The 979298-nt window shown below is 39.3% G+C and overlaps 8 protein-coding genes, 1 long non-coding RNA gene and 1 other non-coding gene across 23 annotated transcripts; 6 read left to right on the top strand and 4 right to left on the bottom strand.

Moving 5' to 3' along the window:
• Positions 1 to 144322: 144322 nt before the first annotated feature.
• Positions 144323 to 258896, top strand: SLC24A2 (solute carrier family 24 member 2). 4 transcript variants are annotated; one of them, XM_064502844.1, is made up of 11 exons: positions 144323 to 144407; positions 146130 to 147208; positions 201385 to 201423; positions 202477 to 202585; positions 219705 to 219755; positions 225801 to 225896; positions 227958 to 228046; positions 241555 to 241686; positions 248665 to 248754; positions 249219 to 249385; positions 254601 to 258896. In XM_064502844.1, the coding sequence occupies exons 2-11, from the start codon at positions 146273 to 146275 to the stop codon at positions 254782 to 254784; spliced, it is 1893 nt and encodes a 630-aa protein (XP_064358914.1). In that variant the 5' UTR covers positions 144323 to 144407; positions 146130 to 146272; the 3' UTR covers positions 254785 to 258896. The 4 variants fall into 4 exon arrangements, with proteins under 4 accessions (XP_064358914.1, XP_064358911.1, XP_064358912.1 ...); XM_064502841.1 differs by lacking the exon at positions 254601 to 258896 and adding an exon at positions 251738 to 252021; XM_064502842.1 differs by lacking the exons at positions 201385 to 201423; positions 254601 to 258896 and adding an exon at positions 251738 to 252021.
• On the bottom strand, positions 256714 to 271239 carry LOC135325151 (uncharacterized). Its single transcript, XR_010386330.1, has 3 exons — positions 270918 to 271239; positions 269670 to 270515; positions 256714 to 257598 (listed from the first exon to the last, which is right to left on the bottom strand). It is a non-coding gene; the product is annotated as an uncharacterized LOC135325151 (long non-coding RNA).
• A 6902-nt stretch (positions 271240 to 278141) lies between these two features.
• On the bottom strand, positions 278142 to 299164 carry ACER2 (alkaline ceramidase 2). Of its 2 annotated transcripts, XM_064502761.1 has the most exons (7): positions 298881 to 299164; positions 291682 to 291796; positions 290628 to 290769; positions 287277 to 287414; positions 284745 to 284843; positions 282178 to 282315; positions 278142 to 281497 (listed from the first exon to the last, which is right to left on the bottom strand). In XM_064502761.1, the coding sequence occupies exons 1-7, from the start codon at positions 298986 to 298988 to the stop codon at positions 281311 to 281313; spliced, it is 927 nt and encodes a 308-aa protein (XP_064358831.1). In that variant the 5' UTR covers positions 298989 to 299164; the 3' UTR covers positions 278142 to 281310. The 2 variants fall into 2 exon arrangements, with proteins under 2 accessions (XP_064358831.1, XP_025953649.1); XM_026097864.2 differs by lacking the exon at positions 284745 to 284843 and having other exon boundaries at positions 298881 to 299158.
• A 1988-nt stretch (positions 299165 to 301152) lies between these two features.
• RPS6 (ribosomal protein S6) lies at positions 301153 to 306172 on the top strand. The gene is made up of 6 exons (XM_026097795.2): positions 301153 to 301300; positions 301916 to 302047; positions 303033 to 303243; positions 303635 to 303781; positions 305014 to 305171; positions 306030 to 306172. Exons 1-6 carry the CDS (start codon positions 301295 to 301297, stop codon positions 306123 to 306125), a joined length of 750 nt encoding a protein of 249 aa, XP_025953580.1. The 5' UTR covers positions 301153 to 301294; the 3' UTR covers positions 306126 to 306172.
• Positions 306173 to 310469: 4297 nt separating this feature from the next.
• DENND4C (DENN domain containing 4C) lies at positions 310470 to 385827 on the bottom strand. Of its 5 annotated transcripts, XM_064502343.1 has the most exons (34): positions 385600 to 385827; positions 376217 to 376366; positions 363285 to 363612; positions 355880 to 356132; positions 354921 to 354990; positions 353501 to 353670; positions 351658 to 351899; positions 350829 to 350895; positions 350140 to 350198; positions 348717 to 348861; positions 348172 to 348347; positions 344818 to 344918; positions 342887 to 343105; positions 341807 to 341952; positions 341306 to 341341; positions 341025 to 341155; positions 339569 to 339701; positions 338902 to 339108; positions 338044 to 338172; positions 337139 to 337283; positions 336659 to 336805; positions 334309 to 334434; positions 333360 to 333500; positions 330866 to 332011; positions 329283 to 329459; positions 327577 to 327686; positions 326267 to 326442; positions 324979 to 325161; positions 323296 to 323485; positions 322160 to 322405; positions 319256 to 319373; positions 317427 to 317580; positions 316305 to 316369; positions 310470 to 315599 (listed from the first exon to the last, which is right to left on the bottom strand). In XM_064502343.1, exons 3-34 carry the CDS (start codon positions 363593 to 363595, stop codon positions 315463 to 315465), a joined length of 5856 nt encoding a protein of 1951 aa, XP_064358413.1. In that variant the 5' UTR covers positions 363596 to 363612; positions 376217 to 376366; positions 385600 to 385827; the 3' UTR covers positions 310470 to 315462. The 5 variants fall into 5 exon arrangements, with proteins under 5 accessions (XP_064358413.1, XP_064358412.1, XP_064358415.1 ...); XM_064502342.1 differs by lacking the exon at positions 376217 to 376366; XM_064502345.1 differs by lacking the exons at positions 376217 to 376366; positions 385600 to 385827 and adding an exon at positions 385032 to 385153.
• Positions 385828 to 385879: 52 nt separating this feature from the next.
• PLIN2 (perilipin 2) lies at positions 385880 to 431232 on the top strand. 3 transcript variants are annotated; one of them, XM_026097862.2, is made up of 10 exons: positions 385880 to 385986; positions 386426 to 386506; positions 419392 to 419447; positions 419528 to 419723; positions 420389 to 420471; positions 420963 to 421248; positions 421565 to 421749; positions 422534 to 422668; positions 423374 to 423664; positions 429939 to 431232. In XM_026097862.2, the coding sequence occupies exons 3-10, from the start codon at positions 419418 to 419420 to the stop codon at positions 430071 to 430073; spliced, it is 1341 nt and encodes a 446-aa protein (XP_025953647.1). In that variant the 5' UTR covers positions 385880 to 385986; positions 386426 to 386506; positions 419392 to 419417; the 3' UTR covers positions 430074 to 431232. The 3 variants fall into 3 exon arrangements, with proteins under 3 accessions (XP_025953647.1, XP_025953645.1, XP_025953648.1); XM_026097860.2 differs by lacking the exons at positions 385880 to 385986; positions 386426 to 386506 and adding an exon at positions 416903 to 417041; XM_026097863.2 differs by lacking the exons at positions 385880 to 385986; positions 386426 to 386506; positions 429939 to 431232 and adding an exon at positions 416903 to 417041 and having other exon boundaries at positions 423374 to 424547.
• Positions 431233 to 431759: 527 nt separating this feature from the next.
• Positions 431760 to 451436, top strand: HAUS6 (HAUS augmin like complex subunit 6). 3 transcript variants are annotated; one of them, XM_026097843.2, is made up of 17 exons: positions 431760 to 432098; positions 432601 to 432696; positions 433401 to 433479; positions 434483 to 434615; positions 435220 to 435367; positions 439209 to 439274; positions 439402 to 439453; positions 439652 to 439825; positions 440523 to 440707; positions 441314 to 441443; positions 442020 to 442122; positions 443966 to 444059; positions 445874 to 445937; positions 446537 to 446719; positions 447630 to 447765; positions 448154 to 449146; positions 450515 to 451436. In XM_026097843.2, the coding sequence occupies exons 1-17, from the start codon at positions 431980 to 431982 to the stop codon at positions 450523 to 450525; spliced, it is 2766 nt and encodes a 921-aa protein (XP_025953628.2). In that variant the 5' UTR covers positions 431760 to 431979; the 3' UTR covers positions 450526 to 451436. The 3 variants fall into 3 exon arrangements, with proteins under 3 accessions (XP_025953628.2, XP_025953626.2, XP_025953629.2); XM_026097841.2 differs by having other exon boundaries at positions 450511 to 451436; XM_026097844.2 differs by lacking the exon at positions 431760 to 432098 and having other exon boundaries at positions 432629 to 432696; positions 433403 to 433479; positions 450511 to 451436.
• On the top strand, positions 445673 to 445802 carry LOC112981897 (small Cajal body-specific RNA 8). Its single transcript, XR_003258852.1, has one exon. It is a non-coding gene; the product is annotated as a small Cajal body-specific RNA 8 (non-coding RNA).
• Positions 451437 to 478914: 27478 nt separating the features above from the next.
• On the top strand, positions 478915 to 491972 carry SAXO1 (stabilizer of axonemal microtubules 1). Its single transcript, XM_026097865.2, has 4 exons — positions 478915 to 478925; positions 481234 to 481404; positions 484132 to 484334; positions 490818 to 491972. Exons 1-4 carry the CDS (start codon positions 478915 to 478917, stop codon positions 491768 to 491770), a joined length of 1338 nt encoding a protein of 445 aa, XP_025953650.2. The 3' UTR covers positions 491771 to 491972.
• Positions 491973 to 505452: 13480 nt separating this feature from the next.
• Positions 505453 to 967902, bottom strand: ADAMTSL1 (ADAMTS like 1). Of its 2 annotated transcripts, XM_064502670.1 has the most exons (30): positions 967684 to 967902; positions 849350 to 849469; positions 680837 to 680964; positions 667923 to 667968; positions 656973 to 657209; positions 639183 to 639309; positions 632340 to 632414; positions 629200 to 629357; positions 615621 to 615732; positions 613755 to 613893; positions 603324 to 603374; positions 597953 to 598157; positions 596541 to 596688; positions 592454 to 592538; positions 584596 to 584897; positions 579654 to 579783; positions 563339 to 563549; positions 555967 to 556146; positions 553738 to 553891; positions 551271 to 552411; positions 545360 to 545487; positions 541667 to 541795; positions 534213 to 534392; positions 532231 to 532365; positions 518193 to 518393; positions 516436 to 516616; positions 512609 to 512816; positions 509391 to 509500; positions 508207 to 508427; positions 505453 to 506573 (listed from the first exon to the last, which is right to left on the bottom strand). In XM_064502670.1, exons 1-30 carry the CDS (start codon positions 967762 to 967764, stop codon positions 506467 to 506469), a joined length of 5430 nt encoding a protein of 1809 aa, XP_064358740.1. In that variant the 5' UTR covers positions 967765 to 967902; the 3' UTR covers positions 505453 to 506466. The 2 variants fall into 2 exon arrangements, with proteins under 2 accessions (XP_064358740.1, XP_025953600.2); XM_026097815.2 differs by lacking the exons at positions 849350 to 849469; positions 967684 to 967902 and adding an exon at positions 697965 to 698241.
• Between the last annotated feature and the right edge of the window lie 11396 nt (positions 967903 to 979298).

The following is a 979298-nucleotide window of genomic DNA, read 5'->3' as shown; positions in this document are numbered from 1 at the left end:
TTGGTAAATGGTTAATTTGTCATGTTCATTGGTTGGACTTTTTAGGTTAAGTCTGTTCTTTTAATTTCAGAAGCAGAATACGTATAGTGCTGTGCATTTGGAGAGCCCCAGCATGTTTTTATTAATGTTTCTTTTCCTCTGGGGATAAGACTTACAAGTTATTGGGTTTTGTCCTGAACCATTTGTTCTCTTCTGTTCTCACAGAGGTATAAAGTAGGCTCACAATCTGTTTCAGGTCACTGGAACGTTTAAGTATTGTCTTGACTTCTTAGAAACTATATTAGTGTTTTAGATCTCTTGAACAGCCCATCAATTTTGAGCCCGGTTACTTACAGTGTGCAAAATGGATAGGAAAGCTGTAGCGAGGTCTGTAGAGAGACCTGCCTTATTCAGTTGTCATATGCATTATCTCATCATCAGGACAGTGTCTAGGGTAGGATGTGTGATTCCTTCATGCTGTAAATCGTTGCTCTTGCACATCACTTCTCATACACATCACTTCTCATGCACATCTTGTGTTTTAGTGGCAGGCACTATATCTTTTAGCAGGCTCTTTTTTTAGTCTATATGGGAATTCTTATTTATGTGTTTGCTCAGTAGTCCACCATTAGTGCTAAACTGGAGTCTATTCTGAACTTCTTTGGGATCTTGTTATTTACTCAAGGCTGCTCTGTATGTTCTGTAATGAGATAATCTTGAGAATTTTTTTTAAATTGGAAAGACAAAGCTGCTGCTGTCTGTAGTGTAAATACTTGTTTTGGCATTTGTAGTACAATGTATGGAAATGTAGGCTTATGGTGAAAGTGCTGACTGGCCTTTTGCCATAGCAAGAGCTAGCAGGCACATCAAAAATAAAGGGTATAGAACACATTCCAGAGCTTAACAAGTGCAAGGCATGTCATCTTCTGAGCCTCAGTAGTTTCTGTAGTTGTTAAGTAGTATATACTGTACACCAGGAGGCTGTGCTGCACAGTGTACATGGAAGATTTCTTGTTGGGCATGAAAGGCTTAAAAATGGATGATGGGGACTCTGACTCATATTTCTGCAGTGCTTTTGCATGTGCTTGGGGGTCAATCAGTGCAAAAACACAGCAAAACCAATGACAATTAAAAGATCATCGCTTTGCATGAGTAAGCAGATGTATATGTAAAAGCCCAATCATATAAGGGCCTTGCATTTACCTGAGCAGCAAGAAATGCCATTGTGACTAGACAGGAAGGAGAAATACTATCACAAGGAAAACAATGCTCTTTCAGTAAGAAAAAGAAAGAGAAGTGAAAGGGAAAAGAAAGGAAAGGAAATCTCTTGGTAGCTGAGCATAGTCCCCTATATTAAGGGAGAGAATACAGTCTGAGTGGTTAGATCTGCTGTAAGACACCATCACACAGTTTGCAGAATGGCAGCTTCTGAATTTTGCTGCTATAACAACTGTGGTAGTATTGCTGACTTAATGAGAGATAGGTGTATTGCAGCAGGATACAAATATCTAAGATATCTTATGCTTTGAGATGCTGATGTCTGTTTAACATTTGTGTGAATATTACCTCTCATTTATGTTCTGTGTTCTACCTCAGTCAAATTGATTTTGTCACAAAATGACAATCTTGCACTTTTCTTCATTTACTTTTAATTTTTCCAGCCTGGAGATGCGAAGTCAAATGCAGGCCTGTGAGTACAGCAGTAGGTCATCGCTAGCATAATTTAGACTGGAAGTATACCTTCCCTGAATGTTGCATCAAAGTGGTCCTGCATTTTCATATGTTCCTTCAGAGAATGGATGCCATAAAAGTGGTCCTTCCATTAATAAACTTTGCCCTTGTCTTCTCTATGAGTAAGGCATAAATGATTACCTTTAGTTATTGCTCAGGAAGAACAGAATTCAAGGTCTGTGTCCTGTTCAGGAAATAGATTTGTGAAGCTGTCAACGATATGGTTTCAGTAAGGCCTAGAAATAAATGTATATCTGCAGAAGGGAAAGGAAAATGTACTAAAAGTATTTTCGCTCTTACTTCCCCCTCCCCCCACCAGCAATATGCCCTTCCAAATCTGTAAGTGTCTAAAGGCTGTCAAAGAGACTACATACAGACCATTAAGAAATCAAAGATATTGAAAAGATAAAACAAATGAGTTGTATTAAAAGCCTGGCTGTGCAAGTAATAAGGTCGTAATGCTGATGCTGCTTTCCGTGCAGGGCAGACATTCCTAGCACATGTGGTTTGTGTATCCATGTCTGAGTGGGTGGTCTAGAAAATAGTGCTAAATGCAGCAAGATGGCTTAACTTTTGAGAAGTGGAGAGGAGACCTTCAGGACAGGCCCAACCAGCACCACCTAGGCTATCTGAGATAAAGCAGTGTTCTTTCAACTTTGTTGAGCAGCTAAGACTTCACTGTGTTTATTTATCCAAATATTTGAATTCAATTGCAACTGTGTCAGTTCCACTGCAGGGTTTTACTGCTGAGTTTAATGCTTGTTTGAGGCAGCGTAGGTTTGGAGTGGGATTATTTTGCTAGGTTTGTTACTTTCTTTGGGAAGGGCATGAGAGGATGGACATGGAGTGTGGTAGTGATATCTTTTTGTTGTCGTTCTGTCCAGCAGATAATACCCTCTAAAATGTTTTCCCACAAAAACTATCTTAAGTGTGCAAAGAAAGTAACTGCTTTCATTAGCGTGTCACTCTATTAGCACATTGTATAATCAGAAGACAACATGAAGCTTCTGTGAAAAAGTACACAACCAAGATTAGGATGTGGCCTGACATTCTACTACATGACTGCAAGTGGGGGAAACTTGCAATTTATTACTGTAGAAACGTGTAAGACTAAAATTATCCTAGCCTGTAGAATGACAGACTTCACAAGGTAAGGCATCTTTGTGATTAAGGTTCTACATCAGTGTTTTTGAATCTTAGATGGTCTCTTGCCTAATTTTTGAAAATGTATTCTTGCCTGATCACAAGTATTAGGAATAGGTGTCCAGGGCAAGCACTTCCTTCCTACTGTCTTGCAGCTACGAGACAGAACTCTGCAGTGTCCTTTCTCTGAATGAACAAGTTCAGTTTATGTCCAAGATTAGCCGTGAACTTCTTTCCTCAGATTTTCTTTATGCTTTGGTAGGTACAGAATTTCTTTTAATTTCAGAGAGATAATTGTCCTCTGCATCTATGCAATGTCTTCATTCCTTCCTCCTACAGATTCTTAAAATGGTGACAACAGAACATCAGGACTCAAGCTCTGCCCTTTTATCTGACAACGTGACGTATTAGACATCTTACCCACTTTTGACGTTCTGAATGAACACTGAATCTACAGGTTCTTCTTCAAAAGGGATTGAAGCAAAGAGAACAGGATGAAATCTGTTTCTCCTGGAAAAATACATGTAGATCCCATTGGGCTTTTGCAGGCCCTGTGGAAAGCTCTTGCTATTTGTCCTTTCTCACCTGCCAAGTGTCCAAGTGAGCCAAAATGCTGCTTTGAGCATCCTGGCACCCTCTTATAGATCTTATGTTACTGTTACCTTCAGAATAAGATTTTTTTCTTTCTGGATATGAAGTTTTTCTCCAGGTACTCCAAGGCTGGTACTGATTTCCATTTCATTTTAGTAGAGGGAGATCTTCCTAGATGATGATTTCTTACAATTCAGATATACTGACTTACAGTCCAAAAGTACTTGCATGGCTATGGATTTTACACTAACTATATTGCTGCTTCTGATATTAAGGCAAATACTATGTCAACTTCTGACCTAAGAAGTTTGATAAAATACTTTGTGCCATCGCAGTACTGGATCTCTCCCTAGAACCTACGAAAATTTTGCTCATACTATTTTGTGAGCCATCTCCACTGGATACCGTTTTCCAGAATTCTCTCCAGCTTGAAGTACAAGTTTAACAGAGAGTTGTCCAGATCTTAAGCGAACTGCAGTCTTTTTCTGATGGGCATTTCTGACACTTTATCTATTGGCAATATTATAGCAGCAATAAATAGTTCTGTTTCTAGAGAAGACTGCTGTTCTTCATTCCATGAGCTCATCTCATATTTATTTATTCTTTACTCTGGAAAAGACACTATTTATGTCAACATACGCCACGGGCTAGATGATTCTAGTTTGGAGGCCTGCTGCTCTTGCTCTCAAAACAGCGACAATTAGTTGGTTCGTTTTGATGGACTGTAGTATCTCAGAATAATGGCTGTCTTCTGCCTGGAACAAGTGTCCTTGAACCTGACAGCCTGGGCACTGGATGCAATGAGAAAACTAGCACTGGACCTCTGGCACTAAAGCAAAGGCAAGAGTTATGGTGAATATTCAGGGAAGTGTGGAAGAGCTTGTTTTACCTGGATTGGTTAAGTATCCTTTTCATCTCTCTTGCCTTGTTTGGCTTTCCACAAGGAAACTGCACCCTGCAACCTGTGGAATTGTAGCTCAGGTTTACTGTAGTGCACTGGAAAATTTTGGTCATTTCAGCAATTCATGGCCAACATAATCTGCTTATATTGGCCATAAAATTTCTAAAAGGAACTTGCTTGTGTGTCTTATCAGGTACCAAATGCCTCTTTTATATTATTAGTAGTCAAACTGGTGATCTCCCTCAGGAGACTAGTCTTTGCTCTCTTTTAGTAAAAGAAGCCTTTCTGGTAGTCATTACCTAGCAGATTAGAGAGACAAATGTACAGGGGTTCTCCCATAAATGTGACCTTTTGTGAGAATCAGTTGTCCTTAGATTTCACCCAAAATTATATCCTGTGAGAGCCTCCTGTTCTTCCACAGCAGTGCTGTGTTAGTGTTCATCCCAGCTTTCTTCACAGAACTACGTTTTACTGTAGATGAAGTGAAGCTATTGGGTGTGGCTTGCTGGATGCTTTCTCTTTTGGTCTGGGTACGATCCAGCCTCTCAAGTGCATGCCTGTGTTCCTTGTGGTGTTTCCTGGCACAATTAACAGCCCATATTGCTCCAGAAGCTATCTCAGACTTTATTAATACTTGATATGATTTGGCTTAGAAAGGTCCCCATAGGCATTTTCAGGCTTATTCCATTAGGGGGCAAATGGTCTCTGTATCAGACAGCTGTGGAGCATAACTTCCATGTTGTCAGTTTATTTGCCATTCTGTGGTTCATGCAGCCAGATCAGACAGTGTTTTTGCCAGGGCACTCCTGTTATCTCTGTGGCAGTGTGCCCTTTTTCCCTATCTCTTCGTAAGAACGTGAAACTATGTCAGCAACCATGAGTGAAAGCCTTTGTATGAAATTGCTTGAGGAAAAAATGGCTATTTATCTCCTCCTAACAGTGGTGTGATGGCATAGTCACGTATTTCCAAAAATCTGCTTGTGCTTTCATTAGTCTGAAATGCACATCTTGTCCGATTTTTATTGGCAAAAGAGCATGGCTACCATTCACCTTTCTCTGCTCAGCTTACACAACGTAAGAAAGTTGCTAGGAGGCAAGCAAATGTGCTATTGTGAGAAATCTGCTGTTGTGCCTGCATGTGCCCTTGCCCTCTGGCTTCTGCACAGACCACACATCTCAGAGAGCTTCGTTCCTGCGAAGCAATCTGCTGATTAGTTCATTCACGTATGTCCTGTGTGATCATCAACGAGGCATTACACCACTTTACTGCTTCAGCTCTGCTGTAACAAGAGACTAGCACAATTTTCAGCTCACCCAACTCCTCCTCCAGTTGTGAGATGTCTTTATATATCTGCAAGATATCACTTTATAGGTCTACAGGGTCTAGTAAAACAGAGGTCCAATTTCTGCTAGGTCACATAAGTTCTACTGTAAATAACTAACAATGAGATTGTTAGCATTTGAATGATCTATGATCAACACCGTAAGTGCCAAAAAATCTTGTGTGTTGCATGTGAGTTTTTGTCTTCAGAATAGTACTTAGCATTCCTGTTGATTTATGTTTATGTGGTTTATTGCTGCACACTCAGTGAAGCAATAATCGTACCCAGCAATTTTATTGCTGGTTTGAGGTGAGGTTTTTATAGTTCATCATAAATGTACTTATGAGGATTTCATAAAATGAATAAAAAAAAAAATCTTATTCCAGTTGTAAACATGAGAATTAAATGGGCTGCGTAATGCAGAAAATACTCACAATCCAGAATAGATTTCTGAGGATTATATGATATTTGTAACAGATCAAAGATTAGGCTTAACTTATATGAAACAGTCTTTTAAAACACATGCTGCATCATAATCCACAGCTGATGGTAATACCATCTTTGTAGAAGAGTGTATTTTTAACTAATTTTTGTGCCTTCTGCTGTTGGTTGCAGCATGCTTCACTTGGTTCGTTTGTAGAATGTGCCTAACATCAGTTGACATCAGTCGTCATTGTTCTATGACTGATTTTAAAACACCTTTTGAATGGTTTTGTGGGTTTTTTTTGTTTGTTTGTTTGTTTTTTTGTTTTTTTTTTTTAATCTCCCAGGCTCGCAAAGACAGATACAGACAGTTTTGTAGTCTGCTCTGTAAGGGTCCCATAGATGTCAGGGACATTTGTTTGCAGGATTAGGGTGTCAATGAAGGAATTATGGAGCAGCCCTCAGGATTCAATCCAGACTTCTTGGGTGCATAGAGAAGAGACTTAAGATGAAAACCTGTAATGATCTTGCATCACCATGCCTTACTGGGCAGTGAGGCTCTTCAACACTGAGGTCAACTTTCTAGGGGGTACTTTTGAAAGGAGAACAAATACAAAATCTGACTGTCCTATCATAGTAACTGCCATGTAAGCTTGGGCAGGTAATGACTTTGACTTTTATGGTACAGTAGCTTTGGAGATATGTATATATATTTTTAAGATGAATTTAGCAAATAGAAATACAGCACAGCCCCATATTACCTATTCGTGTAGCAGCTATGACTGACTGCTCCTTCTGCAATTTATTAGGAAGACTTTTGCACCAGAGGATTAAAGTAGAGTGATTTAGGAGTTGTTAACCTTCTTCCTGGAAAGCTCATGAATGTGTTTTGTTTCAGGGAGGTCTAACAGTTTTAATTTTTTTCTAAACCAGGACTATAATCTAAGCGCAGCAAAAGGGAGTTAGCATGTGGGCTGGCAGAAAAAAAGATGAGTAGTTCAGATTGGAAGAGATCTTGGGAAGTCTCTAGCCCAACCTTGTGCCCAGAGCTGGCTCAGCCATGGGCTAAGACCAGGTTGCTCAGGGCTTTACCCAGTTGGGGCTTGACAAGCTCTGAAGACAAAGTCGGCAGCACCTCTCTGAGTCTGGTGGCACCTCCTGGCCCTGCCCATGGCACCCCACAGCCACCCCTGCTACTGGCGAGCTGTCCTGGCCCCACAGCCTCTTCTTGCAGCATCGGGCTCCTGCCTCACTGCCCACCGCCTCCCCTGAGCTCCTCCTGCCCCAGCCTGGCTGGCTCCTCCCAACACTGGCCTCAGCTAGTAGCAGTGCCCAACAGCACCTGGGAGCACCGAGTAGAGGGGACAACCCTGCCCTGCTTGGGCTGGCCCTGCTCATGAAGTTCCTGTTGACCCGTTCCTCCAGCCTGTCTATGCCATGTGGCCCTGCCTTGAGCATTTGCTTACAGCCCTCCAGTTTAGTGTCATTTGTGAAGTTGCTGCAGGTGCACTCCACCCCCTTCTCCAGGTCAGTGATGAAGATATTGAACAGAGCAGATCCCAGCAGAGATTGAGGTGCTCCGCTTGTAAATGGCTCCCAGACAGAGTACAAACCATTAACCAACAATGTTTGAGCCTGACCATCCAGCCATTTTTTTGCTCATGTAGCTGTCTACCTATCCAGACTATAATGTCCCAGCCTGGATACATGAGTATTGTGGGAGACTGGGTTCGAAGCCATACTGAAGTCAATGTAAATGACATCCACTACTTTACCTTTTACTCTTGGTAAGCCCAGGCTGACTGTTCCCAGCCACCTCTTTCAGTGGCTGGAAGTGGTTTCCAAGAGGCCTTACTGCATGGTTTTCCCAAGGAGTGAAATGAGGTTGGCTGACGTGTAGTTCACCTGATCACCTTTCTTGCAGTTTCTGAAGATGGGTGCAACATTTGCCTTTCTCCAGTCATGAGGAGATACTCTCCCAACTTCTATGGCTTTTCTGAGATGACAGGGAGCAGCCCTGCTAAGATGTCGAACAGCTCCCTCAGCCTGTCAGGTCCCGTGGACTCACAGGGTCGAGACTTGTCAGGAGATCTCAGACTTGATCCTCATCCACGCCCTGTAGCTTCGTTCCCCCTTGAGCACTGTCCCTAGGCATGGAGGCCGTGGAGAACTTGTCAGTGCAGGCCAAGGGGAAGAAGGCACTGGGCATCCTGTCTCTAAATAGAATATAGATGATTAAGTCTGAGACCGTTATTAGACTTTATTCACCATATTATTAGACGTTATTAGACATTATTCACCATATGTAGTCTGGGTTGGGGCTACGGGCATTTTAGTGTAGGAAAAGCATCCATCAGCCAGTCTGGGGGATCTTTCCTCTTGAATATGGATGCCAGCTAACCAGATATATGGGATTTCCTGCTCTTCCTCTCGGCAGAGCAGCACAAAAGGCCTGGAAGAGAGCCCAAGGCACATCCTGTATTTGAAGGTAAAGAAACAGAAATTCTTTGTAGAGTTTATTTTTCTTTTGAGGCAGATGCCAGAAAAAGTGGGCTGTGCATGCTCTTTCTCTTAAAAAAAAAAAAAAAAAAAAAAAAAAAAAAAAAAAACAGGCAAGGAGCAAAATTATATGTAAACTTGTTCCAATGAATTAAAGGTTTCAATTAACTCTGTAAAAGACAAAGGGAAGGGAACCTGTAGAATTCTTGGAACTTCCCCACAACAGCTACTTGTCCAAATTCACTAGATTTGAGAGAAGATCTCACTGGGCTGGGAAGGGATAACTACCACTGTTTGTAAAATGACTGAGAAACAAATTTAGTGTGAGTGAGACCCTTTTTATTTTTATACAGATTAGAACTGTTGAGAGACTAAGGTGGGGAGAGGGAGCCTTAGGAGACCAAAGACGGCTGTGGCAGGAGGTACTGCAAAACTCCTGGACAGTGTTTTTCTTGTGCTAGGAAATTCTCTGGACAGAGAATATCTATTCTTCAGTGGTTACTACTCAATAGAGATAGAAGGTGAAATAAAAAACTGGAGTCTAGCTAGAGAAAGACCTGAAACAGAAATGTATGATGATGATAATGTAAATAGAAAACATACAAACTGGAGGAAGTATTTGTTTGACTCAAGGATATCTGGTAAATGCATTCTTGTATTCAACACGTCATTTAGTGGTCAGCTGCTTTGACCGTCTCCCATAATGCAGAATTTCCCATCCTCCATACTGCAGAATTTCTCCCACTGATCATTCCCAGCAGTGTGTAGTTGAACAGCATGCTGCCTGAATGACATTTGCTTTTGTCTAAGAATGCTACATGACAGAAAATCATTATAGCACTCAGCCTCCAAAATAGCTAACTTTCCCTCCATTTTAAATGTCTAGTTTGGACTGTGTAAATTATATTCTTTTAGCTACTTTAGCACCTAACTTTTATGCTCTGACTTGGACTCCACTTCTTCACTATCTCCATGGCATAGCTTTTTCTTTCCAGTGACTTTAAGTTCCTAATGTAACTTTCTGTTCCGTGCTTAATCAAGATGCATAAAGTATGAATATGCTCCCCACCCCCCTTTTAGTCTAGTGTGATATTTGTTCAACTCATTAAAGCAATTTTTTAGGAATACTCTGTAAGGTCTGAGAAGATATGTCCAGATTTGACCTCCGAACTTCAACTGAAGCCGGAACAAATATAACCCGTTTAGAGAACATTTGGTAGCAACTGTATTTCAAAAACTAGCCAGTGTAAAATGTCTTGTCTTAGAGCACAAAGAACTCAACTGAACCTATGCTAAATGAAGGAATCCTGAATGTACTAATCAGGAGGAAAAGAAAGAGAAATGAGACCATTAGAAAATTAATGAAACATTTAACTAAAAGTGCACAATTGTAGTATGAGATAGATTGGAGAGTGTAAAATAGATGGGTGAGATGCCCATTTGCAGTGTTGATTCAGTGTAAAGTGTACAGGTGTAGACAAGAAAAAGAAGAGGAAAAGTGCTTTAGTTGAAAGCTTTATCAATCACAACACCAAAGTTGAAAACCGATTAGCAATGCCCACTTGAACTTACCAAGTTTGTCTTCTGGAGAGAAGGAGGGCATGTGGCATAGCTGTAGGTGACGAGAACGGGGAGCATGGTCTTTCCCAACATCCCTCCTCCTGCAGGCAAACAGGCCGAGATGAAAGCTAGTGCCTGCCTGGAAAGAGGAAGGAGGAAATGAGCTTAGGTGCTGCTAATGGTTTTCAAGGGAAACACTGAAAGAAAATCCAAAAATCATTAGAGGTGCAGATTGGGATATATAGAGAGGTGGAATTCAGGGTGTTGGCAGATGTGTGCTTTTAACTGGGGGGGGGGTGGGAAGGGAGGGAGGATAGGACATTAATATTAGTGTTAGCATTTACTTTCATTGGAAGGCAAAATCAAAGGGCTGGTGTGGAGGAAGGACTGTTACTAGTGGGAAGGTCAGACAGGAAGATCTGAACTAAAATAGTGGGGCTTTGTGGGCCTAATCTTGAGAGAGTATTTTTAAACTGAAGAGTATCAAGCTCAGTTTTGTGGATGCTTTCAAAATCCTCATACAGGGCATATGAAAATGAAATTACCACAACTTTTTCCAGTGTTGGTAAAGAGCTGAAATGCAGAAGCAGTCTGTATCTTAGGAAATTGAGTGAAATGTAGAAAACTGCCTTTCTTCACCTGGTGAATGACGGCTGTATAGAATAAATTTCTGAGAAAAGCAACTTAAGCAGTTTATTAATGAGATCAAGATATCTTGATTTGGTTCCAGAGGAGGAGATCTAGGAGGCAAAGATGTTGAGGACACATGGTGAAAAAGTTCAAAGGTGAGCTTTTGATACATTTCAGAAAGCTTAGTATCTTTTCCTGTTCCTAAATTTTGGTGTGCTCTTACCTCTGATTAACCTTCCGCTTCTGTTGTGGGACAGAACAACAGTGCCTTTGTTAAGCTCTCAGCAGAGCTACTGATTCATTGTGCCCTACTTAATGATTGCTTAATCTGTTGGTCATCTTCCAGTCTGGCCGTGGTTTTTTTTTTCCTTTTCCTTATCAAAACAACAGAAACAAAAAATACCGCTTAGACACTTCTGCCTTTTCTTTAAACCCTGAATGCTCAAACACGAGAGAGAAGTTGTTTCTTCTTGGCTATATTTTGTGTTGAGTGTTTGCTTTTAAAGCAGCAAAGTCAGAACTTCCTCTGTGCTCTCTGAAATGAAAGGAAAGCATGAGAGTTTTGCACCTCAGTGTTCTGCCACCTCTAGAAATGCACAGGAATAATAAACACTTGAAGATTTTTGCTGAAACTGTCTGGTACCTTCTCCACAGTGAATGCATCTGGTGAAATGGTAGGTCTCTGTGTATATTAGGTATAAAATCTTCACAGTAGTCCTAAGAGAGAGGTTTGGTAAACTGTAAAACTGAGAAGTAAAGAAGTCAAGTAGAAGCTGTCTGTGCTTATTCTTGACCTGTCACAGTGAGAGCGAATACTGAGCTCATCTGATCTGCTACACTTGCTATGCACCCTTTCTATGCACCCTGCATGGCAAATTTGCAGTGTTACTCTGAAACTAGGCTGAACCTGAAAATATTTTGTCTGCTGTTTCTGCCGAAAGGGTTGTGGTTTTTTTAAATTAACTTTCCTTCTGACAGAAAGCCCAAATACTACCCACTGTTAGTATATACTTGAGATTTTGAAGGTGTTTTTTCTTACTACTGCTGAAAGTATTAAATATTGATTGCATAGAAATAAATCTTGTAATGAAAATTTCAATTATTGGTTAATGGTGTGGCCTCTCTATAGCATCTCAAGCTTTTGAAGAGAATTTGTTTTGTCTCTAGATTTAAGTAACTAAACACATGAGTTTTTATGAATCTGCAGAGAGACACAGTAGCTAAAATAGGTTTTGCAGGCAAGATGTTTACTATATACCCTACAGCTTTAACTGAAGCAGTTAGTAAATCACTTACTGTCACTCACTGTAAATCATTTTTATAATACCTTAGAGATCAAAGTATTGCTTACACAGCACTGTGAGTATGCATGGCACTCTACTGATGTCTGAACATTATAGGCAAGTATACCATATAAATTAGATATAATTCAGCTATTAACAATATCAAAAAATTGAGAAACCCAAGAGTGATGGCACTGAATTTGTTGTAGGCAATGTACGAGCTCTGGAAGCACTCTTATACTGGGGAATACTGCCAAGCTATTCAAACTGTGCACTGTCTTTCGGAAACAAATAGATCAAATGATTGAAAAAGAATCGAATACTCTTCTCTTTCAGTGAGTCTCCATTAGCTCATTGTTCTCTGGCTAGACAGCTCAGGTCTGATCCCAGACAGTGCTGGACTATCATAAACCGTGGCCTGGAAGTGCGATGGTAATAACACATTCATTAAAAGGGTCTGAGAGGTAAACATTTTAACATCTGAGATTGAAACTTGAGGGTAGTTAATGATCTTATCATGAAGAAATTCAGTTCATCTTTCCTGAAGTCTTCTCTTGTCACCCATCCGGGAAGGATTACCTCACATATGTGGTCAAAATCATTTCCTTCCTTTTGTATATGGGCCATAGCCTCTTCTCATCTCCCCTCTCGTGTTCTTACCAAAGTAGGATCAGGCTGGGTTTAGAAGCGTGCAGGGTATGTGATCACTGATCCTGTCATCTAGTTACTACAAACTTTTATTTAAAGTAAACGATAAGTTTCTAACCTGTGTTTTAACCAAAAACAAAAAAAAACCACCAAAACCAAATAGCTGTGGTGGGAAGTTGTTTCCTCCGTACCTGCTGCTTTCCCTCATGGTTCCAAAGGGAATCGAAGTGATGAACCATTTTCTCTTTGCAGTCAGCTTAGGTTGGTGAGGTTTGTTTGTTTGTTGGTTTTTTTTTTTTTAGGATTTTGATATCTTTGGACAAGACTTCTCTATCTTTGCTAAATACCTGCCTCCAAGTTACTGGTCCAGCTGAGCTGATGGTATGATCCCTGCTCACTCCAAGTTAAATGAAGAGGCAGACAGAGCCTAGCAGATTTATGCACAGCACTGGGTGGAAAGATTGTTGGAACAAAACACTGCTTCCAGAAAGTGCTTCTTTCTGTAGTCATCAGACTCAGTTTTCCAGTACTAGTTTTACTAATGATTAAGTGGGAATATTCCTTTACCTCACAGGGGACGTTCTGAAGCTTCTATTATTATTTTACAGTCAGTCAGTTCTTTCTTTCATTGCTTCTCAGTTAAAATGAGCAAGTTCAGAGGTATTAGAAAACTATGCTCAAATGAGCTACACCACTGCTCAAAGACACAGCCAGCTCTGCCGTGGCTGATGGACCATTTCATCCCATCAGGCCCAACCACCTACTGCAGCTGCAGAAGTCTCATGAGCACTGTCAGTTGCCTAGTGCAACGCTTGCCTAAGTGGCTGATGCCACTTGAACTTCTATTTAAAAACATAGGAATATATGAGGCAAGTTGTGCTATAAAATGTTGACTCTTTAAAATTCATAGATATGCTTCCAACCTCTAAAGAAAACTCCGACTGAAATTCCCAGAAGTGTTGCAAAGTGAGAACTAAAGAAAACAGTAGTAAACTTACCTTTGCTCAAAAACTGACGTACGTGTTTAAGGCTGAGCATTTGTTTATGGCCCTGATGAAGCATGAACGTAAAGGAGCAGCTGATTATTTGAGGGACTTTTACCCTCTCTTCTCCAGAAATACAAATGCTGTGCTTTTTTGATTGCTTTTTTGACTGAAAGATGAAGTGATAAGTATTTTTCTCAGTGTCTATTTCTGGATGTGGAAGCTTTTTGGCAGACGCACGTCATAACAAGATGTGTGCATCATATTCCTTTTCTGTGCAAATCAATAGTAGCATGGTATGTGGAGACAAACCTTAAAGAAAACAAAGCTTTACAAATGACTTTAAAGCCACTAAATGTTTTATTTATTTATTTATTCCATCTGTGCGCTATCCAAAAGCACACAGTACCTCCGGTGCTAATTAATCTAATTGGTTCACTCATTTGGGCAATGTTTTCAAGTGCCACTAAGCTCTCAGGCCTTGGCACACAATTAAAGAAGGAGCTGGCTTCAGTAGTTCTTTTTTTTTTTCCTTAAAAAACAACTGAACAATTAAATCATATTTAAATATCTTTGTAATAGCTTATGAGCAAATATGTATATAGTTTATATAGATGCAAGTGCAAACATGTGTCAGTTACCAATTATGAATCTTAAGCAGTTTCAGACTTGTCTTTCATTAAAATTTTTTTGAAACATTAATTTTGTTAATTTTTTTTTAATCCAATACAAGTTCGTTCTTCTAGCATGCTTTTTAAAATTCATGATTCCTTTTTCTTCCCTTTCCCTTTGGTTCTTGTCCTTATTGTTACGTCTTATTCCTGGTTTGAAGGCCAAGAGGGAAGTTCTCAAGAAGGAGAGTAACGGTGAGGTGGAACAGGACATATGGTTTCTTGGTCAGCTTGACATTTGCAATGCTCCTTAAGCAGCAGTGGGCTGCAGACATAAAATGAACTGCAAGATTTTTCTTTTTTGGCTTGCTGCTTTTTTAACCTGGTGTTTAAGGAAAGTGCTCACCTAGAGAGAGACTGAATGTATTGTGTTGTAACATCCCAGATATTGAGTTTATGCAAAAGAAATGCCACTGTCCTCTCCTGTCGCTGCTAATGGCACTCTCGCTGACATGAAGGTTGTTCAGACAACTTCTGTCCCTGGACAGCTGTGGACCTCCTGGACAGGCTGGAGCCTGCTCTCTCCCATGCCAGAGACTTCCAAGCCATGGTCCCCTGCTGTCCCAAGAGCTGTGTGGAGAAGAGGTGTTACCTCCCAGTCCGCTGCCCTGGCATCCTCACGTGTGCAGCCCAAAACAGCAGTTGGCTTGTTTTGCCGTGTCTGGCATAGTAACCTCGTCCATTATTTGAGGTGTCCTCACTCTTACATCTCTGCCCCTGCATTACGGACTGTGTTTTCTCCATGCCATTTCATAGATCTAGTAAAAAATTAAAGCTTGGATAAAGGAAACAAAAAAAGATGTAGGCACCAGATTTTAAATGAGATGACATGCAGCTGTTCATGGCATTGGTTAGGGGAAGAATTCTCTGTCCTAGGCTGCCACCAACTTTGGCAAGGATATAAAAATTACTAGTGGCTAATAGTTATAGCCCCATTCTTTCAGAGTAATAAAATATAATTGTAATTGCCTAGAAACTAAGCGGGTGTTGAGTAGACTGAGATCTGATTTTAAAAACAAATGATGCATAAATATGTAAGGGCGTAAAAGAAAGCTACCTCAGCTGACGAGATCTTTTATTGTCCTCCAGCTTTGTTTTACTGGGTAGTCTTGCTATGGTATGGCTACTATATCAATGCTTCGATATATGGAGAATCAGGATGGTTGAAGTCAATGGCATGAAACACATTGTTCTGCTCATAGGCAGTTTGAATAGTGTTGGTAATTCTACACAAGGAAGTGTCTCAGGATACAGACTTACTCACTTTACTGCAAGTGAGAGTTTGTGGTCTTAGGTTCCCTCAAATGGAGGCCTGCCATTTGTTTATATTGCGTCAAACCAGTGGGGCAATATGATTGCTTTCAATTAAACCTTTTTTTTTCCAGCCTTTGCAATCTTCAGAATATCTTTGAGTTGTTTTTCAAACTACGCGTAGATACATTTATGCTAATTAGTTCAGCCCTTCAGTGAGACTCTGGTGTATACATGACAAAATGAGCAAAGCAACCCCTTCAATGTTGCCAGTTGCTGCTTTCTCCAGGGCAATTTCAAATGCAAGATAGTGCCATGGGTTTTTGTGTATACGTATGTGTAAATATCCATTCTATTTTGCTTGATTACATACTAATTTTCACCACCGCCCTATAATAGTGTGAGATGAAGTTGTCTCTCATTTCTTTCCCAGATGGTACTAAGGAGGTTTGAGCAACAGCTTTAATACATGAGATTATGGATAATATATAATTATTTTACAACTGTTCATTTTAAATGTTAATGATGTTGAAATCCCTGTAAGGCTGAGCTGTTTATAGCTTAATACCTTGCTTCTCACAGGAGCAACTGAAAGATTCTCCAGAGGATGGTAAAAGAAACTGCACAGCAGAAAAATACAGTTTAGCTACTTTTTGGGAGAAGTCTGACTTACGAACACCAGTACTTCAGGATGTAATCTTTCTTTTTTCCCTAGCCAACATCATTGTTCTCCTGAACTATTAACATTAATACAGGAATGGCTTTATGAAGGAGGAGGAATAATAGTAGTAGGGGAGGAAAGAAGAGGGAGTGAGCCTACCTTTATCTTCATACCACAGGTAGTGAAAACAACGCAGTGAGTAAAACGAACAGGAAAACTTTCCACCTACTTGGTCTCTGCTTTCATTTATTGAACAATTTCCATGAAGAGCACTGAAACACACGAAAGCTTTAATGAAAAGCTGCTGTCACAAACCGGCTCTTGTGGCCAGGCATCGCTGTGCTCCGGTCTCTGCTTAAGGAGGGGCTGCAGCCCGGGCGAGCAGCTTGCACGAGTCAGGCCCGCACTCCGGTGAACACGAGCGCCCAAGCTCTCCACGTCTTGGCAGCGTTTTCCACTACATGCACATGCAGGGGACTGTTAGTTGTGCGCTCAGCATACAGCTTCACGTGTGTCCTTTTTTCTGTTTTTAAACATAAAGGGATCTCTTTTGCTGTGCATCATGATGTAATTAACTGGAGAAAAGCCGTCTGTACAGCAAGTTACATTGCTCATGTTTTAAATCTCCCTTTGGCTTATTCTCAACCATTTCATATTTAATGGAAAAGGAGGGGAAGATCACAGACATTTTGACATTTTTTCCCAGCCAAGTACAGCGCTGCTCTGTCTTTTCCAAGCTTCACATTTTTTTGTGTAAAACTCCTTGAAGGACGTGTTTATTTTCTTTGATTAGTGAATATGTTAAGTGCAAAAGGTGCAAGAGGATAGGAGAAGAAGGATATCCTGAAGAGGAAATGTAACTAAAGTCTGGCTTTTCAAGATTTGGGGGTTTTTTTTGGAAGATGGGCTGGGAGCCATTGACAAAAGACGTGGGAACTGCGCGCGTGTGTGTGTGTGCACTTTAATTCTGATGCATTCAGAGGACTCCTTGCTTCACAGTTAGAAGAAACTACTTCTAGTGTGAGATCTGCAGAGGTCTTAACAGGTGGCTTAGGAGTCATGAAAGTTAGCTGAAGTTAAAGGGGTGTGGGAAGTGGGTGCTTCAAGGGGAACTCAATTTTCTGCTGCTGTCAGTGGGAGTTTTGACAGGTTGGGAAGCATTTACAAATCTGGCTGTCCATAGCTGGCAATGGAGACGTACATTGGTCCATCACCCAAACACAGACTTAGCGAGAGGTCTGAGCAGTGGAGCCAAGGGTGGGTTTGTCTTGTGGAAAGTTTCTCCAACGTCTAAGGTGAGTCATGTGCTGCCCTCAAAGCTTTCCCTGGGTCTGTCCTTTGGCAGCTACCTGCCCTCCCAAGAGGGTCCTAGGAGTTGGGTCCTTTCGGAGGTGATTCTCCCTCTCTCAGCAGGCGTTACTTGTCACAGAAGGGGGGCTGAGCATTTATACAGACAGCATGATCCTTTAAGGCAATAAGGCCCAGTCTTAGTTAAAATGCACGGTGTAAGCTTGCCACAAGTCTGTGTGTCTGTGCTCTGCAGGCAGCTGTAATAAGATGGATGCACTTGGTTCATTTTACTATTTCATCAAATAACGTGTTTCATGTCAACTAACTTGTGTACTGCAGGCATACTGATAAAACCTGAGCAAATTGTACAAAATACTTATATATGTAGTTTGTTTTACAGGAACTTTCAGTTTTAATGGTGTAAACAAGAATTCTGGAACGGGCACGGAAAAAAAAACCCCTGCTTCATGATGTTTAACTGGAAATTAAAGTATCCTGTGCTTGCCAAACTGCGGGTATCCTAAATATTGCTGACAGGTATCTGACCTCTTTTGGAGACAGGATACTGGATTTGATAGACAGTGAGCTCTCACCTAGTGTGGCATTTTTATGCTCCTGTGCTACCAGAAAGGCTGTGATATTCAAATAAGGCTTCAAAGAAGTGGCTCATCTTTCAGAGATTAGGAGTGTAAAAATGGAGGGAAAAAATGGTTAAATAGTATATCACTTCTATGATTTGTCAAGTTACGTCACGCCTTGCAGGTGGAAACAGGAGCTAACCAAGTTAAGTGGATGTTTTTGAATTGCTGGGTGTATAACCCAAGACTAACAAATTCATCCATGAAACTGTTTTATAGCCATGTAATGAAATTTAGCTGAGACCATAGTGTATTCTACTATGCCTTGTGAAATCATTGCACAATAAGTATAATGTGATACGATTGGACAATTGTTTGGCAACCATCACTTTTGGATAGAGTACAAAGTACAATTCAGCTCAAGGGAGAGGTTTCATTACCTCAGTTTTAAACAGGTGCAAGCAACTGTGCAGGGTGCAAGACTATGTTAGAACTAGATCTTTCAATATCATTCACTAACTTAGTGAACACTTGACTTTGATTGCTGTAGTAAATTTCCAGCATCTCTGAAAACTTGAAATAGCCAATGTGTCTGAAAACACAGTAGGCCGAAGGTCAAGTAGATATGCAGCAGGGCAACAAGGGGCAACGCCTGAGTCTTATGATCCATGGTGTATCTCCACTGGATCTGTTTGAAGAGGTTCTGCTGTAAACGCTGCTCTAAACTGGCGCATGAACGCACTGTCTTCTGATGAAACCTTTCCCTCACGGACTTTTTACCCCTACAAATAAAGCAAGCTGTAAATATTTCTTGAAAAGTAGGAACAGTCTGCATGTTTTATAATTTTGCGCTAAGAAACAGTGTATACAATAAATCAAGGTTGGTAGGCAGTAGCTTGCTAGTGTTAGTGGTGTAAAGATCACCTCAGAAGAGTATTTGCCCTGTCACTCAGACATCTTTGGAGTTGCTATTCACTGAGCTACTACCTCATAGCAAGCATAGAAAGTGTGGATGCAACAGACCAAATGGATGCTATAATCAATGAATTACCACAATTTAGATCAAAATTTTGAAGTGAAAGAGAGTATTCTTCCAACTTTCTTTTTCAGTTATGACAGAAACTCTTCTTTAAAGTCTGATGGTTTTTCTGAAGGAATAAAAGGAAATTAACTTTGTCTATTTTGTACTTATTCTAAATATCTTGCAGATGTTGTATTGCAAGATTTGGTTTAAAAATATGTCTTAAGTAAGGCACACTTCCTCAGTCTTCCATCTGCAGTGCAAAGATATTAACAATACATTGCCCTTAAAATACCTAAGGTCTGTATAACAAATAACTTTCTATTATTTGAATGTCGTAGTTAAAAAGCTTTGGACAGAGTCTCTTTTGTCATTATTAGAGTTCCATTTTTCATATGTTCTGTAGGTAATAAGCTACTTTCCAGGTGACTTCCAGATCATATTTTGTGACTGTAGTACAGACAGACCATTTTTCACAAGTTTAAAGTGATTCTCATTTCTTCAATATGGTAACACCATATGGTGTCTAAAAATGATACTCAGTACTTGAATTAGTGCCCTTGACTCAGTGGAGGTCTTGGGCATGAGGTGACGGTTCACCAGTCCATTTGTAGAACTAGAATGAATTATTAGATCATCCAGTCTGATTCCCTGATGGACAGGGCATGAAAATCTCATCCAGTTAATCCCGTGCTGAGTCTAATACAGAAGACAATAGAGCATCTACGAGTAAAGCATGCAAATATCTTTCTACTTTCTCACTTGCTTTGGTCTCTTGTGTCGGTTTTAGAAAGTGAAGATGAATAGTAAGAATATGCAACATGTGCTACAAAATGTTGAAAAAACCTAGTGATATAACATGACCTTATGAATGTTTTCTCACTTTATGCTTAAACACCCACTACAAACAAGCTGATTGACCAAAAAAAAAAGAAAAAAAAAAGTGCAAGTGATAAACGGGGGGAGTTTCAGAAAGGCCTGTGATTGTTTTTAAATTCCTCTTAATTTAGCTGCTGGATTTTTTTTCTGAAAGCTCATCTCTTTTAAAGATGGCTTGTGAAGTTATGTCATTACCTTTTTCTTCCTGCTCATGTATGGCCTTCGTTGGCTGAAAGTGTGTCCATAAATGAGTGCACTGGGTGTTAATCTATTTTATTTGAGTGCAGTGTTTTCTTCAGCAGAAAGACTGCTGAAAGACAATAATGACCTTCAAAATAGGTTGCACTAAATTAATTTTGGCCTGTATGTGTTTAATGGGATTGATAGTTATATGGTGCAGCTATCACTGAGAGTGACAGGTGGAAATGGCCAGGTATGCTGAACCAGCAAACCTTTAGGTATGCCTGAAGATCATTTCCTATGGAAATCACCTACTAACCTATACTGTTCAAGATAGCAATTCAGAGCAGCTATCTCAGAGAGGCAGTGAGTGGGAAAGTGCCTGGTAAAACCAGCCTCCTTAGGCTAATTTTAACCTGGTAAGTACATCATGTGGCTGAAATAACAATGTGGAAGCAATTTCCCTCATGCTTCTTGGTTTCTAGGCATTCTGGAAAAGCCCATACTGAAGTCCTACCTGCACCATGTCCATGCAGCCTGCAACCACTCTGCAGTCAGTCGGACATCCTCCTCTGCCTATGGAAAGCACAACCACCACGCAGCAATAACCCACAGAGTGGCCTGTGCCAATTAACTGCAGCTGAACCATGGGCTGACAGCAAGTGTTGCTTTATGTATTGCTCATTTTCTCATCTTCTACTGTTTGCATAAGCATGTTTTTCCACTGAGATGTGGAATGGAAGCTGCTCTTCAACATCTGTCACAGTTGAAGGCTGCTTTTGGAGCTTCCTGTCAAATATCAGCTTAGGGTAATCTATGTTCTGCCTATCCAATTTCCTATCATGCTTTAAATGGAAATGATATGCTATGCTTTCCTGTGGTGCTGTGCACTGTTCAACTGCTGTGGTCCTGTATCCCAGAGGTAGTCATGTTCCAGTGTTGGCTGAAATGACTCAAAACTAAGCCACAGCGTGCTAAGGTGGCTAGTATCTGGATAATGGCAAATGACTGTGATTCTTTTATACATTTACCTAGAAGTCTCCCATGCCTTAGGAAAGGGCAGAAAATTGTTAAAGCATTTTGAAACTACTAGTCAAAAGTGAATAGACTACCTATCAATTCGCAACAGTATGAGGAAAAAAAAGGACAAATGTGGGTGGTGTTAGCATGACTTTGTAAAGAGCTCCATCAAAACTTCTGAGCTGTTTACTGCAGTTTTGTCAGCTGCATGTAGAATTATGGTTTGGGATTTAGACTGCATAGAGCAGTTCTGATTTTTCCTGCAGACTACAGTTTCCACAAGATAATCTGAGGGATTTCACAGGAAATACAATAAAGAGAATATTAGACTAGAAAACTCCTGTATACACTGTAAGAGATGAAATTGTGTTCAAATTGGGACTTAATAAATAGAAATATTTTTATAATGTCTTTTGAATACAATTTCTGTTTTAAAAAAGCTTAGATTTTCTTAATGAAAAATTTTAATCTGGGAAGAATTTGGTAAAAGTAAAGATTTTACAGTTAAAGCACCAAAGTGGGGGAAAAAAAGTACGGCCTTTGTTTCTCAGGCATTTTATGTAGAATTGATGATGATGATCATGATGAATTCTTAAAATAGGACTTGAGATTAAAGAGGCTATCTTTCAAGCTCTGGATCTCTGAACACTCCTCAGGACTCACGCTGAAATTTTGGGCTATTCATTTAAACTTGATGATCTTTTTCCTATAATACAAGCCCTCTCCTCTTTCTTAAAAGATATTCATTTGATTAAATATGTCATCGTTTTTCCAAAATGTAGTTCCTGTAATTCCCTGTGATGTAGACAGGAGATGTAGAAATTGAGAAAATTAGAAAAAGTTGTCACTTTAATTTTAGCTACCCAATTACCAGCATTACACTTAATGACACTCATGAGCTATTGTATAATAGTCATGATGAACTGAATACAGGCATATCTCGTTTTATTGTGCTTTGCTTTATTGCACTTCACAGATATTGTGGTCTTTACAAATTGAAGGTTTGTGGCAACCCTGAGTCGAGCAAGTCTGTCGGTGCCATTTTTCCAACAGCATGTGCTCACTTCGTGTCTCTGTGTCATATTTTGGTAATTCCTGCAATATTTCAAACTTTTTCATTATTGTTACATCTGTTATGGTGATCTGTGATCAGTGATCTTTGATGTTACTACTGTAATTGTTTTGGGGTGTCACGAACTGTACACGTATAAGACGGCGAACTTAATCAATAAATGTTGTGTGTCTTCTGACTGCTCCACTGACCGGCCGCTCTCCCGGCTCTGTCCCTCTCCTCGGGCCTCCCTATTCCCTGAGACACAACAATGTTGAAATTAGGCCAATTATTAACCCTACAACGGCCTCTAAGTGTTCAAGTGAAAGGAAGAGTCGCATGTCTCTCACTTAAATCAAAAGCTAGAAATGATGGATGAGGCATGTCGAAAGCCGACACAGGCTGAAAGCCAGGCGTCCTGCTCCAAACAGCCAAGTTGTGAATGCAAAGAAAAGGTTCTTGAAGGAAATTAAAAGTGCGACTCCAGTGAACACACGAATGATAAGAAAGCGAGACAGCCTTATTACTGGTATGGAGAAAGTTTTAGTGGTCCAGATAGAAGACCAAACCAGCCACAACATTCCTTAACCCAAAGCCAGAGCCTTCTGTGAAGGCTGAGAGAGGTGAGGAAGCTGCAGAAGAAAATTTGAAGCTAGCAGAGGTTGATTCATGAGGGTTAAGGAAAGAAGCCATCTCTATAAAAGTGCACATAAAAGTGCAAGGTGAAGCAGCAAGTGCTGATGTAGAAGCTGCAGCAAGTTATCCAGAAGATCGAGCTAAGGTAATCGATGAAGGTGGCTACACTAAACAACAGATTTTCAACACAGCCAAAACAGCCTTGTACTGGAAGATGCCGCCATCTAAAACTTTTATAGCTAGAGAGGAGAAGTCAATGCCTGGCTTCCAAGGACAGGCTGACTCTCTTGTTAGGGGCTAATGCAGCTGGTGACTTTAACCTGAAAGCCAATGCTGCTTTACCATTCTGAAAATCGTAGGGCCCTTAAGAATTATGCTAAATCTACTCTGCCTGCACTCTGTAAGTGCAACAACAAAGCCTAGATGACAGCACATCTGTTTACAACATGGTTTACTCAATATTTTAAGCCCACTGTTGAGACCTACTGCTCAGAAAAAAAGATTCCTTTCAAAATATTACTGCTCATTGACCATGTACCTGGGCGCCCAACAGCTCTGATGGAGATGTACAATGAGAGCAATGTTGTTTTCATGCCTGCTAACACAACATCCATTCTGCAGCCCAGGGATCAAGGAGAAATTTTGACTTTCCAGTTAAGAAATTTAAGAAATGCATTTTGTAAGGCTATAGCTGCCATTAGATGGTGATTCCTCTGATGTATCTGGGCAAAAGTAAATTGAAAACTTCTCGAGACAATTCACCATTCTAGATGCCACTAAAAACATTCGTGATTCATGGGAGGAGGTCAAAATATCAACATTAACAGGAATTTGGAAGAAGTTGATTCCAGCCCTCATGGATGACTTTGAGGGGTCTGAGACTTCAGTGGAGGAAGTAACTGCAGATGTGGTGGAAATAGCAAAAGAACTAGAATTAGAAGTGGAGCCTGAAGATGTGAATGAATTGCTGCAATCTCAGAATAAAACTTTATAGTTTCTCCTTGTCCTTTAACAGATGAGGAGTTGCTTCTTATGGATGAGCAAAGAAAGTGGTTTCTTGAGACAGAATCCACTTCTCGTGAAGATTCTGTGAATATTGTTGAAATGACAACAAAGGACTTAGAACATTACATAAACTTAGCTGATAAAGCAGTGGCAGGGTTTGAGAGGACTGACTCCACTTTTGAAAGAAGTTCTGTTGTGGGTCAAACGCTATCGAACAGCATCGCATGCCGCAGAGAAATCCTCTGTGAAGGGAAGAGTCAATCAGTGCAGCAAACTTCACTGTTGTCTTATTGTAGAAAATTGCCACAGCCACCCCAGCCTTCAGCAACCACCACCCTGACCAGTCAGCAGCCATCAACATCGAGGCAAGACCCTCCATCAGCAAAAGGATAACAACTAACTGAAGGCTCAGATAATGGTTAGCATATTTTAGCAATAAAGTATTTTTAATTAAAAATATGTACATTGGTTTTTTTTGGACATAATGCTGTTGCACACTTAATAGACTACAGTATAGTGTAAACATAACTTTTATATGCACTGAGAAACCAAAAAATTCGTGTGACTAGCTTTATGGCGATATTCGCTTTATTGTGGTGGTCTGGAACTGAACCCGCAATATCTCTGAGGTGTGCCTGTAGATGCTTTTAAAGAGCAGACTCCAGCCCATTGGAAACAGTCTGGGAGCACTGTTTGCTTTACTGAAATGAACCGATGAAAATCCAATCATTTCTGTCTTAAGCTGTTGTTTTCTTCTCTGTCACTGCTCACTGGCAGTATTTCAACTGGATGAAGCATGCAAGCCAGTCAGGTCTTCAGGTCCGTAAAAGTGATAAGGGCTGTAAAGTCAGCTCAGCTGTACAAACAGATCTGTTGTCTGGCATCACTTCCATTTGGTTGAAGAAGGAAATCTGAAACAACTGCAGCTCTAACAGTAAAGGATTTGCAAAGAGGGAATAGATTTGGATTCCTTACTCAAAACATTTTGACAGTGTTAATCAGTGGTATTTCACTTCTGGAAAGGGACCCTTGCTAACACACTCATCTTCACACTATAATGTGATCATTGTAAAGAATTTAATGCAACACATCTGTTAAATTAGCTGGAGAATTTTCTGTTCCTTTGTTGCCAGTGTTTTGGCAGGCCCAGCCTCCTGGAGCAGGAGGAAATGACTTGACCCTGATATTGTGCTCCATCTCCTTAATTTGTGAAAAAGACTTGGTAAGCCTCAGTTGGTAAGGTTATGACAGCTTTGAAAACATAGATGTTCTTTTTATTCATGGAATAATAAGCTACTCTTGTTTATTCTGTCCTCCTAGTAAAGTATATACAAATTTGTGCAGATCATTTTACAAATGCTGGTGTCTTTGTGGGCTAATGTTCTCTTAAGAGCAGAATAAAATGGAGTTTAAAATGTATTCTAAACCCTCGATTTGAAACAACTGACGAGAACCTGTACATAAGTAGCCGAAACAACTGGGTGCCTCAGCAGCAGATGGGTGCACTTGGGATGTTACATGGCTGAAATCACATTTAACATGCCTTTTTAAAAATTGAGCCTATCAAAACATTAATTCTAGTTTTAAATGTTGCATGCCAGATTTCAGTCTTGTAGTGTATTACCCTCAAAGGCTGCTAGAAAAAAATATGAATCTTTGTCTTATATTTCTGCATGGCACTACCCTGAGCTACAAACATGATGGGGCTGTGCAACCAAAGTGGATTGCTGGAACCCAAGTTTCTTCTGTGTCAGAACATTAAAGAACAAGTATTTTCCTTCACTGCAGAGGGCAGGAACAGATGTTCCTTGAGAATATGGCAATAGCAATGTGGGCTGCTTTATTTTTTTGTTGTTATGCCAGATACCAAATGCCAATGATGATTGTGTAGGAACAATACATAAGAAACCCATGTAGAAGCAGGATACTGTTTCCTCTCTAAGGATGGATTTAGGAGTTCTCTGACAGCACACTGACAGAAATATTTCCATTATTCATAGTCCAGTGCAGGAATAGTGTCTCTAAGTTTTGATATAATGTGAGGGGACGTGAAGGAACACCTGTCTCTACTCAGTTTTTTCACCTCTTTCGTGAGATCCTACCAACCTGTTCTACATTAAACACTGAGCCACAGCTGCTTCAGTGTCTTCATTTCCAGGTGTTTTCCCACTTAGAAAAGGAACACAATTGCTTTTAGTCTGTATATTGCTCCTGTTGACAAAAGGAATGATAACAGGGTGGTTAACAATTTCCTATTTCTCATTTATTTCCAAAGATGTTCTCTTACATTCTCAGCTTTGTATGCATCTGGGATACCAGATCTGCTAATGAAATCCGTACTAGATAACATGGTTTTCCCTCAAGGTATAATTCATTTCCTAGAAGAAAATATGGTGGGTATTCACAGATTTTTCTAGGGATCCTATGTGCATGGCAGTAGTGGATCTACCTCCAGAAGGTGAATCAGAGTGCTTAAATTAGATTTCCGCTCTTTCACCACTTAGAATCCTTCTCTCTTTGTTCCCCTCTCCTAGAGAGAAAGAAGGGAGATCGTGAGGCAATTGTTAGCCTTTCTCATTACTGCTCGATTATCTGCAAATTTACCTCTCCAGAGGGAGAGGTGGTCACGAACACTGTAGAGGAAAATTACGTCTTGGCCTCTGTACGGCTGCCAAATTCTAAGGAAGTTTTTCCAGCCCAAGAGCTTCCTCCAGGTAGAGGCATGAAGCAGAGAGAAAATTCTGTTTCTGTGACTGCTTCTTCCATGGGACAGTAGCGTGAAGGTGAGAAGCATTTTTTTAATGGTACTAACATTTTTCTTTTAGGCCAAGAACAATTTTTGGATTGTGTGCTATAGCTCTGTCTTACAACTGGCACCATAGCAGTCTCATTCCTTTAATTCAAAGTTCCTCTGAGTATAGAAAATGGCAAATTTAGTGATTTGCTCCAGGTCATGTGGAAAGCCTGTGGCAGAAAAGGCACCAGAATTTAGGTCTCCTGACCAAGCCTTTTCCAGAGCAGCTTTTACTGCTTTCTATAACCAACAAATGAATGACAAAGAGTCATAATATTTAAAAACAAAAAGGAAACATCAGGTTTATTGCCTTTAAAATAGGCAGATGGTTGTCTGTCCTCTGTTCTTTTCCACTGCCTCAAAAAGAGAAAGCCATCAGTCCTTCTAAGCACCCGTTTGCCCTAACTCTGCCTGTAGGCCAAAGCTTTTACAGACCAGTCACGAAGCGCTGGCATAAGGTGCCAGTTCGGCATCAGGCTGACGACTACTTGCAAGGCGAGAACTTGGAGCCCTTGGCGATAGGTTTGGTGCTCCCCCTCCTCTCTGGCTGCGCTGGCTCTGCCTGGCAGCAGGCTGCTGCAGCCGCACGTGGCAAAGGCAGCGAGCTGGGCCCGCACCGTGTTGCGGCCTCGCACACCGAGCGCGCGGTGCCGCTGCCGCAGCAGTGACGGCGACAGCCGTGAGTATCTCCTGGGCCTCGTGCAGTCCTAATGCTGCGTTCTCCTTCCCCCAGCAGTCCCAACAAGAGCTCTCAGGTGGCTCTGGTGGGAGGGAAAGGCATGGGTCGTGGAGAAAGGTTACAACAGCTCCACAGGAACGTGCCTACCTTCAAGTGAAAAAGTGTCCCATGTTGCTCGTTGTTAGTTTTTTCTTGGGGAAAGGTGGCAAAATCTGTGTCCATCACACCTGATTGCACACCAGAACCAGCCATTAAAACCTGCGCAACAGCACAAGGGAAACAAGATGTTAGCAAAACCCTCCGGAACAGGCCGAGAGGGCAGGGGAGAGAGAGCTTTGCGGGTGGTCAGTCGAAGAAGAAGGAATGGTTGTGTAACTGACATACTCAGTTTGGAAAGGAGTGGATGACTAAAGGAAATGCGGAAGTAGATAAATGCCTTTGTCCACTGACAAACATAACGGAAACACGTTGTGAGGCATGTAGGAGTCCTGACTTAAAAAGGGCATTTTCCCAGCTTTCGCAAGCAGCAGCATCTGAGATAAAGTCACAGGGAAATCACAGCCATGTGCTTAGGTAGCAGTGTTGACGAAACCCCTTCTAACCGGTGTGGTTAACACCAATCTTTCAATAAATCTACTTATGAATTAAACCAGTCATTCAGACCTGTTGAGCCAGTGGAGTCAGCTGGGGCTAATGGAGCAGAATTTATGATGCACTGTCTTTGCAGCGACACAGCTGAGAAGAGGCTGTTAGCGTGGTGCACCTCTTTACAGAGCTGGGGAGAAGAAGTGAAAGCTCCGCAAATCACCAGTACATTGCGTGTGTACATTTAGAGACAGTGCTGTGGGAAAACAGAGTTCTGGAAAACAATGCCAAAAAACCCACTAAATAAAGAACTTGAGTGTCAGCTTTTAGTTGTGGATGATTAGGATGTTTCCAACTAAGAAGGGCAGCACAAATCTTAACAAAAGAAAAATAATTTAAAAGAAAATGTATATTTTTTCACAAAAGATGGAAGACATTCTTACCATCACCCTGTGCAGGTAAATAAATACTTGAGTGCAAGCATGTTTTTCAGTGTGTTTTGTCTAGGAAATGAAAGGTAGATTATTTGTGACACTTCCTCTCCCTTTTGCAGACTAATACTCTGCATTTGCTCTTCAGCGATATTAACTGTTCAAAGCAGTGTTTGTGCTTCCACAGTTTTTTTCAGCATAGCCTACTGACTGCTGAAGGAAAATATGTTGCAGCTGCCAAGAGAAGAGGCAGTCAGCAGTTCTGCTCCATCACTGGGAAATTATAAGAGCTCTGAGTATGCCTCAATGAATCAAAAAAGCCCCAAACAAACAAAAAAACCCAAGCCAAAAACCCCCAAGTGAAACCAAAAAAAGGTGTATACCTTGTGACTCTAAATGTGCAGTTAGCTTTGATTCTAGGGACCCTGGGGAAAGGGGAAAGCATCAGCAAATGACCTCCCTGAAGAGGGCAAGCAAAGGGGAGCAGGGAGGTTTTGTCCGTGCAGTGGCCTGCACAGCTTCGCCAGCCCAGGTGTGGGGTTACTCAGACGCTGCGCTCCTGGCTCCAGAGGCCACCTTCACGTCTCTGCACAGCTCTGTGCCGTGGTTCATGCGGCGTCTGGCTTGGGGCTGGTTCAGACCTTGTGGAAATGCTGCTCTCCCACAAGGAAGTAGGAGGTGTGTAGCACTGATTTCTCTTGTCACAGGTGAGAATGCAAAAATGGCTTTGCACCCATGGAGAACCACACAGAATAGCACCACCTGACAGTGTCCTTCCTCCCTGCGATACGGGATTAGTTTATTCAACTCAATTCACTGTAGTCATGTCAGTGCAAGCTGGAAGTTCAATGATCTTTCCGATACTGACACCCAGATGCCTCACATTTCCCCCTCAGCCTTTCCCTTGCTCCCACCACATGCAGAGAGTGAATGTTGGCTATAAAACCTACTGCAAAGCCATGAAAAATGCTCAATGGCATGCAGGCTGCGTCAGCTATAATGTGCCACAGCTGCACCTACCTGGCATTTGAAAGAAGTGGGGGCAGACACCTGCAGGGCAGGACAGTGCAGTGGGGTCCTCTCCCCAGGTACCTGCGATGGGGAAGCAAGCCCCACTGACTCTGCTACACGCAGTCTATGCCGTACCTTGAAATCAGCAGCAATGCTAAAACTGAGCTTGGAGCCCTGAACTTTTATAGCGGTTTGCTCCACTTATCAGTGAAGCACAGGCTTCCCCCAAGTCTGTGGTGCCAGCTGGGGATGGAGGTTGCCGGAGGCTTTCTCAAATTCAGGGCAGGAAGAAATCCCAAGAGCTGCAGAGAGCTTTACAGATGACCTGGCTGGCATGGATGGGCTTCAGCAGAGTCGAAATCAGGGACCAACATTAACCTCTACTGCTGGACTCTGTATATTGCCCTAATCAGTTTCCAGTGCAAAAGGTACTTGCATCTCCAGACATATCTACATGCATAGGTACAATTCACAGCAATAAATTCTGACCTGGGGGAATTACAGCAACTTTAAAAAAATCAGGGCAGAAAACAACACGTAATTAAGCAGTAACTACTGCCAACTGCTCCAGAGGCCCAGTAGTCCCATAAAACTCTCCTTGGTAAGCTAAAATGCACAGCAATTTCTGTTCTCTTTTGCAGTAACTGGAATGACCGTTTTGCCTATCCATAGATAATAATGTTTCATCCCAGTGTATATAATCACATTCCTGCAAAAGAAATTCCATTATGCAACAGAAGTCTTATCTCTCTGGTGTCTATCTGGGGCTAAGATTTGAAATCATTTTCTTTTTTTTTTAAATGTGTTGGTCATAAGGAAGGAGATAAGACAGTACTGCTTTCTTTCACTTTGAAGTAGCAACATAGTGTAGAAAGGTGGGATCTTTTCAGTATTTGCATCTTTTATTGGTATATATGTACTGGGCAACTGATTTCTTACCTTTAAACTCTAGTTAAGCCATTTCTCATCCCTAAGTGCCTGAGGAGAACTGAGTGCCTTGTTTGAGTCGTTGCAGGGGAGGAGGCAAACTGTATTAGTGCCTGGAAAGGTCTAGAAAAATAAGAAGTGTGTGTATTTACATGCGTATAAAGACAATAAATACTTAACTATCATATATTTGATAGCTAGAAATAAATAGCAGACGTCCTGCATGGCAGGGAAGGCGAACGATGTTTGCAACATTTGGCCGTGTGTCTCCTGAGCGCTTTTGCTGTCTCTCATTCTTCCTTCCTCAGGAGTGGTTTCATGCTCAGTGAAACTTTCATAGCACAGGCATGTGCCTGTGCACACATGGTATCCCGTACCCAGACTTCCCAAACAGCTGGGTCTTACTCGTGCTAGAGGGAGGTGAATCTGAATTTCCATCCTGAGGCAGCTACCGGCCCAAGCAGTTCATTCCACCCTGACTGCAAAAAGAAAGTGGCAGTTTTCTGTGCTGCCTTAAATCTTCATTAGCTTCCAAGTGGAAAGAAAATATATGTGTGTTTCCAAGCTGTTTAATTAACTGTAGCAGATGCATCAAATGGCAGTAAAACGTTCTTAAAAAAAGCAAAAATGGAGGTCAGAAGAGTGTAGCTAAGCATATGTGGAAATGAGACAGTAAAGAAGCCAGAGGAAAGATAAAAGCTATCTTTTTCTGTTTTTCTTTTTTCTCCTGGTCTGCAGTCCTGACTGTGGGTAGCTCCTCCAGCGCCCCTGCGACAAGGACACCCAGCCTCCTTATTCTCAAACAATACAAGAATCTCAGAGTGACTCAAACATGCAAATATTCATGTTTTCACTACTTGTTTTTTTCTTCTTCGCCAGGCTGTTCGTTATCACATCCTCATTACTGACTGTGACCTTGTCCAAGTGCCTCGAAAGCTGCTGAGGGTGTCAGGGCCGGCACAGCCGGGCTGAGGGCAGTCTACACGTGGAAACAGGGGCTGCCCCTGGGAGCGTTTCTCCCTGCCTTCGCGCTGGTACGGCCGCCCCCCTCTCCCATTCACAACTGCACGACGTCTCCATGGCAACTGCAGTAGTTATGCTTTGGGGAAAATAATAAAGCATTTTTAGCTGTGCAAGTCCCTCCATCGAGCATCCATCCAGCATCGTGTGGACAAGCAGGTGTCTCTGAACCACAGTGAGCCCAGTTCTGTGGAAGGGAGAAGCTCGCCACTAATGAACACTCTCATTTTCTGTGTGTTTGCTCTTCCTGCACAGGGACCTAGTCCTGAGCATGAAAAGCAGCCATTCTCCAGGTGTGCGTATGGGAAAAGTCTAGTCCCACAGTGCCTGTGAGTGCAAAGCCAGGTTCAAGTAGAAGTTCGAGCAGGAGATGAAGATCTGCATGCTCTGTTTTGCAGCACATGTTTCAGAACTGCTCCGGCCATCAAGCCTCTGTGGACTGATGAACCTTTTCTGTTGTTCCTTTTTTTTTTTTTTTTCCACTTTTTTAAGACTCCTCAGGGTTTAAGAGTAGAGAGGTCAAGCCAGAACTTATCTGACTTTTAAAAAATCTTTTTCTATCAACAGTTCTACTACAAAATAATATTTATTTTGATTATTTTAAAATGTCTTCAATCATCTACTATGTGTTTTAGAGAGATATGGATATAAGTTCTGCAGCTGTTTTTCTCTTTGCTGTAGCAGCCAACTGGAAGTCTATTACACAACGCAGGAAACAAGATAGTACGCCTTGATTTTGTGCCATTTTATTTTTGAAGTTTAAATCTTTCTCAGACATAGGACTCACAGTTTCACATAACAATAAGAGACTGATTGCATCCTCATGGTCAGTGCCACAAAACTTCTGATGGACTACTGTGGACTTTAACGGAGGCATGCTGATGCTGTGTTTTATTGTAGAGCGCTTCCTTTGGTGTTTTGCTGCTGGCAGGCTGCTTTTCCAGACTATTTCAGGGCAGGACATTGATTTGGGATCGAGGAAGGCTAGCATTCAACACCAGTTTTGCTATGGACTCGGTGTGACTAATTTTGAGCAAGTGGCTGAACTTCTGTGTAGTGTAGTACTCTGTCAGTAAGGGCTTGGGGAAGGGCAGGGATACCATGGGGTTGAGTGTTTTATAGCCTGTGAGCATTTAGGTCCCATATAAATAATGTAGCTCAGTAAACATAAGTGAAACTGCAAAATATAACACTATGTTCATGTATCCTGCTGATAGCAACAACAAAGAAACTGCTCATAGTGAGGAGGAATGCTCTAATTCATAGAAAACTATTCCCTATATCAGATCCTTCATATCAGGAAGATACACAGAAAAATTATCACTTAGTTATTTCAAAAGGCTTGCCGTAAAGATGTATAAGAGGTGATGTTCTATCTAGAATTTTTTCTAATACAATATTCTGTTATTTGGTCTCCATAATAAAAAATATGGGCAATACAGATATACTTAGTAATTGCTGTTCGTGCATAACAATCGTATCTTTTAGTTTAGAAGTGATATTGTTCAAAACCAAAAGATTCTGAACTAAAGTCTGATAAACTAAGCATTAGTGGGATTTTTAACCTCCTGGTATGTCATCTGGTGTACGAGGTGTTAGAAATATCAAACACACCTGAAATTGAGATCTGTTTGTGTGCTATTTTATATACCAGCACACTTGCTTTTATGTACCGAGCATTTTACATAATTGTCTGTAGGACTGAATCTCAGTTAGTTTGTAAAGCTTTGTGTATGGATAATAAATATTTTCAAATACATGTTTTAACATGATAGTTTCTACTTGGCTTATTATCCTTAGAAACTACCTCCTCCGAGCTGCCTGCTAAGGCGGCATCCCGCTGAGGTTTTTGAGTCTTAAGGGGAAAGAAAAAGCTGAAGAAGAAATCTGCAGCCTGGTCTCACTGGATTAACTTAAGCCATCTTGCGCTGCCTGCACCGCCGGTGAGACGGGGCCTCTCACGGCCTGGGACACCAGCAGGACGTCCCGCTGCAGTGTGGAAGTCGCCCCTCGCCTCCCCGCAAATAAAACAAAGGGACCCCAGAAATAATCTCTGACCGAAGAGACTGCTCAGGCGCTGACCGTCACGCTGGCGCCAGGCCAGCCCAGTGTGCCACAGAAATGGGCCCAGGTGGGGAGCTACTGGAAAGCAGTCAAAGAGCATCGAAAGGGGAAGTCATTGAACTACCACCAACAACAAAACTCTCATTTGTTCGGTTTTCCTTTCTTTTTTGCTTGTTCTTCCCCCCCTTTTCTCTTTTTTTTTCCTTTTTTTAAAGAATAAATTCAATGCAAAACTTTCCTCCAGGCTGTAGTAAAAGCCCAAACCTGCTTGTGTCTTTTACCTCAGTGCTGCTGCTGCTGCTGTTGTTTTGTTTTAGTTCCATTTTTTCTGACCTTTGCGTAACTTGACTTTCTTAGTTAAAAAAAATAAATAATGACGAGGCTGTGAGATCCTCGCAGAAGGAAAGGAAAGGTTTTGAACAGCAGAATGCATCTTGTAAGTGCTTTTGTGATGTTACCTTATGGTAGCAGAATGGTTTGTTTGTTCTCATTTGGTATATAATAGGGAAGGGGGGAAATGACATTTTTTAAAATCTGAGGGCTGGTTCCTTGCTGCTGGAACTGATGTCACTAAATAGAAGAGCGTGGAATTAGGTTGATTTATTCTACCTGAGGGTCTGTACTTAAATTATTTTTTAAATGTAGAGGAATGTAAATATTTTGGGGAAAGTAATTAATGTTAAATTGTAAATACGTAAAATGTGTGTATACTGGAAAATTGGACAGGATGCCATTGTAATAAGGATTTCACCTCATTAGATTAAAAAAGGGTTAAATGATATGTAAACCTACACACAGTGCTGGAGCTCTGTTCTTTTAGGCAATAAAAGGAAATTTGATTTCCAGGAAAGTAGTGGTTTGTGTAGTGTGTCACTGAAAAAACAAAGTAAAATAACACCCACTCATCTTAGCAGAAGATGAGACTTTCATATGTATTTTAACAATAATTGGCCCAAATGATAGTAATTGCTCAACAGTGGGGGCTTAATTAGAAAAATTAATGGAGCAAGTAGTAAATGTTCTGGCAGATGATGGAGAGATATGTTAGATAATGTTTATTTTCCCTTTTCCTAAACTCTGTTTTTAATTAGCACCAGGATGCTTCTTCCCTAGCCATTTGAAGTGCAGCTTTGGGACAACTCCTTTGATACAACACAGCATTTCTGGTGGCTGTTCACTTGTCAGTATTTGGCATTGCAGAGGAAAGATGCAACTTGAGACATCTCCTAACATGGCCCAAAAGGAAAAGCTTTTCAGGGAGGGGAAGAAGCTGGGGGTCCAACCGATCGAAAGTGTTGTAGTGAATCTAAAAATATCCTTTGAGAGTAGGTTTTCTCATAGCTGGCACAGCTGCATTTTTAATAACAATCTGTTTAGTATTCTGAACAGGTGAAGATCATTCATCCAGTGCAGCAAAACCTTGAGCTTTTGGAGAGTGGCCGTATTTCTGTACGTAGAGGCTGAAGGGTGCAGAGAGGGGAGCAGAGCATGGGGCAGGCTGCATGGACCATGGCTGCCCGCTTCAGATGTATGCCTGAGTTTGTGACTCATGTTTCACCATAGATGCGATTTTACACAGACAGTAGAACTTTGCAACCTAAACCTGAATTTGTCTCTGCAGGGAATCCTTGTTTTAAGCCAATTAGATCTAAAAAACTTCAGCTTAAGCTAAGGGGCAATACAGAGTTGACTGAGTATTTGAGGTTTTGGGGGCTTGAACTGTAGCTGCAGCTGCAGCTGCTTGCAAAGTCTGGTCTTCAGCCAGGTTTTAAGGAGGCATCTAAATCTGCCAATAGATGCATGCATATGGCTTGCAACAGGGCATCCAAAATAACACCTCCAGCTTAAGTTTTGGTAGCTGTAGGATCCCTTGACACAAATAACTCTGAATGGCTTCAGCAGCCTGAATTTCAGATCCTAGTTAGTAAACTGGTGGTTATAAAACCAGTACATTTACAGTGATACCTAGGGACACGCCTTCAGCAATGGTTGACATTTTCTCACACTGTTGACATTAAGTCTTGTCTCTAACGTGGGATCCTTTTGTACCTTCATCAGTTTTGTTTTTCACAACCCGTTCTGCAGAATGTTTTTCAATAACGTAATCTCCATGCTGCTGACAGCAATTTTATTTTTTTTTTAAGATTTGCCTTCTTCTTTTTCCTGTTTCTCAACTTTGCTTAAGCTTGTGTTTCAGGAACAGCCTAGGGCTGCAATTCAGCTGTACTTTGTCTAGGCATTGCACAAAGAAAACAGTGCTTTTTGGAAAAAGCTGTTTTGGTGGGTAAGGGTTAATGCATGGGTAGGGGAGGTGGAGGGAACAAAACTCTTGGCTGTAAGTGATGGCTTTTCTGCACACATCATTGTGCTCATATATTATTGTGTATCTGCACAACTTGCCACCGTAAGGTGCGTTCAGTACTCTGTGTTCTCTCAGCGGATGGAGCTGCTTCTCTGAGGACAGACACAGCAACACCAAAAGATGCCATGAGGTACAATAACATAAGGTGTTTCCAAAAGCCAGTCTCTAAGCTACAGTGCTTATGGAAAAGCATAGCACAGACTGCCTCTAAAATACGACGTACAACATGTGTACTTATAACTGCAGAGGAGTTGATGGTATTTAATTATGGTCAAATGCTGTTGGCTCTTCTCCATGTTGCTCAGGTAGCTGATTACAACTCCCTGCAAGACCTCTGTGGTTGCCGTCGACATCTGTTCAGACCAAACACTGGGTGGGAATTCGTGGCCACTTTCGGCTACCTTGATTTCCTGTCATTAGGACTTCAGGACAAGGGCAGATGTCTGCATCAGAAGCCACCACTGATCAGTGAAGTTTCTGGTAAGTCAGCAAGTGAGGCTTCATGGGTCGAGCAAACAGAAGAAGGCAAAGCATGCGTTGGTCTAGAGTGAGCACAACAGCAGTGGTCTCCTTGTAGAGTAAGAGGGGAGAAGTGATGGAAAACAGAGGAATGAGGCATGTTTTGACCCAGTTGTCTTTAGGCTAAGCTAGTGGACTTCTAATGCCTGCTATTTCTTCTGATCAGACCAGTAGTACCTGTGCATGGCCTCCTCCTCCTCCCAAGAGTTAACAAAAACACACATATTTAGTGGGCTACTTGTACATCCAGGTGAGGATTTAGGAGCCTGGTGTCCTGGACACTGAAACAGAGCTAGCACTGGTAAGAAAACTGCAGCCTCCTTTCTTCAAAAATATGAACTGAATTTGAAATGAGACTTCCTGAAAGAAACAAAAGAGAGAGTCCCAAAGGCCTAAGGACACATGTACAATATGTTCAGTGTCCTAACCTATGTTCAGTGTCCTAACCAGACATGGCTTTATCAAGTCAGTCTCTCCTTTCAAGGCTGTTCCACAATTATTCACCAGAAAACCTGGCTTGGCCCAGGAAAGTCTTCAACAGGAAAGCTTTTAAAAACCAAGGCTTGTTTGTAAAATATTTCCATTTCTGAGGCAGAATATTTTTCCATATGAAAAGCCTTGCTTGGTTTGTTCTGCTTTGCCTCACTTTTCCAAAATATTTTGTATTAGTCCTTGGCCATCAGAAGGACATGAAAACATTCAGGCTCTAATCACAGCACAAATTCCTTTCTCAGGAAGTGTAGGCAGGTTGAAGCAGGTGGTTTTATATTATTAGCTGAAGAGATACGAAATGACTGCAGATGGCTGAGGCAGAAACAGGGGCTGAGGGGAGGGTTGCCCAGCCTTTCCATCTGCAGCTGCTTACGATGCATCCTGCTGCGTCGATGGGACGATCCACGTGCATCCTGCTTACGATGGGAAATGCTTGCTGCAGCTACTTTTCCCATTGCTGCCCTGTTTCTGTGCTCCTGATCTGGCTCAGGTGGCCTCACCCTGAGCCAGAGGAGTTTTCTCCCCCACTCCCCTGCTCTCCAGGGCTATCTGTTGACCCTCTTTCAGGTCCTTTCTATTCTGCTCTTCCTGAGGCAGCACTGAAAGGACGGAGGAGAGCAGGGGATCCCAACCAGGAGTGCAGGGACAGGGCGGACGACAGGCTGCCTTCGCTGTGTGTCTCTCTTGGCTCTTTAGAAGAAGGCTTGCTTGTTCCTGATGCAGGACAGCCGTTCTAAGAAAGTCTCCTTTGGGCAAGACTGACTGCTGCCATTCTGCCTGGCCAATGCAATGTGCTAATAACAGCAACTTTAAGCAAAAATTCTCATCATTATTAGTTAGATCTATTTTTTCCTTGTGGTCTGGTTCTAGCCACTCCTGCTAAGAGCCTTGTTGAGGGGAAGAAATGAAAAGATTATGATGGATTGACTTTAGTCTTATTTTTTGAAATAGTTTATTCTCCTTAGTGCACATATATATGCTATTCCTCCTCCTCTTCATCCAACAGCCCTGCCTGTGATTATTGAAGCTGTTACTGCTTCAGAAAAACGCACAGCAGTGCATGCCCTCCTCTAAAATGTTCGGTTCTCTTTCTTCAGCTGACAGTGCTTTTTTGTTCCTGTAGCTATGACCCAGTCTCTTTTCCCTTTATATTGTGTTATACATGCTTTTTTTTAACAAGGAGCTGCATGTAATTCAAGCCCTAATATCTCCCTGCTGCCTGATATCCTAAGTGAGGAGAAAACCCCTGCTTTCTCTACTCTTTCTGCCTGTTTGCTGCAACTTGCCATTTCAGTACTAAATTTTTACTACTTCTGTTTGTTCTTCAAAGTAAAGCAACTTCTGGCATTATTATTTGCTGCAGATGCTTTTAGCTGTCAACTTTTTTCTGTTGAAAAAGTTGGCTTATTCTTCTTAGCTGGCAGAGCAATGCAGCATTGGGAAATGCTGCTCCACAACAAACCACTAGAAATAGTACCTCTCTGGTTTGTACAGTGCTTTTGGCCAACAGCTACTGTTATCTCCACTTGACAATTCGAGAAGCTGAGGCACAGCAAAGTGAAAATGTTCTGCTCCTGGCCACCTGCCAGGCTGGTGACAGAGCAGTGATCAGCACCACAACAGCTTTGTGAGTATCAGACCAGTGCTGTTCCCCTGACCTCATGCTGCTTCTAGGTATTTTATGACTAGTCTCTCATCTAAAGACCTTTGAAGGCTGGACATGAAGTGAACTGAGGCTGGGTTTAACTCTGAGACTCATTCCTTCATGCAGGATGGTGAGCTTCAGAGGGAGACATCTGAGGACACCAATACAGGACTCTAGTGTGTGACATTAGGGACTGTGAGATAGACCAGGGCATCTAAATACATATGGAAGTCTCTATTTCTGCACGTACATGCCTAGTTGTTTCCAGAAGTCCTTAGAAGTTGTGCTTCCGCACTTAAAAATCTGGTCTCCATTAACTAATTATGGTTGAGGTCTCTGACTGCCTTACATAGAGAGAGCTGTTATGCTGTCAAGATGACTTCTGGTAACCAGTCATCCGTATTTGACAAAACCAGAAAGTTATTGATGGACGAATTGCACTTACTGTTCTTGCATTGATTATAGTGCTTTTGTTTGGTTTAGATATATTTTACCCGCACAATGTAATTACTTTGCCTTGTAATTATCTTTCTGCTTGTATGAATTACTTTTTATTAGTTATCAAGAGGAGGAATGCCAGTGTTCACTACGATGAACCATGGTTGACGAGGTGGGAAGACCAAGGGTTGATACCATCTGTAACTTCACTGCTTTATTTACAGGGCCTCCAAACAATACAAACAATAGTGTTTCTCCTAACAATAACAGGCATTGTGTCATAAGAGGGACCGTAGTCAATGTGTCCAGATTATTTTCCTTCCTAAAAGAATGAGTGAGCTATTCAATTTATAGTGCAACTTTTAATCCAGGTATCTTTAGTGAAAAGGCAGAGCGTCTTACTGTGCAGCATTGTGTAAGCAGCGTGTGAAAGTTGAGCACCGGGAGCATCAGGCCGGGTCACCAGAGGGGCAGGTACCTGAGGGGAACATGGCACGCAGGGGCTAAATAAAGCTGTGAAACATGAACATATGAGAAAGGCTGACTGCTCAAGTGAAAGATGTAGGAAACACTGCTTCCCCGTGGCCTCTGTAGGAAAGGGGAGCAGGTGGCATTTCCCAATATCTGGCCTGGGAGCGTCAGGAGAGACGGCATAGTGGGCTGCAGTGATTAAACCCCAAGAGTCAGCAGAAAGCGGTCTGAGGTGACCAAAATGGGTTATGCGGAGTGCCTGGGAACCCCAGAGGTGCTGAAACAGCAGGCTGTCAGCATCTGTCTCAAGAGGTCACGTATAGCATGCGTGGTGCTAACAGCACCCAGAATAACAAGAAAAATGTGTCCTTGGGGAGAAGGCAGGAGTAGTACTGGCAGCTCTGTCTTTGTTCCCATTGAGTCCTTGACCCTTACAGAGAGGCCACAAAGGGAGAAGCCAGTTAGTGCAGGCAGTGATTTCTTGTGTCTCCCCTCACAGTTTTAGGTACCTATTGCCCATGTATGTTGGAACCCAGCAAAAGGATAATATATTTCTTCCCTATGTCCGCTGAAATCTGTAGCAACTCTGACTTCCCTGGCAACTCCCTCCTCCTCACCTGTCTCTCTGAGCCTTGGTAACGAGGTGACAATAAGGAGAATCAGTGTGTTTCTTTTCCTGTTTCTTACTATACTTTGCCTAAAGAAGTGGGCACTGCGGTTGTATATGCCGTCATGTAGCCAACAGACAACTCTGGCCTAAATGTCTCTCCTCCACGTCTGCTGAAATTTTCTTTTATTTTTGTGCAGTTCACTCATTTTCCCTTCTGGCCTCAGATATTCAGCAGTAGAAAGAAGCTTTCTTCTCAGCATTTTCTTACTCAGGAAAGTATTTGGCACTGTTCAGGCTACTTTTCCGCTCACTTCCATGAGAAATTCATTTGCTTATGGAAGGCAAGAAGTCATATGGGAGTGTTTGCTTAGTTCTAGTGTACACTGGCTTTGGCTAACAGACCCCTTCCAAACCTCTTGAGCAATATTTCAGATTATCCCTCAGCTATTGCTGTGAGCTACATCTAGTGTTAGCTTTGCTATGGGGAAATAAAAGCTGAAGCAGACTGGCTAAACTCTCTTCACACAGTCTGTCATGACCTCTTGATCATCAGATGCTTGATAGTAACAGTGGCTTCTCAAAGAGCAGACACAGGAGGTATGCATTTGGCAGATCTTTATGAAGCAGCTGAACTGATTCCAGGAAAGAATCTCTTCCAGCTTTGACTTTTTGCCTTTGGTTTTCTGCCCATGTATCTGTGAGGAGAAAAGCTCTCCAACCATGACAGAGGTGCTCAGGACCTGCGCAGACACTGGTGCTCCCTGCATCACAGGATACCTGCCTGCTCCCTGGTGCAGGACTGCAACTACTTGGAAGCCTGAATGTGCAGTGCAGCATCGCCATCAGGTGCAGTCACTTGAAGCAAAGAGCTGATGTGTGGCTGTGTTTTGCCAGGACACATACAACTAAAAAGATACTAACAAAAGCATGGCCACCATATGGCCAGGGAGCTGTATAAAGCATTGGAAGTGACTGCAGTTTGAGGGGTGAGCAGAGAGGGGTGATATTAACAAAAAGATTTCCTTGCTCCTATTAACGTCTGCCCCCTCAGCTCTACCAGGGCAAATGGGATTTTAAAAGGAGAACTCTTTCGGTTAAGGTTTCGTTTCAATCATCCGCCTCCTGATTTGGGTGGCACACTCAGACTAGCATAAGTTGCAAAGGCATCACAGAAAGGGTGCTGCAGGGGCAGGGATGGCAGCAACCGCGAGGACACTCCTCCTGCACCGCTGCTGAGCACACTGCTGCTGCCGTGGGCCTGCGCTGTGTCCCAGGCTGCACAGTTCAGCATGGGCTTGCAAGCAGCAGCGGCCAACACACAAACCAGCCGAGCAGTGCCACGGCCTGGCTGATGAATGCGGTGGAGAAACTGCAGATCGGTTCAATAAATATTCCTTCATCCTTCCACACGAATGCACTTCAGCAGGGCATGGGCTGCTGTGGGTCACCCTTCCTGTCTTGTATGCACGCAGCAAGTGGTGGGTCTGGCCACTGGCACAGCCCCGTCTGCTGAGTTCAGCCCTGTAAAACACTTTGTGTTTATATGCAGATATTAAGAGCCGTTTTGTTCCTACTGGACCACAGGTATATCTGTCGTACAGCCTGCGTGTCCAGTCCCAGGAAGAAGTCTGAGTACGTAGAAGAAACCCCTTGCAAACATGCTGCAAGCCAAAACTCAGTGTGTGTGGGGGGGTATAGTATTCAAAAAACATCACGTGACAAATGTACTGAGAAACTGTCATCTTTTAGAGAACAATTCGAAAACAAGGAAAGACTGAATGAAGATTACTATGCGTTAGTGACTTTGCTCTGTTGCAGGCATGCATAACTGCTGAAAGAGCAGAGGCTGTGGCGTAGCACAAGTGCACTATATAACTCTTCAGGTAACACTTCAGCTTTGATACTGCCAATTTAAAACTTGCCACTAACTCATTTCAAAAAATATTGGGCAGTGTATGGCCTCGTTTAGGCAAGCCACGCAACATATTTGTAGTAAGTGCTGTGGGCAGCAAAGGTCTCTTCATGATTTACAGATTTACAAACATTTTTCAAGGTTTTTATTGAAGAGAGCAGGGATGACTAATGGCGACTTCCACATGCTCTGTGACAGCCTTGTGTATTAGCACACCAGCAACCCTTCGACGCCTTGGCTTGGGCAGAGACCAGCTGAAGTGCAGTGCAAGCAAACACATCCCTGCATTCCCCTGCTGCATGCAATGAGCGCACAGCAATTTGTTTGCTTGTTCGGGGGAGACCCTGGCCTAAACGAAAGCCCTAATCTTGCCAAGTGTTATGTTCTCACTACAGCCTGAGTCCTGCTGTGAGACCCCTGCAGAGGCTGAATCTAAAACATTGCTTCTTGGCAGCGTCTTTCTTTGGGAACAAATCTGATGAATATTGCCAAAGGTGCGTCTTCCCAGAAATATTCTTTGGTAGAGAGAAGGAGTTCCATGGATCCTGGAGGAGGGACACTAAATTTAGTGGTGCTATTAAAAACACAGAAGGTGTGATGAGAGATGTGTCAGCAAGCAACGTGGTCCACAGTGCCCATTGCCCTGGCAATAACTGTTGTTAAAATAGTTTGTCCTCACTTAGCCCTGCAAAGCTGTGTCAATGACAACAGTTTTGGGAGCTTACTGGTGCTGGCTGTTGTGAGTGTTTTAACAGCATGATAAAGAAAAGAGTTATAGAAGAAGTTTTGGTGTGTGTTATAATTCCTAGAATTGAAATAAATAAAGCGAGTTGCAGAAAACAATCTGTTTTCACTTGGACTCTTAACAGTCTTAATGATGCTGGAATAAGGAAAGTTATTTAAAAAGATTAAATAAATTGCCCAGATAGGATGAAACATGTTTGTTCATGAGCAGAAGCGCTTGTCACTGAATGGCTGAATGAGAAGTACTGAAACTAATAACCTTATGTTATTCAAGGGCTTGAATAACATTAGTAAGAATTTGGGTAGTTTTTTCCCTGCTTAAACAAATGAAAAATTACATGCTATGCTTTCAGTGAACAAGATCTGGCCTGTAAAACAAGCCACTACTCTAAATAAAGTATGAAATGAGAAAATCATGGTCTTTAATGTCAGGAAATGTGGCTTGTATTTGTTTTTGTTTCCTTTTAGTTTAGGTTTGAGTCTTTATCACACATCGGTTCTTGCATTTCATTTTAACCAAAGAGGCTGAAATTTATACACTGGACAAAATAAGACTGACATGTCAGATGGTTTGCAGAGAAGCACATGAAAATTCTGACTGAGCAGATATCTTCTTTCAAGAGTACTGTTGTATTATAAATAATTATTTTCATAGGCATAGCACTATATTTTCTTTGTTGTTTATTTCTTTTTGCATATTTGCATCAATGTTTCATTTTATTAGAAATAGCTCTCCTTTTTCCTTCCTTTTGTAAATAATAGGCTGTTTCATCACATCATAGCATAGACATTCACTGGTATTTATAAGACGGTATGTGGAGCTAGAAGGAAAGCATATATCCAGGAAAGTATACACCTGCAGTGCTTTTTTAAGATTTCTCAATTCAAGGTTTAGTGAAATCACTGAATGAACAAAGTGAAAGGAGGAATGGAAGAATGTTTTGACCTCGAGGTAGCTGAAAAACTGCAGATACTCTTCATTACCCATTTGAAGGTGAGGTATGTTTAACTGTGGCAAAGACTATCTTTGTCCTGTTGTAACTTAAAGCAAACCTGTCTGTCACTGTTGCTCGTCTTTAAAATGCAGACGGCTGAGCCAAAGTCAGGGCTAGAACAAGACCATAAGCATAGACGGCTGTGATAAAATGCAAAGAGGACCATCATCACCTCTAGCTTGGTTTGCAAGCAGAGGCACAGCTAAAGATGTTTTTCAGAGCCAGACTCTGGCGGGCACTGCTGCCCGCTGGATGAGGCCACCCGGGTGCGGGTGCTGGTGGCGTGGGGCTGGCCAGCGCCACGCTCGTGGACAGCTCCTCGAAGGGAGCCGAGAGCGTAATGACATGCCTAAAAGGCTCGTTAAGGCTGGCCAGGAGCTGCGGCTGCACGTGTGGTGTAGACACGGTGAGCGGTGCAGGGCGAGAGGAGCCTGCTGGCAAACTGGGCTGTTTCCATGCAAGTCCCCGAGTCTTGAACCTGAGCTGGGGGGGAAAGGCGAGTGCTGCGGTGAAGGGCTCTGCATAGCCCATATGGCAGAGCAGGAGCCTTACCGTTACCTCAGTCCTTGGCAGAGCTTCCCATACAGCTATGGGGAAAGGCAGTAACCAACTCTGAAATTGCCTAATGCACGTATTGTCTGGGACTAACAGCTAAAATCCAGCAAGGAGGGGTGACGTCCTCAGCAGCAGTCCTGGGAAAGGCTCCTGTTGCTCAGAGAAGCTGCGAGGAGGCAATGAGGACCCTGGGCTTCAGGACCAGCTGGGGGCAGATGCAGCCATGGCAGTGTTATGTGAGAAATGACAAGCTTTCTTTTCTGAGGGAAAAATGAAGTACTTCCTTTTCGCATGAGCATCAGTTCAATCTCTTGATTATTCAGCTTAGTCAGGGCTCTCTCTCAATTTGGGAACGGTGTAATGCCAAAACCAGCGCTGCTGCTAAGCAAAATAACCCTCATAAAACACAGGCGCTGGCTGGATGGATCAGACTTCAGGTCCATCTATTCCAGCCTTCTCTCGCTCACGTTGACGAGACCTATTCAAAGAGAGTGATGGAAAATAACAGCAAGCAGATGTGGACTAAACTGCCCTGTTCCTTCCCTGCCACTGTATTAGGTCTCATTTTGGCCATAATAAATATTAGCTTGAGCCCTGAAACATGACTTTTAATATCCCTTCCAAATTGTTTACCATTGATTATAACTCTGGCTGTTGCTATTTCTTTATAAATGTCAACTCTCCTATTTAAGGCTAAATCAAACTTTTCAAGGTGACTCCAAAACAAAATTCACAGTGATTGTCCTAGAAGTAATGTCTTCTCAATTTTTTATATCTTTTTTGCAAAATCCCACAGGTGGCCTTGTTCCACAGAGTAGGAAAAATAGCAAGTCTTCACGCAACCTTTTCTATTCTCCTCCCCAAAAGTTTTGAATGCAGATTATGGGCTGTAGATAATAGGCAATATGTAACAACACAGCAAAGGGAACAGAAGTCTGGGTAACTGTAATGCAGAGAGACTTCTGGGTCACATTTCATTTCTATTCTGAAGTCATAGCTTACTTTTTCATTGTTTTTGTTTCCCAAGTCCCTGAATGTTTCGGGGTTCTGCAGGGCTTTTGGTTTCCCTGTTTCGTAGGTTGGTTTTCTTCCTTCATAGATTAATTAGGCCCCATTCTACCAGTGTGAAAATTAGAGAATATTTGATGAAAAAGTGATTTTCAGTCGTTCTTTCTCTCCATGGTTTCTCCCCTCCCTTTCCCCTGTCCCCATGCTCGCGGCATGCTGTCTTCAGGCAGCACGTTCTCCCCCCTGTTCAGCTCTCTCGTATTTGTGTCTGCAATAACCTGGCAAAGCTGACAGCTCGGGGCAGGGGAAGTTCTTTCTTTATTGTGTGCTTTTCTGTATTCCCAGCCCCGCACCCCCAGCCACACAAGCTCACAAAATCCGTCTCTATCCCTACAGTAAATTCGTTCTCCCTGCTGGTAAACTCCCATGCAGCACTCTGGGTGGCAGGTCTGACTAGGGTTGCATACAAATTAGCTGGAGGAAAATGGCATCAACTTAGGTAAAGAATAAAAGCAGACTGATTTCAAAGGGAATGCACCAAGTGGAATCTACAGTTACTATACACCAGGGGTTTAGTAGAGCCAGTGTTAACAAAAAAAAGAAAAAAAAAGAAAGAAAGAAAGAAAGAAAGAAAGAAAGAAAGAAAAGAAAAAACAAACCTACAAAACAAGGAGTTATCAGACTCTCCCTTCTTTCTTTCTTTCCAAGGTACATAGGAGTCACTTTTAGAAAAATCGTGATCAAGAAGTAGCTCTTCGATATTTGCTTGGGCTGCAACGACTGCTAGCAGCACTTTGTTCTCCCTGATATTTCTCAGCAACGCACTGCGACTCCCCTGCCCACCGTGTCTGGACCAGCCTCAAGACACAGAAGGGGAGAGACTCTCAGCCGGCAAATCTGAATTGGCTGCCTATAAATGAAGTCTGGCTAGCTTCCCAAAGGTTAGAGGCCTGGCCATGCTTCCTCTTGCTGAATTTGTTTTTTTTTTCCTTTCTAGTCAATCACTGATGTGTGCATCTCCAGCAAAGAAGCAGTGAGCTCGCAAACTATGCAGCATATTTTCATGCTTGTTCTCCTTTTTCTTTTTTCGGGGGGGGGGGGGGGGGATGGGGGAGTGGGGTGTGCAAAAGAGTTTGAAAAGAGAAGGAAGGTTAACGAGATTTTTTTTTAAGTCTATTTTTCCCCTCCTCCCCATCACCTCAGTAGATTACAATAAGAAAGAACTTATTAAAAACGTCTGCTTTGCTCCATGAGAGGTCCCTGTATTAAATGCCATTGCATTCGAATTAGGTCTGTCCACTTGGTTTCTTTATAGTTTACAAGATCCTCCCTTTTGAAGGCAAAGTTACTTTACAGGCCAGGATTCATAGATAACAGTTGCTAGCGCACCAGTCGTGCTTGCTGTCTTTAACTACAGAGACCTTGCATAGGAAGCCTTAAACCTATTTACCTCTCCAAATAACAGGAAAGCTGCTATTCTTTTGTGCTGAATGGTCCAGGAAGCCTATGGGGGGAAGGGAGAGAAGGAAAGGGGAGAGAGTGACAAGTTACGTCCAAACTACAGAAGGGGAACAGGAGTGAGTTCACAGTGGGTGCCTGAGCTCTGAAAAAGGCAAATATCCAAGAAGTATGAACTTGAGCGTCTGAGCTATATCCTAGTCACTTCATCTTATTTTACTTTTAGGCACTCTCCCGTGTGCAGAATATGAAGCCAAACTGCTAATATGTTAGTCACAGCTTTTGTAAGGTCATCTTAGGGGAACTCTTTTCTTTTTTTCTCTGTCTTTCTCTCTGTCTACTTCCTCCACAAAACCCATTAAAACAGTTGGTTTTCCCTGATTTGTCAGGTGCAAATGAAAGGAGTCCGCATTGCTGTCAGAGATGAAAGTAGGTCACTTGTTTCATGTGGGGCTCTGGGAGGGATACCCCACAAAGGTGCAAATGCGGAGCGCTGCTCCCAAGACAGCTCTAACATCCACTTTCTGCCCCGTGTGCAGCAAGTAACAGTTTTTAGACTCCTACTTGTGCAGTGGTGGGGTAAGAGAGCATATGTGCACTGCAAAAATCCTCTCATATACATTTCTAACCGCAAGAGTATCAAATAATTCCCTCTTGGTCCATAGACTGGCTTTCTCAGCTATCCTAGAGGAGTCTGCTAGACCTGGCTTTGGGATACTTGTTAAACTGCATGGAGTAAGTAGCGAGAAAAGATTAAAGGAAGAATAGAATCTGTGTGAAACAGTGGCCCTGACTCTAAAGAAGCAGATGATCTAAGGGAAGGAAGAGCTTCCCTTTAAACTAGAGACTCTGCATGCAATGCAAATAATCCCATATGCAGCTGCCACTGGCAGGCAGCCACCCGCCTACAGAAGAATAAAGTCAAAGCAACAATTCCCCTGAACCCTGAAGCTTAGTGACTTCAAACAAGAAAAAAAGAAAAAGTGACATGATTTTTTTCCAGTGAACTCTTTCCATCTCTAAATTGTGCTGATGACCTCATCAGCTACAGCTGTCTACTTGAAGCTTAGCTTCTCTCTGTCCAATGGACCACATCTGGTACAATCTGTATATTTGTACCTGGGATGGGAAACATCTGGAACCTTATGCCTCCAAAGTGTTTAGTGAGGGCCTTAAAAATGAACCTCAACTTTTGTTCACATCAGCAAGTACATGCAAATCCATTAACTTTATGGGAACTATGTACAGAGGGGAAACATCAACATGGACCATTCAGGAAGTATTGCCTCATTAGGTAAATTATTCTGAGGACCAGCTGTGAGTATCTCTGCTTTAAGTATCTACATGATCTCTACATATAGCCACAAAAGTCTTTTAATTGGCTCTGTGAACTTTCCATCTCTACTAGACTTGCGTCTCCTACAAGGATTGTTCAGAGGACTTGGTGACGCACGTAAACGCTTTCATGCCCCTGCTATCACATGCATCTCAGTTGTGCAACCTGTTGTGACAGAAACAGGATCTCTTTTGGAGATAAACTTAAATCCAACACTGCACTCCAGTCTGTAGTGTCTCTGTACTCCCTAGACAGTAAGACTCTTGGCATGAGTTGCAAATATAACATCTACAGTGCTGGGAATGCAGTGGGCTTCAGGTGGATTTGTCTCTACCTTGTTCAGGTGTATATTCAAATGTGTCATATAAATCTTCCCTGACTCACCAGGGGAATTTCTTAAGTGCAGAAAGAAATAATCGGGTTTCCATTCAGTTTCATGTGGCTGCCAAACTGTACAAGTTAGCAAGCAATGTCCCTTTTATTGCTGTTCACTGAGTAACACCTTGAAGACTTCATGCAGGTCATAGTGCTAAGTGGTTTGCAAATGTAGGGAAAGAGTGGTGCCTCCCCAGAAAACTTACAGTGCAAGTCCCTAATTCAGCAAAACACATGTTTTGTTGCGCACTCACATACACGTGTGTATGTGGTGAGGAGGAATGCCACTTGAGTGGGGATTAGGCATGCAGTTTAAAGTCAACTGTAAGCTTGAGTGCTTTGCTGAATCAGAGCTTACTGGCAGGCAAGAAAAGCCACAGGAGAGGAAAAGTGAGAAGGCATGTTTTGAACTTATAAGCTGGTTGTGTGTTGTTTCTTCTTTTTACATGCAGCTAGATAGCACAATTCATGACAGCTGCCTTCTAAGTGATTATTTTTTATACTATATGCAGATGGATTTAGTGGCAGTATTTGAGGAGAAGAAAGTTGTGACTGTATGGCCTGTTCTGGAGAAATGCTTCTGCTGGGAGCAGCTGACAAGTTCATAGCTGAGACTGCTGTGAAGTGAGGGAGTAAAAGTTGACTCCACAAAATACAGGAGTGGATAAAACAGGCATATGCAGAGCTGTGAGAGAAGCTTAGGAATGAGCAACACTCCTGTGTTTTGTCTCTCCATCTGCTTTGGGAAATGTGCTGTCACCTTCCAGAGAAGTTCAGCCTCTGGAAGAGTCTTTGCAAATGTGCTTCTAAATATTATCACATTAGTTAGTGCATTTAGCTGTGAATGCCTCCCTACTCCCCCGCTGTAGTTTTTCTGAAAGCCTGGATTTTATGCATTTCAGAGGAATGAAAAACAGGATTAGCACTAAAAACAAGTGAGACGAACTTGCAATACAGCAAATTGGAGAGAAGCCAACTGATAACTTTGTGGATTCTTAATCTCAAGACTCTGTAATTTAAGTGGAGAAGGAGCTTTCAGTTTGTGAGGATGGAGTATAACAGCTCTTGATTTACCTGAGTTTCTTTTCCCTTCTGAGCCTACAGTTCTTCAGGATACAGTGAAATTTCAGTGGATGAAAAATGTCAGGTCCTGGTCACTGCAAAAGTTGTTCTGTGTCAGCCATTCTGTATTGTGGGCCATCTGCTAGACCATTCACAAAGACAGAGAATCACTGAATGGTTGAGGTGAGAAGGGACCTCTGAAGATCATTTAATCCAACACCCCTCCTCAAGCAGGGTTGCCTAGAGCACATTGCCCAGGATTGTGTCCAGATGGCTTTTGAATATCTCCAAGGATGGAGACTCCGCAGCCCCTCTCAGAAACCTGGGCCAGTGCTCAGTCACCCTCACAGGAAAAAAGTTTTTCCTCATATTCGGATGGACTTTCCTGTGTTTCAGTTTGTGTGTGTTGCCCCTTGTCCTATCACTACACACCACTGGGAAGAGTCTGGCCCCATCCTCATTACACCCTCTCTACAGATATTTAAATGCTTTGATCAGATCCCCCCATAAATATAACCCCAATATATAGAAAATGATAAATACAAGCCCAGCCCCCAAATCTAATAGTGTTTTGCTCTCCGTACAAACAACAAAAAAAAGAAACTAAAATGTGTGTGGGGATGGATTATCTCTGAGCTTCTGGGTTGCATTTTTGCTGACAGCACTTCCCTTGAACATTTGCAGGTTCCAGTGGGTACATTTGAAGGGTTTTCTATTGTCTATGAGACTATTAAACTAGTCTCCACAAATAGATCTGATGCATTTAAGCTGGGGCTGGGGAGGCGGGTTGCATTTTTATGAACACAACCAAGGGCAGAATTTGGCCCAAAGGCAAAAATTTAAGCCTGGAATCAATTTCTCTTAATCTTGCCCATATTTAGATACTACAACTGCAAAAGGAAAAGTAGATGCCTGGTATAAAGAAAAAAATCAGTGTGAAGAGCACTATCATCTGTTTGGACTATTTATAAATTATGCATCCATCCTTAAATGATGTGAGATGTTAGCCCACATTATTAATAGAGACGATATAATTTTCCTGTTGAATTCAGTAGAAGAGACCTGACCCTAGAAATCTCTAAACTGTAGATCATCCTGTGGAAAACTTTCCCGTTTTGCCTTATATTTCCAGGATTTTTTAGACATACTAGAAGCAGAGGTAAGGTAACAATTGCTTCTCAGGCTAATAAGCAATATGTAAAGCTTACCTTCTGTGCCTTAGCTAAAATGCTCCACTGATCTTTTTTCCAGCAATCTAAGAGAACTGCTTGGCTTTGAAGTATGCATATATTTTCTTGATATTCTATGTAAATCCTGTCGGGCTAAATCTAAAGCAAATCTAAATGAGATGCCTGTGTGTATGCAGTGCAAGAAATTGATACACAAATGCCCATGATCAGTTTGGCCTGTTTTTTATACACAAATGCATGTTCTGTACCTGTGCTATTCTGTATATGGATATACCTTGGGAAAGTGTGCAGTGATACTGTAAAATCTAGACTAATGACACTTACCAACTGCAAAAAACCCTCATAGCTTTATCAAGAAGAATTCTTATTTTTTTTCCATTAAATCTAGAGCAAAGAGCTCAGTTCAAGTCCTTTTCAGAAGAAAATGGCTAACTTCCACCAGAAGCGTGGGCTTATCATAGAAATGTGGGCTTAAAACATACAAACAAACAAGCTGATATATATATCAAGACTGATGGGAATCACTTTTGCCGAAATCTTCATACTTACCTGCAGTGCCTCAGTTGAAACACCATTCTGCCTCTGCGACGTCCCTTTCCCTTCATAGCGTTACCGCCGGGTGCCTGCTGTGTGGTGTGCAGGCTGACCTCCAGCTAGGACTTCAGAAGCAGCATCGGGAACACAGATACCCCAGGACCCATGCGTTCCAGCGGACCAGAATAGATTCAAAGGCCATTTGCAGATGTGTCTCATCACAAATTTAGGCAGCTGTGAGCGAGTTATAAGTTGAGGTGAGAGGGGAAATGGGAAACCCAGATCTTTTTTCCTTAGATGGGAAAGGATGTAGAGTTTGTTTTATCTTCTAAGAAAGAACAGAAAGTTCATATATGAAACACAGTGCTTCCTATTTACTGAATTTTTTACTGGCATTTCTGCGAAATGTGACCGTATGTTATCCTTACCTGACAGAGAAAATACTGTACTAATCAGTTGTATGGAAAATGTCCCTCATTGCCATCTCTGTCAAGAACAAAGCATTCTGCAAAGTAAGGAATATATACATATACACATACACACACATGCACACACACATATAAATATGTATGTTACCAAGGTGTGATATACTGTAGTATAGTTTCAAAAATCAGACTCTGAGATTTCAAGAATGTTTTTAGGAAGAAAGGAAACTATTCTTTGAAATGTTAAAATGATTTTAAGGATGCTGAGCTGGCCAAAAGATGGGAGTACTATTCTCTCCACAAGATGTGTCAGCATTGTCTTGATTAGATAATATCTTGACATAAAAGTCCTACAAGTATTATTTTCTGTCATCTGAATTTACGAGCCAAAACCACAGATATAGGGCTGACTTGTGCACCAGATGATTAAGCCATATTCTTGCCTTGAAATATCGTTCTAGTTCCTATCAAAGCAAAATGAAACTCTAGTAGGCAATGTAATGGAGTGTAATCTCATAGAAGTTCCTAAATCACAGGAGAACAAATTGATCTGTTTCTGAAAAGAGTCTTGGGGTTCTTTCCTGAGGTTTTCCCCCCATATTTATTTATTTTTCTGTTAATTGGGGAATGTCAATTCAATTTTTCTTCATCCTTCCACAGGCTTACCCGTTCTTGATCCGCTTGTGTGCTACCAGTTAATTGCATTTCTTCCTTCAGTGGAGATGCCTGGAAGGCTGGGGACCGGGAGGAAGGCAGCTCACAACACTGGGCACTGTGATCTGCAAGGCCCTGTGGACTAGCAGCATCCAATGCATATACTGCTGGAAGACCATTCTCCTCCTGAAGCAGAAAAAGGATATTTCAGCCCCACTGCCATTAACTATATGACCTGGTCATAGGAATTGCAGAACTTGCAGAACAGACAAAAAGTTTGGTCTGGGTATGTATTAAAGTGTTGTAACCGAGTTATGGATATACGCGCGAGGTAGACTGCTTATCAATGCCATACAGCGAGAACAAAGGCTTCCTTTGGCTTCCCTCTGGGTGACCTGTGGAAGGTACCATCAGGACCACGGAAGGTGCTCACCAGCCTCAGGCACCAGAGGAGAAGACAAAAATAAATTTCACATAAAACTTTTTATTTAGATTAAACCTGTACTCTTGCTCACTGTGGCAGTCACTCTGCATGTGGCTGAATGTGGTTCTAGAGACAACATGATGTTACTCAAGGAGTTCCTCTATGTCCCATTTTAATATGCATATATATGTGTGCTATGATGTTTGTGTGCTAATGAGACTAACTCCCAGCAAGTTTCCCCTGGTGTAAAGAGGAGTTGCTACCATGAAAAAAAGAGGCATTAAGAGCAGTGTAAGATGGTGTGCCCATAGCGATGACTGGTGACACATAAGTTAATTTCATTCCCTGCACGAGATCTCGTGCTGAGTATATTGTGGTTTCACACAGCTGCGAGCCATCAGAAGATCTCATGGGAAATGGTGTGGCTATGAAATGAATTAATCTGTATCACTGCTGCACAGCAGGGCCTGTGATTAAGCTGTAATTCCTCCCAGATAGTTTTATAGTTCTCTCTTTGTAACCATCACCAATTCTAAACTGTAGCTCTTCTGACCTTAACCCTCTCCAGACCCACAGAGACTCCACTGGGGCAGGACTGCATGTTTTAAAGAGCCTGACACTTTCTCCTTTTCCTAACTAATCGATTGTTCTTGGGGCACAAACTTAGGCGAAAGCCAAGTTTAGGAGCACAGGACTTGTCACTTCACCGAAAGCTGAGTTCTGCAGAGGCTTTACTTGGGGAAATGAAAGAGGCTTCAGCCTTGGGAGCTAAGGCAACTATGCAGTATTCAAGCTCTTCAGAACTGTAGTCAAGCTCATTGTTAGCTGTCCAAAGGAAGTATCGTGCTATGGTAAATGTAAAGCCTCTAAAAGCTTTCCTTTTGATGGGATCTTTCAAAATGGGTAGCTCAAACAATCCATAAGAATCATAATGTCAAATGAATTTCATGGTAGAGATAGATCTAACATTGCTTCTTAAGGTTTATCCATAAACCAACACTAATGAAAATTTCTGAAGTTCTTATGGGAGGGCACTGACTTTTATATTTCTATCTTTTCCTATAGCAAGCACTATTTTTTCAGACACTTTTGCACCAGGGTCTTTTCCCTGGATTGCTGTGACTGACTAGCCTTTTTGCCAAGACTATGAAGCCTGAAGCTGTTGATTTACCGCAAAACAATACATGACATCTTCATTGTTGCTATGCAAGTTTCAGCTTTCATAGACTAGTTGGGGTCTGAGAGTATAAAGATTCCATTGAAAAGTAAATTCAAGTCCCAAATAGCAATTTTAAAAAAAAGAAATTAGCTTTAAAGTTCAGAATAAGTGTTCTATGCATTGCAAAATCATCTAATTTAAAAGTCTGAAGGACAAAATACCTAGGGTTTCCTGTTTTATTGTCCCCCTCAAGTATTCTTGAATCTTCAAAGGTTGATCAATACATATAACTTTTGTAATGTATAAATTTTCCTTCCTATCTTCTGTGAGCCCTCCAACTCATTTATTTACAGAACTAAAGGTCAGAAGTTTCAGATAAAGACAGAAGAAATGAATCTGATATGCTAGATGAAGATACTTTTCTTCTAAAACCATCCCAACAATGTAATTATTGATAACTTGAAAAAGGTGACTGAGCAGAACTTACCTCCTTTCTAAGGATTATGCTTCTCAATCCTTGCCCATTAAACCCACTGTACCTCGCAATATCACTACCTCATTGTTAAGCTGCTTAAAAAGTTGTTTGAAAACTTGTGAATGTAGGCGGACACACCCAAATTACTGCAGGTTCCAGCAAGGAGCCTTGTTTCTTCTTACAAAATGTGGTGGCATGCCCCTCTGTTTGCTGCTTTTAACAAAGGAAGAGGTTTCTGAGACTTTTCCTACTTCTCTGTTTTTCCAGTAGAGACTTTTGTGTATGCTTTTTTAGTATTATCATAACTGGTCCAAATCTGAGAGTTTTGACTTAGGGAATGTTCTCACTCAGCCAACAACAAGGCTTCAGGATAACAGTTCTAAAGTTTCCATATTTTCAGACACGCATTTGAGCTGAACTGCACACTCAGAGCTTTGGTTCATGTTCTGAAATACTTGGACGAGAAGGATGAAGCATGTAAGGGAGTTGTGAGGCTTCAGTGCCAACACTGCTAGCAGGCCAAGCCTTCATTTGGCCAAATGCTGGCTGATTTGAAAAACAGCTGAGGACAAGAGAGCTCTGCTCTGTGTAAGCAGAGTTACATGGCTGTCATCACCAGGAAATCCTTTTTCTCGCTAGGAGGTCAAATACTTGTAAGGACTTGATCATTTATTTTGATAATCATTGAGGACATCACTGAGTAGCTCCACATTTTTGAACAGTCAGTAATTTAGGCTCTTTTTCGCTTTGTAGAAAAGCAGTCTTAATGCAAGCGTGGGTGCTGTCCATACCAGGTCTGAAGACAGCAGTGTGTTTTCTGCAGTGGTGTATCATGATTATTTCCATTACGTGGTGCCCTGCAGATGATGCCTAAGTTACGACACCTGATGCTAGTGAGGGGCTGTTTCTCACCGCAGTAATCCTGATTGCAGGATTAAGTCCAGACTCAGTGACAGGCTGCTTGTCACATAATTCCTAACTGAGAAGAATAGTTGTCTTGCAAAGGTAGGCATAAGCCATTTCTCAACGGCATGAGTCCTGAGATCTGTATGTTATTGGAAAGCTTTTTGATTATACTTTCGGGCATCACTCATGAAGTCAGCTGTTTGTTCATGTTCAGTGAAGGGAAACATTCGTTGCTGTAGTAGTAATGAGAGAGCTTCCTTCGCTATCATGAGTCTTTGGACTTTTACTGGACTGTGGCCCATTTAAATCTTACTAGAGGCACGAACCCTCAGAAAGGAAGATAAAGCTGCAAGTGAGCCATGCTGGTATGTCCGTGTGGAACTAGGTTTTAACAAGCTGTGTGAGCTGCATGTGGTTACAGTTTGTAATTATTTGTCTCATTAAAATCCTTCCCAGTTCAGGGAGCAGAACAGTCACAACTGACGTTGGTAGCCTTGTGATAAGCTGATGGGAAGGAGAACAGGAGTAATGCTGATCTCCTCCCACCACCTTGGAAAACAGGCCATGTAAAGGAAAGTGAAGCCTTTTCCAGCTTGACTGATTCCCAGGATCCCAAGGAGATAGAACTGGACAAATAAGCAAAGAAGAGAATTTATTCTTTATAAGCAATAATTAATAGGCTTAACAAAGAAGTTTTACTGCAGCAAATATTGTTCATGTCCCACTTCCATGTCATTCATTACTGAACTCTATACTCAAGAATTTGTAGGGTATTTGCAATAAAAAAGTCTTTTCAACCATATGAACACATACATGGATCATTTTTGAAAGTATGTGACATAGTTTCAAGTTTTCATTGAAGTGGAAAATTTCGGCTGGATAAAAATGTTTTGACTACTTCAGAGTCATAATGAAATTTTCAGGCAGTGGGAAGCAGAGAAAAGACACATTCAGATGCCTTTCTGGCAATGAGAAGTATTAGTCTACAGATGTCTCATTACAACAGAGACACTAGAAGGGAAAGTAGAAAGGGCTTTAGTATTCAGGGATAACAGGAAGCAGGTGAGAAATCAGAAAAGCATAGCAAAATCCAGTCTGTAAAAACACTTGAAGAAGATAGTAGCTGAAAAATACAGTTACTTTTGTAAAAATTACTGAAAGTGAACAGGTGTACCTGTATTTTATTACACCACTTTCCTGAACTTTTAGTTTGTAAAACTTTTACTCTGCCTGTTCTAGATAGCATGCCAGAGAGAAAGGCCATGAAATTCCTCCCTCCATCCAAAAAAATCAGGAAAAAAGTACTTGTCTTTTAATAACATAGGAATGGAATATTCTACAGAGACAAAGCTTCCAAGACAATCAGATAATAACGCTGTATTTTATCCTATAAATGAAATTCCTGTAAACAGAATAGTGTCATCTCACACTTTTTGTCTTATGCAGTGGTGCCCCCAAAAACAAACTCAGCAGGGAGCATGTATTAGAGATATCTTTGTTGAGATTTAATATGTGAATAGACACTGGGCAGGACCTCAATTACAAAGTAGATTTTCTTCAAGGTACCTTGAGTTTATCAAATTCAGTTCCTGAATTTGTTTTCAGAAGACATTTGGGCCCAGTGGAGCTGAATTATCTGGCACCATTTTCTGAATACCTAAAATAAGGGTGGTATATAGACTCAGCTTTATAAAGCAATGTCAGTAATACATACCTACTGCTTTTCTAGCAACAACTTTTTAGTCTGAAATGGAAGAATTGACTTCTCCATAGAAAATTTTGCCTCTTCAGGACAGGATGCTTTTTAGATAACTCTGCTTGCATTTCTGATACCTGCCAGGGTCTTTAGGTGGAAGCAGTAGCAAGACCAGTTTACAACAAGCTTCCTCAAACTTGTCTACAGGCATAACTCGAGTGTGTAACTGAGGGATGAGGGTAGGGACACGGAGGAGGGGACAATGAAAGAGTAAGAGAAAAATCTTTTATGTTAAATTTGCAGGACAAGAAATGAACCTGGAACCGAGAATACAGGCTTTGCTGGATCCCATGCTGTCCCATGTGCCATGCTTTCGACTGAACAGTCCATCTTTTGAGACCTCTTTCCTTTTTAAAGGCAGATTCTTCCTAGTATACATGAGAACAAAACACTATTATATTACAGAAAAAAACCCCAAAACAGCAAGAACTCCAAGTTTGTCTTCTCCGTCAATTTTCTAGAAAGTAGTTACATTGTAATCTTAAATATCTCATACAGAAATTCTGAATAACTGCACAGATTTATGATCTGAACTGTGCTATTTACTTTTCCCAGATGTTCTGCCTTTCATTGTCTTACACGTTTATGTCACTTTTTAACCAGTGTGGGTAATATGAGGACATTGTCTTTTAACATATGAGTAATTTATTAATAATCACTTATTTTCTACATAATATTTATCTTTTGTATTTCTTGTAAATACAGCTTTCTTCCTCTGCTGTTCATGAGATCCTGCATTATCACTGTTCCTTTCAGTACTTTGACTGTCATTAAACTTGCTCAGGTTTCAGTGAGCATCTGTGAGAACAGAAATTTAACTTTTTGGATTATTTTTTGCAGAGAAAAGGAACAAATCAAATTTCCGAAGTTTTACAGTGGCATTAAAATCTGGAGGGGGATGATCTGTGGAAGAAATAAACTCATACATTTATTGATTTACATACCTAATGTGGTCACTCAACAGGTAGAAACAAGATTTTTTTGACCGATGATTATTGTCATATGAATTTGATATCTGAATATCAGGATACTTCTTTGCCAGTGTATTACTCCAGGACCAAATGGTCCTTGTATTGCCCAGATGTAGGTAATCCCATTTGGTGATGGCCCAGAAAAACAACAGAAACAAAAGAAATGTTCAAGTAGACTGTTAAGAAGTGAACATGATAGCCTACTTTGCATTCTGGTTTTTTCAAAGGCATTTTTTTTGAGCACCTGTGCCCTTTTTTGACCATCACAGCAATCTCAGTATCCTTTTTGATTTCATGGCATAAACCATCAACAAGGACTTTAAGGCAATTTCAATGCATTTACTATTAACATATCTACTTTTATAGCAACTAGTGGCAGAGATCGGGGAGGACTGCCTTTTTTACCACAAAGAAAATGGATCATGATAGTGTGTTTTGGTATTTTTAATTTCTTTGCACAAACTTTGTGACATTTTCATCCAGCTATTTACTAACAATAACTATATTACTGAAGGATTGCCTGAAAAATGCAGCAATGTTTTTGGCTCAATCGGAAGTTGGTTTGCAGCATGAGAAGGTTTAATAACATTCAGTAAAAGTGGAAAGTTTTCTGTGTTCCCAAAGTGGAATATTGAAGATGTAAGAGAAGTGTTTTTCCATTCTTTTAATTTCTCATTATTTCTTGTTTTCAGTACCCAGGAGACACATTTTCTGCATTTTCTAACAAATCACTGAACTTGTGTAGCCTAATAAGGGATGGGACATGTTGATGAGGTGTGTTAGGCTGGACAGAGCATCAGCAGCTGTTGCTGGTTTAATCTGAACTCATTTAAACCTGCTGTGTTCTAGTTTTTGTGATAAATACCCTTCCTGTGCAAAGCTGTGAATTAGAGAAGCCTGATTTTTTTGCTGTTTCCCACTTTTTCAGTCTAATTTAGGTGGCTGGTGAGTGAAATTTGTGTTTGTCACCTGGAAGGGCCAGCAGAAATACCTTTCTGTGACCCTTCCTTAATCAGTCCGCGTTTCATTTATGGATGGATTTTAGACGGTGGATTATCATCTCTCTTTCTGTGCTGGAAAACTGCCAAAGCTTTAGGTGCAGGTGCAGTTTAATTATATCAGCTGGCTCCAGCTGTCTATGTACCTGATTTGCAAGTGGAATCAGACAAGTAGATCACTATGTTACCTGAGTTGTATCCACACATACCAGCTTCTGCTGGGTCAGGAGAGGGGAGATCCATTACTGAGCATGGTTCTCAGAATCGATATGAATCAATATTCATAAGCTGAATAAAGTATGCAGGAAGTGAAAAAGCAAAAGAGCTAGTACTGTTACATTTCCAGTAACCTCATTTGACAACCAAAAGTCCTGGTTTGTTCAGTGAAGTTTTTTTCCTGTCTAGATTCTGGATCAAAACTTGACACAGCTGTCTTTTTCCATAATGGCAATTCTCTACTGAGTGTTTCTGTTTTAGCTAGCTGTTTAACAGTCTTAGGATTTAAATGGTCACAGCTAAGCTTTAAGGTTAACACTCCATTAAGATAAATAGGGAAAGTTCACACTAATTTCTTTTCATACATTTATTTTAGTCAGTCTGTTTGGTAACTGAGCAAGAACTGCAAGGATTGTGTGAAGTTGTATTTTAGCTCACAAAACCCCTGTAATTTCATTTAAAATAGGAATGGGGACTGCAGTTAAGGAGAGATAAAATTGGATAAAATTGTGGCAAGATCTACAGAAACATCCTAGTGCATGAAATCCATCATCTGTGGGAAGGTAGGACACACAAAATTTTTCATTCCTCCTTTGATCAACTCCTAAACATGGGGCTTTGCTAAGTCCCTCTGTTTTTTTTAATAGTACTATCTGATTGTAGTAAATAATTGAAAGCATTCTATAAACATAGCCACTCTACATAATTCCATACATTGTCTATGGAAACCCACCAAACTACATTACCAGAATTTGTTGGAGTATTTAGACCTTTGGAAATCTGGTCCTGGATGCACAGAGACACCAGTTGGGGGGCTTTCTTTCACTACCATGTAGAAGTTTGTGAACCACAACTGGCGGGTGCACGCTCATTAAAATAATGTCAATTCTTCAGTAGTAATGTTTGGGTTAGAATGATCCCTCATAATTTTTTCAGAACTCTACGTCTGTGGGCTCGAGTTACTTTGCTTCAGCTTTACAGTTTAAGTTCAGTATGTTGCATATAGTGTGTAAAAAATCATTAATTGCCTTCTAATGCACTGAAACATGGTGTCCATTTTCAGCATTTTTCATTAATAAAAAATGGAATGAAAATATTTCTGAGAAGCCTGATGTGAGGCTGAAGTATTTCTCCCACAACTTAAATACCTTGCTATGAATTCCAGATGGCCAAAAGAGCTGGAAAATAGGTGCTTGGAGAAAACAAACAAACAAGCAAAAAACAAAATGAAAACCCTAATGCACCTTGTCTCTGCTGAAACCGCCTCTGCTTTACCCATGTGCTCAACCCCCAAGAAAAGACAGAATTCAAATTCTGCCCTGGCTCTGAGGAAGAATGGATGAAAGGCATCAAAATGGAATGATTCCTGCTGCAAACATGAGCACAGATTTATTTCCAGTCTGCACCATGCATTCCACTGGGGATTTGTAAGATATATCAGTTGGATATTTCTGAACAACCATTCCCATAAGATGAAACTATAACAAATACACAGTAAGTATTACATGTGAGGAATAAATGGCATTACAATTCTGAAAAACATCCACTAAAGCCATAATAGTTCATCGTTCAGGCACAAAGATTGAATCTTTCTAGAGGTAACTAACTTAGCTCTGCCTGACATTATTAGGAATGGGTGTTTCTGGCTAACATGTGAACTTTCTGTTTTTCTGGGTGTGTGCACATACCTAGGTGTTTGCTAGAGAGGGCCAGTTTGTGGACAGTCTCTGCTATATCATCAAAACCCTTGTAGGGTCTGCCTGAGAGCTTCTGGGTCAGGGTCCTTGCTTGGTAGGGTGCCAGGGGATATAACCCTGGAGAGGAGGAGTTCCAGAAGAGCTGGTTGATTTTCAAGGATAGCCTCCTCCAGGCTCCAGGATGGCCCATCCCAACAAGCAAGAAATCAAGCAAAGACACCAGGAGGCCTGCATAGATGCACAGGTTGCTTCTAACCACACTCAAACACCCAAAAGAAGCATACGAGAGGTGGAGCTGGGGACAGAAGAGTTGGCAGGAATATAGACACACTGTCTGAGGGTCCAGGGATGGGAAAGCCAAAGCCCATCTGGAGCTGCATCTGGCGAGAGACATGAAGTGCAACAAGAAGGGTTTCTGCAGGTATAGCCACTGCAAAAGCAAGACTAAGGAAAATGCGGGCCCACTGCTGAATGGGAAAAGGGCTCTGGTGACAAAGGTCATGGAAAAGGCCAAGGTAATCAGTGATTTCTTTGCCTCACGACCAGCCTTCAGGATTCGCAGGTCCGTGAGCTCTGTGGGAAAGTCCGGAGCAAGGAAGACTTACCTTTGAAGAAGGACAAGAAGGGATATCTGGAGAACTCCAGTCCAGCCAGCCTTACCTTGATCCCTGGAAAGCTGATGGAGATAATAACTCTCAAAACATGCCCAAACACATGCAGGACAAGAAAGTGATCAGGAGTAGTCAGCATGGATTCACAGAGGGGAAATGATGCTTAACCAGCCTGGCTAGTAGGTAACGCCTTGGCCAGCCATGTCATTCTATGGTGACGTGACTGGCAACATGGATGAATGGAGAGCAGTGTGTTGTTTATCTAGACTTTACCAAAGCTTTTGATGCTGTCTCCCATAACATCCTCACAGACAAACTTATGAAGTACTGGCTAGAACAGTTGACAGTGAGGTCAGCTGAAAACTGGCCGAACTGCTTGGCTCAAAGGGTTGTTATCAGTGGCACAAAGCCCATCTGGAGGCCTGTCGCTCGTGGAGTACCCCAGGGGTTAAATCTGTGTCCTGTACTGCTTAATATCTTTATTACTGACCTGGATGATGGTGAGAGTGCACTATCAGCAAGTCTGCAGATGATGCAAAACTGCAGATACAAAACTAGATGGCTGCTACACCAGAGGGCTGTGCTGCCATTCAGAGCGACCTTGACAGGCTGGAGGTCTGGGCAAAGAGGAACCACGTGGAGTTCAACGAGAGGAAGTGACAAGTCCTGCACTTGGGGAGGACGCACCAGCACAGGCTGGGGGCCGACAGCTGGAGAGCAGCTTTGCAGAAAAGGCTTTGGGGGTCCTGATGGGCAACAAGCTGAACAAGAGTCAGCAATGTGCCCCTGTGGCAAAGAATGGTATCCTGGGCAGAGTGTTGCCAGCAGGTTGAAGAAGGTAATCCTTCCCCTCTCCTCAGCCTCGACAAGGTCACACCTGGAGTGCTGCGTCCAGTGCTGGGCCCTCACGAGAAGGGAGATGTGCACAAACTGGAGTGAGTCCAGCAAAGGCCAGTGAAGAGGATGAAGGGACTGGAGCATCTGTCACAGAAGGAGAAGCTGAGAGAGCTGGGGCTGTTCAGCCTGGAGAAGAGAAGGCTCGGCAGGGGGGTTATCAGTGTATATAAATAACTGATAGGAGGAATAAAGAAGATGGAGCCAGAGTCTTCTGAGTGGCACCCAGTGGCAGGATAAGAGGCAATGGACACAAAGTGAAGCACAGAAAATTCCATTTAAACAGAAGAAAAAGCTTCTTTACTGCAAGGGTCATTGAACACTGAAGCAGGTTGACCAGAGAGGTTGTGGAGTCTCCATCCTTGAAAATATTCAAAGCCCTAAAGGTAAGCTTTATGATTCTGGACCTGACTGTCCAGAGTGTGTACCAAGCTGTTTTTCACCTCAGGATGCCTTCTTGCACAGCCTGACACCTCACCTTCTTACTGGGTGCCCTTCCACTTCAATGACACATTTGTTATCTTGCCATCCTGCCTTGCATACTGGATTTTGTTAGGGAGCTCAGTGCTCAAATTTGGGATTTTACTTGAGAGAGCTATGAAGAAAGTGAGTACATTTCTCAGTGTGGTGACTCTAAGTGCCACAACTACAAAATTGCTTCCCTAGAGACATTCTGTTGCAGCCACTTACATGTCCCTCCTGTCACCCAGTTTTACTTAGAGCAGATGGTAGTTTGTTTCATCATCTAGAGGGGCATCAGATGAGATGGGCTTTTTAGGTAGCTGGAGCTCTCTACTGCATGCAGTGAGTTTCCTGCCATGAAGACTTCTGGTGGCATCTCAAGTGTGCCAGGAGTGGGGTGAAAGCTCACTTCTAGAAAGTAGCAGAAAGAAGAAGCAGTGGTGCAGTAAGACGTTGCAATTTCTCTTCATCATGGTTCATTGTGCTCCCTCTTTGGTAACAGAGGTTCAAAGATGCTTTAGTCAAAGGCCTAGAAACATCACTTTTCAGGTCAGATCTCTTCCTCACAACCAGCCTGTGCATGTTTTCCAGTAATCTGTACACTTAAGTTCACCTCTATAATTTGGATGTGGCAGCTGCCACATTTCGATCTCACTGGAAATGAGCCTTCAGTGAAGTTAGTAATAGCTCACATGATCCTCCAGCTGAAGTGTGTGCATGAGAAAGTAAGTTCCTGTCTTACATTGCCAGTGTAACAAAGCTACAACTGATTATTCTCACTTCCTTTTTAATGCTGTGTTGAGTATTATATGGAACAGATATAATACATGCAGAAAAAACATTAATTTTTCTCTACTAAGAATTGTAGATTTCCAGCTGAGCAGTGTACTTACACTCTGTTCTGCTGTTAGCTGCTATCACTTAATTGAATTTAAAGGCTGGGTGTATATCTTGTGTAGTAAACTGAATAACATATCAGGCTGACAAAATAAAGATTCTCCCTTGTGCGTCATCAATATGAGGACAATGCTGGGTAAAATGCTCAGTAAAGAGATGTCCTTGCTTAGTCAATATGCTTTGTCTAACTTGTCAGGCCCTGGGACTAGGAGTGGAAACTGCAGCCTTAAAAGTCTCCCACCTGCCATCCCGTACCGCAGTTCATGATACCGTCCTGCAATATTATCTGTGGTGTCACTGGAGAAAGAATTCTGCCCATTGTGTTTTAAAAGTTGAAGAAAAAAACAAACAAAAACATAAAGATTGACTTAGGAATGTTTTAAAGCGGACCAGACAAACAATGTGAGCGGAAAGATGTGCAGAGGAGTAAGGTTTCAGGCTATGCAATCACAATTGGTTATGTGACATTCGTAACACAAGTCTCTGCTTTTCCTGTCTCCGCTCAAGAAAACTGGTTGCATTATCTATGTTGTTTTGACATTTCATCATTTAGGGTTTCTGTTCTAGATAGTGAAAGACAAGAAAACCTACTGACAGTTTTAATTCCTTGTGATAAATTTTGACATGTGCTAAAAATGTGCATTCTATGAAGCTATTTGGAGAAAGGAGCTTTGACAGCGTATATGTTGTGTTCAGGATTTGATGAAAAGTGCCTCTAAAATGTAAAAATAAATGCCCCTCATCCCCTCTGTTTGGGCCCCAGTTCTCCAGTGGGATGGTCTGACATCAGAGGTGGACCTGGTGCACAGGCTGGGCTTCAGGAAGGTCCACAGAGGCTCTGTGCTGTCCCAGCACGCTTTACGGCAGGAGGGTTGCAGATTGCTTGTGTCATTAGGTCGGTATCTGATTAACTGATTAACTGATCGATATTTCTTAAATTAAGCTTGTGACAGGTCTCTTGGTCAGCGGAAGAGCACCTAGGAGTCCCCGAAGATGCCACTGTCTCAGTCTGCTGAGTGTCAGTGTAGTTTTAGCTCTGTCTTGACTGCAAGGTGAACACCCTCCCGTCTCCTCAGGCCATGGGTCTGCACAGAGCTGTGCCAGTCGTCCCTGAAACTGAGCAGCACAGCCCATGGGAACAGAGTCAGGTCAGGCAGAGCCTGACTCCTCCTCCCGTGCTCCCGGCTGCTGGTGGGTGACAGACCAGAACATCAGACAGCAAAACTGTCTCTTCTGGGGCTAGATTTTTGTTGGCCTCTGTGGGTGGGATTGGTATGTAACTTTCAGTCAAAGGTAACTGCTGATTCCTTCCAGAAGTCTCGAAACAAAATGTTTTCTCTAGAAAGCCTCAGCCTGAAGTAAATCAAGCTGTGTCCAGAAGTCTAAAGGTTTGAACTGAAGTCTGGGAGTCCAGAGTTTGCTGTGGGAAGCCTGTTTTGGGGCAAATCGCTGGAGTGCTGCCTGCTCTTGTTCTCACACATGGACCATGAGGTCGAGGTCAACAGCTCCGTGGCTCCATGGCCTGGCTCTTCCCGGCAGGATGGCGTACGGGGTGCCATTGCCTTCACGCTGTGTATCCTGGCTTCCCGGGATGGATGGAGCAGTGGGAGAGACCATATCCCCAGCAGGCTCCCAGCCTGGTCCTGCGAGGTCCCCTCGCCTGCCGCACAGTTGCAGCGGCTGCAAACATTACTTTTCTTTAGAGGACCTGCTCGACACTCGTACTCATGAATCCAAAGTTACGCTATTCCTGGGGGAGAAGGAGGCTTAAGAAACAGAAAATTTTCCATTTACTGAAATGCTACACTTGTATTATTGCTTGTTTTTGTTTCATTTATTTGCCTTGGAACTTTTTTCAGCTGGGACAGTTAATGAATATGAAAGAGATTGTATCTGTGTTGATTCATCTGGTCTCTTTTATAAAGCACTCAAGTCAGCTTTAGTAGCTGAAAACGCAGCCGTTTCTCTTCAAATACAGATGGTATCATAGATGATAAGTCAAATTAAGGTCTGAACAAGCAACTCTAGACTACATCTCAGCTAGTTTAAGAATCAATTTTAGAGATTTATAATACCACAGTGGGTACTGTTCTGTATTAGCTCAATGTGCAGTGATTTACACATTTACCAACCACTTATCATTAATAACACAGACACAGAAAATCCTAGTGAGTGAAGTAGAAAGTATGCTACTGAGTCAAGTTACCAGCGGTGCCATGGGGCCTCCATATAGAAAGTAAAGAAACAGTGCAGAAGTTTTTTTGAATTTATGTAATGCTGTGTACTGATGTTCATCCAGTGTGATTGTCTTGAAATTTTTTCTTTCTTTTCTGTATTTGTTTTAATACAACAGATTTCTGTATACGGTGGAGGAGAAGCATAGATAAACAGAATTTGCCCATGTTTAGTACGTGCAACTTCTCAATTACTTGCATTCAGCTCTTAGCATAGAACACCACCTGCTTTTCAGCCTTTGACAGAATATTTTTCTGATTATGAACACAAGAAATGTGTGTGTTTGATGTAATGATAAGTTGAAATTTAGGAATTTTTAAGTATTATTCATGATAAATAGATAGCTTTATGAGGAAATACAAGTTTCAACAGGAAGCATAGTAAAGTTGCAAAACTGTATGTTGCCTCAAGAAAATCAAACACTCTCCACAAATCTAAACCTGTTATTCATTTATTTTTCCTGCTACATTTGCTGTGTTCTGTTGTCTGACACATTTTTGGCTCTCACCACTGAAGCATTTGTGAACGTCATACTCCTTAATTGATGGTAGCCTCAACAGGGAAATATTCTTTCCACTTTATCCCGCCTTACAGAGAGAAAACTGAGATCCAGTGTACACCAAGTGATTGACGTGGAGTCTTGCAGAAACTGGTGACAGTACTGGGTACTAAAGCCCGAGTGTGGAGGTCCCGTCTGGCCGTCTGTCTGGGGGGGTGGTAGTCTGCTGTACGGCTCTCTTCCAGCATCTGCCAGGGAGCAATAGGGTCACGTCCTTACGTGGCCTGGAGTCTTCAGCTTCACCGAGTATCTTTCTCCCTCCCAGCTTTGAGTTTTTGGAGAGTGAGGTGAATTTTTTAATTTACATTTTTTATGTTTTTATGCTCATCAGAGGTAATACCTAATTTGGACAAGTCGCACTGCAGCTACCAAAGGTGGTGGGGTTTGGGGTTTGCGTGCTACTAGCTGATATGCGTTTCAGCTTCCAAAAAATTGACAGCACACAGTATCCGCACAGCTTTGGGCTGAGTTTGGGGAGCGCAGCTGTGCAAGGGAGGAGGAGGCTGAGGCTGGGGCTCAGAGATGGGCGTTTGGGGCCTGTGCTCGCTGTCCAGCTCTGCCCCGTGTCTCCGCGTCTCCCCTCACGCCGCCTGAAAAACAACAATAATTACACATTGTCGCTCCTCCTTTGGCCACCTGGGTTGCAAGTCCCTTGGGGACTCATTATGTGCCAGCAGCACCTATTTCAGTCAGAGCCTGATCTCAGTGGAGAGTCCTGCGGGCAGGGTAGGAGTCCCAGCAGTCACAACCATAGAGAGCCGAATGAAGCCTAAAAAGAGCCCAAACTGCGCACAGCCCTGTTCGTTGCACCTGATACTGCTGATACTGCTCCTGTACGCTGCTCTGGGAAGCAATGCCTTATCGGAAAAGAAGCTTAAACTTTGTGAAAGCTCACGAACTCTACATCCCAGGGAAAAGGCATTTGGGAAATTTTGAGCTACTTCTCAGTTCTTTGTATAACAAAAGTTCAACAAAAAGAAAATAACTACTATTCCTATTGTTCTGTCCCTTGTTTCCACAAATGCACCTCAACATTTCTGAAACCATTTAAAGAATTATTATCCTTGAAAGGGGGGGAGAGGGCTTTAATTTTGATTAACCAAAGAAATTGCATGTTTTCATCTGCTCCTTGTGGATAGCTGAAACTGGATAGCTATAACTTTAGAATTAGGTTTTTAGTACAAAGATGTCCTTCTATTCTTGTAACATGCCTTCCAAATATTTTCTGCTAGAGCAAATTGTCTCTACGATGTAAATACGTTCCCTATTATACCGTTGTACAGTTATTTACTGTAATCCCGTATGACACAATCCATCAAATATTTGAAGGGTTCAAAACTCATTTCCACATGGACACAAAAGGAAGAGGCTCCCTCCTGGCAGGTTACAACATGTAGGTGGGACACAGGATATCCATGGAGGGCACACAGAAATACAGAGCGGAGCAGCATGCGGGGAACTCCGGGGATGGTGCGTCTGGTGCTGCAGACGTACCAGCCTGGGCCCTGAAAGGCCAATAACTGAACTTGTGTGATCCTTTGCCTGAGCTAATTAGTCCTGCCACTAATTAATTCAGGTGCAGCAGCACACTGGTGAGCGTATATATGCTTGCTGGAGCTGGAGCTGGGCAGTGTCTGTACAGCACTGTGTATCAGTAGCACAGATAGGAAGTGCTACAGAAGGATACAGGAACAAGTAAAGATAAGTCATTTTTTATCTGAGAAAGTAGCCACATTGAAGTAAGATCTGGCTATATATCAGAGGCAGATGTTATAGGCAGAGCTAGTGAGCCTGAGTCTGATGAGTCTACACTGAACGGAAATCTGGGACCATAACAGGTTCGCCACCCCGGCAAACGGCTCGGAGGCGACCTTTTAACATTCAGCTCCTCAACAGGTCACACAAATGTCTGACAAAACAGGTGAATGTGGAAGGAGTTGCAGGGCTCGGTCTCTAAGCAAAGCCATTAGCTAAGGCACCTTTTTTTCTCTCCAGGAGTTTTTTTGTGCTGTAGTCTTTCCCTTGGAAAATTCATGGTAATGTTACTTAACCACAGACCTAATAGGCTGGGAATCCTTAGCAGGAGAGGTGGGAATTGAACAGAAGTTCTGCAAGTCTTGGGCATGATCAGTTGTTTCTCTTCTAACGAGGACTCTAGAGGAAAGAAACAAAACCTTTATTAATAAGCAAAGCTAAACCAGTTTTATAAGGTGTTCAGCAAAGACTGAACACTATTATAAATGGCCCCACATAAGCCTGGAATTCTTTTTCTGGACTCTTCTGACGCAAAATTGATCCTGATCTACACACTGTCATAAAGAGATGGTTGTTCTTGCCCCCTTCTTCCTTGTATCAGTATTTTAGTTGTGGACAGAACTCCAGAGAATATTTTTGTTATGATAATATATTTCTAATCATAATCACTCTTTCACACTGCGAACTATAGAAACTAATGGCATTCTGCTCACAAACCGAACAACTGCGTAATTTACATAAGGGAAAAAAGACCTGAATGACAGTCCAGGATCATTCAAATATGTCATACGATACAAGACAGCCCAATGATGGCTCTGAACACAGCTTGATGAGGACATGGCAATTTTATGTCGCTTGTTCCTTTGCATATTATTTTTTTCTCTTATTTCTTTATCAGTTGTAATGAAGAAAATGTAGTTAAAGGAATCTGAGGCTTGATCTAGAGACAGAAGTATACCTGTTACAATGAGCTGTAACTAATTTCCTATTAAATACAGGCCATGCCTGGTCAAGGTTATGAAGCTACTGTAGACTTCTTTACAGCAGGTTTTGACATGATGGCTTGTGCTGTCTGCATTAATGGCCTACAAATATCCAGAATTCACTTCTGATACATGTAATGTCAACAGGCCATTCCTAAATGGTTTACTAAATCTATTGAAACTCAGCTTGAATTTCTTTTCATTGCTATTTAATCCAGGCCCAAGGCATAGCCCTTTACATCCAATCCTTTTTAACAAGAGTTTTTAAAATAATTGATTCTTGCTTTCTGCAGTTATTGTATTATATACATGTGATTTCAGCATAGTTTTTTAAGTTGTCCATCAACAAAAATAAGTCTCCAGTGTTTTTTGTCTTATAGCAAGCTTAGGCTGTTCACTACTTCTGAACTTTACAAATCTTATTTACGTATTTTGTTTAAACTGTCAAGTGATAGGGAAATATATGAACTAGGCTTCTCCTGCTCAAGCTATCATTGACCAATGTGTGTAACACTTTTAGGGACCCTATACTGCAAGTTTTAGTGCCTGTGTGCTTTATTCTACTCCCATTTTGGGAACTTGATGCTCAAGTACATTTTTTTGTCAGAGCAATTTCTGTTAAATAGTATTAAGTAATATGTGAGTAGTTACAAAGGCCCCTTTATCATCTCACGTCTACCATCCTGAACTTCCTGTCATGTACGCCTTTCACTTGAAACCTATGCCCTCCTACGGTCCACATACCTCCCTGATTGCCAGGATGCAAGCAATGAAGGGGAAAGCCTCCTGGTATGTGAGATCAAGTAGACATCAAAGCCATGAGGTGAATTTTCATTAATTTCATACAGTAGGGAAGATGGAACAAAACTACTGCTATTTCCAGACCTCCTGCCTGATTTTAAAAACAAATCCTCTTCTTCAGAATTATATTAATTTAGCCTAGCTCTGTCTAAAGTAAAGTGTTTTTGTAGTTTTACCCAGTATTTTCCTTTCTTTTTTTAATGGTTGCTGTTTGTTGTGAATGGCAAAAATATTTTAATACGATTAAACTCCTTTTCTCTAAGTAAATGGAAAGACGCAGAATGCCGATTTTTTTTCTTTACAGTTAACTGCATCTTCCCTAACCACACGAGAGCAAACATATGCACACACACAAAACCCTTTCCGAAGCTTTCTTCACTCAATTAAATTTGTAAAGATTAGTTTCCATTAGTAATGGAATGTCTCAGGCTTCTGTATCAAGCCTCTCAGCAGTGAAGAAGGACGAAAATGCTCCTTTTCATAGCAGTATGGAAGGAAGTTAGGGAGCTGGGTAATAAGACGTGCAAGGGAGGAGGGGGGAATAGGATGAGGAAGCTATAGCAGGAATATGAAATTAGAGACCTGAAAAAAGAAGAAATCAAGTGAAAACCAATCTGTTCTTAATTTATGTCAACCAGCAAGTAACAACCAGAAAGATATTTTGGGGATGGATATCCCCTCTATAGCTCAAGTAACTGGAATCCATCCAGCACGCCTTTCCTTATCCTAAATTCTAAAAATACGACATACCTTGGGGGCAGAGGCACCACTAAGAAAGATTACTTTTCTCCCTTTTCTTTTTTCTCCTCTACTAAGGCCACATATAGTTAGAAGAAGAAGGACAACTCCAAAAGTGAAATCTGCTTCTAGTTGTCCTGAAAACCTACTCATGAATGGGAGAAAAATGTCGCTGGTGGGGCACAAAATAATTCCAAAACATTGAGTGTGTTTCTGCTGGTATAGCATGAATAGATTAAATCAATGCCCTGACAGTAATCTTGAGGATGGATAGACATATTAACACGAGTGCCCTTCTTTGAATAAAACTAAGGTACTTTATAGATAGAGATCAAGTTAAAAAGTCTATTCTCCTTCACTGAATGATCTTGGACAGTTTTACTATGTTAATGTAAGGACAAGTTGTGCATTACTCTCTCAATTTAATGAATCTTTTAAACTGCAGTACCCAAACAAATCCTTACTGTAAAAATGACATTTTCTATTGTCAGGTAAGTCCTAAATGAGGGAATCCAAGCATGAAAAACTAATCCTTAATAAAAATAATTTAAAAGAAGCATATTTATGATTTTGATATGTGTTATAGTTAAGAAATTCCCAGTTTTCCTTGACCTCATTTTACTGAAAAGAAACAGTACATGGAGCACCTTACATGTGTACCTGCAGCAATATGAAAATCTAAATCATGTGAAATTTGAAATATAAAAAAGGGGATAGAAATAACTGGATTACACTACACCATTTTTTGGTTATACAAAAAGAATAAGATTAAAGAGACACGAACACTTTATGGCACCCTTGAGCCACACAGTTTTTATAGAACTTCAGTGGTTTCATGAACACTACTTAGGTAGATAAAGATCACATATTGTCAAAATCTCACCTCTCAACTTATTCCCTTTCAACTCAAAAAAGTGCTAGTGTATTCAGCTGCTTTTCACTGTTTGTTAGCAATAATACATTTTTGTTAATTCAGATTGCTTAGTGAGCATTTGTCACTTCATGTGTTAGTGACTGGCAACATCTGAAAGAACCTTAAAACAGTTACGACACTAGCAAAACACTCATTTTGCATTGTCCTTTGGTAATAACAATGTCAGACAGGCCTCTTTAGTTATAATAAAAGCCTAGTGGTTTGGGATCCCTTCTACAGATGGAGACCTTGATGCAGTGAATAGCCCATGTATCCTTGGTTTTGCAGGTGTAAATAGCTATTACAGGGTGATGCCAGAGGTACTTTACTGAGATACTACTTCTTCAGCTCTGTAGATTTTTTTAAGGCTGCAGCCTTAAAAAAATCCAGCCTTAAAAAGATCTGCAGAGCTGAAGAAGTAGTATTTCAGTAAAGAATAGTCAGCCTCGAACTTGAACTGGTTCCTTTACTGCAGCGTGCCCATTGCATTCAAGTTCATAATTATTGAGATTCTTCTGATTGCGTCAAATGCAAAGTATCTTCGTTCTCATCCCTGTGCATTAGTGCCTCTTCTAGCTCATCTCTTGGCAACGCTTCAGATTCTCTGAATTGACATAACACAGCGCAGAAATAGCAGAGTAGACCAAGATACAGGCATCTCAAAGTCGTAGATGTTTGTGTTAACAATGTGTTTGTGGTTTTGTGCTAGAGCACAGCTCTCACTTGTTAGATGTAATTTGGGTGGAAGAAAAAAAAAACACTTCACAAATGTAACTTTAATTTCAAAGTATGATGCCAAAAAATTTTGTTTCTGTTTGAATACTCACACACACACAAATTATAAAAGGCAGTAGAAATGCTAAAATTCACAGAAATATCCACAATCTTTGTTCTGTCCCTTTGCTTTAATCCACTAGGGTGAAGTACGTACCTCTATGATCTGTATCCTTATGCGCAAGGGCAAAGTTTTTAACAATAACATTATACACTATTTGTGAGACAGTGCAATGAAATTTTTGACAAACAAAAAATCTAATGGTCTTATAAGGTATCTGCATACAAGTTGAAATTTATCTGCAGGAAGCCTTATGTGGACCTGTTTTGTCTGGCACATGAAGAATTACCACATGTGTTACAAGGCATAGACAAACTTGATAATATTTACTTGAGGAAAAAATATAAATTCATTTTCTCAGGAAAATTTACTCAGAATTTTACAGAAGAGCAGGACCCCTGCTCTCCACTGAAAACACCTTTTTATCTTGTATACATATGGTGATTATTTGTCGGACTAGCTTTAGTCTAGCTTGGGCTTTAATCTAGCTTTGACTAACATCAAAGGATCTGAGTCCATTACTTGTCAGCAGACTTGTGTGTCAGAGTTGCTAGGTCAGCTCTTGCCTTACCCCAATCTTCTCAAACAGCAGTATCACTTGTTCTGCATCAAAACGGCTCATCACTGGGTAGAGACGTATTGACAAGCTCCGGGCTTGCATTACTGTCAGTATTCCCCATGCGTTTAGAGATCTGGAGTACTTTTAACACTCTCAGCATCTTGGGGACCTTGAGTGAAGGCAATGCTTTTGCAACAATAGTTTCATCACATGAGGTTCCTGAAACCTCTGAGCAATTGTTTTAATGAGCGTGGGTCCAGAAATAGAGGGTAGTTTCTCCTGGGTAAAGGACAAGGAGGAATAAGTCTGTGTGCAGCTGATAACACAGCGTTATGAACTTCATTACTAGAGTTAGTGAAATCTGCTGTGCGTATATATTCACCTTCACGAGTGCATTTAGTTCTGCAGAAAGCCACTCTTCCCTTTTCTACTGCCTATTACCTAGTATGAGCCCCTGCAAAGGTAAACCACATGTGATGGCACTGAGCCGGGCATCTCCCCCGCACACGCAGAAGTGCATGTTAGATATCCACACACACAACGCCCTTCTCCTGCAGCCATCTCTACAGTGCTTCCTCTGCAAGCTTGGCAAGCTGGCTTGCAAAGCCAGAGTGATTCCTGTCATAAATTTCTGAGGAAAATTCATGTTATTCTGCAGTAAAGAGTGAATATCTTTGGCCCATAGTGTTATGCTGGGCAGCAAGAGGGATTATTAGGACAGCTGTGTGTCCAGCTGTGACTGTTGTTTTATGTCTGAAATTAATAATCGTACTACTAGCAACATGACTTTTGCTACAGCGACTGTAGACTATCTATTTACAAAGCACTTTGAGAGCTGATGACTGCCCAGGATTGTCAAGAGGAAGGGCCCATGCAGAAGGATGGCCTACAGCTGTCTTCAATTGCTTCAACTCAGCCATTTCTTTTTTAACAGAGGCAAGTTTCTGATATACTATTTCACAGGCATAAACATGAGCCCATGTGAATTGGTGATCATCAGCAAGTGCCACTGGGCCATGGAGGACGAACACAGCTGAAGAACTGAGTCTCCAACTGCCCCCGTTCTGCCAATACTGAAATTGTTCTGTAACCAGAGCCTCTGAGGCCTTTGAAGTCTTGAGCCCTGAGCTGAGATGAAGCGAATCCAAACTCAGATATCCCTGTCTGAGCCCCACTTGCTCCATGCCCCCCGGGTTTTCAGATTCCCAAACTAGTAAAGGCCCTCTTTCTTGCCTTAATGTGTCAAAATTATACGGCAGTCATTCTATTATTTCAGTCCAAGATCTAACCTGATCTCATGACACTTCTGTTGCTTTGTGCCACTTTCTCATGAAAGAAATTCATTTAAGCCCAATATAAATCTGGTTCCTCATCTTTGGATATGCTCTGTCCTCATCTCTAACAAAGATCAAATTCTATTGGTTTGACTGTTTTTAAAACCTGACTGTCTGTTGATCTTGCATGAAGAAGCTCAACTTTACCCATTGCCAAGACTTCACAAAATATTTTCCTCTTTTGCTTTGATTTTTGCAGTTCCCTCAACTTTAGAGTCATTTAATTTTTCTGCTTTTTATCAGACTTGTGGGATCAAAATGACATTTTGTCTCCTGGCCTGAAATTCTTTCTTAGGTCTGGTCTTCTGTAGGGCTGACAGGAGATTAAAAAACCTTGAATGATGTTTTTTCATGGAAATTAAAGAAAATACCACCAGGTCTTCCTGCATACAAAAAGCAATCTTCTACTTTTTCTGAATGACTTTTTAAAGGCTATTCCTTTGTTTTCCTTTAATCTAGAATAAGTCACCCCGAAACAGTTTAGTATCTTTTTTGTAACTGACTGCATTAACCCTACTTCACAAAATGGCAGCAATCTCAGCTGCTAAGCAGATTCTTTGGTACACAGAAACATAAAACCATATGTGCTTCAAACAGGTAAACATTTTGGATGTGATGCCAACATAAGGGCAAGTTAAAAAAGAAAAGTCCATACATTCAGATAAAAGCCATTACTGATTTTGTAGACTGAGCCAAACGCCATAATCTTTGTTCAATCAAAACACACTTGATTTCAGTGGGAGCTGTGACTGAGTTTGAACTCAGTGATTTGGGATGGAAAGATACTTTATAAAGTAAAAAAGATAGTTGTGCACTGGTTGCACAGTGTGTTGACAGTGGAGAGCATAATGGATGGTACTACTACAATGAATTATATTTCCTTTTGCAAATCCCTGTTGGTTTGGGCTGGAATTAGACATAGACTAAGTTACAATGTACAGAGAGAGCAGACATCATTTGGACTCTTACATCTGCTAGATAATTAAAATTAATGTGATATAGTAAGTCTAAACCTGTCAAATTTAATCTTACCTCTTAATTAGTTGACAGAACACATTGTTAAGATGGAAAATGGAGCTTCCTTTAGTATTAAGGACTGATATGCTGCTAGCATTTCATCAGTATTGTCTTTAATCAATGCTGAAAGGGTTTTATGTGTTTCCTGTGAATGACTGGGGAATCTCTTAACTTGTTTGCCCTTGGAAACAAAAGTGCTGTCTTAGGAACAAAGCAGGAGATATTGTCAGTTGGCAAACAACGTTATAGGAAGGAAGTTTGATTAAGGATGTTTGTACTTTGCTTTGGAAAACCAGCAGTGGCTAGACCTACATGTCTTGAAATGGGCAGGGGACAGTGACTGTGGCAGAGGAGCAGAGGGTGCAGATGGCAATATGCTGTTGAGAATTTCTGACTTTTTTATTGCAGTTTGGAAAGTTCTGTCACTTGACAAATAATTTTTTTGAATAAAAGTTTCCATGAATCTCAGGGAAAATATATCTGTGATGGACGTAATGCAGAAGCATTCAGCGATTAAGGGAAATTGGGCCAAACTCCATTCAGCAAGCCAACAAAAGGAGGTTCAGGCAGCAGAGTGCATCCCTACACAGGATTAAGGCACAGCCCCTAGCTGAGTGTTTGCATTCTGCCCTCTGCCCTGGTACCTGGTGAAGAAAGTCATGTTCGTATGAGATAAAAGCAAATGATTTGTTATTCTTCATCAGCTGGCTTGAAAAGCTCCTGCTCAGCCTTCTCAGGAACAAACTTTCTGGAACTGGCCTTGAGAGCCAGGTAAATAATGAGTTAAAGATATCTGTATATGGGCCAGAATAACATTTTGTACTTTTCATCCTAAGATGTTAATATACTTGAAAATCATACCATCTCAGGGAGGTACCTGTCATTAGACAGACTGATAAGGAAACATTTGTGTTTCAAGTTTGCCATCTATTACCGCAGCTGAGGTCAAGTTCTACCTTTGTGTCCTTGCAGCTTCAGGAAAATATATATGGTGAAATCTTTCCTCACACTCACAAGGGCAAAGTCCTGACTGTAACCTTCTTGTTAACATTAAGTTCTCTTGTAGAGCATAAATTATACATTTCTTAAAGAAAGATCTGAAACACTTCAACAGCAAGTGATAATTCTTATATTAGTTGGCAGCTTTTGAGAAAAATGATGTGTGCTTCCAGTACCATCAGCTATTTTGGGGACAGAGAGAGGATGTTTGTTCTTGCAGCTCAAGCACTGTATTGTTTGGAGACTTGGGTTCAAAGGACTTTCTTCGTGACCTTGAGTAGTCATTTGCCCTCTCCATTTCTCACTTCCATTCTGTAAATGGATTACAGAATATATTCTTGACAAGAGCATACTACTGCTTTTGAAAAAAGCTCATTTTTAAAGCACAAACACGCACACCACCATTTAAGATCTAATTTTCAACAGAATGATTTTTGAGGTGCTGGTCTAATCAGTCCTTTCTGATGCAAGAACAAGAGGCAGAGAGGTCTGAAACATCACTCAATATTTTCCATCTGAAAATGCAGCTTTCTTTCTGGTTGTATTTCACAATAGCCTTTGAAAGGTTTTACTTTTGTCCCGATTAAGAAAAACAGCTTTTGAAACTGGTCAAGTTACCAAAACACAACTGAGGCAAATCTTCTAGACAGTCCTTAAAATGGTACCTTTTCCAATTTTGTCTTGATAATTCAGTGGGAGCTCTTCTCTGCAAGGCAGTCTCTATCTCTTGCCATAGTCCAGACTCTGGTAGTCAGCCTGACCATTTCCACATCTCTTGCAGTAATCCCATTCCCTCCAACTGCCTCCCTACTCGTGGAGTTAGCCTGATCAACTTGACTGAAATGGTTTGGATATCTAGTTCTTCTATGCATACGTAGCAAGTCAGTAAAGAGTCTGAGGACAGTGCTATAATGAAAACCATGAAATTTTAACAGTGTTTTAACTATATTTGGGGTTAAATCTGACTGCTTTTCTTTGAAGCTGGTAGCTGTATTTTTACACTAGTTTTAAAATTACTTTTATTTGTGTTCAAACCTGCATTGTTGTTTGCCAAGATTTCTTCCTCTATCTATATATATATTTACAAAACACACGGTCAGTATGTTAGGTCATCTTTAATGCTTCCCCTTAAACTCCAGTAAAATGAGATAAAAATTGAAACCATGTTTCTTAAAAAAAATCAAAACAGAATGACTATTTTGAGAGGAGTATTTCTGGAGACACAACATCTGTAAAGAATGCAAAGGGAGAGGAAGCAATAGAAGCAGCATATGGTTTACATTTAGAGTTTGAAGAGGAGATGGTGTCGTGAGATAGGTATTGTCCTTCCCTTCTGATTTTTTATTGGAATGCAACAAGATAAAAACTGCTATGAGTTTTCAGCTAAGATATTCTGCCGGGTAGACCACGTTTGCTACATCTCCCTCTCTTTAGGTGGTATGGTAGAAGTCTGAATGTGCATGCAGAAGCAATTTATGAGAAATAGTTCCTCTCTCTTATAGACTGTTCACTTACTGAAAATACCCCAGGAAATCCTGGAGAAGCTAGAAGGTGCAACACCTGATCCAGATAGTAATGGGGTTTTTTTGTCAGTGAAAGTTTCTGGTGGGAGAAAAAAAATGCAGAATTTGTCCACTTTGGCCTTGTATGTTCAAATGTATTTTCAGAACTGGAAGTTTTATTTTATCTTTAAAAACTGTTTTCCAAAGGCGGCTACTGAAACAATGCCTCTGAAATCTGTCCATGTCTCTGTATTGCAAGTGAGAACACAAATAGGGGACACACAAAGTGTGTTGTTTTGGAAAGAGGTAGCTGTGGTGTTGCTGTTTCTCTGATGACTGGCTATGTAATTTCTCTGAAGGGTCCTCCTCGCCTTTATTTCTGGAATATTCAGTGCGGGTTCTGCAAGTGCTGCAGGACTTTCAGATCATATAAAAATCCCTTCTTTGGCTTCTAAATGGTAACATTTTCAGCTCATTGAAGGACAATACCTACACCATTTGCACGAAAACACTATTATCAGACTATATTCAGGGGTGCTGAAAGCCTAAAGAATTTAGAATGTCAGAAAACAAAAAAACAATGAAGAAAGGACAAGCAGTTCCTCTGGACAAGGGACTGGTTTTGTGTTTGAAAGAAGACATGCAAAAATGCAAGCTGGGCTCAAGATTCTTCTAAAAATACAAATAGCTATAGAAAAATCTTTTGAAATTTCGAGGTATCTTTTGAAATATCGAATTGGTAGAAAGCTTATGTGCTAGCTCACGATCTGGCCAACTACATTTTGTGTTTGTGTGTGGTCAGGATGCACTTTGAAATTATATATGCCATTAAGTGGAGGTGCTCTGCTTAGCACCTTTAAAAGCCAGATCACTTTTTTTGATGCCTAAATATAACAATGGCTGAGGCACCTGGGTTTTCACAAATCTTTCCAAATGTTTAAAAACATAAATACAGCTCAGATTATGTATATATTTCTATAAATGGAGATGGTGCTTGACATGGTATAGCTCCTACTCAGAAACCCTCACAGTCTGATCTGAATGAACACAAAATATAGGTAGCGATATTACTGATGCATTCCTGACTTCTGGAATTGTCCTATTAACACGTAAGTGTTTCCTCTGTGATCAGTTTCAGTGGGAAAATAATTACATTTCCAGTCTCAATTTTTTGACAGAAAGTACAGTATAATGTTACTTGGTTGGTACCGTACTTCAAGTCTAGTTTGTTACACTGTGGATGGGTGTTTGAATTATGGGCCTCTCCATGTGTGAAATTCTTGCACAGCACAGTCTAGACATGTGAAATTCCTATCCTGTGTCATGTAGGCTTAGAAAAGCAGCTTTGGTGATGGAGTGGTGCTTAAGGAAATGTCCGCATTTTTTCTGCTGTGTCCTTTTACTAATAACAGATTATGGTAAGTTTAATTAAATCCACTTGTGTAGGGATGATAAATAATAGGATGATTTTCATTCACCCATGACAGCCTGCACCAGAAACCTCTACTACTGTATTCACAGCTCCATATGGAGGGAGGGACCTTAAAAGCAGCAGTGTGAAGACGAGCTACTGTTTGGAGCAAACTCAGATCTGTTCTCAGGGGTCCTGGGAGAGAGGTTTGTTCCCCATGCACTTCACCCAGCACAGCTGTGGCTGACACACTAGAAGAAACCTTGTTCAAAAAAACCCTGATGAAGGGGGCTGCAGACACACTCAGAGCAGTGAGGCAGGAGCTCCTTAGGGCTCGAGGTTGGCTCTCAAGTCTGGGAGCCACCTGGCAGCTGTAAAATTCTCAGTGGAAAGAAAGAGTAAATAGATTCAAACAAAAAAAAAAAAAAAAGTGACTAAGCAAGATGACAAGTCCATGTTCCTCCTAGCCTATATATTTGTTTCAGGCACTGTGCAGTGACTGACGCTTCTCAAACAGTGTGGGGAGGCCACAAGTGCCCTGCAGAGCCTGCAGCGGGAGGAGGGACGTGAGGACAGTGGCGGTGGACACAAATGCTTACAACACGCAGCTATTAGGTGTGCTTGCAAGCCCAGCCGGCCACTGGGCTGCACGGGCAGCATCTCTGGTGGCCAGATGTGGGGGACCTCCTGGTTGGCCTCAGGAAGGGCAGAGCAGGTGCAGGAGCTGGCTGGAGGGGGGTGGGAGGTGGCTTCGCAAGGGGCGGCCCACCTCGGAGTTGGTCCTCCGACGTCCTCCGATGATGTGGGACTTGGCAGTGCCTGGGAGCCAATACACCGTGGGAGGTGCTGTTATGTGTCCCTGACAGTTTAACAAGGCTGAGCTTTTACTTCCCTTCGTAACATCGTTTCTGCCAGAGTGGTGATTGGATGTATTTGCTCATTATCTAGAAAATCAGGTTGGAGATTTGTAGTGACAGGATTAACAGAGAGAGAGAGGAAATTACTTCTGCATCAAGGCAAATATTTGAATAGTGTCATTCTCTTTAAGGAATATATCCAGCATTACCATGTGTGAACAAAAACCTTCCCTATCAAATGGGAGATAATAACAGTCTGAGCTACTTAATGTTCAGCTCTCAACAGAGAATTAGTGAGCACCAATTTTTTTCATGGCTTAATGCACAGCAAGATGCTCCTAAATGAATAATTGCTAAAGGAACAATCATAAGCATCTTCTTTTGCAAAAGATTCATCTTACTTCTTCTCAGGCTCTGCAAATAAAACTGTAATAATAATTTGAATAGGCACCATGTTATCATAAAGCCATTGCTGTATTCCTAAATTACACTTAAAATGATTCCTAGACATCGGCAGACTTGAATGAATTACAGTTTTGCTGTCAAGGCATCTGTAGTACAACATTAGAGGAGGAATAGTATCAAGCACATCCTAGATCAAAATTCTTCTGGTACGAAACAGTAAGTTTTCATCCTGTTCTTTCTGCTGCTGTTTCCCTGAAGTGTCATTACTCATGCCCCTTTTCCCCTTCCTGAAATTCTTACCTGTAAATAAACTGACAGTACCTATTTTGAGGACACCTTATGGGCTTACTCCATGAATAGAGATTCATCTTTTGCTTGCCCATCATTAACTGCAGTTCATAATGGGGTCATATGGTGTTTTCTGGGCCTGCCTAGGTTGTTGCAGAGGGTACTTTGTGAAGGATTCGGTAGGTAGAGTGTTAACGATACCATGACTGAAAGCTGTGAAATCCTTAAGAAATATTACTCTCTAAGGTACCCTTCCCCTGTACTCAGATCACCTCAAACTTAGCCACAGTTTCACTGGTGCTGGTAAGCCTGATCCAACTTCAGGGTTTCCCGTGGACTCCACACACTAACAATGACGCCCATCCATCATTTGCCTCTGCACTGCCATAACAACAAAAAAGCGCAAGATGACCATGAAGATAAGATGAATGGAGACTGTACCATTGACCCCATCCTCCTCCTGCCATCTCCCCATCCCTTCCTTCCCCATCTCTATATACCAAGGACACTTGAAAAGTTCAAGCCATTGAATATTGGTATTACAGTTGAAGGTTCCTGAGGGTTTTCCAGCGGGAATTGGTGTTATGTCCATAGAGCCACTCTAAATCACCCAGACATCTAACAAATCCTTTGGTGTGCCAGCAGATAGTTCAAAGGAAGGCCATCTTAGCCCTGAATACTTACCCTTTGAAGGGTTTAGTGCTGTGGATGGATGAATATGTGAAAGGAAAACATCTCAAGTATCCGTCCTCTTTCTTTGGGTTATGCTTCCTGATGAAGAGTGAAGGGCAAAGTGACAGAAGGATATGCTCAGGAACCTGAATTGTGCTGTCAGTGGAGTCTCCAGCACTGACAGAAATGAGCCCGCCGCCTCTTACCTGGAATATGCTCTTGGCCCTGCGTTCAGCCACAACTCTTGTGAGCTCCCTGAGGAAATGCGTGCCTGCAAATGCGAGCGAACATCAGCGCAGTTGTGAGCAAGCTCAATACCTCTAAGAGGTCACTTTTGGACCACCTGGCTCTTTTCTCCTCACAACCTGTGCATGAGACTTTCCCTCCTGCTCAGCTATTCCTCCATCGGTGAGTTTCCTGGCTGACTTTCCTCCCAAGCAGTTGTGTCCTTACAACTGCCATGTGCATGTAATACCGCTGCAAGAAACTGCAAAGCAACTGATGTATTCTTAGCCCCTGTGATGGAGAGTAGTTCATTGGGTGGATTTGCCACAGAGTCCATCTGATATTAGGCAATCGCCATTCACAGCTCACCCATACCAGATTAACTAGTTGCTGTGCTGCTGGTTGGGATGAGGCAGGAATGAAGTGCTTGAAAAACTGCAAAGCATAGGCTACTTCACAAATTCATTCTTCTATATGTAAGAGGTAGATGTGAAAGAAGAAGTATTAGTCCTGGTGGAGAGGTCTGCTCAAGCTCTGTTTTTAAGGTGCATAGCAAACACACAGGCGCAGATAGCAGCTACGCAGCATGGTGGTCAGACGGGTGACTTCAGCCCATATAAGCCTATCTCTGCCTGTTTTTCTATAAGCAACATGGATAACGCAGCAGCAGAGATTATCAGTGTGAGCTAGCAATTTGGATAACCACCAGTCTATAGGTGATTTGCACAGCCTTTGCTAAAGTTCATGCTGTTGTGCCTATGCCTCTTACTCAGATTAAAGTAAATCAGTGTGTTTCTATTCCTGTTACAATCAGATCTGTGATTGCAAGGCGCCTTAACATCACGTCTCTGGGGACTTGGACAGCCAGCCAGGGGAACACAGGTTTTGTTTTCAGCTCTGTCACAGGTTTATGTTGTGAGTTGGGGCATATTACTAAATCCCTCTGTCTTTACTTCTGTGATTGGGGGAATACTGAAAATGCTTGCCTGTTTCCTTGGAGCACTGAAAGATAGGTGCTTGTGAGATGCTCAGAAAAAAGGCTGAGAGTGCTTACAAATAAAATGCAAATGATGTGCATGGAAATAAGGATTCCCAAAGTTCCCTTTGGGAAGCAGCAAAGCCATAATGACATGTTGGTGCAGCTAGCCCAAGCACTAATGAGGGAGGTTAGGAGCTGAATAAAAGTGAGACCCATTATGGTTGTGCATTCAGAATCACTTTCCTAAGTGTGAGGATCATGATATATCTGATTTATCAAAACAGGCACCCTGAGCGGCCTCGATGTGCCCAAGATCTTCTCTGTGGTTGTTTTTCTTTTTCCTCAGCTATATCAGTCATTTCAATAAAATATATTGTCTTTTGTCTGTAAACCATGCCACTCCATGAGAGAGCATGTTATTTTGGCAGAAAGTTAAAAGGGACTGAAGTGATCTATGTGGTGTTAGAGTGCTTTGAAGAATTAAGGGAGTTTCATGAGCAAGAAGATTGCGTGCTTTGCCTTTTTGCCAGTTGCACTATCACTTTTTGCAAAACAAAATTTGTGGGCAGGGGGATACGTTTTATTAGAATGAATAACTTCCATGGTTACCAGATAAAAAAATAGGCAGCTTTAGGACCACAAGCTGGAGGAAGATTTTGAGGCTCACAAGCTGAAGAACTTTTTTCAGGAATACTGGTTGACCTAATAAAATAATTGCATAAAAACCTTGTTTTGCCTGTTTCTTTATATCATTAAGGCTACAACACAGCTACCATTAAGGTTTATTGTCACTCCTAACTAAGTCATAAGGCCAGAGTCAGTCAACGTTAACTGCCAAGACTGTATTGATTTCATGTGCTGCAGCGAGCAATTATAGTAAGTGCAGCAGGTAACCGCCAGCTGTAAGTTGTTTCTGAAGGAAAAGGATGTGTTAGTAATGCTATATTACTCTGTATTCAATAGCATTTGGAGGCTTTCTTTAAGCAAATATTGGACTGGAATATCACACCTGCGCTGATTTGAACTGCAGGACATACTATTTAAAGCATGAGTCATTTAAAACGTAATGCAACAGGATTTTAAAGCAGCAGCAATCATTCAGTGAGACGGATTCTTTCAGGACAAAGTATCCAGGGCAGAGCCTAAATGGCTGCATACTCTTGAACACAAACCTGTCCTTCCATGGAGAAAAGTACATCCCTTTGCAGAGGCCAACTTGAACAAGGGAACAGTGGCTTACATGTCTACCCTGTCATCCAAGCTAAGACTTCAATTAAATGCTTAACACCATATTGCTGAATACATTGCAATGCTAGCAAGTCAAAGGTCAAAAAACCCAACCATAGGCAGTTGTAAACTGAATTCAGTGCAGGTGTGATCACCTAAAGAGCTCTCATTTTCTGACAGCACAGGTAAATCTGTTTATGAGAGTAGTAACAATACGTACATATATTTTTTCACAGAAAGAGTAGTGTAAAAATGTATGGTCCCCAGATCAAAGATAGGGCAATATAATAATTACATTTTATATCTCTGCAAGTGCTTTTCTGTGAAGTTTCATGGCACTTCTGTGATTTCTTGTCTGTGTATGTCTTCAATATTTTGCCTAGGTTTTAGAATTCAGACTTGGCCATTAATTTTAACTCACTATTTTTAAGCATCTGACTCCAATTCCCCTCACAAAAAGCAAGATAGGTGTAGGAGTTGGACACTGTGCCAGTCAGATATAAGTCTGACTATGGATTCAGCTATATGAAAATGGTATATTATATTGTTTGACAGGATGATATATGTTCTTTAATTTACATAAAATCAGACTACTCGTAGGGTGATGCAAACCATCTGGGTTTAGAGCCTTCAAAGGAGGCTATTTCTATTAGCAGCTGTGGAGCAGAGAAAGCACCCTTTAAAGGTGAAGTTTGAGTGTTTTACTGGGATATGATCAAGAAGAATGTGAGGTATTAGTACAGCATTGGCATCTAAGTGTACTTGTAAGGTACAGCATGTACATACTGAAATGTTGCTGTCATCTGACCTCCAAAAGAAGTAGTTAAATCTGAGTGATGTCTTTGTCAAGTCTGATTTATCTACACATCTCTAGCATGCTGGATATGTCTACCTTTTCATCTGTGTGCCTATGAAATTATGTAACTCTAGCTGCAGTGAATAAACAGAAAGGTTTGTGTTAGTAGGGATCCACAAAAAATTTTTCTCCTTCCCCAGTAAAAATTCTATCTCCTTTTTCACATTTTTAACTGTTTGAGGCTTGTCTACAATCATATTTTTTTATTTCAGTATATGTGGGATGTTGAGCCAAACTTAATCTAATTAGATCATTTACAAAATACTCAAAATTTATTTTGTAAGATCATTTAGTTAGGCGCTCATTGCCAAAAGAAAAGAACGAAAATCATTCTACTATTTCTAGCATGTAAATATGATCTCTTTAGTCATTGTATACTCAGGTGAACCAAGATATGGCAGCTCAAAGTTGAATCAGTGTAACTTTATATTCCTTAAGAGAAAGAATAAAGATTGCATTGAATTCATCCCTTTGTTCTCAAATACGATGTGTGGATCTCACAATCATTCTTCTTTACTCCTCCAAGAAACTTCCTGAACAAAGAACAAAATCAAACAACCTACTCTACAGGCAGAGAAGTGATTTATAGTTCTTAAATTTACAAAGTGATTTAGAAGGGAAAATCTGTGCAAACCTATTGTAGGGCTACTCCATGAACCGGTTTAACTTAGAAATCCTTCAGATTAGCAGATAAACTAGGATAAAATTAAAAAATGTCAGCGGTCTGAAAGACTACCTGTTGGGGAATGTCATCAGCTGTTGTACCAGCCAGATAACAATCTCCCTACAGGTGTTCTTTCCATGTACCTGCTAGGTACCCTAGTGTACCTTTGCAGTTATATTATATACCAACATTACACAGTCATTAGTCTCCATCCTGATTTTACTCAGAGCAAATGTTCCTTAATAGTTTTTTCATTACATTCTGAAATGCTTTTATAGACATCATGAATTTGTTGTCTGATTATTTTCAATAGCTATTAATTCTGTTGAAGTTATCTGACACTTTATCAGAACCTTGCCTTGCAAATGCTTTTTTACTTGAATATTTGTGGAGAAGGGGTTGTGTATCCAAAACTTTGCATGCCAGATGCATCATGGCCTAAGAAAAAATGGTTTCTCTCCCTACAAACCTTGCCTTGCCTATGTTACGAGACACCATGTGAACACCCCTACCCACTTCAGAAGTGCACCATTAGTGAATGGAAGTTACCCACATGGATGAAGGCTTGTAGACCTAGGTCCTCAGTATGGGGATGGCACATGTAAAACATTTCTGCAAGTCTCTTGCTTCTGTCTTGAATTAATTAGCTTGATGTTTTTGAAGGAAGGTACACTCTTTGCTGAGTGCTGCTCTTCTTTCTTAAATATTGACTCAATGGGGTATCCTTCCCTTGGGGTCAAATCAAGGTCTGAAGTATGTAAAACAATGTTTGTGCCCCTTTAGTTACTAGGCCCCTAAGATTTATGTTTTCTGTTGTATCCTGTATCACTTAGATATAGGCCATTATTCTATATTCTGACATCCTATATTAACCAGAGATGAATCTCCCTGGAACTTAGACTGGATTGTTATACAAAACTGAGCCTGGAATGAATCCAATAGCTTTTCTTTTTCTATAGCTAGGGTTTATTTTTGGATTGAATGCCCACCTCCTTCTTCCTTTTGTTTTGTTTTCCTCTGGTACACATTTCTGTTAGGGGTGTGTATGTATGTGTGTGTTCTTGAAAAGGCACACAGACTTATATGAATTTTGTTTAACCTCCCGGCATGGGATTAGAATCTCTGGCTCTTTTAGGAATATTGTCCGAAAGCCAAGAGCTAACTGTTTTTGAAATATCACTAAAGGCGCCAACAATACCTCTTTTTTGAGAATAAAAAAAAATATACATAGGTTGACAGAATTCCCCCAAACTGTGCTCTCTAACATGGTAGACTAAAGAACAGTGGAAGGTCAAGTGACTCTAGTCTGTCTGCTGTTTAGCAGTTGAATACTTCAGAAGAAATATGCATGTACTTTAAACAAACTTCTTGACTTTCTTTTCGCCTCCTTTTACGTGTTCTTTCCTTTTCATCTTGCAACCCTCCTTACCCACTTTCCTAGAAAAAGTGATCATTATAAAGATGCACTGGAAAGCAGGAAGTCTTTCTTAGAGCTGTCAGCACCTGTAGCTACAAAGACAGAGTTGAGAGAGCCAAGGAAAATTGCAATAGAAACTACTGGGGCTGTAGAAGCAACTTCTTCTTAAATTTTCTTGTTTCTTGAAAACTTGATTGGGCAAATAGTGGGGAGCACATCTTTTTTTTCTTTTTTTTTTTTCTTTTTTCCCTCAGGACAGCACAGTATTTCCAACTGTGATTCATGCTTTGTCTCTTACTGTACACAGGAGAGACCCACAGGTGAGAGACACTGCAGCCCCTCTTACCTGAGCGTTCACTTGTTAGCGCCATCAGCAAGGCTCAGATAGTGCAGTAGTTGTTATCAAGACTATCTATATTGCAGCATTGCTTTTTCCTCCTCCTCTTGGTCCCTTGGAGGTAATGTGTTAATTTTCAGAAGTATTTCTTTTCTCTGACCTGTATATATTTGTCCACTAACTTAGCGCAGAGGTCAAGCTGAGCAGTCACACACAAATGCTGTGTGTTTTGTGACAGAAGGTGGTTTTTTTGGACATCGTAGTGTGCAGACAGGTCCCTGCTCCCTACGTCCTTTGCTCAGTACTGAGCCATTGCTCCAACATGTCATAAAACCACACACGTCAGGTGAGAGCAGAGTGCTGCACAGAGCCAGATTTTTGCACCAAATTAAACATTGATGAATGGAGCCAGGACTTTTATCTGGCTCACATCTAATGTTTGTGTTCAGTTTATTAGCAACATGACCCTCTGCAGAGCCTGATTTATAGTCTGGCTGGTTTGATGCATCTCGATTCTAGCTGGAGCTTTAGGCACTCTTACTTTTGGCTGTTGCCCCGCTGGTGTCCTCAAGACACAGTGCAGAGTGATCTTACAGTGGATGGCAGGTTGCTGTGTTTTCTTGTTAGCGCTGAGCTACAGAGAGCCAGTTGCCTTCATGTGGCCCTTAAAGCAATGAAAAATATCTGATGTCCTCAATGGTTATGCACTATGGGGATATTTTGTGTCTTGCTCTGTCCTCTCTTCAGGAAAAATCTTCTCAGGAAAGAACCCCTGAGGCTTCCTGAAGCTGGATCAACCCAGGGACAAACTGACCCCAAAATATGACATAGGTGAGATAGATGCTGAGACACTCTGACAGAAAAGTAAATCACTGAGGCATATTGTTCAGGGATTTAGTTGCTTTTGCAGTATTTTTTTAATCTTCAGTATGCATTGAAATTGAAACAAACAGAATGAGATAGAAAGCAAAGGTGTCCAAACTGACTGTGTCATTATACCTTGTCACATGGCCTATTTTAATAGGTACAGGAGCTAGAATTTTTTTAACAGTGTTTTTATGTATGAACCTGTGTGTGTCTGAAATGCGTGCAAGCTGCTACATATGAAAGTCTTCTGCATTCATTTCCTTGGAACCATCCCTATCCATTTGGGGGAAACTGTGTTCAAAGCATACACTTCATACAAAGGACAAGAACTATCCTGGCCCAGTCTATGTCAGTGCATGTCCACACACACACGAGCACATACGGTCTCAGGTGCACAAACAATTCTGGGTGTATCCATACGGCACGTGTTAGGCCACTGCCTCTACCCTGAAGCCCTGACAGGAGGGTGTATCCTGCAAGGGCAAGAAGCAGCCTGTAATAGCACATGGGGTGCCAGATGCCCATGTACCATTGCTTACATACTGCCTTGCTAGGCATGGGTTTTCTTCACACTTTCACTACAAGATCGTAGCTGCTTCAGAGGCTGCTCTTTCTAAACCACAGCAACACATTTTCTGTGTCTGAGAAAAGCCTGTAGTTAACGAGTCTTTCAGTGAGTTTAACTTCCTCTCCATTAGTATGCACCAGCTCTGCCGTATGTGGTACTTCATCTCATTTAAAGTAAGCCCAGGGGCATGACTACGCACCTAAAATTATTATTGTGAAGAAATGTATGGCTATGAATATTTGAACTCTAAGCTGAACTTTCCTGTGGCAAGACTAGGGAATCTCATTTATTTCTAAAAGGTTTGCTTTTTTTGCCACTAGACTGAAAAAACATTCTTTCGTCCTCTTGTTATTTTACTAGTAAATCTACCAAAACTCTCTGCATGTGATTCTTCTCATGTTGACTTTGGAGGATGCCAGGAATAACAGTGCTGAAGTCAGAAGAGCTAGCTACTGTCACATAAAATAAAGTCCGCTTTCTCTCGGTTTTCTGCAACACCTGCAACAGTACTGTCTCAGTGTTGGCATAGTGGGATTAGGAATAGCTGTTAGTAGATATATATAGTACCAAAGCTACCTCTTCGCATCTCTCAGGCTCATGCATTTATTCAGATTTGTACAAAAACAAAAATGGAGCATCTGAGGCTCTTGCTAAGTTGCTTGCTTTTCTGTACTCAGCCAGACATAATGTTGAAATAACGAAGATTAATTCTTAAGCTTGAACATTTTGATAGAACCTGGTGTAACTCCATTGCTGTGAAGAGGTTATGTTTGAGCGTGCTTGAAGATGGGCCTTAAGTCAAAAACAAAAACACTAGATGTTGATATGCTTCAAAGCTTCAAGTTAATTCTGAGTTTAGGTCTCTTTTCCTTTCACTTTGGCTGTATGGGTAGACAGATGGGCACACATCATCCTATGTCTCCTATGGGTCTGCTTTATGCCTTCTAGAGTAGCAATTAATGTCTCAAGTTGAAGGAAAGCAGGGGAAAGTTTGTAAGCTACTTTGGGGCTTTACCAGAAATACAATATTCATTGACAACATTCAAAACTATCTCCAAATATGCTCTAGATTCTAGTTACACAGCAGCTAAGTAACAATAGTAGAAGAAAAAGGAGGAAATTAATATTTATTCAGTCTTTGAATTTCTCCTGATGCTTTTTTCCAAATGCAGCATCTCATAATAATGGTGAGCAAGGTGAGGACAGCATACAGAACAATAACTTTTACTTTTTGCCACATATGTACCTAGTGTCTGAAATACATAGAAAAGGGCTCAAAAAAGGTGGAAGAAGGCTATAATGTTTTTGTTTATGTCGTTGTTCAGTTTGCTCAATAAGAAGTCTCTGATAAAGTTTTGAATGAGTTTGGCTACAGTTTTGCTTTTGTTTTCATTTATCCAGAGCTCAGAAAGATCGAATTGTGAGAGTTAACAGTAAAAGTTAACACAAGCCGGGTGTGTTAAACTTAAAAGAAAGTTAAATTGCTGGGTAATCACAACAAATGCACATTGGATAAAATATGCCCCCATCTGCGCATGTCAAATTGATCTCCAAGTGTGATTGCTTCAGTTGAAGCACAACTTGTATTTGAAAGGTCATCCAGGGGATAAATTCATACAAACCAAGTCACGGTGAGACATACGCACTAAGTTTCAGTAGATACTTTATCTGGAGTAGGTCTTTCAGAGCAGGGATGTGAGGATATTCTCTACAGCTGGCTGTCTGGTTCAGATACTGAAGTGTCCCCTATACTGATGTTTCCTGATCCCACAGCTCCAGTGAGGGGACTTCTCAATTCCCTTGCCTGAAAGCTTGGGTTGTCTTCCTAAAGGCTTGAGGTATGCAGGGAGAAGGAATCTTGACATGCAGATGGGACACAGTGAACACCCAACACCCAGGACTGAAGTGCACACTGCAGAGCCAGTGTGTCCTTGGAAATGGCTTAAAACTGAATACTGATTTCAGGTGCATTTATTTCGTAGAGAAGCAACTTCAGCTACTTCAGCAGTTTTGCTTGTTTTACACAGATGTACAGGAAAGCAGAACTGGTGCTATCTTCTCTAACACTTCAGCTCTCTCTCCTGTTTTGGGGTGGGGAGGGAGGAAAAAACACCCTTCCTGATCTCAAAGGATGTTTTAAGGCACATTTCATGTTTGCATCGTGCTTCAGGACATTCCCCAGAGATGTGATCTTGTGCTCATTGAAGTCAGTGCCAATGTCCTTATCATCTGAGAGACAAGAGCAGGAGCGAAGGAGGACTAATTTTCTCGTGTTCAGCCACAGACAAGATCACCACAGAAAGAAAGAACTGAATCTTTTTTGTTTTCAAATATACTAGTTCTCGTTTCCATTTTCTAACCTGCAAAACATAAAAGAACTTGCAGAGGTGCCTGTAAACACATCTCAAGCACCCCAAACTACCATTTTTTGCAGGAAGATCAGTCAATTAGAGGCTTCTGAATGGGAGGATATTAAAAGAGGAAGAAGAAAAAAGACTTAAACAGGAAAAATAATCACCCAAAAAGCAAAGCTGCAGCAACAATTAAAAGCATTTTTTTCTCTCTCTCTTGTATTCACTTGTTGTATCTGTGGATATGCCTCCTGGAAAAAGTAGAGCCTGTGCCTGTGACTCTGAGGTAGACCTTGTGCTTGCATCTGAGCAAGCCTGAAGCTCCCTGGCTAGCTGCAGGAGGGAAAACTCCCACCTCCTGGAACCACAGCAGCAAACCTAGAGGGGAACGGGCTCAGCTTCTTCCTCCTCCAGTCTCACCTAATCAGAAAATTGTTTATCTTGTTGATTCCATTTAAGTAGGCCCTCTTTCTGAAGAACAATCTGGCAAATTCCTCTCTTTGCTTTTCCTTCACTCTCTCTTTTAAGCTAATGCTTGGGCTGAATATCTGGAAAAACATGGGTTGAAAAATTACTAAGGGAAGTATATAAACCTAAACAGCTATTATACACTTTAATTAAACAAATAGTTCTGTCAATATTCAGCAGGTATATATCACTCTCATAGGTGCCAAAATAGAGAATAAAACCCACTGGTTTGCTTAATCTTCTCTCATGTATGATTCTTTTAGCTTTCAGTGTTTTTAAATGTTTATTCATGACATACATTTTCCTCCTTATGAAACTGGATTGTCTCCTACTGATCCTGGAGCAAACACGGAAAGGTTGCTTACATGTTCGTATACTTCCTTAAATAAAGAAATCAGCTTTCACTTCGTCGTAGTCCAAAAGGTTTACGTCTCTTTCTGTTCTTACTGTTTAAAAGCTGGAAAAATAACAGCAAACTTTATCCCACAAAAACAAAAAAATGCACGTCCTTAGTTTTTAAAGCTAAAATGCTCAGCCTCCAGAAGTTAATACAATCCAAAGGCTACAATTGTTCTCACAGTTGTAATTGGAGCATATTGTTCTCATGTCAAGTTTTTCTGTTGCTATTTACCTTCCTCTCTGCAAAGCCAGGTTTTCTATTGTGTTATGTCAGCCACACGGAGCAAAGTGTCTGGAAAGCAGCCAGTCATCATCTGGGGGAGCTTTTATCCACTTCCTGCTACCTTTACTGTGGCCCAGTGCAGAAGTGAGTTATGGTATGAGTTATGGAGCCAGAGTCAGCAATCTCCTCTTACTACACAGGTGTAAGTTATTGGTTGTGTGCCTTGCACTGTGCCAAGTAATGGAAAAGGGCACAGGGGCTAGAATTTCCCAGCTGAAACGAGAGTAAAAAGGGGGTAAGACTGTATTTAATGAAGCTTGTCCTTTGCAGGTAGAGAACTGGCTGTTAACATATGCCAAAAATCAGGCTATGGAAGGAATCTCTCAAGGAATGAGAAAACTTTTGCATTTTCCTGCTTTTTTCCTCTCTTCTTTCAATTAGTGTTTGAACTTGGATGGGCAGTAGTTCAGGTATGTGAATTCTTTCCAAGCAGGGGGTGTTCTTAAAGAAAAACCCTTCCCTTTCAGAAGAACCATACTGCAATTCTTTGCAGAATTCCTGTTCCAGCTTACAGGTAGTCAGAAATCTTGTTCCCCACACCCCAGATTTCTCACTAACAGGATGCCAAGACCTCAGAAGTCCCGTCAGCCCTTCCTCAGACATAGCCTACCAGGTTGGTGGCTGAGGGTCCGGGAGTGCAGAAAACTGTTCTGTTAAAAGAGGGCTGATTGATAGCTTTGTTTCTAGCACCAGACAATGAATAGACAGACACAGTGGAAATAGCCAGAAGTTTTTCATACAGATTCTTGTCTATTTCCACATATCTTTGGTAATGGCATTGCTATCTTTTTGTGAGAGTGAAATATAATACACTGACAGCTTTGTTCAGATTTGAGACCGTAGACTCTTTGTGTCTCCAGACCAGGTGTTTCAAAGTGTTTTAAAGCACTGGGCTGCTGCCAACCCTCAGCATTTCTTTGGTTTCCAATAAACCTTTATCAAATTTTTAACTGAAAAACTGTTCAACATGGTTCTGCAAACAGTTCTCCATGACCTCAGACCAGCTACTCTAGTGGAAACGTTGAACAGGAAGGAATTATACTCAGCAGATCTCTGCATTTAAATGCTTTTGGTAGAGAACAATAGCACTATGGAGAGAAGCGATTTGCACCACTGTCTCATTTATCCTTCGTATGAAAGACAGATGAGATTATGACTTGTTCTGTGTAACTACGATAGCAGCAGCTGCTTTGCTTAGTGAAACAATATGAGTATTTGTTGATTTACATGAATGCAAAAAGATCGTTCACCAATACAATGTGTATTTAGCTGCTCTAAAGTCTGATGTCAGGAGAATGATGGAATTGGAATGTAACGGCAAATTGTAACAAACACCTTTTAATGACTTTGTTCAAGAAAGGTAAGTAAGGTAGCAATTGGGTGACCACTACATTGCTAGAAGGCAAACAGTGTCTTGAGAAACTGTCTGCACTATTTCATGCTTTTTAAGCATATAGTAGAGTTCAGACTGGGTGATTGTTCTCCTCCTGTAGGTAGTTAAAATCAGGAGCTAAATAGGCATTTTTCTTTGTAGATGCCTAGATTCGGGTAACGAGTTAAATATGAGAAGGTGCGGCATTTCAGCTGTTATTGTCAACAGGTACTGTGCTCAAGCTATTGGAACTGAATCCTGTTGGCACATATCCCAAACTGCTGAAAGAGAAGTGTCTAGCTTATGTGCTGCAGCAGCCTGAGATGTATTTTAGATGAGAACGTTTAAAGACTGGCAGTAAAAGTAACCAGCGCTAATTGCACAGTGAGGTTTGCCAAGGTTGCAGGGAAACTCCCAGAGCATGTTACAGCAAATGCCATCAAGATAATTAATCACTGACTGGCTTGCAAGCACAAATAGGGTAACTCTGTGCTATGTTAATAACGCCATTTGCTGGAGGTAAAATGCCTGTCTGTTTGGTCTTTTCTGTTGCTGTGTAGAATATCTACATTAATTGTGGAAAATAGGAGGCAAACTTATAGCATAAAGAAATGGACTCCTAAAGAGTTCAACATTTGTATGTTCATACACTGTCCCTTTGTCTTACTTTGCTTTTAGAGCTTCTGCCAGTCTGCTTTCAGTTCCCTTTCAACAATCTCAGACAAAACCTCCAAATCTTCTAGGTGAGTTAGAGAAATATATAACCAGTCTCCTCCATACTGATCTGCACAAAGTGCACATATCACAAATAACTCCTTTTCTGATATGAAGAACAGAGTGTGAAAACTGTTTAGAAATTAACTCAGAAAAACCCAAACAAACTCTGGCCCTGGCAAATATCTGGAAAGGTTTCAGTTTAGCTTTGCTGTTGTTGCCAAGGAAAGCAGTCTGGTGTTAGGACAACGCTCCTGAATTCTTTGCCAGGTGGAGTGTGGGCAAAACACTTGATTTATCTTTGCCTGAGTTTCTTTATTTGTAAAACTGAAGTAGCAGGTCTGACTCATGCAGTGGATGAGCAACAAAATGAATCCTTTGGCCATTACCACTGAGGGACAGTAGCTTCAAGTAATTAGTCATTCCTCTGAAGTTTAATTTAATCCTGTGATAAATCTATGTGAATAGAAGCAGAGAAGTGATAAAAATACATAAAAAATGAAAAAGAAGCAGATACACCACAGCAAATAATCCGTGGTAATCTTTTCAATTGATTTATGTAACCTTCATCTCTTCTTTGATTCCTCGTATTAGTAGTCTATTGATGTCTTCTTTACACTTCATTTGAATCAGATCATAAATCAGGTCCCTTTTGCTTATTTATTTGTGTACCATCATCTATGGCACTTCATGAAGAATAGTATTATTCAGCATTGGTTGTTGTTTTATTTTTTGCAGTGATCAATGTTTTAGTTTGCTTACAGAATAAGCTAATTGTTTTGTCCTGGTGTTTCTAGCTTTGGAAGTCTGTAATGTGTGTAATCCCTTTAATGATTTCAAATAAAGTAAAGTGAAATAGCCTCATCCTGTCCTTTCCAAATGCCACTGATAAGTGACAAATGCAATGACTGAAGAGTAATCAGGTAATTATCATTTGAAATAACAAAGGCTGATAATTTTTATCTTTTGTAGTTATTATTAACTACACTGCGGTAGCATCTCCTACAGTCCTGTTATCTCTGGTGCTTGCTCTGAAGAACTTCCTAGTTTGCAGCTTATGATAGCTCAGACAAGCAATGGACTCAATCTCATTTTTAATGCAATCAAAACAGGTGAAAACAGAACATCTATTGGCGTCACCAGGGATGGGATCCTGGTGGAGCTGTTTACAATTGACTGCACTGAGAAGATCATGCTGAGGATCTCCAGCAAGATCTTTACTCTGCAAGTGTTTCTTGGGCTGCAAAGAGTTTCTGTTAAGTTGCTCTTCGCAGAAAGGAAGGTGACGGGGGAACCAGCACTTCAAGAAGAAAATTAAAATGAGTGGTTTTAAAACATAAATTCACTAATAGGGGTTATCAGTCCCAAAAGAGATAGTTCATGCTGACCTCTCGGGAGGCTGCCAGGCTAGGTCTGCAGCTGTGTCTGAAGAACGTACTGCATGGCACAGCAACAGACCTTCCAAGGCATGATTTCCCATTGTTAGTCTTGCTCATGCTTCTTGTAAACTGCTTAAGGCAATCACAGTGATTATATATTCACTCACAAGTATTTTCCTCACAATGTACCCCACTCCTTGTCCTTTGTTTCTACCTACTTCTGCCTCTAAGCTGTGATCAAAGCCATCAGGCTGCCATGCAGTTTTGCCCCTGTGATTATCCAGGGGTGGCTCCCATCTTTCCACGGCCCTTTGTGAAGACTTGTACTTACCCAGTCTTCATTATGTGGATTACCCAAATCAGGGTGAGGCAGATGGGGCTGGGAGCACTTACAGCTTCAGAGCTGTTCTGTCCCAAATCCATTCTGGCTAAAGCAGAGACCATATTTGAAAGCCCCATTTAGACCCCTCCAGTTCTTCAGTCGTCTCGTGTGCAACCTGCTCGCGGACGACGTACAAGACCATCAGGCCTCCATTTGTGTTGTACCCTTCAGCACATGCCCTCCCAGATAGTTAATATGAGGCCAGGTCTGTTCCCACCTAGCCCAGCACATGCACTGGCTGTAATGGAGCATGAGCTATCCCTTAACTATGGCAAATTTTCCTTCTGCATGCATTCATCATGCTATCGTCGTTTATAGAGTTTTCTACCTGTGCATGACAAAGCACTTCACTGCAAAAGACAATGAGCCCATTTAACAGACATAGAAAACAGAGGCAAAGAGAGATGGCACAGATCATCCCACTACAGTGTCAGTGAAGGTGACCACATCTCCTCTTTTGTAGGTTAAACTCAGTATTAGCTTACTCTTTTCTGTGGACCGAGATGCCCACTCTAGTGGTGCTCTGATGTAGCATATTGTGCACTGCAGTTCTGATCCCAAGCCAGCTGGATATTGATGGAAAAATTAATTTCAAGGACTGTGAACAAGCTGTAGCAGGCAAGGGGAAAAAGAATTACCATACATGCAGCTGCAGATCTTTTCATGAGGGAGGGCAGGGTTGTACTGGAGGGTGGTATTCCTCTCTGACAGACAGCCTCAATACAGCATCAATGTTTGTTTTTCTGTGTCAATATAAAACTTACTGTTCCATTTAGAGAATGAAGTGGGCACTGCCCGCAGGCTGATTCAAACTCTACAGTTTTCCATTGCTTTTTTATTGCATGGGAGACAAGGGTGACCACATCTTATTATATGTCCTCATTTATATGTCCTGCTTGCAAAAGGCAGTTGATATAAGCTCTGACTTGAAGTCTTTCTATTTTGTGGAATAGTCTGCCTGAAGAAAAAAAGCTCAGTGCTTTTATTCAATGGTGACAAATTGCTACCAAGTTTAATTAAAGACTAGAGCACCGAATGCGTTTTTGCTGTAGTCAGTGAATCGACCTTATCTAGCTAAGCATAAGGGAGCTCCTGGCTGTTATTAGACTGCCACTGTATTCCTATTACACCTGTACGTGTACAACACAGTAGCAGAGACGAACAAGAGCGTAAAATGTCTCCTATTACTTTTCCTGCACTTGTGAAAGAAGCAGGTATCTGTGCTGGTATCACAGTTTAATTCTGAAAAAAGGAGCAGTTTGGGTTCTTTTTTTCTTCTGATGATAAAGTATAATTAGCCTGTGTTACTTACTGCAGCAAGATAGCACTGAGAATAGGCACTTTAGTAGGGTCCCAGAAGGATTAAAGACTTCAGTGGATAATGAGAATGTCTCCAATTTCAGAAGATAGGATATACATGTATGTATATACTTGTTAAGAGAGAGAGAAACTCGCCAGCTTTCATTGATAAGTGTTAGAGAATATGTTACCCATAAACAGATTATGCTCCAAAGTGATTTCTATCCGCTTCCAAGATAGCCACTGTCACTTACAGCAAAAAACGATGAACAGGAGGATGGACATAATGCACGGCCCTGCATATTATTTTTAACATGAGAAATAAGAAAAAAACTGTAGTCCTAATAAGATAAATAAAATATAGCCAGAAAAATGTGTTACGAATGCATTATTATCTAGCACTATAATGGCACTAATTGTGGACTAAACTAAGCAGATTAAACTAGCGGTCAACTCAGACAAGCTCCTTGCAGGAAATCACAACACAGACGTAATGACTGGAAAAGCTAAAGACAGAATCACAGCCTGGTTAACCCAAGTCTCTAAAGAAGAGATACAACTGCAGGAAGCTGCTCTGCATGCAGCAGAGGCATAAATGGCATGTACTTCCCCATACAGGCATAGCTAATGAAGCAACTGAGGCAGAGCAAACAGGAGGAAAGGGAACGGAGAATGGAAAAGAGGGGAGGATGGTGCAGGTGTGACCATAACAAGAAGGGTTCAGAATTAATTTGTGTACGGAGGAAGAGGACAAGAGGATGCGTGATGGTCCAAGCAAGGAGGTCCCACCTGAGAGCTGATTGTTAAACACTGAGTCTTCGGTCAAAGCTAGGGGGAAGATCGTTTTCCAGCAGCACCTCTTTCCTTCATCTCCCCGCTCCCTGTAGTTGTATTGTCAGGCCAGCTTTCTCAGTGTGGTATCCAAGTGCCAAACAGGAGACTGCAAACTCACTCAGACTTCTCACTCAGTAGACATTGTTTGAAACACCAGCTGTTGGCACCCCAGGGTTTTTTTCCTTCCCTTTCTTTCTTTTAAACCATTGTCTTTAGTTAGAGGTGTAGTTCCGCAAGAATGTGCATGTAGCCATATTCTGTGTGCAGGGTCTGTTTTGGCTCTGTTTTATTCACCTGCATTTGTCATTCTGGAGTGGAGAGGCTCTAGCTGAGAATGCAGAATGCCTTATCCATGACTCCTGCAAGCTCTACTCAGTCTGTGGAGCTGTACGCGACTAATATCCTCAGGATTAAGCCTTTGAAGGAGAAACCCCTTTGCATCAGGTGGCGTTAACAAAGCCAAGCATGCCAAAAATAAACACTTAGAGATTTTTTATTTTCTCTTGTCAAATACAGAGCAGGAATACGTCCTGGCACCAGCCCTGGAACATCAGGACTGTCCCACAGAGATGTTACCCAGCAAGCCCGGATCCACAGAGCAGGCTGCTGGGGATAGCTGAGTGCTGATGGAGTCTGTGTTTCTCAAGGTGGGACAAAGCTTTGTTCTTATCTAAAATGTGTCTCAGGAATGCATCTCATAAGTGATCTCGACAAGCCTGGATAAAATTTGTTCAGGAAGCCATGCTCATCCTTTCTTAGTTTAGAAGATTTTATGAAGCAGACACGGATCAGTCAATATTACTGTGGTTTAACGCTGTGCATAGGCTGCAATTGCAGCTAAGAACCTTTCTATGATGAGTAATTGCCCTGACATACAAATCTATTTAAACCACATCCTTCTCTCATACAACTATCAGTTGATTTAAGATTCAAACCTTTTGTAGCTCCTTGCCAGTAAAATGAAATATATAGTTTACCCTGACTTTTCTTCTCTGAAATATTTATTCTCTGAAGTATTTATTATACAGCATTAGTCACTGTGAGTTACTCCACATATATCAAATCATTATTACATGACTCCCAGAACTAACAACATTCTCTGAACTCCTCCAAAAAGATATATCAATTTTCTAAGTACATAATTATTACAGAATTATTTTTCCTGTGTCTTTAATGTAGAAGGAATTCAGCCCTATGAAGACACAGACCACCAGTCAACAGATTAGACATTCACCTCAGCATTGCACTGAAAATCCCAAGCTGATCCAGGCCAATCCTCAGGTTTCAGCTACCCACCATTACGACATTTCATCTCAAGAGCTCTGGGTCTACAGTGACAAACCAGTGACAGGTACCTCATGGTGGCCTGAAAAATAGACATGGTGAGGGCAGCTCCTTCTGCTTTTGGGATTCTGGCAGGTTATTTTGGTTCTTTCTTTTTTTCTCTCCCTCTCATTTTCTCTTCAGTACTCATAAAGGGCTTCCTCTAGCTGCCTAGGACTCCCATGCAGCTAATTGAATCCCACTGTTGGTGGTGGTAGATCACATGGCTCATTATAAGTTAGAAATGTAATCTTTGAGGGGACAGAACAGTGTCATTACTGATAAACAAAAAATGGAGGACAGTCACAATTTAAAGCAAATGTTTCTGTCTTGCTGCCACCAAAGATCAAGAACATGAAGTATGAATTCTGAGTCAGAGGGTGACTGGAAAGGATATTTGAAGGGTTTGGGTGGCTTTTCCTTATGCCTGAAAATTGAAAGTGGAAATGAGTTAATAATTGCAAATTATCATTTAAATAAAGAACAAATATTTTTAATTCTGTGTTTAAAATATAGTCTGTATAATCTGATATATAAAAATAGGATCTTGCATGATATACCTTGCTACATAATTTATAAGGCACCAAGAAAGAAGTTCCATGACTAAGTTGTTTAAAAATAACCTAATTTGTGCCAATTTTGGTGAACCAGGTAAGCAGATCAATGTAATGTTTTCTCCACAAAGCCCAGGTAGGTAGAATATCAGCTGCGTTAAGTTTGATTGAATATTCCAAAAGCTGGATAGTGTATTCCAAACACACGGAAAGTAAAAAGGCCATACACAAGCCTGCTCTCAGGGAGATTTTGGGGATATGGGATTTTTGTCCCACATTCAAGGGGAACGGAAGCTGACACTCAGGATAAGCTTAACATCTATCTTCAGTGCCTTTAGGTGCTAAGGTGAGCATGGAGAATAAGAAGAAACCACTATTTCGCTTTACATTCATGATTATGAATGATTACCTAATGCCTAATGATTATCTGCTGCCTTGGAAAGTAGATGCATATGCTACAGCTGCATGGAAATGTAGGCTTTTGCAGAGCATTATTTCAACAGGAAATTTAGGATACAAAGGTTTAAACTTAGACTAGAGAACTAAGGAAACTGGACTGATCAGAAAACTGTTTCTGCTCCCTGTGGCTTTAACTGACAGTAACCTTTTCCAGATGGCTTTCCCTCAGATGCAAGTCTACCAGTAGCTGTGGCCTGAAGACTGCTAACAAAGACAATGTCCAAGCTAAACATACACCCGGAGCCTGTCTGGGATGGTCGCATGACTAGGGCATCAGCCAGGGATATACACCCACTTTCTGCTCTGCCAAAACTTTATATACAGAAGTCAACAGAGACTGGCTCTGGATTTCATTGGGACTCACATGCCCACTTCTTCAGATCTGAGCTCTGGTCTCTCTACCTCGTTTGCAGATAGATAGAATGAATTATTGTTGGGGTATTGTTGTGACTCTGCTTAAGCATCTAATTCAAGAGACACTTCTCAAAATTAAGATGAGGTAAAAATAGCTGAATTCAGAGAATTGCAGCAAAATTGATTAAGTCCTGGTAGCAGAGAATATGGTTTCCTATCTCCAGAACCACCTGTGATGATTTTATTTCAGTACAGGCATAGCTACAAAGTGCTAATAGGAGAAAATGCCTCTGCTATATTTTATAATTTAGCCCAAACAATGTCTTAGCTCCTTTTCTTTCAAAGAATAGGCATTTTTGGTCGTTGTTACAGCATCAACATTTCATCTTTGAATGGACCAGCAGGTAACTAAATGCTTCATTTGCTCAGGCAAATGCCTGGTTAACTGTCTTCAGATGTCTCAGTAAAATGCTAATATGTTTGTCCAGAGAATCACAGAAAAAGACAGGTTAATTCATTCCCATCACTCCCACATTTTACCACAGAGGCTTTCAATTATCTACATTAAAATGAATATTCCAACTCCTGGAAAAAATTGCTCTCAGGAACGATTATGGTAGCTACTACCACTGTCTTTCTTTGAACAAGCCTTCTCCCAACACCAGCTACCAGTTTTGTGCAAGGAGATATGGCCAATAGCCAGTTCCATGCCTGACAAAATCCAGAGTTTGAAGAGCAGGGGGACTGGGATTTTAATTTTGCCTGCACTGATGATCGGAGCTTTCTGAGAGTGAGGATTAGGAAAGACGGTCAGATTTCTGATTCCTTCACAGAGTTCAGGGAGTGAGGAGTTGCTCCAGGAATTCAGCTTGGGCTCATCTACAGAGAAAACTCCTGTTTTTTTAAGTATCATCAAAGCCTTCTTCACGCCATCCCTTATTCTTCTTGATTCATTGAATGAGCAATTAAAAGATCATTACAGATCGCTGCCGGGGACTGAAATAGAACAAAAGATGAACTTAAAATTCAGAATGCAAACAGCCTGTCATTGGACTGTGGAGAAAGCAGGAAGAGCTGAACATGGCCAAGAGTTATGGAGTGAGAGAGAGGGGCTCCAGATCCACCGTGGAGCCTGCTGAGGGGCAGTATTGTCATTTTTGTGCTGCTGATTGCCTCTCCTCTGCAAATGCTGCAGCTGCAGCTTTATTCAGGTTTGTGTCAGTTGACCCCTCCATCAGGAAACAGACAGACTTTGTTGGCGGTTGCCTTTGCTTCTGCTGTGCACAGGCCTTTTCTCTGGTCCTGTTTAGGCAGAGTTTGTAGAAAGCAATTGCCTTGTTTGAGTTTCTGTTTCTACAGTGCTGCTTAAAGGACTGCAAATATTTTTGGAACTTTTCAGGTGAAATCGCTAAATTTGCAAGAGACATATTTGATATCTGAGTAGAGGAAAGCTGAAATAGGGTTGATTTATATTTATGTACAGTTGACATATATGTATGATACATATGTACCTTCTGCTGTATGCAGAAGTGGAGTGGTTGTGGTACCATTCATATAGGGTGACATATTAATGAAAAAAGGGATGTGCTTCAATTCCAAGGGAGTTTCCCAGGTCGGAAAATGCCAGGGACCGTCTTAAATCATATTGACGCATAATAATATTTTGTGGCATATATTGGAGCGACAGATTTCTCGCTGACTGCCAGAAATTCCTGAGGGCTTTTCCACATATGAAGCTATATTATTTGACTGTCACCCTGCATGTGCTAACATTGTGTTAGCATTATGAAAGCGCCTCAACTGGTACAGTATATCCCATAAAAGAAGGCTTTTTTGTTGCACTGTTAAGTCATCATTTTTCTAGTATAATTAAATTCTCAGTAGAGGTTGTCAGGGCACAGCTATGCTAACCAAAGCAAGTTGTTCTGTAAATGTTGGAACTGATGAACCGAATTTTCAATGGGTTTATGTCCTACCTTCCTACACCACCCATGCTACAATGGCTTCAGCTCCTTGCAGGCTTCCCTCAGCCTTACGGGCTCTGCTTCTCCCAGTGCCACCAGGTCTTTTGTCCACGTCTGCTGTCTTGGATACTGAGCTAAAGTGTACCAAATAGCTGGGCCAGTGAAACCAGACAAAAAGAGCAGCTTACGAGTGCTCACGTTGCCGCCTTTCCCTCAGTGGAAGCATTTAGTAGATTCTTTCTTATTTTACCAGCTGCTGATTTTCACTATGTTTGTAAGTACTTCATATTCCTGAGATTACTACCCCTCTGCCAAAAAACGTTTGAAGTCAGCCAATGGACTCATGAGGAAGAGAAAGCATAACTGCATATGCCTCATCTTCTAAGGAAATCTGGTTGAAAAATAACACTTCACAGCAATGAAATGCTAAAGGATAGATCAGGCTTTAGACAGATTTCCTAATACTATGCCCTAAGTGTGTATCCTCTTATTTGCACAACTACTTTTTTAAAGCATCTAAGAAAAGGTAGTAAGTATGAAAACTTTTTCCACTATTTCATAATTATTATTACCTTTCTCATTAAATATTCATGGTGCATTCTATTTTTTCTTAATAATAGTACCATGTTGCCCATTTTATTTTAGAACTGAGCACTCCGAAAAAGCTCCATTCCTGAAAAAAAAGGAATACATGCTGCTTTTTTTCCACTATTTTTATTTATGAATTTTCTTTTTCTCTCCTTGCATTAGAGCAAATAAATATGGAAGGGTAGCTAGTGAGAACAGGTTAGTATTTGGCACTATTTAAACAGTGAAAATAACTCACTTGTAATTTAAAAGCACTGTAGAAACCTTTTCAGTGTGGTGCTGGTAAAAAACAGTCCTTGTGTCTATGCTGCTTTAGTGCCTTTACATGTTTTTGTAATTGAAGCCCTTGCCTGCAGTTATTTAGTAATTTTCTCCTGCAAACAGTCGGAGAATTTCATAGAGTAATGTCACAATACCTTTCTTTTTTTGCCCAGCAGTGTGAAGAAGTCACTAGAAGTTATGGAAAAACAACTACACTTCCAGACCAAACAGCACTGTGGTTTTTATATTGTCACAAAATATCTGTTTTGAGCTTGCTTCCCCCTTCCCTTCACTTTTCTCAGCTTCAGGGATGTAAGTAAAATGTAGATACCTGTTTGTTTATGCCACACTGCAGTTATCAAGCCAGAATGGGTAACAGAGTAATGCATGTGGGCTTCCAATGGGTGTGCATCTGCTATTTAGAGAAACATCAGTAAAATAGAGTTATGCACAGTCAGGCAAGTTAGTATCTCAAAGCCTGGAGTATCTGCGTTTCCTTACTGTGGCAGGCTTACACCAAACCTTTTCCTTTGTTTCTCTATCTTGAATAAGGACAGAGAGGTTTACTGAATTTTGCTATTATTGGCATGGATTAAAATATCCAGGAAGGCTTTCATCGCTTTTCTCTGTCTTGCATCTTGTCTTCAGCTTGTCAACTTTCTCTTTTAGCCCCCTCTCATATCTCTTCCTATTCACATATGACCCTTCCTCACTTGTCTAGTTCTCAGTCGAGCATAGCAGGGCCAGCTGGTTTCATCTTTGCTGCAAACAAAGGTAGCAGACTCTACTTAATGATATCCTGCCAGTGCCAGCCATGGCTCCCTGTGTCAGCTGAGCTGGTTGTGGCCCATCTTTCTTCCCATATTTAAACATGGCGTTTAGTGGGGATTAACATCTGTGAATTAGTGGGGATGGGGGGAGTGGGAGGAGGAGGTCATTCTGGGTCCAAAGGGAATCAACATTGTCTTTTTGAAAAAGTCAGTGCCTGTTTCCCAGGCTGACCATCTGGGACACTGCATGGCACTGAATCAACTACAAAGACAGAAAGAGAAAGCAGGGAAAAGTAATTAAATTAGAAAACAGAGAACTTTTTCAGGAGCTGGTTTCCAGTGAACCACATCAAGCAGAGAAAGTGGTGTATATAGTTTTGAGGACAGTGAAAAAGGAGAACAATTACAAAACTCCACTCCTATCTGCAAATAAATTCATCTTAATGGTGTATGCACCTCTTCTTTCCTTTCTAATTCCTGCTCTGTTTTGAAACACTTCCCAAAGGCCATGGTGTCAGGAAGAAGAAATACACCTTTAAACAGAAAATATTGGAGATACACTGAGTTCAATAGCTATCCCAGAGCTCCTGGTGAACCTTAACACTTGGAATAGAGGTAGTCATTTAAGAACATCAGAATTTTCTTAGATTTCAGGTCTGGTGTTTATCATGGATATGAGTTTGATGACAGACTTGCAGGATGGGTTGAATGGGACACTCAGGTTTCAGTCCATGTGGAATTCTGGGTTCTGCATTTGGAAAGCAGCTGGACAATGTATTCACTCTTTCAAGTGATATTAAAATCCTTCTATTACCATCACTAATTCAAGAGGATATTCAACAGCACCCTCTGAAGTTAGACATTTTATATCATCAGGAACTAAGTACTTCACTCCCATGGATTTCAAAGAAATATTGCTGAGGAGCTGTCTAATCCACTGAAGTTTCAACATAATACATCTTCGGTATTGGGGGAAGTTTCAGAGAAGTAGAGAGGAAAAGCCGATGTTGTACCAACTCATAAAAGAGGTTTTCAGAATCTTGGGCAAACTAGTGAAACAGCTTGCGCTTGCACAGGACTCTGACAGTAATGATTTTCCACGTTACACTGTTACTGATGCCAATAAAACGATTTTATGAAAAGCAGGTATTATCCAGCAAACCTGAAAATTTTGAGGAGAGTCTACTCTTGGCTGCAAAAACAGCTTTGTGATAATGTATAATCTTACACAAGATCATGTTATCTTACATGAGACTCTTCTTAAAATAGAAGAACTATGCCAAATCAACATAGGTTATTACAGAGTTAAAAAAAATCCCTACTGGTGGATTTCAAAAAGTAACTGCAACTGTTGTTTCATTTCCCATGTGGAATATTTCCAACATTCCTTATGGAAGAAAATGTAAAAGCATTGTTTTTAAAGTCTGCAAGTCATGCCAGTAGTGCTAAGCTATCACTAAGTCCATTCCCTGCAACTGCTGGTGTTTGACCTTACGTTGAGGCCCTTTTCTTTTGCATAAATTTATCAAGCTTCAGAGGAAAACTAGGTAGGCTTTTTTCCCCCACAGGTCTAACTGGAAGGCTATTCCAAGAAGCCTGTTACTCAAATCATTAGGAATATTGTAATTCCCGGATTACATTTATTCTTGACTACTTCATAGCATTCTTTTTCTCCTGGACTAATGTTATTCTTTAGAAATAACTCTTCTGCTCTCCCTGGGAGTATTTATGTGCCAGTTGCGTCCACCTCAGCCTTTCTTTCCTATTCTTGCCTCGCTCTTTTAGAGACCTCTCCTCTGAACCTTTTCCAGTCTGAGTTCCCCTTTCTCGGACATAGCAGACCCAAATTGTACACTAAATTTTATAAGGGTCTATAGACCCTTACTGCTATAAACAACCTTCATGTCAACAACATGTTTTAACACATAGCATATACCAGGGAGCAAGGTGCGTTTGTTATAGAGGTAAGAAGTGAATGTCAGAAGACTTAGGGGTCTTTGTGGGTGAGGAAGCAATGCCACGTGGTGGCTCCATGCGCGGGGTAGAGCCTCTGAATGGAGTACTCGATGGAGGTCTTGATTAAAACAGGTATGGGCTCAGGGACTGCAGATCATTGATTTCTTTATAGACATTTGGCTTTGCTTGGGACAACAATGGTCATCTTAAATATAAGTCTTTAAACTTCACTCTATAATAGAATCCTTTAGACTTCCCTTCTTTGCCTCCCTTCTCCCTCCCACGCTCCTGCACTGATTCTGTATCAACAGAAGTGACGTTTGTCTCATGACAGGGAGGCTTAGTGGTGGTAGTAGCAATAATAGTACTGCTTAGCTCTGGTTTTCATCCACTTAATATTGGTAGAAAATCCCTCCCTGGCCATGCCATCTATGTTAACATTTAAGTCTGCCTCTCCCTCCTCCTCTCTTCCAGCTTTCGCACTACCCTTCTGCATTTTTCATCCCATCGGCTCTGTGTTTCACCCTCATTTTTCTTTTCTTCCCTCTCTGTTCCCACAACCTGTCCCCAGTGAAGCAGGAACTCGGTAAGATTTGACTCTAATTCCATCTCTCAGATGCATGGTTTGTAAGAGGCTTCCCAAATGACACAAAGTAAGCTGATCTATCCTCAAGTACAATTACCAGCCAGAATAATCAGACCAATTTTCATAAAGAAGCGTTGGCATCAGGAATATGCCTGAAGGGTGTAAAAGGGAAGCACTCTCCATACAAGTAGTTAGGTTAACAGTAAAAAGGAACTCATAGGTTTTTTATGTTGAGCTGAGAGGGTGGACTCCAGTTGCACAAGGTTGAGAGGAGAATGTAAAATGGCCTGAGGGGGAAAAAAGGCCATCTTTGAGCAGAGGAGCTGATCTGTTTGGGAAGTTCGGGCAGAGAAGAGACAGGTTGCTTCCTCCCTGCTTGCCTCCCTCCCTGCTTGCACCCCAGCAGCAGTCCCCAGGTGCAGAAGCAGGTCGGATCACGTTGGACAGGCAGGCTGGCTGGACAGCTGCCACTTAGGCACGTGCCTCACCGGTGCACCTGGATATCAGAAAACTGCTGACCTGTAGCAAAATAGAATTTTTATGAGTTTGTGCATTAAGGGAAAAACTAGGCCAATTTTGAGACCCTTTTTCCTCAATTACCAGCTTTTTTTCATGGCATTACTCTCATGTTGATGTATCGACCATTATTCTTCGCTAGATGTCAGAAAGGGAAAATTGGTTAGCAAACGCAAGGAACCTAAGTGTTTTTGCTACTGTAGTTAGCATGCCTAATATAATGCCTAAGTATAATATAACATATTTCTGGAAGAATTCAGAGGAGTTAAATGTCTCATTGAATGGTTGATTTTCCCTACCAACAAACAGTTAATGTATCTGTTTTCACCATCTTAAAACCTTTGTTTTAAATTCGTTAATTTTGGTTTCCTAGGTGACTTTTCTTCATTTGATCATGTTGTCCCTCCTGTCTTTTTCCAATGAAGGACAAGAAATGTCATCCTCCACTCCTTGAATAAACTGAAGATGATTTAAGTCGTCACATACTTTGTTTTCTGATCCAATCGTCTCTGTTTTCTGATAGCTGCCTTGCTCAGAAATCGCAGTTTGAACAGGAATCACTGCTGGCATAGAGAAAATGACTCAACGTACATCAAAAGTAAATAAAACTTTGACCATTGCTTTTCCTTTGAATAACATTATTTAAGAAACATTCCTATAAAGCATTTAAAAATATAGCATGGGGAATGTGAGGATAGTTGTTCTCATCAACATGTAACTTTCCTACATAAAGTATAAATATAAATGATTTGTTGAATCAGGCTAGAGAAGCTCAGTGTTGATTTGTTTTGTACCTATTGGTCTTTCCTCCTGAGAGTCTGCATAAGTAATGGACTTGCCTTGCCAGGAAACTGAAGATGGAAGAAGCTAGTATCAGAGAGCCCTGGGACAGAAAATGTCCAGTTAATCAAAGCTATTGGATTCTTAAGGAAAGCAAAATGAACATGCTGGAAGTCATCTCTGTCTTCCTCTAGATTAGCAGCAGGAAATCCTTCCTACTTACCAGGCTTGGAATTACTTTAGAGGTATAAAACATATAGGTTCATGATATTTGTTTTTCATGAGGTGGTCAAATATTCCCAGTTCATGTCAGCTGATCTATGCTCATTACAACAGAGCTATAACCAAAATGGCATGACTCTAAAGGGATTGCAGACATGCTGGGTATTATTGGATTTGCCTCAGACAATGTTCTTCACTCAGGACAGGACAGTACCAGCGATGTTGTCTGTAGCATGGGACACATAGCCTGTAGCCCTCTCACAGGGCTGGCTCTAGACATACATGCCATTGCAGTTGCCTCAGGCAGTTCAGTGCTGTCACTTCACTGTTGACTCTGTTTCTGCCAGAAAACTGGAAATCCAGGCTCTCTGCTGCTGCTTCTGGCAGGGGTTATACTTGGGGAGGCAGTAGGAGCAGCACTTGTACCCTTGACCTTTCTAACACCCTTTACCACTTCCCCCAAGCATCAGGACAGTTGTGCCATCCTGCAAAACTCTCCTCTCTCCTCTGCTCCTTTCCCATACACATCTCCATGGCAGGATTGCCCCAGCCCCTCATTCTGAGACCAGCAAAATTCAGTTTTCCCTTTACTGCCAGAAAGCCTAGAGTGATCTGATTTCTTAAATAGCAGTCTAAAGGTAGTTCTTCTGTTTGTTTTAAAGATGAGATGGTGTTTTTTTCTATCAACCCTATAAACATCCCCATCACCTCCTCTATTAGTTGAGCTGAGCACAGGTCCAACTGTACCTTGTTGAGTGACGTTAACTTGAGGTCAAGTAGGAAAACCTTGTATTTCGCCAATACAGCACAGCTTTGCAGAGACAGACAGCTCAGTCAGGGCTGGACTTATTCTTTTATCTGCAAAATTATTTAAAAGCTCCCTGCTGAGAGAAATATTGACTCTATCCCAATTTTGAACAGTGATGATTGGCCAGGTGCCATATCTCTTATCATATCCCTATCACTTGTGCTTTTGGGAATGTTGTGACAGAGGCAAGGAAGTGTCTGCATCCACAGTATGCAATTTATGCTGGATCAGTAGGTGGAGAGTAGGTATTGTCACTAATGCACTTGCCGTCTTTTCTTCTATTGCATCCACCACAATTCATCTGAATGTAAAAGTGATACTACTGTTTTTTAAGGAAAACAGACTGACAGTTCCGCTAGCAGTTGCTGCTTGGCAGAAATTAAAAAATGAGATTAGAAAAAAGTATGAATTATGTCCAAGAGGTCAGGAGAGAGATCATATTTTTGGAAACCTTTTTCCTTAAGCAATTGATCTCTCCATAAATGCAGCCAGACACTTCAGCTCAATGGAGTATGTGTGTGATAATTTAGATTTTTACTTCTTTTCTAAATTGTCCGTCAATTTTCCTGAGTTTTTGATACGATTTTTCATCCTTAGAATCTAACTGTGGCTGTTACAACAGTTTCCTTTTTCTTTTTCTTTTTTGTTTTCTTCTTCTTCTTCTCTTTTTTTATAGGGAACAGAGCTATTCTAACACATTATTTTAAGGATTTACTGCAAGGGTGGTAGACATTACATAGATAGGAATCTGCTAATATTAGGTCACCTAACCATCTGTAATGACATGGTGTTTTAGAAAGAAACTGGCCACTATCGAGCTCAAAATTATTTAAAATGTGCTCATCAAAATATTTTCCATGCTTAATTTCCAGACAATTGCAATACCATTTGCCAAATCTCACACATTTTATGGTTCTGTTTTTTACAATTATATTACAAAAATAAAACCCTCAGATCAAACTGTGATGGAGTTTTGCAATGAATTGTGTTTTAGAAGGAGATTGTGTAGCTAAGGAGACTGGCAATAGTGCCATACAGTCTTTTATTTCTAGGATGCTGGTTTGAATCCAGCTCAGAAAATTGCTGTCATTTGATGCCTATAAAATTATCTGTGTGAAAGCAGTTTGATCTCAGTCCCATTCCCAGTGGACCAATATGTTCATCACAAAAAGCACCACAATTGTCGCTAATTGGTGTCTTTGTTGGAAGTTTCAGGAGACCGAACAAAACCTGAATGGGAGTGGGTGATCTCCCCACACCAGCACTGGAGTAAATTAAAACTGTGGAAACAAAGCCATTATTTCTGTTTGTGTTTGATGCACGGATAAACTAGCCTATAAATTCAACAGCTTTTATAAAGACACCCCACCTATATAGAAATGGGAAGAAAACGTGATTTTCTTTTCATGCTATTGCAGAGGCCCTGTCTCCATTATTTATTCAGACTAGGTCTTAGTAACATCTATAGGAGTTTTGTCTGAGTAATGAGGTAAGAGAGAATTCCAAAAAGCTCTAGGTTTGTTTGTAAAACTATTTTAAGTGCACCTCTCTCAGTAGCTTTCCTTGCACATGCTTTGTAAATCATTCCTGCACTTTATCATTTGACCTGATCATCTAAGACAACTTGTATACACTACGTAACTATTAAAGAAATGGGGTTTAGGAAACCTTAGGTTGACTGTTGCATTACAGACTTCCTGAAAAACCCTGAACAAGGCATTATGGTGGGATTCATGCTGCCTACCGTTAGGTGCTTGAAAGTGAAACGTCTGGTCTGAGTGAGCTGCCTAGGCTCTATGTTCAATGGAGAGAGAGTGAGAAACAACTTCAGAGGGGTATTTCTCCTACAGAGTAAATGCTTCCCGTCACTGGGATGAATTGCTGCTGAAAATACATATATGTCCTTCATGTAATAAAGACAACCAGGTTTCACTCCTAAGTTTTGAACAGCTGATGTGAGGTGAATCCTACCCTTAGTTCTGTCTGCCAGTGAGGAGTAGGAGTACTTTGGTCACGTGCGTGTGCTCAGAGAAAGCACACCATACATGTAAATTTGAGCCATGCACCTAAGACAGGCTAACAATTGTCACTTGAGTGCAAAGCTGCAGGACAAAGTGATGTGTACCTGTACAATATAAAACACTGCCTGATAGCTGTTCCTGGAAGGTAATTGTCCTTGCATGCTCTTGGCTTGCCAGCTCCCATGGCAATGCTTGCAAGCTTTCCTACAGAGCGCGACTCAAAGCCACAGACTTTACGGGCCATGTTAGCTCTGTGCTGAGAAGAGAGACCTGCTTTCAGACTGCCTAGTACCCCTTAATGGACTAAATTCACTTAATAAAGCCTCTTCTGGCAAAAAAGCTCTAAAATTCATAAAGTTAATGGGCCAGGTAATTCCCTGTGTAGCCGTGCATGACGCCTTGGTTTTGCCACGTGAGTTTGGGGGCTGTAAGCATTGAGGAGACGGGCAGGCAAGCAGGTGTCAGACAGTCGCGCTGCTTGTCCCCTTAGGCAGCACAGGTGATATGAGATCATCCCTGTTCAGTTCCTTTCCCCTGAACCTCTGGAAAAGCAGAGCAAGTGCACACGGTGAGCTCTAGTGATTGCCCCGGCAGCTGGTCCCATCTAAGCAGATGAATTGCTGTCCTCTGCTGGTAAAACACGGCATTTTGTGTGGACTTTTTACAGGACACAGTGCCCTGGAGAGCCTGGAAACAGCTGGAACCTTGTCTCCCCATTTCTGACTCTATACATACATGATCTCATGCTGTGGTTGCTGAAAAGGGTAGCTTTGCACAGCTAATTTTTGCAAAAAAGGCAAGCCACAATGGCAGGGGGCAAAATGAGTTTCCGGAAGAGAAAACTGTCCAAATGCAAGGATGTAGGAGAATATGTAATTATACAGGAGTAGGCACATCATGAGTTATCTCCGGGCACCATGAAATTGCTAGTGCTTCTTTACGCTTTGTTTGTTTTGCATCTGTGCATGCATTGTTGCAAAGCCAAAGTAATGCACGGGTTTGTGAGATTAGCAGCATCTAATATCTCAGTACAGAAGAGCCTGTATGAGGCATTGCTTTATTATTCCACACCAAGCAGAACCAAATGCAGGAATCAGCTGGCAAATCCAGGTCTGGAATTTAGCCCTGCTAGTGTGCTCTGGTGCGCAGCTGGGCAAGGTACTGCTTTTTGCTAATTTTCTGTCTAAAATCATGAATTGGCCTCTCAAGCCCCCATGCTATGTTTATATTTGCTCAACTGCACAAGTTAGCCTGGCTGGAGTTTCTTGTCTGTTAAAAATCCAGCAGGAGGTAAGTTCTTCCTTGGGCTTGTTTAGACATAAAAAATACTGGGTGTGTTTAGCATTATGCCTTTATCAACAAAGACGCTGTCATGTGTAATTGTATGGCTGCATGGTGTGCCTACAGCCACTATAATAAAATATTGGGAAATTTAGCCTCCAGGTATAGGCACAGATTTTTGTACCAGAAAAATGTATACTACTTCATCAAAAATACAAAGCTATGACATTGCTTAATATCCTGTACTACTTCATTAAAAATACAAAGCTATGACATTGCTTAATAGCATTTATAATAACCATGCTCATAGATTTCAGGGGTGGTGCTATTAAACAAAAACAATTTCCGTCCCCAGCTTCAGGAGCTAATTTATCAAGGACAGATGATGGAGAATTGAAATCTTGTGACACAGCGTAAGATTTTTGAACAAATGTTGTACATATCAGTTCAGGAATATGTCAGGCTGTGTGGTACTTTTATGGTGTTTCTTCCTTATGTTTGTGACCAGGAATGCTGATACCAGTATGTTACATTCAGGCTGAAAACAATTGATTACAGATATAATCTTACCACATATTAATCTTCTCTATTTATGGAAAAATGCCCATGCTTTATAGAGATCTTGTGACACTGCTAAGCTTCCTTTAATCTTGCTTCCAGGTTTGCACTTAGAAATTATATTTATATGTTTCTGTCTTTGAATCCGAAACATTGACTCAAAGCTAATGTTATGCTGAGTTATAATGAAAAAAAACAAAAAAGTAAAAGAAATGTAGGACACTTCAAATACGTGTATGCTGCAGTTACATATCAATAAATTATATTCTGTCTGGTTACATGCCTTACAGTCACATTTCCCAGAGACTGGGTGAACTGTTAACTTGTTGGGTATCTTTCCAGTGTGCAAAAGTTATTTCCTAAAAAGACATCCCTAATACAAATCTTCCAGTCCTGACATAATAGTGCTGTGCTACAGAGACATTCTGACCAGCTGCATTTTTCAGTTTGGTAGGCAGCAACACTGCAGAGATAAATCTTGAAGCGAAGAGCTGTTTTTGCATTGAATTCTTCCATGTTCCGATTATTCTTATTAGGTTAAGAAACAATTTAGAGTTGAAGACGTGTGACAAACCATTAATTTACAGGTAGGCTGGATAGCTGACAAGAGACCGTTGATGGGATTCACATTTTAAACTGACAGACTGATTCTAAATCAGGAATAGCACAAGCTAAACCAAGATTCACCAACACTGGATTCTCCTAATATGAGCTCCTATTCCCTCTGCAGGTGCGTGAAGTATAACTTGCAAAGCACACATGATCTTTTTAAATGAGAATATTAGAGAAGTGATAGGATCCTGGAAAAACTTAACATTTATGCAGCCTGAACACCATAAGTTATCCAGGCACACTGTGCTAGCAAATCTGTTCTAACATTGCCCCGTGATACCTTGGCACTGCACGAGAGCCTGAGACTGGGGGAACAGACCTCATTCCACAGAGCTCAGATCCATGTCATCTAATTTGGGTTGTTTGCACTCTAATTTGTCAGCCCATCCTCACTTTGTAGTCGTGAGAGAGAAACAGATGCCGTTAGGGCATAATTTGTCTCCTATCAGAAGAGGTAATCCAAAATAGATCAGATGCATTGCGCTGTAAGTGCTTCTTTCTCTCTATGAAAAGGTAGCCTGAGTGTTTCATATGTTGATGTCTACCATATAAACATGTGTGTTTAGTCAGATTAATCCCACCCAGAGGGACCAGGTTGCTATTATTTACAGGATAAAGGGAATAGAAGGAAAGCATAAATGGCTTGAAGATGGAGAACTAAGAATCCTCTTTAATTGAAATGCATGTAGGTATTTTAACACTTGGAAGAGCAATATAAACAGGTCATTCTTCTTATTTTTGGACAACTCATTTTCACAGAAGTACTATTGTGCCTCCCTTTCTATATTTTTATTCTTGAGGAAGAAGTGTCCTTCCATCTTCTCTTTCACAGAAGAAAAAGTATACTGTCAACTATTCAGAGAAACTGGAGACAAAATTGTTCTGACCTCACTTTGCAATTTGCTATCTCATGCTTGTTCCCCATAAATGGATACTCCACTGAACACAGCGTTTCTCTAGTAGTGTTCTGATTCTTTAGGTCAAAGGAAAGTAGCTGAACTTTGTCAAATTATTTATCTTATTAAATATATTTCAATCTTCCAAAAAAAAAAAAAAAACTTAAGAAAGAGAAAGGGACATTCTGCTGCATATCTTCCTTTCCAAAATGTATTTTTTTAATCACATCTTAAATATTAGTCTCAAATTCTGAATTTGCTTCTGTAAATGACATTGCAAAAGTTCATGGGAAACTAAAGCAAGGTATTATGGTGTATCATTTTGTCTGCATTTTCTCTACAATACATGCATTCCTGTTCAGGACTTTTATCATTCTAAAATAATTTGTTCATATGACATTACAGGTGTAAGATCTTTGTGTCTGTTGCTGACACTGGTGCTCCCTCTGACCCTGCTTCTCTCCACCTGTTCTTTTTTCCTCTTGTTCCAACACTCTCCTGACTTCTCCTCCAGGACACATAATGGTCTGCCCACTGACAATGATCTTCTGGGTTATTTATTCTGGCTAGGTATATGTATTTATTTGGTAGGTTAATCAATATTCCTTAGGGCAAAAGTAACACCTTCTCTTCGTGTACCTCTCTACTTTTCTCTCTGTTCAAGATGAGAAAAGTACGGTTTGGTAAGAGAGCAACTTCTTTCAGATTTGACATAACTTCCTTCCACTGATGCTTCACAAGTAGGCATGGAGTTGTACTGGGAGGCAACAGTGTGCAAACTGTCTCACCCTGGCACTATGCACTGTGCCAGAGGAAAGGGAAGCAATGACCACCTCCAAATGGACCTCATTTTACCCAGAAACAACCTGTGAGGACTGGCTTCTCAGCCTAAAGCAGATGTGTGCTGTGTGTATATGTTCATCCCTTTCTGCCTGAGATCTCCTCAGGTATGTCATTGAGCAAGGTCCTGAAAACTGCATATTTTTTACAGCATGTCCCAGGTTTTCAACCTGGCATTTTTTGGCTTACCCTTTCCTTCTCACGAGTTCCCTTGCAGCCTGTGCTTTGCCCTGTCACAGAGCAAATTCAGACATTCTCAGACATGCGGCTGCTCAGCAAGCAACAGGGGCTGGTCCTTGTATATGTTGAGAAATAAACAAAGAAAACAAAGACAAAATGATAAGTCAATAGCTTTAGCAAATATAATATAAAATGGCTTGAATTCCTCTTTGTAAGAATATGCTCCTGATATTGCTGAAGATGATGGGAATTTTACACTTGCCAACTTCTTACAAAAGTCATCAAATACAGATTAATAAAGTGTATTTTATTGTTATAGTAAGGCTGGCTCCTAGAAAAGATCCTGGTCAGCTCCCAAGATTTGTTGGATGTTCTTTGGCTGCCCTTGATTACAAAGGGTATTTGCATAACAATGCAGGACTGGCTTATGAGCTGGTACTGGCTTGTATATTTTTATTAAGGAGATCACAGGGATCAGAGGAAAACCATAATTATCAAAATACAGGGCAATAAGACTAGTGGGATTAAAGTGTTTGTGAATGTGAGCTCAATTTCCTGTTCTGTGCTTGACTTGAGGCAGTTTTCAGAGCATCTCTTGAATTCTTTCTAGGACTTGGCTTCATGGTCTGAAAAATGGCCAATAAACCTATTCCAGCAGCCAGTACTTTTGGATATGTGGATGAAAAGTGCGTTAGGCCCATTCCAAAGCACAGTAAAGTCAAAAGGAGGGTCTCTATCCCCATGCATGAGAAAAATTTCTATTTTCATTGCACTACATAAATTTATGTATTTTTATATATACATACATGATTTAATTTTACAAACATGGTACCATTCCATATATAGAAAAAAAAAGAGGGACATTTTACCCTTTGTAAATCCAATTCTCTTACTCAAGACGTTTTGTGGCCTGGCTTATTTTCTTCCTGTAGGCACCAAAATCCTGGAAGAGAGTACCAAAGAGTTTTCTGAGAGGAATAGTCTTTATGAAGTGTAGTGAACAACTTATGCTGGATTCCAGAGCTTGTAAAATAGTGAGCCTAATCATAAGCAGAGTAAGTATATGCACATTTCTTTGGGCCTGTGCCCAGCTATGACTTGGAAGAAGAATGTGAGAAACATCTGGAGAGGATGGTGGGATTTTTCATTACTGTGTCAGTGACAAACTGCCTCTTTTGAAGGTGTTTTATCAAAAATAGGTGGTGAAAAAAGAAGGGTGGGGACGGAAGAAAAGGCTGAAAGAAAGCTTTAGGCTTTGCCTTGGTAGACTAGTTGTGTTCTGAGCATTAATTTTAACTGCCCTTTTATTTGTCTCTTCGGTAAAATAAAATGTGGGTGGGCAAAATTCTTCCCCCACTGAGCAGACTGCATAGCCTCTTTAGGTTTTTATGGGCCTTAATATTCTGTTCCCCTTTACAGAGTGGCATTTTATCTTTCCTTCTGCACAGGCAGAAAACATCCAGTCTCTAAATCTTCCTCCCTCACCTTTGAAAATTTATAGGGGCTTTCAGGCAGGCTTGCATGAATGCCATTGACCTCTGTGGCCTATGTTATTGACCAGCACACAAAATCTTCTGCCCACATTGTATATGCTTCCTTATGCCCCTGAAAGAGAAGGAAATGACTCTTAGAATGACCAGGACCACAATAAAACCTGGAGATAGTTTCCCAGTTCCCCCTGCAATGTTGGGCTTTGCAAGAAGATAACAGGAGGGATCAACATGCTCATTAAGGAGCACTTTGAACTCTTTGATTAGGCAGGCATTACTTTCCTGATGATCTGTTCAAATAGCAACACCGTTTGCAGTGAAGGTTACTCGTGTGTCACAACAGTGAAGAGTGCTCTTGAAGAATAACCCACATCATTAAACCATGGTAGACGGTGGTAACATGCAGATCACCAGAAAAGATAGCCCTTTACGAGGTAAGATTTGCTGTGGATGTTTTCTAAAACAAGTCTGAAATATATGAAGTCCTACGTGTGCTACCACCTCTTCAGGAACACCAGCTAAGACGTTACTTGCTCACTTCCTTCATCCCTTTCCCAAGCGTTCACCTCCAGCTGCTGGTGTAGACTGAGCAGAGCTGTTACTGTCTGGTTCTCCACGGAGGAGCTGATCTCAGCCAGTTTCAGCTTTCACTCATGAAATCATTGCGGCTGAGAATACAAGACACTGTTGACAGATCAGTGAAATACGTGTTAGAAGTTCTAAGCAATTGGCTAGAAATGATGGAGAGAAGCTGGCCATGAGTAGATTATTCGTAAATCATTTTGGGAAGAAATGTCTTTTAAGCATTTATTTGCTGACATCACAGAAAGCTTGCTAGATTAGGGTATCTTGATGTCAAAGCAAAACTACAAAAAAAAAAAAAAAAAAAAAAAAAAAAAAAAGTCCTGAAAAAGTGTATGAGAGCAAAAGAGAGAACAAAGATTTGTACTGCCACAGCAAATTATAAAGGATGCAGACAAGAACCATTCAGAGTGGAGATTCTGAATCACTACTATCATGGCAATGGTTTTCAAACAATGTGAAATGTATTTTAATATCTCATTAACATGAAATATGTATTTTTGCACAGATGGCTATACATGTGCATGTACTTCTATATCTGTGTGTATGTATAAAAAGGCCTGTTTCCATTTTCATTTGAATCATAAATCTCTCTTAAATCTCTAGTTTTACAGCATCTTGCAATTGGTCAGATAGTATCTTTCAGTATTTTTAGGGATCTCTGTGTTTAAGTGTAGATAGAGGAAAATTATTTCTCTCTCTCTGGATATATAAAACATAATCACACACAGCTAATGATAGCTAATACATGATAAAGTTGATTAAAAGGGGGGAAATCACCATTTTTAAGAAATCTACTTTCAGTTATAAAAATACTATCAATTTCAAACTACTTTCAAAATCAAGTTGATAACGAAATGGGAAAAATTGAAGAAAATGTGAATTTTTGTTCTTTCTTAAAATTTCAAAGTTGTAATCAGTATTATTAATGATACCAGCAGTAAAAAATATATATTTTTGGACCCAGTTGCACAAATAGTAAGATGTGCAGGAACTGACCGTCGTAGGCACAATGGGTGCAGTGTGTTAGGTCTCCTTCGCTTGGCATTTCCCTGTAAAAAACAATCTCAGGGTTTCAGGTTCATGTCTGTAATTGCACCAAGGGGTTGTATGGTTGCCTGCAACTTTTCTCCTGCCCCTCTCCCCTTTGCTGCAGCAGCCATTGCTCCTTAGATGTTTTAACAGACCTCTCTTCAGCCTCCCTGGCCGGTCCCCGCCTTGACTTCTAGATCACCCATCTGCTGTGAAAGCCCATTTTATGTATGTTTGTGTTTGCCTTGACACTTTCCCCGCAGACATCTAAAGACAGTTATCTGAAGGTGCTGCAGCAGACGGGTCTGGTGGCCTTACAACACCTGGATGGCTCACAACAGGAAGATATTCACAAGTGCTCATAAAGTCACAGGAGCTTTTTACTCTTCCTCTGGCAGAGATAAGGGGAGAGCCACACACCAGCTAGCATGTGATCCAAGTCAAGCACAGACTTAAGTGAATAGCAAGCACGGTCCTTAACTCGATTACAGCCGCTCTAATCAGCAGAACCATTAACCTTTGCACCTTTAGTCTAGCCGGGTCTGCATACTTGTGGGCAAGGCAGAGCTGCTTTATGAGGCTTCCCAAAGTCGCTGGCTGCAATCAGCGCGCCTGCCCTCCCCAGCAACACGGGGGGAGGCGGCACAGCTGTGTCCATGGCAGCCTGGGGCTCAGCACCCACCATTTCAGCCACAGGCGCGTTTGAGGCAGATACCTCCATCTTGCTCAGTTCTCACAGAGCAACAGAGCCTCTTCGCTGGCATGAAGAGCTCGGCTGCTTATCCTGCCTTTTCTTTTGGCCACGGTCGTGTGTTGACCCTCCTGCAGGGCCAATAATAAAAGCAGAGGACTCTGGTATCGCTTCTTCTGTCTACTACAGTTTAACTTCTGTCTAACTGTAGTGATAAACTATAGATGTGCTTCCTGGTAGAATGTATTGAGAAAAATGACTAACACATGTACAGAGACTTGCTTTTAGTGTGTTTCTTCTGTGCTGTCAAGATCAAGGTCAATACACATCTCTTGCACTAGGAGAGGAATACAGTAAAAATCTACATAATCCCTGAGCAGTCAGTGGTACTGAATTACGAGTGGTCACTCACACTCCGATAATCGCTAGATGTGTGTGCAACATGTCAGCTTCAGTCTCAGTGAAATCAGTGTTAACAAATCCGTAGAGGTGAGTCCTTAGTTTATAGTGGACTTCCTCCCACAACCTCCAGCCGGCCAGTCTGAAAGTACATCCATCCAGAAAGTACTGCCATCCAGAGACCCCTGAACATTTTGTCTGTGTTTTAGACATGCAGAATCACAGTTAAGGAGCTCCTTGAAGATGAAGACCAAGATATTTATTACACAAACAGTTCCAGAGGAAGACTGTATGGAGGAAGGGAGGACAGTTTTGAAGTGCTCATAGCAAACTTTCTTTAAAGTCTTGTTCTGGTTTATCTTTTGACAGGTGTTGAGTGAAATCTCCAAACTAAACTACCTTTTAAATAAGTCAGGATGTACATCTCTTTGGCAATAGACTCTCAGTCAACAGAAGTGGTGCTTCCTCCCTTCCTCCCCCACCCCACAAATGTGCTGAGTCTTCTCTAAACACAGGGATAAGACACAGAGCAGGAAAGTCACACAGCACATTTACACTGATACTTGGACTAGTTTTTACATTCCTTTTATACAGAGCTTGAGAAATAACAGTCTCTTAATGCCGTTCAAGGGGAATCAAAGAAAGCAAAGTATATGCCTTGCCTATACTGACATTACCCTTACACAGAGTGGTTGAGTTAGGTTATGGGATGATAACATGCTTTGGAAATCACTGTTCAACACAGATGGTTATTGAGTTAAGCATGCCGGTGATATCATCTTAAATATATTTAATTACAGTTGTCAGTGGGATTTGCATAAGTAAATGAATGAGGTCCAGAGTTCTCACACCTTGCAGGCTTGACTCCCATGTGTATTTTATTATTATATAAATATTTTTACGTCATTATTACGTTAGTAATGCTCCCCACATTCCGTGTGATTGAGACAAATACATTTTAGCTTTGATGTTCCTATCCTGAACATAACAGATCAACTCATAGTTTCGGAAGAGATCGATTTCAGCTCCCTAATTTTTCTCTGCATCCACAGAGCTGGCAAAATACATCTTTTCATTCCCAGGTCATCAGCTGATCGCAAATATTACTAATACCAGCAGAAGTACCATGTTCTCATAATCCTTACAAAGCATGCCCCTTGTGTTCACTGGTCATGCTCACTTGCAGATTTGACCACATGAGAGCTCACAACCCTTTGGCAGCATGGTCTGTTTAAAAGAAACTTACTTTAGTCAAGGGAATTCAATGAAGAAACAGTGAGTCAAAGATACATGGAAAATGATATCACCTTTCCACTAGTATCTCTGTTCTTTTTAATACAGCATTTGCTTGGAAAAGGAGGACACTCCTTCTCCCACTCCTGTAGCCATAGGTTTCTTTTAATTACATTGACTTTGTTGTGAGATGAGAATGCTGAAAATTTATTATCCTCATTGTGACATTGCTAGTGGTTTAAATTATGACCCTGGATATTGGACCTGAGCTAGTCCTGATCTTGCACATGATATTAAGGCACTTTTATTGTCTAGCTCATCTCTCCAATCTTCTTCTATGCAATAGGTTTTCTGGAAGGTGCCATGCTTTTTGTCTGATGTAGGGTTTTGATCTGGCTAGTTTATAACTTTTTTTCCCTGTGACGTTAGATGTCTGTTTTCTTCCACCCTGCTTGGAATCCCATAGCTGGGAGTATCAGGCCTGCTCCTTGAAGCCTTTAATGCCTTACTTCAAATACAGCTCCTTGTTAACCATCTGAGCTCAAAGTCCCCTTTCTGCAGGGCAGCTCTTGGTGAATGTTTTGCATAATCCGACAGCAAACAGTTTGGTCAGGCTTAAGAGACAAGTCTAATGTTTTCCAGTATCAGATGTTTCTCAAGGGGGAGTGCAGGAGGAGGATCTTGCTATTTGGATATTGTTTTGACAGCCTTTCATGAAGCCCCAGTTTGCACATACGACTATAAAGGTGAGGTGCTCCTTGTGGCTCCTTGTGAGGTCCTCCCCGCGGGGCAGGATGACTCCCTAATGCATCGCTTCTGAAAGGCTTCATTATGCAGTACAGCACTTTTGTAGATTTGTTTACCTATTACACCTGAAATGGTGCTACCATGTGGACTTGGAGTGCAAACATACCATCCCAGGAAACAGTTTTCTTGTGTGTTTTGTCTTCATATTTCTGTACAGAAATCAGTATAAAATGCCCATCAGTATTCTATAGTTCTCTTACACTCACTCATGAAATGGAGGCTTTAAACAAACTTAGCACCTTTCACATTTTAACTTTCTTTAGGTTGTTATTTAACACATGAGACACTGGATTCCCTCCACATGCCTTCTTTTTGTTTTTTAGCCCACCTCCATCCTTCAAAAAAGCCTGCTGAAAAGATATGAATTTTATCCATTTCATCCAGTTTAGTTTTACGGTCTCAGTACTTAAAGGATTTCTGTTCCATTCTGGTTCTCCTATCTCAAAAAGGATACAGTATACCTAAGAAAAGCATAGCAAAAGGCAAAAAGGGTGATGCTAGGTATGCCAGCTTCCACACAACTCTTCACTAGGCTGCTTTGCTCAGTAAAGAGAATTAAAATGAGGTGTGAAAGAAACCTATAACATCATCAGTGGCTGGAGAAGAAGCTTGTTTAATGTCTCCAGCAATAATGCAGCAGAGGGACCGGCAAATGAAAATATGAAATAATAGCTTCAAAGCAAGCAAAGCACCATCAAATTCCTTGTCTCAGAAGATCATGGATGTTAGAAGTTTACTCATGGGGAAAAAGAATAGAAGTGCAGGGGGCTATTAAATGCCAGCATACTCCATCAAGTTCAGAGGTCTATAAACCCTGAATCTGTGGAGTATGAGTGAACAATCTGGAGAAGTATCACTACATGCTTGCTTTGTAATACTATTCCTGAGGCATCTCCTGTTGGTTACACTTGAAAACAGAATTACAAAACCAGATAGACCTCTGGTCTGATGTGATACGGCCATTCTTGTTTCTTTATGGTCCCCATATGTTGCTAGAACATCTGGTCAGTTGAATATGTTAGCTTCATTTTAGGAAGCCAGGGGAAATCTGGTTAACATACAGCTTTTATTGCTGCAGCTACCAGGCTTTACACAGAGACCTGCACAATGCAGTTGGTGCAGTCCACTGCACAGCAGCATGTCTCTCGCTACCAGAGCAGAGGTGCTCCAGGGGTGGTGCAGGGCTCTGTGCAGGCACAGTGCCATGGCAGCTGTGTGCAGGATGCCCCAATTCATCACCGGTTTTCACTGCTCACTGGGGCAAATGGGCAACCACCTAGTTTTTGTGAGTGGGAGCAATGTCCTGATCACAAAAGGATCAAGAAATTATGGCACTATGGTTGCATTCAGTGCACATGGCTTCCCATTAGGACAGATTTCTCCAGCCAGAGGCTAGAGAATGAACTATTGTTAACTGAATTCAGTGCCAAATAACTGAAAATTTCAGAAATCTATCTCCAGGCCAATTTATCTCGTGATGTTCTATATGCCAGTTACATATCCTGTGAATAGATTCATTAAAAAAAAAAAAAAAAAAAAAATTCAAAACTTGCTCCCTTAGCTTCTGCACATGAAAATGATATACGAGAAACTCATCATTAAATATGAGCCCTATTATTCTCTGAGTGCAAATGAGTAAGCCCCGTTAATATTAACAGGAGTTATTCATGCTGCCGGGGGGGAGAATAAATCTCTAAAGCTGGTGGGATGGGAATCTGGAGAGATCAATCTAGCTGTCTGTGAGTCTGGGCTTTCCTGGTCCTCCCCACTGGGTGGTGGTAAAACACTGCAGATATCTGCTGCGTCCTGGTGTCTCTGCAGCACAGGTGTCTCTGGAAAGTATCTCACAAGCAGAAAATCTCTTCAGCCTTTTAAATTCTGATGGGCCAGTACATCTTCCCAGCCTGCAGTAACCCCCTTCAGTTGCTTTTTTCACTGGTGACCAAAGGACTCAGTTGTCTGCAGCAGCTGTTGGCTTCATATCCAGTAAGACTCCAGTGATGGACAGTTTTTGAGCATACCCACACTCTTGCAGCTTCTTTCAATAAAATGAAATTAAAAAAAAAAAGTAGGCAGTGTGCAAGGGCTTTCCACCTGGCACTGCCTTCCTCCCCTTGCTCTGTCCCAAGGCATCGGAGACACAGTTATGATACTGCTCATGTGAAGAAATGGTCATGCTGAGGGCTAAGCACACCACCATCCTGCACTCAAAGGAGATGGAGACACCTGGGCTGTCTTGACACAGGCAGGAGTGCTGCAGCATTTGAAAAAATGTCTGGCAGAGCAGCAGACTGTCACCCATCTTTACATTTAAAGGATTAAATGGAGAAGTATAATATGGGTGGGGACCCTGAATAAATGTATTATGCAGATAAACAGTTTTAGTTTAACTTATTACAGCTATGGAGGCCAAAAAAAAAATTGTACAGAAACAGAAGATTCTCCAAGGTCTGAGATATTTAGATGTAGAATTATCTAGATCCAGCTTGGACTGTACAGCAATGATTTAACCTGTCGCTCATTGACACAACAGAAATTTCTCAGAAACTTTAACCCAAACCTTATGCTTTAAAGATTCGTAAAGCATACTTTTATTTACTCCTTCCCGACCTGGTTCCCAAATTCTCATCCTCCTGCATATTTCAGGTCTATCTGTGAATATCAGCTTTCATACTCTGCCAGGAAATGGGTAGTTCAGTAGGAACTGGAGTATGAACACCATGCTTATAATAATGCACACATCCTTGTGGAAGCCATCCAGTTCAAGAATATACTTTGCCAACAATACTGCCTCTCTGAAAGTTACTTTTCATCCAAAGAAATGATAATGTTAAAAGTCTGCAACAGGTAAATATAGGTTACAGACCCAGAAAGAAAGTACGGCGTGTGAGGTCAATATTTGTGTGTTCTTTTGTATATGACACAAAGTATTTTTACTAAAGGTTCTGGGAAGTGCAATGTGCATGTCATGTCTGAAATTTTACAGCTTTAGTTTAGACTTTCACAAGTCACTAGCTTATTCTCTCTCCCAAGACTAGGGGCAGCTGAATGCTGCTGGCAGTTTTTGTTAGCTCAGTTTGTTTTCAGGTTTGCAGTTGATAAACACTTGACAAGTAAACTCTTTTAAATGGCCACATTTATGTATCAGTTGAGGCCAGATGCCAGATTTGTTCTGCCTCTATCCCAGGTAACTGAGTACCTCAATAAAAATAACTAAGGTGCATGATTTCGAGTGGATATTCAGCTACATCGGTTGGCCACAGCCTGAAGTGATTACAAGATGAGAGCTGAGCCCTACAACAGCTAAGTATCAGAAGATTTCAAGAAGCTCGGAAGGAGCAATATCTAAGTGTTAGGATATGCTGCAGTTCCCTGTGAGCTGGTCCCAAAGTTAAAGATTAAACTTGCACAGAAGAAGCTGGTTCCAGATCAAGAATATGCTCTTCTCCACATGTTCAGGTTGTTATTTATACTCCTTAGGAAAAAACAGCTTGTCCTACTGTGGTAATTGACACTTCCAGATCAATAGTACGGGCTCAATCTTTGCCGTCTGAAAGCAGTATAGGGCCTTTGCTGACTGAGAGGACAAGGCTATGTCCTTGTTATGCCTGAGGAAGTGCAATCCCATCTGGCACTGTTTAGCTGAAGCTTTATAGGAAATAAACTGCCTTCTGGCTTCTGAAGTTCGTCCTTTCTAAACAAGACTGAGAAAGGACAGAGAAAGACTTTGTCCAGATTTTTTAGTTTCGTACCTTGTTGGATGAAGAGATTTCATTCTCCTAGGCTGAATAACTAGGGCATATCCTGCACTTCAGCGTGAAACAGAGATAAGTGGGGACAGTTATGATGAAGTCTATATAACTGTGAGCGATGTGAAGATGCAGGGATCTATTTTTCTCGTATTGAAAGAAGCTGTGAAATAGGAGGCATCAAACTGAGGCATCACTTAGCAGATTCTTCACACTCTCACGAAAGAAACTCATTGCCACAGCATGTTTTTTGATGGCATTAAGGGCAGACTTAACAAGCTCATGGAAGAGAAACCCACTGAGGACCTCAAACAGGAAGAAAAGAAGTAGCTCTGATTAAGTCCTTGAGCAACACATTGTTGGAGCCGGGGAGAGCGTGCTGGGGAAACACAGCTGTGAGCTTGCCCTTCCTCGGGCTGCCGCTTTCAGCTGCTGTCTCAGATGGCTGCTGGGCTGAATGAACCTTTGATCTTCCATGTTGTGGTTGCTCTTTTGTTGCTCTGTTATGAGAGAATTCGCTCTGGAACACCTGCAAGGAGAATTCTCCGTCGGCTTAAATGCTCTGGCAAATTCTATTCTAACATTACTATTTTGAGTGAACAACTTTCATTGTATTTATTGCCGTCAGAGAAAGGCAAGAATACTTTGTAAGCTTTCAGAGGCTCGAAAGAGTAGTGTGAGGATGAGGTAAAATATAATGATGCTTCATCAGACAAACCTAAGATGCTGAAAAAGATACAGGAGATGGAGTCTCTGTAGCATTCATAATAGTTTAAAAGCTTAGATGCCGTGTGTACCACCTGCAATTGTGTCTTTGAAGCATTACTTATTAACCATGATCATAAAAAAGTAATTGGCAAAATTTAAAGCACTGCTTTACCTACTGATGGGAGAGAACTAGGGCTTCTGAGTTCAATTGCTTGGTACTGCAAAACATTTTTCCTCCCAGTACTCTACTGGCAACCTTGGTAGAGGCACAGGCTGCCAAACATCAGTCTTCCACCAGTAAGTATTTTATCCACTTGTATTCCTTCAAGGAGTTCCTGAGTCAATGAAAACTGAAGGAGATTCAGGGGTAGAAAATACATAAAACCTCTATTTCTCTATTTTTTCCCCACCTTAGGATTTTAGAAGCCTTTTGTATATTTTGTTTTATTACCTTAAAGCTGTGCACAGTAGTCACGTTGTCAGAGAGCATCTTCCCAATGATAGACTGCACTGAATCTGTTCCACCTACTCCCCACGCAGCGCACAGCTGCCTGACTTACACAAATGCCTTATATGCGTACTGTTAGTTGTAGATACTTCATGAGAGTTGAGCTGGTCTGATGTTATTCGTTAGACAGCATTGACATATGAGTTCTGCGCTGAATATGCAGATCTTTAAGTAATGTATGGGAGTTAGAAACTCAGCATACACTGCCGTGGCTCTGCTGAAGCCTATGCCCCGCAATCCACACTCTTGCAGAGTGACGGGAAAAGCTTGTCTCAAGGAGATGAAAAATAATGTAGGTGTTTTATTGGTGTGTTCCCCAGACCATACGTGGCAGTGTAGGCGTCTCAGCTGGAGAACTGATCAGCTGGAAGCAGCCTCTTGTGACAATGCCAGTGTTGTCCTCAGCCTGCACAGGCAAGCTACAGAAATGGGGCAAATCACTTAGCAGCCTCCATTCCCTCCAAATAAAAAGGGGCACCGTGGTTTTAGCCTTGATTCATCTCCATGCACACTGGGTAAAAAGAGGCATTATGGACAATGCTATCATTTATCGATTAATTAGTTAACTTTTTAATCAAGACCTGAGAAAACAGATGATGGCATTTGTTACCCTGATGGCATGTGAGTCCTGAGCACTTTCACCAGAAACACTGACCTCAAAAAACTGCCTGGCTCGGAGGAGATGGGCTCCAGACAGCTGTGCTAATCTGCTCCCAGTATTCACTGGTGTATTGAAGCATCCAAACTTTCTCCATTACCTCAGCTGTGAGAGTGCAAAATGCCACTTGAGTAAGAAACCAAGCAGTTAAACATACAGCTGTGGCATAAAATTGTTGCTTCTCCCATTCTCTTCTACTTATTCCCAGAGGAAATTCTAAAAGCTACATCAACCCCATTTTTAGCTCAGTGTTCAATTATTGAGGACACTATGTACCTGGACATTAACAAAAGGCAAAAAATGGTTAAGAAATAAGACTTACGCATATACATACCTAAACAGGATAGTTCTTCAGTTGTTGAAGAAGGAAAGAAGTGTTTTCTGCATTTTTTTAGGTGGAAGACAGATATACTCTTATTTAAAAAAAAAAAAAAAGCTTTCTCATCTCGTAACGATCCAGCTCTGAGTACGGGAAGAATCATTATGGAAGGATGGCATGTGTCATGAAAGTCAATTTCCTTCTCATAAGATTTCTCTCTAAGAGGCTTTTCTAAAATGTAATACTAAATCATGCAGTGCATGGAAATGCTAACTCGGGTGCCTCTCACACTGGAGGCACATCTGCACTGCAGATCCGAGGCGTGACTGCTGCTCACATGGTCTGTCTCCCTTGGAAAACAGTATAGCTGCAGCAGCATAGATCTCAGAGAAAGATGCATTGCATAGGTAACCCAGAACTGAAACCTGCGGTACCGTAACAGTGCTGCTAATGGTCCCAAAACATTTAGTAAGTGCACATTTGCATAAACTTCAAAAATATCTCTGGACGCTATGAACTTAGGGTGATCTTAGGTTATACTGGTGTAAGAGAAGGGGAAAATGGATCAAAACTGTGCCGGGAAGTTTGCTAATAATGCAAACGGCATTGCGGAGTGGCATTTGCTCAGCCCCCCTGCTGCCCACTCTGCCTGCTCTGAGGTGCCCTATAACAGCCCAGCGCACCCGAAGGAGGACTGCAGGAAACGCTGGGCACAAGTGGGAGATGCCTTCTAATAACAGGTAAACCGAGCAAAGAGTAAAACTCCTAGAAGCGGGCTGCCTTAAAAGCCATCCGAACACATGCCTTGGACACCTTTCCAAGTGGAGAAGCTTTAGTGAAAAGCTGGCAAAACCAGCAACAAAATGGTGGAGAAAGTTCTTAAAAATCACACGCATTTCATACCACTGCTTGCGGTGCTGATCTGAAACTGGGTGAGGATTGGTGGCAGCTCAAAATCCAGCTGGGCCATCACACCAATTAGACTACAGTAACTTTCCCACCACTCCCAGAAATGGCGTGTCATGCCAGCGCTGAGCTGTGCATATGAGAGGATGCCTGAATTATACAACGCTTTTTGAATCCAATCTGTGCAATCAGGGAGGAGGAGGAGTTATGTAAGCTTCCTCTTCCTGACAGAGAGAGAAATCGTTCTTAAGCACAGTTCACGCAAGGACAGGTTCCTAACAAGAGTGTGCTGAAGGGATCCCTTGCGGAAAAGCACATAAAATCAGTTGACAATTTTCTCTGTGATTCTTAAAAACTTCCCCAAAGGGCCAAATCCTAGATCCTGTGTTATGCTTGAGTAAAACAGCTTTTAGGCAAAGAGTCTCAACAGGCACAGGAAAGCCTTCACAAGTGTTGCGACTGCAGGTCAACTGTAGGCTCTGCTGTCATTGCGCCCTTACTCAAAGAAGGGAGCATAAAAAAGAGAGACGCGTAGTGACAGACCCCCATTTCCACTCTGGCAGATGTCTTACAACTCCCTCCAGTGTGCAGGAGTGATGGGCCACCATCCCTACGTCAAACACTGTTTAAGAGAATCATTTTTGTTCCTGCTTTCACAAATGAGGCAAAATCTGTCCTATGGTTTGCAGACAGAGGGGGGGTAAGTGCACAGTGGCACCTCCAGTGGAAAAAGCATTTCAGTCACCACTTCAAAGGGCAGGCTGCACAGAGCTGTTGCTGATACCTTGGAGATGGTGGTGGGGACAGGCTTTTTCTAGTTGCTTCAGGAACTATGAACGGATGGAGAATTGGGAGTCCTCTCCTGAGACTTCTGCTGTATACTGAGAAGAGAGGGAACACAAACCATCCTCACGGATGCCAGTGGGAACAGCGTTATCTCCAAGCAAAGAACTGGGAAACTGAAGCAATCCCCACTCACCTGATGAACTGCAGTACCTACATGCTCTACATCAGCAGATAACCAAAGGAAAAGTATGCCCTGTGGAAGACTTTTTTCCTCAGCTCTGCAATGGGTTAAGATTTCCTACATGGACAATTACCACAATTCAGCTGCTTGTGGTAACTTGATTGCATGACTGAGCTCTGACTTGCTTTAGAAAATCAATTTGGGTTTCCAGAACTAATGTGCAGTCAAAAAGTACTTTCTTTTTATATATATTTTTTTATATATGTAAACATTTTAGAAACATATATATAAACATTTTTTAGTGATGCCTGTGTGACAAGAGAAAACAGGATCTGAAAACGTCCTGGGTAGTAATCAGAAGTTTCCTACACAAAACCTCTCTGGCTGCTACTGCCATTTTCTGAATCTGAATCCTTTGTGTTCCCACCCCTTTCTGGAGCTGAATGTCTGGTTAAACTTGCTGTGACTCTTCTGAATATTGTCTCATTCTCTGAATTAAGCTGGCAAGGGACCAAATTTCAGTGTTTATTTCCAGTGCTATTCAAAAATGAGAGATTCACTAGAGATGTCTCTGCTGCCTGTGTCTTGTTGCAGACAGACTCCAGCCATTGATCAGAACCTGATGGTTCAGCAAATGTGGATTGTTAACCAGTAGAGTCATAGTTTATACCAGAAAGAAGCAGCTTTCTTCTTATATGCTCAAAACTTTGAAAGAAAGAGACCATAACAACAACAACAATAATAGAAAAATTCTGGTATGAATCAGAGAGCCCTATTTCAAAAGCACAGTGAAAAATTATATCTGTCCCTGGCACTGGTTTCTGCCATAAACTTCTTGTTTCTCTTTAGTGTTTGGTTTATTAACTTGATAATTATTATTACAATAGTATCAACACCTAGCTGAGTAAGAGTCTTACTTCAGGGAGGGTTTACCAAAGGCAGTAAGAACCTGACCCCTGGTAGGAACTTCACTGTTTATTTTTCATATTTCTAAAGTCCCCTGGAGGGAACAAAAACATTACTCTATATGAGGCTTCTTTCCTGTTCATCCTTCTCTGACATTATTGACCCAGAGCATCCTAACCTGCAAAGCCTGCCTGCCCATTGCGCTGCTGATAGACATACAGTCAATAGGGCTGCTCACAGTATTAACAGCATTAATATTTGCAGGACAAGGGGCTTGTTCTGCATCTCCCAGAGAGAGGGATCTTGTCTTGCCCTGAGTTAGGCACAAGGCTACGTACGCTGCGTACTAGTCATCATGAAAAAAAAAGTGTCTGTCAATGAAGAAATGCCATTCTGAACACAATACCTGGGGTAATAAGGAAAACGTTATATGTTCTGAGCTTCGCAAAGGCTCAGAGCAGAAGCAGCAACTTTGGATCCCAGCCATAAGCTGTAGCTTATACCCTGCCTTTCCACAGCACATATGCTGAGCTGTTGTCAGTTAAAGAGCAGATCACTAGCATAAAATTACAAGTCAGCGTGGCTACAGTCTGCTGAATAAGAGGTCAGACAAGTATGTGAGCAGACAGGTAGATGACACCAAAAAATGACATCTGTCTTGGGTGAGTGTCTTCAGAAATAGGAGCATGAGAAAATGATTCGTTTTTCTCTTTACTAGGTTGATGGGGCAAAAGGGAAACCGTATTCTATTTCATAGATATCAAGGTTAATTTTGCTTCAAGTCAATTTAATCATCCTTATCTGCCTGTCTGTCTTGCTTTTCAGATAGTAACATGGTTCTCAAAGCTCTAATCACCAGCTAATAAATTTGCATGCCCAGGTGCAGAGACACCCTTAGCAAGGTAAGTGAAGGGCATTGGCTAGTGAAATCAGTGACACTGCAGGACATGGACACAAAAGAGCCTTCACATTTCCTTTACCTAAACTTTCAGGAAAGTGCCCAGGACCTTCCTGAACAAATAAACACATTAAAAAGCCTTTCAGAATAACAGAGAAAACTCAAGTAAAGGGAAAGGGATCTGCCAGCCAAGGAAGTTACACCTTAGCAGTCAGGAATAAAATGAGAATTGCCAGAAGTCAAGATAAATTTGAACTTATAAAGGAAATTAAAGTTTGTAGTCATCTTCGAGATATACAGAAAGATAACAAACAACAAAAAGAGGAGGAGCTGCTATGTGGGAGGCTGAGATAAAGATTAAGGTGAATCTGTGTATAACTGAAAGTTAAACAGGAATTTTGATTTGGTTTTCAATAACGATGTCAATGCTGAACACGGAAACAGAGATAAAATGTCTAACCAGACTGATAGTATGAAAATGGAAATCACAGCCCAAGTAGCAAGATGACAAGTAGCAAGACTCTAAATGCAGGGTATTTAATAAATCTGCTTGAGGCTGGTACTGTGCGACTAGAAAATAGTGACCAAAATACCTATATTTAAGAAAAGGAAGACAGAGATCCAGGCGTCAGTGCTGCTGTGAGGGAGTGACATGATCATTAAGGTCACATTTGCTCAGTAGCGCAGCTGCACATCTGGCAGCAGAAAGGTCACCTGTACCAGAGGGGATGAATACATGGTCCCATTTTTGTTGAATTAGACAGCAAAGACAATGCTGTGTTTATGTCAGCTTTACACTGGTGGCAGGAAGACAGATAGTACTTGATTTAGGATAAAGTCAGCTGGGGCAGAGCCCTCTCCAAAAAAATATTTAGAACAGATTTGACTGCCAGAGTTAATACCAATTCAGGGCTATGCATTACATGGTGTTTTTGACCCAGCACTTCATCTTCTGAAACCAGATTTACTATAACATGAACACAGCCTAAGAAACATTAACATCATTTAAGTATTCAGGGCAAATTTTGAAGAAAACAATAATTAAAAAATTGGAGGAAAAGGGGACAAAACACAAATCAGTTGGGCAAATCATGAATGAAACGGAAACATGATATCTTCATTTAACACAGTAGCTGAAATTTCCTGTTTTCCAGACAAAGAAAATCTGATAGAGCTCCTCTGAGCAGAGTTTTTTCAGAAGCCTTTAATACAATGCCACACGGATAATTAGATGATAGAGCAGGGGACTGGACTGCATAACCCTGGAGATTATTTCCAGCAGCAAGTTTTGCAACAATAAAGAAGTAAACGATAACCAGATGGGGGAGGCGGCGGGGGGGGGGGGGGGTCTCTGGTGGTTTCTGCTGAAAGTCATGGTCATTCTGGAGAGGTTTAGAAAACATGTAACCCACTATGCAGTATCCTGGGTGTGTGTGCCTTTTGTTGATTGTATTGTAATTTTCACAAATTTTAAACACTTTGTTCTCTGCATCTCCTGCTCAGCATTTTGTTTCTCATCCTTTCCTAATACTGAAAGTAACCCTCTCTTGCTTGTATTTTCTCTTGCTCTGCAATACAATGAAGTTTTGTTTTGTTCCTGTGTTGCTACCCACAAAGCATTGTTAGAAGAACTGGGTGGCAGCAATTTAAGTACACCTGATTACTTAGTCTGATCCGTATGAGGTCAAGGCTAATCTGTTCCAAAATCCAGACCTTCTGCTTTTGTTTAATATAGCCCACTGAGATTAAATGGGATTAGGGCTCATCTGATGGTGAGAATAGCATCTTTGGATGAAATCTTTCACTGCTCTTTTGCAAATAGTCCTAGGTGGAAACAGTGTCTTGCATGTGCTTGTTCATTAGTATACAAAAGGCATTTGTGGATTCTTTTCGTCCCACGAGAATTTTGAAAACAGATTTTGAATATATTTCTGAAGCCAGATCCCAATTGTTCCTCTATATATGTATATCAGGATATATGGATATGGATATCAGAATGGGTGTTTTCTTCTCATTCATCTCCATATATTTTAAACTCTCTACAACAGTAAAACTATGGGGAATTTAAATAACTGGATATCGTCTAGCTGCACATTTAATAAAGGGGTTAAAATTTACTGTGTTAAGGAGATTACCAAGATTTCTTCATATAAATGTTTTATCTTCTTTAAACACGTGATTGCTGCTGCTGCTGCTGAACTAAGATGTTTTCAGTTTGCCTTGATACAACACCTACATTGTAGACACTACAAATACAAAGAAATATGCCTCAATTTTGGTTTTGCTGAAACCAAATATAAGGACCTTGGAAAAACAAACTAAACTAATGGTAGTCTTCTGTGGGTTTTTTTGCTCGTATTTTCAGTTAAGATATTGTAGTATTTTAACCCCATACACAGCATTTTCATATAAAATGTAAGACTGTAATGTGAGCCTAAAAGTGAAAGTAAAGTGAGCAAAATTATTTGATCAATGTGTTTTCGTTATTGAGATTCTATGAAATGGGAAAATAATGCAGCTGTCAATGATGAGGATGAAGTAAAATATCACCAGTAACATGCACTGAAAAGGTTATACAGAAACAGTTCTTCCAGAAGTGCTATATTTGCACAGAGAGGTTGCTTGGCTACTTTCCTGGATTTCTGCCTGACAGTGAGTCTGTGCTTTGGCTTTTGCTGAAGTAAATAGCAAGGTCAGACTTGCTAGCTCAGTATAAGCCTGCGGTAACTGCACTGAAGTATAAAACTAGAATGACTGAGGAGAAAACCAGGGATTTTATGCTGCCTATTGAGCTGCCTGTGCTAGCAAGGGTATCAGGATCTGCTGAAAGTAGATTTCAGCACTTCACAGCTTTGGAGTGGTCCACAGACATTTTGATCCACTCATGCAGGGGGTTATCATCTGTGTGCCTTCAGCCATCAAGGTTAGCTGCTCACCTTCTCTAGCATTTAGGGTTTGTCTTTGGTCCTGTTTGGATGTTGGAGCAAATGAAACAGCTCTTAAAACAAAGGTATATGCTAAAGAGTTCACTGCATTCTTACAACTTTTTCAGTGGAAGCAACAGAAGGTACCTTTCGTAACATGAGTAATTACATTTACCTAACCATATGGGAGCAGCTCCCATATGCTTTTTACTTGTACATCCATTGAAAGTGTCAGGTATCTCACCAAATAAGAATGTGTGCAGATAGCACTATCAGTCACCAAGATTTGTGATTATTTTTGTCAGCAAGCTCATCATTTATAATCTTAAACACAAAATACAACTGGGCAAATACATGAAGATGAAAAGAGCAGCTTTACTGCCGTCATCAAAACATTATTATAATTTCCCTTTGCTCTCTGAGAAGTTTCCTAGCATCCCCATTTCACCTGACAGCCTGGTCAGTTCCATTTTGTGGCTATATTGCATGTAAGGTCTACCTTGAAGAAAGATTTGCTTGTGTCTCTTTTAACTATTCTGAAATTTGAGCATGGTAATTAATGCAGACATATTTTCCACTGGTTTTGAGAGGCCATAAGAACCCACTGGTTTACTTTATTTACCATTTCATTATAGAAAAGATTTCATACGGCTCAGAAATTTTCACGTACCTATCGGATTGGAATCATATAATTATTATGGCTAGCTTGATAATGGAAAATACAATTAATGAATAACAAACAACATTTGAGTGGCATAGTGCCCAACTATGCTCATTTTGTGAAGCACGATCTATTTAGGTAACGTATTTCAATTTCTTCTTGACTGTAATATAATGTAACATGACATTATTTGGGGTCCTAAATTGCTTAGCAGAATGATTGGTTCCTGATTTAATTTTAATGGCTGAATATGGAATTGAAACTTGTTAAGGTAATTTTGTTGCTCAGCTTTCATGTTATCCAGTTCATGCCACAAGTTCGTGCAGGGTTTTTGGCAAATATTGTGCTTTCTTTCTCCTTTTTCTCTTTAAAAGCATATTACTTCCTGTATGGTAGGAAAGCCCAGACTCACCTTCTTTCTGTTGCCTATGCTTCTGATGTAAACATAAATTTGCTTTCCTGGTCATGAAATCAGAAAACTTTTTTTTAAAAGGCCAATGCCATAATCATCTTTATGATCAGAAGTTATAGGTGTATTCTGTGTTCGATATTGTCTCTGAAATTACTTCCTAAATGTCATTTTGCTTTTCTTGCTTCGTTCCTGTATTCCATGTAGAACAATGCAGGTTTGCTGGGCAGGAGGAGAAAATGAACCCCCTGCTCTTCTGTGCCAGTGAGCGTGACTGCTTGTTCTTTTGATATTCGCAGAAGGAAAAGCTGACACACAGCTGACGTTGCACAACTACTTCTAAAGTGCAAGTTCTCCTCCGGTGCCTCTGTGCTTCTAAGGAGTATGTTAAAACTTGTCCTGTGTGTCACAAGTAGCAGCCAAGTAAACACCGAAAATACTTACATGGCATATCAAGAAAAAATCTGCACCCTCATAGAATTTGGGTTTTGTTGACTGGGATTTGCATTGCTATTTTAACATCTCAGGGATTGTTTTGCTAGAAAATAGACCACAGAGACTGTGATCTACATGATTGCATATCAAAGCCTTTTCTGCCAGACACAGTACAATTTATAGAGTAATGTCTGGCAGAGTGGTGGTGTGCAATAGGCATCAGTTCATATATTTGCAGTGGAGCGTACATCCTGTAATTCCTAGACCCTGCTAAAATCAGTTCAACAGCTTGGTGAAAATGGTATAAAAGTAATAAAGTAACAACCTTAAAAGGCATTTGGGTCAGCCTTTGATAGCAGTTAGCATCGTTAGCTGGTCAGATGACCAGACTGAATCATGGTTTGTCACTGCAGGTGACAGCTACTTGAAAATGGCAAGGTCTTTTCGACTCCTGGAATCTGACAGCTGCTAGAATGAGGGAAAGATGGTCAAGGTATGCCCAAGAAAAGCAGAATATTTGGAGTCCCAGGAGCTGCCATATGTTTATATATTTATGATGGAAATTAACAGCTGAAAATAATACAGGTGTCCCATAGCCGCTGGCACTCGCTGCCTCATGAGTCCACACAGCTTTCCCAAAGGACTTTGTCCAATACAAGCTGTCCCAAGAGAAGCTGGCTGACACTGACTACCAGGCCATGCACAGTTTGAAGGGGAATTTCCTCCTCTGCTCTTCATTTCTTTCTTTGTATGCATCACTGAGTATGTGGTATTGCTGTGAAAGGCACCCTCAACATTTTCTTCCTCCTTGCAGTCCCTTTTGCTGCTTTTATTCATCTCTGAGTGAATTTTTTTGCTGGAAAAAATCATACTGTCATAGACTGACCTGATCTATGTCTCCCCAGTAGATTGCATGACAATTAGCATTACTTTATTAAAGAGTTGTATACCACACTGCTGATTTTTCAGATCTGTTCTTCCTAAGCAAGTGCCCAACCTTTCACTGTATGCATTATTGCTACATAGGAGGTAAAAAAAATCAAGAAGGAGGTGGAGTTTCTGTCTCCATATATTCCTTGGAAGATATGCACAAGTTCTTGAAGATTTTGGATTGCACTTTTGCAGCACAATTCCAGTAACATGACTAGATCCATCTTTAGTCCAGCAGAGGACTGGCAATCATTTGCTCTGCATGCTCACGTGGAAGTAGACAACTTGGCTGGATGCTTGTTACCTCCCTCTGGTTAGATGGAGGGTACCACGAGGCACCACTTCTCATTTTTGCTTCCCTGTTACCCCACAGGCACAATCCACAAAGACAGACTTCTCCGCTTCTGGGACCGAAGAGGTGCTCTTCACTCTGAGCATCCTTTTCATGCCTCCCATGGTAGGAAAAGATTCCGTTTCAAATGTGAAGAGCTTGTGTGCCAAGAGCTGTCAGTTGGTTTTATGAAAAATATTACCTCTACCTCCTTATTTGCTGATAGCCAGTTCTTGCAGTACATCATCTGCAATATCACTACTGTCACAGAGACAGTAAAGGCATCATCTTTTCCCCCACAGTGCTATAAAGTTGGCTTGAAAGCCAGTTCCAACGATAGCATTGATCAGTCCCATTTTCCTCCTTCCGGAATTTTTACAGTTTTATATGAACATGGTAATTAAAATGATGGACTGAAACTTGCTACAGTCCAATATTAGGCTTAAATGCATTCACTCACTTGAAGAAATATTGTGTAGTTAGATCCATGATACGTATTTCTTGCAGATCTGATGACCATTCATAGATGACCATGTAAATGACCACGACTGTTTAATAAAGATTTCATGAGCCACAAGAGAAGTCCTTAATCTTCTTTCTCTTGCTACTGCTGAAAAGTACAAATCTTGTGTACTAAAAGTAAAAGGGAGCTTCCTTGTATTTTATAATATGTTTATAGTCTTTGGTTTAATTTTAATTTGCTGTGTACATGCACAGAAATCTTCTCTGATTTGTAACATGGTGCATGCAGTTTACTTCTAGGTATGCAGAAATCATAAAAGGGCTATTCTTTTCTAGCGATTAAAGAAATCATTGAATATTTTCTCTCATTCTTGGCATTAAAATAAGGCTATACTGAATCTAATTTATTACACTTCCAGTATTTTCAAAAATACTTATACTGATAAGTTTACGTGTCTCTTAAACAAGAAAAAAGATAAAGCAAGCTATCTCTGAGGTCAAAAGTCAAGAACAGTCAATGAAACAATCCAAATCCCACTGAAATCAATGAAAAAATATGTTTGGGTAGGACCTCCACAGCTCTTCTGGCATCAAACAGTGATTGTAGGTGACTGCAACATAAGTGGCATCGGCCAGTTGGTGATCAATGGGAGACTTTTCGCTTCTGAAGGAAGCACTGCTGGTGTTCAGCTGAAGGCACAAAATATTAAATTGACCTGCAAACATGGGAACTGGTCTGCAAAAGTCAACATCTTTCAGATAGGACACAGAGCAGAGGTTCTCGTCATTAAGGATCACATATTTGGCCAAAGCCCAGATCAGGTAATTGCACTCTGCTTTCCAAATCATCCTTAATTTAATGAACATGTTACAGTGACCTTTAGAATATCTAATGGGTAATGCATTTGAGCTTTTTGAATGTTTAAGCCGCCTTCCAAATTATCTCTCATTTGTTTATTCTTATCTTAACCCACACATTAAATTGCAGCATTATAGACTAAAAAATCATATGTGGTTAATTCCAGATTCCATTGTTGTATTTTCACTGCCATTTCAATTGGAGAAGTAACTCTTTGCTGCTTCTCTTGAACTAGTAGGTTGTGCTGTTTCATTTCTCTGTCTGCTCTTTTTAAACAAATACTGCAATTTACCAAAAATATCATTGCACTTCAGTTCTGATCAGAATTATCCTATGGATTACAAGTTTGTAAGCTTCAGAAATCGGGCTAGGTTTTGGGTTGAATTTCCATAAAAAGCTCTTAAGGAATACTGGAAAATTATGTATACTTTATTTAGTTAGTCTCTGATAGAGACTTTAAAAAGGTATATGAGGAACTTGAGGAGCTTGTAATCTGAAAGCTTCTCAAAATATCCATTTATTTCAACTCAAACTTTCCTTTTATGTTCTGATTGCAGATTCTCCTATTAGTTTGAAAAGTCTGTTTCTTTTCAGTTGATGGGACTAATTTTGTGGTGCTGCTTTCTACCACCCCAAAATTCAATATAGCATGAGTCAGTGCTGTAACTACTACCAAATACAAACCTAATATGTCATCTATTCTTTGAAAGATTTTTGTTTCTATCACAACCTTTGAAGATATTGAAACTCTTGTGATGGATGAGGTCTTTATTCTATTTGACCTGGGCATGTTTTCATCTTATTATATCACTTTCAGTGCACATGTGCCGGACATTTTACTGAGCAATGTTAATTGTGAATACACCCGAGGACCTCAGAATTTAAAGGGGAATGGGCTCCATGAATTTCTCTTCCTTTCATCAGAAATGTCAAGGGGTTAGCATTGATTTCAGTGAGAAGATGCTTTTGTCATCCGTTTCTCTTTCATCCTGTCTTTTTTTGCACACTAGCCTTGTTAATCAGCAGATTATAATGCTTATCTCATAAATTCTCACCATTTCATATCTCACTATTTCAGGGCTATTTTTACCTTATATTTATTTCCCTGAAATGTTCCGTGAGGGTGGAGAAGATTACATGAAAGCTTTATTACTGCAGAGATGAAGATAAATAGCTTATAATTCATCAAGTGCAAGGAATATGAGAAGGCTGAACATATGGAGACAGAAAAGGAAGAAAAAGGTAATTACCATGTGGTGGTACAGCAATGAAGATAATTTAATTTTTGAAAGCGTTATGGTCGGTGGGAGTCTTTCATGCCCAGCTCTGCTTGGATAATGGCCTAGTCAGAAATAAATTGTGTAAGAAATCCAAGTTGTGGCTAATATCAAGTTTGACCTCTACTGCTGAGGCATTCCTAAGTATTGCAAATCCCATGGAGCAGAGGGCTACAACAGAGGCTCCAAGCAACATGATGCATGAAACTGCTGAGAAATTGGCAAGGATGCTGGAGCTCATCCACTAAACCAGCAATTGTTCCTTAGGGCGGTTGACTTGCCAGCATGCAGGTGTTCTCATAAATCAGCCTGGTAGGCTACGAATTACTGTGAAATAAGCCCTCACCTTGACGTCAGGGCAGCTCACTGGTTGCGCCAAAGCACTTGGGTAAGTAGAGCTTCATTCGTCAGCAAATTACCACATCAGCCTCAAAAAGGGAAGATCATCTTTCTCCATCCTGCTGATTTTTTGGAAGACGCAGTTACCTTGTAAATAAAAATAACCGCTTGGATACAATATACTCAGATGTTGAAGTGGATTTCAATAACAATATCCCATACAGTGTTCTTCCTGCTGTATCACTAGATGTTAGGCTGTGATGGTTCTGGTCTGATATACACCTCTCAAGCCTAAGAAGAAGAAGATTTGTACAACCATTTAAGGAGACTGTCTCTTAGGGAGATTGGCTTCTGTGATGATGTTATTCATGACTGTTTTGTGCCTAATTAGTTACTGTAAACATTACATTAGGAAAACATGTTATTTTGTGACCTGCAAACACAGCAGAAACAGCCTTCACCTTTTAAAAGGATACCCAATTTATATTTTTCTATCACTGTCTTCACTAGCAGAAACTGGATCAAAAAGCAGTCAGTTTTAGCATCCTTGATAAAGGTGTTTGTAATGCTCGTTACCACTAAGCAGAGCACAGACAAGAATTAAAAAACACTATAGAAAAAAAAGAAAAAAGACACTCCCCTCAAATGTTTTCAAAGCAACCATTTGTTAGAAGACATATATTTGCAACATTATTTTAAAATCATTGTTGCTGGCATTACACTGGATTGTGACTTATATAGTAATTGATACTAAAAATATTTCAAAAAGCATGCATTTACGAGTAGAAGTTGACCCGTTGCAAGTGAAATAGGAATATCAGATGATCGTTTGAGGGTTAGTATTAAAACCGTGCTTACAGTTGAAGGTAAAACCTATCCTCTACTTCTGTCTACTTCCTATCCTTCCTGATATGTGAAGTGGAAACAGAAAGTATTCCCAACTTTAGGCTCTTGTGAGATTTATTCATTGCTGAGAGTTTAAAATAGTTTCCTAATTTTTAACTTTAATATCATCTTCAGTGTGGGTTGCTGGAAACTGCTGTTATGGCAATTACTTTGAAGAAGCCGATTTAATTTTGCTCAATACCTTCTCCAAAAATGTTCTTCTCAGGTAATATAAATAGTTTCTGTTCTTCAGGCACTGTGATTTATATGTAACAGGCTTGCTAGTTATTATGAACACAAAAATGATGTAATGTACTCCAATGATAAAGACTGTATCAATGTTTTAATTTAACTCTGTTATTTATCATCTTTTTCAATCCTTTCTTTTACTCACTATACATTGCAAACTCTTAAAATTTGGGGGGGGAGGGGTATTTCAGATATCTCCTGTTCCCAGCTGCAATTAGCATTTAAAAACTTAACATCAATTTTGATTCAAATATTCTGCCTCTCTAGTCATAGTAACCTCCTCATCAGTTTTATCTTCCAGCTTTAGAGCTTGCTGCTGTGATACGGACGTTGTCATTCAGAGCCTTTCATCTAGTCTGCTCCTTTCCTCTCCCGCACGAAAGACGCTTCTGTGCCTGCTCTTACACAGTCTGAGGTGTGTAACACTGAGAAAAGAGCCAAAATGAAAATATTGTTTAAAAATATATATAAAAAACTCTGGTGTGGACCTTCCTGTAGATAGGAAATGGTGAAGAAGAATGGGTTATGACTTCAGAGAGCACATCACACATGGTGCAGTAAACTAAATGTAGGCTCTCTGTTAAAGTAAAATAACCTGTTTACATGCTCAGATTGCATATGTGTAACTAGACTTTCACTTTTACAAATGTATGTACTCAGAACCCAACTACTCAGCAGATGTCTCTTGTCTTCTCATTTAAGTAGGGAAACATGGTACCAGATATAAGCCAAAGACTGTTTCAGTCAACTGATCTAATTTTTCTGTATTTAAGCAGGATATGCTTTGACACTTAATTTTGCCAGAAGAAAAATATATAATTTATTTTATAGTTAGTTTTCCTCATAATATTAATTTAACTGTGTTTTTTTAATTTCTGTCGTTATTGTGCTGCATGTATGTGAGAACACGCTCAGCTGATTCAAAATACTTAAGTTATTGCAGAGGTACCCATCTTTGAGCCACCTCATTTCACATTATATATTTTTTATTTGGCGTGCAATATGTGTTTTCCTTGGGAGCAAAATCATCACAAGCACATAAAACAGATGAGTGCTGCCACTGAGATACTTGTTTCATGCTGTCCCTGGGCTTTCTGTTTGATGGCCTTTTGGTTAATGCAATTATATCAGATTAGCTACATTTTTCTTCTCCTGGTCATTCTGCAAAACTCACCTGCTTCTACTTTTATGTGAGAAATTGATTGAAGTTGGGGCACTGCATGCATGTCCCAGCCTGCCCCTGGCCATCTCTGAAACTGTCAAAACGTCTCATAGTCATCTTTATCTAGTGGCCACTTTGCATAAACTGCAAGGCAAACAAACATACACCAGCCGTAAGTACTTATAAGAACACATCTTTAGTCCCCATCATCACTGAATAGCAGTTGGATATTTGAGATGTAGCTGTTTCATTTATGTCTTACGTATGTGGTACCACCTATAAATCTACATTTTAATTAATTCTTAAGTATGTGGTGGTTTTAGATGGATGGTCAAAGCAATCTCCACATGTGTCTTAGCATCATCCTGCACCTGAATTACACAAGTCTGGATAATCAGCAGGAATCTCCAATCAGCTGTCAGACACTAATTAGAGTCTCTCAATGTGTAATGTGTAATAAATATAAATCACCTGTGCAAACTCTGGCATCGAAGGGCATCTTCAATGTGTGTGAGTCAGCCCTCACTCTAGCTGGAAATTATGGAAATTTTTGGGATACCTTATAAACTTCTTGTATCTCTTGCATGCCCATGTCATCTCTAAGATGCCAGTCTGTTCAGTTGCACCTGTTTTTGCTGTCTCATAGTTGTTAGGGGCTTCCAGTCACCCCCAAGGTAACCTGAAAGGCCCATAGCTGCTGGCATCTGTTGAAATGCCATAGAATTTGAGGCATTGCATATGGCCAATGTGGAGATACAAATAGGCTATATGCCCCAGGCCAATGCAGACAATCATTATTTTTCATGTGGTCTCCCAATAGCATGAAATACAGTTATTTGTTTGCCATCTGACGATATCAGAGTCAGAAATGAAGGAAGAAGTAGAAGTTATAAAAACCAAAGCCATTTTTTAGCCCAAAGGGACTGAGGGTAATACTTGTTCATCATTTACGACAAACTTCTTCAGAAGCTGTGTTGTTGAAGGACTTGTAAGTCCTCTACAGCCCCCTGGCCCTGGGGAAGGTCTCAGGTCAATGTCAGTTGGCCTCCTTACCATAATATTACCTAAGTAACTTTGCAGGTGACCGTACGGCCTTTGGCAACAGCTCCATAGAGTAGGACTGCAAGTGGTGTTTCAAGGGAGCAGTACTTGCACACTGTGTAAGATCTACAGCATTTAGCACCGGGAGTTAGTTATGATAGAGCTGCGTTATAATATTTTGTTGAATTTGAATCCTGAAGCAATAACTTAACACAGCAAAATTTGTTGGGGAAATATCTGTGTTGAAAGGTGGAGGCCAAATCAGAAAGATCCAGTTCTGGATCTGAACTTCCTCTGTTTCTTAGAGAGTTCGGTCCATCTTTCTTGTTCCTCGTGCCAGTTTTGGAAAGCAGTTTACAGGCGTTTCTGTTAATGAGTAAAGATGCTTAACAACTTCCAGTGGATGTGCTGTCTCGCTTAAAAGCAAAAGCACACTGAAACGCTGTTCCCTCTCACTCCCTAACCTCCCTCCACGACAACCCCTAGGGTGAAGGGCACTCTAACCAAAGACCTCCCCTCTTTGCCGTTACTCCCCATTTCGGGGCTGATTATCCGCGCTAGAAACGCCGTTCCCCACCGCAGAGCCGCTAACCCGCACCGGCTGGGGCAGGGCGGCGGGCAGACCCCGAGCTCCGCGCCGCAGAGCCCCCGGCCGGAGGCGGCAGGGCGGCCGCACCCCCGCCCCGCTTCGCTTCGCTTCGCCCCGACCCCGCCGCGCCGCCGCCCGCAGCCGGGGGCGGGCGCCACCTCCTGCTCCGCCTGCGCGGGGCGGGGCGCGGAGCGGGTCCCGCGGGCAGCGCGCCCGCCCCGCCGCCGCAGCAGACCGCGCCGCGAGGGGCCCCGGCCGCGCAGCGCCCGCGCAGCGCCGCGCGCCTCCGGGTGAGCGCCGCCGCGGTGCGCGGGGGGCGGCTGCCGGGGGCCGCGCCTGGAGGCGGGGGGTGCGGAGCCTCCGCGGCGGCGGTGCGGGAGGGGAGAAAAGTTGGCGCGGGGCGAACTTGGGCTGAGTTGGGGGAGGCTGCCGGCACCTCGGCGGGGCGCGGCCGCTGCGCTGCGCGGGGGGACGGGGATGCGCTGCGCCGCGCCGCGCCGGGGCGGGCGGCGGCGGCGCGGTGGCTGCGCGGCGCTGCGCGGGTGCGGGCGCGGGTGCGGGCGGCCCGAGCCGTGCATGCCGCCGGCGCCGTGGCGATGGTCGTGTGCTGTCGTCCTCGCTGTTTCGTGCTGCTGTGGCGGTCTGTGAGCCGTGAACCCGGGGTGGGAAGTGGAGGGTCTCCGCTGTGGTGCTGTAGCCGTGCGGGTGCGGAGCGTCTCCGCGACATCTTAGCATGGGAGCTGTTGATGAAAGGAGGAAAAACTGGGCACGACTTGGTAGCTTGTGTGCAAGTGACTGTGAGCAATGATTGTAATTCTGTGTTTGAGAATTTAAAGATCAGTATCCTGCTTATAGGTGTGTAATCTTCAGTATTCAACTGTTACTATAAATGCCTCGAATAACTGGTGTGACAAAGTGTTTTGGACTATAAAAGTAGTAAATAGTAATAATGTGATTTAAAAATTGTTTTATGTTTTGCATTGTGTGAGATGCACCATGCTATATATATGCTATGCCCATACACTAATTTCTACGTTAAAAATGTTCTTTAAATTCAGTAATATAAGCACCTACTATTATACAGCAGTTTTTCCTGTTATAAAAGTAGTGTTGGTGCAATACTGTCACCCCTGGCATACAAGAATTGTTCTTCTTCACATTGTTTCTCTTCTCATAGTTTCATTTGTTTCAGGATCAATTCTTGAGTAAATATAGTCTGTTTTCCTAAGGATTTGTAGGACTGGCCCTTTGAAAAGATACATATCACATAAATATTCTTTGTAACTTCCTGCATTGGTAGCTGAATGTGTTAACATAAACCAAAACAGAAGTTGAATTGAATGAAAATTTTGTCTTACCTAGTTCTGCATCTGAGCAGAAGCAAACTTGAATTCTTTCTGCTAACTTGACTGGATTTTGCAGGAGAAATAAAGAAGCCATTGGATGTGTTAGATTTTTATTTTGATCCTGTGCCAATGGTGTAGTATGTTACCTACGCTTCGATAATCGTTGCTGTGTGCAGACATAACACTTCCATTAATATTGTCTCAGTTGCATAAAGGTCTGACGAGATGCTTGTTAGTACTTCGATTGCTTTTTCATATGTTACTGCCCTTGCATTTGGGAATTGGGCATTACGAGATCATGGTGAGAATTACTGCAGGTAAGAATCTTCGGTGTATATATTAAAATAATAGTTTATTCATTTTTGCAAATCATTTGGGGACAGTTTACCTTCCTCTAGGATTGTTTGTCAGCAACTGAGACCTAATGCTGAGCAGTGCCTTCTGAAAGACATAAAATGATCTGAATATTGATAGATTTTTATTCCTAGGATTACTGTTGAAACAAACTTATTGGTATTGTGTCTGATAGGTTGTGGTAGGGTATTATGTTACAGTCAGCAATATTCTGCTTTAAATTCTTAACCCAGTTCAGTTAAGTACTTCTTTATATGCTTCTAATCACATGGTATTGCACTAATATTAATAACACCTGTTTGTCCTTTTAAGCATGAATGAAGAAAACCATTCCTATGAAGAATAAAAGTACTTGATTCTGGAAAACCTCTCAAAGCACCTTTAACTTCAAAGCTGGAGAAAAGCATGAAGGAACAGTCCATCTGACTCTCTCGGCATCTCACACAGAATAAAAAATGGCTCTTTGTAAAAACACTGTTGCGAGTGTCCTTGAGGAGTGGTGTTTGAAGGAACCACTCTTTGGTTGCAGACGGAACCAGAATGTCAGGAAAAAACTGAGACTGATACGAATAATAGGGCTTCTCGTGAGTATAATGGCCATTAGTACTTTCTCTCTTTCAATTAGTGCCTTTTTCAAGACTGAACCACGTAGCACAGAGCTGGCCAGCAGCCTCGATAGCCCCAGGCTAAAGCATGGGCACCAAAGAACTCTCTTGGATTTCACAGAACAGAACGAAAACGGCACCCCAGATTCACCTGTTTCTATGAATAACAAAGCTGAGCACGGCAACGCAACAGAAGATAATGCCAAGGGGGAGTACCCAGAGGACCTTTTCTCTCTGGAGGAAAGAAGAAAGGGAGCAGTAATCCTCCATGTCATTGGGATGATTTACATGTTCATAGCCTTAGCCATAGTCTGCGATGAGTTCTTTGTTCCTTCCTTGACTGTCATCACGGAAAAACTGGCCATATCTGATGATGTGGCTGGGGCAACCTTCATGGCTGCTGGTGGCTCAGCCCCTGAGCTCTTCACTTCTTTAATTGGAGTCTTCATATCCCACAGCAATGTGGGCATTGGGACAATAGTGGGGTCTGCCGTGTTCAATATCCTGTTTGTTATTGGAATGTGTGCTTTATTTTCTAGAGAGATCTTGAACCTCACTTGGTGGCCGCTATTCCGAGATGTGTCCTTTTACATCGTTGACTTGATCTTGCTAATCATCTTTTTTCTGGATAACTTAATCATGTGGTGGGAAAGCTTAGCACTCCTGACAGCGTATTTTTGCTACGTGACTTTCATGAAGTTCAATGTGCAAGTAGAAGAATGGGTGAAAAGATTTTTAAACAGGAACAAGGTTGAGAAGGTAACAGCAGCAGACTCTGAAGGAAAGGTTGGTCAGTTTTTAATGAGATTTGTATAATACCGCTCTTGTTAATGCTGAGTCCTTCATAAGGGCCCTGATATAGTACAATAAGCAATATAGGAAGTTCAGTGTTTTGCTAAAAGGTCTTTTGTTTAATCAGTCAAATAGAACTGAAAAAATAAAACATGAGGCAGCTTTCTAGGAAATCAATAGCTTTTAACTCCAGAACCATCCTAATCACAAGAACAACAAGGAAAAAAATGCACACAGAAAGACCCAAACCTTTATTGTTCAGCGTTTTGCCACATCGATAAGGCCTGAAATAAAATTACTTTCTTTTCCAAGCTTTTACATGAAGCAGTAGCTATAGCTATGGGGCATGTTTTTTGACAGAATTTATCTTTTAATGACTTTTACTGTACTTCCTCAAAAAAGTAAAAGCACCTAGAAAAATATACAACAGTATTTTTATACATGTTTTTCATCTTCTGATTTTGATATACAATATTTACTTCCAGTTGTAATTAATAACAATTACATGAAAAAATATCCCTGGAGAAACAGTGACAACAATGGCGAAAGGCTGGGATCTTCAATTTAAGTATGATTGTTTCTTGCACTATACCTTGCATTTGAGCAAAGTGATTTTTGGCCTCATACCTGGCCATGAGTAGGGTAGGGAATTATGCGCAGAAGTGTTCAGGAGTTACCACCACCACCTCTTAAACAGATCCCTTCTTAGAGCAGTATATATTTAAACTAATTTCGAAGTTGAACCCACAAATACATATGGATGTAGGCAGTGTGTTAACTGAATGTTTAATACTGAAATCGAAGTGTCTAGTTTTATATGACAATCAGCTTATTCATGAGGTAAGGTTATATTATTCAGTGAATAACTATTCACTGTTTCGTTTATTTCTGTAACAGCCACATACCAGAGGATCATGGTATAAATGTATAGACATACAAACAGAGGGAGAGAGAGACTAAGCACCTGTAACTGTATAGAGAGGCTGCGTTCCTGTGACTCACAGAAAACTGATGATTTTGCCCATATGCAGAACTTTTAAGAGAGATACTCACATTTTGGCATTGGAACCACAAAAGGTCCACCAAAATAAAAACAAAAGTCTGCTTTTTTTACTTTTTAACCTAGTTTAAGACTTCTGCAATGTTTCTTGTAATTTCATATTTTCCTTTCTGTTCCATTCTTTTTTCCAGAATTAGAATTCTTATCTTCGTCTTTCTCAACATGCATATGCTAGGTTTTAAAGGCAAATAAAAACAAGAGTAAACACCAACAAAGTATTTGCCTTAACCAGTGAAGACTTTTTAAATTGCATTAATTTGTCTGTTTCTTGATGATGCATTATTTCACAGTGCATTATAAGCACTTTCACAGTTTGTATTATGTGTGTACTGTAGGAAGAGAATATAGCGTCTGAAGCAGCCATAATCAATTAATCCACCTTCACCTATCAATAAACTGGACATGCATGGCATATGAATTTTTTACTGTTCTTAAGCGGTGGTCAGTGTGAAATACAACTGCATTGAGTTGTCTGGGTTGTAAGATGGCAAAGGTAGCTATATACCGTGGTATCTCAATTATTTTCAACTAGATAGATAGAAGAATAAGTAATTTACAAGCCACATTTATCATAGTCAATGTTTAAAATACTCCGGATAGATTTAATTTTAAAAAGATGTATTTTGGAGAGCTCACTCATTTATTGTTTGATATATTAGTTACTATTCTGTAGAGATTGTCATATTACAGGTCTACTTTTCCTAAAAAGAAGCAGATCCCCTCCTCCACCCAAATCCTGCATCACGTCTTTCGTGGATATATTTTCACGAGTTAACACAAAGTTAATTGGAATGAGAAACTCACTGAGGGGTAAAGGGGGATGAAAAAAATCCTCTAATTTAGCAAAATTTAGCAAAGATGTATTTGCTACCTCGTGGTGAAAAATAGCTTCTGAAAGTATGAGAGCATGTATTTCTCTAATGAGCCATGCTGGAAAGACAGAATTTTGAATATTCCACTGGCACTCCAAAATGATAATTCATTTGATATTCACTTCAAGAGCATTTAGCAGGATGAACTCATTTTCTAATAGCAAGGATGTCATAGATTATTTTTTTTGAGAGAATCTCACTGAAGTTCTGTATTCATTTACTTAATATTTGTCTAATACTATATAATTGCTTTTTGTTGCTTTTTAAATAAAAAAGCAATGACGTGTCCTGAGGCTTGACAAAAAAGGATGTTCAGCTTAAAAGTTATATCCTAAAGCAAAGAATACAATATTTTTGTAGTTTACGATTTGCTGCCTGGTAGTGAATAGAGTGCACATGGATGCTTAATTTCTAATCAGTGAGGATTTGAAGTACTGCAGAAGTGATAGTCATTGCTTTCAGTAGCAGAGTCCTTTCTTCAGCACTTCTTGTAAGCCTAGATTGCTTCCAGCCACCAAGAATGTGCTATAATGTCAAAATACAAACGTGTATAAGCAAACTATTATATCAAATGCAAAATTTGCAATTGTTTTTAATGGAAAAATGTATTTTTTCCCATTAGGGCAGAAAATGCCTAGGTAGCTCTCTGGAATCTGCAGTTTTGAATGCTCTTGAAGAACTTTATTTCAAGAGTGCCTAGAAGATTCTGTTTTTTATTTTTGCCAGCACTACTTCTACACATCCATTATTGATTCTGCTGTTGCTAAACTGTCAAGTGGTCTGCTCGAAAACCTGCCTGTGGTATTTATCTTTAAGACTCTCTGTTGTAATCTGAAAGCAGCTCAACAAAGTTGAGACATCTAAATAAGGCATCATAAAGCTGGAGGGTTGAAGGGTTAGGTGGCTTAGCAACCAGACATCAAAGAGTGAAAAACCTAATCTGATGAAAAAGCTTTAAGATATTAAAATGTGTTTTATGTTAATTTCAGTACTTTGATTACCAGTATTCTTCAATAAAGGTTGCAAGAAGAATTACATTTTTCAGAAGGACAGCATCTCCTATGAAAAAAGGTCTTAGATATTAAATGATTTCTCTGCTTGGCTATCATTCTCTCTATATATATTTATCAATTTGCCAAAGTACATGCATATCTCTAGGTGTCTTTTAAATTCCTTTCACAGTCCTCTACTTTACTTCTCAAATTTGGAGGGGTTTTTGGTGCTAGAAATCTATGAATATTCAAACTTAAGCAACTTCTTCTGATTTTATTTTCTTTAGTGTGTGAGTTATCTGTACAAATGTGTGTAAACCCAGACCGAGTGCTCAGTATGAATTTCAGTGTGTTCACACTGTTCTGCTGCACAAGTTTTTCAACAAAAACTGTCTGAGTTCTTAAAGAGTATAGGTTGAGGAAAATCTAGTAATTTGATTTTTGGTAGCAATATGATGAACCTGATGAGAACAAACTCCAAGCTGCTTGCATCTAGAGACTGTGTGGTCTTGCTGCACCAGATGTGTTGGCAAGGTCGTGTTTGAACTGTGGATGGTGTTGATCGGATGGCAGGATGTTACTGAACTCTGGAGACAGCGATGAGCAAGGGTGGAAAAAGGAAGGATGAAAGGATAAAGCCTTGTGAAAAGACAAGAAGAAAATGCAAAAGGAGAAGTACAGCAGTTGGAGGAACCAGAGGGGCAAGTCTGGCTGTGTAGGGCGGCATGAGCAGGCCAAGGTGGGTCCTGAGAAGTGACGCTGAGCCCGGTTGGCTGCCCTGAATTGGCCCTATGATGGCCAGTGGCCAAACTCCATGCCTCCAGAAGTCCTTTCCAACACAAATTATTCTACACGGCAGGATTTTAAGGCTTTATATAGTCATCCTCCACAAGAATGGATGAATTTGTGGAACAAAAAACAAGAAAACCCGCGTTTGATAATAATTCTATGCAGTCCTCAGTTGAGTGAACACATTTAAAAAGAGAAGGTTGAAACTAACTGTAAGGGGAAGGGAGAGGAAGATGGAAATAGCTGAGGTACAAAGTTAAGTTGTTAAAAATAAGACTATTTTGACCTTTGCAAAGATTTCAGTCTTTTCTTGATAGTTTCTACTGGTAAGGCACGTTGAATAATATGATGGGTCATCATAGAGCATCATGAGAAAAAATGCATTTTGTTTAAGTACTGCTTTGTTCTTCAGTGCATCATGGAGATTATTGTAGAAAGACTTGAATCTGATCACTCAGTAAATAACTTGAAACTGTTCTCTTTGGCAACTAAGAGAACAGAATGTGGGTGAGACAGAGATATTGTGCAATGACATCTGTTTCACTGAGAGTACCATTTTAGATAAATAGTTTATGGTATATACAAGCCAGTTACAATTTTTCTACATTTATAGAGAGTTGCTGTTGAAAAATGAGCTATTTTTACCAAGAAAACATAGTTTGACATTATTTTATTGCCAATTTTCTTGTGTCAAGAAACCCTAATAGCTTCAGTGTGATATATTAAGATCTATGCTGGTCTAAAGTGTTGCCACATTGTAGTTAATGGCAGTATTTGCATTTTAAAGGAAAGGCAGTTAGCACTATTTTTAGCTAATTCTCTGCTTTCTGACTCTTTAGCAAAGCACTGAAAGGGGGAAAGGACACTCACACTTACACACACTCACAGTCTTATAGAGTCTGATCTAATATGTATTTGTTTAAGGAGAAAAGACAAGTTCCTTGCATGTTTACAGAAAAAAACTTGAACCTGCAGAAGGTCTGAGTTTGTTGTAGTTGTTTCGGCTGCCTGAACTGTTTTTTCAAGGCGTCTCGATGTTGAGTGCAGTAGCTGTAACCCTACTGATAGAGCCTTTCTTCTCTCTCTGTGGGAGAAAGATTTTCTACAACATTGTTTGTAGTTCACAGCAACATCAGAGTTTTATTCTACAGATGTTACATGATTGGCCAACTTGTGCAAGCACAGGTGTGTGAATGTAGAGGTGTGTGAATATAGAGCTATTAGGACCTGGGGCCTTGCATGCCAACACATGAGAGAGCTGCATTGCTTTGTATACATATCTGGAGAATGTGCATTGCTGTGGTTCTTGTACCAAGTTTTATTTTGATTAAAAACCTGTGTTTTCTGTTACATTTTATTTGCTTTGGTTATCTTCAAACCTTTTAAGTTACTTCTGTAGTAACTCCATAGTTGCTATAACACTATGGTAACTCTATAGTAAGTTACTGCAATAGCAGTAACAGAGCATAATGTATGGTGCTCCTCAATTTATGCTTAGCATATAGCATTACTGATGCAATTTGGGATTATTACTGACATACCTGAAGCTTGATTACTTTATATAAGCAGCCATTAGTAAAGTGGGGCTGATATCCTGAGTTTATTTTAGCACCCACTGATAACTTATTGAGAACAAAGCAGCAATTACAGTGATTTTCAGCACTACAGACTCCTGCTGTATGGGCTTGGGTAAGAAGCAGAAAGTGACAGCATGGAAATGCAGCACAGATTAAATGTTCTTAAATCATGGCCATCCCCTAAGATTGATTAGACACCCTTTGCTAATTATGCTGCGGAAAGGAAGACTGAAGCTCTGCACCTTTAATTAACAGCAAGGGGACAACATATCCATCAATGTGTTTTTGTTTTTCTAAAGCATATGTAACTAAAAGGAAGTCAGATAGTATTTCTTAAATGCCACACAGTAACAGCTGTGTTGGCAAGCGTTGTTTGGCATGGTGTATTACATCATTTCTCATACAGGAAGACAGAAAAACTCCATGATTAAAACACATTGTGCTAGAAGCTGTACAAAATAACACGAATGTGCAGTCCCAACTCTGTAAAGTTTATCAACTCTTTTCTTTCTTTCTTGGTTATCTCAGTCTTGGTTGCTTTGGTCTAGATCTACAACATGATGTGGGAGCTACAGAAGATGGAATTTCAGTCCCAAAGTCAGAACTTCTGAACTCAAAATATCTGCTCACATGCAGATAGCTAAACTCTGAAGGAGCTTTGCTTTTCGGCAGGAAAGTTCAAGTGCTATAGTTTTGCTCCCAGGCATGCTCAGAAATGCTAGACTTGAGGTGGATCAGTATGGTAGCTCTTGTCCACCTAACCCACCAACTAGATGCTACTCTGCTTTAATACCCTTTGGGTGAGCTCTCCAAGCTTATCTCCCAGACTAAGATTTAACAAAATCCGGTGGCTTTTAGCATCTCTTCACATTCGGGTGATGAGAGTGCTCAGCTGTGGTACAAAGAGTAGAATGTGATTTAAGTGAGTAGCAGATGTGGGAGCTCTCCATGCAGTGGAATGAAAGTGTTGGGGCAAGGCATAGGTGACTTCCCTACCTCTTCTAACCATGTTTCGAAAGGCACTATTGACCCCTCCCGGTGCTTTTAAAGGGAAGGTGTAAGTGCCTGTCTTCTCCAAAGTGGGGGATGTGGGTAGGGCGCCCCAGTTTGTTGCAGCACTGAGGGCACTGCAGGAGGTGAGGTTTAGGACACCGCTGACTTTAGAGTGGCCTTGGCCATCCCTGAGCAGCCTGCACTTCACCGCCAGGGCTAGATGCCAAAAAATTAGGTTTTATGAAGTGCTTCTGTCCCTTTAATGACCTGTGTTTTTGCTATTTTTTATCAGCTGTAATTAGCATTCCACTGAGAACTGAAGCATTTTGTTTTTGTAGCTGTAGAATAAAATTATAGCCAGTTTAATTTTTTTAACAATATAGTGTATAGTACATTCATACAGAAGAGAATATTATAACAAAATGATTTAGAAGTGGAGATGTATAATGACCCAAGGTTTGCTTAACAGTAACATGTATTTTTGTACTTGTCTGATGTTCATTAAAAGCCAGATTTTTTTAACCATAGGAATTAGGGACCTTTTGTGCAGAAAGTTTTTTCAAGGACTAAACCTGAAGTGGACAGTATGGGTTCCTATTCTGTCGCTTCAGGTTGGACTTGTGAATTTTTTGTGAAGGTGGTATAAGGCAATCCTTGGGAACAGACAGACAAATGTACAAACCCAGTATGTGCTTTCTGGTTAATACAGATAAATAGAGTACTAGTATTTCAAAATAGCTTCCCATGCGCCTTCCAAAAATTCAGGATCTGGTTTTAGTCAGCAAAAGCAAAGAAATGCAGAGCCAAAGCAACTCTGAAAGTTTATAGTTTAAAAGGATCAATATGAGATGAGTGAATAAGAAAAGTGTTTTATACGTGAGGTATATTATAAATGGGAGGATGTATTACTGGTGGATATAGAGAAATTGTGGTATCTGTAGTATCGAAAACAATTGATTAACAATCGATTAAGGCCTCTCTTATCCATTTAGCAACCCTTGTAGCTATTTCTAAATGGAACTTCAATATAAACAGTAGGACTTCTTAATTTCTCCATAGTCATCTTCCATATTTTGCCTTAGCTGCAAAATGTGCACTAGGGCAGTGTTATGCATTCTGTAGAGCAAGAAATGACGCTTCCTTAACTCAGATAAGTCTTATTTCTATGTATTTGACCCAGGTCTTTCTTAAATACTGCTTTTGATTTTTAACTCACTGGCTGAATCCATTAACCTACGCAGCAGTAAGTGTGCTCTTGGCACGGACCAGAGATCCAAATTCTTTCTTGGAACCAGCAGCCTTTTAGAGCGTACGGTGGAAAGGTATGGCAAAAGCAGATAATTTTAATGGATTTATAATGCACAGATCAGTTGTTATGCATCATAAGGTGAGATGAAGCTGGTCCTGAAAAAAGGGTGCCGGTTTTGTGGTTTCAGTCAAAAACCCTTCACTAAGTACATCCCTTTAAAATTGCCAGCTTCCTTTTTCAGGACAGACTAAATACCCAATTGTACAAGGATGTGCATTTCAAAACTCTGAAAATTTGGTCTGTCAGTGATAAATCCTTGTTACAAAATGCTCTCAGCTCCATATTTTTCTCTTTTAAAAGAGCCACAAATTCCTTGAACTATTATTAATTTTGTTATCAAAGTACTGAGGTCATAATCAGGCTCTCGCCACAGTAGGTGCTTAGACAACAGTATGAAATCAGTTCCCACTCTCCGTGGCACGTGGTGGAAGAAGATAAATGTCACACAAAGTGCCTAGGAAGAAGGATATGATTCAGTAGGTGTAATTTTATGTATATTGATACATGCTTACCCTTCTATATAGTTAGCATACAGTCTGCCTTTTGCCAATCATCCAAGCTGTCACTGAGTTGCTGATTGTTTATTCCACAAATGTATTCAGGAGACAATTTAAGGAAACACTTTATTTTCACTATATGATTTTAGCAAGTCTCAGCCAATACAGCATCTAATACAAGGGAGCATTTTTTGTGCAGCAGGACATAAATCAAAATTTTAGGGATAATGCTCTATTTTGATTTTTGTGAAAATAGATGAATGGGATGGTTTGGATTTAGTTTTGTTTTATTGTGAATTTGCGCATGTTTAATTCTTGTATTGTTATGTGCAGGTCAAAATATCACAGACAAATTGAAAATCCTGAGTCCAAACACCCTTAAGAGGTACTGCTCCAAAACCAATTCCATTTGACAGGAGAAAGATTGTAGTATATTACCACATATTGCATTATTTTGCAGGCAGTCACTGTTACTTTGGGGAAATGCAATCACCATTTGTGTGTCTGAGGCTGTGTGTTGGCTTGCATGTGTTCCTCTCCAAAAACAGAAAATGAAAAAATGAAAATTTCAAAAAATAGCCATTGTCTTACTGGCAGTAGAGTTAAGCTGTATGTCTGGGAGGGCAATGAGAGGTTTCAGCGACTGTGTTTGTTTCTGCAGCAGGTGGAGGGTTCAGAGCTGATATTGCCTCCAAAGCAGTTTTATTTAGCTATATAACCCCTGCGCTGTCAGAATCAGCTGTGGCTCACAGCTATTTTACTGTCCCTGTATGGGACAATATGATCAGAGCTGTTAAAAAATAATTACTGTTCAGTTACCATATTTTGCAATATTCCATTACTATTACACTGTCTTCTGTGTATCTTCTGTGTCTTCTGGGTGTATTTGTTTACAGAATAGCTGTAAATAGCAATGATCTTGAATGACTTTTTTAAGGTGAGGTGTGTGACAATAGGCTTAAAGGCATATATGTAATGGTATTAACAACCCTATGAAGTGCTTAAGGGAAGAATTGTATTGGTACAAAATTATTTTTTGTTGGAAGAAGAATGATAATAACAGGGAGTTTGTACTATAGCCTCCACTGACAAATTAATCAGAATTTTTGCTCAGGAATTAATCCTGCTTTATCACCTCTTAACTGCTTTCTACTGCGAGTCTTGTGTAAAGTAAATGGTATTAGCGGTGACATTCATTGCATAACCAGCTGGTGTTAACTTTTCACCCTCTCGCATTGCTATTAGAACTGCTCTGGCGGATGAGGCGCACTAAGGAAAAGGCACGTCCGCTGCCAGAGCCCGTGTCTGCCGACCTTCAGGGCGTGATTGGAGACCTGTGGGCTTTTGCCTGAGGGAATGCCTGGGAGACAGTTGAAGTCTGTGGGATTTGTAAGGATAGCGGATGTGAGCCTAAACTTTATTTGGGGCCTAATCAAATGTTAATTTTGTTGTTTAATTAATGGTGCAAGCTTTTATCAAATTGTCAAATTACAAATCAAATCCCTTTTAATTTCTGCCAGATTTCTGACAGATTCTGTCACAATCACCAAGTTATCATTTAGTTAAAACTTATGACAAATTTCTATTTGAGTGGGGAAAAAAAACATATATATTGTTTTGGAAGTCCAGAAACTGCTGTGTCCATGGGCAAGGAGAAAAAAGCTAGAAATAATCATATTGTTAAATTACACATTATTAAAGCAATCAGCTAAAATAACTTGAAAGTATAATGTTGTCTAACAGCTAATTTTCATGTGTGTGTAATTTTATTGTTATTTAAATATTCCTTTTTTCCTGCTTTCTTCTTAACATTTATTATATCCATTTGCTGTACTTTGTTTTTATTTTGAATGTTTCTAGGTGATGACATACCTGTTTGAATAGCATTTAATACACTGAAGGCTTCGTCTTGTCTAAATGCTACAGTGTAAATAGTTATAAAAATACTCTGCAAGGTGTTGAATACCTTGAAAAATGGTTGAATTCTCCAGTTTAGAGTGAATTTTTGCAGCCTTGGAAAAGGCACGGCAAAGCTAGTTTCTCTCTAAGTCACAGACACAAAACCTGAGTCTCCTCTCACTCAAACCAATGGCAGGATACCTGTGCAATTTGGTCAGAGAATAATCATGGAGTAAATTTCAGAGGAATTTTGCCTTTGGCTTTAGTGCTCAGTCTCGCAGATAAAATGGCTGTTTGCTGCCACTCAGAATCCTACTTTATGCCTTATAGTGAAGCGATTTTGTAAAATTTTCCTTGTCTCATGTCAGAGTGACCTGGAACCATTAGCCATTTGTGTGTGTGTGTGTGTGTGTGTGTGTGTGTGTAGGCACATCCACCCACCCCACCCCCCCACAAACCTCTACGTGAAAGGTAGTGTGTAGGCGACATAAAAGGCCTGTGTGATACATTGCAGCTCCATAGGATAGTAGTGTTCATGATTCCTTTTTTATTTTACCCATACTCTGCCCAGTAATCCATTTCTGTAAGACTTTCTCAAACATTTACCATTTTGGAGCAGCATTTCTCATTTTTTCCTGAATATTCTTATGCCTAAGTAGAGAAATATTTCTGTGTTTTCTCCTCAAATTTTGGACTCCTTCCAAACAACAAATCATTTCAGCCTGAGGCAGAGAATATGCTATGTTGAGCTATTGACATATTATACTTTAATACATCATATTAGTAATTCCTGCTATCTTATGCCTCTGTAGGGGTAGAAATCTGCATCACTGGAGAAGAATGATTTCTGTTTTCTTTCCAGTGAGGAAATCAAGACTTCTTGATTCTTGCCAGGGAATGGACCAGGTCACTATTCCTTACTATGTGACGTTTTATGCAGAGAAAAGGCCAACAACTGGAATTACTGTAACTAGGATTTGTAGACACATAAGCAAGTAACTGTGCAGTAAGTTGGAATGTGAATTTAAAATATTTCTTTCTTCACTTTGAGTATCTACCCAGGAAGTATAAGTCTTTTTAAGGAATACAGGAGGAATACAAAAGTAGCCCGACACATTCAGTAATCATTTGCAAATATATCTCTAGTTTCTGCAAGCATTTTCATTATTTTAAATAACTTATTGAATTATTTGGAGAACTTTCTTTGTCTGTTGCTTGCTTGCAAGCAATTCCTTAAGGGTATTTGTTACGCAATATATATATATTTAGCCTCCACAAGCCATTCAACCTCTTATTTCATATTAGAGGCCACAGGGAATAAATGTTGACTCATAACCTCACACAGGGGCATATATAAAGAAATACAGACTCCCATCTTAAAATAACGCTAATAAGCTCAGTAACAGGCGTGGACTGAATTGCAGACTCATGCTCTAGTTTTGGATTTAAGGATCTAGATGTGGTTCTCTCTTTCATTTAATCTTCTTAGAAACCCATGGCTCCCAAGCCCCGTCGAACGTTTTACAGTGAGCTGTAGGAAGCTTTATTTCTGCTTGCTTGATTGGATTACTGTCTGCAAGAAAAACAACGGCCGGCATATTGACCGCAAAATGGTGTTGATGCAAGGCAGGAGCTGTGGCATCTGACAGAAATGCGGTAGACAGGGCAGCGATGAGGCTTGGTGGAGACTAGCAAACAAACCTGGTGCTGTATGGGAAGCTCTCATGTGCATGTCTCACGTGCATGCTCTCATGGGCATGTGCATGTCCTGTCAGTAGCATGTCTCATAGTGACATGCTGTTTTTGAAGCATCAGTAAGCTTGGTAGCAGCCATTTTTGCCAAAGTTTTAAATCTGAATGGATTTGCTATTTAAGAATTCTTCCCATCACTAACATCATTTCTTTCTGCAAAAACATGAGGGGGAAATATTGGGGCAAAAAGTAAAATTGCACTTAGATAAACCTGTAGCTACAGACTTTTATAATTACAAGAAAATGAGATTCTTGTGAGGGAAAGGGGGTTAAGCTATTGTTATATGCTGAATACAAAGTAAGTCTGATGGAGGTGAAATTAAGACCAAAAGACCGGACACAAAGAATTACGGTCTTGCTTCTTCCCTGATCCCTCTGTGCTATTTTATAATTCCAAGCAACTGAACTGCTTTCCTCCGATATTAAATCACCCCTAACAAACAAACAAAGCAATTACTTTAGGGCTCAGAGCAAGCAAGACAGGCTTTAGCAGCTTTTTGTGCCCTTGGACTTAAACTGGAAAAGGGCACTCAGTGCCTTACAGCCTATTCAGTTCTGTCACATGCGTAGCTTTTTGGATTATTGATAGATGTCAAAGTAATTATTATATTCTTTGTGGGCCCCTAGCAGACCCATCTCTAACTGGCAACACTTAAGCTCTGAAACAGTTTTCTTCATCTTAATTTTCTGTGTGTTTTGAAGGAAAAAAAAGGAAAAAAGAAAAGCTCCAAAAAACGACACAGCCTAGTTTTAAATCACAGAGTTATTAGCAGTCAAGAATGGCATTTGGGAAGATGAAGATATGCTTTCAGAAATAAAACACTGTTGAGGGGAACCTGTTATTTCCTGGTTTTGTCTTTAAATTGATGCATACTAGCATTCCATAAAGTGAATGTGCAAGGTCTTTTTCTTATGTATATAGTTATTATTTTATTACATCATAAGTTATACGCTTAAGTTGTTTTATGGAATAACAACATGTAAAATAACATTCTGCATTCTACAGCCATTGAACATGGTTTAAATGTGCTTGATCCTTTCCTGGACAAGGGATGGGCTTCTTACAGACTCTTTCTGCCTTATTTTCTAGATTACTATGACAATACTATAGATATAAAATGTGAAACAAAAAAATCAGGTTTGAGTCCTATCTGTGAATATTACTTTGAATCCTATATACTCTGAATAAATTACTGTTCATATTTACTATGAAAATGTATAGATTTGAGACTATTATGTGAAGGTTCTGTGTCTCTACTTATAGGACTGAAAAATAAGATTCAAATCTGATATCTATTCTTACAAATGTATAGATTCTTTGATTCTTTTTATCAGTTTTCAACCCATATTATTAGAGGAATATTAAAGTTTCTTCTATATGTGTATGTGAACAAACAACGGAATACAAGATTTCTAATTATCACTAGTATACAAAAATGAGCATGAGACCTTGCGTGCTAATACTTCCCCGTGTACAGCCTGTCAACGTTGTTCTCCTGTAGCCCTCACAGTAGTAGAAATGTATCTCCTCACTACGTCTTTTGTCAAAGACTTGATCTTTAGAAATCACTGCGCACCTCCATCATTTTGGGGGGTTCTTACTATGTCTGTCTGTCTAATGAGATGACTGCTGTGGGTAGCTTCAGTTAATTACTTTCCGAAATATAGGAATAGCTACTGCTGTACATGATTACAGGTATAATGATGAATTCCTGTGCAGGATTCCATTTTTGTGGATTATACAGTAGAAGAGAACTGTCCTCTATCAATAGCCTGTCTGTCTTTGGAGAAATGATGTGCAAAAGTAAAAAGGCAGGCTAACTATTTTTCAGTCTTAATTGGTTCACATTCAAAATTAGCAATAGGAAGTTCAAGACATCTGACGATTGCAGGATCCAGCTCATGGGCCCAGATTCATCCTGCTTGTCTGTGCTGCCTCTGCGACCAGTGCAGGGATTTGGGCATTTTTAAAGGATGACTTAGATCTTAATTATGAAGATTCCAGATCTGCTGGCCTGAATTTAGGCTAAATTAATCTGGGCTGTCACCTATAGCAATTGGTTAAAGGCTGAAGAGCCAGCTCCTGTGCTTTTATTACAATAACCTGCATAAGTCTTAGGGTGTTGTCTTCTTTAACACCTGATACTGCATCAGTTTGTGATGAGCATGGTAGCCTGATGTCATTTTGCAGAGGGTCACCTTTGAGATAGGGTGATGAAAACTTACTGCTTTTCTTTGCTACTAAATTAGAATGCTTATTTAGTTGTTAAACATGTCTGTGAACATTTATTTGCTCCCTTGGTATTCCGGTCAGTATGTAGATACCACATTTGGTCCCAAAGAGCTGCATGTTGCAAATAAGCTATTAAGTGAGCCTCACGGTTATATATAGAAAAGTCAGACAGAAGGCAGCCACAGAGACTGTTGACATATATGATTCATAGCAGATTTGTCTGGATCATATTTTGGTAAGCTGAGGTATAACTTTTACTTTAGAGAATTACATTATTGGCTGGTTCAAGGGTTCGATGCTTTTCATTAGCCTTTAATGCAGATGACTGAGAGTGTACAATGAATGAATTAAATTGTATACAGCTCCTAAAATAACAAGGAAACCCTTGTTAGAAGGGTTCTGCAACTGCAGCCTATGCAGGAAAAATAAATGGTTAATTATGAAAATTCAGATTACATTGTTCTTGCTCCATCTGCCTTTCATTGCTTTTGGAAGTTTGTTCTCCACAATTAATTGCTAATTGTTGTTTTCAGATACTTTGTAATACAGTGAGGGAGTCGAGCCTGCGATGAAGAAGAATGTGTGCACACAGTCACTTAACAGAAGGAAATCAGGTCGCAGTTGTGGCTCATTCAGACTTGTTACTTGAGTTTCGGGAAGTTGTTTTATTCACTCTGTCTCAGACCCCTTCAGACCTGTAAAATGGTGTGCCTGCCATATTCATACGTCAGGAAAAAAAACAAATGTCTTTAGATGTAGCACTAATTAAGATCATCAGTGTTAATGTCCGCATGTAGCAGCAAGACAGCGTTTCACCCATGAAATGTACAGCATCATCTGTTTGTTCCTATGGCAATATTCTGACCACCACTCTTTTTTTGAAACCATCACTATATTGTCAAGACAGTGATAACAGTGCTGTCTTGTATCAGTACAAGGATATAAGAGTAAGGCATAAGGATAGGAAATAGGTAGTGAGTTTACAGGTATATTAAAAAGGCAAAATTCCTGCTGTTACATCAAGAACTTGATGCCATACCTCATTCTTATGCATGTACTATCTCACATTGACCACTGATTTTGGTACTGTACATAACACTGTTCAGAACACTTCATCTGTAATGAAAACCTAAAACTTAGAGTCTGCCCTTTGCTAGGCACCCATGTGAGACATTAATATGGTCATCCTGAGTGTGGGGAACAGGGACCAGCAAAGGCCAACCTCAGCTGGAGCTACCTGTTCTCTTTTAGGGCCATCACTGATTGCAATCTGCTCACCAGGCCTCTGACCACAAAGGGAGAAAAAGGAAAACCAGCAGTTTGGGGCAAGGAACTGTGACTTGCCCATTTTCCTAATATCTTGACATTTCCATTCTGATGTGTTTGCTTTGCCAGCAGCTGTCAGTGGTCTAGATTGTTGTCACCATTTCCCAAAGCATTGGCCAAGAAACCCTTTCTGGCAGCCCGTGAAAGACTGCATAGCAAATTGTTTCCTGACACCAAGAGCCGGGGAGAACATGTTCTTTCTGCTCCGAACACCAGCCAGATTCATGCATTGCAGAGAGCAGGACAGTTGCATGGGGCTGGCTTTCTGCTTGCAAGAGGGTGGATATCGCCATCATTGGTTTTGATGGGTTTCAGGCAGGGTCAGTACTTTAGAAGAACTACTCTCTTATCCCGACATACTCTGAGGAAAAAGTGATGATGATTTCAGAGTTGTTTGGCACTGAACAATGTGAAAAGAAAAGCAGGACTTTCTAACTCGATGGTGTCCTTCCTGTACCTTGCTGGCTTTTCATATCGGAAGGGACACATATTGCCCTATATGAATGCCCTAATAAGGAGGCCTCTGCTGGAAATGTAGTTTTTCTAGGCTTGAGAAGAACCATGGGCAACACTCCTAGTGTAAGAAGCTTACTTAGGTGCATGGAGCTACACAGGATGAATATGAAACTCAGTGTTCAACAGAACTGCCCATTTCTGTAAGTGTTCCTATTTACACCAGTATTTTAAAATTATTGAAGTGAAAATTAAATAAAATAATGTGGTATTAAGCAGCCTGCAGACAAATTAGTCTTTCTGAATTAAAAGTAACTTGAGAGTGATATATTCTTTCTCAGATAAATCCTTTAAGTTTATAGACATAGTTTTTGAGGAGGCTTGGTTTAGTCCATAATTTGTAGAGCTTTATCCAAACTGTTAGAATTTTTCAGAGTAAAGTTTAAAAAACAGAGAAAAAAGTAGAAACTATTAGTTTCTTTGTGTATTTTTTGCACCTGCTAAAATATTGCCTAGTTGCAACTGACAGATATATCTGTGTTTATGCATTTAGTTTTGCTAAAATACAGGACCATTTTCTGTGACAAACACTGCTGTTCTATTCACTGTACCTCCAAAATATGGACAAAGTCATATGTCCAGGGAGTGAATTTATTCCTTGCTAAGTGTGTAATAGCATAAATGGAATAAATTTCAAATGTGTGTGGCAGTTGCCAGCACTGCTCCTCTGGGCCTGTGGCAGCGTTTCTGTTCATGCCATATTAGTTCCTTTTGGGTATTGTGTATCCATGGCAGCATAGTACCTTTAGAGTGCAATTTAGAAGAAGAAGAAAAAAAAAGATTAGATGCAATAGTGAAAAGTTAGGCTTCCTTATCAGCAGAAGCAGATATGTTTCTGATGTTTTCCAATGATTTTCTTTAATAAGGTTGCCAGCATCTCTGCTGTAGCACATATGGAGATGATACACTTGCCATAATAAGCAAGCTTATTATGAACTTATTTAAACTTGTAAATGCAACTGAAAAGCATTAGCAAGTCTAAATTACTATTTTAAATTACTATTCTAACAATTTATGGGATTAATCATGTGACATCTCTCAGTAGATCCAGAGTTAGTAGCCACAGAAATGAGAAATAGCTTAACATTTTTAAATGTATGTATCCAGAATTGTCTAGGTCATTGGTAGATGCCTTGTGTCCAGTTGGTCACTTGTGATGATGGTGGAACAGACTTTGTTCCTCTTCTTTCACGAAGACTAGGAGACTTGAGATTTATATTTCTGCTTTCATTGTAAAAAGAACAGCTGAGGACAATAAAGAGAGAGGTTCATATATCAACTTTCATTGTCATATTCATATTAATATGCAGTGATTTGATGATGAATGCATTTTAATTGGATCCAAGATTTAACTTTGATATGCTGGATCTCTCTCAGTATTACTGAGAAAAATATATATTTGCAGTATGCCTCAGGCATTTTCTCTCTGTGAAATGACAGCAGAGGCTTTCTGCTTACTGAAGAGAGGAAATCAGCATAACCAAATGTGTGTGTATTCCTGCTGTGATGTGTTCCCATTACAGAAGCATGCTAGTACTTGAGCAGAGAGAGTCATAAATAACAGAACAGTCCCTTCCCTTTTCTTATATGTGCATATTTCAATCTGTAAAGTGCGTCTGCTTCTCAGAGGACAACTCCTCTAGAAGAATTTGTTACAGCTGGGGAGATTAAGACAAAGATGCCCTTAATAAATGCAGTGCTGCGCTGGTAACGGGACTGCCAGTTCTTCCCTGATTATGAAGTTGTCTTGGGTGTTAGAATGAAATCAGAGAGACGATGTGTAATAGTGCCATCTGGTGACCTTCGTTCAGAACACGGAGTAAAAATATGTGATTCAACATAAGCATTTAATTGAGAAACACAAAATGCTTTTAAACCTTGCACTTAATGTCTAAGATCCAAAATTCTTCTAAGTTTAGGGATATTAAGGCAGAATATCATTTCAACCACTTAGCGGTGGGAACTGTGGATGTGCTGTTACAGTGCTGGTATAAAACTCTCGAGGTGCTTCGTTCTCACGAAGAGAGATTCTGACTTGGAAAAATAGATAGGACGATCTTTACATATCCCAATAGATACATGCTACTTCCCACTTCAGATGAGACCTGCAGTGCCCAGACTGCTTTGGGATGAAATTAGAATTCCACTGTTTATCAAAATGCGGTGTCTCCAGCAGGTGGGATGACACCTCTGTAAAGTGCAGTCTTGACAGCTCACCCGTGTTGACCGAAGTTGCTCTCATCACGGGGTGAGAGCCCCAGGAGCAGCAGGTTCCTGGCACTGCCACAGGCCACGCTGCGCCGAGGCCCAGTGCTCACCTGGCGCTCCATCACCTGCCCAGTCCTGAGCTGGCGGGGATTGCACTCCTGCTCAGCTTGTCACCTGTGAAGGACAATAATAAAATATAAATACAGGTTCCTGGCTTTCTAGGAAGAAGGGTTTGAAAGTCTGACTTTGTGGCCAATCTGGGTATTCAAATAAAAGACCAGACACCTGATAATCGTCTCAGCCATTGTTGAGATAATTAAAGATCTTAAGCATGAGGGTACGTTGCTGGCTCCTGTCCAGCTTGTCCACCAGGACCACCAGGTCCCTCTCTGCAGAGCTGCTAGGTGCAGAGCTTGGCACTTGCCTTTGCTGAGCTTCAGAGGCTCCTGTCTGCCCATTTCTCTGAGGAATGCCTGTTTAGATGCACAAACGTTTGGTATCCTCTTTTAGACAGAAACAGAGCTTACTCTGTGTGCGGCAATTCAAATGAATCTCTGTAAGAACCAGAGCCTGTCCTACAGATGGGTGCAGATGGACTGCGTCTTCCGGCACCCGCAAGCATCTTGTCTCTTGCTCTGTTTGAACTGCTCCAACCATTTTCATTTCACGTACTCCAGTGATGCTTTCCTTTAAAATATGGTACTGATTTATTTACAAATCTTGCAGCTCACCTTCCATCTTGCACCAGGGCTATCTTAGATGATGACTATGAACTTACCTATTTTCAAAGGATCAGTTTTGGAAACACAGTATTGATCCACAACTCAAGCCCAGTCTGATACCACCCTAGACATCTGGAATGGTAAAAAGGCAAATTTTTTTTATGGGCCAGTTCGGGAATTCAGCCTCTTTTCTGAGTTTGCAAAATATCAGTATGTTAGATCATTATTGGAGACTTCAGATCTGATCATTGATTTTCTGCAAGCCATCAGAGATCACCATTAATTTTATATAGACTCTGTTGGTAGTGACTGCTTAAAGAACTGTCTTTTTTTTTTTTCATTTGTCAAGTTAAGAGAAGGTAGGAAATGAAATTACACCAAGACACACATACAGTCCCTGAGTCAAGCTAGCTTGCTATGTGTCAGCCAAAATTCTTCTTAGTAATTTCAAAGAATCCAGTTTTTAGATGCTTTTTCCTTAAGAATAAGTAGTGTGCATTTGCTTGTTCTGTATTATGTCTTATAGGTGCACTTGTCCAAGGTGAATGTTTTAGATTTTGCAGATGAAATTCACTCTAATGTATCTCAGCTTGAATAACTGTTGAGAAAGAGATACCTCATTCTGTGCAGCGCTAAGTATGAGGTAATTATATATGGAGTTGCTTTATCATTGGTCTTTAGGAGTCCCAGACACCTATTTAGGATACCTTAGTGAAAGCACAAGAAAATGACCATGTAGAGAGGAGGTGAAAGATCCCGTTTACTGATGTCCTTGAAGAGCCTCCTAAAAGGCAAAGGAGAACAAAGTCTCCTGTTGCAGGCAGAATGAGAGCGAGTGGAGAATAGGGCATTTCTGGTATGACTTCAGAACAAAAGTGCTGGAAACACTTGAGATGCATCACTTCTTCCCAGCACAGTGGAGCAGGTCCTAGAGCCCAGTTTGGCAGCTGTGCCCAGAGCAGCCCCCCAGCTTTTCTGGTGGACTGTGGCTGGAGGGGCTTGCAGCAGTGCAGGGCTGCCTGAAGTGCTTAAGTCCAGGGAAGCAGCAAGCAAGGTGTCTGTATGGAGGAGTCCTCTGGGCGGTGGGTGTACATTACAGAAACCTTGAAGTCTCTCTGGTTTGAGTTTGTGCATAAGCTTGGTGTGAAGTGTCCCTATGTTTACGATGATATGAGGGTAACTGGGGGGAAAAAAGCTTTTACGTGTGATTATTTAAACCATTAGATATAATCCATATTGTTCTATTAGGCACATACATCTACAACCAAGCAATCTAATGTTGACATTTTTGAAATTTTCCATCCAAGTGAACTGTTCAATTACCATTATGAGCCAGCAACACTAATTTTTCACAACGGAAGCCAAATACCTGCTCTGTGAGCAACCTCAGAAGTGTTAGCAAGGAATATCTGAGTGGATCTGTTCATCAGAGGAGTGACGTCTCATTGAGAACTAGGATGTCTGAGCAATTCTCGGTGACTAAACCAAAATAATCAATCAGTTAAACAGCTCTAGCAGCAGTTGTTTTTCTTTCGATTACAAGACTGTGTCTGACTTTAGTCCCTAAACATGGAAAGCTTTCAAAAGGAGAAGAATGCATGAGCAGTTATTTTAGATGCATGTGGTGAGGTGAGGTATGGTGCAATACTGAAAGCCATCTTTTTTAGCTCTTCTTTGTTCGCTAGTCCAGCAAGACTCTTTACATATGGCAGCACAAGAAGTCTTCAGGAAAATGACGAAGGTTGCTGATATGGGACTGAACTCTGACAGGAAGCCTTTAGCTAGCCTATATCTGGCAACCATGAGGACTAGGTAGGACACGGCCTTCTCCCTAATGCATGACAGGTATTATGATGGCATGGCTCTGAAGCCTTAGAGCAGACTGAATTTCAGTTATTTCAAGAAGCTGGTGTATGCCTTCAGTATCCAACTCACAGACTCACAAGCATTTCCATGCCCCAGCAGAAAGCATGTCGGTACATCAGGAGGAGTAGAAATGGATAAAACAACTGAACTGTAAAAATTATAAATGAGAGACTGCCAAATGCATTGTAAATAATCCAAGAAGGAGGGAGAGGGAGTGGAAAAATTAGTTGGCAGACAGTGTAGCAGCACACCTTTCTATCTGCTATGCATTGATGATAGAAAAATGTCCCAAATCTTTATAAAAATAGGAGCTACGAATTAAAGGAGGGAAGAGTTAAACAGGATGAGCTGCTACCATCAAGCAAAAAGGGTAAATTGCAGCTTTTAAGGCATTGCATAGAAATAGGAAGAAAGAGGCAAAAGGTCCTGCGGGCTTAACTGAAATGGATATATAGAACAGTCTACTTATTTCAGGTTTTTCTACTCTTTGCTTTATGCCCAGCTACTAAACACAGAAGCATTTATAATAAATCCTCTTAAGATACACCAACGCTTGCATTTGCTCAGGAATCACAGCACACTCTCTCACCACCAGGACTTGGTGCAGAGGACAGCGGAAGCTCTGGTTTGCTGCATGGCTGTTGCTTCAATTATACAGGGCACTGTAGTGGCTTTAGTTATGTGCAGGAGCTGCTATGGCATTGCAGTAACCTCTGTGTTCAGTAATCAAGGGCCAGTTTCTAAAGCAGTTGTCTTGATCAAGTATGGCTGGATTTTCATTGTTCTTGTGAAGAGATTTATCTGTGTCCCTACTGAATGACAATTAACCAGGCCGCTTTGGTGGCACTAAGCAGAAGCACGTCAGGTTGTTATTCAACGACAGCAGCAGACACTTGCCTGTTTCACCACGTGCTGTCGTAATATGGGCTGCGAAGCAAGGACACTCTGTGACGAGGCCTACTTGCTGTATGATGAGACCAGTCCCTTCTACTTCTGCTGCTTATACAGCCAAAGCAGATTGCTTCATGCTGGCAGAAAAGTGAGAGTCATACAATTAAACTGAATCATTCTTGCCCATAAGCACTGTGCATTTGAGGATGCTTTGGCATTTTGGCTATGTCTCACTGTAAGACACATGTAAAGGAGGATGGCAATGGTGAGCTAAGACTAAATAATACAAAAGTATTTGGGGAAAATGCATTCTTGGAGAAGACAAATATTGCTGTGTTATATGTTTATTTCTTCTTTCATGGAAGCATTCAGAGTGTCTTTGAAGAGCTTTCTTATAAATCCAGCTATTTGATAGTCCTTTGAGTGGAGGATAATCTTTCTTTCCTCGTGTCGTAGGCAGAAAGTGGTCTTTGATCCTGTATACGGAGAGGTGATAAGAAACGAGAGAAATTCAAAGCAACGCTGGAAAACCTTCCATTTGTGACCCTATCAGTCCCTCCTAGACTTTAATCTTCTTAGTTTCTTATAGGAGGATATTAAGACCTGTATATGATAGCTCGGGCACAGAATGAAAAGAAATACAGTAGCAAAGCCGATTTTGTTTTTAGAGGTCTGTATGGAATCCTCCTCTCTTGGTACAAGAAAACAGTTTTCCACAAAGAATGTATTTGAATCCTGAAATCCAGAGTGAATAAACAACCAAGGCATGGAGCCCATGCACTTCCTTACAGTAACATTCTGTAGTACACAAGGTAATAAATGAAGCAGGGCTTCTTCCACATAGTAACAAAATAAGAGATTTCTCAGAATGCCAGTTTATGCTTGGGAGCTTGGAGGGTTAGAGTTTGCAGGAGCTGACCTGAAGAACAGGTCGGTAAGGTTGAGTATTTGGAGAAACAAGACCAGACAAGGGGCTGGAACCTCCAAGCTTAAGCGAGCAATACTACAAATTGCTGTGGAAACAACTCAAACAAATTATATTCTATACCTCCTTTGGAACAAGGAAGAAATGGATGAAAGCTATTTCTGATTCAGAGATACTTTTCTGAGCAACAGCTTTTACCTAGGGGGATGTAGTTCTTTTACGGTGCCTTTGCTCAGAGCTCTGTCTGGGGACTCGAGCGAGCCCCAGATGTTCTTCCACATCCTTACACTTAACATCATCTTATTCTATGCAGAAATGTGTGAAATAACAGTGAAGAATAGATAATTTTAAGTAAGCTACCCACCAGTTTTAATGCTTCCTTCGTCACATTAAAAGCTTAGAAAGCTTAGTAATTACTTTGAGTATCTGCGTGACAGCTAGAATTTTAGATCTGAATTGTTTTATTAACCAGCAGGTATCCAGATACCTCCTGGATTCCTGCTGGTTAGTAAAATGGTTCAGTTCTCTGAAGAAAGAGAAAATCACATTTCACAGACTGTTTGGTTCTGAGCAGGTCAGTGGGTCCTACTGATTCACATTAAAGCTGTCTTTTAACAGACATGGCCATGCCTCTCTGTAGAAACACCATTTCTTCCGACCTTTCAGCAGGAAGACAATAAAGGCAAGGAAAGCAGAAATACCTGATTGGGTATCATTTTATTCTTTTCCTACTTTGGCCAGTGGTTTTGATCTTGCATAGACTTTGCATTCAGCAGTGCTCTTATGTAAACTGTTACACCCCATTAGGTTGAATGGAGCTAGGTTGCACGACTTACAGCCACATTTCCAGGCAGTCTGAACACCCAGAATGGCAGCGTTGTGTCAGTTTAGCTTGGGATGGAATTGTTGCCATCATAAGGAGTAGTTACTAGGCGTTTAAATGAAAGTCTAGTTTTGGCAGAACTGTTTAAAGGCAAGGGTCATTCTTTGACAAAATCCACTAGCTGCTGAAATAGTCCTGAGTCTCTCAATAGAAACAGCAACATTTTTAATTATTGCGTTACTTCATTACATTTGAAATCCTCAGTGTTTCTCATCTCATTTGGGTATTGTGTTGATTTTGGTGATCATATATTCTGAGCTATCAGTCAACAAGAGCACTTGTGATTCCTTTATATTCATGGGTTGATCTTTCTGACAACTCTAATATCATTCAGTCATTCTTAGTAAAGTGACATGAGCCAAGAGTGAGTTGTTGAATGACAGTGAGTGAGCGTTGTTAGGAAAGTTATATAGGTAGAGATAGCTACATCCCATCAGATTGGATTTAGGTGCCTAAGTCTCAAATTTTGGTGATTTTGAAAATGTTTACTCAGTTGCCATCTAATCTTGGAAGGACCTAACACCAGTTCTGTTAAACTGTGGATCTGCATGTGTTTGTTACTGCTTTGTGTTGACATTGTTAAGCAGCTGAGCAACTAGCTCATACATCAGCCTGGACGTGATGCAGAAACTCAGCATTCCTCTGATGTAGTGCCCTAGGCATCTCCATGCGGGAGGTACAGCCAACGCACACCGCAGGACCGGGCTCCTCACAAAATGAAGTGCTGTAGAGGTTTCCGAGATGAAGCTGGGTGCAGTCCTGAGTGTCCTGGTCTGAATTCAGTGTCGATCTTTTTCTGAGCAGGAGTTCAGACTAGAGACCTCCCTAGGTCCCTTCCAGCCTGAACGGCTCTGTGATTTTGTGGTAGCTTCGCAATTCAGCTTCCTCAGCAAGGAATTTGGAGATCTAACTTCAGTTCAACCTATGGGAGATCAAAACAGTCTTCCCTTGTGGGAGAGTATTGTAACCATTAGGCTGTAGGCTCTGCATCTTCTGGGGAAGCTTTGCCAATCCAGGGATGGTGCAAAGGGCAGTGTGACTCTGGGTTAACAGCCGGGATCCCCCTGCCTCCTGAGGGGGCCCTAGAATGACAGATTTTTACAGGCTTTAGAAAAAAATTAAATTCTTCTTCTTCTTGCAGTTGAATTGCTCTGCTTCTGGGCAGGCAGGAGGCAGAGAGGGGCAGAACCAGTGACATGAACAGAAGCCCAAGGGACTACAAGCATGGTTTTCCTGGGAACCTCAAGAGCAGTGGTGGTCATATGGTGGCTCTAAGCTAGACCACATGCCACTTTGAAGTGGCTTGCCAGACCGCTGCTTGGGAACTTCTACACCAAGATGTATAAAAGCTGGGCAGCAGCAGTAGAAGCTGCATTCTAAAAGCAATGAGTGATCCCCACCCAGTTATCTCAGAGGACATGCTGGTTTTCAGGAGCAAGCTGCGAGCTGGTGCCCCCAAGCAACCAGGAGTACCTGCCTGTCACCCGGAGTGAGGTACTGTGTCCCGACCCCTCTATGGCCCGTCTCCAACTTTACCACCTCCTATAGTCTGTTTCAGGCAAGTCCTTGCTCAGTGTCCCAGGCTGAGAGGGACCTCATTTTGAAGCACTTATTTTGTGCACTGATTGGGAAGCCTAAGAGTCTCACTTAGGAATTCAGCTCCAGGTTTAGTTACCTAAAAGTTATTCATTCAGTCCTGAAGACTTTTGCTGGAGTTATCCCCAGATCTTTCTGCTGATCTGTACAATCTCCATTGTATCTCTGCTCAACAGGTTTTGGAATACAACTTCTCTGCTCTGCAAACAAAGTCTTGCTAAACAAGAACAATTGATGTGATGGCAAGGGCAGAGGTAGAAACAGGAGTTACTGAGAGTAGCATTACTTTCTAATGGCTTCCTGAACCTGCAGAAGAGCCAAATTAACACTTTTTTTTTTTTTTGATTCCTTGTTAGTTTCAAATAGCTCACAATGGTATTTTCTTTTAACAGCTGCTGGAAAATTAGTTCAATGCAGGTTATTTGGGGTTAATATTCCTGTTCCAAGATATGAACAAGATGACATTTTTAACTTCAGAAGTTCTTGTCTCACTGCTGGGCTTTTTTTGTAACTGAGGATTTTCCAAGCAACCAGCAGAACAACCTTGCATATCTATGAGTAATTTCTGTATGTCCAAACTATAAGCAGAATTCTTTGTGAGACAGGGAAAAAGCTGTGCTTATTGTTTATTATTATCATTTATCTGTTTATAGTGTGTTTATTTTATTAACTCAGTCTTTAAGTTACTACCTGTAATTCATGAGCTCAAAATTGCAAATGCAAAAGGTTTTCAGTTATTTAATCTTATTGTGTGCTCTTATTTTTTATCTACAGCAAGTTGCAGGTGTAAAGTAAAATGATAGCTCATAAAATCATTTTGCCGTATTAAGTAATAGAGAATGTTTCGTGGGCATTCATTGACTGTAACAGATTTATACAAGTAATGAATTTGGCCCCACTATTGAAACACTTGCCATAAAATATTCTTCTCTTAATAAGATTACAATCTATTATACTAGACAATAGGCTGCAGCAACAAAACTCATTAGAGCTTGACTTCTTTTATAAACAACATTCTTAATGAAGTATTTTAATATCATTAGAGAAAACTGATTCTAATGAGTCAACTACCCACATCGTGCAAGCTATTTAATTTCTGAAAATGAATTTATGATTTTTTAGATTAAGTGTTCTTTTGGTCCTGTTTACCAAGGGGATTAGTTTAAAAAGAATTAAAATTGATAAGATGACTTAAAAATGAGAATACAGCAGACCCATAATAATCCACATATTACTAATCCACACAAAAATTGGCAGTATCTTTCCTCTTCTCCGGAAAGACTTAACAGCGGATTCCTGTAGCCAGGATTCATAAGCCATTATTTTTTACAATGCCTGTTATGTGCAGTTAGTGCTTTCTGAGATGTTGTCATGAATAATTAACATTCTGCTGCAATTGTCAAGTAAGCAAAGAACATTTTGAAATGATTTATTCCTCTAACTGCATACTTTCAACTTACATAGCAGTAATGTCAAGCAAATAATCTCTCTGCAGCTGCTGAAGTCACCTTGGCAAAGGAAATGGTACCATCCCATAAGGACGGGGCTGCCTTTGCAGCAAGTAGCTCCTTGTGCCAGCAGTCTCCCCAGGACCCCAGTGCACCTGCTGGAAGAAGCTGGCTACCGGTCCCTCTGGAGCCCCATCAGCAGCTCTGCTGGTGCATAGATTCACTTTTTCTTCTAGAAATGTGATGTCCTGCTTTTGCCAACAAGCTAGAATAATTTTTGAATATCCGCATGAGAGGATTTCTCTCCTTTCTGCTCACTTTGTATGACTTTTTATCACCCAGACATTCATGCTGAGGATTACTTGAAGCTTTAGGCTTCAAAGCCAAATAGTGGTGCCATTCGTGTAAAAACACAGGACTGGAAATGATTTCCTATGTCACTAAGTTGGGTCTGTGCAGTGGCAGGTTGTGCTTAGATGCGATCATATTTTAACTTAACTCATGCTTTGTTACATTCAGATTCATCAACAGGCAACTGTTTTCATTAATGCATTTTATATCCCTTTTGTGAAATAACACTAATGAAAAATTTGTTCCAGTGATGCAGCCTTCTAATGTTTTTTTGTAGAATAATAGTAATAAGAGGCTGCTACAGATGTTCTGAGTCAGCAAAATAGCTCCTTGCTCTGTCCCATGGAAAGCCCTGGAGGAAGGGAGCAGACATGATCAGAAAGCTGCTAGTGGCTAAATTGGTGCCACACAGCTAAATGTAGTTGTACCTGAAGCCCACTGTAAAATTCAGGAAATATAAACTTGGGATCTCTTTCCCCTGGTTCTTGAAGAAGAAGAGAAGATACCCTAAGTCATTATTTTTATAAAGAAACTTCCATTGGCCTTAATTTCAGCCTTGGGATTTTAATTCTTTCCTTCCCCTTGCTCCAGAGACAGAAATACTCAGTACTGTGAAGAGGGTCTCCTGTCTCTTCCCACCTCTAGTAGCTTTGATTACATGGCTTGTTGGCTTTCTGAAAGGTGAGAGTCAAGGTCACTGTTTTCTCAAGGTCCATGTCTCTGTCTCAGCCGGAATTTTCTTTAAATTAGCAAATCACCACGTCACATTATCGCATAGCAAAGCTAATGCTGTCAGAAGAATCAGGTCAGAAACCATGGAAGAAGTAAATTGACTATGCATCTTTCCCAAGACAATACACGTCAATTATAAAAGATAGAGTTGCTATTCTTGCTTAAAGTAATTTTCAACCAAAGAATAAAAAGAAATAAGTAATACTTTGAAATTGCTCCACAGGAATGTTTCAAATCATCATTTTACTGTGAGCAAATGAGTAGATTCCAGCATCAGAGAAGCTATTGCATTAGCAAGTGGCTTTCTTTACTGAAAAACAAGCCAAATGAATAGGAAGAAAAGGGACAAGCACTGATACACAGTAAAGACTTGCATCACCTAATCTCAGAAATTCAGGGACTGAACTTTTGCTCCTCTGGGGAGGGAGGAGATGGGCAAAGAGAGGGAAAAAAATGGAAAATTTTAGTCATAGGTAAAGGTTTTTCTGATAAAACTTCACCTAATTTCTTTCTGAGAGATAAAACCTAAGAAAACTGTGTCTGAAGACCTGGACTGGGGCAAACAGCAGAGAAAAACATAGTCAATGAAGAAAGGAATTTTCTCTTCTGTAATCTAATATTGTGTGCTCAGTTCTTCCCAAAGCTACATCTGCTTGAACTTTCACTGATGTCATTTCTAAAGGTTTAAAATTCTCCCTTCTCAGAAGTTTGACGGGAAATTGAATGAGTTTTTTGGGGAGATAGGAAGGATTTTAAATCAGTTTCCTGCCCTGTCGACATCTTAAATCTTATATACCCTTGGATTAGAGTACATAAAGGACTGTGGAGGAGTTTAAGATGTCTGAGCCCAAGGCAAAGTGCCAAAGTACAATGGGTTTAAGGTGTTCTTAGCCACCCAGACTCCTTAAGGAACCGCATTATAAGTTTTAAGTGTCATCTGGTTTCCAGAGCCTGATGCTTGCCAGACCACAGTGGTATGTCTCAAAATGGGGCATTGAAAGCAACTTTTGCTTTGAAATGGCAAATCCAGGTTTGGGGGGGTTGTGGGTTTTTCCTTTGTTTAATGAAGAGGGAGTTGGAGAAATTATAACCCTGGGTTTTTTATACTTTTAAGATAAAGTTTTTCAGTGTCACTTTGACTCAAATCTAAGCATCTTACATTCATTTAAACATGGGGACATCCTTAAATGCTTCAGCATTACTGATTTTTTTCAGAAAATTAGAATTAACTAAAATTAACTCATTTGGACTAAATGGGATTTTTTTTTTTTTGGTTTTGTTATCTCTTTTCAAAACCATGGACAGCAGTTGTGTGGGGGGATGGGGTGCGGTTACATCAGACTTCTGGGAAGAGTTTTAGGGGACTTTGGGGGACTTCTGGGACGGGTTACCTAAATATTCTCACGTGCAAATACAGGTATTCAAGCCAGCATCCTTCTTGTTGTTATAATCGAATGTTTTATTTTTGATTTGTATTTGAGGTCATTATTTCATTTCAGTATAGTCATTTTGCATCCAAACCAAGCTGCATAAAGTATTGCAGGCACTAAATCCCTTTGTAAAATCCAAATTAAATAGTGGCAAATTAAATCAATGGATTTAAATGAAAACATTAAAATAATATTTATTCTGACTTTCTGCCGTATCACAACTTTTAGTTCTGCCACGTGGAATTTTTTTACAGAGTGTATAAAATGGATTTATTATGTGAACACAAGAATTCAGTACCATCTTGTCAAACTATAATCTTTAAATCAAGCAGATTTCTCTTCTAATTTCCCATGCGATTGTGTAATATTTCATTAATATAGCTAAGTATTTTAAGGGGTATAGACTCTGATAAATTAAATATACTCTTATATTTGCATATTTTACTCAATCAACCACATGAATTCCAGGGATAGTAATGCTGTCACATCTGGAAACTTGGGAGTGTTTTGCCCTTAGTTCTAACTGTTATTATAGCACAGTACAGTTGGTGTCTTACAAAGGCTAGGAGGGAGGATTCAAAAAGCAGTGATTTAAAAAGAATCCTTTCTTCGGTCCTTGACAGTAATTGCTGTCTCCCTGTCTTAAGCATGAAACATCCCATCTAGGAACTACTAGAAAGAATAAGAATTTTATATAGCAATTAAGAAGGATACAAGCTTGAATTAGTGGGGATTGTCACTTCAGATGCAGTTCTAGTTCACTTCTAATAATTCTGAATGTAGTGAAACCTGCTTCAGGGCAGAGGTGTTTGCTTAAAAAAAATTTATTTAATGTATACAGAGAAGGCAATACAATGAACCTTCTTGCTATTCCATCCTGAAAATAAGCCGCTTTCCCAAAGTAAAGACGTATGCGCCATTGAAGTGCAAAAACTTTGCTCATTTTCATTAGCTAAGATTTGTTTTTGTAGTTTTTGGAGATTATTTTGTGTAACAACTTCCAAAGCATCCTTTCTGCCCAAAGTTCTTTCTGGAGGAGCTCTTCAGCCCAGATATCTGACCATCTCTGCCCAGAATAATCCTACTTTTTAAATGGAGAGCAAAGATGACGAGATCTCGTTCTGCAGTGACTCAGCAGAAATCTATCAACAAACACTGAAGTGGTGGAGCAGCAGAAGTGTTGTCACCTATTGAATCCTACTGGCTAGAAGGCAATTCAGAAAAATTTGCAGATTTTGCTTGCTAAAATAAAATGACTAAATATATTAAAATAAAACAAATTCTACTTCCTTATAAAGTGAAGTATTTTCAGGATACATGCCTCTGTGTGTATGTGTTTGTTGAATTTACTGCCATAAAGGTCATCGATTTCTGTTTTATAATGGAGAATTTGGCTAGGTTTACATAATCATTGAATGGATGTGATGTTCTTTTGAAAATCTTACAAAAATTAGATTGTCCTTTGAGATTTTCATCAGGGTATGCTGCAAATACTCACTAGAAAACCTAACAATATAGCTCTGGGATGGACTGGCCGTGTCCTGTTTCCTGCTGTTTTCATGTTATCCTGTCCTTGAAATAAACTGGTCAAAACAGGATAAAAGGAGGTAGAAGTTCTGGGGTCAAAACTGGTGCTCAGAATTTCCCCATTCCCCTATATGAAGATCCTTCTCATTTCTAGCCTAATTTTTCCATGGCCAGTTTATATCCATCTGTTCTGTCCTCATTCCACTGATGAATTTTAAAAATGCCTTTGCTTCCCCTCTCTGCCATTTTCCTACCCAGATGAGCAAAGCTCTGTAGACTCCTCTCATCTCTGCTACTCACCTGTATGTCCTTTGTGGCACCTGTGCTGGTCAAACACATCCTCCCCCTCACATGTCACCAGAGCTGCCCACCGTCTTGCAGATGAGCCTTTGACAGTGCCTTTTCGAGTAATTCCAGTCTCTACTGGAAATGCTTTTGTTGACACATCCTAGCATTTGGTTTTTCCACAGTGAAATCCTGTAGGCAGCTGATCATCACCTCATGCCAGAAAATGACCTTTCTCCTTTTCCTTGTTTTTTACTGATGAGTTCCATGCTGATGGAAGAAATTACAGAACAATTATGTTGTTACTTAACTGCATTTCTCTGGCTTTGACCAATTCCAGGTAATGGAGGTAATGGGATGTTTTTTATAAAACACTTCTAAATAAGGACATAATTGCAGATATCCATGCCAAATACAGATGCCACTACTTATCGAACAATGTAGTATCAGTGATTCTCACTGTTCTGTTATGGTGTGACCCCTGAAAGTAGATGGATATTCTTGTTTTAACAGCAAGCTGACAAAAGCAATGAAGTTCATCCGTAGACCAGAAACTCATCGGAAATCGTGTTAAAGAGTTCTGAGGCTACATGTATTCCATTATCGTTTTCTTAGATCGGCGCAATTGGAACAATGCTATAATAAAACAAGAATACTGAGATCACAGATATGAACAGCTATCATGTTTGACTTCATTAGTACTGAAGGGAGTAAAAAGGCTTAGAAAGTGAGGTAGGGACAGTATGCATAGAGTTGCAGCTTTCTGTCACAGTGGTTGTCTTAGGAGCAAACAGCATGCACAGGATGATAGAATTTTTTCCAGAATTTTTCTCTCATAGGCTGTTGATGCTGATGTATATTTCTTACCAACATGTACTTTTTATAAGAGTGTACATGATGTCCTACAAAATACTCCAAAAGCTTTAAAAATGAAAAAGGGTTAACTTCTTATCTGTTAGCTCCCTCTCTCCTTTTTTAAAAATCAAAAAAGAATTCAAGAGAAAAATAGTAACACCTAATTATGTCTCTTTTAAGTGATATTCAGTTTCTTTCTTTGACCTTTTTATGTCCAAGGGAGAACATATACACTGTTTTCATCAAACAAGAACCGACTGCAGTCAGGGAGTGCTGATATCCTATCTGCCTTATCTCATAATGTCTACAACCTTCATAAGAAGATAGGTCTGTAAAAGAACTGCCTATGCATGGATTACGATGTTTGTTTTTAATTAGTAGAGGTACCTTAAAGCAATGCATTCTAAGATATGGAGGTCTTTTTTTTCCTTTTTTTTTTATTAAGAAGTTACGTGATGTCACACAATTTCAGTGATCACCACAATGTTAATGCCAGGAAAAACTGTGGTAGCTGAGGTAAACCAAGGTATTTGCTGTGACTTGATTTCATGGATTATCATTAACTGCATAAGCAACAAAGACCAAAAATTCTAATGGAACAGGTATGCTATATTTGAGATTTATAAATCTTAAAAATACTATGTTGTATCCTTAGGCTATTAAATCTCAGAACCCCTTGTAGTGGCTTGTCAGCAAGATTTAATTTGGAATTTATTTTCATTTGATTCCAACACTTCAGATGCAATTCAACCAGCAAGTTCTACAGGCAAAGGACAGGATCTTGCTCTTGCACTTGATTCTGATAAGGGTACTAAGCAATACTGGCTGTAGGAGTGGGTCCTTGTTGCAGTTGTTGGTATTTTACCTTTGTTTCCAGAGAGAGCAAGTTCATGCCTTCATTTTGGGTAGAAGGCCTTGCTCAGTTCTTGATATATGTTCCTATTATCCAGGTAACAATGTTATGGCTGAGGACAGAATAATAAACTGTAAGAGCTACGGGCTCTCATTTAAACACCATAAAGTGTGTGGTCTGGATGACTGCCAGAGCCGCTGAGACAAGCATCCATCTGGATCAGTGGAACCAAGGTCATCAGAAGAGAGTTTTCAGAGAAAAGATCTGGTTTATTAGCATGTTTCCTATTTGCTCTGTTCAGAAAATTTCAGTCTGCTAGAGTATAATCTAAGAAGTTTATCAGATGTTGCAGTAGAACCCTACAAAATATAAAACCAAAGCTTTACACATTTATTTCACACTAATGGAAAATTCTCATGCTATAAACTTTACTCTGATGGAGTAGTTAGGTCGCTGTGGATAACAGCTTAACCTGTTGGTATGCTTATTGCCAGGCAGACTGTCAATACAATATTGAAAGAGGAAGTATTATTTTGTAAATTTCATAGTATCAACAGCAATAATTTCTGTTATGTAAAGGTTTAGGGTTAGACTGAGACATCCTTTGCATCTCATATTTGGATTTGTACATGCATTCTATAACAAAAAGCATCTGCTAAAAAGATTAGCTCTTCAAATATTTGTTTTAATCATACCTACCAAAAGCGTTGTTCAAGATGCATGGGATTTCAGCAGAAGCAGATGGAGATAGAAATATCAGTTGACAAGGGAAGTGAAGGTACTGTATGACTGAACCAAATATTTAGACCATTCATTGAATTTTCCATGTGTGACTGTCAAAGCACTTCACAAAAAAGTCAGTATCATTATCTTAATTTTGCAGATGGGGGAAACAGAAATACAGTACATCAAAGGAGCGGCCAAGAATACATCTTAATCTTTTGACTCTTCGGTCAGAACCATTTCTGCTGGCTGATGTTACCTTCCAGACTTTTTGATCTGAGGAAATACTTCATGTTTATGTAGTTTGTCCTAAATACTGTAGTGCAGCCTTCTCTCAAAGGAGGCTTATCAAGGAAAAGATAAACATCTTGGCAGGTTGCTCTTCCTCTTTTCATATTTCATGTGGCTAATCAAAAAGTTATGGTATTCACTAAGGACCTGCTTCACAAAGGCTCTTAAGCACACATTTTACTGCAATCAAAATATACTTGATCAGATTTTAAATTTTAGAATAAGCTTTGAAGTTTGGAGCTTCAGGACAAATGCAAGCATTCTGCATACCTGCAAGCATGCACAGAGGGAAAGGAATATGAATGTTAAAAGCAGAAAGTGGATTTGTTCTTAGCTTCAACTTACATTGTCAGTATTTCCTCAGTCTTACTGTTTTACTGTTTTTTACTGGGTACAGGAAAAGAAGTGCTGTTAAGTATCTTTTTACTCTTTCCTCCACCACCTCTGCTAGGTCATCTGAGTCTTTTCTGTCTTAATAAACTAAACTCTCAATAAGGCTAAGATCCTTATACTCCAGGTCACCATTATCCTTGCAAGGACTAGAACCAGTGGCTTAAAAACATTTTTAAACCTGTCATTTATTGTCAAATAAGAGTTTAGATCAGCGCCAGTCTTACAGGAATGTAAACATTTCTACCCACAGTAATGATCATCCTTTGATCAGTTACTTTCCTCCTTTTTTAGTCTAAAGAATTCAATTAACTGAGGTACAAATTCTATATAGGTGCTGGTTCAGCCACTTTCAAACTGAAACATGGGAGTTTTAAATAACTTGTAGGACAATTCCCTCGCCTCAGCAATAGGAGCAGTGAGTGCAGTTAGTGCCCAAACCTTCCCTCTTGCTGAAATCAGAACTAATATTGCAACCCCATTTTAAGCTGCCCGGCTTGGTTAGCCTACTGGTTTGTCTTCTGTGCAAATGACTTCTGGCTCTGAAGAGCTGTTCACCACTTCCCTCGTTTGGTCATCGAGGTCAAGGAGTGATAGGACTTGTGCAGCTCAGCAGTACAAGTTGGGGTGGTGTGTTCTGTACCGGCGTTCAAGCCAGGAGTTCAGCAGCAGTATAACGAACGCAATTCCATTTTCTGTCTGGGAACAGGAGCTCTGGACCTAAGTCTCGCTCCAGAAGATGCCGCCTTCCCTGTCAGTACTCAGACTGCCTTCTAGCTCGTCTTTGAAGTGCATGGTTAAGACTGCTCACATGACAAAAAGGGAGCAAATGCCAGAACAGTCAAAGATCGGGTCTGATTGCCTAGAGCTGTTTGTATCCATGCACTGGCATGAAGTGCAACTTGATGTATTCCTTGCAATTTCCTTAAGTCTTTGCCTTGGGACTCCCACCACCTGATAAAAATCCTGGACTCAGCCTTGACTCAGAGACTCTGACCAAAATATATACAGCTGCAAAAAAGTACCCCTTTCTTACAGAAATTTGTTAATAAGTTAGAGTATTGGGAAATCTAGAGCAGCTTTACAGAGGTGAATGGAGTTACTCTGGATATCTGCTGACATCTTAACACCTGAGTAACCTTGGGAATAAACATTGTTTAAACAAAATTGTGGATGTACTGGGAGGAAGAGACCTTCTTTATTATGAAGCAATGATTACGCTCCATCTGCAGACATGCTCTGGGACTGGTATTTTATCTCCCTGCCAGGAGTCGCTGCAGAAAGGCTGGATGCTGTGGGACCTGCTTTAAATATCCTGAGTTGGAGTGTTGGTCAGGTACTTCATCACCTATTATGAAACCTGTAAAATCAAAGGGCAGACTCAAAACCTAACACCCACAGAGTTCTGAGGCTTTGTAAAAGAAAATGCATGGATACCCAGAAAGGTATACGAGTGCAAGCAGAAGTGTGCAGGGAGGAATGAAGTGCTTGTTCTGCACAGAAAATGCTAGCAAGGAGTGGTCTTTGATCTTGTTCTTTCTCTGCTGTCAGGGAAAGTTGTGTCCGAACAGCTCATGGGGAAGAATGAGATGTCTGAAATTAGTCTGATCACATGCCAAATCCTGCTTATCTTTTCCATTTGCATAGGGATAGCACAGCTGGTTTAATCTGACTGTAAAGCACCTCTGGTAAGAGTGATTTGAGTAGTCTAATGATCTTATATTTAAATGCGACTTATGTCCACTGCTAATTTTATTCCATCCAAAACAAAAATATTTATGCAAAATGACTTATAACCCCTGCGGCAGATCTCAGGGTAATGCACAGAGGATGGATTGCTTCTGTTCTCACTTGAGTGGTTTACAGTCAACTGTGGTACATGGGCCCAAGCAAAATTTCTGATATTTTAACTTAATCTGCCCATTTGTATAAGCACGTGGGATATGGGCTGGGGGGCAGCAATGAGAAGCCCCCAGGAGTCCTGGGCCCCCCTGCCTTTGAGTGTGTGTGCCTGTACCGTGGTGCTGGGGGAGCGGGACGCAGCCAGGACAGAAATCTCCCTAATCACGGTTGGGAAGTGTTGGGCCTTCGTGTTGAGCAGGTTTGGCTTAGCCTTCCCTTATTATGAAAAAGCCATCCAGGTTGACAAAGCAAGGGTATGGTGTTGGGATAAGAGTACTCATTTGTAACATATACTGTAAAATTCCTTTTATTAATTTTCTGTTATTGAAAATAGATCTGGAGGATCTATATCTGAATACAATGGAGTAAAAATGTAAAAATTATATAACTGTACCCTTAACAAGTGCTTACAGTATATTCTCTAAGAATCCAGACTCACCATGCCTGCCTATTCTGAGCAGTGCTTAATCATTCAAATAATGAGCACTGCTCTGTGAGAGCAAAAATGATAGATGGGATGAAGGGAATATTTCTGTGTCCTCTCAATTCATCCTCCAAATTAACTTTCTGAACCACTACTTTTTATCACCCAACACTTTCTCAAGCATATCTGCATTTGATGTGGTATGTGGTAATAAAATATCACCTGGCATCTAAAAAAAAAAAAGAGAGAGAAAATAATAAAGCCATCTTTATTTAAAAAGACCAGCTCTAGCCTGTTACTGGCCTCAGGCAGAAGATACCTTCCTTGCAGGTTCTCTTTATTGCTGCAGTACCCATATCTAGCATAGCAGTTGTGTCTTACCATGGAAACAGACTCTCCCTTTTTTCCCTTATCATAACTGGTATTGATTGTCTGGCTTATCTGTAATGCCTTTCTAGACTTTAGTTTTGGATTATATGTGTAGTTTTGAAGTGAAACTTTTCCAGGGTTGGAAAAGGAAGGAAAGTTAAAATTAAAGAAAATGTCAGTAGTTTGCCAAAATACGGACTTTAATTAGGGGAGAAGTAGTAAATTATGTTATGATAGAATGGCTTCAGTTTAGTCACCTTTACCAGAAAGACACAAGAATAACATTTCTGTGAGTCTGAAATAATAAATTTTGGAGGTGAGTCACCAAAAAGACCCAAAGTATTTCTATGACTAAAGCTGGATGAAGTGGTGACCGCTGTCGCAGCATATGATGGAGGCACTACCATCTTTGCTCAGATTTGGTTATGAATATTTCAAGATGTGTATGAAATGACATGTCTGGGAATACAGTATCGCATCTATAAGATCAATACCATAAAGCTCTTCTATACTGCAGGATGAGAGCTTGTTTTACAACATAAATTAAATAGAAGACTCTTGAGGGTAACAAATGTGTCACTTATTTGCTTATTGCAGAAAAGCTAGGATTATCCCTTCTGTGATGTTATCACATGAGATTTAATGAGAAAATTTTATAAATTTACTGTAAGCTAGCTATAGCTGTTTGCTTGGTCCTGTGTGAGATGTAGATGTACCAAAATAATATAAAGTTTAAGGATTTTACTGCCTGAATTAAAAACAAAATAGTTAGAATGCAAATAGCAACCAAAGAATGATAACTAAAATGTTCTGTTTAATTTAGTTTTGTTATGTCATGAACTTGCCTGTCATGGTTATCAGAGAAATTCATCATTAGGCAGATTCTGAATGAAAAGTGAAAAGCATGAAAAAGAAACAAATGTTTGTGGAGCACATCAAAGTAGCCAATGAAAGTGGAAAAAAGCTGGCTATGGGGATAGCGTGGCAATTTAAGTAACAAGCCTGCCCTGAAGGCCACAGACACAGATTTTGCAGGAGGTGAAACAGTGCAGGCATGTAAACATATAAAGAGACTAGAGGAGTAAGTGCATTTTATCCTGTACCTTAAGGGTTGAGAAATCATTTTAGCAGTGAAGACTTTTTCAGTCTTAAAGTATAACACTTAGGTGAGATGTTGTAAAAATGGAAGAAGTTTCTAGGATTTATATCCTTTTTTAACAGAAGCTGAAATATAGGAAACTATCTTACGGAGAATGATGTCTTCATCCTCCTTTATATCTCTAAGAAAGCTTCATGCTGAGCATTTAGTTTGGAGACAGATCAAAATGCAGATGCTTTATTTGGTTACCTTAATAGCTTAATAGGTTTTAAGGATTATTACTCTCACAAGCCTTTTTGAGCTTATAAAATCCTAATGTATTTGCTCATAGAAACTATGAGCTCAGTCCCAAAAACCCTTACTCCAGTCCTCAGCGAGTTGCCTGATTTAGTGCTGTGGAAGTTTAATGGTCTGCACAATCACCATCATATGCTTGCAAAAACACTGCAGAGAGTGGAAAAGTGCAAGAAATACCCAAGGAGATCCAATTAAACTGTAATATTATTATTTTTCTCTCTACTTGGTCCATTCTCAAGGATATTTGGCCTTTTTACATTCATGCTGCAGCTAAGCAAAACTCAAATGGGTTGTGTGTGACCTGGTTCACCATGGCCTTCCCAAGGATGACGTTAAACTGCCTCGAGCCCCTGAACCACCATCTGCCCTCCCTTTGGGTATTGTAGGGTTTTCCAGGCTTGCTTTTTGTTATGCCTCATGATTTGGTTATTAGACCAAGGAGACCATTAAGTCTGTCTTTTATGACTTTTCACCATGGTCCCAAAGTGATGTTGGTGAGAACTGTGCCATTCGACTATATTTCTGGCTGAAGCTACTATAGCAATAGCCATTAAACCTCCTGTGGAGCTACTTGAAAAGGGGTAATAAAAAGTTGGCTATGAAAACTATGCACAAGTTGATGATCCCTCTGGATGCAGAGCTCTCCAATTAAAAGGCTGCCGTGCTTTTTTTGACACTGACAACTGTCTGTCATTTGGCTAATACCATAGGCTTTTTATCCTGATGTTTCCTGCCCTCAGTATTATAGTCCAGGGAAAGGATGATGACCAAATTTTGCTGCCAGCCTTTCCAACTCAAGTAGCGTAAATGAGTATATTGGAAGTGAACAGCCAGGAATCATAATTGCATCTCTCCATGACATTTATTCAAAACTCAGCCTGTTTCATCTGCAGATGAATCCATTGCTATCAAAGTTTTTAAAACAGTTCAGTAGATGTTCTGCAAAGAAGTGAGATTTGCACTGCCTGGCATTTTCAGCTCTGATGCTGAATATCCTGTCAGATATTTCTGACCACAGCAAAGATCATTTATAGCTTTTGGTTCTGAGGTCATAGACAGACCTTGCAGGGAAATTCACAGTTCTAAGGAAAAATGCAATTGAAAGTATGTTTGCAGACAAGACAGTGAATATGCTAGATCTATAGACTCTATTTAAAAAAAGTCTGATTCAGACAAGGGCAAAAAAAATCAAAAAGCCTTTTTTCTGAGAATGCCAGTCTGAAGGCCAGACTGGAAACTGACGAACAATCCTGAATCAAACCTTGTCCTGCAGGAGGTTTCAAAGTCATGGTCATTAAATGGGTTAAATAGGATACTTTGTATTTAAGATCCTAAAATTGTTATTAGTTTAAGAAGACTTTAAAAAGACATGAGAAAAGTTCTTACTTGTTCAGAACTCATTTGCAGGAATGAGTCACCTATTAGTTAAAGTCGAAGTGTCACTTAGGAGAAAGTAAGAAAGGGTATCACTAAAGGAACCAACCCCTTCTATGGCTGATGTTTTTTGTAAGGAATCCTTGAATTTGGTGCAGCCATTCCTGAAAACTTACAATGATACATGGGAAAAGGTAAATTATTAGAGAATGATTTTCTTCCAGGAGAAAATGCAGAATATATGGGAAATATGTGTAAGATGAAGATTCACTTCTCACTCTATGCTAGACTAACTTTCATATGTGACCACACCACTGCTGTCAGCTTTTTAATGCAAAAATGAAACTTGCTGGATTTAATCCTAGTGAGTGGCTTATGTTAGTCCATGTTTCCAACGCTATCTTTGCAAGGATAAAGTTGAAAATAGCATTTTATACAGGGAACGGAGGTCCTTCTTTATGGTTTTAGTTTCCTTCCGAAATCAGAAAGCTTTGTAGGCATTAGATACCCAAGGCATCAATTTGTAGAAGCGATAACTTAGGCTGTTTTAGAGGAAATAAATAGTATAGCAGATAAAATACTTTTTATCATCAACAAAGAGAAACTGGTAGATTTTAGATCACAGAGTCAGATTTCTCTTCTACTAATGAATGAAGGGAACAAATGAATTAAGAAAAATTGAACGTATTTTTCTAAAGAAACTGGACAACACATATCAGAATGAACTCTGAGGTCCTAGATGACAAAAAAACAAAGTGCAGAGCCAGTTCTAATTCTCTTCTCTGTTCAGAAGCTGACATTATGAAAGATAAAATGCCTGAAATAATTAGGCAATATAGTGTTACAACTCCTGGTAGGAGGAAATAAATGAAAACTGATAATGAAAAATTTACTGCAAAGGCTTTAAATTACTTTGTTTAAATTTAATAGTAAACAAGCTATCATTATAGGAAATTCATATGGCAGTGATGAGAGTGTAGAAATGTGTCTTTCTATGTAAGCAGTATCCAAGTTGCCACATCACACTGTTTCACAACTCTGTGTCCAGCCTGGCTTCTTTTGACTGGATAGTAGGTTTCTTCCCTTTAACAAAAGTCAGTGATTTTTGTTTGTTTTGGACATTACTGCTTCCAGGCCTTTGCTGTACTGGTTTTTTGAATTGTCTGTTAGTATGGCAGGTGCAGAGTCTTTCTATTTATTGGCTTTTTTGCTGTACTTTTATTATAGAGGCGTACAAGCAAAAAGTCCATTTCCTGGGAATTCTTTCATTGTCCAGGAAGATGTGGTTAACTTGCTCTAAAAGTGTTTCATGGTCAGTATGGTTTTTACACAAAGAAATGGAGTCCCAGAATTGATCTCAGGATTAATTCTCCCTGTCAAGTTATGGTTGAAAATGTCTAGCCAACGTATCTACATTTCTCCAGAAGATTTCTGTCCCACGTTCCTGAGAGCTATAAAATATAAATTAAAATTCCTTCTGAAAAAAATTAATGGTTAGAATTCAATCTGCAGCTGTGTCCACTGCATTTTCTTGGGCAGAAAATAAAAGCTTTCTAAGATGAAATCTTCAGGCTGTCAGTATATGTCCTTGTTTAATAAGAGGATGGGTTAGAGAATAGCTACCTCTGCCTCTGTGGGGAGAATGCTTTCTTTCTCCGTGCTCACAGAAATTTGTAACTTCTGTGTTTTGGCAGCTTTTTTGTCTTTTTTATTTTTGTATCTTTTGATTTGCTTTCAGCAGAGATTTCTAGTCATTCCCTCTGGTCTAATGTGAAGGATGAGCCTTTTTTGTGTTAGTTGTAAATAATACTTGTATAGTCCTGTTACTAACTTATTTCCATCAGAGGAATGGAAGTCCTCAGCCCTTCTGCAGGACAGATACAGTCTGGAGAGCAGTTTCCCCAGAGGCTGTGCAAAAAGTGCCTCTGCCCTGGCTTCGGGGTCCCAGGTCCCAGCCTGCCCCCACGCAAATCTGTACCTCACTTCTCTGTGGCTGTGCCCAAAAGATGGCCAGACACTGACAATGTTGCAATAGATGTCCTTAATACAAAAAAATCTGCTATAAACTGGATCGATCCTGCAGCCCTTGCTTCACAGATGGCACCATTAATCCAGCAGACAGGAGCAGCTCTTGTTTATCGCCAACCTGGGCAAGCTCTCAGCGAGAAATGAGGCACGGGAGGGTTTGCATCCTGTTATAGTTCCTGCTTTGCCATCCCTTAATGAGCTCAGTGAGTCATTTATAGCCTTGTCCTTGCCTGCCTGTGGCTGCGTGCGGCGGAGGCCGGCAGTGAAAGCGGCGTCGGGCGCGGAGGGCGGCTGAGCCGTGCTTCCATGCTCGCCTGTTGCGTAGAGCACCTGGGGTGCTGCTCGTGGGGGCGGGTGGGAGGATGGACGGACGGACGGACGGACAGACGGAGGGGCCTGCAGCCCCTTCGCTGGGACAAACAGAAACCATGGCCCCACTGACCATAATTTGCCACGGGAAAGCTATTTGATACATGTTTTTTTTCTAAAACATGCCTATTGCTGTTAAAGTTGACTCCTGTAGATGGCACATGAAGTTACTTAAATGCTTTTTTCTAAAAATGTTCCGGCAATTGATCCTGTTAGAGCAACTGACCTCTTCTGATCCCCAGCCGGGTCGGATCTTGTCTGAGTAAGCAGACAGGTCCTCGAGCCCCCGCGCGGTGTTGCGCCGTTGGGATCAGCTACTGCGAATTACAGCAAGAGCTCGGACTGTTTCCTTCTGGCGAGGCACTGGGTCGGTCTCCAGTTTGAGCTGGAAAAGTCCTGGGAAGCAGCATGGTGGAGGAAGATCCTGGCAGGGTGTCTGAAAAAGCCCTTGTAAAACAGGATCTGGGAGAAGGTGTGGCATAGGAGCACCTTCTAAGGACAAACCTGGATGAAACCACAGTTTAGTCAGTGGCCTGTAACTTCTAGAGAAGGAGGCAGTGTTTTATTAAATAGCATGTGATTGTTGCTGCTTTAGTTGTTCTTTTGACTGCATAGGAAGTACAATCTGCCAGTAGAGCCCCAAGGGTAGAAAACATACATATTGCAGAGAGCATCCTTCATTTCACTGTATTTTGCTCTATACATAACAAATTCTGAGACCGACACCTTGTTCCAGTGTGCTGTGGAAGGAATATCACATCTTTCCCGGCTTGCTCCATCAGATCTTGCTCTCGTTTCCCTTAGCTGTGTGCTAATCCCTTGGAACTAGTTCCCAGTGGTGGGAAATCAGAATCTGAGCCATTTTTTTCTGTTGTTTTGGTTTGTTGGAGGTTTTCCATAGCAAAATCCCCTGTACTTGTTATTTCGTCATTTATATTATGATCTTGATTTTACCTGACCTTCTTAATTTTTCTTATGTAGTTACAAAGTCTCTATGAATCAGAGTGACAAGGTTGTGACAATTCAAATTTAACTAGAATGTTGAAAAATGTGAATGGTATGACAGGGATATATGATTATATACGTATAAGGAAGTTCAGTTATGGAAATGGAATACTGTCAACAAGAACTGGTCCATAAGAGTCTTAGTAATTCTTTCCCATTTAGTAAGTAAATCAGATGTAATTCAGATTATTGGAGAAAAACATACGTAAAAAGAGATCTTCAGATATTACCATGGGCATCCACAGCAAGACTGGAGGAATACTGTTTATAAAGTTTATGTTTAAAAAACATATATGCACAGAGATGTCTCCAGTAAGACTGCCAGTAAAACAAATATGAAGCAGAGAAACTAAGGGAGTTTTAAGCTGCTTTTTCTCTCATTCTAGCTGCACACTGTTTTACAGATGGAAACGTGACATATCCTAAGAATCAAATATATTTGTTCTAGGAAATATATTTGTTCTCTCTCACTCCCTTGATCAGCATTCTTAACACAAAAGCTGTTTAACATAAAACACCATGTTTAGAAACACTGTGTAATAAGACGTGACATGAATTCATCAAATCTCACATGAGACAACTATGATTCCTGGAAATTTAGGCTGATAGATATTCCAGTTTCCCAAAGTTCAAGCGAAGATTGTGAAGAAAATCATGGGTGCATTGTTTGTTAAAGTTTTTACATGCAGAGGCAAATGTGTATATTTATAGCAACAGGAATTTTCAATACAACCAAAAACTAGTTTATTAATTACTTCCAGACATCTTAAGACTCCATAAAGCATAATGATTTCTGGCTAGTTATCTTACAATTTTCTCTGAATGATTAACTTTGTACAATGAAAAGTTTCTCTCAACTAAGTGGGGTGTTCCCTTTTGGAACAACCAAATTTTTGTAGGTCCAGGAGTATGTACGTTACCTGAAAACACAGGGATTTACATTAGAACATTAGGATGTTCTTAAAGCCAAAGACACGGCAGCCCAGAACCTAGCCACAGAAATCAGAGTTTGATTATTAAATCACTGGCAAATAATTTGCATGTTTATACTGAGGCTGGAGAGTATTCATTTTGTTTTAAAAGAATTCACTCCCAGTATATGTCACTGTGAGCTCTGGCATTGTTATGCAAATGCCAGTCTTGTTTTCACACCCTGCCCAGTGTGGTGACTTCACCTAACCCAAGAGGTGCATAATTTGTGTTATACAGCTCCCCTGTTAGTTTCATTTCTTGCGCTTCTTAGCTGAAAGCAGCCTGTGTGTGGAATTACACAGTACTGAAACTGGTGCAGCATAGCAGTCCTCATAGTCTCTGTAATCACAGATAATTGTGGTTCTATTTCTTCGTGGAAGCAGAGAGCTGAAACGATAGGAGCTTCCACCTCAGACAGAGGCTTGCGTCAGCCCTGGGAACAAAGGTTCGTGATGGTGGGCAGGGTTTCTACGGGTACTGTGTGATCTGGCTGCAGAAGAGACAGGAAGAGAAAGAGGAACAAGTCTGAGACATGGCCAAAGAAGGACAGGTCCTGAGAGAAAAAAACCAAGGAGAAAAAGGTAGAGGGAGGTCAAGCATTTGGGGAGCAGCTGTTGACTAAAAGAAGGATTACCACAGGGAGTCATATCCCGTCCTTGGGACTACGGCAGCGCTCAGAGAAAGCAGACTTTGTCCATTTTTTGTGATAGAATAGGGTTACACAAAAGATGAATGGGTTTACTATCAGGTTTTTTCCTCTGATAAAAAACCCTACAGACTGTGAGTTTTGGCTTATGTCCAAAATAGTATTGCTCAGCAAACGTTCTCAGAAATCTCATGATTTGTGGCAAAGCACACGTGGCAGCTTAGAAGTAAAGCAATGCTCTTATCCTCATGCTGTAAATAGGAAACGGAGAGAGCACACATTGCTGAATTAGGGTGCCAGCTGCTTAGGCCACCACCCTCAGCACCTCTCCATGGGCCGTTTCATGCTTGCTCTCAACCATGGTCTCTTACTACACCTGGCCACGATTCAGTCCTGCCTAACTCCTGAGCACCTGCTGCCACTTAGGCCTTATTCTCATCTGTCAGAAAGGTAATTCACCCTTGAGCAGTAGTTGGGAGGAAGCTCTGTTGGGAGGATCAGGCTTTGCAAGTCAGAGCAGCAGAGCCGCCGCTTCTGCATCATGCATGGCCGGGGTTGCCCGCAGGGTTGGGCTCATAGCTGCGGAGGCAGAGCACCGGTGTGAAGGGCAGTGCAGGACAGCAGACTGGCGAAGGAAGGTGGGCACGAAGGCTGCCTTGCTCCCTGCCCTTTGCTGTGTCACAGAGGACATAATTCTCCAACTGAGGTGTCCAAATGCTAAGAACCAAATTGGAGAAGGTCTGATTTAAGTTCTTTATGTTTTAACTCTGTATTTGGAAACAGTGCCACTCAGCGCTCTCTGCCTCAGTTTCAGCTTCTGACTCCTAAGGACTTTAAAGTGACCTGGCAGGTCCCTTGGGTAAATCCCCCAGAACACATGCCTGGTGGTCCCCATTTTGCGGAGGGTTCCTGACCAGGGCCACACCTCTTCTCTTTCACCTTAATGCAAAGCAGAACATTGTAGAAAAATAGTTAAAAGGCAGGAGGGATCAAAGTAAGACAGAAGCTGATGTGCTATTTTTTCTTCACTTCTTGTGAAGAAAACACTGATTTGTTCTGCTTGATGGTTGTAGGGGAAGTTTGGACATTCAGACTCGCTTTTCTGCCTGCAACTCTAGCAGGCTTGCTGGCAGTACAGTGCTGATGTTTCATCTGTGAATCGTTCTGTAATGTTTCTTTTCTGTTTCTTATCAACATTTTTTCTCTTTACCATTTCTTAAACCCTGACCAGGTGCAAGACAAAATTTTGGATGACATTTGCATGTTTCAGGTGATCACAGAGACCTAGGTAGCAGTGGTGAAAATAGCTGAAAATGGTTGTTTGAAAGGGGAAGTATGGAGGCAGATGCTATTCAATGTCAGTTATAAAGTTGGTGAGCCTGAAATGCTGTTGAGTCAGATATGCAAAATTAGGATATTTAGTTTCAGCAATGCTTTAGTTTCCTATTTTGAAACTGAGAAAATGTAATATAATCCAGTTAATGGGTGAATTAAAGAAAAATGACTTATTTTCCTCTGTGTTTCTTTTATAATGTTGAAGAACCAGTCTAACATCTTACTAGACATAAAAAGTGTAACAGGGTTTTGTAGGCTTTGATTGCATAGGTTTTCACACAGTCTTGTAAGGCCGTAATCTCAGAGCTGTCAGGGACACAAGTAGTCCAAAAGTAAAATGTTTCTAATGTTTGTTAAGTAATAAAGCATTGCAAGAAGTACAATTTTAGTTGTTTAAGATGCTAATCTCAGAGAAGTGCTGTTTTCTGGTTTATTCCAGTCAGTATTTCAGTGGTGCTTGGCAGATGATGCAAATCCCAAAGACAAGAAAAAAGAGCACAGCTAATTGCTGAAGAGAAAGCAGTTTTAGCAAGCAACCTGCCTTCAAGCCAAATAGCCCTCTTCATCAGCATGAGGTGTTTTTACAAACAAGGTCTCTATTCCTAGTTTACAGATGGGGAAATGGAGGAAAAGAAGCAAAACCATCCACTGGATTTTGCCTATCAGGCTCATGTAAAATGAGGACCAAAACCCCACAGACGAAAACTGGTGGTGTGCAAGGATTTTACTTTTCAAAGAAGCGCCATTATTGGAAACATTTATACCTCAAACAACATGCTAACTGCTTCAGTGATGCTTTCTCCCTGCCCCCTCTTTTTTTAAATGTGTGAGGTAGAACACTTTAAATGCTATTACTGTATCATGGAAAAGGTAGTCCCACAGGATAGATACAGCGTGATGAAGTTTTTGCTTTGTCTGATTTGAAGTGCCTAGCCTTTTGCTTTTTATTGAATGTGCCCTTGTTCTGAGATTACAGGAAACACTAGCTGTTAGCAGTGCTCAGCTGGCTTTCTCAGTATCATTCACTATTTTGCATGCCCCTCTCGCATTAGATTACATTTTCATCCTCCCAGAATCACTCTTCCACCGCATGTGTAGCTCCGTATCCCCTTCGGGACCTATAGGGTGTTAGAAGAGGAAAAGTGGTGAAATGCAGCACTTTCACCCTTGTGGTGAATCCTCTGCCACGTGCAGCCCACTTGCAGTGAGATTTATTCAGTCGGCACAAATCATCAGGGCATCAGCAAGTGCTAAGGTTTGTCAAACACTTTCCTCTATGCCAAATATTGTGACTATTTTTAAGGCAAACTCTAAAGCCTCCATGACCTGTAGCAGATCATTTGTATATTTAGGCAGGCAGGAGTCCTAGGGAGCGCTTTTTCGCTGGCTTCTCAGTCAGCCCTTCAGATTTGACTGAGTTGTAAGAAGCAAGGAATTGGCATTTCTTGTCAGTAGTTTGTGTGGTGCGGTCTGAGTTCAGCTGAAAACCTTCCCAGCCTCTACCCCAAATTTGCAGTTTGTTCCATGGGTGATTTTAATTTAGGCATTTCCTAAATTTGGGGGGCTTAACTTTGGAATATTTAATAATGCTTTCCCAGTAGCAGCATGTTAAACATTTTAAATCCAGGTATTTAAAGCTACCATATAAATCCATAATGATGTACTTAAACTGTCACTTGTGAGCAAATGATTTGTGTACCTGAGTATCTACTGACGACTACAAGTACCTAGCTTCTTTTTTTTTTTTTTTTTTTTTTTTTTTTTTTAATTCTTTCCTCTCCCCTGGGAGAGTTACACAGACGTATACTCTCACTGCACAGAACTAGTGTGTCAATTTGTATAAATTAAAAAATAGGAGACAGATGACTTCATTGCATTAACTTGAAATGAAGGTAGGATGACAACTTAAACTGCGTGATTACTTTTGACATTAAGGTGATTAAAAACTCATCAAGTTTATAAGCTTGAGCTGTTGCCTTGCTGTCCTAAGCCAAAGATACCTGATTTTAAAGAAGTTCAGAGGAGGTAAGAGGCGTTGGACAGACTCTGACTTCCTTACATATGTTGATAACTAAATAGTATAGGGCTGGTTTTACTGCCTGATGGAAGAGAAAGATACTATTTCCTATAATGGTATGCATGAAAATCTGGACTTAAATCAGTTGACTTAAAATTAGCATGTGATTTAACATCCAGTTCCCTAAACCATCCACTTGTCACTGCTCGAATCAGCTAAGATGCATTTTTTCAGGACACTCAGAAGGATTCGCTGTGTGTATGCACATTGGGTAATTGCATGAACAGACTGGCATAAAAGAAGCAACTGATCTGAATGAACAAACCGTTTTGCTTTGCCCAGAGCTGAAGCTTTCAGACTAAATGCATGTAAACAGGCAGTTGTAAGTGCAGCCAGGTATCACAATTTGATAAAGTAGCTCAATGTCAGTGAAAGTTCAAGCTTAATTTAACAAATTCGTCATTTTGATGAGCAAGCTTACAACCTCCGTTTAGTTGTGGGTATGTTTCTTGTGAATCATATTCATTTTCTCCAATGATCCAAAAGCCTGTTTCTTTAAGTGGAACTCCTGTCTTATTTTGCTTTTAGAGTGGAGAAAGGCAGGAGGAAGGAAGAAGGCAGAAGTAGGGAAAGGGATATTTTTTTCTACTATGTGCTCAGCAAATTTTTTCCCTGTTTGGAAACCTCCCTCTGTTTTCAATAAGATCCAACGTTCTGTCTCGATCTTAAGTCACAGGTCACATTTAGCAAATGATCTACTAAGCAGGTAAGATGTAAGTTGAAATCCTCATGATCAGTTTACCACAGCTTAAATGTGGAAGTATTCCCCTCTTGCCACTGACAGTCTTTCCACAGAAAGGGGTTAGGAAGCAGGCTAAAAAGAAGCTTCACCCTCGGCGTGTGAGCTGTACTGGCCCCACTGCCGCACGTGACAGAACTTCCATGAACTTTGGCGGTGATGCTGAACTCTTATTTTCAGGAATAGCCAGAAGAAATTGAGTGTGGGTACACTGAGACCGCAATGACAAAATGATACTAGACCATGCTAAGCCTGTGCCCCCAAGATGCCATGATTGTTGTTGCTTGTGCTGGCAGTATTAAAGGTATCATGTGGATATGTGTCAGGGCTACCACGGTACTTTTTATTGCGATGTGGACATACCCTTAAAGCTCCTATCAGTGGCCAAAATAAAGCTGCTGGAGAATCAAGTTGAAAAGCGGTGTGATAACTCACGGTACCTCTGGATTTGGTCTGTGGCTCAGAATATGTGTAAAGGAGGCCGGAGGACTTCTGATCTGTTAACACACAAAGGGGTACATATTAAGAGAACCAGGCAAAAAAATAGCTTACTTAATTTTTTTCCTTCTCTGAGCTGATTAGGTTTGTTTCTGAAACGTGTCCAGCTGAGTTTGTTGCTTTGGATTCTAGTTAGGCATTAAGCTAACTTTGCACGTAATTTCAAAGAAATAAGTAACAGTTCTATTCCAAGTACATTATTAGCATACCCCAGGAGACTGCGTTTTAAAAATGATCCAGCTCCTGTCAACTAGATTGACTTCAGTGGCTGCCTTTGTAAATGCATCTCATTTTTCTTCAAATCATCCTCACAAAAAAACCCTGACCTCCTTAAACCTAAGTATCTTGGAACTGTTAGGGAGGCCAGTGAACCAAGAAAACTACTGCCTACACTTCATCTCATGATTGACGGGCAGTGACTCACTGAAAGGTATGAAATTGCAGAGTCCAGATCCTGCTTTTGAAAACAAGCATAGGAGAGATTCACAGAAGTCCTTCTCTAAAAAAACATGTTCGAGATGATTTAGCAAAACTCTGGGCTCGTATTCTGCAAGTAATTGGAGACACCATATTGCATTCAGGACCACAGTCTGCCAGCCACTGAACATCATGAACTTTCATTATTCCCGTGAAGGCTTATTCAAAAAAAAATTAACTTTTTAGTTATTATTGTTGGGAAAGATGTAGCAAGCAGGAAACAGAAGTCAACCCACACTTCAGAAAGGATGCTGAAATCTAGTTGTGTTATTGTCTGCTGTTGTTTGACACACTTTTCTGGTGCTGATGGAACTGAAGTCAAATGCCTACTTCCTTATGTTAGGAGAAGAGGATGGGTAGTACAGTCTGCTGATGGCTACAGAGCACTTATTTCTAAAAGTAAAAGGGAAACCGGAGCTGGAACTACCAGAGCTGCAACTGACCTGAGCCATCTGATTCTGGTTTTGGGGTACAGTATGGTACAATCTAATGGATGACTGATGTTACTAGCTGTGCTTAATTAACATTTGACTGCTCATTTGACTGCTATGAAATTCGTTGTAGATTTCTTTCTTTTAAAAGAAAGCAGGAGGAGATCCACTACATAATTTGAGAGGCATCATCTCTTGCATGGATTACTTTGGGAGCCTGTTTTCCAGGAATACAAACTCCCAAACCATTAAATACTTTCTAGGACTGGGAAGAACTATCAAAATTCTGGTAATACATTTGGTTACTTAGCTCTTGGGCAATTTTTTCCTGCAGTTTCAACATTCTTTAAAACTTTGGCCCTGAAGAATTTTAGCAAAAAGCTCCTGTTCATGGACTACAGATGCTTTTTATTTCATAGATTTTTCAGTCATCATGTTATTCATAGATCAGTAACATTTATTAAAAGAAAAAGAGAATCTTTCTTATACTTGCAACAATTAAAGACTGTAAAGAGCTGCCGGGACATCAGTGTTGATGCTGGATCCTGTGTAGCTGTAATCTGTTACACAATAAGGTGGGAAGGACATTATTTTGCACCTCTGTAGAAATGTTTCTTATTGTTTATTTAATTTGAACCAATTTCAGCATTGTGTGACAAAATATAACAGAAGTCATTTGAACAATTCAAATCAGTTACACTCACCAGTGATCAAAGGTAGTATCTTTACAGACATATATCAGACAATATTGAGCATTGTTATATGGTGAAGCTGTTTATGGCACTTTCACAGACAGGTATTTGGCTTTCTAGAAATCAGAAGACAAAAGCACTGGAAAGGAAGATGTCAGGTTTAATCAGTAATGGACTTATGCCAATGAGAAATAGAGATGTGTGAAAAGTATACCAAAGATCATTTCTTCATAGCAAGCAGGCTTGGTCAGGATTATTCCTGAAATAAAATGGTTTAAGGCTTTTAGCACAGGCAGAGCAAACTGCAAGATGCAATCACCGATAGAGATAGGAGGATGAATGAACTGTAAGTATTGTCAAGCCATACAGAAGAGCCAACAAATATTCAGTGACTTCTCTAGATCTAGTAAACTGTTTAATGATTAATCGCTTTATAATTCCAACAGAAGCATAGTGAGGGGTAGTGTCTCAGATACTTTCGAATAAGTGTACTGGAATGCATTGCATTCATTTTGCATGACTATAATAAACTGATGGTTTTAGAGAAGTTATAATATGAAATTGAAAAAGATTAAGTATTCTTCCACTACTACTGCCCTGCAGAAAAATATGTAGTGCACATTTAATTTTCATTTCTTTCTTATCTTGAGGGAACTAATATTCAATGGTTACCATCATTTAAGAGCCAACTTATCTCTATAGAAAGTGTATCAGCTAATAAAAAAAATCATTCATCGGTATATCTAAAAATACAGTATTCACAGTCAGTGTAAAGGAATATAGCCATTTTAACTTTGGACCAGTTTTTAAATATTGTCTTAAATTAAAAAGTTTTGTAAAATGTCTGACTAATAAATGTTTCTACAAGGGAAATACAATACTTTGCTACATAGTGTGTAATATCCAAACTTCATAGCACTGAATATCTAAATGTGAAACTCCCTATAAACAATAGGAACAATAGGAAAATAGCTTAATTTGCCATTTTAATAAGGACAACATACCGTCAAATACAGGATGTAAACAGCAACAATGCCACTGAATTTTCCACTGCCAAATTAAAACACTATTCTAAGGCATTATTATTGTTAATCCATGTGATCATCCAGACATTATTTGTGATTAGTATCTCCAAAATGGGTAGCCATTGTTTGCACTCCTGTTTTTAAAACTGAGGAGACATTTTAAAATTCTCTTTGTATTCCAGTCTTGAACATTTCTTCTAGGCCGTAACTTGACTGGCAAGTTAAGCTGAGTAACAATTGCATTATTGATCATGTGTGGAAAAAACAAACAACCCGTTTCACAGCATTATATCCCATTCTGTACTGTTAGGAAGAATAAAATGACTTATTTATATGTATTTTTAACTTTTTATTTATTTTCTTAATGTATATGCAGAATGTATTTCGTTATTCTTTCTTTTTATATCAACAGTTATCTTATAGGAATTTAATTATATGGTACAAATCGTCGTTTAGTTATTTTTATACATTCACTAAGCCTCCATCAGTTCCATTTCAAGTAAAGGATGGTGTTACCTTTAACTTGAATGTTTTTCAGATATGCCTCCATATTAAGTCTACAGTGTGCTCAATGTTTCTGAGAGTTGCTGAACATTCTCAGTTCCTCCTGCCCATGAAGTTCTGCTCCTTAACCATTTGTTTTCTGAATAAATGATTCAGATTTATCCATAATATGTTCTTGTCTATGCTCAGACCTTTTTTCAGTATTCAAATTGAGAGATGAATTTCTTATCTCCATAAATTCAAAGTCCCCAATAATAATTTTTAGAATTCGTATTAAAAACCCAGTTCTTGAAACTCTTCCATGTGTCAGAAACTTTACTTATCTAAGTATGCCACTGAACTTCAGGACTCTGCTGTGAGACCAAAATAGCTTCTTTAGAAAGAACAATAACTTGTACTGTCCCTTTTGCCTTCTTGTGAATTTTGCTGCAAAATAAATTTGCCCTGCCATAAGGATACCTCAAAGTATATGAAACACAGACTTGCACATGCATGTTTTATATGGATTTGTATGTGAAAGAGCACGAGTATATATTAGATATAAATTATGGAAATGCGAAGAATGAAGATACATTTACTCTTTTAAAACACACAGTTTGTATTTTCTTTTCCTTTCTTTTTCTTTCCCCTCTGTTAAAAGTTCTTTCCATGATGATTTGCTTTAATAGATGTATAAAACTCATACTTTTTTCCAACCAGTTCTCACACCACATCAGCATAATTTCAGAGGTGACAGGTAGTTTCCTTATCATATCAAAGGTCTTTTCTCTTTGCCTCATCATCTCTTCTTCAAGTTAATGCTCACAGCTGGGGTAACATTTTCAACACGAAGAGTTCAGTTCTGGTTTTTCTTTTACATATTATGGAACACAAATGGCCTTTTCCAGTATCAGTGTTAGCTTATAGTTACTTGTCTTCCACTTAACCTCCAAGGTGAAATTCAGTAACTCTACAAGGCCTGCCCTGACATTAGATGTTGATGTGTGTCTACAGAGTTTCACTGCGCTGGATAGCTCTTTCCAAAGCATGCACGTAATCTGCCGCTCCAAGCCATGCACCCAACAAAAGCCTTGGTGTGCAGGAAATGGTTCATACGCCAGCTCGTGCCGAACAGATTACAAGCAAGCAAGAAGGAATGTGAGACAGCTAAAGTTTGCACTGTGTCATGTTTTAATTAGTGCTTGTTTACTGCAGTTTCTGATTTCATGTATTCTGCTGTTAACTTTCCCCCTTGGAGCTAAATGGAGTGACTAGAAAAATAACATGACTTTATTACAAAACTTTCAAAATGTTATGGAAACATAATTCTGTGGTGGCAGAAGTTCTGGGTGCCAGTTAAACACAATTGTTAATTTTATTAAAGATAAAGCAAAACGCAGGGCTACAAATCAGATAAAAATTTGGTGCTGGCCTGTTTTCAGAGAGAACCATCCTTGTCCTCAGGACTGTGTCCTGGGGGTGTCTCTGCTCTGCTACTGTTGTCCTCGGGAGGCGGATCACCTCTGGGATATGTCACTTACTTTGACGTGCCTGTAAAATTTCATTTAAAATTCGTCCACAGTCTTATTCTCCTGTATGACAGAATAACATGCCTTATGTGGTCTGTCCTTAACTATTCCTGCTAGTTGAGGCTAAATGACTTTTTTGGGGAGTGGTTAGACACTGAGATGACTTGTATTTCAGTGCGTAGTCCCTTCCTGAAAAATTACAGGGTAATATTATTCTTTCTTAGGCGTTTATTATCAGGGGATCAATCCTACATTTAGTCCTTCGGTCATCACTCTGACAAATGGTTTGATCTGCTGGGAGTTTCTGTTCCTGCGTGTTTGCAAGAAGTGAGCATCGTGACCTGTAGCTGCTGACACAGCTGCTGTGTGCCAGGCCCTGAAACTATGACATTTCCTGCTCAAGAAATAGACATGAATAAAAGACTTCTGCAACATTTCAGTGTGAATTCACAGTGATTAACTTAACTTCTAGGAGGCTTTAAGTCAAGTCGTTCAAAAACCTATCACAACATTCATAAAGTCAGTGCACATGTATGTGGTTTTTTACTGCTTTTCTGTTCTGTGCATCTTCCATCTAACACTTCTTTTTGTTCTTTTTCCCTTTCATGCAGTCACCTAATGCCGGAGACAAGGATGACCAAACACTGACGGTAGGCAGGAATTAGTATACGTCTGAGCATTTATTTCTGAAGAGGGAGAGTGAGACAAACCTTGCTGTGGTCAGCCACATGTCAGCCCTTTTCTGAGTTATTGGACTTTCTTTTCCCCCTCTGATGCTGCTATAGAATTTAAATATTTTTTCCCAGTGTCAAAGTAGTGAATTAATTCTCTTGATCAGTTTCTATTATTTCTCATCTAGTTTTTGGATGACATCAAAGATCAGTGTACTTGCTGTGTAAAAGTTTTCATTGCAAAAAATATTTCCTTCAAGTTTGTTTTTTTCCCTATAGTTAGGTTTAGGAAATCGTTAGTCAACAATTTGTGCACTCTGATTATCCCTTTTTATCCAAAAGGGTAGACTGCCATCCATGAAGCAGTTTTACTCTGTAGGATATATTCAATACATCAGTTATCTTAATAGACAATGACATGGGGAAAAGAATATCACCCATATATTTAAAAGGTGCTTGTATGTTAGCTCCATTACTGTGGGTGGCTGCACTGCCTTACCACTCCAGCACTCTGTTTTTGCAGTCAGTATTCACTGTATGGAACCAAAGTGAGGCATATGCTATACTCTGACTGAACTTAAGGGTTTTGCCATTAAAAAGGAGAACTTTTGGTTTTAAGTCACCAAAATCTTCCATCATTTTGATGATCTGAAAGTTCGCAATACACAGAGGCACTTAAAATGAGGACTTACTTCAGGGATTCAATCACAGGTTTCTACAAAGAAACAAATTATAAATTCATCCTGATGCAAGTATGTGGTTTTTAATTTCTTTATATTTTTGAGAGCTTTCATGGAGCTGGACATTTCTTTTCAGCTCTTTTACTGAGTCCTAGTAGACTAATGATTAATCTGATGGTCCATCCTCTGCAGAGAAATTGGATATATGCATGGCAATGCTTAATACAGGGTTTAATATGCTCCACTATAGGTAATGACTGAAAATGTTTCACTGTGTGATGAGATTAATTCATAGCGTTTCTGACTTGTTATCACAAAAAAACAAAATTCTTTCCCTTCTTTTTCTACTTAGACAAAGCCACGGCTCCAGCGGGGAGGAAGCTCTGCATCCCTCCACAACAGCCTAATGAGGAACAGCATCTTTCAGCTCATGATTCACACACTTGACCCACTTGCTGAAGGTATTTCTATTATTTTTTTTTAATTTTCTGTTGAAAAAGCAAACAAATACTTTTCTTTTTCCTTCTCCCCATGGAAGTGTTTTTTACATTTGTATTTACTTTCACCAGTCTTTTCTAGATGTGTTTGAATTTGCTGAGAGAGTGTTGCACTGCATTGGCATGGTATATATGTTCCCACAGAGACTTGCAACCTAAGAACTGTGTTCACTGTGGTACTAACTAAAACTGATCACCTGGTTGATATGTGTCTTAACCTCTGTTTCTCTCTACTTCTGGCTTCAGCATGAATGTAAAAATTACAAAAATTCTATCCTCTTGTACTTTTGTAATTCTACAGAGTTTTTGTTTTCTTCCCTAATTTTGATCTTAGTACATCAGAAAAAAAGCCAAACCAGTGAGTAGTTTGTCATATGGGATATAAAGAAGGATGAAACTCTGCTGGTTTGGCTTTGGGTAGGTAAGTGCTGAGCTTAGAGACAGCGCAGCTAACATTGCTCTGTGTTATATGTATGCTAACAGTTTGTTCGCATTATCCAAGTGTAGTGTAATTCGTATTCTTCGTGCTCAAAGACATAATTTAGAAGGAAGACATAATTTCTTGGTCTGCTGTGGGGTAATTTGAGTATCAGCTTCTGGTAGCCTTCAAAAAATTCACACCCAAGTCTGTGTTTGGTGAATGTGTGTCTATAGGTCTTTTCTTGCTGTAGTAATAATTGTGTTTGGAAATACACTTGTGAAAGAAATATGAGCGACTAAAGTGACCTAAAACACTACCAGCAGGGAAAACTTCCAGCCTTCAGTGGTTATAAAGTACATATAGCACCTTTTTGCATTTAAGTTGCTTAATGTTTCCCATTGCAACATTTCATGCTACTTTTTAAATTGCTCCGCATCTCTTGGACAAGGCACACCTACTTTGCCATTTCCATCTCAAAAAGCTGAAGCATGCACCCGTTGTGTCAACACAAGGGCAATTTTAGCACCTGATCATGGTCTGCCATACTGTACTGCTGCGACAAGAAAACTGAGTTCTGACTAGCAGACTTCCTATCCCAGCTTGTAAATTATAATTTTTCATGTCAATCCCTTGGCACTCCTCTCTTCCTTTAAAGCAAAGCTTCTGGGCCGCAGATGCATCTGTGATGTCTCAAATTGCACTAAGTGCTAATGCAAACAAAAATTCCAACCAAGAGGTAAATGGGTTTCATCAGAAGCAGGTTGGGTAGAACCCATTTTCAGGGAGAAAACCTAAATGATAGATGGAAGACCAAAAGGAAGCAAGAAATTTTGACTGGAGTTCAGTTTAGACTTTAAAATGGTTCAGAAATAAGACCGGTGTCAGGTATTATGTATTTCTCTGTTGCTCAAGCTTACTTCACTTGTTTCTCACACATAGCTTGTTCAGTGTCCAGACCCTCTCCTGTTGCTTTTCCCCCCATAGCAAGCCTGCACTATATAGTGTGATCCAGAGGATCCCGCCTTAATGAGACCCCCAGGAAAAAAAAGCTTTCGACATCTGGAGCCTGATTTAGGTGATGCAGGATCCCAGCACTTCTGAAAACTCAGTATTATAATAAGATAGCGCTATTCCTCATTATGTCAGTAAAACACTGGCCTTCAAAATGGTTCAACAGGCACAGCTGCAATAGATAAATCTTATGTAAATGACTCCAGAAAGTTTTCTTTAGGGTTTCCTTGCTCAGAATACTTTTCTTTCTTTTTCTTTTTTTTCTCAAACTTTTAGACTCTCAAGGTCTAGTGGCCTTTAACTGAGTACAACAAGGCAGTAGCCCCCTTTTATATTTCATTGAAATTAGCATAATGAGTTAAAATTTACAAAGCCAAAAACAATCTAAGCCTCTGTATACTTACATTTGCTGTAAATATTGTAATTTAATGTGCAACTTTCATGTAAAAATGGCTAGGAAGGCACCAAAAAATGGCCGTATGTTTGTGCAAACCTCTAAGTTGATACTAATATCAAAAGAGCTAATACTTCAAGTTTCCACTGACTTCACAAAATTCCGAATTTTAATTTGTAAAAGCACAAAAGTGCTAATACAGAAATGTAATTTGACAAATATTTTTGTATGGGCAACATGGGCTTCAGTTTTACAAACACAAGCAGTTGCATTAACCACTGTATAGGAGAAGCATGTGAAAAACATTCATCCACTTCTCTGGATTGCATTAAGGTCATTAAAGCCTTCTGAGGCAGCACCTTGTTCATAGTCAGCTTTGGCTTTCAAGATCTTTTGCACTGCAGGCAGTTTGGAGGACAGACACAGGGAGTATTGCATATCTCCACTGAACACTTGTGTTTTTTCTTGAGATTCAGAGGTTTTAAGTGATCAAATTCATTATTCGTATTTGGGTAGTTTTGCAAACCTTCATAGAACAAAAGGTCTTTGATTATTGATAAAAATACTCTGGCTGTCTGCAGTGGGTAATAATAGCAAATTTGGATGGTCATTATGTTAATACACATCCTTTATATTACAAAAGCATCCAAATACTTCAGACTTGCATTTAAGTCAAAAATATATGTGGTAACTGTTATGAGCATCTGCTGCATACAATATTGATTGTGTATTTGGCTCTTTATGAATTTAACTTGTCGAACACTCACAATATTCTTGTGTTTTAATCTTCCTATAGATAATGAACGTCAAACAGTCAACTGATGTTGACATTTAATAGACCTTTACCATGCTAACTAAGTAATTTTTTTAACTGATAGCATTTCATTGCTAAGAATTAAAAGAAAAATGGATGGTATTTATCAGAAGCTCCTAAGATATAGAGTCCTTTGTTCTGTAGGAGAACAATCATCATTTTTCCACAAGAGAACATAATTCTTGGGGAAATAGAGTTGTAAAGGGTTACCTGTAATAATAGGCAAATGTGCAACTGGTGTTTAATACGCATGGCGCTCTCCATTCCACATGCCCTTTCTCACCACAAGACACAGACATAATGCAGAAATAAACAAATGATTCATGTATGTTTTCAGTTTTGTGTAAACCAAAGAAACTAGACCTGTTACACTTGTGTAACAAAAGATCATGGACCTGGTACACAGCCTGTGAGGTAAAAGGACTTCTTGCGACTCATTTAAAGTGGATATGGATCAGACTCAAAGGAAGAGCAAAAACAGGTGCAGAGCATTTTGCTGTCCCATTTCAGCCAGCCGAGAGGACCTCAATATTTCCGTCAGATGATGCCTTAAATCATTAAGTCAAAAAATTAGGTCATTACTTGTATTTGTCAGATTTGCAGCAATGGAAGACTGTGGAGTGCCATTCCCAAAGGAGAAAAGTGTGAGAGGTCTAAATCAAGACTTACACGTGTGGGTACTCACATGCCCTGCACTAGGGCCCTTTCGTTCTGCGCTCCTTCCTGTCCTCTGCTATTTCTTATTACTCCCTTCTCCTTCCTACATGCTTTTTCTTCTCCCATTTTGTTATCACTTGCCTGGCCCTTTTTTCTCATCCCTCGTGTCACTTACCACGTGCTCTCACCCCTTTCCCCTCAGTGGCTTCCTCAGCACCTGCTGGGTCAGTCTGCCAAGCACTTCCCAGACAGACCCCACAAGCCCTGCAGTCGGCACGGCCAAAAGAACCAGATGTTCAGTCTCTGGAAAAAAACCCTCTGCTCGTGAAGTCTGGGAGCTCTGTCTGGCTCTTTGCGCCTTCCAGATCAACTGTTGCCATTCAAATGGAAATTTTCAGTTGTTGCCCTGCTGCTGGAATATCCAGCTTTTGTTTCTATTTAGGTCAGTAATAAAGTTCACTATTGCATTCTGTTAAATAATTGCAAGGGAAATAGAGGCAGAAAAGGATAAACAACTTTTTTATTTGGATTTGTGAGGGCTTTGCAAAACTCACAGAAAAGAAGTCCCATCTAAGTCCTCTTAGTGGTAGCATAAGCATTATAGAATATATAAATGGGCTCTATGACAACTAATGCTTAGTTTTAGCTACATGGTCTTATTTTTACATTAATATATAATGTATTTGTAGGAAACCAGCTCATGTTATTTACTCCTGAATAATTCATTTCTTAAGTCACAGCCAACCTCTGCTTTAGCTGAGAGGCTCTTAAAAATGCACTTGGCTATAGACAGGAGAATATGAAATGAATGAGAAATGACTTTAAGAAGTTGTTGTTTACCACAAAGTGTAGAGAAGAAGAGTCCCATGATATATGATTCCACATTTGTGAACCTGTCTTTCCTTTCCCCCTTCCCCACAAATTTGTTATTTTTCTGAATTGTGCCTGCTTTGTGGAAGCCAGCTTGTGAACTCTTTCAGAGCAGTGGACTTGCAAAGTGTTTTGCCCCATGACTGACAGATAAATAACATCTGAGATTTTCAGTGGGAGTGGATGTGTGGATCTTGGGATTCAGGAAGGCGTGCAGTGATGCTATGGATTAAGAAGTCTAAGACAAGCAAGGCTTCTGCGCTTTAAAATCTCAGTCTGCTTGAAGTTTCTAGGATAAGGGTTCAGCTGCTCTATCTGGTGAATGTATAGGATATTAATTAGCTGAAAGTGAAATTTACAGTGCAATCGAAATCTCACCATTCATTAAAAATATAAATATCCAACTGACATTTTGTTTTTGTTTGCTTTTATCTTATTACAGAAATAATGACCTTGATGCAGATCATTTCCTGGGGATTAAGATTGCCTGTGCATCAGGCTATCATCTTCTCCCAGCCAGTCATTAATCCCAAGGAAATCCTGTGCCAAATTTGCTTCTGCTTAAGTGCTGGCCTTGCAATCCTTTATTCACCAAGTAGTCAGCTGGACTGTTCATATCAGCATTACCCATGTGGATAAGAGTTGACTCTTCAGACTTGGTGTATTGGCCAGGCCTCAATCCAAAATCCAAGGAATTTAAACATATCATGGGAATCATTTATCATTTCTGAATTTTTTTCTTCCCTTCTGCCATGCATAGGAAGCTTACCCTCTCCCTACAAGCTGTAGTTTATACAACCTGTCCACCACGAAGAGGTCTAGGGGAGGGTTGGGCACTCTTTGTTTTCAGGGACTCTCTGGCTCTTACACCTCCTACTCGGAAAAGTACTTCTTCAGGATTGCAGTGGGAGATTTTCCTCCCTGGAGGTTCCTACGGGAACTCTCCTGAAAGGGGAATGTACCAGTGATGAAGTGAGGGTTCAGAGCATCAGTGCAGCCTGAAGCTACATTGCTTTTCTTGGGGATGTTTAGCAGGGCACAGGAAGGATGAAATCCTTTCCTTACCATTTCCATATTCATTTTCTTATCATGCCACCCCTTTTCAGCCTGCTGATGTGGACCTGCAGGCCAGCTAAATGTCTCCCTCGGCAAGGGAAAGATTTAGCTAGATGTTGACTCACTTGCTCCCGTGTGACAAGGATATAACTCATATGCAAACGGCACCCTCTGCATGAAAATGAGTATGATATAAATCTCTGCCCTGGCTCAGTCCCCAGTGAGAGATATGAATCTTTGTCAGTTTTCTCCTATTCCCTTCTCTAGTTCCATTTCCAAAATGTAAAATTACAGGATAGTTTTTTGCAGTACTTCTGCAGGAAAATTGTTGCTTATCATATTTGCTTTCCTTTTTTTTTTTTCTTAAACATAAATATGGTGCATAGTATCGGTGAGAGAAGTAACCTTCTGTTACATAAGGCTGAGCTAACAGTTCTGTTACTTACTTTACTAAATGCAGAAAAATGAACTATGGTCACTGACTGCTCTGACAGAAAAAACCCTGAAACCGATGTTCATGATTTATCGGGAAAATAAAGAATGCTGTAATTCTCAAAGTTTTTGACACAGTAGCAATTTATAATTAATCTCTAGAACCTATTGTGTTCCTGGCTATCGATCTTAAGAATCTCTCAGCTTTTCAGTTCACCTCAAACTTTCTTGCTTAATTTGTTGCTGCTCTTTGTGTTCTTTTCTGAGATGGCGAGAAGAACGCCAGCTTACCCCAGCACCGACTGCCAGGGGTTGGGTAACGTGCCCTTGAGCTGAGGGAGCCCAGCAGGCTCCCAGTTCTGGATCTCAGTCTCTGAAACACCCTTGTGCTCTTGTTCTTCCCTTGGCCTCAGCTAAGCTGCAACGTCCTATCTGGGCTCACTCTAATCAGGAAGCTTTTCTGGCCGAAGTTGTTTATTTTTTATGAATATCCTCAGAGAAGTAAGGCCAGGCAGCTCAGCTTCCAGCCAGCCCTCGGGCAGCGCTCAGCTCCTGCCTTGCTCAGGCAGCCTGAGCGTTTCCAGTCTCCTCAGCTCCAGCTGTGGGACTGCAGTGCACTTCTCAGCGCAATGCCAGAGGTGAAAGAATTAATCCTTAAAAAAGAATTTGTTTTGTGTTTTCTAGCTACAGCTGCGCTTTATCTAACACGGGGAAATATCTAGATGAAATAAATGTAAATGACTCTGCATATTTCTGTAGTCTAGATTCTTCGTCATTTGTGAGTATCCTTTAGGCATATCTGTGGGCTCCCACAGGAGTTCAACATCCTTCTTCTAGCACACTTCTTCTAGCCCAGCTCATGACAGTTGTTCGTTCCTCTTCTGGCTCACCAGTGAGAAACAGCCCTTTGAGCAGGAAAACACGAGCTTTCTTGTTTTCTCTCCTGCTGAAGGCTGAAGTGTTTGCATGTCCTTGTCCGAGTAGCTGGGGGCTCCCTGCCAGGCTCACCTAAAAATTAATAGCTCTTAATTACTTTTATCTAGTGATACTTTTATCTCCATCCTCTGGAATTTCAGCCCAGTATGAAGACAGTAAAAAGGACCATAAAGTTTACCACCAAAATGGAGTGTCTTGTCTGACAAAGGTGGATATTCATACCCTCTTTATGCAGCTAGTGTTCGGTGGCTTGATAGCAAGATGAAAGCTTTTTCCTGAGAATGATTTTAGGCACCTAAATGAGATTGGTGGCAGTGATGAGGAACATCTCTCTCCAGTGAGGCCTCCTTCCCCTTTGCTTTACCTTTTAACTGTGGTAGAGCCCAGGGAAATTATGTTCCTAATTTAGGCAGCTTCATTGCATGCTTGATGTAGATGGGATGAATACTTTCACAGTTATCTGCAACACTAAACTGAATTCATAAGCTGAAGGTAGAACTGCCCACACTGTCACATTAACGAACAGCATAGGTAACATAGAAAATGGGGATTATGTGCAATCAAGGGCAGACTTATTTAAACAGACAGAGATAGTTTTTAGATAGCCCTGTTAATATCTATCAGAAAGTAGAGAAAGAAGCAAATTAAATCACTGTTTCCCCAGAGAACTGCAAAATGTTACTAAAGATTTCAAAGCCAAAAATGATAGCAGTTGAATTTCCAAACTTCCATGTAGAACTCTGAGGACATAAATCTCACTGTAACAGCTGTGGAGTTTGAGCTGTCCACAAAGACGTGTGCTTTTGGCATAGAGGAAATGACATTTTAAGCTAATGAAGAGAATTTTGTTATGAAGTTATGCTTCAGTTGATTTATCTAAATTTTCATTGTAAATGTACATTTAAAAACAAAGAAGTAGAAATTTGAGGTCTGAATTTTTTTTAATGAGTGGGCTTATTTAGCCTACATGTGTGGACCACTTCATTCTCATCATATCTTTGGGATGTTGGTCTTGGTTATCCTAAAGGCAGTGGCTCCACTTTTACAGACTATAGTGCGAGAGTGTTTGGGACTTTTATCCATCTAATACATCTGTAGGTAATGATATATATGAAAAACTGGATATATTTTTATTACACATAACTTGGGGCACCAAGAAGCCCTTCCAAATTTCTCTCGGAATGGGCAACTCAATGACAACCTGTAGTTGTTGTGTTGCACTCAAAGTCTGCAACAATAAATGTCAGGTCTATTTAACTTCAGCTGGTTCCAAAATATAGAGAGAAGAAGGCAGCATGCTCCACTAGTTTCACTGATAGAATTTTTAGCTACTTAAAAACTGAGGAACAGTTCTCTCTTTGCTTTCTAATAACTCAGTTTTCCCATACTTTTATTAAGCTACCATTTCAACTCTATCAGACTCTAGTTCTAGAGATAGTGAATATGAATTTCTAAGAAAAGGAGAAAACAAGGTGAAGGAAAAAGGAGAGAGTGCCATGCACATGCATTCTCAAGCCTTTATGGCCACTTTTGAAATATTTTAGAAGGAGAGGAAGGTATAAGCCCAGGTATAAGCCTTCTTTCCAGGTCACTTTCAAAATCTGAATTGCTCTTTGTAGGTAGCAAATTTTAAATAATGCAAGTTTTATGGTGCTTTTTTCTAACTTGCTTTTGAAATTTAGAAATTTATTCTTTGTTTTGTGGTAAATGTTAGTTTTCTCAACAATTTATTTCTATGCATCATGTTTTATTCTTCAGCTAAAATCTACAGAAGCTGCTCACCGCAGGCAAAATTCATGCCTCGGATCTCTGTGGTACTTTCTGGTGACACGCTGTTCTCCGGGCAGCGTATTCATCCTGGGATTCCTTACTCAGTGTGAAAGGAAGACATGAATATTTAAATGCGAACATTATCCCAGGGCAGGGTACACCTACCCTGACTATGCATTTCCATGCTTAATGAGTTCTGCTTCTATTTTAATTTCATCTTAATTCTGAATATCAGTGTTAAGAATAACAGTAAATAACACAAATAAATTATAAACCTGTACAGAGCTGTGAATAACAGTAGCTGTGAGGAAGTTTCTGTTGAGGCCAGAAGCAGTACATTTCCTTTCGGACAGTTCGTGTATGGCAGATAGCTTAATCCTACAAGTGTTGAGTGGATTTTGTGATTGGATTGTGAGAAGAACATGCATTTCCCTTGCATTGTTCTCATCAGATGTGCTGAAAATCATAACAGCTGTTCACTGCAGTTGAAGCTGCTGGTGTCCAGCACGCCAAAGTGTCTGGCCCCACAGACCCTGGGCAAAATCATGGCCCCATCAGAAATGATGGTAACAATCCCAGTATCATCAGGAGGGTGAAGTTTTCACTTCTACATCCTGGCATTCCCATTCTCACAAATTTTTTTATATATATATACATATATACATATACACACACACACACATATACATATAAATGTATATATACACACATGTATAAATACATATATATTTAAAAAAGCAGTTCTCTCTTTCATTTCTAATAACTCTAATAGCTTGAACACTGGCAGCTTGAAGGTCCACAAGCAAAAATGTAGGCTACAACAATGAATGATAACTTGCATAATTTAGATTATCCTGCAGGCATTACAGGAAAAAATCTTTTAATCTTTTGCCTTTTAAAGTAACATTTTTTTACTCCTCTGCATGCCGCAGTGGTAATACATGATAAGTGCCACAGCAGTCCAAGGCCTGTGACTGTTCCAGATGAGATAGATGAAGTAGGTAATGAGTAATCTACAAGGGAGATAAGAAGTTTATGAAGTATACAAAAGGTGGGAGTCAAATTTAATCTGAGATTTGACGAAAGAAAATTTTTTCAAAAGGATTCTTCCTTTTAAAACTCAGTGCCTGATATCCCTTAATTGATGGGATTTATGAACTTTTCTATTACCTCAAAGAGTCCATTTATAAAGGAATTATCTTTTGTTATAGTTCTGCTAGAGGTTAGGACTCTTACTTTACACCTGTGTGAGGTTAATCTCTATCAGATCTTTGGCATGTTTTTAGCACTCAGAGTTCTTTGTTCCAGATCCAACCTCTTTGATGAAACCAATCCAACTTTGATTCAAATTTAGATTGAATAGCTATGACAAATGATCTAGCAAGATTTCTGAAGTGGGCTGTTTTTTGTTTATGGCTGGTCTCTGATCAGCTAATTGAATTTTCTCAAGACCAGCTGGAAGAAATCACGAAAAAGATTAAGGAAAGAGAGAAGCTATTCCTTCTCGATGTCATAATATAAATTCATGTAAGTCCTTCACCTAAAATTCTCAGCCTTCTTTTAAAAAAAAATAAGAAGAAAAGGAGATGCTATAAAACATGGTGACAACAGTAAGTACAAATCTGAACTCATATCACAAAGATTTAAAGGAGGAGAAAATCCTTCAAGAAGAAACTCCTAAGGCGGCTGTCCAGGAAATCCATCCAGAACATAAATAAGTGGAAAGTCATTATTATAAATGCAAGAGGCTTGATTAAAACAATAGCCCAAGCAGTAAAGGCAATAAAATGCAGTAGTGCTCCGCTTCCTCTGCTTGCTACTAAATAAACAAGTTCAGCATCTGGGAGAAAAAGAAAACAGGCAAAACATACTTCTCTCCAAAACCAGGTTTTCTATAAGGCTCTATTAATTTTTTGATTCAAAGTTCAATTCTCCAGAGACAGCATAATCAAAGAGTAATAATGATCTAAATCGGAGTTAGGAAATCCTGTTGCTGACTTCTTCTGGCTCTCCTTGCCAAGCTCCGCCTCTGCCCTCGCTGTTGTTCCCAGACGCAGGACCGTATTTTGATTCAAGCAGTACTAACATAAAGCTGGAGCTTCCAGTGGAGAACTGTGTTGACGTAAGTCCAATTTTCATTTCATCCATTTGTCAAAACTTGGCTATGGACAGACATCCTCTTTTGGATCCAGCCAGTCAACGAAGTTATTACGGTCACCATCACTTTCCTGCCAGATGTCACAGCTCGGGTCTGCCTGATAGCTTGCAGGAGAGCTTTCCAACCCAGCTCAGAGAAAATGGACTGGGGCAGCTTAAGCACTAGAGAGAGAAATATTGCAAATTGCAGTGGCAGGACCTGCTAGAGGACTTCGCTCAGCCCCCACGGCCTGGGGGACGAGGCTTGTCAGCCGGTAGCCTTCGGATGCCGCAGTGCGGCGGTGTGCAGGGAGCGCTCATCGTTGAGGGGGGGTCCTCTGTTCTGCCTAACTGAGAGCTGCTCCCAGTTTTCTGTTGTGTTTGTTCTGGCCCTCTCATGAAGCTGATCAGCAAAAACTTGCTGTTAATTTCAATAGACATAAAACTGAAATATTGTGTGTTTTCCTCATTAAAAAAAATATCTGGCCTACTCGGACCAGATTTCATGTGTTCTTTCCTTGTGCCAGTCCCCCCTTGCACTCAGAAGGCTACTGAACAGTAAGTGTGGATTAGCAAATTAAAGCTTTGTTGCTTCCTCTGAAGGACTGTCAGGAACTGACTTCCAGAGTTGTATGTACAATCTCCTGCAAATCCCTTCTGTTGCCAATAGTAGGTTAGGATTTAGGATTCATGTTTACAGGATTTTTTGCTTTCAAGTCATAATTCTTGACTGCAAGTTCACTCTCAATTTTACTTATCAGTTTCTAGCCTCTTTTTCATTTTTCTTCTCCCTTTGGTCTTACATTTTTCAACCTTCCGCAGGTTGAATTTATGGGTATGAAAACCCAGAAGAGATTTGTACTCTCCATTTGCCACTGTACCAATAGCCCCAAACCTACAAAGACTTAGGCAAAATCTCAGTTTTTCTCACAAGAATGGTCCTATAGGTAAAGGTAAGGCTGAATCCTGTGAAACTGTTCCTTTGCTAACCTTAAGCGTAAAGATGTTTGCACGCAATGTTGCTAGGCTATATTCATCATCACAGTATCTGCGTGACTGTCACTCTTTAAGATTTGTTTATGGGAAGGATGTGTTCACCTTCTGATACCTTGCAGGCTGTAAGACTAGTTACAGGATATATAGCTATTTAGAGGGTAGTTATAAGGTATTGTTTTTATTGGTATATTGGTATTTGGCTCTTGAAATCAGCTACACACTGTCCAGCAGCAGAGCTGAAAATGACCACCAGTACTATACCTACCACCTTAAAGGAAGTTTTTTCTCAATATTACCAATGTCATACATGAGTCGACATATACAGTGACGCAGGCAGAATCTTCATTGATACACGAAAAGATACTCAATGCCACCCTGCTTGTTCCCAAATGTCGCACAATGCCTTTTAAGCCAAGTTGCCACTGAGTTTAATAAAGGATTATGCCTCAATGCCTTCACAACTGCAGAAATCAGACACTAGGAAGGTCAAGAAAATGCAACAGTGGACTTGCACTAAAAAATCAAGGGTTATCTTCAGAGGTTTCTCTTTAGCAGCTTTACTTGAATAAAGAATAAGTCAGCGTCAAAGATTTTAATTCCCTTAGAGTATATAGAAGAAATGGGACAATAATTTTGATGCAGATGTGTATTTTTATGTAAGGTGCTGTTGTTCTTGTGTAAGAAACCCATGATGCAGTACTGTGTTTACCAATATAAAGGCCCAATTCCTGAAGTTCTGAGAGTCCGAGTTAACATTTTTTGTGCAAAGGTACACACTGTTAATATCTATAGGAAAACAGTTTTAGCAGTACAGGTTGCTATCTTTAAAATAGCTGTGTCTTACCACGTGTTCCGATAAACTCGGAGCCAGGCTCATTTCTGACATAGCCAGGGGCGACTGCAGTCAATATCTGAGGCCCTCGTGGCAGCAGAGCACGGAGCTGGAAATACTGGCTACACTTTCTTCCCGTGGGAGCTGGGACACAACACTTAACAGGCAGAAGTTAGTGTTTCACCACAGACGATACCTGAAACATTTATTGAATGCACCTGGCAGAAACAAACTGAGTAACTAGGTGTATTATTTGAAATTACAACCAGTACAGCACCATTGACTAACAATATTACTCTTTCTGTTTACCTAGATATGGTGTAGCAACTACATATATGGTAGAAAATAGGTAATAGGGCAAATGTTGTCATAATCCTTCAGGAATTAACCCTGCAGCAGTAACCCTCTGTTCTCTGCTGGCCTGAAAATATGCAGAAAGGAAGAAATTAATTCAATGACTGTGTGACTGCCCAGGACTGGCTGTTAAGCTGCGTTTCTGCATCCTCTTCGCTTCATGAGACCAGCAGGGATGCTGATACTGCTGCCAGCCAGGCTGTCTGCGGTGGCCCTCCCGGTGGGAACCGCGAGGCGTGGGGGGTTAGACAGTGCTGTTTTAAGCAGCATACTAATAATTGTGTATTTCTAATGAGTACTTCAGTCCTCCAGGAAAAGAAGGGAAGGAAGAAGATATCAGAAGTCGGTGTTCCCAGCTTTTTTCCCCATTGTCTGATAGAGGCTGCTTACATACATGGCGTTCTGGCTGCCCTGTGGTTTTACAGGACACTGAAACTGACAGATACTTCAGAAAAAAACCAAAATATCTTGTTTTTCCGTCTTTCCTTACAACCTCTTCATGATCTCCAAAGTCATTCTGCCCGCTGAGCTTCAGAAAGGAGCGTCAAACCTGAAAGAGTCTGCAAGGGAATATTTCGTTGTGATCCACCACAGTTACCTGCAAGAGATGACTTATAATGCTTCCAATTTGAGAGTAGGGACATTTTAGGAAAGTGTGATCAGTATGAAAACTGTCATTTTTCAAACTTTTAGGATTTTTTAAAGTATTTTGCAATTCCAAGTATATAGTAGGCACCAAATAAAATCAGTGTCAGACAGATCTCCAGAATTTCTGAAGTCAGGTATAAACATATAGAGTCTCTAGGTCTTCAAGCTACTTAGATTACTCAGAATTCAAATTGAATTCAAATTCAAGATTTTAGCAATATAGGAATTCATACAACACTTTTGGAATGAGCTTCATGTATTTATTCTAACAGTCATTAGAATTTTTTTTCCTAATAAAATGGCTTTGTTTCCTTGGAGCAAACATCTTTAAGGTGAAAGTAAAAGCAACATAGAACATTAAGAATATGGGGTTTTTTAAAGTGCAGGAATATATTTGGGGAGTATATTTGAATTTCTAACCTCATGAAACTAGAATTCTCAAATTTTCAGAGTGTTGCAATTTTTTGGCCTCTTTCCAAATAGCCTTTATCACAGTATTTCATATTTCCAGTTCCATTTAATATCAGATCATTTTAACAGCTGAAAATGTTTTCAAATCTAGTAAAATCTTTTGAAAAGTATTTCAATTCAGTTTAGTTTACTTAGAATCATATTGAACAGAATCCTATTATAATAGGAAAGTTCAGAAATAAACAGTAAAGACCAGATTTACTCCCAGATTTTACAGCAAACGAGTACTGTACATTGGCGGCAGTAAGAGTGCCTGGGTGTAGCTGTAAACTATGAGTTAGGTAAACCTTTGTTTTGGAACGTTTTCATCAGATTAATATTAATTTGTAATAGTATCTTAGCAACAAATTTGAAGAGGGCTTTAAAATCAGTGACATTGTATAGGATCCATTTTGGGGCATCTAGCTTTTAGCTCTCAAATATTTCCATGGTGTATAGCACATGCAAACTGCTGGGGACAGTCACTTCTGCAGCTGCCTTCCAGGAGCTGTGTTCGAAAAAGTACGCCACACAAAGCTGATGTACCAAGTCAAGCCAAATTTAGTTGGCTGGTTGATCTTTAAGAGTGTTTTTGTTGTTAGGTTTTCTTTATTGACTGTAATAATTTAGAATCCAATTCTTTTACCTCTGGTGTTGCTGAGTAGCACTGATGCACATTTAGAATCCAATTCTTTTACCTCTGGTGTTGCTGAGTAGCACTGATGCACATATTTTTGTTGAAATCAACAAAACAGTTTATGTGAGTAAGTGCAGCTGACAGTTTCTAGCATCATCACAGTGCTGCTGTTTGTATAAAATATTCTGCTGTGGGTATAGGACTGTAAAAGCTTTGAGGAGTGTAATCTCACCAAAAACATTGGATTTTTCCTGGAAATAGTTTTGCTAACTGCGAGAATTCACCTAGTTTAAAGCTTGGCGTGCTGAATTATTGGCATTGTACAAGTGCCTAGGACATGACTAGCATCAGCGTCACATGCTTGCATGGATCTGTTTGTTCCTTTTCTCTGTTTTTGTAAGGTCAGAGCCTCCTTTTCTTCCTTCCTGTTTGTCGTATGTCTCTCATTACTGACGGGACAGAAGCAGACGAGGTCTAAGCCTGATTGCCAGCACCTCAGTTGCCATGCCTTTCTGCCGCTGCTTTTCTTTCTGCTGGAGTTTTAGCGTAATTTGCCGTTATTGTGGGCTCCCTCTGACAGCTCCTCTGTGCCTGTTTCCTTCAGTCAGAGGTCCCTGCCGCTGCCACCGCCATGTCCCATGCTGTCGCTGCCGTAACGCCGCGGTCTGCAGCCCGGCTGCCGCCTTCAGCGCCATCCCTCCCCTCTCCCCCAGCTCATTTTGGGAAAGACGTGACTTTATCCACCCCGCCGCTCGCAGCCTTTCCTCCTCCACGCACTGGCGTTTTACCGCTCTCGCTGCCCCCAGGTTTCTTCTGGCGTTGGTTCCTCGCTCCTGTCCCCGTCCTCCCGCGGACACCTCGCCCCGCTTTCCAGTCAGCCTGGTCACGGCCGGGTGGAGGCAGGGGTCGGTGAGGGCAGGTGCAGCCAAGGGCTTGGGCCCGTCAAATCCCCAGTATTAGGCGGCACAGCGGGTTCCTGACGCCTTGCACGGGGAAGTCCGTCCGGACGTGATCAGGAGCTTTCCCCGGATGAGGAATTCGGACCTTTCGGGCTAAAATCGAGATGTTAGGACAACATCCTTTTCCACACAAAAGCAGCAACCAAGGTTATATTGCAGTATTAAGAACGTCTTTACAAAATAGTACATGAATAACTAGATCATTTTAAAGCAATATATAAAATTATTTCTTTAAATGACATCTTCCTTTGCCCTGAGAGACTGAGAGTAATGCCATATGATTATGGGCATACTTATGTGCGAATAAGGACAGACTACACTGTACAAGCAAGAGTATGTCACTATTTGTAACAGATTTTGTTAAAGTATGCCCCTGAAGCAATCTTTACAATCAAGTGTAATTCAATTTAAAAATTCTAACCATAATAAAAGCTTGTATTTTTCAGTTACATGGCATAAAGCTTTCTCTTTGTGTACAAAAGATGTAAGAAATGTTTGTTTTGCAGATTCAACTATCTGCAAGCTAACAAACAGTTGGAGTTAAAAGCTAAAAGCAAGATTTCCATTGAAATTCACCCATGTGGAAAAAATATTGAAAGATCATAAAGTACATCAGCTAAAAACAAAATAATTGACTAGCATTTGTATGTTTGCTTAAGTATTTTCATAAACATACAGAATAATTGCATAGAAAACACCAATATCAAATCGTTAATTATCCATTTTTTTATAGACTGTTTCAAATGTTGGATGCTTGGAAGCTCAGCTGTAAAACTTTACATAGGGAATGACAACAGAGTGAAATTGCCTACAAATTCCTCAGCTTTGCACATAATGTTTCTCTGTCCTGCTTTGTAGAATTTCGAAGCCTATATTAACTATTGTGTTGATATACACGCAAAAGTTTAAGAAAAAAGAACAGTTTTATACTGAAATGAAATAAAGTAACATCTGGAGAAGAAAAGTGATTTTGTACAAGATTATGTTACATGGAAGCATAGTCCTAAGGAGCTGGGGAGCTCTGCTTTCCATTCGTTCCTCTACTGTGATAGACCATAATAATGTGAGGTGCTCATATCTAATTAATGATTTAATTCATTTAGATGTTATAATACCTGATGAATTGAGTAAATACAGTTTTTCTGCTCTCACACACAGGAGAGCAATCAAATTAAGTAACTCCTATATAGCAAGTCAGCATCGGCACTGCTATCAGAATGTTTTTGAGACAGCATCTCATAAAAGAAGATTTATATTCTCATATAAAGAATTTTAATTCTTTAGATAATGCATTTTTTTGCTTAGTTTGGATGCCTAAATATTTGGATGCCTAACCTAAGACACATTAAAAGCCTTAGTTTCCAAAGCTCCTGCTGATTAGGTCCTGTCGAGGTTTATTGTGTGATCAGGTCTGGTCAAGGTTTGTTATGTATGGAGGCACCAAAATTGGCAATCACCTTGAAAAGGCTGAATTTTAGATTTCAGTGCTTCTCCTGAGATCTCACTCGAGCAGGTCATTTATCTAAACCAAGTGACTTGTGAAATTTCCTAGGGGGAAAGGCTCTGCTATTTCTGTAATCCATGTTTCGCTGGCCTGCAGAATTTTTTTGCATAATCACTGTGAAGTTTATGAAGCACATGCAAAAACATGTACATTTCTTGACTGTCTGCTGGTTCCTTATCTTTGTGTCTTTTACTGTGATGTTGTAGAGCTTGGATCATATGGAAACCTAAAATATTATGACACAATGACTGAAGAAGGTAAGAAATATTTTAGAATTGTTTGTATGAGCTTTCTGTAAAGTCCTTCTTTAAGCGCCTTTTGTGTGTTTGCTTTTTCTTTCTTTTTACTTTGTCCTATTTTCCCTTTCTTCATTTTTGAATAATTCTTTTTTTGCATGATTTCATTGTCAGTGTGATCAGTTGTCGCTCTCCGTTCAGGTTACTGTCATCACCTTTTCAGTTTTGCTTCTTTTAGACAAGGAAATGCAACAGAATGTGTTTATTAAAGAAGGACATACATGCAAATCCACACCCACAAATTATACTGAACTGTATAATATAGCTTAGAGTTGCTTATTTTATGTCATGTTTTATAGTGCATTCAAGAAGATGAGTTCATATGTGGATGTTCAAATCACTCAGTTTGAGAACATTTATTAAATTACCTCAGTTTTCTGTATTATTCAAAAGTAATGAATAAACTTTTAAAAAACTAGGCTTCACTATTTCTAGACTATTAATTGTATGCTGAATTGCAATACAAAAACTATATAAAATCCTGATTCTGCAATACAAGTAGGAAGTAATTAGGGCCTGAATCAGTGCTCAATGAAATCTCAGGGAATTTTTCAGCTGAGTCAAAAGCATTGCTGTTTATAATGCTAATTCAGGAAAGCAGTTAGGCATATGCTTAATTTCCACCACATGCTTCAGTCTGAGTCCACTCAGCATTTCTGTGATTGGGAAGTTTTCCTCAACTGAGACCTGATTGTTGGTAGGATCAAGGCCTTTTGTGCAGCTCTCTGATTACAGCACCAGGCAGATGGTTTCATGAGCGCTCGGTTTTGCAGTGAGTGGCTTGCTGGAAGATGGAGATAAGCGTGAGGCCTGTGGAAAAGTTGACCACCTATTGCTATTTATGTTTAATTGTGGGAATGTATGATGAATATCTCGATTCTCTTTTTTTAAAAGATAGCTACTTTCTTGCTTAGATTATTTTCTAGTTTAGACTAATCTTGATTTTAAAATGTTTTAAGAAAACCTTCATTATGAGACTTACTCCTGACCATTTCTCCAGGAAAGTAAGTGTTAGATTCTGACTATTTCCCATTTTCTACACGTGCTATTGGTACTCGGTGAAATATAACCATACTGTTCTGGGCCCTGCTGTTGGAGGCAGTTCCTGCCGCCTTTGTGCCCGGTATTGCAAGATGCTGATTTCTTCTAGAGAAGGTGCAAGCTCCAGCGCATACAGATGACAGGGAAAGCTGGAGCACTATCCACGGTTGCCCAGCTGGCAAATTCACTGTCCCATTTACAAGGATGGACATGAGATAATAGATTCTTAGGGGGAGATTTGACCGGACATATTGGTGTTTAAGTTGTTTAAATACTACTCTCAAGCATCTGAAATAAGTTGTTAAACCAGGCCATTCAGATACAGCTACCAGAGCTAAAGTTTTTGCGGTATTTTCTCATCTCAGTATTTATCACAATCAAGTTACAAATGTTGTTTCTTATCGTAGCCTCAGCGCTGGATACACTGAGGTTTTTCTGTTTTTTCTTAAGTACTAAAAGTCTACTGTTTCAAAAGTAGTCACCACATTAATATACTTCTGAGTCGCATAAATACCCTAATGCTAGTTAAATACAGCTATTTGTGGGAAAATATCCATGTAAGTATGCTCTGTACAACTGCTATATACTATTACCGTGCCTACACTGAATATAATGCTATAAATATTCAATGTCACCTTAGAGAGCACCCTTCATGAATAAATAATCCAAGACCTACTGTATGTTTTCTTCCAGTAGCAAAAATAAGGAAGGAGCACTTTTTGTCTTTAAGAGTATTAACACTGACAGGAGTCTGTGATATGGGTTAGCTTCCCAAATACAACTGTCGTCATCATCATTTTTACATGTCTTCAAAAAGCAAATAATGAATAGTGTATCCCAGAAGCTGAACTTAGATCAAAGCATGCTGTATTTTGAACTTTCCATTTGGATATGCAAAAACATAATCCCCATCACTCTGTATCACACTTCTTTTCATCATCCTTTTTTTCTTCTTTATCTTCCTTTTTTAACTGAGCTTTTTATATTTTGCTAGGCATAGGAATGTGTAAACCCAATTATAAATCCGTGGGTTTATTTTTCTAGTACAGTACACTCTTATGTCAGGGTCCCCAGACCCTAAGTGAAGAGAGGTGACAAATCTTTAAATCCTCTGATGAAGACACACAAGGCACATCAATTCTTGCTGTTGCATCCGAAGCAGCAGAGGCAAAAGGTGACAATACCAAATATAGCCAAATAGTCAGAAGACCATTGTGCTCTTGGTCTTAGAAACTGAGTTCTGCTGTTCTGTTAGCTCCTGTTTGGTCTGAAACTGACTTTAGATTAATTGTTGATTAAACAGGCCCAGCTTGGAGAGAAAATATACCCTACCAGATGGGAACATGAAAAATCTGCAGTATGTGCAGATTCATGCATTCATGTGACATTTTGGTGACTTTTGAGCATTAAAGCTGAAAGGGTATAAGGAGTATTTCTGGAACTGATCAGTTGTGACCAGATAGTTTCGTTCCCTAACTGGCCACCAATAGGCCAGGTAGGCACAGTTTAGGTTGCCTAGACAGCCTTAAATTTGACATCTTGTGACTCATGAAAGCTTGGCTGCAGTGCTAGTGTTGCACAGATGTAGTAATTTGCATTTAGTCACAGACTGAAAAGCAGACAAATGGTACAGTCTTGAATTTTTTAAACCAGTGAATTTCCCAAAATATTTTTCTGTCAAATCAAAGGCTTTTGACCCAGACAATCTGAATCTGTAATCTGGGTTGCAATCAAAGGAATTTTAATATAACCTTGATCAGGAGACAAACTCACAGAGGTGCCAGGTGGAGTTACTTACGCAGATGAATGCACGTGTATTTTATACAATGCTCATTTGCTTGCATGTATTCAGATATAACCAATTTAGCTTTAAGCTGCCTTCTTTGCCAACAGCCTGTCCCTGATGCCCCATTCCTTCTTATTCTATCCCACCCAGACTGAAACAAACTGCAGAATCAGTCTGAGTTCAGCAAATCTAGATTAATTAAAGAGTTTTCTGAAATGGCTTAACCTATTTGGGGTGTGCAGAGTCAAGAATTTTCATTGACCTGAACTCTCATGGTAGCAGGTGATGTAAAAACCACTTTAGGTAGTCAAACCTCTAGTACATAGGACTGTTGAAGACAAAACCCAGGCTTCTAGCTTCTACTAGAAAGAAGAACAGTTACAATTCCTGTGGCTTATCATAGTAATCCCACCTGAAGATGAGAAAAAGGCATGAGAGAAGATCTGTGCCTAAGATTAAACCTCTGAGGCTTTCTATTAAATGTGAATGATTTAGAAATATGATCTTATGACCTGGTAGGTCTGTGCATGCCTGGACTTCTCCTTTGCCAAATAAGTTTTGATTAGCTTTGTTTTTTAACTGATGGAGGAAAAGGGAAAGAAGAGGCTCCACTTCCGCTTGGATGTCACTACCCTCATGCAGACTAGCAATAGTGTTTTCCTGCAATGGCACTTCAGTTTTATACTTTTGATAGTCCGTGTTTTGTCTTTTAATCATTTCTTTCCACTGCTTGTTCACCTAAACTGAGTGAATCAAACGGAAGAGAATGAAGTAAAACTATGTAAGACAAACCAAGCAGTTTCAAAGAAAGAAAAATGAAGAAAAATGGTGTTTCCATTTCAAATGATCAGTTTAATTTTCATGACAGTGACTTGTAACTGTGGAACAGTCTCCCAAATGAAGTGGAGGATGTGTACCTTACAATGTTAAAGTCAAGGTAGGAAACTCCTTCTAAAGAAAAAATCAGCATGGAAGGAGGCCCTTGACAATGTGACAAAAATTGAGGAAAGCAATTTCAAGTTTTAAGCTCATATAAAGCAGAGTGAATCTCTGTACGGACATTTCATTTTCAGTTCAATAATAGCTCCAGTTTCTCCAAACAAAACTAAACAATTCCAAACAAAACAAGAGTATCCCTGTAAAACTCTGCCTTATTTTAATTAAATTGTTTAAAACTCAACCTTAAATTAAAACCAGCCTGGAGTAGGTGAAGAGGTGGATGTTTCCACAGATCATTTTCAGAAAGTGTCTCAGTTCCTTCGTTTGCATTGCTTCCAAAAATGCAGTTGTGTATTTGTGGCATCATAAGCCAAATCCTCAAATATGTGAAGCCAGGTTGGACTCTGAAACCTACCATCAGCAATCTATGAGCAAACTGACATGCAAGGTGTGTGAAAATTATGCAGGCACCTTTGAAAATCTACACATGCTTCTGGATAAGCTCTTTTTAATTGTCACAGTGCTTCAAATGGAGTTAGAAACAGGCTTGACTTTTCCAGCATTTCAGCATTAAAATATTTGGAAGTATTATTTTATTTCTATTTCTCTCTGTTTTTTCTTTCTTTCTTCAGCTCATCTCATAACCTGAGCATTTCCCTTTCTCTCTCTTCTTTTTCCTTTCTTTAGCTCTTTTTCTCTTCTTCTTCTGACTAAAATCTCTGGCATTGACCCTGTGCACTGAAATAAGGAGATGACTTATTGTTTATCACTGTGTTCTATTCTGCAGTGCTCTTCTGCAGGCAATTTTACTCGAGGCATTGTATACCAAAAAAGAAAATCTTTGCAATGTATTCTTAAATGCTAACTGTTATTCTGGTGTTTATATTAAGATAGAGGTTGCTGAAAGGGCAGCACTTGCATCTGTTTATTGGATCTTTGTATTATTTTTATTACTTTTGAAGTGATTTGCCATTGACAAATTAATTCCACTTCCCAACAAATGATATCTGCTAGTCCCTTTGCACAGCAGAATGCAGCTTCTGTGCATATGAAAGTGTTGGTACAGAGTTTTGAAACAGTTTCTTGTACTTTTGTTGTTTCTGATAAGCTCCCATTTGTGAGAGGGCAAGAGAGGATTTGTTTCTTGACCCATGATTCATTCTTGCATGCCTTGTATTTTAACTTGGAAACAGTGAGTCTGTGTTACCCAGCTCGCTGAGTTCATTCACGACTTCTCTCTACTTCCCACTGTTAATCAATTATTTGATTCCATTGGAATATCTTTTGGCCTTAAGCCAGCATTCTTTTTGCAGCAAGGACAGCAACAGTTGGACAGCTTTCAAAGGTTTTTTTTTTTAACTGGAGATGAAGAATTAAAACACACAAGAGCCCTGGATGATATTAGTGTTTTTAATTAGAAGTGTACTGTACTGTAGTTATCCAGTTATATTTAAACAAAGAGGAAAAAAAGACCAGGAAAGTAATAGCAATGAGAATAAAAATAGAAAAGGAGGCATACAGCATCTTCCTACAATACATAAACTGTCATAAGCTATCCAGAGAGTCCTTACATAAGATAACTAACCTAGAGGAAGGACTGAGTTAATTTCACTTGATGTTTGCCGTCTTTGACATTGTCTAGTTTGGACTCAACAACCGATAGAGTGACAGGACCTGAGACCTGTCTCTCAGGATGGGACAAATTGCCCCAGAGACAGTTCAGATGATGAGTTGCAAGTAGTAGTCACAGGGGCACAGCGGAATGCAAAGTGACAAAATCAACCACAATCAGTATGATATGATTTATGGGTTCCTCTGAAATTCTGTGTTACTGTGCTGCTAATTCAGACCTGAAACTGTGCTTGTTATTTTTATTCATCTTCTGTTTAGGCTGAAATTCTACACCAGCACTTTCATAGGTGGAACTTCAGTGACTGCTTCAGAAGAAAAGCAATGTTTTTTGTTGTTTTCAATTTCTTGTTCAATTATTTGCTGATTTCTCAGAAAAAAAACTTTTATGTTCTTATTTCTGTTAAAAAGAAAAAAATAAGTATATATCAGAGACAGTATGTAAGTGATAAGTATATATCAGAACATCAGATAGTGTTTAATAACATGTTAGCTGCTTGGGAAGGGATGGAAATGGATTACTGGCACTGATTTATGGAGCCCAACTTATCACAAGGAAACCTAGCCTCTCAAAATGGCTGCATTTAAATAATGACAATGCTTTCTTTTAGGAAGGTTCAAGGAGAGGGCCTCAATCCTTCATAAGATTGCCAAAAAGAAGTGCCAGGTGGAAGACAGTGAGAGGCGGAACGGAGCTGCTAATCATGGTGAGTGCTGCAGTGCAGATTTACCACTTGTCCCTGAGGGCTTATTCACTGTCTTGTTTTGCTTGAAAATCCTTAGAGCAAAGTTTCCCCCGCTACTTTATTCGTGATAAGCTAGTAAAAAGTATTCTGATTACCTATAGGAAAGAGTGTAAAACATACAGACAGGACTGGGAGGGACATGCAAGAAGAGAAAGACTGATTGAGACGTTAGAATGATACCCTGCAGGGAAAACGCAGAGAAAGATGCAATGCTGATTTTAGCGTGAGAGAAATAGACAGGCAAAACTTACTCTAAGTTTGTGTTTGAAAACTCAGTGAATTTATTGAACTTTGAAAGGTTGGCACAGGGTCAGACCATGCTGCGTTATTTCCCTGTAATAGGCTGTGTTAAACAAAACCTGCTTTGCTCAGCAGTTCTGCACATACACAGCATCCCCACAGGCCTGACGAATAGCCCTGGTAGCCACACCTGGTTTATAGCCTTACCAGCTCATTTTCTGATTTTTTTCCCCCTATCTATGTACATAATGAACCCTGCCACATACATAATTTGCACTGTTTTATCTATTGTAAAGCAGGTTTCGGCACCTTTCAGTTCATGGAGCCCTAAGAATTTTCCAGTGGAGAAGTGAAACCCCTTAGAAATTTTGCACACATCACTTGCTGTATATTATAGATGAATCTTCGTAGCTCCTGAGGTCGAGAACCACTGCTCTAGGAATGTACATATTTTAGGTGATAGCATTCTTGTCACAAAAAGAAAAAAAACTTCCACATTTAGGCTTTGGTACATGCATCTGCAAGTTGCAGAGACTCAGTCAGGCCCGTGTGTGCTATTCTTATAGAAAATCAGCTTACTATGGTTTTCATTTAAGGGTAAGAATAAGTCTTTTAGTTCAAAAGTTCATGTATATTAAAAGGAAATCCTTACCATGACCTCTCTTTTCTCTACTTTAGCACTACATGTTTGCTGCATGAGAAAACCAGATGCAAATGTGCCTGATAAAAGCTGAATTGTTCTATCAGTTGATACTTTCTCTGACCTTGTGCTATATTTAGATACAATTTGCCTGCAGAATCAAGCAATTGGATGGGATACTCTGTTAATACACCATAATGCTGAGTGTGGGGTTAAGAGACAACCCAAATGCATTGAAATAATTATGGATAGTTTGGCACTCCACTCAGATTTTTAATTAAGAATAATCTCAGGGTAGCAGTAATGCAACCACATAGCCGTATTTACCTCTGTGCGCAAGGCACATTGAACCCAAGTTAGACAGTGCTTTATGACTTTATATTGTCCAAGGGATTTTTGGCCATTGGCATTTTTATCTAGTACATATCAAAAGAGATAATTATTGTTTAGAGATTTCTGAGATAGTCAAGGTACAAATAAATATGAATAAATCTGGATTCAGAACCTAAAGGCTATTTTCTCCCTCTAATCCTTGTAAAGGTTTTGCATGAGGGCTGTAGGATTCTGTTATGAAGGTATTAGCTCATCTTTTTATTCTTTTCCCACGTATTTGTAGAAACAGAAGGATTACAAATACTGTTAGGAAGTAACTTTACTAATTGCAAAGGTATAGTGCACTACACCTCTGCAGAGGCTGCAAAGGTAGTGTATTATAAAAATTATATGTTCTTTATGTTTGATATGTTCTTTACTATCTGGGTAGAATGCTATATGTCAGTTTTTACCTTAAAAACTCAGCTTACCGTAATTTGACTGGGTTTAGCGTAAGTAAAGCATAAGTTAAGAGCATCAGATATTTTCCAAAGTTGTAAAATAATTTAAATATTTCTAGAATATAAGTGCCAATAGGATAGTTTCTTCAACAGCAAAGTCACCACTGATCAGAATTGTATTCAAAATATGTACTGGTCAAAAAGAAGCCAGGATTTTTCTCTCTCTTTTTTGTAAAGGAGGTATTGGTCCACCATCCGTATTTGATGATTTAGACAGACTGTATATATGACAGCAATTTCACTAATGGATTTGTTATATAATGTTCTGTTCTATTGTTTTCCTGCTCCTGTTTATGGATGATGCCACAGAAAAAAGTGCAAAAGTGGAAGTTGCAGTAACACCACCAAGTGATTCAGGACCAGTGCAGAATGGAATCGCCCATAACGTCGAAGAAGAGGTTAATGTCTTTTTTATTCTTTTTAATTTTAATTTTGGTAGATATATTCTGTGCTTGTTTCTGCTTTTCCATGAAATTACACATCCTAATAGCAAGGAGCTGTTGTTATGAACTGGCTACAATATGTTTAATCTTCATTTTCAACAAAACCAAGGTTTGAGAACATGTTTTGCCATATAAAAAAGTTTTTCTCATGCCCCTTCTATCCTTCAGTGTGAGGTAAGTCTGGTAGTCTGGAATGGATTCTTTTAGGAAATGTATTTTTGCTTATCAGACAAGAAGTTTTAATATAGCCCTTAATATAGCTAATGTAAATTGCTTGTCTGTGTATCATGACATTGCACAGAACTTGCTCTCTTAAGAGGTGGCCTCTGATGCTGTAATTCATGGCGTAGTTAAAAGTAGTTACAAAAAAACTGCACATGAACTCCTTCTCAATTCTGTCTTTGAAGAAAAGCCTTGAGACAGGTAACAAATTAAGCTAAATGAGATATACTGTATTGGTGTTTCTTTGACTCTCATTCATGAGAGTTAAACTCTGCAAAAGAAAACATTAAATATTTAAATTTACTTATTTTAACATGTACCTTTTGTAGACAATAATCAAGTAATTGCATAACTGTGTCACACAGCTAGTGAAATAGCTAGAAAGATGAGCTAACTTCTGTTCTGTGTTAAATAAGCTGTAATTTTAAAGTGTAGCAGACTGCAAAATTTGTCCGTCTCAGCCCCTTTTTTAATGTATTCAAAATTTTTTAGATGTTATAAACCCCACCTAATTCCCAAATAGGCAAACGAGTGGAAAAATGCTAGTGAATTGGCTTTGCTAAAGTTGAGCACTGCCCTTTTAGACGAAGAGAGCAAAACCCGCCCCCACACACAGGAAAAGTCTTGTTAAAGATAATCTTTGACACAGAAGCTTGTATAATGGTTGTATAATGGATTTGTTTGTGCAGTGACTTCTCAGCCTTTTCCTAAAGCTGTAGTGACACGAGAGAGTTACTGCAGGAGACGCCTGGGCAGTGTCTATGCCACAGCAGGACCTTCCCCTTGCTGAAAGCGGGATGAGCTATCTTGCGTTTACATGCAGCAAAATCATGAAGTAGAAGGGCAATGGCTGTGTTTGATTTGAATAGTCCAGGGTTTAGTTTTTATATTTTAGTTGCTTTCACTTACTTTTCATTTATTAAGATTGTTAGATCTAAATCAGAAACAATCTTGACTTGTTCATGACCAAAGCAATGTCACTGTAGCTGAGTAAAATTCTTTCCTTGAAAAGTACTGCAGTGGTGTATAAGTAACAGTGTTTAGTTATTTCTGTTGGCCACTTCCTAAACACAATTATCCCTCACAAGGAATATAATTTTTCCTGGAGCATACTTACAACAGGTGAGGTCATCCAATTTTGTGCAGCTGTCTTCAAGACTGGGGAAAAACATCATGATACTTAGTAGGATGTCTCCAGGAAGAGTTTCTGTTTGCTTTACAAAGCCAGAAGTGGAAAAATGACAAGATAATTATGGCCAATTGCCAGCTGGTGCACCAAATATGGACAGATATCTTTAGTTCTTCACTGCTTTCAGACAGTTTTGATCTCGGAAATAGGAACAGAGAATCAAGACTGAGGTTCTAAAAGAGTGAGATAGTTTTTGATATCCTGAATAATCACATAATGATAATGAATCTCCTGTGGAAAGGAGGAGAACATTTAATTATATTTTCTGTTAGTCTATGTCATCCAGACTGACAAGCCACATAGAAGATCTTTGTCAGACCAACAAAACATTATTCTTAGGTAAACAAGATGAGTATAATCTATTTAATAAAAATTCTCAGCACTCTACTTGCACGTTACTTTAACAGTGAACTTTTTAACATTAAGTAAAGATCAATTTTCAGATCCATCGGACCCTGTTCTGAGAGTCTGGCTTCACCACTGCATTGAAATATATGTTTAGACTTTTTTTTAGTTTAGCAAAAAAAGTAAGAAATCCAAAGCAGTATATTTTTCAGACTTCTGTTCCTAAAGATTGATATCATGGTGGCATAGCTTTGTACAACCAGATCAGGTGTACAGAAATTAGTATGTGGAACATACAAAATTCAAATAGATCTGGAGGAGAGAAGCTTAAGAATGGAACTGATCTTGCCTCGTAAGGTTTTTCTCTGAGGTTGTTCAGTGAGAACAATGGCAGAAAAGCAATCACAAGCAAACACAGCTCACAGCAGTGTCCATATGCTATCTTTTTGCATCACAATGAAGGGGTTTCTAAGCTTTTTCAGAAATCTGCAAGGTCAAGCAGCCTCATCATCCAAGGCAGTAGTTTCAATTTCAAACAACTGCAGGATAAATAGATAAAATTTTGCAGGAATAAATTACTCAGCAATGTCATCCCCCCTGCTCCTCCCAACTTCCTTTAGACATCTTATATTTTCTGTGAGGCAGATTTTGGAACTTTTGTGTTAAATTCAGCAAGCATTAGGACATTCTGAAAATGTACTGTGCTGTGTCAGAGGTGGGATGCATTATTTATCCTTATCAGGATGACAAGACAGACCGAGCAGGGAGGTCTTCAGCTGATGCAGGAGTGATTCTGCAGTTTCAGCTCTGTCAATCTGAAAGAAAGGGTTTTAGGTGTCTGCTGTCACAATAACAGATAGCAATCCCCTAATAACATTTTGAGACAGCCCATGCTGGCTCCTTCCCTAATGGCCTTTCTAATTTTGTCCTCTTCCAGTGATAATCTGACAGTTGCTGCTATCTCAGGCTGCTTCAGTTATTGATATGCTGGAATATATTCTTGTAATTTAAATATATATATATATATATATATATATAAAACAAGTTGTAATAATAATTAGCTGCTCATCCATTCTATTTATTTTAAAAATAAATAGTTCTCTTTAGCACTTAGGACCTCACTTCCGTGTGAAGCTCTGTTCGTACTCTCAACTGTACAGTGACCTCTCCAACGTATTGCCTAGTTGTTTGTGCACAACTTCTTGGTTTGCTTTTCTGAGCTGTGGCATCACCCTGAAGCCAGCACTGGACCTTCTGAGATACTCAGTCAAAGTTAATAACACAGAGCAGATCACAGAGAAGGGTAGGAGATGACGAACAGAAAGAGAGAGAGGAAGAGAGATTTAGACAATAAAAAGAGCAAGAATAAAGGTCAGGAGGGACAAAAGCAAAGAAAAACAAGATCCTCTCCTCCTCCCATTGACGTCCAAGGAAAAGCTGTTTACCTTATTTCAAGCAAAGCTTGCACAAAGGTGAAGTCTGCCTGTTTCCAAAATATCTAACCGCTTCTGTAGCTATTCATCCTTCCTGGAAACAATAAAGAGAAAAAACAGAAACAGATGAACTCAGCACTCTTCAGTTTCCTTCTGCTTTTTATTTTGACTTCATGGGCACTAATAGGATTATTCCTGAATTATAATAGTGTAGGAAACAACAGGATCAAACACACAGCATTCCCATGGCCTTTTCTTTGACGACAATCAGAATTAGAGGAAGGGAAATTGGTCCTTGCCCTCCTGAGCCTTCTTTCTAGCTTCTCCAAACTGTGCAGACACTTCATATCTCTAGGAAATAGCATGTTTTTAAAGATAACGGTACCAGTTCTAAGGAGCAGCTTTGTTCTGGGAAGTAATAATAAAGGCATAGGCTAATATGCCAGCTAGTCTTTGACAAAAGCTTTTCCTCCTCTTCCCTCCACAAGAAGTGGTTCGTTACAGTTTAGTCCTGACTGATAAACTCTGGAATTTTGGTCCTTTTGTGAACAAGTATCCACCCTTTGACCTTGAACATCGTTTGCCTCCGCTTCGTGCATAAATTTGATCTGGTGGCTTGAATTCTTGATGGTTTTTCTTTACCTTGATGCAAAAAGAAGTACCATAGTGTCAAAATTTAGAAATGGAGTATAAAAATCACTTCTCCCCAATTTTACACTTGGATGTGTCCAAAGAAATGTTTTGTGACCCATAAATGCTACTTAGGCTAGCGTATTTCTTTACGTGTGGTAGACAGACTCCTGAATACCTTTAGACAGTTTACTCTTAGTGCCTGCACGTCCCAGTGACCTTCACTTAGACTTGAAAAGATTAGAGGCACTGTACTTTCTGAGGAATCAAGCTGCAAATTTGTCTTTGGGAAAAATTGTCCTGAAAATTGTTGGCTGGGGTATAGCTGTGCTCCCACAGCAAATCATCCAGTATTTCTAAAATGTGTTTGCACTGAGGATCTACAAGATGTGCATGGGAATCCAATTCTTTCTCCTCCACTGTCAAGCTTCACTATGATCTTTATATTTTTCCCTCCTGCAAAAGAAGCACAGTCATACCAACCTGACAGCCTTCTTCCATGAGAGGACCAGCTTGGTGGATGAGGGGAGAGCTGTGGGTGTTGTTTATCCCGACTTCAGGGTTTTGATGCCGTCTCCATAACATCCTCGTAGACAAGCTGATGCAGTCCAGGCTGAGCAAGTGGCCAGTGCAGTAGACTGAAAACTGACTGAACTGTCGCCTCAGAGGGGGTGTGACCAGCCACATGAAGCCCAGCTGGAGACCAGTCACTGGTGGTATCCCCCGGGGGTCAATCCTGGCACCAATAACATAAACCAATGTTTAACATCTTCATGAATGACCTGGATGATGGGACTGAATGCATTTTCAGCAAGTTTGCAGATGACACAAAACTGAGAGGAGTGGCTAAAACACCGGATGGTTGCACGGCTGTTGAGAGGGACCTTGATAGGCTGGAGAGATGGGCAGAGAGGAACCCCATGAAGTTCGTTAATGGAAAATGCCAAGTCCTGCCCCCGGGGAGGAACAACCCCATGCACCAGGACAGACTGGGGGCTGACTGGCTGGAGAGCAGCCCTGCAGAGAAGGACCTGGGAGTCCTGGTGGACAAAAAGCTGAACACGATCCAGCGACGTGCCCTTGTGGCAAAGAAAGACAACGCGTCTTGGATTGCATTAGGCAGAGTGTTGCAGGTCGAGGGAGGTGATCCTTCTGCTTTGCCAGTGAGACCCATCTGGAGTGCTGGGTCCAGTTCTAGGCTCCCAGTACAAGAGAGACATCGAGCTACTGGAGAGAGTGCAGCAAAGGGCCATGAAGATGATGAAAGGACTGGAGCATCTCTCATATGAGGAAAGGCTGAGAGAGCTGGAGATGAGAAGGCTCAGGGGGGATCTTACCAATGTGCATAAGTATCTGAAGGGAGAGTTTAAAGAAGATGGGGTCAAGAAGACTTTTTTCAGTGGTGCCCAGAGACAGGATGAGAGGCAACCGGCACAAACTGAAACACAGGAAATTCCATTTGTATATAAAAAATGTTTTTCATTACGAGGATGACTGAGCACCAGAACAGATTGCCCAGAGAGGGTTTGGAGTCTCCATCCTTGGATATATTCGAAAATCAGGCAACCAAGCAGTAGCTGACCCTGCTTGAGCAGGTGGGTTGGACTGGACAGTCTCCAGAGGTCCCTTCCCACCTCAACCTTTCTGTGATACTTGCATGGTTTCTTACTTTTCACTGGCACAGATTATGGTGTCTCAGTCTAAATCCCTAGATATAAGCATCTAAATAATGATTCATAATTGTCAGAAATTAAGTACATTAAAAATTATGTATGCCACAATGACAAAAAGAATATGCAAATAAATCCATCTTAGTTACATAAGTCCTCATCTTTAAAAGCACGATATTGAACAAAGGCCCCTTATGAAGGGAAGGATCAGGCTGAAACCAAAAGAAAAGGGAAAAACAGTTTTTGTATTTTATTTTAATTTTTGTGTATTGGTAAATTAAACTTCTTTTTAAAAAAGTACATCACTCCAAATGTCATGAGTTCCTTTCCTTTGTTTAGGACTTTTGTTTTTTCTTCACCTTAATGTTTTTCCTGAGTCTTATTCCTCCTCCTTTCATCCTTTTTTCACTGTGTAAGACCTCAAGACAGAGTCAAGGACACTGTCAACTAATAACTTTCACAACAGTTCATGCACTTGAGTGAATTTCACTTTTTTTCCTTTTCCTTTTTTTATTTGATTTCCTCATTTGTCTTTTCCCAACTTCACCGTCCTGTTTTTCCCTTTTTCCCAGGCCCTTAATTCCATTCTTCTTCCTCCACTCTTCTCCTCCACTCTTCTCCTCCAGAACTTCATTTCTCTATGTGCTTCTTGCTGGACCAAGCCTTTGCTCAACAGGGTAAACTCTGTTCTGCTGCTGCTTGCAGGATTTTAGAAAGGCAATCCAGAAAATGCCCCTGCAATCCAGTCACCTGTCCAAGACAGGTATATTCACCTAATCCCATTCCCAGTGAAATCAGCAACAGATCTCCTTCACCCTTTGATAAAATATGGATCAGCTACTGGGAAGGACAGAGTGCTGCTGTCTCCGTCCCGGCCCCTAATCGCCACAGCTGGAAACAAGGCTGCTTCCCACCACACAGTCTGTAAAATATCTGAGCTCCATTTGCAGCCAGAATTTGCCTTCCCTCCTGCCAGATTTCGTCTTCCTTTGGGATTTTGTTCTACTTTTTGAATTCTTCCTTTAACCTTTAGCGGGTTGCCACAAAGAAGAAAACTCTGTAATACAGTACTTTATATTTATAGACTGGTGCGGAACATGTTTGACAAAATGAAAGAAGACTGAAAGGACTGACAGTACACTGACAGTGTCTCATTAAATGTTTTACAGGCTGCCCCACAGAGAAGTGATCCTTTTGAGAAGTCCAACTGCCTTTCACTCTACTGCCAGCCTCTTAACAGACATTTGATTGTGTTTAGTCATAATCTTTCTAACCTGTGGCTTTCCTAAAAATATCTTCCAGCCTGAAGATAGCACCTTCTCCTCCCTCCTACACACACATGCACATGTACACATGCGCACACTTTTGCCTGTTTCCATGGAAACCCCACTGGAAAATGTTTACATGCCAACCGTGTCAGAGATAACTTTTACATGAAGCTAAAAGACAACCTAGGTGTAATAAGAAAATGCCAGTGATTTATTTTTTTCATTGGATCTAAACTACCTACCTAAGCAACTATGTTGTAAAGTGCATTTTGCTTTCCCCACCAAAGAGCAGCAGGTGAGCAGTGCATTTCAGGAGAGATTCTCTGGCTGACACAGTTCCCCCCCGCCCAGGAGTACTGATTTTCCCTGCACCAAATTAACATGATTTGAACCTAAGTCGCGTTGTTCTCTGTCACAGGCTGTGATTTTTGGAATATATTAAACATTTCTATTTTGTAGAGCGGGGGTGAGGAGCTGACAGCAGCCTTTGTTGCAACTCAGTGATATATTCCTGCATGTTTGGTGTTTGCTGGATCATGAAAAATACGTTTTCCAATGCCTAAAACTCTTTTCATTTGCCACATGCAGCCTAAAATGAATGCCTGCCTCTTGTTTGCCAATATAGCTCTTTTTAACTTAATGAGATTGCACTGCTGTCAAAAGGGATTGATCTTTATTTTTCCAAGGCTACTGAGTTGCCTTTTCTACATTTTTTTCTGCTGTGTGCCATTTTGACTTGCTAGAAAATCAGAATGGCTGGCTGTACCTCTTTACTGCCATAGCTGTTACCTCCACTGATGGGCTGGCTGTAGGTTTGAATATTACTTTGTAAGTATTTCTTTTCAGATTCCCTAAAGAGTGCTGGGTGCAACATGGGCAGAGAAAACTGCATATAGGCTCAGGGAACTGTGCTTTCAGGTATTTGCAGACACAGACAGTAGTAGCAGAATATGGAGCAAAAGCCAACCCGTGCCTTGTTCGTTCCCACAGATTCCGCTGAAAAGGTGTCTCTTTTCAGCCAGTTTGCAGGGCAGAGAGGATTAACTCATATTAGCTGCATTAAGAAGAGGAACCCATATAAGCAGAATATTTTCTAAAAGTTCGGAGAGTTAATTTTACTCCACGGTTGAATTTTACCCCCTAATTCTCAAGGAAAGACATGGTTTTCTGTCTTAACTACTTAGATATTGCTCACGGCTCCTCTAGCTCTGTACCTCACCTTCTTTTATGTATTTTTCCAGATGAGATGTAGCAGGAGATAAATGAGCAAACCAAGTCATGGACAAGAAGCTTGAAGCAGAGGCTTGAAGCTGTTCCAGAGCCTACAATAGTGCTCTAATTGTCTCTGTCCTCTGCCTTTCTAGTGAAATAAATTAATTTGAGATTTGCTATTCTAAAGAAAAAAATCAATCTCAATGCTGAACAACAATACTTAAATTTGAGACAGGTAACATTTTGAGACATCATTTTTTTTCTTGATTCACTCATTGCAGAAAGTTGGCTTGTACAGAGCTCTTCACTTCCAAGAAAAAAAAATAGTACAACAGCCTTTTGCAGCACTATCAGATAAAGAAATGTATTACATTTTTATAGCTGGAGCATACCTATGCTTCGGCATGAGCAAAGTGAACTGCAAATACCCCCTGTCTGCAGTTTCCCTTTCTAGGGGAGACCTGATGCTAATTCTGTGCTGATTAACCGTACCAGAAGTCAGAATACACAAGACATGTAGAAGCATGAGAATTTTTAATTCAGTTCTCATTTATCTCAATTATCTCATCTGGGCTAGCAGAATAAGCATAAAACCCGTAATATTTGTAATTCGTATCCTATAGCTGTTATAAGATATGGACCAGTTGGTAAATACTGAAATATTCAGTATTTAAGGTAGGTTTAAAGTGGCTTGTTGGCGTTCTTAGAGTGCTAGATAAACTGTTTTTACTAAGATAATATATTTTGAGTGTAAGCATCTAGTTATTTTCCGATGTTTGCCAAAAGCAGTGACTACACTGTGACTTTGGCAGATGGAGTATGCTATAAGCTGTTGTTTGTAAACAAAAGAGTTATTGATGGAATGTCACCATATGTTGCCATTGTTTATATAATGTGAAACACACAGTCACTTCCTGTCTTTGGACAGATTTTCTTGGGAGATAGGGAAAAGTGATCAGATTAATCATGAACAAAACAATGTGAGATGTCTTCCGTGGGTATACAGAGAGATATTAGATACACGTTCTTGGGTGAAGAAGTCACAAAAGATGGAAGGTAGCGAGATTTGATGCCTTTTCCATTATTTGTCATGGGTTACAGGCAAGAAGAAATGAAGTAGCAAGAATAGGATTAGGAATATACATAGATGGGTTTAGAAGAAAATGTTAAAAGTATACTTGTTACAGACATGTAAAAGGGACTATATAGCAAAACTATACTTTTAATATCATTTCTTCAAAATGGGGAATTACAGCTATTCTTTTTATTATTTACAGATGTACCCCATTACCCCGGTAGAATATGCAAACAGCACATTTGCCTATTAGAGAATTCATCTGGATATCATTATTGCTTTTTTTGCCCTGCAGTAGCATGTCAAGCCCATCCAGGCAAGAATATACATTATGTTCAGCACTGCAAAGGCATATGTGACGAAAAGACAGTCCCAAGCACAAGTAAGAACAAAGGACGGTACAACAGAGAGCAGAAACAATTATGACAGCTAATGAGAATTTCATGGAAAGACAGCAATGACTATTATATATGACGACCTAATGCAGCTTCTGTCTAAACCTTTAACTACTGGAAGATGAAAAAATATGCCACATTCCAGCATTTCCTCCCTGAGTATCCATGTCTGGCCATCAGAAAGTGGATACTGGGCTAAATGGGCCTTTGGTCTGACTCAGTATGGCTGTTTTTATATTCATAGTCCAGTCAAGCTTACCATGTTCCAAACAACTGCGGAGGTTTTACACTACTTTTATCCTCTCCCACCTCCCCGAAATCACTTCGTATTTACCAGAGTACGACACACAAACTTGGCCTGGGAAAAGGCCTCCTGATGATCATGCTGGTAAAGAGGAAGTGATGCCGGTGCCAGTCATTTTTGGAGGGAACAGTATTGATGTTTTTAGTGACTATCTAGAACACTTAGAATTAACACTATTTGTGATATAAATAAACTGTACTTTCATAAGCATATTCTGAGCTATCTTTTCAGACAGGCAGCAAAATGGACTTGCAGAATGTAGGAAGGGCATGTTTATCTGTACAGCATAATATAACCTGTGTTTTTGCAACAGCATTTACATTTAAGTTCAAATTAAACTCAATATAGATACTGCAGTATCATCAGAGTTCGTAATGTCAATTAATGCAGCTTTCCAATAGGTTCCTCCCCAGCAGCTTTAAAGCTAGTTAGCTACCAAGTTGCACAAGGGAATGAGTTTTGTGGTAGGATTCACTTGCCTGCAGATAGATAGCTGGTGCCACCTGAGAGAATGGGAGATTTGGGACAGTGATGGCAGAGGTCATAAACTGGCAGAGTCCTGTGCTCTTCTGATCCAGCATCTGAAGTCCAAGTAGGATACCAAAAGATATTTAAAATGGTGCCAGCATGTCTGTGTGTAGGCAACTGAACACCAGCCTTTATGTCCCATTGTCTTTTCTTTTTCCTTAGGATAACATATTTAATATTGCATAATATTTAATATAAATAAATAATATTTAATATATAATATTATAACTGAGCTCAGTTATAATCATACAGGCTAAAAATTGAAATCGTACAGGCTAAAAAATCAAAACTATAGTTTCAGTATTAATTGCTATAAACTGTGAGTATGTATATTCTGTATGTACATTGCAGAAAGCTGAATGCACAGACAGTGCAAACATCTCTGCCATAACTCTGTGCTGTGTCGCTTTATGTCACTGCTGCTGAAGGCTAAATTTGCAAATGTATTGAACTTCCTTAGTTTTACTGATTTTTGGAAGGTCAGTACTTGAAAATCAGATGCTGATTCTGATTTACAGAATAAGAAACAAAGAGCCAATCTGTAGCTTCTATAATGCATCCTGCAGTTAAACTAGCAAGGAAAACGGTTTTGCGCTACTGCATTTTGAGCTTGAGCTTGAGTTTTTATTTTGGAGGAAGTTATTTTGGGGAGACAGATGAGGTGGAATGACTTGAAGGTGAAAAGTTCTTAAACAGATGGTCCAAGGTTCTCCAGGAAGCACGTGCCAGATCTCCAAATATACATTTTTTTGTGCTGCTTGTATACTGACATTGGTGTTGCCTGTGTGTTCTTGATAGTCCAGTGCCATTTGTCAAAGACATGAGACCAGAATGAGGCCCAGTGTCGAAGTACTGCATATACCAGTAGAGTATCACATGAACCAAATTAGGTATTAATTTCTTTAAATTTTGCAGACTTATGTACAAACTCAGACTAATATATAAAATTTTCATTGTGATTAAAAATGGTTGTTAATCATGGCTAATTTCTAAAGATGGCAATTCAGAAAATACTTAGTCATTTAGTGCTGTTTATGAAACAGTTGTTTGTGGAGGTTTGTTCCTGCTGAGTCTGCTGCTTGAATTGTGCAGAAGCCACTCAGAAAGAGTTACCTAGGAAACCCTTGAATTGCTCCTTTTGTGCTCAAATTTTACCTCAATCATCATATTTCAAAGCTAAACATCCAGCTTGGTTTGATTTGCCCACCCCAGCATTGTCTACCAGAATGGAAAAGGAATAGATCAGATTTTAAGAAACTAACCCCACAAACTCCTCCACTTGCACCTGAACAGTCCCCCAGGAGGGTCAGGCTTCAATAAACCAGGGAAATGAGATACTAAGCATCTGCCTGCTTTGGTAAAAAGCTGAAAGTTAAAGGCAAAAGCTAGCCTCTTAAGCTGCTCAGGAGCTTCTTCAAGCGCTATGAGTGTAATGAATTATGGCTCTATGTGTGCTTCAAAAATCTTTTAATGATAATACCTATTATGACCTCTTCAATTTACTGTTGTCTTGTAATGACACCAGTTGGGAGTTAACAAAATACAATCTTCTGTTGACATCAGCACATAATCGTCAAAGTAGCTGCAGCCTGTCAATGTGTCAGGAAGAAAAAATGGGTTTGTTTCCATTCCGTTGGTGTAAGGTGATAGTCACATAGCTGTATGACTGAAGAGCCTGAGCTGAGAGTTGGGCTTTGCTTCTCTAGGGACTGGTCAGTTCACAGTAGGTTGATAGTCAAATAGTTCAGGAGTTCATAATAGCTGAATAATTAAGACCGAATCTTCAAACAAAATTAGCAATAAGTAGAAAATGTTATGGAATTGTAAAAGCTAACGGTGCCCTTCAAATGACTGCTTTTTGTAGCATTGTCACATGGCTTACATAAGCGTGTTAATCCAGGATAGTAACTCACAAGAAGCGTGTGTTATAAATCTGTGGGAAGAATAGCTTGCTCACTTCAGGAAGGACTGAATTCTCATTTCTAATCGCTTTGTGAAAGAAGAAAACTATGTGAAGAAGTAGTTGTGTGCTCCCTGCGTGCTCTCAGCTGAACATAATCTGCATCAAGTGCAGCTTTTTGGGCTTCTTAAGCTTTCACTGAGCTCCTTAGGAATCTCTCCACAGGCTAAGTGAGATTTGAATTGGGCGCATTTATGTGAAAGAACTGTTTAGGGCAGTTTTTCTCTTGCCTTATTCTCTGGCATAAGTTAGACCTGTGTGCAGTTTTGGACACATTGCCCAGCTGTGATGCACCATGGGTAAATAAGCCAGAAAAAAAGTGTAATATTAAAATAGGCTGAATCACGGTCCCTTTGCTTTCTTTCCGTGGCAGTCTCAAAGGGCTGCATTTCACCAGCAGGCTGAGCAACAGAAGCAGGCTAGGGAAAGAGATGCATGTAGCAGCCAAAAGGCTTTCTGTCACTGGAAAAGATCACGGTACATCTGCTCTGTAATGGACAAAACAAGCAAAGAGATGTAAAAGGAGATGAAGGACTAGTGTGAAGATCAGCTACACCAATATGAGAGGAATGTCCTTCTTTTAGTTTTAGCATCAAACTGTTAAGAAGACTGCTGTGTTGTGACAAGTCTAAACCAGATAGTTTCTGGCTGGATGTGAGAAAAAATTTCCCTGCAAAGACAGCCCAGCAGTGGAGCTGGGCCAGAGAGGTTGTGTCGTCTCTGCCCTTGGAGCTTTTCCAGCAACTTTTTATTGATGGGGTAAAGCCCTGAGCAACCTGGTCTACCCCCATGGCTGAGCCTGCTTTGGGCAGGGTCCTGACAGCCTTGGTTGCCTTATAGTCCTATGAATGGGAAAAAAGTACATATATATGTACACATACATATACATATATAAATGTATACATATATATTTCCACATATATGGCCAGGCTTGATGCAGACCAGACCAGTTTTGATTTTTGATCAGACTAGCCCTGTCTGTGAGGGAAGGTCTGTGGGAAGATGCATCTGAGGCACCAGGTGGGTGCGGGTCCCCTCCAGGCAGAAGGCACCATGCTGCTCCCTGCATCACCGTCAGCACGGACGCAATCAGAGATGTCCTTGGGCCACTGGTGCTGGAGGGATACCCTGTAATTCCTGAAATACAATGAAGTCCTAAGGAGTCCCTCTTAAGGAATCTCTGACCTTATTCATCCGCTTTAATATTCTATTCACTGCTGTTTTTCTTGCAGAATGAAGAAGGGGATGAAGATCAGCCTCTCAGCCTGGCCTGGCCTGACACCCTGCGCAAACAGCTCACCTACCTGATCGTTTTGCCCATTGTTTTTCCGCTGTGGGTTTCCCTCCCAGATGTCAGGAATCCTGTAAGTAGCTGTTGTTGTAAGTCAGTGTGTTCTGCACAGCAGAATGGCTGCTGAATGCCAATATCCAAGGAAGGACCATAGTGAATTTAAGCAGACGTGGAACTAATGATTTTATTTATAGTTCCTTTTGTGAAGAAGATGCCACAACAGAATTTTAAAGTAAACATCAATCTTCAAGTGAGTGCTTATGGGCAACTGGAAGATAATAGCTCTGTAAATATTGCCATTTGTATTTATTAATATTTTATCACAAAAAGAAAAAGCTCTTAAAACTTCTTCTGTGGGGCTTTTACATCTATGTTTCTAGATCTCCACTGAGCATTACTTAAGCAATGAGGAAGTCTCCCCAACCACAACACCATAAAGGGTAAAGTTGGAAAGACAAAGGCTAGATTTTCTCTGTGTTTCAAAAATAATGATATGCATTTCTCTTAAATGCATGTTCTACTAGCCTTATACAGCCATTCTCTCGTTAAAGGGCAATTTTGTTTCAGGAAGGTCTGACTAAAAATTGAGCAAAGGAGACCTCTGTCTTCCATTTGTACTCTTTTAATTTTCATACTAGAATAAGATCCAGAAGTTTTTCCATGTGCAGAACACTTACTAATTCTGTCCAAACATGGCTTGAAGTCATGTAAGATGGTTTATTTAATAGAAATGATTTACTGTGATAAGTTGGCAAATCCTCCCTCTTTTATATTCACATATGCAAACAGTAATGGCTGGGGAGGCTAATGGAAAGACAAAAAAAAAGTCAATAGCTGAAAGAATCCTTTAGAATTGCTTTAATCTCTTCCTTTCTGGATCAAAAATAGACTTAAAACTCCAGCAGGAGAGGGTTGTACAACTTACAAGGTTATAAATCAACAGCCTGATTTCTTTTTTTCCTCCTCATCACTTTTCCCATCCCCCACACTGAAAAACTGTAATTCAGTGCAAGAAACAAGCTAAAATAAATTATTTGATTTGTTTTTAGATAAAAGTTTCTCTTAGAGTATAAACTGACATTTTTTCTTCCAATCTTTAAGTTGTATTTTCTTTAAGCTTTCAAACAAATCTGGTAAAGATTTTTGTTTGGTAACACAACAAAGCATACTACATGAATTCCAAGATTGTTTATTTCAGTATTTATGCCCTCATTTTATTATTCAAAATCATCACTGTATTATTTTTCTTTATAATTTGCCCTAATATGAGCAAGTACTGCTAAGAAATAAGTATGTGCGTTATTTTGAATTTAAAAATTCTGGTGCTAACATTAATAGCATTTGCAATCTTTTTTATTACTTCCCCTTGAACATTTGTAAATATCCAGTGTTCAATACTATATAAATGAGAACAGTCAAAATAATGTCTTGGGAAAGCCAGTGTCTCATGAATTTGCATGCAACTGTGTGATGTATGTGAACATTAACACTACGATTGTTCACAACAGACCTGGTGTGCTGACATCCTAGAATTAAAACACTATGCCATAACATAAAAGATAAGCACAGCTGAATGTGACAGGTATGTCAATGGGCAGCAGGGTTTTAAAATTTCATTCACTGAAAGGACTAGCTTGTTATACAGAAATAAAAGTGAAGTGCATATTACATGCAGTTTGTAATTACATGTAATAATAACAGAAGAGGTAACAAGCTGCATCGATGTGAGAAGCTGTTTACTTTGAGCACCATTGTCAAAGAATTAACCAGATGGTTGCATAAACTCTCTGTGCCCAGCTGTCTAACTTTTCAAGGGCACTTCATTAGTGTGTTTGTCTCTAAAATGCTCTCACTTTTGCTTGTGTGCCATCCCCCGTTTCCTTCCCTAAAGGAAACCAAACCCAACTGCACAGCTCAGCATGTGATTCAGAAAACAACTTTACATTAGATCTGTGAGGCAAAAGTTAAAATAAACCTCAAAAAATACTTAAATAGATTTTGTAGGTAGGCCTAACATCAGGGGCCCAATTTGCAAAAGTGGTTATTTTAGTCAGAAATCCAAATCCTACATGAAGATGCTCAAATTAGCATGTGGGCATATATAACGATCCCTGTGTGCTAAGTAGTGATTTGAGAGACCATAAGGAGCTTTTGACATCCTCTGTGGGTACCCACTTTTCAAAATCCTGCTCTCTTTTCCTCCCGGAGTCTCCTAGAGACCTAGAGTCCTAAAGTATTTTTTATCTCAGCTTAATGGAGAAGGTTTGACAGCATTTAGTTAGTCATTAGTTTTAGAACAGGCTGCATGTAGCTCCAGAAAACCCAGAAGCACCAGCAAAATTATTTCATATACAAGGCCTTTGGTTATGAAGTTAGTAAAAATCCATACTGCTTTATTATACTCTGATGTGCAGATATAGATATTTGCATTTACCTACAGTAGATTATGCATTAAGTCAAATAATTCCTCAACTGATTCAACAGCTGACTTGTTTTAATGTGTGTTTACTGGCTCAGTTATACCTTTTCATATAAAATGGGTACATTTAGAAAACCTTACTATAATATCAGTCATGTTACCAGAGGTACACCAAAGGCCGGTGTGCTTTTGGGGAATTTTATTGTTGGCCTTTCGCTGAGATATTTGTAAAAATGATGGATATTTTCCCTGTACTAATAGCTCACTTCACCAGTGGCTTTACAAAGGCCATAAATACAACTGTCCGCCTCCTCCAGTGAGAGGTACTGAAACACTGATGGGAAAACGGCATGACCAAGGTGACGAGTAGGCTGGGGCAGAATTTGAACAGCAGCTTTCTCGTCACAGCTGCAGGGCACCGTCTCTCCCTTCGTGACACGGGCCAGAAAAACCATCTATCCGAGCCCCATTCCTGCTGTCGCTGGATCCACATGGGGCAGTTCTTTGCATGCGTGCAAGTTCCCGTTAACGGCCAAGAGACACGACTTGTGTGAACTCTTGCTGGCGTACGGAGACGCGCTGTTACCAAGGGGACAAGGACGAGATGTTCCCTCGCAGATCTAGTTACTAGAGCAGGTTCTGCGTAATCAGATTTATCCACCATCAGATATGGATGGAAGATCAAAGACGGCATGGAGATAAATTTATGCATGAGACAAACGTATGATTCATTCAGGTTAAAGGTAAAGATGTCTGCAATAAGACTGGCTAAAATTAAGACAATTACTTTGCAAGTTATTAAGCACTCAATACGTTGCAGAATCAGGCTCTCAGGAAAAAATACTTTGGTTTTCTGACATACTTCTGTCGCTGTGGTTACTTATTATAGTAAGTCTGATTTTTTAGACATTGGTAGGAATTCAACACAGAGATGCATGATATATGTACTTAAGGTTGCTGATGGCCAGAAATAGTAGCAATCCAACAGATCTATACCACAGCTACAAAATTATTTTTCTTTTGTTAAATGAAAATAGGATACGAACTGTGTGATCCATGTTTTTTTTCCCTTTGTTCTGTTATCATGACCACAAACAAACCAAGTGGCAGTAAACTGGAGTCTTTGTCTTAACAAGTCAAACATCACAGCTATCAGAAAAGGTGGAGAGAAGTATCGCTGTCTGTTGTTTCTGACTAATTCTTGTAGGAAAATGCTCGAACGAACAGCTCTCCATATTCCCAAGAGCTTGGAAGTCACACTGAGATAAATCTCAAAAAAAGTTGTCAATAATTACAAAAGAAACATGATTACTATTCAGTCTGGAAATAAAATGCAGCATCAGAAAAAAATCAACAGTCCCATTTCTGCTTTTTAAAAAATTCATCTATATGCAAAATTTATAGTAGCATCTAAGGGGTCCATTCTTGATTTCATCTCCTGTAATAGGTACAAGCTTTAAATTTTGCCCTTTTTGAGTTTAAATGTTTTCTCTTTTAAAACAGATAATTAAACTGTTAAGTCTATTAAAGTACTCATAACCCTGAACTGCTTCTTATCAGTTAATTAAGCTGTAAGAGAATTGGCTAAGACAGGCTGCATATACACATGCTGCAAAGTTACTGACTCATAATTCTTAGCCATCCAATTCTCCACATCCTGTGGGTGTCTGACCTGGATAAGCAATATGCAATTATTTTACAAGAGCCATTTGGTATTTATAATGCTGTAGTCTCACTGAATTTATGATTACTGGCCAGTAGCTGGGATTCGCATAATCTAATGTATGCTTATTTCTTGAGTGTTGTAGAGTGATTATTCAAATTCCGCTATTATCATTTGCTTCCCTATTTAGATTTAGAGACCAGCTGACAACAATAAGGTTATCACTTCATCTTCTCATTCCCCATATGATTTTCCTGCAAATCCCAGTATTTACGGAGAAGAAAAGATTATGTTAAAAGTTGAAAGACTTGGGTGCTAAGAAAGCTGAGAAAGAAGTACTAGTTATTTGATCAAAAAAGAAGAAAATTACTGCTTAGATTCATTCATCTCTTCCAGTCTCAGCTGTGCTCTTGCTGATTTTGGATCACTGCTTTAACAGTCACCTTCATGTAACCGTGCTCCTTTTCAGAACAAGTCCTTCTGCTCCCACTGCAGGGAAAGTTTTGATTTTAAAATTAAAAGCAAATCTGATTTTTCATAAGTTTGAACAGAAACACTGGAAGCTCATTAGCAGATTTTCTTACATAACAGAAGTTCAGAACTGTGTTTTGAAGAGGGCACTCTGCTCTGCGGGGAGTTACGGAGCAGGTCAGCCGGGGTAACGTGTGCGGTTCTGGAAACACTGCTTCTGACAGTAATGGAGTTTAAATGACAAGGACATTTTCAGGTGCCGTGATAGCTGTTTATGCCTATATTTAAACATAATTCATTTAAAACAACTACCGAAATGCTTTTCCTACTCTAACTGAGGTTAAGTTACTTATCTATATATCAGGATTTCCCCATGGGTTTTGGGCACATTGTTAAATCTGTACCGTGTTTAATGTGTCTTCCTCCATATACGAAATTATGGAATTGTGTAGGTCATGTTAGTCAATGTTTATGAACTCCATCCTCAGGAGGGCATCTAGCATTGTGCTAACTACCCCCAGGAGTAAGCGCTCTGCAGCATGGAGCATGGCTCACAGTTGCGTCTGCTGGTCAGGTGGATAGAGATGTTTTAGGTGTCCCTTTGTGCAGATGAGCGTGTACAGTTCTCCTTGATGACTCTACCTTTCTCCCATCCATAGTGGCCTGGTCTCGTTTCATTTAAATCAGCAGAAAGGTTCTGCCCGACTTCAATGAGCGGAGGATCAGCCCCACTGCTGACGCAAGGCGCTGCCGTTCCCGAGGGATTTAGCCCGTCGGCTTTACTGAGCCCCCTCCTGTTGCAGCTGGCCACAGCTTCCTAGCCCCAGGGCTGGCCCCTGCAAATACCTGTTGTGCCTGGTATTAAAGAAAAGCTGGCTGTGCAGCTGCATAAGCTCCCCAAACAAGAAGGCGTTAGCGTGGCTTAACCCAGCTGAGTTGGCAGCTTGCAGATAGCATTTTCTCCCAGCTCAGGGAAAGTGACGGGAGCTCTCGGACCACCTCTGGGTCTGTCCTTTTCCTCCGTCCAAGGGCTGCTCGTACGGCTCTGCGGCGCCCGTCTGTCCACCCCGGCATGCGGGAACAGCCCATGGGCGGGCGGTGCTGGTGCCACGGGGCGCAGCGCAGGGCGCAGCGCGGGGCGCATTGCCCACGCGACCGGTACCGCCCGCCTCGTTGAGGGGTCGCGCCAGCCTGATGCAATCAGGAGGCGCCATGAGAGAAAGTTACTGCTTGAGCGTGCTCGCTTGGCGAAGGAAGAGCTGGTGGCACGTGCATAGCACAAGTCGAAAGTGGAGGTAGTGGGGGTTTCACAGGAAGAGGTACCGCAGGGTCGAGCGGCAGCTGGAACCAGTAATCGCCGTGGGGTAACTTACTTCCTCTAGCAGTCTTACTGGTTATTCATATAAATTTGTAGGATTTTTCAAATGGCACATTAGAGATGACCTCGGGCGAGGATTTGTCTTCAGAAGGTGGATGTCCATAAAGAATGTGATTTCGTTCAAAAGTAGTAGCATTCATTCACAGTGCAAATTCCATTTTAAACACTAATTTGATTCAGAAAGTGATTACCCGGTACAGTCCTGCAGTGATGTTTCCTTTCTTTGGTAGTTAATCTGATCTCTTTTTTATTACACAGATCTAGCTAGCCAATAGGAAATAGGGATGATGAATAAGACTGAGAAGAACAATGACCAAAATAAGTCATTAATATGAATATAATCCATTCATTGGCTGCAAGAATACTATATATTCAAAGCTTGATGTTAGTAGAGCAGACACACTGAAAATTAAAATGAGGTCATTCTGATGTGATACTGATTTCACAATTAATTGAAGGGTATCAAAGTGTGATTTTACTTTCTTTTGAAACAAACATCTGTTCAAAACAAAGCATGGCAAATGTGTGCTTAATTCATCTTCTGTGCTAATCGAAAAAGTGGGTAATTTTTCAAACAATGATTAAATGCCCTAATAAACTTTAAATGTGTATTTTTTAGCTTGGTGCTATGGCAGCCTTTCCAATACTGACTGTGAAAGCTGTTGCACAAAGATACTGGTGCACAGACAAAGGATGTGAATACCTCTTATAACAATTTGAAATCATTCTTTTTGCTTAGGCATAAAGTCATTCATAAATTCAGCAGCTCAGACCTTCATGCAGCTAAATATATATGCAGACTGCAACATAAGAGAATATAGTATAAATGACAATCCAAAACTTGCCATTAGGTATAATACATGTTGTTATTAGGAGGTGAATCTTCCCACAGACTAATTTATTACTGAAGCTGGAAGGCTGGAAGGAAGAATGAGGCATGGGTAAGCATATATCAGTAGTGGCAGTCAGTTTCTGAATTTCCTGACATTTATTTTGGTTGTCTAATGATGATCAGAATAGGTGATCAGAATAAATGAGAGGTCACTTAAGGAGCAAACAAGAGTAGAGCATGTCAGCGTGTAACACACTTGTTCACTCTTTCTCTTTGTTTCTGTTTCAGAGGTCAAGAAAATTTTTTCCAATCACATTTTTTGGCTCAATCAGTTGGATTGGATTTTTTTCTTACTTAATGGTCTGGTGGGCACATCAGGTAAGAAGGTGTTGCACTGGTACAAAATAAAAGCCCTGTGTTGTGTTTTACCCTGCAAGAAATCATTTAGAATCAGAATCCATCATCTATCTCATGCTGGGTAGTGTTTTATTTTAGGAGCTGGAACGATGGATGAAGTAAATCACTACTCACTAAATAGAAAGTAGATCAGAGACCAGTGGTTGCCCTTAACAAATGTTTGATCTTTCTGTTAACATCAGTGCCATAAGCAGCCACTTGTTGATACCTGCTGGTCTCTTTGGAGAATTACTTTTTTTTTTTTTACCATGTTCCACGAGATTCAGATGAAATGTAAGATTGTCAATCATGTCTGTAGTCGCTGCATTTCCAAGCTAGTCAGGAATCTTTGAGTATTCCCAGGTCAGCAGGTTTGCAGCAGGGAGTGTCCTTCCACCACTGGGCTTCAACACATATTTTTGCTGTTTTCACTCAATCTCTTTCAGGTTGGAGAAACCATTGGTATTAGTGAAGAAATCATGGGACTGACTATTTTAGCTGCTGGCACATCGATTCCCGACCTAATTACCAGTGTTATCGTAGCCCGCAAAGGTCTGGGAGACATGGCTGTATCCAGCTCTGTTGGAAGCAACATCTTTGACATCACAGTGGGGTAAGTCCTGCAGCAAGAAAATTGTGTTTTAATATTTTAATAAAAAGTCTTGTGTTCATAACATGTTGCCCTGGTTTTGTCAAGGTGTTACCTCCAACAGTTTTCTGCTATTGATGTTTAAAAAAGAGAATGATGCAAACATACAGTAGGTGTTATTATTTCAAGTATTCAGAACTTAATAGATATTTGCCTGACAGGCTTGTTATAAATTGGTTGCATCATTCTTTATTTCACGCATCACAGAATTGCCAGGGCAAGTAAATTACGCTTTAAAAAGTATTGTTCCAAGAATAAGTTTTTGAAGTCTTTTATGCTTTTGTCAGGCACTTTGTTGCTGTTCACTTATGTTTCCACTCACTGTGCCTATGCTAGAGCTTTCTTCATAATCAAAGATCAGGGAACTATTCATTGCCTCTGCAGTGTCCAGCTTGTTTGCTGTGAAAATAAACAGAATGTCATTGACTTGTATAACTTTTATAAGCTGTTGTTGGCGCCTGATTTTTTTTATATACCTGGCAAATCCCAAATTACAAACCAATTCTTTATTAACACTAAGGTCCCTTTGTATAGCTGTGACAATATGAAGCAACATAAGATTGTGCAGAAATGTGCTACTTACGTTTTACTGCATGCAGGGACCCTCTCTGTCCGGTGCACAACATAAAGGCTTCACAGCAGCACGAGGATAATGATGTCTCATGTGCGGCTGGAATGTAGATTCCTAGTTGACCCTTTGAGAGAAAGCTAGACCAGATCTGGAAACACTGTATGCCTCAGTGTTTCAAAAGTGTGCAGGAAATTTACAGTCAAATTCTGGCTTAATGCCCCCTTTCCTATCTTCAGCATAGGACAGAAGCAAGGAGAATCATATCCATCATCTTAGTTTCTCCATCCAATTGTTATTTCCTGCCATTGTACATCTAGAAGAACAGATCCTGCGTCATGGTTTTAGCTGCTGTAAAATATATCAGCAACAGTGCTCATACAAAATGGGATACCAAAGTTGGAGTGGATAGTAAATGGCTCTTTACTCCACTTTTAACAGCAGTACTTTTGGATACAGCTGAAAAACTTGGCAACTTTTTTATATTAATCCAGAAGCATGAACTGTTTTAAATAACATTTATAATAAAAATACCTGCAAAACATATGAAAACATTATTCACTCCCCAGTGCTTCAACTTAGAACATGTAGGGTGCATTGCAAAACATTTCCTTTTTGCAATACTTTCTTTTTCTCTTAATATTTTTAGTCTTCCTGCCTATGGAAATGTATGCTGTCCTGTCCAGTCTGCTAGTCCTACTATCTTTACAGCAAAAATGGCACAGCTTAGCTGTAGTCATGGTTTAGTTAGTACTGAGGCTGTAATAAATTATTCTCTCTTGAGCTGCTTATTCAGAGTTTGAATGATGTGAGCTGCTGACAGCTCTTTTTATGCATTCCAAGCCTACTAAGCTCCAATCAGTAGCTTAAATATTTATTTCAACTTGACATCTTCCAGAGGGATGTGGCTTCATACAGTAGCATCAGAGCTGGGAAATGCAGTAATAGCAAGTACAAAAATAGAAATTAAGCTTAAGTTCAGTCAAAGTTCAAACTTTAACATAGGTTTATACATAAGCATGGATCAAGACATGTAAGGGCCAAAGTTTGAGGGCAGCACCTTGCAGACACACCACCCACCTTCCACTGTCAGGCCAGCTCTTGGAAGGAGATCCCTCTGTGGATGTTTTGAATCCACAAGCTAATGAACGAGGACTTCTTGCTCACAGGCAGGAAACCACATGATTTCTGTCAGCCAAGGGAAACATACTGCACCATGGCAGCTGGTGGAGGAATGATGGGGAGCACAAATCCCATATGTTCTCCACAGAACCACATGCAAAATGACAAATGAGATTTATGTATGATTTATGAAATTAGGAGAGGTTCGTGCTTCACTTTATGCAGGAAGTCTGTGGTTCAAATAGCCAAAGCAGGTAGGAGAGAAGGGGCTGGGAAAATGTCAGAATGATGAGCAAACACAGAGTGGCCTCTAAAGGTTAGGAAATTATATGGAAGGAATCTTTGGCTTCCCAGTATCTTCATATATCTGAGTAGCCCACCTTTTTCTAAGCTAGGCCTATCCTTCCCCAGTCCACCAGTTGGTGTCCGGGCATCCTTGAGAGCCTGCTGTGGAGACGAAAGGCTTAGTTAGACTACAGCATGTGATCTGATGCCTCTGGCCAGAGAGATGGGCTTCCCTGTCTCCCAGTAAATATCTTTGTATTTTGAAGTGCCTTCAGAACCTTTCCAGTGCCCCTTTCTGCATCTCTGCAATATTTCCAATTTCTTTTTCTGTTTCTTAACAGCCTTCCTCTTCCGTGGCTCCTGTATGCTGTGATTAACAGCTTAGCCCCAGTGACAGTCAGCAGCAATGGTCTGTTCTGTGCAATCGTCCTCCTCTTCATCATGCTACTCTTTGTCATCCTCTCCATCGCTTTCTGCAAGTGGAGGATGAATAAAATACTGGGCTGTCTTATGTTTGGGCTTTATTTTGTGTTCCTGATTGTCAGCGTCCTCTTGGAGGACAAAGTGATACAGTGTCCTGTCTCCATTTAGTGGAAAGTGCCGTTTCTTGAGGAAAAAAAGTATATATATATTCAAATACATATATATACATATCAAAATGAAGCAGCAAAAACCCACAACGGAAAGCTTCTATGAGAATAACCAGTGGATTTGTAAATCTCCTATCCCTCAATTTTAAAAGGAAGAAAGAACAGGTGAAATTCAAAGCAGAAGAATGATTGCTGCTGGACAGTTCAGTTACCTATGAAGGGCTGAGGTCAGCTGCAATGAGGTTTTCTCTGTTTGCTGCAGGACATCCTCACTGCCCAGTACCGGAGATGCTGTGCATGCTTTGTAACAGTGAAAGCTACTGCAGCTTGTATGCCTGCGGTACCTATCCACAGACCGCTTTTCCTCTGTAGTAACATATACAGACACATGAGTAATAAGTACTTAAGACTATAATCTTCTAAGGAGAATGCTGGTATCAGCTTTGGGGATGCAATCCCACCCCCCACACACACACCCTTTGGGGGTTTATCTGATAATCTACTGGCACGCCAGAGTGGAAAGCATTCAGCGAGAGCAAGAGTCACAGAGAAGGAAGATCTTGCACATCTCTTCATTTAAGTGGATTTCTATGATGTGATTTTGGCAAAGCCAGGGAGTTCTTCAGTATTTTGGTCCTTTGCGTCACAGGTCGCTAATGGCAATTGGCAAGATGTAAAATGATGGTTTATTACATCTTGCAAAACTCTTCAGGTTCTAGAAGCTCCAGCTTTACTATTAATGGGGATATGAAGTCTGGACATTTTGCAACTGGTGCAGATTTTCATTATATTCACACATGAAGCCCAGACTGGGGATTTGCTGTCTTCTCTAGTACCAACCCAGCATGCAAAGAGATCATACAAGTACTGCGTGGACTCATTTTTTCTAATGCAGCAATACTACCAACAGTACCAATGTCTTTCTGATGCTGTTACCATTATGAATTTGCCTTTTCATGCCAGAAAAAAAAGGCTAATTTGCTTATGCATAGTATTTCATACAGAATATAGAGGTAGTTGTAAAGTGGCAGCCTAATTGCTGAAGTGGATATGTATTTTACAGGCTATCTTCCACCACGACTTGCAGCATAAGGACCTTCACAGCTAAATATAGTCGTCATTGGAGGAGATCCCCAGCTGATGTACAGAGCTGGGGTAGTTCCTATTGGTTTGTGTGGATCTTGAAACTAGGTAGGAAAAACTGACAGTTTAAATATAGTGGAGTTGCAGGAAACCTACATGGAAATCTTTCAGTGTTGCTGGAAGTGTGAATGTTTAAAGAAGCCCAGGAAGAAGTGAAAATGCAACATTGTCCTACTGAAATCCTGGGAGAAGGAGAAGGTGCAGACGTAGAACAAGAGAGTCAGGAGAGAGAAAGAAAAGAAGTGCTCACATTTCCTATAGTCTGGATGATTGCAAAAAATGGGAAAACTGGAATGGGTATTATGAAATTATTTCAGATAATGGCTGTCTGTTTGTTCAAGTCTTTGTGTGCAGTTAGAGTTCATGAAATTTCAGCATGTATCTGTGACCCGTTTCGGAGTTGTTTTGTATTCATTATTGCGCTCACAATGGCAATGCCATGCTCACGGCTGTGTAACAGAAGGCTCAGCACATTTTGTCTTGTCTGTTTTCCTAATGCTGTCACCACGCTTTCCTGCCTGCTTCATGCTTTTGCTTTTCATTCATCCTCTTTGTCCTTTACTGTATTCCTATTATATGTGTTTGTAGCTGTATATAACAGTGTCTGGTTAGAGTGTAAGGACTTGACAGAAAACAACAGTAGCACAAACAGTAAGAAATACATATTTAAAGTTACAAAAATGTTAATATTATGAGATTATTATGAAAAAGTGAGATACTAATGAACAAAAGCAAGAAAATTAGGAGTTACAATATGTACTATTCATTCCATGTTCTAAGGTGTTAAGTCCTAGGTACAGAACTACATTCAGAATCAAAATCTTAACCACACACCTGCAACACCCCTTGCTTTTTAGTGTGAGCCTCTCTCATATTGTGAGCAAAAATTTGTCTATGCATTTAAGAGCCTCCATTCTCCAGAATCCTCACCTGTCTTAACTATAGTGCTGCCCACCTCTTCAACATTTGTTCCTATGGATGTACACAGTGGAAAAATAGGTGTATACATACCTACAGTGCCCTCTGCTGAAAAGAATAGCAAATCTGCAAAAGAAAATGCATAAACCAAATCCTGAACTCAAGTGAAATGTCTCTGGTAGGGTTCAACAGGTGTCCCAAAAAACAGAGCTGGCTCCACGGTATAATCTGTCCCAGGGGAATCACCAAATCCTTCATAGCTCTGATGACAGTGTTCAAAATGGAGGGAGGGTTAAGAAAAACTAAAGGCTTTCGGGTTGACCCGAGATGCTCTCTCCCCAAATGGGCCAAATAACGTAGGGTGACCTAAAAGGGTGCATGCAAGATTTTGAGAGTGGTGCACCTTTAGGATGAGTGTGTTTATGTGGTCGCTGATGTTATACAGAGATGCCCAGGCTCACTGATCTGATGTTCTGAAACACGAAACCGAGGAAGGGCAAGAGTCTGATCTCTGCTCCATGCATTACTCCTCTTTTTGTGTTGTTTTTTTGAGGATGATTTCATGGCAATCACGGTGTATAATTCCTGCATTGAGAAGCAAAAAAACCCTGCCTGACCCTGGGAGCGGTGAGAGCGCTCTGGCGAGCTCCGGGAAGCGGAGAGCAGCAGCAGAGGCCACCACCCCACCGGGGGCAGGCAGAGGACAAACACAGCTGATTCAGAGCGGTACGCGTTAGTCCAAGGCTGGCATAAAACCTTGAAGGAAGAATTTTGCGTATACGCCTAACGGCTGATATACTGAAATGACGTTTGTGCTGTGTTAAAACAGCCGGCTCATTTCCTTCCGTGCGGAAGCCGGCTGTGTTTGACTGCCCCTATCAACACATTTGTCTTGGAAGGGCTTAAAACTATATTTTTGGTCCCAAGAAGGAGACACCTCGCAGCTCTCGCTGCCTTGCATCTGCCAGGCAGACGGAGCCATTCGGATGAGTGAATAACTGCACTGTCGGTGGCAGCGCAGCCCCAGAGGTGACAGGGAGGATCTGCTCTCGTGTGGTGCTTTCTGCAGAGTAACCCAGTGTCTGTACAGCTGATTATAATACTTACCTGGACAGCCTTCTATGTAACTGCTGGAGCAAACTGTTTCAGGATACTTGCATATTGCTGTGTTCTTTGAGTATGACCCAATAGGTCTCTGGGTAGAGGAAAGAGGGGAATGCCACTGGGGAGGAAGCATGACCCCTTATCTCACAGGGAAGGAGTCTGAAAGTCCGAAACCGGAGAGCTGAGAGACAGCCGAGGGTTGCTGTAACACAGTGATTAAATGTCCATAAACTGTCCAAGTTCAACTCTGCCAGAAACATACAGCACTTGTTAGGATACTGCTGCTTTGCAGTGATAGCAGACTTACCAAGGGCCAAATCCTGACACTTTTACAGTAGTCTCATTTTGCTGTTATCTCTCAGAAATCAGTGACTGTGTTCCTGGTGTTTCTCCTTGTTCATAAGTGGTTCAGTGTTGGATCCGTGAACATTTCTGAATATTATACACCTAGAAATCAAAGCTAAATTTCTATTTTCCCCCTTCAGGTAAAGTTCTGAATGACTTCAATAGGAATATGGTCCTGAAAACAACCTAAATTCTGCAGTGAGCTAGTTAACGTGGAAGGCAATGTATAATTAATATACAAATCGGCTTTAAAAATCAAATTCCTTCTCTTGTTTAATGTTTTCAGGATAACCCCAGATCTGCAACACAGTAAGTGAGATGAGGGATAAAACGTCAGGTTAAATAGCCACCTCTCTCTAGCACCACCACACCTGACCAGAACCAATACTGGATGGCATTTTTGGAAGGGATTTCCAGTAGCACTTGAGTAGGATCGTAGGTCAGATCACATAACCTGTTGTCAATGTTCTCTGACAGAGAACACTGACTTCATGGGAATTAAAGGAGAGAACTGGCCCCATGTTTGCAGAATACCACTGAAGTCCAACAAGCATTTGTTGTTTTATGAAAAAACATCTTCTGTAGAGGCCACTATGGTGGAATCTTTAGGGTAGATGGTATCAAAATGTGATGAAAAGTGTGATGCAAGGATGGTCCCTGGAAGGATGACATGGAAAAAATCTTTTCAACAACAAAGTTCTGGGTAATTTAATTGCACCTTTTTACTGACAGCTAGTACTTTCTTGTAGTGCAGACAGGCTCTTAGTGCCTGTATCCCTGTGCTTATTTATTCAGTTGATCTTGCTGTCTACATAAACCCCAGAAGCATAAAGCACAGAAGGTGACACAGAAACTTTTCTAAATGTCATCTGATGTTTATAAGGGCAATGAATCTATTATGTAATTTTCCACATATCTACTCTCTAGTATTTTATGGTCATTATCATTCATGGTACTGTTGTGTGTGAGTAAGTAAGAAAGTCCATAAAAAGGTAGGTTAAACGTGATTAATCCAAGTACTGTAAAAAAGATACTGAGAAATATTGTTAAAGTTTGGGCACTTTTCAAGGGATTATTCCTCTGGTTGTCATTTATATCAATACAATATTTCGAGAAATAGGGGATATGTGATTTCTTTCTGATTCTCTTTTCAGCAGTAATTCCTTAAAATAGCATCCTGCGGTCCATACTACATATATGCTGAATCAAATATGAGCCTGTATCAAATGGATTTATTTAGTTTATGACAAAGAAATAATACCTTTTCCAACCAGTGGCCCACTGAAGTCTGGATGATTTCTGCCACTGACTCTGACAAGATCCAGATTTTTATTCTATCATCCAGTATTTCAAAAATGCACTCATGTAACAAACAATTGTCCTGAGAGCTGTGTACAAGGAGAGAAATTGCATGCACTTGTATTCTTGGAAACCGTTTTACCTCTTGTAAATAACAATGACACAGCTAACTGAGAAAGAGCTATGGTTTGTTCCTTTGAGGGGTTGGTTCTGGTTTTCCTGCTCTTCCTGGAAAGGTTGTTGCAAGAACAGGCAGCTGGGAGCACGGCTGCGGAGGATGATTTTCAGATTAGCAGATGGGATAGGTTGCACTGAAAAGTGTGGGGAGAGTCCTGCTCCAGCCCTCTGCATGGACGATCCTTCTTGGATCTGTTGCCATGAGCTACAGAGATATCACTATTGGGATATCAGTCATTTCCTTTGGGAATGGGGAGGATAAGTCCCCAAACTTCCAGACCAAAGTTATGTGAAGTATTGCACCCGTAAGATAGAGAAGATATATGGATCACAGCCCGGTAGTCCAGACAAGTCATCTTGTGGACCTGCTGTGCGTTGCTAGTTGCCAGAGCGTGACATCTCAGGACTTGCCTGCCTCGGCGGGTGCAGAGAGTTTGCACGTTCTCCCTGCCCGTGCTCCACGCCGGCTGGACACAAGCCATCTCTTCTGCAGAAGCCATGTACTCACATCAGCGGGGCGCTGCGCCCCTGCTCCCCGCCAGCCAGATGCAAGGCAGCCCCGGGCTAGAAGCCATGTAACCACTTCGAGCATGGGTAGCGCAGACACACAGCTGGCCGTGCTGTTCCTACATGGGCCATAAATGGCCCAGGATGAGATCAAATAAGAAATAATGTAATCAGAGATTCATAAATGAACTGTACATTCATGTAGATTTATTGTAAATTCACCCCTCACCAAGCAGAAAACCAGTCTAAACTGAAAGAAATTTGTATGTTTTTAAATATCTTGCACTTTACCACTTTTTTTAACCATTATCTTATGTCACATAGTTGTCTTAATGCAAAGAGAAGCCATAAAAAAACCCGGAAGACTAATTCAGGGTTTCTAAATGGGGGATGATAGTTTTAAAGTAAAGAATCCATATCATGTCTTTTTTTAAGGTATAATGTAAAATACCATCAAATACATGTACAGTAAAACAGGATATAGTTTTGCCTTAGTGAAGCTGTGAGTAAGACAGAGGGAGTTTGCTCATTCTCCCAAAATTCCCTGTGTGACTGTAGAATATGGTCCACACTGACTTTGCCGCAGAGGCTCAACCCTATGATCCTTGTTCACTCGAGAAGAAGGAATATAATGCTTGCAGTCAAGCCCAGTGATGCAATTAAGTCATCCTGTTGCTCTAATATTTTCTCCCACTCACATCACAGTAAATTAAACCCCTCCTACTTTAAGTTTATAAAAGCTGAGCTATTTCTGTTGCATCTTTTTTACAAAAGAGCTGAAGTTTTCAGGGTCAGACTATCCAGTCAAAATCAACCACTTCTGTTAATCACCCATCAAAAGTTAGATCAGACCTCTCTATTGTCATGTGAAAATAACAGCGGCATATTATAACTGACGGATGCTATTTTTGTAATAAAGCTTTTTAAACTTGTTTAACTTCATAGTTTTCATAGTCTCCCAGCTCTCATTTTCAACATAGTGTAAGAAAAATCTGAAATCCTCAGTCTTATTTATTTCAAAAATTTTTAAAAAATCTATTGCCATAGAAGCCAGTCCAAGCAATTCTAAGAAAATGCCAGGTTTTTTTCATGTGCATATATGTATGGATCATTATTCAGTAGATGAAACACTTGTATCTCTTAATTGGTATATTCTCTGTGAATATAAGTCTGTACATAATATGGAAGTTATATTTATTTGTACATAGGGTCTTGGAAAGAAGCCCTTCTATCAGAGGTCCTACTATAGCTACAGAATGTTTCACTGTGGTGTATACACTTTTTCACATTAACATATAAACCTGATATTACTGACACAGAGCTCTTCACATAAATCACTTTATGTAATTAAGTTGTCTAAGTGTGACTAACGATAACAACAATAAATAATAATGAATAAAAATAATAATAATAAAAAGGACTTTGTGTGATTTTGTTCAGTATTTTCTGGCTTAGTTGTTTTGGACTTGCTACAGATCTGAAAATATTTTTTTAAGTATCTGCTCCGGGTTGAATTGTGGTCTGCAAAGCTACAATCATATGTGTTTAAGTAGCACTTATGGCCTCTTGCCACATCACTGTGCTGCTGCCTGTGCAAACACAGAGGAAGAAAAACAATCCATGTTCCAGGGAGCTCAAAATTTAGTTAAGCAGGGCTTTTTCCTCTACAGCCCAATGTGAAACTACCAGACAACTACTTCCTCGAGTTGCATGTATCTGGAGCCCTGTGGTCCCGTTTGCACTAAGCCTCCCCATACATTTCTTAACTGAGATGTGTTTGTTCACAGGTTGTTCTGAAAGCCAATCTTCAGCTTGACACCTTGTTGTTTACTCTTCAGACTGCACAGCCTCTTGTCCTTGCCAGTCAGCATGTTTGGCTTTTTTTCAGTTCATGGTTGGATGAAGGATACTTTTAAACAAGATGAGGATTGTGAACAGAGAACAGCAAAAAAAAAAAAAAAAAAAAAAAAAAAATCACAAAATTGTTTAATTTCATTTATAAAACTTTTAAAGTCTTTGAGTAATGTTAAAATTTTCCCATAATCAACCAAATTCTCCAATACTAGGACTTCACAAGTCAGTTAGAGAAAATTGCAGTCTGCAACTTTATTTGAGAAAATAGCCATTATTACTTATTGTTTGTCCAGTAGTAGTCCCAGGAAACCTGGGCCTTTTTTAATAAGGCACTGTGCAAATCCTAAAGACCTGAGGACTGTGAAAGAAGTTTTTGATTCACTTTTAACCATATTAAAGCTTTGAAATTTTAGGTTGGAAACAACACAAGTAGTTTGTGAATAGACTGGAAATTATGAAAGGTGATTTTCCTGAGACATACGTGCTTGCCAAATGGAAAAAAAAATGGACAAGGTTGGATGCATCCTACAAAAAGCAAAGTTGGAATATGTCACAAAGGCAGGTGTGAGATGCTTTGAAATTTAGTCTGGGGAAGGAAAGTTTAAAAGAAAGACTGTTTTAGGTTTTTATTGAGAAGGGAACTGCAGGCACTCACGCCTGGTCCCATGCATGCATGCGTACACACACACACGCATATACACACACACACGTGTCCTCCCTAAGGAACAGAGGCAGTCACAGTAACGCTGTATGCAAGTGTGCAAGGTCTTACTCTGCTGTTTGGTAATATTTGATCCACACCTCAGCTTCAGCCACTGTTGAACAGAGAGGGAAGGACTTAAAATCATTTATTTCCACAGCAGACCTTTATGGTATATGACAAGTGCAGGGCAGGGAAGGGGAGAAAAAAATGCATTAAATAGCCTCTTTGGCCCTGTCTGGAGAAATGGTGGAAGATTTCCTTGCCATGTGTATCCCCTTGCATGGGCAAATACTTCTCTGTCTTATCTGTGGTGCCGGAAAGAAGAGATCTCTGTTCACTCATTATTACATTTGCATTTACAAGTAGTTACATTTGGGATGATAATTAACAAGGAGAAATCAAATGTAATGTGTATTGTTAAAACTATTTGATCTCTCCTCTGGAAAGACTTCAGAAGCTGCCTGAGCTTACCTTTAAAACACAACCAAGGAACTCCCTTCCTGCCAACACCTTTCTCAGGGAATTAAATATTCTCAGATACTCTTAAAGAATATTGAGAAATAGACTATAGATTATCATCTATTACTCCCTATTATTATAAACATATCTCTAAGGAGATGTCAGTTATCTCTTCCTTTCCTACTTGTGCTGATTTCTTCATGTCAGCTTGGAAAATTTATAACATTTGTTGTGGGCAAAGGGGCTTTGTTGTCAGGGTCATAAGGCACCAAAGATTAGGCCAATGATTAGGCCATAAATCTATACGTTCCCTCAGAGACCTCAACCCCAACCAAACTACTTCTTGCATGGCAATATATGAGGGTCATAGGCAGAGAAGTTCCCAGCATCCCCTAAATAAAAAAGCACTAAATCAGATATTTAAATAAGAAATTGACAGGGATCTCTGAATGAAACAGAGGTGTCCTGCAAAGCTTTGAATTACTTGCAACCACTTTTCACCTGCTGACAGGCAATGATGAGGAAATATTAGCCCTCCATGACAACTTTTCCCTCACTGCTTCATCGCAGTGCCACCAGAAAGGTGTGAAACTGCATGTACTTGTTCCTCCACAGCAGAGGACTGCTTGCCACCGCACTGGGTCAGAAACTAATCAGAGCTCAGACATGCTACCTGAGGCAGAGGAAGGTAAGGGTGTGAGGATATGTTTCTGTATACTGTATTGCCAGGGAAAATATACCGCTTCGCTGGATTTTAAATTCGGTACTACTTTCCTGGCAGGTAGCAGAGAACTGGGCAGGAGGGGAAAAGCATGAGAAAAACTGATAAAAATAATTATCAGTTATAATTTATTTCTAAAAGGAGGATTAACAAACTGCTTTCCTGCCTGTCTCCCTACAGCTGGGTTTATTTTACTGCAAAATTATGGTAAAGTTTTGTGTACTATTTCAATTTGGCAAAGGCAAGAAAACACCAACACCACATACCTGCTGCCTGTTCTTGGTTGCTGACTGAGATGAAGGAAAAGAAAAAACACTTCCAGAATTTTCTGACTCCCTATGAAAATCTAACTCTGCTCTGTGGCCATTTACTGTCTACCTGCCTTGATATTATCCCATACTGGTGGTAGGAATTTGCCTCTAATAGCAATGGCCAACTCTTGCTCATTTGCTGTCCTTATTTTCTCGACTAAGGGGATTTTAGCATGATTTTATGTAGCTGGGAGATACTGCTAGCCAAAGCTAGCTCTGAAGAGCTCGAGTTATGCACCCAGGAACACGCAAGACTTCAGGAACAATTACCTTGGGTACTGGGAACACGAGGCTCTTCCAGGCTAACATGGCCTGTTGTTCAGCATTTGTGGCTCTGTTGTGAGGGTCAGTAAACCCATTTTTCCATTATATTTTATAATCTACTTAAAAAAAAAAACCCTTTTCTAAAATCCAGTTTCCTTCCCAAAAAGAACAGCAAACAATTTTCAGCAAAGCTGTTACCAAAAATTGACTGAAAGCAGAAATTCCCTAGTGTTCTATATTATTAGTAAACATTTTTTCTCTAAAAATGTTTCGTGGACAAACCCCTACACTCACCTGTCCTGCCAAGAGCCTGCTTAAAACCCGGTAGGATATGCTGCCCTGGGAAAGGTAGGGACAAATACAGCAGAGCCAAACCTGCCATGTCCTCAGCCCCATTCATTCTGCTCTTGGCTTCTTCAGACCACCATCCTTTCTGTCCCCCACACTGCCAGGCACCCAAAATAAACGTTGTCATGACAAAGTATCCACACAAATGGAAACAGGCAAGTTATGAAGGTCTCAGGTCTTGTTTGCCTTTATATGGCTCAGGCGATGCAAAGGAACCTGATCCAGAAGTAAATCTACAGCCCTGGCCAAACTGGCTTGAAACAGTGTTGGTATAACTCAGAATCTGTGCGCAAAGGTTTGCTTTATGTATAACTGCGGGTTTCACACTTTTTCATTTAATTAATATCTCAGTAGGCCACCTGTGCTTCTGTAACCTGTCACATCCTGGGAGAAGTGTACCTTTTGCTTACAGAAAAGAGCAGTGTAGGGGATTGATGTCAGTGTGACTTTTCTTCGGGCACATTGCAGGCACTGCTGTATTCCAGGCGAGACCAGTTTGTCCCTCCTGGCGCTACTTACAGTTGTCTTTAGTACCACTTATCAGCTGAAAGTACAGAGGTGAGGGTCAGCTGTGCAAGTGCCACCAGGCATCATGGAAGGAAAAGAGAGCAACTGGCATAAACAACGTCCTCAGTTGTTTGGCAATGGGTTTGCATCAAAATCTGCGTACCAGTGAAAAGGTGACACTACTCATACACACTAACTGCTTCACTTGCCCTGGCAAACTCTACCACTCCTGGCTTACAGAAGGGAAACAAAAAAACAGTTTATTGGCATAATGCTGCTTTGACACCTGCTCCAGTTGGCTAGAGTTCAGCTAACATCACAGAGCCCAATACATAGTCCCTGCAAACAGACACTTCTCGGAAGGGGCAAAAAACCCAAAACGCACCAGCCGTCAGCTCTGCCACAGACTGCATGGCACGGCGATCCCCCAGAGAGGTGTCAGTCTCAGGGCCAAGCAAGCGAGGCGGACTGAAACACAAATAGATCATGTCCTCATTGCACACAAGCTGGTTCATCCGGATTAATATCTGGCACCGGTGCAGCTGCTGAAGCCTGCATTTTCTTGGAATTACATCCATACCAAAGTGTCCAGCAGCGGGTGTGTTTGTGGACACTGGTAAACAACCTCATCCCTGCCAACAGCAAGGAGATAATAATAAAATCCCTAATGCAGAAGACAGAGATGTGCAGCCAGGACAGACACAGTAAGCAGAGTAATACATGTCACTGTCTCCTTGTTCCAAATATATACTTATCCTAGCAGTAAGGCAGCTGTTCTCCTCCTTAGTCAAAATCCCTGTTGGCCTTCCTTGTAACAAATGCATCACCCTCTGGGCTAATTTCAATTCTGAATTTTGCAGAAAAAGGACAATGACAGAGGGAATAGATAGAGAGAGTGCATAAAATACTGACCACGTGTGTCAGTAAAGGGTAGGTCTTTAAACAAAGCTGGTTTTTCCAGGCTTTCATTAGGCAGTGAGGGCCTCCTTGCACCAGTCCTGGGCAAGTCAGGCAGGAGCTTAGGAGCTTAGATGGATCGATACCTTTCTTCACCAACCACACTGGCAGCAGTAAGAGCCACACAGGGTGAATTTCTCAGCCCCAACACATACCTGTGAAGAGCTGTGGTTGGTGTTTTCCTTCTAAAGGGAGAATTCAGCTGATTTCCTTCTGCTGTTAATTATTTTCCCTGAAGGCATGTAAACTGTTAAAGAATAGTGAATTGGAACTGTCTAGAAATGGCTGCTTAGCACAACTTCTATAAAACTTGCTTAGCATGAGTGGCTAGATTTGCTGAAGCCTTAGGCCGAGCATAGGAAAAGTAACAAATCTTTACTTAGTTTAATAAAAAACAGTGCCTCAGAGCTCGTTCAGGCTGGGAAAATAAGGGAGCCACACGCAGTCTGCGCACCTGTGTCACCGACTCCGAGAGGGAAGATGCCAAAACAATGGGGAAAAATAAGACCTTGGGATACAACCACCATCAGAGACTGCAAAAAAACAAAAATAAGGAGGAAAAACAGCTTGCCTCAGAATGACGATGAGACCCAATGAGAAGCAGGAGACCCCAGACCAAAAAATTATTATTGGTCTAACTATCGTGTGAGGGGTGGGAAATGTAAGTTGAAAAGACTATAAATACCCAGGATTTGTTTATGTTGGGGTCCCTCTTCGGAGGCACCCAGCTCGAGCTGTAATTATGGCACGCGCGTGATTAAAATTATCTGATTTGTTTTGATTTGACTCTGAACTTTTCTGCAGGAACCTAGGGTCAAGCCCTGTTATGGAGGCCGACAGGCCTAATTTCCATAACAGTTTAGCTGAGCAGTACTCCATCATTTTCTGAGTCCCAGGTGACGAAGGTCTCTGTCCACCCACGGGAGGGCCCTGGCTGGAAGCGTGCACCAAACCGGCATCCAGAGTTGCATGAGCTTGCACACGAGCATGAGCGTGTACAACATGCAATCCACTGATGGGTTGCTGGGAGTAATTTGCCCAAACTGGTTGCATATGGAGATACAGGCGATGCTGATTTTTCTTGGTGGACAACCAATAAATTATCAGCAGACTGAAAAATGCTCTGTTGACTTTGAAAAGATAGGGACTAAGTCAATCTTTGTGCGTTGCACAGAGCTAGAAACAGCAAAGGGACAAGGCTCAGTGAACCACTCTGCTTTCCCTAGGTTGCAGCACAGTTTTGGTCCCAGGTAATATAGAGCTAATTTAAGTCAATTAGTAGCTAGCTAAGTCAAATAAGATAGGACAAGCCATTTTTCTAGCCAAGCCTTCACTTTTTCCTGGACTTTTCATTTACTGCAGGCAGAGTAGTCTCAGAAAATAATACCTCCATTTGGTTCCAAAAAAGGCTGTCCAAAAAGAAGTAGAGAGACAAAGTGAGTATACTTGAACTGGAGTTCCCCTGGAAGTAGGAGTCACCTATCAGAGGCTGTTGCTAGGAAGATACTCTTTGTCGGAGCTGTTGTTGGAGGTTGTTGCTCCATACTCTTCGTATGCTAATGTGAAAGTATTTGCTATAGGATGAAGTAAATGCCATCCCCTTTGGGACATGGAAACTGCAAGCAAAGCGAGGGCCAAGAATCTTAACTATTTAAATATTTTAAGCAGTGAAAAGGTTTGTTTGTTTCCATCAGAACTACAAAATAGGTATTACAAATATTTCTTTGCTTCATTGTATTTAATATTCTTCACCTGGAGTTAACCCTGACCTCAGGTAACAGTGTCCCTTTAAATTACCTCCTGTTCCTAGTGATATAAATGAAATAAGAAGTGCTACAATTACAGAATATCTGACAAGTTGTTTCACATACATTGCTGTCCCTATATTATTCTGGATTTTTCTTTTAAGGTATTTGGTGTTTACCCATTTCCTGTGTATCACCATTAGCAGACTGCTGTAGGCCTGAATATTTTCCTGGTATAACTGTCTTGCTTAACTTTTTTTTGCTTTTTAACCCCATGAATAGAAGCACAGTGGTTTCTTGAGGGTGCAGCCTATGGACTGCATTTGTCTTCTGCCCAATAAAATGGTTAATCACGAGGTTTTTTTCTACTAAAAGTAATTCTGCAGAGCTGCTTGCCTTTGAGTTGTGAGTACTGCTGGAGAGCAAAACCCTCCCCTGGCATAAGGTGTCACCTCCTTCTGAGCTGTGGCAAGAAGAGAGATAGTAAGCCATGGAAGAGGAAAACTTGGTTCCCTGACTTGATAGCCCTGTCTACCATTACAGAAACAGGAGTCCTGTCTTGCTCTGCACTCCACTGACTGGAGTGTGGTAGCCAACACAGGGTGAAAACACAGCAGGACAAGCACAGGTAGTTTCCATGTGCGTTATCAGGCTGGGGTATTTTCACACATTAAACATCAAATGCTACCAGTGTGTCTTTCATTTCTCAATGCAACATATGCTAAAGGTAGGTTTCCTAACCCCCTGCTAAAAGAGGTATATGATATCTCTTGAATACTGTATTCCTGCTATTGACTTCTCTTTAATCTGATACCATATATTCTACTACGCATTTCAGCTCTTTTCACAGCAGCTGCTGAGGATCTGTGATGAATGATATCTCTTGTCCCTGAGGCACCTACCCAAAGAAATACATTGTGCATTTCCATAATTGCTTTTTTCCTTTTTTTTCTTTCTCTCTCTCTCTCTTTTTTTTTTTTTTTTTTTTTTTAATGACTGTCTGAAGGAAGATATTTCTGCCGTGGACAAAGAACATTCAAATCTTGCTGCTGGGAAAGAGCTGTGAGTTCCTCTAACTGTGGGATGTTATCTGGGTCAAGGGCGATACTAAAGCCTGATAGGACTGGGAATTGTTGGATTCACAGGGGGAAAAAAATCTCCTTAAGTAGCTCTAAAGCACAATCTATTCACTTTCCTTTAGCGCCTTTGTCTGCAGGACAATGGGGAAAGGTTCAGACAGGAGACCTCTGAGATGACAGGATTCTTTAAACCCCTCAGATCAAAGCTGTAGATAACACAGCTCTACCAGCTGAGCGACAATCCTCCCGTGGTTACAGACTGAAGAATTTGGGGAGGAACACAAAAGGGAGAGAGCTGTAAGACAGGAAAGGGAAGGAGAGAGGGGGCATTCCTATTTTTGCATGATGCTGTCTCTTAATCTTGTTTCCTTCTAGTCTATAATGCTTTATCTACTTTACCTGGTCTGCACGAGTCCTGCTGGAGTTTAACTTCATAGTGCAGCATGAGTTAACTATCAAGCTAACTTGTTTCACAGCTTAGACACTCTCTAGAGACCTCGACTTGGCCGTGGTGGTAGTGAAATCTCCCTTGACTTCTGCAGCAGATGCAGCAGGTGCACAGAGACTGAGCCCAAAGGAGTGACCGCATCTTAGAGGAGTCACCTGCTGTTGGCTCCTGCTTTCAGAGACTGTATGAAGAGAACTCAAAGCAAGATAAATCCATTAGTGTAGAGCAAAGATTAAAAACACACACAGATGAGTACAATTTGTCTGTGCAGTGCCTCTTCATGAACCAAAGGGTTGGGAGGACAGAACATCCAGTTCAAACTCAATATATCACTTTAGACATAAAATAACAAAACACTCTCTGTGGTATGATAATTCCTGATTCTAGACAATTACATCAGCCTTGCAAAGTGTAATCAGGAAATATCCTGAAAGCATGAAGTCCACTGCAGTCAAAATAACAAGGCATCAATAGCAAATACACTACACAAATCTTTCAGTCTTCTGTTTTCTTTAAAAAACCTCATTTGATTTCCTAAAGAAACAAGGCAGGCTGCCTGTCTCTGTGTCCCTCCATTATAAGGGTTTTGTTGTTGTTGTATTTTACTTACTGGCTAGTTCCACTCAGATTTGACAGAAGGGTGAAGGTCTCAAAGCTAATTCAGTTGCCAGGAGTTTCATGGAAACAGTCACCTGACTGCAGAGTGAAAGGTTACTATAGAGTGCCTTCACTTAAAAAGAGGTGAATGACCTTCTGCATTATTAGACTTGGAAAGGTCAAGAGAGGGAGAAGCAGAGACCTTATAAACACCTCAACAACAGGAAAATCTCTCAATTTCTGTGTAAGATACAGCACCATAGGAAATCTGACATCATTAGTTCATGGAGCTCCATGCATCTGCTTGACTTTCACTGGCTTTTATACTGAATAAAGATGCCTGTAACAACAGTCCTGCAAATAGTGTATGGGACTAAGAAGACAAGGAAGCACTGGGAGATGTGGATTTGAATACAGAGGGTGTCTGTTATGAGCTCCTCCGCAGAGTCCTCAGCCTGAGGTTGGGGCAGAGGTTGAACTGGGGTGCGAGCTGCATGCCCCCACAGAGGAGCTGCTGGCCACAGGCAGGAAAGATGGGAGGATATCTGCTAGTTATTCCAGACTGCTGTTTCCCAGCAGGGTTAACAGTTTGTCAGCACTGCATATAAATTCAGTCTCCTGAAAGGAAGAAATTTAAGGACTTCCGAATGTTAGGAAAAAATCCAGTCTGTGTATCAGCCATTATAGTGCGGTAACTTTTGGACCATTCTTCTGCATGCATTGTATCACACACATCTGAGATGGCTGAATACGTTGCAGGTTTTCTCTAAAATTGCATCAAAGGCTATTATTTGTAAGAGACCTTTATTTACTTAATATGACAATTTTGTTCAGCTGAGGTGGACTGAGCAGCTTCTTGTATTTCAGGACACACTTTAACGCTCTATTGGAAAGGCTATAGGGATTGTATTAAGAGGAAAATTTGATATCTGGTTTCACTTATTGAAAAAATCTGAAATAAAACTTAGGCAGAGAGAGAGATGATCCCTGAATCTGAACTGACTGATGGATGATGACATTTTTGTAAAGTCTTCTTTATTGGAAGGTGGCCTATTGGATTAATTCCCAGCCTTCTGATTAAAGTACAACCAAGTATCTTCTGAAGAAGAAACTGATGGACTCACTTCATAGTAATTAATTTCAACAGAAATGTGTGGTAATCTGCCACCACCTTTGGTTTTCTTGTGGCAAAAGGATTAGGCCCAAAGACATCTATCACAGCCTCAGGGGTCACCTCAGCACTGACTGAAAGGTGAAGAATCCTACCAACCCATCTTCCCCATAGCATCCACTGAGTACCGGCCTGGTGAGTTTGTGCCATAAATCCTCACTCACTGAATTTTTATTTTCCTTCAAAACCTAGCACCTCTTGCAGCAAAGATGAGTAATCCAGCTCACAGAGAAGCTATCATTCATGTAGGCAAAAAAAATTATTTTTGACAGCAGTGACAATATGGCAACCTTAGACCCAATGAATAAACTTTCTGTTTCCTGACTTGCCCCTGCAGAGCCTAGCAGAATTTCCAGATTCTTCCCCATGACTCTGCTATTTACAGATTTGATGTTATGGGTACGTCTTGATGATGGAGGAAGGGTAAGTACCCCCAGAAACACTTAAAACGGACATCCTCAACTCTTTAAGATAAAAGTCACTATCATCTAAATGAACAAAATAGTCTGAGTGGTGCCCAAGAAACTGTTGCTACACTCAGCTGACCTCATGACCTATATCTTGGTAGTTCACAGCTGTTTCTGTAAACAAGCCCAGTGAGATCCCTCTAAAGAATCGCACCCAATCAGTTACTGCCAATATCCTGTAGAGATAATCATACTACTAGGTCTGCTTCTGGTTATCAGGCAATACTACTGCCCTGGATCACAAAACACAGCGAAGTCATTTGCGCGCTGTACCAACCAGACCATGAAAGAAAAATCAGTGTTGTCAACCATTGCCTCGCTTGAAGGGCCTGATGGGGCCATAAAAGGAAGAGATTCTTTTTGCTGATCCTGTTCATTTCCAATAAGGTTCATATGCAGGCAATGGAGACTCAAATGAAAGAATATTTGGATGATTTAGACAAAAATAAAATGCATGTTACGCTTTGCACCATCCCCCATCCTTATTACTATTTCATAAACAGTAGCATCCAGATGACAGTGATATAGCTCATGATATATCTAGTGCAGGCACACTCACAGATGATGCCAATAAGGAGGCAGAAGCGCAGTGGTGTACTCCTCACTAGTTGAACTTAACCTGCAACCAGTTGTCTGCCCTTTAGTCAGAAAGGCGAGCCATTACAGCCTCCAAGGCCTGTCTTCTCCATCACGTGCAAGGTCACATTCCCTTCAGTGTTATTTCACGCAGCCTCTCTCTGCAAGGTCACAGCCTCATGCAGCAGATCCCATTGCCTGGAAGAGCAAAACGGTACAGCTTACGCGGAGGGTTTTGGAAGGGCAGATGGAATGAATGGGCTATTTTTTAGGGTGCTCAGACCCAACAGCAGTTGAGGCAGCTCCACCTCCCATCTTTTCCTTTGCCATACAGACAATCCAAAATGAACGGCAACCCGCCACTTCTTCTGGAGTTTGTAACTTAAGATGTTGAGGGACATACTGTCGAACGTCTGCATCCTGTGTACCCTATCAGGGCCTTGTCACTGGCTCACCTGCTTTCCTAGCAGAGTGATGAGAAACACCAATAATACAGTATTTCCTATTTAACAAGAGTTTAACATCTTGCAGTTCTGAAAAAATGACCCTCTGCTGTGAGAAACAAGGAAGTATTTATGATATATAATAAATCAGTTTTCATATTCTCTATCAGCTAACACACATCTTTTGTGATTCATATATTGTGGAAGTGTAGAAAACAATGTCTCACTCACTTACCTGAGTGCTTTGACGTTATAAGAACTATTTAGACCTTCCTACCTTTACAGCAAGGTACCAGACTGTGCAACCTTTTGAGATTCACAGTTGCACAGTCATAGATAACGCCACACTCAGCTTCAGCTTTCTGTTGAGTGAGTCATCCCATTTCCTGGAAAAAACATTTGGGGTCAGACAAGGGAGGAGCAATAGGAACAAAGTAAAACCTGAGATCACCATGGAATGTTTTAAGGTTTTTTCCAGTTAGATTGTCCATTCTTTATTACTGCTGTTATTATTGTTAGGCACAGTTTAAGGCTCAATCGCATATTCTATTACGCCAGCTCTGCACAAGAAAAGAACAAAAAGGCAGTTCCTCACAAAGGAGGTCTGTTGTGAGCCCTCACAGGACACCTAACCTGGCGTTCAGCTGCAAACCTCTGTTAGTGATTGCAGAGCTATTTCTATAATCTAAGGATTTTTTCTGTTTACTTTTTCACACTATCATGATCCCACTGATTTAGGTTAAATTACAATAAGAAATAACTGCTGTTATTGCATTCCAGTCCCTTACGTTTCTTCATCCAGCTGAAATTCCAAATGGCCAAAGGTTCCAAATGCTTCTTAAAGAATGTTTAGGTCCAAAAAAACCCCCGTCTCTACTGCAGCATGTGGGGCCTTTTCTACAACACAAAACTTCAGACTGCCACAGATGCCAGCCAGGGTGGTCAGGTGCAAAGACTTTTGTAATTTTCACCAGTATATCCTCCAATCTATGGTATAGTTGTTACTGTCTTGCCCATGCTGTAGCCTTGACTTCTGCAATTGCCAGTGACCTGCACAGGCAATGAATTATGTTACAAATGCCATATCTAATCATCCCGAAAGAAAGCAGTAGTATTAACAAATAATACAACTTCTAATGCTAAATAAGAAGGAACACAAGAAAAAAGCAATGATTAATTAAAATTGTAAGAATTACTTACTTCTTCAAATATTAAGTCTCACTGGAAAAAAGCCATTGAGCAATATAAAAGAACCTAATCCTTGCATTTAATTACAGAGCAAGATAACACATTACATTTTTAAGTGTATTAATTAGTCTTCTTTATCAAAGATAACAGTCAGCTAGAAAACAATGTTTTACAGCCTGACGATAGACCGCTCTTGAGTAGTGGCACTCTCTCTTCCCCCAGTACACAAATAATTAATTGAAAGATTTCGCAGTCATAAAAAATCAACAAATTCTCACACTGTACAATTAGATTATGGAACGCATTGCTACAAGGTGTGTATGAAGCCAGCTTAACAGGGTCCAAAGGAGGACTTGTCCCTCAAATAAATGATAGCAACGTGCAATATTAAGACAGCATAATCTCTCCACAGAAGCTGGTCCCTCTTGCAAGATATATGTCACCTTTATCTTTAAGCACAAGCAAAGAGCATTACTTATGAATAGGTTTTCCATTACAGGTTACAACAAAATTTCTTATTCTTTGCCTGTTCAGTGCGAGGCAGAGGAAGAAGCAGTGTGTGAGCCAAATGGGCTGCTGCCTCGCACCGCTGTGGATCCCGTCACTCTGGGCACTGAGTGCCCTTGGTGCTGTTTGTAAAGCTCTGCTAGGTACAGCCCTATCTCCAGTGAAATCATAACTGTACTGAAAGTGGCAGTTTGCAACCGACTTCAGCAGTGCCAAGATTTCACCACTGGGTTATACATTTTAATTCATTTACAGCAGCTGGCAGATGTGAGGAGGTCTGAGCTTCCAGTACCACACACCGTTTCTGCAGCATTGACATCTGGACTGTCTCAGGGCAGCTGTCAGGCTAGCTGTCACTGGCTAGTGCTGAGAAGCCATCTGTTAACCCCTTTCCTTCCTACCCCAGTTCTGGTTTCAAAACGATGGCTGCAGAAAACATCCACACTTACCATACTGCGGCCTTTTTTGCTTCTTGTTCCAGAATAAACCTTTTTGTGGGGAAAGTATCTTCAGGTCCCATAGACATGCCACTGATGTAGCGTATATGGGGAGAGAGGCATTTCTGTGCTGTTAAACACTGTGGCTGCAAATTGCCACCGGTATGTTTTTCCTCTCTCTGCATTACAGCTGCCACCCTCCTGCCTGTATTTATTTTCTGGTGCTGCAGTCACTGGCAGTGGTTGCACAGGCAGAGAATTATGGATTGAATAACTGCTTGTACAGTTACAGCCTTGAAACCAGCACACCACAGTTTTATTTGCTGCAGAAATCAAGAGAGAGAGGGAGAGAGGAGAGAATCGAAGAAATGAGGAAGAGGACAACCACACATCAGGGTAACAAAGGGTGACTACCATCGGAAGTTTTGAGGAAAAAGCACAGAACAGTGAGGCAAGAGAACAAGACTGTTTGGTCACCTTGTAGTTTTAATTTTCTCTGATTACCACACACCATAAACTTTCTCACTAGCATCGATTATGATACCTTTTTTTTTTCTTGCCTGTATATTTCCCTCTGTACAGCACTTCTCCTTTTCTACAGACACAAAATAAAACTGGTAGTGGCAACACAAGACAGTTTTTTTCTGGCTTCTAGGGTGGCAGCTTCTCCCCTCCCCAGTCTAATTATCCCTTTGCCTCAGTGGAAATATATAGTGCTGTCCATCACAATTTGGGAAATGACACAAAATGAACACAGAGCCTGAAGTAAGAAGCAAGCATTTGTTAGACAGACAGCAGATGTAGCTGCCCCTTTGCTGGATGCCTCATGTCGTGCTTTATGAGGCATTCTCTGTTTTATTAATGCTCGCACTCCCTTCCTCTCATTCATGCGTGTGGAGAACACATGTGCCACTATCCCAGTCTGCTGCTCTTGATCTCAGCTGAGTAAAGACTCCCTGCGGTGGAAATCTGGTGCAAGCTTCTTTATTTATCCCTAAAACTCATATAAGTGCACCTTGTTCTAACAAGGGCATTTCCCTACAGTGTGAAAAGAAACATGCACTTCCTGCAGATTAGTATCATGCTGCAGTTTACAAACTGGCAGACAAGAGCCATAGAGGAATTTAATAACACTAGCTGCTTCGTTTTCCTGAATGGATCAAGGGAAGGTTTTCCTTGATGATCTAGTTTAATTCTGTGTTTTTACTGTGATATCTGGATCCATGGAAATATCATGGGCTATTGACTTCTGGCTCAAAGGAGTTAACTGCTATTTCAAAGTAAGGAATGGAGATGTTTGGATGGTCTGGAATGGGCTTCCAAGAGGCTGAAACATCCTGTCTGTATGTGTGTGTGTATGTGTGTGAGCTAACTCAAGAGCAAGTCCCATTTTCCTACCAATATAGGTTTAAAATGTTGCAGCATTTTGACACAATCTTTATTCTTTCATGATCTTGTAGAAGGAATCACAGTAATACTGTTATAGCCTGCTTCTCTTGACTTCATGCCTGATCCTTTGTGTTTCTAACATACTGGAAGGTATCACTGAAATCTGATGGGGGAGTCCCCAGCCATCTGTGTGCAGTGAGCCACAGCCTTGTCCTAGGGTTCCCTACCAGCAAGATCCCCGAGGGATATGGTGACAGTGGCACTTGAGTGGATTCACACAAACACCTACATGAATATGCCAGAGTAGGCCTGCTGGCTGTATGCTTTCTGAAGGCATTGGAGCCCTCTTCCTGACTACATGCTGCCTGAAGCAGGATTTGCATCCTTTGGCTTGCAAAAGTGGGACGGTACTTTAAAATAGGCAACAAATCAATTCAGCAGCTCTTCATAAAACTGCAGCTTCGCAAATACCAGGAAAACCGTAAGTTAGTGCATTTGGAGATACGGAGTTTGGGAGACATTGTACTACAGTTAGCCACCACAATAAAGATTTCTGGGAAAATTCAGGAATGTTAAATGAAGAGCATGTACTTTGGGGCAAAGAGAAGGTCAGGGTAGGTTATGATCCTGCTCATGGGTTTGACGTTTCATTCTTCCAGTGACTCTAATAACTGCCAAGAGATTACAGAAACCAAGATGAAACATCTCATTATATAAAACTAACAAGGACAAGTTCTGGAAAGAGCTTGCTTCAGTTTAAGTCATGAATTAACTTACTGTTTACATCACTACCACTTGCATTGATCTATTCCAAATAGCGTAACAGGACTTCAAAGGTAGAAGCCATTGTCTGGATCTGCTAGTACAAGAGAAAGAGAGCAGGGCTTATCTGGAGTGCAAAACTGGATTTTGTTATGTTTTCATTGCGCCTATTTGTTTTTAAAGGAATGTGTAAGAGGCACCACTGAATTTAGTGTGTCCCTTCTGACACGCAATTTTTTGACTGCTTAATCTAGAAAACAAAGCTCAGCTAGAATTGTCACAGCCCTTGCCTGATTCATGCCTTTTATCACAGTCTGCAGAGACAGTAAACTGGCTAGCATGTTAATCAGGGTGCTTCTGTGCTGTTCTGGCCCAGTCAGAAGTGAGAGTGTAGGACCTGCAGAGAGGCCTCTCCTTGCTGCATGTTTCTTACTTGTGTATTATGAATACGGTGATATTGAAACACCCACAGCCTGTTGTCCACAGGTCCCTTTTGCTCATGTGACAGGAACCAAGAGAAAATGTAGGTATTTAGCATTGGAAGTTTTGAAGAACAGGCTAGACAGCTATCTTCGAGGCATACTTTTGAAGGGCTGGGCCTGCTTTTGAGGAGGCGGTGGTAGTCTAGATGACTTCTTGAGCACATTTCTAGCCATGCTTTTCTTCAACTTCTTGACTTTGAACATTGCTTTTGCTGTCTTGGTTGACCTCTTTTTAACAAAGGAGATTAGCAATTAGCAAAGACAGCCAGGCACTGTGGTCAGCTAGATAGACCACACCATTCCTGTGTGGAGATACTGTGTGCAGCAGTGACCTACAGAAACTGGCAGTAGAAAATCCAGATGATATGACATGGCAGGATATTGAAATACAGAATTATCTGTTTGCTCAGGACCCTGTGATCATTGCTCTGTGCACTGTCAGCTAAGTAACAGACCACATTCCTGCAGATAGAAGTACAATGAGTACATCACTACAGTATGCTCATGTGGCAATTTCTTCTCATCAGTGGAACTCCTTCCCTGAGTGGACAATTTCTTCCTCCACAGACCTCTCTTCCCTCCCCCCACCCAAGAGATTTCTAGCAAGGTGCTTGCTCTAGGCCCCAGATTTTAAGAAGTTTCTCCAAATAAACATTAATGGCAATAATGAGTGTTACTTCTGTGCAAAGACACAACCTTTCAGCAGTAATGATTTTCTCTTTTTCTTGGTTTCAATGTATACATTTTTTTCTCTCAGAAAGCAGTTTCTTCTAATCCATGATACTCACTTGCCATCTTTCACCATAAATTGCATCTGGTAAGGACTCACAGCTTCCTTGTTGTGGAGGAAGAGCACCTGACACAATGTGAGTACAAATCATACAAGTGGAACACAGTGAGATCCTACAGACTGTAGCCAATAATGTAAAAAGTGAGAGACCCAGGGGTCTGGGTCATTAGCTCCTTAAGGCCTGGACAGGACAGCTCATTCTAGACTTCTGCAGAAAAGGGTCTGGCATTTCTCCTTGCCCTTGACATGGCCTGCCTGGGCAGGGAGCAGGAATTCCCAAGGGAGCCAAGGAATCCACCCTACCCCAGCTTACTCTTCCCCCAGCAACAAGGGGGAGTTCACTTAAGAGGAAATCTACCACTTGGAGGAGTGCCTACAAAGGCTCTCTTAGGAAAGAGGAAAGATTGTGTGGGGGTGTACAAACCAGAATCCAGCCTCCCTGCCACCCAAGCTGGCTGCCCTGGCCACTAGATTTTTCCTGCTCACCTTTGCTGCTAGCCTTCAGACTAGTATATTTATTTTCTCCACACAGTCACACAACTTGAATAAATTGGGTGGACATGCCCCTCTTTCCACATCCCTGCCAGAAATGGCATATATCTAGGATTACATGCCAATTGCCACACTTAATAGAGTATAGCAAAGCAGGCGATATAAGGACTAAAGATGGAATAAAATGAGGACAGGATTATTGGCTGAGCAAAACCATACTGGCAACTCTTATTAGTTCAGTTTTAGTTAGGTCAATCAGATGCTAAATGGCTGGGTAATACCACAGATGCAGGACAGAGATGATGGACAAAGTCAGAAAATCCAGCTTGATGACAATAGATATAATTTTCTACCTTATATTTAAGTATCTTATTTGGTATTATCTTACCCAATTGCCTTGCACAGATTAAGATAACCTTCTTAGTCACCAAAATAATAACAGCAGATTCTAGCACAGCGATAGCATTCCCCCAGCCTTGAACCCCTATTCTCCAAAGCACTCCTTAAGTCTACTTTGTGAAGTTCATTAGCTTTGGTAACCTATTCAGGCAGAAAGTACTATCTCCCTCTTAGGGTTTTAGGATAACCTTTATTTTTACATTAAGTATCTACTCTTTCTTCTTACATTTGTTTCTGTTTTCACTTAGTACTTACACACTTGCTGATTACATATCTTTTTTCACATGAATTTTCTATGCATTGTCTTTATTGCAGTGTTCTTGCTTGACTAGAACAGGCTTAAAATTTTATTCAGCCCCATTATAGTCATTTAAAAATAATTTTCAATCTCTCCGGATTCCTTGAATTCTCTAGGTTCCCTGCTTACACCAGAACTGTAAAGAATATGAGCACTGTCTATATTCAAATACAACTTGTTTAGAATTGTTCTCACTTTCGTGAGTTGCAAATATTTTCCCTCTTCTTTAGTTTTTAAGCTGATTACTTTGCAAGAGTATGTTTCATATTGCCTATGAGATAAATGAAAAATAGATTTTACAGAATTTTACAGCTTCTGGGTGCTGTAGCTGGTATGAGCTGCAATCAAAGCCCATCCAGAACTTTGGCATTAATTTGGTTTCTTTCCTTGGCAGATTCTCTCTTGTTTAATAACACAGTCCAGGGGCCAGCTTTTCTCACAAGCCTGGCTCCTCTACTTGACCATCTCTTTTACACAGCATTTAGGAAATTATCTTTGAGATACTTGTCCCCATCCGATTTGGTCAAAATAAGCCAGAAGCTCTGAAGTTATCAGAGATGTAGTGGCACAATCAGGCTGTCCTTGTTTCCATGGGAAACGATGCCAATAATTTCCAGGTAGAGCAGGCTGGGTGACAGAACACTACCTGTTCTTGACACCTTGCCAACTACAGACATTAACTCTGAGTGAGTAACATTCTTAAATTATAGCTACATTTTCACACAATGGTTATTTCAAGCCCTATCACAGCAGTTTATGTGGATCTGCAAATGTCACACGGAAGGTGTTTTTTGTGGAGTGAACTGTAGTAGCAAGAGAATAGGAGGGGAGGTGAAGGTGGAAGGCTAATATATACCATTATTTTTCTAATCTGGAAGCATAGTCTTGGGCAATGAATGTTGAAGACTCATACATTATTCTCCCAGACATACTCACTCGGACCCAGTTCTCTGGATTTCTGGAAATACAGCCATTCACTTTTAGCCATTTCTTGCTGTTTGTCCCTCCCTCCTCATTCATGTGCTTGCCATTTCCAAGTACTTGTTCTACTTGGATCGCAAAACATCAGTTTATTTGTTCAGCAATGTAATTTCCATCTCACTGATCAATGGTCTCATAACTAATGCAGTCTCTCTCTTCCCCTAAGTGTCAAAACTGCTGCTGCCTGAGTCAGGGGGGAGCCACCCTCACTGTAAACACTCTCCAGGGCATTATATTGGCAGCTGCATTCCTCTCCACAAACATGATATATGAAAACGCAAACAGTATTTATTCTAAATGCAGTTTAATATTGCAAAGTATTATATACTTTACACAAACATTCAGTATACAGACTTCAATTGAGATGGAGAAAAAAATTACATACTATTTATTTAATTTTTACTGACTGTGAGTTAGGTAAGTGTTTGCCATCACTGGGAGCTGAATATCCTTTTTTAAAAATAAATAAAGCACTGAAGGAAGGATGGATAGATCTCACACAGCAATATACAGAATCTACATTATACCCAACACATGCTATTGCATTCCACTAGTTAAGCTAAAATACTAACTGAACCTAAGGACTGGGGAACCAGTCACCTCCTGCCAACATGGGAGGAAAGCATGCTGGGATTTTAAAACCTGATGGGTGCATATACATCACTTAAACTCCAATATAATATGCCTACTTTTGTGCACCTCTATCCATATGTAGGATCAGGGCAGTGCACAATCACCCCTGTATGCCAATTACATGCTGCTTTGGGTGCTGATGTTATTCTGAATTGCAATCTTAGTCCAAAGTACCGTCTTTGAAGCTGTGAATCTGGTAAAAACTGCAGGCTTTTTTTTTTAAAAAAAAAGATGTGGCTTTTGTCAGAAAGGGTTGGTTAAGATTAATTTAACATAAAGTGCAATAGCTACATCTAAAAATGGTAGACTGCTGTTACAGTGGAATACTCCCAATCAGTTCTACAGTGGAGCTCTGCATATCAGATAGTGATGTTTGTTCACAGAATCCCTTATTAAAGGTAAAAAGGTTAGAGGTTAGTTAATAAAAATACAGACGATGCTTCTCAGCCTGTACACGCATTCATTCACTTGTACAACAGCTGAATACACTACTGCCACTTTTTAAACTATAAAAATCACATTTTTGTGAGTAGTCAGACTCTGCACAGCAGAAGACAGCAGCTGACAGCAGGTTCATTAGAGCCCTTTAAGTCAGAGAGCTTGCTTTCAAGCTAAATATTAAGTAGAAGGCTCTGGTCATTTTCAGCAGTAGATATATCAGCAGTTATTAACTTCCTAATCAATACTGAAAATAACTTATTTACCATAGCATAACCGTTTAGTAAAAAAATGTTGATGAAATCTACTCAAAGTAGGGCCATGTCAGGTGATAGCAACCTTAGCTGGGTTCCAGCCCACAACCCTATCTGCATAAAGATCTAATCATAAGACTTTTTATACCTGAGAAGTGTTTGAACTGAGCATTCCATAATTAGGAAGAGTGGAAGAGAAAGGAAAAAGAGGTTTTGTTTCAAAGAGTAACAAATATTACTGCATGAATTGTTAGAAGTTCCATATAAAAATTACATGAGTGAGTGTCCAAAAAACCACATTTCTCTCACACAAATCTTCAGCAGTGGTATAAATCTTCATTGCTTCACTGAAGTGAAAATTATGGCTGCTTTTTTGATCTGATAGTCACTTTGTAAAATGCAAAGATTTCAAGAAGCCAGCAGGCTACTTACTTGCTTTGAACTTTCCAAAAAGACAGCTACATCTCCCACTAACAATTTTGCTTTAAGCATAACAGCATATCTCTCAACTCTTGTTTTCTGAGCATAAATACGAATAAAAGAGTTACCTGAAAGGTTTCACAATGCTTGAAAGCTAATTCACTCCAAAGTTCTTGTTAAAAATCATTTTCCTAAAGATGGTATTGTATAAAGTACATTTTCACATTGATAAAAAACAAGTACAACATGAGACTTACTAGCAAAGAACACAGCAAATGCTATTTCCTGGTCTTGCGTTCAAATAGGAAACATCATTTATTACTAGAACTGTACATCCAAATCCTTAACCCACTTACAGTTCTGATAGCAGGCAGAATGCCAGCAGATACTGCTTTCCCAGCAGATACTGCTTTCCCTTAAACTGCAGTTTTTAGCATATGCAGTTGCTAACATTTAAACAACAGGCCTGCACTTTGCATTATTCTGTAAACAGATCTAACATAAACAGCTTGCAAGACCCACTACCATGCCTGGATCTCAACCCCAAAGTGTAACCTTAAAACAAACTGGATCTAGATATCCCTTATCTTTACAAAGCAGGCTGAAAACAAATGAAAAATCTCTATCTACTATTCCTTTGTAATAGTGCAAGACTAAATACCACATTTCACTCCTTACTGCAGTCTAAGTCTCCATCCTGTTTTTTTCTAAATATAACTACCCGAGCACTAAGCTATCGTTCCTGTGTCTTTCCAAAGCACTGATGAGAAATTAACATTCTCCAATTAGAGATATAGCTAGGCACCTAGGAGTTTTTATAGCTTAACTGCACTGTCAGTCTGTGCTGACCTCAGCTCTTACTGAAGTTAATGTACACACTTCTGTAGGAGCTTCAAGGCCAAATTCAAACTCAAATATGCCTGCAGAGGTAGAGAGGGACTTCTGTAACATTTTCATAAGAGACAAATATGCAGCATACAGGTGTCCACAAGTCAGTGGAAATACAGAATCATTCAAAAACCCTGAATTTATATTTAGTTTAGGGCCTGATTTTTCCATCAACTATTCCTGAATTTACATTGCCTAACTGCACTGAATCCAGTTATCCAGCAAGTTACAGATATTTTGCAAAGGTCTCCTGCTGCACTTGGGGAAACAACCACAACCACAGGCTCTATGAGCCACTGTGATGCACAGCTGACCACGGGCTGGGAGGCGCATGAGCTTAGAGCACACTCTTGTGGCCATGTGCAATCACATCTAAATAGGAGCTGGGAAGGACACTGAGATGGGTCAGAGACGGGCGTCTCTGATCAGCTTCTTTTACAAAGAAGGCCTTAAGTCAAAAGTTACAAAAGACGTGAATCAAGCTCCAGAGGTGACCTACTGTAGAAAACATTCTTTCTTGACTCTAATATTTGGAAAGAGCTTTTAACAAGAGAAATGCTACACTGAAAACAGAGTGCAAAACAGAGCCAACCAGAGTAGATGGAGTTCTTACTTCAGTGTTCAAGAGCCTCCACCTCCCTGCTTCCTCTCACCTCTTCCCAGAAATAGGGGAAAGAACACACTTGCCACCTGCTACTATGACATGTGGGAGTGCTGTGTATCTTAGGAAGAAGATAAAATACAACCTTATTCATTTATCATTAATTAAGTACTGTCTGTGCTGGAATGTAAGTTGAAAATCCATCCCATTCTGCGGCTGACTTCATGTGATCTTCACAGGTGATTTCTTGTGTGCACAGAGGAGGGTGACATATGGAACGCCAATGAATGCCCATCTCTCGCTGGGCCAGAACTTTATGACAGGGCCCTGCTCTGGGATCTCAGAAGCAGCGTCGAAGTAAGCAAAGCAGACGCAGCCTAGGTAAGCTGCAAGGCAAATCAAGATGTGCCTGAGGAGACAGAAACCCACGCCACAAGAAGAAAAAGTTCATTAACATGATTTCAGGAAAGGGATCAAATATATCACCATGCTCTAAAATCAGTCCCTCCTTTATCTTCTTTTCCTGAGTCTCCTGTAGGGTTACTGTCTGTCCTCTCCCTTCTGGGCACAGAAAGAATACAGAGAATAAAGCAAAGTATAAAACTGTTTGGTTTATCCTTGATCTAAACTAACTGCAGCTTTTTGGTTTCTCTGCACCTGTCAGAGTCGTGTAGAAAGGCTGAGATATAGTACCCAGAGAGCATAACTCGCTGGACAGTAGAAGAGAAAAAGTACCAAGCTTTTCACTGCTCTCCCTTCATCCTCAGCTGTTAGCAGTGGAAGTTTACGCTTTCATATCCACTGTTTCAGGTAAGCTGTGCTATGGGATTTTTAGTAACCAGTAGGACTAGGAATTCAGTTGCAATTAATCAACTTAGCATCTGAAGCATCTGATTAGGCCAAGGAACTTCCTAAATCTACCACCTTGGATAGGGTGAGACTTGCTCCTGGCTTACAATCTTACCAGTAAAGCTATCTAGCACTAACTAGAAATAGTCATCTGAAGCCCATATGCAAAGCCCAGAAAGGTACTGTGATGAAAACCTGTCACATCTGAATCAAGCAGTGGAGTTTATACAGAACACTTACCACACACAGTGCAAATAGGGGAAGTTAAATGAGGACCAGATCTCACAAAACGCTTTGTCACTGATCCAGCAGAAAAGTGCTAGCATCCACCAAAGACCTGAAAAGAGACCCAGTTTGTACACACGCAGGTTTTCACACCTGAGGAGAAAAACATAAGGAAGCTATTGTAAAACAAAACAAAATTTGCTTTGTAATGGTGCAGTTTGGCTGCACAGGATTCAGAATACCAGGCACAAATCTTTAAAATGGTTCCACCGTAACTGTCCTGAAGACAGGAGCTCTGTTCACAGTAAATCAGGCACCGACCCAAGGCAATATTGAAGTCACAAAAGAGAGCTTTTACTCAGCAGCTCTATGTTGGGTATTGTCTTAAATACCATTGTTCAGACATTAGATAAACACCCACATAGTCCGCTACTGATGGGAAATCTAGGAGAAATCAGTGATCAGTTCCACATACTGCCTGGTAACAACCAGCCACTCAGCAAGTGCTCAGAGTTGTTCATATTCCCTCTTGCATTAAGATCTCATTACATAAAGATGAGTAAAAAAGAAACTGGCTAGGACTGTTTTCATTTAATTGGCTGTTTTCTTCTCTGTAAGTTAATAATGTACAATGCAGCTGTTCCAGAGAACTACTTAGCTAGGAACTTCTACCCAAAAGACTTAGGCAAGCATGATTTAGTAGACAGTGCGGGCTTCTAAATCTCAGACAGAATTCCTCACTTAGCAGTCTTCTTCCTCCACAAGAAATCAGATCTGTTTACCTAGAGGCACTCTATAGAAAAAAAGAACACAAACATTTGCTGTGCTCATATGCAGTGTGGCCTGCAGCTGATCATCACTGAATACAACAACAGATGCCAAGGTACTTGCATAGCACTATCTGTGGCTGCAGGTCTACTAAAACACTCACACATTTTACTTGTCTATCTGATGCTTTGTTCTTCTCCACATCTCGGAACAGTTCTATGAACTGTGCAGCTTTGCTCAAAGGAGCAAAATCAAGGGGGAAAAAAAAAAACAAAAAAGAGGCATCAGTACACTCTTGAAGTCCCAAAATGCTATATAAGTCAATAGTTTGCTGCCTACCTACACTTGCTATTTTGGGGTTAGGCCTCTTGGTGCCAGTAGATGCAGTTCTGCTGTTACTGGTATCCACAAAGCAACACTAGTCTGGGATATGACTAACTCTGTGGGACCAGGGAGAAAGTATGACTCAGCTTTCCAGTCTTCTGCAAGAACAAAAACTATGATTTGGGATTTTTTTTTTAAGTTAGTGAATTTCCCAGGGGCCTGATCCTTACAGCATTATAGGAGAATTCCTACTTCAACAAGCTGCCCTTCTCAGGTCAGTGACATATACAATAAGCAATCCCAGACTTAATCAGAGAACAAGGTTAATTTGTTTAAAGTGACATGTCTGAGCTACATCTCAAGAGTAAACAAACTGGCCAATTTTTCAGGTAGTATAAGAAATATTCAGCTTCACCAGGATCATAGCCTGTCTTCTGTTTCTACAATCTAAAAGGAAAATATGTCAATCCCAAGTGCCTCACAAGTCCTTCCTTTGTCCAGAAGTCCTCAATAGAGGCCCACGTACTGCATACTGATCTTTCATGTATTAGACCTCTGCCAAAAAGTTCTTGAGAATGTCTCTCTGCCTCTCCCTCTCCAGCAGATACAGCCTTCCTCTCTGCCCTGTAGACCCCAATCCAGTCACCTCTGTAGATCTGACTCTGAATCGCCAGTCTTCCTATGTAACTCTTGGATTCTTTCACTTGATCTTGGAGGTGTGCAAAGCCTAGCACAGACATCCATTAAAGGGACATCTAACCTTGTGAAACTCAGAGGCAATTAAAATGTGTAAGAACAGCAAAGCACTTCTTTACTACACGCACTGCAATAGCATTTGCATTCCCTGATCATCTTAATATGTGACTGTCTGCAACATACTGAACAACGCTGTGTTTTCATACCATAGTGCAGTACAGACAAAAACCTCTTTGGTCCTTCTTTCTTGCACACAAAACATTTATCACCCTGAAATCTGTCATTCCGGTTTGATACATTCACAGAATTTTGACTTTTCCAACATTAGCTGCTAATTGTCTCCCTGGCCACACATAGCCTACAAGCCACAGGCCACTCTGCATTCACTATTAGTGACACAATCTCTGACCACTTAGCATTAATCCTTGAAGACAAGAATAAGGAGCAGGGAATGCCTCCTGCCCCTCTGTGGTGGAAAAGCAGAATTGCAACTGATTCCAGAGCTTTACTAAAGGAGCCCAGCTCAGCATTTGGAGAAAGCAAAAACATATACAGAATAATCCTGTCCAAGAACACTTTTCTGAAAATGTTGCAGTACCAGCAGCAATATACATGACTCTAGTGTACTGCAAGTTCAAGAATCTGTACAGTTTTCCCTGCAAACCTGTATGATATTTTTTCACTCTTGAAATGCTATTTCAGTCGACATCTTAGCAGGCATTTGGGATTAACAAACTCCTAAGGCTCAGCAGGAGGCACCTTTATAGCTACTGGATTAATGACAGGAAACCTACCCAATGCATAATCTTGTTGATGGAGGATTTTCTTCAGTGTCCTTCACACAAGTTGGTTTTAGGGTCCGGCATTTCTTTTTTAAGACATCTATAAATAATCTGACATTCAGAATCATCACATCTATCATCATTTATTCAGAGAAGAGCTTCACATGCCAACTAAATTGTTTGTTGTAATCTCCTCCACAAGGAAGATATCAGAACAGTTGTTTTCCTAAAAAGACCGACATGACTGCCACAAAAATTAATATTCCACAGAACATACAAAGCAAAATGGCTTTTTCTTAAGCCTGAACTGTCCAACCCATCTGACAAACAATCGACACAGTCAGGGGTGGCTGGACAGGTCCAAGATAGCTTCAAGACTGTCCACACTGCCTATTGTAAAAAGGCCTCCCTACCCCTGCAACCCAAAAACAGTATCTTTATATTTAAAAGGCTATAAAGCACATGAAGAAAAGGGCAAGGAGATTTTTAAGTCATCTATGAAGTTCCAGAGCAGAGCTACAAGAATTCTTCCTTACACACTCTTACGAGACACCCTTATAAGAACATATCCAAAATCTGGCACAGTTTTCCCAGTAAAATTATACGGGGAAATCATCCTCATGCAGGTCACACCTCTCCAAATGGCTGTAGACAGTATGAATCCCTTCTTAAAAGGGGGAGAATCATTACTGGTCCAAAACACTGCTCTATTAAACATATAGGGCTTAATTCTCTCCCTTTAATGCTGAGAATGACTTCTACTTTTTAAAGGACACACAGTTTGCAGTCTAAAAGAGCAAAAAGCCAAACACAGAAAACTCAGTGGGTATCTGCATGGCTCAATTTTGTGCACTCAACAGGTAAAACCAGACTGCTATGCTAAGCACTTGTGCATTCTGACAGAGCAAAAGTTTTGTGTATTCAGAATATGGAGCCTTTCTGGATCTATCTGAAAGAAGTAAACAGACCCATGGAACTGCATCCCACTTAAGATAAGAGGCTTGGCCTCAAACATCCAGCTCCTTCAGTCAGTGACCACGCCTATCAACATCTGAATAGTATGAACACTGAAAGAAGACGACAATTAAACCACATGGTTCAAAGAGTTTAAGGCTGCAGAAGAAAACTGAGAGCTGATTAAAAGAAAGTTTCCCACCACAAGATCAGTCACAAAAATGGTACAGGCAGTAATAACAGGTTTGCTTAGTATAACCAGCAGGAATTGCAACTCAGTTTTATAAACTGCAAAGAAGATGCTGCAGGGTGCATTGCAAAACAGTACTCAGAGGTAGAAAGAGTCAAGCACAAAGAGGCGAGCAAAGCTTGCTGAGCTGGGTGATACTCCTGTGTTTTCCATAATCATCCAACAGCGAGTCTTGAACTCCTGCAGCAGCAGGTGCTTTGGATCTGGAGGCATGCTTGTTAAGGAGACACTTAAGGTTGTTACCTGACGTGGATTTCACCACAGTGAGAAGATTTATTCTGAACACTAGCTGTAACAGACGCGGACACTGAACATTCAGAACACCCCTGTAAAGGAACTTATCAGCTCAGAGTCTAAAAAACCTGTTCATTCTGCTTTGCTGCTGATCTGTAAAGTACTCCTACCCCTAATTTGATCTGAAAAAAGTTGGACCCCACATGCCTGCACAATGCACTGTGCTCTGGGATTTAACGCAAACAGCAGCCATTTAAACACCGGAGTTTTTTCAGATGCTGGTGTCCCCAGTCAATTGCTGTACAAAGGACTGAACCACTAAACACTTCCAACAGCATTATCTTCCAGTATCACAACAGCCCCAACCACACATACAGGCTTTTCTTCAAATCAGTGAAAGTTGCTGAGTGCTGGTTAACAGCCGGATCCTACTTCAGACTATTCATTTCGACATAACTATCTCCCTTTATACCCTAAAGATTTTATTTTTTTTAGCCTATAACTAGTTTAACATTTTAGTCAAGGGAATAAAGGAGTTGTAAGCAACCTGTGACAATGAAGTAGGGCTCCCCCACAGCCAGATTTCCAGTAGGAGCATCAAATGTGAATGGACAGACTTGAAGCTAGGGTAAACCTTCACTGTTCTATCACGGCTCAGATGTCATCTGAGTATCAGCATCTGCACACTTGAGATAGTTACATGGCTGATGATGAACCACTAAGGCTGAAAATGAATCACTAAACCATTCTAATTTGATGCTGTTATAATTTAAATGGTTATTTAGCCTGTACCAGCAAACCACAGGACCCACATCCACTTTCTCCCTGACATCCTCCCTTATAGGAGCTTAAAAAATTTATGAGGATGTGAAGGGATTTTTTTTGGACACAAAAGAGAATAAAGTCTTACATTTCCTTGTCTTTCAGGGATAAGTTTGTTTCTAACTACTTTTTGTTCTTTTGACAATCTCAGACCCCCAGTACTTCTTATCATACAGTATTTCTGATTTGCTATCATAAGCACTGAAGTCACATCTACTCTATCACCACATAAATTGCCTAACGATCTCAGAAGGCAATCCTGCATTCAAGAAAAATGTACTCACCTCTTCAACTCAGCAATGAGCAAAGCTGTGCAGGGAACACCCAAAGTCATCAGCGAGATGTTGTTGATAGCAGGCTTGATGAAGGCAAGGCAAGTAGTAACTCCAGAAAGCACACCTACAGCGGCTTTAAAACGGCTCCTGAATTTTTGAGGGGAAAGAAAAATTGCTTTGAATTCAAAGCTTTTAATTAGTTCTAAAAAAAGAAAGAAATCATAAAATTATGTTAATAATGTAAGAAAATGTAGGTTTAGGTCAGAAGACAATGTGCATAGGGTGGATGTGGATCCTACGCTGACTTCCATAGGCATGCAGAGTTAATCAAATACACAAATCCTCACAGGTGTGCAGTCTTCTTAAGCAACTATGTGTATGTGTACACACAGACAAAAACATATTAATCACTGGTTTCAAATCCCAAGGCCCTACTCCAGTCTTCCTCCTGCCACAATAAATCAAGAACAAATCCACCTTAGTACATGGCATTGTACCTCCCCAGAGCAGTGTTGTGCCATCATTCTTCATGCTTTTAACATTGATTTTGGGGATGTCTTTTTGTTATCCGTAACGCCTTTTACAGCCATGTTACAGTCTGTATTTTATTTTCCTTCATCTCTTCTAAGCCTTAAAGATTAGTGAAAACTACAAGGTAAGTAAGAACATTTTCCTCTAACCAAATTCACTTTTTTAAAGATTATATTTTGGCATATTTTTAGTGTAAATGAAATCACAATTGGGCCCTATAGAGGACAACTTCTGAATTAAATTCATGTTAAATATTGTTAAAGCTTCCAGTTACAGGGCTTTGTATTTTAAACATCCTGTTTCCGGTCTGTGGCAGGACTGGGGAGGCAACAAAAGAATCTCCAGTCATAAAGTGCTTCTTACATATTTGAAAAAACAATCCAACACAATGGTATGCTATAGAAATGTACAGATAGGGCTGGATTCTGCTCAAGACCTCTAGGGAAAGCAGCAAATTAGCTAGAGCCAAGGCCCAGGAATGCAAACACTCCCTTAAGTCACCTTTGTGCCTCCTTCCTCTCCACTTCTCTGGGCTGGAAACGAAAAGACTCCTGGTACTGATCAGAATAGCTTCTGAGGACACTGCAAATTTGGGCTCCAACAGGCAAGCTCTGGCAAATCTAGCAGTGTTGGCTTAAATCATCATTTCTCCCCAGCTGTCTGATTCCCCTTGCTGTTAGAAGCTGCTGCTCTAGTGCAGGAATGGCAGAACACGTTAAAGCACTTGTACCTCAACATCTCAGTTTGTACCACAGTTAAAACTACCACCATGAGAGGCTTGCACTAAGGTTAGAGCCTGACCTATTGCAGCAGAGGCACAGTAAACATGTTATGTTCAGCAGTAACATGCGCTGGAAGAAGGAAAAATACCCAAGCTGGGTGACATCTTAAATTGCCACAGATTAATCTCTGCTCCCCAAGTTTGCCTTCCCAACTCGGACTACGTTCTGGTTATAAAGGTGCCAACCCTGGACCAAGAAAGGAGATCACCATGCTGCCCTTGAACTGCTAGCCCATAGCTTTATAAAAAGAGCTACTGCCTAAACATGGGTCTTCTCTCTTTAATTCTCCATCTGAGGTAGGGACCATTCCCTGGCCCCAAGAATCATCATTTTCATCTTCACCAAGCTCATCCTATCTGCCTTTTGCATTAAAACTTCTTTTCCCACCGGCAGGCAGGTCTCCAGCATTAAGTTACTTAAGGAGGAAGTTCTGGATCTGATGCAAATGTCTTAATGACCTTAAAGAGACTACAAATAGCAGACGATGGATAATAACATTATCAGTGTTCAAAATCCTTAGTGTGATGCAGGTAAACAACGTGAAGATCACACAGAATGTAAGGATCACAGCAGTGAGCACAGGACAGATATGGTTATGGAGGAATAGTTAGGCAAAGCACAAAACCAAAAATGTAAATAAACCTGTTCTGGCTTAGGCATCCCCAATCAAATTCCTTCCTCTATATACTTCAAAAAGGAATCGAAATCTAATATAACTGCCCTGACAGATACGAAGGAAAAGTGTTCTTGGAAATTTAGCATGGGGCACATCCTTCACCTCTTCTCATTCTTTTTAGGGATCAGCTATATCCTGGGAGATGATTATTGACAGATTTAAGATCAAGTTCAATAGAAACAGGATTTTACCCCAAAAGTCTTTCTATTCCTTTTAATATGGAAACAGTTTAACCTCTTGGCAATATTTTGAACATACACAGAGAACTACCACAAGGCTAGTGATAGATTACATGAAACAATTCCCCTGGGTTTTTGAGGAATAACTTATACACAATTACAGAAATTCTTCAAGAGACTGAACTGTTCTTCAGTTGAACTAAATATCTGAAAGTCTTATCATCTATCAAAATACCCTACTAAAATCCCTGCTTGTTAAGTTGACAGCGTCCTGTAATAGCACTGTGCTGCAAAATGCAGAAGTACCAGATTCACACCCTAAAGCCATGAGGCTTCATAGACTCGACACAGTAACGCATGATGCACTTTTCTCAGGCCAAGCAATTTTGGCGAATGGGCAATCTAGGCACCAGCCCCCTCACTTCCCCCAGTAACTTCTAATCAGGCACACAACAAAATGAAACAAAGGAGAAAAGCAGATGATAATAATATGGGAAAGGAGGAGGCAGCAATTTTCAGAGCACTGAACATGTTGCCATTCAAACCTCTCCATCACCTCAGCTTCAGGCTACGTCATGTAAAAGAGCAGCATGAACATAGTTGTGGCCACAAGTTATATAGGGGAGACAAATCACAACCAGATTCTTTAAATTGGTTTCACTGCTTGTTCTTGTAACCCCTCAGGAAACAAAAAAAATTCTTTCACAACAATTGGCTTCTAAACAGTCGCCACACTTAGCCTTTGAATACTTAAAAAGCATGCTTAACCACAGCCTTAAATATTGAGAGGAAAACTCAACTGACTTCCATAGGCCTATTCCTATGTATACTTCAGGATATACAGATGGAGGTGGGAAACAGGGTTTCTATTATCTAATTTTATGGCTTTTATAAACTACTCATTTAAAGGGCTCTTTAGAATCAATACAAAACACGGGTACTCCAGAGGCAATCCACCTCATCCCAAGACCTCAAGTTACAGGACATGAATCCCACCATCAGGAACTGTAGAATCAGGATTTCTAAATCCTAATGGGCTTAAGATAAAAACAACAGGAAGAGAATGGAGTGAGAAAAGATAGCGGCAGGAACCATAAGGATGGATGATCATTCACTGTCATCACATGCATGCTTAGGTGTTAGGGTAATATGTTTCAAGAGACAGGGAAGTGTATTATATTCTATGCATTACCTATCATTTCGAAAAACTCTTGGTAGGTATCTTCTAGGGAACCACATGGCAAAAGCACACATCAGAACCCAGAGAATAGCCAGCTCATCCAGCATCTGACCCAGGAAACTCAGGGTGGCATGAAAGTAAACAGATCCAATTCCTGAAAGAGTCAATCAAAAGGCAATATGAATAGTTAAAACACTATAGACTGAAACATAATGCTTATGATCTGGACCAAACAACAGAGAGTGGACACCATTTGGTCTGGAAAAGGTTAAAAAAAAAAGGATAGAAAAAAAGTAATTCTGACCATCCTAAGAGGGCAATCCAAATCATCAGCACGTCAGATTAATTACAAAACACATTACAAAAACAAAAGCTAAAGATGCGTCTCCCACTAGCTAAGTAGATATATGTGAAAAAACATCGGCGAGTGAAATTAAATGCAAAAACAAAAAATAAAACCCAAAAGCTTCTTCCGAAGTTTCTCACTAGCACATGAACAGGTAACTCAAAGAAAGGAAGCAGCATGTGATGACTAGGCCATGATACATGTTTATAGGTGAAAAGTGAGACGCTGCCCTGCAGGGTTTCAAACAGCCCTTTAAAAGTTCCCAGCATCTCTGGGCGTGAGGCATCTCACGCTTAAGACTCTTCCATCTACAAAATGGATAAGCATGCGGCTCCATCTTTAAAAAGCCTCAAGACAATTCAAATAGTGTTATCCTCTTCAGCCATATTGAGCACTTTCAACTCTCACTACAGAAACAGCATCAGAGGAAGGAGGGTCAGCACTGCACTAGAGTAAGCCCAGATAAACAAAAGAAGTTATGCAAAGGAAGGATGGGAAGGGAACAGAACTAAGGCCAGAGTTCCCAGCAGCCTGAAATGGCTAAAGGCATTTTCCTGCCAGAAAGTAGAAGCGCCTCAGCTTGAAGCAAGTACAAGCAGACTCCTCAGTAGACGTCAGGGTTGCTTTGTTTCACAGAAACAATCAAGCACAAGCAGGAAAAACTGATTTCCTCTCTTTCAGTTCATGAATGAGCAGACAAACAGGGACTAATCAACTTACCAACCACAACTAGGAGAGTCCATATTAAATATATTCCGCTGTTGAAGCAGGTTGCATATTGACGGAATAAGCACATACATATGGGCGGTAAAACAAAAAACAAGATGTTGCTTATCTAGGAAAAAATAAAATAAAATGTATCAAATACGGACAGAAAATAAAACAGACCTTTAATATTTATAGGCTGTCTAAAACATCTACAAAAGCATTTTTTTCATCCAGTGAAGCCTCAGCTCATCAAAGTATGGCCCTCAGTTTCTGTCAAAGCTGAATTGTTTTACAAAACATTAGCATGTTTTGTTTAATAACATTAAATTAGTAACTGTGTAAGAACTGGGAGCAGTGTAAAATGTGGCTTGTCACATCTTCAAATTATCTTTCAAATCTGTTCCCAAAGGAACTCTACTGTGAGTCTACAAATACTCAGACAATTGCAGTTCAGGAAGCATGCAGCAGCAAACAGATTAGGAACAGGGAGTCCTAGCACATGAACTCTCTTCTCAAAGGCTGTCTAGCCTAGCATTGAAAAAGCACTAAAAGTATGGGCACTAGCAAGGGCCAGTCAAGTTTTGTTGAAGACCAGTCACTAAAAAATAGCTATTGTATTGGCAGGTCTGAAATACAAGCTAAATAAAAAGGTTACCCTTCACATTTTTTGCAGGGTGAAGAAAGCCTGAAGTTATATATCCTTCTACACTTGATGTTTTTCTCCTGGTTCTCCATTACAGAAATGACTGGTGAACTGAGGGACAAAGACTGAAAAAGCTACATGACTGAAAACTAGCTACAGGAGTATGAAAAGGTTGATAATTCAGACCATTCCTAACTTTCTTTTATTTAATATATGAGAGTTGAACAAGGACATATTTTCTCTTGCTTATGAACAATCCAAAAGCACAGTTCTCTCTTTAAGCTCTGAAAAACTTTTATTGGTGATTAGCATTAGCTGTCACTGTACGGAACATCTGGTTCTTCTGGGAATGATCAGCCCATGCTGAGAGCCAGCATGGCTGTTGTTCAACCAGGCAGGCGAAGACTCCACCACTGCTTCACAGTGGAACAAAGGGAAAGGATGAGTTCCTCAGTTTTGCTTTCCTCATGTTTCCCATGCCTGGCCCATGAGAAAATCAGCCCTAATAACGTTCTCCTAAAACAGATTTACAACAACTCTGGGGACAACAGAGCTCCAGAAGAATAGATTGTCTGTTCTCAGAGGCTTGGAAACTTATGCTGACAATGTGACAATCTGGTGGAGAAAGGATTCAGGAACAGCATACGATGACGGCATTTACTCATTCAACTACTGTTGTCCACCTCTCTACACAGTCTGAGCCAGTGTGAGAACAAAGCTTATCACGATTAAAATGGACACATCTTAATTAACATTTGCAAGACTCATCAAAACACACTCCTAGGCCAGCATTCAAAATCACAGTAACTACAGGAGCGGTTTCTCAGCACCATCTAGTTCATGTATGACAACTTCCCTCACATGAAAGGCACATCCTCACAGACAAGTTGCATTTCCTTCAAAAGTCTTGGCTTTCAAATATCATTAAAGTAAAATACTTAGAAAGAGCTACCACCTTGCTCAGTTTAATGCTGCAAATACCCTGCAAATCTCTACCAAAAGAACCCTGGTAACAGTACTCAGCCCAAGAAAAGACTGGCTAATGCAGAGGAGTTCACTGATGCTTTCAGCACTACTTCTTTAAAAAGAGAGACTAAAATGAATGCACTGAGAAGCCAGAAACTCTGCAAAATCCTACATCTTTCTCTCTGCATAAAGTTAGATCAGCCACTAGGCAATTAGCAGGCGGAGGTTTTCATACTGACAGAAACAACTGCCTTGCTCTTTCGACATTTATCAAAATCAGATCTGTAGCAGAGCATGTCCTAATGCTGCACCAATCCTGTGCATTAGCTGTCTGATAACCACAAGTAATTCTACCACTATGAGCACCTGGTTTTCTGAAAGCTGAGGAAGAGGGCAAGGAGGATGGAGGAAACAGGGAAAAATAAAGACTCTTGAACAGTTCTGGTCTCCTTTCATGACTGCCATAGCTATTCTGAAAAAAAGGCTCTCAGTGAGGCAAAAGGCATGAGCCACCAGGGTCGCTAAGCAGAAGAGAAGCCACTATGCTCCTTGTTGTCAGGTCACATCACCATTTAATCAATCTAGCGAAAGGTCTGTCAGAGAGCTACCTCTCTGCTCCCACTGTACTGTGCTTTCTAAGCCAATGCAAAGATCTATCCTCTTTGGCAAATTACTACCTCCTACAGGTTGTTTTGTCATATAGTGGGGCTCTCATGGACCCATATATTGTCCTAGGGGGCATTCACATTACCCAGCTTTGGACAGCTGGCTTAGTCTGCCTGTTTCCTACCATACTCTACACACTCTTACACTACAAAAGTCTGTGGAGAGAGCTGAGCTCCTCTAGAGACCAGGTCAGAGCCCTGCTGGTTTAAGTTAAGCTCCTTCACAGAATTATCCTCTGATGTATTCTCCCTCCCTCTACACTAGTTAAAGACATAGCAAAGCAGTCTCATAAATGAGATGTCAAAAAGCGATCAGAGCATCATCTGATGAACTGTGTTGCACACCAAGCATCTCTTCAGTAACAACAAAAGGACTCCACTTCCAGAATTCCTCCAAACTACCAAAGCAGCAAATTTGGTCTTTGTAGTTCACGAATAAAGGTGGTGGGAGGTTGTCAATGTTATACGGCAATGTCAGAGTGCCAGATGCAACATCTCTCTGAGGAGGCAGCATGAAGACCAAAGAGTTATTCGTATGGACTTGTCCTAAAGCAGACTTTAAGAGACAGATCCATTTGAAGAAGCACTGTTAAGAGAACTTACATGTTCAGCCAAACAGGTTAACTGAATCATCTTCTATCCATAAAAAAAATACCAACCCTGTGCAGCAGAGCCCTTTAGCAACACCTGGGAGATAGTCACAGACCAGAACTCTGTTGTGCTATGTGTTTTTCCAGGCACAGAGTGAGAAGGCTGCTTCTAACTCTAGAACAACTAGGAAACATACTGAATTGGCAGCAGCAGGGATATTAACAAGTCCTTTTGGACCTTAGAGTTCTCTACAAATTGTAGGCTTTTAGCCACAGCTGGGCCAAAGACAGGTATCAAGAGAAACAAAAACATTAAAGAAAGATCGTTATAAACAAAGAACTGTAGAAGAAACAGACTTTTTACCTCTACAGGTAGAACTGACCACAGATCAAAATCAGATCAGGTAATCACAGTACCTAAAAATTAGATTAGCAAGTCCTTTCTTGGCCTAGGAACAACATGACAAACGAAATATATCCACTTACCCTACCTGTAACAATGCAGTTTTTTATTAGGGATTAGATAACAAAGGAATGGCTCTGCCCTACAGCACTGCTCCTCTGGCACTGACCTCCTTCCTGTTCATGCTAATATCCTGCCTGCAAATGCAAAAAGACCTTTGCAATTTAAAATCCAGAGCTTGGTTGTGATTTATTCTTAATGGAATGGCCACCAATGGTACTTCTTAACATTGTAAAAGTTGAAATAATTTCAGTAGTAAAATTATTTTCTATTAAGTTTACAAAAAACACAATACTCACATATTTATTTCATCCAATAGCTTAGTTCTCTTTCATACACACCATGACTAGTATTTTCCACAAGTTATATTCAAATCAGGTCTCTGGAGCAATTTCTCAAACAGCTCCCTTAAGTTCTCTTAGTTTCAAGCCAAGGATTCACTCAGATCAAGATCAAAACTAACCTACTGCTTTTTATTCTCTCTTATCAGCCTAGGCCCTACAAGTGCCACACCCTTAGATAAACTGCAACTATTAATACTATCCTTTCCAAGTAAGGAAGGCATCTATCCTTTGAGCTGTGGTTTTTGAAGGTATTTTGCATGCACAATTTTGACATATTACACAATTAGCCTCTGTGGTTTGTGAATGTACAAATCAAATGTTGACACAGTTAAGGTCAGTGCAAAAATTAATAATAAGAGTACTGACAGTTTCTTTTGGGATCAGCAAGAGCGAGTAATTCTACATTACAATTCTGGAAAACAGGTAAGCATGCCATCAACAGGAGTCCATCCTCTGGTTCATACAGTTTTGGATCTTTAGATTATTTCCAACTACTTAATTGTATGAAAGGAATACAGGACACAGGCCATGGAGACAATGCCAGAGGCCGGCTCAGATCACAACCGCATAACTTTGCTCACATCTGGCCACAGTCCTGACATGCTGTTTCCTGCAGTCCTACCAGAGGTCATGTATTTTTTACTACTTGTAAGTCTCTCAGACAGCATTTACAGTGTTCAGCTATGAAGGCACCATGTTTTGCACTGCTGCTTTGTGAGAGAATAGCAAAAATGAACCAAGTAGCTCTGAGGGAGTTTAGAAGGACTGTATTTTCTACATCTTGATCGATGAGCATGCCACTCACAATAGTAAAAGACTTTTGTAGCAGAAAAGAATGGCCATACTCTCACACTCATAGGACTATTTGATAGCTTTTTAAAACTTTCATCCCTTGCTAGTAAGGAACAAAAGAGGAGGAATAAAAACCCCAGCAACTCTCTCTTCAAATGAAAATTTGAACTATAATCATTCTTTTAATTTGAGTTACAAGATGTTCCATGGTCTCTTCACTGGAATGGTGTAAGATCTGAACACCAAATCACATCAGTCTAGTTCATAGATGTTTTTAAAATGAGTTTGATCAATTTGTATGAAATATCTACATGGATATTCTCCTCCTGATGTAATACTGATGAGCACTTTAATTTTCCTTTTAATTAGATCAGGTTAAATTTATGCGTAACAGATTAAGATTGGGTCCCACCAGAATAACTAAACTGTTTTTTTAAATACCTTTCAGATAAGCTGTTCCAGCTTCATGTGTACACATACCCTTGCATGAGACCTCAACTACAACTTTGACCTTAGGCATGACCGTTTAAAACGCAGATTAGAAAGATTTTATTCTACAGCTCGAAGACCTAGATCCAAGTCTGCTGAAGAGTCCTGCATAAAGCTTCAACAGGTTTCAGTTCAGACTCACAACTGAGCCATCTAAGAAGCAATAAAATTTGGTCTCCACTTTAGACGATTATTAGAAGAAGGCCAAAATTTCCCAACTATCCTGTGAACACCTGACTTTTCTGAGACACAGGTCATACAATCCCGTCAAACCACTGCAAATGAAACTGTACTAATTTTCAGAAGCTGGAAGCACAAAACACAACCCCTCACAATGACCTGTTGCTACAGAAGAGAGGCTAAACTTCTTCCACATCTACCCTCAGTGCAGCCTCTTTTTTTCTCCCCCTTTCAGTGTACAGCTTGCTCATTCATACACAGCTGCTGCAAAACCAAGGGCTCCAGGGTAAACTTCTAGCTGCTAATCTGTCTGGAACCTCACTCATTGGGATATACCTGCAGCTCCTGGCATTTTGCAGGTTTCTACGCCACAGGTGATCTGCTCAGTACAGTCAGTGGGACATCCATCTGCCTGTGTAGCTCCCAAACACACTAGCTCTCATTAAGAAACGTCTTGATTATCCTCAACTTTTCCTCTGTTTTTGGTTCACACACAATAAAAACAGGTGAGCTCACAGAAACAAAGAAAGCAGATAGTTTCCCTCCCCATACCCTTGAAGTTCTTCAACAGCACAGACCTGTCACCACTGAGATGATTTTGGCAGTAGACTGCAAGAAAAACAAGGGAGTAATATGCGCAGTGTGCAGGGGTATTACTTTCTCTCTCTTAAATGTGCAGCACGTGCAAGAAAAAAGTCCATGATTAAACTCTAGTGAGTGAAGCCAGACACAGACTTCTTTCTTTCACTTAAGTGCAGCACTATCATCTGTTGTGAGCAAGCTAAGAAACACAGATTAAAGAAACCAGGGGAGGGAGAGCTCAGAGGAGGATGGAATATGGGGGAAAGAACTAAAAGAACATCTGAAAGTACAAAAGTCAGACAAATCAGGAGCACCAACCCCTTATTCGTGCATGCACCACCCACTACAGAAAACAGAAAACGCAGAGCAACAACCTAGGCACGGCATTTGCAGGTTGCATCCCGACAACGTGCTCTTCGTGGAAACACAAACTACCAGGCGGCCTGGCGCATTATCTCACTCTTTAGCAGGTCTATTTATTGCTGAGAATCTGTACATAAGCAGGCTGTAAGGAGCAGCGCTCCCCTTCCAAGATGCTCACTACAGAGCAGTCTGGCTCTGCTCTTGGGGGTATTTTTTTCACATGTTCACTCCAGAAGCTGAGACATCTTGGGGTGGGGTGAGATGATTCAGGGGCGAACCCTAACTTCCTCATCCTCTCTTCTCTCCTTCCTCGCTTCAGACACGTTCTCACACACACGCCTCTCCTTCTTTCAACTGTACCCTGCTGACTTCAGCCTGCATCCCCAAGCCGATTTGTTTTTGAAAGCCGTGTATCTCACACTGACAATCTTATCTGGAGAAAGCCTCGTAGCATGAAGCATTTGCTCCCAATCTGTCACGGCCTTGCGTGCTGTCAAGTGACACACACCTGTGTAAACAGGGTATCAGATACAGGCTGTCAAGCATGAAAATAACACGGTGACACGAGGTGTGACACTGAAGATGGTCTGTTGTATATTACAGACTAAGCAGCTCAGCATAAACCCTGTCTGAACCTCCTACCAAAATCAAACCATCCAATTTTTCTTATTTTAAAACTACATACTTGTGAAGGAAGAAATAAATAGCTAAGGAATGGTATTCTACAATTCTATGCAGACCTCTTGTGCAACTTATTTACTGTTTAACAGAAACGACCCCGGGTATGCCTAAGAACCGCTCCCTTTACTCGGGAACTCCCAACGGCGTAATTATACACCACCACACCAATCTCTTTAGAAGAAGGGGCGCCCTCCCTGCAGGCTGGGCCACGAAACGCGGGCGCCGGGCAGCAGCAGCAGCAGCAGCAGGGAGCTGCCCCCCCAAACACGCACGGGGCGGGGGGCGGGGGGGGCTAACGGCCGTAACGGTCGCGGCTGTCAGTTCTCCCACGCGGCGCGTGGAAGCGCCCGGGGGGGCCAGCGCGCGCCCAGGGCAACGGCCGCCCGCGGAGCCGTCGCCGTCGCTGTCGCCGTGGCCGCGGGAAGGCGGCCGCCAGCCCCGCCCGCTACGCACCGTGTTGTAAAACTCGGCGATGGCGGGCACGATGGTGTAGTTGTCCTCGCACCAGTCCACCTCGGAGCTGCCCGCCCGCAGCTGGTCCCACCACAGCAGCGTGCCCATGGCGCGGCCCCGGCCCCGGCCGCGCTGCCAGGCGGCGCGGCACCGCGCGACCCCCGCTCCGCCCCCGCCCGCCCTCCGCCCGCCTCCGCGGCCTGCGCGGCGCCGGCGGCCGGGCTGACGGCCCCGGACGAAGGCGTGCGCCGCTCACCGTCCTCCCCCGCGGCCCGGGTGCCGCCCCATGAGCGCGCAGGGGCGGCGCTTCCTGCGCGCAGGGGGCCGCGGAGGGGCGACGGCGACGGAAGCGTTTCCTTTGCTGTAGCCGCGACGGCTCCGGGGGTCCGGTGCGTGGGGGTACCGCGCCGTCCCGCCCGCTTCCTCGGCCTGGATTAAAAATAACTTGCTCAGACACCTGGATGGAAAGAGGTGGCCCCTTGTTTTGGCATCCTTCAGCGTGACAGGCAAGGAAATTGCTCCCTTTCACTTCACGTGCGTGTTGAAGATGGTCATGCACAAACTATAAGCTGACCAAAAGCTGCGAGCCTCAGTGAGCAAGGACTTTTGGCAGAAGGGCCAAATTCGCCGAGATCTCTGTCAGGTTCTCATTCAAAGGAAGTATATCTAACTGGAAGCTGCTCCATTTGTAGAAACACCTTTTCTTCTCCCCAAAACAATGGGAAGTGTAAATAACAGTGGTATTTCCTATTTCAACAGTGAGAAATATTAAACTGCTGGTACTTTCAGTACTAGCATGAATACATCAGCTCAGGTAGTCTCTATGGCACTATTACATTTGTCATATTAAAGAGGTGCTTTCCTTACTGTAAGTAAAACTGGAAGGAACAGTCTTCCTGGATAAAGGGTGGATGGCCATTAAGAAATTATGTATGAAAATTTAACCCTGGCTCAAAAGCTAATCAAATGGCATTGATGCAAGCAGGATTTTTCTCCAGAGATTGCATAGCAGATTTCGTAGATTCCTAACTCAGCATATGGAGGTAGTTGACAGTCCTCAGCAGCTTCCATTTCTTAGCTACCCTTCCAGTTTTAAAAAGTCTTTTACAGTCTCCACTTCCTACCTGCTAGCAAAGTTGTTCTAGTGGTATGCAGGTACTCAGTAGCTCTCCCTTTTTTTTTTTTTTTTTTTGCATTTTTATAGTCCTCATGCAGCAAGTTTACTGACATAAGTAATGGTAAAGCTGTGCATAGCGCTGTTCCAAACACCTGTTCCCCTGTTCTGTATTTGCTTTCTAAAATATATGAGAGGGAAAACCACTAAGAAACACTATTTCCACCGGTATCTTTGAGAGACAAAATCATATTGTATTACCTTGTGTTTGTACTGCATGGTACTGCATTGTGCTGCTCAGTCACTGGTCCGTGCTCTAAAGATGCAGGGTACTGCTTTAGGATTTTAGGGGTTTTTTTGCCCATTGTAGGGCATCCTACAATTTCTGGAGTCTCTGGCTGCGCTTTGACAGTTGCAGTAGACTAGTTTTCCCATCCCTGGTCTGAATAACCGCCTGGTTTCTTATATTTGGTCTCTTGGGCATCATAAAAGCCCTTTCTATTATCCTTTCATTTGCCACTTCACTAAGTAAAAAATGAAAAATGCCACTTCACGAGCGAAAAATGAAAACACTTCATGGGGAAGAAAAGCGCGCTTGTAACGACGGGCAGGGCCGTCTCCTCCGCTCCCACAAGGGCAGGCTCTGCACCGCGCCGTGCCTTGGGCATGGACAGCCTGCCTGCCTCCCCCTGGCCCCACAAACACCACCGCCAGGGATTTCCTTTCTCAAGAGCTTCCTGTCCCTCCAGCTGGGAACAGTGGGGAAAGAAAACAGAGGCGTCTTTAGACGGCGGTGCCAGGAGGGCGTGTTAACTGCGTCGGGGAAAAGCTGGGGCCACAGCCTTGTGCTAGCTCTGGAGCGGTGCTCTTCACACCCTGAAAATGCTCCGGGTTTGCGTGGACCAAATGAACACCGCTACCTCGCTGTCGGGCCTCAGTGTGGGGAATTAAGTGCACTGCTTTTAACAGGGTTTGAGCCGAGGGAGGCTGATTCCTCCCGCTCCCCCCAGCGCCTCTTTCCCTCTACCATTTGCCGCGGGGCGCCGCGGCCTCGGCAGCCCAGCACCCATAGAGCACCCGGCCTCCAGGAGGCACAGACAGTCCGGAAACCGCCACCCCTTCCCCGCCTCCCCGGGCGGGCAGTGTCGCCAGCAATTGGGCAAGTCTAGTCACGTGGCAGACGCACGCCCCCCCCCTTCCTCCCTTCCTCTGCGGGCCGCTCTCGCGAGACTTGGTGGGTCTATGTGGGGGCTGCGGGCGGAAGTGCGGCCTTTTTGCGCGGCGGCTCGGCTCGGCGAGGATGAAGGTGAGGCGCTGGCGGGGATGGGCGGCCTTGCCCGGGCGTCCGCCCCACAGATGGCCCCGCGACTGCGTGCGGGGCCGCCGGCGGGGCGCGATGGCCCGGGGCGGCGGGGCCGGAGCGCCGCAGCGGGGCGGATGGCGGCGGATTGCCGGCGGCGCGACATGGCGGCTCGCTGCCTGGAGCCCGGGGCCCGGCCGCGCCTGCCCGGCAGGGAGGGGCTGGCGAGGCCTGTCGGGGCTCCGCGTCGGCCCCCGGCGGACCGCGGCCGCCGCGTTTCCGAGGCGGCGTGTGCCCCGCGGGGCCGGTGGGTCAGGCGCAGCGGCCCCAGGCAGGCTTGTCCCGCTGCAGGCCGCCGAGGGGCGGCCGGGCTGCAGCTCTGGTAGAGTCAGTTTGCCGCATAGCTGGAGCAGTCTGTCCGTCCGTCCTCAGTGAGGACAGACCTCCCCTGCCCCTTGAAGGTGCAGTGACCAGACCTCTCAGGTAAGTAGTCGTGTGAGCAGATACGGAGTTGTGTCTTGGAAGGATTAAAACAAAATCAGCATCTTAGTGGCAGTTTTCTATGAAAGCGTCCTGTGAGATGATTTAACTGAATTTCTGTTTTTTGCTTTTTTTTGTTAGCTGAACATCTCTTTCCCAGCCACTGGCTGCCAGAAACTCATTGAGGTGGACGATGAGCGCAAGTTGAGGACGTTCTATGAGAAGCGGATGGCCACAGAGGTCGCAGCTGATTCTCTTGGGGAGGAGTGGAAGGTAAGAGCTAGCAGAAGATCTGTGTCAGCTGAAATCAAGCAGCTTAAAAATCACAAAGTATCTCCGGAATAAGCTACTGTTACACTGGACTGCTTGTATGGTAAACTTGTTATTCTTTTGAAGTCTGTGCTGAATTTGGCTGTTAAGCTTGCCCATTTCCTGCTTTGATTCATTCATATATATATATTCATATATATATATATTTTTTTTTTAAGCTGCCTGTTTAAATTATCTTGCTGCTCTTCACAGTAGGTAGCTGCTTTTGATCTAGTTGTCTTAAGCATGCAAGATAAGACATTAAATTTGTACCATAATACTGTTGATTCTTCTGCTCTTGAACAGATTCAGAATTATTTCTATTGTACTTAAATTGCTGCTAGTGTATGAAAAAAGCACGTTAAGCTGGCTTCAGAATGGGTTTAGAGTAGTTGAGTCTTGATATGGATAATCCAACAGAACTTGAGTAAGTTGATCTTTCTGCTGCCATCCCCACAAAAAGCGGAATAAAACGTTTACTTTTTCTCTTTGTTTTTACCCAAGTATTCCAATACAAACCATAACATCAATTGGTAGTGTTGTGTGCATATTCTGAGTTTGTGATGCTAACAGGTTTTGGTCAGGCTTAGGGCTAAAGAATAGAAAAGCTAGGTAGTAATGGTTAAAATATAGCTTGCTATAGCTTAGACAACTTCTCATGTAATGGAGGATTGTATTCTTGAATATATACTTGAAGAGAAGTAGGATAAATGTAGATCCTGACTTGCAGGAGTACTTTTCACATGAGTGCTCAATAACCAATGCCACCCCATCAGTTGAGGAATTTTAAAGGAGAAGTGGCTCTGTGTCTGCACTAACAGTAATTTTTCCTGAGTCACTGTCACGGTGCCTGAGCAGTTGTTCTGAACAGTGTGTTATGATATCCATTACTGCTCCTTAAAGCAGTAGAGGTATGTCAACAACTAAGTGTATTTCTCTGCTTTCACAGGGCTATGTTGTCCGAATCAGCGGTGGTAATGACAAGCAAGGCTTCCCCATGAAGCAAGGTGTCCTGACTCATGGACGTGTCCGCCTTCTGCTCAGCAAGGGCCACTCCTGCTATCGCCCCCGAAGAACTGGAGAGCGAAAGCGCAAATCTGTTCGTGGTTGTATAGTTGATGCCAACCTGAGTGTTCTGAATTTGGTCATTGTGAAAAAAGGTAGGAATCTGGATGAAGCTGTTGCTAGGTAGACACCTGCATCTGGAAAGAGCTTGCTTGCTCATGGATGAGAAGTTCTGTAGAATGCATAATGCAGGCCCAGTTTCAGGGTGTAAATGCATTTTGGAATTCCTTCTGAGCATTAAATTCTTTAAAGTTTTGAAGCTAGGCTACTTCTGAATGGAAACGTTTTCATAACTGCCAGCAACGCGATTGTGTTAAATCAGGAAAGTGTAGTTAGGGATGGCAATCTTGGCAGGTGTATGCCAAAGATTATTCAGTGTTCTTATCAGTTTTTATGTATTTTAAGGTTAAAATTACAACTTGACAATTAAACAGAAGTGTGTTAGATGTAGGCTTAATTAACATAGCAAAACTTCTTCTCTCAAAGGTGAAAAGGATATTCCTGGACTGACGGACACAACTGTGCCTCGTCGTCTTGGTCCCAAAAGGGCCAGCAGAATCCGCAAGCTGTTCAATCTCTCTAAGGAAGATGATGTCCGCCAGTATGTTGTGAGGAAGCCTCTGAACAAAGAGGGTAAGAACTCAGATTTTACCACTCTTGTTTTTATATAATCGATCGGAGGGGGGAAAGGTGGCCAACCTACTGCAGTGAATGAATCTCACTGCCTGATAACTCTTCTGCTACTGCAGTTAACTGTCCTAAGTGTTTAAACCTTGTCAGTGTAGGTTGCACATAAGAAGTGGACACTCGCCTGTTTTCCCCCATTTCTCTCTCCTTTCTCTTTTCTTGTCTTTTGGCAAAATACATATTTTTTTAAATTTAGTGCAATCTCTGGTTATATTTACTGGTGCTCCAGAGGGTAGCTCTAAAATATTTTTTAGTAGAATTAGGTTGAGATAGAACATTTTTGAAACATCAGTGATTGTTTGGTGGGGAAGAGGGGAGCAAAATGTTGATAGGTGCTGTTGAGACTTTTTTCCCCCTGTTGCTTGTGACAGTCTGAAGTGTGCTTTTCTTGGGAGGTCACTTTTTTTGTTTTCCCCAGTTTTTTCTTGCAATCTGAGATTATAGTTCAGTGTTCTGTTCTGTTTGATCAGATGGTACAGGAAGGGTGAGAAGGATTTTAGAAGAAAGAATATGATAGTGGTTGGACAGTATGGAAAGTTCTTGGGTAAACAGCTGCTTGTTGATACTTTAGCTTTGGTGTCACGGGAGCTATACCGTTATTACAGGATGGAGTCTTGGTAGACACCATTTTATTGCGTATGACTACTAAAGTCACATAGGGTTGAACAGTGAAATTTTATAGATGTACATGTCTTTATTTTTTTGTTTGTTGATTATGGTCTGTGTAGCTTTGTTTTCTGGAGTTTTAAGTTTAGGAGTGTAAAAACTTTTAAAGCTGAAAATACAATAATTTGTTCTGAAAGCAAGATGGTGGCTTTCCATCTTCAGCTGTGTCTGGTCCAGGGGGAATGATTAAAAGAGGCCTGCTGGGAAGCAAGGAATTCTTCGCAAAACTGCATGGAGTTGGAAATGCATTGCTTCACGGCTATGCTGTTGATACATAGTCTTAACAGTGTTGACTTGTTTTGTTGATGTTAAACCTGACAGTAATTGTTTATTCTTTCTGTGAAACATGCTAAGAGGCTGAACTGTGTGTTTTAAGTTAGTACACTAATAGTATGTAAAATAGTATTACTGTTTACAGTAAATAAAACTTACTGTTTTAAGTTGGCTAGGAGATGCTTTAGGCTCTTTCAGAAGATGACCTGTTGCTTCTACTGGTCTGTAATTTTCTTTAGGCAAGAAACCCAGGACTAAGGCTCCTAAGATCCAGCGTCTAGTGACTCCTCGAGTTCTGCAACATAAGCGCAGACGTATTGCTCTGAAGAAACAGCGCACTCAGAAGAATAAGGAGGAAGCAGCAGAATATGCTAAGCTTTTGGCCAAGAGAATGAAGGTGCATGTTTGCTCATACTCAGCTATATGGAGTATACTACTCTAGGATCAAGGGATTTGGTGAACTTGACTGTGCATGTACAGCTGCACTGCACCTACCTAATTTCAAAACTGCATTCTGTCTGTATTACATATGACATTAAGGATGCCAGAATGCAAGTGTAAGCACTCCCAGTCAAAAGCATTTTTCCAAGAGTTACTATCCTCTCCTGACAGTTGTGGACCAGACTGATTTAACTAGTTTTCCATTTCTCTGAGGGCTGATTTTGAAGAAAATGACAAACCATTATGGCCTGTAAAGATAATCAGGCTTGCAGTAGCTATTTTAGCTTAACAGTCCTCTTGTATGGTGCTGGCCCAAACTCTCAGTGACTGTGGGGAAACAGGTTCCAGCAGTTGACCTGGATGGAAAATAGCTTGGTATGAAGCTATTCATGTGCATGAGTTTCTGAACTGGAGTGTAGAACAGCAGTATCTGCTTATGCAATAGTATTACGATATTCATCAGTGCTTTAATATTCCATGACTTCCAGGCTGGCGTTGCCTGAAAGCAGATAGACCTTTTGTATGTTCTGAACTCTGCAGTAGTATTTTTTTTTTTTTTTTTTTTACTCTATTTCTGGACACCCTTCAGTATTGTGTCAAGATACATGCGTCTGTGCAGGTTTGGATACCTGCAGAATTCTTTCCATGTGGAAAGAAAGGAAACTGGTTTTTCCTTTAATTACATAAAAATCCATTCTTTATGGTAGTTTCCTTGAAGTTGCATTTATGCAGTGTGTTTGTAGATCTTCTAAAGAAATGCTTGATCGTGTGCAACATCTCAATACTTATTTTGTGCCTTTCTTTTTTCCTCCAGGAGGCCAAGGAGAAACGCCAGGAGCAGATTGCTAAGAGACGCCGGCTTTCTTCATTGAGAGCTTCTACATCTAAATCTGAGTCAAGTCAGAAGTAAAGATGTACATGATAATAAAAATAAACCCTTTTTGTGGTTAACTTTCACTATGAGACTTTCCAGTGCATATTGTTACTGGTCATCTCTTAAAATAATCAGTCCTTTGGACAAACTGCATCCTACAGACTCAGCTAGAGCAGGAATCATTGGTCTTCATTCAGTTCTCTTTTGACAACATGTAATATATATTCATACATTTGGTGAAAACTTCCAAGTTATAATAGCCTTGCCCGTACATACTGATATTTGCAAGCAAGATCTACCTGTAAGAGCAAAATGCTATGTTGCAATTTATGGGTGTCTATAGGAACTAAACTTAGCTAATCTTCAGGAGTGGTGGGTAGAACTCATTTGGTTTTGTTCAGTGTTTTTTGTTGTAAGGACAAGGGCAGTGTCCCAAGATCAGGAAACACTTCACTTGCTTTTGATACTCGGCCTAAGATAGTAAAAACCTGCAGCCTTCATCTGATTCTGGGAAGAGTTAAGTGTATTTCAGCACTTTCCTCCTGTAATCAGAACTGAAGACTGACCAGGAGTAAGCTCGCCATTGAAAGGCTTGATGTTGGTATTTCGCGTAAGTGTAAAATCTTGCAGCCTTTATGTATTGTATTCTTAGACTGTACTTTGTGCAGATCTAGTACTTTGTAAGGTTGATAAGAATGCTGCTGTGATGTGTGAGTACGTGTTAGGTGTTTGATTTAGAATGAGTTACGGCTAAATGGGTTGTTTCATGGTGCCTTTGTAGTCATCATTCATCTCGGTTCTCACTTGGATAAATGTTTATATTTTCAGTATAAAAGCCTCAGTATATTAAGTTTTTATCACTGCTGTAGAAGTTATGAGTGCATAAGCATTTTCTTACTTTCTTGTGGGCATGGCAAAGCTACTTAAGTCAAGGTCTCACCTGACTTGCTTGAAACAATTTTTGAGTGCCTGGAATATGGAATCCAGAGTCCTACAGAATAAAAGGTGCACAACAAGAGACCTGCTGGCAATAGATTACAAGCCTAGAAAGGTTGAGTAGTGTTCTTGAACTTCTAGTTTGGGTTAGACTGAAAGGATACTGATCTGAGGTGAGGGTAGAATTTCCTACTTTGTGTATTCATGCTGCAGATGTCTCAGACCAAGGGAATTACTTTATAATAGAAAGCAGTTGCTCCAAATTGCCACTTAATTTGTCTCACAGCTTGAATGTTTGTGTAGAAGAACCGCATAGACCATGTTTGAATTATGAATGCGTTGAGGACATCAACTACATACCCCCCAAAAGGCAAAATAAATCATGATTTTGGTTAGCATTAATAGTTTAACCAGTTGTCCTAAGCATTCTTGTTTAGCTCATGTTAATTTATTAAGTGAATTTTTGAAAGGTTACTAACCATTGTACATGAGATGGACTAGGTACATCAGTATATTTTATGGAGACTGTTCAATACCAAAACTTTCTGTTACAGCTTAACTTTTACGCAGGAAGCTCCCTTTTCTCTTATGTAGTTAAAATAATTAGATAGGCCCTGTTTAGCCTAAACTTACCTAAAACAACACCATTAACATGCCTGTAACTCCACTGTGAGTGTCTGTTATCTCGCAAAAAATATTTTGTACCAAATCTTTAGCACAGTGAAATACTTGACAAGAAGCAACTTGTACCTATTTGCTACTGTCAAGGAAAAATGTTCTCATCTTGGAAGAATGAGGTCAAAAACCCACTGAACAGGGAATGCTGAGGACTTAATCCTCTGTAGAATTGAAATATATGTGGCTACTTTCTTACCTGTTCTAATCTACCATTGTGATTTCATGCCCCAGTTGCAGATACTTGAACATGATTAAAGGGCACTTACTCTGTGCAGGTTTGTGGAGTACTGAGTTCAGTGTGTCCTAAAAGAGACCCATGTTCTTAGGAGGCTGGCACTGTATAGCCTAAGGAGAAAAGACTTAATTTCCCCCATGCCAGAAAGGCGCTCAGTCTTCCAAACAGTGCTCATACCTACCCAAAGCAGTGAAACCAGTATCTCAATTACATTAATGAGTGAAAAAGTAAGCAGGATGGTGGTTACCCTTGCCAAACTGTCCATGAGGATGCATAGCCTTGTCTGAGCCAGGAAGTAATGTGCTGAACCTAATCCTCAATAACCAAAGAACCTTTCCTCCACTATTTTCTGCTATTTGTTTCTTTGGAGTTCTGCTGCTGCTTTCTCTAGTCCTGGATTTGTAAGTGCCATAATGTGGGAGCAAAGTAGGTACATCATAATTTTAGGACATGTATGATCCAAATCTCCAACCCCAGCTGGAAAAGACTGATGAGGTAGTTGACTAAATCTGTGTGCACTTCCCAACTTTTTTCCACAGAGTGATCTGCAATAAAACTCCCAAGGCCAGAAGCTGACATCTGCACATGTCTGTTACAACCCTAACAGCAGTTCAAAACGCGTTACAAAACACAAATAACAAACAGGGAGCGCTACCTGGGAGCAACAACTTTCCCTTGAACTGACCAGCAGTTTCTGGAGATCTCTGCTCTTGAAGAGCAAAGTTTTCAGAACGCCTGGGAGCTCTGCTCTGCTGCAAAATCACAGACAGCTGAAGCTTCAGTGTGAGGAACAGGGACTCTGGACACAATCTGATTGGTTGCTACTTCATATTTCCATGACCCAAGGAAACAACACAAAGTACAGATAAAATAGTTTGTATCTAGCAAGGTTTGAATTCAGACAGGCACAGAACCACAGAATAGGAAAGTAAAAGGCCAAAGGAAAAAAGGCTTGAGAGACCTGACCAGAACTCAAGGATCACCCCTTTGAGCTCCTCTCCAGTAACCAAGTGAAACCAGATTTGACTCTCATTTCCTACAGTTTCTGGCAGCTGCCCATCCTCACAGAACTGCTGAGGCTGGCAGGCACCTCTGGGGAATTGTCTAGTCCCCCACTCAGAGCAGGGTCAGTTACAGCAGGTTGCTCAGGGCTGTATCCAGCTAAGATTTGAGTCTCTCCAAGGACATATTTCAGTCTGTGCCCTTTGCCTCTTGTGCTGTCACCGAGGAGAGGCACAACTGAGAGCATGGCTGTCTTCTTTACTGTCCCTCATCAGATTTTTATACACATGGAAAAAAATCCTCCTGAGCCCTCTCTTCTCCGGTCTCAGCTCTCACCCCTTCCTCACATCAGCTGTTCCTACCCCTTACTCACTTTGTGACCTTCTGCTTGCCTTGCTTCTGTAGCTCTCCATGTCTCCCTTGTACTGGAGAGCCCAGCACTGGACCCAGCACTCCATGTGTGGCCTCACTAGGGCTGAGTAGAGAAGGATCACCTCCCTTTGCCTGCTGGCAATGCTCTGCCTAATGCAGCCCAGGAGGCTTTTGGCCACTTTTCTCATGAGGGCACATTGCTGGCTCATGGTCACCTTGTTGTCTGCCAGGACCCCCAGGTCCCTCTCTGCAAAGCTGCTTTCCAGCTGATTGGCCCCCAGCCTGTCCTGGTGCATGGGGTTATTTGCCCCAGGTGTAGGGCTTGTTATTTTCCGTTGTTGAACTTCAGATTGCTATCTGCCCACTGCTCCAGCTTCACAAGTGTCTGGTTCTTAGTGTATTCCTCCTTGAGGATAGTAGCAGTTTGTTCCTCAGAACTGGGGAGAACTAGCATTAATAATATGCTGATGGCAGCTTGGAACACACGAAGGAACACAGCTTCTTTAAGTCAGCCCCTTCTGTTATTGCCTTCTGCCTTCAGAGCCCCTCAGGTTTCTAATCTGTGCCACAGAAAAAAAAATGCACAGTTCCCTCTTCCCTGCAGCTTCAAGCTCAAATTCTTCAGGAACTCCTCAAGTACAAGCTTTGGTTCCTGGCTCCTCACTACCACCATTGTCTGTCTCTTAGCAGGAACTGCCCAATCTTTTTTGAGAAAAAAACAGAACTCACAGCAAAGAGTTTGACAAGCACAGCCCCAAACCTGTTCCCAGCTACCCAATCAATGATGCTTTTCTGGGTCAGCAGAGAGCAACAACTTGACCACCTCAAAGCCAGGGTCCATGACACTCAGATTGTCTCCCTCAGCATGGTTTCCAGTTTTTCCCATCTCTGCAAGTCTTGTTGCTTGCATATGGTGCCTCAGAGCCATCCTCAGTAACTTCTCTCCAAGCAAATCCCATCTTTTCTCTTCTTCTGCCCCACCACTATACTAACCCATTCCCACCACTGAGAATTCACTGAGGTGCTACAAACAGCTCCTACCAGGCAGTCAAAAGTATCTGCATTTTGCCTAATTAGATGCTGCACTTGCATTTGAAGATTAAATTCAGTCAAGCAGGTAAGTGCCAACGGCAAAAAAAGAAGCTGAAGAACGGAAATTTCACACAGGATTTGTATGTATTTTATTTTGGGAAATACATTAAAAATTGTTTCTTAGTCTAGGATGCCTATACAAAATACAGAATACATAGAGCGCCCTTTTAAACTCAAGAAACATTTGTCAAATGTACAAAAACATTATAGAGAAATACTTGTTAATCAAAGCACAGTAAATGGATGCCATCTTTCAACAGTTCAAACAATCTCTAAAACAGTGCAAATTTTATTGCATTAATAAAAAACTTCCCAACTCACTCAATAAATTCTTAATTTATTCACACTACATCCTCTTATCCCCATTAAGAGTTGTATCCCCATTAAAATACAGTTGTATCCCCATTAAAAGAGTTGTATCCCCATTAAGAGAGTTGTATCCCCATTAAAATACAGTTTATCTTAAGCTCCTTAAAGGAGCTTAATATGCTTCTAAAAACAGCAAACAATCCCTTTTATTTGCACCATTGATTGATGCAGACTGAAAGAAAAAAAAAAGCTGTTTCTCTCCTCATACGCATCATAATAAACAGCACAGTAAAAAACAGAACTGGAGTCCAATTTAAGTGCTGAAACTGAACTGCTAAAAGTTACATGGGTGTTTTGTTTCTTTTTAAAAAGGTCTATGAGAAAAGATTGATATACAGAAGGCACCTTACAGTTTTGATTAATTAAATGGAAAAAAACCCCACAACTTTGTTTTTAAAATTCATAGTTAATGTGAATAAGATGACTTCCTTACCATTTAATGAAATAAAGTTATCTGCACTGATGTAATTGTTAACAGTTTTAAAAAGAGAAACTACTGGCTGGATTCTTCAGTTAATATATTTTCAACAGCTTGTTTTAAAATATAACTTACATGGTCTAATTTAATATACACTTTGAAAATATGCCCTTATGTTGCAGTTAATCAAGGAAAGCAGTATACTCAAGGAAAGGTATATTCTTTTAGTTGAGGCAGTTCAGAAAGCCATTAATTCACAGTTATAATGGAATATAACTACTCATTTACAAGTGCAATGTAACTTGAGCTTAACCAACATGAAATTTAACTTAGAACAAGACTAAGTTATTTGCAGAGTAAATGAATTTAGTTTAAAACACATTTACTAAATAACATTTTCCCATTAAAATTTTATTCTCTAAATTTGAGTTATACAATATGAAGACAGGATATGGCTATAAGTAACATACAAATGTTTCTAATAACATGAAAAAGCTTATTATTGTGTCAACACTGCAGCCATATCAGTTTCCTACATATTCTTCACACACAGTATTTTGAAGTTGATTGCATATTGATTTATAATTATTACATCTTGGTAATGTGCTAGAGCATCAGTATGCATGAAGAAAAAATTGGCTGCTTAACATTCCTGATTTTAAACTTTCAAGACCCCATTTCTTCTTTTAGTCCTCAAAAAACAAACAACAAACAAACAAACAAACAAACAAAACCCCACTATTTTCATACAACTACGCATGCCATAAGTAGTTTTTTCATAATCTGATGACAGACGCAAAATATATGTCTTCTCAGCATAACTGACTGCCATTCAACATTGTTAGGGCAACAATTCAAGGAAGTTCTCTGTGTATTTGTTATTCCAACACATACTTTCTAACATCTTGGACTTTTTTGATACTCCATAAACTGTTTGCCTCCACATATGCAACCAGTTTGGCTTGCACCCTCACTTTGTGCAACCCACTGCAGGTTTTAATTTTATTCATCCCATTATCTGCAACCATTCTATCAAACATTAGACATAAGATTTCTGTAAGATATACAATAGAACCATCTACTTAATAATGGCTCATGAGTTATGTGCCAGACTAGAATATTTGGAGGAAAGAAGCTTCCAAATGAACAAAATGCTACTTTTCCTACTTCCATTGAGAACCAAGGCTAAACTAACTCCTCCATATCCTCTCCCCAACACTCCTGTCCAGCTCATTCACACATCAGAGACTTAGAATTTGGATTACTAGGGGTGTGAAACAAATCAGAAGCATTTGGACTAGAAACCAAGTCATTCCTATGGAGCTCAAGAAGGTTATTACTGGCTTGCAGAGAAGAATTTACTATGTTTTTAATGTCTCATTTGCAGAAAGACGAAAATATAATGCATTCACAAGAGTTTGGAAGATTTTTCCCTCTTAATTTTTGGCCACATTTTCAAGCATGTGAGTATTAATGAGCCATGCTAAACTTAAAAAAAAAAAAAAACCAAACAAAAAACCTCTTTTCTTAGCCACGCTCAGAGTTCTGTGTAGGAACACCTGCAGTCTCTGCCTGTTTGCAGGAGACAGAAAAGTCATAGGAGGAACTGCAAGTGCCATCATGCATTTGAAAGCAGACACAGCAACACTGAAGTAAACTATGACAATTCTTAATTCATTTTAAATTTTTGTGAACTTTTTTTTAAAGGATCTTCTCAGATGAAAACTTAATAAATAAACCACTGTCGCTGGTCTCCTTTTTGATCTCAATCATGATTTTTTTCAAGAACCAGCTGGATAATCAGCAAGTAAAATCTAGGCATAAAAAAAATCCAAACTCAGAAAAAGTCTTCACTTATGTAACTATTGCTACATTAAAAAGTTAATTACAGTAGGCACATTCATGACTTGAAATAATTCCATCCAGGACTGTCACCACTCTGAAATCCAGGTACACATAACAGAAATAGAAGCTACTTTGTAGTGTACAGAAAAGAGCATAGGCAGGAGCAAGTTCAGTCCTCTGCAAGCATCATTAAGAATCATGCAAGTACCTCTTTGCCTCAGTCTCGAGGCTTTTTTGGATTAGTGTATATACACAAGGAAACTTTAACAAACACTTAGCATTATATACTGTGATACAATCTACCTTGGCTCTTTCTACAAGACTACTGCCTGATTATTCTAGATTTTCAGCAACAAATGAGAAGGTTGTTTTTAAAATGAAAGCGATCGGATTACAGAATATATCTTTTATAATAATACTATTTACAAAGGTGTACAAGGAATTTGGATGTCACCAGTTATCTAAGACACTGGACACATTTTCTTCCTAATTTAATGAGATGGAAGAATTTAAGGATACCTAAGACTTGATTAGATGCAAGTTGTGTCAATTGTATATTTTAGCTGTTTAACACTGAAAAAAACTGTAAAGCTGTGTGATTAAGGTTGGCACAGAAAAAAATGACATTTTTATCTGAGGAAGTAATAAATTGTTTAGAGTAATGCTTCAGAGAGATGTTTAGTATGAACAGACAGAATTGTTCATGTAAATTATGTAATAAGAGAAGAGCGGAAAATATGAAAACAAGCACCACAGCTGTATACTGTAAGAAAACAGTTCTACTCTCTCATTGTGATGCAGGTCAGATATTGACAAGCAACTATGCATAAATGCCAAAGAATAAAAAAAAGTCATTAGGTGCTTCTTTGCTTTTAGCTATTGAGAATGCATAATATTTTCATCAGGAGAGGCTGAAAAGCCTGTCCAGGCTTTATCTGATAATTGGCTTAAGAATAGCACTTTTAGCCAAAATGAAAGAAGCCAGCCAATAACACAAAAATATTTGGAGAAAAATAGTGCATTTGTTTTATAGAAACACAGCCTTATAAAAAAGGAAGTCTGGTTTTGCTCTTTCAGCTGGTAGCTGTTTCAGACCAAGAGTAAGAATCCTTAAGTTTAAGAAAGTAGTATGTAACTAGTATGAAACATGTACTCAAGTGGGATTATAGTTTTAGCTGTGCTCCTTTAATAAGCCACAAATATTTCTCTTTTCTGTTTTCTCCAGGAATAACTCCATCAGAAAACCCTCTCAGTTAAATTTCAGAAAAAGCAGGAATAAATCTTACCATATTACTCTAATAACAGAAATATTTAAACCATAAACCAGTGCCCAGGCTCTTCTTGCCAAGCATATGACTACTGTTGTCAGTTATGCATGTAAGGGAAGCAAATGTCTTATCACTAGAAGCAAACTAAAGATGAATTCATCTTTTAAGATCATTCACTCAAGCACTTGAGTTTTGTGTGAATATACGACTTGAATACCACATTTATAAATATACTTCTAATTGAAATATTGAATTTTGACTGTAAGTGCAAAATAACCCACAGGCTAGAGTGAGACCATGGAGGGGTGTTTAAAAAAAAATTAATCAATGAAAGGACACTAACTACACATGCACACAAAATAAAATCTAATTAGTATCCAATTCTCAGCTGCTTCGTGTAAAAGCCTACCGTTGTTCTGGAGAAAAGAGCAGTATCTTCACAGGATCTTTATTTATTTTTTTTAAAGAAAAAACAGAGCACATGTAAAGTGGATATAAGTTTCTAGTTTTTACAACTATAGACCCACGCTGGGGAAAGGTCAGTTAAAGATCATTTAGAACACTCACTGGGACAAGTATCAGTAGGAGGGGAGCAGTTTTAGGTAGTGTGATCTGACAAAGGCAATTACATTGCAACTTCCAAACCAAAAACTCAGACATTTACATTCATAAACACATACTGCATACATAGCCAAAAGATCTCTCTTTATCTAAAGGTCATTTCAAAGAAGTACTGAAAGGTCAAATCATTTTGTAGCAGAAAAGATCTTTCATTAAAATAGACAAATATTGGTGGAAAAGTCACCAACTATAGGCTTCTATTTAATCACCGCCATTCTGAACAACCTGATATTGTGGGGGAGAGGGGAGGGATTTGGAGAATGAAAGAGAAGAAATATATACAGGGAAAAATGCAGATACATCATCGAAACCACCTCATCCTATTAATAAAACATACATTATAACATACATTAACATTTTAACATACTTTACACTGTTTCTCATGAGATGATGGACAAGGTATGTTGTAGTTGCACGAAATCACTGACAAATTGCTCAGTTATCTTTCTGGGTTCAGAAAACGTATTTATCATCACACTCCCATTTTTTCACCTCTACTTTTATCTTCCCAAAGTTTAATAGCTTCTTTTCTCCTTTTCATATTAAAGGTGCTCCAAAGCACTTCCTACAACACTCGACTCTGCTGCTTGGTGGAGCATCTATTTTCTCCATCTTTTCAAGGACATCCATTGGTAGAGCTTTAAGTGCAAGTCTGTATTCACTATCAAAGACCTCTGAAAGAGAAAGAGCAGAGTTGAAGTCACTCAGGAAACACTGTACAGTATACAGTCCTATTTGGTCATTTGTTTTTATATAATAATTAGCTTAAGTTAACTCAACTAAGCACTTAACTTCCTTTTTCTTCTTTTTCTTTTTTTTTCTTTTTTTTTTCCCCCAAAATATATCCTCACAGAGAACCTGAAAAGCATTCCACAGCTGGAGCATCAGAAAGCATCAAAATGGTAATGGAACCCCTTTTATCACAATGCAGCCGGTCTGCTCCCAAGACATTCCCCTGCTGCATTCTGTCAGGAACTCCCCAGCTGGCTTAGTGTCAGCCAAAAAAAAAGTCAGGGTTAAGGGAATAGCAGGAAGAGATGGGCATAGAATTCACAGTCAGGTGGCTGGACAACACAAGGGTCATCCAAGATACGTGCATCTGGGAAAGACTAGGAGCAAGTTTTCAGATATAAGGCATTAAAACTTCACACCAATAAGCTTTATTTAAAATAACTCATTACTGGTTTCAATTAAAACATCAAAATTAACAGCCGCATCTAAACTAGATTTTCATAAAAGCAGCACCTACTTCAAGAGTGACAGCACAGTACTTATTACTAAAACACAGCAATTAACTCACACACAAAAAGTCAAAAAAATTTTTTTTTACATTGCATACAAAGCACGAACACTATGCATGTCATAGTATTTTTACTTACCAATGTCAATATTCTCTCTTCCAAGAGATACCAGAGACAGGAAAAGGATTTCTCTGTAAAAACTCCTAGGAAATATTTTGAAGGGTGAGTCAATGAAAGCACCAGCTACCCTAAATTTAAAAACTCAGTGTCGAAGACAGTATTATCTTCTATTATGTAGTTTCTGCAAATGTTCTGTTAATCTTGCTTGTGAAGAAGATGACTCATCTACTCAATTACTAGTTTAAGGTTTTCTCATGCCTAAGTATCTTCTTTAACTCATATTATGACAAAATGCCAGCAGCTTTGGTATCACAGTCTGCCTACTGAACATGCCATAAAGACTTCAGAACAACAAGAAATACAAAGTTAAGCACCACTGATTTATTAATTCTTCCTTGAGGGTGAAAGACAGGCAGCAGGCTTATTTCACAGATCAGCTATGCCTTGTTTTCAGTTTCAGAAAGCCAAATAATATCCATTTCTGAGATAAATCTTAACAATTAGATATTATTCTTTTCTTGTGCATCTGACAAAGTTTCTTCTTTAGACAGATTGTTTGCTTTTAGTAACAACAAACTACAGCACCAAAGACTAACCTAGCATGATAGACTCCTGAACACATATCTGTTGCAATTTACTGTAGGGTGTTTTTGGTACGATAGTAGCACATGAAGCCCTTTTTGAATTGTAGTGCAGATGGCAAAACATACACAGTATTTTTACACGTCTCCCTTTGTTGACTATGCTACATTGACTTTTCTTGGCCAGTACTCCTGGCTGGTAGAATTTCAGTAGTCATATCTAGGTAGTTTGGAGAATATTCCAGAAGCCTTCAGAATGCTGCACACTTGTACTTACTAATTTGCTAGATCTGCAGCAACACCCAAATATGCAGTCCGTTACTGCATTTTTCTTACTCATTTGTGAAAGGTCCATTTTGAGCACAGAATTATATTTACCCATTTGATCTGGATAAATTATAAATGTGTTAACACATCTGTTTGTTAATAGTGTACACAAATACAGACAACATTCAGTAGACACAAATGAAACTGATTATTCCTCGAAGATTCTTAGGAAATACATATAGTCTGATCTCGTTTACTTTGGGTAAGGAGAAAATAAGGGATGGCCCTTTACCTCTGTCGTTTGACGTCTGGTTTAACTTTCTGTAGAAGGAGGTTGATTGGTTTAACAACATTATTGTGCTGAATACTTAGTTTGATGTTCTCTAACAAAGCATTTGTTGCCTGCTGATCATCTGCCATTGTGGAGGATCTCTTCTCAGCGGAATCTGGGAAATGCAACAGTCAGATTACTTAAATAATAAAGATTTTTTCACATCAGTAAACAGAAGATTTCAGAAAGTAAAATGCATACAGAATCTCTACTCATTTTGCAGAAATTTGTTGGAATGGAATTGCTTTGTCCATTTATAGTCTTTGCTTTGCCACAAAAGTGACAGGATGCATTGATTATCCATGTGCAATACCTTTCATATGACAGAAGCAGAAGAGACTCAAGAGTCTTCAGCTTCTTATATTGCCTATGATGGTTTGTTATCTCAGATTTATGGTTGCACTTTGAGTGATCTTATTTTTTTAAGCCTAAGAAGGCTATTTTTATACAAAGGAAAAAAAAAACAATACTATCACATTTCTTTATCAAAGTCTTCCTTGAAAGCCACATCAAATTAACTGGTAAACTTGGGCTACATGTTGTATGCAGCAGCAACATGGAAACTGAAACAGAAAATGCATAACTACGTCAAACTGAAATAAATTTAGCATGACATTTATCATCATGAATTGCTGCTTACACTGCAACTTCCAGAATAACATTTAACTATTATTCTTTGGAAAACAGTGGCTCAAGTAGCGATAACAAGTCAATTTACTGGCAAGAAAGTAAGGCATTTAGAAGTTACAGATTAGACAGCAAACATGGTTTATAATGGTGTATAAATGAATACAAGACTAGGAATTATAAAATCATGCTGTCCTGAGGTCTTCATCAACTTGATACATATATTGTGGTTTACAAGTATAATTTCCTGCTTTCCAAACATTTTCTGACCCTGCTGTAGAGCAAACACTACTTTTCTTCCAGCACAACAACATTATAAAGAGGACTTTTGATCCTTTATGTACATAAGTACATATATTTATGCATCTTCATTCCTATCTGTATGTTTTTATGATGCTTTTCATATACTATATCCAAATTAACAAACTCTTGTTAAAACCAAGGGAAACACTGAATCTTATTCTGTGCTCTGATTGGAATTTTTTAGGACCTTTAGGACAAACCCCTTCTTTTTCCTTAAGATCAGAATTAGCATGCTATGTAATTTTTAGCACAGCTCTTAACATTAAAAACACAGACCGAGAAGTCTGGGACAACAAAGGCATTGTCACTGATCATATGTAATATAATCCCAGAGATCACAGAAACAGTCTGCTAATGTGATGCCTTTTCTTCTTTCCAAAGGAAACTACAATAAACAAAGACTGTCTTGAATCTTACTTTTATGACATTCAAGTAGACTGCCAAATTTGCATATTGATGGGAACTGTGAACTTTCATTCATTTATAAAAATGCAAGATACTCTTTTGTATTACAGTCGTCTTTCTCATAGCTGTATAAATATAATAGGATAATGCAGTGAAAAATTCAAATCTGGTGAACCTTATCTAACACTACATCTAGACCATATGCTCCCCCCCCTCCATTTATAAATATAAGACATATAAGGAACAGAATACATACCTTTTCACACAGAGCAGGACGATACTTTCACAAATAATTTGATATTTAGACTATGTTAAGTACCTAAGGGATGGTAGATGCTTCACATACCACAAGAGTTTTCCTACCTGATGGGATCTGTAAGTTTAAGACACTATAAAACAGCAATTTCTTTCTATAGCCTGTTCTATCTCCTTTCCATAACACTTATTTTACTTACTGAAATTTCTCCAAGATATATACAGGGGCTCCCCGGGCTCTTGGTGGAGGTTAATATTGTCCCATAGAAGATGGATGTATACTAGCTTGCTATCTTGAGCAAGAGATGTCAAGGGAAGCTAAAAATCATGAGGAAAAAAAAATGTTAACGAAAAAATTACTATATGCTTGCTTATGTATTTAAAAGGCTACTCTTAACAGTTTTGCAGATCAAAAAAGCTTTACTTTATTCATCCTTCCCTGGAGGAAACAACACACAACAGAAGCAAAGTGCCTGAAAGTGGTCACTGTGAAGCATTTAAAGAACAGTGCAAGAAGGCTGGCAGATATACTTCTTGGTGTACTCTCTCAACTGTACTGGGACAGAAGGAGAGCAGAGCTTGTACTGCAATGCCTAGCGGCTCTTATAGTTTAGCTTAATGTAGAAAGACCACTCAGTTTTCTACAGATATCTTACAAAATACTTACGACTACATATCCTGAACTGTTCTTTGTGCACTATCAAACAAGTTACTTGTGTTGTACTACTTACCATAATATACCTTAATATTTTCTGACCTGAGTAAGATTTGGTATGCCTATACGTGTGTTATTCTTCCCCCAAACTGAGAAGAATCCGCATTTGCATAAAAATACTGAGAATATTTCCATTATGGAGTATTGTTGTGAGTGTCATGTCTTTTGGAATTATCTTATGGAAGTAAGTGCTTCTGGAATGACTAAAACAGTAAGAATTACTGGATGTAGAAAAATTTCCACTAGTATATGAATCCAAAGTAGCAATAATCAAATACTACATCCCATCTCATGAGTTTACCTGCTAAAGCAGTGTATTTTTCCAATATACTTTAGATTTCATAGGTCTTCAGCTACATTTCCTGGAAAACTGTTCTGTGATAGGCTTCTAAGTGGATTTTTTGGAAACTGAGGAAGAAAACTTAAAAACTGAAGTGTGTATGTAAGTAGATAGGAAAAAAAAAAGATTGTGTGTATTGTGTACAAATACCTATTGAAGACTGTACATATACACAAATCACACGGGCATCTGAGAAATCATCTGCTCCTTAAAATGGTAAAAGTGAAATACTCTAACTAGTGTTCTATGATCTATTCCTGTGTTCTTAAAATAATGAAATTTGGGAAGTTGATGGAGCAACTAATCCTGGATACCATTTCCAGACACATGAAGGACAATAAAGTGATCGGGAGTAGTCAGCACGGATTCACAAAGGAGAAATCATGCTTAACCAACCTGACAGCCTTCTATGATGGAACAACTGCCTTGGTCGATGAAGGAAGAGCAGTGGATGTTGTCTACCTTGACTTCAGCAAGGCTTTCAACACTGTCTCCCATAACATCCTCGTACACAGGCAGATGAAGTACAGGCTAGGTAAGCGGACAGTAAGGTAGCCTGAAAACTGGCTGAACTGCCCCAAGCTTAGAGGCTTGTGATCAGTGGCATGAAGTCTAGTTGGAGGATAGTAACCAGTGGTGTACCGCTGGGGTTAATACTCGGTCCGATACGGTTTAACATCTTCCTTAATGACCTGGATGACGGGGCGGAGTGTACCCTCAATGTTTGCTTGTGCAAAACTGGGAGGAGCAGCAGCTGATACACCAGAGGGCTGTACTGTCATTGAGATGGACCTCGACAATATGGAGAAATGGGCAGACAGGAGTCTCATGAAGGTCAAAGGGAAGTGCAGAGTCCTGCACCTAGGAAGAAATAACCCCATGCACTAGGACAGGCTGGGGGCTGATCAGCTGCAAAGCAGCTCTGCAGAGACGCACCTGGGGTCCTGGCAGACAACAAGCTGACCATGAGGCAGCAATATGCCCTTGTGGCAAAGGCAGCCATTGGTATCCTGGGCTGCATTACAGAAAATGCTGCCTGTAAGTCAAGCAAGGTGATTCTTCCCTTCTGGTCAGCACTGGTGAGGCTATATCTGGAGTGCTGGGTCCAGTTCTGGGCTCCCAAGCACAAGAGAGATATGGAGTTACTGAAGCAAGTCCAGCAAAAGGCTACTAACATGGCTAAGGAACTGGAGCATTTGTCATATGAGGAAAGGCTGAGAGAACTGGGATTGTTTAGCCTAGAGAAGAGAAGGCTCACGTATTACCTTATTAGTGAGTATAAACATCTGATGGGGCAGGGTAGGGGGGTGGAAAGACAACTGAGCCAGACTCTGCACTGGTGCCCAGTGACAGGACAAGAGACAATAACCACAAACAGAAACATGGGAAGTTCCATCTGAATATAAAAACAAAACAAAAAAACCCCAAAACAGAAAAACTCAACTTTTTTTAATATGAGAGTGACTGAGTACCAGAACAGGTTGCCCAGTCCTTGGAGATACTCAAAAGCTGTCTGGACGCTGTCCTGGGCAACCTGCTCTAGGTGACCTTGTTTGAGCAGGGGCTGGACTATATGATCTCCAAATATCCCTTCCAACCTCAACCATTCTGTGAAACTCAGTGGAGTATGAATAACAAAATCTTGCTATTAGAGGAAGAGAACAAAGAATCTTGCCCAGTAACTTAATAAGGTTATATACTTCAGTATGGAATCTATATTATGTGGACTGCAATGCGTTGCATTTGTGAGTTGCTACAATTCTTCACAGGCTCATCCTGCTTCTTTCCAGTTACCAGCCTCCTCTGTAAGGAAACTTATTGTCTGTCTTTTTAAAGAGAACAGCTTCACTAGAATTCAGGCCCTGTCTTTGCTCCTTATACTTAAAGATCTTTTGTGCAAAACAAGCCTATCAACTAGTACTACAAAACCCAGGAATCTATATTCTGTTATTAGATCCAAGCTAATCAGAAAGAATTTATTCACTCTAAGACAAATGCTCCAATTTAACATGAAGATACCTGCAGTTCTATTATGGGGAAGGCACTTACCTGCACTCCATCATTGCAGTGCTCAGATGTTAGAATGAGCCCAGGTAAGTTACTAGGTAGATCCAATCGTCGGAAATACCAGACTAAGTTCCAGAAAATTATGGGATGTTGATTAATGAATTTGGATGTATGAATTACTTGCTCTCCCTCATTTTCCAACAATGATTCAAGCTCCTTACGCAGTACCAAGGGGCTCAAGTATGGTACAGAAACAGGAAGAGGGTTAGGTCTCTCTCTTAAAGGGTCCTAGAAAGACCAAGAAAAATTATTTTATTAAGTCAATGATTTTCTTCCAGAAATACTCTTCAGGGTTATTTCCTTTGAAAATCCTTGATTCCACAGTTGTTATTAATATTTGGAAGAAGACTCTGGAATGAGTGAACACACAATAGCTTTAAGAGTACCAGTAGTTTTGACTGTAGAGGTGTTTCTTTCTTAACCTTACAGAACAATCACTTAAGGTCTCCTTTTCCATTATGTAAAAAAAGGAAATTACTAATCTGTTTTAACTTCTGCTTTGAGTGTGCATTAAGCCTGATCCAGCTATCTAAGGCAGTGGCAACCAAGATGGCAAAAATATGACAGTAATTGCATCATCTACAGAACTAAGTCCTGAGTTCACCAATAAAAAGCCCTGGAAGAGAGGAGAAACTCCTTGTTTCACATGCAAGCATAAAGTAATAGATTCAATATTCCCTCTTACCTTCTCCTGTCTACCCTAACAGACAAGCTTATTAGAATATTAGGGAAAGGTGGGAGTAAATGCCTGAAAATGAATGGCTTTTCACGCTTCGGACAGAATGTTGTTTGCAATAGTGTTTAGTATGCTGTGGAACTTGGGTTATTTTTAAGAAAACTAGCAGTTTCATAAATGTAAAGAGTAGCTTTGTACCACTGAAGAAAATCTTTCAAATCAAGTGGTACTGTACGGTATACTGAAGAAGCAATTCTTGAGTGACTTTCAGATGAACTGGACACAGAAGATACTGAAATTTCTCTGGGATAAGTACATGGAAATACACTAGCTCAGGCTCACACCCAAAATATTCAGCAATGCCAGTAGCAGGACATTATTCACTTTAAGTTCATGGTATTAAATATTCTGTTATCAACTGATAAGTAATTTCTAAACTTACCAAGACTTCTTGCAAACTATTTGGAAGACTAACTGTTGAAATGCCATGAGACGGTCTCTGGGAGAGATCAATGTTTTGCAGTGGACCTCCAACACTGTGGCTCCGAGTCAAAGATGCTCCTTTTTTTGATGGATTATTAGCAGATGTCTTCATAGTTCTGGGGCCTTTGCTCTGTTCTTCTGCCATGTCACTGTTTGAATTTTAGAACAGAATATACTACTGTGAACTTACTCAGCACTCCTATGACAACATAAAGGAAGCAGAGAAAGGCTGCCAAGTAAGTATCCCCAGCCAACTTTCTCTGCTAAGAAACCCTATTTGCATGGTTATCTCTGCAGCTTAGGGAAAAAAAAAAAAAACCAAAACACCCCAAAATCAAAAGCAAAATAAAGAAAACACACACACTTCTTGGAACAATATGACCCTCCCTCCAAAGGAGCAGCTGGGTATAACCTGAGAGATGAACCTGGAAGTACTGCAGTTCTCTAGTAGGTACTATCGTTCTGATACAGCTTTACCTTGCTTAGAAATAGTAATGTACAGTTTTGCCAGTACACATTCTGACAATGCTTATTTTTACCTCCTCTTCCCTTTATGCTTAGTTTCTGTGAAAGTCATAAGCACAATAAAAATGATTATAGAAAGCAATTGATAAATTGCATGCCCATATAACTGAAAAATAAAGTTTTAAGTGTCAAACTCTTCCAAATAGATAATTAAGCAAAATCCTGTATTTGGCTAGTCAAATTTAATCAATACAGTTCAACTGTTTGCAGATTTGAGAACATTCACTTCATGCCCCTCATAACTGAAACAACTAATAATTCAGCTGCTGTACAACCTCCTTTCTCCCGTCTCCCAGCCAAAAAAGAAAGACACCCAAAAGAAAGTGAAAAGGTCTCCTTCTAAACAAACTGCAAATAGAAAACAGATTAATTTAGAGGTGACTTTCATTCCTAGGTTTGTCTGGCTTTTGTTAAAAAATTATGACAGTTATAAGAGGTTAACATACAACAGTTTCAATTTTCCATTTTAGAATATTAAGAGCAACCCCTACTACATCAATAGTCTGACTATAGCTTTAATAGTCTGACACAGGCATTAGCCAGACAGGCCTGAGATTACCAAGTCAAAAGATTATGAAAATATAATGCCAACAAGACATCTACAAATCCCACAGAAAAATTCAGAGTTCACAGCATCACTATTTCAGTTTTTTCCTCTTCCAACATGACACCCTCTCCCTAAAACTTCTTCTCAAACTGTTTCAAAAACTTCATCGTTCTTCTGTGTTTTAGTGTTACAGCTGTACTACTTGTCATAGAATACATGCTCAAAGGAAGTTCTGGGCACGCCAAAGGCTTTCTTCTCTCAAAGAAGAGGGTCCCAGCAAAAGGACTTATTTTTTCTTGCAGTGCTTTGTCCTGCTGCTTTAGATTCTAAACACATGAAAAGAAGCAACACTTAAGTTACTGTGTGTCTTTAAAAGGTGGAGGGGTTTTAACAACAGCCAGTAGAACCTTTTACCTATTACTCACCATGCTTAGAACATCTAAAAAGAATGTAAGAGAACCAATTACAGCAGTTACAACTATATTTCCACATCATATTTGCCACACAAGCCAATCTTCATTTAAGAAGAGAAGAAAAAATTACCGGAGTGCCAATTCCAAATCTACCCACCTCTGTTCAGCTGTAGAGCTAGTTTCTTCCACTATGGTATGGCTGGATTGTGGGTGATCTGAAAAACTGATCAGATCAGCAACAGCTGGATTGGGCAAGAGTTTCTGCTCCAGAGGATCTGTGGTTAGTGGAATGTTGCCACTCTGTAAACTATCCCCAGAGGTACTTTGTTTCAGAAAAAAGCTAAGTTACAACACAAACAAAAGGGAAGGGGAAATAGGAAGATTAAGACATAAGTATAATATCATTTTAAAAGTTAGAATTTTCTACATTTGCTTTCAGGGAGTAACAAAGATAAGGACACCCAAGTGTTAAAACAAAACAAACAAAAAAACACACAAGCAAACTGGACAACAAGATACAACTTCATCCTCTTTGCTTCATTGAAACTTACACAGAAAAAGTAAATCAGCACATACATAGATCTGGTCTGCAATATATGAAATCTTACTCTGGAGGTGGCAAAATTACAAATGGATTCTTAGTTTATCACTATTTCCAGTCAGTCACCGATAGCTTGCACATCACTGAAAGCGGTTGTTATTTTAACAAAGACGAGACTGGAAGATCACATACCCTTATAGACACAGCGTAACAGGAATTTACCTTGCTTTCCAGAGGTATTGTAAGTACACACAATACAGACGTTCTGCTTCAGCATTAAAGATAACTAACGGAAGCTGTAGTTCACAGCAGTAACAATTACAGTGAGGATCCATTTTAAGTTATTCTGAGATAAGTTTCAGTTCCAGTCTCCACAATGCAATTAAAAAGAGGTAAAAATAGTAACCTGAGAAGCTTATAATAAACTGGAGAACTACTAGAGAAATAACAAGCTGGAGCATCTGTAATTGAAAACCTTCCCTAGGATATGTTATGCACAACTGTTGGTAAGTTTAATCAGGGAAGACTTCTTTGCTGTCAGTTTTAGAATTGCTTCACACATGATCCATTAGCTGTGTTTTAAAAACTAAAGAAAATTTAAACAGATATATTGTATTCTCTATAGTAACACTTATGAAGAGCATATGAAGAGAAAAAGCGGTAAAGAAAAAAGCAACAAATCTGAAACTTCTCTGCTTTTTCCTCTGTTTTTGCTACAAGCCTCAATGATTTACAAAATTTGTAATTAATACTGAAATGCAATCACAACTGTCCAATAAGCAGTGACATACTCTAGCACATCTAGATAAAACTACCAGGAGATATAACTAAGATATGTTTGTGAATAAATATAACTGTGTACAAGTGCAAAGGCAGAAACAAATCATCTGTAAAACTCACTAACCTTGCAGAGCCCCGCAAGTCTTTAAATTCAACTTGAAGTAAAGGTAGAAAAGTACTTTTACAGAAAGGACAGGTGGTGTTCAAGTTTGAATCATCTGCTGTCCATCCAGCCATAATTTCCTCATCATAAACCAAAGCACCGCAAGCTCTACACTGAGAGCAGCTTGACATCAACACCTAAAACATCAAAGAATCAATATTATCAGTTTTATCTTAGGATTCTTTTATAACTGGTTTTATAGGCTTAGTATCTACAGGAGTTTGTTAGGTTAAGTTAGAGAATGGTTAGAGTCTGGAAACATGAGATTTACTACCATTTTCTCACTGCACTCAGAGTACCTTAAATTTTTCTGCTTAACTTTTACCTTTGAAGTACAAGTACTAATCATATATTTTTGCTAGGTATTCTGAGACGTGGAAAAAGCATTACCACAAAATTTAGCATTTGCAATTGTTCACCACTGAGGCCTTCAGCATATAGAAAGTCAAAAATTTAAGTCAAAATATATCTGCTTTTTTTTTTAAAAAAAAAACTTTATAGTGAAAAACAAAATTGATTCTTACCTACTAAAAGTCTCATCACTAGACTAGACTGAGGACCAGAGAAAATGCCATCAAAAATAATCCTGAACTAGCTGAAAAATAAAGCTTTATAATCTTTAGGTTTAGACTTCCTATTATTTCATTGTTTCATCCTCACTGGAAACAAACCCACCACCACCAAAAACATATAATACCCCTTAGATAAATGGCAACGTTTTTTTTTATTTACTATGCTGTGTCTCTTATATAACAGTTCAGAAGTCTGACAGACATAGATCTCCAGAAGACCAAACATAAAAGAAAACTATATGGGACATAAAAAAAACTAATACAGCTGAAAGAAGAATAATCAAGGCAAATGCAGTGACCACTGCTTATGTTCTAAGTCTGAAAGCATCTACAAACAATAACTGAAGAAAGAGAGGCATGCTAAGCCAGTTACCCAGTAACAATCCATTATATATATAAAAAGAAGCTTCAGAGGAAAAGATCATGTTGCATCCTCTGTAAGTTTTTCTGCACTCCCAATTTTGCCCCTTCCCTCAATTAATTCTTCCCTCTCTCTATATAAAAGATACACTAAAGCATTCAACAAACATTTTTAAAGGTGACTGCCACACCATGAACTAAAAGTGTCAAAAATCTGAGGTAAAATATGGAATGTATTGTATTTTGAAAACTCCAACCACAATTCAGCTGAACAGCTAGTTAATTATTTGATATGGCTGAATGCACTATGTCTTCCATCTATGAATTTATTAATCTTACCTCCATTGCATAGTTCTGGAAAATACTAGACAAACTAGTATTATGGGAAGAGCTGTGCTCTGACTTCTCAGAATCTATAACCTTCATACTTCTTGGAAATAAAACTTCACCTGTACAGAAAGAGTAGTTAGGCTCTTTAGTCAAAGAAAGACTAGTTCATTATTCCTGTGGAACAGAATTCTGTTTGTGTAAGACAGTGGTAACAGAAGCTCTCCAAACACATGGGTAACTAACTTTATTGATATTACAATATATAAAGCACAATTTTTGTGATTAACATTTCAAAATTATTTTTGTATAACACAAAACCTAACAAATTGGCAAAAGGAAAAATAGCATCAGTAACTGAATTCTGAAAATACAAAGAAATAATAAAGGCAAAAAATAGTAAAATTGTTCAATATACATACTTCAGTAAAATTGTTCAAGGTTTCCTCAATGATAAATCCATATATAAATAACAAACAAAAGGATACTATCAGATGCAAAGCATTATGTCAGCCACACTGCCATTGTGCCTACGTACTCCCTGGCTAATGTTTCAATAAAACAGATGATCTTTAGGAAGGCTGGGTTATAAAGGTATAAGCTTTGTCCAGGAGAAGGTTGAAAGAAGTCATAATATATTTACCTGAAGTAAATGGCTGGAATCAGTTTTAGAAAGGAAAACTATCAGCATGACTTACTTTGACAATCCCAGGGAAGCTTTCCCATTCAAAATCAATACCAGAGTCCTCCCTTCATGAAGAAAGTACCTTTGCTTCTTCAGCTAAAATTCATGCCTATGAACAAGTCTTACATACCCTTTGTTCATGGCTGCCATTTATATTTAGATCTTACAACCCTCCTAACCAACTGGAACTAGAAGATATAGCTTCGGACTTAACATTTTTGACAGATTATGCTGGACACGGCTAGGTGATGTTCAGTCCTCAGGATAGCTCTTTCTCTCTTGATGCAGATGGGTTTATGACACTTCTATTATTAAAGCATTAAGAAGGGAGCTAAACCAAACCCAAAACTGGTTCAGCAATAGACTTTTTTTGCCAAAATGAAAATCAAGTCTTATTTGTCCTTACAAAATTTTGTAAAACTTTAAAAACTTCAGGTACAACAGGAACTGAAAATGATTAGATCCACTTCATTCAGTCCTAGAACTGGAAAAAGCCTGTCAATTTATTAATAGGTATATATTCATCTATTATTAACCTTTACAGCATCAAATCTAGTATGCATCCAGTAACTCCTATTCTATGGTGATGCTGAGGGCTGGGTGGGGGGGTGGCTTTTTTTTTTTGGTTCTTTTTAAGATCTGATTCCACTGGTTACTCAACTATTTGGAGTTCTTGAACACTGCTCTACTTTTCTGTATTTATATCAAGAAATTTCAGCAAAGTATGATTTCACCTGACTAAGTAGGTTTTCCATAGCTATACAAGTTAGGAATCTCTTGATTACATGAACAGAAGTAGTATTTTTACACTTAAATCCCTGTATTTTCTATCAATTTTAAAATATTCAACACATTCGATGAAGAGGGATGCATTAGCTCTTTGGTACTGCCAAGAGAATTTATAGAATGGAAGTATCAAATTGTTTGGTCTTATCTTAGTGCCTTGAAATAATTTCAGATTATCATAGCTTCTATTGTTTTGAATGATTTCACGTATAATAGTTACTTTACAAATTATGAAGGAAAACCTCACCTGCTGTGTAATGCTGTCTTCCTACATCTCCACTGCTGCTGCTACTACCAAGACTAGTAGTGCTTTGTGCAAGTTCACTTGAAATTAGCCCTGGGACTCCTGTTCTTGATGACAGACTATCTCCTAAAATATTATCTTCAAAACCAACAGGAAAAGTAAAGTCTGATCGATTGTTTTCTTCCTTTAACACAGCAACAAAAGAAAAAAAGAATCACTATTTTCAGTGCATCTAGATCCATTGTTTTACTTCCATCTTTATCATAATAAATAATTCAAGTAGCAGATTAAGACACAACCTTAATGTACAGAATTTATTACATATAAACTAAATCTAGGCAATCCAAGAGAAGAGCAGTGAGAATATTTAGCTGAGGATCAAACTGAATGATAACCAAAGTGACAGAAGAGAACTTCTTTATTACAAGCAGAACAGGACAAATGGAACAGAACTTGGGATTTGGAAGGCTGACATTAAGCAAGAGAGAAGAATGGCAGAAGTTATCAGAAAAATATAATCCAGTTTTGAAGAGGTAAGATTTTGAGAAAGCCATGAAACATACCAGAAAAAATGATGCAACAGTAACACAGTAACTTCTCATTGACATAGGCAAAAAAGTTCAAAAAATTTATGAAAAATGTCTATTGTATTTAGTAGAAAGGGCCCTATTGGTAACATCAGTTAAATCTGTTCCAAGCAGAAATAACAGCTATCTGTAAGACAGCTGTCTCTCCCCACTTCTTCTATGGAAGTGAGGGAAAGAAGGGAGAATTTAAGAAGGGAATCAAGAAGCTATTAAACAGCCTGAAGCTGGCAGATAAATGATCTTTAAAGACAGAGACTGGAAACAGAGGTTAGGTGAATCAAGCAGAGGTTTTCTAAAGAGAAAAAAAAGCATGTTTGGAGACACAATAACAACATGTATATGGAGAGGAGGAAGTTATAAAATTCATCCCTTCATCTCCTTTTTGGTTCATGTCCTTATACTCTGAAATGTTTTACTCAAAAAAAGAAAAAAACCAAACCACTAACAAAAAAACCCACCACTCCCCCACACCCCTACACCCCACTCTGCTGATTAACCTGCAGGAAACCTAACATTTAGCTTCCAAATTCCTGAAGAGTGTGTTTACTATAGCTTAGGCTGTCCTTCAGTGCTTCCAATTTTAATCCTCACCAACCTGACCTCTTAGGTTTCTAAAATTCAGTTTGTCTTTGCCATTTTTTTTGATTGCTTGTTTTTTAAATAAGCATGAAGAATCATATAACTTAAGGTGATCTAATTTTGTCCTTATTAGGGCTTTTATGTTGCAGTTTCTTAAAAGAATAAGAAAAATATTTTTTTGAGAAAAGTCAAAATTCCAAGGTTATTGTTTCCAGACCATCTAAATTACTTTCCTTGTTTCAAGTGGCATTACAAAGCCATTCCCCAGACAAAACTCCACCACAGAAAAAAATACAGTTTTTCTTAGCTAATATTAAGTATTGACTTTTAAATATCTTATGGTTTAATCTTCTGGAGAGAGATGCTATTCCTCCTCAGCCTCTCACTTTGCCTCCCAAAATTTTTCATATTGAAATATACTTGCCTCATCATCTGAGTAATTATATGCTGAGGTTACAGCTCCCCACATTTTACTGGCCACATTGGCAGCCTGTTTCATGCCTGACTTCAGAACATCCATTTTCGGCCCAGACAGTATATTGTCTAACTTCAGATTTGATAAAGTTGTTACAACAGATCCTAATGAGCCATGTGGAGAAGAACGACCAAGTCCTGTTAGGGAGGAAGACCGCTCCTTTTGAACCCGTGGATGGGTTTGTTGCTTTGGTCGTCCAGTGAACGTTTTGGATCTGGAGACAGAAGGACTTCTCCGATTTTCATAGGACTCAGGAGGTGGTGGGATGGGATCCAACGGCAGGCTTGATCTCCTTTCTTGGGAGTGGCCAAGTGTACCAGAGGTTTCTGCTTCCCTGACTGGCTTGTGCAGTTCCATGCTGGGAAACTTGCTCCCCAAGGGATTCTTCATATTCATATAGCTCTCTATTTCATCTGCCAAATTGCGTGCTGCAACTGGTGACATTAGTTTTTCCTCAGGTTCCGGATGTCTTGGTTGCATGCTGTCAGTAGCCAGCAAAGATAAAGGGTCCAAGCCCACTTCAACATCTTCCCTTTCAACAGGCTTAACCACTCCATAAAAGCTATTCCTTTTAGTTGTTGCATCTTTGGATTCTGGTTTCTGGTTTCTGGACTCGCCTAACTGCTTGAGGTCCATGACTTCTACTGTGGTTACACTCTCATTGCCTCCATTCTCCAGATGCTCCTGCCCTTCCCCAGGTTCCTCCACCACTGGTGAAGACCTATGCTCTGATTCCCACTCTCTCTCGTTCACATGAATGTAAGTGTCACTTATACCAGAAACCTGCCGGTCACCAACACTGTCAAAGCTGTGGGATTTATCAGTATGAGGGGGTGAAGTTTTGGCTCCAGACAAAGCTGCTGTTAGGATCTTGGCATCTGCTCCCATCATTATTGCTATTTCTCTAGAGTGCAGGTCCAAGCTGCTTTTTTTCAGCAGCATTCCTGCCCTACTTTCACTGCTGAAACTGCAGCTTCTCTCTGAAAAGAGCTTCTGCCTCTTCTGTCCTTTTTCACTTGATTTCTTAGCAGAAATGTCAAAGACATCTTCAACTGAATTCTGAGCTAGAAACAAGGGGCTAGAACCCATTCCTGAAAGAGAAAAGGTATTAATATGGTATCCATAGCCATCAAGAACTGGTCATTTATTTCCTGAAGGCATGTGGTCTCCTCACCAGTGAGAAAACTGTGAATGCCATTAAACTTCCACAATCTCAAGTTATCTATTAACAAGTTACACTACTATTTGCTATTTGTTTTACTGGCTGCAAAAGTATCTTGCAGATCAAAACCCTGTAAGGTCAAAGCCTTGTCTGGTTCATTCTGTATAAGGACTCTACTTTCATCCCCTGTACAGCTCCCCAGGTGAGAGTAGATACTACATCTATGAACTAAAGGAACATACAAATATAGGTTAGAATGCAGTCTGTATTCTTTTTTTCTTTTTTTGGTACAGAGCTGTATTCAAACAGATTTATACATCAAACTCCATAGCTCATCCCAGTTCTGAAGATGACCGCTGTGTCTGTCTGTACAACACAGAAGCATGATTTTATTTATGGCAACATCATATGCAAAAAATAACTACAAGTTAGCATTTGTAAAACACTAAATATTCTCATTCCCTCAGGGCAATTTATGCCCTGAAAACTGTTAGCCAGGCAGAAACCTTGACTTGTCATTACTTCTACAAGAACGGTAATTCTACTATATAGGGATCCTAACAAAGGACCTGATGTACTATGGCCACATCCTAAGGTTGTTTCAATCTCATGCTGATGCTGTTTTTTGTCTAGTCGTCAGCCCTCATAACTGTCAAAAAGTTCTTGTCCACTCCTTGTCCGAGATTCAATCCTCTGCTATCAGCTATATGTTGACTTACCACTTAAATCCCCAGCTGCTGAGCAACCTAGCTACACAAATATTGAGAAATGGCCTTAGTCAAAAACAAGCACGATGGAACAGGGGAAGGCCCAAGATTTGGCTCTTACATACTTACAGATCATCCTCCTCATAAGTCTCCAGAGACGTAAATAAATTTTCTGTGTCACAAAGAAGGCATGCATTGTCTCCAGATTAAACGTAGGGAAAAGTAAGCCATGGAGAAATGAAGCTACTTCTCCAAGGTCAGCGACATTCAGGTGACAAAGTCAAGAGTAGAGACTCTGATTCTCTTGGCTTTCTAGTACATTACTGAAACACAGTGAATGTGGGATGGGAAATACTGATATTAATCTAGTCAATAGTGGTTTCTCACCACAGAATATACAGGCTCCTCCTAAGCCATCTGCAAAGGATAACTAGGGAAAGCAAAGGTAGGGCCAAACACTCGCACCTCTCATACAAATTTTGTTTCTTTACATGACATCAAAAAGGTGCAAAACAGTGTACTACAACAGGCTGAGAACTTCAGCAAGCTTTGTTTTACCCAGTGACTCACCACCACTGTTTTTCCTTCTGCTATCAAAAATGCCAGATGGAACTTTCACAATACTGTTACCCCAAGCAGGTGGGTCTGTTAGACTGCGAGTGTCTATATTCATCTGCTGCTTTTCACCAGGCTCTCCCGTACCACAAACCTCTAGAAGAAAGAGAATGTGAACTTTAGTTCACTTCATTTGCACACATAATTTCATTTGCACTGTTACGGAAAATGCATACTCACTGTTCCCTCCTGCAATTACTGCCTAAAGGATCAGTCCTACCAGGTACTCAATATTTCCTGGAAGATGATGATACACAGTATCGTGCAGAGACTGCTTAGTTGTTTACAAGATCAGAGCCTGTGCTAATTACTTCCCTTGGTATTTTTGCAACCCAACTAAAGCAGAGGGGGAACAGCACAATTCTCAGTTTTTCATGCAGGGCTATTAGTACAATGACAGCATTAAAAACCTCTAACTGACATTAAAGGGTTCAGTAACACATAATATGACACAAATTCAGTATTGGGGAATTTAAAATATAGGAAAACAAAGGATACAATCTGGATAGAAGAAAGAGGACAGGAGATGACTACATGCTACAGCATGGCAAAGTTTTTAGCAAGAAATACTGTCTTTTACTAGGTCAACTAGCATAGCTGAAAAACATGGTGAAGTTTTCAAACATATAAATGAAAGGAATGAAACACAAAGAATGGTATATGCACGAAAACTTGTCCAACCTTTTCGTATATATTAGATTAGTTTAATAAAACACACTCTCTCTACTAATATGTGTTCTATTGCTTCTCATTAGTGCACAGCAGAAGTCCACCAGATTCTATAAGGTTGTATTTCAACTCTGGCAACATTATGAATTCAATATATTAAGTATTTTTGGTACTTGGATGGATGAAGCAGCATTATTAAAAAAAGTGTTAATTGGTGCAAATATGCATACTTCACCTCCTATTATATCTTCAACTTTAGAAAAAGTATCTTTCTCTACTTGTGTTTCAGTTGCATGAAGACCATCTCCATCATCCCTTACAAGTTCATCCTTGGATCCATAGCCTTGGTCTGACTGACCACCTGTAAGAAGGAACACAAACAAGTGTCTCAAAGTTGTTTCTCTCTCCTAAACTTGTTTTTCAATAAGAAAAAAATCAAAGAACAGAAGTTCATTTGTGTCACATTTGGTTTTGCCACAAAAAATTCAGAATAAGATCACCAAAATGCCTAATATGTGCACAAATCTACTTGGTGATAGCTGAGATAATTAGAAAAGTCAGTTTGGATATTATAGCATTACATTAAATTATTACATTAAACCCAAGTTATCCCTCCAGGAGTGCTATAGTCACTAAATAACTTCAATGTATTTTATGAAACCCCATAGAAATATCTCCTTTCATGCCTTTCTCCTCTCGCTAGGGAGAAATAGTTCAGTTTTGGGCAAACTAAATTCTCATATGTATATACAAAAGAAATTCACACCCTCACACTAATTAAATCAACTTCTAACAGCGATAAGATTTCTAAAACACCTACTATAAGCTACGCTGTATCTTTGTGTTATAGTGTAGCTGTACAATGTAATATAAAATATTTAAAAACTAAATAGTTAAAAGAGGTCTACTACACCATAATACCAGTTATGCTCAACAGCTATAATACATTCTTGAAAATTCAATTTACAGTAGCCCAAAAATCTGCCACAGAAAACAAATGAACAAGGCCCCCTTTACTTGGTTACTTTTCATTTCAAGTGCTTCTGCTTACGTGAAAATAAACAAATAGTATTTGGGACATATTCCATAGCACATTAAACAGGATTTTTTTTTTTATATGCCTCAGAACACCTGCTAGGGATACAAGATAGCATTTAAAAAAAATGAAAGTGTTATTCAGTATGACATTGAAAGGTATTAGAAGGCTCCAAAAACTTCAGGACAGAACTTCAGGATATAAAAACACAGATATAATATATACTACTGAAGTAATTTTAACTCCAAAGTGTAAACAGGTAGAAAATTAAATTAAAAAGTTTGAGCAGCCAGCAATTAACACATTTGGCTACCGAGTTAGAAAATCTCTTTATATAAAAGAGAAGTAAGTTCTGAAATTCTTTGGTCCTTATTTTCTCTCTGTCATCACTTCAGTGATGTTAGTCTCTCTCTTTTGCACAGAATGAAAATATCCTACCAACAAATGGGCAAATTACCTGCAGAAGTAACATTCAAGGGTAGAATTAATGCACACGTGCATCCAAGGCTTCACACCATACAAGTCTGCACCCCACACCATGATAGCCAAGGACAAATGCAGCACCCAAGAGACAGCAAAGAGCAAAAAGCAGAGCAACAAAGAGCAGAGAGAAGGAAAGTTCAGTAAACTAGACAGGCATATTGAATGAAGCACAGGAATCAGACTCAAAATTCTCTTTAAAGAAGGGCTCAAGATATTAAAAACATGGAGAATGTGCAAGAATCATTTGCAGAATAAGTTGAGGTACACATACATAGGTGATTTAGTTGAAACTGTGCACAGGTAGGATGTAATCAGTATTAAAATAGATATGAAGAAACATGAATTCGGTCTTGTCATATCAAGTGATTAACTTTCTGTGCACTCTTTCTACTCCAATTTATCTGGAAGAGCATGTGCCATATTAAGGGAGAGCTTCTCTCCAGATTATCAACTGTCCTTCCTCTCCCAGAGTCTCAAAGGTTTAGATCATTTATATTTATTCCCAAATTTGGCAACTACTTGTAAGAAGTCTGAATACGGATTTTAAAAGCATGGACCATCATGACAAATATAACGCATACTAGTTTCAGGAATTCTAATTAGGCCTTTCCTGATTACCATCAAGGAACATTTGAAAGCGTTATCTCTAATCACCCAAGCAACTTTTACTTGTTTCCTTATTAACACAGATAAAAGTTTTACTCAAACAGACTATCATTTCTATGAATACACAATAACACATATAAATTGAAAAGACTCAGTTGTCCAAGACTTTGTACCTTTTCTGAAAATCTAGCACAAAATGCAAGGCTCATGACACCATTTTATCAGCAAGACAAGTTTACAATAACAGTACTTCTGCTATGATTCGCTCTTGACTAAAGAAGAAGTGCTGATTATGATAAAGAAATAATATTCAACAAGAGTATATTTCTTTCTCTTTACATATATTTTTATTCTCTACATCCTCAAGAGGGTGAAGGCAGTAGTGGAAAATCAACAGCAGACTAGAAAATTTTGCCGTTTGGGGGGACTGTTAGTAGTGAAACCCAGCAGAATCTAGTACCTGTGCTAGAGTGATTATCAATGGAATCAAGCCTGACTAAGTCTCTGACGAAGAGTGTGTGCTCCCCACTGTTAGCATCATTAGAACTATCCACGCTACCATGGCTCACCATGTCCCCATCACTTCCACCTGTGGTATTCTGCAGAGCTAAAGACATGAATGAGAGCTGGTTAGTAAGAAAGGCTTAAAATTTCAGATTTTCAAATAAATCTGACCTCTTCAGACAACAGTAAATACTTTTGGTTGTGCAAATTAAAATAAGAATATGGAATTCTAGCAATAGGATTTAGACAATTCATTCTTCAGTGTGGGACAGATATTCTGATATTGTTTAAAGAATCAAGTTAGCAATTATCCATTTTTATACGTTTTAGGAAGGATTTTCCCACCTGTAAAAGCCACAATGTTAGATGCAATCCCTCAGAAAGCATGTTGCACTTTTTTTCAGTGGAAACAAATCCATTTGAGCTAACGTATTACCTGATATCACAGCGACTCGTGAGCTCTGCGTTGCTTTCTTTAGACACTGCCTAAATTGTGCTGTGCCACGAACTACATTTCGTACCTTTGTCCACAGAAATATGCCACTGCGACTACTGCTAGGCCAAGGAGACTCTAAAACCGCCTACAAAAATAGAGATGTTACAGTAACCAGGGTACAGTAACAATGTTAAAGTAAGATACACAGTACAGTATGAAGCTTCTCTTTTTGTACTCTAAGAAAAAAAGACATTTCCTTTCAAGGGTGTTAAGAAGGACAATTATTTGAATCTTTATGAATTGTTCCCTTTTATCCCACAGCTCTGAACAGAATAGTTGAGTGACAGTGAACTATGGATGAAGTAAACAAGATGACTCTTGTTCTTATTCATATACTACAGGAGCAACAATAGACTACAATAGTAGCTCTTTTCCTATTATTTTCTCTAGTTTAGATTACTATGAAGTTCTGTCAGAACATTACAGGAATCTGGAAGCAAGGAAAAGAGAAGGCTATTTCAGCTAGCTGAATCGCAGCCTTCATTAATCATGCATGGATCCTGCTACCGTAAGGGATAGATCTGGGAAGAGACAGGTTCCAAAGCTTTAACGTGGAAGCACTAGATAGGTACCAAGGCTTGGAAATGGAAACACTATACATATATATTTCAACAGAATTGTTGGTTAGCTAACCAGCACAGGAAGATAAATGTAAAAAACATAAAACTCATAAACCACAGATCAAGTGTAGTGTAAGCATGCCTGAAAGGACTGCTTGCCCAACAGAACACGCAAAACCACATACAGAGCTAAGAAAAGATCTTCAAGATGTGCTATGGGACAAGGGGGTGGCAAGAGCAGCAAGGCAGACTTCAGTCCAGTGTCGTCATCAAGATTTCTCTTACCTTATTGTAATAACCGTAAGTGATGGCATTTGGCTCTATTCCAGCATTTTTCATTTCAAAGAGGACTCTCACAGCTTGAACAGGTTGACCCCACAGTCCACAGAGCTGCATTACAACTCTATAGCAGACCTGACGAGATACAGAAATCCAAAAATTGATTGACGACAAGAGTTCTGAAGCAATTTAAGCTCTGCCCTAATTTTGAACTGTTATACATGTATAAAGGGAGAGTCATGTGAATGCAGCTACTCAATATGTAATACTCAACAGCCAGAGGAGGGAGCAAAAATTAAACAAGAAATCATACGTGAGTAGAAATAGCATCAGCAGCTGCTGAGAATGCTAACATTTTTTCCACTTGGCTCTTCTGTTTGCCAAACAGAAGAGAGAAGGAAACACGCAAAAGGAAGGATAACCTGCTTTTGTATGCCTGTGGATACTACTGAAAGTATGGAATGATGTACACAGACAAAAATAAATAAAAAATTTAAAAAATTTAAAAAAATCACATTATCCCTTCATTCAGTAAGGCTGCAAAGCATTAATTCAAAGTACATTTTAAAAACCAGGATATGCAAAACTTCCTTCTGATAGAATATTGGAAAAAGACTAGCAGCACAAAGTTGGAGTACCTAACCCAGCTGACTCTGTGCTGTTGATGAGAGGAACTGAATTTTCATTTGCCCTGGTTAGGCACACCTTCTTTAACACCATTTCACAGTGGCTTTGAAACAAGTCAAACCAAAAATCTATAAATCTTTTCAACCTGGTGGTGGTGGTGAAATACACCACATTTACACTTTACCTTCTACTACACATTTGTGGTAATGATTTTTTTTTATTATTATTAATACTTACCTCATCTAGTGGCTCCACATCAGTTTTCCTCATTTTAATGAGGACATCGTATGCCTGCTGCAGTGCTCTGACCTTGGGATGGGCAACTCTGATGTAGGCTGGCAGACAAATAAACCATAAGCTGTAACTATGACTGAAGAGACATTTAGCCCATTGTGGGGGGCTTAGGTAGTACTTCTTGGCTAACTTATGGGCTGTTTTTATCTCCTGCAGAGATGAAACAAAACAAAAAAGGAAGACAAAGATGGAACATCCTGAAGCTGAAGACCATTACTGATTCAGATACTGGCTTCTTAAAGGTAAGCATTTAACAATTATGGACAAACATTAAACTGAAGCTCCCTTCTTAGCACTCCCTTATTAAGGCTCTCTATAAGTCAAAACTAATATCAGAATTAATTCTCTTTTTCTCCATACAAGCTTTCATTCTACCTTCCTTTTTTAATATTACAGCCTAAAGCTTAAAAAAAGGTTTAGCACTAAACTGTAATCTCAGCAACTGAAATTGTTGCTTTCTGTTTCTTTTCTTTGGAAGTATTGTTACTCAGTAGTTACAAAGGCCTACTCTTCAACAACGTAATTTGTAGTATAAGTAAGTAGCAGCAATTTTACTAAACAACTACACATCTTCTAGTGTTCATAGAGATTACAGTAAGACTAATCTGACCTGTTTTGTCCTCTTTGCCATGAGTGCTGGACTGTTTGAAACGCTGCATCCAGCTAGGTGTCTGCTGAAAGACAGCTTGAGCTCCAGTGGCCTGTCAAAGAGCTTGAAATCTAGTCGTGGGAAGTTCTTATAGCTATATATATAAAAAACAAAAAAAGTTGTTTCATATACTTGCTGGTAGCAGGAAACCCTCGCGAAGACAACTTGCATATGAAGAACATAGGCAGGAGAAGAAGAAAGCAGGAAAAAAAAAGAAGAATAGCGACATCAAGTCTTATTTACAAAGGCATCACAAGGAGATATTTTGGACATAGTATCTTAGTAGACAATGGAAACGAGAACCATATGGTCATCCATACCATTTAGGTCCTCTCTACTCAGCACTGGTGAGGCCACACCCAGAGAGCTGGGTCCACTTCTGGACTCCTCAATACAAGACAGACATGCAACTACTGCAGCAAGTCCAGCGAAAGGCTACTAAGAGGGACTGGGGCATATGTCTGAGGAGAGGCTGAGAGAACTGGGATTGTTTAGCCTGGAGAAGAGAAGGCTCAGGGAGATCTTATCAATAAGTATCTGAAGGGAGGGTGCCTAGTGACAGGACAAGAAGCTATGGGCACAAACTGAAACACAGGAAGCTCCATCTGAATATAAGGGGGGAGGGGGAACCAAAAAAAACAACAGAAACAACACTTTAATGTGAGGGTGACTAACCATTGTAACAGATTGCCCAGAGAGGTTGCGGAGTCTCCATCCTTGGAGATATTTAAAAGACATCTGGACACTGTCCTGGGCAACCTGCTCTAGGGGACCCTGACTGAGCCTGGGGTTGGATTATATGATCTCCAGAGATCCCTTCCAAGCTCAACCATTCTACGATACTGTGAATATCACAGGAGCACAGATGATGATTAACTAAGACAACAACTGGTAACAGAATCCTCATTACCTCTAAGAGACAGGTAGAAAAAGCATGCCCAGAGTGTCTGAAAACTCCGTATTTCCTGTACAAAGCTGAAAAACACTGAATGAAAGAAGTCTGAAGAGTGGAATGGGGCTTTAGTTCTCTGCCTTCATTGGCTGCAGATCAATAATACTGGGCACATCCATTACCCACCCCCCTTGTCCCTGCTGTGAACCAAAGACAGTGCACTGCAGGTTACTACAAAATATACATAAATGGTAGGAAAGTATTACTATGAAATTGGCAAGGAGTTACCGAAGAGTTAGCAAGAAAAACCCACTCACCCTCAAAAACACACACACTGACTTTTAGAATTTCAGAAGCTTACCAGAATCCAAGCAGATCACATGTGTTTAAACATTCTTCAGAACATTTTATTACGGAAAGTGTTGCACTAAAATTGAATATCTGTCCCCATGAGCATTCAAGTTCTCTACTTTCACCACAGTGAAACAACAATTAATAGCCATAATCTGGTTGTTTGACTTGTACCTGTATTTTGGTGCTCGGTCCTGTCCATCATCAGGGGGAGGTTCCGGTGGCATAATAAACACTGTGTGTTCGCTTTTTTGTGACTCATCAAGCTCAATCAACCGTGCATCCTCCACAGAGTCTACATCAATCTGAAAACACAGTTTATACAATTGGCTTTGGGAGAAGATGTCCATTTTAATTACATTTCTTTTAAATACTTAAATGCCAGGTCAACATTCATGTATTTTCACTTTTATTTCATGATCAAGTACAGCTAAGCATTCTGAGAGGCAAAGTACCTTCTCTCCTTTATCTGTTCCTTTATCCGGAAACAGCTAGGAAAAGAGAGAGAGAAGAGAGAGAAAGAGAGAGAGAGAGAGAGAAAAAGAAAGAGTTAAAGCTTCTTGTGAATTGAAAAAAAAAAATCCTAAATAATTTGAGTTATAGTTGTGACATTTACTGAGAAATCAAAGCAATGACACTAAACTGTCGTATTACTGTGGAAGCAATTCATCTCTATTTTGCTTTCAGCAAAGGAAGTATTTTTAAGAGGCAGCTATCAATAAACTTTATATCTATTGACATTATAAACCTAAAATCCTAAATCTGTAACAGGAAATCACCTTCGGTTAATTGGAAGAAACTGCTGTTTTGCAGATACTTTCAATATGACAACTGAAGTATGCAATACAATAATAATTTAAGTGTGCAACATATGAATAATCTGCAGATTATAGCCCGTACAATAACATGAAATAATCAAAAGTATATCATTTAATATTATTAATATTTGTTTTCACCTTTTCTATGCAGTCATCAAAAAATGCCAAGCCAGTATCTTTGTCACTCACAAAACTGCACTCTTCAATAAATCTGCTGAATATCTGCGTTTTGGTGAGATGCGTGTAAAACTTTGTATAGGCACGATCTCGACTTTTTAAAAATCCTGGTTAGAAAAGAAAAGGAACACACAACTAAATACTAGTTACAAGTTCCATAAGAAGCTAACATTTAAAGTGTCAACAGGAAAAAAACAACACTTACAGTTCTATTAATCAAAGTGCCAGCTTTATTAACAAATAACTACTTAGCATCATTTTTATTCAGAAGATTAAAGTAATAGCTTTTATCATTAATTATTCCACATAGTTAACAAAGTATATGGCATACAATCACCCCACATGATCTGTTCCCTACATCTGTTTATTTTTCATGAAGGAAAAAAAGGAGGCAATGACCTCATATACAACCAGAAGTGCTAAAAATAAATAAACAAACAAAAAATTATGCATTAGCCTAAGAGATGCTGCGATTGAAAATATTTAAGACTTTCAAAACATTTGACTAAAAATCTGTTCTCAAATCTCTATTTCAAAAAATTAAAAAAACCCAAAAACACACCAGTGGCATTATTAGCCGGCATTCAACTCATGAATAGATCTGAAAAGTTAAGGTCATAAGGGAAGGAAAATGAGATAACAAAAGCAATAGTCAGCAAAGGTTATGTTTGTGATCTCTGCCCAGTTCTCTGTTTCCCCATTTGTATCAAGAGTATTAATTTGTTCTTTGTTACTAGGCCTCTGGCATTTTTGCTCTATACAATTTGAGAAATACTCTACAACCTCCAAGAGCTGCCAAGCAAGAGGGTATCACACGACTGAAAGATGATTCCTCTAACACCAGAGCAACTACAAAATTGGAATTCTCTTTCTGCATATCCATGTTCTAATCAGCTTCTAATACTTTTAGTTTATCCAATTACAACTTTAAATATTACAAAGAGTTGCACAATCAAATGGAAATTTGAACTTAAACAGCAGCTCAGCCCTAAAGCTTTAACACTGCCAATGCTCTCTGCAGCTGATCTGCCTCACGCTTACCTTGATGATCAAACAACGAATCAGCAGCAGTTGCTTTATTTGAAGGGGCCTGGGTGATTGGCTTGAGGAATGTTCTGTAACCCTTTAAAATAGATGCCATAAAGCGGAGAAAAGCTTCCTGGATCTCCATCTCAAGTTCAGTCATCTTCTTCTGCCAGGAGAAATCTGCCTCAATGGGAGTCATCTCTACTGCAGAGCCTTCTTGAGTTTTCCTGTGAACTAGTAAAGGGCAACACACACAATCCCATATTAAAATTCAGTGTATTAGAATAGGTAACTTCTGCAAGACATTGCAGACGGTTTTTTTCTTTTTTATACTTGCCAGTATTCAGAAGTGACAAATATTGGAAACAAGAGCTCTACTTATCCTGTGATTACATTCCAATTGGCCCAGTCTATATGAAAGGCAGCTACCTCAAGCGTTAATTATCTGTTTTCCTAGCCCATCTGGGCCTATGGGATATGAGATAATGAAGAGGATCTCAGCTGAGTTAATATTAATCATATACCCAACTAAATGTGGTCTTTCAGTAACACATCCACACAAACGCTGTCCTGATTACATGAAATTGCACATTCAAAAAAAGTTCCTAAAAATATTTTCCAAAAAGTCTTCCAACATTTTTGTGTACTAAAAGGCTGAAACAAGCAAAGGAGATTCACAGTTCACTCTTGCAACAAGCTGAAATGCACACAGTATCATAGTATTTAAAAACAAGTAGCAGGTACTGCTAAAAGTTTACCTCGGAGCACACTACATTTCTAAATTTGTCATTTTATTACAATTTAACAGCTTTCTTTAGCTCTACAGAAGTCAAAGGGCCGTCCTGCTACAGCTCTAAAATCTCTCATGCTCATACACTCATTTGAAATTGTTCCCAAACTGACATATTCTAGTAAACAGTTAAACTAAAATTGTTTATCCCAGATTTGTTTAGCCTGAGTTTCAAGGAACCTAGTTTCTAAAGTACAGTAATCATTTTCTTTTAATCCATACAACAACAAAATTTGTACAATTTCTTCTTGAATTTTTCCTCAGAAGGGTTCACTTACTGTACATTCTGCCAAAACAGAACTACTTAACAGACACCATTGGTTCTGCTGAAGTTAAAGTTTGGTGCTCAGTCCACAGCAGTTACATATGAGGTAGAACCAAAGTAAAAGTTGAGGTGTTATAACAGACTAAACAACAGCTACTTGCAAAAAAAAGAAAAATTATTAAAAATTGAGGATCTACCTTCTAAATACTGCATTTTCCTGTTTCTATAATTTACAAACACTGTATCTGTTAATACACATCTGAGCTTTCATCATCTCCTTTTCCAAAACAAGGCAACCCAGCATATGAACCACCTTATCTTAGAGCCCAACAACTTACCTTAGAGCCCAAAGGAGCAATACCTGAAAAACTGTAAAGTGCAGTTACAGCTTTGCTCTTACCTGTCCAGATCACTAGTTTGGAGTTTTTCCCAAGTACTCTGTCAAAATTTAGCTACTTACTGACTTTTCTACAAAAAAAATATCAAGTATCTGAGTTATTCAACAGTATCTGCACCAAGCTTATCCTGCTCATATCCTCCTTCCTTCTGTTATTTTTGACAGTAACTCAGGGTAATGTTTTAGGCCCACGTCCAAAAATGCGTTTCAGCTAAAGCTTCGCTTAAATATAATTTAAATATGATCCATGGCTAAAAAAGCTAGATATAGCTCAAATTTGAAGAAGTTCGAGCAAAGAAAACAAAAGTCTGGGGAAAAAAAAAAGAAACACACCACATACGATAGAGGCCCATATATTTATACATTAATTTTCATTTAAGATTTGTAGGTGTGTATCAGAAAATTTAGTAGTTTTCTTGGAATATTTGTTTTTCCCACTCTAGGCAGTTTCTCTTCTTACCCCTCCCCCCGCCTTTTTTTTGGATATATTTCACCTGCTGCCAGTTGTGGGTGCAGTTTCTTTAAGGTGCTGAGCAGACTTTTACAGGGCTTCTTAGGAAACTGTTTCCAGTTTGTGCTCTTCTTATCATCTGATCTAAAATACATGGGAGGAAAAAAGGATATATAATATCCATACAATATCTAAAAAATAGCTTCCACTGGACTCAATTACTTTATTTGCAGAACTTAACTAAAAAAGGAAGTTATATTGGAAATAAATCTTGCGACTGTCCCTTCTATCAAAAACAAAAGATGGAGAACATAACTGAAGAACCTAATATCCTCAGATATGGAAAAATCCTAATTGAATTATGAGTGGAACTTCCTCCAATCTGCAAGGAGGACTTGCAGTTAGACTTGATTTAGACTTTTTGGTTGGAGACTCACTTGGCTGATTTCCCTCTTAGAATCTTTATTAATCTTGTAAATATTGTTTAGGTACAGTAATCCATATGTGATTAATATGCAAAGTTTATACTATTGTAAACTTTACATACTGCTACTGATGCAAAACAAAGGCAGTTTGGAACACAACATGAACTTAAGTTACTGTAAAATGTTAAAAAACCAGTCTGGTAACTTTACAGTCACATGGTATATTACAGCCTGCCATACAATAATTCCGAATCCATTTCCAGAATAGGCTGGGCAGGGACTAGAAAGATTGGGAATGCAGTTCACAGTTTGAGAATTATGTAGCTGATTAAGCAGTGTAGTAAATTGGCTTAAACGGATACTCATCTTTGTTAGCAAGACAATGGGTACAATGCCAGACTTTGTTTAGCAGACTGATAAAAAGTGAGAGGGTTGGGAGTATATCCTGAGACCTTTAAGCCTTTTTCTGGAAGACCGTGGAGAATTTCTGCAGCACAGAGTACAGTGAACTAGCCACAAGACCTAAGTTTTCGCTGTCTGAGATGATGCTGTCACTGCTTGTTTTGCACTTTGCTCATTCAGTTATTTGCTAAACTGGCATAGGCACAGAACTTTTAAGATGGGAGCTGAAGTTTTTCCGAGTATTTAAAAAAAAAAAAAAAAAGAAAAAAAAAAGTGTGCTCAAGATTTCTTCTCCCTTCCCTCTCCCCATAATGGCATGCCTAAAAACAACAAAAGCATAAGCTGCACTGTTCCAAAAACAAAAGAGGAAAAATCTTGCCATAAAAATAAAACAAACTCTCAAATCTGTGCCCTAAAAAGGTTACTTTCCGTAAGGAGCTTTCAATGTTACTTTCACAGAGACAGTTAAAAACATCCAACAATAGACACTAAAGAAGACGCTGAATGAATAAAAGGCATTTGGCATTTTTTGGCAGTAAATAAAGCTTCAGCCTATCATAAAGAAGATACTAGCAAAATTGCTCTCAAAAGACAGACCGATGTACTACAAAATACTGAGGTATTATCCTTCAGTTATACACAACAGCAACACTGTTAAATGTTTTTACACCTAAAAATAATGCAACATCTCCACAGAAATAAAGATGGGCAACAAGAGATGTTGATAAAACAAAAGAAAGCATTACTGCAGGGAGCATCTTCACTCACTAATAATGTAATACTTCAGAATCCTACATTATCATCAACACAAAGTGCTTTATGGAGATTTGATTTTACATAAGACAAAAATTTTTACAAGATAGAAAAATACACCCATTTTACAGTTAAAAGAAATACTTGTATATGAAGCAAGTACCAACAGCTCATATTTAATAAAGTCAACAGTTACAGATATTCAACTGTGCTGTAAGTCAAAACTGACAGAAGTGAGCGCCCATACAAGATAGGCAACAACAACCAAAAAGATCAGCTGACTAGGTGTTTTTTTTTTCTTTTTTAAGTCCTTCCCCTCCTCCTCAAAGATAGCAAAGGAAAAGGTTCTAAAATCTTTTCAGTGGAATGACTCATGAGATGCCAGCCCCAGCAGATTTTTAGTTCAGTAACCAGTATGCAATCCAAGTAAGGTTTATACTTGGTCTTCCAATGACTCATTCCAACAGAATCTTGGCATTCACATCTGTCTATTAAATACCCTACTGTTCCTATCTACATCATTTTTCTGAAACCTACTCTTCAACTCCAATTCTACTTATGACAAAAACATTCAGGTATTTTTCACTAAAAACAATATCTTCATATAAATGAATTACCTTCTTCAAGTTTCTTCAATACATCCTTCTTTAAAAAACACTTGTTAAAATTATTCTTTTGGGTGTGTAATACTTTGAAATACACTGATGAAAATGATTTTTGCTGTGTTTTTTAATGAGGACAGAGGGAAGGAGAAAATAACAAGATGAAAAATAAAAAAGATGCTCCATGTACTATTTCCTTTGATGTTCCTAATAAAAAGAGGTGTTTCAGTAATTTAAAGGAAGCTTCAATAGAGCATCACAGGAAGGGTCTTCCTGACACAATGTAAAGCAGGAAAGCATTCAACTGACCCAGAGATGAAATGACCAATTCTAACTCAAGTGAGTAAAAATGAAAAATCAAGTCAGAGTTTAAAAAAAAAAAAAGTGACATGATACGACGTATATTTTCACAGAGAAAAGACATGCACTTTATGTAATGACACCCATCCTCACCTTGAGATATCTTAGATGTCTCTTTCTACTTACAATCTAAATAATCCAAAAATGAAACTTGATTTCATCAAGTTACTAAATTAAACACCATCATGTTTTCAAACTGATTATTCGCACCGTCATTTAAATCTGTTACAGAAAAAAGTAACTCTGAATCAGCTTCTCTTTTAGAAGCCACAAAGAAACTGCAACACCTTCAATTTCAGAAAACCATTGAAAACCAACAGGGAAAATGTTTCAGATTGAATGTAGTCAATACACAAAGTTCTGCATGATTTATCTTATGAAGAACTCAGCTCTTGTATATGAAAAGAATTTCCTTTAAAACATTCCTAAACAAAACACTGATTTAAGGTGCCCTGAGTGCAAGCCAGCATCAAAAGCTGTCCTAAGGGGTCCTGAAGCTTTAATATTCACACAAATATTCACTGACCACAGTCAGGTAAATCAAATCCAAAAGTGGTGGAGCAAAGTGAAAATGTGAGAAGTCATGTGGTATAAAACATGCAGTCTTTTTTCTCTTTTCTAGCTTATATCCTATTTCCCTAAAGAATACTACTAGAATTGGGAAAAAAAAAAAAGTTACCACTGTTACTTTTAGAGCAAAAATATATTTTAATTTGCTATGAAGCATTAGAAAAGAGAAAAAGGACAGGACAGGAACTAAACTGTATCAGACAAAACAGCTTTAATAAATTTGTATATGAATATTTCAGCAATCTTTCCATCCATAGGTAAATGTAAAAAAAACGCAGAACTTACATGTACACCATGTTTGTGTCTAAGTCAATGCACACAATATCCTGTGGTGGATCATACAGATCAAAGTATCGTGAATCTACTCCAACAATAAATGGAACAGGTGCACTGAGCACAGTGGCCAGAGACAAGGGACAGAGGGGGATGTATGGACATTGCCACTGAAATGGAAATATCATCTGAAATAAAAATTAAATGAAATCAACATATTAAAACAGGACAACAGACACTGCACAATAAAAAACAAGTGAAGCTGGTACATGCAGAAAGCTGAAATGAAATTGCTAAGAGCCCTGCTACATTGTCAGAAAAAACAGTCTTCAAGTCTGATCACTTATTAAAAGCACATTTCTTAATTATCTATTCAAAAATGTTGATCATTCCAACAGCTGTAAGAATTATAACATACCAGGGTACTTCAACTAAATGTTAGTGTCAGAAAAATGATTTAGTGTGTCAATTTTAACTTAAGAAAGCCTAACAGCAGTCAGTTATTACAGAGTTAGCAGTGATTTCCTCCACTGCCGTACAGAACACTTTGTACTTACAGCTACTACAGCTTCAGCAACTCCTGTCAACACAGCTGGTCTAAGAGAATGGAGGAGGATCTTGCCTTCTAGTAATACAAAAAGTAATAGAGTAGCACAGTTTTCTGGTCCAAGATTCATGAGCAGAGTGCTAAAGTTTGCTCCACTAAAGGGGGGAAAGGAGAGGAAAGGGAAGAGAAAGTCACAGGATTTAAACATTAAAAACCTTATAAATAAATAAATAAAGCACTACTATCAAGTTTCTGAAACCAGCTGGGGACTGACTGGCTTGAATAGTGCTAGTGTCATTACCACACATCAAATATCTATCTAGCTAATAAGTAATCGCCTCTACGCAAGAACTCCACTGCTGGAAACAAACTAAATTAAAAAACACAATTAAAAAAGCACAAGTATGCTACCACTAATATGTGTAGTTTATAGTTAACGAATAGGCATCTTGTCATCAAAATGCCTACTTTATTACTATGGCAAAACATAGATCTAACTGGTTAACGACTAACCCAAGTATAAAATGACACTAGTAGCTTTGTTTAATGGGGATATTTCAGGCAAGAACTCATGAACAAGAATATCCATTTAATCTTAAAATCACAGTATCAAATTCTAATAACAGTCAGGTAAAAATCAGTCCATCATTCTGATACAAACACATATTTCATTACTACAATTTGATATTTCATTTGTTTGGACTGCATAGACATTTGTGAACTCAAGTGGAATCCGTAAGAGTGGGCAGATGCAAAACTGTCATTAGAAAAGTTTGGTGGCTTGCTGCTCTTTTTCATTTAGGTGGTTGTGTAATAGATGTGATTAAACATGGAATTCTTCTGAATATATATTATATGACAGTGGTTTAAAGAAAAAATACCAAATAAAAAAGGAGAATTTTTTTAAAAAAACATTTCACATACATTGGGAGCTCGTGCCCAGAAGATGCAGGCAGTATTCACAAAGACTGCATCAACATCCAATCACAATAATCAATTTAAAGTACATTTTAGATTTCCAGGATGTTTACACAGTTGTGCATTGTTTGATTTCACATAACTGCTTGACATAGCACTGGATCGGAAGAGGTGAAAAAACAGGATACTAAATAGTTTTATTATATGTTTTAACAAAAAAAGTATTTTGGGAATTTGTGTAGTAACCCCCTCCCCCCACCCCCAAATATGTATCTTTTGCCCCACAGTCTGCTTCTCTCTTCACAGTTCCTACAACCACCTAGCAAAGCAGCTTCATTTCAGAATAACTGGTGATGTTATCCTTTCATAAGGGACAGGACTGTACCAAAAAAGCCACGCTATATAACATTATAAACATATATTGAATTTTCTGTTTGTAAGAGCTAATAATGCCTCATTGCCATTAGACTCTTAATTTCTCAAGCAGTATACATTTAAAACACAAGTAATGATACCTTAATGGCAAGGGTGTAGAAACTGGCTGAGACAATATTAATGCATCATGGGCAGAAAGCTGAAAAATACAAAATAGTAAGTGATTGATAAGGACAATTCTAAACTTAATACAGTATAATACTCTAATCTAAATGTGTATTCAAATAACCTAATAAAATGCCTGGCAGACTGAGGGTCACAATGTTATGCAAGGGACGTGAATCACAGACAGTCTTTGGCACTTCTGTTCGCTAGGTCAGAAGAGCTTAGGTTAGTCATTGAAACGATTCTGAGAAGTTACAGGAAAATATCTGTGAGTCAGTGTTGGATATGCAACTGCTGTTAGGTGATTAAACAGATAATCACTAGAGACAATGCCCCAGGAGACTGCAATATTTGACCTGCAGAAGTAGGTAAACAAGTGATAGAAAGACAAAAAAACCCTCACTGAGTAATGCAAATGCTGTCTATAAAATGAAAGAGTAATATATGACGCAGATTTCAAAAGCAGACGTTGTGTTATTCTGCCAGTTGTACCACCTGAAGTCTTTTTTTTTAACCCCAAGTTTGCATCCATCTCTTCCCTTTTCCCTCTCCAAAGAGGGATTTTTAAAGCTGAGTAAAAGCCTAAAGGAAGAACCTGGGCTTTCAAAACCAAGAAAGAAGATCCTCCACTATCATGACTAATCATAGAAGATGTTCTGCTTACCTGCACAAGAATTCTTGGTCTTTGTGGTGAAGGGAAAGGTATATTGTGCATAAAGTGGGATATGTGCCTGAGAAGAAGAAAAGACCTCAGAAAAGCAGCATAAGGGACTGATATCAATCGTATTTTGTAATTACTATGGTAACATGTCCTAGAAATACTGCTAAGATTTATTTGCCATTTTTAAAAGTTTAGGAGCCTTTTTATGCAAACTGAAAGCAAAATAGCTCCACTCACCAATTTTTAGTCTGACATGTAATACCGGCAGTCAAACTCCATGCTACAGAGTTTCTAATGAAGCTTAGCTAAAGAAACTATACACTTCACTTCCGAAAGTCTAATGCTGTTCTGAAGACAGTATCATATTTAAGTCATCTTACAGGACACCATACAATAAAAGTATCCTCTATAAACTTATGTATACTGTGAATCCATCTGCATTAGTTTCCATGGTTAATGATTAATATCTAGGTCTATTTCTAATTCACAAAGTCCTTGAGCTTATATTTAATAATTTAAAATTCAGCACTACAAACATTAGCACAGATCTTGTAGCTCAGCCATTTTCTGTCTGACATGGGTAAAGGAAAGGGTAAGCAGGCTTGACAAACTAACAGAAAAGCCCTGGTAAAATCCAGTTCATTTTTCTGGCACTGTAGAACCAATACTGTTAAACGGAAGCAAAAATTACTTTTATCAGTACAATATAAGGTATATACTAAAAGCAAAAGCATGGAGCAAGCATCAGCTATGTAAGTGCCACATGTATAAATCCTCACTCTGAACTGATACAACTGTCTGCACATATAAATTTGAAAAATGGTTTACATACTTTTCAATGGGAAGAGGATGAGGTCCAGAGACAGAGAGTTTGTAGATGAACATAAGAAATTTTCGAAATGCTTCAAAGAAAGGCCAGTGTGAAAGAAGGCAGATACATTTGTTAGAATTGATAGACTTGGAAGTAACCACTTTCCTCTCTACAGCTGTCAGGAGACCCAGCTGCAATTGTTGCTTTTCTGTTAGCAGTTCCCGGGGATAAGGCTCATAAAACTGAATAGCAGCACCATAAACCTAAAAAGATGAAGAAAAACAACTGAGTAGATCTGTTAGTAAAAAGAAGGTTGGGTTAGCATTTCTGAAGCAGACTTAAGCCTCTGGTGTTTGCACATATACTATAATGCTTTGTTGGCAGCTCCTGAAGCTACTTTCTATTTATGTAACACGCATAAGTAAAGTACCCTTATAAAAGAAATGTAAAATCTTTTGGACTCTTGTGCCTCCTTTCCTCTTTTTCACAGCACTTTCCTCAACAAAATGCTGATACACAGTAAAAGGAAAAGAACATAACTAAACAACACGTTATGACAGGACCCTATACATTAACCGTTACAACTCAAATCATGTCAGGAAATGCTTGTGTTCAATAATACTTCCGTATGAACACACTAAAAAAGAAAATTTATTTTAGCTTTGAGTTTACTTATTTTATAAAATTAAATAGGTCCCAATCTTTTCTACCATTCCCTCCTTATTTGTCAAATTTTCATAATTAACTGAATTATTTTGGCAAGCTTAGCAAAAGGAGGAAGAGGGGGAGATGTATACCACAACATACGTTCTTTCAGAAAAAAAGCCTGGCAGGTACTGTATTCATCCTTGTTAAATCAGTATTAATATCATGGCAAAATACTTTTGCTTCTTGCTTGGAAATGGATAAGTATGTAAATTTCCCTAACAGGGGATCCAGACAGAGCAAAAGGCAGATCACAACCAGTACTTATTAAGACACCTTTTATAATTTAAGCTGTTATCATTAATAGAGTCAAGCTGTTATTTTATTAACAGCAAATAACTACTCACACATTACATTTGCTTACTCCCTCATGCAGTTCACATACACACTTACAGTTGTTGCTAGGTTGAAGCAACAGCTGGGAGACTGGTATCAAACAAGTGCTCCCTTGTTTCATCAGGTGCATCTATAATCCTGTAGTCTTTGTCTGCATACAGCTGCCACCACCTTCTTGGATGTGGGCAAAGTCATGCAACACACTGCTGGTGCCAATGCATGCTGGTGGCCTGGTACAGATTAGGCCGACCCTTGGTGTTCTAAGTTTACTGGTTCATGCAAACACAACTGAATCACTAGTCCCTGGTGCCGGTATGATCTTGGGAGCCTTTCAGATGGCTACCGTTCAGCACATACTTTTCCTCTCCTTGCCTTGCTGTTTTCTGGTGATTATTTCCCTACTCCGACCTATACAGCCCATTTACGTAGACCCACACAGAAGGGTCTTTCAAGATAATCATGAGAAATCCATAAGAACTTAAACATTATTAACATGTGGTAACCGAACATCTCCTTAACAGGTAAACTCCTATTCCATTGCTAGGAACTTCTTGCTTGAAAGAACAGGGAAATTCAAGCCCTGTGACTTTGGTTTGGCTAAGCATACAGTTCTGCTTCTGTAAGACTAACCACCACAAACTCTTCCAGTTATTTCTTGTTTGGGCTTACTTCCCTTATAAAAATATACATTTAAAGCCTTCCTGTAAGACAAATGTATTTAACAATTTCTTTTGTAGTATTTCTCAAATATGGAAAAAAATGTCTATTTTACTCTGTAACTGCCATTTAAATTAAAATACGAGTTCTCTGTGTGCAGCCATACCTTTTCTGCAGAAGAACAGGTCAGTACAAATGTTGAGAATACTGGTAGTGGATATTTGGTTTGTGGGTCCCAGCATTCAATAGTAGCTCCCATAGGAAGGCAGAAAAGAGGTACAGAATCTGACAATGGAAATGACTCATAATTCTCCTGAGGATATCTGAAAATTAAGCCTTCGGAACATGAGAAGGAAGAGTAAATGCATTTGATCTGCCAGCCCTAAATAACGTAAACAATGTATTTTCCATGCTTTACACCAAAATCTATGGCTCAGGTGGACATAATAGCTGAAGATTACATCTACAGAAGTAAAAATGTCTCATTTAACAGTAAGGCTAAATTATCCAAATGATAATTTGGAAATTTTAAACTGAGAGTCTCTTTTTTGGTAACCACCCTAATAACAGTAGATAGTAAAAACTAAGTTGTGAAGATTTTGACTTTAACCCAATTAAGAATCAACAGTGCTACTTAAATGTGCCATTTAAGGGGATTATATTACCAATAAATTCTAGGAAGAAAGCGATAATATATCTACTATAGCATTAGCAGCAAGATTTTACGAACTAGCTGACCACATTTTCTGTTAATCAGTTGACATGCTCTGTATTAGCAACTTGAACTGTTTATTAGGTTTTCAGAAGTATATTTAACTCCACCTGCTAGAAAGTATGCACACAAGCATAGTAAGCATCAGCTTACTATTGATACTTATCTAGCTATTTTATGATACAATGACTTTGCTTTCTATGCTTTCCACTTCTACTTGGTAGTTTATTCCTTTCAAATGAATTTCTTAGGTTTAACACTTATCAGAAATAACTACTGAAAGTTTTTTCTTGGACTTCTTCAGGGAAAAAAAATTAATGCACTGCCAGAGATTATGTTATAAAAGTATGATTTACAAGAAAAGATTTTCCTGTCATACATTATTTGGAACGTTCTTCACTTTACTGGAGCAACAAGCAAATAGATGTGGAACACAAAAGAAGGAATGCACGTAACTTTCAGATTAAATGCAAGATGTTGGATTAGTTGAGAGACACAGAGCTAAATATGATTAAGGTTGCCTGCAATTTCTAATTATTCCTTCTTTTCCATCATCACCAACACAAGAGATGAGATACAGTCTTTTGTTACATCTCAGATGCTTGCTAAGTTTTCTGCTAAAGCTTCTAAGCTACCAAATCTGTCATGATATGAACTAAATTAATACAAAGTAATGCTGTTCTTTGCTTATTTTTTTGCCCAAGAAAAAGCTGGGGAAGCAACAAAAGCATTACAGGTGTTGACTTCCACTGACATGCTCTATGAACAGAATTTTGCTAGACAGCACTTAAGCTTTTTTAATAATTTGATTTCAACAAGCCATTTAAATGTTTCTGTTCGCATGTTTACACAGTCTGCTTCTAAAATTACTTACCAGCTTTATACGCTAGAGAGTTAGAAGCTGGCACAGACTTCTTATAACAAAGGTATACACTGGAACCCCACTGTAAGACACAAATACCACCTTAGAGCGAACAAAGATTATAACACGCGGAAGAGAAATCAGGTATAAGCATTTGAATGTACTGCCACTTTCAAACAAAACAGACATTCAAATACGAAATGTTAAAGAATAAAATTACTGGTTGGCTGGTCACCTTTGAGATTACTCATTTCTATAAAATAATCACTACCGCCATGCCATTCTTTGGCTTATTCCAACCTAAGAACAGGCAAATAATCTGTTTCACTTTCCAACTTGCCCATTTATAATTTTTTGGCTATTTAAGAACCAGATTCTAATGGGAATCTCAGCAAGGGGCATGAAATTCTAAACATTTTCACTAGAAGCTTTTATGGCACTTCTGTGAAAGAAGTTACATAGTGTTTTGACAGTTTGTCTAATTACATTCTACCATTTGAAGAATCACATGCTTCGGCCTCAGAAAACTAAAAACAAAACAGACTAAAAAATAAAGTGACTGGATAAAAAAAGAGTACAAGAACAGACTGTGAGCAGCAATTACCATTCTTTCACTTCTTTGTAATGTAAGTATTAGTAACAAAGAAGAAAAGTGTTTGTGATTCATACTGAGTATCAGCACTTTAAGAAACAAAAAAGGAAAATCCTTCACACTACTTTTAAAAAGGAACTATACACGAATATGCAAACTGATAAAGGAAGTAATCAGTTTGAATAAATACTTCACAGCACCTAAGGAAAAATTAGAACAAGAGGAATTACAAAACCAAATTACACGGTATATGGAATGAAAGAGTTATGACATGGCAGGAGGATGCAGTCATAACAGAGCTAGCAAGATCAAAGAGCTACTGCTTTGTCTGTTCCCACCCCCTCTCCAAAAATCCCCGAAGACAAACTTAAATTCTCACCATGCCGCAATTTAAATTCTTATCAACTTTGCAGAATGTATGAGGAGGGGTCTCTCCTTTACTGGTAACAATAACACAGATATCTGTCACTGCCAATGAATTCTGAGGTCGTACTGAAGGAGCCCTTCGATAAGTGATAAAGATCCGCTGAGAAGACGCTGAACTATTGTTAACATTGGCACAACGACCATAAGGAGTAGCCTGAATCACCTCGCAGCCTGAAATGATACGTTCCTTCCCTTCATATAGAACCCTGCAGATAGGAGGGAGGGGAAAAAAAAAAAAAAAAAGAGAAAGACACCCATATGTTACGCACATTCAAATATATATACAGTTACTTGGGAAAAATCACAGAAATTGTCCATCTAGTAGCCACTGGCTTTGTATGCTGTCACCACACCATTCTAAAATTTTGTCCTTGCTCATGTCCATGAAGCAAAGAAATCTTAAGGTATTTATATATGCTAAAGAATCTCCAGGGAAAAAGAACTATGAAAACAAAAACTCAAGCCACATAAATATACATACAGCTATTGGATTAGCAGAAATGCTGCACTATAAATTTAAAAGAAGCTTTACATTGTATGCCCACATTATACCTGGACACATCCTATAAACTGTTTCCATCGCTAAAATATCACTAAAATTATTTCCAGCTTACACGGAAATGTTGGGGAGAGAACAACAGAAGACTCCGTGGATCAATTTTTGGAGAAATAAATCAGTGAAGATCTATATTCACAGTTTAAATAACAGTTCTTAAGAAAGAAAAACAAAGACAAAAAAATATTAAAAAGTGATCCACCCCACAAAAAGGATAGAAACAATAACTATGTTGACTGTATTCTTTCGAAGCAGAAGCTATCTTACAGCCCTGTACGGCAAATATATTCACACTGTATCTGTTTTCTTAGCCATCTAAATTCCATGGTTTATTCTTCTCAATTGCTGCTTAGATCATTCTATTCTTAGCCAAAAAAAAAAAAAAAAAAAAAAAACTTAAATGAAGTATACCTTTGCACTCAATCTTCCCACACATATAATCATTAGGATGGGACCATGACAAGAAGTATGGAAGTCAAACTATACACCAGTGCATAATTTCAAAACACATATGTTACAACAGGACAGGCTCTACCTTTCTTTCCACACCCAAATAAGCAATGATTCCATTTACTTGATTCTCCAGAGTACATACAGAATATTTGCCACTTTCAGATGAGTTTACAGCTTTACAGAGCAAGATAAAATTTAGAATAAAGGTAGTATCTTTATTTATTTACTTTTTCAAGGATTCTGGTCTGCAGATTCCAACCTACGGTTCACGACTTTGCTTTAAAATAAAAAATAAGCAGATAAAATACAGATAACTGTTCCAAACCATCCTAGGCTAAATATGTTACAGCCTACTAGTAAGTATGTATTTGAAAATTTCAAGTATATAAGCTAAAACAGTCTTTTTCCAGATCCAGTGATTCTCAGAACTTTCAGAGCAATAAATATACCACGAAGCTTTCAAAATTCCTAAAAAGACTACCAGCTATCTTCAAACTAGAATATACAAATTACTGTTTATTTTGATTCCACAGAACAAACATGAATCACTTGTGATAGTATTTTGAACACATGTCAAATACAATCATGGAATAGTTAATAAAGTAAAGAAATTGCATGAGTTGGAATTATACTGACGTAGCTATTAGGCTGTCATATAAATTAATTCAGCTGGTTCTTGGAAGACAATATTCTAGCCTTCAATAATTGTTTCAATTTGCAGAGTCTGATAATCATACTCTTGTTCAAAACAGTATAATACAAGTATTGGTACAGAAAGTACACTCTAAGCCAAATATTCTCATGGAAAAAAATTATATTCTGCTCTCCTTATTCTCTTATCTATTTCATAAAATTATAAAAAACAACAGTAGCAGCAACAACTGTCAGGCCACCCTCATTCAGGCATCAGCATAAAGATTTTACATAAACTCTTCACATTGTTGCCTTATATTAATCAGAATGGAATATTAACAGATCAGTCTCCAGTGGAAGCTTTAATTTTCAATTCCATGTTATTTCAATGCTATGCATTTTAACTAAAGGTTTGTTTTTTTTTTTTAAGTACAAATTTAAATTTATTTCAGAAATATTTTTCAGCTGACAGCTTTTGAGAGGGAAAACTGTATTTATATAGTTTACAATAATATTTATAATTACTAATTTATCAGTTAATTCCAGCAGTTCAATTTTATAGGTTTGTAAGTATTCCCAGAAAGACACTTGAAGATTCAAGAAATTTAGTTGTGCAAATACTTCTAAGAGGTAAAGGGTTGATCAGTTTTCAAGACTGCAACAATAGCGTCCCCTCAAAAGCAAAGAGACCCTCCAAACGTGCCACCCCTACAATATAACAGCAGAAGTATTACTAAAAACAAACCATTTCCTGACTTCATGCATAATGATGATATTAAGAAAACAAACAAAAAAACCCACCATCAGATCATTAAAAATAAATAATGATTTTAGTGATTCAGGTCAAAACATTAAGAAGTGGTACATGAAATATTTAACTTGACACTCTGTATATACGAGTCCTTCCTGAGAAGAGTTTGCTCCTACTTGTTTCAACTTCTCAATGTCTGCCTTCAGATTCATTAGTAATAATCAGGATAAGACTTGTTTCCTGCTGCTAAGTTTGTATCTTGGCCTTGATCCTATGTACATCTCATTCACTACATATGCTAGCAACTTCAATGAAGTTTCATCTCAAGAAAAATGTAGCCTACAGTTTCTTCCAGATGTTAGGCCCTTTCTTTCCAAGCAAGACTGAGAACTCTAATACCTCTTCACAAGGATGTTTCACACTGCATGTGTAAATTCCATCATCACCTGTTTTACTGGATTTAAAGGTATGCCTCAATAAATCAGAGAACAGTATTTAGAAAATAAATGCTGTCTTGCAGATGTAGGGTTTTCTTTACATTAAGATTTTTTACTCAGCTTCTGGAAACCATTTCAAAATAGGCAGATTGTTGCAACATTGCATAGCACAGGCCTGCATTCCAGTTTGACTTCTTCCCTATTTCCAGCTAGATTTCTGCCTTTTACAATCCTTATACAAAATAACTCTTTACAACAACTCTTCCTATCTCATTTAAAAAAGAGAAGACAGTATGCCAATATTAAATAAAGGAGCTAAAATAAATACACAACACTAGGCAGTAGGGGAGAGCAGACACACGGGCTCAAGCAGGAGAGGATTCAAGTATGTTATGTCTACTGCCACCACTATTATTATTTATCTAAACATATGACTGACTAGTTTTCTCATTATTATCCTCAGCTGTTTCAAATGCTACTGCTGTTGTCACATAAGTAAGGTTTAGTGCACCATGGAGGATGCTGGCTATTGAGAATAACTTCCTGTTTCTCTTTGCTCCCCAAAATTTGAGTTCATTTTGAGTTCAGTACTACTGCAGATACTTTCAGAAAACACGTATGCTGAATGAGATGGGCCCTGGCACAGAATCACTAACCAAAAATTCCATCCTACTTAAGAAAGTCAGTATTTCCTTATTTGCACAAGCAAAGTTAAGTAACATTTGCATTACTCAGCAATAAAAGAACCTCCACTTCAGAAAAGTCTAGTATTCTTTCCTATGCATGCAACCTTCCTCCCCCAGCTCAGTCCTTACTATAGAAAGTGCTACAAATCACTCTCCTATATTCATAACTGAAGTGGGGGGGGGGGGGGGGAAATCAGTGGAAGATAAGATCTTGTTTCAGAGTCACATTGTATCTAAACCAAAACAAATCTCAAATCTCAGTTCACCCCTATTTCTGGAATGTTAGGAAAAATATTCAGAAAGGATGTAGTACAACGACTGGTAAATAAGTTATTTACAGATCTGTAAACTCAAGATACTGAATTTCACAGCTACACATAGCTAAAGGAGCTTAGAGAGCTCTCATCCAAGGATCTTTATTCTTCCAACTAAAAAGAGCAAGTACCCACTCCAATTACAAGTACAAATACAGGTGATACAGCCTTTAGAAATTTGCAAATTGCATGTCACAGCAAATGCAATATCCAGAAGCTTGGCACATGGCCCAACTGTATGCCAATGAGGACCTGCAGCAGGAAGTCACTGCAGCAGTTTACAGACACTGGAACTTAAGAACAAGTAGAACAGGAAGGTGGGGAGGGAAAGAATGGAGGACACAGAAATGGAGAATACAAGGAAAATAACGGTAGAAGATGATCAGTAAAGCAGGGGCACAACCCCATCTCCACTCCCTCCAAAAACCCACTTGTTTAATGAATATTTGCTTAATCAATTTAACTTGAAATAGCCCTGAAGGAAGTATATATACACACACATATTTCACAATAATCATTTGAATGCTAAAACTGCAAGATAACTAAGTTTTAGATATATCTTAACAAGCTGGACACAAGATTATGGATTAGAGCATTTCAAAGTACATACTTTTCCTTTATTTACTATGTCCACCTCGCACGTGAGCTGATTTAGCTGTGGATTTTTTTACAGTAAGGATAAAATATTCTTTGACATATGGTTCTCTATTTTAAAAAAGAGAATAGTATAAATTTGTTTTCAGACTAGGCACTTGACAAATACTACATCTCTTGCCTCAACTCCACTTTCACTTGAACATACTGAAATTCACAAAAGTTTGCCCTAGCCATCTTTTCCATGTAGCTTCAAAACAGCAGGAACAGCAGGGGGAAAATGTTCATATGCATCATTGCTCAGAGAGAAAAGTCTGCCATGATTTGTTAAGTGTGACATCTGAACTAATTTTTTCTGTGTAAAACAAGCATAAAATGCATGCTACTTGCCAAATACCACACTTTTCACCAATATTTTTAAAAGGTGCATGTTATGAAAGCTTTTAGTCAGTCTACTATTTTCCTACTTTGCTGCACAGCAGGATCCACTGTTCCCTATGAAAATAATCCAAGCACTGAAGTTCCTAAAATTGTGAGGGACGTGAAAATAAATATGTGCTAGCAAAGTCCCTTCCATAAGCCAGCAGACTTCAACATATACTTTTAGGATTTATCCTCCTATAGAAATTTTTCCTCCTGCTGAAACTTACTGAAGTTTGTCACATAATTCAAAAATAACTGTATACTGCAATTCCACTAGTTCAGATCCCACTATAACAATTTTCTCATCTTGCAGTGTCAATCACACACATAGAAGACTATTTTAAAAACATAGGAAATTACTGAAAATTATTAGAAAATAATATAGACAATCAAGCAATGAGCTACACCAGGTTTATTATACAACTTGAACCTACCCTTAGCACAGAGATCTTATGCAACTGATTTCATTACTAAAATTTCACTACTAGCTTTTCCCCAGCTACACTCTACTTTTAAGCTATCATTGATAAAGTGGAGGTCAACTGCAGAGTATATATGCAATTACCATTCTGGCATTATGTTTTACATGCTTAAACTTAAAAATGAAATTAACTAGTCTTCATATAGCCTAGATATAAATACGAAGATATTTATGTCTTTGGTCCCACTTTATTACTTATTTAATTATTAAATAAGGAAAACCATGTACATTTCTTAATTTATCACCACAGTAGCAGTTCCCTTCACCCATGCTCCATTGTCTTTTTCTGATTCTCCCCCAAGGAATTCTGCAATGTCCTTTTCCAAAGGAGAGCAGCAGCAGTGCTGCATGCAGAAATTTAGACAATCCAATGCAATAGTGCTGCATGGGTTATTGAGCATTACCTCAAGAATCCAGCAGTATACAGTACAACAACATTCACCACCTCAAGATCTTGGAGGGCTTTTCAATATTGATCCCTGAATACTTAAAATAAACTCAGTATCTTAAAAGTCATAAAATTAATTCAGAGCTTCTCTGTCCAGGTTGCCCACCTGCATTTATTAAGCACTAAACTTCAAGTACTCATAATACCCAACCACACAGTTCAGATAGTTCCATTATGAAATTTTTCTTTCCTGCAGTTTACCAGTCTAAATTCTCCCATTTTTCAGTATAGTAACTATATTGATAACAAAGCCTCAAACACATTTATCTGACTCTAAGAAGCACCTAAGTTTATTAAATTGTCTATCTCCAAAACATTATTTACCGAGTCATAGAAGTTCCCAAAATTTACTTTGCTCACGTAACACCCTACATAGGAGTACCAGCTTGCAGCTGAGCACATATGCCAGATAAGCTGACATCACAAAACAGTGGAAAGACTACTTACTTTCAGGTAAGCCCTGGTGCTAGTATAGATTTCAGAGCTGAGAATTAGCAAATTTCAGAGTGAAAATGTTTCCCTTCTACTGTAACCTTGAATCTTAAAATTTATCTCTTCAACCTTTAGAAGTTAAAAAGCAGCAGCTTCATATACCTTCCAAAGTAGGCATTAATTCTGAAACACTAATCTTCTTTTAAAAGTATCTGACACCAATAATAATCAGATTTTTTCACTCTAAAAATCAGTTCTGTATCCACACAAATAAAACAGTTTCCCGACTTAAACATGGTCTGTTTTAGGCTTCAGCGAAAAGAATTTACAAATATTTCTGGAGAACGGTTTTAATTTACTGGTTACGAGAATATAGCCCCTAAGAGTTTTTGCATGTAATCAAGAGATTAAATGTTAACTAACTTCAAAAACATTTACAAGTGCCATAGACATCAGTGATGTAACAGAATAAAATATATTTAAGTATTTAAATACAGGATTAAGAATTCTGTAGAAACTTAAGCTTCAGACATCAAAAAGCTGTGGTTTATGAAATACAAGTACCATCAGAATTGCCAAGAGCCTACACAATTTAAGGTTTGCAGCCAATTATGTCAGAATTTGTAAGCAACCTCACAAATACTCTGATCTTACAGTAAGGCAGACTACAAAGTTCTAGGTAGATGGATAAGCTTTAATCGTTTTGATTCAATGTCCTACTATTGTTAAGTGGTACCTTTCACATTAAGCATTAAAATGAATTCCATGAAGTAACCACTTCTGCCTTCTGATTCAGATCAAACGTTGTATTTTGGGGTTTCCTCTACACCATCTCTTTACACTAATTTTGTGGTATTCCTTCTTGCCTTTCATAAAACTGCACTTAGTTTCTCATATTTGATTTGCCCCATTTTATCTATATATATCTCATATAATTTGAAACATTATCATTCCTTTTGAAGAGACAGGTTCAACAGAAGACTGCCACTTTTTTTCCCCAAGTTATTTCAGACAGTATGACACACAATAAATAATATAGACCCAAAGAAAATACATTTTTAAAAGTATTCTGATTCACGTTTTCATTATCATCTATGAAAAGTAATAACTTCTGATTGAAGGATGAACTGAACAGTTACAAAAATCTCACCCAATATCAGTAAGAGGTGGTTTGTCCCGGCCTCTCTTGTAGCAAAGAAAAAGCTCTGGACTCTTAAGACTCCCATAGTTTAAGTTTGCTTGAAGAGCTGTAGGGGTGGCTTCAACACAGGTGTATCCCTCTGGAACAGTCTCACCAGCTGATTTAATTATCACAGCAATGTCTGTAATTGGAGCCTTTGGACCAGTTGACTTTGTTTCATGGCGGCTTATTTCTTGGTCCAGGAGAGATGTAGTATCTGTGTCAGTGAGCCCTGCTACTACAAAATAGTCAGCCACTCGTGGACCTTTGTCTTCTATCATGGTTACGTCAGTAACTCCTGGGGAAAACAGAGAGAGAAATCAAATACTTTCCTTTCACATTAAACTCCTTCCCTTGATAACTATTACAATTCAAAGCCTTTAAAGAAGTTTTAACAAATAAAAAAAATTCCCATGCAGACTTGTAGAAATTTCATGAAAATTCTAGGGCAATTCCACAACAAACCATTTCATTTCTGCTGCTCAAAAAGACTGCATTATAGGAATTTGATTCCAGTTCTATTGCCACAATAGATGCATTTTAGGACAAGAATGTTCTCAAACCATCTTTAAGTGAGATAAGGAAAAAAAAGCTCCTACCAGAGCAGGTATACAGAAGGTAGCTCAGCATAAGATACTAAACCACTCAAACTCTTCACAGGCCACAAATTAATGCAATACCTCTTACTAAAAGCATCGATGTTTTACTACCACCACTTTGAGTAATCGGATCACACTGTTATTTATAGAAGAGAGAACAATTCACAGTATATGCTTACTAGTGTACCTTCAGCATATTTCACCCATTTTGCTTCAGAATTTAGATTTAATGGCACACTCTTGAGACATATAATTGGCAAATGTAACATCTGAAAGTTGTTTACAAAAATCACACATCCAAAACCACATTTCATCAGCTGATCAGGCAGTATGCATCACTGTTCAGCTGCACATTCTAGATCTGGAAAAAGTTGTTCTCCCAATAGCCTGTTCACTAATCTAATTTTAAAGTAGGAAAATGCAATTTTATATCAAGAGCAAAATTACCTGCCATACTGTGCCCAAATATCACAGGTGCAATCTCAAGTATTAGAATTCAAGAAATTCTTGTTTTTCAAAAGTTGAGAGAGAAATACTTCAACAGTAGTTGTCAAACAATCGCACTCAATACTATTCTACTCTTTTGTGGAGCTAGGGACCACCTACTTTTGGATCCCGTGTTTCCACCATGACAACTTTTGGGCTTCATCTACAAATCTAAACAAGAACAGAAGTCTTGTTTCTGTCTCTGAACACAAGTCTGCCATAGCTGTAGGAGTCCTAGCTACAGAGGAGTGATGGTCCAAGAGTATTTCTCAACACTATGTGGATTGAAATTGAAAGTACCCTAATCTGGTAACTGCAGAAACACTAGTCTTTGCTAACAGAAGGGTGGTTTGGGGAAGAAGGTATCATCCTATTTATTGCAATCTGTCTTCTCTTCCATCTCTTATCCTGCTCTTAGTGAAGTCATATCAAAAAGGTATTTTCCCTCTTTGCACTTTACAAGACTTCTAAAACTTTTTATCAGAAGTGTTCCAAGTAGTCAGCTGAAGGAAAATTATCATCAGTTATTCACATCCGGCAGGCTTACAAGAAACACTGATGTAAGATTATGCAACTACAGCAACTACCACCATGCTGCAGTTTCTTGTAGTGGGAGGGGAAGGCAGGGAGAAGGAAAATACAAAATGTTTATATTCACACAAATCTGTAGAACCCTTTACTTCAAATACCTCAACTTTTCAGTTTCTAACACTGAACTGACAACTTCTCAAATCCTTTTAATCTTGAAAGAAGAGAGCCTATGCCCTTCAAAAGTCTTCTATTCTGCAACATTTTTCCACGGTGATTTTCACAATATCATTTCCGTGTTCTCTAAACCCTTTGGCTAACAGCTTTATATCTGAAAACAGAGATCCTGGGAAGACACACAGAAGTGTCTGGTTTCCCTGAAAAAGTATTGGGACAGCAACTTACATGACTGAGTTTTGTCATAAAATATACAGACGTTGTATCCACAGAAACTACAAAAGGTTTGTTCACTTTTCTCATGTGTTTGGTGCCTAGGTTTCTGGAAGAACAGAAAAAGTGACCTGAAAGCCGTAATTCCTTGTGAACTTTCTGAAAGACTTCTGACTACAGGACTTGCAGCAGTTGACCCTGTTTAAATACTGTTGTGAATAGCATGGCATTAGTGATAAGCCCTTTACAGATAACTAAGTCTGCAGGGGGTTACAGCTTTGATTTAATCTCATATAAACCAGTGCTTCCATTAAAGTAGATGATCCCTCCTCATTCTGACACTGTTCATTCCCACCTTTTCTTTTATCCAGAACTAGAGTCTGTGCAGCTACATAATGAACTGGATCAAGGAACTGCTCTGGCTAAGTGCTAGCCTGGCAAGGCCTGTTTACTGTGCACCCAGAGCAGTTCTCCAGTGATTCAATGTGTCAGCACAAAAGTAGTAGCAGTATGCCCCTTTCAGCAGCAGCACTGGCTTGCACTGGATTAACCATAAAACTGCAAGTAAAGCCTAAAGTGTTTCAGTCTTTTCCACAGAATAAAAATAGAACAAAAACAAAAAAACCCATTCTCCTTGCTCCTCTTAAAAATAAATAAATAAAAAAGCCCAAAACGCACACACACTCTGAGCCATAATATGCCATATTCCAGAAATGATTAGATACACTTAACATACATGATACCAAACTACAGAACATGCTGCTAAAAATAGCGAAGTGGTTGGCATTATCTAAAGGGCTTTTTAAAGCTAAAATGTATTTTTAAAATGATCCAGCCTTTTACTATCTGCAATGTGTTCAGGCAACTCAGTATCACACACACTCAATGCAAACATCAAAATCCCTCACCCACATTTACTCTTAGTGCACAGAGCAGGAAATAAAACAGTAACGATAACAACAGCAAACAACATCGAAAGTCTCACAATAGCTGGTGTTTTTAATCACAGTTGTAGTTCCTGGTATCATGCTGCAAAGTTACCCCCTTGGAACGTTTCTAAAAGTGGAAGCTTTGCTTTCCTGAGTACACAAAGGAGGAAGAAAAAAAATAAAAGAAAAAAAAGGACTTAGAAAATTAAATACTAAAATTTAGAAAGTTAGCTTGCAAACAAATAGAATCCAACATTTACCATTGAGAGCCAATAAACCTGTAGCAATTGATTATGGAAGAGCTTATCCTCTTAGCTATGATTTTATATTTTTCTTTTAGCTATGGAAACTCTGTGTAGTATGTGGCAGGCAGAAGTCAGAGTCACAAGACAATGCAGCTGAGAAACTTGGCACACAAGCCTCATATGTCAGCACAACATTAAGAGATTTTTTTCAGAATGTTCCAAGTCCCTCAAAACAGTTCCTCTCCTTTTCCACAAGGATAAGAGAACTAAGAGCTCAAATAAGCATTACTCAGCTTTTCAAGAACTTATTTTCCTATTCTAGCAAAGATTTAAAGCACCAGGACCTCCCAAAAGAGACCTTAAAGTAAGAGCTCTGAAGGAAGACACAGTTATTTTCTTTAATACAACAGCATTATAGATATAAACACACAGCTGTAAATTACTATATAGCCACCAAAACAAATAGAAATAGGATCTTCAGCAGAGTTTACTCAGTCATTTATTAAATGCATTTAAGTCAAAAATTGAATCTACATTTAACAAAAAATGTTTAGCAAAATAAATCATTTCTGTGCACTACTAAAACCCAGCAAATATGGAAAAGCGTTCAGTGCTTCCTCTCCAATCGTCCATTTAAATTTGACTTCTCTAAAAAGACAAGTCTTTCTCATAACTGCAACACAGCTTTTACAATGCTTCCATGATGTTCCATCAAAAATATACAGACTCAGCTATTAGTTCAATATAGGTCAGAGCGCCTTCTTAGGGAGGAGATTTTTATAGTGCAATTGTCTTTGGGAGAAGTTTTCCATTCTTATGATCACTAAAATACAGTTATGAAAAAATATACTACACTTTTAGAAACTGTTTCAGAGTTAATTGACTGCTCTCTGAAACATCAGTTAAGATTTTTCTTCCAATACAGCTAGACTGCAACTACCTGTATTTTCAATTAGCTAGAACCACCACATAAAGTGTTGTTCTTACAAAGATATGAAAAAAATTGTGAGCACAAGTAACAGGAGCAGCCACAATGAAACAAAGATGATTATGGTACTTATAGTGTAATTCATAACTGTGTTCCCTATATCATATAGTTACAAGCTTGTCCAATTCCAAAATGAAGATCAGTCTGATTTAAAGCTCTCAGCTTTCATTTACAAAGATCATCTGCTGAAGGCTCCTATTCCTTAGGTATAAAAGTTTCATTCTGTGCCACCTGCAAAACACAGAAAAGGGAGACTTCTCTAATAATCATTCTTTTGGGGAAGTGTGTTTCTGTTACCTCTAATGCTCTGAGTAATAGCAAATATAATATTTATCGTAATGGTTTAGGACCGCATTTATTTTAGCGGAACTCTTCTGAATTCAATTCATTAAGAGCATCATTTGTTTTACTATCGCACCTGCTATTTGCAGTAAAGTAATGTTTGCTCTAGAATTCTTCATAAGAAGATTCTGAGCAGTATTTAAACTCTTGAGCTTGGGATGACAGGGAAGTACACGTCTGCTCATCCTGAATAAAAAAAATTGCACTAAAGTGCAAAAGTTGCACTAAAGAAGGAATATTGCAGAATTAGTATACAAATACCTTGGATTTCCTATAAATTTTCATTGGTTTTCTACGAATACTATTTAATATTAGAAAGCTGCTATGACAGGACATACATGAAGCTCACGTGTAATAAGTTTTATCTATTTACAAAGTCAGAGAGCAGGAAAAAAGCCTTTCATTTCAGTGCTTTAAGTTAATTTAAGACAATATTCATTGAAAGAAAAATCTGTTTTGAACATCATGTCCAAGCTGCTTCTAGGTGCTATTAACCTAGGTCAAGTTTTCAGGCATCTCATTCATTTCTGGCATCATTATTAAAGTTTCTCAGAAATGGGACCAGGAGATCTGGCAAGGAGGAACATATTACCTCAAAAGTCTTCCAGGTATTCCAGAAAGCAATTAAAATGCATTTTGGACATCAGCACAACCAAACCCAAGTTCGCACCAAATAATGGAGTACAGAGCAGATGCAGCAGAAATTTAGGAACCATAAACAACATAGCTAAAGTAAAATGTTAGGCTTATAAGGTTAGGTCCTGCTTTTTAGACTGTGAAAGGAAATGCGGTGTTGCAGCTATCTTATTTTCAGGATCAGACTGCTACTACTACATTGCAATGTTCCCACATATGTGGGCCTAGCAGGCTGAACCAAAAACAACTCTGGCATATCTGAACCAGTCTCTAATGCATAGTTTAGACCTACTCAAAAGACGTAGTGGAAGAAAAAAAACAAAAAACCTACCCCTTTACCAGGACCTTTAATCTTAGCAGAGACAAGAGGCTGCTTTTTAAGAGCTTTTTATTTACCACAAACCTTTCATTCCTAGTAAGTCACGACATAAGTATGAGATCTCTCTCTGAACAGGTGATAAAACAACTGAAGTCCAGAATTCTAGATACCAGTCCATCCTAAACCTAAAAATACCTCAGTGGCAAATTATCCTAAAAAATTGGATCAGGCAGCCAGCATAAATCTAGAAATAAACAGAACATGTACATACACTTTTGGCAAGCTGACTTAAAGTAAAGGAAACATAAGCTGCATAAAACTGCAAACAGTAGCAACAAGTGGGAAACACGGTTTGTTACAGAAGCCAAATCTGATAATTTACATACAAATGTCATGCTTACACATGACATTTGTAAGTAGAAGCTATTCTTGGAAACCCATGTGTAGGCACTCACTTCAAGGTAAAAACATCCATATTTTATACCTAAGGAACAGGATACAGCAGCCATTTTTATATACAAAAAATAACCTCCCTGCAACTGAAGAAACTTTACTGCTACATTCAGTGACATAGCTTTATTTTATCTTCTACTCTACTTCCCCGGAGAAAGAGATGGCTTCAAGGGTTCCTTAAGATAAAGTCTTTCTTATAACCTTTTCCTTCACAGCCGACCTGAGGAGTCAGAACGAAAATATTCTTGACCCTAAACCAAAGTCTTGACCCAAAGCCACAAATAATAACATTTAAACTACAAAGTACTTTTTTCAACCCATTTTCAACATAGTCAAGGTCCAAATTATCTAAATAACTGAAAATACTGATGAACAGATGGTCACATTTTAAAGGTTTTTCTGCAAGTGATGAATGAATAGCCCATGACTTGGCAATCTACTAACCCACAATGCTTACTTTCATTTTCTTTTTGATGCTCTTAATGACCACAAACTACAATGGCAATTATTGTGTGGCAGTGTGCATGCACAAATGACTGAAGCACTTATAAAAGATGGGTTATTATCCCTATAGCAGGGAATAGTTTTTGAACCAGACTGCATGGAAAATAAAAGTTTTACTCTAGACTGAATAACAACTTCAGCACCTTTTGAACAATGTGGCTGGAACAAGGCTGCAGAGTTAAGATTTTTTGGCAAAGTAAATGCTAAACAAAATTCAGGACTTCCAAACAACTGTTTTGTAAACAAACTACACTTGGCTATTGGCAGTAAACAAATCAAAAAGAAAAATTAACATGCAATCTTTTTTAATATTTATTCCTAAAATAAACTGGCCTAATGACCAGGGAAGACACTGGATCTGATAAATTAATTCAAAACTCAAAGATTCCACTGGGTGGATACAAGACTGTGTCAGGAAGTATATGCAACACTTGGATTGCAGCCAGTAAATTTGCCAAGAGACAAGCATTAATATATTTTTTGAACACTGAGCTAGGGAAAACTTATACAGTCTGTAACACAAACACTACCACAGCCACCCCAGCTCCCCAGTACAAAACTTAGCAAGCAATGTGGCTAAGCCTTTATACGCATAACTTCTCCACTATTTGCAATGAACTAATCAGAAGGGGGAAAAGAAAAGGGAAGGTTTATCTTTCTAAAAATGCAGAAACACTTATTGCTGTGGTAGAAAAGGGAGAGAAATCTGGTCCTAGCTCTTTATTCAACACACTATCTTTGTATCTTGTGCTGAGAATAAGTTACATTACTGATGAAGGGAAGGTAGAAAGTAGATCAATTTGCCTTCCCACTGTGTATAAGAATCTTCATTTATGCAGTATAATATCTTACCTTTATACCACAGCAACCAATGAAGAAATGTTTTAAGTGAGTCACTGTGGAAACATCCATGATCCACACTAAAAGTCCTATTTAACATACATGTCACAAAGTTGAAATGTATAATCAGCAAAATGGCATACTAAAGATAAAGTGGTATCAGCTGTATTTTATGACTGAAAAAAAGAGGAAAAAAATAAAGAAAACCCCCAAGATTTACAAATGCCTTTGAAGACATCTAAGAAGAAGCTAAATCACTGTAACTGACAGCAAAAAGATAAAGTAAGATTGCACTACCCATTCAGTTCATCCCTCCCCCCTGCTTCTTTCTGCTCACATTCCAAATACCAAAGTCTTTATGTAGTATTTTGTAGTAGCTGTAAACTCAAAGGCATGATAAAGTTTGTATGAAGAAATTGATCACACTAAAAAAAAAACAAAAAAAAAAACAAAAAAAACACAATCTTTTGGAGATACAGGTAATGTTAAATCAGAACATGAAGTTTCAGTCACCTGAGAGAGAAGGAACAGCCTGAAATCTTGAATTTTGTTTGGATACAGGTTTAAATATCAGTGAGAATTTGAACACTATGAATTTTCTAGGGCAGTCCATTGAAATCAAATTTACATACAAAGGCCAAAGGACTGAAACAACTACTGCACATAAAGTTTGTGCTAATACTATAAATACTATTCTTTTTAGAACTTCACAATAGTGGAAATGTATCAAGTGTAATGCTTTCTTCATTTTTTAAACTATTTCCTAGTTGCATTCCACAATTACAGAAGCACACAATGAAGGTAGTTCTCAATATTAACTATATTTAAGAAATCAGAATGATTGCTTTTATTCTAATTGCTGCAAATAGTGTCTTTCTTAAACGAATTTCAAGATACAGAATCTAGTATTTGACATTTTAAAAAGCAATGAGCAGTATGATCATGAACTCTACTTGGCAAGCAAAACTTGTTTTAGGCAGTATTTTTAAACACAAAATATAGATATGATCCTAGCACACAAACATACCCGCATAAGCTTAAATGTAAGTAGCATATGCAAAGACAGTCACTAATACAGTATAACCAGAAGGTACTAGAGCATACACACAGCGTTCCCAAATAGCTTGCACTCCAGTTGTTTGTCATCAGTGTGCTTGTTCATATTGTAGCCATTTTTAAGCAAGCCCCTTTCTACTCAGACAGGTGTGCAACTCCAGCTGGTGTAACACGTTTCAGTTTGGAGCATGTGGGAGAGCAGAAATCAAACCTTGCATATCGCAGCACAGAACCACTACAGAATGTAACATGATAACCTCAAATGTTCAAGAATGTGTTAAAAGAGTTTGGGTGAACCAAGGAGTTTATCAAACATTTAAGATGTCATTAGCAACACATGCTAAGGAAATTACATAGACACGTCTATATACAGGTTCTACAAAGCATATTTTACTATGTATAAGAATATATCATGTCAATTAACAATTAAGGACAAGGTAAGGTAGTGTTACCCAAAGCATATGGTTAGCACTGAACAGGATTTAAAGAGAAAATACAGGAAAAAAAAAAGTAATCCACAGATTATTAGCCACCAATAACCAGCAAGAAAGAAAAATAATTCCTAGATGTGCCTTTGATGACAATATAACATGCATTTTCTGGAATGTTATATTGTCCTCAGTTATGAAAGGAAACAACAGTTGCAGTCACCTGCTAAATGACATTAGCATTAAAAAAAGAAAACAACTCTAAGCTGCAAAAGTAACTCCACAGAAATGCAATGCCTAAGTTCTACCAATCTTAACACAACCAGCAGTGAAACAAGAATGGCTGCATGTTACCCAAGACTGGGTCTGAACATGCACATATGCAAATACAGGACTATTCCTTTGTAATGGTTTTCAAGGAAACATTTGAGAAGGTAATTGTAGAGTAGTTCAAGTAGGTTACAAGCTACAGGATGATTATCTTACAGAAGTCTACAATATTGTGAAAAAAATAAACTTAAGGACAAGATGAAAGATAAGAGGCATGTCAATTATATTTAATGCAGTATTTTTATACCATGGCTTTTATCAGTTAATTGAACACAACAAGTTGTATCAAGGCCTGGTACTGTAAATTGTGCAAGTTTCCAACAATCCAGCTATCAGACATAAAAATCCATGTTCAAAGAAAAACTTTTGATTCTGTACTAGTTTTGCGGACCATACCATTTTCTGATAGCATCCATACTAGACAAAAAAATGAATGTAATCAATTTGGCTGGAAAGTTTTCAAAAGTTCTTCAAAGAGACCAGGGCACTACCATAGGAAGAAAGCACAAAAGATCACCAGCATCAAAAAGACCACCTCAGGTAAGAAATCCCTATAGAAAGAGAGACACCAAGCCCAGAAACAATTAGATGAAAAAACTGTCTTTTTTCCCCACTTGTACATAAAACACTGTTAGCATCACATTTGTGCTGAATGTTAATGTTTGTGAATCACTTCTGCTTTAAGCTCCTGCAATGTCAAAGGCAGTCCTATAGCTAGTGTCAAAAACTAAACTGTATCTAAAAAGTTGACAGCACATGGGAAACTTGTCAAATTAGCAGATATAATTAAAAATCAAAGACCAAAGGCTAGAATAGCCCATTAAGGAAGTGAGAAAGATTATTAAAGCATCTATTTTGTTTCTGAGAAGCTGCAACTTTTCAGAACTGTTTTAGAAATGCAAATGGGAGACTAGTTTAAAACAATTTTGCCTCTAACAGAATATGATCATGTTCTCCATTACCCTGAGTTTTAACTGCATTTTGTATGCTTCCCTCCCTCCCCCCATGTGCAATTCCTTGGTTTACTTAAGCAAAAATTATCAAAGAAAGGGAGGACCAGTCCCAAAGTATTTAAAAAGTCAGAGTTATTCATAGAAGACACAAAAGTAATGTACTAATTGAATGCAAGATGCTCTCTTAGGAAACAGAACTGTGCTTTTAGTCAGATTTTTTTCAGATTGTAGAAAAGTCCAGTTATTGTAGCTGCAAAAGGTGAGGCAATAATGCAATAGCATAAATGCTTGTATCAAACCCAACAAAACTTTCAAATGCAAAGCTTTGCAGTAGCGGTTTGAACAGCTATTTACGAACTACAGCTGTTCGGAAATATCACTAGATTAATAGACTGTGAGCCAGGATGCTCAAGAGTGTGAAAATGTTCCTCAAATTCCAGGAGAAAGCAGTGCAGGGAAATAAAACTTATTCCAGCCTCTCCTATCTCTACCAGACAGCTCATGTGTTTATACTGTACAGTAATTTCAAATTGTCCATTGGTATAAAAGTTGCAGTGGTTACAGATATGTAAGGCCAAGAACAAACTCAGAACTGACCTACAGAGACTAGAGAAGCAGCAACTGGAAACAATGAAGGAATGTTTGGTACCAGTAAATGACATTCTATTGCCAAAGACAGAAAACAGCAATAGAAAGATGTGAGAAAGGAAGAATGATAATCACCAAGCAGTTCAGCTATATTTATTCAGTAAGCCAGTTTCATCTTGTTTAATTAGCGTTGTACCCAAACTGTTCTTTCCCATGACAAAAGATGACAATTATTTTCAGGAACTGGAAAGAAAATAGGCCAAAAGCTTTTTATTTAAAAAAAAAAAAAAAGTCTCAGAGCAAGAGAAGTATTTTATAGACTGCACTTACTGCCTCAGTTGCAAACTTTAAATGTTAGTCAAGCTCACTATTATGTAACCAGTGAAACATCTGCAGCCCTGGAAACATTCTTTGTTGGAGAACTTTCTGTAATTGGAAGCTATTGGAGCAAAGCCAAATATAGTAGCCTGAAACAAAAATAAAACAATAAAGAAAAAGTCAAGAGATAACAGTCCAGTGGCTAAATACCCTCTGAGAGCCCAAATCTCTGAAATTATTTTTTGATGTTTTCTGGTGGTGGTTTTTAGAGTTGGAGTGGCTGGACTTTGTTTTGATTTTGAGAGGGTGGAGGGGAGGAAAAAAAAAATGTTTTACTACAAATTCACCTGAAAGGTGACTCAAAGTAAACTGCATACCTTTGAGGTAAGAGCTTGCTTTCTTGCTGTCCTCTCTACTAAGCACCGAACTGGTTAAGTATAGCATTAAAATTATACCACCAGTGTAATGACAGATTTGCCAGATCACAGAATCAATGCTTCAATTCCATTTTTATTAGCTGTCTGCAATACAATCAGCATAGGCTGCTTGAAGCCTCATGCTAAGCAGGCTTCCACAACTCCAGAGCATGCTTTCACTCATTTAGGGAAGCTTTATTTTCCCCATTCATACCTTTTTGTGACTAAACCTGCGGGAAGGTGTAGATCATCATTCTTCTCTATGGACCTCTCCACTGAGAACTTCACCACTTCAAACGCAAGCTGCTTTATCTACACTTTCAGAGCTTCATAGCTTATCGCCACACTATCAAACACCTTCCCTGGTTACCAAGAGGATGACTTCCGTTTCTATCTGACATATGTCTCCAGCCTCAAGTCACTGGGATGTATGCTAGCATTTTCATTCTTTCTCTTCTGCTTTTCAAACTTGGAAGGAGATTACTAACACTTCAGAAGTCTGTCTTTTAATCCTCCTGCCAGTTTGTCATTAAGAAACTCTCCTTTGCCAAGATGCCTTAAAAAAGTCCACTCAAACCACACACTTGATAGTGGTTAGAATGTTCATACTTTATGTCTTTTGTATCTTTTATCTTATGCTGCAGCACTAAGAAGTTCAGAGGAAGAGCTGTCTTTTACGGAGCACCAGGAAAAGAGAGATCTTGATATGCAGCATATTTGCAATGAGGGTTTGCATTAGCACATCTGCAGCGAATGCAGTAAGAGTACAGGGGAGGCCTTAGAGCAATCCACCCACATCAGTCTCTTCACAGGTCACCTCACTACAAAGTTAGTACAGAAACACAAACCAAGTGTAAAAAGTTTAGGCAGGGATATAGTGCCTGACAACTTCTGCCTTTAACAATACAGAGAAGGCTTCTGAAAGTTGAATGTTTTCGTAAAGATTCCTGAAAACAAGCCCCTTGCTTGGTATTTAAGCTATTCTTCCCTTTCCTAAATAAAGGATAAAGAAATGTGTTACAGTAGTCTAAAAAAGTGCAGTAAGGGTCAATGATTGCCTCGCATGACTCTCTTCTGGATCAACCACATTTTTAACAACAGAGACAAGAGAAGCCATGCACCTACTCCAGAGCAGTCAAAATTCCATACGTTAAAACAAAACGGACCATCAAGCCAGCTAACTGCTATTAAGGATATATTAATATCAGGTAGGGAAAGGGAAAAGCTTTCACAAATAAAAGTCATGAAGTAGAATGTGTGTGTGAGAAATAACACATGGTGTGATTCACACACTTCATTATGACTACAAGTCTTGCTCCAAAAAAATATAAAAATATTGCTTAAGTCCGTACTGACAAAGGTCATTTTTATCCACAGATAAGAAAATCTCATCATTCTACAGAAAATCTGATTTATGTTTTATCTTGTTTTTCTGTTAAAAAAAGTTTCATTCACTTGTAAGACAACCTGAACATTTACTATTTTACTACAAACCCCAGAAAACTCTTCTCCCTTTCAGAATTCCACAACATATTTAAAGAAACTTATGCTTACATCCCTTGAAACTCCTGGGGAATCAATCCTTGCTTCTTGTTTTCTTCACTTCTCTCACTTATCTTCCAGAATGCACACTCAATGAACAAAGCATCTGAATCCATCAAAGGCTGTCTTCCAGTCCTCTACATCTATGTCAAATGTGAGATCCTAAGAGCATCAAAATAACAGTGTACTGTGTGAAATTCTGAAGAAAAACGAAACATTATGAAACAAAGACTATATTAGAAAGATAATAACACTTCTAGAGCCAAATATATGGGTAACTGTTTTCCTCAAGCAATAAAGCCAGAAGCTGACAAAGCATAGCAAGCCTGAGATTTTCTGTATCAGCTAGTCTTATCATTCACCAGATGGGAAGTAAGTATGAAGTTTGACATTGCACATATTTTGACTGTTCTCATAATAGTATCATCTACACTCAAAATATCCATGCTGTATTTTTTGGTGTGGTTCTCAGACAAAATATTTAAAGGAAACTTGACCTTCTCGGATCAAATATACAGACTTGAAACAGTAAAAGTAGTACGCAAGTCAGATCACTATTAAGAACATACCAGCTTAGTTAAATACACACATTGATCAAGGAAGAAAAGCTAATCTTTTTGAAAGTTTCAACCAATACTACTAGCAATGACAAACACATTTGTCTAAAAATGTGGAGAAACAACCCTCCAGAGAACCTAAAACTTACGTATGGCAGAACTCCAAAAGCAAAGCTGAGTATTAAGTCAAATTTTCTATTGTACAAAGAGAAAGCAATGCAAAAAGTGAACTGGATTTACTTTTCAAAATTGTTGTGCCCTTAATAATATTATTACCTTTATTATTTGCAAAATCCATTTTTGTCATAATTTAACTCATGTACTTGTCTTTCCATTTAAAATATTCTTCATGGTTGTTAATATTTACATTAATTATTGATATTAATATTGATTGATATTCATACAGTTAATATTGATTTAGTAACACACATTAGAAATGAAAGAAAATACATCCCCTTAAAAATCTATTTTCTTTCTCACAATAGACTACGTGACTATTGTGGACATAATTCACTGTTCCTGCTACTATTTCTAGTTTAACCATCTAGAAATGGATGAATTTGATTTACTTAGAGGACTGGTCTCCATTTCTTCCAAACTGTTTAGAAATTCAACCAGGATTCCCTCTCCAAGGTTTGTTCCCAAGCAAATTACACAATAGCACAGCCCCAGCACTCTACCCTATGCCCAGTAGCTGGGGCATGATACAACATATGAGACACCTACATCCATTTCTTTGCTTAGGGTGGACTGGAATTCACATTTCCCACTTTGCAAGAAAGTAAAAGCGCCATCATTACCTGCTATCCGGTATACTGTAGGGGAACATCCTCATTCTCTTACACTGATGCTGTTCCACTGTACAGTTACCTAACATTAGTGGCTCTGGGAGGAGGCAGGTAACAATAGCTAGGTAGACACACCACTAACCTGTTAGGTGGGCCACCATCATTTTAGTCCCTATTGCAAGGGAGCATCACAGAGCCCTCTGTAACCCAGAGTTGTAATGCTTTCTACTGATCTGAGCGTATTTTTTCTCCTCCTTCTTCTGCCATATGTTTGCAGGGCTAGGGCAGCACCAACGCTCAATACAGACAGAGCAGGAGTACAGCTAGAGTGATATAAGATATCTTTGCTTTTGAGTTGACCAGGCTGAAAAGGGCAAAGTGTTTTAACTCAGAAATCTAATCCACTTTCCTCTCACCCTCTCTCAGGAAGTCGACAAATATAACAGAGTTGTGGCAATTTTTCAAGAATTAAAAAAAGCTCAATAGGATACCTAAAAGCCAGCAGGAAAACCTGAAACCAACCTTTTCTGCTGCATCTTGGAAAAACTTTCTGCTAACAAGAAAGACATTTATCACTTAACAAAGTATTTTGCTGAACGACACCAGAGCCTTTACTTAAAAAAGCAAATCCAAACAGATCTCCAGGAGTACATTGATTAAGTTGGTCTTAAATATTGATATTGCAGGCCACACTTCAACCCTGAGTGGTATTTTACCGGTGCTATAAACACCACAATGCTATAAAAGAATTCTGTAAACCAAGCAAGCATGCCAGTTAAGGAAAAGATTTTTTTAATAAAAGGTACAGAGACAGTTAGCTCAAAGCAGTTTCCCTTCTCAGATTGTGCATCATCTGTTCATCAACATACCTAGGAAAACAGCTGGAAATTAGAGGAGTAATTTACAAATAAGATTCTTTAATTTTTAAAAGAATTTGATCAGAAAGACTAAGCAGCAAAGGTTGAGATACACCATATATTTGAAATCTCTTTGACGAAAGGAGGAAAGCTATAAAAAAAAGAAAAGCAGCTTTATGTGACAGGATTTGTTCAGTTTTCTTTAAATCGAATTGAACTGTTGCATTACTAGTCATTACATTTGCAGTGAGTGACTCATCATAGCCCAAAGGAACTCAGAGCTTTCACATCTAATTATCTTATAAGAAGATGGTGCACAACAAATGTTAGAAGCAGAATGGCAACAAAGTGTACATCAGTCTGAAATGACGCTGCCTTTTTAAGAATGCATGAGTTGTACTGTACATTTTTTGAAAGATAAACTTTCTATTTGGTCCATCCATTCCCAAGCAATACCATCTCTCACTTATCAAGCATATTGTACATTTGGCTTATCCCGAAAAAAAGTGTACCATCACAGCTACAAATGCACAAAAAACTACTCTTCAGAGAGGTACATATATTCTGACAAAAGCCCCAGCGTAGGTGCAACACGATTGCAAGCAAAGCCATGGTTTTGCTGAGCCTGTTCTAAGTTGTAGAGATATAAAGACCCCACAACTCTGCCTATATAGCCTGCTGGCATAGAAAGCACTAGTGATATGCTCCTCCTGTTTTATTCAGGGAACAGAAAAACATATCCTACACTCCTACATAGAGAGTACTGCTCCTTAAACCCTAAGGCGGCCGGGGGGGGGGGGGGGGACAGGAAGAGCTAAGCAAAGGTGTATCCCAAAAATTATGCAAGAATTTACAGTCAGAAGAAACTTCTGCATGTTCTCAAATATTTCACTGAGGAGTCTAACTCTTCAAGAGTCAAGTAAACTTCATGCAGGTGATGAGTAGATTTGCTTTTTCCAGTTTCATTAAAAGCATACCAAAAAAAAAGTTTGTCAAGTTCTCCCTGTTATGTTCTGCTTATACTTTAATATCCAGAACTTAAAGCAAATCTGGATGAGGCCTGTAAGACAAATATTTGCACCAGTGATATTTTTTCTAAAATTTGATCCCCATTTCATTAAAAAAACACATCTACACACAACAGTCCTTCATGATTTACAAAGCTCACAAGAAAAAAATTTGTATTCATCCTCCTACTCTAACCAAATTTTATTAGTTGACCTGTGTGGGATCGATTCAGAAAGAAAAATTTAACCTTACATGGTTAGCTTTCCTAGGCTTCTTGCACAGCAAGTAGAAAGATGAGTCTCAGAGGATAACTCAGAGCACCTACATTTAAACTTACACTAGGAATTATTCCCTAAAAAAAATAAGTGGGGGGGATTGCAGGGAAAGAAGAGAGCCCAGAAAGATGGGCCTCCATAGCCTAAATTAACTGCAGTGAAGAATCCTCTTCAGTCACCCGTTCAGTGCTATCAGCAAGTACAAGAAGTGCATGCTTTACAAGCATTAAACTTCTGCTCAGGTCATCCATATCCTTGAAATGATTTTTTTTGGTGACCATGCAGCTTTTATGATTTACTTGAAGGAAACCTGCAAAAGATACTGCCTATGCCTTTAAAAAAGAAAAAAGAAAAGAAAAGAAAAAAACCCACAAAACTCTATTTATTTGATTTCACATTAACTTCAAAGAGCAATTTTCTGCAGCTTGCATCTATATATCCAACAGTTTATATTCTCATTAGGGTCACTCAGTACTTAAAATGCTACATGGGAGGACTCAAAGTGGTAAGAAAACAAGGAAGAAGTAGGAACAAATTATTCCCTAATCTAGGCAAACTGCTGCTGTTACATTCAATGACAGCTGGTTGATCAACTGTTGAAAACCGGCCTCACTTGCTTTTAGATTTTGCAATAGTCCCATTCAATGATTAGAGTAACGGACTGAACAACCTGTTGCTATGACTCAGCAGTTTGCCTTATTTTTCCTTTCTATAACTTTCTCTTAAATTCGGCCTTTTATCCCGTAAAAGTGTCAGGACCTACATGCATATAGCTACACATGCCTTGATTTCTTGATTTCCTGAAATGTTAAGTGCTTGAACAACTATTCTTCATATGTTCATCCTAGTTAGCTCCCACTAGTTACTGTAGTTCTTGCAACTCCAGCCACCTTTCTATCCCTAACTACTAGCGTCCTCAGCTACTCACTGCAAACAAAGTATTTCCCCAAAAAGCATACAACCTGTTGATTTACTGATTATTATTCTCTATTCTGGAAACAAAAATATATACTTTACACATTATGCAGAGGAAGTTGGAGGATATCTTACTCACAAAACTTCTACCTGTGCTAGGTTTCATATCTGGAGGAGAGTCTAGTTTCTTCCTCCACAGGAAAAAAACAAACAAACAAACAAACAAAAGGCTGCAGCCATACTATGTGACACCAGGAATAGCAGTACTGGGATGCTCAACATGGGGGGGAAAAAAAAAAAAAAATCGAGTCTTTCACAATGCCTCATCATGAAATACTTGGAAAGAGGAAGAGGAGCACTGAAGAACGTACTAGTGGCCGGACTTCAGTTTAAGCATTACTGATCACAGGTTGTAACGAATTAGAAAGGCAAAAGCTATCACTGGAACGTTTAGGTTCTGGGAGATGGCAAAATTATAAGGCTTACTTGCATCTCATGAAAAATAGCTAAATTTTGTAGCAGAACTGCAATTTATTCAGTGCCACAAAACACTTTCAGTTTAAGTGGAAGAAAGCTTCTACTATTTTGGAGGCTTGCAATTGTAAACTCAGCGTTTGCAGCCAGAGCTGAACAGCTTAATTTGCAAGTCAATTCCTGATTTACACTATTTTTAACATCTTTTAGACAGAAAAAAGACAGGCTTTTGGTTGATGCATGAAAAGCATCAAGTCTCTTTAGCGAGTTTTTTGAGAGTAAAGGAAAGAAACCAGAGTTTCACAAAATGTGAAGATGAAAGCAGAGTAAGGCAAAACCGGCTGGCTGAATTAGCTAAAACGGATTTTTTTAATGATATGCTGACAAACTTTAGAAAGGAAATTACAGGTACATTTTTACTCTTCTCTGTATTAATAGCCTTGAGTTTGCTGCTCTGTTAAAAAAAAAAAGAAAAGAAAAGAAAAAGTGAAAACAAGAAGTCACATGCATAAACACAGAACATTATTATAAACCTTGCTATACTGAAAACTCTTTCAAGTTTCACTACTGGATGCCAAAAGAAACAGTAAACATCAGGACCACATTTATACTCTTGAAAAAACTGTAAACAGCAAGAAAGAGAATACAGTGAGATGCTAAGACACATCCTTCTGCTCTACTCCAATTTGGAATGCACTACCCAGTGTAAGTGTATTCTTAAACTTCTGAATTAGCAAATCTGTATGCACACAATTTGTGACAGATGTAGTCACAAGGATAACTGAATAGGAAACAGTCACACTCCACCAGAACCTTGAACTATCTTGAACTAACTCACTTAGTTTCTAAAAACTATTTGCACAGAGGTCTAAGTTGTGAACCTTTATCTCCACAAACCTGCAGAAACAAATCACTGGCCTTTTCCTCACTGGAGTACTGTCAACAACACTTATTTTTCATCTAACAAGAAAGAAACAGCATCACATTTCTGTGTAACTGAATGCAACACACTATGTTCATTATTAGACTTGGAGAGAGTGATGATTTTTGCAGCAAGTCAGAAGCTGCAAGGTAGATCAAAGACCAAAGACTTCAGTTTGCAGCTTCAAAGAAGCACTATGGGAGGAAATCAGGTCTCATGCTGCACAGTACAGCTCAGAATGCAAACTGACTCTCATTTTACAACTTTGAACAAACACTAATGAAAAACCATCTGGCCAGTCATGTGGGAAGCAATTTAATAACATGATTATGATCCCCACAAAATATTTTAGAGTTCCTCCACCCCAAGATCTTCAGCATTTTAAATACTATTCAAGTATACTGAATCGTATTCCAGAAAATGGTTTTCTGAAGGTAGATAACCCATTCTTCAGGATGACAAGAGGCAGAGGGAGTTAAATAAACAAAAGAATCCCAACAGATTTCTACAGTGAAAGCTACCTCTAAACAAAGAGATGATAAAGATGCTAGATTTAGGGGGTCACAAACCTTTTTTTCAGGGGGCTGGAGGGTGTTCACTCAGAAGACTAAGTCAGTCAAAAAAAAAGGACATACTACTACATGAGACCAATATAAAGACCTTCAAGCATGCTAAGCAGTTTTTACACAAGGAAAAAAAGGATTGCTCTCTGCCTATAGTTGTCATTGAAATCTATCCAAAAGCTTAATAAGAGACCTGATCTTACATAAAAGTCCAAAAGACTATGTTACCTTCCTGTTATGACTTTGTCAATAATACTTTTACACTTCATTCTACTGACACTTTATTCATTTATTATTTTTAAGCAAATACAGATGTGTGTCAAGGTTAAGTCTAGATCTTAGTTGTCCAGAAAAGAAAAGAAAAAAAAGGCATGTCAGGGTTGTATTCTAAATCTAGTGTCTCCACTAGATAAGTTTCAAAACCAGACCTTAGAAAGAACGAAATTTAAAAAGATACCATTTTGAGCACTGTATTTTAAGAATACATAGCACTGCTACTCCAAATGGGAATTCATACAATTTGAGTAAGAATGATGATCCATATCACTATTTGGATACCCCAGTTTTGCTTGATTTAAACAGCAGAGAAGGAAACATTTTAATTCATAAGACATTATCAAAAAATTGCCTACAAAAGCAATCCTACACACAATCTTTAATGATTCAAACACTCAAACAAAAACACCATGCAAGATATGGTCCAAGAATAAATATAGCCAGAGATCCCATTCTATTTATTTTGTTATTGAGAGCCCAACCTTAACTTAAAGAACTGCCAAATTTCATGTTATACTTCTCCATAGATATTTAAGAAATTTCTATCTTACTTTCCCAACAAATCTAATTTTTGAGATTTTAAACAGTAATAAGTGCGTATGTGCGCTAGTAATCTTTTTTAACACAAAAATCTGAAGTCACGTAGACTACCCAATATTTACATTCTGGTTTCCACCATACTCTTTTATTGCACTGCTCAAGGTAAATGCATTATTAACATTTCATACTCATGGGAACAGTAAGGAACAGCCAGCAAATCCAAAAAAAAAAAAAAACAAAAAAAAAAACAACCCACTAAGACTCACAGTCACATTTCTTTTTTGTGAGACGTATTTTTACCACATATTTGTACCACATATTTGAAACATATATGCTAATCTGGTTAATTACTTAAGATTGCTCATCACTGCTCTTCACAACAAAACCAACAAACAAACAAAAAAGTTTCAAGAGCATTTTCCAGATAGGTATGAAGTAATTTGCATTCCATCATTTTTTTCCCCCTTGAGAAAACAGAGAATTTACTCCCTCAACTTTTAACATGCTACCTTATAAAAGCGATGCAAAAACTTTTACTAATCTTGTGTTTAGTAGACACAAGAAAATATCCAACAAAAGTCATTAAAAGCAAATCATTGTCTTTTTATTAACACGCACAAGTGAAGGCTCAAATTTAGTTAGGTCAAACACGTCACAGTAAGCCAAGAAAATACAACAAATACAGGGAAAAAGAATTCCCCTAGAAGCCACACCAACCACAGCTCAGAGGGAAAAAAAAGAAAGTCAGAAGATCAAGCATCCCATTTGTTTACAAACCAAGCCCTCATGCAAGAGATCTGAAAGTTTAGCCATGGGCATTAAATGTGAAATCAATCCACTACCAGCATTTCAGTTAAGACTGTCCATGTTCAGAATACGCTTGATTAATCATTCCTAGCAGCAAAAGAAGAGACAATTATACCAAAAAATCTTTGTAGAACAGGTATTTCATCTAGATTTAATATAATTTTGTTCAGCTTTTCGATGCTTTCCAAAATTTTAGCATCAGTAATGTACTGGACATTCAAGAAGACAATGATGTTTGGTATTAACAGCACAGCTAATCAGTTTGTATCATATTTAAAACTCCTGACAGGAAGGCATTAATATATCACCAGACCCTGCTGCTACACAGTAGTCCCCAGATTATCTAATCACTATCAGATATGCCCAGATGATGGTACAGGTTGATTGGAAGCCATGGCTCTAGCGATTTTTTTTAATCTGCTGAACTAATTTGGAGGTTATAAAAGGTCTCACTGACATTATCAGCTTCCAAAACATAGCATGACTACTAGTAATGGTGCCTTTATGGGGGGGGGGGCGACAAGGCGGGGAGGAAGAACAGCTATTCAAGCATCCTTCTAACGACCATGACATTGTTGTTCACGACCTACATTTCAACATAGGAGTGAACCCTGACAGCTCAGGCAATGCACGCTAGCATTTCACCACAGCAGCAATGGGTACTTTATAGAAAGAGCACGCTAAGTGCCTGGGGCTCTCATTGCTGCCTGAGCACTGCTGAAGGGCTCTCATTGCCTCGTTTCAAGCAAAGGTTAAATCCACTGACGTAGCAAGCTGGGGCGGAGCTGGCCCACGAAAAGGGGGAAAAATGGAGAAATAAATGCGGGAGCTGCCCAGCGACTCACCTGCAGCGCCTGCCACCTGCCTCCGGCTGCCTCAGCCGCCCTTCCTCCACAGCTAACCCCCACCCGCCGGGCAGCAGCCAGCACACGGCGCCCGCCGGACACCGGAAGGCACAGAGAAAGCAAAACACACCCATTGGGAACAGCTGCGACGAATGGGAGCGCGGAATTCAGAAATAATAATAATATTAAACAAGAACAGAAAACACCTCCGCCCTCCCCACCCTGCGCAGTGTGGCGCAGTGGCTAGTCCCAGCGAGGACAGCAGCGAGGCAGCTCTGCTGGGGAAGGGAAGGAAGGAGGGGAAATACGAGCCCTTCCCGGAGACTAACTCGGCCCCAGGGGAACACCCCGCACGTCCTTCCCTCTCCGGCGGAGAGGAAAATTTCCTGCGGAGGTGGAAGGGGGAGGGAAAGGACGCGAAGGCAGTCGTGCCCCGTCCTCCCCGCTGCAGTGCCAGCTTCCTGCCGCGCCCCGGGCAGGGGGCGGTGGAAGAGGGACGCGGCGCCAGGTCCGGCTCGGCTCCCCGCCTGTCAGGCCCCCTCCCTCCCTCCCTCCCGTGGCCGCTCACCTGCCGCCGCCGCCGGCTCTCCGACCGCGGAGCCGGCCGACAGCCAGCGCCGGGCGCCCCCGGCCCGCCCCAACGGTCGCGGCGCTCCCGCCTGGCAGCTTCTCCCCGCGCCTGAACCGCCTCAGGAGCAGCCGGACCCGCCGCCGCTCCTGTTTCAGGAGGAAGCAGCCACCATGTTACTTTCTCCCCCGCAAACGCTTACAGGCGGCTCCAGGGCCCGCCCCGAAAGGAGGCGGCGGCGGCCGGGGCAGGGAGCGCCGCGCTGCGGGCAGGGGGAGCCCGAGCGCAACGGCTGCGGGGAGCCGTCGGCGCGTCACAGAGGGCGGCGGCGGCCGTTGGCCGTTGGAAGGCGCTCGCCCGCGCGTGCCCGGCCCGCGGCGTCAGCGGGTGCGTCGGGGCGGGGGGCTGCCCGGGGCTTCCCCCCGCACGGCGGTCGTTGGGCGCCGGTCCGGTGTGTGGGGCGGCCCTTTTACCCGGGCAGGGCTTCTGGGGGGGCTGCGGGTGGTCGGTCTGTGCCGGAAAATGAACGACGGGGAGCGCAGTGAGCCGTTTGGGGCATCTGCCGAGAGAAGGCTGCTCGCTTTGCGGGTGGTTCTCAGTGTCCGGCTGGTGCCGAGCCCGTTTTGTGGAAAGCAGGAAGCTGCGCGGTGTGAACGCGTCAGCAGGGACATGCCTGGGCCCCGGGGGTGGGAGGGAGTTTCATACCCTGGGGTGCCCCTCAGTGGGCCGGGGCCTGCCGTGAGGGATCTCCCCTCTGCGCCCGGCACCCTGCACGGCGGCACTGCGCGGTCCCTCCTGCTGACGGCGGGGTGCTCTCTCTTGGCAGAGTGATTATTTGATCGACGCACTCGACTCCCCAGAGAACTGTTGCAGATAGAAGATGGGGCAGCACTGTCCGCAGGAGCGGGTAGGTGCCCACTGATGTGCTGCGCTCAAACGATTTTCAAGCACAGGCCTTTCTGCACTGCAGCTCGCTGCCTTGGAGCCTTCCTCATGGGATCAATCACGATTGTCCTGCCTCGTGCAGCAGGTCACAGGGCTGTGTCATACAGGAGAGTTAATACTTGAAAGGGCCCCACTTTCTATTCCAGAACATCCCTATTCAGAAACTGCATGAGCTACTGTATCTAAGCTAACATGCACCATACTAACAACGGCTGTTTTTAAAGTTTAACGTGCTCATCCAACCTGCAGAAGGATAAATCATTATTCGAGCTGCAAAGCAATGAATGTTTCAGTAAGCTCTCTTGATTTCACATTTATGACACCCTGCAGGGTAGGCTTTTGCAGCTTTACAAGTCTAAGAGTATTTGTACAACAACATCATCAAGCAAACTTTGCACTCAGCCATTAAGACACTAAGGCGTCATGCTGTTATCCATGCTGATATTTGCCATCAGACAGTAAAATTCTGTTCACATGTGCAGTGTTGCCTGAACATTGCAGGAGAATACTGTAATTATATGCTGAAAAAATATGGTGCAGTTAATGCATTTCTGTAATTTTAACAAGTTTCAGCACTTACATTTCAAATATTTCAACTGTATTTCAAATATTTCAAAAGGAGAGAAGTATTAGAGGTCAAAAATATTCATTTCATTTTACTTTAAAGCTCTTAAGTCTTTTCAGTTAAGGGCTAAGCCTTGTTTTGTTACTATTACTTTGCAACATGTCAGTGCCAGATTTACTGCACAATTTATTGAAGTCCTACTGAAAGATTTGGCTGTGATACTATAAGTCTTGTTCATCCATACAGTCTTCAAGAGATTTTCTTCAACCAGTGTAGTAAGCAAGGAGTAATTTCATACTTCATATGTCTGAAAACAGAGAATAGTGGGCTTTGATTGAAGTACACAGTTCACACTGTCAAGTCTCCTGTAAAGATCTATTCACCTTTCATGAGTACATCAGTGTTGGAGACTTCATGTAGAATTATGAGAGTGAGCTCTCAGCAAGGAAAGGCTCCCTCTTCTCTTCTGGCCACACATTTTCATCCCTTCACAGCAGCTCTGACAACCACCAGACCTTCCATTAAACCAATTCACCAACCCATCAGAAACTCAACATTGTTTTAATGGGTTGGTTTTCTTCAGTATTTGTGAGTTGAATATACTCATAAAAAACATGAAAAAACTGAACACCAGAACTGGCACTAGGTAAAGGTAGACAGCTGTAGAAAGGAAAAATGAGATGACCGTCCTTTTGGTATCAGTAAGCCCGTATATTGCTCAGGCCATCTCCTGTAAGTTCACCTTACCCAAGGGACAAAGTTAGGCCAAGAGAAAGGGAGCTGATTTGTGTCTTTTTGGACTTCTCTGACCCAGAGAGGTACACAATGCTCCTTGTAGCTAAGAGTCATTTTTCTGAAATATCCTAAGTATCTTGATCCATCCTGCCCTTACTCTTTAGGCTTTAAGAAGAGCAGCTAATCTAAACATCACTGATATTTTTGTTTAAAAAATAGTACTGCAGTTGCAGGCACGTGCCAGACAGCTGCTGACTTATGCTGAGAGCCTATAATGTAAGAATCTGACATTACAGCAAATCATTCAGTTTCACTTCATTCGGGATAGCACAAAAACCTCTGTTCGATATAGGTTCAGACAATTTTCGTGAATTGTCATGACATTCATTTGTTGTCAATGGAAGCCCCTGTATTTTAGCCTCATTGGAGCAAATGATACATTTATTCTGACTATTTCTGACATGCACAGGTGAAGATGCATGCAGACAGAGTTTATGATAAACTTGCTTTGAGTCCCTTGGGAATAAAAATACCTTATCTTTAACAGAATCCTGACTGAGCACTTGACAATTTCTTCTTCTTAGGCCTCCCTGGAAGACTTCGTTTCCTAATCTTGTAATTGTCGCCACAGTCCTATGAATTGTGGATGTGATGCCAGAGGCCATTTGATCTCACCTGGCATTTAGAACTGGCACATGTAATAGTGGTTTTGTCCAAAAGGTGGATAAGGAAAGTAAATGAAGGTGTGGTTGCCTACAGTCCCAAGCAGTTCTGCTGATCCGGGTCTGTTCAAAAAGTGCTTGAAGCAATGCTGTCACTATAGCATATGGAAGTTCCTGATCATTGTTTACCTGTGAATAGCTGTCTAAGACAGAAAGTGCTACATCCAAGTTTTTCATCGTATTGTACAACTGCTCATGATTTTGCAGCATCCCACTCAGGTTGTATGACAGAGGGTGGAAACTGAAGAATTGCATGTTCATTCTGGCTTTAATCATTTAATCAGTGGCATACAGAGAAAAGATGAACATACATAGCTTCAGCTTAAAATGTGTATGTCTGCTTCACTCCAATTAAAAATGTTACTGTGATTGACAGCTCTGTACCAGCAAAATCCTCTATCTGAAAATGAACATTTTGTCTGAAAGTGTCAGAATTTCAATCCAGTCATCTAAGTTTCCTCCAAGTGTCACTATATTGTAAGATCAAAACCCTAGTTAAACAGGCTCTTCTTGCTGGAAAGGTCTTTATAAATAACAGCAAAGGAGCAGAAGGGTCCCTTTTTTTATACAGTCTTCTTATACTCTTAACATGCTGGCCCAAACTCATGCATATTTTGAAACTATTGATTTAAAAAATCAAGTTATCTTGATCTTCTTTGTGAAAAGGGAAAGGCTTTTTTAAGATGCTTATCTCCCTAAGGCTTTCTCTCTCCATTTTTCTGGACACATTATGTTCCCTTTCCCTTTAAAAGCTCTAGATCACAGTTTTTCTGTCTCCAGCTTAGAAGATTATAGTTCTTAGCTTTTAAAATGCTTATGATTCCCATAAGCATTGTTTCTTACATGAATCCTCAGTAGTTGAAAAAGAGAGGTTATTGTTTCAACTAAAAAGGATTGAGCATAGTACCTTGCAGTTTTGAAAACAGGATTTTAGAAAAGCACAAGATTCTTTCAGCATCTGTCTCTGCTAGGAGTCTCCATTGTGCTATCTTCACTGTTAGCTTTTGCTTTGTTTTTTTAGCATGTTCCTGGATTAACTGTTACACAACTATCACTTCTCTCTGAACCGAATGTTCCATATACTGTGTGCAGAGGTGAACTGTTTAGCCTGAGCTAGTGAAACACAAAAAGGACGGTGCTTTTCTAAGTACACTCTGATTTACGATTTCTGTGATGTAAGATTTCTCCGATTAATTGATAATTAATTGCTCAGATTGATAATTGATAATTAATTGCTCAGATTAATTAATAAATCAGATTAACGCCTGAATTTTTTTTAGAGTTTGAGTCAGTTTATGCTGACTTGCTGTGCTGCTTACCTCCATCTAACCTGCCTTATGATCTCTAGATACTATGTGTTATTGACCATGTTTAGTAATATATCCTTATTTTGACAAATGTAATGGCATTCAAGAAACCAGTTTTCTTGGACCTGATTCAGTAGCATAAACACTGAAGTTCTAATAACCTTAAATTGTCACTCTTTTGTCAGAATAGTCATCAAGGATAACTGTATTCATTCCATTTGGACTTTTGTAATGCAAACACAATTAAAACTATAAGACTGTGAACTTGATTTCGTTTCTCTTACACTTGTGATCATATTATATAATGTATGTAACAGATGCATAAAATAATGGTCCAAGTAAGGAGATGTCCTTGTGATTCATAATAAACAGGAGATGCTGGTAGTCTCTGGCAGAAATGGTTATCAATCCTTGGACAATACTGTTTTGCCAAGGTAACTATTGGTATTTTATACTGAAAAGGCAGTGTTAGAAAAAATAGATCTATAATTTGGTTTAGAGACTGTATGTTTTCAGGTAAATGTATTGAAAGTACCTGGAGAAGATGTGGTACGAAGAGACTGCAATAACTTGCTCAGTTTATCAAAAGACCAGAAGGTGACTTGATTGGAATGAATAGGCACATTCACAAAGAGTAAATAGGGCTTTTTAATTTAGAGAAATGTAACAAGAAATGATGTCTAAAATATAATACCATACAAATTCAACTGAGAAGTAAGGCATAGTTCCTTACTGTAAAATAATAACCAGTAGAACCCACTGAAATATGATAAATACTTCATTTCTGGCTGCTTCTCTGGAAAGGGGTTGTTTACTCCTGTAGTCTAAAGAAGGTTATATGAGCTAATAATTTCTTTTGGCTTCAACATCTATGAGTAATCTTGACATTTGTCTCTGTTTTTTTTTAAATAGAACCGACTCAACTAGCCTTTTATCGGTCTAGTGAGGACTGATTGGAAGTGCATAACCCAAAGCAAAATTCATTTAATATTTTATCTATCCTTAACAAAAAGATAAAAGGTTGATGTGGAAAGCTTTGTAAATATTAATAGCAAGTTCTTTGTTAAGTCTCACAGATAATATTGGAAATAGGTACACTCCTAGAAAACTGAAAAAAAGGAAAGGAAATAGGGCCAAGTAAACAAACTGTATTGCTGTTTTCATTTAAGAATTAAAGGAGCAGCAGCTCTTACACTAGGGAAGTGCAGAATGGAAGCGTGGGAACATGGAAGTGGCTGGGGGCTAGAGCTGTTGTGAGGTGTTGTAGTGTGAACCAAAGCTTCTGGGAGCTGCACTGCATCAGTTACTCCTCACTGGGACTGGGCTTTTTTCTCTCTGAGAGTGAACCACAAGTCTTTACTACTTGACTGCAGCCTTCCCACTGATTTTCTGTCCTCTGATTCTACCCCTCCTCTTGTTGATTCTTCCTTGTTACATCCCCCACCGATCTAATCTCAGTGACAGTCATGTGGCCTCAACCTTTCTACTCTGCAATATTACATATGAGGGCAAAGCTTCCTATTAAGCAGTTCTCATTCTGGGATTTTCATCTACATACTAATGAAGACTATGTTTAAAATGGTTGCAGAGATGTGTATTAAAGCAATCTGAGACCCATTAACTCAGGTTGTGATTCCACAAGCACTGTAACTCAGTTTAAGAGGGGGCCCCCATCACATCCCAATCCTCAGTTCCTAGTTTTCTTATTACCTGCTTTATGCTGGTTTATGTCCTTGTGCAGCGAATAAAGCCAGGCATCTAACAATAAAAAAAAAAAAAAAAAGAGCAAGTTTAGTTTGGTCAGTCCTCCTGAGGCTGCACAAATGCTTTTACTAGCAAAAGAAAGGCATCAGCGAGGGCAGAAGCATTCCTTTCACAGGCTCAGTCAGCTTGAAGAGTCCTTCAGAAAACACCTTTCAGAAGTGTTTAGTTGCATACTCTTAGCAGGTCTGTGGAAGCAGGCAAGTACTGTTGGAGGTACGGGGCAGCAGATAGAGTGGCTTCATCCAGACAGTTCAGGCTTCTATAAAAAAGTATAAAAGTCTACCTCTGGTGGAATGACTTAGAAGCCAAGTCAGCTGTTGCCATTTTAATCCTGGAAATGCATACCTGAGATCCTTTGTTCAAGAGCAAAAATAATCAGTCACTGAAAATAGTCAGTGAAAAATAGTGGAGTTTGGTCTTTTGTTCCAGCACCAAAGTAAATACATCAGATGGGTGTGTATGCAGGGTGTGGGTTTGGGGTTTTTTTTTCTGTCCTTTCACAGTTTCTCTCTCATTTACTGTGATGCTTTACAGTGAAAAGGGCAGGAGGTCAGATGTGAGGGGAATAGGCTGCATACAGAGGCTGCATTGTATGTAGAAGTGGATTTGATCCTGCTGGAGAATCTTAGAGAACAGAAGTAATTCTCTTCAGGGCTCCACTGGTAAACAGTTAAATAGATGAATGTTGCCCATCCCTTTTGTTTTCTCAGCTAATGGTGTTTTCATATGAACACAAAAGACTGCAGTCTTCCCAGAGGCCTCTTTCAGGTTTTGTATCTTTCCTACAAGAAAAACCTGGGGGGAATGACCTTGTAAAATATTTCTGGCATCAGATGAGTGAGGAATGAGATAAGATATCACCCTTCCCAAGGTTTCTGTTGCTGGCTCAAAAGCGATTCAGCCTTTCATCTTTCCGAAGTAAATAAATAGAGTTCTCTGCAATTTACCATGGGTGGTGTTTTGGTCATGACCTTAAAAGTTTGCGTTCTCTTTGCTCCATATATTTCTCTTTGCTCTTTCCAGACAAGTAGCTGTTCATTATCCTTTTTTTGCTAAATCTTTGCTAACATTGTTCACCTCTTCCCCAATTGTTTTGGATATTTCATGGCTAAGAGACAGCCTACATATATGAGCATTTCAGTGCTACTTGGCTGTGAAATGTGCAGATATGCTCCAGATGCACGTATTTCTTGAGTTCATGTATCTCTTTTCAGAAAGCAAAATCTAGTAGGCAGATGCTGGCACAAAGCCCCTGAGCTTTAAAACTTGCTTGTATAAATCTCTTTAGTGACTATATGCTAATTATAATATTGTATAAATAATACTTTCTGCAAAATACTGTGACATATCAGGATAAAAACATAGCGAAAGTACAAAATAATGTTACAGCTATGCAGTACTATTGACTAACTAGAAAATTTAGGACTCGAAAAAGAATTCTCTGCTAAAACAGTGTTTTCAAACTGTGTTTAACTGTTTATATGGGTTAATACATGAAACACTGCAAACCCCAGCTAAGACTGTTCCAATGTGAGATAATCCAAACACACACAAACAGCAGACTTTCCTTGAATTGTCCAAAAGTAAATGTTATTTTACAAATGGAATGAGTAAGAGCAAGAAGAAATGTATGTGGCCCTGGGTAAAATACACTGACGGGAAATAGTTCAGAAATAATTTATATTTGCCTGCTAAGGTAATCAACCTCCAAGTTTTAGTCTTGTGAGTCCTGTCTTAGAAACTGGCTTAATATGCACATCTGAAAGTGACAAACATCTATATTCAGCTGTGAATTGCTGTGGTTTTGCTCATTACCGAAGAAGTAATCCATTTACTTTTTCTTCCTCGTTTCTTTTCATCTTACAGTCTTAAGTAGACAATTGTAACTATACCAGGGTTGTTCCCTTGTACCTGAATTCCTACTTTTGACTACATACATATGTCTTACGATTATAAAGGGAAAAACAAAGCCTTCAGACAGTGATCTTTCATAAGCAAAGCAAATTACCCATTATATCATCGTGTAAGTTTATATACTTCATTTGTCATTACAGTGCAAAGAGGCTAAATTTCTTTGTCAGATCTGGCCCAGCTGAATATTACAATACTAGGAACTTGTTATCTCTCCGGTGAATAAGCTCAATACCTGCATGAGACTCATTTCTGCCAGCTCTATTATGAAGAACAGCCCTCCCAGGAAAAAGGTTCCAGATGATAACATGTATTTTCTTTAGTTTGTGATGCCATGAGGTGCTTAGAGTTTTTTTTTTTCCACAAAGCAACTGATGCAGCAGTGATGTAATCAGTTAAGAAATAGGGTTTACTTTGAAAGAGTTTACAACTGTGTAATGCTTGGTTGTTGTCATATGAGATTGCCCCCTTCCTGCTTCATTATTTTAAGCAGCAACAACAGGCTTAGAGGAACTAGGTTTAACCCAAAGTGTGGACCAATATGCTCTGTTACAGTCTATGGAGGCATCATTGCTGCAGTTATATTTATGTGTTCTTTCTAATGTACATATGATGAAAGCTCAAACTGCATATAAATTCTGGATATTTTTTGGTAATTCCAAAAAGTGAGACATATAAACCATTAATCATAGGTTCATTTTGGTATTTTGAATATATTTAAATTAAAATAATGATTAATATTTGAAAAAGCGTTTTACAGATTCAGAACTGGATACTTTTATATATCAGCAGAAGCTTTTTCTTTGGTGTTTTAAATTATGAGCATATATAGACAATTTGGACAATGTATATACAGTAATCTAAGTTACTAAAATGGTTCTGTACTGTAGCTTGAAGTCATAGCTTACTTAATCAAAGACTGAAAAAATCACATTTCCAAAATAATAAGTGCTCTTGTTTGCAAAACCTGTAGAAATGGAAAGGTTCCTTACATTATTAAAGGACATGAAGGAGCACTAGTATGATTAGAATCTGGACAACTAAGTAACTTCATGAGAAACTCATATTGTATATTCCTTACTTGCATGCATTTCCCTTATGAGTTTACCGTTTTTCTTATAAACACTTGTAAAATTGTACAGAACAGCATATCTTTAAATATCCACTATGTATATATAACTATGTAATAGTACTAATAACAATGTAATAATAAGTTATAATAATAATAAGTTAGCTGGGATAGATATTATTTAGGAACAGCAACCTCCTCCTAATTTTGAGCAATATGATTCTTTTTATTTTTGCAGCTTATTAAAAGGTATTTATATTAGCACATGTTAAGGTCTTTCTAGAGCATTTTTCTTCCATATGTTTAACTAGTGCTGTTCTTCTGTTGGCTTTTTTGTGTTCGGGTTTTTCTTTTTCCTTGGATTGTTTTTTTTTTAAATAGAAAAGCACATAGAAAAACTCCCCAGGAAAGAAAGTGGTGTTATCTGCAGCTAGAATGTGTATTTAAGTTATAGTCCTATTTAACAGCATTGAATATGAAGTTATCTTACGGCATGTCGTAAATTGTTCTTTATACTCTCTTATTACATAGAAGGGTATGAGCAATCTTAATTGTGTCACTTACATCCATCTTTCCTCATCTTACCAAGAGGTTATCCATTTTCCCATGCATGCTAGGGCAGAATTACCCCTCCCTGGAGCAAACAACTAAACAAGTCAGTGTCGTAGTGCAACTTGTAATCAGGTCCTTCGTAAGAATTTGTCACTAAGCCCAAATCTACCCCTTCTTGGTGACTTACTTTGTATCTTCCCCAGGCTCTAGGTACTTCTCAGTACCTACCTCAGAGGCTACTATAATACTAAAGTCTTCCACACAGCTCTGCCACTATTGCAGATATTCTGTATGTCATAGTGAAGGTACAATGCATGCAGATTCAGATATTGTATATGTGAAAACAACTATTTTTTGGAAAAGGACAAAATATTTCAAACCTTCTGTAGTAATTTATGTTGGGAGAATATATTTTAGTTTACAGATTAGTATTTTTGCAACAATATTCAGACTACATGGTTAATTTTAAGAATCCAGTGTATGCCACTCTATGTTCCTTTGCACTGTCTTTCTCAAAACCTACAAGAAAGATGATTTCTTTACATGCATTGGAGTGAAATACAGAAATTATGCGTATTTACATTAAAAAAATTCAGCAGCATATCACTGATTTGGCCTGATGATCTGTGCCCCTGGCGAGCAAAAAACCTGAAAAGTCTTATTTAACTAGTGCATAGATCTTAGAGACACATGCATGAAGGATTTATTTTTTAATATGTTACACAGAGTATGTGCTACACAAATACCTACTACAATATGGAACAAAGCTTCAGCCAGTAAAGCAAGATAAAATGACCAGATCTTCATCAATGTAAATTAATGTAATTCTCTCAACTGCTGTCAGTCTTTGCACTCTGAGGATCTTGCCTGTTATTGAAAGCACAAAGGTGGAAAGAGCAATACTGAACATTGACATAGCTCAAGAATAACAAATGTCTAGTAACTGTTGTTCATATGGGGTAAGCTTACCACTGTTTCTTCATTACTGTTGCTATAGGTCCTACTCTTAGTTATATTTTAGTATAATTAGGTATTGCTTCCCTGCACACTATTAATTTGTGTCTTGGAACACTGCTTATATGGAAAATATGAACTGGACCAGAAAATCTTTTTCTTTTCGACCACTAGGTGGAGATAAATATCCTGTAAATGGAAAAGTTGATTTCATTCCCCCTCCCGCCACCGGTCGAGTGATCCTCCCTTCTGTTTGGTTTTGACATGCTTCCAGTTTTCCCTGGTAGAATGGCAGTTTTATTTAAGCTGTTCTCAGGAAACTGCAAACACTGAAATTAGTTTCAGTGTTATCTGAAAAGCTGAAAATGTACAGAGAAAGTTCAATATGTACTTTGAATGTACAATGAAAAAAGTACAGTAGTAAGATCGTAAGAGTGAAGGCTTCTGTAATTATGCATGTTGTCAAGCTGTATTTTTATAGAACGTGAAATGTGTATCGCAGTGTTTTGATGCTTAATACTAATCCATAGTAACTCTTTAAGACCATCAAAATTTCCAAAAGGAATGTAGCCCAGAGCCACAGAGAATTTAAGCATGTTTGTATAGTAGTGAAATCCCCCAGATCAGTGTGCTTACCTGTATTTTTTAAGTTAAATGAATATTTAACTGCTTTACTAGATTTGATCTCGTGTATTCATCATGCACTAAAATACCAGTTGAGATAAACCTGCTTATCACGTGGACCTTAACACTTAGATATCTTTATGATGTAATTTTTTTTAATTGTGGAAACAAGCTAAAATTGATGACACGAGGGAGGCCTGACAGTTCGGAATTTAAATGTATTTTGCTCTTTTGATGTTGCATGGGCTTTACATGGACACGTGTTTTTGCATACAGATTCAGTTATAATAGCAGGCTATCATTTGAAGTACACGTATCTTAATTTTACTTGTAACTCACAGAATATATAGCTGTTCTGGAGCAGGAGAGGAAGGGAGAAATTTGTGGTTTATAGGATTTATTTTTCTGTGAGGTGGGAGGAGGAAAGCCAATGAGTACTACATATGTCAGTACTAGGGTTACTTTTGCAGAAGAAGGGAAAAAGATTTCAAGTTACAGTTGCTCCTTCTAAAACCCTGTAAATATGCTTGTGATTATGAATTGTACATGGAGAAAGACACAGTTTAAGTGTGTATTTTGTTAATATTCTGTGGAGACAATGTGAAAGGATTCTTGGCTGTTCTCTCCCACCACCCTTCGTAGCCTTTTGTAGGGATTCTGCAGTTTTTTTAGTAGTGTGTGAGGTATGGAATGAGGAAATATTTCAAATTGTTTTTAATCCTCCAAACTTTCCTTGCTGTCTTTTGTGACACATACTTCTTTCTGTAAGTGGCTTACAAATGTAGAAATTAATTTTTTTAAATAATTTTAATTCATGTATTTTGTAGGAAAAAGCCCTGTGAACTGTAAGTCCTAGAGTATTGTTGAATTGGCTAGATGACACCTGAAAGGCAGGGACAAAGCTTCTAACTGGTTAAAACGGAAAATTTATTGGAAAGAAAACTGTACTTTTGGGGAAAAAAAAGATTTCTGCCAGGTAACTGATTGGTTTGTGGTGTTTGAGAGACAGAAGTTGCAAACTATAATTTGCTGTAGTGGTGCCTAATACTTTTTTCACCAAGATGATAATCATGACATCCACTGGTTGTCACTATTTTGGAGACTGACTCAGAGACTATTTTCTCCTGAAGTGAAACCATACCAATTAGATGTCCCAATCTATTGAAGGCTTTTCACGTCTAGAAAAGGGTCTCTCCCTGCCACTTGTCACAGTGAAAACTACTCTGTTTGAGAAGTCCTCAGACGTCAGGGTTTTAGTATGACATTGCTCAGCCTCTAGGAATGCACAATCACAATAGCCATGTGTTGGCCATCCCTTAGTGCTTGGTAGAAACAGCAAAGATTCTTAGAAGAGAAAAGTAAACAGTTAACCAGGAAAGGACAGAAGTTGTTAGTCTTAGTATGATTAGTTAACCTAACCATTCAACGTATCTCTGTCAATGTTAATGTAACAGGAATTAACTTTTCCCTCTAACATTATTTGTGTGCTCAACAGGGCAACACTTCTGTCCTGCTAATGTGGTTAGAGCTTTCGTATATATTTAACACAACATAATATACTTATTTCTGAATCATTTCGTCTTAAACCCATGTTTCCATCTTGTACAGGTTGTATGCTTTAATACTGATGTATGTGGAGAGGAACAACATAACTATTAATACTGTATTAAACCTTGATCAGACTCATGACAGTAAGAGGTTGTATGCCATATATCCCCTGCATACTTTAACTGAAGGATAATGTACCAGAGTTAGTGGTGATTTCAGCTGTACTATAGCATAATACCAGGACTGACCTAGGAAAGCATTTTCAACCAAAAATTCCCTCAAAACTGCACTTAAAAAAAGAGGTGAATAGATACCTATCCTTAAAAAAATGTAAAAAATACTCTTGCAACCAAGGGGATTCTGTATTGTTTACTTAGTTTGCAAAATAATTTTTAAGCACTGTTGTTTGGAATTCTAAGATTTTCCTAGAATTTTGAAGGCAAATTGAGTCTTTAGTTTTAGCTTCTTCTGTTAGTCTTGGGTGGGCTACCGAGTAATTTCTGGAGGTAGTAACTTAAATGAACATAAACTTGAATTTCATTTCATGAGGCAGGGTCAGGATCAGTCTGGTACAAAGCCAGGCAGAATACACCTACATCATAATTTACCTTGATTAAGTAGGGAAGTAGAGATCAGAAGCAAGGGATTTTCAGGTATTCTGTAAATCGCCTTTGAGAATCAGGACTATCAGAGGTGGAGTGGCTGTTAAAAAAAAAAAAAAAAGTTCTTCCATTCCTAATTATGTGCTTACATCCTTTATCAATTAACTATTGAAATTCATTTTGAATATAGTGATCAGTTAGTGTTATTGGCATAATTTCCATGAGGACATTTGATAAACTGAATGGCATACTGCATTTAGAGGTGTTGCTGTGTTTTTGGAATGGCTAATGTTTCTTCTTTTGAAAGAAATTTACAGATGTCACTACCAGCAGTTCCAAATTTTCTTGTGAATCAACTAAAATAACACTGAGTTGTTATTTGTCTTGTTTTGTTTTTCTTAATTGCAGCTGTTCTAAAAACATTACATGCATGTAAAGGAATATGTGATGTTTGTTTCTGCCAGAGACTCCATGATCTTTCAAATTTATCAGAAAGACAGAACTATCAGTAGGCTCCACTGAAGGGATTTAGCAAAGATTGAAATACTGATATTAATTATTTAGAGGAAAATGATGATTGTATTTCCGTTACCAGACTGATTTTGTCTTTAATGTTTGTATAAATGTAGCTACTTACCAGACAGCTAATGAAGTAACAAAGGATGGAGGAGAAGATCACTCTAATTTATATGTATCCTTTCTTTATTGTTTTAAAATCATAAGTGCATTGGTTTTGGTGCAAAAGACTGGGGGAGGACAAGAAGAAAAATGCAGAGAAACTAGGGGAAAGGTCAGACCTGAAGTATGAGGCAGTCCTAGTACTTATATATAGCAGTCTGGCAATGTCTGTCTGACACATCCTACTATGTTAGAGAATACTAATGACACAGAAAATGAGGAAGTAGGGTCTGCTGACTCTCTCATGCAGCTTGTTTTCTGTTGACTCACTGTTACCCTCACAGCCAGAAAGAATAGCTCCTCAGCAAAAGATTTCAGAATTAGATGAACAGTTCTGATGGAAGTCAGGGAAGAAAAATAATTTCTTTTTAAGCGTAAGCAATAGGAAGGGAATGGGTTTTAACTTTACATGGTGTGCAATCTTTTCTTTTTTTACAGTAGTTTAGCTAGAACATGAATGTTAACTGAGCTAAAAAAGAAAAAAGAAGACGCAGCAGCCTTCAGTAAAAGCTGATCATGACAGAAAGGGTGCGGAAGCCTTGGTTTTGATCAGAGGAGAGGAAAAAAACTAGTGATGCTCTTATAAGTAGTGATTAAAGTGGGTCCCACCTGCTTAAGGCGCCAAGGGGAGATAACCTCTAACAGAGTATTTTGAAGGTGTTCAGAAAACAGAGTATTTCAGAAAGGGAGCTCTCTGGGATCTTACCTCTTTGCAGGGGTAGGAAAGACAGTGAAGCTAAAATGGATCTATGTGCACCTGTGGGCTTAGCACCTGTTTGCTGGGATTTGGATGAAAAGTCACTCCCAGACAATTCTATTTACTCCTTTTTACATGACTGTATCAGCAATTTCAACAACGAAATCATTGTTATTGGGTATCTGCCTTAATTCTTATTTAAATTAATAGGACTAGTCACAACCCTAATGCTGTTTACTTAACAAGCAGCTAAACTGGAATGAACTTCTGAGCCAACTGGTCTAACTTCCTTAGGGAAAAAAAGAGACATATTCTTACCTCTTTTTAGCTACCATGTGGTAACTTAGACCATTCCTCTCATCCTTCTGCTTTTAAGCCTAAGTTTAGAAACCAAAAGTAGCTGGCAGAAGCAGGAAAGAGCCAGAAGCTGGAAAGAGCAAGAACAAGCTGGTGTGGCAGAGAATGAGAAGGGTTCTCAGGTCTTAAGTTATCTTCTTTCTCCTCTCAGCAGCTGTTGGTGACAGTGACTAAGAGATATGTTTGGTGTAAGGACCCTGAGAGCATTGCCCCTCCTGGAGGTCTGGCTGCCTGCCTCGGGGCCAGCATAGTGACAGTGGAGCAGAGGGCTGCCCCCTCCCTCTAGTGACCTTGGAGTGAGCATGCACTGCAGGGACCCTCAGCCAGGGCCAACGTGATCCCAGGTGGGTTGCCCGTGGCTGCAGCTCCAGCACTTGACTCCTGCCTGAGCTGTGGCTCCTGCTGTTTCACAGCCTGTGCCTGGCCATGTGCCCTGCTGATCCAGGCCCAGACCTCAACCCGTGGATGCACTTCCTGGCCTAGCCTTGGCCCTGCCTTGTCACGATGGCCCTGCTGAGCAATCATTAGGCTGTGTCTGACCCTGGTTACTCTCCTCAGCCCACAGGGAGCAGCTGGCCCTCACTGAGAGTGAGCTCAGGCCATCTTGGGCCCTGAACCCAGGCAGCCAAACCTCCAGGAGGGGGGATGCTCTCACAACCCTTACATTTGCGAAGGAATAATGCTTTCCTGCCGCCTTGCTTTAAGGCATGTAGAGTTAAGCAGAGTTCTTACTAATTTTGCATGTATTAGTATACAAGTGTTTGTAAGGATTTGGGGCATTTGTATATAGCAGTCAGAATGCAAGGTATCTGATGAAACAATTGCACCTGTGAATGTGTCTGGCAGATGCAGAACTAGAAACAGTAACTGTCCAGACACAGGGAATTAGGAGCATAGAAGCTAGAATTAAGGCTTCTTAGAGCAAACTGCTGACTAAAGAGGGGAACTAGGCCATGCTGTAACAGATACACTGTATTGTCAGAATGATGAATATGCCTTATAGGATTTTTCCTAAAGAAAACACAAACAAAATTCCATTCAGCTATTGGGTTGACGCACTCCCTGAAAGACACTGAAAGATTTCAATGTTCCATTACATCTTTCCATTTTATAGCCAAACCGCTCTGTTACCTACATCATTCATTTTATGACCAGAATATACAGTTCCAACAAATGAGCTTTGTGCTTGTTCTACACTCATAATTCCAACCATCTTTACCTTTGACCTGAAATCTTGTATTAGCACAGTTTCAGTGGCTTACTATAATGTTTCTCATAACTAAAAGTGGTTCAGAATCTATTGCTCATTTAGTTACAGAACAGTGCTTTAGAAACTGATTATGCTCATTTAGTTACAGAACAGTGCTTTAGAAACTGATTATCTGTGTCCTATGTCAAGCCTTCATTCAAAGTTTTATTTTGAAATAGCTCTAGAAAACTGTAGGAAACTGTGGTAAAGACTACTTGCATATGAATTTTTACTTTGGTGAGAGTAAGATTCTACCAGGTTTTCTTCCATGGTGATCTTACTGTATCTTTAAAGTTTTGGACTGGAGAGATACAACCTGTTTTGATTTCATCAGTATTGATGGAAGAGATCATAATCCTTTATTAGCTATCACTACACTTTCAGATCTACCAGTTGAGCTGCTTGTGTGAATATTCTTTAACCTGAGTAAAGGTGAGGCGAGCTATGTCATCTCTCTGAAATAACCTGGTTTATTTTTATAGATATTGGTTAGGGAGTATTGCACAATTTGCTCATTTGGCAGATCAGAAAGGGCATTAACATCTGCCACAGTAAGGAATGGTGAATAGCTGGAAACAGGATGGGTTAGCAGTTTTTTCTCCACTGTTTCTTGTCATTTTGTCTTTGCAGTTCATCTGACTGCAGGCACATCAGAGAAATATGAACCTAGTGGTTTCACTAGCCAGAATGTGGTTCATCTCCTCTTCAGTGAATTTTTCACAGGTTTTGGAATGCTGAATCATAGTATCCTAAAACAAATACAGTTGCTCTCCTTCACAATAAATAGAGGATCAATATAGTTGATCCACTAACTATGTGTAAAGTTGATCCAGGTGGATACGTTAAGATGGATAATTACTGAGCTGTCCAAAAATATTCACTAAAGTTGATAACAGAGGAAATCCTACTCTGGTGTTATAGACTGCCAGATGAAGGAATAGGAGGCATGTGGGAAAAAGGTCAGTTTCTTTAAATCTTCAGAATACTATTTTCACAAAGTTAGTGGAAGAGCTGAACTTTCTTCAATTTCAGAAATCCAGCTAAGCCTTTGGAAACAGTATTTCTATCCTGTTGTAAGTGCATTTTCTTCTCCTTTTAGGCTCCATTACAGTTGCCGTTACAGGCTTAAATTCATAAACTTGCTGATGAGTGTACTCTGTTGCTTTAACTGGGAGCAACAGTTGGCCATGAACAGCCTTCAGCGTCTATCTGTTTTATAACTTTCCTTGAACTTCAGGAGATAGAACGCTGGAAAATATCCTCCCATAGCCTAACCCATGTTGCTTATTGTCTGTCTTGAACCTGTCTAACATATCTTAGCTGATCTTGGCAGAAGTGAATTAAAAAATATTCCCAGGGCCTCCTTTGCCTGTAAATCTAAGGAAGCAGTCACTTCTTAGAGCAAGACAAAGATGAGCAGCTAGAGAAAATAACCTCTTCCTCTTGCACAGCTGGAGCTGGCAGAGAAGATGCTGGCTAAAGTCTCTTAGTTTTCTCTTTTTTTTAAAAAAAGTGTTCTTAAATTAACCTACTGGAGGTAAAATCAGTGAAAGCATAGGTTTAACACAAGCTAACAGATTAGGAAGTAGGCTTCCCACAATCTCCCACTGCTATGAAATCTATGAAGACTTTCCTTTCATTAGTATTTCTTTCTATTTAGTTAGTTCAGATAAAGAATATTTTCTTGCTCAGATTAAGAAGTCTTCTCCCCCTCTTCTAAAAATAAACTGTAAGAATGCTAGATTTGATGCAGATACCTAATAGGACCTTTTGCATTGATTTCAATAGGCATTGATTCAACTCCTAAGCAGGGATTTATTCAGATGTTTGCCGTTGATGAAATAAGGTCAGTTAGGCAGTGTTAAGAAACAAAAATGTAAAGGCACTAATGACCAAAACAATTTCGTGTGCAAATCTCTATAACTCATCCCCTACCAATATATAAATCCCTTACAACAGAATCAATACAGTTGTACTGCCCAGAGCAGCAACATTTCAGCACCTGTATGTGTACCATAAAGTCTGTTTCAGAGCTATCTGTGGATGTTGCTGCACATGGTAAACTTTGTGGGTGATGAAATGGCCATGGTGGCATCACTTCACAGGCATTTTGTGGGGGTTAAAAGTGGGACGGTACATTACTCACGCCAATGAGATAAAACAGCTACTTCAAAGCAGTCCTTCTGCAACTTTCTAGCCTTTCTCAACCCCAGAAGAGCACAGTGCAGATGTTTGGATTGTGTTCTGGGTGCAAGAGCTTGAAGAGAAATTTTGACCTTGGGGACAATTAAATCCTGGATTAAAATATCAAATTGGAATTCAGAATCATTGCCAAAGCAGCTGTTGTTTACTGTCCCTTAACATATTGAGTGGCTTGAGAAAAACACTTTTTAACAAGCGGATTACAGCAAGTCCAATATTCCCATAACAGATAATTATTTCAAACAGCCTTGAGCTGGTACCAGCTGCACAGCTGTTACGCCCCTCTGTTATGTGTGCTCTCTTAAAAAAGAAAAAAGAAAATTGCCTCTAAACCGTGTAACCAGGAGATTCTGTGGAAGAAAAAGGAATCAACATGGATGGGCCTCACAAATCCTTGAACAGATCAGTTTGGAGTAGATTTGAGTCATTTAGGGATGAATCCGGCTTATCGAAGTAGGAGAACTCATTTACAAGAGTTGGATGTTGTTGGTAAGCCTAAGGTTCAGCCCTTTCAGCTGTCAGTTGTCCAGTTGTTTACTTACTCCTCCTCCTCTTTTCAGTCACTCCTGTTCCATCTGAAATGCTATCAAAGGCCAGGATCTGGTTTGTAAAATATTTCCTTCTTTGGCTTCCTGGTCTTCCTGAGCCTCTGTTATGAGTAAGTCAGACAGACATATCCCTGTAGGGCTGCAGATCAAAACTTCTCAAAGATTCAAGGTCATTGACTCTATCTCATATTTACATATACATAACAGTGAACTAAGCATTTTTATTCTACAGATGGAGAAACTAAAACACTGAAAGCTAGAACTCAGCTTCTAAGGCAGCCTCTGATACTGAATGTCAAGTTGAGCATGCTTTTTAGAGGTGCTGAGTATTTAGGAACTCCAGTGGTGTTCCAGAGCTGAGGAAAGATTTTTCCTTGTGCAAAGTCATGTTATTTCTTTGCCCAAGTTTTCCCTTTTGAAAAAGGACAGCACTACGCACTGTGACATACAGTAAGATCGCTATCTGAAAAACAGTTACCTTTGAATTACGGGTTTATTAAGTTGGCTTCACTACTGCTTTTGAGCACATTGGATGAGGGACTCTACTTCTGAACACTAAATAAGCATTTCAGTAGTAAACAACCAATTGAACCTCACAGCTTCCTTGCCAAGCATTTTTAGAGAACATATGCAGAAATAAAGTGACCAGTCCCAAATTCCGTAAGTCAGAATAGGTCAATACAGACAGACCCAAGTTCCACAGCCTTGTGCTCCAATCCGGTTAGGAGACAAGCAGCTGTAGTCTGGAAGCCTTGTAACTATAGTAGTTGAATGGCATGTCCAGACTAATATCCTTTCCTCTCAGTGGAGCTAATGTGTTTGAAAGAAACCATACTAATATGATGATAAAAGTTCAGAATAACACCTCTTTTGTATCTGACCAGTCTGAAGTCTGGGATAGGCCCTCTACGTTAACCTCTGCAGTGGGTTTTGAACCTTTATCTGCTGATTCTTACTCCCTGTATCACTGAGCAGAATACGTCAGGTTATGTACACGTGGAATAATTCTCGTATCTCGTGGCAACTCTGTGCAGTACAGTTCAGTAAGCACCTAACAGTCTGTTTTAATAGGAGTTTTTGACTTAGCAGGCTGGTGAACTCTGTACTACGACAGAAGATGAGTCATTATTTATAGATCGTGTCAAAGCAGCCAAGTGGAGTTTAACCCATTTTTATTAACATTTCTATGTGCTAGTTATTCAGCAGCAACTCATATTCAAAACCAGTATCTTGTCAAAAGGTCACTGTGCAGTGTCCCCTAGGACTCTAAGAGAAACCCATTTAGTGTTGTATAAGAGAGAAGCTACAAAGGGAACTTGTGAAGAATAAAAGGTTGGGAACTTGTGAAAACATCGGAGTAGCAAGAAGGGAAAGATGTAAAGAAGCAGGAGAAAGACTGAAGCAGAAACCTCTTCAGATACCAAAAGAAGAATGTTTCCCACATTGTCAGACCTGAGTCTTGATTCTGTTTCCAAAAGCTTTTGCAGTGAGTTTTGTGGCTGCTATAAGTCAGCATACTTCCACTAAAGTCAGTAATGTAAACTGTACAGTAGCTGACTGGCCACACTTGTTTTCTCTTTCTCTATGAAGTAAAAGAAAACGTAAGTAGAGAAAGCTTGAATGTTTTGTACATGCATTCCTCCTTTTAACTTTTTTTGTAATGTATGAGAATAAATACCCTTCCAGAAAGGAAGCTCTTTGAGCTTAATAAAGGAAATTCTCAGACCCAGCTGAGAAAGGAGTAGTAAATTGCTGATGAGTTGCTAATTTCTAGAAAGAAATAACAGAATGTTGTTTAGGTGGAGAATTACAGGAAGTATCTTAGTTTTTGTGGTGGGAAAGTCTTACATAATAACCTATGGGGAAAGGGGAGAAAGTGCTATTCTAAAAAGGAATGTTCTGGTAAGGAAGATATCCTCACCTTTGAGGAAGGGTAGCTAACCAGGTTTCTGTTGAACAACTCTCCTCTGAGATTTTGCAAAGATTGTTTATGCCCTTTTAAAAATCATTATATCTTGGTTCAGCCAGTAAATGTTTTATTTAGGGTTTGATCCTTTATGTGTTAGAGACCTCTGGCAACTTTCTTCTGTCATAAGGAAAACTGAGGATGGAATAGTATTCTTTGTTATTGAGGGAAGATAGAAAGCTGTCAAAAGAACATAGTATTCACATATGGTATCAATCAAAAATAATCCATCTTTCCTTATAGACCTTTCCTAGTACAAGTGCAGGAGCTTGAAAATAAGTAGGGCGCAAGAAATGGCCAGATCTGTGGTTGTATCAAGACAGACTACCCAGTGTTTACCCATTATTTGCTTTGGCATCCAGAAGCAGATTTGAGCACAGCAGTAACATGACCTGGTTCTGGTTTTGTACCATGACTGAAGAATGGGGCTGTACAGAGAAGATGAATAAGAAAAATCAAACTAAAAGAATAGAGACTCCTATGCTACAGCCACAGGGATTGATTTAACTCTTTTAGGATTGACTCTGAGAAACTTAGTTATGCTATGCTCCCATACGCTGCTATGGGTAGATGTATTCCAGAAAGCTAAGTGAATATGCACAATCACCTAGCCTACATTTTTTGTGGTCAAACTTAAAATTTAATTCAAAATAAAAGCAATTGCCAATCTCAAATGCTCTCTGAATGTGAAAATTTCTAGTTGAGTGTGATACAAACTCCTGAGGGAAATGAGGGGTCCAAATAGGTGAAGAGAGAGTCTCCTTGAATGTAGTCAATGTTTGCTTGAACTTGAGGAGGGTGCAGACAAAGGCACAGAAACAGAGGAACTTTTGATTATTTTTCAGTTTCAAATAGAGCTAACTCATCTTTATGTTTTGAGACAATGAAAGTGTTTCCATTAGTGAAGGCTAGCATGGATGTTACGTGTCACGTTGACACTATTAAATATTTTATTGCTCAGTGAAGCAGTGTGTTTTTTGGTGGAGTTCCATTCTGCTTTCAGCATTGCCGGTGGTCCACTGTGTGACTTCAGATAAGTCATTTCCACTTTCAGTACCTGTCATGAGTAGTAATAGTAGCCCTTTTAGTTCCTACATCCTGCCCAGCGGTATGTTACGTTACATAGGTTGCACCTTGTTTAGCACTGTGGGGCCTAAAGTATAGTTAGATACTTGTAGAGCTACTGAACAAAAAAAGCTTTATTTTCATTTAGGAAATAAGGTAGGTAGTGTAATGAGTAATCTCAGTCATCCCTTCTCATGTTGCAAAGGTCAGAAACTATCTGATTAATCATAACAGATCCTGTGGAGAGTCACAGTAACTCACTGAACACCTCTGAAGGGCATCTGAATTTTGATCAGGATATCTGAAGCCAGGTGTTACCCTGGCTGTTGTCCTCTTGAAACAAGGAAATATACTCCACAATAAATAACTTGAAATATGAAGGAAAGCAGCAGATTTCAAAGTGAACATGGCCTACTGGAAGTATGTGAGATATAGTCTAAATAAAAAGATGGGATGAAATTTACTAAGGTTGAGTGCAAGATGTTGCACAAAGTACAAACATCTGCACAAATACAGGGCAATTAAAAATGTGCCAGGTAGTTGTTTTTCAAAGAAGAATCCGAGGATCATGACAGATCCCAGCCTAGCTGCATGTGGCCATCATTGTTCTACTACTAGGACAAGGTCAATGTCATAGTGAGATCCAGGTAATATGTACTGTAAGGTATACTCTGAGCTAGGAGGGTTTCAGTTTGAGCATAGTACTTCAGAAGGAGGTGAGTTAGTTGAAGATAATGAGGCTCATCAGGCTAACAAATATGACCGAAGAGGAAGGGCTGAATGAACTGAAGTTCTTCAGCATAAAAAGGAGAAGAGGAATACCTGATCTCTATTTTTGCAGAGGAGAAAAACAGCTTGGACAGATTTCTATCAGAAATGACAGATACTATTGCTCTTGCTTTTAGATGGGTAGTTAGTTACATGATTTCTTAAAGTACCTTTTAGCCCTCTATTTCCAGAATAACTATGATCCCATCAGCTGATCCAGAATCATTATCATCACCCAGAAAGTATGTGGAGGAAAATGCAAGACTCTCTGCCTCTGTAGGACTTCTTAAGGGCTTCAGCTGCAGCTTAATATCAGGGCCCTGAGTGTGCTTACAGGCCTTAATTGCCTTGACTAGTGTCACCATGCAACCTCTGCTCATGGCCTCAGAGTCCCATGTAAGTTCAGGCCTGGGCACCCAGTCCTGGCCTGGGCTACGTTGTAGGTACTCCTGTCTCCATTCCTGTCTCATGTTCCTGAATTGTTGTTTGGATATCCTGGCTTCAATTAGGAGCTGAGTCATTACTGGCCTCATCTGATGATTATTTTACTGGACTGTTGGTGGGACCTCTTACCATCACCAACCCAACCCCGCTTGAGTACCCTGTTCAGACCTGGAGACTGCACTGTGTTGCTGAAGGCACTGGCTGTGCTGCGGTCACCCTTGGCTCCTGGCCTGTTTCTCTGAAGAGCAGTCCCACTTTTGTTGATCCCTGAGACTTAAAGCCGCTACCCTCAGAGATGCCCCTGTGCTCCACCAAAATAATTCCTAACATTATCAAAATGAAATCCTGATAGATCAGCCACCACATTTAACAAACTATTATTCAGTTTTTTTAAACTTCTTGGTGTTGCTGTTAGACAATAAAAGCTTCACCAGCATGAGGGCTTTTATCAAAGTGATTGAATATTACTTATGCTGCACTATTATACCGTTTTTTTGTCAGACCAGCAGTTGCCAAGTAAACCCTCATGCAGAAACAGATTCTTGTTCTCTGTTAAACAGAATCTATGGATATTTGATATGAGAACTTATTTCTAGCAGAGCAATTGCCCATGTTTAATAATTCTTCACCCCTTCTCCTTTCCAATCTCACAGATATTTTCTGAAATGGCAGTGCCACTCTTAGAAATAACTTCCAAATATACCAATAGGATGTTTTCTGATTATGTTACAATTTCTGACTGAAAAGATTGCCTTATATATAGGCAATGTGTTTTTCATAGGCATAACATACAGAAAAAAGCAAAGGCACATTGATGATGTAGAAGTGAGTGAAGCTTCTTGGAGTAGCTTCACACACTGGTAGTGTAGTCACAGCACAATTCTTTTAATGTGCTATACCTAAGGTTTCCCCGTCATCTAAAGTATATCATAACTATTATTCTCTGCAGCTTAATATATATATAGCAGTTATACTTGTATAGGTAGGGATCTGCATTTTAGGTCTGCTAATTATAAAAAAAATTAAAAAAATCAGAATAAGACTAAATTCCTTGAAAAAGAAATTATATGAAACTCACCGTAATATTGAAGGACTGGTTTTTGTATGCTCATGTTGAGAACCTTGAATGGCACTGTTATCACTGATTGTAAATATGAACTGCTACAGTACTGACTTTTAATTAACATTGATGAAACAGCATGACATTCTCAAAGATAAATAAGCCAAGATAACTTTATATAAACACACAGAAACATTTTTGGAATGGGGCTGTCTTCTTAAGAAAAGTGCAAAGGAGTCTGAAGACTGACAGCTGGGATTTTTTAGTAGCACTGAGTTAGCAGCACTAACCATGTTTCCCTTGCTCTATGCCCTTTTCTCAAGGACATGTGTAGCATGTAGAGAAGGCATGTCATTGTCAGAAACGCTTAAGAACATAGTTCTCTGACCTCAGTTCCTGTTGCAGCTTTTAGGCTCCTATAAATTATGGCACTAGATATGTCCCCACAGATACCTCAATTGGTGGCCTATGGTTACATCTCTGTGCTCTCAGTTGCACTGAGTATGATATTGACATAGTTTAAGTCCTCATCATTTGCTCTCCTTTATCTCCTAGCAATAACAGACCTATTCCGTAGTTCTAGAACAGGGTCTGGATCTTTTTATCCTGTGTTTGTGTTGCACCTACCAGAACAAAATCCTCATCTATAGCTGTGTCTCTTGGATGTTGATACGATATAAATGAAGAGTAATGTGATCATGTTAATGTCAGCACAAAATTTTCTGTATTGTTAACTAATGATACCTAGATAGTTGTCAAAAAAATAGAATATTGGTTTTTCTCTCTGCTGATACATCATCATAAATTTGTCTTTTAAACAGACTGTTTTATTGATAGTCTTTCCTCTCATCACCTCCTAGCATGTTTGACTATGCAAAGCCTGGAAATTACAGGGCTATATGTGGTCTGATGGGAACTCTAACATACATGTTACTTACAATGAGACATGAAGACGTGCTGTGATCTTTCTGAGAGTGTGCTGCATGTTGTCATGGCAACATCTTGCTGCCTAGCTTTCAAAAGATGTCTGGCAGGGATATGGAAAACAATAGCTGTACAGTATGTAGGTATGTGTAATTGATTCCCTGTCCATCACATGTCAACATGAGTTGGCCATGTCCCATCTTCTTTTGTTCTATTTAAACCTCTTCCATCTGTGATAGGAGTGGTACTGTACTCACTATATGGGCAATGGTACCTGCTTACTTATAATTGGTAGTACTTTTGCTCTCTTCTGGCTTTCTTCAAAAGTTTAGAGAAGAACTACCTTTTACCCAGTTCCTCTCTTTTGAATCAGCTACCAGGTTAACTCAGTCACAGCTGTAAAGGTAAGAGAAGAATAAACTTTGAACAGGTAACAATAGATAAGATGCACAAAAGATAAATACTTGCCAGAGGAAGTGGAGCAGGCAAAAGAGAGAACCTGCTGATCGTGCTGCTCAGAAGCAGAAGGTGGGAATGCTTTACTTTTGGGCAGAGCAACAGGATGTTATTTTTTATAAAGACAATTAGTGTGGACTCACAAAAGGAGGCTCATGCCTTGCAAATCTGATAGCCTGTCCTGGTGAGGGAAAAAACAAGTAAGTCACAACAAGGAAGCTATTGATATGATTAACCTAGACCAAGAGAAAGCTTTTCATATATGTACACACAAAAGGCTTATCCCAAAGCCAAGAAGTAAAGGAGACAGACAGCTTAAGTGGATAAGGAATTAGCTGCAAGTCCAAAGACAGAAGGGTGCAAGGCAGGATTGCAAAACCTAGAAATGGATTACATGGGATCAGAAAGAAAGGAGAAAAGTGAGAGAAACAAGGGGAGACAGCCCTGAGGGGGAAAAGTGAGAAAGCCAAGGGGAGACAGCCTTGAAGGTCACATTTTCTCACAGATAACAGGCTCAATGTATCCCATACAAGTATGTTGACTCCCAATCAATAGAATCTCTTACATTTCTTGTGACAAAGCAACTTTTATAAATATTGAAAGGAAAAACATGCTCTGAATATCAGAAATCTTTAGGGCCAGAGGAACCATTAAAATAATTTGACTTGACCATTTGTGTTACGGCCCCTGAACCACTATCTTTTGGAAACCTGAACAGTTTATTGTTCTTGATGTCCTTAGGTCAATCCTGAATACTGAGAAATACTGAAGTGTGAATTTTACAGATAAGAACTTGAGGCATAGAAAGTATGTCTGAGTTGTCTTGTGCCTCTAGCTCACTCCAAAACAGAAGCTATCATGCATGGAAATCTGAAGAAGTGATAATTCTCAGGGGGTAATGAGCAGCTGGAGGTGGTATCTTTTTCTCCCATTTTGGCTGCATGCAGCATGCCTGATTTCAGCCTTAGTGAGCTACAAGGTACACCTTGACAGAATGCTGGCAAGGCCTCTGCGTGGCCAGGAGACAGGTGGATGAGAGAGCTCACTATATTAATAACCTCTCTAAATGTCTGTCATCAAAATCTGGAAAGGACAAGTAACCTGATTACACAGAGTTCTCTGGCAAAGGAGGTAACTACACCTAGGGTTCTTCACCAAACATTTTTCTTCCTCTCACTCTAATCCTTTTCCCATTTGATTGTTTTGATTAGCCTGCCCAATGTCCCTCACTATTTGGACTTAGCAATATTGATCCTGCAAGAGCTCCAACCGTATGAATAGGTATGTTGAAATCAGCGAAATTACTTACAGCTTTTATTCAGCAAAGTACTGAAGGGCATATCTCATTACCTTTGTACAAACTGAAAGTAGATTGTGAAATATTTTGGTAGATTGCCAATTATGTACATGAAATTAAGTATGCATGGGTTTTTACACGACTGGGATTTGAAGCAAGACAATTCTAGACACAGATGCAGTAAGACTGAGATATTAATGACACCATTGTGGCCAGCTGTGTGTTACTTGAAGGCAATTGTGATGCGTTATCAACTTCAAAGATAGTAAGTTGCAGCTGTTGACATGACAGAGTTTGAAATGCTGCTGTTTACATGGAACAAAATTTAATTATTGCAATAATTATATATTATCTTGTTTAAACAGTACTGTAGATAATCTCAGTTTATATATACACAAAAAATGATACCAGACTGCCTGACTTCCATGTGAACATCTGTAGTCAAAGTCCATCCCAGGAGGTTACAGATGGTTAACTCAGGCTATTTATACTGAAGTAAAAATGGACTACATTGCTTTGGACAGTTATCCTAGTAGAGACTGAATAGCTAACCTGATGTGAAGACATACCTATTTTTATATAAAAGGAGCCTTAATCTGTTGGCAGAGCTTTCATTCTCTTCTCTCCCTCAACTTCCCCCCCCCACACACACATATTTGGCTCTCCACGATATCCCTTATACCACCAGATATGGTGCCAAGTGAAGATCTTTGTATCAGATCTTGCAAATACACCAGCTCTCTAGCTGTCAGCCAACTCTCACCATGTGAGACTATATCTGTTCCTAACAGACTAATATCAGCCTGCTCCTCAGGTCCCTGTAGCATTCTCACTGCTCTTCTCTTCAACTTTTCTGTCGCTTTGTTAGCCAACTGTGAGCAGACATACCCTGGTCCCCTGAGGTTCAAACCTAAAGTGTAAGTAGCTGCAACCAGCTGGAATTGTCTGTCGGGGGGCACCCACAGCCCTCACTGTCCCTGCCCGGCCTCCCTGGGTCCTACCCCCACCTTGCCCAGTCCAGGCCCCCATTTCAGCCCATCCAGTCTCCAGCCGCACTGCAGCCAAGCTCCTGCTTGGCCATGGGTCCTGCTGACCCTGATCCTGACCTGCGGGCAACCACCTGGCCTGGCTTTGGCCCTGCTCCAGCCCCACAGCTCTGCCCAGCCATCACAGGTCTGTGTCTGACGCTAGTTATCCCCATGTGGCCTGATCTGGACCCCGACTCATGGGCTGACCACCCAGCCCAGCCTCAGCCCTTTCCCAACCCCATAGAGGTGCTCAGCTACCCTGCTCACTCACGGAGCGGTGGGATGGGCCCTGGCGGTGGGATGGGCCCTGGCTGCGAGGCCCAGCCCTGCCACCACTGGGACACCCCTGCCACTACTGGTGCCCCAACCTGCAGGGAGCCTCAGCCCATGCTGCACCCTGGCACTCTAGCAAAAGGAGGAGAGCTCCTCCTATATTCTGCAGTCACATCATAAGAAAAGCTGGAGAACCTGAATTCTACCTTTTGCTACTGTCCCTCAGGGAGATGTGTTACAAGGCTTGTGAGACTGAAACCTGAGCTATTTATCATGGAGAAAGTTACAATGAGCTATGAAGAAATGCACCACGAGACAGATGTATTTGTCTGATCTGTGATTTCATACTTTTTTTTCCCCTGAAGTTAAGGATAGATAGGTACACATTCTGTTCTGAAATATTAATTAAAAGGGCGTGGGTGGATATATGTGCTGATGTGGAACTCTGATTGAAAGAATGAAAGATCCATAAAAATCTGCCTTTTCCCAGGGGAAGAGAAGGGTAGGGTGTACTATTATTGCATTCCTCTTATAGCTGGTTGTCATGCTTTTGTGTTATTTGTTACTGCTGGTCTACTTGATGCTCTCCTGCCTCTCTCTTTTCCACTACTGACTGGGAAGACACCTGTCTCTTAAGATATTTGAGGAATCCGATCCATCCCAGAAGTAAAACAAACTCTTGTTACCAAGGCAAGCATCTTATGGTGCAAGTTCCTAACTTTTTCAGAGTTTCGGATGAGGGTTGGCTAAGCACCTCTGAGTTCACTGAACCTAAATGCAGAAGGGGACCTGGCTGTGAATAAAAACATATCTAGAATCTGAATTCTAGTCTGTAATTGTCTCTAATTATTGTACCCTAGCAGAGTGGATCCCAAGGCTGTGTGTGTCCCAATTGCTGCTATACTACAAATAATGATGATATATGCTAGTAACTATAACCCCTAGAATACCCTAAACACTGTACAGACATCTCTGACAAAAGGGGTTAATCCATTTAGTGGTTGCCAAGGATGCCTTGAATGTTTTGCACTTGAGGAGCCATATGACTGCGCATGAGAAACAAATGGAGGTCACAGATAACAACAAGGAAAGGATTAAAAATGGAGAGTGTATAAAGTGTTTGGTCCGGTTCTTAACAGAGGCATAAGATAGCACTTAAAAGAAATGAAAATTCATTCTGTGTTCCAGAATAATCTTCTAATCTGTTCTGCTCTGGAAGAGGAACAGAGAAGTAATTTCTTTGCAGCAACAAACTGAATTGCCATTCTGTGGAGGCCTTCCTGAAATGTGTTTAAAAAAGATCCCTGCTCAACCCGGGAAAACAGTGGTCTTTGAGAGCAAGGATCAGAATGTCTGCAGCTGTGGATGAGCGATATTTTTTAGCACTGCAACATGTGAAGATACATAACAAGTGAATAATAAGAAGAGGTGGTTTGTCTCTTCTGCTATTGAGTTTCTGCAAGAGGTTGTCTTCTCTCCCTTGTATCTAGAGCTCAGACTGTTCTTTGCAGTCAGTTTGAAAGATGCCTCCTTCCCCTTCCTGGTCAGAAAATGATACTTCTTACTATACTCCTCTCTATTGGAAGAGCTTGCATCACTGAGCAGAAAACAATTTGAGCAGTAGAAGTTAAAAAAGAATTTATATGGTCAGCTTTGTTTAGAGTGCAGTAAAAGGAGCAGAGATAGTGTAAGTAGGTCTCAGTATTCTCTGGCTTAGAGATAAACTGGTTCGTTGTCATTTAAAGACAAATAAAGCTTTCCAGGATGGAAGATAAATTTTCATATAGGAAAAAAAGTTGTGCAAAATGGCTGGCTCAGGTAGAATTTGTTTGCACATATTTATAATGCATGATTACCCCTGAAGCCTGAATCCTCCTTCAGGCTGTTTTCTTCAGATGCAGTATTGCTAACAGCAAACTAAATACAGCTTAAACTGTAAATATCTATTTGGACCTTTTCTCAAGACTATCTTTCCCTACCTATTTGGTATCCATAACTGCTGTGGATCTGGTTTGTCTGTTAAAAGTGAAGTTATAGCATACCAAACATATCTTTAGATCTGCTGAGATGATTTTCCATGAGTATGCTTAACTGAACCTGTAATGCAGCTGATTGGAAACTAGTTTGTCTTTCGAACTAGGAATTTGGTTAGGGATATTTAATTGTGTGACAGTCTCAGAATCAATAGACTAACAGTTTCAATTCATTTCATGTTTCAGTTTATGTAGGATAATTCCTGGTTAAGAGGTATTGGGGGAAGAAAAAGAGATAAGAGAGATACATCTTTTGCCTCATTCTTTCTGCAAACAGTTGGGCTGAATGATTTACATGAGAGGAGATGGGATTTTGTTTGTAATATATCATGACAAAACTATTTGTGGACGTAGATATCCTGTCTGAAAGTCTAGATCAACTACTATTGCTGTTCAGTATGTTTATATTAGAGTAGTAAGAGCTGCTTTTCTGCAAGGTTGGTTTAACAAAAATTTCCTTTAATGACATTTCTTTTGTGGAGGAGGATCTACTCTCCTGTTAAGCTGTTTGGCCGGAGCATAGAAAAGAGTAAATTTCTGTTCTTCAAGTCTGTTAGTGGTTCAGAATAATACTGAGCTTCGGTTATCTTCATCTCAGCTAACTGCTTTGTAGCTGAACTCCCTTTATCTCTCCTCTGGCCTCCAGCATCCTGTCAGGCATGGGAGGGCTGACAAGGGAGAGCAGCTGTGCCCACCAAACGCGGAACAACGCCTAAGCCAAACCCTTTAAAGCAGTGCTCTGAGGAAGCACCGAGCTTTAACCACGGGGCGGATCCGCGCTGGAGCAGACTCAGCGGAGAGGAGCCCGCCGGCCGACCCGGCCAGCCCGGCTCCAGCAGCCAGCGGCTGAAAGCCGCCGCTCCCTCCCCCACCCCCAGCCGCCTGCCGCCCGCCCGTTGCCGCCGGGCGGCGGCGCCTAACGGCTGCGCGGCGACGCGTGGCGCGGCCGTGACGCGCGCTGCTCTCGCGAGAGGTCGGCGGGGAGCGGCGGGGCGCGGCGGGGCGGCGCCGCTCCGCATAAATAGGGGCGAGGCCGGGCCTCTGCAGTCGGCGGCGGCGTAGGGGCCAGTGCGGGTGGGCAGCAGCTTACTCCGCCGCGGTGAGTACGGGCGCCGCCGCCGGTCGGCACCGGCGGCGCTGCTGCGGCGCCCTGGGCCGTCGGAGGCGGGGAGCGAGGCGGCGGCGCGGCTGCAGGGCTGGTGCCGCAACATGGTGGAGCCCGTGGCGGCGCGGGACCGCCGCGGTCCCGGGCGCTGGGCCGCCTCGCTGCAGGCAGCGCCTCCGCTGCCGTTCTCCCGCCCCAGATCCCGGCGTCTTTGGGGCGCTCGGGCTCGGCCGGCTGCTTGGGGCGCTCCCAGGGCTAGGCGGTCCTGAGGCTTTCCGGCGGAGGCGAGCGGGCTCTCCCACCCCGGCGGGGTCCGTGGAGGTACCTGGGAGCTGGGGCTCCTTGCCCCGCTTGGGCACCGGCTCAGCTCCCTTGGCTCTTCAGGGTGGCCTGGTCGTGCTGCTCTGGCTTCTGGTTCCCTTCTGTAAGGAGAAGGGGGGGGCGGAGAGGGGAAATGAAACTTGTGACTCAGTTTATTCGTTTTTCCCGTTCAGGGTCTTGTGCTGTCTCTGAAATAGACGGGGTTTGACTCAGATGCCTCACTTAGCTCCTCTGGTGAAGTCAGTATGACTCTTCACCAGAGGTCATTAAGCAGCTGAAACCGTGTTCAGGGATCTTCTAAACTCTTCATGACCTTTGTATCTACTGTGTCTTTAAGATTTTTAAAACTGAGTCAAAGCTAGTCTAACTCTTTAGTGTGTAAAAATACAAATTGTGTCATGTGTGGCTGGATCTTTTGGGTGGGACATCATATATAGTGGATAAGCCTTAAAGTAAGGACCCTCCCTCCTTCAGAGGTCAGATTCTGTGCTGTTGGCCCCTTTCCCTCTTCTGCAGCATGCCTTGCAATTCAAAGTTAACTGTAATTGTACTGGTAAGTATCTGACTTGTAATATTGTGTGAGAAAGGTTCCACTATATCAACCAAAGCTGATTTGTTGGGAGTGTCTTTCAGTACTTGAAAGCTGGAAAGAAAATTCTTCTGTTATTCCTGGAACCCATATCTGTTACATGCTTAATATTTCCTATATGGTGGTTGATGACATTACAGGAGTTACCTTAAGGCATCTGTGTGGTGCATGTGTACCATGCCTCAAAAATGTTCACTGCATACTTTTGTCCTTGTTCCCCTCTATGTAACTAGGGAAAAGTTGTAGTTGACTACAAGTGGAAAATTAGTGCTCTTCTGTGGTAATATTTGCATACATATGAAATGGAAAGCTGCTGTTGGTCTCTGACAAATCAAAGAGCAAAACCTTCTGTTTCCAGACTGCATGTTCCCTTCAAGGACTGATGTTCAGCATCCATCTCTGTTGCCTTGACATGTGCAGGTTCTGCAGGGAGTTTAAACTGCTATAAAAAACAAAGTAGAAAGTGCTTCTTGCAGATTTAGTTCAGGCTGTATACATTCATTCTGTGATAGTGTGCTGTTGTGTAGTCATATTTGTGCACTGTCCTTATGTGGTACTAGATTGTATGTTTCCCCTCTCCTTTTTTTTTTATGGTGAGAACTGTTAGTATTTTCTCTGTAAGACTATCCATTAGAAAAGAACTGAGTAGTGAAGACTTGATGGATGGCTGCTTTCTGCTGTCTGTTTCAGTGTAGGCCATGCAATAACAAATTCTAAATTAGCATGAAGAAGAGTTATTTTCTGTAGCAGGTAAATTCTATGACCTATGTGTTACAGAAATGCTAGCTTTAGAGGCAATGTAAGCAGTGGGAGCCTTGCCTGGTTATCAGACATGGCATTAGAGGTAATGAACTGAATTTCAGTGGAATGCCTTGTGTGAGAAATTAGCTGAGGTTAGTAAAATGTGCAGTTTACCTTAAGCTTCCAGATGTTTTTGAGGTTTGGACAACAGGGACTACACAAATTTTAAACTTGTCAGGAGTCCTTTATGTTAATATAAGATTTTATCTCATTAAACATATATGAGGAGAGGATTCTTTAAGCCTCCAGTGTTAGTTCAAGTGACTTGCTGACTCAGAACTGTTCATCCTGGCTCAACAGATAAAGCCAAATGTGTGTATTTCACCTAAAGAATAAACAATTAACAAAGTAACCCAGGAGTAAGTAACTCTAGTAATTCTATAATGAACCACTGTACCTCAGAATATCTCACACACGTGCCTTACTATTGCCTAAAGAAGTGAAAGTAGTTAGGAGACAAAGCTTTGGATTTCTAGACTCTTACGATATAATGCAACTACTGCATACAGGAATGTGAATGTCCTAATCCCTTTAATGCATGGGCTTGATTACAGAGGGATTGCTGCTTTCAAAGTGTGATGATTAGATGAAGTGGCTATGAAAATGTTTTAACTGTCATGCTTTTTTCCACAGGCTATCTGAGATTCAGGATCTTCAAAATGGCATTAGCAGCGATTGATCCACAGCAGGTATGACTCAGTTAGTCCTGTAGCTTTTATGTGTAGTTCAGAAAAACAAGAATTCAACTAACTTATTTGTCTTTAAACAGAATGTTGTATCGAGGGTTGTCAACCTTCCTTTGGTGAGCTCTACCTATGATATGGTGTCCACAGCTTATGTCACCACAAAGGATAACCATCCTTATTTGAAGTCAGTATGTGAGATAGCAGAGAAAGGAGTGAAGACAATTACTTCAGTAGCCATGACGAGTGCTATGCCTATCATCCAGAAGCTGGAACCACAGAGTAAGCCAGGGCTGGGCTGCCTTTATTTCAACAGATTGCTTTATATATTCAGATGTGCTTATAGGTGTTTTTGTCTAGTATAGGCATGCTGGTCTAGGATGCAAGTCAGATATCTGACTAAACTTGCTGTCTTGCTTGTTGAGTAACTGATTAGATGGATATGATTAAAACAAAAGCAGTCTAGAGGCAAAGCAGATTGTAGCTTGCTTAAAACTAAACTGATTGGCTTCTCTTGATTTGCAAGATAGCTTGGTTATATAGTCTCTTGCTCAATACCTGCCTGACCTTTCACATAGTTTCAAATGCTACTTTGTACTTTCCCTTACTTCAGAGGACTGCTTGTGGTGAAACCTGGCAATTATGTTGCAAGGCTGTTCTAACTAGGGAGCCTATTTTCACTAAATGCCGGAAGGCCAGATACCTTACTTTGGCTTATGCTGAAGGTTGGTCGTATCTGAAAGGGTCTTCTCTGCTTCAAGTGCTTGATTGTGGCTCTAAAAACCTGCCTTGTAGGCCTATGCAACCTCAGACCTCACTGAAAAAAGGGAAGAAACTACTTTACGCATTTTACAGCACAAGCTCGGTTTCCATAGGAATTATCTACCACTTATTCATGCTAAGGTGGAACACAGATTAAAACACAATCACTCTTGTTTCTCTTATAGTTGTAGTTGCCAACAACTATGCATGTATGGGTCTAGACAAAATTGAAGAGAGACTGCCTATACTGAATCAACCCACTGACAAGGTAAGACCTCTGTAATATGCATACAAAAGTAGAAGAATTAGACACTCTTTTCTATTATCACTAAAATATGGGGGTTGGGTAGGGAAGATGATTTAATCAACCAAGGTTGAGGCACGGCAGAGAAGCAATGAGGAAGCAGAGGATATTTCTGTAGAGCAGTTTGTTTGCAAGGTCATTAAGCCTCAGTTTCTTAGTAACCTACCATTTGCTGTATCTATAACTGCTGTTCACTGGTACTCATCTTTTAGGATTTGGGTCCATTCACTTTTTTCCTGTTCATTGTGAAGCAAACAGTGTCTAAAGTACATTCACTGAAGAGTTTTGAGCTGAAGACTGCATGACAGTCATCTTATTTTGCTCTGTCTGTATATCTTCAGCACAGAGTTCTCCTAAATAACTGACTTGAAACAAGCTTATGCTAAAGCTTGTACCTGGATTATGTTGTTCTTCATAGCAAATATGAAAGTGAATCAACTTATTTTCTGTGGCAGGTTGTTGCCAATGCCAAGGATGTAGTTGTTGGAGCCCGGGAAGCTGTAACAACCACTGTGACTGGTGCCAAGGAAACTGTTGCCCACAAAATCACTGGAGTTGTGGGCAAGACTAAAGAAGCAATGCAAGACAGTGTAGAAATGACCAAGTCAGTTGTCAATGGCAGCATTAACACTGTCCTGGGAAGTCGTGTGGTGCAAATGGTTAGCAGTGGAGTGGACAGTGCGCTCACTAAATCGGAGACTCTTGTAGACCAGTATCTCCCACTTACAGAAGAGGAGCTAGGTAAGACAAATTCAAGGCTTGATTTTGTTGGAATGCTTATATTGGAGAGAAGCAGGCAATCATTATTAGTTGGTAATAGCAGTTGACTCTCCCTACTAACATTATCTTCCCAAGGCAACTTCTGCCTTGCTGGTTGTAATAGCATCTTCTTGGGAAGGAAGCAGATTGGAGGAAAGCAAGGAGTTCAACATACAGTGGACTCTCAGCCTATCCAGTGCTTAAAAAAAAAGTCCAGCATTCAGTGATTACTAAGCAACTGAAATTGTCTGGCCTCTAAGTTTTCTTCTACTGGTCTATATTCTTTCTGTATGTCTAGAGCAAGAAGCTACAAAAGTTGAAGGATTTGAAGTTGGAGTTCAAAAGCCAAGTTACTATGTTAGACTAGGATCCCTATCTTCAAAGGTCCGTGCACGTGCCTACCAACAAGCCTTAAACAAAGTTAGAGATGCTAAGCACAAAAGCCAGGAGGCAATCTCTCAGCTCAACCACACTGTTAATCTGGTAAGTTTAAGCTTTTATTTGAGGTATAAAAAGCAGATGTTAGCATAACTTTACTGTATGAAAACAGCTAAAAGCAGAATGAGAGAACTCTTGATTGTTCTCTCAGATCAAAGGCAGTATTTAAGTATAAAGCACATCCCATTCAAAGCCTTTCACCACCTCTCTGGAAAGGTACTTAATCAGGTTAAGCCATAAACTAACCAGCAGTTGCCTGTAACTTTTAAGCACTGCAGAAGTAAAGTAACATGCTTCTAAATATATTCCTTTTTTAGAGAGCTAATTTTGATAAAGCATACCTACAGGCTTTGTTCAGTAAGGGAAGTTTCTTGCAGTATGGGAACACTTTGGTGCTTTCTGTTAAACTCTGTCATTTACTCTCTGCTGTGAGGTATCTCTGAGCACTCCTGCATTCTCTATAGTCTGATCCTAGCAACATGTCCTTATGTACAGGAGAAACTGTACATGAAGAGTCCTGGCCCTTTACATTTTCAGTTCCTTGTGCAAGAGGCTAGTGGCAAAGGGCAAGAAATAAACTCCAGTTTAATATAATTGAGACAGAAGGGTAGACTGGATGACATCTTAAAACTGCTTCTAGTTTTTGCTTTTTTCTTTCTTTTTTTTTTTTTTTTTTTTTGAAGAGCAGGAATACATTCTTATAGTCCCCAAAGCCTTTTATCTTATAGTTTGAGTATTTAAAAAAGAGATTACAAGGTAGGTAAAGTAGAGTAGCCATAATAGAACTGTCTGGACTCTTTGCTTCACTTCTCCTTTGGCTGTATTTCAGATCGAGTATGCCAGAAAGAACATGAATAGTGCCAATCAGAAACTTCTTGATGCTCAGGAAAAACTATATCAATCCTGGGTAGAATGGAAGAAAAATACAGGCCAAAATGATGGTGATGAATCGCATAGCGCTGAGGTAAATGGATGTAAATGCATACCAGAAATAAATGGATTGCATACTGTTAAGGTAGTATCTAAGAACTCATTGTCCCAAAGGTACACTGCATTTTAGCAGTACAGTGTATTCCATGCATAAATGTGGAATCAATGCTAAAGCTTAGGGCAACTGCCAGTGACAACTATGAAGTGCAGAGGGCACCCAAACTGTTAAGTGAGAACTTACTGCAAGCGTTCTGGGGTTCACTTTCCTTTCAGGAGAAACCTCATCCTGTTTAGCCTGTGAACATGTTGGGATACTAATATCTAGATCGGCTAGGATTCACTCACTTTAGATGGCTGGACCAGAAATACCAGTTTGTTGCATAAAGCCATCTCAGGCCCAAGACTTGCTGGGGATTATGTATATAGCTTTAAACAATGAGTCTTTGACTGGAATAAATTTGCCTGCTGTGGCTTCTTATCCAGAGCTGAAACAAGAGCTTGCTTATCTATTGCTGGGGAGAAGCTACTGGTGTTTCTGCTCCACAGAATACTTGAAAGTACTTGATATTTCTTCAGTGTTCAAGTTCTCTCTCTGACTCTTAAGACTTAAGCCTCATTTTATTATCTGTTATAGCTTTATTTTTCCTACATCCCTTTTCTTCACTCCTTGATACATCTTCAACATAAAGCTACTACAGTGGTGTCAACATACTGATGCGCTGTTATGCTTTGTTTCCAGCACATTGAGTCAAGAACTCTAGCTATTGCACGAAGCCTCACTCAGCAGCTTCAGACCACCTGCCTCACACTGGTCTCAAGCATACAGGGGCTTCCACAGAATGTGCAGGACCAGGTTTACAGTGTTGGGTCAATGGCAGGTGATGTCTACCAAAGCTTTCGGTCAGTATCTTCCTTCCAAGAACTGTCAGACAGCTTTCTTACCACTAGCAAAGCACAACTGAAGAAAATGAAGGAGTCTCTGGATGATGTGATGGATTATCTTGTTAACAACACACCGCTTAACTGGCTGGTAGGTCCCTTTTACCCACAATTGGCTGGCATTCAGCATGCTGAGAGCAAAGGTGAAGGGGAGAAAAATTCCAGCCAGGAAGACAAACAGCCTGAACACCCTAATGAATGAATTGCATAGCATACATGTACTCTGTAGACTGACCAAACAAGTGACTCTAACAACTGTAGCTGTCAATACCTTGGAACAAAATCCATACATGGGAGTGTGTGGGGGGAATGATGAAAAGAAAGGACAGTGTCCCACAAATGGGCTGTACTGTCTTGTCTAGCAAAGCCTCTCTAAAGCGGTCTTAAGTGCCTAAACATCAGCAGCTTACAGTTGTCAAGATGCCTTGTTTGTCTGTCAAGTTGAGAAACCTCATCGTGCTTAATAAATATCATTTCTCTAAATGAAATCTTCTATGGCTAAAAGCATTTGGTTTGTTGCTTAATCTGAATCAGAATAATACAAAAGCCTTACATGCTTTGACATGCACTTAAAAGCCCTGCAGTCTAGCTCAGTACACTTGAATTCTGTGCCTGCTGCAGATCAAGCATTTGATTATTATGGATCTGACTGTGCAGCTGTCTCAGATTGCACTACCATGTGATTCATGAAAAATAAGTTCTGCCTGTGCAGAATTCCAAAGCTGGCAGTGGGGTTTCTTGAGTGAGTCAGCCAGAGTTACTTAAATGCTGTGACATTGCTAATATTAACTATATAAACTTTCTATTGTATTACACAGTAACCTGACCAAATCATTATCAAAGCTCACTTTTTTAAATATACAGTATAAAAACAAGATTCATGCTGTTTGTATGAGGGTGCCTGCTATTGTTTTTCTGTAGTGATCTTTTGTAATTCGTTTTGTATGTTAGTAATAAATGCTTCAGCTGCCAAAGTCTGTCTCTGTTTGAATGGTGTCTAAAACAAATGTAACTTGCTGTTCTGGGACTCCTGCAAACTGGGTCCAGAAGAAGGCAAGCTTGAAATGCAAATGAAGTAGATGCATATTGGAAGTGTGTGTGTATATATAGATAAAGCAGATGCTGCATTTTTCTTCCATCCCTTTGAGTTCCTATCTGTCCTTCCTCTTAGTCTTAGCTTTACTGTTGCTTTTTGGTGCTTACTGTTACCTGCTGATCTAGCCTATGAGTTGATGGATGGTCTAACAGTGACTGGAGAAGACAGATAAACCAACCTGCCTTCAAAGTAGGTGTTCTGTGTGCACGAGATTCCCAAATACCTGCTTTGCCTGTCTGCCTATAGCCAGTATATGCTCCTCAACTAAAAGAACAAGCTTTCATCTGTCTAACTTTATTTACCCCCCTTTGAGTTTGAGTGTCCTAATGTACATTAACACTTGGCTACTTGGGTGAAATAGTTCCTCAATAAATCCTATGAATGCTTCCTCTAGAAGAGAATTACAGCTGCTCAGAAATAAGCTTTTCTTCATTTAGGGCTGTCCAGGTAAGTAGTGTATGTGACTTCTAATGCATGTCCTGTGCTACTGTGAATTCCAAATATGTAGTGTAGGAATATTAGTCTCTGCTTTCAAAGAGGCCACAAATTGTGTAAAGCAAAAATGGAGTTTAAAGCAATCTGTCACCTAGTCAAGAATAGGTGGCATGTTGCTACATGGAGTACTACCTCCACTGGCCATTGGTATCTGTACTAAATCAAATTGTATACAGCCTAGTTTTCTTGTGTGGGAGGGCTAGGCTGTTTAAGTCAGGATTTGACTAAGTGTTAGGAAGACATTCTGTTATTGAGGGTTTAAACACTATATTAAACAAAATCCTGGCAATGGAGGACTACAGACTAAGATCTGGGAGCTTCTAGCTTTTAATACTTGCTTTTGTAAGGTGGATGTTGAACTCAAAACTAACATGAGAGAGGGAGGTACTGTCCCCAGTGTTAGAGCATGAGTTAAGATTTCTGGAATTCTTCCATCTGGAATTTGTGCACCTAGAGTTACTGTTCTTTGATCTGTATTTAAAGTAAAGTTTGTAGAATGCATCTACTGATGCAGAGGAGCTCAGGAGCAGAACAGAGCTAACTGGTGTCTGGGAACAGCTGATAGTTCAGTGAAGGGAATTCCCATGTTTATACATCAAACAAGATATTCAAAACTGCTTACTAACTACCTAGGGCCTAGAAATAAACAGCAACATCCAATTTTAATGTAGAAGTAATTCATATTTCTGTTCTGCCTTAAGCTGTACAACTGCTTACTGCTGTCTCTGAGATAGGTGCCTGTCTAGCTTTACTAAATGCTAGCAAGCAGATGAAGCAGAAATCTAGGAGAAATGTTACTAGTCTGTCTTGCAAATTCTTTCTCTCTCACTTGGAGAAAGTTTTTTTGTTTGTTTGTTTGTTTTCCCTCTCGAGCTAACCTAAATGAAAGGAGCAAAACAGCTATTGAACTGGCTCCAGAAAAATAATTTTTAATGAGAGTGCCTAAAAAGCAAGGAGAAGTTATTTACTACTGTTTGATACTCTAAAAGCTTTCCAGAGACCAACAGCAAATTAGGATGTTCCTGGTTTACAATATCAAATACAAATTTTACATTTAAATTATTAGACCTACTAAGTGGGAAGCTTGGGAAATGCAACTGTAGTATGTGTGAGTATCTTAGCTGGCAACCCAGGATGGCATAATCTAAGGCTTTGTTCTAGTTAAAAGTCCTCAGACAAATCTGATTAAAAATGTGCTGTTAAAATGCTTGTCAGAGGCAGGGATGACTTGGACATCATTGTTGCTTTTCAGCCACAGTATGTGAAAGCCTGTAGACTGAAGCTGAACTGCCTTCTAATATCTGCTGAAAATTCCAAAATGAAAGGAGGAGAACCTTAAAATATTAATAGAGCACAGACTATTCATAGACTGTCCCTGTCATTTTACCTGTTTCTCTACACTTACTTGTTTTAAATACTTCAGTTACACTACACAAACTTGCTTGCTCCTTGTCTAAAAACAGTGAGAGAGATGAGATGAGAAAATAGCTGGGGTTAACAAGAGAGAGGTGTGGAGTCTCTCTAGAAGCTTTTTGAAGAGCAGGTGGGCCAGATGGATTGAAAATGGTATGAAATAGGTGATGCTGTTTTAGGCAAGGCAGATAAAGTGGAAAAAGTATCAAAGGCTGCTACTTGCATAAAAATGGGGATGGTACAGTTTAGAATGCTAATGAGACAATTATCACTGGTAAGGTTCTGTAGCATTCAAAAATGATTGTTTCTCTTCAAGAGATCACTCAAAATCACTTACAGTATTTAGCCTTCCTCTTCTGCCTTCCAGGCTCATTTAACATAATGCCATTATTCTATCATTTCTGATAAACTTTTGTTATAAATTCATATACTTAAATTTTTTGTAAATAGTTCTACCTAGCATAATGTATTCATAGTGCAATAAGCACTGGTGAAATCTGAATTACATCTTAAAAGTTCTTAGATAAAAATTGATGATGTTTAAAAGTTATAAAAAGACTATGCAATAGAATGCTACAATAAAAATAAATGGAATTTAGGTTAATGCTAGAATGATGTTACAAAGCCTTCTGTCATTTCTTAGTACTTAGTCCTTAGTCATCTTCTTAGAAGATGGCAAGGATACATACTTTATATAAATCTTTCAATAAGGACTGGAATTCAGCATGGATGTAGCTAGTCTCCAAACTAAAGAAAGGTGGCAAGCTTTTGAAACCTTTCCTGTTCTTTGCTATTATGTTATTTTTATTAATACCTTGCCCAGTCTGCAACTTATGGTAATACTATGCAACTAGTAAAACAGTAAAAAAGCTTTTGGAAACAACTTACGAATCATTTCTGTCTGAAAAATAGATAGCTTTTTAGTAACAAAAAAAAATCTTGTCTGAACCATTTAATTAAAAAGAGAAAACATATTTTAACTTTGTTTTTCCAGCATTGTGTGTTGGTCATTCGCATGGTCAGAAAGCCTTCATGCAACATATTGCTGGCCATTGTGCGTGGCATTTTGTTAAATGTATTTCTTCTTGTACTAAGATAGAAATTTGATTTATTTTGAATAGAGTCTCTGATGACTAAAAATAAAAATGAGTGCTTCTAAAACTACAGAATAAGGAATATTTCAAGGTGCTTGCTAGTGGCTCAGTTCTATAAGTGTCTTAAGCAGGAAGAGAATAAATACATTAAAAATGTTGGTATTGGCATTTAAATTTGGGTGTTGAGACAGCAGCGTTTGACTATGTTTGCACTATTGCATAAAGTAGTAAGAGGATCTAACTGCCTCTTATGGAGGACTTATGGGTAGAAGAGTCATATCTAGCCTTACTCTTTATTATGAGAATTGACTTACTGCTTTGTTTCATCTTCCCATCAACTATGAAATGAAACTACAACTAAACACAAAGGTAACAGGGAAGTGAAGGTCCCTCTGCCCATAACACCAGGGGCAAAAACCCTTTTATGGCTATGGATATCTTACAGTTCCATAAAGGAGTTCAGCCGCACATAGTGTGTATGCTAAAGAGACTGAAGAAAGCAGAAAGCTTAAACTGGAGAGGTTGACTACCCTATTCTCAATAGGAACAACATGGATATGAGTAGTGGAAGTACCTTAAACCTAGGCTGCAGTGAAAATTATCACTGGTCAGATATTGTTACTCAGTGTGGTCATATACCTTGCTCAGTGTAAACACAGAATAAAGCATTGGCTAAGCTATCTATTTGGGCATGTTTTTAAACTTAATTTTCATATAGACTCTAAATTCCACATCCTCTCCTACGCATGTTAAGATATCTCCATTTGTACTGCAATATGAAATAGAGTAATGCCTGGTGTAATAAGAGAACATATTTTTGTCTCTAAATGCATTAATTAGAGTGTTTTAGGTAAACTGCTATAACCAGAAAAGTACAAGGTAATTCTTTCTGGTAGAAAGATTTGGTTTCCCCCATTTCTAGTGTCCCTTGATTTTTAGGAGACCAAGATAACTGATCTTCTTTGGAGCAAGTTCAGGGTCTCAGAGTGGACTGGGCATTTCATTGAACTCATATTTGTGCCTGATATGTGACATGCTCTTTAAATTCTTCTGAATCTCTGTTTTATTTTAATTAATATTTTAGTTAGTATTTCTAAGTCAGTGGTGCACTATATTCACCTCATCTCCAAGGAACTGAGTCATTCATCTTCAGTGCTAGGTATCTGGAGCCTAATAGTTGCAACAGTAATCTCTTCCTTCTTTGTGTTCTCTGTTCTTCTGATATATCTTCATAGGAGGCAAAGCATTTCCAGAATGTCCTTCATGAAAGTCAGTCATAAGCAAGGGGTTTTTTTTGTTTTGTTTTGTTTTGTTTTGTTTTGTTTTTTGCAATTAGGGAATGGTCTAAAACTACTTCTCCAGTCAGCATTGAGCTTAAGTTAAAAAAATGCCTAGATACCTCTTCAAGTTATTGCTGCTTTGTACATGCAGAACCCAAAGCCATGTCAACATACAGCATTGTTATATGCTGATATTATGCCTGACTCCCAAGTTTTCCTCACATCACCAATAATAAAGCTAACCATGAATCGAGCTATACCTACATGTATTTTTCACTTGGGGAAAACTGGTTGTGCCTAATTACTTCATTAGGCACTTCTGAAAAATCAGATATAAGTAAATTAAGTCCTACTAATGGTACTTGAGGGTTGGGACTTAAGTCCCCAAGTGTCCTAGCCAACGTTTTTAGCGGTGTATAACATCCATGTATCACTAATGTCTCTGACAATTCCTGCTCAACAGTGGTTAACTGTTTAACCTTGTTTAATAGCACAGAATAATACTATACATCGAGTTAGAAGCCAAAGCAGTTTTGCAGTTCCAGATACTTGTTTCCTCAGGAAAAGTTTGTTGTAGTAGACTGGCAAAGCAGTATAGAACAATTTGTATGAACCTCATCTAGGCAGGTTCCTTTATATAACCCATTGTGCCCGGGGAAAGAAGAAACGCAAAAACAAATTTAAAAATGTTGTTTCTTAATTTTCCAGTCAACTGTTTCACTAAATACAGTCAAATGAGTTCAGCTCTGTTCCACCTCTACTATAAAATCCTGTCTCCTAAGCAACTAATTTATGTCTTGCTTAATGTTTTGTCTGTCTTAATACATGTTTAATGTGTGACTAGCATTTTTTAATCTGTGTTCAGTATTTTGGGTCTGATTTCTAGAGATGCAGAGCACCTTCATCCCCCCTTGGTTTCAGTCACAAATACTGCACAAATTTATTTAGTTCTACTTTGGAATTGATTCAAATTTCCTTCCTATGCAGGTTCCAGATTTCACTATTACAGACTTGTCTTCTGAGTCAGATGATATCCCAGACATTTTGGATTTGGATGAAGAAGATCAACAAGACTTTTCACGCACAAATGGCCCTTTCACTGCAGGGCAAAGAGCTGAATAAAGAAAAGGCATAAAAATGGCTTTTTGATCTGGTGTATTGTCACAATGTTTAACTTATATAAAGATGAAACTACCTAGCTTTGGGGTTTTGTTTTCCAGGTTGGGGGGGGGGGGGGTGAATCAGCACTATTTCACTTAGTGTCATCAAAATTCTGATTTTTTTTTCTCCTGCATGCGAGGTTAATTCAATAGCATGAGTGTCAAACTCCTGTCCTGGAAGCCAGATATAGCCTAATCAGTGTATCCCACTGATCTAATCTTTGCTAATGATTTGTACTGATACTTGTTCTCCTGCTGGCAGTAGCCAAGAAAACATGCCAGTGCTTTACACAAAGGTATGCCAACAAAAGGAGCTGACTCGTATTCACTGGGAAAATTTCCCCTTTCAGCCTATGTGTAAAGTGCTTCTGCATCTACCTCTGCTGCTGGAAGGGGTAACAGACCTTAGCTGGCTCAGATTTTCTCAGGTGGTTCTTGCTGGGCTCGAATCTAGCAATAGTGCTTTATGCAAGAAAGGACTCCATTTCCTTCTGCATGCCTCCTGCGTGCAAGAATTTTGGCCATCTTGATGCTGTTGGTTGTGGGGCCTGAAACTAGAAGAAATGATTAAAAATGTCTTACAGTAATAAAGAAGACAGCTGAGAAAGAAGGGGGAAAACACTGGAAAGAGCAAGGAAAAAGAGAAGGAAAAGGAGGGATACAAACAGATGTGGGACAAAAGCACATTCAAAGAAAGAATAATGGAGAAGAAAGTGAATTGAAAGTGGTAATTTTTCTGGTGACAGTGAACATCTTTGAACATACCTGAACTAAGTATTTTCTAAGAAATAATGAATCTGCATTTGCTTGCACACAGTATGATTTCAGTAGGTGATTTGGGTACCTAGGAACTCGATTAGAGGCAAGATGGTTATGTTTCTATATATGGGTCGTGTCAAACTTCCTATGCAGAAATCTTGTTGGTGTCACTGGGGTGGCTGTAAGAGATCTGGAGATGTTACGTGGTGCTACTTTTGTACACCTGCTGATTCTGCATAGAAATGTTTCTTGGCGCAATATAGCTGTGAGGTTGGCACCTCTACTCTCTAATAACATAACGCTTGATGTGAAAACTTTATAGTCACTGAAAATGCCTTGAAATAAACGTTTGAATTATATAACCTTTTGCTGGTGTGGGTTTTTCTTTTTCTTTCATATTAATGTTTGTGATCAGATTATCAAATAATTTAAGTGGGAAGGGCCACATGGAGGTCATCCAGTCCAAATTGCTGCTGAAAGCGAGACTAATATTAGGCCAGATTGTTAAGGGCCTTCTCCAGCCGCTGCCTCAGTATGTTTGAAGGGCAGCTATTTGCCAGCCTCTCTGGTGACCGGATTATACCCCTGCTGTGTCTTGATTAGGGGCAATGAAAACAGAAAGTCCTAACTGAGGAGCTGGGTCAGTGAAAGGGCAGTAAGGCCCTTCAAGCACCGATGGAAACTCTGTCGAAATGCCGGTCGGGGCCGCCCGCCTTCCTCCCTGAGGCCGTTACAGGCTGTCGGCGGCCGCGCCCGCCCCGCCCCCCTCCCGCCAACGGCAGCTCCCGTGAGCCCCCGCGGCGGCCGCGGACTACATCTCCCAGGAGGCGCCATGGAGGGGCGCGCTAGGCGGCTGTTGGCGGGCGCCTCTGCTTCCGCCAATCAGAGTCCGCGGAGAGGCCCCGCCCCGGGGACCGTTAGCGAGGCGCGCGGCGGCGGGCAGGACGGCGGCGGGCTCCGCACTGGCGGCCTGCGTGCCCGGGTGGGCGCGGCGGGGCCAGGGGACTGCGGCGCGGCCCCGGGCGGCGGCGGCGGCGGCGGCGGCGGCAGCAGCGGCAGCGGCGGCGGGCGCATTCCCCATTTCGTGTCGGCTGGGAGTGCTTCGCGCCATGCCGCCCAGGCCGAGCAGGCAGTGGGAGAAGCAGCACCTCTGGCTCTACCTCCTGGCCCTGGGCTTCGACCCGGCGGCCGTCGGTGGGCTCGTCAGCAGCAGCTGCGCGCTGGGCGTGTGAGTGCCAGGCGGGGCGAGCCGGCAGGGCGCCCTCAGCAGCGGGGCCCCGGGCTGCCGAGGGGCCCGGCGTGCGGGGCCGCGCCTGAGGCGGCGGGTCGCCGCCGGCCCTGGGTTGGGGTGGGCGGTGGCGGTGGCGGTGGCGGTGGGAACACGTAGCGCCGAGAAAAGGCCTGAGCTGCATAAATGGCCTGCTTTGTGTCTGCCCGAGAAAATGGAAGCCGGGAACAGCAGTAACTCGTGCTGTCTGGCTGGCGCATCCTGCCTGGCCGCACGGAACAGGGAGGCTGGTTGGCGCCAAACGTGTTGATTTGAAAACTCAGACAAAATTTCAGTTCATTTCACCTTCGTTATGTAGGCTATGTATGTTTTAACTATGCAAAAGTATTTAATGTGTCATTTACAGCACTTTAAATAATGTTTTGTGTTCTTACGTGACCAGTAAAAATGCTGCGTGAAGTTGGTTGCCTAGCTCTTTCTGACATGGTTGTTTATTTATTAGGAACATGTTTGATGCTCCGAACAACAATGCTTTTTATGTCGTTGCAATCTTCTTGTTTACTAAGCTGGATCCATCACGTGCAGCAGCAACGTTTGGGTAAGCATTGGGCTTGTGCAGTTAGTAATAATACTGTGAACATAGTCAAAAATGGCTTACAGGGTTGTTGAGGAAGAAGTGGTCTGTCTTTTGAAAAACAAATATTCTCAGAGAACTTCTCCCTTGATCACAACTGTGATGTGCCAGAACAACTTACCTTAACTAAAGCAGTTTCTAATAGTAGCTCTAACTTGGCCAATTCAGTAGAAATTTTTATAGCTGCAAAGTAGTCTGTCTCTCCCATTCTCTTCCCTGACTAAACATTGGAATACTTTTACCAGTTAGATTGCTGCCAGAATAGTCAATGTGACAAAAAAAAACCTTCCTTAATGTTTTCCTTATGTAGCTGAGCTATTTTAGCTTATACTTTTTGTTTTTTAAATGGCCAAATGGCAACCCTTGATATAAAAAGTTTCAGCCCTCAGACTGTTGTTATTTCTCCCCCCCCCCCTTTTCCTGAGTTTAAAAGAACTGCAGATAAATCTGAAAAAGAGTCTACAGCCAACATTTTATGGCAAGAAAACTTTGTCATTTAACAACCTTTTAGCTGTTCTGAGTGAAGGGTGTAACCATTCTCTGCCTCTGCCAGGAGATATTACTAAAACCTTTGTCTTAGTGTAGTTCTTATAATGGTTAATTTTATAATTGAATATCTGAATAATTTTTGAAATTGCTTTTTCTTTTGTTTCCTTTTAAATGGGAAGAGACTGTTCCTTTCCAACAGACAAAAAAACAGATCCTGAATTTAGGAAGCAATGCTGTAGCTGGCTAAAAGACATTGCAGTAAGTATGGTGAAGAATGGAAATTAATATTCTAGTGGTTTCTGTGACCTCACTCTTCTCTTGAGAGAGCACATGGTGCTTTAGATTTCTAAGTAAGGCTTTTCTACCAAAGGATTCAGTTTTAGGTGGTCTTATTTCATGTAGTTTGTCTTAAACCTCTTTGAAGAGAGAGCTGTGGTATGGTACAGTTTAGATGAGTTAATCCTTAATCTTGGATGGGTTAGGTTGGATCTGGGTTACATAAGATTAAACAGAAGTTTGTAGTGGGTTCTTTAACTGTAGATGAGAATGATTTGCTTCACCTTGAGAGGTGTTAGCTTAAGCTGTCTCAGAAGATGTTTGTTATTTTGATAGTTGTAGTAGTTGCTTCAGATGCATACAGCCTAATGTTAAAAGTTTTCCACGTATGGGGAAAGAGACTACAGCTTCAGGTGAGCTGAGGAAAACAGACAAAGCAAATTAGTTGGTGGAGGTATCATTGGTTCTTGTGTGTCCTTCTCATAATGCATTTGTTTTGATAGTAGTGTTAGAAATGTGATCTTTATGTATTGGAACACTTTGGTTTCTGAGTAACAACAGACAAAGTGAATGCCAACAGTGCCAAACTTTTGAGTAAGGCAGAAGTGGAACAAAGTATGCTGATTAATGGCATCAATAGAAAATGTGAAAGAAGACTTCATTTCCTTTTTCCAAAGATAGAAAGTTTAGGAGTGAGAAGAACAGAGTATATCTAACGCTTACCTCAAACTGATTACAGTCTTTGTCTTGAAACTGTTGTCCATTCCATATACAGAGCTTGGGAGGGGGGAATATCCAGAAGGCCTTAGTCTTCTCCTTTGGCTGAACTGGTTGTCATCATGTTAGCAAAGTAGCCCAGCTTTGCATCAGATTTGCTAGTAAGCACATCTGCAGTGTTTTGATACTCAGCTAAATATTTGGTAGCTTTGCTTAGGCATTATTTCCTAGATTAATTTTGTGTTAAAATCAGTTTCATTTTTTCCAGGATCAATGCAGAAACACTTTTCCACAAATTGTGACATCTTTATTTCTTTCTCCTGGTGGTCCTAAATTTATTCGTCTAATGTATCAGTTTGCAAGATATGTAGTGATTCAGGACATGAAAGTGAACTCTGTAGGTAAGCGTAACCAAACAATAAAAATACTTGATTTGTAATATTTGACGATGAGTCTGTTAAGACTTTAATGAATGCTGAGAACTTTAAGTAGGCCTGAGTTGGCAGCTCGGTTCCACATCTTTTGTGGGGTTGCAGTACATTTACACAGAGCTCCTGCTGATACACAGTGCAGATTGTTTTGCTTTCTCTTGCTTTAAGGCTCTTGCTTCTAGAAAGTTTGTGTATATAACGGTGTAGCAATATATATGTGCGTGGGTGTAGTGATACATATGCACACAAAGCAGCAGTGATTTAGTCCAAAAAACAGTTTGTCATCCTGTGGTGTTTCTCGCAGTTTTAGGAGTTCTGAAGGATGAGAACTATTTGTTTTAGGAATTTTGTAGTGTTTGGTGACATCATGAAGAGGGGAAAAGGGGTGAGAGTGAGGGATGGAAAATATATGCAACAGAAAAGAATTAGTGAGAAAGACAGTACATTGCATGCTTAAGTTCAGTCCAGGTAAAATGGGAATCTGTTACTGTGAGTCTTTAAATAACTTTCTAATCTATCAGTCTTAAATTAGCTAGAAGTGAATTATGTAATACAAGTACTAACTTTCATTTAGGCACTGGTATACCTTTTGCTCAAACTGCAAAATTAAGACCTCAGGATCTGTACAAGGCAAAAGCAAGATACAGAGTGGCATATAATAAATTTCTGCAAACTCTTCAAAAGGAAGATTTTATAATTCAAGAATATAAGAAAAAATCACAGTAAGTAATGCACTTAAAAATGGATTATTTTCATAGAAGCTAACTTTCCTATTTGTTAGCCTTTCAACAGGCTATGGACAGATTATATTTCTGTTTTACCTTGTAAGATGCTTTGTGATCAGAGCTTTTGTCTTTTCCCCATCCCCTCCCTTTACCACCCTTAACTAAGCCTTCTGCTGTGTGGAAGGCCCTTTGTAAAGCAATGTCATGTAAAGAAGTTAGTTCTGTTAGGAGATGATGTAGTTGAAAAATGTGATTGCTTAGGCATTAAAAGTGATCAAGGAGTTCTGCACGTATAGCAGTATGATTTCTTGATATTTGAAATGTCATGTCTTAGGAAATAATTGACTGTCTCAAGATGTATTTGGTCTCTGCTTTATCAGGCTGGGACACATTTCTAATTGTCCTGCATAATCCTTAATTATTTCACCAAAACTATGCTCTTTCTTTACTCTTGGATATGAGAAAACACTTGCAGTCTGGGAGACAAGAAGAATCAAAACTCAGTGTGCAGGGATAGAGTTCTGTAGTATTGGAATTTATGGAGACTGGGTGGGATACTTCATGTGACAAGTACTGTAGTGGTCAGTTACAAGCTATTCAGGAAAGGGTGGAGGAGAAGGAGGGATTGTGCTGTAGGTAAAAGCAGTTTGAGTGCCTTGAACTAACTATGGACAAGAGGACAGGTTGGTTTCATGCCTTTGCCTCAAAATCAAAGAGGTTACAGTTAAGGGAGATCTCATGGTGGGTGTCTGCTGCACACCACCCAGTCAAGAAAATTTGAAGAAGCCTTCAAAGAAGCTTCAGGCCTGCAGGCCCTGTTTCTCATAAAGGGCTTCAGCTGACCTGATATTTGCTGGGAAAGCAGCACAGCAGTGCACAAGCAGTCTGGGAAACTTCTGGAGGGCATCAGCAATGGTTACCTATTGCAATCACTGGATGTGTTCACTAGGAATGATGCTGTTCTGGACTTAGTGCTTACAAATATGAGAAACTTATTTGAAGACATTACTGTCAATGGGATCTCTGGCAGCAGTGACCATGAGACCGTAGAGTTTAAGATCTGAGGGGATATGAAGAGAAGAAGTGGAAGAATAAAGATGCTGGAGTTAAGAAGAACAGATTTGAACTTGCTCAGGAAACTGTTAGGTGGGATTCTGTAGAAAGCAGAGGAGCTCAGGAATGCTGAGAGACTTTCAGAGACAGCCATGTTGAAACACGAGATTGGTGCATCACCTTAAGAGGAAGAAGGAGCAGGCATAACAATAAAACAGCCTGTTTAGTTAAAACAGTGAGCTACTAATTCAGCTAAAAGCCAAAAAAAGCACATGTGAGATGGAAGAGGGGAATGACTCCCAAAGAGGAATATAGAAGTATTGCTTGGCTGTACAGTGATGTGGTTAGAAAGGCAAAAGCTCAGCTGACGCTCTTACTAGCAAGAGCCTGAGGAAAGGGTTCTATGGGTATGTTAGTGGCAAATGGGAGTACAAGGAGGATTTAGGTCTACTTCTGAATGGAATGGCAAGTTAGTTGCAAGTGTCACAGAAAGGCTGAGGTACTCAATGCACTCTTTTGTTTCAGTTTTCATGGTTAAGGTCAGCCCCCCAAGCCTCTGTGCCAAGTAGCAATGATGAAATGAACAGTGAACTACTGATAGTAGAGAAGTTGAGTTTGGGTCCATCTGTGCAAACTGGACACATACAAATCTTTGGTACCTGATGGGATGCATACAAGGATGATGAGAGGTGGCTGACATCACTGAAGAACTTCTCTGTCATCTTTGGAAAGTTACAAGGGAAGTCGTAGATGATTAGAAAAGGGCAATTATGCCTGTCAACAAAAAGGGGCAGAAAGGAAGATCTGGGAAACTACATACCAGTCAGTCTCACTTCAATCTCTGAGAAAACTATGGAACAAGCTTTCATGGAAGCTATTTAGAGGCCCCTGAAGGTCAAGAAGGTCATTAGGAAAAAAAGTCAATATGGGTTTACCAAGAGTAAATAGTACTTGACCAGCCTAATTTCATCACAGAAGTCAAAAAGCTTGTTCAGTGAATGAAGGGAGAGCTGTGGACATAACCTACCTCGTATTTTTACCATAATGCTTGACACGATCTCCTTAAGCAACCTTGTTAATAGGCTAGTAAGATATGAACTTGTACTAGAGTACAAGATGGTAGAAAACTGGTTAAAACAGTCACAAATGGAGTTTCTCTGGGGTTGATACTGGATCCAGTACTACTCGATATCTTTGAGATCTACATGACAGGATTGAATGCATGCTTGCCAAACTCCGAGGTAGTGTGAAACTCAGAGGAAAGGTAAATATGCTGGAAGGAAGAGCTGTCATACAGAGAGACCTCGACTGGGCTGGAAGATTAGGCCAAAAAGAATTGTATTAGGTTTAACAAAGGTGAGTGTAAAGTTCTGGAATAATGCCAAGCAGCAACACAGGCTGTGGACTGACTGTCTGGAGCTCTGCTAAAAAGAAGGTGGGGTGAGGGTCCTGGTGCACCCCAAGCTGAGCATGAGTTAGCAGTATGTCCTGGCAGCAAAAAAGACCAACCATATCCTGGGCTATATGAACAGCATAGCTAGCAGAACAAGAAATGTGTTTATTTTACATTACCAGGTACTTCTTAGGTGACACCTAGAATATTGATTGTGTTCAGTTCTAGTTCCCCCATGCCTTCCCATCGCTGCCCCATCATGTTGAAGAGAAACACTGAAAGCATGGAAAGATTTCAGCAGAGGGTCACCAGCATGATTAGAGTGTTGCTGAACTTGATGCATGATGAAAGGTTGAAGAAATTGAGTTTCTTTAGACTAAAGAAGACAAAGCTTTGGGTGTGGGCGGGGGTCTAATTTCAATCTTCCAGTGCCTAAAAGATAGTTACAGAGAATGTAAGCTAATCTCTTCATAAGGATGCATGCTGACAGTGCAAGAGGCAATGGGTACAAGTTACCTCAGGGAAAATTCTGGCTGCATTTAAAAAAAAAAAAAAAATCTTCAGTGTGAGAACAATTGGACACTGGAATAATTTGCCCAGAGAAGTGGTAGAATCTTGCTTACTGGAGGCATTCAAGATGTGACTTGACATGATCTAATTGAAGGCTTTGCTTTCAATGGAAGCTTGGACCAGATGATCTCCTGAGATCAGTCATCTAGACTTCTCTATCAGTCTGATTTCTGTGACCTATCTCCTCTCTCCCTGCTTGGGAAGCATTAATGGCCTTGCTTTCCCCCTGACTGATAATTAGTTTTTATTTATTTATTTATTTAAATATCTGTTTTTTCTGCTCTTAACAAGGCACCTCTGAAGAGCCTTTAGAACTAGTTATGAGTTGGGCATCCAGTGTTTCTGAAAATCAGGCCACTAAGTGTTTAAAATTGATTAAAAGTAGGTCTTGGGCATTTGACACCTGAACTTTGGCTGTTGCAGCCATTTGTACTCCAGTATTCTGGATAGCAGTGGCTTTAGTTTTTAGAAACTGAGGGATTTCGATATTGTACAGTTGCCTGTAGAATATATTTGGAGGTTTGTATTGATAGTATCTTTCTAGTAATTTCAGTAGTGTTCTTGGGTCTAGTAAGAGCTGCTTGATTGCAATAGAATAAATGACAGCTTAATTTACAAATATCTTAATGGTTTCCCTGGCTGTCTTTCTGCACAATCTGAGTGAGGAACCAAAGTACCATTTTTGCATGGTTTTAAAACTGCCTAAGTATTCAGATTTGGAAAGAATAAGCATGATAAGTTAGCAGGGAATTCTGAGACCAGTAGAGTAAAAACTTTGATTTAAAAAAAAAAAACTGTTCTACCTCTTACTTTTCTTTCTAGGTTGCTAATTAAAGAAATAAAGCAGATAAGGCTTGAATATGCAGATATGCAGATAGAATTTTCAAAGTGAGTATTTTTCCTTATAACTAAGTTACCATCAACAAAATCAATTTCTTACACAGCTCTATGAAATACTATAAACTATAGTTTCATTGTAGTCCGCTTGAACTTTTTTTTTTGCATGTGCATGTAGGATGAAAAAAAATGACCAAAGCAAAATTGACAAAACTGAGAGAATTCAAAAGGTGAGCATTTTTTTACTGTAGCAGATTACTATATTCCTTTTAACATTCCTCCAGCACTTACTCTCAGATATTGGTACTTCTGCTTCTCTACCTGTGACTATTTTAGCTCTTCTCAGTTATCTTTATGCTCTGATATTCTACCATTATAGGTGTTAGGGCAAGCATCTAACAACATTTTTGTCCTTCTTGCTCATTAAGATCCGCAGTATGTGGACATTTATAATGGATACCCTTACATCTTTGGAAAAGGAAAAGGAGGTTGTAGATTTTGTACTTGAAGGTCGTGTTGACCAGTATGCTTTAGATGGAACTGATGTTACTGTCAGCGTTCCACAGCTGCTGGCTGACAAAATTGAAAGTGAGATGTACAGGGTAAGTGATTTTTGTCATTCATGCTGAACTAGATATATATTTTTTTAAATCTCTAAAAGTGTAATCATACCCAGGACTGTAATAAGCTTAAAAAAAAAAAGAAAAAGGCAGGGGGGAGGGTTGAGGGGTGATTAGTTTTACTTCATGGGTGATAAAATAAGAGATGATTGCTCAAGGAGGGAGAGGGTATATTTAACTTGTTAGACCTAGATAAAGAAGTTTGTTATGACTGTTCTGCTGTGATGTCTCAGTTATTTCAACTATGAACTTTTTTAAAGCCCCAAATTCAACAACCGCCTTGATAAGTTTGTTTGATTAGTGCTTCAGTTTTCATTGATCAGATGTTAGAACTAGGTTGGCCAGTCTGACTTTTGCTCCTAATTGGTTTTTATTTCCAGTGTGTAGTATATGGTGCTGTTTAGACCTGTACCATTTTGGAGCAGTGGTTAAATACTGTCTGATTAGCAGAAGTGAGGCTATTTCATATCATTTATCACCTGCTTTCAAGTAGGTGCTACTAAGTTGGAATACAGAAACTGAGGCTGATATTTGGAGTGTCTTTTAAAAAATGAGACAGGAACTGAATCAAAACACGAAGTGAGACTTTGACCCTGCACTAAATACAGAAAGTATAACTGATACTGTTCCATTGTATCTGTTTGATAATTCATTTTTCTCTTGCTTGCAACACTTGAAGTTGTGCATAGGAAACATACATGAAGCAGAAAAACTGAATTTCTTAACGGTCATTCAATTATTAAATGAAGCCCTGAGGATCTTTAGAGATGAACGTCATCAGCTTGAATTAAAATCACATCTTCAGTACATTGAGAATATGACTGAACTGAACAATAAAATACTGTTGAATTTGAAAACAATGAGGTAATTTTCTGGAGTTCCTTATTCTTTAGTCTGAGGATCATGTCTTCCTGCCTTGGAGCCTTTTCTGAAATAATGTCATTTGTACTGAGAACATGTTAATTCAGTCTTTCCTTTGCATCTGAGAAATTCACTTTTGTCTTAGTTACACATTTAGATAGTTTTCAACTTAGAAGTTTTCTCTGAATAACTTTAGCTTTTTGCCCTTGTTTCCTGACATTTCATGAATGTTTTAGGCTTTACTTCTGAGGGTGGGGTTTGCTAGTTGATCCTGTTTTTTCCTGGTGTATTAATCAAATCTGAGATTTTTAGGACTCAATCTGAGACTTGTTTAAGGAAAGCTTAAGCTTGCATTTCATGGCTTGTACGTGTGTTAGTATAGTTCTTCCCATTTTACTATAAGGAAACACAAAAGTAACCTAAGCAGCATTTTTTTTAAGTTTTTTTGATTTCAGTTAGTCTGATACCACATGCACAAATAAGTTATTACATGCTTAAGGTTTCTCAGTATAAGGGGAGTACAAATGTCTTCCATTTTAATGTAGAAATATTCTCTGCCAATAGATGGGTTCATGTTCATCATTCATTTTTCTTGCTGTTATTTTACAGCCGAAAAGTAGAGCGAGAGTATTGTACGTCAGTACGTGAATCTATTTCTGAAAAACAGAAGGAGTGGCAAATGAAGTGGAAAAGTTATCTTGGTCACTCTCCTTTTTGTTTAACTACAGATCAGGATCCAGTAAGTAGTGTTCATTTAATCTAATTCTGGGAAAAAGAGGAGGTGAATTGGAGAGAGGATGTACATGCAAGCTAGTGTGTTCCATTGCAACAATTGATCTTTAAATCTTCAGATAATGTATCTTAAGCAAAACATAGTAGAAATTGCTTTATTAAGTAGTTTCTCTTGAAGATAAATATGTTCATCTTAATGATGGTTGATTTCCCAATTTGTGATGGGAGACAGAACCATCATGACATGACAGTGGATCAATGTAAGTAAGAGCTCACTGATTATTTTTTTTCTATCCTGTGAAACTGAGTTTTCTTATGCTGTCAGTCATAAATATCTGAGTTTTTGTTTCCCCTTTTAAAATGATGTTCTTGATGAATGGACAATAACTCGCCTTCTAACACTGATACTGAGATCAAAGGTCTTAACTTTACCTACGTATGCAGCAGAGGAAGCAAAAGTTTGGCACTGGATCTGACCACTAATAAGTGGAAATGCTGATGCAAATAATTGTCTGTTAACGGCTGTTAATGTGCCCCCTTTTCTTAGTTTTCTTGTGTAAAAATTTTTTTTTTCCCCTGAAAGGAACTTGATTTGTTACCAGCTATGGAACCCCTTTCTTTTCATCCTGCAACAGAAGAAGCTTATGAGAATAGCGTCTTCTGTCAGCATCCAGTATCAGTTTCAGGTTGGTGAACTGAAGAAACTTCTTTTGGCCCCACCATTCTTAGAAGTTCTTTGGAGTCCACTCCCTGCTCATGTTTGCAAGTTTCTTTGATAAGCTTTGATAATGAATGATTGCTTGCCAGAATAGCTTTACTTTGAAATATGACATGGTGAAAACTGTTTCTCTGAAGCTTTTGATACTGCAAAAAGATGATGCTGGTGCTGTTTGGTATCTGGTGTTCAACATAACAAAGGATGTTGTAGATTCAAGGCTTCTATGTACAAAGACTTATTCATGGGGCCCAGAGAATACATAAACTCCCAGCTGCAGAAGTTGTTTTAGGTGGAAGAAATAATAGGAAAGAGAGAGAGAGAAAGGAAAATCTGTCTGCAGTGGTCAGTGGGAAAAGAAATGACTGGTGTCTGCTCACATGAGAATCTTCCTCTGGCTTTCTCTTTCCAGTGTAGTGGGTGTTCTCCCAAATACTTTTACTACAGTAACTGTTCAGTTTGATCAGGACGTTGCTTGCTCTCCTGTTGCTTTTGCTCATGAGGTTAATAGTGCTGATCAAAGTACACTTTGATCAGATGTTGCATATGCTAATAGGCTTATAAGCCTTGTGCTTGTGTATTATTGGGTAGTACTTAATATTTAAAGGACTACTGTCTGTAGCATGGAGTTTTAAACTAGAAGCTACAAAGCAAGGGTGGGAAAGGAGCAGGGAAGAAAAGGTGACTCATACATCAGTTTTGGTCCCTTTTGGGAAAAGTGACATAACCAACAGAATGTTGGAATTTGACAGGGATAAGAGCCCTTTGGCTACAAAGGTAAAAACACTGCCCCTGTGACCTGAGGGTATGCAGGTAGAAGGTTGCGAGTTGCAAGTGAGAGTCTACAGAATTGACAATGGAAGGCCCTCTGCCTTACCAATTACAAAGTTTTAAAGCACTGTGCCGTAATGCTGTGACACTCTGGTAATGCCAGGAGGCTTGAGAGAAACTGGTATCTGTGGCTTTCTCTTTACTCTGGATAAGACACTTGGTCTGAGAACCCAGCCACTACAAAAAGAAAACTTGTAATGTTTAGTGTCACTTTCTGCTCACTAGCATGGTGAGCATTTTTAAAATGTTAACCTCAGCTATCTTCTTGAACTTGGTTCAGATTTTGCAGGTGTTGAGATGATTACAGACGAGAATGCCATTTACATTCTCAGAAGTCAAAATTTGCATTATTAAAGAACTTCTGTAGCCAAACTTTGTTTCTTTACCAGAAATCTGCACCAAAATCAGCATATATTGTTCCAGAGAGTCCTGAACTGGGGTACGTGTACCTCTGATAATGTGCAAAACACTTGTATATAGTGTGCCATTTTTGGATTGAGGCACTGATCTAAGCTCTGAAAGATAAGTATGTCCACAGAGGTAACTATCAATTTGCAGGAGATTGGGGGGGAAATAAATGGGTGAACTTCTGCTTTGCAGGGTTGAGGTGCCTGTGTGTGTGGAGAGCGGGGGGAGGGGGCGGGGGGCGGGCAAAGATGACATCAGTTTAGGACTGTAGTTTGAGGGAAGGTGGATTGCAGGATAAAAGGTGAGTGAGGGGAGCAGGTAGAAGCATGCCTCTAAAACATGCATTCAGGAGCATTTTAAGTAGGTGCTGCTGCTAGTGGCATCTATGGCTGCAGGTGGTACCTGAGCAAAGGGATTAAGAATTCCCTGCACTGCCTATGTATGTATGTATTTTTCTTGAGGTGTTAAGTATCATGGTTGCTCTACAAAAGTAATTGGAGTAATTTGCTTCATCCAGGAAGCCTGAGTTTAAAAAAAATGGAAGCAATAAAAATACGCGAACATTTCTTTTCTAGATATTTTTGAATCAATTTGTGATACAAGTTATGAAGATGATGATGAGAGACTGGAAAATGTGGTGGTTAAGTCAACAGTAACACCAAAAAGAAGGTATGTTTTTTTTTAACAAGAAATAGATAGAGATGGAAATAATAGAAACTTCCTTGTCAGAGATGAATGTTACATCTGTGGAGCCTTCTCAGAATACTTCTGTAGTCCACTGCTCACATATCACATCCACCTGATGTGGCAGTTAGTACAAGACCACCTTGCCAGTTTCAGGCTGACTGACCAACTGACTGCCTCTTCAGGGACCTGCTTGGAAGAATCCCATAGCATAGAACCGTGGAAGGAAGAGGGGTCCAAGAGAGATGGTTAATATTCAAGGATCACCTCCTCCAAGCTCAAGAATGGTGCATCCCAAGGAGCGAGAAGTTGAGCAAAGGGGGCAGGAGACCTGCATGGATGAACAAGGAGCTCCAGGCAAAATTCAAACAGAAGAAGGAAGTGCACAGAAGGTGGAAGCAGGGACAGGCCACTTGGAAGGAATATAGGAATGTCATCCAAGTATGCAGGGATATAACTAGGAAGGCCAAGGACCATTTGGAGTTTAATCTGGCAAATGATGTAAAGGACAACAAGAAGGGCTTCTGTAGGTACATCAGTAGCAAAGAAAGACTAGGGGAAATGTGGGCCTGCTACTGAATGGGGCGCTGGTGACCAAGGATACAGAGAAGGCAGAGATCTTGAATGCTGGCTTTGCTTTAGTCTTTACTGCTAAGACCAGCCCTCAGGCTGGCCAGGTCCTGGAGACCAGGGAGAAAGTCTGGAGAAAGGAAGATTTTTCCCTTGGTCATGGAGGATCAGGTTAGGGATCACTGAAGCAAACTGGACATCCACAAAGCCATGGGCCCTGGTGGGATGAACCCACAAGTGCTGCGGGAGCTGACCAACGTCGTCGTAAGGCCGCTCTCAATCATCTTTGAAAGGTCATAGAATTCAGGAGAGGTGTCTGAGGCCTGGAGGAAAGCAAAGGTCCCTGCATCCTTCAAAGAGGACAAGAAGGAGCACCCAGGGAACTCCAGGCCACTCGGTTTCCCTGATCACCTTGATACCTGGAAGGGGGGTGGAGCAGCTCATCCTGGATGAGCCATCAGCACCAAGCTGATCATGAGCCATCAATGTGCCCTTGTGGCCAAGAATGCCATTGGTATCGTGGGTTGCATTAGGCAGAGCATTGCCAGCAGGTCACAGGACATGATCCTTCTCTGCTCAGCCCTGGTGAGGCCTCATCTGGAGTCCTGTGTCCAATTCTGGGCTCCCCAGTACAAGAGAAAGATGGAGCTACTGGAGTGAGCCTAAGGAAGGGCCACAAAGATAATGAAGAGACTGGAGCATCTCTCATAGGAGGAGAGGCTGAAAGAGCTGTTCAGCCTGGAGAAGACTGGGTGGGGGGGCAATCTTATTAATATGTGTAAGTATGTATATGTATAATATGTATTACGCCCTTCCAACCTCAACTGTTCTGTGATTAATAAGTTAATATATGAATAGGCCTTCAGATGCCAGAGTTGATTCAGAGGAAGAAAGCCAAGGAAAAGTACATTATCAAGTCTGCAGAAAACTTTCCTGCAGAGTATAGACGTCTTGTTTGCAGAAATGTATCACAAAAACCTTTCTGTTTCTGTTTGGTAATCGAGAGAAGTTTTATAACTTGAATAGTTTGGGAGGATGATACACAACTAGGGCTAAATCTGCTCTAATTGTCACATATTCTCCCTATAGTAAACTTGCCTTCTGATGACCGGGACGAATTGAGGGAAATCGTAACGGACAGATACGGGGCACACAATATGTAACTGGCTTCTTCTAGGACTTGCCTGCCACTTGTTCTGTTTGTTTCTAAAATAGCAATTTGTTTCTAGGATCTCCTCAACATCTTCGGAGTTGACAAGCACATCTGAAATCAGCAACGAGTTACTTGAGAAGGTTATCCTTTAGTAGTTTCCTACCTTTCAGAGAAGTTAAATTTGGAAATAATATTTTTTACATTGATTGAAGTTTGACTTTACTACAGATCTGAATCAGTCCTAGATTATAAGAGAACTTAAGGAATCATTTGAGCTGCAGCAATGCTCACACTAGAGACTGTTTCAACAACTGGGGATCAGTGCAGCACTGTAGATGTGTGTTGTACTGGAAATTGGAGGCAAATACCGTTGAACACCATGTCCTTGTGTTCTTTCCTAGACCATACGAATACCCTGGCAGTTGTGGTAGTTTAAGGGATATAAATGTGGCCCAAAGGCAATTTGGATGTACAATGGTTAGTACTGGACCATGTCCACTGTAGTTGCAGAAGATGGGTGATAAATGTTCTGTACAGTACTCTATTTTAGGCACTGCTTATGTGCTATTTTAAATACAATGAGGGTCAAAATATTTTGGTTAATTAGAATTTAAGATTGTGAAATATTTTAATTGATATAAGTACTAAGGCCATTGCTTTTTGAATTTCGTATAGTAGTTCCTTCATGCTAGTTTTGATACTTGAGTTTAAAATATTTAATCCCTGTGTATTTCTCTAGGACTTGCATACTGAAACTTGCAATCAGAAAGAACAGCCTGTCTCTGCAAATATTTTAAAATATGGAAAGGATGAGCCTAGCATTGTAGAAGCATGGGAGAATACAGGTGCTCATGTTATCCAGAGAGAGAGTCCTCTCAGAAAAGACTTCATTGAGAAAGCCCGAGAACAACTGGCAGAAGAGGTTAGGAAAAGTTGTTTAATTAACTTTCTTCTGTTTATTTATTACATAAATGGCCTAAAAGTTCAGAGAACAGATGACAAAAGATAATGCAAAATATCTCATATAATATGCATGCATTAAAAGTTGTTATTTCTGTTAGGTAGCAATCATTGCTAATAACTTTAGGGAAGGATTATACAATGAAGTAGATCCTGAAAGCATGGAGCTTATGTAGTTAATGCAGTCTTACATGATCTTGAAGTGAATACTGCTTTTAATAGAGGTGATTTTTGTAGCCAGTTAGGTTGGCCTTCTATCAGCTCTCATCTTTAAATCTATGAACCACTACATATATTTACAATTTAGCAGTCACTTTTGTTTCTGAAACTATACAACCAAGATATTTGGCAGGTGTCCTGTGAGTTTTAAGCAAGGACTTAAGTGTTTTGTTTTAGTAAGATTTAACTGAGGAGTTCTTTTACAAGAGTTTTCATATAGCTTGCAACAACTTGGTTTGGAAAATAAGTTGTGCCTTTCAGTGAAATGGTGTTAACTTTCAGCTGCTGAAATGTTCACATGTATGTAATTACAGTTCCTAGTCTTCATTCCTATGGAGTTCTTGAGTAGTGTCTCAAATACTTTCTTTCTAGGTATATTTTTCTTATTTTAAAAATGGATTAGTAGAAGGTGAGGGAAGTTTAAATAGAGTTCTGTTGTCAATCCCGTATCTTAATCATATGTTTGTAGGATATGGTTTTGTATACCCTGCCCATTGTAAGCCCAAACACTACTCTAAATTGCAGAAGAGTCAGGAGGTTCTGAACACCTCAGGTTATCTGGAGAGTGGGGTTCGTTTAGAGCCATAACTGACAGAAATAAAGAGGTTGTAATTATGCTTTTTCAGGACTTACTGTTCCCTAATGTTCTATAGGTTGCAAAAGCAGTGATGTCTCACTCACCTGAGAATAGCGGAGAAAAAGGAATGGAGCTGGAAGATCTCATTAGCTCACTGGCTTCTAACCCATTTATCACAAGGAGACAAATTCCCCGAACTCCGGAAAATCTACGTAAGTCTAGAATTCTGGTTTTTATAATCAGGCATTGAATAAAAATGTGACTAGTTCATTGACACTGTACATGTCACATAAGAAGAAAAAACTAATTTAGTGAAGCTGTAAGTTTTCCTAATGGCTCATTTGGTGTATCACAGCACACTGAATTTGACTTGGCATAGATTTCCCACCTCCCCTTCCTCCCTCCACCCCCATCACCCCTCGATGTGGATTCCCCTTTCTGTTCACAGGAGAAATGATTGGGAAAACTAAGCATAAACAGTATAAAGCAGTTAGGTAATCCAGGAAGGAGAGCGTTTATGTAGTGCTATTAGAGTGACAGAAGAAAGATGATTTGATGGTATGAAAGTCATAAATTTTGACCTTGTTTTTTACCATTTAGTTACTGAAATTAGAAGCTCATGGAGAAAAGCTATTCAGAGTGAGGACTCATCAAGCACGGAGATAGCCTCATCCAAAAGAATGACAGAAGCTCCAAAGGGTGCTAGTCCTGTAATGCAGGATAAAGCTGGCTCTAGCTTAGCCTGTTCTACCTCCTTATCTCCTGTATCTGACCTTGATTCTGCTTCATCAGAAAGGAAGTCCCAATTAAGCTGGATAGAATTTTCACCTCGAAAGCAGATGAAGATAAATCACATCAATGAATTTCCAGTGAAGGAAACAGCTGGAATATCAGAGAGTGAGAGAACTGAGAAACAGGAGTTAGAAAGTACTGTTTTGAACAGAGGTTTTGTGGAAAATCCAAAAGCAACTCCATATGTAAAGAAAAGCATGAATACTCTAGATAGTTATGCAGAAAACAAGAGAACAGTTATTCTATCCTCAGACCACTTTCAGCATTCCTGTGTGGATAGAACTCGGCTGTGGGATTCGAGTCCAGTGGTAAGTTCTGACAGTTGTGATGCTGCCCAGTTTGGGATATGGCATGAGACTCTCTCTGAACTTGATTACATAAATTCTGATGAATCTGCAATCTCAGAGACTGATTTTGATATACTGGACAACAAATATTTACCAAGTGGCACAAAAAATAAGAGAGATGCTCAAGCAGATTTACAGTCTGTTCTTGGCAGATATGAAATGCTGAAAAAGACTCTATCTGGAAATGAAGAGGAACTGTGTCAGACACTAATTGCAGATGAATCTCTGAGTTCTAGCTCAGAGCTAGATCGTACACTAGAAAACGCACAAAAAGATGAACTTCCTCTAGAAGGACTATTTTGCTTGGATGAAGACTTTCTCAAAATGCAATCACCATTACCTTTTTCTGAAAGTAAACATTCCCTGTCACCTTTACTGATGTTTTCTCAAGATCTGGAGGAAATGGCATCAATGATACACAAAACCCCTTTTGACTTCATGCATAAATTGAAGGGTAAGTGTCATCTTTGCTTTCACAACAGGATTTTGACCACTCTGCCACTAGATATGCTCCCCTAGATATCCTAGTATGAGCAGATGAACCCTGCTGTGGAAGTGCGGGTAGGTGGATTATTCCTCTGCTTATGCCTTGCAGAAAGTAAGGCATAAAGCGAAGTAAATATTTTTCCTTCCCCTAGTCATAGGAACATCTTGAAACTAGCAGAAAAAGTTCTCATCTGACTTTCTGGGGTGATCTCCAGCTACTTAGGGTGTTTAAAAAACAACAAAAAAAAGCTTAAAGATGCATTAGCAATAGAGTCAGCTGCAGATAAATTTCTAGAATTCCAGCTTAAATTCAGAATAGTGCTTTTTGCTCTGAACAAACTTGCCTTCACTGTAGAAGATTGGAACTTTTGCTAGCAAAGTCAGTTCCTAGTCTGTAATATTTTATATTATGAAATATTTTGATTTTTCTCCCTGTTCCCCAATCTCCAACATAAATTTCTAGTTTATTTATTCGTTAGTGCAGTGTTTGGTCTCCTGCAAGACTAATTTTTAAAATATGTAAATAAAGATGCGCTAGTAATGGCTTATACAGAAGAGCTTATCACTGAAGCAGGTATTTTTAATGGAATACTAGGTGTTTAACTCAGGTTTAGCCTCATGGTTCCTTACTATTTTATGCATAGGCTTGCCACCTGAAATTGTCAGGTAAAGGTGGTAATGGTTTTTCAAGTAATGTTTGAGGAATAAGGCTTGCTATATGTGGCATCTCAGATTATACATAAACTTAGTTGTAAGTGATCTTAGGTTGGATTGTTTAATACTTGTTTACAGTAATTTTACTTGTAAGAAAAAAACTAATTCTGCTGGTCTAAGGCTGCTCATTACAGCTCTGAAAGACGTTCTTAATAACTTAGACTGACTTCACAAGACACAGAATCCTTTCTACCTCTGTGTAATATGTAACTTAACACTCTATTGGTACTATTTTGACGTAGTATTTGTGTAGGTATCAGGTAAGGCTGTGGTAGCAGTAGATTGTCAAAATGACTGTGACAGAAAAAAATTCTCTTCAAAGAAGGGTAGAATGGGTATTTTGGACAGTGTAGGAGGCAACAGTGAACTAGGCTGCCAAACTTTTTCTTGATGTGGAAGGCAAATGCAATGCTTTCCTCTTAAGTCTGATATACAGATGTAGTGAAATCACTTAGCTTTTGGTTAAAACAGTGATGGTGCTGATAGGGGATAATTTTGCCATACTTGGAACAGTTATCAACAATTAGAAATATTTTATAACTTGTGCCAAATATTTTCAAAACTGTTTCTGTCAACTTATTGAGTATTAGAGTCATAACTAGTACACTTTTCTTCCAGACAGAGAGCAGTTGAATGAGAAGCTGGACACAAAGGAACCATCATCATGACAGAATCTGTAAAGCTGAAGCAGAGCCATAAGTAGTAGAATTGTGGTTCACTTGTGTATAGCATGTTCTCCAAATGCTGCTCAGATAGGGAGGCTGCACTCTTTCCTGCTTCCTATGGAAACTGTTCCAGATTCCTCATTCAAGAATGTCAGTTGCCCACTCTGGCTTCTCCAGTTTCATTTCATCCATAGTAACATTATGTGTGTAGACTCTTATTTGTATACAGAATGGTATATTCCTTCATGTATATAGCTTTTTAAATATATCATGTCAAGGACTAGCTGAACATGGCCAATCCTAAAAAAGGGAAAACAGTAGGTCTCAGAAATGGGAAATAGTGAAATTTTCAATGTCTCTTGCCCCAAAAATGTGTTATTTGGTGCTCTGTATTGTGTGGGTTATTCTTTCTCACTGAGACTTCTGGTCAAATATTTTAATCAGTTTTCCCTTTGATAAGGACTACTCTTTCTTTTCATAACCTTCCACTTTAGTGCGTATTTCTTTATGTGTATTGTTGCTGAATAATAGTTTTGAATAATAGTTGCTAGTTTTCAATTAAAATTCTAAAAGTGTGTGACTTGCTATATTAATACCATTTTAATTTCTCATAGTTTCTGTTAGCTAAGATTTATGTAAATGTGTGCATGTATAATATATACACTTATGACATCTTGCTATGAAATAACTAATAACATAACCAAAAAAAAAGTTGTAAAAGTCTAAGCAGACTAAGTTCCAGTAGACAAAGTTCCTAATGTAAGAGTTGTCTCATCTATTATGGCCTCTCCATGGAAAAAACAGTTAATTTTATGTAGTAGATCTAGGACAAATATTTGCATCATCTTTCATTAAATAAATCTGTCACCTAATAATCTAGTGATTATTTTCTTTGGCCTATTTCTTGGCTGGAGGGCTGTGGCAAATGAATAGTTTGTCCTGTTGAAATGAAATTGTGTTGCTGAGACCTGATTCCTAACCTGATGCACTTAGGGTTTTGAAGAGTTTCTACGTAATGCTTTTTTCCTGTGTATCTTTTTCCTCCTTTCTTCCAAAACAGTTGCAAACAGGTGTTAGATTCCAGTACTCTCTGAGCAGGTTCTTTCAGCTATTTCATAGAGAGTGTGTGTAATGCTTAACGTAAGTTTACTTGGAAGGTATTTGATGCTACATGGGATTTTAGATTTAACAGAGTGATATAGCAATATACTGAAATTATATTACAAATGTATGCACTTAGCAAAATATAGCAATTGCAATATACAACTTAATCGTGATACCAGTGTGATCCCTATCACCAGTGTCTGTCATGGCCCTGGGCATTCGCAGTTGTCAGGAAGGAATACATGGATTGAAGCCAGCTCAAGCCCATTACTGTCTTTGAATTTCTTTTAGTGGTTGTTCAGGTTTTATGCTCTGTGTTGGGCTGAGCCACATATACACCTCCCTCCCCCATGTTGGTCTGGCTGTCTCAGGGAGAAACTTTTACACCAGTTGATCCACTCAGTGGATATAGCTGCTTATCTAAAACAAAGGTCACCCTCTGGTTTCCTTTGTGTTGAGATAAAGTCAGCTTTCTGTGCAACAACTGTGGTTAATGAGTCATGCCCTCCATTATTCCTGAGCTTCATGGGCACCTTGCCCATCTCCTCTGAGCCTTCTGCTACTCTAGGGCTCTGTTGATCAGCCACAGTAGCTTGTAAGAAGTCTCCACCTGTATTTGACATCTTACTTATAAAGCAGAATTTGGCATCTGTCTTATGAAAAGAGATCGATGTGGCCAGTTGTGAAAGTTGTAATGTGGCTGCTAACATGTTAGCAGTAGAGAGTCTAGTCTACTGCTGCTTAAAGTTAGCTGCTACCCTGTGCTCATACCAGTGCAGTATTAGCAGGAGGATAGCTAAGATGAGTGTTTCTTAATAGCCCTTTTAAATTTTGCTCTAATCTTGCTCAAACAGCCAAAACATTGGAAGGTCTGACCTCAGCTATCGGCTTTGTGAACTAAGCTCTGGAGCTAGCAGACCTGAGCTCTGGAGCTTGTGACTTCACACAGGTTCCCAGGGTGACCGTCTTGCAGCTTTCATGCCCTGGTCAGGACAGGCTTAAAAGCAGAAGCTACAGAGCCCTGGGCAGAAAGCCACTGAAGGGACTTCAGCGCCTTCCCTGGGTCAAAATGCTGATCAGCTGGGATGTGTAGTGCAGCCTGCACCACTGTCATGTGCTCTAACCCTGCTTCTGCAGGTCTCCAGAACTATTTCAGACATTATCTACAGGGACTACTGCTGAAAAGGCTTTCTGATACAGAGCATCTACTGGAGCAAGACCTCAGCCGTAACTGGTTTTCATAGCAAACATGTCTCCTGTGCCTTCACCTGCAGTCCCATCCTTGAAGTGCCTGTGCCAGCTGTGCTCCTGTGGGTATGTAAAAGGAGAGGCTGGGCGGAGGAGCCTGGAGTAGTGGTTGCTTGATACTTAGCAGTGAATAGCAGTTGCAGCCCTAAGATTTGCATGTTATAAATTAAAAATAAGGGATTTTAGAATAGTTTTAAATCTCTTGAAAACAGGATGTATTTTTCCTCAAACTGCATATTCAACCATGTTCCTTTTTTGTTATAGGAGTAAACAAGTGGTAGGGAGGCTTCTGAATTTTTTTATAAGTGGATTCCTTTCTAAGAGGAGAGCTTTCAACTTTTTGGCCACAAATCTGCCTTTGAACTGGTGTTATTGGCTTGGCGAGTCTGTGTCACTGTGTACAAAGTGACACTTCCTCTGTAAACATGCAGATTGTGGGGGGGGAAAAATGTAGGGTGAGAGCTATCCAAATAGAAAAGACAATTAAAAATACCATGCTTCGTGAGAAGTTTTGGCAGTCTCAGTCCTGTGAGCCTATACCTTTTCTCTGTTTCCTTGAAAACAATGGTCAGTTTTAGGGCTTTTTGCATAAGGTCCATTCTCCCAAATGTACAGGTTAGGAATGAAACTATGATTATGAAAAAATCTTTATCTTTGACTAATTCAGATTACACGCCTTAGTTTGTGAAACAGAACAGACCTTTATTTTAAGGTTACTAAATAGTCATGAAGAGAATAAACTGATAAAAGAAATGCAGAATTTCTATCTAGAGTTTATATCAGGCTCATATGCATTGTTGTTATCAATGATGAGCAACAAAGACATATATTCCAAGGATAAATGTAACTAAAATGTTTATATGAAGTAGATTATAATCTGCATGCTAAGGTGTTTTTATCAAACCTTTTTCTTTTGTTGTAAGATGCAAATACATTTATTTTATCCATTCCTCTTCCTCTGTATGTTATTCCTTTTTTGTTAGTAATTAATTTGACTTTAGGAAACATGTTGCAACTAGAAGCAATAGTGATTTGACCTTTGTTAGGGGACTATTTTATCAAGGACCTAAACTTATAGCACTAGGATCTGGAATAAGGAGGATCCTGTTGCTCTACTCAAGCAAAATACTTAAAGGGCTATCTTTGAGGTTGTCAGTAATCTTTCAAAAGTTGGATGAACTAATAGTGTAACTAAACTTAGGGATGTGGATAATATCTAGATCATAGTATAGGCTTTTAAGATAGACTAGGTTTTGGGTTGGTGCTGTATTAGCAGTTCTGCATTAAAAAGTGAGAGTGAAGAGTTTTGAGCTCACACTTTTTTTTTAAACTACGTGCAAAGATTAGGTGTCTCACATGATAATTTGCAAGCAGAGATAAAATACCTGTGCACTTAGGAATCCTACTCCTTGCAAACAAGTTGAGCATCATGGTTTTCTGTGCTTACAGCACAGAAAGCTCAGCTGCGCAATTGTTTGCTGTGAATACTCTTCAAGTTTTGGTTAAGGGTTTATTTGGATGCTGTCATAATTATGTTGAATTTTTAGGATGAAATTCTTCTCTTGTGGAGCAGTGATCTACCAGTTAATGAGGTGGAGTTGTGGAGGAGGGGCAGCAATGTGTTATTTGACAGCTACTGATAAAATTCTGTGTGTTTTTGTGACTTCTTGAAAATTTATTTGGTGAAGGCAATATTCATAATATACAGCGTATCGAAGATACACATCCCATCAGATAGATACATATCAATGTGTCCAAGATACATAGCATGAAAGGGAAGTACTTCCCCATTAAGTTTAGAGAATTAATTTGATTAACATCCTGAGCATAAGATTCCCCTATTTAATTTCCCAAGAATAAGAATTTTGGGCTCCTAAATTTAGGAGCACTGAATTATTAGTAGTAGTTAGCTGAAGTACATACCCTCTTTCCCTTGTCCGTCTTACCAGGCTGGGAGGTAGGGCAGGATCATAAAGGACTAGTTTATGAACTGTTATACTCCTAGTCATCTTCTTGACTCTGGAAGTTTTTACTAATATTTTCTCCTCACCAAAGAATGTAAACATTGTTTGTTAAGGTAGGATCCAATGTGCAGAGTATCTGTTTCCTGTAAGTAACATAGTAGCATAACAAATAGGTGAAGCTATAACAAACAATAGGTTGCTGTAACTTTATGCAAGATAGCAGATAACAGTTTGTATATGTCCTGTAAACATCTGTACTTCCATATCTGTCTTTGTATTGAAAAGTAAAGCTACAGCGACATCTAATTGACTGTCACTAGTTCACTGAGCATTGAAAATGCAAATGTAGTTTTTTCAATGACTTCTGCAAGTAATAGGAGAAACCTGAATCTCAACTGTAAGAATTGATGAGCAAGTTCCCTCTGTTAGTCTTTTAATTGGTGCTTTTAGAAATGTTCATTGTGGTCAATGGTAGCACTAGGTGAGAGATAAAATGTCTATGTTGTGCTAGGAATAATCGTGAATATAGTATGTATGTTAGTTTTGAATAAAAGCAGAAGGATACAGTTTTAACAGTAAGCTTATCTGTATATTCTTCTGTTTTGTCTATGATGACATGGACTGAGGAAAAAATTTTTTTTTACCATTAGGGGAGGCAGAAGTAGAGGCTATGAAATAATTTTTTATTAAGATTACCTGTTCTGTTACAGCTTTGAGAAGTAAGGAAACGATTCTCTTTTGACCTAGCTGTTCTAGCTAGTACAGCGTATGTAACATTGAGCAGGCTGCTGGGGTATGAATCCTGTGTGAGATCTGTCAGTCTTCTAATGATTCCAGAGGTGCTCAAGACTCTGTATCTTCTCATTATGAATGTTTACAATGGAACTGCTAAATGATTATAAATGGCATTTATGGGTGTGTTTGTGTGAATACACATATGTATGGAGAGAGAGAGAGATATCATTGTTCCTTACTGGGCAAATCCACAGCAAAGCTTCTTTTGTTCTATCGTATGGTGTGCATGTGTGTGAGAGAGAATGGAGGGAGGGAGGTATGAGGGTAAGAATTCTACAAAATCAGTGTATTAGGGAGCAGCAATGCAAACTGGCTTTTTTTCTAGCACCTGTGCAGTGAGAAGGTGTTTGAGATGATTGGTGAGTTCACAGCCATGTTCTTCTTCACTTCTCACAGTTTGTGTGGATCTACTGACAGAAACCTCCTAAATTAGGAGTGCACAAGGGCAAGAGCAGCTGTGGACAAGGATTACTTCTTGCCTTGCTTCTACATGAGATCTTGTGCAAAATCTGTTTATGCACAAGGATTTGATGCTGAGCCTTTGGTAATTAAATGAGCACATAGCTGAAGTTCTTGTAATGGCTTGCGCAAGGGATGATCAGACTCCAACAGTTTCATGGCAATAACTGAATAGAGGGAAATTGCTTTCTGTTGTGTGTATTTGAGATAAATTGAAGTGATCATGTTGTTTTGCCTAATAATGCAAAGCTTTGTGTTTTACATGGAGAAGAGCCTATGTTCATCTCTGTGAAATCTTTCTGGAGCCTTACTAGAGATGAACTGGTAAATGAGCTAAGATACTCAATAGCTATTCAGGGTATTCTTTTATCAGAGATAGGGAGATAAGATGAATAGAGACCTAGTGCTCCAGTTTGAGGTCTGGCATGGGATCCTTTGTCAAGCCTGAAATGTATTCATGGCTTGATAATTTTGGTTCTGTGTTCAAAGGTTTGGAAAAATTGGCAGGAATTACTGTATCTGTAGCTATGCTGGAGCTTTGCAGCACTTTGGAGCTCTGTCTTTCTGTCTGTGACGCTTGTGCAACTCCACTTGGGCTAACTTGTTCTATATGTGCCACCATGTTAAGTTAGCTCTTCCATGTAATATGGAGAGTGCCTGTCTGATCATCCTACCTGATACCTTTCCCCTCTGAGCCCTTTCTTCTGCTTTCTCTGCAGTCCAAGGATCCATTGTTGGCTGGGGCTTACTGCATTAGAAAGGTTTCTGCTTATTTTGCATTGGGATTCGACACCCTAGTCTGTGAAGCTGCTCAGCTGTACCTGATGCGTTGTGTGTGGGCTCACAGTTGGGGAACTTTGCGTAGTTGCCATAAAGTAGAAATGCAGAGAGTTAGAACATCTGTCTGGTCCTGTTCTGGGCGTAGTAACGCTGTAGATCACGTATCACACTTGGTGGTGCTTTTCTACAGCACTGACAGTGGTTTCTGGTACACTTGCACATAGGCAATCCTACCAAGAAGTGAAATTCACCCATAATTACTCATTACATATTTCTGGCTGCTCAACTGTTTCCTCCAGCTGCAAGCACTTTACCAGTTTGCAATTATGGATACCAGGCAGGGAAAGCTGCAAGAAGCTGCTTTATGATTAATATAAAGTGGTACAGGAGCCAGTGGCACAATCACATCACTTGCCTTTGTGTCTGGACTTTTTTAGTTGCTTAAAGAAGAACTTAACACAGTACTTATTTTTAATAATTGAACTATAAATAAAAACAATCCTTATCCCAAGAGGCTTTCAAACTAAAAGACAAAAGTGTATCCAAAAAGCCTTAGAGCCTTGGAAGATGTTTTAATCAAAATAGGACTGCTGGTGTATGCTTCACTGCTTCTAGGAAATATTTGAATGAAGAGGAATGGAGAAGAGTTACCTGTTGTAAATCAAAAAGATGACAAATAAAGTATCTTGTGAGAAAGAAAGGAAGGGGTAAGGTGCATGTTGCTAGTGAGCTTCAGCAGTATATAAGAGGAAATGACATGTATATGTGCAGGAACAGCATTGTACAGATCATCAATGGCTGTGAAATTGTGAGAAATATCTCATTCTTTCCTCTTCCTTAGAATAGGATTTACTCTGGCTATTCTGCTTCCATTTTACATGGTGCTTGTATTGCATGCCATGCTGTCTTACCAGATGGAAGTTATGTTTAGATCTGAGTCACTTTGACAATGGAAAGACCAAGTAAAACTCTTAATAGTCTTTTTTTTTTTTTTTTTTTTTTTTTTTTTTTTTTTTTTAATCAAAAGCACTTGATCTTGTTTTTGAAGTATAGGAGATCTTAGGTGAAGATTCACTCAATTTGGAGAACATCAGTGTTGTTGGCATTCCTAACAAATAGCGTTCTGATACCCAATGCTTGTATCTTTGAATTTTGGGTAATTCTTCCTTCAAATCGTTGTGGCCAAGATTTTTGTCAGTGGCTGTCTAACATTCTGGAAGATCAGGTATTTTGTTATTTCTAGCAAACAGTGGGAGAGTAAGTTTGGGCACTGGTTCAAAAGCTTCATCCCTCATGTAACAAGGGAATTTTGTTAGTGAGGTAATAAAAAATAGCCTGTTCAGAGTGAAGTACATATTTGATTACGTAGTCCTGCATATGTAGACATCTATGGTAGAAATAACAATCTCTTTTTAAAAAGCTGAGTGTCCACTCAGACATTTGTAATAAACCTTTTTCCATGCTAAATGGCATGTGGAGATATATTGCAAATATCTTTTCACCTGACACTTTGTTACATCAAGTTCAGACACTAGGATGCATCTCTTCACTGACAGAAGATGGAAATAGTAATTTGAGGTTTCTGACTGATTTTTTTCTGCCAGTGGAAGAGGAGCCTTGGCAACTGTTGTTTGGGAAGTGAGCTGGCAATTGGAGTGTGACTTCTTGATTTTGTTTTTTAGATAAATTGGACCTATTTACATTGTATCGTGTTCTACTCATCTCTGTCTTATTCTGAGGCCCTCTTCTCAAGATATTAGAAAATGGTCTTGGTTATTGTGTGCTGTTGTTCTGGGGACTTCTCTGGGGTAAAGTGAAGCAAAACTGAATTGGGTGCTGTGTGACTATAATGACAGTTAATTTCAGTGGGAGTTACTGAGATTATTTTGACTCAGAACTGATAGTCATGCTCACAGCTTCTTAAATCAGAATGGACCCTCTTCTTCAAAACACAGCTTCTGTAAATGAGGTCAATCATCATAGAAACACTGAGCTTTAATTACCTTAGAGAATCTAATCATATCATACCTCATTATGATGGTCCTGAAGTGCAGAGTTGTGGAAGTCCCCAGAGATGAGAAGTCTTTCTTCCACTTGAGGGAGCACTTTTCAGTGGTTTCATGATGTCATTTTCAGAGTACAGAGATTAAAAACTTGTACACTCAAATTTCCTGCTCTCAAGTAACAGACTGGTAGTTGCCAAATTCTGGAAAACTTGTGTAGAACTGAGAGAAATTCTTCCCAGAGGGCTCTGTTTGTTTTATTAGTTTTAATGAAGTTCTGGCTTTAACTTTTAACAATTTTTTTTAATTGTGAGAATGGAGTTTATTATAGCATATACTAAGATACTTAAGGCTTCATCATTTTTTGCTGTGTTGTTAACAAACTGGAAATTGCATGTCTAGAAGCAGCTTTAGCAAAGCTGGAGTTTCATTTAATTCAACAAAACAGTTCTAACTCTGGCAGAAAATGATCTTCATTCCTAGAACCAAATTAGTTCTAAAAATAAATACACTAAGGCAAAATCAGTGCCAGAAATCCTAAATGCTTTAATTTCAGTTCTGTCACTCTTATTAATACTGACTGACAATATCCTACCTGATTGTCACTTGGTCCTGTGCATCACTACTACGCACAAATGAAGTGCAACAGAATTAATCCTGTATTATAAACCTTAGTCTTTCAAAATTGCAAGAACATAGGCTCTCTGGTTTCTCCAGGATGATTTTCCTAACCCTTTATTTTTGTTCCCTTCTCTTTCAATGCAGCGTTCATGGAAAAAGTATTTTCTTTTATGAAGTACTTCCCTTCAGTTGGGAAAAGAGAGGATTCAGACTGATCTCATCTCCCAAAAGTAGGAAGAGACAATGGGATCAGGTCATTAGATACCATCACTAAAATAGGTCCTTATAGTACCAGTATGGGTCAACATAGCTACACTGGCTTTATATTGCTTACTCCAATATTCAGTTTGTATAATGTCCACATGATCACTGCGAGGGCATCAAAAGAAAGGCTTAGAGGTATTTTCTAGATTCCTGTGGTGTTCATGAACACAAAAGAATGCTTAATGTGAAGTAAACTTAAAACCTGTGGGGAAACTTCAGAGGCACAAAAAAACTATTCATGTACTCAGCTCTCATTGGACTCCAACAGAACGAGTCTCATTTGTTTCTGAAAAAAATTTTCCTCAGCTTCTTAAGGACTGGGAAGCGAGGAGTGTTTATTCTTGGTGGTGTCTGGGAAGATGCAGGATTCTTGTTCAGGCCTTGACTTGAAGAATATGAAAATTGCACAGGGGTGGGCCAGCAAAAGGGCCTGATGCTGCAGAATGCCAGGTATGTGCAAATCCCATTTAAACCAATGGGTGGTGTAGGCACTAAGTACTTCTGAAAAGTCAGACCTAGACTGCTCAGAGGCTTCATCTTCAGCACAACACCCAAGTTATTTAGAAACGATATAACACCAGGAAAAATACATATATATGCTTATTCTGCCTAGCAGTCTTCCTAACTTCCCCAGTTCTGCTTAACTCACATTTTTGTGTCAATATGATTAAAAAGTAGTGTGCTGCAAAGTGTGCTGTAGATCTGCAGAGCAGTCAGTGTTGAGGATCTGGCATACATGCAGTGTATATTTTGGGAGGAGGAGGAAAGGGGCTGTTTTTGATTGTATCTAATATGCTTCTGTGCACTGAATGCTTATCTGTGATAGGATGTGTCCTCCCGAAGTGTACATGTGCCCTTATGATTTAGTCTCCTCTGAAGAGAAGACAGGATGCACCCTTGAAAGGTGCTCTGTGATGCAAACCAGAGCGCAGAAGGGGAGAGGACCAGAAAGCTCATTTCAGAAGTGCTCTCCTCATCCAAACGCTAACATCGTGTTGATGAAACTAATAACTAACCAAACTGGATTTATATGCAATAAGGCTGTATTGAGGGACTCAAGCTGTACAGAAATGGGCAGTATATGTAATAAGAAATGCACTCAAGCACATGCTCTTACTACTCTATGCAGTCCTTGATGATTTGCTGGCAGGCCAAAAGGTCCTTAAAGATCTGGTGTTGAATAGGTGAAGGGAAAGAGAGTGAGCTAGGGTCCTTGGTGATGGCAGAGATAGCAGGCAGATCATTCACAACTCTAACAGTCACAAAATCATAGAATAGTTGAGGCTGGCAGGCACCTCTTGAGATGGTCTAGTCTACTTTCCCTGCTCAAAGCAGGGCCAGCTAGAGCAGGCTCTTCACAACAATTTCCAGTTAAGTTTTGAATATCTCCAAGGATGGAGACTGCACAGCCTCTCTGGGCAACCTGTTCCAGCATTCAACCACCCTCACCATAAAGAAGTTTTCTCTTACATTTAAATGGGGTTTCTGTATTTGTGCCCATTGCCTCTTGTCCTGTCACTGGGCACCACTGAGAAGAGTCTCCATCCTCTTTACTCTTCCACATCAGGTGTTTATGCACATGGATAAGATCCCCTGAGTCTTGTCTTCTCCAGGCTGTACAATCCCAACTTTCTCAGTCTCTCCTCATATGACAGGTGTTTCAGTCCCTTCATCATCTTTGCTGGACTCACTCCAGTAGGCTCATGTCCCTCTTGTACTGAGGAGCTCAAAACTGGATCTGATACTCCAGATGTGGCCTCACCAGTTTTGTGTAGAGGGGAAGGATCACCTCTCTCAACCTGCTGGCAACACTCATCCTAACAGTGTACTGGCAGCATTGGCCTTTGCTGCAAGGGCATGTTGCTGGCTTGTCAGCTTGTTGTTGACCAAGACACCTGGGGCCTTTTCTACTAAGCCACTTCCCAGCCAGCTGGTCTCCAGTCCATGATGATGTATGGGTTTATTCCTCCTCAGGTGCAGGACTCTGCAATTCCCTTTGTTTAACTTCTTGAGGGTCCTGTCTGCCCATTTCTCCAGCCTGTGGAGGTCTCTCTCAATGGCAGCAGAGCCCTCTGGTATATCAGCCATACAGCAGCTGCTCCTCCCAGTCTTGTACCATCTGCAAACTTGTTGAGGGTGCACTCTGCCCCAACATCCAGGTCATTAGTGAAAAGGTTAATCAGTACTGGCCTGAGGATTGACCCCTGGGGGACAGCACCAGTAACTGGCCTTCATCTGGACTCTATGCCTCTGATCACAACCCTTTGAACCTGGCAGCTCACCCAGTTTTCAATCCACCTTACTGTCTGCTCATCTAGCCTGCACTTCATCAGTTTGCCTGTGAGGATGTTGTGGGAGACAGTGTCAAAAGCCTTGCTAGAGTGATGTTAAACAGCACCCACTGCTCCCCCCTCTTTTCCCCAGCTAGTCATCTCATTGTAGAAGGCTATCAGGTTGGTGACGCTTGATTTCCCCTCTCTGAATCCATGCTGACTACTCCCCATCACCTTCTTATCCTTCATGTGTTTGGAAAAGGCTTCCAGGATTACTTGGTTCTGCACCTTCCTGGGGATCAAGATGAGTATTATAGGAGCATAAAATGCTGAAACATGAAATAAATACCCTTACCCAATACCCTTATTGAAAAGGGCAAATTTGAAAATAAAAAAATATACTCCAGCATTTAACATCCCATTAAAAATATTTTCATTAAACTTTCAGCCTATTTTCATGGACTATTGAACAACAGCACCTTCTGATAGAAAACAGCTGTCAGAAATGACTGGCTCTTTCTAACAAAATTAAGGTTAGTGCTACAACAGCACAGATAATTGCTCTTGGCAGGGTTTTGAAGATAGCTGCTGATATAAATGTTGGGTTTCTAAAGTCACCTGGGAACTTGTGACCTTCAATCCATTCTCGGTTTCCTTCCTTGGATTTTATCTTCACTCTTCAGGCTATGGTGAAACTTATATTTGAACGCACCAGGAGGCCTGTTTCCTGTCCCATAAGGACAGGGCTGGCTGTACCATGTGTGTGTACCATACTGCTCTTGTCAGCTTTGTAAAGCATTCTGCAAACTGTGCATCTGACTTCTCTTTGGATGGTCTGCCAGAGTAATTTGCAGGCCTGCATTTTGTATCCCTAGCAGTATTTGACAATCAGCTGAATTGCAGAACATTGCCTTCTGAATAATCTTACTGTCAGTGTAAGTAGTGGCTGTCTCAAAAATAATTTGTTACGTGAGTCAAGCTGAATTCTGGAGCTAGTTAGATTAAATGGATTGGAAATAGTGGTCATCTTTTGTTCAGAATAAAGGTAACTTTCTCATCTGCACGCTTTCTCATCTGTATGCTTTATCTTCCTCACTAGTTTAGCTTTAAGGATAAAGAATTTGCTGCTCTGTATTACACATATGGGAAGAAATGCCTTAGGCATGTGAATCCTAGGTCTCCCCTTAGGATGACTTTGCACAGATTTCTAATGTCCCAGCATGTGTCATTCTGTAAGGACTGCTCAGCTGTGTGCAGGGAGGAGAGAAGAGTCAGGGCTAAGTGTTAGAAGGGAGTGGGATGGCACCAGCTTATGTTGTTGTAGTTTTGACTTTGTCAGTGTTTCCCTGTTCTGCTTATTTAGTGTCAAATTCTACCTTTCACAATTTTATTTGTACTTCCTCTGCAGTGTGTGCCTCTTTTTGGTATGTATTTTACTGTTCCTGGATTAATGTATTTTTCCGAGTAAAACAGCAACTGCTGTTTAATACTGCAGCCACTTTGCTCCTCTGTTACTGTCCAAATTACTGTGAGTATGGCAAAGAGTCAGTGAAGGGAGATTTGTGCAAATGATCCCACAGGAGAGAATTTTAATCAGACTGTTTCTCACTAGGTCTTTACTCCCTAGTAATATCCTATTGGCTTGCTGGAAGATAAAGATAATGGGAGTAGGAATTGATTGTCATCAAGGTTTTGCGTGTGGTTTTTTCAGGGTCCCAAATGTTTGACCGGGAGATGGCAGCATCCTGCCAGGGAACCATGCGTTGTCGCTCCCTCCAGGCACTTCTTGCTCAGTTTCTGGTATTATTTGGCATATGAGAGGGGGAGAAGCCTGATGTTAGTCACAGTTTTCTGTTGCTTACTGCTGGATAAATGGATAAATGTGAAAGTACTGGGCTAATTACTTTGAACTCAGTTTACCACAGCTCACAGTGAGAAAGAGGAAACTGCAAAGCTCTGGCATGTCAAATAGTTTTGTGGTCTGTCTGGCTCCTCTGCAAGTCCTGGCCTTTGTTTCTGAGCTTCAGTGATGGGCTTTTATTTGACAATCTTTGCCCTTTTGAGTGCATTTATGTCAGAAGAAAAATCAAAGCAGTAGAACTGACGCTTAAATAAGTTTGCATTTGTTGTATGTTGCCTTTCTGTTCAGGAAAAATTTTCTTCTGTTTCCTAGAGTTAATTTTCCTGGCAATAAATGTTAGTTAAATGTGGATGCTCATTTGCTGTGACAAAGATGACAAAAGTAGAGAGAGGATTAGGTCTGATACTGTATGATGCAGAAAGATTTCTTATTTTCAGTGAAAAGCCTATGTAAATATTGATTAACAAATGTGGCATTTAGCAGATCTTACAAATCCTCTCTTTAGTGGAAAATAAACTATGATATCCAGAGAAACAGAAATGTTTTTTACCCTGAAGACCTAATCTTTATTACAGTAAGTGTTTATCATGTGAGCCGGCACATACTGTCAGAATCTAGATAATTTTGTGGATTGTCTATTTGCAGTATGTTCAAATAGTGCAAAAAGCTTGTCACTCACAAAAATCTCCTGGAGCACACAAGGAGAGGAAAATGCAGATGTTTTCTTAGATGAGAAGTAAAACACAAAATACAGCCCATGTGTTACTTTACACTGTGGTTTGATAACACTTTATGCCAAACTCTCAAATTTCTATGTATTTGAGGCTGATCCTGAAAGGTTTTCCATACAGGCAAGGGCTCACAGGTTTGCCCACATCACCTGGTTAGCTTGCAGTGGCAAACTTTGGGTTGAATGCAATATGCCACACTATAAATACTATGTGTTATTGCCACTTCTTCTCACATGCTGATTTCTAATCTACAACCATAACAGGGATGTGCCAGCAGCTTTTTTTTACTGACATGTTACAGCAAAACAGGCAAACATTCTCAAAACAAACAAACAAAAATAAAATTATTGAAAGTGATTCTCAAGTCAGTGTTTCCACAGATTTCCTATGGAAAAGTTGGTATTTGGTTGTGTAATTTAAACTGTTTCTTATTGAACCTAGGCTGAAGGTCTGACTTGAGCTTGCACAGGCAACCATAATTCTGGTGTCTCCTGGCTTTTGAATACTTGATTTTGTACCTTTGTTTCCATGAATTGTTATAGGATATGATATGTATTCCTCGAGAGGAGTACCATATCATAAAACTTTGATTTCCATAATGTGAGAACAGCACAATTATTTGAAAATAATCACAATATCAGTATCAAAATGGCTCTTTCAGTGTGCAAGATGGTAGACGTCCATTAACGTGTGACATTCAGTTAGCTCAGGATTTGCACTTGCACTCTGTGTGTGAGCACCACTGAAGGGCTTTCAAGCCAGTCTGACAAACAACTTTGCACTAGCCAAGAGCCAGGGGAAAAAAAAAGGATGTCAGAGTCACAGATTTCAAGCATTCACTTATGTTTTTATTATAAGTGTTATATACACCACATAGCATTAAAAGCCTCCAGACATTCACTCTGTCATATTTGCCTTTTAAATAGACTGAGTACCTATTGTTAGAGAGCTATTGTGAATTTATGTAGCTGCAAGTTAATGCAGTGGTATAAGAGGCTTTAACACACCAAAGGCACACTGTGTATTTTGCCAGGTTATTTTACAGCAAGGCCAAGTTGCTGAGTTATAGAATTAAATTGCTCCCTACAAATAAAATCCCAATTTCCAAATTAGCTGCTCTTTCCAGCACTTGAACACCACTTCTCCTGCACTTTTTCCTTCCCACTGGTGTCGTGGGTAACCTTTTGCCTCCGCAGGGTCTCTGCAGTCTCCATAGGCCATTGGCATCCCTCCGTGCTGCCTTTCCTCCAGCCTTCCCAAGGCCTGGAGGCGTCTTCCCGTGCTGCCTTCCCCAATCCCGCCTCCATGCACACAGGCTGGCTCCCTCCAACCCTGGCTGCTTTCCTCTGCCACCACCAGCCCCACCACGCCTTTCCCACCTCCCCTAATAGGCCTGGGAGCCTTTGCTCGCCGCTTGTAGCCTCTCTGCCTCCGCACGCCTGGCAGCTGCTGCAGACGCTTTTCTGGTGGGAGATTTGCAGGGACCGTGTTTTCAACCCGAATGAACAAAATGTTGCCTGTGGCCTGCTAACTGGCTGTCGAAAGGGCTGGAGGAGGCCCTTGCTGTGCTAACAAACTCTTCAGGATCTGCTTCTGCAGAACTGCAAAATCTTTGGGAGAAACCTTTTAATGTTTCCCTGCACTTCCAGAACGAGTGCTGTCTAACTTTGGGTGTGCTTTGGCAGTTACAGTGTTTCCCAACCTTGGTGCAAAGCATTTTATTGACAGGGAAGTATCACCCTGCACTCTGGAGGCTTTGGGGGTCTGATTTGGGAGTCAGTGTAGCCAGTGTCAAGACATCTGTGATTATGTAAGTCGTCTTCAATAATTGTATTTAAATTTCCAGAAGAATTTGCATTTTGATGCATAGAAATGACCATATGGGAAACACTTGTCTAGATTAGGGTAAAGGGAAAAGGGTATTTAAATTCCCCTCAGTAGGATATACAAGTAATTTGGAAAGTTGGCCAGATGCACATCAAAAAGAAAAAAGTCACCAAACTGTGTGGCCATTTTAACATAATCTTTTATGTATCAGAAAGAGACTCAATTTGGCTATCCAGAGAAAATGAAAGTGCAGTGAGTGTACCTTCACCAGGAGAGGCACAACCCACCATACCCTCCACTTTCCAGTAAAAATAGTAGGTAATTTATGGTAAGCATCACAGGCAGGTGCCACGGGGTAAGTGGGTGGGTTGCTGCCAGGGCAGGGCTAACACTCACTTGCTACGCGTGGGATGGGCGTAGCAGGAGGACAGTGATTTCAGAGCTTTCCAGCCTGTGAGGCACACACGCTGCACACGCTGGCCATGGCCACGGCTGGCCGGCCCAGTGCGGGGTGACACCCTGGGGCAGGTACCTGGCAGCTTTGCTGGGGAGGAACGCTATTTCTGGCTTGGCCGTTCCTGCTTCCCCTTGTGCAGCCAACTGATGGGATGAGGGAAAGGGAGTAATGCAGGATGTTTCCTTCCCACATTTGGGTCTCCTGGGATGTTTTTGAACCACCGCTGTGACTTTCTTTTTGCTGCTTCAAACAGGCATAAAGCAGCATTGTTTTACTGTGCCAATGTCAGTCCCACACGTCAGCGATACAGTCCCCGCTGCCTCTGCCAGTGCATTTCTGTGGCTGTGCTGCTTAAGTTTCCCTTCATCTGTAAATCCAATGAGAAAGTTGCGGTCTATTGCTATTCGCTGTTTATATGGCAGAAAACCCTACTGACCGAGGTCAAACTCCAAGTGCCTTGTCCAAAATGTGGAGTAAGAGATGGTTTCAGCCTTTGGCATCTTACAGCCTCGGTAGACAGCGTGGAGCGGTGCTGGAAAAGCGAAGCACAGCACGGCAGACTGTGCTGTCACAGCCCCCGCGCCCGGCCGGCGTGGGGTGACCACCCGCCCCCAGCACTGCCCGGCGGCCACGGGGGCCCCACAGGAGCTCGGGCAGCAGCGGGGATGCAAGGCAGCCCGGCCCGGCACTGCCTGACGGTGCTGATTCAGTTAACCTGACTGTAATAAAATCAGGTAGTTAAAAACCTACCTAAAGCTTACGAGAGATGAATTCTGTTTTTTAATCTTGCAAATTCCTGGTTTACACTGTGAAGGCCTTGTTTTTCTGCTGGCGGTGTTCTTGTACTCAAATCGTCACAAACTGATGCTGATTAGCAGTGAAATTCACTCTGCGCGCAGTTACCGTTGTTAGAAGTTGTGTAATCTGGAGGTATCCTGGGTTTGTCAAAAGTTTTTAGGTAAACGAGATGCGCAAGAGATCTTAATACATTCTAGAGCATCCATTTGTAATCATTTACAAACGATTACAAGATTTAGTCTTCCTACTTTGCTCCTAAAGGGTTGGCAAAAGGCAAAGCCAGAAACGTTTAACTAAGTCAATGGTCGTTTAATAAAATTTTGTCTGCAAGGGCAAGTATTGGAATTCTCACACAAATTTTATTCATAAAGTGTTACCAATCCCTCTATAATTCTTACTATTGTTTATTTATATATTCCAAAAAATTTGGCCTCGTGACTGAATACTTGACTTGCTGCAGCCTAGTATAGGTTTGCAGGAAGAGTGCTGCTACTGATACTGAAATAAGGCAAAGGGAACGAACTCTGCTGACGCTGGCTTTGGAATGGGTGTAACCTATTTCTTATCGCGTTAACAAGCCTCCAAGAAATACACTGTCCTGCTTTTAAAATGCTTCTAAACACTGAGAGCAAATGATCAGTGGTGATAGTTTCTAGTGGGAAGATGGGTATCTAAATCCCTTAAGTAGTTTTGTAAATAAATTCCCAGCCCAGAAGGATGCATGTGACTATCTAGTCTGACCTCTTTCATAATGTATTCACTCTTGTGCAGTATTTGCCTTGAGTGTAATGGTTTGTAACTGAAGAAGAATTCATAGTCTGAATGTATTTTTATGAATCCTAAACTCAATGTCCTGCATTTCCAGAAATGAATAAAATGGCAGGTTGCGTTTTCACTAAATATCTTGCCAAAAGAAATTTTTTTTTAAATTAGTATTTTCATACACATTTCCATATGCATTTGATGAGACTTGTGCACAGAATTTCTGAAATTCTAGCTTTTGTGCCACATAAATCATATTTAAATATTTGACTATCATTTAAATAGATTTAAGGGAGATGTAAGGAAATGTTTATATTGTTGTATTAGTCTTTCTATCAAGACTAAGCTTTTTCCATTGCACATTTATTTTGTTTGGCTTGAGGAGGTTTGTCTTCGTTGATTGGACAGGTAGGTATGTAATTAAAAGTATGAGTCTGGGGATTTAAGTGGGATAATTGTCAAAGGTCTGAAAGGGGATTAGCTGTCTGAATACTGCCAGCTTTCAATAGGAATTGTACACTTAAAAAAACTCCCCTTAAATGCATGTTATGAAATTCATTTTTTTTTGAGGAACACTGAAAGTGGGAAGGTACATTAAAGTTTTTTTTGGCTTGGTAGTGTAAATCCTAGAAGTATAACAGAGACAGATATTTTTTCCTCCTCCTGATTTCCTTCTCCTCTCTGTGTGTAGCTCATGAAATCGCTTGATGCACTCAGGACAGATACTCCTGGGGTGTCCATATATGATAATACTTTTTCTCCTGACACCAGATATACTATGATTATAGCACTTAATTGTGACTAATAACATTCTGGTAGTTCAGTGCTCTGGGGAGGAAGAAAATGGTGCTATCTAGAGCTTCTTACAGGCTTGAGACTTTGCTTTTAGTTTTCCTTCCACGGACTATATCCACAAATGTGGGGAAGTGGAACTGTCCACTGCCTTCCCAGACTCCACATGCTCCCGTCCCTACAGGAGATGTAGCACCGTTTAGATTTATTAAAGGCCTTCAGGCATACAATGTGAATACCACAATATATGGCGTTTTCAGGGACTGTAGTGAAAAGAATATCTCTTCTTTTCTGCAGCTTCGTTACTGCTGAAAAATTAATTTAGTCTTGTGGTCTTAGAAGCCTCTAGAGATCTGGAATGAGTTCCTGACCCTGCTGTATTCTCCATAGGATTTTCAGCATATTACCAAATCTCTCCGTGCCTTAGCGCTCTCTCTGGGAAGTATGAATAACAACACTTTGTAGTCCATCTGTGTTCATGATAAAGAGCTTAACGGCAGTGACTATCAGCTATTATGTGTGCATTTAGCATTAGAACATAAATATCTACATGCAACAGTGATAGAGATATCCAGTGCAAGCACCATGGTAGAAAACAAGTCATGTATTTATACGTAAGATTTATATATCCCTATTTTTTCTCTTGCCATTCCCACACTTTAAAAAAATAATCAAGTCAATGAAAAGAAATGGTAGATGCAACACTGTTTGGCTGTTGCTTAGAAGGCACTATGATGGCCATGAGTAGGTCCAATCTGATATCTACTATGTGTGTCTGCTTGCAGAAAGTGAAGACTACTCAGAGTTTTCATCAGAAATATGGCCTTTTATGTAAGAGAATTTAACAGAATCTGTTTGGGGTAGACAGTATACTTATTGTTTTTCCCTTTTCTTAGGATGAGAGAATATTGACCAAAAAAGGCTGTTGATTATTCAGGATCCAGTTCTAGTTTGTTACCGCTGAAAGCCTTCCAGTACAGTAAAACAGAGAGGAAAGTATAAAAGCCATTCTACTACAGGAAAAGATGGGACTAGAAAATTAATTTCTCCCAACAGGGCTGACTGTGTTCTTATTTTATAAAAAACTGAAGCCCATCAGTAGTGAAAAATGGCTGGTTGCTCCAGAAAGATGTTAAGAATTTCAGGATTTCTGACAGCTTCCTCATGGCTGGAAATCTTTTGGACAGGGAATAGTTCAACAGGAAAACTTAATTTTTCCTGATATTTGGCTTACTCCATTTGAACTTTTTTTACATATGAAAGGTGACTGTCTCTGTAACAGTTAGCTCAAACTCCTCTGTGGTTCTCTAAGGTAGATGGACTTCTACAGCTGCTCACACTTTCCTTGCTGTTTATATTGTCAGACTGAATTGCCATGTTGCTACCTAGACTTTTCCATATTGCTTCATTTTGCAAATCTAGTAAAAAAGTAAGTAAAGGTGTTAGAAAACTGCCTTTTGTTATAGAATCAGAGGGACAAATTTGATGTAGAAATTATGAAGTTGTTTGTAAATCTCTATTTTCCACATTCTTGGCTTGAATTCTGCAGAATGTGCAGGTGCTGGAGACCTTCTGGCAAGGTTTTATCATCACTTTTCTTATGCTTCCTGGAAGCCTTTAACAGCTGGTGACAGCAAGCTTTTGAAAATTGTTTTGCAGAAGCCTTCATTTTTACTATGGCATTAAGCTAGTTGGGTCCTATTAAAAGAACACAGGACCTTATTGCCTCTTAGGTTCCCCTGTGTTTTACACTGTTTTAAATATACTGACTGCGGTACTGGCAGTGGAATAGCCCCTCATTACACTGTTGTAAAAAGAAGTTACATTTAGAAAGTATTGCCCCAATTTCTATGAATCCACAACACTTTCTGAAGTCCACTTCAGCTGCCTCTTTGACAAAATTTTTTGACAAAAGAATTGGAAGGAAGAATTTCTCCTTTCTAAATAGTGAGGTAGCAGTGAGAGGAGATGGGAAAGAGTGAGGTGCACGAAGAGAGGAAAGGGATTCGAGCTACTACCATGATGTTTGGCTATACAAAAGTTTGTCCCTGCTTTAGTGTTGGGTTTTTCGCCAGCATCCAGACAACTAGGTCGTCATGTCTTACATTTTTATCAGTAACTGAAGTACCATGTATGCACTAATACCCACATTTCTGCACCAATTCTGAGGTCAGTTCTGTCAATTTGAGTCCCAAACTCCAGTTTACAATGATCTCTATCAATACACACATTCAGATGAAACCTTCTCAAAGATTAGTACTCATCTGTTGTGTTCTGTGTGGTATGGCAACAGCTGACAGTCCTTTAAAAAATACAGAGTGTATTTCCCACATTGGACTTAAAAGGCTCTAAAATAAGATACTTCTAGAAAGCATCAAAGAAGTCTTCATGCATAGCACAGTTTTTTTCTTGTATTTATAATAAAGAAACACTTGGAGACGCAGTTCAGTGCGTCTGAAATTCAATCTTTTGCTCAGGAAAGTTTTCTTTTCTCTTTATCATGGAGCAGTGTAAAGTGGCCTCAGTTCAAAATGAGAATAAGGTCATAGGACTTCAGGAATAGTCCTGACTGAGAATCATAAAAGCTCTTTCTAGCTTTTTGTTTCTGTCTAGCTCTAACCCTTGTGGGAGAAACCTGCCGTAAGAGCATAGGTATACGGTGGGATTTCTCTCTTAGACTTATGCATCTTTCAAGTAGCAAAGGTCACAGCGTCTTTGATGACTGGACAGCTACCACTTGGGATTTGAAAGGGAGTGCAGCACTTTTTTAGGCAGTTCAACTCCAGAAGGTAAGACCACATGAGCTTGCTGGCACTCATGTTGGAGTACCTGATGTTTCAAGTTTTCCGTCTCATCTCTGATAGATGTAAAGTCTGTTCCTTTACTTGATTTATGACAGTGCTATACAAATTAAGATGTAACAGAAAGTGGTGCTTGCTCCATCGTTGCTGGTTAAGTGTAATGGTTATACATGTACAGGGAAGGACCTCGCAAGGTCTTGCTTTGGTAATTTGCAAAATCTGTCATAATGGGTTTGTACAAAATGTGATATGCTGTGCATGTGTTAACGTGCTGAAATCTGGGAGTGCTCAAGCGTGAAATAAAGACGGCGCTATAGTACTTCATGACAGATCTAATTACACTTTGACTGCTGTCTTGGGGAGCTGCAGTAGAAGTGGAGGGTGAAGCTCAGGTCTCAGCTGGATAACACTATTTCCACAGGTAATTTGCAAAAAAAAAAAAAAAAAAAAAAAAAAAAAGGACTGTCTTGGATCTTCCTTTTGCTAATGTCTTGGTCCAGCTGCCAAGAGTAGTACAGCCAAAAACGTTTAGTGTGTACTCTGGCTAAGACAGCTCCTGAAGCGAAGCTTTGGCATCAGTTCCTTGGTCATTTGCTGCATCTGGCTAGGACGAGTGAACTCTGACAACGCAGAGGAATTACTCGGTGTACATGGTTGCCTGGTTTTACATAGATGTTGTTTGGATTAATGACAGTCAGGATCTTTAAGACTTCCTCTCTACTTGCTACACTTTAAAAATGTGTCAATATGCTTAATCTTTGTTTATTTTATTTCAAAGAGGACATGTATGAAATAGGTATGACGACAGTAATATTTATTTCTGAAGATTATCTCTTAGAAACCTTTAGGTATTGAAACTCAGATAAACTAGCAGAGCCCTCCGAAACGTATTCAAAGTTCCTGAAATGATAATGGTGGGAGTGCTGAAGAAACAGTAAAATGCTTGCTCGCTGAAGGGATATTTGAGAAGAATTTGGTAGAAAGATGATAGTAAAAGAATTCTTTTTAGCAGTTTCACTCGTAGAAAGCAATACAAGAGGTGTAAGTGAAGGCCGGAGTGGCCATGTGGCGTACAGTGAGCTCAGTACAGAGCTTGCTTGGCGTTCTCTTGGTCGGTACGAAGGGGCGACCGTGATGGTTTTGTGCAGCTTTTGAAAGGGAGACAACCACAATGATGTTTAATAGCATGCTGCAGATTTTTGTCCTCTTGCAGGGTATTGGACGCCTTCCAAATGCGCTGGGTTCTTAGCAATGTCTTTCTGTTTTGTGTGGATTTGGAGGACTAGGCTACTGTATGTTTCAGTCTTTGTCACTGCTGAGCACTGAACATCTATATACTTAAATTCCTCCCTTGTTACAGTTTACTGGCACTCACAATTAAGGTCATGTGTGTGCAAATGTATAAAAACTCTGTTTCTCCACTATCAATTTTATTCATTTTGAAGTGATTACTGATCCATCCATTCTAACATTTGGAGAATGCACATGTTGGGGAAAAAGTGAGATTTAGGGTCCAGAGTGTAACATGCCAATATGACACAAACAAAAAAGTTTCTGATCTGGATAGGAATTACAATCAACCTCACAAAGGTTTCACATTAAAGTTTCTTTGTACTCTTAGATCACAAGGACTTCAAACTTCTCTCTCAAGGGATCAATTGCTTTTATTGTGCATTTAAATTTTATTTCTAAACCATCTAAAAGCAGAAGCTTGTACTTTCCATATGCACTTAGCCACAATGTGTTTTCATTTTTCTGGTATTATTACTGTATCCAGTAATTGTATGTGATATACTTTGATACTTTGCAAACAGGTACTTCTTCCTGCTTCACACACATCTGATCCATTGTCTGTCCTTGCTGAACTGAGTCGTGTAAGGTCACCTCTGGCTTGGAAGAGAAGAGCTTTGCACAAGTAAAGACTCACCTGCTGCGATTTTCCTAGTAGTCCATCTCTTGGCAATGGATTCCCACTATGGAGCGTACCCAGCTGTTTGGCACATTTTTACATTTCTGCTTTCCTTTGGACAGCATCATCATCTCACATAAAATAGAGATTTCCGTAATATTCATTTGATATGATCAGTTGTGGAAATTAGAAGTGCTGCAAGAAGTAGGTTATGTGATCACGGAGATAGTGCTCTTTCCTCTAAGCAGTATTTCACTGGTGGTCTGAGGACTGGCGTTAATTACAAAGGAAAACTAAATTCTGCTGAATGATAGTTCAGCCATTCCTGAGCCTCCTATTTTTTCTCTCAAGCAGTAATATCTTGGCAGCCATGACCTCTATAGCCAATAATTGGCAGTACTAATACACATATCTGGAATAAATTAACATTTTAATGGGATAACTTTCCATTCCATTCCATCTTCATCTTCAGCCCCCTATAGTAATCTTTTATTATTAATCACAGACATTTGAAAAAATCAGATCAGTCTGAGAGAGTCGTCTTGAGAATTTCACAAATCTTGTAAAATTCATGCTTTTTTCCCTGTGAAAGAGAATGCTATACTTTAACTTTGACTGACAGAGAACCAAGCTACTCAGGGAGACTGTGGTAAATGCTGGGAATTAAATTCAGATATCCTGAATTCCAGTCCCATGCCATGGCTCCAGATCATTCTACTTGACTTAAACAGGTATTTAATGTGAGCTGATATATTTTGTACATGTTTCACCACAGCTTCTTAGTAACTAAAGAAGAGCTTCATAATTTTGTGAGGATGTGTGTAGATGAATATAAGTCCCTCGAAGGTGGGGGAGCTGCAGTTTCTTTTACCAGCTGAAATTGTGGTTTATAGTTCTTGAAGGGTTCAAAAACTTACTCTTGTGTTATTACCAAAGATGCTTTGTGCAATCCAGACACAACGTACTAAAACTAAAGGGACTGGAATCAGTGTTATTAGCTCATAAAGGGGAGTATCTGCCATTCTTACCTTTATTCCCACATTTGAAGTGCCCTGTGCAAACTGTGGCAAGAAATGCTTTTTTTAGCCTGTATCTGCATGTGTTTCAGCTGGTGCCAGGTGGTGACGGAGGGCTGGGGTAACGCTGCTCCGTTGTACATTGGGAGTTGGAGCTGCCCGTGCTAAGAAAGCTTCTTGTGCGATACCGTGCGCGACCGAAGGCCCTTTGCGAGGTGGGAATGAGCGCTGGGGTGAAGGTCCTTGCCTTGTGAGCGGGGCGCGAGGAAGGCGGCTTGTTGGCACTGTGGGGCAATAGGAATTGCCCTTTGAGATTTGGCCTGTGGTCTGTCCAGGCTGATACCCTCTTTGCGACATCTGCTAAAGCAGCTGCTTAAGTGCGGAACAAGCAGCTACCAGGGAAACCGAGAAACATCCTTCTGTTTGTAGTCCAGAAACGTGCGACGACCAGCAGCAACGAGTTACTCAGGCTTCTGTAGAAAGAATTTCTCTTCTCAGTTTTAAATGTTTTGCCTTCCAGGCTGATTTACTGCTGTGATAAGCTTTGGCTTTACATACCGAGGGTCTACACACACCACAATGGACATGGTTGCTAATTCACCGAAGGAAACCTGGACTGCCTACTGCCACAGGTTCACACAGTGGAAAATGCTCCTAAAGGAGGCAAAATCCCTTGCTCAGGACAGGAGGTTCTCTTAGTGGGAATTATTTGCCTTTAAAATGCTATTGTCTATGCAGGATATTATAAATCTACTGCATTTATACTGAATATGATGCAAAGAAGGCTGCAGAGAGGTGCTGTTGCTCTGTGAAGGACATGAATGAAGGAGCGAAATGTGCCCGATTTCCTGGTCAGGAATGACCAGGATAATAGGGAAAAGTTTCTGACCTTCCTGGGGCCCTGCTGTGAAGCAGGGTTGAGGGGCTTGCGTTGCTGAGACCTCAGCCTTATTTCCTGGTTTTCTTGTGTTGTGTGTCTTTTTCTCCAGGTTTGAATGTTCTTCAGCATTACATGTGCACGGACTTCACCAGGCGCATCTGCCATTTCATTAGGATAAAAAGGCAGCTTGGTTTATGGGTTTTTTTGTCTCTTCCTTTTTTGAACTATTTTCAATGGTAAGATTATTTTTTTTTCCTATGACAAACCTTGGCTGTTGAGTTTGAGGTCTTTCTGTAGGGATAAGGTTAGTGATCTGTATTTTCTTAAAAAAAAACAGGGTACAGTTTGACAAATACAGTAACAAAACAACAGCAACTCTGAGGTAATCCCTCACCATTTGTTCAGTGATGTTAACTGTTTAACTCTGACATTAACATGCAGAATTGCTACAGTCAGATAACAGTGGCTTCAGTACCTAGAAATCATGTAATTGTTTTATAAATACTTATTGAGCCAGAAGGAATAGTAAAGTGAAGCAAGCCTTGGGATGTAGCGTTGTTCCATTCGCTGTTGAGAATCTTGCTCTGTGATTTACATTAGTCTCCAGTAAAAACATTTTCAAGAAATATTTCTCTGCATTCAGAAGACAAGCTTTTATTATATCATATGTAGCTGGTGAATCATCACTGATGATTATTTTCTCCTGCTTATAGTCTGTGGTACTACAGAAGTAGTGTTACTGTTGACATCTGTGGACATATATCATAATTTAGTGCAAAATAATATAAGACAAAGCAATCAGATTTACTTCTCTACCCTGCCATAAAAGATTTATTTTGGGGAAAGTGCTTTCTTCAAGAACTAACTCTGAAACATCTCATTCTGATTTTGGTTTTGTGCTCTGAAATGCAGTAGAAAATGTACACTTGCCTAGCCAAGAGGAAGCAGAAGCATGCACATGAAGAGGGCATGGATAGCTGAGGTGCGACACCACTTGTATTGCCAGGTCGTGTGGCCCCTACTGAAGGCTTAGCTTTGTCCCGGCACCCTGAACTTGGCAGCCTGAGGCCATAGCATATCCATAGCATGTGCAGGACCGTGAAGCAGTGTAGCTGTTCTTACCACCTAGTCAGAGCTCACTTTATCATTAAAGGCTAATGTAAGGCCTCATGGACACACTCTGAAGCCAAGCTTAAGAGGAGCTTACCCTGTCATAGGGCTCAAGAGAGCAGGGGGAGGAAAGTGCACTTAATGACTGAGTGAAGTCAGCAGGTTTGAAGGTAAAAGAACAGGCAGATCATTTTCGCTTGGAGGATGAGGAAGGGATTTCCAGGAATGCTGTAAGACCACAAATATGACCAGAAAGTGTCTCTGCAGCCTGTGCTTGGAAGGCTTTTGTCTCCTCTCCAGAAAACCCATTCCAGCAAGGTCTCATGGGCCAACAAGAGCAATTAGGTTCACCTTTTCTTCATTTTCCTGGTTGTGTCTCCTCAAGATATATGAAGGCTGGAATCTTGCATGATTCCTAAGAAACTGGGGCACCCAACAGTACTCTGCCCCAACGGCCTTAGACTGTCTTTTGAGATGTTCATTCTGAATCCTGTTCTTTAAGCGTTGTAACTGACAGGGATGGTGTGCCTTACTCCATAGTCCAAATCCCAAAATTCTCTAAGGCAAAAATGAGTCTGCTTGGACTCAAAGCAGTCCTCCTGATTTATGATTTCACAGAAGGATTTATAATCAGAGTGATAAAATGGCCTGTCAAAAAAATGCTGAATTTTACTTGAGCATTTTGGGCTTTTCCTCCACTCTTGTGCTAGTTTGGAAAATAATCCAGTAGAAGTACATGTAATCTTGAACATAGATCAGTGGCTCTCTGTATAAATCTAGGTAATCAGACATCTACTGATAGCCCAACCTTTGATTTAATAGTGACTTCATTAAGTACAGAAGCCCTTTCAACTGAGTAATTCAATTTGGACTCAATAAAACACTGGAAAACATATGGCCTGTAGGGAATAATCTTACTTTGGCATGAATGATGTATGAAGCATAAAAACAGAGGCCTCTTCTCTCTGTAATTCCTGTAGACCAGATCCTGAAGTCCTGAATCAGCAGACTTCACATTGATTTCAGCAGGTTTGAATTAGACCAGAAAGTGATACAGAGTGTTATATTTCTGGGCAGAAATCTGAAGGTGGGATCCAAAGCCTGTCTTTGACCAAATGAGGCCAGAATGTGGAAAAGTACATGCTGAGGTCAGCAGGAGGGGGTCATCAACAGTAGGTGAATCTGTGGTAGCATTTTAGTTCCAGCCAGGTGGGCACTTCTGAGATAAATCTGTTTGCCCTCACTGTCCTCATGCTGGTGTACATTGTGGAGAGGTCTTGCAGCACCCAGGCTGATTGTTTTCAGAAGCAAAGACGGGCTCAGACTCCTCTGACAGAGGACCAGACTAGAGCTGGTCTAAAGTAAACCCACACTGAAATGTGCCTACTGTGGTTGTTGGACCCTTAGCACTGTTTTTGCTCCTATTAGGCTGCTTTAACTGCTAATGTATAAATAACCAAATTTTTTTTTGCCATCCTTTGCTTGAAGACACAACTAAGTCACTGAACTCATTAAAAGAAAAAAAATCTACTCTCAGTTAACCACTTACGGTGTTTGGAGAAATACTATTGAATTCACCAGTGATGTTTCTCAGAACAGTTATTTTGAATCTGTGTGGCAATCTATCTCATTTATTTGCATTAATACGGTTTCTGTTTGTTGGGTCACTATTGCCTAGACTGCCAGGGCTTGACTCCGTTGTCCATCTGGAGGAGTCTGGTACCATTTGAGGCACTCCAGGGTATCTGAGACATCTGCATACAATAGTCAGACATGACACCCAATTTAATCATACCTAATACATTTTCTTCGTGAGTATGGGATTCAGTTGTCTCACTGTAGGCATCTAGGGCCTTCAGATTTTTCCAGGATCTCCTGACTTCGGTGATTCCTTTGCAGGACATGGATCTGCTGTAAGTCCTGTCATTTCTGTCAGCCAGCTGTGGATGCCTCACACAACCTAGGACAACCTCAATGGTGCTGGGCAGCTCTGCTTAGGGGAATGGATTGAGCCCTGGTCTTTCTGTGGCCAGACTGGATTTTCTGGGTGTTGGAAAAGTGTCCAGCACTGAGGGACCTTGATGACGACTTATTTTTGCTCTTACGACAGCATCCATAATTGATAATAGTGATCAGAATTGAATAATGAGATCATCTCTGCTTCAACAACAAAGGATAATTCCATCCTTCAGCCCTACAAAGTCTCTGAAAGGTGTTTCAGGTTTTACATACAGGGCAACATCATGTCTGGGCTAAAAATGCTAACAGCAGCCCAGCTATCATATTAGAGAGTTCTGCACAGCCTAAAGGATTTGCTGTGTGAGAACCTACTACAGGAAGTGGTGGAGACAATAAACAGGGATTGTATAATGAAAAAAGGTTTTATGTACAGCCCTCTTACATTTATTAAGAAAACCAAAAACCTCTATTTTGTCCTGTTTCTTTTGGATAATACCAGAAATCTTGTAGGTAATATGTTGTTCAGATGGAGAAGAAATTTTTGAATAGCTAACAATCCTTTGGATTTACAGACAGTATTAATTAAGAAGTTTGCCAAGCCCCCCTGAAGTGAATACATTTTTTGATAATGTCCCTGTCATCTATGACTTATTATGATCAAAAAATGGAGGATGTGATTTTCATTTTGTTTTATTTAACTTCAAAGAGGAAGCTTATACAAATCAAGACTAAGTTTAAGAATTTTTAACTTCAAATATCACCTCAGGCTCCATACTGAGAGGTTTATTGTTTACAGTGTCAGCTGATCACAGCCTTTTTATGACCTATATCTACTCAAATCCACAGGTAGATAGGAGGATGACATACTTACTGTTGCTTGGAAAATGCTGCTCTAGAGCAACACAACTGATTCCTAGGAGCTATTTGATTTACATAAGCCACTGTAGGTAAGGGTAGAAATTGGTCCTCTCCTGGCAAAGCACACAGGTATGCATAACATATACAGCTCCATAGGCGAGAACACAATCGACAGCACCACAGATTTAACAGTCATCATTTGGCTCCATATCAGGCTGTCTCCAGAACCAACATCCTTATGCTGACACAGAAGTTTTAGAAACTCCAGCTGGCATAAACAACCACGCCTTGAAAGTAAGCACCAGTGACAGACAACTTATGTAGCTATTTTGGGAGGTAAAAAGCTATCTTTTCAGCATTCTCGATATCATCCTCCAGAAAATGTTCAAGGGGCCAAATGTAGGGATCCTGTCATTCCCCCTTCTTTTGGTTCACTCAGCCTCCTTTCCCGGTCCTGACATCTCAAAACGCGCTGCAGCTAGGGCTACCTCTTGCAGATGTGCCCTCTCACCGGGAGCAAAGACCTTGGCTGGTGCATATACATATTGCTCTACCGAAGACAGTGGAGCTAATTTTAAAACAAGGGTCTGGCTCACCACAGAGGTTTCTTTTTCTAAAAAGAAAAGATTATATTACATATTAAAAGAACAATAAATAGCAAACAAAAAGTCACGATATTATTGATTTAATTCTTTAAATCTTCAGAGGGGTTCTTTAGATGTTTAGAAGCCTCATCTTAAAAGGTTTTTTCTATTTATCAAGGTACAAATATCAGCACTCATCAGGCATGTTCAGCCTTTCATGGGAGATGTGACTTTGGCATTCTTCCTGTCAATCTCAAAACAAATGCTGCTGATTTTGATGGGAGCACACCTACACCATTATGGTTCATGTCTCTATTGTCCAGCACTTATATGGCCATTTAAAGTCAGAGCAGCACTGCCCAAGTATGAGCAAATAGAGACTCCCAACCTGTAACCCTTTTGCTCATTTGTCAATAACTGCTCCATATGTGGGCAATGCTGGATAATAAATTTGTGAGAACCTGAAGAAAAAGGATATAAAATAGAGTTTCCAGTCCAGCACAATACACTGTACTAAGCTACAACTTCAATCAGCTTGCTTTTTTCTTCACATGGGCAAACTTGCTTTTCCCAGGCTGTTTTGTATTGACTTCACTGGCTATCATGGCCTGCAAGCTACAGTAGTAGGCAGAAACAGCCAATTCTTTGTACAGATTGTGCTTTTGCACTTTAAATAATCAAAGGTGTAGCAGTCATTCCAATGCTCACTTATCTGCTATTTTGCAGTTGCATCCTGCAGCTGAATTGGACAATTAGGTATTTTTAATCAGTTGTCTTAAAGACCTGTAAGTCTCCAACTCCCGTGTTTTTTCCTTTGCAGATGCCACCACTGTCCACAGCTTCCCTCCAGCACCCATGAGAAGCCATGCTTTCTGTCAGAGTACATGGAGAAATACCCTCTTTATCCCAGCTGTCATCCCAGGCACTCGTTCAAGCCCAAGGAAGAATACTGGATGCCGCAGATACCCATGGAAGGCATCTCGACTGTGAAGTATGAAAAGAAGTGAAAGAGAGTGAGGACTGTGAGCTAGAAAATGTGTGTGTGAGACATGGGTGATGGAGAGGAGTAAAATCATTGTTTTCACAAGGGGAGCCTGAAGAGGCCAATCCTGGGGTTGCACAGTCACTCTTGAGGGCTCCATGAAAGGAGTGATGAAGGACAACAGAGTCTGAGGCCAGTTGTTATAGCGGAGGCAAACAGTTACTTTTCATCTGCTTCCTGGAGGTGGACACATGGGCCATGGGAGCCCATCATGATCTTGGCATTAATTTGCTTCCTGCTTTGGGCAGGCTTCTGGGAAATCAATAGATATGTTGCCTGAGAAAAGAAGGATGATATTGGAAGGGTTTTTTGTTGATGTTCTCTGTTTTGTATGGCACTGTACGGTACAGTGTGACTTGAGTGACTGGTTTCCAAGAAAGTGCGAGTATGGTGAACTGTGTTGACTGGAAAGGGAGTGTATACTTGTCCTAGTCATGACATGGAGGCACAACCACCTGCTTCCCCTCCCCATGCCTTCTTAAGAATTGTCACTCTCACTCACAAGGGTTGCCAGAATGCCTGACTTCTATTGACATTTGGGATGCCTCTGCCTATGCAGAAGATTTCAGCAGCTACTGCAAGGCCCAGGGAGCTTCAAAGAGACTTTCACAGACTTGGTTTCTACATATGTCTTCCATCTCCTACATGAGCTGAGGCAGCCACAAAGATATCTGTTTTTGTGTCTGCCTGTAACTAACTCCTGGGCTCATTTGCAAGATCTTCAGGAAAGTGAGGGTGGGCAGCAACCATGAGGGGTCCATCAAGAAGTCATTACAAATTTCCTGTTCAAACAGCAAAAATGTCCTTGCTCAGACATGGCTAATGATGCCCATAGTAACTACTACTCGTGGAGTGTAGCACAACTTCCAAAAATTAGACTGGCAGAAAAGCACAGAAACTACCTATGTTTGCTTCTTCAAAGCATATGCTCCATCTATTCCTAACATTTAATTACCCTTACGAAAGGAGGAAGTATCAGACTTGAAAAGCTAGCCAACAGATTGCAAGTCTCACTGTCCTTTTCAAGGAACTATGGTAAGAAAAAACATGCAATGTGAAAGTGCCAAGGCCCAGTGGAAAAGTGCCATCACCCACTGAAGAGAGCTAAAAGCTCTCCTGTGTAATTAAACTCTCCTCAGACCAAATGAGTTGACTGAAGGAGTAAGAAAGAATAACTGTGCTGACTGTGAGGTAAGCAAATACTGAGTGGCCACCAGTCCTCTGCAACAGCCCTCTGCAGAATGTCAGGTGTCATACTGCAGCAACAAACCTCCTTGATGAAGTCCAAGAGATAAAGGCATGACCATTTTTCATGGTGTCCTGGATGCAGGTTGCACTGATTTACCAGCAGATTGATCTATCCTCTGTCATCGCCAAAGCAAGTTCTGCTGTACTGTAATGGCCAGAGTATGTGAGGGTACTCCCACTGCAAGAAAATCCTTGGGCACACTGGTGAAGAATTGCCTGGCTGTGATCTGTTACGTGTCTCTGGCTCAACTGTTTCAGATACGAGATTGTGCAGTATACTGTCAGTCCTGGGAAAAGCCTTCTCTGCTGCTGAGCCCTCCTTGCTACTGAGGATGCTGCATGCCTGTTGTATTCCTACTTGCCTTTTCCCAGCCCCTCTTAAAAACTACACTTTGTTGTTAGGCAAAGCTGTGCTTTGCTGACAAAAGAGTGCCAAGTGGCTAAGACCTGTGAGACCTACATAAGCACTTCTTGATGCTCCTATTTTTTTTTCTACTTCTGCATTTCTGATTTTGCCCCTCTACCCAATACTTTACAATGTTAATGTTCCTCCCTTCTGCTCCATACACAGGAGTTTGAGAACCTTGTTTATTTTCTAAAACAAACATGTAATATACTAAAGTGTATCACAAAGGCTTGAGTCTTTTGTCCACCCAGCATCACTCCAGGTGCAAGGTGTCATGTTAATACTGGAAGAGCTGATGGTTTCTCCTGGCCAGCTGCCAATGCTGCAAATAGATCAGCATGCCGGAGGAAAGCACTCTGATATTAGAGACTGAACCTGCTGGTGCCAGGCAGCAGACTCTCTGCCCTGTGCCAAGGGATCTGGGAAGCAAAATAGGTTCAAGTTAATGAATGTTGCATGGTGATACTATTTTCATCTCCGTCTTATTTTGGTAATGTTTTGTTGGTGTTGAGTAACACTACTTAACTGTTTTACTATCTTAAAATAGCTCTTTTACAGTGCTATATGAGAAGTTGACTTTCTGGCTGCATTCATGTTTCTCATGTAGTGGTGCTGTAAAACTGTTTTGTTGGTATCTCCCCATCCGTGGCTGAGTTGTTCTACACTGCCTTGTCTAGGCAGTCTATTGTTCCTTCTCTCATATGTTTTCCATACATTATAAAAAGCCTGCTACAATTATTGGGCTTTTGAAAGGAGTTATGTGCCCTGGTGTAACTTCACTGTAGACCAGAGATAGCTTCGTGTGGAGACAAGGGGGAACCTGGCCTGCCTGAAGTTGTCCAGAGCTGTGTAAGCCCCTTTTTCAAAAGCGAAGGACTTGTGTGTTTCAATAACCATTTGTATCCTATCCAAACTTTCCTAGGCTGTGGAGGTAAGGGAGAGTGTTTTTTCTTTGTGTGTTCAGGAAAAGGAACATAATTTTGTCTTTAAGATAAAAGACATATTGACATTATTGTTTGCAGGAGAGATTACGTAGCTCATGAAGTGTTCCCACCGAAATTCAAACCACCTGAAAAGATTGCCAAGAGTGATGAGAGCATGGATTTGACCTCCACATATAGACAAGATTATAACCCCTACCCCATCTGTCAAGTACCTCCATGTCTTCCCCGTGAGAACAAACACACCTACAATGACAAAATGGACACATGGACCACTTACAAAGGTATGTGCCCTTGCAGCTTTTTTTAGGATTCACTGGTAGTATCGCTTTCAAAGAACACAGTTTGAAAAAGTGTGCAGTTATTATGCCTTCTGTGTATGTACACCAGATCATGAAGCATGGGACCAGTTTTGTCCATGCTGCAGAATTAATCTGTGGGTGTTCAAGAGACATACCTGGGAATTATGGACATCCAGAAGTACCAGGCTCTACTCCTGGAAAAAACAGATGAGCTGCGGACCTAATTGTGCCCCTATTTCTCAGTAGCAGTAGTTTGTTGCAGGTGATTTGGCTTTGCAGGGACTATGTTCCTTCATCTTCAACCTTCACTTCTTTGCATGCACTGGGACAAACCTTGCAGTCATACAGCCACAGTAACAGTACTAGTTTTGGTAGTCATAAGTAGAAAATCAGAGGATTTTGCCTTCCTTTTTTACATTGCTTCTAGCTAGGTAATGTTAAGCAGATAGCTAGCATTTGTGTATTATTTGAAATCATTTTTACTCCTTTATTTATATTATGCTGTGCAAGTATAAAAGCTTATGATTAGCACTGAGATTTGTCCCAGTGTACAGAAACAATTTCTTCTTTAAACTCAGAATAATAAAGGCAGGAAGGAAACAAAAGCTATCTGAATGCAGTGTTAAGATTACCCAGCTGAAATGACTGAAGGTCAGACTTCTAGTAGAGCTGCATATTTGCAATGGCATAAACTGGAATTTTTGCATTAAGATTACAGGAAATACTGTCCATTTAGAATGATCTGAGTTGTGAAGACTGTGACCCTCAGGTGCAAACTACCCATGTTTAGGCAAATTTGAACACTTTGTTTTGCATAGGCTATGTCAACAGATGGTGTTCATTGGAATAGCTTCACTGAAGCCAAGAAGGAAAAACTGCTTTGCACAAAAAGAGGATCTTTCCTTCTACATTTAGATATGCTTAAGTCCTCTCTATCTGAACCAGATGTACATCTTGTCTTTTATCAGTGTTTAGGTCAGCATCTTAACTGTTACTTAAGAGTTCTAATAAAAACGTATCACAACCACATTTGGTTATAATTTGCAATATTTTTCAAAATGCTGCAAATGGAAATCTCCATACAAAACCCCTCAGAGATCAAGTTCCATATTGAGTTAATTTGTCTTTAAAGGCCAAGGTTCATAAGAGTGTAAGTTTTCAAGGTACTCTTCTCTAGACATTGCTAGGTTTTACTGATCATCATTCAAAGTGTGCAATTTTGTAACACACTATTCAATTAATTAAGCGTAATTCAAATACTTAAGCAGCATACAAAAGAGTGCTGCTTTGGCATTAAATTACCTCTCCTACTGTATGGTTAGACTCCTCCCTACTACACATGCCATGTCCCAAACTATATTGTAGGTTTAAGATGATGCTATTGCATACCACCATTATTATCAGAAGACCTGGCAACCTGATTTTGTTTTAACCAAAATAATTGACATTTCAAAATCCTAATTTCCCAACTACACTTAGCTGCTTCTACGCATCTGCAGGTATGTAATCTAATTTTAGTGTTGTCTTGCTTGGTTTTAGTGAAATATGCCTAATCCTCCAATAACATATGTTTCATATCCTCTGTTCCCTCCTGTGCCCCCTAATGTTTCCAAGATTGTGCTACATGGGAAACTATTAATATCTACGGGAGAAGAATTAGAGTTACAATAAAATTGTAATGTATTTTGAAGGAATAGAAGCACTGCTGGCTTACACGAAGTAAAATAAATTCCTAATACCTATGAGGTCTCCAAATCTGTGGAGCTGGTAAATTTTTAAAATTGAAGACAGATGGACTTTCTTGTCATATTTTGAATATTTTGCAAAAGCTTTGGTTATGTCCAAAATGTACAGAGTAGTTTACCAACAAGGACAGCGGGAAACCTAACATGTTTTTGATAATTCCTGATTGGCCTCTGAAATGTCAGATCTCTGAACCAGTCCTTGCTGGGAGATGGACTGAGTCTTATTAGTTTCTTTTTAACATGCCTTATTAATAGATCCCCTGTAATGGCACATCTCCATGCATGCTCCTAGATCACCTTGCTGGACCATCTCTTCAGGAAAATGATGTGCTCTATTGAAAAATTTGTCCAGGGCCGAGGCATGAGGTCAGGATTTCACCAGCTCAGCAGTGCCTGTGCAGCTCCTGCTCCCCATAGCAGAAATGTGTGCACCTAGGGGAGACCCCTGCGACTAGCACAGCATATGGCCTGAGGGTTTCAGTGGCAAGAACAGCAACAAGTGAATATCTGCACAAGTGTATGAATATCTACACAAGGGTACGATGAGCCAGCTGAGAGCTCAATGAGTCAACTAAGCTTATGGGTAAGGATCAAGGGGTAGAGCAATACGGGTGACATTGTTGGGGGTATTTGCTACAGGTCACATAGTCAGGAACAAGAAGCAGATGAGGCCTTCTACAGACAGGCAGGAGTGGCCTCATGTTTGCAGGCTCTGGTCCTCATGGGGGACTTTAACCACCCCAATATCTTCTGGAGGGACAACACAGCAAGGCACAAGTAACCCACGAGGTTCCTGGAGAGCATCATTGACAACTTTCTCATACAAGAGATAGAGGAGCCATCGAGGAAAGGACCGCATGCTTACAAACAAGAAAGAACTGGTTGAGGGTGTGAAGGTCAGGGGAAGCGCTGGCTTCTGAGACAATGAGATGGTGGAGCTCAGGCTCCTGAGAGGAGGGAGCAGGACAGAAGTTAGGATCACAACACTGGTCTTCAGGAGAGCAGACTTTGGCCTGCTCAGGCTTAAAAGAGTCCCATGGGATACAGCCATGGAAAAAAGATGGACATAGGAAAGCTGGTTAATGTTCAAAGATTACCTCCTCCAAAGTTAAGAACGGTCCATCCCAAAGAGCCCGAGACCTCCATGGATAAACAAGGAGCTCTGGGCATAACTCAAAAAAGGAAGTACACAGAAGGTGGAAGCAGGAATAGGTAACCTGAGAGGAATATAGGGACACTGTCTGAGCATGCAAGGGTGGATCCAGAAAAACAAAAAAACCATCTGGAGTTTAATCTGCCAAGGGATGTCAAGGGCGACAAGCAGGGCTTCTGCAGGTACATCAGTAGCAAAGAAAGACTAGGGGAAATGTGGGCCTGCTACTGAATGGAGCAGGGTCCGTGGTGACAAAGGACATAAAAAAGGCTGAGGTACTGAATGCTTTCTTTGTTTCAGTCTTTACTGGCAAGACTGGCCTTCAGAAATCCCAGGCTATGGAGACCAGGGAGAAAGTCTGGTTAAAGGAACATTTTCCCTTGGTCATGGAGGATCAGGTTAGGGATCACTGAAGCAAACTGGACATCCACAAAGCCATGGGCCCTGATGGGATGAACTCACAAGTGCTGCGGGAGCTGACCAACGTCGTTGTAAGGCCGCTCTCAATCATCTTTGAAAGGTCATAGAATTCAGGAGAGGTGTCTGAGGCCTGGAGGAAAGCAAAGGTCCCTGCATCCTTCAAAGAGGACAAGAAGGAGCACCCAGGGAACTCCAGGCCACTCGGTTTCCCTGATCACCTTGATCCCTGGAAGGGGGGTGGAGCAGCTCATCCTGGATGGCATCTGCAAGCACCTCAGGATAACAGGGTGGTGAGGAGTGGTCAGTGTGGATTCAGAGAGGGGAAATCATGCCTCACCAACCCGATAGCCTTCTACAAGGAGATGACTGGCCGGGCAGAAGAGGGGAGAGCAGTGGATGTTGTTGAATGTCAACTCTAGCAAGGCTTTTGACACCGTCTCCCACAATATCCTCACAGGCAAGCTGATGAAGCGCAGGCTAGATGAGCAGACAGCGAGGTGGATTGAAAGCTGGCTATACTGTCAGATTCGGAGGGTTGTGCTCAGTGGTGCGCAGTCTAGTTGGAGGCCTAGTGCTGTTCCCCAGGCATCAGTACTGGGTCCAATCTTTTTCGGCTTATTCATCAGGGACCTGGATGAAGGGACAGAGTGCACCCTCAGCAAGCTGGCTGATGACACAAAACTGGGAGGAGTGGCTGCTACAGCAGAAGGCTGTGCTGCCATTGAGAGGAACCTTGACAGGCTGGAGAGATGGGCAGAGAGAAACCTCGTGAAGGTCAGCAAAGGGAAGTGCAGAGTCCTGTCCCTGGGGAGGACTAATGCCATGCACCAGTACAGGTTGGGGGTTGACCTGCTGGAAAGCAGCTCTGTGGAGGAGGGCCTGGGAGTCCTGGTGGGCACCAAGCTGATCATGAGCCATCAATGTGCCCTTGTGGCCAAGAATGCCATTGGTATCGTGGGTTGCATTAGGCAGAGCATTGCCAGCAGGTCACAGGACATGATCCTTTTCTGCTCAGCCCTGGTGAGGCCTCATCTGGAGTCCTGTGTCCAATTCTGGGCTCCCCAGTACAAGAGAAAGATGGAGCTACTGGAGTGAGCCTAAGGAAGGGCCACAAAGATAATGAAGAGACTGGAGCATCTCTCATAGCAGGAGAGGCTGAGAGAGCTGGGACTGTTCAGCCTGGAGAAGAGAAGACTGAGGGGCAATCTTATCAATGTGTATAAGTACCTGAAGTGAGGGTGTCAAGAGGATGAGGTTGGACTTTTTTCTGTGGTGCCCAGTGAAACGATGAGAGGCAACGGGCACAAACTGAAATACAGGCAGTTTTGGCTGAATCTAAGACAAAACTTTTTTACTATGAGGGTGAATGTGCATTGGAATAGGTTATCCAGAAAGGTTGTGGAGTCTTCATCCTTGGAGATGTTCAGAAGCTGCCTGAACACGATCCTGGGCAGTGTGCTCTAGGTGACCCTGTTTGAGCAAGTGGGCTTGGACTGGATGATCTCCAGAGGGCCCTTCCATCCCAGATATTCTGTGGTTCTGTACACAGGCATGCCCATGATCTTGGCTAGCTAAACTAATCATCTGCATGGAGGATGCACTCTGTCCAAGTGCACATATCCACAAGAAGCAGTCCTTCTGCCTGTGCAGCATCAAAGTCTTGGCCCCAACAGACTTGGGAGATTTTCCATTGGCTTCAGTGGGGTAAGGATTTTACACATAGCATGCAAAATGGACCTCCAGGCTTATGGGCCTCTTCTTCCTTATTGCCACCTTGCGAAGGAGTCCTTGGCTGTGTGGGCTTAGATTGGCTGCTACTTTGTGCCAAGGCAAAGGGACTTGATTTAAAACAGAAGGATTTTAAATGGACACCTAATTGGAGTAAAAAAAATGACATTTTTATTTGTCAGCTTCACATCGTAGTGGACACATCCTATGTATAATTGTGTTTGTGCAGCACTATAGCCACAGCCATTCAACAGGAATAACACTGTTTGGATTGGAGAGTTCAAATATCCTGATACCTAACTGCATCATTTACTCTCTAGTACTTTGAAATCTAGACTTCCTTCCTGTTCAGAGTCAGCTGGAAGCTTATTTGCCGCATGATTCTCAATGTGGTTTGAAAGGAGGGAAAAGGAAAAAAAAAAGACTTGGGTTAGCTGCAAGACTATTTCATTTCAACTTCCTACCAGTAACCATAATGGTCTCTAGGGGAAGTTGCACAAGATTACTAGGAAGTAAAAAAAAGTTGGGCTTGTGGCTGCAGCACTGGTCTGAGGGTGAGGCAGCTTTGCCATAGACTTCTACTGTGACTGAGTGCAAATCTTTTAACTCTCATTGCCTCCTTTCCTGTGCTAATGTACAGAGAAAGGAGGATGTGAATGTTTTGAAAATGCTTCTCAGAGTTTTCTTAGTTGTGAATTTAGATAGTAGGATTTCTGGAGTAGGAACTATCTCTGCGAAGTGAATGGTGCCTGGTCAGCAGGCTCTGTCATATTGTTATTAATAATGAAAAATTGCATGCAGAGTTAAAAGCTTTCTCTGGGTTCCTGCTTGTGCTGATAGCAGGGGTATGGCAGAGAGCAAAGCCGAGAGCAGAGGAAATGTCACACAGCACAGCTTGCTGTCACCAAGATGAACCGCAAAACACTGAAGTCAGCCAATGGCAGGCAGCAACCCATCTTTGCAGCCAAGAAAGCAGGTCATCATCATACGAGAAGGAACAAAGAACAAGGGCAATCCTGCAGCTCTGTCTTTAGGGGTGTAATGGCAGACAGATAATTTTACTCAGTCATAGCTACCTACAAATATCTTCTCTGCCACTCTGCCAGATGTCAAACATGTAACTGATCTCCCCACATTGCATTTCACAGTCTCTGTAGGTAGGGGGTGAGTGCAGAACTTTTTTGATGTCTTTTTGCTATAGATGCTAAGCTTTCCTGGGGTTAGCAATCTCTTGCAGAATGTTTTTCTCTACAGTGTGTCTTTCAATAGGATACCAACAGGATTTGGCAACCATAGCAACACCAACAAATATCTAAGGAGCAAGCGTAATAATCAAAACATAACATGGTTTATGCCTAAACTCAGTAAAGAAGCTATGCTTCAGTTGAGCTCTCAGATAGGATTCCTCTTATGTTTCAGATGACTATGTGCTATGGAATGAACCAAAGAGAGAGATGATCAGACCGGATGATACTTATCACCCTTCAGAAGAAAAGTTTGACTGCAGAACCAGTGTCCAGGATGACTATCTCTACAGGGGGCCAGTTGCCACTAAAAGCTGCAAACCTGCAAATCTGGCCCGGAAAAGCAAGGATCCCTTTGAGATCGTAACAAATTATAAAGTGGATTATGTGCTACATCCCCTGGAGAAGCCCTATGTCCATAAACATGAGAAATACAAGGCCAGTGAGGTCCCATTTGATGGCCTCACTACCCACAAAATATCTTACAAGGGGCTGGCTGGTCAGCCAGCCAGACTAGCAAAACCACACCAGGCAAAGCCTCATCATGATCTTCCATTTTCCTCTACAACAGAGTTTCAGGAAAAATACCGAACTTGGCTGCTGCCTCCATTATTCACCAAAAAACCTGCTGTATATGTTCCTCCCGTGGAGAAAATGGACCTCCACACCACTACTCAGTCACATTACACACACCCAAATGGCCAGCCAGCCAGGATGTGTCGGTCTTTGGTCCAGTTTAAAAAAAGTACTGATCCATTTACCAGCTCTTCTACAATGAAGGAAGACTATAAGCCCTGGCGGTGCAAGCGAACGAAACCTATCATTCCTGCTCCGGAGCTGACTTGCCCAGCAGAGCCAATAGACTACTCAACCACCTTTCAGACCCACTACACGCCTCATCCGCTCTCCATCACGAAGAGCTGCAAGCCTCGATGGCCAGGCCCCAGGCCTTGGACTCCGCTAGAGGTAAAAACCACTTATGCTATCAGTTACACACCAAAGGGCACTGCTAGATGCCTGGCTTCATACAAAGAGCCACCAGGTTATGTGTTTAAGGGAACTGATGACATTGGTCACAAATTCTTTCTACCCATTTTCAAGGATGAATGTTCAGCAGATGGACATTGAAGAAAACAGAGTGGAAGCAGCCTTCTTGGGAAGGGATTCAAACTGCAGCACCTCAGTGAGCTATGAATGATAGCTTAATTGTGTTTGTAATCTCCTTTAAAAATAATGATTTTTTTTTTTTTATAATTAGAAAGATCTCAAAAACCTCCACTCTAGGTGCTGCCGTCTTCTGAATCAGCTGTATAAATAAAAAGCATAATACCAAAAGAGAAGACACATTCATTGTTTGATTATCTGTATTTGTTTTTCTTTTTTCCCAGCTAACCCCTGCTCTTTAATCAAGAGAGATATCTCCTTGTGAGATACTGAGACAGAGTTCTAGTGGCATACATGATTATTAGCCATATCAGGAATTCTTCCATGAAGACAATTTTATAACAGCCTGGTTAGATGAACTGCATGCCATGAAATCACAGGTAAAAGTAACACCTGCAGAGTGAAGTCTGAGAGCTGGCCTTATTAGACCCTCCCATCAGACATGTACAAAACGTACAAATTATTGTCTAAAGACTATTCAGGATGGCAGCTTCATTAATTATGCCCCTTTGCTGCCCAGAGCTAGGATATCAGATGTGAAGCTACCACTCCAAACCTGCCATCTTGGGCTGACAACGCGCCTCACAGACAGGCTCAGTCTTTTGATGGGAAACCTCTGAGGAAAGGCTCCTCGCTGTGGGATGCAGTGAGGGTACCAGAAACGTCATGGGATTAAAGCTGTCACATGTTGCTAAAGTTCAGCCAGCAGCTGGAGTTGTATTGTCTTTTGGATAAGGTGCAATATTAAGTTCCTGACAAGAGCTGTTCATTTCTGCATCGAGGGTGCTTTTCTGCAGGCTCAGAAGTGTTACATTAGCTGTGTGGTACTTGTCAGCTTCTTAAGTGCATTCTACTTTCTTAAATCTATCTTAATCATGATGTGTCAGCAGTGGCTGTATCCTGAGTTTTTAGCTCAAGTGCTAGATAAAACTGTTGGGTTTTTGGGAAAAGGTGATGTTTCCCACCCAAAGTGTCTGCATTTAAGAACAGGTGGAATTCACTCTTCTGTATAAATGCTTCTGTATAAATTTCAGTAAATTTGAAATACTTCAAAACCCTTTGGGATGGAAGTCTTCCATAAACATTCACAAGCTAAAGCCAAACAAATTCCATCCAGAAATGTGAATGTTTAACCCTGAGGGCAGGTAACAACCGGAACAATGTCCCTAGGGACTCAGTGGTTCTGCATCACTTCAAGTCTTTAAATCAGCTCTAGAGGCCTCTTTTAAACATGTGCTCCGGTTCAACCAAAAATTATGGGCTTGCAGCAGGAACAACTGGGCAAATCTCTACATGTTATGCTACACAAAATGGCCAAACTAGATAATTACTGATGGCTCCACACAGCCTTAGAAAATCAGGAAAATAGAAAATATCTGCTCAGCTGTAGTGAGGCAATGATGTATGATATGTTCTGTATTTGTATCTTGAGTCTTTACACCTTTAACATCAAATTTGGACAAAAAAATGTATTTCATTTCACATTACTTTTCATTCAATATTTTTCCTGATTGTATTTATTAGCCTGTAATTCTGTCAGTTCTGCAGTAGAGTTCATATGCAGAAAGCCACTAGGGCTTGTGGTTAGGAAAAGGGATTATTGTTCTATGCGTGAAGGCTCCTTGAATCTTTCAACTCTCTGATGTGAGACTGGCAGTGAAAGCAGAGCTGGGAGAGTCTACGGTGTAAATCTTTATTATAGTTTTTTTTGGTTGGTGGAAATGATTCCTATCAATATGCTGTTTATAACAGTACACTATGTTAGTGATCATGAGCAATTGCTGGATTCTGAAGTTTAGTAACAGAAGTCCTGATTCTGCAAACAGGGCATCAGCTTCTGCTCAGAGCAGCATCTATCAAGTAGATGTGACTGACTTGATTTGAAGCCTTTCATGGCATGACCACATGTGTTTTCTTCTTGACTTGCACCTAAGGTCTACAGAAACTTATTGAAACCAATGTATGATAACACTAGGGAACAAAAACCTCTCTAAAATGCCTGTACACCAATGCATGCAGCATGGGGAATAAACAGGAAGAATTAGAGATCTGTGTGTGGTCACAGGGCCATGAGCTCATTGCAATTACAATACAGCAACATGGTGGGATAGCTCACATGACCAGAATGCTGTCACGGATGGCTATGTGCTTTTTAGAAAAGACAGGCCAGGAAGGCGAGGTGGTGGAGTTGTTCTTTATGTGAGAGAGCAACTGCAATGTATCGAGCTCTACCTAGGGATGGATAAAGAGCAAGTTGAGAGCTTATGGGTAAGGATTAAAGGTCAGGCTAACATGGGTGACACTGTTTTGAGTGTTTACTACAGGCCACATGCTCAGGAAGAGGAAGATGATGAGGCCTTCTACAGACAGCTGGAAGTAGCCTCACGATCACAGGCCCTGATTCTCATGGGGGACTTCAACCATCGTGGTATCTGCTGGAAAGACAACACAGTTAGGCACAAACAGTCCGAGAGGTTGCTGCAGAGCACTGATGGTAATTTTTTGACACAGGAGGAGCCAACAAAGAAAGGTGCACTGCTGGACTAACAAACAAAGAAGGGCTGGTTGGAGATGTGAAGATTGGGGGCAGCCTTGGCTGCAGTGACCATGAGATGGTGGAGTTCAGGATCCTGCAAGGAGGAAGCAGGGCAATAAGTAGCAAAAGGAAAACTAGGGAAAATGTTGGCCTGCTGCTGAATGGGGTGGGTGCCCTGGTGACAAAGGATGCAGAGAAGGCAGAGTTACTGAATGTCTTCTTTGCTTCAGTCCTTACTGCTAAGGCCAGCCCACAGGAATCCAGATCCTGGAGACAACAGAGAATGTCCAGAGAAAGGAAGACTTTCCCTTGGTCAAGGAGGATCAGGTTTAGAGATCATTTAGGCAAACCTGACACCCACAAATCCATGGGCCCTGATGGGATGCACCCACAAGTGCTAAGGGAGCTGATGGATGTTATTGCTAGGCCACTCTCTGTCATCTTTGAAAGGTCATGGAGAAAAGGAGAGGTGCCTGAGGACTAGAAGAAAGCCAGTGTCACTCCAATCTTCAAAAATGGCAAGAAGGAGGACCCAGGAAACTACAGGCCAGTCAGCCTCACCTCCATCCCTGGAAGGGTGATGGAACAGCTCATCCTGGATGCCATCTCTAGGCATGTGGAGGAAAAGAAGGTGATCAGGAGTAGTCACCATGGATTCACCAAGGGGAAATCATGCTTAACCAACCTGATGGCCTTCAACAACGAGAAGACTGCCTGGGTAGATGAGGGAAGAGCAGTAGATGTTGTAAACCTTGACTTCAGCAAGGTTTTTGACACTGTCTCCCATAGTATCCTCATAGGCAAGCTCAGGATATGCAGGCTAGATGAGTGGACAGTGAGGTGGATTGAGAACTGGCTGAATGGCAGAGCTCAGATGGGACAGAGTGCACCCTCAGCAAGTTGGCTGATGATACAAAACTGTATCATCTGCCATTGAGAGGGACCTTGACAGGCTGGAGAGATGGGCAGAGAGGAACCGCGTGACGGTCAAGAAAGGCAAGTGCAGGGTCCTGCACCTAGGGAGGAATAACCCCATGCACCAGTACAGGCTGGGGGCTGACCTGCTGGAGAGCAGCTCTGCAGAGAAGGATCTGGGAGTCCTGGTGGACAAGAAGTTAACCATGAGCCAGCAATGTGCCCTTGTGGCCAAGAAGGCCAATGGTATCCTGGGGTGCATTAGGAAGGGTGTTGCCAGCAGGTGGAGGGAGGTGATCCTCCCCCTCTGCTCAGCCCTGATGAGGCCTCATCTGGAGTCCAGTGTCCAGTTCTGTGCCCACCAGTACAAGAGAGACATCGAGCTACTGGAGACAGTCCAGTGTAGGGCTACAAAGATGATTAGGGGACTGGAGTATCTCTCCTATTAGGAAAGGTTTCAAGAGCTGGGCCTGTTCAACCTGGAGAAGAGAAGACTGAGAGGGGATCTTACCAATGTATACAAATATCTAAAGGGAAGGTGGCAAGAGAATGGGGCCAGACTATATTCAGTGGTGCCCAATGACAGGACAGGAGGCAATGGGCACAACCTGAAACACAGGAAGGTCCATCTGAACATGAGGAAAAACTTCTTTACTGTGAGGGCAACAGAGCACTGGAACAGGTTGCCCAGAGAGGTTGTGTAGTCTCCTTCCTTGGAGATATTCAAGAGCTCTCTGGACACAATCTTGGGCAATGTGCTTTTGGTGACCCTGCTTGAGCAGGGGGGCTTGGACTAGATAATCTCCAGAGGTCCCCTCCAACCTCAACCATTCTGTGATTCCATGAAAATCATTTCACATGAATGACTAAAGATGTAGTTCCAAAAAAATTTAAGCTGATGAAAACCTGGGCTGCTGCAGCTTCACCTTTCTTTACATCTCCACTTGCATGTTTCCCCCATTCTCGCCCTTTCTAGTGCATTAGCACTTGTCTGACTGCATGGTGGGATAGATCAGGAAGCTGATCTGGCTGAAAGAAAATTGTTTTTTTCAGTAAGGTTAAAACTCATCAACATCAGTTCCCTGAACCAGTGCACCATGCGGTTACACAAACACCAATGCTGGGGAAAAAGCAGGGCACAGACTCTGGCAGCCTAGACTTAGCCCTGAGCTGCTGTGGATCGGCATCCCCCCCGCAAACCCCTCATTTGATCTCCCCGAATGTGGCATTGCTCTGAAGCAGGGGTTCTGTGTGCCTCCTGCAGGACAGGGCTTCGCCCGGCTGTGTCCCTGTCAGCCTCCTCCTTTTCTCTGGTGTGAGGAGCTGACCGCAGTGTTAGTCTGAGCATCGTGGGAGAGGGCTGTACTGCCATCTCTGCAGTTTGATTATGATTAAAATGAGCAGTGTCTTTATAAAATCAGGATAAGAGAAAACTGTAATTTGGGGGAGATTTTAGGAGCTTAATGCAGAAAACAAAGATGGGCTGTACCATATTACACAGGATTTGATCATTGTTTTCATGCAGAGTGAGATTGTGAATGAAGATGAGCGGAAACTAGTTCTTCCTTATGACTGTGATAGTAAAATTTTAATTTTTCTTATCACAAGGAAGGAGACATAAGTTATAAGTCCTGCAAAAGAGCTTAAAAGGACACTGAACTGCATGAAGTTAGATACCGGAGGAGGAGGCAAGTGAAATTGTACCGGTGTGTATGGCAGAACCAGAAATATTGATGAACTAGCACTTGTTCAGAAACCTCTCAGGTGCTGTATACTGGAATTGCCTGCTTTGTGGGGAAATGATGAGGGGAATGAAAAAAGACTAGATCTCCTGGCACAGATGCTGGTGTTGGAAGCACCCCTGGGAAACTAGTAAGACTTGCCCTTGCGACGCAGGGATGGTATTTCTCACTCAGTGAACATAAGGGTGGGAGAGGGGAATCAGCCATGAGGAACCTCCTGTTCATTCAGCTTGTTCATCTGAAGACTGGATAAGGTGAAGAATGGATAATGTTATGAGTACCTAAAGATTGGCCTATGTATAAAAACCATTATCAAAGAGTATTTCAAAAGCCAAAATACAAGGATGACAGCAAGGGACTTATTCCTAGGCAGGGATGAGAAAGGCATGTAGGGCAGTTAGTATATTCTGTGAAGCATGAAGAAGAGAACAGAGAAGACTGTACTCAGCTATAATAGACAAAAACAGTCAGTGCCAGAGGAGGTTACTACGCTGGTGTCAGTTACTGTAGTCAGTGCCAAAAGGCATCGTCTGCGTGCAGGAGAAGTCCTCCACATGCACCTGACAGAGCTCACTCAGAGGGAGGGCTTCTCCTTCTTTTCCTGAAAACACCAAAGCAATAGGAGAACTTACTAGCCTTACTATCTCCAGGGAAAAGCAAAATCTGTTAGGCAGTTACCCATCTCAAGAACTAAAGCTGAATCAAGGAGAAAAGTCCAAACTAAATGTTAGAAGGGTACCAACTTCCAAGAAGGTCCAAAAGTCCCAAAAGTCCAGTCAGCCAGGAGGCATGAAGGCCTGGGATTTCTGCCTATAAACAGGTTAAGCAAAAATACTTCATTGCCATGTCCTCAGAGGGAACCAAAATAAAAAAGCCCTAACAGAGACTAAGTTAAGCTGGAATAAAGAGGGAGTTTATCAACTAGTTCAGTTTTGAGCTGCATGATATCAGCTGTTCAACTGCACAAGACCAGCTCAGTCTGCAGGGACTACAAGCCCAGGGCCTCACATCTCCAGGTGACAGAGTTATTCCTTCTCTAGAGGATTTAAAGCTGGCCATAGGTGAGAGGTCAAAAAATTAGTATCTTAAATATTTTTGCTCCAGAATATGGATAGACAGGAGATTTGTAAAAGATTTACCACTACAAACTCTCAAAAGAGCATAACCCAAAGAAGTAGATTGACAGAGAGAGGAGAGACTTGTCAGTACCTACAAGGATTTCAGAGCCATTAGGAAAGTGTTGAAAGATAAGTGGTACACATCAGCAAGGACTAAGGACATTTATATCTCAGACAGAAGCAATACTGATCCTGGGCAGGGCACTTTGGAGACAGCAGGTAGCTGGACTCGTAATGTACAAAAAAGCAAATGATTTCTTTATGAGACCAAAAATGATTTTCCTGTGACATGGAGAGGATCACTCTGATGTAACCAATGTCATGTCAGTTGGAAAGAGCCACCTGGGTCAGAATTATAAAGTGAGTGCATTGAGATGGGAAGCTTTCTTTACAGAATTTTCTGAGGTATTATGAGTAGAGTTTGCTTTTCACTGAACTTAGTAATGTCTTTTCTAAAACCCTCTTCCCTGCATTGTGCTAGTGTCTCTCTTTGCCCCTTTCCCACATTAGAAACCGTAATTGGTTGATTTGTGCCCCTCCTCTTGCTTTTGTTGAGAAATGCTGCTTAGGAGCAACCTGATTCTTTTCACCTCTCCATCTGGCTCTGGATCTGTCCTACAGATGTTTTAGGCTGCATTCGGCAGGGAAGGAAAAGAGTAGCTCTTAAGGTGACAACAGGGTGCTTGGCTTTACACTCTAATCGAACTCACTATCACTCTGTTTTCTGGTGAAAGAACTGCCCTGGACTTCTAATTCACAGCTGACAGAGGCATGTACTTGCAGGATCCTGCCCAGCAGCGGCAAGTGGGCTCAAAGATGCTGCTCTGTAGGCCCTGGTCTGCCTTCCCACTGCCTGTGGTATCCTCCCTGTGCACAGCTGGATTTGATTTGCTGTGATTTGTATGTAGTGGGTCAACAGTGAGATTTTCTTTTCTTTTTTGGTAATAAAATCACTAGATTGTATGCTGTTAGTTGAAAACTGACTCCATCAGTGTTTCAATAGGTGAAGTGTTTTAACAAGCATCCATCAACCTCATAGACTATTTATTTAAACCAACAATTTCTGCTTTAAAAAAGCAGTGTATTGAGAAAAGGATGGGGGGAACACTCTCTACAGCCTAAACAAACTTCTCCTCAGCATAACCATTAGGAATTTCCTTAAAGGAAAGAAACCCATCCTGGTTCCTCACTTGGACATTAAGTTGTTCACGGCTTGTCTAGCATGATCTTTCCGGTTCAGGTTTTATTTTTGTGCTTTGCCATTGGCCCTATGAGGTTTGTAAAAGAAGTAGATCCAAACCGAACATGAGATTTAGAAGCAGCAGACTGTTTTATAGTGTTAAGGAGGGTGGTAGGAGAGAGCGGTTTCCCATGCCCTTGTCATCCTAACCATGTGTGGATAAGTAAATGCTGACTATACAGTCATTCACATCCTGCCACTGCCTAAGCAAACTGTATTTATGTGTAGCCAGAATACAACCCTCCAGGGCCGCCTTTCTCTTTAGCTACATAAAGCTGCACACTTTTATTTACGTCTACATAGACTCAAAGCATTTCTTTGCAAGGGGCTTAAAGGCTTAGGGAATGCTCCTTTTTTTTTTTCCTTTCTTTTTCTCTCCCAACATGTGTGCAGTGTGTTAGCAGGAAGGATAGGCAACACAAATGAGTGGCAGGCACAGTTTGTTCATGGTTTTGGCCCTTGTTATTAGGGTGTTATAAACCTTCGACCTTGCACAGGTGGCTAATTTGCCTCCCTTCTCCTCCTTGGCTGCAGAGTGGTTGCTCTGGCTGCACAGGAAAGTCTCCAATCTTGGGCTCTCTTCAGGTGGGGCCTCAGCCTGTGTATTTCTGAATCCCGGGAGGTCTGGCCAAGCACCCAGTCTTTTGGCTGGTACGAGGAAAGAGGGATTGTGTCTGGGGAAAGTGTAGAACAACTCCGCAGGCCAAGGCTGTGGCCTCTGGTCAAGCATTTTGTGGTCCTTCGGTTGCTTTTGTCATGCAAGCTCTGTGTTCATGCAGGAGTAGCCTCACCGACATGATGTGCAGAAGAGTTTGGCCTTTAGAAATGTGGTGCTCTTGCTCATTGAAAGATGTGCCTCTTGCTGACGGAGGCACTCATTTTAGAGGAAGTGTGGAAAGACCATGATGGGACAGAGTTTCTCCTTGGAAAGAGGTTGTGGCAGTAACATTTCATCAGTACATCAGATTCTCATGAGTAACCAATTATCTGTTTTTTTTTGTGATTATATTTGGTGGTGTTGGCAGAAAATATTTCAACTTTCATGCTTTCCTTCATTAACTTATGCTGTCAGCTATGTTCCACTTCAGTGACAGGGTATAGGCTTCACCCTCAGTATCTCTAATAAAAGTGCTTAGAATTTGATTTTTTAAATTTTTCATTTCTTTTGTTTTTTTAACGGTCAAAAGCCACTTTGTGTTGTGCTAACCTTGTTTCTTCCTGCACAAAGCTCTTGTTATACAAACGTGAGATAGTATACAGAACCTGATCAGTGAGGATTTGCTATTCCAGTAAAACAGTCCAGTTTTACTGTTTCCTGAGCTACTTTGTGCTCAATTTTGTTTTGTTTTTCTATTTGGAAAAACTCTTCCAGATGGACCCTGCTGTGGTACTTTTGTAATTCAAAGGCATTTGTACTCTCAGCCTTGCTGCCTTAGACACCCAAAATGCTGTAGATGGCTCAGTATAGGCTCTTCCAGATTTCACAAAACACTGGCCAAAAAAAAAGGCTGGAGTCTGTGGTTTCATGGACTTTCTAGTCTCACTCTTCATCACTGATCCATCCTTCCATGGAAGGAAAGCTGAGGCTCAGCACCCTATTCGCTTCTCAGAATGACAGATGGAAAATAAAATGTACTGTTGTGTTGATGGCTCCATGTACAATTTTGCCCTGCAGTGTAAAATGGCAGCAGATTAATTGACTGTATCTCTCTGAAAAGGCAGCAGAGGACAAAAATAAGTATCATAATCAGGAAAGGACTTGGTGGGACTTTGCTTTTTCCATCCAAATCTGGATAAATATGTGGGTTATGTACTATTGAAATGCATTAGTGGGAATTCTATTCTGAAATTTGGGGAAAATGACTATGTACAACTCTTTTAGATTTGATTCTGATCAACTGCAAAAAGTTGGTTGGAGATAGTGAAGAGCAGTTTAGGTGAAAATGACAATAAACTAATATCATTCTAGAGTGAGAAATGTGTCAGAGCAAGAGAAAAAGCATGGCTGACTGCCTCTGCCAACCTCTTTTTTGCAAACTAAAGTATTTGACAACTTCTTTGTTTTAATTTCCACCAATAAAAGCTGCATTTGACAGTTAATAATTAACACTATTGGTAAATACACATATACTTCTAAACAAGAGGATGAAGAGAAAGATTAAATCTATGATTCCCAAGCTGTTGTCTACAGCTGAAATGCAGAGCTGTATAAAGCATTAACAATTATAAGCTACCTGTCTATACATAATGTGAGAAAATCTGACATTTGAAACTCTTTGAATGTTAAAGATTATATAAGAACCTGCTGAAATGATCTGTGGCTCACTGATAGCTATCCTTAAGAGCTTAACAGAACTTCTGTGATCGCAGAAATCTGGGAGAGTTAGCACTTGACTCACCTATTGCTACAAATAGAGGTGTCAGTCAGCCTATGCTGGTGCAGAACAAATAGATTTATTTTTGAATCAGCTTTTGGGCACCAAAGGGGTAATAAGGTGATCATTTACTTTTTTTTTTTGATAGGATAGCTTGCAAAGAAGATCAGTTGGAAGCTATAGATATATCTTTGGTAATAATATTGATATAGTGATTTATGTCCTTCTTAGAGCATATCAGGATTCACTAGATTATATTTCACTAATAATGTTAGCACACTAGAGGTCAAGAAACCTGTCCCTAAAAAGATACAGATGAGTTGCAGTGACTGTTTCAAATGGTGATGCCATAAAGGCCTGACTCTGTTCAGTACTTCCGCTACCACTTCCAGTACTTGTTTAGAAGCTGAAATAAAGAACACACTTAAGAGCTCTGTGGCTAATGGCAAAAATCAGGATTCATGTCTTGATAATGTTGATAGACTGGCAAAGAGGTCCCATACCTAGTAAAGACAAGAACAAAACATCAGACCAGAAAGAGAAATCAGACATGCAGTACAAGAAGTGGGAATAGCTGATTAGCAGCTGTATGGAAAGTGCATAAAGTGACCAAGTCAAAACGAGAGGCTATTGCAAGCAAAAGTGTTGCTCTGAAGGGTGGTTGCAAAATATCCAAGACTATTTTTTCTGTTCTTGGTGCTGGTTGTTAGTTGGAGTGTGTGTCCATTTTATGGGACCAAATCAGAGAGAATGCAGCCAACCTAAAGACAGAAAGAGGAATGGAAGATTTAGAAAGTAAGGTTTATGAGAAAAGCTGAAGGAATGAGTTCATATAGATGACAAAATGGAAGACTAAGGACTGGGCAAGAGGAAGGGGAAGAGAAGGAGCCTTCTAATACCTAAAAGACAGTTATAAAGAAGAATGAACATGTGTTAGCTGTCTACCCACAGAGAAGATATTAGCTTGGGGAAAAAAAAAAAAAAAAAAGGCTTACATTACAGCCAATATGATTTAGGCCATAGAGTAGGAAAAAAATTTCCAGCTAAAGGTTACCTTGGAAAGCTCTGCTTATAGCTTCTATGATTTTAAGAGCAGGGTAAACATACATGTCTGGAATAGTTTCACTGTGCTTACCTTGCCACAGAGCACAAGGCTGGATTAAATGTCCTATTGGGAACCTTTCAGCACTGTGTTTCTGGGCTTGTTTTGCAACTGTTTAGAAGCATTCTTCTTCCTTAAGTAAAATCAGTAGGGAGAATAAAACTGGAAGCTTGCTTTGATGCCTTTTTAAGGGTTTTTGCCTTGATTGATAACTACAGCTGTATACATAAAAAGAGAAAAATTATTCTCTTGGAAACCTAAGTTGACCTGCTGTTCATAGTAACACCAGCTTTCCTACTTGTATCACTCAAAATGAATGACAGAATTCCCACTGTTTTCAGCAGAGTCGGTTGGCAATCTTGGGTCTTCCCTTTTGCCTGCATTTGTGTGTGTGCGTATGTGTGCATACATGCATTTGTGAGGTATTCCTCACCTGCTGTATAGATGTTTAAAAAGTATAGGCAGGAACATCATACTAGGCAGCAAAACCACTGTCCCCTTTTAAAAGTTGCATCCATTTATCTGAAAAGGGCTACAGCAGAATCAGCTTACTTTTCAAAACTTGATTTTGTCTTTGCTAAGAGTAAATGCATTTACTTGATTCATGCTTTGACTGTAATTCTGATCATGACTATGATTTCCTCTAAGTACATACTTGATGCTTCAAGGAGTTGCAAACTCCTTTAGTGAAGGCAGTGAGGACCTACAAAAAAAGACTGAAGTATTAGGGGTTGCTTCATTTCAGAAGAGGCTGAGGAGAGTTACAGTAAGTTTCTACATGGGAAAAAGGAATACACTTTTACTGAGCCCCATTGGGCTAGGACCAGCAGTGATGGCTTTATATTTCTACAAGAGCAATATAGTTTAGATATTAACAAAAAAAAAAAAAAAAAAAAAAAAAAAAGACTAAAGGAAAGCTAAGGAAGCATTAAACTAGATCTCCAAGACAGGGTGCAGAATCTCAGTGACTAGAGACTTTTAAAAAACAAATTAAGAGAGTTGATCCTGCCTTGGGGACTTTGTGTAACAGATGTCTGCAGCTACTGTAATAGAGAATAAGGCCAGAGGATACCACAAACTTTGCTACTTCATTTGGCTTTTCTTTTTAAGATTAATAAAGAACACATCAGACAGTTTTAGTTAAATAAATAAGCTGCATTATCTGTAAAAAACTATATAAATACAGTTGTTGGTTTGTTTTTTTAGTGAAGGAAAGCCTCCTTCTATATAATATTCAGTAATTATTATCTTTCTGAGATACTACCAACTCACAAATCACAGGACAAACACATGAAATTACATTCATACTGTGCAAAGGCTACACAGTGGCCTCTCTGGATCTGGTCCTTCATGTTTATCCTATGCACAGTTAAACAACTAATAATTCAACATGTGATCATCTGATTATGTTTCACTATTAAACAAATGTAAATATTTCCCCATACTCCTTTTTGTTAACTACAGTATAGAAACATCCACCACATTATTATTATTATGAATTTGTCCTTCATTCCATGCATAACTATCATTTCACAAGTTAAAAACACCATCCCTCCCTCATGTCATAGTTTACAAAGCAATCTATACACAGTGAAGCAGATCCCCAGTTAAATGCAAGTGCTATTAAAAATAAGAGAAATACACTATTACCATTGATTTTAGAGAAGCAAAACTTTGGGAAGATTCCCTCCCGCCCCTAATAGTTTTATCTGGACAGCATAATGTACACTTATTAATATTGCACTTTTTATACAAGAAATCCTAATAAATATACACAAAAGATATACATTTACATACATAGAAAGACATTCTTTTTTTAAATAAAAAGTTACACTGATGCTTAGCAACACTATTTCTTGAAGACCCATTTGTAGTGAGAGTTCTTTGCCAGATGTGTTTTGGAATAGCCAAATTAGGGGCAGTTTAACATCATTAACCTGAGACTGACATCAAAAGAGGACTTTCAGGTTTGCTGAGAAATCCACGTCATGGAAGCTGTAACACAGCAATGCTTTAACATTGTTTTACTAACATACCACAAGGGATGAGTGCTGCTGGGAGTGACAGGAGAGGCACAGCCAAGCCTTTAATTTAGAGATCGTCTTGAATCCAAACCCCAGATCCAGAGAGCTCTCCTTTAAAGTTTCATGACACTCAAACCCCAATCCTGCAAATCTCTTCCAATTTTAAGGTCCTATTCTGAAACAGGATGACTATCTCTGAGGAGGGACTGCCCAGGAACTAAAAGGATGAAACACTGCCTGATTACCACTGCAACTGGCTGGGGTGAAGATTCACAGTCAGCATGCAAAGTCATATTGTGGGAGTGATGTTTGAGTCTCACTTTTTAGATCATCTCTGCAGGGTGTTACATATGGGTTTAAAAATGCACTTCTTTAGAGGACACATTTTGTTGTGGGAGACAGAGAAAGAACAGCATCAGTCCTCTGGGACTGGTGAACCCATTCTGCTTCTACCTAGCAGGAATAGCCAAAACAAAACATAAACCAGTTTGTTTTTACTACTTGACTGAAAGGCTTGGCTGTCATGAGAGAGAAATTCTGTACTAGCAGGACAGGAAAACCCACTTCCTCAAATTCCTTACTAAGCCCAAGGTCTGAAAGCACCTGAACTCTGGCAACCAGTACTGTTCTCTACTCCAAATGAGTGTTAGCCAGATGCACTGTGCTAAGCAGCTTCTGTTACCACAAACATTTACTAGTTTTCCTGCCTGTGCTCTGTACAGGACAGTATTGGCAGGTTTGCATTACAGCCTGTCAGTAGCAGATAATTCTTTCTCTTCTCCTGAATAATACTTTGTATCATCATTTCTCTTTTATGCTGGAGTCTGCCTCTCCCTAGCCCTTCTGCTGCCACCCCAAGCCCAACCCCCAGTGAACTTTCTCAGATATAGTTTAAACTCATTTGCATTACACAGCAGTGTTCAACTTCCTCAGACACCAGATGCCAAGTCCTCAAAAATACTTACAGGGTCTCCCACTGAAATCATGTGAAGGCCAGGGATGAGAGGGAGAGAGAGGTATTGAAAGAAAAAAGGAACCCAAACTTGGATGCAACAAGTAGATTTATAAAGCAAAATCATATATCCCCAAACTTATCCCCAAACACTTATATCCCCAAACTACTCAATGATAAATGAAGTATCTGCACACTGCACAGTTGAACATCTACTTCAGTCTTTTTTTCTCCAGTACCCCACGATCTGTCAAGTTGTTTGATTCTTTGATTCACGTTGTAGTAGTCTGATATGATCCTAGAAGTTGACGTAAATCAGCTTCCCCATACATCTCCAGGTGTGTATATGGTTTCTGAGACATCTCCACCCTTCTCAGATCCATCTTGCTGGTGGCACATGACTCATCTATTCTTTCTGGTCTACCACCATGACTGTATTCTGCTACATTCTGTCTCCCAAACTTCTAGGTGGGAAAACTTCTCAAGTCCCTTTATAACAATGGCTTTGTAAAATGTTTCTTTTTTGTAAAAGGGAAATAAATAAATAAAATGAAAAAAATGAATTCCATCCCATTTGTATTTTCTTGTAAGAGTCCTTGCCACAGTGAAGCAAAGGCTGTGATTCCCTTCTTCCCCCATTTCCTTTGCTTTTGTCTTCAAGCTTTTCCACAAGTCAGACAGCAACGTGATTTGAACTGGGTGAGCTGGCAGAGTTTGAGCTGCTTCACCTTCTCGCAGTATCTTGTGGTGTCTCTGCACTCCACTGGCATAAGGGAAACCAAAAGAAGAAATGGGAATGAAGCAATGAATGAAAGATTTCCTATCTGAGAACATTTTGCTGGGTGTCCAGGAGGAAACCAAAACAACTTTGTGTCAGGAGGTCTCCCCATGAACCTGATTTACTTGCTGCAAATACTGAGTGGAGAGTTTATGCAGCCAAAGGCTCAGAGGGGAACAGAGTGGCCAGCCATTGGGTCCAGAGCATGAGGAGGGGTTCCCAGTCTGTTTCAGCACTCCTGACAGCGTTTCACCTACCCTCATTTTGGGGAAGCTGTCACTTCTCTGGAAAGAGTTTCATCCTTTTTCTAGCTGTTGTTAAATTGAAGATGAATAGTAAATAAAACTGGAAACTTATTTAAACAGAGTAGATCAAAGGCACTCTGATGTGTCCAATCTTGTGCACTTCACAAAGACATGCCATCCCAGCTGACCACGTTTTGTGTTCTGCTTTTCACAAGTATGTTACAGAACATCCACCCCAGGTGAAGATGTTAAGATAGTTCAATCTCCTTTGAGCTTCTCTAAGCCTTTTAGGTCCCTGGTACTATTCAGACAACTTTTGAGCCCACAACCTTCTGTTGTTGAGCCTGTGGTTGGAAAACTGTCCGGTAACTCTGCAAGTCCTCCTGTGTGTTGCAGTCTCAAGGAGTCTCACTTCCCATACTAAGGCACGGCTGGGGGTGGTTCAGAGAGTAGTATGTGCAGTTCACTCCCATAGTATCCATGCCAAATAACTCCTTTCCTGACTAGATGTAGGACCCTTTTATGTAGCAAGAAGCAGCTAGAGGGACAGCAAGGATCTTGCTCGGTACCTTCAAACTTCCTCGGTCCCTTCCATTTTCACTAAGGAACCCATGTCTTAGATCAATTTGGACCTACTGAGTCCTCATTTTCCTCTAGAGAGAGGGACCATCAGAGCTGGTGTGGCAGTAGCCAAGCGCAGGCTGGTTCTGCTTCTGTTCATGGATCCCAGCTCCTGTGAAGATTGCACTGGAACTGGGTTGCATGCTAGAGGCTGGAGTTGTCCTTTAAAATCAGCAAGTAGGAGCCATGGCAAATGAAGAGACAGTGATTTACACTTGTGCTGCCTGGTGTTTCCCAGGCAGATGCTGATATAACAGTGCTTGGTTTCAAACAAGGCACATCTGTTCTGTCATCCCCCCGCAATATGTATAACTTGTCTATTTCTTTGGCAGGCCCAATTAATTGCTTGTCACCTGAAAGCAACCTCCACTCCAGGAATTCAAGGCATTAACTTGCTCACTGGGTTTAGACTTATTCTTTTTTATCTTCAGCCAACAGTCAGTTTATGACTCATGCTTTTGTTTCTGTCTGTATCATTAATGGAAAGTTAAGCCTGCACCAGTTATTTCCCATACTATTAGCTAGGGGCTGCAATTCCAGTTCTTAGAAAACACCACCAACAAACAGCAATGGGCACCATTCACTGCAGGAATGCTGAGTTTTAGACACTGCATTCTGCATGTGATCAGGCTGATGGCTCCCCAGTAAGCCCAGCTGTGAGGCCCAGCATTGCACTTCTCAGATGCAGTTTTGCACTGAGGAGCTGCACTCCCTCCCACTTTGCACCGCCTCCCCTTCTCCCAGAAACGTACTGTTTTCGCAGGGTGTGATGTTGCAGCGTTGCCAGTTTGCAGGCCGTGGTCTCCAGGAGCAGTAGTGCTCCAGCACAGGTTTGTTGGTGTGGATGTGCACACATTCCACGCGCCGGGACTGGAAGCCGTAATTCCCACACGTAGCCGTACACACTGTCCACAGGCTGACTCGCCAGTGCACGCCACATACTTCAGTCCAGCAGTTCTGTGTACTTAAAGGCCTGGAAGAAGAAAGGGAAGAGTGGCCCAGGATCACACTGCATAGGAAGCAAATGCAAACCGCTCCGGGTAACGTGTAAGCTCTGGGGACTGCAAGCCTTGCATAACCAAACATAATCCATTTGGAGCATCATTTGGGCCAGATCTTCACTGAGTGCAAGCTGAGGAAACTCCAGTGGACTGAAAGGCCACTTTTATAACTGAACTCAAGGACCAGACCCTCCGCTGGTGTAAACTGGTATAGTTTTAGGTGGGTTACATGACCATTTGAACTACTTGAGGAGCTGGCCCAAATAAGTGCTTAATTATCATATGCTGCCCAAAAGCCCACTGAAGAGTGTATGAGTGAAGTGGGCCAGTAAACCCAGCAGAGCTTTGTTACTTTTTCATGGCTTGACAAACAGGAGGAACAAGAACTGATAGTCAGAAGCCCTCCTTTTTCCTTCGACAGTCTCAGAGAAGACGTGCAAGGCACACTTGGTTACTACTTAAATGCCACAAGATAATGAAAACATATGACTGGGAGCCAAAAAGCTTATCATATTAATTTTTAGTCATAATTAGGGTATGTGTTTAAGTCTCATGTAAAATAACTATATCTTTATAATGTTAACAGTGGAATTTATCTGCAGGAAAGTGTAAGTTATGCCATTCTTTTTTTTTTTTTTTAATTAGAGTTTGTGTTTAAATGAGAGGTAATGCGACTGGCAGCCTTTCAGTCAGTGTTTGACATCACTAGAAGAATTTCCAGTTGTTGGTCAGTGCATTTTTATTCTGAGGCTCATAGGAATGAATACTGAAAATCTAGGCCTAAATTTGGTGAGATTAATACCATACCATGTAACCACCCTGGCTGCAGCATGGCTTGTTACATAGAGAAAAAACAAAAGATACCAAGTCACTTTGCTCATTCAAAATCTCTGCAAAGAATAGTGGTTTTCAGTCATAAAAGATTTATCTCCTACCTTGGCAAGGCACTGCATTGATCAGAAGACACCAAAGTCCCATCTTTGGTCTGGCAAAATATCTGTCTGTGTTGTACAGCCAGTCGAGGTCCAATGCAAGGCCCGTTACACTACGAACAGAGAAAAAAAGTACTTAGAGGAGGAAGAAGGAAACACATATTCCCTTTTTATCAGGTGGTTGAGGAAGTAAAGAGAACATTGCTGTGCAGTAATCATGAAGCTTTCAAGCACTTCCTGCAGCTCTGCAGGCTTTGGAGGCTGCATGCATAGTCATCTGTGTCCTACCCAACCCTCCTCCAGCAGTATTAAAACTGCATTTCTATAACAGCTCTGTAGATTTTTTCCCCTCTCTTCTTTAATAGTTCAATCTTAAATACATCCGTTATGGCAAATAAAATGCTCTCATGTCATTAGCCAAAAGCCTATGCTCCATACAGGAAATCTCAACACATTCCTTTTACTGTGCATTTTGCAGCTTGCACTATCACACTTTATGAGCAAATAATTAATAAACAAGAACATATTATCCTCAAATTAATAATCTAAAAGCACTGCAGAACAATGAATGAAAGCGGCAAGCATGACGAACATAGCAGATCTGCAAGCTTGTTCCAATACTGCCATTATCCTAACATATGCAAGCATGTCAGTTACAAGCTTGCTGTTAAACTCTTTCTGCTCCTCTCCTTAGATTAAATCATAATTAGCAGAAGGCATGAAGCATGTGATTGTGTGTGTGTGTTTTTCTTTTTTAATTAAATTAACCCATAGGAAACTCTTTGGTTTCTAAGTACGTGGAAATTATATTCAGGAACAGAATGAGGGTTTGAAGAAAGGGACCTTAAAGCAAGGACAGAAGACATTCTGACAGCACAGAGCTGCTGACCTAACCCTCCTCCCCAGGCCATCAAGAGCCCTGTTTTATCCTGCTGTACCCTCCTCACACAATACTCACTTCTTGCTGCTATTTCTTCCCTCCCTGACAACTGGAAGAAAGAAGCAAATGATTGACAGTTTTTCTGTTGCACCCAGTCAGCCCTGGGCCAGTCTCCTCATTGAGCAAGGTGCATGGAAATGTCCTTTACTGAAGTATGGGGAGCCCTTCTGCAATACCTATACAGGCTAGCAATCCTCACCACCACCAAGCATGAGTGAACCTTCTTGAAGCACTATGTGATTACAAGGAAACCCAGACTTCGGAGGTCAAACACTCCACAGAATTCCAGTTACAGTTAAATCAAAGAAGATGGAAGGGAAAGGAAAAGAATTAATTCTGGAGTGGGGAGAGGAGGTCGTCTGTTTATTTTCTTTGTCCTCTGGGAAAGTTAATCACTGCACCTGGGCAATATAGACCTCAGTGTACGCTATGATACTACTTAGCATGTCACTGATACTCAGCCAGAGATCTGTTCCTAATGATAATTTAATAATAGTCTTGTAACTTGGAGACTGAGCTGTATAGGCTCACATGAAACTTGAATTTTTTTTAAGCCATGTAGAAGAAATATTGTATTATTATAATTCGCAAAGGTCAGGTATAACAAATGAATTCAGACCTCTTTGATCATCTTAACTAGGTATGCTGTCATGGGGAACAATATAACCCAAAAAGATCTACAAAGCAAGGGTGTGGCTTTGTGCAAGGATAATCAGTCCTTACCTGGAATTCCAAAGGGAGTAAAAATAGGGCAATATGCTTCTTTCTTACAAAAGAATTTTCATGTTTTCATGTTATCAATATGATAACTTTATCTACCTTCATGAGAGAAACTTCCAAAATACACAGGCAAGAGCTTTAATGAAGTTGTTTCCAACACCAGTTGGAACAATAGCAAGTTCTAGCTACTGAAGACACTTTTTTCAGCCAACATTGTAGAAAACGGATGCTGCACACTGTATTGTGCATATTACTTCAAGCAAACACAGAACACGTGGTTAATGACAAATTAGCGTATTACTTGAACATCTAATAGCATGAGATAGCACTTACCATTGTTTTCAAATTGACTAACCACACACTAATTAGGAAAGGATACAGAATATTTCATTGTAGTTCACTGTTTATCAAGACTGATAGCATTACTCTGGGTGATTATTTCGTTAGCTTCTTCTTGAATTGTACTAAACCTAACTTCCTTATCTTTACCTGACTCATTATTTCAATTAGATGTTTGACTGCTTTGGATTTGTCAACTGTTTTTCCTTATTCCCTTTGAAAATGCTTGTTCCATCAAAAATGATGAAAATAATATTGGCATCTGGCTTTAAGGTCTAGCAAAATTAGCTTCTGTAGTTTCAACTCTGCCTCTTATTTACCCTTCTGGAGTGCTATACCCCCATCTAAATCACCACAATGAGTATCATCGGGCTTAAATACATAGGTTTCTACCCCCAAGTCTGAACTGTTGCAGACTCATGAACATTCACATATGGCTCAGTCTTATGGGAGTGGAGGGAAAAAGGAGGAAGGCATATAGCAATGATTGGTCCCAGGTTATAATTCATAATGTATAGGTAAGCATCCTTTCAGGAAATCTCATAGTGCACAGAGAGACAAAGACAAAGAGAACTCTTCACTGGATTTCCGGTGACAGGAAGATTTAACTCCAAATACTTTGGAATATTTGGTATTTATAGAGGGAAACTTTTAAAGATCTGATCATTGGATGAAGCTGTAAGAACAGAATTTCAAGATCTGAAAATCAGCACGAGGTAATCTTAAAATGATTTTAGCCCTCCATTCTGCATTTTATCATGAAGCAAATGAAGAAAGCTCCCACTTTAGGAGGTTCTCAGGCAACATAGGAAACCTTGTAAAACTGGGTCGTTGCAGTACCTATCACAACCACCAGTTCAGCCAAAACTGAAACACACTAACCAGGTGGTAAGAGGAATTGTTGACTTAGAGAAGAACATTTCCCATACATGTCACCTGTTACTGAAAGAAAGAAACTGAAAGAATAAACCTTTCCAGTGAGGACAATACACTGGTCTGCAGTGAAGGTCCTGTTTACAGATAGCTCTTCTAGGGAATATACAGGAACTTCAGTACCCAAGGATGCAGTGCATCAAATACAAGGTTGACAGAGCTGAGGAAACTATTTGCCTCCTCAAAAGCCTGTACACCATAATGTAAAAATACCAGGGTGCAAAATTACTTATATTCCGTCCCATACTACGAGGTTCTCATGTCCTTGGACTGCCTGCTTGCTCCTTACCTGGCCCCAAGAGGAGGCCACCCACTCAACACAGGGCTGTCTGTTACAGTTTTGAGTATCCACAGGGTGTTTGGATCCCTGGGCACAAGCATCACTTGACATTGGGACAGAATTGCCTTTAGCTGTCAGTCGCTGACACATCACTCGCCGAGTCTGGATGCCTCCGCCACAACTCCGTGTGCAAGCAGACCATGATGTTACCATCCATCTATTGGAGAAAGGCAAAGAGGTCAGGGAGCAGACACATGCTATAAATGCAACAGTTGCAGGAGCACCAGTGTCAACAGAACTTTACGGATTGGACTGAAGAAAGCCAGCCATGGTTTGGTTCATTTTGGACACAATCCTGGAAGGTGCTGAGTGCATCTTCCTCCCATAGTAGTTACTGAAAATTGACCTCAGGGGGTGAAAGCTGAGAAAAGAACACCTTTTTCATGTCAGTGTCTCTTTCAAGTTTTTTGGGGCCTAGAATTTACTTTTTTTCTGTAAGGCTGTTTTTAAAAGCTTGGTAAATATTTCTAGCTCAGACACTGGCGTGGGGAATGGCTGCTTTTACACCACTGTGCCATAGAGACCTTGGCCACAAGCTACAGTCACAACCCCAGCAATGACCAACTTGTTTCTACTCCTCACAGGGAATCCTTTCCCTGTAAAGATGCTGGAGTAGCCCATAAGCCACTTTGAACTTGCTGCTGAGAGAAGAGCCTGCTAGCTCCTGGTGGTCCTGGCCCACTCTGTTATCTCCTTGACAGCTGGGATAATCCAGAAAAGCCTGAAGGTTGCTCAGGGATGGGGTTGCTGCATAGTTAGCCCAAGGACAAAGGACACTTTTCTCCTTTCCTCTTGAGATGCACTGTGCATTCAACAGTTGAGTCTGAGACTCGGGGGCAATACATGCTAGGGTTGAAAAAAACCAGTCTAACAAGTTAAACAGCTGCAGCAATAGAAAATGATAGCCCAGGTTCCTAACTTTATCAAGAGTGACAACATACTTTGTATGTTTAAGGATCATTAGCCTTCTTCCCTTGTATAATACAAAAGAGCCAGGATCTCTTGCTGCAATATGCTACCACTTATTGCTGGCTGTTAAGCTTCTCTGTGAAAGAAGCAAATCCCTTGAGAACCACCATCTGTGGCTGTATTCATACATGCAGGCTGTCAGCAATGGTGAGGCCTGACAGTCCAAAATTTAGGTCTGCACATGGGAAGTAGCCAATATGCTCATGAGCCCTTTCCAACACAGTGGTGAAACATTCATACAGTTTGAGAAAGGGGTACTGGTAGGAGCAAGAGGGAGGTAAGTGATTACTAGTTTCCTGAAAAGATCTATAGTCAAGCAGTTTGCTTCATTAAGTTTCAGGATACTCTGCAGGATTTGTGTGTTACTGGGAGGAAAATATTGCCTCTCATGTCCCTGGCCAACAGCAGTTATGATTAACTTACAAAACAGACTATAGGTATTCTCCAGTCTCATGGCAAGGCATCCACTGTCATTCACTAGCATTCTGCAGATGATTAACTCCCATGATTGCAGAAACAAGTATATAAACAAACACATTCCTGATACGAAAAATAAAAATAGTACTACTTTTTTCATGAAGTTTGATGAAGTTGAAACTGAAGTTTCTCTACCCATCATCCAGCTCTCTCTGCCTTTCAATCAACTTTTATATCCAAGCATACATCTCAGCAGTTTCTCAGCAGCTGAGGGAGGAGTGTGGGTCACATTACAGCTCAGGAAAGGGATAAAAAGACATATATCATTCCCATGGAAATCCTGCCATCTCCAAGTCAAACTAGTGTTAATGAGCGTGTTTCATATTTCGTTCATTCAGCTGGCAACTCAGAAAATACATGCTTGAAAAGAGGGACAGGGGTATATTACTGAAGGTAATTAAACTGAACCTTGCCTTATACCCAAGCCATAGCTGAAGTGGTTAATCTGGCTACTTTATTCTCATCAAGTTGCTTAGCACCACCACTGACATCAGATTAGATCCTGTTTTTTAATATATGGGTACAACTCTGGAATTGCTCTGCTTGAATGCGAGAAGTTGCACTAAATTTCTGCTAAGATCCTGACCATTTTGCAAGTGCCTATATACTGAAACACAGTCTATGCACAAAGGAAATAAGCTGCAGGGGGAGAAGGCCATAAAAACACAGAATCTGGAAAGCTCTTAAACACATCTCAGCTGAGGAGTCACTGAATTGCGGAACTATGGCATATTTGACATGAGCAGGGTAGAACAGTACACCGACTCTCTGTATAGATGCTTAGGTCAAAGTCTCTTTTGCAAGAAAGGGCGGCAAAGGAGGAAAGCATTTTGTCTGGGAAGGAAGGAAAAGAGAATGGGAAAGACCTTAGTAAAGTCAGAAGTCTTGCAAGCTGTCCTGGCTCAAGTGTATTTAACTGAAAGAGAGCTTTAACTTATGACAGCAGGTTTCAGTCCCCAAGAAACTACAAGCTAGCAAATTCTAGGAGGAGGCAGAGCTCAGTTTGACCTTCTTCATGCACACTGCATCCAGGGATATGTGCACCTGAGAAAGTTCAACCCATACAAGTGTTTGGGGCTATGCACTGAGGTGCTGAGAGAACTGATGTCCTTGCAGGGTTGCTGTCTATTGTCTCTGAAAGGTTGTGGTGATTGAGGAGAAAAGATAGAATCTGGGGACAAGTTTTGCTTTGAGTCAAAATGTTTCTCTATGATTTTACAATGAGTGGTATCAATTGGTGTGGAAAATGCTTTGCAATATTGATGTGCTATATTTTTGCACTGCATTTTGACTAAATGTGAAACAAAGCTGGAAGTCAATATTCAAATGCACTAACCTGCCAGAAAGATTTTGGCTCTCAGTTCAGATTTGAAATTTGTAGCTTATATAGACCTATGTTTAACTTTGACTTATTTCATTTTTCTGATCTCTTAAAAATGAGCCATCACATTTTTAAGAACATACAGAGCTCAAAGGAAAATGGTATTAGTCTAAGACATCATGCCTTTTTTAAACAAGTTGACAGAGGCTCTATGGTAGTCAGCCATCTGCCTTATCTTTCCTAACCAGAGTCAGCTATTGGGACTGACTTGTTCACTAGGGCCTAGATTATTATAATTGAGCCTGTATTTCTTCTGCTCACTTTACAATCATTTCTACTGTATGTGGAGCATATTAAAGTTACACCAAGAAAATACACAGATATCAGGTCACTGTTTGTTTTCTAGTGAGGAACTGACCTATAAGGTCCTGAAAGTCTGCTAGTACTTGATAGCAGCAGGAGGACATCAGTTTCTTTTACTTTACAATTTCAACTTACAGTAATACATGAAGGCTCCAATTAGGATGAAATCTTTCCTTTGATGAAGTAAAACAATAAGCAGAAGGTACTGTCACTCCCCCAAGTAATTTAAACTTATGGTGAAGATAACAACAGTTTAAGCACCCAGTGAGATTTGAAATAGAGACAAAAATTGAATTTCCTACCTCACCACAAAAGCTGAAAAGCATTCTTGGCTACTAACACTATCTGGTAAGAACTAAAAAATACCATTAGCTTGTGAACTTTGCTAATAAAGAATGGGCAATAGCTCTTGTGTGCTCTCCTAATTATTGAAGGAGTAGACAAAGTCTCTGCCATGTACTGTCCATGTTTTCCATAAATCTCAATACAAACTCTTATCTCTCTAGGTTAAGCACCCATAAGCTCCCTTTTAGTCATGATTTTTCCCCAGACAGCATTAGAGAGGCTATGACAGCATGCCGTCCACTGCAAAGAACTACTGAGGGCATCTTAACGGCAGGTATGACATCTTAGCATATGGACAAACCGTGAAGGGCAGTCTCTCCTGTTACAAGGGATGGGCTGCAGGGCCGGCTTGGGCTTCTCTTTGCAGTGGGATGTGTTGACTTCAGTCCCATCCAGTAAACACCGCAGCTGGGGCAGCTGCACCCCTTTGTGGCCGCAGGAAGCTGAACAAGCCATCAGCTTGTCCACTGACCATTGGTATTCTGCCAAAAAGAACAAGATAGCCATGTTAACACTTAAGAACAGCCAGCAAGAGACCCTTACAAAACACAAGGTGAGAGATGTTCTCCATGATCAAAGTTACAGTAAGATATCTGGACTCAGTGCCTCATGTGAACGGGAGCTGTTTATGCCTAGAAAGCATCAAGTGGTGGACAAAGAAGGAATGAAATTCCAGCTTACTTAAGCCATTGACTGTCTTTGGTATAACAAATCTCATTCTTTGGAGCTAAGAAGTATCAGACGTGGGAAATAAATGACACGGTACAGCTGTTAAGGCATTAGCCAGTGATGCAGGGCATTGCAAATCCCTGCATTTATACAAATTTAATTGGGTAATTCATTAAGCCTGTCTATCTGTAGCTATGTGTAAAAAGGAGTCAGAAGCTTCAGAGGGCCATTGTGAGTGTGACGCTGTCAGATACCATGGCATTGGCAAGCATGTAAGCTCCTGGGATGCTGCTGAAAACAGCCTTACGGTTGATGCGTGTGGTATACCTATCTCTAATGGAAAAGTCTAATAGCATTTATATGAAAACAAACCTTTTCAAAGACTTCTGAAAAAATAAAACAAAGGGAATTTTATAGTGACACAAAAAGTAGAGCATCATTAAAAGTAATATAGGAATGATTTCACACGGTACGAAGGTCTTCATACTTTTTTCTTAGACTGTATTTTTAGTGTCCAGTGATTTCTTCCTAATACAGTCAGTCAGATATTTCCATTCGGCCTATGAAAAAAAGGCATTATTAATGCTTGTAGTAGTACATCCTTTTGTCCCTTTGCAAAAGGTCACCAAATCCCATATCACAGGCCTCCAGATGGTTCAGAAGGCATGCTCAGACCGCTAGATTTTTAATAGCTATCAAACTAGTATGGTCTGATTAAGTCCCTAGAGCTCCAATGATTCATTCCAGTTGATGATTTTTTCAAGTGCTTTCACATCATGAAAATGTATTTCAGTGTTTCAAAGGATGTAAGTACAGAGTTTAGTAAATAAACTTGATTAAAAAAAAAAAATTGATCCCTAACAATTACAGCAATGTAAGCTGCATGCTCTTTTCCAACCCATCTCTACTGCTCTGTTCTGTGGCTTTATTATTGGTACGTACTTTCAGTTTTGCTTCTAAGGTAAACATAACAAAGTGATGGCATTTTTCCAAAGGAAGGGTTTTCAAGCCAGAAGAGAGTATGAAATAGTGATTTAAGAAAATTAAGGGACAGGCTTATGATTTAGAAGGTTTGATCTATGATACTTTTGTCTTCACGTTTCTGGTTGGCTCAGTATATGTAGGTGCAGCTTGATTCAGTAAGTGCTATGTGCTCAGCAGACCAGAAATACCAGGTGTCATTCTGCGAAAGTGAAAATCAAGACACTCCAAATTAAATACTCAGTAGGCTTGCAAATCTATCTGGTCAGTTAAACATAATAACACCTATTTGCTACTGTGCGTCACAGTCATAGCTTTAGAGCTGAGAAATCTGGAATAATAAAGGCAGTGCAAGGAAGGCCAAGCCAAGAGCTCCAAAGAACAGCAAGACTAAAACTGGAAAGGTACCTTGTATTGCCAGGGACGTTTTCTGTGTGAGTGAGCCAGCCTCATTCTCAGCAAGGCAGCTGAATTCACCTTCCAGATCATCACTAATGTTAAGTACTTGAAGAATGTGACCTGCTGCCAGGATGTGGTGTTTCAGATTGAGAGGCTCACCAGCAAAAAGCCAGGTGATGTTTGGAGTTGGATGACCATTCACAGCACAACCTAAAAAATTGGGACATGAAATAAAGCTGCTGAGTGTGCATTTACTGCACTTAATGCAAAATTAAATGATTTGAAATGATCAGAATTACGGAAAAAAAAAGCTTCCATCCAATTTCATGCTCATTTTTTCATAATCAAAGATAAAAATGCTGTGGTAGTGATCACCTTCTCATCAGCTGAAAGAAAAACCTAAAAGCCACAACAATATCAGCCACATAAAAATCTCAGATCACCTCAGAAATATTTATATCAAGCCTTCCATGATTCCCATTAATTTAGGTCATTCTCATTTTAGTATTGAGGAAAGTAGGACAGGAAAGTTACATACCTAGCATAAGCTATGGGCATGTCTGAATGAGAGACACAAACAGAACGTGGTCTCCAAACCCTCTGTGTAAAACACAGAGTCACCCTCTTCTCTTGTTTTTAATGAGAATATGTCAAAATTCAGAAGTGTCTGTTACACAAAAAGTGTATTGAAAAAACAAAAAGATTATAAAATCGAGCCTACAAAAGGTCACAAAATACCAGTAGTAAGACAATATATGCATGTCTTAGTTTTCTCAGCCACATTGCTCTCACATGAATTAGTGCATATGTGCAATTCTCTTACCCCCCCCCCCCAAAAAAAAAAAACCTGAAAAAAATTGCCATCCTGAAGCATCATTTCGACGTGCCTATGGACCATCAGCAAGGCTGATGAGGTTTAGGTTCACAGTTCAGCCTTTGCCCTTTGGGCTAATAGAGTAAGAGTATCCATAAGTTACTATTTCCAGTGGTCCTCAAGCCAGCTACACACTTTGCCAGTTTCAATGATAAGTTGCTTACAAAAGCAGATTTGTGAGACTTGTGTATCAAGGGAAATGTTCTAAGCTACTTTTTCAACAGATGCGGACTTTGGGTCTATTTAAGAGTTGTTGGAGTAACCATTTCTGTTACCTTCTTTTATTTAACAGATGAGGCTGTTAGGCTTTCACTCGTCATGGCTGTTCTGCCTAACCTAGGCTAATCATACTCAAAAAATGTTCTGTGACTTCCTGTCAGCAATCTCTTACAAAGCCAAAGCTACCACTGCTGTAATGCAGCATGTACTACATAATCTTGCAAAACCTTGCAGTGATACTGCACGTACTGTTGTCTTTCTGATGTTTCGCCATTATGTTCTAACTTCATCAAGTGATTCATGCACACAGGTATCATTTTTATTTGAAGGACCTTGACTGACACTAAAAGAGAGTTTACATGCATGGTGCACAAACAGGTAAGAAATTACAACATGAAATGTAACCAACAACTCAGTCAGCAATCCTGAGGAGGAGTATCATTAAAGTCTACATACATAATCCTACTATATGTTTCAACTCACAGAAGAAGAGACATTTTATTTTTGTCTTTATTTTTCATTCTCATACTTAGAGGCAAGAGAGGTTACAACTATGATTTTTTTTGCCAAAAGATCTGTTCTTCAAACTGTATGTGTTTTTATCACTGGTACTTTCAGTGATATCCCGCTTCAGAATGCCATTTTACTCCTGTGGGCAAAGTTGTTATGCAGAGCCCTTGCCCAGCATCATAGCTGAGAGGCATGTGCTATACTACTACATCAGTCCACCAGGAGAGATCCTCAACTGACATCAATTTAGGAAGCATCACTGCTACAGGATAGCTAAGATGACTTATAGGAGCTGCAATCAGGATTCTATTTAAATATACATTTCACTCTTAAAAATTTATCTAGACCTTATTGAGGTGTTTATCACTGCAAGAAGGAAACTACCATTTTCACTAATCTACCCTGAAGGCTGAACAGGTGGATTTCCAAAACATGGTCCAGACCAAATCCTGAAGCAGACTCAAAGAAGCATATCACACTGTTTGCAAAGTTTTAGGGATGAAAGAGAGATGTAACAGTGAGGACTCTCGTTACCCTTCTTTTGGCTTTAGTTGCTCCTCTAAATTAACACTAGAAATTGGGCTACTGTAGCCTCTTCTTGTCTAGCTTTTGCCACTTCTCATACCTGTGCAACCAGATGATCCTGCTAGGTTCAATTACACTATTTCTGTAGCATAATATGCTGCCTTGCACACAAGAATTGAAGCTTTCTTGCACTCTCAAGTAAATGAATGACATGAAAGATTTCAGTGTAACTGGTTTAAGGATACCAAAGTTAAAAGAAACAGAAAACAAAGTAATATAACAGTAAATGGATAAACTTAAGAATAAGTGGCTGTGTGACTTTTGCCTATAGTATTCCATCTATATAGCCATGACAACTGACAAACACATGCTGTGAATTCAGTTTTACTATTTGTATTTGCAAAACAGGCTGCACAAATTAAATAAAGAAAGCAGAAAGGTCAGTTTGATGTTAAACATAATGGAACTGAAACTGACTTCTGTGTGCAACTGATCCTAGTTTGTGCACTTTTTTCCTTTAAATGTTTTATTGCCAGCCAAATCAATAGAGCCCTCCCATCACTGACTATTTTGCTTGCCATATATACTATTTCTTCTTTCAAAGTGTATACGTAAATATCAACGAAGGAACAGCTTGTAATCAATAATATGAAGGAAAAAAGAATGAACCCCCTCTTCCCTTGGTATGTGTTACCAATGGGTAATTATTATTTTTTTTCCACATTTAACAATAAAACCTTACTGACACCAATGAAACTCATATGTAACAGATACTCTTCATTTGCGTATGCAGAATGAGCACCAACCACATTTCACAAGTGACATTTTCTACACATTTCCCATTCCTAAGCTATGCGATAATGTGTTATGCATACTAAATGAGAACTAGAGCACAATAAGAAAGTATGTTCCAAAAATATCCCTGTCTCATCTCCCAAGAATAATTTTAATAACATTAATGTAGATTACCAACACTTACTCTCTATTTCTTCCCATCTTTGTGGACACTGACTGCTTTATCCTTCCAAAGCTTAACACCTGTCCCTAGAATGCAACAAATAGCCTGAGAACAAAAAACTGGCTTTATTTCCAGACAATACAGCTATTACAGAGTGTAAGTATATCAGGAAGAATATGGGGAGGCAGGAAGGGAACACTGTTTGGGATGGTATCTGAGTATTGAAGGCCCTGGCATGAGAGGACCTGTCTTCATCAGTCCTTCTTAACTGCTGAAAGAAAATATTGCCTTCAGCCTCCCATTCCAGGTCTGCTGTGACTCTAAACTGATTCAAAGCCAAGATAAGTCACAGATGTGCGAAAACTGGAGAAAAAAAAATCTAATATAAATTACACTTTCTGGTAGGGAAAATGTTAATATTTCCAGGATAACAGGGGTGTATTTGGAGGGGGAAGACCAATGTTTTAAATGCTAATCATTGCTTGAGAGCAAAGAATAAATTCATACTATAACCCAAATTCAACTCTCCATTAGACCTGTGCAACATTCACTTTATGACTGTAATGGTAAAAAGGCTTTGGGCTACTATGCTAAAGCTGAAAAACCAAAATACATAGCTTACATGACTGTTCTTCCTCACTTGCAGATTTGAAGGATAGAATCAAAAAAGTATTAATTATGCTGATTACAGGATTCCTTTTAGTAGCCTGCTACCTCAAATCAGCAAAGAGGTATGATAAGCAATGGTGAAAACATCAAATATAATATACAAGTACTAAACATAATTTGGAATAAAAAAGAAAATACAAAACTGCCTTTAAATAAGATACTTATTCTAAAAACATAGATTGTTTTCATGCATTTAAATCTGTCTAACAAATAGCTCTTTAATCTATTTGTTGACTTGCTGATCAATCCCAGAAGATCTTTCTAGTATGTATTAAAAATGAACCCAGAGCGAAGAGTTCAGTTCCAGATGACGAGTTTTCTTTGAAAGTTCTTTAAGTGGAATAAGTCTTACAGTCTGAGTTCAACAGACTTTGCTTTCTTCAATCTCAGTCTACTTAACTTTCCCGTTATAGTTAAGCAGTACAGAGAGAAGTAAGCTCACCTCTTCTATTCTGCCAACAGCTAACGGAGGCACACAGAGGTGCACTTCTTCTTACTCAGGATCCAGCCACAAGTCAGTAGAGGAGCTGGCAATCAAACTCTTGTCCTCTTAGTCTCACTCTAACATTTTAATCTTTTGGGAAGTCTATTTAAGAGATAGGTCTGGGCAGCAAAGCCTGGATATAAACACATGCTATGGTATGCAGTTTGGACACATTGGTACTCATGTTCACCTACATGCTTGCACCTAACAGTGCAGTTTTATACACACTGTTGCTATTCATCAGTAATCAGTCCATGCAATAAGGACAGATGTATGTGTTGTATTACTTCTGAATACTTTAAATCAACTACAATAGCCTGACTTCTTTAACAGAAAACATCTCAGTTGGTTAGTGACTGCATGTTTCAGGACATCACAAAGTATGATAACTGTAGTTTTTTCACCGAAAACTTCAGTTAGACTTGCTAACTAGAAAGCCTATTTCCCTTTCTCTGCAACCCACAGACATGTACCTAACCAAATGTAAAACTAGGAGATGGAAGACGATTGCTAACAATTTGCAATCCTGGTATTTTAGAAGAGGAAGGGAGTGATTTAGAAGCTGAATTAGTAGTTAAATTAAAACTGAAAGAAAGAAGACTAAAAAAACCAGTTCTATGATTCTGTATACATTCTACTGAACTCTGTACCAAAGTGTGCTAGATTAGAAGACACCGTGTTAAAGCAACAAAGATAATGCAGCTATAGGATATGAAACCTGACAGTATTTCCATCATAATCTCTACACTCAAAGAGTTAAAGAATCGTTTTAAAATAGAAATGAGCTCAAGGATGAAATGAAATCCTGGTAATTTTATTTGCCTTGAACAAAATGGAAAGAAGCCACAGACCAATTTTAAATGAATATGTTTGGTACTGAATTCGATCCAACTGATGTAAATCCAGTTTTGCTGTACTTCCTGAATTCACACTATGTAAGTGAGATCAGACTGCCATATAGAAAAGCCTCAGTAATTTCCTGTTATACCTATTTTTTTTCTTTAGGTGATTGAAATGAGAAAGGCATGTTAAACTTAAAGGAGGTAGCTTTAATTATTGCTGCCTTCCTGTATCTAACATACTGAAAAAAAATTACCAGGTTTTGTTAAACTTATAATTTTATCAAATTGAACTAAGTTGAAGTAGGATCATGTCTTAAAATCATTACATAAAGCCTGTTTTGCTGAAGTGGCAAAACTAAAAGAAAAGTTCTTATAGCTTTAGTTAAATTGGAAAGATTTTTCAGTGTAATAAAAAGGGTAGATTTAAACAGATAGAGTTAACTCAAAATGTTACACAAGCCACTTAACCTCTCACTGCTTTCGTACCTTGGATAACATACTCTAAAGGATACTGTGATCCTTGAAACCTCCAAAAGAAAGAAGTAGTGTAAATGTAAGTATAACCTTTTTTCTTAATGATAATTTAAATGAGGCCAAACCAACATGAATTTACGCTAGACAACGAGTTATATATTTAGGCATTCTTGAAAGAAGGCAATTCAGCTGATGACAGTAGCTTTTAAAAAAAGGGCATTTTAAATAACTATTCATGGCTCCAAAGGAGCAGTTTAAGTTTATTGTATTAAATATGACATGGCTTTTAAACAATTCTCAGAACACTTAAACCAGTTACCCAATGCCACACATATCGTTGCTATTAGATATCATTTACATAGCACTGTAAATTTACATCGTATTCAACAAACATTGAGTTAGGCCCATTCCCTCCTCCACAGAGGCTGTAAAAAATGTTCCCAAATATACAGCCACATGGTGGGCTTATTAAAAAAACAAGGCAGTTTTCAAGATGTAGTAGTAATACTGTTTTCAAAAACGACACTGATTTTGAGAATCTTACACACTGAGGATCCTCTATTACAAGGACTGGTTGGAAAACGATTATCAACAATAAATCATGAAACCTAAGCCTAAAAGAATGGTTACAATATGCTGAAATGCCTCCTCAGCTAACTCTATTGAATGAATGGCAAAGACTGAAAAGTTGTGTACTTCAGTGTAAACCTCTGCTCCACCACTTCTACAGCTCCAGGAGAACTGTAAAAACAACTCTTCGGCGGAAAAATAACACTCTGAACAGGCATGCTGAGCAATCACTGAGCAACATTGCAGCCCAGAGAGCTCAACAGTAAGGCACAGAAAGAGCTAGCGCACAGTATGATCACCAGCCCAGGCAGTAAAGGGCATTGCTGCTGTAGAAGCACAGAAAGCCTTTCTATATTTATTAAGCTGACCTAAACCTGCTACATCCTGTGATACCAGCAGCTTAGGAAACTTTTTGCAGTGCAAGAAAAATAGCAAACAAAGAGCAGAGAAGGTGGAGGGCAGGTAGGTGCAGGAAAGCAGTGCTGCTTGCTCCAGAAGAAGCTATAACTTCTGTCTGGTTAACAAAGTGCTTTGGCTGTTTAGGTGAGGTTTTGAAAAACAATACTTGAGAGGAGAGGGTGTTTCAAAACTATAGGGGCCTCAGATCAGAAACCCCACAGTGTTTGAAAGGTCTCTTGCACGTACCCTAGAGCAAAGTTGAAGTTCTGCAAGAGGCTAAAAGACCTTTTGCATGAAAGAGTCAACACAATGACAGATCCCTACACTGGGATACTTGTGGTGATTCTGATTCCCCTAGTTTTTCACCAAAATTTGCCTTGGTGGAACTGAGTATCGTTTATATCTGTGTAAAAACAGAATCTAGGCCAGTGGTCGTGGAAGGGCTTGAAGCCATGAGTTCAAGGGCTGCAGTTCTTGCTACAGAACCAGAATGAAACAGATATAGCCCTGGAGGCCAATGATACTATTTTAAGTGGTAGCATTTTGAACCACTGCTACAGAATGTTGCTTCTCCCACTAGTTCATTCATGACACCAGACTGAAAGAGCACATCGTCTTGAGGACCTTGCTCTTTTAACCATTATTTAAGGCTCTGTGCCTTGCTCTTTTAACCATTATTGCTTGACAGCAATAGCAACAGTGCTTGATTGCCTGAAAAATAAGTACTATATGAATGAGGTCAAAATGTTTGACCAGGCAAAGGTGTTACTGTGTACTGAATGTACAATATGAAATGTACATAACACGCATGACCAAAAGCAAAGTCATACATTTCAGTGAAAATGTTAATATTGCAGTCTGATGTAGAAGGAAGATTCTGCAATACTACAAGAACTTTGTACAATATTTCTCATGGAATCAATGTAATTGTGTCTGACTGGGGAATTAATTGCCATGATAGAGGCATACTCTGGATATGTGTGCAATATTTGTGTTTGGCTTTAATTCTGATCTTTCTGGAGATGTAACTAACATAGGAATTCTCGTAACTCATGTAACAAGGCAGAGTTTTTGTGGAGACAGAAATGAATGGGATGGACAGCTAAGTTAATTGGACAGATTATACCATGAACACACCCAGAGCTTTATCCTTATCACAATGGAAATACTATTTTTACTACATATAAAATAAATTTTCTCAAAAAACATTCTTTAGCATTGAAACTCCAACTTCTAAAACACACTGATGTCCACTTTATTACAGAGAGGGAGGAAGAGGGGAAAAATTGATGTTGTGATAAATAGTTTTTCAGATAGTCATGATTTTATCAGACTGCTACTGCACACCTTCTGCAGCTGTGTGTTTCTCTCTCCTTGGGGGAGTGCAGGCATTGGTTTAATCATAATTACTCAAGAGTTTTCCCTTTGCTGACTCTTTGTGCAGATTGTAAATTATTTTGTATTTCTACTTCAAATTTTTCAACTGTAACAGTAACTCCAAAACCTAGGAAAATCTAGAGGAAGCTCATGGTAGGGTGGGAAAGAGGAAAAGAGAGTAATGGAAAATTTCTGATGTTTCAGGCAGATATATTCTTGCTTTTGTGTATAACTCTAAGCATTGCAAGAGATTGACATTGGTGGGATCAGTTATTTTCATCCGGTTCATTTATTATTTTTCACAGTGATTTTGAACAAATACCAATACTATATTTACAGGTGTTTTGGCTCAAGAGCAAGGCACAGAGCGAGCAATGGCAGCACTAACTTTTCTGGCTCTGCTAAAAGAGTTCAGTCTTGATGGCGGCATACTTGAAACATGAGTCTGAGCTGTTTCTTCTTCTAATGTAGCACATTACATGGTACTTGTCTCAATATAATCCACTCCAGAACATCCAAAAGGTTTTAGGTCAATTCTTTTGTTCAGCAACAAATCTAGATAAATCTTCAGAGAGGCAAATAACAACTACAGAATTGAACTGATCCACTAGACTGAAAACACTCATGAACTCCAGGCCTTGGCTCTAATGCAGCTGGTGCTTTCAGCGCAAGTCATTTATTCATATTTGGAAGGCTGGCCACTGCGAGAAAGGTGTCTACAAAAATTATGTTTTAACTCTCTGTCTTCTGGGACCTCTTCTGGGCATCTAGAGTGACTTTGGTAGAAAATTAGTGGGAAATACTGTTTTTGGTAAAAGGAAAATGAGTAGGAATACTATTATTGGTGAAGGGAGTCACCTTTCAGGTGAAAAGTTATCATAGTCATTTTGTTTTAAGAACAGCTCACCACCGCCAAAGAGCTCATCCGTTTGCAGAATACGAAACTGTAGTCCATCTCTTCTGTCTACTGAATCAGCAGTGAAATTGTCAGCTAAGCTCTAACTCAATGGTTATTGAGGATAAGATATAAAAACAGAAAAAGTCTGCTCTCCAGGACTGTGTTCACAGTGCTGGCAGTTACTAAAATCGTGTTCTGATTTGTGAAGCGAGCAAATTTGATACAGAAGTCACAGGAGAGAACACAATAAATATGGTACAGCAGGATTTCTTTTTTTTACAGTTCACAGAACTTTCTTTGTCATAAAAAAGTACACTCTATCCCTAACTTACTTGTTTCCAGTTATTTTCAGTAACTCCTACACATAGGTACCTTTTCATCTTAAACACACAGTATTTAATAGATGTAGCATAGTCTGGAAAAATGAAAATTCAGAGTCATGAGATGGGGATAAAAGAGGGTTCCGCGTGAACAAGCTGAAGAATATCATAATTATATGGTTCCAGTACCAGAAGAGCTGACCACATCAGTATCTTTCAGTGTCTTCATGATACTAACATATCCAAGAGGTAGAGAAATGCTACTACCCCTCTATAGAAGGGCAAAAGCACAGCTCAGACAGATTCCAAGACCACCAAGACATCTGTGAGATAAAAGGGCATGGAAACCAGATTCCAAATGACTGCTTTGTCTTTTTCTCATATATTCAGTCACCTCTTCAGATTCCCTATCATAAGCATTGTACTTCAGGAATTGCATTACATTCATTTCATCAGAAGAATAAAAAGAGAATAAAGGTCAAGAATTTACATAATGATGGCCTCTCCTATTTTTGAATAGGTCTATGCCAATAAAATACATTTCTGCTATTTCTTTTCCAAAATGAACACTTCATTGGCATCCAGTGAGCCTTAAAAATGCACATTGCCTGTATACACAACAGATAAGCTAGCTACAATTATTACAATATCTAACTTTTCTTGTATGTCTTCCTTTTTCAAAGACATTGCTTAAGTCTTGCATTGTGCCAAGTAAGAGCTAGATTTACTCTTTGTTTCACACCCTAGCTATTTTAAATGTTTATGCTCCAGTTTCTTTTTAAATTCATGGGCTTGTGCTGCATTCCAAAATAAGGTTGCATTCTTTCCTGTGGCTGACTCATAAATGCAGGACAAAAACTTAATTTAATTATTTACAGGGTGCAATGCAGCTTTTCTCCCTCTCTCAATATGCATAGCCTCGGGTGCACATTTTATTTTCAGAAATTACAGGAAGATTTCTGTTGATATGAAAAAACACGTGGGGCTTTTAACCTGCAGCTTTGAGGAATGATTTATCAGATGTGTTCACAACCATTTTCTGTGCAACTCAAGAGCTCATCTTTAACAAAATACTTCAACAAAGCAACAGATGCCAAGAAATACTGTGCTGTTATAAATGCAGTAAAAATACATTCTCCTTCCACCTTGCTTTCTTCACTGTGATATCTTATGCATACTCCTATAAGTCTATACTTCTATAAACATTCATTTCCAACTCATCTTCCCATGTTCCTGCAAGAATCCTCACTCAGATATTATGTTTCATGTATGTAAATCAGTCATTAAAGCTTCAGATTTCACAATGGCATATAACTGCAATAAACATCATATCTTATACTAAGATGAAGGGACATTTTTGTATCCTATTTGGTATATATTTTGACAAGTCTGCAGAGGTATCAAATAAAGTCACAACAAATTTGATAAATTGTAGTGAATCCCCAGCAGTTTGTAAGACCTTCAGAGTTTCTCACTGAAATGTCTTCAAATATAAGAAATAATAAGATTGAGCCTGCCTGTACCTCTTCAGTTGAAAATAAGAGTTCTTGATAGTCCCAAACTCTCATCTGCAGAATGTCAGAAGTCATGAATACTGGGTCTTGCAGCATATGTTTTGCCAAAACGAACATTTACAAAATTCAAGATCCATGAATATGTGTGCAAGGAGTTGCCTTAAAGAAATCTGTGATATTGGTAACACAAGTGAGGAAATTCTGCTGAAAATACACGAACATAGGTATTTCTTTAATTCAAAAAGATTATTCCACAAAGTAATCAGGGCTTATAGAAGTCAAAAATGGTCATGAATATTGTTATACAAAATCTTATCGGTGGTAAGCAATACAGGAATATTTTTCTGAGAGAAAGGCAGTATTTCTCATAATAATTTCATTATCAACATTTGGAAAAACTGTACTCAAAATTAAAAAAAAGTCCTGGAGAGAGAAACTCTCATAAAGTTAAGATAAAACCTGAAAGCTTTCCAAAGAAATATAAACTAGTGCAACTGCAGAAATTTACTGTTTCCATGCATTAAGATTTTGAGCTAGTTTTCCATGTCCTGAGATGCGTCTGACTGCTACATCTGTGGCACTTTTAAGCAGTTATCTGCTTTTTTTAATTGCAGTTATCTGTAAAATAAATGTATTTAGCACGTATGATAATCTGGAGGCTCCAGTTTTCTCATTTCAACTCAGTCTGAATTAAAAAGCAAGTTACTGATTTCCAAGCAAAATCTTATTTGCAAATTTAATCTTCTCTTCCTGTGCTGATTTCTTCTCTTTTTTTCAAGTTGCAAAAACTGTGTAATGAAGCTCTGTTTCCCATTTTTCTTAAACCTTGGGAAACTTGTATATGAATTTATCTAGGTTTCAAAGTCCTCTTCTTTCTCTTCTCTCCTAACTTTATTTTTCACCTCTGATGCAATTTCACTCTTTTGAAATAAAATTTTTCCCCAAATCTTGCTTCTCAACCCTTTCCTTCACACTTCACTGTTTCTTCACTCATGTCCTATTTTCTGTCTCTACTCAACAAATCCTCACATCTTCAGATCTTCAGGTATCAGGCCTAATTCAATGTCTCCTGGGTCCCAAGAGAGGCTGGGGTCTGTCAGCAATTGGACAAGGGAAAATATATAGAGAAATTCAAATCTCAAGCCCTCACATGTGTCATCCGGAGCACATACAGCAAAGAATCCAAGATAATGAATGACAAAAGACCTGAAAGTAATAAAATCAATCTGCTGTACAGTGAAAGGCAAAGAACTAGCAGACTGTTTAGAGGGGAAGTTGTTGAGAGGGGTGTCAGAAACAGAAGATTTAGTACTTGTTCCCAAATTGTACCTTGCAGTGTACACATGGAATCATATATATATTTTGTTTCCAAAGTGGCAATATTTCAATTAAAGTTTGATCAAAATATATCACAGCAGTCCATGATAAACTTAGCCACTGTATAAGATGATTGTGGGGAGAGAGAATCTGGCACTGAATACATGGTCTTTCATGGTAATCCACACTGATATCAACATACAGTGTAAGCCATATTAAAAAAAAATGCTGAGATGTGGGTGGTGTGTTTTTTGTTTCTGTTTTTAGTAATGGCTATTCTCTGCAGATGAATCCAGACGTTTTGGTACAAATACAGACAACGTATTTAGGTAACATACATGGACACTGAGTGCTTTGTTTACTTGTTTCAGGGGTGCACTATGTTCCAGCACACTACTCTGTAGGCATTCTAGTTAATTGGATAACCCCTCTCAGGCTGATTTTTCATCAGAAAAGTCTCTCTGGAGCTTTCCTTGTGTTTTAATAACATTGGCTTCAAATTCAAGTCAGTAACACTCCAGTGAAGTTGAAGGAATTGCCTCAAGAATGAAACGGGTTTGCTATGTTGCTATTAAGATTCATGGAGCTTCCTTGCCACTGAAGTGAAAAGGCAGGGTACAGGGCAACATTGCCAAATGAAATTAGTTTAGAGGTGGTTATATACAGCTACTGCAGAACACACTTTGCAATTCAATTACTGCTTTCGAACAATAAAAAAACCCTACAACTATTAAAGACCACTCTTTGGAAACCTGAGAGGACATGGATGAAACAGGAGTGTGACCCAGTCTTACAACAGTGAGTACAATAATACCATGCTCACATGATTTATTGAATGCTAATAAATACCTTCAGATATTCCCCCCAACAAGGACTATTTCATTGCAGTTTTTATGCAAGCAGAAATGTAATCCAGGGCTGCACACTAAAAGCCATTACAAATGTATGCAGATGTCAGCACTGGGGAAAAGTAAACCCTGCAAAAGTAGAAACATAAATAGAAAGCCTCCACTGTGAAAAGAAAACCCTAAAATTGCTACCAAGTGTAAGTAAAGAAGAGTTTGGAGGCCTATGAAAGGTACAGATACCAGAACTAACTATAAACACACAAAGCAGCCACAGATCCTTTGCTAAAATATTCAGACTGCTGCATCTAAAAAGATAAAAAATTGTTCTGAAACTGCAGGACTTCACAAGATTTCACCATATGCAGTGACAAGGCTTTTTGCCTGTCTGAGCCTGACAGTAAATAGAAGTTTAAAGTCAGTGTGAGAACTGAAATTTTAAAACAAACCTACTCTAAACTTTAGACAAGGATGAGATTCTCTTTGCAAACAAATCATGCCTGCAGATCTGGAAAGACTTTACAGCATATATAACAGAACTTGGAGTGCAGAGAAGAGAAACCTGTATGGAAGGTGGAAAAGGATGAAAAGAAGAAAAATGCCTCACAAAGGATTATTTCCTTGTATGACTCTGAGCACACACTGGTTGTGTACATATTGTACAGAAGAACAAGAGGAACAGAATGAAACAGAGTTTGCAAGAGAAAAGCAAGTCTAGATTGATAGGCAAAGCTATAGGAAAAGCTCTAGAGAAGAATGATTTATCAGATGAATAGCAGACATGCAGAAAGAAAGTATAGAAGAAAAAAAGACAGAACAACAACCATTTCTTCTCTTGGATTGTTTGGCACACCAATGCGCAATATCATGCTTTGAATGAGATTGCTGGCCCATCAAAGCAGTATTATATACTGCATATATATATATACATATATATATGGCCCATCTTACACAGTATTATAAAGTGCAGCACAATGGAGCTATACTTTGCACACAGCTTTGGGGCATAACATTAATAAGACGACATACATTTTTTAAATGAATAAAAAAGAGTTTCTGAGTTCTGAGGACAATTTGGCGACCATTACGTCTGACAGTGAAGTGTCAGTCTCATCTCCTTTGTCCCCACAGTCCATGTCCAGACAACTGACATAGTGTAATAATGCACTTAAAATATGCATTACTATAATCTAAACCCTATGATCTAAACAAATCTTTTTAATCTAAAAAAATCTCAAAGCCCTTGACTTACCTATAAGGACAGAGCTCCCAGGACTGATGGTCATTTTTGTTCCCAAAGGAGAGGTCAGTACTGAAGGAATGGTGGCCCCAGGGGTTGAGAGCACTGCTGTCAAGTCTTCTAGGTGAGGAAGGGGTTGTGGAGGTTCTGGAAATGGATTGAAAGACTTAGGTGATGAGCAGAAAAGATCTCAGGGACATCAGAAAACCTACCACCAACATCTGCTGCATTATTAGCCATGCTGGAACATTACCTTTTCAAAGGTGCACTCTAAACAACCTTGAGCAACTACTATTAGTATGCTTTGCCTGATGCGTCAGCTAGGTATGGCTCAGTATGACCAAATCAAGGAAATCTGCCTGAAGGCTACCATGGCATTCTTATCTTACCCTCTTTGTGTATGATTAGGCTACACGGTACAGCAGGCAGGAGGTACAGCAGCTTGGAACAGATGGGAAGTTTACACTGCATAGCAGCCTCATCAAATGTCTACGGAAGTCAATGGAAAACTTTTACCGTCTGCTAGAAACTGATCAGGCCCTGATTAAATACAGTTATAACACCGCCAAATCCTATGGTATATTTAGGCACAGCTCCAAATGACTAAGAGTTCAAAGAGCTCAAGAACATCAGTCTGTGCTAAGAACAGGAGGATTTAGTCTTTTGCTAACTATAATGCTATCTTTAAAACTGACTGTTGTGTGTTTTTCCCCATTTTGTTTGTCTTAGAAATGACAGAATATTTGATTTAAGTGAATGGTGGCATCATCCCCTTCAATTAAGTCAAGACACACACACAGCAGGTTTTCTTCTGCTGAGCACATTCAGTGCCAGAAGCGTGAGTCATGGATGCTTGAGCTACTTCTTTCCATCAAGAAACTAAGAAGTGATTTGCCTACTAACATAAGCAGCTTGCATAACTTACAGTAACTTTGCATTTTTTAAAACTATGCCATTTATCAAGATCAGGAAAGGATGTAAAAGTCATGTGGGAGTTCTGATTTACAGTGTGAAACCTGGTGGATTTTTTTTGCAGAATTTTCTAGATCACGTTCCTAGGCCAGTCTGGAGTCATAGGGGAGCCCTGCAAACATGCAGAGAGGGGCTTTAGTGTTGTCTGCAAAACTATGAGGCCTGTCACTTTAAAACATCCTCTTAAAACAGCATCATCCATGGGCCCTGTGTTTACCATGGTCATGAAAGCTGAGATCTGTAATGGACGCTTTAATGGCATGATGCCAATAATGTGGACAAGCTTACAAAACTTGATTACTGTGTTGTCATAGGTACAGAAACATCCACATAACCTGCTTGAATCAATCATCTGCCAAGCACTGAGAAATGATAGAGATCAGTTATTAGGAAAGGAAAGCCCTTTCCTACAGGTCAAATTAATTACCAGGGGTGACTGGTAACACTTTCATGCATGCTTCACAGCTGACATTGTCTTATCATATGACCCAGCTAAACTTTCTGTCTACTACCAAGAAACCCAAGACAAAGTAAACTTCACTCTTTGCTGAACTCACTTAGTGCTTTCCAAAAGCGCACTGGGTTTATGCGCCTGTTTGTGAGGTGTGAAATTGATCAGATTCACATAGCCATGTACGGATAGGGTGCTGATCAGAGGTAAAGTGCTTCATAGGTAAAAAGTGTAATTGTTATCATTTCGGGATAGTCGCCATTTAAGAAAAGGTTAATAAATGAGCTTAGTGCTTTTCTTAGCCAGTAAGTCTGAATAAGTGAAACTGAAAATCTCAGGCTGTGGGAAGGTCTCCATGCTTAAACATTTTCTCCTTATCCACCAAGCTCCTTTTTTCACCACCTTGCTGGTGATGCTGCCCAGAGAATTAACACAAACACATTTCTTTTCTTCACTGATTAACAGGACTGTCTGTCATTCTCTCTTTCTATATCCTCTGATTAGCCCCGAAGGCTAATTGTTGCATAAGCCATGTTACTACTGCTGCATGTATAAAATGTCCTGAACTTACCAAGAACTAGCAGCTGAGTGCTTTCAGTTACCTCCCCACGAAGATTGGCTGCCTTGCAGGAGTATAACCCCTGGTCTGAGAGAGACACGTTTGCAATCAGCAGTGACCCATCATGCAAGCGGTGAGCAGAGTACAGCTTGACTTTATTCTTAAACCAAGTAACTTCTGCTTCAGGAACACCTAGAAAAACATTGGCAAAACAAAACATAAGCAATATTAGTGGGTTTTGAGTGTTGTTACGGTCACTACAGACAAAAAGGTTAAGATAGAACAATTAAAATAACTTTTTAATACAACATTAATTTGCAACGCAGAAGTGCTTAGTCAGCTCTTTCACAGCATGTGCCTTTATATTTCTTAGATCTCTCTGAGATAGGGCAGAAGAGTTAAAACAGAATTGAGGTCTTCCTTGTTAATATCCCAGAACTGTACAAGTGAACTCTGAACTCACCACTCTTAAAGCAAGCCTGCACTGGATCAGAACAAAAGTTAATCTAGCCTAGTACCCTGTCTCTGACAGCAACCATAAGCTGATGTCTAGGGAAAAGTAAGAACAGGACAAGCATATACAATGCTTTCTGCTAACACTCTCCCAGCCTCCCACTACTTTTGGCTCAGGAACTCCCTGAACCGGAAGTTATTTCTGTGTATCTAGTAACCCTCAATGAATTTTTCCTCGGTGGATTTGTCCAACCTCTCTTTGAACTTATGCAAATAGTTAGGATTTCATCTTCAGAAAAGTAGTTTTACTGGTATAAACAGGAGTCTTCAGGCAACAGATTGTCACAGATTCATTACCCACTGTGTGAAGAATTTCCTCCTTTTGTGTGTTTTGAGCAAAGGTCCAACCAGCTCTGTTTGGAGCTCTCTTGTAGGTATAGGCTCTGATCTGTACTTAGCAGGACTGCTCTCAGTAGATGGTGTTCCTCAGAGATAGAGATCTCTGCCTTGGTTTAAATGCCCACCAGGTCAGTCAGTGTTGCCTAACTGCTGAACAGTTAGTTTATTGGAAGTGGTATCTGGAAGTCTGAATGGACATGACAGACCTCTGCAGCTGTGGCTGCGAGGAAACAGTTACTGTGTGGACCCATGGCTGTGAAGATTAGCACTTTGCTTATCCTGGTAACTGCTGGAGCGTGTGCTCTCCCATTTGCTCTGCCACTTGTAGTACCCTCTGTAAGTGGGACCCAGTTCCTCTTTCACATGATTGTGCACCTTCCTTGTATTTACTGTTAGGTAAGAACATGCTCATGGGTAGTTATTTCACAGTGACATATTCCTCTGTCCAGCACCAGCACGCTTCTCATTGTATATGCACATCACAAAACAGCAGTCACTCTTTTTGACAATTCTGTGGCCATGGCAGCAGAAATACCTCAGACTGTGCTCACCGAGAATGACCACTCACTCTTCTGTATTTGTACTGACTGGCTGGCTGATGGCAAACATGTCACTAAGCAAGGGCAGTTATAAGTGGAAAAAGGAAGTTTTGCCTTTCCTTCAAATCAAAGCATTCTGGCTATTTTCTATCTCCCCCAGAACTACCTGGTGACTTTGCCAAAACACCTGGGAGGAGTACATCAGGGTCTGGTGGCTGTGATGGAAAACTGAAGCCCTATAAGGGCAGAAGGTCTCATCCACATTCAGGCAGTAGCAGGAAACTGGCTACACAAAATACAAGGAGGGCTTTTCTCATTTTTGTCCAAGGGCAAATAGAATACACTAATCTGGACCCTCCACAACATATCCAGGTTAGCAAACATTCTTGTCTTTCAAATATTTACCCAGCTTTTTTAAAAGGATGGGCTGTTGGCCTATTTCTGAACCCTGGTCAGGACAGGACCAGTACACTGCTTTCTATCTGGCTGCTACTCTTTGACCTATGTGACCTGGGTGGGCCAACCACCACTTAAAACCGCACTCTGATTCTTTCCACAGTGTCAAGGCAGAGTCCTCAGGGGAGTTCAGACAACTGCTGGATACCAAACAACCTCAAACATTGAGTTTATTCAAGCCTGCATGTTTGCTGTGTGTCTGTAGCAGGGAAAGGAAGTTGGAGAGGTCATTTCTGGAGAGTGAAGGAGAGAAAATGGAGACTCTTCTAGTTCTGCAGTCCTTGAGACGGCAAATTCTGGCATCTCAGCACTTCTCCTTTCAATGCACCCTTGTGTAGGGATGATCTGCTCTCTCTTCTGCCATAAGGTTCTTACAGTGCACAGATTTTCATCTTATGCATATTGACAAATTTAGGCATGGAAGTACCAGAAGTTAGATTTCAGAAAGAAACAATCACAGCTTTATAAAATTGAGCTTTCTTCCACCTCCACTAGGGCTCCTCTTTATTTTCTTTGAGCTTTAAGACTGAACTTGGGTAGCACCTTCCAGTTTTTCTTGAAAATAATGGAGACTAAGTGTGACAAGCAGGAGAAGAGGGGGGATGAGGAGTGCTGAGAAGGATAAAGAAGGATGCAAAGAGACATGAAGGCTGAGGAACTCACATGACCACAGTCTCGAAGAGCTGGGACTTAAAGTAAATAAACACAGTCTGACAGAATTAGTGACTATGATAGTTGGCAACATTACATTACACTAATTTGCTTCTTGCAGACAACTGCTCAAATAGTCTTAGTCCAGAAAGGCAGATTCTTCTTGTTTCAGTAGGGGAAGAACTAGCACAGAGTTAAAAGTAAGAACCACTGTTTTCAATTTAGGAAAGATGCATTAAACCTACAAGAGGCCCTTTTCACCTCTGCAAAGACCCTCTGTAGTATACAGTGTTTATTCCTCCTCTGTCTTTAATCTGAAGTTTTCACACTAAATGCAAATGATTTGAAACCAAATATAACTGTTCCTACAGTTTGGTTTAGCAAAGACAAGCAGTGTTGTATCAGTGAGTAACAACTTCATTTTCCTCTTTGCTTCCACCTTCAGTGACATGTATAGGCCTCAAGTATTTCAAGACAGGAATGGGATACAGCCAGTACAGACGTGAGCAAAACCACTATTGCGCAGCATTGCCACAAGGGGTAGCAAGAGCATTTCAATCTATTTTTTGGGGCAATGGTGAATGACAGAGGACAGAGTCCTCCAGGCTGAGTTTATTTGCTTTGCAGAAACAATCACAGAGACTGAATGTCTGAGAAGTGTGAGCTGGAGACAAACCTCACTTTGCTCAGCAGGCAAGACATTAGGTGGTGAATAGTTATCTAATTCTGTTTTTCAGCTTTCCGCTCTATCACTGTGCATGTATCCATCACAAGAAAGGGTGTCTGGAATATGTAGCAAGCAGAATTGCGCATTCTGATCAAGATAATTTTGCTACAACAGAAGCATTTGGGAAAGGAAGAATGGCAATACAAGGATTTAGCAGTAATGACTTATTTTTCATACCACAAGGTTCTGAAATAGTAATTTGCATGTCATAATCTGGCACAGTTGATGAATAAATGTGTCAAAAAACAAGGTACGGACTCAGAAAAGACAACCTCCAGCATTTAAATGAAGCACAGAAGAAAGCAATATATGGGAGAGTTGCAAAAGTGTGAAAACAGTGAAAATCAGACAGCAGGCTATACAAGACCACTGTGATATACCTTCAGTCACTATTTCAAATTAGCTTTGAATCACTAATGATTGCTGGTATACTGGCACATGATGCTTTGCAGGCAAGTGTCTCTCTTAGAAGTCCTGTGGCTTGACAGATACCATGTAGGGATGCCCTAAGGACCAGGTTTCTAAAACTGGTTCCCCCTTTCACAACCAACTTTGTTTTCAATAATAACTTTGTCCAGGTTGAGCAAAGCTTCTGGTACCCAAGTGAATATCTCTGTGTGGAACTACACTGTGTCAAAGAAACATGCTTCAAGTGCTGAACTCAACAGAAAGCTTCCTAATGATACTGATGTGATACAAATTGCTCCCTATCTGGAAGTGAAGCTGGCCACAAAAGTAAAATTGCCCATTCTAGAAAGGCTTTTGGCTTTCTGCAGCTTGCAGAAAATCCTCCAACTGGAAGTCTGGCACTCCAGCCGGCACCTGCAGAGCTGCTGAGTGACTTTTGGCTGGAAGTTCTACCCCCGCTTTGGAGAAGTCTGGGATACAACATACTCACTTAACCATGTTTTTAAAACTTGCTTTGCCTCCACAGACAAAGGGTCAAAGTCATACCACATGAAAGATGACTGATTTTTCCGGGTTGAACAAATCCATAGCAGGTTCCTGGTATAACCAGAGGAGACTTTGATGCTGAGGCAATTCATATCGGGGCCAATTAAACTGTAATACATCCAGGATGATTTTGCTTTCTCTTTTCTTATTACTAACATCTATAGCTTTCAATTCACAGCACAGATTTTAACAGTGCTTATGCCTTTCACAAAAAGCTAAGGAGCTATACAAAATGACTCCCTAGGCTCTGTTAACATTCTCTTTCATTATCTCTTATTTTTAAGAACCCTCCTCCAGGCCTATCAGCACCTGTCAGCAGCAAGTGTGTATTTCTGTCTTATGACAGTAGGAGCAGCTTTTGATAATGTCATAATTAGCCCTTACTCTTAATATTCCTCTTACAAATATTCATTCTGCTGTCCTGCTGATCGTCAATAAAGGCCCATCTTATATGAGTCAGAATGGCAAGAATCAGTCCATGCATAAAACTACAATACAGACTACGCAGCACAGTGATAGATATACAGCTTTGAATGATGACATGAGATGGCCAAGGAAAGCAGGGCACCAAAATCTCATCTGGAACAACTCTCAATTGTTGTACTGGGTCTGAGGCATCCTGAAATAACAAGAGGGAAAGTACTAGAGGAAAAAAAGAACATGGCTTTACAAAGCTGTGTGAAGAGATTTTCTCATCTGGATGAGCCTCCACATAATTTCTGAATCTGTCTTATAATTATTTTCATGTCATTCTCATCTTCTAATTTCTTTTTTATTATCAGATATTATTACATTAATGATTGCATCCAAATTTACTACACTTTGGTAGCCATCTCATTGTTAATGCCTTCTGGGAACTCTGGCAAACTATACAGCCCTCAAGTCCGTCTATACTGGAGAAATTATTTAGAAATTTAGTAATATGACACATTTGCTGAAGCAATAGTGCATGTTATTCTTCTCCTTACAATTGATCATTCTGAGAAGAATGATCAAAAACATTAAAAAGTTGGATAAACATAATCCTGATGTGGATGATCTAAATCAAAGAATTGTGCTTACACTAGAAGGAAAACTATGCTTAGTATCAGGTTCCTTAATAGTTTTTATGAGATAGTATCTTTTCCAGGCACAGTAAGGCAGCTCATAGAATCATCCCAGTTCTGTATCTTTTCCCATATGTCACATTCTTTATAATTCTTACTGATGCTGAATTATTAACACTTTGTATGAAAGTAGGATTAGAGGGCCTCTAAAACGACCCTGCCCTAACTTCTCATTTTCTTATTCCCCATGTAACATCACAGCTTGTGGTTTATGACTGTATCATAATTTCAATAGCCCTCATCTTTGGTGTCACACTATAATTGGTGTTTTCTGTGGGGCATCAGCAAGAGACAAATACCAATGAAGAAAATTATGATTTAAGCAAATTTCTTCAGCATCACAGATGAAAACAGTATCCTGTGATACTGGTGATGCTGGTGAGGCAACAGTGATGCTTCTAGATAGTAAAAAGGCCTGGAAAGATAGATTACACACTCTCTCTTGGGAGAGAAGGCAGTGATTCTGCTGTGACACTAAAATTTTGCATTGTGGATATACAGTCTCATGGTAGGTAGTCTTCATATATTGGTAGGGGTGATTTTCCTGTCGGAACAGGCACTGAATAGGTGTTCCACCCTGTTGCCCTGGTCATACTGGGCTCATCTCCTATAGTCTTCTGATGTAAAAGGACACCGAAAACTTTGTTCTGCCACATCCTATTCTTTTAATCATGTCTTTATATGAATAGAAAGTAGCCACATTTCCTAAATTAGCAATCACAGTCTATGCCTATAGGTCCCTTCTATCTACTGCTGCTGAGGGAAACCAAAGAGAGAAATCCAAAGTAACTGACGTTCCTATTATACTTAGTCTCTTTCATACACTATCAGTGCAGGTGGCCATGCAGCAGCTTTGGAAAGAATACAACTTTCCTCTCCTTCCCTGAAAAGCATTTGAAATCGATCTGCTTGCAATGAGCATACTGCTCGCAGTGAGCATGTTGAGAAGACAACAGGATTACTGAACTTAATCCTTCATGAATCAGTAGGAAAAATGATACTGCAATTTTCTTTCATTAATCCCACTGAATGCAATTAATTTGTTGGGATCCCAGCTTAATACTGAGTTCCATATGTCATGTGGATTGTCTTTATCCCCAGTGATACCTATTGTGCATGCCCCACTAAATAAGAAATGACCAAATAGTGCGAACATGAGCCAACTACCCACTGAAAGAAGGAGCCTTCACAACCATTAACTGCTTAATGTGAGCAGGAAATATCACAGAAACCAGGACACTGTTGTCTATTTGCAGTACAGGTGTGTATTTGCAGTCGTCTGAAGTATCTGGTAGAGACAAGGAGCTAATGCAAGGATATAAGGGGTTTCATACAAGCCTCCACAGCAGACATGCATGTAACATCTGCATGACTCCCTTCGGGTTTTGTAAACCGCTCTCTTTCTCTACTCTTCATGCTATGCATGAAAGTACAATGAATTTAAGATTTGGTCCTGAATCTTTAGAGATTTCCCAGCTCTCCCTCTTCTATTCCGCCACTGTCCCCCCCGGCTCCCTGCCCCCAGCTACCTACCATTACCTTTCCCACCAACAGCCTTAGGACCGCAACACAGAGAAGGTTAACCTTATTTGGTTGCTGTTGAGAACAGGCAAACTACCATTGTGAGAGCAAAGGGCATTAAGTCTCTGGTTGGAAAACAGTGTCAGGGAAATCCCAGTTGCAGCTGAATTTCTCTGAACTTCTGCATCTCAAGATGAAAAAAAGAAGAAAAGAAAAACCAGAAAGAGTGTGCTAACATGGCTTTCATTTTGAAAATAGAGTTTGACAATAAAACAAGGAACTAACCAGTATGTAATTTCTGAGCCCCATCATTGAGGAAATGAGTCAGTCCACACTTATACCCCAGCAAACATGCCCAACAGTTAGGAAAGCCAAACAATTTTGTTGTGTCCACATTGTAACGTGCATCTATAACAAAGATGGCTGCCCTGCAGTCCCAGACCAATTTTCTTAAGCCTCCATGCTTTTCTTGTTAGTGCCGACAAAAGCAGGACAATTTCTATACTAAGAATTAACAGAGGGAAAGAAGTTTGGCTAAGTCACAGAAAACAAAGACCATGGTGTTTCATCCAGCTGTACGTGGAGACACCAATACAGCAAAGAACCCCACAGAAAGTCATAGCTGTAGGTGCTGGTAGAGCAGACTGATTCCTTTCTCACCTGCAACCTGGCAGCTAATGGTAACGTTTGCTCTCTTGATTGTTTTCACTGTGCTTCCAATATCAACAGTGACAGCAGGCAATTCAGTGTTGATCACAGTAGCTCTTGATGCCTTTATCAGCGGTTTTCCTGTGAAAAAGCACCACCACAGTTTACCAAATCAAGCACACTAGACTCCCACAGGGCATCTAGTCAACAGTACACTCTGTAAGGAAGCAGTTACAAGGACAGCTAGGTAGCCACATATGGGGCAATGCTGTTGTATGAGGTGACCTGCTCTTTATGATATTACAGTATCACTGAATCCCATGGGAAAGTTGCCTTGGGGAAAAAAAGAAATAATACTCGGGGCAGAGGCAGAATATCATTAAAGTCATATGCGCACAAATAAGAACAAGCTGAATCAATAAACAGCAGAACAAGTGGACTGCAGCAAGATCTTCACTTGATACTGCAAGCCAAATATCACCATTTGCCAAAGGCCAAACATAGGACAAAGGAGCCCAAGTGATGGCTACGGGCACATTAATAATGCAGGAGGTTTAGAGCAACATGCAGGCTGTTTCTACACATCTGTCATGTTTTCTTTAACCCAAAGTGGAAGCATTAGGATTACTAAAGGGAAGATCTGATCATAACTGGAAAGTTCTCTCCTAATGGCTAGCGTAAGACAAGGGACATAATACAAGCTCCTCTATGTAATATGATCAGTTCTGCTTTATCTACAGCCTAATGCATAACAGCGTTATGCATTTACATGGTGTATTTCTTAACAAAGACACCTGCTCTACCAGCAACAAACAATTCAGATTGTTTTCACTAGAGTTCTAACATTAGCATTACAGTAAGCAAGTGGGCATTGGTCAAGATGTTGCCCTACTGTTGTGCCTGTCTATGTGAAATTAGCTATGGACTTACCCACTGTCAGGGATGCTAGGACACTTTGGCAACTTATAACATAGTGGCACTGTAAAGGTATGTCCACGCAAAACAGTACAACTCAGAGACACTCAGGCTTAGCTCTGAGAGAGGGGAATGAAGTCTCAGGGGTGTCCGTGTTACATTAAGGCAGCCCTTCGTCTGAGCCAAAATACTCTGCAGGCAGGATGCTGGCAGAAGGAACAGGACATGAGTGAGCCCAACATGACTGTATTACTTTTAATGATATGGGACTTAGGTGTTTTTGTCTCAGTGTTATAAACTCATCTTTATCCAAAAATCTAGGAGCAGATTTTTTTTCCTCCTTTAAATAAATGGTCAATTACAAAACAGGTTCAAATATCATCATTTGACTCTAGAAGCTGGAGTTTTAAGCCAGTGTGTACCACTGGTTTCATTTGTCTGTCAGTCTGGAAGTGGCCTAGGAAGAACAGATGCAGGTGTCAAAAGGAATGTGGTTACACTGAACTCATGCAGAGTTCTGAAAATTTCATTTAGCTGTAACTACGAATTGCTGCATACAGCTATATTTCCAGGGCTTTTAAAAGATGCTTTTTACTTGGAATCTCTACCACATCAGCATATTTTTCTTCTTTTTGTGCTTCTAATGCCTAAGAATAATAAAATATTGCACTTTATTGCTGAAATGTTTCCAAAAGTTGTGATGTTTTGTGGCAATTACTAAATCATAAAGAAAGAAAAATACTTACGCTATCAACCAGCCTTTTATTTTCCTGATTGGTTCCCACAATCTCATCATAAGATTAAAGTTCTGTTAGCTGTTCAGCCAATTACAGAGTAGCAAACCATTCAGCAAAATGCAAGCTTATTCCACTGTCTTTCTTTTGTGCATGTGCTAAACTAATCAGAAAATTCTTCAATGAAATAAGCTTTTGACCACCTTCCTGATCCCTCTAAAGATGGTCTCAGCTCTCCAGTCTTTTAGAGAAAGTATTTCCATTATGCCAAAAGGTTTGTTGCTTTGTTCCAAGAACTGCTCAGTATCTTATTTTGATATTTATGGCCTAATTTTATAAGATGTTCAGGTCAGATGGGAGATGCTAATGTATAGCAGCTCCTAATTAGAATTTAGCTTGAGTCTGTGAGGTATGAATGTAAATTCATCTAAACAAATTAAAACTATAACCATGATAGTTATTTAGATTAAAAGAGCTACCCTACCTATCCCACATGTATGTATACCTAACGTTCAGCTTACGTTTCTACAGCTCCATACCAAGTTGTCTCCACAAACTACATTATACAAAGACTATGATTTGACTAAAGAGATTTCCAAACCCACTGGAACAATATGGACAGTATAGCAGTTTGGACTGACCACTTTCAGACTTCATGTTCAGATTCCTGCTGGTGCATCACCAGAGTTATACTGTGAAACTGCTACTTATAAAGCACTGTACCACCTTAGCAGCAGTACCACTGCCCTGGATTCAGCAGAGATACTCCTGATCTGCACTAGTGTAAGAAGGGTCAGTCTATCTGTTTTTACCTACATATAATGTACATAGCTCTGATATAGTTATTCCTTTTCTGCCCTGAAGATTAAGCTCTAAGGGACAGACAGGGTCTATTTCCAGTTGGTTTAACAACTGTGGGAGCTTTGCTGCTGGCCATTGCTGCATACTTAGGTTTCCTTATGCTCCTGTATTTGAAAATTATCTCTGTGTTTGGTGTCAAAAAAGACTCAAGCTCATCAACATCTATTCCTCCCTTAAGTCATACATGTATGCATCGGCAGCTGACAGTCACTGTCTGCAGAATGGAGCCGTCCAAATGCCTCCATGTTTTGGAGCTGGCACAGTGGAAAACAGCAGCCTGAACTGTCAAACACAGAACTACGTATCGGCTTTCTAGTATTCCTAATGTGTTTCCTTTCATCTTTGTGGTAAATAGGATCCTGCTTTTCCTAGATCTCTCTGCCTTGTCACAGTCCTTCAGTGGTGACTGTCTTCTTTCCCTTCATTTTCTGCAACAGTTTGTCATTCATCTTTTTGCTGCCTACTCCCTCTTCATCCTGTTGTGGTCGTGAGCCTGCTGAAACTGCCTACCAACTTACTCTGAAGAAGTTGGATTCATGTACAACCTCCTACTTCCCTTTATTTTTTACATGGGTGCGTTTTCTTTAGAATTGAAAACTAAACTAACAAAAGGTGTTTAGTCTGGTGTAAAACTGTACCACTACTAGAGGAATATAAACACAAAAGTTAGTATTTTGTGAAATTCTATTTGCCAGAAACTGAGTGTCAGCCATTCTCCTGCCCAAGCAGATCAGACAGGATGCAGGGCTTGATCTCACAAGTGGATAGCTCTTCAGCTCTAGCATATTTCAGGCTTGCTTAACTTGCACCTGAATTAATCTCTGAATCTGTCTGTTAGACTTGAAGCGACCAGCACTAGGTTTAAAATGAAGTACATGAATTGGAGGGCTTGGACTGCACTGCCCATGAGCAGCAATAACAGGGCTTGAGGGCTCATTTCAGATATGGAAAGTGAGAAAAAGGACTGATTGCTTGCAGACAAATCCACTAATATCATGAACTATCAGTGAAAGCTTGGACTGTGCTTCAGGGCTTTCCAGGGCACCAGAACTGTGTTTGGACTGGGAGTCTATCTCTTTCCCCCCAGCTTGCACACCCCGGCTCCCAGACCCATCTGTACATTTATAAACCCATTCTGGCCAGAATCACACAAGTGATAGGTACCATCCTGCAATCACAGATAGCAAACTATTACCTGCTAGAGTCACGGCAATGGAGACAGAGTCAGAGCCCAGGGCATTGGATGCGTTGCAAGCATAGAAACCCACATCAGCTTCTACTGGTGCTAGAATCTGCAAGGAGTCATCCGGCTGAAGTAGCATCCTGGAGTAGCGGGGAAAGAAAGAGGTAAAAGTCTCTTAGCTCATGTGAAAATGAGTATGTGTACCAAGATCTATACATATTTAGGTCATTTTTTGTGCCTCTAGGCCTGTAGGTTATATTTAAAAGCCTACTAAGAAATTCAAACCTTTACATTACCTCTGCGGGCTTAAACTGCATTTTAACCTCATTACTGGTTCTGCTGCTGTTGCTACACATATTAGAGAAAGTATTTGGGACATTAGTCTAGAGCTTGTGAAATATCTTCTTCTGCTATGTCACTTTGTATGTGACACTGAGCAAGTCATCTAGCCTCTCTGTATTCCAGTTCTTCATCTCCAAAGTAGGCACAGTAATAGCAAAGAAAAAGACAAATTACTGCAAGGGACATTATAAGACCTGGCAAAGCTGAACACAAAGAAGTAAAGTGAATCACAGGGTCAGTGTCAGAGCCCGAAATAGGCTAAAGTTCCTCAATTGCTAGAAACTCCCTCAAAAGTCAGTAAAAGCAAAGAGGAACCTTCAGCTCCCCGTCGGGCTGAATCAGCTATTACTTTACTCTGCCAATCAAAGCAGCCTATGGTGATCTCTGTGTACTGCCTATAGTCAGATGGGATGAATATGATCTTAGAGCTCTTACAAACAGTTTCGTGTTCGCACACACTCTGGTTTTACAGTGATATAACTCCATAACTTCTGTTTGATACTTATATAAGCAAGAATGCAGTCCTCGGGCTCCTATTACTGCTTGTATGCTCTCATTTTCTGTACCATATTTTTCCTGATTATTTTCATGTCTCTGCTAAATTTTAGCTGAAGTTGTTGATAACATCTAATGATAAATTGCTTTTCTCATCAGAAGCTTTCAGCAGCTGTTCTACATAAACTTCTTAGTTGAGGCTGCGATTGACAGTTACAAGGGTGAAAGTAGGGGAGGGAAAAGCCCATCAAAGACATGTAATAAATGTCCACTCACAAATCCTGGAACTGATGAGTTACTTTTTTTTCCAGCCTTGAAAGAAAACTGCTGTCTCATGGACCAAAAAGCTGGAGATACTTGATCCCACTCAACATTGTGGGTGGTAGCTGTCTAAAACAAGCCAGATTAAGGCCACCCATCAAAATCTATTATAGAGGAAAAAACGGAGTTAAATTTATTTTTTGATCTTTTTTTTAAAGTAATAATGATTAACAATAAGAGGAATGAGCTGTCTTGGGTCAGCCTAGTCTTGCAAGTGCCTAGTAAAATGCACATTTGCAAAACAAATGCTGATCATTTTTAAACTGAATACCTACTTGCACAGCAAAAGAAAACAGTGGTTACAATCCCTTCCCCATGTCTACTGTTTAAAGCTGTTGTCTCTCTTAAGACTTAGACAAAAAAGTGGGTAGCTTTCTAGTTAGCCACTGCTAACAGTGCCAGGAACTAGTAAATTTCTTTGCTTACAAAACTTGCATTAGCACACATCAATATCTCACACATACAATTGTTAGTTTAACACTGATTGGTTTCATCTCTACATGGAATTCATTAGAGCTTCAGATTTTGTCCCAAATTATAGTGGTATACTACAGCTAAAATTGTGTATGTATTGCTTGCATGTGTGCAAACATAGTATGTAGTCTGATCAGTCAGTCCTAGATCAAACACGCATGAATCCTTTAAAGAAATAAAAATAAAAAAAAGCTTTTAGAAATTTTTCTGTCACCTTCAGATTGAGAAATATTTTTTTAAGTTAACAGGCCTTATTGTTATTGCTACTTAGGAAAAAGTTTGCTTAATATTAGATGTTGTAAAAAACAAGCAATCATAATTTGTTTGTTGTTAATCAACTTTGTTGATATAAGTCTCTCTTTGTCAGTTTAAATCACCTCAAGGCTCATCAGAAGTATTTTTTGCGGGAAACAGAAATAGGCCAGGTAGCTAACTGCCTTAAAAAAAAAAAGGCAAACCCAGAATAGCTCTATCTTTCTACCTTTTCATCCCAACTATTAATGTCCTTCTCTAGGAAAAAAGCTAAGATCCTCTTCCTCTATTATTTGTGTGTCACAATTTGGCTTAGCTTGAAAACAGATCGTTTATTATGCCCCTTTATATACAATGATTTTGGCTGGGTTCCCTATTTTGCTCGTAGATTGCTATTTTTGTTAAGTTTTGATTTGCTTGTCAGTGGTGAAAAAAATACCATATGTAGCAATTCTTTCCATCACCAATGTGCCTTCAGAATCTTATTTATGTATTTAAAATAGCACAGATTAATGTTTTATCAGTCTCATTTCAGTTGCTCCACACTGTGTCATCTCCAAGACGAAAATGTATTTTGCGTGACCTAGATGAGCGACTAATTCAGCTGGCACCTCGCAAACACCAAACACAGACTCCGTAGCACCTACAGTTTACATTCTACTTCATGTCTGTTTATAAAATACAATGCCATTTTCAAGTACCATATCCAAAGGGTTCTCACCAGTGGAGATTACAGCATACTTGTAAGAGAAGATGCTTCTCACCAGACTTACTGAACAATGCATAAATTCCTCGAAGATTTTCACTGTTAAAATCGATTCCTAACAAAAGCTATTCTGAAAGTTTTATGAAATTCCCATCATTTACAGAAGTCTGTAGACATTAGTATAGATACCAGCAGGCTCTGAAACTGCACTGGCAATGAAGATGAGAGGTAAATAGATCAGAATCCAAGCTAGTATCAATCTGACAATTTAATCTTAAAAGAGAATATGAAAACTCATGTTAAACATGTACTCAGGCTGAATATACAAACCCAAGTTAAGGATTAGTATTTCTTCTACTGTAATCATACAGACACTTTCAACTGCTGCAGTTTTTTTGTGTCATATGTTTTCATTCCACCAAATAACTAAAAACTATCACTTTTGTTGGCCTGTGTTATATCTCATTGTTGCACTACATAGACTAAAGCTAAAGAAAGAAATTCATTTTTCCAGGTAGAGCTATGTAGCAGGAGTCGTAAATGTAAATGCTATTAGGCAGATGGCACAGCTCATGGAAGTGGGTAATAGGTATAAAACCCATCACTGCTACCTCACCGATCCAAACAAACCCCATGGCTACAGTGCATGAAAGTGAGTGCCTTTATCTCTAAGTACTTATCAACTCTGCACTTGGTAATACACAATACAGATAAGTATCAGCCAACCTAAACACAGTAGTCTACAATACAAATCACAAAACAAAACATACGTAACCCAAATGTCAGTCTATTGAGGGCATGAGTTGGACTTCAGCACAACTCTCTGACCTCCCTCACCTCACTGTCCCTTTTCCATGCTGGTACAGGAAGCCAGACTTGTATTAATTTTCCCATTTCCAGTAGGACAGAGGTGGGCAGGAAAACTGGCTCCTTTTCTTCATTCAGTGGTTGGCAGAGTATAAAGATGACAGACTGCGGAGCTGAAAGATGGCTCAAGCATACTATGCCCCACTGCATGCAGAAGGCCTTGCAGTTTATAACTGTACATGGGAAGACTGCTTAATCTGTGGCTTTCATTTACAGGTCTGATTGGCAGAGAGCAAGAACATTTTGAGCCAAAAAGAATAATCCTGTCAGCCGCCCAGCAAAACATCCGTGGCCGACTTTTGAGATGCACCATGATCATTAAACTTCCACTAACTCCGATGCTGAGTATTTATGAAACTCAGAGGACTGCTCACTTCTTTCCCTACTTGGCAACTTGGAGGAAGCATCAACAATTGAATACACAAAAGAATTTGAGAGAGTGGAAGCTGCCTTGGCCTTTAAAGATGAAGGGTCAATGAGTAATGCTACTAACCAGCAAATAAATTGTACTTCCATGGGTCACTTTGATAGAAAATTTGCACAAATACAGTTGCCTGATAGCTCAGAAATACAGCACATCATTTAATGCTGTTTCACCCAAACTGCACGGAAAAGATTTACAAGCATTGTAAAGTTAAAAAAAAATTCCAAAATAAAGTTTTAGAAATCATAAGATTTCACACGAGAAAAATGTGTGTTATCCACATGATTAAGCATGTAACTAGCACTTAGAATAGTCTGTTTTTGTCTGCTCTTGCATCGAAGTGTGTATGTAAATAATGACCATTATGTACATAGCTTTCATTAGACCTAGGAATTTGCTGTAAATGGGTGACTGAGAGGGTCAGTCTAAAAGTTCATAGAAGTACGTGTATTTCTTCTGATTTAGGAAACAATAGAAGTCAACAGGCAGCATTCTCTGCCTGATGAAACATTTGTGACATTTTTGTAGTACTTCTAAAGAAAACTTCGAAACGTGTGCTAAATAGTGTTTAATACATTTTTCTTACTCATTTTGTCACTTAAGGTCTTATGAAGCAAAAGCCTGTTTAAGAAAAAAAAAGAAGAAGAAAAAAGGTATTGCTCCCTTTTCAATTTTAGGGAGGCTATCAACAACATGAACAGTATTGCTACCAGGTGATACTGATACAGCAGTTACAGCATCTGCTTATGTTCTACATGTGCAGTATACATCAGAGAAGCGGCTGAATTGAAAGACACTGAGCCACCTATAGGTAAAGGCTACCCAAAGGAAAAATGGCATCATTTTTGCAGTAAATTAATAAGAGTATTTTGTTGCACAAGTTCTCAGGCTATACTCAGTGGCAGACAGTGCCACACTGGGAGTCCTGTGCAAAGGCAGCTGCACCAACTCACAGCGGAAGACTAATGCTTTGAGGTCAGCATGTTCAGCTGACAGTGACAGTTGCAAATATCCATGAAATAGGGCTCCACAGTATTCAACCATTAATGTGACCAGCATTTATTGTCAAACAGCAGTAGTCAGACCAAGTTATGTTCTTCTGTATAGATTCAGGTTTGTTGAAGTGTCAGATTATCTGAAACCATGCACAAATACAAAAAAAAAAAAAAAAAAAAAACAACAAAAAAAACCACACACACAAAAAACTTCCCTACTGTAGTTTGTGTTTCCAACTGCTGTCAGAACATACACAGGGACTGGTGATTATAATGCAAGCTGAGTTTTATACCAGGGCAGTTTTACATGTGGGTACATGGGTTGAAGGCATGAGTCTCAGTTTCTTCATGTTCTACACCATAATTATGTTGGAGAAAACTGACTGAGACATAGTTAGAAATGCAACTCAAGTCTCTAATGGAGAATGAACCCTTCCCTGGGGAACTGTACTGCAGACTCCTTGACAGAAAACTAAATTCCAGATCTGTTTTCAGGTATCTTTATCAATCATGAAAATATGTGCTGAGTGTAATTCCCTTCCTGAACATCCTCCTGAACCTGGAACCAGTCCAAAACAATACCTGAGAGAGTCACAAAACAGCCCTATTCATTTAATAGATTAGCTCTGAAAATGATGATCTGGATATAATCATAATCAATCTTAGTATTTCAAAATCTGTCTTCGTAGCAGAAGCCTCCACCTTCAGACAGGAAAATACACTAAAACTCCCAAGCCCCCAAATGTAGAGTGCTCTACTAACTAAATTAATCACTTATCTAGTTTATTGCTTTAAATCTCTTCTTTTTATTTATTGAAATAAAAGTAAATGTCCTTTGTGCCACACCAGACTGACCCACCATCCACATTTTGCAGCAGAGGTATAGTGTCCTGTTTGCCACTTCACACCTGTTTGCCCTTCTTTCTGCTATGAAACCACATTACAGCAAAATGCAATTCTGCCTGCAGCACTGACAGGCATTAAAATATGGAAATTGAAGAATCACAATGTTCAATATTTTCTTACAAGTTAAATAATTTCTTTTACCTATCATTGTATTGCACCTCCTCTCCATTCTTTGCCCAGCTGATGGTGGGCTTAGGGTTTCCCACTGCTTCGCAGTGAAGCAGTACACTCAGTGTGCCACTGGCTAGGACCACTGTTTGTCCCAAGTGGGTGACAACCTCTGAAGCAGAGAGCTGTTGTGCTGCTGAGATTTTTCGGAGGATGGCAGGCTTTCGAGCAGGTCTGCGTGAGCCATTTGCCAGGTCCACAGAGGTGGGAAGAAGTGCTTCAGCAGATGAAGTCCTCAAGGAGCTGGCAAAGCCAGAAACGTGTTTGCGGAAAGGGTACTCTACTGAGGTCAAATCAAATCTTCGCCTTTGTGCTTTGAGGACAGATTCCTGATGCTCCAAGCGGCTCTTGAAAACCTCACGAGCCAGCTGTACAACAAACTGCTCAATGTAGACATCTTTAAACTCCTCAGGTTGCTGAGACAAATTCCTTTTGATATCATCTAAGCGTTTCTGCTCAGTGACCATAGTGAATGGGAGGCTATACTCCTGGCTCTGGTCCTCTTCTGAGGATGCATTTCTCTCCGTAGACTCCTGAGCTTCCCATGACTCCAGATTTTCCCCTGGCCAGCCCCTGTGCTGTAGCAGCCTTGAGACAATGTCATCATACCAGCTGCCGGGGTCAGCAAGATGTCCTCGCTTTTCAGCCTTGCTCCCATTGAAGAGAATCCCATTGAGATGTTTCTCCTGAGTTCTCAAGGCTTCATTTATACTGGCCTTTTTCATAGCCTCTTCCTCCCTAATGCCACCTGGTTGTCCAGCAATGAGCTTTCTGTTGCTTCCAATTAGTTTAATTACAAAATACTCTCGGGCTGGCCCTGCCGTGCAGGTGTATGTCCCAGTGTCTGAAGGCTTCAGACGATGAATTTTCATATAACCGTAGGGTGCAATGGTGATGTGAGCTGAGCTGATGAGTCTCTTGTCATCCTTCTCCCAAGTAATCATTGATTTCCGGAACCTCCTTGCAGGGCATCGGAGAACAACGGAGGTTTTAGGCAGCAGGTAGGCATACCCACCCACAATAAAGTGTAGCTTCTTCTGCTTCCTTGTCTGGATGTAAACTTTCTTTACAGCCATAATATGGGGACTTTGCTTATGAGCTGGCCTGTTGTGCCCTGAAATATCATTAATACTATTAGTATGCAATACTATTAAATAAAACAAGCAGTTTACTTTGGCATGGGCAGCATTTGACCCATTAATGCACAATGGGAGAAACTGGTGACCAGCTGCCGAACATTAAGTTGCAGCAATCAAGATAAGAGGAATAACAGGGCACATTTTAGGAATGCCAATGTCTTGCCCAGGGTACATGCAGAAACCAAAGTGCCAGGGACAGAACTTCACGGGAAGGAAAAAACTCCAGTGGAAATGCAGTTCTTGTTCTTAAAGTATTTGAATGAAGGCTGTTGCCTAATAAATATGACAAAGGGAAGGAGCCTGACACTTTTAAATGTTTATCACCTAAACCCTGAAAGGCAACACAATCTTGCAGCTCACAGCAGTAAGGAGAAGAGAAAGTGCTGCTACCTAAGGGAGTAACACTGAACAGAACAAAACTGTTTGGAATAGGCTTAAAAAGACAGCATAGATACTATTAAGCTACATCAATTCAGTGTGTCCTACCAGCTTCCAGATCTCTATGACAGAGATCTTCCTTATGAAGCACTGAACAAAACAGCATAGGTGCATTATTAGAATATACCATGAACATTTGATTCCAGCTTTGGCTCTGACTGTCAGATCTTCTGTCCTCCCTGATGTACCCAACATGTAGCAGGTTTTAGAGCTCATATTCTGCTTTAAGTTGAAGTCAAGTTCACTTTCAAATTTTCACATGTCCACCTGGATTACTGAAAGCCAGGGAAGGGCATATATATTCACTGCTCTTGTGAAAGGCAGCATAAAATATATAAAACACCAACATAAAATATATCTAACATATGTTGTATGGTTCCTTGGAAATCTCAAGTTATACAGGGTTCTGTGTGATATAATGAATTAATAGGTTTTTACATTATATTGAACACAATTCCTTACCAACCGTTTTCTTTGTGGCTATTCTGGCAGAATGTTAATTTGTACCTGCCGTCAGGCTGCTGAGCTGTATCTCTGAGCCTCTATATTCCAGCCGTGAAATTTAGATCTTAGATTTGGGTCAGAATTTTGAGCCACTTCTTCCAGAAATCAGTAGCTCCCTTCCAGCATATTGGCTCAGACCCAGTTCCAACAGTAAAAAAAAAAGCTCTATCCACTGGTTACTAAACAGACCATATGTATTCATAGACAGAAATTCTAACTCAGGAACAGCAAATAACTCTGCAATACCGAACAACACTAGTGGAAGAGATGGCTATGGAGCACATGACAGCATGAATTTCTTAGTGATGGATATTCAAGTCCTCTTTCCCCAAACACTCTCAAGTGTCTTGCCCACTTACTTGCACAAGTAGCTAGGGCACAGGGCCTGACCAAGGACGAGAATGGCAAAGGTGGGCACATGGAGGAATTGATGATGACTGAACCACCAGTTTTCAGCATCTTTCTGCAAATGGCATTTCGAGTCTGGGTGCCCTCTCCACAACTCACTGAACACTAGGAAGAGAATAAGAACCATTAGGAAGAAGGTATATTAAAAGAAAAGAGTACTTCCGACCCTTCCCCCTTCTCCCCCCATAGCACACTCATACCACTGTACAGATCTGTAACAGCTTCCAAAACTTTACAGCGGAAGAAAGCAGAACAATGCCTGACCATTCACTTACAGATACAATGCGGGCACACCGGGGAGATGAAATATCGAGTATTTTCTGTCTTTTGAGGACGTGATTCTTTCTATAGTCTCTTTAGCAGTTTATTCTCTAGGGTGGTGTATCTTTTGTTTTAACAGTACTGTGCTACAGTACAAAGCTTGTCTTTGCATGTTGTTTCTATATGTCTGTGTTTGCCTGGTGGAAAAATTTGTGTTCACAGCCTAGAGCAGAAAACATTAATGTTTCACCTCAGAGATAAAATATTTTTATGCTAAAATCATTTAGATTGGGCCCAACTTAATTTTTGAGCTTCGCTTTTGCAGCTCTATTACAAATAATATACGTGCATCAGATACCAAAAAGTTATATAAGTTATTTCAGCTTGGTGTGTACCAGACGTGTTCTACACAAAAGAGTACAGACCATCTATCTAATCCTGGACTGCAGTACTCAGTGCACGTCTGCATTGTTCAGGGGAATTTGGCATGCCTAGTTTACTTTATATTTACACATACAGCATCACAGTAAGTGAGAATACAGGCAGTGTTATTCCCAGTGGCTCTGGGACCCAGAGAGCAACCTGCAAAGGTGCTGGAAAGTGGCTTGAGCCCTGGAAAGTTGGCAGCACAGAGCAACACACTCAGTGGAGCCCATGTCCACAATGTTATACACATGTGTTTGTGTTACACGTAGGTGCATACATACAGGAACGGAGCTGGAGCTGGAGTGAGAGGGAGGGAACAAGGATGAGTAGAGCAAAAAAAGAACAGCCTTCAAATGAAATAGAGAGGAAGGATAGAGTGAAGTTACGTTTGATTTTAAAAGTGTCAGCATGTAAAAATGTGAATTGTATGAATATTAACATAAATCATGTAGTAAAAATGTTAAACTACAATTCCTGTGAAGGAGAACAGATTGGGAATAGAATTACCATATTCTCTGCCAGAATGGACATGTGTCCTGGCAGCAGACTTCTTGAGAACATCCGTTTATTTGACTAAAACTTCAAGATAGATCAGCATATGAAGGATCAAGGTGGAACAGCTACCTGAGGTGACTGTGGTTTCCTTCACGATTAAGGTAATAGTCATCTCATCACATGAAGAACCAGGAGAACAGTGGCAGAGAGAGCAATTGGGGGAACAGTTTTTATGCTTACCGGTATTAAAAGACTACATTCTGTTTTCAGTTATGCTGACATAAATATAATGGACGTTTTTCTCAAGCCAACTGGGATTGGAAAGGAAGCCTGGGGAAGTGCAAATAACTTCAGTAGAGTAAGTTTGTTTCGCCATCCCTAAACTGAAGGAAGGGAATAACTAGACAACATAGCAAAAGTGGTGTCCTAGAATGAAAGAACGAAGGAGACTATGCTACCTTGGAGGCCTGGTGTGTGTACCTATGATGATACGCCTATGGCAGACTGGTGTGATTTCTTCCTTCTCGTCTCTGAATCATAGGGAAAGGCTGGAGAGGTCTCAGGAGGAAAAGACTATTGACATCAGAACTGCATTCACAATGCCAGGCTTTGGAAAGAAAAAGCATGCAGCCTGGGGAAGTAAAAATTACTCTTTGTGGATGCCTTGCATGAGCAGAAGCAAAGGCTATGCACGTACTATTCTGAGCATGGGTTCTGTTTAGCCCAGAAGGAAGGTCTTGATGGTTTGGCTGGATGGCTAAACCACATCCATGGAGGCCATCTCCAGAGAGGGGACAATGAGCTACTGATCACATCCCCTACCAGGATGATAAGAACAGATTACAGGACAAAACTGGGTATTTGTGTAGGCTAAATATGTTTGTATCCTTTCTCCCAAGTGACTAAGAACTTCATCTCCAAGAACAGCACAAAACAGCTCCATTAGACAAGGAGATAGACATCCAGCACTGGACACCTCATTCATACAAGTAACATACCTGTGTCCAGTCAGAGAGAAGCCACTCATTGGGACAATCCTCAATTTTGCAGGCTTGCTGGGAAACTGGCCTTGGAGCAGAGCAGAAGGTCTCTGGAAGCTCTAAAACGCTTCCATCTGCCAGACGCTGCTTGCAAAGTGTATCTCGTTTCTGGACACCACCTCCACATGTCTGTGAACACTGCGGGAGATGGGAATCAGCCACTCTACATTACCCTTGCACCATGGCAACTTGCAACAAAAATTACTTATGAATTTGGGTAGAAATTAATACACAGTTTTAGCCAAATAGAAAATATAACCAAAAATTTCAGACATGTCAAAGCAGAACTTCTTTTTAAAATGTCAAAAAATACTTTGGAAAGTGAAAGCAGCTTATTTTGTTAATATCTAGAGAATTGCTTTAGCATTTCTGAAACATTTTGTTTTCAGACTTTTGTACAAAAGACATGGAAACGATGGGTTAGAATTGCAAAATGCAGGTGGAGAAGTTGTCCTTTCCTATAACCAGCAGCTAGAGGATGAGCAACTTATATATGACATGGAGGATCTAGGTTCCTGTGCTGCTGCTTGAAGCTCTAATTGTGCTATTGGAAGTGTTAGAGGGGGTGGAAGAGTCTCCTCCAGCAGTAAATGATTCAAGGCCTTCACTTCCAGGATTTTACTGTTCATGTTAAATAACAGTAGCTATGAACCAAATATTGAGCTTGAACCAAATATTCAAATTTAACTTATTAGCAAAAAAAACCCTCAAAACAAACAAAAAAACCCCACCCCAAAATATGTGTGTGTGTTAAATAAAAATTTCCTGAGTTTATTGCTTTGCCTTTTCTTCCTTTTGTAATTTTCTCATTTCTCATCCCTGACTTGCAGACAGCCTACAGTTAGTGCAGCCTAAAGCTTAACTGTCCAGCCCTGCATTCTGAGCTTTGAAGACGTCTTGCATTATGACATTTCTCTGATATTTAATTCATGTGAAATCTGTATATCAGCTATGATCTGCTGTTAGTCTCAACAATTGGTTCACAAGGTTAGTGTAATAAACCATTAAGTAACCATGCAGCCCTTTTATATTTACAGCTGTCATGACAGCAGTGTGTGTTCTTTCCAAAAGGTAAGGAGGAAGGTTTATTTGAGTCAAAGCAAATCTGGGTGATTCATATTCAGAGAATCCAGCTCCCCTCCCTCTTCCATGCAAATAAGCCCCCTGTATTCATTTGCTACCCATGCAAGGCAGGAAATTTTGAACAAGCAGATTTAAGCGCTTTCCCTGACTCTTTTTTGTCAACATGGTGGCTCAGCCCTGTTTCCTGAGGAGCTTTTTCCCGTGGCTGGTAACAGGCTCCTGTTCTTCTGCTCAGTCCTGCCAGCTCAACACCTTTTCTCTTCTCTTAGCAAAGAGGAAAGGGGGTCTTGTGCTACACTGAAATTAACAGGAGTTGCTTACAGCTTGTAACAGGGGAATTATGCCTATGAAGTAGAAAACCACATGAAGAAATGTTAAAACATATACTTAAGTAGTTAAAAAAAGGAATTATTTATAAAAACTTGCAGACATGAAAGACCCTTCTCTCTTAGAGAGAGCTGCATAAACTTTAATGCTAGCTTGATTTTTAGGATATATGTTTTCCTTGAAAGACAGAACAGACGGCCCAAATTTTAATGTTGCCAAGAAAGAATATTTATATTCAATTTGGTTTGCTCTCTAATGAGTAAAAACAGTTTTTGTCCCACTTAGAATGATACAAAGCTCAAAAGCTTTCAAAAAAATCAAACAAGTAAATCAATACTTGAGTTTTCACCAAAAGAAAACATTTATCAACCTTTCATTCAAGGACAGCTCATTCCTGAGGAGAGAGTAAGTCAAGAGAAATATGATTAAAAGTAGTATTTCGAGGTTGCCTAAGGACTGCAGTTATATATCAGAGCCAGAATGGTTTAAGCTTTGTAGGCACACAACAAAAACATATTCCCTGTAGCAGTCAAACAAATCCCAGTAAGTCTCTCTGCACCTCCATCACTACCAGATGAAAGAGCAAGGCAAAACAGATCTTTTTCTTGTCTCTTGCCCTTCAGTCATGCACACAGGTTTTTTCCAGGAAGAATAATTACCTACTCAACACCGAACTCTATTGCCAAATGCCAGAGAGCACTACACACAGTAACAAGATTCCTCATTGTCCATGGGAACTTTCCTAGGACAGTATTGGATTAGTGCACAAGAACTACTGCTGGTACCTATATTTGACTCATGGAGTCTTTTTATTATCCTGGAATTGTCATTGATTTTTCTCTAATGGAAGGTTCTAGGCCTCACATTTGTTACCAAAAAAAGAGGTAACTAATGAAAGCAGTATCTGCCTGGATTTACAGATGGTGTGAAACAGTAGTTCTGAGAGGAGCCTCTTTTGGTCATACCCCATCTGAATAATATGCTAACTCTCCCTGATGTTCAGAAAGATCACATAATGCTATTTCAAGTGCTCTTGTATTTCAGGGAGGAGATAAGTGCAGTGGTTTCATCCCACCAACCAAACTAGGTGAAGTGTCTTTTCATACTCCTGTCTCCTACACCTTCTGAGCAGAATCAGCTCCTGTATGCCCCAGTGTCCCTTTAGTGGGGATCTGAGACTTTACCAGGTTACTGATTTAGAGGGCTGCATCACTCCATATTGCTACTTATTCATGCCTACTTTAACAACTAGGTTAAGCAAATGTAAGCTAAAGCTAGCACTAAAGAAGACAATCTCTATACCAGTTCTGCCAGCCACTCATTACTGGTTTTGTGCTGCCCTTTCCCATATGCTGGCATAAGCATTTGTGCAACTGCACAAGTGAACCAGACCGAAAAATTAATCCAGGTTAGAGCGAATTATACTTTTGGCTAGCTTTAATCAGGACCATTGTGTGACCGTACAGCACTTCTGCAGAGATAAGGTGGGGTTGCTGTAAGGGCAAGAAAGAGCTGCCCACAGCACTTTATTGTCTCCTTTGGTAGAAGTGCTGGCATATGTCATCTTAAACTACTGGTGGAACTGTGGCCTTGGCTTCTCCCACAGCAGTCATTGCTTTATTTTTTTTTTCTCTACAAAAATCTGCAAAAAAAAAAAAAAAAAAAAAAACCTCAAAGAATTGATAACCACTAGTGAAAGCAGAGAGGGAAAAGGGACCCTCTTTCTGCCTCAGCGCAAGCTCATGGGTATCTATGCACAGGATTCAGGCAGAGCACTATTTCCATTATTTGGGAAGCAGGAAAGCTGGCTCCTTTTTAAACTTCTGGGAAAAGGGCAGAAACTAATGGAAAATAAAGGGCTGGGCATTTGTGGCTCTGCAATGTAACTCTTACTGGCCCATGGAGGTAGCTGAATGTTTCAAAGAATGTTGTTGTTTGGTCAATCCTCCTGCTTGCAGAGGCAGTCAAGGAAGGGGTTTCCCTACACCTCAGCTCAGCCAAGTGTTATAATTTTGTGCTACCCTCTGTTCAGCACAGTGGGATTAGTACACCACAAGTTTTGACTTTACACTCAAAAACCTTTTCTTATATCTTTTCTCTACAGTGAGATAACGCATTTGCAAAGGGAGTAGACATTTTTTCTCTCTGCATGTCTTACAGCTGGTTTCTAAGGCCTGCCACTTGCAAATTTAGAAAGGATTTTTTTAAAATATAGAGAAAAACAGCTAGGAAAATATCTGAAAAGGATACCAGTTTTCCCATGCTGACTATATTGTTGAGTCATTGTTCTAACTATCCTGTAACTATCAAGGATAGCACTGAACAACACAAAAAGAATACTGGGATTAGAGACTATTGCATTTATTGAGTAATAAAACAAACAAAGATGAAGATTTATTAATGGATGTCTCCCATTTGAGGTCTGCAGAGCAGATGTCTATAGGGGCTTGTAAAAATGAAAGCTCATATCCACTTTCCTCCAGAAACACACTACTGAAAACAAGATAAATGTCCTAATGGATTTAGCTGAGAAACAGAACTATTTGAAAATAAACAGTCTCAAATCTGTAAAGAGGTATTTTAAAAAACATTTGGAATGTTATAATACTGGTAATTATTGGGTGTTTATCTGCCAGGAGCACTGGGGCTTTTTAAGGCCTTTAATTCAGACAGTTCTTCTTGAACCAGCATGAAGGGCCATAGAAAAGAAAACACAGGGCATTGCAATTTAAATCTTTTATTTGTTTGTTTTTTTGTTTAAAACTACTGAGAGGCAGTGCTTAGAAAAGCACTATGAACTCCATAGATGAGGACAGAGAAATGGCTTCAGATTGGACTCACTGAGAACAGATTTCACCTTCTGTTCATCCTATCACTGGTGAAGCTTTGAAAGACAGTCCTTAGTATGAAAAAGGCACCCTGCTCCAGGGGCTCCATTCACCTCACATGAGGGAACCCATCTCACACCCTGATGAGGGATTCAGGGACAGCTAACATGACATTTGTTTCTCAGTGCAGGTTTTGCAGTTTTAGCTTCCAAGTAGCCTTCTGCAGGATTTCTGCTCCTGGAGGCTCCCTAGTGAAACAATGTACAGCTGTGCTGTGCACCTCATGACTGGGCAGCTATGCAGGATGGCTGTGGCTCACCTTGAAAAGCAACACCAAGAGTCTGAGCTACCGACATCCAGTCTGGATGGCCTCTTCTCTAGCACATTTCATTAGCCAACCAGCTATAATAATCCCCTGGTGCTACACACTGGCCTGACGGTGCAGTTTTTCACATGGAGATCATCCACAGGTAAACTTAGCGAGGCAGAACTGTGAGGCCTGGCCTTCCTATTGAGTGGAAATAACAATAGGGAGGTTGGTCATACGAAGAAGGAAGACAGAAGTATTTAAGAATAAGTGGATGGAAACTCATTTTGGTTGATTGCACTGTACCCTTTTCTCCTAAACTGAGGCAGAAGACAGGAGATAGAGAAGTGCACTGTTTATGCTGTTTTCTCCCAGTGAAAAGTAAGCACAGGAAGTACTCAGTGCCCACACAGTAAGGAGCTATGTTGGCCATGGGAAGTACAGTCCTGCAAAGCCCATAAAAGTAAGAACAGAAGAGCTACAGTCCGACCTTTGCTAAGCTATGGCAGTGAATTGCATCACAGGTACCCTGTCTCCATGCAGAACCAAGAAGTCAGCAGCTAAAACAAAAGATGTGAACTGAGCAGTCGTGGTGTGACACTGATAACATGCCACTCATAAGACTAAACCAGCTGACTGCTGAGGAGCCACCCACGGAGCTAACATGAACTCTTAGGCTATAACAGCAGCTGCCTAATTCACGTGTTAAGCAGTGTCTCATACAGAAGGTCTGTTAAGAAAGCTTAGCCCAGAGGACTACAAATCTCTCTATATAACTCATCGAGGAATAATTTGCTTACAGCAACAAACCTTTTACATCCATCATATGCTGAAATAGGGGGAAAAACTAGTGTCTCTGTGTCTATTGTCCATCCTGAGTGAGTCCACACTGAATCACAGAATAAATATCACATGCAAAGGTTAAAGTACCCTTCAGCAGTTTTAGACTTCATAGCAGAGAAAATAGCCCTAATCTAATTTCTAAGATGAAGCATGACAGAAAATTTACACTACCACAGAACAAAAATGAATACCAATTTAGGTAAATAATTACATTTTATCTGATAGACAAATGATAGAGGTTAACACTGTACTCTAACTCATAAACTTAGTTATCAAATCAAACCTGTTGTAAAAATTTTGATTTAATTCCTGATTAATATGCTTATTAAAGCCTTTACACTTCACTGAGCTCCAGCTTCCTGAAGATACGCTACACCTTTTAACAAGTCTCTGTATTTGAGGGCCCCTGAGAAGGTATAAAATATAGCTGAACTATTGGTATAGACAGGCAGAAATACCTGTATTTACACTTTGCAGAAAATGCCTGATGCATGAAAAAAAATCAGTCTGGAACTTGCTTTAACAGAAACTATTTAGGTACCTTTCTAGGGTGACCTATAGTCAATGGTTATTGTTAGCAGAGTGTCAAATTTTCAGTGTACCCTTATATGTGCCTCTTCTGACTGTGTTCAGATAAACTTACAGAAAACTGCCGTCTTAATTACAGGCCTTTTAACTGGCATAGGCCCTCTTCATTCTAGCACACCCTAACTTTGAAATGCTTGACTTTATCATGTCATGGGTTAGCAGAATACTGTTTGCTATTTAAAAATGTACAAGTGTAAAACTAGAAATATTAAGATGTTCAACTAAACAAATACAGATATGTGAACCTTAGTAGACAAACTAACAATCAAGCATTAAATATCACTGAATTGTTTTAAACAAGGGACTAATGCCATAGGCTAGTCATCTGGCTTTGATAGAACATCAAGCTGGAACATATTTTGGTTACAAGGATAACTCCCCAAGCCCAGAGCTTCTCCATGAATTACAGCTTCACAGATATAACAATTTCATTAGGTGACTACATTAACATCTCCCTGACTCTTAGGTAATGGGCAAATTTTATAGATGGAGACCTGCTGGGCATATGTAAGCGCTGTGCCAAAAGCCCACAGTTTTCTCAGAGGATGGAGTAAATCCTTGCACCCAGCAGAAAGTAGAAGTTGCACTCAGACTGCATTGTTAAGGTTTAAATAGGCCTTTCACTGGCATCTCCACTGGACAGCAAATTTTACCTTTCCTCTTGACAACAGAACACAGTAATTTCTCCCTGCGCAGTACTAAATCCAACATAAGTACCATTAAGTGTTCTGAATAGCACAGGGGTTTTCATTTGCAACAGTAAATAAGCTTATTTCATTTGTGATTTAGAAAAATAAAGATTTTCAAGTTGCCTTCCAAAGACAAAAACCTTCTATAAATCCACTGTAGAGACAGGAATTTTCAGTGTTAGTATAACAGGGCATACAGTTCCTCATGTGAAGTGCTTAACATTCATTTGTGACTATGGAGGATGAGGAGTGTTTCTCACCTAAAACTAAGTTATTACTTAAGAATATAAGGAGTACCCAATATGGTCTAGAGGTTTTCTCCTCCCTGATCTTTACAGCTTCACATTTCTAGAAATTCTGGTATTGCTACACCAAACCACTGGTGGCAGCAGACCATTACGCTCAAGACCTTTTTTGTTTGGAACCTATATTCAGCAGTTAAGAGTTTTCATTAATGTGACATTAGAAGCAGCAATAGTCATTATTTACCTCTGATGCAGTTTTCATTAAAAAGAAAAAACTCACACTTTTTTGTTTTTTTAACAAATAACTTACCAGTGTGACTAAAGAATCCTCTTGCTGGGCTAACCTAAAATGTTGCACTGATAATGCAGGTAATGCATACAATTAACAGTCAGAAAATGAGATTACATATGCATTCTTACCTCTTGCCATTCTGTAGGGTACCAGGAAGGTGGGCAATCAAAGCGATTGCAGGCTTGCACAAGGGATGGCTTGGGTTTATAGCACAATTCATCTGCCAAAATCACGGTCTCATTAGTTTCTCTTGATAGTAAGTGAGAACAGAAGACATCTCTTGTCTGCAACCCAACACCACAGGTAAGACTGCAGGTGCTCCACTTCCCAATCTCCCATCTGTGAGGGGGTCAGGAGAGAAAACTTTAAGTACAGAATAAAGTTACCTTAGCCAATCTCTTTCTACAATGACAGATGGAGTGTAGGAGCAGTAAATGAGAGGGAGCCCCCTTCTCTGATCACGGTGTTCCTTCTGGTAACTGTATGATGAAACTGAGAAGAGTATTTACTGTACCTCTACATTTTCAGTTCTTATCAAAAGCTTTTGGACTTCAAGTCTCTGGGAGTCCTGCCATATCATGCGAACACCTTTGGGTCTTAAATATAAGTCTATGATGGGTAAGAGACTGGCTAATCTATTGCAAGACTGAACAGACTTAAGTAGATGGTTCTTTTCCATCTTTAAACAGAAGGAGGAATCTAGTAACAAAGCCTATCAAAGGAATACGTCAGTGAAGGCCCCTGGGAAGAAAATTCTTCCAGAAGATCCTTTTGTGGAATTCCTGACTGACTTTTCTCACTGTGGAGGTAGGGAGTGATGAGGCCTTAAAAGATGGAATAGGGATGTGAGGAACTCCTTTTCAACCCCTGAGCAAGCTCCTACTATTGAGCCAAACCTCCCTCAAGCTAGCTGTCCAAATTGTCAATAAATGCAGGGGCCAACAGAAACATAGCCTGAATTTTATCTCTAAAGATACTCCAGTATTCATCACGTTAAAACCAGACTTCTGATGTTTGCACCATTCTGAATAAATTTTCTAATTCTGTCAGCCAGACAGAGAAAATTGCATAAAATGCTAGGTCCCACTCTTGTACCCTACTGGAAGGCACTTCAGGTATACTGTATGCGGAAATATGTACAAAACAACATCCTGTATTCACAGTGAGAATATAAGGACAAAGTCTTCCCCTCAACCTCACACGAAACAGCAGACTGACATGGAGACACTCCTACATCCAAAATGAGGCCAGGTATTGTCACTTTTTCTAACACAGAAGAATAGCTTCCTTTCTTGCATGATGCTCTGAAACTGATTGCTGGGGGGGGCAAATTAAACACTCAGGACATGGGCAGTCCAGGGAACTCCCCTCGAGAAAACAAAGCTAGACAGAAACTAAAAAGACATATTTCGGTGAAAGACACCTTTGGACTCCAAATGGTGTAGAGCTAGACAATCAAGGAAAGTTACAAAATATGGAAGCAGTATGAAGTAGGATTTGTGGAAGGAGCAGAGGAAAAACATCCTGACAGTCTGAGAGCAAAAGCCAGTGGAAATTAAAGAGCGCATCTAAAATGTATCATGTTAGTAAACATAGTATCGAAAAAATAATTCAAGGTTGTGCCATCCTACAGTCCTAGAACTATTTTAACTTCTTATTTTATGAATCTGTGTTGTGCATTTGTTCCCCCCCTCTCTTTCAGTAACATCCACATCAAATTGAAACAATTTGTAAGGGTTTTTTTTTTTCCTCCCAAGATGCTAACACTGAGAAAACAAGCAGTCCAGGACCAAAAATAGGAAAAAAAATCCCACTGTTCTCCTTCTGTGCTCCATCTGCTGATGGCATTCTGTGATTTTATACCAGGACAGCATGTGCCATGAGCATCACCACACAAAACAGAAACACCGTAGTTCACATGTAGATGACAGCCTTGGTCAAGAAATACACCTACCCTAGCTTCCCTAAATGGCATGGCACTGTTCTCCTAGGAACAACCATACAAATGTGTTTAACCCTTTCCAACAATGAACATAAACTGAATACTGCGGTAGCAGTTAACATGGTCACTTTCAAAGCCATAATACACTAAAGGCCACTTAAGTCTGATACATGCACGGGGAGCTATTTAGCTGTGGAATAAGAGTGGCATCTGGCAGCCAGTTAAGATAATCTGGAACATGTTCTCCACAGGAGTGATCTTGGGAGAGGAGTCTTAAACCAGATTTTCCCATAAAATTGTCAGTCAGAATTAATGTGGGTATCACCTACCCTGTACTTTTGGCATAACCTCAGCTAAGATATTTGAGTAGGTGATGAAAAGAAGGCATTTTCTTATTTCAGGATCTATTTGGATTACATAGCTAGTTATATCAGTTGCCAGTGTTTTTCATTCAAGTGAAGGTAATAGCTGTTGCCTCCAGCAACTCATTGTTTGTTATTGGTATAAACGCACAATGTTTCTGCTGGCAGTTCACAACTCAGTGGCTATCACACGACAGAAACTATTTGGAGCTGCTGGCTTCTGCAGAAGAGGGTGTCTGTTTTTTCTTCCAGAAAGAAATGTTGTGTTTCAGTAAACACAAAGGATTTGTTTTTCTAATGTTGGAATCTTCTGTTGCAAGTTGCATCTGCTGCCCTATCCATAACATCAGTTTGTTCACAATTCCTGCTCTAAACAAGAAATTGCTTCGAGAGCTCAGGAAATATGAGGTCAGCTCCTCTCTCCCCCTTGTATTTTTTTTAAAAAAAGAACTGGAGAGGTGTATGGAGACATACCATACACAAAGATGATCAAACTAAGTAATGAACCTGGTCTGACTGCTCAAGGCAATAGTTTTGCTTTAGGTTCTCTTATATATAACTATAAAAGCAGATTAAAGTTGGAGAAAGGTTCATGAAAAGCCCAACCAGTCAGAGCACTACATTTCTTGTACCTCCAGGAACTATAAACTAACAAAACGGAATTAGTAATGGACAGATTCTATGAATAGGTAAAGCAGTCAGTTAGGAAATATATCAGTAAATTCATATTAGGAATTACACTAATAATCTGTAAAAAATTATTTATTTTATCCTTTAAACTTCTGTTTTCTACAGGCTCAATGAAAAATTGCAGTTTTATGGAACATACTCATCAACTAAATTTGGCTTGACTAAGCAGTGCTTATGCATGTGTTTAAGCATGCAGTAGCATGTAAGGTAAGTGAACAGTTTGCACAAGCTGTCATGTTTAGTATCTTTTGGAACAGGGATATTTGCAGCTCCCTCAAATAAATGAAGGAGAGCAATTGTGAAGATCCACTGCACCAAAAAAGGTGAATGAGTTTGAAAAATCTTGATTTATATCCAGGCACAATTAGTCTGTATATTAGTCTAAAAATGTCAGAGATACTTTAAAAAACAACTTGACCATGTTATTTCATACAAAGCAGATTCTCTTGAAACAGGAATCTTGCCTGCAAACTCTAAATTAAATTTTATGATATTATATCTTAATAGTTACTAGTTTTGTGAGCGCTATATTCAGGTAGACTATAGCCTAGCCTAGCCTAGACCAAATTCAAGCTGTTTAAAAGAAAAAAAAAAAAAAGCTTCCTAATACTTAATATGACTATGGACTTTTAAATAGTTTTATACACATAATTTAAATTAGAAATGAACTTTCTTTCTCTCTTGTGACAGAATAAAAAGTAGCAGTGTCATATTTTGTTCACGCAGTTCAGGTGAAGAACTGAGGGATCAAGTGAGCAGGACTCTGATAGACTCTAGAGATGATTGAGACCAGAACTGCTAAAACAGAGGCTAGTCTGTGAGTATAAGCAATCCCTCTGAGTCAAACAGGGCTGGATTATATTCTTTTCCCGTTTGTGTCTCAACTTCATATCTGCAAAATCTTACCAATACTTTCTTTTCTCTTGGACTTTGTCCGTATGGTGTGCTTAGGCATTGGTCCTACAGCAAGGATGATCTCTTACCATCTCTGTATATACTGCCAAGCACAACGGGACTCTCAGCCTGATAGCAGCCTCTAGACTTTAGCATTTTACAAATAACAGTCGGGATGACAATGCACTGTTGCCTTGGTTTTGAAACTTCTCTATTATTGCTACAGGAACTGGAAGCCACATAATAATTCTGCTAGCTAGCTAGACCAGAAAGTTATGCCAACTAGTAACCAACTATTCCTGGCAGGAGAGGCTGCAAGAATTAAAGCTGCTGTCCCAGTGGAGCCACGAGTCTCCAGAACAAAGCACTCTCGCACCCCCATAGTCAGACTGGAAAAAGTAAATGATGTAGGCAGAAGTTAAAAAAATGTAGTCTTGAGCCAAAGCACTATGGAGCCAATGGCTGTGGATCAGTCCCTATGTGCACAGTATATATGTCAAAAAAAAAAAAAAAAAAAAAAAAAAAAAATCCAAAAGGCATTCTAAGCTGTTAGGTGTTATAAGTGAACAGTTTCTAGAGATATATGACTTTCAACTTGACAGAATCCCTTCAAACACTGCCAAGAAAAACCAAACAGCGCACAGGAAAAGTAAACAGCCTTCTTCACAAGGACCTCCCAAACTAGCACTAGAAAAATGAAATTGTTGTAATTTTTGTGTGGTTAAACCATATGAAAGTGATACAAATGTTCTTTTATTATTTCTAAGATAAACATCCATCAGTGTGGAGAGAGGTTTGTCTGGAAACATCTTACTTAACATCTGACAACTGCCTGTATAGAGACATACCACAGTAGGCAAGGGCTGGGTGGCAGCTGTGTATGTGCACATGTGAGAGACTGTGTAAGTCACACACATCAGTACTGGCCTTCCTCTTGTCCTCTCTAAACCTGTGCATCCTGTATTGGACCCTGGAGACTGAGAAGTCTTTAATGTGAGTGCACACATTCCCTCTCTTCCTTTTCTGTTACAGGTCTGGAACTGTGCTTGTGGCAAATCTTCCTATTTCATAGGTGTGAAGAGCTTTCTCAAGGCCTTTAGAAGATCTATCTTGGGTTGATTCAATATCCTCAGTATCAAGTTTTAAATACTATCTAGAACGTGATCTTAAACTTTGGACAACAGAGAGATTTAGTGTTCATCTTTTACAGGAAGCATTGTTTCCTGCTGTGAGGTGACAGGATTGAGATGAGGACTCCTGGGTCCATTCCTAGCCCTATAATCAAACTTCTTTCAAAGAAAGGGACATAAAAGGTAAGAATTAAACTATCACTAACATTTTTTTTCAACTGTTATGTTACTCCCTGTAAGATCAGACTCCTTTGAAAATGAAGTGTGAGAGCTAAGATTTCCACCTAGGTTCAGACGTGGACCTGAATCTCTAGGAAGTCATCTCATTACTTCTGTAACTCAGTTTGTACTAGAGAGAATATTACAAATTTATACAAAATAGACACACAACTCAGAAAAAATGAGACTTAACTAATCTTTGATAACAAACCTCATATTGGTTAAGAAATAAAATTGAAAAGGTAAGGTACTATTAAACTAACAGCACCAGCAGCAACAACAACAACAAATTCATGCGCAGTTGTTCAATGATAGTCTGACAAACTAAAGTCCAGGGACAAAATCTTGTAGTCTGATTTTCAGTATCACCTATCTGACAAGGTAGCAGAACTGTTAAGTGCAGCAGGCAGGAAAATTTTCAGGCATCTTTGTGCAGAAGGGGAAGGATGTGCTTTTCTTCAAAACAGATTTCCCTTGCAATTGAGAGAAATCCATGAAAAGAGATGCCAGGGCGGCCAACACATGCAGGCAGATCAAAGGTTTAATGAGGGAGCTTTGGGAGTTGATAAAAGCAGCCTGCACTGACTCTGTAGACTTATCAGTATCAATGGACATTGCAGCCCATTATAGCTAACCATGGCACGGAGCCAATATTCATGTAATGCCAACTAGAGAAAGATAGGGGAGGAACTCAGAAGTTAAAAAAGAGCAGAGGGTAAATAGATCAAGTATGCAACAACTCTAGAAATGACAATTTTGATTGCTGGTGTGAGGGGTCACCTTCTGATACGCTTCCAGCAATAAATATGGTTCCTTACAGTAAACAAATCCTATTGCCTGCTGAGCTGAAGGCAGAGAACACCAACTATTACAGCAGTTCAGAAAAGAAGCTTTGTATTTTTCTGCCAGCACTTTGAGTAGTGGAAGGTTGTCCAGTGGGTCTTTTGAGGGACTACTGCAGACAGAGAATGCATGAACCACAGAGGAATGTGCAAGGACAACTTAAGCTAAATGAACTGTTTTGGCAGAAAATTGCTCTGTGAAATTAACAAACTGGCTATAAAAAAGTACCTCACAAGGGACTTCTGCTTTGATAACAGAAGCACTGAGATAAATGATAGTGATGGCTGTCTTTGATATAGGTATGCAAGATCAGATTAGGTTTGACAGACAGAAGAGCAACAGTTTGTGGCTGAAGTTTAGGTTTGGGGTCATGTATAAACTGGCAACTTTGTATAAAAAGGCTGTTCACTGTTTTCTGTGAAATACAATAAAATAGATCCTTGATTGCCCCCTTCACTGGAAAGTCCAAGGTGAAGATAGGAAACAGTTGCAGAGCAGAGGTTAATTAGTGTAAAGGTGGAAAGCTGGTTAAGAAGTATTATCAGAAGGCTAAAGGAATAGGACAGGATAGCACCTGAAGCGACTCTGTTGCAATGGCAGCTGGCAGAAGCTAAACGAGGGGTACGGGAAGGAATACAAATTTGGGTAGTTACAGCAGAGTGGGATCATACCCCTTACACCAAACCTACACTGAAGTAATGCAAAAGCACCAGAGACACCAATTTATCAAATAAATGGTGCCCATTGGTCTATGAAGCACTTTGATGTGGTTCTTCTGGAAGGAAACAGAGGGAGATGTTAACACCCTGTTGCCCACGCCAGAGCAGCTTTGTGCTCCAACACTCTCTGGCACTTTTCACACTGGTGTGCTCCATGCTGGGCTCTGTCTTATAAGCCAACACCTTTTCCTAGGCCTAAGTTTATGCCATATGCAAAATGTAAAAAATAAAAAACAAAAAAACAGAAAAACAGCTGTTTCCTAAGAAGAAACTGACAAAAAGCTTAACAAATGAAAGAATGAAAAAGCTCTGTGGATGAGAAAGAAGTGCAATAAAGTGATTATTTGTTACTTGTAATACAGTCTAAAATGAAGCATTTTTAAAATGAGATTGTTCAAAATTCATGTAAGTGACTTAAAAAAGAAATATACAAGGAGCCTGACCTCACAGACTGTAAGATCAATATTCATGAACATGTGATTTTGTTCCACTCTGTAGCAAGACTCTCCTCAAGTCAAAGGCCGCCTTTGCTGAAATGATTAGTGGGGAAAAGAAAGAAAGGAGACATCACTGGCTTCACTAGCAACAAAAGCAGATTCATCAATGAAACGATGTTCAAATAACAGTGAGTGGGCTTAAGTAATTCTCTCACAAGTCCAAGTTTTGCAACCAGTGCTGCCACAGAAACAGCAGATAACACAAGCTTCTTGTTGACCTGGCTGGCAGAATTACAGGGATAATATTTTCACAAAGATGAACTGTTCCTGAACTATTTCCTCAAAGCAGGAGGTACAAACAGGCTGTCTCTCAAAATCAGGCATATAAGGTTTTCCTCTACTTTTTGGTAGGGGGAGGGGAGAATACATAAGCATAGGTATGTATTTATGGTATTGGGGCTGAGCTCAGGAAATTCCCAATCCCTGCTTATGCCTGAGCTCTCTTCAATGTCTCTTCCTGCAACATACTGACAGTAAGGCAGTGCAAAAATCTTGTTCCAAAGGCACATCTGGACCCAGTATTTTGTGTATAATTCCCCCCTTTAAGAGCCTAAAACCATAACTAGTAATCTATTTAGCAACCAATTCACTCTTCTGGAATAGAAGTTGTTTTTCCTCTCAAAGACATGCAGTGGTCCGAACATGAGCAGTAGCTCCCCACACACAGGGAGACATTCGAAACTTGTGTTATAGCAATATGAATTCAAAACACCATGGTAGATTCTTCAGATTCATGGGAATATTTACCAAGATCTGAAGCTGACCCAAAAGGTACGAAAGCCAAAAGTTAGAATTATATCCAAAATGATGGCATCAAAAAAGTTACTATGTATACAAGCAAACTTGTACTAAGGCACTTAATATCTCCCTCCAAATAGCTGTAGCAAGGCAAATTTGTGAACAGAATACAGAGACTAAGGAACGGCAATTTAGTACACTCCTACCCTATAATGAGAAACTGGCTTCTTAGACTTTGGAGAAAATAATGGCTTTAGACAATGCACTTGCTTGCTCACAAGGAAGGGAGTAAACTTGTCTGACATACAAGAACAACTGTGTTGAGAACAAGAGCTGTGACAGTGTAGCTATAACGATCAAAAAATAAAAACAAAAACTCCATCCAATATGGTTATAACAATAAAAATCTGTGGATTGGTCAGGCAGCAATTACATATGTTGCTGTTCGCTGCTGTGTAAGTAGTTCAGATCCTTCCCATGGCTGTTAATGACTAAAAATCTATTAACAGCTGGTGACTGCCTGCAGTAAGTCAGCTTAGTCACATTCCTAATGGGTAACTGTGCACACTGCAAACTCTGCTTTGTCACTGAGAATGTTTATGTTCAGCAGTGTCAGCAGGGACGCTAGGAAGTTAATAGGAATAGAGATCACATAACTGAAGACAGAAATTTTCATGGACACAAATTGGAGAGCTTGCTTTGCTGTTGCAGATGTGGCAGACCCACTTGGCAGATACAACACTCCTTGATTAATCAAGCTGACTCCTTCTATAAGAACGTAATTCATTCCAAACTGAATGAAGATTCATTTATCTAATGTGTGAATCTTTACTGACGTATACGAATGTCACAGAATTGTACAGTTCATTTTCTGTATTCAGGGCTATATTTTACTCTTCTTTTACATACCTCATCTTCTTATGAGTAAAGATTTACTGGTCTTAAAGTATTGGACATTACTCAAACTATACTACAAAAAGATAGCAGTACTGCAATTGGAAGATATAATGGTGCTCTTCATTCCTGCCCTTTTTAAAAGTAATGATGATGAACAGCAAAATAAACCAAATACAAGATCTTGTAAATTACTGCATAGGATAAAGCTGCACCGAAGAAATTAACCTTGGCTGTCGTGGTACAAAACATTTGACTTAACTTCATATTGGCTCAAGAGCAAAGACATACTCTTTATGATTACTGTTGGGAAATCTTTCTGTTTGGACTGAAATCCAGCTACTGAGGCAGTAAATTAATACTTGAGAAAACAGAATACATACAGAGAGAAAACCAAGAGTAAGATGTTAATGTAAGAAATGTAGAAATAAGAGTATATTTTTTCCAAATGATGAAAATATTAAGTAGCAGTGAATATTAAGTTCTTATTAGCACAGGCATTAGAAAAGACAAGGGCAGAGAGAAGTGGACTGTAGTAACGTGACCTCAACCAGAAAGTTAACACTACCAGGAAAAAAAATGAGGGGAAGTTGTCCTCTCTAGAGCTATGACACTACCATGGCTATAAGCACATACTCATCACAAACCAGACTATAAAAACCTCTGGTAGGTCATGGTCAAATTAGGCTTCAAATCAAGGGTGTACTGATGTGGCAAGACTTGTGACCCTGAGATTTCTGTAAAGAAAAATTATCTATCTGGGTACATAGACTCAGAAAATGAAGTGTGATTGCCATCCTTTGAAGTAAGAGGCAAATATGGTATGCCCAGAAGTCATTAAAAAAGGTTATTTACAGATGTGCTCTAATATTTTATGAATGTAGTGGTCTATGAACTGAATATGAGCGGAAGTGGAAGAAAACATCTATGGATGAAATACTATCTAATGAAGGAACTGTCATACTATTAAAAAAATTAAAATGGAGGAGGAAAAGTTCTGAAATTTTAAACTAGATGAGCTGGATAGGAGGAAACAGACTGTGAGGGAGACTCCAGAGCTGCTTCATTGATCCTGGCAACTTGCAAGCTGCTTTACTGTTCACATTTAAATGTGACATACAAGGCTGCTAATGAGCACTCCAAATAGTACACATGGTTACTTTACTGTGACTGCTACCAAGCAAGACATGCCAAGGAACAAGCAGTTACTGCCCCATCACAGCTAATGCATCGATCGAGGAATGGGAAGGGTGGGCAGTTAGGCACATCTTGGACAATCTCTTAACAACGGAAATGGTACAAAGTGGATGGAGATTATATTATAAAAAGAGAAAGAGAGTTTTAGGTGACAGATTAGAACATTTTAAAGCCAGAAAATTTATCACAATAACGCAGTGTATGTTTGCACAACAGAATATCACCTAGGGACAGCAGCTAAGTTAGATGTCTTTGTATGGCACTGTCTTAAAAAGAGTGGGATTACTTTGCTAAAGTTTATGATTCTCACACTCCCATTTAAGTTGCTTGTTGAGCTAAAATCTTCAAATAAGGGTGAATCTACCCTGCTGGGCAATGTATTTTCTTCTGATATCTAATCCTCCAACCTACTTTGCAAATGGTCAAGGAATGAACTGATCCAAGGAAGCTCTCTGGACTGTTTCTTAAAAGTAGATATTCTCAATATGCTTCGGTTTACAATACACTTAAATGCACCTCACTGAAAAAATATTAGGGGTATGGGAAAGGTTGAAAATCTTTCAGTGGTACAAAGAGTAAGACCATTATTGCCTCATTAATGCTGATTCTAACTCACATTTTCTTTGAAAAAAAGACTGCAACAAAACAAGAACTGGTATCTCCTGCCAATAAAGCTATACTGCAGTATCTGTTAACATAATGACTCATAAATGTTTTTCATAAACTAGCCAGAGATGCTGTAATATTTCACATGGGTAACGCAAACCACATATGCATTTGACACCTGTCCACACGCAGGTCACGTTTAATGGATCAGAGAAAGCTCTGACTCTTCCACACATTTTGAATTCATTTCAGATTCTGATTTGGGAGCACAGCTTCCACCAAGTCTGACCTACCATCAATCCAGTGCCTCCCATCTCCAAATACATAGAAAAACATGCTGATTCTTTTTTCTCCTGTATAGTTTGACTTCATCTGGGAAATGAAATAGAACAGAACAGATGGGCAGTATGGCACCCACCACAGAAACACTCAAATAATAACAGGTAATATATTACATAAAAACAGAAGCAGCAGATGCAGGAGAAAAAAAGAAAAGAAAGAAAAGAAAGGTACCAGGCAATGATCTAGAGCCCAGCCCAACTCAGGTTATCTTGATCTTCAGTCAGATAGCAGGACCCCTCAGATGGTTTAGAATCTGTTCTTACTAACAAAAAAGGCTTGAAGAAACAGAGGGAGAGTGTTCAGGTGAAATCTTGTGCTATTCCTGGAACAGTCTGCTTTTTCTTCACTGTTTATCAGTTCTGCAGCCTTCAGCTGTTCTTTGTTGCACAGGAATAAAAGTTCAGTTTCAAAAATATGCAGGAACAAAGCTGTAGAAATTGCCTGGAATTTCCTCCATTCTCAGCCATCTGGCTTTCATTGCTTTGCCTTTCTCCCCACCCCTCCATACATGTTTACCAAATCTTTTCAACACACATTGACCAAGCTATTGAGCACTTATAACTAGTAACACAGTATGGCATTCTTTTTCTCTCCTTTGGTAGAGCATGTTGGCTTACTATGAACTGCTCATGCTGCTACTATTATAAACAAGAGCAATTATATCCAATTAGATGACAACCACCTCTGTATTTTGGGTTGTGGAGGCTAAGGAAGAGACACACTTTGGATGTGAGTCATTTTGTTGTCAAAAAACAGTGAAGTCAATATTGAAACAGGGTTTTTCTGACCATTTTTAGAGTAATCTAGAAAGCAAACAGCAATCAGCAAAACTGAGTGATCTGCCCTCTCATTTCAGAGCTCAGAGAAGAAACTTTTCAACACTGAACAACTATTCTGTGTTTACTTCTGGGAAGACCAATGCTGTGTGCAAGTACTGCTAATAATTTTGAAAGTGGTGTATCTCCATTGACACGAATTAAATGACTGTATTACAATGGTCATAATCTTCATTCTTCTCTGTCTGGGACTAAGTATGCTGTCTTTCAATGTACCAAAGTAAAGGATACCCTGTTTACAGGAATATCAAACAAGGGTATACCATATTAATGATATGAAATTTTACTCTGTACCTACTGTGCTGAAAACTAGTTACTAATTACAAACTTAGCAACCAGCTCCGTGCTGTTTCACTATTTGCAAGCTTAATGTGCGATGAGAATTTTTGTTTTACAGCATTCCAGGAGAAAAGGGACTGGGCTCTTTTTCCGCCATTGTTCTTGTAACAGCAAGCAAAAAATCTCTCAAAGTCTAAAACCACAGGAAACTAAGCAGCTTTGGGGATTGAATATGGATGAAATAAGCCAATTTTTTTGTGCAACTTTTCTTTGTTCCAAAAATCTTCTCTAAGAATTCACAGCATTAGATTTTGCTGACTTCATATAGCCATGAATCTTTGAAGATAGACTTCTTTTGTTTTGTTTTTGTGTCTCTCTTAAATGGACTCAGAATAGTAACATACTAACACATTAAGTCAGAATTTCAGTATAAATAATAAAGTTATCTCAGGTGCTATACGAGCACTGTCATCTCTCAGGTTATTTATAAATCTGAAGTGTTGCCAGTATATTTTAGTTTTTACCATATTCTGTTGCAGGAGAGACCAGAACAAACAAGGAATAAAAAAAAATAATATTAATAATAAAAGAAAAAAGACAGTGACACCACAGACTCATTTCAAAGTGAAGTGTTAAAGGAATACTGAAGGTTGTTAGTCTACCCACCTTTATTCTTAGCAGGGAGCAAAGAGGACAGCAACACTGGCGACCCTTTAGCATCATTTATCTTAAATGTCCGATACAAAAGATGAAACAACACCAAAGCAGAATTACTTTTCACCAACAACACCAAAGCAAAATTACTTTTCACCAATTCCTCCTATGGTGTCTGTCTTCAGGTGTGCTGGTTCTCCAGAAAATCTGACTAGATTCTGTTGTTAAATACTTTTATTTATCTGTAGGTAATTAAATCAATTGTTGCCCAGGAAAGACTTACACGATTAACCCTTTGAGGGGCTATGGAGAAGGCCACATCTAACAAAGAGTAGCTGCGGCAAAAGCAAAATCTTTATGCTCGGAAGTTCTAATTCTTAAAATATTCTCACTCTTAAACTAAACAATATCTTAAAGTGTATTCAATTCCAGACATAGCAGACATAGTGGACAACATTCATGTGTCTTCTGAGACATTCATCACTGTCTTGGTTGCCCTCTCCAGTAGATTGCCTCCCCTGCCCTCCACAACTGCATACTCCAAGTCACTTATATGTCACAGACATTTTAGGAAAGTGCTTTTTATATATTTAGCTGCTGTTAATGCAGTTTAGCAGATGGAAAATAGAGGGAAAAGCCAACACTATGAGACCAGCCAGCTCTCTCTAGGCCATCAGCAAAAGCTCTGGGAACTATCAGTGGTTCACAGACTTCATTTTGGAAACTTTTGTCATAGAGACGTGAAGTTCATAGCTACAGTCTATTACATGTCAAGCTTTGGACTTGTTACTCTATAACAGCAATGCTTTCATCAACGTCATCTTGAATTAGAATCCTGAAGCATCTTCTTTTGATTAAAAAGAAATCCAAAAACCTTCTAAATTTTCCTCATTTGTGCTCTTTGCAAGTCTTAAGATTGTTGTAAATAATAAGTGTAAAGTTTTAATCTTTAAGTACTAAGTAATATCAGTTTAATGAGCATGAATAAACATATTTAATGTAATACCATCAGCATACAGGGTGCTTCAGAAGCTTATAGGAAGTAAGTAACTTGACTTGTTACAGCTTGCCTATATGGCAGATGCATCAATTTTCCTTCTTGCCTCTCTTTTCCATTAGTCATGCTGCCTGCAGTCTTGAGTTTAGGCCTCCTTGCTCCTAGCAGGGGACCCATTTTGCAGAACATTTACTGTTCTTCATCCTGTGCCACTTAAATCTCCGCAGACAGGCAATTTCCTCCAGACTACGGGAGTTGGAGGGAGAGGAGATGTATATTCAGGAAACGGAGCTATTTCCCGTTTTCTCAAATGCAGCCCTAGAGGTGGACAACAGCTTCTTAGCCTCCCCCCACCTGATTTTCATCTACAGCATGATTATCTTGTAGTTGGTGGAGGGGCTGAAACATAGTGTAGTTGTGCCTAAGGTAGCTTTTAACTAGCTCCATACTGATAGCCAAGTTACCACAATAGTATGGATCACCACACAGGCTAGTTCAAGAAGTATACAGCCAAATTCTAAGGCAACTTTTGTAACAAAGCTCACATAAATACTGGCCTACATAAGCCTGCCTTAGGTTTTGTTTTTTAACAGTGAATACTTATTTTCTCTGTCAGAAATGATGGGTGGTCAATCTCACAGTACACACTCTTGGCTCCAGTAATGCTGCTACCCATCAGTTACAGAGAGATTTTCATGTACAAAGTTCTTTTCAAGCATTAAGAAAAATATTTGTGTATCAATCACTAGTAATACAGATGGTTTAACGAAGTCATACAGAGTTGCAGTATTCTGCTTAGTAATTCTAGTAATGCTTTGGTGAAAAGCATCAGCCTTTCTTCTCGCAGAACTCAAAATCCTTATTGTCTAATCAAACTAGTATTTCCATCCTTATCATTCTTGAGTGCTTGGCATATATGGTTTTTAATGCCATCTTTCTCTGTGTACCCCAAACCTATAAAATATACATGTCTATTTAACTCTAAATAGCCTGCTGTCATATAAAGCATATACACACTTTTCAATATACACTCTAAGGAATATCTACCACATGGGCAACACTGAGTGTTCTACATGGTCCAAAGTTATAAATAATTCTATTTCAAATCTCCTGTGCTACTGTAAGAGAGTAAATAAACTTGTGTACAGCTGGGAAAAAAGATAATATGTATATACTGCAACTACCTTGAAGACTTGAAAGGTCTAGTTCTGTCTAAGCAAACAAAGGGAACCTCATAACAGCTATATTCTGTTGTAGAAGATATAGATGTGAATCTCTGCAGACAAACAATTCTGCTATCTTCAGGGTCAGGATTAGGAACGAACAGGTTCTGCAAGCTCTTTGTGAAGGGCAAAGTTGCAGAATTTTCTTTAAACTTTAGGTAAGTCTGGATAAAGTTAAGCTGATCCATAAAATATTTGGCTGCAGGACCTGAATAGCCAAGCAGTCTGAAATTTGCCCTTTGGTGGTTTTATCACTGCTTTGTACTACTCAGTTAACAACACTGTGGCCTGAAGAGGCTGTAAACCCTTGCAGTCTGAGAAAAAGTACATGACAGACTGTGTAGTGAGAACACCTGCAGAAGATCTTGCGAGGAGTCAGTGACTGGTGGAGTATGCGGTAGCAGCCCCTGTGTGTGAAACTACACACTAACCAAATTCCCACCAGGACCAGGCAGGCATATTCCGTTTTGTGAACAATGTCTAGCTGCTTCCCAGGCAGTAGCTACTCAAGGTTAGCACAGCTGAGATAAAGAAATAGTTCTAGTAGATTTAAGGGGCCCTCAGGATACGAGTCGAATCCTGTCTGGGCGTCCAACCCATGCATCCGACCCATGCCTCCAGCAGCCTCCCATTGGTGACTCTTCCAAGCAGTTCCCGAGGCTCCCCATGCAGTTTGGAGTGCAAGTCCTTTATTAAATCTATCCTATTTAACCCCTTGTAAACCTTGAATGTCTCTCTCCACTGGTATCTGATCCTCTCTTGTCTGCCTTGCGGTCACAGACTGCAAGGCCATTTAGTCTGGGGTTCCAACTTATTTAAAGGTCTTTTTCAATACTGCTAGTGTTGTTTAAATGGCTCTGGGCAATATACTAGACTGCAATCACCTCACACTTCTTTGATTGTTTTGCTTTTTTAATGGAATCTTCACAATCCCTTAGAAGATTTCTAAACAAGAACTGATAGTATCACCTGCATTAACAAAGTTGCCCTGACTGCACCGTACAGGTTTTAAGACCACAGTGGATTGTCTCTTCTAAAACTTCATATTGCACAGCAGCAGAATTTCACTCACATATCTTTGCTTGCTTCATATCAATTAAGAGGAATCCTAAGTGGACGTAAACAAAGGATCTGTTGAGACCAGACTACAAAGTCTGCAGTACTACAATCTGGCTAATCATGTTGGACCCTGAGATTTACTTATGTGCTCCAGGAGAAATTTCAGTAATGCCCAGACCCAAGCATCCTATCTTGACAGGACCCAAACGTCCCAGCTTCATGGAGAGTTTGCAGATAACTTTCTAAACTTCACACAAAGATTATATCAATCCTAAATCTGGAAAAAGATATGTGCCCTTGAGATAAGATAAAAGAAGCCTACCTTGGGGGGCAGGGCTCCAGGTTACAGGCTTTCAATAGCTGTGGAGGACGGCGACTGGTTACACACAGCATCTCGTCCGCAATCTCTCTGGTTTGTTTGTTCAGGCAGGTCACCACAGCCTCCTGGACACCTGCACACAGCAATGTACAGTCAGGAGCCAGCTTACAATACTCACAGAGGCAGCGAAGGGTAGATGAGGTGTCAGCAGGGATCCAGCTAGGCTGCTGTGGGGATTGCTGCACATCAGAAAACTCAGGGTTGCCAGTTCAGACATTGCAGCCAAGGCTGCAGGTAGGGAAGAGGCTATTTCCCAAATGGTAATGAGATGCTTGCTATTTACATGCAAGTGCTCCACATGACATTCTTTGAGGCCTCCCTGGCACACCTTTTCTGACTTACTAGGGAAAAATCTTAGCTCCTTCCTTCCCCTCTGTTTGAAAAAAACAAAACAAAGAACCTCCCCCTCCCCAAAACAGCCTCTATCTGCAATTTCTGTAGTTTCCCAGCCGCGGTCATGCAGTGCTCATTGCACCTTTTGTATCTGACTTCCCAGGCACTTGGGAGATGGCCTAATCAAGTTATGGCTCTGGAGGCTGGGCTTCTACCTGTTCTTGCTCTCAGTCTCACCAACTATCTCAGTTAGGGTGCAAAGTCCCTAGGTTCATTCACCATGTACCTTTTATGGTCAGAGAAAGGTCACTTAAAAATACTAGCATTCTCTAGTCACTGATCCTTTCGCTATCAACGCAACCAGGCTGTTTATTTGTCAGCCAAGTGGGCTAGAGTGTGAAGATGGCCTTGACATGGGAATGTTATATTTTAAGCAATAGTACAACTGCTCTAAGTGCAAAAGAAAAGTAAAACAAGGTCAGACAATTCACCTGCTCTCAATTGATCTCCTGCATCCACAGACCAGCACCTAAACTGGATATACAAAACTGCAGGGTATATCTGAGAGCTGGAATAGAACAGGGATAGCTGCTGGGAGTAAGTGAGAAGTTGGAAGATTTGGCGATTATGCTAAACTTAGGAAATGCTTGGTGATACCAAATTTCTCCTGCACTCTTAGGCATGCCAGTTACTTATCTCACACTTCCTACCTGTAAAACAGGATTATTACAATCTTTCAGATCACAAGGTTAGAAAGCTAGAAGATCAGGCATTGCAACACTACACACCCTATGTGTGTAGTGGATTTCCCTTATTCCCAGGAGGTCCGAGGATACTAATTTGCCTGAACTTCCAAAAAAGCTACAGTGCAGCAAGGTGGAAGTGTGCTCTTTACATTCATTCTGTCTTTCTGAGGTAGGAGCAGACTAGCTGAACTCATAGCAATTGCATCATCTACTTAAAACCAAGAATGGTTTTTCCAAAATATCTCACAATCTTTTGAGGACACCAATATTTATATATGTGTACATCTACATACACACACACACACATATGAAATGTTGGAAAAGCCTGAACAGCTCCAAGAGCAATGTAATAGAACTGTCAATACCTTTTGCTGTTTCTGAAGCCAGAGTGCATGCCATTAGGCAAACAATGAAATCATATTATTTTACAGGACTGAAGTGCTGCAACTCATTATAGTTCCAATACTATAGCCCATCCAATAGCACAGATCTTTATATTCCTTAGATCATTCAAGGATCCATTCCCTCATTCCTCTACAGGGTGAGGAGAGCCTCACAGCAAAGAGGCATGCTGAGCAAATTATTGGCTCCTTTGCAGTTGTACAAGCTTGTGCAGGGCATGCGTGAACATAGGCACTATCTCCAATATATTTAGGTGCTGAAAAGGAGAAAGAAATTTGAAATTTATTGGATATGGACATTGATGTGGAAATTACCAAAGTCCTTGAAGTCAGCCAATATAGCTGTGGGTTTCCAAACTTTTAAGCCATTTTGATATTCAAATAACCTCCCAAGGTTCTTTTTGAAAAACATCAAAAGGATAGCCCACTGAAAGAATAAAATAAGTGCCAGTGACTCTTTTCTAGGAAAGAAAACCAAAGAAATATCTCCACATAAATACCATGTTTTCTGCCCCTTCATGTTCAGTATTTTTCAACTCAGTCAGTTTTCTGTTTGATATGTTACCTGTGCTATATGGCAAACAGAGTCATATGGACTCCTCTAGGACAGACTGCTCCTGGCTGCTGAATAGAGATGGTTCTCTAACTGATGGGGTATGGCACTATGTTGAAGATATTTGTCTCTGCTTGGCAGTGATCACGAGTACAGGCCTAACCGCAAGATCAGAGTGATGATCATGGGGGAACAGGGCTACTAATAAAGAGGAATGGAAAAATGGGAAAGTTATTTTATCAGACTCTGTGGAGTGAAACCCCTGAGTCCTATGGTACGCTGGTGACATCGTTCCATTTGTTAGGGATAAGGCTAACTCAGCAGCTTGGCGGTGCTATTTTTCTTTTCGGATCCAAATTTTGTAAGTCAAGTGTACTTCCACAGCTTCAATTCCTCCTCTCCTAAGTGCGTCACAAATGAGCTGCTGATTAATGATTAACAACTACCTCCTCTCCTCCCAGCACTTTCACATTGCATGCTTCAGAGCTGACTATGCAAAAGTGACTGACTGCAAGTTCTTGAATACAACCTCTTCTCCACTTCTCAGAGACTTAAGGTTTTCTTTAGCTAATAGAGCCAACCTCTGATACTATTGCTCTTGACCTTTAAGTATTTAATCTGCCCCAAACCTCCCAGTGTGTTCATTCCCCATGCTTACTCATGACATCTAAATCATCTTGAATAAGATTTTAATCTATTTTTACCAGCATTCTGCTTTGCTCATTATAATTCCCTTTAAGTGATTCTGACAATTTTTCTACCTCTTAAAGAGACCAGTACAGCCTGTAATCTTCTGACAGTACGGGTATTCTAATAAAAGGTACCAGGATGCATTTAACTAGTCCGTGGTTGATAGAGTGCCTGTTGACAGAGGTGAATCCTCCAATAGCTTGTGCCAGGGACTAAAACAACTGGCTTGCTCCAGCAGCAAATAAGAGAGCTCAAAATCACTTTCTTCAGCTTCTCCTTGACCTGAATAATATTGCATTGAGTGTGTCTCAACACGCTGATAACATCCTTCCTTCTGTTTTTGATAGGTCAATGCAGCAAGCTTTATACCAATGAATGGATCACTGAATATTTACAGACTCTAAAGTCTTTCTATTATCTGTCAGAAATTCACAGCACAGACATGATTAAAAAAAGGAGACATTTCTCCAGTAACTGAATTTTATTTACTGCACAATATTATCAGAACAAAAAGTTTTAGAATTGCTTTCCCTAAAAAAAGAAATCAATTCTCAGTGGGAAATTAAAATACAAAAGAGTGCAAGGGTGGGTCAGGAGTCTAAGCAGTTTAAGTTCACTTTCAAAATACCATCAGATGAGATTTTCTGTGTTTATATCTACCAGAATAGAATAATTGTTACATGATATTTGATGACAGCTCTGGGAAATGCAGCTACTAACAGCAGACTAAATGACTAACTAATTCCTTCTGGTTGCTACTTCTAGAAGGTGAAAGGTTACTTCTGCATCTATCCAATTTCTTCTCTCGAGACTACAAAACCAATAAAATTAGTCTGACCTGTCTTACACCTACGGTTACAAAAATATCTGACTTAGCATCTACTAATCTGGAAGATTTGGAGGTGATGTCAGGCACAGAGAGATCTTGGCTAACAATTTTTGCTCACAAAAAAAGAATAAGGATTAAATTTATAAAGCAAAATATGTCTGTCCTATCAGAAAGCCTATGTGAGTTATATTGGAAGAATATACACATAGTCACTCTAGTCACAGCGATGACTTCATTTCAAGGGGCTATTTATAGAGGCTATTCAGGTTTCAGTATTCACAGTGCAAACCTGACAAGTCATCAACGCATCAAATTCAATATATGACAGATACCCCTACAAAGTCACTGTTTGTCACCACTTAGCATACTTTAGTACCGTATTTTCTTATGTAGAAAATGAAGCAATTGTGGTAATTGTCTGATTCTGCCAACTGTATGCGAACTGCTCTAAATACTGACTACCATCCAGCAAGACAGAAGTAAGCTATGAAACCCTTTGCATCATTTTCTATTAGTAGTATTTAAGTTTGTAACTGATTACTGGTAAATCTATACATACGAAACTATTAAACATTCAAAAATCACTGTGAGGTTTCCAGTTCTACTCTGTATTTATATATAATAACCCTTTGCTAAAGGGCCTGAAACTTGTCATGTAAAGCGACAGCAGCTGCAGAAGTCTAAAGTTTAAAAATACTTTAGTGGGCAAATTTTTTAGAACCAGCTAGACAAAAGGATGGGAAAAAATGGATATCAGAGAATGGTGCATTAATATTCCATTATGTGGAACCTACAACCTTGGATAACTTTGAGAAACTCCAAGTGCCAAGCCTCCTAGCTTCTGGCTTTTTTACCATGTGCTTTCTTTTCCTTTAGGATCCAGGCTAATATCATGTAGTGATATCAGGTAGGGAACAAGCTGACCCCTTAGAATTTCAATGAGCAAATGCAGCAGCAATGGCAGGACCATTTGCTTCCACACGTTTATGCTTACTGACTGTACATCAAGAGATGAGAAACAAAAGTGACACCTCACTATAGTCTGTATCATGAGACCACTTTAAGATTCACTTTTTTGTGTGAGTGCATATCTGAGTGATCAGCTGATACACAGAAACAGCAATCTGAGATTCACTGATCCTTCATAGCTAACAGTCTGAGCATGGAGATTGAAAGCCCTGGGCCAAAACAGGAAATGCACACAGGGGTTTTTAGAGTTTGCATTAATGCCTTTTCAAATAGATGTAGCAAAGCAGCACTTCCAAAAGTGTTCACCGCAAAACATACACTTAACAGGGAAAGCAAATCTAGCACAAAAACATTTTGCACTTACCTCCTCCACAGGACTCTGAACACTGTGTAAAGCCCTCATATTCCCAGTCATAGAGCTCATCAAATTCCTGCAAGCTGCCATACAGCAGGTCAGTTTCCTCTGGGTTATACTCAGTTGCCTCCCCACTGCAGGGACCACTGTAACAGGCTCGCTGAGACACAGGTTTGGGGCCTTCACATTCATCAATGGGCAAGTCAGCCACAGACTGAGAGAAAGACAGGAGCACCTGACATTTCACAAGTCGCATCTGGCTGCCCACTCCACAGGTGACACTACAGGCAGACCAAGCCTCAGGAATAAACCTGTGAGAGGAAGAGCAAGAGCAAATTAAGTTACATCCATAAACAACTGAGCAAGCAAAAACAGTATAGTCCTGTCCAAGAGTTACAAGACAAAATTCCATTTCATGAGAAACGAATGCTTCACCTCAACGTACCGCTATTATGAAATACTCATGAAAGCTGTGACATCTTGTTGCCAAACCAATGGCAACAGTGGATGGTCTCTCAAGTTCTCATGCGGAGTACATACTTGTATCCACAAAGGATCACGTATACTTAGAATGCCTAACTTGATCTCAAAAGCCCTCAGTGCAAAGCATTCTGCAAATTCCCAATAAGCATCATGATCCTGCTAGTTACTTATTTCTAGCATCTAATCTAAATCATCTCGGCCTAATAGATATCATAGGTTTGCTATTAATAAGTACTGAAGAGACTTGTTATCAACTAGTTGCAATATCCTAGGACAAATAATTTCAGCCATTGTGCCTGTATTGCAGTAACTATCTTTAAGTCTTCATTTGAAGCCATAAAAAGATAAAGAACATACAATTCCTTAAGCTCTTTATTCTAACACATTTCCTTTCCCTTCCCATTAAAAACACAGTGTTCCACTTCTATTCTGGGCTTTCTCTTTCTAAATTCTGGCTGTTACTTTTGTCCCTCACAGTAGGAGCTCTCATATACCCAATTTTTTTGCCTGTAAAGTTCCTTATATTCTTTAATCAAATCACCTTGCAACCCTCCTTATGACAAGCAAAACAGACTGAGTTCTAAGTATCTTAGTGCTGAGTATTTTCCTCAACAGTATAATAATATCTGCATTTTTCTGCATTGTTGCCACTTTTTCAATGTCTTAAAAATACAGCACTGTAAATTGGCCTAGAATTTTACTAAAAGTAGTATCAAACAGACAGGTCATATCCAGGTCCCTACCACTTTATTACCCAGTTTTTTAAATTTACCACACCTCATATTGAGGAGCTCCTGTTCATGGGAAGCTCATATCGATGCTTGATGTTTCCTAAATCTTTCGTGAAACAGTGCTTCCAGGTACACCATGACCTGCATTACTGGTACCTAGAAGCCTGATGGTGGTGGTATTAAAACACTACAGTAATGAATCCATGTTACAGACTGGTCCAGATCAGACTGCCTGGTCTTCACTGTTAGCCATTCTGCCAAACCTCCTACCATGGGCAAATTCTTCAGGCAGTGATTGTATATATACTTCACGGACAAAACCATAGCAGTGAATAGTTAGGTCTGGCACAGGTCTTTCAAGAGCCTTACAGCAAACTACCCCTATTAATAAAGTTTTCCCATTAATAGCAAGTGTTTGGGATCTGTTAGCCACAATTGAATGAGTTCTTTACTGGTATTTTGCAGTGCTAATCTGGTGAACAGAATGTTTTTTGTGACCAAGTCAACTGCCTGAAATAAATTTACATGTTTCAGCTCCAAAGCATTTGCATTAGCTAAGTTTGTCATGTAAACCAGAGCTTACAATACCTGTTTTTGATTAAAATATCATGGATAACACTAGAACTATCTCCCTCCCTTCAGTTTTCATTTAGATAGGCCATATCAGAGTTTCACTACTTTGCACAGGACTGAGGGCAATACACACATCTGTCTCTTTTACAATTAGGGTTACTCATAGTTATAGAGGAAACTGATGCACAATCCCCAAATTACAAATACCATGCACAGTCTGATAGGATGAAAAAGAAAATTCTGGCTTGGGGTCCGCATTTTCAAAAGTGTTTTTAAGCCCTTCCTTTTTAATCCACTGCCTTTCTATAGATGACATAAGGGCTTTTCCATCATTTTGGCCCAAAACCAAGCAAGAAAATCTGTTGTACCTCCCCACCCCCTACCTCAAAATGTACATGCCAGGATCCCTGACTGGAGCAGCATGGTCTGCTAGAGCAGGCACCGTGCATTTCTTTACCCACAAAAGGTTTGTCATCTTGTTATATACTTGGTATCTACTGCTAGTACTATACACAGGAAGTAACAAAGTGGAAGGAAATGGATTGTATATGTTACTGGAAAATTTGAAACTCTTCATAATGCTGCTACAAAGACCACCAGATTTCTCTCTGGGGCCTTTGAGAAATTGACGGTGCAAAGCGATTCCATTTCCCTACTCTGAAACATCTGATCTTACTAATGCAAATAAAAAATTCAGTCATCTTTCAAATTTTCATTTTGAAATGGTTATAGTCTTTAAAGGCAGAGGTTGGCCAGTCATTCTCTCTAAGACTCTGCTACTGCTGTAACACTATTTTGATGCAGAAAACTTCCTGTCACAGATTGAAGAGTCCACGTCAACCACAGTGGCTTAGATATTTTGATGGTTTAAACGGATAGCTTCTTGAGCTGACAAACTAAAAAGTAGATACCCTAGTCAGGTTATAAAACGAGACACTGGATATGTTCATCAGACATTGTATTCCTGCTATTTTTCAACACCATGAATTGCTGTGTAACTTCATTTTGTTGAAGAGCTGCTGTATTCCAAACCAAAGGGGATTATATTTTCCCAGTGATTAAATCCACTCACATGGAAAAACACAGAGACTTTACATACACACAATATTAACACATGATGTATATCACACATACAAACACACAGGAAAAAAAGAGAGAGGGAGTGAAAAAGCAGTAGGAATATTAATAAAGCAGACTGGATTCTTTTTGAAATAAGAGTTGTTCTATAAATACCACATATTATTATTATATTATTTCACCCTAGTCAGCAACTCATAATGAAAACACTGGAATATCTTCAGGAAATTATATTTTATTCAGCTTTCTAGGCCCAAGTTCTACATTTTAAGTGATAAATTTGGAACAGTAATTTAATTCTAATATAACTGTTGGCTGCTAAAAGACACAGGGAATTGGTAGAGTTAATGGAGTTGAGAGCAGAAAAAAGAACAAAAAAAGAAAAGACAATAAGAAAAACCAAACAAAACCTCTGTATAGCAGTGCCATTAGAAACTGAACATTCATATAATGTGAATATATAATATAAATATACACTAGTTCTGAATTTTCCATCATCCTAAAAACAGGAAATTACAAGGGTTTTGTGTGGTCATTAATGGTAAATGTTGCCAAATAGCTAGCACAAAATAAAAAAGTATGGCAATAATAAGTAGTCAATGCCATGGGTTTAAACTTAGTTATTCCACATATAATGTATCTTTTGCTACGCGGCATTGTGCTTTTCTGTATGTTAACAACTGAGTCTTCTCTGAAGACAGAAGTGCTGGAGAGAAGTAGGTATTTTAGAAAATAGGAAAAGATGGAGTTGTTTCAGATGGTATTGCATGGTGTTTAATAAAATAGTGCCTTTATAGTAATCCCTGTAATAACAACCATAATAAATAAGACAAAGGAGTTACTGGTTGTAGTAATGTTGCAGTAGTAGCTATGTGTCAGACCCCAATCGTGCTAGTTACTACACAAATAAAAAAAAGATGACTCCTGCCTCAAACAGATTACACTGAAATACTTTAAAGCTCTTAATCTACTACTCAGTGATTACCATGGTACTATTGCATCAAAGGTCACCTTATTTTGTTCTTCTGCAGAGCAAAAATGACAGCGCTTACTCCTCAAAAGAATAGTACAGACAGTAAGTGTGTTCTGAGAGCTCTGCTGAATATTTTAAAGAGGGCTCTTTCGCTCTCATTTTAAAGAGACCACTACTAAGTGCAGAAGTGAAAACTAGAAGGAGGGAAAATCATGACCTTGCTCTGTTATGACTGACCTAACAGTGTCTGCTGTAACTGAGCTGTTGGAGCACTGCGAATATTATGGAGGCAAGCTGGGGGAAGGCTGAAAGATGACTTGCCTGTCACCCCCACCAGGCATCTCCATAGGCAGCAGCACTGACACGCAGGGAAAAGAAAAGTATTGGGATGGTTATACTAGTTTCCTTGACCTGTGGGCGCTTATTGTGACGTACCAGCAACCTTTTCCTATTACAGGACACCTTTGCAAAATAGTGAGTATAGGATTTAAAAGAGGTATGGTATTTTTCAGTAGCATTTGTTGGCTCTTGCTGTTTGACAAGTACACACACTTTGCCAGTTCAGTTTTGTGAGGACAATTTGCATATGTAGATATTAGTATCCATATTTGAACATGAGAACATGTCTTTCTTTTTCAAATAACAGTTTCTCTAATATTTTGTAAAACTGTAAAAATTCAGCTCTTGTAGTCTAAAATGTGCAGTGCAACGATCACTCACAAAAGCAACCAAAATGATGTCAAAATTTAAACTGTGAACAATGATGACAACGTCAGTATTTGGTTTTAGGATTACAATAATTTGCCCTTTGAACTCTGGACACAGCTGAGGATTGCTGTCTATTCTACTCCATGAAGCAACATAAAGGTAACTGCAGAAGACAGAGGAGAAACACAAAGATTCAAGAATCAATAATGGGACACCTTCCATCAACTCCAGTGGGTTCAGGACAAGATGCATACAGAGCCCTGATGAGTCTTATGAAGATCTCCAGAATCCTTTATATACATTCCCACAAACTCAGTCTAGGATTTGGGTTCCTGCAGTGCATGTCATGAAAAAACAGCTAGTGCATGCAGACTGATATCATTCAGTTATCAGTCTGTTAGAGAAAAATAACTTGTTTCCTCATTACAACTAAATCACATATTGTCTTTTCCTTTTATTGCTTAATGTTATTTTTTGAATACATCATTGGGAAAATCCATGGTTCAGCCAAAGCCTGAGGTTCCAAGAAGCACACGTACAGGTAAGACCTGATGTTCAGAGACACAGACATCCCAGTTTTAAGGCATCCACAGTTAGATACTACTGAGTAAACAATGTGTCAAGCTGCTTATCCAAAAAAAAAAAAGGGAAATTTTCTGAGATAGAACTGGGAACTGAACTCATATCTCCAGGCTCTTCATCCTGAGCTGAAATATAAGCCCTCCTTCATCTCCAGGAAAGGCCACCATTCTCCTGGATTTGTGTGGCGGACAGATGAATGAACTTTTGCCTTAAACATTTCTTGGTACATAAGGTGCAAGCAAACCATAACCCTGAACAAGCCATCTTCCCTGGTGGAAACAGAACGAAGCTGCTGCGACCCCCGAAATGGTCTCCCTGCAACCACCCAGGACACACCGAGCCTGCGCTGAACCAGACCACGATCAGGCAGGGACTTTGGGACCTGGACTGTAAATTATTGCCGTTTTTAGCACAACTTCTATAAAACTTGCTTAGCATGAGTAGCTAAATTTGCTGAAGCCTTAGGCCGCACTCCCTAGTTCGGTGAGAAAGGGCCCCAGAGCTGGTGCAGGCGGGAATGATAAGGGAGTTACCAGCAATTTGCATTCCTGTGCACTGCTGAAACAGTGCTAATTGCTGGAGTTACCACCTCTTTGTCAGGACCTTGAAAGATGATGGCGGGACCCGAGGAATGAAGACACACCTATTGGCAGAAACTGCAACAGTAAAGATAAGGGAGAAAAGAAACAGCCTGCCTAGGAACAACGATGAGACCCAATAAGGAGCAGGAGACTCCAGACCCAAAAAATTACCATTGGTGTGAACTACCACGTGGGGGTGGGAAACTTAATTTGAAAAAAGCTATAATTGCCCAGGGATCTTTTTGTTCGGGGTTGCTCTTCGGAGGCACCCAACTCGAGCTGTAACCACTGCACACATGTTATTCGGACCCTGCTCGAGTTGTAATTACTGCACGTGCATCGCCAAAACTTACACCCAGGGTGAAGAGGACCCACCTACCACCAGACGGGAGCCCCCCCCCCACTGCCGAGACTCCCAAAGGAAGAGGACCAACGGGACGCCGCTGGATCCACGGGTGGTGATATCCTTCTCTCTCTCTCTCTCTCTCTCTCTCTCTCCCTTTTTCTCTCTTTTCCCCTCTCTTTTGTTGAATGTTGGTAAGATCTGTTTGAAACGTGTGGCACGGGAGACTTCTCTAGCTAGTTGCAGTATTCGCCATTGAATTATCCTATTTGACCACATGCCTTATCTTTGTGTTAATAAATCTTAAAACTGGTTGGCTGGTGTCGTTTCACCTTAATTCAGTCCAAGGGCATCACGAACTTGGTCGCTGGTCCCAAGGGGAGGGAGGTCGTCCTGAATGACTCCTTTCGGGCCACGACAATTTGGTATGAGGATAACACCACAAGATGCTCACACAAAGAACTGGATAGCTTCGGGTGCCATCGTTCAGAGAAGTGAAACAGAGGTCATGACCACTCGTCAATAAAATCTCAAGTCTTCATCTGTACGAGTAACGGCACCAAAGCCAGCTGCATAGGTCCAGTTACAATCTGACTGATTACAATCTGTCCCTTAAGAGTTTCCTTTTCATTTCCTTTTAATATGACCTTTTCCTTCATCCTTGCATCAAACCATTCTGTACTATTGGTTCTTTCCTTTAGCTCCTTGTTGGTTTTCTCCCCAGGGAAAGATAAACTGATTCTGTGCTACATAGACAGTACATATAAATCCTAAGTAGCGGCAACTCTCTAAAGGGATTCTCTGAATGAAAAGATAGAAATCATTACTCAATGTTAGGCAGCCACACTTTTGATTTTCCCTGTGACTGACCACACTGATATTCTCATTGTATGAAATTAGAGCTTGATGAGGAAAAGTAAAACATTTTGTAGGCAGTTTTAAAATCACTTTTCAACCTGTGAATTAGGTACAAATATCAACATGGAAGTTATTTATCAGGAAAAAAAAAAAAGAAATACTTTACACATCTTTGGAAACACAAATACCTACTGAAAAGTAAGAAACAGATACTGGGTGACTCTGACACACTGGCTTCTCTGTCCATGTCCGGTCCCCTGAGGGTGCCATTCCCACTGATGCATGTCAGGAATTTCCTTTTGTTTCTTCCTGAACCATCCCCATCACTAAGATGGTGCCATCTGGCATCCAGATATTGTTTGCCTTCTTTCCCCCTGCCTTTTTATGGCTAGCACCAAGGTTATTTATGGCAATATGTTAAAAGCTGGGCATGGTGTTAACGTACAAAAGCATTTTTCGAGAATTGGAGACAGAAATCTTTTAAACAACCCCACCCCCCCACCCATAAAACCTATTTCATTATACATAGAAAAGCCCCATGCCTTTCTAACTATGACTGCTGCTCTTTCTGACTCTTGCTGTCATGCTGTGCTGGTGTAATCATCTCCAGTGAAAGAGGTCAGATAGCAAGATACTGAGGCTTCTCCCTTCTATAACATATTTCTAAGGAGTGGTGAATAGTCATTTCAGAAATGGATCACAATAGCAGCACAACACATATGACAACACAGGACAAGGACTTCTCATCTTGCACCTTTGCCCTACCAAAGACCACAATATTTTCTTTCCAATCTAGAGTATTTCATACTAGTCCTGTCAAGACTGAATTCCACAGAATAACATTTGGCCCCTATATTCTAATGAAAGGCAAATACAATTTCAAGACACTCTTAGTTCAGCAGAAGCTCCAGATCCCCATGTCATGAGAGCCTGTTTTGAACAAATTTTCAAGACTTACGATGGTTCTTCAGACACCACTGCTCCTTCTTCCAGCTCTTGAGCCTGCTTATACCATGGCAACTTTGCTTCCACAGGAAGTTTCTCTATGGAACATACACAAGCAGATGAAAACAGAAACCATGCAATAACACTGCTATATATGTTAGCCTCCTTTCTGTCACTGCATAGACTGGTAATGTACATCCATGTACATTCATATGCAGGCTGAGCACAAAAAGAGAAAGGGGAGCAGGAGAGAGAGAAAGAAACTCCACTATTGCCTAGATTATAGAGCTTATGAAGTTATGAGGCTAGATAGTTAATTGTTATAGCTAGAAAGGTCAGGGTATTCTAATGCTAGAAAAGCATATTAAGTAACTTTGTAAAATATCCAATTGGGCTAGAAAAGTAAGCTTTGTAAGTATTTTTCAAAAGGGGACTTGAAAGTGTAACGGCCCTCCACTGCACACTGCAATGGCAAAATGTATAAAAACCCTCTGGTTCCCCTTAAATTTTAGAGCTTCAGAAGATACATTAAACTTGTTTTTGATAGATTGCAAAAATGAAGAAAATCTTGATTTGATGAGTGATACCACAAAAAAGAGAGAAAATATAATAAAATGGCTCAATTATACTTTTCAACCTTAAGCTTATCAGTTCATCAGCTATGTGGATTTTAAAAATAAGCTGGATACTTTTTCTGTCATTTCTGATGGAAAACAGTAGAGTTGCTTTTTTCCCCCTCCAGGATATGCAAAAAACATAATAAGCTGCTCTTTTCTGGGGGGTGTACAGGCATTCCATTTTGTGAGCCAAATCCCACTTTCATGCAGTGTCAGTGTGGATGGAGTACTGGAGCTGAAGGCAGTGGAGCTGTTTTAGCTCTACAGGCATATAAAGTAAGAGCAAATTTGGCACTACTATTTGAGAATGAGCTCTGCAATTCAACAGAATATTCTGGGCCAGGATCAGGAAAAACCCCCAAATAAAACAGTGAAATTCAAACCACTGAAGAGAACCAGGGCCAGGCCTATTTGCCACTCAAAAACCACATAAGCCTTTTAGGTTTAGGCAGTGCATAGATTTGTACTAGTCAATGGGAGCAGGTTAATGTCATTCAAAACAACCGAGAATTTTCTGCAACTTTGTTGTGCACAATACTGAACATTTCATATAAGCATAAAAACTTTCCAAAATGTCAGTAATATTATCAAGGAATCATAATTTACTGCTTGATTTCACAGCTACTGCAACTTCAGTCAAGCAAATTGCCTTGGAGCAAGTTATCTGGGAGAGAAAGGACAGTAATACAGCTACTATGCCTCTCTCCCAGAAATAGCTTGCCAAGTTCTTACTCTAGTGTATTTATCAGTGCCATTTAAGGATGAATATTTGCCAGCACAGCTCTTACTTTAATCTACATTTTACAGCATTTGTTATCCAAAATATGTAGGAGATATTTCTATTTATATGCCCTGCAGCTTGTTTTACGAGTTTTGGAAAGCCAGATCCTACTACTATGCTTTTTCCTTGGATGCAAATGCTTGTAAAAAGCAAAAGCTCTCTCTGCAGTTGTCTGCTACGTGACTTTTTAAATAATTTTTTTTTAAAGGTGCATGTTCAAAAGGAGAGACAGGTAAAGTCTATTCTCATCATCTACACTCTAAAATAAATTGGAGGATTAAAAACGTTAATGTTGTGTGGTGTTCTTTGCCAAATACCCCCTCCCCCACAAATAGGCCCCTCTGCAAAATTCCTAACACAAGCTAAAGAAGAAATTTTAATTTTAAAGATTAATGGAAAATCTCTCCTTTTATAAGACAGTTCCAGGGAAAACACTTAAGCGCTATATTATGTAGGAAGTTGCATCAGATGAATACACATCTCCTATAAAATCAAAAGTCATTATTTAATCCCAGGACATCCTATATTTGCCCATTATTGGTGTAACATCAAGTGCCTCCGTGCTTGAATAAGTGAAAATTGAAGTAAATTACAGCAGCTATTTCATGTTGTTTTTGTTTAGTACAGTGTACTAAAAGAAAGGAGTTTCTATATTTTTGTCTTGCTACTTCAGTCAGCTGGGACCATTGTTCATTTGCTTTATGGTAATTCTGCTCCAGAATGAAACTGCAGGTTAGATTAAAATATTCAATAGAAGAGAGATTCTTTGCTATGGCTACTGCCTTTAATTTATGATGCTAGATATACCAAATAAACAGAGAATCTTCCAGCATAGACTGAGAGTAATTTGAATTGGAATAGACCTCTGGAGGTCATCTGGTCCAGTTCTCCCCCAAAAGCATGATTCAGCCAGCTAAGCAGGCACATGGGTCTTCAAATATTACGCCTTGCTTTATAGAGGGAGAACTATGAGAGAACTGCAGAGCCAAACTGAGGAGTAAAACTAAACCAAAAAAATAATCCAAGGAAAACTGTATGCTTTGTGTACAACTTGGGAGACGATGGAAGAAAGTAATAGCCATCTACAGTCAGAAGTGAATCGCATATGTACAGCTAAGGGCAGTATAAGAATTTATCTAGGATAAAGCTGCCGGGCAAGTACAAGACTCTGCTTCCGACAAACAACCATTAACTTTGTTTCCAGAGAAGTCCCATTGGAAGAGACTTCTTGACAGATGCAGGTAAGCAAAGCTTTCTCAGATGATCTTGCATCCTTCTTGAGATCCTTGGCAGAAGCCAGTTGTAAGTGGTTTGCACTACGCCATTTCTGATATCTTACTGCATTATGCTCACACTATATACAGACAGCAGCTTGCTTTATCTATGCTCTGAACACAATAAACAAATAAAGCCCCATAAATGCAGTGAACTGACTGAGCCCAAGCCCACTAAATGTGCAGATGAGGCTCAGAATCATGCTAACACATCCATCAGGCTTTTTTCAGCTTGGAACATGGACAGAGTGAGCTCATGTCGGCCAGCAATATACAGTGTAAACATACCCATTACTCCCCAGGGGCCAAGTGTCTGGGTTTCACCACTTTGGTGGCTGGCAGGTACAGTGAATTCTCAGGTTCCAAATAAACTAGAGTCTTTAAACTTGGCAAGTTCGTTCATCACAGGCCACTGAGTATAGAGAATAAAATTCCAAATTTTGCTTTTCTGTCTTGGATCAGCAAGAGGTCACAGGTTACTCTTATTTTACAGGACTTCATAATAAATACTGTTAATATGTATCAGGATAGCAATTCTTTTCTGCAACAAGGCATTAAGTTCTTCTCATGATGAGTTTTAAGTTTCCAATTTAGAAAATCTAAGTTCACCCGTATTATTGTAGCCCAGAAATCTCCACAAATTAGTCAACTCTTATATAACAGAGGTTAGATCCACACAGATGTATATATTCACAAACACATGCACACATATAGCTATGGAACCAAGCGATAACAGAAACATCAGATACCTCTAACTGCTGCAGCTGGCCTCTGCCCATTAATCCACTCTCCAGGACCTTTTCTAACATTCCTATCCCATGAGAAGCTCCAAACAGCGGCCATGCAGAAATCATGCTGCAGAAATGTTTTCTCCTTCTCTCAACAAAATGTGGGAAATTTACCACAATGTTACTCTCTATCTGAGGCCCAAGTCAAGAAACACTCAATTCTGTATCCAGGATGAATATTTCTTACTATAAAATGCTTCTAGTCTGAAAGTCTGTCAAATTTTGCAGCCTTGCGGGGAAGAAGAACTTTTTGCTGGGATACAGTGCTTGACTTACTTCAAGCCTCCAACTTGTGAGCAGGCTCTTTAAACCCACAGTTATGTTTATCTACCATAAATATTATTTATACATTAAATTCCTTTAATGAAATTGGCCAGATTTAGCTCAGATACAGACAAGGAGGTTAAACCTGCTTACACAAAGGTCAAATTTAGACATTGTTTAGACTGCTGGATCACAAATTAACAGTTTAAATTCTAGTATTTATAAGAAAGAGGAAAGGGCTAGCATTCACTCCACCTTGCTAACAGGCAAACTGAGTTAAGAATGGCAGGCCTTAAAGGTACAAATTCAGAATTCAGTGCAGATGGAAACAGTGCTCATAAAAGAAAAATTTCTGAGACTCCTTCTATTTCATTACCTTTGGGTTTGTAGCAAGGAGTGGGTATGATGCATTCTTCTTTTATGTGTGGCTTTGTTTTAGGGCTACAGCCTCCTGTATGCATCCCTCTGTGATCAATGCAAAGAACCACACGGTATCTGAGTCCTTGTCCACAGGTCACAGTGCACTGAAAGGAAGAAAGAAGGAAGGAGGGAACAAACACAGTATGTCACAACTGGAAAAAAAAAAGGTTATTCAACAGAAGTATGTGAACACTGCGGGGCAAAACATGATGCAGTAACACCCAATCTTGATCATAAATTACTCATAGTATTAGGTAATTTGGGGTAAGGTATAAAATTGACACATATTTTTGCCTTTTTGCTGTGCACATTTGGTTGGTTTGGACATTTTGTTGCTGTATTTCTCTTGCAGTGTCACTCTCGGCATTGGCTGCTTGGCTGGTGGCCATATGTCTCACATTGGATATGCTCAGTAACACCTTGTCAGGTTCATCTAGAGCCACTCTGCTCTGCTTGTACTAAGTAGTATGGGTTAGCAGGGGAGACACTGAGCTATTTTGGAATATGGCACAAAACAAAACGGGAAACTATTTGGTCTTTCTTCCTTCAGACACTTTCTTAAATTTTCTTCCTTTTCAGTCTATTTTTGGTAAGGTACATCACTTTTTCCCCCTGTACAGAAAGTTTCAGAAGTGGATGGATGGGAGGGAATCAAAACTACCAACAAATAGGGAGGACTAGGGATACCACCAACATTACTTTGCTCTTAGATAGTAGCTTTCATCTGGAAATCACTAAACACTTCACAATCAATAAGAACACCTCAACTGTGGGTGAGCTATCTTAGTTTTTTAAAAAGCATTTTACTTGTTGAGAAACTGAGGCGATGAGAAACTAGGTTCAGGATCAAGTCTTTATGAACAAAATCACAGAACTTTGCTACCAGACATCTACTTTCATAGAAAAGTAAAACAGAGTCACGAACTGACAAATTAGAGGGACAAAACGCATCAAACAGCAGAGTCAGATCTGGCTTTATACATTTCTGCCCAATCCTCAGCAATTCATGATACTCAAGTTACGGCTTACATGCCCACGAACAGCTTATTCCTTTTGTTTTGTGCATTTCATTTATGTTCCCAGTTTATTGTTTTAGAGGATCACAAATTAATGTGACAGATCTGATTTGTTTTTCCATCATTCTCTTTAGTCATGTTAATTCTATTAATATTAATCCTGAATATTTACTTTGTAGTTAGACAAACAGATTCATTTAAAACAGAGGTCATAATAATACATAAGGAAGGAAAATAGCTACAGAGAACACTCCTACATTGTCAGGCTCACTAAACTATTGGCATTATTCTCTGACTCTAAGATGTATTCTTCACTTATTAAATACAAAATCAACAAAGTTGAACTGATTACCGGAGACCATTCCTGAGCAAGCCACTTTGGGCAGTCAAATATATTGCAAGGCTGGACAACAGGCATCTTTGGAGTGTACATGCACTTCCACTCTTCCACAGGGCTGATATGCCCTTGAATGTCTTCCTCCACACATGAGACACTGCGGCTTTGAATCCCCCCTCCACAGGATGATGAACAGGCAGTCCAGGGCGTACTTTCCCATCTGAGAACAAAACAAAACAAAGCTGAGGCTTCAGAAAAAGGAACTCCTCCTCACCCCCCCACCTCCCTCTAACCCCAATTGCATAACCTGTTATCTAAAGGAGTTTTTTTATGATTCATCTGAGTAAAAGTTATTCATATATTTTTATAAATGGCCATAAAAACAAAGCGTTCTGTGGGCTGTTGTCTTTAAGTCACAGATTAGTAACATGAAATCCCCTCTTTCCTGCTAACCCAGTGACTACTGCCACAGAAATTCTAATTACTTTTAACTTAATTCCTTTTAATTAACTGATGGGATTATCATGTTTTCACACAGTTTGACATATTCTGAGACATCTTTGTCAGAAATTGCTAGAAGCTCAATGAACTCTGAGGCTAATGTCCCTTTTGCTATAACGTTGTGGAAAATAGTAGTCCTTCCTTCTGGTGACACAACCGAATAAAAAAAAATTGGGGTGAGGAAATTCTCAAAGAAGAGAAGAAGAGGCTATGACTCATAGGGTACGTGGCCTCTGATGGAGAAACCATGCAGGCATTGTTTGATTACAGTTGAGACAGTGAGAGGAATTCAGAAACAATCTTTTCTGAACAGGTTCCATTAGAAAATGTAAGGAAAAACCAAAAGAACAATGTATATGTTCTGACAAGTCATAAATAATTATGAGAAATTTTTTTTACAATGATGCATATATAATCGTGCATGTAGGCTTTTATGTGTGTACATGTGCATGTGCATAAAATATAGATTGGTATTCCCTCTCTTATTTAGTGGTTGTTGTCCAGTGTTCCATAGAAAGGGTATGGGACCACTGTCATGAACCAGTGTGGATATTCCTGTATAGATTTACATTTGCCTAACAGTATAAACATACGTATCTTCTAGCTACTTGGAAATATTTGAAAAACCTGTTATTTAAGGAAAAAATCTTTTGACAACAATTTTTTGTCTAAAAGAGTGATTTTTGTAACACATTTACATTTTTTAATTAAAAAAAGTCAATTTCATGGAAACCCCCTTACCTCTTTCCTCATTCAGGCAAGAGGGAAAAAAAAGCTAAAGGTGAGGATTTTCTCTCCCAGTCACAGCAAAAGAATTATTTTTTTAAGCAATTCCAACAGGATTACAAAAAATATTAAGCAATACGAATAATGTTTATCTTTCCCTCTGATTTTTCTCCATATCTACCTATATTATTTTGACCAGCTCCAGTACATTTAGGTACTACCCACTCTTGACTAATAGTTGAGAGTGCCATAAAATTCAGTGTGAAATGGCTGATGTTAACAGCTGTTTATGAGCGGTAAAGCCACCAATTAATTATATAACTCATCTCAAAGAAGAATTGAAACCATTTTTACACCCTGCCATATGCAGCACCATGTGCTCTGCATAAGCCACAGATGTCACAAATGGGTACTTCTAGCAATGTCTTTTGTTCAAATATGTTACCTGTGACTTTTGTGAACAAGTTCCCGAGCATATTGCTAAGGTTTCTAATCACCACTAAACTAAATGTAGAAACTTCACATTGGTACCTATTAACAGCAGGAACTGCTAAAACCAGTCTCAGCTAGCTTTTCCCATGCATAAAAGTATTGTATCTGGAATTCCCTGGCATCTTTGGGATAAATTTCTAGACACCTAATGCTACTTCAGCAATACAAAGCAGCTTAAACCTAGACAAGCAATTTGGTGCTCAGTTTTTATGCCAGTGTAAGATAAGAAAGTAAAAAGGTTCTCTGCCATATTGCTCTTAAAGCAGAAGAAATAGCTCCTTGTGATACACGACGGGTGTAATGTTGACTGAGAATTTGCGAAAGTAAATGGTACACTTCAAGAATCAGGATGTGTAAGAGTGCACTGAAATAAGCATTATATCCACTGATCTCTGCTTTTTCCTTTTGAGGATAAGTTTCAGGGCAGAAGGATTATATTAGGGAAATCTTGCAAGGATCTCTTCTCAGATTTCCTCTCCACTTCTCCCGGAGAGCTTCTCACTATGCTCTGTCCTTGGTGTTAGGATCCAGTCTCACCAAACAGGTAGTGCAGCCAGGGTCTGCTTGGTTTGCTTTTGTTTTGTTTGGAATTTTTTGCTTAAATTCTGCAAGTTCAGAGGAAATACAGTTTTTATTCCCCGACCTGGCCCTGCATTGTGCCAGCCTCATGGTCTGCTCAGTTTCTGCTGTCTCCACCACTGAGGTTTGGAGGAGATATATATGTCTGTCTTCCCTTCTGGGGCAAGAGGGGAAGACCTGAGCTCCATTTGGGGATCCATAGGAGCACATGTGAGAGCAGGGAGAGAGGAATGAGCGGGGCAGCAGCAGGGAAACCACAGAGAGAAAGAAGGGGACAGAGGTCCTAGCCAGCAGTTGCAGCCTGAGCTTCTGGTATGAGCCTTTGAAGGAGAACAATATGACTAGGAGAGTGGATGTAAAGGGACAGTTACAGGGTGAGATCGTAACCCAGAAGAGCTTGAGAACCAGTCTCAGACCTTTGATCATTTCCGAGGAATGATTTTTTTTTTTGCTTTCAGGATTGCTGAAAGCCAAATACCTCAGGGCATTTTGATCTTCTATTTTGGAATTTCTTCAGCTGTGAAAAAGCCTCTGTCCACCGGCCGGCTTAGGATGCTTTTTGCTTAAATACAGTCCTTCCACTGCTGAGTGCTGCTGATTCATACTCTGATCTACAACTGTTCTCCCAGACAAATTGTTCTCCTTAATGACCTGGATGAAGGGACAGAGTGCACTCTCAGCAAATTGGGTGATGATACAAAACTGGGAGGAGTGGCTAATACACCAGAGGGCTCTGCTGCCATTGAGAGGGACCTTGACAGGCTGGAGAGATGGGCAGAGAGGAACTTCAGGAAGTTCAATAAAGGGAAGTGCAGAGTCCTGCACCTAGGAAGAAATAACCCCATGCACCAGCACAGGCTGGGGGCTGACCTGCTGGAGAGCAGCTCTGTAGAGAAGCACCTGGAAGTCCTGGTAGATACCAAGTTGAGCACAAGCCTGCAATGTGCCCTTGTGGCCAAGAAAGCCAATTAGGAACAGCACTGCCTTAGGAAGAGCATTGCCCAGCAGGTCAAAGGAGGTAATCCTCCCCCTCTACTCAGCACTGGTCAGGTCTCATCTGGAGTCCTGAGTCCAGTTCTGGGATCCCCAATACAAGAGAGACATGGAGCTACTGAAGCGAGTGCAGCAAAGGCTACTAAGATGATTAAGGGACTAGACCATCTCTCCTATGAGAAGAGGCTGAGAGAGCTGGGACTCTTCAGCGTGGAGAAGAGAAGACTGGGTGGAGGGAGAGGGAGAAATCTTACCAATGTGTACAAATATCTAAAGGGAGGGTGCAGAGACGATGGGGCCAGACTCATCTCAGCGGTGCCCAGCAATAGGACAAGCGGGAACAGGCACAAACTGAAAGACAGAAAGTTCTGTCTGAACATGAGGAAAAACTTCTGTACTGTGAGGGTAAGACGGCACTGGAACAGGTTGCCCAGAAAGGTTGTGGAGCCTCCTTCCTTAGAGATACTCAAAAGCTGTCTGGACACAGTCCTGGGCAATGGGCTCTAGGTGATCTGCTGGAGGAGGGGATTGGACTAGATGATCTCCAGAGGTCCCTTCCAACCTCAACCATTCCGTGATTCTCTCTCTTTCTCTCTTTCGTAAATATACATGTCCTTTGCACACAATTGAAATAAAATCTGGTGTACTCAAACACAGAGTCTAAAGTTCAATATTAATATTCTAGCTTCTATATTACTTATCAGCTGAGCTTTAATTTTTGAGGTTAGAAGTTACTATTTTTTTAATAAAGAACAGAGAAAAAGAAAGTTTTCCAGAAAAAAGGAATGAGAGGCAGCGATATATTTTAGGAGGGTATTTCATGAGTATTTAATGAGATAATGACTCTCTGTTCCTAAGAATTTATACAGGATGAGAAAAACCTAATCCACAGAAAATATAAACTGAACATTACTAGAAAGTAAGCATGCCTACTTGACATATATATCCAAATGACATAAAACATACATAGGAGGTGCCAACATGAACAGGAGCCACAATATTTGGCAAGCAGGTTCCTCTCTTCCGTTGTCTTCTCAATCATAGTTTGGGATGGGTCCATGATTTGGCCGGAGAGCCTATATCAAATCTGAATGCACTGCGCTTGTGTACTCAAACACAGAGAGCTCATTGCATTAGGCCTCACCTCGGTCTGAAAGAGATCGTTTCTTCAGCAACATGAGACTAACATATTAGCTGGAAGGTCCTTTCAGTGACATGAGACTCAGTGATACAACAGATTAATGAAGAAGACAACAAAGCACAATGCATGTCCAGGCAGTGTTTCAAAACCAAATGGTTATTATCCTTCATCTACCAAACATTTTTGATCGTCGGTTGTCTTATTCACAGGTGTTTGAGTAATTACTCATATAATTATTTAAATGAAAATCTCAAGTGGATCCTCTTACATTAAGGACATTAACTGTGAGATAATGAATAATATATATCAGGTGCTGGTCCTGTTCCTGCTCCTGATCTCTGAATTCTTAGAGAAGCCAAAGGAGTAAGGTATCTAGAAAAGGTGTTAACATGGGCTTTCAGGGCCCTAACAATAAGGCATCAACACTAATACTTTCTAAAACCAAAAACTCATGATTTAGAAGCACGTGATCTGTTTGCAAGAGACACTAATGCACAGAACAGAATCTTAGTAGTCTGGAATTCTACGTCCAGAGCCACACAGTACAGTAAGAAGCCACACAGTAAGAAGAGAAACATCATCAGACAGACAGAAAGACTCTAATAGCTCATTGCAAACCTCAGGCTATGGCCCTGTTCAGAGATGAGGGAAGGGAGGGAGAAGAAAAGGCAAGAGAGAGAAAGGAGGAAAAAAAAGGCAGAGAAAGAAAAAGGACTACGCACTCAATGAAGCTGCATTACTGCTTCAGCTAGGGTATAATTTCAGTTCTGTATCAGCAGAATTTATAACAACAGGTTAGCACTTCAGCATCTCAGGGTTAATCTGCAAGAGAGTTCAGTGCAAGAGGAAAGAAACGTGTTATCTTCATTTTAGAGCAAAGCAGCAACGTGGAGATGAGGGCAAAGGCAATAAATGTATTTGTTAATCCTAGCACTGGTTGATTGTTTTACATACCGAGGAAGGGGATGGTAGAGGTCATAGGGCATGATCTGCTTGTATCCGTCACTGTTAGGAACAATAATGCCAACCCTCTGAGTAGAAGGTACACATAATAAAATAAACACTAGATGATTACATTATACAACTTTTTGTTAACACAATATCACAAAGAAAACCCCCAAACAAGGATATTTTACATAAAGTGCTAATACATTTAAAGCAAAACATACGCTCCCATCCTACTGTTTGAAAGTAATAAATAAAACAAATAAACCACCAATTAAATTTTTATTCTTCTGAAGGTATTACTGTCTGACTAAGAAGCAATCCACTGTTACAAATGACCCAAATGAATTGCCCAAATATTCTTTAAATTGACAAAGTGACTATCTTCCATAAAAATAAGCTTTCCTATACATAGTATTTTCTCTTTTAGAGTCACTGAAGACAATAAGAGAACGTCTGTCAGCTTCAGAGAACTCTAGATAAAACCCTTTTTAAACTATATACGGTTTTAAACTATAACATGGTTGTTTCTGCCCTTCGGATACAATGCCTGCTTTTACAGGAGTGGGGATTACAAACTGAGGGCACCCCAGTGCAAGAATTCAGATCTGCAATCCATGTCTCACCATCTTAAAGGAGTCAAATTTCATTCATATTCAGAGCCTGCCTCTTTATTTGGGCTTTTCTGGAAAAGGAGCTGGACAGAAGATGTCTTTTTGGCATTGTGGTGATTGATTAGCTTGGTTTGATAGGATGTTATTATTATAACCTCTACAGAATATAGCATCTAAAGATTGTAATAGGCAATAGTGAAGAACATAATTAGCAATTTTTTTAATGAGTATTATGCCAGTTATGCATGAGACGGCTATCACTTGACATATTGGCAACTACACGGTCTTACCAAAATGCTAGCCAGGGATTTCATACACTGCATGGTATGGTCAGTTTTGATGGATTCTGACCCAAAGTAACTCTCTATCCACCCCCTCTCCCAGTTATTGGGCATGTCAATTAGTATCAAATGGATGATCTCAGAGTGCCTTACACACCAGCTTCATCAGCACCACTGTGCAATAGAGGACTTGGAGGGGGCAGGGGGACAGGGCCATGAAAGGGTTAATGTCAATCGCACTAAAATAAAAAGCTCTCTCCCAATTCAAGTAATGGACAGAGGAAACTGGCTGAAAAGGATGAAGGTGGCTGTTGAGAGCCTTGTGCAGATGAGAGGTGCAAGGTGTCCTGCTGAGGGTTTCTGTAAGGAGGAAAAAGCGAAGGAAGGGGAAGGGTGAAAGGATTCTCCGTCCTCAACACATTTCACTGAACAGTGCTCTAAACATTCAAAGGAGTCTTGTCATGCTTAGGCTAAAGAGCTCTGTTCTCCTTTCAGTCAGTAGGACTTCTACGTGCCTAATTCTTCCATGATAGGAGAATAGATCCCATTGTGTTTTCACAGTGAAGAGTCAGTGCTAGGTCAGTGTGCTGGAATTTTCCAGCTAATGCATTAGAAGACGCTGAAGCCATGAGAGTGTGTGTGATGGGGACAGGACTGCTCCCTGTCAGGTTAGCAACCTCTGCAGTCACAGGAGCCCTGTGCACGGCTGTGTGTGTCTACATGTACACATGTCTCTGCAAATTCTAAAAATCCATAAAAGACAGTTCTGGTATGGGGAAATTTTGGAAATCAAGACAAACAGGTCACTTTGAGTATGATCAGTGAGCAAGACTTTCCAGACTTAGCTTGACTGACAAATGGCTGCAGAGGTTTGAAAAACTCTGCAGTAATTTTATAAGAAATCAGAAGGGGACTTTTTTGAGGCTTTTTTTTTGCTCACACTTTTAGGAATACATGCTCTTTTTCTGACTCTTCTACCACTGATGCTGAAGTTCCACTGTGAACCTGTTTGCACTTTCCATCTCATCAGCTTGCTGAAAAGTTGGTGGGAAAAAGATTAATATAACTAGTTCAAAAATAAAATAATTATACTACCTAATCTCCTACTGCCTAAGAAAGAAAAAGATTTCAAAACCTATTTTTCACTCGAAGTGAGAAATAGTTCTTTTCCAATAAGCATAGTCTGTATGCATAATCAAGGTCTTCTGCTGCTACATGCATTAGAATGCAGAAAATTCAAGACCATGCCAACGGAAATAACTGACTCATATCCAAACACTGTTATGAAGATTAAATAACATCTGCAAAGCACTAAAAAGGGACCAAATTAATATTGTCATTGGAAGGATCTGACTCTGAAAGAATTTTGCATCCATGAATTGCATTTCTGTAAACAGTATGAAGCTCCATGGAATTACTGACATCCTTGCACATTTGTGAAAGTCTGCCAAAGACTGATTCTGCCATGGTAAGATAATGGTCCCCAGAAAGGTAAGTCCTATGGGTATAGAGAGAAAAAAGACCCCTGACCCTAGATCTCCAGCATGATGCTTTAAAATGAAAGTTATTTATCTCAGGCAACATTTGACTTTGACAACTTTTTTCTTTTGCCATTGATGAATAATGATTAAAATTCTGACTTTCCCTAATCAACTTGAATAAACAACAGAAGGGCAGATGGTCATCATACCATCATCATCAGCTGCTATTTAGTCTAGCGTTTTCCACACACAAGAAAGCAAACCTAAGTAAATCATTTAGAAATCAACTTTGAGATTGCTTTGGTGAATCCTGTACTTTCTAACTGATCAGAAAGACTTAAATTCCATGTGCCTATCAATCCATCATAATCTTACAAAAAGGTGGAGAAGATCTAGGATTTGGGCTTTGTTCACTGTACATTGCTCAAACAATGCAAAGAGGATTATGTAGGATGGTGTGCTAAATGGAGAGGGCAAACAACTGTTCCTCTAGTACACTGAAATTCCTGGCTGTCGTGGGAGTAGCAAATCAGATTTATTCATGTAACAGCCAGAACAAACCTGCTTTGGCAGAAGCAAGTGGCACAAAGCAGATTATTTTGGAGAGCTTTTTTACTCTCATGTCTGAAATTTCACGTCTCAGATCAACAAGCTGTTTTATATAACCTGTAGATGGGTTTGTTTTCTTCCTGAATGCTGGCAGCTTCAGCACAATTGCTCTTCCAAGGCCTACATCCAGCTGGAACGGGAACTGCAGATGTCAGAGTTATGTGTGCCCCACAGCAGTCTGTGCTATCTCTTCATGTGTTCTGATTCCTCTGGGACCGGTGCCCGCAGCAGTGTTTCTTGTAACTTTCGTTGTTGTCTTCCTTTTTAGTTCTTTTTCCTCCATAAACTACCCCCTTAGTGCAACTGATCATATCAGGCAGCTTTCTCCCCTAGCTCCCTGATGACTCTCCCTCAGACAATGGACCAGCTCCTCTCAGCTCTTGGTCTTGGTGGCTTATTTCCAGGAGGACCCAAGGATAAACAGCCTCGAAGTGGTGCCGGCATTCTAGGGCTGTTGCTCCCTGTGGTCCTGATCCCCAGCCTCCATGGGCCACTCACACTCCTGTGGCTCACAGCCTTCACTTCTGTTGTTCTTGTTTCTTTTTGGGGGTTCTACCTGCCATGCTATAGGCTGCATGGCTGCATGCATTTCCAGGTAGCTGGAGCTGTTATATCTCTTTCCTGTCAGGGACTTGCACAGCAAAGACTTAGGCCTTCACTGAAATCAGTGCGACTTGAGAAAAAACAATCTGCAGGGCAAGGACTATCTAAGACATTAATAGCAATTGATAAATATAATAATACTAAAAAGTTGAAGCAGCTTAAATTACCTGTGGACAGTTAATTCATTGAAAGAAAAAGCTTGGAAGACTGGAAAAGGTTATCACATAAGACATATGTATATGAGCCAGAATTCTCCAGAGAGCCATGTTTATCACTGAACAGAGGACAGGCTTATGAGAAAGTCCCCAATTTATCACTGCAAATCCTGACACAAAGGCAGTGTGTGATACTGCACCCTCACCTCATAGTGCTTTACAAAGACACCACTGTGTGACATTATCAATCACCTTTTACTACAAGAACCCTTTCTGCCCAGAAAAACAGACATCAAAACCCTTAAAAAGACAGCCTCTGTTAACCTTTTTCATGTGTTACTCTGTAAAATATCACTGCTTCTATCCAGATCTAGGCTAGATGATATTTATAGTAACAATATACTTCCAATCAACATTGTCTACTACGGCATATAGTAGCATCCTAATTCTAAACTATGCTAGCAATATGAATTCCATTTGTGGTTTCTGGATCACCATACTTAATCCTGAAATATACATAGTCATATGACGCATACCTTGCACTCCATCAGCATGGAAACTGACTTGAAGAACTATTGTGTACTTTGTCTTCAGTTCTTTAATGTATGCATAGAGTTTTACAGATGAGTAAAAGCCAATGTCTTCTATCGAAAAAGTTTCAAAATGGACCGTCCCTGGGTACTTTAATAACCTACTTAAACAATACAAAAGACTGAGAAAGTTGTATTTCTATGTCAGCCTCCAGAGAGCTTCACAAATTTAACCAGCTTCAGCATGACAATATCTCATCTTTATAATAAATGACACTGACTTCTTTGTGATGTATTGATTTCAAATTCTAAGAAATATATGGCTTACTTATCATTACTATAGACTGTTAAAGACTAATCTTAGAAATGGAAAACACAAATTTTTTAGGAAAACATATCTGAAATAGTGGATAAGTGAGCTAGATTGACTGTTTCTTTACAAGATTTGAAATAGGTGTTCTAAGTTTAAAGTAGTAAAAGTACTCTGTTCCTGTAGCACAGTTGTAATGTTTCTGAAAATCTATTAAAATGGAAGACACAGAAGTTTCCCATTTTCATTCAGTTTAATACTTTATGGTGGTTTGGATAAGTAATGATTAATACAAGGACAGAAATTTGTTGTTATTTTCTAGTACTAAATGTTTACAGCTGAATATCCACTGCAAATCTCAACAGTGAAATATCTCTGTAATTCACCATCTTACTACTTCCTACAGTTTTGGTTTCTTCTTAGATTTAATTAAAACAGACTGCCATCACCTTTCTAATAATTTCATCTTGAACTGATAGATATCTGCATTTGATGATCACTGCAGTGCAGAATCTACGTTCCCACCTTACAGCGATTATGTGAAGCACCTCAGTTGCTTCTTTTTGGCTTTATGTCTTTCTTTAATATAAATTATCTCCTTAAAGCTGAATTTATTCAACTACTTCTAACACTCCGATTGATGTTTTCTGGCCCATCCTCCCTGCCTCTTCTGACAAAATCATTTTCTAACTTAATTTAAATGCCTTTTGCCCTACCCAACAGTTCTAGTTCTCACCTATTTGTCTTGAGAAGAAGATAGCCTCTTCAAGCATTAGCAGTATTCACTCTTTATCCTACTGTTGAACTCAGATGGCCTACGTTACAACAACCAGAATAATGGCATTGCTATCAGCTCCTTCTCTGTCTACTTTGCCAGTATCTGCAGACATAGGTATTGCCATTTCTATGCAAGCGTATGACTACTTCCAATTCATCCTTCCTGAAAAATTCCCTGATGATACCTTTCCTGCTGCTCTGAATCCTTTTTGACCTTCTAAACTTCTTCCCCCTTTCTCATGCACAGTGCTTCATTTCAGCTTATTCCTCCAACAGCCTTGGTAGTTCCTCAGTCACTTCTGAACTGTTCAAAAATTACCATCCATTAATTTACAAGTGGAAAAACTTATGTCACTTGACTCAGTTGCAGGCAGCGCACTTTTCACTAATATCAGTCTCACTTTTCTACCACACACACCTTCAGCCATGCTGCTGCAAAAACCTTTTTTTCAATTCTGTTTTGATGGCAAAATAAATCCATCTCCCGACTGAATTGCTGTCTCTTGCTTATGATTCTTTCTGTCTTAAGAATCATTTATATGGATGAGATTGGCTGTGGAAACTGAGACCAGCCTCCGGCTATCAGAGGCAACCAAGGTTCAGAGAACACCACAAGGCAGAAAACCATTGTCAACACCCTGTAACAAATTAAGAACTTAAGTAAAAATGACCAAAGCCACAAAAATGACCATTTGCCTGAGGCACGGATCAGTAAAGGGCAGTAGCATGACCAGTGTCCTACATCCATTCAAAAAGCTAGGTTGTCAAAAAGCTCAGTATCTGCAGTAACTATGGGACATTTTATACGAAAGAGTATTCAAAACAAAGTTTAAATCTATTTTATGTATCACTCCAGTGCAATAACAATAAATGAGTCATTGTATCCCAAGACCCTCTCATCACTGCAGATTTATGGCTGCCACTGTGTAAATAAGACCATCTTTTCAGAAACTTTCCCGCACACTAATTCTATTAATCTTTCAAGATAGAATGTGGAGAAAATAGAAACACAGCTCTACTATGACACTTGTCTGATAATTTCTGTCAACTTTAATACCTTTAAAGAAGTTGATAACAAGCCAAAAAGTATGCATTGGGCAATTTCACATATCAGCTGTCAATCTGTAATGAAGTGAGGACATCTCTGTTACTAATTATGAAGATTTTCTATGTTGTCATTTTAATCATATAGACTTACTAATTGCTACTTCTCCTTTTGCTTGAATGAAATGTACATAACTTTATCATGCAGATGTTTTGCACTGTGGCCCAGGAAATGGTACAGACTTTCACGTCACTAAGTGTACTGAACTCTAAGATTACTTAAAACTTGTTCTATGAAGTGAGTTCTCAATCCTCAGGATTACTCTGAATAGCCATACCATTTTAGCAGTCTTTTGCACATTTTGACTTGTGCTGCATCGTACTGCATTGCTGATGTTAGATTAGCTAAAAATTAACAAGCAAAAAGGGATAATTTTATCTAATGAAATGAAATTTTATCTAATGAAATTTTATCTAATGAAATTCGTTTTGCTTATGTTTCCCTCCATCACCACCCAGTATGGATAGGAAATAAAAACTCCAAAGGACATTTTTTGATGGGGAGGAAGAAGAGATTATAATTTTGCTGGAGGACTCTCTAAGCCATGCCTGTCTGTGAATTCTTTCAGCTATCTGGGTGTTGAAAGCCTTGCTTGAACTAGGGATTTTTCCAAAAACTTTCCAGAGGAACCAACATCATTTCTGGCAGCTGGCATACAAATAAAGCTCTAAGCAAATTCCAGGATTTTTGCCAGTGCAGATTAAACTGGCATTATTGGCAAAGTGGTAAAAAGAACCCACATGTTTGAAGCTTGCTAGTATGAAGTTTTCGAGACAGTTTATGCACGGCTGTTGGGTGAAGCTAAAATCTTTGCTGAAGATACCTTTAGAAGTCCTTATTTAGGATCGAAATCTCCTTTTGTGACTTGGTGAACCCCACAGTAACAGACTACAGAGAAAGGCATGGCACAAAAAAATAGATGAGATTCATAAAAGATACAGAACAGTGCAGCTCGGAGTAAGAACTCCACCTAAGAACTCCAGAGGAAATCTAGATGCAGCACTGATGCTTTTCTAGAGAGTATCCTGCAATGATGGATGGAGAAAAAGCCTTTTATATGTTTTCAAAAATTGATTTTTGGAGGAATGCCTTTGAATTATGGAAGTATGAAAGTATGGACAGTATTTTCAGTTTATATCACCTCAGAGATGATCCTATACAAATGCTTAGCACACCCAGTTAAGTCAAGTCTAAACAGACTTCTTTTCTCATAGCAGAAAAAAATGGCATTCACTTTTCATTAGAAGATATTAGGCAGGATGGTACTGATGACAGCTAAAACCCCTTCCTCTGAGCTTCCACCTCATGAAATTTTGGATAGTTAAAAGATTCGTAATTAATTTAGTACTTGCAATCTGAATGTTGGATTTTGCCAAATAGAACACTTGGACCAGACACTGGACTTGTAATCTTCCACACATTGCTTCTCCTCTGAATGGGTGAGAAACTGTACTTGTGCAAAGTTGATTCACTTTGCACATTCATTCAGTCCAAGGTCTTTTTGCCACTCAAAATGACAACAATAGTGCTAATGACTGCCAAAATGAGGGAAATAAGATAAAAAGTTTCTATGTACTAAACCTAAAGAGGCAAATAATTGCAGGCCCAAATAATACTTCTACCATTCATTTTATCTTTTCTCTCAGGCTGATATTCACCCTTTGTGAAAAATTTTAATGTAAATACTCCTAGAGTAACTCCTCTTGGTTTCTTTATTCAATGCCACTGTGTACTTGTACAATTATTTTTTGGTGGCATTCACTGTCATATAGTAAGGACAGTCATCAACCATTAATCATTTATACTTCATTGAAACTGTTTTTGTCAGGAAAAAATTATAATCTTCATTTTATACTGGAGGAACAGGGCAGCTCACACTCACACAGCAAACACACTGCAGAACTGATACGACATCCTCACACTCTCAGCACCATTGTTCTTCTTCACGTACCCTTTTCCTGACCTAAACAAAGTATAAAGATTCCAGAAGTTAGCACAGATTTCCTTCAGTTTTTTTGTCTGTGTTGTTGATTTTTGAATTCTTTAACAAAGGCACTTTTGAAAATAATCACTCATAATTTGGCATTCTGTGAGGAAATTTCCAAAAAGCCAATTCCTTTCTGTTATGGCCTGTACCCTGGGACAGCATAGCTGTACTTCTAAATGACTCTCCTTCCCCTCAAGGTCTTTATATCAACAACTTTGCCTTGTTATGTCTTATATAAAACAAAAATTACTTCCTGACATCTGTCCAGCAGTTATTTTTTTCTCTCTTCCTTCCCATGTGCCATGCAGCCATCTGTCTTAAGATTTATGCATATGCCATTTAAAATTATTGGGGAAAGTATGGAAAATATCCGTCCTATAAATTCCAGAGGCAAATTACATATTTGACCCAGAATTGTATTTTAAAAAAACAACAGCTTAGGCTAAAAAAAAAAGCAGCTACATAGGATTAATTTCTAATTGGTAATTGAGAGATGAATCTAAAAGATAGGATCCATTGCACCTTGCATTTTTTAATGATCGCTGTCTCTGAGACATTTATATTTATGTCTCTTATTTGATCAGACCTGGCCCCTACTTCACTGACTATTCCTTTGAAGTATACAAACAAAAATTCAAAGAAACAGATTTTGTCACTGGAGAAAATCACTGAGGAAAAAATGCAAGATTTTTATTACAGAAAAGATTCTAACCCAACTCAATACATTTAAATAACCAAAGTAATTAAACATGTTCTGTTTACTGTATTTACTGGAGGCATTTATTGGCGTGAAGGAATATAAACTGCCATACACTTCGGTTAAATGTGTCATCAGAGATGTAGAAACTGAGTGTTAATTTCAGGTATGAATATTCAAAGAATGTTTATGAGAACTTTTCAGAAGATGAAAAGGTAAAAACCATCTTGAGCCTGGACTGCTTTGTTCTGCTCTGATAATGCTTACCTACCCTAAAGCCAGTACTCATGGTTTGGAAAGTGATTACCCTAGGCAAATGATAGATAGTCCCACAGCTCTTAAAAAGATCCTTCTTCTCCAGACTAGGACAACCTTTTTCTCTGGTGCCCTCCAGAAATCTGAAGGGCCACAGTAACTTCTAGGTGACAGCTACTTGAACTTGCTTGATCAAATCTGGCACAAAACAACTCCAGAGGCAAAGAAACAAGTAAATAAATAAATTGGCTTTAGAGCATCTTTCTATGCATGCTTGCTGGGCTGCCTGCAAAAATTTTTTAGCAAAGCCACATAAGAGGACCAAGAGGTTCAGAATACACAAATAAATGCTTCTGGTTTATGAGTGGTTACAGCCCAATTTCTGCTGAAATTCAGGGGAATCAGTGCAACACAGGACTGGTCATTTTTGTGGTTACATTTGCTCCTCCTCTGATATGCTGGAGATCTAGCTCTGTGATCTTGCTACTTTTATCATTAATCTTCTGAGGAAGAATGTTCAGCAGGGCAGTAGAGAGTGATTTTCTGTGCAAGGTCAAAGGGTATTGATAATTAGAACAAACTCCTGTATCACATTTTTACAAGCTGCCATGACTGCAAGTAAGCTTTTCATCAAGGGGAAAATGTAAAAACCATAAAAATAATGCCTCTAACTGTGATGACAACCAATTTCCAGCAACATTTTTCCCCCAGGAAAATTTTTCACGTCTCACCAACACTTAAGACACATGTGCTGATCATGGGATGTTATCATGGGCAATTTATTTTCTCATACTTTATAACGCTTAAGGAGGCAAAACACAATCTGGAGGGAAGAAACAACCATTTTGAATGCAATATTTGCAATGTGCAGGGGCTAAACACAAACCAGTTTCTACACAGTACATCCTTATTACGAGAAAAAGTCTGAATTACACTACAGGCTGAATTACAGTAGAAGAAATAGTGAGCGGAATATTTACCTACTCTATTTTACTCATTTAGAGCCTGGTCTCTTATGAAGTTAGAGCTGACTGACCTTGCAGGACAAGGATCCAGATTACACTCTTGAAGTTTTGGCTTTGGCTTGATATTTTCAGGATAATAGTGACAGTACTGATCAGCTACTACCCGGTTGCTTCTTAGATCAAAACATTCAGCAGATGTCAGTTGATAACCTGCAATAGCCAATGAGAGAAAGAATACATGATTTGTTGTTGTTCTTCCTCTTTCTATTTGAAATACATCTAAGTCCTGGTTTTATAGAAAGCTTACTGAAAACATCAACACTTTTGGACTTAACAGCTACTGTTTTATAGCACAGCTTAAAGCAACAATTTACAAAAGAACTGGACGCCCTATAAATCTTCTAAACTGCCTCACCATCACCTCTACAAAACATGTCTAAATGTGATCAGCAGGCTTGAAGAATCTGCTTATATACCAATAACCAACAAAAGTATCTATGCACCAGAAATTTCTGAAAACTACAATGACACAGGAGAATATAGTTCAGAATTCACATAGCTGTTGCTATTACTTAACATCTATGTTAAAAATAACATTCATAACAGATGCTGCACATAAAAACAGTAAAAGGCAGTCCTGACCTGATAGGATTGCAATTGAATTACATGACTCAGGAAAAAAATGATTAATTACATGTTAGGACTAATTTTCTAAGGTCACATTCACAAAAAAATGTGTCCAGAGAATTCACAGATCCACACAGGACACATCATTAGGTATCAGAAGCCCTGCCTCTCTCTGTGTGTGTGGTAGGGGATGAAATCTCTCACACTTCCAGCTTCTACCATGCAAATGTTTGCCCTGCTTTTCAGTCAGAAAGAATCTTTTCTTTCTCTGTCTCTCCTCCCATGGCTCACCACAAGAGCAATACCTGTGCCCACACCCTCTCTTTCACAATGCTGCTGCTTCTCCAAAAGGGGCTGTCACACTTTTTTCACAGATTTACCATCAAAGATTTATTCCCTTCTGTATCCCATTAAATTGGTATTGTCCAAATGAGAGGTAGAAAAAATAGGTAGAAAGCCAAAGTAGTAAATTTGCTTGATTTCCCAAGAAAAATCATCACACACAAAACTAAATCACAGGAACATCATTATGTACTATTACCATTTGCTGGCAAAAGCAGCTTGTCTGTCACCTTTTTATACATGTTCTTGCCTTTAATGTAATTTAAATTGGTAAAAGACTGAATAAAAAGATGAGCAGTCACTGACGTTGATGACTTCTGCATTTCATGAGCATCAGCAGAACAACACCCACCCTGTCCCAGCCTGTCAGAAGTGGGCTAAAATTTAATGCAAAACCTTGCATGCATCCTATTAAGTGATATCTTCTTCAGGTACCCTCAAAATGCTAAACACGAACTTGTAGACATTTAAGAAATATGACTTTTCCTGTCTTAAATCACATGTAGTGAGAAAAAAAAAGATAATCAATAACATCAAATACAAACTCAGAAGCCTAGAGGAGAAAAAGAATCCAAAGGCCAGGATTTCTTAGACAGCAAGACTTTTACACTGAGCTTCATTTCAGAAGAGTAAAATTACTAATGGGGAGTGGGGAAGAATGGAGAAAGGTGACATTTTGTGATTCTAAAGCAGGCCCAAATCCCATCAGGCCCAGGGCTGAAAGTCCTTGAGTTTGCTAGGTATAGCATTAAATGCAGACGTGTATTTCAGACACAAAGTGCAGAGCTTGCTATGCTGTTAAAAAACCCACAGACAATACCACTGTTACTACATCCTTCCTTTCGTTTAGATGTAGCTATGCTCATGTTCAAATTTTGCCCATTTTAAAGGTCCAAATCCCAGTCTTGGAGCTGGAATAGATCCTCTATGCAGATGACAGTTTATGGAATACAGCGGTAATTCATTACCTCCTCCACAGGATGCTGAACAAGGAAAAAAATCAGTTTCCCTCCATCGGTGAATGATTGGCTGATAGAAGATAAACTGAACCGAACTGTCGGCTGCACCAGCATAACGGATCTGAAAAAGATGTAATGCCAGAGGGTGAACCTGATATAATACCAGGCAGAAACATTCTGCCACAAGCATCTTGCAGATACCAGACACTATATGAAATACCAGAAGTAATTTGTAATAGGAAAATGAGATGCACAAAGTAATTAATAATTTGGCAGTAATGCCAAAACCCCCACCAGAAATTATAGTGGAATAAATTGTTGGGGGGCATGGTTAATGGTGTTTTACAGATGATGTTCTGAAATAATGAAGAGATGAATACTGAATAATTTTATGGAGACAAAGGTTATGGGCTGATTTTTATTCCATCAGAAGATCACCTACCTACTGTCTCTCCCTGCCACATTCAAATGGATGTTAGATCCTTAACATTCCCAGGCACCTTCTGAGACCAAGTATACTATATTAGACAGTCAAGGGCAAAAAATAGGAGGCTGTGCTGTGAAAAATACAAAGTATAAAAGTTCTAATGCAGGATTTTTTCATTTCTGACGTGAGGTCTCTCTCTCTCATTCTTCTCTGTGGCACCCAGAGTCTTTGCTCACTTCATTTTGGCTCTAAAAATCCTCCTTTCTGTCATAGACCTGGACTCTTGGCTGAAGCTAAGTGAATGTACAGAAAGCTCTTGAGAGTGTGTAAATACTGGTCACTTTTAAGCCATCTGAGCTTCACAACGCTTTGGGTACTTTGCACGCTGAATGGATTTCCTACTTTAAACCAGACTTTGTAGTGCAAGCAGTGCAATATGGAAAGAGACTTTTACTCTTCTAAAGTGGGTCTCTTTGTACCGAGCCCAGGAAAAAAAGCCCTCCTGTTTGACACCTCTGCTGCTTAATATAGTCATGGAGACTTCAAAATCTCCACAGGGCAGTCCTTGTCCAACCCCTCCCCTGAGCATCTGGCAAGGGAAGACCAAGAATGCTGCTATAGGCCTCTCCTTGTTCATTGTTCTTAGGACATGATGCATTGGTGCTGCTTGGGCATCTCTGCATCAGTGACATGAGGCACATAGCAGGATGGAAAACTGAGAAGTCACAACCAGGAAAGATGCATCCTTCACCAAGTCCTACTCCAAGTATTCCTACTCTGAAAAGCAACTACTACTACTCTGAAAAGTGACTGTCCTTGTCCTTTTTTCAGATCAGCTTAAAATGTTTCAATACTGCCTTCTTTTCCCTCCCTACATTTTCAACAAGACACCCCTGCTTTGGAAACATTTTTCAATCTATCCTTCCTTTTCTCTTTCTAAACACTGAGAGCCACCATCAAAGAGAAAATATTAGACTAAAAAACAGAAGCAAAAATATGACAAATTGAGTTGAACAGAGTAATCTGGTTGTTTATTGTGTTTTCCCCAGTACATGCACAGAAACATGATTACAAATCACAGAAACTCTTAAAGAGAAGGAGGAAGGCAAAAATGCCAGAGGATATGTCCAGGGCTGTAAGAGATCTGGCCCTCTGAGACTAAGGCTGCCTTTTTCTAATTAGAGTAAACAGTGATGTAAATTCCCAACAGGAAAAAAAATACAGCTGTAGAAATACAGCTTCTTCAGCAAATGGGGGGCCTTTTGCACAGATTAATGTCATTTGGGTTTGTGTGTCAGAAACAGGATATCTAATTCTTCATGCAGGGATGGTACATTAATCACACACTTCAGAAAGATCCTTCTTAGCTCATGAAAGACTCAACACTCCTGGGAAAATGTTCTATTGTGCTGCAAGCCATTCAGGGAGGTCTCTGATCTGAATATGCAGAAAAAGAATTCACTAGGGAGAATTCTGCTCTTCCTCTTCAGTTTTAAAAGACTATCAGTGATTCTGAAAACCAAAAGATCTACCCAGCAGTGTGGTCTTTGGAGAATCATGGTGAACAGATCAAGAGCTCACACAGAGCCTACTATAAAAGGAAGGGGAGGAAAAAATATTCACATAAAAAATCAGGAGGACATAAGAACCCCTCTCCCTGCAGACAATTCCTGCGTGTCTGCAGAATTATCTGTCTGTTTTGACAGAGAGAAAAGACAGATGCAAATCTCTTCCAGCCTAAAGTGGAAGTCACTTATATAGTCATGATAACAACATAGGTGGAAAAGAATTACAGTGAGCCACAACCACGTAGCTAAAATGATACAAAACAAGCAAGGTGAAATAACCAGACACGATATTGTTTATTTTTCTAAGGAGTACTATAGGCACAAGAATAACCAATACATGGTGATTCCATGCAGCAAAAATGTTTTTTGATTTTGTTTGACAGTTTGTTTAAGTTAAGATCCCGATCCAGGAGAAAACATCAGCAGCTGCTTGAGCCTTGTAGGATTCAGAAAGTGAGGCATGATACCTAAATATTTAAAGAAATATACTGGTTTTGCTGCATAGGCCAACTTCCACCTAGAGAAATATACACATCTGCAGTGTGGTGAAATTTCTGACACCTGCAGTGCCTGGCAATCCCTTCTCCAGCACTTTGCTAGCTATGAGAAATGCCAGTCCTTCAAAGACAGTCAATACATAAGACTCTTTCACAACAGTCCCTAGAAGAAGTCCTCTAACTTTTTTGCATCTTTCTTACAACTGTTTTGCATCCTCAGGTCACTAAAATGGAAAAAACAGCAGTCATTCACTTTCCTGTAAGTAAAATCCTAAGTTTATCAAGAGAAGGCAATGACAGTTCAGCCCTGCTCTGTGCGTTGAAACCCCCCACGCCTGGGAGCATCCCTGACTTCCTCTAGGTCTCTGGGGAGTTTGGGGCATTCAGAACATCAGAACAGTACCCCCCACTTTGTGGCTAAAAAAAGGTCCAAAAGCAGATCAACAGTCTCACAAAGAGTGAGACTCCACCAAAAGTTAACTGTCTTGTCAACAGTAATTGCTGACTGGAGATTTCTTTCTTTTTCTTTTCTTAATTAGAAAGAACTTGAAAAAATTGTATCTCACAGACTGCATTTTTAAGTTGTTTTCAGAAATGACTGTCTAGAATGGTGCAGTTCGGTATTTGGAAAAACACAATATTGATTTGGGAATGTTCACAGACAGTTGAATGAAAACAACAAACCTGATACCTGGAAAACAAAAGCAGCATAATGTTTTTGAATGATCTGACCAGTTCTGGGGCCATTAGACTGCAATATTCGATTTCACCTTAGCACTGTGCTAAGCTTTTCCTATGACCCTTAGGTTGAATATATTCACATTAGGAAAAAAACCCCAACTCTGCTTGATTTTGTCAGCATGTGCCTGAAACATTTGTTTGTGTACGCTGAAGACCACAATAGTCTAGCCTACAAAACTACACTAAGTTTACTTTGACAGTTGTGGAGGTTTAGCAGCAGTCTGTATTAATCCTTTTCTTCCCTATATACCAAGGAGTTATCAATATTAATTGTAGGGTTAAATCACAATAGGTGTACTCAAAGGTGTACTCAATAAAATGTTCTTATTTTATGAAACTGTCGTAACTGTGTTGGAAGAGGAGGAAAGAGCTCATTTATTTCTTCTGCATGTGTGTTTATAATACAAACTCTGGGACAGCGAAAGAGGATCATTAGTCTATACTATCTTTTCTCCTATGAGGTTTTATCTGGTACGTTATGATCTAACTAAGTCATCACTATGCCTACTAAAAAAGTTCTAACAATTTTTCTGCATCATTTTTATAGATGCTTTTGACAAGTGCCAAATAAATCATCAGGTTTGGTTTATTAATGCTAAGTTTCAATGTTGAAGTATACTAAGTAATACAAAAAGAAACTGAGGATGAATATGTAGAGAACTATCCTCATGTGGTATATGTAATTTTGTGCTTTCCATGTCAGTAAAAACAAAGTTTTTGTATAATGCTTTCCTTCCTCTACTTCAGAGTGTTTTAATATCCCTATTTGTACGTAGTGATGCCTTACACTGAAAGAGAATGAGGATGTGCAAGAGATTTGTTGCTGTTCGTAATTTGTTCATGAAGCAGAAATAGGAGCCAGATATGGGAAATTAATTTTACAGGTTTGTTTCAAGTAGCGTAACAATACAAAAAATTGTAAATCACTAGAGATGCTGACGGCTTTCAAATGTACTGTCTAAAATACAACCACACTATCATTTCTTTGAACTTGCTTTTTAATTCCCTTGCAGCCCGGGGAAAGCTTTGCCTTTGAGCTCCAGGGAACATATCTACCGTTTGCTGCTGAATTCATATCCCTTGACTGTGACAGCCCTGTTTTGGGTCAGCTGGCTTCTGGGGTTATTTTTAAATGAAAGACAGAGGGAACTCCTCAATCCAACCTCTAAATCAGCCAGAGAAATCACCAGGAAATTATATTACGTATCACCAGTTTACCAGGGACTATGCAAAACATCCCTGAATCAAACCTGCTCACCAGCAAAGAAGACTAAACTTTGATGGAGCTGTGTTCCTTTAAATTACTACTGAAGTATTTAAACTGAATTTCTCACAAGGTCAAAATAGAAAGCTAGAGTTCAAATCTTTTCTTAAATCCCCTTACTATCCCCAAAGGAAGAACCAGACTGAAAATCTGTGCAATGAACTGACTAGGATAGTTGGCAGCAGGGAAACCCATTACATCAACTACAAGAGGTATTATAAGCTGCACAGAGCCAACTACTAAAGGCAAAAGAAGCAGAAGCTTTTAAACCAAGAAGACCTCCACAGAATGAAGGGCAATCCCAAATACACCAACAAAGGCCCTGCTGTATCTGTTCTGTGGACACCACCCCTAACACCTGCTCTTTAACAGAAAGGTAATTTCAGCAGCAGTGACATGCTCCCAGAATAAGAGCATGCACCTTTGAGCAAGCTACACTAGTCCCTTGTACAGACTTACTATTTGACCAAAAGGAATAGCCGTGACTGTGCATCTCTGGTATCAGACACCATTCCCTACTTGAATATATATGAATATATACATAAAATCTTTGAACCATTGCAACCTATACAGAATGTTATACCTTGAGAGAATTTTCCTAGAATCTTCTGCCCTAGTCTTCAAACAATTCTTTACCCTTACAAACTCAAGACACTAACTTACTATGACTCACTAAATGAGAAATGTGACACTCATCAATACATTTTCATAATGACCACAAACAATACCCCTCCCTTCCACCTGAGGGAACAATCATTATGCTTATCCCAGAAGGTAATACGTCATCCCATGCACTAAATGCATTCCTGAAAGTGACGTGATTGAAACAACAAAACCCCAGAAGTACTCGGTTACTGAGGAAGATTATTTTTCACAAAACATGAACACTGTACTTCTGGTCTCTCATCCTGATCTTCAGTGGATGCCTTCAGAAGATGATTCTGGGAAATAACACATAAATATTCTGAATGCAAACAATAGCAAACTCAATAGACATTGATTTTATGGATTATTAAGCCTTCCTTTTGCCCCTTTTTCTTCCACAGATACTACCTCTCAAATGCTCTGCATTCCAAACAGGCCAATGGTCTGTCATCCCTCAGTTGATAATTTCCTTTTTGCTTTCCAGAAACTAATCCTTGTTTTCTGTCAAGTTTTCCTACTGACTGAAATAATTAGGTTGTTAAAAACAACTGCATTTTTCTTGGAGTTTACTGCTTCTACTTCAGACATCAACAAGGTACTACATCTTTTTATAACTGTATCCAATGATTTCACAATTATTAAAATACAAGTTAAGCATGGAAAAATGGCCATTTGCATTTATATCACAGAAAACAAGATTTTTGTTTTTGGTTACAACAAATTTAACTAATAAAAAGGAAAATATTTGAGAATTTTTAACAAATACTTTGCTGCTGTTCATTAGTGCTGTTGCTTTTTCCACATTTCAGTTTATCCATATTTAATTAAATTACTTAAAAATTATTACAAGTGAAATTCAGGCCTGTTCAGATGCCTTGAGATTCACTTTTCTAAAGGTTTAAATTCTTTACTAGACTATAAAATATAAACTCATCCAAAAGTTACTTGCTGAGTTTCAACATGCTGAACATAATAAAATTGTAAACATAGGCAGAATGCCATTACTACACATACTTCTTTTTCTTTGTAAAAATAAGTGTTATTTAATTGTAATCTTACTGTAAACTGATAAAATGCTAATAAATGTAGGAGAATATTTATTATCATTATTTGAATTACGGCAATACCTAAGAAAGTCATTAAAAAAATCAGGATCCTATTGTGGTAGATGTTGTATAAGAATGAATGGACAATATAGAAGTGGCAGTATTTACCACAAAAGTGTTGTGGATAATGAAGCAAACTGAACAAAGCTGACACTAAGGCACAAAAAACAACTTAAAGTTGGTTTTTGAAACAGATAAATTTTGGAAACTTACACATGATGCCAGAATAAAGCTAGCAGAAAGGAAAAGCAAAAATTCAGGGGACAATTTGTTAGAGAAATAGAAACAGTTAAAAACTGACAGTAGAAGAGACCAGCAGTATTTTAAACAAATATGTAAGATTAATGGTAACAAATCTCCGGATCCAAACAGTACTCACCTAGCAGTTTCCAATCTGTATTGTACGAAGAATTCAAGAATAAAAATCATGTATGATACCTTTTAGCTTATCATCAGGGAAAGGCTAGTGTTTAAACCACAGGAAAAAAAGAATAACATGTTATAAGAGCAATTTTTAGAAGGGCTACATGAGCAATCTATGAAAATAGAAACAAATAAGCTCGACCTCTGTACTGGTTCAATAGGTGGAATGAAAATAAAGAGCAGAATTCAGTGATGTCTCCTAAGAAGGGTGATGCCCTCCAGGCTTAGTAGTTTCCCTTGCCAAAGAATCATGATGGACACTAATAAAGGTGACTTAGGCATCTGGATTCTCAGAACAGTTTTTTTAGGTCCCTCAACAAAGATCCTAAAGGAACTTGGTTTAAGAGGATTCTTTCACGGAGTAATGACTGGTTAAAAGATGAGGGTCCTATAAACAGCTTTTGCAATAATAGAAGATTACCTGTAGAACTCCACAGGCATGCTAGGATATATGTCATCAGCCAGACCCCAAATAATCAGGTGAACTGGCCAACAGTAAGCTGGCCAAATTTTCTTCTGAAAAAATTATGGATGGTAGGCAAAAGTGAAACGGGCTATGAAAACCCCTCAAAGATTTGGCAGACTAAATTCAAATTCAACGAAAAAGAAATAATGCCTATGGAAAAAAACAACCTTAATTATACATGGTAATTATACATGAAATGGTCTCTACATTAGCTGTTACTATTCAGGAATAAAAACGAAGAATTGCTATAGGCATTCCTCTGAAAATGTCAGCTCAGCGTGCAGTAGCAATTGAAAAGATTAATAGAACATTATGAATTCACAGAGAAGGAAGAAAGGGCAGGACATTGTACCACCAAGTAGAATACAGTTGTCTCCTGAACACTATGTGTAGTTCGAGTCACTTATTCTTAAAAATATAGATTGATATATTATATATGTATTTATATTAAATAAATATTAAACTACTTTTTATTAAATCAAATATATATTTAATGTAAATATATTTATATAAAATAAATTGATATATTTACATAATAGTTATATATTTTAGTAATTATAATATCTTATAACTATATTTATAATATAACTATCTATCTATAACTATTTACAATATAACTAAATACATATATATATTTAGTTATATTATAAGATATTATAATTACAAAAATGTAGAGTGGAACTAGAAAAGGCACAGAGAAGGGAAATAAGAATACCCTTTGTATGGACCTACTCTGATGAAAGGAGAGATTAAATGCAATAGGACTCCTCAGATCAGGAAAGAGGCAACAGGTGATATGATAGAGGTCTCTAAAGTTATAGACATCATGGAGAAAATGGATGAGCAGTGACCATTTACCATTCCTCATAGTGGGAGAACCAGAAGGAATCCATGAAATTATTACATGGAAGATTAAAAAATAGGAAGTATTCCTTATTTTATAGAACCTGTCCCAAGACATAAATGTAGTCAAAGGGCAAACACATATATATGTGTGTGTACATATATATGTATTTTTATATATATATGTATATATATATACATTTGAAATAAATATAGTCACTCTGGAACAGAAACTTGGATGAAGCCGACTATTAGCTTGACCTAGTATGGCAGTTTCAATGTAATTACAAATGGAATATGCAATCAGAAAACTAGTGATGTTCTAAGAATTATTAATTCAAATAATTTGTGTTAAATAGAAGAAAAAAGTGGATATGAAATAGAATCTGCACAGCATTTCCAAAAGAAGACTACATAGCTTCTACTATTTCTGATAAATTTTGCCAAATTTACCATAATAGGGGGAAAAGGATTTTTTCTTCAGAAAATAACTTTGCTGGACTTATTGCAGAGATCTAGTCAAGTTAAATAAAGATTAGGTCTGTTTTCAGGATGGCCTTTAATTGTGGACTTGATGTAGAAACTATTACAGAAGTTATCTTTTTAGGAAACCAGGAAATCGGAACGGATTTTTTAATGGCTATTACTACAAAAAAAAAAGTATTGGATGCAAATACAGGCTGATGCCACCACCACCAAATATAGGTTGAAGACTTGCTGGGTCCAGTCTTCACTCTATTGAAGAGATCTCAGCACGCCACTTATCTCAAGAGGTAATAATTTTATGGCCGAGACCATATTTGAGTGGTCTCCTCTAGATTCAGCAAAATGCTTAGGTCATTGTGTTGTGTGTCACCTATTTAACATAATCACAATTAAACTTTAACTCTTACTAATTACTTTTGCCAGCCCAGCCTTAATTCTTGCTCATCTACTCCTAGGAATACTGTCCTAGCCTTGGCCTACCACGGCTTGCAGGATTAGACCCTTTGCCACTTCCCATCTGACCTGTAACCATCTCCCAAATCTCAGGCATAGCCTTCTCTGGAAAACTTTGCCAGCATCAGAACCAACCTACACAGAAGTCCCTTACTGACATCACGCCCTGTCCTCACACAGTAACAGCTTTAAAATCCAAAAATAAGCCAGCCATAAGTAGTAAATCCTTGCTGGTGTCTGCCCTAAAGCAAGCATAGAAGCCATTTCTTATTCTGTTATATGAGGTAAATCACTGTGTGCTCCTGGTTCAGAATTGTTTGTTTAATCCCATCCTGGCCTGAGCCTGATGCAGCCCATCAGCCTGGGCCAGGTGAGTCACCGGTACATGCACAGGTTCCTACAAGCCCTTGCAAGGCCCAGGAAGCTGGATTAAGCTCCAACCTCTTTTGTTACCCTGGACTCTAACCCAAATGCAGTTCTCTCCCCAGCAGTTTCAGCCAGTCCTAGGTCACAACTAAGGTAAAAGGCATCCGGCCAGCACTCATGCTCTGTGTAACCTAGCATCCAGTTTTGACCTCTACCTTCACTATAATTTTTTGGCTAATTGGTGGCCAGAATCCTAATCCTGATGTTAAGTCTGCTCAAGAGAACATAGCCTGCATTATATCTACAGGAGATGGCAGTCCTCTGATAGTACTGGCATAAAAATTAGCCAGGCAATCTATTCTGGCCCCAGTCCTCAACCACAGCTTGTCAGCCCTAGAAGCACAAAAAAATATCGTCAACACAAATCTAACCCTAGTCCATATATCTCTGACTAACATTTATCTTGTCTAAGTCTATACATCACTGCTGCCAACCTAGTGGTCCATGCAGGTCCTATGAACAAGCACTCAGCCTGATACCAGGGATTGAAAACCAACAAAAACCTAGTCTAGTCAGGTTTAGATCCAGACTGTTTTCTCCTGTGACCAGGCCTAAATCTGAACAACATCTCTTAGCAGACTTTGTTCTAAGCTCGATGGTCTTTGCTACCTCAAACTGGAACCACTGAACGTATACCCCATCTTGTTCAAATTAGCAGTGCTAGTTGCTTTAAACAATCAAACAGTAATTACTGTTAGCATTATAATATCATCTGTAGAAGCCATCTGACAGAGGCTCAGAGAAGTGTATATGTGTAATATGAAATGGTCACTCCAAGTATGAAACAGACTATACAGACAGAGGAGACTTTTTAGCACAGACAGGTGAATGTGTGGCCTTAGGTAACACCATAGATTAATGGCAGGTTTGCCAGTAAAGGTCAAGCCCCATTATTTCACATTACTGCTCTGTTCTCTAGATCACACTGTCAGCCAGAAAGATTTCCAAGTGAAAGTGACCTTCATTTTACCAGGAGTTTATCAAAACTGATACATTTTTTTCTGAAAAATATTTCTGTTTATATGAATCAGAATTTTGCATTAAAAAGCAATTAAGACAGGGAATTCCTCAGAATTTTAGTAATAGGAATCAAGCAGATTTTAAGCATTGGTGGGTCTTTTTCTAGCGTTCTGCATTAGCGACATTAATAATTTATAAAGGAGATTTATAACATTCAAATTATGAATATAAATAGCATCATATAAAATATGAATATAATAGCATTCTGTGCTAAGACCTTCATTTTTCAAAAACAGAGCTGGTGTTTTACTGAATTGTTTTTACCATTTACTCGTCCTGTAAAGACTGCCAAAGGTATAGCTAAATAAAATAGGCTTGCACACTATGAATATACCACTGACTGGTATGAAGTAAAAGAAATCTTCGCAACTATACAATTCAGCTCTTGCAGAAACAGCATGAGGTTGCTTCTTGTAATTTAAAGCACTCCGTGTCATCAATAAACAAACTCAAATGTCAACTCCCCATTGAGTTTTTACTTGTGATCTTACTTTTTAGCCAGTGACAACGCAATGTTTGCATAGAGAGGATTCTATCAAGTCATCTAGTTTGACTTCACTGAATGAAAGCATTCAGAGTCAATTGAAAAGGACCCTAGCAGTAATTCTGGAAACAATCATCCCATAACTGGAATTCCGTTATATTTACAAATTCATTCAGATCTGTTTGCTTCAGAGTTGCTTTTTTTCCAGGAAAGTAAATCTGGACACCGAAAAGAGATCCCCCTTTGTAAGGCAACCTTGCTACCACTATAGCAAAGCCTTTCATCTGCTTTTCAGAAAAGTGCATTATCTTCATAAACTGAAGGTCAAATAGTCATCACTGGAGTAAGTAAGAAAAGTAGTTGTCAAGTTTCACATGCCTTGAGAGGTAAGCCTGCATTTGGGTACTCCTATCATAGCTGTTCTTGTCTGTACGCTCCTGTATCTAACAAAATTTAATAAATGAAAACAAATGAAAAATCCATAAAAGTTTGTTAAATGAATAATTATATAGTTTGGAATACTATCATTGTTGCACTAAGCAATAGCTAAAGTATCTTCTGTATTTGCTATTAAAAAAAAAAACATGATTCAAATGAAAGAAATTTTTAGGTGCCTGATACAAGGCAAATCCTAAGGATAGCCTTAGAAAAGTTCCTACAAAGTTGAACAGGGGCAAGGGGTTGTCTGTGCATTTTTCTATACTCGCTTACATCATGAATATCTGAACAAATTAACACTTATTGAGTCATGCGGTCCTGAATTTCCAAAGGTGCAAACACATGGCAGAACTATTAGAATATAGTTCAATCTCTACTTGAAAGCAGCAGCTTTTTCCAAGGTGAACTTGGAGGGAATTTTTCATAGATTTAAAACTTGTCTTTCAGTGAATAACCTGCTCATTTGTACCTAGCTATCATGTAATTTATGCCTCAAACTTTGTCTCCGTTCAGATGTGTGGCCTAAACAGGAATACGTTGAAGTTCACGATAATTTTTTCTCTATGAGACAATGAGATTTTCTACTGTCTTAGCCTGGTTTCCTATGGAAACAAGACGTATGAAATTAGGCAGTCTGCTAACTCACCCTAATTACTTTCAAGCACTGTTTAATTCCAAACATGTTTGACTGAGGGGGAGAGTTCTCAAGGACATTAAGTTCTCCCAACCAAATCCATATTGAGGAGACAGACTGTACCAGCTGTCACCACTGATAGAAAGGTAGAGAGAACTCGGCAGTGTCGACTCTGCCTGCACCTAGCCAGCTTGTGCACTCCTACTGTCCAGACACTTAGCATACAAGTACAGTTCTGTGGTTTAACCAGCATATCTCACTGCCTTTGATGTAGAGGGAAAGGTAAGCACAAAGAAGTAAAGATGCTTTTCTCACCATGTAAGATAACAATGGCAAAACCAGCAACGCAGTCCAACCCTCCTGATACCCATTTCAGGACTTATCCATTGATCTACTTGACTATCTGTCTCTAGCTGGTATGTTCTAATTAACTGAGCTGCCTTAAATCCATACCAGCATTAACAATGCAAAGTGAGCCATAATATTTATGTCATTCTGATTTTCATGATCTGGATGTCACCTGTAATACAGATAAAGATTTAAGTGTTCCGGTCATTTTGAACTGACCAGCATCTGTTTTGTTGGGACATAGTCATTCTGACCTGCAAAGAGAAAGCAACGCATTCTTTGGGTCAAACTTCTCTTTCTGAACCAGTGCGGATAATTTCAGCTTTCTTTTTGTGGCTCTCTTCACCAGGCACTTTTGTTGATAGGCCTAGTTTGGATGAGAAGTTGCTAACATACTGCTAGGGCAGGAGACTGTCTACAGGACACTGCTCCAAATCAATCTAACCTAGTCCAACCCAACCCAATCCAATCACCAATTGTGTTTTCCAATTTATCATTCAAAATTATAGTTGCCATTGGCTCTAGGTTAAATCAAATGTCCTCTGTCTCCAGGGCCCATGGTGAAAAACTTATGTAGCCCTGGACATGATATAGGCTTTACAGTTTCACAGCTGAAATCCTTCAAGTTCCTTGACCCTACTGAGAAAGGATTTATTTTATTGCAATTCCCAAATGTTCATTTTTGTATGTGTGTTTTCCTATAGAATGTGTGTACTGCTTCCAGCAATGTGTTTTATATTACCTGGAAGAATAGAAATGCTGTAATGGGAGGAAACAATTTGATACTTATTGCCAGTGCAACACAAAGCAGAACTTCAAAATGACACCATGATTTCTCAGGCAAAGTCATCCCATTTATTTTGGAGCTTTGGGACCTCACTCTCCATTCCATTACAGTATTTTGTGCAATTACACTGGTAAAACCCCCACAAATTATGGAGTAAAAAGACAGACTCTCTTTCTTTCTGCTTGTCACAGACCAAGCAAGCTGCATGGCCTTTGATTTATACCTACCTTAGTCAGCATCTACAGAAAGTAATCTGTCTTTGCTTGTAAGGAGTTCATCTTTTCTCTTTAGGGCTCACATTGGATATGCCTGCCTTGGCATAAGCTCAGTCTCTTTTCCAAGGAGCATCCAATGAAGATACTTACTGATAAAGAATTTCATGTAGAGTTCAAGAGGTATCCTAGACTAGGCTCTGTGGTAAATGTCTACTGGGAAATTAAACTTAAAAAAATCTCTCTCATCTTTCTAATGCACTGACCTTGTCTCCATTTTTATTTTGCCACAAGAAGTGTATTTGATCAAAGACCCTCACCTTGACAGTGAAGTCTGCAGTGAGAGGCCCAGATATTCTCAGTATCTCCTTGTCAGGAAACTTCTGGAAATCGATGCTAGAATTGTCCATGAGGAAGGAGCCTGTAGAGCTGAGGCTGTTTTCACCCTTCACACCTTGGAGAGTCTTGGTTTCCAAGTCTGAAAATCCAAGCAAATTAACAGGGAACTGGAGCATTATAATTTTAAATAACAGTAAGTGAGAGTGGAAGAATAATGGAGGAGATGTAGATTTGCCTCCTAAACTAGACATAATGGAAGTCTTTTGTTCTTTTCCACAGTTCATTCATATTTCCATACGTTCCCTCTCTTCTTTCTCTTCCCTCCCCATTTTGGACTTGTTCAACCTCCAGATTTCTAGGTCTGTGTTCACATCTTCACCCATGGGACATGCTTTTACTCTTTCCCAGACATATTAATCCTTTCCAAGTTGGGCATATCTACTCTCATTTAACTCACTCTCAGTAAGTCACGCTTCTATGCCGCGCATGACTCAGACCTTCCCCCATGAGTGCTGGCTTTGTTAGTTGCTGTTCCAACTCTTAGTTCAAAGGTGGGTCACTAAGCACATGCTGCAATGACAGGTAATTAACTGAAAGCAGGATGTCCAGGAAAGGAAGATCAGTATGACAGCAATCCTGCCTTCTCTCCACAGGTAGTCTGATCTATTTCAACTAAGAAATGAAGGGGGAGTGTCAAACTCTCTTGAGCTATCTCTTTGGTTCTCAGTATGTTCTACAGCCCCAAAGTGGGCAATAATTCAGGTACAGTTTTGTAGTGACACCATCTTTATTGCTGATTATTAAATCATATTAATCATATTAAATCATGTTTTGAATGGAAATCAAATATCAAAAAGCAGACCCGTTGCATCATTCACTTAATATCCCTGCCAGATCCAGACTATGACTTACAGTATGCTTACCAGTAAGCTGTTTCATTTGATTATTTCAAAGTAACAATGCATTTCATCATGAAGGATTACAAAGCTGTTCACAAATTTATTTGTGAAATCATACAGAATGTCTTCTCCCACACAGAAAGGCAACTAAGAGAAAATCTGAATGGGGATGGGGACATATTATTATTCTATGACAGTATCATATTTTCAGAGAGGGAAAATGGGAGAAATGATTTTATTAGCATGTATTAAGTTTTTAATTAGGAAAAGAAAGAGACGATTATAGCAATTAGACTGTTTTCCAGGATGGGTCATAGGAACTAATTCAAGAAGGAAGGTGCTGGAGCAGTACATTGAGAATTTGCTCTGCATTAATGAATTGCGTGGTTTTCAGTGAAACTAGTCTCCTTTGTGATGTACTTGGCCATATATTTATATCTACATGGAACTGCATGCATCAACTATAAAGACATTTTTAAGACTTGTGTATATATAGTCAGCCTCCTGTTGACTTCTACCACAGCCAAAGTTCACAGGGCAAAATACTCCCCCTTCCAAACCGATTGTAGCTCATACATGTACAGAAGCTTTTGATGGGTGGACAAAAAGATTCATGGAGAATCTGAAATAAGAAAGAGATGTAGTTGGACTTACTCATGTTTACATAATGCAGTTAATCTAAATTCCAATCAGTGAATCTGGCAGACCTTGCTGATTTAATTCTTTTTTTGTTCTGAAATGTGATATTGCCTGACTGAAGACAGCTTGAGATCAGCTTCTCCTGCTAAAAACTCATTTCTCCCTACGCAGCATCATAGCTCAATTTCACTGCAAAAATAACAAAAAATATGAAAATGTTTGCTACCTTGGAAAGGAATATGCATACTGTGAGAGAAGGCAAGAGAGAAGGGAAGAGTTCAAATCATTTAGAGGCAAAGAAATAGCAACCCTACTGGAGCAGCTCAGGAATATCCAAACGGCCACTTCTAACTGAAGTATGGGGAGTATTTGAGCTTGTAAGAAAACATTATATATTTTTTCTTAGTTTTCAACCTGTAATTTGCTCATCATTTTCCACAGGTTTTCTATATCTAAACAACCATAAAAAGGTTATGACTTGCCCACTGCTTTCTTCAACATAAGCAGAGGACTACAGAACAGGATTCATAATCCACCCTTTATTTTGCCATTCAGTATAAGTACACTGGGAAAAGAAGTCTGGAGAAAATGATTTTGTGTTTCTCCTTGACTGTATTTATATTGACAAACACAGAGGACTGTAACTGGATCTGTGCTGCAGGAAAGTTGCATTACCTTTTGGAAAAGGAGAAGGGGAGGCCTATTTATTTTACAGTAGTTTGTGCTTCTGACAGTTTATGCAGGCAGTACTGTCTGGAGTCACTATTTTTCTGACAGTAAACCCAGTTTGCCAGCATTCTTCTGTTCAGTGCTGATGAAAAAAGGAGCAGCTTGTGAATAGTGACTGCACTGGCAGGTAGGAGGGAAGGATGTAAAGAGCCTTATATTCAAGGAAAAAAAAGAGTTTTCCTACAGCTCTCTGCATATTCTCAAATGCAGAGACTGTTCTCCCAGACAGGCTGCTGGGATGCATAGCTCCTGCTCAGGCAAAGCAGGGAAGAAGTGTAGTAGCCAGCAAGTGATGGGTTAGCAAAATCAATGGGTGTAACTCCCTGAAGCCTTATCACTCCAAAAGAGCATGGCTTGATATGTGTATGCTCCTTCTGTTTTTCTCACTGTAATTTTCTGTGTGTGCACATGTGTGTTTGTGTTTGTCTATGGGAGCGAGAGAGATTATCATAACAGAAATGTGTTAAAGTTATGAGCAGCCTGGTGGCTAAGCTCAGCTGTAGGGAAGCTTATACTTTACTGTCCTGAATATTTCTTCACTCAGTGGGATATATTTTATTAATTTAAAACAAAAGCACTTGGCACCAAGTGAGCCAACCAAAGCATAAACAGACAGAAATGTCTGAAAAATTATGGAGGGGCAAAGGATTCTGCAACACTGGCCAAGCTCTGTTCTGAAACGAGCATGTACCACTGATGCAATGGGGACTGATGAGAGCTTCTGAGGGCAGCACTCACCCCATGTGTCAAAATCAGTGATCTGAGAGAAGGAAACCAGACACCACACGGTAAACAGAGCTCTGCAGGTTAGCACGACTTTCTTAAACAAGCGTAGACTAGCTTTTTCTACTTACATAAATGATCGGGTCCTTTAAGCACAAGACGAACATGCCTGCTTCCATAAGGAATAGCAACCACTGTATCATCCACTGGAGGAAAAGTAAAAACGCATGGAGTCAGCAAGCAAAGAAATTCCCATCTGTTTCCAAACAAGCAGTGAAATAAGTGCTCACAAAAAAGTCAAAAGAAAAGCTTCTGGAATTACTAAAAAATCCCATTTGAGTTATGAGAGAACTTTAAAAGTCTTCTTGAAAAGAACCCTGTTGTTAAACTTGATAAAGAACCCTCTTCTTAAAAGAACCCAAACCTTTTGATTTTTCTTTACTGTCAACTCCTCAGCCATTTCTAGATTTGAAGAGTAACAGGTAGCTTTCTATTTTATCATTGCTCCTATTAAAACCCTTCCAAATTATTTCAATTGGTATGTTTTTTCTGAAGTACAGGAGCATAAACCTATTTTGATGTTTAACCAGAACTACCCATTTCTTTAACTGAACCTTTCCCAGCTGACCCCTAAAGCTTCTCCACATCCCCGACCAAGCTATGTGATGATCTCCAGCTGCCCTCAGGAATGCATTCCTATTCACACCTTAAATTAGAATGACCTTGGCTAAAAGTGCTATACATCTGTTTCCTGTTCTGCATTACTGACAAAAGCCTTTGGCAAAACAGAAGCCCGTTACACTGTCACATGTCTTAGAGTAGGCCTTAGCATAGGATCTTGCACGAGTAACTTTCCTGGGAGTTTGATGTGCTGGAGCTAAACTGAGAATGTGAGTTAACATCTAGTTCACATGCTGCTGCAAAAGTTAGTTAGATCAGCACTTCCAAAGAGCCAGCAACCTCAATAATGTCCTAAAGTGAGACAGGAAGGCAAGGTGAGAAATTACACTAGAAAACACTCTGAACTCTACATCTGGTTAAAGGAGGCGATGTCCAAGGAACATAAACCTGCATTAACCATTCACCTTTCCCTGTCCTTTCTGCCTCCTCCTCCTATACCTACATGTTGGGAAAGGAAAAACATGTAAGCTGAACAGTTTAGGGGGACAGGTGGTAGCCATGAAAGGAATGAAGCCTCTTTCACTATTTATTCATTAGAACTGCGCTTACATCTCTGTCATGCAATTCCTGCTAACAAGAGCTGTAGCTCTGCATTCAAAAAGAGGTGTTACTTTGTGAGGTAAAACTAACTCAGCCACTAAAAGCATACTATCTTTCACCCAGAGATATAAACTGTAACCACAACTTTTCGAACAGAGTTCAGACAAAAGTAGGAAAAGTATTTCAACCTAGCTAAATCAGTTAAAATAGTTAATAATGCTGACATTGTAATGGACATAATACCTCTGACTCTGCACCCCATTGCAATGACTGGGAGAGTGGGTCCTTCCATTCTCTATTTCTAAACTGCAGCATCTACAAACTTATGTGCCATATGACAATGTATCAAAATGACTTTCTAAAATGGAAATGTTGTTGCTTCATAGATGCATTAAAAACGTAGCCTGGAAAGAAGGTAATCTTAGAAGGTGGAAGGAAGTTATTTTTAAAGTAAATGCATGTTCTTGAAACCCAGTGCACAGATGTTGCAAAAACAAAAATCTCTACTTAGTCACAAGGCCTGTAAAGCAAAAGAAGGGCATGCTCAAATCAACTCCTCCTAGTCTTCCTTTTCTATTAGAAAAAATGTTTATGTATCTATATTACAGTAGCTCAATCATGCTCCTTTGCTGAACAGAAATTGGTACTTGTCACATTTTGTGCAATGGTTATGGAGTATGTTACTAAGCCAGGCTGGAATCTCACAATTCAGTAAGTAGACAGAGTCATGCTACTGTCTAGACCTGTAAGTGTAATACCTGTATCATATTTACAATATTTTCTATCTTGCTGTCCAATGAATGGTTCATAAATCTTGTCTGGTCCAGGTGAAATTCACTCCCGCTACAGAATTGTTGCCTTTTTCAGCATGGTATAGCTTTAATGGGATGTGTGAAAGTCTGAGCACAAGATACAATTTTGTTTTACTATTGCTTGGAAAGCAAGAAAAAAGTTCACTTACTACAGAAACCATCCCGGAGGTTCTATGTCAGAGCCACTTTAAGCCTGTCAGGGCTGGGATAAAGCCCAGGGAGTCGCCCTGCTGGTGTTCTAGAAGGTCTGGTAGCAGCTTGCACAGATGTGTTTGTGTTCAAGAGTGGCAGAAGAAAGCTGAAGGTACATGTATGTAGAAGAGTGAATAGAGGCAACAGAAAGAGATGGAAACATACAAGATGTAAACCAGGGACTTCTTTCAAACAAGTTTATTCTTCCAAACTTCTAGTTTCTTAAATTCATGAATGGGAACCCTTTTTAATTTTAAATGAAATCATGAGCCATAGGAATTTCTGACACTCTTATTATAGTGGCGAGCTTTACGAGCTGAAATTTCCATACTTTCATAGCCTCTTAATATCTCAGAAGGGAAGAGGCAAATGCAGCCAGTCTGATAAACTGCCTAGTGCCAGAGGAGTTGCTTGGAGGTAATGCCTTGCATTTGTGACCAGGCTCTTCTGAATCTGATCTCCATTTTCAAAATTTGATATGGTGTATTTCCTCAAGCTATCCAGGAACTTCAGTGTCTCCTGAGACTTCTGGAACACTGTGATCAAACTATGTTCAATACATATTCTGCTCATACATGTCTCTGGTATCATTTATACTAATGAACACAAACACCTTCCATTGCTACACAGAATTCAAATTTTCTGTCAGAAAGGCAAATATTTGAGTCTATTACAGCATTCATTAAACATTGATATTCTAATATCAACTTCTTTGTTATCATTCTGACAGTTAATATTCGAGACATCCAATAGGACAAATAACTCTAATCCATTTGGGGGGGACAAAATCCGTGATTATTATATACCATTTTGTTGTGACATTTGTGTTATGACATTTATTGCAGTGAGTCTGGGAAAACAGTAACTCCACATTTTCAAAAAGTGTTAATATTCCTTTTACAAATTTTATTTAAAACAAGCCCTAGACCTCCCCATGTCTTTATTACACACAAATGCCTTGGATCTCTCTCAGTTATGAGCTCTGTGCTGGATAGTTGACAACCCACTGGTATGTCACAGAGCAATTTGAAAATCATACAGTTTAAAGATTATGCAAGCTTATATATAATATATTCTTTGCATGTCTCTCCTGCTTCACGTTATTTCCAGGACTATATTTTACCTGATCTTGTTGTTGCTCTCTATTTGAAATCTTAGTGCACTTCATGTGAAATGCAAAGCTCAGCGGGATTTATGCTTACCACAGTGCTTCCTGCTTTCACAAAGCAGAGGTAGTAAGGGCTGAAGGACAATTTCCTAAGGCTAGCAGTGATAAGACTGAAGAGTTTTTCCTGTGAAGAGGCACTTAAAAGTTGGAACAGGAATATTTTGTCACAACTTCCTCAGACAAACGATAGGTAGAGATGCAGAGTATGCAGCAGTCTCATGGGGTGCTCTGAAGAAAAGGTGCAAAGTGGTTAACAGGCAGTTTTCTCCAGAGAAGATGAATAGGGAAGTAAGAGGGAGTCCCAGATAACTGGGAGGACCATGGTTGTGGAAAACATGAAAGGACATAGCCAAAGTTTGTATGTCAGGTACTTGTATCAAAGAGATCAGTTTCTTCTGGTTCTGGACTCTGATGCAATGTCTGTACAGTCCAACCATCAATTCCCACGAGTTGCTTCTATTGGTATTAAACTGAAATCAGGAACTGCATCTATTTTTGACATCAATGGCAAGAGCAATCAGACAGATATCTATTAGAATGATATCTTCAGGACAGCAATTTCTATCATTTACTGTTACAGTAACCTAATCAGACATAAATCATTCTCTAGTAGATGTCATTTCCCCTTTTAGAGAAATACTAGCAGCCTTAACTTTGCATAAGGTGATCAGCACAATTCATGCACCACTTCAAGGGAGCAGTTCTCTAAGTACACAAGTGGTGAATACAAAGAAGCCAGCTTGAATTCATCTCTGCAGTCCATCTACATTCCTTCCAAATAGAGATATTGTTTAAAAAAAATCACTTTAGGAAAAGTCAGAAGGACTGACCTACCCAAGCTGAGGACTAAGAGCAAAGGATATTTCTGGAATGAAGTCTTTTGTACCATTATTTTAAATTTTTAATAGAAAAAAGAGCATAGACACAGATGTTTCCTTTTTCATAAAATGGAAGAGAGAATTCAAGGACACATTGCCTCCTGCCCTGCTATGCTTCCATTTTGGAGGCCTCTGGGAGATTTATACTGTCCCTATAAATACTCAGGAAGTTGTTTCTGAGGCAAGTGCTAACTGTTTAAAAGCTCTGTGAATTTCTTTCTAGTCTTTTCCTTCTCCTACACCTCCGCATGGTATAAACAGGAAAGAGAAAGGAACTGGATATGAGTGTTGAGCTCATCATATTGAATTCATTTTCTCTTAGTGCTATGTCTGAGCTGGTTTTGAGATAATAAACAATTTCTAGAAAGTTTTGGGACAGCACTGCAGTAGAGGTCACTGCCTGGTTCCCCTAGCACAGTCCTAAAGATTGAATGCTCTGCTGTGTAAGGGAAATAAAAATCCCAGACCCACAGAAAACTTCTGTTCATGACAGGTCACTGCATTTTTTCCTTCTGATTTTTCTTATGTTATATAGCAGTGTAACTCACATACACTTTTATTATCTTCTTCATACTGAGGAAGAATTAGACAACATTATTGATGAAAAGGGATTCTTTTAAAGAGGTCATCTGGAATTAAGCTATTGACTAGCCAAATGTAATACAGTCATCTAAGGAACTAAATCAGGTTCCTGATCACAGAAATGTTTATGTAGCTACATTTACAGTGGCAAATAAGCAATATGTTACGAGACAGACCAAAATGCTAATTTGACAGATATTTAAGTTGTGCTGAGGAGGATAAGGTAGAAAATAAGCACTGAGTGGATTTTTCAAAGCTCTTCAGCATTTTAATCCCTCATAAGTAGTACATATTTTTGGGAGTGAACCCTCATAAAACATGCACACTAATTCACACGTGAATCTGAAGCAATCATGGCATTACATTTGTGAAAAGTCAATTTGAAGAAGCATACATTTTCACTATATTCAAAATTCATACTGTGTTGCATAACAAAATGTATTTCTAAAGCTGGAGAAAGAAATAGTGCCAAATGGCTTATAAAGAATGCTTATAAAATTTGATTATCATCATCAGTTCTGTAAAACAACTATTTGCAAGCAAACGTGTCTGAACAATTTGTTCTCTAACATTCTTTTCACATTTGTCTCCCTCTAAGACTACGCTTTCTGCCATCTGCTCTTCTGCCTATATTCTTTATTCTATATTTAATAGTAAACTACTGGGAGTAGGAACTGCATTTTAGTAGCATATTAGTACTTGTGCCTAACATATTAGTGCCTTGATCCTCAATAGAGAAGAGAGGAATAACATTTTACCACAATAGAACTGAAAAACAATAAATTATTCCTACAGAAAAAGACATCTGCCAAAAAGTTCGCAAATAATACCAAGTCTCAAGCAGCCTGGAGTTTTCTGAATCTGCTCATGAACATTAAAGCTATGGTAACAGTGAGGTGAAATTCCATTCCCAATCTTTGTGCATTATTTCCTGTGCTCTCTAACATGCATGCCTGCCTCAGTATGGAAACTCATATGGGGATTATTTCTTTCCTTCCTCCCTACAGAAGAGTATCTTCCTTCTTCCTCTTTGACAAGAGAGAATTCTGTAAAAATCACCTCTCTGCTCCTCAAAGAAACTGAATGTTGTCTATATTTGAATCCACAAGCATAAACACACACTCCTCAGCAGATACTACACTGTCATTAGAAACTTTTAGGTCATGTATCATTTGCCATTGAAAAAATGCTCAAAAATGGTAGATCTTGTGTGATTAAATTCTACTGCAACTGAGTAGAGCTGGGGGCTGGTTTGTAGGGTGACATGCATGGTTCCTTAGGTATGTCTACACCAGCGTGAGGACCTATAAACTTTTGCCCATCCTTCAGACTGGCCGGATATGTCCTATCTTCAATACCAAAACTGTCATAGCTCCACCCATGGTGCTGCAACCCAGCTAACAAATCTACCTGAGAGTCAGGATAAACCCAGTCACTGTACCACAATGTCACCATACAGCTTTCAAGTTGAAGCTGGCTTAAAACTTGTTCAGTGAGTGTGCCAGAAAGCACACATCTGTCTGTAGTTACCACGTAGGAATGACCTGGAGGTCAGGACTGAGTCACCTAGCTGAGAGTGCAAGCAGCTCGGCACCTAGTGCCACCGCAGGCGCAGCTCTGGGAAGGAATGCCGGGCCAGGACAGCACCAAAGTTTCCCCTGATTGCTCCTCCATGCTCTGGGGGCAGCATAAACTACTCTATTTTCAGTGCAGCATGGACTGGATCATACATCTAGCTAGCTAACCTAGCCTGAGTAGCATAGGTAGTAGAGACAATGCTCTTCTCCTGCCCCAGCTCTTCCCAACTGGCCAGCTAGCTCAGACTGGGGAAATAAACTGGGTGACAACTCCCTGTGTTTCTCTGTCTGCCCCCAAAGCCAGAGACACAGTCTGTGCAAGCCTGACTTAACCTAAGAGGGAAGAAATGATGGGACGATTTACTTGACTGTGCTCATTCAACTGCCTGCATGAGAAAGAGCGGGGAGAAATCTACCTGACAAGAAACGTATATTGCACTAGAGGGGAAGATGGCACTTTACCCACCCATACCGGCCCTGTGATATCATAATTTCTGTCAGTTAGGAGCAGTACCCCCTTCAGGGTGGAAAATGGACAGCTTACGTTTACTTGCTGAGAGCTGGGACTTATACTGGCCTCGAACGAGCCGGCAGGTGGATCCATCGCCATTGCAGACCCCACAGTTATCTTCCTTGACGGTGCTTCCCAGCTGGCGGTCACAGCCGACGATCTGGCAAGAAAGAAAGATGTGCAGCTCAACACGAGCACCTACTGAATGACTGCTTGATCCATCTCTGCAACTAATTACTGCCAAATTTCTCTCGCATCATCTCTTGAGGGCCATAAAGTATGTTAGCAATGAAAGAGGCTGAATAAATCTGGCTGGGAATTTGAACTGAATTCAGACTTCAGATAGTGAGCAGATTAGTACTCAATGGCTTTTGCAGTCCAGAGAAAGAAAAGAGTATTGTTGGAGGGCTTTTTGGGGGGCTATTGCGAATACTTCTTGGTCAGAGTCCTATGAGACATTCTACATCTTCGAGTTTCACAAAAAAAAAAATGCCTGAAATAGATAGGCAGACAGACAGTCAGGCATCAGACAGATAAAAGCAAAGTGCAGTACAGACAGACAAGGAATATGGCTGTGATTGCAGGAAAGTCTTACCTACTAAGCACTCAGGAAAACCATGTGTTTTTAACTACATTTGACAATAATCCCACTCCACACAATCAAAACGTGTGTTCAGATATTGTTAAAGGTCTGACAAAGAAGGAGGAAATGGTTAAAACAAAAAAACTGAGAATCAGGAGTGCAATTCCATGCTCTGAAACAGACTTTATGCTTATGGGCTAATTGCTTTTTACAAAATGTTAAAAATTGAATAGTAAATTAGGCTTCTAAGTTCGCAAACAACCTATAGTTGCCAGGAGAATCAATGGAATATAAATTTATTCAGTATTAATATAGGCCTTTTATTTGAACTTTGAATTCTGGACCCAAGTTGTGAATTTTATATGCAAATAATTTAAATCCAAGAAATTAAGCAAGTCCATTAAGTGTTATAATTAATCTTTATACCTACTATAAAATGAAAGACTTTCTAGCATTCTGGGATGCAAAGTAAGAAATGAAAAAAAGATTTGTTTATATATTCTGCTTCTAAGGGGTTTGTGCTGGGACTCTTAGCCAAGTACAGAGTGTATAAACATAGAGAATTTTGAATAAAGTGCTTATTTCAGCCCTCAATTTTCCTGCATCTGTGAGCTTCAATTAAAATCAGAGAGATGAGTCTTAAAAAGTGATACAGCAGGTAGGGCAGGATGAAAGTACTTATCCAGGCTCATAAAAGCTGCATGTATGACTTGACCACTTAAACAAACCTTTGGACTTCTATGTCTTCTAGGTGCAAATCTTTACATACAAAATTTCAGATTTCTAATGGGGCAAGATGTACTTATGATTTTTACAAATTATCTGTATTTTCCTGTGAAAATGTAGGCATTGATTAATACTGTGTATTTACGTGTAGCAGTTTAATCCCCATTACTAACACTATTATTTTACTAATGACATAATAACAGGTTATTTGGTTATGTGTAATATTGATATCATAATTAATTTAATTTAAAACAGAATAGGTTAGATTCAGGTTTGATGAAAGCTACCACCAAATTTCTTTGACTTGACCTGTTTCTGTCAGGTCAGAACTTGGTCAGTCTCATATGCTTCTCCAACATTTTACAGTGACTCCATGAGAACTAATGAAGGCTATGGAGTAGTATTTCACCCAAAATGATAAATTTCCCTAAAAGCGTGGTCATAGCAAGACTGCAAGAGACATTTTATCACATTAGAACCACGAAGCCAAATAATTAATGGTTAAATAACTGAATGAAAAAGTTAAGATAGTCCTCACTGTGACTACTCCATAGAGAGCTCCCAAGTAAAGATTTATGAATTCTGTCAGTGGTACCATATTAAATTTAGATCCATGTTATTTCTGAATAAGAACATCCATACAGGTGCTTAACCAGCTTCAATATAAGCAGGCTGATTTGCTTTAACTTTAAAGAATGTCTCTGTGCAGAGAAGATCTAAAAGAGTCAATCCCATGCTTGATCTGAAAACTGTGTGATACACTGACTACAAATCAGATGAATCCATGTCATGTGCATAAAAGCTCACAAGCACACATGGTGAAAAAGATCCTGCTAAAGAATCTTGATATCAGAGAAAGGACTGGAATTCTCTTCTGTGCATAACATAATTTCTATTCATTCAAAGATTCAGTTTATAATGAAATGTAAAACTACATACATTCACCTATTTCAGAAAGAACATGTGAACTCCTTGTATGTGAAAAGGCTGGACCTGAAATCCAGGTATGAGCCAACCAATTTCAAAATCAGCCTACCTTAAAGCCTTTTTAATTCTGTGAATCATCAGCTTTCACATTGCCATGGGCTCTACTCTGATTAAAGTCAATTTATAAACTGAGCAATCCTGGGCTAGGTCACAACTTGTAGAGGAAACTGTCATGAAAACTTCAGGTGTGAAAGGAAGCTATATCAAGATTCATTGCTCTTTTTGAGAAGGACAGCTATTGCCTGTACATGGCATAAAAAAATGGAGACAAACAAAATGCAGACCTCCCATGAACAGTTAATGGTACTGTACACAGTACAGTTATACAGTTATATACAGGTACTGTATACAGTACCATATGTGTGTTTTAAATTTACTGGCCTGATTAAACTCTCTCAGATGATTTTACAGTTTTAGAAATTTCATGAAATGAAATAAATTTCCAATTTCTCCTTATTTCTGGGAAGCTTTTTTAAACTCTATTAGATTATTTATCCTAATAGACATCCAAAACTCCAGGAATATTTATGGAATTTTCATTAAAATCCTTATAAATCAACTGAACAAATGGCTGAAATAAATTATCCCAAACTCACTTCAAAACTTCTCCGCTGTTTCATCTTTTACTCCTTAGGCGTTTCCTTAGCTGGAAAAACAGCTAAGTCTATCTGTGTATTACACAGCTGTTGTTTCCATCTTCCATCTCTCATGCCGGTAGTGTTTGCAGTAGAGCCACTGATGCTTTAAAATGAAAAACACTCCCCCAAATCTATTATATTACTTTTTAGTAGCTCTTACATGAAAGCAGTATTTGGGTTGGGCTCTTATGAAAGCAAAAGGTCAGACAGGGAAATATTAAAAGGCTCCTGAAAAAAATCACAGTTCATCAGCAGAATAATCATTGTTCTCTCCGTGAGCAGAAGAAACTTCGGTCTGGTTGAGTTGGGAAGAGAATATGTCATTTCCGTAACATTAGTTTCACTTTCTTACAAGGTTGCAGAAAATGCACTATAAAAGAAGGTACTGTTCAGAACAATTTTCTGACTATTTACTTCCCACACTTGTATTACTATCCCTGCAGAAATCTGCAGAGAGTCACCAAGAAATACAGAATTCTCTCTTTAAGCATCCACCCACAAAATGAACAAAACTCTGAGAGGAATTTTTGGAACAGCAGTTATCAGGGGATGACCAAGATGCAACACGCAAGAAAAGGAGGCTTAGGCTGTGGAGATAAAATAGCCTGCTGAAACACTGACCTATGGACATCTTGATCTGACTAGGGCTGGCTGAGGACTCATCATTAAAATAAACACTGAGGAAGATACTGTTGCACCAGGTTGTTAAGCAAAGGAGTGAATGGGGCACTAATCTATAACTCAGAACAGTTGTTCAGTGGACACAATTTGACATTAACGTTTGTGAATCAAAGGTCTGAATAATACGTGACTCTCTGAAAAGCTTTGAAATGTCAACTTTTCATCTCAGTTTGAAACTAGAAAAAATGTTGAAATTTTGGCGTTTCTATGGGATGGAATCTTCCTTTTTTAGTGCATTCTCGTCTTGTTCTTCATATATCCTGTGGGATTTAGGCAGATGAAGTCTTTTTCGATTCATGAAGGGCTGGGAAGAAAGCCCCCACCAGGAACAAAAATTAATCACTGCGACAGGTTGTGCCTGGAAATGATCTGAAGTAAGCAGTTTTCATATGCATTTCTACTATACATTAAGCTCCCTTTGCTTAAAGCAGGGTAATGAAGCACAGATTTTCCACATTGAAATCCTTGCAGTTTCAAATTGCTGAAGCATGCTCAGAGACTTGAGCTGCAGACTGTACAAAATGTCAGAAGCAGCTCCATTCAGTTCCCTGACAGTCTAAACCAAACCTCATTAAAATCAAGAAAATGTACCTATATCTTCAAAAGACTTTGGGTGAAGCTATTACATATTTTTAAAGGTATTCCTATGAAGTTCATTGCTATAGTAATTAAATACCTTATAGCAGTAGAGGTAAACCATGCAGAGCTGTGAGATCACTCTGGCTTTGTACAGTATATGGAAGATGTCAGCCATGTAGCACCAAAATGAGGAAATCATCAGTTAGGTCAGTATCAGCTCCCTGCCCAGTTCTTTGCCATCTCACCCTATAACAGTGTTCATCCTTAACTGGGCTTCCTTTTTATTCTCCTTATAGGCTTAGTGAAGAAAATGTTAGCTATGAAAAGCCAGAATAATAACAGCTAATCCCTAGTTGGACAAGGCTGTATTGTTTTCTGGCATGAGATACAACGGTTCTGCTCAGAGGTAAAGATTCCATATTACATATTAGGCTGAAGTCCCACACTTCATGCTGAGTTTGATTCTCCCCCACTCTCAGTTTTTCTCCATTAACATGAAGTGAGTTGGCAAAACAGAAAAATAGGAATATTCCTGACACTGAGATACATACATAAAATACTTTTTACAAGACACTGCAAGAAGAAGGAAAGTCATAGAGTTAGCAGAACAACCACTTATGTATAGTTTAAAGGCATCAGACTGAAAGTCCAACAGCAGGAGTTGGAACTAACAAAGTGCATGCATGAATGTTATGCATGTATGCAGTCCCCTTGTGGACTTGAACTCTGGCTCAGTTTAGCATATTTTTCCAGAAATAAAACTGGACCAGAAATGACAGGTTCTGCTTCAGCCCTGCTTGCCTGGAAATGCCCTGAAGTAAGAAGCTTTCATAATCATTTCTATTCAGTATTAAGAAACCCTGGGCAGGAAATAATGTAATAAAGCAAGCTTGCAAATCTAGCCAATTATAAATAAAACTCTTTATTTTTCAAAGGTCATGTCTGCAGTTCAGATACAAATAGTTCTGAAAACCTGAGAAAAACAAAGTCGCCCTTCAGATGGATGCTAATGTGGGGCTCAATCGGGGACTTATGTAGATTGTCAGAGCTCAGCTGAAGAAAGTTTTGGATCCAAGCCCTGTTTCAACTGGGTCCAAATTATGTTTTACAATCAGGATGAAGAGCTGCTGTGCCCTTTAAATTATTATGGATAGAACAAGCTGTACAGCAAACTGGAATCTGGCTGGTGTTTCTGCTACAGGGACTTGCAGCCCCTGCTACATGCTATCTGCCATTCAGGTCACGGACATTTTACACTGACAGTTGCAGCCTCAGCATTTATCTAGCACAGCTTGACTGCAGGCCCAACATCATCCTGTGACGGGCCCTGTCTTGTGCAACACCAAGCACCGGTGCGATCCTCCTACATCCTTGGGAATTAAAGTGCAGCTGCATGACAAACAGCAACTAAAATTGAAGACTGTAAGATCAAATTTACAATGGCTACGTGATTTGTTGCAATGCTGGTAAAAGCAGGCACAGTGACATGTGCAATTAATGTACTCGGCACTGGAGTCAAGCACAACTTGCAACCGTTCAGGAAGTGTAAACAAATTTTAGTCACTGAACAGTAGCCAAATTGTTGATACTAACTACTTACTTCAGCGACTTTGAGCCACCATCCAACGTGCTAAGCATGTGGCTGGCCATCTCTGTAATTAAATGTTGTCTGCTGCCTTATCTGTCACTGATCTCCTGGAACTATTTGCAGATCCTGTTTCATATCTGCCTCCAGCAGCCTAACATTCAAGGCTTAGCCATGCTTCTCTACTTATATGATTTTTTAACCCGGACCACAACCCCTATGGAGCCTCAATCTACCAGCATGGCTGATACAATTTCCTGAGTCAACACTTCAGTCAAAACCCTAGACGCAAACAGCAAACATCTAGCAGCAGACGAGCGCAACAGAAATTCTTATTTCTCGTGCTTCCCTCAGGGAAAAGAATTAATGTAACCTCATTCTGTAATCACCCTTGCTTTAAAAAGAGGTAATTAAATTAATTTAAAAGCTGCAACTTCCAAATAAGGATTTATAGATACATCAAATTCCTGGAAGTGGGAAAAAGGTAACTCCCATCCTTATAGGCAAATTTCATCAGAAGCAATCCTCCTATATAATAACCAATGAATTGGCCCACATAAGAGAGCCCACAGATCTGGAAATAAAGCTGTATCTAGTTCATCCTCTGATGATACAGAAATCCGGAGGCTGCCATTCTGTAAGAAGCAACATATAAACAGAATTCAGTTCCAACAGTTTATAGACACGAGACAGGAGGAAATCTGCCACAGAATAAGAGAGTTTTTTGTGATTTTTCTTCTTCCCTTATCCATTTCATTCATACTTTTATTTTGCTGGAGTTTGGTCCATGTGCCTGTATTCTGGCAGAGTAAGAATGAGCTTCTGCTTTGTTCCTTCATGCTTGTGCTATCATTGATGAACGAGAACAGAAAATCTTAACTTTTCTAGGCAGTGCTCTATAGCAGGTTATTATTGAAACAGTTGATTTTCTGCAGAAGAGTTCCATGTATCTTCTGGATACACAACTTATTGTGCTTTTCCAAGGGAAATTTTTGTGAAATTCTACAAAAGTATGCAAAAGTACTCCAGCAGAAGATCATTGCAAAGGCCAGTATAAGTCAGACTCACCAAGACAACTCTCCTTCAGCATCCTCAGAACAATATGCCTGAGAAACAGAAAGAAAATTCTGTGAAGTTCTCCTAGACTGTGAACCACCAAACTGTAAAAGCCTTTAATTTTCCCTCGTGACACATTACATTTGACTGTTATCGTTTGTCAGTTCTGGTGACTTCATGCCATACTTGATCTCACCACACAGACCTCTCTTCTGCTCTATCTAAAAACTTCCTACTTGCAGACAGGCCTCTTTTGCTTACTGGAGCCATTCTCTACCACCCTGGATAATGGGGATCCTTAACACTTAAGAGATATGAAGTTCCCTGAGCCATTGATGAAACTCCTTGGGCTATATTCGCTTAGAAACATGGTATTCCAACCTACCCTCCAGGGTGTAAGAAAATGAGTGCAAATGGGCTGTACAAGAAGATAGTGGGATGAGAGGGGAAATGACTTAAAAGGACTCCAGCCCCATCCTAAATCTTCACAGTAAATGGAAATCTTGCCATGATCTTCAGTGTGAACCACAGGTCTGTTTCTGCAAGGACTCTCAAAACTGCCACCCAGACATCTTGACATATTCACACAGCACTAAACCCTCTGAACCAGTCCAGAATCTGACAGCATTCTTCACGCACCTCAGGCTTTTTATTTTGGTAAGGAGACACATGGACTCAGCTGACTTCCTGATAACCACAGCAGAAGAGCTTAGGGCCAGTAACTCTCCAGAGTCTCCAAACCATACTTTTTAATTTCTTTTTTGCTAAACACACAAATCACAATGTGCTTCCCCCAGCACTCCCTGTGCTGCTGGCATTCACCAAAGACACTACCCACAGCAGACAGGATGTCTGCTTGGGAGTAACAGCAGGTACTGCTTCGGCTGAAAGACCAGAACGTGATGTCTCCGCCGTGATGCCAATCTCCATTGGACCATAAAGCAGAAAACTGATAGCCAAGGGCTCGGGAGTGAAGGCCTAATAGAGCAACTGCAGCTTCTTTCACACAATAAACATATCACCATTTCCCTACCACTCTCTGGCACAAAAATGTTACCTAGCACAGTGATAGCAATTTAAGCATTTGAATATTACACTTATGAAGTCATTAGGTTTTCTATTCCATTTCTTTTTGTGTTCTGGAACCATGCCATGCTGTGCAAAAGCTACTTATTTCTTAGCAGAACAATGATATTCATTAACAACAAAAACAAAATGAAGACTCACTATCCACATGAGAGATCACTATGAACAGAAGCAGATGAGGATTGAGAATATTCGACAAAAAGTTCAAAAACAATTGGTGACTTCAGCTGTTTAGTCCGGCACACTTCAAAAGCACCTTACCAGCAAAAATCAAGAATTCAATACTTTCTGAAACACTTTCTCCCTATAGGGCATCTAGGTTTCAATACACTCCAGAAAAAGGATTCTTTTTCAACATTCAGGCCCAAGAGCTTAGTGCAGATTTCAAGAACTGCAAAGTAATTATACTTATTATTCTAGAAGGCTGGGCTAAGCTAAAAAATAACTTAGAACCAATCCTGTTATAACGCTTTCTACATGCGAGGCGGAAGATAGTCACTCTCATGTCTGAATACTAGAGTTATTATTACAGCTTTTGCATTTTACTTCTGGTGTTTTCAGCTCAGAAAAAAAAAATCAAACTCTAAACAGGAAGCAAAAGTAGATGAATTACAGAAGACTGAAACCTCAGCAACATGTAAATACCTAGACTTTTTTTTCCTCAGTGCCTTCCTTTATTTCAACCTGACTTCTGTCATAGCTTTGACAGAAGAAAAAGATCACTAGCAGCAGCTGCCATGGGGGAGTGAATACACAATCATTGAAACACAAATGATGGCTGTTTGTAAAGAATTAGCCAAACAGAGACTGTTTCTTCCTACTTTGCCACTAAATGAGTAAACGAGGAGCACGTTTAGTTCTCTTGTATGAATGGAGAGCAGCAACACAGGTAAAAATCTTGTGCTGGAAATTACTCTCACTGAATAGATAATATGCCAAATTAAAGTTCAGAAAAACGTAACCTTCTCAAAGTCAGCAAATTATCCCCACTGCTAGTGGTAGCAAGCACAGGTGAGAATAGTCACTACGATTTCAGCAATGAGTTTTGTAGGATAGAAAAATCAAGGTCATTTTCTTCCAAGGTTTCAGACAGGGCAGAGAGGGTCATGGCCTTTTCCATTCTCAGCCTGGGAAGCTGGTCTGGAGCGCCTGTGGACAGTGCGCAAAGGAATCTGGTCCCAAACTAAGGACTGAGCAGGAAGAGCCCACAGGCACAACTGGGGCCAGAGGCAGCTTAACAAGCCTTCAAGAGCCTGCTGATGTGACCACCTAATCAATGTTCTTTAAAATCCACATTTTAACTGTAGCAAGCAGGTTTACTGTGCTAATGACTACAATATCCACGCACTAAACATAAAAGTGTTCAAGTGATGCTGTTATCCTGGTTATGTTTTGGGCTGAACTGGATACGGAAAAGGATTAGTGAATGAAGACTCTGTAAGTATATGTGACAAAGAGAAACTCTCCATCCTTAAATCATGATTGTTCAAAAGATGGACAAGCAATATAGCATAATCACCTCTGTAAAAAAAGAACACTAGCCACTGTTTGATTCTGAGATTAAGCACCAGTCAGTGCAGTCTCTGCCCACGATAAAACAAATTACAAATATACATGCATGCACATACATGTATATGTATACACATATAAGTTTGTATAAACACAGGACATAATAATGTAGTAAATACAGTCTAAATGTAGAAATATAGTGAAGAAAAATATTTAATTAACAATATCTTCACTGTGGAAAAGTCTGCAAGATAGGGTATGAGAAAAGACCAAGTCTGTACTTTCAAATCCCTGTATAATCACAGACATTCACATTTCTCACACTTTTGTATGTAAATATTATTAATTCATCTATTAAGTCTCCAAACCTTACCAAACAAAATAGTATATTGTCATACAAAAGGTCATTTTTCACCTACATTAAAAATATTTTTAGAGTTAGTGAGTCTCAAATTCTTTGCTGATTCACAATCCCTGTCAATCACTTCACCTATCACAGATTTTTTATCATCAGATTTTGACAAATAAGGAATGTCAAAATAGTAGGCACTAGTACTTAAAGCTAATACTAAATACAAATGGCTTTTATTTGTGAAGAAGCAGCATGGAACTATACACAAGACATTTTTGGCAAAATATCCGTAACCCTGTGCATCTGATGCCTCAGTTTGAGATGAATGATAGCTTTGGAAATACAATTGAATTTTCTTTGCTATAATTCCATTGTGATACTGACTTCAAAAAAACACAATGCTTTTTGTTATTTCATGCCTTAACACTTTATTAAACCACCTTTTAAATGTTTTTTTAAAGTCAGTGGTTTTCAACCTGTCTCCATAACATCCTGGGGTCCACAGACTACTTTTGTTAAAGGTAATTTTGTTAAAGGTAATTTTTACAGTCTGTGAGAGGCAACTAAAGAAAGTAAGCTTATTGCCAGCTGACTCAAATTCACTATGCAGCTAAATTTATCCACTGTGGGAAAAAGTATTAGGAATTAATAAATCAGAAATGGTTAAAAACTACTGCCTTTTGTATTTGGTAGCAGATCTTTAAAGAGGAGTTTAATACCATCATAAATATTAGACACAAAGACAAACATTTTTGGATGCAGCATTCTTTAACTGACAATCTGCAAAATGAGAAGAATGTAGTGGAGAAAGATTTGCAGTTTTGGAAGGAGAAAAAAACCCTACTCTTCCAGTGCCGGACAATCTTTTTTTTTTGGTAGCTATCAAAATTACCTGAATATCTGCTTTTAGAAATGATCATTTTTTTTACTGTTGGATCTAATCCTGCTATTAGAGCTATAATGTTGTTCATTCTCTTATTCCAGTATAAATATGAAGTAATTTCATATTTTTTAATATTAATAATAACAATCAGGCTATTAGCATCAGCATTGAATCATCAACAGCAGGACAATCCTAGACTACTGTAAAATTATTCTGGGTTCATACTGAAGTAACTGAAGGAAAAACTTAGCCTCTTTTATCTTGATTCCTTGGAGAATTTTGAAGGAGTCAGTAGTTCTTACCTGCCTGCATATACATGAATCCAGTCAGTTTGCCACATCTCAAACACACATCTCATTGGTTTCTTGAGCCAGTATAACTCTAACTGACTCTTTAGCAGGCACTATTCCACTAAATGTTACAACTATTCATAGCATCTTTTAAAAAAAATTTTTGCAAGCACATTTACACTGTCTTTCAGAGACAGTTGCTACATTTTTTTTGTTTTTGGAGGACAGCTTACATAGTTGTACCCCTTTAGGTATTAGCCAAAACGAAGTGTTCTGGTTATAAACATTTTCAAAGTCAAACTTTCTAATATGAAAATCCTGTAAGCTTTCATGATTTTTCACAGAGAAGGGATACTGTTGTCCTGAGCTGTGGCCAAAATGTTTAAAGCAAGACCCCAGATTACACACTTCACCATGGCTTACATTACAGACTTCTATCTTCATCAAAAAATCGAGAAAGTTAAGTGAAAAGAGTGCATGCCTGTGCGAATAGAGGGGAGGCACTGAGTTCTGAAGGACTGCCCATGGACAGGGAAACTGCCCTGTTTGATTTTTTTCAATTTCTGTGAAGCTGGATCCTTAGAAGAACAGAACAGGAGGGCCATTCCATATGTGTAAATAAAAGAAACAGCCCAGATTGCAAGCATCTCGTTCATGAATATGACCTCAAGGAAGCAATACTCCTTTACCTCAGGTGAGAGCTTGGCTATGATACTGATGGGACCTATTTTTCGGAAACACTGTGCAGCAAGTAACTGTCTAGCAACACATTTAATAACAGTAATGAAAAATTTCATCCTGATCTGATGCTATACAGCAACATGCAGATTCTTCCATTAACACTGGAGACAGAAGAACCTCCTAATAACCTTTGATAACTCATCTGAGAAAGCAAAAGCTGATTCTCTTGCTGTTCCTTGCCAGAGTTAACAAAAGGAATATTTCTGGTATATGCACAATCAGAAGACAAAAATTAAATTGTCAGAGAACCAAGTATGAAGACTATGATGACAGGAAGAACAAGTGAAAGAGACAAATAAAACAGAGCAAGTCAAAAATGAAAATGAAATACCTTCCCTTCAGCAGAAACAGAGACAGAAATCCAAGGTTTTTGGACTGTGCAGGGAAATGTCAGAAAAAATGGATAACAGGAAGGATATTTTGTTTTCATTAGTAAAAGTTTGAGTGGATTTCAGGGCTTATTGGTGCTGGGGCACAGGCCTTCCAGGGCATGAAAAGCCATGTTCTTTTCTATTCGCTAGTGCATCCTCGTTGGGGTTAGTTTACCAGACAACGTATGAAACTGCAAGCGAAGGAAGAGCTGCAGAAACGGGCAGCTGCTTGAGTGAATAAGAAAGGGAAAAGTTGGCAATCACAGAAATAGAAGTCCCTACAATTAACAAATTACAGCATGACTTTGGAGAGAACTATCTAGGGCTGGCTCTTCATCACAATGTAAGATAGTGGAAATACGACAGAAAATTTTCTCAAGTGAATGTCAAATAATTCACTGATCTTTGGAAGAAAATGTTTGGAGGAGGGAGCCATTTGGAAAATAGAAGGTGCTTGCAGTTGCCTGTCTATCAGACTACCTCATGAATGACTGAGAAATGGAGACTCCAGAAACTAGACCAAATGCTTCTTAGAAGCAAGGGACTTCAATTTAACTATCATATCTTTTTCCTGGAAACATCCACCCTGCTTTATTCTCGCTAAAAGTTTTAGTAGAGTTTCTTAGAACTGAAAGAAATTAGAGGGGGAAGAAGTCTACTGCCACTCAGTTTAGTTCCTGCCAGCATTTGACAGCAATTTGCATTCTTCTTCCTGAAGAGCCAGTCATTTCTGCTTGTGCACACAGAGAAAAAGGCAAAACCCACAAGTATGTCTTTTAAACCTGCAAAAAATCGAGAGGGCAGGTGCAAAATCTTCAATTATTTTGAGCTAACTCTTCTGAAAAGAAAGAAAGAAAGAAAGAAAGAAAAAAGGAAGCACTGATGGTGTTTCCATTTAGGGGAGATTTAACATTAGGTGTGAGCTACATAAAACAGAGTGGAGCAGTAAGTATTCTAACACATGCTTAGTGCAGCTGACTCCATCTCTTTGTTGCTGCTGTTGATGATGATGTAAAGTGTGAATAAAAATGACAAATCTGATTTTAAATAAAAGCATAGTTGGAGATATTATAAGAAAAACAAAATTGAAACAAAAAGCCTTCTTATACATTCAACTCAACCATTGGGAAGCCAGGGGAAAATTTTCACATATATTGAAATCTAAATTTTTCCCATATAGAAATATATTCTTAAGATAGTCAGTCTGACAGAAAATACACTTCTAGTTCTAAAAAATGGAGACAGAAAGTTAAAGTTGTTCTCATCAGTGAATTTGAGGGTAAGCAGGAAACTCTTGTCTTTCCTGCAGTGCCAAAATTCATTACTGAGTCTCAAATGCTGCTTCCACAAAATATAGCCGGTTTCTCCTCTAAGTTTCACAGGTGCAGCTAAGGATCACTGGCAAAGTGAGATCAGGATGTGGCCTTGGCACATGAAAATTAAGATGGACCCTTTTGCAGCTCCAACTGCTGTATGGGGAAATGACTTTACTCTCCCAAAACCCAATAATGGATTTAAAGTTGACAGGAATATATTTAAAAACAGGAAAAAATAAACTAAAAATGGGCAGCTTTAAAATGCCTTGTGCTCTAAATCCCCATTAGATAAATCTATATAGATATTTTCTAATGTGGAATATTAAAGCTCTATTTCTCCAAAACTGCATTCTGCTGACTTGAACATGGTGGTTCAAGCTAGCCGCACTATACAACTGAGGCATAATGTACCCTGAGGTGAACTCCAAACAAGACCCAAAGATTACATATGAAAAGTATTCTTTACTTCTTTAAAGCGGAGGAAAGAAAAAAGGACTGAAATAACACAGGGATTCATACAGAATGGAATTTAAAATAGTTAGGAGAAACAAGCCAATTGGGAAGAAATAGGAGGCAATATGAAAAGAGTTTTTCATTTGAAAAATAATGTTTGTCAAACTCTCGCCCGTATGGGTTTAAAGATAAAACTCTAGAAAGAAATAAATCAATGCTCAGCACTTCTGAAAACCCTTTCTAAATTAATCCTAAGTATTAAGGGAGATCTTAGCACACTACAAGAATTGCAAGACCTGCATCCCCAAGGGCTGTTTTCCCTGTGCAAGGATATGTAACATCAGCACTAAAATTGTACTTAGAAAATACAGAGATGAAGTAACAACATTCTTAGGTCTCTATTGCCTGTAAGAAAGACATCTAACTACCACAGATGTTCATGTGAAATTCTCATCAACTTCTTAGGTGTTTTACACAAAGAACGAAGGTGGGATACAGCCCATCCGTTGTTGCCTATTTTTCATAGTACATAAATAAAGTAATATGAGTGTAGGCAAGACATACACAACTCGCATGATTTCTGAACTGGCAGGGCCACGTTTACTGCCCTGTCCCAATGGAGTGTGTGTAGCACTGAAGCAGAAAAAACAGAACCTCTCCTATACCCTACCTCTTTAACAAATCAGGCAAATGGCTGTTCTATGCACAGAAGACTGGCTTTGCTTCATGAATATGGCCAAAAGCTTGTGCTGATTTTGTGTTTAATAAGTGGGTGATCGATGCATAAAGCAACGTAGCAACTACTAATTAAACAAAGGATCATAAATATGTCACTCAGCTACTGATAATTCTAAAACTCAATAAAAATAAAAGAGGGGTCTTGCACGTTCCACATACAGTATTTTGAGAACAAATGCCTATTTCCCCATGACAGTGAGAAATGTGGAAGAATATCAGGGAAGAGAAATCAGGGAAGAGTGGTGAGGTGCACAGAACGCAATTCAACTAACTCTTAAGTTCTACCAGTAACAACTTCAGGAACAGCTTGGAGGCACACAACAGGCAACAGGCTGACCCACATCTTATATGCTAAGAAACAGCCCTCTGGTTAGATCAGATAACTGATGCAATTGTTTGATCCACTGGGAAAAATGCATAGTGTCTATATAAGTATACACTGATATTAGCGTCACCTATACAAATTCACAATTCTTTTGCAGACTCTATAATTGAACAGACATGTCTATATGGTTTATAAAATGTTCTAGCTGAACCACGTTCCCTTCCTGATCAGTTTCCAACAAGAGCAGAAGAAAATTATACCTAGGGATATAATCAGAAGAACATACTAGAACAGTCTAGATACACCTCTGTAAGACTCAGTTCAAGTAATACTTGGATCAATGCAAGCGCACTAGGAAGGCAAACTGAAGGTTGCTTTACAGTGGTTTTACTCTGAACAATCCAGAAAATATACCTCTGCATCTCTGACATAATGAAATTCTTGCAAAGAACCTGTTAATAAACATAACATCATTTTTGAGTCTCCAAGACCTCAGAATGAATTCAAGGCTCAGGAGCTTCCATTTTTTGCAGCCATGAGAATCCCATGCGTTTATATTATTGCAGCTGTCAGCTGCAGTGCTCTGAATCGCACAGTTCTGGAGTTATCTCATATGAAAATGTTGTTGAACATGCAAAGATCACTGTGAACCCTCAGGCACTTTTAAGACCAATAACCATTACATCTAAAGTGTGTGAACCATTTTAGATAAGTGGCAGTCTGTAACTACTACTTCAAGTGCATAGAATTAACTTTTAAGAACACAGTTTTTATTCTCTAAAATTTACATGAATTCACTATGTTTACATGAATAGCTTACCCAAACAGATGTTATACACCAAATTTTTTCCGTATTTCAGGTTCTAAAAGGGACTGAAGACTTTTCTGCTTTTCACATTCTTTAAACAGAACTTTAGAGAGGCCAGAGGAGAATGTTACTTCTAAGGAAGGTTCACCATTAATGCTCTGAACTTTCACAATACTTATCTTTTTGGATTGCTTAGGTAATATTAGATACTGCTACAATATACAGTAAATCAGCTGCTGTCCTAAAGCATATAATTTAGGCAAATCATAATCTAATTAGGAACTTCCAAATGTAGAATCTTTGCTATCATAAAGATATGACTGGCCAGCCAGGGATGTGCTGCGGTAAGACTCTGAATTATTTTATATATAGGACATGCAGAAATCTAAAATTAATTAATTGTGAGGAAAGTAGCATTTGTATTTATTTATTTGTTGGCCAGCCTCAAAAATATGCAGTATTTGTACATTGCATAGAAAATATTAAGGGAGAAACTGAAGTTGAAATATTTTTAAAGCAATGCAGAAAATCTTCAAAAATATGTACTGATTGTATTTTTTTCATTAAAAATTATTCTCTCTCTTTCCATTTTTACATATCTAAGAAAAGGCTAGTTTAGCTTAAGTTCTGCAAGTACCACAGTGCTGGAGTACCTGTCTATCTTCAAAATACCTGCCTAAGCCACAGAGACAGTTAAGAAGTAATATCAGAGTTCATAGCAGTAATAGTGTTGCTAGGCTCAGTCTTCCAGGAATGGGAAGGAATATGAATGCAAATGAGTTTGTTTTCACAGTGGATGAACTTTTTCACAGTTCATGAACTCTGTAGAAAGGACCTAAACACAAATCAGCCTGACACAGGGCCCGAATGCTCTGCTCCTAATTTCCAGCCTGATTATAGCGTGTGACATGTGTAGTGTGATTTTCCTGCCCTGACTGCTGTGCTTCTACTTAAATTAAAAAAAGAAGAAAAGTTAAAAACCACAAGAAAACATAAATGTGGATGTCTCATGTCATCTTTGTCAGGCAAACGAAAGTTTTCAGAAACTTGTATGCTCAACTGAAGTGAACAGATCTAGATGATTCCCTTTTTCATGCCACAAATGATATTAGCTGTATAACTGGCTATTCTATCCCTTTTACTGAAAGACTACTTCTGGCTCTGAATAGAAAAACAAAGAGAAAGGAAACAGGGAGGCAAGCTTCCAAAGACATATAACATGGCTGAAAATACTCAAGAAAACAAACAGTATTGCAAGTCTACATAGGTTCCAGTGAGACTGGGCACTGAAACTTGATCAACTCAGACTTTTCTAATACTTAGGTGTATTAAGTACACATAGGGACAAAATAAACTTCCTTTCCTCTACAATCACACTGCAGCCTACGTGTAGTTAAGGACACAAAAGTTTGGTGTACGTAGCTTCAAAAGAATAGCAATATGGAAGTAAAAGCACAAAGGTAATATAAAAGCAATTCAGTGGAAGCAAGAAAACAAATCAGGAAGCCAACAGATCAGCTGAACAATCAGTAAGGACAGCTGAAAAACTGAGAGCCAGTATTTAGCATTTCTACTGGTGGATCCCTAGGCATTGTGAAGTGAAATGTTAAGAAAGTCTCCTAATCCCACCTTTTAACAGATAGGGAAACTGAGGCCTAAGAAACTTTAGCAGGTTGCTTAGTTCTACAGCAAGTCAGTGGCAGAGTTTCCTTTTTGGTGTCCCATCTCTTGGATTGCTATGAGGTATTTTGAGCAATAATCCTCAAAGAAAAGGTAATTTCCTGCACTTGCAAAATTTCAAAATAAGAAGTTAAAATACCATTTTCTTAGGACACTTTCAGTTGGGATCTGCTAGTGGAGCTAACTACAGAACAGTGAGAATCCATTCCTCAAAGAAAAACAAGGAAACAGCATAAAGTGAGAAATAACTTTTGTTGCCTGAACTTATCCACCTTTTCCTAGAAAATATAACAGAAAGCAGCATAAACGAAAATAGACAATTAAAAAGAAAGACCTATAATGGTACAAGTATGGAGGAGAAGAGAGTGTGTGTATGGTAGATATTTGAGGGAAGAAATAATCAAGAAAGACATGAGAGTAAGACTTCTCTTCTTACTTGGCACAAGCCACTGATGCACATATCCAGCGATTCAGTGTAACATCGGGTGCCATCTAGAACTTTAGGCGCCAATTCTACAACGAGGGTCGTTCCTTTGGCCTGGCACTTTAGCGAACATGGATTGTCAGGATCATTAGAGACAGGAAGCCACTCATAAAACTGTCCCTGGTACTTGACGTCATTATGAGCAGAGCACTGCTGGGCACGAAAATCACCTGCTTCTGGAGGGCAGTCCTGGAGAAAAAAAAGAGAAAAAGATCAGTAAGTCTGTTTAGGACAGATACAGCATTGCATAGATGGTTGCCCTTTACAGCACTTGGATGTAAGGAGTTGGTCTATTTACACAAACACACTTACTGAAATCGTAGAGATCATTATAACTACACATAATTCAACTGGATATTTATACCTTTTTTTTCTTCTTTCCACAGAAGTAATGCAAACATGAAGACCATGGGTAAATATGCGTGGGACATAAGAAAGATATCTACACATCTGTGGCTTAACCACAGAACCTGTTAGCCCTAAAACATTCTTACTGAATCACTACCCACTTGTGCATGCATGTGAATATGTGTGTGTGCGTGCACCCACCCTCCTCCAGCCAGCTGTTCCTCTTTCATTTGGAGAGAAAGTAAAAAAATCACTTGATTCAATTGTTTGTTTATTTAAGCATTCTTCACAAGCTTTTTTCCCCCAGTGATCTAAATCAGTTGGTAGAGCAACAAGACAATAGAAAACACAAGAATGCTGTATGTATTTGTATTTCTTCAGCTTACAAGAGGCAAAGATTTCATAACTCACATAATCAGTAATGTATGATTTTGCTTGGTAAACCTCTAAAAAATCCTTTGGTTAATCCTTTGGGAGGTTTGTAAGACATATATATCCTACTCTGCACCAAATGCAAATACAAATACCCCACTCTTATGCCATTCTCTGTTAAAAAAACAAAGACCACTCATGCTACTTAAAAGTCCCTTGTTAATTTCTCTCACTGAGATGAGAACATAAGGCTTTTTTTACTCGTAGATACTTTCTTGCCACGATTTAGCACTGAAAATCGTTAGTCAAGTACTCAAGAAAGTAAAGCTTTAAAATCATGAGATTTCAAACAAAATAAACATAAGCTCTTTCTATATCCTTTACAGTTTCTGATCCTTGAAGACTGATATTTTCAAGTTTTCCTCTGCAATCAACCACAAAGGCTAGAAGTGCATTGTTTTTTCAGGAGTAACCTGAATTTCCCACAGAATTACAGGAATGCAGCTTTAAGAAAAGCATTAAATGTCATAAGAACTGTGATAAAACAGCAAGTGTTGGCAACATGGCTACGTAAGATTATTAAGGCCCTACAGTCCTCCATTCTGCTGCTGTAAGGAAATCTGCTCCTCATGGGAGCATTGCACCATATTTATGGATGGGCATATATGTGGATTACAGACTTGATGGGAAGTATTTTGCTATATATTAACACTACATATTCAGATAATATCCTTATAAGATTTCTGTATTCTCTGCTTGTCCTCAATATAGCTCTTTTATCCTATAGAAATTGTAACAACTTTCTTAACAGCCTAATTCACAGGCTTATCTTCCCTACTAGGAAAGTTGTGCTGTTTTTGAGGCAAAATATCTCTGCTCAGGTTTAAAAGATCACCTCTGTTTCCCAGATCTTTCTCTACATCTTAATTCACTAACTCTTTGATGTTTCTTTTAAACAGGGCAGATTATTATACCTTCCAGTAAGAAAGTTGTGGGGTTTGCATGTCACTTTATGACATTAAAGCATCATTGTGCAGTAATAAGGTCTAAAATAAAACTTCTCTTAAAAATCAAACTTTCAAATCTCTTCTTGAAGCAAAATGGGATAATCTTGGCTATAAACTTATCATTTATATACTTTTGCATGCAACCCAGATAACTGATCTAGCCTCCCATTCACTCCGTAGTAGCAATGTGGTTACAGCCATCGCGTTTCAGTGGTGAATGATGTTGGATCACAGCACTCCAAACATTTCTTATAGTGAACTATGGATGGATACAAGCCATAGCCTGAAGCTACAGATTTTAGTTAATTTGCTTTCTACTCTGAGAGTAAATTTTCAGTTAATTTGCTTTGTCTTTGACTGTGATGCCACCCAAGCATAACATGGGTCAAGCTCTAGCCAAAAGTTCTTCTCGTGCTTAAGTATAAAGAAACAGTCCCATTGCTACAAGAGGCTAAATGGAGAAAGGCCTACCAGGAAAAAAGGAATCAGACCAAAACTTGCTCTAGAATAATGTATACCAAAGGGCAATAAAGCAGAGCTCATTCATTCTCTTCGGAAGCAAAGGTTGAAAGTCCAAGCTCATAACTGGAATTTTACTGTGGAAGGGCTCAGACAACATAAAGCTTTTCTGTTCATATGTTATGGAAGATAAAAGAAAAAGTAAATGTTGGATGCATTTCAGTTTTATTTTAAACTCTCCAGAAGAAATTACGGGCAAATCGGACTGTTTTGTCATCTGGGCAAATTGCTGACACAGAGCAAAGTTTGGGCAACAGAACAGAGTGAAAAGAACAGAAAAACATTTGGGAGTTTCATTATTCCTCCATAGCTATGTAATTCAAAGTAAAAATGGACTTTCTGTTCTTCTCTTAAACAGAGGATGAAGATGACAATGATAGCTTGACTCAAGACCTGGTTTAGCTCTATTTTCAGTATGGAAGAGGCAAGAATTGAGGAACACTTTGGCCTTACTTCCTGCCACAAAATCTTCTGGTGCATAATATTCTCTGAGTTTTTCTTTCCGTAAGCAAATATAGTCAGGTCTAATGGCTTGGCTTACACTTGTCTCAGAGATCCAAGCCAACTCTCTTGTTTGGTTCAAGCTTGGCTCTGCCTCCCAAACTTCCTGGCTTGCAAGAGCTTTATTTTTACAAAGACAGAAAGGCCCAATAAAGTACACAACATACAGAGTGCATAATCCTGCTTTGTACAGGATTCAATACCATGTTTGTTTGGTAGGAATTTATTTTTAAATCAAAGAAATAAAAAATGTACAGTCAACATAACAAGCTTTCAGGACACGGCAGGTGACACAGACCAAATGTTAAATACTTCCAGTCTTTGATTCACGATCAAAATAAAACAATGGATTTAAATTGTAGATCTTGTGTTTAAAAAAAGTTATCATGTGAAACTTCAAGCCATTGAAAGAATACATTCAAGCAGTCGCAAAGGCAAACATGCATACTTATCTTGGCACATAGATACAAAAAGGGGTGAGAGTCTGGCCCACCACTTTGCTTCTACTCAAATCCTAAATCCTAAATCTGCCTCAGGGCCTTGTAGATCCCTTTCCCATAGGGAATTCTTTTCTTTCAGTTAGGAAATCACATGTACCTGCACCTATGCACATAACACCTGCATGACCTGTGTAATGTTTTTTTGTACTGAAATGGACAATGTTAATAAAAGTTATTGCACAAATATTACCCTTCATTAGACACAGCTTATTGAGACTGAAAAAGTGAAAACTGTACGGAACTTGGCTCTGTTGATTAATCTCTTGTCCATGTTTTCTTTGGCTTTTTAAACTTACTATTTATTGTTTGTATTATATGTCACTGGGGACCAGAGCCTCTCTGTGCTGGACTTTGTGCAATCGTATAATGAAATACAGATATAAGTTTTCAGCTTGTAAATGAGTGTTCTAGTTGCTGAAATAGCAGATAAGGCAAAGTCACAGAATGTTTTATTGCATATTTGTTGAAGCAGTAAATTGTTATTTCGTTCTAAACACTTCTTGCACCTTTATGTAAGAGTGATTCCCTTTTTGCCATAGCCTTTCTGTGCCTTATTTCTCCAGCACCGGCTCCTGGTCAGGAGAAACCACAGACTCCAACTTCACAAAATCTTTCTCCTTTTGAAAAATCAGATGACTTTCAGCATATGTGGGGGTGCTTGGTGGTAAAGGATCTTCTGTAGCTGTCAGTTAGCATTGCTTCATTGGCTTGAGTGAAGTTATATTTTACTCCACCTGAGGGTCTGATCCTGGAAAAGTAACCTAACAGCATGTAATATGCCTACCTGTGCAATAAAGAGTTAGACAGACACAAGCGTGCCAGTATTTTGTGCCTGACCGAAATCAAGGACCAAGTTAGAGCAGTGCTAAGCCCAAGGTAGCATATCTTGATATGGGCTATTTAGTTCGGCTAGGAGAACTGGTTGAAGTTCTGGCTAGAAGGTCTTGCTTGCAGACTCAGACATCACTGGTATCTGACTGCAAAAGCAGTATAGTTGTGCTTCAGGTACCCTAGCTTGGTCATATGTTCAAATCATACTGTTTCAGTTTTCTTTAGGAAATTATGTGTGGTACCTACATATATGAGGAAGTGCTGCCATCGAACTCCTTAAAGAATCAGAAAAAAAGAATAAATTGAGAGAGTCATGTTAGTCTAGTCTTGTTCAAGGTTCCTATTCATTATGGCTAATGAATGAGAAACAACCGTTCCTCAACTAACTCTGTGAATCCTAGATGGCTGTTCCATGACCTTCAAGCTGTGAAGGCTCATAGGGTATTTCTGAAACACTGAGCCTGTGCTGGACACCCGCAATCTCAGTTCATCCTATCAGGTCAAGTTTTCTTCCATTTTGATGAAAATACACATCATCTTAAAGATGATCAGAAATCCCTTTGATGTATGAAACCTATTTTAAAATAAACAGAGAAGTTTCATCTTCACCTCTTAGATACCACCTAATGCTGGCCATATTATTACAGCTCCATTGACTTCATCAAGTCCAAAAAATTTTTTTAACCTGACCTATTTGACGCTTTTGTAATTCATAAGGTCCATGGAGTTCTGCCATGCTTGAATCCCATTCAAAACAATTTCTATTACTCAACAAACCAATGGGAAAGATAAGATGAATCCCAGATGTCCCTAAATGGTGATAAGTGGATCGGATTTCACAGGACAAAAGAGAGTCAGGCTTTTTAAAGTTTACTTAGTGGGTGAAATGTAAAAGATCTTATCTAGGCTCCAATAGGTGGAAACAGTTGAGGAACCTTAAAACAGTTTACAATACATATGCTTGTACATTTGCAGAGGCCAAGAATGATTTACTATACCTGGAGTTTTTCCTATGTCCAAAAAATGACCTAACAATTTGACTATTCTGTGCAGCATCTGACAGAACAAGTTACTGAACCAGTTTTATGAAGTACATACTGCATTTCAGCTGCACAGATTTCTTTGCTGAGAAAGAAATGCTGAGGTACCCCACCAGGGGTTTGCCCAAGACTAATTAAGAATTTCAGATGCAAGTACAGAGATTTAGGAGATTTAGGGATTTAATGGAAGCTCCACTTGGCCTTGAAGACTTTTTGAATGACCTGCTTGAATTAAAGTTTCTTACAGCCAGATTTTTCATCAATCTACTCTTGTGAACTTCTAAATAGGTAAGGCACATGCCTAACTGTTTAGATCAAGTGAGTCCCCTACTATAGCCTTCTGTGACAATCCCAAGACACTGCTGTATCTGACAGGGAATACCATGGGGTGAATAATATGAACTAGGTAAATGAGCAGTATCAGCATATACTTCTACTCTGTATTAAATGAACATGGATTGGAGATTGACATGATGGCTGTAACGGTCACCAAAATATCAACCCAACCCTCCAAGAATGTTTGCCAGTAGAAATTATTATAAAATCAATTTTGATAGATAACAGAAGAAATTATATGTTCCCATTTTTGGCAAATAATTCAATATGAAACTTGTGTTTCAGCTTTAAAAACTTTCAAATATTCAGTCAAAAACAAATACAAGAATAAAATGCTACAGTGCACTTTCATACTAGCACCATGGATGCCACACAGATCAAAAATAGATATGCAAATTAAGAGCTTATTACTATCAGAAATATTGCAATTATATCCTACGAATTCACCAGAATGAGCAGTCCTGAAATGCCACTGTGACAGAAGTGATTCTGGTTGTCTGGTCTACAAATATTCTTGATGCATTTACATAGGATGACAGCAATTTTTTTCTGTTTTTTTTTTAATAGTCAAAGACTCACAGACTTCTTGCTGACATGGAAGCATATCCAGAAATCAAAGCTGCTATTATTAGCAACTTGTTTCCAAGTATGAAGAAATAATTTCTAAACAAGACACAGTGACACTGAGGTTTTAAAATGCACCTGTTCAAAAATAAGACAGTAGTTATTAAGATCCAGCATTTTGAAGAACATGCTGTAGTCACTATAAATGATCTTAGTGTGGAAGACATTTCACTTAAAGAGTAAGCTGAAAATGAACTTAGTCTGGTGTTAGTAGGGAGATATATGTAGTACTTATAGTTGCTCTTTTCCCTAGGATAGGACCACAAAGCAATTTTTCACACTGCAGATCATTCAAGCATGAGAAATATGAAATTGTATTGCATAGTCCAAACCAGGAGCTTTGACTGCAAAAGATTCACATAGCATTTCTGATGTGGCACCCACCAAATGCTAGAAAGACTGAATCCTACTTGTCACTTGTGTCAACCTGACAAAATTTGACCTGGTAATGGCGCTTTTCAAACACATAAACCAGTATAACACATCTGAGAACGACGACGCATCTATTTGGAAGTTTGGGTTTGACAGTCTCCAACAGGCTGGGCTTTGGCGCATGGCAAGAAAAGAGTATAATTTCATCAAAAGTGGGATGGACACTATTGGCACTGGCATGTACAAAAAGCAGCATGAGATGATAAGAAACAGGCATAGAAGTAGTTTGTCTGAATGCAAGCCAAAGAATGGGGAATGTCATTATAATTTAGAGTTGATATTTCAGCCAAGTGAAGAAAGTCAGGTATATATAAAAAGAACTATAAATGATATTTACAAGTTTTGGTGGTCTGATTAATGGGGTCTAGCATCTACAAATTAAATCTTGGACTTACAGAACCGCTCTAAACTGTGTACAAAGAACTAACAGTGCTGTGCAACTTCTGGCATTGTTTTCATGTTGAATTATCAGTATCTCAAGAACAGCTTTATTTGTAGTGTTCACCATCATGTTGACAGGAACGAGCAAGTAAATACGGAAAGCAAAGACCTTTGAGAATGGAATGTCAGCTCTCCTGCTTCTCAGTTTTTCTGGCTTTACTCAGGAAGCAGTGCAACAAAGGGAAAAATATCAGGGGAAAATCAGCATGTTTTCAATCACAAAAAAAAGGGTTTGATAATTGAAGACAGTGAGGAGAGAAGGGAGAAAGACTGTGTATGTTCCAACAAACCTTGTTCAGATAGATTTCAATGTAAATGAGGGAAGAGAATGCACAAAATGCTACAGTAGCTGCAATCAGATTGAAAAAGAGACAGGGCAAAAAAGGTAGCATGATAGCCTTATACAAAAGTTGAAGAGAACCTGACAACTGAGAGTATACCTAGAAAAAAGAACTGAGAGTGTGATAGCAAAAAAAGAAAAAAAAGTTCAAAAAAAGTTTGTTTATTTTGCATAGTGTTTAATATAGCAACCCAGCTAGGTACTCTGCATTCAGAGTAATTCTCTAATGAAAAATCCTCCCTCCCTTCATGGTTACATTCTAAAATCATTGGAAACATACTTGGAATCAGTACGAATAGTAAGAAGAAAAAAAGACTGATGCAACTGAATCCTAAATCATCTTCAGATTCCCTCATTCCTGCTTTCACTATTTACACATGTGGCTTCATACCCCAAATCTTTCCATTTTATGATCATCACCAGGCAATGAAAGCAGCAAACATATAGAACCAGATTTACTCTTTCAGGAACTGCACAGTAGCTTTATAGACAGAAGTATCAATCCCTCTTACAGTGTCTACCATGCAAAAGGGTTCAACATCCCTACAAAAGTATAGGTCACTTAAGAAATGGATGCACCTCTCTCTCCCCTTTCCTCTCATTTTTTTAATTCCATTCCATTTTTTTTCCTGTAATTTAATTTCAGAATAAATTAAAACCAGCTGTAGTGAAATCTTGCAAATGATAATGCCTATGAAAATGTGTTCATTGCCAAACTCCAAGAATTATTCTTCCCTTTCTCTAATTTCACCTTGCAAATAGTTTGCTTTTAGTTTATGTGACTATTCATCCTTTTCTGCAAGAAGACAATCATATCAACAAAGGCATGTCAATTCAGAGAAAGATGGTCTGTAGAAAATAAAAGGACTAGTAATTTAATGAATAATAACAAGAGCACTCAAGTTATGCATAAGCTATTGGTAATGAAAGCTCACATTTCAGGACATATTGATTTCCTCAGGAAACAAAAAGAAATTTCCACAATGTATTATGGGCAAGCTTCATTTGGAGGGGTAAAATGTGGGGTTTACTCTCACTTTCCAGTGACAGACTGGTTCAGCATAGATGTAAATGTAGATCTCTCTGGGTCTGGCCTCCTGATTCTCAAATGTCTTTGTGAGTTGAATCTTAAATGGGAAAGTCTGAGTAAACAAAAATACACACATGATTGTGTATCTTTTCCAGTGCAGAATTCTATAACAAGCCATGCAACTAATTACTACTAAGACTTGATTTGTGTCTGGGCATCCTTGGATTTTTGGAGGGAAATACAGTGGATTTCATTAAAAACAAGATTTTTTTTATTATTCTGAATTCTAAGGAGACTAACAATATTTCAGCAATACAGCTACACCGTTCAGCAACAGAGAGAATTTCAGAACAGCGATGTAGATCAAGGGCTCCCAAACTGTTTTAGGCTTCCACAAAGTTCTGCACAAAGTACTTCAGAGTGGTACCAAACACAGGGCTAAGGGCCACCACGGCACATGGCAGGATCCTGCCACAACTTCTGCTGCTTATCACGGTAGCAGTGCCATTGCAGTGGTTGTGTGGCAGATACTGGTGTACAGTATCTCACAATAGTAAAATGATAAATGGAAGGTTATAACATCTGAATCAAAGATTCAATATACTTAAAAAATAGAAAATGCTTTCCCCTGAAATCAGATGTAAAGTGAACACAGCCAAGTACTTTCCTAACGGCATAAAGCCATATCTGAAAGGCCTGATGGAAGTCGAATGGAGTCAAAAGCTTGAGGATATAGTTTGAATTATTTCTAGTTTGGCAAGTCTAGCAAAAACAACTAAACGAAAACTCATTGCGTCCTTTTGTTAAGAGAATAGTGTAACACAATCCATCCTTTATAGTCTCCAGTAAAAGGGGTTACAAATTATAAATGTAATCCTGGGTCTTCATAACTCGGTGGCAAATATGCCACTGATTTCAGCAGAGTAAAGCACCTTGAAAGCTTCAGTTTGGATTATTTGGAGTTGTATAATTAAGAGTTCTGCAGCTGGATGCTTCAGTGATATGCTGCAAAGTCTGGCGCCAGTGCTGTTAAATACAAGGTAAGTTAAGGAATTTTCTGGCAAAACTATGCAAGGTTTAATCTGTAGGAAAACTCTCCAGGCTCACAGGCCCAAAGCAGAACCTAAGCTAAAAATAATATTAAAAATATTTCTTTATCTTGGAAAGCTCAGCTCAACAATTCCAAAACAAGCGTTGTAACATAGGTAAAATCCTAGCCTCTCAGCAGGATGATCCAGCAATAACAAATGCCAGGAGAGTAGGATGCTAGTGTATTTCACTTCTCTCCGTGTGCCGAAAAGCAGGTCAGGAGCAGAAGGAGACTGTTACAATGTGCATGCACTCACAAACCAAAATAAAGCTCACGAGTCTCATTTAAGCCAAATTAGCTTTAAACATTGCCTCTTTTTTTCTTTCTATGTCATATTCAATAGTGTTATAGCATGCAACTTAACTGACATAAATTGACCTTCCCATTTTCTTAAAGGTGGTGGTGTAACCTAAGTGCCTCACAGCTGGAAATTGGACCGTGAAATCAGTCAGCAGGCCTATGTACTGACTGTCATTGTCAGTTATAGAAGCAGATGACTAGACTGGTGGGAAGTTTCAGTGACCCCAGAACCAACTTCTGAGGCAGAAGTGTGAGAAATAAGGTCATAATTCTTACTGAATGGGAGATGAGAATTCAAACACAAGCAAGCAATGTTTTGTATCGTGAATTGTGGTCTGTTAAAGAGAATACAAGGCAAATCTGAGGGAACATACTCAGTTTTTTAAGTTTAACTTTTTAACTTTTGCGGACAAAGCATCTATTGAAAGGCTTCTGAGTTTGTCCCTATCAGGCATAAGAAGGATTGGCTCAGTGAAAGTTTGACTTCATTTTCCATCTTTACTGTTGGAACTGACGTTGCTCTGTGTAATTTGAGAGCTTTTACAGTTCTTGGCACACAACAGAACTTTCCATATTAAAGTCTTTACTTCCACTTTCACCAGTGAAAACATACATCTTGGTGAGAACAGACCTTGAAGTTTCTTACTTTATTGTATTAAAAATCACATTCTACTATAGAAAAAAAAAAAAGCAAAAGCCTTTGGCAAGACCAAAATGCTAGAGTGGGCCATCAAAAACTGCTTTACTAAGACATTCTGCTTAATTACAATATTGGGTGGGCACAGGTGAATAGTAACATGTGTCTCCTAATAACTTGTCTTCAGTCCTTAACAGCTTAATCCTCAAGCCTGACAGACTGCCCATTATGAATCAGGCAGTTACCAAAGCAATACCTGGAATCTGAGTGGTCTTTGACTCTGCCAGAGTAATTATACAGAGCTGGTCTGAACTTTCACTGACACTCTGTTTAGAAAAGCAACCTCATCCAAACAGTTTTAGCATCATGCTATGCCATAACCACTCCAGCTTTAGAGAAACAGAGGAAGATTTGCCAGCAGTCCTGTGATACGAAAGTAGTTTAGATAGCTACGGTATTACTGTTATCACACTACTACTGAATTGTTTTACGTTATATGGACATCACTATCGTATGTGATGATTTGTGTTAAATCACAGCTATATTTCACTTACCACGTTGCTGCATGTCCTGTATCGGATGTTTCGCCCTTCACAGGTCCTGTGTCCAAAAATTAAAAACAAAACCAAAAGCATTAATAGCTGAATACAAAAATGAAACACTTAATGTTTACTGTATCGACATTTTTCCTCCCAGGATCACTAAGCACTTAATCCCCTCACCAGCCATCTTTCTCAAAGTAAAAGACTCTCTGTCCCCATATGAAAATGGAGGTGTGAATTCCACTACTCCCCAGTTTCCAATCTTTGCTTAAAAATGGGTTTCTTGAAGGCAGCATCACTTTGTAAATGAGGTACAGGTCAGAGTACAGAGCTTAGCTGGAAGTCAACATCTTGATCAAATTAATGATGCCCTGGGTCTCCCAGCTAACCACAATGATTTCACAACCATACAGCTTTGTGTGTACCTAAGCACATGTCTTAGCACTGATAAAGAGTTGGAGCAGCTGGGCTTTGTCTGCTGGGGAACAATCTGTGCAGTGGGAGGATGCAAGACTTTCCACAGAGGTGTGAAATGATAGGATAGCTACCCAGTGTCCACACAGCTTCTTCCCCCTGTGCTATGGAGAAAGAGACCACAAAATTTTCTGCAAATCCACCAGCCCCACTCTACTCCCAAATCCCTGCTGCAGAACAGTATCCAAAAAGCCACTGGGTAGCTGGGCCCTGCAGATGTCAAAGTCTACACGTTCCTTTGCATGTGCTTGCCAAGGCTTTCCTCCTCTTCCCACACAGCAGACCCACACCAGTTCTGGTGCCAACAGGGCTTCCAAAAGAAAGGTCAAGATCCAGGTACGTTTTTAGCACACAGTGGTGTATATGTTGAGTATTTGACCCTAGCTAGAGTTTCATATGTTTTATGAGTTCAAAGAGAATACCCAGTGGAGGTCAGAATTCAGGATTTGGCTTTTAAAAATTATCCTTCAACAGAACAGAATTCCTTACATTTTTAATTTCCTAATTTCATAACTTTTTTTTCAGGATTCAACAAAGCATACATTCCTTGAGGACTAAATGCCTGCCAAGGCTAAAGTTTTAAATCCAGAACATTTTTGAACTATCCAAGAGAAAGCACAGCATCTGCATGTATTTGTGTGAGCTCTTTTTTCTCTCTTTTTTAAGACTGAAGATCATTTTCCATACTGAGTTAACTCTAGAATAAACTGAATTGATTTCATTTAAATTATTGAAACCATCCTTCCTCCCATCCATCTCCACATACCTGAAAATAGATATGACTTAATTGTGAAATTCCTTCAACAGTCATTTACACCTGTGTCAGTACAAAATACGGGCAAAAAGTCATTTTGCAAATATATCACAGTGGTGTAAATGACTGCAAGAGAAGATAAACAAGAAAATCTAACTTTTTTTCAGAAGAAAAGCACAAAAAATATAAGGATAAAAAGTTTTGTTCCATAGCATTTATCACATAAATAATGCTGTCACAAACATAATAGACATATCACTAGTGCAATGTTTTTGTAGTGTTATATTATTAATTCAAGTAAATTTTGACCATTGAGAGCATAGGCAGAAATGAAAAATGTGCACAGGGTATCCAGCACTAGGAAAACAATTTACCAGTACAACAGCAAAAATTATATCTGTAGCAGGCTATGAACTAGTATAGCAATACTGGCATTAAAAATCATGCCAAACCAAACCATTCTGTCCCCCTCCCAGGCATTCCTGAGTAATGTATGCAAACTGGTAAAGATATTCTCGTGCAGACCAAACCTATAGCTATTCACACTGCACCGCATTCAGTAGAGGTACTCTTGATTTACACCAATAGATAACACAGAAAAAGTATATTATGACACATGCAGGCAGTCCTAGTGCAGGCCTTGCACCATGAATCAGCCACACCAAGTAGCTTATTCAATGAGCTTGACACATACCCCATCTGTCTCTCATAAAAGCCATACGACCCATCAAACATGTCTTTGCTTCACACAGACCTGCTGTTATTGCCATTTCAATTACTATAATTTATTAACCTCATAACCACTGAACAGCCATGGAAATTTAAACTTCCTTTCTATCAGCTGCCCACATTATTTTCATTTTCTTCATATTGTCTGATTTAAGGCAAAATATCATTTTTTACTTATTCGTTGCACTAGGTACTTTCATTAGACATATGCCACAGTACTACTCAGATTTTTCTCCCAATTTCCCTCCTCTGGCTAATGGCCAGGGTTGTTCAGAACAAATGTGTAATTCTGGATGTAGATAGCGCTGTGATGATTCATGAATACTAGGAACCAATCCTGGAAAAAAACCCACTTGTCTACCCTCCAAGATCAAGTTTTTTGATTTTTTTTAAAGCTTATTAGTTTGCCAGTTATCATCCATCAATCAAAAGCAAGCAAACTGCTTTCAGCTCAAGCTGATGTATTTTCAGAGGTTTGCTAAGTAATTTGTTTCAAATCAACACTACTTCTAGACAAAATTCCAGATTCTCTTGCAATCAGGTATCTACCTCTGGATTCAAAATCACGGGTTATGTAGAAAATAGATCGCTATACAGACTTTCAAGAAAAATGTCGCATGTTTAGATAAAAGCTTTTCAGGGGGAATATATCTTGATTTTTTGAACGTAAGTTCTATTTATGAACATGTCTATGCTTAAAGTCGGGAAGCTGAAACCATCTGGGGAACTTAATCCTGCTGGAGAGAAATACACAACACCTTGTGTGACATTAGACTGGACTAGATTTTCTCCTCTAGGCAGGGTCCAAATTAATGGTACAGATCCTATGTCTCAGTGTGGATACTTTGCAGTATGTCACAGTACATAGCATTTAACCCTGCAGGGAAGGATCACAGCAGATTAGAGAGATCATGTTATTACACACAGCCATCACATTCTCTGATCTCTGCAGGACGCAAATAAGAATTCTTTAGGCCAAGCAATCCATGTGGCCACCAGGAAAACGCAGAAATCATCCAGCGGGGCAAGTTGTTGGGCATGCGACAAATGGGAGCAGCAAGAGATGTTTCTCCAGTCTTCTGTATTATCAGACATACATGGCAGTGGATTTTGCAGAGGAAAGAGGTAGCTGGGGGTTTGGCTTGACATGCAATTATTGTCATGCAACCATGAAAGAAAAACAAGCTTTTGGGTATCAAGTTTCATCCTTCAAACTTAGTCATTTGCTCCTAGTAAAGTTTTTGAGAAGTTAACAACTTTGAATATATTAAAATATTCACTTCGTTTAATGTAAACAACTCCACACCCTGTTACTTATTTCTTCAGGCTCCAGTTTATAGAGGGACTTAGTTCAAATTCCCCCCTCAAAGGTCTGCACTAGATGTGTATTTGTGCTCAGCTAGAGTTAGAAGCCTTTCAATAATCTGTGCCAGAATGAATAACAACCCCATGCCAAAGCTGCCTTTAACTGTAATTACCAAAGGTGATGAAAGAGGTTTGTAGAGTGGGACCTCATCAGTGGTCATCAAAGTCTGAAATGCTTTTCTTAAAAAACAAGGCTCCACATAAGCATGCAACTAGGAGCCAGAGGTGGGTTATTTTGATGGCTCTGAATTTTGACGCAATGGTCCACTACAGGGATTTGAAAACTGCAATTTTGAACAAACCTCACTCTCCTTTATTTTCACACCCCTTAAGAACCTCTTTTGCAGGACAGATTTTGGTTCCCACACTGTACCCATGAGAAAAATACACTGGGCCTTGTTCCTCCCATGGTATCTGAGAGAGACTAAGTCAGGTTTCTCCTTCCTCCAGTGCCCATAGGCATGTGGCAATGCTTCACACATGTTAACAGTCTTGCATCTCTCTTTCCTTATCCTGCTGCTCTCAATTGTCTTCCAAATGTTGAACAGCATTATCACCCTCTCTCATCCTGAGGTTTCTCTATTTCTCCTTTCCTGGGGAAGAGAGAGTCTGATTTATTCAGTCACTTTTACCCCTTTTCCCATAAAAGAAATTCAGCTACAAGGCAGGTCTTGGGCACCAGATCATTATGAAAAAGGAAGACGCATCACGACTGTCTGAATATATAAATCCACTTTTTCAAACCCTAGTACAGTCTGCCTAACTTTGCATTCAAATCATTCAACTGATAGCAAGAGGAAAAGCCATGTAAAAATGTTACCATTTCCTTTTGTCACTTTGCTACTTGTCTGCCACAACCTGTTGCGCAGACTGGCGTGTTTTGACATACAGCTGAGCCTGCATGTATAAATTTTTGATTCTTTAGGTTTAGAAGACTAAGAGGCTCCTACAGACTTCTGCACCTTGTTGAAGTAAATAAATCCCAGAAATGCTACAGGAATAGTTGACTTTAAGACAAGAAAAGTGGGCACAGATAGACAAACCAACCTGCCCAGGCAAATTTAATTAAAGATCTTGTGAATATTCTTTCTGTAGGAGTAGCAAAATAAACAACCAGGAAGCAAAATACTACCTTCAGTCACCACAGAAAGCAAACCAGCTAGGAAAATCAAAACATGAATCCTATGTCTCTGGCTGCCAAAGTCCCACCTGCGGGATGCAGCATACAATACTGACCTAAAATGAGAAGGAGATTACAAAGTAACAATATCAGAGACTTAAAGTGATTAGATATTATACTGTTTGCATAAATAATATTTTCCACAATCTTCGCATTAGGGGATCAGTATTCCTGATGTAAATAATTAATTATAATTAAAATGAAATAAACATTGACCCTTGCTATGCGACAGATATGAGCATGGGACTAGCATAAGTAAATACTACACCAGGCCTTACTCTACGAGACCCTGCTGTGAATCTAGAATAAACCCGCTAGAACCAACAGCATTGCTGAAGATCGATTCAAGGATCACACTATGGAATCTGACCATACATGCTATAAATGTGATGGTGTTAGAAAAACAATAAGAAAAAACAGCTTTATTTAACACACAGCTTGAACCGAAACCTGAGCTGTGGTTTGAGCATTTCAGGATTTGAATGACATGTGTGTTTGAATGACATGTGCCTGTTTCTCCAAGGCAAAGTCCTTTTAATGATGATGTTAGTACGAAACAACTCTCTGTTTCTGGCTACTTCATGGTTCTTGAAGTTGAGTGTTGAGTGCTTCCTACAGAAAATCAACCAACTTCTGCTAACGTTTTGTTTATACTGTAGGCTATTGTGCAAGAATAACCAAAGTAACCTAGAGCTAGCTAGGCTGGCTAACAATAAGCCAGCTTGATTACTATTAGCAGTGTAGCCAGAATAGCAGAGGGCCCAGAGGAAAATAATTCATCTATTGCCTTGTAAAGATAAGCCTTTCCATGCTAACGGCAAGATTAGGCTCAAGGCACAATTTCATTTTAAATTCTAGAAGTTTGGTGAGGGGAATGGTTAAACTTTGAGAATTTCATTGTGAATGCTACAGAAACAGCAACAAGCTGCAACTCTAACAGAGTCTACTCACTCAACACTCTTATTCTGGGTAGCTTCTATGTACTCCTGCAGTTTAAATTTGGCATCAAATTTACTCAAAAGTAAGGCAGACCTTGGAACTGTGCTCTACAAATTACTGAGTCGAATGGACTGCATGGCAGTTTTTACTTTCAAATTCTTCTTTGCCTTATTGCTGGATTACTAGCTGGATTGCTCCAAAGTAATAACTCTTAATAAATAATACTCTCTAAACCCTCACTAAAACTAGTCAATCCAATTAAAATAGCAAAAATAAAATTGGATAAAAATAAAGGCAGAAAGGGGAAAAAAATAGGTCAGAGTGCTTTCAGAAGACTTTATTTTCATACATCTAATCTCTTTGGTTTGTTTGTCACTGCAGTATTTTCTTAAGAATTTTTAGGAAGTGCCTTTAGCTTTTACACTGACACATACAATGCATATTGTATAAATACAGAAAGCCATTATAGTTGCAAATATTTTTCAGTTGCTCACTAGTCAAGAAAGGCAGAAAATGAAAAAGGAAGAATTAACAGAAATGTTTTTCAGCAACATAATCTCTCCACAGTTCCAGTGAGGAAAAAAAAATGATACTAAACCTCACCTGACCTGCTGCAGCACAAAGATAGCATTGAAAACACATTGCAGGCCCAAAAGCACTAACACCCCAAATTTGAACATGCCTGAGCTCAGATCTGGATCCAAGTTTTGCAGCTGGTCTTTACAAACGAATGTGCTAAACAGAAAGCCAAGTTCCCCATGCTTTGAGGGAGTTTGAACCTGAGTCTGAACCGTGTGTGTTAGCCCAAAGGTGCTAAAATGCTCATGCTCTCTCAAGTACAATCGATTGCTTGGGGTTCACAGAATCACAGCTTAGCTTTTATATAGGTAGTAAGACTTACAAAAGCTCCTCATCAAGAAAGATCTGACTGATTTAATTCTTTTTCACTTATATCTCAAAACAGATTTATTGAAATATATGAATATATAAAAACTTTAAAGAGAACCTGCACTTATAAACTATGTATCATCTAAGTGAAGACTTCTCAGACTTTTTTTAATGTAGGCTACACCTCAACAGAGAAATAGGTTTATGGAGATCATAGCTGTCACTCACAACTGTAGGAAGAACTCTCACTATCATTCATTCTAGCACAGTCCAGTTTCTCAGCCAGAATACCAGCTGTGGCAACTCTAGCAATGGATCACATGGGAAAGCAGTTTATGTATATTTTAGCAACTTTTATTGTGGCACAGCAGCTGAAAATTAAGAAAGCCAGCAAAATGGGACTAACTGGTTTTTTCAAGACCACAATGCTGGTCTGAATTGTATGAAATGTGCAGCTTTGTACGGTATTGAGTCAAATTCAAGAGTGGAAGTCAAATTCAAGAGTGGAGCTTTTTGCTTCTGAAATTAGAATTGTAAACTCTCTGGAAAAATGGAAATGCTTCCCCATCAGATGAAGGCAGGAAAGGTTCTAATATTTACAGATTTGATTAATCTCACAGTAAAAAAAACACAAATTTCTTTTTTTTTAATGGTGCTAGATGGCAAGGCTTTATCCAGCAACATCTATGAACTAAATATACTCAAAGTTTCTTCCAAACATTTAAAATTACTCACTACAGCACAGAAAGGACATCCCTGATAAAGTGGAGTAAAAACAGCTACAGAGTAATCAACTGAAGCAGAAAACGGAGAGCAGTTACGATACCTTGAAGGTCATTTGCACGAAATAATACACTACACTAGCACACAGACATAGTCCCTGATAATATCTTGGTTTGATGAGGATTATGAGAACGATCTTCTTAAATCATTTGGTAGTACAAGTGACCTAAGAATTTATGACATTGATTTTACTTCCATTCAATAACATGGTATGCTTCATTAGAACGCATTTGTAGATAAATCTAGTAGTTATGATATCATCTATGCAAAATGTTTCTGCTGTGTATTCTACAGACTTTGTAAAACTGGTAACAGAGGGCACATTCTAAAAATGCATAAATTAAACAGTTCCTATGGGCATAGGAACATTCTATAAATTGGCATAATTTTGCCTAATTTAGTGGTGCCAGGATTAGAACGGACTGCACTGATATCACTGCATAGTGAAAGGTAATGTATATTAACACAACTAGCTGATAAAGAAGAAAACCAAAAACTAGAATAGTTATTTCATTCACAGTGTTTAAAGGATCATACTTCCATGCTTAAAGCACATTTATCAGTGTTAAATGGACATGAAATACGGCAAATGCTTTTCTAATCTAAGCCCCTGAGGCCACAGAGTCTGTGGCTGTACCCTGAAGTTAGGGACCACAGCCACATGATGGAATAAATTCTAAATTCATCAGTAAAGGAGCAATACAATAGTGGGCAATGCTTTGGTATCAAAGCTATACAAAACTGAAATTTTGAACAATATTTTTTAGATACATAGTACTGGATATATCTCCTTTTCAGTGCTAGTCAGTGTTGTGGCAATGGGTTCTTCTCTTTATCGTTTAACTTTAAACTAACATCAATAACATGCAATTGCAGCTATTCTGTCAGTTCGGCAGCCACTGAACAATTTGATGCTTGATTCTCAAACTGATAATCTAAGTGATGAAAATCAGAAAGCCCTAGTCTCTAATGAAATAAATCCATCATATTCTGGCCTATATCCTGACCAATAATAATTGTCACACACCACAAAACTCAGCTATTTTTAGCTAATTTAGCTCATCACTAAACCTAATCCCCAAAGCTATATATCTTGGAGGCTTTTAATGAGCTACTGAGTCAAAATGCAACAGAACTGAGAGTCAATTACACAGATCTATTCTTTTCATCTTACAATATGCAACAGCAGTGGGGCTAGCATCCAACCTATAGTATCTCTTACTTCAGCTAACTTAGCAAGCAGGGTGGAAGGAAACACTCATTCATACTGCTAGTTGGGTTGCATTACCAAAGGGCAGCCATTAGCTGAAGGAAAGAAGGGAGGAAGTTGAAAAAAGGGGAAAAAAATCCAGAAAGTAATAAACTGGCACAAAGCTTCTCAACAAAGCTAGGATTATGACTCTCTCATGAGTTCCCTCTTTTTTTACCTATGTCACTTTTACTGCTGAGGGAAACTTGTCAGGAAGATGTTAATGTTGACTTTCTTCCCCTACTGAACATATATCACTCATTTAATGGCAGAAAACCTCCACTGTGTTCACAGTTTACACAGGATTTCCCAGAGGTAAGAGTTATGAGCATGGATTCTGACCCTTAAGCTTAGATTCGGCATCCATGGGACTTCACATCTAGCTTAGCACTCTGCTGTACATTTATAGAAATTGTTCCCTGCTTCATGCTTTAGCTGGAAACAGCAGCAACAATACTGGATAGGATTTCTAAGCAGATTGAAAAACCGGACTATTTATCTGTTATCTGCCAAAATCATTCTCATAGCTCTAGCAGATCCTGCTTTTCTGCTCTCTACAACCTTATTTTATTAGAAATTGACGATAATTCTGGAAGAACATTCATTCACGATAGAGGGAAAAAATCCTAATTACCATCCTACCAGGCGTAGAAACAGTAAAACAGTTTTAATATTTAGTGCAACCCCTGCTAATATGTAAAATATAATTCCGGGACACACACCATATTTTTGCCATCAGGATCTTTTAGACTTGAAAATATATTCCAATATAAAGAAGAGAAATAAATTCACATGAATTTCAGGTACCCAAAGAACATTCAGCCATTTACCATTCTGTCTGAGTCACTTGAATCATCATACACACTTATTAAACACCTTGACTGAACACACGACTACTATCAATCACTATCCCGGATGACATACTAGAATTTTCACTCCATCTGGGCTGTGCAATAGAGACAGCAATAAATAAAAGCCATATTCTGAGGAACATGACAATGACCATATCCCAATGACCTGCTCTGCCTATATATTTCCAGGGTGCCTGTAGCCAAGGTATCCAGTAGCTAATAAAACTCCGTTCTTTATAGAACCACAACAGTTGCTAGTTTGGGCTTCAGGAAAAAATAAGCGGCCTTTGGTTCTCCTCTCTACAGGTTTTGGTTAGTGGTGCAGTGTCATCTGGCAACCTACTATTCATGGTAGGAGTTGAGCGTGCCAGCATGCCTCACATCCCTTGTTCAGGGGCAGCCCGTGCTTTCCTAGCGCAGGCAATTCCTGCCAGCATTCGTGGAATCACCTCGCACAGTTTCCTTTTCTGCTCCAGCCACATGTACCACCAACTTGCTGTAAAGAGCCTTCAGCGTTCCCTGGGTTCAATCCACCTTTCCTCTTTCCTATCAGTCTGAAGAAGGATGGCAGTCATTCCTCTTCCTTATCCATGGTTTTCTACTTTGACATCCTCTGGTATTAGTTCAAAAACTAAAAAGTACACTGCTTATCAGATGACAGTTCATGACAGAGAGGAGACAGATGAGCAGTTTCTCTTTCCTGAACTTTGTATCAAAAAATATTGAAACTCAAGGGCAAAACACTCTGGACTGATAAAAATAAATGCTTCTTTGTGTAACACACAATTAGGATGAGAGATCCACTTTCACAAGTGAGTTGAGGCAAACAACTCTGTGAGATTCAAAGGGGGTCTGACTTTTTATGTGAATAACAAGATACAAATAGTTAATGCCAACAAAGAGGATTAGAAAGCATGAAAAGTTTCATGCTTTTGAGATTTAGCCCAGTGTCTAACTAGTAATTATCACTGTGTTATCTTTCTGGGGCTGAATGTAACATCTGAGACAAGCAGTGCTGGTCCCTGTTCAAACAGGATGCCAGGCCTCATGGCGGACTCATGCTGACCACTCATACGTGACTGGCATATTTTCTCTTTATATTGCTATCATGCTAAATCTTCAAGGCATAATCAGGACCAGTTGTTCTAAGTACACGTACTATTCATGAGCCCCTACTCTGAAATATTTGTCATCCAAAATACTAGAAAATAGAATCTCACACTAGCACTTTCCATTCTTTTCATCACATCTGCAAAAGGCTAGCGCAAAGCATGTTCCCAAAACAAACAACACAAGTACTATCATAACTTTGGCAAATAAAAGCTGTAAATAAAACCGGTTTCCTTCATTTAGTTGCATATCTTAATTGTGTTTAGGAATGGGCAATTAGTCTTTGCATTTCTTCAAAGCTGATGCATTGGGCTCTCCCTTTTCATTTAATCTTTTGGAAGCCATCGCACACAGAACTAAGAGATGTAATACATTATGAACATTTCTCACAAGGAGAGAAGTATTTAGGATTAATTTGTTCCAAAACACTAAACATATTGCCAATTTTTATTGGCCAAAAATACCTAGTATCTTCCTCCATACTGCTGTGAAATTATACACAACAGATACATGAGACAAACTGTACCAACCAGCGAATTGTCCCAAAGAGCCGGACATTTTTTCCGACCCTTGCAAGAACTGGAATTCTTGTGCATCTAAGCTTATTTCCAAATCTTTAAGGTTTGGATGGTTTTCTTTCCTCTGCTCTGCTCCCTCCTGCCTTTCCCACTTTTTTTTTTTTTTTTTTTTTTTAGCATTTTAAAATGCTTGTCCAGCACAAAAATTATCATTTAAAACTCTTGTTTTTCATTAGTAATTGCATTCAGATCAGGAAAAAAAAAAGGAAAAACAATCACACATTTGATACTGTGCTAATTCAGGTTCCAAGTTACTGCTATTGGCTAGTGGAAGCTGTGCACCTAATTAAACCCCTGCATCCTATCCTGGAACAGGGGCTTCCATCTCTTAACGTGTCAAAGTTTGCATTTTGTTTTTTAAGGCAGGAAGCACTGCTAATATACTGAAGGGACAGTAGAAAGTTATTGTATGAAAGACACGTACTTTATGATTTATGACTTTATTCCCTATTTCCCTGAGGTAGCTTCAGGGTCCCCTTCATGGACTAGCATCAAAGAGAAGCTGGAGAGTCTCCACAAAAGGAATGGCATATGCTCGCATACTACAGAGCACTATGACTACTACTATTATGGAGCTCCCAGACTTTTCTACTTTAGAAATACTGAGGCAGTTTTTAAACACAGATATTGCACAGATGTCCCAGATCTCCTGATACATCTGGGGCATCACTCTTACAAAAAGGAACATTTACAAGATCATTTATTTTTCTAAGTCTAAAATGGTAGCTATGATCCACACTGTGACTGACGACAAGAAGTTCCTATCTTTGTGACTCCTGATTTCTAGGTCTCTGCAGAACACCTACAGAATTACCAAGGGATGAGAATTTGGTCTCAATTTTAAAAGTGGAATTATTCTGATGTTTTTCCCATGGGAATGGAATGAAAGAGTACTGTCTTCCTACTGATTTCAGTCGACGCCTTTACTTATTTTTTCCCTTCCCAGCTGACTCTTGTATTACTGGCGTTAGGAGACTGAATTGTCCACAGATAAAGCTAAAATGCACAATATTCTATTCTGATCTTATGATTCAATATCTTGTGCTGTTCTTGCCATCACTAAACAGCATCATGAATTAAATGCTAGACATAAGAAACAATTTTGGAGTGTACTAACCTGATTTGTTTTATTAACATTAGTTTTATAAGCACATGAAAGAAACATATGCAAGATGGAAAATTATATTACATATTTTATACTACAATATCCAAGGTGTCAGAGATGGCAACAAGGCACAAAATTTGGGTCTGCAGTTTTCCTTCATATCCTTTATCAGGAATCTGTTAATATTTATCTTCTATACTCTGTTTATTGGAAGTACTTTTACTAATGTAAACAGAAATAGTATTTGCTAGAAATATTTTGCAAAGTAAACTTATATATAGCATAGAGCAGAAATGGTGTCAAGTGACTTGTCTGCATTCTATTACAATTTAGTAACCAGGCAGGAATAAAATCCAGGGTGCCTGATTCTGGGTAACTACACCTTTCCATTGGGGCATGCTACCTCTCACTGCTGGGGAACATTTGATGATATGGAAGCTTTTTTACCTGAAATTTAATTTGTAGGATACCCTCAGCAGAACTGTCATTCTTATCTATACAGCTCAGGATATTTTAGGTCAATATGATGCTTTTTTGTTCTCAGTGTGGCTGAGATTATAGGCCATTAAAATTAATGAATTGGCCGTAGTCTAGTATATGTGTGTGAAAAGGATTACTGCTGAAAAGGTGAAAGTGTACACGGGTTTCATTTTCCAGTAGCCAACAGCATTTGGTATGCTTAAGTATACTGTGCAGGAAGCTTGTATCTCCACAGGTTCTCACTATATTTTAAAGGGGTGTTGGCTCATGAAACATGTTCACTGGCTGCCTGAGTTATGAAAACACAGCCCATTATTTTCTAACACTGAGACTGAAATTTCATCATAGTTCAAGACCTCTACTGATTGTTTCTTACAGTCTGATGCATACTGGTTGACTGAATTCTCCCATCACTAAAGTAAAAAGCATTCACCAACTTACTTGCTGCTCAGGCAGCGTCGCAATGAATATGAAGCACCTCCTCCACAAGTGCGTGAACATTCACTCCACGAACCCCAGGCATCCCACAGTGAGTCTCGGTCTTCCTCAGAGCGAGCTGTTCTGGAGCTCTGAGAAAAGGGAGAAAAAAAAATCAGGAAAAAGACAAAAAATTATTGCTGCTAGCTTAACTCTTCTTTATAATGGATATCATCTTGCTTGTTGAAAGCACCAAGCAAATCTGTTGTCCACAGACCCTCCTACTGATTGGCAGCTACTGATTCTTGCAACTAAGGGTGTTGTAGAAGCTGCTTTCATTCTTTGACTATCATGCTCTGCCTCAGTTTGAGACTGGTGATGATTATGACAGAAGAGTACTTTGAACAACAGTGAGACAAGGGTCTTTTCCTGATTACAAGCAGGAAGGACAGTATGGTAAGCCCTAGAAATTGTGCTTTGATGTTTTGTTGCTGTGCTAAAAAAGAAAAAAAGGGCATATTAGAATGTGCATTCCAAGGTGCCCTTGAGAAGAGAAAGAAAAATAATGAATCAACATGGAACAGAGACAGTGAACACATGGCCTTCATGCACTTACCATGAGGAACTGGAACTATCACTATCCAAAGATTTCCTACAAAGCTCTTTGGATAGAGATTCCCAAACTGTTTTATACATAATATTATCTATCCTAAAATAGAAAGTGCACACTATCTGAAGAACTGGACTCCTTCTCATATGCCAGGCACAGATCCAAATGGTGTTGCTGGTAGGGGCAGCAGCAGGACTCAAACCAATTAGAGAGAAGCAGCACTAATTGATAGACTCAGAAAGACTCAGCTCTTCCAGGATTAACCCATAAAAGTACAGCAGTACCTACCTCAAATAATACAGTCACACCAATTTTCAACAGTTCATTTTCACTTACGCAGGTGCACCTCACAAGCATTGGTCTGTAAGGACACAAATGATTCAACCATTTGGACAGATATTGTCCCTCCTGGACAAGGTCATTTTGCTGGAGGAACCTGAATAACCTACAGAAACACGTAAAGGTGGATGGAAAATGCCAGTCTGTGTCTTCATTTAAAATCTGGCTTGTGCTGTGGTCCACAACCCAGTGAATACTGCATTTCTAATTGTATTTGGAATAAAAAAGAAGACAAGACAAGCACATGAGGATAACTTTTGCAATACACCTTCTGCAGAGAAAAATCAGCAGGCATCACTGCTAACCTATGTTGGAGGAATCAGTGTCAGCTGTCAACAGTGAGGGATTACTCTGGGACACAGAGATAGTTCAACATACAAATAATTTTATCTTCAGTGGAGCTGAGTAAAACTTTTGTAATGAAATCCAAAACCCAGCAAAATATTCCAGTGTTCTGTTATTCACAGGCAAAAAAGGAAGTGTTGATGATGGTTTAGGTCTGTGAACACTTTCAGTATATATCTGCTTAAGGAAGGTACTGAATTTGTCACAGAGAACCAAAATCCAAAACCAAACAGTCCGTGGCTATAGAGTGAAGCACCAAGTCTTGCACCTCAGCATATAAAATGTGCATTAATTAGGATTCATCACAGTAAGAGGTAGCTATTCGGTTTAGTTTTAGGAACCAAGAATGTATTATATATTCTAACTATTAATGCTCAGAGAATTTTCTAATATGGAAATCATTTAATCCTAAAAAGTTTTGCAAGGGGATTGCAGTTCACCCACCAGCATCATCCGTGATGCTGAATAAATGGCCAGGAACAAGACTGCCTGAAATGAAGGCCCATCTCTTATAAACTGTCTCTGCACTCAGCTCAGATTAGCTCATGGATCAGTTTACTCACGTTGAGAGAGTAATTACATTGTTATTTTCATTCCAAAAGCCTGATACTACTCTCAGTAGTAGTAGTAGATACTACTACTGGCACAATAAATTAGGAGTTACTACATGAAATTTGATGGTGTTAAACCAGCCTAACTGAGATTAGAGCCATATGCCTAACTGGCATACTTCTAAGGAGAAATTATTTCAAGAAGAGAAATTAAGATTTGCAGGTTACCTATCCAACCATTTCCTCCTCCTTCCCTCTCTTCCTATTATTTCTTTTATCATAGCACAGTCCAAGCCTGATCTTGAAAAATGAGTCAGTCTGTTCAGATGGAAAGAGGGAAAAAAGAAATGATTTCCCTCTCTGCAGACACACCAACTACGGCTATTTCTTTTGAAAGGAAGAGCTTGGTGAGTGGCAAGGGTCAGGTGCAGGGCTAATGTACACCACCACACGACCACTGTCCATGCAACTGCTGCTCCCTGCCATTTCACAATGGACACCTACTGCATTCCTCACGCTGCTGCTCATGGACCCTTCAAAGGCAGGAGTGTTCCTTTTTTAAACCAGGGGATGCGTTTTAAAAGGTAAATACACAAATGCCACATGAATAGAGTTGAGGTTTTTTGTCCTCCTGACATGAACAGGGCCAACCCTTTTGAAAGACCTTTAAGATCAGGTCCAGAGCATGCTGAGGTCAAATGAAAACTCCCAGTGACTTAACGGAGTCCAGGACTAGAACATTAAATGAAAGGCTGAAAAGGGGCCCCAGCACGACTCTCAGAGGTTTCTTCTTAATTAACAAAATACATCCTCTGAATGAGAAGGAACTTAAGCCAAGCTCCCAGAAGGCAAGCTTTCCTCAAGCAGCTCTGCTGAAGTATCTCCGCGGACCCTACTACCCTATTTTTGCAATTTTACCAAGTGGAGATTGCCAGCCATGACAAGTGGTGTGGTGAGCCTATGGTGACTCCATTTTAAGTCTGCTTCATGGTGTGCAATTTGGAAGGGCATTTTAAACACATGCAGCACTTTCTTCTGCAAAAGAGCTTTTTGAAGATTACAGCATAGTTTAGATGGGTAACAGAATCAGTTTTAAATTGCTGTAACATTTAGTATGATGTAATTTTGCTTTGGATTTACCAATAGAAAAAATAGGTTGAATTAATTTAGTCTAGTGAGAGATAATACTGGATTGTATAATGAGTGTATCACAATGACTTGACATTCTCAGTTAGATTCTTTCTTATCTATATTGAAATTTAACATGATTTAATTCCAATTCAACACTATAATTGCAAGGGTAAATTTAAAAGTTAAAGTGAGATAAGTGATCAAACTGTGACTATGGCCAATCCCCACAGCTGCAAAAGATCACACATACAACAGTTTCACAGATGTGTTCCATCCCCTAGATACAATCTTATTAGCATTTACACGTGAGATAAGAGTAGTGACATGCCAATTTACTGAGGTTATTTCAGCTGGCTGCTTTCTGAAGGGTATTTTTATAAAATGAAAATGTGTGTCTGCACTTTTAGTTTACTGAAATGAAAATGTGTGTCTGTGCTTTTAGTTTACAAGGAAGCAAATATTTTCAAACTGTAAATGGATGCATGTCCTAATCTTACAGTACTGGCTGAAAGCCCATCAAAAGCGTAATTAAAAAGGGTTGCAAGGTAAAGTCACATGAACCAAGTGCTCTTACCTCATCACAAATTAAAACATCAGCACAGCTAGACATTCTGAAGGGTCCAAATTTTCTGAGATAAATTGTACTCCCACCCAGAGGAGAGCCACGTGCCTGCTATTTGCATTCCAAGATTTGCTATAAGACCTATATATTTCCAGAAAGCATGTGATCTCAAGCTAGAACAGGCTCCAAGTTTTCTTTTAACAAGTGGAATAAACATAATTCATTTCAACTCCATCCATGTTTAATGTTAAAGAAAGTAGAGTGTTTTTCCCTTCTATGAACTACACAGTTAAGACTGAACCTGAAACTCTAGCAATGCCTGAAAGACTGTTCTAAATCTGAAAAAGATTGCAAGTCTATTACAGATTTAAAGAATATATGCAGTTAATAGCTAATAAGTCGCTGTGTAGCACAACATTTTCAAAAGTATCTTACATTACTAATAATTTCTACCCACTTTCACCAAAGTGAACTAAATTGAATAACCTACATATAAAAATACTTGCACACTGAACAGTGCAGTGCTCTACAGTACAAGAACTGGTAGAGTACTCTTTAAAACCTTCCAGTTCCTGCCATAAAGAGCAAAGAGAAAAAAAAGAAGGGGGGGGGGGAGGGAAAGCAAGCAGAGGGGGATATCACTCCAAAACAGCAAGGATTAAAACTGCCACAAGCTGAGGCTTCCTCTAACTAATACTACTGGCTCTCTTAGAAACAGTCTTTAAATCCCTGCCAGCTGCTCTCCTCCAGGTCAGTATTTTTCTAAACACCAGCATATGCCAAATAAGCAGGATGCAGAGGTGCATCCTGGCTCATTACACCGTGCTGTCATTCCTAGGTGGATCTCAGTTTAAGCTGCCCGGGAAACACTCACTGCTTTGTCCATGTAACACTCAGCATGTCCTGACATCTACAGCATCAGTGGCAGACATGTCACTTCAGGCAAGCAATATGGTTATAAATGGCAAACATAAAAAAGTCTGCTAGCACTGATCAAATTCAACACTACCTTTATACCTCATTACACACTTCACCTCAGGCTGATCCTGTATCTACCACCCAACACAGCTGCTCCAGAAAAAAAGGGGGATGAGTAGTTCTGGATAATTTCCTAATGAGAAAGAGAAACAAGCCCCTATACATTTGGACAGAAAAGGAAGAAGGATCAGGCGTACACAACACAAAAAGATGAAATTACTGTCAGCTGAAGATGTTTACAAAGGAGAAAAAGTGTTTAAACTATAAGTTGAACAAAAATTATCCTAAAAGATAAATAAAAATAGTTTGGAATTTTCAAAGAAGCCTAGAAGAGTGAGGTATCCTTTTTTATCCTCAAAAAATTCCAGTTTCAGTGTTTAACAGTAATTTCAGAATTTATCAAAGCGTTCTCAGGCATTCATGTTATATTCAGCATATGAGCTGAACAGACTATGAAGAGATCCTTCCTAGCTTCTCCCCTAACACACAGAATACAGAAATCACTGAAACCATCTGGGATAGTGTGTGAAAAACATGAAAAGTGTCACACATTCTTAAATCACAACAGCTGCCTGGCCATACAAGAGCTGCATCCCTGATGAGAGAACCAAGTATCTTTTAAAAGCACGTGTGTGCACATGCATGTAGGTACACAAAGGGAGAAACAGGAAAAGTAGCAGGACCTCTGATCATGTGTTGAGGGCTATAAAAGAAGTTCTGCCCTAAAAAAGTAAATATCTTGGTAACATACTGGAAATCAATTTAAAGTTTTGTTTCAAACTGAAGTCTCTCTACAACTATTCCTAACCCAACTATTTGTCAGCATTGCACAGAGAACATGTATAAATGCAGATCATGTCATTTAACTACTCCTCAGTTTCCAAGGGTTCCAGTCTTCCTCCTCCTTCTATAAAATGCTGCTAGAATCATATTCTTCAAGTAACCAGTATGTTCCCTAGACTGGCCAGCAACATAGGCAGTGAAAAATGCACTTAACCCGTTGTTGGACTAAGGCACTGATACAGAGTATAAACCACAGCTATTTTGCAGATGATATTCACTGCTGGTTTTGGTTAAGAAATTCAAATCATCTGGTTCTTATCACATCCCCACTGTTTAGGGGTATGATATATTGTCAGTGACAACATGCAAGGCTCCTTTGAGGCCACTGTCTAAACTTGTCTTTTGCTACTGTGAAAATGATATTAAGGGTAGAAAAACAGTATTTTTCTGTATTATATGGTCTTTCTGCCCTCCCTTTCCAGATATATCCAAGCACATCCTTATATGAGTTCCTGCCAAGCCATACATTCTCTCTCCTTTGAGTAATCTTTGATGATGCTTCAATGTTATTTTGTCACTGAGATTAGATATATACTTTGCACAGCACTGAAATTCTGGCTATAGTGAACTGGGAAGAAATTGCTCTCAGTATTACATAGGTGTGCAATTACAGGAGACAAGACCAGTGACCTCCTCCCTTTCTAAGAAACATGTATCTCAAAACTTGACCCAATATAAATATACGGTTTATAAGATTTAATTTGCCCAGTGTTGTGTATCTTTGTTGCATTCCATCCAAGGCAACACCTGGATTACAGCTCAGATAGGAAATCCCTGGCTTTTAAAGGAAGGCAAAGCAGAAAAAAAATCACAGCCAGTTAAATTATTATTAGTAATTACTGTCAAACAAAATGTTAACATACCAGACATTTCTGACTAGCTGTTGAAACATTTCTGAGCTATTATCTTGGAAATATCATGAGTAAAATATCCTAACATGGCCAGTTTCCAGTGTACAAAAAACATGTTTAATGTATCTAAGTATAAAGAGGTGTACCTCACTTAAAATACTACTGTGTGACTGAAGCACATCAACTCTTCCAGAATAATGTACCATGCATATTAAGCTAAGCCTCACCTGTGTGAGAAGCATAATTCCTTTGAAGCACCAGGATTCACCATGGGAATAGATGCCCTCCAACTCCCAGTAGACACCTGCCCATTCCATACACTTCACACAAGCAGAGCCCTTCTCAAGGGCAGCCTTAGCAAAGTATTCAAGGCCTGAATGGGAACAAGCACTGACTTCCATTCTTTTCCCAAGGGGGCTGCTTCAAGGTCAGGATGGATGAACACTGTTAAGCTGGTGTGGTAGACAGCTTGTGTTCCCCCTGTCCCAACTATGTCCTGTGTAAGCTCAAATAGAGGACTTCAGCCATCAGACCTGCCAGCCAGCCAGCCAGCCTCCAGCAGTACCGCACAAACCAGAAGAACCCGACTTCTCAGCAGAGACATACTTACCAAAGTAATGGCAGTTCTGCTCTCACAACAATGGTAAGTTAAAAGAACATGAGGAGAGCAAAAGCCTGTTTCCAGGACCCCAGAGCTGTTGGCTGTAACTGAGAGGCTGGGCAACCATAGGTGCAATTGCTGTAATGATTAATTGCACACTGTTGCATATTGCCTCATCAAAAGGATTTCTACAGAACAATTCACACTGCTGCTAAAACACTGTCTTCTCCGGCAAACAGCCTGGAATGAAAAGTAGCTGCAGTGAGCATCAATCCTGTTGAGGTAGAAATGACTATACTTTGCATGCTGGCTCCCCTGCTCCCCAAAGTGCAGCAGCTCCTTGCTGGAGTGGGGTTCTGAGCTGAACACCCCCAGACCACCCAGCCCCGGGCTTCCACAGTCTCAGAAATTAACTGAGGCATTTTTACCTCTTTGCAGATGCAAGACTAGGCAAAAGGTCTGCAATAGGATCATGACAATATTTCCTATGGAAAACCCCTGGCACAGGAAAACTTTGATCTAAGTGACTGTGTGCCCCAAGGAAGGCACTGGCACTAGAGCACACACATGTGGGCATGCACTTCAGGCAATTATTTTATGCTCATACTTTGGTTGTATGGACAAACAAGCCAGGATTTATTTTCTCATTTTGGTCTCTTAAAAAGGAATAAACAAAGATCTAAATCTCCCTCTGGGTTGTTTTTAATTTACTCTTCCTTGGTGAGGAGAGAAAATCTCACTGAGATCTTCTTGCAGCTTTTCACTACTTTTTCTGCTCCTGTGAACAGAAGCAAGGGGAAGAGCAAGAGGTGGACAATCTTTCTTTCCCCTGAAGGAAGACACCTGATAAACATATAGCAAGCTCAGTTCCCAAGGACGCAAGTAAAAAGTTGCTATTGGAGTCCTTGTCAACACTGCATTCTGCCTCCTTGGATCTCCACAGTGAAACAACTTTATGGAAAAGGTATCTGACCTCTAGGATACATTATCTTCCCCTTTGAGGGGGAGAGTATGTCTTTTTTAATTCCTAAACAACACAGTCAGGCAAGGCAGACCCATTACTACAGGAACAAAAAAAGGGAAATGATGACACCTTTCTCCTTTAGCACAGGAAAGGAAAGGTCCATCCAGAAGGAACTAACCCTTTGTCCCTTCCTAACCGTGCATATGCTGATCTGGTTATTGCATAAGTAATACGGACAAAATCTCACACTGAACTTTGTCCTTAAAACAGGATCTTAGTATTGTACACATTTGCACTCTCTGATGGTTTTTAGCTCCATACATCGAGTAGTATCTGCAGGAGGAAAGCATTGCCAGCGCTGTTCCCATAGTCCCATGGGATTCTTCCTGCCCTGAAGCAAGTCAGATAGCTGTATACATGCAGTTTTTTTAAAACATATCCTCATGAGCCGTCATAAGGAGCACATAGCCTCTAGTCTGCAACAAAACAGGGAAGAAAAAATAAACAGCCATCTCAGCTCTTTAGAAGAAAAATATCCATTCCCATGGCTGGACTGGACGTTGCATCCCAAGAGAAATGTGCCAAACATGAGCTCATTTCTTCTCCGAAAGGGCAGCAGCCAGCCAGGGGGGTTGCTGGCAGAGGATGGAGTTGACACCATATCACTTCAACACACTGCATGCTGTGCTCCCTATAACATTTTATAACAGTGCCTTATAAAACTCGGATCAGTCCTATCTCTCACTTCACTTACCCACATGAAAATATGCACCAGGGAAGCAATGTGAATACAAGAGCTCTCTCTCTTGTGCGCATAGACCCAAGTATTTAAACCCTGCCGTGCTGGTGTAAACACCAGACATGGGTGATCCAATACAGAGCAGGTCCAAGCTGGCTGAGCCTCAGACTTGTCGCCTAATTCAATCAGAACTGTTTTTAAGGCTAGGACTGGTTCAGATACACGATGGGTGAAATCACTTTCCAGAATTCAGAACCCACCCAAACAGCACAGGTTCAAAAGTGCATCTTACGGTCAAGTACTTTGGGTTTGCATTCCACTTAAGAAAGATTGTTGGTTGGGTAAGAGGGCCAGGGGTGCATAGAAAGGAAGAGAGAGAAAAGTAAAATTATTTGTGACAAAGCCTATTTCATGCTAAATATTTTTGAAGCAGCAAGAAGTGAAAGCTGTGTGGTGTGGCTGGGCTGTACTCATCGGCTTCAAGAAAAATGGCCAATGTACAGCAGGCTCCCAAAGCTCCACAGGTGAACCACTGCCTCCTTGAAAGAGGCAGAGTAATATATCGAAGAAATATATGTTACACACTACCCATTGTCTAAGTAAATTGACTTCGAGCTTCATCCAGCCTAAACTGCACTGTAACTGTACAGAGGTAAAGGCCACCATGTCTAACAGTGAGTCCCTTTATGTGCCTCAACCTTCGTGCAGACTGGATTTAGGACCTCTGCTTCTCAAAGTCTGAGATAGAAGACCTTGTGCTGTTAACCCAGATTTTAACAGGCTCATCAACCCCAGGGTGGCTCTGCCTCCCCTGCAGTGGGTCATAGCATTAAGATAAGTTGCAACAGGTTACAACAGAAAGATGTCACTCTCTGGTCAGGACACATTTCAGAGAAGGAAAGAGACCTCTCCAAAGATTTGTATAATTTCAGATAAGCATCCGCAATTTTGATGTTTATCCAAAATAAATGAAGCCTCTCATTCTTCTGAGGGTTTGCCATCTCCCTCAGTTACCTCATGGAGTTGAATAAGTATTTATTTTAACAACAAGGGGCCACACAGAGGGTTGACAACTTTAGCTTTGGTAGAGGCAGGAAAACTGAAAGGGTAATGTTTATGCAAAAAAAGAGTAAGAGAGATGAGAAAGTGAATGAGAAAGAGCATGAGAGCGAGAAAGGAAGGAAAGAAGGAACAAGAAAGGAAGGTAAGAAGGAAAAAAGGAAAGGAAGGAAGGAAGGAAGAAAGAAGGAGAGAAGCAAGCAAGCAAATGACCATGAGGAAAGCTAGGGGTCCCATGTCATAACAACAGAAAAAGGAAGGCAGAAACAAAAAAAAAATGCTCACAGGATCCTTAGGTATTTCTGTGAATCTCAAAGTTAATCTAACACATTTGTTCCACCTTAATCACTAAGTATTGATCTCAAATCAATGTATGTTTCTTTAAAAGGAAAATACACGTTATTGTTATGAGTTTTTAGGTACCAAAGTGGAGGAGATTTTTAGGAGTATCAGGACTTCTTTCTAATTATTTTAAATTGAATTATAAAGACATAAAGACATAAAAACTGCCATCATATAAGCTGCTGCTGCTCTCATGCTGACCTCTCATATCCCACACGATGAAAAAATTATGTTTTCACTACTCTGTCAAAATAAATTGTAGACATATCCACACACCGGAACCAGCATGCTTCACAGTAGAAGCTGTTTCAAGCCCTTCCACTCAACGCCAGTAAACATCTCTGGCAAGAAGTGATAAACCACGCCCACTTAGTGGTGTTCACCAGCACTTATGGGTGGCTGAAGCCCTCAGAGACTGACAAAACTGCTGCAGTTTGGATTAGCAAAGCAAAGTCCCAGGCAGTGGCAGCTTTTGTTTTTAGTTTCAGAGCTTTCTATTGAATTAATTCTCCCTCTCCTTTCTGCTAATTCAGATCTTTTGTCTTTAAAATGTGGCCTGGCTAGACGTTTAAGGAAAACATTGCTGATATCACAGTAACTTGAAGATCTCCCACTCCCATTATTTAAAGTTACAGGAACTAGGAAAATGTTATATCCAAAACACATTTAAAATCATAATCCATCCACGTACCAAAATGAAAAAAAAGGAAAGACAGCACTGGGCTTGTTAAGTGTGGTTACACTAGCCGTCAACAGCAAATGCTTTTAACAGTCCAGGCTGAAAGAAACAGAGATTTAAGTAAGTTAGTAAGTAAGTAAGTAAATAAATAAATAATGCACCAATCTGATGCCTGCACCAGAACAGTAGAAGACATTATTGCTTCCTTTATTCCTTTTCATTCATGTATGTTGATACAGCACAGGATTTGAACAATATAATAGCAAACTTCAAGCAGGGGCAAAGACTATATCTGACAAAGCAAGAAAGGGAAATCTGACACCTCTGCAGTACATTCATATGGAAACAAAATGACTTATATTTATTTTATGGGACAGTTTGAATTTATTATATGTTGCATATAATTTCCCGTCTCATTCTCGAGCACTCTTGGAATTTATTTCAGGATGTCTTACTTTCTTACAACCCCCACTTCCCTCTGCCCTGACACCCTCTGTTGAACTTGCTTGAAAAGAAGCCCCTGAAAGGCAGAAATTCCAGGGCAACCCCTAAAGGGTTGAAGCTTTGGAAGAAATTCCATAAAGGCAACGAAGATGAAAAAGGAAGCAGTGTGAAAATTAATACGCTGTAGAATCAGTGAACATACCACTTATTTTTCTACACAAATAGAAAGAGGAACGCCTCTGCAAGATGTATCCAAATAATTCACAGGTGGCAAAACTATTAAGATTTCTGCATATGCCTGCATTGGAAGCCGAATAAATCTCACAAGCCACATGCCCTGCTTTCCCTGCCCCAGTCACTTGTCTATATTGCCTTCCAATTTCACCACAACTTTGGCTATTTTTACAAGTAATGTGGAGAAAGTTGGGTTCTGGCAGGAAAAAAAGAAATTGTTCATATCTGAAATGAAATTCAAATCAAGGCACTTGAAGGGGGAAAAAAGGTAGAAGTGCATGTCTACTTGGGGACACCAATCTCTGATACAGTGACGTCTCACTGTCAGTGAAGCAGAGAGAAGGTCCTGGACTGCAGTAGTCTTCAATGTACACGCTCAGATGCAGGCTAAAACAAACCCACAACCCCTACCAAAGTTGTTCTGTAAAAAATTAAGTAAATAGGCCACTTCACAAAAGAATATTTATGACCAACACTTCTTTGGGGGTATTTTGTATTACTCCTACGAATCACTTTTAAATACCATGTATAAAAGCTCACAAGAAAAACAGGTATTAAATAAAGTACTTTAGTACAAAGTCTAAGCAGGTGGAATTCTGGATAGCAGTTCAGTATTGCAGATAACAGAGGCAAATCAATTTATATAGTTGAGAATCTTGCTCTCAATTTTCAGCTAATACTGTGTTGATATATCCTTATCTTCATAGCATCTGCCACTTCCAGAAAAATGAGTGGAAAGTTATATGCTGCTGACCCTATGCAGTTATAGGATAGGCTGAAGTGACAGCCTTCAACAGAGACAGATAAAATACTGCAAACAATTATCTTTCTTGAAAGACAAGCAAAATGTTTGAGAATGGCATCTTTAAAATCGTGATACCTATCTTCAAATCTGTCTAGCATCTACAGTTGCAAATAGACAATCCTCCCTCTCTTTCCTCTCTGCATAAGGGAAATGTTTTGCTCATAAAGAAACAGGTCTCAATATATACAGCAAGTCTCACCATGCATGATAACAAACCTTGGGCCTGTGATGAAATCTAAGCATTTCTTGAGAAGGACATCTAAAATGGCCAGGTCACACTAAGCATTGACCACTGCTTTTCTGTGTCAAACACTATACATAGCTAAAGTCCTAGGAGGACCTCTCTTCATTCACAATGGACTTCACAATGTTTACTTCTTGTTTACCTTTCCCATTTTGCCTGAACATATACCTAAGGGCTGGGTGATGTTTTAAGACCTTCAACAGCCAAATCTGGTCAGGCATCTTCTAGACAAGTCTACTGCCCAACCACTGATACAAAAAGATGGCAATGCCAAGATCAGAAGGCAAGCCTTTCTGTAGAGAGAAGTTGTGCTTCATACCAGAGTATTATGATACACAACTCTGAAAGAATTCAACACTTCATACCAGTTTTTTATTGGTTTCTGTCCACCACATTTATAACTTTCCAATTCTTGTGGGTAGGAAAAAGGAGCCATATTTTTCTCTTTTTCCTGCTCCCAGTCCTGATACTATAGCATCTGGTAGATGATAGGTTTTCATTGTTCTATCACTACCTTCAACCTTCTGAAGGTCACTATGGGGATGATCTTCTTATTCTGTTTTCCTTTCTCATCAATCGAACCCCTGGCTCTGCAGCAGCAGATAAAAATTTCCAAGTTTTTATCAGTTTAATTAGTGCCCATACAGGACTGATTTTTCTTACGAGCTTAAGAAAACAGCAATGAGAAACAACAGTGGTAACAATAGAGGTAACAGTGCTGTCTGCAGTTTCAGGAAGACAACACTATCCTAAATCATGAAGTTATATTTGGATGGCCAACAACCCAGGATAGAGTTTTTATTTTGTTCAAAGAAAATTCAGATTATGCAGAAGTTGATAGACCTCTCCTAAAAAGTTATTTGCCCTGGTGTGTGGACTATTCATACTTTACATTAACTGCTTAGCCTACTGAATTGTTCATAGACAAGTTCTGTCAGCAGAAGGAATCCATAACTTCAGGTGACTATGTTCTAATCTTCAGACTCTCTAAGATGTTCAATCTCATGGCTGGTTTTATTTTGCCTTGCTGGACCTATGAACTTAACAAAAGTAATTAAAACAAAACATGCTCATCTTTAGTGACACTGATGAATCAGACCACTAGCTCAGCAGCCTTTATGAAGTACCAACTGCACCTTCACTTAAATCCTTAAGAAAAAAATTCCATCACACCACCTTAGGTCGTCTCATACCGGCAGTCTGACCCAAGTTCCCAGAACCCTTTGCACCTGCTAAAGGAAAGATAAATAAATGATATATTAAACAAAACCTAATGGAAGAGGTCAGAAAACTTAAGTCCAGACACAGAATCATAGAGGAATCTATGAAGAAAGTGATGAGTATACTCACTAGCATCCGGACATTCACTTAAGAAGTTAGAGACATGAGACTTTCAGAGTATGGCAGCACCAGCCAGAAACCATAACGGTGAAATTTTTTTTGCTCATTTGTATGAATAAATTCTAGCTTTGTATAGCTGAATATCCATTTCAACACATCACTACACAGCAGGTGTGATCAGATGCCAGTCTGCACATAGACATAACTATGCATGAAAATATATGTGTACACTTTGGACTTTGCACTGGAAAATACTTCTCTGTGCAGCTATAAATGTAGAAACAGATGAGCAGACATACAACAGTAGATAGAGCTATCTGCACATGAAGAGGAAAAACCATCAAGCTTTGTACATTCAGATGTAAACAAGAAATGTAATATTCATTCCGCAGGCTAATTGTGCCTGCAGTCATCCAAGACAGACCCAGTTAGATAATAGGCAAATATAATGCCAAAGAGCCTGGAAAAAATGGACTATTGTGTCTGACTATTTTCCATGTACAAATTAGCACAGTGAGAAAAAGAAATGCTGCAGAAAAACACATGTACTTTATTACAATTTCTAGTGTTACTTCTGTAAGTACCACAACAACATGCAAGAGAGCTAATAACCGCTGAAAAGATGCAAACAGCAAACACAAATGTGATTAAATGCCTTTCTGACATGAAGTGATTTAACTTCAAGTTTGGATGAACACATATGTCAATGGCTGATTATGGTTTTGGCCGCATTCCCTTTGAGCTAGAGAACCATGATTTGCTTGTGATGGGTTTTTATTTTTAAATCAATAGAAAGGGAAATCTTTGGAACAGAACTCCTGCTCTCTTTTCTCTTAAAAGTGGTGTGTTAATACATCCTTAGCATGTCAATGCTCACTGAGCAATGAGCACAATTCTCCAAATACCTGGTCTTACTCTGGAAAGTGAGAAACTATTTTCTAAAGTTACTTTCAGTCTGATTTTACTTTCTGAAGACACGCACTAAGTGTTACAGCTCATTGTCTCAGAAGAACCTATGAAGGTACCTAACTCCCATTTATGCCCAGGAAATGGGATGGCTGAGTATGCAGCAAGTTCTAGGGCAGTCAAGAAGAAAAGATCTTACTCAAGTAAATCTCTTTCCCACCATCCCAGTGAAAACCAGTAGGATTTCTTCCAAACGAAGGCTAAGAACCCTGGCACAGTGCTACAGTCACTGCTACACCCCTCTAAAGAGTCTGCCTTGAAATACACTATATTTGCTCAGTAATTGAGGGAACAGAAGAGAGAGGTTATTGCTGATGCCAGCTCTGGACTCGTTCATCCCTTTAGCATACTATCAGCACAAGAGCTGGAGTTGTGTCTGGGCTATGCAGCCTTCTTACTTGTGCAACAGTGCAGAACATAGCACTGAAGATGCTACTTTTGTCTACAGTGCTTTACTGCAAATATAGCAGGATGTGATAAATGATTGTGAAACTAATCCCATGAACATTTGCTACCAAGCCTTAGTGCTTACAACGATGAACGCTTCTACTGCCACACTAGAGAGCTACAGGTCTAGGGTCTGCTCATGTTGCGAAGTGTTGGCAAGATAGTGGTTTTAGAGGCATACAAGGTTAAGGAAACACATAAATCCAAATGTACATTTTTATAGCTGTCAAACTTATTTCACCTACCTGATTAGAGGCTAATATCTAAGAGGCTAATAGCCAGTCATCACAAGCCAGATCTATTGCCTTTTTGAGTCAATGAAAATCTTCTCAAAAACTTCAGCGAGTTTTGTACCATGCCCTACATGAACTCATTTCACAATATGCTGCAGTAGTTACATATATATCAAGGTATCTTACGACTTATCCCTATCTCTATCCAAGTTAGAAGTCAAATTCTTGCATGTTTATGTAATCTCCTGCTGAAAGCAAATAAGAGATTTTCCTGAATAAGGAGAGTGTAAAAGAATGGCCCAATTCAAAAAATAGATTTAAGCTTGTTTCACATCATTATTCTTAAGGCACAAAGATATTTGGGAGGTGGTGAGGGGGGACATCTTTTGGGACAGAGGAAGTCATGCAAATACAAACTAGTATAGTATGGAGTATAATGCATAATAGTTGGCAGCAGAATGCACTATTTATTTGCATGAATTAGGGACTGAGAACTTAACTCACAAGCAGCAGTGAGAAATATAAATGTTATGAGTTTAACATGGGGAAAAATTCTACAGTTCTTAGATTGTCTTGTTCAGTCATATATCCAGTTGATCCTCCTCAAATTAGCACTGCAGGATTTGCTCACAATATATTACAGTCATCAGGTAATAAACTTCTCATTTGCATATGTGAAAGAAAATCTAAGCCTGTCTTTACACCGTTTTATTTGAATTCTGTATTTTGTATTGAAAATAGACCTTTAAATAAACTAGACTTCTAATTTTCATTCCAGATGGCATTATTTCCAGTGATCTATTGGTATTTAGCAATTATATAGCTAAATTTTTTACAAAAAACCATACAATAATTTTTAATAAGTATTTTGAATAGGGTTATCCTACTGGTTTAGGTCCTTACAACACTACTAAATAATGTGTTAAGATTAGTTTGCAAAGGCTAGCATAGATTGTTTCATACATATAAAGAGGAAGATGCAAGCTGCTATAAAGTTAATATATTTCTTTAAGTTTCTTTGCTGTCTGAATGTAAACCTTCTGTCAAATATTAGAAAAGCTTAATTTAAAGTATGCCAAGAGCACTGTGCTATTAAAAGCATGTGTATTAATACTCTCCTTGCAGATTTTCTGACAGTAAACCCACAGCTCATACCTATGAAATTAAGTATGAGTCATAATGGAATATTTACTCTCAGTTAAGCAGCACAGCTACAGTGTTCAGCAGTAAAGCACCTTATCAGTTAATTGGGAGAGGTATGCAAGAAAATCATATAATAACAATCAGTTTTATAGCCCTGAAGTATACTAGATATCACATAACATATCTTCCAAAAATTAGCATAAACTTGTCTCTCTAATGAGTTGCAGCAATAATGAGAGCTAGTTTAAACTGGCTGCAGAAAAATAGTTCAGTACATGCTGTACCTGGTTTCTCTGCATGTGCACAGGAAAAAATATTTTTTTCCTTTCTTTTTTTAGGAAGGAAGAAAATTCCAGGAACATTACAGCATGATATAGTTTGATTCTGAGGAGGGAGAAACAGCTCTTACCCAAATTTCAAGCTTTCAAATCACCATTCACATTGCACATCAAGTTTATAAAAGTGATGCCAACATCAACTTTTTGGTTCTACCTGCAGCAACCTACAATAGCAAGGCTTGAAGCTTGCAGTTCTTTAGAGAGGATAAGATTAACACAATTTGTTCAAACATTTTCTCTCTACCTGCAGTCTTAGAGACTGCCTACCCACTGATGCACACAAATCTGCACATATACACATATACATACACATACGTAACAGCTACAAGGGACATATATTTTTATGAAAGAAATGCCATTTACCAGGACAAGGGAAGCCAGAAGCAGGGTGCCAGCTGTTGCCCAATGGCAGCGCTCCATGGTTTTGTCCGTGCTGGAACTGGAGTCGGACAGTGAGTGAGCTGCGAAGTGCTCCTCTGCCTGCTGTCACATCCAGTGCTGGTGCGAGCACTTCAGCCCTGCTTCTCCGCCTCCATCAGCCCTGCTCACATTTCCTGACCCAGGGGTGGGTGGTTGGGTTGGGGTGAGCTGTGTGGAAGTGCTCCCTGAGCCGCAACTAGCCAATCCCCCTCCTGCTAATCAGACACGCAGCAAAACAAAGCCCAACAGTATAGGGAAAGTGTAACAGTGAAAGACAGACGGGAAGGAAAAGAGAGAGAGGAGGAGGAAGAGAAGGAGGAGGAGAGAGGCAGGCTAGCACAGCTGAAGGGAGTGCTCTGCCTGCAGCAAACTGTGCTCCAGGAGCTCTATTCCACCACTCGCCATGCGCTATTTATGCTTATTGCTAGTTCAGTAGTTCTCCTCCTGAGATTGCATTGTTCCATTCATGAAGGAAACTTAATCTGTGTCAATATATAATGTATGTCATTAAAAGCACCAATCATAAAATGCTGAATCCACGGAGAATGTACACTTTACATAAGTCTTGTATTCTTTACAGGAAAATGCTCCCTTTTATACCATTTATTCAGCAATAAAGAACACTGTCTCTGCCCTCAATTTGTAAAGCAGGCATATTTCTAAGAAGGACTGAGTGACAATCTATCATGATTTTTTTTTCTTTTTTGAAAAACCACCTTATTCTGCATTAGAATGAAAGTAAGCTTAGAGGAGGGAGACTTTTGCCTAGAAGAGCAAAGATCTACACAACTCGAGAGAGCCAGGATCTCTGTCTTTGAGGTATTAACTTGACAGATAGGAGTCGCAAACCCCTGCTCTGACTTGGTTCAGGGTTCATCCAGTTTGCATTGCCTGAAGTCTCTTGCTATTTTTGTTGGCTGTTTGTTTGTTTTATTTTCTAAAGCAGAAATTCAAAACTGGATCCAAGGCATTCTCCCACATGGGGCTGATCTGGGCTTCTCTTGCAAGAGCAACATGATGGTGCCGCAGGGGATGCTAGGGCCAGATGTAGAAATGCTTGTCTTTCCTAAGCTCTTGTCTGTGGTCCCTCAGTAAGCCCAGACACAATGGAGGAGAAAGGTAAGCTACACGTGCTTTAGGATGGAGAAGAACATGCAAACACGATGAGCCTGGAAAGAGATGGGAATAGGAAGATAGCAGAGGAGAGTGAAATTCCACTGAGGGCTCCAGGTTTGGGGTCAGAGAGGAAAAGGGAGCAAGTGTAGACCACAGATGATTTAAGACAACTGGCCATCAGCAGGAATGAAAAAACAGCCTGGTGGAAGAGATGGATGAGCAGGCAGGAAATGATATGTTGCTTGCAAGAGGGAAGGAACTGCGAGGAAACAGAACTTACAGCTGTTGAGAAGTCAGATAGGAGTTTTGGCAGAACAGGAACATGAATGTAAATGTTGAGGACATCTGAAGGCCAAAACAGAAAAGAGAGAACCTCCATAGACCTGGGTTTGGGAAATTACAACTGGCTGGAGAGACAGATTAGGAATACTGGGAGAAACAGACTTCAGCTCACACTGGTAAAGGCAGCCTCGTTGGGGACTTTCAGCCTTGTTGGTCAAGAAAATGAGAGCTGGGAGAAGTGAAAAGGCTCAGTGGGAAGGGGCTATGACGAAAAGCTAGGAATGAGGGGTGAGAAAAGACCTGAAATGGTTCCTAAGATTCCTCTATCATCAGCAAGTCCGTTGTGTGGTCAAATCCCCCACACGGCAACTTCAGAGACCACCTCCTCGGGCAAAGAGGAGGGAAGGACCACCTCATACCACCCTCAGTTTCAGCAGTGGAGATAAGTTTGAGTCTGACCCACCAGGGTACAACTCGGGTTCCAGAGTCTGACCCACCAGCATGTCAGTGTGATGACGCTATGGCAGAATTCCCATATTCTGAGATTGCCTTTGAAAAAATCAGGAAACTAAACATATCAATCAACTAAAAGTCTAGAGTACCTTTTGGAAAAAAAATAAAATCCTTTGCTTCATCAGCAGTGTCAATCCCATACCTAAGGGCTATACAAATTGAATGTTTCTATTGAGCTCCTTGGTCACCTCTGTCTTCTATCTCCCCTGCTCTTGTTCCCTTGCTCCAACAAGCCTACTATGATCTCAGAAGTCAACAGTAGCCTTACAGCTAATCTCTGGAATTTCTGTATGCTAAATTTTCAAGGCCAAAGTGATATGGTAAACAAGGTTTGTTATATTGCATTCACAAGATGATCACCATTTTACTTTTAAAAACCAAACTGCTCCAATTATGGTTACATACATTACAAAGGATGAAATAACTGAGAAAGGCACATGGCTAATCACATTTTTTCTTTTTTTTCTCACAACTTTAAACTGGAAATGTTACATTCACGCTACACTAGTCCATCTCAGAATTTCTCATTTCTTGTTCAGCTTTGGAAAAGATGAAATATGGGTTTTTGAGATTCTTTTTATCAGTTCAGAAGTCTCAGATGGCAACTAACACATCTAAGTTAGAAAAACTGCAGCCTACTTGCTTTTCAGTGTATAGTCCTGCCATCATTCTGCTCATGGAACTCCCATTGAAGCTGATGGGACTTTTGCACGCCCAATAATAGCAAGAGAGTAAATTAGTTTTAGCAAATGATGTGGCCTGCAATCCTCAAATGCCTGAAAAATGCAAACTGCCTATAAATAGCTTTTTTATTCAGGATTTTTATTTAATCACTAGGAGAGCAGCAAGACTTTCATAATAAAATGTTAATTGGTATGAAATTCACCTGACCTGACATTTTGTTGCACACTGAAAATTCAGAACAGATTCCTGAATATGGATTCATTTTTAGTTTCACAACAGACAAGTTTCACAGGCAAACCCTGTGATTTTTTCATGAAACCGTGCAAATACCACCCTTCCAACAGTCTGACTTTGTGTTTTCTGCACATATTTGGACATAGAAATCAAAGTGAAATTCAAGGAGTGGAAACTCACATGAATGAAGTCCAAAGGAGAGGTCTACTGAAATTCTCGCGTACAGCTTTAATGAGGAGTCATGCCCAATACCTGCCAATTTCTATAGAGTAATGATGCATCTACCTAAAGGCTTGTTTTCTTTCAATTATTCCTAATTGAAAACAATGAACTAAAAAAAAGTGTGGATTTTTTGAAAAATTACTTTAAAGCATGAAGTGTTCTGGTGTTGAACTTGTCCATATCCTGCTATTCAGATACAGGATTTTGTTCTAATGCATATATTTATTTTGCATGGAGTTCATTGATTTATCCTCCTGAGCACTAGTTTGGTGGGTGGGGTCTTTTTGCGTAGCTACTTACAAGCCTGTAAGAGGAAGGAGAATATGTCCCATACAAGGTAATATGGCCTATGGCCTAAAAGGTGCACAGCCTCAGGCCCTGTTCATCTCTAGACTCTCTATCATGCACCTCAAATGAATGCAAGAACTCAAAACAATACAAGACCTCTACCTGTGACAAAAGTAGTAGATGAAATCTCAAGATAAAGTCCTGGCTCCCCTGAGATCAGTCGCAAAACTGATATTGGAGATCAGGGAGTTCAGGATTGCATAGATTACCAACTTGCTGAAAACAGACATGCAAATATATCATCTACAAATCCTAAAATTATCAACACAAACCCTTCACCAACTTAAGGGAGAATGGACACACAAACACAAGCTACTCCATACCATGAAAATGACCCCTTCTGCTTTCTGCACTGGCCATTAGCTCTCTTTTTTTCTCCACCTCTGCTACGTGTTTAAATTAAACCAGTTTGCATCTATTCATGAGAAGCAGAGCTGGATATCAGCACTGCACATCTATAGCAGATTATATGAAATGAAAGCAGAAGCAAAGGAGGGTGTCTGAAGCATTATTTTAAGGTATACTGATTTAATGATACTTAATTTGAAAAACACACATGCAGGCAGGAGAAAACTCTTACCATCAATATGCTTTACAGCAGAAAAGAGTGATTCAGCTTTGGAGCTGATCTCCCTGGGGAGGGTATGTTACAGTTTTCCTTCAGAAGCCACCTGCCTCTTCCCGGAGGCTGGACCTCCTTTTTGCCATCAGGTCTGGAGCAAGCAGGATTTTTTCTTCCCTTTTACTTTTTCAGTTAACAGTTATTTTTAGATTACCTCTTATTAGCCTGGATTGGTTTCTGGGAATCTGGATGCCTGCACAAGTATGGAAAGTGAGAAGTGGAAAGGAGCCAGTGCTTTATAAGCAGCTTTTGATAGGATTTGCATTTATAGGTGCATGTGTCTATGTATGCCTTTAGTACCTGTGAAAGACACTACAATGAAAGCTGTAAGAACAGGAATATTCTGAACTGCTAAGGTGAAGCTCACTCAGGTGCACAAGGTCTGTGATTATTAAAGAACTTTCCTGAAAGATTGTTATTGATGCATGAAAAGCCTCTGTCCAGACTTCTGATCTGAGAGGAATTCAAATAGCAGGAACAGTTTAGTTCTGAGAGAGACAATCATCCTCACCTGTACTTAGCAGGACAGCGTTTAGATAGTTCAGCCTTCATACTCATCCAGTCTTTTCACTGTCAGCTGATACTGGCTGCCAAGAGTGCCAGTAACTCATTGCTAGATAACCTGCAATGATGACACCTAGGAACTGGAATGATGTGACCTATGTATCTTAGGCACTTTCATGACCCACTGCATCTAATGTGAAGAGAAGTCTCAAGAAAAAAGTGATACATAAAGCTGTTTAATCCATTTTGTTTTACTGGACAGAAATCAGACTGATGAGATACTTTCACATGAAGCAGGCATTTTGTACTTTCAACATTGAAACAGAAGAGTTGCTTTCTCCTTAGGAATTCTGGGAACACCTGCAGTGAAATCATATGTGGGGAGTTCTTCTTTCTAAAAATTTCATTCATTCATTGAACTGATGAGCTACAATGACCTCCCACATGTTATATTGTCACCATATACTCTGTAAATTAAAGATGCCAACTGTGTTGCAGTAACAGCCCTTAACCTTTGGCAGCAGAAAAATTTGCCAACCAAAAAAAGTCAGAAATGTATAAAATCTTACACTGTGTTTTTCACAACAATCTAATGTTGTATTCACAGTTTTTCACTGGAAGGATGTGGTAATTTAGTGGATGAGCCAAACATCTTGAACTGACATGCTTGAGATCTGAGTTACAGCATCAAAACAGGGGAATTCTACAACAGCAGATACAAACCTGTTTTGCTGGAGAATCCCAGATAAACAGACAAGCATATATTCATCATTACATTAACACTGTTTCTCTCTTTAGGCTTATTCTTTTGCCAGGGTGCCACATACACCCTTAATACCTCCCCTCAACTTACGCTCCTTGTGGGCAGACTACAATGGATTCCCGTTTTTAGAGTGATCCTAGTGCCATTCTGTGAGGACTCCCAAACAACCCCAGACTCTACTTCTAAAAAACGAACCTCTGTCTTCTACTTTTATTTCCCCACAGAAGATGGTTTTCCCTACTGCTGCATTGCTACATGCTCCCTTTTAAGCCTACTTTCAGAAACACTGGCAATTTATTTATCTCCAGTCTTTCCACACCTCTTTCCCCCTGTTAGCACAGTATCTAAGCTTGTTGTAACAGTTCTTTACATGAGTTAGTCTCTGAACAGCCCAGAAAATAGAGGAAATATTGCTTTCACATTTTGCAAACAGAGCACTGTAGGTATAGAGATTAACTGATGTTCTCATGGTTTTACAGGAAGTCAGTGGTAGAGCACAGACTTTTACAACATGTCCAAAGGTGTCAACTAGTAACCTTAGCTGCAGAGACTGATACATTAATTATCTCCAGGAGTAATCACATTGAAGTAAATACGATTTAACTGTGCATAGTAATAAGCAAAACTCTGTGAGCAAAATGTCAGCAAATTGACTAACTACAAGACATGAGACCCAGATCTTGCAGTGAACTTCAGATAAGTAGGTGCTTACGCTATGCTGACAACCCTTGCAAATCTATGACCAGCTTCATAGTGCTTATTGGTTTTTTTAGCTCACACTAGCTTCAGAGTTCATGTCAATATGTGAGAGTTTCACCTTTCACAAAAAAAGTTTCTAGGCTCACTGGTGGCAAAAAATAACCTGAAAACATGAACTTTAAAAGCTCAGATACTAGACAGCAGATACAAAGAAACAGATTTGCAGGCAGTTATTAAAATTCTCATCATTTTAGCTATCAAGCTTATGATTTTAGGGACATTATACAATGATGCTTGGGGCTGAAGACATTGCTTTTGAATACTGGAGCAACAGGGCCCATATTCTTGTAAACTATCCCAGCTGGAATTCAATTTGAGCTTTATGAGTTATAAATTACTTTTCTGAAGAAACAAAACCAAACCAAACAGAAAACCTCACACACTTTTGAACCTTTTTGGATCTCTAACTTACAAGGTTTTTGCCTTGTATTATTATCCCTCTATGGCAGTAGAGTTTAGCTAATTTTTAATGTGTCTTTTTGCTTTTCTAAGGCAAATGAGATTCAATTCCACTTCCTTTTTGTCTTATCAAAAATCAGATTCTAAAACACAGACTTAGACCCTGATTAGCAAACCTAAAATAAATCAGGTGAAACTGTCAAAGTACCATCAAGCAAAGTAAAGAATATGCAAGTTTTAAGAATATTACGAAGAAAAGAGGAAGAAAAGGAGACTAGGGAGTACATTTTGGATTGGGATTTGGAAAACCCTTAAGGTGGGGGAGGTGGGATTGGGGTTTGGCCAGTTTGCAATACTCAGCTCTGTGCCTGGATTCAGCTTTCCAAAGTTTCCGAAAGACAAGGGGTGGGGAGGAAAGAGTTGGATTCAAAGTTTTTGGGTTTTGGCCCATCTCTTGTGCTAACAATTAATGAGAATGCCTGGACAGCACAAAGCATACTTTGAAATGTGGAGCCAGCAAGACAGCCAGCAGAGAAGCCATACTAAAGAAACTCTTCTTTCTTAGTGAGAGTTTTGAATATCGTAACAGTTAAGATGCCACGTGCACAGCTTGCAGGGAACACAGTACTTGTCCCCAGCTTGGCCAAGTTAATGAAGATTATCAGTGCAAACAAATAACAGGAATTACAGCACAAAAGTGCCTTATGACTTACTTAAAAGCTGGAATCAATATTGTTCCTGTGACAATCACAGAGACGGAAAAGGATTATGGGTTAGACCTGAGGAAAAAAAAATCCTCAATTTAAAGCACAAAGCACATTAAAAATATATAAAGATAAAGAATATGTCATAAAACGTAAGAGTAAGTGGTAGGATTTTGAAATAGCATGGGGCTCAAACTGCTGTAACACACACACAGAAGTGGAAAAAGGTAATCAGTGAAATATTTGAAACATATGGTTTTTGTTTGTGTTTCTTGCAAATATTTGAGAAGTGAACAACTCTTACCTGTATACAATCATGACCATGAATGCACTATTATGTTGTAACAAAAATGTATTTATAAGCAACCCGTAAAAAACTGGAAGAAATTATAATGTTAATAACTAGGAGGCTATCATGTTCCATATTAAATTTCTCAGCACTGCAGCTCACTATGCAAAGAGCAGCAATTTTTACTTGATGGATTAAACAGCTTCAATATGGTAGAAATACAGGAAACAGTGAAATAAGACAGATAGCATTCCCCTTTAGAGCTAAGCAGAAAATATTCTCACCATCAGCAAACAGGTGAAAACGTGAATGATTTTTGTTTCCTACATTTACATCTGATGAGAGCCAAACTGAAACCCTGCTTTGAATTCGTAAAGATAGACAACTCAAAATTCAAATCCATATGTGGATTGGATCTTCAAAAAAAAGGCTTTTAAAAAAACTTTTAAAGAATGATTGTGGCTGGTAAATACATGAGTAGCTTACCCTAAGCCAGGCATGTGGCTAGATGATATAAGCTTAAAGAGCCTGCCTGACCTTCTGTCATTCACAGAAGAAATCGGGAATAGGAAAATGAATTCAGCTGGATCTTCTACAGACTGAAGCAGGTAAAAATTGGAGGAAAATTCTTAATTTGTATTATTTCTAGTCTTCATTATAAATTTTTTCATCATGCAATTGTGCTTGTATCACCTCAATGTCCAAAATAAAAGCCTTTCATGTGGCAATCAAGTATCATGAAGTTAAAGGCAGTGTGACAAAGAAACACTGAGGAATCAGCCTATTGAAGAAAACTATCTTGGCTAAGTTCACTAAATCTTCACCTCATATAAGAATCATTTTACTCTCCAAACAAATCAATTACTGCAATAGACACACATTTTTGAACAAAGTAAGATAGGGACCATTCACAACTAAACCTCACCAGGTTTAACTAACCCTCTCAGCCATATGAGAACAACTTATTATCTTAGTAGCATGTCCGTAAACTCCATGCACAGTCTGTTTTGATCAAGCTGGTCAACATATATTATCAAAACCTACTAAAGGAAACATAAGATGGTAGCAGATAGTGCTGCACAGATAATCCTGCAGAACCTAGCTGGCAGAAGTTACTTACAGATGTGTTCTAAGATACAGTTCTATGGCATTTCTGATTGCCAGTAGCTTGGTGAGCAAATGAGGTAACAATTCTTCTTTAACTGAATTTCAGGACTTGACTCTTTCTAGAACTTTCATTTATTCACTTACTCAATGGCATGAAGCCTGCTGTGCCAACATTTTTTCATGGAAAAGCACATAAGATTGAATCTTGCATCCTACTGTGATTCAGTCATTTAACCTCAAAGGCCATTCATTAGATAAATCCTCATGAGAATCTGCCACTGTCAGGAATCTTGTTGCATCATGCATCTCTTACGAGGCACAACAGAATTACGAGAAACATAACAAAAGGGCTTTCCCTTACCTGTGCAAAAGAAGCTTACAGCCCTATCACCTTTGTATGTCACAAATTCTCTGAGAGCATTTTACATTCTTTTTTGCTACTTCCTATGACATCATTCTTGGAATGGCATTTATTTTTGCAGCATCTAGCATCTTGACTGAAGTTGTAACTACAGAAACATCTTTATACATCTTCAAAAAAATCTTGGACCTGTCATTATAATTTTTCCTTCACATTATCTGTTGTTTTACTTTGGTGCCATTTGCTTTGTTTGAGCAGTTTGTCCACTGATAGTTTTGCACATCATGCATATTTCTTTTCAAAAGCTACCTCTCCATGATATGCCACATACTCTGTTCTACATTTAACTTATAAGCACTTTTATGGAGCTATCTTAATGCAGTTTTTGGCTTTATTTTCTTTCTTTTATTTGAGTCCTGGTTTATAAAAGTGGTTTTTATGTATCTTTGACATTAACAATTGTTCTGACCACTTAGGTTTGTAATTTTATTTGCCTGCACAACAGCACTGTAGCTGGTAAGACGTATTCTTGTGCTAGAATAGGTCTGTATTCAGAGACAGAGCATAGCAACACAACTGGCTAAAAGTCATCTTTCTACAAAAGCTGTGATGTAATAGGACAGAACTGCATCTGAACCATGAAAAAACATGATGCAGATCACCTAGGTAATCCTAATTGCTTAGTGTACATTAATAATATAACTTTTATGTACAGATTTACATTTCCCCACTATATGTATTACTTATGCTTTCTCCCCCTCTCCTCCTGACTCTGACTGCACATATATGGTCTTATTTTCCTCTCAAAGTTCAGAGTAAAAAATAAACACAGTGCAGACATGTTTGTATTGCAGGCCTGCACTGTAACTTGTCTGAATTGCTACAGGGTTTTGGTTTCCCTTGCCTGTAATTCTCAAACACTTATGACCACAGACCTTCACTACACAAAGAAAGAAATTATATGCCACTGGATCACAAAAGGCTGCCATCAATAATTTTCTATAATGACATCATCAATTGTGAAGCTAATGCAGTAAGTTGTAAGAAGCTAGGGATGAAGTAACAGCTTTGGTATTGACCCAACAGGGTCAAGGCTAAGAACGTACTCTTCAACACATACTTCCTTGTCCAAATGAAGTACGTCAAAGGCTCAGCTCTCTATGGCCTAAACCTAGCTGAACACTTAGAAAGATGTATGCTGACTAAAAGTCTTTATTTTGGGAGGAGAGGAAAACCACTCAGAAATACAGTGCAACAGCAGAAAGGAAGGTTTAAGAACTGTAGTTTTCTAATATCACTTAGCAGCAGAGGTTTTAACATCAGGAGTTTTAAGTGTCTTTAATATATCTGCAGTACCATCTATAATCACTAGGTTTTACATTCCTAAGGCCTTTCTACCCAAGATGAAATGGGCTTTGATTCCATTAATTGACATAGGTATTTACAGGCAGGCTTTTCTTGGAATCTTTAAAGTGCAGGCTGAGAGGAAAGCTGTATCTCACTAATCCCACTGTCCTACTAACATTCATGGTTAGGGGCAGCGCTTTTGAGAAAATTCCCACAAGATATAACATACAAAGGAGGCACATCTCATTAATGAAATGTACATTTCTGGCTCGCTATCCAACCATCTGGTAATCTATGAATTTACCTGTTTTTTTTCAGTGTGAGCCACATCAGGCTGAGGTTTTGCAATCTACAGGTCTGTCTATTCTTCCAAATAAAACATTAACATAGTTACCACCATGTGATTGAGAAGTATCTTTTATTTTCTGCATTCAAGTGTGAGAATATGAAACACAGACAAGTTAGGTGACTGGTATGATTAAAATTAAGTGAAGGTTCTCCAGCAAAGTCAACATCCTGGTCCATGATAAGAAAAATGCTCTCTCCCTACTTGGCTGACCAGCAGATAAAGAAAATTCTTTAGTGGTTTCTTTGAGTTCAAAGTAATGCTGCTTAAGGCTACTTTAATTAAACTGCAGCTTTGATTATCTGTTATCTGATACCCAGGAAGGTAAACTCCACCATTCCCCCTCAGCAGTGATGGGCTGTGGTGGGATGAAATAAAATGAATGAATTTTGAACAGATCTGTGTAACATCAAGATATAAATTTTGCCTCTGAAGGCATATGCAGAGCTCCCTTTAGGAATCTGGTATACCCATCCAAGGACAGCATTCAGTAAAACAGTAGTTAAGTTACTGGTTAGAATTTTCTCAGCCTTGGCTTTATTTTCCTCTCCAAAAGTGTAAATACAGCAGCAGCACCACCATATAAATTTTGGGAGAGACAGAGGTGAATTAAGGTTCCCCTCTGCATTTTAAGGCAGTTTAAAGAAAATAACAATGGAAAATGAAGCACTTTCTACTGCATAATGAAAAATAGAGGGCTTATTCTGGTTTGACATCTAGCCCAAAGATTCCAGTCAGTATCTAGTGGGTTTGGGTCAGGGCAGAGTGAAACTCTACAACTCATATTCAACAGTTCAGGAAAAAGACATCCTTTTCCACCTACATTTTTGTTCCACTCACTGTATGTTTTCTTTTATTCTTCTGGGAAACACTGAGTCTGAATATTTTACCACTGCATCATTGTGCAACGTGTGGACTGTACTGCCACAATTCAGCAAAACACTGGCAGGACCTGCACAGAGAGAAAGCTTGCCATTTCTCCAGTTTTATATGATTTTGCACTGCACATGAAAAAAAATTTATGCTTTGTTCAAGGCTGTCACCAGAAGGAAAAGCAATTAAAGTGAAGCTACATTAGGAACTCCTAATAAGTAGGAGTTTAATTAAACTGCATATTTTTGGATTCCAAATATTATTTTCTCAGAGAAAGTTTAATATTCTAATTTCCCATCTTTTTTTCTTTTTTCTCTTTCCATCATGACCAGCATTTTCAAAGCTCAGAAGAAACCTGCAGTGCAGGAACATAAATAGGTGTTGGTATCATGCTGAGGAGCATTTCAGAGAGTCATTTCTCGTTCTTTGGTAAGAACAAGACATAAGACTTCCTATCAGGAATCATCAGCTGAAAACCAGAGGTCAAGTTCTGTGGATTGACCCCTTCCTGATCACACTACTATCAGGAAGACTACAGAGGAGGTGTACAGAAGCAGTGCAGAAATGGATCCAGTAGATCTATTTGGCAACCATAAAATAATGCATGTTGGAATAAATAGTGCCAGATTTTCCAATATTAGACACACAGTTACTGGCTTCTGCCTCACAGGATTTTTTAAGTGCCTTGTGTGACTGAAAACTTTTCATATTTTTGAAAGCACAAGAATACATGCTCCCTCAATGCATGTGTGTGTCACCTCCTGCTGTGATTTATCATGATTCCTTCCTGTGTATCATGAATGGTGCAACTAAGATAGTTGCAGGGAATATAGTAGGCCACATTCCCCAAAAATCTCCTGGGCAAAAGATGTCAGGCACTTGCTTGGCTAATGACAAGTGCTGGTAACTGACCTAGATGAATCTGCAAAGGTATGCTCATTGCCACTGGAGTGCTTCTGTAGAAAGTGGATTTTTTTACAGATGGAGGCCTGTTTCTGCATAGTTCATTCTCTGCACTGACCTGACACAGCTGCCAAATAGCCTGAATATGAGTTACTGATCTATTCTGGCAATCCCCTGAACAACATCACATCAGGTTTTATGTACTTATTATGCCCTCTGCTACCTATCTCCAGTTCTAAGTTTCCATGGAAAGAATGCCTCATCTTCAAAATACAGCTCCAGAGATTAATGAAAAAGTTGCTGCTTTCATGAACAGCATAAACTAGGCATTTGCATGGCAACAGATTTACAAACCACAACTAGTTATCTGCAAACCAAATCGTCAGCATTTCTAACGTCATCAAGTCTATACATAAAGTTCAGTGAGAAGCACTGTTTAAACACAGTCACGATATTTAATGGCATGCCTTAAGAAACAACATTTCTCACCGACAGAGGAGAGCCTGGAGCACGGGGCAGAGCTGCAGCAAGCAGTCATCACTGCGATCCTTTCCTGCTTTTTACAGTGTTTGTTCCATGTGTTAGCTTGGAAATACCCCGGCGATATCATGTCATGTTAGCGCACATTCTCTCCTATGGACTGCAGGTGCTTCTAAGCGTAAACGGTGGTTCATAAAGAGGGAGAAGGATGGCGGGGAGGGAGGGAAAGCATGTGCAATGAATGAACCCCAAAGTCCTGCCACACAGAAGAGGCACGCCAGCAGTCACGCCTGAAAAGCTCCCTGACACATGTGTATTGGGTGCGAACGGCAGGGTTTTGGGGACAGGTGGCTGCAGAGGCGCCCTGCACGGACAGAGGCCAAGAACCATCCTGTGCTGGTCATGGCCGGTTCCAGCCGGCTCTGAGCCCAACGGCCCAAAACTGCAGCCGCGGGGGAGAACATGGCGTGCGGCTCGGCTCACGCATTTAGGAAATGGCGGGAGCCCCTGTGAGAGGGAGACTAGGGGAGGCGAAGGGGAGATGAAGGGAGGTGAAGGAGAGAGGCAGGAGGGCACGTGTGAGGGCACGTGTGAGGGCACGCAAAGAGAAAGACGTGAGGAGACATGGAAAGCAGGCGCAGGAGCTACCTCTGAGGGGCTGTGGCCGTGGGGGAGCCGCAGTGGCATGTGTGGGGCTGGGTGGCAGGGGGAGACAGTGGGGTGCTGCCCCAAACCCCTGCACCCCCATTGTCTCGCCACAGCAGGGAGTGCAATGTGGGGCAAAATCCAGGGGAGCTGAGACAAGGACCAGGGAGGAGAGCTGTTGGACCAGTGCTGCTGAGTGCTGGGTCGGGAGGAAGGGCGCTTCCCTAAGTTTTGCTTAATTGTGTGTGTCTTTTTTGTTCCTTAATACCTGAATCAATAATTAAACGTTTGTTAATTGGCAATAAATTAAATTAATTCAAATTCCCTGATTCAAGACTGTTTTGCCTGCAACATGTCATTGTGACCCACAGGAATGCCCAGGGCCATTGTAGAGTGAAAACAAGTCTCCTCCAGATCAGATAGGAGGAATACCACATGCAATGGACGAAAGTATCCCTGCCATCATGAGCATGAAAATATTTGTATTTATTAGTTTAATTTGACTCAGTAGGGCTAGCCCCAAATATTTGAAAGGACTAGCGAGCTGCTGTGCTAGCCCAGGTAGCTTTCTCAGTAAGATTAGCACATCTGTTTCCCCAGCTCAAAATGTCAGTAGAGCTCAAGATACAAAGCGGACAGTATAACTGCTCAAATGGGCTCCCCAATGAGCCCCTTTGCTCATCCCTTTTCAAAGAATTCAAGAATCCAGAGGAGATGGTGAGGTGCCCTGGAAGTGTCCTCTGGTCCCTGCTGGGAGAGGGTAGGAAAAATAACAGTTCGGATCGTATCATTCTCTAAAAGAGATTCAGTGGCAATTTTTGGTGCTCAGATTAGCCTGCGTTTCACATGGCTGCTGGTTTCTAAGCACCACTGAGCAGCAGAAATGTCTCGTGGTCCTCTGGTATTTCTTATACTACTATAACATGCCTCTCCTTACAGCTGTGGGTCATTGACTATGTTTCTAATTAAAAGATTGCTTCTGTGAGTAACAGTAAGAAATAGTACCATGTGCCACTTTACTAACTTCTCAGCACAGGCTACTCATGTTTGTTCACAAAAAGACCTCTCGGTATTCAGGGAAAAAAATAACTGGGCCAGATTCTCAATACAGCCCTACTGATTACATTTCTTCAGTTGGATGGTGCTTGCATTCAGTGTGCTTTTCAAAACCAAGTAAGTAAGGTACTCACACAAAGTTATTATGGCACAAGTGAAAGCACCTCTTCAAGTGTCCTTTAAATCTATTCAAATAGCATATAAGAGGGATATAAAACCTGTTCCATTCTTTAGCAACACAGCTGATATGCAATGTCAGTGTGATATGCAATGGGACAAATTTTCCCTTGACATAAACCTAAACCCACGAGTGAAGCCAATAGGCACAGGAATCCTACATGCAGGTTTTTTCCCAATCAATAAAAGCTTTTTCCTGTTTAGAGCTCCCTCATTTGTTGAAGAGCTACGAGCAAGAAATGTCTGTAAAAGATCAGAAAAAAGGCTTTTTCACAGACATTTTGTCAACTCTGGTGACTGACATACTCTAATTCACTTGAGATCTAAGACCCTGGATATCAGAAGCTTTTTGGAACAGAGCATATTTTGTTCTCTGTCTGCAATGCCAAGTACAGAGGGCTGCAAGTTTACATCTGGAAGGTGTTAACTACAAACAATAATAATAATGATATCATGTTGTTTGGAAGTTCACCTAAGAGGTCTTATACTTTCTCCAATGTTTTTTTTCCTCTGCTCAGAAGAATATAAACAAAATGCAAACGAAAATAAACATAACTGGAGAGAGAATATTCAATACAATCCTCTCAGCTAAAGAAAAAATCTTCACAACTAATTAAGAAATACATACACAGGAATACTGTCATAAGATAATGGGTTCCTGCTGCTTGATTAATGTTGTAGTAGGCCAGGGATGTTTGCACAGCAGAATACAAGGATCTTGTGATAGCTGTCAATTAAAATAATACTCTTTCTCTTGTTTAATATGATGGACACAGAAAGTGCCATTCTTCTCACATACTGTCAGTGCTGATACCGTACAGAGTATCATTTTACTAATTGCCTTGAGGACCGTGCAGTGCACATGTGGGTAACAGGCCAGCAGAGGAAACTGAACAGCATCAAGAGGAAGCTTGGCCTCAGGATGCAGGTGGCTGGCACTACCAACAAACAACAGGATCACTTCTAGAATCATGGCTTGGGCCTGGTCCTGTGTTTCTGCCAGCATGATGGAATTACTCTTCTCTCTGTTTTCCAGCCATAGGGACCAGATGCCCTGTCGAGATCTGCAACATCCCACAGTTGATGCTGTCCAGGTACCTGTTTTGCTTTCAATACTATGCTTGTTTTGATGCCTAAGACATAAGCATGTTTTAGTGATTATCCCAATAGCTTCTGATATCAAAGCTACTTGGAGCTGTAAATGCCAGCTCAGGCTGTCTTATTCTCTGGACAGAAAAGATGCTTCACATCCAGGATTTTGTAATACCTAACAGTCATTTTTATAATTCAAATGATTTAAAAATTCATGTGATACTAAACAGTCAATCAGGCATAATGGAGTTATGCAAATAAGTAGATCTAGAATTATGTTTGATAATATTTGTACAAAAAGCTCATATATGTTAATAATGACAAAGCATTTTTTAAAAAAATAGAGAAAATGCCTTTTTTTAACCATGAAAATTCTTATCTCCAGGGCTTCCTTATTTATTCCATCTTCCTTAGTTATTTCTGTTATTGTGCTTAAAGCTAATTTTTCTATTCACTGAACACATCAGAAACTTTATATTGCACTTTTGTGGGGGGGGGGGGGGTTGGTAGAAGGGAACGGAAAAGGAGGGAGAATGGCAGTCAGTTTTAATCCTCTAATGAAAAGTTAGGAACAACAGACAAAATGCAAGTAAGAAATAGAAAAATAATTCTCTGTATATCTCCCCTTCTGAAAGAAGAAATCTTTTCTGTCCTTCTATCCATATATGTTTTTTTTCCAGGATATAACCTTGGTTCAGATCGAGAGTTCAGTAGGGGCAAAAACATTCTATTTTGATTTAATGCCATCTAAAGATTACAACACATACAACAGATACAAAGTCGACTTTTACTGTGTAGGTAAAAGACTGATGAGTGTTTAACAATTAGATATTTAATGAAAATCAAAAACCTTTTAAAAGGTAAATTATTTTAAAATTTATTTATATAAGGTAGTAACTCTGCAGAAACAAAAATGGTTCTCATTTCAACAAAATATCCCAGGATCACTATCCCAAACTCACAAGATTTTCCAAAATGATATAACAGCCAAGGATGCCCCTGTTTCTCACTATTTTAAATGAAGAGGAATATCCAGCCTTTTTAACGGGGGGCGGGGGGGCAGAGTCCAAATACCATCTTCTGCAGGGTTGCTAGTGATACTCAATTACAATCAAGTGAAAATTAAGATAAAGTTCAAATAGTCATTTACTTTTATTTCACCTATTTTTGTTTGTTAGTTAGATTGCAAGAGAACAGATGTGCCTGCTTTATTGACTTTATTGTTTTTTATGGATCAATTTGCCATGTCTTACAGACCAGTAAGTAAAGGCCTAAGTAAAGTTGCATAGCACAGTATTCCTATAGCACTCATCCTGGAGCTTTCACATTTTATGTCTTTTTTCATAGGCACAGGGAAGTTTATTTAAGCATCCCAGCAAAATTCTTGCCATCATGCTGGACCACCTCAGAGGTGGAATCACTTCAATGCAATATGGCAAGCTGACTCTTTTCTACAGCCCTAAACAGAGACAAGATCCTCACCAGTGTTAGTCACCAGAAAAGACATGCCTGGTCTTTAGCTTTTGCATGCACAAATCTGTGTCAACTCTGGGAATTAAAGTGAAGTCTCTGGCCTAAAAAGTTGGCACTGTGGTATATATAACTAGGAAAGTCTCATGCTTCTGTATAATATCATGATCGGCAAAACAGCTGGGTCACACTGCTCCATGGTGCTTTTATAGAGTATATGATCCAAAGGATTGTGCCTATCCAAAAAATTTTAGATCAGTTTTACCATGGTCCCAATATCCTTAGAAGGTGTATCTGTTATCCCAAAACAGTGTATCAAGGGCTGCTCATTTCATTTACTAGTAGGAAGAAAAGCATTGCTTGCACAGTCTCTTTCAAGAGTCACACCTCTTTCCTCTCTCCCTACATATATTTTCTTGTGCTTTGCTCTTTCTTTGATTCTTTCTTTGCACTCTCCAGCTCTTTCAGTCTCCTTTGCAATGCTCCTCTTGTGGTGTTTTTATTTCTTTCCTCCAAAGACAGGGACACAGGACAGAAGAGAGACAGGGATATAGGACAGAAACAAAAATGTAAGACTGGATGGGATCATCTGTGTCACCAGAATCCACTGTCCCAAAACAGTAAGCAGACCTATCACAGGTTTAGACCAGATAGGTTTGCAAAATATCTACTCCACATTCCTCCAAATAACACAAGCAACAAAACAGGTCCATGCATACTCTTACAAAAAATCAAAACAAAAAAAGAAAACAAAATCAGACCAGTGTGCCTCATAATGAGAGGTTAAAGGCAATGCCAGTATCTTAGCTCCTTGGAAATGCAGGTCTTCTGATGGCAAGCAAATAATTTGTTAAATAAAAGTTTCAGAAGATAGGATGTTTGCCGGCCTGCCTGTCTTAACAGCTTGTTATCACTGAAGTCAGCTCTTCATTATTCCTCTCTGCCCTCTGGATAGATATGAAAGGTAAAAGTGAAGAAGCAATGAAACCCAGTGAACACCAGAGAACTGCTGTCTGGCTGGAGAGGACAAGAAAGGGGGCTCAGCTGCCAGACTTCTCCATAGGGACAAAACAGCCTGGAATTAAATGGAAATTTGGCCTTTTGCATTTAAAAAAAATATGGTTGATGGACATCAAAAGCCAGAGATTTGAGCAACAGGCAAAAAGGGGAATTAAAGCACAAGGCAGAAGACCTGTGATTCCAGTCTAAAACCAAAGGTTTCAATGGTTTGTGTACGCAACAACCAGAAGGCAAGGGTCTCCTACCTGGTTTCTAATGATCATGCTGCTACAGAGCAACTTAGATGACATCCTGGAGAAAATAATACATGACAATAAAAAATTAATGACTGGAAAAGCACCACAAAAATATGAGAGACTGACAGAAAACCCTTTAGTTTTTGATAATTGGATAGCTAGATACTGCTGGTTTGTCTGCTGTTGCTGCTTAGATCAAAGCAGTGATTTTCAAAAAAGACTGACAGATTTTTTAAAAAGAAATACATAGTGTAAATATATTACAAACATGTTGTGCTTTTCTGCATTTTTTTTAAGCTCTTGACCCCAGAAGAAAGAGCCTTATTCTCCTCTTGGCTTATAACAACATAAATGCAGTGGCTTCTGCAAAATCCAGTCAGAACATGGGGAGTCAGTGCTGCTAATCAGTAGGCAGAACTGAGTCCTGAAAATACACATTTAGGATTTAGGATCCTGTTTGCAGTATGCAGCTGATATTAATAGAATGAGATACTTACTGCTCACAGGAGCTGCAGTTCCTGGATATAGCATCCATTTTAAAATCTACTAAATATTAATAAATGGAACATACTTCTTATTGTGTTTTCAGTGTACATTACGTATCAGTGGCCTTCCAAATCAACCTGTTGGATAAAATAATCTGTGAGGTTTATCTTCTTTTGCAAACTATGAGGAAAGTGCAAAAATTAAATTAAGATCCATCCTGATGGGTGTATGTTAACTTTAACAGATTGGTTGGCAACAGCTAGTAGTTAAGTTGGTTTTTTTTCCTTCCATACAGCTACTGTTCCCCATATAACTTAAAAAAAAAAGGATTTTATTGTTATTTAATAAATGAATCCACTTATTATCAGGGGGCTTCTTTAACCCAACCACTTTTTATGATCTTGCTTTCCTTAAGTATCTTGTTGTCTCTCCAATTATAGAAAATTCCTATTTTATTTCTTCAAATACTGAAGAATTCACTAAGCAGATGGAGAAGGGAAGGGATCTGGAGCTGGGAGTATGAGAGCAGAAGAAAGAGGCAGGCCCCCAGCCCACTGACCACCAAACCTCGCCGCAGCCCCTTGCCCCCTGACTGACCCTGGCTGGTCCTCCTCCTCCTCCTCCTTCTCCTCCTGCCTCCTCCTTCCCCTTCTCTCCAGAACCTAATCAGCTGCCACAGCATAATCAAATTTTGCTGACCTAAGAATGAGAATAAAGTCATTCTGTCTTTATCCATGAGGGACAGAGAAGAGTTTTCTCTGCTCGGAAGTCTGGAGCTGGCTCTGGAAATAGTCATAAAATTTATAAAACATTAGTACAATGCACGCATTCCTGCATATTTGAAAGACAGAGAAAAGCATGTGAAAAGCAAGGGTTTGATTCTCCAGGCCCTCCATATGTGGAATTTCTATCCACATCAGTTGAAGTTCAGTATATGAAAGGCTTGCAGAAGCAAACTCAAAAGGATATGTAAAACAAGTATGGATTTTTTTTTTTCATGTGAAACCTGAAGCGTTTAGCCTACTTCACAGAAGAGAGAGAGCTACCCTGAAGGCTTCTGTAAGTGTGATTCAACTTTAATCAAATTAGTGGCTGGAGAACTAGGAAAGCTGAAATGTCGTTTAATTTAAATACAACATGGCCCATCCACCATCCATTTTTCCTACCCCCACCACATACAAATTCCTCCTAAGGAAGGATACAAAGTACTTTTTTGAAGATGGTAGAGATTTCCATTATACCTCAATGCAGTCATTTATTAAGAAAGGAAAACAAAGTTTTTGCAAAAAGTAGTACAATATGTGGTGGAAGCTGCAAAAGACATTAAGTCGAATTTAGAAAGTCTAAACTTATGAATTCCAAGCACAGTTGTGTAATATTGCCCAAAATAGTTCCGGCCTTCTAATAGGAATGAACACAGAATTTATTTACTTATATGCATATGGAAAATTTCTTTCAGTAAACTTCTGTTCCTTTTTATGAGAACAGAACTTGGTGTGTGACATATACCACTGAAAAAATATTTACAAGCCACTAAAATCAGTAGATTGTTTTTGATTTATTGTCACAGAGTTCCAAGACTCAAAAGAAATGCACGTTACAGAGGTAACAGAAGAGCAGTAGCTGAACTATGAAGCCTTTGAACTACTGAAGCTATGTTTTCAGTTATATTTGTAGGGTTAACCACAGGCACAGTGAGATTTTGCATATTACATGCAACTACAAAGTCCAAGAAAATAGAACTAAATGTAATTCGGCATAACATTTTATAAAATACCCTGATGTTTTCAAGGACCCTATGATTAATGGGATGGGGAGAAATGCATATACTGACATATGGGAATACATCAGTAAAAAAACCACAGCAGTATTTCGGTGAAACTTATCTTCAATAGAAATGTTTTGTGGAAACATGCAAATTCCAATAATGTTCAGTTGAAATTTTGGCTCTGCCAGCTTATATCTTCGGCTGTTCAAAAGTCTGGATTCCCAAAATTTCAGCTCCGAGACAGCCCTGCCATCCAGACCTGAGCACTGAAGACTGTATGTTTCTGAAAGCCTGTTGCTCTGGTGCAGCCCTATCCCAGACATCGCCCCCCAGATGTGGACTTACTGTGTGTGGTGGCACGGCCAGCAGGCTTTTACCTGTGAGTCAACAGCCCCAGCAGCCTAGGTTAAACCAGAAGCATGGAAAACCAGGTATCCAAGCTCTTTTTTAAAATAAATTTCTAAATTAAACACATATTTTAAGACAAAATACCCTGCATCACCTTTTATTTAAGGAAATATGACAGTTTTAACAAGATGTCCCAAAGTGTAAAGTTTAAAAAATAACATTAGAATTTCCTGAAGAAGTTGATTATGATCAATTTCCTGAAGAAGTTGATTATCTCATCACTTTAAAATTGTGCAGCAATACACTCAGACATGTGGTGCAGAGGGAGAGGACTATTACTTAACAACTTTGGCAAATTATTCTCTCTTAATGAAAAATTTTGTGGGTGCCACTTACTTCATTGTGACATAACATCTCTAATATAGAAGTTACATGCAAGATATGCTATAACATTTGGGAAATTCATCTCCTACTTTCAATAAGTAAATCCTTACCTACGTTTTTGGCCCACACATAATATTGTAAAATCATAAATACAAAACAGCACCCATTCTGCTCTTCCTAGAAACTTTAAAAGATTATGACAGATTAAGTGACCTGAATAGTTCTTAGTTTATGTCTGCTTTGAAGTGATTTTTATTGCTTGAAATATTGAAGTGCTTCTCTTAGGAAAATGCATATGGTTTTCTGTGACATAATAAGACAGTTAGTTATATCTGTCGCAGAGAAAAATGCTATAGTCATGTCTCTAAGTAATCCATTTATTGCTTTATAGGTCTAAAGTCTTCCAAGGAGCGTCACAAATCCAGATAATGCTCTTGCAGTATGAGTTTTATGTTTAGTCCCATGATTCAGCTGACATGCAAACATCTGTCATCTGAAAATGCAAACAACTGTCTCTTAAATAAATACACACATATGTTGATTAGTTTTCTATGGTAGACATAAATTTTATATCAAATTGTCTCTTGCAAATAGTATAACAGAGTTTGATGTGCTTTCTTCCCTACGAATTCCACCTATGTTAGTAATCCTTCCCTGTTCTATCTGGGGCTCCAATGATGTGAATGTCAAAAACATTGAGATGCAGTATACTGGGAAATCACATTAGAACGTGATATTATATACCCAGTCATCTTCCAGTAAGGATAAAACAGGAGGAAATACTGCTCTAAAACATGAGAGTTAATCATTTCTTTCTAAGGAGCAATACAAACTGAGAGTATTTAAAATCACTGCATTCAAATGGCAGTGTTCCTTTTATTTTTTGTGGTGCCTGAGGTCATAAATGCCTACCTGATTTCATAACAGTTATAACAGTTATACTGTTTCTTAAAATGTCAGCATTATGTATCTGAAACCTGTTATTTAAAGATTATGTCTATTAATTACATACTGAAAAATAGCTACATAGGGAAAGCAATTGTTAAATGAGCATACTGAACCTGAGCAGCACAATAGGTTTGTGCATACACACTGTAGATCACAGAGCTATCACACTCCCAAATGCTAAAGGCAGCTCACAGAGAACTATTGTATGATTCTGAAGTTTACCTGTCATCAGTTAAATGTGATCCTACTGAAAACTTCTGAACTGTACCCAAAGTTTCTGAAACAGCTAAGCTGATGTAGATTTCTTATTATTTTCTATTTCTTACCAACTCTAGAACAAAGAGAAATATACTCTCTGGAAAAACAAAGATATATTCACCGAAGAATCAATTGCTGGATGCAGAGTAAGGAAGAAAATAAAATAGAGAAAATTGATTACTCCTTGGCTATCTGGGGAATCCATAAGCTTTAGTAAAATTACAAAATTTTAATTAAACATTTGATTGTAACAGAAGAGAAGATGTTATGACAGAACTGTAGAAATGTCCCAAGACCTGAGTTATAACAGTTTTATGAGATGTGCTAGGTAACGGAGCAGGAAACTCTGGTAAGACCAAAGCCACAAATGATACAATTACTTTCTAGGTAAACAGTATTTACACAGATAGAAAAATACAGTGGTGCACGGAGTCGTTTCAGAGGCTCCAAATGTCGTCCCTGACAGGCTGTGAAGTCTTTTTCTGTGGAGCTGGGCTTTTCCTGGCAAAGCCAATGGAGCACCAGGGAGCTGCATGCTTGGGCAACACTCTGACACTCCTCTTTTGAGCCTGTCCTCACTTTGCCACCCTGTATACTGCATTTTGGCTTTGGAGTTTTGTCCCAAGTTCCTTGCTTAGCCAAGCTGGTCTCCTGGTACAGCTGAGTATTGGGATGGACTGCTCTTGTGCTTGGAGGATGCTGTCCTAATAGCTCTGCCAGCTTTCCTGAGCTCCTTTGCACTTGAGAGCTGCTTCTAATGGAAGCCCACCTACCCCTTCCTGGAATAAGCCCCAATTAGCTTTCTTCAAGTGCAGGGTCTTTACCCTGCTACTCATAATCACAGCCCTGACTTGTTCATTGGAGCAGATCCAGGTTACCCAGGTGGGCTCACCTCACCCATAGACTGATCTGGAGACTCCCTTGTGTTGCCTAAAGAAGACTGCCACTTGCCTCACCCTGACTGTGTGGTCTGTAACACACTCCCACCACAAAGTCACCCTTCCTGGCCTCTAGAGATCCCAGAGTTATATTCAGGCTGCCATTCAGGATGCCTGTGAATAAGAGAGTTCTCCCTGGAGTTCAGGCATGCACAGATGGTATTCTTTTTTTTCTTTCTTTCTTTCTTTTTTTTTTTTTACAATCACTTCTTTTGGAAATGGCTTCTGTTTTTAATAAATGCTATTTTCTTTTAAGGAAGCTCTTCATCTGTGGATTATTGCTGTCATTAATCTGAAGACGGTGGAAATGCAAAGCTCTTGATACTTGTATAGACCAGCAGATATGCTAGAATTTCATACACAGGGATCGTAACCCACATTTTATATGCAACTGGGATAATCACTGATTCTGTTTAGAAAAACAAGTGATGGATAGAAGCAAGAAAGTTAATAGGGGTGCCCAGGGAGAGAGGTGGAAGGAGAAGGCTTTGTGTTGTTCACATGTCACAGCAACACGCCTCGTCAAATGACAGATCAGCAGGCAGAGAAAGGAGCTCCAAACCTCCCTAGGAAGAGTCAAGATTGGTCCAGTTTGAAAACCTTTGCTATTTTTGCCACCTCTGCAAGAGAAATCTTGCATTGCTATTTTGACCTCCCTTGTCCAAAAGGGAGAAAAAGCATCCCGAGGCTAGGGGGCCACCAAAGAAAATGATCAGATCAAATGATGATACCAAAGAGAAAAGCACATTACTGACTCCACTTGTGTAACCACTTACAAGCTTTTTTATCTTTTTCATATTTTATGTTTTTATCTAGGACCAAAGCAGAAAAGTGAATTCCTGTTTAAACAGAGCAGAAAGTAATTTCTCTCTGTGAAGCAATAAACCACCATAAGGACTGGGCGTATGACCAGATTTGTTCCTAAATATGAAACTCCTATGGACCTTTTGGATACCAGTGAAACACCCTGGAAAAGTTAATTAAACTGGGTCCCAGGAAAAACCAAGGGGCTGATATGGTTAGCCACCATTAAATACGAAATAGAGTTCATATTTAAACATGTTAAAAGCATAACATGCCAGAGTCTGGAATGAAAGCTGAATAGTTCAGTGACCCTTCTACAATACAAGTAATATAGTAACCAGATGACAACTAGCATAACTGCTAGGTATCCTTGAATGTAGCTTTCTTCCCCTAAAATGTTTCCTGTCTTTTCTCAAAGGAAACATTATAATTATTGTACCAATAATAAAAAAATTGAAGCCACTCATTTTCATAAATTACTGTATTTTCTCAGAGTCAAATTGTAAGGAACTCTTCAATACTACTGAAATCAGCTAAGCCTACTTTCCTGTTCTAAATGGGCAAGATTCCAAAATATTTAAGAGTCAAAATTTTTCCCAAATATACAGGGCATTTAGTTCAAACTGTTTTATATACGTACATTTTATACATAACTAAATCATGTAACAACATCATTTGTTTCCTATAACTGTTTATTTTATATAAAGAATAGCCTTATCCCAATTATCAAAATGAGAGAGTAGCAGTGAGTAAGGAGATTAGATAACATTTCTGGAGGCCATGAAGGCCATATCAATAACTGTGTAATAATAAGTTTACCTGGGGCATGTCATTTCTGTAGAGGAGGACAAAAAATTGCAAAATGTTTCTTTTGTCTGCTGGTAGTATTTTCCCTTGCTGGAAGGTGTAATGTACAGAAACTAGCCACAGGTACATAGTGTGTATATATATATATATTTATATATATATATCACCATCAATGTTCAGTGTTCACTCTCAGTTCACAGAGATGGGTATCTGGGATAACACTTTTTTACTTGTTTTAATAGTGGGAAATTATTGTGCTGCTCCAGTTACCCAGTGGTAACTGTGAGAAAATTACTATTAACTATGACCAATTTAAGATAGTTTATAATTCAAAAGTCAAAACAGATCTTTGTCTTGAATAAATAAAAAGAAGTGCATGATCCTATAGGAGTTTTGAGAGGCAGTGCTCAAGTTAGGCTGTAAAAACGAAGCACCAGTACAGTATGTTAGAGATGAACCTGGCAGAGTTACAAACCATTAATCACAGTTCGCTGTTTATCTTCTAACACAGCCCAGAACTCTTGGGAGTTTTTTTTTCCTAAAAGTACATTTAAACATGCAAAATAGCAAGTCATCAGTCTATTTGCAATAATATAATACACACGCACACGTGCATGAGCCTGCCTGTCTCTGCCCTCAGAATATGATTCCAAATTTAAAAAAAGAATCTGGTTGAACATACAGTATTTTCTCAATTTTTTTCCCATAAAAGCATACTAACAACTAGTTGTCCTGAGTCAGAACAAAGGTCTCCTTCAGTATCCTGCCTCTGACAATGGCCAGTAGCAAATAACTAGGAAAGAGGATAAACGCAGGAGCAAGTGTACAGATTTTACCCTAACTATTAGCTAATTATATGTATTTATCAATATTTAATTTTTTTCTCAATAAATTTTCCTTATTATTCTTGGCAACACAAAACTAAAATAAACTAAAAATGTGTTTAAGCTGTCACTTGATGAGATCAGATCTGCTATTTCCAGCTACAGAACAGACACAGATCTTGGCAGAAGATTCATATGTAGAGGTTTTCAAAGAGGTAGCAAAAACAAGAATATTTTCCAGTTTTAATCCATCTACTATAGAGGGGGCCAACTCATTTAGTTTGGCTCTGAATCAGAATTTTCCCAAAGTTTGTATCTGATGTTGTGGTCTCAGCCTCTCTCTATTTTTGATATATTCCTTCAGATGTTACAACCCAGAACACTTCTCAAAATGCCAATGCATATGCATGTGATCATTTATAAATGCAAAAGCTGAAATAAACAAAAAAAGACCAGTACATTTTAAATTAGATATTTAATTAGATGTTTGGCAGTGCCCTCCTTTTTCATATAGTTTTGAAGGATGTGGTTTATGAAAGAAATGCACACTATATTTCTCCACATAAAACAAAGAGCTGAAAACTTCTAACTGCCATAGATCTTTATTGATAAAGGAAGCAAATCCTAAATGGCAGCTGCAAAGCTGTCTACTTAAGGTCTGAACCATATCTGAAGTTTTAGGGCAAATTAGCAGATTGTGTTTTAAGTGGCCTGAGGCTCAAGCAAGGCAACTGTTAAACAAAACTCAAGGCTGGACTCTCAGCTGAGGTAAAGCTGTCTAGTCCTTTGCCAGCTGCTATGGGATTACACTGGCTGAAGATTGGCTCTGATTCTTGATTCTTAATTACTGGCTGCTGCACAAGATAAAGTTACATGGGAAGCTGGCTTGGTAGGAGACAAGATACAGCATTTTTATTAGCCACACAGATATTCAAATCAACTGGTCTTTGCTTACACTTACACAAGTACAGGGAGTGTAAGCAAGAGGTTTAGCACTTACGTTAGCTGGGTCACACCATGCTAATATTAAATCTATCTTACCCCAGCACATATTTTCCTTTCAAAATATGTGTGCCTGATTTCCATCAGCTCTGAGCAGGATTGGCTCCTAAGCACCAAACTTACTTGAAACTCCTGTGCATCCCAGGGTATATAGCAGTATTGCTCAATCTACAGTGACAGCGATTTCACTTTTGCTTTACAAACTTATTTTTGGTTCTTCTTCAACATACAAATCTTCACTATGGCATGCCAGAGTTTAATTGGAAGATCATGGGACTCACACTGGCTGAAATTTGATGATGTGTGGTGTCAGTGGTAGTTAACCTGTAATGATGTCTCCAGTCATCAGCAAGACTAAGGACTGGACAATTTTGAACAAGCAATTATCTTCCCAGCAATAGGGCCCCCAGAAATGGGGCACGTGACCATTTTAGTTTGCTTTGTTATGTCTTACAGATAAAGAAATGGGTTTATTGGGCTGTCAAACTCTAACTTTCTCCAAATATCAAAAGGTATTTTCCTCAAGGGTCATAAAAACCATTGATGGAGTTTAATATTACACAAAATACAAAAAATAGATTAGTATAAACAGTGAAGAGACCACTAAACCTACAGCGTGGACAACTGAGTGGTACTCCTGGCTTTTCAGCTGATATATTACATCAAATCATATAATGTCTCCATGACTCAGTTTCTCTTTTTAAAAACAAGGGTGAAGTTATCCCTCTTGTTTTGTGAGGAGCTAAAATGTTTACATATAAGTTCAAGGAGCCTGAGCAATAAATAAAGATGACCTTGGAATTCTCAGGAAGAAAACAAAGGAAAGGTCAGAAAAATATTAAGAAGCAAAATAAAACAGCAGATATGCTTGTAAGCAAAGGAATTAGTCACGTAAGTTATTTAAAACTGAGAGAAATAAAGATAGAGGCAATGAGGAAACACTGTCTGCTGGGAAGGGTGTTTCTGACTGATGTTTTCTGGTGTAACAGGGGCTGTTCTGTGGATCCTTTATCATTAGACATCTTCTCTATGGTTGCCTACAGTTGCATGGGACGGGACTGATAACTGTGGCGATCTCATCTAGACCCTGGTTCCAAATATGTACTGTTTGTGTGTTTTGAAAGTCTCAGGTCAGGAAGAAAAAAATTTATCTGGCATACATATTTCCTAGTCTTAAAGAAAATATTTAACAGTGACATGTATACCATAAGAGCTGGAAGAATTATTCTGGTTCAATCAGATAATGTTTAACATAAGCAAAGGGAAATATAAAAACCCCCAAGGAACAGATATTCCTTTGCTTAGAGGTTTTCAATTATTTCTGGCTTTCCATTTTTGTTTATTTGTTTAAAATGTATGGATTCTGGTTACTGGTTTGAAGAAAAAGACTAGCTGGCAAACTTTTTTTAATCATGAAGGAAAAAGAAAGCCTGTTGTGACAGCGAAGCAGGAGTACATCTTTATATGCCCTTGAGTGTTTGATTTGAAGTGTGATTGCTTTTATTTGAAATGTGTGAACAAGATCCCATTAGGTCTGGGATCCTTTAGCAGCTTTGCAAAATACAAAAAGTGTGTGTGTGTGTGTGTGTGTGTGTGTGTGTGTGTGTGTAGGTATTGTATGTGGGATGCATATGTGTAGGTACTTTATACCACCCTGACGTGTAAACCTATGTACACTTGGCTAAGTTTCGAGCAATCCAGTGCTGGAAAACAATCTTCTGTTTTTCACAAATGTCCTTTTCCTTCTACGTCAAGTTGTCTGTCTTACTAGGCACATATTGAAACTGCTCTTTCTAAAGTGCAAAATGCCTGCTTGCTCTGCTTCCTTTTTCCTGTCTCAAGAGTCAAACTCAAATCAAGCCTACAATGTGCTGAGCACCAAACCCTCATGAACTTCCAGAAGGCAGAGACACTCATTCAGTGTTGCAAGGTTTGAGCTCTGTATAAATTCACTGGCTTACAACACCATCTCTGGAATAACAGAAGAACTGTACCTCCCAAATGTGACAGCAATGTGATTGATTTTATGCTGGTAAAGCTGTACTTGCAGGGTACTCAGAAATGCACTAATAGCTCACATATGTGAAGAGTAACGTTGGTTTCTTTAATTCCTGGGGGAAAAGGAGTGAGAAACTGTATTTTACATGCGTAGACCATTGCTAGACCCTTTCCTTTAGTGCTGGATACTAATAAATTCTGCTTACAGAATGCCTAAAGGTAACATCTGAAAATTTATAAATATTAAAAACCATACATTTGTTTGAAAGGTTAGACATAAGTGCTACAAATATACTTATTTTACCTGTACTCAAATGATGTAGCATCACTACTTCAGCAAAAGTGTTTTCTTTAGATTTTTCAAAATGCAGTTTGTGTTTATTCTTCCTCTCACCTCTGTTATAGCACGTCATACTAGAACAACCATACACTCTCTGATTTATGTAGAATTACCGACCATTATTTATCAAATTCACTCCAAATTCATGTGCGTTTCTCGTCCATGATTACAACAAAGTTCTCAGATGCCTTTTTAGGAAGTCTGGAAGCCTTTCTTCTCTTCTGAAAAGGCAACTTACAAAGCAGAGAGCAACCACTGAAAGAAATAAATGCCATAGAATTCAGAAGCAGGATACCCTTCACAGCTTTAGCCATTTGGTTTTGATAGTATTTTGGTCCAGACCTATGACAGTCTGAATGTTTTCTCTTTAGAACATAAGGTCTGTAGCATGGGGTTGAAGGTCAGATCCTCACCTGGGGTATATCAGTAAGTTCTGCTGACTTAATAAAAATATCAGAGTTAATACAGCTGAATATCTGTCTTTGTATCAATCGTTTGCCATAGAAAATTTAGCACACTTTTTGCTCAGAGTAGGTATATCAAAATAATACTACAACAGAAACACTTTTGGATAAAACAAGGGATAATATTCAGTACTACATGCTGTGTGTGAGTCTCTGAAGGCAAATGTTGGCTCTGAATGGGCTGAAATACAATTTTTCCACTTATGCAGCCTCCTTGGAGCAAAGCACATTTGGGAAGGTCCAAACAAACTTATATGTGGTAAGATATAGAACAGATTTATGTTAAACCTATGTAAATTCATGTAGACTTAATGTGAGCTTTCTTTTGAAACCAGCAATTCAGGACAGTATGTCTTATTTTCCATGATGTAATAATGTATGTTGGATGAAATAAAAGTAAACCTGGAAAAGGCTCAGAAAGAGAGTAAGAGAGAGCTGACTGAAAAAATTGTTTGGAGAATTGCTTCAGCTATTTACAAAATCTGAAAGTCAAACTTCCCAGTACACACAGATCTAGTGAAATCTAGATTTTCCAAAATTAACCTTCATTCAGCTCTTTGAACCTGAGACTAGCATACAGAAGAACCATGGACAGTATATTCAGTATTATAACATTTCAGTTTCTCTTTGTTTTTCTTCTCTCATAGTTTTTATAACTTTAGTGTAAGGGGAAGCTTTCTTTTGGCAAAAAAGCTGCTTAAGTGTTCCATTTAATAGCGTCATGCAAAGAATGCTTTCTTCAAACAAGGCCCTTGTTCCTTTTCTGACCAAATCGAGCTCTGTCAACTCTTTTGTTTGTGCATGTTCAACCTGTATTGAATAAAATTGAATAAAGTAATTATGCAACACTGAGGGAAGCCTTTCTGTTGCTAATATTGTAACAGCCAAACACTTTCTTCTTCCAGCTTCTTCTTCCAACACACTAATCACACTGTCTTAAATTCTGTCTCTTGAAAACCACTTCTGCCTCCACAGAAGGTAATCAAAGAAACAAAGACCAAGGTGGGTGAGAATCTGAGACACCTGAATCAGCACACAGATATCATGCATATTTTGATCCTCACATGATGAAGCAGTGTGGGTACAGTTAGTGTCAGAGCATGTAGATCCATCTGAACCCAAAGGTTTATGTTGCAGAGCCACAAAATATATGAAATCAAAAATATAATGTATTTCAGGAAAAACTATTGATTGATAACAGCAGAAGGATCTAACTCTAGGTAGAGAGTCCATCTATTGGTATTGCGACTGAAGACAGATAACTTTGCATCAATTACACAGCAGCCTGTTAAAATGTAATACTCAAGTCAGTCAGTTTTGCGGTGGTGTTGTAGATGATTCTAGAAAAGATGGTTCTAATCTGAAGGACAGATGTCTCCCTCAGGAGCTAATTAGCTCTTTGTAACAGGTGGACTATAGGATAGCTGAACAGCTCTTGTTCTATGCAGTTGATGGTGCTTGTGTCCAAATGTGCTAAGCCAGCACATCAAACACTGCATAATTTGGAAAAGGCAACCAAAATTATCTAAAAGTGTTGAGTCAATAAGTCCTGAGAAACTTGTGCCTTGACACCAACTCTGTCAAGGTAGGGGCAACTGAGTTTGCTTGTTCACTGGATCTTGACATCAGTTGAATAAAATGAAGTTACTGAGCCAGTAATCCTACAAAGAGAGGCCCAGGCATAGAAATCAAAGTGACATGCTGGAAATGCCAAGCCAGTAACACCACAGAACTCTGGACCCTCACACAAAACCAGCCAGCTTGAGTAGACGAGGCAGTAATCCCAGAAAAAAGAAGAAGAAGAAGAAAAGAAGACAGAAGTGCACTGATAGCATTTCACTAAGCTCATTTTTGAGACAGGAACCTGTATAGCAGTCTGGCCATTGACATCAAACCAGCATACCAGTGCAAAGCCAGTTCCCATGCTTATACGACCTGTCCCTTGACATCAATGCACTAAAAAAGAGACTTGGATGATCCAATGAGTGAAAGGGGTCATGACATCGGCCCAGTTAGGAATTACTTAGCCAAAACTTCGTAAAGCAGAGCCTGTGCCTTGATGTCAAACCAACAAGACAGAGACATTGGCTGAGAAACAGTAAGACTTGGACATTGACCTCAGACAAACAAGACAGCGTTTCTGAGCCAAGAATTTCAAAGGGGTTTATGTCTTAGCATTATCACAGCAAGGTAGCTGTATTTACAGAATAGCCACACAAAAAGCCTGTACTTTGGCATCAGCCCAGCAATTGAGAACTGCTAAGTCAATGAGCTTAGAGGGGCCTGTTATTTGTCCAGCCAGGAATACCCAGTAGGAGCAATGAGAGGAAAATGGAGAGAGCACAGCTCTCTCTCCACCCTTTAACACTGGGGACAGTGTAGCTTTTAAAACTCTCCCATCACTTCACTGACCAGTGATATAAAGATTCATAAAGATTCAAGGTAAAAAGATCTCAGATGGGAACTGAAAAGGCAGCAGTTGCTTGACTGCAGGTTTACCCCAACATCAGGGCTTTTTACTAGTGAAGGGAACACAAATATCTGATGGAAAGTTTGCTCAAACTGGAAATTCTCTACTTCCAACCTTTCACAGGAAGTTTTCCTTCTCATATTCCCACTTTCCTCCACCGCTGTCTTTCCTCCTGCATAAAAAGAGACCTTGTCATTAGCTAGAATTAGTTGGGCATCTATCTTCATCCACAACATAGTAGTAAACTGCTGACAGAAGCTAACAGTGCAGTAGAAGAACAAGCAAATCCGAAACATATCTCCATACAAGTTCACATTCTGCACATGTGCACACAAGCATACATGCACATGCACACACACATGCACACAAACACACACATTTAAATGTTCTTTTGCACCTGGATGTCTATCACATGCATTTAATTCCTTCATCCTCATTCTTTAAATCATGCCCTATCCTTATGCAAAGTAATATTTGTTGAGTGTTCCTTCTGTGGTTGATTCACTCCAGAAATCCTGCTATACTTACATTATTTTCTTACTCTCTGATGTCTTATAGACATTTTCAGAACCTGTCTTTACCTAGAGGTTTGCTTGTTTTGGAATCCAAGAAAAATAGGTAGCATGGCTAACATCTGAATGCCATAAGAGAAAATCAGTTTGCTCATCAAAGTCAAAAGCTGTAAAACAGAGTGTAATGTATTCTCCTTTAGAGAGCATGGTTTTGTGTATAACAAGCTAAATTTCAAAGATCTTAACATGCTGTTTTGTTTCATATTTCAACAATATCACTTTAGTAGGAAAAACAAACCAAGGAAAGAAAGTTTGAGTATTTTCAGTGCCATTGAGAATGTAGTTTTAAAAATGAGCTAGTGCTGTTCTTTCTCATGGTACTAAGCAAACAGTGTTTTAAACAGAAAATTTATTTTTACACTCTCAGTCCAACAGTGGGGAGAACTCTGCTTACTTCATGGGTTTCACACCAGATGCAACATACTGAAGGTTCTTGGTGGCAACTGCAGACCAACACACGTCTCTGAGAGAAATTCAGTAGAGCCCAACAGAGGGTTCACTGCAGAAGAAAACTTTCTCATAGCTACTTAAAGGCTGACATGCTCCAGAAAAATATTTACTGCCTCATCTTGAAATAGGAGTCTGAAAGACAGGAACTCAGTGAATGCTTTCTTTAACTCTTAACATGCAGTAATTACACCCTCCCCTTCTGTCTGGTATTTATTCATCCCATATTTGTGCATTGTCCTTCCAGCACACCTAAGAAAAATGATGTCTAAGAATAACTCTACAGTACATTTACTGTGCTGATAATAAATTACAATGTCTCCTGCCAACACTTTCAAGAGGAGTGAACTACAGTAGGGAGGAGATGGAGGTACTGAAATGATGATAAAACTACTTTTTCAAGTGAAGGGCCCAACCAACATATTTGTACCTGTAGCATTAGTGGTATTTCTTTTAGTCTGCTCTTGCAGTCCTTTATTTGGGTTCAGACTCATTAGTCCCAGCACTGCAATTTATCTGATATCATTCTGATCTCCCACACTTAAATGAAGTGAGGCTTCATATAGATATTCTTGCATAGGAAAGACATATCGAATCATTATAGATGCTTTCTCTGTGTTCTATGAGGAACATATAGACACATACAGAAACAGCAAGGAAGCAGGCCCATGACCTCTATAAGAATCAGGCACTATATTAGTCTGGTATTTTATGCAAGTACACTGATTTGTACTTCATCAGGGAATACTGATTCCCTTATTCCAGCATAGGAGTATGCACATTTGTGGGAAAGAGGAAGATGGAAGAGGACTAACAGAAAAAGTTAAGGTTGAAGGTAACTGAAGTGACAGACATTCCCAGCTCATTAAGACAAAAGCCCTGCCACTGTTTTCTTACAACTTCTTTCCTGTGCCATGTGTTGCTGGTTAGCAGCTCTAAATGTTGCAAGCATCAGAAAAAACGAAATGTCAGCCAAGTTCTGCTTAGTGGTAAAGTCAAAAGAAGAGCCAAATGGCATTCTTAAGAGCTAGGAACCTTTTTTTTTTTGTTTAAGTGTAGTTAATAGTGTTCTGCTTACTGCAAGAATTGCAGCTGGTGATTAAAAAACAAGTTATGCTTAATTAAAAAGACTGTCAACCCAAGATCTATTTTAATTATAATCATTTTTAGTATTCCATCTTTGCTTCTGAAGTATCCTGAGGTGCTTCAGTAAAGAAGCTATTATACATAAGGAGTGGTATTATGTCTCTCTCTTTTATCATACTAAAAAAATGGGGCAAAGTGCATAGGGCTGATCTTCTGCCTTTCCTTTAGCAAAATTGTTCTTGCCCTGTCCAGGAGATTTATCTGCTAGATATGTCTTATTCAACACCTACTAATTTCATTAAACTAACTAGGATTTTCATCATTATTTTAGAGGACTGAATGATTTAATTCTCTTATAACTTTAACAGGACAAGGATCATCTCCTCTACATGACTATAAGATCACACTTCCTAAATGAGTTTAAATGGCCTCAAAAGATTGCACCTGCTATTTTCTGATATTCAAAACCTGATATAGTAAGCAAGAAGCATACTATGAGAAACTTGGATAATAAAAAATTGTGTCTGATTTGCAAAGAAGTTTGGACCTTAACAAGAATGGGGCACAACAATCAATAATAATTACAAACTCAGAGAAAGCAGAAATGCACTGTGCTCTCCAACTCAAAGCTACTCAAACAATGAGCTACCTTCTCTTCCCCATTCTTTCTTCCTTACTTCAAAAACTCACTGAAATAACCATCCAAACAGAAATAAAAAATCCTTATAATATTCATTAAAAAATCAGTTTGAATAATCTCATTCAGTCAAAGAAATTATGTCCTTGCATAATGTTATTCACTTGCTGCTGTGTGCATAAGCAGAACCGCCAAACAAGGTATGTTGTTACATGGTGAGCTTCTCTCTCCTGGACATTGGTTCAAATTCTCCTTGCCAGTCATTGTTATCAAGATGACCTTGATCACGGATTTTTTAAGAGATTGAATTTTATTTGAACCTAAACAAAAAGATACATTTAAACAAAAAACAGAAGAGCGAGAACAACTTGTACAGGGAGGAAAAAAGATGAAAGCATTTCATGTTTATTAATTTGGTTTTGTTATCTTAAATTGTCTATGTGATTCACCCATTTAAAAATATGAGTTTGAACTTGATACGAGGACACTAATTTATTGTAATTTCCATTTAAATTAATTTCATTTATGGCTCTGGAATTCCTCTAAAATTCCTTCTTTTATTAACTTGTTAAAAGACATATATACATACAGTACAAGAATATTTAGACTCAAAACACTCTCATAAAATGTGAAGCAAAACTGTCCTAAACAAACATTGATTCTTAAGTGGCATAAAGTACTCTTTTATTCAGCAGAATATATATACCAAATAAAGTTACTGGCCCTCAAACATATAGTAAGGGTCATTTCCTCCGGGTCTCCACCTTGCATCCATTGAGATCAGTGAAATTTTTGCCACTGATTACAGTACTGTAAGGGCCCTATATGCACTACATTTTCTCATTCTCATACAGATTCTGAACTTTTTCTGTGACAGTGAAAGAAAAGTCAGGACTGCATTTATAAATTAGCCTTCTCCTCCTGCAAAACAACATAGAAACACTTGCCTAACTTGTTTTTGCTTGACAGTTGTTTTTTAACCAAATGGAAATAGGTCAAGCTTTTTTTGGTGAGGAGACAAGGAAGCTTTAAGTGCCCAGGGTAAGTAAAAATGGAATAATTCAGATTTAGTCTGGATTTTTGATGCAGCTCCCATCCATCCCACCCCCAAAAATTGGAATTTAGAATTCCAAATTGATACTAAACTTGAAAAGAATCCATGGGGGGAGGTGAAGGGAGTGTGTGTCCAATGCAGTGTGCAGCAGTCGGCTTGGCAAATATAATTATTAATATCTCTAAGTTCAGGGCAATTGTTTTTTCTGTTCACTCATAAAACATTCACGTCTTTAGTCACTGGCCCTTCTTTACACCCACAATAACCCAGAAAATGTTCCCACTGCCACTGCAGACCCTGCTGCTTTTAAAGTCAGCACTGATCAGCTCTTGAGTCTTGGCAGGAAATAGAGCTGCTGAATGCAGGATTTTTTAATACTCCCCACTCACTCCTGTAGTGAAGAACAAACTCCTTGACACCTGCCAACGGCAAAGAAAGGGGTGCTCACTGTCTCAATGTGGCCATCGGCTAGGATTTAAAGGAAGAGCTGACATGAAGAAGATTCAGAAAGGAGATGCTCATGCCACCAAAAGGAATAAAATAAACCACACTTTGATAACATATATAGTCAACAGCTGACAGGATATAGCCTACAATGGCAGCAACACCTGCAGAGACACCATAAAGCTCTCATAAAGCTGACAGGAGTCAGCACCAAAGAGAACAGGTGGCTTAAACTCAATCAGAAAGCCTATTCCTGTACTGGTTTGAAAGGGAAAAATGCTTCAAAGAACTGGACAGTACACGGAAGGCATCTGAACACTCCCCTTTGTCAGAGTGAGGTGAAACTTTTGCTCTGTTTCAGTCACTACTAAATTTATATAATTAGCATGAAAAATCATTTTTATCCCACCTTTTTTTTTTTTTTAAACAAAACTTCACCCTCTCTAACCCTGTCACAAAGTCCTCTTACATCACTTTCTAGCCTCTTCTCTAGGGAAGTTAACTTCTCAAGCTGAAGGTGCTGAGACCGTAACTCCAAACACGTAAGATGTGCTAAGGCTGCAGAGAAAATGCTCTCCCAAACCACTGTATTCTGTTAAAGATGAGTGAGCAGCAATAGTAAGCCAATTATCAATAAGCTTATGAGCACTGTTGGTGTCTTGACAGCAAAGTAACAAAGCAGAAAGAGATACTGAGCCATCATCTTTCGAAGGTAGTATTCTGACTCCTTTTCCTTCAACAGAGATATTTAAAATATTAAGTTCTCTAAAATGTGCCTCATACAAGCTCATGCTGTACCTGTTTATAATACAGGGTCTTCCGCAAAAGGTAGGCTTTAAAATAGATGAAAAATATTAAACGTAGTTGGTGACAATGCAAATGATATTGCAAAAACTTACACATCTTTAATTTTGACTTTACTACTGATTCTATAGGGTACAATGTTCTACTAATTGGTCCCCACTCCTGCGAATGTCCCATTAATCAACTTCTATTATTCCCAAAGGATAGCAGAATATATCCTTTAATACATTAAAAAACTTCTTAAAAAAGAATGCAAGCCCCAATACATCTTCCAACTGTGTGCAAAAAAGTCTTCGACTGCACAGGCACAGCCCTCAGACAAGAAATAAGTGGTAATTCTCTCTCTACCCCTGTTCCACATACTTCATATCATTGATGTGATGTTATGTCCTTGGTTTCCCTTGACCTTTCTTCTTCTAAGGCGCAAAGGACAGAACTGGAACTTGTCTCTCAAGCCAACCTAACCTGAAAAGCAAGAGCTGAGTGAGGAATATCATAAGAAGAGTGGCCTCTGCTGTGCAACTCCTGGTACAATATAGTAATACTGAGTGTGTAGGATGTTGTACATGTTTTGATGGAACATCCTACTGTAGAAACTCCTTCTCTTCCTACATGCTGTACATAGTCTGCTGCCAGGTTAGCAGTAGAGACCATTTGCCACATCATAGGGCCATTCACTTTTAAAGCAGCTTTCAATTTCTTACTCTCGATATAGGTTGTGTTCAATATTTGCTTATATTTGGTTACATGTAGTTACACCACTGCTTCAATATTGTTATCTTTAGATTCTGGGTTTGCACTTGCAACTCACTGAGAAAGTTAGGTTCAGTCCATACAGCTGAAGGTTGCCAAAGTTCATGAAAACAAAACCATTCTTTTGCCTCCTACAAAGCACAGCTTTCTCAGACTTAGCATGACACTGAGAATAGTGCCTTAGCCCCTCAGAACAGACTTAGGTTTCTGGGACAGAGCATTTTCACTTACAAGAGGTAATGTTCTTAAGGGTAATTTACCCATTTTCTAACATAAAAAGGTATTAGGGCACCAGTAGAGACTGCCCTGATCTGCGGCATTTGACCGTGGATCTGACTGAAGTTCAGTCTATTCATACTCAAGTTTCTATCAACTGATAAAGACACAAGAGAGAATAGTCACTTAGACAAAATTAGTGCAAAATTCAAATAAAATTCTAATGAAGTGGATTTTGCTGCACTGCAAATCTTTACAGGGAAATCACTGCATATTTAGGAATGATTTCTGTGTCCATTAGGCAAAAAATGAGTGAATATTCAGTCCTCATAATTAGCCCAACAAAAATGAAAAAAGTTTCAACTTTCAGTTCCAGATATATTTAAAATGCTGTCATCCAAATGCCAAGAAATTATCTCCAAGTCCAATTTATTTTGAAAAGTAGTGGTCCCCTCACAGGTGTTTTGAAACAGAAGTGGGATTGTAGCTAAAAAACTAACTCCATTTAAACATGTCAGCAGTAATTTTGGCTTTAAATAGTGAAGTGTGTTTTGTCAGGCCCTTACAGAAAAAAAAAATCAAGCTAAAAAAGAAAATTCTCTTTCAAGTGCAGGAGTGACTTGATAGCTGTCTTTCATTCTTTAGGTTTTATGCAGGTATTCTAATCAGAACCAATTAGTGCATACTTATCTGAAGCTGAATGTATCTGAAGCTTCATGTATCTGAAGAGATACATGACTTTTTGGCATGACAAATTCAGTCTTGTTGCTAAGCAAATCTGTTTCAACAAATACATCTCAAACACAAAAACATGTTTTCTTCACGTTATGCTACTGTCTCAACCTACAATCAGCAAAGAGAACTCTTGTCACAAATAAGTATGGGTTTCTGAGTCACATAGTGTTACACCCAATAAAGTAATTAATTTCAGATTGATTCATCTTACCATAATGCATAAAAACTTGTATGCATTTTGTTCTATTTATTGCTTTCTATGCAAGTACAGCTTTAATTTTCAAAAGGTTTATTGAACTATGTACATCAAGCATGTGTTGTTTAATTAATGCGTACTAATAAGCAAATAAAAATACAAAAAAAACCCCTTAGATCAACAAACAGCTAAATTTCTATCTCTGTTACAAAAAAGTGGCAATAGTTTGTATTTAAAGTTTAGCATTATAAGTAGTTTGCAACATGATATCAATTTCAGATGCACTCCACCCTTGTTAAAACACCAGAGTTAGTAGACAGGGATTTTTTATGTTAAATTTTTTATTTTATTAAATTTTATTTATTTTATTAAATTTATTAAATTTTTTATTTTTTATGTTAACATAAAATATTATTCTAACGATGGTATGTACGATAGCTCCACTGCAGCTCTACACCAAACAGCATGCTCAGAGACTGATTCACAATGAAGGTAGACTGTGTGTGTATGAGAGATTATACAAACCATTTTCTTGTAAATGGACTTTATTTGAGAACTGAACAGAATTGAGCAGAGTATGATGAGAATGTACTACTTAAAAATACAAAATAATTTCTGGATTGTGAATAAGATTTTCCATCTTTTTACAAATTTATGAATAAAACAAGACAATTCTCCTGTTATCCTAGCTTTGGACATATTTAAAATAAACAAATACAGTTTATCACATAAAATATTATTTTAATACTAAATTTTTACAAAATTAGAAATAATTTCCCCAAAATTGGATCTCAACCAGAGATCCAGTCTTGTTTGACTTTTGTAACATGCACAGGACTGTTCTTCTACCTGTTTCTTGGCAACCTACCCTTTCTTCAAAATTCTCAAATACTTGATATAAAACATAAAGAGAAATCCCTATTTTTAAAATGATATCCTGGCATGCCTTAATAAATAATTTGAAAAGACTCTGAAATTTGGTCTTTGAATATGCTTTGCAAGTCTGTGTGACATAATTTTTTTCGGCCTCTGTTTAGAAACATTGACAAAAGTACCTACACCAAAGTTTGAAGATTCACAAACCTCAGAAACTTCCAAAACTTCCAGTATCTTTTATAGTTTGTCACTAAATATAACTGATCCAGAGTGAGATCTTAATGAAAATTAGCTTTACTCAAATCTTTTCAGTAAGACAAGAGAACTCTGAAAAGTAGCATCCCCAAACTTTCCTGATTCTGTTTTTTATAAATGACTACACAAACAAGAGAAGAAAAATCATGGCATAATTTGATGACAATAAGTTGATAGTACCAATGTCTCAGCTCTGTGTTAGCCTAACTTCCATTGCAGAGCAGGATATTTGAGAATAAATAAGCACAGAAGAAATAGCCAGATAAAGCTCAAATTCAGGGTGTACCAAAATGGTTTCACACAGGAAGAAAACATTTTTAGTAGTACTAACTCACAGTAGTAGAGATACTATACTACCCAGAAGCTATTAAAATGGTAGGAAGTATGCAGACAACTACTCAAATGTCTTTTATCCCTTTCTGCCAAGACGAATTCTCATCTTTTGCTAATTCTCAGCAAAGATTTTTATATCCATCCATTAAAGAGCACAAAGCATGATTCATACAGTAAAATGCAGTTGTACTTCAAGAAAAAATATCCTGAAACAGATGAAGCAAGAAGAAAGAAAATGAAGTGTCAGAAGACTTATACTCCTAAGTAGTCACCTGTAGTAAAGAATTTCTTTTTTCCCTTAAGTTGTAAACCAGGCAAATAAATCTCTATTTTGAATCTTGCAGATAGTTGGAGGATGCTATCAGTGGATTAGCGATGAATGACAGACCATTATATTCTGACTGTTTTCAGTTGATATAAGGTGGGAAGAAATTTCAAGTTATTAGGTTGGGTTTAAAGCCAGGCTAAGTTGCCTTATGGTAAAGAAACCAATAAAGAGAGGGGTCTGATGGAGATCCAAGTTTTGGCAAGTGTCAAGCATAATAGAGTTTCAAGTGTTGGGAGAATGAAGAGGGTGCTCGGAGACATGTGGCCACGCATTTTCTTTTTGTGCGAAGACCCCAAAAAGCAGTTCTGGAAAACTGCTGTGCTTCACTTGTTCTGAGTTCTCCTATGTTCAGTGTTCATCAAGAACTCCCTTGCCTGGTCAATGCAGGGACATCAATGACATTAACGAGGCTAAAGCTTAGTTTCATGTAATTACAGCATGTAAGGGAAGAACTAACAAAGTTGCAAAACAATCTGGTTGATATTCTGCATGGTCTTCCCACATCTGTGATTTGTGGTAAGATTTCTCAACTGGTTAGATATCCAGCCATCAAAGAGAATTGACCATTTTTTTACAACAATAGTGTGTGACCATCTTTCTCAAGACAGAGAGCTGTATGGAACCATCTATGGATTAGCTGGCAGAAATACATTTCACATCCACTCAGAAAACAATTTTTTAAATAGCAAAGCAAATTATTAGTGTGTAACTTCCAGAAGAATATTTTCTTCTTTATGTTTGTTTAAAAAGTTCATTATCCAGAGATACTGCATCACCTGATAAACCCTTCTCCCACAGGCCACCCTCTCTTCATACTCTGGTCGTGGCTCCTTTCATGAAAAAGGAAGGGGACGGACAGCACGTCATTCTCCCAGAAAAAAACCTCTTATCTTTGGGTCTGACAATCTCCCTTCCCTACAAAATGTGAACTTGTTTGCTCAAACACATTGCAGTGTTCACTACAGCAACCTACAGCAAACATGTAATTGTGTTTGGGGCTTGAGGAGGCATGTATACCCACGGATGTATTTTTCTACCAGCTGGCCAGGACATGGGGAAGGATAAAGGGAATCTTCAGTGCTAATGAGGTACAAATCAGCTGAAGGCTGTCACGAACTCTCAGCACATGAGGTCTGACTGCAGGTTGTACAAACCAAGGGTGTCGTCCTTAGGACAGCTGCAGGATGGGAAAGTTCTGAATTGGAGTAATTTCTTGTTTCTGGGCTCATGTATGTTCAAGGGATTTGCTTGTGTTTTGTTTTGTTGAGGTTTTATCATTTGCGAGGAATGTTTTTAACTGATCTCCAGTTGCCTACAGCCTGGAACGGGCATCTTACACTTGTTTAAATAAAAAAAAAAAAAGAAGAAAATCCACAGTGAATTGCAGTACTTGGTATAAATTTACTCTACTTTCAAGAAGCAATTGTATGCAGAAGTGCAGTTAAATCTGGTCCTCTGATCCTCCCCTTGGCCTTACTTGATCTGCAGTGTTTCCCCGTTCACTTTGAAACTGATGCTTTTTGGCACCAAGGCTACTCCTGCTTTAGAAAACAACATCTTAAACATTGGATTTAAATTCTGGAGCCAAGATTAACCCTGACTCCAAAATTTAATGGGGAGAAAAATAAACAACTAAAGATTATTTTCTTCATCCTGAAAATGCATCCATTTCAAAGTAGAAGGGAAAACATCATGGCTCAAATTGGGCCTAATAGTAGATCTGAGAAGCAACACTACTCACCCCCAAAATTCAAACACCTCTCAAAATATGCTTAAGTCAACAATAAACCATACTACACAAATGAGGGGCTTATTTTTGCACATTAGTGTGTTTTTATTAAGGCAAGAGCCAAGTGTAGCAGTCAGATCAAAACTTGACTGAATCAAAAAATTAATGCTTTTAGTATACAAGCAAGATACTAAAAGCAGAAACTCAACATTTTAACTCTGCTGGTTATACCACGAAAGTATGAGAGGAGATGAAACTACAGCTGCCATGAAATACACAAGAACCAAAGGAGCACTGTTATTACTAAAAACAGCACAGTAAAATAGTTGCAATTGTCAAAGAGAAATTAATGATCATTAAAAGGGAACTGTTTTCAATAGGATGCTAGGGTGTTGTGCTGTATCCCCAAAACTGTGCTTGGCCAGACAATGTCATTGTAGCTCACTCAACCATTGCAGCAACAAGCAGCAAGGCAAGCCATGTGTTCACATTCATCCTACTGATCATCCTACATCTTTCTGTTAGCCCATGTTTATTCAGTCTCCTTGGTTTTATCAGACCTGAAGTAAAGGATACATTGGTAAATATCAACTCTGTTTGAGTCTCTTAAGCTGAGGAAAGATTGTTTTTTCTTTCAGCCATCTCAGGTTTCCTGATCTTACCTAGCCTGTCAGTTCTCATCTACCATTTAATATTCTTCCAGTATTTAAAAACTGATATTTCATCTCACTGCAAACCATATTTCTCAGGGATATTACTAGAACCCTTGTCAGACAGACCTGCCATGTAAGGCTGAACTTGCCTTTTGCAAAGTTGTGTTGATTTCCTTCCTGAACCTTATGATTTAACGGACAGTGCCTGTTTAATGAAGTTCGATTGTTAGGTTTGGAATCACAAGCACATCCTCTGGATCTAATAAAGAAAATTAAACCGTTATATTAAGAGGAGGCTCTGAACCAAATGAACAGGCACATCTGAAGCATTTGCTTGATAGAGTATTATATGTACATTGTTCCAGCTTTGTGCCTTACTTCACTATCTTTTATTAAATAATCACCTCTGTGACTTAAAATAAAATCCAAACAGAACCCACAAAATAAGACATAATTATTTGCTATGATATTCAGTATTAGTTACATGAAAACAAGCAACAAGGGCTTTAGTTTGTTTATATGACTGCTACACTTGTTATGCTTGCTATTGCTGAATAGTTAATGCTTGAATGTCCAGTTTTGGCTCAGAGTAGAAATACGGTAGAGGCATGTTGAAACTGCAGCTTTTAATTTTTAATGTACATAACTGGCCAGACTGAGTGCATGTTTATTTTTACCATAGTGCATATTCACAGTTGCTATACATTTCTTCTGGTATCGGGAAATTTATGTTGGTAAAGACAATGGCACATCAATATTAATAATGTGTAAATAATAACACTGTCACTTTTTGTGCCGGTGCAGATGCCAGGCATGCTCTGGAAAGTAGTGCAAATGCTTCATGGGAATGAAACTGGCAGACAGCTGAAAACCACTGCATACACTTATAACAGAGAGAGGCTTTGCGCGGCTGCTGCAGCTCATGTTCATTTATTCAGAATGAGATCAGGCGGCTCCAAGTGCGATGCTCTGAGCTGCTGCTGCCCTCCTGAATGCTTTGCCCAGCAGGACACTGCCCAACCCTCACACTGACCAGGAGGTCCCAGTCCACTAACAATAATTTTAAAGCTGCTGTGCAAGCCACTGGAGTGGTAAGAGCCTGGAGCTTTGCAGTCCTCCCTTCTTCTCACCCCTACTCCCCCGAAGAAGCAAAAACTTCAGTGCTTTCAGCTGGTAATGGGACAGCCCCATAGTGCTTACCTGATCTTGTTGCAGCACTAGCTGGTGCAGAGCACTGGTTGCTTTTTTGTTAACTCAGTATTTCAAGCATTTGAAGCCTGTCTTCTCCTTGATCAGGCAAATTATGGAGTGTTCTGTGCCATCAACTATTTTCACAAACTCTCTCCAAATGAACCCTTATGCTTGTTTGATTTTCAAAGCTGACAATAAATTTGAGGGAGCCTGAGTGGAGCAATGAAGTGGCCTCACTTAGATTTCTTGAACTAGAAATTGCTAATGCAAAAGCCACTACAATGCAGCTATGCTACATGACCTCTACCAAACTGACCAATTCACAAAAAAATCACTGATCTAATGACACTTTAAGCCCAGTTTCCATAGAAGAATGCTATTCACCTTCACTGTAAGGAATGGCTTTACTTATTCAGTGTTTCTCAGCCATAAAGAATGCTACTATAATCTGGAAGATCCCTTCAGCATCAGCACTGCAGACGTAATAATCCTTAGCTCTACAAGACTCTGTAAAACAGAAATACCCCATCATTTACCACAGCTGAAGGTCTCCCACTACCTGTCAGGAGTCATACACAGCAGTATGGCAACATCAAAGCTGCTATTTTAGATTGGAACCACACTGCCTCTAGTCCCAGTATGGCCTGGGTTAGTGGCTAGCACCAGTGAAAGCAAGTACTGGATACTAATGGAATAAGCTGTTTATATACTTTTATATATATATATGTATATATATATATATGTATATATGTATTTAGCTGTTTATAAAGTCTGCTCCTAGTCTCATGCAATTACTGGTTGAACTATAAAAGAGTTACTTCTCTATTTTTAGCTCATCCAATAAAACTGTGGATTCAATCAGAAATCCATGAATCCACTGAGTCCCTCTCAGGGCCCTAAGGATGCCCCCAGCTCTCCCTGTCCCTGCCCACCCCAGGCATCCCCTCTGCCCCCCAGCTCCAGGCCACATTTCAGCACAGCCCGGGGCCGTCAGCCCCTGCCCCGTGATGCCGCAGCAGGGCTGGGCTCTAGCCTGCCACGGCCATGTCTCCTGGATGGACCTTGGGCACACGTGGCAGCCTTGTCTCCAGTCCTCTCTCCAGCCCCGTCTCCTTTTGCTCCTGACCGGAGTCTCTAGACTGTCCATAGACCTGACCCGGCTCCTGGCTCAGAGCCCCCGGTGAGGCACCCCCCTTGCTCTCTGACAGTGCCTGTTCATATTCATGCCTTATCACAGCATGCTTCTCTTGTTAATTACACATCATGGGAACGGGATATTTATTATAGCCTGAAACAGCTTTACAACTGATTCAGTTTATTTGTATGTCTAACAAGAAATGGTAAATTAACCTAATCTTTTTTCTTCAGTAGATTTTTATAGCAGCCACTTTATGTCCCTTTTCTACTTCCTCTGTAATTTATCTCCTACGCGATTAAACAGGCCAGATTTCTTTGGTCTCCAAATATAAGAAAGTCTTGCTGTTCCTCTGTGCTTTGTCATCACATGTTTCTGATGTTCTTATTTTTAACTGCTTTCAGACCTCTTGATCCTTTGGGCAGAGAAGTACCTATGCCAAATACTAAGAAGAGCTAACATATTCAGGAGAGAAGTGTGTTGAAGTACATAAACAGAAAGTAGACACGTATGAGTCATGTGAGCTACAGCATACATAGAAAACAAAGAAATTACAGAAACACAATATCAAAAAGCCTGTTCAGGCACCGAAAAACAGAAACTTGTGAGACATCTTAATGCCTCCTGACACAAGAATTTCTAGTTGTTTCGATGTCCACATTGACTAGGACACTATAACAATGCACATTCCTTTAAGTAACAAAGAATTCGCCAAAAACATGAAGCCGTAGAAAAGAGAGAGTTAGGATACAAAGGAAATCCTAGCACAGTGGTCATGCTTGTTATTTCAGGACATGAAGACAGTTTTTATTGCTGCAGTGAAAGATACCACAGGGATCTTGCAGAAGCATTTTGTCAGCCAGAATGTGATAGCAGGTTTGGGTTGACAGTGTAGTCAGCCCAGTGCACCTTAAAGATGCATTTTGGTTTTCTCAGTACAAATCCTCCTCTTCCTTAAAAGTTTTGCAACAAAAGAGAAAGTAAAACCAGGAGGAATGATACAGTATGATTCCCAAAGTATGCAGATTTTTTTAATGCATTAATAATTAAATTAATATATGTATTCATGGTTAATAATACATTTCAAAATATTTTTCTCACACATACATGTAATAAAAACTCCAAAGAGGATCTTGCCAGTATTTACATTCATGTTTTGCATATCTACATCATACTGGTAGTCCCTGAAGCATATGCTACCATGAAGATCTTATTGCAAGTTTTCCATCCTGTCTCCTCTTAATTTTTTGGGCATCATTATAAATCCGTAAATAGGCTACAGTGTTCCAAGCCAGCTGCTTACTGTACTTCTACAGACAACCAGAGAAGAGAACTGCTCCTGAAGTATCCTGAATTTCAAGGAATAGAAATGTAAAGATTGAACAAAATAGAATAAATCTGCACAACAATCCAGCTAAAAAGGTCTAGAAATAAAAGAACCAGGCCAGACATAAGACTCAGATCTGTGGCCTTTTCTTCTCTAAAGCATTACTAGAAATTCAGTAAACTTACTTCACTCAGGAACTTAGCCTGTTGCCTTATCTCCTGAAACTTACTGAATTTATTTAGTACTAAAGGACCACAGGGGACTCCATAAGACAGAGAACACCCTTAGTTCACAAAACAAGAACTTAATCTTCAAAGAGGTAATGCTGAAATCCTATATCAGCTGAGTGTGCTCAACTTCCTGAAATAATATCAGATTTATTTTGAAGAAATAATAATATATATAAATCTTCCCAAAGTTCCACAAGTCTCCCTATTCCCAGATAATGCTTCTATCAAAGCCAACTTTAAACTAACTTTACTGTGGTTGCTACATGGTTAGTTTTAAATGTTAAGGCTAAGAGCCTAAAGGATTTCATTGACTTTTGGACATTTAATTGTCTTTTACTCCTCTGAAACCTCCAACTAAGAAATGTCAAAGATTTGAAGGGCAATATTCATATATCATAGATCTTAAATATAAGCTCTCAGGACAATATCTGGACATTACAGTCAGTTTTCAAAGCCAAGAAAGAGTGCCTGCTGTGAGCAGTGTACACTGAAACTTGAATATCAGCACAGACTGTCTGCCATAGTTCAGTACAAGGGTTGGTATTTGCTCAGTGAGAGTTTAATAGCAGCGCTTGTATTCATGATATGTCCTTGACCAAGGAGTATTGCTCCTGCTAGGTATGATAAGTAATTCAGTCTCTTCTGTAGCTCAGTCCAAAGGGCCTCTAAGCAGGAACTGGCAATTGTACTGAATTACATATAATTGTGCATGATGAATTTGCAATGCGGGCTAGAGTTTGCTAGGAACTCAGCTGAGACCACCATACTTATTTAAGTTTGGTTTGGCTTGAGGCCAATACTTTATTCACTAAGCTACAAAGTCTCCTGAGATTTTTTTCACTCTCAAAATACCTGTATCCCAAACCAGAGCCTTCCACTCAGTGGAAATAGAATCAGTTTTGTTTCTTGTTTTGATCCTTCTGTTTGAGCCACTCAGAGGGATTAAGCTTTGTGATAAATTATGAAATCACACTATCACCCAGCTTACTAACATGAAGTGCTACATGCCTACAAAGTAGCCTTTAAGAAGACAGAAAAACAAAATTGTCCATCATTTAATTCAACAGCAATTACAGACCTGTGTTTTTTTCCCCTGTATCTTCACAACATGGTAGCCATTATCAAACAATTTAAAATCATTTAATTTAGGAAAGAATCCTGGAAAAAAATAGTACACTTTTTAAAAATTCTAATTCTAATTTTACTTCATTCACACTGAAAACTACAATTTAGAAAATAAAACTACAGGATGGTTTAACTGGGCTGATAGCAGAAAAAAGCAACAAGAGTTTAAACAGCAAGGCTTCAGGTTGAAGGTTGTTCAAAAGTAAAATACTCTTTTCATGTGAGTCTAATACCTACTTGGCCTCCATATGTATCTTTGTCTTTTGCTGCTTCTTTTGCAGCATATCTACCAAACCCTGTAAGGTTAGAACTGCCTTTGATTCTCTCTAATACTGCTGTCACATTTGCTTTCTGGAGCACTAATAGTCCTGTTAAGTTTCCATAAAATATTAGATATAGCAACAAAGAGGTTATCTAGTCTACATGGCTCTTGCCAAGATCATTCAATAGGAACGAGTATCACAAAACCAGTGAAGCCATGAAAGGAGAGGAAGAAATACTAGGACGGGGGTTGAGAAAGTGGTTGGTCAGCTGTTTAATATAGCTGATTTAAATAGGAACTAACAGGTCTGGTATTCTGAAGAGGTGATGAACAGGAGGTAGGAGGATGGTTACCACTGTCACAGATTTATAAAAAATCTAGATTAACACATAGTGGGCAGTTTTCAGCAGACACATAGAAGTTCCCTAAACCCCTTGGGACTTACTAGTGTTACTCAGGACCAAAAATGCTTTTCCAGAAACTCACTGTTGATGCCAGAGTTTAGACCACAGTTCGGTGCCAGAGGCCGTTGTTCATCACGGTTTGGTGGTGGCGAAGCTGGTTAAAGAGATCCCCTCTCTTCCCTCACTGTAGCTGATTTCCTCCTGCTGCAGGCTGCCATTTACTGACTCCCTCAGTTCAATCAAGTAAATCGTTCAAGTTGCCCCATTTCGGAGGCCACAAGGCTTAGAAGAAGAAGCCTAGATTTACCGTGATTAATAGACATGACTTCAGCTTGCCTGAGAGTCTGCACAACACAGGCAGAAACTATATACAGTTAATAGCATCCATAAGTCAGTCCTGGGGGAAGGTAGCAGCGCTTTTCACATCGTGCAGAGAGAGCTGCTGGTGAGCTCTCTGTCTAGTTCTTGCAGAAGTTCAGGTTTTTTCTTCACTCCACAAAAGCACAAAGCTCCCAGTTTTACATTTCCTCAGTTTAATGCGCTTAAACTGAACTCTAAAACTGGACTCTTAAATTTTATAAACTCTGGGGCATGTTCCTTCATGACCACTTGAGCGCTAAGAATAGCAGTGGTACTAAATCAGAAGCAACTCTATTAATCCCTCTCCTAACATATTTTTCCCTAGGCACATTTAAAAATGAAAATCTGAACTTCCAGCATTACTAGTTTCCCCCTTGTAATTCATATTTTTAAACAAAACAAAAATGTTATTGACGTTTCTCAGTGCAGAAATGATCGAACCCAAACACTAAGTTTACTTTGCAGAGAATAATACACAAGTGTAACTTCGAGCAACTGCATGATCTAGGCCTGCACCAACACCTGGAGTCACACACAGAGCTTCTGTTGACAGCGGTGAACTGATCACAGGCTGACAGCCTGTGAACGAATCAAGATCTGTCTGGAAAAAAAAGTAATTGTGGTTTTAAAAACAGACAAAGCAGAGACAAACCAGAGGTTTTTGACAGACCAGAGATTCTTAATTTTCTCCTATGATTTAAAGAATAAAAGGAGACACAAAGCAGAATACAACAGAGAAAAGGAGAAAGAAGTCCTTTCAGGCGTAGTATCTAACACCAGTGTAATCTGTGAAAACTTTAATCCTAGTATGTTACATCTGGGGTATTTCTCCTTTTTTAAGTGTCTCTGTTATGAAGACAATTCAAAATATATACTTATATGAATTTCTAGAGTCCTTCCTCTGCCCATAATCAATCTAAAAATTGCAAGGACACCAAAGGGAAAATACAGAACTTTTACAGTCACATTGATAACAGCAAACTGGTGGGGAAGGGTTTTCCCTCCCCTGTCCCCTGCTACCACCCCTCCTTGCTAACCTTTAAAGCAGAGGCCTGCAGACCTTGTCTCCAAGCCAGCTCAGTGACTGATTCCAGCCAGATGTGACCTATAAAGCACAGATGCAAACTCATCGGGTACTTCACACCGCGATGCATTTGCCTTGGAGTCCAAGGGTATACCAGACGAATGTGAATAGTGCTGTATCTATTACTGATCTTTTCTGCAGCAAGCCTTTTTGTAGACAGAAGTAGCTTGTGAATTGGATAAGAATGTCCACAGACTTACAGTCATGCCAGACACATTACAATTAAGAGTTTTAGTGCTGATTTAGTTACTTGATTTCAGTTCTATTAATACTTCTTTCCTTTCTCTCCACTAGTACCTTGCCCCCACTGAGCAGCATATTTATAAAAGTATCGTAAGAATCGTGAAAGGTTGGCAATCCCAAAATAGCCAAATACGTGGTGGAATGACTCAGCAGAAACAAAATGCAGGTTCAGATGCAGGTTCAGTCAGCATGGTTTTTTTTTCATTGAGGACAACTGCAGTGTAAGACTTATTTCTGGCTTCTTAGGTGACTGCTTTGTGAACTTGAACCAGGCACTTAACTCTTCTATGCCTATATAATACTGAGTCTTTTTGGAAAGTGCTTTAAGATCTGCAGCAGGAAAATATCTGATAATGTCACGGCTTTATGCTAAATTGGCATGGCAAAAATGAGCTTGCTCATGCAAAACTACCACAGCTTTCAGTGGATGTTTCTAAAGTCTATGCACTGGTGAAATGGTCCCAGAAGATGAAATTCTAGCCTTGCCAAGGTCAGCGAGAGTTTTCTTAGCAGCTTCCAGGGGTCCAGGGTTTCATTCCTGCTGTTCAGTGCAAGTAAGTCAGTAGGAGAAGATAGGCAGTGTGCACTGTCCCTGGGCTCTTAATTGATTTTACAGCCAAATCGTTATTTTGTCATTTCCACTACACACATTGTGCTTACATAACTAGTAACTGAAGACCTGAGTGAGAACATTAGCTTCTTAAAAAGACTCCCCACTCCAGAACAATTCTGTTGTGATTGTATTTCACAGAAAAAAAAGAAAAAAGAACAAATAAACATTCTCATTTTTACAATACGTATAATACTAAAATGAAAATGACTATATGTAATACCATCTGACAGAAGATACTGTCAAGGGAGCTCTGTAAGTATGCGCAGGGAAGTCTATCCATACTATAAAGATCTATTTTCTATTAACAGCCATACTGATACTGCTAAAAATAACATCCTGTTCTCATTACAGCATGACAAAGAACTCCAACAGCATACACTCCTCAGGAGGCTTTCAGCATACTTTGTTTTTAGACTCTTTTTCCAAATCATTATGAAACACAGCAGTTATCTAAATGAAAGAGAAAAATGGAAGACTAACAGCTGATCTTAGCAATTACTCCTCTGAAGACAGCATCTTATATTTGTTACAGCCACATGACACTGAATGTTAACATGACTTTTGCTCACAAGAAGTCATTCTGCCAGCTGGGCCTAGGTCTTGTCATTATCATGCAGCAAGCTGTAGTGTGAATTTACAGTGCACAAGGTGCTCTCCACAAACTCATTTGCCCAATTTTTAGAGAAGAGCACACTGTTCTGCACTTAGTACCTGCTATGTATTCACATAGGAACCATCAGTGCAATGTAACAGATGTTATGTAAATTCACACCATGATTTCTGTGCAGATATGTCCATATACCCAATGCAGTTCCAAGTATAACAATGCATCCCTCAGAAGAGAAGCAAAGAATTTGCTAAAAAGATAAACATTTGATCTAATGTCAAATAATATTGAAATAAATATTAATAAAAATGTACGTACAGCCCTTTGAGAACTGCCAGCCACTCCCCTGAGCAATAGCTGTGTACTGTCACGTTCACAGAAGGATGCATTTTGAATACAGTACTGACCTCTTCCAGACCTTAAGGGTAGGAAATCAGTCTTTACAATGGCCTTACTCAGAACTACAGATAATAATCACCATCTCTGTACAATATTGTATCTTTCTCAGTCACTATCCAGCAACTCTGCTCAGGATGGAGAGCTTTAAGTTTCTGAAGTAATTTCCCACATTTCTGCAATCTGTTGTGATATGACATCATTTATGACTCTTAATTTTATCAACAGAACTCAGTATTTTCCTTTTAATCAAGTACATTACTGTCATATATCAATCCTACTTTACACCAACTTCACTTATCTCTGGCTACATAGAACCAGTTCCTAAATTCATACACTAAAGTTATGCATTTTAACACCTAGCTCCACAAGGGACAATACAAGATCAAGGACAGAGAAGTTAACTCCTCAAGGCCAAGGAGTCCTTACAAGGCATGTTCACTGGAAATCTCAAACTTTCTGCCTAGCAGTGAAACAGTTTACCTGATAAAGTTAGGACTTTTTGTCAGCTTGGCTGTTGTTCTGCCAAAGAGGCATCCATTCTGGGGGAGAATGGGTTTGGGATGTCACTTGTCCTAAGGTGCTTTGTCACTTGCATGGAAAACAGCATCTACATTCCTGTTCAGAGATTAAGCTCAGTTATATTTGCCCTTCATGGGACAGACCACCTCTTTCTTCTGTATTTCCAAGGTAGCTTAATACTAATGATTCGTCCCCCTAATTACCTCTTCTTTAGAACAATAAAAATTTTAATGATGTAGCTAATCTTGCCCAGGAAGACTCATAATTTATCCTAGTGAGTGTGGCATCACCATATAGACTGGGCCAAGAAAAAGGCATCACTGAGTCTCTTGGACATTTCCTTAAAAGAAGTTTGTCATTTGAGTGGACCTTTTAAGAAGCATCTTTGGCTTGACCCTCTACACCTTCACCTTAATCAACAGTAAAATTCTCATTGCTTAAAAGGGGAGTGGAGTTAGGCTAGTACTCTAAATATGTACACTGTTTAATTTCACTCATACAACTAACAGTTTTTATGGAAGTTTTTAATACAGCTAACAGTTTTCCCTTTTGGTAAGGAAGACAGATCAACAGTCTGAAGCCCAGATGCCCATATCGATGGAGTGGAGGCCATATTCAATCACATTGCCAGGCAATATTACTGCTAAATAAAACTTTACAAAGTAGTCTGAGCAAAGAGAACAAAAAAAAGATTCCCTTCAGTGGTGCACGTCAAGAATAGCACCTGGAAAGACAAAAAACTTATGAAAAGCTCCCCAATGACATGAAAGAAAGGTACATACAAAATGCTGAAAAGCCACAGAATGACAACAGAATAATATAGCACTGTTTCAAGCATACATTCCACTTAGAGTGTATTTTCAGTATTAGTAAAATAGTTTTTGTACTTAAAGTGTAATTCACAGTGGCAAGTACAGTTTTTGAGGCTTAAGTGCAGCCTTTTTGATCTCAAAATAAAAGTACTTAACAGACAATGGTGCATCAAATAGCTCATATAGCCTTATTTTAAAAGTCAAAAAGCATCAAAATATCAATTTTGATGACTGAGGAACAGGAAAAACTGAAGAAAATAAAAGTTGTTTTTATCATCATTTTCCCTTATATACACAGGTAATAGTAGCATAAGAGATTCATACAAAGTGGTTAATTTACTTATCAACCTTTTTTTTTTTTTTTTGGCAGAACTTTAATTTAAAAAAAATACTCAACAGAACTTCCTCTACCATATTCTTTCCTCACCTTTCCTCCCACAAATTTATAGTAATTGTAAATATTTCTAGCTCTTTGCTAGTTTTTGTTTTAGTTATGATTGTATTTTCAGTCTTGTAGGATTTAATGTAGTTTTCTGAAGCAAATGCTCCTAGAATCATATAAATCAGCACAGAAGAATGTAAGAAAGCAAGGATTATTTCCTCCTCAGGGAAACATCCGGAGCTGAGTAGATTAATTCAAGTCCTGTAATGGGAACACAGTAAGGATGAAAGTTGTGAAAGAGAATACAGAAGACCCAAAATTTCTAGAATTGTGCATTAACATTTCTGTTGAATAACTTTACTGATGCTATTGGTATTCATCAATATTTGGAAGGAAGTAAACAAACTAGCTTTGGAAGGAAGTAAACAAACTAGCTTCTTAATTTCATGATGGAACACACACCAGTTCTGCTTGTCATCAAGATTTTGTTTTTCCACATATTTAAATGAAGAATAAGCACAAATCCTGGTTAATGGCACTTGAAAATTGCACAGGAATTGCCTTCACCATAACCTCACAGTTCCTGTCTCTGTCCAGAAGAAAACAGGAGAGTAGGCCTGAGCTTTCAGCAAGTTCATACTTTCAGCCATTGCTTGCAGATGCTTCTCTCTCTAGCTGAAGCACTGTAAAAGGATTCCTTTAACATGTTTCTTTCCCAAAATACTATATGTCAGCAGAATGAAGGGCAGAAGTCCTCACAGCAGAGCTCTCCTTGAAAGATGACCTTGTTCTGTGGAGTGGTCCCCAGGATGCAGAGCTACTAGTCTTGCCTTTTGAGTAGGACTATATTAATAGCTCTTTATATATAATGGAAAAGCAAATAAATTTCAAAAAGAAAAATCACTCTTGCTGGGATAACAGTGACACTAATGAACACTAGTTTTGCCAGCACATGAAGCTTTTTTTCCATTTGTTGTTTAGTAAACAGCATCTTCTTCCCAAGGAGCAAAACAACTGGTTCATAAAAAGCACAAATTCTTTAAACTAAATTGCCAGCTGATTTCCATCAACACCTTATTACTCCATAAAAAAGAAAAGCTAGGCTCAGCTTCATGTACACTGTAGAGGGTGCTACCTTCTTGCTGCTGCACAGGACTGCAATCCAGACTTTCATCTCTTACTCCTCTCTCCCTCCCTTTTGTAATATTAAGAAAGAAAACTTTGGGGCAAAATGAACAGCTGAAATTGAAACACATGTACTGAAAATATTCTCTGGGAATAATCAGTCAGGATTATATATTTCCCAGTTTTGCCAAGAGAGGTTGACCTGAAGCCAGACTGGCTTCTGTTGGGTTGCAACTTACAATTAGTGCTCACTTCATTTATCATGGCTCAGGCACGGATCTAGGAAAAGGAAGTATCATTTTAAGTAATATAAGTGGGGACAGTGGGGGAGGGAAGAGGGGATTAAGGATAGTGACAGAAGAATGATTCTTAAGTCTAACAAAGTAACTTCAGAAAGGAGGATTGGAGTGGAAAAGGACTCCAAGAGACACATTCATATTAGATATTAATCTGAACCTAAGCCCTCTAAAGCAGAGTTTGTAGTTTGAATCTATTACTCAATACGCTAAATTAAAGACTTTGAGAAACTTCAGATTAGATTCTCAGTTGCAATTCATTTCCAGGACATGATAAGTGTCTTCCTATCTGTCAATGAGCTGGTTAATAAAGCTTCCAGGGAAACTGCAACTTTCTGTAGAGGTTCAATACAGCAACAGTTTTTTATGGCTTTTTTTCATATCATGATCAACATAGCTTTTATTTCCCTCCTTCTCCTGGTTTTTTATTCTTCTCTTATCCAGCCCGTGAAACACAAGCATCATCAACAGCATAAAATCTATGTAACATCTTGTGTGAAATACAAGTCTTTTGATTCTGGGTTAGTGCCTGCTGTATCATTGTCTCTTAATCTCCAGCCCTGTAACTTATTACTCTGCCACTTGCTATAAGAATTTAGCAAAAATGACAAGATGTAATTGCTGGGGACAGTTATACTTAAAATAGTTGCCTGTGTTACACATCTGTTCATCTGCAGGAGTTCATTTGTCCCAGAAGCTCCTCTGATTTTTCAGGTCTTCTATAGTTTTCCTTGTTTCTTACACCTGGCTTTGGGCACTGATCATAGAACAGAACCTTTGGGTTAAGTCTCCTATATAAGACACCATCAAAATGAATCTGCTATTTCTTCAGTTGATCATCCAGTGCATACTCTTGTTTTTATTTATTCAGCTTGTCCTAATCTGTCATATATTCTTATGCATTACTTTGACTACCATAAGGAGCCTTTACTATATCCAGAGCTTTTCCATCAGAAATAAAGACAGGTATTAGTTATGCTCTAGCTTATTGATAATTTATTTAATGGAAGCAATCTGAATGTGTTATATTTATTATCTAACACTTTTATTATGATCACATGCATGGAAAATGTTAACCAAAAGTGCAGCCTGACACTACAGCTAAGCTAATTTGACACAGAAAGATGGCTGTAAAGCAGAAAGAGTGCTATTTGCCTTCCTGAAGCTCAACAGCAGTAGAGCCCCTCCTTCTCTTGTGTCAGATGTGCTATCGTCTGATCCCATAGTCAGCCACTTCAAGGAACTAAGGCAACAGAACATAAACAATGCAATAAAACAATATAATTTTCTCCCAGATTAACCCCCTGAAAATCTCACCACTGATCAAGTGAGCACCAGTGTCAGTTCAAGGAGCTGTGCAAGCATCAGAGGAAGAACAGGACTGTCTGCTACTGTGGTAGCTGTTAGATTGCTTTAGCTGTATTTATTCTGAGTTCCTCTTCTGCAGAAATGTTTAGAGAAAAAGTGTAAATAGTAAATGAAGGAACACAGGAAAAAAAACCCCCAAAGAAACACAGTAAGCACTCACTCAAGGTCTAACAGGAAAAATAATAGAATGAAGACAAAACCAAAATATTTCTATCAGCTCTGGACCATTCATAGCTTTAAGCACAGAGTCAGAAATCTTCTGGGGAGTCAGATCCTTAATCTAGATATGTGGAATTACCACCTAACAGAACTTCAGGGGTTTTCACATTTTTAAGAGCTTTTGCCATTTCCTTTGCAGCTCTGAACATGCTCTTATCTACACCAAGAAGCCCCAGTCTCCAGAACTAGAGCTGCTTTAGGTCCTTGGAGGACAAAGCTCAGCTACCAATTCTGGTAGACTGTTAACTATACCATGTACATAGAAATGACATTCCTGGTGTCAGTTTCTATTAAGGCTAGCTATGTGATAACACATGCACATGTTTTCAGCGTTTACAACTGTAAAATGCTATCCCAGCATGTTTTTTTAAGGACTCTTACCCTATGGCCGCCAGAAAGGTTACCTGGTTAACACTACTAATACAATTTTCCCTGTGTTAGCAGTTCACAGACTGACCTTTCCACTTAAATGAGGAAACAGCCTGCTACCCTTTGCACACTGTGAGTGCTCCAGAATCTAGGCTCCAGGTTTGCCACCAAGAAAGAATATTTCTAGTAGCCAATAATCACTTAACACAAACCATACTGAAAGGAAATTTAAATAAAGAATTAACGTCATGAATGCACTACACGCATACCTTGGCGATATTGTGGGTTCAGTTCCAGACCGCCCCAATAAAGTGAATATTGTCATAAAGCGAGTCACATGAATTTTTTGGTTTTCCAGGTCATATAAAAGTTATGTTTACACTATACTGTAGTCCATTAAGTGTGCAACAGCATTATGTCTAAAAAACCAATGTACATACCTTAATTAAAAAATACTTGATTGGTAAAAAAATGCTAATTATCATCTAAGCCTTCAGCGAGTCGTAATCTTTTTGCTGATGGAGGGTCTTGCCTCGATGTTGATGGCTGCTGACTGATCAGGGTGGTGGTTGCTGAAGGCTGGGGTGGCCGTGGCAATTTCTTAAAATAAGACAACAATGAAGTTTGCCACATCAGTTGACTCTTCCTTTCACAAAGGATTTCTCTGCAGCATGCGATGCTGTTCGATAGCATTTGACCCACAACAGAACTTCTTTCAAAAGTGGAGTCAGTCCCCTCAAACCCTGCTGCTGCTTTATCAGCTAAGTTTATGTAATATTCTAAATCCTTTGTTGTCATTTCAACAGTGTTCACAGCATCTTCACCAGGAGGGGATTCCATCTCAAGAAACCACTTTCTTTGTTCATCCATAAGAAGCAACTCCTCATTCATTAAAGTTTTATCAAGAGATTGCAGCAATTCATTCACATCTTCAGGCTCCACTTCTAATTCTAGTTCTCTTGCTATTTCCACCACATCTGCAGTTACTTCCTCCACTGAAGTCTCAGACCCCTCAAAGTCATCCATGAGGGCTGGAATCAACTTCTTCCAAATTCCTGTTAATGTTGATATTTTGACCTCCTCCCATGAATCTTGAATGTTCTTAATGGCATCTAGAATGGTGAATCCTCTCCAGAAGTTTTCAATTTACTTTGCCCAGATCCATCAGAGGAATCACTATCTATGGCAGCTATAGCCTTACAAAATGTATTTCTTAAATAATAAGACTGGAAAGTCGAAATTACTCCTTGATCCCTGGGCTGCAGAATGGATGTTGTGTTAGCAGGCATGAAAACACCATTGCTCTCATTGTACATCTCCATCAGAGCTGTTGGGCACCCAGGTACATGGTCAATGAGCAGTAATATTTTGAAAGGAATCTTTTTTTCTGAGCAGTAGTCTCAACAGTGGGCTTAAAATATTCAGTAAACCATGTTGTAAACAGATGTGCTGTCATCTAGGCTTTGTTGTTGCACTTACAGACTGCAGGCAGAGTAGATTTAGCATAATTCTTAAGGGCCCTACGATTTTCAGAATGGTAAAGGAGCATTGGCTTTCAGGTTAAAGTCACCAGCTGCATTAGCCCCTAACAAGAGAGTCAGCCTGTCCTTGGAAGCCAGGCATTGACTTCTCCTCTCTAGCTATAAAAGTTTTAGATGGCGGCATCTTCCAGTACAGGCTTCCAGTACAGCAGTCCAGGCTGTTCTGGCTGTGTTGAAAATCTGTTGTTTCGTGTAGCCACCTTCATCGATTACCTTAGCTTGATCTTCTGGATAACTTGCTGCAGCTTCTACATCAGCACTTGCTGCTTCACCTTGCACTTTTATGTGCACTTTTATAGAGATGGCTTCTTTCCTTAACCCTCATGAATCAACCTCTGCTAGCTTCAAATTTTCTTCTGCAGCTTCCTCACCTCTCTCAGCCTTCACAGAAGGCTCTGGCTTTGGGTTAAGGAATGTTGTGGCTCGTTTGGTCTTCTTTCTGGACCACTAAAACTTTTTCCATACCAGTAATAAGGCTGTCTCGCTTTCTTATCCAATGTGTTCACTGGAGTCGCACTTTTAATTTCCTTCAAGAACCTTTTCTTTGCATTCACAACTTGGCTGTTTGGAGCAGGACGCCTGGCTTTCAGCCTGTGTCGGCTTTTGACATGCCTCATCCATCATTTCTAGCTTTTGATTTAAGTGAGAGATGTGCGACTCTTCCTTTCACTTGAACACTTAGAGGCCATTGTAGGGTTAATAATTGGCCTAATTTCAACATTGTTGTGTCTCAGGGAATAGGGAGGCCTGAGGAGAGGGACAGAGCCGGGAGAGCGGCCGGTCGGTGGAGCAGTCAGAAGACACACAACATTTATTGATTAAGTTCGCCGTCTTATACGTGCACGGTTTGTGGCACCCCAAAACAATTACACTAGTAACATCAAAGATCACTGACCGCAGATCACGGTAACAGATATAACAATAATGAAAAAGTTTGAAATATTGCAAGAATTACCAAAATGTGACACAGAGACATGAAGTGAGCACATGCTGTTGGAAAAATGGCACCAACAGACTTGCTCGATGCAGGGTTGCCACAAACCTTCAATTTGTAAAGACCACGATATCTGCAAAGCACAATAAAGTGAAGCGTAATAAAACGAGGTATGCCTGTATATTGATGCACCTTCCTTTAAACCAACCCTGTTTTTGAGGAACAGCATAACAAATATTTAAAAGTAATTGCAGATGTGTATTTTTTCCAACTATCATAGAATTATGAAAAATCGAAGTAGCTAATTTTTGAGAGAGACTCTAAGAGATATATGCAGCAATGGAAATGGAAAATAGATATTATAAGATACATATAAAATACACAGGAAATCTAAGGAGAATAGGCTTGGTAAAATGTTTGAAAAACTTGAAAATGAAGGATAAGCATCTTTTATTAAAAACATCATATTCTCTTCCGTATTTCCAGATGTTTTTCTTGAACTGTCTGAAACAGTGAGAAATTTCATGACAAAAGCAAACTACTTCAAACAACTCAGAACTAGATATAAAATGGAAAAACTGTTTAAAACATTCTTACTACGAGCCTGTTCTAGACTAAGATACTTGAATACAGGTATTAGTGAGGATTATATATCAAGTCATTAAAATAAAGTCAATAAAGTAATTATAAATGAAACTGAATGTGTCTAGAGCCATTTTCACAGTGCACATCAAATCTTACCGGAATAATAACAAAGCAAAGTAAATTGACATGCATAGATGTTGATATACATGTGCATACATAAATCACTGTTACTCATTAGCAGCACTAGTTTTCTTGGCATACTTTCAGTATGTTCTAAGCTCTGTATGTGAACCCAGCTAAAACTGTTGGTATGTAGCACATGGGCAAGCAGAAGAGAGAACAAGGAAAATCCTGCACCATTTGATAGGAAAAATAAAACAAAACTCAGACTTCCATTCTGTGAGTGACTGATCTGTACCTACACTGACCTGCCTGTGGAACAGTGAAAGGAGAAAATTTCCATGCTCTGATTTCTTATGCCTGACCCCTGTCATTCAGTACAGTAGTACATATTACCTTATGTGCTAAGAAGCATAAAATCATCTACAGGATGTGAATGTTGATAAGAAAGGGATGTATTTGAAGTTAGGGATGTAAAGAAATTGTTGACTCACTCCCGATTCAAGATAACAATTATGCAATATTTAAACAACCATCCCAACTACTTTGGGCCATGGTGCAGGAAAGTGAAAAGTTGTGTTATAAGACATTTAACATTAATAAACTACTAATTAATGGATTCATAGTTAAATCCATTAAATGGATGTTCATATACAACTAGTCTTAACTTGACAAAGAAGAATTACAGGTATCACTAGTCTACACTCACACAAAACTTCCTTGGACCACTGGGCAACCACAAAGTATTAATGAAAAAAAAGAAGTTAATTCTCATTTGATTTTATATTGGAAGAGTGTTTATTTTCCTAGTTTATAAACATGCAATAGATTTTGAAGAGAGCAACATACCATGCCCATGACTAAAAATTGTTTTGAGTAAATAAGACTTTTTCCAGAACGCCAGTGGATTTTAGATCAACCCGTATATATATCTCCATCTTCAAATATATTTCAGCATGGAACTTTCCATCCATTATGCTACTTTTCCAAGATATTTCAATTTTCACATTTTATCAGCCATTAGCAGCGTGTTCAATATATTGAAAGCACTGGTACTTGCCTATAAGACATTTTCATTTTGTTGCTTAACCACTCACGAACCAGGGAATAACACCTGAAGTTTTGTTCAAAGATTGAGTCAAACTCCTTCAAAACAAACTCCAGAAACCCTAAAAAGCTTTATTCATGCTCTGTTACTTTTGCACACCTCTGCAACTCTTAATTTTGGCTAGAATGGAAGCAAATATTATAATGTTATGGAAACATCCTTGGGATAAATGTCATCCTTCTGCCACAGCAATAATTCTGAACAGATGCATGGGCCAGGACCTAGAATACTGGTGTACAGGCTGCTCAGAGGGAGATTCTAGAAATCATGTCTGAACTCTGCAAGACTTCTGAAAACACTCTGGTGCTACCTGTCTTGCCAGTTAAGAGTCTGAAGTGAAATGTGTAATTGCCATTTTATACTCGTTTAATCAAAAATCTGTGGATAGTTTGGACAGTAGTTTGGAGACAGGTCTGAAAATCTGGTTGGTTAACCAAACCTAACCCAGCTGCAGAACATGTCTGCCCATCACTAGGTAATCCCAATTTACAGCAGTTCAATCCCCCTCAGTTCTGGAGGTCTATATGTTTTACACTGTGTAGCCTACATGGGAAGGAAGCACATGTATACTGGCATACCTTCATGCATATACAAATAGTGAGGTAGGTTACACTTTTGTTTGAGTATGAATGTTAAAGTAGGACACATTGTGTAGAGAAAATTTGAACAGATATCCTAAACATCAGAAATACTGAAAAAGCATGACTTCTATTAACCTTTCTTAAGTTGCTTAAGTGAAGATTAACGTGCCTAGCTTCAGTCTCTGATTTGAAAACGTGTTGTAATAAGGATTTAGTCCATGGAATTAATAGCACAAGATTAAAAAATCTAGGAAAAAGCACAGCCTTCTTACTCATAGCATCAAATGACTTCTTAAAATAAAAATTAAGGCTTTAAATGTATAGTTGTGCACATTTTATGCTTTCTGCTAAAACTGAAATACCATAGAAAAGCTGCTCTTCCATGAAACTTTGAAATCAGCCAAAAGCAGAAGAAGCTGTCATTAGGTTCTGTGATGAGCTCAACTGTCAGATTGGAGCCTATGGAGATATCTGTATTTAAAATGCTAAGTTTTTGGATGTTTTTCTAAACCAAAATCTTAGTGAAGTTTGAAACACTACTGTGTTCTGAAAAATCAAACAATTGCCCAACAGCGCAACCAAAATTAACAGACCTGCTGCTGATGGTTTCAGAACCACACAACCCCCCTTTTAGCAACAGCTTTTGCTTCCCCTATCTACCTTTACTGTTATCCTGGAATGATTAGCATAATGAGGAAGAAGTAAACTGAGCTCTGCATCTTTTGTTGCAACATCAGCAGAATGTTTCACTGCATATACCAGCACAGAGATTAGACAGATAAGTTAGATGCAGAAAAATGTACCTGAGAATTTGGAAAAAAGAAAGGACTGGCCCTAGATGTACCACAAAAGAATTACAAGTGTGATTTTGAAAAGTATTCAGTGCTCACCTAATCTATGATCTAGCTTTACCAAGATTAGTGTTAAAAAGTGATTTCAGTGATGGTAGAATAGGCTAATATGTAATGTTTTACATGACCCTATCCCTCCGCCAAAGTCACTGGCACCAGTAAAACTGCATGAAGTGCAGCAGGCGGTGGTGTCCACCTTGGCTGTCCCATCGCAGACTGAATTTTCAGGTGTAGGAGAGTTTTACAATAGTGGGCATTAAAAGCAGCCACGAGGTCAAAAGGAGCATTCACAACTTCATATGCCATGGCAGCACTGACACCTTCCCTGTGTTGCTGTACTTTCCAGCTTGGTCAAACTAAATTCTTTGAACATGAAAATTTTGTGGTATGATCTGTAGAGAGATCTGCAGAGGCTGTTCATCACCACAGAGCAGATGTTTGTTCTCACACCTTCATCCTGGCCTCCAAATATAGTAAAATATTTCATCTCCTCCTGTATCACCATTTAAAGAAAGTCAGCCAATTCAAATAAATTTGTGGTTCTATTGTATTATCTCAAGTAAATACTATTATTTAAAAAGAAAAACAATTATCCAAGCAGTCTATTAATTATGTCTACCTAGCACAATAAAATATATTTAGATTTGAATTTCCAAACTGAATTCTGAAAATCCATCATTTTCCTGCTCTACTTTATAAACAACCTAACAAATAGCTTGAATCTTGTGTGAACTACAGGAGATAAAAAGTAGATGGAATCATCAGAGTACCATGCAAAACTCCTCCTCTAGTGACTCTGCTGGAGCATATTTCCAGCTTCAAGAACAACACATTGCCGAGGAACCTAAAAAATCAAGCAAATATATCAAATGCATAAAAACAAGACACAGATGGACCACCTCTCACAGAGAAAATCTGTTTCTTTTTTTTTCTGTTTCTTGCACCCTCTTTTATTTAAATCTCATCTTTTCCCAATGCTCTCTAACAATCTTGTGTATGGTAGAGCCTTGGGGGTGCATTCTATAAAATAGCCCTCTAAACTTAAGTGTTTTGTAGTCAGTTTACAGGGGAGTCTGCTCAGTTTTTACAACAACCATTTTAGAATCAAGCTGTGGCAGCTGGAGCTTTGTAGAAAACCCAGTGTTTGGACTAATGAAAAAATCTAAACCAAAGAGAGATGGAATCGATTACTACAGATAATTCAGCAAAGTACGACAGAGACATAATTGAAGATCTATGCTTTCAGTGTCCACATTTAACTGGTGATACAATGTAGGCCGTACACAGACTTTGCTTTCTGTTAACATCGATTTGTCAGTGTGAGTTACGGCAATTCATTCAACTCTAATCTTCTGCACTTATAAGATTAATATACTTGGCTATTACTACAAAATTAAAATGCTGTCCTTCCACATTGAAATTATTGATCAACATACTTTATATCCAGAACCCCAGCCAATAAAATACATATCTTTAAAGATGCAAGATGTAAATATTGTATTATAAATAATAATAGAAACTATACAATATATGACATAAAATATATAATATATAATATGTATTATATATATCACATTACATGATTTTACTGAACATGTGAACATTACTTATTGCCACCCAAATCAGTGATATAGTTTCCAGTGTAAATGAACACCTTCAAAGAGGAAAATTAGGAGGAGAGAAAAAAAAAAAAAGCACAGCAAAGTGTTGAATCCTATTGCCTTTTGTTTGCAAAGACTTCCATAGTTTAGTGATGGCTTCACTGATTATAAGCAAGCAATTCCACTCAGCACACAGTAATTAAACATCAGCACTTTTCCTCGCATATTATTATAATTAAGATTTTAATCCATTCTTCTTCAGGAAACATTGCATAGTTTTATTGCAAACTCTGTTTAGATGAGGGGACTGCTAATAAACCCTCTGTGTAACAGCTGCTTTTTTTCTGAGAATCCAAATTGTAAAGTGCTTGGATTAGATCATGCTTTAGCTCTTGCACTGGACAAGTTTTTAGAGGGTAGGTAGCATCACTAAACAAGGCATTTTAGGTGGCTAGAGGAACACATGGTAGCTGGTGTCTTGGTGGCACTTGGATGAAAATCTCATGTCCCCTTCTAGGAAAGCACCATTCCAGCTTTCCACAAGGACACAATCCCTGAGCTTTTACTCAGAGCAGTGATGGTATCAGCATTTGCTGCCCCAACTCAAATCTCCCCTTACACTGGAAAAGGCTATGGGATGGTTGTGCTGGACTTCACTCAGGTCTGCTAGATTCAGGTGTCCAGTACGTTACACAGGCAGTGATTGACAGCATTAGACTCTACAGATGCCACTGCTGTTAGGCAGTACGATCTGGATTTAGTGGAATGAGACGGCTTACTTTTCTTTTTGTGCAGTCTCTTCAAGAAGTCATGGATGACTGAACTTCTGCTGTACAAGATCTTTTATTTAGGGTCCTTTTGAATAAATGCAATATTCACTATTGCAATTTGTGTCTCATAGAGTGTTTCTTGCAGAGAACACACTGTACTCCTACCTCTGAAAGCTAAGCATTGCCTCTACAAAACTAGGGTACAAGTTTCATAGCTTCAAAAGTTGTGGGTTTCACGAACTCTGTATTTCAGAAATCATTCTTACTTCTACATAATGCAACAACTGAGATCAGATGAACCACATCAGCTCACTTTCCCTCTTGAAGTAAAGGAATCTGTTGGCAGGATATTGCAAAGAAACAGCCTTGCTTTGCAATTTATATATTCCACTGCTTTGCTGGAACCAAAGGCCGTACTGACAATGTCATATCGCAAGTCTCTCTGTTATGCAGGCTTCTTTGGGAGAAATGGTGGATATTTGGGTCTAACAGTTCAACAATTTTGTTTCTTACTGATTGATTTTATTTTGGGATACTAAATCTAGTCACTGCAAAGTCTCAATAAAAATTATGTGTACAGAAAAAAGGTGAATTTTATTAACTCAAGGTAGCAAAATGAAATGGATACATATATGAATCAGTGAGGAAAAAATACTGTTCATACATGCATGTTTACGCAGAAGACAGCACAGTTTATAAGGTCATATAACATATTAATTTCTGGTTTGCTCTAAAGGAATTATTCCTTGCCTCCAGCTGCTGAATTTACTACAGCTGCAAAACACTTTCAAACTTCTCAGCCTCAATCCCAACACAGAAGAAACTCTGCAGCAGTGGCAGATCAGATTTCACATCAATATTTTGTTGGGATGCTTGCCAGGGTCTTATAAAAAACATAATTACAGGCCAGACTATTGCAAGCTGATGCTACAAATACGTTCCCCTGTCTAGGCAACTAGTATAATAAAAGTGTTATGAGATATGAAATCTGTGCAGCTTTAATCTTATGTTCATTTCAGTTCAACTGGTGAATGGGGGAAGGCTCTGGGTAATACTGGGGCTACGGACACTCAACTACTCTAGCACAAAACCATCTGATTTATTAGTATTTAGATCAGTAATTTATACAGCTAATAAAGTAAAATGTTCTCTACAGGAAGCTATTTCTGCTGCAAACCTGTTACCTAAAACATCTACAGAGACCTTGTCGTCGTGTTTCCTTCTTTCTCCACCTATTTCTGTTGCAAGGCACTGTAATGAACAGTTCAAAATGTGTCTGTAAAAAGACTGCTAAGCTATTTCCCTAGAAAGGCATTATTGTTCCCAAACAATTTACAGTGTGCTCCTCATGCTTTATATTGCTTTATATTACGCTACCTATATTACGCGCATATACAAGTGAATTAGCACTTTATGTATTTTGGCAGCTGGAGTCTATCATCTTTCACTGCAATACCTACATGCAGCCTAATACCCCTGCAACATAAGAAAACAGCCAGCAGCTACTGCAGTTTGACTATGCTTTTTCTCCTACTAATTGCAGCTGTATAACTATTTCAGGTGCAATCATCTGTAAAGGTCCAGTTCTAACAGCTGGAGTTGTATGAATGCTGAACAGTGAATTATTGATGGAGAAAGGTACAACTGAAAGCAGGTCCAGCTGTTAACTTCAAGGCTACTTGATACTTTATACTGATCCGATTCTAAGGTGAAAGAAAAAATAACTCTGTTCCAGCCACTAAGCACTACAAAAAATTAAAATAGGCAAAAATATCTACTTTTTTTTTTTCTTTTTTTTTTTACAATCTTTCATTATGGGTATGAAGCAGCTGGTTGAAGTAACTATATTACTGTTAATCTTGAAACACCTTTTAGGGGAAGAATATTTCCCTATCTACTTCACACCCCAGTTTCACTATTTAACTTCTGCAGATATGCACATGGCTCCCTTTTTCTTAAAACTTTCATCAGTGGCCCTGGATGTGAAGTGTTCAGTCAGAGATAGGTGCTATCTACAAAGGGGACAACTGGGCACTGTTCATGTAAATAATGATGGAACTGCATGGGGCCCCTCTGTGCACACTTGCTTGCAGCTCTTTAAATTCGCATTGCCATTTACCAAGGGCTTTTCAAGGGCCGTAGGAACATTATAGCCCTTCAGTACTGGAGCTCCTGCATTCCCTCACAGAATTTCTAGAGACGAGGAGGGGCCTTTGTCCTCTCTTATTCAAACACGAGAAGCAAATATTTCATCTCTTTGAAAAGAAATACAGTGTTGCTACATACATAAATATATCTATAACATATATACATATATGTGTATTATATATATATATATTTATTTATTTATATATATATATATATACACAAAGTATAGATAGATAGCCACATACATATATTCCTGAAATCTGGAAGCAAATAGGTGTAGGAAATATTTACTATACTGGAATGAAGCTCTCCAGGGGGTTTGGGGAAATAATTGCTCTGCCATAGATAATTACACCCTGTCCCCCAGTGAACATGTGCAACTTCCATTCCTTGCAAAGTGAATTACGAGCACCCATCAAGGAGGAAAGAGGTACTAGAGATCCCATTAATACTGCTGCGTTGTCTCACACTAATGCTGCAAAATTGGACATCTGACATTGGATGACATTTGCATTATAGGTAATGCATTATCCATTGTTTTATCTACATTATAACTAACTCATGTGTTTTGAAATTAAGTAAATCTAACTTTTCTTGCTTAACAGCTACAGCTGATGATAGCCATGTTTGCTTTAGAAGATTTTTAAGTGGCTTTCATTTGCAAGCAATGTCCCTACGCAATAGAAGCAATTACATTGCCAGATGATTGCTATGTTTGCTTTACATTTTGCAGCACCACTTAAGTAAAAAAAAATAAATTCTGTAACTCTGTGTACACACAAAATGAACTAAAGTCAGATATGGATTATACAGTTATAATCTCATTCCAGGATTCTGGTGATTTCATAACCTACAAGAATGATGTTCAAATAGTTTATGCAGGTACCAGGATCTTTTTATGAAACTGCTGACTCATAATTGAATGACTTCTATTTTATTCAGCACATGAAATGTGCAGTCTAGGATTTATTATAAATTATAAATTCTAAATTTCAGCTACAACTCTCTTGCTGTTGCCTCTCCTTAATTTTTCCAAACAATTCAATTTGTAGAAAGCATGTTTACAACTCACTTATTACTGGAGGAGTTTAAGTAATGCTGAAATGCTTCTCAAGTATTTTTCTTTATGGAAGCAACTGTGTGTCAGTTTGACTTTGCTGGATAAGAAGGACACATTTTCAATTTCACAATTATAAAGCCCACTTGCAGTTCCAGAAGCCATACTATTTAATTGTGCAACAAACCTGGCAACAGGGAGTAGAGCCTGGTTTTTAGTGCGAGTATGACCAGCGACTGGCTTTATTTGCCCCTGTGTTTATCTAACATTGCCACTACTCAGCAGCCTTGGGTTGTCACTGTCAGTCCTGAACAGACACTCCACTCTCAATTTCTGGGTTGGAGCCACATTCAACCCAGGGATAAAAGGGCTAAGAAGGACCATATGGAAGTCTTACCAGGACCGTTCTCTTAAGGAAGGACTCCTGAACAATGCCGTTCCATGCTTTTATCTCCTCCTCAATCTATTTTTGTGCTCTCCACCACAGTTCAAGTGCATGCTACTCAGATTTGGTATTTCAGAAGAACTCTGCATGATATGTGCATGACCTTTCTTTCTACATGTCTTTTGTGTATGAGAATGGAGGCAGCAACAGGGAGGAAGGTTATGAGATCTTCCTATCCAAGAGGAGGTAAGTTTGCTTCTATCTCTCCTTTTCTGCTGTGATTTTATTGCTTTCTCTTGTGGCAGGAAATGCTAGGAATCACAGATTTTCTGGCAATCACCAGTTCTTCCTTCAGGCCTCATTTCAGACAGGCAGCTCCATGCCCTAGATAGGTAGATCAAGGACTGCGAAGGACCACAATTGTGTCCACTAAGTGGGAAACACTACAAAACATGGCAAAAGTTATTCCATGGGCTATGAAGTTGGCTTTACAACATTACATTTTATGCCATTTTATGTACTTTTGTGAAATAACACTAGGTGAAATTGTGTTTACTGGAAGCTAATATCAGATAAATAATAAATAAATACATATATGATAGCAAACAAAGTAAAACAATTTAAACCTGAGAAGATACTTTCTATGCTAAAAGACTTAAATAAGCCTAGAATACAAATTCCATTTTAAATGTATGTATATACATTTTAGAGTTTGCACAATATTTCTTAATTATGGCATTTGCTCGACAGAAGAAAATTACAGTACTTAATGGAAGATAAAAAACTCAGTTCATATTTTATTTACACAGTGACAGACAGCTCCACTTTGTAGGTACTAAATGAAAGTTAATGATTTGGAAGGTGAGAAAGGGAAAGAATTAAAAGAACTGAGAAGAGAAAAAGACATTTCTTGTTATATCAAGGAAACTGCAGCTATCTTTACAGTGGACTAGAATACTGGTATCCAGATTTAAGATGAAAAGATGGAAATAGGTGGAAATAAAATGTTTGCAATGTTTTCTTTTTGAATTACTGCATAGTCAATGCTACTTGATTGCTTAACCCCCCCCCCCCCCCTTTATTGAAAGTTCTCAGCACCTGCTTAGCCATCCAGAACAGCTGAGGAGCTGTTGGAAAGCAAGTTTTTCCCCTGAGCATATGCTGTACAAGATAAGGAAACACTGAACAGATGAAGTATGGAAAAGAAACTATTTTGATGATGGCAGTCATTAATGATGCCTTTGACTGCATCAGGCATTCAAATACTAGTATGATGGGTGATAAGTAGTTTAGAACAGCAGAAGCATGAGGGAAGTTCATCAGGCTGCTCTTGGGATTTCTCTGGAAGGGTTCATGGATTAGAAAATAGGAACAATTGGAAGAGAAAAGAAAACAAAGCATAGGAGCCTGAGGAAAAAGGGGACTTCACTCAAAGAAGCTGCAATGTTTTCCAAAGAACAAGGCCAGATCATCTTTCTCTTCTAATTTTTTATAGCAACTGTCATCCCGATATCTACTCCATCCCTCCAATGAGCAAGAACTTTCTTCTCTGTCTTGCTCTATTACAGCCCACACTTTCCTCAGTTGCTCGGGGGACAGTAAAATCAAAATGAGAGGAAAAAGGGGAGGAGGATCAAGAACTTCTAGAAAGGGTACCAGATTCAAGCTGTTTGTCTTACACAAGAGAAAAATATAGGAAAGGAAAAACTGAGTTAAGACATCCTGGATTTCCTTCTTTCCCGACGTTGTGAAACATTTTTGCCACTTTATACAGTATGCTTGGCTATTAAAATATGGCGTGAGGAAATTTAATGTTGCTATGAAATTTAAAGGTAAAACAAGTTCCATGAATAAAATGCACAGCCTATAGCATTATGAATAAGCGTAACACTAAGCAGGTACACTATTCATGCCACCTCTTCTGTGACAGTAGTAGTACATTACCAAAAAGTGTCTTGCAGCATGAGTAAGCAACTACTTCTCACATAGAAAGTACCCTCACGTTACAAACATAACACAGCTTTTTAGCCAGAGATTAGTGCTTCAGGCCTCCAAATACCAAAGAAAAGAATGTTTGTAAAAAAATGTTACATTAATTTGTAGTTGTTCCCTTTAATCATTAAATTCACAGTAACTCCTAGTTACTAGTTCACTTCAGATGGTCTTCATTTGAATAAATCCTGTCATGTCTTCTTGATTTCTAAATTTATATGGGTGTCAGTTCCATTTTACAAAACATCTAGCTGAGTACAGTTCCATTGTTTTGAGCCTTAAGGCTTTAGTACTTTGCCTCATTTAAGCTTCTAGCTCTCGTAAGCAAATTAGCATAGTAATCCAGATAAATGCTAATTCGTGCCGAACTGCAATCCAAAAGGCTTTTTATAATACCATACTCCAAAATCAAATTCCTAAATAACAAGAATGCACAGGCTGCCAGAGTTCCTTGCACAGGCTGCCAGATCTCTTAACACACAATTCTTACCCTACTTGGGATTTAAAGCCATATTCGTACCATTCTGAGTCTATTTATAAGGAATTCAACATTGCCTTCTCTCATGGAAGGGAAGTAACACAGGACTACAGTTAATTAAAATTACTTGGTTTAGTAGCTCCTTGATTCCCCAGTCTTCAAAAGAACATTTACATATACCAGTCTGTGGTAAATGCTTAGACCGTCTTCTAGGCTTTTGCTTTCTGAAAAAGTTAGTCTAAGCCTTTCAGTTTCTTAAGAGGGCTGACAATGAACAGAGTACAAGGTGTATGTGAACTAAGGTGTGAAAGACTTTTGGTAACTAAGTGCACGGTAAACTTTGAAGAACATAAAAAATTTCTTCTCAGAAAACCTGATTTATGAAGAAAATTGCATATTCCAGGGTGAATATCCTTGTTACACTGGAAATATTCTTACTCAACAAAGAGCTGTTCTCTTTTGGCACATTATGATCATTATTCATAACTCTATTAAAAAGAAGTCTATTTTCCAAATTCTTGACACCACTACCTTTCGTCTTCCAATAGGCTCTCTTCTTTTCTCCTTCAACCAAACCTAAGCACAAAGGATTTCCTTATTAGTATGTCAGACATAGCTTATTTATAGGAGTAATATGGGTGTGTTCTTGAAGCACAGGACTAAGGATCCTGGCACCAGGCCCTGTCCGTGCAACCTTTAGTAAATCACTTCTTTCACTCTGTCTCAGCAACCATCTCTATAAAATGTGGACATCAGTACAGTACTCTAGCTGAATATAGCACTCTCTCTGAATGCTCTGAAGCATATGGAAAAACTTGCTATAAAAGATAAACTCAGGAGAGCGTACAGCATTACTAAAGGATTCTGCCCAGTACCTACGCTGTAGAACTGATCAGACACAGTGCATTTTGCAGCAAGTGTTGTTCCAGTAAGAAAACCACAGCAAGATATGATTCAGATCTTGTTGGTCCATCGAGCAGACATGACCATTACAAAATATTTATGACAAGGAAACACAGGGAAAATTTTGAATCCACTGGAACTTTGAGACCATGAACTCTTCAGAACCCCAGGTTTTCACTCACATTCAATTCACTCAATAGGATAAAATCCATCCTCCATATGCAAATACACATGCTTCAGGGGTTTCTGAAGTGCAAAATATCACACCAAGCATTCAGCAGAAACTCTAAATACAGTATCTAGTAGTAATAGCTACTTTCGTGTAGTGCATCACATTACATAAGACAGGAGGAAATGGTTTATTGAATTAATCTGCCTTTAAATCAAAAGTTCTCTAGAATAATACCTGTAGTCTTAGGATCGCAGCATCCATTGGCCTTCATTATTTTAGTTTTCTAAAAGTTTATTTTAAGTTCTCCAAAGAACAACCTCCTCCACTTAAACAAAATTCTGACTTTTTTTCCTGCATAACAGATAATGTCTGATTTCCTTCCACTGAAATCAACAGAAACAGTCCCTATGAACATTAGCAGACTTGGGGATTGGAATTTAGTATATAAGAAAATGTTATTTATTTAGGTAATTATTTAGTTTAAATACAGCATTATTTAGTATAAAATAAGAGATCAAAGACTAATATTAAAAGCATTGAGAAGTTACATTATTTACAACACATATTTATATATGTATAGGTCCAAATTTATATGTAATGTAAGCCAAGACAAAACTTCCCTCTGTCGGTGAAGCCTTTGGCTGACTATTTTGCTTGTATGTAGCAGAGAATTTACACTTACATGTGAAAGCCTATACTTACCTGTTTCTAAAATGTTTATCTGCTTTTCAGGACCACAAAGAGATACAACATACAGACATTTATTTACTCTCTATAATTAGAGCAATTTAACACGTTCCGTTGTAGTCCAAACACAGTGTTTCTTGATTGCATCTACAAACATATCCATAAAACAGTCAAGAATTAATATTATTCCTCAGTGTTATAATATGCTCAAATAGACAAAAGTTCTAATTTACTGTGATGCTGTAGTAGTAGATTAAAAATCATTCCTAAAGTGGTCCAGGCCTAAAAGAGAACCATAAGGTTTGAGAGACATCACTCCTGCAGTTCTTCAAACATTGGTCTTAATACTGTTATCATTTATTGTCTTCATTAGTAAACTTGATATGAGAAATTGCATTGTTCTAAAAAAAAAAAAAATGCAGCCAGCATATGACATTTAAAAATTATTTATATCAGAAGCAAACATCAAAATCAGTAAGGATTTTTCTTAAGTCTCAATAAGATCACCTCAAGATAGAATGCCTCAATTTGAAAAACTTCCTCCAATTTTTTTTTATGTTTCATTTTGGTTTTGCATAGGCCACTTACAGAAACATTCCTGTCTCACAGAAATTATCTACAAAGAACTGGAAATCCCTTTTACTCTTTCTGCATTATTTTGAAAAGATTACACTTAGTGAACATCTAATTTTAATTTATAAGATATCTTCTCCAGAGTTTCTCAGGGTTAATATAAATGAAAGAAATATGTACACTGATAAAAAGGCAAAATCCTCATTTATTATATATCAGACTAATCACTGAACTCCTCCTGGTATTGGACAAAACCTGATCCTTATTCTGGTTTCTCTTCCACTAATTTTGCATTCCGTTATTTCCATTTTATTTCCAGCAGTTCTCATGGAATTAATCATATTTCCTCCAACAGCAGCATGATCACAGTTGGGCTTTATGTCTGCACAGTGTTGCTTAATTTAGAACATACATTTTGTGTAGGATATGCATATTACTTTTTGTTCAATATAATGATGAGCTCACTAACATAATTTAAACCAAAGATTATTATTAAAATGGAAAAATGTCCTACATACTGTCCCTACAGTCTGTCTAATTCTGTTTATGAGCTCAAGGACTTAATTACTGAAGTGTTCCAGGATGGTATCTGACAGAAAAGACAAATGCCCTGCTGGAGGCATGGTGAGAGAACTGGAAGATGTTTCAGGTTTTATCATATGTATCTCACTGGTTTGTCCACTGTAGAAATGAATTCATCAAACAGAACCAAAAACAAAATCCTGACAGGCAGATCAGATAACTGACAAATTTAAGTGAATTTCATCTCCTTAAGCGCAGGCACTCAACCCCTTGCTGCTTTTAAAAAGAAATGATTTATGGTAACGACTCCACAGTTTTCTTCTTATCTTTGTGGATTAAATTTGTTCTGTGATTTGAGGTGCACAGCTGTTCCCCTCTCACTCCCTCCTTCATTTCTCCCACTTACAACTCCTACATCTCAGCAGGCCAGCATCACTAGAAGGAGTGCTTAGACAAAAGGAAACAAAGAAAGAGCAGTCAGGGCAAAATAATTACACTGGAGATTCATTGCATGTTAATTTAAAAGGCACTTGGAAAGCCAAGGGATCTGTATGGTTGTCATCAAATCCAGTGCAATGGGAGGGATAAAAATCACCTGTCTGTATTCAGTGTCTTCTGCCTTAAAATGACCTTAAAGTGGCCTTTTTTTCTGAATGTTTGCTGTCAGAAAAGAAAGATGTGTCCTTTTTCTTATTTAACAGCTACAGAGCTAGAACTGGAGGTCAGTTCTTTCCATTCTCTTTCTGCTCTTGCCTCTATTGTTACAGGGCCATGCTGACACCTTGAAATCCAGGAACAAAGCCCACTCCAAAGATGTATTCTGCACTCTACCAAATGTAATGGGGTGAATGAGCATCTCTGCAAATCGGATCTAATACACTAAGATCCTGCCAACAAAACAGATCTCAAAATTTCTATTACACACTTCAATCTGTATAGATTACTTACATTTTAATGCCTTCTGTACTATGATTTCCACACAAAAATTGCACCGAACATAGTAAATGCAGAAACATAAGATCCATTACTAAAGAATTAAATGAATTAAGGCTTTCATATTTCAAGCTGCAATAAGAAAATAGTCCAGCTTAAAAGCCACCAAGGGCTTATTAGATCCTATAGTTTTTCAGCATCTCAAAGTGAAATGAGTAAGTATTTTCATAGAATCACAGGATCACAAAATCACAGAATCACGGAGTGTGGCAGGAACCTCTGGAGATTGTCGAGTCCAGCTCCCCTGCTCAGAGAAGGATCAACCAGAACAGGTTGCCCAGGACCATATCCCATCAGCTTTTGAATTGCTCTAAGGATGGAGACTTTCTGGACAACCTGTTCAAGTATTTGATCACTCTTACAGTCAAAAAGCTTTTTCTTATGTCTAAACAGAATTTCCTGTGTTTCAGTTTATGCCCATTGCCTCTTCTCCTGTTGCTGGGCGCTGAGAAGAGTCTGGCTCTGTCCTCTTTACTCCCCGCACTCAGGTGCTTATACACAGTGGTAAGAGTGGCCCCTGAGCCTTTTCTTCTCCACGCTGAACAGTCCCAGCTCTCTCAGCCTCTCCTCAGCTCCAGTCCCCTCATTGTCTTTGTGGCCCTTCACTGGAGTTGCTCCAGGATGTCCACGTCTCCCTTGTACTGGGGAGCCCAGCACTGGACCCAGCACTCCAGATGGGACCTCACCAGTGGTGAGCAGACGGGGGGACCACCTCCCTCGACCTGCTGGCAATGCTCTGCCTAAAGCAGCCCAGGAGGCTGGTGGCCTTCTTTGCCACAAGGGCACGTTGCTGGCTCACGGTCAACCTGTTGTCCAGCAGGAACCCCAGGGCCTTCTCTGCAAAGCTGCTCTCCAGCCGATCTGCTCCCAGCCTGTCCTGGCACAAGGGCTTATTCCTCCCCCGGGGCAGGACTTTGCAATTCCCTTTGTTGAACCCCTTGAGGGTCCTGTCTGCCCATTTCAAGGTCCCTCTGAAAGGCAGTGCAGCCTTCTCATCTCTCTGCCATTCCTCCTGCTTTTGTAGCACTGGAAAATTTGCTGAGGCTGCACTCTGCCCCATCACCCAGCTCATTCTCAAAGGTGTTAAACAGTATTGGCCCCAGGACACCTCTAGTGACGGCTCTCCGTCTGGGCTTTGTACCACTGAACGCACCGCTTTGAGCCTGGCAGTTCAGACAGTTTTCAGTCCACCTCATTGTCCACTTATCGAGCCTGTACTTCATCAGCTTGTCAATGAGGATGTTAAGGTAGACCGTTTCAAAAGCCTTACTAAAGTCAAAGTAAACAACATCCACTGCTCTCCCCTTGTCCACGGGGCCTGTTATCTCATGACAGAAGGCTGGTCAGGCATGAAATCCTTCATAAATCCATGCTGAGTACTCCCAACCACCTTCTTGTCCTTCATATCTTTGGAAATGGTTTCTGGGGGAATTTGTTCCATCATCTTCCCAGGCACTGAGGGGAGGCTGACTAGCCTGTACTTCCCTGGGTCCTCCTTCTTGCCCTACTTGAAGACAGGAGGGGTCTTTGCCTTCTTCTAGTCCCCTGGAACCTCCCCCCAGTTTCCGTGACTTTTCAAAGATATTTGAGAGTGGCCTTGCAATGATATATGCCAGTTCCCCCTGCACTCCCCATACATCCCATCAGGTCCCAAGGACTTATATGAGTCCAGCTGTTTAAATGTTTCCTAAACTGATCCTTGTCCTTGTAGTCTTCCTTGTTGTAAGTCTTCCTTGCTCCAGACTTTCCCACTGGCCTCAGGGGTCTGGAATTGCTGAAGGCTGTTCTTACCAGTAAAGACCAAGGTGAAGAAGACATTGACTACATCTGCCTTTTCTGTGCCCCTTTTCACCATGTCTCATGCCCCTTCAGCTGCAGGCCCTTGTCTTTCTTTTGCTGCTGATGTACCTGCCAAAGCCTTTCTTGTTGCCCTTGATGTCCCTCACCAAATTCAACTCCAAATGGGCTTTCGCTTTTCTAACCCCATCCCTGCATGTTTGGGCAATGTCTCTGTAATCCTTCTTGGTCACTTGTCCCTGCTTCTTTCCTTTTCTTCCATTCTTTTGTGAACAGACCTCTTGAGAGGTCCATGATGCAAATAAACCACATTACAACTAGCATATATCACAAAAGTCACACCTGTGCTTCATTTGTCCATGGAAACATATTCAGATTCAGACCAACTAAGCTTTACACTTTGGTTATTCCTGCCATGCTTGCTGAACAGCTAAAAAAAGATCCTACTAATCTCTATACAATTGTTTAAAACTCACTGAATTACTTGTTTTTCAGAAAAACAATTTCAATTTTTTGTTGTTGCTGTTCTTAAAAGTGTTTAGAGAATATCTGCATTTTGACAACTTTTCTTATTAGCACCTCTTTTTGCATTCAGGGCTTCTATGCTCCGGAGAAGAATTCGTACAAGAAAGGGTACATCTTCTTATCCACACTTACCAAGGCATTTGAACACTTATTTTTGTTAAATCATTTTTACAAAGTTCTGGGAAATACACAGATATAGTTTTTAATGACTGCCTTGAAATCCTTGCTTTGCAAAGCTGGGAGAAAACAACCAGAAAAGATACTACTCTAAGCAATAAAGCTTACTCTACAAATTTCTCTGCCACTTGCAAAAGAGCATCCCAAGTCAGAAGACAGGGTTGTTACACAGAGCATGTGAAAATAGGATAAGGCTAAATATATGGTCAGGATGCATAATAAAAGACTAAGAAAAAGAGGAAATTATCTCTCAGTGGAGTTTCCTACTTTGGTTTGTGGTAACAATTCAGCTTATTTCAAGTTCTGGGAAGGGTTTAGAGGGCTTGGGTTTTGAAAGAAGCCCAAACCAAATTTTTAGAGGCTTGTCTATTCCCTTATCCATATAGCTGGTGTTTTATGGCTTACTAGCTTTTGAAATAGATTGGTTGGTCAACTGAAATAAGCTTGTATGTGTGTACAAAGGACCAAAGATGAAAACTGCACTGTCAATATTCAATAATTATACGCACTGAAACAAAATATTATAACACTACCAAACATATTCATCAGCAAGTGACAACTCCTAATTTTGAAACTGTTCATCACTCTAATTAATGCCAATGAATTCACAGTTTTATTTATCATGCTCTATTCTATCACAGGATGATTGCTTTTACCTATATACTTTAGAGTTGAACAAGCTAACCCAGCAATGTGAAAACAGCCATCTATATCCTCACAGCACGCTATATTATTTAGCTTGTTTCATTTGACTGCCATTTCCTTCATATAATGAGCAACTGGATGATTCTGTTTTGCTAGAGAGAAAACGAATGCTTTCCCAATAGATCAAAGGATGAACCGTCCTCGTAAACTTATTGCCTGTGTCCTAAATCTGAAAATGCACATATCAGAAGAAAGCAAGCTGTCAGATTTACACATTTTCTGAATCTCTCATTGCTTTGCATCAAGGCAAGGAAGAAGATATCCAGAGAAAAGGTTGCATACAGAATACTATATAAAGGTTCTCTTCTAAAATAGTAGATGAACATTACCAGTCATGCACTTTAACAGTTGCAGAAATCATGATTTAAAGAAGAGCACGTTGTCCCTCTTTCTCTCTCTTTTTCATCAGGCCATTTCCTTGGAATGAAGTAAAAAAGAATTCCCAGTGGTGCACAGAAAACTGAATTGAGGTATTGTTCTCACAGAGGGCCTGAATACCTCTTAAATATATCAGAGAATTAGCTTGTCATTTTTTTCTTCTTCCTCCTCAAAGTGTTTTGAAATGACTAATACATTACCACGAAGCGGCTTCTTACATCTCCTGCAGACTAATTCCCCAGGGCTCCCATTATGTCGGCAACCTAAAACGATCAGTTAACAGAGTGTGTTAGTGGCAGCGAGGGGTGAGTAAAGTACTGAGAGAAGGGAAAGTAGTGTTTCTGTGGCTTGCCTCCCTCCTCTTTTAGTAGCATGTCAAACATAATTATGCTCCTGTCATCTGCACCTACAAGACAGGATTTTAGTTATGATATCTTGCCTGGCATGTAGCAGCTGCTGACAGGCCCTTGTGACCCTGTTCCAAGCAGTCTGTCTCTGCAGATGACAGGACCCCGGCCTACATGCAAGCATTAACCTCCCTTGGTTCACAATACTCTCCTAAGAGAAGACGGTAAGACCCTAGAGAAAGGTGGGTCACCTTGCAGCCCTCTTGATTCCAGGTAAACCATCATGAGGACTTGACTGCACATTGCACCTGATCTGCCTCTAAAATGGCTGCTGCCTCTGAGCTGGGGCATGCCTTGGGGCAAGGCTTAGAAAACTTTGTGCTACCCACATCTTCCTACCCACGTAAGCTGTTTTGTGAAAAACTCCAGCCAATAACATACCAGGCAACTGAAAGGCCTTCCCAGGAGCATAAGCACATCATAGCGGTAAAGCCACAGACATGAGTTACATTACTCAGGCAGGGTGGAAGAAGGACAGCAAGTAAAATCATTTAACAGAGAGGTGTCATAGTTCAAAGAAAATTGTCCTCTCTCTCCCTCCATTTCTTCCTCAGCTTTCAGACAGAAAAGGGCCGAAAAACTCTTCACATTTTTAAACATTTTAGTGCCTTCTGGAGAAGAAAAAATAGATTTACATTAAAAGAATGCTGTCTGCATAACACTATTTCCCCAGTGCCCTGCTACAATTATTACTGGTTTTCTAATTAAGCTATATATTCATTCAGATAGGTTAGGGAGCCAGACCTCCCAATGCCTCAAGAAAAGTATTTTTATTGTTGAATATTCCATTTTGTGGCTGGACAGCAAATTTGGCTCTTAATTAGGTAGCAAACCCTGTTTAAGGAGACTGGGTTTAAGGAGGCTGGCTGATTTTGCAAGTCACAGACTTAAACATGGGATAGCCTTGCTTTTAAAATTCAATAATATTTGCCTTGCTTTTACTGATGGCATGTCCATTTCTGATAAACAGCTGGCAGTAAATCAATATGAATTTGATTCAGTCACTTTACAAACTTGTCTTCTGAACACTTGAAATCTTTTTTTAATATTTCTAAGGGTCAATGACATCTGAAGAGCTACCTTTCAGACGACATGCTTGAAACTGTGTTCAGCAGCCTGCAAATTTACAACATATCATAAACTGAGGAAAAATAAGATCCTGTGGGAATGCCTCAAATGTAAAATTACCCACAAGGTCACAAAAACACACCTGACAGAAAGCTTGTATGAGAGTTAGACTTGAAATACTTACAGCTCACCTCAGATCAGTATGCAAGAGGCTGAAAAGCAGTTAGGACATCAGATAACAGAAAGTTCATACTGGATGAGATCAGAAGCACATTCTGAGCTAGTGTTTCAAGTTTATCAGAGTTAGATAGCTCTCCCTGGAGAAGTTATTGACACTAATTCATGGCAATTAGGGAACTGTAGACAGCAGTGGGTCAGATTTTCTTTGGCAAGGTCATTATGTGAGACTATAAAATACCAAAAATAAATATTATACAAAGACACATGATGGCACAGCATGAAAGTTCTGTCAGCGTGACTTGGAAAAGCCCACAAGAATTCCCAAGTATAAAGTCATAAGCAGACTGTGCAGGTGATCCCAAAGAAGCAACAACAAAATCTTTATGTCTTGCTATCATTTGTTCTCTATGTGACGTTACACACGAAAATAATTCAGATATAGTTTAGAATATATTAAATAAGACCGTGTAATATTATCTTGCATATTGCTCTGTTTCTAATAGCTAATATAGTTCCTTACTCAAAAGACTTGAAATATCATAAGATTTCTAACCCTTCCTTAACACAGCTTTAAATAGCATTTTAATAAGCAAAAGTTGCAATTGTAAAGGTTACTTGGGCTAACAATCCAAATATTGGATCACTGTAATTTCAGGGGTAAATCTCACACTGCAATTAAAGGAAAAAAAGTTTCTATAGTTGTTTTGAAATATTATAGAGCCTGTGACAATGAGAACCTGATATCCTTAGCATTCTCATAATAAAAGTTAATAAATGTTAATAATATTAGAGCACTCAAGGCAACTGATTAATAAGCTTATTTCAGATGAAGTTGCAAAACACTTATGACTGAATTAGAAACCCTACATGAAGGGCAAAGACTCATTAAGAGATCAGCCTGTGTGTTTGAGCCTGCCCCATACATAAGCATGGAAGCAGAAAGCCTGGAAAACACATGGCTTGAATCTTGGAGGCAGAGCAGGGAGCTTCCAGTCACTTAACGGGCAGGGAGCTTCCAGTCACTTAAAGGAAGCTGGAAAGTACAAAAGTAAACTCCAGAGTCAAAGTTTGCTCTTCAGATGGACAGGATTGTTAGGTTGGCTAAAATTTTGGGCCCATAAAAAATGGGAGATTAGAAGGGCTCTACAACCCTATGACCATTGAAAAGATGGCCAAGAGTGGGGGGATCTAATATGGTCTCCAGGAAAAATAATGGTACTTTGGAAAATATTGATAACTGACATCAAATAGTCTTTGTCTTCACAGACAAAACCAGCCTTTATTAAAGACAGGTGTGTTTCCCTCCTCTCTTCCAGGCTAAATAAAGGCTTTTTAAGGAATAGGCACCTGGTGGTCTCTAGTTAGAAGAGGTTAGAAGCCTCTAATGCAACTAAACGTGAAGTAAGATCTCATCAGGGGCTAAGGACTGGTGGACTGCAAACATGAAGGGATTATTTGATGAACTGAGTACAGACTGGAACATGTACTCTGGTTTTAACACAGTCTTGTCTACTACCCATGCATTGGCTTCAGAGAGGGACCAGTGTTCTTTGGTAGATTTCCACCCGCCTCCTGTGCCCTGGTGCATCCAACAGTCTTAAATACTGCTGATTAGTACTGCAACACTGCAGGCAGTACCACAGCCTTCATTTCTGAGAATCTTATCTTACCTGAATAGCATATAAAAACTATACAGAAGATTCCCAAATACATTGTGCCGATGATCTGGCCTCTCAGACCTAGAGTTGCAGCTTGATTTTAATGCAATAAATAGCACATTTTCGGTTACTGTTCTTGCAAGTCAGACTATCTACAAGAGCATCATCACACTGATAAGACAAAATGAGGAACAGGCTCAAATAGGCTAGTAAACAGTCCTGGAAAAGAAGTTTTTAACCACAGGGTGTTAACCACAGGAATAGGATATTTTTTCATGGATTTTAATGCACTATATATTATTTTTATTATTGAAGTACTTTCCTATTTTTAGTAAGGTTTTTGGCACTGTGTGTGGCATGTTTCACAATGAGAGTGCTTAACATCTAGCTGGGTTTGGTAGATGTACAACCCCTTTAGTCAATCAGGTATATAATACTATCAATTTCTGTATATAACCAAGTCTCCTGAAACTGAGTGTGCGGTGCAAGGATATAGTTTCACAAGCGCATAAGACAGCAAACAGAAAAAATTGCAACAGGTACAAATATTCCACTGGTTACTAGGCTACTTTCAGTTTCTAAATAAAGCCCTTGCCTTTTCAGTGGTGCACCAGGTCACCTAAGCACAATGACGTAATTTAACTTTGACTTACATCACATACATACACACCAAAAGTTCAATACAAGCTAATACAAATTATTAATTTAATGTTCTGCAGTTCTGCAGTGATCACTTTTTTCTTTTTTTTTCCTCAGCTACAACATCAGTAGGAAAACAGTTCTTATGCTAACAAAGGAAGATGAGAAAACGAGAGGACTGTGTAAAGATTCACTTGATGTAAGCACTTGAAACCAGATATCAGGAGGAAAATAATCAGTAAAGTTGAAAAAGCTTACTACCTTTGTTCCAGTCTGCTAAGTTAAAAAGAAATTTATCTGTTAAAATCATAATTCAGCCACATGAAAATAGGAAAAAATAAACCAATGAATCAAATAATTTCATTGCTAAAATAGACTATATAGAAGACTGACTACAAAAAAGGAATGTTGTACTTTCCCTCTAAAAGTCCTATTACATGAAAAATAGCTTTTAACTCTGTGAAACAGAATTTCCTAAACAAAACTAAATGTAATGATAGATCTGTTATCTTACTGTTTATCAATTCAAAGGTTTTTTTCTTCTTTGAGAAAATACAATTTTTATGTGACAATATTAATTAAATCAGGATCTAAATGTTCTAAGCCACCAAGATTTCCTTCTACTATAGTTTCAGCTGTTCACTATAAAATAGCACTATGCTGAAATAGCATCATTAATTTTTCCACTCTCAACATCCTTAACTTATTGCCTTAATTATTTTTAAGCGCTGTTAACGTTAACAATGGTCAATATCCTACAGCAAGTCACTGACAAGCTTCATAGCTAAGGTCATAGCTATAGAAGAGTGCTTAGTCAGAACAAACCAGAGAGCCCCTGGACAAAAAGAGATGTATGATAAAGAATAAATTTTTATACACACATGTAAAATTCACTTCTTGATGACTTGCAGCTCATTTAGCTTCAGATTAGCTGGGTTACAGTTACACAGGAGTAGGGTTACACACTACCATCTTTCCTTGCTATGTTTAAGGAGTTCTTTGTAGGCAAATTGCATTTTAGCCTCACTTTCTCTCTCTCAATGCTGCTTGAGAAGCAGTAAGAAGTGATTTGTCAGAATAATAATTTTTCAATGATTTGCATGGAGAGCTGTGAAAAGAGCAAGTTTTGGGATGCCAGACCTGATAAGAAAGTGTTGTACTTCAATATAAATGTTTCCTCTGGATTTTCTTCATTGGTTCACACTTGTACCTGCTCGCTGGAACTGTCTTGTTTTAATTTGTTCTTGTAACCCAACATCCATACATCTTGAATATGAGAATGATATGAGGAACCTTTTTCCAGAATGTTAATTATTTGTCTAATGGACACTCATGCAGAACACATATTTTTGAACCTGTGTTGCTTGTAAAGTTCCTATCACCTTTGCTGCTGCAATCTTTTAAAATTACAGTCATCACTGATAAATTCACTATTGCAGCTAATCGTTACATAGTTGAGAGTGGACGCCATTATCATATTAAACATAGCAAAATTTACCAACACAGAAAATTTTATCACAAACCTACTAGCTTATTTCTTCTAGGTTGCAAAACACATCTATTTTTGATTTACAGCTTAATCCTACTAAGGTAAATGGAAGGAGACAGGTGAGGGCCAAGAACTTAGTCTAGTGGCTAAATAGGGGAGAAATGAGAAACTTGAATTTGTAATGTTTCAGCTTCCTAAAAAAACCTTTGCTGAACAATGCTGAAGTGTTTATTATAAAAAATAGATTACTATTTTTGTTTGTCTAAAAAAGTGAAAACTATAATAAGGTCCAGCATTAACCCAAACTCCAAGCAAAAATAAGCAGTTCTTACAATACATTTTCTGAGTTTTCCAAATCATTGCAACTGTGGTAGCTAGCAAAGTATTTATCCTTTAAAATGTCCATGATTTCCCCCTCCTTTTTAAAGTTTTTTTTATTGTCCTGGTCCTGATATGGAAACCACAAAACAATCCCAGTCCCATTTTCTGGAGGGATTCAAGAGTCTGGCTTCTCTTTAGGAAGAAATATATTGACCACTAAACATAAAGATGAAATGAGTGAACTATACCTTAGTCTTGGAATGTGATGACATCCTCTGCACCAGATCTGCCCACCATTATTTTTTCAATAACGGCTGCTTGAGGGAAGTTTAGGTTTTTTTGTTTTTCCTTTTTCTATTCACTGCTAATTTAGCAGCAGTCCTAATAACAGTCTAACTGTCATCCTTTTTTTTTCTACTTAGTAAGGTGGGATTGGCAAAGCTGCTATCTTGACACTGGGCCTCTGTGTGTTCTCCAGAAATCACATACTGCAGATTTTACCATCACACCATAACTTTTTCTTGACCCCATCAGTAGTCTCTGCTTCTGTGTCTACTGAGACTGTCAATATGTTTTCATCTATCATGCTAGTTTTTACTATGGGAATACATGGTTTGTATGGGAATATCTATATACTGCAGGTGAATATTTTTTTATTTTTCAGGATAAGAAAGACTTTGGCAATTAAAAAAAATTATAAATTAAACTTGGCTCAAGTATTATGAAATATGCAAATGTGCTGCCAGTACAGTGTATTTTTCCCCTGGAGTCCTTTATCATCAACAAAGTCAAATAACGAATCATGACACTCTTAAGGATTACTCAAAGTTGTCACTTTTAGGCTAACATAGGGAGAGCCTGTTCCAATGTATTCAAAATGAATGTGTGTGAGAAAATAGAATAAATAACACATTCATTATACATGCATTCAAACACAAATTGAAAGGGTATATTAACCTGTTACATAAAAATGATAAATTATTTATTCATCTCAGATTTCCTCACTAAGACAACCAGTAGATTCAGGTTGTTTGTAAGAGGTTTCATTTCTGGTCCTACAACCAGATCTGCTGAAATAAAATTTTTTTCACAGTATTACCAGAAGCAATAAGGGTTCATTGTTTTTGAAAGTCCTGTTCCTTCTGCCATATCTATTTCAGTATTTCAATCTTGAAAATCAAGATTACCTCTGTAATCCTAGCCAATGTTAATGTATTTGTGTTGGATATCTAGCGTGCTATATGAGATCAATATTCATCCATCTTTCTGTGGATTGCTGTTAATTGAGAGAAATGTCTCACTGCAGTCTATGCTGACTGCCAATTTTTTGCAGGTTGAGCAGAAAGACTGAAAATTAAACAGGGACAGAATCTGAACTGTCCTTACCTGACCATGAATGTTTTGTACCGGTCATGTGAGAAGATGACGGCCTTTATGACTGTAAATCTTTCTTAAAAAAGCAAAAACAACAAGGCTGCTGACTGATTAGCCACTTAACCATGAGACTGACTAGCTCTTGATAGAGAAAGTCTTGTAAGTAGGAATCCAGTGCTTTTCAGGGGTTTAGAGCATGGGTGCTGAGAGTCAGCACCCCTGTGTTACACTCCTGATTTTGATGTTGGGAAAGTCATGCTTTCTCTCTTCATCCAGTAGTAAGATGCCTACAATATGAGAGATACACTATAAGCAAATGAGCATAACACTCTTGAAAGGAAGATTAATTTAACAAACTAAAGCTATGTATCTTAACCTGTACTGTTTAGCTTTCATTGTTTGCTATTAGGTGTAACCACTTAGAGATAGAATGTCAAAAATAAGCTTGAATTGCCTGGCTGTAGTTGATTTAAGACAACTGCTAAATATTATTTAAACATAGTTTTTCACATTTAATAAGAAACACATTCTGCTTCCTTAAGACACACAAAGAATGAAAAATAAAATGTCTTAAGTAGAACAGCAGAGCCCCTCCATTTTACCTACACACAGCTTGCTAAACAGAGGGATGAAAATAACTAGAGCTGAGAGGGAAAAAAATTGAAGAGTATTTTAACAGCGAAGTAAAAACCGCAACTAATGACTTTAGGAGACAGGAGCTAGGTGGACAAGCAAAGCATTACAGTTTTAAATATACGATATTTGGCTTCACCTCCCAAGTAAGAGGGCTGGCGCTCATTCAAATAGGCTGGTCTGGCATGCTTGTGCCTCTGAAAGGGACCACACTGCCTGATGGAAATGACCACAAAAGCCACAGAGAGTGCACTGCCTTCCAAGGGCAACAAGAAGGCAACCATGCTGGCAATTAGCCTGTGCCAGAGCTCAGCCTTGGCGAAGACAAGGCAGGCATCTGAAATGGCTTATCTGTCTGTGGGATGGGTGGACCCACGTGACCAGCACATGGGACAAAATAAAAGAGCTGTCAAATAACTGCAAAAGGAGAAAACATTTTGAGCATAGACCACCTCCTTTCATAGTACCAAGATAACAAATGCTGTAGGAGGTATACACATACTTCTATGTCTTGAAAAGAACGTTTTTACGGTGTTCATCAAAACCTAAGACAGTGTCTGAAACATCTTTGTATGTGAAACATAAGGCAGAGCATGGATTTTTATGTCTATTCAGTCGGTATCCTGGCAGCTATTTTGCCATACATGCAATCTGCTTTTCATCTCACTGGTTGCCAAACAACTCATATTTTAAGCATTTTCCCCTGTGCCATGTGATAAACTGCACTGTAGACTGGATTTCTTTGTTGTAGATATCTCTGGAGCCTAGAGGCACTGCGGCTTCCATAAACATCTGTTTTAAAATACTGCTTTTCCCATTTCGATGTGAGTTTTCTTACTCTTCTGCTGGCTTGCTGTTTCAGTCCAATAATTTAGAGGGAAAAAAAGAACAACTGTTGATGAAACAAGTGGTGAAGAAGGATAGAGAATTTTCATGTTTTAACTTTGTTGGAAAATGAAGGTGTATCCAAATCTGAATGGTCATTATCTGACATACTTTCTATATCAAAGAATGTGGGAACATCAATGGTATGCATTGTACAAAAATTGGACTTGATGTATCAGTAGATTCAGAGCTTAAATTACAAACTAGTTATTTTTAGCCTCCATCTTACAGAAAATGATACTAAGAAGATGATATACAGGATGGTCTTCTCAAACCTAAAGCAAAATACACCACTACAACCAGCATCAAGCCTCTCTTTAATTCAGTTATATCCTTCTCCCACAACATCCTTATTAACAAGCTGATGAAGTACAGGCTCGATAAGTGGACAATGAGGTGGACTGAAAACTGTCTGAACTGCCAGGCTCAAAGCGGTGCGTTCAGTGGTACAAAGCCCAGACGGAGAGCCGTCACTAGAGGTGTCCTGGGGCCAATACTGTTTAACACCTTTGAGAATGAGCTGGGTGATGGGGCAGAGTGCAGCCTCAGCAAATTTTCCAGTGCTACAAAAGCAGGAGGAATGGCAGAGAGATGAGAAGGCTGCACTGCCTTTCAGAGGGACCTTGAAATGGGCAGACAGGACCCTCAAGGGGTTCAACAAAGGGAATTGCAAAGTCCTGCCCCGGGGGAGGAATAAGCCCTTGTGCCAGGACAGGCTGGGAGCAGATCGGCTGGAGAGCAGCTTTGCAGAGAAGGCCCTGGGGTTCCTGCTGGACAACAGGTTGACCGTGAGCCAGCAACGTGCCCTTGTGGCAAAGAAGGCCACCAGCCTCCTGGGCTGCTTTAGGCAGAGCATTGCCAGCAGGTCGAGGGAGGTGGTCCCCCCGTCTGCTCACCACTGGTGAAGGTCCCATCTGGAGTGCTGGGTCCAGTGCTGGGCTCCCCAGTACAAGGGAGACGTGGACATCCTGGAGCAACTCCAGAGAAGGGCCACAAAGACAATGAGGGGACTGGAGCTGAGGAGAGGCTGAGAGAGCTGGGACTGTTCAGCGTGGAGAAGAAAAGGCTCAGGGGCCACTCTTACCACTGTGTATAAGCACCTGAGTGCGGGGAGTAAAGAGGACAGAGCCAGACTCTTCTCAGCAGCGCCCAGCAACAGGAGAAGAGGCAATGGGCATAAACTGAAACACAGGAAATTCTGTTTAGACATAAGAAAAAGCTTTTTGACTGTAAGAGTGATCAAATACTTGAACAGGTTGTCCAGAAAGTCTCCATCCTTAGAGCAATTCAAAAGCTGATGGGATATGGTCCTGGGCAACCTGTTCTGGTTGATCTTTCTTTAAGTACTCAATAAGTGCAACATACAGATATCCACATTAAGAAATGGCAGCACAGGTCTGATGCTACAACAGACCTTCTGACTGATGCCAGATGAATGATGCAATCCTTAATTACGATTAAAAAAAACAGATCTACATCCAGTTTTTCTGCATACCACCAGTCATCATCAGGGCAAGCTCCATCTCAGGGAGACTGAGGTACAGAGCTGTTAAGACATGTTCAGGTGTAGTTTTCACCCTTGATAAAATGAGTGTGGAATTCTAATGAGAATAAGATACTTTGTCCCAAGATGACTTCTGCAGAATAAGATATTCTTCATCTTTTCTAAAAGAAAGTTGAAATGTCAGTGAACAGGGCTGCAAGAGAAAGTTGCAGGAATATAGTCTATAGATAGCCAAATAAACTCTAGAAAGACTACCAGCTGTATGGTTTATTTAGTTACTCCTGTGCTACAGCTGTAATATTTCTCTGGATGTTCCCAGTCTGTACTCTACTGGGCAAATTTTTAATTATATGATGTCTTTGTGAATAAGTCTTCATTCTAAATGATATGCTTAATAATTGACTTTTGCACTTTATCCTTCAAATAGTGTCATCTTTGTCATCCCAATATCTCTCTGTACTTCAGAGGTAGATCTCTAGACTTTAAAAGATGAACAGCAGCAACAACCACAACAGCAACACAGTTTTCCACTGAAGTTTGTCCAACTTCACTGATGATTTTTGCGAGTGCAGCTTAAGATGCACTGAAGAAGATTGATTTCCACATGGTAGAAAACCAGACTCCTTGAGGAGAAAAACAAAAATAAACCCCAAACACAAAAAACCCTGTCTTAAAGTTGGACAACCAAAACAGAGTATCTCGAAGGCACTAGTCACTTCTGAAAGTGCTGAAACAACAGTTCTGCCCTCTAGCTGTAAGCATTGCCTGGAAGGACCTACTCTGGTCTTCACTGCCCAGCTTGCCATATGTGGCAATCTGATGAGTATACCTGGAGTACTAAATACTGTTAGAAGCTTTGTTTCCTCTGTCTGGAAGTCCCATGCTCCTCACTGCTAAACTTCGTGGGAGAGAGAAAATACAAGAGCAGAAACAGACAAGCTGTGAGGTTATCGGACTGGGCTTTGGTATCTTATTAAACCATTACTTCGTACAAAGGCACTTTTTTTCATTTTTAAAACTGGCATAGACAGTGGATGTCAGTTTTAAATTCAGAGTTAATCATATGGATAGTTACTTAAGTTCAAAGGTATGGCAAGACATTTATTTTAGTCAGAGAATTCCAAGTCAGATGCGCCTTGGAAAAGCTATATGTAATTTGTGATTCCCTGACAGTTTTAGAATTAGGGACAGAATTCCTTGAAGGGGTAACAACGGAGGAGGCAGTAAGGTGCTCCAATGGTCAATTGCTGTATTCACGTACAATAGCATTCCCTTTCAGAGAAGTAGCAAATTCAATACAAAGAATGGATTTGCAGAATAAAAACTAGCTCACTTTGCTTGGGTGAAGCCAAAACTCCATGATGTGCTGTCATGATTAATGTAAAGAAAGTTGAAGTAGGGAAAACATGCCTTTCTGAGTTTTAGTGCATAAATAGGGAACACCAAAAATGTACATCTTCTATGGAAATGTATCCTATCTCCTACTTTTGGATAAAATTTCTGTACTGTAGTTACTCTCGCCTGACTACCTGACTAATTCTGTCAGTCACAGGTTTATTCATGTACCTTAGTGGCTGTTGGAGCTGTGCAAAACACAAAGACAATTTGGCCAAGCTGTTTTTTGAGAAAAGGTTCTGTCAGATTACTTCTGACAAGTGTTCAGCATATGTCAACATACTTTGCTCCTCTACAACTTGATAGTATTTAATATACATGAGGGATATTCTTTTTTCACTAGTTGTTTAGTTAGCTTCAACCACTTCAAATGACATGCTCCAGCACAAGCTGATACATATTTTGACAAGCTTGGTTCTATTTAGGTTTTCACTATAGATGATCAAAGCTTTCCTCCACAGATGATTTGGTTCTTTTTGATATGAATTTAGATTAGTGATCACCATTTCACTTTCCTCTGCCCTTCTCTATCAGACTGCCATTATAGGCAAGCAGTTTCGGATTTCTTGTGTGAGCACATCTCCTTTACAACGTTATACAGGAGCTGTACTTAACCTTTTTTCCCCAAAATCACTACCATGAATGTGTGGTACACCTGAAAGCAACTACATTTTCCTCACTCTGCACCAATTAGGTTTTACCTAGCAAATCCGCAAAGTTTATTTGATTGTACTTTATCTTGTCTTTTTAAAGTTGGAAATAAGCATATATAGGCTCTAAGTTAGGATGAGTGCAGCTGTGCAGTTACGTGTATTTGTGGATGTGAGTGTGAGTGTGTGTGTGTGTGTGTGTGTGTATGAGTGTGTACGTGTGAGATAGAGAGACAAAGAGAGAAAGAAAGAGAAAGAGAGAGAGAGAGAGAGAGAGAGAGAGAGAGATCTGAGCAGAAAGAATATGAAACAGCACCCCTTAGTGTCCACTTGGATCGATTGCAAAAAAAACATTAAAAACGTACATAAAAAAATCAAAAGCAGATTTGGATTCATCAAAACCTCTGAAATCAATTTAGGCTAACAACAAAGAAAAATTTTCTAAGTAAGTCATGTATTTGTGGAATAATCACCAGTAAGAGATGGTAGAAGGACCAAATCTTAGTATTATGACTATCAGTTTTAAGTATGTTCCCGAATGCAGTGTTCAGTTGGCAAATGACTTTCCTTTGAGAACTGGATTCTCAAAAGGATGAACAAATGTAGCTTCCTCTGCCCTCAGCAAGAATATCAGGTATCGATACCTTGTGTTTTTGAAGATCAACATTTACACCTTTTCGGACTAATTTATTTTAGGGAAAAAATAATTTAAAAGCTTATGCTTATGAGCTTATGAGGCAAGAGAGTGTTAAAAATAAGTTTATAAATTTATTTATGAAAGAAAACAAGGGACCTTTCCAGAATTCTGGTTATTTAGGCATGACAAACAAGATCAGCTGGTTATATAGGATCTTTCCGCAAACTTTGACTGCAAATCTAATGTATAGAAAATTTAAATCAAATGTTTTTTCCTGTTTTAAGTAAAACAGGAAAAGTGTGTCAGAATCAATTCAATAATACTAGACCAAAGGTATTTATCAGCATGGGAATAACATGCACAAAACAGAGTTTGTCAGCAGAATTACTATCTGTTTTTTCTAATGGCCATACTCAAGGCTCATCCACCCTGAGGAATTGTTTCCTACATAGTGCCAAATGTTCCCGTCCCACAGGCTCTTTCACCTGTGGGGCTTCTAGGCTACTGGACCTCTGACCCTCCTACAATCTACCTTTTGAACAGAGCACATACAACATTTAAAACAGAAAGAATATGCTAAAATGAATTGTAAGTGTAGATTTTTAAAATATAACGTATTTTAAATTTACCTCTTCAGCACCTTCTTTAGGCAACTGAAAGTAAAATTTAATAGAAATCGGCCAGAGAGCCATGCATACAGTAGACAGTGGGAGGGGTTTTTTGCATACAAAAGACCACATTAAAAGCTTTCAGGAGTACCAAGTTCAGCCCAGGGATAAGTTAGATTATGTCCCTACAGTTAGCAATTTCCCTCCTATCAGCATCACTTGTGATATTTGAAAAACTTAGAATTTTTCTTAACACTGAATTTTCTTAATTTTTTCCCATCATTTAGCACAACTCAGCTCTAAAGTGATTACTGTTTTTGGAAACCACTGCTATACAGATTTATGGCATATGTAAGTGTGGGGGTATACTGAGAAACTGCGAATAGCCATTCCCCCATTCAGATGGCCTAGAACCACACAGGACTGAAAGTTTCAAGACCACTTCAAAAAAAATTGCTGAGATTTCTAAGTTACTGAACTACCTTTTTGCATCAAATTCTGTAAACCTTTCTTCACCAATAAGGTTGAAGTATTCTCTGATGTAATTATATTGAATGGCTTTTATTCTGAGAATTCTGACTGATTCAGGATGCAAAAAACAAATATATGGAGAGAGTTATATTATAAGAAGAAACAAAATTACAAAAAGCCTTTTTATTTCTGAGGAGAAATGGGTCAAGTTTCCTCTTCCATAATTCCATAATCGATGTGGTCTATTTCATCCCCCATCCCCATCTTTGTCCTGTGTGCCTTGCAGGGAAAGCTGTAACAAATAGATCAACAATATTAAACTGTTACATGAATCATCATTCATTTATTTCTTCCAGAATTTATTCCCACCAAATAAATAAATGAAAGGAAGGAGGTAACTGCCTAAATTACAAGAATCAACTATGACAAGCGCATTTTGGTCTACAAACCAGACCAATTTTTCTTGCCTTAGAAAAAATCCAAAGCATTTACTCCCAAAACTGGAAATTAGACACTGCAAAATAAGAGATAGATTCGAACAGATATACAGTGCTTACACAGCTTCTCTGCTTTCAAAACAATGCTATACTGTACTTAGCTATCTTTTTCAAATAATTAAGCATCTTAAAAAGTGTTTATCCTGTAACTGGTTTCTAGACAGATGAAAGACCTGTCACTAAAATCACATCATGAGAACTATTATTTAACCTCAGAGACAGGTATTTAGTACAATCATCTCTAACCTTAACTGATATGATATGGACTGTAAACTACATATTCAGAGAATCATCTCAATATTTCAACATGCATATGAACATACCCCCAAAATCTACAGCTCACAGTTAGATGACTATACCACCAATTTGCAGTACCACATCGTGTTATGCCTCTAAGCCTCACGGTCAGGGGAAAAAGTGATACAGCATTGTGGCTGTTGCCTACAGAAAATCCTTTCATTTCTGAGCTCTTGGCATGAACATTGGCTAGATGTCAAAGCTGAGATAAAAAGAGGACAATCTGAAGAACAGTCAGAATTATTTTCCTCATTGTAAGGCAGCAGCAGATTCTTCTTTCAGATTTAAAAACTCATTTAATGAATATCCAAGACAGCATTTGTTGACAGTACATTTCACAAACAGATTACTAATGCTGGATTTTTGCTAAATGTGTTTTGACAATTTAATTTTCACCTCTTACTTGACAAACTGTTAGATAAACAGGAAATGTCTTTAACTTCCAAATTAAGCCTTTTTCAATATGATTTATTTAGTTGCTTAAAATTAATTTGCTTTGAATTTATGTAGAGAAACTAGAGAAAATATGATGAAAACTGTTATCACCAAAAACATGCTGAAGGCACAAATTCATGTTTTCCATGTACACTATGATGGGGAGGAGTCCAGATTATACATAATAGTTAAAAGTTCCCAAACAACTGTTGTAGCTTGCATTCATATACCAAGGCTTTCAAAAATGGATGTCTAAAATTAGACCTGTAAACCTATATGGTGGGGAGTCTATAAGAGTGATCAAATTTTTAGAAGTGCTGGCTACCCATTATCCTGCAGTGCCTTCAGTTTGCTTTTGTGGGCAGTGTCAAGCTTTCATGGTCTACTCATGATACTTGCATTTGCAAATTGAAACTAAAAACAATTACAGGTATGTTTCCATGTCTTGTAATTAAGGCAGGTATTATTGCCAAAATGAGGTAAGTATGTATGTTATTCATTGATACTTTAGTAGTTAAATGACTTATGCTGTAGCTGCAAAGATTTATAGATGCACCATACCATCATGTGCGCATCTTTTGTGCACTTGAAAATATACAGTTTGGCAATCCCCAACACTTTAGAGCACTTTACAACCCTAATTAATTCAGCTTTTAAAAAATACCTGTGAAATACGGTGTTAGTCATTTTAAAAACTCTTTTTGCCAGTATTAGTCTACAGACTTTTAAGTGTTGTGAGCAACAGGTTGTAATTACATCACTTTCAGGACTAATGAATTATTTAAATCTGTAAACAATGTTGAGTGGCTCCAAGTTATTGCTACATTTGCCTGGGATGCAGGTCATTCAGATAAAAGTGTTTACTCTTTCTGTAGGTACTTGGTATCTGTATTAGTTAACATATATAAACAAAACATTGTATACCTGGCATATTTTATGTATGAAGAAGGAAAGGGCAGATGAGACATTTAAGGTTCGTGCCAATGCAAAATGATAATATTTTTAAGGGCCTCAGTATCTGGTGAAGAATTTTCCTACAATGTCTGCTCAGCAAAGTTGCTAATTAAAGCCAAACATAGTGACAGACGCTTTCCTCAAATGATATCAAACAGTTGTGAGTACCTAGAAATAAGAGATTAGGTATATAATGTAATTATGTCTTATAGATTTTGAAGTAATTACATTAAATGAGGATGAAACACCTACAAGCAAGCTTAGAACAGCACAGATAAGAAAGCACTGAGGAGAAGGATTGTTTAAAACTCATGAAAATTGAACCAAAGTGGTTTGGCAGATCAGATGTAAAACAGAGAATGAAAAGAAAACTGAACAATGGCCAACAGTGTAAAGACACGGACAAATCTCTTTAAATATATCAGAAATAGGAAATGAAAGAAATAATGAGAGTCAGAAGGTCTGGAAGATCATTAGGACACATAAAGACCAAGATGATATAAAGGTTTCAGAGAAGCATAAACCATTTACTTCAGCTGTGCTCAACTTAGAGAATAATAGGAAAACAGTTATCCTGTGCATATCCTGAAACTGGAAGCACAGCTGAACATAACAGTATAAAGAATGCTGATGAAAGGATGTTGGAAACTGAACCAAACAATACAAGTCTGTCCTTTTTCTATCTACACTACAGATTCTCTATTAATACTGCTGAGGCAAATGAGATTTAGAGGGGCTATCTCAAGAAACAGAGGAGAAGGAAGCTACACCCTCAAATTAGATGGTTTGAGCCTTTGAGGTTCTGCTGCTAGTTTTGCCATGTGGAACATAGATGTAGCATGAAACATTAGGGATCCTATGTATTTTTAAACAGCTTTCTTATTTTTCAGACAATTTTACTAAAAAGCCCTCAATGAAAAATCCTTATTAAACCTTCCATTAGGAACATCTATCCAGGCTGATGGAAACTTCAATTTATGGACAATGGTTGATAGTAGTAGATTCTGGACCAGGCTGAAAGAAAATGTAATTTTCCAATCCTTAGGTTAGCTCCAGGTCATCTTACAGATGAAAGTTTTCACTGAAGTGGTCCTATGGATAAAATATTAATCTTGACTGAAATTCTCCCTGTAATATGCATATTACCATCATTCTTTGACATAACTTCTTGGAAAAAGATTCTGTTCTACTAATATTATGTAAAATGATTACCTAGTTAAAATGTAAGATATAAGAACAATATAGTGAATCTGTCTTGAGTGCCATAATTCTCCGAAACATAGAGAAGATATGAGCTAATTTGAATACTACCAGTTGCTTGACAATGATCTACTTTTTAGTGAAATCAAGACACAAATTCAAAATATGTCTATGTTGTTTACCTTGCATTATGTAAATTCTGTTGTCCTTTGCTTGCGAAAGGTGTGTAGATTTTTAAGTCACTGTATGAACATTTTATAAAATCATGTTAGCATTTCCAAAGGGAAAATATCATATCATATAAAATGAGAGACCTCACTGGATGTGTAAAGAATGCTATTACCCAAAAATTCAAGATTATAGTGAAAAATTATAAGGAGGACATTCCCCGTAATGAAGTAAATTTTGAAGCACAGTTGGTAAGATGCACAGAAAGAAGAAAAAAAAACCATGACACTACTACAGCAATGTGTTATGGATCTTTCCATTTCAAAAACAGGCTAAACAATCACTCTGGCTAAAGAAAGTAAGGATCTTCATTAAACAAACAAAGGAAAAAAGTTTCTCATCCATGACTGCTTTGAATTTACACATTACACACCCTGTGTCATCTCACCTCACTACATAGTTTTCCAAGCTATGCAGGTTTTTTCACAGCTGCTCTTATATATTACAGCCAAAATACTAATGTGCCTCTCAGATATTTAACCTACGCTTTTTTGCTCGTTTTCCTAATTTTACCAGTTGTGCCATATTTTGCTTAAACTAGTATTATAGGACTCTCTAATGGAGGACCATATGATCTGCACTAGCATAGCTAAGAATTTGTCAGGGTAAAAATACTTTTATTACAATTTCTTGATATACATTGTTACAGAAAACATTCTGAATAGCTGAATTTTTAAAAAATATTTAATTTAAATTTCAAAATAACTGTAAGCTTAGTACTGTGTTTGGTGGCTTTGCTTTCTTATAAATCTTACATATTGATAAGCAGAATCTGGAAAATACCTGAGAAAGCAGCCTAAACACCAAAAACCTGCTGCAAACCACCACCCATCCTCCACCTCTTGTTAGCCAGTTCACACAACTTTTAGCAGAAAAAAACACTCCAAATTGAATCCAAGCATTTAAGAACTAGAAGACACAAAATCCACCTCCTAATTCTTGATATAATGACATCTGCTTAGAGATATGATGAAGCTACCAAATATGTATCATCTGCCTGAAAGCTTCCTTTTAGCCTGGGGGACCAATACAATGTGTTGTGTGCCTCTGGTGCCTGAGCTTCCTGGGTCTCTCAGCATATGTGAATAATGGTGTAAATGGGTTTAAGAGAACTAGCATCAGCATGCCTTGAGATACTGAGAAGTGACAGATGTATTCTTTTCACAATTCTTGCAAAAACACATCAGTCCTTTCAGCAGGACATATAGAAAAGGATTGCAGCAGAATGTATGGTTTGGATCATGTTCCTGCTTTTATAAATGGATAACTTCACACTGTCTCAAAATGCATTCTTCATTAAGTGCTTTTCTGACCCTATCAAAATGTCCTGTTTTGCTAATATGGCCTATTAAGGAAATCACAATAGATTAAGAAATAGTCATACTGTCAAAAAGCTGGCAGTGGAGCCTGAGGGACAGAGAAAAGGAAGAAAAAGAGGTGAAATACTGCCTTTTCATGCCTGAATGTTTTTACAGTCTAACATAACCACCATTTCTAGAAAGTATACCCTATCTGCATCAGTTTTTCTCCATAACTCCTGGAAACATTTACTTAAAAATTCCACTCTACAGTTAGAGACCTATACAGGGCCTTCTCCAGGCTGCACAATGTATACATTGGGATGCTAAACCTTTAACAAAAATAAAGCTTCTTTCTAATTCTAGACTTTTCACCCCCTTAAAAACAAAGCAGTATTAGTCTGTGCAAAGAATGATACTTCAGTTAGTTCTCTTTCTCCTTCCCTTCTTTTTCTACCAGGTCTTTAACTGTCCAAATCTCTGAAGGCAATGATTGGAGTAGTATTTTTAACAACATAAATCTTCACTGAGAAAAATGAAGAATGAAATGGTGAAGAATTTGTCATTTTTGAGATTGCTAAGAAGTTACAGTAAATGAACATTCATGCCCATTTAGGCAGTACTTCTTACTACCATATTTGTTTTCCTTACTGAAAGAACAGGGTGTGCTGACCCCTGCTTCCTTTGAGAATGCCGGGGCATGAGCATTTTCCACTTCCCAGCTGGCAGCATATGGGTTGACATGTCACTTGCTGCATTGTCAATTCATCTGGAGAAGAGTCTTAGCATCAGATTAAAAGCAATTTCCAAAGAGGTGGAGTGAAGTTTGGAAAGTGGAAAGGGGAGAAATAATTGGTAAAAAGTGAAATTCATTTGATGTTTTTCAGGCATAAACTGCTTATGTCACCAAGTCCAAACTCCTCCATTCTAAAATCAATTTGAATAAGGATTATGGGCAAATAAAAGAGTCAAATGCAATACTTAAGGTCTCTGTTTAAACAAACCATGGAAATACTTTCCTCCATTTCATTACTCAACATCTAGAAGTCATTTTCTAAAACTTTCTTCTGCACTTGTGCTTCTACTCCCACAGCGTTCAATCTTACAGAAAAGCTGAACCACATCTAGGTCGCTGCTCTGCCCACACAGAGAGAATGAGAACAAAAAATGCAATAATCCTGTTATTTTTTAAGTAACTTACTTAAAAAAGAAAGAGAAAATAAAATCCATTCTGCACTGTACGTCAATACTCCCTCTTTAAAGTATGTCTTGTCTTGGTGGATTTGAAGCAGGGTAACTAGCTTTTTACCTGAAGATTGACAATCAAAATTCAGTCCAGCATGGCAGTAGCCAAAGTTGTTACTCCGTCTGAGTTTCCAGCACTTTATATCAAAAGGATTTCTTGATATTATTCCTTTCTTTCTGTCCTTTGTGAAAGTGGATACAATCTTCAGAGACTTTTATGCCTCTATGAAGTTGGGAAAGTGTGTTAACCACACTTCGCCTGTGTGTTCCCTCGGATGCTAAACCTTTAAGAAAATCAGAGCTTCTTTCTAATTCTAGACTCTTCACCCCCTTAAAAACGTAACAGTATTAAGCTGTGCTCATTTTTAGAAAGCAGTGAGAGCTATAGATGAAAAATAAGTGTTCCACATCTGTCACACACAATACTTAATCAGTAAGAAGGCACTAACACAGGGAATATTACACCCCACTTTTATGGCCTTGATCCTAAATGATTGAAAGGGTCACATCCTCCTCTCCTCAGGAGGTGGGCCTGGGCAAGGACAGAGAAATGCTGGCAAGCCAAGGTGAAGAAGCTTGCACAGCTGCTGCTCATATTGCACTTGTTTCATGGATAAACAGACTACTTCATACTGTATGACTGCTAATCTGGCACTGTTCACAAATACTAAACTCACTTCAAAACTATATGCCAACATAAATCACGCTGATCCTTACTGATATGTTGTTACAATCACTTCTTTGGTCCACTACAAGCTCTCCAGTATCTTCTAATTCATGAGCTACATGGAAATTTTCAAAAAGTAAAAATACTCAAAAAAGGAAACAACAATAAAAATAGAAATGCTTATGATGCTTAACTAGAAAATAATGGAAGTTGGAAGTAATAAAAAGTCTAGCTGGGCAAAAACAACGGAACCATATAAATAACTTAAGGATGCTAGTCTCACATCCAAAAAGCAATTTAGGAGCTAAAGCCCCAAATCATACTCTTTGTCTCCTAAGTGCCTGCACATCTTTTTAAACCAAGAGTTAGATTCCAGACTACTAAGAGCCTTCTGATTATTTCTAGCTTCCACACTTCTAGCTAGTTTTCTATACATCCAGATAGATTTTCAAAAGTGATGGCTGATTTTGAATGTCCAGTCTCGAATACAATGTAAAAAGGCCTGATGGATAAAGAGATCTGATTTTAAGGCCTGAAAATGAGGCATTATTAAACTGTCTCATTGTAAGCATGTAAATATCCCTACTTGCTTTCTTAAACCCTGATTTTAGATCCTGAAAAGCTCTAGCACTGACAATGGGGAGAGTCAGGCAGTCTTACCCAGGTAAATCTGCTAGCCACTATTTTAGGTGACAAATTGCTCATTCTTCATCTGTACTGAAGATAGCTCTGAAAGGCAAGGTTGAGCTCAATCCAGTGTATATTCACCTTTGAAAATTGAAGGATGTACAGTGACTGTGGGAAAACAGCATATCATTTGCCTTCCAACCTTTACTAAAAATTAAAGGAAAGATATATGCAGAGACCTCATTTGCCAGTCCATCTTGTTCAATTGCAAAATGTAACTTATGTCTCAGACAAATCACATACATCCTTCAGAAAACATAAGAGTAAGAACACAAAAAGCTGAAATTCAACTGTCACAGCCCTGCCAGTAAAGCAGCTTAACACAAGGCATTTATCCAAATGGCTCTGTTTAGCTGTACGGTGTTCAGACAATGCGGGCTGTGTTATTTTAGTATACTCTTCCCATTCTTCCCTCCTATTTTTGCATAACACTCATTCTTTGGCACACAAGGAGCACCAGCCCATTTGCCTAACATGACCTATACAAAAATAAACTACCATCAACTGATCTTCTCTAGTATTTTCAGCAGATGGCAAAAGAGGTACATACAGAATGACAAGAGTTATTTGGTAAAGCTGAGCTCAAGCAGCACGAGCCTCCCATTAGACTTGATGAAACATCCTTTCTTTTATTACAGCAACAAAATTGACCAGAGCTCGTATCTGACAAGAGTGGAAGAAACATACTCTTTGCATCATTTTACACAGAAACCAAAGCCCTAGTAACATAAAGAGAAAATATAATTACCCCCACAAAAAATCTCTCTTTCTGCTTTACCCCTGACACAGCCCCTCTTCTGAACTGCAAAACCTTTACCACAGCCTTTTCTGATTTCATTCCTACTGCATATTTAGGGAAATAACACAAGTGACACACTACTGCTCATTCTCTCACTACTGTGGAGATCATTTGTTTGTATAACTTACAGATTTTGTGAGCCTGTGACTCCTGTAGTGTGTTTTTTGTGCACTCCTCTTTTACTCGAAACAGAAACCTAATTTACAACAAATTACAATCCAGAAGAGGGACAAATAGGCATGAGGAATTGCTGACATTGATGCTGGCACACTGTATTAATCCCTGCACTCGTGCAATTGTCTTCTCCTGCCTCCCAACACACATGCACTCCCACTCATCACTAGGTACACCTGTCAAAAAGAAAAAACAAATTGTACACTTTCTGTGGCAAGAATTCGTCACCACATGCACAGGTCTAGCTGAATTTGGCCCCAAATCCTTAAGAACAACAATAATGATGAAAGGTGAGAAACGCGTGGACAGCATCAGAAGACAGACTTCTTGGAGCAATGATTCATACTATGTTTCTTTCACAAAATCTAAAAGCAAGTAAATAATTATGGTTTTTTTCCCTTTCCTGGTCTAACGATAAGAACACGAACTATCTGCTTTCTATGATATTCACTGATGTGAAAAATTAGTTTTAATGGCAAAAAAAAAATTTTTTTAATGGCTTCATGATTTCATGCAGCACCAGTAAATATTCTCTAAGTGGAGTTGCAAGAAACATACACCAGATGGCTCCATGGTGACATTTGTCTGGTATGGAGTGATGATTACATGTTCAGAGCATATATAATACCTTCTTTCTATGCAAACATGACTGGAATATTTATTTTAAATCTCTGGATAATAAATTATAAATTCCTTTACTTTTTAACATGCATAGTCAACAGGACAGAGAGACTGGCAGCGTAAAAGGCAGATAATAACTTTTAAATTCAGAACTTTGACTAAGAAACAAAACCAAAATAAACCTGAGTCAAGCTAGGCCAAAATGGATACTTAGGACAGGCTGCATTCAGATTTTAAGATGTGATTCTTGTCTTATTCCTTTGGTTGCTGCAAACTTGTAAGGGAATTCAACCTGAACTACCTACTATGAAGAATGAATACTCATCTGTGGACAATGGAAAATGGGTAATCAATTTTCCTTGCCATTATAGGCATTTTTTGGCATATTGATACCTCTCATTCTCAGCCTGTTGTATAAAGTTTAATCTCTGAAGGCATGAAATGTGCTACTCAAATGAAAGCTTTTGGGCTTAACAGGGTTTTTTGAATGAGTTCAAGTCTGCATTTGGAAGAGAAGGGGTTGAAAGAGAGAATTTTGGAGCTGTGTTTTTACTGTCTGTTTTTTTACTGGGCTTAGCACATTTTGCAATGCAATAACCACATCAAGGGGCAGATGCAGCCCGACACACTGAAGTTACGGGAGGTCAGCTCTCGGCCTCTTGGAGCAGGAGTACGCCACAGGGCGCAGCCACAGCAAATGGACATGGTCCTGCTTCACAGGGCTGCTGTGGAAAGGAAAGAGACAGATCATCACATGGGTTTGGAGGAACCAGAGATATGTGGCACTGAGCCACAGCCAGGAGCGAGGTGCTGCTGGTGCCACAGTGAGTGAATGTGGAATTGGGCAAATGGAGGGCAGAGTCCTCTCCAGCTCTCACAGCCAGATGGTACCTTACAAATTTCCACTTCACTAAAAGGTTCAACCAAGAAGATTAATTTCAGAAAATAGTTCTTTGCAGTATTTAGTATTTCTAAGGTGAAAATCAAAATAGTGCTCAGAAATCTGTTTAGTCTTTCTCAAAGAACATAACTTGGTCTGTTCACTATATTTTTATTTTTTACACAGAAACCTTGATAGAATTAAGTCATTGAGACAAAAAAGTTACAAAAAGAAATACAAAAAGATCAGTGTTTTTCACTTAATCAGCTTGCTATTAATGAAAATGCAGTAATGGTATCAGAAAGATTGTTAATAATCAAGAGAGAATTACAAGCAACATATATGCCACCAAGAATCTGACTGTACTGCCATTTTTGTAATAGTAAGTGATGCACAGGTTTTTCATCACTTACTCTGCAGTTTCTTAACCATCAGTTCCTTAACTCCTCACTAAAAAAGAAACCAGAGCTTTTCCTTTTAAGCTGTTTCTGTAAAAGCATTACACAAATTAAAAACAGTTAAACTAGAGTATTATAAAAATATTTCATTTGAAGCTAGAGTATTATAAAAATATTTCATAATATGTAAAACCAGTATAGACAGCATCTGAAATATGTCAGAAATTACTTTAAAAAACAAACAATATTAATACCTACAAAATTTCCAAGATTTTGATGGTATTTTTATTACAACATAAACATAATCACTAAGCTCTGATCCTTTAGGATTTACAAGTAAAAGCGCATAGTTCTGTATCAGAAAAAATTGTCAAAGTATAACGTGACCAACATGTATGGTGTCATCTGGCTTTTTCAATTGTTTTTCAATCATCATGCAGAAACTGCCAGTGAACAGAAGCCTGGTAGCTCTCTTTGTCACGCTACATTTCAAACTATTAATAGTTGACTAATCCCTGTAATAAAGCATAACTCTCTAGATTATAAACAAAATCAGGGAATCATAAAATTAGAAAAATGTCTTCTAGTCTTTTCTCCTTCCTCAAGTGGGATCAGTAATTCTAACATTCTTGACAGGCATTTGTCTAACTTACTCATAAAGACATTCAATGAGAGAGATTTCATAGAGTCACCAGACATAGCAAGCACTTATCTCTCCTTACCACTATAATTTTTTTTTATAAATTTAACCTGGATCTTCCTTGCTATTATTTTATGAACACAGAGAACAAACTATTTCCTCCCTTTATACAGCACTTGTTTACATATTTAAAGACCAGGTTCCCTTCCCTTTATCTTTTTGTAAACACAGCCTCCCTTAAAGACACTGTAAGCATCAGTCAGCTATAATTTTCAACAGGGAGCACTACCAGATTTACTTATATGCCACCTACTCAACAGCCTCAGATCCTCCGCTTTCAGGTTGGTGCTGTCTGCCAGTCACAGAGAAGTTCAGGCCACAACAGAGGTTTCTATATAATGACCTGCTCTCACCACAAAGCATTCTGGTCCAAAAAATCTATGCCTCATCAGAAGTACTTTTTCTTCCTCTTTCTGACAAAAAAAAAAAAAAAAAAAAGGAAAAAAAAAGGCTGTATAATGCACCTCACTCAACTGAATCAAACTTTCCATTAAACTCACTGAAGGATTCATCTGAGATAGGACAGAAGCGACAGAGCCAGAACAAGGGTGGCTTCACTCAGAGTCAAATAGTTGGACGATGTTTCTCTCAGTTAAGACTACATTTAAATGTGTATGCTTGCCTTTGTTCAGTGCAGCACTTGAGAAATAAAGAGAGGAAAGAGCAATGTCATATAATGAGTTTATTTCCTTTGTTTCCCTCTTTCATTAATTTTGAGTCTTTTCAGACACACTTGAAAGTCTTAACAGACACAATGGAATCTTCATTTGCTTGCTGTAATTAAGCTGTCCATTCTGTAACTAAATATAAGAAGAAAGTTCAGCTTGACTATACTATTTGCTAATACAGCTACTATATTTGTTTTTTGAAACTCTTATGAGTCATCCTGCCTGATATGGTAACAGGACATCCACAGTTACACCTAAGATGTGTCCCATTAATTCTGTACTTTTGGAAGAGAGTGGATATCATTAAAATGCCAATATTAAACAAGAGAAACCATGAAAAACAGTAGGCCCTGAATGGGAAAAAGATCTATTTGGAAGTATTGTTATCATCTCATAGTCCTAAAAAACACCACATTCAGTTCCTGCCATGGTTACAACTAATAGGGCCCCTTGCATTGACAGGCTTTTACCAATTCAGTTCTATTAAGCAGAGCTGTCCAATTACTCCGCTTTCTTTCTCACAATGGAAAACTGATGTTGTTAATGGCCTACTGAGACAGACAAATGCTGGTGCATGTCTGTATCCAACCACAACTTCACTTTGTTTCATAATTGCAGTGAGTGCAAACTATTCTATGAATTCATTGAGGGGAATCAACTGACAGAGGCAAGCTGGAATTTATGACAAGGAAACTCTATTCCTATCCTTTTGAGAGAAGCTGCAAAGAAGGCAAGAATAAGTAAGAAGAGAAAAAAGAAGAAGCATCTGGGGACCAGGAGAGGACTCTTGGAGAGAGTTTTCTGTACAGTATTTTCTCACTTTTCCGCAGATCTTTCTCTCCTTCGCATTTTGTCTGCTAGCAAAGAACAGCTGTTTTCGAAGTTCCTTAAAGAGTTTTCTGACTCTTCCTTTTACTGCTACTTGTGAAGAAAATAGTGCTGCTCTGCATTTGTTTCTATACCAAAACATGAAACAGTTCCATGGTTTCTGTGTCACTCAGGTAACACACAGAAGCTATTTGAGCAGTATGGGAAGACAGGCATTAATTAACATCTGTGCTAAATAATCACTCCTTCAACAGGAAGGTAGACAGTTCAACCACAGGCACCTATCACACCCTAAGGGTGGCTTGACAGGTGACCTACACAGTCCTCAGGTAGGTCCAGGCTAATCATTATTCGATCCTGTATAGCCTAACTGCAAACATGATCTGCAAACTTGATAGTGAGCCCAAGCTCCTACAGCAGAGAGGCAACCCAGATCATCCCAATTCCTCCATCAATGAACAAAGAAGCATTTTCAGAAGACTTCTGCAGTATTTGTAAAGTGCTGAATCCCCTGAGAGATGGTTAAGACTTCCTAAAAATAACAGGTAGCTAAGGAAATGAAGGTCTGGTCTTAGCTGTGTTCTGCTCCCACAAGGTATACAGTATTCCTAATGACCAGCTGTTATTAAGGATCCTGACAAGAATGGCAATGACTCAGTAAAGGGGAATCAAAGCAAACCAAAACCAAATTCCCAAGCCACTGTTAAAGAGGAGAATGACAAAAGCTGTGTGCTGGGAGGATGGAAAAGTGAGCTATAAGGCCTTATTTCATTCTGTTTTGTGAGATTGCTTAATGAAAAATATGCAAAAGAACATGCGGGCACTCCACTAATCACATGTGGAAGGTGCCAAGACAGGAGGAGAGTCATGCTATAACAACACCATATTCTGCCAATTGCCTAACAGCAGCACGAGATGGATTCTATCCTTAAAACCTTTCATTGATCTAAATTAAATCTAGAGTTATTAAGATGACTAATGAGAACCTACACAAGATGCACTGTGCATTTAGAGATCTATCCTGTTCCTAACTTGGGGTCAAAGACCAAACTCCCCCTGACCTGAAGGAAAAACAGCTAGACACTTCTCAACATACAGTTCTCATTTTAATGCCCTCTTTTTTCATCTTCTGTAAACAAAGAGAGATAGTACTGTATGGTCTGAATGTTATGAAATCAGTGGAAAAATCAAGGCAGGCAAGTATGCACAGGACTACATGGAGACCACTGGCACTAAAATTCAGTGGATGCCACCAACACTATGTGGATTAACAAAACTATGTATTAAGAGATGAGTCAGGTCTCACCCTCACTGCATTTCAGTTCCTATACTTGTGATAGGAATTAAATTCTGTTCAGTATCCCAAAGGAGGGATCAATCAGTGTGAGGTGTTATAGACAGAACCTTGAATCAGCACTGAATTCATTCCTGGTTCCACACAAGCAGTATCACCAAATATAGCTGGTCAAATCAGCTTTCTCAGAGATCGAAAAATTCTGTAGGGTAGTAGCTGATAGAAGAATCTGCAAATTATTTTAAAAGCAGAAGAAGTTTGGAAGGGCAGAGGAAATGAAACCACATATTCTTTTCTAACAATCATATTCAACACTCACAGTGTATCTTGTAGCAATGAAATAAAATCAACCTGCTTTGTGCAAATGTTACTTCTTGGGGTAACAGTAATCCAGGCTGCTCTCAGCAGAGGGTGACAATCTAGCTGAAAAAATACAAAATCTAGGGTCAAAAAAAAGCTGAGAGTCTTGATTAATAATGAGGGAGTATTCAAATGAATGCCTGTAGCATTAGGAGTGTAACCTAATAATAAACAGGATGCAATACGACATGAATTATATTCTTCATTGCAGCATATCATCACTGCAACACATGATGTCTAAACTTCCAATGCTTTCAGCTCTCCTTAAAACAGTGACACAGTCACAAATCAAGAGAACTGCTGATAGATGGGGAATACAACTGAGGCATTTCTCACACGCACATGTACAGTCTCAATCATGAGAAAAATCTGTCTGTTAGAAAATCAAAATCTCACTCCTGGCTATGATGAGGGAAATCTAATGGGAGAAAAGAGAAAAAAAAATATTTTGGAAGTTCTTCAACATCTACTCTGTGTCTGAAGACAGAAAAGGAGGGGAAGAAAGATGGAGACAAAGAAGAGGAAAAATGTTTGCTTATAGAGAAAGAAATACCTAACAGCATGCTACACTGTCACAGCAAGATGAAGCCAACTTGCTGCTGCTGCACGCTTGGGTTAATTATAAAACCCATAACCTGCAACTGCCAGAACTGAAGGATTTCTTTTCAGTGGCTGTAGGGGCTCATCTGTCAGAGGCATATGCTATTCCTAATGTCCTAATGCTCAAAAACTGAGGTATATTAGCTGCAGACACATCCATGTCAAATCCATTCACATTTCATACTTTTTTCTTCGTCATGAACAAATCACTACAAGTGTAAGACAATTACACTTGACAAAAAATGGTAGACAAATTGCTATAGGTGGGTGAAGCTTCTGTTCTTTACTACTCTCTAGAACACACAAGAAATTTTCTTGCTACTACCCAGTGCCTTTATAGCAATTTCTCTTGATTTCATCCACTAGGGGAGGAAAATGTAAGTGTTAGCACAGGCTAAAAAATGTGCAGTATTGTTTTGGAGGAGGATTCAACCAGGACACACTGAGACAATGACAGAGGCAATATGATCTAACAAGCTGAAAATGATGCAGCCTGGGTTTCCCTCCCAGATTTGCCACTGGCTCACCATATGATGAAGGGTAAGTCAGTTAATAATGTATCTCCACCACTGTGAAGTGTTCTGAGGCCTACAGAAGAAAGGCTATATGCCAACAGTTATTATTTATCGAAAGGCTATATGCCAACAGTTATTATTTATCACATCTACTCAGCAGACACATCTGGTGAGGTTCCTTCAGACCCCCTGGCAAGAATGAGAACTTTCTCATACAGTCAAAACCAGTGGCAAAAACATCACCTGCTTTCCTGCAGGGTGAATCTCCCTCTGGGAAATTACACACTTGTTTCTCCAAACTTCTCCTCATCGTTTAAGTGCTAAAACTTGGCTTAGCCTATAATCAGAATTGCTTCACACAAATTCTACAAGCTGAACAGTGAAGTCCACTTAAACTAGGCCTTGGGAAAAGTCCTATGGGACATGAACACTAATGAAAGCATTTATACCTGAAAGAATAGAAGTAAAAAAAAAAAAAAAAAAAAAAAAAAAAAAAAAAAAAGCTTATTATTATCTGTATTAAAAGCTGTATTTTACTGAGTGAGAGAACAGCTAGAGTCAGCTCTACGACTTGGGGGACACATCTGAGCCTCACTCTTCTCTCTCATGGAGGCTGCTCCTTAGGCCATGAACCAGGAGGCTTCATTACATACTCATATTGACTGCATACTCTAAAGGGGGATTTAATGTCTGCCTGTTTTTTGTTTCAGGCGTGAAAGCACTCTTTGCTGGGTTTCACTGAGCTGCAAATGGCATCTGGTCAGCTGAGTTCAGAAGTAATGACAGGGTAGGTAGAAATGCCATTCACACCATTCTCATTATGAATACGTAATCTGACATGCTTCAGCTGAACTTGCTTGACAGACTGTTACGACGTAAAATCCTCACTAGCTCAGGTAGATCACTGACAACTGTTTCCTCTGGTCTTGCTGTAGGGGCAGAGTACCAAATGTGCAACGCAACATATCTGCAAAAAGTTCTCTTACAATGTATTCCTCCAGCCTTACAAGTATAGTTAAAGGTATCTTTTGCAAAGCACGCTCTCTGAATAAAATAGGTGCTTTTTTTGCCCTGGTTAGCATAGAATTAATTTGTCCATGAGTATGTGGCTGTCATTGGCATGGCAATCCTTGAGATTTGAATATATTCCTGTTTGACAAAACTGCTTAGATACTGAACAGAATTAGAAAACAGTATTTTCAGTTTGAAACATATAGCATAGATGTTAAATTCTCCTTAGAGCTCATAAGATATATTTATACAAAATTAATACTACTACCTGGCTCATGACATTATGCTGCCTTTAAAAAACAACAACAAAAAGCTTAAATGTAACAACAGCTATCAGAAGAAATATCTAAGAAAATGAGTTCATACTGATTTGCTCTTTGCCACCAGTTTATGCAAGTTTATCTAGCATTTTCTGATGAAAGGTGGCAAGAAAAATTGCTTACTGAAAAAGGAATAGCCTACATGAAACAATCATTTCACTCTGCAGGAAGCTAACTCCTCTTCTTAGAAGGCAGCATTATCTGTAATCTTTTTGCCTTCCTTCTAATAGGATTCTAAATTGCATACACAGTGACACAATTTATCAAGCCAATGGCTCCTGTCCCTACCAAGCTAATGGCCAATTGACTTGGATTGAAGAAGCATCAGTAACTGTACTTCACTATAAGGAGCAAAAAAGTTTGGAACCATGGGCTTATTTCTGTTCTCTGATATACACACTGCAAGTGACAAAAAGACACAGATTGCATCTCACTTGCTCATAATGTAAAAAATATTGTCCCAGAAGGACCCAAAACCTCTCCATGTAGCTCCACAGTTGTTAGAAGTGCTCTAAAGTGGAGCTGTGACTCCCCCCACCTGCCCCACTTTCCTGTCCCTTCCCTTGTGCTGGCACTGTCACTTCTCTCACCCTGCAATCATGCTCCAAATATGACAAGCGTCTGCCCAGCTCAGTGGCCCACATCAGCTTACCCCAGTCTCGGGAAAGCCCTGCGGTGGCCAGGGAGAGCATGAGACATACCTATGAGCACAGCTTGGGCCATGGGGTCTCAGCAACCTAGGCTTAGGTTGGTGCAAATCCTCCTGTGTAAATGCTTTCTCAGAGCAGGCAGACAGGACTCATTCAGTTGTCAGTCAGGACAGAGTAAATTTCATGTGAGGAAAATGAGTTAGTTCAGGAAAAAGATAATTCTGCTCAAACCCAAACATGAGTAGGAATAACTCAGTGAAGGGGAAAGGAAGGAGAAGCTTTCATATTTCTGTTACATTACTTTTTCTTGTCCTTATGAATAAAATGAGTATAAAAACAAAAGAAAAATTCCAAGATTGCTCCAAATCAGAAAAGTGTTAACAGCACTTGATTCCCCCATCCAAAAACCCACAGCAATAGTGCCACGCACTGGAGCTAAAACAAGGTCAAATAAACTAGGTTAAGCAATGCATTACTAGCGGAGCCAGTCATACTCAAAGCGTTCACTCCAGCAAAGTACTGAGGCATAACTTAAAGAACTGCCAGTCTGTGGCTCTGACAGAATACTATGACTGCTATTAATATGGTATTTTGGGTAATTTAGTTGTCAGGATGTTATTAGAGTATTTAGAAAGCCTATAGTATCATACTGTAAAAATGTAGTACAATGAATTATCAAGATAATTTGGTTACCTGACAACGTCCAAGACACTTGATGATAATCCGTAGTCTGTAGATCTTGATCCTCCTCCTATGACCAAAGCTTAAGCATCAGTGGGCTAAGGAATACTGTAAGTTTTTCAAAGTAGTACTACTGACTACTGCTTATGATAGTCTTACCAACATGGACAGGCTCCGAAAATAAGCCTCTGGAACCACTATCAGCAATAACAATGATAGACTTCTAGAGGCAGGAGGGGTGGGCAGCAGTGAGGAGCGGCAGGAAGGGAAGAATGATTCTCTCAGTTATTTAGAAAGTGCCAGCCATCCCAATATCTGCCTTGAAATAAAATATCAGCCACAAAGGAAACTCATATCCCAGACAAGACTGTGCAACTCAAAGCCAGACACCTAAAGCATTAGGCCTAGCAGACATTTTGGGCAGGAGGGTAAAGAACTACAGGAACAAGTAAGGGAAGTAAAAGAGACAAGAGCATTTTAGTGTTGTTATGTAACACTAGTGTTCAAATAAAGTAATTATTTACTAATCTTAATAAAGTTTAATAAAAAGTCATTTATCATTGAGGGAGATCTCCCATAGTATTTGTAAGACTCAACTACGTATCTTCCAATTTGATGCTTCTACATACCAAGATTATCTGAGTGGAGAGTTTAACTAGACTTTACCGTAATTATTCTGGGAATTGTAGTTCCAAAAAACCCCCTCATTATGTTTTCTGTCTTTACAGCTTTTACCTCACCAAGGCTAAGGGCTAAATGAGGAAGATTAAATGACTTCCCCATTTCAGCAGAGGGCTGATGCTTCCAGTCAAGCCTACAGTACAGAGACAAGAAGAGAAAAGGTTTGCATGGTATTTTGCTGTCTGCACACTGATCCTTAACAGAAGGATGGTCAGTTCTCTTCCACAAATACTAACACATCATTACCCAGGACAAACTGTTAAACATGACTTCATTTGTTTAGTGCCTCTTTAAGTTGCAATCATCTTAATGAAAGAAAAGTACCTTTATGATGTGTATCCCCACCAGAAACTATGTCTAGTGAAAGCATTCAAACCCGTATTATGTAGAAAATGGACTCTTACTTCATACATGCTTGTACTGCTTTAACATTGTCATCCCCTCGGTCACATTTCTAAGAGAATATGAAGACAACATGAAGACATACCCGTCTTCAAATACCTCAGTCAAAAACCAAAAGCACCTATCTTTAACATTAGTTCTGTGTGTAGGTGATTTCAGCTTGCTTTCTAGGGCTCTTCTGTGTCTTGGTTGAGCTCCTTGGAACTGAATTCCGGCTGAATACTGACCCGTGCCCTTCCTATGGTTGTGATAGTTCATACTAGCACTTTCCCATGTGGTTTCTCTGGTGGCTAGTAATACTTCAGCCCAAGCTGCAGACGTTCCTTGACTAATGGCACTAACTGGGTCTTTTTTCGCTACATAAATGCTTCCTCAAAACCTGGAACTCAGAACACTTTGGTGAAGCATTTCTTACCTTTTCTGTACCTGATCTCTAAGACTCATCTCTTGCTTTACAAGGACTGCTACGGAACAAAGTTGTAATGCAAAGCAAGGGACAAAGGCCCAGCCACCAAACAGTTATCCATCTAAATGCTATAGAACAGCAGAAGTGCAAGCTCTTTTTTTAAGATTTCTTTTTTGGTTTGCTATAGGCTGGCATGAAAAAGTTCACCTCTCATCACCCATAGTGATGCAGTATTCCTGCCTTCTCATTGGTATTTTTGTGCCTTTTCACTGTATAATTCTGCTCCACCATCTCTACTAATTGAAATCCTTGCCCCACATCATTCAGTGCAGCCATGCAATTTTCATAATCATGTTGCTTTTCCCCTTAATAGCTTTATTGGTGGAAATTCTTAGTAAGCACTAGTGAGGAGAAGAGAAAAAGATTTTGCCCTCAGGAAACACCAGAACACAGGAACCACACCTGCTAATTGAGCTCTTTCTTATTTCAGGAAAAGGAAAAACATGGCAATTTTTCAACCACAGTGGGAGAAGTAATGAAAGGGTTAAGTTGGCAGTGTCAGCTCGGCCAAAATTTCCACCACCCATTGTTTCCTCTAGAAGTTCTAGAAAGAGGATTGTATCCTGAGGTAAGCTGTTGACCTGGAACTTGGCATTTCCCTAAAAATGGCTGCAAACTTCATCCTTTTCTTTCATTCCAGTCCTTGTCCCTTGCGTTAACAAAGATGACAACTACTGCCTACCTCTCACTGACGCTGAGACCAAACCAACCCACCAAAAGCAAAGGAAGCCACCACTGAACTCCATGGGAACCAGAATAATTTCCTCTCGCATTGCCACTTCACATGGACCACTGGATGCTTTGCTCTGTGCTAGCAGTTATTCAGGACAGAGATGAGTTTACTGGCATCCTAGACATACAGCAAAGGCTCCTCTCACTTGCAGCTCCATGAAGGTGGAGCAACCACATAAACGGTCTCTTTCACACACTGCACTGCTGCCAGCCACCTCCAATCACAGCTACCTCAGCCTGCTTCCCTGCCCAAGAGACTCTCACCAGCTGGCCTTTCCTATCCTCCGTCACTTTTAGCTCAGAGGAACTCGCTGTTGGGCACAAATATGATCTGTGAGGTATGGACAGACACAGGGAGGTATTTGTATGAACTGGACATGAAGAGATGTGGCATTTCGGCTCAGTCAGAGACAAAAGCAAAGTCTGGATTCAGTTCTTCCATGTGCCCGAGACAGACCTGGTGGCCTTAGGCAAGGCCGTTACTATGATTTTACCCACATGACTCTCAATACAGGTAGCCTGCATCCTTTTAGAGTATTGCTCTTTGAAAACAAATTCTAATTTATTTATTTAAAACAAAGAGAGGCACTGGTCAGGCAATTATAGGCAGTTATTAAGGAAGAGGGGAATTTAGAGCAAACCTCCCTTTTGTGTTATATGCACACGTGTACAACCAGTTCTGCTATTTCAAGGGTGTTTTGTCTTCATGAATAATCAACCAGTGATGCACCTGAAAGAAGATAATCTGCCTTTGTTTTGTTTTTCAACTGTAAAACCATGCTGATGATTCTTCTATTCTCTATTTTCATTTGTCCATGGAACTTAGGAGCCATATAAGCTGGATGATCTTAGCACATACTTAGTATCAAGCAGCTCTGACCAGTCCTGTCTATGACGCCAACAGGCTGCTATGATATAAGCCTGCTGCTCAGCAATACCATCATCTTAGCAAACACTGAAGCACATCCAGTATCCATCCCATGACAGCCTATTAATAAATTATTTCCTGTTGCTGTTTTAACTGAGAATAAAGGGAAGTACCTCCCCTTCCCCCAAAATATTTTTCTTTCTCGAATGCTGATCCAACCCAGAAGCCGAGCAAAGTGAGAGAATGCAGCATGTAGATAGAAGCGTCCTTAGTGTGGAATTTTTGCCTCTGGTCATACATTTCAATGGATTTCTCCCCCGTGCAATGTCTTTGCCAGTACATCTGACATTCACTTACATCTGGAAACCTTTTCAGTGGTCAAGTTTTATATTATTATCAAAGCCACATTAGGCTGATATTTCAAAAGACTATTCAATAGCAAGAATAAAAAGATTTTACTATAACAAAATCTCAAAATTCAGTTAGCTATGCAGAGTGTATACTTTGCTACCAAAGGTATAAAAATTAAACAGTAAAAGACCCAGATTATCATTTGCAGATGTCTGAATCTACCTAACCCTTATCTGAGCTTATATGCTGAATGTACCCCTTTCTTTTATTCTTCCAGCTCTACTTGGCCTGTTCTCATGCTTGACCAAAGTAAGATCAGATATATGTGATTAACCAACAATGTTTCTTTCTTCAGTATCAAGGCATCATAATACTTTCATTAGATGCCCTGAAGCTCTAGTTATTCTCAAAGTTTAGAAGTTTCAATGTCAAGGCAAAGATTAACATTTTTTCATATACACCTGAGCTATTTCCAGCATTCCAGAGTACCAATGCAGAATCATTTAAGTAAATTAATTTGAACTTTCATCTATCAAGATGTTTGTGTTGTATTGATTCATGCACTCTGGATAATGAACAGGAATTTGTTTGTTATTATGACCTCACCATTAAAAAAAATTCATTAGTACTTTAAAATTAAGCAACCACTGTAAAATCTACTTTTTGGCTGTTTGCCTAACAAATGTCTATTTGCATTGTTACTATACTCAGCAAGAGAAAAATTTTGCCCAATGATGTCTTTTTATTGTCCTTGGAAATAAAAGAGAGGAAGGGGTAAAACAAGAAGTTTAACAATATTTGCCTTGTTTTATTTAGTAATCCCTCTAATTTACATATAAAACTAACAAGCTAATGTCTTGTGCTAGCTTTGCCAGCTCTTAAAGAACAAGGTCTCTCCTCTCCTATTTGTTCAGAATATGTGACATGTAAATGTGAGTTTCAGGCACTGTAACATCAGGACAGTATTTTTCACTGACAACTTGCAAAACAGAAAGGTCACTTTTCTATACACTTCCTACTGTATAAGGAATGAGGTATATTTTATAATGGATACTGTATCCTTTTGCAAATCTGAGGTAATTCACTCACAATGTTACAAAGAGTTTCAGCACTAAGCAACAAATAGCCCTGCCCAGGAGGCAACACCGGTTTAATACTAAGCTGACTAATGTCAGTGGAATACCAGGTGCCTTGCATCAGGCCTTTGGAAGGCTATAATTAAAAGTATAATTTCTAAGTAGTTAAATACAACCCCTTTGATTACATTTCATTGTGCCTAATGAAACGAGCTAGCGCTGCTCACAATGGTTGTAACCACTAATTGTCCAAGAGCCGGCAGGTCCATGCGCCAGCGGGGTGGGCAGCAAAGCGAATGGGTGGTCACCTGCTAGCCCAGCTGCATTACCCCGTAAGACATGCAGGGTCTGGCAACCAGGGTCAGTCTCCTTATAGTGTCCCCAGGCGAATTTCAGTCCCACCAGGAGGGTGAGATTGGAGGGGAACAGCTGTCTCTAACACTCTGTTTGCACCAGTGTGGCACCTGCGTGGTACCCATCAGGGCCCAGCATGCTGTTACTTCTGGGCTGGGTACTATTTTATTTACAAGTGCTGCCTGGAGGGAAAATTCCCCTCCGAGAGCTACTCTGCCACAGCGATGCCAACCTGGCTTCCAGCTCCGCTAAGCGCCGGGTGCGGTGCACTTCCAAGCGGCCGGCAGAGATGTTGTGTTACCCACCCATTAGACTTCTTGGGGGTCCAATATCCTATGCTCAGAAATGTGGACGTGAAATTCCAGTGGCCTGAAGTGAGAAAACACTCTGCCCCTTTTTTTTAAATAAAGACAGCTCTTACTGGAAAAGGCTTGCAACTTGAGGTCCCGAGTTAGCAGGACTATTTTGGACAGAACACTTGAATATATCTCTGTACTTCTCAGCCTCTGCATCCACTGTGTGAAAGACAGCTGGTTTGCGTGGGTAACCTTTAAAAAGATTAAAGCCAGATTTGATAAACTTATTTACCTAAAAAGCAAACCTTGCTTTCAAATGGATAACATTAATACTTTCCAAAGAACTGAATAATTCATGGTATTTCTAGAGGCTTGCAGAGCTTTTCGCCTATAGCTCAACAATGGGATTATAGATGAGTTTAACAGAGATGAAAAGTTATTCCCACTGACAGATGCTGCAGTGTCTGTAAAAATCAGATAAAAGAGAAGACTTCTTGTACCAAGGAGATCAGCCTCATATTTTTCTTACTATTATTTTGCATTCATTTAGTTATTTTCCAGTTAAGGTTAATGTCATGGTGAACATGCAAACTCACCACTGAAATGCAAATCAGCTTTATTATATGTATGTAATGTGGCATTAGTGAAGTCTTCACAGCTGTGAGTAAACAGCATATCTTTTCTATATAATACAAGCAAAGGGTAATCCTCTGAAATGAATCCTAAAGAATTAGGTACCTTACAGCTTATAGACCTACATGTTAGAAGAAAAAGCCCAACAGCTAAAATTCAGAACATTTTGTAGGGGTAGTATAATTTCCAGTTGTCATTAATCTCATCCATATCTGAGTGGGAAACAGAAATACACGTTAAAAATAATTTTAAAATTCTTCAGTTGATTATTGTGTGGGAGCTATGAAATATAAGATAGACAAAATTTTGTTGTATAGATTTTTTTTGTTCTGCCAGGTACAGTGTATTTTCCAGTTCTTTGTGCTTATATCTAAATCTCTCAGCCTTCAAGTGAATGGTTCTCCACCATGAGCAGAGACTTGAATACTATACCAATAAAATTGGCAGGATCAAGAAAGTAGTGGGACTGAAGATCAAGAAAGTAGTGGGACTGGATATTTGGCTTTGTAAAGCTGATTGCCTAAAGAATGTTTCTTCCTTTTTTGCTACAGAACAAGATTCACTCAGATCTGAAGGCAGGCTGACAATCTTCCTTGTAAAATCCAGATCACACGCTAAGAAAAGCAGAGAAAGCAAAAATAATACTTTTCTTTCCATTTATTTTTATTTCAGTTTTAATCTATTTTAAAATTCACTGAAAAGTACTGGGAGACCCCATGATCTTAGGTTCCCTCAAACCGTCTGTTTCAGCTTCAGCCCTAGCCACAGTCTGCTGTTTGAAGCCCTTGAAGTATCTACAGATTGGGCTGACACTGCCCTTAGTAATTCAAGGGAGGAAGCAGTGGTTTGAAGGAGAAAAAAAATCTCTGCTCACAGCCTAGTTTTGACTTATCCGTCAGTTTTGGTCCAATTCGAAGCTGCTTCAAAAGGCTTCAAAGTGCAGACACAATGGCTGGGACTGAAGTTGACTATGGAGATTTTAGGATCCAGGACTCAATAACATTTTCCAAAATTAAATTGTAAATGGATTAAAAGGAAGTCATATAATTAAATAGATAGCCCAGCTGCCTTTATATCCCTTTGCAATCTACTGATAAAATGTGCTATAGAAAAGGTAGACATTATATAACCAACAATTGTTTAATTGTATTTCAGTTTAATTTAATAATCTCTGTTCTATCTGTGAAACAACATGAAAGGTTATTAAAAGATAACTGCTTGCTTCAGGTGCTGAGCGAAGTTGGTTTTGTGCCCCACTGCTGAGCTCAAGGTGAGTCACATTGCTTTTCATTTTGTTACACAGAGAGCTTCAACATATTTAAAATCTATTTTCAGATTTAAGAATTCCTTAGGATGATGATTCCACTTATATTTCTGAGTCTTTTTACTAAAGAATATACATCAGTGTTTTAAAATAATGTTTAATCACAATATAATACTTTATGTATACCTAATATATAGTCCCAAGATCTTGCTACTATGTGGTACATCTCATGACTTAATACTAGTTGGATTTGTAAGGCTAGACATTTTCTCTGTATCTCTTCTTTAGAGAGGAGAACATGCATGGGAACAGGATGTTTTGGGGCAAGCCACATTGGATTCCCTTTGGATCCCTGTTCTGCCTGATCAACAGCAAAACTTGAATGCAGGGTTCAAGAGGGCACTCTAACCCATTAGGCCACAGGAAAAGAAAAAACTCTTTTTCCACATCTTCCTTCAAACTCTTATTTGCCCTGCAAAAGAGAAATCGCATTAAGCAAACTATATTAACTGAATTAACTGCATCCTGCATTAAGGTAGCTCTGTAAAATGTGGAAAGGTCAGGTAGTATTTCTCTGTTCCTGTGATTGTATGATTTTTATATAAGGTAGAAGCAGTTCAGGAAGATGGATTAGATGAAGCTCCACCTGGAAAACTGCAAAGCTTGCTGATTAGCCAGTCTCCTGCAATGTGGGTGCAAGTACTTGCCTAGGGTCAGCAGAGAAGGTATAAAACTGTAGGTTTCACAGGCATATAGCCAGGTGCCATAATCATGACCTTGACATGTATCTCTTTCTATGTCCCATTTTTTTGTGGCATTTCTTTTGACCTGATTACCCTGTAGACTAGTAAGGAAGTACCCACAAAGCTTTCTGCAGTGTATCTCAGGTGCAGTAGCAGTCTAGCTGTGGAATACTGAATTATGGGCACCCATGTTCCCCAGGGATCTGCTGTTCATGGTTTATGCACCCTGAGTGCTGTGAAGAGAATCAGCAAGAGCTATTCCAGATTATTTTTATTTTAGCTAAATAACCCAACCTGGATGATTCATGCAAAACTTACTAAATAGCTTAAAAGTGTTTGATCTTGAGGGACAGAAGTGTTTCTCTTACTTTTCATCACAAAGGCTGCTGTCATAGGCATGTAGGTTATTCAGAGTAGTCTCAGTTATTATTATCCTAGTCTGGAAAAATCTAGTACAGAAGTGAAACTGCCAAAGAATAGGCTTCCAAGTTGTCATGCCTCTCATCAGGGAAAGTAGACCATCATACGACAGAATCCAGTTAGTCCAATTCACATAGTACAATCTAAGCTTGTAATCCAAGACATTTCAAAAGAGTTGTAAGAGCACGTTAATACAGTGCAACAGGAAAAGTCTATTTATTTTTAACATGCTGGGAATCCTGATGGGTGATCTGTAATCAGTATAAGACTTGGCATCAAAATTTGTGGTTACATTGATTAATGAAACTATCTAAGAAAGACATTGTAGAACTCCCTTCAGATAAGCAGTTGTTAATTAAGGAGGATACTCTCATAATGTGTTGTTTCATTTTCCCCACACAGCTACTTCCCGCAATGATGAACATTCCCACTGAAACACGGTCACGCTTAACATCACTTCGCAATTTAATGCAAGAACTCAGGGCAGGCAGCAAATCAAAATGCTTCACACAGCTGAAGATGAATTCATGTAGATCATGGAGATAATTATCCTGACTGGAACCTGTCCAGGCTAGCCACCAGGCTAGTCACCATGGCTAACTCTCTGACCGAATGAGTGAAATCAGTTCAGATCGCCTCAAATTCCAGTTATGAATATATGATCTCTGTCTATGTGGACAACCTGCTCGCTTGTAGCTTTACGTTTTTCAATCTGCAGGTGCACCTATAGCCTCACTAAGACCATTTTAACAAAATAGTCAATATACCAATACACAGAGCAATTTCTGTATAAAGAATAAGATGGGGGAAAATTATGCCATATGCTGTCAAAAATAACACTATCTATTGGTGGGTATCCCATCTCCAAGCATCATGTTATGGGTCATTGCCAGCATAATTTCCACACATTTTGGTGGGTGGATGGTGAAAAATACCCTTCCTCCACCTTTCAACATATGCACACACAAATCATGTAAGAGCTAAAACACGGAAGTCTAGTTAAAATGCTTAAGAAAAATACCTGAAACACAGCAAAGAAAGATAAAAGATGTGCAGAAAATGAGACAACATCAATAGGCTACATCTGTAACACAAAACAAGCTTTTAAATGTGAACTAGAACTGTGACTTACAGTTCAGCTTAGAAATGAGTTGGTGGAGAAATGGCACTATATCCTTTTCCTCAGCCAAAAAGTGAAACCTGTTCTGCCTGTGCATCTTAAGTGGTTTCACAAATCAAGGTTCAGGCTGGGAGTGACCTGATATTCAGTAAATTATGAGTTTTGATTATTTTTATGCTTTTTTATGCCTAAATCCAGACAGTGGGAATAGACGGAATATCTATATGAGAAAGATATTCTAATTTCATAGCTTCAGAAGTATTAGCTAAATTCTAATTCTAAATATAGTCTGCCTAGGTTTAGTTTGTTTAAGTTTAGTTTGCTTAGGATAGTTTGCTTTTACAGTCACTGGGGTCAAATTTGGATTTCAAAGACTGTTACCAGGACAACCTGAAAGAATCCAGTTTGATTTCCAAATGTTAGTTTGGGGGCTCAAAAGTACTGCAGTTCAGGGATTTTCTTAAACTCACATAAACAGTTTACTTAGATATAGAAGTTATTGATAGTCTTCTCAAACATCAAAATGTCCTTCTTACAACACAGTTATGCTTCAAAGTTATGAATTATAAAAATACAGTAGTTCGTAGAAGTGTTAGTTTATATACTTGATGCTAAATTAGCTCAGCTTCAGTACTGAGAACTTTTTAAAGTCAATCTCTCTTAGATTTTATGAAAAGTTTTTTATAATGACAGAATTATTATTTACTGAAATAGCTAGGAATCTGTGCAGGAGCAGCTCAATCTGGATTTATTATTCGTGTTTCCTTTTGGAAATGAAAGCTTAGCGTTTTCCCTGTGTTTTTCACATGATTTGCAATTCAGCTTCATTACACAGAAGGTTTGGATGTTCTTCTAGATCTCAGAAAAGATCTTGCCTGTCAGATGCCCAACTAATAGGCACCTGAAATCAACAGTTTGTTCAGGGATAACTTTATAGCCCCTTCTGCCACTTGCCAGTAACAGTTGCCCCAGCTCTTGAAAACTAAATCACTCTCAGTGCCTGCAGTTACAAGCTTTTTCCAGTAAAGTAGTTCCCAAGTGTCTTCAAAGCAGCACAGCTGTGCATGAAAAGAGTCATCTAGCTCTGAGTATTAATACCACATTCTTAAGTCTGGTGTACATTAATTTACATTTCAGTTTAACTCAGGGTAAGCTAAACTGACATTATCTCAGCAAACACAATGCCAAAGAATGAGGCAGCTATCAAAAACAATTTCCACAAGGATGTTAGTAATTCTAGTTGCTGACTAGCAACAGAACAGGAAATTAGTACCTGTATTATATTGAACAGTGTTCCATGTTAAGCAAAGCACTCTACTTCTTCCCCCAGGATGCTGTTTAACACCATTCACAGTTCAAATATTACTATCATTGCCATGTATTAAACAGCATGATAAGAAAAATCCTTCAGAAATATTTCTAATTCTTATAAAGGGTACTTTACAAAAGAAGTGTAAGAAAAAGATTTCTCATCAAAACCTGGGTTTCATAGTTGTAAAATTCACCTCACCTGCCCACTGTTAAGTCATGAATTCCGATATTATTTTTGATTTTTTTGTAATAAAAAATGAACACTTTTCATATAAATACTGCATACAAATGATGCCTTCATAAAATGTGTGCTTAATTCTCTAGGAGGCTTATTATTCTTTGAGCTATAACATCTAAGATTATGAAATCATGGTAAAAATGAAGCTCATATAGTTTACAATATCATCAGTAAGCTGAAGCACATACTGACTGTCAAGCTGACTTTCCTTCTTGCCTTTGGGCTGGCAAAATAGTAAGGTTAAAAAAGCCTTGGAGAGCTTTCCAAAATGAAAATCTTTATGTTCAGACAGTCCCTCAAGAGTTTTAAAGAGTCAGGCTGAAGAAAGCATCACTCTTTCCCACTGCTTCCTAATGTCAGCAATTCAGGGGATCTCTCTCTAAAAGAAGAGATCAGTTGGGCTATTTCTTAACAAAAACTGAGACTGAAGAAGCTGTAATTACCTGCATTTTAGCATTACATTGGTAGAAGATAGAAGGGTATGGAGTGAAATGAAAAAAGTTAAGATGCAACAGAAAGAAGTTAGGAAGGCAGAGGCTGAAAACACCCCAAACATTAGACATCTATCTGAATTTTTAGAAACCCATTCATGTTAGAAACTAATTCAGCAATATAATGAGAACCATATGGCAAGGGTACTCCTCCTTGGTACTTCTGTACTCTTTGACTATATGAAATTAGAAAAAAGTATTTTCCTCTTTGTGTTTCTTCTCTCTTACCAAAGGAAATTTCTTCTCTCATATACAAAACAACTTTACTACATTGTATATTTTGAGAGGGAGAAGGGTATTTTAAGACTAACCCAGTAAGTGAAGCTGCTGAGTTTTCTGGGGACAAAGCCAAAAATACTACCCAATAGCAAGCTACTTTTCTTATGGAAAGGAAAAGTTTGACCAAGATGAAGAAACAAGCAGGTGAAAGAGAAATAAGATGACCAGATACTGTTCTATACCAGACTTCAATTTGTATGTAGTTATAACTGTAGTTTTGAATAACAAAAGGAAAAGAGAAGATAAACCTATAATCTTCTCATTATCCTAGTCATGCACCCTCCTGTTTTTTCAACCTGTTGCAAAACACCTACAAAAGAATTGAATGGAATGAAAATAAAAAATAAAACAGGGAAAGGACAGTCAGAGTCTTTTGCATACAAAAGTACACTAATTTTAATTATGTCTCAACTTGTTTTCAAGCTCTGAATCAAAGTTCAACATTTTGTAGGACAGCCATGAATAAATAAGTTCTTTTATCTAAACAATCAATTTAAAATTGTTCCACACTCTGCAACCTGTAAGCACTTTTACGTATTGTTTAGTTTGAATATCACATGTTTTTTAGAAGCTGACATTTCTGCCCTGTAGGTAAAGTATACAGAAGAGTAAACTGAAATACCAAATACCATGCAGCTAATTAAAGACAAGGTAGGTTCTAATTAAGATGTTAGGATGACTCATAAAATATACACAGTATTCTTAAGTGAAAGGATTGAATGTGGTAAGATTTTCAGAGCAAGATACATGCACAGATTTTAGCCATAGAGGAGGTTATTAGAGCCAGGAATACTATGATTTACCAAGTGGATTTGCAGTCTTTAAATTCTGGTTAAGAGCCCTTCTCACTAACTTTTGGGGATGTAGTTTGCTGTTTTTATAAGCACTTCATATCTTTCATTAGCTTTGGTAAACTATCAAAATACTCCCTCTTTTTTGGAAGCCCTTCTAGTTAATTATCCTTTTAAGCCAACTTCCTTTGCTTTACTGTGAGATTTCAGTTGTGTTCTGTTGAAGTCCAAGGGAAAATAAAATTACAATGTAAAACAAGGACACAGCACAGCAGCATTAAAATACTCTTCTTCGAGTGCATAAAATGGAGAAGGAAGACCACTTCATTTTGCTTACAGCAGGTTGCTCAAAATCACTTCAGTTGAAAAAGAAATCCTAAACTAGATTGAAGGAACTAAGATTTATTCTCAGATTATAACCATTACTCATGTATATGGAACAAAGTTCAGAAATCTAAAATTATAACCAGTCTGATCCAGTACATTGTAATTCACAAAGAGTTCAGTTTGATATCAAATTAAACAAGTATCAGTATTTTGCATAAAAAATAGACAAAAATTTTTGCTCTCTGTATTATTAGAACAGAAAATAAAAATATTGTTAACATAACTGTGCTTTCCAACCCTGTTCTAATAAGTATTGCAAAAGGAAAAAAATAGTGCTTATTCCTGCCGGTAAAGAATACCACCACTTTTCTCCTATCTTATTATCTTGAATCATTCTCTTCGACCAATTCGGATGCAACCTATTTGGTTGATTCTATTTGGGCTTTTTGGAGAGACAGGATTTCCTTTAGATTTTTGACAGAAGGGTCACAGGTTACGAATAAAGAAACATCTGAGCAAACCCATCCTTAAAGCACTGAAGTAGTGTTCTTTTTCAGAAATAACTGTAAATCCTTTAAAAAGTAATGAGGAGAGCCTCTTAAGGAGCTCATGGCCACTACAATAAACAAGAATATTTGTTTCCTCTTAACATGCCCCAAAGCAGTTTCTAGTGGTGGTAGTACATGAATACTAGCACCTTTTATAATTATAAACTTGAGATCTAGGGTAATTTGAATGATCCAAAGGTAATGGGCTTATTCTTTAGATCACTTAAGGCTTCGGGTTCATTTAAGGCCTCAGACAAACAGTTAGAAAACAGAAGCTCTATTCTGCGCTCTCTCTGACCCAGTGGTGTTTTGCAGCTCTCTGCATTTCTGTTCCTCCTTCTGACTTGCTCTGTTCTTCAAATCCCTGCGGTAAGGACTGTTTTTGTTTTCTAAGCATGTACGCAGTTGCTAGCACAGTGCAATTTCAGGGTCAGCTGAAGTGTTTAGAGATATGATATATATTTATACATATGTATGTAACCAAAAACTTCATTCAATTTCTCATAAATCTCATCAGTTTTAGAATGAAACGGGCAAGTCCTCCCAGTCTCCCTACAAGCCTGCATGTCTCCTATCCTCCCTGCATGACTGATTATTTCCCTCCTGCCATTGGTGACCTTTTTTTAACTGGATCGTAGATGAAACTACACTTCCTATTCCTTAGCCTTTGTGGAAGACTTTAGGAGGCTGCCCTTTTCTGTATCTTCAAGTGTCAGCCATTTAGCTTCAGCTGGCAATTCTACTACTTTTAAAGCTGGCCTTTTTGTTGATTATTCCCTCAAATCATGGTTAGAAATGTCAAAGGAGCAAGCTACTGGCTCTATTTTCACAGTGTTTCTCCCAATATAAGGAATATAACAACTTTGATACTCCTTCTTCTTCTCCAGAAACTGTGGACATTGTCTTTAGCTGGATATAAATATCAAATATTTTATGGTGGCTGGAGAAAAAGATGGCAAGCCAGAAGTCCACAGAAGGTATAAATATTACAGAGTTGTTGATAAGCATTAGGAGGTATTTCAGATTTATAAAAAAGTATTTGTCATCAGGTATTTGGCAGCTAAGGATAAATATAAGATTACGTAGACCATGTAGAAATGTGTGGGAATTGTTTCAGGACACTTCAGGCCAACCCTGGCAAAAAATGTGAAGTAAACACCCCACTAGAAGGCATTCTGTAATCATAAACAGAGCAAAAGATCCTATATGCGCTTAAACAGAAAGGACTATAGAAGGCTGCATAATTATCAGAGCTTTCCTCACTGTTAACGCATCACTCAATTTGCCAGTGAAACTTCAGACGCCAGAGACCTTATAATGCAGAAAGGCAGCACGGCTCTGCTGTGATCAAGCGTTCCTACACCTGTGGCTTGAGAAAAAGAAGGAAAGAAAGAAAAAGGCTAGATTTACTTGCAATGGGGACAGCTGTATTTCATAAGCAGTGTAAAAAACAAGCCTTAAAAGATTAAGTCTGAAAAAAAACATGAGAATTAGCAGTGCTGTGAAACTAGTATCATGTTGTTGTTTTTTCATTTTTTCCCACTCCCTCTCGATTTCATTCAGGTTTAGTGTACTGGGCAGTGTACAATGACTTGGAAGAAAAGGTCCAGATATAGATCACTTTGCAGACCATATGCTGTCAAAGCCAGATGAGTTCTGTTTTCCCTGAAACTCCTGGGAGGAAAGAAAAAAAAAGGAAGAAGAAAAGAAGGCGATGAAAGAAAATTTCATGAGATGTGAGACAAAAGAATTTGGTACTGGACTCCACCACTCCACCCATAACACTGAGGAGGAAGACAAGCCCACATAACAAAGCTTCTGTAAGAAATGTTGAATGCCATGAACTCTGTTTCTAAACATGGAAAATCTGTCCCATATTGTTAACCAAGGTAGAAAGCGAGAGCAATAAGAGAGGCATTTTTGAGGCACATATTGGGCCTGAAACTGAGTTAGAAGGGTTACTGCTAATCTTGCTACCAATGGTATTGCCATTGCTACTACTGAATAAGCCAACAGGCAGACTTTTAGGAGAAAACATAATAGTAATTACCTGTGATTGGCTTGAAAGGGAGAGTAAAAGAAGCTTTCACCTAACCCATGGCAATGCAAAATAACTCAGGTAACTCTCACTTAATCTTGAGGATCTGGTATAGTGCTTTACAGGAAGTTTATAGGCAGCTCACTGCAGAGCCACACTGAGCTCATGAAACTTACTAAAACCTTCTTAAAAGCCTGGAATTGTCACATGATTTGAAATTCATGAGAGAAAATTCACATAGAGAAGAAAACTGAATTCACTTGAAAGAGTTTTTCATGCAAAACCAATGGCTGTACTGGTTACAAATAAGATGTATGGAAAATGTCATTGCTTGTACATAACTTTCCCTAACCTCATAAACTCAACCACAAACCTAAACTCGCACCATTAATGGGCCTATGATCTTTTTAGACAAACAACATTAAAAGCTGTTGTTTGCCTCTTAATTGTTTGATCTGCAGAAGACAGTTTTTCTTAAACAGAGGGATGAACTTAACCAATCTTACACCATGAATACTTGAATACATGAATATAGCAAGCTACTTTAAGTTTAGCTTATTTCATTTTAGGAAAAAAGTGCCAAAAAACTGAAAAAGTCACTTTTGTACCACACAGCTTATACAGAGTACTCAAAGAAGTATACAGTCAAGCCCTGACTTCTTCACTTCCAACTGTGAGTTACCCTTGATGCAGTGTCTATCAGAGTTGGCCTTAGCCCAAGCATCCAATTCAGCAATGAAGGGAAAATATTTCAGATACTAGGATCAATTTCTATTCCCTTCCTTGCTTGCATATCATGAAATTAATAACTGAGGGCTGAGCACAAAGAAACATCAGGGCTTGAATGCATCAGTGCATTCTGACCTTTCCCACACCGAAGTCATATTAAGCTACTTCCTGATTTTTTTCAATCCTGGAAATAGTAATTAAATTCTAACAAGAAGATTATTAAAGTTGGTAATCAAATTATAATTTCACAATTTTACATATATTTTCAATATTTACAATAATTTCACAAAGAAATAATTTCACAACACAAATCACCTATTTCCTCTCACCAGCCATTCTACTCATTTGCTTTTTTTTTCTTATTTATAAACCTTTAAAACAAAGATGTTCAAAAGCTTCTTCTTCCTGACTATGTTTAGTTCCTGCCCCACAGAAAAAGCCAACACAGACCTTTCATACTGTTGCTTTCTTACCTGTTGGGTGGACTCTGGAGACAATATCATAAGTATCTGAGGCAAACACACACATTTACAGAAATTTGAAGAAGGCTGTTTAAAGAGCTGGGCTTGAGGTATGACATAATAGTGATATGACACATTAAAACTCATTAGAGAATTAGACAGGCTTATAGATAATTAGGGGTAGCCACTATAAATTGTTCAGTCTTGTGTTAGCAGTACATCTTTAATTAGGTAACCTAAGAAGATGGTAAGTTACCTTTCCAAATCCATGCCATAATTTTTACTAGTTAGGAATATATTGTCAGGTTGTCTGTCTTAGAGAAATTTCTTGCCATGCAACTTTGAGAACAGACACACCCACAAGCAAATAGATTTGTAATCTCAAAAATATACATGTATTTTACCATGTTTAGAAGCCCAGGACAACATTTACTAAAAAAATACAGTTGTTCAAAAAGATTCATAAATGCACATTTAGATGTTTCAACAAGCAACTTTCAAACTAAGTCAAAAAAACCTGCACCACTCATATAGCACTGTTTAAAAGTAGGTTTGCCTTTCAGTGATAGCCACAAATAGCCTTAGCTATTACAGAAATAGATTCAGGTTTTGTCAAGCTAGCAGATGAAGAGCAAGTGATTTTTAATTTCTGTCTGACACAGCAACTCCTTTCAACAACCGGATTGGTGGCTGAAATAGGCATGGGTGCTAGGAAAACCAGGGACCCATGTGTGACCAAGGCCAAAGGCAATGGTGTCCCACCAAAAGGAACTATCACATCCTTAGGGTTACAGCAGCAGACAGAGTGGCTCAGCTGCTGCAACATATCACATACTGTTGCTTCATTATTTGTGCAGAAAGTAATCCTGGCTCTTGTCTGTGCAGAATATCTCCATCATAAGTGTAGGCTTTGGTGAAGAACGAGGAGGAAAATTTAGCTCAAATACAGGGATAACAGGAAGAGTTATATCAAATAACCAGTTGTCATGGAAACTGAAAATTTTTTAGCAGGATTTGAATATAACACAATAAAACACTAAATATAGTATCTGGTATTCAAACTGTTACACTAATCTTAGTTTCTTTTTACTTATAGTTGCACTTCAAACCAGGTCCCACAATAAATCATAATCTGTTTGGTTACATTTTAAGTACTGCCATCAGCTGGATATGACCTTCCCCCAAACAACTTACAAATTATTTATAGCTGTATAAAATTAAAAATATAAAACACATCAAACTAGCAAGTATCCTGAGAGTATTCCTCACATTTTATTTCTTGACCATATAATTTAACATAGTAATAAAGGCTTTTGCCAACTTGTCAGAAAACTGGACAGGTCAGTTGGAACTTTATCAGTTATTTATTTGTAAATAGGCATTTTCTTCCACCCAAAATGAAAAAAAATGTTTTCATTATTATGTAGGTTAATACAATAACATAATCATGGATGCATTCCAGGTAATGCCTACAGCAACACTTACAAAAGTGTTATGAGCAAATATTCTGTACCATATAAGAAACAACATCACGATTCTGAAGCTGAAAAAAGCAAAAAAGACAAGATAATTTGTCAAACTCAAAATAAGATCAGTGTCTGTAAAATAAAAGGAAAAGAAGAGAAATGAGGAAGAAGACAATATGCTCTAGAGTTTGCAAAATTCACATTATCCAGAAAAAATATGAAGGAAACAAGACCAAAAGAACAAATAATTAATGAACTTTTACAAATTACAGCCAAATTCTGAAGTTACTCAGTGGTAGAGCTATCTGAGAAATAACTGTGAATCTAGAACATTTGTGTGAAGGCCAGAAATAAGGACTGAAGGATTCCTTTTGAAACTGAACTAAAAGGAGTACTAAAGATGCTCTGAATATTACGGACTGGAAGACCTGGGAAAACAACATTAAGAACCTGAACTATTGTATCTTGATGGAAGAACAAATTCAAATTAAACAAGACAGGGATGTGCTTCTAAATAACTCTGAATCATCTTCACCTCCCAATCACCTGTGGAAGAAAGACCTTTATACACCTCTGTTCCCCACATACAAAGACAAACCTTATCAGTTCCACATTGTAATAGCAATGTAATAGGTTTTGGTGATAAAGCTAATATCTGATCTGATAGAACAGGGAGAAATGGGAAATTCATGAATAAACATAAATTCAGATATATTCATAGGAAATGTTCCTTTGTTAAAGGTTCTTTTTCTTTATTTTGTTTTGTTTTTTTAAAGAAAAAGAAATGGAATGTTTTTTAAAAGAAAAAGAAAGGGAAACATGGGTATCCAGCAAAATAACTACATGCATAAAACTTAGACTTTATAAATTCAGGAGAGTTATACGAAATAAAAATTAAACTATTGCTGTAACTTCAGCTGGTGTCAGCAGAGCTGTATCAGGCATCAATTTGGTCTAGCATCTCTAATAAAGTAAAGGACATAAGTATGATAAATCAAGAAATGGGGGCAATACTACATGAAACATCTTTCAAAAACCTGTGAAATCCCCTCTATGCTCACTCAGAGTGAGTTATTTCATTTCATCCAGAATCATGCTTCTGCATGATTCCTTTTTCTTTATATATTGTTTATTAAATTCCACTGTAAGAGAAACCTGGAAAAAATTGTTCATGTAATTTGTTTAATGACATTCATTTAAAATCAGACATCTTCCAAGTCCTGCAAAGCTGAAGTACTTGAATGGTTCATAGTATCATATTTTCCTACTATACCTAAGCACAAAACTAAAGTCATCAAATTCTGCTTCTATACACCATGCCATCAATAGATGTCACAATCCAACGTAATTTTGCTAATAAGAAATTTGGTGTAATATGTCTGGAGAACAAAGACAATATTTCACCTATTTCCATTTACCATGTAGATTCAAGGTGATTACATGAAGCTAAATTGAATGGACTTTTCAGATCATATGACAAAGACAGTAATAATCAAAACAGCTATGGAGAAATAATTATAAGCTGAGAATGGTAATTAAGACGCTTATGGGGGAGATGCTATATCTCGATGTCATCCAAAGGTTGCAGAAGTGGTTTTCCAGTGTCACAACAGAAAAAAAATAAAGAAGATATTTCATGAAAAAAGAACTGGGATGGTAGGAGAGAGAGGTTCAATTAACATCCAGTACTCCAGGTGAAACAGCAGTGAACTATTTGGAATGAAAGCTGGTAGCTAGGCTCAGCCACGGGGAATGATGATATTTTTGGATAAGACCCAACAGTGCATGCTTTTTGTTGAATTAATTACTTTCTCCTCCACCTATCATACATTTCGGGGTAAATAAATGTTTAAGACATTTCATACCAGCCAGTGAGGGATGTCCTGTATGAGTCAAACATAATTCAGCCTGTCCAACAGCACTCCCTCAAAAGAGACCGCAAAGGTAAATGCAGAGGGAAGGAAGATATCTGTTTTCTTCTTTATTGTACAGGAAAAATTTAAATACATGATCTAAATGTATATATAAATAAATAAACATGCAAAATACCTTTACTGCATATAATCTCATGGTTCCATTCCAATATAAAGTGTTACAACCCTGACTTTACAACAGATAAGCAGACAATTTCTGTACATATTTAATTGATCCAAAGACAAGACATTTTTTCAAGAATTATGAACTTAGAGATAATTCAGAATGTGCAAATACCACGTCATGCTACATTTGTTTGCTAAATTAAAGGAATCTCCAGATCTCCATCCAGTTAGACCCATTCCCTGTTATTTTCAAGCATTTCTTCTGGAAAAGCTATTCTTAAATAAATCAAGGACCACACTATAGCAAGGTGGCCCAGATATTTGTGCTAGAGAGAATCTTGCCGGCTGGCTTCATTGAAATCACTGTTCTCTCAGCCTATGAAAACAGAAAGTTCACTACCAGCTAAGAGTTTCTGTGAGGGAGTCTTTTCGCCTTTGTGGAGAATGGAACAGGGCACAAAGGAAAATGCTGCTACTGTTTTTGATGCATTCCTTCCACACAAAGTGATATATTATATATACAGATATATATAAAGTGATGTGTATATATATATATATGTATACACACACACACATAAAAGCAGGTGGGTCTATGATGTCCCCTCTCTGAAATCTGTTTATAAAAGGGCAAGGAGTTACTCTTATTTCTGCACTGGGAGGACACAATAATGTATTTCTCCTCCAGACTGAGAATTTGAGTTCCACCAGGATTCCTTTATCTGGGCTGCCTTCTGCACTGGAGGTTGGAAATTTATTAGTATTCTCTACTGGCTTTTAAATTTATTACAAAGGGGTTTAATTTCTTGCGTTAGCATGTTCACACTCGCTTATCATTAGCCTAATCATTAGGCACATTTACACAATGTTCATTGCTTCTTATCCAGGTATTCCTTCAGGACAACGACCACCTTCCATCATTTGTGCTTAAGTTACATACAAGATAGCCAGTTAAAGCCAGAAAAATATCAAGGAATTCCCCCTATCCATTGCTTAAGCCATTTAAAACTAGGCTGGGCAAAACATTTGACAGTATGCTAAATAAAGCACTCAAGAATTTAATTTCCTGCTATGGAAGTGGGAGTGATAAGATGATCTAATGCACCATCTCCCTGTCCAATATCCATAATTTCATGATCACTAGCACTTTTAAAAAATCATCCCTTAAGGTAGCTGCTTCTCAGAATTGCTAGATTTTTTTCCTTATTTTTCTGTTTAACATTAAGGCTATTCATTTCTTAGTTTCACAGCACATTTTAAAAATACTTTTATTTAACAGCAGTCTTTTCTACTGCATCTATGTTCATTAATCTCCATTATTATCCAGTTATATGTCTCTAAAGCACTCAGCTCCTCTGCAGCACAGACGGCAACTCACATCATACATCATTTCACACAGTCAGCTATGACATTGCATCTCTCAAGAAAGCAGAAAAGGGGAAAGATTCCTGCTGTGAGACTTTCCCTTGTGGCTCCTGCTGGATATACAACTGCAACCAGCAGGCAGTAAACCTAGTATCTGGGCGTCAGACTTCTTCAGAGAGGCTGTATCCACACATGCATAATTTTTATATAAAATGAAAAAAATGCAGATAATCAAATTACGGTTGAAACAAGAGTTAGTATCATATGATCTTTTAAAAAGAAGCCTAACATTAAATGGGCATGTCATTTTTAGCTTTGCAGCTTTGAAAAAGTTATCATTTTCACTTCTTTTAAAGATTTCTCTAAAATGTCTTTCAATCTCAACTTTCCAACCCCCAAATTCTTTTTCTCCATTAAATCTTTAATGGTGGATATTGCCCATCATTTTATGTATAAGTACTACTCAGTAAGAAAAATGCAAATACTATTGATAAAGTTGTAATGAAAATGTTTTTAGACAACAGATACTCTACTCTTTGACCTTGACATGTGCTTTATGTTTTCTGGAAAAGCCTAATGATTACCATCTACAATAGATGTAGATGATTATCAACAGGTGTCATTACCTGAGAAATGATGCATCTGAACTGACAGATGTTGTGCTGCTCACTCTCTTCTTTATAAAATCACCTGACAAATTATTGTAATAAATACAGCAAACAGCCAGAACTAGGTTGCTTTTATTGCATTGTTTATCCTAAAGGCAGCAAATGGGGAAAAACAACCATGGTTACTCAGAAGTGGATCAGCAAAATCTTGTTTTTGCAATATGACTTCAGAAGTTTGAATATTTCCCTTTAATCTTTTCCTGCTTTCTGTTTCCTGTTGCTTCTGTTAAGCCAAGCATTTCCAGTATAGGGATAGAATCTGCGTGTTGGTCTGATATATAATGTTGTTCACACTATTTTAGTCCTCATCACAAGGCAAATCAGGTGACAGCTCTAAGGATAAGCGCTATAAGGATGTGGAATATTTGACCCTCATGTCCCTCAGCTGGCTGCAGTAAAGAGGAGGATGAAGGGAATGGGAAAGTGACAATGTAATAATGGGGGGGGAAAGTCCATAAAACAAGAAAAACAAGGAATAAAAGTATACTGATAGAGTTGGGAGCAGGAGTCACAGAATCAGAGAAGACTGTAGTCCGGACATGTAAGCAGGAAACAATAGGAACATGCACTTATGCAAGCAGCACAACAGAGGGGATAGAATTTATGATGTGCAAGAAAAACAGACGTTTTAGGGGTGGAAAGACACCTACGGAAACTGCAGTCATGACTAGAATAGAACTGCTGAAAAGCATTCGCTGTGCAGCAAAGAGAAGAACAAACAAAGATGTTGAATAACACTGTCTAGCAATGATATCCAACTGCCTTCTCCCACCATCACATCACTGTCATCAACAAATTCTATCCTAGACTCCTTCTCTCTGTTAAAATTTGTTCAGATTGGTTAAAATTATTCACTTGTAAAGTCACTTGGACATGATAGCCCATAAAAGAATAAGAAGGGACACAATAGGTTAGAAAAAGACTCAGCCAGGTCAAAATGCTCTCACATAGGGATAGCAGGAGGTTTTCCTGGAGAATACCACAGGCTTCAGTGTTTGGTTTTGGATATGGAATTGTGTAACCTTACTGGAGAGGCTAATATTAATAGGAATTGTCACCATGTCACTATGGGAAACTACTTTTCCAGGTATGGATAGTGATTAAGGATATGAAGACTTCTGGTTGCAGCAGCTCAGAGAGTTCTTCACCAATGAATCGCTAAACCTGTAAGAGGAAGTACTATCTTAAACCTGGCAATTTAGAACAGAAATTATAGAACTTGTAATACAAAACAGCCTTGTGAAGAAATAGCCTATTGCACCCTTCCCATTAGACTTTGCAAAGGAAATTTAAAGAAGTTCTTCAGCTCATAACAAGTAAATATAGCACTGTAAACAAATACAGTAAAATAGACAAGGCAAGAAAAAATAGGACAGTTCTGCAGTGAAGAGAGGCTTCAGGAGAAAGAATATTTATATGCAGCCAAGAAATTAAATAAAGATTTTTCTCTCATAAAGAAAGGTGATATTGAACATGGAGACAAAGGAAGAACAGCAAACAGGAATGGTCACATGGAAATAAAAGCAACTATGGAAGAAAGAAGTCAGCAGTTTAAGGCACTTAAGTAACAAGGCAGAAACCCCTCTCCACCCCAGAACATCAAGGAAGTTGAACAAAGTTATTCAGCTGAAATGATAATATATTGAGACTTTGGAACCAGCATTAAAGCCACTAAAGACAGGCAGGTAAACATAAAATGGGATAAAAGCAATATATACCAAAAGAAGTTGATATCGTGTTGTACTGCAAACTACTAAAATGGCGAAGGTAAAGATTTGTGCAAGAATTCAATCAACTAAAGGATGTCAGAAATGCTTTATCACAAAAGAGGGGTTCTCAGATGAGGGGAAGATCCCTGCTGGAGTTTCTCAACCTAATTCAGTGTTACTATTAATCATCTTGATACGAAAAGGTAGAAGTGCTTTAATTAAGTCTGCTGATAGCATGATGCTGAAAATCAAAGTGATCTTAAGAACCAGGGAAACAGAAGCAGGGTGAAATGAGGCAGTAAGCAATCGTTATATTGAACAGCATTATTTTTAGCTGGGAACTGAGAGTCAGTGAGTTTGCAGTGCCTGAAGAGGGGAAAACTGGGACACATGCATCAATTAAGATAACTCGTAGGTATTGCAAATGGAATCATAGATGGTATCAGCGCCAACAATTCCATAAAGAAATACTAAAGATATTTTATTTGGAAATAGTGATGTAAAGCTCCAGTCACTCAGAAACAGGATTAAGTCAAACTGAAACTGATGCAGAAAGGGGATACTAGATCGTGGAGGGAAGCTGAAAAACTGCCTTACAAAATGAAATTAAGATTTTGGCTTCACATAGTAAAAAAAAATGGATGATGAAAGACAAAGTTTCTGTCCAACAATGGTTATACAAGATTGAGACATGCTTATTACAAAGCACAATGCTCACATGCAAACAAACGGGTATGAAGTTCACAGAGATAAGTTCAGTTGAAAGTAATATTTCTAACCATCAAAGCAATGAGGCCTTGTAATAAACTTCCACCAAGAGTAGTGGGGAAAAGAACTTAAATAAAATTTGGATGAATCTTGAGAGGTCTATATAAAGAATTACAGGCTGATGTCTCCTGCAAACGGGATAGTAAGGAGGCCTGCCCAATATATACTTCTGCTTGCCCATTATGTACTGAATTTGGAAATAGTTTGCACAAATGGAAGTGAAAATTAGTTCTGGCCTGCAGAAGCTTTACAGAAGATAATACTCAGATATCTTTAATTTGATGTGGACACAGTTTTGAGAGATGAACTGTAGGATTGGCAGCTGGGAAAAAAATTTACACAAAAATTATTTTTAGAAGTATGAAGAAACCACCACGACTTTGTCAATTCAGATTCTACTTTATTTAAGTGCAATTTACATACCTCATAGTTATTTCTTAAGAAAGGAAAGGAAAGAAACAGCAGACTGAGTGATAGCAAGTGTATCTATGAGGAGAAAAAACTTTGATAAAATCATTTAAGATTTTTAAGAAGGACTTGAGATTTGGAGCAAAATAAGGAGACAGAAATTATTGACAGGGAGTTAGCTGATGATAAAACTCTCATTTTTTTTTACTGTTTATTTTATTTCAATAGATTTCTTGCTAACATCATTGATATAAAAAATTGTAAATGCAGTCATTCCTGTCTGTGTTTACTGTACTTAAGAATTATTTTTCACATGATGAAATATTATTTCATTTTCTTTGATAATTCTGGGAAAGGAAGCAATAGGACATTTCATAATAAGATACTGTTTTCTACCTGCTGCTTTTCAGAATTGCATGAATTTTTCAATAGTGATTTTTGTTCTGGCCTCTTCAGATTTGAATATTAATATGACTCTTAACCCCACCAAATTTATGCCAGTTTCTTTCATTTTTTATTGAATAATTTGACTATAGCATGAAAAAAGAGCAGAGCTAGTAAAAACACATTTGTGAATCCACTTTTCCATAGAAAATGAGTCACAAAGAGAGAACAAATAGAAATCCTGAAGTAGTCTTTGTAGTTTTCTAACAGCAATGCAGTCTCAGAACTACCAGAATCACTATTTATGAAACATTTAGAGGGATGACGGAGGATAATTTTCTTTTTTGTTCTTCCTCATTCTGATGCTTACAGACATTCCACATACCAGTGCACTTTCTTACTCCTTAGTCCCAGTACATACAGTGGACAACCCTGCAATTCGCACATTCTCACAGTTTCTACTTCTTTCTCTTCCACACACATGTCCTTTCCTATTAAATATATAATCTTCCTTCATTTTAGGATCTTATTTGCTTGAGATATGAAATTATATCATCTTTTTGCACCTTCTTCCCAGAAGCTGAGATCAAACAGTGAACAACTGAATGGAAGGCCTTGACTTTGGAAACTGTTTCCATTACATGTCTGCCACAATCATCCTGTTTATATTCCATACCTGATTTTGATTTCCTGAAAGCACTTTGGAGGCTCAGTCACTGAAATACAATGTAGTCATGAGATTTAGAGTCAGTTTTTTAGTTTGCTTTTATTTTGTAATTGATGCATATGTCTAAAACTACTTTTATAACCAAAAATGTAAGTGACCAAAACACACAAAGATAAGCTACAATCAATCAGAGATGTTTTCTAGGAAAGTAATTCAAATCACACTTAATAAATACTTCATGATTAGGAACAACATATTTCATATGCACCATACATTTACACAGAATTTCACAAAAAAAATATGATAGCTTCTATTTTCTGCAGAACTTCAGTGGTAAAAGTCAAGGACAACTTATCTTTTAACTGGAATGGTATCAACCTGAGGATGGTCTGTAACGTTGACCAGCCAATGGGCAATGCTGTATTTTACTGTAGCCCTCAATAAAGATAGTAGCAGAAGCACTTCCTGTCATCATAAGCGATGTCTTTTAGCTAAAATAATATCCAAGATTCACAAGCTACCTAACTGCACCTGTAACAATCACTACAAAAAGAAAAGCAGAAGATAGATGTACCTCTGATTTTATATTGGTTAATGAGGGCAAAATATATTGCAGCAGACAATCTTAAGAGACAGCTATGGTCATTTGCCATTGAGATCTTCATGCCTTCTTAAATAATAACCTAAAAAACTGTTTAATTGGAATACTGTGGGATTCAGAATGATAGGTTTCAGGTTATCTGCTAATTGCTTAACATAAAAGGCATGTGCTTTTGAAATTTTTTTTGGAATTTGGAATATGCTCCAGTGATGCACTAGTGACTTTAAACTGCATATTAATATCTCTTTTGTAGCTGAAAGATAAGTACACTTAAAATTTATCTGAAAACACAGATTAAGGATAGGGAATTATAATATTTATCTTCATATTACATTTATGTCTAGAAACATACTCCTACATTTATGTCTACATATATTTTATATCTATATTGAGATGCTTAAAATCAACAAAAAACTTATTTATGTCTATGGTTATGCACTTTTAGCTTACCTACTGTATTTAGGAAATTTTAAAAGTTACTCTGCTGTCAGTTTAGCATAACCAACATTAACTATATGAACTATAAAATCGGGTAAAGGGCTAAGAAGTATAAGCATTTATTTATATTATATATCTCAAAGAAACATGCATAGCTGAGGAGATGGCTAGAAATGTTCCTCCTTCAACTTCCATCTTTTTCCATTAAAAAAAAGATAACCTGCATCTATTGAACAAAAGGCTATTACCTCACAACTCTATAGTAATTATCCATGCAGAACAAAGAGAGAAAGATATATACTGTAACTATCACATTAAATTTAAATTTGCTACTGGAAAAGGTGCTTTAAATGTTAGCACTAGAACTTCTAGTCAAGAGCAATGGCACGGCTCCTCCAGTGGTATGTACCTTGTTAAGAAGGAGTAGCATTCCTTACCCTCGAAGCTAAACACAGTAAGGGACTTCCATATGTGCAGCTAATTTGTGTACATCTGAGAGCCTTTGCAGCCCAGTAAGTTTTTGTATTAATTATATAAAGCAATTTATTGGAATTCAGTTTGCTCTGATATATAACCTACAGATTAAATTATTCAGTAGAAAAATTACTGTCAAAGACCTCAGAGACCTCTAAGGCCTCAAATCAAAAAGTAAAAGCAGAAATTTTAGCCATATTATTCACATAAATTTTTGATGCAAATCCAAGCAAAAAAAACACAACAAAAACACCACTGCTGAACAAGAAAAGGAAGAAAAAATAAAGTCCAGTGTCTGATAGGGGATATATATATATATAAAAAAAATATATATATATAAAAAATTCATACATATACATATATACATATATTTATATATATATAGCCTCCAAAATTATTTCCTGCTTCTCACCATCCTCTAGTATTTTGGAACTGTGATTGTCTTGGAATTGAAAGCACACAATGTGCTGGTATAGCACCTGATATACAAATATCTCTCTTCCAGTGACAAGGGCTGCTCTCATGGTAGGCAATAGCTGCTTTGCACATAAAATCACCATTGCTCAATTTGGCCATTCCAAAATAGTTCATGGAGAGTGAAAAGAGTGGCTTTGATTCAATATTCCTTGGAAAGATGGGTACTCTACAGCAATGAGCTGTCAGCAGGAAGTACGGATGAGCTAACTTGCATCCATGCTCTAGTGTAAATGAAAAGCTCTTTTAAAAAAAAGAGTCAATAGCTTCTGAAAATCTCTGTAATTAATGCTAAACACATGACTTACATTGAACAGCAGCATTATTTGAAAGGGTGTGGGGACCAGCGGAGGCCTCCAGTGACTAGAGAAAGAAATATCATAGTCATCTTAAAAAAAACAGGCCATAGCCAGTCAGCGTCACATTGGTTCCTTGGAAAATCATTGAGTGAGTCCTCTTTGAGCACATTTCTGGGCACATGAAGGAGAAGTTGAGCGGGAACAGACAGCATGGCTTGACCAATGGTTAGTCATGCCTGGCCCACCTGATTGCCCTTTTGTAAAGGATAAAAAGACTGGATTTAGGATGGGAGGTGAGAACAATGGATGTCATTTATGTTGACTTTAGCAAGGCTTTTGATACTGTCTCCCACAACATTCTTGTATTCAATTTAGGACAACAGAGTCTGGATGGCTGGACAACCAGATAAGCAAAAAAAGGCTGGATGGTCAGGCTCAGAGGGCCGTACTCTGCCTACAGGCTGGTAACCAGTGGGGTCCCACAGGGTCTGTCCCTGGAGCTGTGCTTTTTGATATCTGTATCGGTGGCCTGAAGGAGGAGACCGAGGGCACACTTGTCAAGTTTGTGGTTGACACCAAACTGGAGGAGGACGGTTTGCTATGCTGGACTGGCGGCAGGGCTGCTGTCCGCAGGGATGTTGTCATGGACGGGCCAGCAAGAACCTGAACGAGGCCAAGGGTGCAGCCGTGGCCGGGGGCGGCGGGGTGGGAGGCGGCGCGGGGAGGCGGTGGGGCCGTGGTGGGCACCGGGAGCAGCAGCAGCCATGGGGCGCCGCGGGCAGGGCCAGGAGGCACCGCCGGGGAAGCAAGAGAGCTCGGTATGGGGAGAAATGACTTTTCCTCCAGGACAGCCCGGCAGTGGGGCCGGGCCAGAGGTGGTGCCAGCCCCATCCTCAGAGGTGGTTTGTCCCCACGGCTGAGCCTGCTGTGGGCAGGGGCCGGACCAGCCTACATGAGTCTGTGGTCTGTGATTCTCGTTAACTGTAAAGAGTAATTAGGCTTTTTTCATGTCAGATTATAGTGCCAGGGCTTAGCATTATAGGCTTAGCATTAGCCATAGAGTGAGCCTGTCCCTCTGTACCTTCTCTGAGGCAGAATTTGCCTTGATGCTAACATCCAAACTCCGCACGTGCCAGACTACATTTTTTTCTAGAATGAGACTTCTCATTCTCTTTCCATTCAATCTTTAATGCCTTTCCATTTAATTAATTCCTGCCCTACTCATTATTTCCTGTTACAATGTAACCTGTTCCCAACACCTTCCCCATCTCCTCTTTTCATTATTTCCCTGACTGCAAAATTTCATAATGCCCAGACATCATCAGAGAAACTACCATAGAGAAAATGAATATTTAGAAGATGCTGCCAAAGGGACCTGAATATGAAGTCAATTGCTAATGTATCATAATTCATATCATCGTAACAGCATGGGAATAGAAACTGCAGCAACTATGAACCATTATAAATTTAATTTTACACTCATGAAACAGACTATAAGGATTTAATTTAATTTTTTTCTAACCACAGTGACTAGCCATGAACTTATTTTGCTTAATTTTTGCTCTGCTATGAATTGTGCAAAGGCACTGGGGCTTGCTAAAATGATTTTTCTTCCATTCTGTATGCCAAGTCTGATACAAATAATACAGTAAATTTTGCTAACATTATGTTGCATAGTTTCCCATGGACATTTACTTAAGCACATGGGGATACTGAAAGAAACTAAATGGCTGAGCCATATCTGTATAAAATAATAATGTGAGTTTCCAATTGTATGTTGAAATGTGGGTTTGGTTATATGCAAGACCAATCAAGCTTATTTGCTAACAAAATGAAAACAGTTTTTTGGATAAAAGAAGCAAATGCCTGCACAACATATGCCAGCAAAGACATGTTTCTATGCTGTAAATGCATAATTTTTGTTAAAGTGGCAATTTAAATTAAAATGCAGCTCTCTTTTCTGAAATGCAAGGAAGCTTATGCTACACACTAAGCACAGCAGACTGACTACCTGTTCAGAGATAATGGGCACAGAGCAAACACTGGACCAATATACACTATTTTGGAGGTTAGATTTTTTTTCCCTCTCTTTCTTCATTGCTCTTTTCTATTCAGTTTCAACAAAGCAGACCACTAATTCATACTGTTGAATTTTGAAACTATGACTTTCAAGTGATTTTGGAATTAATCATAATAAATTCATTCACGGTGACTGACAGTATGATTCCCCAATCCTATTTCAGATCTCAGGCTTCCAATAAATCCACCAGCTTAGACAGAGACAGAACAGGCTGATTTTTGCAGGCATAAAGGGGAGGAAAAGGGGTGAATAAAAAGCTCATAGAGCTGCTTCTGAAATAAATGGTTCACTTCTTATTCTATTCTCTGAAGGTTAAGAACAAGGAGAGAAGAATTTATACAGCATGTTCCAAACTCTGTGGATGTAGCTTCATCACACCCCAGCCATGATAGTTTCTAAACTGACAGTGAATATCTAATGTTTCTTGCAGATTCTTAGGCACATTTTTAATATATTATCAAAAAAATCTATTCACTTGTTTTACCTCTTTATGGGAAACCCAGAGTGCTTCATGAACATTAATGTAAGAAGCTGAAAATTTTTCCTACTTCTTTTATCATATTTTTGGTTTAAGTCATGGAGAACTGAAGGCAAAGAAAAGCTTAGTAGTGTTGATGAAGATAACACAACTGGTCAGCGATGGATGTGGAGATACATTTCATATCATTTGCGTACCTTCCTTGGAACAGAAAATTGCACAGGAATGTTCTCCACAAGGGAAAAAAATATAAAAATTCTCATAATGTAAAAAATTGGGTCTGGAATCTTCAGTGACAAATGAAGCAGTCAGCTTTGGCTACTTAGATCACATTAAACTTCTCCTTTGCTCCCTTTAAATTCCTAATAAAATTCTGGGTCTCAGTCTTAATGAAGAAGCCGCACTATGAGACAGATATACAGGATCTGAAAGCTTAAATTCAGTACACAGACAGTGGTCAACAAAATTTATTTCTCTGACTCACTATAGCATAGGAAAAACCCTCCTCTGCATAAAAAGAACTTTCTTAGTGACAGATACTATAGTGAAAAATGAATTTCCAAAGGGAGTATACCCTGACCTCTCCTTCTTCTCCAAACCTCACCTATCTTCCATTCTTAAAGTACATTTATTCCTACCTTTATCGTAAATATGTATCTTATTAATTACATATTAAGAAAAAAGAACATTGTTAGACTCTTCCATACTATTCCATCCAAGGAAGAAGTAAGAATAAATATCATTGCTGCTGAAGTTGCTCAGGTAACAATGACAGAGAGCAAAAAACTACTTGAAATAGAAATAAGCTTCCTAGTTAGATGACAATCTCTCTGTGAACAACTAATACGTTTTTGGACCAGAACCACAGACACTCTAAGTATAAAAGGTTGTACAAGATAATACAAAAATTCAAATACATTCGGGCCCAAAGCAGAGACAATAGTCTCTGTACAGCAGAAAAGGCATTACAGTGAATTGTCATTTCAAGGCTAGAAATTTTAAGTCCTAGATCTTGCAGCAGAATTTTTATGATAAACCCACAGCTTAGACTCTACCAAGAACCTCACTGATTGCTTTCCCAAAAGTCTGCTGCAAATCCGGTATGATCAGACTGACAAACATCTTGTTATAAGGCATAATGGAGTACAGCCAGCATATTTGGATATGGGCCTGCCCTACTGATCTGACAGCTACAAACATGGGAGAGAAGTTATGGAAAGCATACAGAAATAAAACTGAAGCTGACTTGAATGTAAACTTCAAATAAGGATTTAAGAAGACAATTACAGAATGTTAATTAAAAATGCCAACAAATTAAACATAGTCATCATGATTTAACGATTCAGTATGTTGCAACTGATTATTGAAACCACACTGTTTATACTTAGCGGTACTGCAGTTGAGGATGGACAGTTTATTCTGATTCTGTAGTCATCCACTCACAGCTTTTCAAGTAATTACCATTCTAAGTCTAGATATTAGGAGCAGGGTAAATGCTACAAAAATGTTCTGCAAGCAGTCACTTGATTTTGATCACGTATTGGCTTTAGCCAGAATTACAAGTCCCTTATTGCTTGCTTTGTCTCAGCATGAAAATATCAGAGTTCTGTCTACATGTATGTATGTGCAAAGTCACTTTGTAAACTTTATGCTCCTGACTAACAGTGTTGTGAACTTTATGGCAACTATGAGATGAGGATCACATTACCTACCATATAAAGCAAACTATTTAAATTAACCTCTGCCCCAAGGGTCTACATTCTTAAATAAATAAATAAATAAAATAAGAATAGACCTAGGGAAAGGAAACAGACTTTCTAGCACTAACACTGAAAATGTTAAAACCCAAGCCTTCTGATCCTCAGTGCAACATATAATTCAGTGCTGGTTTTCAGGCATCATTTGCTGATACTGAAATTGACAGTACCCTATTTAAGACAGTTCAGGAACAAGAGCTTCCAAAGCCCTTCATGAGCATCCTGGACCAGAGGCAACTCAAAGAATTAGGCTAGGATATGCTGGCACATTTAACAACTAGGAAATATGCAGGCTCACAGACTTACTTATAGGTCAGAAAACAAAATTTAAACTCTGAACCCTGCCAGTAAATCTTACAGTAGTATGATTTTTCTAGGAATAACACCCTGGCATAGCTTAGTGTGACCCAAAAAGGAAAAAGTTTAAACATTTCTAACATTCTCTAGTCCTCCAGATTTGCTACCTCTCCCTTAGATAGTCAAAGCTCTACCGGATTCTCCAGCTATGTATGCTGTGTAATTCTCATGACACAGGCTATGGCTGTGTAAACAAGGAACCAAAATAAATATTCACTCTTTCACTTACAGAGATGTTCAGAGGCGCTAACCAGGTACAGAAAACCCTAGGCACTGTCTATACTAATTGGAATAGTCAACTTTGATTCCAAAGTCTTTTTGCTTGTCTTCAGTTTATATAAGCTCTATACCTTTTGGAGGCAAGACAAGCATTCAGGAAAAGCCTTCAGTCCTAAGGCATCACAGGCCAAATTTCAGAAGTCTCAATGTAACAGGAAAAACAGAACTGAAAGAATAAACTATGACTTGTTCCTCTACTCATTTTCAGACAACTTAGTAGTGACCATTTGCTAAAATGTCTACAATACTTCAGAGTTCTGAAATTCATGTTGTAAACTTGGCACATAGATATAGATAAATATATATATATATAAACACAGCTATTAGCCATTATAGCATATATACATATGTATACACACATACATAAAGGAAAAAAAAGATATCAGAACTTCAGCAAAACTATATGCCAAGCTAATACAGAAATGTGAAAGCATAAGGAATGGCAAATCTGCAAGTGGCTAAAGCAATGTAACCACATTTAAAATATTTCGCTAGCAGTAGACAAAAGCTTTTCTTACTCAAGGATACAAATTCATCCCATAAAAAAGATCACTCTCATTCAAAACATTTAGATGAAATACTCATCATCACTAGCCACTACAAGATTTTAGTTCTTTTCAACTCACACTTTGCTTTCTCTAGAATAATTCAAGGTGAAACTCATCACCTCTGCTAGAAGAGGAAGCACAGGAAGATTGCAATACTTGGAATCAACATCCTTGCTACAAATCATTTTATATTATACTTCCATCTGTCTGATGCTTACTATTCACCCATTGCACCTTCATCAGTGTATTTCATAATAAATGATTAAATAAAATTCGTTAATGATATAAAAAACTGCACATTTTAACAGAGACATTACAAAATAGAGATTGATGTTTAGCATTTGCTTTGAAAATTTAGAATTGTATGTATTTTGAGTGCATAGCTATTCTTAACTAATTTCCTTCATGAACTATTTATGCTATGATTGCAAGTTACTGTTCAAAATGACCTTTATTGAAAGGTCACAGAAACAAGATTTGCACACACAAACAGCATTCACATGCTGTCTAAGCTACTACTTATGTGCGTTAACCTCTCCTAGAGTGGAAACAGTATCATGAAAAAGGGTTTCCCATACTTCAGTGAAGCAAGCAGAAAAGCTATTTGACACATTAACCTGATGGGCACTAGGGAAATTTTCATTTGTTGGAAACAGGTATCAGGAACAGGTGAATATGAATAAATTTAAATTTTGTTTTGACTGACCAAATAGTATCCTGTATCATCGCACAATGGTAAACAATGGTTTAGTTGTGCTCAGAGCATCAGTGTTTCAAATTTTAATTGCCTTAGCGTGGACAAGACTAGTAACTCTATCTTTCTAAAAACAGCCTCCTTTCCTCCTGCGTCAACTCCAGCACTAGATACAGTCATGGGACAATTTTGGCAAGCTGTGGGACCTGGATTCCAAGTGTTGGAATGTAATCTTTTTGTCTGAGCGCTGGTATCTTGATTGGCTTTCTAACAGAGAAGGAAAATATATAGCAACAGTCATGGGTCCAAAACATTCAATGGTCATGCTTCTATTTTTAAAGAGATGTAAAAACATCAGTTCGAAGCAATCACGAAAATGGACAAGGAAGCATTAAGACCCTTTGAAATCTGAGTACTTTTAGAGGTTTAGAATTGAGCCACGTGGGAAATGCTGATACTCCATCTTATTCTTGTTATTGATGATCCACAGACCTGAAAATATATCTAATACTTTCCCTTTTTTAAAGCTGATAAACTTTAAGATAAAAACCTTTATCAACTTAGAGCAATTTAGTCTGGAGGAAACAAGTAACATACTTTTTATAAAGTAATCATAGACTGAAAAACATTTCAAAACATTTGCAGAAGGAAATACTTAAAACTGAAAACAGTCCATGCTCTAAAGAGCATGTGAATAACGAGCAGTCATGCATGTAGGTTTGACCATTAGGCAGCAGTTTAACATCATAATTTCTAAGGGTTATTAGCATATATTAAAGAACTTCAGAATGATCAGTCATGACAATAGCAATGTAAAAGATGATGTTGTCCAGTATTATCAGAATACAATTTATCAGGCAGCAGCCAAGTGATTTTCTTCACTGATGGAACAGATAAGCCAGGTCAGATAGAGGAACAGAATCCCATTATCAGCGGTCAGGTTTACATTTCACTGCAAAAACTGAAAACTGAAAAAGCTGCTCTCACCTCTACAGGTGGTAGGAGGCTCTCCTACAGCAGTGTTGTCTAAACTGTGGCCTACATGCATCCTGTGGTTCTTGAGGGCCACTAATGAAACCAGTTGGTTATGACATGAAAATGAGCTTCACAGACCATGCTCTGCCATGCCAAGCAGCTGCCCCACATAGCCCAGAAGAAGTCTGTGCCCCAATTGCTTCCCATTACTTTCCCCAAAGCCTCAGACACAGCCCTGTCTAACTTGGGATCTGAGTATATTTTCTTGCTCAGAGGACTATTAAAGAAATCCCGATTTCAGACTGTAAGTAAGAGATCAGGTGGCTCTGCTTTACACTCCGAAATATTGAGGTCAATCTCATGGTTTTGGTAGGACAGACTCATAATTTTTGAATAATTTCGGTTGGCAGCAGCATGCATTGGGTTGTCTTAACTTGCAAGAGGGGGATCTGTTCTCAGCAAAGAGCAGATAGCAGGCAAGGATAGTGGGAGATGTGTCCGTCCTATCACTAAGGCATTTTTCTTTACCTCTCATGTCAACAGTTGCATAGGGGAAGGCCCTCTAATTCCTACAGTATGGTGAAGATTTCTGCATGTCCAGGAAGTTTCAAGGTGGATTCTGAAGCATGGTTTTATAACATTTCAGAAACATTGCATATGGTCTTAAGGTTGGAAATTGCTTGATCAGCAGGCACATTCTGAGTGTTCCCTACCTCCACACATGATTTAATTCAGAGTACAAAAAAAAAGTATAACTCAAGAAAACAGCATCAATTAAATGTTTAGAGTATTTAAATACTTCAGAATTATCCCCTCCCTAATCAATGCACTGTAAATATCAGAATCAATAAGGTATTACATAAAAAAAACAGAGGTTAGAAACCATCTTACATATTGGTAACTAAATACAGAGCCTTCTTTCATTCTCACTTCATAACGGTGTAGAGCAATTTCAGTCAATAAATTTATTTCAGAATTGGACCTCATCATAGAAGACTTTGAATTTTGTCTGTCTTTTTAAATCACTTCTCAGTAGAGTGGTTAGATCTTGTAGGGATGACTTAACTTGTTTTTTTTACCATTAAACATTCTAAATGCATACGCCATTATTTTTTAATTATTTTGCCCTAACTCTTAAATTGTTTTCAATATTTTTTCAAGAACTCCCCCTCCCCCCCGCAGAATTTAGGAATTAAGAATTTCATTTCTCAGTGGCTTCCTTTGAATAATTTTGTACTTTCAGTTATTGTCTTTGCACAAGATAGAAAACAATAAAAAAAAAAATACCAGTCTTCTCGTTCCTGCTATTTTTTCCCTCTGAAGTTAATGATGGTAAAGCTATGTCAATAGATGGGACTTTTAGTGCTTATATTGAAATGGAAACTACAAGACCTAATGGCTACAGCATTAAGAAACTAAAATGCATTATTGGAAGGATGGAATATATATGGTAAGAAAATAAAAGTATCCCTATTAACCATTTCAATGGCCAAGAAAAGTGCATAGACAGTATAAACAGGGTTTCCCCTATGGCATAGCCAAAAAGGAAATATCCTTTTCTGTATCATTCACTGGAAGTTGACTATTGCAAACTAAGATATTCAGATGGGTTGCTTAATATTGCATGGCAGGGAGTAACAGCATGTATTTACTCATTTAGCATGTTTCCTCTACTGGCCAGTAACAAAAAGCAAAAACTGCAGTTTACCTTTCCAACCTTGGCTGGGAACTGCAAAGTATGATTACAGCACTGGGGCTAACTTTGTCTAATTACCTGCTTTCAGTAACACATTCCCGGTGATACACACTGCAGCTCACCGGTAGTGACTGTTATGTCTGTCTGGAAACACACATACACACAGCAAAAGGCACAAGTCCAGAAAGCTGTGCACATTTGCTAGCTGCCTGTGGCCACTTATACCAGCTGTGGACTTATCTGGCACCTCTTGAAATGCATCTCTTCTCCAAAATGGTTCTGGGCTGGTTTAAACATCAGAAATGAATTAACCTGTTGGGATGCTCTCACCTATCCGTACAAATAGTCATAGCTGATCTTTCTGTCATATGCAGTGCTAACTGGCATATGAAGACACACTCTTCAAACAGTAATTTCTAAATTAGGGTCATCAGCCTGCATTTTCCCAGAGAGTGTCAAGCAACTGCTGTCATTGTCAGCGGAAAATATAAAAACTGAAGATTTTCATAGCCGATCATTGAGATGCTAGTTGTACAGCTTTCACTGAGGCCATACGTGCACACTGATTTTGCAGATTTGCAAAGAGATGAGACTACCCTATGTTAGTCACAGGACTCCTAAAAAGAACCAAAGCGAGAGATTTTGAGGGGAAGTATGATAAAAGTGACCGTTTTCTCTGTGTCTCATTTGTAACAAAAACATCTTTGCAGTAGATTTTCTTGCTAGATGCACTGTGACGGTGGTGGGAAATTTCAGGTTCTGTGAATTAAGAATGATTGGTACTGAGAATGTGGCTTGTGCATTTTCTTATGGAAAGCTACACACTGTATATCTTCCTCTACTACCTAGTTTTTGTATCACTCCAGCCACTGCAAGCATTTTTTCTGATGTATTAGTAATCATGTACTCCTCATTCTTGCAAAAGCCTTACCTGGTATCTTCAGCTTGATTGACAGAGATGCTGAGCACTCATAATTGCATTGGTCAATACTTTCACTCTGAACTTAATGCTATATAACATGAGGTGAACTGAAAAAAATAGGTCCTATATTTCAAACTAAGCATTCAAGGTACATAGATGCTTTTGATATTACTATGTGCGAGTCTTTGACTGTACATTCATAAAATAGGAACAACATCCTGTACCTGTCAATGAAATTTCTGAAAATAAAATCAATAATGTTTAAGAAATATGTATTTAGAATAAACACCACAGAAAAGCCTTTGTTAAAATTAATGCCTGTCATTGAAATAAAGTCTGCATCACATACAGTAAACAAGTCATAAGATAACATGAAAAATGTTATCATAACATAATATCAAAACATGAGATAACACTTGAAATATTTCAGGCAAAATGCAGAGCTGCTTCAATCTACCTTATTTTATCTGTTCGTAATTGCACCAGTCATAGGGAGAAAACAGTATGTGTTCATGGGTTGCAGACTGTCTCATAAAGAAATTAGGTTGGAATTAACGTTCCCCAATTCATATCTGACTGAAAGTTGTAAAATCTCATTTCCTATGCAATATTCTGGTTAGTGTAGCTGTGTTTTTGTATATACCTATCTGCACAGAAAGAAGACAAGAAAGACACAACATCCTCCTGAAATAAGAAAAAAAGAGAACGCTGTTTTGAAATAAAACCTCTGAATAAATTGCAGACGCTTTTCACTTGAGTGAACAGTATCATAATACACTTATGAACAGACACAAGACCAGCACAACCCAAGAAAACAGCAAAGCAAGTCACTGGTACTGACAAAAATGTAATGAAATACTGCTTGCCTCTCTGGACCACAGGGAATCAACAGTTTTAATAAATAACTATTTCAGCCATACCTCATTAACGATGGAAGGGGGGAAGCGGAAGAACAGCACCATCTGTACAATGAAGCTTTATTTTCCAGGCAGTAAAGCAATTGCTTGATGCCATTCTGAACTGCCATAAAATTACCCACAGTGATAGAACAAAGTGTTGGTTTTGCCCAATCTAAAAACTCTTTTAGAGGTTGTAAAGTACCAGGAATAACTGGTCTGAGAGCAGACGGATTAGCACAAACACAGTGAATTGTTTAATGCTTTCACTCCTTTTGTTAACTAGATTCTTTGACCTGAGCAACAAGACTTAACAAAAGACATCTATCCCATCCTTCCAAAGTCCTAGCACTACATGCTCTCACCAGTGATAACTGGCTAGCATTCACTCATGCACTAAGAAAGGCAACTTCAGGCATTGCCCTCTGAGGCTATGAGAAAAAGTTCCTTTAAAAGGCAGTAAGCATGGCTCTACTGACACCTGATTACTCTAGACTCATTTTTCTTTTCTTTCCAAACCTACAGAGTCTTTATTTTGGACTTAAACATGTAAAATGCATCCGCAATTCATGGAAATATCAGACATGGATGCACCATCATTTCCGTTAAGCCACAATGTGTTGGACATCATAAAATTTCAGCTCTTGAAAATATTAGGTGTATACATTGACTGCAATTTAAAGTCAGCTGGCTTACTTCTCTTCATATTAAAGCATGAAACACATGTAACTCACAACTCCTTTACTTTTACATTTCTCCTTCAGGAAAGTCATAGAATTAGCTGCTAAACAGATGTTACAAAAAATTCTTCAAACTTGAAAACAAACATCTTGCCAGACAAACACAGGAGAGAGTGAAAACATATTACATAAAAGTATTTTGTTTCTTTTTTTGCCTTTTTAGTGCATTTTATCTATCAATTCTTTTCAAACCATCATTCATTTTTAAATAACCTATGAAATTAACTTTATTAATTCAAAATTTATGAAAAAGTCTTTATATACATGGAATTTCCAATCTTTTCAGTGTCATTTAGTGTCATTTTTCTTTAGCAAATCTAAGTTTGTACCTTTTCATAAGTTGATGGAGTAGAAAGACAGACCCAATGCAAAGGTTCTCAGCAAATCTATATTACTCTAAGCATTTCTGATCAAATATTTTAAAATGATAGGAGCATCCTACCGGATCTTCTGTTTTGTGGTTATTCAGCAAATCAGATAGGAAATCATCATGAAGACTTTCTCTCCGAATCAGTGTAAATTCACGTAGAAAAACTGCTCCTTGGTTTTGGTTTCCACAAACCTAGAAGGAAAACATTAGATCAGGAAAAGCACTATTTGAATTCTGTCATTGATATAATCTCCAAATAACTCAAGCTGGAAGATTAGAATGTCCATTTATGATATTTTGTCTTAGAATACTAAACTAATTCTGACCTGTCAGCATTGCCATTAACGAAAACAAAGCCACATATTTAAAGAAAGTAATAACAATTAATGTCTACTGTTTACAGGAGATTCAGTCTATAAAATAACTTGCTACTTTGTTGCTCTTAACTATGGCCTATAAAGCAGTTAACTGTTAAATGGTGAAATTAATTAATATTTAAGAGTGTATTTTTAATTTTTGGGATAGATCATATTTGTCCAGCAGATCAATTGCACAACCTTAAGAATTTAGAGTAGAGCATTTCTAAGGGCTAGAAAAAATTTAGAGGTAAGTACTTTCGCTAGGATATTTCAATATGCATATGAGTTAAAAATCACACTTCAAGTTTAGCAAGGCATATAGGCTACTTGAGACAGTGGCTGTTTCTTCAATAAGTATCTAAGCCGTAGCCTATGAAAATGCCCAGGGTTCCAGTATGGCATTAGTATAGGTACTGATGATAATAAATCCACAATGTCTCCCCCTTACCCACGCACCTTTTTTTAGGTAGTCCAATATGAAGTTATCAGAATAGATCTTTTCAAGTACAAATTAAATTTTGAGTGATGGAAAACAGTGAAATTGCAGGGTTTTTCCTCTCCCTACCAATAGCAGATCTAGCTTTTCATTAACCTCACTACAAGGGATTCCACTACTATGTTATTAACAAAAATAGGGACTATATTATCATCTGGAAATCAGCACAGTTTTCAATTTTCAACACTTTGCAACATATTTTGAAGATGACTCAGTTTTGGAGTACGGTCTGTTTTAACAAAACAGGATAGAACCTAAAGAAGAATATTTTATATTTTAGTATTTAGAGACTATAGTATCAGTTAGCTAAGTGCAACAATCAAATACTTAATGTATGTGAGATACTGATTTATCATCCTATACTGCAGTATGTCAGATACTACCTAGTAATTCTGGGGTTTCTGGATATTATTTTCATTGTTTCTCCATCTGTAGGACAAAATCCTGTAATCAGGAATGATAAATAGGTTATTTCTGCATGTATTTAAGATAAGCATATCTTCAGCACTGTATTACTAAAATTATCATCTTAAGAAGAAAGTCCATGCTCTGATGCTTTTATTGTGACCATTTCTTGAACTCAACATCTGCAATGCCAGATGCCATAGTTATCCCAGTTCTACTTATCCTAGCTAAGAATTTCAGAGAAAGAGAAGGTCTGGGAGCACTACAAATATGATGTGTAGTGTCCAGGGGGAGGATGAAGTATAGATTTGCCACTCCCTACTACTGAGTTGGTATTGCCATTTGGGAGGAGGCAGTACTCCCTGCCAGCTGGGAAGTGAGATCAGAGCTGTTGCAAAACTAATGCAGCTATAACGGGGTGACTAGAAGGAGATGAGCTAATAAAAATAAAGTGGGGGTTGTGCACATCTTAATATGAAATGGGTAAATGGTAAGAACTAGGAGTCCCTGAATTCAAATTACATGTCTATGACAATTAGTAGAGTAGATTATCCCTTTGGCATAAGCCTTCTGTCTGTAGTAGTAAAACACACGTTAGGTTAGCACCTAACCTTTTTGGTTGTTTTGAGTTCTTCTGCTGCAAATTTAAAATTAAAAAAAAAAAAGATTTCTTTCTATAAAAAGAACAGAGCTTTACAAGTTCAGGGTTTTAAAATTTCCACAGACTCACATCTTGAGGCTAAGGTTGAGCGATACACCCACTGATACTGCTTGTATGTTACTGAGTCATGGCAATGAATAATCCTCTCGGGGTATCAGAGGAAGAAATATCCATGTGATCAAAAGAGTAAGAAGCCCTGCCACCAGGTTTTTCATAACCAGAATTATTATTTTCATAACCAGACAAACTATTATTTTACAACTAAAGAATGTCCCCAAAATAGCTTATCTTTCATTTCATCCCAGGAGCACCAAATGGTGCTCAGCAATAAGTTATTTCCAGAAAGAATAGTCTCACTTTATTTTTAAGTAGCAGTCTCTACTTGTGATTTAAGCATGTAAGATAAGCACATAAGCAAATGTAACAGTAAAATTATGTGTAATTGAAGTTTCTCACAATGTTGTGCTTCTAATTTCAGAAATCAGAATAGAAACAATGTAAAAAAGCTACTTCTTCACAAATGATATAGCTTACTAGTTTGGTTATTTTGTCCCTACACAAATATATTCAGATCCTGCAAAAACTTTTCCTTCTAAAAGCAGTGAGCTTCTAGATTTTACAGTTTCTAGCTGGTTTTGAAAAGGGAATCAAACATACTCGAGTGCTGCATTATCTACCTAAGTTTACCAATAGTTCAAATAAAGGCTTTGTAAAGAATGAAGTATTAATAATACCAATAAAATATTGTTAACCTTTAAAGCTAACCTTTTTTACCCTATCAGTATTAATGCTTTTGTTGCTGTCACTTACATGGGAAGGAAATGGATGCCAGAAGCGCTACGTAGGAAGAATAGACAGATAAGAGAGGCAGAAAAAAGGCTTTTGGAAATATATGATGAAGAAGGAAGAAGAGAAATTAAAAAAAAAAAATAAAAAAAAAAATAAAGAAGAAGCAGTAATAAAAGCATGAATTTATATTTTTACTGGGCAAACCTGAATGTTAAAGTCTTGAACAAGGGAGAGAACTGAAAAGCATGCAGTCATACAAAAAAAAGTTTATTCTCCTCTTAATTTATAATATATGCTTTCCTGCTTTGACCAGAAGTTCCTCCTGGGCGCACTGTATAATTGTAATTTATATATCGACTAATTAACCTTAACCTTAGTACAGTGTGGTCCTCCTTAGTGAGAGCTGAACTGTTTAAGAGTGTCAGCAAATTGGATTAACAGACAAAAAGATGGTTTCCTATTCTTCAAGTTTCCTTAAGCTCTTAGCTGTATATATCACAATCTCATTTTCTCAGGAAGCCTGTTTTCACTGTAACACAGGCACAACATCTCTTTCCCTCAGTTTATGAACAGGTGAGTTTAGAAAACAGTCTCCTATATAAAGGCAACTGAACCCTTCTTAAGCATTGAGCAAACAACGCACAGAAACAGTTGCCTGGCACATATCTGACCCTTGGCTGACCGACGACAGTATTTGCAGCAAACTGTGGCTTTTCAAGAACCCGTAAACCCTGGAAATGAGGTTCCACTAACGCATACATGAAGATCAACAACATAGCACCATAGTTTTCTCAGCACAAGAAAGGTATCTGGGCATTCAGATCCCAAACAACATTACAGTTGAGACTTTGCTAAGATTGATGAGAGATCTGCAAAAATTTAAGCAAGATATTTTTTCTCTTTTTAGCTCAATTCCTATCTCTCTTAGATCAGGGTAAAGAATGCGTTGTTTCATCAGATCCAGTGGTGTAAGTCTAGGGGGACTTTGTGGAGTCAAGGAAAACAAATATAGAATAAAAAAATAAAAGACGTAACGCAAACCAGAAGGTGGAACAATGCATCCCAACAAACAGAGGGAAAGTTTTTTTGCACTGGAGTACTGTTCCTCTGTAGAAGCAACCTCATTAATTTTACTGTATAAAATTAAAGCTACTAATAGTTCTTTGGTCAGTAAGGTGTAAGTAGTGACACTCTGTTAATTTAACAGATACAAGCATAATAATATAGCCCAGGAATCTGGTACAACCAGTTGTGGTATCTTCAATAGCATCTTTCTCAGCACAGAGTCCAAGGGATTCCAAAGGATCCCACTCACAGGGCAAAAATATCAAATGTGGCCTCTAATATTTAATTTATAAGGATTTGCACACATTCCAGAAGTAGTTTCAAGGCGACAGTCACTCAGCCAAAGCTTATTTTATTTTGGATATTCAAAGCCCAAATCACACAGGAAACCTATCAAAACTTGAGGCAAAAAATACACAGTGTCTTATAAAAAAATGGTTCTTCTGACAAAATTACTTAACAAATCGAGTTCTTTAAGCCTTCTGTTTTTTTTTCTGAGAGGCCTACAATGCCTCAACAGTGGTAAAAAGGATTATTTTTCTTTATTAGTAGTAGTAGGTATAAGTCTAATCTTTTTTTATAACAGAAACAAATCAAAACATGAAGCACATGACAGACAATAATGCATTAAATACCAGAAAGGTAGCAATGATATTTATATGGAGGGATGAAGAACGCAGGCTTCTAAGTAGCCAACTGGTTGTGCAATACCTCTTTTGGTTTAAACTCTACTCTAAATAGTATAGAAACTTGTGCATATATTTCAACAGTGAATTACTCTCAGTAAAAGCTAACATTCTAATTTAGTGCCTGCACACTTCGAAGTGAAACAGTGCCACGCTCTTTTATACGAGTGTTAAGTGAGAGCTTTACTGCATCTCTGGACTCAGCATGACAAAATTACTTAAGAAAGAAGCTGCTAGCTGCTAAATGCACTTGATTAGTACCACTGCTTCCTCAAGCAAATGTTTAGTGAAATCTCAGAGAGAATTCTGAAATAAGAAAATTATTATTGTTGCATTTAATCTTATCACTTTTTGTGCTACCATTTTGATCCCAACTTTCTTTTTTGTTATTCTCCAAAATGGAATTAGGATGGGTAGAGAGGGGTACAAGCCCAGTCCCAGGACCCAGCTGTGGAAGCGATTAAGGTCTGGTCCTTAATCTGAATTTGAAAAGCTGTTTTATCTTTGTCAAGATCCATGCAAAAACTGAAAACATGAAATTATTTTATAGCCTGATTCTGCTGCTGCTAATCATTCTTAACACTTCTCATTCCTGCATGAAGAGCCAGAAAGCTACAAATAGTTTTAGAACCTATCCTTTATGTTTTCTTCTGGGAATTTTTTGGGCCTGAGCAATCTACTTTTCTCAGAGGAATATATGCAAAAGGAGATACTAATCAGTCTCCAAATGCTACGTTTCTATATTACACATCACATATTATTACACTGCTCATTTAGAAACACTCAGAATTTTCCAGACTGATTTTCTAAGTCCCCACAGGGAAAAATGTAAGCCCAGGTAACCAGACAGGCTTTGTCATTGCCTTTGTAATAGGTTTGATAATTTGAAGCCTTTATTGTCATTCAATGCTTAAGCAAAGCTTAAAGCTTTTGCTTTAAGTATCCATGTTTATTGTGAATTGAGAGATAAGTTAGAGCCCAAAACATAAAATCTGACGTTTAGGCACAAGTCAAGGTGCTCATCTAAGGCTAATAGCATCTCCAGCGTAGGCTTCCCTTTCTTTTTTAACACTAAGATCTTAAAGACTGAATTGGGGCTATGAAAATAACCATTCCTCCCATGTCTCCATGTGAGCTCATTCGTTCTACAGTGAAAATCTGGTTCTGTTGGGATTAGGTCAGGATAAATATTTTTCTTGCCAAAACACCAACCCAAAGCGCGTGCGCGCATGTGTGTGTGTGTGTGTGTATGTTATCAAACAAAATGTTCTGTTTCATTTCTGGGCCATTGTAACAAAACCAAAGGAAACTGACGGCTATTGTCATAAATATGCCACAAGTGATGAGGACTATGGTTAAGCACTGTATGACTCCAATGAAAAATACGCTCACGTGGGAGTAAATAATTTTCAGGTGAATGTCTTCATCACTGGTGTACTGGGCAGTCTCCTGCTGGAGTGGTGCCACCGTATAAAAAATATTTAACACCATAGGAGAAGACAGGAGAAAACGTAGCTGATGGTACACGTGACTCTCATGTAGTCACAGCAAGTAGCAAGACTAAAAGAAGGGAATCTGATTCCCAAGCAGCTCTCTGTGCTTTCCTTTCACCTTCATGCAATACATACCTAACCTCAGAAGTTCAGCATCTCTACAGGCAGAAGATACTTTTCCACTATCAGCTGACAGCAGATCGTTCCTACCTTTCCTGTTAGTCTGGTTTTGAAGGGGAGTTCTCTTTCTTCATTCAGAAATTTTTTGAAAATCACCTTTAGAGGACAGATTCCCAGCTTTCCTTGGCTTGAGTACTTAATTGACACCTCTTGCCCTACAGATCTTACATTTTATTGCTTTGATTCTCTGCTTGCTAAGTTTCTTATAAATGGAAGAAAGGGTTGTTGTACTCTAAAAATGAAGTCAGACCTAAACTGGCACTTCTCAGTGCTGCAATTTCTTCTTCTGACATTTAAAAATAAGAGCACATACCCTGGGAAACATAAATTATAATCTCCACCCACCCATAGCAAAGAAAATACTTTACCACTGTGGAAAACAGAATTTCTCTTGAGACCAGAGTATTAACAATATTCTCCTCTGATTCTGCTCTTTCTAACCTACGATGATATTATTGATTCTAAACTAACAGTCTGTCTCTCAGGAAACTAGCTACTGTTTGTAGTGGTTTTGTAGGTTTAGAATTTTTAAAGAGAAAAAGAGGTTCTGTTTGGCTTCTCTGAAGATACTCACAAAGTGCCTCAAAATACAAACCCAAATAGCAATTTATTTCCCAAGGGAATGTTTTATTCAATGGTGAAATGTTCCCACCAGAAATCTTTTTGCTGGTCTTGAAATATATTTAATCTTTTTTCTTTCTTCCCCTTCTTTCCATAGAGACTGAATTCATGATTCTCTTAATGGTAATGCCCTGACTTCTTTTTAAAGTTCTGTGAAGGAAATGTGGCTTTGTGCTAATTATTTTCAGTTCTTAAACAGCCACAATAGAGGAGTCTGGTTAATGTATTCATTGAAGGAATTATTTAAGCTCCATTTCAGTCTCTCATTATAAATGAACAAAAGAAACAAAAAGTGATTTGCACTCAAGAATTACAGCATGAAGTGTCCCTCAAACAAAACCACCAGCTACTAACATCTTGGGCAGACATTAGCAATGATGGGGATAAATTTGTAAAGCATGCACACGCCTACACTTGACCCACTATGTACCAACAAGAGAGAAAGCCAATATGGCCCCATTAAATGGAGTGGCAAAAATGCAGAATGTACAAAAACACACTAGGTCTCCTGCTGCCAAGCAACCTTGGCTGAAAAAAAAGAAAGAAAAGAAAAAAGTAAAAAACAGAAGAGCAGACTGTGGGAAAAAAAAAAAAGATGAAGTCACAAATCCTCTTGATTAGAACCTTCTTTCTAGCAGTATTCATCACAAAATGCACAGATGCAAGGAAGCTCCATAAGCAAGACCTTGGATTTCATATGAGAACATTACCTAGTTTATCATTTACTGATTCTCAGGTTAGGACATTTAAATTAGTATGGCTGTAGTCCTAAAACTTTTTACTGAAAAAAATCACTAACAAAAACTACTGTGGTTTGAGGGTATTGTGTCTGTATTCAAACCAGATTTCCTTTTCAAAACTTGCCAAACAAACACTGTTGTTCAAAATAAATGAAAGAAGACACATGGGTTGCTATATGACACACAATTAAAAGAAATCAAAACATGCAATCTGGAGAATTCATTTTCTACCACTTGTTTCACTGGAATAAGGAATATTTTAATGTAGCTTGACTGTTATTTTTCAGAGATGAAACAAGGCCTTCTAATGTGCAAAATTAGTATGTGTTATGTGAGAAACTGGAGAAAGTAACAACTTCAGAAATGACTCTGCAAGCTTCAGAACGTATGTTTACCAATGCACCTCACCAATAACCTGCTATTAAAGGCCAGAATAGACAACAAACTCTGCCAAAGAGCAGGAACAGATAATTATCTGATAGTAGCAAGATCAGTCATTTTCAGATGTTATCTAATCAGGAGTAGCTGATTTCCTTTCAGCATGAATGAAAGCAGAAAACAAGATTTATTATTATATTGCATCATACATTATAATTAGCTGTGTCACATTTTATTCCACTTTGTATTTTTGTACATGCTAGAAAAAGTACCACTAATACAACTTTAAGGAAATAACAAACCGAAGATGCACACACAAGAATAAATAAATTAAGTAACCTAATCTAGAGACCACAGCATTTACAGCTATTAGTTTTTCTGTTTTCTTCTTCTCTGAATTCCATTACATGGTTTTTATTTCAGCTGAGCTACACAATCCTCTCAAAAATGACTGAAATTTCCTTCTACCTCAAATTATATTTCTCTTTCATTTCTTCTTCTGCCTGTGCAGTCCAACTCCTCTTCTATGATGTAAAGGACTTCAGAGAAAAATCTATCCAGAATATTGAACTCTGTGGAAAATTCTTTTAATTGACATTATGGACTTTGACTCATACCCTAAATGCACCTTCACAGAGTTCAGTTACTGGCCGTGGAATCTCCAGATTATTCTACAGTACTTCTATCATATTAATACAAAAAAGGAAAATATCACAACAGTCTCTCCAGTGTGGGGATCTTCAGGCAAATAATAGTTTGTTCTTTACAGTCTTGACATATTGTTGGGCATCCAAATACCTCACTGCTTTACTATGGATCAGAATTTCAAGAATAGCCTAGCAGATTGCTGATGGAAATTAATTACATTTTATTATTTTCTACTTAGCAAATCACACAGTGTTTATAGCAACCTACATACTTGGGTACATCTGAAGACAGTGACATTAGAAAACAGTAGTAACAGTGACAGACAGTGGCATTAGAAAACAGTAGTAACTTTTGAGTTTTTGACTGCAATTCAATCAGGTATGTTTCAATTACCTCACCTATAAGTAATCAAGCATTAAAAATTCTATTCAGTCCAGGTGAACATGGGGTGTTTTTTTGGATGGATAGCTAACATGTTTACATCAGTACATTGATTAGCTCTGTATTATGTGAGGAGCTTCAGAAGCTTTTGTGACAGTTTGCACAGTGCTGAAATAATTGCCAGGATTTTCTCATAGTTTTGAAACATTAAAATATCCGATAAGAAAAGTTCTTGAATGAGTAACTTCATAGCATGAGACATTTTGTATAAAATTTCCCAGTGTGATTGTCCTTGCGTTAGAAGACTTGACCTATAGACTATGGGTAATCTTTTTCTTCACATCGGATTTTATGTTCAAGATACATTTGATGACATGTTTAATGCTTCCTGCCAATGGTAAGACTGGTTTTAATAAGTGTAGAGTCCTTTGAATTCTGAACAGTATGTGGATGTAGCGGTTGGGCTTTTTTCCCCTGTAAAAAAAGTGCTTTATCTTTATGGGGTGGAAGTTTCCCTTTTTATCTCTCCATATTTGGTATACCAAAATTCTGCCACATATGTTATCAATGAAGTCAGTTGGTTCAGACTCTTGCAATCAAAATTTCTAACTCCTCTTAGATCTTTATGCACTAAATAAGGAGCTGAATGGTTTCTGGAGATGATGATAGCAGGGCTGGATATTTGACACATACTAGTAAGTAACAGACCAGATACTCAGCTGGAGTAAATTAGCACAGCTTCATTTAAGCCACTGATTTGTACCAGCTGAAGAATTCTACCTGCTTTAACAAAAATACTTTTGTTTTTTAAATCACAGCAGAACTTTCTAATTATTCATTTGCCTTGCCATGTATCTTTCTGGCAGCGCTATTTAGCAAGTTATTTTGTCTTTAACTCACTTCCCACTCAGGTTCTACCAGCTTCCCTTCCAGAACACTACCAAGGTCCTGCAACCACCCCTAGTACAGGCAATACCACTGCATGAGCACAGAAGTATCCCATTCACACTACTTTGAACTGCTACAGTGGGCCATAAGAGGATTTCCTAGGAGACCAACCATATACCTTGTGTAGTAGCGTTACTAGAAGCTTATTTTGTTTCCTTTTAGATGCACATCCTAGTCTTACAAGACAGCGTTTCAAAGCATCTTCAGAGATGCACAGCCTATAAAGCCAGAGGACACAGCTATTGTGAAACTACACAATTTCACTTAAAGCATTAAGCCATCAATGTAGTCTATATTACTCATTAATAAATTTTGGATGAAGTAAAATACATTTTCCACAAAAAGCATCATCTCAAAATGTACCTCATCACTTGGTGATTAGTAAGCAGGAAATAATATCCTGTTCTAAAATAAGCATATTGTATGAGAGAGAGTCATTATACCTCTCTTCTCTCCTAAAATGCTTTTCATTCCCATTCTTTGTATCTCTCTGCTCAAAATGTTGTATTGCTTAACTTAAAAATAATCGTGGTACACCTGAGTGAAAAAAATACCAGCTATGGAAAATATAACATCCAGCAGCTACTCAGAACTGCCAGGAGATTCCTGCTTGTATTTAAGGTTGAGACACAGACATTCAGCAGCTGAGAGAGTCTGAACAGAGGCAGACAGACCAGAGAACCAAAGGGACTCGCAGGAAGCTCAAACGCCTGCCATACAGCTGCTCTGTAAGCCTGCTCGACTTCAAGGAGTTTGAAACTGATTCTTTCCTGAGACTCAGCCTGCGTTTATTGGCATTGCTGTGGCACCCATGTAAACCAGGAAGCTTCTCTTTTCTGTTCAAGGCTTGATTCGTATTCTGGAGTAAAATATCTTGACCTTGGATTCTAAAAGCTATTTTTCACTTTCAATTCTTTCCATTTCTCACAATCCAGAGTAAAGTGCAGCACTCCTTTGCAGGCACTAACTTTAAATGTAACAAAGGATGCACAGGAACTTCCAGATTAAAAAAAGACAATCCGAAATCGAGATGCAAAGACTCCCACAACTGATCCAAACCTCTTGACAGCTTTCAATAGCAGTCATCAGTACTTCACTTTTGGCTGCTTTAGAGAAACCACCTAGCTAATAAGTTAATTCTGGATTTTCCTCTAGTTTAACAGAATATCCCAATAGTGTGCAAGTAACCGAGCATCTTGTCAGATCTAGTGTCTTGTATCATCTCTACATGTGGGTTTACCCCACATGTAGAACACCTCTGCCCCAAGTTCCAAGCTGCCCAGAAGCTGTAGAACTCAAACAGCATGACATTGTGATCATGCCCGCCATATGTAATTGAGCTGTGAAACTCATTAGCATAAGATGTGGTTGAAATGGCAGGATTCAAACAGACTTAGACAGGCAAATTTGCATGAAGAGCATGCAGATTTACCACATTAAATGAAAACATATATCAGGATGTGTAGTATCTTTTATGATTCAGGGAACAAAACAATCAGTGATGCCTGTATGTTCTCTTTACAAAAGATAGACTATTCTACATCTGCTCATTGTGTCTATTTGTTTCACTGAAACCACTAATTTATCAAGCTGGATAGGTATCACAGGACCAGATGAACACAAGTCTGATTCATGAAGTCAGTTGTAGCATACTACAAAACAAGCTTTGACCATGTCTGATATTCCTGTTGCAATAAATTTTAATTATATACTTTTCTAAATTAGGACTTAATTTCTCATTAGTCTATTGACTGGACCTTGCTTCACATAAAAGTGAGATGCATCCTAGACAGAAACTGCCTCATCACTCCATAGACCATCTGGTATATAGTCAAGAAGTTCTGAACTTCAAGCAAAATTTTTCTTTGTTTTTAATCAGTAAATATTATGGTTAAATTAACAAAACAAGGGAACAGAACCTACAGAACCTAAACAGATTTTTTTTAGAAATAAAAATTTATATAGATTATCTTTTTCCTCATTCCTGGTTTAAAATGGCTTTCTTTAAGAATGCAACAAACTAGCCAAGATCATGAAGGTCTGGAAGTCCCCATCACTAACCATCAGTTGAAAAGACCATGAAGTTAAAAGCACATATATTTCAGGTATGAATTCTTTATAACAGATTTTTTTCTCCTCTGAGGTTTTATTTCATGCTGTTTTTCAAATTCCCTAAATAAATACTTTCCTTATGTAAATCTTAGTGTATGAATTCAACCATTACAAAGTAGGAAAATGCTTTTCTAGAAAATGCCAGCATAAATTTTATTACCATATTCTCACCAAATGGCCTCCATGACAAAATATATATAATTAAAGCATTGTGACTTTGACCAAAATTGGCTTCTTCACTCCCTATGCCTGCGATCAGTATTTTTTAAAGAATATCCTTCTATATCTTCACTCAATGAAAAAGCAAAAGTAAGGAGAAGGAGAGGAGGGAAAATTGGCTGTTGCTTTCCCCAACACTTTTTTTCCTTAAAGTAATGCTAATGCTAATAAACTAATAAAGGTAATGCTAATAAAATAATATACCTAGCAAGTTAATTCTTTTCCACATTCATACTCAGCTGTACACTGCCTTAAAATAGCTGTCACTGTTCTTAAATGTAGATACATATCAACATTCAGTGCCCATTTGTAACAGAATATCTGACAACAAACAGTATAAACAACATGACATTGCTTCCTGCCCGGAAGCCCAGAATTAGGATATTTTAAGGAATGAAGAAAAGGTTCTCTCTCTCCCAAATCTTCAACTGGGTGCATCAAGCCACAGAACATTCACAGATAAGGTTGTAAAGAAAAATTACATGCAGAGTTTCATAGCAGAAGCTCCCATGATGAGAAGAACAAAACTTTCTTAAAGTGTCACTTGTCTTAAACCATTAGATTCTGGAGAGGAGAAAACTGAGGATCTTATCAATGTGTATAAATATCCAAGGGGAGGGTATAAAAAGGATGGGGCCAGACTCTTCTCAGTGGTGCCCAGTGATATGATGAGAAGCAACAGGCACAAACTGAAACACAGGAAGGTCCATCTGAATATGAGGAAAAACTTCTTTACTGTGAGGGTGACAGAGCACTGGAACAGGTTGCCCAGAGAGGCTGTGAAGTCTCCATCCTTGGCAATACTCAACAGCCATCTGGACAGGGCCCTGTGCAACGTGCTCTAGGTGTCCCTGCTTGAGCAGGGAGATTGGACTAGATGATCTCCAGAGGTCCCTTCCTACCTCAACCCTTCTGTGATTCTGTGTTTATGTGAACATGGCCATGCCATCATGATCCTGGAAGACAGCAACGAGCTACAGCATCCAAGAAACAACCTAGGAATCTGGTTTTTGTTAACAGTAAGACTGTTCAAAACTAACTTCAGAGTCTGTTCACAGACTGCAATATGAGTTATCACCTGCCCTGATACCTTTAGTAGCAAAGGGAATCCTCTAAGATGATCTTATTTTTTCCTACAGGGTCTATGATTCTTCTCACATCTCAAGAATGGAAACAGGACCATGTTTTCTGGCTCCCACAAGACAAAGTTTTTTATGCTCTCTTCATAATCTTCAAGTCTAGGGAGAAAACTAAAACAGTCACCCTGAATGCAGCACTCAGAAAACTGAAATGATTCCAAAAGAACTTTAGAAATTCAGTCTACTGTAATCATCACATTCACAGGCACATCTCAATAGAGGACTTTAAATTTCATGTATGTAATACCTGAGACAAGGAAGTTTTGTGCTACCACATCTACATTATTCAAAAAGGGAACTAACATTGTAAAGCCTCTCCAAAATTTCCTAAGACCTAATATATTCCAAACCTTAGAACAGAGAATTGAGATACTAAGCAACATAGCTGCCAAAGCAATTTGACTACATCCTTAGCCTGACTGATGCCACTATCATCCATCTCCTTGGCGCTCTGATAACCCACAGCAGCAAGAAAAAGCAGGAAAAATGAACTCTCATACAGTGATAGTGGAAATGATGGATGAGAAGATGTGGCATAAGTGATTCTCACAGGAGACAAGAAACTTAGTCTTTTTCTGCTCTCATAATCCATAGCTTTTGAAGCAGATCAGAATTCAAAAATTTAATAAATTAAAATGAAGCTAATGTGAGTATCTAAGAAATGACCTGTACCCTTCTGGAATTCTTTCAAATATACGAAAGATAAATAGAGTCGATGTATTTGGAAGAAGAACAGCATTTACTTTATGACAATGGTGCCATAGACACTATATAGACAGAATAAGAGAAAAGAGGGACATGAAGGCAGTAAGAGGAAGTAAACAGTTTCGTCAGACAGACTATATCATTATATGGACATTATATCTGAAAAAGACAAATGCACTGCAACACAGTGAATTAAACATAAAAGTGGATTTCAGTGGTAAAAAACAAATTAGAGGCAGTGATCATCACTAAATTTTGTTCACTATCTCGACCCTTGGAAAAAAATCCTTTAAAAATACAGTACACCATGCTGGTTTTCCCATTTGCTTAAATAATATGCACAACACTGCTTGTTTAAAAATGTATACTCTGCTGATTTCCCAGTTTGAAAACTTGTATTTTTATAAATGTTTATGGTTTCTTCTTTGTCAATAAACTTACATGGAACAAAACCATCTGCCATGAGATACACATAACTCCCTCCCACCCAAACTGCTGGTGTGCTCAAGACATAAATCTTATGCTAAAAATATCTTTAACTAGTATTTGCACAAATGATTATCATAAAAGCTGTAGATAAAGCACACTGTAGGCAGAGAATTTACAAGAGGCCACTAAGCTCGGAACTGCTCCCAGTTTTTTCTTATCTGCTCATTTTATAGAAGAACCCTTTTCTTCCTCTCAGTGAAATACAATCCAAAATTGCCTTTATATGAAAGTTACTGGCTAACACAAAAGGTTGATAAAACTTTCATTTTTACATTGTCTGTTCAAATGCAGTTGACTGGATGCACTGAGTGATAACAGCTGAGCAAATACTGAAAATATTCTCATTAAAATAAATTTTGCTAATTTGATTTGATGATACTCACAATCCTCTTTATTCTAACTCTGCTAGAAACCAGGGATTTATTGTTATTTAAAGTCTCACAAATTATTAAGAAAAGTCTTTCCCAAAATTTCCAGAGGCCACGTCTGAGCCTCTGATTTCTTCTTCTAATTAAGTTCAGTGTGGTTCCAAAAGTCTCTTTTAACCTCTAAATATAAACCAGTCAATCCTTTAATTCAGTCTTGTTCTTCAATACCTTATAAATCAATAAGTCAGGAGACAAAATCATAAAGCATAAGATTCTGCGGTGACACAGGGAATTATAAGGCAATTCAAAAGCTGGATGAGGTTTGTATAGCACATTCTGTGAACAGACCTATTTACAGATAATCTGAAAACAAGAGAGCTAAATAGATTTAGTAAATTATTGACAGCACAAAAATTTGCTTAGCAATAACAGTTTCTGAAAGCTGATCAATTGCTTTGGTTCAGTGCCTGAAGAACAGGGGTATAGTTCATAAAACTTAATTTCATATTTAGTTCACTGGCCAGTTAGTCTAGGATCTGAGTGGGAACAGAAATAGAGTAGTACTTCACCACATTACCGATGTGTGGCACTTCACTGAATCACAAATGGAAGGAGTTGCTTGAATGAGCATAACAGTATTAGGCCTCCTTATTTTCCATTTTTAACTATTATAAAATAAAGCAACCTTTTTGCTTATGGTTAGAATTACAAGCAGAATTATATCTTTTTTTCTAATACTAAGATGTGTAAGATCTGGTCTATCGCTTGAGTCAAAAGTGCTTTGACATTGCAAATTATAAGCAGCTTGAATTTGACAGTGAAACTTAATCAATATAAGCTTAAATAGAGAACGGTCATGAGAAGTTATTTAAAGCTTTCTATTCAACATATGGAAATATCTGCCCAATCGGAAAATCCAGACATGGTTTGGAAATCTAATTGTCCTGTAGATTTCTATTTCTTTTTTATTTCTATGTATTATTACCTTCCATCACTTCATTCCCACATACCACGTACTGGAAATTTTCTTCCTTTTCAAAGTTGTCCATACTGCAGATTGCACAACACAATGCACAACTTCTTGACATATTCTTCTGCCCCATTTAGGTATACGTTGTGTTAAAGATAGAAACTAACTGTTGTAAGAAAGCAGTGAATTGAAAAAATAGTCTTTTTTGACACGTTGAGTTATTTTGCACAGTCCTTTCTTAATATGAGGGGTGTGTGTGTGGGCAGGTATTCTGGTACAGCTTTAGCATAGGAGTACTGGCAACAAAAACTATATCTTAAAAATGGAACTTAAAATCAACTTGTAAAAAAAATGGGGCTGTGTACAATGCTGGGGACTGCACTGAATGGTTCAGGATATCCCTCTGAGTCTGTTTTCATATGTGGGAAAACTGATTCCACAGCAGGAAAAAAAAGTTGTTTATTTTGTGACACCGATTCTAGCACTTTTTCTTCTAAGGATAAATGTACCTCAGCATACATGACACATTTATTTGAAAGAAAACGGCAAAACAATCTGTTTCTTACTAGAGGCAAGGCCTTGCAATGACCTTGGTACAGCCCTGTTTTTTTCCTCTTAAACGGTAAGTTTTAATCACAGACACAAGCAGAAGTGACTTCAAATGTATAGCTTATTATCCATCACTTTCTTTTTATTATTAATTTTGAAGAACAGGAAAAAAATCAGAAAACCTTTTGGCAAACTTTAGAAAAGCATTATTTAAGGATAGCTGTCTAAAAAAATCTTGGTGTGCTTCAGGCATCTTATCTAGTATATGAATATGGTGAATATCTAGTATATGAATATCTAATATATGAATGGTACCTGCTTATAATCCCTAAAACGTGTTTCTCTGAAGTATTTTAATCTAAGCTATAGGAGGAATTTACAGAATATTATGAACCACAGACATCATCACTTAATTCATCTCAGATAATCATAAACCCACTCTACTTGACATATTTTCTCAGCTATTACACATTCTCAGCCATCTGTGAGTGCTCTTCCAGGATTTAGAAGAACTTAAGAGGGCTCTCTTCCTATAACTTTAATTTTACAAAATAGGAAATGTGACCACAGAGTATATTCATATCATTAAAATAATGGAAGAAACAGGTGTTTTCCAATAAGGGCTTGGTTCTCAGTTCCAGAGTTGTTTTATTTATTCATGTGACAGCAGGAAAAGTTTTAAAGACTGCTCAACTATTTGCTCAGTGTTCTGTTCTCAAGAACATGATCACTTAAGTTTTATTCAAATCAGTATTATCTATGCTAATGTAGCCCACATATAATTTACTCTTCATTGTGTGTGGGAAGGAGAGAGTCGGTTTTTTTGATGAACTTTTTAAGAGCTTGCAAATTGCTTTAGGAAAGTAAATGCATCCCTCCACCCACAAAAAGCTTCACATTCCTAAAATGCAAACCACAAATAGTTTTGAAGTTGCTCAGATATTTGGTTTCCTGTTTTTCCAATCACTTTCATTTCTTTCAGGAAAGAAAAGTGCTAACATTCCAGTAAGACAGACCAAATGCTCTTACAGCCTTTCCAGATCAAGAGGAAGAGGAAATACTAGCAGTCTCACTCTAAATTTTTAAGAAATTTCCAGCTAATTTTTTCAGATTCTGGTGGTTCAGAAAATATTTGGGATAAATGTGAGAAATCTTTAAGAGAGTTACTCAAATCAAATCTAGAGTCCAAATATTCCAAGATTATATACCTGTATAAATATAGTCAGACAGAGCTCACAGAACCAGGAGAACCTTGTAGAAGAGTCAAGTTCTCAGATAAAATACAGACAGAGGTTAAATCATTTTTATCTTTAGTACTATTTTAGTTTTCTTTTAAAAATATGCTTATTTAATTAACTCCTGTCTAAAACTGTTTAATATCATACAGAAAACTGCTATGAATATGGCTGAACAAATATACACTTAAGCTAATATTAACAAAAAAACTTATTTCAAGCTTCACTTTTTACTTGACTTTAAACCTATTTGAATTTCTACTAAAAAAAATCTAATATTGACCCCAAGATTTCTTTTCCCTACTTAATTGGCAAATATATTCTACAAAAATAAATAAAGTCATGGAAGCAGTCACTACTGGATAAAATGTATAAATACCCAATATGGCAGTCATTTTCAAAAGTAAAATAGATGGGCAGATGTTTGTGTGCTACACCAAGACAAAGAATACAGAATGCTAAGTACTTGCATCAGTTTTCTATGATGCAACATAGACACAATCACTACCAGTTGTCTTTCAAATAAGAACATGTCAAATTTGGTCCCTTTCAGTATCCTTTGAATTTTTAAAGCCTCTGTTTTTTCACAAAGCCATAAAAATCTATTTGTGGAACAGAAAATCTAAAAGTTGGATTAAAATCCTAAATGAAGTTTTGGTGAAGTAAAAGATCATCCATATAAAGTAATATAAGCAAAAGGATAGACTAGTAACTAAGATCAGGCTACCAACTATATGTAATTGTCCTGGCTGCCTAACAGCTATCCTGTGCCTTTCAAATCTGGTGAGTGCACTGATATTCAAAGCTTTAGAAAGACCCTGCATATGACTGAGAATCTTTTGCCCTGGAGAATGTCTTTGGTTCTGTAATAAGAGGTCACTACTTAAAGTTTACTGTGATTTGGGAGAAATGCTACTCAAAAGTGGTTTGATTGTTCTACAGCTTTTGTCTTACCATAATGGATAGTATTGTATTTGCAGAGAATTAACAAGTCATTTTTTCTGGTTTGATCATCTAACAGCAAGCCATGGTGTAGGATGATTTTTGTTTGAACCCTCAATTGATTTCTAATCCAAAAGTAAAAGCATATTCTAACTGACGGTAGCCTGACAGATCACGTTATAGGGACAGATCACATTATACGGACAGATCTGAAATCAGCAAGAGAGGGAGAGGAAGTGTTTGCTCACCACATTGCACGTCACTCCTTTTGGGAGCTGAAATATTAAACAAGGATCATAAGAAACAGAGGCATGCAGTCATCATTTAATAAGAACCAAAAGGATGTCATGCGAGAAGAATGGGAATTCATCTTCAGCACTTCCCTTCAAGCATTCTACGTGAAGAACGTTATCTTTTTAGGTAATATACTAACCAAGCAGCACAGAAGAAAAAAACCCAAACAAAAAAACACTGTTGCCAAAAGGACAACACAGTTCCAAAGCAACAGTGAGACACTTGTAGTAATTCATCCTCTCCTTTCCCTGAGTTTCTGCCATGGGGATCTCAAACACTGGGTCTCTGAGGAGGAAGAGATGCCAACTGAGCTCCTCTTGAGCAGCCCCTAGTCGTTAATTCACGAAGTGTCAATGAAAGGCCGACTGTTTGCCGCGTCCCTCCGGCTGGCTGGCTGCAGCAGTGGGTGGTGACTATGGGATGATGTAACCCAAAGTGGCCGTCAGCAGTAGGTCACGGTTCATCTGCTTCCACTAAGGAATTGCAGCTGTGCAATGTGCAGCCTTTACTCTGGAGAAGATTAGCCACGTGCATGAAAGCATCTTGTAGCTGTTACTTCTATCTCCCCCAAAGTAAGACACAGGAAAGGAGGAGATTATGAGGAACCATAATGGGTCACTGGTATGGCTGACATCCAGGTTCAATGAATCAAGGGCCATTAAACAAAGTAATCCCAATGTATTAAGAACTGCAGGTGAAAACTGAAGGAATATAAGCACTAAGTCAAACAAAATGTTTGAAAATTGAAAAGGCTGTTCAAATTCTCCAGACTCCAACTACCAATCCATTCTGTGAGGAGTGATACAACAAATTACACCATAAAATCAAGCATAAAGGCTGCAGAAAAGGGAAACATTGGCCCTTCAGCAGGAAGGGCTGCAATTCAGAAAAATAAGAGATCACAAATTAGTGGAAAAGATGGTGGAAAAATAAGGCTAGAAAATATGTAATAGAACACTCCTGTCTGTCTCCCCTTGTTTCATAAGATCGCAGGATAACTTGGGCTGGCAGGGAACTCAGGAGGTCTCTGGTCCTAGCCCCTGCCCAAAGCAGGGTCAGCACAGGGTCAGACCAGGTTCCTTGGAGCTTTGTCCCGTCAGGGCTAGAAAACCTCCAAAGAGGAAGACAACACAACCTCACTGGGTCCAGCTCTACTGCTTGACTGTCCCCATTGAGAGAGTCTTTTCTCACCTCCAGTCTGAAACTCTCTTTTCAACGTATGCCTGCTGTCTGTCATCCTCCTGAGAAACATTCCAGAGAACATCAAACCAAAGATTTTTTCAAAAAATAAAAATAATTAAAAGGAAAGTCAATGAAATTCAAAAGGAAAATAAAAACTCCTGCTTTCTTCTGCCCTAGGTCTAATCTCACATTTTCACTCCTAACCCCCTCTGAATTTAAGACTGCTTCTCTTAGACCTTTGTATCCACTCCGAAGATTAACCAAACGATCACCCTTGATGCTGTGCAACCAGCTATGCCTCTTGTTTCTCTAATTCTCATCAGCCCACACTCCTTCTCTTCAAATCCAGTGCTCCCCATGGCCTTTGAGGTTCATGTGGAACTAACAAGGAAAGCCTTCATGGGACCCAAGGCTGCTAAAATCCTTGCCAAAGCTGAGGACTTTTTTTTTTTGCCTCTTCTTTGATGGTGTAATAACAATATGGCTTCAACATACAAATAATAACTCAGCTGTAAACTTCTGTGTCCAGCAAAGTTTTACTCTCAATCACACACAAAAGGCTGAAGTGAGTCTCCACAAGACGTATTCAGTGGGGCTGGTGAGAAATTTCTCCAGAACCATTTAAAGGCAGAAAATACAAACACAGGAATTAGTAGAAATATTTTGTGGAGACAGTCTGATTTTTACCAATGCTCAGAGAAAATTACTGAAGTACATTGTTTTAATTTTATCATTTCAACTTTATATGTAAAGCAAAAGCAAATAAAAATAACATTGAAAGACAAATGATATGAACTTAATATAAAGAAGATCTGCAAAACTGCTGCATTTAGAACATCTTGATATTTAGACATAACTATTTTTGAGAAAAGCTGTTCAGTGTCAATGTCTTCTAATTCTGTTTCACATTGAAAAAATATTTTAAATACATCAGACTTGCTTCCAGAAAGGTAACTTTGAGTTTTACCAAGCTGCAGTTTTTGCTGGCATGGTACCATCAGAGCAACTACACTTACGAAAGAATTCATAGTAAAGATAAGCTTCTAGACTTGTCTATGACAGAGATTGTATAAGAACAATACAACATAATTCTAAAAAAGTTCCTGATCACTCAAATGCAGCAACAGGAAGACTTGTGAACAAGCAGAGGAATCTGCAAAAGAGAATACTGAGATATTATTGTCTTTTTCTCCTTTGAGCTTTGGGACTAGGAAGAGAAGATGGCTACTAGGTTGCTAGAAGAAAAGAAGGTTACTAGATGCAGAGCAATCTCTTTTGAGTAGTTTTCTGGAAGCTAATTACGTCTGAATTCTCTCCTGAAAGACGACTGCTGACAAGAAATACCATCAGATGAATCTGAAGATATGGTAGAGAAAGTTGCACAGAAACTGAGATTTCAGAAACCTGCACAACACAAGGATAGTGTCACAAGAGCTATGGAACTTAACTTGTAAGTATAGCAGGGCATCAGGGCTGTGCCTCTGTGTGCAGCTAGTGCGTTTAAGTCATTAATTCCCTGTGTGGTCAAGTAACTCCCTAGCTAATCATCTGAATAAATGAGAAAATGGACTGAACTGAAACAGTCAACTGATGAAACAAGATATTTCACTGAACTACTAGCCACCTTCAAAACATAGTATTTGACTATTTGGTGCAAGAGTGCTTCAGATGGGAACTCTGGACTCTCCTGACAATTCATTCGGGCAGCTCCTGCCATGCATAGACCATAAACCACATAGATTCAATGCGCTGATTAACCTCCTGGGTGCAGAAGTCCTATCCTTCCTTCCAGGTATTCCCGTAGCTGAGTCCTCTGCAGAACTGAACAAACAGTACATAAATGAGACTTTTGCAAACAGTCAACAGAAACTGTTCCTGCAGATGCAGACCTAGTCATGTAGGGCAGTCCTTTGTACAGAGTTAAGACAGTTAGGAGATGTTTTGTACATTGTTTAAGATAATCAATAGCGATGGATTATGCATGTGCTGGAATTGTCACACAGGACCATGAGCCAGCTGGGTATAGAGACAGAACAGAGCAGCAGTTCAAGGAACTAACTGCAGACACCAGGGCAAGGACTCTTGCAATGGAGACCTCTGTCACCATCTGGACACTAACTGATCATGTGGTCTAGGAGACTTGACTCCTCCTACAAGAAGTACACTGTGCAAGGATCTCAACAAATTAGGGACAGTTTTAACAAGCTCTCTGCCCATGAGTTCTAATAGTAGGTAATTAGCTAAAGAAAATGACCATTGAAGTATGTAGCCACAATCAGAGGTAATACAAGAAACAAACTTGGGGAGCAGAGAAACATATGAAATGTATTTCACAAATACATGTGCAAAGAAAGAAAAAAAGGGAGATGACTTGACTTTCAAACCAGTGACAGAAAAAAAAAAATGTGATACTCAACTGAGGACCTCTGCAAAGAAGGTCCATGCTTGACACCAGAGAGGCCAAAGACAAAACTACCAACTACTTGCCAAACCAATGCTACAAGTTAGAGATTTAATGCTGGAAAGTATCACAAAGTGGTGGTGGGACACCATCATTGATAAACCCAAGTCATCCTTGAGGAAAGACATTTGTGGGTATATTATAAATCTGCCATGTTGTGGAAAAAGTTTCTTAGAAATGCACATTCAATAGGCTTGTAGTGGCATTCTTCTGATTATTAGAGAAAAATGAACTAAATCATGATGAAAATCAAGAACTGATGCTCTAGACTGGCTTTAGCTGCCAGAAGTCAGACATGGAAAAAGGATTTTGAATATGTGTAGTCTAAGTACATAACATACCAGCTTTCTCAGGCCTGGTGGGAGACTGAATAGTGTTTAACATTGGAGGAACACAGGTTTATTTAATATCCACCCATAACTCTACAGCACTGTATGTAGAAAATCAAGTAAATTAAGATACAGAAATTTATATTGAAAATCCATGGAAAAGTTAGATAATTACCTGAAAAAGACAGAAAATAATATAAATAGGTGGAGAGCAAAAGACAACTAAGAAACACATAGGGTGAAAAAAATGACAAGCTTGGCTTGGAAAATGAATGAAGTCAATGAGAAACAAGCAAGATTTTTGTACAATTATGAAAGGAGGCTGGTCAACAAAATGAACAAAAGTGACATAAAATACAAAACTAAATATAACATAAAAACAAGAACTCTTTGAGTACAAGTTTTGTGGGGAAAGAATTGTTCAAGAACAGTGGAAAAAAAGCTGCTGGGTAAGCATTCATGTATTTAAAAAAGAGCTAGCTGAAAACCATTTGGGGAAAGAATTATTAAAAAAAAAAAAGATTCTAATGAAATTGTAGAATAAATCAACCAATACCACTACAAGCTCATTTGGATACAGACAAAAATCTCAATATTATTACTGGAGAGGAAACTACTGGCAAGACTTGTGTCATTAGGAAAAACTAATATGCTGAACCTATACTGGAAAAGAAAATACTATGAACAATGGTAGGCCCATTTCTAGATGCAATAGCTAGGAGAACTTTTAATGAAACATTTAGTCAACTAAGAAAAAAAGAAGCTACTTTAGACCTAGTTTTGGTAATCAGGAGTGAAATCATACAGAATAAATTTGGATGAAGCAAATGTATGTCTAGATGGAAAGATAAGATACAAGTTGATAGCATAACCTTTTCTTACAAAAATGTCAGTCTGTGAAAAATTAAGGGAGCTAGTAAGTGAAGTCAGCCAAACTAGAGTTCAAAGTCTCAAATGGTGCAGAAGCTTAAATTTCCCAGAGACAAAACTACCTAAAAGCTCTACTTGGCACACAAATCCCAAACAAGTAGGAAAAGCATCCAGAACTAACATAATGAGTCCTTGTATCTGAAGGGATATCAGCAATAATATGTAAGCCTACAAAAATGAAAAAAGACTCTAAACTTCAAAGAAAGGTGGGAATTAGAACTGTGAGGAAAAACAAGAGCCATTAAAAGTCCAATTAAACCCTGTGGCAGAAAGTTATAAAAAAAAACCCTAAAAATACCATTTAGCTCAACCACTATGACAGTAAAAATAAGATATGCTACAGGGTGAAATAGGAATCAAGCTCAAGGATAAGGAGTTTCAGTCTAGAAAAACAAGTGAAGATTTGATCTAAATTTTAAGCAAGATTATTGTCTTGAAGAGGTGGACAGAGGCATAGTATGACTAATATGAAGTGAGGGGGGGTAAGTGCAACTGCCATAACCAATGTGGAAATACAATTCAAGAAACTTAGAGCATTCCAGTTGTGGGGGAAGGGAAGAAAGGGAAGAAAGAGTAAATGAGCTCCATGTGAAGATAATGAATGAACTGGTATATATCGCATCACAGGTCTGGCATTCAATCATTCTACTGTCTCAAGTAATTAGAAAACAGCAAATGGGACAGGAATCTGGGCAGGCGGAGTTTCTAAAGGCCATGTAGGCAATATTTTATGATATTTTACTCAGCCTTGGCACGAAAAGCAAAAATGTGCTGATGATGCATTGTCAGTACAGAGAAGTGTTACATGATCTTGAGAACCAATGGAATAGAAATGGAATGACATTGGTACTACGAAGTGAAAATCACACACAGGTATCCTACCCCACAAAATTCACACCACAGAATCAAAATTACAAGAACTTCTGATCTCACAAAGACAGAACAAGTACAGAACACTAGACTTCAGAGAAAGTCTTCAGAAAGACAACTAAATTGGATACTTCTTTTCCTGGAAAACCCCTAAAGTCCAGGAGCTTTAAATCAGACCCAAAAAGCTGATGATTGGTTTAAAAATCACGAACTACAAAAATGCTATGAAAAGGTATCGCTTTTATTTTCATTTATCTTTTCAGGTATTTTTATGTTTTTACTTTGGGGCAACTGGCCTTTCCTCATCCAATACACACACACCTCAGGATCATTTCATCAATACCTTAAAAATATGCTTTCCTGTATTTTTCTGTGTACTTTGCACAACATCCAACTTCTGATTAACTGTGAACACAGTACAGCCAGTAACACTGTATATAAAACAGCCCTGTGGAAACAAGAAGAACCCAGATCCAAGATCTCTCTTTGCTGATTTGAAAGCTTATCTACACAAGATACGTAGGCACCCTAACTCATGCTCTTGCTTCTTGCTCTCCGTATGCTACTCATTTTTCTCTTCCATATCTTCTTCCACAGTCTCCTATCATTTCATCTATTTCTGTCAATAGAAAAACATAGCTGTCCTGCTCTCCAGCAGTCTTTCCCAGTTTTCAGGCCCAAAAATTTCACACAAAAAATGCAAAGCTCCCAGCCATCAGCAGCTGAAAGCCCGTGACACATGCTGTAACAGGTTGGGGTACCCTAAGCAGAGGTCCCTGGGATACAACTCAAATATCACCGCTCAGTGTGTAAAGTCCATAGGGAAAACTGATGGCACCCCCTTGGTAACTGAAGAGCATGCTGACAGAAAAATATGATCACATATCACAGTCCTCTTCCAGGAATTGCTGCAGTCTCTTGTCTCTTACTTGGCTTTTGACATGATAGCCTTTTCTTTAAGAAGTCAGATGCTAATCTCTTCAGAGCTGGCAGTCAGTTGCTTGAGTAAGATAAATTGACAAGGAGATCCACTTTTGTCAGAAGCCATGCCCAGTCTTTACAGAAAATAGTAGGAGGTAGTACTCAATTCAGTTAAGGCCAACATTTCATAAAATGGGATGCAGAAATCAGAAATTTCTAAGAATTTTAAAGAGAGGCCAATCCTCAAAATATTGAAAGAGTCACAGTAAAACTATAATTCCTGTAGCTGAGCTGCACCAAAATTTCTTTCCCAAAACCTCAAAAAAAATTTCTCAAAAATAGATCCATAGCAACATCATATGTTCTTTTGCGTTAGATTGTTACAAAAGAGAGATCATATACTGATGGACAGAATCTAACATTTCCCTGATGTGATGATAACTATTTCATTTAAGAAGCACGAGGTTAACATTGTAAGCAAGAAAGCACTTTCTATCCTACCAAACTTCATGTGATGTATGATGATATACTATCATTTTTAGGAGACAAAAATAGTTTAGAATACGAAGAGATATTTTGTAAGTATACAAGATAAAAATAAAATAATCCATCTTCTGTAATTAATTTTTGAGCAAACTTCGTAAGATCTCTCCACCTTTTCATAACACTGTACTTTGGTGATATTAATAGATTGAAATTATCAGTTCATCAGTTCCTACTGTAATCCACCTTCTTTTCATGCTGTGAATTTTTTCTGCAAAATCAAAGAAGGCAACACTTGTGATAATGGTCTAAATTTAACATAATGGAAGTAAAACTAAATTAAAATAATTTTAAAGCTGCAATATCAGGAAATGCCTGTAATCAAATCTTGCACAGGCTTTATAATGGATTTTACTATTTTTGGAGCTGACTGGAAAATTGGAATTTCAACATTTGCTTTTGTCTCAAGTCAGGAGAAAAGTAAAAATATGAAAATACTGGGGGAAAAGGGGAAAATTCTGATATATTTTGACATTGCCAATTAAAAAGATAACTGACATGAAGTATTTTAAAGTGACTCATGTCTTAAATTGATCTCATGCCTCCACTCTTCCATGATAATTGGGTCACGGTACAACTACAAGTCCTACATTGCCTCATATACTTCAGACATTTATTTGGGCTTAGCCCATCAAGGAATTCTAACTTACAGAAGTAAACTAGGCCTTGAAGAATTCAAACATCTAAAAGGCTATGGCACTTGAGTGAGAAGTAGTGTCAAACTGACTTGAACCTAAGTGTTTCAATAAATTAGAATAAGAATAACTGCATGAGTCAGAACCTGAAATATCATCATATGAGCCTTAGCTTTTAAGGTAAAACTTGCCTTTACTCCTCTGCTACGATTCAAATTTTAAACTTCAGCCTTAAATGCCTGCATACAAACTTTCTTCTCCCGCTGCTGAGGAAAAGATTCTAGTTACCCCTTCTTTAAAACATATTTGATCCTATCTTCATGGACATGTCCATGGCGGGTATTCCACCGTACAAGCTTTTGCCCAGAACCACAACTATGCTAGAACAAATATTACTTTACAGAAAATTCTGCTAGTTCATACTTTGTTTTTATTCAGAATCAAATACTTTATTGTAACAATATTTTCGTAAAGGCTGAATTTTTTTAGATAAGGCCTTTCAGCAAAATCAGTGCTTCCCCTATGCATGAATTTGATTATTTTCAGCAAAAAAACCCCACATTTTTACAAGAAATTTGCCCAATCAGATCTTAAAATTTATTATACTTCCAACACTGTTTGCAAACAGAGGTGGGAACAGAGGGAAACCCCTTCATTTTACTGAGTTTACTGATTTTCTAATCAAGTCTAATTTTGCCTTCCACTATCGATTCTGCATCTAGGGTATAGAATAAAACTGCCCAGTTTTAGAGACAATATACACGTCATTAAAAATTTTTGACCTACAAAGTCAAATTCCACGCTGAAAAGATCTATAGATGTAATAGCTTTTCCTTTGTCTTTTCCTTTCCTTTTTCATAAATAATCACTCTGATTTGAAACCTAACAGTTTGTCCTCTCAAAGTCAGAAAGTTATGTCCTCCTACATATTGTCAGTGCTGTTGTACAGAGAGACACATATGATACCAGAAATTTAAATCTATGTTGCAATTAGAAAAATTTTTCTGGGTCAAGGTTCATGGACATTGCACAGACATTGTACATCGTCCCTCATCCTTTCCTTTTCACAGTTATCTCTGCCACTTGAATCCCTGCTACAAAAAAATCCCACTAAACATAGTGATGAAATATTTCAGTTTCTTTTGTAAAAACAGAATCTCACACACCTTTTCAGTCTTAGTCAAGTCACTTTTGTCAGATTTGTTACAGGGCTTTTGATTCTTGTGCAATTACAATGCAAAACAGTTGACAGTTCCACATAAACAGCTAATATTTAATAGGTTTCCAAAGTATTTCCAACACAGTGGGTATCTGCCAGTCCTGATCATGCCACTTTCCATCCTGTAGTCTCTGCAGCCCATCTCTGCTCCCAGCTCCCACCATTTCCTTTTGCAAACAACTATCCAGGTCTTCTCAAAACAAGACTGGGAGGCAGCAAAACCCTTCTGCCCTCAAGGAGACATGTGAGCAGACTGCTTACCATGTGTCCAGCACAGTCATTTGTGCTACCAAAACTGATGCATGCTTCTCATTTCTGTAGGAGTATTTAATGGGGCTCCAGAAACAGCACGTTTCCTCCTGGCTGTTTCCTGCTAATAATCTGAAGTCTGCCAAAGTAACTTGAACCTCTCCCCTCTCCACACCCAATCCCTAGGTCACTAACCTTCCCAGCACTGACAGCAACGACTGTCTGAAAAAGAATGACAAAATCTAAACCATCTTTCCAAACACAGGGAATGGCTGGCTAGAGATTTGATCTGTGGCAAGAAAACAGCCCTTCTGAGCCTACCATTATTTTTAAGAGCTTTCTGATTATGGGGCATATTGGGATTTTACACTTTGCAATAAGAAACAAAAAAGCCAACAACGAATCTCCAACTGTTTGCACAACTTGCCCTCAATTCCCCTATTCCTTTCTCCCCCACACACCCACACAGGTTTTATATCTTTATTACATCAGAGAATGCTGTCTCAGTGATGTAGTACAGTATAGTACAGTACATCTGGTGGCTGAGGTAATAAATTACAGGACTATTTTTCTAAGCTTTTAAATAAAATTGTTTTATCATCTGCTTCTTCCTACTAACAATGCCATAGATCTAAATGGCCTGCTTGGCTTTGTAAACTTTCCCACTAGCTCATCAAGCCTGGCACAAAAATTTCACAGCGGTGCCATATGCTTGACAGTGTTAACAATGAGTCCCTGGTTAAGTTACGAAATTTCATTTTACATTCTTTAGAAGTCTCCGCTTCCCACATTCTGCAAGGATGACGGACAGTTTGGGAGACCAGCCCTGCCCCCTTGTCTGGCAACAGAGGTATTAGCAAACAATAAAAACCAACCTTCTGGTTTGGGAACTCCCAGCATCTTTTCAAAACACAGCTGTAACAAACTCCAAAGCACTCGGGACCTTCAGCCTCATGTTTCCCCCTCCAATCCCACTCCTCCCCGCCTCAAGCCAGGCTCATGAATTACAAGCACAACACCCATTTATGCAGATTTAAGCACTCAGTTATTCAAATTGAACAAATTAGACAAATGTTTATATAGACACCATTTGCCTGAAGTTTAGAGAGACTTTATTTGAATGCCTGGCCACTTTTAATAGTGGTATGTAAAACCATTTTTTTTTAATTTAAATTCAGTCAAACCTTTGTTCTACTTCTTGTTCTGCCAGACTAGCATGTTTTTTGGTTGCTTAAAAATCTATATATTGCAAGCCAACTGAGGGAAGCACTATAAAACAACTTCAGCTGAACCCAAGCAGTATCAGTGGACAGTTGTGTAACCAGGACATCTGCCACTGGCTACATGGATGTGCTTATACTCTAGGGCATCTTCAGATTATCCCACAGAGGAGACAACAGCCTAAATTTCACAGCAGAATCACTTCTTAAAAATATACAAAGTACTTAGTTATCATTATACCAGGACATTTTGCAAATCAAATGCCTGAATTAAAGCATTTACTAGAAAAACTGCAGTGCATTGAAGTTCCATGTTATTAGCTCAAAGTTTCAATGCACCTAATTTGACAGTCACTATAGCACTTCAAAGTATATAGTACTAGTTCCTTTGTTAAACAGTAAAAATCAGCAGCACGTTGGGTAAAAACTGAAATAACCTCCAAATCTGTTGATTTACATGTGAGAACTTAAAACCACTATATATATGTAATTAACAGAACAGTTATTATTATAATTATCATTCTTTATTTCCTACAGATACATACTGTTTTCTTTTCATAATTTCTTTTTTGTAATCTCCTTTCTCTTCTAACTCCCATGAGGAACAGGCAGGGAGATAAAATATCCACTCCAGTGTCTTGAGCCATGGCTGAGAATTTCTAGTGCACTGAAATCATGTCAAGAAGTAAAAACAGTGCAAAATGAAGCATTCCTTATTTTTAAAATTAACATTTACAATGTAGGAGAGTGATAATTACAAAATATAGAATAACTGTTTATTCTGATAACATTTAGTGCCAAGCGTGAGAAGAAATTTCACTGTCACAGTATACTGTCTTCAGGCAGCTCCTCAGGGATAAAGTTACTTTAACGAATGATGATACTCTCTCAGGTATCTCAGCGCAGTAATCAGCTCCAGCCCTAGGCGTTTAGTGTGCTGAAAACAACCATACAGGACGCGTCGTGTTAATCCAGCAGATCACCACCCTGAGGTACCAGGGAGAGGATGATTTTCAAGTCACCAGAAGTTAGAACAGCTGACAGAAAGCTACTGCTTTAGGCTTCATGGAGAAGCAGGCAGTTCGTATTTTGAAGATTACCTTCAAACTAATGAGAACTGAGATTTGGAGCCACACTTTCAGACACTGTAAAACTGCAAATTGTACCCTGATTTTCAGTTTTTATACTTGGTTTTTTTGTCAGATACATACATTACTGAGCTGAACGTACACGCCCCGTGCAGAGTCCGGCAACATCTGGAGAAATTTTCACTGGTCATAGAGTATTTTGTCAACGTGTTTTGTCAAACCTCTTCTCAGTTTCAAGTCAATTAAAAATACATGACTCAGAGATAAGCAAGTCAGGCTACAGCTAATGCACCCTATGGCGCTGGGCAGAAACCGCAGTGCTGCAGACGCAGGGGGCTGCAGGCCACCTGTGCCGGTCACAGCCGGTTCCAGCCAGTTCGGCACCCGCCAGAGGTGACCTGGCGCTGCTGCTTGAACCTTTAAGAAATGGCGGAGCTGCTGCGAGGGGGAGACAAAGGGGAGATGAAGGGAGGCAAAGAGGAGGGGCAAAACGGGATGTGTGAGGGCACGTGTGAGGGCACGCGAAGGGAAAGACGTGAGGAGACATGGAAGCAGGCGCGGGAGCTACCTCCAAGGGGCTGCGGCCATGGGGGACCTGCACTGGGGCAGGGGGGCCCCGAGGGCCTGTGGCTGTGGGGGAGCAACAGTGGGGCAGGGGCATCCCCAAGGGCTTGCTGCCCTGAGGGTGGCAGAGGGAGACAGCGAGGTGCTGCCCCAACCCCCTGCACCGCCCTCTGCCTCGCTGCAGCAGGGAGCGCGACCTGGGGCGAAATCCAGGGGTGCCGAGACTAGGACCATGGAGCAGGGCTGTTGGACCAGCGCTGCCGAGTCTTGGGTTAGGAGGAAAGTTGTTTTGCTGATGGTTTCTGTCTGCTCTGTCTCTCAATACCCGAATCAGCAAGTAAAGGTTTGTTAACTGGCATTAAATTAATTCAAATTCCTTGAGTCAAGACTGTTTCGCTCATGACACATAGGAAATCCAAAATGTTCTCCTTTATAGTGTTATATACATAGGAACATAAGACCAGGTCAGACACGAGGGCAGGCTAAACTTTATTTGGTCCATCTCTAGATGGACTACTCTAGAACAGTGGCCCTTAGCAGGTACTTAGGGAAGAATAGAAATGGGATAGGTATCCTTCAGCGAGGATGCAGCCCTAGCTATGTCAGGTTCTGAGACTTCCTTTTTAAATTAAAGGTATAGCTAATTAATAGACAGCACCGGCATACGCTTATTTCATTATACAGTTTACAGCTTCACAAATTCACTGTGATCGTATCAGATATTAAGAGTAAAATCTCTAATAACATCTAAGCAATTTATGAAAGAGTTACAGTTTTTTTTAAAAATGCAGGTAGCACTAAATGGTAACAATGATTTTGCTTGTAATAATCTCCCTTAGAATTAGGAGCCATTCATTACGAGAGAAGACACTGCTAAAAAAAATAATGCTTTGAGAAAGGCCACCCTCAAGACATGGCGGCACTAGTGCTAGCACAAAAATAAGAGCAAAATGAGTTCTAGATTTTGGAAGACATTTTGTTTTCTGAAAACAGTAGCTAAGCAGCAGACAAAGTCTATTTATTCCTTCCCCCTCTGCAAGACTGTGGAACAGCTAATGCTAAATCTATGCCTTCTAATTATCACCATACCAAAGGATTCAGACTCTATCCCCAAAACACAGTAGTGCCAACTTTTGCTGCTCTCCCTGTTAGCATACCATGTTCTATAGTTAGAAGGCTGCCTGTGATAACTCGCTCTACAGCTCTTTCTTTTATTCAAATAATAAATACACAGGAATGAGAGAAAGATATTTCATTATTTAGTTGAAAGTAATCCAACTCATTTGAACCTGAAACTATTACACTTTGGAATACGCTGTTTTCAGAAGTCCCACCTATTCATAAGTGTTGAGTGTAGCTGGATCAAATCATCACGTTTCCATTATGTGACTGAAACAGCCCTTGACCATGTCGTTTCTATGTTTGTCTCTGTTTTTGACTCCCCATGGCTCCAGAGTATCCCTCTTCACCCCCATTAAAGGCAATCACAGATTGAGAGTTGGCTGCTTTGCCTTTTTATACATACCACTTGGATCATGAGTAATGAAGGGTATATCATTTAGGGGTATTTCAAACAATAGGACTCTGTCCAGCTGCCATGTGCTGCGTTAACTGAATGTTAAAGCAAGGTAGGTTAAAGTTAGAGAAGTGTCCTTGGAAAGTTATTAGCACAGGAGACTGCTTATTGCTAAATCATTCTTAAGCAAAAACAGAAATATATTTAACATTGTGTCCTAGGTTTCCAAGACACATCTCCAAAGAGAGTGTCTTAATCATTTTGCACTGTCTCTGTTCTCCTCAGTAATAGCTTCTAGCTGGTCTGATAACCTCCCTTGTTCTTTCTTCCAGCCTTAACAAGAACATCAAATGGCAACTTTATAACACCAAAAGAAAGTTCCAAGATTTTTCAAGTTTGTAAGATTTCTCAAATTACCAGAAACAATAAGTATTCAATTTGAAATCAACTTAATCCAAACATGCCTAGCGTTATTAAATATTAAATGCACTTCAAAGCACTACTCTGGGGCAGGCAAGAAGGTCCCCAAGGAATGACATGTCAACATGTCAGTGAAGCATTGACAAAATCACATCACTGCTTTAAACTGGTCTGACAAAAGCAGATAAGGAATAAGAAAAACAAAAATGAAATGGGGCAAAACCAATAAAGAGATAGCTCTTGCTTTCCCCCATTTCCTCTTACAATGGCTGTAGTTCATGAGTTCACAAACTGAGTGAATGAAGCCAGGATAAACACACTAAGCTGAATATTACGTGCTTTATAAGTCAACATACTTATTTTCATTTTTGATATTTGACCCTATACCCCTAAACTAGGAGGCAGTTGAGAAAAGGATGTTATGGCATTTTGAGCTCACAAGCATTGGTATTCTCTGTTCTTCACCTACACACATTTTAAAAATAATCAGAAATATCCTCGGAGAGCGCACACCATCTTCTAACGATGGAGGACTGAAGGTGTCTCCACTGATCAAACTTGACAAGTATGCCCTCTGTCCCTCCTTCAGGCCACTGATAAAGATGTCAAAACGCATGGCTCCAGGAACAGACCCCTGTGGGACCCCACTTGTTACAGCCTTCAGGTAGAGTACAGCCCTCTGAGACCAAACATCCAACCAGTTTTTTTACTCATCTGGTTGTCCACCCATCCAGCCTCTGTTGTCCTAAATTGGATACAAGAATATTGTGGGAGACAGTATCAAAAGCCTTGCTAATGTCAACATAAATCACACCCACTGCTCTCCCCTCTCATCCCAAATCCAGTCATTTTATCTTTTAGGAAAGGCAATCAGATGAGTCAGGCATGACTCACCCTTGGTCAAGCAATGCTGTCTGTTCCCAGTCACCATCATGTGCTTTAAGAAGACTCACTCAATGAGGGACGAATGTGAGGCTGACCATCCTGTAGTTTCCCAGATCATTCTTTTGGCCTTTTTTTGAAGATGGTTGCAACATTTGTCTTTTCGGTCATCAGGACTCTCCTTTGATCTCCAAGACTTTTCAAAGATTATTTGAAAAGAGAATGGCCTTGTAAGGACATCGTCCAGCTCTCTCTGCACCTGTCAGGTCCCATGGATTTTATGGTCAAGTACATGCAAGTAACCACTGACACGACTCTCCTCCTTGAACTCTGTCCTTAATCACAGAAGCCTGGGAGTTCATGCTGATGAAGACTGAGGCAAAGAAGGCACTGAGTACCTCAGCCTTACCTCTGTCCATAGGAAGCTTGTTCTAGGCTTGTATTATTTTAAAAAGAAAAGGTAAGATAGAGACTGCAAAGAAAAAAGGTGATTCCTCCTTCACCTGGAAGCAGTGAAGTGTGCCCAAAGGGAAAGAAGTTCAAGACACTGCAGGGTATCTCTGAGTGACAGAAAGTAGCACTTCCTTGGCATCAGAGAGACCTGTATAGAGTTTGCTACTGCTGAGTTTGTTGGAAGCAAGTGACTACCTGTAAAGACTAAAATAGCAGGGAAGGAACTGTTTTTATTAACCTTTTCTTTATTCCTACTCTTACTACAGTCTTTCATACTAAGTTCTCTTTGAGTTTTCTCTGTTTTAAAACCTGAATTTATTGGTGTTATTCTTTCCTTGCTTTTTTAGGTTTAAAAAGCCTTTAGGAGAATTCATTACAGGAGAAAGTCTATGCACATGTACTTCAAAACTCTTGCAGACTCAGGGTCTCATTACTGCCATTTAATTGTTTCTTCTTTAGTCCTTCCTCACTTTTACTGAAGTAACTGATGCTACTTTCTCTACTCTGCATTTCATATAATGAAAATTATTTTAATTTACTATCTATCAAAGATATGCCTTAAAAACCTTTAGGTACATAGCTTTAGGACAACATAAAAGCTATATGGTCTACTAATGCAGCTAAATTCATCTTCCATGTGTAAACAAAAATTATTTTCCAAAATAAGAAGTTATATTTGTATTTTAAAAAGCACTGCTGAGGTTGAGTTGCATTTGAGTCCTAAACTTGGATTTACTGAAAAGAAAGAGCAAGAATTATTTACTTATGCTTCATGTTTGCTTTTCTAAGAGCACACAAATATAATACTTTAGCAAGTTATTATAAGAATAATTCTTCAGCTTGTTCATTTAACTGGTACAGATTTGTTGTATGTACCTATTACAGAGGGAAGAGTTAGTTTAGGCTTCATGCCAGCTTAATCCTTGGCGTTTGTTCTAAAACACCCAGCAGCATGGATTTCAATTACTGTTAGATGTAGGGATGTTGTTTCTGTAATAGACATACCTGTTTGCCATGAAATTGATTGAACCCAACAACTTGTTTTACATATGATACTGATTAATGATTTCATGGCAATCTCATGTAGTAATAATTACCCTCTTTCCATCACTCAGTGATATGCTTAAAAAAAAACATTAATTGAAAATATTTTGGAATCAGTAAATAAGAGGAAAAATAGCATGTTCCAAGTTCGTTCTATATTGGTATTTCAGTGGTATAGCATCTTCTTGCTTTGACTCCAAGAGACTGCCTGCAGGAAAATGTCTGGATGGTTTCCAGGACTTCAAGATTCAGCCAAGTAAGCTTTAGTATATATTTCATCACCCTGACATCAGTTTAAAATACCACTGAAATAATGCAAAAAATATATCGGATAAGGTCTTCATGAATAACCAGAACTCCAGTTCAAATTAAAAAACAAAAACCCTGATTTTTTTTAAATAGAGTGAAATCTTTTCAAGAGTTTCCAACAATTCAAAATCTTTTTTAGTCAACCATTGGATATCTTCATTTTCATAGAACAACTGAAATTTAAAAAAATAAAACAAAGCACCTCACAATGCTACTGATTCTATCAATACAAATTGATTTTAGAGCTTACAAGTGATCATTTCTTTTCCAAGTAACATAAAATCTGAAGGAAGTTCCTTAGAGAAGACCAATTTATTCAATACCCATTGTCATTTCTTTTCCTTTTAAAATATTAATTTATGTTTATATAGCATCATTCTTTCTGGAGAGCTGTGAAAACTGTTAGAGATGGCTGGTTGATTTTGACCAAGAATGCCCCTTTCACCAAATAAAAAAACATGTTGGGAAATTTCCTTCTGGTGAGCTATTTGTAAAGAAATATTTTATTCATCTCAAACTTTCTTTTGTAATTTGTTATTTATGTAGAGATAATACTTAGTGCCCCTAAACCATCACGCCTTATGCAAACCCAAACCAAGCTGGTCCTGCCCTAAGAAATTTACAAATATAAGAAAGATCCAAAAGGAAATGTTCAGATTATCACACCTTGGGAGATGAAGTTTGAATAACATACACTTTTTCATGTGAACTTACTAGAAATGGACAAAGAACTTTCATGAAATACTTTGATTTCTCCTCTGTGTAATCCTGTATGAGCTCCATAGGAATGATACACTGCAGCAGATTACAGGGAATATACTCCAGCAAGGGAGAAGCACATTATTAGCTAAATAAAGCTGACCATTGCACTGATGGAAGATGGAATATTTTATTAAAGTAACTGCAGTTTCAAAAATACTGGAATTGCTTTAATCAAACTAAAGCATATTTTCCTCTGTTTATAGAGAAATGAATGTAAGAAATATCATCATACTTAATATAAACAATAGGAAGAATCAAACCATCGGATGAGGGGGGCTAGTTGCTGTGTTACAACTTTTATTCAGTATGATGCTTCTCTATTTTGAACACCTCATAGTTTAGGTGATCATGATCTAAGAAATACAATAAATTCTTTGCTGAACAAATCATCTTTACCCTTGGTTTTATGTGGCCTAAAACAGTAAAGACAGGCCATAAGTACCATCACTCTATAAATTATCTTGCAGAAGCACATATGAATGTTAAAAGACAAAGAATGATACCGAATGATCAGACTGTGTAAGAACTTGAGTTTTCTAAAGGACAGGCAAGACATATTGTGATGTCTCCCAGGGTCATTGCTGTGTACTGATGAGAGTTAATAATGAACACTGTTTTAAAATAGTCTTATACTGGAAAATTCTGCTTTCTCAAAATCAAAGATTTGAGAAAAGACTTATTACAAAAGAGTTCTCCAGACTAAGCCAGACTGAGTAGTTCCTCAGAACTCAATGCAAACAAATTTTTTCTTTGAATTTTTGCTTTCATAAAGAAAAAAAATACCAAAATGTTTCAGTTTATATTCCAAGTAGTTTGATAGACTTACTACTATTTTCTGTGAAAACGTGAAATGTTACCTTTTAGCATTAATCAAGTTCTTATGAAAGGAAAGGTGCTTTTTCTACCAGATCTGACTGGCTTTAATATAGATCAGATGAAGGAGTGGCGGTCAATGAATATGTACACATTTTCCTGCAACACACATATTTCGGGGAAGTTTCTCCTTCAAGTACTTAGTGACAAATTAGCACTTTTAAACTTGTGAGTGGTGATAATATCACAATATGTTTGCAAATTTACTGAGGAAGTAAGGAGATTGAACAATACCTGTCAAAATATTTCCAGCCTCATTATTTGTAATTTATTTCATTTATAACATCAACAATATTAGACCTGGTAGTGACAGTCCCCAAATAAGCAATTTCCTTACTTTAGTTCTGACTGCTGTTCTGTGTGCAACACCTTTGCCATCTATTTTTTCAGTTTTGTAGGAAAAATATCCCAGTAAAGTTAAATATTTCATAGAGAAAGATAACTGTCTGTCAGACTGTGACAAACATCTAGTTCAGATATAGAAAAAATGCTTTAAAAGTCAACATCAGAAAAACACCACACTGTCCCACTGACCCACCAGTCTAGCACACACATGAACAATTCTCTCTTTTACCACTTTAACATTTATATGAGAAAAGTTGAAAAGTTAGAAGTCCTCACAAGTTTTCATCATGGCTTTTCTTTTAACCTTTTTTTTTGGGGGGGGGGGGCAGGGAGGAGGGACAATTCATACACATAGTGTGCTTCACCAGTTGAAAAAACTTATTATAACCTTTTGTTTCCCAATCCGTTCTTTAGACGATTTGGGCAAATGCTAGTACCACAAAACACAAGAATAAAATTTCAAGCAGTGAACCTCCACTTCTGTGTAAAGTCAAGGCTCTCCATTATATTTGGCCTTATTATTTTGAGAAAAAAGTTTTTGAGGAAGTCCAAATCTTAGAAACATATAGCCTACTATGCTTTTTCTTTTCTGAAAAATGGAAATAATATAAAAATGTTTGGCATTTCTTCTATAAGCATATTACACTTACTATGTCAAATCCTTTCTATTCTTTTTCTTTTGTCAAATGTAAACCATAACGTTCTGCTTTTTATTTTGCAGAAATGCTACATGTAACATGGTATAATGAGCATTGTGAGAGCACAGCATTACATTTTCAGTTAGGAAAGTTTAATTTTGCAAATTAAAGCTATATCAGAAAATCAAAATATGTGGAAATCCTTTAATTTCTATGCATGTGCATGCATAGGTATTTTAAAACATTTAGTGTATGAAATTGTTTATTCCTTTATATCAGCTCTAATTTACAGCAGTTATGAATTATCCTAATGGTGCTACCAAACTGTCATTATATTACCTGAAGGGAATAGTCACGTTTTAGGACCAGCAGTTGCCCAGTCCCATTAGACACAGTTTGCAAATTCTGTTTGCTACCAGAATGACCCACTATTTCTCACCAATTCAGCAAAGTTAATTTATAAGGTGTTGTAAATTTCAAAATGTTGTCAAAACTATATTTTATGGGAACAGAATTTTATGTCTTGAGTTCTCATCTATAAGTCATCTGTACCAGACTTCAGTGAAATACTCCCAATACAAAAAAGGAATCATGGCAGTGGTTAGCAATATATTCCTAAATTTCACAGGGTAACTGCTTGCATAGAATATGTATTGTTTCTCTAAGAGTGGTATTGTTAAAGGGCTGGACTATCATTTGCACTACTATAAAGAGCTATTCCTTTTGTAGTGAATGATGTATACCTTAAAAGATAAGGCCTGCATTTATGAGATGCTGAATTACTCCAGTGGTAATTAAAGATACAGAATTTATAAGGTATTCTGCATTGCACACAAGCATGACCCTCTAACAGGGGTCAATTTAGTTGAATTTTATACACATTATTGTGCTCATTTCATGAAGAAATTTAAGACATCATTGGAGTATTTGCAAGATTTTAAAACCAACAGAAATACATGGCCAATTTTTGATGCACTTGGACATCTTGACAATAAGCCAAAAATTGGAATTGATACACTGTGATAAGCAAATAAATGCAGGATGCAAAAGAAAAAGGGGAAGAGGGGAAATTAAGACATTCATTTTATTAACTGTTTTAATTGCCAATGAAAAAAGAGGTTTTCTCACAGCAAGTTATTTCTTAAATGGCAAGCATTCTTTCTTTGCCATTTTTGCAGTGTGTATGGTCAGGCACAGGAGTTAGCTTGGAGTTAGACGACTGTGTCAGAATCTGTCATTCATGCAGTTCATTCTATCTCCACAACCACTACCACCTGTAAGTACTCACTGGCTACCCTTCTCACTTTTGCACTCTCAGAAACACCAGAGCCAGCCTTACTGGTCAGCTTTAAAAATGTCTCAGCTGCAAAACTAATGTCAGTTCTGATTTAGCCCTAATTTTGCCTGTCAACAGTCATGTTCAGCATCCCAGATATTCCAGCTTGTTGCCAAGACCATTTTGTAAATGAAATCTCTTTTTTGAAAATCACCATATGAATATGTCAACAGGTCATGAAATATTTTCATTACAAACCTTGAAGAGAAACTAAGCTTTAAAGCAACAGTTAAAAAAATGTCTATTTCATTAGGCATGAGTGTGAAATCTTGCTGGAAAACATTTACTTTGGCAACTCTCTATTCTGTTGGTGGCCCAAAAGTATCCTGACTAGACTATCCTGGTGGGAGGCAGCACTAGCCCCAGCGAGGAAGCTGTAGCAGATGAGCTAATCATTTCAAGGATCACCCTAGAGCATGAATTTGTAGTGTACAAGTATCTAGGCAACTTCAAGGTCAGACAGAAATAGGAATTTAGATGCTACTTCAAAGCAAAAAGTTGAAAACTGTATGCACGTATTAGCATATTTATCCAAGGATCAAAAAGAGCCTTAGAAAACCCACATGAGGGATGAATTATTCTCATGCTAATAGTGTAGATAGATGTGAGATCACATATTGTAGACAGGGTCCTTCATCCTCATCACAGCCTTTAAAAACTTCTTTTGTCATTTTAACCTTCAGTGTGGTCATTTTAATGTTCAGTTTCCTGTTCGACCTGTTTGGCACCTATCTCACTAAGCCTGCTACAGTGCACAGAAATCTATGATTTTAAAGCTGAAAACCACATTCAAGGCATAGGCCATAGTCAACTGCCTGAAGCACAAAGGTATTGTTTACCAAATAGGAAACAGGTGGATGGGAAGACCTGTGTGGGACACAGACCAAGTCCATTTGCATGGTTTTAAGAGGATAAGCCCTAATCCATGCAGCAGAGGAAAAAAGGCTTTGGAAGTCCCGTTAGAACCCTTGCAGGCTCTCCATGGAGAGAAAATTTTCTCTCAGTCATCAGCATCTTAACTTTTCTTCACCTCCTACACCCCAAATTTTCAGAGACTGGTGCTATTGCTACAGACATGAAGGTCTCCAGAGCCCCTGCCACACAACTGTGAAGGTCAGCATGGAGAATAGACTGGAAAAGGGTCTGTCTGCTGGTTAAAAGATCCCTCCTGAGGTTTGCAAAAGGAGGGCACCTACAGTACCTCGTTACAGTCATGTCCCTCTAAGGATGACCTCAGCTCCATGACATTCAGAGGGTTTTGATCCTAAAACTAAGATTTAAGATTTGTGAATCTAATCTCTATGAATATTCTGCACAGCTGTATTTGAGATGGACTTTATTCTTAGACAGATTTATACAATAAACTCAAAAGCCATCATTTACCCAAATAAGAAATCTTTAACAATAAAGCACACAGCCGAGTGTCAGGATTCTTAAGCTCTGCCAGAGGTTTCCTGAGCACTCTGTGCCAAAAAAAGAGATACTTACCTCACTTGTGAATTTCGCCTGTCAGTTTGATGTAAAGTATCCAGAATCTTCAGATACTCTGTGAATTGTAACAGCCTACCAAGTGTTACATGAAAAAATAACTAAAAATAATAGTGCAAAGCTTGCAATTTGACTTATTTGTGAATGTTTTTACTTGTAACCCGTTTTAAGTAGTTCTTTGAAAACCATCTAAGTCCATATACTCAGACAAAAATTTAAAAACATGATTTGAAGGGGGTTTTTGGTGTTTTGGGGAGTTTTGGTTTTAAGTCAAACAGATCAAATGCATGACCAAACTAAACAATCTGTCAAAGTGTGAAATACAACTCCTTCCTCTCTCTGTATCAAATCACCATACCACCAAAAGGATTAAGTGGTTTTACATTATGCATTGAGAAGGAAAAGACAGCTTTTCTACTTCTTTGAGATGAATTTTGAGAGTTCCTTCAGTGCTCAAATGTGAAATTACAGAACTGCTGGCCAAGGTATGTAACCTATCATTATAAACAGCCACCATGCCAGTGGATTGGCAGGTTGCCACTGTAACTCCCATTTACAGAAACAGCTCCAGAAGGAATCCTGGGAACTACAGACCAGTGAGCCCAGCTGCTTCCATCCCTGGGAAGATGGTAGTCTGTCTTTAAAAAAGAAGAAAAAAAGAGGGAGAGAGAAAAATAATTGAAAACACAGATGAACACAGTCTTGTTGAGAAAGTGTCAGCATGGCTTCTGTAAAGGGAAGTCCTGCTTCATTAACCTGCTGGAATTGCAGAAGTGGGGCAATAACTGTGTGGATAAAATCAGGTCTGGATTTTCAAATAGCCTTTGACAAGGCTCCACATGAAAGGTTATTAAAGAAACTCAGTTACTGTGGGATTGGAAGAAAGGTCCTTTTAGTAACAGGGAGCTAGTTAGAGGAAAAAAAGTGTAGTGCTTAGGTGCCATGTTGAGGATGGAAAAAGTCAAGTGCAGGGTTCCTCACAGGTTGGTGCTGGGACCAGGCTTATTCAATCTCTTCTTTAATGGCCTGGAGAGGGGAAGAATTGTGCAGCCTCCAAATCTGCAGATAATGCAGATAATATTAAGCCTTTTTTTTCAGTCAGTCAAATTCTGTGCCCATGGCAAGGAACTGTAGAAGGACCTCACGCACCTGGTAGGCAAGGAGCTTCAGTGCAAGGCCATGACGAAGAGGCGCAGCTCGGAACGGACAGCTACAGCTCAGGAATGAGACCTCATGGTCAGTGTTGGCAGGTCTCTGAAATCATCAGCTGTGTGTGTGGGGATGGCCAAAAAGCCAGGAAAACGTTGGGCCTTACCAGGAAGAGCACTGAGGACAAGAGAGAGGGCACCTTTTTGTTGCTATAATGTACGTTAGTGCACCCATGACTTGAGTGCTGTAAGCAGCTCTGATCGCTGCGTCTCAGGAAGACGGTAGTGAGGCTAGTGAGCATGAGAGAAGGGCAGCTGAAACGATGGAGGAGCTGGAGCAGCTGCCTGACAAGCAGAGATTTGAAAGGCTGGGTGGATTCCTCAGTTTGGAGAGGAGAAGGCTGAGGAGGGCTGTATAAACTGAGGTTTATGAAATCATGTAGGCAGCAGGTAAGCTGAATGTGGGACTGTTGCTCAGTGGATCCCACGGTACAAATACTGGGGCGCTTCATGAAAGTAGAGGGAGATCAGGGTAAAACAGAGCAATGCACAGCTTCATGTGGTGGGCAGTGAACTTCAAGAATTTGCTGCCACAGCAGGCTGTAGAGGCAAACAGTATCTGTAGGTGCAAAAAGATCAGATGGATCAGATGGATTCAGGGACAGGAAGTCTGCAAGTGGCTATGGAAAAGGAGCAAGCATCCCTGCTGCAGTCCTGCCAGCCTGAGCCCTCCTCTTCCACATGCTGAAGGAGTATAAGGGGAAGGGACTGCACAAACAGTTAGGCTTGTGCGCTCCCCCTGAGTGGCATCTCCTTTTGCCTGTGTTGGAGACAGAGCACTGGTGGTGGATGGAACTAGCACTGGTCTGACCTAGTCAGTCATTTATATTCTTGTATGTTTTTCCCAGCCAACAGAGACTGTAAGAAGGATATTAGCTGTATCTACTATGGTTCTGACACACTAGCTCCACAAGCATTGCACAGATTTATTACAGGACAGTACGAAGCAAGATTTAAGTAATGCAATTAAAAATGTAAGAGAATTCTCTGAGACTGTTCCCTGAAGGAAAAGTCCTTTCTGAAATTCCATTTGCTATCCTAATCACATATTATTCTAACTGAAGAATGACTACTCTCCAAATCAAATATCGTATTTCTAAGCAACAATTACTCAGTTCAATTCACTTGTGTGGTAATTATGTCTCTTGAGCAATTTGGGACAATCTAAAAATCTTTGTATTAGATACAGAGATATTTACATTCACAGTATAAGTACTTTGTTCTTAATTAATGCTTGTTGTCCTACATACTAATTAGCTCTTTCATTCTACTCCAACTTCAACTGAAGGAACTCGAAAACTGCTTGTCTGTGTTAGTGTTAGGAAGCTAAAGTATTGCCATGCTCAGTTTTTGTGTTAGAAGATTTTGAACCACAAGACTAAAACTCAATGTCTTCACACTACTTACTAGTACTTTCGTTTTTGGATGCTTGAATCAGACACGGCTACTTTTCATGGAGGTACATCACATCTATCCAGTATATGAGAGGAGCTGCAGATAATCTCTCAGTATCATCCATTTTGCCTATACTCACACGGAAAGCCTGCCCATGAAAGAGACACACACATCACCCATATCTCACTCATACCTAAAGTACAAGGCCAACAGCAGAAGTGCTGTAGGAAGTCAAACATGGCTGCTTAACTTTAAAAATAAATCTTTTGCACTAAAAGATTTAGAGTAGCCAGGGGAGGGTTGGGCGTGGGGGGGGGCACGAGTTGCAGGAAGTGTTCATACTAATATATAAAATCACACTCTTGCCAACACACATGAAGTCAGGTCTTCATTATTCATAACTCTATCAGATTGGTGTAATGCGTGTCACAAGCATATATTTCAGAGACAGTTTTATGGATGAACCAGCAGGGCAGTTACTTGGGACTCCAGAGGCCAGAAGAAAGAGCCCCAGTAGATGAAGTTAATTAGCAGTACGGGCCATTTAATGTATGGGTGGGAGGAGGGAGTGGGACCGTGCTTCAGCCTGTCTGGAGCCCTGGAGTATCTAAAGCCAGTTTCAGTTCTTTCGCCCTCTTCTTCACCCATATCGCGGTAGCTGTGCTGCTGCTGTAAACAAAGAACTATCCAACATAAATTTTACAAATGCACTGCAATGGTACAGTATAAGTCTACTGCAAATAATCAGCATTTGCTGAAAACTGAAAGGAAGGATTGCTAACAAACTAATTACAGATTAGCACTCAACAGAATGAAAACAAATAGGCAGCTAGAAAGATTTGCCAACACTAGTATCATAGACTGCAATTAACACCAATTCCTTCTGTTTTAGCATTTTCCTTTACTAATGAAGGCAAATTTTAAAAAATTGACTATGTAAGGGTTACACACTATAGCTCTTATGATTTGGAAGGAGGGTCTGTGTATATCAAAAATATATGCATTTGTTTTAGTAGTGAGGATTTTTTTTCCTCAGTCAGAAGTAGAGCTAACTTAGTTTACTGTAAAGACTGCTGTGTGTTCTCTGGAAAGGGTTTTGAAAAGCTGAATAAATAGAAATGGATTCCAAGTCAGCCTATGCCTGAGGATTCCCATATTCTTTTATCTTTTATCAGAATCTAAGAATTAGGTGAGAAAAGAAACACTCAAACTTTTTACACTTTCCTGGTGATCCTAGTTATTACAATTGATCAGGAATGAATGACGTTCAACATTTCACAATATAAAGTACGCTATATTTTAAAAGATTTTCACCATAATCCACCTGCATATAATTTTTGTAAGACTTGTTAAATATTTAATAGGACTTTGGAGCACCATGATATATAAGGTCAGATGTAGGCTTGTTAACTGCTTCTAAAGATTGAGAATGTTTTATAAAGTGAGAGTAACAGAAGGCAGTGGACACAATGAGAACGACTTACTTAAATATCAAATGCTTGGGCCTGACTTCACTCTCTGTAAAACACAGATACAAATGCTGAAAATGAAAATACAAATCACTCAGCAACCTTGAACATCTTAAAAGGATGGTGACCTCTCTCTGACTGATACTTATACCCTTGAAGTTTCGCTTGTCTTTGAAAGAACAGATTTTAAATACAAAAAATTCCCACGTTCCTAGTTCTGCATATGTTAAATTTAACTGCTGTGTGTTGAACTGACTCACACAGTACCACCAGCATGTTCAGATGATTTTCAACAGGTACGGACAAGATGAGCCTGTCCAGTCAGTTTAATCACATGCATATATGCTTCTGTCAGCATTGCAGGGGTGGGGATGCCCAATTAGGCATTTTGGATAAAAACTTTAAAAAAAAAAAGGCACAAACACTTTTCCAATCAGGTTTTTTAGATAGTTGTACAGATTAGAAATGGAATTAAATTAGGAATTAAAGTAAGGCCTAGACTGTTTTGAATGCCCTATTTGCATTTCAGCCTCTGCAAATGTTATTGCTGCTGATAGGACAGATAGCCATTATGATAGATATGCAAGAGAAGGAAAGTATAGTCAACATCAAAGGTTGTGCTTTTAACCTTCACTCTAATGCTGTAGTGAAATCTTAAATGAGAATATTTTATCAAGGTCATGGATAAAGATGTAATTCCTGAATTAAACAGGTAACATCTTGGAAATCCAGTTTGCATACGGAATTTAGGATTAAGTTGGATTATCACAGAACAGAGCAAACATTAATTTGTACAAAGATGTCCATAACATCTCCAGTTCAGGCTGAAACAAGCTCCTCTGCCAGAAATACTTCAGGTGATTATTATCCTGATGAAAAAATATTGACTGATTTGTTTAAACTTCTGGCATGCATTTTACTTCCTCAGAAGTTAAGATTAGTTTGTTTTTCCACGTGATGTCCTTGAAAAACTTGTTCAACTGTATGGTACAGGAGTTATCCTTTTGCCTGAAGACACCATACACACAATAAATGTATGCATACTGTCTTACACTTAGAAATACAATGAAAACATTTTGATGATATAATCCAAATCACACAAGCTATGACTCCATGTGTTGCATTAACATTCTGCCCTTGTTTGAACCCTATGTTCATTTTGCATAAAAGTGGTATGTACAGCCAATATACCAGCATTTATGAATCCACATTCTTTTGTCAGAAAGAAAAAAAACCACAACTCCCTTGACCACCTATGTAGTCTTAAAACCTTGTGATTCAAAATATGTCAGAGTAAGGCTTCAATACCAGTATTAATATCCTGAAATTTCAAACGGGTCTCACTTCTTCTCCAATAAGACATCTGAAAAATCCTCAGGCAAAAGGGACTGGGGAACTGATATTCACATTCTCCCAGCACTCAATCCCCAGGAATCCATCACCAGGGGACAGAAGGAGAAACTCTTCTCTGGTTGTTCCCAATTAGTGTTTTACAGACTCTAAATAGCTATCATAAAATAGCAGGTTTCTTTGGTGCTCGAAGTGGCACTACGACTTCATCAGAACATCCTGACAGTTAGGGAATTATGACCAGCTGCTCTGTGTGTTCTTGTACGGAGCATATCTTGGAACCAGATTAAGCTTGTCCCATATATTTCTGGGAATATTTGTATGTTAATACTCCCAAAACATATATGTCTACATAATCAATGACAAAAACAGAATCTAAAGCAGCAGGTAGAGATTTAAAGGGGAACTTCTGTTTAATCTTAAGTAAATGAGAAACACATAAGAAAGATGAGGAAGTAAATAATATTTAAAATAAGGACAAGGGAAATAAACTGTGCCATATGTCTTTACCATACTCTCATTATCTGGAGTGATAAATTTATAGTGCAATGAGATGTTCAATAACTTGTTAGATATTTATTTCCTGGAGTTAGAGCTGTGCCCTGCTGGTGAATTACTGGACACCGACAAACTAAAAGCTAGTTTCAGCACATGAAAAAAGCATGTTTTCCGGAGGTGCTAGATGCAGAACCTTCAGTAATATACACAGGTTGATCGAATCTTTGTAGGAAATGGGCTACAAATAAAGGAGAGAAAATGGACATTCCTGAAGCTGAAAGTAGCTTTTCGTTACACCAGAGAAGATTTTTAAAGCACTGCTACTTTCTCCATGTTGTCCTTCTTTTGCCTTTATAAGCATTACAAGTCCACTGATTATCACCATATGTCAGTGCTATATGCTTTTCTTTGTGTGTTTTTGAACAAGCTGGTCTTTATAGCAGGTGTGTGCCTCTGCTCTACTTTTTTCAACATCTGTTCCAATGCCTCACCCAATTCATACCGAAGTGGTCACTTGAGTTTGTTGCCTTTAACTGTCTTTTGTTCCCACATCCTTTCACAGCACAAACTCCCATTTCCTTGTGGAGTCTTAAGGGAAAGCACATTAGCTGAATGCAGCCTATCCCTTGGATAGTAATCATCCACCTTTCCTTCCTCAGAGGAAGCTGATGTTTTCATTTCCTTTTGTGGAGGCCCACATTCACCACCACTAGCATCATTATATACCCCACTGAAAGCTTTGCATTTTCTTTTCCACCACTATTTTGGAAGCTAAGATCACAGTGAAATTATAGACAATATATACACTTTCCATCTTGTAATAAGGATCGGTCATTATCATCAAAGCAATAATTCCTTTTCTATTTATTAACAGTTCTCCTCCAGGATGAATATTAGCCTCATTTTGAAAGTTATTGCTTTCCAGAGTACTCCTTTCTAGTTCTCCCTGAGCCTTGTTTTCAAAGCTCCCAGAAAATGTTTTCAGGGATTTCAGAATTATTCTAGGGCACTTACCAAAGAACAGAAACCCCCAGCACTATGCACAAGGCAAAGCATACTGAAGGGATAGTCTTTGCCTTAGAGAGCTGGCATTGCAAGCATAATAGGAAAGGAAACAGACGGTTGTGCCAAATATAATGGGACCACCAGTTCATTTACCTTTGCAGCAGCACTGATTGCATTTGATCTAAATAAGTAGGCCTTAACTCAGCATATGAGCACAATATGCATACATTCCTGTCTAGCCATGGCTGAACAAAAGTTAAAGAATTTTTTTTTTTAATTTTAAGACCTTCATTCTGCAGCTCGTTCCTACATCACTTTCTTGTTGATAGAATTATCAATACTTAAAATTTGTGGATCACCCCAGATAGGCCACAGTGATCAGAGAGGGTTAGCACCTTGAACAGCTCCAAGACTGTAATTGGTTCCCTTTAAAATCCATTGGATTAGTCAACAGGTCAACTATCAAGAACAAATGAAAGCTTGAGCTCTGTTTGTTTGCCAGAAGGCAAACAAATGTGTTGAAAGTGGACCTGATATAACACTTTGAATCAGTTATGCAACTGTCAAACTTAATTGAATTTCTCTGTGCAGTTTAGAAACACTGTGGGGGGTCAGAGAAGCATCCAGCCCACTGTAACCTGTATGTTTACAGAGCATTGTTCTAATAGCATACACTTCTAGCAAAGCATCAGGTTGAATGCTTGGTCTTCACAAGTTTTAATTTTGCCATGTCTATTAGCTTAAACTTCTCAAGAGCATGTTCCAAGCTCTACCTTTTTTCCTCATGAAACGTGTCCAGGAACACTTTCAAATTTAGCATTCCCCTTAAACTTCGTACCAAAGGCTGCACAATTAAGCATTTTCCTTGGTGAAATCTCCACCATCTTCATCCAAGAAAAGCTTCTTATACTACTTGTAAGAAGCTTTTTTTTTTTTTAATATACATAAAATAGGGTCATTCTCAACTCAAAAGTTACAGAGAGTTATTAATTAGGAACTAGTAGTTTTACTTACGCATGACTGATGGCAAATGGGATGACACTATTGCCATGAAAGCCTGTGACTTTGCTTACTTTAAAACTAGTATTTGTTGCATCAAAGCTCCAGCTGAGCCAATTCTAGACAGAAAGCAGTGCTGAGGGAGCTGGCTGATGTCATTGCAAGGCCACTCTCAATCATCTTTGAAAGGTCATGGCAATCAGAAGTGCCTGAGGACCAGAAGAAAGCAAATGCCACTCCAGTCTTCAAAAGGGACAAGAAGGAGGACCCAGGGAACTACAGGCCAGTCAGCTTCACCTTCATCCCTGGAAAGGTGATGGAATAGCTCATCCTGGACACCCTCTCTAAGCATGTGAACGATAAGAAGGTGATCAAGAGTAGTTAGTATGGATTTACAAAGGAGGAATCATGCTTAACCAACCTGATAGCCTTCTATAACAGAATAACTGCCTGGGTAGATGAGCGGAGAGCAGTGAATGTTGTCTACCTTGACTTCAGAAAGGCTTTTGACACTGTGTCCCATAACGTCCTCATAAGCAAGCTAAGGAAGTACAGGCAACATGAGCAGATAGTGAGGTGGATCGAAAATTGGCTGTATGACAGAGCTCAGAGGGTTATCATCAGTGGTGCAAAGTCTAGTTGAAGGCCTGTAGCTAGCGGTGTACCCCAGAGTCAATGCTGGGTCCGGTATTGTTCAAACTCTTCATCAGTGACCTTGATGAAGGGATAGAGGGCACCCTCAGCCAGTTGGCTGATGATACAAAACTGGGAGGAGAAGCTGATGTGCCAGAGGGCTGTGCTGCCACTGAGAGGGATCTTGACAGGCTGGGGAAATGGGCAGGGAGGAACTTCATGAAGTTCAACAAAGGGAAGTGCAGAGTCCTTCACCTAGGGAGGAATAACCCCATGCACCAGGGCAGGCTGGGGGCTGACTTGCTGGAAAGCAGCTCTGCGGAGGACATGGGGGTCCTGGTGGACAAGATGTTGGACATGGGCCAGCATTATGCTCTTGTGTCCAAGAAGACCAAAGGTATCCTGTGTTGCATTAGGCAGAGCATTGCCAGCAGGTTGAGGGAGATGATCCTTGCCCCTCTACTCAGCCCTGGTGAGGCCACTTCTGGAGTACTGTGTCCAGTTCTGGGCTCCCCAATACAAGAGAGACATAGAGCTACTGTAGTGAGTCCAGAGAAGGGCTACCAAGATGATTAAGGGGCTGGAGCATCTCTCTTATGAGGAAAGGGGGAGAGAGCTGGGCCTGTTCAGCCTGGAGAAGAGAAGACTGAGGCGGGATCTCACTAATGCATATAAATATCTGATAGGAGGATATAAGCAGGACAGGGCCAAACACTTCTCAGTGGTGCCCAGTGATAGGATGAGGGGCAATGGGCACAAACTGAACACAGGCAGTTTTGTCTGAATCTAAGACAAAACTTTTTTCCATGAGGGTGAATGAGCACTGGAGCAGATTGCCCAGAGAGGCTGCGGAGTCACCATTGTTGGAGATATTCAAGAGCCGACTGGACATGGTCTTGGGCAGTGTGCTTTAGGTAACTCTGTTTGAGCAGAGGGGTTGGACTAGATGACCTCCAGAGGTCCCTTCCAACCTCAGCCATACCGTGGTTCTGTGAAATGCAATTTGCCTTTGTCCCTTTGAAAAAATTAATGCTTCAAGCCATTCTTTTGACTTTCCTGGAGTTTCATAAGAGATTAATTTAGACCAATCTCTATGCAGAAAGTCGGACAATGAGATCATGAACCTCAAATATATCACGTTGTCTTCTTTTGAAAAGCAGATGGCCAACTATCAGGCTTTATTTGAGGCAGTCAGTACTCTACCAAAGTCACATCTCTGCGTCAGAGTTTTTGCTTTTTAATAAATTCAGCTGATTATGCAACTCTTCCTAGTGCTTTTTTCATCTGTTAACAAACTAAAGACACATTCTGACCTCATCACCCAGGTATAGCTTAAGGAATTCCATAACGTCATTTAGGTTCATTCCTAGTCCTAATGAAAATATAGTCTGACCTCTCATAAATAAATCACTGATTGATCACATTTTTAGGTGATGGCTATGTTTAATATAAATTCTTTACATTCTACTATTATAAAAAATGACAGACTTGCACTGAATAGAATTTTTCAAGACATGGAGCAGCAACCATTTTGCAAATGGAAGATCAGGGAATAATCAGGCATGAAACAAGTTTAATTCAACATTCACCTGTGACTTGGTGACAATGTTAAAAAGACAGAACGTGCTGTTCAAGTAATTACAGATGGCAAGTGATATCTAGGAAAAAAAGTATTTAAAGTGCTGGCAACTGTAACTCTCTGTCCAAGTTTTTCTTCACCTGACTGTTGATAAGCACACAAGAAATCAACATGTTCAACTTACTCGGGTGTCAACTTGTGCCTATTAGATGCAGTTTAGGTCTACAAACATAATACATCCTTCTCCATCGTAAAAGTATCCCAGGTTTGAAAGCAAAGTTCCCTGATTATAAAAGGAGAGTAAAATCAATAATCAATAGATTAAGGCCAGAATGAGTTATCATCTAATCTGAGGTCCTGAAAGATAGGTCATACAATGTCATTCAGCAACTATATCTACCTACTCTGGCTGAAATGTAAGCCTATCATTACGAAAAACATTTAGTTTCCATTTTAAAAAATTTACAGCCACTACAAAGTTGTATGGGAAAGTGCAGAAGAATGTCGAGGAGACAGATGATGGAAGCTAGCCAGACCGTTCCGTGGGAAAAGGAGCATCAACAGGGCATGTTGACCCATAGTCATGTAGTTAAGCCTGTGCCAGGGTGGTGCTGCACCTGGGCTTTGAATCGAGAATAACAGTGAGCTCAACATGCTTACTGCGCGTGTGTATAGTACATAAAAACTTCATCTAGTGCCCCCCCCCCCGGTGTTCCTCACCCTGGACCGGCGCTCAGGGGTGCCAGGGATCCCCCGCTCCATTATTGCCTCGATCGGGAAAATGACGGGGAACCCCCACCCAGACGCAGAGGTAATAAATGCTCCATATCGACCATCGTATGCCTTGTGTTTGCGTATCCGTCCCTGCCGGGAGTCCAGGCAGTGCCCCCGCCTCACCCTTACAAAAGTATACTATTAAAGCAGCTTTTCCTTACTAAATTCCACATTTAATAGCAAGAAAACATTTCTTAAGTGATAACATGAGTTAGGAAATTAAGATCTGTGGACTGCTGATCTAAGATTCCTAGGGCAGCCCTGATGCCATGCTGACTCTCAAACTGGTCTGAGAAAAACCACCAGCAGCAGCACAGTGATTCAGCCTGACTGTTTACAATCCTAGCTATTTCAGAAACCTTCATCTTGCATGTCAGCTGCAGTGTAAATATACTCCAAGTCATGTAAGCAAGTTTGGAAATTCTGCCCACTTTCCTTCTAACATATTTGATAGGCTAGTGCTGATATAAACCTCTATGAACCTCAACATACTTCAATTAAACTCTGAAAGTGCATGAAACTCATTGATGGATCACAATCATGTTTTTACTTGACTCAAAAGGCATTCAAAGAGCTTTCGACCATATGAAACTGGGATATAAGACTAATGCTCAAGTCTCACCATAAAGACACTGGGAACTTCTCTAAGAACTTCAATAGGCTTTAAACCTATTACCAGGCAACTGATAGCCAAGTAGGAAAAAATGTTATTTTTCTACTTTCAGAATTCCAGCAAGATTATTAAAAAGGTAGAGAAGAAAATCACAAGTCTTTAGCAGCGCTTCCTGGCAGTGAATAGGTTTGCTTTACCATCTGCTAACAGAACAGTTTCCCTAACTCTTAGTTTTACATATTTCTTGTAATACCTTTTTTTTCTTGCTTTCCTTTACTATATTTATCACAATGTTTTAAAATATTCAGACATTATGAGTTGAACTTCATCTTAATTAGTCCAATTTGCTGCAGGGCCCCCCTCCCAAGAATCTTAAGTATCTTATGTAAGCAGATAAAATCATAACTAACGATCAAAATTGATGTTATTCTGATCAATTGGCATGACTTTGCTAAACAGCTTTTCTGAGATTTCTTTCCCTGTCACTTAAAGAAGTAGTCTTTTCCGGTGTGTTTGGTGTAGGTCTGCTAAATCAGTTCAAAACCGCAGGCCTCTGCACTGAAATGGCACCTCTGTTTTTTAAAAATATATATAGTCTAGAGTAAAGGGTTAGCATTATAAGCTTTATCTCAGTGAGCTCTCCTCAGACTAAACACTTCAACTAGTTCACCTTCACAGCCACATTTGGTCATCCTGCAACTACATTTTTTCACCATTCCTGTCCTGGGTATATGCCACAAATGTCCAGTAATTATAAATAGCTGAAGGCTGAACCCAAGGAAGGAAGTGTGTCCAGCCCAATATAGGAGACCACCTGCAGAGCTGACAGCATTTATTGTCCTGCAGTAGCATTCAATTGGTAGGTTGAATTCAACTTTTTCACTGTGTGGCCTAGAAGTTACCAGAGAACAGCCACAATGAGGATAGGTTACACAGGTTCCTCAAAAGACACAGGTTCCACAAAATATTCTACAGAAGTCCAGTTTTCATGAAACAACATACTTGTTGGAAACAAGCACCCTTGTTGGAAAACACGATCACAGGCTCATTTTAAGTACATGATGGATGTTACTGACACATCTGAGGAGAGATATGAAAGGAATTATGAACAACTTGGTAGAATAAAAATAGTTGGGGGATTTCCTATCTTTTTAGTATTTGGCTCAGTGACTGACAGACTGGAAAATGTTCCCACCAACCAGGACAGCTAGTAAAGGAGTAGGACCAATGAAGACTTTTTAAGAATATAATTTAAGGCACATATTAATTAACACTTTCTTAGGCACTGATTCTCAGTTTCTTTATATTTTCTTTATTTATCTTCCTCTTCATTACAAATTCATAATTTTAATAACTGATGTTTTCAACTATGTTGACATTTGCTATTTAGATAGCAAAAATTAGAAAGACTTAAAAAAAACTTTCAAAAATTTATTTTGAAAACTGTTCTCTTGCTTATGTGCTTGTTCCTTATGCTTGATGCATTTCTTTCAGCTTGGAGAATGCAAAAATAAGCTTTTAATTTATTCTTCTGTTTACATTTGTTTCGAGCCGGGACATTCAAAGGGGCTATACCTGTAGGTTCTGGATAAAGTCATTTTACTTTCTAAAACAAAGTGTCCAATCACTTTTATTGTCTTCGAGTATCTTGAATTTTGAGTTGTTGAGTTGTTCAGTCAATATAATTTAGGATATCAATCAGGTATAATATATAGTTATGGATACTTTTTTTGTTCTGACAGCAGTTGTGGAAAGTATGTCCCACTTCCATTATGAATTCTTGTTTTGTATGCAGAAGTAAACTTTATCTGCTATGTAACTTGGCTTCATATCTCAATCTGGGAAGACTTCTGTTTAAAGAAAATACATTGTCCATTCAAAAATTTTGTACACCAACAATACATATTTCTCAGATCCTGACTACCTTTATTTAAATTCATATTTAGGATTATTATTGTCACAGCACTTACCCCCCCCAAAAAAAAAAAAAAAATCAGACAAGAAAATCATTCCTGATGCAGAGTGCTGCTTCCAGGACACTCACATAAAGTCCATATATATAATCTGTAATAAAGAAGGAGGTGGCTAGATCAGAACTGTGCATATCAATCAAGATAACAGGTAGCATAGATTTATACAAGGCCACAATAATGCTCTTTATTTTCTCTCTATTCCTTTCCTAATAATTTTCAGCATTTTTCTGACTGCTAGTAGGCATTACCATTTTCATAGAACTACCTGTTTCAATTATTATTCCTGGGTGATTCTCCTTCACATACAATATTACAGGCTCTGACCTAAGATGCCCCTTTTCCTCCCCGTAAAAAGTGACTTTACACTTACCAATATTTAATTTCATTAGCTATTTTATTGTGCAATCTTTCAATTTCATGTGGTCCTCCTACAGTTTTTCATACTTACTCCCAACTTAAATAACTTAGTAGCTGACATACTTAGTCTCCTAATTATTCATACTGCTTTTCTAAATCATCAGTAAATACGCAGAGCTGCACCATGCCGTGACAAACTTCACTGGTGATGCTGTGCTATGCTGTGAAAACTGACCATTTAATCTGCCCATTGATTTTTATTTTTCAGCCAACCATCTGTTTATTCAAGGACCTTCCCTCTTATGAACCTATTTTCTGTAATATGCATTGGTGAAGGGTTTTACCACGTAGCCAAGTTATTTGGTTACACAACAGATTTAATTATTCCTAAAATATGCAGTATGTGCCTTCATTTTAAAATACCCTAATAAAAATAATAATGAAAACCAAACCCTATGAAACCTTACAAACCATAACTTATTAAACAGATTACAAAACAAAACATTTTTTAACTTGGCAATTCACATCCCTCTCTTTTCCTTTTTCTCCTTCTTTATTACAGATTATATATATGGACTTGGGACAATTTAAAATGATCTAAGTTTCCTTTGCAGGAGTTCCAGAGAACTAAGTGAATAATTCTCAAGAGGAAGCCCAAACCAAACATCTGCAAACTCTTGCAAAAATAGTCAATAGCAGTAAGAGCTCTGAGAAACTTATTTTAAACAATACATGTAGTTTGTATAGGCTGAAGTTTTGCTGGCTGGGAGATTCCAAGGCTGAACAACTTCTTCCAGGGGTTTTCAGGAACTCTGTCCCAACTGGGTGCTGTCCTTTGGAGCGATGCGTCTCTCGCTTCCCAGCACATCCTATGACCTCCTGAGTCAGATCTGTGAACGGACAACTGCTATGACCTTCTCCCTCCATGACAGACAGGTTGGCTAGACAACTCCTGAGTCTGTCCTGTCTAACGATAAACTAGATAATCATAATAGTAGTTGGTATGAAAAAGATCATTCTTGATGAAAAGCTGCATTCACAGTACCATGCTCCAATAAAACAGCAAACCTGACTGTTAATCAATGGTTTTGGGCTACGGATGAATATAAGGCTGCTCTTTGCTTGTCCAGAGACACCAAAATCAAAGGCATTATTTTATTTTGTTTGTTCTGTGTTTTGTGCAAACCCTAGACTGCTAACTGCCCTAAGGCAAAGCAAAATAAGCTTGATCCTAATATTGAAGTCCACAACCTGTATCAGCCAAACCCAATAAACTTCATAAAGCAAAAACACGCTTCTTTCCTCACTGAATGGTGGGCTAAAATGTTTGAAGGCATGAAAATAATGTGTATCTATACAGAAAGTTAACTCTACAAGCTCTCAGTTAAAAAATTCAAAGCACTGCACAAATTTTAGTAAACTAAATGTTCATTTCAACTTCACAAAAGTTTTGCTATGTCACAAGTGCTTTGCCAGATTTATGTTTTTTTCCTTCTTATACAAGAATTCTTGGGCAAAAAAGTAAACAGAACCATAATGCTGTCTCTCACGCCAGTTTTCAAGCCATTAGATCAGGCTTCCAGTTCAAAGGATCCAGCAATGACCATGAAAAACATTAATTGTATTCGACAGGTCATACTCTCCCACATTCACTCCAGATGTTTAGAGAAAAACAGGATTATGAGGGGAAGTAGGACTGAAGGAGACTATATATAAAGAAAAGTTCAAGGAATCCCCACACCAAACAGCCCCAGTGGTAGAACAGAGTACACGGATAACAGTGGCCATATTTTGATGATATGAGCATAATTACAGGCATTTGACTGGTTAAATCAAGAGAACATAGTCCAAATAGTAGCACTGCAGTAAGAATTAGACTGTTGCACAGAAATCCATTTTTGAAGAACCATCATCTCATAAGAAGTGATTCTGAAGGTCTGATTGTCCCTTATTTCTTCAGACTGAACAGTACCATTGATGAGATTACTTGCAAAAAAAAAAAATAATAATAATAATAATGAGATGAATAAGAGTGAGGGAGTTTGGCCCTAAACATACCATTAAGAGCACTTTATAATCCTCAGTCCCCTATTTCCTACTTACTGCATGGTCCAAGAAAGGTATAAACATTTATAACTCTTGAAAGTAAATCGAACTACAGTAAGTTATTCTCTGTTAGTGGAGAAGCTGAATGAGACTCACTGGCAAATCATTAGATAGTTAATGCACCATAGCTGTTTGCAAAATAGTAGCTTATACAAAAATTCCAACTCCAAATACCACCTAATCATTCTTTTTGGTATTTCACAGGCATCAGTACCTGTTTTGCATTAACAGGTTGCTTTCTCTTTCATTTACTCAAAAGCATTCATTTCTGTTGCTCTATTTTTATTTCTCAGTGCTTTTGCAAGCATCTCTCAAGCAGAGCTGTGAGATTCCTGTAAGTTATGACTGAAAAGCACTACGGAAAAGTCAGGATGTCTAATCATACTGAATCATACTTAAAAATTTCTATAAAAAGGTATTGCTAATCTGAAAGAACTGCTTTCATCTCAAGACTTAGGTCTTAGCACTTAGCTCATATTAGACTTTGTAAGTATTCACAGCATTTATTCCAAGAAAGAGGCTACTCAGTTGTTTCAAATGAGTGATTTATAATCTCTCCTAGTTGAAATGGAGAAGAAAAAAAAAGAAATCCCCCAACCACTTCAGGCAACATAAATGTCAATGCCAAACAAGGGCATAATATCCATTGTCTTTTCTTTGTGTAATCATTTATATTTGCAGAGAGTGAATGTAAAATGTTATCTTAAATTTACTTTTTTTTTTTTTTTTTAACACAGGGACATGTACGGGAAAAGAGCTTTCTTTTGCTATTAAAGGGATATCCATTCATCCTTTCCCCTTCCTTTCTCTTTCAGTTTGGACATGTTCAATCTTACTGGATTTATTTTATTTTGTTTTAAATATAAGGACTTGTTTGTTACAGATGTTTCTGGCTGCTGTCTAATAGCATTACAATAATGATACAAAAATGTTGCAATATTCGTAGTGTATGGGGGATAACCTTTCAATTTAGAAAAGTTGGCTAAATTACCTGGCTTAAACCACAAAGCAGATCTCCCATAAATTATATCCACCTTTAAAGAGAGGGGGAAAAAAAAAAACAAACAGAGAAAAGCTTAACAAAAGGACAGTTTTCTTTTGACAAACAGCACACAACAGTAAAGGTCAAACTTCCAAAAATAAGTAATGAGGTTTTTGCTTGAAATATGGAAGTCCCTTCTTGCAGATCCAATTTCTTTTGCATTGATTTCTACATTACAACACTTGCTATACAAAATTGAAGTAACTTCCTGTTCCAAATCCGGATAATCCTATTTCAAATACTGTAAATGTTAAGTGGGAGTGAAATATGACCTCTTAAGGGCAACCACTGGACCAACATTGAGAAGAATAGCAGGTTTAAAAGCAACCTTTAGGTCCTTTAAGAAAATGGTTTATTAAAAAAATCTTTATGCAAAACTGGAGATGAGCAAAGTTCACAGAAATATGGGTGCAGATCCAAACTGCCTTGAGGTTCAGCAGCATCAGTTCATGCGCTGTTCTCAAATGTCAATGGAATTGTCACTCATCTTGGGATAATGTTCTGTTCCAAAATGGCTCTCAAAACAGGAGGATTTGAGGTAACCACAAAAGCAGAGAATGTTTAATGAGCAACAACTGGACAATTGCATTACCTTCCCCTTTGTGTTAGATATTAAAAATTCTTTTTTCCTCCAGATGTACAGTTTACACATGCTTATCAGTCAAGGAATAAAAAGCAGTCTAGAAATAAACTAAAGCAGAACTGTGATTTTATCTATTATTTCAAACCAATATAAAGTTTCAGCCATCCTTGCAGCATTTTTCTATAAATTTCTATGTAATCAGATTATGGATATGCGAAAATATTTATCTAAAATTTCATGATTCGTCCCTTAAGATGGCAAACTAAAGACTCTGGGGGATATAAGAGGATGATTAAATAATCTGGGCTACGTTTACAGCCTTGAAGTTCAGAATGCAAAAGTGGCAGCAGTCAGCTTTTAGCACGCTCCAACACCAGACTCTGCACCTCGTCGTTGCAGTAGTAAGGAGAACACTACAACTGTGTTACCATAAATTAACCTATCCTTGTTTGGTGTAAAAGTGCTTATCCTCAGAGGAGTTATCTGTCATATAAAATTAATACTGGGGAATTATTAATTTATCTGGAAGTGTCAGTCCCTGGAAAATTACATCTCTGTAGGTAACTCCAGTACTGTTGGGGCCCCCATTTTACAGATGAACAACTAGCAGTGACGAGGCTGCCCCTGCCTCCCTTCCTCCCTACAATTAGTGAAACAAGGAAGACAAAATGTACCCTTGGCTGTCATCTTCAGACGACTGGTTGACTGGAGGACTTAGAAGACCAGACAAACTGTTCCTTCAACCTGCTCTCCTTTGGATGGCAGAAGGGGTTGCACAAGTCACAGGAAAGAAAATGTGATACTGAATGACAGAAACACAAACACCAGGGTACAACCACCACAAGTGGATCTCATACTTGTGCAAATCAGCAAGAGAGCTGGCTTTAGATGCTTTCAGATTAATCCAAGTTGATGAAGGCAACTTTGTTTAACAAGGTGATTATTACTGAAAAAGGAGTGGGACTGAATATGTTTCTTGCCAAAGAGGATAATAAAGGCTATTTCCTCAGTCAGTATAATACATCAAATATCAACAGAGAAAGCTGCAGCTCTATGACAATGTGCAAAGCAAAGCATGCTCATAGGGAAGATAGATAAATGAGTGGAGCCAGAATGATTCAGAATCTCCCCATGTGGGAGGTAACTGGAAAGTTAGTTTAATACGTCGTTGCTTTCCCAGGTCTTGAAGTGTACTCAGTGTTTTGAAATCCCCCCTCTCCCCAAGGTACTGAGCCACTCTAAACACATTTAATAATATTTTTTATTTTCTCTGACACCAATATTTGCTGGTGGAGTTGTTTATAATTCACACATGAAGACTGGTATGAAAGTCAAAGCAAGCTCAGCACAACTATAAGGTTCTGCCATCAAATAGCAGCCTTTACACCTTATATAATTTAATCCCAGCCAAAGACCAAAAGACCTTAATATTAGCCTCCTCAGAGCAAAACACAGCCTCTTCTAATTACTAAAAAGGGGAGGGGCTAAAGGTACAGGAATTAATGAAGGAAAGTAGTATGACCACTCAGAGGCACAGAAAGAGCAGATAGAGGTAGTCTATACATGGTAATTATCCCCAGAGGACAAATATTACTTCTGGTCAGAAATCACAGAGCTGATTTACTTGAGTTTTCTATACTAAATATGAGCCTTCATGAGCAAGTCTTCAGCAGGGATAGACAAAGAACAATATTGTAAATCTTTCAGTTAGGTTTATAGAAATACACCAAAATTATTATTCCCCAAGAAGTGGATTTTTTCAATAAAAATGATATAATATGTGGTACCACGACAGCATCACCAAACAAATCAGATCTGGTTATCATATAAAACCTCATCTGAGATTTCTTAGAAGTAACAGGCTCACAAAGGGCTTGTAACGCAATGGAGACTATTCAGATCGGCTTGTGATGGGCTGAGAGTTAGCTACAATGAAATGAGTATCCACAGACCTGTCTCTTGACATGATGTGGCAGTCAGTTCACTTTTCTCCTCATTTCTCTTTTCTTTTAAGAAAGCAAAGTTTTATATCCAGCTGCAGATTCCCCAAAACAAGGGGATCAATACAATTACATTCAATTTATCTATGACTTGCTTAGGATGCAATTAGGCAGGGTATTTTTCCAGATGTAGACAAATAAAGTGGTGCTTGCATATACTACTTATCTCCTTTTATTTTAAGAATTTCATAAAATAGGAAAAATATATTTAAAAAATCCAAAACCCAGGAGATATAGTAACAGAAGTGCATGTGAATAGTTTGGTTTAGCCTTTCAGAACCTGGACGGAAATTAGAGTACAGCCTGGCTCGTACTCAGAACACCCACTCGACAAGAGAGGTTTACAACAGCCAAACAATCCGCCTAACAGCAAGAGGCATGTTGTAAAAGAGGAGTTTGTGTTATGTGACAGCCAAGCTTTTCAGCAAAATGGCTCTTAAACAGGGGCATAAGCTCAAGAGGATTCCGAAATATCTTTTCTCTACTGGTCTAAACAACTTTTCAAAATATCAAGACAGTTTTAATTAAAAATATTAAGAAGCATTTCCTGAAGAAAAATAACTTTATATATATAACAGGAAACAGATTAAAGGCACTAACCTTCCTGAACTTGTTTAATGTCAGGGTAAAAACACATGCAATCTATGTAAAATAGCCATACCAGAATACAGACAAGTATATCACATCAAAAGACAAACATTGATGATTAGACCATATGGGCCAAGGAGAGAGTTTTCCCTGTCTATGAGTAAATTACAACACAAAATTAATTGTGTTAGAGCAGCACTCGGAAACAACTGACACTCCTCCTAAAAGAAGTCCTCAGAGCTGGTTAATACTGATATGACATTCTGCCAGACTCTCCAATGGTATAAAACAGTGGGAACAACAAGGAGGCGTTAAAGAGTTGGCCCAACAGCTCTGTGGTAATACCTCCATTGAAAAGCTTCCTACTAAAATATTCTCTAGCACATATCAAACATTAACCCTGTAGTAAAGCTGAGAATAAATCCTGCTTGCAAAGAAGTGTGATATTTTGCCTGCTTGGGCAAATTCTATATTTACACACAATTGATAAGTTTACTCAGTCGCTTGTGAGCTAATGGACAGATGTCCATTTACTGCTGTTACTCCCATTAACCCTGAAAAGAATGAAGGGAAATTGGCTCTTTTGCTTCTTTCAAATCCTGAGAGAAAACAATTTGCTAATTTTCCCCTCGGAGGGCAAATGATGCCATTCCAGGTAACATGATTGCACAGATGTTACTGAAGGCAACAATCAGGCATATAAAACCTTTATTACTAGTGATTTAAATGTCATTGAGATTGACGATGAAACTTAACAGCTTGTAGAGATGGTGATACGAAATGACATTTTTAAAGATATGCACTGGACCTATCACCACTGAAGATTATAAAGACACTCTGAACAATTCACTCTGCAGTGGCACATAGGAAACATTTTCAGACTAGAACAGCAGCTCCTGTTTAGAGAACTTTTAATGGCAACTATTTACAGCTACAAGAATCAGTTACGTGAGACGCTAGTGGTTCTTCACTCTCCCCTTCAGTTATGCACATTTGACATATCAGCTTTAGCTGTTCCTCTAAATTTTACTTCCATGTTCATCTTTCACAGTTACATTTTTAATAACTGCTTTAATGTCTGTTGATAAGTCTGCAATCAACCAGGATCCACATTGGGATCATGGAGTTTATGACAAAGGGGTCAGGAAGGAGGCCTTCTCTTTTGCATATATCTGGGGGAGTTTGGGAGCCCACACAAGGAAAATCAGTGCTTCTGCTCAGCCCTTTACTTATTCCAGAAACAACAGGAGACACATGCTATCTTTTTAAATGCCAGTGAATAAAATTGCAAATGGATAGTCAGTGCTGAAACAGCAATGCAAATGCACTCACATGTCAAACAGAGCAGCCATTGCACAATCTCCTAATCTAGTTATTTAGCTACTAAAGAAGTTTTCCATGGTGGAATGTGCAGGCAGGATAGGACAGAGATTTAGAATATCAAGAGATTCAGACAGCTGAGATTATTCCACAGAGCAGTGAGATATCTTTCTTTCCCCTCCCTCTTTTTCTGCCAAGAATACACAAGCTTTGCTAACACTGGTGAAACAGGAAAAAGATTTGGGTAATTCCATTAAGACTACTTTTTGGGTCAGGTTAATGTAGTGTAGAGCCTGCAAGCCAAATCCTCTCAGGTAGGTTTCATGCTACATTTAATCAGATTTGACAGTAATACAGAAACGTAGGGGTGAAACTTGCTTTATGTTTGGAGTAATAAGAGAGTACGACTTGGACAAAATGAATTTGAAGGAAATATTTACATTGTGATCCTTAAAATGAAAGGAAAAAGTAAAGAAATGCAAAAGAAAAATGAAAAATTTATGGTTCCGTGACAAGCACATAATGCAAACAACTGAAATACAGACACCCCCAATAAATTTCAGCACAACAGAGATTTTCAATTAGGAAGCTCACATGGGACTGGCAGAGTAATTTGTTAGAAACTTAAGACTGGCAGTTACATCTGTGGTTTTTCTTGCTGGAATTTTTCTTGTAAAAAATTTATGAGATACAAACATTCCTCCCTCGCTTATTCATAAAAGCAAAACACCACGAATACCATAGATGTGCAGGCAAACCTGTTTTGGGTTTACTTGGGTTTAGAGGCTTATTTGCACACAGATGTTCATCTGTATAGAATCTGTTCTTTCAAAATTAAGATATGGTTGACTTTGGTAAATGATGTTTCAGTTAAATGATTTTTCTCCAGAATGATCCTAGAGTATTTTCAAAAACAGGTGCTGTGTATACTCTAAGATAATAATTTCAGAGTCTCTAACAAGACGCAGTCAGGCAAAATCAGTATCATTATAAGAAATGTTTTGAGCATAATTATACTAACTTAAAATTAATCCATCAGGTTTGCCTACAGGGGGCTTTTCCCCTCAAAAGAAAACTATATTTTTCTTTTTCAGAGAGAGAACTTGTGTTGATTTCAATGCAACTTTCTAATAGCAGTAATATCTTCGTTGCAACCTGAGCTGAGAACTCTTTTCTATTAAAGCTCTGGCAGACTCAAACTGAGGATATCCTGAAATTCTGTAAACCTTATAAGCTCATACTACAAACTTAATGCTTCAACCTGGGATCTCCTTAGGATATGACAAGAGCCATATCCGCTTAGACTAGACATCCATCGAACCAGCACCATGCCTCCACCATGGCCAAAGCAGTTACTTATGGGAGAGCAGCCGTTTAAGGGGAAGAAAGCAAGTATAAACCTCCAGCTATTTTCATCTCATGTATTTCCTGGATCAGAGAGAGTATATTTAATAGCTCTGAAAAGGTTTTCTTCTATTAATATATATATTTGACCTTTGAATCTCTATTTTCCTATGACTTTATCATGTATGTTTGAAGAAATATGTACTCTTTTTTTTTTCCTTTTAATTTAACATCTATTGCTCTAATTTGATGATCCTCAATTCTTGGATTGGAAAGGACAGTAATCAACTCTTCTTTGTTCATGTGCTCCGTGCTATTCGTGACTTCATCAACTCCATGAGCCCGTCAGAGTGATGAGCAGGCATTTAACCTACCTATCCCCACCACTCCCAGAAAAATGAAAATACATTGCCACTGCCTTTCCTACTGGTTGATAGGCACTAACTTTTTTTTTTTTTTTTTTTTCCAATTGCACCAACAGTGACTTGTGATTTTGCCATATCCGCAAACATCCTTTGACAGTTAGCTCATACTGCAGGGCATTTACTACTCTTTGGGAAACATAAAACCAAAAGATGTAGTGACCGAGTTCAGATCTCTCCTCAGGTGGGAGGCATCACATCCTCAGGCATCACAAAACAGGCAATTTGCACAGAATAGCCCAAAAGCATTTTCTCTTAATATCTCCCAACACTGAGTGACTTAATGAGTGTGTGTCATCCCATTTTACAAACGCAGCAGCAAGGAGCAAAACAATTAGGATGGTCTCACCTTCTCCACATCCCAGATGCCCTACTATTCATGCAGTTTTTTCTGCATCCATTCTCTAAACCACAAAAATCCCAGTTTTGAAAAGTTTCTGCCCTTCCATATATGGCTTTCTTACACTTTTCTTATTCCCCTTCTCTTTCTTTCTTACTCCACCTTTCTTAGTCTTTATGATTGTTAGAAGCAAAGTCAAAAGAGGTTGACATGTCCTGAATTCCTTCAGTTTTCTGCTGTACATGTGCTTGGCCCCATGCAAATTCTTTTCCTGCTAGCCACAGAGAAAACACAAGGGAAAAGCCAGCCCCTCTGTCTAAATGGAGAGCTAAGAAGCACTGTGGCAGCAACATACACCAAGCACACAGCGCTGAGGAACTAGAAAGGGACATGTTTATGCACATCCCAGCTCTCAGTTAGGGACACAAAAAATGGAAGTTTAGAAGAAAGAGGATATTCACTACGACGAATAAAAGCCTTCACCCTTCTCAGGAGTTTCCTTTCAAGTTGTGCCTTTCTGACTTAGCTGAAAGAAATCAGAATTAAGATAATGAGCTAGCTCCCTGAAAATCCCTTCTGCTTCGCTTTAAGGCACCTCAGTTTACAAAATCTATACATTGTCTTCAGTTGCACTAAGAAGAGCTCTACCAGGTATTTTAACCAAACCAAACCAAACCTATCAGCAGCGCATGACACCATAATCCACCAGACATTCCATATACAAACATCATATAACATGATGGATACAGTATTCCTTAGAAAACCATTTTGGACTGAACAATGCAAGAAGCAAAAGCAGGCACACATACACAAAAAATGATTGCCAAAGGGAATAAGCTTGTGCCTATGCTACTTAACACCAGTACAGAGGATCAATTAATTCATTCCGTACTGCCTGTACCAAGGACCTCAGCCAAATCAAAGTAATGCTAACATCTGTGAAAGGAGAAAGAGTCAGACAGAACTTCAAGGCATATCTACCTCCACTCTTTTCTGTAATAACCTCCCTAAGGAGGCAAAAAAAAAAAAAAGCTGTTAAACTAATAGAGTTAGGTATTATATGAATCGACCCAAAATACATGATATTTTTTCTTTAGACTTATGAGAAAAACCAAGCAATTTGGTCAGACAAAAGAGAAATTTAACAACAGTCTCCAGGACTTTCTCTTGCTCACTGTAACTTTGCACGCATCTCTTTGCTTTCAGTAAAATCAATGATTTTCCTGGTGGCAAAAAAATCTCTGCCTTGTCCACCCTTGTTCCATGGACAATCTTTACATTACTGTTGGTCAGCAAAACTAGCTTCTCCCTTTGTAACCCTTCCTGGCCCTCTACTGTCTTTTTTCTCACTCTGTCTCTCCTTCCTGTCTCTTCCAGTGCATTTCCTTGAACCTTCTTGCACTGCGAGTGCTCAGTTGCATACCAGACAAATGCAATCTCCTACATCTCTCCACAGAATTTGACCCGATGCAGTCTTTTTCAAAGAACATAATTAAACCTGACCAAAGTTAATAAATAAATAAGCACATGTAATACTGTCACATCATAGCCTCCAGGATCTCAAAGAACTGTTTCAAAAATAAAATACATGCCCACTCAGCTAAAACTAGAAGCATGCTGCGTTTTTTAGAACTACATAAAAATTCTAGGATATAACTCTCTAGAAGTATGCAGCTAAAAGTGAAACAGATAAAAGTATTAATAGAATGTGATACTGCCCACTGTTGAAGACCTAACACAACATTAGAAGCCACCTTGGCTGTACTCCATCATTTGGCAATTACACATACCTGATGTGGGAAAGATGCTGTACAATCTTTTGAATGAATATACTGCTATGACACTAGCAGAAAGCATTAGTATAGATGCCTTAGATTTTTTGAGAATAATCTGTATGTTTGCATGGACAAGCAGAGTGGTCAGACAAAAGGAGGATGTAAAGGCATTCCCTACAAGAATACTTTGCAACTATTAGCCAACTGAAATCCAAGTGGCTTCCAAGCTGGGACTAAAGATTGCACCATAGTGTGTTCTTGACTTTGGAAAAATACAGTTACGGTAGAAGGACACAAGAAGAACATAATGAATGCAACAGGAGCACTTACAGATAATTTCCAGCGGCTACTGCCAGTTCCAAGAAAACAGAGTTCAAGTTATGTGCTCGTATACCTAACTCTTCATTTCCTCATCAAGCATTTGCTGAACTCATTATCCTGGGAGATCACAAGATAGTAACCCATAGCCTTAAATTTTTTCATTAAAGCAAGGTTGTCATTAAATTTACAGCTATTAAGTGTACATGTTCAGAAAAATGCACCTTTTCATCAAGAATCAGATAATTTTGCAGTACAATTTTTTGCTATGTAGAGAGCATTGTGTCAAGACACAGAGAGGGCAAAACTTCACTGGAAAGGTGAGCACTTTTGTATTTACAGTGGTTTAAGTAAGCAGTTAAGCAACAAAGAAAAGGAAAAACAAAGCATATCATTCCTTTCAATAAATGTCTTATCTTCTTTATAGAGTAGTATTAAAATTGTTTGATTTGTGCTTTTTAAACTAGTTCTACATAGAGGAATACAACTTTTGGACAAGTCAGTTAAAATTCTCTGAATTATAAATGTAAAGAAGTGATTTTAAAAAAGCATGATAGTTTTTCATACACAAATATCTTCCATAAGATAGTGCTTTAAATCTTAGTCTTTCTGACACTTGGTGCCAGAGCTAACATATGCAGCTGGTAAAATAAGAGAAATGACTCCAAAAAAACAGCTCGTAAATGTTTGACTACAAAATGCTCCTGTATACTTTTTCTTGACTATTGTATATTAACCATACATTTATGTAAGAGTCACATTAAATCAGATCAAGGACAACACTCTCTAATGCTTTCTGTTGTGCATACATCATGGTCTAAAATGGCCAACTCTACGCAGTAATTATTATTCAGTGCTAGGCCCCTTCTGAAAGTAGTATACAACTTCCATATAGATGTATACCTTTCGTCCTATTTAACCTTATTTAAAATATCTTCTGATATCAATAGTAATTTTTCCCCCTCTCATGGAATAGAAGTTTGATGTCAGACTTTTCTTTTTTTTCTTTTTTTTTTTTTTTTAGTTAGCTAGTATTAGTATTTTTAAGCAAGAGACTTATCCTGTGCCTGGAAATTTCACTATTTAAGAAAAGAAGTGAAGCTGGTGAGTGAGTATGCCATCTTGTCCTTTTACTTATTTGGAGAACACTCATCATCCAGCCACAGAGGCTGAATACTGTTTCCACAGAGAGACAGAAACTTTGCCAACAAATACTCCTCTAGGTTCACTAAGAATTATATGACCTCTGAGACTTTAATTCCTCTGATTGCTCTATGCTAGAGATAGTTCATGCAGCAGTTTTGAAAACAAGACTCTCTTACTTTGGATTACATATTTCTGTTTAAATTGACTCGATACAATTCTTATGTGAGAAGATGTATGTTGCTCTGTGCATTTCCGTTCAGTTACATTTGGGCCCGACCCAAATTTAGAGGGCTTTTAATATACCTTTGGAATAAAATTTGATTAACTTACACACATAGCCCAGACTTGAAAACACACAGATGTAGGTCTTAGAGGGCATTTTTGCAGTATTTAGGATTCCCTACAGAAGAGAGAGGGACAAGGTTTCATTTGTCTGCCTTTATTTTAGACAAAATAAAAATAACATTCTTGGAGTTTTTCATTTCGTATCTTTTTCTTGAAGAATGTGATCTCATTTATCTATGGTACTTCATCAAGGGTTCACAATATCAGCTCCTTTATTTCCTTTTCTTAGGTAGAATGAGTAGATGGTAAAACAAGGAGCACATCACAAATCAACAGGAAAATCCATCTTGGAACATAAGTGCCATCACAGAAAATCTAGTACCTTAGCTCCTTGGTCTGAAAGGCATTTCAACTAAACTTTTTTTTTTTTTTTTTTTGGTTAGTCCATTCCCCGCCGTATATACACATACAAGCACAGCATAAGATTGTGCGGAGAAATCTTTCTTGTTCTGTCAGATACACACCTGATCCTATGAAAAACACACTTTCCACAGTGGAATGATACAGAGAGAAGAAAGTAGGAAACTGTGTACTCCAACTGGATCCATTGGTAGGCTATGGGAAAACAATGTTGAGTTGCCATTCCCTGAAGGATAGGTGAGAAGGCTGATCAAAGGAAGCTCTTCCTCCTTTGAAAGATCTTCCTGTAGCTGCCAAAATTCTGGTATTTCCTAATTCTTCTGCATAATTTTGATGACCATATCACACTTTACAGTGTCATCAAAATGATAGCACTGAGACACAGACATAGCTGGTAGCATAGCACTCAGTTCAAGTTATTTCCCTGCCATAAATGTCTTTACTACCTACCTTATTCTCTCTCTTTCTTTATTTCTCTTTCTCTCTCTCTTTGAGAATAGAAAGAATTCAAATGAGAGAAAATGTCTGATTTTAGTATATAGCTTCTATTTTTCACAGAACAGAGCTGGAACAAAACATTAAAGTATCTGTGTGCAAAGCCATAGTGCTTTTTAAGGTGCTTAAGTATTACTGATCAAGAACTGTCCACTGACATTTCAAAGGAAGAGAAAAATATTTTAAAGCAAAGCTTTTCAGAACATGCTTTTGATTTCCATGGACACTTGAGTTTGGTTCAAATCCAAGTCAAATTTCTAATCAATTGGAAATTTTTCCTTTATTTTTGAAAAAGCTAAGAATCTGGTCTGCAGTTCTTTCTTTTATTCGTGACATGTATCTGAAATTGACTAGCCATGTTTCAGCTTCGCACTTACTGTACATGTTGAGATGTGACTATATGAACTTTAACATAAAAATTCATAAGAATAAATTGGTTTCCAGAAATATTTCTTCATTTAACCAGTTAACACAAATTTACTTCTCAGAACAGGATAATTTTACACTGAGTAAGTGTGAGGAAATCTAGCTACTGCCTTTAATGGCAGAAATTTCAAATAAGCTGTGTATGTTTATGACACATACTGCCATGCCATCTCTAATAGCTGCACTAAGGAACATTTCCTGGACCAGATTGTTCAGGATCAGCAGCTCCTGTCCTCCGACCATCTTTTTTTCTTTCTTTTTTTTCTTTTTTTTTAGGTATTAGTTAGGTCTACTCACATCCTACATTTTGGATCCATGAGGACCATGAGACAACAAACATTCTTTCAATTGAATTTAGAACTTAGTATTTTAGGACAGCAGACTGGAAACAACTTCTGTCACCTTCAAATGAAAAGAAACCCATGACAGTACAACCGCAATACTGCAGGGAATTTATGGTAAAGTCTGAAGGATGTCACAAACTTGTGAAATTAATTAATGACCCTTCCCCACCAGCACTGCAATTCAAATAAAATAAATAACTTTCTGATTTTATTCCATGTTTTCTCACATTTAACAGGAATTTTCCACAGGTCTAGATTTCATTCCCTGTATGAGAGCTGAATTACAGCATACTCCAGGGGGATATGCCATGAAAGGAATTAATATGAAATAAATGAAAGCTTCACAATTAAAAAGTTTATTCAGGAGTTTCCTTAACTTAAGCTGGCACTGAAATAAGTCACATTTAATTCAATGGGCCAAGTTCTGCCTGGGTACTGTGGAAAACTTATCAGCAGATACCCTATCACATTTATACCACATAGTATAGTTAAAAATATAAAACAAATTAAACATACCTTCACAGAAGAACAACATATAGTCATAAGCTATAATGGGTTTGAATGGCCACTGGTATATTAAATTAGTCACAAATCATATCAGGCTATGATACAAATGCTGAACAAAAATTGTTACCTTAAATTATACTTGAACCACCTAGTGTATCTACAGATTTATCTCATAGTTCATCACTACTGATCTACAGCAATAACATTTTTTACTTCATTCGGTGGGCATCATTTAAAATAAACAAATACCAGACCTCAGCATCAACTTAAACCTTTACTGATATTTAAACTGCATCCCACAATAATGAATGTCTGTAAGTAAAAAAGCTAATGTATTTTAAATGGTACTCTACATACACATATTTTACCTACTGGATAAAGTTTTCAGATCAAAATATCTCCCTCAGACATCTTTATTTAATCTCCATGCAATCTAACAGATGTTCCACATGTTTATGTGAAGTCAATTACATACTTAATTTACAATCACTCTAAAAAAAGACACTGACTTAGTCTTATAAGAAAACGTGGGGTACTTACCTATATCCAGTATATTATTTTCACACAATCCTGTCATAAAAGGTTATTTGTTTAAAGTACTACTTAACTAACATTACACAAGGACAGAAACTGCTGTCATTCAACAAATGATCTCCTTTCAGGTTTCACTCCAAATCATGTAATGTTGCTTGTTACATTATGAAATTTGCCATATCATTAAGGGATGTGGACAAGAAATGCAACACCACAAAGACCTTCAACTCTGTCCATGCCAGCTGGTGACTGACAAGCCAAATTATATGGTCAGATAGACAGACCTTAAATTCCTGTAAGCTACTTTTTCTTTCCTTCAAATAGTGTATTCATTTCAGTGGTGTGATTATATGTCTTTATTTTATAATAATTCCTTGAGGTTTTTTAAAGCTTGAGGCGGCATATCTAAAAAACATATTTTTGGTTTCATATCCATGAGTTTTGTTTGCATCAGCAAATCAGAAGATTTGGGGCCTTGTCTTCCAAGTTACTTTGTCACTGGGAGGATTATGGGTTAGTGAGCGACTTTTATCTTGCGTTTTTTACGGACCTTGCCATCAGCTTTAGTTCAAGAGAGCGAAACACAAACACAAACTTAGTTGAAGGGATTTTGTTCTCCAGTTAAGAGATATTACATGTGTAATTTTACCACTATGAATGTTACTTGTCATTTGTTAAATGTTTTTTATGCATACATATGTGCATATCTTTTCTTTAAAAGCACCAGGAACATCAAATCCATGCTCCCTACTGGAGGATGTCTTAAAAGATTAGAGATGTTGTTATATCACACATTTAGAGCACTGATAAGACCATACTTAAGCTACTTAACACAGTTTTGGTGTCTACACTTGAAAAAGACACTGAAAATTTGAAAAAGGTTCCAAGTGAGCTACAAAAATAATATGAGGAATTAAAGAAATGTTTTGCCTTATGCAAGCGCCTTCAGAAACTTAGTTCAATAAATGAAATTGTAATAGATGATTTAAATGTGATTTTAAGTGCCTATACAACTGTCAATAATAGGTCTCTCAACAGACAAATACAGGCATACCAAGACCTAATATCAAGAAACAAAAGCTAACCAACTTTGAACTGGAAATTTCCAGATGATACTCATTACTACAGGTCTTCTATAATTCTAATGAATTACTACACTTTATAACATAAGAACATAGTGAATTATTTTTGAAAGATTAGTTTGAGGTTATCACTTTTCATTAGTATTACTTCAAATTATTTCATTTTATATTGGATAAATTATTTTTTAAGCTTTTTCAAAGTTATTTTTTGACATTTGAAAAGAAAAAGTAATTTTAAGTCACAGCACTCACATTTGTTCTGAAAATTTTGACATATACTTTGAACATGATCAAAAAACTAATAGAAACTGAGGTTTTATTGTTTCAGTTTTGATGAATCTGCCTTTTCTAACTAAAAAACATGTACACTATTCAAAAATTCCCAACTGGCTATAATCACAACTGCCCCATGCCAGAAAACACAATGCTTTCTTTAGATCAGCATCTGAAAAAGACATTCAGGAACAAATGTTCTATTTTCTTTCCTGTAAGCCATGCAGCAGCAACAAGTCTAAGACATCAGCTCAGCAATGATACCTCTGGCTGGCCAACACCCCTGAACTCGACAGCGCTTAGACTATGTTAGAAAATCTTCCAGTTGGTGGAAACACCTCAGCATAGGCACGCATGCTTTCCACCATGGCTACCTCATGGCTACACTCCAGACCTGAAAGGCTTTGTCCATCAAAGCATACCTTGAATGCCAAACTTGGATTTTGTCATTTTTCATCCAACAGTGTGAGGAGTGCATTTACCATGCTGTATCTGTTTTCCTCTCTCTCGCACGCAACTATTACGGAATTGATGGAAAAAGAAAAGAATTGCCTTGGGTGACTGATATCTTCAGCAGCAAAAGGTAACCAACCCTCTGCCTTGAGCAATGACTGTGCTTTGAGCTGAGGAAAGATGTGTTCCACAGATACATAGTCACAAGAGCTTTAATCTAGCTAACCAAGCTGAAATAGCCATAAAGACTTCAGAAATAACTTCAGCACAGTCTCTAGGTGTCCACCAGGCATTCTGGCTATTTCTGCTCAGTTTCTGTTTCACGCAAAAAAAAAAAAAAAATTCCCATGTCTATATTATGACTGTTAGCTGTGCTGCCTATTAGAAGTAGCAGAGATTTGCCTACACATAGCTTCCAGCAGAAATTTACACATAGAGAGATCTGTGATGCTTCACAAAAAGGTCAATGTTAGCAGAAGCCTCCTATTCAATTTCCAATGTAGGTAGATGCAATGAACCAGAACTCAGTATTAGTCATCCCCAGCCTTCCAAAATTACATTCCAGGTCTCCAGGAACGATGAGGTAAAATTAATGTAGAATTGTTTTTTATTTGCATCCCTTCCTTGAAACCACTGGGGTTCACATGTTTAACACATTCTCCACAACCATGACAACCAGAATCTTTTTTAAATTGAAGATGAGGATCTCACATTCACACAGTTCCACAAGGGGGAGCTTTAAAAAAAAAAGGAAAAGGAAAAAAATCCACCGAATACCAAGAGAAATGTGATAAAATTTATGATACTGGCAATACTGTTGTATTTGCAGGAAGACAGGTTAACTCCTTGTTGCTTGCAATATCATGACTATGCACAGTTAAACAGATTCTACTACCCACCCAATGGATAGATGATATGTCTCTTATATGAAAAGCAGAAGAAAAATTCCAAACCTTTGAATATACAAGTTTATCCTGCTCTTGAGGTCATTACAGGAACATGGAGATAAATATACGTATAGAATAAGAACAAACTAAAATCCACATAGTTTCACTGAGGGAATTATCAGCTACATTTTCTAAGAAATTCATTTTCTAAGAAATATGTCATAAATAACAATAGGTCTTTTTATTAATGCTGCATTATCACTGGCAGATGAAGTAATCATTAATTCCTCCTTCCTCTCCAAATGCCTTGCACTGAGGTCATTATCACTTTTTTTAAACCATGTGCTCGTTTTATTTTCCTTCCTGGGAGGACTGCATGGAGACTACAAGTGATCCATATATCCCATGTGAAAAAACTATATGAAATGAGCATTAAAATTACACTGTCAAGCTTTCAAAAGTCAGGGCATACCAAAGCAAAGACTAAGCCTGCAACCTTAATTATGCTTCCTAACATAGATGTATTTATATATAAAAGACTGCAATACAGTCTTTAGCTTTATGCCTTTAACTTATACTTTCCTAAAACCTTAAAGTATAGTGTCATGTATGACCATGCAGTGTCCCACAGATGCCAAACAAGAGGAGCCCACAGAGAACACTTATATAGAAGATACACAGCAAGTGCTATTTATGCAGAAGACGCTCTATAAACAGTGGTTTCATTTTCTGGAACTTCAAATCACTTCCAAAAAAGCTGACAAAGATTTATGTAAATTCCATTTCTGCATCTCCGTGCTGAGACCCAACTGGAATTGACAGGTCTGTTGTAAAGCTTACTATTTTGAACTACTTCCTATTTAGAAGTCCAGTGCAGCCAAGGTCTATACTGCAAGCGATGGTGGAATGGCTGCACCTGGTAGCTTACCAGGACTAGCTTTACTCTGACTGATGTGGAGAAATACGCCATAACATATCTCTGATACTATTGTTATCACTGCTGATCAGGTGCCAGTTAAGTGTGGGTATGCTTACCTGGGCTGCAATTATATCTGCAACCGAAATGTAACTATAAACTAATAGCATTTAAATAACATAATAATATAAGAAGGAGCAGCCATAAAACTGCATGAAGATATAAGAAAAACTAATTTTCAATGCTCGTTTTCAGGTTCGTATGGTATAAAATTCCTCTATGTTAGTCAAACACCCAAGAATCTGAGGTGCTCGGGTAGAATTAGAAAAAACTTTAGTGGCACACATTGACAACTACTTCATCATCACTCAGTCTTCTTCCTTCACAGTATTCCTCCATCTCTGCAAGTACAGTCACCTACCGTTCTCACCCACTAAAAACTGCAGGGCAAAGTAAGCAAAAAGACCTAAGATAATCAGTTTCTGAAGGAGACCAGATTTTACTCCCAGTGTACCTGCGTGAAAAGAGACTATGGCTCACTTTTTTTCTTTAGTCTTTAATAACTGCAAATGTCCCTGTTTTTCTTAAAAAACTTCGTGGAATAAGCTGTTAATGGTCAACACATGAATTTTTGGTTGGTTGGTTTGTCCATTCTAAGCCAAACACTGTCACCTGTAAGCATCTCTGTGAGTTCAGTTTTTCGGGTGTGCTTCATTTGTTGGTTTTTTTGGAGGCTGACAAGGAGAGGTTGGCTACAGACCAGCTGAAGCTTAAAAGAACTATTTTAATATTTTTCTAATGCATGTTTGAAGCTTACAAGCACACACTGAAGACTGACTATTTCTATTGTCTAATACATATTTGAACATATATTTGCATGTGTGCATAAGTATTTTGTTTTTCTTAATTCATGTTTAACTACAAATACCTACTACTACCCCTACACCGCTGCTCTGGATGTCAAATACATAGATGGATTCAAAGAATTATTAATCACGTTGATGCAATAATTCACCATTAAGGGATGCAGAGGTCCATAAGCTATAAACTGTGAGACACCTCATATGGAAAAGTATCACTATATACTTGCATTGTATGCCTGAATTCTCCTGGCATTCACTATGGCCTAATGTCAGAGGCCAAGATTCTGGGTTTGATGGATTGTTTTTTCACCCAATATTGTGATCCTTATGTCCTAGAAAGAAGGCACACTGGGTGAAATTCTCATTTAAAGTGACAATGATTTTGTCATAAGCATTCCTGTGATAAGGATATCACAGAAACTATTCAGCCAAAAACAACACAGAAAAAGGAAACAGGAAAATCTCAAATGTATTTCTGTGGAAAATATATATGATTTACAACTTTTGTTAAGCATGTAATTTATGTGTGATTCATAACTGATGAAGCTATTGGCTGTTCTTCATTTCTGCATGAATTCTTCTGAGTTACAATATTTTAAGAGGGTTTTTTATATTTCATAGTTATTTCCAACTTTGAGAGTTACTATATCAAGATGGTGATATTTTCCTATCAGGATTTTATTGTGCTTTACACTGTATATACACACAGTAAAAGTCAGAAGGCCAAGCTCATTGAAGTATCAACCCAATTTTGCAAATGGAGAAATAGCAGAACAAAAGAAAGTCAGGGAAGCCTAAGCTACATGGAAAGCCTGTGTTAGAATTAAGAATGGACTCTCATTTCAAGTCTCATTCCAGCATATTAAGCCATAACAGCACTGACTCTGGCTATAGCTTTTCTTTTAATATCAGCTTATGTATTTCAATATGCTTTTACATTCTCCCCCAATTCAGACTGTTTGTAATCTCTCACAAGATCATTTTTTCTTCAAAAATAGATCATTTTAAAAAATGCATGGCTGGTGATGACAACATATACAGAGAACTCTATAATGTTCCTATGAAATAAAACTAAACCCAGCCAATACTACTACCATTTCAGTGTTTTAAATGCATACAACGCTGAATTTGTCTAAGCAACTGTCATCACAAAGTTTATTGCTTCTAGGATAACATCAAGTTTACCAAGCTTGCAGTTTAAAAGATCATTACTCCAACTATCATCATAAAAACTCATCCTTATTCTTGAAAGCCAAGATGCCAGTTCATATGTTCAATTCTGTCTTTCATGGTACTCTTAACTCCCCTGTCCTGACCATGAAAGCTGAGACTGCTCAATAGCTTAGAAGAATATAACACCACTTTTGTTTAGTTTACTTAGCTTTAAACACTGATGTTTGACATCGTAGACCTGGAGGCATTACAGCTAGAAAACTTTCTAACACTTCTGCTAAAGTGGAACACTAGCTGACGTGGAGAAAAGCTGGAAGAATAAGCCTAGTTACTGGGATAATTCTCTCTATTTAAAAACTTTGGAATTACATGGAAGAATAAGGTATTAAAATAAAATTAAACTAGAAAAAAAAAATCTTACAAGAACTTTCCAGAACCAGGATGTTGAAAATAATCAGTACAATGTCATCTACAATTCAGTCTCAGAAAAGTTCACAGTTGCTAAATCCATGAAAACACAAAGGAAAGCTCTATCACACAAAAGAAACTTTTACATAGGAATCAATGCTGCTGCTAGAGTTCTTAAGAAGCCTAATCCTCAAGTACCTGAATGCTTCTTTGTGTTTCCGTACACACCTGATAAGCAAGCCAGCCACAGCAGAGCAGGCCAACCATGCCTGTCAGTGCAGCCACTTTGCCCATCAACATCTGCTGCTAATAAAAGCACTTGAGCAGGTTACCAGCCAACAGGTGTTCTTAATTATCAGCTATATAAACAGAGTGACACCTATCAGTAACAATGCTATCCTCTCCCAGCTCTCTGTACTTTGCATATGTGGCATGTTAAAAATGAGGAAGGTATGTGCATACAATGGTTGGACTTTGACCACGTCACAGCATCCCACATAATGGAACAAAAAGAATTCCAGTTGAGCTAATCAAGTATACTCTGAATTTATTGGCAGATGCTGTCACACACATTATTTACTGTTGTATCATCACAGCACAAAAGGCTTAGATCAACTCTGGATTAATGCTTGACAATGACAGCTTAATTCTTCTCATCTGTTGTGTACTCCCCCGTACTGTTATTTTTAGATGTTATTGATATTTACATTGGAATTGACAGTGAGTCTCTACCTTAGTGGTGATTATCCAAAAATAAAATCAAGATGTTTAAACTGCAATGGAAATGACTGAAGATTATTTTGACTGTACTGTTTGCATAGATGAAGTATCTCAAGACAGAATTAATATTTTGCATTTAGAGTACTTTTGGGCTAAGTTTCTCCTGAAAGCTTTGTAAATCCAGAAGGCTGCACTCTGTCCTTAGCCTAGGAAAGTTTCTGGTCATAAGCTGAGACCATGCATAGACTGCGTGCTTCCTTGTGAAGCAGGGAGTCAAGTCACTCCAAGATCAGAATTGCACTCTCAACCCTGAGAGTTGTGAGACTTTATCAAGAAGCAGCCTTTAGCTAGAGTACATGTTTATCCATGGGCACTTGCCTCATTCTCTGCGCTGAATACAACCCCAAAAGCAACTTTGTCTGTGACCAACCTATAGACTTACATGTCAAACGAGAACAACACAGTGGTCTTAGAAGACTGTGGGCATTGCAAGGGCATTGCTGTTGCTCTACGTACAGGAGCATACAAATTCTCTGTTCGCAGAAAGAAGCTAAACATGATCAGAATAACTCTGGATAACAATAACAAATCATTAAATAGGTACTTTTTCTCAACCACTCTCTTGTGCTAATAAAGGAAGAGGACCTTACACACTCAACACATGCAAATGACACCAGTTTGACACAACTTGGGGAAAAGAGTGGAGGCAAGAGAACCAGCTGATGCAGAGAGAAGTTCAAACCTTTAGTCTTACCTGTTTTCAGTAATGAACAAGGTTTTCCTACTCACTGAACTTAGGGGAGACCCAATTCTGAGCAGCAAAACAGTTGAGCTAATAGGGAACTGCATTCCAGCATGTGAGTTACTGAGTCTGTTTTTAATTGCCACATGTGCTATCCATTGTCACCTAGCTGCTCATACACTCATATTCACTGCAAAGTCAGTTTTCTCAAAACCAGTAATTGTTTGCAGTAGAAAAAATTTGAAGTAGTATGCAAACTTTCCAGAATTAGATATAAATTACTAAAATTAACCTTTCAATAGCTTTGCCTGAAGAGGGAAGATGTCTATAAAATTGCTTTAGACTTAATAGAATATTTTGAGAAGTATATTTGATGAACATAACCAAACTAGGAAGCAAGACCATGGTCAACGTCTTTCTAAAAGACGAGCACCACAGTTGTAAATGAACTGATTGCATGACCTATTCAGAGTTCTTAAGATCATACTTATGTTTCATAGGGGAATTTTAGGGTGACTGATGGCTTCTCCATCTATCTGACTTCATAAATTTTAACATGCTCTGAAATGATGAGAAAACAGAAAGATTTCTGTACCATAAACAGGGCCATTATGAATGTAAATGGAATATCAAGTGTCTAACTATGTTTTGCTTTGTGTTGCAAGGGTGAGGTACATTAGCAGATTTGAAAGATGCTTCACATCTGTGCATGACCTATTTGTCCACAGCCCCACTCTCCCTCATCAACATATCAGTTATGGCTGTAGTATAAAATCCAGCACTTTGGGGGGGAACTGAAAACCTGGCCATGGGGAATGCAGTTTGGATGTCTGTGGAGTTAGTTACTTGAAAATAAATGTTTTAATAGGGCTCTGGTAGCAGATCTGATGAGACTCTCAGTTTCAAATATATAACATGGTGACCTTTCCTTGATGTATCGTGGTGTGGCTGACAGATGTATTTCACCACTGGCATTCAGAACATTTCAGACTAACTTTGCTTTTTATGATAGGATTACAAGGCAGAAGAAGAGCCTTCTGTATGATCCAGCTTTGCAATAAAGGTGAAAAAGAGGTAAGTGAACCCCAGTTGTGCTATAGGGGTGTCTACAGCTCCTGAACAGTAGCAAGGTCAATCCTGCTAGACATCATAGTGATAGCACAGGTGAAAATAAAAGGAAATAGTTTTGTATGTCAATTTGATTACTCTCTCTGGTCAGAGCTTCCTTTTTCACTTAAATATCAGTTTTGTTTGACCACTCATAGAGCTGAGAAAACAAACTCAAACCTGCAAATTACTAAGTGAAAAGAAACCTGAGGTTATAGCTCAAAAGTCTCAGGGTATTAATATTCCAGAAACTTACAGGGAGCTAATTCAAAAATCCCCCTTTTAAACCAAAGAAAACAAGTCTTACTGGAAATACTTCTTTTGTGGAGGTTATTTTATAGAGTCCATCCAGTGATCCAGATGATACCTTGCAATCGGATTATTGTTCTTCAATGGTACCTTTAAAGTTAAGAAAACCATCTATTCTTGTGGTTGCAGTGAAACACCTACTTCCCATCAGGAAATTTTATGATCCATTTACTCTGCCTTCTCCTATATCACAAAATCCTGTAATTTTATGACTAGTGGAACAACCAGGACATTACTTTTCCCTCATCTTCCCTAGGCACTTACAGTCCAACCTTCCTACCCCATCTCGCCCATCCCAGCGATGCCGGAGACGGTCCCGTGAGCCCAGGGACATTCCCAGGTCCAGGCTCTGCTCCGTGGAGGTGGCTCAGAGGTCATCCAGGTCTGCAGGCTAAGCTGCGCCTTCGTCAGCCTTTTAGCAGTGCTGAGATACCGTCTGTTGCTAAAACCTGGGCACAAGTCTGCTTCCAGCCTCACATGGTGGCAACTCCTCATTCACATTTCCTTTCAAACTGTGTTTTTAGAGATAACAAGGTAAGACCTCTGGCTTCGATGAGGCTGGGCATCCACCCTTTTGTGCTGAGTTATACTGCTCCTCTAAGTGTAGCGACGTCCAGTTCCACCCCTTTACAGCCTGCTTCAGCTCCTCCTGGCTCTGCTCATCCCATTGAAAGACTGCTAGTTTCTGATAGAAAAAAAAACCTATAAAACTTCTTTTAAGAAGTCTTGCCATATTAGGCACAATATTGCCACCTCTGAAATTTTTAGAACCATCTTACCGATACGCTTTATATTATTACCCATCCATATTTATCTGAGGGAAAAAGTCTGGAATATGAATGTGACGTCACTGTCCATTAAAATGAGAAATGCAGAAAAGAAAGCTGTTCACCTTTACTGTGTTCTTCTGATTTGGAAGGGTTTTCTAAAAAGGGTCTAGCATAAAGTGTCACCTGAGCGCTACCACAGTACATATAATGATACATCACAAATATAGTATATTCTTATAAGCTATAATGAGGATGAAGTCATTTGTTCTGTTAGCTTTTCTTAAAAACTTATGATTATAAAGCAGAAAACACATCTTTAGATGGCAATTTATTCCTAAATAACTAGGGTTGTTGGTCATAGGTACGCCTCAGTTCAAAGGAAAATCCTTAAAATAATTATATGTGTGTTTAAACCCTCTAAATGTACATACAAAGACATGTACAGCAAAGGTAATTGACTGCAAAGGGCATTTCTTTGGGGGTTTTCTCTACCTATATAATTCCAAAGTAGCACTAATAGTAGTACTTAGAGTATAGGCAACTTAATACTAGATAGCATATTTACATGGTTACTTCGCTGCAGACTGAAAAAATTACAGTATCAGTTTGTGTATTTATGTAGTGTAGATTCACCACTTTTCACTCAACTACTGCTATGTATAAAATATATGAAAATACTTACTGTAGGTATTATGGAGGCTTACTTATTTTTGGATACAGGATCCATTAATGGATGCACAAACAGGAGGTAATTTCTAAAATGTTTCCAACCGGAGGAGAAAAATGGTCTCAGACTGATATTAGTAGATTAGGAATTAGGGGACTTGGACTCCGTTCCTGAATTAATACATTTTCCTCTGCTTCACTTGTATCATTTACTTTACAGATGAGGAGTCAGTACACAGCAACTGGTCAGAGGTAACAAAAGCATTGGATTTTATGCAGAGCAGTGTACAAGTAAGCTCATTAATGACAATGAAATACTATGATAATGTAGGGACAGGATTCCCTTGATAAAGTGATGGTATGTTTTTTTCTTTTTTAAATGCTAGTGCTAGAACTAGCACTTCCCCATATTCCTTTATTACAGAGAGCCTGCATTTAGATTACTCTAAGGCTAAATCTTAAATAGCTCATTTATTTAGTACTTTATATTTCTAAAAGCAAAATTTAAATTATTCATTTTAAAAAATCTAACAATGAACTTTAATCATTAGAAGAGTTTTTTGCATATATACTTTTCAATTAATCTTCTCAAAAAAAACCTTTAATCTCATTGTTACATATATAATTTGCAATTTATTTTTAGCTAACTAGAAGGATATAATACAGGCACACTTTTTGGGGGATGATTTTGAAGATGGAGAATCTATTTTTTACTACCAGATACCAGTTACTAGCTGGTTGAGAACTAGAGTTCAATTTGAAAAGTCCTGTTTTTATTAGTTATACAGAACTAGCTGTACACAGTGCATTAAAGAACTGATCAGAACGGTGCTCTACACTTAGTACTACATGATTCATCAAAGGTGGAATGTATTCCTTGTAGTTAGTGAAGTGAACTACTTTTTATCATGTCCTTGAGTTTTGACTTTAACCCAGTTAGTGAGGGATACACCACTAGCAGAAGTGTAAATGACAGCACTCTGGCATCATGCCTGATAAGTTCTGGTCAGGTTTAGACCTTTCCTGCAGAATTTGTATCCATCTTGCTCAAATACGTGCAAGAGAGTTTGGAGATGGAACATGACGGTGCACAGAAGACTTTCTCATGCTACAAAAACAGCGTGATGTCAAACACAGGGTAACGTCCTCCTGTTTCCTGAACTGGTGAGCATGATGGGGAAGAGGTGGTGCAGGCAGGGCTTCCACATGTTTTACTCAAATTCAAATTCCTTACTAGATATCTGGAGCAAATGGCAGCCAGCCTGCTCCACAGTAGCTTGCTGTGATTTATATACTGTGACTCCCCCACTACAGAATGGGTTCAGACCTGGCAAAATCAAGGTCACTGACTGCCCAGCAGCTCAGTTTTCCAGGAGCTGGTGATTTACAAAGATATGGTCCAATATACAGTGTATTCCATCTTGAAAACAAAGCTAACTTTTTTAAAACGCTAGCATATGTGATTCTCTTGATGATCAAGGAAGGTGAAAGGTTACTATCAATGCATGGCAATATCATATTGTGATTTACCAACGCAGCATGTGATAAATTTTAAAACCATAACAAAACAGGGAAAGAATAAGAAACAGGAGCTGCTTCTTTTTTAGTATGGAAACATACCTTCCATTTGCCCTAGGTTTCATTTTAGTCCTATTGCATATTAATGGTATTTTAAGCTATATATTATTCACCTTTTCTAAGAAAAATCTTTGCAGGATATTTTACTTTATACTACATTTCCTAGCTGCTAAATTAGCCACTTTGCAATATTCATAATCCAGATAGGTAATTAAGCAAAGTCCCTTTTTAGTAGATACTTCAGATATTGTCTTTTTCAAGCCTTGTGAAGGGAATTAGTCCATGGAATTTATCAGATGTAGAGTGCAACCTGTCACTATCACTACTTAGAAAAAAAAAACAACAGCGAATTTACGAAGTTTGAAAGGTTTCAACAAACTATCTGAATTTATTCCAGATTATCTCATTCTGGAGAGTTTTCTGCATATTTTATCAAAGGAAAGGTCTGAAAGAATGCTGAATTCATAGAGTACATGCTATGTCCTCCAGCATTTCACAGATAGCACATCCCACTGATCTGTGTCCCAGGGGGAAGGAGAAGGAGGAAAAGGGAGAGAGAGGAGATATCCCCAACCCACCCACACCCATCTGACTGTTGAAGACTTTGCTTTCAGTAATGCCTTCCCACTCCTCCTCAGAGTAAGTTCTTTCCATTCTGCTTATTCCATTCTTACAAATAATTTTGCAAAATATGACGATCCCCGTCTGTAGAACAGAGAGACAGAAATCAAAGTCTTCTTTTACCATAGTTGCTTTAAATTACCAGCAATATTTAAACCTGCAAACCTGTACAATCCACAGCATTTCCATACCATAACCTGAATAATGTTCTTGCTACATAGCTGGATGGAGAAAATGCTAGTCTGCTGACATATCTAGATAAAAATCAAAAGGCGCATTTGAAAATAAAAAGGAAAGGAAAACTCACATACGAGATCAAAACAACAACCCATACTAGGACTTGTCCTGCCTACTGCTCTAAAGTAACTATATCTTTCCTTTCGAACACCTCAGCTCCGAAGCCTGGCAAAATCACAGCAAGGCATACAGCTTAAGAATTGAAACAGAGTGCTCAGGTTATGTAGAACAGAGATCAGACTTCTACGAGGCTCAGTCAGTCAAAGGAAATTAATCAGGAGCTTGCTTTTGGCAGGCCAGAATGTTTTAAAAATACATATATTCCTGTTTCAAGGTCTATTTGAGTTTGAGCTACAGTCTAAACTAACAGGGACAAATTCAGTGCCATGCAGTACTGTGTAATACCCACTGAAAGCTAATGGCACTTGTGGGATGCAGCAATGTGCTGGGAACTTCACTGTCAATAGCTTCAAGTTGGACAAACTGCCTGTATAAATGGAGGTCTGTTTTCTTTGCATCTTACAAAGCAGAGGAACCGAATTAAGAATGCTGCTATCTCCAGTTAAACAGAAACACTTCTGTTTTGATGGTAGGTAATGCAGCATCCATCACTCTGGTAGATTATATTAGAAAAAGCCAAACAGTCAATTTCTGATTAGCTATTAAACTGAAAGGGACATGATGGGCATAGTTTAAAGAAAGGAGAAGGAAAAAGATGGTTTGAGAAGGACTCAGATGTGATTATACAGAATAACTCTCTAAAGAAAAAATAAAAAAGAAGTGAGGTTAGACTGAAAAATGTGTTTGTATTATATAAGATTCCATGTGCTGTCCATCTTGCTTTAACAACTTTAACCTAACCAAAATGTTGTTTGGTAAAATGCTCATATACACATGTGTTCCCACATCCCATTGATTTCTAGTAGAAAATTTGCGCCTCTGGAAATAAAAGTTTGATACTTTGTGATTTTTTTCATCTTTTCAAAGTTTTTATCTTACCATTTTTCCCAAGCTCATTCTGACTCATCCTGTTGCTTGTGCAGGACACTAATTATGTTTTGTAAGGTAGTTTGTTACAAAATCTACGTTAGAGGTCCAATTCTATTTAGGTCTTCAAAATGGTCAGATTTCTTCATGGTTTGGCTGACACCCCTGAGTAAGGGTAAATTTTTACACTGCTATTTTGTGATCTCAGGGTGTTAAAAAGTTCTGCCTAAAAGGATAAAAGGTCTGTGCTTAGTGTAGCTTTTACTTCCGTTTTCAGCAAAAGACCTGCGTACGGTCAAAGCTGACTGGAAGCTCTGTATCACATTCAAAATATTGCAATGAATGGTTAATTACCTCAGGTAAGAAAACAATATGTATTATTACTACTACCTTTTTGAAAGGTCACTGCATTCTTAACTTTCTGACTCATACTTGTATTGACTTGTCTCTCCTTTGCCAATAGAGATAACGTGCTTTTTGTTCGAAGTGCAACACACGGTACACCTTACATGCCACAGAAGGCAGGGCATTTGAGTTGTTTTTCCAGTATCAATGACAAGCATAATTTGTGCTTCAGATGGTATGAACTTTCAATAAAGTATCATATTAAACAGCAAAAGAATAGCACAACAAACTGATCTCTTTTATAGGCTTTGTTTTGCACTTGCAGTGAATTGTATAGATACTTCATTCATATTTTACCTAAAAGCTAAGGGCTAGTACAAAGCTGAGGGACAGTTCCGATGTGCTCACACCTTTGACCATAAATTTTGTCAAACTGTCTTATCAGTCCTTTGGTTTTTATATTTTTTGCCAACAAACTGTACATTTTTGAGAAGCTTATTCTTAGTTTCTCACATCCATTACTACATTTTAATTGTCTTATACCAAAGTCATTTTATTCACAACATTTATTATTAGTTGAATACAACTATTTCATAGTTAACTATATGCTTGTTTCAGTGCATGCTTTGAACTATGATCTAATGTGAACTGTGCATTCTTAATCCTGCATCAGATTGAACCAAGTCCTTTTTTCTCAGTAATTTTTTCCATGATGCTTAGCTTCCTGTTGTCAGATGTGTTACCTCCCTGAAAGAATATTTATCCAATTAGGCAAACAAATAGAGAAGCTGCTACATTACTAGGCAAGACTCATAATAGTACCTGAATAAGCCCCCGAGGACAATTTCAAAGTGTTTCTCCCACCCATAGACAGTTTTGGAATTCATTTTCTATAGTGATATAGCTTCATTACATGGATTTGCTCACCACCTGGGAAATCATACTTCTTGATGAAAAGTGACATATGTTAGTTATGTAATCAAAAAGTAGCCATAAGAATCCCAAGAGGTAAGGAAACTTTAGCACTTGATTTGACTGAACCATATACTCCTCACCGCTAGAGATAGTTTCCCAAAAATCCAAAGCCAAAATCCAAACTCCAGCTGTAGCCAGGCTCTCTAGAGAAGAGTTTTAATGGACCTATCCCAGACTAATCGGGCTCTGATGAAACCAGTAACAAAGCTCAAGGAAGTACACTCTCAGCAAAAAGTGAACTGGCTCCTCGATGCCTCAGTCAAGAAATAGCATTTGAATCAATAACACTGAACTAAACAGTAGCTGGAGTTGTTGCAATTTATTGTGTCCTGCCAAGCCCTGAAAAGGCATGGTAGTAACTTAATTTGGCTATGATCTGTTTTTTTCAAGCCTCTCTTGTCCTCTAATTCCTGCCAATGTTAGCTGACTTGCTAATTAAGAGAAAAATATCTTCATACATCTGTCAGATCAATTTCCACATTAAGAGGTACTCGATCAGTAACTCAATACACAATCTCAGTCATAAACCCAGTTGCCCCAAACAGCTTGGCCCACGGAAGGGTGGTTTTATTAGGGTAAAATGCAATTATATAGCTATAACTAGCCATCATGTGGTCATAGCAGGCAATAAACCACTTTGGCTATTACTAACCTGAATGTAAACAAGACCTTAAGACAATAAGAATAAATATACTTTTCCTCCTGACGCTGTTAAACGAATATGAGCGTTAACAAAGATACCCATCTAAGTAAAGTGACTACTAACATGGTCAGTCCTCTGATGAGAATCTCAAAACTGGTTTGTCTTCTGAAATAGATGTCTCAGAAGGTGGAGAGAGGAAAGAAAAGGAAAAGTTCTGTACTTCATTTTAATATAACTTTAACAGAGGCTGCACAATGCCTGATGAATTCAACCAGACAATCCTAAAGAGATGAGTTTTAACTCTGAATGATGAAAACCTCCTTTATGTATTCATCTCCCATTGGTGGTGACAAGAAGAGTGTAAAAATAATAGAATAACTTGAAACATCAAGATTGTCTTGGCCATTCCTTGACCATTCTGTTGACTGACCATTCCTTTAACATCAAATTTTGGACCATACTCCACAAAAGAGGATCTTTCTTTGGTCATACCCCAGTACTGACAATTGCATCAGCAATGCCTGGGCAATCATATGCACCTGAAGGCATCTGACTTTTGAGACAGCCCCGCTTTCGCAGTCCTCGCTCCACAACACAGAAGGCTGTGACTATCAGTTCTGCTTACCCACTGTTCAAGCCATAGCAAGCAGATTTCATTGTTGCCCAAAGCAAAGTAGCAAATATTCTATATTCTTCAGACAGATATTTAAAAAATGAATAATCTTGATAATGTAATTTTAACAGGTAAAAATATCATCTTAATAAGCATTAGTAAGTATGGATTAATCAGAATATAGAAACAGTAACCTTTTTTAGACTAGACCTAATTTGAGACTACAGTGGGAGTGACTGTAAGAATCTTTCACTTTTAAGAAACTAAGAGGTATAAGGTACTCTGGTTATAGCAATGTGGCAATAGTCATCTCAAAAATTTCAAAGTCAGTGGGTTTTTTCCTATTTTATATCAGGACACAAACATGATCATCTGAAGTTTACACATACGAACTGATCACATTCATTTATAATCAAGGTTCAGCATCTATATTAACCTTGAAGTAACAGTGAAATAGCCATCTGAACAGAGAAAATCCATTGCACAAGCACATACAGTGCTGAAATCTAACCTGCCCATACACAGCGCATGATGCTATTGATACCTTTAGAAGATGTTTTTTACTCTAAAGAGAGGAAAATAGTATTTGTGTTTATTTTATACACTATGAGGCATCAGACTATTAATTAGGTTAATGAGATTAATTCCTTTTGAAATTGATTTTCCTTTTAAAAATGCATGTGCACACACACTGATGCACACCTGGTGGGTCACCTTCCTCAGGGCTTAGCTTAATCAGTTCTTGATCTGAACACCTTCAAACTGTAACCAAAGGTACTGACTTCTTATATTTATCATGACTATAAGAAAAAGAGTAAGTCTCAGATATATTACATGTTTGTGCAAGATATGAATTACCAAGGAACCTCTCTCTATCCATTTTTACCCATTCTGATTTTCTCAATTCATGTTATCTGGGCCCTAAACAGTTTTTCAACACTTTATAGGTAAGCAATTAAAGCATAATGTATATTATGCATATATAAACAGAGACAGGGAGTTTATTTTTCTGTAAACTGACAATACCCTTTCAGTGAGGTCTGGGAGTGGTAACACCCTTTTGTTGACGTCAGTAAAAAGGGAAAGTTAAATCATTAACAGACGTTAAAAATCAATTTGGCTACTTCTGGCAGGTGAAGTCAGATATTACAAAAATGATGAATCTTTTGGCTCTTTCTTTCAATAAATTGATTTCATGAAATAAGGAGTGATAAGGGAGTTTTATAAAATATAAACAGTATACATTATAAATAATAACACATGGCCCTATAGCAAATGCTCTTGTGATTGATCACATCAGCAGAATCCCTCGAGTGGCTTACAGCATAGTTGCATTGGGATCATCTGTTGTACTATCCATATGTTAACTAGATAACTGCCTACTGAGGCATATTTATAAAGCTAAGTCTAATGAAACCAGTTTTGTTTGTTAGATTTATTTCTCACTGCAGAGGTGATGTAAATGGAGAGCAGCACAAGGCATGTTTTCAAGAGAGCAAACCCTACCTAATTCAGAAATACAAATCGCTAAATTTAAAGAATAGTTCTGATTTCACCTTCAGAACGTAATCTGCAGAAATAAAGTACAAGCCATAAAGCACTCATTCTGTGCCTGCACCTGCCAGTTCACAGTTATTTCAGCACAGTTCCCGAAAGGGAACACTGACACATTTCAGAGCAGAGGGATGTAATGACTAACACCAGACAATACTGGTTCAAAAATAAGTGAATACGCTCAAAAAGAGTTACCATTTCAGCGGCCCAAAACAGTTTGTGCAGCCCATGTAATTCCTGCAATAATGGGAAAGCACTATGCCAGATGCCCATATGGAAATACCAATAAAAGGTAAACTTACAGGACCCTCCCAACTATCACAGCGGCTATTTGCATCTGAACCTGTTATGGGAGCAACCTGGTTCCAACTCCCTGTGGCTGAGTCAGCACTTTGTTTTCACTTTTCAATAGTGAGTTTATGGATCTTGACTTTGCTGACATTTGTTTCAGAGAGGAAAAAGAAAACTGGTCCATAAAGCTCCCAAGGCTGAAAAGTAAAACCAGGAATGCTTGTGAGAAAATTAAAAGCAGACTGCTGGGTGGAATCACTGACCGCGGATCTTGTAACTGATAGGCCCCCTTCTTGCCAGGTGTTGTTACAGAAATTATTTTAATAGTAACTCACTGGGTAATTAAGCCTAAGAAAACAGGAAAAGAGCTGCAGTTTTGTATACTAGTACACAAAGTGACAGTATGTCCATCTGTTAACCTTTCTCAAGCACAATAAATAAGACTATCATCACATATAATCTTATCAAATCATCCCATACCCTATCATCGCATATAAAGAAACTGCAATTTGAATCATTAGAGATGTCCACATATACCTTACCATGCAAACATCATCTGTTTCCATGCACAAAGAGTGAATCAAACTACTCTTGTAAAGGCAATCCATGCTACACTGCTGGACAAACTATGAGTTTGGGATGGAGGAAACAACATTGAGTTAGTCATTCCTTCTCTTTTTCATATTTTAACACATTACTATTTTCTTTTATAATCTTTCCAACTTTTCTGGTGCCAAGTATGTTATGAGGTAATGTTTGCCCCAGAAAACTCTTCAATTCCAGTCATCTGTCAAAGGAAAAGTCAAATAGTGGCACTGCTTTCACACCTGGTGCTTGAACAAATCCATTGTACTGTATCTTTATGCCAGCCTACAAATGAATTATCATTTGCTTGCATTGGAAAAGCAATGGAGGAGATCTCACTGAAAAGCCTTCTATTCATCTCTGTCATGAGACAGACTTGAATACAAACTTAAAGATATTAAAATAGCTCTTCTTCACTATTCTATCTAAACCAAGGGCATTTCTCATCAAGCTATCTTATGGTTCAACGAACTCTCCACAAATATGTGGAAAGAATTTACATGTGGTCTGTTGACATCACTACCCCTCTCTCAATTCTCCTTACATTCAGTTAGACAGTGCTTTTCAAATATTCTCTGGCAGTTTTTAACCACTATTCCTTCTTTCCACCAGTTCCAGTCACAAGTCCTCCATCTAGTTGTATTGGACAGATCATTCTATTTTGACTTACACCAATCATAATAAAACTTTCTATTTTAGATTTAGAAATTTATATTTAGTTCATTTGAGGATTAGGAGCCCTTTCAGATTTTTCAAAAGAAACAGTCTAGAACAAATTCAGAAAAATCTAGTGCTACCAGACCTATCCTTTATTACTTTAGCAGCCCTATCCTTTTAAGAACATATATGAAAATTAAATAGCCTTGATGTATCTCATTATAGGCTGTCTCTTTAACGTTCCAGAGAAGAAAATATCAGAATCACATATTGTTACCGCTAAGTTGAAACTAAAAGCACTACCTACCAGTTTTCAAACAAGAAATAAACTGGACATCATCTGGTCCAATCCCCTGCTCAAGCTGGGTCAGCTACAGCAGGCTGCCCTGGGCCATCATAGTTGGGTTTTGAATGTCGCCAAGGATGGGGACTTTCTGGGTAACCTGTCCCTCACAGTAGAAAAAATCTTTCTTATGTTTATGTGGAATTTCCTGCGTTTCAGTTTGTGCCCATTGCCTCTCGTCCTGTCACTGGACACCACTGAGAAGAGTCTGGCCCTGTCCTCCTTATACCCTCCCTAATCAGGTATTTATACACATGGATAAGATAGAGCCTTCTCCAGGCTAAACAGTCTGAGCTCGCTCAGCCTCTCCTCCCATAACAGATGTTCCAGTCCTTTCATCACCTTAGTGGCCTTTGCTGGGCTCATTCCAGTAGCTCCGCATCTTTCTTGTACTGGGGAGTCCAGAACTGGACCCAGCACTCCAGATGTGGCCTCACCAGTGCTGAGCAGATGAGAAGGATCACCCCCTTGATTGCGTTCTCTCTAATGCAGCCCAGGATACCACTGGCCTTTGCCACAAGCGCACATTGCTGGCTCATGTTCAGCTTGTTGTCCACCAGGACCCCCAGGTCCTTCTCTGCAGAGCTGCTCTCCAGCAGGTCAGCCCCCAGCCTGTCCTGGTGTCTGGGGTTATTCTTCCCCAGGTGCAGGACTCTGCATTTTTTGTTGAACTTCATTTCTCTATGGCGCATTTCTCCAGCCTGTTGAGGTCCCTCTGACTGGCAGCACAGCCCTCTGGTGTATCAGCTGCTCCTCCCAGTTTGGTATTGTCTGCAAACTTGCTTACAGTGCACTCTACCCTATCATCCAGGTCAGCAGTGAAGATGTTAAGCAGTATTTGCCCCAATATTGACCTCTTGGGGCACACCACTAGTGACTGGCCTCCCTCTGGGCTTCGTGCCACTGATCACAACCTTCTGACACCAGCTCAGCAGTTCAGCCAGTTTTCAGTCTACCTCACTGTCCACTTATCTGGCCTGTACTTCATCAGCCTGTGTATGAGGATATTATGGGAGACAGTGTCAAAAGCTTTACTAAAGCAAAGATAAACAACATCCACTGCTCTCCTCTCTTCCACCCAGCCAGTCATACCATCATAGAAGGCTGTCAGGTTGGTTAATCAAGTTAAGGTTGGTTTACTCCATTGTGAATCCAGGCTGACCTCTCCCCATCACCTTCCTGTCCTTCATGTGTCTGAAAGAAGCATCCAGGATCATCACCTTCCCAGGGATCAAGGTGAGGCTGACTAGTCTGTAGTTTCCCAAATCCTCCTTCTTGCCCTTCTTAAAGATAAGGGTGACATTTGCTCTCTCACAGTCCTCAGGAACCTCTCTAGATCGCAATGACCTTCCAGAGATAATCAAGAGTGCCTTCACAGTGACATCAGACAGCTCCCTCAGCACAAGTGCATCCCATCAGGTCCCATGCACTTGTCTATGTCCCGTCTGTTTAAGTGTTCCCTAACCTGATCCTCCTCCACCACGGGTAAACCTTCCTGGCCCCAGACTTGCCCTCTGATCTCAAGGGCTTGGGATTCCTAAACACCCATCTTACAGGCATTGAGGTGACTGAGGTGAAGAAGGGATTCAGTACCCTTTCCTTTTCTGTGTCCCTGGTCACCAGGATCTGCCCCATTTAGTAGAAGACCCACATTTTCCCTAGCCTTCCTTTTGCTGCTGCTTCCTTCTTGTTGCCTTTCACATCTCTTGCTAGAATCAACTTCAGGTGGGCTTCAGCTCTCCTAATCCCACTAATGCAGTGTCTAATGCAGCACTAATGCAGTATCAAATGCAACACTAATTAGTGTCAAATTATTTTTGATAGGAAAAAAATGAGTAGTTCTCTCTAAGTATGTGCACAGGATATATAAATGTGTGATTCTTAAGACTCACTCTGTCTTCATCTGACTTTCAAATATACATATACATACATACACACACACAAATATGTATATATATGTGCACATTCCTTTAAAATATGTTGTTATGAGTGTCACAGTTTGTTTTATTTATTTTACTTGAAAAAGACATCTGTACAAAATCCTGAAGCAGTCAGACCACAGAACATGCAGCACATACTGCTCAGGAACCGAACATACCCGCCATACCATACATGGTGACTTTGGCAAGTTGGCTCAGTCAACGACTAGAAAAGCAAAGGCTAATGGCTGTTGCTCGCAGCTCATACAACATTCCAATAAATAGAAGATCCTTCCACAAAAAATGAAAACCACACATACTCAAAGCATTCAAGAAAAAATAACAAATGAAAATAATCAATTCATATAGGGCTAACATTCACTCCAGGTCTCATCTAGCCTATTCAGTCTTACACAGCATAGTGTCAGCTAAAAATAACAGTAGTTCTGCAGCACTGAATTCAAAAGCCACCATTTCACTGAATGAAGTGATGATCTTACTAACTACTGGTATCTTCTAGGCTATTTCATCTAAATAGTATTCCTTATACACACCAGGATGGTTCCCAAGCAAAAGTAACAGGTTCAAACCTGCTTTTCTGCTTTCCCACCTACTTAAAATGGCACCACATACCTTGCAGAGTCAAAATATGCATCTTTGGCTAATCGCCCACCTTCTGGAATGTGTGCTTCATTAGTTCTATCAAATTTATCCCTTTGTGGTTAAATTTATCTCCTGCTGATACACGCCATCATACAGATGGCATTACAGAGTTCCTTATATGCTCACACATTTCATAAATAGGCAATCAACATGTGGTTTTTAGTCACATGTGGCTTCTGAGCAGCTCTATGGCAGCTCCCAGCTAATTCACGTAAGCAGCTGAGCACCTCCAGTAACATGGGGTACGCTGTGTAATCCCAGTTCCCCAGTGGTGCGGAAGGAGCTGGGACACAGAAGCTGCAGACCCACCGTGCCGGAGCACCCCCGAAGCCAGCGGGATCCCTAGCCCAGTGCTGTCCCAGGGCAGGGTCGCTGAGGACTCCCCTGCACCCGCTTGCATGTGAGCTCAGCTCACCATGTTGCCCGAGATGCATCCGTGGCTCTCAGCTGTAAGAAGACTTTAACATATGACTGAGGCCAGGAGGTTAGTGAGGCTGCCACTTCCCTCTGCAGATTCAGATGAATTCCTCAGTAACCTCGCTGTGCAACAAAACCCACCTCTTTTGCCAAGTGCAAAAGTTATACCTTACAAAAAGGGTAGTCAGCACTAGGTTTCAATGACAATGCCATTAATCTGTAATCAAAAATGAATAATTCTGAGTTGATATATTATCTTGCATAGCTAAATGTTAATGTTCACCACAATTCACTATAGAGCTACAGATCCTTCAGGTAAAATACTACTGTCTAGCTAAAGCAGCAGGTCAGATTAAGATAATTACAACGGTGTTTAGGTGTGTTTAGACCAACTCCTTTTCCACTTCTAAATAGACAGTGCCCTTGTAGTTATTTTTAGCAACTGTCTACATGGGGATGTTAAGTTTTGACCAGTGTCAATATTCTGCTTATTTATTTTTCCTCAAAAAAGCAAAGGCAACAAACACACTGAGTCATACATTCTTATTTTGCTTATCAATTTTTCCTCTTAAATTTTCTGTCCCCCTGTTTTTTGATGCTTATGTCTCACTCTTGCAGTGCTGTGTTGTACCTGCTTTGCTCTACTCTCACGTTTTGCTCTTCCCTTTCCTCTTCCCTACTCCTTTCATATATACGCAAGCAGTTTTCCTCTCTATTTCCTGTGGTATTGTTTACATGTGGTGATTTTGATCCACAACATGGATTCTTTTCCTCTTCTAGACACAAGTCTTCAGAGACAGACAAGCTGCCACTTTCTTCTAACTTTTAGGTCTCCAAGACTGCCTTTTTTTGAAAAAAAGCAGATGAAAAGGCTTCTCTAATGTTTGTGAAATGGTACCTCTGTGTGTGTGTGTGTGTGTGTGTGTGTGTGTGTGTGTGTGTGTGTGTGTGTGTGTGTGTGTGTGCGCGTCTGTGCATGTGTGTGTGTGTGTGTGTGTGTGTGTGTCTGTCTGTCTGTCCATCTGTCCGTCTGTCTGTCTGATTTCTGGTGAGGAAAAATGTAAGGGAGAAAATAATGGCAGCATTACATAGTTTAAGGTTTGAGGCTTTAACTCAATAGAGGCATGGCTCTATTCATTATCTATTCACTATGGCATTCAAATGCCAATGATTTTTGTACTTGAATACTTAAATAAATGAAGGATAAATGTGGATCCTAATTCTTCAGTGTGAATTAATTTATCCCAGGAATCAAGTTGTCTTAAGATATTTCGTATTATCTAGCTACTATCATAGCCAGAAAACACTGAAATCTTTAAATGGTACTATGAGAGTTCCTGATGAAGAGGACAAAAATATTTTTTTCAACAATAAATTTGTGCACTGGCAACTTGCTTTCATTAGAAAATAGAAGTTTTATCCAAGATTCAAAAAAGACTAATTTTTGGCTTTTACAATTTTTTCTCATGTTTGCTTCTACTGGGCAAAATGCAGCTACTGAGAACAGAGATCTGATTATCCAAATCACATTAATGAAAAAGAAAGACTGATTAACTGGGCTAAGCATAGTGTGAAATATTACTACCCCATTAATCAATTTAGGCAGTTTGTAGAGCCCATGACAAGAGAGAGTTCAAAAGCTGGTAATTAAATATTTACAAAAGCAATTACCCGAAAGAGAGAAGAAACCCTAACATTTGGGGGTATCTTTTGTGCAGGGCAATAAAAACAGGGCTCAAAAGAATCACCTAGGTCACTAATTTCACATAATAGAGGCCAATTTCAGAAAGCTCCATAGGGTGCTTACCACACGCATACAACCAAAAGCCATTGGGAATGACAGTCGGGCACGTCTTTTTTTTATATACAAAAAACCTCAGGTCACAAAACAGTGCACTTTGTGAGGAAAGGAGAAATAACACAAGTCACTAGCACCCCTGCAACACAGAATTTTTTAAATGAAACTTCCTAGGTGATCCTGAGAAGATCACCATCTTTCTGACCTAAAAATCTGGCAAGTAGTTTAAGGGTGAGCAAGATGCCACAGCCAAGCACAAGGGAACTTTCTCAAGTAAACAGGAACACTTGCACATGCAGCTCAGCATCCTTCGAGCCATGGCAAATGTCCAGGGCTTCAGAGGAATGTGGGAGAGGGAAGAGGGGGAGGAAGCAGCAAATATCTGCATCAGGAGAGGATGTAAATAATTCTTCCTGGACTCTGGAGATAACTGGTATGGGATCTTCAGGGTTGTGAAGGAACCAAGTCATGTTTCTATTATCAATGTTTATGTACAATTAATTTCATTAAATCTTTGTATTAAGCTTTGCTATCAACAAGAAGTAGTAGATTATTGTGGGGGTAACGACTCATTTTTGTTAGGATGGGGAGGTAGGAGAGGAAGAGGAGAGAAAAACATGAGAAAGATGTCATTTTTCCACAGAAAATGCAATGGTTATAGCAGTTGTGCAAAGCCAACAGACTGCCTGCATAAAACTAATGACTTCTTTTTTAAAAATTTTTATGGATAAACTATCAGCCAAGAGAAGTCCAAGGCTAAAAGCTGCATGAGGACAAATCAAGGTTTTGGCAGAGGCCTGCTCAAAAAGGAAATACCTGCCCCAAAAGATTAAGGTACACCAGAAGTGGCTACTCAAGTGATTATGTTGCCCTTATCATGATGAAGTTCTGGTCAGCTTCTCAGTTAACTGTTTCTGTCCATACTTTCATAACGAAGTTCTGGTCAGCTTCTCAGTTAACTGTTTCTGTCCATACTTTCCTCTAAGCCCTCTTCCCATGTGCAGTGTGCTCTTGCATATTACTATTCAAAACATTCCCATTGAGACTCCTGTGCCTGCTCATGAACGTTCCTAGAGGGATGCGTTAACTGAAAGTCCAGGCTCAGCATCTATTCTCTTCCATTCCTTCCGCTGAACCTTCTCCTTTCTCATACTGCCAAAAATACGCTCCTTTCTGAAGTGTGCTGGTCTGAGGATAACTTCACTAGATCCCATAATTGGTAGAGGTAAGACAAAAATCATAGTATAGTATAAAGACGACACCACATCTAAGAAAATTGTTTCAGAGCAGTATGTATACACTCCAATCAAGAAATTTAGCAAGATAACTGTTTTGCTTCATTTGCTTTCTTTGTTCTCATAATGCTCAAACACAAGAGAACAATGCAATTTTGGTTTTGTTAAGTAATTTATTACTACAGTTAAGAATGAACACAGACTATGTTCATTTAATCTTTCAAATTGTCTAAGCAAGCTTTCCAAAGGCAAATCCATTTTTTTGACCAACTATTTAAAAATAAAATTTGTAGAGTTAATCATTATAACTAGACAAGTTGAAGCATTTATTGCTACTACAGACAAACACAATGTCAAATTTTATATTGTTCGACTACATTGTAAATAACTATCCAAATATATTGCCTAATTAATTCTGTTGAAAAGTGCATACTTCTTTCTCATACAACTCAACAACTTTCATTCTTACCTCCAATAACCCAAAGTTGTTCACTGGAAACCCTCAGTTTTCAGAGTCCTACAATGATTTCCTGTTTTCCAGATTCTTTTAAAAGATGAAAGATGTGTTCCTTCAGCTCGCTTATGAGAAAGTTAAAGGAAACTTTCTACATATTGTTGACCTCAGTAAGATCAGCTACATGCTCATCTAAACCACTCAGACACAACTGGAAAAGGAGGGTTCCCAGCACTTTCTGTCTGATGCACCGTGGACTGCTGTTCCCCTTTTTTTAAAAAACAAACCTTGCTATGAACACATTTCTTGCTGCTCTTATCAGTGACATGAAACCAGTTGAGATGATTTGAAGCTACAGCCTGGTAATCTCATTATCTCCCTATCACTGTAGTGGAGAATCCTCAGAACGTCCAAATCTAGTAATCTGTGATTTCTAAGAAACAATTCATACCAAGAGCATAAGGGAAAGGCTCAGCTCTGAAACATTCTTGAAAAAACTGTAGGTTATGTTCCTAGCTTCATAAGACTCCCTCAAACCTCTCTCACTGACTCTTTCACAATTTGGAAAGCAACTGTCAAGTTAAGAAGGTGCTGGTTCTGAAATACCAAAATAAACATTTTCAGAACTTGACAATTTTAAAAGTAGCCCTTTTAAAGTCAAGGCATACAAAACCCAGGTCTTATCAATGACATGAAAATGGAAGGCTTTTACTCAAATCACCATATGACTATGTTCACCTTCTACTCATTCTAGAGCATATTTAAAATGAGTATACAGTGACTTAACTTTTTAAATCTAGTATCGGTTGTTTATCCCTCTTTTTCCCCTTCTGATCCCTCACAGCAGACATCTCAGAGCTTTTAAGAAATGAGAACTTCTATAAGGTTAAAATAAGTCCTATCTAAATCTTTGTAATTTAGGCCATTTTACTATTTCAGTCTTCCACCAGGACATTCTGGAAGATTTAGAACAAATAAGCAGGATTGATAGTCCTGCAAAACAAACAAAATATGTAAAACAAGAGGTGCTTCCAAAGCACTTCCACAAAATAAGAAATAACCCCCCCCCCCCCCGCTACTTTTTAATAAAAGGTGTTTTGTAAGGGACAAAAATAATTGCTGTAAAAATTATTGTCATCCTAGGATACCTGACGTTCTGTGCTTTTTATGCAATCAAGAATGTATTCTAAATTCCACACTCATGTTAGATGCCACCGTTCAGAAAAACATTGCCTACTGCAAGAACTGCAAATGTGCCAAAACCTCATGTCCGCAAAATTAGGTGCAGCTGTTAAGTCCAAAAGCCATGCTGCCAACTTTTCTTACTATCAGGTTTCTATATTACAAAGACAGTGAGAGTATGTCCACTGCAAAAATGATTCTTCACGCAAAAAGCAGAATCATTGATCTGTTTTAAATTGCCTTTACTAGACCATCTCTGGTGGAAGAATAATCTAAATGAAACTAGAATAATCTAAAAGATTCCCCTTCACCGCTTCATACTGTATAAAACAAAGGGCAGATACGGAAAGGCAATCTGGGCTGTACTTGATCACCCAAGAACAGAAAGGCTGTAGGACCAACCCAGGACATCACCGCATTTAAACAAGTCCGACTGGCTGTCAGTCTTAAAAGCTGCCAACAGTTACGGTTTTCTCAGGGCATCTCTGCCTCACAGAACCGCCCTAACAGTGTCAAAACACCTCATCTCGCAAAGGCAGGGAGAGGAGGCCACAGCAGCCAGACGGGAAAGCCCAGCGAACTGCACCTCCTCGGCCAACGCAGTCTGTACCAGTACCCGCCAGCCGGGAGGAGAGGCACCAGCAGGCAGCGTTTCTTCAGAGGTCCCTCCCGAACGCTGGGCTACACTTCAGGTTTTGTCTGTCACACAGGTACACAAAAATGCCAATATGCAGAATTGTAACCGAAATTTTTCCCGAAGGTGGTATGTCCAGAAGAAGGGATGTACTGTCAGCTCTTTGGGTTTTGTCTTTTTCATTTCAGCCATGCTAGAAAGAGCTGACAAAAGCATTAAAACACAGTATAAAAAGAAAGAAAGATTCTTCCTTACTCTGTTGTAAAAATTGCTTTCCATATTATGATTTTACCCACTGCTACAGAGAAATTTATCAGCAATGTAGTCCTAGAAAAAAGTAAATACCGTGACTAAGGCAGGGATAGCAATGGAAAAACTACTGTGAAGGAGTTTGAGGGATACGTGGTCCTGACTGATTTAGTCCACATTTTGGGGAGGAGACAAGTAATCTTGTTATTACAAGTAAGAAAAATGCACCCAGCAGATCCTAAATTGAATATCAGTACTGAAATGTGCAAAAATCTAACTATTTTAATTAGCAGTTTAGTCAGAAGAAAAGTGGAGATAAAAGGTTGTTAAGAGGGTCCAGTTCACAGACCAAAGGAAAACATTAGTGAGATGCAGGAACAGCTCTGCTCCTTGTGCTCTCGTGCTCCTCCATGCACCAGCATTTAGTGTCTGTGACAGAAATCCGCAGTTACCTCTCTGCCTCTGGCTGTCGAAAGAGTCTGGCTCATAAATGGGAAATACATGAACGCTAACTTGTTCATCAGAGAGACAGATAAGAGTTTTAAGTTGAGGGGAAAGTCTTAAACATGGTAGCAGTGTTTAAGTTTATGAAAAGAAAAAGGCTCCTGCCTCTCTTCTTTGAGATGTAAATACAGGTACTCTATTCGTTTTTCGCTATATTGCCATTATTTTCTTCTTCAAGGGTAACACTAAACTGTTTCCTTTTTTTCAGACACCCTCAACTTGCTTTGGTAGTTGTATCCTTTTCTAAATAGTTCATATCAATCCTGTCTCCCTGTTGCAGGATATGGCACTCAAGGAAGGGAACCTTCCCCTTCTATCCCATGGCCTAAAAACAACACAGAGTGAGATTTTTCTGCAAGCGACTATCTTTTCTCATCCTCCAAAAAAAATCAAATAATCAGTTCGAATGGAAAATTCAGCCTTTCCCTACTACATATTATACATAATTGTGTGGCCCTTTCCAACCCCTTTTTGAGACACACACACACACATTTGCAAATTGTCAAAGTCTGGTCTTTCAAGAATACATCTTACATTGATATTTTTCTAATATATTTATACAATATAAGGGGAAGCTTCCCTTAAACTAGAAACTTTTAGATGTTTTTTTTGCATCTTGCATAGCAGTCAGTAAGTCTAGTCTATAGCTTGACAGTGCATCAGATAGATCAAAATTTGATCAGTTCATTTTTATCACATACTTATATTACTGTTACTCAAAATATTTTGCCTATATTGCAGCAATATTGCCAGTAAGCATAATAATTTAAAAACTCAGTGCTGTCTTTGCAGTCAATTCTTAATTTTTTTAAAAAAAATAACTAAGTATCTACATGCTTCCAGGATAGCTTTGTTTCTAGAGGGGAAAATGAGAACTGAATTGCATCTACTCCATCACAATTGATCGGAGGCAAAAAAGGCCTAGATTACACGAACAGACTAGGATTTCTGCCTCCCCAAGTACAGTAACTGCCTGCGTAAGCTGTTTTCATTACATCTTCTTTATTAAAATAAAAATACTGGCAGACAAACTGTAAATCACCTGGAAGAAGTTCCGTTTGAAACACTGGCAGTGCCAATCTCTCCTTCCAGTTCTTGCAAACTCTTATCTCCATACATTGCTTAATCATTGACATTTTTGTGATTAAATAGTCTCTCAGACGTTGGTGTGGCCTTCGAAAATGCCCCATAGAGTCTTTTACTTCTAACAACAAGAGAATTTAAACATAAAGGACATTTCATTTTCAACATGCTTTACACACCTGTTCCTCCTCCTAACTATCTTTTTCTTCAAGAGGATGAGAAATAATCACCTTAAAATAGTCACAGTGCTAAATATTTTGCCAGAGGTCATGGAGGTTTAGTTGTGAAGATGGCATTGAATTCAAGCCTCTGTAACCAGTCCTTTAATGGATTACTAACCAGAACTTCATCTTTCTCTCTGTATTAGTTTTTAAGTTGCATTCAGAATTTTAATTTCAAATATAAGTCCTTCTTTCCTTCCTGTATCACACATGGCCATTCACTGCACAGACCTACCTACTGTTTCATTTTAGTGGATCATTTCCTGGCGTAACTCTAAAGCAGTCAGAGCCAGTCAAATTTACACTATAGAACAACTTACCCTGCAGAAGAGGATGCCTAGCCTTTAAAGCAAAGGGATGGCCTACGGCAGCTTAACATCCTTTGAATGGACATTGGTCTTGACTGCAATGAAGACAAAGTCTACAATAAATACACTGACTATTAAACACAGCTGTAGTGGATAACAGATGTTGTCACCAATAGATATGCCATCTAGAAACTTTTGTTTCAGTCCCAGTGAGTGAATTTGAAATGACAGCAAATACATACCAAAATACACCTTGTCAAGAACATTGAAGACAAGTTCTTTTCTTAATTGAACTGCACTCCTATACATGCTGATCTGAGGTTACAGGACATTTTATATGCTGATCTAAGTCACAGGACAAACCTGTAACAGGACAACATACAGGATAAATCCTGTATTTATCTATAGTTAATATATAACTATAGTTAATACATATACACATTCCTGTGTATTACCTACCCACAGCTGATTTCAGTTTACATCTGACTTGGCAAAACATACAGACTTTTACTCACAAAGCAATGTAGTAAGACTCTCATGTTTATCTCATTATCTATCTTCAGAAGGTAAAAAAGAAAAAGAAAAGAAGGTATCCCTTATAAACTAAAGGCTAGACAAAAGGAACATGTCAATTCATTAAAAATCAGATCAGAAACTGAAAGATCTTCTCAACTGTGCTTCACTAAGCTCCTTTTTTAATAAAAAAGACAAAATTTTAAAAAGTAGAAAAAAATCTAAATATACCGCATTATTATATTCATACAAATGAAAAAGGAAATGTTTCTCTCTTCTACTTTTACAGCTTCACTGAAGACATACTGCTTGCAGTGATAATTTCAGAAATGTTTTTCAGGTCTGCTGTGCAGAATTCAACTGCAGTAAAATGTGCCAGCAGCAGCACAAACTGCTTCTTGCTCTCTTTCACTTAGTCTCACACATATTGTAGTTGCATAATAATCCCTGCTACTGTCTGCCAAATTATATTTACATGAGCTCACCTCAAGGTGCTTAAGAGTGCTCCGTTCAAAATACAGAGAGATTAAATAACTCAGACCTTTTTGCACACATTTATCTCATTCAGAGGTTTAATTTGAAGAAATGTATATTGTTGGTCATCTTGAGACGTGTTTGTCTGTTCTACTTCAGACACTTCTGTTTGAACTGTACGAGCAATTCAACATGTGTTGAACACTTGTAACAAGAGTTACAAGTACAGGAAAGGTGATTTTGTGTGTCAGGCATGCCCATCCTGTAGCCTGTGCCCGAATCCATAGCCAACCATCATTTGTTATAAAACCCCAAAGGCAAAAACTGCTGCTTGTTGATTCTACATGTTTCAACACATACTGCTTCCTTCCTAAGAAATAACATTCCTTCCAACAATGTACTGAATTCATCGCGGTAGATGCTGATAGCACTCTCAAAATCAGCCTTTTTACCTGCCTGTTCTCAAGCCGCACCGAAAGACAGACCTCAGACCCAGCCCTGCCGGGTCTGCTCTAACTGCTGCTAAACCCGACACTAGTATCTTCCACCCGGTGCAACCCCCACCCCATGCCTGCAGCCCAGCCATCTCCGTGTTCCCTGCCTAACTTTGATTGCAGCTCGAGGCTCAGCACGGCCGGGGCACCTGGGCAACAGCACAGTAAGGGAACAGACGCATACGACCCGAAACCAGCCCTCGCTTGAACTCTCAGATGCAGAGATCAGCTCATGAAACTGAAGAAACTGATGCATGGATGAAACTGAGATTTTTTTTAAAAAGTAGTGGGAGAGGGAACGGTCAATCAGTAGACTTCTTACAATACAAAATACACATAAAAGACTGAATTAAGTTACGTTTGACAGGATGCAATGCAAAATTGTATTAAATGATGACCGAAAAAATCTAAGCCATATCAACCTACAAGGGTAAAGAAAATCAGGTAAGTGTGTAGAGGACCTTCAAAAGAGTAGATTTTGAGTTTTGTAGCTGGGTAAGACTTACTAACCAGACACATAACTGTCTTCTTGCATGACAATCTGAAACACAGCATTCAAATATCCAAGAATAGGCTTATTCCAGCTCAGTAAACTTATTTAAAGTCACATTTTTGCTTAAAGGCTTTGCTGTTTCATGTTTTTCATAAATATTTAAAAATACTAGGTATTTCTACCACTTAAATACACAGCTGGCCCTTTCTAAGATCTGCAGGAAACTGATTTCTATCCAAGGACCTATAGACATTTGGAAAATATCTAATCATGCACATACAGTCTGATGCAATAAGACTTATGTACACATACACATATTGCCAAACATTAAAAATTTTTCAACATAGTCAATGTATGTTAGATATTTAAAAATCTATTTAGCAAAAGTTTCAGTATGCTACCCCATAAGTAAAATTTGCAATTGCACTTCATGCTCTGTATGAGCTGAAGTAAAATTGGAGTATTGGGAGAGTGAAAGAGAGCCACACCTCTTTCCTCTACACTGAGGGGAGCAAGGCCAACTTTCCAAGCTGCTGAGGTAAATACTCACCAGAAGATAAAATCTAAGGAAAAAGCAAGTAGCACCTGGCTCAAGGTTTTCTGGAATTCCTCACCTTTCCCACCAGCAAATAAAGCAGTAACAGCACCTCGTGAGGAGGAGGGGGGCGTTAGGACATTTTAAGAGGTTTTTGTGCATTTCTTCTCCTGCTAAGTAGCCAGAACAACAGGAAAAAAGCCTGTCGGGTTGGCTTCTAGGAGATGCATTCAAGCAGTTTGTCCCATGCAAAGAGTGTTTTGCATCATTACATCAGCCGTGGATCGTGACACAACCCAACTCCCTTTCTAGAGGCCTCAAAAATTTTATGAAATTGATGATGTTGAACCAAGTATTTGGAACTGTTTTAGTCTCCTCTTTTAACTCTGGTTTGCATCACTATAGTACTTCCACCGAGGTTAAATCCAACCCATGCCATTTTTACAAGAGGAGAGGGAGCACCAAGAAAGGATTAGATGCTGCTGACACAGATCTACATGGATGGCAGATAATGGCTTCATTAACGGCTTTTTAGGTACAACTTGGGTAGCTCTATCTACTCCTCCTGTCACCAAAACAGGACCAAAAACAATTTATCTTCCTCACAGGGCAACAGCAAAAATTCATGTAAAATATTAGGAGACAAAATGTTGTGCTCATTAATATTCTTCACTACAGGCAAAAATTGGGGCATGTTTAACCACTTTGTCCATTTAACACATTGTCTGGTAAGGACATACAATTGGTATACCACTTCCCTTGCTATTGCCCCTACCATTGATAAGTCAGATGAGTTTTTCCCAAAGCAGGATTCAATACAAAAAGTGAACAAAGGATTTTACCGTGTATAAAAATGGAGAGGGTCAAAATTCTGGAAGTTCACAAGTGATGACATCAAATTTTATTGCTGTTTTCCTTTCTTAATTTACCTAAAAACTTCCTAAAATACCACGTGCATCCCCAACAAGACTTTGATCTGAGTGGACCTGAGCAGCCAAAAAACTAAATGAGCAAAGTGTATTTACAGAATAGAGTACACAATCTGCAACACAAAACTAAAAAGGAAGAACACTCAATGGGATTCAAAGCATTTTATTAAGGTATTTCTATTTGAGTTACCATTGGCAAAGCAGAATATGACAGTCTTCATTTCACAAGTGATCTCATATAACACAGGAGAACTAAGTATGCTGCTCACATGGCTGCCAAATTTACATGCAGCAATTTGGAGGAATGAAACATACAAACTTCAGTTTCCAGCTGCATGATCTTATTTTTAGGGACATCTTCATAAGCCAGCACAAAATATTAGTATTTTGAAGTATTTTAAAAAATATATTGCTGTAAAATTGGTACCCTCTTTTTCAGCAGGACAGATTAAAGCCTTTCAGAGATTAAAATATAACAAAACAAATGCATACATAGGTCTCTCTTACCCCTCTCCTTTAATGGCAATTCATTCATTGAATATCTGATGCAATTCTACCACAGGAACACAAATACACTAAAGTTCCTTTCATCAGACGCAAAAATATTTTAACTCCTGTATTAAACCCAGGAGCTTTTTGCCAACCCTTCCTCTACGTCCAGTAGCTATGCCAGTGCTTTTCTTGTACTTATATTAACCACCAATGTCAGATAGTCATATGTGCTGCAATGATAAAATAGTCATTACGACTTGATATATTTTTGGATTGTGTGAATTCTTGATTAACATCGTACCTATGTTTTTCTAAACAGCTTGGCGAACTATTGCATTTTATCCTGTTGCCTGTCCAGAGTAACTGATGTGTCAATCTTCTTCTGTAGCTATGGTCACTATTTCAAAACATGTCCTATTAAAGTTAAAATCCCACAAGGATATTACAGGGCCTGACAAGGCTCTAAATATACTTTTAAAAAAAGCCTGCTGAGCAGCTTTATACTTAGCCTTCTTCCATATTTTCATCTTGGCTTGAGTTTTTAAGGCGGCCTAGGAAGATCTAAGCCCTCACATTCAAAAAGCCAGAGTTTGTTTTGCTCCAGAGCAGACAGAGTCAGGGACTGACTTTGCATGGAAATAGCTGAGTCAACTGATAACCTGGGGTTTCATGTGGTAGCGCACTGCTTTGGCGTTGCATGTGCCAGGAAAGAGATATGTCTTCAAAAATGCGTGAGAATACAAACAGTAAAACCCAACACAGACAGGAGCGAACTCCAAACCGCTAACACAGAGTACAGCATGTTGACTTGTCTACAGAAGGTTTCACCACGTGCTTTAAAATACATTACCATGTGCTTTAAAACACACCTGTTTTCCTTCTAGTGTTGACACAGCCTCAATATAGTGCCCAGTTATATTAAGAATACATCCAGCTACGGAGGAGTAATTCCTTTCAAAACAAAACTAGCCTGTCCTTCACTGCACAGTCTCTTGTCTTCATGGTTCACATACGAACCTTTCAAATTATTTCAACAAACTGCTGTGTTTTCCTCTATATTTTCATCTTGATCAAGGCCTGATGTCACGTAACTGGCATAGTTCAAAGCTGTAATATTTTTCTTACTAGAAAACAGTTTGAAAAGGGCACAGTAAATATTCATTTTAAGTGTGCTCCAATATTCAGAATTCTTTAGGGGTGATCTGGCATGAAAACATATCAGTCTACGTTCCGCAAGACCAGAAGAAGGGCTGTGCCACAACCCGGAATATTTCAGGGGTCCTGTTGGGATATCAGCTCTCATTCCTTCTAGTCAGCAGCCAATTAAAAGCAGAATGAGAGGTCTGAATATGGGGCAAGATTCCGGAATTATGACCATTAGTTAAGGTTGAAGATAGTTTTGATGCTATTATAAGCCATTTTTCATTTTCCCCAGACTATCACTTTACAAATAACATATTGAATACTTTTCCAAATAAAAATTACTACTGAAAGTTGACAGCAAAGTTCAACAAAAGAAAAATTAAAGAGATTGATCTTTAATGATTCCTTGAAAATTATTGCAGACTCAATGCAAATACTTAAATTTACATCGCCAAAGTCAAAGAACACTCCATCATCTTAATTACAGGAGAGAAGGGAATAAGGACATGAGGCAAATGAATGTTACCATTTTAAACCTGAGCTGAAATCCATGTTTCTCTCTGACAGAAATTTTAGATATCACACAGGTTTTTGTTAACATTTAAGAAGAAAAGAAAAGAATAAAAAATTGCAGGAGACTATTATCCCTCACTAAACCTTCCAAAATAATAAATAAATTATGAAATAAATAATAATTTTTAATGAAGTAAAAAAAAAAATTTTTTAAATCTCTGGCCAGCGTGCAAGTTTCGTGAAGTAATTTCAGAATGATTCACTTTGCCCAAGTATGAAGTTTCAGCTAATTACAGAAACAAAATAATTTAGAGCCTGACAGAATCAGAATTTTTACCTCAAATATAATTCAAATAAAACATATACAAAAAAAGTTCCCAGAATTTCTGAAAACAACCTGAAGTAAGCCTTTCCAGAAAGAGTTTTCTGTGATAAAAGACCTTTCTCTAAAAAATGTTCAGCTATAGCTTTAAATTCCTTCCTCAAAATTCTATTTTAGCAGAAAGTTTAATAATTTTGTGGAGTTTGCACTCATATATCCATCTAGTACTATTTTAAGTGAAGTTACTTTCCCAGTATCAGGGTTCAGCGATTTTTGTATTATCTATCCAAAATACTAAGCACATCAGTCAGTCAGTCACGGGATGTGCAGAAACTACTGCCTGTCAGATGAATTCTGCTTTATTTCTCCCACCGAACACATACCAAGCATCCAGTTTTCCTGTTTCTTTTACTTATGTGTCCTTTCTAGCAGATAAAAACATTTTTCATTATCTGGCTGTTCAGTGTCTACTAGATTCCTCAGTTATCGTAGTAAGCAGATTAGGTTAGGTTTCCAAATCATGTTCAAGATCAATGGCAGTCTGGTAAACCCCATGCTCAACCTCTCTGAAAAAGCCAGCCATCAAATAATAAATCCTTTCTACATTACGACCTTGCTATGATTAGCTCAGGAAAGATATGTTTTAAATTTGATATTGAAGATGTGTACCTTCTACAGCAACACAGTTTCAGATCAGGAAAACAACAGAAAGAAAATGATGCAAAGATAAGGAAATTTCATGGTCTTTGACAAAAAATCTTTCAGCCAGAAAAGTGTTGTCCTTTCTATTTGAAAGAGCACATATTACAAAAAAAAAAAAAAAAAAAAAAAAAAAAAAAGAAAAAAAAGAAAGAAAGAAAGAAAGAAAGAAAGAAAGAAACCCTCCTGTGTTCAATATGCTCATTTACTTCAAACACAAAACATCATAACAATGTCATGGCACTGTTGCCAAAAGTATCAGAGAGTGAATACAGGGTAGGAAGGACAGAAACTTTTGTTCTCATAAAAATGTTAATATAGCACAAGCATCTAGATTAAAAGAAAAACAAAGTGCTTTCCTGCCTATATGAAACTAGTGTATTTGTTTCATATTTCAGTTTTGCTTACTACAGATTAAGCACATATTCATTCGTGCATAATTCACCCACAAAATGATCCATCATATGTCTTCTCTGTAGCTCCTGAAGTTGAATGCTATGGCAGTGAGGGCAAGCAACCTTCAGATGTACAAGAGTTTTTTTTACTTCCCACCAATGCATATACAAGTATATATTTGCAAGGCTGTATTCATAGCTGATTGTCTTAAAAGACAATAGGATAAGAGTATATTTTGTTAGCAAACGAAAATACTTAAGCATTTATGACCTATGAAACATAAAAATGAGGAACTTAAAAATAAACACACAGCTCACTCTCTCATAAAATGACCTTTAGTATGGATCTAAATACCAATATAAATTTCCCAGTTCTGACCCATCTGGCAACCTCCCTTTAACCTTCTGAAATAGTCCTTCGTAAAGACTCAGTGAAGTTGGGCAGGGCCTCATAGAATTTAACCCTAGACAGGACAGATAAAAACATCTTTGTAGAAAATTCATTAAACATAATGCTGACTAGAATCTGAAGAGTATCCCTTAAAAAAGAAAAGAAAAAAAAGTTAAATCCTAAGTTTGAAAAGCACTCATCTCCTGAATAAACATTGCCTTCAATTGATCATTGCAACGCAGCACAGAAACTCGTAGGCACTTTATTTAACTGCAAGTGGATTTCAAGAGTTTACCTCTTGACAGCAGTCTTCCACTACACAGAATTTGAAAATCCACTGTACAAATCACAGGTGAAGCATTATCCTTCAGTGACACGTCTCATTATAAGCCTTTGCAGGCAATATCCGGTGCCATTATCTGCAAGTTAAAGGTTAGAAGTAAAAGGCAATGGGGAGGGACACACCAAACACGGAGGTCTTGTTTCATTTCTAAGGACGGTTCAGACACAGTCTCCAAACCTGCAGACATGTAAATCTGTGTAAGTTGATTCATGTGATTGATTTCCGGCGTTCACTGGGATCACTTACAGCCGAAGTCACGCACACACACGCACAACACATACACATACACTTTTTAGCAGAAGCAAAGCCATAGCAAGGGGATTTCAAAAGGCTGGGTAGAAATAAGGGCGGGGTGCGGGAAGAGAAAAAATATTTCAAAATGAATTCCTGACTTTTACGTAGGCCCACCTTTTTTCTGTGAGAGATTTTGCAAAGTCTGGATTTTCTCATTGAAACATACAGACATTTAAAATTTCAGATACTTCCACTGTCAAAAAGGACAATTTTCTAATGAAATTTCAGAGAAGTATCAAGTTATTTTCACTCCAAAATGGGACCACCATTCATATGCTATCATGGTAAATAGCCATGAAATTTATGACACTGCTTATTACACTGAAGCAGTTTTTCTTTTTCTGAAAAAAAAAGAAATAAATGTGTCATTCTTCCAAACATTGGTTAAGCAAAGTGTTTATTTAGTCATTCAGTTTGATCTCTACTACTTCCTTGACCCTCCAGCCAACTGCAAAATTTTAAAGCCTTAAACATCAAATTTTATGAAATTGAAAGAAAAATCTTAAAATACCATTCATCTCTCCAAAAATTCTTCCCTTCTTAATTTCCCCTTCCCCACTATGACACACGACAACCAAGCATATGATAAAACAGGAGGGGTGTTTTTCATGGCTGAGAAACATGATGCAGAGCAGCTGGCCAGTCATTTCTTTGGGAGTTAATGTAAGTCAGGATGAGTCTGGCTCCTCTCTCTTTATTTAATACTGAGAAATAACAGAAAACAAAACATGCGGCCACAGAGGACTAAGTTTTGGCTTTTGCAGTTACACAGAAGTAGTGAAATTCTTATAAAAGAAGTCTTTGCTTGATGTCGACTTTTCACAGAATGCAAACACCTGTGCAACCCTAAGAAAAACTGGTTTCTGCCTCCCGCCTGAGCTATATGCAGCAGAGGTGTTGTTGTAACTACATCAAAATCCACCAGAAGGACTTTCAGTTCTATACAATACATATGCCCATTTAATCTGTAAGTCAAAACAAAACTAAATGAGACAATTACTTGCCATTTTGTATAAATCCACTCATCCATTATTAAATGCCTCATTAAAAGATCTGACATATATGGGGCCAGTTTAAAGAAATATATATTCATACAGTTGGAAATTCTGGAAACATCCTGTTGAGTCAAAAGCAACAGTATCAAACAACACTCCACAACCCATATCTAGGACTGATGTAATGCAGTCATTATTTATGGCATCTGGCCGTACAGGACTGTGAACAAATTGAAGCATAGATGTAAGATGAGGTTTTGTATAATTCCTCTGATGGGTATTACTGGCAGAGATGGGAAAGTCCTGCTAGGTCACTCACTCCATCCCACACCAGTCCAGAGCTGTTCTGAGCAGCCCGTATAATACTGCTTTCCTCCACTCAGTAGAATAACGTGTTTAAAGAACTGGGCTTTCTGTTATACAACATAACTCATTGTTACAATCTGTTTTCTACTTAAACATTAATTCCAAATGTATGCAATTTATTTTTTTCTCCTTTCTTTTTTTCTCCTATTCTTAGAACGTATAGCTGCATGTCAAATAAGACTAGTGATCTATTCCTAGTGTACCTCTGCTTAGTGTATTCCCCAAAGGTCCTAAGCCATCTCTTTCTTTTCCATTTCTCTCCGTCTCAGTAACTTTCCTTGCACTTACACGTTCAACAATTATGCTGACGCACATTTCTCTCAAAAGGCACATAAAATACATACCCTGAAGACTGAGAGGAGTCTAAAGAGTTTAATTTAATTTAACAGGGTCATGATTCAGTTGCATATGGCATTATTCACCAGCTCTTGTAAACTTGACATGCTACATTGCTGTTACATTGCACACTAAAAAAGAAATATCTTCTTTGTAGCCTGGACGTGACTGCATAGGATGCAAAATGCCTCAAAGTACACAATGATAACATATACCCATGTACTTGACCCATCATGGGAAGATAAAATAGAGGAGCAGAAGCACAGAGGGAATTCTTGCGTTACTGAATCTAGCTAATGACATGCCAGTACAGGCCACTGTGCATCATCCCATTGACAGACTTTATCATGCTTGATCAGCTTTTTGATTATATGCAAGACACACTTTATTATATATTGTTGAAAAGGATATTTTAAAAGAAGAAAGTTGCAGCGAAAAAGTATTGAAGTGTGGAGCTGCAGTGGAAGAGAATTAAAAAGATGGCTGCACTCCTCCTTTGCTGCTTTTTCACATTAAGTGAGTTTGAGGTACAAGGAAAAGATTCAGTTTCTAACCAAGATTGTCAAAACTCCTAACACAAAAAACAGGGTCATTTTAAAGCCACGCTGAATTCTTTAACCTTTGGGCACATCTAGAAGCAATAAACATACAACACAATAAATTACACCCTTTGATGCTCCCATACACCCCTAGTGTTCACTTGATGCATCCCGTGTGAACTTCCACACTGGGACCAGAACTACATTTTAATGCATAGGTTATAGTTATACTTGAGGAGTAATTTACAGGACGTGAGACTGGGACATAATAATACTAATCCAATCTAGATTATGAAAAATTATACCTCCACTTTTTGAAGAACTTGCTCTTCAATCCACTCTGCTGCCACTCATTAATAGTGAGATAAAAAGAGCATTTCATATCTGTACCTAACTTATGATGGCATTATTAACCTGATTATTGGTGGAAATACTCACAGAGAGTGTAATTTTTTAACTCCATGAAATCTGGCATGCAGCTTTAACAAAGGAATGAGAAAGAATGGCCTTTCATCTAATACAGAAATCTTGAGAACTTGCAACAGACAGAAAGCATAACCAGAAGTTTGATTCCCTCCTTCTCCTTCACCCTAAGGAGGCAAAAGCAATTACACAAGACTTGATCGTTGGGGTCAAGTCAAGTCTATCACACAATAAAGTAACAAAGGATATCTTTAGAGATCATATAATGTGTCATGTTGTACAATCAAACATAAACACTTCCAGTTTTCCGATTTCTGTTGAAATGGGAATCACAATTCCCATTTATTTACAAAGAACCTGCATTTCTCTTCAGCAGTATGGTACAAAAATGCCTTCTGTAAGTGCCTCAGCAGCAAAAGCAAGGCTAAGGAACATGTGGGCCTGCTGCTGAAGGAGACAGTGGACCTAGTGACAAGGGGTGTGGAAAAAGCTGTGGTACTCGATGCTTTTTTTGCCTTTTTTCACAAGTAAGATCTGCCCTCAGGCTTCCCAAGTCTGTGAACCTCCTGGTGGAGTCTGTGGGAGTGAGACAGCGAGGGACCCATGGGAGAAGAAGATTGAGTTAGGGAGCAGTTCAGACACTGGGACACAGAGAAGTCCATGGGACCAGACAGGATGCATCCAGTGGTGCTGAAGACACTGGCCAGCGTCATTGAGAAGAAGCTCTCTACGATTTTCAAATGATCACGGCAACTGGGGAAGGTTCCTAATGACCAGAGTAAAGGCAAATGTCACACCTGTCTTCAAGAAGAGCAAGAAGGAGGATCCAGGGAACTAGAGGCTGGTCAGCCTCACCCCCAGTCCCTGCAAAGGTGATTGAGAAAATCCTCCTGGAAGCCATTTCCAGCCATGAGAGGGACCAGGTAGCAAGCCAGCACAGGTGTACCAACAGTGAATCCTATCTGACCAACCTGACTGCCTTCTGTGATGAGGTGACTGATGCTGTGGACAAGTAGAGGGCAGTCGGTGTTGTAAATCTTGACTATAGCAAGGCCTTTGACAAGGACTTATCATTAAACTGGTGAGACATTGGCCAGACAAGTGGACAGTAAGGTGGATGGAAAATATGTTGGACTATTGGTCTGAGAAAGTTGTGATCAGTGGCACAAAGACCAGCTGGTGGCCAGTGACAAGTGGCATCCCTAGAGGATCAATACTGGGACTCGTGCTGTTTAGCATCTTCATTAATGGTCGGGATGAGGGGATCGCGTGCCCTCCCAGGAAGCCTGACCCCCGGGATGCACAAGCCCCCTGCAGCAGGACAGGCTGGGGCTGACCGGCCAGGAGCAGCTCTGCAGGAAAGGTCTCAGGGCCCTGGAGGGCCAGAGCTCGGCCACGCAGCGGGCAGCAGCCCCCGCGCCCGGGCAGCAAAGCAGCCCCCGCGCCCGGGGCTGCGCGAGCAGGGCAGCAGCCAGCAGGTCCCAGGCAGGGACCCTGTCCGCCATCCAGCACGGGTGACACTGATCCTGGTGGCCGTGTCCGGGCTTGGGCCCCCCAGCACAGGACAGACAGTGCCGCACGGCATCAGCACGATGGTCGGGGCTGGAGCGCCGGGTGCAGGAGGAGAGGGGGAAGGAGCTGAGCCGGCTCAGCCGGGAGACAAGAAGGGGACGGGCAGACTTTAGCGCTGCCTGACCCTGCCCGACGGGACGGCACAGAGAAGGCCGTGCAAAACTCTTCTCAGAGGTGCATGGCAGTAGGACAACAGGTAATGAACACCAGTCAAAACATGGGAAATCCTGATCAGATGAAAGGAAAAATCTGGTACTCTGAAGATGGTCAGATACTGGAACAGGGACCAAGAGAGGCTATGAAGTCTCTCGGAGGTGCTCAGGACTCAACTGGACACATCCTAAGCAATCTCATCTAATCAGATCTGCTTAGGGCAGGAGGTTAGACTAAAGGACCTCTGCATGTCCCTTCCAACCTAAGTTATTCTGTAGTTATTCTGTGCTTATATACTTGCTAATTAGTAACACATGTGGGTTAACCATGTTCATCACCAGACAGTCTTATCCAATTTTTTTTCTTTAACCCTGACAAATACCTAGTTGCTTGGGCCATTATCTTAACCCTTCTTCTAGGTAATGAGGTAGCTGACAGAACTGGTGAAAATAACACTAATCCATTTTTCACTTAAAAAGGCACCTGTCTTTAATATGTGACATTGCTAAACCTGCAGTCACTATCTAGGAGTCAAAACGATGACCAATTTATCAAAAAGGAAGCAATCTGTTTATACTAAAAGCAGAAAATATTAGAAGAGGGTTGTCAAGTTTAGGAAATGACAGAATCTGCTTTGCATGTACAACCTGAACTACTCCCACTTATGTTCTACATTTTGGTATACCTCTTATTTATACATTGGATATATTTTTCCACCTACCAGGCCATGCCTCATTTTGCATGCAAGCGAGGCAGTGCCCCCTTCATCAGCATCTGTTCATCCTTTCATTTTATCCTACTGTATTTGCTGTATACCATTCAAAACTGCAACTGTAAAAATCCATTTTTTCAGTAAGGTTTTCCGTACATATGAGCAATACAAAATTCAGGTGCTTCACAAATGTTAATTTGCACAATTGTTCATGGGGACACAACTAACTTCTGTTTACAAGTGGAGAAGAGAGGAGCTCAGACCAGAAGAACCATGTATTCTAAGTGCCCAGATTGTTAGGACTTGTTTTTTTTCAGAGCACAGAGCATGAGGCAGCAATCAGTTATTCAAATCATAATTTCCACTGACTCAAGCTACTTCAGGAAGAAATTGGCACCACTGAAAATTGCCCTCAGGTCTCAAATGAAGCATTCGGAAAATAAGGAAGAAAGAGGGACCATCTATGTAAATTTTGGTCTGAAGTGATTCTACCAACATCGCAAACAAACTCTTATCCTCCCAGGCAGCATTCAGATGCTTTAACCATCTCATTCATGTCACACTTTCCAATTTCTCTAACACATATCAACCAATACCTACTGTCTTCATATAGCCTTATTCACCCATAATGCTGGCCCATCCTGTCTACTGAGATTGGGAAGGAAAAGGAGGTGTGACCTGGTGTGATTTAAACCTGCTTTAAACTTCATATTCACAAAGGAACCGCACTGAGGTTGTAAAGCCAATCTTAAGTAAGACACTTAATTTTTAAGCACTTGACTTCACAGTCCTAACATATTTTCTTAATGTTATCTGCTATGCCAAAAAATACCAGCGTGAAAAAAATGAAAGAAACCAGCAGATTTTTTCATGTGGTTTTTGCTGACGCCTGTATCTTTCGTCAGCAGGGCTGGAGCCTATAGATATTCTGCCTGGACTTCTGCCATTTGAGCTAACAGAAACTGACAAAAGTAATAAGTTGTCATCATCCCCTCCACCAACCCACTGGAGGGTAATACAGCTCTTTTGCTAGTGGATTTCCCTGATACCGGAGGACCGGTAAAATAATCCCTACCGCTTTTTCATGGGTGCCATCTTCTTTTCTCACTTCTCTGAAGCAAACCCCAACACTGAGCACATGAGTTCACCACCCCAGCCCTTCCTCTGGGCTCTCTCTCTTCCCTCCCTTTAGACACCCACCTTGGTCTCCTCCTCTGTGGTCATCGGGGTGTCTCCTTAACATCCTTCCTCCACTTCACTTCCACATCTTCATTTCCACTGAGGAAGTCCCATTTCTTCTCCACCCAGTCCACTGGCCAACCACTACCCTCCCATTAGCTCCCTTCCTATCCAGAGTGCTTCAGCCTTCCTCCTTTCCCCAATGCCTTTCACCAAAGTAAAAACAAAAAATCACTGCAAGAAGAATCATTCTAAGAATTTAAAAGAAAAAGGACTTCTACTGAAACCCAGTAGATTGGATTACAGACCTAAAGGGAGACAAAATTATCAAAAACGGAAGTAGCCATTTCTGGACAAAACTATGGGGGAGAAGAGGAAACTGAAATTCCACAAGAAACTGAACTGAGGATGCGGTGGGAACACAGGTCATCCCCAGCAACCTAGCACTGGATTCTAAACTGCAAATAAAGTTCCACATCATCTGGAGTTATCATACTTTTTTGTTGAATACCTTATTTATTGTTATTATTAAAAAACCCAATTCAATCAAGTTCTAGAAGGACTTATAAAGTGATAATAGCAACGATATCCAATCTGAAGATCCACCTTACTTCTTCCCAAAAAGACAAAGGATTTTGCATGCTCCCTTTTACCATAATACAGGATAGCTGCATCATCTAATCCTACATTTATGGTTGTATTTAGTACATAAGAATCTTCATTTTGTCTTAATTTTATTTACATTTAGATTGATATTATGCAATATTAAAGAATTACAACAATTCCAAAGGCGGGAAATATCTTCCGTATGTGTACACACATACACATACCTGTGAGTGCTTAGCAAAGCACAGCTTTAATCCCCACTTATGCTACTATCTCACATTACAAATACTAGAACAACAACAGGAGGCTTGCCGGGTTGATTATGTTCTTGGCCCTAAGAAATGCTGTCCATGAGGACAACTGATTTTATTCACACTATCACGGTGCAAATTTGAGACTAGAGGCAAGAGGCAGTGCCAAACTCTGCTATTTCAAGAGTAACACTATCTCAGTCACTGTAAAATGAAATTCATGTAACTAAGTATCTAACATAAAAGCCAAAGGAAACTTTACTGCATTTCTGTTCCAGCTCCCAGACCCCTGCACTGCATCTCACTCTCTCCATACTTCTTCAAAAGTAAACCTAAATATTCTGTATTTGCATATAAAAAAGAAGTAAGGAGCTATTTTAATTCCCTGCAAAGAGGAGCTGCTTGCAAGAAAGAGAGTAAGCAGGTGCACGAGGCCAGGATAAGCATGGGCAGAGCCGACTGCCAGAGGAGATCAGCCTGATCCCGGTCCTGGGAATGGAGCTGGTGACAAGGGCAAAGGAGGTGGCAGACGAGGTTTCCATTGCAAGATTGCAGCTACTGTGGCTCCAGTGGCCTCTATCAGAAACAAGTACTAGATCACATCAGAAATTGCTTTAAATACCAAAGCAAATCTCTCCTCCAGCAACATCTGTAATTCTGAACACCTTACGGGCCAGCCTACACGCTCCTGATGCACGCCGCTGCTACCAGTACTCCCAGCAGGTTTTGCCTGGTGACACAGTCATGATCCAGTTCAGACCCCACGTCTGCAGATTTGACATTAAGTGACAGGGCCTCCCCTCTGCACTTCTACCGTCTCCAATGCATGGGCTCCAGAAGCGACGCAGGAAGAGGAGCCTGTCTGGCAAACTGATCCAGCAAAAAACTTTCTCACTCAAAAAAAATTAAGAACTTTCCTCGGGATCACTTAGCTAAGGTACTCATGGTTGTACAACAGTACAGATACAGAGGTTGTGGGGGAGGAGAAAACACATGTTCAGGAGCAGAGGGGGAGACCAGGCATATCTCTTTCAGCGGCAGCCTGAAGTTATATAGTGCATCATTTTAATTTCATTTCATTTCACGTAAGTGACCTTTCTCTTTTTAATTTAATTCTTCAGTAGTCTTTTTCCTGGGAGGGGTAAATTCCGCCAACGTTCTGAACACAGAAAAGACCGTCATCTTCACTGCAGTTCTGCCACGACTTGCTGAAAGAGCGTGTTACCCCTTCACGACCAGAAGCAAACGGGACTGACTGAGGCGAGCCGCGTTCACACCCGCTCCTCCGTAGGGCACGCACGGAGCTGAGCGTGAGCCCATGCACCGCCGCCGGGCAGCGGAGCGCGGCTTCCCGAGAGCGGCTCGTCCCCCCGCCCGGCCACGGCCTGCGCAGTGGCAGCCGGCAGCGGCAAACCGGCGGCCGAGCCCGGGAAAGGACCTGCACGGCGCGCCGGGGGTGCGGTCCCGCCGCGGGGGACGCGGGGCACAGCCGCACCCGGCGCTCGGGGCGAAACGCCGCCCGGGAAGCGCGGCCCGGCGCTGCCGACGTTGCCCGCGGCTGGGAAACGCGCGCAAAGCGGAGCGGAGCGGAGCGCAGACCCGCGGCCCGGCGCTCGCCGCCGCCCGCGGGAGCGGCACCGGCAGCGGCCCCGGCCCCGGCCCCGGCCCCGCCAGCAGCCGCCGCGCCCACCTGCGCCCGGCGGCGCGCAGCTCGCCCGCGGCCGCAGGTGCGGAGCGCAGCCCCGCGGAGCCGCGGCCCGCGCCCGGCCCGGCGCCCCTTACCTGCGCGGCGGCCAGGAGCCCCAGGGCGAGGGCGAGCGGGGGCCCGCGGCGGCCCCGCCGCCGCCCCGCCGGCGCAGCCATGGTGCGGCCGCCTGCGCGCCCCGCTCCGCTCCGCGCCGCGGCAGCGCCGTGTGCGAGCGGCGCGGGGTGCGCGGCGCGGCCCCGCGGGGCAGGGAGGTGCGCGGGGCGCGGCCCCCCGGTGCCGGGCGGCGGGAGGCGGGGAGCGGCCGCCGCCGGTCCGCCCCCGCCCGCCGCCTCCCCCCGGGGCGCCCCGGCCGGGCGGAGCGACGCGCAGCGCCGCGGGCACCGCCGAGGGGGCGCAGGCACCGAGCGGGCGGGCGGGGACGGGGCAGGGAGGGCTCGGGCGTCCCCGCCGGCGGGGATGGGGTGGCCGCGGGCGGCGGCGAGGGGCGCGGGTGGCCGTGGGGGCCGCCAGCGCGGGCGTCGCGCTGCCGCGGGGCGCCGGTCCTCGCGCCCCAGGCCGGCGCGCCTCGCTCGGACGCCTGGGCCCAAGGGCACGGCGGGCGGTGGCGCGTGCTGCCCACGGGTCACCCTGCGGGTGCTCGGTGCCGGGGAGCGCGGAGCTTCCTGCAGCTGCGTGGATGAGCCCTTCGTCTGAGGATGTTGGCTGGTACCTGCCGCCCCACCATCTGCCAATGGAAAAAGCAAAATACAGGCTGCGGCACTCAGATTGGAGTGTCGACCTGGCCGGATTTGTGTTGGCAGCTTGTGAAAGGCTCGTGGCAGCTCCTATAAGTCTCTTGCAAAACCACAAGAAAATGTATTGTTATTACGCACTTTTCTAAAGCTCTCACCGTGAGCCTATTTGAATGCTCCCATCGCGTCTGGGCACACGATATTAACATGCTTGGATTATCCCTGGAAAATGCACACCTCACTGAGGAGCCAAATATATCATATGGGAATCCTAAATAAAACTGCATGTTGATGAAGCAGCATGTGTGTTGACTAAAGACTGCCACATCTCTCTTCATCTTTTACGCATTATGTCAGCTATTGTTGAGAAAATTTTTGCCCGATACAGAGAAGGCAAGTTGGTTTTAATACTCAGATATGAATGTGAGATCCTAGCAGCTCTTTTACTTTGAGATTCATAACCTATTTCATCTGATAACTCTCCACAACCTGTTATTTATACAACAAACAGAAGTACTATGGTTAAAATTTTAGAAGTGCTCTTTCAAGTACCGCTACATCTAACACAGTAGCTCAGACTGAGAAGTGCTTGCTTATTCAAGTACGACCAGGAATAATCCATGAGTATACATGACAGATGAACTTCTGGATTTTTTCTTTGCTTTCTGAAAACATACAGTTGGGCAAAGATGTAAACATTCTTCAGTTCTTGTTTTTATTAGCATGCAATTACAGAGTTTGAGACTCCTGTATGCACAGAGTAGTGTGGTCTAAAATATGTCATAAATATTCCATGATCCAAGAAAAGCAATTTGTCTGAACAAAACATGACATCCAATTTGTCAGGAATGAGCTGTTTACAAGTTAAATGTTGTAAGCTACGCTTATCTTTTAAGAAATGAAGAGGACGTTTCCTGGCATTTACAGCTGTCTGAAGGGCCTGAGGGTTCAAGGCAAAACCAAACTGGATGTTAATTGTCAGGAAATGCTTCCACTGACAATTGTTACTACTTCTGTTATGAACAGTGTGATATTAGCACATAAACAGTATGATCTACCTGTTCTCACACTGGCTCTTGTGTTATAGGTGATTTCACGCTCCTTTCACACTCAAAGTGTATTGGTGTTGTCTAGCACCAATGTATCAAAAGAGCAATGTTATTTTGCTTACAGTAGTGTCTAGAAAACAGTAGAGTTATGCATTAATGGTTGGGGGGGGGGGGGGAAGGTGTTTCTGAAAGTGTAGCTTTTTCTTCCCTAGTCATCAGACATGAAGACATATGACAACAATATTTTTAAACAGGAGGTACCGTAGTCTGCTTCTCATTCATCTGTGAGTCTCACAAACAATGTTGTCAGGCACAAAATGTCAAACCTATGCTGTCATCAGCCCAAGAACCTAAGGAGAGTCAGGAGGATCTAAGAAAAGATGTGCATAAGCAGACTTCCTAACTTGTGACTCTTCTTGCTCGGAAAAAGAGTCAGGTTAACAACTCTGATGTCATGTTTAGCATTGGCCAGAAGAAGGCAAACCACATGCTTAGCAAGAATATGTTTTTCTCCACGTTTAGACTGCAGGCCGGCTACACTCTTAGAGAAGGTAACTTTTTCCTCCCAGCAGCATTGCTTCGTTATTGCCAAATAGGATTGTTCTGTGTGTCTATTTCCTATGCCACTTCTTTATTTCCCACAGAAAAGACATTGCGTTTTTACACACAGATTTGCAGCTGTAAATTCAAGCACAGTCTCAGGGTAGGCATAATACATCGCAGGTTGATGTTAAATTAACCATCTGAGGCTTTAGGCATTTTGCTACACTGGCCGCAGAATAACACAGCATGTTTGGCTGAACTGCTCATTTCTACTACAATGTGGATATGCCACAGTCCTCACTACTTCTGCGGGAATAATTCCAGGGGCCTAGGTTTACCTACAAATGGGGCCATATTCCCATTTAGAGATGCACGGTTTCCACTCACCTGCTTGCATTAATAGAACTTACACCCATTAGTAAGCAGTAGCTTGTGTTATAATTATACGGTCCTTTTTCAACTGTAGAAAGTTGTCATGACACTTTGGTCCTGCTTAGATGGTTTGAGTTTTCTGAGTGCCTGAGCCCACTGGTGTCTCACAGGGTAGGCTGACCCTCCTTTCCGATATGTCAGAAATTGCTGGTCAACATAAACAATGAAGAGCCCCAGAACTTTTCAAAGAATGTAGAAAATGTATCATGTATCTATAAAACGTAACTTATTTTCCTTCAGTGCTTACCACTAATACACACAGTTATATTTTATGATTGTTTTCCAGTTTCCATTCCAAAGGTAGTGTTATTTCAGATATACCATCTGAATAAATATCTTCACATACCATTTGTTCTGCATTTATTGATTGCACATTGTTCAACAAGAGTAATTAGTAGCAAACATGACCTTTCTTTATAGTCTGGAATGATTATGACTGTAATGATTATGACCTGAAGTTTAGATGTTAAATAAATAATTACCAGTGGAGAGAGCATATTGTGTCACTAAAGAAAACACTAATATTTAAAACATGAAATATATCAGTGAGCTAAATTTCTCCTTCCTGAAAAGTTTATAGTTTTCTTTAGATCTAGCGGTTTTGATGGTGTAGTTACATCCCATATTGTAAAGCTATAGGCGATTCAACTTCTAAAACTCTGCCTTACTATCAAGGGTACAAACCATGAAGCAGAACGCCTACAGCTTTTTCCTTCCCTCCCTGCCTTCCTGCCTCCCCGCCTCCTTCCTTCCCTCCTGTATCTCTTCCCTTCCTTTCCCTTTCCTTCCCTTCCCTCCTCCATCTTCCCTCTTCCATCTCCCATTTTCCCTTTTCCTTGTCTCAAAACAAACTAAGTTAGCATTTCATTAGCTTTAGGCATGCATCAGCTGGTTTTAACCCATTGGCATGATACCGATAATCACCTTTTAAAACTCTAGCTGCTGTGTTTCTTGTTTTCATCCATCTTTGGAGACGCTGATCCAACAAACACCCAATTACTCCAGTGGTGGTCTTTCAGAGGCTTCAAAATCAGGCACCCTATGAGTAGCAGGATGAGGTGAATTAGTAAAAACTGGCATAAATACTAGAATCAACGTAGAAAAATGGCAAGGAATTTGTATGCAAATTTAAACATTAAAGCTACTTGCTGTGAAAGGCAAAAGGATATCTCTGCAGTAGTAGAAACTTACCAATGGATTTATCTTTCTATATTAAAATTCAGAGTTTGTTGGAAATAGTTTAGAGATAGAGAAGCCAGACTGAATTATGGGATCTAACTTAAGTGGATGAAATATTTAAGAGCTCGGAACACTTAATCTCCTGATTTCGGCTTATCCAAATCTCAAACTCCAAATGTGACAGAATTTGTTTTTCTTAACATATATAAAAAATGACATCACAAACTGCTAAGAAAACAATGCAGTGCAACTTCAGGTTTTCAGGGTTGGTTTGGTTGATTGGGTTTTTTTGGTTTTTTTTTTTTTTTTTTTTTTTTTTTGAATACTTGCTTGTTTCATGGAAGAAAACCTGTTCTTTATATAAGAGCTCCCAGCAGAGACTGCATCTAAAACACTTAACATTCCAAAGCATAATAACACGTATAAACTCTGTTGGGTGAGGCTTTCTGGGTGAGGCTTAGCTAGCTATACAAGATCTAGGATTAATAAAAATAAAAAGTTGTTGAAATTGTCAGTGTGTTTAAAGACCTTTCCAAATCACTTACCATATGTTGTTCCTCAGTAATACGCAGGAGATACTTAAGATATTAAGATATGTAACATCTGTGGAAGAGGCAGACAGATGCGGAGTTATTTTTGATTCTGTTAGCACCTCGTCTGTAGCTTAAAAGTCTCCACACTTGCTATGTAATTAGGAAACAGTCACACATAAGGTACTGAATTTAGTTTCAGATTACCTTTAGCAGGACTACAAAGTTTCACAGACTTCTCATTTTTTGGTATTTCCTTTGTCCAAATAAGGAAGCCCCAGAAGCGGAAGTGAACAACGCTGCCAAACTATGCGGTCATGTCTACACTAAGAGGTGCATCAACTCAGGGCCGTCCTGGGACAGCCTCTGCCGGCACATCTCCACCATCATTCAGGGAAGAGGGAAGACAACAGCGCAAGAAGTGCAACTCCCTTTTCTTGGAAGTGCGCTCTCTGATGTGAGGGAGCCCATAAACCCCATTTGGCAGGTCTCCAAGTTACTTGGTAGTATCTTTTTATATAGGGCAAGGCGGACCCATCCTGGGAGAAATGCTGTGACATCTCAGGAAGGGAAGTCTTTCCCAGGGTTATCTCTGTTACCTACTACAATGAACCTCGTTCTTTGTCCTGTGCCTGCAATCTTCACTGTCCTCTCAAGTGTTGCAATAGAAGAGAGATGGACCAGAACTTTGCCACCTCCTTCCTCTTCCTCAGCCCTCAAGTGATTTAACCACTCAGAAAAGGGGATGGGAGCAGACTGCTGTGATCAGCCTTTGAACGTGCCTTGGAAGGAGCCATGGACAAACACATTCCCCTTCTTGCTGGCCTGTAAGTGGCCATTTATGGTGTAGCCTTAAGCGTTTTAGCACAGTGCATTTATCCCCTACTGGAAAATTAAGTGGCATGGGAAACACTCTGTTGATGCAGGAGTTCACAGGCAGTTATTCATTCCAGCTCCACAGAACATTTTCTGCTGTATTAGAATGGCACTCTCTGACATGATTAAAGTATTTGTTTGCATATTCTGGTATTTTTTGCCTTCATTACAACATCATGCTGGCATAGAAGCAATGCATTTTTTATTATTTTTGTGTGCTTATAGCATACCTGGAAAATGCTTTGCTGAAGTTTAGTATTTACTCCAAAACAAACAACTGTAATTCCTACATTCTGTCACAATGTTTTAGCAATATGCCTCTTAAAGTTTAAGTGTTTCTTAATAGTCTTATCTCATAATAAAAACAGACAGTCTAACTTGCCTTCTAAGGAACTCTTCAGTACTACGAGCTTTTGCTCATGATGCTCTCACCCTTACTGAGATTAATCATAATCAAAACTGAAGCTGGCTTCCTCCCTCTAAAGTGGATTTTCATCCCAGACTCCTTCTGCAGTACCAAAGATGCCAGTGACTTCAATGATGTGCTATTTTTGCCCTGTTTTAGAATAATATTCAGTCTCTTGCCACATAGAATCTAATGGTATTTAATAAACAGACTAAGTAACAATAGCAATGAAAATACACGTAAATAAACTCAAGCCCTTTGAGTTCCAATGTCTTGATTAAAAAAAATCCATAATCAATTTAATTGCTTCATTTGCACAGTTCAGATGCTAGTAAATGACCATCTAATTATCTTTCTCCAGCACTATGTTACTGGAATTGTAGCACAGAATCTATTGTTCTACTTGAAATGAAACCTGGTCCTCATCTCCAGCATCATCTCAGTCACCTTACTCTCCAGGCCAAAAATATTTCTGAGCTAATATCATTTAGTGCTTGGTGCAGAACACCAGACATGTTATAGTCACTAAGTTGGCTTGATAATACCATCACTGCAGTTCTTACCATGGAACACTACTACTTTCACATCCGATGGTAAGTTGTAGGTTGCAACCATGTACCACTTTCACTGTGAGATAATACGATACCTAAGAGCTGGCAAGTTAAAGTAATTCTGCATTTAACAGGTTCTAAAACTTCCTTTTTGTAGTTTATAACGGCAGAAGGGACCACTGTGATCATCTAGTCTGACCTCTTGTGTTAGACAGGTCATTGGACTTCCTGAATTGATTCTGATTTGAACTACAGCTTATTGTCAAATTTCTGTTCCTGTTGTAGGTATTCCCTGTAGTTTGTGAACAAGTCATGTTCTAACATTTCCTTTGATAAAGTAGATTTGATTGCCTGAGTCTTTCCCTAATCACTCATTTGGCTCTTCTCAGAGACCATTCCAGTTTAACATCCTGCATGAATTATGGGCACAAGAAAACAGCCAGGAATACTTACCTCTGTGCCACATATATTGGCAATATAAGCTATTCGCTACTACTGCATTTTCATTTTTTATACATCCAAGGGTTGCATTACACCTTTTGTCCACTGCATCACACTGGCTTACGATATCAGCTATGACCTCCGAATCTTTCTGAGCGTCTGTTCCCCAGACAGAGTCTTACATTCCATAGTATGAGTTGTGGGTTTGGGGAGTTACAGGTAGGAATACATTTGATTTAACGAAATGTGCACAATCCGCTTCTACCTAGCTGAGCAAGAAATCCAAATGATTCTCTATTACTCAGAATGATCACATTCTATTTTTAGAGAAATCTGATCAGTATAATACCTAGCATTTCTGAGTGATCTGCATGTTTCTGTGAAATCGTCGTGTTTCCTCCTGACATTCTGATTTTGTGTAAATAGAGTGATAGTAGTTTTGGAAGAGATGTTCTTCTTTTCATCATGTATTCTTCCCTTCTCTACAGAAGATGGACCAGTTTTCCAAAAATGCAGAACTATTTACCCTATTCCCTGTTGGTTCTTTACAGCTGCAATCTGGCTTCGTTTGCTTACAGGACAGGAAGGCTTTTTAAGAGGATAACTTAATCTTTTCCCTTTTGCATCCTCCAGAGATCCCAGAGGTTATTTATAAATTGTAAGGAATTCTGCGAACCACTGTCTTTTGAAAGAGTTAGTGAAAACCAAAATGCTTTGGTGAGATAAAACATCCAATTTCAGCAAAATTTTTCATTTTGTTCCAACTTTTCTCTCCCCCAGTATTGAATTCACTTTCATATGTTAGTGTGAGGTACAGGGGAGCAGACCACCCACAATTCCTGAAGTTAAAAGCCTACATAAACAATTCACATTTTTGAAAATTAGGCCTATCAGAGCTACTCATTAGCCCAAATATTCTTTCATGCCAGAACAACTTAACAGATTTTGGTGGAGTTACATCTGATCTGCAGCTGTCTAAAGCAAAGAACCAGGCCCATATCTCTAGCTAGTCTAGCCTGTCTGTGTGAAAGGAAAGTTATCGTTCTACAGAGAAATAGCCAGCATAAGATGTCTTCTTTTTAACATAACATGTACAGTGTGTGCATAGTAAAAACATTTACATTCACCAATGGCATTCACAGACGACCAAACTGCTCTTCTTCTTCCAAGAAGGACGGACCATGTATTCATAAGGACAAAGCAACCTGAAAAGTCTAGACAGTCTTAACTATCCCTTCCTTTGACACCAAGAAATACTCCACATCTCAGTGTTAAAGGGCAACTGTAAAATAAAACAGAAATCCTGTTATCACTACAAGTTCTGTACAAAACGGAAGCAGTAGCCAACAATAATGCACATTATACCCTGACAGTTTCAAGCAGGACATTATGAAATTCTGCAGGTGCACGTTGGGCTTGCTGGAACAATGCTCGGAAAAAGCTTGTCTCTCATTTTTAGAGTAGTCACAGCAACTTCACATTCGTGATCCTGAGATGACTCAGTGAAGAACAAAATGGAGACTGTATATTTGGTTAGGAGCTTTATCCATAAAGCAAATCCATTTACCTTTCTATTCTATGGGCTGGTACTGTATATTTCTGTTAACTTATTTAATGAAAAAATAATTGAAGTGTGAAGTATTTTAAAACATCAGATTTCAAAATTGCACCTTTCCTTGCTTCTAGGACAGCTGTTTATTTTGGCTTGCACTCTCCCTCCCTTTACAGCCCAAATGGAGTCTGCTCCACCTTCGAGAGAGTCGGAAAATGCCAGTCAGATGTCATTTGAACAGTGTATCGCTGAAGCTGCACCAACTTCTGTACGTCGTTAACACAAAAATGGATGGCAAAGCCAGGGACTGCTGGAACAGTGGTAAGACTCAAAAACTGAATAGAAATGTGTTTCAGATGGAAACCAAATAAAAAAGTAAAATGAATGTTAACAGGTTAATCCCAAGGCCCTTGAAACCTATTGTTAGCTGTGAATCAGATACAGACTTCTGAGATAACATTTCAGAGGTCGGAGAAGTTCGGTCCCACTGTCGCGGAGGCAATTGCAGCCTGACTAGAAAGCTAGCAATGCCTTCCTATCTGAAAAGTAAAAAGCCACATCCAAACATTATGATCCCTAGCTTCTGTTCATTTTTTGCATATATTCCTGTAAATTTCTTATGATAATTCATGCCATTTTACCAAAGGCTAAAACTCATTACAAAACCCAAGATAATGTTTTTATTGAAGAGCTTCCTTTCCACTTGTTGATAGTCAGGGAGTGAGTATACAGCTGCACGTCACCAGATCCAGATCAAGAATCTTCCTATTCACCTTCTCTCACAAGGTTTTTAAATGGGAGCTCTTTCAAGGTGAAAAAGGTACTTCTAAAAATTAAAAAGTGAATATGTTGTTGCTACAAGATGTCACTGAGGCTAAAAAGTCAGTAAGAACAAAAGTGGGCTAGACATAAGGAAAATAACTGTACTTCTAAAAGAAAGGGTGCAAAAAGTGCGAGGTGCAGGATATCCGCCTCACACTCTCACTAGCCGATGAGGACAAGGCAGAAATGTGCACTCTCTTGGCATGTAGTTGCCCAAAATCTGGCAGAGGTCCCGTGTGCGCCTGTGGTCTGACCAACGCTGACCAAAGCAGCCTGAGCCACGTGGGCTACCAATATCGTCTGGTGTGGCAACTCCTGTACAAACAATTTAAAACCAGAAACTGGAAAGATGAGCTCAGCAGCAGCTTCTCCTTGGCCTCTGCAGATCTAGGATGCTGGGGACTAACTCCTGGCCCAGAGGAAGCATGCAGCAGGCCGGGCTTCCTCCTCCCATGCTGCGGCAGTCCTGTTGATCAGGATAAGATCGCACAGGACCAAGGAAGGGGAGGAACCACTTTGGACCTACGCACATCTCTTCCGAAACAGAGTGGAAGACGCCCATGCACAGCACGGCTAAATCGTGGCGCCGACTGCAACCTACCCAGCAGCCTGCTAGCTGCAGTGCTCCGTGATTCACCGGGAGCTCCCCGTGGGATCGATAGCTGCTCTGCAGCCCAAAAGCAGCCTGCTGCTCTCATGGACACAACGTAATGAGACTGGTAGCTGCTTGTATGAACGCTGCATGAACCCTTTTTTCCTTTCTTGAACAGAAACAAAAAAAGAGGTATTTCTAGAATATATGGTTCCTTCTAAGACTTATACTTTGCAAACTATATTCTGCCCTAACAATCCTTCCCAGGCACTTCAATTACATATTATTTTCAATCTTGCCTTTTGCCTTAGAATTTCTTGAGAAGTCTTTGATGTTATGCAAATAGCAGCATCAGTTCCAAAACTGCTCTGCAAGTCATTTTTATTCACCCGTATGAAACAAAGGGGAGAGGAAAAGGCAGAGGGCAGAACAGTAGCAACCCGCACCCCAGTATAGCCTCTGGCCACTACATGCTATCAGCTAGATTCTTTAATGAATATGAAGGACTACTAAGTAGGCAGATTTGACTACTGATTTGCTTTGTTGTATTAATGCTTAACTGGATTGTACCTGGTTTTAATAAAATTCTTAAATTTAGAGGGAAACACTTTGTGTCAAAATTCAATGAGAAGTTAAATGTTTTGTTAAAAAAAAAAAAAAGGAAAACTGCAGTGTTTATGGTAAATACATCCTGGTTACCTTGGTGCAAATCACAGCTGGGTCTGGACTAAAACCATGCTTCCAAGATCTCTCAGATTTTCGTGGTTCGCATTCAGGCACACTGTACCTGAACACAGGTGCTATCCACTGCTGTATTCTTTATCAAAATATAAATCCGAATCTCCTCCTTTGGGGAAGATGTCTTTAGATCCACATTTTACAGGTTCTAACCTTTTTCCAGCTTGCAGTGACCAAGTGAGAGAAAGACCCAAATATAAAAAGTCTTCACATATCATTAATAAAATAAAATTACTGCCAGTTTTCTGAACTCTATTTTGAGCATACAAATATCCACATTACAAAAGCTATTTCTGCCACTGGTTTCAACCAGCACTGTTTTATGAGTCTGAGCAAAAATGCCAAGGAATCAGCATGCTAACCAGCAATCCTGTACTGCTCTTTCATTCCCTTCCAGGCCGATGTGCAAATGCCTTCTGGGACATCATGGCACCACCAATTCTGTAACTACACATTGTGATATAGCACTTTCCACAAACACAGACATCTGAACACAGATTAAAATAGCTGTTCACAAGAGCACTGGTCTGATTTCTGCCAACTATTTAGCCTACTGCAAAAAAAGGTATGAAGAGCAACACTTTAAAGAACACTGAGATGAAGAAACATTCTAGCTTTTACTGAGTACTTATTCAAATTTCTGACACTGTAAAAAATTAGGTTCCAAAGTGACAAATCCTGTTTTTGTTACATAAAAATCTTTACCTAATGATCTGCATGTACATTTTGAATATTGCTTTACAGAATAAATTAAAATGATCCTAAAACTTGTTCATAAGTCCTCTGTTAACTGAGTCAGACTTTAAAGAAATCCAGAGGGACTTAGCCCACATCATAGTGCCAATGCCAGTTTCTTAAAAGGCAGTATTAATCATTTTCTTAAAAGGTAGTATTTATGAGTTCTTCAGTAGAAATTGGAGACGTATCATCATCCATGGATTCTAGGTGGCCTTATGTTTTTATATTGTAACAGAAGCTCTTCTCGAACATTTAGGAGCATTTACGTATAAAAGAAAAAGTTTTCTACCTAAGATTTTTTTATGGTGGTAAACTGCTTTCTAATTGAATCCATAAAGTAAAGCATAGATCCTGCTAGTGTGCAGTTTTACATGAGAAATAATTTTTTCAGGAGAGAGAAAGCGGCTTCTTCTCTACAGCCTACACAGACTTTTGTCTCTTGGTTGAGACGAGTTGTTCATAGCACAAATTCCTTTATTGTAGACACTCACCCATTTGGAACAAGATTT

This window comes from Dromaius novaehollandiae, chromosome Z (genome assembly GCF_036370855.1).
Source record: "Dromaius novaehollandiae isolate bDroNov1 chromosome Z, bDroNov1.hap1, whole genome shotgun sequence".
NCBI classification, from domain to species: Eukaryota; Metazoa; Chordata; class Aves; order Casuariiformes; family Dromaiidae; genus Dromaius; species Dromaius novaehollandiae.
The sequence above is the reverse complement of the archived record's forward strand: the minus strand, read 5'-3'. Positions and strand labels throughout refer to the sequence as shown.

What these genes read in the sequence shown, in the direction of transcription:
- SAXO1 (XM_026097865.2), top strand. An exon ending in GAAGGCATCTCGACTGTGAA is followed by an intron (nt 481,405 to 484,131) that starts GTATGAAAAGAA and finishes TATTGTTTGCAG; the next exon opens with GAGAGATTACGTAGCTCATG. An exon ending in CACATGGACCACTTACAAAG is followed by an intron (nt 484,335 to 490,817) that starts GTATGTGCCCTT and finishes CTTATGTTTCAG; the next exon opens with ATGACTATGTGCTATGGAAT.
- HAUS6 (XM_026097841.2), top strand. Translation starts at nt 431,980, where the DNA reads ATGCCGCCCAGGCCGAGCAGGCAGTGGGAGAAGCAGCACCTCTGGCTC. An exon ending in GCTGGCTAAAAGACATTGCA is followed by an intron (nt 433,480 to 434,482) that starts GTAAGTATGGTG and finishes CATTTTTTCCAG; the next exon opens with GATCAATGCAGAAACACTTT. An exon ending in CATGAAAGTGAACTCTGTAG is followed by an intron (nt 434,616 to 435,219) that starts GTAAGCGTAACC and finishes ACTTTCATTTAG; the next exon opens with GCACTGGTATACCTTTTGCT.
- DENND4C (XM_064502343.1), bottom strand. Translation starts at nt 363,595, where the DNA reads ATGATAGAAGACAAAGGTCCACGAGTGGCTGACTATTTTGTAGTAGCA. An exon ending in CAGAAGGAAAAACAGTGGTG is followed by an intron (nt 332,012 to 333,359) that starts GTGAGTCACTGG and finishes TTTCTCTTTCAG; the next exon opens with GAATGGGTTCTAGCCCCTTG. An exon ending in AGCTCTACAGCTGAACAGAG is followed by an intron (nt 323,486 to 324,978) that starts GTGGGTAGATTT and finishes AAATTCAAACAG; the next exon opens with TGACATGGCAGAAGAACAGA.
- SLC24A2 (XM_064502841.1), top strand. Translation starts at nt 146,273, where the DNA reads ATGGCTCTTTGTAAAAACACTGTTGCGAGTGTCCTTGAGGAGTGGTGT. An exon ending in CAGCAGACTCTGAAGGAAAG is followed by an intron (nt 147,209 to 201,384) that starts GTTGGTCAGTTT and finishes CCTTTCATGCAG; the next exon opens with TCACCTAATGCCGGAGACAA. An exon ending in ACTTGACCCACTTGCTGAAG is followed by an intron (nt 202,586 to 219,704) that starts GTATTTCTATTA and finishes GTGATGTTGTAG; the next exon opens with AGCTTGGATCATATGGAAAC.
- ADAMTSL1 (XM_064502670.1), bottom strand. Translation starts at nt 967,764, where the DNA reads ATGGCTGCGCCGGCGGGGCGGCGGCGGGGCCGCCGCGGGCCCCCGCTC. An exon ending in CTGGATCCTTGTCCTGCAAG is followed by an intron (nt 603,375 to 613,754) that starts GTCAGTCAGCTC and finishes TGTTCCTAACAG; the next exon opens with TGACGGATACAAGCAGATCA. An exon ending in TGGCCTCCTCTTGGGGCCAG is followed by an intron (nt 509,501 to 512,608) that starts GTAAGGAGCAAG and finishes CTCTGTTCGTAG; the next exon opens with TGTAACGGGCCTTGCATTGG.
- PLIN2 (XM_026097862.2), top strand. Translation starts at nt 419,418, where the DNA reads ATGGCATTAGCAGCGATTGATCCACAGCAG. An exon ending in CAGCGATTGATCCACAGCAG is followed by an intron (nt 419,448 to 419,527) that starts GTATGACTCAGT and finishes GTCTTTAAACAG; the next exon opens with AATGTTGTATCGAGGGTTGT. An exon ending in TCAACCACACTGTTAATCTG is followed by an intron (nt 421,750 to 422,533) that starts GTAAGTTTAAGC and finishes GCTGTATTTCAG; the next exon opens with ATCGAGTATGCCAGAAAGAA.
- RPS6 (XM_026097795.2), top strand. An exon ending in TTTGGTCATTGTGAAAAAAG is followed by an intron (nt 303,244 to 303,634) that starts GTAGGAATCTGG and finishes CTTCTCTCAAAG; the next exon opens with GTGAAAAGGATATTCCTGGA. An exon ending in GAAGCCTCTGAACAAAGAGG is followed by an intron (nt 303,782 to 305,013) that starts GTAAGAACTCAG and finishes AATTTTCTTTAG; the next exon opens with GCAAGAAACCCAGGACTAAG.
- ACER2 (XM_064502761.1), bottom strand. Translation starts at nt 298,988, where the DNA reads ATGGGCACGCTGCTGTGGTGGGACCAGCTGCGGGCGGGCAGCTCCGAG. An exon ending in TCGCCGAGTTTTACAACACG is followed by an intron (nt 291,797 to 298,880) that starts GTGCGTAGCGGG and finishes ATTTTTTCCTAG; the next exon opens with ATAAGCAACATCTTGTTTTT. An exon ending in GACTCTCCTAGTTGTGGTTG is followed by an intron (nt 290,770 to 291,681) that starts GTAAGTTGATTA and finishes TGACTCTTTCAG; the next exon opens with GAATTGGATCTGTTTACTTT.